Source organism: Microcebus murinus, chromosome 9, assembly GCF_040939455.1.
Source record: "Microcebus murinus isolate Inina chromosome 9, M.murinus_Inina_mat1.0, whole genome shotgun sequence".
Taxonomy (NCBI): domain Eukaryota; kingdom Metazoa; phylum Chordata; class Mammalia; order Primates; family Cheirogaleidae; genus Microcebus; species Microcebus murinus.
The window spans coordinates 16,261,002-17,274,824 of record NC_134112.1 but is presented as its reverse complement, the minus strand read 5'-3'; the positions used below and the strand labels follow the sequence as shown (position 1 = coordinate 17,274,824).

The 1,013,823-nt window shown below is 41.9% G+C and overlaps 2 protein-coding genes and 1 non-coding gene across 9 annotated transcripts; all 3 read right to left on the bottom strand.

Annotated features, from left to right (window-relative positions):
• Positions 1 to 31,371: 31,371 nt before the first annotated feature.
• On the bottom strand, positions 31,372 to 229,902 carry AOAH (acyloxyacyl hydrolase). Its single transcript, XM_076006307.1, has 21 exons — positions 229,409 to 229,902; positions 204,666 to 204,761; positions 186,393 to 186,459; positions 171,176 to 171,275; positions 152,335 to 152,394; positions 146,979 to 147,049; positions 137,795 to 137,855; positions 136,637 to 136,707; positions 135,601 to 135,649; positions 133,155 to 133,203; positions 131,206 to 131,300; positions 107,205 to 107,296; positions 82,960 to 83,042; positions 61,593 to 61,629; positions 60,747 to 60,821; positions 55,375 to 55,547; positions 48,731 to 48,789; positions 48,592 to 48,651; positions 46,512 to 46,608; positions 37,087 to 37,163; positions 31,372 to 31,758 (listed from the first exon to the last, which is right to left on the bottom strand). Exons 1-21 carry the CDS (start codon positions 229,533 to 229,535, stop codon positions 31,630 to 31,632), a joined length of 1,728 nt encoding a protein of 575 aa, XP_075862422.1. The 5' UTR covers positions 229,536 to 229,902; the 3' UTR covers positions 31,372 to 31,629.
• Positions 229,903 to 354,653: 124,751 nt separating this feature from the next.
• ELMO1 (engulfment and cell motility 1) lies at positions 354,654 to 859,485 on the bottom strand. 7 transcript variants are annotated; one of them, XM_012777572.2, is made up of 23 exons: positions 858,940 to 859,485; positions 755,791 to 755,940; positions 732,400 to 732,440; positions 731,344 to 731,416; positions 698,758 to 698,808; positions 688,821 to 688,990; positions 677,707 to 677,742; positions 668,751 to 668,850; positions 661,405 to 661,556; positions 659,162 to 659,240; positions 654,916 to 654,960; positions 653,834 to 653,884; positions 650,551 to 650,673; positions 648,640 to 648,771; positions 598,189 to 598,293; positions 570,304 to 570,412; positions 500,169 to 500,305; positions 393,035 to 393,198; positions 385,323 to 385,435; positions 377,691 to 377,798; positions 370,886 to 370,968; positions 362,119 to 362,196; positions 354,654 to 356,055 (listed from the first exon to the last, which is right to left on the bottom strand). In XM_012777572.2, the coding sequence occupies exons 2-23, from the start codon at positions 755,866 to 755,868 to the stop codon at positions 355,855 to 355,857; spliced, it is 2,229 nt and encodes a 742-aa protein (XP_012633026.1). In that variant the 5' UTR covers positions 755,869 to 755,940; positions 858,940 to 859,485; the 3' UTR covers positions 354,654 to 355,854. The 7 variants fall into 7 exon arrangements, with proteins under 7 accessions (XP_012633026.1, XP_012633030.1, XP_012633029.1 ...); XM_012777576.3 differs by having other exon boundaries at positions 859,128 to 859,485; XM_012777575.3 differs by lacking the exon at positions 858,940 to 859,485 and adding an exon at positions 814,588 to 815,447.
• On the bottom strand, positions 614,216 to 614,322 carry LOC142873236 (small nucleolar RNA U13). The gene has a single exon (XR_012921275.1). It is a non-coding gene; the product is annotated as a small nucleolar RNA U13 (small nucleolar RNA).
• Positions 859,486 to 1,013,823: the final 154,338 nt, after the last annotated feature.

The window sequence follows — 1,013,823 nt, the reverse complement described above, 5'->3', positions numbered from 1 at the left end:
ATCCTTTCCCTCTTTCCCTCTCCAAGTTTTTCCTTCTCTCTCTGCTTCCTTCTTTTCCTTCTTACCTTCCTCCTTTCCTTCTGGGCATTGGATAATCATCAAGAAAAAGGGACTGAATCCAGGCCAACTAGGAAAAAAGCAAAAGGAACTACTTCAAGTGAGAAGAAGAGAAACTGAGAGTCCAGCAAGGGCAGAAAATTGGACCCACAGGTGCCCAGAAAACTAAATCCCTTGGAAATAGGCAGAAATCTTGATGAGAGCATTGGGTGCTGGAGCCATATTTATCTAAATTTTGTATGACCAGAAAACTATGGCTGACTACTGAGCTTACATGAACATCCTGGTACTCTGAATTCCACCTGAATGGTTCTTAGCATATCAACACACATCAGAGAAAGAGAGAGAGGGAAAGAGAGAGAATTTGAACAGAAATTTCACTGCAAAAAAGGCTCAAAGGAAGAGAAAGACACTTTTCTCCACTTAATCATAAATTAGCTTCCTAGAATTAGCTTCTTTCCATGCCTTCCCCCCTCACAAACTCATTACAGCATTGTCAAATTCCACAGCTTCTGCATGCCTGGGCTAACCTAGAGAGGACTCTTTGGGACTATTTGTGATGAACTGAAGCCATCTCCCATTGGCAATTGGATGCATTTCTTCCCAACTCCACGTCCGATGATGTCAAACTGGCATATTAAAATCCACCATGTAGGAGTATTTACACCATGGATGTTGGAAAATACTACAAATCAGGAAATCTGGTCCCCTGTCCACTCTCAGGATTTACCAGGACACCATTGGACATCTCTTTACTCTTTTTTTTTTTTTATTTCGGCATATTATGGGGGTACAGATTTTAAGGTTTCAATAAATGCCCATTTCCCCCCCTCCCCCCAAAAGTCTGAGTCTCCATCATGACCATCCCCTAGATGGTGCACATCTCACTCATTATGTATGTATATACCCGCCCCCCTCCCCCCTCCCACCTGCCCAATACCCTATTACTGTAGTACGTATGAAGGACATCTCTTTACTCTTGACGGTAGTCATTTAAGGCTGCTGTGCCTTCCCATAAAATTGATTTTGTTGTTACTGTGGAAGACTGAATACCCCAGTACTCATGATCAGGCCAGAATGAAAATTTCTTAGTTATATCTTAGGTTCTCTCTCTCTTTCTTAACTAAATACTTTTTATATAGAAGAAAAGCATACATATGTTAAAAGATGCAAATAATAGAGAAGGTGTCTTAATCTGTTTTGCTGTTATAACAGAATATCTGAGACTGGGTTATTTATAAAGAACAGAAATTTATCTCTCACAGTTCTGGAGGCTGGGAAGTCCAAGATCAAGCCACTGACATCAGGCAAAGGCTATCTTCCAGCATCCTCACATGACAGAAAATAGAAGGGCAAAAAGGGGACAACTGCTGTGTCCTCCCATGGCAGAAGAGCAGAAGAGAGTGAACCTTTTTTGTAATAGCATTAATCCATTCATGAGGGCTCCACCTCCCATTAGGCTCCACCTCCCATTAGACTCCACCTCCCATTAGGCTCCACCTCTCATTAGGCTCCACCTCCCAACACTGTTGCATTACTGATGAAGTTTCCAACACATTAAATCTTGGAGGACACATTCAGACCATCACAGAAAGATATCAACTATCAAATGAAGAGTAAGAAGTTTCCCATACTTGGGGAAATATGAAAATGGAGAGGATATTAGGTGATATTATGGAATTATTGTTAATTTTCTTAAGTGCTACTAATATAATGATATCATAGTTACGTAGGAGATGGTCTTTATTCTTATGAAACCCATGCTATGATATTTAGGGGTGAAGAATCAAGATATGTGGAAGTTACTTTCAGGTAGCTCAGCTATTTATAAAATATATGAGTTTATTTGAATATTTGAATATTTTGAAGTTGAATACTTTGAAAAATTTATTGCTCAGTAAGTTGGGTTATAGATGAACAGAGGTTAAAACTGATTTGGAAAGAACCATCACTTATGTCTATGATCTTACATATGCTCAGCATGTACCCTGACGTGATGTGTGTCACAAGGCACACAACAATCTCGGGGTTGGATTTATCCCAGAGCATGTGGCGTGTCATTGTCCAGTTGAAATGGCAGCCTCTGTGTGTTCTTTGATTTCCTCAAAGCTGTGAGGGAGAGGTGGTGCTGATAAAGACCCTCCTTTGACCAAACTTAAATCAGGCTCCTCTGAGGCCAACAAGGGCCTGATGTTGGGCTTCATTCTCTGTCCTTGTAGCATTCAGTTTGAGTGTGAATCTTTCTAAGTCAGTTTAGCAAAAATCCCCACCCTTGGTATCTAACCATCCTTGGTGTTGCTGCTGGCCTGCCTTCAGCAAGCATTCTGCTGAGTCTAGCAAGAATCTCCTTTATTCTTGATGTTTCCATCCACTGACCCTAACCCTGCTCCTTGGTTATGAATCCCCACTTATCCTTACTGGGGTAGGAGTCAAGCCTAATCTTTCTCTCTCACTGCAAGACCCCCTTGCAACGGTCCCTGTACCTACTGCTATAATCCTCTCTAGAATTCAGTCTTCTTTATTGTCTTTGACGAGTGTCATGCATATATTTTCCTCCAACAGTGCAAATCCAAGGTTCTTCCTTTATCCCTACATCTTGGCATGGTGTCTATGGATCTGGGAGGTGGCCATTCCAGATGCAGGTAAACGTTTTGAACTGACTACCAAAGCTAGCACCATGAAAGATGTCCAATAAGAATCTTTTGGACCTCATGATAGAAGTGAGGCAGAGGCCTAACCTGCTGGTAAATCATGTTGCTGAAGACCTGTGCACATGATAAGGCAGAAAGTATGTTGCTTGTTGGAAAACCCAGCAATTGATTGGTCAGTTTGACCCATTGGTTTTCGGCACCACAGATGTGGACGTTCTGGTGAGTCACTTTCCTGCCTAACTGAAGTGCAGCCTCATCACTGGACGTGTGGGTGACCTGCCAAGCCATCTTTCTGTTCTGCACAACTTGAAATGGCAGCACAAGTTGTGTTGTTTCTCCTTTTCTACATCAGGCCCTGCAATCAGTGTAAGTGGCAAGGTTTAACCTTTATGATGATTTATGTAGAAATCATAAGTTCCTGGGACTTCCCTGAGAGGTGACTCAAACGTGATTCCTTAGACAGATGGCCACCCTGTGCCCTGTCCCTTACGGTATGCCCTTTCTGCTCCATCTATTTATACCAACAGCAAATATCGTTATGATCTGAACTCCATGCCTTTTGAGCATAGCTTGGGACATAGTTTTTCTTTAGGAATCCACAGCCCTCTCTTGAGGTTTCCTCTTAAAATTTGCCTTTTGTCATCCCCCCTACACTCACTGTTGGGAGGCATTTTTCCATGGTTCTCTTGCACTTCCACATGATTTGCACATATCTTGTGGCACTGACTACTTTTGTTCTAGACTATCTTTTCAAGGATGTTTATATACTGAACAGTCTTGAAAGATATAGAAAGTGTCTGCCTCTGAAGCAAAGAGCAGATTTGTTTACAACCTTGGAAGACAGAGATAGTGCCTTTCTTGAGAGCAAAAGGCAGACATACTGTGCAATATGAAGGATTCTTGTTCCTTAATCTCAGTGTTCTTCTCCTGTAATGCACCCCAGAGTATGTGCAGATACCATCTGGTCCTCTTTGCATTGCTGTATGGGAACTGGAACCAGGGAACCAGCACAAATGCTCATACTCTGACTCCTCTTGCTGCTTGCTATGTATAATACAGTCCTTTGTCTCTAACCCAGGAGTCTTATGTTTTCTGCTGCATCTATGACACTGCCAGACCAACTTGTTATCCTGAAATTAGGATTAAATCTTGCACCCTTTACCTACCTGCAGATGTCTCATGCTTCTGAATCCCAGTGTTAGAGATGCCCCTCAACTTGGGGTAAATATGGAGATGTAAGGAGAAGAAGTCTGGGCTGTGAGAAGCAATATTCATTGAGGACTGCTGAAGGACATGCATTTCTAAACGTTACCCTTGGCACATGCACTCCCGGCTCTGGGACTCCTGCTAAATTGTGCTTCTATTTTTTACCATCTGCCAATTTTGATGGACATGATAAGAAAGAGCAACGTAAAATTTACTGTGGTATATATCGTTGGGATCTTTTCAAGGACACTGACAACAGCATTATGCAGTGTCCTCTTTATGAGGGCCCACAGGAGAAATTTATCTCAGGTATTAGGAAAAGCTGCATTTCTGTTGAACAGCTGTGGTGTTTTTGTCCTACTGACACTATAAATCTTGTAGCTGATTGTGTATCTTTATTGTCTCAGCATCTTGGAAGAATAGAGCCAGCTATTGTGGTCCAGCTCTTAGAATTAATCAGGGCCAGACAATATACATTTGAGAGTATAAGTTTACCCCAGGTTGTTTTTCTTCATTGGATCTTCTCATTTATTTATTTTTATATTTTTGCAATATGTGTATTTTTCCATTTTTATTTTAATCAAATTTTAGGGATCTGAGATTTCTGCCAAGTTTATTATAAGACCAGCTCTTCCTTGCTATCCACCCTCTTCCTCCCCATAACTCTTGTGTCATCTATCTTCCTCTCTGTTGGTTTAAGTCCTTGTTTTGGTAGAACATTGGAGACAGATACTGGAAGGCACATTTCATGAGAACTAACATGTCTGAAAAGGTCATTAATCTACCACCACATTTAATTGATAATTTGGCCAGTCATAGAATTCTAGGATAGAAATAGGTTTTCCTTAGACTTTTAAAGACTTTGCTCCATTGGCTTCTAGTTTCCAGCACTTGAGTTGTGAATTCGAAGGCTATTCGGATTCTTGATCCTTTGATGTGACTTTTTTTTTTCCTGGAAGCTTTGTTGGGTCTTCTCTCTGTTTTCAGCATTCTGAAATTTCAGGAAAATAATATACTTTAGTGGGGTCTTTTTACATCCGTCGTGTTGGTGCTTGTAATCTGGGAACTTAAGTCCTTCAAATGCAGGCTATTTTTCTCTGGTTGTGTCTTTGATAATCTCCTCCGGGTATTTTCTGAATTCTATGTTTTTTGAATGACTTTATTTAGGTTTTGGGCCTTCTGGGTTAGACCTCTCATGGCATCTCTTGACTCTGAATTTCCTTCTTTTTATTCTTAAGTTCTTGAAGGATCTCCTTGTATTAGTTTTCTATTACTGCCATAAAACATTACTACAAAATTGGAGGCTTAAAGCAGCAACCATTCATTATCTCACAGTTTTCACGAGCCAGAAGTCTGGGCATGGCATGGCTCAGGTGGGTCCTCTGTTTTGGGTTCTCACAAGATGGAAGCCAAGGTGTTGGCTGGCTGAGCTCTTATCAGAAGGCTCTGGGAAGAATCTACTTCCAAGTTCATTCAGGTTGTTGGAAGAATCCAGTTCCTTTCAGTCGTAGGACCAAAGTCCCCATTTCCTTGCTGGCTGTCAGGCAGGGGCTGGTTTTTGATTCCTAGGGACTGCCTGCATTCTTCCCTAGGTAGTGTCCTTGCCTGTGGCCCCTACATTGCAGAGCCCTCTCCCACTCCAAATCTCTCTTCTTCTGTCACACTCCTTTTCTATAATTAACAGCTCATGTGATTTCACTGGGCCCCACTTGATAACCCAGGATAATCTTTCTCTTTGAAGGCCAGGTGATTAATAACCTTAACTCTGCCTGTAAAATCCCTTCACAGTCCTAAATAGGTGGTTGTTTGAATAGTCAGGGGAAGTAAGAATCTTGTAGTAAGAATCTTGTGGGGACATTTTTGGAAGTCTACTTACCACACTCCTCACTGTATATTGCAACTTTCTGTTTTGTGAACATTCTTTTTTTACAGTATTCTGTTCTTGGGGCATGTGTGCAATGTCATCTCTTCCTTTGAGGATCTTAGTGAGATTTTTAAAAAATGTTTTCTTCCCCCTGTATTTTCTGTTTCATCCAGGTTTCTTTCTTCTGTTTGTGTGTTTCAGGCTCTCTTTTTCACATTAGAGCTTTTTGTAAGTGTTCAATGTTAATCCATGGCTATCGGTACATATTAATGAATGAGCAACTAGAAGCGGACTACAAACTCCAGATGTGGCAGGCTCCACTGAGGTATCATGCAGGTGGGACGTTTCATGAGGGGGAACTACACTGTCAGTACTATGGGTTGAATGTGTCCCCTCCAAATTCCAGGTGTTGCCAATGTTGTGATGGTATTGAGAGATGGGTTCTTTAAGAGGTGATTAGGCCATGAAAGCTCCTCCCTCATGACTGGGATTAAAGCCCTTATAGAAGAGGCCTCACACTGTGTCTGGCTACCTTGCCTTTACACCTTTTTTGGAAGCAAAGAGCAGCACTCACCAGACAACTGAACCTGCCGGTGCCTTGATCTTGGACTTTGGAGTCTCTAGAGCTTGAGAAAATAAATTTCTCTTCTTTATAAATCACCTCGTCACAAGTAATTTGTTATAGCAGCACAGATGGACTAAGATAGTCAGTATATGTGGGATTGTTTTCCCTGAGGCTGGTTGGAATCCCAGAGAAGAATGTCCCAGTATTGCCTGGAGGCCAGCTGCCAGAGCAGTGAAGGAGAAGGCATCTCTGGGTTTGGTGACAGCCTTTCCCGAATCCTGTTTCCATGGTGCTAGCTTAACCCCTATCTCTGCCTGGTGGTCTGGGACCAGAGTCGCTCAGGCTTACTGTTTTCTCAAAATAAACCTACACCATTTTGGTGAGGTTGGTGACGTGGCCCAATTACAGGACGGGGATGACACAGAACATAAAATAACGACACAGACGCACATGGACATGACAATGACTCGAATGACCAATGCACTGGTCGCTTTATTTTTATACCCCCCAGACCCAAGGTTAGTTTCTTGTACGTGAGCATCTGAGCATAGCAGTGATATCAGCCAATTCCAGAGTTGTTTCAAAAGCGAAACAATTTCCCAAGGTCTCAGATCTCAAAACGGTTACTAAAGTTAAGGTGCCGGACAGAGCTCAGAAGCCAAGGCTAAGATAGGCAACATAAAACAATGCAGCCATTTGAAGTGCTTCTTGGTCTCAATCCCAGGCAGCGGCTCCTCCCTGGCCCCCACAGTTGTGCCTGTTTTAGGTCGCCCCCCTCCATGAGGAGTCTTACCCGTCACTGACTACCAACCATCAATCAGGGGCCAGTTCTTGGGAGAGTTCTTCTTATTCTTGTTCTCATGGCCTCCAGACTCCCACCACGGGGGCCCTCCGTGTGGGAGTTGGGAGCATTTGCTTATGTGCAACAACTCAGGCCTCTTATCAAGTCACGAGGCAGCGACCGTGTCTGAAGAAAATGCTGACTACTGCACACGGACATTACAGACTATAGTGAATGATTAGTATAAGCCATAACACCAGAACCAGCCCCCAACAGTTGGGAAGGGGACCCAAGGGATCTACTACTTCTTTTGTTCTTTTTTTTTTTTTTTTTTTTTTTTTTTTTTTTTTTTTTGAGACAGAGTCTCACTTGTTGCCCAGGCTAGAGTGAGTGCCGTGGCGTCAGCCTAGCTCACAGCAACCTCAAACTCCTGGGCTCAAGCAATCCTACTGCCTCAGCCTCCCAAGTAGCTGGGACTACAGGCATGCGCCACCATGCCCGGCTAATTTTATATATATATATTAGTTGGCCAATTAATTTCTTTCTATTTTTATAGTAGAGACAGGGTCTCGCTCAGGCTGGTTTTGAACTCCTGACCTTGAGCAATCCGCCTGCCTCGGCCTCCCAGAGTGCTAGGATTACAAGCGTGAGCCACCACGCCCGGCGGATCTACTACTTCTTAATGTATTTTCAAGCCATGCTCCTGTTCTCACTTTAATTTTATCTTCAGTTTCAGAAGTACCTGTGGCTGCCAATTTCTGAGATTTTATATAATTCTGGGAGGTAACTCTGATTGCATCTGGGCTTCCTTTCTGCTGGTTTGGTTCTTGGCTGTCTTGGGTTGGCCAAGTCAGTCACTATTTACCACTTTGTACATGCTGTTGCCACAGTTTCCTCTCCCGTCCGCTTTGTGCCACTCTCTGTCTCTAAAACAACGCCATTGCTGGAGTTTCAGTTGGGCTTTGGGAGAGAGCCCAGGTGGATACACGCGTCCAGTACATCACCATTCATCAGAAACGTCATCATTATATGTAGGGTTTTATTTTTGAATGAAAACCCTTAAAACTCTTTTGGAACATGGTGAGGAAAAAATCAATTTATTACATTAATTAATATTGCGCATGTGATTCTGGGAAGTTACTCAGCTTCTGAAATGAATTTCATTTTTTGTCATTTGTAAACATCCTGATAGGTTTGCTATCAAGATACAATGTGTCAATATATGAAAGTACTTAGGACAGAGCCTGACACCCAGCAGACGTTCAACACATGCAGTTCAATGAAGAAATGAAATGCATTCCTCCGAAACTAAATGAAGAAAAAAATGGGAAGTAGATACCCTGAGCCAAGGTTTGAACTAGACACGGGGCTTAAGGCTGGCTAGAGTATGGCACTCCCCGGCCAGAACACTTTCCATGCTTGCTTAATATTTATTTAGTTGGCCATTAATGGGAAGAAATGGATTTTTCTCTTTAAAAGTTACGCATCTCTTTTCTTCCAATTAAAGGCTTATTATTTAGACTGAATGTAGCATATATTTTAACTTTCTTAGAAACATCTTTCATTTCACAATTTTCCCATCACTCTTACTTTATGGCATTACTCATCTCACGATCATGATAAAGGATGACAAATGAATATAGTTGTAAAATCTTGTTACAATATGTTTAAAAAAATTTTTTTTTTCTGACTCTCACAGTGATTTTCATTTTTGGTAGATCTTGTATTTCTTTAGTTTTATTTTTTTCTGGGCCAGCCATCTGTTTGGGAGGCATGATGAAGGCTACGGTTTATTCAGTAGAGGGAGCCCTCATTCTTTGTGAACAGCACACATCAGGCGTTACCTGGCACCAGGACTTCAGCTGATGCTGTTCTCTTTGTAGAGCCTTCAGCCTACTCATGTTTTATTACAGATGGAGAGGCCAGAAGTGGCCCCGTGCAATGGGCATGTGGGAGGCTTACTTTTCAAATGTTGACTTCTACTTTGAGGAAATCAGCAAAAACAGGACCAAATTATTGTTTCCCAATAATGTAAGAAGCTGCATGTAGGAATTGGAGCTAGCTGGCACAGTATTTCTTCCTATTCCAGTGATATGTTGCTCCCTATTATCGGTTGGCACCCTGGACAGCCACCAGACTGGGTTGCCCCTTGATCTAGTTGCACTCTTGGCCTCTACACGTGCCACCTTCCTAACTGGTGCCAGGTGTCCTGACATTCTCTAGCCTGAACCCTGAGAAACAGCTCTCAGTGATTCATTCCCACTCACGTGCAAGTGTCTGATAACAGCATAAGGCCACATTTCTCAGGATGGTTTCAACTTTAGGAAAGGTGCAATCTTCCAGCCACACAAATGGTATTTATAGGATTGATTTTTAGTTTGGCCCAGAGAAGAGCATCTGGCCCCAGCGAATATTTCCCATTTTCTCTAAAATGCACCCCACGCTGTGGATGCCCTCTCCTAAGTTTCTTGCCCTGCATCTCTCCTTTAAGTAGCACCATTTGCTCAGGAAACACCTCAGACCACGGGATGAAGGTAAGCTCCAGAGCACATGTGCCATTTAACACTGCGAGTCACCTTCTCTGAGCACTTCCTAACTGCTTATCTGCTCTGCAGCCAACCTTCCCAAATCCTGTTTGGGATGCTTTTTCTTCCATTTTCATCTTGGCTCCACTTTGGGTTCAGTACTTGACTTTATCTGCCTGCTGTGGGCAGTCCTTTGGGCTCTCTGCGCTGGCTGAGCTCCACGGGTGAGCATCTTCCTAGTGTCACTTGACCTCCTACCTTTTAGGCCCCGTGTGTGGGGCCTGGGCGACATGTGACATTGAGGCAATATGTGTGTAGAGAGACCCAGCCTTGTGGGACACATCACATGCTAGGGGTGAAGTACAATCCTACAAAAGACAATACATTAAACCTCTAGGTTGGAATATAGAATGATTACAGGCTGGAGAGTGTAGGCTGCAGATTCTGTGATTCCTGTTGAATCTATCTTTTGCTCCAAGTGGATTAGGTTGCTGCTGCTTGATCTTCCCCACAACCTTACGAAGCAGGCACTGCTATTGTTCCCACTTCACAGATGAGCGAGCTGAGTCTCACATTGCTTTAGTGATTTGCTGGGGACCATGCAGCTGGCTAGTAAGTGATAGAATCTAGTTCCAAAATCAGTTGTCATTCCATCAAGTTTCTTCTACTTTTCCACCAGACATGCGGTGACTAAATATCTTTTTAAAAAAGACAAAATCATGACTCTCACATAAATACAAAATGAACACATGCCAAAGATTTTCTGCATCTCACTAATTGGTGAGGGGATTGGGGCAGGCAGTCAGAGGCAGTGTTCGGATAAGGTTGCTGCATTAGACACCAAACTGGTTAATGTCCAACCGGGTCACGAACTATAATGTTGGGGTTATTTCTTTTACTCTACACAAATCATTTACATCTTTACTGGACAAAAGTCCACCAATTAACCTCTACCCTAAAAGATTTGTGAAATAGCCCAGTCAATAGGAAGTCAAGACCAGAACAGTACTATGAGAACATTCTATAGTCATTTTTGCCTATTTCCAAGTTTCAAATAATTTCAGATAGTTTTTTAGACTTTTGGTTCAACTTGACAGACGCAATGAGAAAACTAACATTTTCTTCCTGAAGGAAGAAGATGCAGGTACTGTTACCATTCGCTTTATTAGTTTTCTTTCTTATGCCATGTGTGCTGCCTTACTATTGTTGACAAATAAATCTCTAGTAATGCACGTGCTGGTTCAAACCCTTCAGGAAATCTGTCATCACCTTTCTTATGTGAAGATAAAGCTGTGAAAAGCCTTCACATTCTGCTGTTATAAAAATGACTTTTTTTAAATTAAATTTTTTCTTTTATACACCAACAAAGCAAAGGCAAAGAAAAATGACTTTTGAAACACTATGTGGTCACTACCCCAAAAGTCTTATGTTCTTGTAGTAACTCACTGAATTTCTTCCTTCCTTCCTTCCTTCCTTCCTTCCTTCCTTCCTTCCTTCCTTCCTTCCTTCCTTCCTTCCTTCCTTCCTTCCTTCCTTCCTTCCTTCCTTTCTTTCTTTCTTTCTTTCTTTCTTTCTTTCTTTCTTTCTTTCTTTCTTTCTTTCTTTCTCTCTCTCTCTCTCTCTCTCTCTCTCTCTTTCTTTCTTTCTCTCTCTTTCTTCCTCTCTTTCTTTCTTCTTTCCCTCCCTCCCCCTTTCCTTTCCTTCTTTCTTTTCTTTCTTTCCACAGGGTCTCACTATGTTGCCCAGGCTGGAGTGCAGTGGTGTAATCATAGTTCACATAATCTCGAACTCCTGGGCTCAAGTGATCCTCCTGCCTCAGCCTCCTGAGTAGCTGGGACTACAGGTCCACACTACCATGCCTGAATAATTATTTTCAAAACATTTTTTGTAGAGACAGGGTCTTAATATGTTGCCCTGTTGTCCTCAAGTAATCCTCCTGCTTCAGCCTCCCAAAGTTCTGGGATTACAGGCATGAGCCACTGCACACAGCCTTCTCACTGAATTTCTAACTAATTGAAATTCCAAGGAAAAAAAGTGGCTATTTCACTATATTAGACAGCTAGTATTTGTCTAATTTGTATTCTCTGCTATAGGGAAAAGACAGACTTGAGTTAGGATCTCTGACTACGGCCAGTTATAGTAACTTATTGGAACCTTAGTTTCATCATCTATGATATTAATGCTAGAGTTCATGCATTATTCAGTTTAAAACCATTAAGTCTCTCTTAATCTCTGTTCCACATGTACCAAAATTCGTAACCAAAATATCACTAGATCCTTTTTTTATTTAATAAAACTTTTTTCTTTTTTTTTTTTTAGCACAGAAATCCTTTCTGAAATATTTAATAAAACTAAGACCAGTTTTAGTATCTTGATTAATCAAAACTCTGTATAAGAATAAATATCCAAATTTGGAAATGATGCAAAATGAGGATTGTATAAGTTTTTAAATATGCTATTTGCTGATAAGATTCTTTTGGTGGATGTAACTTGCTTTGATCAACTAGCCACAGCTGATGAGGGCCCATTCTTTTAACTACCACATAAAATTAGAGGTTTACTTATAGAAAACTGATATGGGCTGTGTGCATGTATGTGTGTGTGTGTGTGTGTTTTGACCTAATAGAAGATAACTCCAAGCATTATGGTTGTATTGCTCTATATAGAAAGTTAATCAGTTTTATATCTAGCTTGACATTCTCATTTTTGCATTAATTTTTTCACTATGGGAGCCCCATTTCTCAAATGTTCTTCTTTCTAGCTCTTTGGGCTTTCTGTTGGTTAAATAGTTAAGTAAAACTTTGCCTCATGTTCTCTCTTTGTAAGAAAAGTAGGTTTTTATCGGTTTGAAATTTGAAACTTTTAATGCTAACAGAAAAAAAACCCAAACTCTATGAAATAATTTAAAGAGGTTTATTCTGAGCCAAATATGTGTGACCATGGTCCAGGATCCATACCCAAGAAGCCTTGAGTAAGTGGTCCTGAAGGGCTTGGGGTGCAGTTTGGTTTTATATATTTTAGGTAGACAGGGATTGCAGGTAAAATCATAACCATGGAAAGTATACCTTGGTTTGGCCTGGAAAGGTGGGACATCTCAAAGCAGAGGCTTACAGATATTATAGGTGGGTTTAAAGATTCTTTGATTTGCAATTGGTTAAAGAAATAAAGCTTTCTCTAACGGCTTGGAATAAGTAGAAAGCAATGTTTTAAGACAAGGAAATCTGTTGTTCATTAATCAAGCCACAATATACTCAAAGTGATCTGTTAAGTAAATTGATGGCCTTCAGGTGTGACTTAACTTTTGCCTTGTACAGCCATAGGTCCAGTTTGCAATTAGTCTAAACTCCAAAAGGGAGGGGGAATAATGAGGTGTGTCTGATCTCCCTTCTCTTCATGTCTGGGAACGCAGGCTTTTCTGGGCCAAAAGGGGGGCCATTCAGTCAGCCAGGGGCTTAGGACTTTATTTTTAGTTTACACCAAACAGAAACAAATAAAAAACAACCACCCAAACCCGATTCCTAAATCTTTTGAGGAGCTATGTCAATTTTTACTGAATATTCCGAAGAGATACAGTGGATGGGATTATCATACTGAACTGCCAGAATGTGCCCTGCGAATTTCTCTGTCTCCCCAAAGTCCCATATGCTTACATAACTGATGGAATTCTCTGTCTCTCTCTCAACTCACTGTCCCTCGGTCCCCACCAGTGCCAGGCTCTGCTCTTCCCTCCTGTGGCAGACACACCCTCGGGCGACCCCCACTGAATTACACCCTGGTAGAGTCCCCTCCCCAGGTGGGTGTGGGTGTGGGAGCCTGTGACATGCTTCTGACCAACAGAATTTGGCAAAGGTGATGTGATGTCAGTCCCTTGGTCAGATTATACGACAGAAGTGGTGGGAGGTCAATCTGCGATTATCAAGACTCTGAGACATCTAAGACTCCTGGTAGCATATTGGAGGGGGAGAGCCTCCTACTAGACTAAGAGCTGCGAGCTGCTATCATGTGAACTGTCTGTGGCATAGGCCGCAGGGCGGGAGACGGCAGGAGTCCTCTAGGAGCTGAGGGCCTCAATCCTACAACCGTGAGAAATTGAATTTCACCAATACCCATGTGAGCTTGGACGAGGACCCTGCATTCCAGAAAGGAACATAACCCAGCTGACCCCTCCATCACAGCCTTGTGAGACCCTGAGCAGAGGACTCAGCCAACCTGGATTCTTGGCCCACTGAAACAGTGAGATACCAAATGGGTGTGGTTTCAAGCTGCTTTTATACAGCAAAACCCTCTATTGCTCTTGGCTTCTTTCATTTGCATTGTCATTTACCATCCCCTTTCAGCTAAACTAAAGGATATTCCTTATGGTGTACAATCCTGAGAACTCAGGGAGTCTGTGTGTGAGTGTATGCACACACATACCTAATAAACAGACCATTTAAGTGTCACTTAACCATAGGAATATATTAATTTGCTCATTCTCTTGGTAGAATCCACTGGCTGGTGACCACCAGAGGTCAGGAGACAGGAGACTGCTCTCTGACAAGCATGTGCATTTCTGCTTCCACAGGCAAATGTCAGAGAGTCAATAGTGTTTGTTCCCAAACCTGATCATACTGGTTGTAAATGACAGAGTTAAATATTACATACACTGAAAGTGGGAAAAGGGAATATTTTTCTATAATAACTGTGAGAGATTCTATACAGAAACTGTGGCCATATCGAGGATAAAAGGGGAAAATAGAAATCTAGAAGAATGCTCATCTGAGATTACTTTGTAAATGCCTTTAAATGTAGCTCTCTTTTGAGTACTGAACCTTGGTTGTTTACGTAAGGAAGAGTTTGTGTCACTCATTTCGCAGGCTCTTGCTCACAGAAAAGGGCTGTCCTTACAATACATGCGGTGAATAAAAAGGAATATTTGAGATGTGTGTGCAATCTCTTGTTATGCTTTCCTACTTTATTTGACTTTTTCAATTAATTGGTTGTGTTAGATAAAAGGGCTCTTTCTGAATTTTAATTTTAACGCTTTCCCCCTGTCACAATAAGATTGCATACAAGAAATTCTGTTTTTAAGAAAGGGAATATTTTGAGCTCACTGACTAGAAGTATTCTGGTAAAAACTCTAAGGCTGTGGTCCCCAAGCCCTGGGCTGAGGACTGGTACTGGTGGCCCAGCCCTGTTAGGGACTGGGCCACAGAGCTCCGGGGGCACACTGTCCCCCACCCCCTGCCCCGTGGAAAAATTGTCTTCCATGAAACTTAGGAACTGGGGGCCACACAGCAGGAGGTACATGGTGAAGGCAAGTGGTGGGTCAGCCAGAGAAGCTTCACCTGTATTTATAGCTGCCCCCCATGGCTCGCATCACCGCCTGAGCTCTGCCTACCACGCCACAAACACATGCACACCCTCTGCCTTCCCTGCCTGCCCATGGGAAAATTGTCTTCCATGAAACTGGTCCCTGGTGTCAAAAAGGTTGGGGACTGCTGCTCTAAGGCCTTGTTATAAAGCCAACTCTTGCATTCTACCGTTTGTCTCAGAGCAGCAGCAAGAATAGCTAAACAGTTAAATGATAGGTTTGGCAGCAAAATAGGCAAGCCCTCTCTAGGTGGCTCTTGACATGTTTTCAAATGAATAACGTAATGGGGTTGGAGGATGCTGTCATTGCGGACCTTGACTAAAGAATTACTAGGTAGTGGGAATTAGCAAATAGAGTAATAAATTAAAAAAAAAAAACAACAAATTTTACCTTTATAAAAGGTAAAATAACAAAGAACTCTCAGATAAGACTGACTTCCTCCCTCCCTTCCTTCCTCCCTCTCTTAAGTAGATAGTTTATAGCCCACATTTGTCTTTAGGATAATAAGATCACAGACCTACTCCTGATGACCAACACATACAATGATCATATTCCTGGAACTGAAAGTCCAGACAACTGGCTTACCAGCGGGGCAGACTATTTGAAATTGGGACATTAGCTTCATTTTTTTGTTGTGGATTTATATCAAGAAGGGTTTGTGACTCTTGCTAAGAGCACTAAGAATCTGAATTGGGACACTAGCTGAAGGGTTGCCTATAATATTTATATTCTACCCCAGAGCAGGCCTTTGGAGACAGGAGATACCGCTCTTAACCAAGAGGGTATACAACTTCTCACTCCAGGATCTGCAGACCAGAGGCTGCTAGGAAGTAGAAGAGAGCATGGTAGGAGATTCCCTTCTCTGCAAAGCCTGAAGACAGTGGCTTCCTAGACAGTAGGGCCACTTCTTTGGGTGCCAAGCTTTAGACACACTGCCTTACTCTACCTCCAACCGTGCACCTCCTCTGCAAGACCAAGGGGACATTTCCCTTTCTACACCATGATCCTCAGAATTCTTTGCTCAAATGGCCAGAGTCCACTTCTAGGGGCTGTGTGGGTGTCTTCCTTCGTTGTCCCCTTAAGGGCCAACCACGATGACTGTGTTTCCCTTCCCTGATGATACTCTTTTTCACCAGACAGTGTCCAAAATTCAGATTATATTATATAACCTCTTCCAGTTTAAGGATTGAGTTTGTAATTCAGCTGAAAGTGGTACGTGTACACTTGCAGTTTCCAGATTTACCACCAGATGGTGCCAATATGTCACTGATGGTTTTGCCAAGTGGTTTGGTTTCTTCTTAAGCATTTGTGAAACGTTGAAAAGATTGGTAATTTATGCTCTTAACCAATTTAAGGTTTTTATTATTAATTCAGCTTTTGATGTAGTTAAAAATGAGAACAAATGTATAATATCCTTCCGAACAATTTATGCCAAAGAACTAAGCAACCTGAAATGAATGGAGAGCTATTTATTTCCTGTAACTATATCCTACTTTACACTTAATTTATACAACTTTCAAAAACCAGATTCTACAAGTTAATCTTTGAAAATTCCCATGTTCTCGCCATCTGCTGCATTGTAGACCAGCCATTTAACATTAAAACTAACTCCAAAGCCGCACTCTTTACTGCACTAATTAGCTGCTTCTACTCGGACAGTTTGCAGCTAAGTTGTGAAGCACAGTGAAAGTCACACATCTGTCTTCTCAGTTTCCTTGATGGAATTGGGCCTGGCTTCTGTGATATTCCTTGTTTCCTCTTCCTTGACTCCACTCATTTGTTCAATTGTGTCTTCTGAACAAGAGCGCTTGTAACTTTTGCTCCTTTAAACTCTGTGCCTTAAGACTTGAGGGCTGTTGAAGTAGCAGAATGCTTTGCTCAGAAACTATGCAGATCAGTTTTGCCTGTTCTAGAATTTCATATACATGTATCTGAAATATGAAATATATATATATATATATATATATACAGCAAAATTTCGAGACTCGTTTACGTTGTGTGTATCGGTAGTTTCTTTTATATTGCTAAGTGATATTTCATGTGTTTATCCATTCCCCTACTGATGAATGACTGGACAGTTTCCAGGTTTTCTCTTTTGTAAGATGACCCCAAACTTGCTGATATTGTAGAATCCATTAACCACTTTGGTGTGGTGCTCACCGGCCCCGAAACCTTGCCCACAGCCGGCTCTCAGTCCGCACGATGGTTTGTGCTGTGCATTGACGATGAATCCATTTTGCTCTCGTGTGATGCGGAAAGCTTGAAATCACTGAAAGCTTGTTTTACTTTACAGGCAGCTTTACTTGTAATGTGAATCAGAATAGGTAACATATACATATATGTTTTCATTACGTTATTTTTAAATGTTCACAATTTTATTTTGATAAATGAAAAATTAGAAAAGTCGTATCACGGCTGTCGGCTAAAGTCGACGCTCAGCTGTGCGCCTTCATATCATGGCTGTCAGCTAAGGTCGCTGTGCATGTTCATCTGTGGCTGTCACTGGTACCAAAGTGGTTAAAAAGCAACCATGATCAATTCATATTAACTCTTTTAACATAAATTGAAATCATATGTAGGAGGTCTTGATATGCAATGCACTGGGAATTGTGAATTTATATATTAATATAATATATTAATATATTATATATTAATAATAAGATAGGGATTTCCTACAAGTTCACAACCCCTTATCTCATGTTTTGGGGGCCAGATATGCTTTGGAATTCAGAATATTTTGAATTTATAAAGCTAATATCGGGCATATATTATGTATTACTCAATACTCCATAAGGGTCTAGGGCAACTCCCTATAATCAAACCATTAATTTTTCTGCAGGAAAACATAAATGTTCACATTTACTAAAAATGCTAAATATTCTAAAATGCTGAGAACATTTTAACTTTCTTGTCAATGTTTGGCTTTTTACCCATGTTCTGCACTATTCCTTATTTTCTTTGTTGTCCATGAGATAGATTATGATTGCATAGTGAACTATTTGCACTCTGATGGATGAGGGTAAAGGCCCTGGCTGGCACCTTCACCGAGCAGCTGGCCCTGCGGGGGGTGGGAGCTGGGCCGTGGTGCTGATCAGTAAACAGTCAGCATCCAAATGTCAGATTTTCCAGTGGTTAGAGATTCCTGTTGTGTACTTGGTCCACACAGCTAATCAGCCTTGATGTTGTCTACAATATAATCCAACATCTAATTAATGTCTCTCACTTCCTTTTGCAAATTGTGCACTAGCTTGGACTCCCAGAAAGGGATTCTTCTTCTTTGAGTGGGGACATCAGAAGTCACTTGGCTTAATAAAATTGTCAGCAGGCCAGGAGGAACTGTTGGTTTTATTCTGCACATTGTCTCAGGATGGGAATGAATTAAAATGGTTATATTCTAAAATTGTGCTTTCAAGGTTAATTCACGAACTATGTTCTTTTTTTGCATCCTAATTATCCTTTTTTCTCTTTTCCCTTATGTCTTTCCTTCTTCCAAATTACAACCCTATTTATAGCCTAAAGTTTAGGGGCATATAATCTTTTTTTTCTTAATGTTGCTTTCTTGTAATGAAATCAATAACTTAGCAAAAAAGCATGGATGCAAAACTCATTTTATATGCCTGTAAAAATATTGCAGGCCACAGTAAACTGTATAACATTTTAATGGACTCTTCTAGTAACCTTTTTATAGACTTTCAGGATTTGTTAGAAAAATTATTCATCTATAGGAGTACATGTTATCAACATGTCAATCTTAAGGTTCTTAAAAATTCCCCTTGGGGCCGGGCGCGATGGCTCACGCCTCTAACCCTAGCACTCTGGGAGACCAAGGTGGACGGATTGCTCAGGGTCAGGAGTTCGAAACCAGCCTGAGCAAGAGCGAGACCCCATCTCTACTATAAAGAGAAAGAAATTAATTGGCCAACTGATATATATAGAAAAAATTAGCCAGGCATGGTGGCACATGCCTGTAGTCCCAGCTACTCAGGAGGCTGAGGCAGGAGGATCGCTTGAGCCCAGGAGTTTGAGGTTGCTGTGAGCTAGGCTGACGCCACGGCACTCACTCTAGCCTGGGCAACAAAGCGAGACTCTGTCTCAAAAAAAAAAAAAAAAAAAAATCCCCCTTGGCTAAATTTTATGAAGGTAAATAGCAGATACACACATTCATCCATTTTCACACCCAGCCTTTTATCTCTCTGTAGCATTTCCATACAACGATGCACACATTGTACATGTTCCATTCTGTGAGTTTTGATAAATAATGTAATGCAAACCCTTATTAAGGTAGTACTATCCCTCCAGAAAGGTTTTTTAATGTCCCTTTGCAATCTCCAGCCCCTCCACCCCACAAATGCTTTTCCGATTTTTTTATCATAGATTAGTTTTACTTGTTCTAGCATTTCATATATGTATATGAAATGTAAAATATATGAAATATATATACTCAGCATAATTTTAAGACTCATTTATGTTGTGTGTGTCAGTAGTTTCCTTTATATTGCTGAGTGTTATTTCACGTGTTTATCTGTTCTCCTCATGAGGAACTGGACGGTTTCCAGGTTTTGACGTTTATGAATAAAGCTGCTATGAACATTTGTGTACAGGTCTTATTAGGAGTGAACTTGATGTGTCGTAGGGTAGCTTTACAATTAGTGTCAAAGAAACTTTTCAAAAGTGCTTATATAGGAGTGTTTTGGTTGCTCTACATCCTTGTCAACAGTTGGTGTTCTCAATCTTTTCAATTTTAGCTATTCTGGTGAGTATGTAAGGCATTTCATTGTGATTTTAATTTGCATTTACCTGATGAGTAAGGATGTTGAGCACTTTATTTATTATTTTTTTCTTGTAGAGATAGTCTCTCGATGCTGCCCAGGCTGGTGTTGAACTTCTGGCCTCAAATGATCCTCCTGCCTCAGCCTCCCAAAGTGCTAGGCTTACAGGCATAAGCCACCATGCTGGCCATGTTGAGCATGTTTTTATGTGCTTATTGGTCATCCCTAAACCTTCCCTTGTGATGCTTATGTTCAAATATTTTGCTCATTAAAAAAAAAATGGGGTTAGAACTCAGAGACTTGTGAAAAGAATAAAAGAAAAGAAAAAGTAATAAAGGTATTAAAAACATGGGTTGCCTCTCTATACATAAAATATAGAGTATATACATAAAGTATATACATGAGTTGTCAGAGTTCTTTAAATATTGTGAAGTCATTGTTAGATTTATGTATTGTAAATATTTTCTCCCAGTCTTTGGTGTATTTAGATGAGCTAAAGTTTTACATTTTGTCTAATTTGACACAATAATGTTTATTGTGTCTAAAGTTTAATTTATCAGGTTTCTTTTTTGTTTTTGGTTATTATTTTTCTGTCTTGCCTAGGAAACTCTTGCCTACCGCCATCTTGGGAAGGTATTTACTTATATTTTCTTCTTGAATCTTTTTAGTTTTAGCATTTGCATGTAAGTCTATTATCTATCTCAAACTAATTTTTTATTTATGGTATGATATAGAAGTTAATGTTCATTTTTAAAAAACATTTGGTTTTGACAGTTCCATTTATTGAAAAGACTTTCCTTTCCATTTCTATTTCTTTGGCACCTTTGTAAAAAAATCAAATAACCATATAAATGGGGGTGTGTTTCCAGGCACTCTATTCTGTTCTGTTGAGTTAGTTGTCTTTCCTGATGTCAGTGACATTCTTTCTTAATTATTGTAGTTTTACAGTAAGTTTTAAGCCTGGTAGTGAAATATCTCTATATTTTATTTTATTTTCCCCCTAAATTGCTTTGGCTAACATAGGTTCTTTGTATCTCTATATATTTTAGAATCAGATTCAATAAAAATAGCCTCTGGGATTATGTTTAGAATTATGTTGAATCTATCAATCAATTTTCCAAGAATTGAAAACTTAATATTGAGTTTTCCGATTGATGAATATGGTGTACATATCCATTTATTTAGGTCTCAAAATTTCTCTCAGCAAGGTATTATTATCAGTATAGAGATCTTACATGTCTTTTGTCAATTTTACTCATATGTATTTTGTGCTTTTTTATATAATTTTTAAATGAAATTTTAAAAGTTCACTTTTGAATTGTCTGCTGCAGTGTATAAAAATTGCAATTGTTTTTCAATAGAGCATAATCTTATTTTTATTAGAGAACCTGTTTTAAGAGTACAGAAATTATAAAATCTGTAGGAGGCCATGGAAAAAACTTAGTCCCTCCAAAAAAAATTCTAGACAGGAGTATAACAAGAGTTGGATAATAGCTATCTGTAGTCTGAATCACATGACTGGTTTTTTTTTTTTTTTGGCTCCAATGCAGACATTTTTAGCAAGTTGGTATATAGCTTGTTACCAAACTGCCCCTAGCTGTTTTCACTTTTTTTAATAGACTTTATTTTTTAGAGCAGTCTTATGGTCATAGCACAACCTTGAGCAGAAGGTACAGAGAGTTCCCCTATACCCCTCTCCCCGATATGTACAGCCTCCCCCCATTATTTGTTACAGTCAATGAACCTACACTGACACATCAGTATCATCCAAAGTCCAAATATTTTCTCTATGTTTGATTTTCTTCAGTTTGAATACGATATGCCCAGGTGTAGGTTTTTTGATGTTTATCCTCCTTAGTGTTCTCTGAGCTTCCTGGATCTGTGGTTTGGTGTCTGACATTAATTTGGGAAATTTTTCAGTCATTATTACTTCAGATATTTCTTCCATTCCTTTCTCTCTCTTTTCTGTCTTGTATTCCCACTGTACTTGTCTTAGAGTTCTTGAATATTCTGTTCTAATATTTTTCTGTCTTTTTTCTTTTTAGTTTGTGAAGTTTCTGTTGACATATCCTCCAGCTCAAAGATTCTTTCCTCAGCTGTGCCTAGTCTACCAATGAGCCCATCAAAGGCATTCTTTCTATTACCTTTTTTTATTCATAACATTTCTTTTTGATTCTTTCTTAGAATTTCTATCTCTCTGTTTACATTATCCACCTGTTCTTACATGTTGCCTACTTTCTCCATTAGAGCCCTTAGCATATTAATCATAGATATTTTAAATTCCCAGTTTGATAATCCTAATATTCCTATCATTTCTGACTGTACTCTGATGCTTGCTCTGTCTCCTCTGTGTTTTGCCTGTTAGTGTGCCTTGTAATCTTTTGTTGAAATCCAGCCACAACATACCTAATATGACTTCCATTGGATGTTTCCACTTGTGGGTTTCTCTTTAGTAAGTTGGAATTCCCTATATCTGCCTGTCTGTCTCTCCAATTTGGGGGCCAGTAGTTTCCCCCGTGATGTCAATTCTCTGACAGATCTAAGAAGCACTATTGATTTCCAGTCTGTTAAGTTTTTTACTTGTTGTTAGAATAGAGTGACAACTTTCAAACTCCTTTCATGCTGGATCAGGGAACAGAAGTCTCTCAGTGCAGTTTTAAATTGCATTTATCTAACTATAGGTGACGTTGAGTATATTTTCATATTTTGTATGTATAAGGAACATTTGATTCCATTTTCTGTGACCTTTGCCCATTCACATCCTCTAACAATTAAAAAATTGAATTATTGATCTCTCCCTTCTTAATTTTCAAAAACTTTTAATAACCTGGGAAGGCTAGTTCTTTGTTTGTGAAATGAGTTGCAATTCCCTCCATTTTACCATTTTTCTTTTGACTTTGCTTGTGGTATATTTTTTGACTTACAAGAAACTTTTATCTTCAAAAGTAAATTTACCAATAGTTAGGCCGGGCGTGGTGGCTCACGCCTGTAACCCTAGCACTCTGGGAGGCCAAGGTGGGCGGATTGCTTGGGGTCAGGAGTTCGAAACCAGTCTGAGCAAGAGCAAGACCCTGTCTCTACTAAAAATAGAAAGAAATTAATTGACCACCTAATATATATAGAAAAAATTAGCCGAGCATGATGGCACATGCCTGTAGTCCCAGCTACTCAGGAAGCTGAGGCAGGAGGATTGCTTGAGTCCAGGAGTTTGAGGTTGCTGTGAGCTAGGCTAACGTCACGGCACTCACTCTAGCCTGGGCAACAAAGCAAGACTCTGTCTCAAAAAAAAAAAAAAAAGTAAATTTACCAATATTTAAATGTTTCTGAGTTCTTGGTCAGGCATGAATTCTAAAAGAGGAGATACCTGAAGCTAAAGAAGAATTATTTTAATATTATTATTATTATTTAAAACTTGCCATAAGCACTTCTGTCTCCCATGGAAGTGGCATAATTTCTGTCCAGAGTACATTTTTTTTGGCAAACCCTCATAATGAATAATTTAATATGGAAAGATGTGATCTAAATCAGTACTTCCCAAACTTTAATGTGTAAATAAATCACCTGAGGGTATTGTTAAGATGCAAGCTATGATTCAGTAGTAGGCAGGCCCCAGATTTTGCATCTTAAACAAGCTTTTAGGTGATGCCAATGATTCTGGTCTGAGGACCACATTTTGAATAGCAAGGGCTGGAGGTAGCTGACATGTGGGTTCTACATATTGCCAAATTGGCTTCCAGAAGGTTCTAATTTACACTTTGTAGATCTTGCTACTTGTTCTTCTGTGGCTATCCTGCCTTCGCTCCTGGTAACAGAACTGCTTATTTTCTCTGACCCACTTGGCTGGAAAACATTTTTAGCTTTCTTTAAAGCTGTGTGGCCGTTCGATTGAGCTGGGCCTGCCAGGATGCAAGTGGACATCACATCCTCCAGGGAGGACATGTGGCTTTTCCGGTCCCCTCCCTTCTTCCTGCTGGCTCAAGTGCAGTCAAGGTGGCCTTGCTGGGGAAGGTCCCTGGAACCACAAAATAGAAGCTACGTGCTGAAGATGGCAGCGACAGAGAGAAGGAGCATTGTCCGTGGCAACATGGAGTCCTCTTCTAGCCCTGTACCACCTACCACTGCGTGTCTTTCACAGGAGAGAGATAACCTTCTCTCTTATTCTGGATTTCATCCGTAAGCAGCTGAACCTAACCCTAAAGATTCTTGTGCCCTCTGGCAGATTCTGAGTGTGTCTGATTTTGCCCTCCATGACAGCAATGGGCGAGCTGGGTCCTGAAGAATGAGGAGGAGCGTTCCAGTCAGAGAAGGATGTGAAGGCTGAGAAACAACCTATGGGGAGAATGGAAGATGTGAGAGGGCTTGGCCTGTGATTCATTTCCCAGTTGCCACATAACTCCCCCATGTTTCGGTTCACTGATGTGGCCTAAGCCCCTCAAACACTTAGAGGCTTGACACAAGAAGAGGGTATTACATCCCATGCTTCTGTGGGTTGGCTGAGCTGAAGCTGGGCTGGAAGGTCCAAGAAAGCCTCTTTCATGCCTCTGACACCTTGATGTGGTCTGGGGCACCTCGGTTCTTCTCCACAAGGCCTTTCTCTTCCACGTGGTGTCTCATCCCCCAGGGCCTCTCTCACAGTAGTATAACCTCAACTTCCTCACACGGTGGCTGTGACATCTAAAAGGGACTAGATGTCCCCCTCCATGGGAGGAGCACATGCAGGAAGGGCAGCCATCTGCGGAGACTTACCTATTGCCTGTGTTTGGTAATGACAAGCTTCCCATAGCTGGAGTATAGGATAGAAGAAGAAATGGCCAAGCAAGGAGTGAGCCTGCAGAGGCATGGACTCTGTCGTTGGGGAGTTTTGATTTTACTCTCAAGGTAAAGCAGACTCTAACATGTGTGTTGACCAAACCACATCTTGGTGATAATGCTGACAGCCACTATTGATTGATCACTCAGCACCTTTTGCAACCATTGTCTTCTTAAAAAAGGCAGAATAGCCTAGTGGCCTGGAGCATGGGTCCCTGGAGCCAGATGGCCTGGCTTCAAATTCCTGACTCACCATTTATTTAGCCATGTAGCCTCAGGCAAGTTACTTAATTGCTCTCAACCTTCTTTTGCATATCTGTGACAGTAGATAACCAAGGCAGACCTGCCATATGTGGTGGCTGTAGGGATTAGGTGAGATAAGACTTGCACTGTGTTTATCACTTGGCTCTCTTAAGCACTAGCTCTTGCTGCTAATGCTCACAGCAGTTCTGGGAAACAGGGATTACTGCTCCCATTTTAAAGAGGGAGTAACTGAGGTGCCAGGAGCTTAAGGCCTCCAAAACCTGTTGCTTCAGGAATTCCCACTGATTGTGTTTTGAAGTGTCCCTGGCTCCAAGAGGCAGAGGACACAGTTGTGTTCTTTCTATGAAACTTACTTGAGCCTGGAGTCTCTATTTATCCCTGAAAAGCCCTCTGCCCTCCTACAGTCTCATTCAACATCCTGGCTCCAGCTGATATTAGCAGATCTACATTGTGAAAATCACTGTAAAAAATATTAACAGCTGGGAGATTTTCTGAGCCTGTATAAAGTATGCATCTTGGAGGGAAGAGTCCTCAGGAGAAACTGAGTCTCAGGTCTGAAGCTACCTTGAGCCTGGACAGGCCACGGAAGCCCTTGGCTTGTCCTCTCACCCCTCCTCCTGCAGGTTTATTGACCAGAGCTTTGTGACCCCGTCAGTTACATTTGCAGCACTCTGAGGCTGAAAGGCTTCCTGTAAATGCTCCGTGTAATTAATTATAAACAAAGCAGCCAGCCAGAAGCACAATTCCTAAAGAAATCCTTAGCCAGCCTCATTGTGCGCTCTTTATTTCTCCTCTGCCTTTCTATCCATCCATCCAAGAGCTTCAGAAGTGTAATCCTCCTTAATGACAGATTGATGATGATGAGGCCATTATTTTTTGATACTACGGTTTTAAGAAGTAACCCAGAAAACAGGCTTTCAAAGCAACTTCTCCCCACCCCCTTTAACTCCAAGCAGAGGACCAGATTAAAAGAGCCTTAGTCTGTATGAATATTTATGCTAGAATCTCTGCCAAATCAGATTAAGGGAGTTCATCCCGCAGGGCAAACACGGATTCTGTACTCAGATTTAATGAGAAACTGACATGTTAATAGCATATTGATGCATCCATCCATCAGGAAATCCACACAGCACAGCAAATGTGCGCCACACATCTTGGGGTCCAGGAGAGACGCCGCCTTTGTCGCTTTTAGTTCTCCCAGGAAAGCCATTGTCACCATGAAGGGGGTTCCAAAGACATTTTGCTTCACCCCAAAGATGAGGAGTTGGGAATTCTAGTCTTAATACACCTGGGAAATCCCTCTCTTGATGCTACCCAGTGAGTGCATTAGACAAAGGCTAATTACTCTAAACTCATGTTCCAAGGTGCTTTGGAAGAACATGATGCCACAGAGCGTTAATAGGTATCATGTGAGGAAAAAACTCTGGGTCAAGATGGTGGGTAAATGATGTGTCGAACAGACTTCTCTTTTTTTACCACAGAACTTCCACCCTGTGACTTTCCAGGAAGCAGATAAATTATGCTATGCTTCCAGACTTTTTAGAAGATGGAGTTCTTTCTTCTCAAAGCAACACTCCCCCCCACCTCCCAGCATCTGACCTTTCCGGCAGTTTGGGGAAGCCCGAGGATCCCTTCTCAGAATAACATTTTTAAATGCAAAAAATAAAACACTTAAGATTTAGAAAGGAAATCAACTGTATTGAAATCAAACATCAAAATATTAAAAAAAATATTTTGACATATTTAAAAATGTGCATACATTAACATATGTGCTTATGTTTGAATGTGTTAAATAACCGGATGCAGTGGTGGGTCTAGTAACTGCAAAGTATTGATGACTGAAAATGATATTTCAAGATACAGTTGATACTTATCATTTGTGAATGTACCTACATGCTAAAATTTCTCTGTAACTCTCAAAATCAATACTCGTGGTGTCTTTACAGTCATTTGTGCCCATTTGCTCGGAGCAGTGACAGGTTTGAGTTGCCCAACTTGCATGTTCCCAGCTGAGGTCCGTCAGACAAGGTGATGCTCTGCCTTCCTGTTTCAGCTCTCGTAATACACACACGTGTCCCCTTCACAGCCTATTTAGCGTTACATTTTTGGCATTTTTATACTTTTACCTGGTGATTTTGCTCTTTAAAATGGCCACCCAGGGTGCTGTCTAGTGTTTCTAAGAGCAAGAAGCCTGGGATGTGCTACATAGAGAAAATACGAAAATACATGCATTAGCTGAGTTTGTTTGGGCGTGAGCTATAGTGCTGTTGCCTATGAGTGTTAATGAACTATGCGTTCAGTGTTAATGAACCTCCCATATATTAAGTAGGGTTTTGTTTTTTTAAAAAAACAAAACAAGGCTATGTATTGATTAGTTAGCGAAAATATTGTGACCTCACCTTGTATTTCTCCTAATGAAAACAGTCCAGCATTTGCTAATTCAGTGTTCACGGCAACATCACGGAACATAACTTCCGTGAATAATAAGAATTGACTGTATCTGCAACAACTGTAATTGTGATGGGAAAATATTTGTGACAAAGACAATTACGACTTCACCTGTGCTTTGCTGTCTACATTCACGGTGGAAGGAAATGCTAAATTTTAGATGATAGTGAAGACAATTTTTTTTTCCCATTCCAGTTTATAGACACTTTTAATTCTGTGGGTCCCTGTGGATCCCAGTTAAAAATACCTTCTCTAGTGGGATTAAATCAGCGAGAGGGTGGGATGGAGAAGCCAGTGCAGATTCCTGGGGTCTCTCTCGGGTGCTGTTTTGTTGTATATCAATACAAGTCTCACGCAAAGATTTTTATCTGATCTGCTTTTCTGGGGAGCCTGAACATTTTTTTCACCAAGGACTGAGTCCAAAAGTCTTTGTACCAAGTAAAAAACACTGAGGATGGGTGGAAATAGAGATTCTTCATAATTATTCATGTGGAAAATGGTGAGCTCCATTTCAACCGTGAAGGGCAAGACAGGCCTTTGCTCTGAGAAGAGACAAACAAATTAGAATAGAATTTTGGGGTATTTTAGATGAAGATTGCTCAGAAACCCCAAGACCAAGGTGCCCAGAGACGAAGGCAGCCTCTCTGCTGATTGCTTTTCCTTGTTATCCTTCTCACCATAAGGAGCAGGATTCAATGGGCCAATTCCAAATGCGTCAAAAAAGAGGCTACTTTTTTGGATTTTGAAATAGCAAAAAATAACAATGTGTGACCGGAGAGCAGCACTTAACTTCTCATTCATTTATTCATTCATTCATTCAATACTATCTCTTGAGCACCTACAGTGGGCCAGGCATTGTGTTGGGGGCTACAGATGGCGGAAGTAAACATGACCGGCCAGGTTCCCATCCTGTGCAGCCTTGGTTCAGGGTCTACTGCTCCTTTCCAGGGCTCCTCCAGAAAAGCCCTTCGGGTGCCTCTCAGAGGACAAACCTCACACACCGTCATCTGGGAAACTTAAGACTGAAGCCACAGCTCAAGGGCCACCAGTGCTGAAAAGGGGACAATAGCTGTCCCACCCCAGCTAGCCTGTAAATCCTGGACACCCAGAAGTTATAAGAAGTACGCAAAGCACCTATAGGGACAGAACATTCCTAACCCAGGGAGAAAGACTTGGTTGAATCTCACAGAGGGGCCACGTTGGGATGGGTCTGGAGCATAGAAGATGCAGACAGATGTGGGTGAGCCTCACTCAGGGACCGCTGGCCAGCAGAGAGGGCCTGGCCTCAGACTCTGGTTCTTGGGCAGGTGATAGTGGTATTTAGCATTGATTTACAGTTAGTATTTATTTGCAGTATTGGTGTTTTCTAAAAAATTGAGAGGGTGTCACCCTCCTCTTGTACCCTGCAACCGGTTCCTCGGTGCTGTGCCCCAGAGTAGGGTCCGGGTTCAGGACTCAGTCACCTCTGTCCTCCCGCCTAAGCCTGCTCAGAAGATGGGACTCGTTAAATTATTTCCCAAGGTTGGGTGGGTGACCAGGCCTTAAGAGAATATAAACTGTTCTTTTTTTTTTTTGGAAGGGTGAGAAGTGGCAGGGAGAGAGAGGATATCCAGGCTGAGAGAAAGGAGAGGGTCAGGTGTGGGGACCCCCTCTTTGGACTCTCAGAATCTCCTTACTCACCCTCTCTGGTTTTCCCCCAACTTTTAAAATAACTCCAGTCCTTCAGGGCCTTCTGGGAGAAGATCAGAGCCTAAAATGAGTTCTCTATTCCCCCGACAGCAAAAGCAATACGAGGTTATCAACTTTACTCGCATCCTGGGAAGCAGGAATTATTAATAGGACAGCAATAAGGTACCTTGGAAGCATTCGAAATAGGGGAGGGATTGGCTAGAATTCTTTCTAAAGGAAGACTCAATTTTAGTGCAGCGTTCTCTGGGTACATCTTGAGACTGAATGATTAAGGTTTCAGATTAAATACCAACAACAAAACAGTTCTATAACAAGTATGGGTATTTTGGCGCTTAAAAATAATATGAGATGTTGAAACACCAAACCCAGTAATGTGCTTACCAGGATCCTATGAACAGATGCATCCCTTGGGGGGAGACGGATGTACCAGGTTTCCCAGCCCACCGCCTCGGAACCCCACACTCTCCAGTCCATCCTCCTTTTCACCTCCTTGTGTTTACTTCCTGCAGGAAACAGGCAGCCTCCTGACAGTGTGTTGGCACCCGCCCGTTGCCCCCAGAGTCCCGTCCATGGGACAGAAATGAATGGATTGACAACATTTTAAGTGTTTTGGCCCCCAGAACTGAAGCTCACACACAAACTGGCAGATTAATCTTGTGAGCAGAGGTGGATTTACTGCCAAGTCCAATAAAGCTGGGGTTTTAGAGTCCTTCCCAAAGCCCTGAAAGGGGCCCCAGAAATGTGCTCATGTGATCATATGCTTTGTAAAATTTACAAAGTTAAGACATTTTAAACACAATTGTTTCCTCTCCGTCACACTTTATGTATATCTAATGGCTCTGGAGTAGCCACGGGAATTTCTGGGATCCCCCTCAGTTTTAGCTAAGAGAGAATTGAAATGGAGATCCATTTGGGCTGGGTGTAGGTTGGTATTCACGTGGTTTGCAGTCATTCTTGTGCACAGGCAGGTTATTGCTAGACATCCGGGTGCAGGAAGGCTTCCAGGCACACTCCTATTGTCTACCAGCGTCGTGACTAAGCTGCAGGGCCAGTGATCATGTCACAGTATGAAAGCACGTGGGTGGCGGGGGAGAAACAAGGTGTGAGGTGCTCAAGGCCGGTCGCCAGTCTATGGCAATGGCAACAGCTTCCGATGGTCAGATGTGCACAGTGAACAGGGGATTTGGTTTGTACCAGTGTCCCGTGAAAACAGAAGTATTTCACTATCAGGAATATAGTCCATGCTAAGCCATATACAATTATACTCACATTGTTGTGCTAACTTTGTCGTCATTGAGACAAAGATTTGGGTGCAGGTGGTTTATTTGGGATGCAGGAATGAGGGAGCATGGAAAGTGAGATGAGGAGGAGGTAATAATGGTGGCATAACACTGTGCTACGGTGGTCCCGGCTGTGAGCAGGGGCGACTGATTCTGCTGGGACCCCAAGAAGCACACAGAGGGCCTCCCCAACTGACCACTCATGGAGGAGGCTGGTGCCTTCATTCACTGGCCCTGAGTTCCCCGGGGGGTGTTAACTGTCCCACGCCTCTGGGCTGTGCCAGGAAAGATCCTGAGGGCAGAATGCAGAAAGCTGTGCCTGCCTGTGCGAGGTGCTGGCAGCACGGGTGGCCTGGGCTCACACAGATGGACCACCAGGTCCGTGGCTGTGCTCACAGGTGGGCAAGGGAGGTGACACATGCATGAGAGTGATGTGCAATAGAATCGGTCAGAATTCATGTGCTTGTATATATGCAAACCTGTACCAGTACTGCAAACAGACAGGTGGGTCTTAGTAGCTCTCACCCAAAAGGAATGTGATAGAGGTCTTCCCAATTTGACAGCAATGCTAAAAATGTATACCACTTTACCAATGAGGAGTTGTGTAGTAGAAACTTCTAACCTATCAATGATAAGAAACAAAATTTACTTTTCTATTCCTTCTATAGACCATGATATCACAAAATCATTGTTTTAAGAAAGAGGTGATGAGATGATGCAGCTAAAGGAGGTAAGGAAATCTTTCCAAGGGAAAAAAATTGTCATTTTCCTGGACTTTGTGGCGCTTTTGGTAGCTGTCAACTTTTAAACAGTTGTCATTTGTTGTGATTTCTTTTCTCGCTCTAAGTATTCACGTTTTGTATTTACAGTTTCGCATTCTGTTTTCAGAGGGGGCCCCACAAAGCCTGCGCCAGTCCTCGGCAGCTGGCAGCTGCCTTCCCGGGAGGAGTGTGGGCTCGCCCGGCCACCCTGAAGAAGTCAGCAACGGAGCGAGGATCAGCTCCCGGGTACGCCAGACCCCGGGCAAATTGCCAAACATTGCTGGATTTCTTATGTGTCTTCAGAAGCCCTTTTTAGAACAATTAGCTGTTAAAGGGCACAAATACTGTCTTGCTAGGACTGGCACCCAAAAGCGCTTTATTAAAGGTTATTTCAGGAACAGTTGGAGGGTTACTGACCCCAGAGGCACACAGCATCACACTGTCACTCAGATACACTCGTAACCGAGAGAAAAGCATTTTGCAAACAGGCTGCTGAAAGAGGGTCCTTTGGGCCTGAAACGAAGCCACCTCCACGGCGGTGTGTTGAATGAGTTTCCCCAGCTCCTGCCTCCCGGTGCCCCACCAGGGGGGCGTGTTCCTGGGGGGCTCAGTGCCCGCCTTGGTCTCCAAACACCTGCTCAATCTTGGGGTTGAACGGATTCTCCTTTCCCAGGACCTGGGGCCATCGGAGCTGCACCTTCTTCCAGAAGCGATCTGCCAACAGCCGCGAAGCTGCCTGCAAAAAACAACCCAAAGGAGGAGGAAAGGGAAATTACAAAAAATAATTTACCAGCAAGATTTACTCTATTCTCTCCATGGGGGGCAGCCTCTAGATTGGTCCGGTGGTCCCTACCCTCATGTTTTCCGTACAATCCTCTTCCCCTGCCGGGGTTGGGGCCTATCCCTTGCTTCTAACCGATGGAGTGTGGCAGCAGTGAGAGGATGTCACTTCAGTGTTTGTGTCACCTTACGTAAGGCTCTGCCTTGCTGGCAGACTCGCTCTGCAGACTCGCGGCTGGGTGGTGAAGGAAGAGGCCGGGTTGGGGGCCCGCACGGCCAGGAGCTGAGGTGACCTCCAGCTGACACCCAGCGAGAGTCTGGGTCCTCAGTCCCGCAGCCTCTCGGGGATGGATCTGCCCAAGTTGAGTTTGAGGACAGCTCTTCCCCGTGACTCTGCAGGTGAGGGTGTGGCCCGGCCGGCACAACTCGATCTCAGCTTTGTGAGACCCTAAGCAGGGGACCCAGTTAAGTTGTGACCCACAGAAACTGCGAGATAGTTAATAATAAATGTGCATTATTTTAAGCTGCTACATTTGTGGTAACTTGTCATTTAGCTCTAGAAAACAAATACACTTTCTCAGCAATCCTCTCATCCACTTAGCTGCGGACAGCCGACTCTACCACCAGCCTCAGGCTTGGGTTTTGGAGATGAACTTGCTGAGTCCTTCCTTCCGGGAGCTCCCGGCCTAGGGAGCGACCCAGGCATGCAACGTGACACCGCCAAGCCCAAAGTGACACCACTGAGCCCACAGGGAGGGCTGTGAGGAGGACGCACACGCTGGAAAGGGAAGAGGTGCCAACTCTGCCGGGTGAGGGAAGGGCAGGTCCTGTCCGGAGAAGGTGGCGGCTGGGCTGGTTTCCAAGGAGAAGCTCGCCAGCCGCGTGCTGCGGGGAAGCAGCGTGCCTGGTGGGGGACACAGCGGGCATGAAGGCACGGGGGTGACAGAATGGCATGGCCCGGGAACTATGGGTGCCTGGGAGAGGAGCCTGGCCGGGTCACCTGCTGGGGCGGGACTCCCGGGAGCCTGTGAGTGTGCAGAGTCGGGCTGGAGCGCTGGAGGAGTGACCCGCTCACAGCACAGCAGGCTCACGCCCGGCTCGCCCGGCTCGTGCTGGCTCTGCTTGCACTGTCGCCCGGCAGGCTTCCCTTTGTCCGTGGTGTTAGCAGATTCCGATCCTGGTTGTCCAATCCTCTGGCTTATCGTGAACATGCCTCTGACGAGGAGGCCCTTTCTCTGCAGACAATGCCCTCATTTAGCAAATGGGGCCTGGCCAGGCTGTCCAGACCCAGATGGCTGTGTCTCTTCAACGCTGAACAATAGGAGACATGTGATTGCTGAAGGCTTCAGAGGGGAATCCATTGTTCAGGGAGGATGCTCAGGTTGTCTCTGGCTTTATTCAAAAGCACAGGGACATTGTCTACAAAGGGCAGTTCACAAAGTTCCCCATCCTACTAGGCAATTTGGCTGAGTCCCCGTGTGACACTGGGTGGCCCTGGTCCACTCCCTGGGCCCAGCTCTCTCATTTGCATAAGAATGATCTGAAGCAAATGACCTCAGGTCCTCTCCGGATCTACTTTGCCTGTAAGATTTTAGTAGTTAGAAAATCTAGAACTGATTGAGTCAATGCATTAAGTATCCCTAGTATTTTAATGTGTTCCCGAGCCTCCGGAGGTGTACCCCCTAATTCATCCCCTGACTATGTGATCTCGGTCATATCCATGCAATGTCTCACCCATACACACACACACACACACACACCACACTAACACTTCTTTGCACTTGAAACCAGACCCAGTCAGAGGCTGCCTGTCAAACTGGCCAGTTTTCCGGGAAGGGTCGGATCATCTCTCACACTAAGCAATCAATGTCTTTTAAGATAGAGGCTGTTTTCCCTGCCATTTCTCAGCAAAGAAGGCTGCCGCCGGGTCTGTGAAAAAATACTGGTTCTTCTTTTTTGTTTTATCGGCTTTCAACTTGATACACCTAAGCAGTCTTTCTAACAACTATGCGGTACCCAGACATTTATTGCCCTATCTATGTTAATAAGGGAGGAGACAGGCATCAGGTAAGAAGAGGAAAATGAAAATGAAAGAGCTCAGATTTGAGCATGTGGTAACTGTTTGGTTCAAAAGCAATTAGTTGGCTGTCACTCTGATAGAGATTAAAATCTCGATGAATGGGCATTGCTAAAATATTGGGTATGAAATGAGAGAGGCATGGTTCTCACTAAACGAGAGACTTGTGATAAAATGATCCACTACAATCATTCATTCATGCTACAAATATTTACTGAGCACCTACTGTAGGCTTGCACAACACTCTCCTGTTGGACTCCTGTGACACCACGCACAGGGCAAGGCACAGTTCTCCTGCACTCTATTTTTTCCAAATTTGTTACTTTTTGAACACATTCTTTTGTGCTTCTCTACTCATAAATATATTAAAGCAGAACCTATTTATTCTAGAAAAATTGAAAAAGACAATTAAGCAAAAAGAGAAGAACAGAATAACCGTTATCTGTAATTATAGTAGAGGTAGCCTCTGTTGACATTGGTGTGGAGCCTTCCTGCTTTCACATCTGAAAACACGCGCACACACACACACACACACGCACACATGTGCAAATTGGATCTCTCTGTGAATATCATTTTATGATCTGCTCTTCTTGAGGTCTAATTTACACACAGTCAAATTAACTCTCCTTGGTAAACAGTTTCATGAGTGTTAACAAATGCATACAGTTGTGTCATCAGCCCTGCAATCTGCAGTCTGCTCTTATTTACTTTCCTCTATCTTACAAACATATTTCTCTGTCGCTAAAGGTAGATCCGTGTCATTGTTTATATTCGATGCATGGTGTGCCATCAGATGGGTGCCAGCTAATTCATTTTAACAGTGGAAATTTTGGTCAGACACCCCCCCCCCCCCCCGCCCCAACATTTGTCCTCTGGACAAGGAATGGAGACCCCCTCCTCCTGCCATTGCACACGACATCAGCAGCAGAAGGAATGGAATCTAGTCTGGTCCAGAAGAATGCTTGGGAATGGGGCATTCTGGTTAATTGGAATCTTTTGGTTAATAGAGTTAGGCCCTTCCAGGTTTCTTCCTTTGCAGTTAAACATCTTACAGAGTCCACTTTCTTGTTAAGTTGCATATAAACATATCCAATTCATAACACAGTAAAGCCAGAGGTGGTTTCTGAGTTCACTAAGTTAGTGTCTTGCATGTCCAGCATGATGCTTTATGTAATTGCTTCAGGATTTGGAATTGTGCTGAGCATCCGTCTGTTGGTCTGTGACCAGCTACTCCCCCACTTCTTTCTTCTTCTTTTTAATAAAGAAATGTCATGAACAAGTGCTGTATACACAACAGATAAAAGTGGAGCTTCTCTGGTTGAAGCCATGGCTACCCACCGCTGGCCACTTTATCATCTGCTACCAGTGTGTGAGCAAATCTTGCAGGATTAGCGTGAGATTATGGCACATGTTGGTCTTCAGCTTTTGACTTGGTTTTCAATAACCAGATATGGGTGGAGTTGTTTGAATATAAGATAAGTCTCCAATTTGATGGACCTTGAACCCTAATATTATTTTGAGTCAGGGACAAGATGGTCACCTGATGGATCAAATACGTTCTGAGGGATACAACAAAGCCATCTTTGACCCTCTTGTTGGTTTGTTCCTGATTGACACCTTACCTGGCCATCTTTTCAATATCCCATTCTCTCTAGAGTCAGAAGGACAGAATTCTGCTGTGTGCAGGGAAGGACAAGACACGTACCTAATCATTGCCAGAAACAAGGGCTGCACATGAACTCTTCTAAAATGAAAGACATCATATTTTGAGGGTCCAGACCAGGGGTCCTCAAACTTTTTAAGCAGGTGGCCAGTTCACTGTCCTTCAGACCGTTGGATGGCTGGACTATAGTTTAAAAAAAACTATGAACAAATTCCCAGGCACACTGCACATCTCTTATTTTGAAGTAAAAAAACAAACGGGCAAAAACACCCGCATGTGGCCCACGGGCCGTAGTTTGAGGACGCCTGGTCCAGACCCTGATGCTCAACCAGCTTCTAACCAGTAATTTTCTCAGATCAACTCCACAGGAAAGTTAGATATTCTGAGGTGCTTTTCTCAGATTTTTTTTGTGCGTGGCTATTTAAACCAGTGAAGTGAGCATTTAACACTCACTTTAAAATTGGCCCAGCATTTGTGAGAACCCCATGTTTATTCTTCTGTTAGGGAGTGGCACTCTCCTTTTCTTTTTCAGTTTGAGGAGATTCTTGAACCTGCCCCTTGGTAGTTGCTGAGCCCAGAGCTCCGGGGAAGGTGGGCTGGGCTTCCATTCGGGCTCCTGAGGGGCCCACCAGCCCTCCTTGTTGCCCGGCCGACCACTGAGACCCAGGCCACCGGGGAGCACCCCCACGAGTGCTTCTCACGTTTGCAGCCTTGTCATGGCCACACCACACTCACCGAAGGCGGGCGCAGGTCGACTGCCGCTTGGAGGATTGCCTGAGAGCACGCGGCCCACCCTCCCCGCCGAGGAAGGGCCAGCTCTCGAAGTTTTGAAAGTGGCAGAACTACTCCCCCACTTCTTTCTTCTTCTTCTTCTTTTTAATAAAGCAGTGTCAGAGCAAGTCCAGTATACACAACAGATAAAAGTGGAGCTTCTCTGGCTGAAGCCGGGATAATGGGATGGGGTGGAGACGGGAGGGAGCCAGCTCCACCCTCCAGCTCCCGGAGCCAAGTGAAGGGCAGGGGAGGGCCCTTTACAGAACTGTGCTCTGGAATCCTCCATGAGAAACAGCCCTCACTGCAGAGCACTGCCAAGGACACTGTCCTCTTCTCTCACAGCTTCTTTTCTAGAAAGATCCATAGAATGAATTTCTCATGCATCTCACTTACAAGAATTTTTTTTTTGGGGGGGGGAGCACTTCACTTAATTATTTACTTTTCAGATCTTAACGATGCTATGACTTGCACCCCCTTTGCATGGGCTGCTGGAGAACACAGAGCTGATTTTTGTAGGCCCCCTCGGGTTAGGACTGCCCTGAACACGTTTTATAAATTGAAGAAATGCTCAGGAATCTTGGTATAATTTTTACCTTATTTTTCTTTTGTCCTGATTTTTTTTTACTTCATTTCTATTAAATTTATCTTACACATGTCTGTACATTAACCTCAGATCCTTTCTGGAACAAAACAGGATAAAAATAAACAGGAGTGCATAAGTATGGTGAAAAAACAAACAGCCTCCTGCAGCATCAAACGGCTGTGCTCACCTCGTTGGGGTGGAATCCGTCCACGGGTTCAATGAGCTCCCAGGGCTGCCCGCCTCTCTTCTGCCACTCCTGTATGACTGTGGGGCACACAACCACAGGGTTACGGACAGCAGTGGTCCATGCTCGAGGACAAGGACGTGAGAAAGTTCGTGGAGCTGCCCACTGCCCTCCCGGGCTCACTCTGATCCAGCTGTAGCCCCCTCTGAGCTGGGGGCTGGGGTCTTTCTGAACAGAAGTGATCTTCCCATTGTGTGATTTTTCTCCCCCCTAACTCAGGAAGGGAATATGTGAGTGTTGAATGAATGTGGTTTATGTATCAGGGAGGGCAGTGGGAAAAGGTGAGCTCTAAAATATTCAACACTGATTTAAGTACATCTCATTTTTCAGCGGTGCAGTAGGGGAAAATGAAACATTTTGTTAACATCTCCTTTCGTGGTTTGCCATTTGCAGACACTGCCTGCATGTGTCAAGCACCCACCTTTCAAAATCATACAGGGCGTCAGGAATATAATTACATAAAATTATCTCAGCGTCACATTTAGAGAGAGCATGGCTGCAGAGAAAATATTATGAGCCCAGGCGTGATGAGGAGCTATAAAGCTGTCCTTCAACAGGGGTGAGAGACCAGGAATGTCAGTTGCTCCGAGGAAACGGCACAATGAACTCTAGGTTGTTCCATCACACAGTCAATAAGAACTCCTCAAGGAAGTTTCAAGTCCCCAGAGAGCCCCCTCGGCTCTCCCTGCATAGCTGCGTCCTCACCTCCCCCTCGTCCGGCGAGGGGAGCAGGCACAGCTAAGGTTCCTCCAGTTTTTTTTCTCTTCACCTCCTAGAAAACTCAAGGACAGAGGTCTGTGCCCTCTCTCTCCCCTTCTCATCCCAAAGGAAGGATGGAGATTCCATCAGGGGCTTTGATTGGACGAGAGATGCTGGACTCCCCCAGGGCCGAATGAATCAATACTGCGCTGCTTTTGCAGTTAGTCTGAAGTCCCAGCCTGCCATCGCCACTTACGACCCAACCCCTGTCCTCGAGGCGTTGCAATTAATGCTGCCCTTCTCAAAGCTCAGGAAAAGATTCGTGCTGCTGGTTTGGAGTCCTACACCCCGAAATGTTAGCTTATGCCTGGCAGAATGACTGCCCCTGAACCTCTCTTGGTATCCTGCCTCTGGGTTTTACTGGAAGTTGTTGGAAGCAGCAGCTTTTGGTACATGGCCTTTGCATTACTTAACCACTCAAATTGAGGACATTGTCCACTATGTCACTGTGTCATGTGGTGCCCCCCACACGGCTCCTCAAGGGAGAGGTTGCTTGGTGCTGGTAGACAGTACCTCTCTCTGAAGGAATGGTATGTATTAAATATCTGCTTGTCCTATAGGAAGCTCAGAGCTGCACTGAGGAGTAGAACTCATGCCCTCTCGGGAAGGCCTATTTGTTCTGCCAAACCAGCATGCGGCCCTCAACAATTTCTTTCCTGCCCTTGGCTGTCTCATCTTGTAAAGGCAGAGCCTCGGGGAAGCTTGCCTGGCTCAGTGTTCAATTTGCCTGGCCTGTTCTGCTCGTTTTTTCTGGGGAATGACCTTGGAATCTGACCTTCTGCTTCAGGTTCACCTCTGGCTGCTCTCCCTTTCCCTCTGGACTTGACACTGTGAAGCTCTGTGGGTCCCAGACCGCCATCCTGGCCGCGATGCCGGCTCTGTGCATTCTGTGATGTCATCCTGCCCATCCCTTGTGCTGCTTTAGGGTGGCATTTTGTCCCACCCCCACCCCTTGCCCAGAGGAACAGGCCAGTTTTCTCCTCCTATTTTGGGTGCTGCTGTTCCATTTTCTAACTCTAAGCTGATTCTCTAGCCGAGCCGCCTCCAATCCAAACATCCAACAAGTTGCCCTTAATGGAGAACCAGGCATTTGGAAGGGTCTCTTCAACCCCATTCCCCCAACCCCCTCAGCTCTCTTTGTCCTTTTACGGTACTTGTCTCATCTCTTCCTGCAGTGCCACGGGAGTCTCCAGTACAGAAACCAGCAAAGATGCCAGAAGGCCCCGTCCTGGTGGGGCCTCAGCCTCCCAGCCCCCTCTGTGACGTCAGAAATGGCGTTGCTCCTGGTCACTTGTGCTCCTTTTTACTTCACCAAAGCTCTCAGTGATGGTTTGAGCCTTTTCCTGCTTCTCCCTTTATTTTTAGTTTGGTTTCATCTTACGCTGTACAGATGTTAACAGAAGAAAGAAAGGAAAGCAGGAAAGCAAATCCTCATACAGTATTATATTGACTGTATGTTCGTGTCTCTCCCAGATTCATATGTTGAACTCCTAACAGCGAATGTGATGGCATGAAGAGGTGGGGCCTTTGGCAGGTGATTAGGCCACGAGGATGGATCCTCCATGAAGGAATTAGTGCCCTTATGAAAGGGACCCCAGAGAGTCCTCGGTTTTTCCCACCATGTGAGGATACAAGGAGAAGTCGGCAATCTGCAGCCCATAAAGGAGCCCTCACCAGAACCCAGCCGTGCTGGAATTCTGATTTTGAACTTTTAGCCTCCAGAACTGTAAGAAACAAATTTCTGTTGTTTATAAGCCATCGGTGTATGATACTTCATTATAGCAACCTGAGATAAGACAGATGTTAAGAAATTCCCAGGTGTGCTAACAAGATCAGGCCAATGGGAATTGAGCCCAGTTGAGATCTCCGACAGAGCTTGCTAAAAAATTGCAAAGAGTTGGATGAATAAGATGTGATGCAGAGGCCTCTTGTTCTAAATAGATATACAGTGAGCCCTGGACCTGACCCGGACTACCCTGGCGTCCTCTGATCCAGAGGGGGTCGGAAGCCTCTTACGACACTTTTTGACTGTATATTTGCAGAGAATGTAGAGTGACAAGTTGAATCAAAACTTGAGCTTTCAATGGCCAAGAGAAAATCTAGGAAAGAATTACGGTGAGTGGGAGACTTGGAAAACCCACAGTGGAAAGCAAATTTGAACCTGTTAAGGAAACACAGTTTAAGCCCAGATTGTGTTCCTTGAGAGAAACCGTTACAAGGAGCCTAGCACTAAAAAGGTCAGATTTGCTTATACATGAATTTCTTGAGTGTGATTCAATTTTGGCACCTAGGTTTAAAGTTATTCCATTTTGCTTTGAATTTTATGTGTTACTAATTACCAAACTAAAACTATGGGCCTTAGAGAAAGGAAGAGGTGTTGATGGATATCCTCAGGGAACAAACAAATGTAAGTAATTCAGTCATCAGAATTATGAGCATCGCAAATCTGAGAATCAAAAATCCACAATGTTCCAAAATCTGAAACTTAATAGAGAACCCAGATATAAAATCATCTGCCTACAACCTACTGATCTTTGACAAAGCAGATAATACCATATTGGGGAAAGGAAGCCCTATTTGATAAATGGTGCTGGGAAAAATGGATAGCCACATGGAGAAGGCTGAAACAGGACCCCTGTTTCTCACCACTCACAAAAATTAATTCAAGATGGATAAAAGACTTACATGTAAAGCATGAAACCATAAAAATTCTAGAAGAAATTGTAGGAAAAATTCTTCCAGACATTGGCCTAGGCAAAGAATTTATGACTAAGACCCCAAAGGCAAATATAGCAAAAATAAAAATAAATAAATGGAACTTGATTAAATCAAAAGGCTTCTGCACTGCAAAGAAAATAATCAACAGAGTAAATAGACAACCTACAGAATGGGAGAAGATATTCTCAAACTGTATATCTGATAAAGGGCTAATATCCAAAATCTACAAAGAGCCCAAACAAATCAGCAAGAAAAAAACCAAACAACTCCATTAAAAAGTGGGCAAAAGACATGAACACAGTTTTTCAAAAGAAGATAGACAAATGGCCAACAAACATGAAAAAATGCTCAATGTCACTAATCACCAGGGAAATGAAAACTAAAACTATAATTAGATATCACATTACCCTAGTCAGAATGCCCAGTGTTAAAAGTCAAAAAACAGTGAATGCTGGCGAGGATGCAGAGAGAAAGGAACGCTTATACACTCTTGGTGGGACTGCAAATTAGTACAACCTCCATGGAAAACAGTATAGGGATTTCTCTAAGAAATAGATGTAGATTTGCCATTCAATCCAGCAATCCCACTACTGGGTTTCTACACAAAGGGCAAGAAATCATTTTACAAAAAAGACACCTGCACTCAAATGTTTATTGCAGCACAATTCACAATTCCAATAATGTGGAATCAACCTAAGTGTCCATCAATTCATGAGTGGATTAAGAAAATGTATACCATGTACATACGTATATCATGGAGTACTACTCAGCCATAAAAAATGAAATAATGTCTTTTGTAGCAACTTGGATGGAACTGGAGACCATCGTCCTACGTGAAGTATCTCAGAAATGGAAAAAAAACCCACCACGTGTTCTCTCTAATAACTCTAATAACTGGATGAAAGCTAATCAATGGGTACACACAGGCACAAAGAGAAGTGAAAGTCATAGGAAATTGAGAAGGGGTGAGGGAGGCGGGGGGGGGGTGCAAAACCCTTCCTATTGGGTTCAGTGAACACTGTTCAGGTGATATGCACACTAAAAGCCCCGACTTAAGTATTATAAAAGGTATCCATGCAACAAAAACATTTGTACCCCGTTATATTTTGAAATAAACAACAAACTAACAAACCCCCCAAATCTGAAACATTTTGAGTGCCAACATGACACTCAAAGGAAATGCTCATTGGGGCATTTCAGATTTTCAGATGTGCAACTGGTAAGTATATATAAAGCAAATATTCCAAAATTCAAAAAAATCACTCTGAAATCTGAAACACTTCTGGTCTCTAGCATTTCGGATAAGAATACTCAACCTGTACTGTATTTCCAAAATAAGAAGGATGGTCATTGCCTTCCACTTGCTGTGGAGACTTGAGCAATCCTATAATAGTGGAGATTATGAAGGGAAAATTCAGGAACAAAAGCATAAAGAAAGAGACAGGATATTCACTTGCCACGTTTTACAAGGGAGCAGGGGAGTGGGAGGCAGTGGGAAAGGTCCACCTTTTATTATGACCATACTCTGGCAATTCTAAGTGATGTCAATGATAACATCTTCTTCCCTGCCAGGAAACTCATTCCCCCTACCACCCCCTCCTCCCCTACATTAGTAGGCTACTCCAAGGTAGTCCAGCTTTAAAACTGGCTTGCCACATAAAATGATACAATAGATGTTAAAAGAAAATGCCTCAAGGCTACCAAGGCTACAATCAATCTATTTACAGTGGAAAATGTCATCATCTTCTCCCATGATTATTGTGTCTGAGACAACTGCTGGTCATCACATATATGTAGACATCAGGATGATAAAACTTAAAGGTAGTCTCAGTAACTGACAGGCAAGACTTTACAGTTTTATCTGTATTGTGACTAGTGCTAGACAGAATGACTCTTTATTTTGTTTATCTCAGGATGAAATTCCGCTCTCTCAGTCATTATTTTTTCCTTGACTGATTTTAGAGTGGGAGGCCCAATCAAAGGTGACATGGTAAGTTGATCAGTTTCCTTTCTACCTGGGGCCATAACTCAAAGTAGGCAAATGAATTCCTATTTGATTTCAGAAGCCCTGGATTAAATTTCTTGAATGATCATGAACAGTCTGTTGGGATTTGGTGCTTAACATCTTTTCTTTTTTAAAGTGTATTTATTTTTAATCTGTAAAGTGCAAACTCTGCTAATGACCAGCTTTTCTAAGATGCCAATAGGATAGCGGAGGCAGAGTCATAAAATACTTGGTAGCTCTTTGGTGAATAGCAACACTAGCAGATATTTATTTTAGAAAGAAAGCTGCATTATGCTCAGCACGGTAAAGTCCTTGGCCATCTTTACAAATGTATACATGGTGGGGGAGGGCAGGGCTAAGAGTGAAATTTACTCCAATTGAGCTGTCTTGGGAGCTGAGGGCAGCTGCAGGTATATTTAAACTGTCACAGTAGAAATGGCTTTGTCAGCCAAGTGGCATTTTCTTTCCTCTGTTGGAGAGGTGTGGCACAGACAAAGAAAAAGAACATCACCTGTTCAAGCTGGCATTTCCTGAAGGGAGGAAAAATCACTGCCTCTGTTTAGTTCATAACCAGTAGGAGAATGAGTCAGCAAGAGACAGGAAGAGGCTTTGGAGGTGAGCAGTCATCTTTCACTGCCAGATTGGAGCTGTCAGAGTGGAGGACAGATAGGTCTCGTGCATACCCTCAAGTGACAGGGATCCTCAACTGCAATTTGCTCTGCCACGAGGATGTGAAGTTGTGAATTTCAGTAACATGAAAAATGAGGATATTTGTGATGCAATGGTCAGCTCCGATACAGTGCTGAAATGAGAGATTTTCAGGTGACTGTTAAGGGCTGCAAATTTAGTAAGTGAGTCTATGGGGTTTTTATTTCTGATAGAAGGAGATCGCTTTTCTCCTTGCCAATAAGCTGCATTTTTAGCATATCATCTTTGAAGGAACTCAAAGGACTCCACAGGCCTGACCGACTGTGCTGGGAGGCGGGTTGGACGTCGGAAGTGAAGGAGCCGTTTCATGCACGTTGATGGTGGTGGCGTGGGGGATGCCTGCTAAGAGTTATTGAGTCCTCAGTACTTTACGAGCTTTCTTTCACTCAATCCTTACATAAACCCATGGTCTAGTTATTCCTATCCTACATTCAAGGAAACAAAGGCTGAGAGGTTATTTAATTTCCTTGAGGTTATGCAGCTATCTGAGTTGGAATAGGAACACAGTTGGAACTCCTGGGCTCTGGACAGTAGCACATTGTACCCACATGGGGTTGGTTTCCAGAAGGTCAAGCTGCCCAGGCACAGGGGGTTACCCAGGGAGGTAGATCTGGGAGTACACGATCCCTCCACCTACTCTAGAAAAGGCTAAACTTTCAAGTCAAAAATCTCCTTTGCCTAACTTTGGGCACAAGCTAAGCGATTGCTATAGTTCCTGAAAACTGGATTGAAATTCCAGGTCTTTCAGAAGAGGACATGGTGGCAGCTAGACATTAAATGCAGGATGCTGTATTATCAGATGCTCATGTAGGCAGGTCCCAGGGCACTGTTCCTCTGTCTCCACTCTCCCTCTCACTCACTGTGTCCATGCATCTTCCCTTGTGGGGTGCCCACTAACTTCCTTGCATCAAAACGGGATCTTCAAGTTTATTTTAAAAAATGGCAGCTCTGGGAGGACGGATCGTTTGAGCTCAGGAGTTCGAGACCAGCCTGAGCAAGAGCGAGACTCTGTCTCTACTAAAACAATAGAAAGAAATTAGCTGGAAAACTAAAAAAAAGAAAACTATATATATATATAATTAGCCAGGCATGGTGGCACATGCCTGTAGTCCCAGCTACTCGGGAGGTTGAGGCAGTAGGATTACTTGAGCCCAGGAGTCTGAGGTTGCTGTGAGCTAGGCTGACACCATGGCACTCTAGCCTGGGCAACAGAGCGAGACTCTGTCTCAAAAAAAAAAAAAAAAAAATAATGGGAGAAAATTACAAAATCAGAAATTCCTTGAATGGTTGATGGGAATTGCCAAGGAAGGAGAAACACCTTGGAGGTTTCTGCAAAGTTGATATAGAATTTTTGCTTTTTTGCTGCATTTGTTGTTGCTGTGAGGATAATAAAGGGCCAATGAGGCTCTGCTTCCAAGCTTGTTAGTTGCCCAGTGGAATGCTGGCCGGTATTGGGTCAAGGATAAAGCTCTTCTCTCTGTATCCTCCATAGAGTTAATGACTCCTCTGTTGTGCTGACGATTATATTCCCAGCACCTACACAGCTCCTGGCACATAGCAAGACTCAGTAAAAGCCTGATGATTGGCTAACGAAGCTCAGTCTTGGATCATTATAGAACTCCATCTATTAAGCTTTAATGGGCATAGAGAGGACCTGTGGATTGTGTTTAAATGCAGATTCTGATTAGTTAGGTCTAGAGTGGAGCCTGGGATTCTGCATCTATAACTAGCTCCCGGTCAGTGTTGATTTTGCTTCTCTAGAACCACACACTGCGTAGCAAGGGGACAGGGGAATGGCAATCTTTCCGGGTGCTGGCTATGCACTAGGCACAGCATTTAGGAGGATGACACATTATTTTGTATAAACATCACAAGATTTGCTAGGTGGATATGGTAGCCCCATTTCCAGGTCTGGAAAGGGGAGTTTAGAAATGTTCAGAGACTTGCCTACAGTCCCAGAGATAATGAATGACAGGGCTAGAGATCACTCTGAAAAATAAGAAAGTCCCATGTGAATATTAGACATTATTATATTTTTAATAACTTTATCTATATTTAGGGTTGATGATGATCAAAGATCACTTGGTGGTGCATTTGTTTACACCAGGAATTCGCTAATGAATTTTTCACTCTGCATTTTAATGAGAGGTTATTTATCAAAATGTCTCCTGCCATGATGGAAGTGTGTATCACCTAGGCAGAAAATCTGGTTAAGGGAGATCGGTCTTGTTGAAAAGATGTTCAGAATTGAACTACTAGAGTCTGTGATGCAAAGCGTGTCAGCTAATGTAATATTCGATAATTCATGATGGCCATCTGCTGCATCCCAGATGCCTGAGCTGGGGGGCTGGTGGGGGGGACAGAGATGATGAACTCCGAATGAGAAACCGTCCGTTCTTCACCTGCATCATAAAGCTTTTCATTAGCTTCATTGCAGCTGGCAATCAACAGGGGCTTTCCTCTTGCATAAAAATTGCTTAGCAATGAAAATGAACCTGGAAAGGATTACAGTCAACAAAAAATAATTTTTCAGAGCCAAGATGGAAAGGATAAATCAGTAGCTCTGGTAATCATGCGTGTTTTTGTGTGGCCTCTGAGCAGTGACTCCAGTGTTTGGACAGAAGATAGAAAAGAAACTCGGTAACATTCTTTTCAGAAATCTGGGACATGGGTTTTTTACTTTGTCTTAAGGCAAGTCCTTAGCGCCCCCCTCAGGGATTGGGATTGGATTTATCCTGTATGGGGTCTGGGAAACTGCACTGCTGCTGAGTCCCTGGGTGATTCAGTGCCACTGTGAGAGGCACCGCCTTGTCCCTCATTTCTGTCACATCCTTCTCTAGCCCATAGGAAAAGCAGGGCGTTGCTAACCTGGCAAGAACAGGTTAGCGACTCCATTAGCCTGCAGGTTCCCAGCCAGAATCTCTTTCCAACTGGTCACTGGCTGTATCGCTGCGGAGATTCTAAAATGACAGTGAAGCAGGTAATGCTGAGCCCCAGCCAGGTCGGAGAGTCACACTTTCCCGTTTTTCCACCCTGAGAGCGATCAGTGTGTCAGAGCGGGCAGGAGTAACCCTGCCCAGCCTGCCACCTGCTGGCTCATGGACCCGGTGCCCAGGCAGGCTCTGAACGGTAGCTGCTGCTTTGTCATCTGTCAATACCTCTAAACCAGGACACTTACTTTCTTGGAAGGTAAAATCCATGTAGAAAAGATCGAAGTTTGTAAATTTCTCGCTGGCTGCAATTTTTTTCAGTGTACTGGAAAGTTGTTCTGCTCTCTGAATGCAAGGGAGACAGAGAATTCCATGAAACCCTGACTTTGACTTTACTGAGATAATTCAGGCAGAACAAAGAAATCAATCAATCAGTCAATCAATCAATCATTCTTCCCCATCCCACTCCACTTTCTTTCTTTTCTTTTTTTTGAGACAGAGTCTCACTTTGTTGCCCAGGCTAGAGTGAGTGCCATGGTGTCAGCCTAGCTCACAGCAACCTCAAACTCCTGGGCTCAAGTGATCCTCCTGCCTCAGCCTCCTGAGTAGCTGGGACTACAGGCATGGGCCACTGGCTAATTTTATATATGTATATATATATATATATATATGTTAGTTGGCCAATTAATTTCTTTCTCTTTATAGTAGAGACAGGGTCTCGCTCTTGCTCAGGCTGGTTTCGAACTCCTGACCTTGAGCAATCCACCCGCCTCGACTTCCCAGAATGCTAGGATTATAGGCTGAGCCACCGCGCCCCGGCCCCCATTCCACTTTTATTTCTCCAAGCCATCAGTAGAGACCAGCTCTGCACATTAAGTTCTATTCATTTTTTCATATGTTTATTGCCATTTATCTATCTTTTTTTTTTTTTGAAAAGCTTCTGTTCATGTCTTTTGCCCACTTTTTAATGGGGTTGTTTGTTTTTCTTGCTGATTTGCTTGAGTTCTTTGTAGATTCTGGATATTAGCCCTTTATTGGATATATATCTTGTGAATATTTGCTCCCATTCATTCTGTAGATTGTCTATTTGCTCTGATGATTACTTCCATAGCCGTGCAGAGCTTTTTAGTTTAATCAAATCCCATTTGTTTATGTTGTTGCTGTTTAGCTGTGACTCAAGCATTACAACAGCCAGCCATGTAACCAAAAACATTTGCACCCCCTTAATACTTTGAAATAAATAAAAAAATTCGATTCATGCACAAATGGCCAATGAACAAATGTTAAAGTTCATTGGGATCAAAATAGTGAAAATTAAAGTAATAAGTACTTTTCTACCCTTGGGATTGGCAAAGATATCAGATGTTGTTATGGGTAGGTGAATGAGAATGTGATTAGTTTAACCTTACCAGAGAGCAATTTGGCAATATGGATCAAAGCTTTAAACTTGGGCATACCTTTTGACCCAGTAATTTTTCTAAGAATTTGTCACGGAAATAGAGATGTACACAAAGACATATGGCTTCTCCATCACAATATTATCTATCGTAGTGAAAAACTGAGAACTTATATGTCCAACACCAAAGGATGAAATAAATCATATGCTCAGAATGTGTATGCTTTAAAATGGTCACAACGTGATGATGTGGAGAAACAATTTATGAACATTGAAAGGCATAAAAGAGGATGTTATAGTCTCATACCATATCGGCAAACACGAACCGTACTTACCTATGGGAGTGTTAATGGAAAGACATACAAACATACTGACTTTGGCTGGTGGAATTCTGGGTGATTTTTATTATTGTTCTTTGTGCTTTTTTTGTGTTCTCCAAGTTTTTTAAAAAAATTTAAATATAGTTTTGTAAAAAAAAATTCAGTAAATCTTTTACAAAGAGATTATTCACCATCCATGAAAGACATGCAAACCATTTGGCTTGAGCAATGGATTCCCTCAGAGAAGAGAGGAAAGTCCTTACTTATCTCAGAAGAGCTCCAGACACAGGGCTAACCTCGCTCAGTTCTCTCCACCAGAACAACTATGCTTAGGACCAGCTTATAAGTTGTGTGTACACACATGTGCACGCATGAGAGAGACACGCACACACAGATAGGGACAGTGACTGAGAGACACAGTAAAAGGGACAGACCCACAGAGAGGCAGAAGAGACGGGGCATGCCAGGTTCTCTGGGCTCCTCAAGCACCCTGGCAGTTTGGTCTTGTTATTCAGCAGCTTGGAGAGCATCCCATTCCCAGGGAAAACCCCGCAGCAAACACAGGGGAAGGAACGATCAAAGGTGGTAATAAAAGGCCTGTGACAGTCATACCTTGGAAGTGAGGGTCCGGAGCGTCTTGTTGGAAGACATCCAGCCGTGGCAGGGGCTGACCTGAGAGCAGGAAATCACTCTGATTAAAGAGGAACAGTGAGGGGCACCTGGGCCTTGGGGCAAGTCAGTGAGTGCTCACCTGAAGGCAGTTCAGGAAGGAGTACATGTGTGCATAGGTCACGTCTTCATTTAGCTGGCCTGGAAGACAGAGGGGTCTGGTATGTCACGTGCACTTAGCTACGGCAACATTTGGAGACACTGGGGGTGGCCCTGCCTCCCTTGCAGGAGGTTGCCACTTCCAGGGGACTGCCTTGATTTTTCCTTCAGCACTGCTCTCGAGAATGCCTGTGCTGCCCTTCTTTCTGAGCTCCTAGAAATTCACACTCAGAGTTGGGGAGGGGCCCTAAGGAGTTTAGTCCCACGTAGAGTTCCTGGCATGGGCTAGGACAGGGCTGGAGGAGCTGGCTTCACCTGGACTCCAGGGAAAAGGAATACAAGTATCCCGTGGCTCAACATGGACCAGAATGCCTTGCACAAAGCGCTGTGCAGAGCAATGACTCTCTCCTGGCAATGGTCTGAAATGCCAAGTTCCCATGGAGCACAGGGAGCATTAAGGTGGCAGTGCACCAAATCCTCCTTTCCAAGTTTATGAAACACCCAGATCTGATCCAATTGTCCCACGCTGAGGACCTGGCAGGACTTTCTAAGTATCTGAAGTTCTGCAGTGCCCTGAAGTTTGGGGAACGGATGGCTTCCAGAACTGCTTGGGTGGCCCAGAGGATGGGGGAGGCTGGCACATCATTATCCCTTCACGGCACTGGATTAGGGGCTGCCCAGTGGATGTCTTATCTGAGCCCTAATCAGTGGATGTGTCCTACACTTAGTTTTGGTGCAGCTTCTAGAGGCACAGAAGAATGAAGAGGGGTTCCATCCAGTCTTTCCAAATATCAGCTGTAGATCCTGGTTCTGCGGGATTATTTCTTCTCTGTCCCAACATTCCTCTCCTGCCCTCCTCCTCCTGCACATCCACCCCCAGAGGCAATTCAGCTCTCACGCTGTGCCTGACACACACAGTCCAGGTCTCCCCAAATCTCAGAGGGGAATGACTGACGCTGTGTCCATTAACACTTCTCTCACTCTAAAAAAATAAAGGAAGATAACAGGACCTGTCTCAGAGCGCAGAGAGAGATTGAAGGTGACGGGACACAGTCTTATTTTTCACTTATACCTCCGATCACTTAGACCAAAAGATAGATTCAATTTTCTTGTCATAGAGGAAAAATACATTTTCTCTCTGTGTGGGTGAGTAAATTACAGAACTGGGAAGCCACAGGCTTATTACTGCCGTTGAAGTCGCAGTGACCCGCCAGGCTGTGGTCTGCACAGGCCTCTGCGTCTTGGCTCTGTAGCTGAATCCCCAGCCCCTGGCTGGCTCTGTCCTTGCTTTCGAGTTTTGGGCCCAACCCGGGGCCGGAGCACCGTCTTTCCCCAAGTTCCTGCTTCTACCCACTGAGGCTTCGGTCCCTCTTTTTTTGTGTGTGTGCTTTTTGTGATTCGCCCCCTTCCTGAATGTGTTTCTGCTCCTCTCAGCCCACTGCAGCGACTGACACCATCAACCTCCACTCCCCAGCCTGGCTCCTCCCCCACGTGCCCGGATGACTTGGCTCCTTCTCGCGGGAGGACAGCCACTGAGCCACCAAGTCACAGCCTCCCCTCTTACCACTCTCTGTGAGGTTCTGGCCTTTCCCTTGGTGCCTGGCAGCCATCGTACCTCGTTGCTGGGCCTGGGCCTCATAATGGAACTGGGGTAGTGTGCTAGGGCCCTGCCACCCTGCTGGGCCCGACATGTCCCCTCACCCTGAGGGGCAGCCTTTCTCTCTCTACCCTGCTTAGTGGCTGCAGTTTCTTCAACCTGAAAGGAGGTGGCTCCTCGTGCCTGACCGTGAGCAACACTCCTGCACCCTCCCCTCCCACCTTCCAGCCTGCGTCGCCGTGCTGTCCCGAGGGGTTGGGAAACTGGGAGCTTAACAGGAGGCTGCTCCTCAGGGTGAAGCCATCTCAGCCTTTGTCCATCCTGCCTCACTCCCTCTCCCTGCTGGCTTCCTGCGAGGTCCAGCACAGCTCAGGAGGAGACCATGAGGTGCACCCTCCTTCCAGACCTTCTCCAGTCCCTTCCCCTGTTCCCTGCGTCTCTCTGCCATTCTGACACTGGCTGCAGTCGGACCCGGTTGGTAAAGGGAAAGTCGTTAGTGTGAGGCGCTAGGTCTGCTGAGCAGGATGAAGGCACACCAGGTGTGGTTAGATGGTAACTGAAACAGGTGTAGCAAGGTGGTCTCCCTTCTCTCTCGTATTTCTGCCTGTTGGAGGGAGGGGACTCCGCTCACATGTAAGATTGTTAGCAGTGCCTATGATGGGCTTATAGGAAGGGAAGTGGGAAAGTGGTTCTTGCGCCTTCTTCCCTTATTGGCTCTATCAGTTGGTCACTCACTCTTTCTTTTTCAGGCATTACCTCTTATCCTTAATTGTTTTGATGTAATTTTTGCACATCGAGGAGCCCTGGCATAAAGACTGATCCCATCTCTATGGGGTCCATGCAAAGAGGTGTGTCTGTGACTACCTGGTCAGAACATCGATCTGGTTAAGAACCTGAGCAAGAATGTGCAGGGGCAGGGCAAGAGGACTGTCCCATAGTAGCCAGGAATTGTCAAGGGCTGAGGAGCAATCTGTGTGTGTGTGTGTGCATGTGTGTGTGTGCGCATGTGTGTGTGTGCATGTATGTGTGCATGTGTGTGCATGTGTGTGTGCATGTATGTGTGTGTGTGTGCATGTGTGTGTGGTTGGGGGAGTATGGGTTGGCCTAGTGGATGCCATGGGCTCCCTCTGCAGATTCAAGGTCATATTCTTCCCCAGCTGGCTGGAGTGACAGTGTGTGTCTCAGTCATCTACAAATGCTTTAGGGCAGGGTCTTTGGTCTTGATTCAATGCTGGGAACACAATTGAAATCTTAGGTACCCTAAAAGCTTAGCACCAACAAAAAATCAGTCACATGTCCATGAAATACCATCTGAATGTATTAAAACCACACTAATGAAGATGGGGAGAAAGCCAGTAATAAAATATAAACTACAAGGTATTTTAAAAAGACGTTTGGTTTCAAGTTTAAGAGTAATTTTGGGCAAAAGTGAGTTGTTGTTGCTGTTGTTGTTTTGTGGCAGGGGTCCTTCAGGGAGGACCTACTTGCAGACCCATTTGTAGTCGGCAATCTCTGATTCCCTGACCACAGTCTACCCTTTGGACCGCTCCAAGAATGCCTACAGCTTGCATCATTGTCATGGCCACTAGTCAGGCTCCGTGCGCTGTTTTCTCTTCTGTGGAGCTGTCTTTTTCTCTTTCCTATGAGGACAGGGACTCCCTTTTATATCATCTTTCCCCACAAGCAGAGACCAGGCCTTCTAGACGTACTCCTGGAACTCCTGCCTTCCTCAAAGACCACAGCTGAGAAGACTCACGACTGGCCGAGCTTGACTTTTCCCAAAAGATCTACACAAGCAGAACCCTAATGCGCGAGGCTTGCTCTCTGATAATCCCTCACAAAGACAATACACTCTCCCCAGGAATTTTAAGGACTAGCAGAGATCGTGGGGTGTCCCAGCTCTTGGCAGCCGGTCCCTGACTGGGTAGTGACTCACAAACACAGCCGAAGAGCAGAGATGGGGTGGGGGTTCATCACTCCCTCCTCTCTGGCAGGAATGAGACGGGCACCTGTGCTCAGTTCTGGGCCTGCCTTACCTGCTGGTTTCATGCTGTGGCATTGAACCTTCCCTTTGCAGAATGGGCAGGCCGACTTCCTGCCTGTCCTGCCGAGGGGCAAAGGAGGTGGCAGAGAATGTATCACTGACCAGGAGCTTCACCTCAACCCCTCTGCTCCCCGAACTCTTTACTAGTCCTTAAGAGGTGGCCACAGACTGGAGATTATCATCACCATGCGTCTAGGCTCAAATACAGAAATAAATGGAACTCCCCCCTGTCCCCTGCTGTTTTTGGGCTTGCATAACCCTCAGCCCAGAGCCTGGGAATCAGACTCGAGTGTTTGACTGTTGACTAAGATGCGATCTACTCTAACTTGGACAGAGCAACAGGACCCTGGAGGCTGGTCCAGCATTGACCTCGCTTCATGTCTGCTGCAATGAAGGTGAAGGATGGGGTCTGCAGTGGGAGCAGCAGAAGAGAGACAGCGCCAGGCAGCAGCCCTCTCTGCGAGTCTCTCCTGCGTGAGCCGTGAGCCCGGCCGACCGAGGAACGGGGAAGCTGCAAAAATCCCTCCTACTTCCCCAGTCTTTCTAGGAAGGACCCTGATGCTTTGTTGAGAAATTTATAATTTATTTCCCATGGCAACCAGGCAGCAGGGATAATTTGGGATGTGAATAATTACTTTAAAAACATTAAATGAATTTTAGATGGTTTCAACTTTCTCCCCGATTAGATTTTTTTTTCAAAACCAGGGTTGTTTATATAGAACAATCTTGTTCCACCTTTGCCTTCTTCCTCTTTTGTGCTGTTAAATGCTAGTATGTGATTCGTGGTCAGGAAGAGGCCAGTTGGGGAGGACAAGGCAAAGCCTAGAGTAGAGTTTCTCAGTCTTGGCACTACTGGCGTTCTCGGTTGTGGGGCTGTCCTGCACACCGTAGAGTGTTTAGCGACATCTCTGGCCTCTCCCACTAGATGCCAGCTGCACCATCCCCATCCCAGGTGTGATAACAGGGGATAGGGGTGTGGGCTGCCCTCATCTGAGAACCACTGACCTACAGAATCCCGAAAAGTAGATAATGAGTCCCCCAAACACCTTCTTTTCTCCCCTCGCTCCTTTCCAAATCGCATGGAGTCATTATTATACACCACGGTCAAATCAAGAGAATTGCATGGCATCTCAGAAAGAATTTATGGAGTCAGCATAACCAGAGTTCACGAAAAGAGAATGGGATTTGAAATCAGAAAACTCAAAGTCAAGGCCCTGTTGGTGTGGTGAAGTAAATTGGGAGCACACTGCCCCTGCCCCCAACGTCCCCCAGGCGTTTCTTAGCATGGGAAATTTCTTAGCAATCTGGAAGAATCTGTTAGGACAGATGTATCCAATGGCTCAAAGAGACATTCTTAGCCCAAGTTGTCTTTTATGCTTGCAAGGCAGCTCAGAATGGAGCGAAGTTCCTCTTGTGTGTGATTATATTATGAATATTGTTTCTCAGGGACACAGTCCAAGCTGCGTGAACAGGAAGAATATGCTTTCCTCAGGCGAGGCTGGACGGTGTTTTGCTTGGATAATAATATTTGTGATACACTTTAGTAACTCAAGGGGACAATGACTTCAGTCTCATCGATGAGAAGCCTGGAACCTGGGTATCCACCGTTATCCCCCCAGCAAAGAGACCAGAGCCCTCTGAGAGCTGGGTGAAGGGCCCCTACTCTTTTCCCATGTGGGGAGCGGTGGATTTTCTGAGGAGAAGCTGAAGCAGGGACGGCCGGAGGAGGACAAAAGAAATTTGAAAAGATACTCACCAGGTTATTGATGCAAGGGAAAGCTCCTGATGGCCTGGAGTATGGTATCTGGCTCTCTGCCCACGCCCTCAAAAGGCACTAAGGACTGAATTTCAGGTCCTCCTCTTTGAATTGCTCGCCTGACTCCAAAGAAGGTGCTTGGACCCCCCAGCACATTTTGGCTTGGGTTGGTCTCAGGAGGTGTGTGTGTGTGGGTAATTCCAGGAATGGGGCAGCCCCTTTTTCATGACTGACTGGCACAGGTGCTGTCAATATGGGGCTGAGGGAAGGTTACCCAGGCCTCTCCTGATAGAGGCTCGTCAGCGAGGCCTGAGGCTGGCACTCTCTGTTCCTCTTTTCTGCCTAATTTTCCTCCTGTGACACTTAGCACCCTCTGACATACTTTGAGTCTCTCTCCCACCAGAATATAGATGTTATGTGGGCAGGAATTTAGGACTATTGTGTTCACTGCTCGTTTCCCCATGCCTACAACTGTGCCTGGCACATAGTAGGTGCTTCATAAATACAATCCCCCCTGAAATACAGGAAGGAGAGACCTGCTACACACAGCTTGAACACACATTGAGTGATGCAACATTTGGCAAGTGACCTAACCTTTCTGAGCCTTAGCTTTTTCATCTATGAAATGGAATTGCCGTAGTTGATGAAACCATCCATCTCACAGAGTAGTTATAAGGATCAGCCCACAGTCCTTTCTAAGGTGAATTACTGCCACTTTGACATTGTTTGTATGGTATCTGGAATGTTAGAGCTGCCATTGTAAGTTTCTGGGGACTGTTAAAGCCTTTTAGAGCAAGGAACCCCAAGACCAGTGTACAAGCTGAAAGCAAGCAGGCTGGAAGACTGTGTTCTAGAGAATTCTCACTGGCTGGCAGGAGGCTACTCACCACTGAGGTTGGGAGAAACCCCTTCCTTTGATGCTTTCCTGTTTGGGTTTCCTTAGCTCATTCTGCAATTTACCTTTTACTAAAGGAGTTCCTGATTTAAACTCTTATCTTTCAATTTGTCCTAATTCTTAATTAAATACTTCTGCCCTTTCTGGTTTTGGATCTGATTCTGCCATCCTCTGAGTAACGACCTTCAGATACTACACCTGATACATCCCTTCACCAGCTCTGACCTATGTCCTGTGATAGCATTTTAGGCATATTTCTATATGGTTTGAACTGTAAATACATTGAGCTATATACAGTGACATTGTTAAAGAATAAAATATTTTCAAACTGATACCGAGAGGATGATATCTGTTGTGCAAATTATCCCAGAGAAAGGTTCCATCTGGCAAGCCGTAAAAAACAACGTGGCTGCCATTGGGCAGGTGGGTGTTGAGGTATTTCAGAGTCTGCATGACATTGGAGTACAATTTCTCAGGAGTGGTCATGGCCGGAACTGTGTCAGCCTTCCTGTTGGTGGAAGAGACAGAAAATATCTCTGTTGATTGTAAAGGCAGCTGCATGCAGCTGTATGCCAATATAGGATACACCCCACTCCCCACACGTGTACACAGACGGTAACCAGTAGGATGTTAGCTGTAGCTAGTGTACACACTTCTGCACTGGGTAATGAGTTGCTTGGACTTTCCCAAGGGGGGAAAATATTAATAGATGTCTGATTTTACAAAACCTCAGCATGTAAAACTCTATGCTAAATTCATGTTTTCGTTGTTACGAAAACAAATGGTACTACTTTTCGAATAAAAATCTCTCTAACCCGCATAAAAAGCACCCACAGGGATTTGAGACTACATTGCCCGCCTACTGGGGGCAGGGCTGGGATAGGGGCTTCAGCATGATCTGTATATATGCACAGAAGCAGCGCTTCCTAGGATTCCAGTTTGTAAAGGGAATTTAGGCTGCCTTGTGGGTTTATGCAGATCAAGAGAACACACCCAGAGTAACCAGGTTTTATATTTACTGCATGTTTGAAGTGTGACAGCAAGGGTGAAGTGAAAGGCAAGTTGGGAGTCTATATCCCATCTTTTGTCATAGGCAAAGCTCACACATACTGCCTCTTAACTTTTGCCTTGCCACATTCTTCTTCTTTATTTTCTGTTGATCCAACAGCACTCTGGCACAAAGCAATTATGCTGAGCTAATACTCTCCAACCACATGAAGGCAAGATGAATCAAGATGGAGCAAAGTTTCCCAAACTCCCCATTGAATGGTTATTTTTTTGGTTAGAGACACAATCCTGATGATAAAGAATCTGAGCTAATCTGTACCTATGAAGGGGCACCCACCAATTAAGCAAGCATAATCCAATTGGCTAATTGCTAAGTGAAGTCCAAATGGGAGCCTTGGTGTTGCTGGTGTAACATTCTCCAGTCATCTTTGTTCCATCTTGCATGGCTACATTGTTTGCACATGTGCATTGCCAGTTAAATCCTTTAATGTGCATAGCAATATCAACCAATTCTTAAGTCAGGCAAAGGCCAAGGGATCTATGTGACAGGTGGTGGGTCACCCTTTCCAGATGCCATAAGAAGGTGATTTCTAACTTCTTTTTTTTTTCTTTCTTTTTTATTTGAGGATATTATGGGAGTACAAACATTTTGGTTACATGTTATGCCTTTGTCACACCCAAACCATGGTTTGAGGCATGCCCTTTCCCCTCTACAATGATCACTGCATCCATTAGTTGTGAGTTTACCCATCCTCAACTCCCCAACCCCCAAAGAATGCTTTCTAACTTCTGTTCCTGCCAAATTCTCAATGCCATTTTGACCTGTGTACTCTTTCTCCTCTGTTGAGTTTCGGGAGGACTTAGTGTTAGTATTTTGGGGACCAAAGAACCCTAGTGGTTTGAGAAACTATCTCCTAGGTCTCTCTAGTGTCTGCCAAAGGTTGAATGGGCTGAGGTGAAGGCATTTTATGCTTTTAAACCCAGGTGTCTGGGGCACCTGCCTCCCTGGGTTTGCCTGGCTGCCCCAGGGCCCTGCCACCCCTCCTCACACACTGGTGAGCTCACCCCAGACACTCGGCTGGGTGGGTGACGGGTTGGTGGGTGAGTACCTAGCTAACAGAGAAGAAATGTGAAAACCAGCCTGGGGACTCGGCGGTCACACCAGGGAAAATAATGAGAGAGCAGTCGGAGCCCACTGACACCACGCGCCCGCACCTGTCAGGCACACACGGCTGGGCTCGGAACAGATGAAGAACCTTGCGCCCGAGGGTGGCTCCAAAGCCTGTCCCGTCCTAATGAATTGTGTCTGATCATGCAAAATAAGCTCTTTACTTGGGTGCAGGGCTGGCCAGGATCATTTCATTACCCTGGCAGGTGGGCCAGCCAGATTTTACCTGGTTGATGCCAGAGAGAGGTGCCCCTCTCATGGAAGAAGGGGAACAGCTTTTTGCAGGAAAGTGAGTTTCCCAGAACCAGAGCTAAAGCCCAGAGACCTGCTGTGATTGAGTGCTCAGGCCTCAGTCACAGTTAGCGTTCATGATTTTGAAACCTCCAGGTAAGAGGGTTAAGGTCCTTCTCTTCATGTCAGTTAGTTGCAGTCACTGGGCTCCCATCCATCCTCTCGAAGAGGCATCTTGACACAGACTGAGAATGGGGTGGGGACTCCCATATGAGTCCATTCATAAGGACACATTAGAAGTCCCTTAAAAGTGGGTGGGTCTAGGGACATGCTGGCTGGATGGAAATTCCTTAGCATTCCCTTTGCCACCCGTGCCTCTGACTGAGGAGGCTGGGAGAGAGGATTCCTCTGGGCAGCAGGAGTTCTGTCCATTTGCTCCCCTGCTGGTGTTTCTACCACCCGAATTGGGTAGCATGCATTGTTTCCCTCTGGTCCAGGCTCCTTGGGGCCTGTGACCTGTTGGAACCTTGGCTGGCTTCCTCTTAATGTCATGCTGATCGGCTGCTTCGGTGTAACCATTGCAGGACAAGAAGGACTAGGGACAGGGAGGCAGCCACAGACAACATGTATGGGTGGCCTTGGCTCTCTCCATTAGATGAAAAACACTGAATTTATAATTTCTGTTATCTATTGTAAAAAATGGAACCATGCCAATTAATGTGGCCAGTGTTAGATGCTTGTACAATTCCATCACATTTCCAGCAGTTCCAATGCTCTTTTCAAGAATGTCACAGTGGGATGTTGGGGAAATGTTGTCCTTGGCCTTTATGATTTAATGTCCCGAGGCTATTCCCGTTTCCCACCATTGCCCCGATACCTAAAGGTTCTGCTGCCCTAGCTCACCCACATCTGCTGTTTCCATGAATTTTTTTCCTTCTATGTCACTCACATTGTATAGCTTTTGAGGGCAATGATAGGAAAAGCCTAAGGACACTGAGTTAGCTTAAATAACATTGATTAGGGTTACAGTGAGACAGGTTCTCTGCATACCTTTCTTCTTGAATTCCTGATGCTAAAAGCTATCTGTTGACCGTGACCTTCTTTCATGTAACAAGTATTTATTGAGTAACTACTTGAGTTTAGAGACGTGAGAAAGAAGCACATAAATGCATGATTTCAGTAAGAGCTAGCATCATCATAAAAAAGAAAAAGGAAAGAGAAAAGTCAAGCAGATATCCTAAAACTTGTTCCAGGACAGACTTATGTAACTCCTTGCTGGCTTGAGCTTTTTATAAAATCTCTTTGCTCATTTTGGGATTTCTACTCCACCTTGACATTCTGGCAGATGGGGAGGTATAGTTGCCATCTGTCTTTATTTTTTTAACCTCTCCACAGGACATTGCAAAGTGGGCACCACAGGGACATCCCACGCAGCCAGCTCTGTTCTTTCACCCAAATGCTTGCTGCTTCTCTGCCCAGTTCCCTGGCAGGGGAGAGGCTGGCACAGGTCTCTGGCTGACATGTGCCTGCCCTTTGGCTCTTTTGGAAAAGGAAAAGCAGGACAGGGCTGGAAGGCCTCTGGGTAAGCAGGTTGTGCTGGAAAAAGACAGTTTCAGGGATTTGGGCTTTAGGAGTCAGAGCCTCTTTCTGCACATGTTCTTTACTCCATATAACCAGTTTGCTATCTGTCCCCCTCTGGATTGATGTGACCCGGAGGCTGGAGGAGCGCTGGCTGGTCTGGTCATCAGTTTGCTCATGCAGGGGGAGAGGGGGACCGTCTGGGGGCCTCAGGGTTGAAGCATAAAGTTCCTCCTCCCATAGGCTCCTTGAGGTCAGGGAGTGTGGCCTCTTTGCCATTGTATTCCAGAGCCTGGCATGTGCTTGGCATATCATGGGTGGTCAATACATACTTTTAAAAAATGAGTAAGTAAAAGAAGCAAATAAGGCTAGCATGGACTGTAGAAAGAGCACGGAATTTAGTTAGAGACCCTGGCTTGGCTCTCAGCCTTGCTACTCAATAGCGGTATAAGCAGGTTCAGTTTCCTCATCTGTGAAATGGAGACAATAATACTTGCCTCTCAGGGCTGCTGTAGGGATGAAATTATATAGAGAGTGATGCAGCTCTTGGCTCATGGCAGGCCTTGAGAGGTGTTGGCTATTTACTGCAGGTGCCTAGGTGGCTCGTCACAGACGTATGGACCTGGGTCCCCAGCATGTAGCCTTGGCCGACTTGGGGTTCAGGGCAGAGCAGTAAAGCAGCCTGAGGGATGGCAGGGCAGTGCCTGGCACATAGGTGTCTCTGGATGACAGCATGGTGTCTCTTTCCCTGAACTCACTCCACCCATTATGTCTACAGCCCCTGCACAGCAGAGTCCTGTCGGCACGGGCAAGCACACTTTGATACCATTGGACTTTGTTTTCAGCACAGACTTGGAGAGCTTGGGGAGCGAAGCACAGGAAAGCAAAGGCTGGATGGTGAGCAGGATACTCACTTCCAGCACCACTTGGGTTGTGTCCGGCCCTGCCACCAATCAGTCCTGGTGCCTGGGGCAAGTCATGGAATCTCCCTTGGCCTGACTTCCCTGCTTCCTAAAATAGTGGGTGGGTGGCTCCTGGGGAGTTGCTCTAGATCCTGTCTCACCTTTTTTTTTTTTTTTCTACAATAACAGGACAGATGGCATCTGTATATGCATTATATTCTTAGGGCTATACATAGATTTTGAGATATCTCCCCAAATGTTGTAGGGGAACTAAGACATTCAACATTTTGAAATCACTACTGATATTACTGGTTCAGCAAAACTACTCTCTTGCTATGGGCCATGGGCATAAATAGGATTGGATATGAGTTATGTGCAGATGCTACAAGTCTATGCTTCTATGCTGTCTCTTCTGCACAGGAAGTAGAGTAGATTGGAATATGAGTGAGATAAGTGTCCTTATGGGGTAACTGTGCATCTGTCTTATTTTATTTAAGAAGTCATGATTCACAATCTTTGATTCTTGGTTGGTAGTAGCATATTCCCTGTGATGTAATTCATAACTGTGATATATCTCATGACACACCTGTTTTTTGTGACCTCAGAATTGGGAATGAATGGATCAGATATTTTCAAAAGGGACTTTCATCTTCATAGTTTGGTTCTGTGGATTTCATACGTGTCTAGGACTCGCTTCCAAGACAGAGACATCTAATTCAACAGTAGGCTACTTCTGTGGGGTGGAGTTGGTGTGGAGTGGGGTGGGGAAGAGAGGGAAGCCATAGCCAAAGAATTTTGAAAATCTTTCTCAATAACTTACCCATTGCAGACATCATTTCCAATCATGGCGTATATCACTATGGCTGGATGGTCCAACAGTTGGTTCCTAGACAAGCTGAGAAGCCATAGACAGAATCCAAATGTCAGACACTTGGAAACCTAGTTTTGTGACCAGTGACACAGGCTAGGCCTGTGAAGATAATCTCTGTACAGCCACCCCCTTGGTAACTTTTTGTTGTTTTTCTTTTATTCCAGTATAGCTGATCACCATTCTCATTTCCCCTATTCTTTTCTATAATCATCATCACCCTTCTCTATTGGGAAAGGGCACACAAATGCACAGAACTGAAAAGAGTAGATAGAAGTCCCAGGTAAAGAGACACACTACCATCCTGGCCTCTTTCACAGCACTTGTCATCAATAAACACAAGTGGGTTGTTGGGTTACTTGTGGGCACATTTGTAGGACATCCTGGCTGCTGTAGACCTGCAGTAAACTTTGAAAAGGCAAGGGCTTCCTTAGGCTTCCATTCAAGGCACCCAGAGCCTTGATTCTGAATTTTCAGCCCCAAAAAGCACAAAATGTTTTCTCATTCATAAAGCAGGGATATGACATAATCTTTTTGTTTTTTCAGTTACTTCTGCCAGACTTAAGTTTTACGCACTTTGTATGCATTTTTAAAATCCTTCTTTGAGGACATATGCAAATTAATCACTTCCTATGCTCGAGTGGCCCGAGGAGCGATATCCTAGTGTTTGGAGAGTGACTAACAAGCTATTTATGCTCTGTAGAAGTGATTATGGGGAAACAACAGAAAGTTTTCATTCCTTTTCTTAAATGAGAAACCAAATTTAAAAACAAGTTCTTATATCCATCTTCCACTTACCTTTCTATAAATTGCTTCAGGTTTTGGGAAGATGCACCTAATAATTAAAATTAAGAAAACAATTAAAGTCAGTGAGTCCAATTTCACACTCTTGATGTGAGAGTCTGACTGACTGGATTCATGAAAGAAGCATTATTATACAGTCAAATGTTATCCAGACATAACGTTGGTGGCAATAACTTGCTTCTGGTGAATTTCGATAGTGTTTAATTGTGGAACTCTCCTTAATGCATTATCTGTTTACTTGGCATGATATTAACATACCCACAATTTCCTTGGATTCATGTGTGTCAAGACATTTCCTAAGTATAGAATGAGTATACTTTTTAGTAGATGTGAGAAACTTGTATATATCTATCAACAAAGAGACAAACTCCCTCAATTATTAAAGAATGAGTTGAAGGATTGGAGGGATAGTGAAAAGTATTCTTTAAGAACTACCTATCTCCCTAAAGAGCCCCATTTAGTTTCTTCTTGGTATTTCTGCTCACTTCTGAGGCTCTTTCATGCTGTCTGGTCCGTGTGAGGTTCAGATTGTAGAGTTGATATATTTCTATATTCTCCCCCAGTCCCTGTTATTGCCTGTACTGTATTTCTTACATGAAAATCAATCATATTTATTGAATACTTATTTTATTTTAGGTACCGTTAAACACCGATTAGCTCATTTACACCTTAGTACAACTGTGTGTGGCAGGCACTGCTGTATTCCCATTTTCCAGATGAGGAAACTGAGGTTCACTTGAGTGACTTGCCCGAAGCCAAACAACTACTAATTTGAAGAACTGCAGTTCAAACCCATCCCTTCCATCAGCAATGCTGAGCTCTGGCTCCCCGTGGGACTCTGGTCCTCCAGGCTGGAGTCTAGAGAGAGTGAACCCAAATAGGTTTACTGCCTTTTTGACCCAAGAAGGCTGGTCTGCTAGTAATAAGTGAATAATCCTCAGGTGGGTGGTGCAACTCAGTGGATGGGAGTGGGAGACCCAACATCTAGTTGCATCATTCCATAGGAGGATTCTCCTGTAACTTCTAGCCTTGGAAGCCTGGGGGCAGGTGCATTTTATGACAGGACCAGTGTGTGTTCTTCTAGTTCCCCATGGGGAAAAGGGCACACTGGTCCATGTTCCACTGAAGCTGTGGGTCCATGCAGTGAATGATTCTGCCACATACAAGTTGCAAGCTGTATGGGCAGCTTTGATGTTCTCTTGGCTTATTCAGGAATGTTAGCCCATTAAATGAAACTGCTTTATTTCCCCTTTTATCATGGTAAAATATACATCTCATAAAATTTGTCATTTTATCCCTTTTTGGGTGTATAATTCAGTGGCATTAAGTACATTTACATTGTTGTGCAACCATCACCACCATTTATCTTCTGAATTTTCCATGATCTCAAACTGAAGCTCTAAATCCAGTAAAGAATAGCTCTCCATTAACTCATCCCTCCAGTCCTGGACAACCACCATTCTATTTTCTAACTCTATGAGTTTAACTATTCCAGGTACTTCATGTAGACAGCTCATGCAGTTGGTGCCTGGCTTACTTTCCTCAGCATAATGTCTTCAAGGTTCTTCCACGTTGTAGCACACATCAGAATTTCCTTTTTAAGGTTATTTTAAACTCTAACTAATATTCCATTGTATGCATATGCCACATTTTGTTTATCCAGTCATCTGTCAATGGCCATTGGGTTGTTTCTACCTTTTGGCTATTATGACTAGTGCTGCTATGAACATGGCAGTGCAGGTATCAGTTTAAGTCCCTGCTTTCAATTCTTTTGGGTATATGGTATACTAATTGAAAGTGCTGGACCATATGGTAATTCTATGTGTGATCTTGTTTTGAGAAAGTGCCATATTATTTTCTTTATTTCCTTTTTGTAGTGAGGCAGGGTATGATTAAAAATGCACATGGCTGTGCAAACCAAGGGCCATCGGTCCGCCTCAGCACGCGGGCACCCCTTCGCCCACTGCATTCGTTGCTGGATCCCAGCCGTGTTGCAGGAGAGTAACAGGTGAGTTGGGCACAGCCTCTATACCTAGCATCTGTGGGGGCTGACACATAACTGAGCGATGGGAACAATTTTAAAAGGGTAGTGTAAATCTAGCCCCAATTCTAGAAAAGAGGAAAGCCCAGTGTGATTTGAGGCCTATGAACCCTGCTCAGGGAAGGTGCCTGATTTAATGACACTGAGTCTGGAATACAGAGACCCACAGTCTTTCTGGATGTGAGCTTGCTCCCTCTTGCCCTTCAGAGGGGCAGGCAGGGAGCAGCCCCTCATGTTGACACACGTCCTGAGTGGGTCTCCTGGTGCTCACACGCCACCTGCACCTGTCATTCCCTTCCTGTCCCAGGACGCTCGACTCCTCATTTCCAGAAAGATAATAAACCAAGAGGTGTTTAATTCTCACTCTTTGATTTTTTTTTTCTTTTCTTTTTTTTTTTTTTTTGATTTTTTTTTCTTAATGAGAAATGAAAACTAATGAAATCTCAACCCATGAGTGGGGAAAAAAAAAATTAAAGGACCAGGTCAGACCAATAATTTTCCTTATTGTTCCTGGGAATTCGAGTTGCAGAGCACCCACAGGGTACTCACAGAGCTTGAGGAAAACAAAAATGAAAAGCCTGTCACAGCATGCATGCCACGTGGGCAGCTGTCCCTGTGCCCAACACCATCTTTGCTACAGGGAATAAGGATGACACACCAATGGCAACCGGTTGTGGTGAATTTAAAAAAAGCAATCACACACAGCCACCCAAGGAGCAAGGAATTGCCTATTCTTTACCCAAATGTCTCCTTTTACTACAAGCCTGGAATTCTCTTCCAAAGTTCCAAAGTTCTTGCACTTTCTACCATTTCCAAACGGAAATCTCAGTTTTATGAGATTATATAATTAGTTTATGTAATTCTCGTATCACTTTTTCTTCTTAATTTCCCCTCTCTGTTGTTATGCTATCCTTTTGCTAGACTCATTAACATCTTGTGTCTGTCTCCTTCCCAATCCCTATTGTCTTTCTCCTGTACACAGACTTCTCCCCAGTTGCTGTTGCTGCTACAGTTGGAGAAAATAGTCTCTGTAGCAATTGGAACTGGAAGACGTGAGCAGGAGAGACAGCTCCTAGCCTGTGGGGTGTGGAAGACGTGAGGAGGAGAGACAGCTCCTAGCCTGTGGGGTGTGGCAAAACAAGGCAAACATTTGAAGATCCACACTACCCTTAAGAAGTCCACATTCTGATCTCTACAATTGTAGTTCGGAGAAATGAAAAAGGTTTGACCTTGGGATAAGGACATTTTATATGCCAAGGCAATCCAATGGAGAACCTACCCGTCCCCAATAAAGGAAAGACTAGGGCCTATATAGGCCTTTTTTTAATTTCAGCGTATTATGGGGGTACAAATGTTTAGGTTACATATATTGCCCTTGCCCTCCATCCCCCCTGAGTCAGAGCTTCAAGTGTGTCCATCCCCCAGATGGTGCGCATGGCACTCATTATGTATATACCCATCCCCTTCTCCCCCCTCCCATCTGCCCAACGCCTGATGAGTGTTATTTTTATATGTGCACTTAGGCGTTGATCAGTGAAACCAATTCGCTGGTGAGTACATGTGGTGCTTAGTTTTCCATTCTTGGGATACTTCACTTAGTAGAATGGATTCCAGCTCCTATATTGGCCTTTAAAGTCTGGATTCTGACTCATTCAGTGTCTTTTAAATAAGGCACACTGTACTCCAAGAAGAGAAGGGCTTCACACGATCTCAGCATTGCTTATGCCTCCGCAAATGAATTTCAGCTTACATCTCTACTGGTGGGCCTGTGTTGGCCACAGCAGCAAGCATCTCCTGTTGTGTGCATTCAAATCAACTGGTAAGACAGTTTTAATGCTCTTCTAAATGGAGCTTGTAACTTTTAGTGCCCGGCCCAGAATAGGCACTAAGTCTCAAATTCTTAATGGAAAGAGATGAGGTATATTTAAATATAAGTTGAATAAGTTTTCATAAATTAAGTAATTCATTAATCCAGAAACATTTATGGAGTAGAGTAATCCCCCCTTATTCTTGTGGGATACGTGCCAAGAACCCCAGTGGATGCCTGAAACCTCAGACCGTACGGAGTCCTATATATGCTATGTTTTTTCCTATATATACGCACCTATGACAAAGTTTACTTTATTAATATAAATTAGGCATAGTAAGAGATTAGCAGTAATAACTGATAATAAAAAATAGAGCAATTAAGTCAAATAAGGGTTACTGGAGTACAGCACTGTGATCCTGAGACAGTTTATCTGATAACCAAGGTGACTCCTAAGTGACTAACAGGCAGGAGGTGTCTGTAGTGGGAATACTCTGGACAAAGGGAGGATCCATATCCCGGGAGGAACAGTGTGGAATGGCGTGCAATTAAGACTTATGACTTGTTTATTTCTGGAACTTTCCATTTAATATTATTGGACTGTAATTGACACGGGTGACTGAAACTCCAGAAAGCAAAACCAAGGACAGAGAGGGACTACTGTACTTACTACGTGCCAGGCATTGTCACGGGTGCTGGGACATAGCAGTAAGTAGAAAAGATGCTATTCCTGTTCTTATGAAGCTTGTGGTTATTAAACAAGCAATGAACATACAGTGCGAGGGATTCTGAGAATCCCTGAGTCCCGAAAGAAAAGCAGGTGTTTTATTTCCTCAAGCCCTAAGATATGAACTTGTTATTTAATTTCCAATAAAACACCTGATGCTCTTTGCACACCGCTCAGAAACAAATCTCTAGTTTAATGCCATAGTTGTTATAATTATCTGTATCAGACAGGGGAGGTCCAGATTTTGTGAGTTCTAAAGCTTATATAATTTGGGGGATTCTCTTTAAGGGAAAGAACATAAAACACAAAACAAGACCTGACATTAGAGGGAAGCCAGACAGGAAAGAGGCCGGGGTCTTAACCAGATGTGGCTGAACACCTTATGTTTGCAAATGTCACAAATGCATATGGTAACCAGGACAGTGAGGGGCTCTCAAGCCTCAGCATCCTCAGCTTCACAGCTGTTGGCTCTCCTTAGAGCCATGGAGCAATGCGGAACATCGGCGCTGGGTGGGACGTTAAGAGCATTTATCTGGTCAGGTAGCCTGTTTTACAGATGAGGCTCAGAAAGGGAGAGAGACTTGCTCCAGCTCTTATAGCTTGGAAGTAGCATCTCATCTAGAATAATCCATTTCAGAGAGCAATTTAATAGCCATAATGTCTATTACTAATAAACATTAGTAATGACTGAAAATAGATTTTTTTTTTTCAGTTTTTATATGAGAATCTGTGAAAAGGACTGTGAGGTGCATTTTATCTATCGACCACAAATCCTCTCAAGCAAACCATGAAACGGCCTTAAGCAATTACGTGGACCAGAGGTCACAAGCTCAGACACCTGTGGGGTCTGGCAGGTGAATTACACGATCATTCCAGTCTAGAAAGAGCAGCTGCTCCTCAGCCTTGGCAGATTTGTGTCATTCAGATTTGGGGGGCCAATATTGTGAAATCTTTTGATTTCACAACGGAAGTTGGAAATCTGGGAGTTTTTGTGAAATCTCCCAATTTTTTGCAATGTTGGCAACTAATGCAATAATTTAAGAAAAGCTTCATGTGCCAAACAAAACAAAGCTGTGGGGCATGTTTGCACTTGATTCAGTTGTGGCTTCCTAGGGTGACAAAAAATCAACTGATTTTAAATTGCTTTAAATTTTTTTCCCTAAAATTTCTGTTTATAGATTATAACAGAAGATACTAATTATTTAAAAATGTGAGATTAAAATAATTAACAGCAATTTACAACTTGTATTTGGTTCCAAATTAAAAAGCAACAGAGGCCGGGCGTGGTGGCTCACGCCTGTAATCCTAGCACTTTGGGAGGCCGAGGCGGGCGGATTGCTCAAGGTCAGGAGTTCGAAACCAGCCTGAGCGAGACCCCGTCTCTACCAAAAATGGAAATAAATTAATTGACCAACTAAAAATATATATACAAAAAATTAGCCGGGCATGGTGGCGCATGCCTGTAGTCCCAGCTACTCGGGAGGCTGAGGCAGGAGGATCGCTGAGCCCCGGAGATTGAGGTTGCTGTGAGCTAGGCTGACGCCACGGCACTCACTCTAGCCTGGGCAACAAAGTGAGACTCTGTCTCAAAAAAAAAAAAAAAAAAAAAAAAAAAAAAAAAAAAAAGCAACAGAATTGGGTGATTAACTTTGTGATGTCCTCCCTCCCTTCCTTCCTTTCTGACAAGGTGGGGTGCGTGTGTGTGTGTGTGTGTGTGTGTGTGTGTATGTGTGTGTGAGCACACGTGAGCACAGATGCAGGCTATAAAATTAGAAAAGAGCGGGGAGTCAGGGTAACTAAGGCAAGACCTCCTTTTCTCTCTCTTTCTTCCCTTCAACATCTCACTCCTCACCCTCAGCACTTCTTCTCTTGACTCATCTTCCCATGAAAAGGTTTCCAGCTTATGTTGATAAACACTGAGTAGCGCCCTTTTCTCTCCACATGTAATACTTACTGTTTGGTCTGTGCCCTTTGATTCTTGATCGTATTCTATTTGGTGTTTTGTTGTGTAAGGGGTTGTATTTTCTGGTTTGTTGCTTGCTTATTTCATGTGTGTATGACAATACGTTTCTCGAAAGTAGGAATCTTTCCTAAAGCACTAAGCACATGACAGGCGCTCATTAAATGACTTTGTTTGGCATTGGTTTAGACAGGAAAGTAGAGAAGAGAGGGACATTGATGACTGTTTCTTGCATCATGAACCATTCTTTTTTGTTAACTTCTGATGGCATCATGCGTTCTTGGTTCTCCTATTAATTCTCTGACCAAAGACCATTCTTTTAATTCTCTTTCATGTTTCCTCTTCTTCCAGACCCAAGAGTCTCACCTTTGGCTGCCATTTTTCATTCTGCACATTATTCCTAGGTCAGACCATACAGCTCTGTGATTTGAATAGTTTGTGTGCTCATAATTTCCAATATTCCATCTGAGTCAGGACCTCTTTCTTGAGTCCAGACCATGCTTCCCACTGTTTATGGAACATCTCTCCAAAGATGTCCCTCAGAGACCTCAAATAGAATATATTCAAAACTGAAGTCTATTTTCCCCACCCCTAACAAGCTCATCTTGCCTTATTCCCTATCTCGGTTAATATGCAATGACCTCTAGGACATTGACTTGTATAAAAAAAAAAAAGATACACAATGACTTGTCCAGTCTACTAAATGAGACATTGTGCATTATTCTCAGCTCCTTATTGTCTCTTGCCTCCATCATACTACAATTGGTCATGAAGTCCTCTGGACTCTACTTCCTGATACATCTTTATTGGCAGGAGACATTCTTTTTCATTCTTGCTGCCTTAGACTAGGCCTGCCTCACTCTGGCCAGGACTCTTGCCATGGCTGCGTAGGTAGTCTCCAGGGAACCAGTTTCTCCCAATGTCTACACATCTGCCAGAGGGATCCTACCAACAAGCAAATATTGTGTCAGTTCTTGTTTATCTACCTCCATGGGAGTCCCACTACCAATAGGGTAATGTCAAAACTATATAAAATAGCCTATGAGACCTCCGTGTTTGTAGGATTCCTTTATTATCATTGTAATGTCTGTGGAATCTGTAGTGATTTCCCTTCTTTCATTCTGATATTGCTAATTTGTGTCTTTACCATTTTTTTTTATTAGTTTTGAGGTTTATACATTTTATTGTTTTTCCAAGGAACCAGCTTTTCGTTTCACTGATTTTCTCTACCGTTTATGTATTTTCAATTTCATTGATTTCAGCTCTTATCTTTATTATTTCCTTCCTTCTGCTTGCTGTGGATTTATTTTTTTCTTCTTTTTCCAGGTTCTCGAGGCAGGAGATTAGATTATTGATTTGAGATCTTTATTTCTTTTTTAATATAAGAATTTTAAAACTATAATTTCCCTTTAATCGCAGCTTTAGTTGTATCCCACAGACTTTGAAGTGTTATATTTTCATTTTAATTCAGTTGAAAATATTTCAAGATTCCTTTGATATTTCCTCTTGGACCCATGGTTTATTAATAAATATGTCATTTAACTTCCAAATGATTGAAGATTTTCTGTAATTTTCTATAATTCAAATCTAGTTTAATTTCATTATAGCGAGAGAACAGACTTTCAATTCTTTTAAATTTGTTAAGGTTTATATTATGACCCAGGATATATTTTACCCTGGTGAATGTTCCATCTGCAGTTAAAAAGAATATGATTCTGTTGTTTGGTGATGTGTTATATAAATGTCAGGTAGATCCAGGTGGCTAATAGTTCTATATCTTTACTGATTATCTGTTTTCTAGTACTATAGACTACCAACAGAGGAATGTTGAAGTCTCCAACTGTAATTGTGATTGTGTCTATTTCTCCTTAAAGTTCTGTCAATTTTTGCCTCATGTATTTTGAAGCTCTGTTGCTAAATATATGCACATTTAGAATTGTTATATCTTCTTGGTGAATTAAATTTTTTATTGTTATGTGATGTTCCCCTTTTGTTGGTGATTTTCTTTGATTTGAAGTCAGTTTGCCTGATATTAATATAGTCACTGCAGCTTATTTTGATTAGTGTTGGCTTGGTATATCTTTTTCAATCCTTTTACCTTTAAGCCATATATATTATTATATTTGAAGTGAGCATTCAGCTGAGTCATTATTTTTTAATCCATTCTGATAATCTTTCTTTTAATTGATATGTTTAGATCATTTTTATTTCATGTAATTATTAATATGTTTGAATTTAGATCTACCATTTTATTATTTATTTTACGTTTGTTTCCTCTCTTTTGTTTCTGTCAGTTCTCTTTTCTGCCTTCTTTAATTTATTTGAAAAAATTTTAGTATACTGTTTAAACTTATCTATTGCACTTTTCACTATGTCTTTACATTTTATAACTGCTGCTTTAAAGTATTTTGTAACATAGTTCCAACATCTGTACCATTTTGGCATTGAAATCTGTTGATTTTTTTTTCCCTCATGAGTTGAGATTTTTCCGATTCTTCATATGCTGAATAATTTTGAATTTTATCCTTGTCAGTTTGGATATTATGTTATAAGACTCTTAAGTCCTGTTTAAATACTATGGATATGTGAAAATTTTTGTCTTAGGAGGCAATAAGCCCTGTTAGGTTCAGTATTATTTTGATTTATCTCACGTGTGTGCCACTGAATGGCTAGTCTAGAACCTGGGCAGTGGTCAATCTCTAAGTTCAGTTCTCAGAGTCTTTGATATGCTGTTTGGGATCAAATCTATGCGTGTGCAGCTTAGGGATGAGCCCAGGAATTCATAAAGAACTTTAGGGAGTTGCCTTTCAAAGACCCTCCCTCCCTGTGATCTCCCTGATGCTTTCTGATTCCTTGGGCTCCCCTCCTTGGTGTTAAAGCCAGACAGTTAGGGCTTTAGTTATTCCACTCTGCTGTGATCTTCCTATACATTCACTCATGGGGGACTGGGTGATGGGAGCATGGGGAAAGAAAAAAGGCAGTGGGGGGTTTGCCCCACCTTCCTGGGACAACAACTCTTCCAAATAAGAGGCAGTCTTCCCCCAAACCCATAAGACTGCCAGGAGTCTCCTTTTCCATGTCTAGAGTGAGCATTAGAGGGTTTCTTCTGAAGTGATCTCTTCCTGTGGCTCTGCCCACTTGTGGGTTTTCAGCTGCCTTGAGAAGAGGTTGGGAGATACCAGAAGAAAACAAAACATTAACCTCACTGCTGGTTTGGTGGTAGTCCCAGTTCTGGTTTTCTTCTCCAATTGGCCTGCTATTTACTTTCCAGAGCTCTCCAATAGCTATTCTATACATGATGTCCAAGTTTTATTGCTGTTTTCAGTGGGAGAGAGAGGGTAGGGTGTGTTTACTCCATTGTGCCTGGAACCAGAAAGCTGAATGCATTATAAAGAGTATGAAAAGTTCACAAAAAATATGGTATCATACACTGACCCAAAAGGAATCTAATAATGCCATTTAACATGAATTAGATTTTTAAATGTTGCAGATTTTGCTTGGATTTTTATAATTTAGAAGGCATTTTCAGGAGAATGATTTATACAATCCAGTTAAAAAAAATCCATCATGAGAAATTTAAATTCTTTCTTTTCTCTAAAAATGTTTGCTCGCAATAAACAGAAACATTCAGACTAATATACTAACCTTGAACTCAAAATAGTAGGCACTTAATAATAGTTGTGACAGTTTCTGCTGGTGTTTCTACTACTGAAAGTGCTTTCAGATTCACAAGTGTGGCTCTGAATTTCAGTGACAAACTATCTAAATGATTCCCTAAAACATATATTTCTAAAAGAATGTAATAGCTTTCCCATTGTGTCTCTAATTTACCTCCAGTCTCAAAATTTGACCCAGCTCTACAAATATCCTTCAGCCATGTTGAATTTGTCTCTCTTCCTCTTTAACTTTTCTGTAAAGTCTTCTACTTCTCCAGGCAGAATTAAGTGGTTTTTTGCCTCCAGAGGCCTCAACCTAACTTTATTTTAGTGCCAACTTATCAGAACCACAATCCCTTTCTTATTTGTCTCCTTTTCCTGTTTGGTTATGATCTCCTTGAAGGCAGGGCTTTGTCTTGCTCGTCTTCCTGTTTCTAGCACCTATTGCAATATATTGGAGGGAAAAGAAGGGAGGCGAGCAGTGGAGGAAAATCAGTGGAAAATAAGAGGAAGGGAAGTGAAAGAGAAGACCAGGGTAAAATGCACAGCCCAGGATGCTTTGGAGCTGATAGAAATGGCAGGTTCACTTTAGCTGTCAGTACAGGTAGCTGGTAGCTTTCCCCATGTCCTTTATCTCAAGCCCTAAACAAAAGGGATATATTAAACTCTCTACCCCTGCTGGGAGTTCAAGAGCCCTGGCCATTGACAATTACATGAAAAAAAAGCTTAAGATACTTGCTCCTGAATTTTCCTTCTGAAGGTGTGCTTATTCACGCAGTACAGGTTGCAAATGTTGACAAAACAGAAGGCTCAAAAGCACACACTCTTCACATTACAGTCATTACCAAGTGCTCTGCTCCTACCTGCACAGGTTGCATGGATAAGTCTTCAGAAATAGTCCCACTTGGCTGGTCCTATGGTAGGGGGTTATCAGAACTTGTTAACATTAGTGTCACTAAAGTTGGTATTCAACGCCCCACTACTAAATTTGACTGGCTTTTAAAAAAAAAAAGGAAATAGTCCCACTTGGTACAGAATGTCTCCATTGTTTAATGAGCCTTTGAATTCCCCAAACTTGAAAGCATTAAAAACAGGAATAATAAATAATAAATAAATGAATAATAAAAAGGTGTCCCTTTATATGAGATGTGTCATGTTGAAATGTTTCTCTTCTAAAAGTTTCTGTTATAATTAAACACTGTATCTTGAAGCATTTTGTCCTTAGGGAAAATAGCAGGTTTTGATGCCTGTAGGCATCGAGTGTTAACTACAAGCATTTGCCTTTTAGATGAAGCATGTCAAAAATTGGCACTAAAATCTGCCTTGGTTGCTGTGACCACACTGTATCAAGGCTCTCCAAACAGAAATGTCCTCATTGTTCTGTTATAAATAATTTCTGTCATATCCTCTCAAGGTTTGAGGTGAGACCAACCCAACCCAATAGTTGAGCTCACCAAATATTTCTTGAGGGCCTACTTCAGCTTGGCAAGCGTGACCTCTTTGCTTTTTTCCCAAATACTCTCCTCTGTGGCTTTTAAAAAATAGTTGTAGAATTTTCATTTTGAAATAATTTTCAATAAGTTGTAAAAATAGAACAAAAGATTTGTACATACCCTTCATCCAGATTTTCTAAATGTGAAATCTTTAATAATCACAGTACTTGAATCAAAATGAAGAAATCAACACTGTGTTTTTTCTTGCTTTTTTAAAATTACTACTGCCTAATCTGTAAACTTTATTTAATTTTCACTAATTGTTGTACTAATGACCATTTTCTGTGCTAGGATCTGATCCAGGATCAGCTACTGTATTTAGCTATCATGCCTCTTTAATGTCCTTTAATCTGGACTGATTGCTAGGTCTTTTATGACCTGGATACTCTTGAGTAGCACTGGCCAATTTTTTGGGTAAAATGTCCCCTGATTTGAGCTTGCATTATGTTCCTCATGATTAAACTCAGATTATGCAATTTGTGGTAAGAATATAATAGCACAAGCTCAATTTACTAGTGTAAGATACTGGGCTATAAGGACAATGGACACCTTCCAGCTTCTGTTTACTGCTTGTTTGCTAACCTCAAGGCATTATGAGTACATTATGGGATGCAGAGGAGAAAGACAAAGAATGCGGAAACCGTAGTCTCTCAGCTAGGACCCGGAACAGGTTAGAGCCTATCAGGGGCAGGATGAAGTAAGAATCACTGTGGGGGTGGATGCATGACCAGTGTGTAAATAACTGAGATATAATAGAGTCTCTAACACACAAAGGAGAGTCCCTGCCCAAAGAAGAGGCCGCTGCGCCGGCACTCTGGGGGCTTAGACCCTAGCTCGAGCTAGACAATAAAACTCCTTTTGATAATTATAGCCTCGGTGACTCTGTCTCTCTGTCCTGCAGCCTTGTGAATCTCAAATATGACACTAGTTAAAGATACAAAATCTATTTTTTTCCTGAATAGAGAGCACGGGGGGTGTTAATAAAAATAGTAAGTCCTTACACGTGTAATTGAATTCTGCTAAGCCTGCGTTAATACTCATTTATAGTTTATCTCTTCACCTTTCTTTTACTTTTTTCTTGCCTCTAGCTCTTTCCAAAAGACCACGTTTGAAAGAGGACTGGCACAGAATGCTGGGTTAAGGGATCCAATTCTGACATTCAGGTATTGATTGTCCAAGGCAGCAAGATGGTGACTTCAGAGGCCAGAACCCAATGGGGGACAGTGTGGCATGGCTGGGCCCATGGCCTTTGGTAAGAGACAGACACGGTTTAAGTTCTATCACTGACAGCTTATAGACCTTGGGCAAGTTACTTAGCCTTTCTGAGCCTCAGCTTCCTCATCTGTAAAATGGAGTTGCTTTGTGGATTAAATGAGGACAGAGTGTATGAAGTACTTAACGTAGTGTCTGGCTCAGAGAAGGTATCTAGTGTTAGCTAAAATCCATAAATGTAATAAGAACGGTTGCAGCCTCAAACAACTCTCCAGCTAAATGCACTCATCCTGCTAATGGATGGCCCTGGATAGTTGGGCCCTGACCCATGGCCCCTGGCAATATTCCTGGGTAAAACCCATGATTAACTGTAGGGCCCAAAAGGACACCAACGTGTTCTTGCAGGCTTGGAGTAAGCCCTGAATAGTGCTGTTTCTTTGCCCAGGGCAAGCTCCTTTGACAGTTCTCTTGCTTATAGAGGAAGTAAAATCCTTTCTGTCAGGTTTCTTTAAGTCTAACAGCAGGATGGACTGCTCCCTGCTGTTTACTCTTGTTAGAACAGCTCCCAGAAGCAGTTTTTCTCCTTCTGTTGGACACAGTAGGGGAGGAAAAATTTTTTTCCTTTACCCAGCTTAGGCTCTCCAGCTGTGGCCCTGCACACGAGACTGGCCAAAGACAGATTCACAAAAGAAAATAAATGGAAATTTATCAACATGTGCATCACACATGTATAGACCGGAACACCCAGCAATCAGTAACCCCAAAGAGTGGCTAGAACCTGGGCTCACATACCATCTTAGGCTAAAGGAAAAGGACTTTGGGCTTCTGAGTGGGAGAGGCAAGTTATGGAGAGGTGACCAGGAAAAGTATGGTAAACAGCAGTTGTTAGTAAGGTTCAATATACAGATTTAAGTTTAAGATTGTTCCCCACTGATAATGATTGTTAAGTGTCCTCCCCTTCCTGGTACAAAGAGAGGGAGACACATTTTACAAATGGAAATTTCTTTAATAAATGTAAATTTCCTTTACAAAAGAAAAACTTCTCTTTTATCTGCTAGTTCTCAATGGCCTTTAGCTCAATGTAATAGATATGCCAGAAAGGCCTGGTCAGCTCTCTGGAGCTATTCCTGACCCTTGCAAGTCTTTCTGATTTATTGGACACTGATGTCCTTGTCCTGCTTTTTGGTGTAGCTCATTCTCAGAGCAGAGATGTGTTGAGAAAACACAGGTCAACAGTCATCAGAAGGGAGTGAAGAGGCCGGGCGCGGTGGCTCACACCTGTAATCCTAGCACTCTGGGAGGCCGAGGCGGGCGGATTGTTTGAGCTCAGGAGTTCGAGACCAACCTGAGCAAGAGCGAGACCCCATCTCCACTAAAAAAATAATAGAAAGAAATTAGCTGGACAACTGGAAATATATAGAAAAAATTAGCCGGGCATGGTGGCACATGCCTGTAGTCCCAGTTACTTGGGAGGCTGAGGCAGAAGGATGGCTTGAGCCCAGGAGTTTGAGGTTGCTGTGAGCTAGGCTGACCCCACGGCACTCTAGCCTGGGCAAGAGAGTGAGACTCTGTCTCAAAAAAAAAAAAAAAAAAGGGAGTGAAGAGCTAGCTGTGCTCACAATGTCACTGTCATGGGCACAGTTCCCCATATCACATGCAACCCCCCTCGCCTCTTCCTGTTTTCCCTTCACTCTGGTTCTGCTCCAGGGCTCCCTCCCTGATTGCCCTTAGAAATGTTTCCCTCACCCCTTCCCTGGCCAAGCCTGCCCCACCCCTGCCTTCCCAACACTTCCTAAGTGAATGTGAAGTTCAGACGCTGGCCTGGATTTCACCCCTTTCCCTTAGTTTCTCTAGGGCTGCCGGAGTCTCTCCCGTTCTCCAGATGGTTTCACCAAAGCCCAGAGAAGGGAACTAGCAAGATGAAGTTTTTTCCAGAGTGTGGAGTGTGGGAGGTGGGTGTGGGTGGACAACTTACGAGGCTCCAGACCAAATTTGGTTTGCAGCAAGGGGATGAGGGGTGGGGATGGGCAGGTGAGGCTGCAAATACATGCGCTTCAGCGAAGTGTTAAATTCTCCACTTTTCATGTCTTGATACTTCAAGGGAGTCCCCTGCTCCCGCTCTCCCCATAAGTGGGCGCACAGAGAGGGGAGGCTTTTCACGGCACAGCTAGAAGTTTGCTCCCAGCAAAGAACATGCGCTTAAGCACTTTGAAATTTCTGAAAACAAAACAACCCCAAACAGGTGTTTATACAAAGGTTTTGCTAAACTTGCAAAAACAAAATGAGGAAGGCTGCCAGTGAAAAAGACATGATATTCCTACTGAGGAAAGCCTTGCTTGGAAACTGTGAAGAGGGCCTGTGTGCACCCCGTAAATCAGTCAGCGTGTCCTCCTCTGGTGGCCTGGGCAGTAGTGACATGGAGTCGGAACGGGGCGTGGTTTGTTTTTAAAATCGGATGAGTCTTATTTACTTTGAAAGTAGATGCCTTATAGATTTTTATTTATCTAACAATATATTTTATACCACTTTAACATTTGTTTCTCTTCTACTTTTTATTTTATTTTTTGCCCTTTATCTATTTTTACGTTTTATTGGGTGAGAACACAACGTGAGATCTACTCTCCATAGATTTTTAAGCGCACGATACAGTATTGTCACCCAAAGGCACCATGTTATACAGCAGATCTCTAGAATTTATTCATCTCACATAAGTGAAATTTTACGGCCTTTGAACAACTCCCCATTTCCCCTCTCCCCAGTCCCTGGCAACCGCTGTTCCACTCTCTGCCTCTGTGAGTTTGACTAGATGACTCACGAGTGGCATCATACAGTGTTTCTCCTTCTGTGAGTGGTTTATTTCATCTAGCATAACGCCTTCAAGATTAATCCGTGTTGTTGCACGTGGCAGGATTTCCTCCTTGTTAAAGGCTTAATAGTATTCCGCTGTGTGTGCACACTACATTTTCTTTGTCCATTCTCCTGCTGATGAACATTTAGGTTGTTTCTAACTTTGGGCTGTTGTGCATACTGTGGCAGTGAACATAGGAGTGCAAATAAATATCTCTTCCAGATTCTGTTCTGAATCCTTTTGGGTAAAAAATACCCAGAAGTGAGGTATAGTAGTTCAATTTTTAATTTTTTGAGGCACCTCCATACTCTTTTCCATAGCAGCTGTAACACTTTACATTCCCACCAACAATGCACAAGGGTTCCAATTTCTCCATATCCTCACCAACACTTCTTGTCTTTTTTTTTTTTTTTAATACATAATGGTCATCCTAACAGGTGTGAGGTGACAGCTCACAGTGGTCCTTATTTTTTATTTTAAATAAAGCGTAATCTTGGCACTTTTGGCTTGTGCCCACCATGGAGGTGTTCAGGTTGGCAAGGGATTACTGTTTATGCTTTAGCTCTTTTCAAAGGTTAAATGTGACTCCTGAGAGTTATTTAGGTTAAAAAAATGAGTGTTGGATGGACAAATCCCTACTGTGCGCAACAGATGCTGAACTCAGTGCTGAGAATACCAATTTCGGCCGCACGTTGCTCCTGTTCCCTGTCACACTGGAAGTCAGACTTAGAGCAAATAACCTGGCCACAAGCTGGGGAAAGTGTCACAGCAGAGGCAAGAATAAAGGGCTCATGGGATGGAGTGGTTGGTCCAGACTACTGTGGGAAGGAGGAGTGTGAGATCAGGTGAGGACAGAGTTGAATAAAATCTAATATTTATTGAGTCCTCCCTGAGCACGAGGCCCCAAGGAGGAATGCCAGGTCACAAAGAGTGGAGCTGGTAGCACAGGTGCAGCACACCTGTAGCTGGTGGTTTAAGGGTCCACATTTGCCACCCCCTCCCCAGCTGGGTGTTGACTAGTGCCACCACTCTGATGGTCTAGTCCTTGAGGGGTGAGCATCTCTGTTGGATCTGCTTTGCCTTCACCCTAGGCTTCCCCCGGCCGCAAGCACATTCTGGAACTTTCAGCCCAATTGGCGAAGGCTTCTCTCCAGCCCCTTCCATCCCTTAGCCCCACCCCCTTCATGGGGCCCTCATCTGCCTGGCCCTGAGTGCTTACTCCTCTCCTCCTTAATCCCTGCCCTTGCCCCTCTCATTCCTCCCCAGTGGAGTCCTGAGCTGGCTCCCCAGGCTGCAGACACCTCCCCCTGACCCAGGGCTTGCTCCGCGGTCCTGCTCCTTCCCCGGCAGTGCTCGCCCTCCGGAACCCCAGTTTCCGCCATGCCCCACTCCTACCCCAGCTCAGTGTTTTCCTCCCAGAGGGAGCCCCTTCCTTTTGCTGGGTACTCCAGGCCTGTCCAGCTGCCTTGACCTCTCCCCGTTGCCATCCCACCTGCCGCTGTCCCCAGGGGCCTGAACCCAGAGGTCACTGCCCTTCTGCTGCCCTTTGACTCTGGGAACCACGGGCCTTCTCATCATTAACATGTGGTTTTAAGTTGATTTTTATTTTTTCAAATATACTTGTTTCTTTTTGAAAACTTTTCACATTGATTAATGGGTATGAATATATACTTAGAAATAAGACGTGGGGTTCAATAGATCAGTAGGGTGACTACAGTTAACATGAATCTACTGTACATTTCAAAATAGCTGGAAGAGAATAATTTGAGTGTTCTTAGGGTAAAGAAAATGTAAATGTTTAAGGTGATAGTTATCCCAATTACCCCAACTGGATTATTCGAATGTATGAAATTCTCACATGTATCCCAAAAATACATGTATCTATTATGTAGCAATAAAAAAGTAAAGTTATTGCCAATCAAAAAACCCCCACTTTTGGCATTGAAAAAGCGACTGATTTTTTAAAATACTGAGTAGATAATAATAGAGGTGGTAGGTGAAATTAGCGACAGTTGTTTCGGTGGTATCCTAATTATGGGCATTTAGGAAGCCCTGTATTTAATCATTGAACCTTACAGCAGCCCCACGAAGCTCAGGTATGTATTCTTATCGTACCTGTTGTGCAAGGTGGCACCCATCTGGGTCAGCGATACACCAGGTTTTGTGACGGATTCTACAACATCACCTGGCATAGTTTAAGGAATTGGCTTTAATGGAGAGAGGCTGCGTTTGCAGAGGATGAGGAGGCAGCTGTCCCCCTCACCCCGTCATCTCACTGAATTTGGGTGCAGCCTCACCCCCAGGAGGACGGGGGGCGACGACGGACCACTCACCCTGGCTTGTTGTCCAGGCAACCCAGAATGAGATGGGGTCGCCTTTGGCAATTGTGCTCACTGAGCCACGACCCCCATTTTACAGATGCAGAAACAGAGGAAAGACATTAAGTGATTGGCCCAAGTTGCAAGCCAATCCCAGAGCCTAAGTTCAAAACCGGTTGATTTCCTACTTAAAGGAAAGCAGAAGATTTTATGAGGCAGCAAGGAGGGGACCTTGCTCTCTGCACGTCACTTTCTGTCTCTGAGAGGCGAAGTGACGTTCTGCAAGGAGCCAGCCAACTGCATGGTGGTTTGACCCTTCCCACTTCACTGTTCCTGCTGCCTCAAGATGCCAAAATGGCTGGGGCCATTTTGGGATCTTGGAAGCTCCCAAAGCCACCGTGAGCCATCTCCTTTGCTGACTGTAAGAAGACTTGGCAGGAGCCTCCTGTTCTTAACTCCCACGCTAGAGAATTATTCCCTGAATTAAAGATGACTTTTACATCCTGCGTTGTAAAATGCTTTATGATCACTGACAGTGGTTCGTGATAGAGATCGGTATAGAAATGTTCACGGATCTCTTACATAAGGATCAAGACGAAAATAGGAGCTGTTTCTTTAATTCTTACACAATTTTTAAGAAACCCTTTAATATTCCATTCAACTCTTTCTTCCTTTTATTCCTCTCTCTTTCTTGCTGGTTCTGAAAAATAAGTGTAGCCCCATAAATATGCAGAATGTGGAAAGCTGACTTCTTCTATATCTAATAAAAACCTGGGGGAGTAATTGAAATAACTTGGCGTGGGCAGTCAGGTTCCACGCTGCGTAATATCAGAAGAAAATCCATAGCAAGGAAACGCGACCGAAAATAGGAAGAGGGGCTGGAGAACAAAACCAGAGCATTAAATAATGAGTATCTGAGAACCTTAAAAAAAAATCCTTTTAGAATTACATTCTTAGAAAAATAGTCGAGAAGCATCTTCAAAGAAGGAATACCAGACAAAGTGTACATGTTATGCATTTCTAAGGATTACAAATTCAAAGAAAAGGAAGAAAAGAGTCCTTCCTCCCCCGGCATCTGTTCATTAGACAAAAGAAGTCTGACAGAAGTCACAGGTTTCAATCAAATTTTGACACACGTGTTTTTTCACGATTAGGCTTTCCTCCCATCTCCCTTCGCTCTTTCCTCTCTGCAACCCGCATTTTAAAGGAATGTTGTAAAGATGGCAGATCACAAGAAGATAACCGTCTACTATCAAGTGTCCTGGGTACTTTCTGGAATATCTTACTCTGGTCTTTATGATTTTATGAAAGATCGCTGCATTCACCGAGGGTAGAAAAGTGATGTTGACGTGGCCCGTCTGGATCTTGTGAAAGAGAAGCGCTGGCTCCCAAGTACAGGGAACACAGAACAGTTTGCAGCCTGCTTTTCTGGCAGAACCTTGTTGCTCATTAACCTGCTCTAACCGAGGCTTTTGGCTATGTAAACTTGTGCAAGCCATTTACTGTTCCTAGACTCAGTTTTTAAGGGATTTTTTAAAAAAAGGTTATTTGTATATAAAACAAAATCTTTGGGAAACAAAAAAGTAGAAAAAAATGAAAGCAATCACTCATAACTTATTGTAATGATTTTGGTCTATACAGCTGTTTTTTTTTTCTTTTCTTTAAAAACATATAGTAGAAATTAAGCTACATGATTCAATTTTATCTCCTAATTTTTCTTTTGGGAGTGTTTTGTCTTCCCACATGAAGATAGATTTGACTCTTAGGCATCATTTTACAGAGCTGCGTAATATTCCACACAAGTGAGTTTCTGTTTTCCAGACAGAAAGGGTGTTGGACAGAGTCGGGGGGCTGTTTGAGTGTCTCACTGAAGGAAAGAGAAGGTGCAACCAGAGTTCTGATGTTCGCCCTGTATCTGTAACGAGTCGCAGCCAGGTTTGATTGTCAATGTGCATTAAGTATTGCTGTGTTCCTACCCAGAGAGGTGAGGCTGTTCTCTTTCTGGAGATGATCTTAGGTCATAGACCCATGACCGTGCTCTCTTTGCTGATGTCTGTGTGGAGAGAGACAACCTGGGTAAGACTTCTAGCTCTGTAGCCTACTGTCCTTGTGACTGGGACAAGGTTCTGGGCTTCACTATGTCACATTTCCTCAACTGTAACAGTGTGCGTGTCATTATAATTCCTCAATTCTGAGAAATATATTTGGACACACTTGACATCGGATTGAGTACTGCAATCAATGGGCACATTGTAAGTTTTCCTTCCTTTATCCTCCCTCAACACTCCCCAGAGCTATTAAAATCGATGATATCTTAGTACCGAAGAAATTTAATAAGACTTGCCTTACAGTGTCTGTTGTTGAAAGGATTAACGGAAATACACATGAAGTGTTCTTACCACTTGGTAAGAGCCCAATACGTGGCAGCTGTTATTTTACTAGTAAAAAAGCTGTATTGTTCTTAGAAAAGTAGAACACTTATCTGTCTAGAATATTTATTATAAGAAATACATTATTTGTAGGTCACATACTTGGTTAAAACTTGTGCTGCTTGGAAAATCCTTCCGCATCTTTCGTTAATTAGAGCCGGCACGGGGACGGGTGGCAGATAGGTTTAACTCCACGTGCCAGGTCTAATTTGCTGATGATGATTGTCAGACACGCTGTATTTTGAGGACTGCTGAGGCAGGATCTGAGTATAGCAGGCAAGTGTGCCAAGGTTGATTAGTAATGTCTTCCCCAGGCTTAGGCAGAAGGAACGGCCACACACATGCTGTTTGCCATCTCTGCATTACAGTGTCACAAAACATTACTTGGCAATTCATTTGGCATTAGCCAGGCTATGGTTTATCAATTAGGTGTTGCATTGAAATCTTCCATCAGTAGACCACTTCCGGGTCCAAGGTGGAAGAAACGTGGGAGAGTTCTCACTATCAGAGAGGGCAGAGCTTTGGCAATGACCTTGATTTTGCTAAGCCCTTGTTCTGCTAATGCTCACTTAGGTCTCGCCTCCTGAGCCTTAAACACCCTGCACCTTGGCCTCTCTAGAACTTGCCGTGGGATGGCTGATCTGCACTTTGGTCTACCCTGTGACTGCAGTTTGTTTTTGTTCCCTTTTGCTGTGGGTAAATGCTTCTAAGTGCAGGGCCCTTCTCTCAGAAAGGGCAGTGGTGTTGGAAGAGAGATTGCTCATTTCATTCCAGGGTCTTGTTTTCTACATCTCAGCTTTCAAGGCACTTACAAAACAAAATCATTCATTACAGGCACATTGCACAAGGCTGAAATAGAAAGCTACATACCATTTCTTGCAATACTCTGGTAGTCCCTGTGATTGCAGCGGTTTCTTTCCCGTAAACGAAGGTAAATAGAATGTTCTTTAATTCTGAAACAAATACATATGTTGATATTTAAGGTTAGGACATTCACATGATGAAGTTCAAAGAAACATGTTTTTATTATGATTTTTAAAAAATACAGTTAAAATGAACTCCGAAAATCAAATCTCTGCTGACAAATTTCCCCTAAACTGTGATTGTATTATTGGAAGTTGTCACAAGAAACGGTCCTATGAAACGAATTGTGTCGATGTGGTAAGAGTGTCATTGAAGATATCAAACTTTTTCGTTTGTATGAAGACCTCCAGAGTCATCCCTTTCTAATCTTTTTACCAAGAGCTGCTGTATATTTCTTGAGCAATTGCTCATCTTTATCAACTCTGTTATTTTGAACCTGACCATGAAGCTGTGGCTGATATTCTTGTTGTCTTTCAGATCTAGTCTCCCCTTTGTGTGTTAGAATGGATTTTGCAGCAGGACCCGTGTCTGCCGGAAATGACGACTGCATTTCCCAGCTTCTCTTGGAGTTAGGAGTGGCATGTCAGTCACTAAGTTCTGGGGAATGGGATTAAATTAGAATTAACCAGTGGCAGTTGGGCATGACGGCGCATGCCTGTAATCCCAGCTGTGCGGGTGACTGAGCTGGGAAGATCGCTTGAGTCTGGGAGTTTGAATTCAGCCTGGGCATCATAGCAAGACCTTGTAAAGAAGTATTTAGTGGCTTTCTGGTACTGTTTCTTAGGGGTGAGCTGAAAGGAGCTTGGATCCTTGGGCACTAAATAGAGTTGAGCTCCCAAACTAGTCTGAGACTGCACTTCTGTGAACTTCTCTGTGTGAGAGAAATAAACTCATGTGTTGTCTTATTTAAATTTCCCATGTGTTGAGTCTCTCTGTTAATAGCAGCTGAATCAAATACTGATAGACACAGCACTTACAGATGGATTTGACACCAGTGTCAGGCTATGATTGTACAAATTTTAAGCCATTTTCTTGGCTTCCCTTTGTCCCATCTTTGATTTTCATTTTCTTCTTGTAAGCTTTTAGTTTAATTTAAATGTAATTTAATATTATATTCTCTAAACTACCATAGACTTCCTAAAATCCTTTTTGAAACAAGACCAGATATAAACTAATGAATAATAATTTAGCTAAAAAATATTTGATTACTCTTCAAATGTCTTTTATCTTCCTTTCATTATAATAATTTCATATCTCGCAACCTTACATACAATAACCATTGTATGTATGTGCTATGTAAATCTTACTTCCTGTGTTCCAGTGGCTGGCAACTGTATCAGTGCTTCAGAAAGGTAAGTGTGTATTCTGTTTGGGTATTCACGATGCGTTGAAAATAGTATTCTCTTTTGAAGTCTGAGAAAACTAATGATCATATTTTTTAATAGACGACCAAGATGTCTAAGCAATGTTTTATATATGGAGTTTTTGCTTTGTGGTAGAATTTTCAGGTGAATTAAGTATTTTATTTTTTTTTTTAAATCAAAGCTACCCATGCACATAGTTTAAAAATTAAATTCATTAACTCTAGTGGTCCCCAACCTTTTTGGCATCAGGGATCGGTTTCATGGAAGACAATTTTTCCACGGACTTGGGGAGGGCGGGGAGGTGGAGCTCAGGCGGTGATGTGGGTGATGGGGAGGGGAGCAGCAGCTGTAAATTCAGATGAAGCTTCACATCCTCACCCGCCTCTCACCTCCTGCTGTGCAGCACCACACGCACCCCCCCCCCCCTGCATAAGTTTCATGGAAGACAATTTTTCCATGGATGGGGAGGTAGAGACAGAGCTCTGTAGCCTGGTCCCTAACAGGCCACAGACCCATACTGGTCTGCAGCCCAGGGACTGGGGATAGCAGATTTACTCAATAGATGTTTATTGAGCACCTACTATGTTCCAGGTGCTATTCTAGGCGCTTGGGTTATATGGGCAATGAAAAATACATGATCTCTGCTTCTGTGTTGTTGATATTCCAGCAGGAAAAGACAGATAAAAACACTAAATATCATAAGTAAGCAAATTATAGAGTATGCTAGAAAGTGATAAATTCTATGAAAAACAAAAGTGGGGAGGGAGGAAAGAGACAAGGATTAGAGTGGCCAGAGGAAGTCTAATTGAAAAGGTAAATGTCTACAAGATCTGAGATGGTGAGTCTTATAGAGCCAAATAGTTTAACTATTTCTCCATGTAAGATTTATATTAATAAACAGCAATCTCACACTGCTCTCCCCTCCGCATTTCTCCCTTCCCTGAGGCAACTAATTTCAACATCAATTGGCGGAGTCTTCTGGTATTTTTCTCCTTATCTCTAACATACTTTAAAGGCTACTTCTTCATTTTTAGTCTTTGACATTATCTTGATTTTTAGTCTTTCACTTTTTACTCTGGAAAAGGAGGATTTAGCTATTCACAACTGATCAATGACTGTTTGTTTGTTTCCCTTATAACTGTTTTATTTCCTGGGAGTTAACAGCTGTCTTTTCTTCTTTCCTTAATTGTTAAGTATTTATCATCAACTGACCCTTAAATATTCTACAGTTGCTTGATCTCCTTGCAACATGCTCCAATATACCAGATAGTTTGTTAATTTCATTTTCTTGTAAAAATCTCTTCTGGAGGCTGTTGACCTGCTTCCATCTGGGCTTGTTGTTCTCACCCTGGTGCACGGTCAATATCCTGGGAGCTCCTTTCTCTATTATCCTGGGGATTCCCGTCCCTTCTTCCTGGGTTGTTAGAGCTCCTATTTCCTGGAGGGCTATATTTTTCTTATTTTTGGTAAAGAATGCTTTTAAATAACTTTGAAGGGTGTGTGCAGGAAGCATCGTTAGTTTTCTTAGCACTTGTATATCTGAAAATGTTTTTATTCTTTGACTTGATTGCTGGTGATGTGTAAGGTGGGCCCAGAAACACCATTTGCACCGTAAGTTTAAGTGTAAATAGAGTTAACTGAACTTACTGGGGAAAAACTTGAAGTGGAGAAGTAGCAGAGTTCACATGGTCACTGAGCTCTCGCTATCCCATAGGAAGGTGTCTTAGACAGGTTACGGCTAGACAAGACACCTCTGGGACAGGAGAACTTTGCTCCTTAGCACTTTACATATTATTGGGAAAAGAGGGTTGGGGTGTTTGTTTCTAAGTCACTATGTCATAATAATAATAGTAAATTTATTTTTTCTTTCACTCAGCCTAATTATTTTTAGTTATTTATTTTTTATTGATACATATTTGTACATATTTATGGGGTACATGTGGTGTTTTGTTACATGCATAGAATGTGTAATGATCAAGGTAGGGTATTTAGGGTATCTGTCCCCTCAAGTACTTATCATTCTTAATATAGTAGGGTATTGCTGGCCTCAATTTTTGCAATAGTTTGGGGATAATTGGTGTGTGTTCTTCATTGTAAGTTTGGTAGAATTCAGCAGCGAAGCCATTAAATCCTGGACTTTTCTTTGTTGGGAGACTTTTTATTACTGATTCAATCTCATTACTTGTTATTGGTTTGTTCAGGTTTTCTATTTCTTTCTGATTCAATCTTGCTGGGTTATGTTTTCAGGAATTTTCTATTTTCTCTAGGTTTTCTATTACTAGTTTGTTAGTGTATAGTTGCTCATAATGGTCTCTGATGATCTTTTGTATTTCTGTGGTATTAGTTGTAATATCTCCTTTTTTGTTTCTGATTTTATTTATTTTTGGTTTCTTTTTTTCTGTTTTTTTCTTGGTTAGTTTTTCTTTTTTTCTTGGTTAGTTTAGCTAGAGATTTATTGATTGTGTTTATGTTTTTTTTAAAAAACTGAGCTTTTAGTTTTATTGATCCTTTGTATCGTTTCTTAGTCTCTATTTTGTTTCTGTCTGCTCTGATCTTTATTATTTATTTCCCTTCTACTAATTTTGGTTTGGTTTGTTCTTGCTTTTCTAGTTTCTTAAGGTGTATTATTAGACTATTTATTTGAAATCTTTCTACTTTTTGATGTAGGTGTTTATTGCTATAACCTTCCCTCTTAGTACTATTTCTGCTCTAGCCCATAGGTTTTGGTATGCTGTATTTTAATTTTTTTTGTTTCATGAAATTTTTTCTTAATTTCTTCCTTGACACAATGGTAATTCAGGAGCATGTTGTTTAATTTCTATGTATTGGTTCAGCTTCCAAAGTACCTCTTGTTATTGATTTCTAGTTTTATTTCATTTTGATCTAAGAATATATTTGATATGATTTTGATTTTTTCAAATTTATTAAGACTTGTTTTGTGTCAGAACATATGGTCTATCTTGGAGAATGTCCCATGTGCTGATGAAAAGAATGTGTATTCTGTAGATTTTGAATTAAATGTTCTGTAAATGTCTGTTAGGTCCATTTGGTCTAAAGTGCAGCTTAAATCCAATGTTTCTTTGTTAATTTGCTGACTAGATTATGTGCTTTATATATCAGGATACTCTGCTGTTTTTATATTCTCTTGCTGAATTCATCTCTTTGTCATTATATAATGACTTTCTTTATCTCTTTTTTTTTTTTTTTTTTTTTTACTATTTTTGACTTACATATAAACATAGCTACTCCTGCTAGTTTTTGGTTTTCCTTTGCATGGAATATCTTTTTCTGTCCCTTTACTTTAGTCTATATGTGTCTTTATGGGTGAGATGAGCTGCTTGTAGGCAGTATATAGGTGGGCTATATGTTTATATTTATTCAGAGAATCTATATATTTTAAATATAAAGTTTAAACCATTTGTATTCTAGGTTATTATTGATACATAAGGGCTTATTCCTATCATTTTATTAATTGATTTCTAGTTGTTTTATTTACCTTTTCTTTCTTTCTTTCTCTCATTATTTATTATTTTGGTTTGAGGGTTTTCTGTAGGGGTTCATTTGAGTCTTTTCTATTCCTCATTTGTGTGTTTGCTTGACCAGTGGGTTTTATACATTCATGTGTTTTTTTTTTTTGTTTTTTTTTTGAGACAGAGTCTCGTTTTGTTGTCCAGGCTAGAGTGAGTGCCGTGGCGTCAGCCTAGCTCACAGCAACCTCAAACTCCTGGGCTCAAGCAATCCTGCTGCCTCAGCCTCCCGAGTAGCTGGGACTACAGGCATGCGCCACCATGCCCGGCTAATTTTTTATATATATATCAGTTGGCCAATTAATTTCTTTCTATTTATAGTAGAGACGGGGTCTCGCTCTTGCCCAGGCTGGTTTTGAACTCCTGACCTTGAGCAATCCGCCCGCCTCGGCCTCCCAGAGAGCTAGGATTACAGGCGTGAGCCACCGCGCCCGGCCTCATTCATGTGTTTTCATGATGGTAGATATTATCCTTTTGCTGCCAGGTTTAGAACTCCCTTAAGGATTTCATGTAGGGCTGGTTTGGTGGTGATGAATTCCCTCAGCTTTTGCTTGTCTGGGAAAGATTTTATTTCTTATTTATTTTTGAAGAATAACTTTGCTAGATATAGTATCCTTGGTTGGCAGTTTTTGTTTTTTTTTTCTTTCAGCATTTTTTTTTTTTTTTTTTTTGGAGACAGGGTCATCTGGGCTAGAGTGCAGTGGCATGATCATAGCTCACTACAGCCTCAAATTCCTGGGCTCAAGAAAACCTCCTGGCTCTCCCTCCCAAATAGCTAGGACTACATGTATGCAACCATTATGCCTAGCTAATTTTTAACACTTTGAATATATCATTTCATTCTATCCTAGTCTGTAAGTTTTCTGCAGAGAAATCCCTTGATAGTCTAATGGGGGTTTCCTTATAATTGTCTAGATGCTTTTTTCTTGCTGTTTTTAAAAATTCTCTATTTGTTTTTAACTTTTGACACTTTGGCTATAATGTTCTGTGGAGAAGATCCTTTTGAATTATATCTGTTTGGGAATTTCTGAGCTTATTTATCTGGATGTTAATTCCCTTACTAGACTTGGGAATTTTTCAATTATTATTTTGTTTTCTATTCCTTTTTTTTCCCTCTTCTTCTGGGACACCAAAAATTTGAATATTTTGTTGCTTTATGATGTCATATATATCATGTAGATTTTTCTTATTTTTTTTTCTTATTTTATTTATTTACATCTAAATAAGTTATGTCAAAAGACCGGTCTTCAAGTTCTGAAATTCTTTCTTCTGCTTGATCTAATCTGTTGTTAAAGATTTTGAATGTATTTTGTATTTCATTCAATGAAATACAGTTCCAGAATACAGTTCCAGAATTTCTGTTTGGTTCTTTCTTACAATATTTATCTCTTTGGAAAATTTCTCATTTGTATTCTGAATTGCTTTTTCGATTTCTTTGTATTGTTTTTCTGAGTTCTCTTGTGTTTCCCTGAACTTAATATTATTATTTTGAATTCTTTATCTTGGCTTTCATAAATATTTCTTTGGAAGTGTTATATTCCCTTGTTTTTTCATGTTTTTGTGTCTTTATATTGATACCTGCACATCTGGTATAACAGTCGCTACTTCCAATTTTTTTGAATTTGCTTTTGTTGGGCAGAACTTTTTCCTGAAGATGTATCTGTGATGTTGGTTGGGTAGGGCACTTTGGCTTTGATCTTGGGTGCATGCAGTAGTGTAGTTTCTGTGTGATTTCTTTGGCTATGAACAGTGCCAGTGGGGTTTGTGATTTTTTTTTTTCAGTGGCTTACAGTGTGGTTGTTAGTGAGGCTGCGGTGAGGTTTTGCTGGAAAAGAGGGCATCAGGTGGGCCAGTCCTCAGGCCCCAATGAGCCTGAGTGAGCCTGTCCTTGAGACCCAGGGCAGTGTACACTGGCACTGGTGTTAGAAGGTCCAGGTGGGCTAATTCTTTGGCCTCCAGGTGGCTTGCTCAAGTGCTAGAAGTGGCAGTGTGGGGCCAGGTGGGTGAGTGTGTCCTCAGGTTCCTGGGCAGCAGGTGTGGTATGGGTAATGGCAGTAGCAGTGGCAGGACAATCCTCTGACTCCAAGTGGTCTACACTTGTGTTGGTTTTGGCTGCAATGGCTGGGTGGGTCAGTTCCTTGTCCTGCAGGTTGTGCACTGGGTAAATGCCAGCTGTGGTGGTAGTGGCACTTTGGGTGGGTTTGTCCTCAGGCCCCTGGGAGGAGTGTTCTGGTGCCAACAGTGGTGGGTGGGGCAGGACAATCCCCAGAACCCTGGATGGTATGCTCGGGCACTGGGGAGGGTGTGGAGCCAGGCTGACAGGCCTGTTCTCAGGCCCCTAGTGGTATGTACTGGCACTGGCTGTGGTAGGCAGGGGCCAGGTGATCTATAGGCCCATGGTGGAATTCTCAGGTGAGGATGGCAGTGGCTGCACTGTGGCCCACCTGCTAGGAAGGGCAGGGTTGTTTTCAGTGGCAGCAGCCATAAACAGGCAACTGGGGAGGGTGCACTTTGGCCCCATGTGGTGGCTATGGGCAGGATAACCTTTCCTTGAGGCACTTTTAAGTGTGTGATGGTCCTGCTACTGGGGGCAGCAAAGTTGCTGCCAATGGCTCATGCTTCGGCCCTGGTGGCAGCAGCCGGCCACAATGGCAGATGCAGGCAGAAGATGTTAATGGGGCATCAGGTATGTGGAGATGCTGGGGTTGCTGGGCCCCAGGGAAGGATATAGTCTAGAGGGGGCTGCGCTCTCAATATGGCACCTTGCTGTGGCTGCTTAGGACTTGGGGAGGTGTGTGGACCCAGCACGAACTCCCTCTCTATAGCGATGCTGTCATGTGGTCTCCAGGCAGCTCCCTGTGTTAGTCCTAGGGCCTTCATAGGTTGAGGGCACCTCTTGTGCCTAGGATTGTAGGCATCCATGATGGGACTGTGGACCTCTGGGGTCACTCACTCTTTCATTGCCTTGGGGAGCCTCCCCAGGCTCTTATCCGATGTTGGCTGAACAGGCCGCCTCTTCATTCTCCTTCCTTGCCTTAGGAATTTCCTCTCACTTTTCTGTTGAATTCCATCATTCTCCTTTAGGTGGTTTATTTGAAGCACGATTATCTACTTGCTATTGGGTTCTTCTTTGTGGAGGAGGTGAGTACCAGACGCAGCCATCTCAAAGCCTCTCTATAACAGATTTTTTTACATAGGTAATCGTTTTATTAAAAAGTAGGAGCCCCAAACATGATGGATTAGCTTATTGCTAAGCTGTGCAAAGGGTGAAGGAAATATGCCTCCAAGACCATCAGAGTTTATCTCTCGTTGTCTGATGTGGCTCATGATCTTTGATCCCTCTACCCTTGAATCTGGGCTGACCTATGACTTCTTTGACCAGTAGAGTTTGGCAATGAGACACTGTGCCAAATCTGGGGCTGGCTTTTAAGATACCTGGCAACTTTAGTCTCTTGGAGCCCTTAGCAACTATATAAGAAGTCTGACTACCCTGTTAGAGATACTTCTATGCAATATCCTACACTGAAAGCAACCAAGATGTCCTTCAGTAGATGAATGGATAAACAAACTATGGTATAGGCGGCTATACAATGGAATATTCAGTTATAGCTCAGGAAATAAGCTATCAGGCCATGAAAATAACATGGGAGAACCTTAAATGCATAATGTTAAGTGAAAGAAGCCAATCTGAAAAGGGTACATATTACATCATTCCAGCTATATGACATTCTGAAAAAGGCAAAGCTATGGAGACAGTAAAAAGATCAGTGGTTATCAGAGGTTTGGGGGAAGAAAGTGAAGGATGAATAAGTGAAGCACAGTGGATTTTTAGGACAGTGATAATTAAACTTTGTGATAGGTGACTATATAATGGTGGGTACCTGTCATTATGCAATTGCCAAAACCCATAGAACTTTGGGTGATGGGTACACTAAAAGCCTAGACTTCACTACTATACAATATAAAGATGTAACAGAATTCAATTTGTATGCCCTAAATCTATTAAAACAAACAAACAAAAAATCCCATAGAACGTATAACACAAAGAGCGAACCCTAATGAAACTTGGGACTATAATGATGTACCAGTGTGGCTCTTCATTTATAACAAATGTACCACAGTAATGAAAGACATGAATAATAGGGGAAAACTTCCAAACTTCCTTCTAAAATTTCAGGATGAAAAAAAAGAAAAAAATAATAAGAGAAATTGGGGAGGAGGTGAGGTGGTATATGGAAACTCTGTACTTTCTACTCATTTTTTCTATAAGCCTATAACTGCTCAACAAAATAAAGTATATTTTTTAAAAAAAGACCCTACATGGAAAGGAAGAGGGACCCAGCTGCATCGAGCCTTCTATCTGCCCTTTCCTGGACACCTGTCAAGCGAGTGAGGCCACCTGAGGTCTTCCAGCCCAGCCCAGCCATTTGGTGACTACAGCCATGTAACCACAGGCAACGTCCTATAAAGAAGAAGACTGGCTAGCCAAGCTCTGCCTGGTTCCTGACCCCCCAAAATTGCAAGATTTAATAAAAGTGGCTGTTGTTTTAAGCCACTAAAGTTTGGAATACTTTGTTACACAACAGTAGATAACCGGAACAGATGGTTATAGATTTGTAGGTTAAGATCATTTTCCCTCAGAAGTTTGAAGGAATTGATCCATTAGTTTCTAGCCTCCCCAGTGTTGTTGAGTGTGAAGCCATTCTGCGTCCTGATCGTTTGAAAGCCTGTAGTAGCATCTTGTTCCAAGTGCTCTAAAATGTTACGATGGAGGCTTGGTGAGGGTGTATTTTCATTCATAGTGTTAGACATTTGGTGGCCCTTTCAACCTAGCAATTCATGTCACTCAGTTCTGAGGCATGTTCTGAAATTATTTCATTGATGATTTTTCTTTCTTTCTTTTTTTCTATAACTATTATTTGGATATTGGGTTACCTAAACTGGTATGCTGATTTTCCTAGTTTTTCTGTCCTATTTTCATGTTTTTGTCCCTTTTCTCTATTTTTTGCTGAAGAGTGTCCTGCTAAAACCCATGGATAATAACCTCAACTTTGTTTTTCAACCTTCCTATGAAAATCATCTGCTGCCACTGGTGTAGTTTCCAAGTGATCATTTTTGTTTTTTGAATATTCTTTTAGTTTTAGCATAATGTTCTTGTTTTATGAATGTAATATCTTCTTTAATCTTTTTCAGAAACATTAATTTTAGTTATTTTTGTAAGTAGAATATTAGAGTTTTTCCAAAAGGTTTTCCCTTTTAGTGCATAGTCTCTGTTTCCCTAAGTTGTTTATTTGTCTTTGTTTTTATATTGTCTTTCATGTTCAAGTTTTCTTTCTTTCTTTTTTTTTGAGACAGAGTCTCACTCTATTGCCCAGGCTGGAGTGCCGTCGCGTCAACCTAGCTCACAGCAACCTTAAACTCCTGGGCTCAAGCGATCCTCCTGCCTCAGCTTCCTGAGTAGCTGGGACTACAGGCATGAGCCACCATGCCCAGCTAATTTTTTTTCTGTATTTTTAGTTGGCCAATTAATTTCTTTCTATTTATAGTGGAGACGGGGTCTCACTCTTGCTCAGGCTGGTCTCGAACTCCTGAGCTCAAACGATCCGCCCGCCTCGGCCTCCCAGAGTGCTAGGATTACAGGTGTGAGCCACTGGGCCTGGCCTAAGCTTTCTTCCAGATGTCTGGTGATCCTGGGTTGTTGCCTTATATCTGAATATTGAAACCGATTGCAAACTAAAATGTTGACTTATTTTGATTGGAAACTCGGCCCCTGGGTGTGCTTGTTGACAACGGCCCTCACCATAGGGTGAGCATCTGGGCTTTTCTCAGGGAATTGGGCTGTTAACATCTTTGGGACTTTTTCCTTTGGGAATTTTCAGATTCTCCAGGGAAGGGTCTTCTAGTCTGTAGCCAGGAGAGTACAAGCTGAGTTACCAACACTCTAGAGGTGGATGGGGAAGGGTCCTCAACGCTCAGCATTCATGTGTTTTAGCAGGATATTCTGCATGTATATTTGGTGTCTCCCAGTCTAGAGACCCTTGATTTTAGCTTCTCCAGGGAATAAAGCTCTAGTCTTACTCCAGGGTGATGGGGGATTGGGGGGGGGCAGTTGACCATCTGTGGAGAGTCGGGAAGAGATCTGAGCAGCTGACAGCCCTTCAGCAATCTTTCCGCCAATACTTCTGGCTTCAGCCTCACCTCTGCTTCTAGAGCTACCACACGTAGCCAATCGTCAAGTCTTTTGGGGTTCTGCAGTGTGAACAGTGTGGCTTCTTGGCATTCCCTCCCACTAGCTGAGGATGCATCTCTCCCAAATCTGCTGTCAGTCCCAAATCTGCTTGTCCTTCTGCTTTCTGGCTTCCAGTGTTTTTTGGCTGTTGGCTCTTCCTGTTCTCTTTGTCCTTATGGACAAATTCATTAACTGCCGTTAGAATAGGACTCTGGAAGGGAGAGAAGCAAATGCTTGTGTTCGATATGCTGTCTTATTCAAAAGCCTGAAATGAGCGCTTGATACACTGCATCGTTTTTGCCCTGCTTTGACTATTTTATTATATTTGGGAAAAGCAGACGGGAAATGGACGTTAGATCTGAGTTCAATGCTAAAATAATTTCACGGTCAATAAAGAGGGGTTATTTTCCTTTTGGAAAGTAATTGTTACAAATATTTAGTCATAAATATATTTTCAACTATTCTAAAAATGGAATTTATGTACCAAAATGTTGTTTTGCTCATGACCTGCTCATGGAGAGTAAGTAGTGTGTGTATTAATATTATGGATGCAGTTAGTTGCAACTTCCATTATCAGAATACAGAAATTTTTACCAATAGGAGATAGTTTCATTAACATTTCTGACTAGAAATAGCATCTAGAATTTGGGGATGAAAGTCTTGTACCAAGCTCTAGAAAGTGTTTCATGTAATCAAAGATACCATTTTCTTTCACCCCCATCCCAAATGTATAATCTCTCTTAAAAACTTTAAGAATTGCATTTGTGGCTGGGTGTGGTGGCTCACGCCTGTAATCGTAGCACTCTGGGAGGCTGAGGCGTGTGGATCGCTTGAGGTCAGGAGTTTGAAACCAGCCTAAGCAAGATCAAGACCCCTTCTCTACTAAAAAATAGAAATAAATTAATTGGCCAACTAAAAATATATACAAAAAATTAGCTGGGCATGGTGGCACATGCCTGTAGTCCCAGCTACTCAGGAGGCTGAGGCAGGAGGATCGCCTGAGCCTAGGAGTTTGAGGTTGCTGTGAGCTAGCTGACGCCATGCCACTCTGGTCCGGGCAACAGAGTGAGACTCTGTCTCAAAAAAAAAAAAAAAAAAAAAAAAAAAAAAAGTGCATTTCTCACGGAGTGTTCAGAAATCCTGCGTGTATCAAGGAATCAATACATCTTTTGACATGTCTACAAATTGAGAAGATTGCTTAACAGAAAGATATCTATATGCAAGGTTACTTGAACCTGTATTAAGAAGACAAGCTAAAGATTCTAGAATACTATGCACAATGAGGTTAAACTGATCTGGTCTCAAATTCCCCATCCCTTCCTCCCCTGTCTTCACAAGGATTCAAGTATCCCAATGTGATCTTTTTTCCTCTCTTTTTCTTCTGTTGCACAACAAAACCCAGTCCAATGTGCTAGTATAAGTGGCTACTTTCAGTCTTGTAATTTGAGGGGTGCATAGGCAGGGTGCTTACATCTTCTCTTCCCTAACGTTTGCCCTGTTCTTAAAGTACTGACATCCTCAAAACCAAAAGCAGGTATACGGGTGCACCATGTCAAATTCCAAGCAGCTTCATCTACTGGAGGGCAGTACAGACATTTCATATAAGGATGCACTGGTCACAGTTTGATTTCTAGCACCATAATTCAAAATAGGTAAAACTCAAATAGAATGGCTGATTGTTGCTATCCTCAACATTGGCTCAGGAAATACACAAAAATCGCTTTCTCTGAAAGCCTTCTAATGCCCCATCCATTTTAGTAAAACAAAAGAGAGTAATGCCAAGAATTGGCCTCTAGAAGAATGCAGATAAATTAAAGGGATTGATTTAAAACTGAAAAAAATGGTTACCTCCTATGTTGACTCAAAGCAGAACCTACTTGGAGAGAGGCAAAAGTAGTTTTCCCAAAGGATTAGTAGCTCATCGGGGATCTTTGGGATAAACCAAGTGTGGTATGACTGAAGCAATAGTGATGTATCATGTTCTAGTGAAATTTGTTACGCCACTTCTGACCCTCTGCAGAGGCACAGCTATTATAGTTTGGTATAAATTCTGAGGCCCCATTAAATTGAATCTTAGGGAATAAGTCACAAAAAATGGGTTTGGAAGGCCAGTAGTAGCAGGGCCAGTGAGAGACAAATGGTGACATTTGATGTGAAAGGTTAGGGTAGGGGAGCAGATTAGGATAAAATTGGATAACTTAGAGACCAGGCAGGCTTTATCCAGGGACCTTTTCTGCTGGGGAGTTTTAAGAAAAGGGTGGATAGTTTTCTTTCTAATATGGATGGAGGTCAAGCCGGCAAGGGGCCAGGAGGTAGATTAAAGACATTTTGAAATTCCTTCCAGCCCTTTGATAATAGCCACATCCCAGAGTCCTGTGTAACCCCTAACTCACCACATCATAGAACAAACAAGATTCAGCCTCAGAGAGTGATAAACATGCAGAATATGATTCGTGCATTCATAGAGACTGGCAACAGGCTAATTATGCAGGTATGAGGATGACTACAGAGCAGGTCCTGGGAGTTCACACACAAAAAGATCAGCAGGGCAGCATGATAAATTTCCAATCTGAACTAGCAAAATAGTACAGAAAATAGACTTCATAGGCACTGTGTTCAATAATTCATGAGCTGCTAAACTCAGACAAGCCTTTCTACCTGTTGTTAGGTTAACCTCTCACTGAGATTTCTTCCTCTGCTGTTGTCTGAGCTTGGAGCAGTTATAACTCCCCCATCCTGGCTTTTCCCAGCCCTAGATTTGATACTAAGCCACTGTATTAGGGTAAACAAACTGTGACAAAATAAGGAGATTTAAAGCTGTGGATGCTTGTAAATCTGAAAAGATGAGTTGTAACATAGAAGATTGTTTTAATGATCTAAACAGCATTTTTCAAAGGATGCTCCATCAAACATCAGTTTCCAGAGAAGAGGTATCTTTTTAAAACAGACAAACTACATACAAATTCTATGTAATTCTGTGGTCAAATAAGTTTAAGAAATGTTTCATAGTGTACCTTTTGTTGGAGATATACAGTGCTTTTTGGCACATCAAAGGCTCTGGTAAGCCTTACACTGAAAAACTTGTTTCCATTTATTTAAACTAGCATTTCCAAAACTTGTTTGACTTATATCTTTACAGAGATCAGTGGAACAGAATAGAGAACCTAGAAATAAAATTTATAGTTACAACCAACTGATTTTTGACAAAGTAGACAACAATATACACTGGGGAAAGGATGCCCTATTCAATAGATGGTGTTGGGAAAAATGGAGAGTCACTTCAGAAGAATGAAACTGGATCCCTATCTCTCACTATATAAAAAAATTATTAATAACTCAAGATGGATTAAATAATTAAATTTAAGACCTGAAACCATAAAAATTCTAGAAGAAAATATGGGAAAAAAATCTTTTGGATGTTGGCCTAGGCAAAGAATTTATGACTAAGACTCCAAAAGCAAATACAGCAGCAATAAAAATAAATAAGTGGGACTTAATTAAACTAAAAAGTTTCTGCCTCTTTTCTAAAGAAGACAGAAGAATGGCCAACAAACATATGAAAAAATGCTCAACATCTCTAATCATCAGGGAAATGCAAATTAAAACCACAATGAGATATCACTTAACTCCAGTGAGAATGGCCTTTATCAAAAAGTCTCCGAACAATAAATGCTGGCGTGGATGCAGAGAGAGAGGAACACTCCTACACTGCTGGTGGGACTGCAAACTAGTTCAACCTCTGTGGAAAGCAATATGGAGATACCTTAAAGCGATACAAGTGAATCTACCATTTGATCCAGCAATCCCATTGCTGGGCATCTACCCAAATGATCCAATGACACTCTACAAAAAAGACACCTGCACTCGAATGTTTATAGCAGCACAATTCATAATTGCAAGGCTGTGGAAACAGCACAAGTGCCCATCAATACAAGAATGGATTAATAAAATGTGGTATATGTATACCATGGAGTACTATTCAGCTCTAAGAAACAATGGTGATATAGCACATCTTATATTTTCCTGGTTAGAGCTGGAACCCATACTACTAAGTGAAGTTTCCCAAGAATGGAAAAACAAGCACCACATATACTCACCAGCAAATTGGTATTAACTGAACAGCACCTAAGTGATCACATAGGTACTACAGTAATAAGGTATTGGGCAGGTGGGAGGGGGGAGGGGGGCGGGTATATACATATATAATTAGTGAGATGTGCACCATCTGGGGGATGGTCATGCTGGAGACTCAGACTTGTGGGGGGAGGGGGGAAATGGGCATTTATTGAAACCTTAAAATCTGTACCCCCATAATATGCTGAAATAAAAAAAAAACTTTCCTCCCCCCCAAAAAAATTTACTATTAAAATTGGGGAGCATTGAATGTTTATAGCAGCGCAAAGAAAAAAAAAAAGTAAAAAAAAAAAAAATTGGGGAGCAAATCCATAACCTGGGATGTTTTAAAGATAAATATTAGTCAAAGAACTTGTAAAAAAAAAGTTTCTGCCAGTAAAGGAAATTATCAGCAGAGTAAATAGTCTACAAAATGAGAGAAAATAGTCACAAACTATACAACTGACAAAGGACTAACATCCAGAATTTTCAAAGAACTGAAACAAATCAGTAAGAAAGAGCCAAATAACCCTATTAACAAGTGGGCAAAAGACATGAATAGATTTGTTTCAAAAGAAGATATACAAATGTCCAATAAACATATGAAAAAATGCTCAGCATCACTAATCATTAGGGAAATTCAAATTAAAACTACAACGAGATACCACCTTACTCTTGTCAAAATGGCCATTATTATAAAGTCAAAAAACAGCATGGATGCAGTGAACAGGGAATGCTTATACACTGTTGGAGAGAATGTAAATTAGTACAATCTCTATGGAAAACAGTATGGAAATTCCTCAAAGAACTAAAAGTATACCTTCCACTCAATCCAGCAATTCTACTACTGGGTATCTACCCAAAGGAAAAGAAGTCATTGTATCAAAAAGACACTATACCTGAATGTTTATCACAGCACAATTCATGATTGCAAAGATATGGAACCAGCCTAAGTGTCCATCAACTGATGAGTAAATAAAGAAAATGTAGTGTGTGTATACACACACACACACACCATGGAGTACTACTTAGCCTTAAAAAGGAATGAAATAATGTCATTTGCAGCTACTAGGATGGAACTGGAGACCATTATCCTAAGTGAAGTATCTCAGGAATGGAAAAACAAATACCACATGTTTTCGCTTAAAAGTGGGAGCTAAACAAGGAGTATATATGGTCATAAATGGGTGTCATGGATATTGGAAACTAGGAAGGAATAAGAGAAGGAGGAGGTGAGGGATTAAAATGGTCATGCTGGAAACTCAGACTTGTGAGGGGAGGGGGGAAGGGCATTTATTGAAACCTTAAAATCTGTACCCCCATAATATGCCGAAATAAAACAAAATTATTTAAAAAAAAATACCTATTGGGTACAATGTACACCATTCTAGTGATAGGTATACTAAAAGCTCTGATTTCAGCATTATACAATTCATCCATATAAAAAAACACAATTATATCCACTAAATCTATTGAAATAACATACCCTTTAGCATCTTGTAAAGCTAGTATTTCACAGAATAGTTTTCGAAGATATATTGATGAATTATCTCTGTAATCTGCATTTGAGCATTGAGATGACCTAAAATCTCAAGTTCAATTGAAATTCTATTAGAGGAATTTGAAAGGTGTTCCTTTATTTTGATCAACCTAGGTTGCAAAATTACATCATTCTGGGCAAAAATTTACATCAAGGCTTGGCCTAATATTGACCAAATTCACCTGTTCGCAAATCTCTTTTTTGTTTTATTTTTTCCTACTTGGCTGCCTGAATTGATAAATTTCTTTTAAATTCATTTTCTCCAATTCATTGATTGTGTGGTTAATATTGTAATGTTGATTGTATTGCTAATATTTTAATGTTGATTGTGTGATTTAATGTTTTAATGAATTTTGCTAATTTCTTGTAGAACTTTTTTTTATAGCACACACTTAGAAATCCAAGGGTTTAAGTTACACTGTTTTATTTTTATACACATCATATCCTGCAGCTGGTGATTCAATTCATGCTGTTTGTACTCCTTTTCCTCCAAAATGTTAATTCCTACAAATCTGATTTGATTGAAGCAATATGAAGAAATGCATGCAAAGGAAGTTTTCAGATTGTAAAGCACTCTACAAAGGTAACATGATATTTTTATGAACTGGTTCAGCAATTATTTTATTGAGTACCTGGTATGACCACACACTATGTCAGGTACTAGGGCTACAAAATGAAGCCACTTGATTCCTGCACTTGAGATACCCGGAGTCTGGGCATGGGACATGTGGAGTAGGAGATAATTACGATAAGTGAGGTGACATTGGTATTGAAGGGCATGATGGGAGCTCACAAGAGAATCATCTAGTCAGATGAGGGTTAGTGTGAAGAGACTGCCTAGAGAGACTGATCCCTGAGTAGTGGGTCCATTCTTAGCTGGAAAATCTCGAAGCTCTCTGCATCAAGCATGAGCAGAGAGGAACTAGATAGGATAAAGATGAGGGGAGATGCCCCAATTACACTAGTAATCAGGAGGCTACAAATGAGAACAAAAATAAATTATTGTCATTATATTAGAAAAAATTAAGATGGACAATATCTAGTATTGGCCAGGATATGGGGAAACAAATATTCTCATACATTATTTGTGAAACAATACATTGAGATAGCCCATTTGAGAAGCTCATAAAAATTAAAAATGTATACATTTTGATCCAGCAATTCTTTTTTCTAAAGAAATTCTCATACATATTCTAAACAGTCAGTACAGAATGTTCATTGCAGTATTATTGGGAATAGTGAGACTTTGGAGATAAGTTGAATGACCATCAGTAGGAGAAAGAAACAACCATACTATGAAATACTGCGCAGTATTGGACAAAAATGGAAAGTGTTCCAAGAAGTATTATTAAGGCAAAGCATCAATTTATAGTATGTTATGTACAATATGATATCTTGTATGGGAAAATGCCAACAAAGTATTCATTTCTCTATGTACAAATATATGCACGTAAGTACATAGAAACGGTCTGGGTGGAATTACACCAAACTGTTCACAGGGCTTTCTTCTTGGAAAGGGAGTGCAATTAGAGGACACAAAGGGGAGACTTTGGCTTTTTTACTTTACGTACATCGATATTTTTTGCAAAATGAAAATATATTTATATTTTGAGGAATTAAAAATGAAAATGTAAAAATAAGTAGGAACAAGGGGAAGTCATTGCAGGTGAAGGCATTTGTTCAGTATGTGGCAGGGAAAGTCCCCTCCACCAGGAGCCACAGTTTCTACAGATGGTCCTTCTTGCCCACGGATGGTGCCAGGATTCCATCCCTTTTTGCCTTCTCTAGGGCTCATCCTTTCCCTCATCCTCTTTCTCTCTCTCCTATCATTACAAGCATGCTGGAGGCTTTTCCATGTAAAAAAGTCTCACTGATCTATCATTCCCTTGCAGCCTCACCCCATTTCTCTGAAGCGAAACTGGTTAAGAGTTGTGTGTGCTCACCGGCACTGGCCTCATCACCTCCTGCACCCATTCTCTCCAATCAGGCTCCCATCTCCTCTGCCCCACTGAAACGTTCCTGGTCAGATCTCTCCTGGTCACCGGCATGGACGCCCCGAGGTCTTTCTCAGTTTTCATCCTCCTCTGCTTCCAGCAGCATTTGGCTGAGGGTCACTTCTCCTTGGGAAGCACCTTTTTCTCTTGACCTCCGGGACTCCAAGCCCTTCCAGTTTTCTTTCTACTTTAAGGGCTGTTCCTTCACAATCTTCTCTTCCCAGATCTCCAAATATCGGCATCTTTCAACCTCTCTGTAATCAATTGTGTTTCTTTTTTACACTCACTCCTTAAAACATAGATTCCCACACTTTTACTCTCAGGGTCGCTGTACGCTCTGAAGATTATTGAGGACCCCAGAGGGCTTTTGTTTATGTTTGTTACAGCTATCACTATCTATTATATTAAAAATTAAAATGGGGAAATTTTAGTGAATATTTAGTCTTTAATTTATTTTAAATATCAATAATAAACCCATTACATGTTAAAATAAATAACATTTTTTTTCTGAAAAAAATAGGTTTCTTTTTTTTTTTTTGAAAAAAATAGGTTTCAAGTCCTCTAAATTAGTGAGAAGAATGGCAGAATGGCATTGTTTTACATTTTTGCAAATTTCTTAAATGTCTGGCTTAATAGAAGATTAATTAATAAGATTAATTAATAGAAGGTTAATTATTAATAGATTCATTTGCTTCTGCATTCAGTCTGTTGTGATATGTTGTTTTGGTGAACGTATATGAAAAAAATCTGGCTTTATACATAACATATTTGGAAAAGGGAGTAGCATTTTAATATCCTTTTTAGATAATTACGGATAGCCTTCTTGGATACTGCACCCAAACTCAGCAAGTAGTAGTTTCTTAAAGACTGATTAGTTGCAATGTGGAATTTGAAATTATATCAATGGCCTTTTTACACCTTGTTCCATTCAATTCACTGGTCTATTTTGCACTTTCAATGAATCTTTTACCCATGTATGATTTTATAATCACACAATAGTCATTTAAAAAATATTGGTTCCTGAGTTATGCAGATATTCCAAATGTTGATAAAGTCTTAAAGTATTAGGAATCTGTCAAGTTCAGAGTAGAAGATACAAATTTTCCAAAATTCAATTTTTCTTTGAAGACTCAAATTTTATGATTAGCAACCAACACTGTCAGTTATTTTCCTTGAGCAACAAGTTCATCTCATTCATTTGAGATAATATATCTGCCATATACGCAAGTCTGAAAGCCATGGTTTGTTATCTAGTCATTTTTCAGTAAAAGTGGTGTTCCATGAAAAACGAACTCAATGCTCAACTCATCTACACAAGTGCTTTTCTCTATGGCAATCATCATATTTTGTTAATAATTCGTAATGCAGCAGAAGTACTTTATGCGTATTTCATATGTCATCAGATTAAATTATTAAAAAATCAATTTAATACAATTAATAATTTTTTTCTGCTTCATAAGCAAAAATTTAAGGGAAGAGTCTACCCTTGTTTTAAACTGGGAGTGTGTGGAGGTGAAGACCACAGTGACTACTAATGTAGTTTGGTGCCAGTGCTTTGATTTACACTGTGTCAGTAGTTTTACCTACCATTGCTTTTGTACTATCCGTATAGATGGCTACACAATGAAAAGGCAGATACTGTTTTAGTATTGTTGTGAAAATAGTTTATACCTGTGGACCCCACGAAAGAGTCTTACAGACCCCTCCAGGGTCCATGGACCACACTTAGAGAACCGCTGCTATGAATTCTATCCCACTCCAATCAACCTCATCCAACTTCAGATGACCGCCTCCCTGGTTAATTATTTGTTTTGTGAAGTATAATCATAACAGGGCTAATCATTTGCAATTATAGCACATGTAATTTGTGAATAATGGATTTAATAAGGTTATTAAGCCCATTAGTGTTTAGTACTTACATGTCTTTTTTTTTTTAAACATGAAATTAGGTTAGCAAATCTTAGCTGCAAATCCCTACTCTCCAATTTTCTAGTTTAAATGTCCCAAGTGACTTGGTTCAGAGTTATACACTGCTTTTCAAAATTATTCTCTCGTATAATGTCTATTGGGTAGGAGAGAATAGATAACCTTTAACACAGATTCTAGGACACCTCTCATGAAAGGTGTTTAAATGTCCTTGAAGAGCATTATTGTGCCACTTAAAAAAATGGCTATGACTAATTCTTTCTAAGCATTTGCTACATCTCTGGTCTGATATGTCAGATTTAAGCCAGAGGCAGAGGACGCAACATTTAATCTAGAAAATTCCATCTCATTTGCACTCATTTATGTTGACTATGGATCTCACTCATTTCTCCAGGTTGGTATATAACTTTGGTAACTACTTTTGGTTCATTTGGCTTTCATGGCTTTTTATGGATAAGTTCAGCTTCTTACTTATTTTTTCTCTTAGATCTCTGGTTGTTGCCCTGCTTTCATCTCTCTGTCATTTAGCCTTGACCTGCAGAACTCCACCGACTCCTGGCCCCAGCCTCAGAAGAAGGGGATTGGAATAGCCAAAAATGCTCAGTTTAGATTTGGCTGGGTTCAGGTGGCTAATTTTGTTAAGGATTTGAGGTCATCTGTTTAAGGATTTGAGGTCATCTGTTTTTCTCTTTGGGGTTTGCTGTGGAGCAAACAGTACATATAAAGGACAGCAATAGGGTACACTTTTACTTAACAGCTGGTCACACATCCAATGTCACACAATGCAGGGCTTACTGTTGCTAGAGCCCACGCTTTAGTGTATAGTAACCCTGCCCTGGCCAATCACGGTTCTGAGAACGGGTCAGGCACTGACCCACAAAATCATCCATGTCTTGTCTCAAGAGACCGGCTAGTTACAGGGTGGAGGAAGACACAGTTGGTGGGAAGAAGTGGGAGCATTTCTCCCCACCAACTTCCTCCTATGCTTCTAAACCAAGTAGCGTCATAAAGTGGGATCCTGTTGCCCTGTAACTAAACTTGAACATTGGAGAGGACGTCAGAGACCACCTGGTTCAACTCAACTTCAATATACACATGAGGGTGAGGAATGCTGAATGTTCCACCCAGGATCACACAGAAGGAGCACACCCTTGCAACTGTAAATACAGACTTCCTTTCATCCTACTACACCGGCTCTGAAATCTTAGATACTGCTTTCAAATGAGACGTCGTTTTTGTGGAAGTTTTGGTATTATTTCCCATTATTTCGTATGTTATTGGACCGTGGCTTCTTCAACTTTCGTAGGATTTTCCTGTTACATAAATTGCTTTTGAAAGTTATCTGATGTTTAATCTTTTTAAATACTTTTCTCTTCCCACTTGCAATTACAGTTCGGGAGAGGACAATTGCTTAACTATTGTCAAGCTCTCCAGTTCCACAGAGGGTTTTGTTTTCTGCTTTTAACCCACTCAATTCCTTCCTGAATCACATTGACAAAAAAATACCAACACATTGTTTTAAAGGATCACATTGAATTTTCTGAAGCCCGAGTAAAGAGAATAGATTTTGTTAACATTGACTCAACTAAAGTAACTAAAGATTTGTAAAACTAAGGGGTTATGTTTGCCTTTTTAATGCATGCACATAACATCATAAGATGAAGGAGATGTGAAATTTTGAGAGGGCAAAGAGTATAAAAGAACAAAAGTAAAGAAGCTATCTTCTCTCCCAAACTGCATCTTTGGGCTTTCACAAGGTGCATTTTCCAAAGAACATTGTTTATACCCACAGCATGAGGGTGATTGCAATATCATAATAAGAAGCATATTCTAGAGATACAGTTGAATGGATAACTCCATCAATTCTGTCCCATGTTGATAAGCATTTGGACTCAAGGGACATCTGCTAAAAATGCCCGTGCAAACTGCATACACCTTTCAGAAGTGCTGCTTCCGGGTCAATATTATTTTTGTTTTCCTGATTCCACAAGAAGAGAACTTCCATTTGATGCTAATCTTTGATATTTTTATATACTTCATAACTTTTTATTCTTTTAATAAAGATATTGGCCTAGTGTAGATTATCCGAGGGTATAATTTACATGATGGCATATGAGGTAGTTCAACTGGATATATTGAATGGTGATATTATACATGGAGTGTCATGCTGCCTGTGTTTCTGCTTAATGGGTAAGTCCATTGCAGCTCATATTCCAAACAGAGAATTTCCTTTTCTACCAAAGGGAGTTGGATATATTCTTCTCCAGCTGAGTAGCAGAGAACACAGGCACAGTACCCAGAAACAGCTGGCAAAAAGAGCATTCTGAGAGAGGCGACTAGATAGCTTAGGGCCCTACAAACACATAGAGAGAAAAATCGCTGCAGGGTAGGTGAACAACCAGCTATAGTGTGCACCTCATTAGAAATACAACAGATAAAGACAATACTTAAAGTCAACACTGAGCAAGTAGCATAAGGAGATTATTAGGTTTTTCCTTTTTGTAAAAAACAACATGGACCCTAGTACAAAAATGTGCCAAGTCAACACAGATTAGCTCAGAGTAGAGATGAGTTTCACATAAGCCACGATGAGATGGCCATTTAGTTTGTGAGATGGTGTCAGAATTTCTTTGCATAACGCTTATAAGAGTTATAAACCATCTGTGTCTGAAGACTCTCAACTTGTCTTCTTCCTTTCACCTCACTGCCATACTTCAAAAGAAGGTCCTGTCTGCCTGTCTGGGTGTGTCCCAGGGAACAAAGACAGCAGTACCTGCAGCAGAGGGAAGAGGGCACAGAGGCTTAGGGGGTTCCAGACAGCTGGGAGGATGAGGACCCTAGGAAGGCATCACAGGCACATGATGGACATCTGACACCAGGCATGCCTCATCTTCACACTGGGAGCACTTCTTCAGTTCTCAGTCATTTCCCTGTCCCATAGCTATGCTCTCAAAGGGACAACAGGTAGAGCAAGCCATGTTCCCACACAAGAGCAAGCCATGTTCCCACCATGTTCCCACAGGTGCAGGTGCTGGGGGGCAGAGTGCAGGCCCTCAGGTGACACCCAGTCACACGTAGCGAATAGGGTTTGTGTGTCACTTAGAATCATCCTGCGTGGTCTCTAGCTACAAATCCAGCGCATTAAATCCTGGGTGACTCCAGGACCAGGACCTTGAGACTTGCCAATTAACGTTAGCCATTACCTTTATAAATGTTAATTTCTGAGAGTAAATAATCAAGTAAACTTCATTGTCCCTTGAATCAGAAAAATTCAGTGATATGTTTGAGTATTTTCCATCAGTGGTAAACTGCAAGTTCCCTGGCACCCCCTGCGACCAACAGTAGAGATCTTCCTTTCTTGTATTTGTTAAAATGCAATTTGCATTGCATCCTACTGTGGGGCGGACTTGATGAAAGTGGTGGTTTTGTTAATGTCATTCATGTTCTAGAAGCAATTCCTAATAATTCTCATTTCAACACCTTGGGAGCAAGACCCATCTCTTGTTCTTTCCTTACACAGATACACTGAAATGTTTGAGGGTGTGCAGACACACAGACCTGCTAGTGGAGTCCAGAAACCCAGTGACACCGGAGAGTTGAGGCCAGTCGAGCTCATCGCTAAGAGCTGTTGGTAAGTCGGAGAAGGAGTTCTAGAGAAAAAAATTAATGTAGTAATTATCAAAATGGCCAACTGTTTTCCCCTACAGGTAATAAGAATATCCATTGCCTAAGCATTGTTCTCTGTCTGTCTGTTTCTTTTAATTTCTCTCTTTAAGGGCTTTTGGCATTTAAGGTAGAGGCCTATTAACTTTAGCCTTCATTGGAGAATTCACATTGATCAGTGTTGCCCAGGAGCTGGCTTCCATTCAGCTCCCGTGAGACATGCCAAGCATACAGCACCCATACACTTGAGACAGTTGCTCCAGTATTCAGTAAACGTTGCATGCTTTTACATTTTCTGAGATTTTCTACATTTTCAGTTTAGATCATAAGAAAGTCAATTGCCTAAATAGTAATTAACCTGAAAAAATAATACCCAAGCTCCCAGCAAAAATGCCTTTCCTTGTGATATAGTTCCTTCCCCCACCCCCTTTTTTTGTGAGACAGAATCTCACTCTGTTGCTCGGGCTAGAGTGAGTGCCGTGGTGTCAGCCTATCTCACAGCAACCTCAAACTCCTGGGCTCAAGCAATCCTCCTGCCTCAGCCTCCCAGGTAGCTGGGACTACAGGCATGTGCCACCATGCCTGGCTATTTTTTTCTATGTATTTTTAGCTGTCTGGCTAATTTTGTTTTCTATTTTTTAGTAGAGATGGGGTCTCGCTCTTGCTCAGGTTGGTCTCAAACTCCTGAGCTCAAACGATCCTGCTGCCTTGGCCTCCCAGAGTGCTGGAATTATAGACGTGAGCCACCACTCCCAGCCCCTTGTGATATAGTTTGGATATTTGGCCCCTTGAAATCTCATGTTGAAATCTGATCCCCAAGGTAGGAGGTGGGGCCTAGTGGGAGGTGTTTGGGTCATGGGGGAGGATCCCTCACCAATGGCTCCGTGCCCTCCCTGTGGTAATGAGCGAGTTCGCACTGGAGCTGGTTGTTAAAAAGAGCCTGGCACTGTCCCCCTCTTGCTTCCTCTCTCCTCATGTGATCTGTACACACTGGCTCCCCTTCACCTTCTGCCATCAGCGGAAGTTTCCAGAGGTCCTCACAGGAAGCAGATGCTGGTGCCATGCTCCTGTATAGCCTGCAGAGCCGTGAGCCAAATAAACTTCTTTTCTGTATAAATTACCCAGCCTCAGGCAATCTTTTATAGCAACACAAAGGGACTAAGACACCTGGGTTTAAAGTCATGCCCCTAGTCAATACACTGATGCTCCCTGACCTTCATGGTGGGCCTTACACACTTTTGGGAATCTGACTACAGTTCCTTTTCCTGCAAAGATGCACTTGTACTAAATATGGCCTGTGATTTCAGGGGGCTCAGTTTGTTAAGAACTCCTGACATAAAGTGTTGAAAAAAATAGGATTCATTTAAACCACATTTCCATGGCTGGTATAAAATTCTAGAAGAAAGATGTGGTGAGCGACAGCATTTTATAAGTTCCCTTTATAAGTGGCCTCTGGGTCACAGCCCTCCTATGGTCTAATTTCTAGAAGAGCTTGTCTAAACTGGTGTGTATGGAACAGGGCTGCCAGAATTAGCCAATAAAAACAAACACAGGATTCCAAGTTATATTTGATTTTTAGGCAAAAAAGAAATAATTTTCAATATAAGTTTGTCCTATGCCAGGTTGAGACATGCTGAAAAAAAAATTGTTACTTATCTGAAATTCAAATTTAACTGGATGTCCCGTATTTTACCCAGGAATCCTACTTTAGCCAATATTCCCTTCTTGCCTTGGCTGATGGGAAACCTCAGTGAGTGGCTGCAAGAAGCCCCTGTATTTCTCAACATTGAAAATCCAGGCTTCCTTTGGATAAACATGAAAACCTTGAGTCACCCTTTAATGCTGTTTTAGAATTTAAAATTCATTAAAGATAATGTCTAAAGGCAAATCATATCAAAGCAATTGCAGTTTTGGATACAAGTTTTAGAATGTCATGTGGTCCTGCCTCCTACCCTCCTCCTCCTGTGGTGATTCTTACCTGTCTTCTAAGGAATCTGGAATCTTCTAGGGATTCTTAAGGCTCCGAGAGGAAGGAAAGCCACACATCCCTCTCATCCACACCTTGAACATGGGTCTTTCCTGTTCCTTCTGACTACAGAGTAGTACATGTTTGCTATATAAACTCAAACAAGAGAGTAATTTACAATGGAAAAAGGAAAGCCTCCAAGATATAACTTTTGTGAGGTAACCACTGTTAACAGTTTGTGTCATTTATATATATAAATATCTATACGGTTATATATTAAATAAATATGAAAAATCTACCATAAGCCTTTACACTTGGAAAACCTCAAGTCATTGTCCTACTTTCAGAGAAATAGAAAATACGTACTCAAAATAAATAAAAACCAAATTTATATTTCTCAGTTGTGGACTGGTATGGATTGAATTATGCCCCTCAGAATGTGACTTTATTTGGAAGTAGGGTCATTGCAGATATAGTCAGTTAAGATGAGGTCACACTGGAATAGGATGGGCTCCTAATCCACATGACCGGTCCTTATAAGAAGAGAAGGAAGAGACGCAGACACAAAGACTCGAGGGGAACACCATGTGGGGCGGAGGCAGAGATTCGAGTGATGCTTCCACATGCCAATGAAAGGCAGGGACTGCAGCCCTCATGGGAGGCTGGAAGAGCAGCATGGAATAGACTTTCACTGAGACCCCTCAGGGGGAATCAACCCTATGGACATCTTGATCTTGTACTTCTGGCCTTCAGAGCTCTGACACAAGCAATTTCTGTTGTTTTAAGCCACCCAGTTTGTGACACTTTGTTATAGCAGCCGGAGGGAACTAATACATGTCCTGAATCAGACAATTTGCTTGTAGCTTTTAGTATTCAAGGGGCTAAGATATGAACCCTTCTGCTATGTTGATTTACTTTCAAAATAAGTCATGTAATAAACAACTGTGTTTAAACACAGCAGTATCCCAGGGTACCTTGCAAAGTTTCCATGGTCTCTGAGCTTCCTCTGCTCCTCCTTCCTCAATTGTCTCATCCTTCCACATGCCAATCCTGAGATTTCCTGGTCTGAAAAGAATGCTCCCAACAGATCTTGGAAGACCATGCAGTTCCAGTGACCAGTACTTCATCTCCTCTTAGCATTAGGCACCCACCACTTTCTGCTCAAAATTCCAACATTACTGTGACTTAGTTAATATTCTCTGTTGTGGTTTCTATTTCTCCTGCCACTATAAAGCAAAATTTTCCTTTGCTGTTTATCTTATTTTCCCCCTACATCTTTCTGTTTGCAATGTGTATTTGCTGTAGAATTTGAGAATATTCAATTCTGCTAGAGAAGACAAGAAAACAAATAGAATGGATGAAACTCACAAGATGTGTTAAGCAGAGATAGTGAGTAAGCAAGTGACTTGTGAGATGTGGGCAGAATTTATGACCTGAAGTAAGTCAGCAACCTGTAAAGAATGTTAAAAGAATGATATGCTCCTTCCTTCCCTCGCTCCCTCACCATTTTCTCTGTCATCTGTGCAATAGCAACTCCAGACTTGGGAAAGTGGGTTTGGGTATCAATTCTGGCTGGGCCTAATCTCCTGTTCACAGGAAGGAGCTAGACAAGAACTCTGCTGGCATAGGGAAGCATGTCTGATACCCTCTGTAGCCTGGCAAACTAATGGAAGGGATGGGTATTCTAGAGTGTATCCAAAAAGTAGGAAAAGGGCTTTGCTCTAAAAATTAGGAGATCTGTCTTCCATGTCTGGCTCTTCAAATACTAAGGAGATACATAAATCAAGAAAATTCCATGATTCAGATATGACACCAATGGAAATAGGTTCCATTCTCCATGCTGCCCCCATTCTCATTCTAGAGTGGGTGATAAAGTTCTTGGCTTTGGTGGGAGAAAGGGGAATGTTGAGGGGAGGGGTAGGATAGGTAGGAAAATGGTAGGCAATTGTGTCTTGGGAAGTGGGGTCTTCCTGTTCCCAATGTTTTCTCAGTTCAGTCTCTCTGGATCAATCTGAAGAAATGGGACCCAGATACCTGGGAGATTCCTGGAATCCTTGTTGATATCCTGGACGCCCCAGTCAGCCCTGGAATCATTCCCACCGGGATTTAAGCTGGAGTGGACAGCGGCTGGTGCTGAATTGCATCTGGGGCTAGGCTGTGTTTGCATTCTCCAGCTAGAGCCCTGGCAGGCACAGGCAGACCAGCTGCCTAGGTTTATCCTGATCATTTGATTGACTCAAAATAATGCAAACCTGTGTTTTCGTGGTTGAATGTTTTAGACTTCACTTATGTTGTTATGGCAAAGTTTTATTGCTACTAGCTGTGCGAAATTGGGGAAGATATATCCCAGTTTTAGTATCTCCGATGGCTGTAGGAAAATTATCCAGTCTACTTCAACAGGACTGTGGGGAAGATCAAAAGATATAGTGAGAAGCATGTTGACAAGTTGAAATCCCCCTAGTATGTAAAGCATCATGTTTAGGATGGACCACCTAGTGGCCCTTTCCAAGTGGACTGTCCCAGGTTTAAGAGGAGTGAAGTTTAGTGCTAGATAGTAGAAAAGATTTGAACAGACCAACAGAATCCTCAACATATTTTGTCTTCCTTAGTAAATTTGGTAGATAAAAAGGAAAAGTAATGGCCATTGATAGCAAGTGTTTTATATATCCTAGCAAAAAGAGAATGTTTAAGTCCTAGCACATTAAACACTAAAGGCCTTCTTCATGCAACATTGCATCCAAGATATTTCAGGCATTTAAGGCAGAAAAATTCAAATTAAGATTTTCCTCACCAACTCCTGCTTATTCCATTTGAGCATTTATGTTCTCAGGAAACTCATCTTAAATGTACCTTAAATGTACATATGTGAAAAGACTTAATATTTACCAAGAAAAAATTTCCAAATTTAAGGAGCACAAGCAATTCAGTGAGTGTTAGATCAAATACTGAATTACTTCAAGTTTTCTTCTGATTCTTATCAATGACATAAATGGGTCTTTATGCCATATGTGGCACCTGTATTCTATTTTTGTATATGATTTTCATTTCACATTACTTTGTGTGTATGTGTGTGTGTGTGAGAGTGTGTATTTCCATGCATTGAGAAAGGCTTCTGGTTTTCATTGTTGTTTATTTGTTTAAATTTAAGGGGTACAAGTACAATTTTGTTACATGGATATACTGTATAGTGGTGAATTCTGGGATTTTGTTGTGTCCATCACCTGAATAACATGCATTGTATCCATGAAGTAATTTCTCATCCCTTAACCCTCTTCCACTCTTCCATTCTTCCTAACCTCCAATGTCTGTGGTTCCACACTCTATGTCCATATATACATACTATTTAGCTCCCTCTTATAAGTGAAAACATGTGGTATTTGACTTTGTTTCTGAGTTGTTTCACTTATAATAGTGGCCTCCAGCTCCATCCATGTTGCTGCAAAAGATATGATTTCATTCTTTTTTATGGCTGAATAGTATTCCATTGTGTATATACACAACATTTTCCTTATTCAATCATCCACTGATGGACACTGAGGTTGATTAGATATCTTTACAATTGTGAATTGTGCTACAATAATCATTTAAATGCAGGTGTCTTTTTGACAAAAAGATTTCTTTTCCTCTGGGTAGATACCCAGTAGTGGGATGGTTGGATTTCATGATAGTTCTATTTTTGGTCCTTTGGGAAATCTGCATACTGTTTTCGATAAAGATTGTACTAATTTACATTGCTAACAACAATGTATAGGCATTTCCTTTTCTCTGCATCCTCATCAACATCTATTTTTTATTATCATTTTTTTATTGTATGCCTACTCTTTTATTTATTTATTTATTTTTTTAAAATTTTTTTTTTTGAAGCATGACTTTAATTTTTTTTTCGGCATATTATGGGGGTACAGATTTTAAGGTTTCAATAAATGCCCTTCCCCCCCCCCGTCTGAGTCTCCAGCATGACCATCCCTCAGATGGTGTGCATATCACTCGTTATGTATGTATATACCCGCCCCCCCCCCAATACCCTATTACTGTAGTACCTATGTGTCCACTTAGGTGCTACTCAGTTAATACCAGTTTGCTGGAGAATATATCTGGTGCTTGTTTTTCCATTCTTGGGAAACTTCACTTAGTAATATGGGTTCCAGCTCTAACCAGGAAAATATAAGATGTGCTATATCACCATTGTTTCTTAGAGCTGAATAGTACTCCATGGTATACATATACCACATTTTATGAATCCATTCTTGGATTGATGGGCACTTGGGCTGTTTCCACAGCCTTGCGATTATGAATTGTGCTGCTATAAACATTCGAGTGCAGGTGTCTTTTTTGTAGAGTGTCTTTGGATCATTTGGGTAGATGCCCAGCAATGGGATTGCTGGATCAAATGGTAGATTCACTTGTATCGCTTTAATAATAACCATTCTGAATGGTGTAAGATGGCATCTCATTGTGGTTATAATTTGCATTCCTCTGATAGTAATGTGGAGCATTTTTATGCTTGTTGGACATGTGCATTTCTTCTGGAAAATATCTATTCATGCCCTTTGCTCACTTTTTAATAAGGTTTTTATGTTGTTGTTTTGAGTTGAGTTCCTTACAACTTCTGGATATTAGTCCCTTGTCAGTTGCATAGTTTGCAAATATTTTCTCTTATTTTGCAGATTGTCTGTTCACTTGGTTGATTATTTCTTTTGCTGTGCAGAAACTTTTTTGTTTAAGTTTCATTTATCTATTTTTGTCTTTGTTCCTTGTGCCTTTGGGGTCTTAGTCATGAATTCTTTGCCTAGGCCAGTGTCCAGAAGAGTTTTCCCCAGGTTTTCTTATAGTATTTGTGTAGTTTCAGGTGTTACATTTACATCTTTAGTCCATCTTGAGTTGATTTTTGTATAAGTTGAGAGATAAGGGTCCAGTTTCATTCTTCTGCATATGGGGATACAGTTTTTCCAGTACCATTTATTGAAAAGTGTATCTTTACCCCAGTGTATGTTTTTGTCACCTTTGTCAAGGATCAGTTGGTTGTAGATAATGTGGCTTTATTTCTGGGTTCTGTATTCTGTTCCACTGGATCTGTGTCTATTTTTATACCACTACTTTTTATACCATGCTGTTTTGATTACTATAGCCTGGTAGTGTAATTTGAAGTCAGGTAATGTGATGTTTCCAGACTTTTTATTTTTGCTTAGAATTTCTTTGGCTATTTGGAGTGTTTTTTGGTTCTCAATGAATTTTAGGATTTTTTTTCTCATTCTATGAAGAATGACATTGGTATTTTGATAGGGATTGCATCAAATTTGCAGATTGCTTTGGGCAGTATGGTCATTTTAATGATGTTAATTCTTCCAATCCGTGAGCATGGGATGTTTTTCCATTTGTTTGTGTCATCTATGATTTCTTTCATTGCTGTTTTGTAGTTTTCCTTGTAGAGATCTTTCATCAACTTGGTTGAATATATTTCCAGATATTTAATTTTTTTAATTTAAAAACATTTTCCAGTTCTTAGAGGGAATGCTTTCAACTTTTCCCTGTTCAGTATAATTTTATTGTAATGGGATTGCCTTCTTTATTTGGTTCTCAGCTTTATCATTATTGGTGTATAGAAATGTTACTGATTTTTGTACATTGATTTTGTGTACTGAAACTTTACTGAAATAATTTATCAAATCTAAGAGGTTTTTTTGGTGGAGTCTTTGGGATTTTCTAGATATAAGATCATATTATCAGCAAACAGAGATAATTTGACTTCTTCTTCTCCAACTTGAATGCCTTTTCTTTCTTTCTTTCTTTCTTTTTTTTTTTTTTTTTTTTTTTTTTTGAGACAGAGTCTCGCTTTGTTGCCCAGGCTAGAGTGAGTGCCATGGCGTCAGCCTAGCTCACAGCAACCTCAAACTCCTGGGCTCAAGCAATCCTGCTGCCTCAGCCTCCCAAGTAGCTGGGACTACAGGCATTTGCCACCATGCCCGGCTATTTTTTGTATATATATTTTTAGTTGGCCAATTAATTTCTTTCTATTTATAGTAGAGACGGGGTCTCGCTCTTGCTCAGGCTGGTTTCGAACTCCTGACCTCGAGCAATCCGCCCGCCTCGGCCTCCCAGAGAGCTAGGATTACAGGCGTGAGCCACCGCGCCCGGCCTGCCTTTTCTTTCTTTCTCTGGCCTGATTGCTCTAGCTAGGAGTTCTAGATGTTGAACAGGAGTGGTGAAAGCGGACATCCTTATCTTGTTCCAGTTCTTAGAGGGAATGCTTTCAACTTTTCCCTGTTCAGTATATTGTTGGCTATGGGTTTGTCATATATGGCTGTTATTATTTTGAGGTATGTTCCTTCTAGGACTAGTTTGTTAACAGTTTTTATCATGAAAGGGTGCTGGATTTTATCAAATGCTTTTTCCGCAACTACTGAGATGATCATATGGTTTTTGTCCTTAATTCTGTTTATGTGATGAATCACATTTATTGATTTGCATATGTTATGGTCCTCATTTTTTATGACTATTTAGTAAATACAATAATTTGAGTTTGGGAATGTTTTAAGCCTTGACTTCAACAAGCAACTGATGTGGGAGTTTCTTGAAGCTTTCTTAATTAGGAGAAAGAGAGTAATGACATCAATCGCACATTCATCTGGTTCTTCCCGTCTTTCAGCAGTGAAGGGCAAACCTTCCGTGCCCGTGCCTTTATTCCAGAGTTTATATTTGAGCCCTCCCCATGCAGCACTGCTGTGGACAATTTGCACAGTGTATTCCCTTTTCTAATACACTTGACTTAGACCTAAATTGGTTATTTTCAAACAGTATAAAGTCACTTGGAGAAATCTGCAAGCAACTACTGTTGGAAAAAGATATGATAAATATCATCAGTTAAGTAAGTCTTTTTAAAAATTCATTCCCCAGGAATTAAACTCTCCAAGCAGACAAGGGGACTGTTGTTTTACCAAAAGGTGAAAATAGCTCTTGGGTTGGTGTTTTGATAATGCTGGGAGAGTGTCAAGGCCTGGGACATGTGAAAGGTAAGCAAGGTTCTTGGTTTATGCCTCTCAGCTCCACAGTGCCCCCTACTGCCTCTTGCCTGCTCAGATCTGTCCCTGTCCACCCCCTGAGTACTTTTCTTACGGAAACACCAAATTACGAAACTTTACACCAAAAACTTTCAAATGAGTCATGATGCTTGGATGTGCTACGGTTCCCGGATAACTTTTGTATTTTAAGCCAGAGTGTGGAATGGAAATACTATTGAGTTTCCTTTGTGTGCCAAACTGAGGCAGGAAGTGTGCACACGTTGCCCAACTTAACACAACTCTGCGAAAGATTGCTCTTCCTCCTTTTCTCCCTTCTATGAACACTTTGGAGCAACCACCATGTATCAGATGTTGGATATTACCTCTAAGAAAAGAACAAGAACTCACACCTCAGACCAACAGCAGTAAGTTAAATGACCAAGCCTTCACCTGGTGAGAGGTACTGGAAGAGCCTCTTTTATAGTAGGTACCTCCTGCTACTGGCTCCCGCCTATGGAAGATTCTGTGTTTTCTGTTGGTGGAAGAATCTCTTACACAGGGTGGTGCAGGGCCCAGGTGAATAGAACTCAGGGAGTTTGGATGCTTTGACAAGGGCATAGAGCTGGTTAACAGCAGGGCTGGGATCTGGACCCAGGTTCTGATGGAACCAGTTAGGGAGAGGCGTAGGGCAGGCAGGATCTGCTCCACCCTCAGCTTTCCCCAAGCCGCCAAATCCCCTGAAATCACACGACTGGCTAAGCTGGGCTTGTTAGTTGTTGAAAATGAGGCTTCCTTGTTGCATGTTTAGGGGGTAGTCTCTCAGATACTGCTTTGGGTGAAGAGTTCGGAAATCCACAGGGAATCTCAGAGTTGCCGCCATCTTTTTCTTCTCTGTTTCTCATGTATGAAGGCCAGGTTTAACTTTGGAAGAGTGCAGAATTAGTATTTTTTGGATACAATATGGAAACAACATGTGACCCTACACAGTCCCCCTGCCCCGCACCTCTTCCCCACCCCCAAATCCCTATACTCAGGGCCTGTTCTGGCCTGATATATCCCGGGGAAAAGGCAGCCACAGAGAAACAACACACATGGCCGCTCTGGAGGTCTGTCCTCCAAGGGGGCCTGGCAGATGAAGTTCTGGGAGAGAGGACCTACCATCGGGTCTCTGCCTCTGTAATCTCAGGCTTCCCTAGATTAGGTAGCACAGTTCTCATCAGCCAGTGCTTTGATACAGACAACCTCAAGAAAGTAATTTAGCTCTGTGAGTTTGCTTTACAAACATTATAATCCCATGTGCAGTGAGATGAGTCTCACATTGAGGGAAGGTCCCCGTGGCTCTGTAATTTATTAAACACACAGACAGACAGGTAGAAAGAGAAGGGGAGAATTGTAAGTGTTCAACGAGAGTTGGCTGTCAGTAATATCAATAGGGAAGTCCAGAGCACTATGCCAGGTTGTAAAAAGGACACCTATCCTACCTGTGGGGCTTCGGCCAAGGAATCTTGAAAGAATAGTTATGTATTGCGTGAGTCCTATACGGTTAGTAAGAGGGAGCCAGGACAAAAGGGGTAGAGGGAAAATAGTTCCAGCATTGCTAACATCGCACGCAAAACCTCAAGGCTAAGTTCATTATGTTAATATTATGTCCAAAGAAGACCAAGAAATGTCAAGTATAGCAGTTACATATTTCTATGTAACAAATTACTCACAAATGTAGTGGCTTGAAACATACTCCATGCTAGCAGACTAGTAATAATAACTAGTAATGCTTGCCTCCTGGTATTATGCTTATTTGATACACATTCAAACTTCAACTTCAGCCAAATAAGGAATTTTCAAGGAAAAAATACAGCATGTCCTCTTTGACTCTCTACCAGCCCAGAAGCTTGTAGGGGCAGTGAAGAAGTAGTCAAATGAAGAATTTTAGCAAAATATGACCAGCAAATATAAAGAGGACAGAATGGCAGGGAACATGCAATCCATCATCATTTCGCCTAAATGTAGCTCTTTATTATTTTTTTTACCTTGTCAGATCCTCTTAGTTTCTTTATTTCCTTTTTCTATTATTTAGTATTTAAGCTCTAACCCTATGATTTATTTATGCAATGAATGAGTTGAGGCATGCATTTATTTAACTGCTCCATAACACATAAGAACACATTTCTACCAAATTCTCTTCCTCCCGTCATTTTTTTCCAGGGTGATTGGAGGACTGTATCCAGATTTGTAAAAGCAAGAAAACAAGAGTTTAAAATCTCCTGCTCTGACACAAAGATAATCCCAAGTCAATCCTGTTATAAGCCCAGTGAAAAAGATTTTTTCACAAACTGCAGAAAATGAGTTCTCCAAGGGCCAAAAAGAAGAAACAAGAGGTACATATCATAGGAGCTGACTCTTCTAATACTTTGATTTTGTTGTAAAAGTTTGGTCATTTCTAAATCAGCCAGGCTGCCATTTGTTGGGGTGTTAGTAGTTTTTCTTCCTGGGGAGGGAATGTCTGGAATTTGACACCAGAAGAAGCTCCATGTGCACAGCCAAGGTACGGAGGTGAGACTGGGGGCAAGACCTCCCTAGGGCCACCGAATCTCCAGGACTGAACGATTGTGATCATAGACAATCATCTCATTTTCCTCCTCTTCCTCTCTTTCACCTTATACCAAGAAGGTGTCACAAAACCTCACTGCTCTGTCCTTTGGGAATTGTGCTCATCATGGCTCTGGGTCACTGCAGCAGCCTCTGGCTGGGGACCCTGTCCCCTCACCCTCCTCCTAGCATCTTTAGCAGAGTTTCCCAGAATCTCCTGGGAAGTGTCCTTAAAGTACAGATGCGTTTTGGGTGGGCTTATAGTGGGGCCCTGGGATTTCATTTTGACTGCAGTGACTGGCCAAGCTTGGGAAGCCTGCCCTGCAGGTCCTGGAGCTCTTCAACGTCATCCACCCCGACTCAGTGCCCACCTTCCCAAGCCTGTCCTCATAGTCTGTCTCTCCCACTCCGCAGCCGCCTAGGTCCCTCGACCTGCCACTACCCCCTCAGATTTCTAGGCCTTGACACAGGCACTTCCTCCCACTACATTCTCTGTATTGGCCCAGTGCTGCTCACTTGTCAAGAGTCAGCTAAATCTCAACATCCTTGCCTGCACTGGCCTCCCTCTCTCAGGCGTCCCCTTCTCCTTGCTCCTTGAACCCTGTCCATGCTTAACTAATGACACCTAACACGCTAGCACTAGCGCAAGGGCTGGCAAACTGTAAAGGGCCAGACAGTAAATAATTTAGGCTTTGTAGGCCATCCCATCTCTGATGTGACTGTTGTAGCTCAGTTCTGCTGTCATAAGGTGAAAGCAGCCATAGACAATATGTAAATGAACAGGTGTGGCTGTGTTCCAATAAAACCTCATTTACAAAAACAGGGGGAGGGCAGCATTTGGCCCAAGGGCCATAGTTTCCTGACTTCTGCCCTAGGGTCCAACAGACTCAGTGTGCATCCGGGCTCCGTGTGTTTAACTGTATCAGTTAGCTAAGCTTGCTAAGTCTTAGTTTCTTTATTGGTACAATACACATATTAATGGGGTCATTTCAGCACTGTCTTAGTCTATTTGGACTGCTATAACAAAATACCTCAGAGTGGGTAAGGTAAACAACAGAAATTGACTGCTCATAGTTCTGGAGGCTGGGAAGTTCAAGCTCAAGGTGCTGGCAAACTTGATGTCTGGTGAAGGCTAGCCCTCTGCTTCATAGGTGGTGCCTTGTCACTGTGTCCTCACATGGCAGAAGGAGCAAGGGAGCTCCCTCCAGCCTCTTTTATAAGGACACTAATCCCATTCATGAGCATGGAGCCCTGGATGACTTTATTACTTCCTAAAGGCCCCACCTCTTAATATCATCACACCAAGTATTAGGTTCCAATTTATGAGTTTTGGGAGGACAGAAACATTAGATTATAGCAAGTATTAAATGAGATAAGGCAAAATACAATACCTTGGTATTTGGTAAGCCCATGGTAATATTTACTTTATATTATTACTATAATTGTGAGCTTACTTGTTTATCTTCCCAACTAGATTTTAAGCTTCTTGAGGCTAGAGCTGGTGTTTTTCACCCCCAGAGCCCAACTGTCCATTCTTATCTATTTTCTCTGTCTTTAATAACAGAATAGTGTTAGTTGAGTGCACAGCTACCCGGCCAGGGACTGTACTTCTCAGTCTCTGCGGCAGCCCAGTGTGGCCATGAGACTAGGTTCTGGATGAGGGGCTGCGAGAGAGTGATTTGTGCCATCGTCTTGCCAACTTCTCCTAAGGAGAAGGAGAATGTGCCCTCCATTGGCCCTTTTCCTTCCCTGCAGGTGGGAGGTGGCCAGAGTAGGGTCCATCCCTTGGACCCAGGGATGGATGGTGCATACGGAAGATGATCTAATTGTCCTCCAGCCCTGGACTGCTTCCCTCTGGATTAGTATGTGAGAGGAAACACACTTCCATCTTAAGTCACTGAATTTTGGGACTCTGGTTTAGCAGCTAAATCTATATCCTGCTTGATTAATACACTAGCCTTTTAAGAAGGGCTGGGTCATCCATTCATTCTTCTTGGCTCTCATATATATTATCCACATGAGACCATGACCTCTTTCCTGCTTCCTGATCTACTTTTCTTTGAGCTCTTTAGCAGTCAGGCTTTCAGTTCTTGGCTTGGTAATGCTGTCCTCAATTTCTGCTCCCGGAATCTTTTGACTTTGTATTTCATGCACACTTCTCTTAATTTTCCTTCTAGAAATTACAGTTTAGCTCATCCTTCTGGCAACCTCCCAACCATTGCCTTGAGTAGGAAATCCACAGGAAATCATACAGAGGCCAGTTTTGACCTCCAGATATTTGGCTAGGGCTGAGCTGGCTCATCTCTGCTGCCCCCCACCCCCCATGCTTCCTAAGGAGTGGTGTGGAAGGAATTCAGTGGCTTAAAAAAATAATGAATGGGCCGGGCGCTGTGGCTCACACCTATAATCCTAGCACTCTGGGAGGCCAAGGTGGGCGGATCTTTCTCAAGGTCAAGAGTTCGAAACCAGCCTGAGCAAGAGTGAGACCCGGTCTCTACTAAAAAAATAGAAAGAAATTAATTGAACAACTAAAAACATATAGAAAAAATTAGCTGGGCATGGTGGCGCATGCCTGTAGTCCCAACTACTCAGGCAGCTGAGGCAGAAGGATTGCTTGAGCCCAGGAGTTTGAGGTTGCTGTGAGCTAGGCTGATGCCACGGCACTCTAGCCCGGGCAACAGAGTGAGACTCTGTCTTAAAAATATAAATAAATAAATAAATAAATAAATAAATAAAAACTAATGAATGAATGGGGTGTAGCAATCAATTCCAACCATCCAAAATTATTTTTAATTCCAGAATTCCCTCCTTCCACATTCCAATGGACTTGAGATTCTTGGTGTTTCCTCTGTGATGAGTTAGTTCTATGAGATCCATTTTATGGCCAAGGAACATCGGGGAGAGTGGGACAAAATGATAGATGTTAATTAACCAGTGTGCAACAGATTGTTCTCCAGTTGTAGCAGCAGATAGCACAGGCATTGACTGACTACTGCCTCCCAAAGGGGAAATCTCCCATCCAAGTGCCAACCAGGCCCAACCCTGCTTAGCTCCTGAGAAAAGACAAGATTGGTCACATTTAGGGTGGTATGGCTAGAGACCCAGTGGGGAAGTCTCCATCTCATGTGCTGGATGTTTTCAGAAGAATGACGCTGGAGGCACTCCTCACTTTGCTGGAGGTGAGAGCCTGGGACACTCACCTTGAGCAGGGAGAGAAGGGCTCTGAGTTGGTCAGAACTCAAGAATAGCCCACCTGGCCTGTGATCTTCAACAGGGAAAGGGAACAGAAGAACCATTTGCCTCCTGTGGCCTGATGGCTGCTAGAGGAAAGAATTCACCGCAGTGAACACACTCCCTTTTACTGACAGAATAAATGAGAAGTAACAAGGATTGAGATTTCTCTCCTCACCGTTTAGCATCTTTAATATGCTAGCCTGCACGATGTCTGAGAAGCAGAACATGTAATGTGGTCCAGTTTTACCAAACAACCTTTCCTCATCTTAAAAAATAATAACAGACTACTCTAATGCTTATGTGTTTCTGGAGTCAGCATGAAGTTAACTCAGATAGAATTTCCATATTTTGTATGCACCGTGGAAATCTGCCTTTATGCTTAATGGAGGCTTTATGTGCACTGATAAATCCCGAGAGGGGGAGTGGGGCAGGTTAGCGAGAGTGGGGTGAGAGCTTCGCTACTGCCTGTGCTATTTGCAGGCTAATCAAGAGTAGCCAAACCTGATACACAAAATCATCTCAAAGAGAGAAATGAAGCGAGTATGGGCTTGAAAGACAGGAGCTGCTTTGCTCTCGGGTGAATATGCATTTTCAGCAGCCAGATTAAGGATTCATTTTGTCCTTGACACAGCACGAAATCCAATCTGTGTCTACTTACCCTACAGACAACAGCCTGCCAGGGGTCGTGCTAAGATTTTATAATAGGACAGGCAACGGTCTTCGCTAGCAAAATAAACATTTGGAAAATCGTATTTCAGAATCACTTCTCTCCCCCCCACCTCCTTCTTCAACATGTCATGCAATTCTGATTCAGTGAGATGCAGCCTTTAATATTTTGGAAATAATTTTTGAGCAGATGGGAGAAGAGGCAGGAGGGCAGCCTTCCTTGCTGGCCGTGATGCTCTCTCTACCTCCCCTTCTTTTTCAACAAAACAACTCAAGCAGGGATTGTTTTTCCTTTGAAAGGAAAAAAAAAAAAAACACGCACCAGCATGAAAGTGTTTTCAGATTTGCTCTTTGTTTTCCTTTGCCATCTTTCTAACTTCAGGTCTCTCATGTGGCCTGGGCGGCTTGACTTGAACCTGACCCCTAAGGTTGACACGCTCGGAGAGAGGCTGGCCTGTTTGAGGAGGCAGCAGGCGGAGGCATTGGAATGAGGCTCAGACCCTTTGTTTCTGCGGCACCTCGAGGGTGATTCTTCACACTCTCTTTATTGAACTACAAATATCTTTTCAGATGAACACACTCCTAATCTAATTAGCGGTAAACAGGCCTCCCGGGCGCCGCACTGCTCAGCCAGAGGATGGTGTGCGGGAGGGGAGAGGGCTGCTGCGGGAAGAACGCCCAAGCCGGCGGATTCCTTCTCCGTGGACGCAGCTGGGATGGGGGCGATGCAGGCACAGGACTGTTTTCTGCCTCACAGGGAGACAAAGGCAAAGAAATGTTGCGTAGCCCCATCCAGGGCAGAATGGCCTCTTAGGGACCAATGTCTGCTTGTTTTCCCACCGCATTTACTGTCCCGTCCAGACAATAGGATCAAATTCTTGGTATAGCAAAGCAATGGCACTAAACATGTTCAGGCTTCCTGGAGGCTCTTGGTGTGCAACGTGAGTTCGCACTGCCAGACCCTGAGCGAGACCACGCAGCCTGATGTCTACTTTGTGGTAGGTGCTCCTGTGATAGTCCCTTTTGGCGTGGAACAGACATTCATGGGGGGATTAATTGCATGGTGGGGTCATAGTTACTCCTACACAACCCAAATTCAGAACCTCCGTCCCATGGAACAGGTCAGAGAAAGGTCACCTGGCCTCATTTTGAAAGATGGCTTTTGGTTGTTTGGATTCCTACGGGCCATTGAGGAAGGAATCATCTAGCATTCGGTCAGCAGCAGCCCGTCCTAGGGGTTTCAGGGGGCTGGGTTGGGGTGAGGCAGCCCCAGGGTAACAAGACACAAAGAAATGAGGTTCTAATTGGGCTGAGGCCACGCTGACAGCCACCTAGGCCCCTGGGTGCCGCCGGGCCCTCAAGGCAGAGTCACTGGTGTCACAGGAAGACTGTGAAGGCTGTTCCCTGGCCACTTGCCCCAGCCTCCCCCACTGAATGGTCTTTGCAGCTCTTCTACCCTTTGATGTCCCCTGCTGTCCACTGCCCGGTGCTGACTCCAGCTGACTCCAGACTCAGTCTGAGAGGGTTTGAGCCGCTTGTGCTGGGTAAGTCCTTGTCCTTTAGCTCCAAGCCCACTCTGCTCTGCGCTGCGACACTGGGCTGCGACTCCACTTCCCAGGCATCTTATGAGGCAGCATCTGCCAATGGGAGGCCCAGGAAGGAGAAGGGAAAGTGCGAGGAGGGGAGAAGGGCTAAGTCCTGTCTCCTAGTTGAGGGCCTTGACCTCCAGCAATGTCCTTTGCCACTTGCAGCTCAGTCTCCCTGTGCCCTCCCATGGTCCTCATAGTCCTCTGTGGCCTGCATACCTATGGCAGTCAGGATACAAACTGTGCTGAACTCTGAGCACCAGCTGCATCCTTTCCTCTCGCTGCTGCTAGCTCCCCACCTTCCTTTTTGTTCTCCAGCCATAGAATCAGCACCTGCTTCTTGCAGTGACAATCTCGGATTAGTTCAGCAACTCCCTTCCTGCTCTAATACCCATACAATTAGTTCCCTGGGCTAAATCTAACACCTGTGTAGCCAATTCCCTCTATTCAATCCCCTCCATGTGGAAGTTTTTATCTTCCTCTCTGGTGCCTGCTTAGTATTGGCCTTGACGCTAATTAGATGCTTAGTCTAAAGGATTCCACCTGCTGAATTAGGCACAGGCTGGGGCTATCATCCTTTGTGGTGACATCACTAAAAGGCTGTCACATAGTAAAAGGAGATGGGCCAGAAGAAGGGTGGGAAGAGAGGGTGAGTAGTGGAGGGACCTGAGGAGTTTTACTAAATGTTTCTTTTTGCCTGTTTCCATATCTTCCGATGAGGTCTAAGAGCCTTAGGGTTTTTACAGCTTTAACCACTTCGGTACCAGCGTCGACTATAGTCGACAGCCACAGATGAAGCGAGCGACGACTTGAGCTGACAGCCGAGACATGAAGGCGCACAGCTGAGCATTGACTTTAGCCAACAGCCGTGATATGACTTTTCTAATTTTTCATTTATCAAAATAAAATTGTGAACATTTAAAAATAACGTAATGAAAACATATATGTATATGTTATCTATTCTGATTCACATTACAAGTAAAGCTGCCTGTAAAGTAAAACAAGCTTTCAGTGCTTTAAACCTTTCCTCATCACACAAGAGCAAAACGGATTCATCTTCAATGCACAGCACAAACCATCGTGCGGACCGTGAGTGCCGGCTGTGGGCAAGGTTTCGTGGCTGGTAAGCGCCGTACCAAACTGGTTAAGAACCAGAGTTATACTTCACTCTTGCATGAGCATCTAAAATCTAAACAGAAAGAAGGAATTCTGAGCAGTCCAGCTATTTCTCTGGAGTGAGATACTGCCTTGCAAATCGCTGGGAAGCAAAACGCGCCCCTGCACGAGCACGCAGAACCCTTGGGCAGGCGAGGCCTGTTCCCGGTGGACGCTGTCCCCGGTGCCTCACACGTTCTGACACGCTGTGGAAACACGGGGTTTACAGACCAGCCCGCAGCGTGCATCTTAGTGTATCTCTTCCCTGGCATTTCTAGATGTGAAGAATTTTGAAAACTACGTGGCGGTACCCCACACGCCCACCCTTCTTTTGCAGATCCTCAAAGTTTGGACATTAGAGGCAGCAGGAAAGCCCTGTGACAGTGGTCCTCAGAGTATGGTCTGGGGACCTGTCGGGGTCTTTGAAACCCTCAGAGGGGGTTCTTGGAATCACTAATTTTCATCAGGACACTAAGACTTGTTGACCTTACTTCACGCAAACTCATTTATGAGGATATGATGGAGTTTTCGAGAGGCTGCGTACACGGGTATCGGAACAGATTGAAGGCACAAGCAGATTCAGGGACCCAGCTGTCTTCTAGTAAGGAGATTCACAGAAATGGAAAACAACGCTACGCTTCTGACATTTTTTGTTTTGGAAAATAAAGTTATTGGTCATAAAATATGTTAGCATGTAATGTGTTTCTTATTTTTATTTTTATATGTTAATATTTCAAACATTTCTGTTTTGATCTCTGTTATAGTAATTATTCATGGACAGAATTCATAGATATTGATATATATCTGTGCATGTGACCCATATCCCTAGCTATAATTGATATATATCGATGGATATAATAACCCACATAAACAAAAGTTCTCTGGCTCATCAGTGTTTTTTAAGAGTACGAATGGGACCTGAGACCAAAGAGTTTGAGCACTGCCCCTCTTTATACGAGATGCTTCCTACAGGGCACCACTTAGAATGATCATAACCAGTGACTAGAGAAGTGAATGAGCGTCCATCGAGCCTCTGTCATCTTGCTAGTGTTTGCGGTGTTTACCGGCACCTGACACAAGCGGTGCCTTAGGGTGCAATGAGACAACCATCGATGGGCATTTAGATTATTTCCTATCTTGGCTATTGTGAGTAGTGCTGCAATAAAGAGGTGAGTGCAGATATCTCTTTGATATACTGATTTTTTTCTTTTAGATTTATACCCAGCAGCAGGATTGTTGGATCATTTGGTAGATCTATTTTTAGTTTTTAAGGAACCTCCATACTGTTTTCTATAATGGCTGTACTAATTTATATTCCCACCAACAGTGTTCTAGTGTCCCCCTTTCTCTGCAGCCTTGTCAGCACCTGTTCTTTTTTTTTTTTTTTTTAACAATATCCATTCTAACTGGGGTAAGAATATGGTTTTGATTTGCATTGATGTTGAGCCTTTTTTCACATACCTGTTGGCCATTTGTATGTTTTCTTTTGAGAAAAGTCTATTCATGTCTTGTGCCCACTTTTTAATGAGTTTACTTGTTTATCACTGTTGTTTGAGTTTTTTTTATATATTCTGGATATTAGTTCCTTGTTGCATGAATAATTTGCAAATATGTTTTCCTATTCAACAGGTTATCTCTTCATTTTATTGGTTGTTTCCTTTGCTATGCACAAGCTTTTTAGTTTTAATATAGTGTCCTTTGTCTAGTTTCGGTTTTGTTGCCTGTGCTTTTGAAGTCTTAGCCATAAAACCCTTTGTCTAGACCAATGTCCTGAAGTGTTTCCCCTAATTTTTTTCTAATAGTTTTATAGTTTCTTGTCTCATGTTTAATTCTAATCCATTTTGAGTTGATTTTTGCATATGATGAGAGATAGGGGTCTAGTTTCATTCTTCTGCATATGGATACCAAGTTTACTCAGCACCCTTTATTGAAGAAGGGGTCCTTTCCCCAAAATATGTTCTTTGTGCCTTTGTCAAAAATCAGTTGGCTGTGTAGATGTGGATTGATTTCTGAGTTCTCTGTTCTGTTTCATTGGTCTATATGTCTGTTTATATGCCAATGACATGCTGTTTTGGTTACCATAGTTCTATAGTTTATTTTGAAGTCAGGTAATGTGATGCCTCCAGCTTTGTTCTTTTTGCTCAGGATTGCTCTGGCTATTCCGGCTCTTTTTTGGTTTCATATGAATTTTAAAATTTCTTTTTTTCCATTTCTTTGAAAAATGACATTGATACAATATTTTGATAAGGATTGCATTGAAGCTGTAGATTGCTTTGGACAGTATGGTCATTTTAACAATATTAATTCTTCTAGACTGATCAATTTTAAAGGTAATTTTCCAGATGTGGAATAACTGGTTAAAATTGCAAACATTTTAATTTTTATTTGTATATATTTCCAAATTGCCTATCTAGGAAGTTCTGGCAACTTTCGCTCCTGGTGATGGTGAATTAACATGCCTATTTCACCATATTCTTGCTAACGCTGGGCCTTGATCACTTTTTAACCTTTTTCTATTTGACAAATGATAAATGAGTTGTTGCATTGTTGTTTTAATTTATGTTTTCACTATTGAAAATGAAACTATTTTCATATTTATTGGTCATGTTCTTGATCATTTAAGAAAGTAAAGCTTTTTTTTTATTGATATGTAGGAAGGAATTCTGTTAATTAATCAGAGGATTTAAGTTTTGCTTTATATTTTATAAATATTCTCCTAGTTTTTCGTTGACTTTTAATTTTATGAATTTTTGACATTGTATACATTTGCAAATTGTATGTACTTAAATCTAGTAATTGTTGACTTCCTCTTATATCATGCTTAGAGAGACTGAAGTATACCTAAATTTTGTTTTGTTTCGTTTTTTTAGAGACAGGATCTCACTGTTACCCAGGCTGAAATACAGTGGCACGATCATAGATCACTTCAGCCCTGAAATCCTGGGCTCAAGCCATCCTCCTGCCTCAACCTTCTGGGTTGCTGGGTGGAGTCTTTCTTAAAATAAATTTTTTCCCCAGGGATGTGTATGCCTGTGTGTTTTTTGAGTCTTTGAATGACCAAGAATAAAGTTCTACAGTTCTTATGTGAGAACAATAGCTGGTATAGAGACCTTTGACACACAGCTTTTCCTTCTCAAAATTCTTGTAGAGGCTTTTCTGCTACTTTCTGAAATGTGTTGAGAGAGAAGTCTGATGGCAGGCGAGTTTCCCTTCCTAGTATGTACTGTGGTTTTGGTCTGTTGGGCAAACCAAACATCTTGATTCCAAGGTTTTTCTTTATCCTTGGAATGAAAAAGAGAAATCAGGACATGATAGAAGAGTCTATTTTCTACTTTGGCCTGGAACGCAGTGGGTCTTTTAGATTGAGGACAGAAATTTCCCCAACCTAAGACAATTATCTTTTATTACATATTTGGCCACACTTCTTCTCTGCCCGATGTCTTTTCTTTCCCTGGGTTTTGTGTTTGTTTGATCTCTAGGACCTATCCTGTATGCCTCCCGTCTCTTCACTCTTAATTTTCACATTGTGTCTTTTCCCTGAGTCCTGGAATGCCCCTGGCTGGCCAGCTGCCTTGCTCCTCCTGTCTTTGGCACTGTCCAATTTTTAAGTCAGTATTGCCGTTGGATTTTTATCTTGGATGATTATTGTTTTACCTCTAGACAGTCTTCCCTGCTGTCAGATTACTCCTTTTTCCCGGGTACAGTCTTCTCTCAATTATTGTTGAGAACCTGAATTTAATATTTCACACGATGTCACTCTCTTTCCTCCAGCAAGAGTTTTTCAAAAGAGTATTCTGTTTTTGAACTCTTGAGCAGTCTTAGATATACCCAGATGTGTTTCCCTACTTGCTAATCCTTACAAAGGGAGGTCTACATTTGCCCAGTTTTGGTGACTTGGGAGAAGTTCCATCACATTGTTTAGGTGTGTGTTTAATTTCCTTAATCTGGGAAGAAGAGGCCAAGGAGATTTATAATTTCTGTAGTCTGATTTCTCTGGATCAGTTTCAGTTTTCTGGAAGAGGGAAGAGGGATCCACACCTACAGGTGGCCGTATAACAAGGCCTACCCATGCGCCCAAATCCCCTTTTTAGGTGGGCGGGGTTTCACCCCCTTCTCTAACGGACAGGGTGGCTCTAGTGATGAGCCTGTTGTGGCAATGCCCCCACATTCCCGTTCACATGGTTTGAGCCGAGTGCCATCCAGAAGTGACAGCCACGAGCTGCTGTTCTCTGTGCACCGTGTCAGACACAGGCGGGGATTCACGGGCGTGCAGCCAGGGAGTCCCCTGGGGTCCCTTGCTCAGAAGGGCCCCCACACTTGGTTTAATGCTCTGCTGCCCTCCCTTGAACTTCTTAAGAATCTTATATTTGAATCTGTATGTGAGCAAAGTCCCATGGGACAACTGAGCACACGGGACAGAGAGACTGGAGTCGGGTTCCTGCTGGATCCTGCCTCCTGCCGCCTCCCAGCAACGGGTTCTGGTCACTCCCTCCCCCAGCTCACCCCTACCCCCTTCCTCATTTTCTCCTGCAACTGCCATCCCTCCAACAAGGTCCCGACTAGGTAGTGTCACCAGGAAAAGCTTGTGTTTTGATATCACCCTCTGTCCCTTTCGGGAATCTGGGCACAGGCAAGGAAAGGACTGGGGTTGGGCACAGCGGCAGCTCTCCCTGCCTCCGGCTGGCAGTGCAGGCATCTGGTGGGCAGGGGAGGCGAGCTCCACCCCACATCCAAGTACTCAGCATGTCTCAGCACAGAGGTTGGAAGAGTCTTTGGGGGGGTCACCTGACTGCTGTGGGCTGGGGAAGTGGGCCCTGGGAAGGGGAGATGCCAGACTGGGCGGGGGACCCACGGAGCACTGGCAGGAAGAGACCCCAGCAGGCCCCAGGCCCGAGTGTCTCGGGTGGGGGGAGCCTAGTGCTACAAGGGTCTGCACCTGCCCTGGCACCCCCTTTGCCACACGGCTTCCCAGGTGTTTGAACGATTCAAGAGGAAGACAATGGCGTCCCCATAATGTGGCAGGTGTGTGTTCAGGTGAGGAACTGGGAATACACAGAGCTGCCATTTGGTGCCTACCGCATATTTATAAGCCATTCATCTGAGTAACACGTGTGGATCTCTCCTAGGGTGTCTGACACCTGATACAGAGTTAGTAATGTTGATTTCCTTCCCCTTTCCTTGCTTTTTCTGAGTCTGTCATTGTTACAATTCTGCCTTGTGGCCCCCTTCATTTTTTTCATTTAAAAATCCTCAGGACAGTCCCACTGCTCTTTAGGAGTGAACAGCAGGCTTGTCTGCCCCTGATGGCCTTCCATGGGACACAGAAGGGGCCAGCGGGCTGAGCACTCTGTTCTGCCAGGTCCTTCTCACTTGCTCAGGTAAGAAACAACCTGGAGAGGCCCAGCACGGCTCCCCCTGGCCTCCGTGGGGAAGCCAGCGCCACCGTGTCCTCACTTCGCAGTCTCCACCTTCTTCTTCACTCCCACCCCTCATCTTAGGGGTCCTAGCTGAGGTTGGGAACAGAAGGAACCCCGTGCCTCTGTTTGCCTAGGACTGAAACGGCTGCGGATATGTCTTTCAATGGCAGATTTCGCTGAGGAGGGAGATTTGCACCTGTTTGGAGCTGGCACCGCATTTAGAGAGAGCAAGGGGAAGCAGAAACAAAGGCCAGCGCATCTGGAATGATTACTGCCAAAATTACTTACCAAAGACATCTGCGAAGCTGTGATCCATTCCGGAGAAATGCGAAAATGAGCCCCTGCCGAGTCTCCCAGCAAAATGATCCCCCTGGGCTGTGAACCTAGGCAGCACAATTTATTTACATTATTTATGCATTCGGGTGGCTTGGAGCCTCCAGACTGAGCAGTGGTGAGAGCAGATACCCTGGTGTGTATTCCAGGCACAGAGCATCGTAACAGTGATGCATGGCCACTTTTGGCATGTTGGAGAGTGAGGGGCATAGCATTTAGAAGCAGAAAGAGATTTCTAGGCCATTGGAAGTGCTAGCTAAGATGTACAGATGCAGGTGTACTTCCCAGCTCAGCATAAAACAAACTGCCATATAACATCCTGAGTGCATGATGGATGAATAAATGAATCAAGGCTTTATCTGAACTCAGAAATATGCTCTAAATTTTGGTTCTGGAAATTGCATTCTTGAAAACACACCGGTTTCTATTACAATTCACTTCAAGAGTTAATGATCCTATGGAGCAATTTTGATTTTTCAAAGATGGTATTTTTTTTTTTTAAGCCCTTAAAATCCACATACTCAAAGGCACTGGATGGATGATTCCGGCTGATTAATGGAGAGATGGAGATAGAACGATCTCCGTGCAGCCCTGTATGTTGGGAGGTTCAGAATCACTTAATCTGATTCTGAGGCCCATCCACACAAATCACTCTCCTGTGGACACACTCTTCCCAATCCCTTAGGATCCTGGAAGAATCAGTTGGTGCCTCTCAGAGCAAGAGATGCAGCCTCCTTTCTTCAACCTCCAAACCCCTCAAGTCATGCAGCAGGATCACCCAGTCTCACTGAAGTGTCTCCCTAGCCTGGGCACCCACAGAAGCTACCACTTGGCCACACAATGGGAACTGAGAAGGCCCAGGACATGCTAGAGAGCACAGGGGGAGAGTGCATTGTGAGGAATCCAAGAGGCTTCCCACAGTGACCCCAGACCCTTGCACCAGGGTTCCCCTAGATCTGCATTTACACACTCATTAGTTTGTTTGTTCATTCATTATTTCATTTATCCAACAAATATTTCTAAACTGCATAGATATGTAATGGGCCTTTAAATTTTCCATCCACCTTCCTGACCCTCTGAGAGCTTAAAGACAATTAGACTTTAAATTGATCCAAGGCAAAGACTGCTTGTGTTTTGCCCATGAGAACTCAGAGCCAAGTGTAGCCCTTGGTCCACAATTGGAATATTTGTTCAGGAAATACCTGTTGCATGCATGAGTGAGTGAGATGCTTCTGAAAGGAGGGAGAAAAGCATTGCCTACACTTAAACAGTGATGTTACCGTGGGGTCAGCATCACGCAACTTGTTTTCAGTAATGGGTGGGTGGTGAGGTTTCTCCTGATGGGGCTGGTGGCACAGGTGTCTGTGGCATTTGGGCATTTAGAGCACAGAGTTTTGGGAGGCCCCTACAGCCTACAGCCTGGCCGTTTCCCTCAAATCATTCAGATATGCAGCTTTAGCCCAGTGGACAGAGGGACTTGTCCCATCACTACAAGTCCACGTGTCTGATCATGTAGGGTAGTGAGAAGGAAATGTGAAAGATTAAAAATTTCAGTTGTCACCTCTACTTATTTTCTTATATTTGGAAAAGTGCTTGGATTTCTGTTACTCTGTTATCTATCCTACAGCCTTTTCTAACATTATCATTGAAATCCTCAAGTAGTCAATTAGACACATTAAGTTTTGCTTTTTCTAGATTCTGCCTCCTTTCCCAAAGCTTTTTAATGTCTTTTTCTGATCTGTCATGAAAATAAATGTGAATTGGTCAACATAAAGTAAGTTATAGCATCAGACACTTCCTGACTTTGGTGGTCTGTTCACTCAATTTGACTCTGATTAGAAAAGAATATTCTATTGGAATAGACTAGCACATTGTAATAGCACACTGACTTGCACAGCTCATACCTTCACAGAATTTCTTCTCATATGGAATTCCATCTTTTGGATCAACACCCTTTAAAAAGAGAAATGATGAGATTAGCAGTTTGGTTTTAAATTTATGAGACATATACACTAAATCCTCCCTAAATGGCTTTAAAAGCACAAAGGCAAACGAGTAGATAAAACACTTTAAAGCCTCTTGAGCCCCTAATCAACACAGCAGCGCTCCACGTCTAGTGAGCTGGGCTCCTGGGGACAGGAGTCAGGAGAGACCCACACTGGGCCATCTCACTCAGAGGGACGCAGGGCAGGGACCTGGTAGAGGTGCCTAGACCGGGAGTCCCATTCCTTGGAGCATCAAGGGAGTGCTGAGTGACTGGGATACAAGGTCAAGGTGGGTTCTGCAGTCTGAGCTTGAGACCTAAGTGTCCTGACATCTCTAAGCACCTAAGGATGGATGTTTCTAGAGCTGCAATTCTCAACCGGGGCAGTTTTGTACCTACCCTCCCTGGGGCCATTGGCAATGTCTGGAGAGACACTGTTGGTTGTCGTAGTAGGGTGGGTGTGCTACTGGAATCTAATGAGTAGAGCCAGGGATATTGCTAAGTATCCTGCAGTTTACAGGAAAGCACCACCAACAAAGGATTATCTGACCCAAACATCAATGGTGCTGAGATTAAGAAACCTGGGAGTGAGGTTGGGCTTGTGAGTGCAACTGAGTTACCATGGCTGGGATTTCCTAACACCTAAAGTTACGGCTCCCCTGTAGTGGAGTGACCCTTCCTCAGAAGGAATATTCCTAGTGTCCCAAGATGAAAGTGCTTGGCGGTCAGAGATGTGTTGGAAACTGTGCTCGCTCTCCCGGGCTTGAGTGACAGCGAGCTCCCCCTGCACACTGAAACATCCAAGAACCTGCTAGCATCATTCTCAACACTGGTGTCCCATGGACACAGCTTGGACAATGTTGGACTTGACGGTCCTAAAACTCCCTCTGAGTTTGTGACACTGTGATTCTGTGAGTCATTTTTCCTCCATGGGAAGGGATGGGTATGAAGGTGATGTGTCTTCCTCCATGACCATGATGAGCTCTGAGTCTCCTCCCTGGGCTCATGGTGGATTTCCTCTGGTCTCGAACAGTCTCTTGCTTGTCCCCACCCCCAACCCCATGTGGGTGACGCTCCATGTCAGAGGCAAGGTGGGACCATGGAATGAAGACAGACCCTGATCATCCCCTTTGTTCTCCGACATGACAACTAAGCTTGGGTTTATCAAGACAAGAGCTGCTTTGGGGGTCTTGGCACCGTAAGATCTAGGGTAGATGTCTTCTCCCCCATGGACAGGGAGAGTGACTGAGGGGTAGGGTGGGTGGGGCAGGCTGGGGCACAGTCATCTGACATGCTTTCAATATCCCAAAGGCCATGGGACCAGAATGTATACAGTAGGTTATTGCTGATACAAGCCTAGACCATCAGTGTCCTGGAAAGAGGAAAATATTTACGAAAACATTCTCCTCTTCATCCAAGCAGATAAATGAGGCAACTAGTCAGAGGAAATGTACCTTGAAGCCAGGAAATCTTAAGCTTCAGGGGCCCTCATTTGTACTGCCCTTGCCCATGTGAGTACTGGGAGTGACTGGGAGATATAGAGAGTTCTGGAGGGAGGGGTGGGGGAGGAAAAAGCCAGGCTTCGATTAGGATTTGTTTTTCCATGAACCCTGCTGGCAAATCAGAAAAAAAGATCTCCAAAAAAGGGACCTGAATTTCTGAGACTCCAGAAAGTTTTGAAGATTTCTTTTATTGCTCTAAATAATTATTTACTCTGATACTTGATTTTGTATTTGCAAGTTGGTATTCTTATTTTTCACGAGGAACCCTCAAATCATGTAAGCTTAGGTAGGACCCCACACGTGTGGGTGTGCCGCTGCTGTCCACAGATGTGCATTTGGACGGCTTTCCTCCCTCCTTCTCTCTTCTCTGTCTGGAAGCTGCAAATCCATTATTCATGGGGAACTGGGACGCAGAGCGCTAGCAGCCTCAAGGTGTGGGTAGCGGGGTAGATACAGGGTGAGTTCTGCTCTGCCTGACAATGCTTATGAAATACAAAAAAAAAAAAATGGCTGCAACAAAATAAGAGCAGCATGTGGTTCACTCCAATAGCTGTGTGGGTTGTGGTAAAACTTTGCTAACACTATTCTTCATTTAATTTCACACTGTTCAAAACATAATAAAGGGATTAGATGTGGGTGACCTTAAGCGAGGCTTAAAGGGGCCGTCACTGAGAAAGCCTCAACTCTCCCTGGCGCTCTTCCCCTGTGCTCAGAATTCTATACCCATCTTCTGAGCAGCAGAAAACGAGTTGCTTCCGGCTGTCACTGTCTTCCCGGGGTCTGACTAACGCAAACAGGTGATAGGCTTTTTGGGGGAGGGTGGGAAAAAAGGGAATGGGGTTAACTTTGAATGTGGGTGCTCACCCAAATGCCATTACAGTTTGAGTCCTGATGTGCATCCCAGTTGTCTGGCCTGAGAAGAAAAAGATCAGCGTTGGTCTTCGGTACATCCGTGTCCCTCAGTGAATGTCAGTTTCACGAGTGAATGAATGGCCGGGGGAGTGCTACAAGCAATGCCATGGAGAGAAAACAGCATTCCTCATGGAAGAGTGCCATGCACCACTGTGTGCTGTGACACCCAGAAGCCTCGTTCCACCTCTTTGCATTCATCTTGGTTTTGTATGTTCGCTGGGAGCTCTGGATCAAATCCCTTTTCATGATTGCCTATATTCATGGAGTATATTGTTGTAGAATGGTGCTGATGAACATAATTAACAAATCTGCACCCCATTGTGCCACTAAATGCCCAAATATCTGGTTAATTTAATGCTTTGGCACTGTAGTCACAGCTAAGGTGCGGGCTGGCATATCCATTTCTGAAGTCAGAGATGTGACTGACTGAGCATCAGCCCAGGGATAAAGCGTGGTGTGCTCTCCATCCATCAGAGCCCTCTCCCTACTCCTGGGAGCAGAAGGCCACTATTTCTGGGCCTGATCCTAATGTAGAACTTACACAGAAGGCTGGACACAATAATCTATAATCTATTGTGCTAATAGATTGTGCTAATATTGTGCTAATCTATTGTGCTAATAATCGAATAGATCTATGATCTAACAGATCTATGTACACAATAATCTATTCACTCTCTTGTTTCTCCCCTTCAACTATGAGCTGCAAGAGAGGAGGCATATCTTTGTTTTGTTTACCACCCAGCATGATGCAAAGTGCTTGGCAAATGGTAGGTTCATTTCCTGGACAAATGAATGAATAAATGCACGAATGAATGCTCTTTTTCTTTCTTTCTTTCTTTTTTTTATTGCTAAAGCTTTAGTTCAATTGGAACATGGAGGTCCTGTCTCTGTATAAGTGGGAATGCTCTAGGCTGGGGGAAGGAATTATGCCTCCTGCCCCCTTTCTTGCAGGTAATTTTCAAAATCAGTGGCCAGTGGAAATAGTTACCTTCTGCCTGGGTACACTGACTTGTTGTGGTCGTTACAGTCTCGCCCTCGCCAGTGATAGCCCCGCAGCGTCTGAAATTGAAGAGCATGCACAAGAGGTAGTCAGTGTGTTTGGATGTTATCCATGAGGAAGGTTACTCAGAGCTGTCTGGGTGGTATTGACATCTGCAGGTTTTAATTCAAATTCAGTCTAGGAATACGAATGCACACCAAGAAAATTAAGATTAGTATGATAAGACACGCTGTGGGAGGTGAAATGTAGTATAACACCAGGGCCAGTGACAGGTGGCAGAGTGTGTATGCATATAGGAATGTGTGTGTGTGTGTACATTGAGTGAGTGTCTGTATGTGTGTGTAATGTTGTATGTGTGCCTATACGTGCATGTGCATGTGTATGTGTTTATGTATATGCATGTTGCAGGTGTGCATGTGTGTACACATATGTCTGTGTGATATGTTGATTCATGTACTTGTGTCTGTGTGTACCTCCAGAAACAGCAGAATCATCCAACTTCCTGAAATCCCTGTCAACCATCATTCTTCTCAGACTGTAAGACAATTGGCTTATTTGGCCAAATGATTATAATCATTTTATTGAATAATTAAAAAATCTCTACCTCTAGCCAAACTGTTTATTATGTGGATTTATATATTTGATCTGACTGATTTGGAAAAAAATCAAAAGCCACAATAATGTCAAACAATGTTTTTACTTCCTCCATTCCCAAATAGAATGTTTGAGATTTCCCAAACTTTTGGGAGTTTATGACATGTTACTTGCTTGTTGGCTTTCATAGAGAACACTCTGGCATTTTAACTGCTCTAAATCAAACACACACAAGCACATACACACACACATTTTAAAAAAGTAATTTAAGGATTTCCAAAATAATTCATAACACCTTTCAAGACAACCTTAGTTCGCATAGAGAATCCCAGCTGAGAATTGAAACATATACAGTCTGGGCCTAAGATTTACTTTGATGGCCCATGTATTATCATGATGCCAAAAAGTCCTTAAAAATCGTGAAATAATGTGTTGTTCATCAAATCTATAATACATTCAAATGAAATTCAGTCTTGTCTTATTAAAGGAAAGAAATTTGTAGGAAGCAATGCAATATTTAGTGAACATCTAATCATTCTTAATAATACTTACTGGAAAGACGCTGTATTTGTCTGAATCTACATCTTTGAATGGCACAGAATTTTGAAAAGCTCTAGAAAAAAGAAAACAAAACATCTGGTGAGCTAAGAAAAAAAAAGCGTGTTTGTGAAAACAAACAGAGACATTTTCAGATACAGCTGTGTTGAGTTTTGCGACAGAGGGCCATCCTAGAAATAGAATTAAGGGTCTGCAGGGTACAAGAGAGAGCCAGCCAAATCGTGCCAATCTCTGCTGTCCACACAACAGGACAGTTTTCTCTCTGATATTTAACTTGGCCCATATGGGGAAGGGAAATAATTGAATTGAAATTTTAGAAGATAGGGGATATTGTTGCTATTGAGATCCCTAGGAAGTAGGAGACTGTATTTTGAGTTCAGTCAATGAACTCAGCACTACAAATTGAATTCCTGCCATTTTACACATTCTGTTATGGAAAGCTTAAAATTTTACTCTTTTTAACCACTTACTCTGAGAATCTTGAGGCATTTATTATAGTTGTCATTTGCTGGCAACTTTCATTCCCATTCATGAGCCTAGGAAACCAAGGGCCCGGATGTGATGACCAAATACATTCACACGGAAGCCACGGACACCCACAGGGGTGCATTTCCCCTGTGCCCCCACGACCAGACTGTTCCCAGCCTCTGTGGCAAATGCTGATTTTGGTTTAGAAACATCCCTTGTGAGGTAGCAGAATAATACAGTCATATGACAGGGTAAGGCCCTCCTGGGGCCTAGAATTTAGAGGGAGTAACATGACGCTTTATAGCTGTGGTCCCCAACCCCAAGCTGTGGACTGGTACCGATCTGTGGCCTGTTAGAAACCCGGCCGCAGCCACTCCTCATCTCTAGTATCACCACCCGAGCTCCACCTCTCCCCCCTCCTGCCTGTGGAAAAACTGTCCGTCATGAAACCATTCCCTGGTGCCAAAAAGGCCGGAGACTGCTGCTTTATAGGATTTACTAAATGATCTTTTGAGTCATCAGGGCATCTCAGCAGTTCTGAGAACCTCAGACACCCTGGTGGTGTTGAGCCCATCTTTGGCACTCCCGGGCGGTGGACCCACCAGAAGCCCGGGTTGCAGGCCTCTCTGGGGAAGCACTAAAGGGCACTGTGCTGGTTATATATGTAGCACGTATCCTGCTCTGCAATTCTGGGGCTGGGAATTTTGCAAAGCACACCTCCCAGGTTCCCTTGCCAGCTAGAGCTGGCACTGGCGGGAAGACAGGGCAGGGCGAGGGGAGGAGAAGTTGTTCTCTCTCTCTCTCTGGATGTTCCCTTCAGTGGCACCAGCTGTAGCCACAGCTGGCCCTCCTGGGAGTACCAGCTCGTGTGGCTGCTCTTTTTCACCCCCAGCCACCCAGCACAGCTAGGTGGCTTCTCGTTCCCCTTTTGACTCTTTCAGCCTCTTCAACACTTATAAAACTGGTTCCTTGTATTAAACCTTCCCTGCATGAAATACCCGGCATGATTCTGTTTCCTGACTGGACACTGAGTAGGACCCCGGGATGAAGGAGTGTGGGGAGGACCCTGGGGGCAGGAAGGAGAGTGAGGAAGGCAAGCTCCTGTCTCTGGCAACTTGGTGGCTTCCAGGACCTGCTGCAGAAGGAGACATAGCTGGTGTCTCATAGCTCGTCCTCCCTACCTCCCTGTGCTGGGGAGCAGGGAAGGCTGGGCCCTGAAAGAACAAGGCAGCTGGCTGCCTTTTAGTGTCCCAAAGAAGAATTTTTCCTTAGAATTGACGTCCTCTTGCCAGACCGGAGTTGGGTGTGGCAGTTCATCAGGGCTCCAGAGTCTGAGGTTGGAACCTGCTCCATCCACCACTTCCTTATAGCGCTGGGATCCGAGGAGAGCAATTTAACCTCCTCGAGCCTCATTTTTTAAAAAATCTATAAAATGTGACTCATGCCATCTCCCTCACAGGGTTTACTGGGGGAATCAAATGAAACAACATGAAAAGCCCCTGGTATTGGGCCTCACAGAGTGCTTGCAGCTGTGGTTAGGAGCGCTCACAGTCTGAAAGGAGAAAGTCGCCTTCCGCTTGGGCTGGGGACAGATGAACAAGGCCAGAGAGGAATGCCCAGCAGAGAGTTAGGGGGAGTCTACTTCCTGACTGCACGTGTCCCCTCTTATGTGGAAAGTGAGACCAGCCCTGGGGGAAGGTGGCGGGGGCTCCAGTGACGTTCCAGTAGTAATCCAGGGTGGGGTGTAGCCAAATGCCAGCGCCGGTTCACCCAAAACTTTGATTTTCCCATGGCCGAAGTGGTGGGAGATGAAAGTTCCAGAAGGGCACTCAGAGAGGCTATCATGCTGCTTTCCCTCATGCAAAACCGGAGGTAGGACAAGGTCATCTGTACGATCCAGCCCTGCTCTGACGTTCAAGGGTTTCTAGATATATCCCATTCCTTCTCTGCTCTGAGCTAACGATGTTTTTCTCCTACTGCATCTTCTGCCAAGAAATGTTCCAGCTTGGACAACATAGCAAAACCTCATCTCTACAGACAATAAGAAAATTATCAGGGCGTGGTGGCGCATGCCTGTAGTCTTAGTTACAATGGAGGCTGAGGCAAGAGGATTACTTGAGCCTGAGAATTGGAGGTTACAGTGAGCTATGATAGAGCCACTGCATTCCATCCTGGGCAAACTCCAGGACGAGACCTTTCCTTAAAAAACAAAGAGAAAAGAAAAATTGAAAAAGCTTGGACCAAATGACATACATTTAACATAAGTTGTGACTGTTAAGAAAAGTTTTGGAGGAGGCTTTTGAAGCTCACGTCTCCTGTGAGACTAGGTGGCTTTTTCCCATGTGTGTATGGGACCTCTTGGACAGCTGTTTTATTTTTCTAGTTGAGAAAAGGGGTGGGGGAAGAGAGATGGTATGGATCCAAAGAGCCATATTTTCAGTCTGAGAAAAGGTCTCACTTCAGTATGCCAAAGTTGTCCCCTTCCATCTTTGCCATCTTGGGGGTTAGAGTTTGTCCTTGAAGGATGGAACGATGAGTTATCTCCAGGACTGAAAGCTAGTTCATTAACCTTGGTCTGCTTAAAGGCTCAAAGCGACTGACCAAGCCATGCATTCTAAACACGAGTGGGTAGATTGATTCTACAAAGCAGCATAAGCTGCAATTTATATAAACTCCACAATCCCTTATTCACACCCCCTAATTCAAATGTTTTCCAACTTTGCAGCAACCTCATTTGTGGCAAAACTTGACCTGAACTGATATACAGCAGTTGATAAACTTTACCATATTGAGTGTGAAAACTCATGCATTTCACTCTAAAATAGAAATGTGTTTGATCAAGAGGTGCTGGGGAGGGTAGGTGAGTTATGGTATATGCACCATATGTTACTTTCCTAAAAATGTGAACAATTCTGAATTCTAAAGCATATCTGGTGCTAAGGTTTTGGATAAGGCATTGTTTACTTTTGACTAAAATTATTATTGCAAAATTGCATCTAAACTTGATACCTTGTGTATCTTTAGAAGTATCTAGTTGTACGTTGAAATATTCATTCATTCATTTGTGCTAAAGGCATGTTTGGAGTCCCTGCTGGGTGCCAGGCATTCATGCCATACATACAAGGGATGAACACCAGGCACATTTCCTGTACTTTAGGAGCTTAATGATGGATGGGTGAAATCAGTGCATCAGTAGATAACTATAGTCCTGGAGAGAAGATACTACAAAGGTGTTGTGCCCCTAGAGGGAAAACATTTCTAACTGCGTTTTAGGAAGGAGGTGATCTTAAGGTGAAACCTAAAAGATGAGGAAGCATTTTCAAGGCAAGGAATTGGACTAAGGGCATCCCAGTGGGAAGGAAGAGCCGTGTGCATTCCCTTAACATAGCTCTGGGTTCTGAAATTAGACTCTCTGGGTTTGAATCCCAGGTCTGCTGTCCACTAGCTATGTGACTTTAGGCAAATTATTTAATCTTTTTTTATTTCTGCATATTATGGCGGTACAAATGTTTAGGTTATGTATGTTGCCCTTGGCTCCCCCTGCCAGTCAGAGCTTCAAGCCTGTCCATCCCCCAGACGGTGCACATCTCATTCATTGTGTATGAATTTACCCATCCCCTCCTCCCTCTCCCATCTGCCCGACGCCCGATGAATGTTATTCCTATATGTGCACTTAGGTGTTGATCAGTGAAACCAATCTGCTGGTGAGTACAGGTGATGCTTATTTTTCCATTCTTGGGATACTTCCCTTAGTGGAATAGGTTCCAGCTCTATCTGGAAAAATACAAGAGGTGCTATATTTTTGTACCTCAGTTTCCTCATTTGTAAAATAGGACCAATATCATTCTCTGTCACTGAGGTATGATAAGTTCTCAAAAATCATGCTGTTATTGTTACTATGTGCAATGGAAACAGTTATTTCAAGGATGGTTGGGCAACAGGAGTCAGGTGTCTGTTCTTTTTTTTTTTTATTTTTATTTTTTTACATTCTGAGGTACATTCTGAATAAGTGTCTGTTCTTATCACAGTTTCATTTCTAGAGACAACCCGACCCCAATCCAAGGACCCTGTCAGATGTTCAGGTTTCTGGCCACACAACGTCCTATCTGATTGTCATGCAGGCTGGTATCGGCTGCATGCCATGGCTCCATTGTAGATGCCAGATGTCGGGCTAGCAGGCTTGATCCAGTGAGCAATTGTAATTGCAGCTGAATGTTATTAATTACACGATATTGAGCTATTCAAGTTTAATATCCCCAAAATGATTCCTGAAACTGGGACATTATGACAAAAGGAAACATAATGAGAATGAATTGTCACGTGTACCTGCCCCACACTGGAGTCCCTGGTGGCACTGGAGGGCGGGGCGTGGGCTGGCTGTGTGTGGATGCAGACGTGTTCTGCGGGTCTGTGTAGGACGAAGTGAGAGCAGGGAAACCATGAGAGCACACCCTGACCTGTAGCCACGGCTCACCTCCCTGGTGGGGACAGGATGGACATGGTGGAAGGAGTAGGGCGTGGGGAAGGAAGAGCAAGTGGAAAGGGAAAAGAAAGTAGTGTTGAAGATAATGAGTGAGATGTGCAATGTTTGGGGGATGGTCATGGTTGAAGCTCTGACTCGAGGCGGGAGGGGGGCATGGGCAATACACGTAACCTTAACATTTGTACCCCCATAATATGCTGAAATTAAAAAAAAAAGAAAAAAAAAGAAAGTAGTGTTGAATGAAAAACTCAATTAACGTAGGATATAAATATATAGTTAGTGTGTATTTCTATGAAATAATATGTGTTTATGCAGATAGACATTAATATAAAAGAGTAGATTTGTAAACGAAGGAACCCTCCTGACCTGCCATTGTAATAAATTGTGACAAAGATAAACAACGTGCTGCACTGTGCATCTGACCAACACAAAACAACAAAAAACTTGATTACCCCCTGGGAGTAGCCTGATAGTCTACACATTTTTTTCTTCCTGGTAAAGTAGTGCTTTTCCTTTATTTCTTCCCTCATTTCTTCCGTGAGCAGCTACTACTGAGAAATGGCACCCCTGCTCTGCAACAGCTGAGCTTACTGGCGGTGGGAGAGTCCGGGAGAGGAGGGAGTGGGAGCACCGGGACTGAAGGTGGGCCAGGAGCAGGAACACCTCCCCGGGGTGGGGACCCTGAAATGAATGTTGAAATCTGTAAACCAAACAGGCTGGGGGCATGGCGAGACACAGAGCAGGAAAGGGATTCCTCTCGGAGGGATCTTATCATAGGGCTGTGCGACAGAAGACACTTGTCTCTACCACCTGCTGACTTTGTGCTGGTGGGCCAGGCATGTAAAACCCACTTGTTCACCTAAAGAGTGGGGATAAGAGTCGAGGGGCCAATGGGAACCCGAATGCTGGGTTCGAAGATCGGATTTGTCCATTACCAGCTCTGTGACCTTGGGCAAATGGCTTTCTCTCTTTAAAGAAAAGATAGTAATGGTGCTTACCTTTTAGGGTGGCATTTACAACAGTTCTTGGTGCATAGACAACACCAGATAATGTTTAGTTATCATTTTTAGTACTGAACCACAGATCATTTTGAAGAATAAATGAGACTACATTTATATGTGCTTTGTAAATCATAAAGCACTCAACAAATTGTGACCTGGTGTCAACAATGTTCGAAACACAGTGATTTTTAGAATGAAGAAAAATACAACGTTTTCGTTTTTTCATAAAAGAATAATAATCTATCCTTTTAAATTGGACCAAGAAAATCCCTGACCACAGATGCTCTTGAATTCCGGTTTTCAGAGGTGGTTCGATGGAAGCGTTGTTCCTTTGGCACTGCTGGGTCCTGCTGGTCCACATCTGACACAGAAACTACAGTGATGCATTCAGCAAGGAGAGGGTGGGGTCTCAATTCAGTGGCAGCCAGGCATGAGCACGTGACAGGGGCGTGGGGAGCTGGCTGCACCTCAGCCTTCCAGCATCTTCTTTCCTGTCTGATATTTCCCCTCTACTCCCCGCAGCCCGATGCTGTCTGCATTCACCCCATTCATAGAAAGGGATGTCGATACTGTTTCTGGGACCCAGGCCAGCGTTTCGCACAGCTGGCTTGCAGAGGCTCATGCCGGCAGATAAAGCAGCAAGAGTGTTTAACTCTTTAACTCTTGAATCTCTAAGAGGCTCTGAAGGTGGGTCTGAATCACAGCCTCCTCCTCTCCCTGGACATTTTCACAGCAGACCAGAGACGTTCAGTGTGATTAGCTCTCATGAAGCTCATGAGATGAAAGGAGATGGGACATAGGAAATGTGGCTCTATTAGGGGTTGAATTGTGTTCATCAGAAAGACATGTGGAAGTCCTAACCCCTGTGAATGTGAATGTGACCCTATTTGGAAATAGGATCTTTGCAAATGCAATCAAGTTAAGATGAGGCCATTAGGGTGGGCCCTAATCCGATATGACTGGTGTCCTTATAACAAGAAAAGACAGGTACTCAGGGAAGATGGCCATATGTGAAGAGGGAGTGACACAGCTGCGAGCCAAGGGGTGCCAAGGACAGACAGCCACCATTGGAAGCTCTGAAGAGATGAGGAAAGATTCTACCTAAGGTCTCAGAAGGAACTTGGCCCTGCTGACACCTTGATTTCAGACTTCTGGCCCCCAGAACTGAGGGAGAATGCATTTCTGTTGTTCCAAGCCACCTAGTTGGTGGCATTTTATTACAGCAGCCACAGGAAACTAGAGTAGCCCCTCAGTCCAGGTGTGCAGCCCAACTCTGACCTCAGCATTCCCAGGTCTAAGAGCCAGGCTGGACTAGCGCAGACTAAAGTTATTGGAGCTCTTGTGGGACAGGAAGAGTAAAAGAGAGAGGGCCAGGGCGGGTGGTGTGGTTAAATGAATGTCTCGCAGCTAAGGAATATTCTTTTGAGTCTTTAAGGCGTGATCAGTACATGCAGCATTCGTGGTCTTGCACCTGAACTAGAAGGTGAGTGCTGGAGGGACACAGACAACCAGGAGTCTAGGTGTATGGTCCAATTGCCTAAGGATCCCCTAACAGAGAATGTTCAGGAAAACACAGTGCTCTCTCATTAGTTCTGGAGCCAAGGATATGGATTTGTAAAAGTTCCCAGATGATTCTGAGGTGTAGCCAGAATTTAGTTTATGCTTTAATTTTAGATATGGGGAAACTGAGGCTCAGAGACATTAAGTGGCCCAGGTTCTCAAAGTCAGCTCAAGAAGCATCATTGCAAAGGAGTCAAGAATACTCATGTTCCCAAAGAACACATGAGGTCAAATACACCTGGGGCTGCATGTTGGTCCTCAGTGGCCTGGGGGAAGTTGCTTCTTTAAGGATCTGTGTTCTTCCTGTGAAATGGGAATAATGACCATCCCTACTGTGTTTCCCTGAAAATAAGACCTACCCATAAAATAAGCCCTACCAGGATTTCCAAGCATTTATGCAATATAAGCCCTACCCTGAAAATAAGACCTAGTGATGGGCGTGGCTACGCAGCGTGTCTGCACAACCCGTGCATTTCGTCTCGGAGCGGGGAAAGAAGACGAGCAGCCCTTCTCATCTGCCCCACGAGAGCTCCATTGCTCGACATGAGAGATTGGGGCCAATGGTTCTAAAGGAAATAGAGTCACAAGAAATTCAGGATGGAATTCGGGGTTTGCAGAGTTATGATGATGTTCCAGAGGAAGACGACTTAACTATATTTGAATAAATGTAGATTGTTGTACCGTACTTATAAAAAAAAACCAACACATCTCCTGAAAATAAGCCCTCGGGTGTCTTCTTGAGGAAAAATAAATATAAGACCTTGTCCTTTCCTCTTGTTGCTTCTTACCTAAATAAAAAAAAAAAAAAAAAAAAAAAAAAGACCTTGTCTTGTTTTTGGGGAAACACGATACCTCATACAGTTGTGAGAAGCAAGTGAGGAAATGTATTGAAAGGTCAGCACCTGGCACCTAGAACAGCGCCATGTGTAACCTGGTAGCGGCAAAAGCAGCAGTGGACACCTTGGAAGTGGTCACCTTGGAAGCAGCTGAGTGGAGGGTAGAACCTACGCTTTTGTGCGCCTGAGTCAAATGTCCCTCTCAAGCCACTGTTCCACCTCTTAAAGTTTTAAACAGCCATTACTATTACTATTGCTATTACTATGCTAGCGACATCTAGCATAACCCAGACTCAAAGTGGAGCTAGAGTGTAGGATTTTAAACTCAAGACAGGAGCGCTTGAAAGATCTGTCTCTGTATTCAGCACCCTATTTGTAAGCATACAAGCCAGATTTTTCAGGTAATGGTTTGGGCTCTGTGAAAAAACAAACAAACAAACAAAAAAAAACCACAAAAAAACCCAAAAAACGGTCCCTTTTGCACCAAAGATGTTCAAGGAATTCTTGCCATGCAGTCCCCAACCTAGCGAAGCGAGCACCAGGGCTGCGCATGCGCAGAGAGCCTCCCAGGCAGGGCGCGTTCTAGCCTGGGACTTAGATAGAGCTTTGGGATGCAAAGATACTGGTTATTCAATATATTTCCAAGATGATTTCGTTCAGAGCTAATTTATCTTCTGCTTTCTGTACGAGTCATGTTTTGAGCAAGAAGCACCGTCACCCTCGGGAAGATGCCTTTCAAGTGTGACGATCACTTTAGTCATTGGAAAACGAGGACCAGCAAAGACGTTATCACACGCTGGTGCTAGGGAAGGTAGAAACTGTATACATACCGTTTAATTTTCTGACAGATCTTGGCCAAAAATGGGAGTGAACAAATGCCAGAGCCACTTCTAGAATATTTCTGGGGAGGGAAAAAAGACATTAAAAAGAGGATTATTTAAGGAGTAGTTACCCACCTTTTACGGGCCCCTCTGTAGCCTAGATTTCTGGACCCTTCTCCTTCTAGAATGCAGCCCCGTTTTCCTGACCTAAATTCACCTCTTGCCCCTGTCCCCAGCTCCATACCTATCCCAAATCTATCCCAACCCCCAAGCCCCTGCTCATGCTGCTCCCTTGGCCGGGAGCCCCCCAAACCCTTCACCCACTGGCTCATCCCACATTCCTGGCCACCCCTCTCTCCACCTTGGTGGGTTCTATTCTGTCAATGACATTCCTCTACCCAAGAGCTTTGAAAATAGAAAACAATTTCAAATAAAATAATTCCATCTTACTGTGGAAATAGTGACTAAAGGGAAGGACGGCCCCTTCCCCAGGGGAACAGAGAGCGTGCAGCTCCACGAGCCATGGGATTTTAGATGGCAGTTTCCATGAGATTCTAAGAGAGGGATATATTATTGATAAAAGCCCTGGCACTTTACTAAGCTGTGCTTTTAGAAAGATTGTGGTTTCTATGTTGCTTCCCTCAAATGAAAGAAAGAAAAGACAACAGGGTGGGAAGAGACATTTATCAACAAAGGGAGAGAGACAGTGGATTCCTGCTGGCACGGGGAGTCCTTCTGATGGTTATGCAGGGTTTCATGGGCACTGGCGATATTTTGACCTGGCAAAGGATAACCAGAAACCTTTTCAGAATATGAACGAAGTATTCAAGGATCTTTGAGATGCCTGCCTGGCTTTCTAGGAGGAGAGGAACATCTTGACCAATGCCCCTCTCTACATGAGACCTGCAGACCAAGAGGCTGTCCTTGTCCTCAGCTCTCCATGGAGTGCTGGCTATGGATGTATATACCAGCTCTGGGAACACCCTGTGGGGTCTGCTGGGGTTGAGGGATTAGCAGGGCTCTCTATGACCCAGAAGTCAGGCAGGAGGGAGGCAGGTGGAAAGGAAGAGACAGATGCTCTGAGACTTTGTGACTCAAAGTGCAGTCCACAGCCTTGCTAGAGATGAAAATTCTTGGACCTCCCCAGATCTGCTGAATCAAATCCTTGGGTAGGTCTTGGCACTCTGTTTTCTTAGCCCTCCAAGTCATTCCAATGCCCACTAGGGCTTGAGAACCACTGGCCTAGGTTCTAGCCACTCAAGGTGTGATGGCAAAGTCTCAGCCACCCTGCCAGACATACAGAATCAGAATCTGCACTTTAACAAGGCCCCCAGGGTGCACAGTGAAGCTGAATAAGCCGGGCTCCAGGCAGAGGGAGCATCCCAGCAGTTCTATGGAGGTATGAGAAAGTCTGGTGTGTTCTGGGAATGCCAAACATTTTGGCCTGGCTGGAGCATCGTAAACCACAGAATGCGGTGACCCATGGAAGGAAGGAGACATTATGACAAGCCTGGGATGCAGCACTACGTGTTACCCTGAGGACTGTGGGCAATCTCTGAAGGTGTCAGGCAGAGGAGCTACGCTGGTATTTCAGAAAGCCATGGCTAGGGTGGGGCGATGGCCCAGAGGAGGTGAGAGGGGGCAGAGAAGCCCATCAGAGATAAGGGACCCTGAGGCCTGATCCCAGGGTCTGGAACCTCATCTCTATTGCCATTTGGGGCTGATACTAATTATTTCTTTGCTGTGCATCTGTCCTGTGCATTATGAGATGCTCAACAGCATCTCCAGCTTCTGCCCACCAGATGCCAGCAGCGCAAATCTGTCTCCAGACATCTCCAGACCTGGGGGGGGAGGTGACACACAAGTGCCACTGGCTAGGAGCCACTGATGTAAAAGGGGCAGGGAGGGCAGTGGTGCAAAGGAGGGGTGCTTAGAAGATTTAATTCAGAGACGTAGTAGCTGATTAAGATCAGAATTGTAGCCACACTGTAAAACAAACACCAGCAGGAGAACAACATTGGTGGCAACTTTGGAAGTACAGACACATCCTGGGACCTAGAGTTCAAAATCTGGCTGCATTTGAATATTTGAGCTACTTGTTTTAATATTTATTTTAGTCTGAAGGCCTTGGTCTCATCATCCTAATGACAATGTTGATTTTTAACACTCCTGATAACCAATATATTAAAAAAATTTATAAGGACAGCCTTATAATCACTATAAAAAAGGTGCAATACAATAAAATTTTATAATGACACAGCTGTTTAGTGTCAAAATTCAGCTGGATGGCTGCAGCTGTCTTTGACATTCATTGCACAGAAACTGGGGTTAGGAAGCGGGTGACGGATGATGTCCCAGGGATCCCCCCCCAGAACTCCTCCTGTTTAGATAGAGGTTTTGATTATTTGGTCTTTTCATCACATAGTGAGGGAAAGCCCACCGTCCTCTTACAATTTGCTTGCAAAGAGAACAGAGATGGGCCCAGAGCAGTGTTGCAATAAGCAGTCCTTGCCTGCGTGTTTGCCAGCCTCTTCCTTCTCATTGGAACTCTGCTAGATAGAGACAAAATGTAGGCTGTTATTAACACAGCAATGGATTTAAAATATAGCATCTGGCTGCATCTAATCCCACCTAAAATGAAAGTCTCGAATCTGGGCTGTCGCTGGGGACAGGAGTTATGCGGCATCTTCACTTTGCGATCGATTTAACCAGCCTCCTGAGCTTCCCCACACACCAGGATATTAAATGAATGCAGAACAACAAACAGGGGTTGAATAAAGAAAAATAGGGTGAATGGGGTAAATGGAAGGCCATGGGGGAGCATAATCACTCTTCTGTATGGAGCCAAGCTAAAACTGAATTTCTACATAGTGAAGTAGTCTTCGACACTCATTGTGTGTTATAATACCAGGGTTTAAACTGGTCTGAGGTGGGGCATGGACATTAGCAATTTTTAAAGGCTTTTCATATGATACTGTTGAGCAAGGGAGTTTGTGATCAGGGCTGTCATGCATAGCTGCACAGCTTGTCCACTGTAGGATTCCATTATCCACATAGCCTGTGATGTGAAGGGTGCTCCCTGAAGTTTAGCACTGATGAGGACTTGTTGAGAACGACCAGTATAATAGAAAGGGTATTGAACTTGGGAATAGCTAGCTCTGGATTTAAATGATGGTTTTCTCCCTTACTAGCTACGTGAAATGAGCAAATTACTTAACCTACCTGAGACTCAGTCCTCTCTCATCTGCAAAATGGAATTGGTAACAGAAATACTCTACTTTGGAGAGGTGAGAATTAAGTCAGGTGATTGAGAGACTCAGGTGCCTTTAGATGCTCCATGTCCCGCCAAATCCATGAAAAGTTCCCTCTGGGAGCTTTCTGGGGCTTCATTGAGATCCTGACTTTCTCTGGAACATTTGATTTCCTTCAACAGTGTATAACTTCTCCTGTCTGGAGAAGAGTGTATAACTTCTCCTGACAGGCTGGGACGAAATGACACGCGACCTACTGTGTGCTGCTTTCCGTGTCCTGGCTGGGTCTGCAGTTACAGCCGCCATCGCGGTGCGCCCCATCGCGGTGCGCCCCATCGCGGTGCGCCCCATCGCGGTGCGCCCCATCGCGGTGCGCCCCATCGCGGTGCGCCCCATCGCGGTGCGCCCCATCGCGGTGCGCCCCATCGCGGTGCGCCCCATCGCGGTGCGCCCCATCGCGGTCTATTCTGAGCAGTTTTTCAGAGACACTTATTTGCATTTTCTGATTATTTTTTCCGTGATAGCTTTCATCTGGAGAGTAAATAAATTGGTGGAGGTTTCTGAGGAGTTTTTTAGTTGTTGAATTGTTCTGTAGAATTTTTTTTGGCTTCTTGCAAGTAATTATTGGAATTCTGCCCCATGAATTATGCTTGCAATTCTGGTGACAGAAATAAAAAACTGTAAAATCCTAATTAGCCTTTGAGTTAACGCCAAGGCAGTTTGTGCTAGTGAAGTAAACAATGCCCCGAGAATAAGTTTTTAGATGTGTGCTGAGAGGAATAAAAGATGAATTCTATTATTCTCCGTTTCTGCTCAGGGTTCTGAAGGCAGTGGTCAAGGGCTTCCTGCAGTGCTTCCATATCTCGTTCAACAACTTAAGCAAATTAGCTAAACTGGCTACTATCGGCCCTTAATTATTCACTGCATTAAATAATGATTGGCGGTGCAGACGTGGTGATTGATAAATCACTTATGTGGAAATGCCTGCATATTGCCATTTAACACACAGCAGCCTGGGCCCTCAAGCCCCATACGCCCACCACGACTAGGGTTACCAGATAAAATATTGCATTAGACACACTTATACTAAGACATTAGTCATTGTTTATCTGAAGTTCAAATTTAACTGGGCATCCTATTTTTCACTTGCTAAATCTGGCTAGCTTGGCCATGAGGGATTTCCTCCTCCTTTATTTCCATGTTGCCAAATCAATAATACCTTACATGCATTGCATCAAGGTGAGTGAGGAGCTGGCCAGCAGGGAGAAGCCAAGGACAAGGTCTTTGCCCTCCCGTTGCTGATGGATGCTCCCTTACTGCCAGCATCTTTGGCATCCAGGATGATGCTGTCCTTAAAGATCTACTTTTCTGCTTCCTTTTCTACTGGGGGTGATTTGCAACCAGGACCCAAGTTAAATGCTTAACTTCACGAGAACTTATTTTAACGAAACATCCTTTCTGTTGAATGAGAGTGTTATTAGAAAGATGATAAATATGGGGAAATGAATAATAATTGTGATGACTTTAGCATTTATGGAGTATTTGGTAAGTCCTAGGCAAGATACCAGGTGCTTCACACACATCAACTCTATTAGTCCTCATATCGCAGGACACTGTTAACGACCTTATCTTACAGACAAGAAAATTGAGGCTCAGAGAAGTTGAGCACCTTGCTTAAGTTCACCTTTTTAGAAAGTGGAGGAGCAGGAGGATACAGCCTCCTCCAAAATGGTCTAATGGAGAGCAGAAGTTGTCAACTAGGGGTGATTTTGTTCTCTAGGGGACATTGGGCATTTTGGGTTGTCATGACTGGGAAGGGGTGGAAGGTGCTACTGGCATCTAGTTGGTAGAGGCCAGGGATGCTGCTAAGCACCCCACAAAGCACAGGAAAGTCCCCATAACAGAGGTTACCCAGCCTCAAAGTTAGTAGTATAGAAGTTATAAGAGAGAAGCCAAGAAATAAGGTAGGAAGGGGCTCATGTTCCTATCAGTACTTTAATCCCAGTGCAACTATGGCTGGTTGCAGGCTTGGATCTGGAGTAGCTCTTGCCTTTGGGGGGTGAGAGCAGGGCCAGTGGGAGATGAACATGCCAAGGAAAAGGCTCATTCCTTACCAGAGTCGGGGATTTCTTGACAATATGTCTTGCCTTCTCTAGTGTGAATTTCCATGCCTCCTGTAAAAGCAAAGTTAGACAACATTACAACTTATGTCTCATCTTTTCATTCTAGATCTTTTGTAAAGTTAGGATTTTTAAAGTCTACATGTTTTCAATAAATGCATTAGTCCATAAATTTGTGATAAAGTAATTCACAAGAAAGCAATTTCATGTGAACAACTACCTGTGTTAAGGACTTTGCCCTGTCAGAGGCTGTGCTAAGTACTTTGTGAATGTTATCTTACTCTTCACAACAGCTCTGAGAGATAAGACCATTTTACACACAAGGAGATTGAGATGCAGAAAAGCTAAGAAACTGGCCCAAGATCTCATAACTAGCAGAAACGCAATCTGAACCTCTGCTTCCTGACTGCTATGCTACGCTGATCTCCTCCATAAATAACTTGTCCTTGTGTCTAAAAGCCCCACTAGCAACTAGGAAGCTATCAACAGCCAACAGGAGTGCAACAGTGAAGAACGGCTGATCTCTGCCCTGCAGGCTAACCCCAGCTCTCAGTCACCTCCTCTTCCCCTGGTTGGAGATCCCCATCCTCTTTCAACCATTTCTATAACATCTAAATGCATCTTTCAAGTACACACACATTGCAAATACAAAGAGTTAGCTCATTATTAACAATTTCTGTGAATCTTCAAGACCACTGTGTTTTTGTATTTGGTTGTGTGTGTGTGTGGGGGGGGGAGGCTGGGAGAAGATTAATCCTGGGGTGAGTGAGGGCAGTTTGCTTTCAGCACTGCTTCCTGGAGCTTTTACCCTCAACTCAATGCACATAATCCTGGCCCCCATGTCCCTCACCATCCTGCTGCCTGTATAGCCCCCAAATCACCTCTCTTCAATGACTGATAGGTTTAATAGAAAGCTCTGTCTTTTCTACCCACTTCCCACTTACCCAAATTAGTAGGGAAGCTGGGATTTAAGGAAAGTGCTGTAGTTCTCACTCCAGGTGACTACAGATGTTGTCCCTGCATTTAGGCAGTAAAAATGGATACTAGAATGGGTTTTTGAGATGGCTGATCAGCAAGAGAAGGCCTTCCGGGAGATACTGGCCAATGCTGCTAATGGGTGTTCAGGACTCAGGTCCGTATTTAACGCCTTTGCCCATTCTTCCCCTATGAGCCCCATCTCTCCACTCTGGAGCTACGTGGCCATAGCGAGTGAACACGTGAGGCCAAGTGGGGACTAAGGGAAGGGACCCTAGGATAGAATTCACTAGCACCCTCGAGGCTGGGGCAGCAGGAACACGGCCAGGGCAGACAGAGTGGCTGTGTGTGGGGTACATGTCCCAGTGCTGCAGAGATGTGGGGACTTGCCCTAGGACCTGGGTCCACTGCAGCCTGGGCCGCCCACTCACTGCTACCTGGGTGGCAGGGAGATGGATTTTTCCTGCAGCTGCGTTTGCAGGTACTCTACCTAAGACTAAGAAAATGGCAATTGACTTTACCTGACAATAAAGTGAGGATAGAGGGAAGCTCTAGAAGCCACACTTGGCTGCACCCCTGGGCATCACCCCAGGCTTGAGAAGGGCCCCTGCCTGGCAGACTGGAAGCTGCTGCAAAACCATAGACAAGGGCCCTCAAAAAGCTCATGGCCTTGAGGGGTGGGCAGAATGGATGGGTCCATCAGCCACTCCAGGTTCAGAATAGCTGTGCATAGGAGCTGGGGGGCACAGGTCCATAGGAAGACTGCTTCTATCACACTGAGGGGTTGGGGGAAATTTTCAGAGGACCTGCAGCTTGAGCCAAGCTCACATTCAAATCTCTCATGGCCCCTAGAAAGTACACATCCTCCCTACTCTATAGCAGGGTCCACTCGGAGCCTCCACTCCCCTAAGTACATAGCTATGGAGAAGTCTGCTCAGGAGGCAGCCTCAGAGCTTTCATCTTCTAAGCCTGTGCATAGTTTTCTCTTTCACGGTGCTCTCCAAGATACCAAAAATGGAGTTTCCGGCCTTTGAGCCTGGAATCAGAAGGATTCACCCAGGAACTGCCATTCTAGAAGCCCCCAGCCCCCCACTGGATAATTTTCCAGCTGTAGCACGGCTGTCTTGTTCCTCCAACCACTCTGAGAACTCCTGGGTAGAGGCTTTGGGTTCTGGGCTATAATTTTTGATCGCCCTTAACCTCTTCCACAGTGTCAAGCCCAGAGCATGTAGGTAATAAGCACCTGGTCAACTTAAATTTGCAGGACTATTAAAATGAAAATGACTAAATAGAGACTAGGAAAGGGCTATATTTTTTAGACATTTCCTCATTCCTTTATTCAGTCAAGGTCACTACTTCCAAGGCAGCACGGCAGGCACCAAAGTAGGGAGTGCAGGGGCCGGAGAGTTGCATATGAACAGCTGTTACTGTTCTCACCTATCCCGAGCTTAAAATTTAGCGGGGAACTGCATGCCTGGGAGTATGTTGCAATGTGGAATAAAAAGAAAACAGAGGAAAAGAAAGCTCTGCTAGAAAAGAGGAAAGCCAAGATGGCTTCAGGAGGAAGCAGTCCTTGTGTTGAGCCTTCAAAGGTAAGAATTCCACAAGTAGGAGTGGGTGGAAAGGGAAAGGACATCTTGGGCACAGGGAACATTCAGGCCACAGTGTGTCAGACAAGCCAGATGTTCTGGCTACATACATGAAGAGAAGTCTGGACAAGGGTGTGATGGGCAGAGAGTGAGGTCCTGGATGTCATGACAAAAGTTTACTCTTTATTTCAAAGGTAAATGTTGCCTACTGAGAGTTTTTGAGCAGGGGTGTGCCAGGTTTAGTGACAAACACATGTTAAGAAAATTAAAATTAAAAAAAAGATCAAAGCATCACTTTCTTTTTTGTTACTGATTCAAAATGCATTAATATTAATACCAATGTACAAAAGAGAATTGAGATAAAAGCCTGAGCTTTTTTTTTTCCCCAGAAAAAAATGGATGTAAAAACTCAAAGCTGTTTGGAAAAATTACTTGGTTTGCTTGTCTTAATGACAAGCAAATTGCCAGGAAAAATAAAAATAATTGTTATCTCTCTTTGATAATCTTTAATTGTTGGCAATTTGACGTGTAAGCCTGCATTTATAATGTATGAAGACCACTCTTCTATATTCTGAAAAATTAAGACTTCAGGATGAAGAATGCAATTCTAATGAGCAGTTGGAGAGAAAGTTTGAGAACGGACTGAGAGCTGATTAGAAAACTCTTCTGGTTGGAATCCAGAATGATGTTTTACGACCTAGCTAGAGCAATCGTCTGAGGCATAAGCAGTTTCTCCGTCAACAATGAGCGGCTTGGTTCTGGAAGTGTTCATTTGATCCTGCAATTTGTTTTGGTCCAATCTTTTCAGATTCTCATTACATTTTTTTCCTTGGTTATCATGGTTATTCAGTCCATCTTCAAATCCTCTTCAGCCTATTTATTTAATACCCTCCTGAGTGGATTGCTAAGGAAGCCGTCACACAGGCTCAGAGAGACATAAGCCCTGGGAAGGACCATGGGTATGTCTGTTTATTGGATTTCTTTACTCAAGAGCTTGGAAAGTGCTCAAGGACAACATGGCACGGCAGCCCAGCAGCCTGTGAAAGGGGCAAGGATGACCCGTCACTATAGCACACAGTGGCAGGTGGCATGGTGGCTCACTGAAACGCATTTGTGTGGACTGATGCCCGTGCCCACCCAAACCAGAGCCAGCCCAGAGTCTTCCAACAGGAGGAAAGGTTTGGTGACTACTGCCTGATGTTATGAGTTGAATTTTGTCCCACCAAAATTTACATGTTAAAGTCCTAACCACCCAGTAGCTCAGAATGTGACTTTATTTGCAGATAGGGTCATGGAAGAGGAAATTAGTTGGGATCAGGTCGTACTGCAGCAGGGCAGGCTGCCAATCGAATATGACTAGTGTCCGCATAGATAGACTACCACGCGAAGAGAAAAATTGCATACAGAGGGAAGATGATGTGGAGATTCAGAGAGAATGACGCCAAAGATGCCAGCAAACCATCAGGGCTGAGACCGAAAGGCATGGGGCAGATGTTCTCTCATGGCCCCCGAAGGCTAACCCTGCTAACACCTGGATCTTGGACTTTTATCCCCCACTACCGTGAGACAATAACTTTATGGGTTTTTTAACCCATCCAGATTCATACAGTCTCTCTTGCTCTCAGAGTGACTTTGACTCTTGAGCTAAGAGGAGTTTGGATGATGGAAGAGCAAGAACCAAGTGCTTGGGCAAAGAGGTGCCCTGGTAGATTCTGTGCTCTGCCAACCATCAGCCAAGTGGGAGCCCAAGGAAAAGGAAGAAAGTATAGTAGTCTAATTAGCAGTTCAGATGTGGGCAAACTTCCATCTTCAAGAGAAACTCTTTAAATATTGTATTAATCACTAGATCAGGGTCTCCATTGTTAATTGCCATTTAAAATGATTTTGGATCATAGAGTGTTTGTGGGTTTGAATCCCAGCTTCATCTTTTGGCCCTACCAGTTGTAGGGCCTTGGGTCAAGTGATTTAAGCACTCTGATTTTCAGTTTCTGCATCTGTAGAATGGGGATGATAATAGCATAGTTATGAGTAGTGAACAAGATAATACTTAGAATAGTGCCTTGCAGATAATAAGCATGATATTAGTGTAAACAATAATCAGTGTTTTTATTTCGGGTTGTAATGTCACTAATACACAGCAGGAAAAACTCCAACAATTACATCAGCCAACAGAAATGCATGTTGTTTTTCAAGGATCCTGAAAACTGTCTGAGGGAAAATCATGGTATTTTCCTCATTTTACAGATGAGAAAACTGAGGCTCATAGAGATGAAACAACTTAACCAGGACCACTCTGCAAGCAGAGCTGGAGTTGGTAATCGAGTTTCTAGACTCTAACACCTTCACCGCCAGTGAAACACTGTTTTCCAAGGATAAAGTAAGCCTGAAATTTTAACACAAGCAAAAAAACAAGACTTATGAGGTTTCACAAGGGCCTTGAGGAATGACGAGTGTAGCTTCCATGGAAAGGATCTAGTTTAACATAAAAAGTCAGGTATTCAGGCGAGAGGACTGGCCTTGAATGTCAAGAAGCCATGCACATGGGTGGAAATTCATGTAACCTAGGTACAAGCACAGTAGCAAGCATACAATGAAAGGAGAAAGAAATATTCTTTCAGTCATCCATTTCTTTGTGCAGTCACTCAATCTACTCATTTATTTTACAAATACTCATCCAGATCTATGTTGAGCCATGAATTGCATGTTGGGGACATAGAGTAAATGAGATGTCAAGAGTTTTATAATCTGGTAGAGAAGATTGACAGGAAACCGTGAGTAGAATACAATTGGAAAGGGGTAAGTAGTAGTTAATATGATCCCTCTTTTATAGATGAGGTAAACTGAGGCTCAGAGTGGCTAAATAACTCTCCTGAAGTCACGGAGCCAATGAGTAGCATGTCCAGATTCAATTCAAACCCATTTGGCACAAAAATCCATGCTTCTTAGCCTACTCTGGGAGATGTTAATAAGGCGTGCTAAAAAAGAAACAAACATTTTTTAAAGTTAAAGAAGTTTAGGAAATCTGAGAATTAAATCCTCCTCTGAGAGCCAAAACACACATTAGCATATTCAAGGCTTTGAGACACTTTGTAGAAATGAATATTATGTAGATCATGCATTTATTTCCTAAACATTCAAATCTTTTGGCCAAAGTACACTAAGCTTTATTGATTACGACGGGAAACATGTAAGGAACTCAGTGTGCCGGGGCTGCCCAGGGACTCGGCACAATGTCCCTGGACATTTTAAGAGTATTAGTGAATTGGACAGGATACAGTCACTAATTGGGCCTTCTGAGGTTCTGTGATGTTAACGAATTGGATTTTGGTACACTTAGGAGTGAAGGGAGTAAAGAAAAATAGTGTCTTTAAGCATGAGTTTCTACAGTGAATGGTTTTTAGTGATCAAGCCCTCTGTTATCAATTATAACAGCAGTGTATGTGAAAAGCACAAAAAGTGCTTTTTGTTCACTTCACACATTTGACAGCGGTGACAGATTCCCACAAAGGAGAAAGCCCCCGGGAGGTAAAATGATGATTTGAGAAAGGCGTTTTTATTGTCAAAGAGCATGTATGAGTGAGGGGGTGCTGGCGGGGGAGATCGCTCATCCACCCTGGATCTTTTCTGAAAGTTTATTAGTACATATTGCTCTTAATACCCAAATTAAGTGGTGCAAATTGATTTTAAAAATGGAGCAAGATTTGAAAGACGCTGTCTCCAAGGACTTTACTGTCCACGGGAGGAGAAAAGTGCATAAATAGATACAGCGTAAGGCAGTGCTGTGGACTGAACGTCTGTGTCTCCCCCAGAATCGTATGTGGAAACCCCTATTGGGATGTGATGGCATTTGGAGTCCGGGCCTTCCCCAAACTCACCAGAACCTGGCCCTGCTGGCACCATAACCTCAGACTTCTAGTCTCCAGAACTGTGAAAAATAAATTTCTGTTGTTTATAAGGCACCCCATCTATGATACTTTGTTATATAGTGCCCCTACCTGACTAAGACAGACAGACTACAAAGAGCCAACAGAAGGGCGTGGAAAAAGGATTTCAGGCAATTTCTATCAAGTAGAAAGACAAAGGCAAGAAGTTTCACGGCTTATGAGTTTTTATCAAATAGTGGCATATTTGGCTTTTGGGTAGAATTTGTTTGTCTATCACTATATCTGCGTTCTACTACATCCTGCATGGATATTTTTCCAATACCTAGGATTTAGCTCTGTCAAAGTCCAATTTGATTTTGAGGTTCTGAAATTTTCCAGCTCCAATGGCCATTTATGACTTTAAGTTATACAGAAAAAATGAAGTCTGCTCACATCATTTTCTACCAGGGGCAAAAAAGAAAAAAAAAAAGTAAAGTAAAAGAAAAAGGGCACTACTTTTAAATGCATTCTCTTTTATCACTGAATGTCTCTTCTTCATACATATTTTACCATTAGCTAAATGTTCTTCTTTCCTTCTTCTAGGCTAATTCTGCATTGTATAGCTGTTAGTATCATCGATATATCCCATCATGCTCTTGCTATTGTTTCATGTTCTCCAGGCAATGCCTTTTTTTCTAAAACCTTATTTTAATCAGCACTATTCCCACCGTACTCCTTTTTCTGACATTTTTATTCATTGATTTTACCACCAACACCATGTACCATTCTGCCATAGTTCCTCTATGCTTCTCAGACTATATCGAACATTGTATATATTTTATCTATAAAATTTATACTAACTTTGCAAAGTAGGAAGTAATTGTTCTTAACTCCACTTTATGGATGAGAAATCCAAGACCCAGTGCAAACACCTTTGCTCCATTTGGACTGTTTCTTCCCCAGTGTCTGTGCACACAAACAATGTCTCCAGTACTGGACTCCATGGTCTATTCTTACCTATAGCACATTGTCCTAGTCTTTAAACCAATGATTTCTGGCAAGTAATTGAGCTAGTCAAGTAGTGGGTATGGTTTAATCATTAGGTTGTCTAAGGTCAATTGCTTTGTTACATAGCATTTTAATTTTTTACTTTTCCTCTACTTGTCTGCAATCTTGCCCAGTGTTATGCAACTAATCGTGTTATTTGTATTAGTTTTCTATTGCTGCTATAACTAATGACCACAAACTTGGAGGCTTAAAAAAACACAGACTTATTCTTTTACCATTCTGAAGGTCAGAAGGATTAAAATCAAGGTGTCAGCAAGGCTGGCTCCTTCTGTAGGTTCCAAGGAAGAGTCTGTTCCTTGCCTCTTCTAGCTCTTGGTAGTTGATGGCCTCGTCACTCTCATCTCTAAATCTGTTGTCACATTTTCTTCTCTGATCCTAGTGCTTGCCTCTTAGAAGGACCCTTGTGATTACATTAGGCTCACCCAAATAATCCAGGGCAATCTCCCCATCTAAAGATCCTTCACTAAATCACATCCCCAAACTTCCTTTTGCTGTGTAACAGAACATAGTTACAGGCTATGGGGATTAGGATGTGAACTTCTTTGGGAAGGTATTATTCTTTCTACTGTACTATTCATTCAATATATAGTAATTGAACAATTAATACATGCAGTGACCAGGGGTTACTGGGGCTCTGGGGAAAATGCAGAGAGAATAGCATTATGTTCGAAGAATAAAATAGTCAGAATATCTCTTTTTTATTCATGGAGTTTACACCCTAACAGAAGTCGCAGACATTAAGTAATAATTTTATAATTAATTAGTTACAATTGCAATAAGTGCTTGAAGGATGGAGTGTGAGGAATGGAGTGGAATCCTGGCTTAACTTGGAGCATCAGGGAAAACTTCTTAGAGGAAATGACTTCCTAGCTGAGCTCTGATGTGGGAGATTAATTAGGTGAAGATGAGGACCAAGAGCGGAAGCTGGAAAACTAGTGATTAAAACTTTAGAATTCAAAGGATCTTTTAGAACTATTCAAATTCATTAAGGTCATTAGCTTTTCTTGAGCTAAGGGAATTAATAAACATGTTCTCAAGAGAGAGATAGTTGTCATTTTCTGAACTTCTCAAAATCAGGCAAGAACATTTTTTTATATCTTGAATGTCATATAAGTACCTTCTGTGGAATCATTTGATTTCATCTACTTATCAGAAGTCAAGGGTAACTGAACATTTGCATTATTTTTGCTGTTCTTTGAAGGGTCTTGACATCTCTATGAGTTTAATAGCCCCCAAAGAAGTCTTTAAAATGAGTTTAAGTAGATAAATTCTCCAAGATTCCAAATATGGGCTTTAACAAAAATGCAGCTTAGAATCTGAAATGCTTAGAGAAAACATTGAGCAGAGATCATAAGTCTGAACACAGTGTTCCAATGCTCAGTCCTGTTAGAGTGTTAAACCTTCAAATATTCAGAGAGCAATTTAATTTAGTGGTCTCTGATATTAAAGCTTTTCTGTTTCTCTGATAATTTCTTGCCTAATGATCATCAAAGAGTTTTGTGAAGACAAAATACATAGGAGGTAGATGGAATCTCATCTTAATTTTCACTTTTTAAATTATAAGAAAGGGTAAGCATTTTCCCCTAAATTTTTGGTCCTTTGATCTTCTTTTTCGTAAACCAATCTTTTTTTGTAAACTAATTATTTGTGGCCTTGCTCTTTTTTTTTCTTTTTAAGGAGCTCTTTGAATTGTTGAGAAAATAATTCTTTCTGTTGTATATTACAAAAATATTTTTCCAGTTTGCCAATCGTCTTTTGACTTTGTGTGGGGGGCAGATTTTTACTAGTCAGATGTATTAATATTTCCTTTTGTGACTTTTAGATCACATTTTATTAATAAAGTCACTCATGATATTTTTCTGTAATCGTTCCATTTTTAATGATTCAACCCTTAATTCATTTGGATCCAACTCTTAATTCATTTGGGATTTATTTTGCTATAAGGCATAGATAAGCATCTAGCTTATTTTTTTTCCCAAATGTCTAGTCTTTAGTATCAGGCATTTATTGAGTAATCTGTTGTTTTAGCACTCATTTGAAATGCTATTTTAATCAAAAACAAGAATTTCAAATGCATTTAGGCTTATTTCTAGACACTATATTTTGTTCCATTTTTAAGCTGACTTTCTGTGTCTAGAAGGCTATATTCCCCTGTTATTTTTCTCATTGTTCATAATTTCCTCAGATGTTTAAAGGGGAACTTTAAAAACATTGCCAATTAAACCAATTCCACGACTATCAATTTGCTTGAATTTTGATTTTTCATCTGTAAAGTTAAGGTAATAGGATAAGCTCGTAACTGCGTGGGAGGATTTTAGACGATGCATTATGCCAAACACTTGGTCCAATTTTACCGCAGTTGTCATTCCCTTTTATTTTTCAGCCTCTAATATGTACCTGTCCTATCATAGGAGCTTAGTAAAGCTTGGAGCTCTGAGCCCAGGCAGTCTGGCCCCAGGGTCTGTGCTCTTAGACGCCATGTTGAACTGCCTCTCTGTTAGAGGCAGGAGAGAAATTTGATTTCTCTGGAAAGCTGGGGGGAAATGGGGGAGGAGGGCTTGGGAAGGTTTATTTCGGTATTTATTTTCTAGGATGGGAGATACTTGAGCAGGCTAATAGGCATTTCTCATTTTCTCCCTTGGGCATAGATAACTTCAGAGCATCTTTGCCCAGTGAGTCAGCACGCTGTTTTGGCAAAATCCATAGAAAAAGGACGAACTCCAAATAGATTGGTTCTCAAACCTCCAGTTCCCTCTGCCTACCTAGGAGGCCTTGTTCCTGGGGTGTAAGAGACTAGAAAGCCAGTGAGTGAGGTTAAGTTAATGAATCAAGCAGAAAAGGGTCAGAACTCAAGGAATGGCTGGGGCAAAGGTGATGTTAGCGGGCAGGTGGGGTACGTGTCTCTGGATGTGTGGGAGGGAGAGGCAGGAGGAGGGACGGTGCCCTCAGGCCTGTCATCGGAAGCTCTCAGGCTCGGGCCAGCTCCGGCATGACAGTTCCCTCCCTTCAGGGGCATGTTTATTTCTGAAAACAGTTTCACATTCTAAAATAAGGCAAACATTTTGAACTCCGGTATATTCCACTGCGACCAGATAAATCCTCACAAGGGAGGAGGTAAGGCGGACACGTATCCTTCCTCATCTTGTTTTTCATGCGACAGATCTCACGGAGCCAGGTACTGTGCCAGTCCCGAGAACACGCTGGCGAGCAAGGAAGACATGGTCCCTGCACCCAAAGGCTATGGAAGAATTAAACAAAGATGTGCGAGAGAGCAGGAAAGGAGAGCTGCTGCGCACAGGTGGGGCAGGGAAGGCCGGTGTGCAGAGGAGGCACTTACTCAGAGACCTGCAGGAGGAGACGCTGCTGGCCGTGCAGAGAACCGGGAGTTCTAGGCAAAGGGCCCGAGCGCAAGGTGCTGATGTAGGCAGGGTGTGGCGTGCTGGGCCAACTTCTACCCTACCTTGCAGGAGCCACCTTCACTCCTATTCCCCCAGGTAAAGTTCAACCTTGCTCTTGGGGAACCCTCCTTGCACCCTGCATGACAGCACCTGTGTCTTCATCACTGTCTGTTTACAAGCCTGCTTCCCCTGCCAGAATCGCTGTGTGCATGGCTATTGCCCACCACACTTTCTGGAATACTGTTCTACATAATTCATCCTACAGAAGTATTGGCTGGCTGAGAACACAGGAACAATGATTCTACAGAAGCCATGGGACTTGAGGGAAGTCTCTCAGTTCTCTAGATCTCAGCAGACCTATTTATAAAATAAGGGAGTCCTATCTGTCCTGCAGACTTGTGATGGTTGAAAAAGAGGACTTACGTCCTTGTCAGGTACCTGGCTGTGGGGTTGTCTCACCGTGCTCCAAAAATGTTCACTGAGGTGTGGCTAAGTGAGCAAATGGCTGTAGAGTTTAATTGGTGTTGAGAAGGTTGGGATACTTGTGCAAGTTCTTTAAGCTCTTCAGGATTATTTCATTAAAACTAAAACCAAAGTGCTTTTACTTCCCTCTGGCTCTGAGAAGTGGCTACTCTGAATGGGCTCCATAATCTGTGCTAAACACAGGTAGTGCTCAGGGGAAGAGCTGAAGGTCTGAAATCCAAGGCCCTCGGTTGAATTCAGGTTCTACTCATTGGTTAGGAGGTTTGGGTTAAGATCTTAAGCCCCCACTGCAAAATATGTTTGATAATTATACCTATGAAATAGGGTTTGGTCCTGTGATAATGGATAAAATTGGAGACATCAGTATGAACTCATGTCCACACACACACACACACACACACACATGCACACAAAGCAGCAACTATATATATATATATGGGTTGTATACATACACATTTTACTTAGCTCTCCACTAAGAAGGCACAGAAAAAATGACATCCCAGTAGCAATGGGCACACCTAGCACCCAGATCCTGGCTGCTAAATACCACTCTCCAATAAAAGGAACCAGGTCTCTTTAGGAAAATGGCTGATTCTAGGACTGGGTCAGAAAAAAATGCAAGATAACAAGATGAGCCTGAATCACCTGGTAGTACCAGAAAATACATAATATCCCCCACAGAAAAGGTGGAGGTATGTCAAAGGGACACAGGAGCCAACCCAAAAGAGGTTCCAATGGCAGCAAAACTGGAAAACTTGAAAAATTTGAGCAATAAAATAAATAATGTAAATTGTGCTCTGCCATAAACATTCGGGTGCAGATGTCTTTATAATAGAATGTCTTATGCTGTTTTGGGTGGATGCCTAATAATGCTATTGCTGGATCAAATGGTATTTCTATTTTTAGCTCTTTGAGGTGTCTCCAAATTTTTTCCCACAAACATTGCACTAATTTGCAGTCCCACCAGCAGTGTTTCACTATTGCAAGGACGTGGAAACAACCCACGTGCCCGTCAATTCATGAGTGGATTATTAAAATTTGGTATATGTATACAATGGAATATTACTCAATTATAAGAAACGACAGTGAGCTAGCACCGCTTATATTATCCTGGATTGAGCTTGAGCCCATTATTCAAAGTGAGGTAACACAAGATAGGAAGAATGGGCTCCACATGTACTCCCCATCAAATTGGTACTGACTGATTAAAACTATGGTGCTCAAATGGTGGTGGTGCTCACCAGGGATTCAGGAGTTGGGGGGGTAGACCCACAAATGAGGGATGCAGTGAGCTTTGTGGAGGTGAGGGGCATACCTCTAACCCTTTCTAGGGAGAGGCAAAGATATAAAATGTAACCAAAATGTTTGTACTCTCATATATTCCTGAAATAAAAAATAAATAAAGTAGATTTGGATTATAACTCAAAGTATAAAATACACGTACAGGAGTCTATACTGATGTAAATAAATGATTGACTGAAAAAATAAATAGGGGAGAAGAAAACCATCTTTTATTTAGAAGAATTCCAAATGACACATGTAGATACCTATCATTCTAAGAGGTGTGGCTTGGTCTTCCCCGGCATCCTTGAGGGTGGGTTGGACTGGGAGACTCGCTTCTAAAGAACAGGATAAAGGAAAGGGGGAAGGAGTGACTTCACAGTGGGGAAACATCCCCTTCACCAAGTGATGAAGGTTGACCTCACCAGCAACATTGTGTGGTCACTTGTGATCCTGGTGGGATGTGATGAGAAGGGCACTTCACCTCTGTAGTGTTCTTTCCAAAACCTCACAACCCTATCTAATCAAGATAAAAACAAACAAATCCCAATTTGAGGAACTTCTTACAAATGTACTTAACCAGTACTCCTGAAAACTGTTAATGAAAAACAAGGAAAGACTGAGAATCTGTCACAGACCAGAGAACACTAAGGAGATGTCACAACTAAATGCAACGTGTGTCCTGGATTAGATCCTGGAAAAGAAAAAGGACATCAGTGGAGAAACTAGTGGCATCCAAATCAAGCCTGGAATTTAGTTACCAGTAATGGATACACGGTAGTAATATTAGTTTATTTAGCTTTGACTAAGTAATATTAAGATGCTAACCTTAGGGGAAACTGAACTTGGGTGAGGGGTGTACTCTCTGTAGTATCCTTGCAACTTTTTGTAAACCTGAAATTATTACCAAAAAAATTTATGAAGAATAACAGAGTTTGGGGAAGACCAGATGATACTACATCTGAAAGCACATTCTGAGTTCATTGTTGATTGTGCAGAATGAAATGTAGCGATTAAGGAAATAGCGATTTCTAACTGGACACAATTTCCTGACTGTGATTCTTTTCCTAACCTTACCACCTGAGACTGTCTACCAAAAGAGATACCAGGTATTTTATTTGACACCCAATGTTTAAAAAGTAAAAGTAAATTCCTGAGGTCAGCTTGTTAATCTCTCAGTGAAACAAGAATCTGTTGTGTGCCTCTTTCTCATAAAAAAGAGTGCAGACTTACTTCTTCCCAAACCCATGTATGTCAGCTTCCTGGGGGTTTGGATTTCCTGTGCATACACACACACCCACACCCCCAGCATCTGGTTCCCGCAGAAACCAGGTTCGGCATGGGTAAAGCCATTTCAAAGTCTGGGGTGCTTTCCTAAGGCTGTGGGTCTCCCTCATAGCAGTTTAAGTGGGCTGGAGGCTCCAGAGAAATACGGAGAACCTGTCCCCACACAGGCTTACATCCTGCATATAATTCTGTTTTAGTAAGTGGCTGAAGTCAGTCTGAAGTGTGCCTTTGGGATGTTGGCAAGTGCAGCATGCCCCTCCAGCACAGTCGTGGTTAGGAGGGGGGTCTCTTTAAAGCTATGAGGTCTGCCTGGGGATCTCAGGGGTTAGGGGACCCAGGGGGGAGCACCAAGCTGAGGAGGCTTCAGAAGCTCCTGGCTCAAGCAGGGGCGTGTACATTGTAACACTGATCCAGAAAAGAGAGGTTTAAAGAGCCACAGGGTACACAAGTAGGAGCTGCATTCAATTTTCATTTTGTGAGCTGGGGTGTCAGAATCATGCTTTTGCACAAATTTGCATGCATGTGTATGTGTTTGCACGTGTGTGTGTGCAACTGGCAGGCCCAGCAGCAACAGTCAATGCCCTGTTTTGTGTGAAAATGAGAAGAGCAGTGGTAAAAATAATCTCCCCAAGGTAGGTAACACAAAACTATCTGGGGAGCGTTTGCAATGAGGCCTGCAGCTTTTCCCCTTCTTCCTCCCATTCTTCACCCTCCTCCCTTTTCCCCTCAGTTGAACATTGTAGATCTTTCTTGCTTTGATTAATTATGAATGAAGTTTGCCCTTTAGAACACATGGTAGATAGTGGTAGGGATTCATGGCCACAGGATCGGCGGGAAGTGGGCCTGGAATTTCGGGTGAGCTATAGATGATTAATAGTTGGTTCATTGTGTTCCCAAAATGTGGTCCCACATTTTTCTTTTGGCCCCACTGGAGTCAGACCCCTGTTGCTCTGCCATGCTTCTCTCTGCCCCAGGAGCTTCCTGGCACAGAGGGACCCCTCCATCGCCTCCGTCCCCTCCATCCCTGTAGCATGCATGTCACTGGGGAGATGGCTTGTCTCACACCATCTATGCTTTACTAGAATCTGAAATGCATGACCAGCAAGACGTGGAGGGTGCAGAGTCCTGCTTGTGAGGACTTAGCTGGCCCAGGAACGGTGGTTCAATTCACAGTAACAATCCCCAAGAGTATAAGTGAGCCAGAGCACAGCGGATAAGAACCTGGGCTCTGAAGACAAACAGACCAAGATCCTCCGGTGAGTCCTCCCTGGCTGTGTAACCTGGGAAAACCCTTGAACTTCTTTAATTCTCAATGTCCTCATTTGTGAAACAGATACACACCTAAGAGCTTTGTTAAATGAGATCATGCCTGTAAAGTGCAGATGCTGGCAGGCCGTCAATAACTGTATGCTCCTGCTGTTTCCATTGTTATCCACATACCGAGTAAGCACGCACCTGGCGAGATGGAGGGACGAAGACAGGCTAGATGCAACTGCCTCCCCACGTGGTTACACCCTAGTCAGGAAATCTACACAGCTGTAATAGCTCGGCATCTCTGTGCCTCGCTTTCCCCGTGTATGCAATATGGACAACAGAACCTACTCTGTAAAATTAAATGAATCGATACATATGAAGCATTTGGGAGAGTGCTAGCGCATTGTAAGTGCTTGTTTTACAATGATGATTGAGAGGAGAGTTAATATTTTGCCGGGGAGAGTTAGGGATTAATTTACGGAGATGGTGGCCACAGAGACAAACTTGAAGGGTGGGCATGGCGTTGGTGCGGCTGTCTGGGTGGAAGGAGGGGTTCCGACCAAAGGTGCGAGGTGGGGAGGTGGGAGTGGGCTTGGGGGAGAACCCATCGCCCACTGCTGGATCACAGCACAGGATTCACAGGACTAAGAATGGAAAGCAAGTTGGGAGAGGCTTTTGGAGAGTCCTGAAATGCTAGGTGAAAATTTGTGCTTAATTGTGTTGGCAATGTGGGGGTCCTAGGCTGGAGGAAATAACAGGACCTGAGGTGTGCACTGGGAAAATCAGTCAGGCCATGACGTGAAGAAAACCAGAATTTCCATCAAGGATGCAAATGAGAAGCTAGTGGCACTTCATCCATTCATTCAGTCACAGATATTTCTTTGGCATGTGTGAGGCACCATCCTAGGCATTGGGTATACAGTGGTCAACAAGTTTGCCCTCCTAGAGGTTAGAGCCCAGTGGGAGGGGCAGACAGACGGGCAATCTCACATGTGTATCCCTGAAAAGAGCGAGTTGGATGAAGGAAGGCACAGGAGCTATGACAAGGGGTGTCTGATCGGAGTCATCTCCCCAGAGAAGCAAGGTGTGAGCGGAAACATGAAGGAGGAGGAGGAATCACCTGGAGGAAGGACCGAGGGAGGAACTGCTGATCATGCAAAGGGCTATGGTGGGGTGACAAGATCATATTCATCCTACAGAAAGGCATTTCTGGCATCAGTGTGGAAACTGTTGGGAAGAGAGCAAGAGCAGATGTGGTTGGCCAGCTGGGAAGCTACAGCAGGGGTGACATCAGAAGCTGACTGGGCGAATACTGCATGCGATGATACTGTGTACCCCAAACATGGGTGGATCTCGCAGACAAAGGAAGCCAGGCACAAAGGAGCACATACTGTGTGAGTCCATTTATGTGAAGTTCAAGAATAGAATTTTATATAAGTGAGCTAATCTGTGCTGATGGATTTCAGAATAGTGGTACTTTGGTGACTACTGACCAGGAGAGATACGAGGAAGCCTTCTCGTGGGCTGGAAATTGTCTACATGTACATCTGTGTTTCACCTGCCTTTGGTAGGCAGGTCATTCTAGGTGATAATTCATACATGCTATGTAGGAGCGATTTGTATGCTCTGGAAATGAAAAAGGTAATTTTTTAAAAAATATGTGCTCAAAGTGTAATGTTCAGGGGGAGAAGTAGGGCATAAAATTGTATAAACATTGTCATGACTTTCAAAGGAATTATTAATACAATCTAATTTATTTTAAAAATTAAAAGGCAAGCAAGCAACGTTCTAACACCGGTGGTTTCTGGTGGTGGGATTTCAGCTGACTGTCGCGAGGAGCTCCCCAGGGGAGTTGCAGAAACACGGGTAAGGAAGGTTACGAGCCCACCCAAGCTCTCCGATCAGGACAGGGCTGGGAATTAACTCCTCCACTATGAAAAAGGGGTTGCAATAGTGCCTGCATCCCAGGGTCACTTGGGGTCTAACTGAGATGAAGCATAAGCCTCTTCACCCAGCGCCTGGCACACGGCGCGTGCTCGGTAAGTGCCAGTTGTTGCTACTGAAGACAACCTCAGAGGCAGAGGCCAGTGAGGCTGTCCACAGTTACACTGACTGTCCCTCTTTCTGGGTCATCTGCAGAGACGGGGGCTGGCAAGAGGGGTTTGAGCTGGAGGGTGACGGTCCAAAACAGTCCCCAGGGGACGTGGAGGGGGCTCCCAGGGAGCAGTGCAGACCTCCAGCACCACTGAACACCCAGCCGGGTGGAGGCTGACCGTTTCAGCATGAAATCCCCCAGTTCCCTCCGGAGAGAAAGGATGGTTGCAGTGCTATGGAGGTGGGATTGAAAAGCCGGTTGGGATGGGAAGACAAGGAAATGAAATTCCAGGAAACCAAATGGGATAGCTTAAAGTTGAACTTTTTGTGGCAATGTATGGCTGTGGGTGCAGTGTATAGATGACATGATGTTATTGCAAGAAATCACAAAAGCCCCTATCACTTGCCTTCCTACACAGAGACATGGTTCCCCCTTGCAAAAGCAGTGAATATTACGATACAATATTCACATGCTGCTCGAACACATGGAAAGTTTTTTTTTTTTTAAATTAAAATAAACTCTTCCAGAAACCAGGGAAGCCCACAGCTCCTCAGGTGGAATTAGGGTAAATTTAATTGGTACTTAGTCAATGATCAAGGAAGCACGAAATGCATTCACACTCCAAGCATTTGCATCCCTTTCTTCCTGCTCAAGGAGACAGGCTTATGATATTTAATATTATCAGTCAGCAAAATTATGATTATTGTTTAGACCACAAAGGGCTAAAATTGCCATTTTAACATGAATAAAAAAGAAATTATAATTAAAATAGAAACCTGGTTGTGTTATATACAGAAAAATTGCAGTTGTGAAAAACGAGGCACAGAATATTTTTTCTTTTACAGGAAGCTTCCAAAAATCGATATTGTGGGGCCTAACTGGATTTAATATCATATTGTCACCCAGAGTACGGGGAGGGAATTGTGTCAACATTGGCAGCCTTGGCTCTGACTGCAATCCAATTAATATTTGCCCGCAATGATAAAACCCACATAGGGTATTCAGAACAACTCTCTCCGAATAATAATGGTATCAATAATAATTACATAAGCCATCATTTTTCTTAACACTTTTTTAGGTAGCAGGTACCGTACTAAGCATTTTGTATGTACTGGCTCACCTACTTCCCACAATAAACCGATGAGGGAGGTATTTTACTATAACCCACTGTATGGGTAAGAACAACGAAGGTCAGAGAAGGGGGTGACCAGCCACCCAGGTTTGCTCTTGCTTGATTTTTAGGTCGTAGACAGGGACTTAAACCTCTGTGCTGTTTGGCTGATCAGATTTCCTACCTAGTGCCAGCCCAGCTCAAATTTACAGTTCACAACAGATGAACAGCAAAGACATTCTTTGGTGGCCTGGGGGAGGGATCCAGGCTGAAATTCAGGATGCTATTTCATGCTGGTGTAATTGAAAATGTCCTCTTGCCGCTCCCTGTCCCCAAACCACCGAGCAAGTGGAGCCGAGTCACCCTTCCTAACATTTCCAAAGGGCTTGCATGTCACCAGAAACTTCTGTTCAGAGTGAAAACCCACTCACCTTGGGAAGGGGGTAGAGATGACACAAAGGTTGGCCGGTGTCCTGTTTACAGAACTCCAGAGCGTGACACACCACATCAGCATTCATATCTGCGCTGAGCCTGGAGGAAAATGGGACGGAACAAAAGGCTGTTCACATCTCTCAGGCATTAGGAAGTAGGAGCTATTTCAAAGGAAGGTGAAACCCCGGAATGGATTCTAGCACCCTCCACTCCTCATTGCAGCGTGGCCTCTGAGCCCAGGCCCGCGTGGCTGCTGGATCGTAACGATTTCCTGCCACGTTGCTGTCTGCTACATTTAGAATGAGGTCCTGGGGGTGGGCAGGGGGCGCGCAGAGCTCTGAGCTGTGTGCAGCCTCGCACATGAGCGCCGTGATTCTTTCCAGGAGCCACAAATAAGACCGGGAAAGGAAAAATGGACAGAGGTGTAATTAGATGTGAACAATATATTTATTTCTTTTAGAGACAGGGTCTTGCTATCTATCTCTAAGGCTGGAGCAGCAGTGGCAGGATCGTAGCTCACTGTAGACTTGAACTCGTGGGCTCAAGTAATTCTCCTGCCTCAGCCTCCAGAGTAGCTGGGACTACAGGTGCATGTCACTGTGCGTGGCTAATTTTGTGTTTTTTGGGGCTTTTTTTTGGTAGAGACAGGGTCTTGCTATGTTGCCCAGGCTGCTCTTGAACTATTGACCTCAAGCCTTCCTCCTGCTTTGGCTGCCCAAAGTGTGTGTGTGTGCACCACCACAGTAGGCCAAGAACAATATTTTGAAGTTTGCTGAGGCTCATAGTGAAAATCATTTATGATATAGTCTTAAACATCTAAAATTATTTTCTTAGGCATAATCCAAATCATCTCTTCCCCTTTAAAGTAAACATGTTTCTTATCCTTGCAGAAGAAAACACAATATAGTTGACTGACCTATTTCTTTCCCTGGGGATGGTGTGAGGATAGTGCTCTTCAAACATTTTGGTTTATGTCTAGATTTGAAGGGGCTAAAAAACAAACCTTCCATATCCATTTTCTCTTTGCCATGCCCCAAACTCTTCTTACCAAGAAAAATAAGTTTAATGTGCTACTTTGAATGAATGAAAAAGGATGAACTTATAGCACATTTTCCAGGCAAATTATTGATTCAAACCCAAACCAAACCAAAACAATAAAAACAAAAAAATTCAACAACACAGGTTGGTAATACCCAGAGATTAATCTTTGCATTATGTGGAGGGACAGTGATGGATTCTGGAAAATACTTCTGGGGGGATTTGTTCCCAGCTCACATGATCACTTAACTGTCCCCCTTTGTCCAGAGAGCAGACCCCCGGTAACTGTGTTTGCATTGCCTAACTCCTGGACGGTTGATTAAACTTCACTAGACCACTGTTTCAAGCAGGACCAATCAGATTCTCTCACGAAAATTTGGAATTAGTGTTATAAAGTTTGACTTCAGTCTGGGCTAATCTCAGAGTAAGAGAAGCTGTGGTGAGCTGGGGCCCTACTGTAGTCGTTTCCTGCCACGTGGACTGGGTATCTGGGCAGCTAGTCTGCAGGTCGGGGTTCTAAAGGCAGAACCTACAGTGTGTGCAGCAAGGAAGCCCCAGGGAGAGCACATCCTGGGTTCCTTTGGTTTCCTTGTTCGGTTTTCAGCCTCTTTCGGAGGCCTGGATATTTTCCTGTCCGTGATATGTAACCTCTGGTTTCCATATAATAACTCCGCTCCCACCTCTCCCCACCTGTTACCATGACTGCCTCTACAACTGCTACAAGTGCTGCCACCTTTCTTCTTCTCTCCCTGACCTTCCTCCTCTTTTTCCTTCTCCATAAGCAAGATCAAGTTGTCTCTTTTCCTTTCCACTAAAGGCGGCGCAGCCCACGTGTGGGCCAACCCTTGAGAACCACCGGTCAGTGTCGGAACGTGCGGCCCCATGAGCCTGGCTTGAGTGCAAGTCACTGAATCTGCTGCCCCACCCCACTCGTGTCTCTGTTTTATTTCTCTGATACCCATTTCACAGGCATAATTAGGTTGTCCACTCCTCTGAAGGAATTATATACCGGGACATGCAGAATAACAAATGAAATTTAGAGTGGTAAGACCAAAACAAAAGCAAACAAAACAAAAGCACATTGGTTTTTACTTCATGAGTAAGCAGCAGTTTTGCTGGTCACTGAACATCAAAATAGCGTTTAAAATCTCATCTTTGGCCCCTCCAAATGCTAGGAGGATGCTTGAGAGTTTATTTCTACCATGCCCCTTTCCGTAGGAAGAACCCCCCTGTGTTAATGAAAATGTATCTTATCAAAGCGTATTAGAGCCGGGGGGCAGGCTGCCTCAGAAATCTCCAGATTATTTTGAGGGTCACCAGTATGTGAAAACATAAGCTGGGACCAAGGGCTCCCAAATTTCATTGCAGCTGAATGAGACGCACAAGGTGGCTGGCAAGATGGTCCATCAACCTTCCGTGGGCACCTGAGTTAAGAGGGAAGTGGGGAGTTCTTCACCAGAGCCACTCGCTCAGCTCCAGGGTTTCTTCATGGGAGGTCAGGGGGTGGGAATGCGACTTAAAGTGCAAAAGGAGCCGCCTTTTCTAAATAGCAGGGCAAGCTGCTTGCTGCAGATAGAGTCCATTACCAACCAATGTCTACCAAGGGTCAGTAACTCAGGAGCGGGTGGCTGTTTTCACACACCTGTTCTCAACTTAATGGTTCATTTATTTAACTAATGCCTGCTATCTTTATGGGGGTCTGGTATTTAGTGGACTCCTAAGAGTGATAAATAGGCCTCTTCTCAAGCTTTGCGTTTAACCTAAGGCCAATATCCCATCTGTGAAAGTCCAAACCACCAGAGCCAACTCAGTGTGTGATATCCAAGACCTCTTCTCGCTTTCCCTTAAATAGAGCACAATTTCAATCAAGCAAGTGAACTTGAACGTGGGAGTGGAGCTGTGGACCACTTAGAGCGGGAGGCTGGGGCTCTGAGCTGGGAATAAAAGAGGGGAACTGGGCATGTGGTTACCCTCCAGGGTCCTCTAAGATAGAGATTCTTCATCAAAAGACTTAAAGTGAGAAGCACTCTTTTGAATAAAAAGATAAAATGCTGGATCATGTAAATCCTCATGGGTTTAAGACCGTGAGCATGTGCAAGATGCATAAGAAGTGGCAATGTAGCGCATGTACTCTGACCAACCTTGGAACAGAACGCCTGGACTATGCATAATTAGTGAAATCTTTAGGAAATCTCCAAACCCAAAAGAACCATTCCCACCTAACAGTATTTTCTTTTTCCCAGAGCAGCAAGTAAGGCCCAAATGGTCACATTTTTAAAAAGACTTTTACCTTTGGATAGATGCCTAGTAGTGGGATTGCTGGATCAAATAGTATTTCTAATTTTAGCTCTTTGAGATATCTCCAAATTACTTTCCACAGGGGTTGTACTAATTTGTAGTGTAAGAGTGTTCCCATGTCTCCACATCCACACCAGTATTTGTTGTTTTGGGACTTTTTGATAAAGGCCATTCTCACTGGAGTTAGGTGATATCTCATTATGGTTTTGATTTGCATTTCCCTGATGATTAGTGATGTTGAGCACTTTTTTATATGTTTGCTGGTCATTAGTCTGTCTTCTTTTGAAAAGTTTCTGTTTCTGTCCTCTGCCCATTCTATAATAAAGACATGCACACTCGAATGTTTATGGCAGCACAATTCACAATTGCAAAGGTGTGAAAACAACCCAAGTGTCCATCAATACATGAGTGAATTAATAAAATGTGGTATATGTGTACCATAAAATACTACTCAACTACAAAAAACAATGGTGAACTAGCACCTCATATGTTATCCTGGATAGAGCTTGAGCTCATTCTTGTGATACATTCTTGGATGTATCACAAGAATAAGAGGTATCTTAAAGGTATCACAAGAATGGAAAAACAAGTACCACATGTATTCACCATCAAATTGGTACTAATTGATCAACACTAAGGTGCTCATATGGTAGTAATATTCACTAGGTGCTGGTCAGGTGGGAGGAGTGGTGGGGGCGGGTATACTTATAACTAATGAATGCAGAGTGCATTGTATGGGGGAAGACCATGCTTGTAGCCCTGACTTGGGTGAGGCAAAGGCATTATATGTAACCAAAATGTTTGTACCCCCATAATATTCTGAAATTAAAAAAAAGACTTTTTATCCTGAGTAGTTTTAGGTTCACAGCAAAATTGAGAGGAAGCTGTGGAGATATCCCATACACCTCCTGCCCCCCCTCCACACGTAGGCTCATTTGGTAAAATAGACACACCTACATTGACACTTCATTATCACCTAAAGTGCATAGTTGACATTAAGATTCGCTCTTGGTGTTGTATATTCTATGCATTTAGACAAAGGTATAAGGACGTGTGTTAACCATTATAGTATCATACAGATTAGGTTATCACTGCCCTAAAAATTTTCTGTGTTACACCTATTGATCTCTCTCTCCATCCTAACCCTGGCAATCACTGATCTTTTTACAGTCTCCCTAGTTTTGCCTTTTCCAGAATGTCATACAGTTGGACTCATGCAGCATGTAGCCTTTTCAGATTGGCTTCTTTCACTTAGTATGATGCAATCAAGTTTTTGTGACTCGATAGATAGTTCATTTCGTTTTATTGCTGAATGGCATGTCATTGCATAGTTGTACCAGTTTGTTTATACTATTGGACATTGTGGTTACTTATAGTCTTTGATAACTATGAATAAAGCTACTATAAATATTCATATGCAGGTTTCTGTGTAGACATGAGTTTTCAACTTAATTGGGTCAATACCCAGGAGCATGATTGCTGGCTTGTGTGGCAAGATTACATTTTGTTTTGTAAAAAGCTATCAATTTTTTCAGGTTTTTGGATTTTAGCCTTTCTATGGTATCTCCTTGCTGTTTTAAGTTGTAATCCCCTAATAGCATATAATGTTAAGCATCTTTTCATAGCTTATTTGCCATCTGTATCCCTTCTTTGGTGAAGTGTCTGCTAAGGTCTTTGGCTCATTTCTTAACTAGGTTGTTTGTTATCTTATTATTGAGTTTTAAGAGGGGTGATTTTTTGGATAGCAAATCTTTATAAGATATGTCTTTTGCAAATAGTTTCTCCAACTATTTGCAAACTATCTGTGTTTTCATTTTCTTGACAGTATCTTTTGTAGAGCAAAAGTTTTAATTTTAATGATGTCCAGCTTATTGGTTCTTTCTTTTTCATGGATCATGGCTTTGTTGTTCTAGTTAAAAAGTCATCACAAAACTCAAGGTTATTATTTTTGTGAATGGTGTAAGGTCTGTGTATAGATTCACTTTTTTGTGTGTGGATGTCCATTTGTTCCAGCACCCATCTGCTGAAAAGACTATCCTTTCTTCATCACATTGCCTTTGCTCCTTTGTTAAAGATCACTTGACTATATTTTTGTGAGTCTATTTTTGTACCCTCCATACTATTCCATTGATCTATTTGTCTGTTTTTCATCATGACCACCCTATATTGATTATTGTAGTGTTAAGGTGAGTTTTGAAGTTTGGTAGTGTTAATCTTACAACTTTATTCTTCTTCAATATTGTATTGGCTATTCTTGGTATTTTGCCTCTCCAGATACTATGTCGATGCCTCTGAAATGACTTTCTGGGAGTTGGAATCTATAGATCAAGTTGGGAAGAATTGATATCTTGACGATATTGATTCCTTCTATTCATGAACATAGAATATCTCTTCATTTATTTAGTTCTTCGATTTCTTTTGACAAAGTTTTGCAGTTCTCCTCATATAGCTCTTGTACATATTTTATTAGATATATACAAAAGTGTTTCATTTCTGGAGTGCTAATCTAAATAATTTTGTGTTTTTAATTTCAAATTACACTTGTTCACTGATGGTATATAGGAAAGTAATTCGCTTTTGCATATTAACCTTGTATCCTGCAACCTTGCTATAATCTCTTATTAGTTCCAGAAATTATTTTGTTGATTCTTTTGAATTTTCCACATAGACAATGATATCATCTGCAAACACAGACAGTTTTATTTCTTCCTTCCCAATCAGTATATATGTTGCTTCCTCTTCTTGTCTTATTACATCAGCTAGGACTTCTAGTACAATGTTGAAAGGAGTGGTAAAAGGGGCTTCCTTGTCTTAGGATAAGTTGTGCTATACAATTACTTTTACACATTTTTGGATTTTGATTTGTTAATATTTTGTTGAGGATTTTTGCATCTGTGTTCATGAGAGATATTGGTCTGTAGTTTTCTTTTCTTGTAATGTGTTTGTCTGGTTTTGGTATTAGGATGATGGTAGCCCCATAGAATTAGTTAGGTATTATTCCCTTAGCTTCTACCTTCTGAAAGAGATTATAGAGAATTGGTATAATTTCTTCCATGAATATTTGGTAAAATCTACCAGGGAACTTATCTGTGCCTGGTATTCTCTATTTTAGAAGATTATTACATATTGATTCAATTTTTAAAAATATACACAGACCTATTCAGATTGTCTGTTTCTTCTTGTATAATTTTTGGCAGTTTTTGTCTTCCAAGGAATTGGCTCATTTCATCTAGGTTATGAAATTTATGGTCCTAGAATTATTCTTAGTATTTCTAAGATTACCCTTTTAATGTTTGTGGGATCTGTAGTGATGGTCTCTCTTATCAATTTTATTAACTTTTATAAGAATTAGCTTTTGATTGTATTGATTTTCTTTATTAATTTCCTACTTTCAATTTCATTATTTTTTGCTCTAATTTTTATTGTTTCTTTTCTCTGCTTACTTTGGATTTACTTTGCTCCTTGGTTTCTAGTTTCCTAAGATGGAAGCTTAGATGATTGATTTTAGACTTTTTTTCTAACATAGTCATTCAGTGTTATAAATTTTCCTGTAAGTACTGCTTTCACTTGATCCTACAAATTTTGATCAGTTGTATTTTCAGTTTTATTCGGTTTAAGGTATTTTAACTTGAGAATAAAATATTTCTCTTGTGATTTCTTTTTTGGCATATGTGCTATTTAGAAGTGTGTTATTTAATCTCCATGTATTTTGGGATTTTCAGTTATCTTTATCGATATCTAGTTTAATACCATTGTGGTTTGAGCAGACATTGTATGACTTACATTCTTTTGAATTTTTTCAAGGTGTGTTTTATGGCTCAGAATGTAGTCTATCTTGGTGAATGTTCCATGTGAGCTTGAGACAAATGTATATTTTGCTGTTTTTGAATGAAGTAGTGTTTAGATGTCAATTATATCCAGTTGATTGATGATGTTATTCAGTTTAGTTATAACAGTCCCCCCTCATTCACAGTTTTACTTTCTGTGGTTTCAGTTACTTGTAATTACCATGGTCCAAATATATTAAATGGAAAATTCCAGAAATAAACAATTCATAAGTTTTAAATCGCCTGCTATTCTGAGTAGCATGATGAAACCTTGTGCTGTCTCCCACTCCATCCCACCAGGGATAAGAGCCATCCCTGTGTCTAGTGTTTCCATGCTGTATATATTATCTGCTTGTCAGTCACTTAGTGGCCATCCTGGTTCTCAGATCAACTGTGGGGATATCACAGTGCTTATGTTCAAGTAACCCTTATTTTATTTAGTAATGGCCCCAAAGCATAAGCATACTGTGCCTAATTTATAAATTAAACTTTTTAAAAGAAAATATTGTAGAAGAATAAATTAAACTTTATCATAAGTATGTAAGTATTTACAAAACAGAGTATATATAGGGTTTGGTACTATCTGCTATTTCAGGCTTTGACTGGGGGTCTTGGAACATATCCCCCGCAGACAAGGAAGGACTATTGTATGTCTTTGTTGATTTTCTGTCCAATTCTGATAGAGAGGTGTTGAAGTCTCCAACTGTAGTAGAGGATTCACCTATTCCTCCTTGCAGTTCCTTCATTTGTTGCCTCACATATTTTGATGCTCTGTTTTTAGGTGCATACATGTTAAGGATTGTTGTCTTCTTAGGGAACTGACCCCTTTATTATTAAGTAGTGCCTCCCTTCATCCATGATAACTTTCTTTGCTTTGAAGTCTGTTCTGATAGAGTAGCTAATATAGCTACCCTTGCTTTCTTTTGATTGATGTTACCTTAGTATATCTTTCTACATCTATTTACTTTTAATCTATAAATGTATTTATATTTAAAGTGCATTCCTTATAGACAATGTATAGCTGAATCTTCTTTTTTGATCCACTCTTACAATTCCTGTCTTTTAATTGGTGTATTTAAACTATTGGCATTCAGAGTGATTATTGATATAGTTGGATTGATGCCTATCATATATGTTGTTGTTTTCTATTTTTTGTCCTTGTTTTTTGTTTTTATTTTTATGTTCCACTCTTTTTCTGCATTTTGTGGTTTTGATTGAACAACTTATATGAATCCATTTTCTATCCTTTTTTAGCATATCAGTTGTACTTCTTTTTATTCCATTTTCTAGTGGTTGCCCTAGAGTTTACAATAAACATTTACAACTAAGCCCATTTTCAAATAACATTATACCACTTCACATGTAGTGAGAGTATCATATAATGATAAAAGAATTCTGCTTTTCCTCCTGTCCCTTGTATCATTGCTGTCATTTATTTCACTTACATATAAGCATATATATATGTACTTATATATATATATGCTTATATATATATATATTTATATATATATACACACACATAACCAAATACAATGTTGCTACTATTATTTTGAACAAACTGTGGGTTAGGCAAATTAAGAATAAGAACCATAAAAGTTTTTATTTTACCTTCAATGATTCTTTCTTTGATGTTCTTCCTTTTTTATGTGGATTCAATTTTCTTACTATATTATTTTCCTTCGCTATAAAGAACTACTTTCTATGTTTTTTGCAAGGCAAGTCTATTTGCAATAAATTCTCTCAAATTTTGTTTGTCTAAGAAAGTCTTTATTTCTCCTTAACTTTTGAAGGATTATTTTGCAGGATACAGAATTCTTGGATGGTGTTTTTTTCTCTCAACACTTTAAATATTTCACTCTATTCTTTTCTTTATCACAAGAAGAAGTTAGATGTAATTCTTATCTTTGTTGCTTTATAGGTAAGGTTCTCCCCCGCCCTGTTGTTCTCTGAGCTTCCTACACTTGGGTTTAGTGTTTGACATCAATTCAGGGAAAATTTTCAGTCACCATTTCAGGTATTTATTATGTCTTTTTCTCCTTTTCTTCTCCTTCTTGTATTCCTATTATGCATAACTTATGCCTTTCATACTTGTCTCGCAGTCCTTGGATAAGCTCTTCTTCTTTTTTTTTTTCAGTCTTTGTTCTCTTTGCTTTTCAGTTTTGGAGGTTTCTATTGATATATTCTCAAGCTCAGAGATTCTTTTCTCAAAATTTTCAATCAATTAATAAGCTCATCAAAAGCATTCTTCCTTTCTGTTACAGTGCTTTTGCTCTCTAGCATTTCCTTTTATAATTCGTTGTTAGGACTCCCAGCTCCTACACTGCCCATCTGTTATTGTATAGTGTCCACTTTATCCATTAGAGCTCTTAGCATATTAGTTACAGTTGTTTTACATTCCTTGTCTGATTGTTATAAAACCCCTGCCATTTCCACTGTGTCCAGTTCTTATGCTTGCTCTTTCTCTTCAAACTAGGGGTTTTTTTGTTTTGTTTTGTTTTGTTTTGTTTGCCTTTTAGTATGCCTTGTAATTTTTCCCTTGATAGCCAGATATGATGGATTGGGTAGAAGGAACTTCTGTAAATAGGCTATTAGTAATGGGTTGATGAGGGTTGTATGTGTGTGTGTGTGTGTGTGTGTATGTGTGTGTGTGTAACATTCTATAGTCCTATGATTAGGTCTCAGCCTTTCAGGGAACCTGTGCCTCTGGACTAGGAACCTCACACGTGTTTTTCAGTTTGTTTCTCCACCATTAGCTGGGACAAGATGGCTAGAACAGGCTAGATTAGGAATTTCCCTTCTCTCACATGACAGGCTAGAGCTGGCTGGAGTTGGGTATTTTTCTTCTCTTAGATCAGGAAGGCTTTGATAAAATCCCAACAGGTTAGGCCCTGGTTGCTAAGTTCTTCTGAGGGTTGAGCTTGTTAACAACAGAATGTTCTGGTATATTTCAACATGGCTCTTTACCCATTTCTTCCCCACCCTATACCTCACCCCAACCCTCAGAAACATGAGGAGTTTTTTCCCCTCCAATAATTTCTAGTCAAACTCCTGGAGGTAAGATACACAAATGTGTGGGCACACACCCCGGTGCCTGGGTCCCCTGGCATTTTTGACTCTCAGACTTATCCACATGTAGCCTCTAGCAACTTGTCAATTATGGTTCAGGTTTCCCCTCCCTGGTACTGGTTTCTGTGGCATTCTGCTCTGGTAAGTTGTGATTCTGTGTATCTACCCATTTCTCTCCAATTTTGGAGGCAGTGGTTTCCCCAGGGGTCTTACTTCTCTTAAGGATGTAAGTTTTGTTGATCTTCCAGTTTGTTCAGCTTTTTACTTGCTGTTAGGACAGAGTGGCACCTTCCAGGCTCCACAATGTTGAACCCACCACATTTTAATTGATTTCCTTTTACTGCCTTTGCAGGCACAGAGGCGTGCAGGGGTGAGGCAGGGAGGGGAGGGCTTCAGCCATTCGGCATAGCCAGCCAATTGACGGTTTGAATTAGAATGGGTCATGGTGATGCGGCCGCTTGCCGCCTCCCCGTAGCTCCACATCTCCGTGGGCCAGCACTGCGCGTGGCCAGTTGGAGGGCATGCTACTGGGGCTCGGCCCCATGGCAGAGAGCCGCAGGGGCTCTGCATGCAGGAATGCCCCAGGCCCACGTGCCACTGCCTGTTTCCGGCCACGCTGCTTGCGTGATCCTGATTGGGTAATTTTTGAATCCCACTGTTTTTGATTGGATGTTAAAGCTTGTTGTTGATTGGATACTTTTTGAGCCCTAGCAAGGGTATAGAAGTAGGAGGAGAACAGAACAGAAGGGGCAGAAAGGAAGCAAACCAGAAGACAGGAAGAGAGCTGTAACACTCGGTGTGCTGAGCCTGCTGTGGAGGAATAAAGACTGTTCTCCGATTCTTCGTGTGCCGCTCGGTTCTTTCCCCGGTCAAGAGCTGTAACACTAGCTGTACACATTGCCGCAACAATGGGAGAATAAAGTCAATGATCTTGAAGATCCTTATCATCATAAATCTCAAGAAGAGAGGAAGAATTCCCAGATGGTAGAGTAACGGAGCCTATGGCAGGGATGGGGGGGACAGGGCCATTTTCACTCAAAAGTGCTGAAATTTAAACCTTTGACATTACTTTCAAAGGAGGCTTTTTATACTAATTGTAGTCACAGAGATCTACCAACAGAATTGAAAAGTCTTCCTCATATAACTTAATACTTTTATCCATTTCTGGACCACATTCTTTAAAGTGTACAGTGAATTTAATCATTTCTATAAAGCTTGTGATTATCTTGTGAATAACACAATTACATTGCTGTGTACTTTTTATGTGCCCCCACAAACCATTAATTACATTTAAGGTGTACCATAATTGTTATCAACTATGTTTTGCATTTTTATTCTAAAAATGTTAGTAGTTTAGCCCTCTTCTGATCTCTGAGAGGTCCTGGCCTTAGGACACAAGAATTTGAGATTTAGAGAGAGATAAATAGATGCTGGGAAACAAGATGAGACAGAGACCAGCGTCAGGTTTGCTATGGCAACATTGAGAATAATGGGGGCTGGACCAGACCAGACAGTAGCCAGGGAGGTGACCTAGCACGTGGTCACTGGCTAGGATTGGGCTGCTCCCTGAAGCAGCCCCCCACTCCGCATGACCCAGGTTATTGGAAGAATCCCTGAGTTCTCAGGTATCCTACCTCTGTATGACATCCACTGGCTCTGCCTATGGGTAGGAAATATAATTGCTGCATAATTAGTCCATGAATTATTGAGAACTGACTGGTGTGAAATAATGAGCAGGGATGCCCTGTGGGTTAGGAAATACATTTAATATTGGAAGACTGACATTCAAGTAAAACCAAATCATGAGGTTGTCATTTTCAGGGCCTACATCAACCTAGAGCTGTGTCTGATTGCTTAAAACAAGCTGTAAGAAGAACATGCCATATGAGGAGAAATTTCTATCAGCTCACAGCTAATATGGATACTGGGAAATTATAAACAAACAAAGCAAATGGTAGACAGACCCATGCAGGGGGCATCATTTATAACATCTGTCTTTTTCAAAGTAGCCCACCTCATGCTAGTGAAAATTAGTCATCTTAGGAAGAAAAATATTACTCCTCCTGTCCCCACCATGTACTCAGGAGTGGCTCCCTCTTTCAGTGGCTTGCTGGGCCCATTCTTTCTTCACACCCATGCCCACTTGTCCCTTGTACAGTTGACATGTTGTACAGTCGTGTGTGCCCTCTCTCTGATCCTGGTGTGTCACTGGCTCTCACACTCACCACTCCATAGCCATCTACAGAAGGGCAAAGGGACTTCCAGATTAACCCGAGCCACTTCCCTTTCACTCCAGTGCGTTGCTCTTGGGAGTTGCTCCCCGGCACCCCACTCGGGACATCTGTGCGTGCTGCCCCTTTGCCTTCTGGGCCTGTTTTTAGCTTGCTCCTCTGGCTCCCTGCTCTAGGCCCAGCACAACTTCTCCAGCCAAGCTGACATCTCCCCCAGTGGCACCTGGCTCCTATGAGGTTTACAAATAGATTCACTGAATAGGCTGAAATTGTTTTTTTTTTTTTTCTGTTTTAATACTTTTAAACAATTTTCTTCAGAGCAGTCTAGTCATAACTCATCTGTAGTCATACTTTCTTTCCTTTTTTTTTAAAAAGCCAATTCTAATTCAACAAACATCCACTGCAAGCTTTCTATGCTCAAGCAGTGCACCTGGCCCTGGAGATAAAAAAACTCTCTTTTCTCCCCCCTTCCTCTCAAGTTTTCTTCCCTTCTTTCCTCCTTTCATAAACAGATAGTTGGTATTTTGCTAAATTCCTGGTGATACAAAGATGAATAAAATGTAGTCCTCGCCTGCAAAAGGCTTTCCATCTAGTTAGCAACAAAAAAGTAAATTTATAATTAAATTACAAACAGGAGTGGTAAGTGCCAAGCCGGAGGGTTTATATAGGATATTGGGAGGATGTGTGTGTGCCTGAGTGTAAATGTGTGTCTCTGTGTGTGCATGTGATCATGTGCATGTGTGTGTGTGTGCACGTGATCGTGTGTGTGGCTGTGTGTGTGCACGTGTTGGTGTGTGTGTTCCTGTTATTGTGGGGCTGGGGCCTTAGCCTGGGAAGGGTCAGGAAAGCTTCCAAAGGAAGCGACCCTGGAGCTGAGGTCCAAAGAAGTAGGATTTGTCTGGGGTCGAGGTCTTGGATGTGCCAAACAGAGCGAACATCTCATGCAAATATCCTGAGGCAAAGCCCTCCTGGTGTGTGTGGAGAACTGCAAGTGGTTTGCAGCATGTTGTGCTGTGGAGTAGCAAGAGATGAGTCTGGAAGTGCCTCAGGGACCAGTTCAGGGAGAATCGTGTGCATGGGATTAGGAATCCTACAAAGGGTGAGAAGACATTGAAGAATTTTATGTAAGAGAGTACCATAATTAGGTTTGCATTAGCTATAATGTAGATTATGGAATTGCAGGCCACTGGGCAAGCCCCTAGGCCTGGAATCCAATCAGGAGGCAGTGGCAATACTGATGGTATTAGCCAAGAAAATGGGGTTCTTGCCTTCCAAACACTCACAGTCCAAGGCTCATGATAAATCATTTACCATAATAGAGTGAGGTTGATATTAACATAGGCAGGTGTACAGGATGACAGATCTCTGGTCTCCCTGGCCTGTATGATTTTAAGTTCCTTCTGGCTTTAAAATTCTTCAGCTCTAGGCCACCCTGCCATGGACAGTGATGCTGTTCTCTGAACATCTCTGCTCTAAGGCTAGTGGCATGTTGAAGCGGAACCACGTAAGAATATTCACAGGAGCACTATTCAAGAGGGGAAGCCAGAAAACAATCCAAACATATACATTTATACGTAATAATATATGCATGATATAATGATGAATTATTTATATGTTTCATATATAATAAAACTATAGAAAAACTTCTGTACATTTTTTTTTGACAGAGTCTCACTCTTTGCCTGGGGTAAAGTGCCGTGCCGTCAGCCTAGCTCACCACAACCTCAAACTCCTGGGCTCAAGCAATCCTTCTGCTTCAGCTTTCTGAGTAACTGGAACTACAGGCATGCGCCACCATGCCCGGCTAATTTTTTCTATATTTTTTTAGTTGGCCAATTAATTTCTCTCTGTCTATAGTAGAGACAGGGTCTCGCTCTTGCTCAGGCTGGTTTCGAACTCCTGACCTAGAGCGATCCGCCCGCCTCCGCCTCCCAGAGTGCTAGGATTACAGGTGTGAGCCACTGCGCCCGGCCTGTACATTTTTTATAGAAAGCAAGAGAAGGATGAAGATGGAATTTAGGATGATGCTCGCTTGGGTGGAGAAAAGCATGAGCATGAGAGGGAGGGACCCTAGGGTGAGATGAAGTTATTGTCAAGGGTCTAGTCTTGGGTGGTGGGTTTGGGAACTTGTTACACTACCTGAAGTAACTAAGTAAGTAAATAACTGATAGATGTAAGATGGCCATGCACGGATCATCAATGGGAAGGTGCCATGAACTGAGGAATATGGTTTATCCAGTCCAGTGCGCTGAGCTCCATAAAGAGACAAGGTATAAGCATGCAGACAGAGAAGATAAAGGCAAGGAGCTGGAGTGGAAAGAAGAGACCAGAAAATCTTCCAGTGGGAGGGGAGAAGAAAAGACCCTGGAGCAATGGGGCCCGGGACCAAGGAGGGAGAGTAGGAAAAGGGCAGGATCAGGCGGGGGGGATGGGGGGGGCTCAGGAGGAAGGCTCGATGGCCTGTGGTTGGGCAGTAGGGTATGGCCATTTGGTTGTTGGAATTGTTTGTGAAATTCCTTCCTCTTGGAGAGAAATTGAGCCAGATTGCTATACTGTAACCCAAGGGGAGCCTCTGCCCAGAGTGACAAAGGATCTCGATCAGTTTCAACTTTCCACTATTAACAAGAACTGGAACAACAGCTCAGGCCCTTCCCCAGTCAGTATATCAAACTGAAAACAAAGCTCCTGCCTCTTGTTTTTCTCGTTCCCTCCTGCCCCAGCAACTGAGTCATAGCTACATGCCATGGCATACTCACAGCTTTACGATGTCTGGTCCAAACAAGTAAACCACTAAATAGCAGGTGGTCTTCAAGAACAGTTTTTCTAAGAAAAATAAAGAGGGCAAATAGAATATATCTTTATTATGATGAATGTAGCACATGAGTTAACAGTGATCATCTTTATTAGGAACTGAATCTGAATGATTGATTTGTGATTAATTGAAGTACTTTACTTTAAGGATATGAGGGAAATATTACATTTAATGTATCCATTAAATGTCATTTCTATTTTAGGTTTGTGTGAATGCCACTTGACTGTACATGCTACAGATAACCAGTTTGTTATCAAAACACAGTTATATTTTTGGTTTTTATTGTCTTTTTCAGGGAATATCTGAATGTTGGTTACGATCTCATTTGTTGAAGCCGAAACAAACAGGACTTGCATTAAAGTAAATAATTTGAAATGTAGCTCTGTTGGAAATACTCTTCTCTAGTGTTCAGTTGGGGGAGAAGACTTCGCTTGGGCTACTTAGTTTTTGTCGTTGTTATCCACCTCCCCCAAAAAAGACCAGCTGTTACAAGTGTCCCTGTGTCGCCATCTTCATCAAAGAACACAAATAGATACACATGACACACATACACAATCATGAATGAAATAATCTCCCCTCACCCCTTATGAGAGTATAAGAACATTTTGTGGGTTGATCCATCTACACAATTAAACCTGTTAGCTCTCTGATCCTGTTGCTTTAGCTTTTGAGTCTACTGTGGAACCCTGGTAATTTAACTTTGGATCTAAGTATAGTTGCAGACAGCTACACTGTCCTGGAAAGAGATGGAAAATCACATATGCGGATAATTTATGTTGTCATGATGCATCTCGAACGGGGGACCCAGGCCTGGCTTGGAGCGTGGAGTGGTGAAACAACAGAATAAATACAGTGAACTCTCCCTGGCATTTCAATTTTACTAATGTTCAGTAATATTAAATATTATTTTTATATTAAAATAGATATGTTCATATGACTTGCTTTATAATAAAGCATGAGACTTGAAACACATTGTGCTCTTGAAGTACGAAATTAAAACCGTATCTCCACATTACTACTGATCTCACGGGAATAAAAAATTATAAGGGAACACTATGAACAGTCACATAACAATAAATTAGATAGTTAAATGAAATGGAAAAATTCCTATAAAGACACAGAATGCCAAAAAGTGACTGGAGAATGAATAGACAATTTTAATAGACATATAACAAGTAAAAATATTGAATTAGTCACCAAAAACTTTTCACAAACAAAAGCCCAAGACAGAATGATTTCATTGGTAAATTCCCCCAATAAAGAGAACTACAGACCAAAATCTCTCATGAATATAGCCACAAAGTTTCTTAACAAAATACAAGCAAATAAAATCTAGCAATATAGAAAAAGTTATACACCATGATCAAACAATATTTATCCCAGAAATGCAAGATTGGTTTAATATCTGAAAATCAATGAAGTATACCACATCAATAGAATAAAAACACATACTATATGATCATCCAATACATGCAGAGGATACTTGACAAAATACAACACCTTTTTATTATTAAAACCCCCACAAAATAAAAATAAAAATAAGAAGAAAAAGGAATTTCTTTAACTCAATAAAGGTTATCTATAAAACCCCACGACTAACATGATGTTTCATGGTGAAAGATTAAACACTTCCCTCCTAAGATTCAGGAAAAGACAAGAATATCTGCTCTCACCAATTCTATTCAACATTATACTGGAAATTCTAGTCATGAGAAGTAGACAGGAATAAGAGTAAAAAGCATCTAAATTGAATAGAAAGAAGTAAGCTATTTTGCAAATGACATGATCTCATATTTAGAAAATCCTAAGCAATCCATCAAAAAGCCCTAAGAACCAATAAATGAGTTCATCATGGTCGAAAGATATGAGATCAATACGCGAAATCAATTGGATTTCTCTATAGCAGAAATGAGAACTTAATAAATGAAACTAAGAAAAAAAAGTTCCAGGGAAAGATGGCTGATTTAGAAACACTGGTTGCCAGATTGTCAGGAAAAGTTTTAGGTTGAAAAAAAAATACATAGCTCAAGTGCAATTCTGGGAGGAAAGTGCCAGAACCTACACAAGATTCCACAGGAAAATGTGGAGCAGAAGAAGGAGGAGCAAGATTTTGGCAGAGATCAACCCCCTGAAAAACTTGGAGTCCTGTGGAAGGGGTAGGTGGGGTTTTGATTCTCTTTACCGCACACCTCTGGTAGTCAGCAGGTTCCTGAGCTGCTGGAGAGCTTCTCTACCCTCACGAGCCCCAAAGCTGCTGCTGTCAGTGAACTGGGACCTTCTTGAAATAGCACTGGGCTTCCAGCCCTCTTTGGGTTGCTCCTTGTCACCACAGACCTGAGCTGAGACCATAGGCCCCATATAGATTCTCCACCCACTATTTTTCTTTGTTCCCCCCCTCCCCCCAGGGAGCTTCAGTGCCTCAGTTTCCATGTCACTGGTTCCCACACAAACATTTCCCAACTCCTGCCCAGACTGTGGTGGCCACAGGGGCCGGTGAGTCCTAGGGATCTGTGTGATCCTAGAGCTCAGATATTCTGAGCAGGCTGCCTTATGGGGAGAGGGACAAAGGTGACCAGAGTGCCAGCTCTTTTCCCAGACTCTTTTCCTCTCCCCCACCCACTGCTGCTGAGTGGCACTGGTTCTTCAAGGGAGATTAAGCCAGGGTCCTCAGGAGTGGCTTCTTCCCTGCTATTGGTTCATTGACTACATTGAGGCTTCCACAGAGAGTGGGACTCACAACTTTCTTCTTAAAGACCTGCAGTAGACCAAGGGGTGCTCGGACTTTGAGCTCTATGCCTGATAGCCCTTCCTGGTGCTGCTTGCCTGGCTGCTCCAGCAGAGCAGGGCACACCCCAAAGTGGAGAGACATTAAGCCTACTTGAGCATGCCATGGGCAACTCAGGACCAACATGCTTCTCCCTCGTGTGTTCAGGGCTTGAACTTGGGGGACCAAAGGACAGCCCTCCAGGCTGGACCCTGTACCCCCAGGGCTCAATTGTGTTGTTGCTCAGGGACATAGACGGGAGATCTGTGAACTAATCTTGGGAGGTGAGGGAGCCCATGTGGGCACAACTGAAAGGAGAGTGCAGTGTGGGTTCAAGCTGCAGCATACTTGCAGAGTACCTCTCCTCGAAAAGGAAAGCTACACTTTTCATTCGGGGCAGGATCCTGGGCAGAGAAACTTCCTTGTGCCCACCGTTGTGAAGCTTGAATGCAGGCTCCTCTGACCCAACTCTGCACAGCCTTGCTCTTCCATGCTCCTCTACTGTGGTGGAGAATAAGGAGTCCTTTGGGAGCTCCAGGGCCCCTCCCACTAACTGGAGCATCTGAGTGCTTCTCCTGAGAGACTAGAGCCAATCAAATGTCCCCCAAAACACTCTTGCAGCTGGTTCCTTCCTGCAAGCACCACCTACTGGCAGGGAGGACAACTTATACAGCCCATTACACCATTTCCCAATTCAATCATATAGGGTGCAGCTGACTCTTACCTATAAGCATCACATACTGTCTCAGAGATTAAACTTGGAATCTCAATATACTTCACACAAGGCTGGGGAAAGAGAAAGGATTTCAAAGACCTCTATCTTCTCTTGTCAACAAGAGACAGGGAATCTGCTCACACAAAGTACACCATCACTATAGCCTTCAAATAACTAGCAATTGAGAAAATAACCACATTAAGGATAACCAAGGTATCTATCCAGAACCTAGAATCTCATCAAAGTATCCATAAAAAAAGCCAAAGTTTCATACCCAACATATGCTACAGACACACCCTTAAGAGAGAGAGGGGAAAGCCCCCATCTAATAAAAAGAAGACCCAAAATCAAGTTATAGCTGCTCCATTTGAGAATAAATCAGTGTAAGAACTCCAGAAGTATGAAAAATCAGTGAAAGGACACCCCCAAAGGAACACACCAGTTCTCTAGCAATAGATCTCAACCAAAATGAAAAAAACTGAAATGATGGATAAAGAATTCCAAATAAGGACCATGAGGAAGCTCAATGATACCCAAGTGAAAATGGAAAACAAATTTAAATAAATGAGAAAAATAATTCAGGAAGCGAATGAAAAATTTACTAAAGAGATAGCTATATTAAAAAGAACCCAAGTAGAACCTCAGGAAATAAAAAATTATTTAGGGAAGTACAAAACACAATGGAAAGTTTTAAGAATATATTAGAATAATCAGAAGAAAAAATTTCAGAGCTTGAAGACAACTCTCTCAAATTAACCCAGTCAAAAATAAAGAACAAAGGATCAAGAGGAATGAACAAAGTCTATGAGAAATATAGGATTGTACAAAATGACCAAATATAAGAATAACAGACATCCCTGAGGGTGAAGAAGAAAAGGCACAAGGCCTGGAAAACCTATTTGAGGGAATAATTGAGGAAAGTTTTTCTGATCTTGTTAGAGATTTAGAAATCCAGATACAAGAAGCTCAATGAATACCTGGGAGATTATTGCTAAAAGGGAATCACCAAGGCATATAATCGTCAGACTGGCCAAAGTCAACATAAATGAGGAAATCCTATGAGCTGTGAGGCAAAAACATCAAGTAACTTACAAACGAAAAACCACACAATGAACAGCAGATTTCTCAAGAGAAACTGTATAAGCCAGAAAGGAATGGGGTCCTATCTTTAGTTTCCTTAAACAGAACAGCTGCCAGCCAAGAATTTTGTATCTTGCTAAAATAAGTCTTATTTTATTATTTTATTTTTGTTCTAGCCAATGCATTCCTTTTATTTTATTTTATTTTTATTTTAGTGTAGTATGAGGGTACAAGTGTTAAGGTTACTTATATTGCCCATGCCCCCCCCGAATAAAAGCTTCAAGCATGTCCATACCCCAAACATTGTACCTCTTACTTGTTGTGGGTGTAAATGCCCCTCCCCTCCTCCCCCCTCCCACTCTCCTGACACCCAATAAATGTTACTCCTATATGTCAATGAAGGAGAAATAATGTCTTTCCCAGACATGCAAACACTAAGAGAACTTGTCACCACTAGACCTGCACTACAGGAAATGCTTAAAAGTGCACTGTACATGAAATAACACAATAAATATGTACCAGTATAAAAATGCCCCAAAGTTATAGCTAACATCTCTTATGAGACAATAGCACAAGATGGAAAACAAAATAATAAGGTAAAATCCAACATGTTGAATGGAACAGCTTCCCAGATGTCAATACTAACACTCAACATAAACAGTCTGAATTCCCCACTTAAAAGACATAAACTGGCCAAATGGATGAAAAAAACACAACCTAAGTATCTACTGTCTCCAGGAGACACATCTCTTCCACAAGGACTCACACAGACTCAAAGTGGAGGGATGGAAAAAATATTCCATGCAAACAGAAAACAAAAGTTAACAGATATAGCCATTCTCATATCAGATAAAATATATTTTAAATTAACAATAGTAAAAAGAAAGACAAAGATGGTCATTATGTAATAGTAATAGGAGCAATTCAATAAGAAGACATAACAATTATGAATATATATGCACCTAACACAGGAGCTCCCAGTTTCATAAAGCAAATTCTTCTAGATCTAAGCAAAGAAATAAACAGTAGCATCATAATAGTCAGAGAGTTCAGCATTTCACTGACAGAAATGGACAGATCATCGAAACAGAAAATGAATAAAGGAACATTGGACTTAAGCAGGATTCAAGAACAAATGGACCTGACATTACAGAACATTCTACCCTAAAACTGTTGAATATACATTTTTATTATCAGCACATGGAACATTTTCCAAGATTGATCATATTTTATTCTACAAAACAAGTCTCAGAAAACCCCAAACCATTAAAATCATACCATGTATCTTCTCAGACCACAGTGGAATACAATTAGAAGTCATTTCCAAGACAAACATTCAAATACACACAAAATTATGGAAATTAAATAACCTGCTGCTGAGTGATTCTTGAGTCAATTATGAAATTAAGATGGAAAACAAAAGATTACTCAAACTAAATGACAAAGGGGACACAAGCTTTCAAGATCTATGGGACACAACAAAAGCATTCCTAAGGGGAAAGTTCATAGGCTTAAATGCCTACATCAAGATCACAAACTAACAACATAATGTCATAGCCCAAGGACTAGAAAAAGAACAAAGCAAATCAAAAGCCAATGGAAGAAAGGAAATAAGCTCAGAGCAAACTAAACAAAATGGAAAAAAAAAATACAAAGAATCAATGAAACAAAAAATTGGTTGTTTTAAAAGATAAAAAAATGACATAACAGTAGCCAGATTAACCAGAAATGGAAGGGAAACTGAAATAACCTCAATCAGAAATGAAAAAGGAGACATTACAACTGATACCACAGAAATACAAAATATCATCCATGAATACTATGAAAACCTCTATGCAAACAAACTGGAAAATCTAGAGGAAATGAATAAATTCTTGGAAACACACAACTTCCCAAGTGTAAATCAGGAAGAAATAGAAACCCTGAGCAGAACAACAATAAGCACTGAGATTGAAGCAGTAATACAAATATTTCCCAACTACGAAAAGCTACGTACTAGATGGATTCACAGTCAAATTCTATGAGACATACAAAGAAGAAGTGATACCTATCCTACAGAAACTATTCCATAATATTGAGGAGGGAATCCTCCCTAACTTATTCTATGAAGCCAGTATCACCCTGATTCCAAAGCTAGGAAAGCACACAACAACAAAAAAAGAAAACTATAGACCAATATCTCTTATGAACATAGATGCAACAATCTTCAACAAAATACTAGCAAGCCTAATTCAACAGTACATCAAAAAAATAATCCACTATGATCAAGTGAATTTCATCCCAGGAATGCAAGGATGGTTCAACACACACAAATCAATGAACGTGATTCACCACATAAACAGAAACAAAAGCAAATACCATATAATCATCTCAATAGATGCAGAAAAATCATTTGACAAAAATCTAGCACTAGTCCATGATAAAAACTTTTAACAAACGAGCTATAGAAGGAACATACTGTATTACAAAAGCCATATATGACAAACCCACAGAAAACATCATACTGAATGAGGAAAAGTTGAAAGCATCCCTCCTAAGAACTGGAACAAGACAAGTCTGCCCATTGTCACCACTTCTATTCAACATTGTATTGGAAATCCTACTAGAGCAATCAGGAAAGAGAAAAAAAATAAAGAGCAACCAAATCAGAAAAGAGGACATCAAACTATCCCTGTTTGCTGATGATATGATCTTATATCTAGAAAACCCTAAAGACTCCAGTAAAACACTCTTGGAATTGATAAATAAATTCAGCAAAGTCTCAGATTACAAAATCAGTGTATACAAATCAGTATTTCATATTTTAGCATTTCTATTTTATTTCTCTATATTAGAAATATATATTTCTATATAAATAGAAATTTATATATATTATATTTATATTATATAATATAATATTTATATTATATATTTATATAAAATATTTATATTATATTTATATATTATGTTATATGTATAATATATATTATATATTCTATTTATATGGAAATATATATTTCTATATAAATAGAAATATATATTCTACTTATTTCTATATATTTAGCATTTCTATATATTATTTCTATATATTATATATTTTAGCATTTCTATATACTAATAATATTCAAGTGGAGAGTCAAATCAAAAACTTAACACCATTGAAAATAGCTATAGAGAAAATAAAATGCCTAGGAATAAATTTTAAAAAGGAGGTTAAAGATCTCTACAAGAAGAACCATAAAATATTGATGAAAGAAATTACAGATGACACAAACAAATGGAAAATCATCCCCTGCTCATGGATTGGTAGAATCAACATTGTTAAAATGTCCATACCACCGAAAGTGATTTACAGATTTAGTGCAATCCCCATCAAAATACCAGCAGTATATTTCACAGATCTAGAAAAAGTAATCCCAAGCTTCATTTGGAACAACAATGACAACAACAACAAAACCAAATAGTAAAAGCAATTTAAGTAAAAAGATAAGTACGGAGGCATCACATTACCTGAGTTTAAATTATGCTACAAGTCTACAGTAACCAAAATAGCATGGTACTAGTATAAAAGTAGAGACATAGACCAATGGAACAGAATAGAGAACTCAGAAATAAAACCATCTACCTACAACCAACTAATCTTTGACAAAGCCAACAACAACATACACTGGGGAAAGGAAGCCCTATTCAACAAATAGTATTGCTAAAATTGGAGAGCCACATGCAGAAGAGTGAAACAGAACCTCTATCTCTCACCATATACAAAAATTAATTCAAGATGAATTAAAGACTTAAATGTAAAGCATGATACCATAAAATTTCTAGAAGAAAACATAGAAGAAACTCTTTTAGACATCAACCTAGGCATTTATGACTGAGAACCCAAAGACAAATGTAGCAACAATAAACATAAAAAACTGGGACTTAATTAATTTAAAAAGCTTCTGCATGGCAAAGGAAATAATCAACAGAGCAAACAGACAACCTATAGAATGGGAGGAAAATACTCACAAACTATACATCCAGCAAAGGACTGATATCCAGAATCTACAAAGAATTCCAACAAGTCAGCAAGAAAAAAACAATCCCATCAAACAGTGGGCAAAAGACCTGAGCAGAAGCTTTTCAAAAGAAGATCCAAGGGTGGTTAACCTATGGCCTCAAAGCTACAAGTGGCCCTCCAAATCCCCAAGAGTACCTCAATTGAATCTAAACTTCACAGAACAAATATGTTTTAAAAAAACATCCTTTGTTAAAAAATACTTTTAAAAAATTTGTTCTGTAAAATTTGGATTTAGTCAAAAGCCCACACTAAAGGATCTAGAAAGCCACATGTTGCAAGCAAACTTATGAAAAAATGCTCAATATCACTAATCATCAGGGAAATGCAAATTAAAACTACAATGAGATACCACCTTACCCCTATCAGAATGTCCGTTACTAAAAAATCAAAAAACAGTAGATGCTGGTGTGGATGCAGAGAGAAATGTACACTAACACATTGTTGGTGAGACTACAAATTAGTACAACCTCTATGGAAAACAGTATGGAGATTCTGTAAGAAGTAAATGTAGACCTACCATTTGATCCTGAAATCCTTCTGCTGGGTATCTACCCAAAGAAAATGAAGTCATTTTATCCAAAGGACACCTGCACTCAAATGTTTATCTTAGCACAATTCACAATTGCAAAGATGTGCAATCAACCTAAACGCCTTTCCATTCATGAGTGGATAAAGAAAATGTGGTGTGTGTGTATGTATATACATCATGGAGTACTACTCTGCTATAAAGAGGAATGAAATTATGTCATTCCCAGCAACTTGCATGGAATTGGAGACCATTATCCTGAGTGAAGTATATCAGGATGGAGAACCAAACAACACATGTTCTCATTAATAAGTGGGAGCTAATGGATGGGCACACATCCATTAGTACAAAGCTACATAAAGGATATGAAAACCCAAAAAGGGGGATGCCAGGAGGGGTATAGAATAAAAACTTACCTATTGAGTTCAGTGAACACTATTCTGGTGATGGGCACAGCAAATGCTTGATTTAAACATGTTACAAGATATCCATGTAATAAAAACACTTATACTCCCTTAAAAATAAAATAAATTTAAAAAATTAAATACTAAAAAAATAAAAAATAAAAAAAAAATAAAATACTACAACAAAGAAAAACAATTCCATCTATAATAGCATTGAAAAGAATTAAATATTTAGGAATAAATTTAACAAAAATAGTACAAAGCATATACTCTGAAAACTGCATTGTTAAGAGAAGTTAAAGAAGACCCGAATAAATGGAAAGACATCACATGTGTATGGATTGGTAGACTTAACAGAAGAAAAAAACAGACAAATTTGACTTTGTTACAATAAAAAAAATTTTGTGCTTCAAACAGTATCATCAAGAAAGTAAAAAGACAACCCACAGAATGGGAGAAAAGTTTTGTGAATCATATTTAGCCATAGTACTAGAATATACAAAGGACCATTATAACTCAATAATAAAAAGACAAATAGTCCCACTAAAATATGTGCAAAGGAACTGAACAGATATTTTTCAAAGAAGATAAAAAGATTTCCAGAGAGCACATGGAAAGATGCTCAATATCATTAGCTATCAAGGAAATGCAAATCAAAGCCAAAATGACATACAACTTCACACTTACTATAATGTGCTACAATAAAAATGAGAGATAGCAACAAGGTTGGTGAGTGTGCAGAGAAAACAGAAGCCTTATACAATGCTGGTGGGAATGTAAAATGGTGCAGCCTCTTTGGTAACCGGTCTAAATACTACAGTCTAGCAGTTCCTTGAATCGCTTAACATAGAGTTACTATGTGATTCCGCAGTTCTACACCTACATATTATACATACCTGAGAGAACTAAAAACATATGTTCACACAAAAACTGTACACAAATATTTATAGAGTATTTTGCATGATGGCCAAGAAGTGGAAACTACTTAAATGCCCATCAACTAATAAACCGATAAACAAAGGTGCTATATCCATGTGATGGAATATTATTATTCAGCCATAAAAAGTAATGAAGTTCTGATACATGCTACAACATGGATGAGCCTCTGAAATGTTATGATAAGGGAAAGAAATCAGTCGCAAAAGGCCACATACTATATAATTCAATTTAAATGAAATACCCAGAACAGGCAAATTCACAGAGACAGAAAGTAGACTAGTGGTTGCTTAGGGATGGGGAGGATGGTGTTTGGGGTGATGGTTAGGGGGCATGGAGTTTCATTTTGATGTAATGAAAAGACTCTAAAATTGATTGTGGTTTTGGATGCATAACTGGGAATACACTAAAAGACACCAAATTGTACAGTTTAAATGGGTGAATTGTATGATATATGAGTTATATCTTAATAAAACTGCTTTAAAAACATATCCCCTCCCCCTTAGGTGCTTCTTTTCAGGTGGGCCATTGTGGAGAGGGTCAAGAAGCTTTGATGTCGTAGTACTCAGAGACCCGAGCTCCTTCACCAGCTCGCTGGCTTCCGATCTTGGAGAAGCTGCTTTCCCTCTACAGACCTTCATTTCCACATCTGGAAAGTGTGGGTGTAGGATTCGGGTCCCTTCACTATTGCATCTGCTAAGTTTGGAGACTTTCATAGGAGACATTCAAAATTAAGTGCGGGAGCAAGGCACTTTGGAAGCAAGTTTAAAGTATTGCTAAGGTAGAACTAGCTTAGCCTAGAGCAGAGCAATTTAAAAATGGACATTAGGGTGCTTTTTGATAAACTTGAAGTACTGGCCAAAAGGCAGAGAAAATTCATCTTATTTCCCATAAGATAAGAGCTGCTTGTAAGTGTGTGTGTTTCTTAGAATTCTGTTCAGCTCAAGGAAAAGTGTATGGCTGCAGGGTTCTCCCCACACTCTGAGCAGGACCACTTGAATGATCAGCTTCATCAAATGGAGTCTGTGATTGTTAGCTTGAGAGGCCCCAGGAGCAATGGCTGATGAGGGACATGAGAGTCTAAGATCAACACAGAAGACACAGAGCAGAAATTGGCAACATCTCTAGAATGAGCCAGATATCCCCGGTCAGCCATGATCAGATGGTAACCTGGCAGTTACTGATACAACTGAAGAAAAGATTGGCCTTAACATATTTTTTTTTTTTTTTCTCAGCAACTTGGATGGAAATATTTTTTTTTTTTTTTTTTTTTTGGCCTTAACATATTGAAAGTAACTTACTTAATGTAAAAATTATACTGTTAACCCCTGCCTGTGACTAGAAGTATTTAACTTCTACAGATTCAAAGAGTAGGGACTTGGAACAGCATAGAAAAAGGGAAGTGTGGCCATTCCAAAGGGCAAAAAAGGGTTAAAAAAAAAAGACCAATTGAGCAGTCATTGTCCATTATGTGTTCATATACACATGTGTGTGTAAATGAAACCTAGGACATTCCAATGTATAAGTCACCTTCATGCTTACCATTATTTCTTTTCTCATAAGAATCTTTTGAGGGAGTTGTTATTTTTATCCTCATTTTATAGGAAAGAACATTGAGTCTTAGAGAACTTAAGATCACAGACATATCAATCAACTGAGGTTAAAATCTTTTATTCCAAAAGCCCTTGTTAATCATAGCATACCTTTTGATATTCTGAGGACATTTTATCTGATGCCCTATCTACCGCTGTTATTGCAGGTATTGTTGTACATTAACTATGAGAAACCTGAAACATAGTGAGACCAACTGACCACACAATTTTGTGACTAAGAATTCCAGGATGCATGTAGATTTGCAGAACATACAGAGTGTGGGGAGAGTTGCCTTCCCCATTTTCAGTCTCCATGAGTTTTTAACTATCATATTTCGTCGAGATAAGATTTTTTGCATAAGTGACCCAGGAAAGTGAAGTTCTGGCAAGGCTCTCAGGGCTTCTGATTCTGTTGACCCCTAGTGAGAATGATTCCATTAATCATTTTTCCATTAACAATTCTGAGATTCTTCCAAGGTGTTTACTAATGAGAGCTGGAGGCAAAAGCAGTGGGTGTTACTGAAGGTCACGAATGCTTTGCACAATTTGAAAAAACTGTCTTCCCAGGCACAGGGAAGGGCAACATGATTTACTGAGAGATTATTCTCAGCAATGTTGCTTACGTGATTTCCCTGCTGAAGTTATGCTTTATTTTGTACTTGTTTATCTCTGAAGGTGAAGGTAGCATTTAAAAAGAATTTTTAAAAAAATAATTGTGTGTTTATGGGCACAATTTCACCTCCTTGTACCCCCCCCCCCCCCCGCCTCCCAACCGCATTCTCCTGGTTACCAGATAAAAGGCAATACCGAGTTCACATAGATTCTGTGAGCCAAGCCTGTTATGTTTCTGGAAGAAATCCTGAGCTCGGAGATAGTCTATCTTTGTCATCCCATACAACTCACACAACCATTCTGCACACTGTTTTCCACAGCCATAGAATGCGAACAGTACTGCCCACCCCGCCTTTCCATCTGCCAAATGTAACGACCCTTTAACCTGAACTGAGTGCTGTATTTTCATCTGGATGTCAATTGATAAAATGAAAATAATTCCAGACAGCTTTCTTAATCCTTTGAAATTGTACTCGTTGAAAAGGAAACCCACCATTGAAACCCAAAATATCTACCTTGTTTCCCTTGGCGAAATGCCAACTTCCACTTCACCAGAATCTGCCTTTTAGCCTCTTGTTTTGCCTCCACAGGCTCTGACATTTGCTGTTCTAAGTCAGGAGGAGCCAGGATGGTACCTCGAAGATCAGCAATGTTGTTTTATATTTTGCTAGCACATTAAGAAGAGAGAATAATGTAGGAAATAGGAGTTTTGATAAGTCTTTCTCACCTTTTAACAATACAACTTTGCCTAAAGAGAGAGTATCAAACTCAAGGTACAAATGGTTATACCTGTCAGCATGGTCTACCAGACAGAAATGTCAACCAATGAAAGCAAGGCTTAGTGATACTTGTACCTGTTCTTCATTTTTTTCCCTTTTGTAAAATGGTAATAATATTTTCTCTCATCTCGTCTAACTTACAACTGTGAAAATATCAAGTGAGGTTTATAACAGGTTGTGAATGTTCAATAATAGGGTGATAAATAAAACATAGAACATTTATATGGGAAAGAACTATAGAGCAATTAAGAGGCTTGACCTGAGTCTATGTATCTTAACATGCATAGATATTAAAAACATAATGTTGAGTGAAAAACAAAAGTTGCACAGCAATGCATACAACAGACCATGGGTGTAAAATTAAAGCCTCTACAGAGAAGCATTATGGAAGGATGATGGTGGAGGCAGTGGAAATTTGGAATCTCTTTGAATCTCCACATATACACACAGAAGCACCTGGGTAGCAAAAACAAGACCCAAGAGATAACAGTTACAACAAAGCTAGGTATCTCCATGAACCCCAACATGCAAGTAGGTAAGGCTAACCCACTTCACAACCACAAGACCTGTGGGGTCATCAACTTTTGTACCAGAGAAAGTAGAGGAAAGTGATGGATGTCAGATAAACCTGAGAACAGGATAATCCATTAATAGCTGACAGGTATTGAGACAGGGCCAATTAGAGAGCAGCAGCTGAAAGTGGGAGGGCTTTTGCTCACTGCAATAGCTGGTGAGAGCAGGGAGTTCATGGTTACAAGGACTAAGGGGCTGGAGTGGTCTGGTTCTCACAAACTCTAGAAACATACCCACAGGAGCTCCCTCCCAGGACAGGGCCCACACTTAGGAGAAACTGCTGGGTTGGGAATAAAAATTGAGCTGGCTAGAAATAAGGTAGAGAGAAAGTCCAGATAAAAGTGGGTGGGAGAATGGACTCAGAAAATGCCAGAAAGAACCCCCTCTCTTTCTAAAAGTTTTTGAAAACTAATTTCACATCAAAATGAGCAGCAGAAATGTATCTGGGTCAACTCCCATACAAAGTTATTATAAGAAAAAAAAAAGATTAAGGAACAGAATAACATCCCTACAGATAGTAGAAGCATGCCAGAAAATCATGCCAAAAAAAGAGATCAAAACATATTATTTCAAAATGAGCTAAGAGGCATTAATAAAATGGTGTAAGACATGAAAGAACAGTAGAAGTAAGAATTAGAAAAACTCAGATATGGAATAAAGGAACTCAGGGAAGAAGTGAAGTCTAAACTAGAATGAACACAAAAACAGTATAAACAATAGATGATGTTTTAAGTGAAACAGAAAGTGAAAAGGAATAGCAATCTTAAGACAAAAAAATGAAGAGATAAAAGGTATTTAAGAGATAGGTAAGATATTGAAGGCAGGCAAAGACAATTCAAAATATGAATAATAGAAATCCCAGAAGAAGAAAACCAAACCAAGAAAGCTGAACAAATGCTAAAAACTTTCCTAAAATTAGAAAATGTATATTTGAAATTACATTAAGAGAGTACACTGCATGCCTGAGAACATCAATATATAACAGCTAACACCAAGACATATTCTAGTTAGATAACTAAGCTTCATAGGAAAAAGAAAAAAAAAAATCCTCTGAATTTCAAGGTAAAAGCACCAAATGACTTATAAGGAAAAAGAAAATTAGATTATCAGTCGGCTTTTTAATAATATATTTAAGATGCTTAGGGAAAGAAATTGTAAGCCAAGGATTTTTAAATCCAGAAAAACATTGACTTTCAGGTGTAATGGGTGGAGACAGCCTGCTATCAACATGCAAAGATTCAGGGAATGTTGGTCTCATGAACTCTACCTGAGGAATGAACTTTAGACAACAACTCAACTACAGAGACATCCACATAAGGGCTGGTGGTGAACATTAATCACACAGTTGCTAATGGAGCTAAGACCAAATGAGAGCAAAAAAGAAGCAAGTGTTTTATGTAATGACTCTATCCTCAGACAATGTAAGACAATGATGAAAAGGGTGGAAAAGGTGGAAAGGCATATGCAAAAAATAATTTTAACTACTCTCAATAAAGATAAAATATGCTAATAATTGTGGTATTAGAACTGATATTCTGGGACTGTTATACGTACAACGAGGGATACATAAATGAGCAAATTATGGGATATTTTAATTCCATCAATCCCTTTATCCTTGACAACTAAAACTTTGTGTGGAAAGAGAGACTTCGTGTGGAAAAAAAGGAGATACAGTTATAAAACAGAAGAGATTAAAGGCAAAAAAGCTGTAGTTCTGAATTTGAATTTGAAATATCAGTATGAACTCCTCAGATATTTTATCTTAAAAATGATTCACCTACATTTATACACATATATTTCTTACTGCTGTCCACCGAGAGGCCTAGAAGGAATGGCCAACTCAGTGACAATGAGCGTGCAGATTGCGGTCTTGAAATATTATTTCTCACCAAAAGAAAAGAGGGCTGTAACGAGAAATGATCAATTTCAAGCCTGCAGCTAAAAATAAATGTACAAGACAGGGCTGGCACACCTTGTCACGCTAGTTAGTGAGGTCGCTTAGGCTCAAGTCAGAAGGAGTCAGGAGTCAACCTGAGGAGGCTACCACTGGTCGAACCTCAATGGGACCATTTGAGCTACGGAAGGATAATAATTGCAATTGACTGAAACCCACCAGGTATGCTTAAATTCATGAGCTCATGATGATATTTTAAAGAAAACTAATTGATTGCTTTGTGACAGTAATAGAAAACCAATGCATTATTTTGAAAACTGATGAAAAAAGGAAAAGAATCAAGCATTTACCCTGCCTTTCCTCTATGGCATTGCCCAACAATGCCACTAGGGTACTGTGGAAAAAAATGTTTCTAAAATACGATGAGGAGGAGGGGAAAGTACCTAATATCCGAATTTATAAATGAAAGATAGGAATGATAGATTAGAATATCACAATTTTTAATCCCAAATAAATTAGTAAATCTCATCATTTAACGACAACAGCTGCTAACATCACAAAAAGAAAGAAAATGAAGCCACTTATGGTGGCCTCCTGAAGAAAGAAAACAATGCCACTTATACTCTTGCCAAAGGACTCAAACTGGAGTCTGATTAAGCCTTTGGTCAAGCTGCCAATTTTCAGGCAATAGAGAGCACAGAGAAACAGACTCAGTTGTACTACAGGAATGCAATCAGCGCCATCCAGACTGGGGGGAACTCTACAGGTCCAATTCCACAGCTATATCATAAGAAAACGGAAAAGGTGGAAAGGAAATTTGTAGGTTAAAATAGACTTAAAAGACACATCAAAAAATTAAATGCTGGGTAAGATTGCAGTGTCTAGGGATGCCCATGTGGGTGATAAAACTGTAAAGAAAGGCAAGGAAATGATTACCATAAAATTCAGGACATTATTCTTTTGTGGGAAAGGAAGGATGGGATGGGATGGGACATGGTGGGGACTTCTGAAGGGGGTCTATCTGTTCTTTACCCTTGTAAACTCTGTATATTCACAAAGGTGCTCACCTTTCAATAACTGATGAAGCTATACATTTGTTTTGCATGATTTTCTACGTTTGTCTTCTTTTTACCAAGAAACGGTTTTAAAAAATCACTGACAGAACAATACTATGCCTTGTTTATGGATTCACAGAGGTGAATGTGCAATTATAAAATCTGACAAGAAGGAGACCCATTAAGTTCACATGGGTGGGTCCTTCTAGGGAGGCAGGGGAAGAATGGAACAGAATGTAGGGGAAGCCAAAGAGTTTCGAGTTTATCTGCCATGATTTAATTTAATAATAGAAAGATGTAATTTTGATGTAAGTATGCAAAAATCTTAACAGTGGTCAATTTGGGACACTATAAACACAAGAGTTTGTGTATTATCCTCTCCTACTGTTTATTTTTGAATTCTAAACATTTTAGCCTGTGAATGTGTATTGTGACCACATGCAGTAAATACTCTGAAAATGCTTTGGTGCTATTGGCAAGATGTACTAACTAAATCAAAGTTAAAACTACCATTAGCCAAATTACCTTGCTTAACAGAAAAAATAATTTAGGTATCCTTGATGAATTAGTTCCCATTAAAAGAATAAAAATTTGACTCTCAAAAAAGTTTATTCATTATGACTGTTCAAGTAATAGTATTCTATGAGGGAAATAGAGTTAACAATTTTTTTCTGCTAACATTGAAAAACAAACATACAACTTGTTTGAACCACCAGTTTCTTCTTTTGCAGGATGTGTACGGGACTTTATTGTGATTCAGTTGAAATCAATGGAATGTTCCAGATTATTTTTCCATTGGGTTTTTGAGATCAGTTGTTTTCCTAGTCTAAAACTCTGTGTTGGTAGGTCTGTGTATGCATCTTAATATGTATATATTGGTCATGTTAACAAAAAATTATTGAAAGTTATTTGTTATTTTGATTTCTTAGTACTTACAGCAATGATCACTAAGTGAGCAAATCATTATCAATGTGACATATAAAATAACAATTGGCCGTTCAACATTTTATTCCCTAAATGTCCACATTCAATTTCATTCTGCCACGATGGAAAATGAATGTCTGTAAGAAATTGCCTAGAGTGTTTTCCTTTTTAATATCTATGAGCCCCATAAGAATATCCACCCACAGAAACAACACGATCTGATTCTGCTCCATAAAGATGTGCAGGGTATAAACCCAGCATGTTGACCCATGAGTGGGAAGACAAGCAGAGCCATGGCGGCATGACCCTTTCCATACTCACCAGGCAGGTAGCTGCACAGTCTCTCCATTGCAGCCTCCACGGTGGAGTTGTGAACTTGAGCCAGCTGGTCAATCACGGATACCACCAGCACACACCCTGCAGGGAGCAGAAGAATGTGTCAACAATGTCACAGGGAAACTGGGCTGGAGGGGCCAGGGAAAGAAAGTGTGTGTGTGTGTGTGTGTGTGTGTGTGTGTATGTGTCTGTCATTAAGAACATCAATCTTTCCAAAACGGAGAACTCTTATTTGTTATTTGCCTTTTGAAATCTCCTGGGTGTGCAAATGCACTGTAAGTTGTAGTAAAATATAAAATGTGGCAAGAAGATTGTGGGTTTAGGAATCAGAAGGCCTGGAGATGTCAGTCCAGTTTTGCCGCTGGTGAGCTATGTGAATTTGGGAAAGTAATTTAATCTTGCTTAATTTCCATTTATTTTCAATCACATGGGAGAAAGAGAGGATGCTTCAATGAGACAGTGCAAGGAAAACAGCCCCCACAAGGTAGACACTCAATAGATATTAGCGTCTCTCTTCCCCTCCTTCTCTCCTTTCTGCTTCATTGTGAATAAGATCATTCCCATCCTATGCATTCTCTTGTATACGAGGAGACCCAGGGTCAAATGTTTAATTTTGGGAAAGTGGTGGAAATTGCCTGACATTTAAAGTCGTAAGATCTGGGATTGAGTCCTGAACCTGACCTTGTATTCTTGGACTCACCATGCAGCCTTTCTGAGCCTTGGTTTCCTCCTTGTGAAGTAGGTAATGTTTCCCATAGGGCTGCTATGATGATTAAATGAGATAAAAGTGAAACTGAGTGTGCCTTTGAAATCATAACACATTGTAAAATATTATTTTACCTCACAGCTATAAAGCACACTGCTGGAAAGCATGCACCAACATGATAAGTGTGTAGAAGGGCATTACATTAAGTTAGGAATATGTCCCTTCTGCCACTTTGATATATGATAAGTATGAATGTCCAGAGCTGCTAGGATGACATTGCTAGAAAATTCTAGCACTTGCCTTGATTTAAAGAACTACTGGGGAAGCCCAAGCCTCCTTTGTCCAAAGGAAAGTGACTTTTATTCTACTATACACAAGTGGTTGGTCAAAGATCAGTAAGTATGTGAAAGGAAATTGTCAGATCTCATTGCAATAACAAGAACGGACACTTGCTAGCAGAGGCTCGTGCCTAAGGAGGCGAGGGACGGTTTACACCCAACATGAAGTTGTTCCAGGGTGCCTGGGCCTGGCAGTAGGGTCACTATTGTCCTTCTGCTTAAGAAGCTGGGGACCCAATTCACATATACAGTGTCATTAAAACCAAATTTCCACCAGGATTCCTTGAGGGAAGGTGGCTGATAACAGATGTGAACAATACAATTGGGCATTTTTAGGCAGAAAGAAATAAAACCTTCTATAAAAGGAGAACTGTCCAATGAAGGAAGGAGACATTTTCACCTTTCTAGATGCTGCAATGTCTGGTGGTGCTTTGGCCTTGGTTGTTCTGTCCCCTCTGTCTCAGCAAAGAGATGATCCAAATCTGAGCTAGCAAAATCTTGGTAACTGTGGTCTTACGGGGCTCCAAGAGCACCCACTTGCTGGTGCATTTGTCACCATCAGCCATCAAGGTTAACCTCAGGCATGACACTGGAGAGTCCTTACATTGCAACGAGTTTAGTAGCTGACATTTATTAGCACTTTATGATCTGAAAGCATTTTCATATAAATTGGTTTTATTTAAGAAAATAACTTCAAAAATATGAACACAATGTAATATCGTTGTTGAAAAATTTAAAAATACAGTACAGTATAAAAAAGATAATAAGCATCACTCAACTCACCCGGAGGTAACAAATTTCAATTTTATTTTCAATATGTCAAATATATTTAATGCATGGGAATATTTTCAACGTTTGTAATATACTTTTACACCCTCATATATGTCTCTGTTAATCACCATTAAGTTGGGTGGAGCTAAATAAATTTTAACAATTGCAATTGAAGAACAATGATAGGGAATTATATTGCTATGTGATAAGAAGACCTGGGGTCGTTGGAGAGACTTTGAAAAAAACTTGGGTTCAAATATTGGATCAGCCACTTACAAACAGTGTGACTTTCAGCAAGGTACCTGTCTTTCTTGAACTTCATTCTTAAGAGTTTAGAGTTAGACCATAAGTTCCTTGAGGGCAGGAATGGTGTGTTACCAACTCTAACTTTGAGTGTGTGGCACAGTGCCTGGCTCAGAGAATGGAGAGAAGAGATGCTTACTGGCTTGAAGTGCACTGACTTGAGAGCCATGTAAGTAACACTTCAGTTGTCTGTTGCTGAGGATATCCCTACAAAGGGCTAATGGATGCACCTGCAGTTGCTTCCCAGCTCAGTCGTCTCACCCATGTTGCTTCCTCTCTGCTCCAGTTTCCACTTCTGGACAGGGCTCCACTTCTTATTTTGGTGTGAAGCAGCCAGTGCCCTCTCTTGAGCCAGGCAGGCAATCAGCTTCTGTAGCAAATGGTCATGACATGCAGCTCACAATCAAAGAGGAATACGGTGGAGATTGGGTGGTGTCTTAGTCCATTCCTGCTGCTTTAACAAAATACTTTAGACTGAGTAATTTATAAATCATAGAAATTTATTGCTCACAGTTCTGGATGCTGGGAAGTCCAAGATCAAGGCACCAGGAGATTTTGTGTCTGGTGAAGTCTTGCTTTCTGCTTCATAGATGGCACCTCTTAATGCATACTCACGTTGTGGAAGGTGCAAGAGGGCATAAATGTTGTGTCCTTACATGGCTCTGATGGGCCCCCAGATGGATAGAATATGATCTCTATCCATGGGGGCTCACCATATATTTCCCAAAATCACATGAACTAGATGGTAAATATCAGTCAATTGCTAGGTGGAAAATGATTTTGGAGATACCAAAGCAGGTGGAAGAAAAGGTGTTCTTAAGAGAGAAACAAGACTTCGTCTGAAAGAGCATGGTATAATATATTTCCATATTTTCCACAATTTAATTAGTGGCAATTTTTCTTTCTCATTGGTACTTAAAATAATAGTTTCTTACAATCAATGGCGTAATAGTCTAAATGAGATGCAGGAATTAAAAACTCACAACAGTTCCGTGTAGCAGGAATATTGGGTGAGCATGGGGCATAAGGTAACCTTCACTGAAATTTGTCCTTGAGGAGTGTCCATTCCTAGTGACCCCAGTGATCAGAAACCTTGGATGTTCTTTCCTTTCCCTGAAAATTCAACTCCAGCACATATTTGCATTTGTTGTAATCCATGGCTTAGAAAGATGAATACAAAGCGAATTGGGCCTGCTCGAGACCAACCTGCTTCTTTGTACTTACAGATCTGGGCTTTTCTTCTGAGTTTAACTCAGAGAAATCCCATCGAGGACTCCTATAATTGTTGTGGCTCCTTAGCACTGCTGGCTAAAATTGGAAAATCATTAGATAGATAAAAAGAAGCCAAAAAAGTCATCTGTCTCTGAAGACTGGGTGGATTTTACCACTATCATCACTTTGCCTGGGGAAGAGTGATGATGATGAAAAGGACCCTGCAGAAAAGCAGGTATCAGGGTTTGAAATAGTGAATGCCCAGGTTGGGCTCAGCTTTGATTTGGAGTCCTGCGCACTTGGCCATCTCCGCCTGACTCCAGCGGGCTCAACTCTTCTTCCAGTTGCACTGTTAATTTAAGGTCTGCAGTGAGGTATGTTCTGAATCTTTTAGCAGCGAGAATGAAGAAATTGACTTTTCTACAGTTTCTAATAAGAGGTTTCACTTCCTCGACAGGTTAACGAATGTTTTTCCTGGGAGAGATGCATGGGCAGAGTAATTCCTCCCATTACAGACTATTCTCTGCTAATAAAAGGCCTGGCTCTGTTAAAGTGAGTTTGTCCAAGCTGCTGTTCATTTAGGGAATGAGGGGGGAGCGAGAGCTATGCATTTTGCTCAGTGCTGACCCTCTTAAAAATTACATATGGAAAAATCTCTTTTCACCTGGCATCTGAAAAAAAATGAATATAATAGAACAGACACTCCTGATAGTGTTTAAAATAATAAAAAAAAGCAAATGGGCTCGAATAAAAACACCTGCCACAGGAATCTGCTTCTGGCCACATACCTCAGGTAGACTGCAGACTGTGCCATGGAATCCTTTTGAAGTGAAACAGAACTCTTGAAACTCTAATTATAATCATATCTGTGCTGGCTGGAAATGCAGCCAGCTGCGGAGAGCAGTCTATTAGATTGTCCATTTGTCTGAAGCTTGCACTTCATTGAAAAGCCTTGAAAGCACCTGGAGTTGTCAGAGCCACAGTCAGCGTGACTGCACTTCCTTTTTGACCCTGAGTTGGGCATAAATAATTCATCACATTGCCAGAGCGTGTCCTACAGTTTTCAAAGTGTTTTTGCATACATTATTGTCTCATTCAAACTTCAAAACAACTCGTAGACGCAGGAATGATTGCTCTCATTTTACAGATGAGCACACAGAGGCTCAGAGTGGTTAAGTGCCTCCCTAGTATGTGGCCAATAAGCCGAAGAGATGCAACCTGAACTCCACGACATTTGGTGAAAAGAAAACAAGACAGAAAGTTATGAAAATAATCACTTAAAATGTATCCTACTGCCAGCCTTGCTTCCCTAAGGTAGATACTAGTTACCAAGCCAGACATGGTCGCACACAACCCAGGTACGAATCATCCTGCACCTTCAACCTTTTTCTCTGCTTCCTCCTCTCAGAGTCTAGAGGAGAAGGAAAGGGAATGGAAGGGCGGGGGGTGGGGGAAATGAAGGCTACTTCAGATGCTATGGTATAGTAGGAGTAGAGGAATTTGGAGGTCAGGAAGACCTGGGCTTAGCTCCTTCTTTTCTTTCTTAGCTGCTGTTTGACAGGATAGTAAAACTGTCTAAACCTGGATTTTGCCATGAGCAGAATGGAATAATGATGCCCCTTGTGTGGTATATTAAAGATGACCACACATTTTTTGCACTTCCTCCCATAAAGAGGTGGTGTTTCTTTCCCAGCCCTTTGAATCTGGCCTTGTGACTTGCTTTGACCAGTGGCATGTGGAGGGAGGGGCAGGGTGTGAGACTGGAACCAAGTTGTGAGAAAGCTTCCGCTTTTGCCTTCTTTAACATTGCAGCCATGAGCCTGAGCCAGCCTGCTGCAGAGGCCCCATAAAAGGAAACTGAGGTGACCTTGCCAGCCACCTGCCAGCTACCAGGTTTATGAGCAAGGCCATTCTAGATTATCCAGACCCTGCCATGCCTCCATCTAGTGTAGCGGCAGGAGCGAGCCCAGCGGAGACCAGCTGAAGAATCACCCAGGCGTGTTCAGCTCACGGAATCACGAGCTAACAAAGGATCGCTGTGCAAGTGTGGGGTGGTCTTTAATACAGCAAAGGCTATCTGACACACCTGGCAAAACTGTTGCGAGGCTTAAGTGACACATCACATAAAATGCACAGGGTTCCTGGAGCAGAGTGGGCGTTTAACACATGTTAGCCCCTCTCCCTCTTGCTGAGACATTCACAGGGAAGGGACATATTCTCCATGAACACTTTTAAAACTAAAAACACAGAAACTCATCCTTGAAAAATGTGTGGCATTATCAACAACATTTTTACTTTTCTAGGGATGAATTTTCTTTCTTTTTTTTTTTTTGAATTTTTTCTTTTTCATTTTATTTTATTTTGGCATATTATGGGGGTACAAATTTTAAGGTTTCAAAAAATGCCCTTTCCCCCCTCCCCCCACAAGTCTGAGTTTCCAGCGTGACCATCCCCCAGATGGTGCACATCTCACTGATTATGTATGTATATACCCGCCCCCCTTGAATTTTCTTTTATTGTAACTATCCAGTACTTTCACTACACTTGCGTGGATTAGGCTGTGTAGAACATTGTTTTTATGAGAAAATGCTCAGTGAGTTCCAAACTGCCAAGTTTGCCAAGAACACAGGCAATGAGAGGCAGCGTGTTGGACAAGCACTGGTGAAAGTGAGGGCCGAGGGCACCGAGGGGGGAGCAGGCACAGGCAAGGCAGGAAGAAGAAACTAGCAGGCTGTGTGGAGAGACACAGGATGACTGGTTTAGCTAATTTAGAAATATATTAAAAATTAATAATAAAGAAATGAGAGTGGAGATGCCAGGACCCATCCATCCTATTACTTATTCAACGCACACTTATGAGCACCTGCTCTGTGCTCAGGAGCTTGAGGATGCAAAGGTGAATGTGAGAGCAGAACACAGAGCAGCAGGGAAGACTGACGCCTAAATGACAATCCCAGCAGCCTTGTGTTGTGCTAGAGGGAACTGTGAGGGTTTGGGGACCACAGAGGAGGAATAAATGAACTCTGCTTGGGGTCACCAGTGATGGCTTCTTGGAAGAGCTAAGTCTCAAGGGAGCGGAGGACCTTATTCATCAAAACAAGACAGAAAAAGCTTCCCGGAGACACAGTAGTAGCATTTTTTAAAAAACTTGGAAGTGAGAAAGAGAAGAGTTGGCCAAGGCTAGAATTCAGGGTCCATGGGAAGGGAAGAGTGAGTTAGGAAGGGGTTATGTTGTGAAGAACCTTGAAGGTCATCCTACAGAGTACTGCCTTCGTACTGTAGAGTCTAGAACACAGCTCGATGGTTTCCAAACATTTTGCTTTGTATTGCCTAAAAGAATTAGAAAAACTATGTACCCCTTCCACATTTTAATGGATATTAAAAATTATTAATGAATATCAATTTAAATAGTTGAAAGTGTGTAATTTGGGGAAGATTGTAAATATTACAATAGAACTGTTACATTATACCTTTTATATGTATCCAAAAGAACATAAATGCAATGGTGACTTATACCTACCCTCATCCATTTAAAAAATTATATGATCAAACTCTTCTTTCACAGTGAGAAATTTTACATTGAGAATTCCTCTCCTTGAATTCTATTTCAATGAAAAGTCTACCTCCTTGAATTTTCTTTTTCCACCATAGAATTTTGTCCCAATGTAATGTTTTTGGTTGAAAGTATTTTATTGATCACACCATTATACCTATCAACACTAAAAGTATGTATAAAATTTAAATAAAAATTTTAATTTCCTGTGATTATAACACAATTTTTTTTGAGATAGAGTCTCACTCTGTCACCCAGGGTAAACGTGTCATCAAAGGTCCTCTCAGCAAACTCAAACTCCTGGGCTCAAGTGATCCTCCTGCCTTAGCCTCCCTAGTAGCTGGGCCTATAGGCTTGTGCCACCACGCCTGGCTAATTTTTTCTCTTTTTAGTAGAGATGGGGGTATCACTCTTTCTCAGGGTGGTCTTGTACTCCTGACCTCAAGCAATCCTCCTACCTTGCCTTCCCAGAGTGCTAGGATTACAGGCATGAACCACTGTGCCTGGCCTATAACACTCTAAGTATTAAAAAATTCTTCTGGATAGAGTTTTCTTTGTTGGTAAAATTAACTTATCTAAATAATATGTGTTGCCAATTTGATAAATGATTATCAAATGATAAAGGTAAAATTTTATTGAAATTCTACCTCTTAGTGAAATTGTTGAGCCTTTTTAATTATTAATAGTACTTATATCTGTTGAAAAATATTACTTATTCATGTAAGAAAATGAGATAAGATTCAGTATCACTTTTGTTCCTATTTTTCATTTTTCAAGATGTGATGAGAAACATATTTATTTAAATAAGTAGATGGGAATGGAAGGACTTCTGATATAGCAATGTCACTCAGTTCTTTGAATTCTTTCTGAGTTAAATGTCAAAAATCTTAGAGTGATCTATCATTGAAAATTATTTTAAATGATCTATAATATGACAACTCTATTAAGTCTCCCTTCAATTTTGTTGAAAGCAAAGAACTAGAAACCACCCGACTTGCAAAAATATGGTAAATCAATGCAGTTTTGTACTTTCTCAATTTTGGGGAAATATACCAAAAAATTTACTAAGGCTTATCTTTTAATTATAGCAATTACTATTTCACTTAGAGAGACCCTGTTCAAACCTAATATACTCAGAAAGAATTGAGTCTTTTCAATGCACTTTTGCCTATATAATATTTTTAATAAAATGCTTTTATCTTAATGCATACTTCAAAAATATTTTTGTCAAATGTTGGAGCTGTAGATTTAGTACATTCAAGTAATGAAAAATGCCCTCTGTAGAAACCTAAATGACAAAGCCAGATTATATTATTAAAGAAATTAACCCATCAGATTTGTCTTTCAGAAAAATATAACTTCATTTTTCAATTCTCTTGAATATTTGCATTCCAAGATTGATAGATAGACAGAAAGGATGGGTGGATAAATGGATAGAAAAACTGTTGGATGGGTGGGTGGGCAGATGGAGGGATGGATGGGTGAATACATAGGTAAATAGACAGACAGGTAAGTAATCTTAGCCTGTGCTTGATGTTACATTCAGTCTTTATCTACAAACCTACTTGCTAACATGAAGAGCTTTCACCTGCCTGTAAATGCTTACTACTGCACTGAGGTTCCTGCAAATGTTTTGTTGAAAGAAAAATACAGTATTTGCTTTTAGATTATCTATTTAACTATCTGAATATAGAATTAAAAGAATAAAACAAGATCCCAACCCCACCAATGTATACTTAGACAATTTTGAAAAGAAATAGAGCAAAATATCAATAGTGATCATCTGGGTTTTAGGATTTTGCTCTTTAAAATATTCTTCTATATCTAAAATCTCTGTGAAGATCATATGTTCTTTTATAATTGGGAAAAATTCTATTTTATCATATACTTTCTTATTAAATTAGCTTTTTAATAGCTGCTTTCCACCTTAATAAGTTTTAGGAAAACATGAAATGACACTTCTAGAGTTCCTTTTTTATTTCAGGTTGTCTGTTAAGTGTTTTTACAAACTATATCTCATTTATTCTTCACAGCACCCTCATGAGATCACTCCTCCTATTTTACAGATGAGAACTCTGAGGCCCAGAGAAGTTAAGCAATATACCTACATCCTTTCAGGGAACCAGTGGCTAACTGGCGATTCAAATCCAGATCCACTTTACCTTAAATTATATATTCTTCCAAGTGCAATACTTCATAGTCTTTCAAAACTGAAAATTATCAATTATGTTAATTAAAATATTCATTGATATACTAAAGTCTATATGATTAGAAAGTATTGCCTCTCAGGCTGTGGCTAGTATTTACATTTTCTGAGGATGTTTCCTGGAGAGCAAACTGTTTAAATCTGATAAAGTACAGTTTTATCAATTTTTCTATTTGAGTAGTGCTTTTATCATATCTAAGAATCTTTATCCAATGCCACAAAGATTTTCTTCTATGTTTTCTTTTAGAAGTTTTATAGTTTCAGCTCTTACCTTTAGGTCTATGATCTGTTTTGAGCTCACGGTTGTGTATAATTTGAAATAAGTATCTTAGCCCCCCCACCCCCGTCTTTTGCATATAAATATCCCATTATTCCAGCATCATTTGTTGCAAGACTACCCTGTCCCCATTGAGTTATCTAGGAACTTTTGGTAGGAAATCAATTGCCCTTAAATATGTGGCTTTAATTCTGGACTTCCTGTTTTGTTCCATGTATCTATATCTATCCTTATACCAATATTGTACTGTTTTAGTTACTGTAGTATTACAGAAGTTTTGAAATCAGGCAATGTAAATTCTCCAGTACTGTTCTTCAAAATTATTTTGGCTACTTTGGCTTCTTTTTGTTTCCATATAAATTTTAAAATCAGCTTTCCAATTTCTACAAAAAAAGCCTATTAGGTTTTTAGTTAGAATTGTGTTTAATCTATATGTCAATGTGGGGACTACTGCCATCTTAACACTATTTCGCATCTGTTGATATGATACATCACTCCATTTCTGTAAAACCTTGTTTAATTTGTTGTGGCAATGTTTTGTAGTTGTCAGTGTAATTATATTTCTGCTGTTAAATTTATTCCTAAATATTTTTATTATACTGCAAACGGATTGTTTTCTTAATTTCAATACTTGAATGCTTGTTGCTAATATAAACAAAAATTGATTTTATTTATTTATTTATTTATTTTGAGACAGAGTCTCACTCTGTTGCCCAGGTTAGAGTGCTGTAGTGTCAGCCTAGCTCACAGCAACCTCAAACTCCTGGGCTCAAGCCTCCTCAGACTCCTGCCTCAGCCTCCCGAGTAGATAGGACTATAGGCATGTGCCACCATGTCCAGCTAATTTTTTCTATTTTTTAGTAGAGATGGGGTCTCGCTCTTACTCAGGCTGGTCTCAAACTAACTCCTGAGCTCAAACGATCCACCCACCTCAGCCTCCCAGAGTGCTAGTATTACAGGCATGAGCCACCGCACCTGGCCTAAAAATTGATTTTTGTATATTATTCCTCCAACTTTGTTAACTTCACTTATTAGTTCCAGCAGGACATTTTTTTGTAGATCCTTTAGGATTTTCTACAGTTAGGATCACATTGTCTAAAAGTAAAGACAGTTTTACTTATTCCTTTACAACCTGTATGCTTTTATTATTTTTCTTTTTTTATTAAACTGAATAAAATCTTCAATACCATGTTGACTATAAGGGGTCAGAGTGGACATCCCTACATTGCACCTGGTCTTAGGAGGAAAGCATTTAGTCCGCCATTATTAAATATGAAGTTAGCAAAAGGGTTTTCATAAATGTTCTTTATCAGGTTGAGGAAGTTATCTTTTCTTTCATGATTTGCTGAGAGATTTTACACAAATGAATGAATGATTTTGTCAAATAATTTTCTTATTTCTATTGGATGATAATGTAATTGTGTCCTCTATTCTACTAATTTGGTGTATTCCATTAATTGATTTTCAGATGTTAAAATAATCATGCATTCCTAGAATAAACACCACTCGGTCATGTTGTGTCATCTCTTTTATATGTTGCTGGATTCAGTCAGCTAACATTTTGTTAAGGATTTTGCATCTATGTCTACAAAAGTCTGTTATTTTCTTTCCTTGTGATGTCTCTGCCTGGATTTAGCATTAGGGAAAAACAGAAAATGAAATGGAATGTGTTCCTTCCTCTTCTATTTTATGAAAGAAATTGTGTTGCATTGGCATTATTTCTACTTTAAGAATTTTATGGAATTTATTAGGAAAGCCACCTAAACTTGGGATTTACTGTACTTGGCTGAATAGTGTCTCCCTAAAATTCATGCCCTTCATAGAACTTCAGAATGCACCTATTTAAATATAGGATTCTTGCAGATGTAATTAGTTAAGATGAGGTCCTTCTAGTGTAGGGTGAGTCCTTAATACAATATAACCAGTGTTCTTATAAGAAGAGATAACCACATAAAGAGAGGAGAAGGCCATGTGAAGACAGACACACAGAGGAAACATGTTCATGTGACAACGATAGCAGGGATTGGAGTTATGCCATTAAAGCCAAAGAATGAGAAAGATTCCTGGTAACTAGTCGGAGACAGAGCCTGACACCTAATTTCAGACTTCTAGCTTCCAGGACTGTTAGATAATAAATTCCTTTCTTGGCACAAAATTGTTCATATTCCCCTATAATCCTATTTTTCTTCTCAAATCTATTAATATTTTGTTATTTGTATTTTGGGGCTCTGTTATTAACTTTATATATGTAATTAATATTAATATATAACATAATAATTCTTATTTTTTCTTGATATGGTAGACTATAAATATAAAATATAAATATTAATATTAATATAAAATATACTCTTTGTAAATATAAAATATACCCTTTATAATTATAAAATATATCTTTGTCTTTAGAGTTATTTCATATCTTAAAGTATATTTTGTCTGATAGGAATATATTTATCCTAATTCTCTTATAGTTACTATTCTATAGCACATATTTTTCCATTCTCTTATTTTAAACCTATTTGTGTCTTTGCATCTAAAGTGTGTCTCTAGTAGACAGAATGTAGTTAGGTTTTGTCTTTTTTTAAACTCTATCTTCTCAAATCCTGCTACTGCTTTATCAACTAAATTTATGGAATCTCTAAATCCTTTATTGTCATTTCAAGAATGTTCACAGCATCTTCATCAGGATTTTGGAAATAGTATATGAGCATTGTCTTCCACTTAAAGTCACCAGCTGCATTAACCCCCAACAAGAGAGTCAGCCTGTCTGTTGAAGCTTTGAAGCCAGACATTGACTTCTCTCTATCCATGAAAGTTCTAGATGACATCTTCTTCCAAGAGAAAGTTGTTTCATCTATTGTTTGGTGTAGCCCCTTTTATCCATGATCTTAGATAGGTCTTCTGGATAATTTTCTGTAGCTTCCACATTAGCACTTGCACTTTATGATACGAAGGTAGCTTTTTCCCTCAAATCTTATGAACCAACCTCTACTAACTTCAAACTTTTATTCTGCAGCTTCCTCACCTCTCAGTCTTCATAGAATTGAAGATAATTAGGGTTTTCTCTGAGATAGGCTTTGGCTTAAGGGTTTGATCTTCTATCCAGGCCACTAAAACTTTCTCAATATAAGCAATAAGGCTGTTTCGCTTTCTCACCATTTGTGCATTTACTGGAGTAGCAATTTTAAGTTCCTTACAGAACTTTTTCTTTGCGTTCACAACTTGGCTAACTGTTTGGCACAAGAGGGCTAGCTTTTGACTTATTTTGGCTTTTGACATGCTTCATCACTGAACTTAATTATGTCTAGCTTTTGATTTAAAGTGAGAGACATGTTACTCTTCCTTTCACTTGCACACTTAGAGGCTGTTGTAGGGTTATTCATTTGCCTAATTTCAATATTGTTGTGTCTCAGGGAATAGGGAGGCTCAAGGAGAAGGAAAGAAGTTGGGGAACGGATAGTCAATGGAGCAGTCAGAACACACACATTTATTAAGTTCATCATCTTATATGGGTAAAATTAATGGTGCCCCAAAACAATTACAATAGCAACACCTAGGATCACTGATCACAGATAACCATAACAGATATAATAATAATGAAAAAGTTTGAAATACTGTGAGAATCACCAAAATGTGACATAGAGATATGAAGTAAGCACATGTTGCTTGAAAAATGGCACAACAGACTTGCTTAATGCAGGGTTGCCAAAACTCTTCCATTTGTGAAAGACATAATCTCTGCAAAGTGCAATAAAGCGATGCTTAATAAAACAAGGTATGTCTGTATGTAATTTTAATATCTTCTGATGAGAGGTCAGCCATGAGTCATATTGTTGTTTTCTAGTAAATAATACGTCATATTTCTGTTGCTGCTTTCAAGATTTTCATGTTGTATTTGATTTTCAGAAGTTTGACTATGAGGTGTCAAGGTTTTATTTTCTTTTTGTATTTGGAGATTTTCGAGATTCTTGGATCTATAGGTTAATATTTTTCCTCAATTTTTAAAAGGTGTTGACCATTTTTGCTTTTCACTTTCTCTCTTTCCTCTTCTTTTAGAAGTTCCATTTCATAAATATTGAGATCCTGGGTAATATACATGTTTCTGAGGCCCTACTCACTTTTCTTCAAGCTTTGTTTTCTCTATTCTTTGGTCTAGATACTTTCTATTTATTTATTTATTTATTTATTTATTTATTTTTTGAGACAGAGTCTCGCTTTCTTGCCTAGGCTAGAGTGAGTGCCGTGGCGTCAGCCTAGCTCACAGCAACCTCAAACTCCTGGGCTCAAGCGATCCTCCTGCCTCAGCCTCCCGAGTAGCTGGGACTACAGGCACAAGCCACCATGCCCGGCTGATTTATATATATATATATTAGTTGGCCAATTAATTTCTTTCTATTTTTATGGTAGAGACGGGGTCTCGCTCAGGCTGGTTTTGAACTCCTGACCTTGAGCAATCCGCCCGCCTCGGCCTCCCAGAGTGCTAGGATTACAGGCGTGAGCCACCGCGCCCGGCCTATTGATTTATTTTTAAGTTCACTGATTCTTTCTTCTTTGAACTCAAATCTTCTGTTGAGTCCATCTAGTGAATTTTCATTTCAATTATTGTTTTTTCAAATATAGAATTTACATTTGGATCTTTATTATAATTTTATATGTCTACTGAAATTTCATTTGCTGAGTATTGTCATATTTTCCTTTAATTCTTTTACTATGGTTTTCTTCAATTCTTTGGATCTACTCATAATAGTAATTTGAAGTCTTCATCTGCTAGACCCATTCAGAATCTGTTTCTATTGACTTCTTCCCCCACCCAAGTATGGGTGTCTATTTTTGTTTCTTTGCATGTCTATAAATTTTTTTATTGAAAACTTGGTATTTTAAATAATATTTAATAACTCTAGATTCTGTTTTATCTTCTGAGGATTATTGGCTCTTCTTTTCTAGTGTAATAACTTTCCTGGCTTCAACTGCAGATTTCTTTCCCCCAGAGTGTAGAGACTCTGATTCTCTGCTCACTTTTTAGCCTGGCTTTCTGTGGACCACTCATATGTCTACATAGCTTAGATTTGTGCATGGTTGTGTTGAAACACATGCTTATAAGGCATCTACCTCTGTTGATTGATCTATGTGTGGGTTAGGGAATACATTCGAAGTTGCAGCCAGTTCTCAAGTCTCCCTGGGCTTTCAGCTTTTGCTGGGCTCTTTCAGGTTTCCCATACATGTGCATAGTTTCCCAGCCCCTTAGGGACATGTGGACAGCTTGTCTCAGACCTGCTGTTATGCTCTTCTCCAGATCATTTCCAAGATCACCCTGCTAAACTTCTGGCTGATCACCATTGCTCCAGCTGGGACCAAACCTTGGGCTAGCAAAGCTGCCGGTTCTCCTTGTTAATTCCCAACTGTGTCCATCACTTTTAGCCAGGAACACCAGGGCTCTCTGAACCCTGGTTGAATCATCTATCACATTAACAGCAGACCCACTGGTTTTCGCAGCCAGTTCTGCAATGATAAAACTGCCAATCTCTCTAAGCAAGCAGAAAGCAGGGTAGATAGAGCAGCCCCAGGCAAGAAGGCCACAGAGTCCCACTGTTTTTCCTGAAGGTCAAGCAATTTTTCAAGAACAAACGTTTCTCACTTTTATGTCATTGGTGATTTCCAGTGCCCTGAAATGATTGTGACAGTTTTTCCAGTTTTATACTTGGTCTTTTGCACAGAGGAATCTCCAACCCCTCCATGTCATCATAATCAGAATTCTCTCTTGTATTTATTTTTATCTGAAGCAACCTGGGGTTTTAGGTTTAATAAAATAAAGGGCAAGTTAATCTACTACAATTTGCATTCACATTTTGTTAAATTGTGGGAGTCATTTTTAAAAATAGATTTTGTCCAGAGTATGATTGACATAGGGTTTTGTTCTCTTTCCTAACACTGACAGACAACTAGCTTATGAGTAAAAAGGCATGGTATTGGAGTGATTTGTTTTCTTTCCAAATTCTCAGAGTGTGAAGTCCATGAGAGAAAGCTTGCACGTAAAAAATCAAAATTCCCAAAACCAAACCAAAATCGAAACCCAAAACAAGAAACTTGTTCAATCTGCAACTTATTCTTCTTCTGTTAATTTCCATTACGTATTCATGTCTATTTGGTGAATCACATTGGAACTAAGCCACAGAAATTCTCTTTTGTGATATTATCTGGGTGTTTTGTTTGAAGGCCTTTTTTCGTCTTTTAAAAGCAATTCTATGTGTGGTAGGCAGAATTTTAAGACTTCTGCTTCCTGGTGTACACACAAACAGAACCTGTGAATATGATTGGATTTCACTTCCCTGATTATATTCTGTTGTACGGCAATGACAAAAGGGATTTGCATATGCAATTAAAGACACTAATCAGTTTACTTTGAATTAATCAAGATTTTTCTGGGTGGACTGGGCAAATTAGGGAAGCCCTTTAAATGTAGTGTTTTTTTCCAGCTGGTCTTGAATAGGAAAGAAATAGCTATGTTGCTAACTTCTCATGAAGAGGGCCAGCCTCTTGTTATTTAGAGTGGTCCCTAGGTGACACCTAGCAAACAAATGGGACTTCACTCCTGCAACTGCAAGGGACTAAATTCTGCCAACAACCAATGAACTTGCAAGAGGACCTGAGTCTCAAATCACATTGCAGCCCTGGCCAACATCTTGACTTCCGCCTTGTAAAACCCTGAGCAGAGAACCCAATTATGTTATGTCCAGATTTCTGAAGTGCAGAAACTGTGAGATAATAAATTTGCATTGATTTAAGCTGATAAGTGTGTTGCAATTTATGCCACAGCAATAGAAAGCTAATACACTGTGAAATCTTTCTTTAGAAATGAATCTTCCCTGAAGATAACCAAGAGTTGAGGATTTGTATCTACATAAGATATAGATTGGTGTGAAATTATTCAGTTACTCAGGACTCAGCTGTGTAATAGGTTTAATGTCAGGATGTCTAGAGCACAATTGCAATACATTTCTTTCCTAATTTCCAAAAGAGTGGATAATCACAACCATTTTGAGTACTTCCTATGTACAAAGCACAGTTCTAAGTCCTCTGAGTGTATTCACTTGTTTATCGTCCACACTGCCCCCCATAACTCTCATCTTGCAGAGGAGGGAAGTGAGTACAGAGGGTGAAGCCATGTCCCCAAGGTCACATTTGCCCAGAGTGGCAGAGCCAAAGTTCAAAGCCAGACCGTCTGACTGACAGCCCAGGCTCTGCTGCTCTGAGCTCCAGGACTTACTATTTCTTCCATGAGCTCAACTGAAAAATGTGGAAAATTCAGAAAAGTGCCAAAAATATAATACAAATCATACAACTTCACCATTCAGAGATAACCACATAAACACTGTTAACATTTTGGTTTCATTCTGTCTAGAAAGATAGCTATGTCAATAGAGAGATGGCACGTTATAACTTGATGGGGATTTTGCTCTGTTTAATGCTTTGCAACTTTCTCTTTATTCCTCTTTACCATAATACATTTAAAGATGTTTTGTGTACTTTCCCATAGTATATTCACAAAAATAAGAAAAAAAAATTCGCTTTTTTCCTAAAGAACAGCATGCTGTCATTTAGATTCTTCAGGTTTTTCTCACTGCGCAACCTTTCCCCAAAATTGTGGGCCCTGTCCATAGTGTCTTTGTGGTCTTTTTCTTCAGGGTTACGACCCCAGAATGATCCAGAAAAAAGAAAGGCAGACGGGGTGGGGAATATTTAGAAAATTCAGATGATCAGAAACCTACCATTTGTGCTAAAATTGGGGTTAAATTCAATGATGATTTTAAAATAACGGTGGGGAATTAGGGTATGGGCCTTGTCACGGTGAAGGGCAAGTGCAGAGGACAGCAGCTGTGTCCAGGGGACCAGGGGAAAGTCGTGCTAAACTCTTAGTATCGCCAGGGCAGAATGTGCAGGCTGGTTGGATGCAGGGCCTCTATCCCTTGCTCTGCTGAGCCAAGACCCAGAGTTCCACCAGCCATGAAGCTTCAACTGCGGGAACTCTGAGGGCTGAAGAGAGAGGCCCACCCCCAAAGGCCAAGAACTGTGAGCCTCAGGTTAATGTGTAAGCCCTCCCCGAGAACTGAACTCCACCCTCAGAGGGGAGGGAGGGAAGAGAAGCTGAGTTACCTAAAGGAGACTACATTTAAACCCAAATGGCAAAATGAAGTGTTTTGTGCTATCAACAGAAATGGTGCCTTCATGAACAAGTTCAGTTACAGAGAAATAGAGAAAGTAAAATTTCTGTGCCTCTAAATTGTGATAATAAATGTTCAACCTTCTCTGCTGGCTCAGGCCAAATCTTTCCTATTTTTGTCAGTGACATTGCTATTTTATCACTCACAATGCCTTGAAAGCGTAGGGCCACCTCTGTCTTTTTATCATTCAAACGATGATGTCATCTCAGACCACTCTGTGTGGAGTGTGCGGGTGGCGAGAAAGGGTTATAACCTGACTCAGAAGGCATTTTATATATTTAGCCAAACGTGAATGAGAAAAAAAGTGTTTTTTTTCTTTTTTACCCTTTTAAAGGCTTCTTGAGTACCAAATAGTGCTTTAAAGAACCCTCAGAATTCAATGAATTAATTTAAATGTCAATGATTTAGAAACATAAGGATTGCTTTCCTTCTAAATCACCCATGTAAAGAAAATGATGTTTTGGAAAAATGAACATGGCTTATTATTGGTCCCATAATGGTTGAAAAGTGGCAGAGAGAGACACAGCATATTCAAGCACAGTCAAGCCAGTGTTTGCCTAGTGTTCAAATGGGATGTATTGTTCAGTGCTAACAGATAGGGCAAATTGGGGAAGGGGACACTGGGACCTCCCACAGTGTTGGTCTGATTAAGAATGTATTCATGACCATGTCCTCAGGTCTACTGGCTGGTTCCCCACTGGGGACTCCTCTTTGGGACTGGAGCCGGGGTGTTTATTTGTGATGGGGATATGGGCTCAATAGCTCAGTAACTTCGGTGGTAGCTCCTTTTGGAGTTTCTAGGCTCCTTTTGGAGACTAGATTGTCTCTAGTCACGACAATCTCCCCCTTTTGTGAGAGCTGCCCTCCTCCACACTCCTGGCAGCGGTATCTGTACCTCGAGCTGTCCTCACTCCCACCTGCCTCGTACTCAGTGCTCCAAAGACTTAGCCCAGATTCCCACTGCTGGGAAGCTGGAGTTGGCAACCAGAAGGACAGCCCATCTCTGTGTGGGCTGAGCTATTACATGCAAACTCAGGGAGTGAAGGGCCGAGAGCATTGAAGCAGCTAGTCTGGAGGGACAGAGAGAGGGGCAGCACCGAGAAGTTAGGAGAGAGAACTCCCTGGCGTCTTGTCAGCCATCATTTTAAGCTCCCGGCTTGTTTTTGTAGCCCTGTCTTTCTGCCTTTTGATTCTAAAATTCATTCCTGAAATTCTTATGAGAAAGTTTTGTCCTTTTTTTGCTTACGCTAGCTCATGGCAATTCCTATTACTTGCAACCTCAGGAGGTTCACTCCTGGTTGCTGAAATGGTGTTTAGTGACTCAGGTCTTGGAAATAAGATAAAGGAATGGGCATAAGAAAAGAGAAAACCAATAATACTTTCTAAAAAAATAAGTTCTAGATATGACATTAAAAGCAAAAAAGACAAAAGAAAAAACCCATAAATTTGACTTAATCAAAATTATTAAATTTTGTTCTTTAAAGGACACCATCATGAAAATGGGGGGAAAACCCATGGAATGGGAGAAAATATTGCAAATCATATATTTGATAAGGGATTTGTATCTATAATATATAAATAACTTTTATAATTCAATAATAAAACGATAAATAAATCCAATTAAAAATGGGCAAAAGATTTGAATAGATATTTTTGTCAGAGAAGATAATAATATAAATAAATAAATAAATAAAATGTAAAAATGGCATTTATCATTATTTCATTATACATCATGACTATTTTACCTTTGGCATATGCAGTTTTCATTTATTTCACAATGGCATGGGAATTTTCCCCTGTATATTGTTTCCCCTGTAAAATGTTTCAGTATAAACCATGCATGAATTATCAATGCCTAGAAAATGAAAAAATTGGCAAAAAAATAAAAATAAAAAAAACAAATAAAATGGCCAATAAGTGCATGCAAAGATGTTCAATATCATCATTTGGGAAATACAAATCAAACCCACAATGAGATCTCACTCCACTCCCACCATGATGGCTATAAGCAAAATAAATGGATAATAACAACTGTTGATGAGAACATGGAGAAATTATAGCCCTTGTACACTGCTGATAAAAATGGAAAATAGTTTGGCAGTTCCTTAAAATGTTAAACATGGAGTCACTGTATGTCCCAGAAATTCCACTCCTGGGTATACACCCAAGAGAAATAAAAACACATGTCCACACAAAGATTTGTACATGAACATTCATAGCAGAATTATTTCTAATAGCCAAGAAGTGAAAACAATTCAAATGTCCATCAACAATGAACAGATAGCCAGGCATGGTGGTGCACACCTGTAATCACAGTTACTCTGGAGGCTGAGGCAGGAGGATTGCTAGAGCCCAGGAGTTTGAGATAAGCCTCGGCAACATAGCAAGATTCTCACCTCAAGAAAAACACAATGAACAGGTAAACAAAATTGGGTATATTCATACAATGGAATATTATTCAGCCATGAGAAGAAATGAGGTTGACACACTACAACATGGATGAACTTTGAAAACATTGTACTAAGTCAAAAAAGTCTACAGCAGAAGACCACATATATTATTCTACTTATATGAAATGTCCAGATAGACAGAAAGAAGATTAGTGATTTCCAGGGGCTGTGGAGTGAAGGAAATTGGGAATGACTGCTCATGAACATGGGATTTTTGCGAGGAGGGTGATGAAATGTTCTGGAATTAGATATTGGTGATCAATGCACAACTCATAAATATACTTAAAGCTACTTTTATACTTTAAAAGGGTGAACTTTATGGTATGTGAATTATATCTCAATGAAGCTGTAATACAAGATGGGGTAAAAACTGCAAAAACAACATAATCACAACTACAGAGAGTAATAAGACAAGTTTTAACTAGTTGTGTAACCTTGAACAGATTACTTATTTCCATCTCAGTTTCATCACCTACCTAATGAGGACAATGATACTACATACTCCATAAGGTCATTCAATGATTAAATGAATTAATACTTGTCAACCTTTTGGAAGACAGTTTATCACACAGTAAGTACCCAATAAATGTTAGCAATTATTACAATTATTAGCAAATGTAATTTGTATGGCTGAAGAACACTTGGATATAGTTACTTTCCCCAAGTATCACTCTAGTCAGTCCAGATTCAACTCAGAAAAGGTGGAAGGAAACCTCTCTCATGGGGAGATGTCAGGCATTGTAAGAATGGCCAAAGACCAGTAGGAAAATGAACTTTACGAATAAGAAATAAATGATTACTAAATGCTCATCTTCATAAAAATAGATGGAACCTAATTAATTAAATTGAACTCAATGAAAAATAAGAAAGAAAAACTACTTCCATGTGTCGGGAAGGTGATATAAATATTTTATTTTATTATGATCTTATAAATCAAGGCAAGCATATACTTTAATGATCAAGGTAAGACTTTACAGTAGAAGGGCAATTAAAAAAAAAACTAACAAGGCCGGGCGCTGTGGCTCACGCCTGTAATCCTAGCTCTTGGGAGGCCGAGGCGGGCGGATTGCTCAAGGTCAGGAGTTCAAAACCAGCCTGAGCAAGAGCGAGACCCCGTCTCTACTATAAACAGAAAGAAAATTAATTGGCCAACTGATATATATATATATATAAAAAATTAGCCGGGCATAGTGGCACATGCCTGTAGTCCCAGCTACTCGGGAGGCTGAGGCAGAAGGATCACTCGAGCCCAGGAGTTTGAGGTTGCTGTGAGCTAGGCTGACGCCATGGCACTCACTCTAGCCTGGACAACAAAGTGAGACTCTGTCTCAAAAAAAAAAAAAAAACTAACAAAGATGAATTATTGCTGCATTGGGATGATTGGAAATCCACCTGCCTAGTCAGCTTTTGCTCAGAAAGGTTGCCCAGGGTCTTTCAGGAGGGGGTGTCTGCAATGGAATCTTTGAGATAACTGAAGCTTCCTTCTTTGACTGGCAACATTAGGGTAGACACACTTCTAAAACTCTGGAGTCTTAACACACTCTTCTCCCTTCCACCCAGGTTGTGGTTTCAATCCCTCTGGTGACCCTGCTAGTGCACAATCAGATGCTGTCAGCTCCCGGGGCCCCGTGGCTATCTGCCAGCCCCACCAGGGACACTACGGTTCACTAGGTTCCAGAGAAGTGGGTACTATGGATGCACTAAGTGCCCAGGTCATCACTGATTTTAGAGAACTGTAATCTTCATGAGGCCCCATATTCTCATTTTCCTCTACACTGGACAATGGATTTTCGTAAGACAGGTATTTTAAACATTCCTCTTCTTCTTCATTTTTGTATCCCTGGCTCAGAGCGCAGGGCCTGGCCCACAGTGACCAGGTGAGGAGTAAATGCATGGAAATGCTTGGGGAATGCCTTTCTGCGGGTGAGTCTGAGCGCACATAATCCTGCTTTACATCGGAAAGTTGTTAGGGTGTTAACAGCAGATGTAGAGTTAGCAGGAGTCCAACCAACAATTCCTTCTCTTCTCTCCCTCCTCCATGAAGTTTTTCCTCTCACCACCAGCTGCGAGTGAGCCTACTTCACTGCTTCTAAGGCACTTCCCACATTTCGACCCTGTGGGGAAGTGTACCCCAGGACCTCCTTTCAGGAGACACTCGCTCCCCCAGCTGCAGGAAGTGTTCGTCTGAAGGACCATGCCAATGTCTGAGTCCCTTGCCAGAAATTGCCTCCACTGAAGGGAGGTGTCTCAGTCAAAGGTATGGCACTTCTCCTGGGGGTTAGTTTACAACCGGTGACTGTTCAGTGAGGGGATTCCAAACCTGGACTCAGTTCAGGACAACTCCGAGAGCTCTTAGTGGGATGGACTAGGCCTCTTTTGTGTGTGTGTGTCCCTGCAGCACAACCCTCTTCTTGCCCCTACCCCCTGCTGCCTTCCTCTCTTACTACTCTTTTCCTCAAGAACACTCCTCAATAAACTCCCCTGCACACAAGTTTCTGAGCCTGCTTCCCCAGGGAGCCAACTTCAGACAGTAAGACTCCAGCGTGGACAGCCTGCAGCGCCCGTCTCAGCACATAGCCATGCTCGGTCAATGTCAATCACATGAACGGACTCCTCTTGCACCCACCTTTCTTGTTATGATGATGGCAGGTGAGTAAGCCACCAGCAGAGTTAGACAGAAGTTGTGGGTTGCTGGGGAAATGGGTGTTAAATCATCCTCAAACCTAATCAGCGACAGACTCCCCAAGCTCTTGGGGCCATGGAATATTTGTGTGGGCAACCAAAGTGAACCCCTGTAGTTGGTAGAGATGACACTCCTCATCAAAATGAGAGGTCTGTCTCCCCTCCCTTTGAGTCTGGGAGGAGGGACTTGTGAATGCTTTGAGCAATAGAAGGTGACAGAAGTGATGCTGTGTCACTTTCCAGATCTTGTCTTCTGGAATTCTTTCTCTCTGGGATTCCTGAGCTGCCAGGTAAGAAGGCCTACTCCCTGAGACCACCACACGTAGGTGCTCTGATGGATGCTCCCTGACACGCCAACTTTCTAGCCATTCTCTGCCCCCAAGTTGCCAAACGTGAGTGAAGCTGCCTTGGACAGTCCCAGACCCATAAATCCACCATCTGAATACCACCTAGTGACCATGGTCACTTCTACACAGAGACAAGAATCACCAGCTGGGGTCTCAACGAATTCCTGATCCACAAAATCATGATAGAACAGAATGGTTATTATTTTAATTTGCTATATAGCAATAGATAATCAGAGGAACCCCATCCCGGAATCCCCTCAACACCTCCTTCTAACTCTCTATGGCCTCACCGGGAATGGGACAGGAAAGGGAACACGCATCTGCTGTCTATTGTACTCAAGTGAGGGCCCGAGGATTTCAAATTAGACTTGCCTAAATTCAAACATTTAATCTGCAACCAGCCTAGAAGTAGAATTGATTTCACTTGAGCCTTTCTCAAGTGTATTTCCATTTGACAGGCTTTATGGTTTCGTTTAGAGAAAAAATGAAATGGTGACAAATAATTAAGAAAACCAATACTGAGTAAGGATGCTCTCCCAGGCATGGTTCTGAGGGGCCACAGACCTCCGCTTCCAGGCCTCTGGAGAATAGATTCCCAGGGAATCTTGGTCTTAAGGCTTTAGTTTAAAATGAAACTTTAGAACTAGAGATGTGTTCCCTCAAATGTATAATGACCTCAGGTCATGCATGATTTTGGAGACGTGGGACTAATTCACATGTTTTTCCATACTGTCTCCAGAAATAATTCGTGTCAGACTCTGTCCAGATTTTCCATCTGTAATATGTGGCCACCATGCTTACCCTGGGATTCTTCTTCTGGCTTCTCAAGCCAGGACTCTATTTCGAGGTCTGCTCATTGAACAACTGCTACTCAGAGTTCTGAGTTTATGTGGCTCCACGGACTGTCCCTTCTAAATGCCCATCACTGTTATGGAAGCTGCAGCCACAATGTGACTATCAAAGATCTTACCCTACTTCCTAGTCTCAAAAAGACAAACAAACAAACAAAAACCCCACAAACAAACAACCCACAGAAACAAAACACTTCAATAAAAGGTAAGTCAAGGAGCCTAGCTCAGTCAGTGTTCAAAGTTTCTGAATGATCACCAAATCTGGACTCTGTGAGCAAAAGAAGAAAGCTAAGATGGTTGAGTCCTTACTGTGCGCAAATACCACGAATTTATATGCACGATCACAATTCTCACAGTATCGCTGTGCAGTGGGTATTATTAGCCTCTGCTCACCAATAAGGACACATTGGCATGGAGAGGGTTACAGGGTTATGTAAGCTGCTCAAGGTTTCACAGCCAGTAAAGGATGGGAGAGAAAGGGGGGAAGAAGGCAGCGATTCAAACTCAGACATGTCTGTCTGAGGCTAAACAAAGCCCGAGAGAAGGAGTAAGAATTTCTAGCTGTTATATTTGCTCACACAAGAGGAAAACATTGCGATCACCAATGAGGTGGAAGACTTTTACAACTAATTCAAACTAGCAACTGGTTATAGTGTGAATGTTTACACTTAGAGTCAACCTTTTTCTAGGTCAGTGAGGTTATTGGTGCTTTACTTGGAATCTTATAACTAGTCACTAAATAGGTGATTTATTATGCAAGAAAAGTATTGGACCCCATGTTACATACATATAAAATATGCAAAAATATTTACATACCTACGCAGGTGTGGCTGTGGGAGTGGGTGGTGCCCAGTTGGTCGCGGTGGGCTGGAGAAGCCGAGGAGTGCAGGGGCAGGAGGAAGAATAGAGAAGCAGCCATAAGGATTTTCCAGGGGAACTTCATCTCTGAGCTGTGCACCAGGGGAGATCTCCTGACTCCGGAAGCTGCCGGTGAAGGAATGCTCAAACTGAGGCCACAGAGTCAGTCGGTCTCTCTGCGCTTCTCTTCCTGTCTCTGACACATACACCCCAAGCTCTCACATACACGCTCTTCAGTAAGTGTGACACGAATGAAAACACACACACTCCCAGACCCACAGCTCTCAACTGTGGGACCCCTGAGAGAGCCACATGGGGCAGAGTCTGGGGAGAACTGGAGGGAGTCCCTGGTGTGCAGATCTTCTGAGCCAAAACCTGCAGAAAAACTAGGCAGAAAGAAAAAACTAGGCTGCACTCTCTTCTCTGCTCCCTGGCTGAAGTCAGTGACCATAAACCGCGAACTCAGGCTCGCCGGAACTGTTTTGTTGGGTTGGTTAGGAGGCCCTTCCCCTTTCATTCTTGCAAAGCAAAGCTAAATTAAAACTAGAACTGAAGCAGAAAAAAAAAAAAAAAGAAAACAACTCTAAACCATAAACACACAACCCTTTAGCAATTTGACCAGCAGCACCCACATATTGTAGAAATTATAACTTGTTATGTTCAGAAGTTATTTAGTTTTGTTTTAAACAGCTTTATATGGGCTCTTTGTTTTATTGTTAAAGAATATTCTAGTCAAGTAGCGTCTTTCCTCTGGAGAAGCTGGATTATTCCTTGAAGGGTCAAGTTTTCTCAAGGCCTTTCATGTGGTGTGTAGAAAATGAGCCGTGCAGAAAATAATGGGCAGTCTCCTAGGCTGGATTTCAGATCTAATGAGAAAAAAGATGAGTTAGAATTAGCCAATTCATATTTACTTGGCTGTGTGTGATGCATCTTTTTTCTCCAGAATTTCAAAGTGTGTTTATATTTCCTGCCTGTGGATAATTTGTTCATTGTGCAGAGACTGATTTTCTGCTTTGAAGATGAGAATTGAGCACTGTTTTTCTGGAAAAAAACAAATCCAAACCAGATCATAGATAAAGAAAGACATATATAATACTTTGTTCTAAAATAGGATACAGCCAAGTCATATGCCATCTCAGACGAGATAAGAAGATGGGGCCAAAGAACTACAGACTAGATAAGTGATGGGAGTCATGTGGTTCTTTTTCTCTCTGCTTAGGCTCTGAGGAAAGCTAATTGCAAACTTTGAAATATTATGGAGGCTATCTGAATTAGTAGCAATTATTTTTTAAAATAGCATTTTAAATAGCAGGTAGAATTTTAAAGTTGTATCCTTTCCAGGGTGTAGGAAATGTCAATTTTTCTGGTTTGAAGGCTTTTTGTGTAGGTATTCATCTTACAAATGCCAATGGGGCTGAATTCCAAAACCTAGCACAAATCAGTGTTTCCCTAATTACGTCCCCAGCAGAGGTTGGGCCATGAATGCCGTGGGTATCTTTGGGTGTCCTTGGTCACCTGTGGTCCTGTGACTTCCTCTGAGGCTGAGGTGCTGCCGCTTAAGGTTCCTGACCCTGAAATCGAGGGAAGCTCTAGGGGTCACTAAGATCACCATGGGGGTGTGGCCTAGAGAAGTTCCAGAGACTTCCTGGGGAGGCAGCATGATGGACCGATTAAGAACACAACCCTAACAATATTTGTACCCTCAGAATTTGGGAAATAAATAAATAAATAAATAAAAATTAAAAAAAAAAAAAAGGAACACAGATTGTGAGGACAGAAAGGCCCATATTCAAACCTCGTACTTTCGGAGTAGTATATTAGGCCAGTGATGTAAACTTTCTCCCTCCAGTTCCTCATTGATATCGGGATAATGGTAATATCCGCCCCAGAGAGCTGCCGGAGGGACTCACATAAATGATGTATCTGAACTACAAGAGGTATTTATTTATCAAAGCTCGGTGAGAGTGTGATGAGACTTGCTCTCCAGGTCAGCTTCAAGAGAATTCTAAGACACCCATGGTAGTTGCAGGCCAAGATGTAATACATGGGGAAATGGCATGGACAAGAAGAGGCAGCATTTATCGAACACCTTCTAGGTGTCGTGCAGCATTCCAGAAATGCACAGTCTAGTTTGTCTAGCCCAGAGATTGGGGAAGAATCTTCTGGAAGAGAGTTTGACACAGGCTCTGGGCCTCCTGGGACTCTCCTGGTCTAGATGAATAACTGTGAACAGGTTGGGGAACTCTTAGGGTGAGAGGAATTTCCTGGTGTAAGGCTGTGTGCAAGTTTTATGCCCTTCATCGTGTGTGTGTGGCCAGGCAGTTCCACCCTAAGGATGGTGAGCCTGAAATGACCCTGTGTGCTCAGGCTGCAGGGCTGGCCACAGTGTGCGTCACTGACCCAGCTGTGTGGCACTGAGCAAGTCCCTTACTAATTCCAGGGGTGAGATTCCTCAGCTGGAAAAGGCAGATGAGACGATCTACACAGTCATATGGGCCACATAGCAGGTTTTTAATAAATAGAAGCAATTTCACACTTGGAGGGTGAGTTCTTACTGAGCAAGGTCAAAAAAGAACATAGAAATCAGGAAGTAATTTTTGCCAGCTGATGCTGAAACAAAGTGCATGTGTGCTTACACCACAAAACAAAACCTCCCTCTCTGTCACCGAGGTGGCACAGGCGTCCCTCAGGCTAGCGGTATCATTGCATCTGACAGAGTTGCCTTTGTTCATTGAGTGCTGAGGGCAAATGACTTAGGATCTCTGAACAACTTGCTGAAAGGCTTGCCCCACCCCCTGTGGTGATAACCTGTACCATGATCTAGTCACACCCTGTACAATGTCCCTACAGGATCCCTGCCGTCAGACACTCCAATTTAGATTGTCTCAAAATCTGCTCTTGAGAATGAGATTCCTTCCTTGAAGTGCTTTGTTACTTACTTCACTCAGAGAGCTCAGATTCAAACCCCAGCCTTCCCCTCTGCCATAGGAGGCTGAGAGTTTATGATCCTTAGACCTTGAACTTATGGTTCTGGCTTGTTCGGTATGAATATGCTTTCTGAATATTTTGTGACCTGCATTGAACCCAACCATTTCATTCACAGCAAGTTCATTAATCAGAAAAAAATAAAGAAAAATAAAGACCAGGGTGATGGGAAATCCTGTAAAAGTTGGCACTGTCACCAAGGTGCCGCTTGTCTTTGACTTTCTCCTCTTTCTGACTTTCAGCTCTGCCCTGCCCTCTCCTTGCTCTTGGCTGTCCAGGACTGTCTATGGCCATCTTCCATTCCCAGACTTTTGGCTGACTCTGTCCTCCCCAGTAAGAGCTTATTAATTCGGGTCCCACTCTATTCTGTCTCTACTCTCTCCTAAAAGAAATGGTAAACTAATCCATACCAAAGATGCATGACAACAAATTACAAGAGCTCTGGGCTCAGGATGGGGGTGACCTAGATCATGGCTTCACCCCTTAGCGGCTGTGTGCCCTGGGGTGAGCTGTTCCGCCTTCCTGAATACCGGCTCATTTAACTATAAAATAGGATATATAATGCCAATATTAAAAGAAAATTGTGGAGATTAAAGGCAAAATGTAAGTGCAAAAAACCTAGCAGCAACTGTCAGATAAATTTAAAGCTAACAAGGAATGAACTTTATCCTTCTCAAATAATGTTGAACTAGTTTTGAAATGCCTCTAAATAGATATTTTAAAATTGATTCATAGTAATTTTACACATTTATGGGGAACATGTGATATTTTGATATATGCATATAGCATATAATGATAAAATCAGGGTAATTGGAATATCCATCACCTCAAACATTTATCATTTCTTATGTTGGGAACAATCCAAATTTTCTAGCTATTTTGAAATATATGAGTTATTTTTAACTATAATCACCCTACTGTGTTACTAAATACTAGGACTTAGTCTTTCTACCCACCTGTATTTCTGTGCCCATTAATCAACTTCTCATCCCTTGCTCCCCTTCCCAGTCTCTGGTAACCATCATTCTACCGGCTGTCTCCATGAGATCAACTTTTGTAGCTCCCATGTGAGTGAGAATATGAGATATTTGTCTTTCTGTGCCTGGTTTATTTCATTTAATATAATGACTTCCAGTTCCATTTATATTGCTGCAAATAACAGGATTTTATTCTTTTTATGACTGAATAGTATTCCATTGGGTGTCTGTACACCCAATGTACCCAATTTTCTTTATTCATTCATTCATTCATTGATGAACACAGTTTGATTTCATATCTTGGCTATTGTAATAGTGCTTCGATAAACATGGGACATCTTTTCAATATACTGAATTCCTTTACTTTGGATATATACCCAGCAGGGGGATTGCTGGATCATATGGTAGATCTCCTTTTAGTTTTTTGGGAAAACTCCACACTGTTTTCTATAGTGGCTGTACTAATTTATATACCCACTAACAGTGCACTAGTGTTCTGCTCTCTCTGTATCCTTGTCAGCATCTGTTATTCTTGTTTTTGATAATAACCATTTTAACTGGGATGAGATTATATCTCATTATGATTTTGATTTGCATTTCCCTTATAATTAGTGATGTTGAGCATTTTTTAATATACTTTTTGACCATTTGTATGACTTTTTTTGAGAAATATTTATTCAGATCATTTGCCTATTTTTGAACTGAGTTATTTGGTTTTTTTCTATTGAGTGGTTTGAGTTCCCTGAATATTTTAGTTATTAATCTCTTCTTAGATGGGTAATTTGCAAATATTTTCTCCCATTCTGTAGGTTGTCTCTTTCCTCTGTTGATTATTTCCTTTGCTGTGCAGAAGCTTTTTAGCTTGATGTAATGTCATTTGTCTATTTGTGCTTTTCAATCTTGCTGAAAAAATCTTTACCCAGACCAATGTCCTGAAGCATTTCCCCAATGTTTTCTTTTAGTAGTTTCATAGTTTCAGGTCTTAGATTTATGTCTTTAATCCATTTTGATTTGATTTTTGTATGTGGCAAGAGATAAGGATCTAGTTTCACTCTTCTGCATAGGCACATTCAGTTTCCCCAGCACCATTTCTGGAAAAGACTGTGCTTTCCCCACTGTGTATTCTTGGCTCCTTTGTCAAAGGTAATTTTGATATAGATGTATGGCTATGTTTTTGAGTCCTCTATTCCATTCCATTGGTCTATATGTCCATTTTCTATGCCAATACCATGCTGTTTGGTTACTATAGCTCTGTAGCATAATTTGAAGTCAGGTAATGTGATGCCTCTAGCTTTGTTGTTTTTGCTTAAGATGTCTTTGGCTATTCTGAGTCTTTTGTGGTTCCATATAAATTTTAGCATTATTTTTCTATTTCTATGAAGAATATCATTGGCATTTTGATGAGGATTTACATTGAATCTGTAGATTGCTTTTCGTAGCATGGACATTTTAACAACATTGATTGTTCCAATAAATGACCATGGGCCGGGCGCGGTGGCTCAAGCCTGTAATCCTAGCACTCTGGGAGGCCGAGGCGGGCGGATTGCTCGAGGTCAGGAGTTCGAAACCAGCCTGAGCAAGAGTGAGACCCCGTCTCTACTATAAATAGAAAGAAATTAATTGGCCAACTAATATATATATATAAAATTAGCCTGGCGTGGTGGCGCATGCCTGTAGTCCCAGCTACTCGGGAGGCTGAGGCAGAAGGATTGCTTGAGCCCAGGAGTTTGAGGTTGCTGTGAGCTAGGCTGACGCCACGGCACTCACTCTAGCCTGTGCAACAAAGCGAGACTCTGTCTCAAAAAAAAAAAAAAAATAAATAAATAAATAAATGACCATGAAATATCTTTCCTTTTTTTGTGTGTCCTCTTCAGTTCTTTCATCAATGTTTACAGTTTTCATTATAGATATCTTTCACTTCTTTGGTTAGGTTTATTCCTAGGTATTTTCTTTTATTTGTAGCTATCGTAAATGGGGTTACTTTTTTTTTGGTTTCTTTTTCAGATTGTTTACTGTTGATATAGAAATGCTACTGATTTTGCATGTTGACTATTTTTATGCAACTTTACTGAATTTGTTTATCAGTTCCAATGGTTTTTTGTGTGGAATCTTTAGGTTTCTCTAGATATAAGATCATATCATTTGCAAACAAGGATAATTTGATGTCTCCATTTCTAATTTGAATGCCCTTTATCTCTTTCTCTTGTCTGATTGCTCTAGCTAGAACTTCTAGTACTATGTTATTAATAAATAACAGTGGTAAAAGTTTCTTGTTCCACATCTTAGAGGAAAGGCTTTCTGTTTTTATCTATTCAGCATGATACTCGCTGCAGATCTGTCATATATGGCGTTTATCATGTTGAGTAAGTTTCTTCTATGCCCAGTTTTTTGAGAGTTTTTATGAAGAAGGGGTGTTGAATTTTATCAAATGTTTTTTTCAGCATCAATTGAAATTATCATATGGTTCTTCTCCTTTGTTCTGTTGATATAATGTATCACATTGGTTGATTTGCATATGTTGAACTATTCTTAGGGTGATTCTTGGAATGAATCCCACTTGATCATTGTGAATGACCTTTTTAATATGTTGTTGAATTTAGTTTGCCGATATTTTGTTGCAGATTTTTGCCTCTACACTTATATTTGTCTGTAGTTTTCTTTCTTGTTGTGTCCTCGATTGCTTTTCATATCAGGGTAATGCTGACCTCATAGAATGAGCTTGCAAGTATTTTCTCCCTTTCAATTTTTTGGAATAGTTTGAGTAAAATCAATATTCTTCTTTACATGTTTGGTAGAATTCAGCTGAGAAGCTGTCAGGTCCTGGGCTTTTCATTGGTGAAAAACCTTTTATTACTGTTTTAATCTTATTCCTCATTGTTGATCTGCTTGGAGTTTCTGTTTCTTCATGGTTTAATCTTGGTGGGTTGTATGTGTCTAGAAATTTATACATTTCTTCTAGGTTTTCTTATTTAATGGCATAGAGTTATTCATGATAGTTTTTAATGCTCCTTTGTATTTTTGTGGCATCAATAGTAATGTCTCCTTTTTCATCTCTGATTTTATTTATTTAGATCTTCTGTCTTTTTGCCTTAGTCTACCTAAAGATTTGTTGATTTTGCTTACCTTTTCAAAAGTCTAACTCCTTAATTTTGGTGATCTTTTATATTGGTTTTTTAGTCTCAATTTTATTTATTTCTGCTCTAATCTTTATTATTTCTTTCCTTCTACTAATTTCGGGTTTGCTCTTGCATTTCTAGTTCTTGAGGAACATTGTTAGGTTGTTTATTTGAAGTCTTTCTACTTTTCTGATGTAGGCATTTATTGTCATAAACTTCTCTCTTGGAACTGCTTTTGCTATACCCACAAATTTTGGTATCTACTTATTCCGTTTTCATTTGTCTCAAGGAATTTTTAAGTTTTCATTTTAATTTCATAATTGACCCATTTGTTATTTAGGAACATTTTTTATTTCCATAGATTTGTACAGTTTCCAATATTCCTTTTGTTATTGATTTCTAATTTTATTCCACTATGATCAGAAAAGATACTTGATATGATTTTGATTTTTAAAAATTTGTTAAAACTTGTTTTGTGATCTAACATGTGGTCAATCCTAAAGAATATTCCATGTACTGCTGAGAAAATTGTATGCTCTGCAGCTGTTTGATGAAATGTTCTGTAAATGTCTGTTAGATCCATTTGGTCTAGAGGGCAGTTTGATGTTTCTTTGTTGATTTTCTGTCTTGATAAACTTTCCGTTGCTGAAAGTGGGTGTTGAAGTCTTCTACTATTAATGTTTTGCAGTCAATCTCCCCATTTAGGTCTACTAATATTTGTTTTATATTATTTGGTTGCTCTGGTGTTGAGTACATACCTATCTACAATTGTTATATTCTTTTGCTGTATTGACCCCTTTATAATGTTCTTTTTTCTCTCTCTGTCTCTCTCTCTTATTTTTTTTAAACTGTTCTTGACTTAAAGTCTATCTTATCTGATAGAAATATAGCTTTTTATCCTGCTCTCTTTTTTGTTTCCATTTGCGTGGAATGTCTTTTTCCAGTCCTTCGCTTTCAGTCTATTTGACAGCATATAGTTAGGTCTTGGTTGTTTTTATTCATTCAGCTTCTGTATACTGTTTAATTGGAGAATTTAATCTATTTACATTGAAGGTTTTTATTGCTAGGTAAATGTTTACTACTGCCATTTTGTTTCTTGCTTTCTGATTGTTTTGTAGATCCTTTCTTCCTTTTTTCCTATATTACTGTCTTCCTTTGTGATTAACTGATTTTCTCTAGTAGTATGTTTTGTTTCAGTACTATTTATTTTTAGTGTATCTAGTATAGATTTTTTGCTTTATAGTTACTATGAAGCTTGCAAAAAACATCTTACAGTTGTAACAGGTTATTTTAAACTGATAACAATTTAGCTTTGATCACAAAAAAGTGTAAAAAACAAACTCTACACTTTAACCTCATCCCCCTATTCAATTTGACTCTTTGATGTTTCAGTTTACAGATAATTATATTGACCATCTCTTAACCAATTGTTGTAGCTATTATTGTTTTTAATACTTTTGTCTTTTAGTCTTTATACTTAAATATAAGTGGTTTACTTACTACAATTCCTGTATTACACAAATTTGAATTTGTCTGTTTTCTTACTTTTACTAGTGAGTTTTATACCTTTAGATGTTTTATACCTTTAGCTATAAGTGTGCCTATCCCCCAGATAGTGCACACTGCGCATTCATTAGGTGTGAATTTACTCATCTTCTCCTCCCCCCTGCCACATACTTAACACCAGATGAATGTTACTTCCATATGTGTACATACCAGTGTTGATTAGTGCCAATTAAAGGGTGAGTACTTGTGGTGCTTGTTTTTCCATTCTCGTGATACTTCATTTCCAACAAGGGGCTCCAGCTTCATTCAGGGTAATACAAGAGATATTAGTTCATGTTTGTGTGTGTGTGTGTGTGTGTGTGTGTGTGTGTGTGTATGGCTGAGTAGAATTCCATGGTATACACATACCACATTTTATTAATCCACTCACGTATTGATGGGCACTGGGATTGTTTCTACATCTTTGCAATTGTGAATTGTGCTGCTATAAACATTTCAGCATAGATGTCTTTATTACAAATATCTTTTTTCCTTTGTTTTTGGTTTTTGCTCTTTTGCTTATAATGTGTCTTGGAGAATTCCTCTTTGGGTTGAATTTTATTGGTTACCTCTGAGCTTCCTGTACCTGGATGCTGTCATCTTTTTAAGATTTGGGAAATTTTCAACAAATTTTCAAAATATTCAATTTTCCTTAAATATACTTTCCAGGATTTTTTTCTCTCTTATTTCCTTCAGGAATTCCAGTTTTGTGGAGGTTAATTTGCTTGATGGTATTCCATAATTCTTGAAGGCCGTCTTTACTCTTTTTTATTCTTTTTTCCTTTTTGATCTTTTGGTTGGGTAATCTCATATGTTTTGTCTTCATGCTTGCAAATTCTTTCCTCTGTTTGCTGAAGTCTACTATTTAAGCTTTCTAATGAATTTTTCATCATGTCTTATTTTCTTTATTTCTATGGTTTCTATTTTGTTTTTTAAAAAATTTCTTGTTTCTTTGTCAAATTTCTCATTTTGTTCCCGTATTGTTTCTCAAATTTTATTTAATTTCTACCTGTATTGTTTTGTGATTCCCTACACTTCTTTATGAGGATTATTCTGAATTCTCTCCCAGACATTTTATAGATCTTTAGTTCTTCTGGCTCTATTGCTAGAGGTTTGTTGGTTTCTTTTAGTGGTTTCATATTTCCATGAGTTTTCACAATCCTTGGTTCATTAAGTTGAAGCCGACATGTTTGAGAAGACAGCCACCTCTTACAGTTTTTGCAGGTGTTCCTTGGTGATGATCGACATTTACTTCTTAGTATCAGTACATAAACACTGGCCTAGTGTTGCCTGCTGTTCTGGAGAGAACTTATAGTGAGCATCAAAACTAAAACACTACACTGGAACTAACTCATTACTCTGTCTTTGTGCCTTGATCTGGGGCAGACTTATGAACAGCAAAACTTCAACGCTGCTCCAGAACTAAATCATTGTTCTGCTGTTGTTTTCAAGTCTCGAGAAGACTTATAGTGAACACTGGATCTTAAATGCTTCCTTGGAACTATGTTATTGCCCTGCTGTTGTTTACCAGTCTGGGGAAGACTTAAGTAGCCACTGAACTTAATCTCAACCTTTTAGTTGTTTCTGGGCCAGAGGAAGGCTCCATGTAAGCACCTGGGCTTTGTGCAAAATATAGCTAGAAATTCAGGTTTTCCTTTTAATTGTGCCCCCTGGGACGCTATGGTGCCAGCCCATCTTTTTATTGTGGCATCACCTCTGCTGAGAGCACTGAGAAAGGGCTAAGATCTGTGCACCAGTTACTGTGATCAGCACCCCACTCTTTATCCTCAATTTACCCAAGATGGTTCTGTTCTACTGGCACTCCCAAAGTTTATTATGAGACAGGACCAGAACGTGCTTCCCTCATAGATTCCCAGTCTGGTGGGAAGATCAAACATCCTAATCTGTCAGGAGTCAGAGCTTATGAGGTAATGAGAGCACTGGGGAGTGGCTGTAAATACAGATAAAGTTTAGCTTGCTCACCTCCTGCTCTATAGCCCCGAGGGGTTGGGGACCACAGCTGTAGAGCACACATTCTATTAAAGAGAAGTCTTTTGTCAGCTGGTCACCTGATAGAAAATTTGGGGAAAGGAGCTGTGGCAGGTGGATTGTTTTTTGTATGTGAAGCAGAAGAATATGGACACATGTAAGTGGATAGGAATAGAGAAGAGAGAGAAGGGAGAAGGAGGGATAGATGAGGCACTATGTTCTTCCTGGCTAAAGAGCCACAGAGAAGTGCTGGGAAATGGTGTAGCAAAAATGCCAGAGCTAGTAAGAAGGTCTGATGTTGATTTTTAAGTCTGCTGTGCCATGCATGGGAGAGATGAGACTGTGCCCAGATCCTAAATAGATTTTTATGAAAACCAAAGAAGAAACTGAGTTTTGTGTTTGGAGCAGAGTAGAGCTAAGAAGGCATGTGTAGATGCAAGTGCACAGGTGGAGGGGTCATGTAAATACATACCTCAGTGATTCACAATTATCTTGGGAAGAGCTTTAGATGCCCATATGTTATAGATTGGGTGTGGGATGGGATTAAATCGTTCTTACCTAGCTCTCTGAGGTGCAGAGTTAAGTTTGAATGCACATAACGAAATTAAACAAATATAGCTTAAACCAACTTGAAGCTTATTGATTTATTCGTTCATTCATTTGTTCATTCATTTTTAGATTTTAGAAGTCCAGAGGTAGACAGTTCAGAGCTAGTATGGCAATCCCATAGTGTCTTCAGAGACCTAAGCTCCTAATTTCCTGTCCCACTATCCTAAAGTTGTCTTGCATCATCAAGGTCATCTAAAGGTATAAAATGACTTTTAGAGCTCAGCCATCATATCCATGTTCCAGGCCTACAGTGGAAGAAAGCAGAGAAAGGCTAGAAGAATTCACATCTTCCCTTATGGGAGCTCCTCACAAAAGTCTTCCACATTAAGACCAAAAGTCTCCTGTTGATATTTCAAGTGATTTTACCAGGAGTTAGGGAACAGAAAAGGTAGGGGGAGAGGGAAGAAGATCATGAAACTTCTTCACATGGTGCCTAGCACAGAGCAAGTGCTCAAAATGTTGAATCCAAATCCCCATCCAAACACCATTGGGAGAGTTATGGGAGGGAAGTGAGGATGGGAATCAGTATCTTTTTATAGACTTGGGGAAATAACCAGCATAAATATATCCCTAAGTGGCCTTGTGTTAAGATAATATGGACTTTAAGAGAAAAAGAAAGCTTCAGGAGCTCAGTTAAAGATAAAATTAGAGTTAAAGAAAAATACTAATCTTCATCTAAAACACAATAGATCATATCGCCCTCTTGTCCCTAACCTGTCCAAGCTCCCCATTGCCCACCAAATAAAGAGCTAACAACTCAGAGGGATTCACAGAGCTGCTCATCATCTTGAGCCGGCTCATCTCTCCAGCCATGTTTCTAATCACTTTTCACGTGTGCCCTGTGTTCTTGTCACACCAAGTTACCTGTGATGTCCCCAAGCACGCTCAGATGTTCATGTCTGAGTGCCTCTGCATGAGCTTCCACCTGCCTGGAACGTCCCTCTCCTTACCTTCCAGGAACACCCCTGCAACTTTTCCTTCGTGACTACCTCTTCTCAGGAGCTGTCCCTGTCCCTTGCCGAGCATGAGTGTCAGCTGTGTCCTCAGTGCTCCCCAGACACTTCATCGTTAGTGTACCTGTCTGTTTCCGCCTTTGGCTGCAGGTTCCCCGAGGGCAGGTTATTTAGCACCATCACTGTAGAGCATGCACCTGACTCATGGCAGATACTCAGTGAATGTTCATGGAGAGAAAAAAAGAAATGAGCAAGATACAGTAAAAAGATACAACATGTTAGGTACTATAGCAGTACAGGAATTAGATGAGGATATTTTTAAAATGTTCTCAGGAACATTATGTAAAAGGAAAAGCACTAAAGGCAGAAAATTTGGGGCTCAGAACTGAACCCTTATGCAAATGCTGAGGAATCAGGTCAGCAAAGGATGCAGTAAGAGCTGAGCATGGGGTTAGGATCTGAGAAGCAGTTCCACGACTGGGTAGAGAGAAAACAAGAAGCAAGAGTGTTATGTTGTCAGGCTGTGAAGTCCGGAGTCATGCAATTTCCTCCCGGCTGTCACGATTTGTGTAATAAGATAATTAAGTCCATTTCCCTAAACACTTCGAGCCTGACCCAGTCCAGGGGAGTGGAGAAGTGCAGCACTGGTGCTGCCTGGCTGAGCCCAGACCCCAAGGCAGGGCTACTCTCAGGAGCAAGAAGGACGTGTGCAGCCAGATCCTTGTTCACCTGCCAAAGGGAGAGCCAGAGGGGCCTTGGTTTCTGCTCCTGCAGCAGTAGGTCCTCCTTCGGCAGCTCAGAGATGCTCAAACTTCCCCAGGCTGGGATGAATTACTCCTCGCATGCTCTGAGACTAGTTTCAGGTGGGACGAGAACACTGACTCACATGGCGATTACAGAGTTGGCAAAGTGAAGTGAGGCAGCGAGACTGCTACCTGGCCTGAGGGACTAATATGTGCAGCCAGTGTGAATTGACCTACAGTTTGCTTTTCTACACATAACCCAAAGAATGCTTTTAAAAATGATGCTTTATCATTTTGCATTCCTTTTTTATTTTACAGAGTTTTATTGTGTGTGTGTGTGTGTGTGTGTGTGTGTGTGTGTGTCCATTGTCAAAGATAAACAGAGCAGGACACTAGTTAAAGTGGTAAGGACAGATTTTAATTAGTAATGCACTATTTCAATAGGGGAAAATTCAGTGTGAGCTGAACTCAACTTTGATCTGCACTAAGGTTTGTGATTTGCACTGGGCATTTTAAACAGAGAAAGAGGTAATGAGGTTGGGTTATGGGGACTTGGAAGAGTCAAGGAAGTGAAAAATTACAAGTAGGAAGGCTGGTCTGGGCCGTGTGGAACCCATCTGGCTTTGCTAACTCCTGCAAGTTAGGCTCCTCCCCTCCCACGGAGACTGGGAGAAAGGGGCCTGACCTTCAGGTGTTGGCTAGAGCAATAGTAAATTCTTCTGGCAGCCTTGAGGTTTCTCCAGTGGGCACTTATTTTAAGCAGGGCTAGGATCATGCTAAGGATGTGGCCATGAGCTACTAGAAACTATGTTAGAGTTTGTTCAAATCTTTATTGGCCAAAGTAGGCCTGGTCAAGAAGAGGGCTTGGAGGAGAGCAGTGAGCTTTGGTCAAGGAGACAACCTGGGTCACCCAGTGTGTGTACATACTCCTGCCATTGAGTGGCAGGGTAATTTCCTCTCCTCTTGAATCTGTGCCTGCATGTGACTGCTTTGGCCAATGCAGTCTGGAAGAAGCACCCTTGGGTTGGAGCCAGGTCCAATCTTTCAGAGGACTGGCAGCTTCTGTCTTGGTCTCTTGGTGCCCTGAGTTTCTCTGTAAGAAGTTTGATTACTCTGCCACAGAGATCACGTGCAGACCTGAGACCATATGGAGAGGGAGGAGGGCCCTGCCGACCCAGCCTTCCAGCTATCCCTGAAAAGGCACCAGGCATGTGGGTGAGACCAACTTTGACCTTCCAGACCAGAATGAAGCCATCTCAGACTCTCCAGACTAGCACAATTGCCAGCTGAGTGCCAACCAGGTCCCCCAGTTGATACTACTTGAAGCAGAAGAATCCCCCAGTTGAGCTCTGCCAATAAGAGAGAAAATAAAATGGTTATTCTTGTAAGCCCCTAAATTTGGGGGTCATTTGTATGTAACAGTAATCAGAACAGGGCGCAAGATTGGAGATTGAGGTATGGTTGGCTAGTCTGCGTTACACAGATTATTAAGGGTTTTGGCAGATCCTCTATTTCTTTGATACTGTGCTCTGGGGAGCATTATAGCCCTTCATTTTGGATCAAACCAGTACAAAAGCACTGGACTATTCTAGTAATCAGAGGTAACTGATGCATGTCCCAAAGGGATAATAACCCAGTCTCAGAAAAGAACTACATAAGACCTTCAAAGACAAAGACCTCCAAACTGAGGGCAAAGGTCACATTTTCTGGCTTCATACCTTTCAAGTCTCCTGATAATTCTGCTGTTGCTTGTTTTAGGGTGTGAGTTGCTATTGCAATGGGGGCAGGGAGAGGAGAGAGAGAGGAGGGTGGTGAAGTTATCTGTTGGGCATGTTAAACGCGCTGCATCGGAAGTGAGGAAAGAGGATGTAGAATCCTTTGTCAACATTTGCCTCTGGGAGCAGGGTTTGGGGTAACCTATTATCTGCTCTCATATACTTGAGCTGGCAGGTGAGTCTGGCATCTGCCTTGATTCCATTCTCCCCAGAAGTTAAGGGAGGGGGCTTGACTCCTGAATGAGGTCAGGTGTAGGTAAGACACACACAGAACGTTACAGAAACCGAGGACTGGAGAGCATGAGATGACTGGTCTGGGGTCAAAGCCCAGAATGGAAGCCCGGTTACACAATTTGAAGTCAGAATCCTTTCTGCTGTTTCTTTCCACATTCTTTCAAATGTCCTTATTTTCAATATTTTACTTTCAAGGGACTAATATGGTATCAGTCATTCACATTTTAATTAAATAAATGTTTTGCAAGAGAGTGTAAACATAAAATAAAATGATTGCTGTTGAATAGGAATCACATATCAGAGTATAACTTGAATAAAATAGCTTTGCTCTAATGTATCTACATAGCTATTCAATTCCACAATAAAAATCATTTATGTAATATGCTTTGCTAAAACAATGTCTCCTGTCTTTGACTTCCACATGTTCAGGCAGCAAGTCACAGGTCAAGGATGTTGACACTGGGCAAAGGTCTAGGTGAAGGTGGTTTCAGCCTCCACATCCCCTAGACAAGTCTGGATTTGGCTGAGACTTTGAGGTTGATGCAGACACGGCCAGATGAGTGTGTCCAGATTGAGGGAGCTCAGAGTCTCCTTCAAGTGTGTCAAACATTGTTTTCCATGGCTTCTCCCAGACAAGGGCAGTTCTCGCAAGTCCTCATCTATACAGTTTATCCCAGAGCAGGAAGCTATGTTAGCTATCCACAGCTAGACTGGTCTGAAATTAGGGACTAGTCCATCTTGGGGCTTTGTGTTTGGGGTGAGCCCTGGTGCCACAGGTGCTCCGTGTTGTCTTCTGGCTCAGTGTCTGGGCCTGGCTGCTTCTGTTTCCTGCCAACCTCTCCAGGTTCTGACCTGATCTGATTCCCACTCAATATCCTTGCACACTAGGCCCTGCCTCCAGCTCTTGCCCCTTCCTATGGAGCTAGAATGGCCTCCACCCCCCAGATGGTTGTGGGAATTGTAGTGGGAGTGGACTGATCTGTCAAACAACATCACACTCTGCATGTTACCTGTCGCCTGCCTCTCAGTTATGCCTTCCTTGCCTGACTGGGGTTATTGGGTTTATTAGCATCTGCCTGAAATAAACCCTCACTCTCTGCACCCTTTGGACTTTGAACACTGGACCAAATATCCTTTTTGATAAGGGCCAACCTCAATAGCAGTGTTGGGGCTGCCTCAGCTTTGTCCGTCTTGGTCTTGTAATCTTTTCCATCCTCACTGGTCTGCAAGGCTGATGTCCAGTTGACTTTGTAGCTAAGGCCACCTGTTAGATGTCCCAGGCTTGGAGTCACTCTTGGGCAGAGCCAGAATTTTGAATCATTCCAATGCCTCTCTCCACTCCCTAGAAATAAATGCCCATGATGTCTGTAGTAATGCCTAAAACAGCTGGTGTCTTGGGTATGACTTAAAGTCACTAATAGTTCTTCCACCTACCCAGTTTGCTCTGACCAAGAGTGACTCTGTCTTCAGACCCTCATCCTTTGATCATCTCCTGGAACCAGACTCTTGTAGGCTATTCCCTGGGCTATCCCTTCCCCAGCATTCACTGCTGTGCTGGGATACATTCCTCCTCCAGAACCACCACCTTCTCACTGCTCTGTGGCACCAGTGCCTCTATTCTCCCAGAGTTCAAGCCAAAAGGCAATGGGACCACCCAACCAGATGTTTTCTGTAACATGGCTCGTATGAAGTTGTCTTCCTGCAAAATTATGGTGTACAGGTAAAGCACCCAGCCAGCACCTCACTTCAGGAAACTTCTCTCCTGAAGGGGTCAGAAACTCTCAGGGCTACAGGCCATGATACAAGAAATCTTAATTTCTGATTCAGAATCTTTCCTTTCACTCTTTGATGTGAGAAATTGCTCAGGCTTCAAAAGAGACCTGTGGATTTAAAGGCTGCTGTTCGGTGGGCCTGACTCAAGGTATGCATGTAGAGGTGATCCATGCTGGGCTTGTACCAGCTACACCAAAGACAATCCAATTAGCCCATGACACCCACAGATAACGTGCTCAAATTCCATCACGTAGGGAAATAGTTTATTCTCAATCAATAACAACAGAAACATGTCATCCTGTCATTATTAGCTCTGAAACTGAGACCTTTTGTTTCCAAGGAGTCATAGGTCCTAAATTATATGATGATGAATGGAAATAATTAGGTAGTGGCCTTTCCTCCACATTTGCTTTCATATGTGAATTTTAAATTTAAATATATGGAAATAGTGCACTGATGAAAGTCAAAATGTTTCAGTGAACAGCTTTCAGACTTTCAGTATTAAAATAATTATAAATGAAATTGTTAAAAATTTCTGTTCAGTGCCAATATATAGCTTTAAATTAAAATCAAATACATTTCTTATTAAGGTAAAAGAAATATAAAAGTCTCCCTAATTTAATTGGACCCACAGTCTTCATAGGATTGTAGAAAACTCTTTGTTGGTTGATTTATTCAATGTGTATTTATTTATTGATCACCTACCATTGATCATCTACAGTCTGGCACTTTTGTAGGCATGGAAGTTAAGAACTTACAAAGGTGTTTTCCCTCACTGTTGACTTGCTGTGTTATCTGGCAAATCAATTTGTTTAAATATGGTTAAATCACTTTTTCTTTTCCTCATTATTCATCTACATGATCAGAGCCGGCACTAGAATGCAAAGCTCCCCACTGGGAAACTTACTTATAAACCCACTACTCCCATAAAGCAGAAAGCTGCATTTCTCTGCATTGCAGTGCCTGGGGGCTGCTGAGGCTGGGCTCCAGCGCTTGCATATGTGCTGGTCCCTGTGTTGACTTTAGGCGCATTTCATAGGTAAAACTAAACAACTTCTTGTATCAGGAAATTAATGGCATGGGGCTGTTTTATTTGTTCCTAATTGATTGCCTTATATAAAGTAACATTTTATAGAGTTGCAGACCCCTTTGAGAATTTGATGAAAGCTATGGACCCTCTTTCCAAAAAACATGCACATAATGCAAGCACACTGACATTTACACATAAACACATGAATTAAAAAAAAATCATAGACTCCCTGAAAATCATTTCTTTATCTTATAAGGGCTCATGGATCCCAGGCTAAGAGCCTCTGGTCTGGAAAGCCTTACTTTTCTCAAGTTCTTATTCAGCATTCCACATATGTGAAACTACAGTGAACCGAAGTTTTCCTCTTCAATTTTAGCCACTTGGATTGAGACATTGTGTAAAAACCTCTGGGACACCTATTTCCAGATTACCATCGTGATACAAGCTCTTCCTGTTGAGCAAGGTCATCGGGTGCACGCCAGTCCTTGTGTTGGGCTGTTGACACGAGATGATGTGTGGGAAATCCCAGCCTGAGGTCTGGCCTCCTTTCTTCAAGCCAGATACCACATACTGGCTTTCATTTCTTCTTCCCAGTTTGTGGCAATAAAATCAAAGTTCCTTTATATATTTTGCTTTACATAGTTGAGTAAGCCCTTTTGATCCTGGTTTCCTCGCCTACAAAATGAGGCTAACAGTACCTACTATGTGGGCCTGCTATAAAATATATAGCATATATTATAAGATATATTTACTAGCTATAAAACATACAAAGTGCCAGAGACACACAAGGCATGCAATATATGTTTAACAGGTATAATATTTTGGGGGCTGTTAAGCCAATATATTTTCATTTCTGGCTGTCCCTAACTCTTAATCATCCTACAGCTTCCATTGAAGGATTCAGCATATAACTCCTTCCATAGACCCTTTGCCTGGGGCAGTTAGGCCTGGAGATTGACTGGACAAGGTAGGGCAAAGGGCCGGGCGCGGTGGCTCACGCCTGTAATCCTAGCTCTCTGGGAGGCCGAGGCGGGCGGATTGCTCAAGGTCAGGAGTTTAAAACCAGCCTGAGCAAGAGCGAGACCCCGTCTCTACTATAAATAGAAAGAAATTAATTGGCAAACTGATATGTATATAAAAAATTAGCCGGGCATGGTGGCGCATGCCTGTAGTCCTAGCTACTCGGGAGGCTGAGGCAGAAGGATCGCTGGAGCCCAGGAGTGTGAGGTTGCTGTGAGCTAGGCTGACGCCACGGCACTCACTCTAGCCTGGACAACAAAGCGAGACTCTGTCTCAAAAAAAAAAAAAAAAAAAAAAGGTAGGGCAAAGGAAATGATTTAAGAGGGATTGAGGTCAGACAAAATGGGAGGAAGAAACATGTCTCTTTGAGCCAGCAAAGTGCAGGAGAGAAGTGGATAAGAGAGAGGCGAGCAAACAGTCAGAGATGTGTGGCTTCTCTCCCACTGGACCCAAACCAAGGGACTGGGTGTTAGAAAGACTGAGGAGGTGGCCAGGAGCAGAGAAGGGTTTTCACTCTGATTTCTGTTTGGGACCCTGGCAAAGGACCACGTCCCAGAGGAGCCTTTCAGCTGCATGGGGTGCCCACAGCAGAGCAGGAAAGTGGTGCAGCAGGTCTGGCAGGGAGGGAGCCTGGGTTAGCATTCCCAAGCTACCCTTGGCTTGTGTGTGGTCTACAAAGGGCTCTGAAATTTACAGGCCTGTAGAAGAAGCAAAAGTTAGCTGATGATGTGGCCGAAGTGGTTTGCTATTCCAGGGGCAAAGAGTTCCTATAGCAAAGGGGTGCAGGGAAGACCACCCGGGTGGGGGCCTCAGCAAGAGCCAGGGTGGCCCGCACTGCAGGGAGGGGCGTGGGGCTGAGATGAAGCCCAGAGACCAACAGCAAAGGCACCAGCTACAAATCTCAACCTCAGTGGTTGGTATGGTGCAGGGGCCATCCTCATGGAGGGCAGGATGTCCAAGCACCCTGCAGGAATCCCATAAGGGGAGTTGGCATCCACTCCTCCCGACTACCCTAAACTCTCTCTGTGCCCTACACCCGGAGGTCATCTTGAAAAGGAAGAGTAGTGAGATCTGAAAGATGAAGCTTTCACCCCAAAGCAGCCTGGCCATACCAGAGAGATGATTCCAACCCACAGAGACTAAGATATCACCAATTGGCAAGTTTATGGCATAACCTCCATGGCAGGGAGCACAGAGCCAAGAGAGGCGAGCTCAGCCCAGCCACCCGAGGGCTTCCCCGGGGTGTGGTGCAATTACTGGGGGCAGAGAGCATGTCCACTTCTTACAGGGACTGAGACTTTCCAGGGCTACAAAAATGAGCTACAGAAGCCTGACACCTTCCTCAGGCTCTTCTGGTTGTAGGTTACAGAAACCCATGGGAGCCGGCTTGAGCAAAACCTGAACTCAATGGGAGGATACTGCAGAAGCTCATTGCAAGAACAGAGAGAGCATGGGCCCTGAGGAAGGCACAAGACTAGGGGACACCATGAGGAGTCCAGGAAGGGTTACCTTTCTATTTTTCTCTGACCCTTAGCTTCATTCTTCCCTCTGGCTTGGAACTACCTTCCCCTGTTTCCAGTTGGGAAGGCCACCAACAGCCCCGCAGCTTACAGGTTGCAGGGCCAAGTTTCTCTTTGTCTCCGCTGAAATTTCTCATGGAGGGACTGGTTTGTCTCCCCTACGCCCATTAACTCTGGCCAGGAAAAAGGGAGGACAAGGGTATCGAACTGCTCTTGAAGCAAGGAGGGGAGGATGAGGTATGAATAGGGGTCTAGGCCCACCCTCCAAGCCACTAGGAAGGACCTGTCACTCTGCCCAATAAATTAAGCAGATTCTCACGAGAAAGGAGAATGACTTGGGAAAAAGAGTCGGGGTGGATAGAAGAGGTACCTACCTCCCGTTGGCCTTGGGAAGGCAGAGCCAGCTCTCTCCTGGCGTAAGTGGCTGCAGCACCACCTAGTACATTTTTTTTTTTTTTTTTTTTTTTGCTCTTTCATTATGTCATCTTAAAGACATTAAGTGAAACTGTCAGTAAGGAAAAAGAAAACCAATGTTGGGAATATTACTCAAAGGCAGAAAATTGGTTAAACATTCCATTGGGATTTCACAACAGATTGGTGGACTAATTTTCTCACAGCTCCTTAATGAGTCTTAGGGAAAAAAATGATATAATTTTAATGTGATTTTGATGGCTTTATTCTCAGGTCGGCCTGAGAATTTTCTCATGATGTTATTCATTTTTATAAGAAGCTTACATAAGCAGAAGCGTAAGTCCTGGGGTGTCCAGTGTGGCATTTAAAGAACTTGGCGGAAGGAGATGAAGAGGGTGAGAGGGCCGGGAAGTGAGAGGTGCTCAGAGAGGCTTTGATCATTTCCAGAGTCAGGGAGTTGCAGAGAGCTGGCCTTGGGTGTCACATGCAATTTGATGTCACTCAATGCCCTGCAGCCTAAGACTGCCTGGCACACACTTGTAGTCAACAAAGTTAGGTTTATTAATGCTGCAACAAGAAAAACTCCACACCACGGGGAACTTAGAGGCATCCAAGGGAGGATTAGGGGAGGGGCATTCCATAAGGTTTTGGGGACTGGAGTTCGTCATTGGGTAGTGTTGGCAGGATTTGATCGATTTTGTAAACCAGGGAATTTCTGGAAAAACGAGTGGTCTTGTCTTTGGAACACCTGAGTCTGTGGAGTTAACTGTTAGAGCCGTTTCTCTGTGGTCTTATTTCAGAACAAATGTGTGTGAAGGAACTGGTGTTTCACACTTCCAGCTTAGATGGTCTGTAATACCCATCGTGGTTTGGCCTGGTGCAGTCGGCCTGTTTTGTGAGTGTGGCTTATGTTTTGAGAGTTGTGGTTTCTGTGTTAATCCTCAGTCCCATCCCCCGGCTCCTCTCTACTCTACCAGTCTAGCTGTCAGCAGGGTCCTTTCTCATTCAATCACTATTTTTCTGTTCTGTAGCTATGGCTATTCTATTGACATGCTACATGTGTAGCGTTAAGAGCCCTATAGCTGAATGGCCTCCTGAAAGATGCTTCTTTAATTTGCAACGGAGAGTTGGAAATAGTGCTCACTCACAGAAATCCAACAGTCTGTCATCTTGTTCGGTCACTCCCTCCCTATGGGTCTAAACCTTAACTGTATACAACAGATATCATATGTCTTAGGTTTAATGAACAAATGACAGTACTGAGAACCTATTATGAGTTGTAAGAACTATCGCTGTCCCCTGTGTTCAGGCTCTTCCTGGAGGCCTGGCCGGGACCCCATATGGCAGGCTGCTTCCTGGGGATGGGGCCTGTGTGTGTGGGGGGGCAAGCCAATCAAGAGTCCAGCATAACCATAGTGGGGTACTCCCTCACATCCATCAGGATGACTATTAGCCAAAAAACCCAGAAAATAACAGGTGTTGGTGAGCATGTAGAGAAATTGGAACTCCTGTGCACTGTTACTGGGAATACAAAATGGTGCAGCTACTATAGAAAATAATATAGTGGTTCTTAAAAAATTAAAAATAAAATCATCATACAATCCAGCTATTACACTCTGGGATATACCCAAAAGAATTGAAAGCAGGGTCTTGAAGAGATATTTGCATGCCAGTGTTCATAGCAGCATTTTTTATAATAGCCAAAAGATGGAAGCAAAACAAGTGTCCACTGATGCATGAATGGGAAAATAAAATGTGGTCTGTCTGTAAAATGGAATATTATTCAGCCATAAAAAGCATTGAAGTGCTGATACTACAACATGGTGGACATTGAAATCATTATGATAAGCAAAAGAAACCACACACAAAAGGCCATATATAGTATGATTCCACTTGGATGAGGTACCTAGAATATTTAAATTCATGGAGACAGAAAGTAGAATGATGGTTGCCAGAGGGTGGAGGAGGGGAACAATGTGCAGTTATTATTTCATAGGCACAGAGTTTCAGTTTGAAAAGAAGAAAATGTTTTAGAGATATGTTGGTGATGGTTGCACAACAATGTGAGTGTACTTCATGCCACCAAACTGTACACTTAGAAATGATTAACATGGTAAATTTCATGTTATATGCATCTCACCACAAGTTAAAAAGATTTTTTAAAGCTAAAAACAAATTCCTGCAGACAAAGAGCCCACGAGTAGCATAAACTTAAGTGTTTAGAGGATGCCGAGCAGTGGGACCAAGGAAGCCACATGCACATGCCAGGTCAGGGTGTGTGGAATGGGGCCCCAAGCTGAGGTTAGGAGCTGGTTGGTGTTAGAACAAGCTGGTTCAAGGGATGTGCTACACGCTTCTCTTTGTTGGCTGACTACATGCAGTGCAGGGGTGGGTCAGACCCAAGGATGCATAGACAGAACAGATAAGGGTTTCCTTGCTCCTCTCTGCCCTCTCTCTTCAAGAATATTCAGTGAAGATTTTAGTCATCCTAGAATTCTCCAGTGAAGTGTGTTGGGAAATGGGGTGAAAGACTCCACCTTCTAAGTCCATTGAATTCCTCTCCCTCATGAGCAAAGCCAGATGGAAGTGAGCACGTATGTTAGTGAGAAGCTATTGGCGATGGCTGAAGCAACTTCTTAGGAGATATGGCATTAATAAAACCAACATTTCTCACTCCATAATGCCTGTGTTAGCAGTTGTCAATGCTGGAAAGCCAGCTGTGGTATCTAGACATCAGGAGGGGTGGGAGAAGGGTAGGGAGCCCTAACAGCAAGCAGTAGTTATAAATGCAGGCAGGAAGTCAGGGGCAGGGAGGTTTCCAGGAGAGTCATCAGATCTCCAGCAAGGAGCCACAGATGATGGGGTCCAAAAAAGAGCCAGAGGGATTGAGGTTTTAAAGATGCTTGATTCTAGGTGTTGGCATGATTCTGTGCCCTGTCTCTTCTCTCCTGTACCTCACCGTGGCTCTTGGCAGCCTTTCTATGTTCAAGGGAAAATCTCCAAGTTCGGGGGAATGCTGGGCCCACTTTCCACACTCATCCTTGGGAGGGAGAGAGAACAGCAACCTAATAAAGAGAATGATTTAAGAGATAGCTTAAAAGAGAGCAAAGACCTAGCAAGACAGAGGAGATTCCCAAAAGGACACTCTGGGAAAGCAGAAATATTCAACAACTTTGCACCTTCCATGGAAAATTCCACACTCTGAACATTTTGTCCATTGGTTTGCTTTCTTCTCAGGGATGACATGTTATGCAGAAATCCTTGAAGGGCCCCGAAGGGCAGAGTTTCCCAGTAACGGTGGGTGATCAGAGCCCAGACTTACGATCTAGAATTAAGCATCTAGAAGGATGGGGATGGGGGAGCAAACAAACAGGACCTCTCTCCCCGAGGATCTAGAAAAACAGGGAGAGATGAAAACAAGCCAAGTACTAAAGCACAGGGAAGACAGGCTAGAAGCCCATTTGTCAGAACCAGTTTATCACAATATGGATTAGCTGCAAGGCTGAGGATGTTGTGTCCTTTTCGTGTAATTAAAGAAATTCCTGACTGACCCTAGCTCAGAAGCATCTAAAGATAGCCTAAGGAAGGATGCTATTAGCAATTTTAAAAATGTCTAACCTAGATTGAATGCTACTATGGGCCAGGTAATTTTTTCATTTACTATTTCATCTACTCTGCATAGTAAGGTAGGTGTGACCAGCCCCCTTTCACAGAAGAGGAAAGTGAGGCTCAGAGAAATAAAATCCCTCATTAGTAAATGGTGGAGGCAGAAGTCAAGGAAATTGCATCCCAATTGTACATGCCTTCCCTTATGCTTTTGAATGTTTTTCTTCTGAACTTTATTACCTTGAATTTGTTTTCTCTTTATCTTCATTAACACCAGCTTTCCATGGGAAAAGTTGAAGTCCTGTGTTGTACATGTGCATTGGGAATCAAATAAATGTGTCCATGTTCTTATTTATAGCTACCTTTCACCCCTCTTCTCTGAGAGATTGTGGAGGTGTTTATGAATAATTTATATATTCTGTACTGCCAACTTGGCTGTGGACATTTTTAAATTCTCCTCTCTGGAAAAAAATGTTGTTTCCTAATAGGGCAACCAATTGTCACTCTGAGTCTTTGAGAAACAAAATGGTGATCTTCAGATGGATATACAGACTCCATTCACCTCCTGAAGGACCTGTAAATATAGCTGTCACAGGGGCATAACCAAAAATGCATTTTTCTTGCAAAATGAGTGGGAACACAATCTTTTGTTAGAAAGACATCATAAAACATTGAGCTTTAAAAATCTCATTCTTGTGTCTTCATACTGGGTTGAAAGATTATGGGGAAAATGTTTGAAATATTATTCAGGTAGTGACTTTGGGCATAAACAGGGGTCTGGGAGCACTGCCTCTGCAAGTGGCCAAGGTCAGGCTGAACAATCACTGGGTGGAGGTTGGAAGAGGTGGGCTGGACCTTAGTGACAACACCTACCTGCACACAGCAATCACCTGTGTGATTTATAAACCCAGACACTCAAAATGAAGTCCAAGGATCTCTATTTTTCTAATGAGCACTTAGGTTATATTCATGCTTGCTACTCAAGCCCCAATTCTTTGAGAGTCATTGCATTAGATGATTGCTGCCCAAAACTTACTTGAAGATAAGAATCATTTGGCACTGGCCAGGCGCGGCAGCTCACGCCTGTAATCCTAGCACTCTGGGAGGCAGAGGCAGGCGGATTGCTCAAGGTCAGGAGTTTGAAACCAGCCTGAGCAAGAGCAAGACCCCACCTCTACTATAAATAGAAAGAAATTAATTGGCCAACTAAAAATATATAGAAAAAATTAGTCGGGCATGGTGGTGCATGCCTGTAGTCCCAGCTACTCAGGAGGCTGAGGCAGGAGGATCACTTGAGCCCAGGAGTTTGAGGTTGCTGTGAGCTAGGCTGATGCCATGGCACTCACTCTAGCCTGAGCAACAAAGTGAGACCCTGTCTCAAAAAAAAAAATCATTTGGCAGCACTTGTTAGACGTACGGTATGCTAAGCCTCCCTCTCAAACTTTGTGATGACTTGTGCAGGGTCCATGAATCAGTGGAGTGTGGAAATCACTGAACTAAAAGATCATCAGAATCCTTTATAACACTAAAATTCTATGGCTTAGACAAAAGGCTTCCATTTGATTTTAGTTCTGCTTACACACTGAGAGTGAAGACACATGCACAGATAACTTTGAAACAACACGGATATCTTAGTTCATTTTGGGCTGGTATAACAGAATATCGCAGATGAGGTAATTTATAAAGAAAAGACATTTATTAGGCTCATGGTTCTGGAGACTGGGAAGTCCAAGAGCATGGTGCAGAATCTGGTAAGGGCCTCCAGGCAGTGTTATTCAGTGGTGGAAGGGTGGAAGCACAAGCAAGCACATGAGACAAAAAGAAACAAGGCTAACCACCTGTGATAACTAACCCACTCCCAAAATAACAGCATTAATCCATTTATGAGGGCAGATCTCTAATGACCTAGTCACCTCCTAAAAGTCCCAGCTGCTTAACACTGTCATGATGGCAATTAAATTTCAACATGAGTTTTGGAGGGGACATTCAAACCACAGCAATGGGGAATTTTATGAAGCATGGTGAGAATTCCATGGAAGTACCAGAAGAGGAACATTTAACCCAGCTGGGTGGGGGGTGACTAGAACAACTACCTTGGTCAAGTGATGGCTGCATTATGTCATCAAAGATGACTAATCCTTAGCGACAATAGATGAGGACCAGCATGAACAAAGTCACAGAGATAGAAATACCATGTCAGAGGAAGAGAAGGAAATGTCAGGGATGTGTATGGATAAAACATGGAGCAGGAGGCTGAGGGAGCTGAAGGTTGAGGGCTGTGCAAGACACAAATTCAGGGAGAGAACATAGTAAGTTGTGTTGATAAGCACACTGAGAGGCTCTGATAGGGAGGTGACAAAGTGAGGTTACGTTTTAACTGGATCATTCTGGCATCTTTGTAGAAGTAGGGGCTCAGGGGTGGGAGGATCCAGAGGTGGACAGTTAGGTGGCTCTAACAATAGCTCTTGTGATAAATAATAACAAAGGACAGTGGTTGTTGAGATTAAAAGAAAAAGGGGACCAAGAGTGTGACCTTTGAGGTATCATGGCTTCACTGTCTCATCTTTAAGTAAGGAATATCGTTTTCTCACTTTCATCCTGTACTTTTCCTTGTGAGTACCGAGGCAACACTGCTGTGGTACAGTGTCCTAAGGAATTGTGGTTGGAAAGACTCTCACCTGTGCTTACTTGCCACGTCATGGACTCAGAGGTTAAGTCCACAGAGGCCCAGGTTGGACACGGTGCTGGTGGGTGGATCCCATGCTGTTGTCAGGTCCGCAGGCCAAGCTGGCTGGTTGCTTGGCTCCCTTTTTAATACTTAAGGACAGAGGAGATGTCATGGTTCAAATCCTGAGTCTGCCTCTGGGTAGCTCTGTCACCTGAGACCAGTGACTTAAGCTCTTTACACCCCTATTTCCCTACCTATACAATGGGAACAATAGTAGAACCTACTTTTAAAGGGTTTTGTGATGATTAATCAGCACTAAAATCAACTCAGCACACAAAGTGGCACCTTATAAATATTCAACAAATGGCAAAGTTTCTTCCATGGTGGCTAAGTTAATTTTTTATAAAATTGAGAAATAAAAGTAAGCAGCATCTTTTGATTGTCCAACCAACCCCACTCAGGCATGCTTACATGTTCTTACTTAGAAAGCCTAATCCTGTGAGAATTTTTCCCAAATTATACATCTGGAGCCACTAGATCATCATCTGGAACAGTCATACCTTGCGAGACCAACACATGGTACCATGGGGTTGCTTTTTAGGTCAGAGCCAGTGAGTTTGCATCAGTCTGTGTTAGGTTTCCGAGGGAGGGAGGAAACGAGGAAAGGAGGAAGGGATGGATGGATGAAGATTTTCTTCAGAATTTAATTTTTGCCAGGTTCCCTGGTTTTTTTAAACAATTGTTCACTTTGAGCTATTTTTAAACAAACTATCATGTTGTTTCTTATTTATATAGAGTTTTCTGCAAATTTGTCCAAATTTGTCATGCAAAATTGTATCTAACTGTGAGCAGCCACAACCCAGGGTGGAAGATACCTGTGGCTTTCTGAATTCTGAGCCAGGCAGGCAAGCTACCAAATATCACCAGGTAATCCACGTGATGCAAATTTCTAAGTTATACAAAATGAAAATGATGGCTGCCTGCACCAATGTCGTGATGGAAATCATTTTACAAAATGCTCTCTTCGTGGGGCTCTGAACTCAGCAATGGAAGCCATATGGCAGCTCATGGTATATACCTGCCCTGACCACTCAGGTTTGAAGCACAGGCCACTGTCACCTCAGTCAACCCAACAGATATGGGTAAGGCACTAACACCATAAGAGCATAGACCCATGTGAGGAAAGTGCTTCAAGCTCTTCTTGGAGCTGCTGTCCTTGAAGGTCTGATTTGCACTAAGATCTTACTGAGCATTTGGTCATCACTAAAAGTAATAAATCTGCTTTTGATCAACATCAGAACAACTGCCTCCATCCCTCAACTAAGTATTTACATTGCACATTAAGAAAAATGAAATTCCAGTTTCTTTATTGCCCAAATGAAGGTAAGTTGAATAAATTCTGTTGCTGGATTTGATATCGTCCCCATGGCTGATAAATGTGTGCCCATATTTTGCCTCCTAAGGATCAGAACTGGGTCATTTCTACAGCTGCAGGAAGTTCTTCTTCCCAGGACAAATACCTGGTATGTGTGTGCAGGTACAATCATGTGTATACCTGTGAATACACACCAAGCATAAGCCTGGGTGAAAACACTGACCGGCTGCTATCCCCAGTGGATAATTTTATTAACAATATAGTTAATTCCCATTTTAGGGTGTATCACAAGCCTCACTTAGAGGGGTTACTATTAACATCACAATACCAATGCTTGAGGTGAAATCTAGACGGACTCTGAGCTCAAAACAATGACTGCAATGACTGGTGGGTACACAGAGGGCAAAGACAAATGTATCCAAAGTCTCACTTGCCATCACTTCACTGGGCATCACGAGGAAACTAGCGCATCTGAAAGCTACTGATAAACCAAGTAGGCATAGAGCATGCAGATGCATGGCTCAGCATGTGGGTGGTGGGTGGTCCACTAGCAACAGTTTGTGTTTGTTTGTTTCACTTTTTCTTTTTGAAGTTTAATGTGTAATGTACATGTAATGAAATGCATAAATCTTGGCTTTAAGGCTTGAATTTTCACAAAGGGAACACATCCATGTACCTATCACCTAGAGTGAGAACATTATTGGCATTTTGAGCAGTTTTCTTTGTGACAATTTTCCTTTGAGTACAGCTTTAGCAACATCTTATAAATTTTAATGTTATATATTATTATCATTCACTTAATATTTTTTAATTTTCATTTTTATTTACTTTGACTCATGGATTATTTAAATATATATTGATTCATTTCCACACAGATAGGACTTATCTGGTTGTATTTTTATTATTGATTTCTATCCTGATTCTACTGTGACCTGAGAACATACTCAGAATAATTATAATCCTTGAATTTTGTTGATCTAGCATGTGGTGTGTTTTAGCTGATGTTCTGTTCACTAAAAAACTATGCACTTAGGTTTTTCAGTTATTGACTACACTATTTTATATATGGCAATTATAATATGTTTGCTCATTGCTTTCAAATTTTGAATATATGTACTAATTTTCTGGTTAATTGAAACATCTATGCTCAATTCTCCAAATATTAATGTGGATTTATCTATTAATATTTCTCCTTTTAGTTCTATATACTTTTGCTTTATACACTTTTGAGGTCATGTTATTAAGTGCTTACAAATTGAGGATTTTTACATCTTTCTATTACATTGACCTTTCTAGCATTATGAAATCTCCCTTTTTATCTCAAGTGATACATCAAGAACATTCCAACCTTTTTAACTCCATTTAACTACTCCTTCCTTTTGTTCTAATGTTTTCATTATATACTATAACATTATATATCATATTATCTATTATATAAAATTGAATTATATGTAAATATATGATATATACACAATTACATATATTGTTAAACTCCACAGACATTAATATTATCTTAAACAGTTAATGTTCATTTAGATTTATCTAAATTTAGTTGCTTTAACCTTTCTTTCATTAATATGCTTCCTTACGGAATCATTTTTATTCTGTCTAAAGAATTATCTTTGATATATGTGAATTGCTAGTGATGAATTTTATCAGTTTTGGGTGCCAGAAGATATGTTTTTTTTAACTTCATTTTTTGAAGGAAATTTTTTAAGTTGGCAGTTATTTTCCTTCAGCACTTTAATGATGCCATTCCATTGTCTTCTGGGTTTGATAGTTTCTGTTGAAAAATAACCTTAAGCTGATTGTAGTTTATTTGAAGGTAATATTCATTTATTTTTCTCTGACTGCTTTGAAGATTTTTGCCTTGTTTTTGGTTTTCAGTGGTTTAACTGTTTGTGTCTAGAAGAATTTCTTTGTATTTATCCTACTTAGAGATGCTGAGCCTTTTGAACCTGGCTTGATTTTTTTCTTTAAAAATCAGTTTTGGAAAATTCTTTGTCAATTTTTTAAAACATCATCTTTCCCCATTCTCACTCCTTACTTTTGGACATCAAATTATACACTCCTTAGGTCTCTTTTGCTTGTTTCTATATTTTAGTTTTCTATCTTCTTTTCTGTTTGTGGTTCAATTTAGATATTTTCTGTTGATCACCTTCCTGGTAACTACTTCATTCTTCCTCAATGTCTAATATGCTATTAAACTCACCTATTGAATTCCTAATATAATTTACTGCATTTTCCATTTCTAGAATTTCAATTTTCTTTTTTCCCTTAGATTCAAATTTTCTGGGGAAATTCTCCATCTTTTATTAGCTTTTTGGTGTAAATTAATTATAGTTAGCATAAATTTTGTATTTGATAACTCAAATATCCATGCTATTTTGGGTGTCATTCTGTTTCCTGGGCTTTTAGTATCTTAGTTTTCTATGATTTCTTCCTGTTCCTTGTTATGCTTGCTATTTTTGCTTGATTGGAAGAAATGTATTAAAAAAGGGTAGAAGTTCTGGATAACGTTATTTTCTTCTGGGTAAGATTATGCTTTCTTCTTGTAGGCAGATTGAATCTGAGGAGATCAACTGGGTCCAGTCGAGTCCAGACTATTTTTGGTTTGCCCTTACTTTAGGTTGTGTCCTTCAAGAGTTTCAACTATAAGCCTGGAGGTTTATCAGGGCTCCTTCTCCTTTGCATGTCCTCGACTCATTTTTTTCTCTTTCTAGCATAAAACTAAAATTTCTATTTAGTTTTTACCTTCTTAGCAGCTGCTTTCTCCTTTGCTTCCCATCACTGAGGCCCATACCAGCACAATGTAGGGACAGAAAATGCCCCAAGGGTATTTGTGGACAGAATGTCCAGCTCACCTTGATGTGTTTTTCTTCTCTGTAGGATCTTCACTTTGTCTTTTGAAACTTCACTTTGTCAGAGAAACTTAGCTTCCTTGATATCTCTCTGATGCCTTCAAATGATTGTTTTTACTCTTGTTGTTTTATTCTATCCAGCCTTTATCATTTTTGTAGTGGGGGTCTGTTTGCTACGATACCAACCACTCCATCATAGTCAGAAATGGAAGTCCTTCGTGTTTTTTTAATGGATTCAATATAGTAGCCTTAGAGATACATTAAAAATTCAAATTGAAAAAAATACACCTGGTCATTTTTATGTATATTTTTATTTATCTGCCCTTCACATTTTCAAGATATGATTACACAGAGCGAAATGTGCAGATCTGAAATGTGAGATTCAATGAGTTGACAGATGTATATACTCCTATAACTGTGTCATTTCATTTTTAAATGTATTTTCTTTATAATGCCTAACTTAACAATAAAATGGATTTGGATGATAGTCAAAATTCATAAATCAAAACTCATTTTTATAAATTGGAATTTCACAAGGTTTACTCATGCAACTGTGTGAATTATCATTTTAATATCACTCTCCCAAGCACACAACCATGCCTAGCTCTTAGAAGGTAAATAAATGTCTTCTGGATTGAAGTAAATTATTGACTTTATTTTAAAATAAATAAGGGGTTCAAGTCATTACTTTCAATAATAAACAGCTCTAAGTTTGGCAATTTTGTTTGAGTTATTTTTTAAACCACTTTTTATTATAAAGGTAAATCATTTTATCATTCAAAGATGGAAAAATATAGACAAGATTCCCCCAAATTTTCCCACTAGCAAGTCAATTCCAGATATAACCTGTATTTATACTTTGACATATGCTCTTTCTGACATTTTATGCATATAAATTTTTTAAATAAAATACTGTACATAAAATTATATAAACCATTTTCTCTTAAAATTTACCAATTATCATTTGACTCAAGTCAACAATCATGCTGCCACATTTCCCTTTTAAGAATCTAAAAAAAAGTCTATTATATAGAATTTATTTTAAAAATATCCTATTGTTAGAACTTTGGATTATTTGCATTAACTTGGTATTAAAAACTACACTGTGTTATACATCTCCAAAGTGAAAAATTTTCCCAATTCACTGCTTATTTCCTTAGAATAAGTTTGCGTCAGTGGAATTGTATAGTCAATGGTAAGCACATTTTCTAAAGACTTTTTTTTTCATATAGCAAATTTTCCCATGAGAAATTCTTTGCCAATATGTGCCTTATAGCCCACAAGAGAGAACTTAATTTCCCCCTTACTTCACTAACACAGGCAGAAAATGTCATTAAATTGTTTTAATTTGTATTTCTTTTCTTACCGTTGAGGTTGGGCCTTTTTTGTTATATTCGTCTCTTATGTGTCATATTTTTAAAATATATGTTTATATCTTTTTGTTTGAACTGCTCATGTTTTTCTGATTGATCTGTAATAGTTTTCTCTAAGTGTTGGAATTCTCTAAGTTCCCTTGCGTGTTGGAATTTCATGTACTCTATGGATACTGTGCCCTGCTTGTCATTTGTCTTGCGGCTATGTTTGCTGTTACAGTGCAGAACCCCAAGCATGGCATGTAGAATAGGAGGGCCTAAGAGAGCCGAGGCCAGAAAATTAGGCACAGTCCAGGTTGCCTAAGGGGATGGCTGGTCTTGTGAAGGACTGAGGAGGTTCTACTGAAAAGGAAAGATTTTTTAAAAGTTTCTAGGGGGTGAAGTGTTCAGATTTTGCAGACTAGATGAGGGATATGAGAGCAAAGGAAGTGGCATGTACCACACCCAGACTTTTGGCCTTGGCAATGAGGTGGACAGCAGTGCCTTGAACTGAGTGGTCCTCAGGTAGAAGCATGCTTTGAAAGGAAGATGATGAGCATTAGAATCTTGTTTTTGTAGCCCCTGCAACACCCAGATACATTTGTCTTTCAGAGTCCACAGCTGAATACAGTCTCTGGCACAGTGGATTGTCTAGTAACATTGAATTCATGGTCAGCCTCCGACAAGTGTAATTATGATGCTCTCCTCTTTGGTGCCTTTCTGACCTCTGTGCCTGGTACCAGCAGCCTCACGATTAATTTTAATAATCTCAGTTCTGCTTCTTAGGAACCCACAGAACCCAAAGGGAAGAAAGGTCACAAATGACTTACCCTGTATATCTGCAGAGGGCCAGGATTTCCTTGGGGTCATTTCTTTTCCTTTTCTACTCTGAGGTTTCCCTGATGAAGGTGGGTATTTCTATAGTTCTCATTGAGTTCCTAGTAGTATCCAATGAGTTCCTTTCATTCCTTTTCTATCTTCAGCAACCTCTCTGTGGCTTGGGTGAAGCAGCTCATCGTGGACGGCCTTTCAGCCTCTGGTGAATTGAACAGCCTCTAGGGAAGGCACTGCTCTGATCAACAGTGGAATGAACCACAACAGCGGGTCACTCTGGTCATCTTGCTCAGTGCTTGTGGTCTAGCTCTGGGGGTAAACAAAGGCAAAGAGGTTGTCGCAGAAGGGAGTGGACATAAAAGGGACGGATATAAACAGAAAAGATTGCCAGAAATTCAGAATAAAAACCACCTCCCAATAGTCACAGCTATTACAAAGCTCACATTTGGACTAATTCTGCAAGTCATTAATCATCCACTACTAGCTGTGTTGTTGGACTTGAGATCACATTAGAGCTTCACAAGCAATTAAAACTGCTCCCTTGCATGTAGAATGGCCTGACTATAAATCTCAGCAGGTTTAGCCCACGAAGAAGCGGCAGTTTTCTCAGTTCTCTACCCGAGATACCTGGAGCGCGTGCACGTGCCTGACCTCTACTCACCCACTCCATGAATGGGTCTAAAGATTCTGCAGCATGCTAACATGCTTTGTCCTGATGCTCGGGAGGGGTTGGAGGTGGGATGAGGCAGGAATATGGTCTCCCCTATGAGTAAACCTTTGCAGCCTCTAATATTTCATACTATCTCTTTTTGCATTCATACTTAAGACATTGTTAGACACCCACTTTGTGCCTTGCCATTCCAGGCATGGATGATGATTCAGAGATGAAGAAACATACTTCTTGCCCTGGAGAAACCAATGAGCAGGCGGAAGGAATAGTCTCATCGAAACTTAGAATTCAGTGCCACTGCTGCTACACAGACACACAGAGTCCCGAGAATTCCGTGAAAAAGGATGTAAGTTACTGTGCATATTGGCGCATTAGGAAAGGTTTGATAAAGAGAGGTCTATGCATCATGGGCTTTTACCAGCACGAGGGATTTTGGCAGGAGGAAAGTCTGGAGGGAGAAGGTGTGAAGCAGAAGGAGCCACAGTATGTAGAAAGACACAGAGGATTCCTGAGGACAGCGGCTGGATCAGAGGGTGCCGGCAAGAGAGGGACGGAGCTGAGGCTGGAAATAAAGGAAGGCTGCAGCTTGGGAGGAGGTTGGTGCCGCGTGTGCACATTTTCTGCTGAAGAAAAGAAAATCGCCGCTCCTTGGGTCGAACCAGTGGACTTCGGGACACCATGCAGAACTGGGATGTGGGATGGAGAACTCATGCTGGAGAGCTGATGCTATTAACTTTTAATTCCATTTCATTATCAGCATCAAACTTTTATGCAGCCTCTGGTGGTCAGGGAGCCCCTTAGTAAGCGAGGGGTGGAAGCTACAGAGGCCAGTCAAAAGCCACAGTCCTTGGGTCCCTGTGTTTACAGTTTAAGATGGACACGCTAGGGGGGGGGGTAACATGAGAATTAATAGCTGGACAGACGGAACACTTTTGCTAATGAAGTCCTATCCACAGGGTTTTTCTGTGTACTTTTATTTTGTTGCCATCTTAGCATGTTGGCTTTCAAATATTTTCGATCATGACCCAAAGCAAGAAATGCATTTTTATGCCCTGACCCAGAACCCATACAAAAATTTCAGCAAGTACTGCAGAGACACACTACAATGTTTTATATCCTATTATATTTTAATTTTTTAAAAACTGCTGGTCGCTGACCCTCTAAATCGATTTTGTGACCTACTGCTGGGTAATCACCGGAGGCTTGAAAATTCCTGCCTTCCCATGTTTTTGAGGGTGAGACGCTGGGGGGAGGAAGGAGATGACAGATGGGAGTGCAAGAGTGAGCGGGCCAGTAGTGAGCCATCGCCACGGCAAATCCCTGGGCCCAAAGAGGGGACTAAATGATCAAGGGGGCTTCACTAAGAAGGGGGACTTATTTGCCTAAAATTAGAAGACAATTCTCAATATCTGGTAAGGTATAAGGTAGCATTGACAAAACTGTATTGCGAGGAAGATTTTGAGATGAGAGTAATATTTAATAGATATTCCTTTAAAAAAATTGTTGAGTGGTAAAATAAGTTGGGGAGATGTCACATAAACAGCCTCTATGTGGCCGATCACAATCCACATTTAAAGAGCTGGAAACATCTGCAGCAACAAAATTATTTTATCCTTTTTTTTAAATGCAGGATTTAATTTATTTGTCTGTACAGCCTCTTCTATTCTCTTTTTTAATCCCATACAGCAGAGCACCGGCTGAGAAATGTGGTGTAGACAGAACCTTGCAGGGGGTAAGCTGGGGGTGATGGGTCAGATGAGAGAGGGTTAGCGCCCCTGAGACCTCCCTGCTTGTGACAGGTCTAACCGGGCTAACTTTTTTACCGTAAAGGGCTCAGTAGTAAATATTTTAAGCTTCTCTTGCAACTACTCGGCTCCGCCACTGTAGCGTGTAAGCAGCCACAGACCATACACGAGGGAGTGAGCAGGCCGTGTTCCAAGTCGACTTTATTTATGGGCACTGAAATTTGAATTTCATATGATTTTCCTGTGTCAAAAAATCTTATGCCTCTTTCGATTTTTTCCAACCATTTAAAAATGTAAAAACCATTCTTAGCTGCTCCAGGGCTGTACAAAAACAGGCGGCAGGCTGCATTTGGCCCCGGTGGGCCAGAGTTTGCCAACTGCTGGTCTAAATATTGAGATACTCGTGTCTTCGAAAAGCAAAAGAGAGTCCAAGATAGGTGGAATGTTCGTTCCCTTTCCCTCCCAGCTGCAGCACCTTCTGAAGCAGCCTGAGCCTGGGGGAAGAACTATGCACACAGGCCTCACCTGCTCTTGTGCCCTAAGATTTCTGCTGTTACTTTTAAACTTGTTTCTCCTTTTCACACCTGTAAGGGGCTGCTTGGCTTAGCCCAGGAACCCTTTGGAAGCCTTTCTTCACCCCACAGCTGGCTGAGGGCTCCTCCATCCCCCACCCATTGTGAGCCTCTGACTCCTCTGAACCCCATATCTGCCAGCTGCCCTGACCGGCAGCCACTCAAGGCTGCTCCTCCTCAGAAATTTCCATGAGAGCCACAGGGAAAATGATTTAGAGTCTCGAATTTTATCTCAAGAGAAATGAGTTTTAATTTTGCATTCTACTCCATGATACTTACTCTAATATAAAAATTAATGTGTTTTCCTCTCAGAAAAGTATTCTAGTAAAATCAATGCTCCATGAAGGGCTATGCTTACTTGGTTTGAATACCAACCCCTGGCGCAGCGCCACTGGGCCTATTTCTGGAAGCACAGGCCTACGTGATCAATTTTAAAATCCTGGCATGGAACACCCAACAAATCTAGTCCCAGCCTATCTTCCCAGACTCTCTTCTCACAATTTTCCTCCTGCCCACAGATGCTAGCCCGGGTGGCACCCTCCAGAAAGCTTTCATGATCTTTGAAGCTGATGTGATCTTTGTTGCCCGTGGGATCATGACATTTCTATCGTATCTATTATTACATGTTTAAGCATCTCGTTTGCTCAATTCTATTGTAAGCTCCTTGAGGTCAGAAAGAGCAATTTATAATCGTTGTATGATATCTCCTGTGGCGACAGATTCTAACGTGTCCCCACCATGATCCGTCACTCCTGATCTACACTCCTTAGTGTGATCCCTCACCCTTGAGTGCGGGCAGGAACTGGGACTGCCTTCTGACAACAAAATAAGGCCAAGGAGGTGCAATGTCACTATCACAATTACCTAAGACCCTGTCGTGCCAGTAGACTTGCCCTAGACATGGTCCTTGCTGGCTCAGTGAAGTAAGTTGTGGAGTCCACGTGGCCAAGACCACGGGTGGCCCCCAGGAGCCGAGGGCAGCCTCCGGCCGGTAGCCAGCAAGAAGCCAGGCCTCTGTCCTACGTCTACAAGGTAATGACCTCTGCCAACTAACTGAGTGGACTTGGGAGGGGACTTCTCCCAGAGGCTCCAGAAAGGAAGGCAGCCCTGCTGTCACCTTGATCACAGCCCTGTGAGATCACAAACAGAGCGTCAAGATGTGCTTGCATTCCAGACTTGCAGAAACGATGAGATGATCGATGTGTGTTGTTTTAAGCTGCTACATGTGTGGTCATTTGTTCTGCGGAAGTAGAAAACTAAGACTTCCCTTCTCTCCGGGGACTGTGCCCTGACAACTGTGCTTTGTGTGGAGCACGTGGTCATTAAAGGCTCACCGTAGTGAATGCTTAATGAATTAGCTTGTAACATGCCACACCTATGTCACACACAATCCACGAAAATGTTTGAGACCAAAACTTCAGCTTGAGCCAGGTATTTTTTGGTTACTTTATTTCTTTTCCTGCCCCTCCATCCTTATTCCCATAGATATATAAACAACATGGTTACAGAAATAAAAATAGGAAACCAAAACACCAGAGGAAAAAAAGGAACACCTGTTTGCTACCCACCATGGCTAGTGTAGTTGTTATGATTAATAACTCATATCTCACTTAACCCTGAGCTTCCTGGCAGCCTAGTGAGGACAGAGAAACTTTATGCATTCCATGGCTCCTGGCCATGGGATTAGGAGGCCCAGAGCAGCTCTGCGAGACAATACTTTGCACGGATCTGATTTTTTGTTTTGTTTTGTTTTTACTACTGTCCTTTGGGGCTTAAAACATGGTCTGTAAAATTGAGTTTCCTCCAGGCAGGGTTGCCTTATACCTGTGATGTGAGGATCTTTGGAAGTTCATTGAAAAAGATTATGTATGTGTGTATATGTACTGTACATGTATTTATATGTTACACATGTATATTTTCTGAGGACAGCAAAACTATTGGCACATAATGACTTCCGTCCAAACTTCTACACTAAGAGATGACCAAACACTAGTAGCATGGCTTCTAGGATCCTTGTCCCTAGGATGACCCCAACCCCTGCTTAAATGCCTGCCAGAGGAAGTACGAAGCTGCCAGGAGGATTTACTGTTTGTTCTAGCCAACATCTGATGATGGGCTCCTGACTCCCATTTTTTAGAGCATTTACCAGAAAGGGCTTAGACGTGTTCACTGTACCATGCAACATGAGGAATATGGTTAATAATAGTGCGCTGCATTCAGGATTTTTGCTAAATGAGTAGATTATAGCTGCTCTTGCCACAGGGGGGAAAATGGGTAACTATGTGAGATGATTGATATGTTAATTTGTTTCACTATAGTAACCATTTTACTGTATGTTAATATATGTATCTCATAACATCATGTTGTATGCCTTAACTATACACAATAAAATTTATTAACAAAGAAAGTAATAAAAGTAAAAAAGGATTACATTTGTGAATACGTATATCCTATGACTCCGAAGTGTCTTTTTCAAGGCCCTGAGAGTCATTCCTGTGAAATGTAGTATCAGGACAGATAAGGCCTCTGTCCCAGGATCCTAACTTCTGTAACAGCCAGCTCACACACACAGGCCTAATGGCATGTAAACGGAGGACCCTTTGTGATTTTTTCACTCTCTGACTCCACTGAGCCCTGCTTATCTGTCTCCACACTCTCTACTTCTCCCTTTAAATCACCCAGTCACCTCTGTGCAAATCAGAATGGAGTTCAGCTTTCTCCTACTGCCAGTAGTTATTGAATAAATCTGATTTCACTGCTTCAACTAATGTCCAGCTGTGTCTAGCTTTAACGATATGTATGTGTTCGTGTATTTGTATATATATGACATGCTCATGATTTTAAAGGTGACCTGAGGGAGAGCTCCCAAGCCCATCTAAGGGGCTGGAAAAAGCTTTCTGAGGGTCTGGAGCCAGGCCAGGGAGGGCTGTTATCAGACGATCTAGGAGGAAAAAATTTCCTAAATGCCTGCAGTCAAATTCTTAAAGGAAATAAGCCAGCTTTTTGTTTGTATATTTGTTTCATAAAGCTAATCACTTCGAGGGGACAATGTGGCTGATAATATCAGGATACTATCAGGGCAGGGTCAACCAGAAGCTATTCAAGGAGGAGGGAAGCTGTTCATTTTGCATTTCCAAGGGCAAGGGAGTACCCAAGAGGGAGGGAGTGCACGAGGTGGAGACAGGCAGAATCCAAAAAGAGCTGGGAAGAGGCAGGGGAGCCTGAGAACACACAGAGGGTAGGAGGCTGGGACTCAGAAGAGAAGTCCCCAGTGGCGGGTTGGGCAAAGGATGCTAAAGAGCAGGGATCAATTATTCAACTTGCCCTTGTTTGTTCCACGCCAGTCCCAGCCCCAAACCTGCAGTGTCTAACCGGTTCGCCAATGGCTGGGCTGCTGGCTGTTATTTTTGTCCCACACCAGGCCTGGAGCAGGACTCTGCACTTCACTACACATTCCCAGAGGAAAATCCACCTCATAAACGTCAAGGGCGATTTCAGTGGACAGGTCAGAAGAGGGTTTCATATCATGCATAGTCTTCATCGATCCATCTCGGATCTGTGCCTTTTCCCCCAGACTTCACTCTGGAGAGAGGAGGGGGGGAGGGGGCCCTCTCCAGGGCCAGATTCTCAGCACACGGCCTGCGCAGTCACTCAGGGCGCCAGGCTCCAAGAGTCCCAGGTGAGATTTACTGCTGTGCTCACACTCTCTGACAATGATTAATAATTTTATCTTTGAGCTCTGTTCTCGGAGGGAAGGCCACGGGGCCAAGGCGCATGCGCAGAAGCAGGGGCGAGGCACTTGACGCGCGGGTAAGCTGTATCTTGCCTCCCCCATTCCCGCAGCGTTTGCAATGCCCGGTGAGCTCGGGATGCGGGGACCAGTGGTGTGTGGGAGCTCAGCGAGACTCAAAGTGAGCACAAAGGAAATGTATGGCATTTACCACTAAATAAGCGAGGCTGCCGACAGCCCCAAGAGACCGCACTTTGGATTCAAACCAGAACTTGCTTATAATACACACACACACGCGCACACACACACACACACACACACACACACACGGCAATGGTGCTATAAGAAACACAAACCAAAGAATCCTATCATATCATATTCTTTCTAACTTGTGTGTGAACTAAAATAAAGCTCCCCCCACCCCCAGCTGACAGAGTGGACCCCACTCTTGGCCAAGGGGACCCCAGAAATATCCTAAAGCTGAGCTGCGGGCCATGAGAAGGGAGGTCAGACTCGCCTCATCATGCCTCCCTTCCCTTCTTGGAGATATCCTTTGTAACTCATTAACAGGCCTAAAGCTATGCAGGACAAAACTTAAATCACCTGCAGGTCAACAGTTTACTTAATAGGTCACTTGAGTCTCGGTATATGTCTGGTGGCTTGTCTGTGATTAACAGACATCTTTATCTTAATTTAAAACATTCCAAGCCTTTAGACAAAGCTTCATGTGTTTAACCAATTACAAATCAAAGAATCTTTAAACCCATCTATATAACCTTTAAGCACCACCTCCCCACAGATGTCCTGCCTTTTTAGGCCAAACCAATGTGCACCTTCCATGTATTCATTTATGACTTTACATGTCATTCCTGTCTCCCTGAAATGTATAAAGCCAAACTGTCACCCAACCACAGCGAGTCCACTTGCTCAAGGCTTCTTGGATATGGCTCAGGGCCATTGTCCTCAAATTTGGCTCCGAATAAACCTCTTTAAAATCATTTTTACAGAGTTTGGCTTCTTTTCAGTTGACAAGTGATATGAGAACAAGATATGACTAGGAGAGAAATTTAAGTTTTTCAGGAACCGCAGGAGATGTTAGTAGGGATGGAGGTGTGAGGAGACCTCTGAAATTTCCCCCTAAGTGTGAGGAAATTTCAGCCTTTAAAAGTCAGTGTCATGGAACAGGGAGCCTCCAGCTGGCCAGAGGATATCTGAGTACTTAACACCTGGATTACAACTGTGTCGTAATCCACAGAAGGGGGGAGAATAGTGTTAGAAGTCAGTTCTATTGGTAATGGTATCACTGGCTGCTGAAACCAATAAGCCCTAACATAATACAAGGTCATTTTTCACTTGGGTAGAGCCCCAAATAGGTGGCTCTGATCAGCAGGTGGCTGTCATCCAGGTGGTGACTAAAGAACCCAGATTGCTTCTTTCCTGTGGCCTCTCCCACCTTTATCTCGTGGCTCTGGTGGTTGCCGTGGTCTCCTACAGTAGTCTGTAGGAGGCGAAGAGCTTGGAGGATCGCGTGTGGGAGATTCTTACGGGTCAGGGCTGGACGTGTCACACATCCATTTTGCTCACATGCTGCGGGCTGGAGCTCAGTCACATGGCTCCAGCAATCGCAAGGGAGGCTGGGAAATGTAGTCTTTTCTGCGTGGCCCAGAAGAAGAGGCAATGGGTTTGATGAAGCCAATGAAGAAGTAGGGAAGGTGTTCCAATAGAGGGGGCAGTCTAAATAAAGGCATGGGGGGAAGAGTGCTATGGTGTAAGCGGGAAATTGCAGGTTGCTTGGGGTTGTCAGTGTGTTCAAGAAAGGCTACAGGTGCAATGTCTGTCGTACAAAGCTCAGCGCCTCCCTTGTGTAGGACCAGCGATAGTTGGAACATTAAAAGTGAAGAGTGAAATGAATATTAGGTTAACCAGGGGAAGGGTGTGACCAGTTCTCTTTGCTCTTCTCTTCCATGCCTTCAAAGCAGTAAGGAGAGGAATGGAGTAGGGTGATCAGGCTGGAGTCTGGGTAAGTTCTTAAGCTGCAGGGCTCTGCATCACCATGCGGTTCATGACAGCTCAACAGCACAGTCGATCAGATAGAGACTTGGAACCAACACTCCAGGTAAAAAGAATTAGCATTTATGGGCATGTTCTTTGTCTTCACCTCCCCCAGGAGCAGCATATGCACGGATGGCGACCAGACACGGCAAATGGAGACGGGACTGGTTTAGCATGACTACCAGCAGGCGTGTCACTAACCTAACTGTTCTTTCAGGCACACCCACCTCCTGCTAATGGCTTTCTCAGGCTGTTGCTGTGCTGTTTTATTTCCTCTTTCAAAATGCCTAAAAGAAACAGCCTAGGGCCTTCCAGGGAAATCGCGACATCCTCCTGGGAACATGATCCATGGCCGGTGTGAGCTGTATTAAAGGGTAAAGGAGCCAGCCATCTGCATTAACTAAGTCTAGCCAAGGAAATTGTTTCTGTCTGCCTGGGCTTGACAAATCAATTGATCTATTACGCTGTTCCCTGACTTTCCTGAGAGCAAACTCTCAGCTTTTCTGCACAAATATATCCCGGTATTGAACTCGAGTAACAGACAGAAGGTTATCAGTGATCATAAGAGAAAAGAGTCTTTCTGTAACATCGCTCTCAGCACTAAATTGCTCTTATCCGAGCAGTTTAAAGGGAGGAACCTGCATCTTTACACTAAGCATCCGTGTTTAGTGATGCTGTCCCTGTCGTTCCTTGCAGACTGCACAAAGTGCACAGCTAAAGGACACTAGCTAACGCTGTCACCTTCCTTCCAGGCTGCTTTTTCTTTTCCTGTGTCCACCCTAATAATATTCATGTGACTTCTTCTCAGCCTCCACTCCTGCTCCCATTGTATTACAAACAAAACGTCCCAAAACCATGTGAACTGATGATCCAGGCACTTGTCAGCAGGGCTGGCTACATAATTTGCAGTGCTCAGTGGAAGATGAAAATGTGGGCACCTTTATTCAAAAACCAGAAAAAAAGTACCATTAAAGTTACTGAAATACAGACCTTTCTCTTTCTTACACAGTTTCTCTTTTGTCATGGTTTTTTTTATCTGTTTGTTTAATTTTATTCTAAGTAAAGAAAATTAAACTTTAAAATGATTACCTTGAATTTTCCTATTCTTATTAGTATTATGCAATAAAATTTTAACTGCAATCATAAGCTTCAAGTGCAAATATATAAACATTTAACTCTTATATGGAGTCACCACAAGCACACAATTCATATTTCATAATTCATACATGCATATATAGTTGATTTTCTCCAAAACAGTGGAAAGCTGCAAAAACAAACAAACAAACAAACAAACAAAGTCCTCACTATTTTTATTACACTTCTTCTCGTCCACACTTTCTACCGATACTCTCTGCCTTCCTCCTCTGCTTACTGATGAGGAAGAAAGGATTGAAAGAAAAGAGAACTATGGAGTGGCCAATCTTTCCCTTTCCTTCTGTGTCATCATTTTCAGTACTTGGTTGGCTACTACAGGGAAATAACAAGAGAAAGAAAGGATATGGTAGGATTCCTTGGTTGTTCATGTTTCTTAGAATACCATTGCCTCCTTTCTGCTTTTGAAGCAAGCTCTGGCTAGAAGAGAAAACACGGCTGTTCAGGGCTGTCTGTACCCCCTACCCCCTTGATCGTAGAGGTAACACACTTGCCTCGTACGCCCTTTGAGGCCGACTTAGCTCCCATGCATGTGGGCCTGCCAGAAGACAAGGCTCATGGTGCATCTCACAGGTCAACTGCGAATGGGGCGGCGAGGACCAGGGACACGCATATTACATGGGTCCCGTCTGCTCATTGCCATGCTCCGTTGCCCCATTGGACTTCACTTACAAAACACAAGCTCAACGAAAACGTACTAAGAATTTCAGGATGGCCATAGCAGAGAATTAGACAAAGTGTGGGGGCTTTCTGAGCTTGGCCATGGGTGACTGCACAGGTCACCCATCTGCCAAGCCAGCCCCAACAGTGGCATGGTCCCAAACAGAAATAGGCTACATCCAGATAGCCAGCCCTGCCTGCCTGATTTTCCCCACCAGAATTTTGACAACAGTAGTTGGTTAGGGAATGCACACATCTTACAATACCTGAGTGTATTTTTGAATTCTTGAATCTTGCAGAGACAACATAATATGAGGAATGAAAATCATACACAGTTATAATATCGTTAACTTAGATGTCATTGTATCCAGCTCTCCCTAAAGGCCATCCATGAGGTTCTGATATTAATTCCACCAAAGAAATGGTGAAAGCTTTAATGTAGTATTACCTGGAGAATAATCCGGTCCATCCCAAACTGTATTTTGGTTTCTAAGCCCCAACTGCATTCTTGTTCCACAGCAGGTACCAGCAGGTTAACCAAAGGCTAATTCGGATCATTGTGTTTTCCTCCTCTGTTCCTTTTTGCATATTGGCTCATCTTCCAAGATCCATCACTGGAACTGTGCTCTATCAATGGAATCTGAGTTTGAATGAGAGCATAAAATGGAATTAATTCTTGGAGAGAAGTTAGTTTGGCAGGAAACCTTTTCCCTTTTTAGGCTGCTTCAGAATCACGTGTAAATTATTATCGGTATCTGAAATGGCTTGATTGAAGCAAAGGAAAAAAGAAAAAGAAAAAAAAAAAGGAAACATTGCCACAGGAAGCAGGTAGCTCAATGAATTGAAGAAAAAGCTAACCAATCAGACTTTGGAAAATGCCAGAGCACAACAACCCCTGCAGATTTAGAGAAAGGAATTCGAGGATGGCCCGTTTTGGACAATGCCATTGCAATGCCTGCTACACCATCCCTCCCTCTGGGATTAAAATTCCCTGGACACAGAGAGAGAATTGATCTACCTGGGTGGAGTGGTGGGCTTGGCTTGGGGATGTCTCGGTTTGAGAGTGGCATATGTTGATTTTGTCATGCTGTGAGTAATGGGAGAAGTTTAATCCCCCTGTTTCAGTCTGCTAAGACTACTATAACAAGATACCACTGCCCGAGTGGCCTAAATAACAGACATTTATTTTATCAACAGACATTTATTTTCCCACAGTTCTGGAGGCTGTAAGTCCAAGATCAAGGTGGCAGCAGGTCGGATTTCTCCTGAGGCCACGCTCCTTGGCTTGCAGGTGGCCGCCTTCTCCCTGTACTTGCATGGCTGTTTGTGTGCAGGCTTCCCCTGGGGTCTTTTCCTGTCTTACAAAGACACTCATCCTGTTGGATTAGGGCCCATGCTCATGGCCTCATTTCACCTTAATTACTTCTTTAAGGGCCCTGTCTTCAAACACAGTCCTGTTGAGAGTTAAAGCTTCAACATTTACATTTTGGGAGGCCACAATTCAGTCCTTAGCACCTCCCAGGTAAAATGTGCTGTTGTCACCAAATGACAGGGAAAGGCCTGCCAGGTAGGCAAAAGCAGCAGGTGCCCTCAGCCTTGCCCCTCTGGGCCATCATGATAAGCACAAACCTGTTTGCCCTACCTGTGCAATTTTTCTTTTACTCTTGTTATTTTGTTTTTTAATGGCATAAATGTATCAGGATTAGGGGAGGAGATTTAGGAAGCTAAAGAAGTAAAGTTTCTTCCCGGTTAACCTCAGATCCATTCATCCCCCTGTCCCCACTTCCGCATACTCTGAGCTGAGCAAAGGGGAAGGAGATACGAACAAGGTAGGTAACAGAGGGTGTTTGAGGGGCAGGAGGGGCTCAGGGTGATTTAACTGGATTGCATGGCACATTTCAAGTGTTGGTCAGTTTTCCTCAGGTTAGATAAGACAGTGATACTCCTATGATAATAACTAAAGCCAACAACCAAAGTCTTCCCCCACTCTCTCTCCTTTTCTGACATAAATTATATCTCTTCCTGGTGCTTCCTTCTTTCTCTCTTCTTTCTATACCTGGTCTTTTTCCTATCTCCTAAGGCACCTGAGGCTTAGAGATTCATCACTAGCGATTAGGTTTGCATTCGTCTCCATCTCTTTCCGCAAGTCATTATTTTCATTCATCAGTGTATATTTACTGAATACTTTCTAAGTACCAGACACTGTTCGAGGTAATTTGGAGGTTTCTGAAAAAGAAACAGAAAAAGATGCCTGTGCTAGCAGAGAAAGAATATGCCATAACACAAATATAGGTAAATCACATATGGCGGGTGAGCATGAACACTGTGGGGCAAAGGGGCAGAGTAGGGAGGATGGGAGTGCTCCCTACCGTGTGTTGGTACATTGGAGTGCTCAGGGTGCTCCTCTTGGTGGAGTTGATGGACTGGATCATCTCCATTAACCTTTGCCCCTTGCCCTGCTCTGTGCCCTGGGTGGACAACCTGTACAGGCTGCACCCATGGGTGCTCTTGGGTTGGGCCTCTGGTTTTCCACTGCGTTGGGCCAATGTATGGCACTAGTGGGACATTAAAAGGCAGCAGCACACTGAGCTCAGGGTATTAACTCCAGCACAAGACAAGCCCTGCCATCAAGCTCCTTCCTTGCTCAGCCACAGGTTGGCAGTGGCTACCATCCTCACCGACAGTCATAAGTCTTTCTGGGTTCCAGTAAGTGTTCTCTCTCCTTAGGTGCCAGTATGTGCTCTCTACTGCTGCTAATCCCAAGGTGCTTCCCTATCACTTACTGGTTTCTGCTAAGTCTGGCCACACCATTGTAAAACATCCTTTTATTGCACTAGCCAATTGCCCCATTTGAATGTACTGTCTCCAGCTGGAGTCTTGACTTATATTGTAATTAATACTGAGGGAAGTGGCCCCATGATGCAACCTCTCAAAATGAGATTCTATGGTTGGGTTGCCCCTGTCTGAGGAGTACATGGATAGCCCTGGAAAGAGAGGGAAAGGGCAATCCATGGCATGTAAAAGTGTCTCCTCTTACCCAGTTCTCATTCTCTCTGTTTTCATTTTCTACTCCCAAAAACTATAGTGAGAATGATATACTCAACTGGCAGAATACTCACATTAGTTTCCTACCCTGTGGAATGAGGATTATATTGAGAGGAAGAGCCAAATGGAAGCCCTAAAATAATAAACCCAAAGCAGTATGGCATCTCTGGAGGAACTACAAAGATTAATGCCACCATCAGAGACTGGGGAGATGCAGGGATGATTATTCCTATCACATGTCAATTTAACTACTGCTTGGCTGGTGTAAAAGCCAGATGGGTCTTAGAGAATAATTATGGATTGTCCCAGACTTAATCAGGTGGTTATGGCAATCACAGCTGAGGTTTCGGATGTGGTATCTTTATGGGAGCAAATTAATAACCACTCTTGGCACCCGATTCTCAGCTATCAATTTGCAAAACTTCTCAACTGTAGGTAGGAAAAGTGGCTGTCAGCCAGCCTCCTCCCTCAGCCACATTGGTGCTTGTTCAATGAGGCCACATACAGAGTGTCTGTAGAGACGAAAACGGACTTCTCATCCTCATGGCTGACTTTGCTAGAGCCTTTCCTGACTACCAAACATTCCAACAGCAGGGGCAACTTCCATGAGTCCCTAATAAAGCCACATTCCCTGAAATGGGCTGTGATTCATCCTTATAGGAATAGATGCATATCCTAGATATGTATTTGCCGTTCTTCCTCAGAATTCTTCTGCCAGCTTTCTCATTTGTGGACCTATAAATGCCTTATCCTTTGACATGCTAGCTCACAAAAATGGTACAACCATCTAAGGCTCTTATTTGGTGGTCAAGGAGGCGTGGCAATAGGCTCTTGCCTTGGGCATTCCATACTCTGTCCTGTCACCCAGAAGCAGATAGCTTGGTGGATCATTGGAATGGTCTGATGACAATGCCTGCAGGCATGTGTCTTAAACCAGCAGCCAATATCTGGTACCATCTTCCCTTAACCAGAATGCATGGGCCTAGGAACCAAGGGAAACTGTGGCTAGAGAAATGTTTGATGTTATTCTGAGAATCTCAAGATTTTTACCCTATGAAGGAATGTTCCACTGGAAAACAAAGTCAGCATTCAATTAAATTGGGAGCTGAGCATACGCCCAGGCCATTGTGGGCCTCTTCTTGCCACTAAACTAACAAAGAAGGGAGGGGAGGATGGTCACTCTATCGGCTGGTGTAATTGATGCAGTGAACTTGTCAAACCAACTTCTGAAAATTCTGTAATAAGTTCATAGCCAACTGTCATAAATATTCAAACAAACTGAAGCCATCAATGTAATTCAAAAAGAGGTCATTAAATGTAAAATTTATCATCACAGTAAAGTCTTTTCCTTCTTCAGAGAAGCAGAGGGCAAAAGTTCCAAGAGTTAGTAGGTACTTATCCTATTCCCTCTCTTCCAAGATAGGAGTCAACCAAGATGTTGTCCCATTTTAGTACATGTTCTCCTGGACTCTGCACAGCTCTTATAGCCATCTCTGTAATTGATTCTTCATATTCTATAATCTTTATTCATAGCCACATCAGGGTTTGATGATTGGCCAATAAAATAAATACCATGCCAGAGAAACATACAGGCGTTAGCCAGTACTAAAACAATTGCCAAAATCTCTTCTTTGGGAAGAAGGCAATTTTTTCCCCCTTTATTTGTCACTATTTGCTACTGCTCTCTACTGCCATGTGCTTTAAAAACCACGATTCTGCAATAACTAACACTGCACTGACTTGACATTAACGGGAATGATCACCAAATCCCCTGGCCTGTGGTGTAACTGAACTTCCACAGTGTCACGGTCATGAGGTTAGGAGTGGTGAAGCAGTATCAGCAAAGCAGCAATATGGTTTGGTGGCTGGGTTGTTGTCTATCATTGGAGGCAAATAGCTTGGCGAAGGAAAGAGTTGGCTGTCCTTTGTTTGAGGATATAGAATGGCACCCAGGAAATCTGCAAAGCTGCGTTAGGACCCAGGGGGAAAGGAAACCTGTGATTGCACCAGCTAGGATAGACCTATGGCTGCAGTGGTTTTAATAGTTGCCTGAGGTCTACTGTCAATTTTCAAGCTGGAAGTACCTGTTCAGCTCTGTCTTGCTTGGCCAGATCCTTTGAGTTTAAATGGCTTTTGCTGATTATGCCCTCACTGCCCTGACAAAGGCACTATAGCCAGTTGGTTGGAGCTTGGGTTAAGAGTGTAAATCCTGACTCTGACATCTACTAGCTGTGGTACCCAAGGCCAGTCATATAATCTTTCCCAAATTCTCAGTTTTCCCATGTAAATCGGAATCAAACTATCTATTTCATAAAGATGTTACAAACATTAAAGGAAGCTATGTTTGTAAAATACCTTGAATAACAAGTAGGCTCAATATTAAGGCTTAATAAATGGTGGTGATTGTGATGATAAGGGTCATTTCTACAGAATCCGGAGGGATAGAAGATTCAAAGAGCCTTGGGACTGGTATCCATTTTGGTGGATTTTTAATTAACAGAGTTGGGAAAGACATACATTAAGAGAATCCAAGATGGTAAAAAATAAAAAGTATATATTTGAGTCATTGGCATTGAGTATAGTCAAGACTAGAAGAATTGAAGAACACCTGTAAGAGAAGAGGAAGAGATATAACACATGGCAAATTATTCTCGGGAAAATGATCAAAGTTAGAGGAACAAAAGAGGAACCAGGAAAGGAGAATGAGAGGGAGAGAGAGAGAGAAAGAACAGAGAGTCTGAAGAGTATTTCCAAATCCAAAGGAGAAGTGATTTAAAGAGGGGATGTTAGTAGAGGGGTCATGCAAAACAAGGACCAAGAATGTTGTTGAACTTGGCAGGAAGGAGGTCTCAGTGTCATCAAATGAGCAGTTTCTATGAAGTGGCAGTGTATGTCAACCAGGGTTCAATCAGAGAAGCAAACCCAGCAAGATATGTATGTTGATTATACATATTTATAATAAATATTAAGGGATTTATTACAAGGAATTGTCTTGCACAATTGTGGGGACTGGCTTAGCAATCCCAAAGTCCATGGGGCAGGCAGACAGGAAGGATAGACCATGAGCAGGCAGGAATCCTGCAGACACCAGCCAGAATTCATTGTCCCCAGGCAGGCAGTCTAGATGGAAGACCCAAGGGGAATGGAGGGCAATGGCAGGGCCAGCAGCTATGTGCAGCCTCCAGCTCAGGAGGCTTGAACAAGCTCATCTCTGCTTGTTCAAGCCCTTTCTTGAAGGGCTTCCAGTTGATTAAATAGGGCCTGTGCAGATAATCTCCCTTCTGATGAACTGAAAGTCAGCTGCTGAGGCACTTTACATCTGCAAAACCCCTTTCCAGCAGCATCTGGATTTGATTGCTTAACAGGGAGAACACAGGGAAGTGGCTGCTCCCTCCCTTTGTCCTCTCAGTTTTTTCAGTGAACTTGCCTTGTAGCCTGCCCTATCTGGAAACATACCGGAAGGGTAATTCTGGGGCTGTAGTGTAGCCTACCCAAGTGGATTTGCACAGGGGCTGAGGGGCAGAAACATGAAAAAAAGTGTTTCTAAGAACTTTGGAAATAAAGTGAGAATAGATAGAGAAACAGCTAGAAGAACTCTGTGCAAGGACGCTTCCAGTGGCGAGTGAAGGAATGACACTGTAGTTGGAGAGGGTATGTAGGCATCAAGGCCTCAGCATTGCCAAGGGAGGGCTCGGTGCTGGAGAGGCAATCCACCATGGCCCGATCCTCCCACACCTTCCTACTGGGCGTGCCAAACGTGCAAGGGGCTGGTCCCTTTCTACCGGGGTCAATGCTCAGAGAGTTGCGTTCGCAGTAGGAAATCCTGAGGGATGAGGCAGCATCTTACCCCAGACAAAGAACAGGCTTGCTTCCACTCGCTCTAAAAGCAGTGACTCCCCCAATTTCAGTGGTCCTCTCCTGTAATCATGGCATGTGCAGGCACCCCACCGCTAGGCTCTCTGTGTCACTCTCATGGGACTTGGAGGAGTGGGGTACGAGAGCCAAAAAACACAAACCAAACACGAAGCTGTGGCTCCTCCTTTTGCCCTGAGTAATAAAGACCTTTGTTTTTGACCCCAGAGTCTTATGTCTGCTATAGCATCTACAACAGTAAGAGGCTGTTCATTAGCTTCTAGGTAGGGTAAAATTCCTAGGCCCTTATAATTCTTAACACTCAGGAAAAGAGAAACAAAGTTTTAGCAGCTACTAAAAGCACTAGACTTTAAATATAGCAAAGAACCCTTCAAAATGAATGCTTTATTTAAAATGAACTCTAGCCTTCTTTAAAATATTATTGATTGGTTCTCATAACCTGGGAAGAATCTTTAACCCCAAACTCCAGTTTCAAATGTATTATCTGGGCAGTACTGTAGTCTAGCGATCTGGTTGTAGAGTCCTAAGACCTGGGCTTGACTGTAAGCTCTCAGCTTCATTTTCTTCAAATATAAAACGGGGACAGTGGTACCTGACTCTTGCAGTGTTGCTTCGTGGATGAAGTGACACAGCACGTGTGATACCCTGGGTCTGAGATACAGCAGACACCTTGCAAATGTTGCTTCCCCTCTCTTCTCTCTCTTCCCATTCCTACCTGACTACCTGATCCACAGACTTAGACTTGTTTTGTGTTCTTTTAAAATATGTTTTATTTTGCATTTAATGTTACTCAAGCCAGTGACATTCAACAGAAAGTCTGCCCTTTAGATAGTTTAAAGAAAATCCAGGCATTAGCTGATTTCCATATCCCTCTCTCAAGATTTCAGCTACTTAAATCCTCTCTTTTTATTTCTAGCCTGTGTTTCACTCTATAGTCTTTTTAAAATGTGCTGCTTTCTATGTAATAAGCACCCTTTGTAAGCACTTAACATTTTGCGAAGAGCGCTCACATTTGCAATGTCAGGGGAGGTCCCCCGACGAGGTGCTGTGCACGGCAGCGGTGCAGAATCCTTGCCGTGCAGATCACTCACCTGAGACCCTGCGGCCTCACCCAGGGTCTCGCCCTGGCAAATGGCAGCGCTGGAACATTCACCCGGGGTCCTGACCCTGAGCCTCGCCCCGTTCTCCTCCCACCCGATCTTACAGCCTGCTTCCTCCACCCTCCTCTCTTCCTGCCCGTTTCCCCACCTCTGGGCTTGTGTTTCCAAGGTCTCTTTCTGACAGTGTTTTTGCAGTGATCCTGGGTATCAGCCAGGGCTCTTTCCATTTCAAGTGATGGAAATCCCACACAGAAAAGGTATGTCAGCCCGTGTACACAGCGGGAGGGGCGGTGAGTGGTGACAGGTGCAGCTGGAGCTGTGGGCTCAGCGGTGTCATTAGGGTTATTTGTCTCCTCTCCCCGCCTCAGTCCTGCCTCTCCCTGATTTTTGGCCTCCTTCTCTTCTTGCAGATGCGCTTCCTTTGTGTGGTATAATATCACCCACACATTATAATATCATATAATAATATCATCATTATATTATCAAGAGGGAAGAAGGTCATGCTCTCCAGCTCTCTGTGTGAATCAGCTCCATTTGGGTCGCGTGCCCACTCGTGGGACCCATCACTGGCCTGGGTCAGCGTGACATATCGGCTCGTTCAACCAGAAGGTGGAGTTGGTGTCTGGCAGCTCCCCAGGGTCAAGCGACGGGAATGGGGAAGTGGGGAAGGGGCCACTGGCTGCAGAGCAAAGCAACAGAGCACAAACCCACACATGTGTCAGCAGGACCTGCATGCTAGACTGGCGCAGATGATTCAAATTTACTACTACAAAAACCAATATATGTCTTTTCTGAATTTTCACATGAGATTTTATTCCTCACAGTAAAGCTTATTCACTGCATTTCGTGTAATTTAATTGAATGTCTGTGAAAGCCGTTTTCAGAAAAATAAATTTGAACTCGGGAGGAAAAATGTTTGTCAGACCACACATCCTGATTTGGAGCTCAGAAAATGTGGTCCCCGTAGGTAAGGACGGCAAGTGCGCGTGCAGGTGGGGTGTCTGTCGTCCCTCCACCTGCCCACCCACGGGGCTCCGTTTCTTGGCGAGGAAGCCAGCCTACTTGAGCACTCATTGGATATAGATTTAATGATGCGACATTTATACGATGCCAAGGAGACTTTGAAATGACTAAATTTAAAATAGATCTTTATACCTAGAGCAAGAGAGAGAAAGCAGAAGGAAATGAAGTACATTCTGTGAGTTAAGCAGACACATTATAATAGAGCTAAAACCAAATATGCCTACAGGCTTCCAAAATAGGTGTTTATTGTTTTACTTTCTGTTTCCTTTTCTCTGTCTTTTCCTTCCTCTCTACCCCAGATGCACCAGGGAAATCAATGAGCAATGATAGCAGTGATGATTCTAATGATGATATTATTATTAAGAATAACAGCTATTTATGGAGTGCTCATTATGTGACAAACACTTTGTCAACCTTTTTATATCAACTATCTTATTTAATGTTTCCCATCACAGAATGAATATTGTCTATGCTACAAGAGGAGACTGAGGTTTAGGGATATTAAATATCTTGTCCAAGTGTATCCAGTTGATAATACTTTGAATATTAGTTTTCTATTGATGCTGCACCCAGTAATCACAAATTTCATGACTTATTATCTTACTGTTCTGGAGCTCTGAAGTCCAAAATGGGTTTCACTCTGCTACAATCAAGGTGTCAGTCATGTCCCTTTTTGGAGAGGCTGGGGAGACTGTTTCCTTACTTTTCCAGCTTCAGGAGGTTGTCCATGTTCCTTGGCTCGTGGTTCCCTTCCACCCCTCCTGTCATCAAAGCCAGCAACGTTGGGCTGAGCCCTTCCCCCACTACCATCTCTCTGCTTCTCCATCCTCTGCCTCCATCTCTACTTTTAAGGATCCTTGTGATTACATTGGGCCCACTGGGATAACCCAGGACAATCTCTTTATTTTAAGGTCAATTGATCGGCAACCTTAATTCCATGTGTACTATTAATGTCCTTTGCTATGTAGCCTAAAATAGTTATGGGTTCTGGGGATTAGGACATTAGGATTAGTTATGGGTTCTGGGGATTAGGACGTTAGGATTAGTTATGGGTTCTGGGGATTAGGACATTAGGATTAGTTATGGGTTCTGGGGATTAGGTTCCGTAGGGGGATTCTTCTGCCTCCCACAAGACCATCCTGGTTACTCCTCTCCTGTCTCTTCTAGTTCCTTCTTGCTCCTGATGCTCTGACTTGGTGTTTGAACCTCTAGCCCAGCTTGGCCCCTGAGCACTCTCTAGAGATGCTGGCTACAGTCCCAGCCTCTGGCTCTTTAGGCTCCTGGTAGTTCAGTTAAGAGGGCTGCATGCCAGACACACATACATTTATATTCGTACATACACCACACAAACTCCCTTCAGGGAAACTTGGAACATCCTGAGCTTCTCCAACTCTTGACTTGGTCCATATTTGCTGAGCCCCAACTCTACACCAGAGATAAAAGATAGCCTCTGCCATCAAGACGCTCACAGAGGAAGACATGCAGGTAAACCAGTGATCACAGGGCCTTGTGATAAAATGCACGGGGTGCCGTGGAAGCGAGGAGGGGTGTGGTGGAGCTGGGGTGGGGATAGAGTAAGTCAGGGAGGGATTCAAATAGGAGTTGATGTCTCAGTGGAGTGCCAAGGCACAAATAGGAGTCACTGAGGCAGAGAAAAATAGGGACAGCCTCCAAACAGAGGGAACAGCCTGTGCATAATTATGAAGGGTGAGAGAGTGTGCAGCATTTGGAAAATGCAACTGCCTAGCATGGATGGAACAGGGGACCCAGTTGGAGAAGGGGCCCACAGTGGCATGAAGAGAAAGATGTTCATGAGTTAGGACAGAGGATAGAGTAGAGTATTAAGAGACCCACAATACAATGGCCCAAATAAGCTGGCTTTTTACTTCCCTTCCCAGCTGTCTGGCTGGCCTAGGTTGGCAGGTGGCTTTGCTATATGAGGATGTTTGGGAGCTATTTGTTCCCATACCTGTGCACAAGTGAGGACGAGTGACAGCATTTGTGTTCCAACTTGAGGAAGTAGAAAGAAACCTGAGGCAAGCAATTTCCTTTTAGGCAAGGAAGGTGCAAACTTCATCAGATGGCCACGCCTAACCTTACAGGAGTTGTGAGCCAGGTGACCCCGAGAGAGAATCAGGAGCAGATTGGATGTGGGGGCACAAGGGGAAGGCAGGGCTGGATCATGAGGACATCAATGGCCATGTGACAGCATTTAAACTTGATCCTGAAAGTGATGGGACGTGATTAAGCAGTGACAGATTTAATTTCAAACATGCACATTTTAGCACAAAGACAGTGGACATAGGCAGGACTAAGAAGTAGGAAGCCCACTTAAGTTGTATTTTGCAGTAATTCGGGCTCCAGAGAAAAGCTAGGAAAAGAAATGAGAAGATCGCCTGTAATCCTAGCTCTTGGGAGGCCGAGGCGGGCGGATTGCTCAAGGTCAGGAGTTCAAAACCAGCCTGAGCAAGAGCGAGACCCCGTCTCTACTATAAATAGAAAGAAATTAATTGGCCAACTGATATATATATAAAAAAAAAAAATTAGCCCGGTATGGTGGCGCATGCCTGTAGTCCCAGCTACCCGGGAGGCTGAGGCAGAAGGATCACTCGAGCCCAGGAGTTTGAGGTTGCTGTGAGCTAGGCTGACGCCACGGCACTCACTCTAGCCTGGGCAACAAAGCGAGACTCTGTCTCAAAAAAAAAAAAAAAAAAAAAAGAAATGAGAAGATGAGACCGAGAACTGTTTGGGGACGCTAAAGGACTTGATGATTGCCTTACTGTGGGGATTTGGGTAGAGAGAGGTATAACAGATGATTCTAAAATTTCTGAGTGAAAGAGTGAGTGGAGATGGCATTCAGCAAGATATCAAATACCAGTGGAGAAATGGGTTTGAGTGGAGGAGAAATGTAATGAAGTGATTAGATTTACTTTTTGGAGCTCAAGAGAATAGTCTGCCCTGAAGATTCAGATGTGACTCTGCCCAGAGCGCCCGCAGTCACTGAACCCCTGACGATGAATGAGGTTTCTCAAGCAGAGAGGATCGAGTGAGCAAAAGCCCAGAGAGGCAACTTCGTGGAACAGATACGTTTAAGGCAGCGGCATGGAAGAAAAGCGCTCCATGCGGAAAACTGAGATGGGCTTCAGAGCAACAGGAAGACTGGGAGATAGCAGTGTGTGGAGGCAAATGTAAGAGAGGGTTTTGAAACAAGGATGTGCTACACTGTTAAATGCTACACGCTGAACAAAATAAGGGCTGAAAACCCATCCATTGGGTTTGGCAGTAAGAGCTCATGGGTCAGCTTGGTGAGAGGAGTTTCAGGGGTGTGCTGGCAGAAGGGGGTGAAGAATTAAGGATAAGGAATAGAAACAATTCTCCAAGATGCTTGGCAATAGGGTGGCAGCTATTTCTCTTTTAATATGGAAGAACTGTAGAGGGAAGGGTTGAAGATAAATGAGAGTAAGGAGGGAGAGAATGAGATCCCTGGCCCAAGTCAGGAAATCAGCACAGTGACAGAAGACAGACCCAGAACCACATAACACAGCACTTCCTCCTTCAGTTGAGAGCCTTAGAGAAAAATGCCAGAGGGGAGGTCAAAGGTCAGCATAAAGGTGGAAGACAGCGGACCAAGGGCAGTAATGCCCATCAGTGGTCTAAGGGTTTCCTTCGGTTTGGGAAGTTGGGACTAAATGCAGGACATAAACCAAACCTAAAGAGCGAGAATATTCTCTGGGATTAACAAATTTAACTGCAGGGAAAGATTACAATATGAGTTGAGTCTAAGTATTACTGTGTATGTAATTAATATAATTAATTCCCTACAGGTACAATCATAATTACCTTAATAGTCATAAAAAAAAAGATGCAATGAAATTTTGTCAGTTTGCTTTCCTCCATTCCTCTTCTGTTTACCGTGTGTTTTTCCCTAAAGTGGATTCTGTACTAAATCATCTTAATGATGGGCCTTTTCTGACTTGAGTTTGCTCCTTCGCCTGTGGCCCCTTATCTGATTTCCTAACTCTCTGAGTTCTACTATGTTGTCTACAGCATTTCTCCCGGGAGCTTTTAAGCATCTACATCCTAATTTCATTTTAGTGTCTTCACTGTGTCTTTTGCATTACATCAATTGTCTGTTCATTTCAGCTTTTGCCTTATGGCACCAAGTTGATTAATATATGAGTTTGAAAATGTAAATATACACACCTGCAACAAAGTATATCAGAGTAGAAAGAAGAAAGAAGCAGTTTGTTTTTGGCTAAAGGCTGCAAACCATGCAGTACACTGAGCACTGAATATGTAAGGATGAATTAGACTTGGTCCCCTCATGCCCGAGTGACGTACAGTATGTGAATTTCCCAGCGCAATGCTTGGCTCATCACAGGCACTCAAATGCTGGTATCCTCACTTCCTTCACACCCCCTCACGGAGTTCACTATCAGTCGGGGAGACTGGCATAATTAAATACTTACAAAGGGAGGGGAAGGGAACTTTAGAGATCATGGAACATCATATGTGAAGGAAGAGAGGTGTACAAAACCATATAGCATGGGAGCAAGAATGAGCAGAAACAAGTCCATACTACAATATTCCCCAGGATCTTATTAATGACCACATTTAGATTTTGGTGAATCACTTTTACTAAAATTGTTTTTTTCTTGAGAGAGCATCAATTAAGAATCTAGGCTGGCAAATTTCATAACAGAGGCCAGATATTTTTCTACACACTTGCTATCATCTCTGTCCTTCCCATTTGGCTGTTAATGCATTCAGTACATTTTTTATTTCAAATGTTGTATTTTTCAGTTCTAGACTTTTTATCTGGTTCTTTTAATCTTTTCTATTTCTCTATCTGGGTTTTCTATCTTATCATTCATTGCTAACATATTTTGTTTTGCCACTGAGCATAGTTATAAATAGCTGCTTCAAAAGCTTTGTCTGCTAATTACAATACATGAATAATTTCAGGGTTGGTCTCAGTTTGTATTTCTTCTCTCTTGAGAATGTGTTCCATTTTTTGTTTATCTGTAACTTGAATAAGTTTGCGTTGTTTCCTGGACATTGTGAATATAAAGTTATGGAAATTCTATGTTCTGTTATTTATCTTTAATGAGGAAAATACTTAACTGCAAACACAGTTTATTTGGGGCAGCTGCTTTTGTCTCAGTTAAAATATTTTGTGTTCAGCTGAATTGCTTTTAGTCTACACTGTGCATATGTGGTTCAGGAGCCAGCCAGAGCCAAGAGCAGACAGGAGTTGGAAATCGTTTCTCTGCCTTTTCCCCTTCCTTTTCTCTCTCCAGGGACCATGCTGTCCCTTGATTCAGTTTTCCATTCCCCAGGCAAGACAGATTGTGGGTTTTTTTTCCATCAGTGCTCTGCCATCCTACAGGCTACTGTGACTGCACTTGGCTGCAAGTGAAAACCTATCCTTACAACTCCCCTCCTCTGTGCATGGAGCACCCTCACTCCCCAAGTCTGCCTGATCTTCTCACTCTCAAATACCTTCTGGAAGCTGCTGCTTGTATTAAGTCCCAAGCTTACAACTGATACGTTCAGGAGGGTCAGTCTGGCTAGTTCTTATTCTGCCCTTACTAGAAGCAGAAATAATAAGTCTGATGTTGACCAAAGAGGAATCTGAACCCTGGCTTAGACTAGGAGTCGGCATAAACACTGACAGTGGGGACAGAGGAAATAAGAGACTCGACATTGCCTGGTCTTACCATTTACCAATCTTTCCATTTAAAGATTAATAGATACAGTTGGAGCTCTGTGTCCATGGATTCAACCAACCATGGATCAAAAATATTTGAAAAAAAAAAAACCTATAACAAATAACAGCACAACAATAAAAAATAATACAAATTTAAAAATATAATATAACAACTATTTATATAACATTTACATTATTTTAGGTATTGTAGGAAATCTAGAGATGATTTAAAGTATACAGGAACATGTGTATAGGTGACATGCAAATAGTACACTATTTTATAAAAGGAACTTGAGCATTCACTGATTTTGATACCCACAGAAGTCCTGGAACCAATGCCCCTTGGACACTGAGGGATGAATGTATGCCCTACAATTCTCTGTGAGTAGGCTAATATTTGCCTCATTTCACAAGTGACAAAACCAAGCCCCATAAAAGCTAGTTTGCCAAAAATCACATAGCTGGGAAGTAGCAGTGCTAGGAGTCATATGTAAAGATGACAGTCTCCAAATTTATGGTGTTACCACTGCATCATGCTGCACTCCCTTCTTTATAAGTCTTATGAAGGTATCGGGCTAAATTTTTTTTAACATTTTTCCTTTTCTTCTGAAATATAGTATAGGGATGAGGATTGCTTCCAATTTTTTCCAATGAAAATTGTTTTCTTGTTTTCCTGAAGGATATTCAAACTACTTTGGCCAAACCTTTAAAACTTCATACTGATAAGTTCTCCAATTTTATTGTAAAAAAATTGTAATCCTATGCAAATTAGATTTAATTGAGCTAAGAAAGCAGAGAATCATAAGCTTATGAGAAATAAAACTCATATTTCTTCAGGCTTATTTTGGATATGGCACAAAAACTGAAACACAAAAGGCTGAACAAAGTGAAGATATTTTCTCAGGCATCGTCTCGTGTTCCCTTTCTACCAAAGCACTGAACATGGTCTAGTGCCTTAGACATAATTTTCCCTTTGCTATAAGGACAATAATTTCATGCTTTGTTTATGTTTCCTTGAAATACTTGCATAGTTTATTTTGTTTGGGGGATTTCACATGAGGGAGGAAAAAAAAATTTAAAAAAGAATGTGCTCCACTGATGGGATTTCTCTTGTGGTACTGAAGAAATTGTAAAATTATCATAAATATCATTCCACTAGGGCTATTTGGGATAGTAGGAAGCATAGGCTTTGCTTAGGGCACCCCAAAAATCACATAGGGGAGTGAGCAAACAGAGGGACTTGTCTTAGAGTTGCATGGCTTCAGGAAGAGTTGGATCATTCTTTGGGATCATTCTTCACCATCTGCATGGCTCCATTTTTGCCCCTTTCTGCCTCTCTTTCTGCTTTTGCTACTGCTCCTTCCACTTCTCCCCAGCTCTCTAGCTCATGACAGCCACTGCCTCACAGTGTCTGCCCAAGGCCTGCGCTCTGGCATTTCTGCTTTCCAGATACTATTAACAGAAATACTACTAGTATTGATTCCACAAATGCTAGACATACTCCTACAAATACTAGAAACCATTAGATACTCCTTATATAATGCTACTGTTCTAAGTGCTTGACAGGTCAACTAATCTGTTCATTTGGGTTTGAGTCTCTGAGGACAGGGATCTTTTAATCCTGCTTAGCACTGTAACCTGAGCACCTTCCACAGCGATAGCCACATAGAAGGTGCTCAATGAATAATTTTTTTGAAGGACATGTACCTCTGGGTGTGCTGTGATGAAATCCTCAGAAGAAAAGTTCTAAGTCATCTGATAGTCACACAGCAAAAGGCAGCACCTCTACCAGTTTCTATCAGTTTTTAGTCAAACCTTGGGCCAATTGTGGTTGGGGACCTTGCATTTTCCACAGTGCATCTCTGATCTGCTAGGTTGTGACCAGGAGAGTGGGGCAAATAGTGCAAAACACAAAGTGACCTATGAATGCCTTGGACCGGAAAAGTGAAGATGGCATGGCCTATCCTGTAAAGACGCCCTGCTGTATGCATATGCACTCTCCTATTAATACATTTTTATGAAATGCATTATGTGTCTTGAAAAGCCACTTATGTTGTGTATAGGTGTGAATGTGTGAAAGAATTAGAAAAGAATGCATGACTGCTTTCATTTTGCTGCTGAGTATTCATTAGAAAAAAAAAATACTGAATACAATGTTAACTAATTACCCAAGATGACCTGGCTGATAGGGCAGTATGTATAGAAAGGGGCCGGGGTAGCAGGAGAACTCAAGCTCCAGTAGTGGCTCCGGATTGCGGATTGCGATTGCGTATGCAGTTCTTAAAATTCATTAGATACTACTCCATTGTCTTTTTCTGTAATCACAGCAATACCCTCAGAGGTAAGGAGGGTAAGCAAAGCTCTTTGCCCTTACATTAAAGTCCAGAAAATAACAATACCCCTGCTATTGAAATGCAAGCAATGACAAGGATCTTTTACTGCATCATTTAAACTGCAGAATATTAGGAAGAATCTAAATTTCTAACAATAAGGAATTGGGTAAATAAATGATAAAAAAAAGTCATACAGTCACATTTTTCAGTTATAAAAATGATGCCGTAGAAGAGTAGGCAATAACCTGGGGGGATATTAAAACACATTGTTAAATGAAAACAGCAAATTATAAAACACGTGCGTTTGATTAGGTTTTTGCTAGGAAATACCCACCGATCCTCTCTTCGCCTAGCCGGCTGTCAATTATTTGCTTATTGAAGGACAAGACACCAAATTGCTGAAAATGGCTATCTCAGTGTGGAAAGATTATGGTTCGTTCATTTCAGGTTGTACTTTCCTTTTGCTTACTTTTATTTCTATGGTATTTTTCTATGTTGGATGTTTCTTACTTTTAAAATAAGAAAACTGATATTTATTATACTGGGAGAGAGTGAGGGTGAGAAGGAGCACACACCAGCATGCTAGCGCGGGTGCCTGCGAGACAGTGGAGAGAGTGCATCTATTCAGCGTTGGACTGATGTCCCAGACCTCTGCTGCCCACCTTAACTCTGCTGGTGACCCTGGCTGTCAACCTGCCTTCTAAACTCAGGTAATTCAAGACTCATTTCCTCACTAAGGACTAGTCCATTTTTATTATGAGGTGTCTCCAAATGGCTCCTACCTGTAACCTGCAACCAACGCGTGCCTATGCTAATCCCCCTGGACCCCACCTCTCTAAAACCTTGTAGTTATAGTATAAAAAAGATTTTTGCTCCTTGTGAGAAGTTGGACCCCAAATGATATACCAGCTGCATCTATCATTGTTATGATTGATTGGGACTGTTTTGCAATATGTGTACTCACATACATGTAGAATGCATGGACAAGCTAATTGCCATTGTTCAGTTTCAATCACAAAAACTATAAATTTGGAAAGGAGACTTTTATATCTTACAAAGGGTTGCAACCTGCAGACTGGCCACAACCACAGGCTGGCGTAGCCTCTGGCAGACACTGAGAACAGGCACTTGGAAAGAGGGAAGGGTGGAACAGGAATTTATGCCAAATGAGTCAGCCAAATATACATATTTAACAGGTCACAGGAGGTGCTATGAATATTCATGAAGGGGAGGTGCATGCATAGTAAGCAAACATGCATGTTACATGCGACCCACGTTCACTTTGGGGTAGAGGCTTAAAATTCAAAGGCATTACAATTAGGCTGTACATGTCAAAAATGTGAAAAGGAGGACACAGAGGCATCCTGTGCACAGCCTCCGTCAACTGGCCAGACCAGTCGTGGTCCCTTATCAGAAAGGAGTGCATCAGTTGTTGTGTCAAAACCACAAAAAGGGAGGGGAATCTGGCTGCAACATCAGATGATTGGTTGAGATCAGTGTTGGGGCAAGTCTTTTGAAAGGGGTGGTTTCTGTTTAACCCTTAGGGGACAAAAGTATAATGGCATTTAGTGAGGGAGTTATATCCAACCTCCTGTCCACTCCCTTACTGTCATGGCTGGGAACTCAGTTTTTAAGGTTTCTCTGGAGTCCCCTTGGCCAAGTGGGATCTGTTTAGTTGGTGTTGGAGGAGGGGGGACTTAAGATTTTATTTTTATTTCTCGCTAGTCATCATTTATTAATGCTCTTAGTAGTTTTTTTTTCTTAACACCTAGACCAGTTTTCTCAATTACATTACCTTCCCCTAGTCCTAGGCATATAGTATAGAAGAATGAATGTAGACTTTTTGTATATTACAACTTATATTTAAGTAAAATTTCAATAATTGAGATTTTATTATTTTGGGAAATAATTTTTGTGATTATAATTTTGTGCTTTACACCCTAATGTTAAAAACAATACATTCAAAATTACTTTAAAGCTGGTTTTCAAGTCTTTTCATTTATATTAAGATATCTACTTCATTTATTCACTGTACCAGTCAAGATCCTGGCAAAACCCAAAATTTAACTCATCTGGTTCAACTAAAGACTTTAGTGAATAGATTGCTCACTGAGACGTGGCTGGTTGAAGGAACCAGAAGGATGCACAGATATCCAGGAACTGGCAATGTAGGAAGCTGTTGCCAGGCCTAGACTTCGTAGGGGAGCAAAACATGGCTTTCCTCTGCCTTCCTGGGTTCTCTGGCTGGGCTATGAATTAAATTGACATAAGGCAGACTAATGGAAGAAAACAAAAATTTAATTATGTAAATACACTTGGGAGACCACAAAATATGAGACCGGAAGAAGTCAGATGATTACAGCTTATACAGCATCCTGAGCTACAGAGAAGAATAAGAGCTTGGAGCTTCTGGGGACTGTTGGTGACACAAGTTATGGGAGGGTGGGGGAGGAACCCTATGGTGAGTACAGGGTGCCTTGTTATGCAGATGAAAAATCTCTCCTGTAATAAAAGTTATCTCTGAGCAGCCCTCAGAAGAAGAGGTGACAGTCTGGGTATGATGTCAACCAAAACTCTCTCCTGTGATCTGAGGTAACCTTCCCTGAGTGATAAGATTCTGGGGAGGGATTTGCGACAACTAACCTCCTTTTGAGGGAAGTTCAGAGAAAGCCTGTCCTGCACTTGCCTTTCCCCAAGTGCTCTCAGTTTGAAGCAATCAGCATACCTAGGGGCATTCTTGAGGTGGCATCTCCTGAACTCTTTCAATCTAAAAGGGAAAGAAGAGGAAACAATATCCCTGGAAACTGAGGGGCCAGCCCACAGGGAGCTGTAGCTGTTGGGGACACAGCCCTGCCAGAGCTAAATGTGGAAGGAGAGGTTATGGGAAGAGAAACCTGCCATGTCTCTCTTTCCACCTTCCAATCTCCCACTGCCTATAGCCAGTGGGAAGCCACCCAGCAGGAGGGCCTGGGTGATGCTGTCATCTGGTATCAGAACAGAAGTGGGCAGAGGCAGATGAAGAGCAGAGAATGTATGTTGAGAGAGGTAATGAAGATAATCCACTTATTCACTCAGCAATTTTTCTTTTAAATGATTGCTGTGTTCCAGACACCCGGCTAAGTATACTGGACTCAACAAGCTTTGTCTGGGGGTTGTAAGTAGGTCTGTTGGGCATAGCACCAGAGGCATATTCTTTCTCCTTGAATATTATTTCTATTTCCAGCATTTCAATAGGGATGGCTCTGAACGGATTAGACTGCCAATGAGGTTTACTACCTTCTGCTTCTGCTTGCTGTTCTACATAATGGCACACTTTGAAAAGCCATCAGCATAGAACGCGCGTGACTTCTTATAATTAAGCCTAGGGGTAAAAACACAGTTGAATTTTGGAATTTTACATAAGGGAGTTTTCTAGGTTTTTGTTGGCTTTAAGGAAAAAAAATCACAAATAAGAAGGCAGAACACAGGAGAGGAGACTGGAGACAGGAACAAAAGCAAATAGCTTAATGAGCTATTCAAAGGCAAATTTCTCAAACTGTGCTTGCTGAAGACTTAAGAAAAAAAGATGGAGGCAATTGAGTGAGGAGTTCATGTTATTATCAGGGATGTGCTGTATGAAGAATGGTGATGGATTATCAAAGAAAAAGCATTCTGATAAAAATGACAGATCAGAGATTACAGAACTGCTTCTTAGTTAAGGGCTTCATACCCAGTCTGGGACGTAGTGGCTGGACGTGTATTTCCTTTTTCTACCCTGTGCAACTTTGAAGAGCATTCTTTTCTTTCCAAGTGCTGCCCCAACCCCTCCCTTCTTAGAGGTCAAGCAGAAGAATTTCAAATAGTACAAGTGTATTTTACAGCACATGGTAGAGTAGTTTCTTTACTACTTTGTATAAATGGATATTTCTTAATGAACGTAGCAGGCTTGGAAATGGGAAGATCCGCCTTCTGATTCGGGTTCTGCCACTGTGTAAACTTTGGAAAAGTCAATTACTCATTTCTTCTGATTCATCCAGTGACTCAGTTACTGCATCTGTGAAAGGGGGTTGGGGGTTGACTGGAACACAGAGGGGGCTTTAGGACATAATTTAGGCAAAATTGTGTAGGAAAGGGTCTCTGCGTGTGTCCATGTGTTTACGTGGATCAGCACATTTCACCAGATTCTCCAAGATCTTTGTGACCCCTGAAAAGAATTATACAAATCTAAACCCAAAAATATTCAGCAAATCCTATTTTAAACTCAACAATTCTACGACTTTGGTTTAGATGGCAATTTCAGAGTTGCCTTAAGTCCTTTTCTTGAGCTTCCATTGATAGTGCCTTTGCCAAGTCTAGGTTGAAATTTCCACCGTCTTCCCAGTTTTAATGATCTATAAATAATAAAGCAGCATCCTAATGAGGAGATAAGTCATCAAGTATATTAGAAGCATTCAAATTTAGAAGGCCACTTTTATGGTTTGAATAAATATGCCCTATTTTATCTGTTGTAAAAATCGCAGTTAATATTTGGTTTCTTATAACATAGGAGGAGCCACAGCTTGAGACAGTTAATAGAATATCAGAGTAGAAGACGATCTTGCCTCATCACTGACTCAAAGAACTTTCTGAGATGATGGAAATGTTCTGTAAACTTGTGCTGTTCAATAGGGTAGCCACTAGCCACATCCGGCCATTGAGTTCTTGCAATGTGGCTAGTGCTACTGAGCAATTAAATTTCTAATTTTATTTAATTTTAATTAATTTAAAATTAAAGAGTCACAGGTGACAAGTGACTACCATATTGGACAACACAGCCTTAGAGAATGTCCCACATAATCCATATTAGAAACAAGAAATCCCATAATATCTCCTAAAGCAGTGTTTCTCAACAGTGACACTATTGACATTTTGGGCCAGATAATTCCTTGTTGGGTGAGGACCATCCTGTGCATTGTAGGGTGCTTAGTGGCATCCCTGACCTCTACCCACTGGATGCCAGTGTGTCCTCCCCACCCCCAACAATTGTGACAATGCTTTCAGGCACCACCAAATGTCTCCTGGAGGGAGTAGGAGCCCCAAGTTGAGAGTAAGTTGCCCTTGAGCTTTTTCTTGAAATTACCCAGGATCTAGGCACCTCACCAGATAGAACAATTTCATGTTTGGTTATTGAAATCATTAGGAAGTTGTTCCATATATATTTCTGCACATAACTTCCCCTTCTTGCCAGTCTTTGTGCTTGTTAGCAACTCTGGTAAACTGTTGAGGAGGAAGGTGGAAAAAACAAGCTAGCTGGAACGTGTCAGCATCAACAGGAAGCACATACGTAGTGGTTACGAGTGTGAGCTCTGAAACTACAGAGACTGGGTTCCATTTCTGGCTCTGACAAGAACTAGCTATGTTTTCATTTGCAAGTTAATTCAGCTTTCTGTTCTCCATTTTAGTAAGCAGAGTTGTTTTAGTATTAAATGCAATAATGCTTATAAAATGCTTGGTTGTTATTATTAACAGTGATGACAACAGCATCCTACTTTCTTGTTGTCTTAATTGTTGTCAAGTATTTTGTCACGTGACCTTCCCAGTGATTTTTGTAGATTTTGTAGATAGCTCATTTGGTAAATGAAAAATGTTGGTGCTTAAGTTTAAGTGATATGGTCAAGGGTATGCTTGGCCAGTGAGAAAGCCAGGATTCAAATCCAGTTCATGCAGTTCCAATTTTAGTGTTCTTTCCACCAGACAGAAAGACTTCTGCCTGATCTCATGATCTTAGCTTCTGTGTCTATGAAGGCTCAGTTTGTATTGCAGGTATAGGGAGTTTACAGTAGTAATCGGGGTTTATGTAACCACTGGAAGAGCCCAGGGTGTAAGGGACAGAGAATCTGTTCACCAAGATGTCAGCCTGAAACACTAAAGCCGCGGGTCCTCAGAAGCCATAGCAAGCTGCCGGGGAGCCCGTCTGCCCAGGTGTCTGGATACGGACACCTCTGCCCGATAAAGGTCCCTGCTCCTCCTCTGCCTTCCGCAGGTGCTCTAACCTGGGTCCTGGCAGGTATGGCATCTGGGAAACGTACTTCCTGCTCTGCTCCTGCGGTGTAGAGGCGACCTAGACAGGGCTGGTAGTGATGTTGAGTTGACACCCCAAAAAACCCACGCACATCAGAGAGACTCATTCAGTCACGAGCAGCCTATCGGGATCAAATAAAGTAGCAGACGCGAAATGATTCTCGCAGTGTCTGGAACACGGTCAACGCCCCGCTCGTGCTGTCCTTGTACCTCCAGCTGAGATCAGACACGTATATTCTGAAAGTCGTTTGCCCTGAGAGCTTGGAAACATTTGGGGGCCAATGCTCTTTGGGCAGAGATCGCTGGCTGCCCAGTGTCCGCGTCCACTCTTCCCTTCCTGCACAGTGACAGAGGCTCTATGGTGGCCCAGAGGAAGACTACATTTCTGTCCTCTTTGAAGCCAGGTGCGGCCACAGTCTCTCCTGTGGCTGTGGCGGGAGGTGAGGCCTGCAACGTCCAGGGCTGGCCTTGGAAGGGGAGAAGGCCTGTGCTGCCCTCCCAGCCCTCTTTCTGCTGGGCCGGCCGTGTTGCTGAGAGCAGGCCACTGTGTCCTTCCACGGGCTGGCAGCCAGGAGCTGGAGGCAGCAGAGCAACAAGCCAGAAGGAACCGAGCTCCTTGTCCCTTGGGGCTGCTGTGTCAGCCAGGACAGCTTGACTCCGACACCCAGGTAAGTGGGAAACAAAGTCTATCTTGTTGCAGCCACCAGGGTCTCTTTGCTATAGCAGCTTGGCCTGCGTTCTAGCCATATATCATTGGACTCAAAGACTCCTACATGATTTCTCAATTATGGTAGTAAGGCAGCTTTCTGTAGGGGTGTGAAAGCTCGCCCGAGACAGATTTCAAGCCAGAATGGCCAATATCTCACTTAGCCAGCTAATTTTATTTTAAAAGACAGAGTCAGAAAATGGTGGGTGAGCAAAACCAGTGTCAAAGCAGGGAGAGGCACGGGCGTCAGGCTTGGACTCTGGAGGTGGCTTAGACACCCCGCCAGGAGGGCAGGAAGCCCTGGGAAGCCACAGCGTGCATAGCCCACGAACACAGGGGGAATGATGAGACATGCATCAAATGCACAAGTCAGTGACATTTCCTGGCTTCCGTGAACACTGCTAGAATTAAAAACAAACAAACTTGACGAATAGAGCAACGCTTCCCGCAGCTGATGCTTGGGTGATCGCCTGTGTTCAGCCGAGCTGCACATGCTTCCACCAATAACCATAACTTAAAGATTCCAAGCGATAAAAGCATCACAATGAAATATCCGCCTGCCTTCACTGCAGGGCTGGCATCGCAGACACAAAGAAATGGAAGGTGCCGCCACAGTCGTTGGGACGTTGGTGTCCACGTTTATGGTGGCTTTTACTACGTCGTAACCTCATCAGTTGTATTGATGTCCTTTCTCCAGACTGTGAGCCCTTAATGAATTATTTGCCTAGAATGCTCCTAGAATGATCAATAAATATTTAAATGAATGAGTCTAGCTCAACCTCTTCACTTTGCAGTGACTTGTTCAAAGTCAAAATTAATTAATAGTAGAAAAAAATCTGACAGTTTTTTTTTTCTTGTAAGTGAAGAGTTCTGTTTTTCGCAGGGCCTAGACAACGAAGACAAATCTCTTTTTAGGAGTCTTATAACCCAGATCCACATAAAACCCATAAACACCAAAAACCACATATATAGAGGCATAAACATGTGCTTAGATACACAGACACACAAGCACATGAACAAACACACAAAACCACATAGGCTTTTACACAAAACACACACAATCGGATACATCACACGTTTGAATTTCAGATAAATAATGAATAATTTTTTAGTATAAATGAGTCCTAAATATTGCATGCACGACTGCACATGATATGTACTTATAGTAAAAGAATGATTTGCTGAACTGATTTCTCTGAAATTCAAATTTACCTGTGCATCCTATAGTTTTGCTTGCCAAATTTGGCAACTATAATACAAACACACTCATAGATAGACATGCACAAACACGTACAGAAACACACAAGCACCTATGCCCAAATAACACACACAAACACATATGCACCCAAGATTCCGTTCCTTCTGACAGATCCTGCCACTACCACCCTGGCCATTAGAATAGCAGTGCTAGCTTTCCCTCGGAGACTTGGGGAGAGGCCAAGGTGGGGTGGGAGATGGAGGGGACAGCATGGCTCGGGAAGGGGGCGGGAGGCTGAATCTCAGCTCACAGTGGTCTTTGTGGTGGAGGAGTGAGAGGAGGAGCTGCCTTAGCAAGGGCACGCCTCCGCCCAAGGCCACACACACACACACACACACACACACGCCCCCACCTTACTTCAGCATCTGCAATCACAGCTGTTACCATGAGCAATTCCTTCCACGTGATTTTGTAAATAGATTCAAGCCCCAGAGAGAAGCTTTTTGCCCTAGAAATCTATGATGCTGAGTTTACCAATTTCCTTGGCAATGAATGGCGGGGTGGGCTTGGATGAAATCCTATCTCAGTTTAGGGTGTCCCCATGTACCCCTAACTAGAGAGCCTATGGGGAACTCTTGACTCTACTTGCTTTGCTGCCCCTCACCCCAGGACAGACACTTCCATTAAACACCCACCGACGCCTATTGAATCCACCTCAGAAAAGTCCTGGATCTGCCTTGTGTTCTCCATTCCTGTGGCCAAGGCTATCCCTAGATGCTCACCACCTCCCACCTGGACGTTGACCTCAGCCCCTGCCGCCTCTCCCCCAGCCTGCGAACCAATTCATCTTCCGAGAACTTACGAGAATGAGGCGCTTAATGTACAAATTTGACCAGAGTCCTTCCTTCCTTAAAATCCTTTGATGGCAGTCCATTTTCTGCACAATAAACACGCAGTAAACCTTAGCTTGGCCTCTAGGCCCTACACCATCAGAACCCATCCAGCCTCAGTTCCCACCAAGACGAATTCATTTTCCCACAAGCACCCAGCTGCGCCATGGCTCAGCCTTTCCCACACCATTCTCTATGCGTGAGGCATCCTTCACCTCCTCCCCTGCCTGGCGAATTAATTATCCTTCAGATCTACTTCAAATATCCTCTCCACCCATCCCACACTGCCTTCCACTCCTGGAGAATTAATCACTCCCTCCTCTGTGCACCCACAGCATTTTGCATCTACTTCTTTTTCATGTCCCGTTATGGTTATTTATTGGCATTTGCAAGCGTCTCTCCCCCACAAGTTTGTGCGCCCTTCTGGGGCAGGGTGAACTCTTCATTCATATACAAACTCTTTGCGTCCAGATAGTGCCTGCCACAGAGGAGTGTTTCAGAAAATGATGTTGTTGGTAGAATTTAACTGGTAGCAGTATGAGCAATATGCATTGGGTTTCATAGCAGAGGCTTTTGGAATCAAAGAGACAAAGGTTCAAATCCAGCAAATTCCATGTATTAGCTCCAAACTATATAGTATTTGTGTGATAGGGCAGAATAATGCTTCTCCTACAAAGATGTCCACATTCTAGTTCTCAGAATCTGTGAATATGTGGTGTACAGACAGAGGGAAAGGAGGATTGCAGATGAAGTGCTAATCAGCTGACCTGCAGATAGGGAGAGTCACCTGGATTCTCCAGCTAGGCCTCGAGTAATCACAAGGGTCCTTAAAAGTGAGAGATTGAAACAGAAGAGGGGATCAAAGTGAGATGATTGGAGAGCTCAGCCCGCCACTCTTGACTTTGAAGATGGAAGGTGCCATGAGCCAAGTGATGTGGGCCTCCTCTATGCTGTGAAAAAGACAGGGGAACAGGTTCTCCCCTGGAGCCTCCGGGAAGGGCTGCAGCCCTGCCAGCACCTTCATTTCAGCCCAGTGAGTCCCGTTCCAACGTCTGACCTCCGCAATGGTAAGTTAATGAATTTGTCTCTTAAGACATCACGTGTGCAGTGTTTTGTTACAGTAGTTATAGCAAACTCAGGCAAGTGCTGAACCTGTACCTTGTCTGGAAGATGAAGCCAATAATGGTCCTGGTCGCCCAGGGTGTGAGAGCCAAGTCAGCCAAGCAAGTGATGCATCTGCACATGGCTTTGCCCAGAGGGGTGAAGGATAAAGGCAGTGGTCAAGGCACCAGAAGTCGTAGCTCCAGGAGCATGATATTATTGCCATGTGAGGCAGACAGGGAGGCCAGCTGGGAGATCAAAGCAATGCCCAGGGAGAAGCAAGCTGATTGAGCTTTTTGTGAGAGGACAGTGAGTCCCAAGGGAGGCATGCTGGGTGGAGAAGGGAGACTCAGAAAGAGGGTGTGGGCAGCGACCTGTGAAGACGCCATCTCTGCCAGGGAGAAGCTGTGCAAGCTCAGGGTGTAGGGGAGCTCGATCCCACCCACCATCCTACCTAAAACTTCCTGGCTGGTTCCCTACTGTTTTATAATGTTGGCTGGGACAAGTGGCCAGGGACCAAGTGGGGACAAGTCAGCTTTCAGAGGGTCCTGGTGACAAGGCCTCCGTTCTGGATATTTCCTAGGAGACCGTGGAGAAGCTCATCTTTACTGGTCCAGCTCAGACCTTTGGCTAAGAGGGAACTGGTTTTGTGGTTGGGACCCAGGTGTCAGACCAAGTGAGGGCCATTACCATCTGGTGCCCGTGGACAAATTTCTCAGAGCCCTGGTTTCCGGGTAAAGGCAGATGGTGGGACTAGATCTATGTTTCTTAGGATGTACCTTAGGGCTACTTTTGGGGGGCAGGCCTTGATAGGGTCCTCTGGTCTCACTCCAGCAGCTCTGCCTCGCCTTGCGTAGAGATCAGACTTGCACACACGTCGTGGTTTGGGCATTGGGGGAGCTATGAAAAAGGACTTGGAAATTTGCCAGGAAGATGAGCTTTTCTGGCCTAAAATTCAGTGACATTTGGCCCAAACACACATTGTACACAGGTTACATGAGAGAAGAGTCAGGCAGACTCTTTGGAAGGACTGATTAACATGCCCTTATGTCAGGGAACAGAAAATCTGTGGTCAGAGAAGATGAGCTTTCTTTTCAACCAGTTTTTGTCTGGAGGTCCTGCAATCTGGTGGCAAATCCTAGAACACGTGCAGCTATGCAGACCCACCTGCCATGGGGGTGACAATGGCCCAGGCCAGTCCCCCTTCTCCACCACGTGGGGAGAGCTGGCAGGTCCCTGATGCCTGGCCTCCTGCGTCCCAGCTGCTCCAGGCCCCAGTCCTGCCCAGGTGTGTTCCCTGTTTAGAAAAGGAGATCAGGTTCTCTGTCCTGGCTTATGGTAGAATCACCCAGAGAGTTTTAAAATTTATCATGGTCAGGTTTTCAGGTTTCAGATCTATGAAATCAGAACCTGGGGGTGGGACCTGCGTCAGCAGTTCCACCGAGGCATGAGAGTGGGTTCAGCCAGTAGGCAACTGCCAACTCCCAGAGGACCAAGCCCGCAGCCCTGGAGCCCTCCTGGGCCTCTCTCTGCAGTGGCAAAACATGCACTCTATCACCCCGGCCTTCCTCACTCACAGTTCTAGAATGATTATGGCCGTGTATTTTCACAGTGTCATCAGCTACGCAGCTCGTCACAGCAGCTTGCAGCCCATCAGCTGGAAAGTCGCTCTTCGTTCCTCAATGGTTTTTCTCCTCTGATCTTTCCTCTACTGAACAAAATTTCCACTTTTGTCTCAGGATCTTGCATGTGATGTTTTACAGCCATCGTAAAGGCGGGGGAGCTTAAAGCCTGCCTTGTTTGAGTGACAGGTGCCGTATCAGTTGAATAATAAGGAACATTACATGTTTTTATTGTTATTATTGCTCAGCAGGAAAAGAAATATCTGCACAGGGAAATCGGCCAGATTCCGTTAGCCAGCCTGCCTCTCAGGTATTTGAAATACACTTAGTGTGTGTTGTTCTTAGTATGAGTTCTGAGATTAGAAGTCTGTATCAAAGTCAATGCCAGGAGAAAACACAGACAAACACGCGGCTCTCTTGAAGCATCTGTTCTCATTAGAGTTTGGCCAAACACTTGGGTGACTTGTGTATTTGTAACTCCTGGATTTACAGACATCCAGACAAATGCATGGCATGTCAACCCTCAGACATGGCTTTGCAGATGGGCAGGGGTGTTTACGTTCAGGTAAAATCCACAGATACCCCTTAGCTTGGTTTTTAGTAGACTGTTCAGTACCTGCCCTCACCAAAACTTTAGTTAGTCTTGAGCCCGAGAAAGCTTTGTGAATTTGGGCTTCCTGCCTTTTCCCATCTTCTGTCCCATCTCATTCGAAGGAGATGCTGAGCAACGGAGTGGCCGAAGGAAGCTAGGAGAGGAGGCAGCGAGAGAAGAGATGGGAGTGGGGAAAAAGGACACGTCTTGAGCCCTGGTTGTCTCAGCTCATGCTTTCTGGATGTGAACCCCTCAAAATCTCACAATGGCCCTGCAAGGCAGCCAAAATCTCACATACAGGAGCTGGCTGAACTCTAAGCTCCAGGACCAAATCTGGTTTTGTTCATCACTATACAGTAAATCCTTGAATAATGTCATTTTCTTCAATGACATTTTGTTATAACTTTTTTTTCTGAAATTTTTTTATTGATATTATAGTTGTACATATTTTGGGGGTACAAGTGATATATTTTTTAATTTCAGAATATTACAGGTGTGCAGACATTTGAATTACATGATTCGTGCAGTTTGAATCAAAGTTATAAGTGTGCCCATACCCAAGATAGACTGCAGTGTGCCCAATTTTGTTATAACATTGATGAGAAAGGAAAAGCGATTTTGGTGGGGGCCACGGTCTGTGTGGTTTGCACGCTCTCTCCATGTCTGCATGGGCTTTCTCCAGGTACTCTGGTTTCCTGCACATCCCAGAGCTGGGCACACTAGGTTCACTGGTGTAGGTCTCTGTCTGAGTGAGTGTGGGTGTGCGTGGTGAGTGTGCCCTGCAATGGGAGGGTGGCCTGGCCGGGCTGGTTCCCACTTGTGCCCTGAGCTGCCAAGATAGGGTCTGGCCACCCGTGTCCTTGAATGGAATACGTGAGAAAACAATTATCTCACTTGTTTTTATTAATCTTTCTTGAATGTATGTATCACTCACATTTATTTTGATGTTTAATATTAGAAGTGTTTTTGTCTGTACTTAGAAGTTTGGTGATGTTTCTGTGACCATAAATATGCCATAGGAACTTAACTCTTTTTAAGTTCCATTAGCCTGCTTTGCACTGCATTGCTTTCCTTTGCATTGCTTTCCATTGCATTGCTTTGTACTTTCAGAGCAATGGTCACCAACAGACACAGGTGATAGTGGGACTGTCTGTTCCATGCCTCACTCTGATAAAGTCACCCCGTTTCAGTGTTATGTATAATGTCAAGTATTTGACCTAAGTATTTGTTTATCATCTTAAGAAAGAAATCTTTCTGATCGGCTCCATTATATGTTGTTTAGCTTAAAGTCCGCGGTTTCCAAGAACCTATCAACAATGTTGAGTGAGGACTTAGTGTATGCCCAGGCTTTGGCACTTGCATGCCTGTTGGGGGGAGTCACGTGGCTTGCTGAAGGTCATATAGCCAGTGACAGAGCCAAGCTTTGACCCCAGGCCTGCCTGACTCTTTGCACATCAGCCTGCAGTGACTGTGAGCTGGACACCCATGCTTCCCAGCCAGGACTTGACACGGGACCATCGTGGGCTTGCGGCGTGTGGAGTTAGGGTGTGACACGCTCCCTCTGAGCTGCAAAGTCCCCACTCACTGAGTGTGTCCGTGTGTGTCTGCGAGCTGGGAGGCTGGCTGACTGCTGGGAGAGGCTGGAGACTCCTGACGCCTGCTCCTGCCTACCTGCTTCACCCAGCACACACGCCTGCACTCGCTGATGTGTCTGTCTCCAGAGGAGCACGTGACATCTCAGGACAACCCAGCGTTTTGCAGACTTTCCTAGCTGGTAGCAAGTGGTGCCAGGTTAGGGTGCAGCAGGCTCGCAAATGGGCAGATAGTGCCAGAGCAGCGATCCCATCGCTTAGCCCATGTTTGCGTGTTTTATAACCTTTATTATCTCACAGGTAATACATGTACACTGAGGAGAAGTCAGGCATGAATTCAGAATTCATGAACGAATCCACATGACCCAAGAAGGATTAAAAAATACAGGAAAGTAAGTTGGCGCTGCTTCTTTACCTGGAGCTCCAGGCCTCACTGAGTTCTTTTTCAATGAATAGAGGAAAATCTGGAGAAACTCAATAATTCTCAGCTTTTCCCACCAAGATGGATGTTTTTTTTTTCATTAGTAGAGTCTAGTCCTGACACCCTAAAATAAAAACATACTGAAGATTTTTTTAAAAGATGAATAGATAAATCACCACCAATTTTACCACCTGAGTGCTGACATGAGCCTTTGGGGAATATTATTTTCAGGAGGTGTGTGTGTAACTATTCTTACAAACATGGCATAAAAGTGCACATGACATTTTTTAACTTAAACATTACTTTGGTGGAGAAATGCAATCTTGCAATCTTTACAAGTTTCTCTCTTTAAGAACATAACATGGGATGCCTTGCCATTTATTGTTTTTCTTTTATGCCCCTCAAAAGAATGAGTTTCTTTAGAAAGGGCTATCACGTTTCTGATTAAATTTCATCTTCAGAATTTTATGTTTGTGTGGTTATTGTGTAGCTTTTCTGTTATATTGTCTGACAGGTTGATGATGGTATTGTTGATTTGTAGGGAGGCTGTATTTTTTTTTATTATTATTATTTATAACTATCTTGCTGAACTCTCCTATGAGTTTTTTTTTATTTCAAAGTATTACAGGGGTACAAATAATTTTGGTTACATGGATTGCTTTTGTAATGCTTGAATCAGGGTTATAAGTGGGCCCATCACCAGATAGTGTTCATCGTACCCATTAGGTAGGATTTTGCACATTCCCTCCTCTCCTCTGCCCCCCAATTGATTTCCATTGAGCTATGCTTCCCTCTATACACATGTGTGCTCATTGGTTAGTTTCAATTTAATAGTGAGTACATGTGTTCGTTTTCTCATTCTTTAGATACTTCACTTAGAATAATGGTCTCCAGTTCCATCCAAATTGCTGCAAAAGGCATTAAGTCATTAAGTCATTCTTTGTGGCTGAGTAGAATTCCATGGTATACATATACCACATTTTGTTAATCCACTCATGAATTGATGGGCATTTGGGTTGATTCTACATCTTTGCAATAGTGAATCATGATGCAATAGACATTCAAGTGCAGGTGTCTTTTTGATAAAATAACTTCTTTTCTCTTGAGTAAATACCCAATAGTGGGATTGCTGGATCAAATGGTAGTTTTTCAGTTGATTATCATATATTTTTCCAAAGAAGCAATTATATTTTCTGAAAAGAGGGGTAAATTTTCCTTCAATAGTCAGAGTTCTTATTTAATTTTCTATCCAATTGCATTGCTTTGTACTCTCAGAGCAATCGTCACCGACAGACATAGATGATAGTGGGACTGTCTGTTCTATGCCTCACTCTGATAAAGTCACCCCGTTTCAGTGTTATGTATAATGTCAAGTATTTGACCTAAGTATTTGTTTATCATCTTAAGAAAGAAATCTTTCTGATCCTTATTTGTCAAGATTGCTTTATTTTTTTTAATGAAGAATAAATGTTGAATTTTATCAAACACATTTGGGCATCTAACAGTATCCTCATATGCTCCTTTAGCCTGTTAATGTGATCATTACATTAATGTTCCTGATGGGAACATATTTTCAGATAAAGTCCAGAATGGGGCAGAGGGGTGGGAGGAAAGAGAGGAGAAGTGAAACCTGTAATCAGAACTATATTTCCCAGGTGGAGGAAGGGTGACTTCTGAGGAGTACTGGCCTTGGAAGGCGATAGAGTTGGAGGGAGAATGTCACCAAGGTTTTGGAGAACCTTTACAGCATTCCTCGTCTGTGATATCTTTATATGTTTAGTAGAGTCCCTAAGAAAGTTAAACTTTAGGAAAGGTCACAAAAGAGGTAGTGAAATTGAGTTTCCTGTAGAAAATTGAAAAGAGGGAAAGGCTTACGTGTGATTTGTTGAGTGGCTGGCTCTAGGTGGCTGTTTGGAGGCAGTGAGAAGACAGAAGCCCAAAGAAATAAGACCAGGGACTTACAAGAACTGTTTTACAGTGCCCCGTAACCAGGGACTGACGTCCACATTCCTGAGGAGCAGGGAGGTCCTAACTGATGTGTGGGTTACAAAGACGTGTGATGTCGAACGATCCTTGCATTCCAGTCATCAGTTCTGTTTGCTCATGGTGTATCATTTTACCAAGACCCTGCTGGATTCAGTCTGTGAATATTTTATTATCAATGTTGGCACCTAGAATCTTGAGAGTGATCTTTATATTTTCCTTGTATTTAATAAAAAGAATCAAGAGAGGTTAATTCTTTTTATTCTTTGAAATGGTTTAAATTAAATGAGACTTAGCTGTATCTTGGAGGTCTAATAGAAATTTTCTGTAACATTATCTGGAGAGGGGAAGTTCAACAATTTTGTTTTATCCATTTCTCTAGTGGTTACTCTTCTGTGCAGGTTTTCTATTTTTTTCTTGGAATATATATATATTTTCTAGAAAATCTACTTAAGTCATATTTTCAAATTCATTGGCATAGCATTTTTATCTAAATTCTTTGGCAGTGTTTTTAATCACATCCTATGTCTGCAGTTAAATGTTTATTTCTCATTCTTAATGTTGTATTTCTTTATTTGTTCTTTCTTTTTTCAGGGAATGGAGACAGGAGTAAAATTTCCAGATTTGTTCCTTTTAGAACCAGGGTAAGGGAATGGGGAGGCATAGGAGAAATGAGAGTTGCAGTTTGATCAATACAGTAGAAGCTGTCTTAGCCAACACACCCTGACTTAATATTAATATATTCCTCAAAGCTTGTCCCTCATTCTGTAAAAGGTATTACCTGACCTGCTGTATCTAGAATGTTCACAACCAGGACTTAACTATCCTCTCTTCTCAGTTGAGTGGTGGGCTTATTCGAAACCTTATTTCAGTTATGGACGTATTGCAACTACTCTATCTATTTAAATGTTATATAAACTCATGAATATGAATGTGAAAAAAAGTTGTTTCTATGAAAACTAGATTGAATGTTTTGGAAAGTCTTCATATTAAAAAATGCTTAAATATTGCTCTTGAATTAGGTGTGGGAGACACAACAGTTAAAATCCGGAAAACAAAACCCTATAAAACACTAGAATTTAGCTCTCACATTACTTCTCAAGGGATGTTTAATTGTCTTCCCAATTTAAAGAAATTGAAAGTAATGATGAGAGAAGATGTCTTATGGAAATGGTTTATGTGAGAAAGATGATAGAGCACTTCAATTAGCAGACCTCACTCAAAGAAGAGCCTTTGCCACAAAAGATTGGGGAATAACTTATAATTTATGTCTTAGGTTCAAATAAGGCATATGCTAATTTGTATGATCCTGGCTTTATTTGAAATTTTTAACTACCCTTGATTATGGTAGAAAGAAAATCTCTACTGGACATTAACTACTCCCTTCATTTCTTAATCCTTTCTGTTTGCTGCCTTATGGTTTATTTTGTTTTATTTTTCTAGCTTCTGGAATTGGATGATTAGTGTAATGGATGTTTCTCATTTTTTTCTGTCCAGTGTCCTTCAAGAAGCTGTTCTTTTTTTTTTTTTTTTTTTTTTTGAGACAGAGTTTCACTCTGTTGCCTGGGCTCAAGTGCCCTGGCATCAGCCCAGCTCACAGCAACCTCAAACTCCTGGGCTCAAGCAATCATTCTGCCTTAGCCTCCCAAGTAGCTGGGACTACAGGCATGTGCCACCATGCCCGACTAATTTTTTCCCTATATATTTTTAGCTTGCCAATTAATTTCTTTCTATTTTTAGTAGAGACGATGGGGGTCTTGCTCTTGCTCAGGCTGGTTTCAAACTCCTGACCTTGAGCAATCCGCCCGCCTCGGCCTCCCAGAGTGCTAGGATTACAGGCGTGAGCCACCATGCCCAGCCTAAGAAGCTGTTCTTTCCCCTACCCCTCCTATGATTCTAGTGGGCCCCCAGTATGGGATCCTGGCTGGCCTTGAGTAGGTCACCCATGATAGCCCATGCAGACATTCTCTCCTGGGAAGCTGCCTCTGGTGTGAAGACAGTCAGGGATGGATGACAGGTTGTAAGTGAGTTGCCCTAATTTCACCATCTTGAGAAAAAGGTGTGTGAGTTCCTGATGCTGAGTTCTCACCTCCCTTTCTTCCTTTGATTCTGGGGCATATTCCAATGGAGTCTCCCAATGGGCAACTCCTGCAGAGCTGCGGGATCTTTTGAATACAATCCAGAATCCACTTCTTAGTTTTTTTGTAACTAAAAAAACCTAATGGAAACACTTCATCTACTTATTTTAAATCTTGCTTCTTTAATAATAAAAGCATTAAATGCTATAAATTTCCCCCAAGTATAATTCTCACTAGAATGTGGTATAATTATCATTAATATTGTCTGAGTAGCTTGTAATTGCTCTTTTGATTTATTCTTTGATTTCAGAGTTATTATATTTAGAAGAAATATTTTTTGAGTTCTTCAGTACTAAAAAGCATGAAGATTTTTTTCCGTTCATTATAAAAAATTTTCTAGATCTTAAAGTTTTCTGGCTCTATCATCAGCACTAGCATACTGCTTAGCATATGATAGGTTCTCATTAAGCAATGAATAAATGAATCGGAGAATAGAACCTATAGAATTTCTACTCAAATTTGTTGGTGCATATTTAGCCAATTTTTGTAATCTCCTGTAAATGTGTCAGGGATAATTTTTAAAAATGTATTTTTGTGGGATAAACAGCTCTATGTCTATTTAGTAAAACAACTTAAGTGTATGTTTCAGAATCTATAAGTCTTTATCTATTTTTGTTTATTTGAGCTCTCAGTTTATAAGAAAATGTTTAAAACTTTCCATTATGTTTTAAATATTTCCAGAAGTAGAGATGATTATTTCTCTGGGCTAGACTTTGAATCTTCTAAAAGCAATGAGATGGAGGTTTGATTGCCTCAAGAGACAGAGCCCAACCAACGCAAGACAAGCATAGCAAACTTCAGATGTTACCCAAATTGCTTTTATCCCTCTGCTAAGGAAGAAAAATAAAGTTTTTTTTTTCCCATTCCTATGCAATCTCAAACTCCCATGTCAGCCTAGTTTCCTTGAAAAATAAAAGGGGGACACAAAGAGTTTGCCTTGTCACAAGGAGTCAAGGTTGATGGGCTGTACTAGGTGGCTAGTTCCAAGAGTATGGTGTAATCTCTCCTTTTATTATCTCCTTGGGATGACATTAAATCACAATGCTATTAGATTTGAAATGCTAAGGGACCATCTTTATTTGTTTGTTTTTCTTTTTCCCTAATAGAAACATTAAACAGCAAGCAAGCATCATTTTCAGACAGAGAGTGCTCAAAGGAATTTTGAAACATTACATGGTCTCTCTGGGAAGGAAGATGGAGCTTGGAAAAACTGCCACAGTTTATTAATTCCATTTGTTTTCAAAGAGAATGATCGTGATTCATATGACAGTGCTAAGGAGACCCAGCCCATAAAAAGAGGTTTTCCAAGAGTTTTTCTATAGAGTATCACATTTGTGGTCTTTTGTTTTTCTTATCTGTTTTTGTTTATTGGTTTCTGGGCTGCCTTATTTGACATGTAAAGGTGCATGCCTGCTATATTTCCATTGTAAATTATACTCTTATCCACTAAAAATAAGCTTCTTTGTTCTATTTAGTGCTTTTGCCTTAAATTCGACCTTGTCAGATAATATTGCCACCCCTACCTTTTTGTGTATTTATTTTCACTTGGTAGATTTTTGTCTTCCTCTTTCATTTAAAATTTTTCTGGTTGTTCGCTACTAGATGTGTCTCTTGTTTTAAAAAGATCTTCTTTTATAATTCGAGGAATTTTTCTTATAATAGAAGCATGTATCCTATTTATAATCATCATTTGATATCACTCCTGTTATTTTTAATAATTTAATTTTTTTCTTTTTCTGCAGTAATGTATGTTTTTTCACTCAATGTTGTATATTTGCATTCTACTTTGTTTTATTAGTTAGCCTTGTCAAAATTAAATCACCTTTTTTGGTTATTAATTGTTCTGTTTCTAATTTATGAATTTTGGTTTATTATAGGTATTTATTATTTTTTGAGGTCAATATACCTAAAAGCATAGTACTTTTGTTCTTTTGAAATGTCTTTGATATAACTTTGGCCATATCTCATGAAAATGTGGATTCATTATAGTCATTATAATGACTTTCTAATCATCCTTAATTGTGGTTTTAATTTCTTCTTTGATTTTAGTGTTACTTAGCTGTGTGTTTTTCAGTTTCCAAGTAGAATTTTTAAAAACCCTTTGCAATTAATTAGCAGTTTTATTGCATTGTGGTGAAAAATCTGGTTAACGTAATGTCTCTTTTGGAATTACTGAGGTTTTCTTTTTAGCTCAAGATGTTGATTTATGTAAATATACAGTGAATGGTTGTAATAAATGTAACTCACAATAGCTAGCTAGACAGATTGAGATCCAAGCTTATTAATTGCATTAACTTTTTATATTCTTAGGAATTTTCTCTGCTACTTTTCCAGATTCTAGGACAAGCATACTAAAATTTATTATTGGGCACATTTTTTGTCAATTTCTCCTCCAATTTCTAATATATTTTTAAATATTTTGATGCTATGTGATTCAATGAATAGACTTAATCTTCATTAATGACCATTATATCATTGTTGGAGATACTATTCAAAATATTTTAAAAACCTTCTTTGTCCCTTTTAGTGATTGTTTCTCTTTATTTCAACTTTATTTGATATTATCATTGCCATCCCTCCATTCTTTTTTTGCCTGATATGTCTTTATCTACCTCATTATTTTAAACCTTTCTTACTTAATCTTACTTGACTCTCTGGAAAACCACATATAATTGGATTTCTCTCTTTTTTTAGGCTTTTTAAAGAAAGATGATAATAGTTAAACTTATTTAACTACATTTGAACGTTTTTTGTTTCTAGTATTAAATAGAAGCGTTGTAATAATTACAAAAATAATTTTTTTTCACCCTGATTTTGTCATTTTATTTTCTAGTTTTAAGCATTTTAGTCCCTAAATCTTACACTTTTTTTCTTTTCTTACATTTTGTTACATTGGTCAGATTTTCTTAATTTTTTTCTATTTCTTTAGAAATTAAATTTTTGTCTACCAGTAATAAACTTTAGACTGAAAAAACATGTCTTTTGAACACCTCCATGAACTATGCAAGAGTTAAACTCATTCCTTCCACTTTCCCATCTACCATTTACCCTTGGTTTTGCCAATAGACTCTGGACTTTCCATCCAAATTAATAATAGTAATGATTATTTTCATGTCATCAAAATTAACTTTAAAGAACTGTTCGTTACATTTGCATAAGTTTCACTCCAAACTAGTTTCAATTATTTAGAGTAATTCAAAATTTTACTTGTTTCATTGCTCACCACCATTCATCTCTTACCCATCTCTAGACTCAGTTCTTGGTTTGGAGCAACTGTCCAGCAGTACTTCTTCAACTAATTTTTACGCAGGAAAAGTATGTTGACGGAATTCTTCTTTGTCTTTACATGTATGCGATGATCTTCTGATGCTCTTGTACATGTTAAAAATCACTTTATTGGATCCAGAACCCTCAGGTCATGATTTTTCCTCCTTAAATGCTATGATTATTCTCTGTTGACTTTTGGAATTTGATATTTTTCAAGAAGTCTGCTGCCCATTAAATTGTTTGCACATTTGGAAGCCAATCTGTTTTTAACACCTGAATATCTGTAAAAATTTTCTCCATGTCTTTTGATTTTAGAAATTCCACCATATAGGTGTACATTTTTTTTTTTTTGATATGTTGCCTGGTACTTGGAGACTCTTTTGTTTTAAAGAGTTCAGTCTTTTTCAAACCAAGAATTTTTTCTTCTATTATTTGTTTAAATATTGTTTCTGTTTCTTTGCTATGCCCTGATTCTGAGATTTTTCTTTCATATGAAACATGCACACATAATCCTCTGGATCCATTTTTTATACTTTTTAATATTTCCATATGTTGTATTCCTTTCTTTAGCCATTTTGCTTGAGTTTTGAGAGACTTCATATCTTCTTATGGACTCACATAAGTGTCTATAGTATCCTATCTGCTAAATGCTGCTTTCACTGCATGTTTAAAAAGAACAAACCATTGACTTACTTTTATTTATTTATTTTTAATTTAATTTGTTTTTTCTTTTAAAGACCAAGGTCTTACTCTGTCTCCTAGACTGGAATACAGTGGCATGATCATAGCTCGTTGCAGCCTCCAACTCCTGGGCTCAAGTGATCCTCCCACCTCTACCTTCCAAGCAGCTGGGGCTACAGGCACCCACCACTGTGCCCAGCTAATTTTTTTCTTTTCTTTTTAGAAATGTGGTCTCACTATGTTGCCTAGGCTGGTCTTGAACTCTTGACCTCAATTGACTGTCTGGCCTTGGCCTCCTGAGTGGCTGGGATTACAGACATGAGGCACTGTGCCTATGTTCAATGATTTACTTTTTTTTTTTTAAATAGAGAAGAGGTTTCACTCTGTCACCCAGGCTGGAGTATAGTGGTGCAGTCATAGCTCACTGCAGCCTCAAACTCCTTGGCTCAAGAGATCCTACTGCCTCAGCCTTCCAAAGTGCTGGGATTATAGGGCTGAGCCACCTCACTCAGACTACCTAACTTACTTCTAATAATATAAATAACATATTTGTCCATCTTAATGATAAAAGGTGAAGCAAGTAAAATAAAATAAAAACTGCTCTTAACATCTTTCCGATTTCCCTTTGTCAAATAAAAAGACATATGTATCTCTGCATCCCTTTTTCTGTGTATTTATACCCATACAGAAATATATGCTTTTGTTTATTTCCATTATTTACATGGAAACCTTTCTATTCATACTGGTTTGCAGTCTGCTCTTTTCTTGCAACAATAGGAAGTGGAGGTGTTTCCACACCAACTTAGGTTGGATTTCCTGGGAAAAAGAAGCTGAGATGGCAAATAGCATGTGGAAAGGTTCTTGGCCACCGCGTTAAGAATATTTCTTATGGGGGAGTAAAGGGAGTAGCTTGATCAGAAGGAAAAGTTGAGCTGCAATGCAACCACTGCAAAGGCCTCAGCCGTCCCATGGGGGGCGACGGAGCCCTTCAGACCTGTCCCCTATCGAGGCAAAGGGGGCTTTACTCTGCCACCCCTGGTTAGGGCTGTTACCTTGCACAAGGCAGCTCCCCTGGGCCAACGACAGTTCCTGGGGAGGGATTCAGCTTTGAGACATCAGCAGGCAACCCTCCAGGACACTAGGAAAGTGGCTTCTCCATCCTGAACGGGGATACAGAGAGAGCCTCCCAGCACCCACCACACAGGCCAATGCCTGTAGAGCTAGTGGCACAAATTCATGTGCGATAATTTCTAGATTGAGTAGAAGATCCAAAAAACAAAACAAAACAAAAGAATATTCTGTTCCAATCGTTACCTGTCATGCGTAATGAATCAGATGAACATCATGTCCATTTTGACTTAGGTGTCACTTAGGTAATTAAAAAAATTAATATGAATATTTTTAAATATTCCAAAAGATGGAATAGTAATAAATCTCCCATAGTGAATCCTCATAATTTCATGTTGCCTCGGCATCCATTCTGGAAATAAGTTGGACTTTCTCATACCAGAAGCTGGGCTTAGTCACCCTGATACAGTTTCCAGTTCTTGTCTCCTCCCAGCTCCTCAGTGTGGTCAATCCAGATATCTGCCTATACAGCCACCTCCTGGTGACCACTTCCTTTTGGGACATAAACAGCCTGCTAGACTCCCCCACTGTCCCCCTGATCCCTCAGAGACAGTGCAGCTATGGCACAGTGACACCACCAGTCACAGCATGCCTCCGTGGAACTTGTGTCAGCTTGCCCTAAACCCACCAATGAGAAATCCCCACAGGAAACCCGCCTAGGTAATGCCCTGGACCCCAATGCAGGCTTCATTCCTCAGGTCCCTGGCCTTCTGTCACTTGTGTTCCCCACCTGCTGGTTGAACTTGCATGTTCCGGTCAGTTCCCCACCCCCCCTGGCCCTGTGAGGCGTGCTGCCCTCCCCTCTGGGATCTGTAAAGAATACACTGCTTCTGTTACTTAATGTGTTTTGTTGAGGGGCCTCTTCCGTGAATCCCCGGACTGACATACCCTAACTTAGTTCCTCATCATGGCTCTCCTAGAGAGTGGCTGTCTCCATAGGAATAAACCAGACACAGGTCAGACAAGAGCTACACGGGCATCTGCCAGTGTAAACGAGTTTCCCAGGAGAGGGACACCTGGTTGCTGGTTGGACACTTGGGTGTCAGGCCGTCCACCAGCATGAGGAAGTATCCCTCCAAAGGCACCCTGTAAGCATTTTTTTTTAACAATCCCAGACATCGTGCCATTTCATACCTGAACACTGAATTATGTATGTCTAAAATTAGATGGACATTTTCTTATATAACGAGCCACTACTGCACCTGATAAAATGGACAAAAATTCCGTAGGATCCCATGCTATCTAATTTGGTAATCAAGAGTTCTCTGAACATTTCTAAAAATGTCTTTTCTGCCTTGGGTTAGTTTGAATGAAGATTCCAACAAGGTCCCTGCCTCCCATTTGGTTATTCTTTCCCACAAGTCCTTCTGATCTAGGGAAGTCTCCTTCCTTCCTTGCGTTTTGTCTCGTGCCGGTTAGCTGTCTTACAAAATGTCCTGTACTCACTATTTGCATCCTTGTGGTGTCAATTTGTCCCTCTTTCCCTCCTCCCTGAGGTTTTCTGGAAATGGTTAGCTTTAAACATGCGATTAGATTCTGTTTCACCTTTTTTGGCAAAAACCCACCAGAAGTGGCGCTGTGGGCTTCCTGTTGCGTCACACCAGGAAGCAGGCAATGTCGCCTCTACTGCATGTGAGTCATGCTCAGGGGATCACCGCTGACAATAGTGACCCCTTCAGCCTGAGCTGTCCCTTTGCAAAGTCCTGGGAAACTTCTCCTTTCATGGTGCCAGCCTTTGGCCATCATTATCTGAATCAGCTCGTGCAGTTAAATAATCCACTAACCAAGTTTCTCAGATTCCAGTAATCCTTTCTCTCCTGATGTTGATTGCCTGTCAAAGGCATCAAGTTCTCTTGCATCTTGTTAAGCTGCTGAAAATACATTTTTCAAAAATGTTATTTGTATTTGGCTGTTGTTGGTCTGCTGTGTAGAGAGATATTTCCTTTGATTCCTTAAATAAAGCTCCTTCCTTTTAAACCCCTAAAACGTGTCAAATATTTGTCAAATGTGGTTTTTTCTTTATGTGCTTGCCCTTGGAGAGAGAATCGTTCTTCCTCAAATATGGATATTAATGGTGATGTCAGCCCGGCATGAGGGACAGGCATTCCAAAGGGAGCTGAGAACTGCAGGTGGCAGGTGAATGAACTGTGCTCACTGCTCCTCCACACGTTTGCAGGCTGAGAGCTGCTGCTTGGTTGTGCCCCAGGAAATGCCCCGGCCTCGAGCCTCTCTGCTGAGATTGTGTGGGAAGGGGGCAGGCTGGGCTTGCCCTCTCCACCTTCCAGACTATTTCTTAATTTTGTATTTCTTTGTCATGGAAATTAGAGTGGGAAAGGAGTTAAATACTTAGCACTCCTGCCCAGAATAGACCAGAGGACAGCCTCGACTCGGTAGCTGCTCAAATCCCCATACTGCAGAAATTCTTAAACTTTCTCACATGCAAGTCATTTGTTGGAATCTGTCTTTCTACTGTGAAATTGATTTTTAAAAATTATAACTATCTTTGTGAGCACCTAATGTGTGTCAAGTCCTGCTTTAAGCTCTTTACCTGCATGACTATATTTATCCTCACGACAGCCCCATGAGGTTGGCACCATTATTGTCCCTGCGGAGATAAATGAAGACCATTCAAGGGAGAACAAGCAGAGGCCATTGGGGGCTTGCTATAGCGTGGGAGCCGCCTCCCCTCTCCTGTGTTTGGTAGAGACTGGAAGGCAGGCAGAAAGTGGGGACGCTACAGAAAGGGAGGCTTCATTCAGTTATGCCCTGATGGCTTTGGGAAGCAGAGGTGGGATAGCTAAAAGTGGGGCATCTCGTGTTATTTGTCTGGGGAGTATATTTAGCTTTTTCTAGTTGGTTCTGAGGTGGAAGGAAGGGTAAAAAACTAAGAAACCTGGCAGTCGCTGCTCCTGTCCTGACTGTTCTGGTCCGATTGCTGCAGAGACGGAGGGCCTGAGTTCCATTGTCATGTGCTCTGGTGTATATCTGTTTGTATATTTAGCATTTTAGCCCTGCATTATATCTGAGGAAACTGAGGCACAGAGAGCTTAAGTGACTTACCCAAAGCCTCAGAGCCCATAGGGAAGAGACGGGATTTGGACCCAGGCAAGTCAGGCTCCAAACTGCCAGGCTACCCCATAGCTTCTCCCGTCAGGCCTGGTCCCCTCCCAGTGTGTCCTATTGCCAGGCGTGGGACCCTTAGCAAGTGCCTTCACTCTTGTCGCCTGTATTTCCTCATCTAGAAGACAATTAGGAAACAAAACAAAACAAAAGCCAAGTCTTTCACCGAGTTTTTATGAGAATTCAATGAGATAACAGTTGTAAAGTGCCTGGCACAGCCTAGACCCTCTGAATAGGTGGTATTACTTTTGAGAGAACAAGAATGCCCTTTGTAAATATAGGTTTCTTTTGCAAGTCCAATTGATAATGACATCCTCAAATCTTTTTTTGTTCGTTTGCTTTGGACAAGGAGATTGGAAAAGTTTATTGGAACCATATTTTAGGCAGCTTTTCTCTAAAAAGAGTAAAGTATTTTGGCTATACACACCTCCTACTAATTATAATAAAATATTTAAAATTTACACATCATTTCTTCAAATCCTTTTCATTGGAATTGCTGCAGCTTGAAGACATTCCTGTTATGTTCCTTCTTCAGGCAGCCCCCATGGCAACATCTGCTTTCTATTTACAGAGCCAAACCCACAGTCTCTGAGCCAGTCTGATAAATTAGAAGTTCCCATAGCGGATGGACACTCTCTCTGCCCTCCCCAAACACAACAGTGAGTCTTTCTGATTCAGCTCAGATTGATATTTACAAGGAGCTAGCGCTGAGCTCCTAGCAAAGAAAGCATGAGGGAATGGAGCTTGGATGAGACCTAGAGAATTATTTAGCACAGAGACCTAGTTCTGACTCTGCACACACCTTCTGTGCAACCTATGAGCGGGTCACAACCTCACAGAGACCAGTTCTCACCTTCCAGGGTTGCCGTTAGGTTTAAGTGGAGTAACAGCTATGAAGTGCCTTGATATACTCCACCCACCCCATGAATGGCTTGGTACTCTTCCAAACCCATCTCGCCAAATGGTACAAAGATTCCATAATTGTAATCCACCAGTATAGACCACAGCCAGAGGCACAGAGTAAGCTCAAGGTACTGTCAAAAGACTGATTTTATAGAAGAGAAAAATGAGACCATGTCTTTGACTGTGCAGCTGTTTTCCACCAAGCCAGGAAGCTGGACAGGCCAGGGGGCCCTGGAGTCAGGGATCAGGATACATGAGGGGACTCTGTGCCTTACTGTGCCTCTGACATCATACCACTTGTGACAATGTCTCACTTAATGCAATAGCCCAATGAGTTTTAAAGTCTACGCATTACAGAAGAGCAAATGGAGGTTTGTAGAGGCTAAGTGGATTGCCTAAGTTTCAACTTGAGCTCACAACTAATTCCTCAAGCCCATGGGCTCTGACACACTTGCTTGGAGAAAAATGATCTGAGCAACTTGCCCAAGCACTGAGAATAATTAGAGCAACATTTAGTTTTATCTTCTGTGTCCCCAGGCTCTTCTATATCTTTCCTCTAATCCTCACCACAATGATCCAAGAAAAGTGGTTTTCATCCTGATTTTTCAGGATCAAGAACTACACCCAAGAGGAATTGACTTCCTCAATGTCTCACAACAATTAAACGGGAGAGACATTTAATTTCTCTCAAATCCTCAAAGAGAGGATTTGAGGCCAGGTCTGTGTGCTTTCAAACTAACGTGCATCTTTTAACTACATTGTGTGAAACAGGAGGTCTGGAAGGTGAATTTTGCTCTGCTCAAAGCCAAAGGACTTGAACTCTTGACTATAGCAGCTCTGTGTCCCAGGGAGAAGGCCTGGCAGAAAGTCTTCTCCATATGTTCTCATGTGGCCCTAGGTTATATTACCGTGTACCATTTCTGCTTTGTCACTCTCTCTTGCTATTATTTTTTCATATATCATTGCCCTGGTGAGCCCGAGAGCTGTTGAACCTAGGAATGTTCTTTTACTTCTCTGTGAACCCTAAATTTATGACAAAATGTCTGCACATAAAAAATTCTTGGAAGAGCACTTCAGATGGCTATGCAATGAGGGCTGCCCCTGGGGGAAGTCCAGAAGGCTGCCTCCCAAGGGGAACATGGGGGAGTGGGGAATTTTTTCCAGCCCTGAGCTGGAAACTTGATTTAGTCAACAAAGTGAGCATGGATTCATATTTCAGAAGCTGAGCCACACTGGCCACATTTATAAAGCTGATGTATTGATCCAAAAACATCAATTTATGAACTTAAATGAGAACTCGATGTTACAGGTAAAGGAATACTTGATGCTCACTGACTAAGACTTTCTGGCCCCTAGATAGAATCATCACTAATCGGAGATTTCATTTCTGTATTTCCTTGCCAACTCATTCTCATCCTAATGGAATTAGTCTTACCTTATCTATTAATACCTTCTGCCATGCTATTTTCAAGCTTTGCTGACCAGGGAATCACCTTTTTCTTTGTAACTTTAAAGTAAATTTATATATCTTCTTATAGTTTAAATCTAAGAGTAATATCTCTTTCATTTGTAAATTCTAGGGAGTAAGGGCATCAAACTGTAGGTTTTAGTACTGACAACACTAAGTACTTGTCACATGAATAAATAAATGAATCAGGTTCAAAATAGGTATTCACCTCAACTATTCCAATGAAATTATTCTTGACAATATAGCCAGTGACCACCATACTGCTAAAACCATTGGTTAATTCTCAGTCCTAATCTTATTTGATGTAAAACAGCATTTGACAAAGTTGATCTCTCTTTGTTGGCCTTGATAGGATGCCTTCATTTGGTTCCTATATTAATTATTACACCTTTTTGGCCTCTTTCTTTTGGTTCTTTCTCTTTTTTCCCCAACCTCCTAACAATGAGTACCCCAGAGCTAAGATTCTGGTTGTTTTCTCTTTTCAATTCAATAGGATCTTGTAGTCTTATGGCTTTAAGCATCATATATATGCTGATACTCTCACATTTGTACCTCTAGCCTATACTTCTCTATGAACACTAGGCTCATCTTCCTATTTTCCTATCTAATCATTTAATATTTCCACTTGGACATCTCAAACTTAACATACCTACAACGATTAAGAAAATAACTCAAAAATATATAGTAAAAGAAAGAAAAGAATTAAAAAGTACACTAGAATATAGTGTACACAAAAAAGTGACACAAAATAGATGTCAGAGGCAGTAATGAAGGAAATAATGAATAAAAAGATATAAGATATACAGAAAACAAATAGCAAAATAGTAGGTGTAAGTCCTTCCTTATCATTTACTATTTTAAACATAAATGAATTCACCTCTCCAACCAAAACACAGAGATTAGAAGAATGGATTTAAAAAAATGACCCAACTATACTATATGTATAGGAGACCAACTTTAGATTCAAAGATACAAATAGATTGCAAGTATAAAGATATAGAAAAGATATTCCATTCAAATAAATCATCACTAAAAGAGAAATGAAATAGCTAATCTAATATCAGACTTAATATACTTTAGGACAAATTGTTATGAAAGACAAAGTAGGACATTATATAATGACAAAAGATCAATCCATCAAGAAGACATAACAATTACAAACATATATACACCTAACAACAGAGCTTCAAAATACATGAAGCAAAAACTGACAGAACTGAATGAATAAGTAGATAGCTCAGAAACAGTAGTTGGGGATTTCAATGCCCTACTTTTAATAATGGGTAGAACAACTAGACAGAAGCATAGCAAGGAAATAAAAAACCTGAACAATATTGTAAACTAGCTAGGCCTAACAGATATTTATAGAAAACTTCACATAACAATAGCAGAATACACATTCATCTGAAGTGCATATGGAATGTTTTTCAGGATATACCATATGTCAGACCAGAAAAGAAGTCTCAATAAACTTAAAAATATTAAAGTCATACAAAGTATGTTCTCTGACCACAGTGGAGTGAAATTAGACATCAATTAACAGAAGGAAATTTGGTAAATTCACGAATGTGTAGAAATTTTAAAGATATCCACCTGAATAAACAATAGGTCAAAGAAGAAATCATAAGAAAACTTAGAAAATACTGAGAAATGGCATATAAATATAAAACATAACACAACTTAGGGGATGCAGCAAAGCAGTGTTCAGATGGAAATTCTATGAACAACTTCTTTAAAATCAATCTCAAATCAATAACTTAACTTTCTGTTCTTAAAAAACTAGAAAAATAAGAGAAAATAAAAGCAAGCAGAAGGAAGAAAATAGTAAAGATTAGAATGCAAATTAATGGAATAGAAAATAGAAAAACAAGAGAGAAAAAGCAATGAAATAAAATATTGGTTATTTGAAAAGAGCAACCAAATTGACAAACTTTATTTAGATTAACCAAGAAAAAAAGAGAGAAGATTTAAATTACTAAAATCAGGAAAGAAAGTAAGGACATTATTACCAATCTTACATTAATAAAAAAATTATAAGAGAATACTATGAACAAATATGCCAACAAATTAGATCACATACATGAAATGGACAAATTCTTAGAAACACATAAACTACTAAAGCTGACTCAAGAATAAATAGAATATCTGAATAGACCTATAACAAGTAAAGCAATTTAATCAACAATTTAAAAAAAGACTTCCAATAAAAATGTCCCATCACATGGCCTCACTGGTGTACTCTACCAAATGTTTAAAGAATAATTAACACCAATTATCCTAAAATTATTCCAAAAAGTGGATGAGAAGGAACACTTCTTTGTTAATTCTATGAGGTCAGTATTAGACTGATACCAAAAGATAAAAACATTACAAAAAAACGGTAGAATTACAGACCAATATCATTTATGAATAGAAATGCAACCCCCCCCAATAAAATACTAGCAACCAAATTCAGCAGTATGTAAGAAGAATTATAAACCATGGCCCAGTGGGAATTCTCTCGGAAATGCAAGGGTGGTTGAACACAGTGAAATCAATCAATGTGGTACACCATATTAATAGAATGAAAAAAAAAAATCTCACATGATCATCCCAATATATGCAAAAAAAATTTGACAAAATCCAAAATGCTTGCATAATAAAAACACTCAACAAACTAGAAATAGAAAAGAACTACTCAACATTATAAAAGGCATCTATGAAGAACTCACAAATAGTATTATACAGAGTAACGAAAGACTGAAAGCTTTCCTCTAAGATCAGAAGCAAGACAAGAATGCCCATTTTTGCCACTTATATTCAACATTGTGCCACAAGTTCTAGCAAGGGCAATTACCATGACAAAGAAATAAAAGGCATTTTTAGATGGAAAGAAATAAGTAAAATTATTTCTGTTCATAGATGACATAATCTTATATATATAAAAAACCCTAAAGAATCCATAAAAACCCTCTAAAACATTAGAGCTAATACAAGAGTTTATCAAGGTTATAGGATACAAGATCAACAAATAAAACTCAGTTGTATTTCTATACACTAGCAATGAACAATCTGAAGATGAAATTAAGAAAACAATTCCATGTACAATAGCATAAAAAGAATACCTTAGAATAAATTTAACCAAGGAAGTGCAAGGCTTGTACACTAAAACTGCATTTGTACACATTTGCATAGTTTGTACACTAAAACTAAAAGAAATGAAATAAGAACTAAATATATTGAAAGACATCAGTGTTCATGAATTGGAAGACTTAATACTACTAAAATGGTAATACTTTCAAGTGATTAACAGATCTAAAGCATTCTTTCTCCAAATTCATGCATTCTGATTTCAAAACCTACTATAAAGCAACAGTAATCTAAACACTGTGTTACTGGCATGATAGACATATAGATCAAAATTGGGTAGAATTGAGAGTCCAGAAGTAAATCTATACATCTAAGGTAAATTGATTTCCAACTAGGATGTAAAGATTACTAAATGGAAAAAGAATAAGTGGATATCTACATGCAAAATAATGAATTTGGAACCATACCTCTCATTGTATTAAAAATTAACTTGAAATGGATCAAAAAATGATGCATGAGAGCTAAAACTATAAAACTCTTAGATGGAAATGTAAATCTTTGTGATCTTGGATTAGGCGACAGTTTCTTAAATATGACATTGAAAGCATGAACAAAAAAATACATAAATTGGACTTCACCAAAATTAAAAAATTTTTGTTCATCAAAGAATACTAGAAATACAGTGAAAAGGCAGCCTGAAGGTGGGAGAAAATATTTGCATGTTTTATAGCTGACAAAGGTCTAATAATAGAACATATTTAAAAAAATCTAGCAACTCAAAAACAAAACAAAAAAAAAAAAAACAATTAAAAATGAACAAAAGATTCAAACAGATATTTCTCCAAAGAAGATATACAAATGGCCAAGAAGCACATGAGAAGATGTTCAACATCATTAGTCATTAGGAAAATGTAAATCAAAATCACAATGAGTTACCACATCACTCCCATTAGGATGAATATAATACAGAAAGAAAGGAAAGGAAGTGTTGGTAAGGATGTATAAATTCAAACCTTTGTGTATTGCTCTTGGGAATGTAAAATGTTGCAGCTGTGGCAGTTCCTCAAGTGAGTAAACATACAGTTACCGTAGACTCAGCAATTCCACTCCTAGTATATATACCTAAAAGAACTAAAAATAGATGTACATAAATGTTCATAGTAGAATTACTCATAATGGACCCAAAGTAGAAACAACCCAAATGTCCATCAGCTGATGAATGGATAAAAACATGTAGTGTGTTCATACAATGGAATATTAGTCAGTCATATAAAGAATGAAGTACTAATATATGCTACAACATGGATGAGCCTTGAAAACATGCTAAATAAAAAGTCAGTTATATGATTCCACTTATATAAAATGTGCAAAATGGGCAAATCCATAGAGACAGAAAGTAGATTAGTAATCGTCAGGGGCTGGGGGGAGGGTGGAATGTGGACTGACTGCTTAATGAGTAAGGACTTTCTTCTTGGGGTGATGAAACATTCTGGGATTTGATAGTGCTGGTGTTGGCTGCCCAACATTGTGAATATACTAAGAACGACTTGTACCCTTTAAAATTGTTAAAATGGTGAATTTTATGTTGTATCATCTTTATTTCAAAGAAAAAAAATTCCAAAATGATGGTGAAAAGCAAGAAAGCAGAGGCCATAGGATCCAAGAAACAGGAGATACATTGGAAAGAATTCAAAGAATTCCCAGGAAAATAGTGAAGGCAGATTGATGACTGCTGTGTATGGGAGGTAGACAGCAGCCGGTTCACTGGGCTCTGGGAGAACATCTGTGAAAGATAACGTTGATATTGCTCCTGATATGTTTGAAAGTATTGAGAGAAGATTTCGAGAATTGGTGAAGACTCTGAGCAAATAGAAAGGAAACTAAGTGTATTTGTTCAAGTTCTCCAGAGAAACAAAACCAATAGGAGAGTTGAAAGAAAGGGCTAGAATGATTGATTGATAGGTGGAAGGATAGATAGGAAAGAAGGAAGGAAGAGAGGGAGGAGGGAAGGAAGGAAGGAAAGGAGAGAAGAGAAATGAGGTAGGGAGAAAGGAGAAAAAGGAGATAACTAGATTTATTATAAGGAATTGGCTCACCCAGAAAGGCTGAGAAGTCCCAAGATTTGCCGACAGCAAGCTAGATACCCAGGACAGCTGATGGTAGAGTTCCAGATTGAGTCTGAAGGCCTGAGAAGCAGGTGAGCTGATGGTGTAAGTTCCAGTCCAAGTCCAAGTCCAAAGGCAAGAGATGTTCCAGCTCCAAGACAGTCAGGCAGAGAGAGTAAGTTGTCCCTTTCCAGCATTTTTGCTTCATTTATGTCTTCAGTAGATTAGGTGAGGCTCACCCACATTGGCAAGGGCAATCTTCTTTACCCAGTATACAGATTCAAATGTTAATCTCATCCAGAAACACCCTCATGGAGATGCCCTTCGGAATAATGTTTAAGCAAATAACTGGGCACCCCATGGCCCAGTCAAGTTGACACATGAAATCAACCATCACACTAAGTAAATTTTTAAAAAACAGTTCAGTTATTGATTTCACAGAAATCAAATAGTTGTGCATATTTTCTGTTGGCTCAATACAGAATAATGTTTACATAGTTATGTCAATATTAAATATTGGATTAATAAAAAATTTAACAAGTATAACTGGAGTTTGAAGGGAAGAGAAATGCCTGTTGGGGTATATTTGTGTGTGTGTGTGAGAGAGAGAGACAGAGAGAGAAATAATAATTGTGGAATGAAAAGTCAAAAAGAACTAAATCCTTATCTTCCATAGTGGGGAGTCATTTTGTGCTGCCTTATACTGAAAAATCACAAGTAGTGTTAAAAGTAGTATGTTATTTCTTGATATGCCAGTGAAAAACAAGAACACTAGTTTAAAAAGTTGCAAAGGTAGCTTCTTAGGAGTAGAAATTTGAGATTGTGGGTGGGGAACAGGGGATTGTTTTGGCTTGGTTTGATTTTGATAATAATCTTGATAAAATGTTTTGACTTTATATGTATGCATGCATAATTTTGATAAAAAATAAAAACTAAATTTATAAAACTAATGGTATGTGGACTTAGAAAAGATTGAATGACAATATCCTACTTTCCCCTGGTAATTTATTGTTCTGTATGGACTTAAAGATTGATTAAGAGAGGCAAATTCTTTCTGCATGTGATCACATGAGTATATCATTTGTGTATGTGTGTTATATGTGTGCACACATGTGCATATGTGTCCATGGAAGGTTAGGATGTGCTTTTTCACTTACATGTGCTGAAATGAAGACAGACACATTCATACATATTAATGTAGACTGGTTTTGTAAGAAGCAAGAGAGTAAATACTGTGATGCTTATAAGAAAAGATAAGTGACAACCTAAAGTAATGAAATTCATTAAGGGAACCATAAGCAGACATTTTTTCAAAATCTAACTAAATAGTTCTTCTTTAGAATGTACAGGCATTGCTGGATGAAATAATTGAGAATATGGAAATGACTACTTTATTTTTTTGCTTTGCATTCATCTTCTATAAATAGAGAAATCTCATAATTATCATTGTTAAAAACAATCTATTATTCATTATAAAACTTATAAACATAATTACTAACAAGTTCTTTTCAGTTTCTGGAACAAATCAATGAAAGAAGCACTGAAGGAAATAAATATTTAAATGCCATCTGCTATTTTTAAAAAGAAAATTTGTATTCAAAATATATAAATTTGGTTGATGAAAAATTAACAACTGTTTTAGTAGAATTTGTGTAGCAAGATAACATTGGAGACTGTTGCATGCTCCCAGAAAGAAGTAAGCTCTGTTGAGATAGAATTCTGGAAAAGAAAGTATCCATCTGATTTTAACCCTGGAATCTTAACTTTCTCTGCAGGAAACACCTAGGCTGGGGAATTTCTAGCATAATCCCTGGAAGAATGATTTAGCTCAGATTGAGTAGCGATGACTGAAGGACTAATTGAGAAAATCTGGACCCACTCCATTAATGAAAACCACATATGGCTGATACACACATATACACATACATAATAAATAAGAAAAATAGACCAATGAACTGAGATATTAATTCCTCACTCCTTCTCTCTATGAGCGTTATGACAGCCATCCTCAGCCTGGTCCATTCCTAGGTGTTACACATTGCTCTTGACTCCCAAAGGCCATGACCAATTGTTCTTCTTTGTTTTAAAACTTTATTAAGAAGTCTTAGTATCTGGTTGTGTTTCCTACAAATACCATGTTTACTCTGAGTCTTTTTTTTTCTTTTTATTTATTTTTTTAAATTTAATTAATTAATTTATTTATTTATTTTAGTGTATTATGGGGGTACAGTCTTTACCACTGATTTCCACCATAGGCATTGCTTGCCTCCAGTGCACTTGGCCAGCGCCGGCTGTGGGCGTAGGTTCTGTGAGCTCTGTTCTGGCGGTTCCACGCGGTGCTCCCAGCTCTCATGACTGTGTGCTTGACATACAGTAGCAAGTTGAAGGATGTTTTGAATTCTTTTTGTAGGGAAAAGTCACTGCTGGCTTAAAGCTGGAGCTGAAATTATCCCTTCCTGTACATAAACATAGGCACCAAGGTATTTTCTCTGCACCGCCATTAAACACCCCTCAAGGAGCAGGGACTGGGTGTGGCACTGTTCAGTCTTTGCAGATTTGGTGTCATCCAGCTTGCAGGAGAGGCTTGAAGAGGTTGTTTAACCTGTTCTCTTTTCCTTTTGCCAAGATGGACTGCACTACTAAATCCAGCAAACTGAACAGATGAATGAGTATACGATGCCAGCAGCTGGCAATTTCTCCAGGGTGGCATGCTCAGGTGTCCATCTGCATTTGTTTATCCTGTTCTCTATTCCCTTTTCTGGTAGCATAATTCCCTTCACAATTGAAGAACCTATTCCATGATATTTTGGAGGGGCTGACTTCCCCATCTCTCTACCCCTATTGATAAAGAGAAAACTACACATTACGAGTTTAGGGACTAGGAAGAGGGGAAAGTCAGTGTGATTGGGGAATTCACTCTCAGAACTTCACCCAAGCAAATTACAGAAATAGATGGCATCTCATTTGCTTTCAGGACTCGTGTTAGCACATATGAGATCCTGATATGACTTGGTTTTAGTGCCTCTTTACAACTTCCTATGTTTATGTTAGCCTGCCCCAAGTGTTTCCAAACTTGTTTGATCATCAGAATCACCCAAGGAGCTTGAAAATGATGATTAAAACAAAACTCAAATATTCTAGAATGATATGTAGAAAATGAGTATTTTTCAGGAGCTGCCCGAGAAGCCCTTCAGAGGCACTGACTTCGGCGTTCACTGGCCTGCATGCCATGTGGCATACATCAGTTAAATGATGACATCTCTGACAGCTCCAGAAAGGCAGATGTTTAACTGGGCCACATGTGATATTTCGCAGCATCCACGTGCTTGCTGCTGAAGGGCCTGCCACTTTCAGCTCAGACCAAGGGGAGCAGAAGAAATTCTATTCCCCACTGCACAGAGCAGGCGAAACCCAGGACAAACACTGATGTTACAGAAGCTTTAATTACAGAGTAGAGAGCCTACAATCCTGAAAAAGAAAAAAAGAAGTAAGGAAGGAAGAGAGGAAGGAAGGGAGGAAGGAAGAGAGGAAGGAAGGAAGGAAGAGAGGAAGGGAGGAAGGAAGAGAGGAAGGAAGGAAGGAAGGAAGGAAGGAAGGAAGGAAGGAAGGAAGGAAGGAAGGAAGGAAGGAAGGAAGGAAGGAAGGAAGGAAGACACAGCACTTTAGACTAAAAGTAATCAGTAGCCATGTTTTGCAGACTGTATTTGAGGGAAGTGGAATCTCTATATCACTGAAAATGTGTATCATTACAGTGAACAGTGAACTAGTTCATAAGCTGAGGGTGAGGGACCTTGCTTCAAAACATACATCTCAAGAATAGAACAGGACCTACCATAATGATCAGCAAATCTTAGCAGATCTGTCCAAAGAGACAAGGAAACCAAATCAGACCAGGATGGAGAGCCCATTCTTTACTACATGGGGTAGCCGGCCTCCCACGTGGTCCCCAAGGATCTTGCCCCCTGGAATCTGCACCCTGGAATAGCCCCTCCCACATTGTGCCTGGTTGCTCAGTGTGACCACTAGCGTAAGGCATAGTGATGATATGTCACTCATAAATTTGGGTTGTATTACGGAACTGCGGTTTCCAACCCTTGGGCGGTGGATGGGTACCTAGTCCGCCCAGCAGGAGGTGAACGAGCAGTGAGCAAATGAAGCTTCATCCTTATTTACAGCCACTCCCCATCACTGACGTCAGCACAAAAGCTCCGCCTCCTGTCAGATCAGCAGCGGCATGAGATTCTCACAGGAGCATGAACCCTATTGTAAGCTGCACATGTGAGGGATCCAGGTTGTGCGCTCCTTATGAGAATCTAACGCCCAATGGACGATCTGAGGTGGAGGAGCTGAGATGGTGATGGTACCACTGTGGAGCGGCTGCAAATACAGATTATCATTAGCAGGGAGGTTTGACTGCACAATAAATGTAATGTGCTTGGATCATCCCAAAACCAACCTGTACCCCCACCTTCCCCAACTCTCCCCCATGTCCCCCACTCTACCCCCAACACATCCCCACCCTCCCCCCCATCCATGGAAAAATTGTCTTCAATGGAACTGCTCCCTGCTGCCAAAAAGTTTGGGGACCGCTGTTACAGAGGCTTCTGCCTCTGTCTGGGACGCTCCCTCATTTGCTTGTGTTCTCCTGCTGTCTTGGATCGCTGGCTCCGGAGGAAGCCGTGCTGTGAGCAGTCCTGTGGAAAGGCCACCACGGGGACCAACTGACACCTTCTGCTGAGAGCCATGTCAGTGCTCCTGGAAGTGGATCTTTTGGCCTCTGGGAATTCTTCAGAGACTGCAGCACCCACGGACAGCCGGACTGCATCCTCACGGGGAGATCTTGAGCAGGAGGCACCTGGCTGGGCCAGCCCTGGATCCCCAAAACCTTAAAACTGTGAGATATAATAATAAATGATGATTGTTTTCACCAGCTATGTTTTAGTGTCATTTATCACAAGGCAATAGATAACTAAAACACCATGCTGCCTCACAGTGAGAAGGTCTATACATTTATTATCAGAAACGACTCTTTATCTTCAGAATTTGTTATATACTGATGCTTTAGTCAATGTAAAGTGTGTCATTTGTATTCCAGGATGCTGGTCAGTAATTCTCAACTCACTTTTTGTTACTGCCATTCATTTATTCCACAAATATTTCATCACCTACAGCACCAGCTCCCGTTTCAGGCTCCATGAATAAAGCAGTGAACAAAAGTGACAAAGTCCCCACTTCATGCAGGGTTCATTTTATGGGTGACAGACCATAAAATGTAAACCAATACTTTAAAAGGTAATTGCATATTGTATGACATCCAAGGAGGAAATAAACAGGTGACCTGAATGAGAGTAACTAGCTAAGGGGCTGGGGTGAGGCCAACTGTCTGGATAGAATGATGGGAAGTGGCATTTGCTGAGACCTGAACGGTGAAAAGAGTGGCCCACAGGAGGGGCTTGGTGAGGGAATTCCAGGTGGAAAAAAAGCAAGAGCAAGGCTTGAAGGAAGCAAAGTAGACCAGAGAGGACTTCCTCTTCAAAACATCCTCTACTCAAACTCCAGGGCTCCCACCTAAGAGGCTTCTGAGATATTGGTGCCCAGGTAAGCAGCCTTCCCTCTTGCATGTGGTTAATTCCCTCTTCCTCTTCCTTCCAACATCCCTGGCCCTTTCTGAAGAGCGATAGGAAATACTCTCATAGATTGTTTTACTGGAATATTGTTTCCTGGGCTATAAAGGAGACATTATTATTATAACTATATAATATTTGAGAAATCCTTGATCCTTCACCCACGGCAGTCTTTAATAAGCAGTTCTTATACTCTGTTTCGTATCTACTGGTTTCTCCCAAACTTTGAGAGAACTGCATGTTTTGGAGAGAAGAGAAGGTGTATTTTGTTGTGTTTTCTCAAGATGCACTGTTGCCCAGGCTCGGGGAGCAAGGGGTCCTCATCAGTATCCCACACCTGCTGTGCCAATGATTAAGGGGGGCCACTGGTGCAGATATATGTGACTGTGGCCATGCTTCGCATTCTCCTGCTGTCCTAATTCTTCCAGTGGCCCCATATTGTGAATCTTGCCCTTTTGCTTAATGAAGTGTGCTCAGAAAGCTTAAAAAGAACCTCCTTTCCCTGTGAGATGCAGGTGCCATGCTCTGAGCAGGCACGAGTCACTCTCTAATGCACTGGCCAACTGTTCCGAGCACCCAGTGTATTGTTTGTTCTTCCCTAATCTGATTGTGCAATACTGCTTATACTTACCAGCAATTGATTTGAAGGAAGACTATGTTTTGTATTTTGCAGTGTGACATAGTACCAGAGACAATCATCACTGTTAGCTTGATGCCACTGCTATGTGTATCGAAGTGACCCTGAGAAGGTATTGTGACCCTTGGAGAGAAGCTGGCCTGTGTGCAGTCCTTCTGTTCCCTGGGACAGTGCGATGTCACTGAAAATCTGGCTAATTTCTCTTTCCTCCCCCCTAGTCTCCCTGTAACATAAATTATAATGATGCTCAAAGCGTCACCAGATTGGCAATTGAAAGAACACTTGGCATCTTCAAGAAGGGTCAGATGGGGAGATAAATCTATCAGAACCTCACTGAGCAGCCCTTCCCAGGAAATTCTTTACTCCTGCCTGCACTGGTTACAAACCGACTTAATAGAGTCTCAAAATGTGGTTTGTACTTAGACGAAAAAGCAGAGATTAATGACTCAACTAATTGCTGCCACAAATGAGGACAACACACAAGTTGGAAAGGAATTATAGATACAACAATGAACACTAGTTGAGACAACCCTGAATTGGGTTCCTTTAAAAGCTAAAAAGAGAAGCCTGCGGATTTCTGCCAGGTGTTGGCAAATTGTATGCTATGATTTGTTCCTTTGTTCCTTTGTTTCTTACTTCCATTCAGAACACTTCTAACACATTGTGTAACCCTCCTGATGGGACCATAAGAGAGATACATTCACCATTTAGTATGAAACTGAGAGTAATAACCATTTCAATATCAAAACACAATCTCAAAACCCAGGGGGATGAAAAGGATCCTTAAACAGAATATTGAAAAAAAAATCACTAACCATAAAGGACAACACTGGTAAGTTGGACTACGTCAAAATTAAGGACTGTTTCAAAAGACATCATTAAGAGAGTGAAAAGGCAGATTGCAGAGTATAAGATATTTATAAGACCAACAAAAGATTCACATCTATAATATAAAGAATTGCTACAAGTTAATTAGAAATAGGCAGACAATCCAGTAGAAATATGGGGAAAAGCACTGAATGGGCACCTCAAAAAAGCGGGCTTCCAAATGGTCAATAGCTACATGAAATGTGCTAAACATCATTAGTTATCAGAGAACTAATTTTAAACTACTATGTGATACCAGTATACATTCACCAGGATGGCTAAAATGACAAAGACAGACAATATTCTGTGTTGGCAAGGATACGAAGCAACCATAACACACATACACTGCTGGTGAGAGTGTAACTTGATACAATAATTTTGGAAAACTGTTCTATAATATCTATTAAAACTGAACATAGACAAACCCTAAGAGCCTGCAACTCCACTCCTAGATACATAGTCAACAGCTGAGAAATGTGTACAAGAATTCAGAGCAAGACTGTTAGCAATAGTCAATAATTGAAACCTGAATATCCATCAACAGTAGGATGGATGAATAAATTGTGACATGTCACACACAATGGAAAACCACTGACAAAGAATCGATGACAACTTTATGCAACAACATGAGTAAATCTCACACATAGAAAGTTGAGTGAAACTAGATACAGAAGACTATGTACTGTATGATTTAATTGGTAAAAATTTCAAGAACAGGCAAAACTAACCTATAGAATTAGAACAGACAAAACCAATTTATGGAATCAGAAGTGGTTATACTTGGAGGGTGATTAGGGACTGGAAAAGGACTCAAGGGATTCTGGTAACATTCTGTTTCCTAATCTGGGTGCAGGTTACTCACTTGATGAGAATTCATCAAGGCGTACAATGATGAGATGAAATTCATCCATTCTTTTCTGGATGAACTTCATACTTAAATTCAAAGTTAACATTTAAAACTCTCTACAGATGGCCAGATGACCAAAATACAGACTGTCTATACAATAAAGCATTATTCAACAATAAAAAGGAGTATAGTACTGACACCTGCTATGACATGAATGAACCTTAAAACATTATGCTAAGCGAAAGAAGCCAGGCACAAAAGGTCACATATTGTATAATTACATTTGTCTGAAATGTCCAGAATAGGCAAAACAATACAAACAGAAAGCTGATTAGTGGTTGTCAGGGGCTAGAGGGAGCCAGAAATGGGGAGTGACTGCCATGGGTATGGGATTTCTTTTTGGAGTGATGAAAATATTCTGGAGTTAGACAGTGACGTTGGTTGTGCAACATTGTGAATATACTGAATTGTACTTTAAAAGGATGAATCTTATAGTGTGTAAATAATATCTCAATTTTAAAAACTCTCCCCAGTGTTAGTATATTGCATGCAAGGGATGGCATTTCCACAGCCATGAAGATATATTGACTCTTTAGTTTATTTGTCAGATGACACAGGATGTCCGGATCATCTGAATATATGTTTCACATTGGTTTGGGTCTCCTGGGTCAGAAATCCTCAAATATTATGTAGAGCATGATATTGTCCTTGAAAACTTTGGGGACCACAGGTTAGCAGACAGTTTCAAACATTTTAATCCATACTATTATAGTAGATTGGGGGAAGTCAAGTTTTACACACATTGAAGAGCATTAAAACCTTGCTATTACCAATGACTTCTTATTCATGGGCCCCTAAACACGTATATTACAGAACATTTATCTATTATAGGCTATCCACCAGGGAAAAGCTAACACTTGCTTTTGGTGTAAATCAAGGTTCTCAAAGTTGTTCATACTCTTTGATCCGGTTATTCTACTTCTAGGATTCCATCCATTGAGATAACTAGCATTGCTTACCCAGATTAATTTAAAAGGGTGTGTACCAGAGGGTTGTCCCAGTAAAAGTGCCCAAATAATAAGGGAAAAACAAAGGTAGGTGGAGGCAGGCCCCCCCCAGCACATAAGAGTGATTCTGGGCACGGAGCTAGAGGGAGTCAACTCGCTCCTAATGTGCCCCCCTCCCCAAGCACCCATTTTCTGACAAACAGAGACATGTCCATAGTGGGATAGCAGTATACTAAGCCAGACATGCCCAAGGCACGTATTCAGGTGGTCCACCAAGCGTGCAGTTGCAAATTTCCTCTTTCTCCTCCCCCTCTTTCTCTCTCCTCCATTCTTCTTTCTATACTTACCTGATTTAGCCTGACCCTGGTGAAATCCCTGGAGAGAACACTGATCAGCTTTTGGCCCTGGCCAATTGAAATCAGCCAGGGTGCTTTGATCTGGAAACATCTCTAGAAGTGGAATGGGGCTGTGTAATAACTCTTCAAAGTAGGACAACGAAAGTAGCTGGAGTGTTAAAACAAGGACATCCTCATTCAGTCTCAATGGATTCTCTGCCAAAATGTTTGATCTCCATCCTGCAGGTGCACACAGAAAGTAAGGTAGAGGAGGAGAAAGGAAGAGAAACTGGGCCACCTTGCCTCTCCTTGATTAGCTTCCAATTTGTTGAGGAGGAACATGGCTGAGCCAGAACAGGTGAGTTTCCTTTAGTGGCACTCCATGGAATTCTAACTTCTGTCTTTAATGTAGCAGGAGACAGCGTCAGTACTTAGAGGTCATGCTCTTATAGCTTATTCTACTTTCTATCTTAAAGTCAAAAGAGACTTGGACATCACAGGAAACATCCAAAGCGATCATATAATAACACTTTTAAAATCACTTAATTAAAACTCTTGTTATAAAAGTAGCACATACTTATATTTTAAAAGCGATATTTAATCCTGATGCCCTAGCTCACTGCCCAGAACAATTATCCATAACCTCAATATTTTTATGTATATAAAAGTATATCTGTAGACATGTTTCAGTATCATAAAGCAAGTGTTCTCAAACTTTAGTGTAGATCATGCAATCCTCCAGGAGACTTGTTAAAAATGCAGATGGGACCTGGAATTTGTGTTTTGTTTTGTTTTTAATTTTTTGTTTTTATTTCAGCATGTTATGGGGCTACAAATGCTTAGGTTACACATATTGCCTTTGCCCGAGCTGAGTCAGAGGTTCAAGTATGTCCATGCTGCAGACGGTGCCCACTGCACCCATTAGGTGTGTGTATACCCACCCCCTCCTCCCCCCTTTCATCTGCCCAACACCCAATGAGTGTTATTACTATATGTGCACTTAAGTGCTGATCAGTTAATGGAATTTATGTTTTTAACAAACATAACGATGCAGGTGGCCAGCAGACCAGCCTCCAAGATGGGCTCCAGAAATCTGCATCTCTGAAGGTTCATGCCCTACATCCCCTCCCATATTGAACAGGGTTGACTTTTGTAACCAGTAGAATTGCAGACACAATGAAGCATGACTTCCATGGCTAGATCATAAAAGTTGTTGCAGCTTCCACCTTGGGTGCTCTTGGATTACCCTTTCTGAAGGAATCTAGCTGCTGTGCCTTGACCCTCAAGGAGCCCTAGAAAGGTCATCACAGCAAGGAAGTGACCACATGGGAAGCAGGTCCTCTAGCCCCAGTCCAGCCTTCAGATGACTGCAGTCCCTCCAGATGTCTTTAATGAAATCTCATGAGAGACCTACCGCCAGAATCACCCAACTCAGCCTCTCCTGAATAACTGGCCCACAGAAACTGTGTGAAATGGTAAATGTTTATTATTTGTAGCCTCTAAGTTTTGTGGCACTTGTGACAGAGCAATAGAGAATTAATGAAGAGCAATGCTATAATATTATTGTAATATTAATAATATTAATCCCATCAGCCACCTTTAAAAACCGTTACATATTATATTTTACATCATATATAGGAGATGTCCTTTCGGGACCTCGGATTCTTCTACAGAATGAAGTAGTTAGGCTAGATGTGTTCTGAGGTGAGATTTGGTGACAAGTTAATTGTTTAACATTATCAAAGGCTGAAGTTACTATAGGTGTAACTTATTTCAGTTACGATTATTAACTGCACGAAATGTGCTAAATGTTAACACCTCAAGAAGGGAATCTTCTCTGCTTTTTTAGATAACAACGCTATAGTCCTCTGGCTGAAGTTAGATATAAATCTTGTAACCCACAAGAGGTTTATTTATTTATTTATTTCAAAATACTAAGATGGTACAAATGTTTTTGGTTACAAGAATTGCTTTTGTAATGCTTGAGTCACATGTATAGGTATGCCCATCGCCCAAATAGTGTTCATTTTACCCATTAGGTATGTTCCCCTCCCCCGCCACCTTCCTTGTCTCTTCTGCTTAATTTCCACTGAATTTTACTTCCCTCTGTAAAGTAAGTGCTCATTGATTATTTCCAATTTAATACTAAGTACATATGGCATTTGTTTTCTCATTCTTAAAATAATTTAATTAGGATAATGGTCTCCAGTTCCATCCAAATTCTTGCGAAAGACATTAGGTCATCCTTTTTCATGGCTGAGTAGTATTCCATGGTATATATATATATATATATATATATATATATATATATCTCACATATTATTAATCCACTCATGAATCGATGGGCATTTGGGTTGACTCCACATCTTTGCAATTGTGAATTGGGCTTTAATAAATATTCAAGTGCAGGTGTTTTTTTGATAAAAAGACTTATTTTCCTTTGTGTAGATACCCGCTAGTGGGATTGCTGGAGAGAATGGTAGGTCTACTTTTAGTTCTTTTAGTAACCTCCATACTGTTTTCCATAAAGGTTGTATTAATTTTCAGTCCCATCAACAGTGTGTAAGTGTTCCTTTCTCTCTGCATCCATGCCAGCATCTATTGTTTTTGGACTTTTTAATAAAAGCCATTCTAACTAAGATAAGGTGATATCTGCTCTTCCAAATCAGCCATAACTTAGCATTCAGACTGCCTTTATTAAGTGGTGCAATTTCCTATTCCATTGCTCTCATCACATCTATTCTCCCTGAATAAGACTACAGCCCATTGAAATTCCTCTCCTCAATTGTTCATTAAATTCTTTGGAGTCAAAGATTATAAAACTCATACCTCCTTCTAATGTGATGAGTGATGTATCACCACCCCAGCCCTTCATGTGTGCCATCTGCAGAGGAGGAATTATTGACTGAGAAGGAATTTTATTTCATAAGGTAAGAGATGTCAGTATTTATGTGTGCACACTTTGTTTTAGAATTCATTTCTAAAACTCTATATCGAAAAATCTGTTGGATCCGTCCAGAGGGAAAGTATACATCTAGAAGGGAAAAGACATCCAGCCTCTGTTTTGTGTGGCGAATGGGGGAATTATATCCAGAACCTTTATGCAAAAGCCTAGTTTATTGTATAACATGAACATCAGCAAAAACAAAAGAGAGGAATAATAGACTTAAAGTAAGAATAAGTAAAAAAAGAAATTAAAAAGAGAAAATTAATTAAGACATTGATCGATGTCTTAAACAGGCTAAAAATTTAAGGGTAGAAATTCTGAACAACTTAGAATAAAAAAATCTCTTAAATAAATCAGTAAAAGGATTAAGATAAAAATTCTATCGTCTTCTTGCTTCTTTCTTAAAAAAAAAATTCTAATAGATAAAAAGTAAAAGTTTAGAAATAAAAGTTAAACAATTAAAAATAAAACCAGAAGCTCAAAAGCTAGAATGAAAATAAAAACAAATCTAAATTTATATACTATAGCATAAGGTAGAATGTTAGAAATGAAAACATGAAAAAAATAATAAAAAGAAGCTCTGGCTCTAAAACCTAGAAGGTTAAAGATTGAATGCAAAAGCCGTAAAATAAGATTAGACATTTTAGAAAGGAAAAAAAAAATTATTGCCAGAAACAAAATCCAGAAGGAAAAAGCACACAAAATGACATAACAAAAAGGCATTTTAAAGTTGAGATATTGTCTTAGTCCATTTTCTTTAAACTTAATTCTTTTTTTTTTTTTGGTTTCTTTTATTTCAGCATATTACAGGGGTACAAATGTTTAGGTGACATATTTGCCTTTGCCCCACCTGAGTCAGAGCTTCAAGCGTGTCCATCCCCCAGACGGTGCACACTGCACCCATTCGGTGTGTATATACTCATCCCCTCCTCCCCCCACCCTCCAGCTAATACCAATTTGATGGTGAGTACATGTGGCGCTCCTTTCCACCCTCTGCTACTCCGGGGTTTCTCCTGGGCCTCTGCTGCCCGGCAGGACCTCAATCAGCGGAGCTCCCCTGGCTGTGATGCTACTCGCGAGGTTCCCTGCCCAGGATCACAGCCTGAGCTGGGAGCGAGGCCCTCCCATGGGGGGAGGGTGGCCCCTTGAGCACACTGCAGCCAGGATCCACTCTGATGTGCCCCTGAAGACACACACACCTTAGTAGACTAGTTCACTGATATCTCTCCTGTGCCCCTGCATGTACGGGATCTGGCCTGCAGGCCTGTCCCCTGGGCCCGGGGGACCAATCCCTTACCCTGCCAGGGAGAAGAATGCTGGTCTCAAGTCATCCATGCGGCGTCCAAGCTGGATCCATGTCTCTGTGTCTCACGGTTTCCCCCAGCTCTGCTGGAGTCACCAGGAAAGCAGCACCAGGGAGGGCTGGTGGGTAGGGAGCTCACAGTCCAAGTACCCCTCAGTCTGCTGCAGGACCCCTAAAGGAAAGGTCCCGTTCCCTGTGGATGCCTCCAGGTGGTGGCTAAATTGTCTCTCTCAGCAGCATGGGTGGGGGAGGGGAAGGGGAGAATGAAGCAATATGGCGCCTGCCAATTGGCTCTTATCTGTGGGGCAGATGTGTCCTGAGGGGGCAGGGAGCCCAGTGCCCTGTCGACAAGATGCTCACCACTCACTGGTGGCAGCTGTCTCTGGGCTGGTGTTGGCAGGTCTCTCCATCAGTTTGGGAGCTCACCAGCAGTCCGAGATACCAGGGAGAGGAAATTTAACTGTCCCACCTACCCTTGTCGCTGGTCTCCAAGCTTCTCAGGGACCTTTTCCCTTCCAGTTCTGCTCCACAACCTCTTCCCATGGAGTGTCCTGTAGGTTCAGGCACCCTTCCTTCCAACCCTCATCTGACCTTTGTTTGCCTGCCTGTTCATTTTTTTCACTTTCATCTAAAATCTTTCCTTCTCACAGAGATACTCTGGCTGGAGGTGTTTCTCCCTCCATCTTGCCTCTCCTCCCTTAATCCGTTCTTGATGCTATAACAAAGTGCCTTAGACTGGGTCATTTATAAAGATCAGAAATTTGCTGCTTACAGTTCTGGAGCCTGGGAAGTCCAAGATCTAAGTGCTGGCATTAGATGTCTTGTAAGGGTCCTCTTGCTATACTCACATGGCTGAATGATACATGAAGCTTCTTTTATAAGGGTCTTAATCTTATTCATGAGAGAGCAACCTTCATGAGCTAATCACCTTCTAAAGGTTCCACCTCTTATTACTATTATATTGGAGATTAAATTTCAACATGAATTCTGGAGGGACACAAATATTCAAACCATAGCAGATATTTAAAAACTAATAATATCAATAATTAAAAGCACAAGAAAACAAGTGAGTTGCTGTTTGTAGAGGCTGTGGAGTCTTCCAGGCCCAGGGATTCTTCAGGGATGAGAACTGAGGTCCTCATAACTGAGCTTGGAGGTCAAAGCTGCAGCCCAGTCACCCTTCCAGAACTCAAAACGCTGGTCTGCAAATGCAAAGAAGAAACCAGTAGCTTCCTACCTCTCCCTCCATTTCCCCCCCCACCACCAATCTTACTGTCAAGACCCTGCTTTGCCATTTCCCTTTAGGTCTCTTTCTAAATTAGTAGTCTGAGTGGACAACGGAGCAAGAATCTGGTGTGTTCAAGTGAATGGGGAGAATGAGAGGGCAGTGAGAGGTCATGGCAGGGAAAAACTCTTCTCCTCTTGTGGCATGTTTCCTGGAATGTCCCACAGGTGCTCAAACCCCCAGGACCTGAGTGGAAGCAGCCATCTTCCCCCAGATCTGTTCTTCCCACACTTCCCCCGCCCACCCTATGCTCATTCTGCTGTTTAATGTCTCCACCATCAACCTAATCAGTCAGGGAAGCAAGCTCAGAGTCACTCTGGGCTGTTCCCTCATATTCACTCCCACATCTGGTTGGCCACCAGGTGCCTTCTCTTCTGATATCTCTTCTACCTTTGTCACCTCTGCACTTCTTCAAGCCCTCACTGCAAACGAGATGAATCTGAACAGAGAGGCGAGAGCTGGAACAGAAAGGGCTTTAGCTTCCTTGTTATGGCGCTAGAAATTTGTGCAAACGATAGTAGTTTACAGAGATATGTAATATCTCAAGTGGAGCATGGAGAGGAGCTGGGAAAACTGACAGCCAGAAAAAGGATGGCTAGCCCTGGATCCAGGTAGATAGGCGGATTCCAGAACTAATTCCACAGCACTGGGCCTGCCCCAAGCTGCCCCCCTTGGCACAACTTGGCACACTTTTTGGGGTATGGTGTCATCCAAAGCACCCCAAAAGCAGTGGAGGTGGACTGGCCAGCTCCTCCTCGTTGAGCGCTGGTGAATCTGCACAGTTCTTATCTTGTGTGACACATGTTTTATTCAAAGGAAGGTCAGAAGATCTAGAGACAGTGGAAGAGTTTGGGGCCAAGAGGCTTTTTAATAATCAGTGTCAATCTCTCTCTGCTTTTATCCCTCCACAACGGAGCAGGGCTGCACGAGGCATGTATTATTGCTATTAATACAGGAGGATTCAAGCCAAGGGACCGGGAGCCCTGGCCCACACACCTTTTCTCTCACTAATCTGATGAGACGCTCAGTCTTCTGTTGCTATCTGATTCAGGCCAGCACTTAGACAGCAGGACTTGTCTGGGCTCTTAGGAGATGCACTGGTGCTTATGTGCATGAAGGCACTTTGAGCTTAACATGCCGTGAACCAACAGTGTTTGGAGGGGGCTTTGGGTGGGAGAGGAAGATGTGGCTGCAAAGACTTTGGCAATAAACTCTGACACTGACATCCCTGGGCAAATTGGTGGCACTTGCTTCAAAAACAGCTTCAAGTGGACGTCATGCTGATGATAATGAGATTTAAAATTAATCTTGATGTGCCCTCATCAAGGGAGGCTTAATTGCAGGGTCCAATAAGTACACAAAGTACCCCAATGACAACTTTGCTGACAAAGTGATTCTAAAAAAAACAGAGGATTTAGAAGGGGGTAAAATCTTCTCTGTGGGACCCCCCAGTTTTCAGCATCACTGAAGTCTGCCTCTGTTCAAGCCCATCTCCTCATGCTCCTAGTTTTCTGATTTAGAATGTATACATTTAGAATTTATACTATTTCCTTGCTTGCAACTCCAGGACCTGTTATTTTTCTGGCCATAGTGGGAGAAGGAGCTCTGGTGTTCACCTGCTGTCTGATCTCAGGCAAGTTACAGATCGTCTCTGAGCCTCAGTTTACTCACCTGTCAACTAAAGGAAATGAGGCCTACTTTGACGGATTGTCGAGAGGATTAAAATAAATGAGCTATGTGGATCCATTCTCACTTCCTTTCTCCTTCAACTAATATCTATTGGGTAGAGGCCAAGGATGCTGCTAAACGTCTGACAAAGCACAAGACAGACCCACACTGACGAATTGCCTGGCTCTAACTGTCAATGGTGCTGAAGTTGAGAAGCCCTAAGGAACGATGCATGTTATCCATGAGTTCCTTGAAAGTAAGGCGTGTGCCTTGTGTATCTTCATTTTTTTGTAAGGGGGTATTTAAAGAGGGTTGAGGGAAAACACTGTAGTGGGATTACAGTGAGTTCCAGTCACAATGAGCTTAAGGGGAACGGACCTAAATTCAGCCTGACACTGCCAGTTTTCTTTGCTCTTTGTTCTTCAAACTGAGGTCTATTCACAGCTCTCTAATATCTTATGGTAGTCTCATTTCCTTTTGACTTGAGTATTTCTTTCCGCTTTCCCCCAGGTGATATATGGGATTCGCTTAACTTTGCTATCCTTCTCATCTGTGGATACTGAGCATTGAGAAACACAGAGATACCTGGAGTGTGAAGTCAAGAGCACCAACTCCTGCCAAGGGGCTTTTCCGGAGGTCGTAGTGAGTGGTCACAGGAACGAGACGCTGAGCCTAGCAGAGACCCAGGAACACTGAAGGAGACTCCAAGGAAACCTGGCTATGCTGGGGGCAGGTGTGTGAATAGACGCATTCTCTCTGGCTGACTTCATTCAATTGGTGATACAAATATATATATAAATATCCAGTGTATTCTCAATTTTATTTGCCTGGAAGGAAAATATGTTCAAATATTAGTGATGATTATCTTCCTGATTGGAAGGCTTTTTTTTTTTCTGTGTACATGCTTTTGAACTTTCTAAATTTTCTCTGAGTATTTTATATATTAAAAACAATAGACATTATTTTAAATAAGACTTAAAGAGCCATTTTGATATGTCTGCCTGAACTTTACATTCCGAGGACTCCTGTTCCTCTGTAAATGGCAGGTTGGCTGTTGGCAAGCTGCTGCTAAGAGATAAATTGCTCTCCCACCTCCCCAGCTGAGCGTCATGTCTGGGTAACAGCTGCTTCGATAATGACTTCATTTGGTGATGGATGAATCCTTGCTTTACAGATGCTGAGATGACTTGAGCCAAACGAAACTGCATGCATAACTGTTCATTTCTCCTCACTCCACTCACAGGAGGTGCCAGAGATAGCAGGCTCCAAACAGGGCAGGAGGATGTGACATTGCCTTCCTCTTCCTCGTAGCAAAGTCAGCCCCGGCGAAGTTGCTCCCGGAGAGCTGCGTGCAGCTGGCAAAGGCACCTGCACAGCAATACTGCCCCGCAGCGTGCACGGCTGAGGCTGAGCCTCGCCCCTGCCCCAGGCTCTCACTCTCGCTTCTGCTTTGTATGTGGTGGTGATAGCATGTCACTCTTTACCAAATGTAAGCAGGAAGTGCAAAATTCAGTCTTGAGAAGGAATGTTCTTACCTCTCAAATAGCAACTACTGTGTTTCCCCGAAAATAAGACCTACCCATAAAATAAGCCCTGGCAGGATTTCTAAGCATTTGTGCAATATAAGCCCTACCCCGAAAATGAGACCTAGTGATGGGCGTGGCTATGCAGTGTGTCTGCACAACCCATGCATTTCGTCGCAGAGCGGTAAAGAAGACGAGCAGCCCTTCTCATCTGCCCCATGAGAGCTCTGTTGCTCGACATGAGAGATTGGGGCCAATGGTTCTAAAGGAAATAGAGTCCCAAGAAATATAGGATGGAATCTGGGGTTTTGAGATGTATGATGATGTTCCAGAAGAAGATGACTTAACTATATTTGAATAAATGTAGATTGTTGTACCGTACTTAACAAAAATAACACATCCCCTGAAAATAAGCCCTAGGGTGTCTTCTTGAGGAAAAATAAATATAAGACCCTGTCTTATTTTCAGGGAAACATGGTATCAAATAGTTTGTAATAGGGGAAATGCTCAAAGCTGTTTATAGGAAGAACCAGGGATGTTCCTTATCACTGGGAGTGACCCAATGGCAATTGAAAAGCATATATTTTGGAATCACAACTTGCAGCATTCAAGACCACAATGGTATCAAAGAGATGTTAACTAAGAGGATGTACAGCAGAGAAGGACCAGGAAGGGAAGAGTTGGGAGAACCCAGGATAAGTCCAGGTTCTTGGGGACTGTTGAGAACAATGAGGAAGTTCTCTTACAACTTATGATCAGGACAGGGGATTATAGATCCCTGATGAAAATTCAAGGAGAGCTGATCCAGACGTACAGACTTGCTCAGATGTGAGGCTGAGCAGATGAGTCAGGGAACTGAGGGACCGTAACAGGGGTTGCAGACCCCCAAGCAGGCTGGGGTACAGAACACAGCCCACAGAGCTTACAGAGAAGGCTAAGGGGGTTCTGCTAGCAAAATTCCGTGATCCATTTTCCCCGATCCATGAGAGAAACGAAAAGCCCCAAATTGAGGATAAAAACAATGAATAGCATAATTATAAAAGGGTGAACGTCCACCACAGACTGTCCTTTTGAGGACATTGGATTCGATGGAGTCAGAGGCAGCTTGACCACCCCTGATCCAACCCCTTCCTTACTGTGTAACCTTGGGAGTGAACCAAAGGGACCTCAGAGTGGGCATGTGTTTGTTTTTTGGCATCAGAAAGGTCTAGCTCTGAGTATTTACTATGGACTATTTAATGAGTATTTACCGAATGCTAGACACTATCCTTTGAAATTTATAAACATGATTTAATATAATCCTTCAACAGTTATTTGAAAACAGTTGTACAAAGTTTTAAAACGAGGAAATAACTGACCTGAAGCTGCACAGCTAATAAGCATTGGAACTGGAATTTGAGACACAACTCGACTTCAGAGCTAATAATTTTTTTAATGACTACGGAGCCATGACATGTCTTTCCTTAACAATCAGTAATTATCATACACATAATACATTGTTTCCCTTCCTCTCTCTTGCACACACCCGCAGTAGCTAGACAGGCACTTATGGATTGTTATTTCATAACGTCCCATTTTGTGCCTTTGTTACTAAAAATTATGTTTGATGTCATCAGATCTTGCTAAATCTCTGAGAGCTTTTGGTCAATATTGTTACCTGCCTCCAAAATTGAAATGAAATGGAATGATAAAATAAAAAAAGTGTTTTATTGCTCTTAAGCTTTAATTATGCAAAAATATCCTGCAAGTTAAGTAAGGCCTTTTGTTGGTTAGACTGTCAAAACAAATTTAGAAAACTGATTGGTTTCAAGTGACCTGTTTTAAGTGGAACACCATCAAACTAGAATTTATTCGTTGAGGGTGAGCTGCAAAACACATCACATGGGAAGGGTTGAAAGAAATAGGAAAAGAGGACTCAAAAGCAACATAATAGCTGTTGTCAAATATTTAAAGCTTGTCATGAAGAAGACAGGTTAAATATATCCGTGCGGGCTTGAGGGGTCCATATGAGACTGTTAGATGAAAGTCACTAAATGTGTTGAATGTTCTTATATTCTTGGGTACATTCAGGTTATTCTGTGTTAGAAGGAGGGATTTGTGTGGCTAGCTGGATTTTTTGGCACTCGAGTTTTCCACCAGAGGCTGGCTTGAAGATGGGCTTCCTGCACTTGGCTGGTAGGTTGGATTAATATCTACTAAGAATCTGTGATTTTACCCATTAAATCTCATCATGCAAATAGGCAGGTATGCCCATTCCTGCTGGAAGCTTTTGCAAGAATCTTGGACAGACAGACCGGGAATGGGGACAGGCATCCATTGCCCATGAAGCTACAGGAGGGGCTGGTCAGAGAAATGGTAAGATGAAGGAAGAGGTGGGAGAGCTGAGGTCAGAGGTCAACAGAAGCTAATTGAGTGTCAGCTGTAGGTGGTAGATAAATAGAGGCATAGCTCATCGTGGAGGAAGTGAGAAAGCAGTGGGCAAGAAGGCAGGATGCAGGATGGAGTGTATGGAATTAATTCAGGTCATTTTCTCCTGACATTGGATTTAAAAATGCAAAATAAGTTTTTCTTATTTCAAAAGCAAGGTGTGCTTATTACAAAAACATGAAACACAGATTTTCTATAAAAAAATAGCAAAAAAAAAAAATTCCTGGAGTTCCAGTCAGAGAACACTATTAAAAATGCCTTGTATATTCTTCTAAATCCTTTTCTAGACATATATAATACACACATTAATATTTAAAAATAAAATACATGCACATTCTCGTACTGTTTTATAGCCTATTTTTTTCCAGTTAACATCTTATTAACATCTTTTCTTTTAATGGACTACTGCATATGATTTTGAACGCCTATCTTGTGTGTCATAGTATGAATGGATGTCCCTTCATTTATATTAGTCAGAAGTTTTAAAATTTTGTTTTAAATACTGAAACTTTTTTGTAAAACAAAATCATACATGGGGGCTTAGCATGTAAATAGATAAAACAAAACAAAAGAAAGCAGCTCCATTTGATGAGTAAAATTGCAAGGTCAAGAGTCAGTCATATTTTGAAAACCTTGGAGAGACATATATATTAATATTACCAAATATTTCTCAAGAGAGATAGTGAGAGCCGTTTTCATTACCATTTTATTATCACTGAATATTTTTAAAAATGTCTTAGGCAAAATTGTATCTTGAGATGTTAATGTGCCTTTTAATATTATTTGTGACCTTGAACATTTTCTCTGCTTATTGATTTATGGTTCTTTGAGAATTTATTGTCTTAAATCCACATGGTTTTTTGGATTATGCTGTGTTGGATTATTCTGCCTTTGTTGTTGATTTATAATACTATTAGGAGAAATAACCTTTAATTATATAGTCATTTGCCAATTTGATAGGCAAAACAAGTGTTTTACTTAATGTCCATTTTTTCAAGTTTTTGTGCTGATAAATATTTTTTACTCCACTGATCATTTATACTTATATTTTGTTATTTACTTGTTGATTTCCTTTTCACATTTTTCATTAGAGCATTCATTTTTTTCTTCTTTTATTTATTATTGAATTGATTTAATTTTCTTTATTACATTTTTTTCCTTCTATTGATAGGGAGGTCACACATTTTATTTCTAATATTTGCAATAGTTATTCCCCAATTTTTAACATGTAGAGTTGATTTAAAGTCTAAAGATTGTCAATATCTCTAACCTTCTAAAAAATAAAAGGTTAAAGTGCTTTAAGTTACATTATACCCTTTTGTTATATGTTAAATTCTTCTATATTTTAATTCCACATCATTTGAATATACTTTAAATTAGTTATTATTGTTTTTTCCACAGCTATTTCTGGTTTTGATTTACTTCCAAAATTATCCTTTTCTTCTCACTTTTAGAGATTGCCTATGAGTGACAAATTCCCTCAAACCTTGTTGGAAATATTCCTATTTTGTTTCCATTCTTGAGTGACAGTTTAACTGGGAATAGAATTCTAGTTTATAATGATCTTCTCTCAATGCTGTGAAAACTGACTGTCTTCAGACCTCCATTCCAGAGCCTCTCAACTGGTGCTACAATGCATACCTCTCTCCTCCCCTGCAATGCACTGGGGACAAGTCTCTGCTGTGTAGAAGTATTGATGTCCTTGTCATCAGGGTGTCAGCTCAGGGCTTGGGCTGTGGTCCTTCCTGGTGAGCAGGCTCATCTGTTTACTCTGGTGTGTTGTGCAGATATCATGACTTTCAACGTATGCTATGACATTAAAACACTTAGAGCACTTCTCTGATGTTGCTACTGAGATAAAGCTGTTAGTTTAATTGTTCCTTTGAAGATAATCTATCTTTCTCTCTAGCTATTTAACATTTTCTCTGTCTCTGGTGTTTTGCGATGTCACTATGATTTTTATTAATGTAAATTTACTTATCTTGCTGGGGACTTTTTGTGTTTCCAAATCTAAGATTTTATGTTTTACTGGAAGACCCTCAGCCATTATTTCTTGTGATACTACATTTGCACAATTTGCTATTCTCTTCCTCTGGAACTCCTATTAGAGGTCTCACCTCTATGCTGCTTCACCTTCATATATATATTTTTTTATTTTTGAATTTCTCTGTGCTGCCTTCCAGGTAATTTTCCTCAGATCTATCTTTTAGCTCAATAATTCTCTCTTTAGTTGTGTCTACCCTGTGTTTAACATGTAACTGAATTCTTATTTCCAATGACTATATTTTTCATGTCTTATTTTTTTTTTCACATCTTTTTATTGTCTTGGGGATTACAATTCCATTTAAAATGCATTCATTTTATGTTATTTTCATGTTTTTATTCTATTATGTCAGGTTTTGGGGTATCTAATATTTTCCTTACTCATTATAGATTGTTTCCATGTGTTGTATTACTTTTGATTGTAAGCACAACTCTTTAGTGACATATGACTTTTCTGTGAAAATCCCTTGTAGCTTGACTTATGAAGATTATACCCAGAATAGTTTTTTATTTAATTCCACCAGGAGGTCCAGCTCTGTGCAGCCCAGGGTCATGTTTTATGTTAATCTCTTAATGGGCAATGTAGGACATAAGGGAGTGGTATAAATTTGAACCCTAATACTACATGAGTCACAGGCTTAAGGCTTCACCACATTTTCAGGTGACTCTTTTTCCTTGTAGAGCCCAGTCAGTCAGAAAAGATTTCATGTTAGCTTCCTATGCCAATGGATAGATTTTTTTCCTTATCTAACTTGCAGTGGAGGGTGTAGCCTTGTTAGGATCCTGGCTTTTATGGGAAGACTTCAGTTATACTTCTCATCTTGCATGCACATGAAACCATCTATATCAAAATAGTGTAGGGCCATAAGGCAAGAACTGTGGTAAAAATCTGATTTCTACAGAAGTATAGGCATAGTTAAAAGTTAACCAGCCATGGTTTCATGACTTGCCTTCCTGTAATTGCTTACTGCTTAAGAGTCACATATCCCTGGTTGTCATATGATTTTTAACTTCCCTAATTGTTTCTATAGATAACATCACTATTCTAAAACCTAAGGCTGGTCTTTGAGCTATTTGCCAGACTCTGCATTCAGGTGGGCAAACTAATGCCTACCAGACCAGTGGCCATACTTAGGAACTGGCTCAACAGATCCTGCCACCCTGTACCTAGGAACTGACTCAGTGCAAGAAGACAATTTTTGCTTCCCAACCTTATGAGTTCATCCCCAGCCAATCAGCAGACCCAATTTCATAGCCCTCTGTCCCTCAAACTATCTTTAAAATCTCTGGCCCCAAATTCTCTGTGAGAAATTTCTTCTATCTCCCCACTTCCCACTCTTGCTATATTAAAGTCTTTCTCTACTCTAACACCTGCTGTATTGGCTTCCTTCTGTGCAGCAGGCAATAGAACCTGGTTGGGTGGTAATACACATGAAGCCTGGTCTCCATCCCTACCTGGACACTGAAGCCTACACCCCATGTAGCCCATTAACTCTTTGGGGAGGCCACAAGTTTGTGCTTTGGATTTTAGCTCTCTCCCTATTACTAGCATCTGTGGATTTCCTTTCCTTTAATACAAGGTCAGAGAAAATCATTTAAAATCATTTTTATTGTATTTACATTTTTGTTCAATTTAAAATAATTTTTGGGAGAGGATGTTTTGGGTATTGCCATGGAACCAGAAACCCTTTATACTTACTTTCTTACAGTGTACAAAGTTTCTTTGTAGCCAACTATACAATTAAGTTTGAACATATTCCAAGGATATATAAAAATGTATATTTTTTGTAGATTTGATAAATGAAAACACCTTTTGAATCCAATTGATCATATTAGTTAAAAGCTATATACTATTATTTAAAATATCTAAGGAATGGTGTTCATCGATTCCTTTGTATATATAATAGTTTTGGTTTAGATATTTCAGGGTAATTCTATTTGGCATGTAGATTTTCTTGTCAGTCATATCAACATAGTAAATTGTATCAATGTAAAAGAAAACAGATGGTCCTCAACTTACGATGGTTCACTTGTAATCTTTTGATTTTACGATAGCACAAAATTCTGAGTTTTGATGTACTTTGAGTTTTTATCTTTTCCCAGGCTAGTAATATGTGGTCCATGAGATAGTCAACATGTTATTATAAAATAAACTTTGTGTTAGATAATTTTGCCTAACTATAGGCTAATATAAGTGTTTTGAGCACATGTAAGGTAGATCATGTTGGGGTTCAGAAGCCAATACCCCAAAACATGGCATTTGACATGCTGGACTAAAGAAGCCTCAAGAGATCTCTGACCTGCAACAGAATTCCTCTTTCTCCTCCTCCTTCCCCAATAACCTGTTTTACCAGGATGATATATAAGTTTCTGAACCTTATTGGGGGATTGGGTGTTTATTCTGACGGCTCCCATGTATACATGTTAAATAAATTTGTGTGTCTTTTCTCCTATTAATCAATCTGCCTCCTGTCAGTGATTTTTCAGTGAGCCTTTGGGACTAAGGGCCTTGGCCCCTACAGTAGGCTGAGCATATGGCATTGGGTAGGTTAGGTACATTAAATGCATTTTCAATTTGCAGCATTTTCAATTTATGATGAATTTATCAGGACATAACCCCATCATAAGTCAAGGAACATCTGTATTATATAATAACTTCCTTTTTCCATATATTTTAATTTTCAATTCTACTTTGCCTGATATTTATTTGCTCCTTCCCCACCATTGCCCCTCCCCACACACTCTGTTAGAACTTTGGATTAGCTGGTGTCTTGCTGAACCTTGTGTTTTCAATTATTCTGTGTCATTTTGTTTTTAGGCATGTATCTTGTAGCCCGCATTTATTTGGATTTTGCTTTTTCAGTGAGTCTGAGAAAGATTTGGTCTTATTTCTATTTTTGTATTTCTATATCGAACTATAAAAATACAGTTGACCTTTGAACAGCACAGGTTTGTACTGTGTGGATCCACTTATAAGCAGATTTCCTTCTGTCTCTACCACCCCTGAGACATCAAGACCAGCCCCTCCTCTTCCTACTCCTCAGACTACTCAGTGTGAAGAGGATGAGGATGATGACATTAATGATGATCTACTTTTATGTAATGAATAGCAAATATGTTTCTTTATGATTTTCCTAATGGTATTTTCTTTTCTCTAGCTTACTTTATTGTAAGAATAGAGTATATAATACATATAGCATACAAAACATGCATTGACCATTTATGTTATTGATAAGATTTTCAGTCAACAGTAGCCTATTAATATTTAATAGGCTATTTAATATTTAATATTTAAATTTCTGGGGAGTCAAAAATTATAGTTGGATATTTACATGGTTGGTGCCTTGACTCTCTTTTTGTTCAAGGGTCAACTGTATATGCTTTTGTCTTTTATTTTTCTGTCTTTGCAATGATGATTGAGTTTCCTTTCTTTTACAGTACCCATTTGTAATCTTTGTTGGACTCAAGTTGCTCTCAGAAATTTGACTGATTGATTGATTGATATATTCAGTCTTTAAAAGTGGAAGCACGTTTGCATATGTTTAGCCTTCAGTCCTACTCTTCCTCAACTTTTGGGCTTTTGGTCTTTGTGGCTGTTGCCAGTGTGACAATGGTGACCTTAAAATGTATATCTGGTCATGCCTCTTACTCAAGAAAAATATGTCGGTGGCTCCTGGTCTCATAAAGGAGCATCTTGGCATGCCACTCAGTGTTCTTCATCCTCTTTTCCAAGCTTATCTCCTACTATTCTCTCTCCCCCATTCCTTTCTGTTCCAGCTATAACATGTCCCTATTTTGTAATGCCTCATGGTATTGGGGCATAACTATATTTTTATATAGGATTATACAATACATACTTTTCCTCCCTGAATTTATTTTAAATTGTGGTTTTATTGTGTTACCTAAAATCCTTAATTCAAGAAATATATTAAAACTCTTAAACTTTCCATTCTTCCTTTGCCTCTGTTGTTTTTCTTTCCCACAAAACAGGTTGAATTGGTAGATATGTAGTCAGTTCTCCATATCTGTGGCTTCCACATCCTCGGATACAACCAAGAGTGGATGGAAAAACAAACAACAAAAATCACAATACAACAAAAATGAAACAAATTTAAAAAAATACAGTATAACTAATTACATAGCGTTTACACTGTATTAGGTATTGTAAGTAATCTTGAGATGATTTAAAGTATATAGGAGGGTGTGCAGTGCATAGGCTATATGCAAATACTATGCCATTTTATGTTAGGGACTTGAGCATCAATAGATTTAGCTATCTGCAGGGTCCTAGAACCAATCCCCCATGCATATGGAGGGTCTTAAGCTATGCTAAAGATCCTACACTCAGGCCGTGCGTGGTGGCTCACGCCTGTAATCCTAGCTCTTGGGAGGCCGAGGCGGGCGGATTGCTCAAGGTCAGGAGTTCAAAACCAGCCTGAGCAAGAGCGAGACCCCGTCTCTACTATAAATAGAAAGAAATTAATTGGCCAACTGATATATATATAAAAAATTAGCCGGGCATGGTGGCTCATGCCTGTAGTCCTAGCTACTCGGGAGGCTGAGGCAGAAGGATCGCTCGAGCCCAGGAGTTTGAGGTTGCTGTGAGCTAGGCTGACGCCATGGCACTCACTCTAGCCTGGACAACAAAGCGAGACTCTGTCTCAAAAAAAAAAAAAAATCCTACACTCAGACCATCGCGGATGACAAAGGAAAGGAAGGGACGTGAAGGGAAGGGGAGGGCAGGGCAAGGGATTTACTCTTTACACTGACAGTTTCTAGCTACCTCATTTATAATCCTCTCAAGTAATAAGATATCCATTCTATAAGTGAAGTAAGAGGCTCACTGGTTAAATGACTTGTTCCCAATCTTATCTTTCTGTTTGGGGAAGTCTACCAAATGCATACGATCTCATTATCTCACTTTATTATTTACTAAAACCTCCTGTTCTTCCTCTCTTCCCAGTGTAGGAGTCATCGGCATTCTTCTCTCTCTTTCACCCTCACACTTAATTAGGTCTCTGCTTCCAGCTCATTCTGCCTTTTTAAATAACTTTACCCTCCTCCCCATTCCTGTTGCTGGTACCAAAGTCTGGGCTTAAATGGTGCTTGCTTGGACCTATTTCAATAATCTCCTTGTTAGTATCTCTGCATCCAATTTCCTCCCACTCCAATCTTTCCCCCACATGGCTGTTTTGTCCTTGTGGTATTTCTGAATGGCAAATCTGACAACATTACTCCTGTTAATGCACTCTCTTTCGCCCTTAAGTAAAAGTCCCTTGCCAGCTCTATCAGGATTTTCATGATTTGTTCCTTTCTCCTCTGTAGTAGTAGCTCCCTTTGCTCTCCCATTTGCATCCTACACACCAGCCATACTGAATGACTTACAGACTTTGAGTAGTCCCAGGTTTTCCTGTCTCCATGCTCTGTTTGTACTCTTTGCTCCACCGGGAGGGTTTACCTCTTGCAAGATGAACATCTCTCTTTCAAGATGTCACTCGGGTGTTTACTCCTCTCTTGTTTTCTCTTACACCAGCTCTGGAAATGTTGGTCATAACTTCCTACTAATCTACCTTTTACATATTTATATAATACTGTTTACCACACTGTGCCGCAAGTTTTTGGTTTTATATTTAACTTCGTTATTTGACTGTCATTTCTCCAATGTCACAAATTTTGTTCTCACTTTTACAAATGTTAATTTTATAAATTTTGTTCTTGTTGCATTCCTAATGTCTAGTTCTAAGCACGTTTTTGATTATTGAATGAATATTTCATTTCTTCCTTAAAATTAAAAAATTTTGTAAATTGTAAAATATTTTCAAAATTAAAACAAAGTCGATGAAAAGTATACGTGTCATTGGGAATGTGAACTGCTTCCTTCATTATAAGAGCAGGTAGGCTAGACGTGCTATAGTTGATAATTGGAGGATGGTTTGGAAGATAATTCGAAGAATGGACTTGCAAATAGATCCAAGAAACATTAAACCGTGTACTTTTTGTTTTGCAATTACTAATAGTTTTCCCTGCCCTTAAAAGTAGTCACTTTTTAGTAGTTTGAGATGGCTGATTAATTATCCTTCCTCCTATGGATTCTGAACAAGTACAAGATAGGAATTATTAAAATATCAGCAGATTCAAATTATGTTATCAGTTCTATTTCAGGTCCAGCTGAATTGGAGAATGCAAGTTGGACTTAATGACAAAAATCAAGTTTCCTACTTCACTTTTGCCTTGGATTTGGCTGAGTTGACCAGGCTTAGAAAACTGCAGGCCACAGGTGTTGAAGCTGAGGTAGGTGATGGGCTAGTGAGCATGGTGGAAAAGCCTTGGGGAAAAGCCTTGGGCTGCCTAAGAAGAGAAGATGAGGTGGCCAAATGTGGGCAGCAACCCTTCTCCACGTGGTCACAAAATCAGAGAAGATAGAACAGCGCTGGCACACTCTCAGTATCTCCCTGGGCTAAGGGAGAAGAGTTCAGGGAAAAGTAAGAGAACGCTCTTTCATAGTCCTGAAAGGGTTCATTTCTACTGTGTGGCACCACAACAGGGTGCCAGGAGAGAAAGGGGCTGGATCTTCCAAGGTAGGGTAACAGGACCCATCAATCTCTTAAACCTAGAGTCCCAGGACCTCAGAGATGTTCATTCAGGGAATTCCCCTTCCCAGAGACTGGATCTTGTAACCCCTTAGTAAAAAAATATAATGTGATTTTGTTTGCTTTCTTTCACCTAACACTTAGCATTTTATCATGATGATGGGTAGATTAATAACTGCTCCCGACAGGAAGGACATATGTGTTAATAGCATCGAAGCTTAATTATAAAGGAATTGTCAACTCAACACTCAGGTGAGTGCTCTGATGGGAAGAAGGACCCTCTGTGGATGACTGTGAATTATAAAGGACTTTTCCCTGCAATTTATGGAGTGCGCTGGACCATGTCATCTCAGCCCAGGTCAATCTGCAATTGCACATCCTGATGACGGTAAAGAGCAGTGACCTGGATGCAGCTACTGCCTGTGCTGCGAGTCCAGGGTGGCTGCACCCCGCTTAGTTCTGCATGCTTACACCCTCTGACATCCCTTTCAGCCCATGGAGTTTATGATCCTGATGATGCCTGGAGTGGAAATGACCTAAGAAAAATCCTTTGCTGGGCTCTGACCCATAATTTATTAATTCACAATTAGATTTATTTAGTTCTAGCTTAATTTATTTCAGGTCTGTGGGCTTGCATTCTTAAATGTGCTCCCTCGAAGTTGTGATGTATTTAATTTGACCAATTCTATGAATTATATAATGGTCAGGAGGAAAAAAGAAAGAGAGAAAAGTCATGGTTTGGAGGCAACAATGTCAAATGAATAGATCATATTTTCACACAGTGGGTCTGATTTTCTTAGTGGGTTTGGGCGGTCTTCTCAGAAGTAACATTCTCAACTGATGCTCAGAGCCCAAGGTGACCTACCATGGTCCAGAGTCCCCAAAAGCAGTGTTTTTCAACCTGACATGCACATGAATCACCAGATTGAGCAGGTCTGCATGGGATCGAAGGGCTGGCATTTCCAACAAGCCCCCAGGTGCCAGTGACTGAGCAGCAAGAACCTAAGTTACCAAGTCAAAACGCCAGCTCCCCAACTCATCACAATTCATTTTATTCCACAGCATGTTTAAGGGAATGTTATTCTCAGGAAGATGTTTGGGATTAAAATAATTAAAAAAAAAAAAACCCTGGAAAGTACACACATTTATGTATCTCTTCTTTTCATTAAATATATATCTGTTTGGCAAAAATGTTAGACTCTTTTGTACAAAAACAAAGCAAAAAAAAAAAAAAAAAAAAAAAAAACTAACCCCAAACCCTTGCAAATTGTAAATACCTGTAATAATTACAATGATGTAAACTTGGATGTCTGACAGCGTGACCATCCTGTGGAGACGGTGACACCAAACCCTTGGACAGCAAGAGCCCGTCACAGAGGCAGTCTATCAGAGATGGAGCGTGACTACTATTTCACCATTTGTGCTTTCAGCTAAGAGGCTGGGAGCGTGTGTGGAAATGAAGGCAGGTCTGGCCTGGGGCGGGGAGAGGAGATCCCAGACTAGCTAGCGAGGAGGAGGGAAGGTTGGTGACGGTCACAGTGCAGATGCAGAGTGGGCGTGGAACCTGGGGACTGTGTGTCTGCGAGACCCGGTGCTGGCGAGGGCTGCGATAAGGCAGCTGCTGCTGCTGCCCTTGGGACAAAGAGGAACAGGGTGAGGCCAAGGCAGGGAGGGTGGCGGGAGGAGACTTGAAAGCAGATCTCAATTCAAATGGAACTAGAGGTGTGCGCTGACCCTACAGAGAAGGGGAAGGAGGATGCTAGGCCGTTTCCTCTAGACACGGGCCTTGGGGCACTGCCCTCGGTCTGGCGGGCAGTCTGGGGCTGTTGGCTCCCTACAAGGAAGGAAGGAAGGAAGGAAGGAAGGAAGGAAGGAAGGAAGGAAGGAAGGAAGGAAGGAAGGCAGGCAGGCAGGCGTGGGATAGGGGCTGGGATGACGGGGCTCCTTGGCTCTCCGACTGGCGGTGGGCTTTTGCTCTTTCTTGTCCCACCAGCAGACTGCAGCAATGGGAAGTGACCTAAAAAGCCACGAAGCCTAGAAACGGAGGTCAGGGAGGTGAGCAAGATGCCAGGGTGGGGCCGAGAGACGCCAGGGCTAGAGGCGAGGCCGAAGGGAGTGTAGACCCACAGCTTCCTTTCACTCAAAGGAGGGTTCCAAGGCGTGGGCGTGTTTTCATTCCCTCTCTCCTGTTAGCTAGGTTTTCCAGTTTTGGAGAAGGCGCGTCCGGCCCGGCCACTTCAGTTACAGTCATAGACGAAGTCATAGTTGCTGGGCTCCTTGGGGATGGGCGGGGGCGCGTCTGGGATCTGGATGTTTTCCAGGTCCAGGAGGCGGAGCTTGATTTCCATGCTGAGCAGGGTGTCCAGGTCATTCCGAGTCAGGTCGCTCATCATGTCTTTCCCAAGCAGCGCATTCAGCCCGTCCGTCCAGATACAGTACTGGCGGGAAGGGAGGGGACAGCAATCACCACTGGTGACAATTACAGGAGCAGTAAAAATAGATACCATTTAGTGAATACTAACCCGTGCTAGGCTCTGTGCCGCGTGCTTTGCCTACAAAGTCAGTTCATATTCGCAACATCTCTAGAACGTTGACAATTCTGTTACCATCTATCTCTGTTTTACAGGTGAGGGAACTGAGGCACAGAGAAGCGAAATAACTGGGTAGTATGTGGAGTGGGTGGAATTTGAATCCAGGCAATTTGGCTCCTGGGCCTGCACCCTTTTCTGCAAAGAATGCGTCCCTACGTAGCGGCGAAGGGTTTGTGTTCTCCATGACCACGCAAGGTACTCCTCTGGGGCTTCCAGTCACAACGCACAGAGGTGCAGCAAAGTGCACATTGCCCCAACATCTGCAGGTAGAATCATCTCTTTGCCTGTTTGGGCTCTACAGTCTTATCTCTAACATCCCACCAGTGAGCCCATGACTTTAAGGTATTGGTGGAATCTATCCCAACACCCCTGGACTCAGCAGGTCAAGCTTGCTGTTTTGCTGCTTCCACTTGTGATTCCTAGTGCACTAGCTAGTTTCTGCCTGTACCTGATTCGTAGCACAGCCCCATTCCATCCTGGAGCCAATGGGAAATAGCCTTCTGCCATCCAACATCTGACAGCCAAAATAACTACAATTATTGGGTGATCCTAACGGGAGAGGGGTTGGCTACCTGTCTGGGGGACCTCCCTGCCCCGTCTCCAATTTCCCAGGGTTTCCCTCCACCACGTCTCTGGGGCCTGATCCCTGGGATGTCACCTGTGTTGGAAAGCCCTTCGGAGTACCCAACCAAGAGTTTGGTTCTTCTCCTTCCATAAAATTAACCATAGCCTTTTTAGACTATGAACTCCCGAGGGCTGGGGAAGAAACGGTGCCTTATTTATCTGAGTTCATGCCTTGCTCCTGTCAACTTCTCTCCCAGAGACTGGTCCTGCCCTGCCCTAGAAGGAGACTCGTGCTACCAGGTCAAAGAGCCAGCCTCTGCTGCCAGCACGGTAGAAAGCGGCCTGCGTCTGGATGCTGCGTTCCACTCACGCTAGGCTGGCCCTAGTCTTCCACAGGACTCTGTGACAGCAGCTGCTCTGCTCTTCTCACTGCACTGGGCTCCCTCCCAGCACGCACTCTAGATGCCCTCCTCTGCTGGCCTCGCTGGGTCAAGTGGCAATGCTAGACCCTACTGAGCCTATCTTTTGCACTGTGGTTATCTGCACTGTATTCCAGAATATGATGGCAGATATCAACACAAAAGTATCAAAAGTCTATTGCAAGTACTATATAAATCTTCAGTCACCATGACGTGATGGAAATCTACCATGTGCACATCAGTGGCACCAGTTTTTTAAGTCAAGGAGATGCATAATGGTTGCACTGTGAGATTCCTGTCTGAAGAGGGCAGTACTGAACTGTAGGGTTTTGGTTCTATTCATCCCTTGCCTATGTGATCTCAACCAATGCATCTAACCCACGTAAACATCGGCTTAGTGCTGAGGGATGGATCTCAGGAAACATGAGTGCCCTCGGGAATACCTTAGCTGGATTCTGAACATGTCTAACTATCTATTTCTTCATAAATAACGTTGGTAGAAATAGATACCTAGTTCCTACCTTGGAGATTCTGATCTTGTAGATCTGGGATGAGGAGACTTTATTTATACAAACTTCCCAGATAATTCTGATGAGCATCCAGGTATGGGTACCCCTGAACTCTGTACTCTCAAAGGCCCCCTCCAGCTCTGACACTGTTTTATGGTAAATCCCCCAGTCCTGGAGATTACTGCTCTTTGTACAGAGCCTTCCCAGCCTTGGCTAGCTTCCTGGATAGATTAATTTAACTGTGCAGATTAATTTAACTTCCTGTGCAGATTAATTTAACCCACAGGAACATTTCTATGGTGCTTTTCTTTTGAGAACAGCAGGCACAAAAAATTTTATTAAGAGTACAATCGACCAATAAATAAAAACCCTGTAGTACTGGATTTGAGTTGGAACCACCAGTATCAACTAATGATGCATTTTATCTTAAAAAAAATCATAACTCATTGCTGTATCCCCCCAAAAAATCTTAAGATGGTGGCCAATCAAGTAGTAATAAACACACCTTATGTCTAGATTCTGGTTACTAAATACCATTTCCTACTAAAAGTAACTAAGGCTCCACAGAGAAAAGGCAAGAAACATACAAGATGAACCTCAAGCATCACGTCATACCAGAAAGCCAGAAAATTATCAAATCTTGCCAAAAAGTTATCATAGGAGTCATGTCGACAGAACTCAGAAGCCAACCTGATGGTGTTTCTATTTGTCCCAGATAGGACAATTTAGACACTAATAATTACAAAAATGGAAACATATTGAGACACAAATGTTTAAAATGCATGACTTACTCAAACACCTTACAGAAACACCTCACTGGTCTTCTTTGAAAGATGCTTATGTATTTTGAAAACTGGTAAAGTGAATCAAGTATTTATCCTGTCTATCATATATAAATTATATAACTTTAGGGTAATCAAATAATTGATGAGGCCAGTTTCTCTTTATATATCCCAAAACTCTGTGAAGAAGGAATGACAGAAGTGGGATATCAACCTTTTGGAACCTCTGATGGACCCCAGGATCTGGGCAATGATCACCGGTGGCTGCTGATGTCCAAGAAAGAGAGGCAAGAAGACACCACAAAAGCATACACCACTGCTGCTGTTACCAAGTGAGCCTGGATTTGATTAATCCTCTAATTGTCAATTTATAAGAAATATAAGGGACATGGGACAGATGACTATATGAAATGATTTTGCAGGTTGTGGTGGGCAGAATAATACCTGCCATCCAAAGATGTCCAGAGTCTGCTCCCCAGAACCTGGAGTATGGCAGGTTCTGGGGCGAAGGAAATTAATGTTGCTATCAGCTGGCCTGAAAATGGAGAGATCTTAGATTATACAGGTGGGCACAGTGTAATCACAAGGGTCCTTGAAAGTGAGAGACAAAAACAGAAGAGGTGTCAGTGAGAAAAGTGGGAGGGAGATTTGGCTACAGAGGAGGCTGGAGCGACACGATGAGGGCTCAACCTGCTGCTGCTGGGGGTGGATGGAGGCCGAGGAATGGAGGCGGCCTCTAGACTCGGAAAAGGGAAGGGGATAGATTCTGCCCTAGGGCCTCCGGAATGGAACAAAGTCCTGCCTACACCTTGATTTCAACCCAGTAAGACCTGCACCTGACTTTTGACCTCCAGAATTGTTAAGATACCACATTTGTGTTGTTTAAAACTAACACTGAGTTTATGGTAGTTTTTTTACAGTAGCAAGAGTAAACTCAAATACAGTTATAATCAGCACATCTAGACTACTGGCAATGTTATAGGACTAACAACCTGGTTTTTTCAATAAATAAATTGTCAGGAGAAAACGCACATACTTATGGTTGTGAGAGAGAAAGAGAGGAACCTGTAGATTCAGAGAAACCTAAGAAACATGTCAACAAGCTGCAATGTATGGATCTTATTTGCATTCTGACTTGAACAAAAAATAGAAAGAGAAAAACGCAAATGAGACAATTGGAGAAATCTGGAAACAGATTGCACATGGTGGTATTAAAATCACCACATTATTAATTTATTTAGGTGTGATAATGGCATTGCAGTTATGTTTAAAAATTGACTATTATTGAGAGATGCATACAGGATATTTACAAATAAAATGATATGCTATCTGGATTTGCTTTAAAATAATCAGAGGTGGCAGCTGGGTGCTGGGAGAAGAGTGAGTGGGGGCATAGGTGAACCAGTTTGGCCGTGAGTTGATGATTGCAGAAGCTCAGTGAGGAAGGTGTGGGCTCAGTGCCTGCTCTGTCCCTTCATAGCTCCATCCTGCAGGGACTAAAGGAGGGGCTTCTGGAACAAGACTTCCAGGGTTCAAATCCCAGCTCCATCACTTACTCCTTGTGTGACCTTGGACATGTTTCTTAACCTCTCTGTCCCTTATTTTCCTATTTTATAAAATGAGGATACTATTCATTTGTTTCTCATAGAGTTATATAAAGATTAATGAGGTGAAATATATATATATATAACATGTTTATATTTATGCATATAAATATATATATAGCATTTAATGGTGCCTGGCAGAGAGCAAACCAGGCTAGTTATAATTACAGATGACCCTTGAACATAATGGGTTTGAACTGTGTGGGTCACTTATGGGTGGACTTTTTTCCAATAAAAGTTCTGCAGGGTGTGCCTGTGTCTCCTGCCTCCCCTTCTACCTCCTCCATCTCTTCCTCCTCTGCCACCTCTGACACAGCAAGACCAATCCCTCCTCTTCCTCCTCCTCCTCCTCAGCCTACTCAATGTGAAGACAATGACGACAAAGACCTGTATGATGATCCACTGCCTCTTAATGAATAGTAAATATAATTTCTTTCCCTCATGATTTTCTTAATAACATTTTCTTTTCTCTAGCTTACTTTATTGCAACAATATAATATAACATACAGAATACGTGTCCATCTACTGCTTATGCTATCTGTAGGTCAACAGTAGGTGATTAACGGCTAAGTTTTGGGGGAGTCCAAGGTTATACATGGGTTTTCAACTGCAGGGGTAGAAGGGTCAGTGCCCCAACCCTCGTGTTGTTCAAGGGTCAACTATGCTATTATTCTTTCTATTGTTGGGGTATTCAGTCCTGGGAGGCCTCTCTCCCCTCATTGATAAAATCTGTAATACAACTTTCTATTTTATGGAGTGATTATGAAAATAAAATGAGGTAATAGATAAGAAAGAGGTCTAAAGAAATTAAAAGTGTTCACGAGCATATGGCATTTTCCTCTTCACTGTATCTATAAGAAGTGGCAGATATGAGTAATAATCTGGCATTTCTGTGGCATTTATCCTTACCTGGAATTAATGTACACTGGGGAAAGCAGCCTTGTATAGATTTAAATCACATGCAAAGTTCTACTACTCTAAGTGGTTTTTCTACTCAGCTCTATACATCTTGAATATGGTGGCCTGTGCAGAACCACAATTTCATTTAAAAACAGAAACAGTAGGACACAGTATCTATTTTCAGAAAGATGAAGACAAAGTCTTACCCTTCAGCAAACTAAATGTCAAGTGACACAGAATTATATTTAAGCACCATTCTAAATGCAAGATTTGTGTCTAATCTTTTCTCTCTCTTTGGGATGTACAATTTTATTCAAAAGCTTCAAACCAGTGAAAACCAGATACTGAATAACTTCTAAATGAGCTACATGTCCTAGGGGAAACGGGGAACAACAGTCAGATTCTATTAAAATGTTCCCTTCCTTTCTAAAAGCTGTTTATGCAACCACATGCAAAACAAAAATTTCAATGGCATCATCTAAAAATAAGTTTCAAGCATGATGTTGGATTCCATTTTACAAAAGAAAGTTAAATCAACCATAACTGCTACTTTATCTTACAAATTCATTTTCCTAGACTTTTGCTAAATATTTTAAATATAGCTGACAGCGTGCTTCAAGAAGAGAAACAAATTACACATATAACAAGATGTCAAAAAGGAATAAAAACATCTTGAAAACAAAATCCTAACAGCAGAGACAGCCCTAAACCTCTCAAAATAGCTTAAAGAAACTTGGTAGAAACCCTAATTCATCAGATGTTTTGAAGAATAGACTAGTTTATCTTGGAAAAATCTAGACCAAAAACTAAATATGCAATGAAAACCAAAATTGTAACGAGGGCTCCTTCTTCCCCTGGATAGTCAATGATGTCTGTGCTGAGTTTGAGGCATTCTACATCCTTGTTCTTTACTGTGAGCTCTAGAGCAAGCTACCAGGAAGTTCAACCTGTTGTAACTGGCAGTTTTTCGAGAGGTTTCTAATCTATTCCAAGTCAACAAGATGCACCTTTGTCCATGATTCTTTTCCCCCGGCAGGCCTTTCTTTAACGAAAGCGAAATTTCTTCCTTGTCAGTGGTTTTCCAGAGAAAATGCAACCTTCTCTCCCACATGAACCCCACTGAGACCCTTACCTCATGCTTGTCGGGAGCGATGAAGTTCAGCTGGCAGTTTGAGTCGTACAAGATGGAGAAAGCAAGTTCAAGCACCTCCTACAAGAGATGAGAGAAAACACCACATTTGATTTTCAGTTACGAGTGGCTGCAGGGGGGCACGTGGGGTTGGGCCCACAGCCTGTCGTGACAGGAGGAGCGGCGAGAGGCTGCTGGGAGGAAGGGGCATGCTTTGCAAGGGTCCAGAATGATTCCTTCTCTCCATTCGGGGAAGGTCTGCATGGCCATCTCATTTAATTCTCACGACAGCCCATGTAGCAACTGTTATCACTGCCCTTCACGGAGAGGTTAGATGAGTGTCCAAGGCCACAGCCCCAAAGCTGTGTTCTTCTTCTGCCTTCAGCATCACCGTTCCAGCGAGACCACGAAAAACAGCAACCGGTCTCCCAATCAGCAGCAATGAAGGCTGCTCTAATTTCTATCACCCCAAAACAGAGGTATGAACTCCTAAGATGTGGAAGCTGCACTGGAGGTGAGGAGGCTTCTGGGTGAACCCAGCATCTTTATGTCTGTCTGTCTTTTGTTTTTTCAGCTACTGTGGAGCAAAGGCGACACAAAGCCTAGAGCTGATTCCACAGAGGCTACCGGGTACAAAGGAGAAGGATGGGCTCTAGGGACAGAATAGCTGAGCTCACACACTGGTGAGCACCACTGAGTGCAGACTGAGCCAGGCCCAAAGGACCCAGGACTGAGTGACATTTGTTTCAGTGCAGCCGAATGACCTTGCCAAGGCACTCAGTGCCACGTCTCATATGCACATTGAAACGCTTCCGGTGCCGGTGACAGGCACGGTGATCACTCTGGTCTGAGCGGACAGCGGAGCATGAGTCGCCAGCACATCTTAACTCCCTGATGGCTCCCAGTCTGCAGGGGAAGGGCCACGCGTCTCCACTCCAGTGCTCTTATCACAGGCGTCACAGCACCTCTTCCTTCTCTGTGCCTCTGTTAGGCACCACCGATGACCCCCGTCTCCCCTGCTGTGATCTGGGAGCTGCACTGCTCAGTGACTGCCCAGGAGGCGTTCCTTCTTGGGAGCCAGATCTCTCCGCTTTATTCTCCACCATAATATCCATCAGAGGATGTGTCTGTGGCCAGGGACTCACAGCAAGAATGCCCCAGAAAGAAGAGGGGCAGCAAAAAGATGAGGCCAATACCTCTAGATAGCAGAGTGTCAGTTGGATTAAAGCATTCTTCCATGGTGAACTCTGTAGACCCATGTTCTCATAACTGGATGCTCCCAGCTCCGGCACAGGCCCTCATCAGCTCTGTCTGGCTCTGGAGTCTGTCTGTGTCTGCCCCACCTCCAGCTTCCCTCGCTAAGGGGGGCAGCTCCTGTTCTGAGCTACACCTACCAGTATCTCACATGCAGATGGACTCCTTCCCCCGCCAGAAACAGACTCAAGTGGAGGAAAAAATGCCGAGTCACGGAATGGGAGCGATTCTACAAAAATACCCTCCTCATTTTTTTGCTCTTTTTCTTCCTTAGGCCTCCACTCAGGCCTGCCCAGTGCAGACAATAATGTCAAAAACAGAAGCTCGCCAAGACAGTGATTTTCCATTAAGTATGGCATCTGTTTCCGTAGCCATATCTTTTGGGCCTTTTAGTCTATAATTATAATGGTCATGGTTTTACCAGTGTTCCTGTAAATTTATATCATTTTGTTAAATCACTAAGGCAATACATATGAAGAACCAGGGATGCTACCCCAGGGGTTATTCCTAAAAAAACATTCAAAAGCAAGGAAAAGTTAAATATTATTATCTGTAAGAAGATGATGAAAAACTAAATCTCTCCCCACTTTGGGTATTAAAGACATCACAAATTAGGAACTGAGAGAAACGTATTTGGCCAACCATTCAGTAGGATAATTGTGAAGATCTGAGGTTTAAGCAAAGAAAAGTAGGAGAAATGAACACTACATACATACTGATCGTACCTGTGGGCAGAGCCTGGAAACCAGTATGTGAAGTGAAAATAATTATGTTAAGGTGCTGGGATCATAAATCATTATTTCTTCTTAAAACATTATTTTTTTCAATGAAATGTTATGCATTAATCTCATAAATTCATAAAAATTGTTCTCAGTTTAGGAACATTGATAAAAATGATGATTTCCTTACTCATCTTAGAGTCATTCATTAGGAAAACTCTCTGACTTACACTTGAGAGGTTGGAGAGAAAGGAGAGGACGGGCTTTGCTTTTGAACAACTAGTCAGGATCTTCCACGGCATGAGGGGCCCTTTGGAAGTGAGCTGGAAAAGGTGAAATCCACCCAGGCCACTCTGCAGGACACCTGCCTCTTTGTTTAGGGACATCACGTGACTGATCGTCCGCTCGCTCATGACAGCCAGTGTGAACACCACCACAGCCCAGACACGTGTTCTCAACTAGGTGATGAAGCCACTTGAGACCAGAGTGTCAGTGAGGCTATCGCTGTGACACTTTTTCTTTTGCATGGGGACAAAGAAAGAAGGGAAAGGAAGGGCGTGCGTGAGCCTTGGGCATTGCCCTTCTATGGCACATACCACTCAAGACGAGAACGGTCGGAACTGTCATGACCTAGATTTCTCGTAAACACAGGCAGGAAACAGGAAATTCGTGAGAATGTCAATTCCCACTTAAATTTCGCCAAGGCTGCCTGGGAGGGGGTGGAAGGAATTAATTCTCTGAACCGCATGCCTGCGTTTGAGGGTGCTCTCGCTTATAATGGGTTTTATTGACATCTCCGGCTCGCTGTCATTGAGTCACTGGTGAAGGTCAGCTCTTCAGCACTGGCAGCAGGGAGGCTGCAGAGCCAGGAGCGATGACACCTCTCCGGCTAACACTCCAGAAGCTGCCACCTGTCCAAACTGTCCACGAGGGACAGAGGCACCAGGTGGTTGTGGGGGAGACAGTCACAGATCTGTGCCTCCCAGGGGCTTCTTGCCGCCACACACCACAACGTCCACTCAGATAGCTAACGCTCTGGGGCTCTGCTGCTCACTGCGGAAGGGCTTTTATTCCCTCTGGATTTAATTCAGGGAACGATTATATCCAGGAGCAGCTTAGCTCCATCCTCTGTCCCACTGATGCCTACTTGCCACCTTGCCATGTGGAAGAAGGCTCGCACAGGCCAAGTTCTGGGGAGCTGAACATCGCCCCATGTCCTGGGGCCTCTGACTGCCCCTCCCCCAATCCCATACAACCCTTTGCCCTGGGACCAGTGGCAAGACATGCCGAGCCAGCAGATGCTCCGAGAGATGGTGCCTAGGTTCAGGGACTGCCTTCATCCACGGGTCCAATGAGGGACTGACTGAATACAAGAGTAGAGTTTTAGGAAACATTCTCAGTATACAGTGTTGGCTGCCAATCCTTACACCATTTGGGAATAAGTTAGCACATCTGGCCATTTTGCTCAGCATTCACTTAACTATGCTGGTTCTTCATCTATCCAGGTCACCTTGAGGGGAGAACATTTTGATGAAAGACACGGGCTATAACTTGGCATGTGTGTGGCTGCTAAATGTGGTCCTACAAACAGCACTGGATTTCGTAGCTATAGTGCACTGTTGCTCAGCTATATATCTATGAACATACATCAATATTTTGGAAGGCAAAAACCACTCGTTCATGTAGTACACTGCAGAGGAGATTGCCTTTCTCAGGCAGCTATACCTTTGTGGCCCTGATCTATCTTAGAGCTAGTAATTCCCCAGCCTATATTCTTCTCCCTGTCCCCATCTATCCCAGACTCAGAATTCAATGTCCCCCTATATTCAGAATTCAATGTCCCCAATCAGAGGATGCTTGTCACATGTGGAAAGGCCTTTTGTGCCTTTTCACAGACTGTTTCCTCCTCCTGGGAAGTCTCCCCCTCCCTTCCCCCCTGGCTGATTCCTGTTCAGAAGCTATGCTAGATGTCACCTCTCTGTGAGCCTTTCTCAACTTTCCCAGGCTCCCTCTGTGTTTAATTTTTTTGGGGGCACAGACACATCGATTTGTAATTCGCACAAATCTTATCTCCTGGATGCCCAGGGACAAGGGCCAGGTCATATTTATCTTTGGATTCATAGCACCGACACAGAGAAGACGTTCAGAACATTTACTGAGCGAATGGATGATGAATGAAGTAACCCTGAAACCCTTTGGTTAGGACCAGGATTTTCAAGCCGATTGAGGACATCAGCTTCTAGTAAAATATACTTCTTATTTCAGGCTTATCACACTGGAAAAAGAAGCTTGAATATAGCACATGGGAAGATGGAAGTTTTTCTTATGACAAATATACTCCCTTCTGAAGTAGTGGGATTTCGTGAGATCTTCTTTCTGGTGACTACATGATGACTGTTTCACTAAAAGCCCCAAATCCAGTGAGACAAGTACCAAGAATGCCCAGTTTGAAACACACAGCCACAAATCTACTTATTTTTTAAATTAGAGAGCTTGACTTTAGAATCCTGACTCCTTAAAAATCAAAGTCTTCCAACTGAATTCCATCTACTCATGAGAATTCTTTTCAAGTCTCAGTCAGAAATTTTTTAATCTCTCTGTGAAGAGCTCAGAACTCCTTGTCTCCACAGAGATCTGCCTGTTGCACGCACCTCTTTTAGACATGCTAGACTCTAAACTCCTGGGGGACGGGGCCACGTCTGCCCTGTTTGTATTCCATGCCTGGAGCTCACCCTGTCTCAGGCACTCCGTGCTGACTGAACAAATGCCTCTGCAGTAGACACTTCAAGGGAAAGGACCAGCTCCCTTCCTCTTTTTATTCCTAGGGCCCTGGGCAGGATCAGGCACATTAGCAGATATTGAATGGGTGAGGACTGCCAGTTACTAATCCTTTGCGATTAACAAAGCATCTCCTTTATGGATGCTAACGTCTCAGTTTGCCTTGCTCAGAGATTACGCTAACCAAAGCGTCCTGTGGCACAAAATGTCAGAAACTGCTCCCCACCAGCAACATGACTTGGTTGTTGCCCACCCACCATGCATTGACAGATCTCCTACAGATGCATTTTGGCCAACTCTCTTTTTAGGCTGCAGGTCTCCCACTTACTACCCAAACATTCCAGAGGTAGGGAGCAGGGGGCCTCTGGAGTACTGAGAAAGAGGTGTGGGGTGGGGCTGTTGAGGTGGGAGTACTGTGGCCTTCCTGTCTGCCTTTGATGGTTTGACAGGTGTATAAACATTATCAACATTATAATACAAGTAAATTTCATGTATATGCAAATGAAAGAGCCAGGCTGGTGGAAATACTGCCATTCTTACCCCTCAAGGCAGACTGGAAGAGCTCAGAGTGGCTACACTATCTGAGCCAGTGGACCCAAGAAGCAGCCTTCATCTGTAGTCTTATTTATCTCTTGACAGCAGTGTGCTCCATCTACCCATCATCCATCCATCCATCATCCACCCATCCATCATCCACCCATTCACTCATCCATCATCTATCTACCTATCCATTATCCATCCACCATCCATCCATCCAATATCCATTCATCCATCATCCACCCACCCACCACCCTCCATCCATCCATCACCCATCTATCCATCCATCCATCATCTATCCACTTATCCATCATATAACCATCTATCCATCCACCATCATCCATCCATCTTCATCCATCTAGCCATCATCAGCCATCCATTCCTCCATCCATCCATAATCCACTCATTCATCATCCATTCATCATCCACCTATCCACCCATCATGCATCCATCCATCATCATCTATCCATCTATTATTCATCCATCCATCCATCATCCATCTATCCATCCATCTTCATCCATCCATCTAACTATTATCCATGCATCCACCTATCCATCCATCATCAATCCATCCACAAGCCACCCACTCACATCCATTATCCATCCATCCATCCATCCTCATCCATCTATTCCTCCATCCATGCAACATCCATCCATTTAACGTTTTATGATTGTCATGACAATAAGGAAACTAAAAAGGCTGCAAAAATCATTTACTCAGTTTGTTTTGTTAGTCTCCTTTAAGAAAAGAGGAATCTGATACAAGAATATCCACATGTATCATATGCTCAAGTGAGATAATCTCCAGACCTATTTTGATGACTTGTGTCTTCTCTTGTTTTTTCTGTTAGTTAGGCTAGAAGTTTATCAATTTTATTAATCTTTTCAAGGAACCAGTTTTTAGTTTTGTTATTTTTCTCTACTGTTTTCAGTTTCATTGATTTCTACTCTAATTTTTATTATTCCTTTTCTTCTGCTTGCTTTAGGCTTAAATTGCTCTTCTTTCTTAGTGTCCTAAGCTGGAAACTTGATTGATTTTAGATCTTTTTTCTTTTCTAGTACAGTCATTCAATGCTATAAATTTCCCTCTAAGCACTGCCTTCACTGCATCCCAGACATTTTGATAATTGAATTTTCATTTTATTTGGTTTAAAACATTTTGTAATTTCTCTTGATACTTCTTGGAACTATAAGTTATTTAGAAGTGTATTGTTAAATTTCCAAATATTTGAGGGATTTTCCAGCTATCTCTCTGCTATTGATTTCTAGTTTAATTCCATTGTGATCTGAGAACATAGTTTGTATGATTGCTCTTCTTTTAAATTTATTAAGATGTGTTTTATGGCCCCAAATGTGGTCTATATTGGTGAATGTCTCCTGTGAGCTTGAGAAGAATGTGTATTTTACTGTTGTTGGGCGGATTATTCTATTAATGTCAATTAGATCAAGTTGATTAATGGTTTGGTTCAAGTCATCAATATTCTTTTTGATTTTCTGCCTGACTGATCTATTGATTACTGACAGAGGGATGTTGAAGTCTCCAAAATAACAATGGATTTGTCTGTTTCTCCTTTTGATTCTATCAGTTTCATAACTCATGTACTTTGATGCCTTTGTATTAATCTCAGAGATGCTTAAGATTGTTACATCTTCTTGGACACCTGACTCTCCATGTTCCAGAGTGATGTGTTACCTACAACTTCAGTTCTCTCTAATAGGTCCAAGAAAAGTTACTGATTTCCACTTTGCTCAGTGTCTACTTACTCTAAGGATGGGAGTGACAGCTCTCAAGCCTTTTACATTTTGGGGCTCCACACTTATTTTACATGATTCTCTCTGTCCCTACTCAGCAAGCTGGAGTCCTGGAAGCCTGCTTTGTTTCCAGGTACACTCCTCCTGGCCTTCCCTGGGTTACAGACTCCTCTTGCTGCCAATTTCCCCACATGGTTTTCTGCTCCACTCTAAGTGTTACAGAAGCATGGGGACCTCCTCAGCTTGAGCTGAGTAGAGCCAGTGCTCTCAGATAGCAGAAGGAATACCTGACATGCCAAGCATATGGTAATCCCTGCTGGTATTGAAGAAAGTCCGTCCTGCAAGAGGCAAACCATGAAAACTGGAGACTTAGCTGCTACAGTTAAAGATGCTCCTTTGGAATCCACTGAGCTGTAGAATGAGCCTCTTCACATCACAGGGAAGAGAGAAATGGAAACCTCCATGCGTGCCATGTAACAGACAATCCACAGATCCTGGCCTCTTAGACATGTCCTGACATCACTATGCTTGCCAAGTGATTGTATTATATGATAGTGTTGTGACAGGCTCAACAAAAAAGGGATTCCCAAGGACTTGAGGTGAGTCATACTTATGTAATTTAAGAAGCAAAGACTTTGCAATCAGCCTCTGTGGCTGTACTGCCGGCCCCTTGCCTTTCTGAACAGCACTTCCACAGTACTTTTGTTTTCCCTTAACCATAGACAGGGCCATCCTGCAAAGACACAGACTCTCCTTTGTCTTGTAACATTTGAAATTATACAGCAGGGACTGTTTATTTTAACTCTGATTGATAAATAGGATGTGTATCATTTGGCTGTCCCTCTTAAATACTGATGCTGGAAATAAAGAAGCAACCTATTTATCTATGTGACATTTTAGGTACCAAAATGTCTGGAGCATCCAGATAAATCTGCAGACTTTCATTCATGGATGGTATATATCACGAGCTGTCAAGAGGTATAGCAAAGAATTGGCTCCCTGACGGCCCCTCTAAGGGCAAATATGTCCAGGGAGCAAAGGGAATTCTTCTTTCTTTTCAGATAGTGTCCATCCCATGCTTTCTGTAATGGGAGGGCTGGTAAGCTAGGAGCAAGGTGAAAAGTATTGCACTATGAAGCGACACAGGCTGTTATATACCTCTGGGGAAATGCTCTCCTTTAAGCTGGGTTTGAGATACTTCCTGGCTGATATTAGGCTTTCAAAGCTTTCTACAATTCTTTGAGTAAGCTACGCTCTGCCTGTCCCATGCTTCTTTGAGCCCCCAGGTAGGATGCTAAGGGGGCTATCATAGCAGGAGAAAATGAATGAGATTGGGGTAGAAGCTGGAGAAGGGAGAAATGAACATATATGGGAGATTAGGAGAGGCACAGAGCATGGATGGGGATGAGTGGGGGAGGCTGGAGAGAGGACAGGGTGACAATAACCAGAGGGCAATTCCTAGTGTTGGAAGTAGGAAGTGATAGAGTGAAAAAGACAGTGAGTATTAGAAAAGTTGTCAGGGAGAGAAAGAATAAGGGTAAGAGATGCAAAAGGAAATAGGAAAGGAACGCTGAGTAAGAGATGTGTAAAACACACACACACACACACACACACACACACACACACACACAGACACACACACACACAGCTATACAGGAGGGCTGGGCCAATAGCAGTCACTGACTACATTGGGCAAATAGAGCTATTTTTCAATAATTTGGAAATCATACCTTGTTTTGTTTAAGGGCACCTTTCTCTTTCATATGAGGGCAGTCCTTTCCCGTCACCACGGCTTTGATATCTGCCACTGGCACTGCAATTCATAAAAGAAAATGAAAGTAACTATACCATGTGAAAGCTTGGATGTCAATAAAGAAGCAGGACTAAGCACTGAGTCTGCTACCACAGTTGCCATTCCCAGAAACTGCTACAAAAAAGAGGAGAGTGGGGGAAAGAGGGAAAGAAATCAAGCAGTGTCCCAAGACTAGAAACTAAGGTACATTTTTATATTCTGGTACAAACAAACCCTGGGGAGAAAAAGCTTGTCTATAAGAAGAGTTTGGTTCACTAAAACAAAGACCTAAAAACAAACAAACAAAAACCATGCAACATAGTAGTGTTCGAACTGATGGCATTAGAAATAACAGTGCTCATAACCGTAACCATGGTACTAACACTGATATCACAGAAAGCTTCCATGTGCCAGGAACAATGCCAAGAGCTTTACATACATCAGTATCTCTTGCTACAGCATCTGCATCTATACAGTTTCTGAGTTTTGGATAATGAGAGAAAGAAGCACTATCTCAAAAAATTTATCTGACTCTAAACAGTTCTGAACTCTCACTCTCCAAAATCTCTCTCTCTACCCTCTCATTAATTCTCACAACAATTCTGTGAGGCAGGTTTTATTATCCCTATTTTACGGACAACAAAACTAAACTCAGTTAAATAAAAGGAACGTTCCTTTCTGATCGGGGACTCTGAAAATAATGCAGTTAGACAAAATGATGTTACCTCTTGTCTTACTCAAAAGTTGGAGGAAGATAAGAAAAGATACAGGAAGGCGTGTGCATTTAAAACTTTTAAAATATCAACTGAGAGACAGAAGACAGTAGGATGGTTTGGAATCTTAATTTAAAACAATGTAAAATCGTCGGTCCCTCTTTAATCCCTAAACCTTCAGTCCCACAAGGGGTTGTATTCCAGGAGCTCACACTGACCAGCGGAGACTCTCAAAGGTGGGAATTTAGGAACTGTTGGAACCAGGTGTGCTCAATTCCTTAGATTCCCTTAATGATGAAGATAATGACATAATTCATAGTTAAATATAAAATGATAGAATGTATAGAATATTAAAACAACAGAACAGGAAGGCCCTCTAGAAGCTAACATTTTTCAAGTACTTTATAATAAACAAACTTTGTCCAAATTTGTTGATACCCCTAGAGCTTTCTCTAACCCTAAGAAGAGGGGGTTTGTGATGGGCTTTCTCGGAAGCTCTGCAGGCTCCCCTGCCATCTGTCCTACTACATCTTGCAGTTTTGATTCTAGACCCTTTTAGCAGACATTTCTTGTGTTCATGAATGGCTGGCTGTCCTCTCCTAGGCACATAGAAAACTCCACCTCCCAGGAACCTTTGCAGTTGGGTGGGGGTCACGTGACTAGTTTTGACCAGTGAAATGTGAGAGGAAGTGCTTCTTTTCTAGTCTGAGGCATCCTCCATTCTGTCTTCTCTGGCTGCAGAAACTGAAGGAGGCACATGTTCCATCCAGATGGGGCAGCTGTGAGGAGGGAAAGCAGCCACTGGCCTGTGTTCCTGAGTGACTGTGTGGAGCAGTCCTTTGTCAACCTTTGTAAGTCATGTGACACAAGTGAGAAATAAACTTTCATTGTGTTAAGCCACTGAGATTTGGGGGTTGTTTGTTCCTACAGTATGGAGCAATGCAATCTCTTGTGGCTGGTGTAACCCTTACCTCAGATACTTTTTCTGCTTCTCTGCCTGGTCCCCTTTGCATTGGCATCTTCCTCTGGGTGGTCCCTATGATTCCTGAACCTACCTTTGACCACGAGCCCTGACTTCAGTTTTCCTTCAATCCACTTTCATAAGCAAAGGTCGGCCTGGTTCCCCTCAGTGGCTGATCTGGAGGAATCACTACCCTAGGAGGGGACATTTGGACACACTGGGAAGTTGGTCAACTTTTCAATGGAAAATCCATCATTGAAGTGAATGTGTGATATAATTAGCAAATCCATTCAAGGAAAACAAAACCTCAAGCCTCAAACAGAGTTTGAGTCACAAGTACCTCATACAAAGTCTTTTGTCATAATACATAGCATGGTCAGTGAACTAGAGAGAGAGGTAAGTTACCCCTTTGGCTTTGAAAACTCATCACATGGAATGGGACAAGAGGAATACCAAAGTCTGTCATGGGGCAGCCTTCAGAATCTCCAATGCCTTCAGAAAGGGCTCTTTCCCATGGGTTTTGTGGCAGTACATATTTTATGTTTTTTATATGCATTGTCCTCTGTCCCAGAGACAAGCTGCTGTATCACTCATAGGATGAAGACTAAAAGGAAAACACAAAATTCTAAAAGTAGCTTTTAAAGGTTGCTTTTTGCATAGTTTGTCTCTAGCTGCACCAGATGATTAGGCACAGGAAGGCTCAAATGCTGTCCTCTGTATTCTCAGGAGCAGAGAGAGACGGGTCACACGCACATCTCCTGAATCGCACTCTAAGGAGGCAGCAGGGGCTTCTTGGTGAAGGCCTTGGATAAGGCCTTTTTGTGTGGAAGAAGATAAAGAAGTGTGGTCCAGAGATGTGAGAACCAGGATGGTTCCCGGTGGAAACATCCACACTTATCTCCTGGGGCATGGCTTCATTTTTTTCAATGCTTTTTTCATTTGGACTGGATTGAGATAATCTTAATTTAACACTCCCGTTTTACAGATGGGGAGACTGAGGCCTAAAGAGAGGAAATCAATTATGCAATGTCACACAGCTAGGGGGTCGGAGCTGAGTTTAGTGCTTTTTTTCTACTCCATGCACCCTTGCTAGGCCACGATTTCTCTCTGTGCTTGGAAGGTGGCGGCACCACAAATCATTCTGAGCACGGCCCCAAATGTAGTTTAATTGTGATTTAAAACAAAAATGCCACTGAAAAAGTAAATGTGGCCACGTTGATGAAAATAGTTTCAGCTTTCACCATTGGGAGCCACACTGAGGCAGAAACCATCTCCAGGAAGTAGCTGGTAAGTCTTGAGCACCTGCTGTGTACACAGCTCTACAGTAGAAACTACTGCTGAGGTATGAAGAAGGGACAGGCTGATCCCAGGACAGGTGAGTGAAGAATCCAGTCTCTCTAATCTGGTGGGTCAGCCATGTAGCCTAGAGTGGTGGGAAGGGCGGTGTCTTTGGAATCAGAGAGCTGGGGTTGGAATTCTAGATCTACCTACTGGCTCTACCACTTTGGGCTTAAGTTCTCAGAGCCTCAGCGTCCATGTCTGCAGTGTGAAACGATAACATTATCTATCTCAAAGGACTGCTCTGAGAGTTGACTCCTAACACCAGAGCCAAGCTCATTGCTGGCTTTTAATCTAGGCAGCATGGATACAGTCATGGGTGACAATCCAGGCCGTGAAATTAGATGGCTGCAATTCCGGTCTTTGCTCTATTTACTAACCCTGTGACTTTGAACACGTTTACTTAGTCATTCCGTACCTCAGTTTCCTCATCTGTAGAATAAAGACAATAATATCTACCTCTTCGGGTTGCTGGGAGAATAATTTACATTAAGCTCTTAGCACTGTGCGCGGCATATAGTAAGCACTCCATAAACATCATTTGTAATTATTCTTGTTATCAATAATGAAAGTTAATTCTCTCTGTAGATGGAGGGACTGAATTGTTCGCTGTGCTTGTGGGGCGAGAGGGGACGTAAGGGGACGTGGACTTTCATAGTTACTGACAATAAAAGGGAAATGAGAAGAGAGACTTCCTAAACTTTTTGGGAAGAAAACAGCTAAGGAGAGGCCCTCAGTGTTCACTCACAATAGCTGAATTATGATGATTTCCTTACAGTAGTTGATTTATCAATATCTCAATGCTCCACACTGAGTAGCGGAAGGTGGAAGACAATCTCGCCCTTGGTCTCAAGAGAGGGCAGTGGTACGCAGCAAGAGCAAAGGCACTTAGCAGTAATTACAAAGAAGTCTCATTTTTCCAGGGGTATAAGGTCTCTGAGTTTTAAAGGCTGCAAGAGGGTGGCTATTTTGCTCTAGGCAGAATGTGGAATTGAAATTAAATGCAACCAGGCAGCGGGTCTGAAGCAGCAAACTTCAGTTTCCCAGGCCAGGGCCTTCTGTCTCCAGCACAGTAAAGCTTCATCTCACTTCCTTACATGACATACCCCCTCCTCTGGCAGGCATGTGCGGACGGGTACGATCTCACCAACACACGCACACACGCACACCCTCCCACGTGCACACATCTGCACAAGTACGCGTTCTTGGCTCATCTTGCAATGGATAAGCTGTTACGGAGCATCTCTGTGGAACTTTGCACTTCTAGATTTCAAAGGCCACAGAGGAAAGGAGTGGACAGGAGTTTTGGAGGCATTGTCAGAAGAGACTGCTGCAACCCTCTTCCAGAACCAGCATCCCTTGGCGGCCACTGCCAAAAGCTGCCTGGAGATTTGCAACTCTGGCCTTATTCTCCTGCAACCACCCTGGCAAGCTGGATCTCCCCTTGCATCAGCACTGCTGGTTCCTGGCTAGCCATTTTCACCCTGGGCTCTTGGAGGTGAGGCCCTTTGGGGGGCATCAGCCCTTGGGCAAGCCCAGGAGCTGCCCGTACACAAGGCTCCAGTGCTACCTCGCCCTTGAGCCTTCTCTAAGAGCAGGGCTAGCAATTCCTAGGCAACCGGCCAGCTAGCATGGGGGTGCTGCGCTCATGCACAGCAAACCCTCCCGCCAAATGCCTATCTTTGGGTTGAGAAGTGGATTACATCTTTATAAACATGGGGATAAATAATAGCCCAGTGAGTGGGGTGCTGATTCACTGGGACTCATGGGGAAGGAATGAGCCAAGCTGTTGTTTGCTCTGTCCTGACCACTTTCCTTCTCTTGGCCAGGCCAAGAATGGCTGCAGCGGATCTCCTACAGAGCTGCTGGTTGCTTCGACCAACAGTAACCTCTAACTCTTTTCATTTAATAGCTGCAGAGCAGTGATTCCACATCACTGGCCCTGGTCAGTTCCTAGTTCATGGGGGAGTTTTCACCAGTGAGTTTTCACTAGTTAATTGCAAATGCAGGAAAATGAGGACACTGGTGTGGGTTTTCATAGAGCTAATTTAATTCAGCAGAAGGGAGGTCCTTTATTCCAAGATTAGGTCCTTCTTACCATTTTTTTTTGTGTGTGTGTGTGTGTGCATGATCAAGAGCTCTCTTTTTTATGAAATAACTGTGATATTAAATTTTAGTTAGACTTTATTTTTTAGCAGACTTTTTTATTTTTTTGCAAAAATTAAAAGTTGGCAGCACACAATCAATCACTTCCAAAAATACTTATTGGTGAAAGCCACATTTGGGGAAATCATTATGTGGAGTGTACAATAATATCTAGCTTAGCTGCTCTCAAACTGGCATGCACATCAGAATCGCCGGGAGGGTCTGTTAAAACACAGACTGCTGGTTGCCACCCCCAGAGTTTCTGGTTCAGCAGGGCTGGGAGTAGGGCCTGAGAATCTGCATTTCTAATAAGTTTCCAGCTGACACTGCAGCGGATGGTCTGGGGTCCCGCGCTTCGAGAACCACTGGACTAGCCTGTCCGTGCTGGGGTGGGGAGGCTTTCTGAACCTTGGAGGGAGGGTCTTCATTCACAGGCAGAGGCCAGGAGCCCCCAGGGCAGGAAGGCACAGAACTGCCCCAGCCTCTCTGCAGCAGTGGATTGCAGATTTTTTTCTCCCCAAGTTTGGGAGCCAATAATGTGGGCAGTTCTCCTAGGAAAGGAGATGAGATTGCTTTCTGAACTAAATGACACTACAAAGACAAGATTGTCCCATTTTTAAGCAGGAGGAAGAGGGAATGTTCCAGGCTGTCTGCCTGAGATGTCAGCACAGAGTCTGAATGTGTCAGGAAATTTCCCACTCATGGTTTATTTTGATGGCTGTGAGTGGTAAGGAAGGCAGTCCAGGTTTGACTTCCATGGGCCTGGGGTGACAGGAGGGGAGGAGTGAGACTCAGCGTAAGGACTCCATCTGGGACACACTTAACACTGCAGGGTCAAGGTGACTTTTAAAAGTTATTTTAAAGTGTTCTGAATATTTTCTCCCTCTGATTTCCCTACCTGGGTTATCTTCTGGCTCTGTGTTCACTTTATCTCATTTCTCTTCCAAATTAGCTGTGCATTTCAATGTTTCAGTGCTTCTGTAATACTTTGTTTAATTTGTACACTTAACACTGCCAAAAAACCTGGTACCTGGTTTCGTGTCGGGCTAAAAGAATCCTGCACATTACTGCCACCTCAAAAGCGTGCGTGCTAAAACAGACAACATGCAGAAGAAGCAAATAAATATACATAATGTATAATTGGAGTAATATTTAGCTAAGAGTAGAGTGCAGTTGATCATAAATTTTTTAAGTGTCCGAGTTACTTCTCTGATGTAAGCTGGGAAGCTAGACATTTCTGGATCTGCGGCTAACTCTGTGTTAGCATTATGGGATATGCTGAACTGTATGAATCCATGTGGTAGGGTCAAGCATGTGAGTTCTGCAAAATTACTTTGGGTCATCAGAAAAAGGCAATTGACAGAAACAGGTTTATGTTGTTTTTGTTCCTTGAAAAAGCACCTGGATGAGTAATGTATAAAGTGGACATTTGAACCTCAAGTTTATGTCTTTGAGGGAAGACACCTAAGCATCCCTTTCACGTTCTTCCCTGTTCAATCCCCAACCCCAAATCCATCACGTTCCTGTACCTGATGGAAATAACAAACGACCACCATTCAGGCCTCCTGCCCGGAGGCGCCACTTACGTTTGTCCTGCAAGGAATCGTGGGGCACTTCTCCCTGAGGACTTTCTTCCAAGTCTCCATAGTGCAGGACCTTGTGATTTGGCGAAAGCCGACAATACCAAAACTTGTCTGAGGGGAAAAAAACAAGTTTACAAGGTAAATGATTCTGGTTTCCAAAAATATCAGCATGGTTATTTCCTAATACTCTTGCCTGGAGGAACCAGCCACTCATTTTATAATATTTTAAACCTTGAAGAAGAATGAATTCTAGGCCCCTGGGCAGTGAGCCCCTTTTTGATTTTGATATTTAGGTATCACCTGTCCTGCCTGGTATACATTTGGTAATCATTGGGAAAGTCATCAAATCCTTCCAGCTCAGTGGCAATAGATCATATGAGGTGGTCGTTTTCAGAGGGTATCGGATTAGTATGCATAACCGCACGGGAACTATTCCTTATTCATTCAAGCCTGACAAAAGAGGGAGGGAGATGTAGAAAAAAACAGCTTTCTTGGAAATCTTCTGCTTCCACTTTTCTCTCTGAGATTCTAGAAAGTTCTGTACAAGGCTGTATTTCAGGTGACACCACAAACCCCTACCTCAGAAGCTAACACACAGATTAATGAACAAATTGTCAGGACACTATTGATACGCAAACGGGTGGGATTCATGAGAAAATCATCTAAATAATGCAGGGATTTATCCAAAGTCTGAGGATAGTCACAATCATTCTCCTCTCCAATTCCTAGAATTTAGTTCTCTGAACAGGCATAACCAGGGCCTTAGTATCATTCTTATAAATAACTCCCTCAACTTTACCCCCTCTGGCTCCCAAATGTAATAAGAAATTTTGAGTAAGTCTGTGAGGCAGGGAGAAAGAGGCAAAGAGAACTGTTTATGGATAAGGAACTAGAATTGTGATAGCAATGTCTGTGCAGCTCTCAAGACTCTGCTTAGATGCCACCCCCCCCTCCCGGGAAGCCCTCTTTGATTGCCACAGCTGAAAGGCCTCTCCCCTTCCTCTGAACTGCTCCACCATCTTCTTTGCACCACTAAGTCAGCTTGGATTGACGTGATTGGTGCCCACATGTTTACCACCTTAGCATTCCCTTTTACTGGTCCTTGGTAAGCAGCTTTCCCTAGTGGGTGTATTGTGAACAATTACTATTGACAGAAGAAGAGGACTCCAGCTCTGACAGTGTGGAAAAGGTAGGGTCTCTCTGATGGCAGCTACTGTTTTCATAACTGCGATATTCCCTTGGCACAGTGCCTGACACATACAAGTTGCACGCTTGGTGCTGGCTAAGTTGAAACAGGAAGACTCAAGGGGACTTGGTCAAAATGCCTAAAGCACAAAGCATCTAACACCTATAACAACTCTTTTTATTTTCCTTACCATTATGCAGTTGGTACACTCTGTGACCTTGGCCAAGTCACCCCATTATTATGCCTGAAACACAAATTGTTTTGAAACCAGTCTGACCAAAAAGCTCCCCATTACATTTTGAGAAAAGTGGTTTTCTACCTAAAATTTCTTTCACTGCAAAATCACATTTTAACTATGCGACTCTTTTGTTAGAAAAAGAGTTTTAAGAATGAAAGTAAAAGCCACACAGTGAACAAAGAAAAGGCCCAAAGTGGATCCACAAAAGGCACGTGTCTCCCGCACCGCTAGCTAGGGTTTGAGAGTTCTCGCGTGTAGTCAGAACATGGCAATCCACGTGTTTAAAGGGATCTGAACATCAGTGGAAAAATTTGAGAGGGATAAAAAGAAAAGAGTAATTGAAGAGCTATGAAAACATCTTGAATGGCTGAATTTTCAAAATTATGTTATATATACACATCAAATGTGGATCCTTTTTCTGGGAGAGAATTTCAAAGGGAGAAAACACAGTTAATCCCTGAGTAATTCACAGCCATTTTAATTAGGCAAATGTGTGATTAGCGGTTTTTCCACGAGGAGAACACATTTGTGAATCTGACTTGTAGCTCACAATAGGGATTGTGAATTCCAGAGGAGGAGGCCACGCGTTTTGAGCATGGAGGGCGCTCTGGGGGCCAGGCCTGGCAGGGATGGGGGCTCCCCCGCCTCCCCACAGGGTCCTATCAGCTGATCTACAAGGCTGTGATGACCATCAAGCCAGCCGGAGAAATCTGCTGTAATGCTTTCCTTCCCCTGCTGCCTCTGGCTAAGTGAGTGGCTGAAGGGTAACACAGGCTGGGAAGGAAGTCACTGAGATGTGGCACTGAGATGTGGCACTGAGATGTGGCCAGCTTACTCTGAGTAAGATCTTAGCCTGCAGTATATAGGAATCCTTTGCTTCACAAGCTGGGGTCAGCTCCAGGGTTTCGCGGTGGTACTGGAAGCCAAAGAGTCAATATGGCACAATCAAAGGAGATCAATTATACTCAACAGATTTTCAGGAGAAAGATGAAGAAATTTAAGTGGCATACAGTAGAACACAGACAGATTTATCGTGGAGTCATAAGTTGCACAACTTAATATTCATGTGTAAGAGATATTGATTTGTAAGACTTCAAAACATCTTGCCGCTATACTTTCAGGATAAATTTGTTTATCCAGTGAATATTTGCAGAGCATCTGCGCTGCACACAGCACTTTACTGAGTGTAGCACAAAATCATTAGCAGGGAAGGCTGACGTGAGGGACAGAGCCAGGGTGCTCAAGGACATGGAGTTCCCTCAGCTAAGAGAAATACATTATTCTGGGGCTGGGAAGTAGGGACCGGGACAAATCAGCAGCTCTGGCTATGTCGTAGGCAAAAATATGAAAAGGGAAGGTCTCTCGTGCAACATGTTCGTACATTCATGAACTAATGGAGAACCGTGGCTATTTATCAGGATTCCAGGGCAAAAGAACCATCTTCTGTGCAAAGTTGCCATCCATGTTTATTTACAAGAAACCCAAAAGGCTACCCGGAACTCTGCCGTAGCAATATCTGGTGTGAAGCTGCCGGAATTTCCTCCATTCAGAATCTTAAATTCCTTTGACTTACATGACGCCACCCTGCCCTGGTTTTCCTCCGACCTCCGGCTGATTCTTCTCTTATCCTACACAGGGTTCCTCTTCCTCTGTCTACAGCTAACATGGTGAAGAGCGGAACGGTCCACACTTCGCTGATGTGAGATAAGAGTTCAGCTCCTGCCCGCCCTATAGGAGGTCTCGCATGGATGACACAATATTGGGACCAAACAGGCTGAGAAACTTGTCTTGATTCCTAACTTAATAGGGGGGACACTCAGCCTGGATCTTTCTCAGGGTAAAAACTGAGAAAGTCCTCCTTAGCTCTGGAAGGTGTAGAGGTTGTGTCCGTCTCGAAGAAAGAGCTGCGATACTGGAGAGCAGAGCTGCCAGCTCCAACCAGCCCCGCACAGACGTGTTTGTTGGGCGAGACAGTTTCATTGTCAGCCACCGGCAGGAGCGTCACTTGCAGTTTCTTTTATGGTAAGACAAATGTGTATTTTCCTTTCAAAACCCAGCGTGATGTTACTTGTTCTTCAATCCCTCTGGGCAATGAAAGAGTGAATTGCGTCACTAAAAGCAATTAGCAGGAAGCAGTGAGAACATTATCAAAGATTGTTTACTGGCATTTAGGAGAAAATAAGAGTTAATATGGAAGTCCTCCAGTCAATTACAAATGAGAGTATGTTAATAGACATCTCTTCATCCCGAAACCCAAAACTGAAAATATCGAGATCCTTCCTTCCTTCCTTCCTTCCTTCCTTCCTTCCTTCCTTCCTTCCTTCCTTCCTTCCTTCCTTCCTTCCTTCCTTCCACCCTTTCTCCCTTCCTCCCTCCCTCCCTCCCTCTTCCCTCTGTGTGTGTGTGTGTGTGTGTGTGTGTGAAGGATCACAGGAAAAAGCTCGTTTCAGAGCTCAGCAGCCTGGTGGGAAGGGTTGATTAAAGCTATTTCCAATGTCACATAGATTATTATGGAGTTAACAACCACTGACAACTGCAATTTTTGCAGTGCTCTATCCAACAAAACTTCCCACAATGATGGCAATTCTCCGTATCTGCTTTATTCAATAGTAAGAAAACAAATCTTAAATTTTCTTTCATTTTAATTAATTTTAAACAGCCACAGGTACTATATTGGACAGTGCAGCTCACTGTCTGTCTCTATCATCCGGGCTGAAGACAAGGTTAGGGCTGGCCACCAGGTTTTAGGGGAGACCAGCAAGCTGAACAATAGCTACCCTTGGTGAGTGCCAAATGCTGGTCAGTCCGGCGAGGCACAGGGCACTGCAAGAACCAAGTCCCAGTCGACTCTGCTGTGGAAGTAGGGGACAATTTGTTTTGGGGGCAGAGCCCACGGTTGGCAGCTGGCTGCTGACCGAGGGCCCTGAGAGCCCTGTGTGAGGGAGGCAGGGCGGTCTTGATTCCTACTAAAGGACATCTTTCTGAAGGACACCTTTAGAGCACACTTCCATCACAATTTTGGATTTTTCCTAGGTTAACCTATAATGGGCCAAGTGTGTTCAGGAGAAGGTCCACTTCCTGCCTAGGGTGGAAACTTTCCAAGTCACAAAAGGAGCCCACAAGAGGGACACAGAAATGTGTTTGAAGGGGAATGTCATCTTCCAGGTGATGAGAGCCAAGATTTCTTTTTTTGTACAGTAAAAAGATTTATTTATTTTTTGCACAGGAAACGACGACTACAGACACAAATGAAGGTCATTCTGCCTTTCACATCTTCCTCATCTGACTGGGCTTTCTTCAAAACCAGAGACTCGTGTTTTGACAGAATTCTGCCCCCCCTGCGCACAGCTGTTCACGGCACATGACTCCAGAGCCCCCGCATCCTTTTTTGTTTAATTTCAGAATATTACGGGTGTACAGACATTTAGGTTACATATATCCATACTTTTAAAGATGACTTGGCCTAACAGATGCCTTAGAGTCACACATCTGGCCCTGATGCTTATTAGCTGTGGGGCCTTGGCCTAATTATAAAATATTGAGGGATGTTCTTCATGTGAGTAGTGATCGTAATTATCTGCATAGAACGTATGTATATAAAGCTTGCATCCTGCCTCTTCCACGGAGCTGCCTCTCGGTAACATTTGTGCCTTCCTGCTCTTCCAGCCAGCAAGAGACTCTCTTGTCCACACTACTGGTCCCTCCACCTTTTGGTTGGGCACAGTGATGATCTGTTATTCTATTCCATTGGAAAGTGCCTTTTGCCTGAAAACAAACTGGCTTTTCTTCATTCGAAAATATGTATTTGTTTGTCTGTATCTCTTTTTGTCAGAATGAGTTATGATCAGATTTAATAAAATATTAAAAGAAAATTTCAGTCAAGGACAGAGGAAGGTACAACCTGCCTTCCCCAAAAGTGTTCTTTTGGGGAAGGCAGGTTGTACCTTCCAGGTGGTCCCTGTGCCTGAGCAACCTGTTTGGCTCTAGGTGATCTGACCCGGCCACAAGGGCAACGTGAGTGAGGCTCACAGGCCTCGCGGGTGGAAGAGGGATGTGCACGTTTTCCCAGCCTTGAGTTCCAAGATGTTTGCCTTGTTAGCACTTAGAGAGGGAATGCTGGTCAGGGAAATGGACAATGTTCTCAATGAGAGGTTTCATACTATCATTTCTCTTTTTTTTGTTATAAATATTTTAGTATTTTATTTAAAATTTTACCGTAAAAGAATTTTTCTTTTTTTTAATTTCAGGAAATCATTTTTCAGTATGACTCTCCAGTGTTTAGCCCTGGGCTCTTGTCAAGACCATTGAATGTAAGTGACTGTGAAAGACCTTAATCTCTGACATAGGAGGCAAGTAGGGGGCAGTTCTTGAGTCTACAGATTCCTATGAAGCCAACAGTGTCCCTAACACAGGCAGCTTCTGGGATTCCATCTTAACTGTCCCCTGTAGGAGGCCAGGGGACACAGGAGCAAGACCGTTTCTGCTGTGAAGGACCCCACAACCAGGGCCTTCTACTCCGTGGTAGGGCAGAGGAGTGATGCGGGCATGTGACCTCCAGTGCCACTCTACCTGCTGTGCTCAAAAATCCATATGTTGAGGAACCATGAGCTAAAATCAATAACCGATATCATGAATGAATGTTTGGTAATCTGCCAAACACCATGCTAATTGCTATGGATGTATAATTTTATTTAACTTATACAGCTCCTTGACACGGGAACTAACATCACCCTCATTTGACAGAAGAAGAAAGAGAAACACAGAGACACTGAGCAGGGTGTCCACGGCACCTCTGTATTAACTCTTACCTGTACCTGTAGCTAGTGAGTGCACAGCAGGGACTTGAACCCAGCTTACTCTGTTGCACCAGATTTGCTGCCTCCCAGTTCTAATGTGGTCAGAGCCCCCAGAAACCCAGATTTATGTATGTCTGCATCACGCTACCCAAGTGGGCAGAATTGCACAAGGGACAGGCAGCACGATGGGCAAGTATCAACTCGGCGATCTTCCAGCCAACCGAGGCCCAGCCACGGCCTCTGCATTTGTTCCTCCGCTTTGCAGGTATGTGAGACTGGAAGCTCTTTCGTATTTGCCCTTGTAAAGTTAACTCCTTAAATCTACTCATCTGCATCCTATTCGCTGTCGGACAGGTTTAGAGGGAGCGTGGCCGTGGCTCCTGCACGGGGGCACCTGCTCTTTAACCTGTGATGCCACCTGGCAGGCAGGTGCTCAGCCCAGTGTGAGGTTTCAGGTGGACGTGCATCTTTCTCCAGCGCATTAAAGACGGCACGTTCTCATTAATCTGTGTAGATCTAAATGGAATGTTTTGATGGGGTGATAGGAAATCAATTTCAGCACAGTCTGCTTTGAATCCCTATTTTTAAGCACAGAGCCAGTCACCAGATTTCAGTTCCATTTACCAAATACCAAAAAGCCTTTCTTTCTGCACTCCGAAGGATGATTTTGTATTAAACACAGATGGTCATGCTCCATGGGGAGCTGAACTAATAAATTTATAATCTAGATGCTAATTTTTTTTTTGTTCATGAGGTAATTCATTTTTAGAAAATCGGAAAAAATTTACAAATCAGGAACGAACATTTTTTTAAACCCAAAAAACCCTGTAATTATTATATTCCATCTAGAAACAGGGTTATTCTGGTAGAACCTACTCATTGCAACCTAGAACAGGAAATTTCATGGTAAAATAGACCAGAAGGTTAAACTTGGTTCTAAGGATTCAACTTCCAAAGGATTCTAGCTGGGCGTCGGTGGAGGCATTGGGTGGTATATCTCAATTTGCCATTCCCCACCCCCAAAATTCTGTGCCCTTTGCCCAGTGTCAAGTCAATGTAAACTTTATAGATCATCTCAATGGGACCATATACCCTGAACATTGATTTTTCCCAAAGGCGGCGAAGTGATCAGGGCACACAACTGACTCTGGCTAAATGGCACCACCCACTAGCAGCCATGTGGCACTCAGTGGCAAAGAATGGGTCTTCAGGTCCATGGGTCTTCTGGTAATTCTGGACTTTGATTCTTTCTGGGCATGGGCGGGGACCAGAACTTACCTGGACTGCTCTTCCTGTCCCAAATAACAACACTGTATGTCCCACCCTTAAAGCAACACCACGCCCCTGTGGTTCTCCAGGGAGCAGGCCACTGTTCACCCTGCCCAAGTCGGGAGTGTCTCAGAAGCAATGCCTACCTTGCCTCCGCCGGGCGTTGAGTTTCCTAAAGCAGGTCCCTTCCACAAGGCGGTTCAGGCGTTGTTGTTTGATCAGCTCTAAGATTTCTGGCTGAATCTTCTCCTTTAGTTCCCTGTTGGAGGAGAAACACATATTCCGCAGCATGCCTCAAGAGACAGTGCAAGGTTAGTGCGCATCATGGGCAGATGGGCAGTGGAGTGCGAGCTGCATGTTTTCCTGAACATTCCGGTATCTCCCAAGTCGGAGCTTTAGAGAATCGTTTATTAAGTGTCAGCGGCCAGGGTTATCTGTTACAATAACACTATAGATTCTCTGACATTTACAAAATATCCACAAAAGCACCAGCCAGTGATGTTTTTCCAGAATAAAGTGTCCTGAGAAATGTCTTCTTTTGTTTTATGAAGCCACAGATACAAACTTATGCAAAAATCCATTCAGCTCTGCCAAGACAATAAATCCTTGGTCGAATTTTTATTTTTATTTTGCAGATGGTAAACTCCCAGACTACATTTGTGATCTGATCAAACAGGAATATTGGGAAACCATGTGGTTACTATTCCACAGCAAACACTGTATCATGAGCAAACCACAGGACAACCTTTGCTTTCAATTCCATCGCTCACAAATGGGAACAACAACACTGCCCCAGATTCTAGCCCACAGAGATTGAGATAATGATGGGATAAATTAAAGATTATTTGCATCTTGTCTCAGGCTAATATGATGTAATTTAGTTTGGGATGCACTATGCTACGAAGTAAGATGATAGAGTGAAATGGTTTCCAAGTCTTCTTCTTTTTTTTTTTTAGAGCACAGAGTTTTATCCTAGGACATTTTATGTAGTGTACTAGCATTTGAGTCTTGCCAGAGATGTTCTAGTTGAAGCTGGACAGGGAGACCCAGAGCTGCCCCCTCAGAGCAGTGCTGCAAGTATTGGCTAGAACACAGATCTAGAAGTCAGAAGGCTAGTGTTTCAGTCTAGGCTTTGCCCGTGAGCATTTCACCTGTTTCATCTGTCTCAGTTTCCTCAACTGTAAAATGGAGATAAGAATCTTTCCCGGAAACTGCTATAACTCTCAAGGGAGACAGTGTGAGCACAAGTCTCTGTTAAACATTGAGCGGAAAGGTGAGGCGTTACTGAATTTGCTTTGGTAATATTCTCTCCTTTCCTCGGGCCAAACAATCCATATGCCCAAATCACACTGCAGTCAAGCCTCACAAATTCATCAGCTTCTGCCTTAACTCTGGACTTGCCCTGACCCCGGGATGCAGGCAACCTGTTCTCACGTGGTGCTCCCTTCCTAGGTGGGAAAGGTACTCATGCTTAGTATGTGCCGGCTATGAGCCAGGTAGTGCACTGTGCAATTTTAGCTTAATTAACCTCTTTCCCCACCTTCCACCCACAAAATCCACTTTTGGGGATAGGTATTAATAGCATCATTCCCATCTTACAGATGGGGAAACAGCTCACAGAGGTTAAGTGTAGAATATGGGCACAGACTCAGGTCGTCCTTGTGCAAGTTGCTTCTATTTATGCATGAGAAAAAAAAAAAAGGAAAAATAGTTGCATAAAAGGATCTGGCCATCTACCAGAGTATTCTAGTTATTCTAGTACTCCATTAATACATTTTTTGGAGGCTTAAATGGCATCAAACATCTTGTCATTTGATACTGCTCCAACTGAACATCTATAAAGCATGAAATGGAAATTCAGCCTTAATAATGCAGCTTGGAATGTTTGTAAAGTCTTCCCTGTGCAGGTCGCTTAGGGTCTCATCTCAGGCTTTCAGATCACTAAAACTATTATCAGTGTTCGGCTCTTGTAAAATGGACTCAGTACACTGCAGCTCTGAAGAGCCCTGCACTGAATGGAGAAGAAGGTGGGGCACCGCCAGGCCAGTCACCCGTGGCAGTAAATCACTGTCCTGACTTCCAAGTCTGGGCGACTGGGCAGAGAGGAAGGACGGCACCCGGAGACAGAGAAAACACGGGAGAAAGAGTTTTGGAATTTCATTAGTTCTTAGGTCATCGATGTATCTTTAGATAATGGTTTTGCTAGGCTCAGGCTGAGTTATTAAAATGGAGAGGAGGATGCAGAGATGAGGACCAAAAGGAGGAAATAATGGAAAGAACTTCTGAGTAATCCTAATTGATGCTGAATGACTTTTTAGTGTAAGACTCAGACGTGCTCATCATGACACACTTCATCACAGGACCATCTTCTGGGACACACTATCAGGATAAGTAAATCTGCTGCTGTCAGAGCCATCGGTGTTTTGTTAAGAACCCCCAGGGATTCCAACACATAATCAGGCAATGAGGAGAACAGGACAGCTTTTTCTCTTTCTAAGCAATTTCTTCTTCTTTCCTTGCAAATGAACTCGGTAGCTATGAAATTCACACATATTAGGAAAACATAAGAGATCTTTACACTGTGTTTCTGTGGCTGAGCTCTGACCTCTGGGGTAAGTCAGATAATAACACCATGGGCTATAACTAGGGTTTGAAATTCTCAGCTTGGGGTCAGGGAGGCTGGGGTCATGGGTTCACTGGCTTTGCTTTGATAAATATCCTCCTAATTCTACCCCAAAACCTTGCAAGTACATAAAAGGAGGAAGATTAAAGGAGGAAGGATTTAAGGAGTGTGTGAAGAGCAATTCAAAGTCTAGCACTGTTTCTGGAAAACAATTTCAAGTCCAGGCTCAACAAGGTCACTGCCACACAGGGAAGGCAGACGGCACCATTAGACTGGTGAGATTCCTTCTTTGACTCGGGGTCTGCCCAACTGAGCTGCTACCCACTGTGCATCTAGAACAGGGGTTGAAAAACTTTTTATGTAAATAGCCAGATAGAAAATACTGTGGGCTTTGTGGGCCATATGGTTGGTATCTGTCTCAACTACTCAACTCTGCCCTGATAGAGTGAAAGGAGCCATCGACAGCTCATAAACAAATGGGTGTGGCTGTTTTGAAATAAAACTTTATTTACAAAGACAGGTAGTGAGCCAGGCTTAGCCCAAGAGCCATAGTTTTCTGACCACTGATCTAGAAGGGTAACATGGAGACTCTGGGCTAAGTGGCAGTGTCAGTTTCATGGAAATTAATCTGTTTCTGTCTCAACACTGGTGTGCCTCAGGTCTTAGTCCCTGAACCTCTCCTGTTCTTTACTTTATAGACTCATGGCTCTAAATGTACATACTTTAGGCTGACAACTCCCAAATGTATATTTCCAACCTAGACCTCTCTGCTGAACTCCAAACTCATTTGTCCGACTGCCTACTCAGATGTCTCCTAGCTTGAATGTGTCCAAAGCTGAACTCCTGAGCCCCTTGTCCAGACCTGCTCCACTCACTCGTCCTTCAGTTGTCGACTTCTCTTTCTCTCATACCCCACATCTAATCAGTCAGGAAATACTACTGTCTCCTATCTTCAAAATTTATCTGACTTTTAGTAGATACTCCAGATTGGAAGTTACTGAAATACCTTCCTCACTGATCTCCCTGCTTCCAAGCTTGCCTGCTTAGAGTCTATTCCCAATACAACAGCTAAAGGGATTATTTGAAAACCTAAGTCAAACCACATCTGTTCTCTGCTCAAAACCCTCCAACGGCTCTCCAATACAAGGCCCTGTGTAAGAGGCTCCCAGCTACCTTTCTGGCCTCACCTCGTATTGCTCTCCCCCTCAGTAATTCTGCTCCAGCCACACTGGCCTCCTGGTTATTCATCGAACACCCAGACCTTCTCCGACCTCAGGGCCTTTGCACTGGTGGCTCTCTCTGCCTAGAACACTCTTCTCCTAAATACCCACATGGCTTGTTCCCTTAGGCCCTTACATGTTTTTACTAAAATGCCCCCTTCCTAATTAGAGAGATCTACACTAACCACTCTACTTAAAATTGCAAACTCCTTCTCTTATCCTTCTCTGTGTTTCCATTGCATGTCTCTGGTCTTAAGGTACTGTCATCTTATTTACCATGCTGTCTGTTTTTCTCCCCACTAAAATATAATCACCATGGGGGTGAGGATTGTGTCTGTTCTCTTCACTGCTGAAACACCAACACACAGAGCAGAGGCTGGCGCATGGCAGGCACGCAAGAAATATTTGCCAAGTGTTTTAACACTGAACAATGTACAGCAGACCAGACTGTCCTACCTGCATTGCTTATGAGAAAGCTCTGAGTGAAGTCTTTGGTTGATCTTTAGCAAGAGTGCAGATTTGCAGGGTAGGGATCGGTTTTATTTCTGGCTCTAATTGGTTTTACTTTTTTCTTTCTCACCTGTTTCCACTGTATTTCTAAGACAAGGTGAGGTATATACAAATACATTGACAGTGTCAGTTTTACCATTTATATATTTTACAGCATCAAAACTTGTTAAGTTCTCTTTATAGACTAAGAAGAGTGACTGTTTCTCTGAGTGGACATTATGTGCCAGCCGTATGCTAAGCGATTGTCATGCACCACTTTGTTGAATCCTCATAACAACCCAATGACGTAGACACTCTGCATTTTCAGAGAGGAGAGAAGCAGGCTTAAAATGGGTTACATAACTTGCCGAAGGAGCCACATTTGTCAGTGGTAGCTAGCACTGGAATCTGACAGCAGGTCTGTTGGCAACCTGAGTCCGGTGTCACACGTTTCACTTATCTGCTTCACCGCCGTTTGTCCTTGCATCTTCCCTTCCCCTCCATCGTGGTGTTAAATGACCTATTTTTGGACTCTTCAAGCTTTTTATATCCATTAACTTGGACTAATTGTGTGGATGGACTTATCATCCCTGTTAAGTCACACTAAATAGGAAATATCAAAACCCCCTCTTTGAAATAATTAATCAAGAGCTAGGAAATAAAACAGAGCTCCTTCAGCCCACTGAATATATTAATATATTCCCCCACAATATTTGGTCACATGTGGTTAATATTTTTCCTCCCAGGAAACATAAACATTTTATAACAACAAGGTGTGTGGCTCAAGGTGACTGCGTGGAACTGAGGTTTGCTGCCATGCTGTGTGGGAGCAGGAGAGTGCCATGGGGTCCGACAGGCCGCGGGGGTTGGGGGGTGGCCCTACGGTAAGTGGGGTTCCTTGATGGTGGTCAGGCCCCAGCCACGTTGTCGTCCCTGTCTGCAAAGTGAAAGCTTCAAGTTGACAGCCTTCTGGGTGCCTTTCGGCTGTAAAATTCCAATATCCCAATCCCCAGCTTGGGTTAGATATGCCTCCTGTGTGCTTTTACAACAATCTATGTGTGCTTCCTGTATCCAAGCACTGAGCCCAGTTGTGGTAGCTTTTAAAGCCTGGGATAGTGGGAGATCAAGTGTCTCTGCATCTCTGCCTGTCCCCAGAACCTTGGGCAGGGCTTGGCATGTAGGAGTTGTTCAATACATGTTTGTTAAATGAATTAATGAATGAATGAAAAAGCGCACACGTGGTCTATTCCTTTCTCTTAGGTAACTTGGGTTTATCATGTGAGCCATTTTGGTAGCATTTAGACTTCATCTAACCCCACAATGAGTTCTTGTCTAGTAGATCACTCTAATAGACAAAACAGATCACTGAGGAATAGATGACTCTAACAGATAAAACATATCCCAGCTCCTGTCTGCTGTTTTCAGAGGCTGAGATAATGATTAAAGTGGTCCCTGACCTTCTCATTTAAATGCTGTGGCTTCGAGCAAATCTTTACGACTTTGATGCAACTATATATGCCAACGACCCCAGTGGGCCATGGTGCTTCTCAGTCCATGGCTGAGGGATGAGGCAAAAGCTACATCCAAACAGACTTCCTTTATATTTGCATTGCTTCTCCTTACATAAGAAATGTAAAGATTAAAAGAAAAAAAAAAAACAAATGTAAAGAAAAGAGCTTCTTGTAATAAAGGGAAAAGAAACTTCAGAATGTCACAGGCAGAGCCTTAGGAAGTGAAGATATAAAGCCAAAGCAGGAGCAAAATGTTCACACTTGACATGCAGTTAACATTCTTACTTGGAACAAAGTCATGATCAAACATTAATTTAGAATCACTTGGCCTTAACTGAAGTGATTCCTCAAGTCTCCCTTTAGGCTTTAAGAATTATTGTCAAAAGCGTAATAAAATGTCTTTGTGTTTACACATCTGCTGAAACAGATGTTATGGAATCCAGTGTTTCAGTGCTGTAGGCCGGGGGGTGGGAGAAGGAGTCACTGTCCCTCCTAGCAGGTAAGAAACTGCATTCCCAACGAGACAGTTACTTACCCGAAGTGCTTTCTGCTCAGTGTTTCTGGCTGTTTCCGTCTTCTGGCTGGGGACCAGTGCAAAACCCCAGCGGTGCCTCTAGTAAGGGCTGGCTGGTGCTTGCGGGGCACGACTCAGGTTTTGCAATGATGGAAGCCAAAGCCCCTTGGAAGCATTTTCCCTCCCCTGCTAACTGCATGCCAACTAATGTCTGTGTAGGGTCTACTCTGCAGTTTCTAACAGTACTTCTTATAATGTGAAAACAAACGTGCTGGTAGGGGTTATGGCTTGGCTATTGTCTTCTCAGACCTGTGCATTTTTTTGAACCTCATTTCAGTCTCTCACATGGCAGATCCGAGTTCAAGTCCCAGATCCTCTGGTTGTTAACAAGGTCCTCACCTCTCCAAACTATGTCCTAATCTTTGAATGGAAATGAGACCTGCCTATCTTATAGGGATGCAAGGAAATGAAATAGCATGAGGGATGCTTTGCAAATTGCCAAGCGTGAAAAATGTCAAATATTTGAGTGCAAGAAACAGAAAGAGAAAGAATCAGAAACAGAGAGACTACTACGCGTGTGTGTTGGGCAGGGGGACTGTGTGTTGAAGACGGGCTTCGGAATCCCACCTATGTTTGTTACGAGTTGGCTTCATGCGAAAGTTTAAAAGAAGCGGTGTCCAGTCTTCTGAGGACAGAATGAGAAGCACCTTTCCCTATTTCCTTCTCTTTAAAATAAAATAGAGGCTAATGAAACCGACCTAGCTCTTAGAAACAGGCAAGGGAAGATAAACAGCCCAGTTTTTAGAAAAGATGAAGCATGCAAAACAGTACTCAAGTTAGAGGTTCAGAACAATTTAAAATGGAGATATGTGAAATTCTGCAATGGTTGTAGATGCATGTGATGCAAAGTCCTGCAAAAGGGGCCCCTCCTGCCTCCCCACCGTAGGCCTGTAGGTTCACAGTCATGAGGACCAGCGAGCATGCTCCGATGCCAACCAGTGCCTGATCAGGGAGAAGATGGATCTCCTCCTCTGAAGGTCTTACCCCCACTCACTCGCAGTCACACTCTTTCCATCTGCATATTGCCTTAATTCTTGGTGGGCCTCATTCCGGCTGGATCAGACCATCTTGCCACTTAAAGGGCATCCACACGGAAAACAGTTTCATTGGCAAAAAAAAAAAAATTTGTTCCCAGTGTTGGCAAAGGCCCAAAACTTTTTAGCTACAGATTCCCAGAGAACTTGTCAGTAACTGGGTCAGTTCCTGGTTCGGACCCATTCTGCCTGCACCTGGTCCACCCCCACTCAGCCCAGCCCACCCGGCTCTTTCTAACGGAGCTGCTGAGACTCCCCTAACTGAACTGAGATCCTTTAGAATGTCTTCTGTGGGCTTTCCCTAGTGAGCTCACAACTCAGCCCATCTCTGTGCTCAGCGATCACTCTAGAAATGGTGGGTCACAAACAGCCTTTGGGGACATAGAGGTCGGTAGCGGGTAACTTACAAAATCGGGCGAGACTGGAAATCTTCCTGGTTCATCCTCTCAGACTGGCGGATTTTCAGGATCTCGGTGTAGCTCAGGTTCTGCAGTTTGCTCTTGAACTGGTCCAGAGAGCTAGGCTTGGTTGTAAGCGCTCTCATAACCTGCTCCTTCACCACCTGCATTACCTGTGGGGGAAGGGAAGACTGTCATTTGCCTGGGGGCTGACCTCTCCCGTTCAGAAAAATCCTCCAGAGTTAATGGCCTCCTGCCTGCCGGTCCCATCTGCACTCTCAGCCAAAATCTTGAGCATGCTTTTCCAAGGAGTGCACTACCATTTGCATGTCTTCCATTTTCTCTTGCACGGTTGGAACCACAAGGAAGGAATTGGATTGACTTAAGTTGAAACTGGGCGGGAGAGGGGAGACTTGGGGTGGGAGGTGTGCTCCATTTGCCTGATATATTATGTGACTGCTGACACAACACTGTAAACAATGCCAACTCAAGAGTCAGGAAGGAACGAAGGCCAAGCAACAGCTAGAAGCCTGCATAGTAATTATTTTTTCCAGGAGAAAATTGCTGAGATACAATTAACTGTGGAAGTTTGGTTGGCACCGGTTCAAATGAATGTGAACAGATACCCACACCCGCCCCTCCCAGACTGTTTTCCCCATGTAGTTAAGGCCTGAGTGTTCATACAAATTATGCATTTGGAAATGTGCATGTGGTATTGCCTCTTTGAGCCAGGCACTAAAAAAAGAGGTTTATTAAATTAGAACAGACACATCCCATTGGAAGCATCAAGAAAAAAGAAGAATATGGTAATTTGCTGCCTCAGGACAGGTCTAGCCTACAAGGAGGCAATTAACCACCGCTTCTATTAATGTGGATTCATCTTCATCCGAATACATAAAACAGGAAAAGGCCAGAGAACACAGAGGCATCCAAGGGACTTGTTGTAATTTTGCTGCGGCTTTTTTCACCCTCCATTACAGATGAGAACAAGTGTTACCATTTATAAACTATCTACTACGTGCCAGATGCTATGGTAGGTACTTTTAAATATGTTTTCTCTCTTCGTCCACTCAGTTGAATCTATGCGGTAGATATTACCATCATCTCCACTTTACATATGAAGAAACTGAGGCTTGGAAACATTAAAAGGCTTCAAAATCATAGGGTTGATTGGTATGTAGATGAATTGGGATTCGATCCCAGGATTGTAACCACTCTACTACACTGCCACCCATGGCACCATTCTTGGTGTCCTTTGGGAACTTAAAAATAAGACAGAATCACATATGTGCCTCTGCTGTATGTTGAGTTCTGTGCCAGGCACTTTGCTGTTCATCACTTCATTGAATCCTCCTCCAATAGAGTAGATGTCATTACCACTCTTTTAAAGGTAAGGGAACTGAGGCTGAGAAAAGATCGATGACTTGCTAAGATCACACATATGTAGCTGAATCCCAGGATACCAAGTAGCCTAGTATGATACATGCAGCACAGACTTGACGTTGAACAAATAAGCATGAGATGTGGGTTTTGCCTTCTGTGGACCAATAAGAGAGGTAGACAAGGCCAAAGATCATTGCAATAGAAGTATGGAAATGATAAAGAAGACAGACTGACGGATTTTGTAGGTAGGTGGGGAGGATTTCAATGAAGAAGACATTTCATATGGGTTTTGAAGCAAAAATGGGTACTCAATCCGGGTGCAAAAAGATGAATAATCTGGAATACCACCATATATTAGCCACTTTGAACTTGGCCTATATTTGAATTAGAACCAATTACAAAAGCATCGTTTCATGACCCCAGCATAATGACATACAGGAAAATTTACAGTTGACCTTCTACCTGATCTGCTTCTTTTTTTAACTGATGCAAAATGCTAAATTTGGGGTGCTTGGCAAGTTTTGAAATTGTGACCACCTTACATCATATGGCATAAATGATGGTTAAATTTGGTGAAGACTGAACTATTAATATAATGTTCTACAGGGGCAGCCTTTCTCCCCAATAGAGAGACTCAGATTTGAGCCAAGGAGACCATTATTGTCTCCCAGTGATATCTGGCTTCTTGTGGGAGGTAAGACAAGTACAAGAGGCAAAGAGAGAGCAGAATACTAAAAAGGAAGATGAGACTTTTAAATAGAATCAGGTTAAAAGTAAGAGTTTTGGAGCTATCTTTACTCCCCTCATTTAACAGATGAAGAAAAATAGCAGTTGAGAGGGACAGGTGATTCCCTCACTGTGTGTGTTTCTTAGGGGGCTATCACAGAGATGACCATGTTCCCACACATCTGCCTGGACACAACGATTGGTCTAGCAAGTGGCCTATGATCTGAACTGACCAACCAGCGTCCTTCCCCAGACTTTTCCAGCTTGACTTGAGGTACAGCTTGAAGCATGTTCTTTTCCCCTGAAATTGAGAACTGTAAGACTATGTCCCTTACCATATGGAAGAGTGGAAGATAATGAGACCAATGCCAAGGATATCAGACAGAAATGTGTGCCTGAGAGAGTGCTAATCATGGCTAAGCCTTATTCAACCATAAAGTCAGCTCAACCCTTATATTTGGTGGTTTGGTTGCATGAACCTTTTTTCCTTTTTTCTTAAGATAGTTTGAACCATGGTATGAATGGTTCTTGTCACTTGCAACCAAAGAGCCCCCAAATTATGTATATATATATATAGTGAAGTCCAGGAGGAGTACCAGCTCGTGGGGTTGAGGTTGCCCAGGTAGGGGGAGAATGAGCACAGGGAAGCTGGATAGAAACAACAAAGCTACTTCAATAAAAAAATGACTTTAAAAATTCACCTTCATTTGTATGCTAAAGGCGGTACCTTTCGCATGGAAATGATGATGATTCCCTTATGGAATGTGCAGAACTCTTCAACTTCTGCTTATATCTTATGCTTAAAATCCACTGTTAGAACTTCATTCCTCAAGCCTAAGATTTTGATCTCTGCTAGATGCAAGAAAATCTAAGTAGAACAAGCCTTTAAATTACCCCCGAATCACTTATACTTCAGTTTGAAGAAAGTACAGAACCTTTCCTAAGACCAGGCTAATAGCAGAAGGATGCACGCAGGTACCTGCCACAGGGGAAGGGATATGTAAGCAGTGGGGATACAGGACACAGGGTGGTGGAGCCAAAGACTCCCTTGGTCCACGGCACTTTACAACTTTGTTTGGCAAAGGCCCTGAGAAATTCCATGGATACTCTGCATGCCAAGGAAAATAACCTCAGTGAAAGATGTCATTGATTTTTTAAAAGACAAATTAGTTATATAAGTCAAATATTTCTCTGTGCCTTTGCAAAGTAGCTCCTACAAGGTTTACGATTAATGACTTTACGTCTCAGTTAATGTTCTACGTGTGCAATTTAAATCAAGACGTTCACAACCACCATCCATAACTCTGTCCTCTTCGGAAAATATCAGACCTTTTACCATTTGTTTGAAAAACCCAGGAACGGTGCCACAGAAAAATCATCAGAAAATCAATGGAATTAAATTTCTTAGTTACAGGGTGTGCTTTGCCACAGAAATCAAAGAAAACATGCTCTTAGAATCTGCATTTGCTGTTGGTATTGACCCATCATCCGAGCAATGTCTGGATCATGCTGGTGGTGTGTTTCTGGAGTCTTCTTAGCACATGTTCTCTGTAATAATGTTGCACATTACAAAGAAAAAGAGATTCCCAGAAGACATTGGTATTTCAAATCGAGAAAACCTTTTGGCTCCTTGGAAGACGGGGTTAGAGGTGCAAGGGCAGGGGACTCCTGAATGGAATCAAGCATGCTGGCTAAGTAGTCTAAGTGTGCCCCTGATTTTGTTGTTGTTCATTTAAGTGTGCTCCTGTATTTTATTTTATTTTATTTATTTATTTATTTTGAGACAGAGTCTCACTTTGTTGCCTAGGCTAGAGTGAGTGCTGTGGCGTCAGCCTGGCTCACAGCAACCTCAATCTCCAGGGCTCAGCGATCCTACTGCCTCAGCCTCCCGAGTAGCTGGGACTACAGGCATGCGCCACCATGCCCGGCTAATTTTTTGTATATATATTTTTAGTTGGTCAGTTAATTTATTTCTATTTTTGGTAGAGACGGGGTCTCGCTCAGGCTGGTTTCGAACTCCTGACCTTGAGTAATCCGCCCGCCTCGGCCTCCCAAAGTGCTAGGATTACAGGCATGAGCCACCACGCCCAGCCTAAGTGTGCTCCTGTATTTTATTCCAAGATCTGCTGAGCCTCTCTGTGCTCCTAGTCTAATCACTTCTCCAGTCCTGCCTTTATACCCACATCATCCAGCGTCATTCATCCATTCATTCAGCACAGGTTTTCAAGCACCTACTCAGCGCAACACACAAAGAGACGCTGGAGACCTTGTGTTGAATGAGCTCTCGGCCTGGGAAAGTGGATGAGACCCCTGCAAACCTGCCCCACTCAAGGCAGGACAAGATGTCACAGCGGAGCAGGGGGCAGGTGTCCACTCCACACGTGGGGCTTACGAAGCCCCTCTCAGGCTCTGTGCGGGCAGGCTGAGGGCACAGCATCAGCACTTTGGCTAGGGCCTGCAGAGAGGCCACCTGTACACACGCTGAGAAGTGCACTGGGAGGGGCTGCTCTCGGAGGGAGCAACAGTATGAGCAAGGGCTCAGAGGGAGGAGGAGCTCAGCGGTGGGTGGGGAAGAATGCATGGTAGTCTAGTCTCCTTTAGTTGGAGAAAGGAGGTGGAGCAGCAAGGTGTGGTTCAAAGGCAGCCTGGGCCAGATAGGGGTGGCTTTGATGGCTAAGATGAAATAGTTAGACTTTCTCTTTTTCTCTAACTAGGGACAAGTCACCAGATTTGGGTGTGTGTGATGGAATTCAGTAATTGAAAGTATATTGCGACAATAGACAGCAGTCATTATTCCTGCTCTACTTGGGGTAAAGAGAGGATGTTAGAAAAGTCTGCACGGCTGCGACAAAATTTTTGCTGAGACTTGGAGGATGAATGAGAGTTACTCAGGCGAAGAAGCGAAGAAGGGAATTCTAAGTAGAGGGATAGATAGCATGAGCAAAGGCAGGGAGGTAGGGAATGCATGTCTCAGGCATTAAAGAAAATATGCTTTTGGAGTTTACGCCAGTAGCTTTTAGTGACCAGACAGGTAGGGCTTGCTGTATGGCTTCACCATTAGACCTGGCACACATGACTTTGAATCCAGGCTGTATGTTTCCTGGGTGTGTGACCTTCCTCCAGATACTCAATATCTCCAAGATTCATTTTTAGCATCTATAAACTGGGAAGACTAATAATTTAGAACTCGTGGAGTTGTACATTAGGGAATGCCTAACACCCTTTAGGGCACATTGTGGGTGTCTGGCAAACATGAGCTCCCCTTCCTGTGCCTCAGTTTGCTCAGAGGGTAGTTGTGAAACCTAAACAAGATATTACAGGCAATGTACCAGACACACTGAAACATACGAGACATTCAATAAATGTCAATTCCGTTACCCTCCCAGAAGGACATTTCTTATGGCAAAAAATGCGACTTCTCAGGCCCACCCTGGACCTACTGAATCAGAAACTCTAAGAATGGCTTTCAGCAATCTGTTTGAATAGCCCACCAAGTAATTCCGACACATGCTCGAGTGTGAGAACCACTGGTCTCAGCAAACATCCAGCACCCCCTTCTGAGCCACCAGTGTGGCATCTATGTCCTACAGCAATTCTCCTCCTATCACCAGAAAGCAGGTAAGTTAGTTATCGGTGCACCTTTCACCCCATCTGGATTATAAGTCACTGGAGGGTAGAAACTTTTCTTATTTGTATTATGGCTCACAGTACTTAACACAGCATCTTCCAGACTGTAATAATGATTGGTCCGTTCAATGTCAAAGACTCTCAGGCTCCCACCTTTCATCTGTAGGTTTAAACAATAAATAAATCCTTAACAGAATTATAAGACTGTGGACAAGGTTTTTAGAGCGTATTTTTTTTATAAAGCCTAAAGAATAGAGCCTGTGGTTTTGGGATGGAGTCTTAGCATTCCAGAGGCCATTTTGGGTTTCTTCCCGGGACTGAGAAGGAAGAGGACCAATCTATGGCCAAGTGGAAGGTGTCTGGAGAAGCCATAACAGTGCACACTACTGAGCACTGCCACTAATGGGTGGTCAGTACTTATAAGACAGCACAATGTACCCCCAATCAGTGGTGCCCATTAAATTGATTTATCTTCATAATGAAGAGAAAAGGCTGTCTTTTGGAAGACAGATGCTATCACAGTCCAGCTGGAAAATGACTCATGAGAGACAGCTTTCATTGCTAGACCATTTTTCTTCCCAGGAATGTTTCTTGCCCGAAACAAAAGGACTGAAAGCTCACAATGGCCAAAACATTGGAGATTCTACTTGGAGAAGGGTCTGGGGGAAGGAGACCCCAAAGTGCTCGTGTGTGGGAAGGATAATTTGTCAGAGGCCAGGGATCACTCCGGGGATATGCTCTAGGGTAGAATGTGGCCTTGTCTGGAAAAAGTATAAGAAGTTAGGGTAAAAATTGGTGACTTATCTGGCAGGGACAATTATTGATTCCTTCCTGCCTCTACCACCCTACAGAGGCCTTTGAAATTAGGACGGATTCCAGAAACTGAAGATGGTTTTACTCTGTAGTCTTGCCAGAGTTGGGGTGTGGACAGCCTGAGTCAGGCCATGCATACTGGACGTTTTATTGAGTGGTGTCAAGTGTATTAAAAGGAAGGAGAGAGAAAATAAAGGTGATTTCTGGGCCTGCAGAATGGCATTTGAGTTTTTTGAATTTATTTTGGGGCAGTGGGGCTTAGAGCAGGGGTTGGCAAGCTTCAGAAAGTTTAGGGGCAGATAGTAAATATTTGGTCTTTGTGAGCCCTATGGTGTCTGCCGCAACTACTCAACCCTGCCACGGCAGTGTGAAAGTAGCCACAGACAATATGTAAATGAATGGACATGGCTCCGTTCTAATAAAACTTTATTTACAAAAAAACAGGTGAAGGCTGAATTCGGACTGCAGTAGTAGTTTGCCAGCCCCTAGTATAGAGGAAAAGCACCTGGCTTTGGAGTTAGGCAGTTCTCATTTCAAAGTCTGGCTCCATCACTCACTAGCTGGGCAAATTGCATAGCTTCTCTGAACCTCGGTTTCCTTATCTATAAAGTAGAGGCGATAAGCTTTAGTCAGGATTAAGAGACGCAGAGTGCTGAGCCCAGAACGTTATGACATTCGGTCTGAATCACATCTTATCCAAAGAAAATGATCTCCCTGTAGCTTGCAAACAACTTCCATAGCCTCATAGACTCCAAGTGTTTATAATACATGCAGGTTGGTTCAAGATTATATTCAGGTTGAAGGAATGGAATTGGCTCTGGCAGACTAAAGAGAGTTGTTTTCTTTAAATAGTACTCTCAACTCTCGCTCTGAATGGTTTCAGGGCTTGGAAGGTGCTCTGGCCTGTCCTTGCTTCCTTCTGCCACACCTCTTGCCTTGGATCAACCACTGTGGCCCCCTGGTGAAGGGGCTGCTCGCCCAGGGCCCCGTGGGGCAGCTTTCATGCAAATGACAGGAAACTGCTCTGGAATCACAGAGGGCCCTCAGCCAGTGCCCCACCTCTGGCCCTCTCAATATCATCGTGTGTCCTCAATTATACCAGATGAATATGAAACATTCTATTCATTAATAAATGCAAACAAGTTCCTCTGCATTTCACAAAGGCTGTGGTCTAATCTTGGCATCCAGGAATAGATAACTCAGCAGGCCATTTAATGTCTCCCTCTATTTCTCTAGCGTGTTCCTAACGGCCCTCTGAGCCCTAAGCTCCTGTGGACATCTGTCTGAAGGGGTGGCGAGGCCTGACTCAGAGCCAAAAGCCAGTGCTGTGCTTGACGTGGGCAGTGAGGTCCTTGAAACTCTTCCTCTGCAAGATGGCATTTCCCACCCCAACAGATGCTAGGCTTGCGGTGCATCACATCGAAGGCTAAGACAAGCACCATGAACTGAGAAAAAGAACGGTTCCCTGAAGACTGGAACTTTCCCTTGGTGTTACTTACTCCTCCCAAGTTAGAGTTGTAGAATGCAAACCACTGACAACTCACTCCCTCTTCTCTGTGTGTCATAGTCCTGGACTTGAGACTGCAAGGCAACTCTGACCCAGGGTGTCTCTGGTGAGTGATGACAAACTATACAGCAATGATGAAAGTGATGGAGCCACTTGGGTTTGGGAAACTGCATGTTCATGAAGGTCGGGGATTTTGCTGCGGAGATCACGGTTTTCAGGAGCAGTGGGATGTTGAATGTGGCTTCCTTCTGTCCACTTCACATCATTCTCACGGGTCCCTCCCTGGACCCTTGCCCCACTGCCTGTTTACCCACAGTCCTGACTTCGACTCTGCCCCTTCCAGCCCTTCCTCACGGCAGCCAGCCTGCTTCCCACAAGCCAAGCCGGTCCCACCATTCGCCTGCCGGAGCCCTGCAGTGGCTCTGCTCTGCCCGTGGCGTGAAGACCGGCGTCTCTTGTGCGTTGCTGCCCACATCCCCCTCTAGCAGTCGTGTCCTTACTCGGCTCAGCCTTGCACCCCATGGGCCCCCCACATCCAGGTCCTCTCAGTCCTGGAGTGTCACTCCTGTGCCTTCATTCCTGCTCTTCCTCTTGCCTGTGACTAACATCTTCTAGCACCGGCTCATTCCTCAAGTATAGCCTTTGATGCTCCCACCTCCTGCCCTGCCAGAGTCGGAGTTCGTGCCCCCATTGTCCCATCACAGCACAGACTGTCCCGTAACGTAATGATCTGTGTCCTCCTTGTCTACTATTTAGTCTCCAGAGCCTGCACGGCCCAGTCACATTGTAAGGATTGAAAAAAATATCTGTTTAATTCATGATTGACAGGCTCATCAAACAATGAAAAGAAAGAAATAGCTTCTAAAATCAGTAGCTCTCAGCCCTCACCGCATAACAGAATTTCCCACACCCCTTTGCCAGGCCTCACCCCAGAGGTTGGATTCTGGATGGTCCTGGACATGGGTCATGTCATGCAAAGCTCCCCAGGGGACATGGATGTGCCACTGGGGTTGAGGAACACTGTCTACGTGGGGCGGCATAAGAAGGGAGGAGGGAGGGATGACCACGACGCCAGGGAAAAGGGAGAAGGGGGTGGCATCCTTCCCTCAGTACTGCCCAGTGCCACCCGCAGTTCATTCCTGCCCACAGTTCCCCTAGAGCTTTGTCTTTAGGCTCCACCTGCCCCAGGGACAGTCAGACTGGTGGTCAGGGGACCGCGCCTGCTTGGCAGGTCCCTGGGACACCACCTCCCACTTGGGGCCTGACCGCTTTCCCCAACTGAGGCAGCAGCCATAGCCCCCATGCTGAAGGCGTCCGCCTACCCAGATCAGGCACTATTTGGGGACCTGCTTCAGCAAGGGCAGCCCACACCTTCCAACGCAGCCCACAGCTCCTCGGGAGCAGGCAGAGGGAGTGTTCCCGGACGCTTGGTCAGAGCAGGGCAGCCGTGTGCGTGGCCACCCTGAGGGGCTTGCAGCCGGCAGAGTCCTGGCAGGGTCTGGGGAACCCGAGGAAGGGCTGTGATGACAGAGCATAAAAGGTGACTTTTCAAATGTACCCTGAGAGCAAAACAGATGGCGCTGAAGCAGTTGGAAAGGGAGCGGAGGCTCAGCGCTGCCACTGCCTAGCTCTGGTTTTCAGCCGCTGATGGAACAGGAATGGGATGGCAGGGGGCAGCGAGGCTCGGGCAGCTTCCAGCACCCTGGGAATCGGCTGATAATCCGAGCTTGGCGTTAGCCCCTGCAATGACTCGTTACCTAATGCCTGACCTTGCAGTTCAGCGCGGGTGTTGCCTGGGTGATGTCCCGTTCCGAAGACTAAGACACAGGGCACCAACGGCTGTCCTGCTCCTCGGGAGAAGGCACTTTAATTCAAGGCTTAAGGCACCTTTATAGCTGGTAAAAACACTTAAGTAAATAGATAAACCTATTAACCAGCACTTCACCTTAAAATCAACCAGGGCTGCCCTTTGTCAGAGAACAACAGATCTGGAAGCAGCATCCTCCTCACTTTCCTTAGCGCCGGCGGGAAGCCAGGCCAGAAGAAGAGACGGGAAAGGTGAGGTTTGGGATCACTGCTTCCTCTCTGCGGCCTGCTCCGGAGGGGAGCGAGAGAGACCCGCAGGCACACAGCTGTGTGACGAAGCTGCTTTCCCCACTGAAACGGGAAGTCAAATTAATACAGCAATCAGGCTGGAGTTGCTGGTTCGCTAATTGAAGGCCTTGGCTGGACAACAGGAAGCTATTTTCACCAGTGTCTGATGGAGTCTGCCTCAGGCAAAGCAAAGTCCAGGCAAACCACATTAGTGGGTGGCATTTAATCCACAGCTTTAGATAAACAACATGTCAAGCAAGTCAGTTAAAACGTGACAGTGTGGAGAGACTTGGCAGGGGGTGGGAGGGCACAGGAGAAGGCAGAAACAACTGGGGCTGGTTTTCTTGCAAAGAAGGCTGAAAAACTCTCCAATAGGATTGGGGGGAAGTGCCTCCAAGTTTTTAATAATCATGTCACTGTTAGTTTACTAACGCCTGGTCACCAAATGTGTCCCTTCTCTGCCAAGCACAAGAGTGAAGGAAAATCTTTGACAAATCTTTCTGAAGTTCCAAGGAGTGACCTCCACCCCCCCCAAATGGAAAGTCTCCCAAACTGGACAGAGAAGCTCCTGGGGTTTTGTTCTCTGCAGCTAAGGCTGCCCAGCCTTGGGGGGCAGGGATGGTGGATTGGCTTTATTGGAAGCTCCCCAAAATCAAGGGAGGAATTTCACTGAGGAAGTCACTAGGGCTGGAAGGATTTTTCTTTCCTAAGTTACACAGTAATGGTGCTAAATCACAAGGTGCTAAGAATGGCAAGCAAGTCCTTACTGTTTTTGTTAATGAACAAATGGTATACGCAGGTGTCCCTTTCAACACAATGGGTGTTTACCAACAAACCTGATACCTAATCTCTGCCCCTTCTTCACTCAATTCATTGGTAAGAGGCCTGAAACAAGGAGTGAATGGTCCCCGTGGTGACCTCCCTGGTCTGTCTCAACACCTAGGAATGCTGAGATTTTACTGGATTCATCTCTCTGTTTCCAGCATTTCAAATCAGTTTTATGACTATCTGTGGAGTGAATGAATGAATGAGCTAAACAGGGACAGGAATATTGGAGGATGCAGATAAATCAGTCTCAAACTATTCGAAGATTAGTCCCTATTAATAAATAAATGAAATGTCTATTGTCTCATGTCCAGGGTAAAACCTGAGCCCCACACATTTAGATCTCCCAGCATGTTTTGCATAAGCTGTTAAATAGTGACAAATGAAATGGGACAGTCTGTTCCTCTAGAAAGGAAATTTGATAAACTTTTTCTCGAGCAGACTGCCCAGGCAAGACCGGAGGGAACGTGGGGAGGTAAGAGCAAGGTCTGGTTCTCACAAACTAGCTCTGGCATCAGGCAAGGCTGCCATCAAATGACCACTCCAGCTATTCAGTCTGGGAGGAGAGTACAATACAACCCAAATGAAACCGTTCGTGAATGCTCCTTGGCAGACAGACTGGGCAGTGGAGGTGGCCACACGGTTGGGCAGAGCCCACTGGTCAAAATTCTGTGATATATATATATATATATATATATATATATATATATATGAATGAAAAGACTGTGTTTGCCACCCTTCCCCAAACACCTACGCCCTTCTAGCACACATCAGACTAACAGCCTGACTTGCTCTAAGTGGTCTATTCTTTGTTGAGAAATTGAAAACATCACAGCACGTATTTTAACTTCCAAATAAATCCAGCTGAATTACTAACAGAATAGCCTAAGAATAAATATGTTTTGATTGTCTCAATTTCACCTAATAAGTTGTTGATTCCTGTTATTGCATTAGAAGCTTTAAAAGTACATTCAGTCTTGTCTTTGCTCAGCTAACACTTATCAGGCACCTAATACGAGCGAATCACTGGGTGAGGCCCTGGCCCCACAGAGAACCAGACGCAGCGTCCACCCCTGAGAGACTCAGAGGCACTTAGGGGAAAGTTGGTGTGCAGACAAAAAATAACAATGGATCTCAATAAGTACTATTATGGGTATGGGCTATTGATATAATTTAGGGGCAGGGAAAACAAAGTGATTATTAAGCATACCAGTGTTTCTTTGCTCATACAAATATATTTCCATTCTTGCCCCATTGCTTTAACAATCACAGTCTGAGCGCTGGAATTATGTATTCACTAACTCATCTCCCCAGTAAGACCTTGAGCCCTTTAAAGGAAGAGACTATGCCTCATTTGTCTTTTTTATGATTAGTGGATTTTAAAATCCCTCATACCTGGAAAATGTCCCCTTCAGTCCAGTAAACTGAAGGTCAACTAGATTGTATTTCTAGAGTTACATGTTTAAAAAAATGATTTCTGGCAAGTCTTCGTGAAGGCCAGGGACAAATCCCTGTGATAGTTGTAAGCAGAGGGAAAGCGAGGGCTTACAGCGGCAGCAATGATGGATTAACTCTGGTTAGCACACTGCTAGACCAACGTCTGCTGTATTTCTCCCAGATGGTTGAAAATTGGGACACCTAATAAATCCCCAGGCTTTTTCTCTTCCATGGCCAGTTATTACAGTGTCCCAGGGCAGAAGAGCACTTTCCAAAGTAAAGTAATTGCCAGCCATTTATTATCTTTAAGGGGAACCTGTCACCTACCACAGCCACAAAGCTCAGACAATTAAAACAGCCCAGAATTGCCCTGACTCTGCAAAACTTGGACAATCCGTTGGAAGTTTGGAGCCAATAAGCCCAAGGGAGATCTGAAATGATTCCTGTGTTTCTCCACTCCACACCTCTTCCTTTCTGCTCATTTGCTCTACCTGTTAACAGTGGTTGCGCCAGTTATCCCTACAGTTTCCAGAAATCTGCTGGGTCTGCCATGCTTTTGCGGTCAATGGGAAGGCAGTGGCACCAGATCAGTTTGGCTTTAGTGGAAGGTAGAAAGAGAACAGCAGGCACTGGAATCAGGCAGAACGGATTCCAGACTCTTGGCGTGCTCACTTGCCATCTGTGTGTCCTTGGGCAAATTTCTAAACCTCTCTACATCTCAAACTCCCGATAAACTGGAGAGGACAGTGCAGACTTTGCAATGTGGGGTAGAGACTAGAGGAGAGAATATTTGGCAGGACCAGAAATAAATGATGGCTATTGCTTATTATTCACATCATTCACTTCCAGAGAGAGGTAGGTACATTATGGAAGATAGGTTGAGATCAAGCTATGGGCACCTTTAACTGCCAAGTGGAAGAGTTGAACCAAATCTTGAGAAAGTGGTGAAAATGCAAGATCTTTGAGCAGAGGAATGAAGTGACAAAGTCAGAGATTAACAGCTAACGAGGACACCAGGTACCTACATGGCTTTTGCATCTTTCTTTTCAGACTGCCTCCTGTGTAACCTTTGGCATATCTTTTACCTTTCTGTTTCCCCCCAACCCCCCCAAAATGGGTTTGGGAACCCTTGTAACTTTTGGCTTAAGTATTCTGGATAAGCTTGTGAGAAAATGCCCTCTAGACGAGGGCTTATTTATCTTTAGGAAATAGTTGTTCTTACAGTCTCTGGCCAGCAGTTGACAATGGAACTTACAGTAAGAGAGAGAAAGGTGTTCTCCGCCAGGAACAACCATCCACGTGGTGCTGGGGAGAAAGGGTCTATTGTGGAAAAGGACAATAAAAAACATTTTGTGCTTGGTTTTGACCCATGCCACTAAAAGCATAGCACCCCAAGTAGAGCCGAGACATTTTCTCTACAAATTCAACATCAATGTAGCCTTTCATCATTACTCTACCTCAAGAACAGAAAGAGGCATAAAAGAGAACATGTGAGTAAAGAATTGGATGCCAAGCCAACACAGTGCAATAGGTGCATGAAATAAGATGGAAAAATGAGAGACAGGAAATACATAAGGCAGAATAAATACCATATGGGATCATAGCGAAACCTTTCTCAGTGTAAAATCTATCTGGTAAAGGAAAAGTAAGGCTGTAAATGCTTGCTCTTTTGCCATAAGATCTTCCAAAGGAATGTCTCAAGATACTTTACTGATCCAAGTGCATCTGTCTCGGGCATGACTGGGAAGTAGGTGGGCTGTGTAAGCAAGTTTATAAATGGTGAAACCCAAAGCACAGAGAAACAATGCGGTTGTATGAATACATCAGAACATACCTTCGACCTGATCCTGGGGTGCCCACCAAGAAGCCAGACCTGAAAGCATCGTCTACCGCACAGCCTGTCCCTTCCCCTTGTTAGGGTGACCAAAAGTCACGCTGGTGTCTCTAAACGACTCCCCTATCTCAAGAGCCCACCCCCCTCGCTCCAACCAGCCAGCTTCCAGCTATTTGTCTTTGGCTAACTGGGTTTCTAAGGCGGCGCTGCAGACGGCTTGCTCCCCACACATCATTAATCAGTGCCAAGCCAAGCAGGCTCCAGGCCCAGCTGAGAATACAGCGGCCTGGCCCATCACCCCGCACCTCGTGAACAAACATGAGCGATGACTGCCGGGGAAACACCCCGCAGAGCACGCGAGTCAGCTGAACGAGCACGGCTTTCCGTGTTACACCGAGGAGGGCTGTGTGAGCAATGCTGGTGTCCAGGTTGTTTCAGACCTGCAGGAATTTTCCTATGAGGTGAGGCTTATTGGCATTTATTTAAAGTGTTAACTTGTGAGAAAGATGAAATGTGGGTCATTTAGTGAGTAACCTCCAGTAACTTCTGCGTTACGTGAATAGACGTATTGGAGCTGCAATAATCTCCTCCCAGGAAAGGAAACCATAGGGCAGGTTTGTCCCCAGTTTTGTTAACAAGGACATGAGAGACCTTGAATTACAAGAACAGGTGCTGCCGGGCCTGTGTCTCATTAGGCAATGGCCACGCTTCGGACGGTGCGCCCATGGGAAGTCCCCGCGAAGGCGGCACGGTTCGTCATCGTCAACACGAATGCTACCAGGGACTGTATAAGGAGAAGGAGAAGGACAGGATGGAGTGGCCACATCCAAAGACATTTATTTTTGAAATTACCAGAATATTCATAATAGTTAGAGCTGCTAAAGGCCAAACTCTAAGGATGTCCTAGGGTATCTACTTCCTCATAAGGAGGAGGAGTGAAGAGATTAATGAAGGTGAGAGAAAACTAGAACATTGGGTGGTAATTGAATGGGTCATATTATTTCTCTCTTTATTATTTTGGAATCTTTTATAAGGCGTTTTAGCAATGTAGAGTGGAAACAGCATGAGTATTAGGAACAAGGAGATCTTCAGCAACTTACCCCAACTCTGAGCCTCGACTTACTCCTTTGTAAAGTGAAGATAGTGCCTACCTCAAAGGATAGTTAGGAGTATTAAATTAGATAGGTGAAAGTAAGTGAAAAGTACCAAAAATAATTCCTGGCACATAGTATGTGCTCGATAAATATTAGTTTCCTCTTTATTTTTATTTACATTTATGGCATGTATCATTTGCACCTTCCATTATAGCTTATTTTGTGAATCTTTGTTAAACTGTGAGAGTATCTCAGATTCAAGATTTATTTGAAGATCTATCTCCAGGGCACCTGGCATACTGGTCAGGAGGGATATTACAATGGAAAACGAATGACTTGCCCATCAGATAAGGAATAGTAGAGCATGCACGATGTGAAATTCTGGGTCTGGATTTATGTTAATGACACTATATGTGATTTATAAGTTCACATTTGCCTCATTTATTAGACTAGATTCCTTGAGAAGCACCCAGTACACAGTAGGTACTCAATAAACATTAAATTATAGATTTTTTTTTGAGATAGGGTCTCACTCTGTCACCCAGGCTGGAGTGCGGTGGCACAATCATAGCTCACTGCAGCCTCAAACTCCTAGGTTCAGGTGATCTTCCTGCCTCAGCCTCTCAAGTAGTTGAGACTGTAGGAATATGTCACCATGCCTGGCTAATTGTTAAGTTTTTTGTAGAGATGAGGGTTCTCACTATGTTGCCCAGGCTGGTCTTGAAGTCCTGGCCTCAAGTGGTCCTCTCACCTTGGCCTCCCAAAGCACTGGGATTAAATGACAGAATACTTTAATACAAGCCTGTATCTGCTTGAGAACTCTGTTGATCTGACAGACTATTTATATCATTAGGGGAGAGGAATGTCAACAAGGTTAGGTAAGGGAATAGAATGCATGAAAAGGGTTATTTCAGGGGAGCTTGTACAGAGATTGTGGAAGAAGAGTCAAAGTATGGAGGTGCAAACTGCAGTGTATTTGCATTCTTGTGATAACTAAAGTCAGTTGAGTTCTGTGCAGAGTTTGACCAACTAAACCAGAGCGAACGGTGGAAGATCCAGTGTGCGTCCACCACTGCTGTTGTCCTGACAATAGGATCCCTGCCTTATACAATGGATTGGGACAAGGAAGACCACATACAAGTCAATAAATCGTAAAGGAGCCTGAACATGAGTTCTGCTAGCTCTGCCTTGGAGGAAAGTCTGGGAGGAGTCTGCAAAACAGTCAGATAATGGGATGATGATGAAAAGGTTTTGAGGAACATAGAGAAGAGTTGAAGTGAGCCTCTTTGCTACCATTTCTGGGCACTTAGCAGCTGTTTGCTAATCAATCTACCCACTTGTAATCAATAATAAGTCATGTGTTTATAACTAGAATCCTCCAATGATACAGCCGTAGGATAGGATCTTCGACAGGCTTTCAATATAGGACTTGGCAGGTCAGAGATTTGTAACTTGGATTAGTAACTTGAAGTCCTATGAACAACCTGACATTGTGTTATATTTGGTGAACACGCACATGTGTGTTTTTCCACCTCCAGGGAGTGTCTGGGGGTTTGACTGAAAGGTGGCCAACGGGGAGAATGCAGAGTGCCCTGCTTAACTCCTTGATAACTCCGTGAGTCCTGCCCCTCCAATGTTGACCTGAGTATCAGCCAGTTAAACGACCAGTCAGTCTTCCCTCAGTTTCTCATTTGGATCAGTTCTCCCAAAGTATGATATTATTTCTTCATCAACCTAGTATTGCCTGTGGCTGAAGAAATAAATTACTTGCATGTGTTAGGCCTAGGTGACTTCGCTAAATTTCCTTGTGCATCGGTTTGTTTTTTTAAGTTAATGTTCTATTATAAAAGGTAAGACTTTTTGCATATGAATTTGCTTATATGAAACAGAGAGAATAAAATCTACCCCACAGAGTAATTAAGGTAAAACATGTGAAAGTAAACCTTAAACTGTAAGGTGCTATATGAATGCACATTCTTAACTCTCCATTGGTTTGGAATGATCAGAAACATTTGAGTAAATGGCCTCTTGGTATGAAATGCAAGAGTTGAAATCCAGAAGTTCAAGTTGTGAAATCCAGACAGTTTTCATTTAACAAAGCAGTCTCTTAAACAATCAGCCCTAGTAATAAAAGGCTAAGCATACCTATTTTTGGTAATTGTTCTGTCTTGCTCAGGACACCACTCACAATATATGCATATCTGAAACAAAACTTCTCAGCCACATTATTTAATATGTTTACTCTTTTACTTAAGATAGGAGGAGGAAAGGGTGATTTCATACGGTAAGGGATTCTAGACAGAAGAATCAAAACAAAGATCACCAAAGCAGAGACCACATTCAGCCTCCATGTGGGTTGGGGAAATAGACGTGCAGCAAGGAACGAAGGGCCTGTCAACCACACAAGTGTCTTCAGCCCGAAGCACGGAGAGAATTCATGAATGAAATGAGAAAGCCAAGAAGAATCAACAACTTGGTAAACCAGAAGGCTGCTGGCTTCCAACCTTCTCTTCTGAGGCAAACTAAAAATAGCATGGGTTTATGTCAGCAATCCAAGAAATCAAAGGAGGACAGATGACGATAGCTGAGTCACAGCAAGTGACCCTGTTGACAGGGGGGATGAAGGCAGCTATAAGACAGATGATGCAGCTCAACCTCCAGGCAGGAGGTGAGGACGGGAGGAGTGGAAAGGACTGAGCTGTCAACGCGATGCCTTGTGTGAGACTTAACTTATCAAGAACTTCCTTCCAAATCCAGCAACTGCTTAAAGAAGCTCTGGGAGACCAAGTTGTATGATGCTTACATGGAGCGAGTTGTCGTTGTGTAGTGGAAAGATCACTGGCTTTGGAGCTGGAAGCATCAGGGAGCAAACTTAAGCTTTCCCACTGAAACCTTAAGAGGTCCAGTTTTGTTGCCTCGAAAACGTATACAGCAATACCTCTCTCCCAGTGTGGCTGTGAGGACTCAACGAAAGGAGGCCCCTGGCATGGTGACTAGACCAGAAAAGTTGTTCAGTACCTGTGTGAAGTCCTTCCTCTCTGCACCCAGCAGACAAGAGGCTTGGTTTAGGAAACTCTTTTGCTATTACTTTCCTCTTTAATCCTTTCCAGTCATGGCATGTTTGCACAAGCAGGGGGATTAGAGATCATCTAGTTCCACCTTCCACCCAAGCCGGTGATAATCCCGACCACACTCCTGACATCCTGCCCTTCAGCCCACCTGCTGGAACGGATTCTGTGATATGGAGCTTTAATTCCCAGAAAATTTTGCCACAGCTGTTGACATATGCCCACGTTACTAGGCTTTTATAAACTCGAATGATGAAAAAGTCTTTTTTTCCAAATGTAAAGCACTGTATAAATGCAACAGAAGCAGAGAGATGAAAACATACCAGTTTATATTAAGTAGTCTAAGCCTCCCTCCTCCACCTTTTAGCAGTAGAATCCCTTTCCAAATAGATTTTGCATATTACCTAAAACACAAAATCAGTAAAAGAAACATTTTCGTGGGTTAAATTGGAGGAGGGGGCTGTGCCAGCCTCCCTCCAGTCCCCCGGTTTCCGCCCCTATCCTTCTATGCAGCCAAAGAGTCACTTGAGCCGCATCCCAGGACTCCTTAGCGAAACAGCTTGAAAACCCTTGCTCTAGGGAGAGACAAAATTCTTTCATCAGCCTCATACTTTCCTAGATAAGGCAGAGACATACAGAGAAAAGGATGGTTTACAGTGTTACTAGAGTGAAATGGCTCCATTTGGGTGTAAGTAGTAATTAGCTTAATGAAGGCCAAAGCTGTAATTTCAACCAGCCTGGTTGTAATGCAATTTGAGACACTTTGCAAGAATTTAGGGGTGGTAAGAAAAATTCAGTGAAATTAGACTGAGAGAAGCTGCAGGTTGTAATTTTTTTGAGAGATCTCTAAGTGAAACTCAGATGTTTTTAGTGCAAATAATAATTTGATTGCTTTAAAAGTGTAGTGAATGCCATGATTTAATTTATTAACAGCTAATTATTAATGGTTTTGAATCCTGTTGCTAAATGATAGCGTGACCTGGGGCAACAAAACTGAATAAGAAATAATTTCCTTATTCACAAAAACAGAAATAATAGTCCTTATTTTGGGTGGAAAATTATTTCATAAAAGAGATCCTAAAATCACTAACCAAAGATAAAATATTGTTGGATTTACCCACATTAAATAGTAAGGATTTTTGTTCAAGAAAAGAAATTATTGATAAGTAATCAAATTAAAAACTAGGAGTTAATTATTTCAGCATCTGAAACGGACAAGGAATTAATACCTAAATTATAAAAAAGAAACAGAGAAGTGCATAAAGGACATAAAAGGCAATTTTTCAAAAAGGAAAAGCCAAATTGGTAAAAAAATAATGTCAAAAGATGCTCAAACACTCTGTAATTCAAGTTATGAAAATGAAAACAACAATGAAATGTCACTCTGAGCCATGTGAATGACCACAATTTAAAAGGTAGTTCATACCAAATGTTGGAGAGGATGTAGGGAGATGGGAACTCATATGTATTAATGCTATTCCTATTCAGGAAACCAATCTGAGATTAAACATGTATACATCATATTTGGACCCCAGGATCCAACTCTTGGGCACACAGCCCAGAAATAATTCTCACACAGGTCCCCGAGGCTCACAAATGAAGATGTTAGTTGCAGAATTCTTTGTGGCAGCAGGGAGCTGGAGGTAAACTGGGTGTTCTATCAACTGGGGAAGATATAAATAAAATGGAATGAATGCAGACAATGAAATACTATGCAAATATTGCAAGTCTACACAACAACATGGATATATCTGAAAACATAATGTCGAGTGAAAGAATAAGCAGCATTCATACTTTTTATATAATAGTCTATTTATGTTACAGAGATGTATAATTTATGTAAATTAAAACAAACACACACAATATATATTTTCTAGAGACACACACCCATTTCAGTTCCAGCATATTTAGGTGGTTGCCTATGGAGGAAAGGGTACAGGAAGGAGGAATGGGGTGGGGGAGAGGAAAAATAACAAAATAAGAGCAGGGTCTTGCATGGGCATAGGGTGATGATGAGCTGTGAACTGAGGAGTACGTGCAACTCAGCTCCATAGCTGAGGCCCAATTAATTCTTTAAACATTGTTGAGTTCTTGTAAAGATGAAATGAGATCTCTAGGTCAAATTTTCCTGGCAATATAGGACTTGATCCGCACCTATTTGCTCCCTCCATGCCTCCTACAAAATGTAAAAGGAATGGAGTTTCCTTTCCTTTGTTTCCTCTAACAATTTTATAGATAAAAATATGAGTCTCAAGAAAATGAAGTATGAAGACTAGCACTCAGACACGAGTACGAAGATTGGTTCTCAAACCTGTGTGCATGTCAGAGTCAATCAGAAGATTTACAAGAAATCCACATAACCAGTCTCCATCCCCTCCTTCCTTCTCCCGTGACAAAGTGGATCATCATCTCTAGGGGCGGGAGGAAATGGGGAGTAGGGCTGGGGTCCACGAAGAACAATTTGGAAACCATCAGCCTTGTGCCTGAGGGTCTGTCCACTAGGATATCAGCCACTCCTGTTCTTTGGATTATTGCTTTTAAGACTTTCAAGGGCTTTTGCTAAATAAAGCAACAGCGAATTGCTCAAAAAGAAATACATTTCAAAATATATGATTAGTGTATACAGTATGGTACTCCATCTGCTCTTCCAAAATACTTGAGTTTTAGAAAATAATGTGTAGACAGGTCTATAAATTGCTACCTCCCACAAAACAAAGGAGACTTACTTTAAGGGGTAAGAAAAAATATTTTTTTTTCCTTTAGTTTACCCATAGCAAGAGAGCTCATCTATAAGAGCAAGCAAGCATGCCTGCAGTCATTCATTCAGTCAGTTGGCACCTGAGCTAAAATAAAGTACTTTATTCCAAGGATGGTTCAGCTAACTTACAAGAATTTGGCATCCATGATAAAAATAACCTGTACAAACTTAGCAACTTTCCTTCTCACAGCTCAATATTCAAGCAAGTAAATGTGCACCTTGCATTGGAAGATCCTAGAAGGCAGAGGATGTAACCCTCTCTGTTGAATGTCATTATGTGCTCCATGTGCTCAGCCTTTGCTTGATATTGACTAGGATAATCGCTCATTTCTATTACATTTCCCACAGTGTTTAGTATGCCATGTCAGTCTCAGCCTTTTCCAGCACTGCTCAGATGCCATCTGGAGACCTTGAGACTTAAGTCCATCCTTAACAAATTCTTGACCTAATCTCTCTGGCCAGTGGTTGAGGCTGCAACTGGCTCAAGAGAAGCAGCACAGTAAAATAAGGAAAATGTGAATTTTGGGGTCAGACAGCCCTGGGTTTGAAACATGACTCTGTCACTTGTTGGCAGTCTCTTCATCTATAAGATGGGATAATGGCATCAACCTTCCTGGGTTGCTGCAAGAATCAGAGAATGTGCATACAGTTCCTTGGACAGAGTTGGTCTGAAAACTAAGGAAGGGAAGCTGCTACTAACCCAAGTGTGTTATTGCAAACCCAGGATAGGGTCTTCTGTGAGAAGCTCTTATTGCCCAGTGCTCATGGAACTCTAGTTCATATCTCCATGGTCTGTGATGGACACTGGGCTCAGGTGGAAGAGTTTCTGCAACCGAAAGCTCTCATCAGAATGGGAGCCCCTCCTGAACCCCACTGCCAATTTGGTTGCAACTGGAACAATCTACCTAATCATTTCCAGCCCATCTCCATCTGGAGTTCCAGTCCCTATTATCAATGCCAAGGCCTGAAGTCAATGCCTTAAATTCTGTAGATCATTCAGAACTATAATGTGTCACTACTAAGAACTCCCTACGGGCTGCCTAAAACCCCACCTCTTTTTGATATCAGCAGTGGTATGGACAAAGGATGCTTTGGTTATTCCCTTTGTGTATTCTAGTCTGGACTGATGTCCAATCGCTTTCACCTCCACAGGCCAGGCTTAGACTTCATCCCTCCAGCGTGGCTCCAAGACCCAGCTCATGCCTCTTCTGCCCTGACTAATATGCCCCTTGGCCAAGCCACCCAAGAGCCAACATACAGGGCTTGGGACCTACTCAAAACAATGTTTGTTGAATAAAAGAGTCAATGAGTCCATGAAAATGAATGACTGAGTAAATGAAATGAGTCGTTCCTCATCCCTGAATGAGATTTGGATTGATTGGATAGTTGGACTGCTGCCCAGTGCAAGCAGCCATCATCTGGCACTGCCTCTGGAGGGAGAGGCTGACCTCAGATAGCTCCACACATGAGTCCCAAACATATAGTGTATGTGCTCTCATTCAGTTGGTTTGTGGATATTAAAACCAACTGCCACAATGTCCAAAACTATAATATATGGTTCTCTAAAGTTTAATTGTAACATGGTTTTCAGTTTATATTCTAAAACATAATCTCTCACCCAATACGTTAATTTACATATCTACATAATGAAATTCATGCATATATATGGGCACATATTTTAATGAATCTAAATAGATCACTATGGTTTTATGCATGAAAGCTTTTTAAAAAACCTGGCATGATAACGTATATCCATATTAAATCACTCTCAAAAATGGTAACTTAAGAACAGAATTTTCCATGTTGTTTTCTACTACTGATTTATTTTTCTGCTGTTAGATTGACCACCTTGCCTCTCCTGAAGTGTCGTCTTGTTTGAGAAGTCCTTTTTGACTCTCCCAGAAGTCACTCTACTCTCTACGTACTCAAAACCCTTTTTATAGGCCTCTATGAGCATCGCTGTCAAAGTCTTCATCTGCTATGGTCTAATGCTTGTATCCTCCTCAAATTTTCATATGCCGACACCTAATCCCCAATGCAATAATATTAAGAGACAGAGCCTTTGGGAGGTGATTAGGTCATGAGGGTCTGCCCTCACGAACAGAATTAGTGAAGTTATAAAAGAGGCCAAGGGAGCTCGTCAGCCCCTCTACCATGTGAGGATGCAGCAAGAAGGCACGACCTAAGGAGCAGGGAGTGAGCCCTCACCAGGCACCAAATTTGCTGGCACCTTGACCCTCGACTTCCCAGGGTCTGGGAAGTCTGGACTTCCCTGGACTTCCCCAGCCTCCAGAACTGTGAGCAATAAATGTTTGTTATTTATAAATTACCCAGTCTAAGGTATTTTGTACAGTAGCCTGGATAGACTAAGACAATGTTCTTGTGGTTTTGTGGTCAAGAGCAGGCCCACTAGACCAGTTCTTCTGCCTTCAGAACTTGGCTCTGCCACTTACTAGCTACATAGCCTTGGCGCAATACTGACCCTCTTTTGGCCTCAGTTGCTTCGACTGTAAAATAGGGATAATAACATTACCTACAAGGTTATGAAAATTACATGGCTTGCACATGCAGACATTTATGTTCTGGCACTAGAAACGCAGCAGCAAGGATAATGACAAATACTATTTTATTATTGTTGTTATGACTACTATTCCTTTCTCACTTCAGGGTCTCTTTTTTGCACCTGGCTCAAGAGTCAAGTGTAACTGTTGCTATACTGCAGGCCTTCAATAAATTATAAATGCATTATCCAGTACTCCTTATTTTCTACACAGAAAAGTTCCCAAATGCTCTTCAATGAAGAAAGGTTGGGATAGGATTCATTGCACAAACCTCCATAACCATGGCTGTCTTTTATCTCTCCTCCAGGCTGCATATCTACCTGAGAAAGTTCCCTAGTAAAGGATCACATCTGGGCCATTTGCTGGGCTGTAGATATCAGACAGTGCCCAGGTAAAGTCAAATAATTCTTAAGAGTGGGAGGACACCTTTGCATATATGTGCTTGGCATTTTCCAGGTCACTTTCCCTTTCCATTATACAGTTAGAATTCGTAGTATTTTCTCCTTGCTAATTTTGTTTTTTCTAGTCCATTATGGAAATGGGGAAAATTTCAGGAAAGCAAAGTATAGTACCTATATACAGTCAATCAGTCAAAAGTTCTAATAAAATCAATAGGTGGTCAAGTGTCCAGTGGTCCAACTGAATCAATTTAACATAAAGGAGGAAAATCTGCTTCAGTGATGTTTTTGAAAGCAAATCCACAGATTCACTAGCTACTTTACCAAAAATATATTTTCTTCTTCAGCCTCCAAATTCACAAAAGCTCATGAACTTCTATTTTATTTTACATTCTTAAACATTTTACCATTTTTTTCCCTTTTAAAGTCAAATATCACAGACTTAAAAAAAAAAAAAAACAACCAACAGATAATTGAGTTCTTTTATCAGCCTCCTCCACGAGGCACTTTAAGAGACATTTTATTTATTCTTGGCTTTTGGAAAAATTTCAGCCCACAGATTGTTTGTCATTTTTTCTCATTTTGGTCAATTTGTCATTATAATTAGTTTTATTCTTGGATTGCAGGATCTTTTCCTTCTGAATATTAAGAAACCTACCCGAAATGATTTGACAGAGAAGGGAAAGGAAGGAAAACAAGACAAAGGAAAATAATGCAAAGCTCTATCTCACAAAATGACTATGACTTATCAATGGACTTGCTGCTGCTGGGAGGGTCTCCGGGGGCCGTGGCGGCTGAGCCCCAGGTAGCAGCAAGGGCTGCGGTTGTGCATGCTGTAACTGGCTGCCAGCGCTAATCAAGGCCCCAGAATCTCCACTTCACATTCATCTTTCATGAGAGCTTTTTAACAAATGGCTGAGCAGCAGCCTAAAAGTTCATTCTGATGGCTCCTGAAGCCTCTCGATGCACCTCCTCCTGTCTTTCTTAAAGGTGCTGGCCACCATCAAAGCAGCCAGAGGGGACGGGTACACCACAGGTATCCAGGGACCTCAGTGTCACAGCCTAGTCCATCCTCTGTGCAGTTGCGTCTGGATTTTCCTACAAGCTGTCACTCCCTCCAACAGGCTTTCCCAATTCCCAACACCTGACTCCACGAGAGCTGCCCACCTTCTGTGAGCAATGGGATTATCAGATGGGTTAGTTATCTCACTGGCTGTAAGCTCTCTGGTGGTGGAACCATACTTTTCCCTAGGATCCCTCAGATCCTAATTAACAAACTGATGCAAAGGAAGACAGCCATTAGTCAAATTCATAGGACAGAATGAAACTTTAGAGAAGGAATGGGTTCATTAACCTAACAATGAATGAGATTTCTTCTGAAATTGGGCTCCCATCTTGCAGGAAAACTATGTACTTAGATGTTGATGTTAGAACATCTTAGGAGAGTAAAGGAAACCCTTGTGTTCGGTGGATCCATAGCTATAGAGGGCCTGGGAGGTAGGCTTAGCTTTGGCCAGGCCTTCCCCAGAGGAAAAGGTTGGCTGGGGACCTTGGAATTTTCTAGGCACCTCCTGAAATTTAGAACTTCAGTGAATTGATTTTTTTTTTTTTTTTTTTAAAACCTCTCCTCAAGAATGGCAAATCCTAAATTAATTCTATAAGACTGGGATCATGCCTTAATCCATTCTATTATATTCAAGGAACGTCTACTTTGTACCAAGTATTGGAAATTCAGAAAGGGACATAAATAATTCAGTACATCATGAGAAAACCCATAATATACCATAGGTATTGGGCACGGAGGTAGCAGCAAAGAGATGTTTGAGTTAGGTCAAGAACGACAAGTAGGAACTTTCTAGGCAGAAAGGCAGATGGGAGGGACATTCCAGGCAAAGCTATGGAATAGCCTGGCACATCTGGAAAACTGACAGTAGTTCTACAATATCTAGAACACAAGCAGGGAGGACACGTGGCCAGAGGGAAGACTGGGACGAGGCGAAAACAGGCAAGTCACGGCAGCCTTGCACTCCAGGCCAAGGGGGCCGGACTCAACCCTGTAGGAGCCACTGACGGGCCCTAAACGAGGAGAGATGTGGCCGTCGCGGTTGCGTATTAGAGCAACTGCTCTTCTAAATACTACTTGTTCCAGCCAGACTCCACTTCCAAATTCTAAATTTAGATCTTATAAAACATTTAGATCTTAGAATGTTGCCCAACAGTTCTGGCTTTTATTTGATGGTTTAGCTCATCTTTCCTAGGAGAAATGCCTTTCCTTTCTCCTTGGGGGTACACTGAATGCGAAAGGCTTGCAAGACCATGGGCTGGAGGCTGTGCCCACTCAGTCTGCATCACCACCTCACACGGTGTGTGTGTGTGTGTGTGTGTGTGTGTGTGTGTGTGTGTGTGTGTATTTCACAGAGAGGGGCCTCCCGCTCCTTGCTCTCATTCTGGAACCCCAATTATCGAGCCGGTGCAAAAGAAAAACTGATGCTGGGTAAAAAACAGAACCACAGAGACCTCAGGACGAGTATGTCCTCTTGGCGCTGCCTTGAACAAACACACATAAACAAAGCCAAATGGAAACACTGAGTGAAAATGTGTTTTCTCCTGCTGAAGCAGCACATTTGGCAAACTTTTACGTAAAGGAAATACATTTCGGTAAATAGAATGCAAATATTTCGTGGCAAGAACAGTGTGAGCTAAGCTTAATATGTTATCGTGAGGGGAGGGGGGGCGTAGGATGCGTCTCATCTGACAGGTGCCATCGGAGAGTGGAGGGGGAGCAGCAGCCACGGGGGGGCGGGGAGGTGACACTGGACACCTGGAAGGAAAGTGGGCCCAAGGGGATAGCTGACGACCAGAGAGAAACAACGCAGGGGCCTTAGGAAACGTGGTGTTTTCTGCCTTCACTTTGCATTATGTGGAGAAAAGCAAGCTGATGACTTTCAGGTTAGGGCAGTGATTCTGACTTGGGTCAATGTTGCCACGCCCCCGGCCCCCGCCCCCCCCCGCCCCCCCCCGGAACATTTGGCAATGTTTGGTCATCCCAGCGGGCGGTAAGAGTGCTGCTGGCGTCTAGTGGCAGAGGCCACGGATGCTGACACACATCACACAATGCACGGGACAGCCCCCCCACACACACACCAGGAATGATCCAGCCTGAAATGTCAACAGCGCTGAGGTTGAGAAACCCCTGACACCTTCCAAAGTCTCCGCCTGCACGCCCCCTAGGCTGAACTATTCTGCTTTCCATGGCTGCATCTGAAGACGGCTGCCAGTAGATTTTTTTTTAAAAAAAAAAGTCTAAAAATAAAACCATTTTTATACTTCAAGGAACAACAGAGCCATCATTTTTTCGTGACTCTCTGAGCGCTCGAACGTTTCCCGAGGCTGGGGCGAGCAGCCCCGAGATCTATACATAGCTCCCGGGCCCTGGATCCTCCCCGCGCCGTGTCTGGCCTTGGCCTCTCCGAGCTAGCTGCTGCACAAAAGATAAGACCTTAATTTATGAAAGGATGCTATTCTTGGCAGGCAGCGATCAGAGACTTCCAGTAAAGGCTCCCTTCCACATGACCAGAATCAATCCTGCCCCGTTACCCAACCCCTAGCACCCGGTCCCCATCTTGTCCCTACTCATTGCCACCTTCCCGGGCCCAGCAAGTGTCAGCGCCTTGTCTTTTCACTTTGCCCCAACCCCTCTGACTCTGATTGAAAAGATAGACTGGAAAATGAATTTTCTAACAAGCAATTTTTTTAAAAAGGCAAAAGGTCCAAATGCCATTAAGAATCCGGAGCCCAGTCTGGCTATTACCTCAGACAAATCACCTACTCGTAATTTTCTTCCCACAAACGTCTGTGAGGGCTGCCAGGCTGCAGCGGAAATTTGTTTAATGACAGTCTCTGGAAATTTAAACACTCTGAGCAGCGGTGATGGATGTGCCTCTTCACCCCACCCCCCGGCACCACCCCCTCGGCCTCTTTTCCAAGCGCAGAACCGGCAGCCACGACACCAGGACCGACTCCAGGGGAACGCCCCCGGCCAGGGGCATCAATCTCGATTTTATGTGCGCCCTGTTCCTTCCCACGTCCCTCCAGGTCCCTTTCATCTTCATTCTTCCATCCCCAGCACCCGGCGCGGCACCAGCTTGGCTCCGACTTCGGGGTAATATTTTTACCTTCCTGCCCTCCTTTTCCTGAGCGTGTTACATAAGGAAGATCCCAGCTGCCCAAGGCAAAGGGGTGGAGGAGGGGACGGGCTCCCCGTGTGAGACCGAGGTCCACCCTCGTCCCTCCTCTGCTCTGTGAGTCTCAGCAAAACTCACGGGACAGCCACAGATTGTCCCCGCGTTTCGCAGATGAAGAACCAGGCTTGGTCCCGGAGTGATGTTCTCAAGGTGGCACACACAGAAAGTGACAAGGGTAGGGCCTAGGCCTCACTGGACTCCCACCTCTCTGAGGAGGATGGCTTTGACTTTTTCAACCCAGGTGGGCAGTTTTTCCTTTTCCCTGATGTGGGGCAGGGTTAATTAGGGTAAATTAGTCCTCTGGAAGGGCCCCCCTCAGAGTCCCATGGGGACCTGACTCTCCCAAACTGAGGTTGGAGTCTCAGGTTCTGCCTCTCCCAGCTTTGGGATCCACTCAGAATTACACTTAAACCTCCCAGTATTAAACCTCTCCCTCTCCCCCTTCTCCCCTTAGGGTGAGGAGGAAGAGGTTAGGAAGGGAATCCACGTACACCGTGCCTTGCGTCACACTTTCCCCAAGGGAGGGTGCACACGAGTGCGCTCTCAACGCCTGCAGTTGAAGTAAGAACAGGAGAGGGAAACCCTGGTGCTTCCATTTCATCCACTCGTTGCTGAAGCTCAGAGGCCCGTCCTTCGATAGTCCCTAACTATCATGTTCAGATTCCTATTTGACCCTCACGATTTATATTTTTCTGTATTTCTAATGTAACGGAATCCCACAGTTTACTGTGTTTCCTGAACTGCTGCTGTGTTTTTTTGAACTATTTTTGTCCTAATTTCATACTTGCCGGAGGAAAAAAAAAATCCCCATAACTCATTTTAAAGCAAATGACAAACAGCTAGCCCTGAAAAGATTCGGTCCTGTGGGCGTTGCTGGGAGGTGCCGAGCACTATAGAAAACGATGCCCAGCCTTTTGGTTTCAGAAATTATAACAACAATACTAACACTTACAGAGAACTTACCTCGTATTAGGCACATTTCTAAATGCTTTGTATGGTTTAATTCATTTCATTGTCTCAACACCCAAAGGAGGTGGATACTATTATTCCTAATTTATAGATGAAGAAACTGAGGCAACTTGGCTAGGACCACTGAGTGGGCAGGGTAGGGATTTGAACCCAGATTGTCTGGCTCCGGATTCTCAACCACTATGCTATCCTGCCTCTAGAGATGCTTCTTGGCAAATGGCTTAAATGGCCAGGGAAGAATGCAAAGGAGACATAGTACAGGAGACTTACAAACGTCTAGCAAATTCAAGATTCTTTGCTTAACCTAATGTTTCTCAAACTTCCTGGGCTGCAGGACATGTTTACATGTTCCACCTGTTAAAAATACTTTAGACACATGTTCCATGGAATATAATTTAGAATTTCCTGCTCAGCAGCAACACCACATACAGAAATCCTGGCTTAAACTAGTGCTAGTAAGGTTCTAGAGTCTTTGTAGGTTGATTCTCACACTAACACCAAGGAGTGAGCTATAACCTCCCTTTGAGAAAGTCAGAATAGCAGAATTGGAAGCTTATGGCATATAAGGCAGCCCAGAATTGGGAACTCTCCACTGTGGTACCACTTCCAGTCCTACTTCTGGGAGACAGAAGCAAAACACATGCCCCTTCCCCATAATTTACTCTTGGAATCAAACTTGAAGGAACTAGTTCACAGTATGGATGATTTTGACTGGTCCAGGGGCTATTCACATATTTAAAGAAATTGGTTACTTCCAAAGACTGTCATTTCAACTATAGTAATGGGCTCAAGGGGAAGCAATTTAGGGGTTCAAGTAGCAGAAAATAGGTGACTCATCTCTCAACTGTTCTGGGAAGCCAGACTTGGATTTAACCTTAATAACTTACACCAGTCAACCTCTGATTATTCAGAAATCCAACCTTCATCTCTACGTGCTTTATCATTTCCCTTAGGTATTGGTAAATCTCTGAAAATCTCAAAAGACAAATGAGGAAAAAGAAGATTCAGGAGTTTCAGTTTTTTTCCACTTGTTAACCACGAAGATAAACTCCTTTGATTCAAGCGAGGCTTCCGGATTAAGTCCAGGATTCATAAATGCCTCTTCCCTCCGCTCCAGAAAACAGAAAGCTGGCTGTCTCTTGCCACCTGCGCTTCTATCCAAGAATAGGATTATTTTAAGACATTCTGAATCTCCTTCTACCTCCTTTCCTGCAGACTCGACAAGGCCGTGACAGCAATGCTTACCCTTCCCCAGCCAATCAATAAGACTTTAAGCAAATCACTTACTGGAGCCAGTCAAAAAGAACCATCTGTAACTCAGGGGCAGAAGGCAATGGCAACAGCATCAGCGGCCCACAAACCACATTCTATATTTGCAAAGTGAGGTCTCTGATCAGCAGGTGTATTACGCCATCTTATTTCATCCCTATCCAGCAAGCACTGACAAGAAACACAGCAGGGGCAGCGACACTCTGCAACGAAGAGATAACACTGGCCTCTACCTCAGGCCCTGTTCGGGCCCCTTCTGGGTTCCCACTGTCTGGTTAATGACACTCACCTCTCAGGAGGAGGACAGGCAGCCTCCCAGCCCCACTCCCAGGCTAGACTGTAACTAGTAATACTAACCACGTCTAACATGCCATCAGTCATCCCACCCAAAAGATCTGACTCCCCAGGGAATCAGACGACCCTGCTCAGGAAGTAGGGGTCTTTCTCTACTAGTGTGAAAGACAGCTTTCTCTGCATGGCAGGAATGTACCAAAGTGTGGCATGTGATACACAAAGAGCAGCACAGTGCCTGGGGACACCCTTGTGCACATGCACAGACGATGAAAGACAAGAATGACAGGCAGCGGCACAAGCTCACCGGTCACAGACAGCCGCCACCTATGGAAGGTTTGCTCTGGTCAGCCACTGAGCTAAGTGCTCTATCAGCCCCAATAGTGGAGGTTACCAAGAAAAGGCAGTTGAAAGAGGTTAAAAGATTTACTCAAGGTCACATGGCTAGTAAGTAGCAGACTCTACTGGAACCAAACAGAAGATGCATGAAACACCAAAGCCCTTACCCTTCCCTACTGCCTCCCGTGGGTAACCTTGGTCCGATCAGGTGCAGACTGGGGTGCGGACTTCCTCCAGGCTCACTTCCCGATGTCTAGAGGCCAGCGACACCACCAGCACTACACGGACCCGGAGCAGCAGGGCCGAGCTCTGCACCCCCTGCTGTGTGGACGCAGGAGTATTCACTGCCATCTCCTCTGAGATCCCTGGGTCACTCCCCTTGTTGAGTCTCCTGCCTCCCAAATCTAGTTTTCTGAGGGAAGGCAGGTAAATACATATCAAGGCACTAGACAGAAAATTTCTTACTCTAAGTTGGGATTAAAATGATCATATAATTATTTCTTGATGGGCCAATATACTCAGCATCACCCTCCAAATTTTTATTAAGCACCCTTAATGGTGAGCCAGCCCTGTGTTCAGTATGCCCAGGCCAGACTGGTCAGCACTCAGAAAATACCTGTTGGATGGATGGCTCAAGCAGCTGATGATTTTTAAAGAGGGTATGTCTTACAGTCACTGTAACAGAACACTATGAAAGTAGCTGGCCATACGTACTGACATATTAAATATTAAAATCTGTGATGGTCAAATCTATTGCATTGACTTTCCAATGCACTTGAAAAACACTACTCCCAAGCGAGTCCCCTGGACACGGGCCAGAGCGTGTCTGGTCAATGAGTTACTCCCAAAATGTAAGTAAGGAGGTTCATCAGCTTTGCATACCCCTTTGGGAGCAGTTGAGAAAATGAATAGTCTGCTGTTCCATGAGATCCAAGTGGCCTAATGAAATAATGTATCTCCGCAAGGGCCTAAATTATGTTTACAGATTATGTTGCTCATTAGGTAGCATCCCTACTGTGCAGAGAACTGGTCAATGCAAAGCAAAGGGAGGTGGGAAACACACTGGATCACTGAGCCATCATGAGCTCTCCCCATATGTAATGCAACTGAGCTGACTACCCTGGTGAGCAGGGCTCCCCAGCTCATGGGGCAGCTGCCATTGACCAGGGAATACTTACTTAGGACCTCTGGATGTGTCTAGAAACTCCAAGGTGCCTTTTTGGGCCCAAGGCAGTTATGTTAATAATATCAATTGCAGGCCAATGTTAGACTAATTTGAAAGCTACATTTTTGCTTCCAAATTACAGATTCGGTGAATTTTATTCCATATGCATCTATTGTAATATTTTAGGATGTGCCTTTTAAAGATGAACAGAATAGAAAGCCTGGCTTTGTGCAACTGCCTTGAGTTAAAGGTATAATTTCCTAACTTTTAAAGGTTTGTTTCTCTTAGGCTGTCATTGAAATTACTTATGCCTTTAATTTGCTGAGTTGCATTTAGCGGGAAGCCTCCCAAGCCACACGCTGTGCTCCGTTACTCACTCCTCTGCTCCAGGGCCATCACAAGAGTAGTTGTAATTGAAATACCCCCTAGAATAGGATAAAATCATCTTCTACAGAGCATGCTCAGGTACATCATTTTTTAATGTTGTGTTTTAAGAAACACTTCACTGATTCTTTAAAATAAACTTGAGTCTGTTTGTCTCCCTCATTTAGAAAGTCCAGCATTCCAACCATGTCATGTTTGCAATTTCAGCTGTTTTCCAGACAAGTGCAAAAAGATCAGAGCATGTCCTCCAGGGTGAGAAAGACATGTCTCCTCTGTTTCTGCACAAGAAAGGCATATAGAAAGATTCAGTGGACCTCTTCAGACTCACCTGGGAGGTGAGAACATGGGCATCTTCAATCTCTTTCTTTTTCTCTCTACCTCCATCAGTCATTAAAAGGGGTCAAAAGGGATATGAGTTTCCGGTTCTTCTCTTGCACTTGATCCATTAGTGTCAATTTGATAGTTGAGAGATTTAGTCTAAATAATGCAGAATTTAATAAACGAAAACTTTGGCCACTATCACACAACTAAGCACCATGCAATCATGAAAAGGATGGTTGCAAATATGGAAAGAAAATTGCTTCCTTTAGGACATTTAAGGCGGCTTTTTGGGATTTATCAGAGGGTCAATCTCCCAGAACCAGTGCTAGCTGCTTGAGCTGTAATGGATGCTTCTGCAAAAGGGTCTTATCACGTAAGAATTTGTGGCCTTAAGCAAAACTCATTTATCTTTTCAAGACCTCAGTTTCATGATCTCCCCAATCACAACAGTAATATAGATTCCGCAGAGCTGTTAGAGGATTAAATTATAAACACATGGACAGCACCCAGTGGCACACTCAACACATAGTAGGTCTTCAATAATGTGACCTTAACACAAATCCAAAGTTTGAGCCTTGTGATCTTGGGCGCACCATGGAGTTGCCTCCATGAAAAGGAAAATGGTGTTACGTAGCTCACAGAGTTCTCTTAATGACCATCTGTGTGTGTTAAACGGTAAGTGACCAAATTTTAGGTGCTAGGTACATCTGTGTATGTGTGTCTCTAAGGATGTACAGGAAAATCAGAAATCATAATACAAGGTATTGATTCAGGTAACCAGATACAATACACAAGACTTTACATGGGCCTAGGTGACAACAGACATGTGCTAAGATGTAAGATGATCTGCTCTTTCGAGGGTAGCCCTCATTCATTTGTTTATGAACATTGATTACAAACGGTGTTAAGAGGCCGTACAAGGCACTGTTAGACACAATTTAGTAAGACACGGCTCCTGCCCGCACACAGGAGAGGGCTCCCACACGGTGTCCTTCCTGATATGTTTTAGTTTTCTTATTTCCATCTCTCAAGGAGCTCCCTGGTTAGCTGGGAAACAAAGGAAAGTCAATTCAGCACTGGGTGCTAAGTGGTGAAAGATAGAAAACTACTAAACCCTTTCTGTCACTTCCAGTTTGGTGGATGGAGAAAAAAAAAAACAGTGTTAGTATTGAGGAGTCCATCTACTTCTAATTGGGGATCTTGAAATGCATGAATAAAAAATATCGTGAATGCAGACCTCACTAATTTGAAGTCTTTGTAATTCAGGAAATGATGGACTATTGGTCACTCTTGCAGAGGTAAGGGAGAAAATAGAGTGCGAAGAAATACTAAGGGAAACAAAACTTGAAGGTTCTAAGGGGTATTATGTTTCTGTTAGCTGAAGAAGCAGCAGGCTAGAAGATGCAAAGAGGAGACAGACACAGACAGCAAAGCTGAGCGCTGATTTCCTTCTCCCTGTGCCTCTAACATGCGCTAGTACCTTGGATGTGTCTAAGATGTGGGCTCCCATATCTCTTCAGCCTGCTGGGTCAGGCTGGAAGCATCCTCTGTGTGCTCCATTCATCACCGAGTGCCCAAGGCTGGAGTCTGGCACAAAGAGAACTCCCTAAATGTTTGTTGGTACAGCAGGAAATGCCTGCTCCTCACTTCTGGGTTCCTCCCGGGTGCTGCAGAGACTGGGTAGAGATAAGAGCTTTCAGGGCTAATGCTCTAGCCAGGGCTTAGGGGTTGTGTTAGGGCTGGCTCCGAAAAGATAAGGACCAGTTCTGTCCCTTCTCTGTCTAGGTATCTCAGTTCTGTCCCGTCTCTACCAAGGTATCCTGAACTGTCCTTTTGGCCCAGTTAACCCTTGCCCCAATGCAGCTCAGAGCAGACAGGGCTGGACAATACATTTTATTCCACTCCCCACCCGTGACTTTGAGCAGACTGTGGGACTTTAGGCTGCAGGATAGGAATAGCTGCATCCCAAACTTGCTTAGACAGGACTCTTCACAATGCCACAGACTTCTTACAGCTAAAACTTTACAGGAGCAGAATGTACAATGGCATTTTCAAGTACACTAATCCATCTGACCCAAGGTACCCCAGATAGGAAGGGCTGGCCACCTTCTAGAAAGTCCAGGTCATCGCCTAGTTGAAGATCTGTGCATGCTCTAAATCTACTCTCTTATGTTGGAACTTGGTGCAGGAGGATAAACTGTAGCTCCCGCTACGCCTCCAAGGTGTGAAAGGAGCTGTGAAATCACAACTGCATGAAAAGCACTTTAAAAGCTCTGTGTGAAATACTCTCTGTGCCTGGGTGTCCCTGAGAGAGAGGCGGGACCAACAAAAGCCACTGGGAGGACAGAAAGCCAGGACCCGAGCAAGAGCACGGGCATGGGCGCAAGCTCTCCTGATTGCGAGAGGAAAGGCAATCCTGTGGGATCCTTCCAGACACACGACAGCTCAGGGAGGTCTGGGGAATCCAACAGAGCAGGCGCGAGCTGGGGAGCAGAACACAGAGGGCAGGTGGGAGTCCCAGCCAGGGGGGCAGCAGCCCGCCAAGGGCATGACCTCAAGTTGCTCCGCCCTCCCTCCCCGGGCCTTGGAAGGACAGCTCTGCTTTTTCTCTGTTACTCACTGAGCTTCCCCTATGTCTTTTGTTTTGAAAGCAAGGGTTTGACTGTGGAAAGGTTTGAAATTTTCTGATCTACCTTCTCCTGGCAGGATCCCAGCAGCTCTGGGTGGGTTCTGGGGTTGAAGGGAACCCTCTGGGAATGAAGCCAAGGGGACTGGGTGGAGGGCAGGTCTCTGTTTTAGAGGGAGTTTGGAAGGGAGAGTAAGGTCTTAAGAGACTGGGCTAGCATGGCCAGGAGCAGACAGTGGGGAATTGGGGCAATGCAGATGATAAGTCCTGTTCCTGGCGAATTTAATTCAGCCCTTCCCCCCACCAAGACAAGGAGACGGAGGCTGCTGAAACACTTTCTCAGTAGGCGCAGGGAGGAGAGTGGCTCTGGGAAAATGAGGTGAAGGCTGGCAACATCTGCCTTTGCTTTGGAAATTCTGCTGGGCTTAGCAGAATCCACACTCCATTTCCCTCTCTGCACACTCCTCTGAGACCAAACCTGGCGGGAGTGCCTGCCCAGGGACAGGGAACCTTCCGGCATGGCTAGGTGAGGCACAGATCTGTGCACTTTGGAGCATTATAACGTTAATAACATCGGGATTGTTTCTGCTTTGGAAGCAAATAATTGAAATGGAAATGCAAACATGCGCTTTTGATGATTAGGAGATGAAGAAAAGAAACAATTAGCATGAAGGTTAATAATGGGCAAAACGTTTTTTTTTTTCTCGTTGACGAATAGTCAGGTGCTCGCAAAAGGATATGTCCTTGAAAAACTTTTGGACTGTGCAGTCCTCCTCTGGTGACACTAGAGAAAGCTTTAAATAGCCAAAGACCAGAGAAATTCTAAAGAAAATGGATGGAAGGAGTTCAACTCAGGGTTAGAGCCAAAGACCCAGGTTGTCCCCAAGGTCTGAGCTGAGGAAGCTTGTTCCTCGTTTCTCATCACTTAAGTGAGATGCCAGGCACACAGGAAAGGTTTCCTTCCACCTGGGAGATTTCCTGTTAATGCTCAACAATATTATAAGCCCCATCACTGCAAATTTTTCCTGAGAGATTACTCAGGTATTGCATTGTCTCTTCTGGAAAAAAAAAAGTACCCTCCTGGCCTAATTGCAAAGTTGGGGAGAATGGCTCTATTTTGTTGTTGTTGTTGTCGACACCCTTACCTGATGACCAGCCTCTCTGATACCTTGATCAAAGTGCATTAAAGCACAAAAGGGAAGCTGCCAATTCAGTGGTTCTATTGAGGCCGTCTATTCAGGTGGGGGATCCTTCCAGCACAAACACCCCCAGAACTGCCTCTATATTCAATGACACCGCAACAGCATTTTTCACACGAAAGATACATCACATCATGAGGCTCTTGTGCTCTTATTAGAAGGTGCACACCCAGGGTTTTTCAGAGCAAGTTTCTAATAAGCTGAGACTATTATATCTACTCCAAAAAGCCTAAGCAACGGCTAGTCCCTTTGGTGTAACAGAACAGTGGTAGCATGTTACTAATAGATGAGAAAAAGTCAAAGCCATTTGGTCTTGAATGTCTAACACTGGCAAGCTGTGTGATTTGGAAATAAATGATCAACTCCCAGAATCTTAGTGATTTCATCTGTACACTGGGCCTGCTGTAGTAGAGGTTGTTGGGTGCTTACCTGCTGGTTGCCCCTTCCTCCTGCCTAAGAGAACCCTGTTTTATTCAGGTGACCATCCTCCTTCCAGGCAGCCCTGGAGCCTGAGTGAATGCTGAATGTCCCAGCCCACTTCTGGAGGTAGACCTGATAGCTCTGAGTGGAACCCCCTTTCCTTTGACAGTCTTTGGCTCAGAAATGGGCCTGTGCACCAATCAAGCCAAAGAGACCAACAGAGGTCAACAGAGTGTGTCTGTGAATGTTCTTGCTCTGTCTGGAATCATGTCCTGGAGGGTCCCCTCTCTCTTCCATGGGACGTTGCAGTTTGCAAATGTCCCTCACTGCTGCAGCCACCTGACTAGCAGCTGAGTGATAACGCCGCCATACTGGGGGCGGGGGGCAAGCCCAGGAATCACAGAGAAATGGAGCTGCTGCCCCTGTTTTATGCTAACCCTGCATTCTACCTTGTCTCTGGCTTCTAGTTAATGAGCCAATACATTTTCTTCTTAAAGACAGTTAGCCTTGGGTTTTCTGTTACTTCCAAATGATGATGAAGATATCTATTAGGATTTTTAGAAAGATAAATAAAAAAAAATAAAAATATACTTGCTCAGCAAAGAACTCAGTACAGGGTACGCTTTCAAAACATGATAGTTACTTTCTCTGTAGTTTCTTTTTCGGGCCACACTGCCTCACCTCAATTAGGGGGTTTTCCCAGGGGACTCTATTTCAGTTTTATTCAGGCACAGAGACATCTCTGGCATTTTAAACGTTGGGAGGCTTTGTTTTATTCTTGGCAGTTTCTAGGGATTGAAGGTGCTGGGGGCAGGCAGAACTATCATATATTAAAATCTTTAGTGCTTGTTATGTGTTGAATTGTGTGACTCCGAAAAGATATATTGAAGTCCCAACACTAGTACCTCAGAATGTGACATGACTTGGAAATAGGGTCATTGTAGATATAATTAGTTAAGATGAGGTCACAGAGGAACAGAGTGGGCCCCTATTCCAATATAACTGGTTTCCTTATAAGAAGACGGCACTATGAACACGGTGACACACAGGGAGAATACCAGGTGACAACAAAGCAGAGCTTGAAGTGAAGGCTGCGAGTGAAGGAATGCCAAGGTTGGCAGCAACCTCCTAGAAACCAGACAGGCAAGGAAAGATTCCCCTAGAGGTTTTCAGAAGGAGCATGGCCCTGCGGGCACCTTGATTTTGCACGCCCAAAACTGTGAAACAATACATTTCTGTTGTTTTAAGCCACCTGGTTCAAGGCACTTTGTTACAGTGGCCCTGAAAAACGAATACACTGCCTATTCAGAAATACTTAATAGAAATCAAATGGAAGCCAGACATTTTAAATTCACCTGTCTTTCTAAAATATTTATGACTGTTATCACATGTTCTCTATCAATAGTAGTTTATGCTCCTGCTAAAAGTCAAACTAAGATTTCCTCTCTAAAAGTACCCCAACATCCTTTGTTTAAAGACATGATCATTCTTTTTTAAAAAAATAAAATTAAATGCAGCAGTCAGGGGCATAAAACAAATAAAAGTGAAGATCCTACAGCTGAAGTGAGCTGGGGACATTCAGACCTGCTGCCAACTCTCTAGTGACCCCTGAGGCCACCCATGCAATCTCCAGGATTCCACAGAACTCAGGCTGAGCAACACTGCCCTAGGGGCTGCAAGGAATGGGTCACATTCAAGAGAGCAGTAGGAGTTTTCTCAACTGACGGCTGCTACCACAGGCTGGCCAGATTAAGAAACATCCTCCACTCTTTCTGTAAAATACAGTGACTGATGCCCAGGGTGACCTTCCCATTCTGCAGTCAAGTTTCTGGAATGTCCCTGAGCTTCTGCTTCCACGTGTTGAGATGTGAGATTGAGGGGACTCTGTTTCTAAACCTGTTTCGCCAGTTATACTTGTTATTGTAATTATGCAATTTGGTTGCATACTATATACTCTGAGGAAATGTGAATGTGAAAAGAAAAAGCTCTAAGTCCAAGGCTTTGAAAGACTGGATAAAAACAAATTGCTGAAACCAAACCAAACCTCTGTCAAACCACATGTGGGTGGGTCAACTCCACAAGACAAGACTGGAAGATTCTGGACTTACTTTGAAAGTATATTCCACTTTAAGGAAACTGAAACTGGAAATCACAGATGATGTCTTTTAGGCATGGCTTATCTAAAAACAGTGATTAGAAACTCCAATCAGCAAATCTGAGAAAATGCTTTGGTCCCACATTAAAAATCAGGTGTCTGAATATGCATTTGTATGTTTTAAGTGAAGGTGTGCATATATCATGTTATGATTAACCATAACCACTTTCATCAACTTTCTCATTCACTAATCACCTGCCAACTCCAACTTCATAGGCTAAGAAGGCCTTTATTGCAGTTGTGTTTTTTGGGTGGACAAATGCTATTTTTCTACCTTAGCTGCCATCAGTGGCCACCTGGAATGTAAGTACCATGAGGGAGAGAATTTGTTTTATTCAGTGACGTTAATTTTTTAAAAATTCCATTGATTCAAAACATCACAGACATTGCTAATTTTTAAAACAATGGATATGCATTCAGCTGTATAATTTTTTAAGATATTAAAAAATACAAAATAAAGTATAAATCACTTTCTTGTGGATTTAATGGAGTATTTTGACACATCTCAGAAAGGAGTTGGTTCATTTCCTAGCCACATCAAATCTAGGCTGAAGACTCAGCCACTTACTCAAGACAGGAGTTTGAGATCTGCTCCAAGATGTAACCTAGTCAGTCTAGGGGCCCAAGTACCCTTAGAATGACTCTCCCTGCAGGCTCTGCATGTTTTACTTCCTGCAAATAAAGCCTACAGGATGTAGATCCCACTCCAACTTGGGTATTTGTTTTGATTCAAGTCACTTACCAAGGACTGCATTTTCTGAGCATTCTCAGAAATGAAGCGATGGATAAAGCGTTGCACACCAGCATTGTAGTGGTTTTAGACCATGCCACATGCAGACAAGGGCCCCCATCCCCCTCAGATTGCAGATAACTCCTTTCCCTGGGGATGTGACCACTCTCAGGAGGCCAGGCCAAGAAGGAGAGAGCAGGAAGTGCGACAGTCCATCCTTCCGCTTATGGCTAAGGGGTCTGGGAGCCAGAGGGGCCAGTGGCCAGCCCAGGGCAGCGTGCACAGAGTGGCATCTGACCCAGAGTGAGGACGAAAATCTCCTGTTTTATCCTTTACCATGTAACATATGCTCCTAGCCAAAACAAACTAGGAAAAAGAATCAAAACAAGTATGAATGAGTTCATAATGCCTACCCTATTTTTACACGTGGCTTTGCCCAGTAAATACTGGTTGGTTTGACTTCCTGACTCCACAGGTGGCAAAAGACTGAATTTTGGGGTATGGAAATCACCAAGACTTTGTAAATGAGAATCTGGAGTGGCATATGTTGCTGGCATCCTCCTAACCCCATTAGCAGCTGGGCAAGTGGAGAGCAAATAGACAACCATCTCCCAATTCTGAGGCTGTTCTCCCTGGAGAGACTTTCTAAATGAGAACGCTGCCTAAATTGGCAATTAACCCCAGCTTAACAAGGGCTTAAAGTCACAGGGGGGCAAATCTGGTAAAAGCAACCTCCGACAGAATAGGGCAAGGAGAGGCTTGCACACTCAAACTGTAGGAGAAAAAGCAATTGGCTAGTAGCCTTCGAGTCTTTCATTTCTGGAGTGATTATCGCTATGGTGGAACTGAAGGAGAATAGAGAACCACAAGGGCTCCTCTGAGGCTGTTCTTCTGGGTTGTGGGTATTTGTATATTCTTTAGCCCCAAAGAGAGTAATTTAGTGATTCGGAGCGCAGGCATGGGGCACACACATCTCTGATACTGGGCAAGATATTTATAATTTCTCAAAGCCTCTGTTTATTTATTAGTGAACTGAGGGGGAAAGCAGCTACCTTAGAGTTTCATTGTGAATATTAAATATAGTAATCAATGCAGATTACCCAGCACATAGTAGATGCTCAATAAGTGTTAGCTAATCAATAACTGCTAATTATTAGTGACAGTAATAATGGCGAATAAGCAATCTTAGGGAAATACGAGAAACCCCTCACCAAGTCAACCATTTGAGGGTCCAGCACCTACAAACTCAGAGGCCCGGCAGGACTCTGCAATGAGTTTCTCCATCAGCAGGGAGACAAGCCATGGACACAATTTCATGATGCGGAAAATTATAAAGGCACAAGAGAGGCACAGATAAAGGGCAATAAGTGGTGTTGAGCAAGAAAAGACAACTTCTAGCTGGGGAATCGAGAGCAGCTTCATGAAGGAGGTAGCCCTGGCCCCGAGCTCTGTGTTTTCGGAAATGTCCTTAACCAATATAAACTACATTCCCAGTTAGTTTCTAATTATATAGTACATTCTTTAGATGGATTCAATTACTTCTTATCCGTATTGGTTCTAGCAAAAATAAACTGATTTCTCAAATTTCAGCTAAATAAAAAACACACAGAAAGAAAAAAAGCCTAGTGCTCCAATCACGGTCAGTTACTATAGGGTATATTCAGAAGTCATGTATTTCCTCTTTATACAGTGTTTGGTATTTGGCATTATCTATGACATGATGCCTTTCCACTAGCACAGGTGTCAAGACCTGAGAATAGTCACTTTAGAATTCCTTAGACCAGCATGTTTTCAGAGTGAGCTCTAGATTACACAAGGGTGGGGCAGATGAAAGACAGGGAGTAGCAGACAGAGGAGAGGATAACATGATGGGAAGTTTTGAGAAGCTCCATTTCTTATATCCCCTCCTGGAAGCTTAGCACACATATGTACATATACAAGTTTAACCTATTGAACTTGTTAAACCTAGCATATCACAAATATGTTTGGTCACTTGAGACCTTTCATCCCCTAGCATAACACCTATTAATTTTCCAGTCTCCCTTGGAAACTGTTGCTCTTAGCAGTTGTCTTTGCTAACGGGTCCTTAGAATAGAATGCCAAGCCTAACCCACGTAGGTAATCTGGAAACCTGGGAGGGAAGGTCTGTAGCTTCTGTCTTATGACCACTTCCAGCTAAATGATCAAGCATGCACTAAAGGATTCAACTCCTGTTCTCCATTTGGGAGACACTGCACCCATTCTATAAAACACCCTGTGAGGTGGGTCTTCTCTCTTTTCACAGAAGAGCAAACTGATGCTCAGAGAGGTGAACCAACGTGCCTAAGATTGCACAGCTGGGAAGCTGCAGGACATGAACGCCCTGTTTCCTCAGTCTTGCTCACGCCACCTCAGCTGCCTTGGATCTACAGTGGTGTTAGGCAGCTAGCAGCACTTCAGTTTATTTAGTGCTGGATGACTTCCAGGGAGCAAGAATTTTAGGGTAGAGGTACACATTAATTTGTAATTTACATAAAAACCATGGACTATACAGTCATCGCATCTCACCAATAGCTATAAGGAGACCAATGTTTTAAAGGAGTAATGGCCCACAGCACTCTCCTGTTAGGTGAGATCTCCAGGTTGTCAGCTCACAATCTGGTAGACGCTGGTCAGAGAATGGTGGAGGTCACTGAATCGCCCCCAACCCTGACTAAGTGGTCCCTCTCCTCTCTGCCACATGCAGAAAATCTTTCCTCTTCTACCAGAAAGTGTAGCTGCACATTACTCCTAAGACCCCTCAGCTATATCTAGAAAGAAACAAAATGATTTTACCAGAGAATGCCAACAAAGCTTAAAATAGAAATATGAAGTAATTACAAGTGACAACCCTGGAATTGTGGCAAGGCTCAGAAGCAGCATCTTCTTTGTCTCAGGAGACAGGTGCCACGGGATGGGGCTTTCTGGAGAAAAAGGAAGAGGATGTTTTCTTTGGTGTAGACAACAGACTGTTTTAGTTACATGAAAACCACAGAGGTACACCATGAGGGAGTAGATCTGGACAAAGGGCGTGATGTGCTGCTCCTGGAGAAAGTGCTTACTGTGACGCTGGCTTCCCTGCGTTCCGGCCTGAGCATTACAACGTGAGATCATACACGGCTTTGCATGCTAATTAGATTTAAAGACCCAGACAGGAAATTTTTTAGGGTCTGTAATAAAAATCTACACTTATAATGAACACTCTCTGAGCAAAGGGATACACAGTACAGGAAGACCGTGAGTCATGAGGGAAACTGATAAGCTGCTCCCAGGAAAGGGGAGAGAAGATGTCCGAGGAGCCAGAAGGGAAAAGGCAGGCACGACAGCATGCCACCGACAGCCTCCACGGTTCCCGTGCAGCCACAAACCATCCCGGCCAGCCGCCTCCAGATCGTGGCAGCAAAGGGCTGGCACAGGGGGACAGTGCATGGTGACATGGACTACAGTCACCGGTGGATCCTGAGTTCCCACCTCAGAGGTGCTCACTGTGAGTGCTGGTCCCTCACTGTCTTGGAGCTCTGGTTTCTTCATCTGCACAGCGGGGACACCACTGACCGCTGCCGTGGGTAGAAGACAAACACACCAATCAGACAGAAACAAATGCTCCAAAGTCCTTCTGTTGTATACATTCGTTATCACCTATTTAACTATGGTTATGTAGTTCTGGGAGTGTCAACAATACTATCTCTTTTATTCTTAAAAAAAATTTCAGAGTAATGTTGTTTATGTAAGTTCAGTCTTCCCTTTCCCACATTTTATGTTAAGCTCTGCCCAGCTAAGGTGCTACACTCATCCTAACACAAGGCTAATCACCTTCCTCTTGTCTCTGTTCTTTCTGTTCGTATTTTGCATCTTCAATCACAAGCAGATCTTTGTTCATTTTGCTTATGCCACCAATTTCATTCATTGACATTACCCATTTAATGGGAGTTTGGGAGGGATGACAAGGACAGTCCTGTTGCTATTTCTGTCCCCAGCACCTGGCATGGAACCGAGTGTACAACTGCTACATAAGAAAGTTTGAATGAAAGAGTAATTGGAGTATTTATCGAACACCTTGAATAACTGAAGTGTATTATATGTCTCTAAATAGTTCATTCACCTCTTACGCAAACATGTACATTACTTGAGTTTTCAGAACACTTTGCACTTTTTTAAAATTGCAGAACAGAAGGTATTTTCAGAACAACAAAAAAGGAATAAAACCTTAACCCCAGTGCTACACAACAACACTCATCCCCTTCCTTAAGAGCTCCCTTCCTGGCTTTATGGAAGCAGGCACAGCTTCCCCTCTTAGAGAGGGAATGTACACTGGATAGTATCTGTGCAGTCCTTTAAGAAAATGACAACAATGTGGCTGGTTTCAAAATTAATATCAAGAAACATAAAAGTGATCAAGAAAAACACCAGGAAAGTGAGAAGAGTGAGAAAGAGGAGGGGACCACCCAGGCAGGTGCCACCTGATCTTGTCACAGCACACATGTGGGTTTCGTGTGCCACAATGTTCTAAGACTTTACATATATTAACTATTTCTTCTGCACAGCAGCTCTCCCCAATTTAAACATAAGGACACTCGGGCATAGAAAGGTTAAGTTAATTTGCTACAGACGACTTGGCAAGCAAATGGCAGAGCAGGGATGTGAACTCTGCAGTGTGGCTCCGGGAGTCCCTGCTCGCCACCGTGACATTATACTGCCTCTTGGATATGACTATCCTGAGAGTTCAGTTAATATGATCTGTATTTTAAAAATGGAGAAGCTGAGATTCAAAGAGACACAAACTTGACCAAAGCCCACCAGCTCACACGAAGGAGTGCACAGTTTGAAATGAAGTCTGCTCGATTTCAGAGCCCACATGATTTGCACTGTACTACTGGGGCCTCCTGCATAATATTTTCTACCCTTCTTACAGGTTTAGTGGGAGATAATTCATGATTTTCTACACTGAACATTTTGCTCATCTCTACTATTAGATATCAAGTTGTAATTTTACCCATGAAGAATTTCTCCAGTCTCTTTCCCCAGGATGGAAATTAGATTCTCTGATAACCAGAGCTCACTGAAGGCCACTGCCCTCCACAAACATTGACTTGTTGCCCGTTTTGTCGCCTGCTAGATGCCAGGCACCTTGGAAAGTACGGGGGAAGCACAATGAACTAGACATAGCCCTGCCTGGGAGGTGTTCAGAGCCCTTACTCAAAACATGGGTCCTTATACATAGAGACAAGATTTGGGAGAAAATGCCCAAAGCCCTAATACAGCAGTTAACCTCTGGACACAGAATTGTAGCTAGAAGGGGTCACCCCACCAGAAAAGCAAAGGGGTCTGTGGTAGGAGTGATTAGCTGCCTAGAAGCGGGAGTAAAGGGCCCCGAATCCACTCTGCGGACACAGAGCACAGGCAGTGACTTGCTGGCCTTCACGATGCCTGCCGGCTCACAGCTGCCGGCTGTCCGCTCTTGGGACGAGGCTAAAGAAACCCCATGCCCACTCTGCTCTGCATGTGGCACCATCGTGACTTCATTAGTCGCATGCTGTTCCTACTCTGGTTCGCAACACTTTTTTTCTCTTACTTTTCTATTCAGATTGTCAAATTGCACAATGTCTATTATCATCATGTTTTCCCCGAACCTTTGCAAAAAGAGAATAAACAATATTTTTATTATTATTGTCTTATGCACCTTCGAGAATCATTTGACTCACCTTTCTATGATTTATTCCTTGTCTACTTCCAAAAGGGTTTGGAAGGGGCTTACCAAAGAATGCACTAAATCAATGAGCACAAAGGAAGAAATAGAAGCAGCAAGTAAACCGGAAGAAGGGAGGGGTGGTTTAGGCACACCTCAACCCAGAGCCCGGCCACAGTAATGAGGATTTAATTTAGCAAAAAGCTTTCTGGGCGTCCCTAGAATGATCACTTAGAATGACACCACTCCAATCAGCTTTATATTCCAGTTATAGGGTCTTAGCTCAATATTTGAAAAATAGGAATGCCTCTGTATTTTTCCTATGGTGGTTCACTGCATTTCCTTTAGATCCCCATGAGGGGAGATGGCCACTGGGCAAATTTGCCCAGCGAGATGACCGGCAGATGGGCAGGGCTCCACGCAGGCACATTTTCCTTAGGTCAGAGTCCACGGAGAGCCCGCATACAAGAGCTGACCTGCTGCCCAAAGCCCTTGAAAGCACTATTTTTAGCAACACAGCCAGGTGGCACAGGATCCAGAGTGACTGTGTCTCATTCCACCTTTCTTTTCAACAGGACCAACTTTAATTAAAAGTGGCCGACAAATGCCCAGATCAGACAAATTCCCACATCGACTGCAAAACCCGAAGAAGTGACATTTTTAAGAATCCCCTTTGGAATCCTGGGATGAAAGGCAGCGGAGGGAGGTTATTGAGGTGACTGATCTCCACCTGTCCCCGCCTCTGCCTGCCAAGGGAGGAGGGGCCGGGGACAGTCTGCAGCCAAGGCAGAGGCGCCCGAGCTGGGAGCGAGGCCAGCGAGGCTGACAGCTGTGCTTTTCTGCACCGGCACCCTGGGAAAAATCAACGTGAGGGCAGCCCTGCTGCCATCTGTGGAGTTTCTACAGCAGACAGGTTATTTATAGAAACTTGTTTGTGCAAAGCCAATATTTACCTGTCGGGGCTGTCAAAATTTACAATTCATCTGTGCCATTAGCCTGCTGTTTCCCCGTCAATAATGGAAATTTCCATCACTAGGAAGGGAGACTTGGGGCAGCTACAAGGACGACACTCCCCGCCCAGTAGGTGAGAGAAGAGCGGTATTCATGGTTACAGGGTAAGCTCACATGTCGCCCAAGTGGCCACTGGACCGTTTTGCTACGCTGCCAAGACAAAGCGTTGTCAGGACAAAAACGTGGAATTCTTCCAATCGCTTCTTTGTGATTGAATCTTCAAAGCCATCCCTGGCTAAAATCAGAGTGGCATCTTCCACAACAACCTGTGTGACTGTTGCTCTGTGCCTTCCAAAGGAAGACTGTTATCTATAGCAAGGTGCTCCATAAAAATCTATTTTCCTCTGAAACCCTCAGGACCCTCCATTTTCCACTGACAACAGCCATCATTTCAACTTCTCTGATTATCCTTTTCAGTCTTCCGTGTCTTCATCTTCTTGCACGTGCCCCTTAAATGCAGGTGCACAGTCCTGGGCCCTCTTCCTCTTCTCACCCTTCACCTTCTCCCTAGGCGATGCCTTGTATTTAGATGACTTATGATTTTGTCTAACATTTAGGATTCCAATTTTGTATCCCCAGCCCATCTCACTCACCTTTCCTCTCTAGGTTTTCTGGCTTTGAGCAAGACAATACCTCCATGTGCGTGTGCCCAAAGCACTTCACGTCTCCTCCATCCACTGAGCTCATCTTCTCCCTCTGTCCTGGTATGCTCTGACTCTCACATGCTCTATCTCAATCGGAGGTACCAATGTCCACCAAGAAATCATCCTCCATTTCTCATTCTCTGCTCTTAATCACATCCAATCAACCTCCCAAATCCGTCAATTCTACACCTCCTGACCCCATTCTTATTTTTGGCCACTACCTTGAGTCAGGTCCTTATTATCTCCTGCTTGGATTAGGCAACAGCCTCCTCATCTTGGTCTTTTCAATCCAAATGGTTCTCTTTCTAAAGCAGAGATCTGATCGTTTCTCTCTGTGCCTTAAAATACCCCTGCAGTTTTCAATAACCCTGGGTCAAAGCCTGAACTCTACAGCAATTTGCACGAGGCCTTCCCAAGCTGCCCTAGCTCAAGTCAGCCGCTGCATTTCTTGTCCCTTCCCTGCTCACAGTGACCTGGATGCGTCCCCCTCTCTTCTGCCTGGAATGTCCCACAACCTCCGCCCCCCACCATCCCCACCCGCAACCTGGGGATTCTTCCCCTGGCTGACTCTGTCCTTCTTCAGGATGTAGCCCAGGCATATTTAACCCTTTGCACTCGCTTGCTTTTTTCTCGATTCCTTTATTCTACTCCGGATTTAATTTTTTTAAATACCCCAGATTTTACAAAGCGTGGCAGTAGAATAAAAAACTGGAGTTTCTTTTCATACGAAATTATTTATTTGGATTATTTTATATTTCAAATTACTGATGCATTCAAAGAGTAATTTTAATCTCTATAATTTTTGCTAACCGTGTCGAGTCACACCCGGCATCCGAGTACAAAGGGTTAATTAAATAATATGGTCAAATTCATGAGGGTAGAGTTCAAATGACACAAGAGGGGCAAACACCTGTCTATAACAGACACAGTCAAGTGAGCCATTGTGTGTTCTTTGATTTATTATCCCCAATTTCTATGACAGTTCCTAGCATGCAGTAGGTGCTCAATAGATGCAGTTTGAATAGATAGTAGAGAAAAGCATAACTAGAATCTATAGGTACTGGATTATATAAAATACATATCTTAGGTCAGCTTATAAGTATTTTAGAGGACAAACACTTGGTTCTTGAAGTCATCTGGTAGATGAGACCAGGGCTGGGGGCTGCTTCCTGTACCTTATGAGGGATCTGAAGGCAACATTCGGGACCCAAGTTCACAGAACTGTGTGCAGAAGAAACCAGACTCTTTCAGCTAAACTCCAGAGCAAGAAGATTTGGCATTTGGTTAGAATATCATCTATGTACCAGGGTACATAATATGCATTATCATTTTATCCTTACAAAGTTTCCACAAAATAAATCATTTTATCTCTCTTTTACAGATGAGGAAACTGAGGTTCAGAAAAGTTTAACGGACTGTATAAATTCACGCAACTACTATGCCTCCTAAGAACAATAACTTCCTCCACACTGCAATAGTGTCTACCGTTCATTGAACTCTATGTGCCAAGTGCTGTTTGAACCATTTTAGATTATCTCCTTCTTTTCCTCAAGAAGGAAATTCAGAACTAGGACTCAAACCCAGTTTTCACTGCTCCTAAATCCATGCTTTTAACCACCATGTTCTATGGAGATGCAAATTCACATCTTTAGGATTTCACGCATGTTCCCACCACACTGCAGAGCCTCTAGGACATGTTTCCTACGGAGGGCACTGCTCACTCCCTCTTCAGACCACGCACAACACTGTGCTTTTCACCCCAACAGGTGCTGACTTCAATCTGCCTTGTGGGATGGGGAACCCCACCACTGAAATGGAAGCTCCAGGGGGTGGTGGAGGCCACCTCTCATTCCTTGGAGTCTCCCCTGTGTCACCTTGCCTGGTGCCTTGCCCACAGATGGAGGACAGCAAACATGTGCTGATTTTCAGGCAGACTCAGACAAGAGCTAGATTCAGAGGTGGGATTCCACTGAATTTTCTCCTTTGGTTCCTCTGATGACAGACCAGCACTCTGAAGAGCACCCTTCCCAATATGCATGCCCATCCTCTGTCCTGGTGGCAGGCATCAGATGATACTTTCTTGCTCTGTTCTCCTCGCATGGTCTAGCCCAGGGTTAGACCTCAACCTCGGCACTACTGGCCCCCACCTCCCGATATCCAGTTGTGCCAAACAAAACCATCTCCAGACATTGCCAAATGCCCAACCTGTGGCAAATCCCTCCCCCCATTTGAGAACTATTAGTCCAGCCTCATGCCAATGACACAGACAATGTAAATACCTTTCTGAAATCCTACGATGAAGCTGATTCTGCTGGATCAACTTCTCAGATTTAGGTCACCGCTGTCTTCGCCAGAGTTCCCAAGTTATACGTTCTCCCCATACCCTTATGCATATAGTTCACATCCTCCCTGTCTATCTCACCACTTTTTTTCAGCATTTAAATCTAGAAGATGCAGCCACCTTCATATCCCAAGCAGACACAGTAAACGAGAGACACACCATCAACAAGGGGCCCTGGACAGCTGGAGGTGACCAACTGCTGGCTGGCCGCATTGACAGGGATGCTCACTATTGACAGGTGTGAGAGCCAGAGGTGGTGTTTCCTTCAGCCTCATGAGCAAGATTCAGACGATGAGCAGCCCACAGTAGCTTTTTATGTAACCAGCCCACCTTCTCTGCAGGAGATGAGAAGAGTTTAAAAATCTGTTTTCCTTCCTCTTCCCTCCTGCAGCTCACTCTTCACAGTGGGTGACTGGGCAAACGGTCACTCACCACCGAGCCACAGGGTTCTCCAAGTTCCTCCTTTGCCCCGGCCACTCCTGTCTTCTGCTCCTGTGTTTTTGATCAACGCCCACTGGATTCTAGGGCTGTCTGTGCTTCATGGCTCGAGGCGATTCCTTTCTCTTCTGTCTACTTTCTCCTTCCTAAGGTGAGATAACAAGCACACACCTCTCACCAGGCTGGGAACTGACACAGTCATTTCCTAACAGGAATACTGCTCTCGATGCAGACATAGTCGTTTAGGTATTTCTCAAATGGTCACTGCACACAAGACGTTGTGCCCCAGGGACAGAAACCCTAGGAGGGCAGTGGCTCCTCACTTGGGGGGTCTGGGCTAGACTGAGGGGGCAGCTCATGAATCGAGGCTGAGGACGCACTCTACGCAGCTGTGTACAGTGGGATTCCAGACCAAACATAGTAGGGGGAGTCTGGAGAAAGGCCAGGAGGGCATGCCCACCTGATTGCATCTCTGGGACAGTAAATGACCCCTCCAACCACCTGTCACTCAGCCACCCCCAGGGAGTCAATAACGACTCCCTCTCTCCGTCACCACCCAACCCATACCCACTCCACCAGCAAGCCTTTTGTGCTTCTTTCTAAAACATATGTCAGAATTCCTTTCCTACCTCCATCTCCACCGCCACCACCTGGGGCCAGGCCACCACCATCCACTGCTTGGTCTCTTTCTCCCGCCCTTAAGCCACTCCAATCTATTCTGGACTCAGCAATAGAGATTATCTTACAAAGGAAGCCAGGTCAATGCATGCCATTGCTTAAAATGCTCCAAGGGCTTCTCACTTTAACTAGATTCAAGCCCAAACCCCTCTCCCTGGTCCCCAAGAGCCTGCGTGATTTGATCCCCGCCCACACCAACAGCATGTTTGGCCACTCTCAAGAGGCGCTGGCCAAAATCACCTTGGTTCCAGTTCCTTGAACAAGCCAAGCTCTTCCCAGCCTTGGGGGATGTACCCTCTGCCCGGGATGCACTGTTCTCCACTCTGCCCATGCCTACTTCCTTCCCATCACGCAGTCGCAGCCTGAATCGGTGGTTCTCAAACTGAGGTGGCATCAGAATCACCCAGAGGGTTTGTAAAACACAGACTGCTGGGCCCCACCCGGAGTCTCTGATGAATTCTGAGAATCCGCATTTCTAAAAAGTTCCCGGGTGACGCTGAGGGTCCTGGTCCAGGGTCCACAGCCCTTTCTGACCACATTATTCAAAATAAGTTTGGCCCCCTCTTGGTATTAAATAGCTTTTGTTTCTGCCAATTTTTGTTTACCTCACGGCATGTCTTTCACTTGAGAGCATTCTTCCTTGTTTACTCTCGTTTTGCTTTTCTATGTTTTCCCTGCTAGAAAATTCCATGAGGTCAGAACCATGTTTCTTTGGCTCAGCAGGGTCCCCAGTTACTGAGGCAGAGCCCAGCACATGGCAGATACTCTATAAATACTTAGTGAAGAATGACTACGTGTAGGGTGGGTGCAGTTCTCAGAGCAAGGGACTCTGAACCCCAAGACTCTGCATGGAAATCAGGAAGTGGATGAGAGAAGGAGCTGGCTGGCCACCAGGGAGGAAGTTCTGGGCACCAAAGGGACATCCCCAGCTGGGTGCAAGACAGTGACTGATAGGCAGGTGTGTCATATTGGCAAACCCACAGCAGGTGGATGCTCAGTGCCGCACTGAGGCCCATCTGCACTCCTGGGGGCTGCCATTGGACTCAATGGAGAACATATATCCCAAGAAGAAGTTCCCAGAAGATCCAAGAAGATTTGAAGGGAAATTAGTCAAAGAGGCCATCAGAAGCCCTTTACTTTAACATTCTGCTTGGTAACCTCTCAGTGATCTTTCCCTACTCCTGGGAGGCCAAATGCAGCACCTGGCCACAGAAGCTGAGAGAGAGAGACAGAGCTGGTGATGGAAGTCATGGTGGCGTTTTAATGAACGCCGCAGAGCAAGCAGGGCGGGGAGATGGGAGCAGTGAAAGATGACACTAATGAGTCTGATCCAGCTGTGCGGTTTAAGTGATTAATGCCCGGCGCAGAGCAAACGTTTGATTAATAAGGCAGCACCTCCGTATCATCACTCTAACCTTCTGAGGCTCCCGGGTAAAAGGGGCTCTTGTGAAAGGGACCGGGACACTTTCAAGCCAGGTTCAAAGAAAAAGAAATCACTCTAGATTCAGTTATGAAATGAATGGAGGGAAAGTGGGAATTGTAATGATGGTTTTAGAAGATGAAGACGAAGAAGAAAAAAAACCTCAACACATTCTTTTACATCACAGAGAGTCTCAAGAGAGTTCCACTTACCTAAGAGAAACTCCTCTGGTGTGTGAATAGACTGGGAGGAAAAAAAATACACAGGGAGCACAGGAGGACTGGGGCAGTTTCTGCTCTTGGAGGACACAGATCTCTTTATCACTCCCTAAGCCTTTCTTAGGGGGCCCACAGAGAAGTGAAGGACTCTTAGGACATTTCTCTATGAGGTCAGGGTGCCAAACAATGGAAGACGCTGCTCTCTTGACATAAAGATGGACATTATACAAAAGCCCCCAATTAGCTGTGCAAATATTTTTAGGCCTGCAGCTGACGTTTAAAAGCCCCAATTATTACAATCTGTCAGTGTGTTAACTTCAATGTAATTAGATTAGAAAGAATAGATAAGCAATATTTTTAAAAAATGATCTCTAATCCTAGCATCTGCAGAAAACCGCTGTTAAAAATTTGGTGCACATCTTTCTAAATGTTTTTCTAAGTATAGTTTTAGTGTACCATTGTAAATGTTATTTTCAAATCTTTTTTATGTAAACGTAAACTTTTTGTACTTAAATATCAATGATCATACATCATTGTCTTTAAGGAAAACACAGTTTTTTAAATTTATTTAACAGTTCTATAGTTGAACACGCAACAATTTAAGCCTGCATAAAACGAACCCACTTATGAGAGTATCTCATAGGTGTGTCTATCTTGCATGTTGCAGAATGAAGGACTAAATTTCACTTTTCCCTGTTCCAACCCTGATAACAGTGTGTGTGTGTGTGTGTGTGTGATTTCAGTAGGAATTTTGGAAAGAGGAGAATTAAATGTCTCAATCCCAAACTACCATCTTTTATTTAGAAGCTTAGAGGCTTTTAGTGAAAACATAAAAGCTGCTTTCTGCTTTCAATTCCATGCCTAAAACTTGGGCCCTTGCTCTGACTCTCTGGCAGGCTTTCCAAAGACACTGTTGTTGCCCAGAAGAGCATCAACACACTCGTTCCTGGGAGGCGAGGGCTCCTGGGGGTCTGGATGGGACCCCACGCAGCATCGAGCGCCGCACCACCTCCCTTCACCGTCACAGCCATGGCGCTACCTGCGGGCGTCATCCTCATTTAATGTTGAGGGGCCAGTGACTTGGAAAATAAGTGAGTTGTCGGAGGCCTCAGAACCACCGAGTATCAAAATTAGGGTATGGTCAAACATTTTCGGGACCCTCTACTGCATCACAGATGTCCCTGGAGGCAGGGGAAGGAAAGGAGGTTTTGGAAGGAGTCAGACTGATTCCCACCCAGGGGCACTGTGCTGCCAACAGAAGGGTCCACGTGACGGGAGGAAGCAGCAGGGACCCCGAGGGTCTGGGCCTGTGCTGCTCTTGGAAGAGTCTCAGCAGCCAGTGGGGTAATCCGGTCTTCCAACCCTCCACCCCAAACACAACCATGGGAGCTCAAAAACGCTGGTGCCCTCTGTATTTGGCACAACAGAGTAAGGCCAGAGTCAGCTGCGGGGCCTGTCAAAGAGGACCCCCCAGAAGCTGAGCAAGGGGTGTCTGCACTTTCTCTCAGAAGGTAAGAATCCAAGATTTTGTTCACAGGCTGGGCAATTACTAGCCTGGTTTTACTGGATATAGCACATGTCTTTTAAGATCTTTTAGGATGGTTTCTCTAAAAATGGTCTCTTCGGGCTACCTTTTTTTGGTGGGATGTTTGCTCAAAACGCAGATGCTTAAACCTTATCGCAGTCTTATTGGATCAGGAATTGTGGAGGTGGTTTCCAAGATTTTTTTTACAAGCATACAGGGGACAGATGTTTCTGGGTATCAAAGCTAGAGAACCATTCATAAGCTCATCCTGCAACGTAACGAACAACGTAATGAGGCTGTGACAGAGATACATTCATGAAGTGCACCCAGGGATTAGGATCACCATCAGCTCCCGTGTCTACAGTGCCTCATGGCGTGCAAAGGGGCTTCTTGTACCTCACACGTGGTATCCTATGAGCCTCAGAATAGCCAATCACCTCCACCTGCACAGAGGAAGGCATGCGACTCCAGGAGGTCAAGTGACTTTAAGGACAAAAAGCTCCTCACTGGTTACACTGGGAAATAAACTCTCCTCTCTTGGCTCGAAGCCTCTGTTTCTTTTTCTACACCTGTCTTATCTTCCTTCACCCTCAGCACTACACCATGTGGCCCCCATTCACCAAAAGATGGAGAATACATTTTCAAGAACAAATTCCAAAGTCAATGTACTTGGAAAAACAACATACTCAGCAGGTATAAAACTTCCCTCTACAAAAACACCCAACAGATGAATTATTTAGACTCACCCTAGAAAAATGGTCCAATACTGCATTATTTCAGTATAATAATCTGATTTCTGAATATCTCAGGGTATATAAACAACAAATAAAAATGAGTGGTCTCTATGACATCTCAGAAACAGATATATGTCTTTTTATTCACCCTAAATCTGTCAAAGGTAGGGTGCCAGGAAACTCAATCTTTTCCATATGTAAAGACCCAGTTCACCAGGGGTCTGGTCTTCTCTCTCCCCAGAATCCTAAAGGCTGCCCTATTCATGCCTCCAATCCTTTGCTTGGGCTTTTTTGCCTCATCTTCGAATTCCCTCTCTAATGCCCCCTACCCATTCCTAAGCAAAATGGGGAGTAAATTCTTAATTATCTTTCAAAGTCCAGTTCAAATATCTCCAGGCTTGTTCTTCATAGGTTGCCAGCTCCCTACGCCAGCCTACTCTCTCTCTTTTCTCTCCCAAGAGAACAAACTGTTCTCACTTCTCCATTTAAGTCTAGTGCTAACTTACCATGATTATTGCTTTACATGTTTCCTCTGCTAGACCATTCCATGCTTTAGAAGATCACTTTTTCATTTTTATACCTCTATCTCTTAGCACAGTGCCTGATACAAAATAGGTACCCAGTTCAAATTTATGTATCTTAATATCTGTTCCCTTTCTAAAAACCTTCTCTTGTCTAGGATGTCCTTAAAGCTATAAACATTTCTATGCAGGAACAGGCCAGGGCAAAATCTATAACTCTCTTCAAATTCTGAATGTGCTTTCTTCTCTTTTTAAAGGAAAATAATTAAGTCAGAAAACTTCAGAACACAGTGTTGCTCTCTACTATATCCAAGAAGTAATTTTAGACCCAAATGCCACCAGATCAATCAATGTGTTATATGTTTGTAAAGGACAATTCAGAAATAGGCTAGATTGCAGATAGGAAAAAAGGTCACTTTATTCAACAAGTTTTATTTTATAGCTCAAAAATGCACCTAGGTGTATAAGAAAACTAATTAGACTTTAAGGCTAGCCAGCGATGCCATCTTGTGAAAGCTTGTAGTGACAAAGCCTTTTAGTAGTTATCGGAAAGACTATCATCAAAAACAGGTTTTTCCTAGATAAAAAGCATCAGTTGGGCAATTTTCAAGGATTACTTTGAATTAGGAGAAGTAAGAAAGCTGAACTTATAATAGGTAAATGATGAGTGGTCTACAGGTTTGATTATAATGCAACCAAAAAAAAATGGCAAGAAATCATTAGTTGAAGCAATGATTCATTGCTTTTACCCAATAACTATTCCTCTGGGAGTCTGAGTTTCCCAAGTCCAAAATGTTCAGTGGTGAGCAGAGAAAAATATCATTTCCAAGTTATGTTCCCTGGTAATGTCGATTTCCCACAAACTGTGATCTCCCCAAGAGATAGCCAAAGCTATTTAAGGGCTGTCAGCCTTGCTTCTGTGGAGAAGATGGCACCAGCTCTTTTCCAATGTAAATAGAGAGTGCTCTTCATGAAAACAGTATTTGTTAGAAGCATTCAACCAACTTAGTAATTCTGAAACACATTCAGTCAAAGACCCTAATCACACTGCATGGTGATTTTCCAATCTGGAGAAGGTAATGGACAAATTGCATGGATACAGTTTCCAGAATCCTTGAGGTTGCCCTGGACAGACAGAGGCAAAACCCCAGGGCTCGGCAACCCCTGCCAGGCCACTTCCCCCTGGCCTCCACAGAGCCTCGGGGGGCTTCTGTTGCAATTGCCACCCTCCCTCCTCCAGTGCTTCCCACCTCATCATGGGAAGCAGGAAAGAGACCAATCCCAACAAGTAGCTACGTTTGGTGCTGAGGGACCACCACAAGCAGCCCTGTCACAACTCTCATTCCTGTGTCCCTCAGTCAGGTGCCGGACTCCACCCAGCTTACCCTACAACACCTGGGCTTGCCCAGATCCACATTCTCAAAGGCTCTGCTCACTCCCTGACCTAAGCTCTTGTCCCCCTCCCCTCACCATCCCCAAACCTTGCCAGGGTGCCCTCTGGACCAGGGTCTGTCCTCAGTAAATTCTCCTATGTCTTCTCCAAGCGTTGGCTTCTCTGTTTTGCCCTGACAGAAACCTAGCTGAGTCTCTAGGCGATTGCTATTCTCTTGTAAGCTTCTCAAGTTTTTCCTCCCACACCCTTGGAGGCTGGATAGATGCACTTCTTGCTCCTCTTTCTGCATCAAGACCAGGTCCTTGCCTCTCCATAGCCCTCATGCCCCATTCCTTTGAGGCACCTGCCATCAGACTGCACTACCCACTGTCCCTCCTTATGTTACTAACTCTGCTCCTAGTCATGCCACGATTCTTAACAATTTTTTACCCTTCCTTCTCTTTGTCACCATTCTTAGTAATTTCCATATCCTCACAGATGATCATCCATTCAGTGTCTAGCTTCTCAGTTCCACGACCTTCTCAATCCAATGGTCTTGCCCTTCACAATCTGCTAAACCATCCTTTACCAAGATCGTATCCTCAATCTTGTCATTGCCACTACAGAGCCATTGCTGAAGTCTCAAGTGTATGGCCACCTTCTCATGTTTTTCACATTTACTCTTTCTAGTACCCCCATCCAAAATCCGTTGATCCTACTGTGACTTTGGACATGGCCACCGTTTTCCTCGTCCATCACCCCATTCACGTCTTCACATTCCTCTCTACCTGACTTCTATTCCATTATAATTATAGCCACTCCTTTTACATTCACTCCCAAGTCCCCAGCACTCCCCTCCATCGTGTTTGCCTCCCCAATCAGACCTTGGCTAAATCCTGTTCTCTGCCTCCACCCGCCTGAACAGCAGAAGGAACGCAATGGAGAAAAGCAAACATGGGCTGTCTGGTCTCATTGTAAATTTATGACCTTAACTAACAAGTGAGTTCTTAGTTCTGCTTGGAGATCTTATTGTTTCTTCAAATGACTATGTCACAACTTCTCTATTCACAAACCTTCAGAGTCCCTTCCTCCCTCCTTATTTCTCATCAGATAACTGTGATTCTCATATCACTAAGAAACTAGAGCCAATCAAAAGAGGACTTCTGTAATCAGGCAGTGAATCAGAGCTGAAACTGCTCTAATCACGGCACCGAGCACTGGCTTCTCCATTTTTCCCAGACAGAAACCTAGCTCACTCTCTAGGTGATTGCTCATCTCTTGCAGACTTCTCAAATTTTTCCTCAAATGCTTATGACCTTCTATAAGGACAAATCTCATAATTTACAATCTTCATTTTATGATAGCATTTGAAACAGCTGATGACTGCCTCTTTCTAAAGAATCTTTCTTCTCTTGGCACCTACGACATCACATTTGTTGTGGTGGTTGTTTGGATGCTTTCTATCTCTGAGCATCTCCTCTCACTCTCCTTGGCTAGGTTTTTCTCATCCTCCTGACCTCTATCTGTTGGAGTGCCCTGAGTTCGGTCCTTGGCCCTCTTTTCTGTCTTCACTCACTCCCCAGGTAATCTGATCTAGTCACATCTATGTGTGGACAAGTTCCAAATTACATCTCTGGTTCCAGCTGCTTCCGGGGACTTAGACGATACACTTACTCCACTGTTTTCTCCAAATCTGCCCTTGACTGTCTATCAGGCATCTCACAGCCAGCAGTTCAAACTCAACACTTGCTTCCTCTTCTCCCGCCTAAATCTGCTCCTTACCCAGTGGTCTTCTCCACTAATGGTGCCATCAAAACCTAGAGTCATATTTGACTTCATCCATTCTCTCCCACCCCACTCCCCATCTGTCATATCCCGTCTGCCTGTCCTACCAGTGCTACCTTTAAAAAAATGCAGAATGTGCCCACCCCTGTCATCTCCAACCCTCCCACCTTCGTCTAGGCTGCACTTGCCCCTTGCCTGGTCTGCGCAGCGGCCCCCTCATCTGCCTCCTATCACCCCTACTCCCCCATGTCACAGTGGTCCTTTACTATCTGGCAGAGCTTGTTGCTCCTGTGCTCAAAGCCCTCCAATTGTTCTCTGCCTCACTCAAAATCAAAGCCAAAGTCTGCATCATGGCCTACAAGGCCCTGCAAAATCTGGCCTCTGGCTAGTGCTGGGGCTCAGAAAACAATACCCCAAAGTATAGTGATTTGACATGCTGAGTTCTCTGAACTCATGAACCAGCCTCAGAAGAAAGGTTTCTCCGACCTTCTCCCATCTCCCATCTCTACTTCCTCTGCCTCTTCCCAAGCACAGGGAGGGGTTTTCTCTGAAGTTCCCTTATCTGACTAAAGGAATCTTGAGTCCCCTGGCTATAATCTCATTAAACAGGAATGATTAACTCCCAGGAACAAGACCAGAGTTGACTCCACACCCAGAGCTCAGAGGAACTTTGTCCCAGGCTATTGTCTATTCCTCCTGCCCATTCACCTCCCCTAAAAACTATCTACTCTACAAGTGCCTCCAGCCCCACCTGCCTCCCCTCTATGAGGAAGGGTATATAAGCTTCCACATCTCATTGGGTTACCGGACACTCACTTCCTGGTGATGCCCCCATGCACATAACAAACTTGGTTGCCTTTTCTCCTAGTAACTGTGTATCATCAATTTATTTCAGCAGACTCAATTATCAAGCCTTCAGAGGGCAGAGGGAAAATTCACTCTGCTCCAACACTAGCTTTCTGACCACTAACATGCTCCTCCTCGGTGACTCTCCTCCAGGCACAATGACTGCCTTGCTTTTTAAAATTTTATTTACTTTGTCTTTTGCCTTGCTTATTTTGAAAAACACATCAAACTTGCCCCAACCTCAAGCCCTTTAAAGCCTGCTCTTCTCTCTTTCTGGAATGCTTTTCCCCAATTATGGTTCTGTAGCTCTTTCTTCACTGCTCAAGAGAGAAACCACCCATGAGCACTGTGACTATGCTACTTTAACCTTAACCTTTATTTTTTTCCCATGACATTGTTATGATCTGACAATAATATTATCCATCCATCTATTTATATAAAGAATCACTTACATCTTACATTTTAAGAAACAACCATTCAGTGAACTGAACATGATACCTTAGGAAGGCAGTTTGGAGATTCCTTGAACCAGATACAACTTTGATGAAGACCAGTGCTACCCAACAGGTGGTTATAGATTAGTGCTAATCCATGAACTATTTGAGACCAGTTCACAACAAGAAAAAGAGCCTGCGTAAGAGTGTAAGTCAATTTGCTGCTTCCTTCATTGAGAAAGTCTTACCAGAAAAAGACACGAACTGGACTCAGCTGTGTAACACAGGTGCTCTACATTCTGGGGTAAACTCCTTATCCTGTTGCAGACCAGTTACGAAGAGCTCACAGGCCAGTATGCTGAAAAACATTGCTTGTAGATCATCTAGCCCAGTCTTTTCTGCAATTCCTTACCGACAGCTTTGAAAATTATTTTTTAATTCCTTGACATACCTGCAGACAATTGTGAGGATCCCAGTGTGCTTTCTGCTCCCACCACACACATATACATATGACATACACATGAAAGAAAATTTGGGAATGTAGGTATATTGACGATGCGTACTAAGAGTGACGAGAGAGTGTAGATATGTACATTACCTAATGTATGTAGCAAAATAATTTCATAACTCATGTGGGCTAGGAAAAAAAGGTATTCTCCACTATTATAAGCTTCCTTCAAAAATCAAATTTCTCCCTCCCCTTACACCTTCTCAGAGGAGTGGGCTACACAGAACTTCATTCTTCATTATGCAAACGTTCACTCAGTAGATATTTACTCTGTGTCTACCATGACCCAGGCACTGGGGACACTTTGAACGAGACAGGCAGAGACTCTGTCTTTGTGGAAATTACATACTAGTAAAAGAGATATAAAGAAAAACAACCACAATTATTTTTAAAACCTTATCTCTCTATTTTTCAGAAGCAATATTATTAATATTAGTGATGATACTGGGTGTTCACAAATTGGGGAATTTTAGTCCATGAAACAACTTTAGGATTAGTGAGAGATGAGATAAAAGAACAAACAAATAAATAAAATGCTATTGCTGCAGTATTCCTTTCAGTTTGACAAAAGTACTTTTTCTGAAAAACTTCACCATTAATCTCATGGAAACATACAACTGCTCGAATTTCTTTTTTTTAATAGCTTGGTGATATTTGTGAATACCCTTTCCTGTAAGAAATACAAAGGATTAAATAGCTTTTAAGTGTTTTTCCTACAGAACCTGAAATTTACATGTCTTAAATGAAAGAAAAAGTGTAACATAGTGCTTTAATAAGATTTAAACAAAACACCCTCTTGCCCCTTTGTGTCACAGAACAATACTTGCTACCCTGACCTTTCATGCAGCCAGCCACGTGAGCATTATTGTCCCAGAGCCAGTCTTTGATTTCAACTACTTGCTTTGCATTCGCAGAGAAGCAAAAATTCCCGACTCGGCAGCAAAAGCTTCCACACCTCAAAAAATTGTGTTACTTAATGAAATTAGGCTTCCTAAATGGAAATGATCTTCTAATCTATACTTGCAAACATACTGCCCTTTGGCGAAATGCTTTTTACATTTTTCCTAAAATAACCACATTGTGCTGGATAATTCTAGGCCCTGGCTAAGGGAGTTTCCAGCTACAGCTGGCCTCGCGCCCCAGGGTAGGTTCCAAGCAGACCAGCGCTTTCTGGGCAACCAACTCTGGACCCATGAAGGGCCAAACTGCTTGAACTGAAATCACTGGGGCAGGTTAAAAAACACAGATTCTCAGGCCTCGGCCTCAGCGACTTTATCCAGAAATGAAGGCCTGCATGTCAAGCTGAGGAGTCTGCAGTTTATCTAGAAAGCAATTTGGAGCCACTGACAACTTTGAGGCAGGTATCACATTATCAGATCAACACTAGGTATCACAAGAATGGAAGAATAGGCACAACCTGTACTCACCATCAAATTGGCACCAACTGATCAACACTAAGGTGCTAGCATGGTAGTAGTATTCATTGGGGGTTGGGGAGGTTGGTAAACTCACAACTAATGGACACGGTGAGCATTGTAGGGGGGAAATGGCACACCTCAAATCATGGCTTGGGTGTGGCAAAGTCATGATATGTAACCAAAATGTTTGTACCCCCATAATATCCTGAAACATATTTAAAAAACATGAAATATGGATCATGGATGAGAGTGGAAGCCAAACCCAAGAAGAACAGAGCACTTAAGAAATTCTGTAGTGACCCAGGGAGGTGACTAGCACTAGATAATGTGGGAGGAAGGGAAGCACGCAGATGCAGGACATTGTTTAGGAGGCAGAATGTAAAGAATGTGATGACTAATTGGACTTGGTAGGTGTTAAGTAAACAGAGCTGAAAATGCCTTCTTTGATTTGGCTTGGGTTATTGGTTTAAGGGGATTGATGGAGGTGGGCTGGGGTGGGCAGAAAGGAAAAACAAATGAGAATCTAAAATTCATGGACTCATTAGGTGCTTTGAAGTCCCCCTTCCTTCTGCAAGAAGGATAGCTTAGCAAAGTTTGCAGTGAGCAAAGGACCTAAAAGCTTTGGGTAAGTGCATGACTCAGTAAGAAGTAGGATCACAAATCACTGTTCTACCAGGAAAGTATTATGGAAAACTAGAAAGGTGAGAAAAGGCTTTTCACTGTTTTCAATAGTGAAAAATTGAGAACAACCTGTATGTCAACTCTAGAAGACTGTTTCAATAAATTCTGATATACTTATATACTAGAGTGCCAGGCAGCAATTAATAAATAACGGCATCTTTGAACTGCGTGTCTTGATGCAAAAATAGGTGAGTAAAAGAGACTCTAGAACAGCTAAGAGGGTATGATATTCCCCAAACACATACACAGAAACATGTCCAAGAGGATAAAGACCAAAATACTAGCAGCCTTTTTTTGGGTGGATGGGTTGGAGGCATGTTTCCTTTTGTGATGCGTTTGTTTTCTAATTACCACCTATAAGCTTGGATTAGTTCTATATAAAACAGACGTATTAATAAGAAAAAAGCACTACTCAATTTTCATAACAATGTTGATGTGTCTTATATATCTCCATCCGCCGTCTCTTCAATTAGCGTTGGGAACGCCTGCATCCCAGGCTCCTGACAAAGAGTCAACTTTGAACCGAATGAGGACCAGCTTCTGCACCCGAGACAAGTGACACCAGAGGAGGATGACTCGAAGAACCTGCCCTTCTGCCTTGCCCTTGAGTGCTGTGAGTTAAGTCCCCGATCACAGGAAAACTATAAACCTGACTGGTTACTTTAACTCTTTCCCCTCGCCACAGAATGTCCCAGAACATGCTTTAATGATACATTGGAGATCGACAGAAAGCCATGTGAAAGCCCAACTCTAGATACTCTGAAAACTAATCTTATATTTATACCTGCTGCCTTGTAGTAGTTATTTGTGTATGTTCATTATATGCCCTATTAAACTGCAAGCTCCTAGAAGGCAAAATTTATGTTTGATTAAGGTTTGCATTCCCTAGAGTGCTATAGTTTGCATATATTAGGTATTCAATATCCATAAAGAGAATTATTGATGTTTCTTGTGTAAGACCCAATGGAATACGGATATTCCGTGACTTGTGATGGGGTTATGTCCTGATAAGCCCATCAGAAGTGGCAAATACTGCACACCGAAAATGCACTTAATACTGAACACCATCGCTTAGCCTGGGCTACCTTAAACATGCTCAAAACACTTACGTTAGCCTACATTTGGGCAAAGTCACCAAACATAAAGCCTATGTTATAATGAACTATTGAATATATCAGGTAATTTACTGAATACTGTACTAAAAATGAGAAACGGAATGGTAGTATGGGTCCTCGAAGTAGGGTTTCTACTGAACGTGTGTTGCTTGTACACCATAGTAAAGTCGAAAATCATAAGTCGAGCCATCGTAAGTCAGGAACTGTCTGTACCTTTAGAATTTAGTTCTAGATGTTTCTTCCCTTAGGAATGGAGAGCCTTCCTTTTTAAGTAGTCAGAATTATGTAAGCCATCATTTTCTTTTCTTACTTCTATTTTTTTTTTTTACTGTGGCTCTGAGGAAACATAGAACTACATTTTTAATTCTCAATCCCGTTACCTATAAAACCCTACAACTAAAAAATATGTTTACTTCTCTCTCCATCTACATGGTCTTGAGTTTTTATTTGGATGAACCTGTGCTTAGGCATCATGTATGAGAGGTACTTCAGAACCATTTCAGAAGTCGATGGAATAAAAACATGAAGAGCTTAGTCATAAGTATTTAATAACAAACAATTAAGCCAAGATTAAAAGCAAACTCAGAATGAGAAATACCAGATTTCTATCACGGCCACTAGATGTTCCACAGCCTGGACTGCTTACATAACCCACCATCTCACATCCTCCAATGGCCTCAGCCACCTGCCCGTCCTTGAACACTTCTGCCTCAGGGCTCTCAGGAGACTTCTTTGCCTGAAACACTCTTTCCCAAGCTCTTGGTGTGGCCACTCTTCCTCAGCATCCACAGGCCTTACCTGACCGTTCCCCGCCCTGAGTCCCCTCGTTCCCTGCCCCGCCCTGCCTACTTTCTCCATGGCGCCACCTCCTGGCTGCCTCCCCTGCTGCCTCCCTGAGGACAGGCACCTTGTCTGTCCTCTTCACTGCTGCATCCTGTCCCCAGTGCCTAGAAAGGGCCTGGCTTATAATAAGCACTGGATACATATTTGTTCCATCAGTGAATAAATGAATAATTCAAGGCATTCCCCCCTCCCTCCAGGACATAGAGAAGAAACCTTGTTCTTTCTCCCAGAAGATTGTTCTCAAAATTCAGCTGTGGGAGAGTGAGGGAGGCACTTGGAAAAAAAAAAAAAAAGCTCAGCCAGGGGAACCGCTGAGATGTGCAACCTGGTTTCCATAACAGTTGCACTTCCAGTGCTTTCTATAGGGTTCCACTCTGCTTATTATGAGGGTTCAGCAGCTAAAGTAAAATGTGAAAAGCAACGATCAACATAACTGATATGCCTGCAAAAGCATCCTGTCTCTAGTCAGTACTGAAAATTGGATTCAAGTTTCTGTAAAAAACCTAATCCCAATCATTTTATGTTACAGTCCATAAAGATGACAGTGGAAAGGTACAAATGGGGTGAAAAACCCATTCAAAACATCATTTCCTTTGCATTACCTAGCAGATCATTAACACTGTTTGGAAGCATCACATTTGCCTGTGTGACATGACCTTAATTGGAACCGAACATACCCTCCCACTTAAGGATATGTATGCTGAATACAATGCTTACATTTTGATGTCTTGGTCACTGCATTCGGCCTGTGTTAGTATTTCATTTTTTTTTTCCCTTACAGAATGCCTTCAAAGCAAAACTCTGAAGGAAAAATGAATACACTTCATTTATTTTTAAACTCTGCCAAATCATCTCAGGCAGGCAATGGAAAGGAAAAGAGGAAAGTGCTTGGTGTAATAGAGCCATATTTTTCCTGCAACTCCTCCATTAATTCTCAGGACCTCTGGCTGCCTCCCTTTCAGAATGCAACCCCATTCAAATCTTACATTATCTTGCCTACTTTCAGCCATTTGTTATTGCAGAAGCCATGCCACAATGGCATTCTGCCAACATGAGTTTAATGTCACTTTTATGTGCCCTAACTGTATACCTTGGAAACCATTTGTGAAATGGGAATCAGACCTGAATCTATAGGTCAGCTCACAGGTTATTTATATTTGGAATCCTTTGTGTAACACCGATTATTAAGACCAGGGGTTTTTCAGTGAGACTCCTTAAAACTTGGTCTATATATACTGCTTCCCAAATGGTGCTGGTTCATACGACAAGGACACTCCTTCCCAAAGCAGAAGCAGCAATAGAGATAAACCACCAGCCTGTGGTTCCACAACTTTTGGCTCTTTTCTTTCTCAATCAATAATGCCTACAAAACTCTTCTCTAAAACTTTACATGTAAATGACAAATGATTTGAGTAACATGTTGATATTAATACGAACCATCCTCTTTTCCCTGCAGGTATGATTAACATCAATGAATTGCATTAATGTGCCATTTGACAGTTTCGAAAAAAGGCATGGTAGAAAGAGATCACCAAAGACTACAGGGAAATAAGGAAAAAGTAACTTTGACCATAAAACAAATTATTATACAAAAGGACAAGAATAGAAACACCAGTTAGAATTAGGACCAGTTTTATTTAAGAGACCCATTAACCATCTGGAAAACATGATAAGTAGCATGTTGATTAAATCAGCAGGCTGCTCCACATGGGCTGGCTGTCTGGCAAGTGGAGAGCAAATCTAAGGTATGGAGGATGTTTAGAAAGAGGAATGGGGAATTATACAGCAAAAATGCCCAGGTAGGACTCACTTGTTTGTAATTTATACTCCAATATGTTTTTGCAGGTAGCATATAGTGGCAGTTAGTGTTCTCACAAGTGTTCATAGGACATTAATAATAAACACCTCTGGTCTCAATTCTTTTTGGAAGTTTATACTAAGTTTACAAGACCTTCTCTTTCTTATCTCTTTTCTACAAAAAGGATATATAATCTAAGTCAATAGATTCCAAACTTGAATATTTTTCATTACCTGGGCTGCTTGTTAAAAAATAATACATATTTCCGGGCCACACTCCCGAGGTGGAGCCCAGTGGTATGTCCCTAATTAACAAGTGCCCCAATTAACCCAGCCTGGCATCAGTACTCAGCCCTGGATTTGGGGTAGGTCATTTTAGGAGATTTGTTAAATTGCCACTAGGGGGAGTACTGGCCAAACTTTGTGCTTCTGGTGAAGGGAGGATGCTGCTGACCACTTCCAGAAGCTCAGATACACAGCAAGGACAGAAAGAAGAAAGTAGGAAAAGAAGTCCGTGTCCCTGGGTAAGTAACACCAAGAGGTGTTTCTGGTAGGGATTTAGGTATCTGACAAAGAACAGCTGACTTCTTAGGGATTAATGATAAAAGACCCATGATGGAAACAATGGGGATTACAAAGACTTCAGGTTTTGGAAAGAGAACACATCCTATTTAATATCTTCTTCCCCATACTCTGGTTTCTCTTCAAATCAAATAAATCTTTCACCTTTTAACATCTTCTCCCTCTACCTCTCATCCGTACCCCTTTCAGGAAAGTGGAAAGTACACAAACTACCCAGGGAACACTAGGATCTCGTGGAATCCTCAAAATGCTCTTGTAAACTAACTTAGTATTAACTTGTAACATACTTGATATGTTATGCATGAATGATTTTTGTATGTGCTTTTCCTGTTACTATAACCTGCCCATTATTTTTATATTAACTTTTTGTTTTAGTAATTTTGTTGTCTAATTTACACAAATATTACAATCTAATTGAATATTTGTAAGATACACAAAAATACAAGGAAGAAGTTAAAAAATCACTTATAACCCCTATACTCAAATAATGAGAGTTGTTGTGGTGTAGAGTCTTTCAGAATTATGTCTAAGTTTATAATTACATGCTTTTTAAAAAATGAAATCATTTTATTTGCTTTTCCCCCCCAACCATTAATATCATCAACACACTCCCATGACACATTTTCCCAAACTCCTTATCTCTTAAAAGATCAATGAATATTTGTTACATGTTTGTCCTTTCCTTAGGATAAACTCTTTGATTTGGAATAACAGAGATAACATTATAGAAAATTTTAAGTTCTTTATTTGTATTACCATTTTTAGGAAGATTGTACTAAACTATATCTCAACCAGCAAAGTATGAGATTTTACTTTATTAGAAATTTATATATTTTGTCCCAAACACAGTATTCACAAGTAGCCTATAGTTATTTTGCTTATATATGTATGTGTGTCTGTGTGTGTATAATAACTGAGCTTTGTAAAGCATGTTGGCATATTGCTACCCATTATATTCATTAATAATGTGTTAATCACCTCAATGCCTCCATGGTCATTTTTAATTATGATTTTGTTAATTCATGTTTCCTTTATATTTTATTTGATACAATTGTCAATGTTTTATCTATATTAGCTTATTTAATAGATGCAGTTCTGGATTCACTTATTGCTTCTATTATTTCTTTATTTTCTAGTTTGTTGGTTTTTATTATCTTTCCTCTTATATTCTTTGGACACTTTTGTTATTATTTTCTAATATAAGTTAAATCATGAGTTCATTTATTTTCATTCTATAAAAAATATTAAAAATAATGATCTTAGGGCTATAAATATACTATTTGAGGGCAGCTTTGGCTGTATCCCATAAGTTTTGGCATGCCATGTTCTCACTGTCATTATTTTATAAAAAATGTTTAGTAGTAATTTTGATTTCTTCTTTGGTCAACAGTTGTTTAAAAGCATATTATTTTTAGAATTTGTTAAGGATCTTTAGCCATATATTAATAAGTGATACATTCTTTAAAAAGTTGCACTGATACTAGAAAAGAAGGCATACCCTCAGTGTAAGGTATCAATGCAATATGTACCTATTAGTTGATACTTATTAATTAATTATATTATTAAAGTGTTCTATATATTATATTTTAACAAAATACAGTAATAATGTAATGACATGTCATCTCAGCTACATCCTTGTCCATTTCCTCTTGCGTTTATAGTTTTTTTCATATTTTGATGATACTGATATTTTGTGAAAAAAGATTCATGATTATTCTATTTTTATTATAGCTTGAACTTTTAGCCTATAAAATGACTCTGCTCCATTTAAAGCATAATTTCTTCTTTGATATCCATAGTAGTATTCCTATTTTCTGTTATTTCCATTTGTGTGCTCTATATTTAATCTTTTCAATCATTTATTTTAAATCATTATTTTGTGAGTAGTACATGATTATCTATTGTTTTTCAATCCAATTTAAGATCTTTGTCATTTTAGAAAAAGTTTAATCCAGTATGTTTATAGCCACAATGTGTTGCTCCCCCCTCTCGTTTTCTCTTCAGTTCTATGCCTTTTAAGTTGGGGCAGATCAGAATTGACTGACGAAGCTGTTGTTGGTGGTATATGTGTATAGTATGTGAGCTGTGTGTGTTGTGTTCAAACATATTTGCTTAAGCCTCACTTGAAATTCTGGTTTAGAAAGTCTGGGGTGATCCTGGGGGTGGGTTTCAATTTTTAAAAGATTCAACAGGTGACTCTATCCAGGAAACGATGAGAATTATTGCTTTAAATATTTCCAGAACAAACTCTAAATTTTATTTCTCTAATAATTAAAGTTACGAATCAAACATTCTTTTTATAAACTCCTTCATTCACTTTCCTAGTATCCATAATTTTATAAGGCGTTTTATTTTTTATTAATGTTTTAGCAAGATTTATATTTTTGTGATTAAAGTTATTATAATAGCCAATACATACTCATAGTGAAAATATGTACAGAAGAATATTATACTAAAAATAAAAGACCTCTTCTGGATTTCCCAGTCTCATACTCCAGCATTACGCATTCTCGGTAGCATTGTATTCATTCTCCAGACTTCTCCTACACACATGCAAATACACACACACAAATACATGCATACAGTTACACACACACACACACACACACACACACACATCAGGGACTGTATGCTGTACACTGTCCTAATACCTTATTTGTCCAGTGAATTATTTCTTGTTAATCTTTCCCTGTCAAATACATACAGATGCACATCATTCTGTACAATAAATTCATGTAGTCACAGTTGACCCAGATGCGACTGGGTAGCAGACACGATACCCAGGTTGGGGAGCCCATGCAAGTGTGGAGTATGATCCTTATATGTGTGGTAGCTACAAAACAGTGGCCTAGAACTTGGTCCACTAGAGCTTACAGTTCTGTTTTTAACTAGATAATATTATGACCTTTCTAAGATACCTGAGAGCAAAAGCTGGATTGTATTCTCTTTGAATTCTTCCCACGTCCCCAGCACAGTACTAGGCACTTAGTATTCACTTGATAAAGGTCTTGTTGAATCAACAAATCTTGATGACAATGTAAAAGGACCACACTTTCGCTACTCTTCTGAAATAAGAGCTCAATAGTTTCCTATTTTCTCTTTTCCTGAAGGCAAGAACAAAAACAAAACCTGAGTTACCCAGGTATGTGGCTGCACAATATCAGAGGTGGCCACTCAGTCTGAAGCTTGGGCTTCTCCAGAGCTCTGCTCTGCGGGATGAGGAGGAAAGAGTGGCCACTCAGGAGAACCTGCATGCAAGTGTAAGGCCGCCCGTGCCCGGAGACATCAGGGGAGAGGCCAGCCGCCTCGCCACTCTAGCCCCCTGGGGCCCAGTAGAGCCAGCCATCAGGATGGACACACCAGTCAGTGCTGCAGGGGAGATGCTTTCCCTGAAAACGTTAAGAGTCCAACCGTGGAGGCCTCACTGGCGAAGTTGTATCTATGAATCACTTCAACTTGAAGGGAACTCGAAAAGGACTACCTGGAGAGAGAGGTCTTCTCTAGCAAAGAATGAAAGGTCTAGAAATACTGAGTTCCCCCAAACACTAGGAGGGTCTGGTAATTATCTGTAAGTACTTAACACGCCTTAGCACCAACGTGATGCTTGAGCTGTTTAAGGTGCTCTGTGGAGGTGTGAGAAAGTTTTGGCAGGTAGTGGTAATTAAATTAACTTGTGAGAAATTACATTTCCTCTGGGGAATCTAGGGAAGCCTCCCCCTGAGGGAGGTCTATTAAACAAGGGCGGGTCCCAGAGGATGCACTTAAGCCACTTAAAGTCAAACTGAGCCTGTTACTTTAGGTCACGAGAAGAAATAATTTTAAATGCGGGCATGAGAGGAGTTAGGAAGGGAGGAGGTGGCTGGTTAAATTAGCTACTGTTTTCCTGTTGTTTCGGAGGGTTGTAAACACCACACTTCCATCTCTCCCTGGGAAGGAAAGAGATTCCTGCGATTCAGAAAAGCAGTATCACCAAGAGACCTAAGCCTGGCGTTATTTACTCACCGAATTTACTCTTTGAAATGTGTTTGGTCAGCTGTGCTCGCCCTCTGTGACTGGCTGTATTTGTCCAAAGGCTAATTAGCTCGAAGGGTAAAAAGATCAGTGAGTTAATCCATAATCTCGAGTGACTGATGAAATCTAACTGCCAACTGGTGCCACGGCGGATCCTTTTTTAAAAAGGATTAATAGGACATGCTAGCTCTTCTCAAATATTAACTTTTCCAGGAATAAGACAGGATAAAAGAAGAGAACAGGCAATCAGAGTTGATTTTTAACCCCCTTGTGACATTTATATGGTATTTTCACAAATAAAATGTCTAGAATCCCAGGAGGGCATGTGGGTTATACTTGCTGGGCGATTCATGGGCCTGGGGTAGTTTTAGGCAGAGCTTGCTTTTGGGTCCCCCAATAATTGCAATGAAGGTTTCATTGTTGAGCACTTACTATGTGCCAAGCACTGAGCATTTTACACATTATTAACTCATTTGGTCCTCACAATAATCTAGGAGGCAGGTATTATTATTCTTCCATTTGGACCTGAGGCCCCACAGCTAGTAGGATTTGAGCACAGAGCTCTGGTTCAAATTCATCGTTGGATGCACTCTGATAACAACTTGCGTGCTCATCGTCCATGGCACGCGGTCATTTCACAACATAGCCAGAAGGAACAAACATCTCTGGGCTTCGCAAAGTGCACTGAAAGAACCTATGCTTTTGAGCGCACTGTCTCAGTTGCTAGGGCCATGATGAAGAGCCACAGTCTGGGTGGTTTATGAATAGGAATGAAGAGAAATTCATCATCTCATAGTTCTGCAGGCCGGAAGTCTGAAATCAAGGTGTCAGCAAGGTTGGCTCCTCTTGAGGGCTGTGAGGGAAGCAATGTTCCAGGCCTTTCTCCTCGCCTTGTAGCTGGCCTTCTTCTCCCTTGTGTCTCTGCACAGCATCTTCCCTCTATGCCTGTGGGTCCCTGCATCCAAATATTCCCTTTTGATAAGGACACCAGTTACACTGGACTAGGGCCCATCCAGCAGCCTCATTTTAACTTACCCACCTCTGAAAAGACTTTATCTGCAAATAAGGTCACATCTGAGGTTAGGACTCCAGCATATCTTTTTACAGGGGAATGCAATTTAACTCATAAAATGCATCGAGGTTTCTAAGCAGGTTTAAGCGTCTGCCTGAGTGGTGCAACTCACAGTCAGTGCAGGCAGAGCATGGCACAGGCTCCAGCCACATCCTAATAAAGGCCAGCCTTCCCCCTCCTGGAGGGACACTGCTGTGCTTTTTCACCCCTGCAGCTGGCTGATAGAAGAGCCAATGTACGGAAGAATTTTTCGGATCTGTATGATTGGGACTAGACACTTAAGGGACCAGTCTTTGACAACGTTAAGCTGTTAGAGCCCCATGTTTCTAACAGATAGCAGAACAGCCTGCGTGAGGGCTGGGATACTCACATGGGCCTCGATTTGCTCCATGAGAAAGAAAAAGCTCCTTTTCCCCTCATTAGGATGGTCTTGAACTGTGGAAGCCACATTCATGATTCTGTCTTCTAGAGCTGTGGTCCCCAGTACTGGTCCGTGGCCTGTTAGGACCCAGGCTGTGCGTCACCACCTGAGCTCTGTCTACCCCTTCCCCCCTTGACTCTGTCCATGGAAAAATTGTCTCCATGAAACTTAGGAACCAGGCCACACAGCAGGTGAGTGGCAGGCCAGCAAGCAAAGCTTCATCTGTATTTACAAACGATCCCCATCTCTTGCATCATTGTACCCCGTCGTGGAAAAATTATTAATATCTTCCACAAAACCAGTCTCTGGTGCCAAAATGGTTAGGGACCACTAATCTAGGGCAGAGGTTTCCCCACTCTCTATTTTTTTTTTTTAAATCTATGTACCTCTCACACATTTTTAAGTGGACAGTTGAAATTTTTCATCATAGTTTCAAAGGATATAATTTTGAGTGTATTATAATATTGACATTTAAAAGGTAAAACTGTTGCATCACTTTTTAAAATATACCTTTGGATATACACACAGAAGTGATTTGATATCCATAATTACTCATTTAAAAATATACAAAAATATGCTCTTCTTAGTTGGAATCATCCTTTTCCTTCTTGAATAGGGGTCAGTGGAATTTTTATGGAAAAGCTCCAATACCAAATGTTTTAGGCTTTCTAAGTGGTCTACTTAGTGCTACTTAGTCACAGCTACTCGACTTGCCATTGTGGTGCAAAAGCAGCCACAGACAATGCAGAGACGAATGGGCGCAGTGGTGCTCCAATCCTGTTTTATGGACAAGCACAGGCAGTGGCCGGATGAGCCCAAGGGCCACTGTCTGCCAGCACCTGTCCCAGAGCCCCCATTCCCATTCAACTTCCTGTTTCCCACTCCACCTCCATTCTGCTCATACAGAATTTTACCATAGTGGAATTTTATGCTTAAAAGTCAACTCTTAATCATCCTATCACACTTCTCTGAAACAAAAACACATACATACTAAACTCTAACTTAAAAATACACTTGCTGTGAACAGAAGGCTCTAACAAAAATCTTCATCTGATTGAGTTTAACAGCACAATTATTAGTAGTATAAATTAATTAAAGCATAAATGTATTGCCAATTTTGATAAATAATGACTAAGCTCAAGAGCAAGATTTCACTGGGAATGCATCTCTTAATGAGACGGGACCCATTTATGGACCCTTACTTAAAGGATCTGTCACGAGTCCCTTTGTTGGGCTCTCAGAGAAGGTATATTTAATTGGGCAACACTGTAAGATCTGGCGGAGGTGAGAGGAGGCCTTTCTTTTGTCAGGAGGAAGAAGAGTGGGTGGGAAAGGTAGCTGGGAGAGCCACAGGTGCTGCTCCGAGATGATCTGTTTTAATGCCATCTGAAAGTGGATTACAGCACCCCTCATGAGACTCTAATGCCTGACAGCCTGGGGTGGAGCTGAGGCGGTGATGCTAGCGCTGGGGAGCTGCTGCAAATACAGACTATCATTAGCAGAGAGTTTGACAGCACAATTAAAGTAACATGCTTGAATCACCCCCAAACCATCCCCTCCACCCTGGTCTGTGGAAAAACTGTCTTCCATGAAACCGCTCCCTGCTGCCAGAAATGTTGGGGGCCACTGTCCTAGAAATAGGTTTCCAATTATTCCTCCTCAATATACAAGGCTGAGTTGTTAGGAGATATTAGATTTGAAACAGTAATAGTAATGCCTATGTTAAAATCCATAAAGCACATGGGATATATTAATACAGGTGTTCTCTAAACATTTCTATGTGTCAGGTAGAATAGATATTGTCTATATTTTATCTACAAGAGACAAATGCTAAAGATTGGAGGGACAACATGGCAAAAACCTCTATCTTGCTTGGTGGCTAAGCTGGGATTTGAGCCCAGGTTCTGGCCTATATAACACAATATCTTTCTCTCTGGGTAGCCCCCAGAGCTTGTAGGGTTGAGGTTGTCTCTGAGGATTTAGGAGAATGCTCTGAGAGCAGAGAGAACCTTCTGTAGAAAAGGGCAGAACTAGACATTCTGTGAGATATGAAAAATAGATGGCTTCCACCCAAGGACTGTAATCATTCTATTTTCCCCTTACACAACGCATTACAGTTTACTAATCACTCACCCAGGCACCGCTCTTACTTAACTCTCATTCTTAAATGACCCCGTGAGAAACGCACTTACTTCTATTTTTATGGATGAGGAAACTAAAGTTCAGAGAAATTAAATAGTCCATCTACCCAGTTGTCAGGAAATTTTAGAGAGGACAGAGGGATGGCCCATCAGGGGATCTTTGCAAAGCTTCTTGTGTCCATTTTGCAGAGATGTCCGAGCCTGGCTCACGGAATCTAGACTGGGGCTTTTACCCCTTGTCCCCATCACTCTCTAAAGCTGGAGCACGTGGCCCTGCTGCTACTCTCATGGGTACCAGATGCCAATGGAACCCTTGACATTAAGTAGTTCAGGTCTAGGGGCAGTACCGGTGTTGGTGGGTTTCAAACCAGTTGCTGCTTTGACATCCCTCTTTGCATGTGATAAAGCTTCTGAATGCTGATTTCAAATTGCTGGCCCATTAGACAACGAGTGGGATCCAGCTCTCCTGCGGGGACCGGGGGCTTGGCTGACTCTGAGTGTCTTGACTGAACCGAGTGTCCTGTGGGGCCCTGGCTTGGGCTGCCGGGATGAAGCCCTCATCCCATCAGCTGATGGGTGCTTCTTTCCAACCGGGCAAGTGGATGTTAGAACTGCCCCAGATGCCATCTGAAATGTTCAGCTGCAAGAATTCCCACCGAGTTGGAATGAAAGTTTATTTCATTATGCTTCCAGGTCTGGGAATGCTGCCAGTGCACGGCTCTCCTTGACAGGTCTCTCATCACTTACAGCTCAAAGGAAAAGAAAAGTGAGCTCCCAAAGTGCCAGGCTGCAGCCCTCCTTGTCAGATGGCAACACCTCCACGGAACAGCTGAGCAAGAGGATGAGTAAAGAGCTGTCGTTGCCTTATCACCGAAACTCTGCATACTGATGTAACTCCCTGTATGTTCCTTTACAGAGACTGGCACAAGGCACAGAGCAGAGGGAAGGACAAAGGGGAGGGATGAAAAATCAGTTTCAGCTGTAAGCCAATTTTGATATCTCACTAGTAGTTGACTTAGTGCTGTGTTAAGAAGGATTCTGAGGCTCTATCTAGATACACTGGGAAAGACTGTTATGATCAATGGAACATGGGCCATAGAGGATAGATACTTCAGAAGTTTCATGCATATGTAGCACAGGATATCACCAAGTCTAAACTTCTCTTTACCCTTGTGAAGAGGCTAAGGAGCACAGAGGTTAAATAACTTGCAAAATTTAGTTGCTAAATTACAAATGATAATCCAAGGCCTTAGATTCTAGATAACTGCTGTGTCATCCATGTGAATACTTTTAAAGTCCTTGATTTCTAGAATATTCCAGATTGCTTGGAATAAGCTAGCAAATTAGTAGACTTCAAAATCCTATAGTAATAAAGACATATAACGATAATTTTACATATGCGATATGCAGCTACTTCCCAGTGTCTTTGCACTCACTGAAACCCAAAGCACCTCTCTCCATTCGTGACTGAGAGTGGTCGTCCTTGGCTTGGACAAACATCAGCAGAGAGGCAAAGCAACTCATTTCACTCGTAGATTCAACCCTGTCTGTAGTTTAATCTACTTGGTCTGCCAGTGTTGCCCCAGGAGAGAAGGTTAAGTTATGCTACGAAAAGGAAGAATTTGTAAAGGACCCACAACAATTTACTCCAACAAACATTTGTTGAGTGCTTCGGTGTTCTCCTTGGGAATTCTGTCCTCCATGTAGGAAACAGGGACCGCTGGACCAGAAACCATTGCTGATGTGAAAGGTGGTGTTGGAAATTTTCTGCATGGAAAATTGCATGGAAATTTTCATGGAAAAATGCATGTAAATTTTCTCCTTTTCTCAATGTTTTGTGGAATTTCTAGCACAGATCTTTATTAAAGGAAAATTTAAGAGGACCGAGCTTAGAGTGAGCTTTAACCTTCCATCTGCTAGATTTGGCTAAAACTGTGAGCTTGGGACACTTCTAGGAGGCTGGGACTAGACGCCTCTAAGAAGGCTTTGCAGCACGATTTTGATCTAGTTACTGAAGCAATTAACTACTTCTTCATGGCTGGTTTTTACCTTTAAAAAAATCTTTTGGGGGGAGGATAAATAGGATAATACCTGGTTTTGAAGGTAAGGATTTTAAGGCCAAATTAACTGAAAGAACTACTTATTCAATATGTTCTAGCTAAACAAAATTTGCAGAAGTGAATGATACCAATTAAATCTGCGCTTAGCCTTAATTCCTACTTGTCTTTGTAAAAACTTATCTGTTTGCAACAGAGTTAACTTCTCAGTCATGGTTTGTTTATTATTGAAATTAAACCCATGTTCCACACTGAGTTGAGGGAGGTGGCCTCAAAGCAAAGTGGCAGAGCCAAGATATTTAGGGACTGGAAAATGCCACAGATGGATGAGTGTTGACTTTCTGCAAAGGAAAGGGCACACCTTCTAATTCCCCTTGTCAAACAGTGTAGTGGAGATACCAAGACTTAGCAATACATTGCTGAGTTTGCTATGAGCAAGGGTAAAAGCAAAGGTCAACACGTCTGTGAATTCTAATGTTCTGCTTCTCTCTGTTATCGGGGCAAGTCTTCCACGTCCCTCATGGAGGTAAAAGAGAGAAAGGTGCCGTGGCACAATGACGCAGTGAGAAGTGACAAGTCTAGTGCATGGGGAGAGTTCTCATGGTCTAGCACCCCACTGAACAGTGGAGCAGCCACCGAACACGTGGCCGGGGAAGCCTGGAAACAACGTGGCCAGTGTGACTGCGCAACTGAATTTCAAATTTTATTTGGCTTTAGCTAATTTAAATTTTAAAACCAATACTCACTTCGGTTATTGGAAAACTTTGATGTACGTTTGGAACGACTTGTGCACACGAATCTACTTTTTTAACTATGAATTTTATGAGAGCTAAATACAGATTTCCTGTGAAAATCCAGCATCCAAGTTATGTTCTAACTGCGAAACACATGTCAGATTTCAAAAACTTAACATAAAAAAATTCAATGTAAATATTTTGCTAATAATTTGGTAAGTTACATGTTGAAATTATAATATTTTGGACACAGTGGTCTAAATAACATAGTATTAAAATTAACTGATCTATTTCTTTTTACTTTCTTCAGATGAGTGCTAGCAAAATTAAAATTATGTACATAGCTTGCATTATATTTCCATTGGACAGCATTGGTCTAAAAAGAGATCTGCTATATTGTCCCTGTAGTACATTTTTTGGTATTTTATTGAGATTTTCTTGGACACATATGCATGCCTAGTGTGATACTAGAAAGGGCATAATATTAGGCATGCATAGCAAATAACTCATGTATTTAAAACCTGCTACTGAGACCCCTACAGAGTCTTTTTCCACTTAGCAATGTGATCTTGCTTATTTCTTTTATGTGTCGTATGAGAAATATTGATGAGATCAATAGTCTTTCTTTTTCCTGCTAGCAGCCTAACCCCTTCCCTCTCATTTCTTGTTAATATATCTTCACTGTGAATGTGTTCATAAAACAGGCAGAAGTGGAGATTCTCTGGCTGAAGTGAGAGTGGAGGATTCACACGCCCATCCAGCTCCACATTACCCCAGCCATCGACTCTACCTAAAACTCTGGGAGGCAGTTTCTGCTTCTCAGCTGGGCCCATCCCTGCTGCTCACAAGGTTCAGCAGCTCGGGTGACTTCCACAGCCAGGGCAGGTCATGTGTTTCCCCCAAACCGGCTTCCCTAGACCTGCCACCTATCCCAACGGCCCAGGATGAGCTGGTCTCCTATGTAAACTGACCCAATTCATGATAATCAAATAAACACAGCAGCAATAAGGTGGTGTCTCGTGCAGTAACATAAGAGGGCAACCAATGGGGCATTTTGTGATGAGCTTTTACTTAGCTAGCTTAACCTTCTTCTCCTAAGTGGCATGATTAATAATTCACCCACCCACCCCAGAATGCTTTTTTGATTTGACTTTAATTATTGTGATGACTGCTTAGTTCAACTACCTGTGGCCTGACTCCATTAGACAGGCTGACAGGATGATGAGACCCCTCACCCACTCACTCTCCTTCCATACACAAATGCAAGTAAATCGACATGTGTTAGGCAGCAAGCATTTGCCAGCTCCTAGAAGGATAAACACAGGCAAGATCCTTACTATTTTGGTAACTCAAGTTTCTCATCTATAAAATGGGCATAAAAATAGTCCTGTTAGGGCTGCTAGAATATTCGATGAGTTATAACATCTACGTATAACATGTATTGAACAGTGCCCAGCACAGAGTAAATGCTGAAGACAGTTTAGCTCTTACTGCTGTGACTGATTTTATTTCAATCGCTGGGAGAACTCTCAGCTTTCAAACTCTCCATGCTTAGTTTCAGGGGTTGGATTCAAGTATTTATATTTTCTTTGACTTATATTGGGCCACTCTGATGTGCATTTGAAAGCCTAGGGGAATTAATTTTACTTTATCTTTACATTTACCATTCAAATATGTCCTATATCCTACAAATGCCAGGAGGAGGCAGTGGGAAGAAGCCTTCTCTTTCAGGAATGAGCAGAATATTGACAAGTGCACAGTTCTCATCCTGGTACGTGAAAGAAGACTTGTATTTCAGATCCTATAGCTGTAGTTTTACCAACCCTCCAAGTTCAGGAGTGAGAAAGCCACCATGTTCTAGAACCTTTTCTAAGACTTCTTAATTTGAGCTGTAAACGGGAATGCCCAGGACCTCATTCAGGTACCAGTGTCCCTGGGCCAGCAGTTGGTGGAGATGGAGCTGCGGCAGTATTAAGTGGATGCATTTGAGGAAAGGGGATGATGAACTTCACGGTATAATAAATTCTCGGCTATTCCCCCAGCACTGGGATCTGCACTTTACCCTGAAATGGCTTGTCATCAAAGTGGCATGTCATTGTGCATAAATGTATTTTCTTGGGAGAAGAGAAGAGGTTCATAGTTTTTACATTCTTAAAGAGTCCCATGATCCAAAAATAGGTTAAGAACTACTGTTTCAGATTTTTTTATATATATATTTTTACTGCTTCCATAAAAGGCTGCTTTCTTCTCTCGTTCTTTCCAACAGGTGCTGGCGCCACTCATGTAAAGCGACACTCCTGGGGGACAGAAGGGACCAAAAGAGGATGGACAGTCACTCTAATGAGATGACCGCCACTGAATGTACATCTGCCAGAAATCAGACTCACTCTAAACTGTGCGCCGAGGTGCATCGAGGAGTGAGATGCAGCGGCGAGCATTAACACGCACACAGAGGCACCTCCAACCACCTGGAGCTGTGTGGGATCAGAGGCCAGCCTGCATCTCCAGAAAGGCCTTCAGCTAATGAACAGGTCACTGACCTGCTCAAGTGACCAGGTGTGCACTGTCACCCACATCTAGGAAGCTCTGCCTCTCCGCTGACAGCATTAGCTCTGCTTCTTTACTGGGCAGAGCAGAAGGTCCCTGCCAGACACCCAATCACCCTCGTCTTGAGTCTTCTACAGGCAGAACCTTCCTAGCTCTTTTGTTTCTTTAACCATTCATCACAGATCCCATTGAAGACATAGCAAATTTCATTCTAGAGCCACACGAAGACCCACTACACACTCCTCTGTCAAAAAAAAAAATTAAAGGACAAGCCAGTAAGATTTCCCTTGGATGACTATTTCATGTACACTTCTTTATAAACCAGATAATGATGCTTTATTCTCTTTTCCTCTCTCCATTTTTCTGAACCCAAGTGGACTGTAAATAGAAGACATCAAGTGTGCTATAACACTTTCTGGCACACAAGATAGGAAATCACATTTTTTAAAAAGCAACAGTGATGAATCCTCAAAATCAGCAGACAGGGAGAGGGGGAAAGATCTTAGGCAGAGCTAGAAGCTCCAAGTTCGGCCCCCCACTCTCTGCACCCAAGCCAAAGGCAATACCTTTCCTTCCCACATTAGGAAGTGTCAGAGCTCCTCTGGAATCCTGCACTGTGCTTGGATTCCGTCTTGCCACACATTTTTAAGTTTGCAGCTAGAAGGATCCCTAAAGGCAGAGTTTTCTCCTTCTCCACGCTGCTCCCCTCCCTAGCCTCTTTACAGCACTGCTTTCTTGTTCTTCCTGTGTCTACCCAATGAAATTGAAAATTTCATCACCAGTGTCAGAAAATTAAACCCCAGGGAACAGAGCAATAGCTAAGAGCATCCCTTCCCTGGCAAACAGCCAATCCTTGAATATAACTTTGCAAACCCTCTCTGGTTTTCACAGGTTTGAAAGGATGAAAAATAGAGTCATTTCAAAGCATGCTTTATGACTGCTAAAATATTTCTGATTGCACTTCATCTGTGCAATTAATTAAAAAAAATCAATTTGGAGATGAGCTTCATAAAAGAAGGAAGGGACATGACCTAGCTCAGTTACATATTTCTCAAGAAGAGAACGGCGGTGCACGAAGAAAAGATGCTTCATCCCGTGGCTGGGGGTCTGAAGAAATGTTTGATAGACCATTGTAATAACATCTCTCTTCACAATGCAAACACCAGCAACACAATTAAGCAGCTCTGGGCTCTGTGCCTGCACCTTTCTCTCTCTTTCTAGAAATGCACAGGGTTGACTCTTATTAATTTAGTTATAAAAGCATTTTCTTTTGAAATGTATCAATACCCTGGGAGACAAAGCAGAACTCCGCTCCTCACACTAATCTTAACTAGACAACCGACGTCCAAGTATAATTAACAGTCAACTACAAATCCGATCAGACCCAAGCAAAGCATGCAGCCTTTTGAATTTAGAGTCTCCCACATCATGGGAACCCTTGAATGCCTGTTCTTCCGTGTGCTTGTTCCAATTCAGTTTCCTCGGCAGACAATAGGACAAAGCTACATTTAGCTCAGGCTGCTAACACCAGCGGACAGATGTGTAAGACTGAGGTTTACTCACCAAGCTCCCGTAAATCCATCTTTCTCAACTACAAACAGTGCTTCTAAGCTGCTGTTTCCACAAAACGACTTAGAGTCGTCCCCCAGAAGAACAATGTGCCGGAATACCAGACGGTTCCTGAATAAGCGTGTTCATGAAACAGGTTTCCAGTTGAGCCATGTGAACAGAGACCAGCCGCACACCTTTGAATGGTATACACTCCAAGTCCAGAAGAATAAGCATGTAGCTTTGCTTATGTTTATGGAGCTGGAGCCCAGGGGTGCTCCGATTGGCAGGAGTCGTGGAAAGATCAGCCAATCAAAGGGAGCCTCCATTCCAGGGAAACTCCTGCTCATTTATTTAGCATCTTCAGAGATCATCGGCTTTTCTAGGAGAGCTTTTCTCTTATAGTATCACAAGAGAAAAACAATAACTTCATTTCTATTTTGGTGCCTTCTGCTCTTTCATCGATTAAACATATAGCTCCCCTTCTCGGTACTTCTCAATATCCCCTACTTTTTCCTATAAAGAACTAAAAATAAATACAAGAAAGAAGAAGAAGGAGGAGAAAAAGAAAGAGCTGGTGATGGGCTGGAGATAGTTCATATTCATCAGCCTCCACCTTTTTGGGAGAAGGAGGGGGAGTGCCTGGGCTCAATAATTACTGATTCTGTTGCCATAGAAACAGACTGGCTGCAGCGAGTTGGATTCGTGTAGAACATCTGCTGCCAGACCCATAATCAACTGCAATCTCATCTCTTCCCCTCTCTCTACTTTTATTTGATTGTGAGTTTGCTTTCTCCCACCTTCTCTTCGCATACAGTTTTTGTCCAGAAATGTCACGTAACTGCCCCACGTTGCACAATGCACGCACACACCAGGGGTGCTCACACACCCAGGCGTGCTCCTGTGCCACAGTGCATCCCAGCAGGGGTCCCCAGGGAGGATCCATACTCTGATTCCTACTCAGGGTGTAAACAAACATAAACAGACTCCACCTCTAATTAAAATTCACTGTAACTTTGAACCTCAACAATTAGTGGGGGATCTTCTCAAATAGTTGTTGTCCAACATTCCTGAAAGCCCCCAGATAAAAGTTTGCAATGGTATTTCTCAGAGGGCACTGCTGTTCCTAGTAAATGAAGCAATCAAGCAAGGGGCTTGTCGAAGATTTTGTAAACACAGTTTTTGGGCCCAGTTCTTTTCTGCATTAGCACCTCACCAAGGCACCCTCGAACACTGGGGATCTCCCTGGATTTTCTCTGCTCATTTTCATCCCCTCCACCTCCTCCCCTGCTGGCTCCAAATTCCTGTAGTGGCATGACCAGAATTAATGTCACTGACTCTGAATGTGCTGCTATCTTTTTCCTTAGCAGCAGGGGCCGCCACTGAGCAGCAAAAGGCTGCGCGTCCTGGTCAGACTGGGAGGGGGATCAGAGGGAGGCAACCTCACAGGGGGTCTGTGGAAGCCCTCAGTTCTACAGAGACTGGAGCAAAATGCTAAGCGTCAACAAAAGCTAGGGTCTGGCTTAAGTGAAAGAGAAAGGGATTATTCTCTGCTCCATTGTCATCAGCCTTAGCATCAAGACAAGCTCAAGGAGAACCTTCTGTCCCTTCTCAAGGAGAACCGTCTGCAAGCCTGGGAGCTTCAGCGCATTAAGGACACAGCCCAGCCTTCAGGGAACGCTGAGGCTCACTCTTTGCACGCCTCTGGTTCTTGAAGTCAAGGCAAACTATCTGTTTAACACACATACGCTGTACAAAATTCGACAGTAGCCTTGGGCCTCCTTTCTTCCTAAACAAAGCTCAGTCCAAATCCCATATCCATCCATCTACAAATACTCAGCTCTAACCTTGATGCTGGATTTTCTCTTTCGAGAATCTGAATCTTGGTTTGCCCCTTTGTTTCTTTATGCCACTATGAGCTCAGGAAGGAATTCTCATCCAGGTTCTGCCTCCCATGCACCTGTCTCCAACACTGGCAATTTTTCTCAGCTCAGCCCAGACAACCTCCACCCTCCAGTTCAGGTTTTCTCTACCACCTTTCTGGAACGTCGCCTCTAACCTGTCCTACCTAAGTCTCCTCTGCCATACGGACATCCGTCCACCCTTTGCAGTGTCGCTCTCTTGAGACTGTCCATATCTCCACTCTTTGTATGCAGAAATATGTCATTCCAACTATTTCTTCCCTCAACCAAACTCTAATAATTTTTTCGACAAGTATTTATATGTGTCTATATGCTAGGCACTTGTGCTAGTGATAGAACAAATTGACGTGGTTTCTGCCTTACACCCTGTAGACTCTAGTAAAAGAGGCAAAAATATTAAGTATGATGTAACTATGATATTGGGTATAAAAACAGAGCTATGAACTAAATATGCTATGAGCACAATTGAGAGATTTAACTTAGTCAATGACATCAGGAAAAGCATCTCAGAGGGAGTGACATTCAAGTCAAGATCTAAAGGAAAAGGAAAAGTTAAAGAACTGAAAATGTGGGGCAGAGGACCTCAGACATGAGGCGTAACACATGCTTGTTCTAGGCTTGTGCGAGGAGGCAGCATGGCATCTTTGAAAATTCTAAAGAAGCCAAATGCGGCTGATTACAGTGAGAACGATGGGGAGAATGGCATGAGACCAGCAGGCTCCTAGAGACCAGGCTAAGGAGTTGGTTTTCATACTATGAGCAATGTCAATCCATTGCAGTACTACATGAAATAACTCCCTGCCCCCAACACATCACCATAACTCAATATATTACTCAGTTGATCCCAATGATAAAGTAACAGGATAAAAATCTGATTGAAACAATCTATTCCAAGACATCCATAATTTGTTGGACTGATCTGGCTAACATTTCCTGAGCAATTTAATAGTCCAGGTAGCATTCTAAGCACTTTATCTGGATTAACCAATTGAATCCTCTTGAAAACCTTATGAGATATTATTATTTTACTTAATATACAGATGAGGAAATTGAGGCATAAGAAAGTTAAATAACTTGACTGAGGTGGGATTTGAACCAAGGGATTCTAGATCCAGTTTTTCTAAGTGTGACCCACAGGGATCACCTATATTAGAATCATTTGGTGTATACATTAAAATGCAGATTCCTGGGGTCCTATTGCATACTTCCTAAAGCGGAATCTCAGGGTAGGTAGAGTCAGGAATATTTTCCCAAGCACTCCAGGGGATTCTTATCCATACCACAGTGTAAGAATCACTGTTAAGAGGTGCTTGCCTAAGAAGGACTAACCGTAAATTAATCTTTAATGTACAAAGTGTAGAAGGGCATTTTTTGAGAATGGGAGGGCCTCACTATTCCAAACCATCACCAAAGACTCATCTACATCAGAATAAGGTCACTTTCTTTTGAATGAATGCAAATTCCTGTTGCTTCATGCACAACCCAAGGTTAAAGTGGAAGGTGGGAAGTAGCATAGTCTGGGGGTCGGCAGGTATCCTAGTGAGCAGGTTTATGAAGAGAGAATATGCAAGTTCTTAAACACCATATGTGCTAGATAGTTAGAGATGCTATTAGATCTGTCAGCAATAAGGTAGATAGATCATGTATTAAATAAATACTATCATTGACACTATGTGAAATGCCATACACTTTCTTTAGGTAATTTTCTTCATAGAAAACTCATTTTTTTTTTTATTTCTTGTTCACTTAGGGGGTTCAAGGTCCCCTTTTAATTTTTTTTATTTTTGAAAACTCATTTTTAATACAAAGTTGCAAAGTAGACAGAATTTTCTTTTTTAGCCTTCAATCTAATCCATCTCACTCCTTCCCCTCCCCTCTATCTATTCTATTCAAACACTAGCAAGTAAGCCCTTTGGTTCACCTAGCTAACCATGGTTCTAGTTCTGGAAAATAAGCAGCTTCATCTATATTTCCAGAGGGGCCACTTCATACAAAATAGCTATAGCATCTTTGAAGAAACTTCCAAAGAGTTTTTCCATGGAACTTTGCCCAGTAGTTTTGTTACTGAGATCACAGACTGGGTGGTCTGTTTAATTAAGTTGGCCTTTGGCCTTACTGGTTATTTTTCCTGTTCTAGAATGTGCAATGAAAAGAGCATATACAAGCTTACAGAACTGCCGATGAATCTCAGAAATGAAAGCCTAGATTCTATTGGCATGATATTTGGACTACTGCTTGTCGAGCTCCTAGGAACTGGCACAAAGCTGTTCTGCAACCACCTAATGGACTTGTACGCCACAGGCTCAAAATATATGATGTGCAGCATATCACTGAGCTTCTGAACACATTGAGGTTACGTGCTGTCCACAGACAGGAGGAGAAAACCACAGCATCAAACACTTAGAAAATTCAGGGGGGAAAAATCACTTCTGGGCATCTGAATAAAAGTCAGAAGAAATTGCATTTCAGCCACACATCACAAGCTGCACTCGTTGCTCTGCTCTGGGTAGGCACTTCCGATACCATTTATTTTGCATTTTCTTGGGGCAGATTCAATCTAATAAAATTGTATTCCTTCCCATAAATATGATTTATTCAATGTATTATTACTAAATCTGATGTAATTCCTATACCTTTGTAATACCTTTTAAATAAGTTCACAAATCAAAAATAATTCTGGTAGGTGATATGCATGAATTTTTGGATCAGACAACACAGTGACTATTGTAGAATGCTTTCTAAACTGCTTGTCCAAATTTTCCTTAGTCTACGTGCAGGCCTTAACTGAAATAAGCACCTTTTATACTAAGCATTTAAAAGGGGGTGAAGGGAATCCATTTACTCAGCCCAGAGAGGGGGCACTAATAGCCAATGCGTCCGTTTTCTAAGCCCTGGTCCCCAACTGGTTGCTTCCACAATTTGGGCATCCATTTCACCAGGGTGCCTGTCCACTGCTGGCAATGAATGAGAGGGTGATGGTCCCTATAGCTCATGACACGGCTGGCTATGTGGAGCCCATCTTTGTTTCCTTGATTCATTCTTATGAAGGGGGAAGGATCATTAAGGTCCAATTGAGCCTCAAGGAAATTCCAGACAAGCAGGCGGTGTATTGCAGCAGGCTCACCTCCAACCATGGCTTAGCTTTCTTAAAGCGCTCCGCCATACTCACACGTGTGCAAGCACACACACACACTGACATCACTTTCGTAACAGCAACGAGCCAAGCACAGACTGGGGCAGACCGTATCCCCCAAGGGTATGAGGTCAGAAGTGGGGACTCTGCCCTACTGGGTCAGTTCAACTGCTTTATTCCATTCAAAAGACATTAGAGGGACATTTGATTTGTGTTGATCAGTATATAGTTATCTCTGATGGTTGTTTTACATGGTGCATTTTTAAAACCAAAACACATGCAAAACCTCAAGTAAACATGGTCAAAGTAAGTTTTATAAATCTTTTTATTCCCAAGAGGAGATAACCACTAATAACCCATAGAAATATGCCCATACACAGAGAGTTGCATCTCTTTTCCTCACTCTCACAGACAGACGATCCTGAGAAGAACATACAAAGCCTGCTACACTGTCACGTTCCCTTTAGGTCCCAGGGTGCTGAGCTGTCTGCAACAAGCCTGGAAGTCTGTAGGAGTGTGGGAGAATTCACAGCAAATGCAGATGCAGTTCTCACCATGGTCAGTGCCATAAAAGTCCCCATTTTTGAATGGACACACTAAGGCCCAAGACATTTAAGTAATATGTCTACAGTTGCCATCTAATAAGTGAGGGACTCAGATTCACACCCAGGAGCTATCTGGGGAGCACCAAGAGCAGTGCTCCACATCATAGCCGCAGAGCACCTGGAGCACGTGGCTGGAGCAGGAGGGTTGTTCTCATAGCCTCCTAGGCTAAGTTATGAAATATGAGTCAATATAACAAAGTTTTTCCCCTGGACTTTGCTATTTTTGTATTACCTACAAAAACGCGTAAAATACAAGCAACACCTACAAACACCAGATCCATAAAATGCACACCCATCTACAAACAGATCTCCAACTCATGCATTTATACCTGCCTCCTCCAAAGCACCAACTTCTAATGGATAGCCATGATTTGCATTCATAGGGTTGGAGAGTCAAGGTCTGCAAGTCCGGGGGCATGACAGACTTGACCAAATGGAATGGGCTGACCTGAGAAAGCACAAGGGGGCCAGAAGAGCAAGGGCCAATATGGTGCATCTCTGATAATTCTGAATACCTTCGAAGGGATAGTTGGTGAAATTCTGAAAGCTTATCATCCTGCCAATTTGAATTTTCCAAATATACCATGGAGATGCATTCCAGAATTGCAGGCTGATAAAAAATCATGCCAGAAGGAAAAATGAAAATGCCAAAATTCTCAGCTCAGTCTTGCCAAGCGCGTCCACTGGCAATATGGTGACAAAAAGCAACTGGGCCAATGGTAGGATATTCTTTAGATGGTGTAAAATGGGAAACAGCTTCTCCACCATTAGGAAAAGGGAAGCTTCTGGGCTGTCATCACATCCTTCTTGGTTTTCAGATCTAAAGAATAAGTAAATCTCTCTTACTTCTGAAACACATCAATTTCATATGCAAATAACTCCACCTTTCAAGAAAAAATTAGTTTCTGATATTCTCATCAGAGGACTCATTCCATTGCAGTTTGTAGAGATTGAATCCACGGCTCACCATATTTTATCAAATAAGTAAACATTTGGTGCCATTACACTCTCTGTGCTTTCTGCTCACAGATGCACATGTACTTTGTCAGACCAAAAGGCCAGCAGATAATCTATGCATCCTGGTCTCCTGTTAGAACAGAAATTACACTGTAACAGAACAGGGTGAGCCAGGGGTGAGGAGAAGGGTGGAGGGTTTTCTGAGCCAGAGAAACCAACAAGGTCAAGAAGACAAGTAGACTCACCTTACCTAGGCAAGGGAGGAAGAAGAGGAAGATGCTAGAGATTTGGGCAGTCAGTTCCAGGGAGGGCATGTTCTGAGATGTGGAAGGGGGTAGGCAGAACAGAGAGGCTTAAAGGGGAATCTAAGAGGCCTGCCCAGGGCCAGATATGGAACCACAAGGTGAGGGCACCCACAGGGCCAAGGGGTCACCATATGCAATTCTAGGGTGAGTTCTGTTTAAACCTAGGTACTTTTATTTTGTCCCTTGGTAAGGAAGTTGGCTTTATCGGAAGCCAGCCCACATCACAACTACCTGCCCAGAGTTTCAATGAGTATCAGTAACAACCCATCACCTCTCTAGGAAAACCAACGCAAGAGTGTGCCTGGTCATGGCAAACCAGCACTGCCATCACAAGGACAGGCCTGTTCCTAAACCCAATCCCTCAATGTCAACAGCTTGTAAGAGCCAGATCCCTTCAAACTGTTCTCTATCTATTTCCAATTAAAGGAAGCTTTGAAATGTGAACCATAACCCCTAGGCAAATGATATTTGACAGGTTATTCCCAACTCTCACAAAGAACGAGCTCTGTAACCTAATTTGTGCAGAAATTAAATTTAGACAAAGATATAATTTTATTTCCCAGTACTTGCCCACATCTGTAAGCCACTAATAGTAGAAAGGAGTTAATCTGATAATATAAGTAAAAATTGGTCCTGAAGGGCAATATCTAACCCATCTATACGCAGTGCAAAAATGTACCCTGGCCCCCATCAAGGCATCCCAAGGCAAATATGAAACATGGTTTCCATAATGCATTGTCTACATTTCTCTCGGCATAGTGAGAAGCATGAGAGTTGTGAAGCAAGTATAATCACATACATTGAATGTGAATGAATAAGTGCTCTTGCTTATGTTTTGTGGGAATCTGTAGTGTGTTATCTCAGCTGTTCTAAACACACATGGAAAAAATATATTTCACAAAAAAGTCCTGATTTGGAAGTAAGGAACTGGTGTCCACTCATTCTAGTAACATTAAGGAAGTGTCTATACTAATGTGCCTTAACCTGCTGCCTCGTGTTTCTTTCAAGTCTTGAGAAACCAAGAATATAGTCTTAATATCTTGAAAGTAAAAAAATGTTACATTTATTAAATTTTCATTTCATGTATTTTATTATATTTCATGTCTTTTCCCAGAAGATTCTGCTCTGCTTACCTGGTGAACTTCTATTCATATGTCAAAGCATCCCTAAGTAAAATTCTCCCTCTATGAATTAGTTCCATACAATTTATGCGCTTTTGTTATTGCACATGTCATGTTATTATACAGTTATTTCTTTCCAGAGCTATCTCCAATACTGGGAACCCACTAAAGCCGTATTTCTTAATACAGCACCGGGAATACCATCTCTAGGTGTTTCTGATACCTTGGTCAAGAAGACAAAATCCTATTGCAAACCTTTAAGCTTAGGGAAATTATGAAAGCCTTCTGAGTACTTCTCTGTGGTTCTCCCCAGCACCATGGATAAAGTCATAAGATGAGGATATCTGAAGACATCTCGGTGACTCATCCCCTGTTGTCTCCCATTCCTTCCTCCTCCCACTCCTGCAATCCCGGACTGAGAGGGAGCAGGGTGCTCTGGAAAGCACTCCTGAATGCCTGCTCCCTTTGGAAACCCACTTGATAAGCAGCCCAGGTGCAGGTCCAGCTCTGCCTGCGATCTGGCTTATTGTTTCAGGGATGTCACATCTGCTCAGAACCTCCTTCCAGGTAACGAGACTTTCTCGAATCAAGCCTCAGAGGGCTTTTGATCCTAGTACCAATCAACTTCAGGCTAAGATGCCAGGCACTGGCCGAGCTGGCACGGCTGGCCTGAACCCATACTTTATTTCAAGGAAGAATAAACAAACTCAGATTGAATTTATAACATGGGGTGTCAAGATCAAGGAATTCCCTTGACTGGTATCACTGATCAGACCACACCTGGAGCTTGGTGACATAGTTTAAGTTTTTTTTTTTTTAATACGATTGTAAGAGCAAACATGTTAGGCAGAGAAAGCGTGAACATTAAAAACATAAAAGAAAAGAAAAAATCATAATTTTTTCTGCATAACACTATGCAGCAGAAGTCATTGCTAACATCATTCAACCCTTCTTAGTTTGTGTTTTTACTTAGCTGAGATATAATTTTGCATCCTGATCTACACACATTTAACATAATACAAAAAGTGCTTTCTGACGTTTAGATACTATTCAAAAATACCATTCAGAATGATTGAAAAAATTCTAACATATAAATAAATTTATCCATAAATTAATTTATCATAACTCCATTTTCAAATAGCTATTTTCAATTTTTCGTTCTTATAAAGAACAATGAAATGAACATCTACATGCATACCTTTGTTTTTCCCCCTTGAATACCTGTGATTCCAAATAGCTACATTGTCTTGAATGGCTCAATAAATGAGATCAATTGATCATGAATTTTCCAACAGGAACTGCATTTCAACGAGTTTCTTAAAATTCTACTGAAATTTCAAGGTTTCTACCAGCAAAGTGGCAGTAAGGAACCATTAAATGTCATCATGGATACCAATTCTTCCTCTCCTTTTTGCAGAAAGAACTACAGGTCTTTTGCCCCAGGTAATCAACCTTACAAACAGCTAGAGGCTAGGTCTGCCCAGCTGAGGCCACAGCATGGTTTGGGAAGTGAAGTGTTCGCCAGCATCTCAGCCCTGGCCTCTGAGCAGGAGCCCAGGCCAGCAGGAAAAATCAATTGGCTTTTGTCAGGCAGTAAATACCACCAAAAACACATCTAAAGGTGTTATTAAGACAAAAAAAAAATCCTTTTCCTTTTTTCCTGGAAATGCCTTTTTTCTTCTGGTCTTAAAAGAAATTGCTACTTTGAAGAATCACTTTCTCCTTGTCATATTTTAGCCATGCAATGAATGCCCTTCACTTATGGACTCAATTTTTTCCACAGCTTGCAAAGTTTGTTCTAGAGTGTGCTTTTTCCTTTTAAAACGTTATCAGCTTATTTACAAAAAAGAAAGATTAGCTACTTTTTTTTCATCACTGTCAGGATAAAAGTTCAGTTCAGATAACTTGCTAAGCCTATATATATATCTGGCAGGCACCCTGGGGTAGAAAGGTGAGTAAGAATTCGTTCCAGTTCTCAGGAGTAGAGTCAAGAAAGAGAGAGAGTAGATAACTACCTATAACCTGAGACCATGGTCCTCTGTGCCTTGCAGCATGGCCTCAAGGTGGCCATGGGTGGGACCTCGTGGTGGCAGGGGCCCATCTGAAGCAAAGATGATTGGCTCAGAAGTTTCCAAAACCAGGGTATGGCTCAGTGTGTTAAGTGCTACAAGAGAGGGGAAAAAGATAGCGAACTTAAGAGGGAGAGATTACCCCTGGACCCATGGAAGAGGTCTGCAGGGACCACAGCTGGGCCCTGAAGGACAGAAAGGGTTGCTGGGGGAACATGGTCAAGGAGAGAGATCTGGAAGTGCAAGGCATCCTCAGGGAGCGGATCTATATGATTAATTATGGGCCAGGAGGGGGGGGGGTGCGTTTCTGAGTGTAATAGGCACGCGGTTAGGAAAAGTGGTTTGGGACAGAATTCGGAGCTTTGCTGTCATGCTGAAAGAAGAGGAAGCCAGAGGTTTTTGAGGACAAATGTCTTATGAGAAGAACTGTATTCTAGAAAGGTAGCTCTGGCAGCTGAGGGGAAGAGAACTTATGGGTGTGCCAAGTCCAGACTCATGGAGAACAATGAGAAGACAAACACGCAGTCTAGGTAAGAGATGTTGGAGGCGCCAGGGCAGGATATAGAACCAATTGAGTCCCTCAGTGAAGGGCATTCATGGCGTTGCTAAGATATGACAAGGAGAAAGAGTGATTCTTCTGAGTGGCAGTTTCTTTTAAGACCAGGCCACACCACTGCAGGGCAGAGGGCAGCGGGACTTGGGGCTCTATCAGCGAGAACAGGGAAAGAAGCCAGAGCTCACTCCCAGATGTCACATCCGGGAGACAGGTGGCTTGCCATGCCACTCCTAGAGTTAGAGAGGACAGAAGAAGCAGTGGCTTAGAGAGCTCTGACCATAAAGAGACATGCTGAGTTTGAGGTGTCTGTGGGCGGCCAACATGATGGGGCTCAGGAGACCATAAGGGTGGACTTCTGTCTGCCTTAGGTGACAGTGCCAGGCAAGAGCATGTGCGTGGGAGAGGCGGTGGCAGGAGTGGGAAGGGGAGAGGGCCCTGGGCAATGCTGAAGCTTAGGGGGTCAGTGCTGTGAGAATCCAGGCTTGGAGAGGATCCCAGAAATCGGGGCAGGTGGGGAGGGACACACGAGACAATGCTTCATAATGGCGGGACAGGAAGAACGGCGACAGTCAGGAGGTGACCTCGATCTAAATGAAGCAGCTGCAGCAGGTGGATGTGGGTGAACACCAGGGCCACACTGGGGTGAGGACCAGGGAAGGAGAGGTGGCGTTCTCTCCGGGAAAGTCGGCAGTGTGGAGACAGACAGAGATTGGATGGGAACTTGAAAGAGGAACAGGGCTGAAGAATATTGTTTGAGGACAGAAACGATTTGGGTCTGTTTTTAGGCTTGAAGAGAAGGGATGGGGGTGGGAGAGGATGCAAATAGGCAGGAAGGTGTAAGGGATAAAAGATTTATTTTTATAAATTTTTTGATGTCTGTCTTTTTCATCAGAGCAGGGATTCATAACAATGAGACTTCTTTCCAGTCTTAAATTTAGAACAACTCAACAGCTCCTCTCAATTCCCATTTGGCTCTTAGAAATCCTGTCTGTGGCTAAAGAGGTTTTAAAGTATCCAAAATATATATGAATGCATTTTAGAGTCATATTTCTCTTCTTGAGGTTAATTGCATTTTTAGTTACCTGTTAATTTTTTTTCTAAAAAATATCACTAGTAATGAATAATGGTTATTATTTTATTTCTTCCATATATACACATGTGTCTATGTATACACAGTGTGCCATTTGTATATATATCTCGTGTGCGTTGTATATACACCTTGCTTGCAAGTTATGTGCATGTTCCCTTCCAAAGCCACAGTGACATAGTTTCCAAGAAGAAGAGAGTGGCCCGCAGGACCAAGTGCTGCAAAGAAGGCAAATGAGATTGTTCGTCAGAGGTCATTCCTGGCTTTGACAAAACCAGTGGCTGACCAATTACTGACATTGTAACCCAGTGCTTTTTAGTGTCATATTTCTCATCTTCTGCTTTGTTGTATTTTTAGCGAGGGCAGAAGACGGGTTGCAGTGGACCGGTCTGTGCAAATGAGAGGCAACTGGGGCAACTATTTAGGGAACCTGGCTTTGAGGGGGGCCAGGAGCGAACCACCGGGGGTTGAGACAGTCATTTATTTGTTCTTTAAAATGTGGGAGATCTGTGTGCATTTACATGCTGGTGAGAAGACAGCATCCTAGAGGAAGAGATCACTGCCGTAAGGATTGGAGGTGATGCCGATGGCGTCCCAGGGCAGAGAAGGGACAGAATCGAAAGCACCAAAGAATGTCTCCAAGGACACAGCCTTGCGCAGGAGGGTGGGTGGGGGGGCAGGGAAGGGGGTGAGTGTAGAGGCAGGAGAAAAGCCCAGGGTCATACGTTTGGTGGCAGGCAGTGCTGGACTAGAATCTATGCCCCCTAGTCTGGAGCACCCTGGGACCACTCCTGTCATTTCCTCATGGGGATGGCCCCAGTGCTTTACATTTATCAAGATGAGCCATACAGAACCACTGCTTTCGTGACTCAGAAATGGTCGCATATTGGCCATTTCATGTGGTTCTGCCTAATACTGGTTCATTTAACCTTCAAAACAACTAGACTAAGATCCATATTTTTCAGATGAAGAGTCAGAGAAGCAGGGTGGGGTAATTAATTCAACTGCCCAAGATCCACCCAGCAAGGAAGTGCCCCAGCTAGGGTTTGAGTCCTGCTGCGTGGGCTCTTGACTGACAGGCCTTATTGCAGTTTATTTATTTATTTATTGAGACAGAGTCTCGCTTTGTTGCCCAGGCTAGCGTGAGTGCCGTGGTGTCAGCCTGGCTCACAGCAACCTCAAACTCCTGGGCTCAAGCAATCCTGCTGCCTCAGCCTCCCGAGTAGCTGGGACTACAGGCATGCACCACCATACCCGGCTAATTTTTTCTATATATATTAGTTTGGCCAATTAATTTCTTTCTATTTATAGTAGAGACGGGGTCTTGCTCTTGCTCAGGCTGGTTTCGAACTCCTGACCTCAAGCAATCCACCCACCTCAGCCTCCCAGAGTGCTAGGATTACAGGCATGAGCCACCACGCCCGGCCCCTTATTGCAATTTATTGGGGTGAGTTAAATGATCACAGAACAAGGGTAACAAACAAGGGTGCATGAGAGAGAACCAGGTACTGGGAATAACATGCAAGAAGACTGCATCAGCAAACAGTAAATGTTGACAGGCCACTATCTCTGATTCCACATAACATACAACAATTATCAGATTGACCCACTTGAAATTGCAGTTTTTGTCAAACAAAAACAATGAAATATTGGCAATTTCCTATGGTTCTGTCTAATCTTTCTGTGTTGGGGGGGGTGGGGAACACAGGCTGCCAATTCTGTCCTAAAGCAAGAGAGTTTTTATAACTTGAAAATGTAATGAATATAAAACTCTAGTAAACTGTATCCAAAAAACATTGGTATCTTCTACTCACAGTCTTTTTTTTTTTCCTGGTACATGCACAAGCCAATTCTTATCTGTCTGAATCCCTGACTGACCCGTGTCTGCTTAGCCGAGGGTTGGAAGAAACATCCAGGCTCGCCGAGTGCCAAGACTGCAATGAAACAGGCCTAAGCGGCTTTTTCTAACACACTTGAAGGCAAAAGCACGTATTTTATGTACATATTTGTATCGTGATAAATGCATTTTAATAGGAACAGCCCCTCTGCAGGATGCCCAGTCCTTACCCTTTTCTGCTTCTGCTTTAAAAACAGAGTGGCCAGGGAGCTTTCGGGCAGAATGGCATGCTCTGTGATTCACAAAATGGAAATCTGGCATTCTATGCCAATGACATTTTCTTCTGTGGCAGCTCAAGCGGCAAAAAGCCATATGCCACACACCTCTGATCCAGCCATGCCACACAGATGAATATGTGAGAGAGAGAAATAAGGAGAATGAGACCAGAAGAGTTCTGGGGAGTTGACTGCCTCCAGCACTTAAAAGACAATCACTGTGACAAGAACTGAGTCTACCGACTCTATGACACTCTTGGAAGAACAAATTTTTTTTTTTTTCCTAATTTAAGAGAGCTTCAAGAGGTAAAGGTAAAACACAAAAGATAATCTTTGTGAATGACATGACATGCTCACGTTTGTGATTTAGCATGCTGCTACACAGCACACGTTTCTTGAGTGTGTTTTTGTAGGTACCAGTCACCTAAATGGGGTGGAAGGCGGCAGCCCCGTCTGTCCTGTGCACGAGAAGGACTGTCAGCATCCATCCTGGGAAAGGGTAGGTGCCTTTATTGATGTTATTTTCCCCACTGACCTAGAAACAAGACTAGTGGGAAATAGCTCCCGAATGGCCAGGGTATGTGGGTTAAGCATGCCTTAGAGTGACATGATAAATGCATGAAGGTAAAAAAGAAAACAGAGGATTTTCTTTGTTTTTGTTTTCGATTTTAACAAGGAGGGCCAACCAAACTCCTTGGAAAAGAGAAATTCAGTTTCCTTTGCAACAGTTCAATGTCTCTGAGGCTTTCCATTCATCTTATATAAAGCTACATGGGTGGAAAAAGAATAACCACAGCCATTTTTTATTAAAAAAACAAACAAACAGAAAAATCATTGTATAACCTCCTCAAAGTATTGACATCTGAAGAAGAGATTTTGATGGACAGGACTGAAAGTGTTTCTCAATAAGGCCTTATTGGCATTTGGGGGAAGAATTCCTATTCTGTAGAACTGCAAAATACTTAATATCTATGGCCCCCATGAATTGAACAACTGTTTCGATCTCATATTAAAATGGTGTGAATTAATTCAGCTTATTGGCAAGGTGGACTATTTTAAATGATAAGTGAATTAAACATTTCTGGCCATTCATTCATTCAACATTCAACCCAAAGTAACTGAGTAGACACTACTTTAAAAGCATGTGGAGGATATTAAGACATAAAAGCTATAGTTCTTGCTTCCAATGATATTGACTTAATTTAGAAAGACAGATTTATAAATAATTAACTGCTATAGAGCTGGAAGATATTTTCCAAAAGAAATTGTGAAATCCATGCTGTGGGGGCAGAGGTGCAAGCTTTCATTCTGAATGAAAGAGAGATGGTAACCATCTCACTAAGGTGATGCTTGTGCAAAATTCTAAAGGATAAGTAGAATTTTAACAGGCAGATGGGGAAAGACATTTCTGGCAGAGGGAATGAGGATGAGCTAATGCCTAAAATATGAAAGCATTATCATAAAATACAAAAAGTGGTGGGCAGTTCAGGATATGTAGGTGGAACCTAGGGGCAGGGGCAGGGTGAAGATATGGGGATAAGGCAGGAAAAAATATTTTAGGTTAATTGAGGAGAAATCTGAACATTTTGCTAACCATGAAGCTTTATGAGTCAGGTAATGGACAGACACAGAGGGAATGAAAGCAAGAATGATATGGTCAGATCCGTGTAAGATGAAATTGAAGAGTGGGAAAATTTCAAAGCTGGGAGGTAAGTTAGTGCAACAGCTGGTGTCTTAGTCAGCTATTGCCACACTAGTGCTGTGTAACAAACAACCCCGCCAGCTAAGAAGTTATTCTCATATTCACAGGTCTATAGGTCAGCTGAGGTGGCTGTTCGAAGCTGTGATTCTGTGGGCTGACTGGGGAAAATGTATTCTATGTCTCATTTTGAGAGTTATGGCAAAGGGGCAGTAGCCACCCAGGGTGTGCAGTTCTCATGACAACGGCAGAAGTGCAAGAGCCCAGCTGAACCATGCAAGCAACCATCAAGCCTCTGTTCGCTTCACACCCATGCACATCTCAATGGTCCAAACAAGTCACTTGGCCAAACCAAAAGTCAAAAGGTGGAGGAAATACACTTTGCCCACCATGAGGTCATGGCAAGGATGTGGAGGTATACCTATCATGGAGCACTGAAGAATTGTGACCAGCCATTCAATCTACCACAATTGGAGTGAAGGAAGAGGAAGATAATGAACCAAAGCAATGATGAAAAAGCAAGGGACCGTGTAGGTAGTGAGTTTGGCCACTGATTGGTTTCACAAAGAGGGACTATTCTGTAAATTTCCAAATAGAAACACATTAGACTGCAAGCTCTGTGACAAGGGGAAACATCCTGTCTTGTTCATCTCTGTATCCCCAGTGCCTATCATAAGCACCGTGTTACAGATACAAATAAATAAATACTTGTTGGAAGAACAGATAGCATTTAAAGTATAGGTTGGATAGTAACCCTATTACCAAGATGTGGAACGCTGATTGTCCACGCTGTCTGGACGACGGCTGTCAGATAGTCACCCTGAGTACTTTCTCAGTCCTAAGCATGGTGCTAGATACTGAGAATACAGGAGAAGCAAGGCTCTGCTCTCAGGACTCCTGATTATTCAACAGATGATTGTGGTTCGCTGTGATAGGTTCCAGGGTCTGGGTATTCACAGGGACAGAGCAAGGGGAGCATTTCAGGGGCATCTGAGTGAGTTGTTGCAAAAGTGATAGCTGCAGGCTTGAGAACTTTCCTAAAGAAGGTTGGCCCAACTGGAACAATGGTGTCTGCATCCCCTACCTGCTTAAATGACTTCCTCCCACATACTTTCCCTGAGCGCCTACTATTATTTTCAGTTTGACCAGAACAGCAGGAAAACACATAGAAACAACAAAAGAAAGGGGAGAGAAAAGAGGAAAGAAGAAGAAAGCAGCATTTTGGAATTCTCATCTCTCAAATTCAAGCTTTAATGTTCATGTTTCTTCCTATAACAATTCCCACAAAAGGCCTGGAGAATCTGCTGTCAAAGTCAGCCTTCCTTTGAAACCCTCTGCTGGCTTCTCAACCTCTGTCCCTGCTTCTCACCAGTTTGACTCAGTGGCTTGGCTCCATACCTGGCGATCAGGCAGGCAGGCCAGGGCTGCGCAAGGCAGGCCCGTGTTCTAGCTCCTATTTGGTAAAATGCAGGCAGAGAATCTTAACTGTAATTCACTGTTGCTCGGATATAAAAACAAGGTATTGAGAAGCCTGCACAAGCCTATAAGCAATGTAAATTAAAGTTTGAATATGCATATGTAATAATTTAATAACTAAATACATATTTTAACTCCTGACCCTCTAGGTTTGGCATTTTTGTAGAGGATATTTGGAAATCTCGCTTGTCTGAAGTCTTTGCAAACGGCATCCAATCCTACGCTGCTATTTTGACTCTTGTCTCATCTTAGCTAGGCCCCTCTTTGCCCTCAATCCTCCACCCCGCACAACATCTGGTATCCTCAGTTCCCAATAGAGAGCATCTATACGACAGCACCTATCTGCTCTTCTGTCCTGCCTTAGGAGGCATATCCCGTTCTAGAAGTGTGTTCTCAACCTCCCATGTAACATAATTTACTTTGCAACTACAAGATAAATATTTTCTTATAAATCAATGAGGACTTATATTTCATGAGAGATTTCCACTTAATAGTGCCCTTCTTAGCTATCCAACTCTGATTCCTATCTCCCCTTTAATTTAAAATGCCTAAATCTCATTATGCATTACTTAAAATGTGGGTAATTTCCTTTTAATTGGACATATACTAATAAAATGGTTTCTGTGTCATTATCAAATCCTTCCTATAATCCACAATGGAATCTGGAATTCAGGTCATAGAAAGCACTTAACAACTCATACAGAACCCCAAAGTGTAGTTAATAAAAGGGAAAGAAGTTTCAGAAGTCGCTAAATAGAGTTAAGAAAAACAGTTAACTAAGAGAGTCATCGTCATTCTCGTGTTCAGGGATAGTCTGAAATTGAACCAAGAGATTGATATATCTCACGGCTGCACATGTTATAAATGCAAAGACATACTGGCTCCAGAAAGACTTTAGAAATGCGAACTCTATACAAGATCTTGAACACAAAGGAACACCCAAGAAATACATTTACTATTGTCAGGCTTATCCAAAGTTATTTGTGAGCCTCATTCATGGTCAATATCATTTTCATAAATGTTCCAGTTATAGAAAATGTCCATAAAGCAAAATACATTAGCAATGTCTTCCAGCCAAAGGTGGCAGTTAACCTTTAAACAGATTTTAAACAGTTTAACCATTTTTGTGGAAATTACATGAACAGGGTCAACAAAAATCTAATTCTTCTTGTACGACTCAGGACTCTCTCAGGCTCCACCTTTATAAGGAGATGCATCTGGGGCTGTAAATGGGGATGGGGGAGGGGCAGGGCACACTGGCACAGCCCCAGGAGAGTCCCTACAAATGGGCCACTCAATGGTCATCTCTACATTTTGCATACAAGTTGCATGGACCTCGTGCAGCTGGAGCCACCATGTGGCCCAACGAGATGGCCATTCTATTAGGTTAGGTTTGCCATCAGCATTACCAGGAGGCTCCTGTTCCTTTTCAGAGACATTTGGAATCCCGTGTCACCCTGTCTTCTCCCAGCTGTGTAACACTGTGGACTGGTGCTGGCTCCAGGCCAGCACTGAGCCAAGCGGTTCGTCTGCCTGACACCGTAAGGGTGCAGAGCCACCTCAGCAGTGGGTCATTTTCCCATCCCCATCTACAGACGGAGGAATCTGAAGCCGACAGGGGTGAGTCCCTTGCACAAGGTCATCCAGCTGGACTGGAGGTCCTGGGGGCTCTTTGATCACTGCTGTCCCCATTGTGGAGTCACCTGAAGTGCAGTTGTGCGTGGGCAGACTGGAGAGGAGTGACCCTCTACCCCACATTGGGAAACTTCTCACTCAGGAATTTGTCCACACGGTGATCAAAATCCTTCTTGTGGCCAAGCCAGAGCTCCCTGGATCCCCATAGAGAGGTATGAGACAATCTGTATTTACAGATATTTCAACAAAGTATTCTGGGAAACCGAAGCAGCTCAATTATACAGCAGGACCCAGTGCAAACTACTGCCAGTTGAGTTGTCTATTGAGACTAGCACCTCCTATTTGTATAGGGCAATTTGCAAAGCAAATCCTTGAGGCCTAATCCTCACAGGGATTGGGAAATACTATTGTTGTTATTATTATTGCCACTACCAGTTTACAGATGAAAAGGGACTTGGAGGTTAAGGACACTCTCAAGGTCACATTGCTGGTGAGGGGCCAACCCGACTGCCAGCAGATCCTTCTGCCAACTCTCTGTCTTGGATCTCATCTCTACACCAGGCATGAGGGTCGTGGGGGGTGTATCATCCCTGGGAGGCAAACACTGCTTCTTGGAGGAGCAAAAAAATCACACTAGCTTCATGTATAAACCCCAGATATACATACATTACATAAACTGATATACAATGTATCTGTAATTACAATTTCAGGGGGAGGGTGATTAGGGGTAAAAAGTCTAAAAAAGCTCGTTGGGGGGCTAATAATGCAACAGGGAGTGAGAAGTACTGCTCTGCACCTCCGCTGCCTCCCTGGGTGGCCAGGCCCATGTTACCTGTTACTGATAACGTTTCTCTTTATAAAGTATACACACCAGGCTCTATTTAAACAAATACTTGCTGAAAAAAAATGAGTGAGCCAAATCACTTTCTCAGTCTTTCTGCTGTCTCTAGACAGCATAATTGATAGTGAGGACTGCAGGGGACATACTGTGATTGCTGTCCAACAGAAAGTGGCAAATTCCATGAAAAAAGGATAACCCTGCCTTATATGAATAGCTTAAAAATAGACACACATGAAACCATCTGCTGCCTATCCAATGGGAAACATCAAAGGAAAACATAAATCTATTCACATAGCGCATTTGCTTCTGGAAGAGGTTCGACTGCCTGCGTGGCAAACCCAAAGACCTTTGTGAAACATGAGAAGAAGCCTTTTGCAGAAATACTTGTTAATGGCCTAGACAGCTGAAAAATGGATAACCTCATTGTATGACATTAGGGCTCTTTAAAAGACTTCTCCTCTACTCAAATATTCATGTTTCAATTAAAACGTACACCTACTTTATTAGCCACACCAGGCCCAGTTCAGATCAATAACAGTAGCACTAGATGGAATTCTAATGAAGATAAACAACTCTGAGTCCTCCCAGCTTCCCCTGGGCACAGACTCACAAAGCTTCCTTTCACAGCTGGCTCCAAGATATTTTACAGTCACCTGCCTCATGCAAATGAGGAGACTCATGTTTATTCATGAGGAGAGTTACAGACCACCTTTCATTCCCTAGGCCAGCTCAGCTAACCAACAGAGCGCCTTCTGCACCACTATGAAGTTGAGCTGGCCCAGGAAAGGGACTCCTGAATATATAATTGTCCCCTGAAAAGCATGCACAGAAAGTCAGTACACTGCAAACAGTTGGAGCAATGAACATATTTCCCTTTTTTATTCATGTGTTTGCTGCCTTTAAGGTTTCAAACACAATCCCTTTCCTATATACCACACTATAATCCACTAGATGTGACTTTCTGGTGGTTATTTCCTATGCAAAATCTCCCAGAGGCTTTCTTGGGATGTTTCCTTCTGCCCTGCTCTCCAATTCTCCCTAATTGAGATTTTTCTCCCATTGACTCGGATGAAGCTCACAGCCTGGCCAGGGGCAGCTGCAGCTTTGTTTAATGGGCCTGGGTTCTCCCCATACACAGTCTCTGCTATTTTAAGGGACGGTTTCTCATCTGCAAGCCTGAGACTCTAACCTCCGCTATGTGTGCTTAGCTTATGCTGCTGGATAAAGTTTCAAAATAGTACTTTTACTCTAGACTGACTGCATTTTTCAAATCATTAGTTTCTTCCATTTTGGTAATTTGAAAGCTTGGAAAAGTCATATGATCTTGGTTTATAACACCAATTTTCATAGCATCCAAAGTAACATCAATGCTATGAACAAATATTCTGGTGGCATTTAAAAGGGCTCAGCAATCACTGGAGAGGTCTGGGCAACTAGGTAACTGTTAGGGAGGCCTTAGTTTCCACCAGCCATAAAGTATATGAGAATCATGGGACATGCTGATTTTTGGGCTACTACCCTGTGTCTTACACGAGGTATCTAATAAAACTGGAAGAAGACACTTCTGAAATCCATAAAATGTTCAGCTCAGAGCCTATTTTCGCCAGTTAAATGGGTTATTAATACAGTTCAGAACTTAATGTGGGATTCATAGACAGGTTTACTTTTCATTTTATTTCCTTTTTTTTAACATAATGGCCAAAAAAGAATCCTTTTTTTTTTCTGAAAAGGGCAATTTTTCTCATTTTTTCATAGACAGGATTTATCTTATTAAATACAAAAAGAACACTTTACAACTACATATGACATTTCTACTTCCTCAAAGCACTTTTACATTAATTACTTCAACTTAATATCACACTGCCGTAAGAGAGGGCAATGGTATCCTTTTAAAAATCATAATTTTTAAATTTTCAGGCATAATTTTTAAATTTTCAGGCATAGAACTCTTGAGTAGCAGAACCAGGAGCAGAATCTGGGACATAAAGACCAACAGACTCCTTCATCTACACCTACAGTTTACAGGAGCTGGTGACAAGAGTCACATGTGTCAACTCATGGGGATGCCATCGACACAAATCACCTTGAATGATCAAATAGGCCTTAATGAAAATATTCGTTCATTTGTTCCCTCCAATGATTTAATTAGTCTGCGGTGCAACTGGGTACTGGGATAATAGGGTTTTCGAAAGCCCCCAGGTGATTCTAACGTACAGCCAAGGTTGAGAAACACTGCTACACACAAATATATATATTTATTGGAAGTGCATAGCCTAGTTAGAATTTTTGAAGTGGACCAGTTTAGCCACACATATTTTAAAGGAGATCCCATACCTGAAATATCCGAATCAACTGCATTCTCTTTCTTACCCTGCTCAAGAATGGGGGCTTCAGTGAAATGATTATGGGGCCATTTGTGTGCCGAGGTATCCAGCTGCAGTTTAGCTCTTCCCTAATGCCCATAAAAATGAATAATGCATGCTCTAAAATATTGGTAATAAAAGACAAAAACATAGAATACAAACTCAATGGCCTGAATCAATGAATTATTCTGCAGACTGCTATATTGAGAAACTGAAAGAAAGTACTTTTCAAAGCATAAATATTTTAATCACTCTCCAATTGTACTTCTCTTATATAAATAAAAAGCATTCCATCTGCTGCTTCCCAAGCCCGGAAGAGCAGGAGACAGCTGCTTTTCCAAACACTCTCTTCCAGCAGTGGCATTAACCACCACGCACTAGATATCTACAAACTGGTGTCCCAAGCAAGGCAGGTTGCAGAAGCTATTCCTGCCTCTGATAGAATCTAGTGTAGTTTGTTGAACAAATCAAAATTTTGAATTGAGAGGCACTGCTTCTCTAGCGAGGAGCTGAAGAAGGCAGATAGCTGGGCCCTGCTCACAGAGCCCTGGGTCACAGGTTGATGATTAAATTTTGCCTTCCATGCTCTGTTCAAAGTGGCAACAGCCTGAGACGGTGTTCAAGAAAGTACAAAAGAAATTATGTCTCATGTTGGGCTCTTTCAAGATATTTCTGAATTTGATTTGGACAGTCTTAGGGAAGAAGAAAAAACATGAAATCTACCAGTAACTCAAAGCCCATATTTGTCCCTAAATTCAATCTCCTTTGCTACCAACTTAATAACAAGAAGAAAAGTGAACTGATTTCACTTTCACTTCTTTTCTCTTCTACAATTTATTATCAGGTAAAGCAGAACAGTGGCTGATCAGCAGGCATCAGGGAAAAAAAAAATCAGAAACACAGTCTTCAAAATGAACTTAGAGGCTCTCACACTGGGGCCTTCTTTTTTTTAAAGAACAAAACGGGGACATAAAAGAAAAGGGACATAATTGTATCTATATTTCAGCAGCCACCAGCAGAACTCTGTGACTGCTATTATATCTATTAGTAAAAAGAAAAACTAACAAAAGGTTCATATTTCATTAGTTTAAATTGATATACACACCTAAAAATCTATTATAACAAAAATAAATTATATATCGTCATAGGCAGTATAAAGGCCCCCCTGCCTAACGGTGTCTATGTTCCAATCCCCAGAACCTATAAATATGTTACCTTAGATGGCAAAGGGGAATTTAGGTTGCAGGTGGAATTAAGGTTGTTATCAGCTGACTTTAAGATAAGCAGATTATCCTGGATTATCCAGGTGGCCCAGTGTAATCACGAGGGTCCTGAAGAGTGGAAAGGGAGGCGAGGAGGGATCAGGGGGAAGGGATGGGATGTGGAAGGACTCAAGCTGCCCTTGCTGGCTTTGAAGATGGACAAAGAGGGCACGTACCAAGGAATGCAGGTGGCCTTTAGAAGCCGGAACAGGCAAGGCAAGGGAACAAATTCTCCCTAGAGCCTCTGGAAGGGAACCCTGCTCTGCTGCCACCTTGATTTTAGACCAGTGAGACTCATCTTTGGCTTCTGAGCTATGGAACTGCCTCTCAGGCTGCGAGCTGCCTGCCCTCAGCCATAAACTGCCATCCCTATGCGGCAGCAGAGGTGTGACCCCAATCATTAGTGTGTGATCTACAGACCATGCAAAAAGATGGCACTAAGGCCACAATAAGGAACGGTGCCCCAAACCTGGCTTTTAGATCTTGCTGAAGACAGTTTTTGCAGCCACATAATTATGAGAAAAGTTCCAGAGTGCCACTTTGGCAGGGTCTGCTGTCACCTGGGAGGACCTTAACCCTGGACAGGCAGGATATCATCGCCACCAACCTGAGCACACAGCTGTGATAAACCAGAGGGACCCAGGAGCCGTGGTCACCTCACTCCACCAGCCTTGCCCACCTCCTCCCGCCCACGGCCTCTGACCTCCTGTGCCACCATTGCATTCTTGGCGCTTCACGGCATAAACCGAAACTTCCATAGGATTTAAGTGTTTGAGTGCTCATCCTCTAAGTCAGTCCTCCGCAAAACTTTGATAATATTTTCTAAACACCTTATCCGCGCACAGAGCAACAACAATAATACCTGCAAAATTATCATTTACGAAAATTCAGATTTCTGTAATTCAGGAAAAGCAGCATGCATGAAATCTCTCAGTAAGCAGATGACCTGATGCCAAAACCCACAACAGCCATGGAGGTCTCTCTCCCCTAGAGGAACAGGTTTCCTCAACACGGAAAGCAGAGGACCGATGGCTTTCACACTGCAGTGCAAGAGCTGAAATGATCCAGGGCAAAGTGGCCTTAGCCAATTTCAAAGACTACGATTTAACTCTTTTTCTTTTCTTGGCTTGATTGAACAAAGGCCTCCCCGCTCTTTCTTCCCTCTTTCCCAGGGATGATTTGCACCTGAATTGCAAACTCTCTCTCATAATCAAGTGAAGTGCACTTACGAGGTGCAGTTACAATCATGAGGAAATTAATAGGCTTCTTTTCTCCAATTTCCTTCTTGAATCCCGCCTGTCCTTGGGCAGAGGGGCTCATATACACGGCAGTTCTAGATTGCAGCTTCCAGAGCAGGCCTCTCTGTGGAGGGGCAGTGCTGGGGCCTAATTCACTGAATTTCACGATGGCCAAGATGCAAAGACTGCCTTGATGACAGATGAAGTGGTGTCCGTCTGCTGTGAGGGCGGGTGAGCTCCCTGTGCGGGGAGGGAGGCAGTCAGGGTTCCAACCTGACTGTCCCCCTTTCTCTGGCTTGTTTTCTTTTCAACCAGCACTGGTTCAAGATGTCACAAATGAGAAATATGACGGAAAAGAAGGAAGAGACGTAAATTCAGAGAGAAGGTGACGGGGAGGCAAAGACCAACGAGAATACTAAGAACAGTTGAAATGAGATATTAAGTCATGCACCAAGCATGAGCCCACACAGGCCCGGCAGCACGACAGTGAGCCACCCTCTTAGACTCCCACACGCAGGCATGTCCCTGGTGCCAGGCAGGTGAGCATGGGAGATGGTGCCAACCACACCCAGAGCCACGCACGGTAGTAAATTAAAAGTATTAAAGGCTGAATGCCATCAGTTCTTATTGTCAATCATGCCTTTATCGATAAAGGATAAGGAGTTTGCTTATCTCTAAAAGCATGGACACCACTTCTGTTTCCTTTGAGTTGGCCAACACTCTTCTCTTCCCCCAACATCCACACGTAAATAGATGAGAGAAAATTACGCTTTTAAAAGAAATTATAATACAGAAAACCACAGGACACCTCAGTTCAAAGGATCAAATGCTTACTACAAATCAAGAAATGCTACATATAAGCTTAATTACTCAATTATCTAAAAGAGATCTTTCATTTCAATAAAAAATCTTTTCGACACAGCACAGGGGTAGATTATCTCAACACGTCTATAATCCACAGAAACCACTAGACTGGCCAGGGCAGTCTTCCTGGTCTCGTGTGCTCCATGCCCGTCTCCTGCACAGGTGGGAGGAAGCCACCTGCCCTGGGAGATCCTGTAATACTGACGAGGCATCCCAAACTAATGCCATGAAAGGAAAAAGTTCACCTTGACGATATTTGCTGAGAAAGGGTCTCTGCCAGTGGCTCCAGCTTAGATGAATGGAGCAAAGCTGCTCCAAGCTTTTCCCCAGAGCGGAAGGCCATCCCCAGCGCACAGCTTCGTGTCCACACAGGGATGTCTGTCTTTCTCCACTCTCAAATCAACCTTCAGTGGCGGTCGTTCTCATTCCTCCACCTTGCCAACCGCCACAGCTGAGGGACCACGCAACAGACCCCTCTGATGACAGCAGACCCCTCTAGCCCAGATCCACCTTACCTTGTTGAAGTCTTCAGAAGTTGCCCTCATTTCCTTCCATGTCTTGTTCAGGAGCTGGATGCAGATGCAGAAAAACTCCTCGAAGGACCTGTCGTGGGTGAAGAACATCGGGTGGAAGTCGTTGCAGGTCTCACCAGCTGGAGGAGAGGGGCAAGAGGGGAAGAAGTTTTAATCCAGTGAAATGACAGGACATAACCACAGGCAGGTGCCCCAAACAGAGGCAGGCAGAGGCATCTTTGGCTCCAGCAACGGTGGAGAAAAGGCATTTTGAAAAAGCAACCAGAGGAAGGCCCCTGTGCGCCTTAGGAGTTTAAGGTCAGATGTCAGACCTACCCTTAGGCACATATTTTGACTGACGCAAGCCAGCTCCTGACCCTCCCCGGGACATGACCCTGGTGGCTTTGTTCTATGACTGCTGGTGTTGAATACGAGCCCCACGCCTGCCTTCCTGACCTTGCAAAGATGATTCAAGCTGCCTCAAAGGCACAGCTCCTCCATCACCCTCAATTTCTCCTTTCCCATCAGAATGGCTGGCAGAAGATGGGCTTTCCCAAACACGCAGTTAATTGGAACTTTGAAAACAGCATCCACGATAATTTCTCCAGGGGGCTCTTTTCCCTCTTACGGCAGTGAGCAGGGGACATTTGAGATCATTAACCATCTGATGCCATTAACCATTTGTTTTGCGTTCCCAGACACAGATGCCCGGAGGTCACAACACTCCAAATGGCTTCGAAGGCTGCAACCGGTCCAGTCCTGGGCAAAACCATGATATCAGCCAAGTCTGCCTTCGGGCCCCCATTGCGGAGCTCCCTTGGGCGAGACCCAGTGCTCTGAGCCCTAGGTCCGGCCACCTCTCTTCTCCTCCTCCTCTTCCGACCCTCCCTTCAGCCCAAATATCTGACAAGCTTACATGGTTATAGACGCAACACACCTATTGCACCTGAGATGCAATACACCTCATCTGATCTTTGCAATATCACTTCCTACTCACGTCTGACAGACGAGGATGCCGTAGGGCCCAGGGAACTAAGCTTTGTGACTGCCCCCAAACTCTGCTCAATTTTTTCTTTTTTTAAACAAACATATACGCTGTTGCACACAGTGAAAGTGTTTCTGTTTTAACTGGAATCTCTTTAAAGGCCAGTGAGTCCTCAAGGCCCAGAATGCTGGGACTTCAGGCCCTGGAAGTCTAGGAGAGAGGAGTGTGTGTGTGTGGGGGGGAAATAGGAGCGGGGTTCACAGCAGAGACCTTCTGTTCTCAGGGAGATCCCGGTGCCTGCTGTGTGGGTGAGCGTCGAGTCCACTCAGAGAGGATCCCCTGGCGCAGGTCCCCAGCCGGCGAGTCCTGGTCCAGCCTGAGGGGTCACACTGCTCCAGCACAGCTGCAAGCTCTTACCCCCCCCACCTCTTCCCTCCTCAACCTTTATGAATACAGTGCATTCTAGACCTCTGAACAGTTTAAAGTGACAGCACAGGTATGTGTGTGTGTGTGTGTGTGTGTGTGCGCATGTCTACAGGCCACCCCTTCTAAAGGGACAACCTGGTTCGAAGATACAGGAATGTTGGTTTCTTACAGACATACGGGGGCACAGACTGGTGACAACGCCCAGTCATGCAGGAAGGGTCTGGGGCAGAAGGTTCGGGTTCACGTGCAGCGCGCTCCAATCAGGAGCAAGTCACTTCACCTTTCTGAGCCTTGATTTTCTTAACTAAAAAATGGAAATGAAATCTCCTTTGCGTTCTCCCTAGACTTCAGAGAGGATCAAATGACAAATTCACGGAAGGGTGCAACTTGGAAAGGACAAAAGTTAACACAAATACAGAGAGGTCCTGGCGATGGCAATGCATGTCGTACCAGCATATTGTTTCCAGGAGCATGGCTTGTTCTGTGGTTTTCCCACTAACTCCTAGTCAAGCCTGTTCACATCTCAGCAATTAGAAGCAGGAACATTTAAGTCACACTCACCCCAGCCTGTGTTACTGGCAGAGAGATGGCAAATGTGAAGTTTTGACCTGAGACACAAGGCTATTTAAGGAACTACGAACATAAACGCGGGCGGATCGTGCTGTTCGCTGCCCTGCGCCATGAGCTGTCGGTGTCATTTCCATGAGCGCTAACGCCAATGAAATTTACAAGTCTACAGATGCACCTTAAAACATTATTGCCATCTAAGAACTCGTTATTAATCACATTATCACAGTATCATTTTTGGACCTAGTATGATTATATGTGTACTTTATGCCCTAGTTAAAAGTTTTATGGGATTGCTGGAGCTCACACAGGCAGACAAACTGAGATCCGCAAGCCCCACTCTTGCTTGGGCAAAGAGGGAGAGAAGCGGCATCATTAATAATGGTAGGTAGCATTTATTGGGTGCATATTATGCACCAAGGGCTCTACAGGTGCTATCCTTGCAACAGCTCTGCGAGGTAGGCACCACAGGTTTACCCTCATTTTATAAAGGAGGAAGGTGAAACTTGGAGAAATGAAACCTTCCATCATGAGCTTTTTTTAGGTGGCCTCAAATGAGCATTTGAAACCCACAGTTTAGCTGACCCAGCATCAGGCTTCCTGCCTTAGTTGACGTCAAAAGCTCAGGGCATTTCCTTGTGGCTGCTGCTCTGAAAATGAATTTCTCCACCCGCCCTCCTAGATCTCCTCTATCCGTCCTTCAACAGAAACCCAGACCATGACCGGCAGTCCAACAGGGCGCACAGCAAGTGCAAAGCCAGCCCCTGCTGACCGAGACACCCAGCCACGAGACAGCAGCACTAGCGCCAGCAATACCACTGCCGGCAGGTGCGCGCCAGGCTCTGGGTGGAAGATTTTATCTAGGTTACAGTCACTTATTACAGCAAGCGCATGGGGAAGATGTTATTAATTTCTTTGTTTTTAAGATTAGAAATAGGAGATTTAGAAAGGTTAGCTGACTCGTCCAAGGTCGCATGGCTCCAAAGCAGGCAGTGTCAGGATTTGAACTCAGGTAGACTTGGCTCTAAGGCCCATTATTGCTCTGTTACATCCCAGTTCCTCATTCTGCTCGTCAGTTAACCCTGCCTGCCATGCAATCCCCCAACACAAACCTGCAATAACTGCTTTTCCTCCCACAGAAGGTGTTTATGAAGTAAAACCTTGCCAGGGGTTCCTCTGCTTTCCCCCTACGACTTGTGATCTGAGTGGAGTTAGATTCAAATTGCCAGGGTTACACTCCTCTTCTGAACCTTGCCCCTCATTTCCCTGGGTCTGGGCCAGGCTGCATTCTTGACAACTCTCCGGAGTCCCGAAGTAGTTAGTCACTGGCGAACGGTCATACCAGATGAATTTATTTGATTTATTTAAAAAAACTCACAAATCGAGTTTCATGTTAATGGAATCCCAATTTTGTACATGACAGCAATTTGCCCAGCTTAAAAAAAAATACAATTTGTAGTCTCCCTTGTAACTAAGAGTGGTAATATAACACAATCCCAACCAAAAATAGATACATGGAAATTGCTGGGTAGAGTTTTCAGGGAAGACTTTTCAAGGGGGGAAGACTTTGCTGGCTTCCCCCTTTTGCCTCTGCCTTCCCACTTCAACTTCATGTTTGGAACACAAGAGTGATGACCGGAGCTCTTGCAGCCATTTTACCAGCAGAAAAATGAGGGCTACATCCCAGGCAGTTAGAAGAAGTTCCTGATGACACAGTGGAGTCACCATATCAACCTGGAAATGCCCTCTTATGGAATTCTTTGTACATAATTTGTTTAAGTCACTGTTTTCATGTTTTCTGTTACTCTTAGACATGCGAAATAATAGATATGGAAACTTAAACTCAAGTAAGTACAGAGACCCTAGCATAAGAGAACACACTCAGGATTACTGCAGATCATGGCCGAAGGAGGAATGAAGAGGCAGGATAGCATGATGGTTACAGCCAGGCAGACTTGCATTCAAATGGCAAATCTGAGGCTCCCCTGTGTGCTATATAATCTCAGACAATTAAACTCCCTGAACCTGTTTCTTCATCTGTGAAGTATATAATCATATAAGGTTTGTAGGAATCAAAATCAGATTATGTATATAAAGCGTGTGGTAAGATGCCTAGCACATGGACGATAGGCTTTGTAAATGGTTGCTATGGTGTATGTGTGTGTGTGTAGTAACTACTGTCTTATCTTCATTATCAGCACACTATGTAGCTTCTTAAAGACTCCAACAATTCTGGGAGATGAGCGAGGAAACAAAAATCTGATGAATGGTCTTTGGGGTCCTATAGATGAAAAGGGGTGCAGTCAACCTGTCATTCTTGATGATTGTGTCGAAAATTTATAAAAGTATCCAGATCTCAAAGCTGAAATTTCACATGCTGAGGGCACATAATGCAGCGGGGACTCAATGAATCTGCTGTAACAGCAAAGGCACCATTAGTTTCCCTACTTCACCGATAAGAACTCTGAGAAACAGTGAAGTTAAGTAACTAGTGGCGACAGGGCCAGGAATCAGACCCAGCACTCTACCTCCAGAGCCTGTTTCCAACCTGCACGTGGAGGGACTGGCTTGCCATCATCCTAAGCTTCTGCAAGAACCCCTCTCACAGTGAGAAGTGGGCACTAAACAAGTCAAGAACAACTTGGTCCTTGACATGGAACACAAGGAACGGTGAAAAGACCTTGTATATGTGGGATTTAGGATGCCTTGCTTTAAGGATGTTCTCCCATCAGAGGCAAAGATAAAGAATTAAGTGCTAATGGTTTTCCTTTATAATTTTCAAAATGCAGATATTAAGGATAAAGGGTTAATGGAGCAGGAAGGGCCCGTCCACTTGATCTGACCGGCTTGCTTCTCTCCTTGTGTAGGTCAGAGTGGTCAGAAAGGGGAAATGTCTTGCCCAAGAGTTCATGATGGCGGAAGGGTTGCAAAGATGCCGGGAGTTTAACTGATAGGGTCCAATCCTGGCTCTACCATCTATTAGTGGAGTCAGCTGGGCAAGTCATTTCACCTGTCTTCGCCTCACTCTTCTCATCAGGAAATTGGGGCCAACCATAGTACAAATGTCATCAGCTCACTGTCAATCAAAGGAGAGCAGCTACTGCAAGAGAGCAAGCTCGAGGCCAGTGTGGGCCACAGGGTTCCCGTGCTACCATTCAGCAAGCAGACCCTGCCCCAGGCTACCCATTTATGTGAGCTCCTGCCAGCTAGCTCCCAGGGATGGCCCAAGTCTCTAGAATAGGCCCCTTACCTTTAAATAAACAAATAAAATCAGGGAATGTGAGGTTTATTATTGTTTTCTAAGGAAAACAACAATACTGAGGAAAAAAAAAAGAATTAGCAGGCAATGATTTTATAAATGAAATTTACAGAGAAGCTTTCAATGAGACAAAAATAGTAAGACATTTTAAAAACCAAATTGTTTTTAAGCACACTATTTTTAACACAATGAGATTTCACTTTATGAAAAAGAACCAACTCAATGGTCTCTTAAGTCTAGAATGTTAAGATTTTTTTTCCAGGCTGAGGGTACAATGGATTCCATTGATTTGCTGGCATCCTATTCATTTATAAGTAGGCCAGCTTTGAACGCAACTATAACCTACATGCACATATTTTTTAAAATAAAAATAAGAACGCTACATACTTATGTAGCACTTAGCCTGTCAGAGTAGATTTGTTCCTATCTTCCATGGGATAATGTGAGGGGAAGCTGGCATTGTCACTGGGCTGTCAGAGAACAAGGCCTTCTGCAGAGTAGAGAACAAACAGTGAAAGATGAGTATGGGGAACAGGTCCTGGGGCTGCCCCGAGTCCTTGACAAGGTCATTGCAGCTCCCTGGCTCCAGTTTCTTACCTGTAAATGAGATGGGCTAGTTGATTTCTAAGGTTCCTGCCAAGCATAAAATTCCAATTATCTACATGCACACATACCCCTCAGATAATGTATTTTCAACTCCCCAATGCCTGTGCTAAAATATAGAATTTGGAGATTGTGCCTGCACTGAACCTTAGTTCTTGAACTATTAATACTATTTCTGCTATTGGCAGGATGACTACACATTTCATTTAGGGTGTGAAGGCATGGGAGCAGCATTTGATAGGCTTAGTAAATGTTTGATGAGGGAGTGTTTACTCTTTCTTACTTAAGAAAACTATCAGCTGTTTTTACACTCTTTCAACCTATTAATCCCACCTAATGCAGGTCATTTCATAAGAAAATTACTTGACTGAAAATAGGATGACAAAATGACAGGCAAATGCACATCATTTTTGCTCTTTCATGGGAATTTTCTAAAAAACAAACATCATTTTCGAGATGCTGAAAAGCTCTGTCCCCTGCTTTCTCTGACCCTTGTTATGCTGAGAGAGACCTTCCCATTCATAAATGACAAGAGGGATACAGATTCTGGAGGAGGCACTGGGGAAATCTGAATATTTTCACCATGACTTTATGAGCTATGTCACCAGCAACAGCCTACGGAAATGATGCACTTTGAAAAAGTAATGTGCACTGCCTAATCGAAAGGGCATATTGTTGCAAAATTATGAATTACAGGAAAAAGGGGACAAGTCAAGTACACATAAAAGCATTTAAAACTCCAAAAAACTGCTAGAGCAGTAAAATCTCACTAGTTATCCACAGCACAGAAACTTAAAACTATTCATGGTTCTAGGGTCAGTCTGGAATGGATAATATATTTATGAATTCTCAGATGCAAGTGTATATTTATATCTTTGCAGAAAAATAATGTCACCCTACCTATTAATAGAAAACCTTGAGCTTTCTATTTTCAGACCTGGTGTTCCTTAACGGTTTGATTTTGGAGGGTGGTACTGTGTGGGATGATGCCAAAAGTTCAGGACCTTTTGTAGGTGGGAAAGGGGAAAAGAGGGGAGTGAGGTCAAAAATTTGAAGTTCCCTCACTGCTGATGAGCTCAGCCTATGTAGAAGTTACCACCCATGCTATTTCAGGACAAGGGATCAGAGCCCTTAAACCTTCCCAGCTCTTCCCAGCTCCTGAAGTCTGGCTTAATAGAACTCTGGAAGGTCTTTTCTACCCTCTACCATGCCTAAAAATAGTATGAAATCTACACTTAAAAGACACACAGCAGCTAATCCAATGCTCCTTTGTTCACCTTCCTATGGTCCTTTTTCGAGGACATGGAGAAAGGAAAAAAAAAGTACCGACTTAGTGTTAGCACTGAAAATCAGACTTACAGCATCAAAAGATAACCAATTCAGCAGAAATGACCTGAGGCCACATCCCAGGCACACAGCATCTGCTAACAGGAGAGGACAGGTTCTGCAACCAGCTTGGCCTGGGTGCAAATCTTGGTGCCACTACTTAATACCAATGTGACCTTAACCACTTCCTTCCAACTCCTTTATGCTACCAAACATAAAGACTTACAAAACTATAGCAATAGTGGTGTTGCTATAGACAATTGCTATAGACAGTGTGGTATTGGTATACGGTTGGGAAAAAACAGAACAACAGAATAGAAGAGGAAGTCCAGAAAGAGATCTGCACATACAGTCACTGAATTTATGACCCAGGTGACACTGCAGTGGAAAGGACTTTGAATAACTTGCGCTGTCCCAATTAATTATGCATGCATCTGGAAGAAGTGGTAAGTCCCTACCTCATACCATCTGCAAAAGTCAATTCTAAGTGGATTATAGGTCTCAATGTGAAAGGAAAAACAAGAAAGAAGCTTCCATATAACCTAGGAGAATATATTCATGACCTTAAGGCAGGCAAAAGTTTCTTAAGCAAATCAGAAAGATCATTAACCAGAAGCAAAAGGTTTGACTGGATTATGCTAAACTCAAGAACTTCTGATTACCCAAAGACACAATAAAAATAAAAAAATTCTCCTTAGAAAAGGAGAAAAAGCTATCAATAATAGTAACAGAATCTTACATCCATGATACATAACCACTCATGCAAATCCATAAGAAAAAATTAGACAACCCGGTAGAAAAATGGGCAAAATATAAATAGGCCCTTCAGGAAATTGGATACCTAAGTGGCCAATACACATATGAAAAGGTGATCAGTTCTTTTAGTAACAAGAGAAATGCAGCTTAAACAATAATGAGATACTTTCAAACATCCACCAGGAAGGCTCAAATAAAAGATGGAAAATATAAGTGTTGATACGAATATAGAACAAATGGAATCATCATACACTGTTGATGGGAGTGTAAAATTGTGCAGCCACTTTTAGCTGTATTTACTAAAGCTAAAATACTCTTACTCTATGATACAGCAATTCCAGCCAAAGATATAAACCCAACAGAAATGCATACATATGTGCTCAAAAAGAAATGTATATGAACATTCACAGCAGCACTATTTGTTACAGCCCAAAACTCAAAACAATCAACATGTCCATCCAACAGATTGGATAAATAAATTATGGTTCATTCATGTAGCAGCATAATTACTACAAAGAAATTATTTTTAAAAATGCTACACACAATATGAATGTACTCAAGTAACACTCACAATAACAGGAATGAATGGAAACAAACACAATGAGCCCAACACAAAAGAGAACACACTATATGATCCTATTTATTGAAAGTTCAAAACAGGCAAAATTCATCTATGGCAATGGAAATAGGTATTGTTCTTTTGGAAAGAGGAAGGAATTGGGAGTGGGAGGAATGTCCCAAGAGAGTCTTTGAGGGGTGTATAATACTTTCTTTCTTGATCTAGGTAGTAGTTAAATGGACAGTTGGTGGTTTGAAAAGTTGCTGATCTGTGTGTGCTCTTAGGATTTGAATACCTGTATGTAAGTTACACTTTTATAAATAGTCAACTTAAAAAAAAAGAGAATATGAGCTTTCCAGGGACAATGGCATTTTAGATAGGATAAACCTATATGGCATATGATACATATGACTTCAGTGGGCTTTTCAGAATTAGTGATCTGTGTGCCTTGCCCATCACCTCTAGAAATAGGGATTTGCATTTTATGTAGCCAGGTTTAACGGCTGGATAAAAAAGTATATAACTGGTCTGTTCAGGGTCGTAATCCAATCACCTAAATGCTATTAGCTTCTAAAGTTGGGCAGGGGGTTCCTCCATACCTGGACTTTAGTTAAATTTCATCTTTTGGGTGGGTAAAGAGTATAGATATGCATGAATTTTCTTTTGTGAATGGGGACTCCAATCTTACTGAAGAATATTGCAGATGCTGATGCAAAAAACCTGTAATAGATTCGACTGATTGTGGATGAACTCTAGGAAGTGTTGCAAGTTTGTTTTAAATACTTTTCCTCCCTTTTTTCTCCCTCCCTTCCTTCATTAATTCATTTATAGGTGCTTCCTTCCTCCTCCTCTCCTTTCTTTTTGTCCATCCATGCACATGCACATCAGTTCATCAGTCTGTCTGTCCAACCATCCATATCTAGCCATGCATCCAGCATGGGCCTGGAACCAGTATGAGTTTGGATCCTGGTTCTTCCACTTATTATCTGTGTAACCTTGAGCTCACGAGCAAGGAGAGATGGGTGAAAGATGAGGTGGAAGCAGCAGGGAGGTATCAGGTAATACAAAGCTTTGTGGACCACATTAGGGAGCGTGGACTTCATTCCACCCGCAGGGGGAAGCCATTAAAGGGGTATAAATAGGGATGTGATGAAGTAACAACTTTCCATCTCCTTTCTTACTCATACTTTTTGTCTCCTTTTAATGGAATTAAAAGTCAGGTAATTTGAGATTCTTATTATTCTTGAATCCAATGAACTGATATTTTGGTGTATTAAGGATGAGTGGTAAGCCATGTGAAAACTTTAGCACAAAGGGGTTAGGAGTGTCATCCGGAGAAAAGGACTGGGGCTAGAATTCTCCCCCTGCAAATTAACTACGTGATCCCAGCCAAGTTCTTTAATGTCTCCCAGTTTCTCTTACTATGATGAGAATAACAATAACTTATAGCCTGTAGAATTAAGTAAAGATACGGCGAGAAGATTTCCATAAAATGCTTAGCACAGTGCCTGACATTTAGTAAGCACTCAATAAATGTTAGTCATAAAATGTTGTGCAGAATACAAACATGGTATATACATTTTTTTTTCAATAAAATCCTTGATTTAAGGTTTTACTTGTGGGGAAATCTGATTTACTTAACTTCCCATTATAAAGGGACCCAGTTCTCCTGGAAAGTTACAGAGCAGCATTCCCAAGGTCATCTTGTGAGATGTTTAAGCCAAAGACAAAATATGCAGAAATTCCAGTAAATTAAGATTTCTGATAAGCGTGAGCTAAGCGACTCCTGGGAGTTTGCTTATAATTGAAAAATGGTCTTGCTGATATGCTCTGTATTTGCTCTTTTCCTTTGTCCTCTAGTTGAAACAACCAAGATATGCAGAGAAACAGAAACCGAATCCTTTTCACCTCCATCTGTTGGTAAAATAATCATTTTTTACAGATCTAAGAAACAGCTCTTTCTTTGCCCAAGGAGAAAAAAGAGCAATAGAAAAATCAAAGTTTTTGGAAAGGGGTATCAAGTTTGTGCTGTGAGTTAGCAATGGAAAACTTAGCATGAAGCACACTTCTCTTGCTAAATATATTTTAACTACCTTTTGGGATGGTATCACTGGAACATGGGGAGATGTGGTTAATTCTATGGGTCAACTTGACTGAGCTAAGGGGTGCCCAGATTAAACACTATTTCTGAGTGTGTGTGTGTGTGTGTGCGCGCGTGGTGTTTCCAGTTGAGATTAAGATCTGAATCAGTGATTCGGTAAAGCAGACTGCCCTCTCCAATATGGGTGTGCAGCACCCAATCCCTGGCAGGGCTGAATAGAACAAAAGGTGGAGGAAAGAGGAATTCAGCCCTTTTTCTTGACTCACTGCTTGAGCTGGGACTGTCCCATCTCATGTCATCTTTTCCTGCCCTTGGACTAGGATTTACACTATCAGCTCCCCTGGTTCTCAGGCCTTTGGACTTGGACTAAATTTCACCACCAGCTTTCCTGGGTCACCATTTTGCAGATGGCAGATGGTAGAACTTGTCAGCCTCCATAATCACACGAGATAATTCCTGGTAATAAATCTTATATATATATATATATATATATATATATATATATATATATATATATATATGTATATATATATATATATACATATATAAATGCACATACTTACACACCTATTATATATATTCCATATATTCATATATATATATACTAATACATATATGAGATTTATTATAAGGTATTATCTATTTATCTGTATACATCTTCTATTGGCTCTTCTCTGGAGAACCCTGACTAATTCAAGAAGGAAGAGTGGAAGACTATGAAAGAGGAAAATTCTAGCTGTATGGTAAATGGTTCAAGGCAAGGCAAAGCAAAGCATATTGAAGAAGTGATTTCTGCATGCCCTTGTTAAAACTTTCTTTATGAGGAAAATTACTCTGAGAAGTGGCACATTAAGAGACTGTCAGACAGCATATTAGCATGGATATAAATAATTGCCTGTCCAACCATGTGAGATGGGCACTCGAGGGTTTTGTTGGGATAGAGGCGGATTAATGAGCAGCTGGGATGTGCCTCACCAAAGACGCAGTGAGAACTGCTCGTGCTGCGGAGCCATCACATGGCCTTAGATTGCACTTTGACCCGGGGCTCAGATCATTAGGCAGGTGTAGTTGCTGGCAAAATTGAGCTAAAAATAAGTAATCCTCCATTGGATAAATGTGAATTTAAAGAAAGAGAACATGCCAAGGCTTGCTCATTGCACATGTTCTTTCTTGTCTTCAGTGCTCAATAAACGACTCCCCTTAAAAACTCATTATCTTATAGTGATCACCTCTAGCTGTTAGGATGAAATGCAAATACTTTAGCCAGGCATTCACCTCTCTTCTAAATTTGACCCTATGCCACTACTTGTAGCTCTCCTCTGGTATATGAGTGAACCCTAAAGTCAACCATTATTCTTACCTCTTTGTCAAACAAACCACCCCGATTGCATCTCCACATGCTTAGCTCTTGGTTTTCACTCTATTTGGAGCCCCGTCCTCCAAAGCCCAGGCACTTCACCCCTTCTTTTGTGCTTCCACAGACTTTTCACCTCCTCCACCCATTGACTTCCCCTTCTGACTGGGAGCCTATGAAGAATAGGGAGGCTGACTTGGTCACACCCGCTTCCTTCACGGTTCTCATGGGTCCAGCCTTCCATAAACATGGCTGCACTTCCTTCCCTGGAGTCTGTCCTCCTTGTGCCTCCAGCTACACGCTTTTCTTCCACGTGGTTTTTGTGATATCCCACTTCATGCACAGGGCAAGGAGTATCCCTCACCTTTCGTACAACCCACATCACAGCATTCCTGCAGCGGGGCCAGGTCAGGCACACGGGCATTCTGGAAGGTTCCACACATGCTTGCTTCTCTTGCTGCTCTAAAACAGTCCAACCTCCAGAATGACCCAATCTTCCTCCCTCTCTTTCCCGACTTTCTGAAACCGAGTGTAGGTGTTCTCTTTAAAGAGAAAAATAGAGAACATCATAAAGGAAGCAAATTTCTTACACAGAATCAACAGGAAAGAAGGCAAAGCTGATGATGTTTCCAAAATACAGAGACATAACCCTCTGCTGTGGATCAGCTGCCAACGCCTAGGCCCTAGCAAGAGGACTCCCTCTGCCATTCACCACCTGCCCCATTTACCGGGCACCCACTTTGAGCAGGAGCACTGGGCTCCACGCTCCCCTTGACTTCTCAGACTCTGCCACGACGAACATAGGGCCTCGAAGGCTGCATAACAGTGTTAACAATGTGTGAACCTCGGGTGGTAGAAGTAAGGGAGATGCAGGGGATATGAAAAAAAAAAAATCCATTGACAATCGTGCCTTTGCCAGTGTGGGATTTGAGGGGATAGAGATTTATATCAGCAAACGAAAAAAGAGTCAAATCCTTAATACTTTTGCCTATATATAGTTCCCTTCAGCCTCTCAAGCAAGAGGGCGCGGTAAGGACCACGGCTCTCTGATCGCCAGGGGCAGCTCGAGAGGGGGTCGCAGAGAGGCGCTCTCAGCACATGCACACGACCCCCGCCCCCGCGCCCCAGGAAGCAAATCCTCAAGCACTGCGATAATAATTTAGGAAAAGGTCAAGCTTCACACAGGCATCTGACTGAGATTTACCAAAAAAGGAGAACACAAAAGGATAAGGCATTAAATATCAAACCAGCCACAGCTGGCTGGAACACCTGAAAAGGACATAATCTGAATAACATGACACTAGGGGGACCTGCCCTTAGCAAATTAGGAGAACTGCCTAGAAAGGTGAGTTATTTATTTTAGGGTATTGCAATGACCATGTACCAGAAACTGGTTGTTGTTGTTATTGTTAAAACAAGTATTTCCTCACTTAATCTTCATAACAATTGCACAAAGTTGGTGCAGCCATTATCATTCCCATTGTACAGATGAGAAAACTGAGGCACAGAGGAGTGAAGTAGCTTGCCCGGGCTCACAGAGCCAATAGGAGGCAGAGCCAGGGTTTAACACCGGTTTGGGTCCAGAATCCCTGGTATACTGCTGCTCACCAGAGAGAAAAGAATAATTCTATTTCTTTCTTCTTTGTCACCATGCTCATGAAGACTTGATCTCACCAACTAAGGTAATTTTTGGATATGCAATTGTTACAGTTGGTAAAATAACATTGAGTTTTCCATTTTATGGACAATATGTCCCCACAGCAATGTTACTGTTTTAATGATACTGGGGGGAAAAATCAGCAATTTGTAGACTCTTAATTTCAGGGATCTTCTATTTGTTCATTGGCTTGATAAATCCTGATCTTAATAAAGACACCAAATGAGTCTCCTCTAACGCAAGGACACAATATCCTGAAAAATTAAGAAAATCAAGCTAATCAGACCAATTTATTTTTTTGTCATCCATTTATATAGTGCTTAATATATACCAGCTATCGCTCTTGACACTTGACAATCATTAAATTATTTAATTCTCCTCTGACTCCCATGAAACAGTTTTGATTCTTATTTCTATTTCACAGGTCAGAAAATCAAGGCACAGAGCACCTAAGTGACTTGCGCCAGTCACACAGCCGGAGAGAGGCAGAGCCAGGACGTGAGCGCAGGGGGTCGGCAGCTTGCGGGGGCCGATGCTCTTGACCAAACATGTGCGTAGCTGGTGTGTGCACGGGTCTCCTTGGCTGGACGCTTAACTATACAATTGCTACTGCTGTCCAGACCCACTGGATGTGAACTTACCCAGAGTGCACTCAAGAAAGCCACAGACCCCTTTGATCCTGACTGATCACCCATATAGCCAAGATTTCCCCAGGTGTCTCCGATCTTAGAATCTCTCATCAATACGGAGCCAAATTACATTACTTCTATTATTCATTAAAAACAATTCCATGCACTCCTATTTCTTAAACACACACACACACACACACACACACACACACACACACACACAGATTATTTAAGAACTGGATCTCTTTATTCCACAGAAAGAGCCTCAGAAACAAAACAAAACAAAAAGCACAGCAAATGTTAGTGTTTTGGCAGTATTTTGGAAATCAGTTTGAGTAGAACATGGCATTTTCTCTATGGTGGGCTCCCAGGAGTATCGCATCATCTTGAACATACACTGGTTTGGACATTGGTTTCTTGTTCCTAGGCCACTGGGATAAAAGTATGTAAGGATTCTGCCTTAGAAATGTATGTTTGTGAAAAATTCAGAGTCTTAAATTGATGGGTAAAGATGATTTTTTTAAAACTCTCAGTTATCTCCTAAGTTATTGTTCTCAATACTAGATGTCTGCTACTTTTTCTCTTTGGGTCTTGCTGATTTATAATGATAATTAAGCCCTGAAGTTTCTATATTCCCGCAAGTCTTTTCAGGGCATTGCTATCCAATCATGGACTTAACCTCTAGGTGAATTGGCCCTAAACCCAATTCAGCGAGGGCTACTTTGGCTCCAGCTTCTTGGCCTCCTGTCTCTCTCCCTCTCTTTCTTTTTTAAACCTTCACCAGGAAGAGATCATTTTAGATAAGAACACATCTTAATGAAACACCTAAGGATGAGACTAAAAATAAGATGCTTTTAACCTCAGGAGGAAGATACTGATGAAATTTCTCCGACCTTCTTCCTACATGAAATAAAAAGCCGATGCCCTCAGTCGCTTTCATTCCCATGCCTTGCAGATAGTGATTTTATTTATTTAATTTTTTTTTTTAGTCATTCAATTTTGTTATGACATTTTGAAACTGTTTTTCCTCTCCCCTGACAAATATATTCTGGAACTTTCATTTTATAAAAAAAAATTTCTCAATTCTCTAAATACAGAGAGCGCTTTTGCTATTACTACTATTCTGCAGATACAAGTGACCCAGGACATTTTATATGGTCACTGGAATAACCATAAGATATATATAACACCATGTTTCTCAGTAAGAAAGACAATCTATGTAGTGTGTGTATACTCATGTGGATTCCTGATGAATGCCTTCAAAATTATTTGATACTCATTAAGACCTCAGAGCGGGGGAAAAAATAACAGCCCACTAACACTGGAGAAAAGATAACTTTGATAATTATTCTTTTTCCCAATCTCACTGCTTTTCCTCATCTCCTTCAGAGATTTGCTTTTTGTTTTGGTTTTTGTTTGTTGTTCGTTTTTTCTGCCCAAGGTTCTGTCTTCACCTTTCCTCTCACTCTTGCCTTAGGGGAAGTCACCTGGTCCCGTGACTTCCATGCTCACAGCTGCCAAATCTACTGCACATCTGCATGGTTCCCTTGAGCTCCAGTCACCTCCTTACGAGACGTGTCCATCTATCTGGATGTCCCTTAGTCACTTCAGACTCAAGATGGACAAACTGAACTCATCATCTGTACAGCTTATCCAAATTTAGTGGCTGCCCCATCTTAGCTATCTGACCCACCCAACTGGCCAGGGTAGCCTTCACTCCTCTCTCAGTCACCTTCATCCCGTAAGCATATCTACTCCTCTCCTCTCCCACTGCGCTCCCAGATTAAGACAAGAGGCTAAAAGAGTCTCCCAAACTCAGGACAGATCTGCTTCCTTCACTTTTCCCCATGATGAGCTCATTAAAACCTAACTATAGCTATGCATTTCTCCTCTGCTTGGAATCCTTCAGCTAAAGCCCAAACTCCTTAATGTTGCTTCCCAGTGTGGACCCTGCCTTGCTTGCCCTGAAGGAGACAATTTCAGGGCCAGTTCTTAAACATGCTTCCAGAATGCATGTGTCAGGGGAAAAGGAGAGAACGATTTCAAAATATTGAGAACAAAATTGAATAACCAAAAACATAAGCTGTTTGCAAAGACTTCTAGACTTAACATGTACTCTTCCGTCTGCCTTCGTCACCCTTCCTCATCTCATTCCACTTCTCAGTGGCAACTCCCACCGGCCTTTCACAGCCCAGTGCGGCTGCCCCGCCTCTAAGGAGCCCTTTCACTCCCCTTGTCTACAGCTGCCTTGTCTAGGTGTCTCTATCTCACCCCCTGCCAATTTTCCAATTCCGTGTCTGCTTTTTGTCTCCCCATAGGAAATCTAAGAACCTTGGGGCTTGAAACCCTGCCTTCTCTGTCTTTGTATACTCAGTACTTAGGGCTTCAAAAAATGTTTGTGGAGTGCAGGATTACCCACGAAGTGGTTCTTGTCCAACGGAGCAAAGTCACTGAAGTCACAACATTGAAAAATTCTTCATTTCCTTATGTTGAAGTATCGCCCTGAAATATTATATGCTTGCAAGTGCCAGTTAATTGTTAAACATCCCTCCCTCTCCACTGGGAAAACAAAATATGACCACAGGAGAAGGCTCCGTGGAGACCATGCCCACACATTTCGGTGCCTGGGCTAAAATAAGCATGTAAGTGTGTGGGACCAATCATCATATTGTACCAGGAAACGCGCCCTCCCATATTTAAAAATATACTTGTTTGGCTTGATTCAGGCGCTCCTCATCCCAGGCCTGCATGAGTCACTGGAGAAACATCCCATTAGAGCGCACCCCCACTGATGGCTTCCTTTGTATGTTCAGGGTGAGTCAGGAGAGATGACTCACAGTTCACGCTCATGACAAAAAGAACTTGCTCCCTCTTCCTTTTCATTATCCATGTTTTGCGGGCTTTATTGGCACCTGTGAAAAACATCTAAGGGAGCAAGGGAAAGGAAAACACAGGGGGCAGCCCGAGAATTGGCGTTACTTATTTTTAACATGAACTCTACTTAAAGCATCTTTTATCAGAGCAGCACAGGTACTTTGGAGGCCCAACACACCCAGTGCTCACGTTACTCCCGGGAGGTCAGCAACTGGCCGCCCCTGCTCTACCCTGTCAGTGGACGGGGAGCAGGAAGGCTTGAAGGAGGTAAAGACACTTTGCAATGTCCTCGGCAGGGCTGGCACCCAACGCTGGTCTCTCAGAGCCACTGTTGATAAAAATGGCTGGTTGGATTATACTCTCTCGGCTATCATCTCCAAGGCTTGGCCAAGGAGAGAGAGACATTCTCCAATGTAATCAGTGGCCAAGCAGTGAATGTGAAGTAAAGAGAGAGGAACAACTGGACCATGGCGATCTTCTGTACGCCATTCAAGGCATGCATGGCTTCGCAATGGAAGAGACCATTAGGTTCCATGATACAACAGAGGTTCCAGTTATGATAGAGGTTAATTCCCTTCATTCCATTCTAGCAAACATTCTGAGTACTTATCCATGGAAGCAAATCAGGCAAGCACAGACGCTGCACAGGAGAGCAAGAGAATGAAGCACGGCGAGTTAGATGCTACAAAAGAAGAACAGGTAAAGGATTGGAAGAGTCTGGGGGAAGGGTAGGTTTATTTGTTTAGAGAAAACAGCAATTGGATTGGACCTAAGGATGGGTAGAATCTAATTCACAGCTCTGAATGCGTTTTTCTTTCAGAACAATTTCCCAGTCAGGCTCATTTCAAATTCCATTTACATTCAGACTCCCAATTCCGTAATCACCGTCTCCTGGAAGCCACTGAAAGGCATGCACGCAAATCCGCCTGCGAAGGGGGCACTTCTGCGCGGGGCTCTGTCAGAAGCGGGTTCACGGTGACGACACACGAAGCAGAGCTGAGACTGGCTAAGTCCAAATTGCTCTGCTTTCCAGGGGATCCTTGTGCAGTGGCTTCTGCCTCTGCTTTAATAAAAAGGGATAAAAATACTTGCCACCTACTACCTCAGAGGCACACTGCAAGGCTGGATCGTGTTCCCAGCACTTTGAATGTGTTCCCAGCACATTTTTTTAGGAGGAAAGTGCTCTATGAAAACGAAGCTTTGTTATCAAGAATGTTGGGTGAAAGGGAAGCAAAACTAATGTCTAGAACATGTATCAAGCAGGAGAAAAAAGCTCCAAACAGGCACTGGATTTATAACTTTCGAGTCAACATTCCAACATCAAGGCCTGAATATCTCTTCCCAGGAAGTAGGGCCATCAAGCTCCAGGGAATATTGGATATAGGAAGAAAGGAGGCAAATGCAATGTTTTGATGATGGAAGTTTCTGGTAAGAGTACAGATTCTGGAAAAGGAATTGCAGAGAAAATGTATCCCATGTCTGGTATCAGGGACCTGAATACTGGAGGCCCACATAATCAGAATCGATTCTTAAAGGAACAAGAAGAGGACACGTGGAGAACACTAAGAGAAAGACCACTCAGTGCTCAGGGCAGAAAGGAGTGGGGGGTCCAGACTACCCAGTGGTGCAGGATAGAGACAGCAGAAGATACAGGCCAGGTTGCACAGTTAGCAACTCTCTAAATTCAATTTAAGACCAGAGAGGCAGCGCTGTGTAGAAGAAATTAGACTGAAAGTTAGAGAGTTTAAATCATAATCCCCTCTCTGGTACGAAATAGATAGATGTTTTGTGGATGAATTACTCATAATTTCTCACAACCTCACACCGTTGAGCGAATCACTGGGGAAAATGTATAATAACATGGGCTGAGTTGGGCCCACAACTCTAACTCACGTGTTGAAGTACTAACACCCAGTTCCTCAGAATGTGACTGTATTTGGAGGCAGAGTCTGTAAAGAGTTAAGTTAAAATGAGGACAACAGGGTGCCCTAGTCCAATATAATCAGTGTCTTTACAAGAGGAGGAGATGATTATGACACAGACATGCACTGAGGGAAGACCACATGAAGACACATGGAGAACATATCCATCTCTGAGCCAAGGAGAGAGGATCCAAGGAGAGACCAACCCTGCCAACACCTTGATCTTGGACTTCTAGCTTCCAGAATTGTGAAAAAGAAATCTCTATTATTTGAATCACCCAGTCTGTGGTACTTTGTCAAGGCAGCCCTAGCAAACTAATGCACATAAAAAAATACCTTCAAAAATGTCTAGTATCATACAAATGTCAGGGCTGTTATAATTGAGCTTAGTTCCAGGGAATGATGGAAAATCAGGAGAAAGTCCACAAATGGGAGCCAGGCGCTTTGGTTGTGAAATTTTTTCTGCTTTTTGAAAATAGATGCAAGACATTGGAGTTGAAGGGAAGCTTATGACCAGGATCTAGTAACCCAGAAGTGGTATCACCAGGGTTTGGACTCCTATGGCACGGAAATATTCACAACAACTTTTCAACAAATTTTACAGGGAAGAGGAAAACAAAGGTCACTCTGAAGCTTTAGTTTGTAGAAATCATAAGAGAATGAAATGACCAATGTAAATGAGAAGGCAGGCAGAGGAAAGAAAGTAGCAAAATGATGAGGAGTAAGGAGAAATACCAATGGGGTTGTTACAGAATAAAAGGCATGTTTCTAATAAAATAATAAAATGAGGTGTTGTGAGTTAATTTGTGGAATTTTCTGCATCCAGTAGTTACACTCACAGCAAATAAAATAGTAACTTCCCGATGTAAAAGGGTATATGCCCTGTAATGTTTTAACAAAAGAAAGTCTGCAATGCAGAGGTTTCTCAAGGGAATGTGCTCGATGCCAACAGGTTCTTGTGCATCATGTGGGAGAGTCACATGTTTTTCTGTTCTTTTTAATAACCTTTTTAAATTCCAGGTTGACATCAATGTTTGCATTTCCTTCCCCAAATCAGCAAAAAAGTGATCAGCCATTCTTTCACTGGGTTCCAGCCAATTCTGTCCACTAACCCCCATGGCAGAGGAGACAGGAAAATAACCGAGCTGCTACCTGGGAAGGCACAAGCAATCCCTGTGGCACGGACTTAGCAAGGGGGAATCAAGCCATCAGAAGGCCTGAGCACATTGGGTACAGGTTTGCTGCTTCTGGCAAACGACAAGCAACAAAGACAATTGAAGCCAACTCCATTCTCAAAAAATTCAGAGATGGGAGAAGACAGGGTCCAGTGACTTGTGTGGGCAGGAAACTTAGCAAACTGTGTCTTGCTCCTTTCCCCCCAAAATTGGAGAATGAGTCCTCATCCAGTTTGTCTTAATACTGACTTGACAGTGAGAGGTACTGAAATGCCAAGAGGGCAGTTTTGACTTTTCCAGTTACCCCATCAGAAGGAATCACTACATGAACACAACATGATCGTCACAGAAGTAAAAAAGCAGAAAGCTGTGACAGTCTGCACCTTCTCCTTATGGGAAAATTCCTCCTTTTCCCTTAAGTCCAGTTGACTGTAATGCAGCCTGTGCCCAATTCCTCTTCCTAACATCGACAATCAGTGCCTCCAATCCACATGGTTTATTTCAATAAATGAAATTTTTGGTTTACTTATTTGTTGACATGAATCCATCTTCTCTCACCACAGGATCAAACATCATGTTGATGTAAGATAAATTATAGGTACCAATCCACAATAATTAAAAAGTGTAAAGACTTAAAATTTTTTGATTTTACCCAGAACTTTTTCACTTTATTACAGAAAATTCTACGGGACAACACTGTAATGTCATATTACATTGTATTACAGTAAGGTGCTATATTGTAGTGCTGTCCAGTAGAACTTTCTATGATAATGGAAATATTAGCATGCATGTATATCTCTGTGTGTGTGTGTGTGTCTCTGTGTGTGTGTGTGTGTGTGTGTGTGTGTGTGTGTGCAAAGAGTGCTTGAAATGGGGTTAATGAGACTAAGAAATTGAATTTTTAAAATTTACTTATTTCTACTTAATTCAAATTTAAGTAGCCACATCTGTTTGGCTCATGGCTAAAAATATTGGACAGTGCAGTTTTAGAAAGATGGATGTTCAGCGGGAAATTTACTACCAGACAAAATCATTCTCAAAACACAAAATTAAAGCTAAACAGAAATAATTTGGGATCATTTTCCTTATCATTACCCCCTGGGGATAAAGGTTATATGGTGATTTTGTTGAGGACAAAAGTCGCTTTGATACTGTGCGAAAGAGTTTTTGTGTAATAAATAGGTCTTCCAATGCCAGAGCAACAGAAGAGAATCCACATGCAAAGGATTCAGTATCATTATTATCATACTGTATCATAGTTTAGTATCATTATGACAAAAACATTAACCAACACAGGAAAAGTAAAAATGTAAACACGAGAGCACCTGGCCACTATCAGTATGTGCCTGGTGTGACCTGCAAAACTCTCTGGAGGCCAAGTCTCCACTCTTCCCCAACATCCGACTTTGTTTATGGGGCCCTGCAACAAAAGGACAGCCGGTCACAAACTTGGAGTAGTGCATGTTTCACACACCACGTCACTGCCTGTTAGTGTATTCTCTGTCCAGCAGGAATAGGACATTATGTAGCTGCCCCATTAGACATGGTGGTTAAGAGAAACAACTTTTATGCCTCCCTATTCCTGTATCATTAGGATTCTATCACTCTAAAAGCTATATGGGAATAGGAAGTTGGGGAGATCCAAGAAAAGAGTGGCATATGTAATAGACAGTGATGTCAACATTGTGTATATGAAAGCAAAGAGGGGAAAAACTACACTCAGGTTACATTGTTGCACTGACCTTGGCTGTCCCCTAAGGGCCTTAGGGGAAAGGAACAACAAAAAGATTAATGTTGTAATTTGTCATTTCATAGCCATAAGCCTGAACAACATAAGGCCTTCTTCATTATGGATGGGCTACGGGACCCTGAAATATACAAGGTCTATTCCAAACAGGTCTTGGCCTACCTCGCTGACCTACTGTGGGCTCCTGAGTGTGCCAAAGGAAGACAGAGGGGCCCAGACAAGGTTTTTGTTTTGGGCCTAGAGAAGACACACAACTTTATGAGGTTTGAGTGTGTGTGTGTGTGTGTGTATATATATATATATATATATACATATATATATATATATATATATATATATGTATATATATATAGTCTTCCCTCTGTCAAACTTCTCCCAGAAATTGTCAACTAGAGTGAGGGAGTAGGGAGCAGGGTACAGGCATTGTTTGAAAAGTGTGACCAAAGAAACAAAAACGATGAGTCTAAAGTAAATGCATAAGATTAAATGAAGTCGCAGCCCCTGAAATACTGGCCCAAGAAAGGAGAGTGAAGATACGAGCATCAAGCTACGCACAGCGGTGGCCTTGCCGATGAGAACACCTGAGTTAACACGAAGGAGACGCAGCCACACCCAGGAACACACACTGCACACCCACAACTGAACTGCTCGTGATTTGTTGAGTGGATACGGAAATATTCAATTGATTGCTACCATGTGCCCAAAATAAACTGGGCTTTTAAAAAGGTGTGGTTCTGAATATTCTTTTACAGTAAGATGGAAAGTAAAATATAAAACTCGAAGTGCCAATGAGGCATAAGGTAGGCATAGGTTTTCCTGACTTTATTTTCTATCCTGATGAAACACTTGTTAATTATACTTTCGAAAATAAAGAGATGCATCATTTAAGTTTCACAACATATGTAATTGTTTTTATGTATTCTTGACAGCTCTGTTTTGTTCTAGAGAGTTACACATTCACTGGGACTTTGAGTTTCGTGTGAAACTGGATGATGCAGCCACTTTCATCTCACCTGGCCTAGACCAGCCACCCCACCAGCCCTCCAACTAGTCTTCCGGATCCCACCCTTACCCTCCTCCCCCCTACAACCCATTCTCCACACCGCACCCAAAGAAGGATTTTAAAACATAGCAGAACACGTTACATTCCTGCCTCAAACCACACGCCTGTCACCCTTAGAACGAAATCTACCTAATGTCATTGTGCAGTCCCAGGACAAGCGACCCCTGCCTGGCTCCCTCACCTCATCTCCACGACTCTCCCCCCCCCCCCACCCCTACACCCAGGCACGCTGGCCTTCCTTCTGTCCTACCTCCCACGAATCTCATTTCCAAATTGCCTCCACACCCTCTCTAGCGTATCACTCTGTTCAGTTCCCTGCACAGCATTTCTAGTACATCATGTTGCCTTCTTTGCATATGTGGTTATTTGTTCACTGCCCATTTCCACTCACTGGAAGCAAGCTCCATTTGAGCAGGGACATTGTATACGTGGTTCGCCACCGTGTCCACCTGGAAAGGGCTGCATACACATTGCTGCCTTCATAGGGTCCACCATGGCTTAGGTTCAGGAGGCCTGCCCGCCCCAGGCACAGCCTCAGAGCCTCTGCCCACTCCCTTCCCTTCTCCCTTCCAATCACTACCAAACAAACAAACATTAGGAGGGATAACAGCAGCAGTACACAGAGGACAACAGCCTGTCTTCTCCCATCTAACAGTCATAAAGAAAAACTAAGTGTGAGACCATCTGATTCAGTCCCCGTACTGTGTTAAGTCTGGCATTTTACTAAAAGTTGTACAGGCAGCTGTACTGGGCTACATATTAGCATCACCTTGTCTTTAAAAAATGCTGATGCCACATGAAACAGATGACTGAGTGGCCGCCAGGCCAAAGGTTGAGGGGGGGACTGTAGAGGGGAACACAGGGGTTTTGGGGGTGATCCAGATGGTCTGGATCTTGACTGTGGTGTTGGCTCCATAACTGTGTCAAAACTCAGACAACTGTGCTCAAAAGAGGGGAAATCCTCATTTGTATAAATTATATCTCAATAAACTTAATTATGATAACATACGGATGTCTGAGCTTAGCCCAGATGAATCAAATCAGAAAATCAGAGCATGAGACAGAACATGGGTGTTATCTGAAAGTTCCCAGTGAATCTATAATAATATGCAGCCAGGATCCAGACCCATGTGAGTGTGGAACTAGTGGTAACAGGACAGTCACACAAAATGGGGAGACTGTCACAGAAGGAGCTGGGGACTAAGGCGAGCTTTGCTGCTTTCTTTAGATAAAGAACTTGGTCCTCAATTTTCAGGCATGTGAACCACGCTCCTCTGTCTCTTCATTATGGTAATGCCCTCTCTATTACCCAAGGATTCCAGGCATAACCAGCAGACTTTCTTACACACATTGGATTGACTGAACAAGGAGGAGGAGCATGAGATATTGTAAGGGAAAAGCTCTCCAATCCGCTCATTTTTAAAAACACACAATTACAATAAATAGGCTTGCTTTGTGTTTTTGTAATGCAGCAAACAGGCTATCTGGAGACCAGACCTGAAAATACTCAGAGGCATGGGGCGACAGTCTACTTGCCTCTGCCCTCTCAGAGGATGATAGTCCTCACTAATAAACAAAGGCAATGATTGCAGCGGCCACTCCTCCCTGTCACACCCCCTGGGAGACTCAGAACAGACACGCCGTATGAAAGTGATCTGTAAGCTGCATCCCACGAAAGAGCCATGCAAATGCACATTTACCGTGTTAAGTACTTCAGTGCAGTGTATGTGGATCTCACAACATGATCAGTATGCCCTATTCCATCTCCAGTTAACAGCAAAGCAGCTGTGGCTTTCCCACCATGTCCACACTACATGGCCAAGGCCAGTGGTGGGTGGGAAGTCCCCATCTTACTCCACCCATCAGGAGTGTTCAGGGTGGGGAACTGAGCAGCCTTGCGGGTGTGGACAGGATGTCACTCCCTCCTGGCTCTTCCTATGATTGGCTATTTGTTTCACTGGCTCCTCCTCCTGTCCTTAAGCTCCCAATCTGGCTCAGTCCTGCTGGTCTTTGCTTCTCCACCTGTACTCACTCCCTGGGTGATGAAATCTCCTCCCATTTCCTGGCTCGCGAGTATTCTGTCTGCAGCTACATGCACATTTTCAACTATCTACTCAACATCTCCACTCCAACGTCTCACAGACACCTCAAATGTAACATCCAAGCCTGAATTCTTGACTTCCATCCTCAAGCCCTTCCCTTCCCTAGTCTTCTCTTTTCTACTAAAGTATGAATTAGACAAGTAATTCTAGAAGTGATGTGCATGAATACAGTTAACACTGTCATTTGCTGTAGTGGCTCTAGACTATTTTTAAAATTTCCACGCTAGGTTTTGTCTATGTTTTGCTTTGATAAAGTGACTATACAGCTGTTCTCTGGCACAGAGGTACTATTACTACCCCAGTAAGAGGCTATGCATGCTTTACTACATGATCAATAGAGACCATTAGAAAATGTAACCAGTTTAACATTTCAGACACCATTGAGACAGATATACTGCAACCTCAGAATGAAATCTAGACTACCTAGAGTATAAATCAACGACTAAATGTAATGTGGTGTCATGGGTGGGATCCTGGAACAGAAATAGGACATTAAATAAAAACTAAGGAAATCTGAATAAAGTGTGAACTTTAGTTAATTTTGTTATCATTAATGGTAACAAATATAACATATTAGCATAAGATATTAATAATATGAAAAATTGGGCATAGGGTATATGGGAACTCTCCGTGCTATCTTTGCCTTTTTCTTTAAATCTAAAACTACACTAAAAACCAAAGTTTCATTAAAAATAATTTAGTGGTGCAAGAATCTAAGCATTTGCATTGTCTACTTAATGCCCTAAACTTACGACGTGTCATTATTATAAAAAAAAAATTCTCTTTTTCCCTCAAATCACAATAGTTCAAAAGCTTTTTCTAAAATGCTTTTTTTCCTTGCTCATTTCTTTCGCTCAGCAGCAGCTTCCCTTTCCTTTCTTCTATAGTAAGTTTTAGTACAGAAGGAGTAAAAATACCACTTATTTGAACTTGCAAAGAAGAAGAGCTATTTATTTATATATTTATGCAGGGCTGCAACTTACAAAGGGATTAAGAGAAAAGGGAAATAGTTAAATAAATCTTCCTTTTCCTAGCTTCCCTAAAATAGTCCAGGATTATGAAACAGTCTGTATTTCCATGATGAAAAGTATCTTTCATGCAATACTTCAGAGTTAACAAAGCATCTCCCCACACATTACCACACATTATCTAGGTAACAACCACTGTGAGGGTTAGAATTATCCCTATTATACAGGCTCTGAGAGCAAAGGAAAATCTTCCTAGCTATGCGGGCCTGTCGGCTTCCTGCAAATCCCATGACTTCTGCTCTACCCTGCTGGCCCTCGAGCCCATGCTGTGTTCTCAGGAGGCAGCCTTGAGTGGATTGAGCTCACAGCAGCATCACGCCAAGCAAACCGACCCTGAGTTTATAATCACCATGTCCACCTTCACATGCTCACAACCTCCCTGCTTCCTGAGGCCCAGAGCCAGAGGATCTTTCACTGTTCCTTATAACATGTATTTTCCTTGTCTCCTTTTAAAATTGTAAAGGGTACATATAACTGCCCAGTAATTATACAGCATTTCAACAGACTAACTTAGGGTCGACCTTTGAGAGAAATTGTTTTCTATACACACAAAGTAATAATTGTTCAAAGTCAGACCATCTTAGATGACTCTGCCAGAAACATTAAGCGTTCTTTGTATTTTTCCCATAAGGAATCCCAAGACATTAGCACTTACTCACATGAGAAAAAGAGGAGGAGTCCACACCGTGTTCCCACCACCCTCTTGCCGGAGGACAGCGTGGAAGGGTCCCACTTGGAGTTGTCCTGCGGATTTCGGGTTGGCTGAGGAAAGAAGCCCCGTACGCATGCTTTCACTAGAGCAGGAGTTTGGGTTTGGATATTTCATAATCATCGATGAATCAAATAGGGGAATGAAAACGAAGAAAACAAAACAAAAGGAAATCAAAGCATAAGGCAAAATCAAAGAATGCAGTAAACGTCTGTAGTTAACCTTAACGCTCTGGAATTCATGGAGGGATCAAGAGGAAGGCAACAATGTGTATCTTGCATCAGATTTTCCTAGATCAAGAAGGGAGCTCTTTGAAAAATCAAGGGAGTTTCTGGAGCAATATAACAGCAGACATAAATTCACTTTCTGATTTTTTTTAAAAGGAGACCTGGGAACTTTAAGCGATTCCAGCACAAAGCACGAAGGGATTTTCAAGATCCTTTCAAGCTTGTGGAAGACACCGGGAGATGCCGGGGACAGCTCAGTATGCGCTCACTAATGAAACCAATTTTCCTTCTGTGTTTACAAGCCACGGATTCCCATATAAGAAAACTATGACTTAGGATCAATCATACATTACACTTTAAAAAAAGACAGCACGGTTTGTCTTAGGCAGTTGCTGTTGATGCTTATTTAACTTGCAAGGGGGAAAGAAATAGGCGAGCCACTTAAGTGGCGCAGGGCTGTGGCTCGCTCACCTTTCTGTGCCCCGCCTCCCCCACGGCGCTGTGTCTGCAACACATGTTTGCTGAATACAAATGACCTGGCATTTCATTTTATAGGCCAATTTAACTGAATAGCTTGTTAAATACTGAAATAGCTCGTTAATCGGTGTTCTTTCCGCCGCAGCCTTTCCTTCTCTCCCTCTCTCTGATGTTTCCTATCTTGTGCCAGCTTTAAAACATGCAACCGAGAGAGCTGGGCTGACCACAAAAGGAGAAGCAGGCTCAACATGGACAAGAATGACAGGTTGGCCCCAGTTAAGGCTGGGTCCATTCTGGCTTACGAACACTTGGGATCTCTAAGGGTGCATTAAGCCCCGGGGGGAGCAGATGCAGCTTCCCCCGTGTCACTTGTCCCCTAGGGGATCGATAAACACGTCAACACTCCAGGATCTGCCTCAATAAGGAAATGCTGGCTGCGCCACAGCTACAAACTCTTCTCCTGACTGGGTCACTCTTCCAGTTAAGCGCCATAAAGCCTAACAATGAGTTGCCTCTGCATACATGCCTGAATTATGCTTAAACTAAGAATCGACAGACTTCGTGCATGAGTTTGAGAGGCTTTTCCCTAAATAAAGTATACAACCGTTAGCGTGTGGACTTGAAGTTATCTATTATTTGCCAGCAAGAGATTTTTGTGCATTCAGTTCAGGCGATCGGGTAAGTACCCCCAGGCAAGGAATTCATAGCACAATACAGTTTTCTCTTTCCCAATCCTCTTACTAAGAGCAATTATGATTTTTTTCTAAGATATCTTAAAATAAGGGAAGCTCTCCCTGCTTTGTTTGGTCAGAATATAAGTCACTACTTTAAATATTTACTATCACAGTTTACCTGAAAAATCATCCTACTTTGGCATAAATCATTGGTTTGCCTTGGAGAAGAAAATTTTCACATCTTGAAATTTATGACAAAAAACTCACTGATTTAGGCCAGGGTTTCTCAACCTCTGTACTGTCAACATTTGGGGCCAGGTAATTCTTTGTAGAGAGGGGCTGTCCTGTGCCCTGAAGGATGTTCAGCTGCTTCTCTGGCCTCTGCCCACTAGATTCTGGTCGCCCTCCCCACAAATCGTGACAACTAACTATGTCTCCAGACATTACCAAAGTGCCCTGGGGTGCAAAGCCAACCCTGACTGAGAGTCACTGATTTACACATTAAAACCTAGCAACACCCCCCCCCCATTTTATTAATTATATACTTACAAAACAAATTTCCTTAAATTATCAATGTGAAGCAATTTCCTTGCATTGTAGTAACTGATTTTAATTCTTTTAAAAGACTGAAAATGAAAAAAAACATGGATGTGGGCAGCTTTTCATCTCTTCCACAGACATAAAAACAGGATGGAAAGTGCTATTTTCAATAAGCTCAGTAGAAGTGAGGTGGCCAGAAAGATCCACTGGGGAAGCAAGCATTTGTCTGCGATGGTCTTTTTTTATAACTTGGTACAATTTTTGTTTATTTAATTTCTTTTTAACTTGTTTTCTCTGTCTTCCCACTGGAAGGGCAGCTTTTAAAACAGAGCCCACCACATTTGCCTCATTAAGGAGATAAATACTAAGCACCTTGGACAACGAGCACAGCTGGCTGTGGGTCAGGTGTAGGGAGCAGGTAGCTTCCTGCAGCCCGAGCACCGCTGCTGTCACCCTGGGACTCCCAGGGCCCTCTCCCCAAAGGGCCCCGCCTGGTGCAGCTCTCTGGCAAGGATTCTTCTCTGACCACATCACCCTCCACGGGAAGACCATTCTGCTGCAGATGGGTTCTGCTGGTGGCCCTTTTAAGCCAATTAAAATTATGCAGTGTGTTCAGCACTCTTCTCCTTTTGCAATTCAGCTTTCCCCTTCTAAAGGAAACCAGGAGCAAAAAAGTTAAAGGTGCAGAGCTACCCTGTTTTCCCCGAAGCGCTTACAGATTTTTGTCTGATTTCCAACCACATCCTTGCATAATTGAATTTGCTGATTTTGCCTCCAGGTCAGCCCAGGGAAAGGCTGAAGAAAGGCTCTTTGAGAGAACACAATAAAATCAAGTGTTTTCTTTAGAATAGTTTTTGGGGAAGAAATATATCCTGATATGGGATGGTCAAATTTTCTCTCACAAGGTCTTCTTACAAGCTCTAAGCTTTCATTCTAAAGACTCATTTCTACCATGGCCATCAATAGCCCCAACTTCTCCCTGCCCCCAACAGCTAGCATCACAGAGGGGTTTCTCTCAATTAAGCATTCTGGTAGATGTTTGATATACATTATCCCAGTTCCCCTCGCCACAAGCCTATGAGGAGCTCTAGCTATGTCCCTTTGAGGGGCAAGGAAACTGAGATGCAGAGATGGTATATATAGTGTGCCCAAGGCCACCCAACCATCACTACAAGGCTATGAGCATCTGAACCCAAACTCCTTGCCTTCAATACCTGTGCTGTTGGAGAATACCACCTTTGGATCCCTTTAAAAAATTAACATCTTTATTAAGATATAAGTCATATACCATACAGTTCACTCAGTTAAGTATGCAAGTCCATGGTTGTTAGTGCATCTAAAGAGCTGTGCGTCTAACACCATGATCTAATTTTAGAACATTTTTATTACCGCAAAATAAAACTTCATATCCATTAGCAGTTCCTCCCTGTCATCCTTTTGGCTTTAAATATTGTGCTCCCCTTTCTGTCATTCCAGCCACTGGAAAAGATTTTGTTTTCCTTAATACATTTTAAATTTAGTATCACATCAATCTGTCTACACTTGCCTCCCCAAATGTGGCTTCTCCTTTGGAATCTTCCTTATCCTTTCCACTAGGTACAGCTAGATAATCTGAGGGCTCAGGGCAGAAGCCTCCTTTGTCATATCCAGTTGTGGAATGCATGGAAAGCTGTCCTCAGGGAACTCTCTTTAGGAAGAGAGGGACCCCTCACAGACTTCATAGGGAGTGGTGACTTCCAGAGGCGAATGACATGTAAGTGGTTGGGAGCCGTGGCATTCAATTGGCAGGTATGAAGGCTTCCCTGTTCTCTTTTTTAGTAGTACTTATTACTAATCTCAAAAGAGAATTAGTAATCTCTTATTACTAATCTCAAAACAGTTACTGCTATGGTCCCTGCTATGGTCCAAGTGCCTTATAGCAACTCTGTGAGGTAGCTTATACAAGTCTAGAGATCTAAAATACAGCATGAGGACCATGGTTAACAATATTGTATTGAATACTGGAAATTTGCTAAGAGAGTAGATTTTAGATGCTCTTACCACACACACACACACACACACACACACACACACACACACGGTAATGATGAGAAAAGAGGAATGTGTTAATTGGCTTGATTGATTGTACTAATCTTTTCACCGTGTATACGTATATCAAAACATCACGTAGTACACCTTAAATACATGCAACTGGGGGAAAAAAAGTCCCTATTTTGTAGATACAGAAGCCAAGTTCAGAGGTTTACTAACTCAAAGTGTTTTCTTCACAACCTCTTCAGTGCTTCAGTGGAAGAAAGTCAAACATTTGAGGCCAATATTTAGTCTGCTCCAACCGAGGTTAACTACCATCCAGGGAGACAATTAACCACAGAAGATAACCCAGATGAAGGGCCTAGTTTATTCACATAGAATGCCCTGCCTTCTACATAGAACAAGGGCTTCACGTAGAATGTCCTGCTTTAAATGGGAAGTTTCCCCTAGGAATCCCCTCTTTGACATGTTTACCTTCCTTACTCCTCTGGCAAATACACAGTGCTTGATCTGAGCCATTCTGTGAAACAAAGGATTGAATATTGTTTCCTTTGAGAATGGAAATAAGTAGCACCAAAACGTTGGAAAGAACCACACTGCTAAAAGATAGGGGAAATGATGAGAAATGGATCTTGTCTACTTGCTCTCTTGAGCACACTTGGTGAGATATGATAGTAAGAGCTTTTCAAATGGACACTGGGACACCTTAGCTCTAAAGAATATTTTATTCAGAAAAAAAGCTTAAAGAGAATTATTTGATAAATGTGCTGCTACTTTTTAGTTACTCTTCCTGATCTGGATAATTTTTCTAAAACATAAATCTGACCTTGAGTTTAACCAGATATTAAAAGACTGATCTAAATTATAAAAGAGTATAAATTCTTTCCCTTTCCAAGTTCTTTATATGAAATATTATTCAATCACAGAACCACACTGGGTGAGTCCTTAAGATCAAATGTTTCACTTGCTATATTTCCTAAAACCTTGCTTTTATTTTCCCCTGACTTTTAAAGGGATTTTTTTTCTTTCTACCAAACTCACATGAATCATGGAAAGCATTTACTAACTGCATAATTGGGTGTAGCACTGTTCTATAAATTATGACTAGTGAACTACTTTGAATGAAATCTTTCCTCAAGGAATTTTGCCATTAAAATCTGGCTACATAATTTATGACTCTTAAATGGTTTGTCTTTTGTGCAGATTTTTATAAAACTTAATTGTCATTAAATAGCAGACGTTCTCAGACCTTTCCTTCCCTTATGATCCATGCACTTTTTCTCCTTTAGCAGCTCCTTTTCCTCCTTTTAACTCTGAGATTTACAAGATCCTCTCATTTGAGTTCAGTCCCAGTTCCCTGGGCCCATGGCGAACAATGCTCACATCAGTGATTTTCTCTGTTGAGACCCTGCAGGGGTGCAGGAGCACCTTTCCCTGCTAGACCAGAGATGTCCTCCTCTCATCTGCAGAATATGACTGTCTGCTCTTAGCCCAAGTTCATCAGATCTCTGCTTTTGTTGTCAAGATATTCCATCAATGTGGTTCTTCTGGTTGTCATTTGGTGACATTTACTCAAGGCTTTTTCATTTCATGCAAAACATGTTAGTTTAAAGAATTGATATCTCCAACTACCAAACCGAGAGCTGTGTTTTGCATATATGAGAGAAATCCAAAGCATAAAGTACGAAATTCTCATTTTTACATCTAGTCTATCAGTGGCATCACCAAACCCTCAAGATCCTTTTCCCCAGGCTTCGACCCACCGTATCCAATATTTACATTCATGTCTGAGTCTACTAAGAATCAATGACTATATACCACATGATGACTTGACAAGATAGAGCTATGAATGTGATATTTCACATTTCGTATGTCTCTTCCATTACTCATCTTTCTCAAGACAGGTCACAGACTGTGGTCAAAGCAGTCAGTGTGCCAGCTGGATTTCAGCAAAGGCAGGATTGTTAGAGTTGCAACCTGAATTGTTGTAGAGCAGGGATAAGGGAAAAAGCAGACATTAGATGAGGAAGAAGACTGAAAGGCTATGCCTCGATTCAGCACCAAGGAGAGCACCAACCACAAGCCCTGTTTGTGGTTCCCTAATGCAATTTAGTCCCTTCCATAAAGGAAGCCTCATAGCAGTGTCTGTCCTTTACTAGAATGTTCAACAGATGTCTTGGGGTGGGGTGGGTGTCAGGCATAAAGAGTCCAGCTCTCTGCTTTTCTATCCTGGTTATACCAGGAGCAGTGCCTCTCTCATAACTTTGCAAGACACTTTCATTTGTTTAAGAAACAAAACTAAGCAAAAACAAGAAGTATTGTCTGGTTTTCTAAAACTTTCAAACACATTGGTTCATCCTCTTGAGTTACACGCAGTAAGTCAAATATCCTTTCACTTGAAAATCCTTGAAATACTTGAAGAGAGTTAATGTGTCTCCTCTAAGCTGTCCTTACTCAAGGGTAATCATAACCCATTTCATTGACTTTTCTTTCTTTATCATTACCCTCCTCTGGATGTGCTATTGTTTGCCACGCACCTTCTGAAAATATGTTCCCAAGAGTGACTCCTAGTAATCCAGGCATGGTCTGAGGCGAGTATATTTATCATGGGACTATTAAACTCCCTCTTTGGATCTAGAAACTATATTTTGATGAGTGTATCCCGATACTGCGCTAGTTTTACAGCCATTTACCTTGAGCATAAACCGACAGTGTTGTCAACCAAAATACTCATCTCCTTTACCTAGAGTTATTGATCAAAGTCTCCTCAGTTCTACATTTGTGCGATTGAATTTTTAAATCTAAGTACATAAATTTATCAGAGTTAAACCAATCTTGATATTTGTCCCATGGTTTCAGTCTATTAGGATATTAAAAATCTTTAATTATGAAATACTCCTCTTGGTTTGAGGTATTCTGAAAAGTCTGATGAGTATAGTTTCTACTTCTTTATTCAGATTATAGATTCAAATCCTTAAAAATATACAGCCAAGAATAGACTCATGCTCCCTCCAGGGACATGATTCTAAGAAATTCTCTAAACATGTCCTTATGCTAGAACCTAAATACGCTATATTTAGGGCATCTGTCTAATTTAATATTTATAACAGAAAAAAAGTGGTTTTCTTTGGTAGAAATTAAATTTAGTGAACCTAAAATGACTCTAGGTATTTGTTACTTTCTTTTATAAACACCAAAACTAGTCTTTTCCAATAATTCATTTAAAAATGTTGTCAGTAATATGGTTTCCAGAATCCACCTTTAAAAATTGTGATAATTATGACATTCACCCCAACTCCTATAGCATACACCAATCAACCGCTTACCACAAAGATAAGACATGACCATAAGACACAGCCTCTATTTTCAAGGAACTGGGAAGAAAGGGGGATTGGGTATGGGCACAAGAACTGCACTGCTAGGAGGAAAGTGACTTGTGCTATAATAAAGTAATACACAAAGTATCAAGGGGCCATTTTGCTTTGGGGTTAGTAATAACAGGTAAAATGTGCAAATATTTTATTAAATACTTTAAGGAAATCTTAAAAGAGAATATGAAAAGAAATACAATTTTAGCATTTTGTATAATCCCAATTCAAGGTAAATTTAAGTACTTGTGTTTATTTATATTACCCTCAATATATCTGGGGGATTTGTCTTATATGCTATGTAATATTTAGAGAACCTTTGGATTTCAAGGTTGGCAGTCATTTTATGCAACCCCCTGTAAAATAGCATGCATGCCTACAGTAATTCAGAGCAAGTCACCACCATGGAGCAATCTCTAGCTCTTGGCACCTCTCCCATCTTCACTGAAACCCTGCTAAAAAAATTTCACTTTCCATTGGCTGTAAATATAAAACAGACAAGCTTCTTTGATTCAAACATCTTTTCAACCATTCATGCACATATTAGCATATGTATTGCATTTCTTGTCCTAGTAGGAATGCGACTGCTTACAAACAATAGAGCTGAGCATATTCCATCACCCAGGGAACAGATTTCTAAGGAGCTTATCATTTAGCTTTCCCATGACACCCATGGCTCCCTGACAGCCATGTCAAAAGGCAGTCACAACTCATCCCACAACATGAGCACTGAACATGAAGAGGAATGTGAGCAAAGGGCTTCTATAACCAATGGACACAGAACCGACACTGAACCACTAACAAGAAACTAAGAGCTGGAGCACCTATGGAAAAACCTGTCTACACTAGAAGCAACAGCGCTTCTACACTAGAAGCAACAGTAAAGAATACAGGCTTTAAAGAACTGGGTGAGCTCCATCCCTACAACTCCATAGCTATGTGAATTTGGGCAGGCTGAGTTCCCTCTTTGAGCCTCAAGTCCTTCATCATTTGGCAACTGATACTGTAGCAGGAGCCAGACAATGACTCCTGGGTTCATAATTACACCGATTGCAGAATTTCAGATGTGCATGCAAATCGAGAATCAAAGTTTCAGCAGTCAAGATACCTTCTCCCCTACAGACTCACTGCCTACATATTCTCCCCCAAGGACCAACAAAATGTGGTGCCTAGAACTGCCCCAACCTTCTTGCCAGGCTGTATTCCACAGGGTGTTAGCTCCAGCCTCCTGTAGGTGCAATCTTTCCAGGTCCTGTCTCCTGGAATTCTGAGGGTGAGAGGCCTCCTGGCAATGCCCATGCTCACCACATCTGTATTAACTCTTAGGGACCCTGTGGTGCCCATAACTGGGCCAATGCATATAGTTAAGTGGCGCCAGTTCTAGGGGACACCATTATCCCCACGGTCATATGAGTGACACATGCTAGAATTGAGCCAACTGTACCCAGTGGGCTGCCACAATCTTTCTAAGGGAGATGTCATAGTCTCAGCCAAAAGAGCAGCCCTAGATTTTTATGTTTTACTCCATATAATCCATTAAGTTTTAGCATCGAGCTGAACCTTAATTAGGGATCAATTAATCACAAAAAAGAAAAACACCCAAAACACTGGTACTTTGGGAAGAACAAGAGAAATGTACAAGCACAATCCTACCCAGAAAGAATTTACAGTTTATAATCATCTGGCTTTCCTCAACAATATTTCAAGAAGATTTTAGTTCTAATAAAATTCGTGGAGTGCTTCTTACACTTTAGGGGAAAGGTGATTTATAAACACAAGCTATTTTTATTGACTATAGATCTCTAGCCAGTTCTTTACAAGGTCGGCATACCCAAGAGGGAAGAAATACAGTGATTAAAAAGCCACAACAGTTGCAGGTTCTTCTAAGTGACTTTCTTGACAGGGGCACCGGGCAGGGTCAGCTTTTCACGCATCAGTTCACAATGAGATATGTAATTCCTGGAGTGCCATCCTTAAGAATTCCTACCACAGCCTCCCTGATCAGACCAAGCTCAGCTCCTCTGAACAAGCTTAAACCACATCACGGTCCATTAGAACGCAGTGTCAGTACCTGTCAGAAAACGAAACAGGATGTCCCTGCCACAGCCTGAGTTTATTTAGTTTATTTATCTGTCAGTTTTTGAAGGGGAAAGGGGTGAAATGGAATCTGAAAGAAACATGCTGTGTGTCTGATTCTTCCCAAGCAAGCAGCCAAGTCTGGGTCGTAAGGCACGCAGGTGTGCTCCCTTTGGAGACTGAGAGGAAAGGTGTTCTGGGACTAGCAGACAGAATCGTCCACCATCCACCATCGGAACAGCCCATTTCATCTCTGGGTGTGTGTGTGTGTGGTGGGGAGGGTAAAGAGGAAGTACAATGGTACACTCGGAGCAAGAACAGTGGAGTCCGGCGGGAAACGGGAGGAGGTTGGGGGCTGGGAGTCACAGTCCTGACTTCCAGTTGCTGTTTGGTCTCCTGTCATCTGTGCTATAGTCTTCAGACTTCCGAATAGGTCCTGTAAAATGGAACTTTAAGACAGTTCCCTGTTTTACCTATAAAACAGGCTTAAGTGTTAGATAAGATAATAAATGTAAAAATTCCAGCAAAATGTCTAGCACATTTGGTAAGTACTCAAATATATTCATATTATATTTTTAGTATGTCAGGTATAATACAGAGAAGAGGAGGAGAAGGGTTCTTGATAAAATAATTGTTAAATGGACTGAAACAAACATGCAACAAGACAGACATGAACTGCAATCATTTTGAGGAAAGTTATATTACCAGTGGCAGTTTTCACATTGCTTTTTCCTTTTATACGTTCTTTGGTGGGCTCTCTACCCTAACTCTGATTTAAGAGGTTAAAATCAATGATACCGTTGTACTAATTATCATGTTTGTTTGAAAAATGTAAATTTTAAGAACCATTTACTCAAATGTCTAACTTTACAGGGTTAAAGAGAATGGCGTGTCAGAAGACTGACTCGCAGCCTCCTCCACGGGGCACAGCTTGCCCTTCGTGGGGCAGATGTCCTGCCATCTGCCACTCCAGGTAGAAGATGGTGAAACCTTTTCAAATAGAAATCAAGTTCTCCCAAAGCCATGAAGGTCTCATGAAATACTCAAAAGAGAGTCTTTCGTAAGCTTCGTTGTTCACGAGGCCTTTGTCATCCCTTCTCTCAGACGTCCCCACAATACAGAGGCTTTACTCCACTCAGTAACATCACCCAGCCTGGCACACTGAGAGCATCGTTGGAAAGAAGGGGCTAGTCTAAGCTTTTGGTGCACACGCGTTCCTGTGTGCACACACACGATGAGTGCGCCTCTGCACCAATGAGTGACAACACTGTTCTCCACATTTCCCGCTTCTTCTAAAAACTGAGTTCAGAAGGGAGCGAGTACTGGCAGTTCAGCTCATTTCCATTTGGACCCTTTTCAGATCAGAAAACATTTTCTTTTAAATTTGAGCGTCGATATAATGTTGCCAACTTCCTATAGGGTCCCGTAACACCGTTTAAAAATTCTTCTAGGGCGGGCGCGGTGGCTCACGCCTGTAATCCTAGCACTCTGGGAGGCCGAGGCGGGTGGATCACTCAAGGTCAGGAGTTCGAAACCAGCCTGAGCAAGAGCGAGACCCTGTCTCTACTAAAGATAGAAAGAAATTAATTGGCCAACTAAAAATATTTAGAAAAAATGAGCCTGGTATGGTGGCACATGCCTGTAGTCCCAGTTACTCGGGAGGCTGAGGCAGAAGGATTGCTTGAGCCCAGGGGTTTGAGGTTGCTGTGAGCTAAGCTGACACCACGGCATTCGAGCCCGGGCAACAGAGTGAGACTCTGTCTCAAAAAAAAAAAAAAAAAAAAAAAAAACTTCTACCATGACCACCAACATGTGATAAAAAGCAAGACATTTTTAACTCTAAAGAAGTTGGCAGGGTGGTTACAGAAAAAAGGTTAGTCTTTTAGTGCTACAAAAGGAAAGAAAAATAGCAACTTACACAGGCACACACATGCATGTGCATACACACACATACGTGCACACATGCACGGCCACATACATCATATGACACATTACATGTCACTGGCTGCTGAACAGTGGAAGTTCTGTCCCAGGCCAGCAGGGTCTCCAGGCTAGAGTTCCTTGGACTCCATCAACACTAAGACCCGTTCTTAGTCTCACTTTCTTTGATTTTGTGGGGCTGGTTTCATATAAACATTAAGCTGCCTTCTCTGGGATATATCACTTAAGTCAAAGCAACACAGATGAAAAAAAATTTTCTAAATACTCTACTCTTGTGGGAGAGTTTTTAGCCATATTATCACATTTTCACTGTGGATTTTAAAATTCAGTTAAAAAACTTAAGGGACAAGGAGCCACGTGCCAATTACCCTCTCTCCTGCTCACCTGCACGGGGACATCTGTGCTGTCCCTTCACTTTCCTGCTGCGTTGGTTCGGGGGTTAGGGTGGGGCATGCCAACCAGAAGGGGGCAGAGAAGAAAGGGAGGAGAAGGAAGAATCCTGCCAAGCTTTTTCCCAGATTGACTGGAGGAACTGATGGAAAACGATTTTGTGTATTCCATGAGGGTAGACAACTTCTGAAGGTTCCCTGAGGATATACTCCTTCCATCAGTGTGCTGTGACCTGTCCTCCACAACGTCTCAACACGGGAACTCCTGGGCTGGTACCCCAGGACGAGGACAGTCTCTGGGCATTAGGTGTGATCTGAAAACCAACTGACCCCGATTCCACATGGGCAATATCCCCATCCAAAGATACTCAGCTGAAGGATTCCTCAAAGATTGCCAACTATGTGGAAAGTCTAGAGTTTGCAGTTCGATTTCATCCATACCCCAAAAGGATTTCTCAGAGATTTCTGGAATCCATGGTGGGTTCCTTACTTTCAAGGGGGACGTCCAAGAAAGGACTGAGGGGGACTCTGGGGTGGGGCATGTGCCCATCAGGCGTAGCATCACCACCGAGAGGCATTCCACTGGCTCAGGATTTCCCACCAGGGCCACCAGAGGTGAAGAAAGGTCTGGCTGTGGTTAGAGTCTCAGGTGAGAGCTGCATGCTATTATAGAATCCCTTCCAATGCCCAGTGAACCTCTGAGACAGCTGCTTTACCTTCACCCCTCTATATTCCCCATATTGATGCCTTTTCTTAGTGAATCCAAGTGGCCAATACGGATCCTCCCAGGGCAAACATCACACCAGTGTGGGGCTTTTAAAGATAGATGCTCTGTGACACAGGGGTCTAGCAAGTCACAATCCTTTCCAGTGCTTGTCAAGAGAGTGCTAGCTTAAAATTATTTTAAGGCAGGAATACAAGCGTAGGGCCAACGTGTCAGCTTTTTATATGGAATAACATAAATATCGGATAACTTATTCTTGTTGAAAACTTATATTACGTGTGTCAAACTTCTAGTACACAGTAGTCGAAACTATTTCATGGTCGATTTATTAGCTGTAATATTTTCCTCTTTCAGTGTATGGCAGAAGCCATTTCCATGTTTCACTGCTTTTCAGTATAAACTGCCATCAGTAGTGTCTCACAGAGCCAACAAATGATTCACTATTATGTTAATCATTAGGAATTATTTCTAACTGGCAGAGAGATTAGGTCTTTAACTCCCACTTTAAGGAAACGTGGCTTTGAAGTCACGTGCAGGAGGCCCTAGACAGCACGGCTTAATTCTAGGAAAGTTTCTTTTTTTTTCTTTATTATCCTCTTCCTCTCAGATGTTCCCACCAGAAACCTCATGGCACCAGAGCAATAATGGCAACAATGGCTTTCGTTTTAACATTAGTTCCCAGTAGCTCCAAATTACACATCCGAGCTGCAAATGGAGAAAAGGGAAATGAATGATAAATAAATGACTTGCCCAAGGGCAGGTACAGACCTACACTTAGGCCACCTGTTGGCATTTTTAGTTTTGACTATAATTACTTTCAGAGGTTTCTGAGATACCATCACAGGAAGAGGATGGAAATGAGGTAGCTAAGGAAAGACATGTATTGAGCACCTGCTATGAATCAGGCTCTGTGTTAGGGACTTTCTTATCTGTGATCGAGTTTGACCTTCACAACAGCCCCTTGAGCTAAGAATTATTACCTACGCCCTTAAAGGCTGGTGGGGAAGAGCTTAAATTTAGTAACTTGTCACATGTCGCAAAACCAGCGAGAGGCAAAGCAGGGGTTTAACCATCCAACTCCAACTCTGGTTTTGAGAAAGCAAACACTTGTCTGTTAATGAAGCATAGTTCTTTTCCTTTTGGTTGTACAAAATTTTCAACAGTTGACCAAAACATAAAAGTTTCATTCAACAGTTCTTTTGAGTTTTACCATCTATAACATACTAGATCATTGGCATTATTTTATGTTATATTATTTTATTTACAGTATAACTAAACTGAGCAAAATGAAGTAATTTGTCAAAAATTTGGGGTACAGTCCCAAAGCACCTGATTCTGGCTCAATTTGGTGATGGCCTGGGAGAAAGGGGACACATTCAAAGACGGGGGGGGGGGTGGTTCTGACCATAGAGGCTCCCTGGCTAAGATTCCAATTTCCAGTAACACATAGAATGACTGGTTTTGTTAATGACTATTTTCAATTTTCCAAATTTAGCTACTGTTTACATTTTGTTTTTACAAAAGGATACCTGCCATAGCATTGGGTTTGTTTTGGCATAAAGTGTTTTACCTTCATTTGTCACTGACTAATAGGACACAGTACTCAGAGGACCAGAAACAGTTAGATTAGTGGGGGCTACGGGATCATTTTACATGGAAATCAAGCAGAATAGAAAGAGTAGTTTTATTTTGTTTTGTTTTGAAGGTACAAGGGATTCAAAAGGAAAGACCAGTCTACTGTCCTGTCTACTGTTTAATACCAGGAGCTATTTACATAGACGTGGCCCCCTTTCAAAGCTCTGGATACAGCCACAACGTAGAGATCGCCTTTATGGAAAAGGACGTGTTCTAAAGAGTAACCTTACTTAAAAAAATAATACAGCAAGCCTAATGAATGGTTGAAGAAAGGGAATAAGGTTGCCCAGAGTTCAGTCCCAACGTGGTGGCACTTTCATATCAGCCCAACTTCCTTCCCCCAACCTCCCTCTCTTCCTTCCTTCCACATACGTGCCCATCACATACAGAACAGACATGGAGTCAGACCAGTGGGGAACACACTGATAAATCAGTCCGTGGTCTGCAGAGAGGGCAGGTATAAGCACTCAATAACAGAATAAAGTCACTTAGCAATGGGGTACCTTAAAGAGGCTGTACTGTCTGTGGCATTTTATTATACAAAGAGCCTGGATTCTTTTGAAATAAAAAAAAGAAAAAGAAGCAAATTATATTAGGATACATACTTTGAAAGACATCAGTGCTCATGGGGCTTTCTCTGTGATTCAAACATTTAGATTAATTACCAACCTAAAAACCCCCCACATTTTAGTATTTTTCATTCAGGATTTTACTCTTTTCATCCCTAATATTCTGTGACTAATATCATCCCAAATGCGCTCGTGACTGTGGACGGAAATAAAGCCTGGCCGGATTGTATTTCATTCTACGGGAGGTGTTCAGCATTCAACCTGCAGCGTCCTAGTTGACATAGCAGCATCCTGTAATTACCCCTAAAGGCCATTTGATTTGATAATATATTCATCACCATGTATAATTTGCATAATGTTTTACAATTATCCATTAATATGCAAATGTTAGGCTAAAGATTATGTAGCCTTGAAGTGCAATGCAAGTACTCTCTGACAATCACACTCTATGTGTATATAGACACCTAACCTAAAAGGCCTTTTCAATGTTAGTGAAGAAATGACTCATGGCGATTAAGAAGAAATGGCAACGAGCATAACATTCTAAATTTGCAATTCACTTACCATAATACATAAAGCCATATGAAGTTCAATAAATGTTATGAGGATTTTTCTCGCCAACTTTCTGCATGGGTCTCCATGATGTTAGAACGCTTGTCAAAACTAGCACCAAAGGTGGGAAGTAAAGTTTAGACACGTGCATCCTTTGGACATGCAATTACCATGAAAATAACTCATCCAGTGAATATTATGACACATTAATCATAATAAACCAGCCTGTGAAATTAAATCCTCTTTCTCCTTTCCCCAACAATAATCCGTCTTGAAAGGGAAAAGGAAATGAAGGTGGGGAAAGGAAGAAATATGCATGTCACTATAGCATCATTGTTGATATGTTACATGTACAGAAGCCAGGAAATTCAGTTTCCGTTCCCATAGCAACCACAGCTTGCCTCCTGGACCCGGTAAATTGAGTTGTGAAAATTAATCCCACTTAGAGCATGAGGAAACATTGCCCCTAAGCAAGGGGGACCACGGTTAGGTCGAGCTTTGTATTAACTGAGTAGTAAGCTCTCTTCAAGATGAGGTCCAGGGGAAATGATACTTGCATTAGCAATTCACTACAGGGTATTTTGGGGGAAGAGAAATGTTTCCTTCAACTGGTACCATCTGACCAGCTGACGGTCCAGTGAGTGGGAGCCCAAGCATTCCAGAGGGATCAGACACATTTTTCTTACACACTAAGGTATGGGGTGCAAATTTATTTCATCCACCCAGTAAGAAAAGAAGCTACAATACACACGATATACCTTACTTTCACTTATGAATGTCAAGTCTCTTAGGATTCAATGAAAGACCAAGGGTGAAAAGGAGGCAGGAATCTGAAACTTATGTGAGGGTCAAAGTGTGGTTGTCATTAAAAAAAAAAAACTGATGATGTTCACATCTGGGCAAAGTCTGACTATATTACGTGAGGAGGAGGGCTGTAGATTGCATTTTAAATCAACAAGCAGGTTTTGGTGAATAAATCTTGATGGACATTAACCCAATTAGGATTCCTTTATTATGCAAGTACTCATTTTTAGGTTAAATAAGGAATCAGGAATCTCAATCTTCCCCCAAAATACTAAGAAAAAGTCCTAAGCTTAGCACTAAACTAAGTTTTAAAAAGTCTAAGGCATGAATACGCTTTCCCTTTCTAATGAATACAACAAATTAGTATAGTAAGTAGAAGGCAAAAGTTGTCTATAATACCAGCAATATATATGAAAAAGTTAAATGACATGTTATTTAATAATAAATATTCTAAAGCCATGATCATAGTATTCCTCTTCATCACAACTTCTGCCATCCTGCTGGACTACTTTTAAATTCACCTGTATGACCCTTGACCTCTTCTCCAAGGACCCTTGTTTCCACTCCCCTGAGCTGTCTCCTTCCACAGTCACACCTTGAACTGAGAATATCAAGGAAATGCACTATCACCAGAATCGATCCATTTTAATGCCCAAGTTTTGGAAGACAGCCCCTCCTCTGCTACCTCCTTAACTAGTGCAAGTACTCCAACTGCTTCAACCTTGTCAAAACCTCAAGTTCAACCAGCCCCCTCCTGCCTCCACAAGCTCTTTCTCCTGTGCAGATTCCATGGTCCATTATTATAATCATGCTTTCTCTGCCAAATTCCCTACATTCCTTTGCCCTTGGATATTCTATGCCATCCACCTGTTATAATCCTAACCATGGAGAACCCCCTACAAGCTGCTTTCTCTGTGCCTAAGCAGAGTGGTGTCTGTAAGAACACGATCTCATCAGACGGTTTCAAAACACATTTATGGTCCAAATTATTAACCAGGCCCTCAGCACTGCCTAAGTGTCTTATGTTCCCCTACTCAGCTTGCTCTCTCATGCTCCACAAACCCATTTTATGTGTTTTCTATTTGCCTTAAACCTCTCTTATGGACTTCCCTTACTCTAAGGGTATGTTGCTGCATTGGTCATAGAGAAAAGAGAAACCATCAGCAGGGAGCTCCTGTCACTTCCGGCACAGAATCTGCACATTCTCTGGGATACAGTACAGACTGCAGGGTATGAGGGCTGGAGCATCAGATCGTGGCTTCAAATCTTGGCTCTATGGGTTGATAGCTGCTGGGCCTTGAGCAAACTACTTCACCTCTGCGCCTCCGACTTCCCGTCTATGGAGATACAATGACAATACCTGCCCCAGCGTTGTGGCTGTTACAGGAGATGATCCGGGCAAAGCACGTGCAACAGCGCTTGGCACGCAACATGCACTCAGAGATGCTAGCCTTGATAATTACAGCTGTTAGCATGAATCTGGGCTCTCTCCTCTCTCATCCTCTTTACTTTCCCTCCTATTAAAATCCTTCCTGCTTGTAAAAGCCAATCTCCGCCTAAGTACTCAGATCCCAACTCCTTCCCCAGCCACAGAGAGTAGGCTCCATCAGCACCTGCTCTCTCTCCTGCACCGTGAGTCTCCCTGAGTCTAGCAGATCCTGTCTGTCTGCGTTCTGACACGCTCAGTGCCGTGCTGGAAAGTGTTGGACAACTAGGGCGCTCGTTTGCGTTTGTCAGTTTCTGTGCTGTAAAACTCCTGCCATGGCCAATTTTAAGCTGCCAGCTGTTTAACCATTGGCTACCAAACTTGCTGAAAGTTTAATAATTGGCTCTAGCATACTACTGATATATGCAGGAGTTCCTCTCATCTTTCAAAAATAAATGAATAAATAAATAAACCAACCCCCAAACATCACCATGAACATAAACAAAAGGATTTCAGAACATACCCCTACCTCCCACCCCAACCAGCTTCTGCCCTATCTTTTTACTCCCTTTCGTGGCTACCATCTTCCTTTTTAAATTAACTAACACCAACTCTCATGGCAAAGAGTGCCAATGTGGTTCCTCTAGCATAGACTTTGCTTCTGTGTTCCCTGATCTGAATATATATATCTATTTTGAAAGTGAAAGCAAACTGGAGCAGTAAAACAAGCATAGGAACGTTTCCTGCCTCAAACAACATTCAGGCTATCTCAGAAAATGAGACAACCTGAAAAGTCATGGCTGTGACTTGCCAATGATGTAAGTCACAACCACACAAGGAAGCCACAACTGTAGGGCACTGAGTGTGGCATGTCCATTAATGCAAACACTTACACCTGGGTATAGGGCCTTCCTCCTCTGAATCTAGCATTTGGCAATTTGAGGGCAGTGGCAAGAACTAGGAAAAACTGAATCACCCTTAGCATTGAGTGATTCCTCAGGAGAAAATGCAGGCCCCTTCCTGGCTGCAGCCACTGGGGTGTCCTTGGTACCCAGTGCCCAGGCCTTCTGGGGTCATTCTCCAAAGAAGGCTTTGTGGCTAGAGGTCAGTGGGCCTTGGGACCTCAAAGAGCTGTCGACACTGTGAACATTTGACTCAAGAGCTCACATCAACTTCAGAGTAGAGAAAATTTAATTTAAAAATACTGAAACTGGACAGCAACATGTTTGCAATCTGCTCTACTACTTAGAAATCCACTTGTGTTACCCACTTAAGAAAAACTAGTTGGTCACAGTAATCTACATGAAGATTTTTGACAGATTAGAAAGAGATACTCACAGAAAGGATTTGGGAGGAAATTCTCTATCTGGGCAATTTTAGGGGCAGAAACCATTTTGCACAAGCTGCATTCATGAGACAAACTTTAAAGAAGATCCTGTAAAAAGCAGGATCCATAAATTCTCCAGAAACTCATTGATTTAGGTAAAGTTCTTAAATTCACAGATGCCACTGATTACTGAAGGGTGGCAGGCAGCCCGAACATTCATCCGCAGATGTGATGCTTTGGAGGTAAACATTCTGGTCAAGTGGTGGTGAGGTGCTCCATCAATCGGAAAGGAAGTAAGTAATCAACAGGAAAAAGATCATCCAGTCCACACATACATGCTGAGCATCTTACTGCTTTTCAGGTTGGCTGGATGCTGAGCGACAGGGATGAACAAGTTATATAAACCTATGTGCATCAAAGACCACCGACAGAAACACAAACTATACGAGGGCTGTTGGAAAGTGTCCAGCCATTGTTAATATGTCCTTTTCATATTACATGGCTGGATACTTTCTGAACAGCACTCATGTTTAGCAATGGCCATTTGAGTGACTTTTATTTTCTCTTGGTACTTCATTTTCTAATTATTCAATTTTGTAGAGATATCTGTTTCATCATCATCATCAAAAAAAAAAAGTGAGCCTTGTTTAAGGAAAAAATGTCAAAAGGGAGATAATTTTGAAAATAGGTTCAGACTGTAAAAACATTAAAACATTTTTGCTTCTCTCTAAGTTATCTCTATTAACTTTAGAATCACAAAATTAACAGACCAGAAATAGAAATTGTTATTCTGGCACAGCTTGAAAACACCCATTAAATTTTTTTTTAAAAGACAGAATTTTCCTTTATTAACACTGTGAAGGCTAAAAAATTCCTTGGAAATGAAGGTCGTGTGGCTGATACCTGTGTTCTTGTAGGCTGCTGTCCTTGAACTGGGTTCATTTACAAATCTCAGAGAATGAGCTGGAATATAAAATCCAGGCAGGTTATGATCACTCATTAAAAAAAAAACAAACAGAACAAAAAAACCAGTTCAACCTCTGCTTGATGTTATAAGAATCCCAAATTCAGTATTATGGATGTACCCAGAACATTTGCATTTGAACATTACAGACCAAATACTGGGCTAAGAGAATGGAGAGGACCAACAGGTAATAATAACAGGCCACAGACTGCCTCAGCACAGCTCTGCTGTCCTGGAGTGGAACTGAGTGTGGGCCACCTATTCCACTGTGATAAACACATGTGAAAGTTTACATGCCTCATCCCTGCCCCATGTAGGCCCTAAAAGAAGGCTGTGAACATGAGATGAGCTGTGCAGTTCCACAGTTCCCAGTAGTCAAGGGGGAACCACCCCATTCTCCCCGTCTTGGGAAATTACAACTATGTTAGCAAGTAAGAGTGAAGTTGTTAAAAAGACATTCTTGAAGTTGCTCTAGGAAATCACCTGCAGGCTTTGGTATGCTACCAGTTATTAGTGAAAAATTATCTGTGATCACTAATGTGTGATAATGTCACAGTTGAGAGTGGCCAATGTATATGACACATACTGCCAATATTAATTCCAGGACATGCCCCCGTCTTCTTCCTATTGCACTTGCTAGTATGCCTACGAGGACCACTCCACTAATTCAGATGAATTTCAACATATGCCTCAATAAAATATAAATAAGAAAATCAATTTCATAAAAGAACAAAACATTTAAGATACGAGTAACTCGGAAATCAACAAAATACACAATATCTCAAACTTACAGAAGTGATGGAGGGCACATTGTTGGTTCATTCCCTGATATAATGAAACTGAGGAACGTTCAGGCTGGTTTACAAAAGGGACATGGTGGTGCTCAGTGAAGAACAGACATCTTGAAGCGTCCCTAGAGAAATCTCTTGTAGGAGGTCTAGGCCCCACACGCACACAATACTTAGTTATGAGTCTGACCCCTACGTCATCAGATGGTCCCCCAAATTATTGAAGGATACAGATTTACATATAAAGGTGGCTAGTACAAACTAATTATAAAATAGTTTGAATTTAAATAACAATTCTGCATCTGAAATAACAAAGTGTTAAGGACTTCATTTTAAAATAAGTGGTCGATTGCCCCCAAATGCCTGATCTCTCCATATAGAGTCAGGGCTGTCCCCTGACAATCCGGCAGTGACCTCCCAGGCAGCCCAAGACATCAGGACACACCTTCATTCCTCTACAATTGCAGCTGCTGCCTGCTGGGGAGACTCCCATTGGTGGGCACAACTCCACTCCCATTCTATACCCCAGGTTTGGCCAGCAAGCCTCTCTCCTCTTCCCCACTGGGTCTAACTAGGGAGGAAAGTAATACATAAGAAAGCTCACTTTATCCTCATCTTGCAAGTCTGTTCTTAAGACTGATTTATTTAGAAAGAATAGAACCTGTTTCTAGATGCAAACCACTGGAATTAGCGAATTAATCCTCAGGCTGATAAAGTGCCACTCCATGACTTCCCAGCCCCTTCACCTATGAGGCAGGATAAAAAAGTAGATTCAGAGTAACCAAAGGCAAAAAAGTTCTAGCAGCTGCAAACATGAAATGAAGAAATTCCTTAGACGAGAAATTCTCAAGTCGTGCCTAAGTGCTGCAAAGAAAAGTGGACGACTAATAGGTACTAAAATGTCTAATGTCTCATAACATTCTGCACATTTATAATTTATTTCATAACAAGCACTTTTAGTTCAATCTTTGGGAAAATTATTTCAATGGAACCCATTTCCTATTTTATACTAAAAATTAATGAGAAAATGAGTCTCAGACTTAGTAATCAACTTTGCTAGAATGTTCCTACTGACTTGTTAAAAATTAAGAATTGGAAGAATTCTAAAACTAAGTATGTGTTATATTCTATTCTGGACCATATTACCAGCATAAATTGGAAATTTTCTTATGTGTAAGTTACTCCAATTTCACCCTTTTTCACTTTGAGAACACGAGTTAATTTGTGCGCTCACTCTGCATATTTATATCTAAATCCTAGATATGCTTGAAAATGTGAATTTTATCAGTTGTCAGAGGCAACTCAACATAGGCTGGTGAGAGGGGGAGAAAATCATATTATATTCAAACGAAACTTAAGCTGGCTCCCATCTGGCTAAACTTTAAGCTTAAAATAAATGCAATTTTCTTTTCTTCACCTCACTCAATCAGACATGGGAGATATTCCTCCTGGGGGTGAGAGGACAGCAATGGAGGAAGGTGGAAGGGAGGAAACTGCAGCTGCATCATTTTGTATCCTCATTACCCGACCTGCCCAGCACCATTGGACGGCAGAGGAGCCCATGCTGCTTAAGTCACGTCACTCTGCAGCTCTGCACCAACCTTCCAAATCTTGTGGGAGTGTGATAAACAGACTTAAAGAAGATATGGTAGTCTGGGAACAACTCGCACGAAGATGCAGTCTTCTCAGATTCTTTATTTCTTTTTCATCTGTAGTGGAGAGCTAAGACCTAAAGAAGTAGTTATTTGCTAACTTGGTCAATGCACTTAAAAATAAAAATCACAGCTCTTCTTGATTTCCATTGAAATCTGCAATCGTTGTGTGTGTGTGTGTGTATTATACTCAGAGCATGTGTTTAAGTATCAATTTGGGATAACAGCTGTAAATTAGAAATAATAATTAGCAAATAAGGTGGGCTTACACCTGCCTGCTCTCACCATGACCTCGTGTTTTCCTGTGCCAGGCTTTCTTGTTTGGGTTTGGCCATTGCTGTCTTCCAGTTACAGATGATGTGATAGATTCCAGAACAACGGGCACTGCTTGTGATGGTGTTGCATGACTGTATACATTTACCAGCACTAAAGGACTGTACACCTACAAAGGGTACATTTTGGTATACTAAATTATAACTCAATAGCACTGGCTTAAAAGGAGAAGGGGGGAACCAAACAAAACAAAACAGACTAAAGCTCACTTGGCATTAAACAAGTATGTAACAGCCTGAATGACTCTCAAAAACATTATAGTGCGTGAGAGAAGCCAGACACAAAAGGCTACATACTGCACAATTCCATTTATATGGATAGTAGGTAGAAGAGAAAGAGAATGAATCACCCGTCCCTCCTACCCCTCCCCCCACACACAGACTCTTCACCACACCCCCAATCCTAGAAAAAAAAATTGTATTTTTCCCAAACCTGGTCTCATACTCTCAAGATGAAACTAGCAAGTGATTTCATAACTGTGTTTCAGAGACTTGAGTGGGACTATTGCTCAAGAACAGAATCAATTTTGGATGTTTTGATGCAACTCTCCAAAAGAGAATTCCAGAGAGAGCTCTGTGTTGATGCACACTCGGTGTATACCCTTCCCCCCCCACGAAGATTTAATTAGGCTGAACATTTTAAGTAAGATCATCAAATTCACTTCCAGGAATTTATCCTAGGTAAAGTATTCAAAATGAATTATTTGGTGGTGGATATAGCCAGAGGTGTTTATAATAATAAAAATTTAAAAAAAAACCTCAACATACACAAATAGACATCTGTTAAACATAAATTATGATATATTTATATAATGAAATGCTATCTAGTCATTAAAAAATATGTCCTTGAAGGATATTTTAAGATATAGAAAGAAGTTATTGATATGATAGTTTTGAGGGAAGGAGAAAAACAGAATTCTGAGCTACAGAGGTAGTATGATGGCACATTTTTTTATACATGCATGTATATGCAAACATAGGTATACAAACAGACAATGTGAGGATACAGACACAGCCATAGTAGAGGCCAGAAGGGAACACATCTCTGTGCTTATGCATTATCTCAGGGTGGCAGAACAGTGAGTGGCTTTAATGTTCTTCTTTATAATCTTCCTCATGTTATAAAATGTCTAAATTTTCAACAATGGCTAAGCATTTGGTATTTTAAAAGTTTGTTCTTAATGTATTGATTTTGTAATATTAAAAATACATTTCTGTATATGTTATATGTTCCAGATTTCATATGAATTTTTTTGGGGGGGATGCGGAAATGGCAGAGAAAAATTAAGGACAGTTATTATGTGACTATTTATTTAAAAACATAAAAATAACTGATCCTCCCAAAAACTTACATAATAATATAATAAAGCATAATATATACATATATAGTATATATACAGCATGCCTAAATATGTATTTACACATAAATATATTTAAAATATATAAAATATTATGCTTATTTATATAAAATATATATTTATATAGAGTATAATACAGTATAAATATAATAAAGAATGTTTGGAAATAAAATCTATGCTATATCACTTGTCTAAACGGTGGCAGAAATCACAGGATTACCATGAGAAAAACCACTTTATTACTTTTTTATTTTGTTTCTATAGAACTCCTCTTTGCTGAACAGCTTAAAATGATGTTTGAATATAAGTGAGGAGTAATTCACAATTCACTTTTAGATTATCGTCACCAGGTCCATGAAGTCCCAGCACCTAAAACAAGATCTGTGGCATAGCCGACACTCAATAGATAGGTGCCTAATAGTCCTGTGACTTGGCTTCTCGGGAGGGAGAGAGATGAAGACAAGAAGCCTGTCTTCTTCACTGTCATGAGCGAGCACTGTGCTTGGCGCATGGGCCGAGCCCCACAGAAGCGCACTGCATCACCGTCAGTCTGGAGGGCCCCCCCGGTTCTCCTGGGGGTGGGCGGGCAACAACCGGGCGGCGAATGCTGGGTCACCATTAGACCAGAAGCAGCTGGGGACAGAATGAGCCAAGAAGCAGAGGCAGAAATGAGGGAGTTTAGCTAAACTGTTTAGGGAGTTTCAAATGGGCTGTATCTAAACAAAAAGCGAGCTGGTTTCGGTGATTAGTTTAGTGTTCTTTGCAGTTAGAAAGTTAGGTCAGGAAAGCAGACAGAGCCAGGTGAGGGAGACTTGCAAGGCCTGGAGCAGTAGGGGGCTCGACAGACCTCGGCTTGAGCGGGAGTGAATGACTACTCAATGGCAAGCTTATTAGTCGGAACCTCGAAATTGCTTCCTCATGCCCCACTTACTCCTCCCGTTCCCTAGATCCTGCGAGAAGCAGCTCAGGAAGAATGAAGGACGCATGTCATTTAACCAGCCAGGTCTGCCTGGGTTTTGAGATACAGGGCTTTTACATAAATGGTAGTTGAGGGCTTTCATTTGGAAATATTTTAAACAGAATGTTCTCTTACAGATAAAACACTGGCAGAACCCTGAAACAAATGAGAAACACAAAAGTTATTTTAAGGTCTAAGCTCCCGGAGGAGGAGACCAAAGTCTTATTTGGCAGCTAAACGGGTGGACACTGTCTTTTTATTTAAAGACATGTCTTGTGGCTCCCTCTTATGTACATGCAGGAAATGTCACATACACGATTCTGATTTTCTAATCTATCAAGAAGTCCTTCTAAGAGGAAAAAGCCTGGGGACTTAGGGGGTCCCACTAAGCCAGGAGTGGCACCAAGAGAGAAGGTGTGAGCAAGAGTCATGCAGTTGGCTTCCGATGACTTCACTGTGTCACCGTGCGGCACTCAACTCATCCTTTAAGATAAACCCTGATAGAAAATAACACGTTTGAGTCGAAAAACACGTAATGCACACTTTAATGTGAAAACAGACAATGCTCCATTGAGCAAGTAATTTCAAGGTGAATTGCCTTATGATGGGGCAGGGGTGAGGGAGACTCTTAAACTTTTTCAGCTGTGACCTACAGTACAAAGCACATTTTGTACTGCATTCCAGCACGCGTGCAGATGGATGTAGAACTGGTTTAATGAGATGCTTGCCTTTGCTACTTGGGAAGCACTCTAAAAATTATTTCATACCATTTTTAAAAACACTAGGCAAAATTCACTAAAGTGATTTCGTTACCCCCCAATGAGTCACTATTCGCTATTACTTCAAGAAAGTAATCCATCTGACTGCCTCCTTACAGAGAGTTTCCTTTCCTATGTCTTGAGACGAAAAGCCTACAACTGCATCTCATGAACTATTCGGTCAGAAATCAAATGACTCAAGGTCATGACTCAAGGGGAATATTCAAAAACGACAGAAATTATAGTATTATCTTAAGCATAAATACATACAACCACATGGCATAGGATCTGGTAAAATAAGAAAAAAGGGTCCAAGAAACGGGATCCCTTTATACAAGCATCTCACCTGCCATGGTGACCAGCGTGCTAAGAGAGAAATGACACTGGTTACTGCCAGAAGGTTAGATTGATTTTGTTTTGTTTTGCTTTTCAGATTTGTTTCCTTATCACCTTAAAACCTAACCCTCCTTCCAGGCAAAATAGCTCAATAAGTGTCATTGGCTATGAGTCTAGCTTTTCCCTGGGGCCTGGTACAGCAAAGAAACTTGGGCTCCAACTCACATGAAGAGAACGAAGATCTTGAATCCTAGCAGTGAGAATGCAGGACGTGCCTGCACCTGACTGCCAGTGATGGTTACCGTCCTGAGACTGCCCCACCACCCCATGGGCAGCCGAGAGGCCAGCCAGGTGCCCAGCACTGCTTCCATCAGGACGATGGTGACAAGCAATGTCTGCTGAGCACAGGCTACGTGTCCCACACTGTAAGACCCTACCCACGGCCTTCTATCCCCCCATGTGGTTGCTTGTTCTGACTGGGAGGTTTTGCTGATTATTAACTGTCCAAATTATGGCCCCAAAGACAAGGGAGTCAACAAAACTGTCTTCTCATATAGTTCAACACAGCAGCCACTAGCTGCCGCCCCTGCAGCCTCTCCCAGCTTTTCATACTTGTTGGTTTAAAGGACAACCTTATCCTAGAATCCGGATGGAGCCCACACCAATTGTGGGGCAAATGGAGCTGGAGAGAGAAACCCTGCCCAGAAAGAGAAGTAAACATGCAGTTTCAACGTAGTGTGAGACATGCCCCAGTGGGGAAGGGAGGCGGCTGCGGGGCAGGACTGAGCTGGGCAAGCAAAGGAACAGAGGGAGGACGTCCCAGAACCAGGAGCTGGTGTGGGCCACGGTCCAGGGTGAACAAGATGCACATCCCACTGGGATTTCCGGAGTGTGGGGGTGGTGTAAGAAGTATGGCCTCACCCTAAGAGGAATCAGGGTCCAATGAGGGGTTCCAAACAGACCTGACTTAATGCCTTAGAAACTAAACAAGGTTGGAGGATGAAGCAGGGATGGATGAGAGGAGGCAAGTCTGGAGGGAATTTGACAGTGAATTAGGGTGATGGTGGTGGAAATGCCAAAAAATCGGGAGACAGAAGAATCACTTGGGTGCCACACTGACAGGACGTGGCCACTAACTGGCTGTGGCTGTGAGTGAGGAGTTACTGAGGATGACAGCAAGTCTCAAGGGCCGACAACTGGGTGAATGGTGACCTCAGGGGTGGAGGAAGAAGCCGGTGAGTTTTCACTTTTCCTGGACAGCAGAATCCAAGAAATGGGATGGAGCATATGAGAAACGAAGATTGTATCTCCTCCCTGTGTGATAAAGGCAAGGGACCTTACAGACCACGCATATTTACAAATTTAGTTTGATATTTTTCTCATTTATGTTTTAACGTCATAAGTAACGTCTATTCATTGTCAAAAATATAAAAGGCACAGAGAAGCACAGGCAGGGATGACTTAATCACGAAGCCCAGGTACACAGTGCTGAGGGCCCGTGATACTTTTGGAGGTCCATGAAGGTGTTTTGATTTTAATTTTTTTAAGGCAGAAGAAAGACATAAATAGAATAATAATGAATATATCATGATGAATCCAGCCTAGATTATATTCATCTTTATAACAACACAGTCATAAAATATAAACTTTAATATAGTTTCATAAAGGAAGGGGCCCACAAAGGCGAAATTACCTAAGGCACATAAAAGTCATACTATGGCTGTAGCATAGATAAATATAGAACATCTATAAATCCCTATCTATAAATCTCTATCATAAATATTCATAAATCCATCATGTCTATATCTGTTAGGCTCTACCATGTCTATTACTTACCCATCTATCTATCTGAATACCTCCCTATATATAATTCCCTGAAATCCCACCATCTCCATGAGATTTTCTCCTCCATCCTCAATTTTTTCAGTAGTTCAAAAAACTGTGTTAAGCCTTGTATCTGGATCTACATGACTCCTCAGTGGAGTATAAATGCTTTAGCCTTTCTAGGGGTAAGTTTTGTAAAGGAATAAAAAGCTTTCAAATTTCAAACCATTGGTCACAGAACTTCTCCTTCTAAGAATTAATTCAGATGAAATTAAAATCAGATGGAATTACAGGGATGTTCATCACAGTGCTAGTTCTCACTAAAAATGGAAACATTCCTAAATATCCCACAATAAGTGTCTAATCCAATTAATTATGGTAGATCCACACAATAAAATACTAAGCAGCCATTAAATAATGATGTAATTATATATTTGTTGTTGTGGAAAGATAGTCACAATATATTAAGTATAAAGAATAGATTATAAAAAGTAGTATAGTTTAATCCTATTTTAATGCCAAAAAAAGAGTAGAAAGATATATACCAATCTATCTTGGTGGCAGGATAATGGGTGATTATTAGTTTTACTTCTCTGCATTTTTAAATTTTTCAGCAATGCGCATATATGACTTTGAAATTAAAAAATGCTAAAAGTATGTACTCTCTGACTCAGGATCCTTTGGGAGACACTTTGCTGAGGAAATTATAAAATATGTGTGCAAATATGTAGCAAAAGAGATATAGGGCTCCTTCATCATCAGATTTTCCTTCTCTACAGAATATTTCTCAGGAACATATAAAGATGCTATAATTTCTCCCATCTTTAAAAAAATTCCATTTGACTGTAACTTCCCCTCCAGCATCTACCTTATTTTTGCACAACTGTGAAGCAAAAGCCCTTTGCATGGTCATCTATACCACCAATACCTCTCAAACCATCAGTGGTGAAAGACCAGTTGGTTTTCAATTTCTAATTTCTAATCTGTTGTTTAGAAATAAAGGGTCTTGAAAACCATAGTGCAAACTAACCACTAGAAAAATGATCATAGGCTTGAAGGCCATGGCAACATCAAACTCATCTAAATGACTCCAAAAGCTCCCTCTGCACCATCCTCTGGCCGCAATCCTCAGCCCACACTGAGTAGCACACCTATCTAGTCACTGTCCCATTATCCCTGTCCCCACTTGCTCTCAACCCATCCAGTCGGGCTCTCTCTTCCCCTACCTTGTTGAAACTGCTCTCATTCAGGTCACCCTAACCTCCACATTGCAAACATCGACATTCAATCCGCAATCCTCAATTAATCCCACCATCTGCAGCATACGATTCAGGCAATCTCTCCTGCACCTTGAATTGAACTTTCTCTTGGTTTTCTTCCTACATCTCTGATACCCCAGTCAATTCCTTTCCTAGTTCTTCCTCCACTTGCCAACCTCTAAATGTTGGAGTGCTCCAGGGATCAATCCTGGGGCCTCTTTGATGCTCCCATTTAGTCTCATAGCTTTAACTATTATCTGTATATTGGTCTTGCCCCCAAATCTCAAGCTCAGAACCATCCCCTGAACTCCAGACACGTATATCCAACTACAAAATCAACAGCTCCATCTGGATGTCTAAATGGCATCTCAATATTACACAACCTAAACAGAACTTCTGGTCTCCTGTGGCCTTCCACCAGTCTCGGTGACGACTCCATGCTCTAGTTGTCCATGCCTGCCTCCCCTTCTTATTCCCCACCCCACATCCAGTCTGTGGGGGAAAATCCTGTTGGCTCTACCTTTAGCTTAAATCCCAAACCCCATCAGCTTCCAGTACTGCCACCGCTAACACCCTGGTTCAAGATACCATCATCTCTCTACTTGCTTATTGTAGTGGCCTTCTTGCAGTCTAATCTCAGCAGATGAGCCAAACAATAATTCTTTAAAACTGTAAGGCATGTAATGTCACATGTATCTTCAACCTGTCCAGTGTCTTCCCTTTCTATTCAGAGTAAAAGCTGACTCTGCTACAAAGGCCTGCAAGGGCCTGCAGACTCTCCCACCCACCAAACCCCCTTCTCCCCTGCTACGCTTCCCTAGTTCTCTCCGCTCCAGCCACACTTGCCTACACTCCTGCCTCAGGGCCTTCATGCTGGCTGTTCCCTCTTTCTGGAAAACTCTTGTCCAGGTGCTCTCTTGGCCCGTTCATAGTTTTGATTAATGTCTCCTTCTCAGTGAGGCAATCTGATGCATCGTCCCTTTTCAGTAGGATTTTTCTCCATTGTATTTTTTACCACGTGACAGACATCTTAATTTGTTTATTGTGTGTTTTTGTCCAACTAAAATATATGCTCCTTAAGGGAAGGGGGGGTAGCCTGTTTATTTCATGGCCGCAGCCCTAGTGCTAACACGTTCAGTGTGTTTACAGAGCAAATGTTCATCTTGGTGCCCTTTATGAAAACAAAAACTTGCAAACAATTATAAACATCCGTCAATAGGAGACTTATACTTTCACAAAATTAAGTACTATTTATGTCGATATCCACAAAATGACCAAATCTATGAAATGGAATGAAATACTATTCATCTGTTAAAAGTTTGAGTAAACTACAAATGAACACATTTACTGAAGAGCTCTGTAACACATGAAGTGAAAAGAATCAGGTTCCAAAGTAATTAGCAGGATGTTAGTTCATTTTTATAACAAAACCACATAGGAAAAATTTTAAAAATATATGCACGAAAGCAAACTCCTAATCTAAAACAAAAGCCAGAAAACGATGACAACAATGAATCCCGTGAGACCTTACACTTGAGGTTTCCTCTGATGACATTAAAGACACAGGAAAGCAGCAGGACTCTTTCTGACCCAGGCAAGTCAGGTGGGAAAATAAGTCAGTGAATTTCGGCAGGAATCTTATGGACGCCAGTAAAAAGCAATTCCTCAAACTATTAAATAGCCAATAAAAGCAAAAGAACCATTAGAGCCGTGCTTCTCAGGATAGCTATGACTTGCAGAAATGTTAATAGCATTTGCATTCAGGTTTATTTCTTACTCCGAGTTTCGAGTTATTTAAAAGCTCCTGGTTTCCAAGTAAAGATGGGCCCGGCAGCTACTTCAGCCCCCAAAAACCCCACTGGCATCATGGAGTGGCAAGTGCCACCAAACCGAGCACAGAGGATGCCGACGTGGGAAAACACAGGGGGAGAAAAGAATGAAGGGAAAGGGATTTTTTTTTTCCCCTTCCTATATCTGTTCTGGTGAAATTAAGGTTTCATTCCCCTTTCAAAAGACTCTGCAGGCAATAAAGTTCATATTTCAAAGGAGGAAAAAATGCAGAGTAAGAAAAGCACATTTTACTTAATTCTCTGTTCAAAAGATGAGAGCAGTCATGCCTGCATGGCAGAAAGCAAGTCCTGTCCATTCTTCGAGCCTGTCTGACCCCCAGGAGCCACTCAAAACAAGGCCTGGGGCATTTCCTTAATTCTCTTGACCAGAATGCAACAGCCAATCTAAGTTATACATACGTCGCACAAGAACAGGTGATGGCAAAGTTCTAGTATAACTAATTTAGCGATTAGAGTCACTGTATTGGTTACATAAAAAGGAGCCTCTGTATCACAGTAGCTTTGGAGCTAGCGGTCACCTGGGCAAAGATGGCATGTCACCCCAGAGGAACCTGAGGACCACAGAGAAGAGGCTCATCTAGAGCTGCATGCTAGTGCGATCAGAACTCGAATCCAGGTTTTCTTATGCCCAGTTCAGAGCTCTTCCTACCCCATAACGGTATCCACTTCACCATGATCTAAATTACTACGAGAGGGTAGGTCCAAACTTGGGAGGGGCCAGTCAGGCTGCTCAGGAATCATTTGGAAAGTTTATTAAACATGTAAATTTCTGGATTTCCCTACAGGAATCTGCATTCCATGGAAGCTCTCCTAAGGGAATCTGATGCACAGCCAAGTTCAGGAATCACTGGACTAAGTTACACAAGACAGAAGAGCAAAGAAACCAGCGGACTTCCATTTTTTAAAAACTGCAAGTCATTCTCACTCTATAAAAAACAACATGGAAATATGTAATTATAAAGCTCAAAATAGCTTCTTCGGGGTGGGGGTGGGGGATATGATTCACATTTCTAAAGATGCTCAGGCCACAGCTGTGATCTGTTCTTGTGACCAAAACCCTTGGAAAGCCAAATTGAGGGAAGCCGCATCCGGCTTGAGTGTGTGCGGGGATCCAGAACCGTGTCCTGCGCCCTACACACAGACCAGAGACGCCACCTGGGAGGCGGGGAGTGAGCTCACTGCGCGGAGACAGGCAGCTGGTACTGACCTGACCTGCGAGGAGCCTCCGGCTGCTCTCCCAGGGGACCTGGAGCCCTTCGAGTCCTGGTGGGCGGGGGCACCTGCTGGGAGAGGAGGTGTCTTTGGAGAAGGCCTGTTTTTGCTGGCCCCTCTGAGTCCGCGCTGGAGTCCTGCCCAGACCAGAGACCAAACTGCAGGCTGGTTGAAGTCAGACCCATTTCCCGTGGAGAAGGGGGGTGGGTAGGAAAAAGAAGCAAACAGAGAGCGGTCTGGAGGCAGTTGGGGATATAATGAATTAGGAAGTCACACAGCTGTGTGTTCTGAAACACAAGATTGAAAATAGATCATTTTTTTTTCCTCTTGGGGGAACATACTGTAGTGTTGATATTTTCTAATTCAAATTTGGACTCAGTGGGCCTTCTCAACCAAATTACCCTGAGGAGGAGGGGGAGAGGGAGGGCGTGAAGAGAAGCCCTTTTGTATAACTCATTCTCACTTATTTTAGAAGGAAAAAGAAAGCCATGTGAGAGGTTTCAGGGTAAAACACAAAATACATAAAAAATTTAGCGATGTCTAAAAAATATTTTTTGGAGCTGACGCTGAAGCAAATAGAAACCTAATCTATTCACCCAACAAATGCCTATTAAATGCAGACTGTACTGAGAACACTGGACTAGAGGTTAGGATGGAAGATGAATTCACTGTGAGTCTAGTCCTCAAGGAGCTTACAGTCTGTAAGGAAGACAGGACATTTATAAAACAGGATAGCAGTGGGTGATGGCATTGCACCATAGCTAGGAGCAAACTAGGAGCAAACAGCGCAAGAGCATCTTGTTAACAATAGCTAGCAATTAACTGCATCAGATGTCTGCATCACCTCAGTCTACTTAACCTCTCCCTGTGTCTCAAGGTCCTCATTTGTAAGTGAAGGTGCTGTAAGGGTTAACAGAGGTAACGTGTGCTTAGTATGACCTCCAGGAATTGCCAGCTATATAGAAACCATCCAATACATACAGTGGCCTTTTTTGTGTGTGTATCTAAATTCTTTCTCCTTATCTTTAAATCAGCATGCAGTTTTGTTTGGAGCTCAAATGCCCAGCGCTGGGACACCAGATTGGCATCCACCTCTTAATCTACCTCTACCGCCAGGTAAATCTCTACATTCGAAGGCCCCAGGTTAAGAATAAGAAGTAAAAGGCATTCCTGAGCTTTCGGTCCTTTGCTGTTCCCCCAACCACTGGGGACTGTCTGGGAAAAACACTGACACTATGGGAAGACACAGTGTCTGATAAAAGTGTGTTGATGACTTTGGTTGTTGGGTATGCTTCCGTTTTTTTGTTTTTTTTTTTTCTATTTGTTTTGCTCATGTTATATTTTAATTTTAAAAACTTCACAGGTTAGCATTGCATCACTATTGCAGTGAAGTTTGATATCCTGATTTCTGTTGTTTTGATCACTTTCTTTTTGTGATGTTAGCCTAATTTATCATCTATTTGAATCTTCTAGCACTCTGCTCATATTAATACTCTACTTTTGCAACTTATGAGGACTTTTGAGGCCATGGACTGGTCCATCATGATCCCACAATAAATGCTGATGGTGGTGATTACTGCTCTGGGGAAAAATAGCCCACAGGTCCAAGCCCAGGGCTTAGAAGAGATTGGCATCTCCAGGACTAGGGAAAGACAGGTTTTGCACTTTACACTTTTGAAGCGAGACAAACAACTTTAATACTAGATTGATTTTACAGATGAGGCGTGATGATGCTATCCATGCAAACAGCCTCCTTCATCGACTAGAATCCTGTTACTTTTATGATTTTCTTTTATGATGTTTCTCCTTCTATAAGAAGCTACGTGTTCTGAATCCATAGTTGCTCACGTACATAACCAACCACTGCATTTTAGGCAAGCCACACTCACAGCGTTGGAAAAGACCAGAAGGGAATGTAGATATAAGTTCCATCCAAGAAAGGGCCTGTGAGTGACACCTCTGACCTGCTCTGGGGGAACTCAGGCAGCAGTGGTCCTCTCCCAGACCTCCACGGGCCAGCAGGGGCGCTGAGCCGGCCTGCAGACACCGCTTCCACCGTGAGGCCTAATCTGGTAGCAGCACAGAGCCCCTTCCTTCTCTGCAGGGCTCTGGGGGCGCCTCCTGCCGGGCGGGCGGGGCTCCAGCACCTTTAGCTTTTTCAAAGAGACAAGAGGCCAGAGCTAGACCCGATTTTAAATACTTTTATTTTGAATAATTCTTCAAATTATATTTTTAAGAACATTTTTTTTTGGCTATAAGAAAACACATAATTTTCCTAATTTCATAACAATACATGTGAATGTGTGTGTAGTGTGTGAAAAGAAAGAAAGACAGGGAATGATAAAACAAATGTGGCAAAATGTCAACACAACAATAGGTGAACCAGGAGATCTGTGGCCCTGTGAATGAGTTCTTTGGACTTTCAGGGGGTGGGGGTGCGGTTATAAAAAATATATTTTTATTTCCATTCTTTTTTCATTGCTATTCTTTATCAATTCTTCCTCACCAATTCTCACCTCCTTATTCATTCAAATGAACCCTAGAATCATTCTGTGACAACCCCCCCCCCATTCCCACTGGTACTTTGGGATGAGATAAGAGCCTGTACACTCTTTTTTTTTCACAATATTCATGTTTTCCTACCAAGAATAAAGCATTTTTGCTTATTTATTTATTTCAAACTTTTATTGTATATTTTAGTAAAGTTTTATAGTTTTCTTCACCTAAGTCCAAGATTTTTTGCATTGGAATCCCATAGAAATAAAGACTCTAAAGCAGTTTACATTTTCATTGCCACTGCCAAAATAATCTTTTAGTTTTTCCATTTTGTAATGAACTAATTACTTCTGACATGGAAAATCTACTATGTTCTGTTTATCTGCTGTCTAGCTATCCTTCTAAATTACATTGATTCTAACAGCTTGTCCTTTGCTTCTTCAGGGATTTCTAAATTGAAACTCTTATTGTCTGCAATTTAAAATTCTTTGTTTCTATCAATGAACTCTACTTCTATTTTTGGGATCTTTTACAGTAGATCAAGGAGAAATAATAATGCTGAATATTAGCACGCTGTAACATCCCACTCTAGTTCCAGTTTTTAATGGGAAAGCTATTTTGGTATCCCCGTTTTAAGGATAATGTTGGCTTGTTCCTTTTTAGTAGGTCTTTTTTTTTCTTTAAATGATAATAAGAATGTGTCCTATTCCATCATCTTTAACACATGACATTAAATGTTGTCAAATACTGTTGTATTTTAGCATCCACTGGGTTGAAATTGAAATTAGCATTTGGATTTTCACACTGAGCTTATTTATGTGAGCTGGAGCACTGACCTATTTCCTATTTCGGGGCTCCTCATGCTTCCTTGGGACAAATGAATATTTGAGCCAAATTCAGGATCCACCACTGGCAAACGCAAAGGTTTTTATAACACACTTTGCAAACACTCGACATCCATATTTTTCACTTTATGTTTTATTTGCCCTTGTTTTCACCTTTTTAAAAATGTCATCTTTAAAACCACTTCAACTTTTAGGGAAAAGAGGGCCAGGAATTAAAGAAGAAGAAACAAAAAAGAGTAAGTATTAATAAGCAGTAGAACGTATAACAAAAGAGACACTGATAAAGTGCTAAAGGAGTTTTGAAGGGGTGTGATCTCCCCCACAGTGGGCCTGCAGCTACCCAAACCTGACGTTTGAGATGAACAGGAAGGAAAAATATTTCTACGAGGCAGAAGGAGAAGACAAGGGAGACTATGCCTTTTCACAGGCCTGTATCTCTCTTCACTATGAGGGTGGGCAAATCTGCCAGGCTCACCTCTCAATCTGTAACTTCCTCCCCCTAGGAGAACGCAGCAATAGATGCTGGCTGGCTCCATCTAACGTACCTTTTCAGAAATCATGTAAAAAGGAGTAAATCCTAAAAATTTCTAGAATAAATATAAATTATTTTCATCCGTTTATAAAATTGAGATGTACTTGATGTCATCGCCTTTTAAACTGCCAAGTTTAATTCCTTTCCACGATCACTTACATGGAGATAAAACGTTTATTGCAATTCCAGAAGTATCTACTGTAAGTACCGCCTGCTGGAACGTGAAGAAACCACCACAGAACTGCAAATTCTTAAGACAGCCACTAAACGCACAGAAATAGTTAGTTTTGCGACATCTTGGTATCTCTAAGTCTGTATGTATTGAGTGATGTATTCTCTATTCATGTTTCTTCCATGAATAGAGCATTTTACAGTTGACAAAGCACTTTAATTCACATTTCCTCACCTGACATCAGATGAAAATGATGATGATGATGATTTCTCCATATGGGAAGACTAAGAAGCAAAACTAAGGGTAACAATTGTGATAAAAGTCCTCACATCAACCGTGCCTACCACACATCTGATTCTGAAGGCAAGAATCTTACGTGAAGCCCTCTTTCCTTGTGAGAACACTATTATAAATCCTGCTACCGATGCCTTTTATACTCTCTCCAATGACCATTTTAATTAGGGCCCAAAGTGGACGCAACTTTCTCAAGCTAAATTTAGAACATTTGTTTTGTTTTATTTCACTTTAAACTTAAGGTTGAAACAGAATATGAAAACAGAAGTAGAATATAAAAATTCAAGGTGGAATCAAGATCCAGGAATCTTCGGCTTTCCATGGAGCAAGCATCCAAGCTGGTCTTAGGAGAAAAAAGGTCCTTAATAGGTTTAATTGTTAAAAGCTAATTTTCTTGAGTTTTCTTTAGCCATGATGTCCTGCCTAAGCATGGGAGTGATGGATGGCACTTCTCAATGTACGAAAACACCAATGTCCCAGAGTTAAGTGTCTATTCTAATTGCTGCTGCACTCCAAAGAGTCCTTCAGAGTGCTCATCTGTGTTATTTTTACTTGCTAAGGCAGAGGTGTCGGGGTGATAAATTATACAAGGTGCTCCACTCAGCACCGCTGGTGTGTTATAATAAATATTGCCACAGAAAGACAAAGTAGAGAAATGGTGAACATTTTTATAGTATGCAATGTAGGTTTCTTTCTCACTTTTTTAAAAAACAGAGATCAGTTATTAAAAATTCATCTAATTATAAACGGCCAAACAGGGGAAGATGGCAAAACTATTTCAGAGAAACATGCAGGCTTCCATCACAATGTAAGTCCATTGTGCCCTTCAAAGCATACCTGAGAGTCACCCCCACACAATAGCATAATTGAGGAAATGGAAACACCCATTTGCTAAAAGGAAAGTAATGTCGTGGAGTCCTAGCATCTTAGTGATGAAAGAAGAAATGCATTATAATCGAACCTCAATTTCCATTTTTCTGCAACCTTTGATATCGCTACATTAAAAAAAGACATTAGTGCATTTCCCTAATTCTCGATAAAGACAAAATGACAGAGGGCTGTAATCTGACTTCAATTTGTTATAGTTTTCTGCATCAGGAAGAAAAAAATGCAGAAAAGAATTTTTAAAATAAAGAGACAGAATGAAGGGTTTCAAGTAATTATTTCTCCCCATCTTAACAGAACTCTAATTTTCTTTGGCTATCTAACATCTTGTGGTCATTACTCAGGGGAGGCTGGTTTCACCTCTGGTCTAGGGAGTAGATCATGATTGGTGTGACGCCCAGACAGTCCCATTCCTTATCAATGACTGGGTTGGTTAGGCACAAGCACAGGCCATGACATCAGCCAATGAGATCTGAGAGAAGGTTTGCTGAAGCTTCTGGAAACATGTCCACACACCTAAAACAGACCCACTTGAAGAGATGGCCTCCTGCTCCTCTGACCATGTGAAGGTGGCCACTGTTTTGCTACCAGAAACAGAACAGAAAGATGCAAAGAAGTGAGTCCTTGATGCCACCACTACACAGTTAAGCTCACCAGCCCTAAGACCTACTCAACTCTGGACTCAGGTAGTTAATGTTCTTCTTGCTCTGGCCATTCTAAGTTGGAATTTCTCTTAGTTGCAGCTGGAATCGTCCTAATTGTTGCATTATCAGGCTGGGGCTGGGGTAAGCCTGTACTCAGTCATGCTCAGAAGTCCCTATCACACCCGGAAGACACAACCTACTTCTAGAGTTTTATGCCCATGACTAGGGTATTTCTTCTTATTAAAATCCTTCTGTTGACTTCCACCGCCTGTAAGGTGAAGTCCAAACTCCTCTGCATGGCAAATACTTATGATCTAACCTCTGCTTCCCCCAACAGCAACTCCTGCACTTGCCTACTCCCTCAAACCCTCTGCTTTAGCTGCATAGAACTAAAATTCTCTGAACCTCCAGGTCTTTTCACCTATAGCTTCTCACTGCGTGGTATTTTTGACAGCTGCTACTGACCATCCACACAGCCATGCCTGCCTGGTTATTCTAGTCTGCAAGTATCACTTCTTCTCTATCACACCTTCCAAGACTCTCCTTTCCAGCCTTTCCTGGCTCTTCACAAACAGAAAGAACCAAACACTGATTCTTAGAGACATCAACATGACTTAAACATACCGTTACCAATGACGAAGTGTGTTATAATCATTTATTTATGTTATGCATAACATAAATTAGCATGTGAGCTGCTTGAGGATGGAGACTGTGTTCTAAATCCAAGTCATCAGTGATTAGTAAGATCCTGACTCGTAGAGAAGGAGCCTTCTGGTTATTAAATGAATTAGTTAATGAGCGAGAAAAAGAAATATCCTAGTTTTACCTGACATTAAAATATAATTGGGTAAGGTGCTACATATTCAAAAGATAAGTAATTAACTTAATGGTACCAGAGATCAAGTTTTCCTTGTGTTCATCAATAATTTATTATTTCTTTTGGAACAAGGGCTTTAATAACAAAAACAATAATGACCATTTTTTTCTCTCCAGTTAGGAGGGAGACATCTCCTTACGGACTTCACACGTGTAATGGGCATCTCTGGATTTGTCTGTGCTGTGCCTCCCTTCTTCTGCAAGGCCTCCCCCCCCCTCCATCCTTACTGACCCCATGCACCCAAATATGCCTCTTTTTTTGAAGACTTGCTCCTCTCTCTTTGTCACTCTTGTTCTTCTAACTGGGGCTGCCAATTATACTGCCCACCTTATGAGCAGATGTGATTACAGCCAGGTCCACAAGTATTCTTCTTTGAGATTTTTAAAATTGAAACTAAGAGAAAACATGTGCTCTCTTCACAAAAGAGCCTCATGGAGAAAGCAGGTTAAAAATCATACTTTTACCCAATATGTAGAGAGTGAAAAAACAAGGGGCATTGCCCCAGGTACTGGTTCCAGCTGCCACTTAAGGCAGAGAACCTTCTCCACCTCAATGAACCAGCAGTTTGGTCATACAAAGTGGGGTTCTATCACTTGCAAAAAAACTACCCTTCTTTCCAACTAGGACAACATCTATTATCTCATTTAAGCCTCCTATCAAATGTGTGTAGCACATATTATCTTTATTTTATAGATATGGAACCAGAAGCTCAGACTAGTAAGAAACATCCCCAGGGCAACCAATTAGTGGCTGAGCTGTGAGTCAAAGATGCCCAAACGCAACCACTCCGCTTCCCTGCCTCTTTCTATGCTGTCCTTCTTTGGGTATCCTTAACTCCAGTTTGAGCTGAGTGACACTAGAAAATATGCAATAGGTATAAGCCTTCCCTTAATTAATAAATGTAAATGCTATTGGTCTTGATTAACTCCTAGAGGTATTACAGACTTCAACTGAATAACTTGATAAAGTACTCTGAGAATATAAATAGACATTATTTAAGACTATGCTATTAGAGGTAACATTTGCTTCTTGCAGTGTCAATAATTGGAAAGCAGAAAAATTGTGCTTTTTTTTTTCCTTAAAGGAAGCTAAAAACAACTGCACGTAAATATTTGGTATCAGTAATTAATTGAACATTAATATGTTTGCTTTAGACACCGATATAATTGGTATTTCAGAAATGGGTTTCCTCAAGAGACCTAAAATTAAATATAAAAAAGAGAAACCATTTCTAGAAAATTAAACCTTTCTACTTTTGTAAACATCCTTTTTATTCAACCAGTTAGATTTTTAATTGGGTACTGTTTTGGTCTCAGCACTTGCTTGTAGAATTAGAGTGACCACGGTCTTCAAGGGCAATTATTAACACAAGTCTGAGAAGTGCTTAGAATGACAAACTTAGGAATGCAGAAACACAGATATACACAAACCAAGGGAAGATGGATTTGTGTGTGAAACTGATTTTCCTCAGAAGAAAAACAGATATCTCCTTCAACATAAAGATGCGTTCAGATTTGTTTTGCATATTAGTAACTTATTTAATATGGCAATGGGCAAAAGACAATCCATTAAAAAGCAATTTTCCTCTTTCCACAGGGTGTTTTATCATTTGACGCCTAGCATTCAATCAGAATACAGCAATCCTTTAATATTTTATGAGCAGAAAACAACTCATTTAGGCATGTAGGCTTCAGAAACGTGAAAGTTTTGTAAGCCTTGAAAAATGTCCTGAATTGCAGATGATGGTGAGCAACAGGTTAAAATCAAATCTACCGAGAATTTGGGAAAATTATGCTGCAGAACAGATGATGGGCATATATTAATATTAAAGAATATAATGACATAACTCATAGGAAAAAGTATCAGTCCCAGCTGTTTCTTCTGGTTTCTGAAATATAAGAAGCTCTCTGAAGCCCTGGGGACAGGGCCATATCTGGTTCACCTTTGTACCTGCAGTGTCCCTCACAGATGCTGGCATGTTGTAAGTACTCTGTAGATTGTTATTGAACAAATGAATAAATGCATTTGTCATCTCAGATGAAGGGAAACTGCCCTGACAATGCCAGGCCCCAGCTGTCCAAGCCCAGTCTGGCTGCAGAAACCAGGTGTGACCAGGCCTGAGCGAGCTGTGGTAGAATGCTGCGACTCTTCTCTCCTCCCCAACAGAAGGAGGGAGTTGGAGTAGTCTACAGTGCAAGAAGAGCATCTGTGGCACCTCCAGGGGACCCACTGGGCATTAATATTTTCCTTCAGCTCTACTCTGTTATTTCAGCCCACAGGTGTGGGCCTCTGTCCTGGTCCCTAGACTAACTACCAGGTCCTCAAAAGGCTGGGAGGCTGCGCTACACCTGCCAGAAGTCATGCCTCGGCCCCTGGTCTGTACCCACCCCATTCCCAAGCGAGGAGCAGACACCCACCGCCCCGCTTCCCTACTGCCCACCACATGGGGTCCCACTGACCGGAGGCCAGGCCACTTCAGGTCCACGTTTACCCTGCCTGCACCCACCCTGGAACTGGGCCATCTCTCCAAGTTAGTCCCCACAGGCTGACCATAAACCGTCCCTAAGGGGCGCCTCGCACTGCTCTCACTGCAATTCAGCCACGGAATGAACACAGCCACTCAAGTCATCACCCCAAACACTACCACTCCATTTCTGGATATTCTACTCTGGGAAGAACGTGGGGGTGGAAGAGCGCAGTGCAGTTTGCGAGTCGTTTACCCAGGGACACGAAAGGCCTACCCAGCAGAGCTAGACCCAGTTCCCCTTTCTCCCACTCTCCTTCTCCCACGCCATGTCACCATGTCACTTCTCCGTGTTACCTTTTAGCAGGATACACACATGACCGCTGGGCAACAAGGGAGAAGAGCAGAGAGCTGGGAGGGGCATGTCATAGCACCAGAGAGTGCGTTTTCTGCTGCCATCAAGAAGAGAGCAAACAGCCAGAGCACGTCGTTGGGAGGATGGAAGCAGAGGGGACGAGGGAAGGGCAGTGTGAGGGCAAAACTCGGGCACAGAAACACCAGCCTAGCGGAACACCACTGCTCTCCAGCTGACAAAAACTCTTGGATGGTCTTGACGTGCCTTTCAGCCAGAGCCAGAGGCTTTTAACAGTTTCTCCCAAGAAACTGAGAGAAACATGAAATAGTCACAGTTATCAGATGGAGAAGTTCAGTAGGATTTGTTTGATTTAGGATTTACACCCTTAAGCTGAATAAACAATAAGCGAAGCTGCAGATTGAAATTTCAACAAGTTAGCCTAATTAGGAAGTAGGAAGAATAACTCAAGTCAAGGATCCACATAAACTGAAATCTTAACATTTGGTGAGCTGTAAACCAGAGTGGGTCAATGCAGAAATTTCTCAGGTTAGTTTGCCACTGTTCAATGCAAAAATGCCCAGATTGGGGCTAAGAAGTAACGAACTTTCATAGCTGCTTTCTGCTCCCTGCCCTCACTGGAAGATGATAAAGTCTCCTGCTTGGTCAGACAGGCTCAAATTCTTAGTTTTTTTTTTCTTACTAAGTATTAAATTTTCCAGTTTATCTCAGCAGTACCTGTAGTCAGCCACATACTGTAAGTAACACATAACCCCCTTTCCAATTTAATCATTGCATTCCTTCCCATTAATCATTTCAGATCATTATTTTAAGCTCCCAAGCAAGGAACTGAATATTTATGCTTTCACAATAATACAAAACACCCCAACATTTTTCTGGCATAAACAGTCTTCTCTGGTTCTCATATTATTAAGCCGAAGAGGGAAGATTTATATGTGTGCCTACTGGCACACATATAAATATGTGTGGAAGCCAGCTGGTTTAAGGAGACTCAACGTCGACAATGATAATGGGGGCAGGTTAAATCACATCCACCTTCACAGGTTAAAGCCAAATTACGCCAGTGAGCAAAAGGCAAGAAAATTACAATCCTTTCTTTTCCTGGATATCCTTTCATAAATTGTGTGATATAAGTAGAAAACAAGAGCAATAAGCATATCACTAACCACATTTTTCATTTTCAGCTACTCATTTTCTTTAATAATTTCTTCTTTCTTAGAGAAAGTGTTCCAAACAACAGAAACACTGGGAGCAAGAGAATTTCATTAAAGTATTCAATTTTTCTTCATAAAGAAAAATCACTTTGAAAGAAAGAAAATGATCCACTGGTAGGTAATAAACTGGAATTTTAGAAAAAGAAACCCATGACTCTTTTTCCTAAATAGAGGCAAGGCTGTTTTTATATGTACTCATTTTCATAATATTTGCAACTCAGCCATAATACCTGCACATTTCTCTATTCCTGTAGGTTTTGATAACATTTATTTCCAGAACAGACATGCAAAAATACGTATACTGTGAACCTCAGCCAATGAATAATCAATCCACAGAAATGATCACGAGAACTCAGCCCCCTGGGACTTCCTTGTACAGTCAGGGGCCCAGCCCTGGAAGCTGGGTCTCTGCCATGCTTCACACTCGTGTGGGAAACAAGTGTACTTACGCAACTCGCCCACTTTCAAGATCTCACACAGCATCTTGGTCAGCTCTATACTGCTTCGGCCAAAGGGACATTCATGCTTGTCTTCTCGGCTACTGTTCTCAAGCACAATCTGCAATGGGAAAGAGAGTAGATCAGAAAAGGAATTCAGTTCCTGAAAACATCGAGAATGCTGGCTCCATTTCAACAGAGGATTAAAGAGATCCACTCCAGATCCCCAAACTAAGATTCTTGGGGTCAGGACAAAATAGTACCCAAAGTATACAGGACCCGAAATTCTCACTTTTTCTAAATTTCTGACAACCCTCTGACCCTGTAAGAGGATATTTCGTTTGTTGGTTTCCATTAACACAAAAGTGCCTGTGAAGAGTTTTCTAGAATGGTACCATAACGACTTTTTACTTAAGTGACCAAATTGCTGTCTTGTCCTCCCAGTCCTATCTTCCTTTCTCAGGAGTAGTCTCCTGTGACTTGGACTCCCGAATTTCAGTAGAGTATTTTCCAAACAAGTTTCCATGTTCTTACAAAATCTCACCCGCAGGCATCAGTTGACTAAACCATACCAGGAAAACATGTGACACAAACTGGACCAATCAGAGTCCTTCCCTGAGACTTCTCGTACTAAATGGGAAAAATTGGCCCAACTATGTTGATGGTACCCTGAAGGTGTGTGCTCAGGAGTTCCCTGGGAGTTGGCCTGCAAACCAAGCAAATGAAGCCAAAATGCAAAGGAAAACGGAGAGGAGAGACAATGAGAGCCCTAGAAGCATTTGAGTCATGGGCTCCACTTGTTCCTGTAGCACAGCTATTTCCCTGTATCTATGGTTGGTTTGCTCAGTCCTTCCTCTGAAAATCCTTTTGCCCTAGAATCAATTCTCCTCTTTTCTTAAGCTAGTTTAAGAGGCTCCTATCACTTGTAACTCTGGGTTCCATTCTATGCATAGATTAAACAAAATAATAAAACTCCAAAGTTACTAATCTTCCAATTCCTACCTGAGGAGACCGTTTATCTCACAAAACAAGCAGTTTATCCATGCCCAAACCTGCCTCCAAAACTCTTCCCCAGTAAGAGTTGGCTGGTATCTCCTCCATAGCTATACCACTTTGAATGCTCGACCCGCAGGTGCATCCACAATGATCCCGTGCACTGACTTATTGCTCTGTTTACCCCCTTGTCTACGAATTCTTTGGTGGCAGGGATGGGTGTTTTTTTATTCACTTCATCAACAATATTCATTGAGCACCTATTATTGACCATGAAGACGGCTGGACCTTATCAAATGGAGAACAAGGTAGACAAGGGCCCTGAGTATTCATTCATTCTAATTGAAGGAGACAAATAAAAACAAAAGAGGTAGTTACAGGACATCCCAAGTTGAGTGACGAAAAGTAACAGGAAAGGCTTGAGAAGAAACTTTAGATAACCAGGTGCTCAAGAAAGGGCCTCAGACTGTCGAGAATCAAAGCCTGAGAAGGAGCCTGCTATGTCAAGGTCAGTGAGAAAGAACATTACAGGCAGAGGGATCAAGGTCAAAGCCCCTCAAGGAGAGCAGGGAAGTGTGCTGGCCTCCACACAGCACACCCAACGCAGTCTACAGAGGACAGAGTCTCATTCGACTCTAAGCCTGAATCATTCTCCTATTTTAAAGGAACCCTTTCTGGTTCCAACCATAAATCCCATTTCCAGAGAGCAGGAGGACAAGTAAATTCCCATCAATCACTGAATCTTATTTCTCTTTTAAAAATTTTGTATCTGAGACAGCCAGATCAGAGAGCAAATGTAGATCTCTTGATGAGGAGGAAATGAGCTGTAAAAAAAAAAAAACCACAAAAAAAATCCCCACAAAGCGAGAAGGCAGAACATAAAGAAAAGACAGGAGACAGGTAGTTTTCAGAGGCTCCCAGCTCCCAGCGATCACATTCCCTTGTATTTCACATTAACATTCTATTAACATTTCATGAGCGCATCAATATTTAACAAGGATGTGATCTGCATACACTGTAGGTAGAAATACTGCAGCCAATAAATGTTTGGGAAACATTTCCCAGGCACAGTTTATTAGCAGGCACTAAATTAAGTAGTAATTTAAGTAATCAATATGTAAATCAGCTTGGAGGAGCCCTTCTCTTTATTTTTTAATGCACCATCTATCTTATCATATTTACCTACCTAAAGAAAAATAAACCCTCCTTCTGGACTGATTTCTGTTTTCAAGGCAGATAGGAATATGTAAAGCTACTGGTATAAATTTTAACAGCAACATTCTTACAGAAATATTTTAGAAAAGACTGTGATTATGAATATTACTAATTAGATATTACTATAGTGAGAGATAATTCTTAAACTAGAGAGTAGCTTTTTTTTAACACACTGATATTTCTACATTCAATTCCAATATTCTGATATTAACCATGTCTACCCAAGGCATTTTGAAAAGCTCCATTTGGAAATATCTAGGCATATTTCTTTCATCTTTATTTCCTCTTACTCCTCAGTTTTAAGAGCAAATGTACCAGAACAGAAACCACAATGTAGTTCTAAAATCTGCTATTAGGACTCATCCTAGTATACGTCATAAGCCAAAAGAAGTTTTAATTCTTTGTGTGTCTTATAAAAAACAAAACACCAGATATCTGGTGCAATAGTAAGTATATTTTATAAAATGCGTTATAGTTTACAGGGTATATTTACATATTATCTATCAATTGATTCCCAATAAGTCTACAAGACTGTTAAGGCAGGTATCATTATTATCTTAAGAATGTTGAAACAAAAGGTAGAGGTGACTTACTTAGATCCCAAGAGCCGGTCCTGGAGTTCAGTTTTTAAGGTCTTCAATTACCAAATCTCCCCCTGCCCCTCTATAGCTTACAAATTGGCTTCACACACATGGTACCATGAAACTCAATGGATTTCAGGTCTAAAGAGGCTCAGGGAATTTTTTATCATTTCCTCTGTCTCACTGAAGTGGGTCTATCCATCCCAGCCCCTCCTAGATAAGCTATAAGGTTCTCTCTCATCTCATTTATCCTCTGAAGATCAGTATCAGTTCCTCAGGGTGAATGACCAAAGCTTCTGTGGATTGTCCCCTGACTTCATTTCCATAACTCCCAGGCTCCCCTCTGAACGCCCTGTGTTTCCTGTTGTTCTCTAGTTGTGCAGACTAGGAGCCTGTCTGGCTCGGGCATGACCATTACGAGCTGAGCACAATGCCAGCCGCCGGCCACACTGGAGCATCCATCCCTTCTCTGGCCCTCTCTCCCTCTGCCTCAGCATCGCATTGCTGTCTACATCCAGCTGGATGTCTCTGACACAGTCTCCCCCATTGTGCTGAAGCTTTCCCCCCGGGGGGGCGAGTCCACCCCATGCTGCGTCTCCCACAGCCAGTGCTGAGCAAGCCCCGAGGGCTTCTTCCCTGCCTTCTCCTTTGTGGAGGCTTCTCTTCCTCTCTGAACCTTTCTCATGTTGCTTCGACTCTCACCTAGGGCCAGGTGAGGTACAGTGGTCTCCTAGAGGCCACACTGAGGGCAGCGTGTGAGGTCGTACTGTGTCCTCTCCAAAGGGAAGGGGCCGTCGCTGTCGGCGCTGCCTTGATTCTGACGCAGCACTGCTACGAGAAGCACTGGCGACGTGCAGGCCCCGGGCAAAGCCGCCACTGACTAGCGCAGACTTTCACAAGGCATCGCACCTCTCTGCGAGCTACACAGGCGTCACGTAAAACTCACTTCATGGGACTGCCGTGCATATCCAGTCACATAACAAAGGCAAAGTGCCTAAAACTGACTTCAGAGAGTCAGTGTTTACGATCCCTTTATTGCCCTCTCGCTTCCTGTTCCTGGGCCAACATGTCACGCAACACTTTTACCAGCAGCTAAACCAAAATCATGACTGCAGCGAGACTGGCTCTCGGATGACGGGCCTCTGCGGACATACAGAAGTGAGCCAGAGGCCTTCTCGTTGTTTTAGCACGAGAGGCACAGAGATAAAGTAACGTCCTCATCTACTCACACCGGAAATGCAAGACAGGAAGTCCCATGTGCGCGTGTTCAAGCAGGACTCTCCCACGGGATCACAGGGTACGCGCATGGAGAATGAGCAAGGACCCCGAGAAACAAGTCGTGCATGGCATGATGCTTCTGGGAACGAAGTCCCCACACTCAGTAGTTCCAGCCACTGAAGGACACCCATCCTCGGAGCCCTTCTCAACCTCACAAGCCTGTCTCCTGACCCACTAGCGAGAAATGCCAATCTTCTCCCATGTTAAACCAAGGAATAAACAAACAAAAACCTTATCTATATCAATGAAGTCCCCCACACTCCAACAAAGGAGTCAATTTCTTTATTAAGAGAATTAGGAAGCACACCAGAACAAAGTTTAGTCCTTAGATCCCATCACCAGGACCCAAGACCTATTCCAAGGTCCAAGAATAAGTCCAGTTTTGCTTCCTCTCACAGAGATTGAGAGCCACAGGGAGTCACCTCCCCTATGTTCCCCCTTAGTACCAGTTATGGGGACGACCAAGCCCAGGAAAACCACAGACAAGCATCAGAAACTACACTGAGCTGCCTCACGGGGGCTGCACAAAAGGTTAACTGTGATCATGAATTTTAAGCAAGTCCATGGCATTAAACAAACATGCCAAAGCCCTAATATGATGATTTTAAATGGGCAGAAAAAGAACACTAAAATTATAAAGTATGCAAAGCAGGGAAACAAATTGGAACGAATCAGAATCACAGGCTGCTAGTCCACAGGATCCACCTGTGTGGGAAGTGAGGCCCCAAAGCAAATAAACCCAAAAGAAAAAGGCTTTAGGGATGAAGGAAGAATGGCAGCAAAAGATAAACAGCAGCTAATGTTTATAGACAGCGTTTATCTCCCAGGCCTTGTTCTGAAGGCTTTGTAATGATTGTCTCATTCCACGAACGTGTCATAACACATGGCAGAAATACTACTCTATCTCACTTTACAGATGGGGAAACCGAGGCAAAGAGACATGTAATTGGTTCCAGGTCACACAGCACAGACATAAATAGACCCAGCATGGGAACTTAGGTGGCCTGACGGCACAGAACACATGCTTGGTAACCGATGGGACTGAAAAAGGACAGGATGAAACATACGACGGTAACAAAGCTATGATCAACTGGCACTAACTGAACAACACGTAAGTGCACGTATGCAAGCCGCATTCATCGGGCGTCAGGCAGGAGGGAGACAGGACGAGGGGATGAGTAAATTCACACCTAATGGGTGCGGGGTGCACCGTCCGGGGAGGGGCACGTTTGTAGCTATGACTCAGACGGTACAAAGGCAATATATGTAAGCTCAATGTTTGCGCCCCCGTAATATTTTGAAATTTAAAAAAAAGTAAAGCTATGAGCAGGAAAAGCCTTTGTATGATAACCGGGGAGTGGATAGCATCGTGGCTGTGGCCAGAAATAAATTTCCTGGATCTATTTCTAACAGACAAAGTCTACTTCTTGGTGACTTTGTGCACATTCCTTAACCTCAGTTTTCTCTTATAAAAATGGGGGCAGGAACCCCTACCCACAAAGGGTTGTAAAGATTAAATGAAAAAAAAAGCAAAATAGAGATAAAGATCTCCTTAGCACCTGAAATGTGCAAACACCCAATGGTGTAGACAATTGATACTATTAGTACCATGATAATTACATGAACTCTGTTCCAAGGTGTTACCATTTGCACTTCTGAAATACTCTTATAGCTCCAGGGCAAAGCTGTTGAAAAAAAAAAAAAAAACACAACAGAAAGCAAAACACAACTGCTATAGAGGGTTATTATTCTTGCTCTTTGGTAAAGTAAGGACTTGGGTGGAATCAATACTATTTCTGATTTATATGGGTTTCCTGAAGCTCCTTTCGCATCTCTTTAGAACCCTGGTTCTCAAACTCCAGTGTGCATCAGGATCACCAGGAGGGCATATTCAGCACAGACTGCTGGGTGGCTCCCCTAGGGTTAAGATTGAGCAGGTCTTACTCGGAACCCAAGAAAATACACAAGTCAGGAAACCAAACCCTACATTTTTCTGAGATAGCAGAGGGATTGAGGGAAAAGATGTTAGGAGAAATGAAGAAGAGTATGAGTGTAACTGACCACCAGGGAAAAGAACACCCAGAGTAGAGTTTGCAAAAACTTAAAGAGCTGTTTTCAAGGGCCAAAGAACAATGCATCCCAGGAAAAGAAAAAAGGCTGCATAAGGGGTCAGATCGGTGAAAAAATAAAAGTAGAACACGCACACGGGGAACCAAGATAAATAACAATCTGGACAATGAGAGGAACGGTATAAAACCCAGCTAATGAGGTAAAATGCTTCCAGAATAAAATTAGGCAATTGCACATACAGAGGCATAATAAAGGCCATAAATATAAAATGGCAAGGAATTGACTGGGTAATGGTGTAGTAATTAAAGCCTGGAGGTTCATAATAGACCTTGAATTGAACATTAATCAACCCAAAAGAAATGCTCCCTGCACTTTGATATAGTGCAACAAAAGCAGAACGTGTGACACACACAGAGCAATCATGGCCACGCTCTGCTGAAAGGCCCTCCCTTTGAGCGTCAAGTTGAGTAGCACAAAGAGGGGAAAAGGTTAAAGGCCCACAGGGATGACATGTGTTTGTGCCTGCACGGTGACCACCACGTCTCTGAGGGAAGCCAAGGAAACAGCCCTGTTGCCTGCTCAAAGGCCACAGGGTAGCAGGGGCGATTCCCCAGCTGCCTCCCCCGTCAAAAGATCTCCCTCCTTATGACAGCACATGTGTCCCTGTACCCAAGGATGGGTACAGGTGTGGCGGACACCTGTAGGCATCACTACAGGTTTGTTTATTTAAAACAGTGGTTCTCTGACTTGAGCTTCTATTAGAATCCTCTGGAAGTGTATTAACACATAGATTGCTGGACCCAACCCCCAGAATTATGATTAAAGACATGAAAAGCAATGAGAGTAGATGCAAAAAGAAATAAATCTGGTTGGGTTTTTTTTTTTTTTTTTTTTTGCCTGCGACTAATAAAAAATATCATTAATAAGAGTTAAAAAGAGAGAATGCAGAGCAATGGTTGCCAGGCACTGAGGAGAAGGGAGAATGGGGGGTGAGCAAACTGCTTAAGAGGTGTGAGTTTTCCTTTGGGGTGACGATAATGTCCTAGAAACAGAGGTGGTGGTTGCACAACATGTGAGTGTGCCATATGCCCCTGAATAGTTCACTTTACAATGGTTAATTTTATGGTATGTGAATTTCACCTCTATTAAAAAAAAAAGAGGTAATATGTGTCAAATGATTACCATGAGCAAACTCTCAAGTATTTAGCTCAATTGGTCCTCACGAGTCACTGAGCAAGGTTACGTTTCACACGTGCAGAGGCTATGCCTTGGAACCTAAGTAACTTGCTGTTTAGGAGAGACACTGCTCTGGTTTGAATGGCAGTACCCCACCCAAAATTCATGCTGAAACTTAATCTCCAGTGCAACAGCATTCAGAGGTGTGGCCTCTGGGAGGTGATTAAGTCATGAGGGCTTCGCTCTCATCCTCCCGCCATGTGAGGACACAGGGTCCCTCCAGAGGATCCCAGTCCTTCTCAAACTTTGAAGTACAATCACCTGGGGACCTTGTTAACACGCAGATTCTGACTGAGGAGGTCTGGGGTGGGGCCTGAGGTCCCACATGTCTGACAAGCTCCCAGACAACGCTGCCGCTGCAGATTCAAGGTCCACATTTTGAGAAGGAAGGCATTACTTTCCCAAGTCTATTAGCTGAATTCTAGCCCTAGTTCTCCCCACATCCCTACAATGCATCACCTTGTGACTGATTTATGGATTCCACAAATATTTTTAAGCATTTATTATTGCTGAGCAACTTGCCAGATGTTAAGGATACATGTATGGACAGAATACCATTTTGAGGGGCTTGTAATCTATCTGGAAGATACAAAGGGGACGGGATTTGGAGGATGGGCAGATTTTCACTTCCTTTTACGTACTTCTATATTGCTTGCATTTTTCACAAGGAAGTGTCACTTTCTGCAGTAAAGGCGCATGTGACTTGCAGTGGGCAGGAGGAAGGGGCTTCATCAAGAGGGCAAGCCTTGAGTTCATTCTCAAAGGACAACAAAGTGATGCCGAACTCTCTCCCGAGACATCGTTTTAACGTTGCATACCAGAGGAATGCGAGAAAGACTGATTCCGACTGGGAAATGGATGCCGAATGAAGGCAGAGAAGCCCCTGTGCATCTTGGGCAACGTTAGCAATCAATCTCAAGATCACAGGGCAGAATTTTGACTCACTCAACATCACATTACTGAATACAAATGCCTCTTGTCTCCTTCACAGGAGCGCAAAGACACCAAAATGTTTGCCTTTGTCTGACAGTCACTGTTGGATGAAAAATTAAGCTTGACATTTCTCAAGCCTGATTTCTTACTGAGAAATTGTCACCGCTGTCTGAACGGTTATTGCCGTCTTAACGGGAAGTCGCCCTCCACATATATTGTCTGAAACATAGTTGGATACAACTCGCGCTACTAAATAAACACATTCCAGGAGAGCTAATGGTAAAATGAATTCCTCTAAGTCAGCTCCCACCTCATTTTCTCATTTAGCTCATAGATTCAGACATTCACTCCGGTTTGGGAGCACGGACTTGAGAAGGCAGAAAGGTGAGGAAAGAGAATTATTACATATCTTCCTCTATGGGACAAATAATAAATTGGCCATTTCAGGAACATATTTCAAACAGAAAATGTTAAGTTTCTATTTATGCACGTAGTAAATTAGCTACCGTGGGAAAATTATTATTGATTGAAACCTAATTAAGAAGTTAGGTCATAAGTTGTTTTACTTGAAGTTAGAGGCATGTGAAAAGAAAATCTTTTTTTTTTCTTTTTATTAAATCTAGCTTTTTAAATGGAATTCATCTCATTACATCTCCTTGTGTATAAGGATCATAAATCATGGCCACTCTTGCTCAGGGCGGGAGCTCGCTGTGGGGCAGCCCTCCTGCAGGGCTGGCGGAGATGTGGTTTCCCCCTGTGGAAACTGCTTCCCCGGCCCCCTTACCCCACACGGCCCCCTTACCCCACACGGCCCCTCCAGCACCTGCCCCAGTTGTCCTTCTCCTTCAGACCCAACCCAGCTGTCACTTTCTTCAAAAAACCTTATGTAATTCCTTCCTCCAAAATCCAACAATCTTATATCTATATCTTTCTCATAGCACTTCTCACTTTCTGCCCCAAATTACGGTGAGGATTACGCATCTCACCTTCCCTGATGAGGTCGAGCCCTTGAAGTCCAGACCACATGTCCCTCCCCTGTGAATCTCTGACACTGCAGCTGCATGGCACATACAGTAGGCGCTCATCAGTGAAATACTGAAGAAGGGGATGGACAGTACAGGACATGACTGTGGCCTCTGGCTGGGCTGGCAGTGCCCACAGAGGGTTCCATCAGCATCTCTGTCCCTTATATGAATATCAACTTGCCTGGTTTTTACGAGTTTCCCTAAATTATTATTTCTATAGCATCACATGCATCTGAAGGGAGTCACAACGATCTTCTATTCCCTGTCACCCATACTCCCCATTCTATCTCACTATGGGTTTTATCAGGCGCAAGGGCTTATGTGCTCCATCTAGAACCTCCAACCTCACTCTTCACCGTGAGGGGACTCAGGACCCAGAAGTTTCTCAGCAGTCAGGGCACGTATCCGCACACTGAATCCAAGCTGTGCAGGAAAACTCACTTGCAAACTCTCTGTGTCGACTGCACGTGCCTGGTGTGCCCCCCAGGGCCCCCGTGGCCACGTGGAAGGAAAATCCCAGAAGCGAATCTCACTGGGCCAAAGCCCACACTTCGAAGGCCTGTTGAGGGAAGCTGTGCACTCCACCTTCTTTGTGCATTGTGAAGGTAAACATTTACAGAACGCTGGGATGTGTGAAAAATGTCCTTCCTTGTGTGTTTATGGAAAACACTTGGCAAGTATTTGCTATAAATGCTTCCTGTAAGTGCTGTGAGTGAGAAGCAGCAGGAAAATGCATGAGATGACAGGGAGCCAACTCCCGTCGCAGCAAAGGGATGTCCCTTTCCACACACCCCATGAGCTGCCTCCACTCCCCACAGGCTCCCTCCAGTCACCCACAAAGGGGACCCCAGAGATCCAGGGGTAGGATGGTGGGGGGCGGGGAAGGGGTGATGAGCAAAGGCGCCTCCAGAGCGCGGCACCCCATCCTGGAGCACAGAGAGACAGGAACTTGCTCGGGTTTCCTAGGTGATGACACCCCTAATAGGATTCCCTTCCCCTTCGTGCATATTGGTTAGCAGCTCTGATTTCTAGTCCCCTATTCCAGCTGGACACATGCCCCCAACACCCACCCTGCTATCCCCCCTAAAGGCTGGCCTGCCTCTCAGTTAACTCTAGGATGCTTTCAGGTGACAAGTGACAAATGGAAAGCAAGAGACCCAAAAATATTTCTTTAGAACAAGTTGAATGGGACATTTCTCTTAATTCCTCGCTAATCGAAGAGACCTCTGACGGTATGAATGGAAAGGGGAAGAGACCACTGCAGGCTGACGCAATGCATGCTTGTGTTTTCTCAGAAAGCAATCCCGGCACCCCACATTGCCCTCTGGAATGAACCAAGCCCTCTTCCGTCACATGAGGTACACGGTGGGCACCATAGAGACTCTGGCTGCTCTTGGCTCCCAGTGGGCCGACGTCATGAACAGCCTAAGTGTTGAAATATTAGGGAGATCGGCTATCTATCTCACAGATGTTGGACGCCAAAAAGACTTTACTTTTTCTTGGCTTCAAAATTCTTTCTTTAAAAAACCACAGAAGACACAAATCCAATGTGTGTATGGCTGTCACAGCGAAGAGCCCCAGCTGCTTGGCTGTACTGACACTTGCCCAGGTGCCCAAGGGGTCCCCTCACTCACAGCTTGGCCTCCAGGACCCCTCGCTCTGCCCACAGGTCCTCACACTGCACCTTAGCAGACTAATGACAAATATCCACACACGGCAGATTCTATGCTGATGTATAAAATTATCTAAGTACATATCTAGACATGGAAAGGTTAAGTCAAAAGATCTCCAAGCCATTTTGCCACTTAAACCATATCGATAAACCATCATCTAAGAAATGTGTCATTTCACATTCCCCAAAGCAATGGGAGAGAGTTCCCTTTAAAATCATTTCACCGGCTCCCAACGCACAGGGTGAAAGGAAAATCTACGCATCCTGGGTTTTCTCTCCTTATGAGAGAAGGAAGCCACCTTGGGGCCCCAAGCTCCCCCAGTCACGCTGCAGGCCTCCTCCCCAGCTAAGGGCGGGCACAGTCACCCACCAACGCTGAAAGGACCCAGGATTCTCTCACTCGAGGCAGCTGCATCTTTCCATGGCTGCGGGTGGTGGTGAGGATAGGAGATTTCACTGTAGGCTCTTTGGGGAAGAAGTCCTACATCAAGTACGTGTTTATAAATGCAGGGAATTAACAGAATTCTGAATTCAGAGCTCACCAGTCACTTTGTTCCCCTACCCCCCACTACCACCACATCCTGGCAGAATCAGATGCCGATTGGCCCTAGGGGGGCCTCTCTCTGCTTGCCCAGAATCACTTTTTGCTAGTTCCTCAGCCCTTCTGACCGCAGGTTCCTTGGAGCTCTTGGTCCAGCCCTGTGTCCTCCTCGACTCTTACCCCCAGAGTCAGTAAGAGAAATAGTGTCCCCCACCTAACTCCGTGACTTGTTGGCACTGTGAGCCAGCCACGCGACTCACACATTGAAAAGATCAGGAGACTGAAGATAACCCCACTGATTCCTCATAGTTCCTAATTGTTCATCGTGCTGCTGAGAAGAGCAAATGGGGCAACGCATGTGGAGGCAAAGTCGCCACTAAGATGGAGTGAGTGGCCGGCCGGAGCAGGCTGACCAGCCACCCGGTAACTTTTAAGAAGCTCCAAGGCCGTAAACTGTGGGTAGCTTGAAGTCAGCCACAGCAGGAGTATCTGCCACAGAAACTGACAAATGCTACACACCATGAATCAGATTTTTTTAAAGCTTATTTACTAGGACACCACTGAATTAAATATAAAATATTAAAAAGTCACTACCTGCCTGGTGTCCAAAGTCCAAGTTTACCATTTACTATCAATTGTAAGAAACAGACACGTTACTTAGCCTCTCTGAGTCAGGGTCTGAGCTACACAGTATCCAGCCTTACATAAAGTCTCAGTTGTGAAAGCCAAGAAGATATGTGTATGGTACAAGGCCAGCCATGAGTTCTCTACTCGCAAAGGACTAAGAAGACCAAAGCTTAATCATTTCTGCACAGGGCTCAGTTCTGCCAATAGCTTATGTGCAATAGCTTATGCGGTACTTACTCTGTATGTGGTAGGAACAAGAAATGCTAAAATGGGTGCAATATAAGTGAGAATCCTTGATTTGGTTCTTAGCTTGACTGTTGTTGGTGTACAGGAATGCTACCGGTCTGTGTATATTGATTTTGTAAACTGAGACTTTGCTGAATTTATTTATCAATTCCAGGAGTTTCTCGGCAGAATCTTTGAAATTTTCTAGCTATAGGATCATATCATTAGCAAAGAGCGATAGTTTGACCTCTTCTGCCCCTGTTTGGATACCCTTGATTTTCTTCTCTTGCCTGATTGCTCTGGCCAGGACTTCCAGCACTACGTTGAATAGAAGTGGTGACAGTGGGCACCGTTGTCTGAATGGAACTGGAGACCATTCTTCTAAGTGAAGTATCGCAAAAATGGTAGAACAAATACCACATGTACTCAATCCTAAATTGGAGCTAATAGATCAGCACCCATGTGCACATATGATAGTGAAACTAAATGGAAATGAAGCAGGTGGGTGGTGGGGGGAATGAATAAATCCACATCTAAAGGGTATACTATGTGGGTGATGGGCAAACATATAACTTTGACTCAAGCTGTACAAAAGCAAATTGTGTAACCAAAACATTTTTACCCCCATAATATTCTGAAATTTAAAAATTTTTTAAATTAAATAAATTAACATATGAAAAAAGTGAGAATCCAATAATGTAATTTGTGTAAAATGTTCGTGGCTGTGGCACCTGTTCATTACTCAATATATTTAGCTCTCTTTTTTTTTTTTTTTTTTGGCTTTTATGGCCATAAAGGATTTCAGGGGGGGAAAAAAAGAAGGATAAAACACTGGTCAGGGATTTGACACATCATATATTTCATCATTCATTTAATGAATAATTTAAATGGTCCAGTGACAGATAGTGAGGGCACAGGGCAAAAGAGACATGTGAATGACAAATACCACAGTCTTAAGATTCTAAAACTTTCCAGGTATCAGGACCTTACTGCAGAGCAGCATTTGATAAGCCAGCCAAGAAGCAGTCAGTTCTTAAGGTTGTTATGAACTGTTACTAAAATTATTTTGATTGTTTTATAAAATATGAGAAAAATTCTGTGTATTATTTATGATTTATACTAAATTTTAGAATCTTGGGTTTTACCAATGCAGGGAAGATGTTGATAAAATTAAGGTCAATGTAAAAATAAAATTATCTGACAATGTCAAACAGTCCTGGGTACACAGGTCCCAAGGGGGAAGCTATTTTTACCTAATACAATGCGACATTTGGGAACATTACCACCTCAATTTTATTATATCAATACAAAATGCCTTCTGATTTGGTAGGCAGGTTGCTAATATTGTCTAGGCTCTGGTCACATGAATCCGATACAAAATGGAAAGTCAGAGTGACTCACCCAAGCCTAAGCATCAGCATATCTGGAGCAGGGACATTTTGGAGCATATCAATACAACTGCTGCTGACGGAGCGTCCATTCCAGGATGGACAAAGGCCAGAAGGACAGCTGCAGCCAGGGAGGCTGGAGCATGTTCCAGGTGGAAACCTGTCTCCGTATCTTCCAGCCTTGGGGTAAATCCTGCCAGAAGGCAGAACACCAGAACTCTCTGGCAGGGTCCTGCCACTCACTCGATTCAGGCACCTCACTCATCGAATATGCACCGAGTGTCTTCTGTATGCCTGGTGCCCGGCATTGCTCTGGGCAGTGACACTACCGATGCTCTGTGCTCTCATGGAGCTTACAGGCTAGTGAGGGTAAACAGGAAATAAGCAAGACGGTAAATACAGAGCATGTCAAGAAAAGACTTGAGGGTGGAGAAAAATAAAGGAGGCAAGGTAGACAGAGAGCAAAGGGATGAAGTTGCTACTTTCTATTTGGTGGCGAGGAAAGGACACTCGGAGACTAAAGGAAGTGAGGCAGTGAACCACAGGGGTACCTGTGCAACACAAGCCCGGGAGAGAAAGCAGCAGCTGAAATTCTGGAGGCTGCAGGCATCTGGTATACTCGGTCAGCAAGGATGCTATGGATGGAATTGTGTCCCCCCCCAAAATTCCTATGTTGAAGGCCTGACCCCTAGTACCTCAACATGCCACTGTATTTGGAGACAGAGCTTTGAAAGAGGCAATTATGTTAAAATTGAGGCCTGTATGGCGGGATCCCAATGCAATGTGACTAGTGTCCTTATAAGAAGAGATGCCAGGGATGTGAGATGACAGTAGGACAACCATGTGAAAAGGCTGCATGAGGGCAGCCATTTACGAGCCAAAAAGTGAGCTCGCAGGAGACATCAACCCTTTCGGTACCTTGATCTTGGACTTCTAGCCTTCAGAACCATGAGAAAATACATGTCTGTGACTTAAGCCACCTGGTCTGCAGTATTTTGTTATGGCAGCTCTAGCCGATAAGACAAAGGAGGTCTCTGTAGCTGGAGTTGAGGGAGGGAGCAATAGGGACAAGGACATGAAGACAGAGAGGCAGAACACTGCAGAGCCTTACGGGACATGGCAAGGCGCTGGGCTTTTACTCTGAGCTAGACGGGCGCCACTGGAGGGTGTGGGCAGAGGAGTGACATGCTCTGACCAATTTTGGAAGGATCACCTTGTCTATTTTCAACACAGTAGCCAAAGTTTCAAGAACTGTGTTGAAAATAGACAAGGCGATAGTATCAATTAGGAGGCTATTACACTATTATAAGAGAGAGATTTGATGCATTGGATTACTGTAAAAGGCGAAAGATTTATACGATCTGAAGAGAAGCCAGAGTATAAGCTCTGGATTACTGTAATGGTGTAGAGGTGGGAAAAAGAAAGGGGCTCCTGGGTATATTTTGAAAGTGGAGTTAACAGAATTTGCTGCTGGAGGTTTGCTGGTAACTGAGTCTTAAAGGAATAAATAATAAATAATCCACTGAGCCGGGATATTTTAGTCACTGGGAGCATCATCTATCAAGGTAACCCGTATTCAGTGTCAGGAAACATCTAAACAGCAAAGTCTTGAGTAGGTTTAACCAAGATAAACCCCAATGTAATATCCATCGCTAAAAGGATATTTGCAGCAAAATAACAATTAAGAATTCAAACTACGGGGGGGAAAAGATGTCAAATCAGTAATCTAAGCTTCTACCTTAGGAAACTAGAAAAAAAAAAAGAACAAAATAAATCCAAAGTAAGCAGAAGAAAAGAAGCAATAAAAATTAGGGTAGAAATTGACCAGATTGAAAACTGGAAAACAATAGAGAAAAATCAATAAAATCAAAAGCTGGTTCTTTGAAAATATCCATAAAAACGATAAATTTCTAGCCAGGCTAAACAAGGAAAGAAAAGAAAAAAGATAGATTATTGGCATCAAAAATGAAAGAGGAATCAATATTATAGATTCCATTGACATATTAAAAGAATATAATGAACAGCTCTATATTCACAAATTTGATAAGTTGGATGAAATGGGCCAATTCCTTTGAAGACACAATTTATCAGAACTCACACAAGGAGAAACAGACAATCTGAATAGACCTGTCTCTATTAAAGGAATTGAATCAATAATGAATAACCTTTCAAAATGAAAAGCATCAGGCCCAGATGGTTTCATTGGTAGAAACCAACCACGTAAGCAAGAAAATGATACCAATTTTCTATAATCTGTTCCAGACGATAGAAGATAGAACTCATCCTATGAAGTTAGCATCACCCTGATACCCAAACCAAACAAAGACATTATAAGAAAGAAAAAAAACTGCAGACCAACAGCTCTCAGGAGCATAAATGTAAAAATCCTCCATAAAATATTAACAAATAGAATCCAGCAAAAGAATTATACACCACAACCAAATGCGATTTACTCCAGGTATGCAAGGCTCATCCAAAATTCAAAAGCCAGTTAATGTAATCCATTGTATCAATAGGCTAAAGAAGAAAAATCATGTAATGATATCACTAGATACAGAAAAAGCATTTGACAAAATCCAACACTCACTCATGATAAAAACTCTCAGCAAACTAAAAATAGAGCAGAAGTTCCACAACTTGGCAAAGGATATCTACTTACAACTTAGCAAAGAACATCTACTTCAAACCTCTAGCTAACATTATATTTAATGGGGATAAACTTGACTCTGCCCTTAGGATCAGGATCAATGCTAGGATGCTCCCTCTCACCATTCCTATTGAACAGCTTACTAATTAAGAGTCTGAGCTAATGCAGTAAGACAAGAAAATGAAATAAAAGGTATACAGATTAGAAAGGAAGAAATAAAACAGTTCACAGATGAAATGACTGTCTAGGTAGAAAATTCCAAAGAATCAACACAAACCCCCCTGGAACTAATAAGCAATTATAACAAGGGTGCAGGATATTGGCTCATCAATTGCAACAAATGCACTATCCTAATGCAAGATGTTATAAATATCATAGTAATAGGGGAAACTGTGTGTAGGAGAAGGGAGAGATGAGATATATGAAACCCTCTGTACTTTCTTCTCAATTTTTCTGTAAACCTAAAACTTAAAACTGTTCTAAAATATTAAATGTATTAATTAAAAAGGAAAAAATGCAGAGAGGCCTATAACATCTCCTAACTATGGATGGACAGAAAAAAAGGATTACCAGAAGAAGTGAGCTATAACTTTTTTGAACTCCTGCATTGCAACATGGCATAGCAATTAGAGCAGAAAAGGGAGATGCAATAGCAAACCCCCAGCATAGCAGCTGCTGAGTTCACTGTCAAGGTAGAAAACACATATTTAAAGGCAGAAGCTTAATCAATAGTAGAAAGAAGGAGGCCATGTCACAGAGCAGGTATTGCACTCAATAAATACGTATCTAACTAGCATAGCAAGACACAAAAATGGACAACGTGTACTGAATTTGGAAGACCAGGCTGAAGAAACGGTATGAAGATATTAAGTGGATCTAACATCGAGAAACCACAACAGTTACTGTTGGTGAAGGTCTTGGCAGATCTTTTAGTAAAGGTGTCAACCACACATGGGCCTTCTGTAGCTTTTTAGCCTCATACTGCACATTGGACTTGGGTTCACAGTAAGTCAACGGCATATAGTTTACTATATAGCTTGGTTTCATTTTTTCCCTCAACCAATCCATCGCTGTTTTAAAGTCCTGCCATGTCTTAAAATTTAAACAACAACAAAACACCAACAGTAAAACCTTTAGATGAAGCTAAGTAAAACTTTCTGAACCTAATGCTCAGCTTGGGGTGGTACCAAGAGAAACTGAAACAGGTAACTACCAGCTTTTAGACCTGCCCCAGATTTCGGACACCCAGTCCAGTACCAAAAGAGAGAACACAGGTGAGCATACCCGGTGGTGTGAACACAGGGCACACACGCTGCCACATCCAGCAGTCTTGCTAATGGACACATGGAGAATCTGCCCTCCCTCCCTCCCTGGGATGATGAGTCTTTTGAGATAAAACCAAGCCCACATTTAACAATGATCTCATCCCCATGCCTGAAGCATTCCTTTCAAATCATTGGCTCTGGAAGTCAGAAATTCTTCCTTCCAGCCCAATTAGTAAATCTAATCACATATATTCACACTCTCAAGGGGTCCCGATTATTTGGCAGTAACAGCTTGGTTATTCACAATCAACGAAATTAATGCCGCTGTTTTTAAAACATGAGAAAAAAAAAAACTGTACATAAAAACAAGCCTCCAAGCTGTGGACCTTGGTCAAAGAAAGGATAAAAATAAAAGCCAGGAACAAAGTATTTAAATAAATTATTAGACAAAGAATCATTTTTAAAGTCCCAGCAAGGCTGTGCCTTGGGGTCCTTGTTATTCTAAACTGAATCTTTGCTCTGCATCACCTAGAAGGAAAATGTCACTCAAATAAAAAAAGCTTCCTTTACATGAAACTGTGTGTTTAAATGGCAACATATAATTTGATTTAAAAAAAAAATTAGGAGCAATTGCTGCTGAAGCCATTTCAGGGACAAGGGGAGGGGAGGATCTGTCAGCACTATGGGAACAAAAAATGATGCGCTACCAGGCTTTATTCCAATCATTTGCTTCATAGTTGAGTTTAATTACACGTTACACACTGTCCTGTAATTATGTCGCTTGGGAAACTGCCAATTTCCCCCTTGAAAATGTTAAAAGTCCCTTAATTTATTTTAAAGACTCAGCGTTGCCTCCGCCAGCACCCCCGCCTTAGTGCGCATGGGCTACTTGGTTCCCGTTCGCTGTAAACGGAGGCGGGTGGGCAGTGAGGGGTCCGCTTCATGGTCTGGCTCGTGGTACAGAGGCCTGGCTGTGCCCACAGCTCCCAGAACACTGGCCCAGGGCAGAATACTTATAGTGATCTGATGCTTTTTTTTTTTTCTTTTTCTTTACAATTCACAGCAGGAGAAACTGAGAAACATGCCTCTTCCTTGTCCTCGGTCTCAGGAGGTTGGGATTAAAGCCCTTCATTCTTAGCAAGGGAATAAACACCCAACACAAGACGAAGCGCCTGCTCTCCAGGAATTTACAAGGTTGGAAAGATGACGAGCACTGAGCAAATACAATGTATATGAAACCTCCAGAAGACTGCACCGCGACAAGCACCACTTCGTGGACTGGGAAAGGGAACGGTCAACTCAAGTTGTTGGAGCCTCTTCTACGTGCTGGCAATGTGTTCAGAACTTCACAAATGTCACTTCATGCTGGCAGTATCAACAGCCACTACTAACTCAAGCGTCTTCAGGTACCAGAGAGATAACTAGAACACAGGAAGCAGCCAGACTTAATAAAAGGAGTCTGGGGCTCCGAGTCCATTGGAGAGTAAGCGTGAACCCTGACTGAGGGCGATTCGAATCCCCTTCCTCTTAACAACACTAGTGGAGCAAAACACATCGACGGGCCCCTTTTGAATTGTGGCTACGACCTCCATAGGAACCCATGAGGCCCCTGAATGGCACAGGGTGTGGACAAGGAACACAGACTCGCTGGCCTTAAAATTCAGCTCTGGCACTTCCTTCGCTGTGTGACCCTTGGGCAAACACCACTTAACCTCTCTGCGTGTCAGTTTCCTCATCTGCAAAATGGGCACACTGAAAGTGCCAACCTCAGAGGGGTGCCGTGACAAACTGATGAACGTGTCTGCCTTGCTGTTATCTCATAGCAAGCTACAGGGATGTGTTTGCTATTATGATTGCGTGTATGCTCTCTGTCACAGGAGAGAGAAGTTAAAAAGAGTTTCCCCAAAATGGGTTTGAAGTTGACGTGGACCCTGACAAGCAGAACAGAGAGAGTTACAGACTGGAGGAAGAGGGCACAAAGGTGACCTTACCTTCCCACGTCCGGGAGCACTGAAAGAAAGATTACAAATGGTGTGTATTAAGTTCTCAGAATACATTGAGAGCTCAAAAGGTGATTGCTTTTTTTCATACTAGGTCATCTCACAGCATCTTCTTGAGGTTTCTGCCTCAAAAACTAAGCTTCCACCGTCCTAGTTGTGAGTCAGGGTCTAAATCACTATTTCTCCCAACTTTTTTAAAAAAAGTATTGGTTACTACATATGCATCATAAGGAAGAAGAACAAATTTAAAGGTTTTTCAATCGTGTAAACATACTTAAAATTTTTCATCTGTTTTTAAAAAAAATGGCTATAATAAAGAACTTTGAGAAAATAATTCTGAGGTAGGAATATCCATCTTTATCCATAGTCTCATTTACTTGACATACTATAAATATTTCTCTTCTGATTTGGTATAATGTTAGGAACATATATATGTTCTGGCTCACAATTGCATGCAACCATTGTAAATCCATCTTACTTTTCAAGGCATTTCTATTTTACCCCTCTCAGGAAATTCATTTTCCTCTCTAATAGTCATCACCATACGAAGACTTTCCAACTAGATGAAATTGTAGTTCATAAATTATGAGGGATATGCTGAAGCAAGAATTGCAGGGTTTGTCACCAAATCGTATACATTAATTATGTAATTTTTTTTTTGTATACCAATTATATCTCAATAAAGGTGGAAAATAATTGCAGGATATGTAAAGAACAAGCAGTTTCCAGGATTTACTTTTCATTTTTTGCCCTGGAAGCCTCAAGATTTCATAAATTCTATTGGATAACAGCTTTGTTGGGTAAGATTTCATAAATTAGTTGGGTAGCAGCTTAATTAAAAAAGCATTTTATTTACGACATAGCACCACACCAAATCAGACAGAGAAAAGGAGTCAGGTTTGTTCTAATCCATATGGACCACCCACCAGAATGGTTCTCTGAGAAGCAGTGTCATTGTTTAAAATTAGGTCACTGGGAAAGGAAGTGAGTCCTAAGTGATTTTGATATAGTTAAACAGCATAATAATTTATAAAATGGTGAAATATTTACCTGCTCAATATATTTTGAAAAACTACAAAGAGTATCAAGCAAAGTTTTTATAACTTGATAGATGTGCCCAGGATAGGTTACATGTAAAAATTCCAAAGGAAAGGAGGAATCTCCCATGTAAACAAAAAACAAACAAACAACTGCTGCATTCACTTGCTTGGTTTTCTATTTCTGGTCTTTATGAACCATTCCCTGCCCTTCCTTTTCACCACCAGGTCCACTGTGGAAGGCACCAGCCAGGCTCATAGCAAGTGTTTGATAATATTTCCTGAGAAAGGCTGGGTGCAATAGCTCACACTTGTAATCCTAGCACTCTGGGAAGCCAAGGCAGGAGGATCGCTTGAGCTCAGGAGTTTGAGACCTGCCTGAGCAAGAGAAAAACCTCGTCTCTACAAAAATTAGAAAAATTAGCCAGGTATGGTGGCACGTACCTATAGTCCCAGCTACTTGGGAGGCTGAAGCAGGAGGATTACTCGAGCCCAGGAGTTGGAGGTTGCAGTGAGCTATGATGATGCCACTGCACTCTACCCAGAAGACAGAGCAAAACCCTGTCAATGAATGAATGAATGTGAATTTTAAAGGAATTTTTCTTCCTTTAGTTAGATGCTTTCTAGCATCCAAAAAGATGGACTGTTGTTGTTTTCTGTGTGTATTTTTGTTCTTCTGAAATAAATGCAAGTGATAACAGAAACATCTCATTTGCATGCATTTGGCTTTTATTGTTGCACATTAAAAGTTTATCTAATGTTTTTAAGGGCCTGAGATTAATGCACAGTATGCTTCTGTCTGTCTGGAAAGCCTAGAAGGGACCAGACAACTGGCAACAGGTTCTGAACATCTGAAGCACGTTACTTCATGTATCACTAGTATAACCACGTGTGAAATCTGGAAAGCTTTGCAATGATACTTTCACCGGGCTTGTTTATCCCTTACAATAATACCATTTGGGTGTCAATTCAATACTTGGTAATATGCCGTAATGTTGGAAAGAGACAGCCTTGAAGTTCAAAGGATTTGCAAACTAATAAAGGCAGTGGAGATGTTGGATGTGAGGTTTGTGATAAAATAGAGAGGAAAGGTGCAGACTCTTTACCGTTCAGAAATGGCCCTGACTATGCTAGATTTGGGAAGACCCTAACGGAATATGACCACTGGTTTGCTGGTCCTGTTGTGTATCTTCTAACCACGCTCTCCTTCACTCTCTCTCCTTTCCCTCCATGTTAAAGAAGGATAGCACGGTTGTACCCATCACACTCCAAGCCTGGGGACAGGAGGCTGCAGAACTGCAAAGAACCTGAGATTTGGAGTCCAAAGATGGGTTCAAATTCTCCTGGTCTATTGGCTGTTTGACAGAGCAGAACTCTGCACCTCTTTAAGCCCCAGCTCCTGAATCTATAAAATGGTGATGAGCGCACTTGTCTCCTAGGAGTTTCTTGACGATTAAGCCAACGTGTATGGCCTGTCTCATATGTTACCTAGCCCACAACAGCTATTCATTTTCTCTGATCAAATGGGAAGATGAATATTACCATGAAAAATTACTTCATCCTGAAACTTCCCTTTCTGTTAGTTGTAGCATTTTTCTTAAGTATTTTTTATTATCACAGTTCCACCTGAGACCTGGCTATCATGTGTTTGGGAGCCTTAGGTTTCCCTGCCATTACTCCCTCCTTTGTGGCTGAATCTTGGTTCCTGCCATGGTCCCCAGCACAGGTCTTGAGCCAAACGAAAATCAAGTCATTTGGGTTTCTCAGTGGTTCCTAGTGAATAATTAAATATACCAAGAACACAGGCTTTCTAAGTCCAAAGGTTTTATAATCCAACTGATACACTAAGCTTCCCTCTCCCAAGAAACTGAGGATTGTCATTCTAGGGAGGAAAAAAGAAATGTGAAACAACAAACAAAATATACAACGTGCTCTGCTCCTTACTGTAATATCCTATCTCTGAAATAATGGCAGCAGGATCATAAGATTGAGCCAAGTACTGCCCTCCACCAGTCTCCTGATGGTAAGGGCCGAGTGCCGCTCCCACGGTGGGAGAGCTGGGGGTGAAGCATCTCTAGCAAAGTGAAAGCCATTATGCCCAGAGTAAATAAGGCTCAGAAGTCGGAAATCATGCTATGCCTCCAGATTTTACTCCATGCACAGTGGGATGCTCGGATTTGCAATTCCTCCTCATGTTCTGTGCCCGTCCAAGTGTGGGGTAATTCAATTACAGCCACTGCTTTCGTTACGACACAGTTACTAAAGTTTATTCAAATATGACATGGGAAATCACTCCATCCGTCGCAAAATGCATGTGGCAAAAAATACATGCTTATAACTTTTGTAAGAAACAAAGGCCATACATGATTCTAAGATGATAAAAAAAAACAAGTGATCATTGGCAAGAGACCATTTAAACAAAACTTAGTCTTTACTCATGTAATTAACAAGAAATTGTTAAAAGTCATTGCGTGCTGGGCACTGAGCCAGTGGCTAGAATATAAGTGATCCATGGTGCCTGTTCACAAGGAGTTTACAATCAATTAGGGGAGATAGAAGGTAAATACATTTAAAGCTATAAAATGTTCTAGGAATTAAACCAGGGGTCCTCAAACTTTTTAAACAGGGGGCCAGTTCACCGTCCCTCAGACTGTTGGAGAGTGCGCATTGTGGGCCCGGGACGAGTTGGCTGCTAAGCAGGACAGGCAGTGGTGGCAAAATCACCGGAGGGCCGGATAAATATGCCAGGCAGCCCTCGCAGGCCGTAGTTTGAGGACACCCAAATTAAACTGTAAGTGTGTACAAGAGAATACATGGAGTCAGCCTGGTAGAGGTGCAGGAAGTCTTCAGAGAGCAGATGACCTTTGCCATGAGGGTGTCCAACAGGCAGATGGCGGGACCAGCACTTGGGCAAAATCAGGCATGGGAGCAAAGACACAGCAGTGGGCACGTGCTTGTGGCGCACCATCATTTGGTATGGCAGTGGGAGGGTGGAGAAGAGAGAGAGGGGAGTGGGCAGCAAGAGATAAAGTCCCAGAGATAGGCTGTAGCCAGGGCTGCTGCCCGAGGCATTCTGAACTATGTTTAGAAGATCATTCCAATAGTCAGCATGGGAAGCGGATTTGAAGGTACCAGGCTCAGCAGGGAGGCGGTTAAGATAGCACTGCTACAACACAGATGAATGAATCGGAGGGAACAAGAGATGCTCAAGGAGGTGGAACACAGAGAATGTGTCGTCGTCATGGGTCTGAGCTCTGCCTCCCAGATCTCACTGCCTACCACACAGGCCCTCCCGGACAGGTGTTCCAGGTACATAGAAGTCCGGATGCTCCAAATGCCTGTCCCCTCGCAGACCTGGATTATCTATTTCCTTAATAACACCACGTCCACCACCCCTCAGGCCAGAAATTGCCCTCTTCCATGGAGAGGGAGGGCCAGTGTGTTTTAGCCCCAAAGTAACTCATTCAAACTGCTTCTCTCCACAGCCGCTCCCATCATCCTAATTTAGGGCGCTTTCATTTCTCTATAATTTCCCCAGTTTTATTTTTGCTTCTGGTTTTGATTTCTCACATTTGTTTACTAGTGGGAGAGTGGTTTTTCTAAAATTAATTCTCATCATCTTGACTGAGAACACTTCAGAAATTCTTCACTGCCTGTAGATCCAAACGAACCCTTTAAAATGGCTTAAATATCCCTGATGAACTAGCCCACATCTGCCTGAACGTGTTTGCCACTCCCTGTGTCTCAGCCATCCTAAGAACAGCTGCTCCGGCTCCCCGAACAGGCAACATGCAGCCGTTACGCCTTTGCTCTCGAGGCGCTGTCCACCTGCAGTGCCCTCGCCACGTTCTCCCAGTCACCTGGTTAACCAGCGCTGTCAGTGCTCGGAGCCGGGATGCCACTTCCTCAGGAGCTTTCCCGACCTGCCCCCGACATCTGTGTTGGCAACTCTCCTCTGAGCACCCAGTATCCCCCTCCCCGATCGAGACACGTGCCAAGTGGCTTGGAAACTGCCTGGTGTTTGTCTTATCACCACCCTCTACTGCCATTCTTCCTTTGCATCTCCAGACAGTGAACCCCTGAGCACCCCGATCCTTGAGGACACCCCAACCTCTGGGCACCGCTGGGCCTGGGACGGCCACTCAGGAAGCTCGTGCAGCCTGCGCGACAGGGAAGAGCAAAGCGTCAGACAGGCAGGCAGAAGAAGAGAAACCCACTAGAGGGGCTGAGAGCCACAGTCTAGACCTACAGCACCGGCTGCAGGGCAAGAAGGGAGGACTGGTCACTGGAAACACTGCCAGGCGTCCAGGGCAGGGCAAATGAGGTGAACGATGACGAGAATGGCCTGCATTTGGCAGGACAGCTTCCAGAAAGTGATGGGTAGAAGTCTTGTTGGAGGGTGTTGACAAAGGAGTGGCAGGTGAGTGAGAACATAGGCAAGGGGACAACTTGGAACACACGGGTACACGATACCTGGGCGTGGCGGGGGGTATTAAGGGCAAAGAGGGAATATTTGTGTGTGCCAGCTCCTGTGTGTATGTGTGCACACGCATGTGTGTGTGTGTGTGTGTGTGTGTGTGTGTGTGTGTGTGTGTGACAATTTCTTTACAAAAGATCTCAACCATAAATCTAACTGGCAAAGAAAGTGAATGGCCAAGCTATATTCAGGTACAAAATAACCATCTATCAAACAAAAGATACAAATCATAAATGTATGATTGAATTCATATGGGAGATTTATATCATCAACAAACATAGATTTTATCTAAACTTAAAAAAATGAGCCCCTCTTTATGTTTCAGAAGAGACCACTCAGCCCATGGATCAAAACTTAATCAGCTGTCCACAATCACTATTTGCACTCTCTAGCATGACTGCACGATCACTGAGATATCTATTTTCATAGTCACCCCAAAACTTCCCTGCAGAAAGCCTCAGACTTTATATATGATCCACTAACCCCATCCATTCATGGAAATAGCTTTAGTTTTCTATCTAGTAAATGCCCCGAAGTCAGATGAGACACAGGAAAAAAATCAGGGATAAAGACATCTGAAATATAGAAATGTCTAACCTATGATGAAAAGTGCATGTGGACACAAAATAGCCACATTTATCTTTACAAATAGGTCTGTCCTTTAGGTCCCTATCAAATATAAAGTTCTGTCAGGTTGCCATGGTATTAATTTCACCTACAACATTTGCAGCGGTCCCAGACCTTTTTGGTACCAGGGACCGGTTTCATGGAAAACAATTCTTCCACAGTCTTGAGTGGGGGGAGCGAAGCTCAAGTGGTGATTCGAGCGATGAGGAGCTCCCTGGTTCCTAAGTTTCATAGAAAAAGGATGAGGGTGGGGGCGGAGGTTGGGGACCGAAGGTTTGGAGAACGCATTGAGGAAAACAGGCTTCAAACATGAAATTACTTTTCATCAGACATATGCTTCTCATGCAACTACCAATACATTCAGCATCAATAAGCTCTAATTTTAGAAACATTCATCTGCAAACACTAATCAGTTAATGGTAAATTCAATTTCTACTTGGCTTCTACTTTCATGTTCGGCCCTTCAAGGCTATACAACACGGTATCTCAAAAATATTAATTTACTTACTAGGAACACAGATTACATTCCTTGAAAACATCTGTACAATAAATGTATACACATATAAGTAAAATCAAAGCTTTATGAAAATATAATTTTCTTAGGGGGGGGGCTGCATTTCTGACCAAACACCTGATCCCAAACCTTTCAAAGAAAGGACCATAAAATCCTCTGTGTAATCAAATCACAAATATGATTAATAATAACATTTCAGAATAGGTCAAAGCTTCCCAAATGGCATGTATAGAAAAACACATAACTTTAAAATATTTTGCCTACAGAGAACTCAGAGATCTGGCATGGCGTGATTCAAGGGGGCCACTGCTGGGTGGTACAATTTTTCACTGTGCAGACTGTCCTATAGATTGCAGGTTTGGCCAGTAGCCCCCCCTAGGCATGGTGACAACCAAAGAAACACGCCTGCACATTTCCAAATGCGCTCTAGGGGAACGAATACTGTCCCAGCTGAGAACCAGTCAGTCTCTCTTGCTTACAGAGAAACGTAAGCCCAGACAAAAGGAGCTGCCCATGTTTGTGTCACTAGATAAAGACAGTGCTTGGGTCTCGAACCCAGGTTTCCAGGAGGCCAGTGCCACTGAGAATCCGGCAGAGAACATCTTGGATCTACCTCATGCTGACTGAATCCGGGCTTTTCCCCTGAGGACGGGGAGAGGCGTCAGCACAAATCTGGGGCTGTAACTGAGCACCCCGATGGATGAGCCTTTTCAGTCTGTGGTCCCATCCCCCAGTCTGAGCCCTGTTAGGAAGCAGGCCGTGTATCACCTCCCCAGCTCCACATCCCATCCCCCCAACTCACAACAGCCCCCACTGTTGGTGGAAAAATTATTTTCCGTGAAACTTGTCCCTGGTGCCTAAAAGGTTGGGGGCCACTGTTTAAGTCACTTTGCCTTAGCTTCCCGTTCAGTCACACGGTGTCTTCTCCACGCTGGCACTGCCCCATCAGCTGATGGCATCTTCTATTTCACAGAGGCCTCCACTTCCTTCTGCCCCACTCACAAACTGATCTAACTTAGTCCCTGGAGTTTAAATACTCTATTATGAAATGTGAGAAGACATTTGTCTTCCCTCCCCATCTCTCTCATTTTTCTCTTTTTGTTTATCTTATTGTATCCCCAGCATTAGACTGAACAGACACAAGACGCCAGAGAGAATCCTGGGCCTCTGTCCAACCTGGGGAATAAGTCTAACAGGGTCTCCACTAAATTTGAGGTCATGCGGTTTGGGGGTAGATAGTGCATTTCTGTTCCTTGTTGCTTAAGTTTAAGGTTTTTTGTCATAATTCAATATCCAACTATATAAAATATTCTTCTAGTGTTGATTGTGTTTTTTAAAAATGCCATCATGTAGAAAAAGTTTAAAAGTTAGAAATCCCCATTTCAGTTCCCTAATTGATTTCACTTAATTGTAATATATATATATATATATATATATATATATTAGTTTACTGAGAAAGCCAAAAATCTGGGGTGGGTCATTCATCTGAGTTTGGCATTAAAATTCAGTGGGAAACATAATATCTGAGCAGGGGCTGCAGGCTTACCCGGATGTACGCGTCCTGATGGTGCTTAGCAAAGTACAGCATGTTGTCCAGAGCCAGCATGCCAGGAGGAGTCTGGGTGAAGTCCATGGCAGGGTTCACATGATTCTGTGATTAAAACAAAACATTTGATAAGGTTAATTCTTCAGAGATTCCACCGACCACCAGGGATCCGGTTTCCCCCTGGAGACTGATGTATCACAAGGCAAGCTCCAAATGATCAAATATGATGACACTGTCTACTTCCATGTGACCCTACTGAGGTGGGGGCAGGGGCTTCTTCCGACAGCTCAGCCAGCTGTTATACCTGGGAGTAGGAAACGTAGTCGAAGTCAAAATATGGGAATATTCTTAGACATGTAACAGTGTGAGGAAAAGAAAATGAGATAAAAGTTATTTCTGGTGGCTGCTCTAAAGTGGAACCAACAGCGTTTGGTGAGGAAGACCTGGGATAAAGTCACACTTCTGCCCTTCAACTCAGATAGATGACTTCTGGGAAGCCATTACCTGCCCACACCTTAACTCCTCATCCTCACGTGTGCACGGGCTTCTCGAACCGTCCGGGGTTACACACTCCACAGGCACTGGATAGCATTCAGATCCCCAGGCCTACTCCCAGGAAGAGTGCTTGGCCGTGTGGTCACACGTGCCACTGAGAACCCTGAAGATTAAACAATAGTTTCAAACATGCTTAACCAGGGAGCAGGCCTGGCTCGTCTGAATCCTCCGTGTGCTTGAGATCGCCCGGGAAACACCACAAGACTCTTACGTAGAGCAGCAGACCACTCTCCACCATTAACCACTGAAAACACTCGCCATAGAACTGTCCTGAAAATTCAGATCCAAATGGTAAATGATTTAAGGGAAGGCAAGTTCCCCCCCACCCCAGGTTAAATAGATGAAAAATAAATGTTAAAGAAATATTTTTTTAAAAAAACTGCTTTGGCCTCATGATCCAGATCATTTGTATGAAATGACATATTTTAGTTTTGTCCCTGAATACTTTAAACAGCTTGAATCTCTATTTTGCCAGGGAAATTTTGCTTAAAGGCAATTTTTTTCTAATTTCGGCACAGAAGGTCCTTTCTGTTCACTTTTCAAGGTTCAGACAACTCACAAACACTTCTCTACAACATTCAGGAGTACAGCTAAACCGTCTTTCCCATGCAGATTTGAAATGTTTATAAGCTAATAAACAACATCTAAAATTATGGGACAGCAGTGCTGCCTACTGGCCACAGTTCCACGGTTCCAAGAGCATCCCTGTCCACAGCTAGGGGTTATGTGAGTGCAAGCATTTGAATATTTTAACATTTCATCCTGATTCATTTATTAAAATGTTGGAAAGTTTTGAAAATACCAAAATACTGCCACCAATGATAAGAAAGATATATCTCATAAAATAAATATAATTGCAACAAAAATAAAAAATCATTCAGCATGTCAAATGCATTGGGATCCTGACTTAATTGGAAATAAATGATCAGAGAGTTAGTCTAAAAAGTAACTTGTAATGAAAGAGTTTATAATAGTTTTAGCTATTTAGCAAAAAATAGTAAAATTCCCTTATTACACAGAAATCGATTGTTTTGACTTTGATAAATTAGATTTTCATGAAGACAGTGATATAAAAAAGTGGATATTTGTTCAGTACTTTCTGAGTCTGATCACTATTTTGAACTTTCCACTATGAAATCTCACTTATGGTAGGTACAACTGTTATCCCCATTTTACTGGTGAGGAAACTGAGGCTCGGATGGGTTCAGAAGCTTGGCTTTGGCCGAGCAGGCAATGACTTCTTGGACAACATATCTCAACAATCTTTTGTTCCTATTTTTTTTCCTTACCACCTGTTTCAAAGTTGAATGCATTTATTTTGGTACTTCTAGCATTTAGTCTTTACAAAGACTGAGAGAAGTTTGAGGAAAATGTAGGCTGATCAATATTAGCTGCCACGCAGCACCGGCCAGCCAGCAGAGGAGAGGGGGCCAGACGTAAAAAAGAAAAACATGACGTTTATTTCAGACCTATTTCTAGTGCTGGCCTGTGAATTTCAAAAATAAATACATTAAAAAAAGAAATCAAGTAAAAAAAAAAATTAGATTCTCTGACTCTAATTCCAACAAATCCCCAAAGCTGTGTGTTAGGGAAGTTGACCTGGGAGAAGATCATGACCATGGCTAAAGAGTCATCAGTCGAATTTAAATCTTGCACCCTGAGTCCCCATGAAGCCTCCTTTTATTAATCACACCCCTCTTGAGCACACACTGGGTTCATTAATTAGGGCACTGCTGGTTTCAAAAAATCCTTACAGTTAATAAAAAATATAATTGATTTTTAGAGTTCTTTTAAAGAGCCATATAACCAATCAGCAAATAGTCCCAATAAAATAAGATGTACTATGTACCAGGCATTGCACCAAATGTCTTGCATATGGAGCTCTTAATCCTTATAAAACCCTCACCAGGTAGATGCTATCGTTATCCTCCTTTGGCAAGAAGGAAACTGAGGCACTGACAATTTGGGGCTGAGTCAGTATTAGCAGAGCCCGAATGTGAACTCTGAGCATAGGATTTTCACCAGGTTGATCACCAACCTGACACTGCTGGGAATTCCACAAAGATGTCCCCAGTTGTTGCAGTTCTTTTCAATCAACACCATTCCCTCAGGCAGAGTGGGCCTAGGATCCACCCTTTTTAATAAAAGCTATGATTTCTCCATCCCTCCCAGACATTAAAACAGACCAAAGTCTCTCTCATGTTCAATAAACCATGTCCTAATTGTCTCAAAACAAATAAGCTCTTGCTGAGCAAAGCCAATTAGAAAATTGCCTTTGATTTTCAATGACTTGCCATGAATTATGAAGCATCACTACATTTTTACATGAAAAAAATACTGTGTAGTTGGAGGTGAACTATACTTTTTTCCCTCTCTTTCTCTTTCTCTCTCTAACTCCAGATATCATTTTCCCAGCCTCCCTCTCCTTGAAATGATTTTCTTTATTTTGTTTTAAATAACTTTACAACCAGAGATTTTGATAATGGGAAAAGGAAAAGAATTGCATGCCAAGACATTTAAAAAGCTTTCTGTACTGCGACAAAAATACTCTGAGAGCCAGGCAAGGCCAAAAGCTCCCCAACTTCTTTCTTATTTATGAGATGCTCTGGATACAGATTTATTTTATTTTCTTGTTCCATGTTATTTTTTTTTCCACCTGTCTTGAAATGGAAGCTGCAGGAGCTTTGATAAATGGCTTGAAATTTTCCCTTGTTTTACTGCAAAGCCTGTGTACCTCTGTACATCCTTCTGAAATGCCATTTGTTAGTGCCTGTAGAGTGCCACTCCGTGAATCACAGCAGACATCTCTCAGCCCCTAGGGAAAGGGTGAATGGCTGCTTCCATTTCCAAAACACCGGAGTTTTAAAATTTGGCAATGTGGTATCAACCAGCAGAAGATATCATGAGTTATTAGAAATCAGCAGAAGATATCAGAGTTATTCTGAGCACCTTATGTGCAGTTTGGGTATCTAGTTTGAGTATCTAATTCCTGGAGATCAGTTTCTCATCTGTTACACGCATGCCAGTTTTTCAGCTGAATTATTTCAATCGCATACCGAAGGGAAGGTATAAGCTCTAAGACAGAAAATCTCCACACCTGTTCTGGGTCCATATCTCATGGCCGTTGGAGAGCTACAGTGGGCCTTAAATATAATCTAGGCTGGTTCTCTTATTTTATAGATTACAAAAACAGAGTCCCTGGTGGAGAACAGTGGCGCTCAAACCTGGGCAGGCATCTGAATCTCACAGAGCAGTTGTTAAAACACCGATTGCTGGCTCCACCTCCTGAGCATCTGACTCAGTAGGCTTGGGATGAGATCTAAGAATTTGCATCTCTAACAAATTCCCAGGAGATTATCTCCCAGGAGATACAGATGCTAGTGGAAGACTACACTTTTGAGACCCACTGGTGGATAGAATGGCTCATCCCAAATAACACAGGTAATATCAAAAGAAGATCTAGAATCCAGACCCACCAACTCCTTAAATCCCATGCAGCTGCTATTCCATCACGCTTTAACCCACTTGCTCCAAAGTGCAAATGCATTTCAGATATACCTGCTGTTCACCTGCTCTGTGGTGAGGTCTCTCATCAATGAAACAAACTCCTTTATTCAGACAAGGGAATTGTAATTTAGAAGCTTCTCGCTCCTCTTATTGCTCAAATTTCTGACTAAAATAATATGTATCAGCACCTCCACAGGGAAGTAGGAAACTGTAATCAGTCTATATTTCCACTCCTGAGTGCTTCCCGGTTGGGGAAACAGTACTGGCACTAGCCTGAATGATTTTTAAATGATCTGTATATTTTTCAATTACTAATGCCATACTAGTCCTTCATTAGTGTAGAAAAGAAAGAGATGATTACAATAATGCCTGCCAGATGGCATATTGTGGGGAAAGCCTTTGAGGATTTAGGAGTTAATATTTGTGCTATAAGAGTGCCTACATTTGCTGAACAAATACAGCATTAAAGGCAACCTTTAAAACAAATCACATGGAGTGAATATTCATTTAGTCTATGAAAAGCCCCATTCAAGAGTATTTCTTGAGGCTGGTGGTTTAAGGTCACATTCCCCAAGTGGAAGAGGGCTATCCATGGACTCTGTCAAAGGACACATGCCTACCTCTGCTCTCCTCCCCGCCCAGGAAAAAAGAGCATGTTGAGTGTTTCAGCAAGCTCCCTAGAACAGCAGTTCTCTACCTTGCACTTGAAAATCCCCTGGGGGGATCTGAATAATCCTGATGTCCAGGTTATACCCCAAATCAGTTCAACGAGAAGCTCCATGGTTAGGATTCAAACAATTAGATTTTTTTTTAAGCTCCCCAGATGATTCCAATATCCAGCCAAGGTTGAGAACCAATTTTCCAAATCAGTAGTTCTCAAACTTGAGCAAGCATTAGAATCACCTGGAGGGTCTGCTTACATGCAGGTTGCTGGGCCCCACCCCTGAGTTTTTGGTCCAGTAGGTCTGGGGTGGAGTCCAAGAACTACTTGCATTCATACAAGTTTTCGGATGCTGCTGCTGATTTCTGGGCCATACTATAACAATCACCGTGCTAAAGCCACAGTAACCAAATGCAAGAGCAGCTAGGTACCTACACCCACCAGCTGGTGGAGTCACTTCACTCCCCTGTACCAGCGTTGGGTTAGGCAGTGACCTTTATTGTATGACAGCTTTGGGTAGGGCATACATTCTCTGAGCTGACACAGGGCCCACCACCTTCTCACCTGGCTACTTACACATCTGTGTAAACGTGTTGCCTCTGACTTTGTCATCCCCAACACAGATCAGTGTCCCCAAGATCCCTACAAGTAGCCTCTAGGGATCTTCAGATTCTGGCAGACAGACAGACAGACAGACGGCAAATATTCTAAAAGGCAGAAAAATAACTGCAACCAGGTGACGGCCCTGATACCAGTGGGCATCATGCCAGGTATTCCAAATGCACAATTTCAGTTACTCTTCCCAACTACCCTAAGAGGCAACTAACCAGGTAAATGTCACTGTTCTCATTCTACGGTGAGGTCACAACTTGTAACTTCTGCAAGATCAAAGCTAGTAAGCAGCAAAGCCGCCACTTCAATTCAGTAGCTTTTTTAAAATTTAGGTTTAAAAGGTCTTTGGTGACTAAGAATATGCACTCCATTAGAAAGAAGGAATTTAATCAGAGAAATGTGAAGTCTTGTAAAAAGATTTTTAGAAATTCAAGCACACATCTACAGATTAAGGGCAATACGGTTTAGGAATAATTCATGAGAGCACAGCTCCTCATCATTAAAATTTGATGCTTTAAGGTAAAGCGCAAAGAATCTTCATGAAAGAAACACCTAGAAAGATGCTAAGGATTCAGGCCAATAGGTTCTAAGCCACCTTGATTCCCCACTGTACCTCCCTCTCCGACACACATTTCTCTCTTTTTTTTTTTTTTTTTTGCCTGGCCTCCCAACACCTCTGCTGGTCTCTCTAATTCCATTCACCCACCTGCTTCCTCCTGGCCTTCAGGCATGGAGGAAGAGAAACCCTGGCTCTGTTTCTCTTGGCTGAGCAATTCCACAACCACACCCCTGAAATACCCCAGCTTCAACTGAGCTCGAAGATCATCTCCAACTCCCACTAAGAGAACCTCCTCACTGGGAATGTTCTGAAACCAAGGAAAGTCCATGACCATTCGTATTATGATATTAAGAGCTAAGAGTTAGAGCTGAGTTAGAGCTGGCAATAAGTTCAAAAGGAGTCGATTTCATGTGGCAGCCAGAAGGTTCTGGCATGTCAGGTTTCATCAACAGGAGCATAACAAGAAGAACAGAGGAGGTTCCACTGGACTGGGCCTGGCTTAGGTCACATCTGGACACAAGACACAGCCTAGATGTCATACTGCAAGCCCCAGCCTCTGACATGCAAGAAATCGTGCACAGAAGAGTGGCTAGGCAGAAGCAGAAATATCAGAACAAAGAGGCATGTCCGAAGAGTTGGGGGAAAACTTCAGATAGTTAGCCCTAGGAAAAAAGAAAGGTGTGTTGAAGTAGGATGGGATTGTGGGTTGGACTACTGGTGTCCTGTGCTGCTACAGAAAACAGAATTAGCAGAGAAGTTCCTGTCCTTAAAAATATTTGCAACCCCTGGCTCCTTCTCCCCCTTGATCACATAATTTTGGATGTCTACTATTGTGCAAGGTACTGTGCAGGACAGAAATGATACCTTTCATCCAAAGGTGAATTTAAAACAAAAATAGTAGCTGCCTTCAAGGAACTTCTATCTCAGAAGTGAGTTACTAAAAGTCTTAACAATACAGCAAGACACACACTCTTACAAATAACTTCACATGTGCACACAATGAAAGATCCCGCATTAATAATTCTGGATTTAAGGCAAACTTCCTTAGTGAAAAAATAATATCCTCTTAAAAATTACTCTAAAATAAAGTCAGAAAAGTCCATACACTGCCGGGTATGCAATTTAGGAAAATCTGGGTTGCCGCTCACTTCATTATCTTGAAGAAGCAGAACTGCAGCTTACCGAATAAAAGGATACACTTCAGCACAGTTTATTTGGTATGTTGATTCAATAGCCAATACAAAGAATTACCATAAAAACTCAATTAAAAAATGCCTTGGGAATAAATTTCATTTAAAATGAAGCTGGTTATGGTTTCTCAAAAGTCTTTATGAATAATGAAATAGTGCTGTCAAGGTTTATAAAGATATCTGCAATTTTTCTACTCAGCTTAGCTCACGTGGGATTCGGAACAATTCAGGTACCCTGGCTCACTCTAGCAACAACAGTGTGTTCTTTCTTCCCTTTCTTCCCAGCTCCTTTTTGTACCATTCCTTTTAGGACCCCCTTTCTCCCACCTCTTGTCACTTTAAAACAAGGGGTGAAGTCGTAGTATCACTACCATTGAAGGAGAAAGAGTGGGTTTCTCCATTTCCCCATGGGCTGCTCCCTCCCCAGGGAGAGCACAAGCTAAAGTGTCCAGAAAAGGACACAGGCTATGCACCACTGTCACTCCTGGGCATCCTCAATAATCCATCAAGAAACCTGTTCCCTTGGAGCCCAGCACAGCTCTTCCGGCTATCTCTGGTAAGGGACCGCCACCGGCACGGGAGAGGAAAGCTCTTGGCCACGGTGGAGCTCGGGGCTGACCAAGCTGCAGCTGCTACACACGGATGGACTCCCAGGGAGTCAAAGAGATGCAGAGATGTTGCTAGCTTCCTCCAGAACTTAGCACTGTCTGGCCCTGGCATGGGGCTGCAGTACTTGCAGAATTGCAAAAGTAGGGGGAAAAATCTTTCTACAGTATTTATCCAGAGGAACATCCAGGGATGTCCTTCAGGGCTTTATTTATAACAGTAGAAAGGCATGCTTTATGACGACAGTGGTAACGGCTCTAACGGTGGGAGTAGAGCTAACAAATACACAGCAGTCAATGGTGCCAAGCACTGTTCTAAGCCACAGGTTGGCAAACTACAGCCCGGGGGCCAAATCAGATCCACCACTTACTTATTTTTGTACAGTGCTATAAAATCCCTTTTCCTTTACATTTTTAAATTTTTTAAATTAAATGAAGAATAATGTGCGATGTGCAAATTACATGCAATTCAAGTTTCAGCACCCGTAACAGAGATTTTGCTGGAACTCGGTCATGTTCACTGGTGCACACGCTGCCTGTGGCTGTCCTCACGCCACGGAGCAGAATCAAGAGCTGTGACAGAGACTTGCGTACGGCTCTCGAAGCCTAAATCCTGCTGCCTGGCCCTTCGCAGGAAACATTTGCCAACTCTTGTTCTGACGTTTGCTCTCCCAGTGAAATCAGTCTTTATGAAAAGCTAAAAAAAAACTCCTTAATCAAAGGTTTAAAATCTCAGCTAACGAAGAAATGCGAATGTTTTGCTTCCTCAGAAACACCCTTACCCCTTTGTGAATGATTAACGTTTTATTCCCCTGGATAGATATTGTAATGATTTTATAGATTCCCAAATACGTAACTGTAAAAATTTTGTGTCCAGCAAATGTTACATTGAAAGTGCTTTCAGTAAGCTTACAACTAGGTCTCCCTTCCCTCCACCGGCTAGCGTCACAGCGATTCAATGCCCAACCGTAGTGTTCTCAGGTACCTTCCCTCCTGCTGTTCAAGGCAAATCTCAGACACGGATATATTCAGATATAAAAGACCACCTATACTCTTGGCATGTTAGGGACCTGAGCTATGGCTGGGAAACATTCGCCTCTTTCCTTCCTTCAACATAGTTCTTATAAATGGCAAAATCTGGCTTTCAAATTTAGAGACTATAGTCTCTTTTCTACAACTGGCTGCATACAAGTCTTATACCTGTTTTAAAGATTAACAAACTGAGGCACAGAGAGGTTAAGCACTTTTCTCACATTCTTACAACCGGCAAGCTGGGATTTGAAGCCAACAGTCCAGAGTCCATATTCTTAATCAGTATACTAAAAAGGACAACTAGTTAACTACATGATGGAAGATCTACTCCAGGGAGTACTGTGCAACCTTTTAAAATTGTGTTCATGGGGCCGGGCGCGGTGGCTCACGCCTGTAATCCTAGCTCTCTGGGAGGCCGAGGCGGGCGGATTGCTCGAGGTCGGGAGTTCAAAACCAGCCTGAGCAAGAGTGAGACCCCGTCTCTACTATAAATAGAAAGAAACTAATTGGCCAACTAATATATATAGAAAAAATTAGCCGGGCATGGTGGCGCATGCCTGTAGTCCCAGCTACTTGGGAGGCTGAGACAGAAGGATCGCTTGAGCCCAGGAGTCTGAGGTTGCTGTGAGCTAGGTTGACGCCACGGCACTCACTCTAGCCTAGGCAACAAAGTGAGACTCTGTCTCAAAAAAAAAAAAAAAAAAAAAATTGTGTTCATGGAGTAGTTATCACAAGAGAAAAGGGTAGGAATATAAAATGTATGTTAATCATATGCTGTATAATAATCTCTATAGTAGTATATATTCCTTGCCAACATGTATTTTATATAGAATTTTCTCTATATATTCTCATGACATAAAGTATACATGAGAATCAGTAATATCAAGACATAGACTTATCATAGTCATATATTTTTAAAATTGCATTAAAAAACTAGAAGGGAGTTCACCAAAGCACTAATAATAATGATTGGTAGTGGTGGGAAGATGAGTAATTTTTTTCTATCTGTTCACATTTTTCTAACTTTTTCTCATGTCTTCATTGCATTGATCTTTTACTTATATTTGATTAGGGGTGTGCCCACTCTTCTCTAACAAGGTAATAAATTCATTTTGCAGGAGAACATGAGAAACAGTTTGGATTCTCATCCTAGAGTCTGCTCCAGTGTTTGCTGCAGCTGTCCCTGCAGGGCCATGTCCAGCTGTGGCAGAGGGACGACCCTGGGCAGAAAGCCTCAAGCCCAGCTGCCCCCCAAGGAAGTCCTTCCCAGGCAGGGCTGATGGCCCGGGTCCTGCAGGCAGCATTCCAAACTCCTGCTACCAGGTAAGGTGAGAAGGGTGTCATTTCGATAGAAGAGCCCAGGAGGAGCATCTGTGATCCGAATCCTCAGAATCAGGGGCAGACCGAAGTCCTGAGGCCTCTTGGGCACAGTAGGCCACTCCAGAGTGTTTGCTTTAGTTGCCTGTCTGCCCTGGTGCAGCCCTCTGGGCCTTAAACCTCCCCTCTACCCACTGCTTTATCCTGATCCTTTAAGCCAGCACCTCCTAGACCTTGACTGGGCAATCCCAGGCCAGCCCCAGGTGATCCCTGCACATGTTGACAGTGGGGCAATGTCATCCTGAGGGACCTTCCAGCTACAAAGCCCTGTGACCTGTAAAAATATTCAGGGTTCCACAAACATACTGGGTTAAACCACTGAACTGCTGATACCCGGCCACTTTTTGACCTACAAAAATGTAATGTCACACGGTTCAACCTCATAACAGTGGAGCTAAACAGGTGCAATCACACCCTGTGGTCTTGAAGGTTTCTGAAAGGAGACGGCTTTCTGGAGAATGTAATGGAAGCGACTGTAGCGGAAACGGGCTGGAGGTGAGGATAAACAGATCAGAGGGATGGCCACAGCTTCGGTTTGAAAACGAGTGTTGAAATTAATTTTTTAAATTAACTTTTTCAAATGCATCTTGTGACAACCCACTATGAAACCAGCAAATACCAAAGGGGAATTATCCACTCTCTTTTGGTCTTGCTGGACAGGAACAGCAGAAACGCAGTGACCTCTGCTTTAGCTTTGCTTCAGCCACTCACATCCGGCATCCGCCAACAGCGCCAACTGTGCCCCGCTCAGCCCAGAGAATAAGCTTCTGAGGATGAGGATCTGAGCCCATCACCAGCCCGGGATGCAATAAACCTTGAAAGAGGATGTGAAGTATTGGAAATGTTAGGTAAATAGCATGCGAATGCCAAGTTGCCCCTAAACTTAGCACACAGATAAAATGGGATTAAAAACTTCTATCTTTAAAAAGAAAGGAGGGGAGGAGCACCTGCTGTCCTTGTGAACCTCACGTGGTCACAGGTCCAGGTAGAGTCCAGCGTGACCTCAAGCATGGGAGGTAGCTGCACCTGAAATCTGATGGCAGGGGTGGGCATTCTCCTCCCAGGGCCTGGTAGAGTCGCAGGGGGCGGGGTTTGTGTGGGAGCTTCTTCCCTTGCAGCTGGGGGCAGGGCAGGAAAGACGGGCTCTGGGAAGACCTGGGTGAGAGCTTTGGCTCTGCCAGGTATGTTATGGCACCTTGAGCAAGGCTCTCTCTTTGCAAAAACACTTTTTTTAAAATGTTTTTCTAACCTCAACACTAATTGTTACTTAATGCATAGAATGTAGTAAGTGATCCAGTGCAGCGGATCCCATTTTTGTAGATCAATGACCAGGTATGGCTATGCATGTGTATGGAAGGGTGTGCGTTTGCGTGTGTATACACAATCGTAAGAGCATAGAAACAGTGGGAAGAACACACTCCAGAGGGTTAACATGCTACTGGAAAGAAGAAAGGGTACAAAGAAGAGGGCAGCAGCTTCGTTTGGTGCAATTAAAGAGGAAGGATTTTAAAAAAAGAAGAAAGTGAAAAGAACAAGATTTGTGATGTGCGCTTATATATAAATATATTAGAAAACACCAGATTTTTCATCTGCTTCCTTGTGAGCATGTCTATAACGAACTGAGAAGTAAAAAAGCAAGTTTTTGCGTCATGTGCACATACTTGTTGTATTTGGGCAAAAACAAAACAAAACAAACAACAGCCCTCTGCGCATGTCTCTGAGCTGTATCTGCGGTGTGAGCACGCATGAGGGACGTGGCCGGAAGGATCCGGCAGGCTGCTCAGAGGGGACAGCAGTGCTGGGAGGTACAGGGAAAGCTGGAACTAACTTCTTAAAATCTAACTTATTTTTTGTAGGTATTATACTAACCTCAATCTCCTCCAATAAGTGGGCTACTGCAACAATTATACTTAACAGAAAATTTATTTTAAAAATATATTTATGGTGCTGTACCGATAATGGCACTTCAAAATACAGTTGAGAAGAAAATTTCACTTAGTATATGTCCACAACCATTTTTTCAAAGTATAAAAACACACAGGGGAATGATACACATCAGCACCATGATGGGAGGAAGGAGGGAGAAGAGGAGGATGGGGACAGGGTCAGACAACAATATCTGTGATCGCCTATTCAGGGGTCCTCAAACTATGGCCCGAGGCCACATGCAGCCCAATGAGGACATTTATCCGGCCCGCCGGGTGTTTTTCCGCCGCTGCCTGTCCTGCTTAGCAGCCGACTCATCCTGGGCCCACAGTGCGCACTCTCCAATGGTCTGAGGGACAGTGAACTGGCCCCCTGTTTAAAAATTTTGAGGACCCCTGGTTCCTTAAACAGTTGCAACATGAAGTCACAGTGGAAGAAAACACAGCAAAATGTTAATATCTGTTAAAACCCGAGTGGTTGTTACATACATGAATACCATTTATATTCTGTATTTTTTCCCTCTGGTCAAAATATTTTATAATGAAAATTTTAATTTAGAAAGTCTACATTTTATTAATTTAAAGCATAATTAAACAAGTATCTGACTATAGCCAACTCAAGTATGTTTAATATCTTCAGGACTTTGCTCTTTAAATAGTATGGAATACAACGTAAGATCAAAAGTGGTTGTTGGCAAGAATGCAAATGCACACTCACATTTGATAGTACTTTCCTAGGGATTATGCTCTCTTTTCTCTATATGCTGGTATGTAAAGGAGACGTGAAATATATTTTCAACAACTAGGGAGGAAGCAAAATATTAAAGGTGACCCTTGGAGATCAGTTTTCACATTACATTTTGTGAAATTCAGGAGATGCCTCTGTTTCTCTTAGATAAGGGATATTAATAGGAACATTCAATCCTTCACAAACGAATCTTCCCTGAACAGACTTGAAGCATATATGCACAGTCTTTGTGAAACCATTCTGAACGTATTTTTATAAAATCCTGCCGTGTCTACAAAATAGCATGCTTTCCTCTCCTATTCCTCATTCTCTAGTCAAGGATTGTTTCTTTTTTTCCCCCTGTGGCACCCTGATGCAAAGGAGCTTTCTGCCAGCTTCTCGCACTGTCAGACTAAACAGCAGAGGTGACGGGGTGATTTCGCTCACTCACAAGGTGCTCATTCTCCATCTGCAAAGCTGGTGTGGGTGGCACCTCTCTCAGTGGCCCTGTGTGTTGGAGGTGGGAGGAATAAATCAAAGAATGGTTCAAAGGAAACACAGGTGGCCCCCAAGAGTCCCCAGAAGAGCCCACCCATGAGAGTACATGGTGCCTGGGGGTCACGTGCCCACCACGCTCACGTGGCGTGTGCACTTTTAGATGCTCTGCCCCAGCCTGGCTTTACATGGCGGCCAAAGACCCTGGCCCTTTAGGCCTGACGTTCTTCGTCAGGAAAGAGGCTGGTAAGCACAACGGGCAGGAAAAGCTCACGTTGGAGGCAGGACAGGTTAGCGGCACAGGCGTGGTTAGCAGCACAGGCCGTGGAGAGAGACCAGCCCGGGTTCCAGTGCAATCTTCAATATCAATTGATGTTCTTAGAGAAGAAATTTCACCTTTCTAAAACCAGTTCTTCACTTATAACCCTGTAGAGGTATTTACCTCTCTCACTGGCCTGGTGTGAAGATTAAATGAGAAAGGTGATGCTCTGCACCCAGCCCAGCACCTGGGTAAACTGCAGCTGTCAAACTTTAAGTTTCAACCCAGGGTGGCGTCAAAGTTCTCCAAGACATTCTACCGAAGCTTCCTTGTATGGGACTCCTGGTCCTATGCTAGGCCCCGGTTGTCCTCAGGACATCAACTGACCTTGAGCTCTTAGACTTCAGATGTCATTAATTTGAAGCCTGGCTTTCGCGCCGGCTCCAGGATTCTGGTCTGCAAGACCATTCTGAGCCCACGCTAACTCTCGAGTCTTACAAACATCGTACCAAAGGGGCCTCCCTCCCAACATTGCTGCACTGCACCTTCATACCCAGGGTTCTGCCAATAGGATCAGACAAGAACTAATTAAAAAATCAAAAGTCCCCAAAAGACTGTGGGAATATTCTAGCTTCTCCACCTTGCCACATTCAAGCACGGACATTTTTAGTCTGCCAGCTGGGTGGTAACTGGTCTAATTTATAAGGACTTCTCTGGCAAAGAAGATTCAATAGCATTTCTCGTTTTCCACTCACATATACGTTCAGCAGCACTTTACCCGACTTCCGGGTGCCGAGTTACATAAGAAAATGCAGCACTGTACTTGGAGTACTCTGTCAATTCAAAATCGTGACACTAAAGCACTTTACCATTGTAGGAAAATGGCTAAGTATACCACATAACATGATTAATGCTTTGTTCAAGTACATAGGAGATTTTTCTTCACTGATTTGTGTGTGCTTCATTGATTGGCATTTACTGTAAAGGTTTCCAGCAAGGCACTATGGAAAGCCTTCAAGTAGTCAAGTGAATTTATCTCGGTTAAACACGATGTCACCATTCCAAGTGAGGGAGTGTTTGTGAACGGATGGGAAGGCCAAAAGCAAAAAAGGAAGGAGGGAGAAAAATGGGATTAATACAAGAGGAAAGGGGATAATGAAAGAATAAGTGGTGGTGGGGGGGACCCGAACTATACAAGTTTAATATATATGATGCACTCAATTTTTTTCTAAGAGATTATTCTGAAGACACAACCATGTGTTTCTGGAGCCTCTGAAAACAGAAGAACCACTTCCAATTCCCTGAAGGACAAGGTGGTAACTCCAGGGAACCACTACACACATGGTCGAGGGCTTAGAAAACCCCACTCGGTGTTCTAACCTCAGCCTCGGTGGAGCACCCGGCCTCCCCAGGCTGCGCTCCTGAACCCTCCTGGCTGGAATCTCCCAACCCCATGCATAAGCCCAGCTCTGCCTCCTGAAACTCTTTCACATCCACATAAGGAGAGTCGTTTGCTAATCATGTCGGAATTACTGGAGGGAGTCTAACTCCTGCACGGTCTCAGCAATCTGCTTTTGAACCTGATAAATGTGCATTATCACCTGTTCAGGTTGCAATGAGCTACTACCAAGCGCATGTGACAACCAATACATGTACATCATCCGGACTAATAATTACTCTGTCTTGCTTGAGAGGTTTCAATCTTGACAAAGTACGATTTTCAAAGTTAAAAACAGGACTCATAAAAACATAGAATAAACATATGTCAAGATTTATTCAACTCAACGATGAAGACACCAGCAAGATGATAAAGCTGGTTCAAAAAGCATGTGAGGGAGAAGGTATTTATAGCATCTGAAGAAAAAATTAGTATAAAATTGCTGGTTACCTATCAAGTTGCTTAATGAGTGAAACATTTAGGGTTAGCTTTTCTACTGCACAGCTCTGCGTGCCAAAAATCTCTACATTAGCACATAATTTCCTGGTGTCTATATCCTAACAGTAAACAACAAAGTTAAACACAAGAATGTGCTCTTGAAGAATTAATAATCCTTGCTGGGGCTTTTTGTTTTTAGAAGAATGCTCCAATATGACGTTGAAAGGATATGTCACCCTACTTGGTTGCCTTATTTCCAAGTTTTTAATAACTTTCCTTAACCTATTGGCTGTAATGCTACATATTTCAAAGAAAGGAAGAAATAGCTATGACTTTAGCCACATTAGGTTGCAAATATAAATATTTTTCTGTTGCTTTTCCCTTTTACAATTAGAAGATCATCCTTAAATCAGATTTCCGGATTTCTCATAGCAAAACAAACCACTGACTCATTGGGGGAAAAAAGGTTTTTTAAAGTGCCACTTAAATATTCAAACTGAGTCACTTCATATGTCTTAAAAATGTATTATTAATATTTGTGAGCATTCTAAAGAAGGGGAAGTTCACACTGAGAAACTAAGACAGTGCAACAATCTCAGAGCTTTTTCTTTTTAATCTTTGTTTTCTTTTTCTTTTCTTTTAATCCATGTCAGATGGGTAAAGTGCCAAAGTCACAGCAATAAGGTTTGAGGAATGCGTGTCTCACACCTGAGTGTGAAAACCCAACCATCATGCTTAATATCCACGAAGGGACCAGCGTTTGCTTTTGACTTCTGATTTTGATGTATAACCACTGCAAACTCCGCAATTCTCAACCGAAACATTAACAATTCTAGAAATTCCACTCTTTCATTAATTAGCCTCAGAATTGATATTACCATTTTCACTGAGTCTAAGATGCACGTATTTTTAAGATACCACCGGTTCCAAATTCAGGTAGAATTTCACAATCAATGGCATTTTTCAATTGCTGTCAACCAGACAGCAGTCAGAATGCAATTCTCATCACAAGGGCATGCGTGAATATTAAAAACTCCAGCGTCAAATTAGCAGAATAGGTTTCAGGGTCTGGAATAAAAACCCTGAGACATATCAAAGCAGACTTCAACCCAGCACCACATGGTTTTAGGAAATGAAGGGAGTTAGGATAGACCAGGGCTGTTTCTCTATGTATCCCATCAGGCAGTGGTCAAAAGTGTGTCAACTCTAGAAAATCACAGAGGTAAGCAGCTTAAGAACTCAGCACTAATAGCTTTTCTTTTTAAAAATATTCTTTTATAACTATATCACCAATGTTCTTGATAGCACAGGGGGCAAACTGTGTGACAAGCTACAGACCCTGGAGAATTGAGTTGAAAGTGATTCAGGAGAGTTGAACCCACATGGGTAGAAATTTCAGGGTAACACATATCTCATTTATTTCCCTTGTATTTATTTTTTTCACATGTAATAAGAGTGTTAAATGATAAACATCTGTGCATCACAAAATATAGTGAAGGTCATTCAAAAAACCTAACATTTTTTAAAATGCCTAAGCAATGAAAGGTATTGGAAAATAGTTTAACTGCCTTGGGTTTTTCTTCCTTAGTTGTGCCTAAAATGTGAATCAACCAATTGGTGATGTCACTGATTGAACAATGAAATATGAACGTAGAAATGTGGACACAGCAGCAAGAAGGTATACCTAGGAGATTTCTAGGCAAACTTACGTTATTAGCTAAAATGATACATTTATTTATTACTATAACCAGGCCTCACTTTCTCTTCTAATACATGTTAGACTTATGGGAACCAATAGAGCATATTTAGCTTAGAGAGCTACTTCTACCCCATCAGCTCTTAAACACTATCAGATCCAACCCAAAAACTAAAAATCAACAAAAAAGATTGGGAACAGGATTTGCCTCTGTGGAAGGGGAGAGAAGAAACACTTTTCACTGTTTTGTGCCTTTTGGATTTTGTACTATTATCTGTTCCATATATAAGTAAAGTTAGCAAAAATATCTTTTAAGTAAAAACTTGGCATTGGGAAGAACATTTTTTTTGCCATTTAGAAGATATTAATCTTTGGACAATGACAGAAGCTACAGATTCCAAGAGCCTCCAATGATCACCTTGTAAGAAAATTCTCAAAGACAGAGCTGAGTTTCTAGGACTTTGAGTAAGTGCAATCTCTAGAGGAAAAGGAAAAGCAATTCCATATGGAGAGTTTTAATTTTAGATGGCTTCTCTTGTCAACTTCATTTCTGTTCCTCCTGTCCTTTGAAATTCACCATTCTCAGAAATTCTGTAGAGTTGAGGGCAAAGAGAGAATTGTCTGTACTTTCATTAAAAAAAAAAAAAGAAGAAGAAAAGTTATCTCATACTGAAGTCCTCTTCTGAGCCACTTAAGTTTTTCAGAAAAAATAATTTACTCTCAGTACCTAGGAAATGTTCTCAGTATTTCTTTTAACATAAGAAAGAGTTAAGTGAGAGGTTTCAAAGCCTCTGTCATTTCATTTCCTCCCTGCATTTCCATCCAAAATACCACAACCCCAAACCAGCTTAATTATACTGTGCCCCCTATTCTTTTATAGACTTCATCAGCGAAATGCGAAAAAGGTAAGATTTGGTGCAACCATTTGTAAAAAGAGGGACTCAACTGCCATCAGGAGGGCTAATAGCCACGATTAGGATATTAGAGTCTGCAGCTAGTGGTCAAATGGCTTGTCTTAGGTGGGCGCATCACAGACAATACGAGGATAGAACTCAAAGCAACTGCCCATTGACCAAGCCATTAGTGCATTGATAGGTTATGCTGAGAAGGAAAATCGCCACCTTCATTACAATGCTGAATCTAAAAAAAAAAAAAAAAATAGGTTCCATGTATGCATATAAGTACTGCAGGCTTGATGCAGCAAACAGAGGTTTCCATACACTATTCTGATTGAGTCCAAATTTCCCATCACTGGCAGACGGCTCTTACTCATCTCAGCAAGCTCCTAGCAGACTGACTGACTACTGTGTGAGGAGTAGAGGGCAGCAGGGAACTCAGATCCTGAAACAAGGAGAAAATTGAGTTGAAATGGACACGTAAGAACCTTCTGTTATAGTAAACAGCTTTCACAAGACTTGACTCTCCTCTCCATTGAAATGCGAAATAGCATTTCCTGTATCTTAATTTAATCTGCCTAATATGTTTCTACGGGTTACATCATCTGCAACGGTACAGAATTTAAGGCAAACTCATTTAACTCTAGAGACACACTCTTTGAAATTAGATTTAGACATTACAATAATATCCCCCCATTCCCTGACTTGGTCAGTATCGGCACCTGGGACTGCAGCCCACCTCTTCCTGCATACGCTACATCACCTGCTGGCCCTGAGTCACCATCTGAGGTTCCAAGGAAAAGGACCATTGAGGGATACAGGCCAAGTCACAAGGATCCCCTCTAATGGAAGGAAATGATGGAGTAGATGACCAAAAACTCCCTTGATTTGCTTTTGAATGCGTTATTTCAAATCTGCCTTTGATTATACATGGGGCCAATTACCAGGGAATTTATTTCAAATTAAATAGTGAAGCTACACTCGCAAAAACGCGAACAGCTCCTACTCCATGCTGATGTGTGAATAAGTAAACGAATGAATCCAAAGGGGGTTCAGCAGAGCCCGGGGTCCCCACCCTTCCTGGCCCCCTGCATCCCCATGGCAGCATCTTACCCAGGTAGGCCCAAAGCATAGACTCAACGCGAAATCAGTCTTCAGCTTGTTAAACTCAAAACTCACATAGCGAAGAGAAAAGAAATATTTCCCTTTCAAAAGGCCTCTCTCCCCTTCAGGCTGCATTTAGAGCCACCCCCCAAACCTGAAAGGCCCACACAGACAGCGCCCGCTCTGTTGGCTTTGGTGAGCCTGGACAAAGAAAAGCCACATGGGGGTGCCTCCCCCCACCCCCAGCAGTTCCGAGAACTCCTAACTGAGGACATGGCCCTATCAGCCCATCCCGTGGTGAAATAAAGTCCTCTGGTTTGTGTCTGAATAATACCTTAGTGATTATACTAGAAGATCATTAACACTCGGCCCTGGCCTCTCTGTGCCGTGCATCTGTCTGAATCCCCTCACTGAATTCCTTAATGAAGTTCATGAAACCATGAATGGGGGACTTAAATCTTCTGTCTTGCACCCCTCCCCATTCTACCCCACCTTATTTTACGCATCTCGAGCTAACGAGAGCATCCGCCCGTGCCTAATACCCTCCCCACTTCTTTTTTCCTAAGAATGCGCCTAACAGTCAGCTCATTTTTCTGTTAATCAATATAAAACACAGAGGCCATGAAAAAAGGACTAGATTCACTGCAACACTTGTCAAGGGAGGCGAACTCATCTCACCGTGTGAATCTCTGTTCATGATGTCTGGGGTTTAGACAGAACTCTATTTAGAAGTCTAGTTGAACCACCAGAATTTGAGCCCCCTAAAGCTTCAGCTGAAAAATAAATGAAAATATTTTCTGGTCGTTTCTGAACAGCCAGCACAGGCACTGTGCCTAAAGAGAAAAGGGTCAGTTTGCCCCTGGGCTCCCGGACATGTCAGCCTGAGCTTCCGAACTCATCAGCCATCTGTGTTGAGCGGCTATCTGGAGATGCGTGTCAGACCTCTCATAATCCAGCACCAGGCAATTGAGTTTAAATGTCACCCCTGGCTAGATATCCGGGCGCAACCCATGCCCACTCAGTCCCTAGGGCACAACAAACTCCAGGCACCAGGACGTGGTATTAGTCATTGAAATGTACTCACTTTATGGTCTGTGGCTGGCATGCTGTTAATTACATGGCAAGGAGAGGTCAATATCGGGCTAAAACGGAATTCAGCTGTCCCACAACGTAATCACGTCCACCTGAGACACTGAGCCGTCACCCTTAAATCACTCTCACAAGCACTAGCTCCCAGAGCCTCTCTTCTATCAATAAGCCACAAATGCAGTCCCTGAACCCTGCAGTTTTTCACTATAAAATGACATTTTCTTAGCGCACTCCAAATTTAAAGCCTATTTTCCCAATAAAAGAGGAAGGGGGTTAAGAATGGCAGCCATCACGGGGGACGTGGGATGAAGTGGAGGGAGCAGAGGGGAAAGGCTAGATAAAGGAGTTGGGGGGGGGTGGGAAATGAGGGAGGGAAGCAGAAGAGAAACAGCATTTGAAACTCCAGAAAGAGACAAAGATGGAGGGGGAGGAGACAAAGAGAAAGAGAATAAGCGAGAAGGAAAGATGGGGTAGTTGGTGAGATGAGCATATTCACAAAGTGTCTACCCCTTCCGAATTTTGAATATGGGCTTCGGAAGAAGCTGTCACCTACTGCCATCACCTCTCGCACGATGCAAATCAGTCACAACCTACATCTCTTTAAAGGTCAGCAAATTTTCACTGTCCAGTTGGGCTGGATAACAGTAGTCACCCATCACAGAAGGGCGATAGAGTAAGTCCTTCCTTTAGGACACCTGAAACCAAACAGAGGCTGAGACAGGCAGCCCTACCATGGGGTTACACCCAGGGACACCTTCAAACATGTTTCTTAACCCTGCAGGGACACTTGGCTTTCACTCTCCCCCATATCCGACTCAAAACCCAACAAATGACCCAAGATCACAGTATAGATCACAGGATAGTGTCTCTGTTCTCAACGCAGAAAAATGTAGCCACTTTTAACTCCAAGTTAGACTGAAATACCTGAAAATGATTTTTCCACAGAGGAAACTTTCAGATGATATTTGGAATGATATACATGAGACCAACACTGGTTTAAAGATAGTCTTTAGACAAGGTTGAGACCACATTGTTATTTACTAGGGGTAATTTCAGTGTTGACTACAGTGAGCCAGACAAATTAATTTCAAAATGGCCTTTAACACCACAACAATTTGACTAGCTCCCAAAGACTCGTCAACTGCTCTACTTTTACTGCCATTTCCTAGCACTTCCTCAGGATCCCAACAATAATTTCACGGACGATGACTGCTTCCAAAATAGGCTTCTTTATCATCACCTCCTCCCTCGGTGTTGACAAAGCACCTTCTTATAAATGACACTGTGCTAAAAACAAACACAAACCAAACCAAAGCAACATATAGCCTAAGAACCATGGAAATTTTCAAACACTTTGATCTCATTGAAATAATCCAACAGAAAAGAGAAAGTTATAAGAACAAAGATGTGCAATAGACTATTGTCCGTAAATAGAAAAATACTAGAATGTCAAATGTCCAGTAATTAAAAATATCAAAATACAGGACAGTGTATCAGCTCAATGAAATAAACAGCCATAAAGGTGACCATGATGGAACAATATGAAAAAGTGCTTGTGAAGGCATCCTTCAAGTTAAATATACAATAATCTCCCCTCTCATAATTATTTGATCATTTACAAAAATAACCAAAAGCTAGAGAGAAGCAGGGAACAAAAATAGCTGGTCCACTGTAATAGAAACAAAGAACTGATTTTTCTTTTGTTTCCTTATTATTATGATGCCGTTGATGGTGCAATAAAAATTGGAAGAAAAAAATAAAGAAGGAAAAAGAGAAACACAGTTCACAGCTTTTAGAAGAATATACAATCCATGCCACATAATACTGACATAGACCAAGATGAAGTATCCAGCTCAATGAGAAAGTATGGAGATGGCCTGGCGATTAAAACAGCTTAGGAAGAACTGTAGATACGTTATATATTCCAGCAGGGGAAAGTGACCCCACACAGAAATGGACACTGTACATTAAACATTAGTTAAGAGGTGGAAGAAGAGTTCTTAGTGGAATTGAAATTAAGAGCTTCAAGGAATTACAGATCACCTTTCCAATTAGACACACTCATAATCAGTACTCTAAACATAGCATGTTCTAGCAGAAAGAAGATTATGGGCTGAAGCAAATCTGAGATTTTTTTTCTCTGCCCTGTCAGAAAACCTTCTGCACATATGTGGCTTGTAAAACTCAAGATACTCAACTCTGTGTCGATGGTTGCCAAATGCATTCACACATCATGCAAGAAATACTAGCAATTAAAAACATCGTCAAGCACAAGAAAGTACAGAGACGTGGCATAGGAATACTGCTTATTTCGATAGTTCTCGAACTTCGGAGCTCATTAATTTTTTTTTCCAATTGGAAGCATACGTAATTAGTGATATTCAAGTTGCAGCACAATAACTTAAAATGTATTCTGGAAACCATAATTTGAATGCAATCTAGGAAATAAACAAAGGTGACCTTCCTTCTAAAGAGTAACTGTATTTTTAAAACTATTTGTATTTGTTTTCCTTTGTTACGTGTTTATTTCATTCCTGTCACTCTGTGTTCAAGAAAGCATGACTACAGAGAGTTCTCAGGTGTGCTTTTAAAAGAAAAGCTCCAGAAAGTGGAGCGTGATCATTTCAGCTGCCGAGCGGTCATGGGTTTATGTGTGTGGATTACATGGCCTTCTTCTTTTTGCCTCATTGTTGACTATTCAGTATATCCTAGGACATAAGTGAAAGGACTTAAGATAAAATCCATATCTATATTACTCCTTGTGTTTGAAGGGGAGGTTTCTATTATGGATTAAAATCAGCTTTTTGAAATATCCAGAGATTCATCAAACCAAATAAAGCCCCCTCTCCAAATCTCAAGATAGTCCATGCAGGATGCAGTGGAATTGGGCCCTGGGAAACTCACTGTGATGGCTAATTTTATTGACAGCTTGGCTGGGCCAAGATATGCCCGGATAACGGGTTAAGCGTTATTTCCGGGTGTGTCTGTGAAGGTGACTCTGGGAGAGATTAAGACTGGAATTGGTGGACTGGATAATATCAATACAGACGCTCCTCCTCAATGTGGGTGGGCAACCCACTGAGGGGCCAAACAAAACAAAAAGGCAGAAGGCGGCAGAATGCACTCTCTGCCTGATTGCTTGAGCCAGGACATCAGTCTTCTCCTCCCCCTGGTGCTCCTGGTTCTCAGGCCTTCAGTCCCGGCCTGGAATCCGCACCATTGTCTCTCTGGCTCTCAGGCCTCCCAGCTACACCAGCGCCCTTCCTGAGTCTCTAGCTTGCAGACAGATCATGGGACTTCTCAGCCTCCATAATCTCACAGGAGCAGATTTCTCACAATCAATCCCATTATGTAGATATGTGTGTGAAGTACATGGATAGATAGATAGATAGATAGATAGATAGATAGATAGATAGATAGATAGCCCAATGGTTCTATTTCTCTGAAGAACCTCGACTCATATACTCACTCAATCACTTCTTTTTCTCTTGCATTGTTTGTTCCAATGTGTGAGTCTCAGTGCATGGTCCACTAAAAATAACCCCAAAGGAAATCTCAGCGTTTGCTAGGTTTCGTCCAGGAATCTCTAAACCTTGTATAAAGTGATATAGCCATGCTTTTCAGGTGGAATTGAAAGGTTGAAGAAAGTATTTGGGGAAGAAAAAGCAAAGCTCTGATTTGATATTCTTTCAGGAGATACCCCACATTCTACAGGTAACTTAAAAGTGCTCTAAGAATTCCGCGTGAAAAAACAAGAAACTGATCCACAGCATCCCACTTTAAAAAACAGTATCGTGGTTAAAAAACAGGCGTGGAGGCCGGGCGTGGTGGCTCACACCTGTAATCCTAGCACTCTGGGAGGCCGAGGCGGGCGGATCGCTCGAGGTCAGGAGTCCAAAACCCGCCTGAGCAAGAGCGAGACCCTGTCTCTACTAAAAATAGAAAGAAATTAATTAACCAACTAAAAATATATATAGAAAAAATTAGCTGGGCATGGTGGCGCATGCCTGTAGTCCCAGCTGCTCAGGAGGCTGAGGCAGGAGTTTGAGGTTGCTGTGAGCTAGGCTGACACCACGGCACTCACTCTAGCCTGAGCAACAAAGTGAGACTCTGTCTCTAAATAAATAAATAAATAAATAAATAAATAAATAAATAAATAAATAAATAACAGTATCAGCAGCATAAAGAGATATTTAAAACTACAAAGCAGAGGAGGAGATTAAAGAAAATTTTAGAAGTCAAGAGAGATGTACCCCCTCATATGATGTGATGAGGGCACTTCACCTCCATAGTGTTCTTTCCAAACAACTATAACCTCTGTCTAAACATAAGAAAATATCTGACAAACCCAAATTGATGAACATTCTGCGAAATACTTGACAAGATCTTGTTAGAAAGAATCAAGGTCATTAGAAACAAGGAAAGACTAAGAAGCTATCATACAGTGGGGGAGACTAAGACATGACAACTAAGTGCAACATGGAGTCTTGAAAAAACAAAAGAAAATTAGTGGAAAACTCATGTGAAATCTGAATCTCTGTTGTTTAGTTAATAGTATCATGCAATGTTAATTTTTTAGTTTTGATAAATATACTCTGATTGTGTAAGATGTTAACATTACCAGAAGCTAGGTAAAGTGTACAGGGCAACTCTCTGTAGTACTGTTGCAACACTTCAGTGAATCTCAAATTATTTCAAAATAAAAAGTTTAAAAAATAAAAGCAACAGAGAAATTTTTCTTTCATGGGAATAGACTGGGGTGGGGACTTTTGTTCGCATGGTTTCAAAGTAATCCAAATTTTTGTGTGTCATTTGCACATAGCTTTTTCATTTCGACTTTAAAAGCCAAAGCCAAAATACTTTAGGAAAAGCTGAGTTATCAAATTCATCAGGGGAAAGGAGAAGCGAAGATTTGGGAGAGGCTGGATAAAGGAAAGAAAGAGTAGAAAGGCAGAATCACTTCCTCGAGTCTGCTTCTGATATTAGCAGCAAAACAATAATAAAATAGCCACGAGAAATTAGTCATATGTCAAAACTGAGATTGTCAATTTATTCTCAGGGTTGTAAGATGTTTTTGCTTGGCAGAGGGAAATTACACTGCTGGGGAAATGAAATGATCCATCCTCCCCGGCTAGGGGTGCAGGAGGCCAGTAGGCAGCCTTGGGTATTCTTCACCATATCATCAAAGGGTGACTTAATTATCCCAACAATTTACATGGCAAATTGTCATTTTCTCACCCAACATCTGACAAGTGAAGGAACACAGAGCAAACTACATTCAGCTACACGATAGCAAAGAACAATGATTTTAACACAGCGGGCTGCACAACATGCTTCTCCATCATGCCTTCCAGTCTTGAAGCATAAACCCCCCATTCAATAATCCCTGAATCCACAGTCACGGCCACAAATTGTCAGTGGTGTCAGGGAAACAGAATCTAATATCACTACAGCCCACAGGATTGGGACATCTTTATAATGTAAAGCTAAGGCACTGCCATCTACATGCAATTGCTGGTTTTTGAAGGGGTAATATGATAAAACAATGCTCATAAATTTGTCATTTGGAAATCATGACTCATTTCTCCATAAGAGGAAGATGGTACAAAATATAATGAGAACTCAAATCTAATCAAGAAAAATATCAGCCAGATTCAAATTGAGAAAGACAATGAACAAAACAATGGCCTGTACTCTTCAAGAAATGCCAAGGTAAAGGAACACAAAGAAAGGCAGAAGGGCTAGTCCTGATCAAAGGACACCAAAAAGAATGACAACTACATGCCAAGTGGGACTGGATCCTATACAGGGAGAGAAAAAGTATAAAGGACATTTGATGAAATTTGAGTAAGGCCGATGGATTAGATAACATTGTTAATAACGTTGAATTTTCGGGATATTATGACTGTACACCCTTATTAGGAAACACATACCTACTAACGTAGTTAGTGGCAAAGGGGCACAATGTCTCCATCATGCTCTCAAATGTTTACAGGAGGAATGTGTGTGTGTATAAATATATACATACTTACACACAGAGCGAGAAACAGAGACAGAGACAGAAAGACAAAGAACACCAGGAAGCAAATGGGGTGAAATGTAAACAGTAAATCTGGCTAAGGTTCCGCAGGAGTTCCTTGTACTATTCTTGCACAATTCTTCCTGGTTAAAAATTACATCAAAGTGAAATCTTAAAAAATATATAATGCCTTTAGAACTAGAGGGCGGTTGTACGGCATCGTGAATGTACTAAATGAGCAGTTTACTTTAAAATGGCTAATTTTATATGATGTGAATTTCACCTCAGTAAGAATGAAAATAATAACGAGAGCCCCAGGGGACTCTCCAGATTCCGTAATTCCGGGGCCCACAGCTGCCCAAACTCAAAATGGGGCCAAGTGGCAGACAAAACTGTCAGATGGCAGGCCATCAGCGTGCCCAGTGGCCACAGGAGCGCCTACCTGAAACAGGGTCCACGCCTTCTGCCGAGAACCGCCCGGAACCCCTCCGAGCCCCTGCTCACCCCGGCCCCAGGACAAGCTGCTGAGAGCAAGGACGCCCGTCTCTACCTGTCAAGGTGGGTTTCGCCAAAGCCGCTGTCTCCGTGCGGTACTCCCAGCTGACTCCTCACAGTTTAAATAATCTGGCATCACTCGAAGCAGCTCTATCCTGTACTTTCAGATTGGATTACCTTAGAGTCTTCCTGCATCACCCAGGATTGACAAAACACAGCCCTAGTTACGGAAACAAGAGGCCAATTCATACAAATCCAACGGGGAGGTATATATAAAGACCATTATAACAGGGTATAATGCCACATTCCACGTCAAAAGAAGTTTTCAATAAATAATGGTTGGATGAAAGAAAGCAGGACTGTACTACAATCTTCGTGTTGCACATGAGTATGTGATGCACAGAGAAGTTAAGTGATTTGTCCAAGGTCACACATATAGTTTAGGCGCCTAAACTGGGGTTCGAGCACAGGTTTGAACAGTGACTCTGGAGGGCCATGGTCAGTGCTATACCATAAACCATACCCTCCATTGACTGCCCTGTTTCTTTGGGAAAAAAAGTAAGTTTAACTTGTAGCTGAGACAGGTGTTGTTGAGCACTGCTGCCCTAGCAAACGGAATAGCTATTCTCTCAGTGGAGAAAACGACTCTAAATACACATAAAACAGCTTCTTATAAATATTTTAAATGTGTATGCCAACATGTAAGGTTTATTTCCTCCCTCTCGTCGCCCCACGCTCAAAAAAAAATTATAAACCGATTTGCATCTGTTTCGCCCAAAATTGGGTCATCAAGCTTGGAAGGGAAGACATGGCCGGCTCAGGGCTTGGGTGAGCTGCTCACTGTCCCAGGCTCGCCGAGCCCAGAGCCATGTGAAGGTGCTGCCCCCTGGTGGCAACTTGCGGCAATTAGCTCAGCACAGTGAAGACGGGCGTTCATCACCCTTTCACCATCTGATTAACATTGGCAAAGAGCTTTACACATTGGCAAATAGGGTAGGTTAGATTCAAAGCAATTACTATAACAATCCCATACCCATTCCCTTGCACTTAAATGTGCTCTTGAGACAGAAAGAGGTAGCAGAACAGCTCTTGGCACTTACACACGACATCCCCCCTGTGCTTTCATGGTGGGAAAAGGTTAAAAATGACAAAATAGGAAAGTAAATAAACCATGCTTTCCCTCTACAAGCACCTTTTCATTTGCATTCCTGCGTTCTCTAAACCTTTCATTTCAGACAAATGCAGTGTGGTTCAGTGCAAAAGAAAAAACAAAAACAAAAAAACAAACAAACAAACAAAAACCCACCCAAAACCCAGAGGCTTAAAAATAAGACAAAAGTATCACTGAATTTTGGTATCTCTTCTTACTATCTGTGAACCTCAGTAGAGTATTTTTCAGATATAAGATAAGGGGCAAAACATCTATTTTCACCAGTTAGTTATAAATGAGAAAAGTGCGTCAAACACCCAGGAGGGGCCCTCGCATATGATAGTTAGGTACACACAAAATTTTTAGTTCCTTTTCCCCTAAGTCTGCAGATCCATAAACAGGGCTCAGACCTCAGCTACTCTTCTCCCCTTTTTCCCCCCACAGAAACGTCCAAAAGGACTAATGCACAGACGCTAGTTTTAGAATGCAAAGAGCAAGATGCATGCTGTAAAAGTGATCAGTGTGTTGACCCGTAAGTATGGAACAATTTTAAAAGGGAACAGTTTCAGAACAGACATCCAGAAAGCTTCCCAGAAGATCTAATGAAGGAATTACAGCTGCTGAAGAGGAAGACGCTACAGCACAGAAGTAGGCGGAGGAAGGAGGGAGAGCTCTCCTAGAGTTCATGTTTACAGTGATTAAATACGTGATGCAAAAATAAAACCCCACGACAAAGAAAACTAGTAAAGATTCTCCCAGTGTACTTGGTAAATTAAATTGTTTCAGTAATTAATGTGATTCCTTATAAATCGCCCCTAAAGCATTTGCAATAAAGACATAACATGAAAAGGAAAAGGGGAGAACACTAGGAACCGAGAGACTTAAGCTTTGTTCCGTCCCTACATGTTCACTCAACTCCTATCAGGGAAAGAGATAAGACGGATTTAGAAGCTGATCTCCCACTCAGAGCCCAGTAGAGAAGAGAGATAAATAAGGAGATAAACTGAAATTTTCTCGATAAAGAGCAACAGTACAGATGTGTGCAAAGTATACAAGTAGCAGGAAAGAGAGAAGAGTCAAGTCAAGTACTATTCTATATATTCCCCAGCTCACTACTTACATCCTGGAACTTATTGTGTTTCCCTCAAGGTGAAAGAGAGTAAGGTTTAGAAGATAAAAAGATGGAGAGAACTGCACTATCTGCTTCTATTTCATTAGTAAAAGTGTAATAAAATAAGGGCAGATACCTTATCTTTATCCTTATATGTAATAACAATAGCTTACATTTACAGAAGATCTATTCATATTGGGAATTTCAGAAATTGTATTTTTCATTTCTAGAAATTCCACTTGGTTCTTTCCTAACACTTGCAATTTCTCTATTGAGACTTCTCATTTCTCTGCTAAGATTTTCACTCACTGAAAACACGGTTTGTTATTTTCACTGGGGATAGTTCCCATGGTCATTTTAAACCTGTTGTCTGTTAGTTTCAACACGTGGTTCATGCGGGAGTTGGATTTGATTGATTTTCCTTTGTCATCATTCTCCACAGTCAGGGAATTTGGGATAATATTTCAGACATTATGAATATTAAGGTTATGGAGATTCTGGATTGTTTTTTTTTTCTTCAGTGAATATTATTTCCTTTGTCTTAGTAGATAATTTTATTGTCTGTGCTTAAACTCCAAACTATTTCTGGGCCTGCAGCTCTGGTCTCAGTTGAGATCTTTTGTCTAAAGCTGGGTTGCTTTGAGTTGGCTCCATGCATGTGTTATTCAGAGTACAAGATGTGGGTAGACAGGGTTTGGGGATACCCTCTCTGGCTACCTTCATAGTCTGGCTCTCGGCACTGATGCTACAACTGCAGACACCTGTCAATATGGGTTCCTATGAATTGCTCTATATGGCGAAGGGAAAAAAAAACTACAAGCCATACTTTCCATGAGATAAAATTATTGCAAACCAAGGCTAAAAGATCCACCCACATCAACCTGCTTTGGCTGGAATCTTTCAATACATTAACGAAGTCCATCACAAATTACTTGATCACTATCTTTTCTTCTCCTGTTCTACATATTTGACCAATCTTCATATCTATTAAATAAGAAGGCACAATATACAAAGAGTTTCTCTATTACAACAAGGCGGAAAAACAGAGTAAGGTCTAATGTGAAACATTTTCCATTTCTTCTCCCATCATATTATTAAAAACTTTCTTAAGGAGCGGGGTTATTCTGAATGAAACCTGACAGCCTAAAGGCAAAGAACTTACATCTTATGTTGAATTTGTGGTCCATCTTTATTTCTAGCACAGCAGCAGCCACCTAGAGTTTTAAAATAGAAACCATTTCTATACTTTTTAGAGAGATTATGATGGAATTTGATACTGGGCACAGAATATATAACAGGGAGGTCTAACTGGTACCATTTATAAAAACGAAAGCTTTAATATTACTTATTCTTTCCATTTACTACTTGTTAAAATAACACTGTGCTTCAATTATTAAAAAGTAAACGAATAGTCCTGAAAAAATAGTAAGTATTTATGTGATATCCAAGTTCCAAACAAAGGCCTACTTATTGGGCAGGGAGTTGTGGGCAAGCTAATCATATCATTCCATGCACATCCTTTTGTTGGACAAACAGTACTGCCAACAAGATAGAAGGACCACATAAACCTAGGCATGCTTGATTAGGCCATGATAGTCATCAACTGCAGATAAACTTTTCCACCCATAATATGAAGGACATTTCTTGGAGATAGTTTCTATAATTCCATGTATAATAGCATAAAATAAAATAGGAATAAATTTAAAAGAAGTACAAAACTAAATACTTCAAAAACAACTAGAAAACATTGTAGAAGGAAATTAAAGAAGACCTAAATAAGTGAACAAGTATCCCACATTCATGAATTGAAGGGCTTAATATTGTTAAGATGGTAACACTCCTTTCAAATTCATCTACAGATTTGATGCAATGCCCAAGAATTACTCAGCTGACTTCTTTGTAAAAACTGACAAGATGATCCTAAAATTCATATGGAAATTCAAGAGACCCACCACACCCAAAATAATCTTGAAAAAAAAGAACAAAGCAGAGGACCCACACTTTCTTTTTTTTTATTATTTTATTTTATTTATTTTATTATTTTTTTAGAGACAGAGTCTCACTTTCTTGCCCAGGCTAGAGTGAGTGCCGTGGCATCAGCCTCGCTCACAGCAACCTCAAACTCCTGGGCTCAAGAGATCCTCCTGCCTCAGCCTCCCGGGTAGCTGAAACTACAGGCATGTGCCACCATACCCGGCTAAATTTTTGTATGTATATTTTTAGTTGATCAATTAATTTCTTTCTATTTTTAGTAAAGATGGGGTCTTGCTCAGGCTGGTTTTGAACTCCTGACCTCGAGCAATCCACCCACCTCGGCCTTCCAGAGTTTTAGGATTACAGGCGTGAGCCACCATGCCCAGCAGACCCACACTTTCTGACTTTAAAACTTACTACAAAGTTACCACAATCGAGAAAATGTAGAGCCCAGCTTAAGAATAAACATATATCAATGGAATAGAATTAAGAATCCAGAAATAAGCTTTTGCACATATAGTCAATTGATTTTTTGGCAAGGTTTGCATGACAATTTAATGAGGAAGGAATATTTTCCAACAAATGGTGCTGAGACAACTGCATATCCACATGCAAAAAGTGACGTTAGATCTCTTCCTTATGCCATATGTAATTAACTCAAACTGGATCAAAGAACTAAATGCAAGAGCTTAAACTATAAAACTCTTAGAAGAAAACATAGGTGTACCTCTTTGTGACCTTGGATTTGGCAATGATTTCTTGGATATGACACCAAAAGCATGAGCAACAAAAGAGAAAAAAACAGATAAACTATACATCATCAAATTTACAAACTTTTATGCTTCAAAAGATTCTACCAAGAAAGCGAGAAGGCAATCCACATAATGTGAGAAAAATTTTGTAAGTCATATCTGATAAAGGACTTGTATATAGAATATATACAGAACTGTTACAACTCAATGATAAAAAGAAAAATAGCCCAATTAAAAAATGGGCAACAAATCTGAAAAGACATTTCTTCAAATAAGTTATAGGAATGACCAATAAGCACATGAAAAGATGCTCAATATCTTTAGCCATCTGGAAGATGCAAATAAAAACCACAATGAGATACCTCTTTACTCCCAATAAGATAGCTATAAAGCAAAAAATCAGATAATAAGTGTTGATGATGAGAATGTGAAGAAACTGCATCCCTCATAAGCTGCTGGGGATAATGTAAGTTGGGGCAAGTACTTTGGAAAAGTCTGGCATTTCCTAAAATGGTTAAGCAGAGAGTTAGCATATGATCCAACCATTGTACTCTTCTTAGGTGTAGAACAAATAAAAATGAAACATATAAAATCTTGTATACAAATGTTCATAGCAAGAATACTCATAGTAACTAAAAACTACAAACAACTCAAACACTCATCAACTGATAGATCAATAAAATGTGGCACTCTGTGTGTGTATTTATATATTAAATATATATCACAGGATATAATTCGGCAATACAAAGAAATGACAATGAAGTACTGACATGACACAAAATCGATGAGCCTTGAAAACATCATGCTAAGTAAAGGAAGCAAGTAACAAAAGACCACATATTGCATGATTTCACTTCTATGAAATATCTGGAATAGACAAATATACAGAGACAGTAGACTAGTGGTTGCCTAAGGCAGGGGAGATGAGCAGATTGGTGTTGACAGCTAAGAGGTCTTGTTAGGATAATGAAAATGTTCTAAAATCTTGTTGGTGATGGTTGCACAACTCCATGAATATACTCAAAGCATCAAAATGTACATTTTAAATGAGTGAATTATATGGTATATAAACTATGGATCAATAAAACTGTTAAAATATGATAATTATTTTCTCACTTTTACGAATTTTATAAAAGTGATTACATAAAACTGCCCAATTCACCTCAATTCTTCTAAAAAAACATATTACATTTTAGCACAGTGCCTTGAGTAACTTTGTTTACTACACATATTATAATAATCAGTTTTTCTTTTATTGGTCATCTACCCCAAAGAAATTCTGACAGTTAAAAAAAATGACAGCAGAACCGCAGTAAAGTGTATTACTCTAAGTACAGGGCTGTAGTGCCCTGAAATGAGATGATTTGATTATTTCATTTAAAAGAAAGAATGTGTTAGCTAATGTTTATGCAAAATAAAAACTATTCAGCACTTGAATTCACAGTGACTGGGAAAGCACAAAAAACAAAAACAAAACCCTCATTCCTCAAGGGAACTCCCTGAGTATTAAGTTTCTGGAACTTTCTGTCCCAGCCCAAATTGAGACATCTGAAGGACTCTAGTTAGTTACTGCTGGCAGGTCTTCTCAGTCGCATCATTTCCACTATGTTGAGACAAGAATCTCCTTTCAGAAATTTAAAAAGCAGCGTTATCAAAATCTTGTTTTCAATGGCAATTATAATCACTGGGACTTCAGAAACTAGAGACTACACACACATACACTATCTCCTCCGATCTCCAACAGCTTTGCAAAGCGGGTACAGTGTCCAAAATCACCACCACCACTCTGCAAACCAATTAGTTGAGATTCAAAGAATAAGAAATTAACCAAAAGCACTCGGGAAGGGCTGGAGACAAGAGTCCTGATGCCCTGGCGTCAAATGACATTGAGGAGATGTTTTAAAAAGAGAACTGTATCACTCCACGATTCTTCGTTAAATGAGGTTGTAGCTTATAATCATATTTTCAAAGGAGGAAAACTGCTTAACTCATAGACTGTGCTTCTTACTAGAAAGACACATTCACAAGCCAGTGGAGGAAGGTAAACAATAATAATAATAACAACAACTAAGAGCAAGAGAAAACTATAATAGGAGACAAGAAGTGTGGCTGTGAGGATATAGAGAAAAGGCACTTTAAGAGTATTTTTTCTTAACTGCAAAATTAGCAAAGACAAAATAAAAGTATTCAGTATTATTAAGGGTTCGGTCAAATGAACACTTTCTAAGGTTAATGGTAGGAGTGTATAAAAATCCTTAAAAACACAGCTAGATAAAAGCTAAAACTTCTGAGGGATGAGAGAACAGAATTCTTGGATGTGGCCCCTGTAGTCAAACCCACGATTGATCCATCTGCAAGAAGCTTCTAGGAGGAAAAACAGGTTTCATCATTAGTGAGTATAGCTTTTTTTTTTTTTTTTGGAGATTTCCATTTAGTTTCTAACAATTATCAATTATTTTAGTCCTTCTCCTTCCTGAATTATAATTATGTTATAAAATATACCTAATCCTCCACCAAGGAATTGCACCTCTAGAGATTTAGCAGTACGCATGTTCACTATGGCATTGTACATAAGTTTTACAGTGCTAACAATATACACATTCAAAAATAAACAATTGTTTAAAAGAATCTGGTACATCATGTAGGGAATAGCATGCTGTTTTAATAATGGCGCTGGAATGTTTAAGTACATGAAAGAGATTCAAAATACATTACTATGCGACAAAAGAAATTTAAAAACTACATAGTGGGACAATGAGCAGACAGTGCAGACACTACACACATCTTTAGAAGAATCAGACTTTTGACCTTGAAAAGACAGATGTAGATTCTAACATGAACATGAGTAGGAAAGAAAGGAATCCTTTTGAGAAACACTGGTTTCTGCAAGACATTCCAAGAAATCCAAGTGATTTATGCAAAGAAGACATTTACCTAAACTCTGAACCTAATAAAAAAATGAGTCTACATAACACATGATATATAACTCAAGAAAGACACAGTGTGGGTTCATGGGAATCCGAGGACAGAGATTATGAACATTTATACTTATGCGAATTACAGCTCAGAAGGTATGAGAGAAGACCACTCTCTCAGGGCTACATGGGTATGTGATTGTGGTCATTCAAAGCCGTGATCTCTACTCCCTACATGCAAACAGATTGCTACCTAACTTAAGTAAAGAACTCTCCAAAGAATAATGAGACACATTTCCACGGAAGAATTCAGGGGATTTTGCTTAATAAAGAGCAGCTGAAACTTGAAAAAGAAAACAGAAAAATAAATGGCAGATTTTCTGGAATAAACCAAATACATGTTCAGCATGCCATAATTTATAAAGCACGTGCAAGTCTGAAGTCACAATGCTAAGTGAAAATTTTTCACTTTATTCTCAGTTTGGAATTGATGGATAAATTGAAATGTAAACTTCTGTAAAAGCTGGAGGAATCTGTGTGGTTAAACAACCACGGACTGTGAATCTTGCTACAACCCAGGTGAAATCATCAGATTTCTAGAGACTTATTTTATTGTTTTGTCCTTTACCTACCAAAAAAAAAAATGATGGTATTTATCAGAAATTCTTGTAGCAGATGAAAGAGCAGTAAATATCAATAGGTCCATATTTATAAACCATATTCAAGTGATAAAAAAAATCTGCAAAGTGTAACACCTGTGTAAGACAAACATTATGCTAATGATAGACTACCGATCATAAAAAAAATTACTTTGCTCCAAGGCAACACTTTTCATTTGTTCTGTAGGTTGTATGCATATTAGTCTCAGCTGAATATTAAGTAATACTAATATTATTTGATATTAAGTAATAATTGTCATTTAATAACCCTAGACTAATGTAGAAAAGAGAAGTCTCATTATGCTTTCTACAGGGGTATGTTTTGTATCAAAGTTTTGTAACCAGGACATGAAAAAAAGAAAATTCATACTGCTCTGTCAGATAAAGCTAAGCATATATTAAGACAGCATAATAAACTCTATTCTAGCTTTTCACTTAGAATCAGAAATAAAACTCATTTCAAAATTTAAAAATAATCTACATGATCACATTTTTATGAAAGCGTACTTACTTATATAAACATAGAAAATATCCAGACAGATATACATCAAAACCATAATAATGTTTTATTTGTATGTGGAAGGATATGACTGATCTTTATCTAAATGATTTTGGTTGCATATATTTCTGAATATTCCACAATAAGAAGTACATTCTTCCTTCAGAATTAGAATAGCTTTTTTCAAAAAATTAAGAATTCAAAGTAGTTACAAAAAATATGAACAAAAGCTTGCCTCGTGGAAAGCAGAAAGAAGTATTTAAAAATAAAAGATAAATAAACAACATTAAAAATAAGAGTTTCAAAAATATTTTTATATTTTGACCAGAGAGTCTATCAATCTGCCCTAAGGAAATAATCCTAAATGTGGACAAATAATCAGGCACATATTTTCATATAATATAAAAAATTGTATAATATAAAACAATTCTGAATATACAAGAGGATGTTTAGATAAATTATGGTTCACTCACATGATGAAATGCTATCCAGCCACTGCATGTGATGTTTATCAAAGTTTATTGATGGCATAAGGAAATGTTAGGAAATCCAACAGAAAGTCCAATCCCAACTATATAAAGAAGAGAGTTCACAGAAAAAGCAGCGAGGGAAAGATGCTACAATAGCAGCGTTGGCCTATGGAAGGCAGGATTGTGAGCGATTTCTTGCGTATTTGCTTTTCTTTTTCACAATTTCCTCTCCAAAGTTTTCACCATAGAGATATATCACATCGATTAGCAGAAAGAAATATCGTTAAAAAGTGAGAGGAATACAAAACATTGCAGATGTGTGCTCAGACCTAAAGAGGACATTTTTTATGGGGGATTTGAATTCAATCTGAATTCAACTGTTCCCCAGGTTTGCATTACCTTGTAAAAAATGCAGAGGATTTCATGAGCACTTTGGCCACTTTCCCCTTGTTTTCTAGGTGAGGAAGGTAAAAAATGAGCATGGTAAGGGAGGTGCAGGGAGGCCACCAATTTGCTTATCCATCCAAGGCCCCTGGCTCTCTCCAGCCGGCTGGTATTTTCACAGAAATCTCTTTAAAGATGGAGGTAATTTTTTTCTAACATGAAAACTGTTGGAAAACAAAGCTGTTATAATATAGGCACCATGAAGTACCACCCAGCCATAAAAAACAACATTGGCGCACTAATACCTCTTGAGATTAACCTGGATGGAACTGGAGATCATTCTTCTAAGTGAAGTATCACAAGAATGGAAAAACAAACACCACATGTTCTCACTATTAAATTGGAACTAATGGATCAACACTTACGTGCACATTTGGAAGTAACATTCATAGAAATCAAGCAGGTGGGGGGATGGGCACACCTGTAACTTTGACTCAAATGGTACAAAAGAAATTTATGTAACCAAAATGTTTGTATTCTGAAATAATAAAATAAAATAAATTTAAAAGAGAAAAAGATATATAAGCAGCAAAGGAGGGCAGTGGGCACAGAGTGGTCAACCCCTCAGGTAAGAATGTGCTCTGCCAGGGGGTGTCAGAGAGTGACCCAGAGCCTGGAGTCACCTCCCAGGGTGGCTCCCTGCAGGACCAGGAACTTAGAGCACAGCCTCCTTGGTAACCAGCAGCCGTATGCAGTATACTCAGACTCAGTGCTAAAAATAAGGCAGTGCTATATATACAATCTTGAGTCACTAGGAAACACTAAAAATAGGACTGTGCAAATGGCTTTCTATGCGAAGAGTATTAATTTTGTTTCCTAGCTCTTACAAACAAATCAGAGTCCCTGGGTTATGGGCCATCATTTTCCAATTTTCTCCTATCATCACTTTCTCTCCTGCTGGTGGATGGGCACACGCATGTACACACACAATTCTGCATGCACACATATGTTGACATGTGCACACACATAAATGTGACTCCATCGCACACATTCTGCTCCAGAGAACCCACTCTAGGCTTTGCAAACGATCTCACCCAGCGCTGCCTCATCACCTTGCCCCTGTGTGTGCAAACACATCTCCTTGGCCCTTCGCGCCCAGAACACTCTTGGAAGCCCCGGCTCCACCAGGGGAAGTTCTTGGAAGCAAACGTACAACTTAGAGTGTAAAGACAAGTGTCCCTGGTCTCACATACTGGATTTGGGTCCTGGAAAGTTTACTTATTCTCTTTCCATTATAGTTTCCCAGTTCCTTTTTCTTTGAAGTAGGCTAACAAAACACTTGCCAGGTAAGTCTCCAGCCAATGTTAACTTGTGCTAAGTATTACTTTTACTTCCCAGTGGCCTTCTGGATGTCTCCAACTGAAAGTCCCACCAGTAATCCAAATGTCCTGTATCCAAAAAAGGAGTAAGCCATCCCCTCCCCAAAGGTGTGTTTCCTACAAGCAGAAAGTGCAACCCAGCTTCCTGGGCAGGCGAGCTTCCCAACATTCCCCGGATCCAGCCTGTTACCAAACCCAACCTTCCACCCCTTCTCCTTCACGTTGGTTTTCTCCCATCCATTCCCCAAGTCCCTGTTTCTAGTTTTGGCCAACATCACCTCCAGCCTCTTCCAACTTTCTGTCATCTTCTTTATGCTGCCACCAAGTAGAATCTCAGCTTTAACCACACAATTTCCTAATTTAAAAATTATCAAATATCATCCAAACACCGCGGCGCATAATCTTTTATGACCTGGACTTGAAGGAGCAGAAACGGAAGGGGACGTCACTTTCTCCCACTTCCCGCTCCTGGTTCGTCACCCACGCTCCTCCTCCTCCACCACTTACTCATGTCCCCACTACTTGCTCTTCAGCGCTCATCTCCAGCTTCCTCGCCGCTATAAAATCCACACAGTCCTCAAACAAATTCCTTTTATTCCTTTTTGGAATTTCAGAAGCACTTTATAGTCTATTTGTATTTTTCTCATCTTTTCCCTGTACCGACCTCTACCTGTTATTCCAGACACACACACGTAAACGTCTCTCCTCTTGAATGGTAGATCATTAGTGGATCCACTCACTTATCCCTTCCACACACACCACATGTCTATCTAATGCTAGGAATTGTGCCGGGTGCAAGAGATGCAAAGGTGTGCAAAGCAGACGGGGTCCATCGCTCTGGGGGAACTCACGTTAGTAAGCAATAATATCAGCACAGGGCTATCCGAGCTGGAATGAGAAGGGCATGGACTGGGGAGAGCTCCCCAAAGACACCCCCATTCTAGAATGTGCCAGTGCTACTGACCTGAGACCTGCGGGAGAGGCGAACAGAGTTGGAAGAGAGAGAGAACAGCATGCATGGAGGTCCAGAGAGTCGGGGGTTCACTACACGGGAAGTCCCGTGAAGGCCCTGGCTTCCCCCCATTCCCTCTTTGTGACTAGAACCCTGTTTGTACACTCTGTTAAATACCATAAATGCTCATAAGTATTGGTTGCATGAAAAAAAATGAATCAATCTATTCGTCTCTCATTTTTAGTCTAGATTAAACTCCAATCTGACCCTATCCCATTGTATGATCTATTATTATCAAGGTGCTCTAGGCCTGATGCAGTGGCTCACGCCTGTAATCCTAGCACTCTGGGAGGCCGAGGTGGGAGGATCACTTGAGTTCAGGAGTTCGAGACCAGCCTGAGCAAGAGCGAGACCATGTCTCTACCAACAACAGAAAATAATTAGCTGGGTATGGTAGCTCACACCTGGAATCCCAGCTGCTTGAAAGGCTGAGGCAGGAGGATCTCTTGAGCCCAGGAGTTTGAGGTTGCTGTGGGCTAGGCTGACGCCACGGCACTATAGCTGGGCAACAGAGCAAAACTCTGACTGAAAAAAAAAAAAGAAAGAAAGAAAGAAAAAAGATGTTCTACCAGTGACCAATAGAACACCATCTTTCAGCAAGCCACTAAGACCAGCTGGTGGAGATGGAAGCCCGCTCTTGCATGCCTGGGATACCTGCAGTGGGTGCTCAGCCTTGCCCCATGGGCTACAGGTGGGGCTCCGTCCTGTGAGCAGCAGCTTCAGGAATCTGCAACGCTCTCCCCAGTAAGGGAGAAATGCGCCTCCTCCCACAGCTTCCCTATCTGCGAAGGCTGGCATGGCTCTTCTAGCAGACCTGGCCCCAAACACGCTCTCTTTGGTGAGCCCCCTGATCCCAGCAGGGGTCCCTCCCTCCTCCTGGTCCCCATTCTCCAGCCTTTCTCTTGACCCCTAATGCTCACCAGTGACAAGGAACAGGCGCAGTGGGAATGTGGGTGCAAAGAAGGAAAAAGTTTAGGAGATGACATTCCAGATAAATGCATAAAAGGGCTGGGGGGGGGGGGGGGAATCATGAGAACCAAAATCGAAATCGCTAACATCAAGCTTCACAAACAAGGAGAGGCAAAACATGAAGGCCAATTTCTGGACGATTTTGGAGCAGGGAAGATGAGCATTCAAGACCTGGGTCATGAAAACACTTGCTTTCTTGCACCGCTCTGTTTCGGCTACGGGACAAGACGAGCGAGTGTGGTAGGAGAAACCGTCTCTGAGGGGGAAAGCCTCCAAGTCAGGAGGGAGAAGGGGGAGGAGCTAAGAAATCTCAGAAGCAGAATCAGTGAAATTCAAATGAATGAAAAACATCACGAAAGCAGGCAGAGGTTCAACAAAGAACGGAGACGAGGCATGCCTATTTCACCTGAATTAAATCTACGGAGAGAGTGAGACCTTTTAGCAAGCGCTGCGGCTTTTGCTTAAATAGCAAGACAGCACAGCCTCAAGGCTCCTGCAGACGGAGGACAGGCCTCGGGAAGAAACAGTGCCACCCAGTGGCCCTGCCACTTGCTTGCCATGAGAACTGGGGAGGATTTCCAGCAGCCCTGGGAACTGGAAGCAATTCTGGCTTCAGTGACAAGCAAGCATGATTCCGCTTCTACCCTCCGACAAGGACGTGGCCTTGCTCCTGCTGGGTTTAGTTTGAGAACCAGGAAAGGCGACAGTCTGTACATGTTCCCTTAAGAAGAAGCAGGCGGGTGGTCAGCATGCAGGCTTCATTACTGGGAATATCATCCCGAGTCTGAAAAGGCCACAGAGAGACAAGCGTTGTTTGGTAGCTTTCTCAAGGACTCCAGGGGAGTGGAGAGAGTTCTAGGTATCCCCTTAGAGCGCCTGGAGGCCAGAAATAAAGTTGTGCCCAGAGCTGCTACTTTTGTCCATTTCACCATCCTGCTTCCACGACACGCTGCACCTGCGGCTCGACGACTCGAGAATGAAAATTCAGTCTGCACACGTGTTCTTGTCCTGCTGAAACACTGCAGCCCCTTTGGGCAGATTTCTAGCCTTTCGAAGCTGTAAGCCTCATTTTCTTCACCTGTAAAATAAGAATTACAGCCCCTGTGCCTTGTGCCTTGTGGGGATGAAATGAGATGCAGCATGGGAACCACCTGGCCCACGTCCCAGAAGGTTCCCAAATGCTCCTGCTTCTGGGGGTCACTGCTGCAACTGTTTTCTTACTGGTATAAGATAAGTGGAAACCCCAGTCAGCCCTCTAAAATGATAGATTCTCAGCAGTCTAACCAGTTTGGTAATGTAAACATTCAAAGAGAAGGGGAAGAATAATAAGAAAGCAGCGTTTTAGCAAACACCCCTTACCCTTGCAACTGTGTCGTCCCGAGCACCCTCTCGGGAGTGTGCGTCACTTCTCATTGGAAAGTTAGTAGATGTGCAGAGTTCGTGCAAAATTCTTCCTGCTCCTCCTTCTCTCCTCTTCAGAATGAACAAGTACAGGAAGTGTGCCGAGATGCCCGCACAGGGACAGTTCTTATATAACCATGTGATTCTCAAATTGGTTCTTGTCCCTTCCCATTGGAAAGGTTTTGACAGTCTTCCTACACAGACAAAATGCCATCCCCAGAATTAGAATCCCACGCCACGAAGCCAGCTCCTGGCGTATAAATTACTTCCTTGCAGACATGAAACAAACATGTACGAGTCTGGACATCGTGATCACACCTCCTCTCCCCAGGTCACATCACACCGAGTTCAGAATTACAGAGGGCAGCTGGACAAATGGTGACCACTTGGGAAAAAAATGGGAAACGAAATAAAAAGTATTGCAAACGGCACCCTGTCTCAGCAAAAGGGATAAAAATAGAAGGCAGCTGACTTTACATGTAGCTGTTCAATGGCTATCAAAAGCAGGACCAGCAGGAAGCAGGTGACTATACCACGGGTCTCTGAACTGGCCAGTCCTTCACCCGCTTGCCTGCACCCCAGAACAGCCAGCACTGTTCTCCAGTCTTCCTTGACATGATGCCACTAAGGGCTAACTCACAAGTCCAGGCAGCTATGGGAAATCATAAGGGGAAAGTGCTAGATGCTCACAACTACCCATTATAGGTGCGGGAACCCCACAGCTGCTCAGCCCATGCTGACCTGGCACTGCCGCGCCTAAGTCCAAGGCACCGTCAAAGGTTATTAAATGATGAAGTTATCTGACTAAAAAGTGCTTCTGTTGCACACAGTAAAACTGATTTAATGTCTGTTATGGTTTTGAGCCCCACTCACCTCTGAAAACCCTCACAGGAGCAAGCACCTATGACACACTGCACCCATAAGGACACGCTTTGCCATGTGCCTGCATGCGAGTCCCTGAGTAGCAAAACTGCAGTGGAAAAAAAAAATCATCTCTTTCTTCATTAGAGAGGCATATTAAAGTCCTGCCCTGCTAAGAACTCTTAAGAAAATTCTCTAGAATGCATGGACTTTGGGACATGCTACCCTCTGGACTAGCTGTTTTGGAATTTCTACTCTCTGACCCACCTGGTTATGGTCAAATGGAGAAGTCTCAGTCATCTGGGGCAGGGGGCTTAATGTATTCCCTGGACTCATGTCAGCCATCAGATCCAAATGGCAGTATCTACAGTAAGAATTTATTAAAATCTGCTCAGTGCCAGACGTCTGTTACCTCGTTGATCTGCACAACAAGCCTAGGTAGGAGCAACAGTTACTGCTACATGCAACTTACTGATGGGGCATAGGAAGGTTAGGTAAACTGTCCAAGGTCACAAAGCCAATGAGCAACGGAGCTGGGCTGCGAAACCAGGCAGTCTGGCCTCAGAGGCTGCGCTTGTAAAAGCTATGCTGTATTGGTCTCAAAACTGACGCACTTTTATGTCACAAGTCCCTCGGATTTCCTTGTCCTTGTCCCCTGTGCATCACTGCCCCTGTTAGATGGTGCCACTTTGCTTGAAAGTCTCTTGGCAAAGAGAGGAGGCCATGAGAGTCTGCATGATACACTGAGAGGTGAATGACTGACACTGTTTAACAAGTTGTCTCCTTCTATAGCAGCCATATTTTAAAGGGAACTAAATTCCTGTGGATTTTAACCTAAAAACAGAAGGAGGAAGATTCGGGTCAGGGAAGGGTTCTCCTGAAACTTTTAAAATCACCCCACATAGGAGGCTAAGTACTCCCCCTTCTCAGGCACGTGAGAGCTGTCCTTTATATTCAATACAAGCACCACCAGCCTGTGGGTTCCTAACACACATGCCTTGGTCAGGAGCGCCCCCTAGCGACCAGAAAACAGATTCAACTCTAACAGGAGATCAATGTCCCCTCCTTGGGCACAGCAAAGGATGCCCAGTAGGAATGTGGAGTTCGGAAAACCGGGAGTGGAAGAAACCTGGCTCCTCACCCGGTCCTCAGTAACCATACCCGAGAAATTCTGTCTGGAGCTAAAATGAATGACAGCGAAAAATACAAGATGAGAACAAAGCTCAAGTATCGTCATGGTGATAAACCCTAGTTCATTTGTTTTCAAAAGTTTCCCTTTAAAATATTTCCTTTACAAATATCAAACTGTTTTAAAAGCCCAATTATCCGCATGTCCCCTCTTCAGATGGCGTCCACAGCGGGCTGAGGGTGCTCCTGAAACGGGACTGTTCCCCAGCTCTCACTACTCCTCCGTGCTGCGGCAAGAAGGGAGTAACATACCACGCGTGTAAGTCACCAGACAGATGGAAAAGGCGGTGACAGCACATGCACATGCTCTGCAGCAGTGGTAAAGAATGGGGCCGGCTCCCGACCTCTGGCGGTGAGGGCACATGGCAGGGCTGCCCCTACAGGCCCCCTGCACCTGCGTGAGACCTTTCCCAGTGCAGCTGGACAGCAAAGGTGGGCCAGGGAAGGAAAGATCTGCGAGTACTGTAAGCAGGACTTCTTGATCTCTCCGTGCCTCACTTTGCAGAAGATGACACTAAACTGAAGTGGAGATGGCCTCCTCCCTGATCAATGTGAAGAGCCCACTAGGCAGGAGGCCTGTCCCGTGATTTACTGTGCTTGGTGCAATGACAGAAAACAAAGCCTGACATCTGATTTTCTGGGTTCTATGAGAGAGCTTTCCAAGGCTAATGTTTTTCTTTTTTCTGTGCACAGCTACAACTTTAAGATAGCTACAATGTAAAACCAAAGATGAAGACAGCGCATGCCATGCATGCTTGGTGTCATTTCACCAAAAATATCCTAGAGAGGCAGCACAGTGCCAACCCTGAACACACACACGGGCGGGACGCTGGTGTTCTTCTCTGCACCTGTGACGAATGAGTCGTCTGAAAAAGATGCTCACCTGCCCATCAATAGAGTAAGCCAACAACTGCCTCAAAGTTTTTGCTTCAAGTATTGGCAGCCATATAGACTGCCCTACTTTGGCTTCTTTTCCCTTTCAAAATTCTCTTGATATTTGTTGGAGCAAGGAAGGGAAATTTTAGAGATAAAGAGAAAAAAATTGTTCAAGAGACTTGCATGCTTTCTACTATTAAAACAGAAGTCTCAACGACACCTTTCAACATATAGCTCCAGAAATGGCTACTTAAATGCAAAAGTTGCAAAATGATTCTAGAAGATTCTACCTGAGAAACACATCAAGAATCAGATCAAACTTCCCCAGACAGCTCTGTACAACTTCCCACCAATGCTGGTTCACTTGGACTCCACTTACTGGCCTAGCCTCTCTGTGCTGTTACTGGCACGTGTTTTAATTATGTACACTTTTCATTCCCAAATACATTATTATTGCTGCTGTTTTTACAGTCAATCTTAATTCAGATTTTCCATTTCCGGTGGATTCTTTCCTGCATTTCCAAGTTAAGGCAGAAAGAAAGTGCTGGATGTATAGGTTGCTATGCCCCCCTTAAAAGACTTTTAGGATGGCATAAGGAAAAATATTGGTAATCAGGGTCAGAAGATGAAATACTGGATAAAAACCCATCTGCCATGAACAGCAGGCAAATCCCTTTTAACGAGGCGGCAGTTGGGCATCTTAGGATGCTGCTAGTCCCTGAGGGCCGCTATCTTAGTCCTACAACTTCAAACTCCGCAGGCTCATCAGGGGGCTGTGATGTCATGGGGTGTCCGGGCAGCTGTCCACCAAGCGTTCAGGGGCTGGTTGGGAGACCATTGCTGTGCTTTTGCGCCACCTGGTGGCTTCACTAAGGAATCTCCTGGCTAACTCAGGCCAGCATTGCCCCAAAAGAGCAAGACTGTAACTGCAAGTTATTAGGGCTGAGTTCTGCAGCATTTAAGATGGAGAAAGAGGTTGTCTGATCAAAGCAAAGCGTCAAGGAGGCAGAGAATGTAAAATCTGGTTTCCAAAGAACAGGCACTTACTTGTGAGTTCACCCAGCCTGAACCCTGCCTGGGTCTTAGTCCCTGGTAATCCCTTCAGCAATGTCTCTTAAGGGTCCTTGTGTGGATGGGACTGGCTGGGGCAGCTTGACTGGTTAGAGCTTTCCTGCAGAACACCCAGGGACCTCCTGCACTCTATGTAGCCAAAACTTACAGAATTTTAGTAAATGCATGTTTTTTAAAACAAACATTTATTGTCCTTTTGCTTTTATGACCTATCGTTTATGGGTTTTATCTGTAACTTTTTTGAAAGCAAAGCATTTGGTTTGGAACAGTAGGCCAATTATTAAATCATTCATATGGGGAAAAGTGATTCAATTTACAAAAACCTGCTTTATCCTGTGGTTTCCAGAGATGCCTTGTTGCAAAGGGGGAGGGGGTGAGCACCGAAAAAGTAGGTAACTGTCAACATTTAATGTCTTTGATTCCCACAAATGTATTCTAGATTCTTATTAATATTATCCTTATTATTCTAAAGGACTGAATCACAGTCTCAGTGACAAATGCTTATAATACAGTCTCTGTTGGGAAGAGCACTGAAATATAACACAAGTCCACTCTACACTGAGTTCTCCTTTATCCAGAATGATTTTAGTCAATGTTCAGGGACGTAGTATTTTGCAACAAGAGAAGTAGCAAGGTAATCAGAAATTAGTGTGGGCAACTTGAATCCAGAACCAAGCTTAATCACAATATTAGACTCTCACAATAATTTCTGAATCCTAGTACCATTTGGACTAAGATGCTTCCTTCTATGATATGAGGACAGGGACAGAGATGGAGGAAGAAATGTATAAATATGCAGTTCACTTCATTCCCTGCCATCTGTATTTGGGGAAAAATACATTAAGATGACACCAAGCACTGCATATGTAATTATGTATAATTATACTTGTGCAACTATGCATAATTATCTTCTATCACCCAAGAAAGTAGCAAATCCTCTTAAAAATTGGAACATGAGTCTTAATTCTGAAATGATTTTGTTTCCGTTACCCGTTACTTTTCCACCTTCACATATTAGTCATTTCTCTTCTTTTAGGACAATATTAGCATGTTAAGAGAAATGTTTATAAAACTTTTCATGTTAAAGCACATTATATTGTTTAGAAATAGTTTCCTTTTAAAAAATGAGTTTATTCTCTCCCAAATCAAGCTAAAGGAAAGGAAAACAAGGCAACTAGAGGGGGGGGGAAACCTTTCCCCCCTATTTTAACTATTTTAACATCTGCCTTGATTCAGAAGGAATCAGAAAGATGAACTACAGACATCTCCTTTTTAATGCTCCTCCAATAGACTAAAAAAGAGTAAAATTCACAAATAGAGAAGGTACACATTTTAAGTCAAGACAGAGACAAATTCTGAAGGGGCTCTGGCCAGGAACACAACGCTTCACAGACTTTGCACAGTTTTTGGTCATTACAATCAATAGTGTGAAGCTTACAGCTTTTCCCCTGTTCTCCAAATGAAGTCATTATAAAAGCGGGACTCTGCCTCCCATCACCTTGAGGGAGGGACACATGCACCCTTCCTTAGGAGTTACAATAATAACATTATCCCAGACTACTCTGATCCCCTCCTCCTGCCAGGGGACCTACAAAGGCTGGTCCATTTTGAAGCTATAGAATCAGTAACTAAGGGATCTTAGAAGATTAAGCAGCTTTGTTTTAAAAACAGGTGCTTTTTTGTGTTAACAACTAATCATACAATCCACTTAGCCACTTTAGACTGAGATTTTAGAATTATTTTATCAGAAAACTATGCTCCTTGCGGCTGCTGTGCTAAGAAAGACTGTGAGGACCATCTGCCTTCTACAAGGTATTATGATTTATTATCCTTTAACAAACCGTTCCTCTTGCCTTGTTTGGAGCAAAGGCCCCTTCTACTTTGGAAAACCTAAAAAGCTGCCTATAATTTCCATGATGTGTGATTCCAAAAGGGAGGAAGGGAAGTGCCATTGGCTGGGTGTACCCTTGGCTGCAGCTGCTGCTCCAGTAGCATCTCGTAGATGGTCTTGCAGGGCCCTCTAATGTCCTCGAAGTAGCAAAGTTGCTGCCCAGTCTCACAACTAAGGAAACTGATGCCCACACAAGTTAAATGACTGACCCACTGGCTCATGCCTTGGAAATATAGGAAAGCTGAAATTAAATCTAGGCCTAATGGACTCAAAAAAACGTGTCATTTAATGCTTCCTGGACATTGCCTTCTTGGGAGAGACGAAATGAGAAATAGCAATCTCCATCTTGTGAACTGAATTTTTCTTCAAAGAGATCCAAAAGATTATCCATACCTCACATTGTTCCTTAAAGTTCAGTGAGGAGTTTACCAGGCAAGATTACTCCCCTTTGGAAGGTGCGGAGAGAATTCTGCATGGGACTGCCGGCAGCATCTGGAGCTTTTGCAGCGGGACACTGATTACCTCATCAGCCAGCTCTCAGCGTTCCTGCAAGACGGTCTCTAGGTGGCGCAAAGAGCATGTGGTTCCGTTTACTGAGGCTTGTCTATTTCTGGCTGGCTGGGCATTCAAAAGTGAAAATATCTGCTTGTCAAACTTGTTGGATAATTTCCAGCATTAGAAATCATTACTAAACAGCCTTCCCAACTTCTCGACTCTCTGATGCAAGACCATGGCCTTGGAGAAGTTGCAGGGGAAGGACTAAAATTGAAAACTAAAAAAGAACCGTGGAAAAATAAAGGAAACCAACGCTCTTGATTATTCTCTGTGTTCCGGGTCTTTGCTTCTCCTAAAATGACTTTTCAAGTCCTTGGGCAGTGCTAAAGGTCTTAAAATCACATCAAATTACTTTCATTTAAAAAAAAAAAAAACTGCGTCGTTTTTCATAAAGTACTCATGAAGCAGAATATTCGCCAGACACAGAAAACTAGAATGGAGATACACCCGAGACCCAGTTGTGCAAGGAATTAACAATAATATCAGGACAGACAGAGCTGCATTTGAAAAATTATTCAGATTTTTGGCTCATGGAATACCTTGGTGATTTCAAGTAAGAACAGAGCCTGAAAATAAAGGAGATGCTTCCTACCACTCACCCCCATTCTATACACCCCTCATAAAGACTCGGAGCCCGTACCCACCAAGCGGTCATCCTCCCCACCTCTGTCCCTCCATACTGGGCACTTTGGAATCCAGCTGCCCCAAGGGGCAGAGACGCAGTGCATGTAAAGAGCTGAGGTTTGGCATTTTCCGCACAGCTTGAAAGAATCCTGGCCGTGACAGGACGTGGAAGATGACATTGCAGTAACAGGGGTACCCTAGAACTAGGCTCTCCCCCAGGACAGAGTGCCAGGATCCACTGGCAGTATTTTCAAATTGCACATGCCTTAATCTCTTCCTTGGCAATTGTCATATAACTTGAGGGTGATTTTGCAATGCTTCCCAAGTGTTTTGGTTATGCTTTGCTCACCACACGGAAGTAAAACTTGTCAGGAACTGGGGGTGAGGCAGAAAGTGAGTCCCACCTACCTTCCCTGGACTATATCTCAGGCAAAGGGGCTCTGCCAACAGGGCCACTGCCACCCGTGGGCCTTGACACTCAAGCACAGGAAATTCATCTGCTCCACTAAGCATGACACTTTTTGCTAAAATTTTTTAAAAAATCAATTCAACTAAAAGATCAAATGGAATGTTATGGTCAAAATATCAGATATGATGGTATAAAAATGATGTCAGAATACCTTTGTAAAGCAAGTTGCAAGCTGAATATTATACAATGTTCAACAGGGATTCTTATTTAAAATGTCATACTAACACTAATACTATAAAAACAATAACTTGTTGGATTATTAGTTTTATTTATTTAGTATAAAAAACACTATTGGAGAAGATTAAAAAATAGACCATCTAATTCACTGCTAGTTAAAGTGGAAATTATTCAATGTCTGTGGAAAGCAATCTGGCAATATTAAAAGCCTTGAAAATATATACCACAAAAATTACATAATAGTTCCACAAATTGATCCTAATAATGTGATCATGGATGTGCATAAATACTGGGCTGCAAAGACGTTAATTACAGACTTACTGGTAATTTCAAAACATTGACTCATTCCATAAAAGGGCTTAGTTAAATAAACTGTATTACATCCAAATAATGAAAAACTCCTTAGCAATAAAACACAATACATGTTAACTGATACGAAAATATTTTCAAAGAAAATCCCCATGGAGGACAAGGTGTCTCAGATAACACGTAAAGCGCAGCATCATTTTTGTCAAAATATGCATAAATATTAATATCTGTGTATATGTATATATACAGATATACACATAATATATAGATATTACTGTGTGTGTCCATATACATATAGACACACACATATAATGTATATATTTTTTTCAAGGAAAGAGTATTTCAAATTATAAAATAATGCCCAGCGATTTCTAGTCAACCAAGCCAAAATCTTATTCATGTTGTTTATGATGGAGGTTAAAATAGAAATTCAATTTTACACCTGCAGAATTCAATATTAGCTAAAGGTTACTCAGAAACGTGATGGTGATAAAGGTAAGAATAGAATGAAAATAGAAACAGAAACAATAGATTATATTCAGGACAAGCTGTGTTCCAATTTGCAAACTGAAAAAAAAAAAACACCTCTATGAGATAACTCATCAGCATTCATAACCAGATAAAGCCTTTAGGAAAATGGAAATTTCATAAATCTCAATGTGATTAAACTTCAGGAGACTTTTGATTTGACTCTGATATGAAATAGATGTAATCCAATCATTAACCCAATAATAAGATCCATCCTGCAGTTGTCATCATTGTTTTTAATTCAAACAGAACTTTAAGCATCTTGTGAAGTAGATTTAATGAAGTCTAGATGCATTCCGGGCTAACTACTCTTGGTTACACTTAATCAGAACTGAATAAACAAACTCAGTATTAGTCACACTTGTGCAAGTTCTTCCATTTCACTGCGGCCAGAAGAGATTTTCATGTGATCCTGTTTAAACCAGCTGAACATCTGGAAATGTGGAAACTATTTTGTAAAGCACAAGAGGACCACACGCTCGGAGGAGACATCATTTGTGTGGCTGAGGTCAGCCTGGGGAGGTTGGGAGGGGAGATGGCTTACTTACAATGAAGCCAAGTTTCTTGTAATCCCTAGTGTACATGGACTTGCGTTTCTCCATGCTGCCGCTGCTGTTATTAGGTTCCGACTCTGCATCAAAAGCAATTCTTCGAAGTTCAAATATGATGTCCCTCTGAGCCTGAAGAAGTTAGGGAGAAAAAAAAAGGAGGGAGAGGAGTAAAAGCTTGCTTTCATTGTGTGAAGTTGCATATACTCCCTCCTTCCCCAGGGTCTAAATGAATTACAGCATGCAGGCAAAAGAAAAACAGATAAAAGAGAACCAATGTTGTAAGTTAGGGCTTTGCAGACTACATTTCCTTCTGCCACTCTCCCTGCTGGCCAGCCCTGGCTATATTCCACAGCAATCCTCTCAGCCCACTGCAGACCTAAATGAGAAGCCCAAATATAACGGCAGGGTCATCACTATGTGAAGGCTGAGCTAGAGAAACCAGGGGTAGCCGACTGTTGGAAACAAAGTAAGAGACACGCAAAGTTGGTGAACAGTGTTCGACTTACAAGGGATCCCTAAGTCCACTAATAAGTAACCTCATGGAAACAAACATAGGATCAAAATAAAAGGAAGGGCCAAAAGGCAGAAACAACCCAAGCATCCATCCGTGGGTGAGTGAACAAACAGCATGTGGGAGAGACATACAATGGCACATTACTCAGCCTTAAAAAGGAAGGAAATCCTGATGGATGCTACAACAGGGGTGAACCCTGAAGATACTATGCTGAGTGAAACAAGCCAGACACAAAAAGATAAATATTATTTGATTCCATTTCATAGACAGAAAGTAGAACGGTGGTAACCAGGGCTGGGGGGAGGGGCAAGAGGGGAGTGAGTGTTTAATGGGTACAGAGTTTCAGTTTTGCAAGGCGAAAAGAGCTCTGGACATGGATGATGGTGACAGTTTCACGACAGCGTGAACGTACTTAATGCCACCACTGAACTGTACGCTTAAAAATGGTTAAAACAGTAAATATTGTGTACATTTTGCCACAATATAAAAATAATAAATAAAAGGAAGGGTTTCCAAACTAGCAGGATCTTTCCCTATTAAGAGGCATTGCTCTCCGTCACTGGAAGTGGTAACATGACAGGCTCATCTCTCTGGGGTGACTACACTCGACCTTGCCAAAAACACAGGGCACATGCGCTGGCCTCGCAATGCCTCTTCATCACTCTTAATCGCATGGCCTCGCGCCACGAATGAAGTTCTGCGGCAGCTCCACGCTGCACAGACGCAGTTCACATCTGCAACAGATCAGGCCCTCACGTGCCAATAATCAGTGTTTTCCTTTCCAAAGCTGCAGCCCTGTTTAGGTTGAAAATGTGCTGCTACGGCAGGGCTCCCAGCTGTTTGCTCTCCCTCTGCCCTCACACAGCAAGAGTTCTCCAAGAGCCTTCCGCATGGGGACATAACCTTTCATGCACAGCAACCAGAGACCTAGCGGAGAGCTGCAGCAGGTAGCCAACTGACACAAATGCCAGCCCAGAAACTGGGTTTAACCTGGGGCCCCACTCTTGGCAATGATCACTGGAAACTGGAAATTACTTCCTCAACCTGCAGAGTCAGTGCCACACAGAGTCACCAAGTGGCCCTCATGGAGAACGACTGCAAAGCCATTACCAATGAAGGTGTTGGGACCAAGCCAAGGTCTGTGGCCATGTGATGAAAAGCTTGTTTTTTTATTCAATAAAGGAAGAATGTGCATGTGTTTGGGGAAGAACACATTTATTTTATTTTCTGATTCTCGATTCACCTAAATATTAAAGTCATGCACCCAAGTTCTGAGATGATAATAAAGCAATAATATCTTTAAAAACTCCTGGTTTCAGGGTAGCTCAAGAAAAAACTTTTAATGACACTTTCTCTCCCTCGTGTGCTTTGAGCACTGTGTGGTGAGTGCTCACCTGGTCCTGGGGGTCCATCTTGGTCATCATCCTGTCTTCCAGAAGGTTAAAGGTGAGCACTTGCAGGACATACAGCTGGTGCGCCATCTCGTTGTTGATGGCCCGCTGGGCTCGGATGACATGCTAGAAAGATGGTTCACGAGTGAAATTTTAAAAAGTAAGAAAGAAAGAAAAGCAAACAACAACAGTTACCCCTGGAGTAGAACCTCAGTAGTCTTGAATTGGAGGCACAGGGCATGGAGACTGGTAGACCCACTCTTCTGAAGAAAGGTGAGGACACAGGTGATCCTGGAGCTTCCCTTTACATTTCAGAGCCCAGTAAGCTTCCTGATCCAGGAACCAGAACCCAGGAAAAGATCTCCTGTGGGCAGGAGGGAGTGGGAGGGGGAAGGCACTACAAAGGGACTGGTGACAGCAGCCATATAAACCAAGGGAAGGTGTGCCTGACATGAGGGTGACTGCAAGACAGTTGTGGATTTCTACAACGGAAGCATTCCTTGCATGCAGTGGAGGAACCAATGGCTCATGTCTTGGTGAAAGGTAAGCAATCTTGCCACCATCTTACCCTAGGGCTGTCTCTGATAGGCAAGGCCACCTCCAAATGGGGAAAAGGTTTAGAAGCAACACACAAAAATAAAATCCCCATCAAATCTGTAGTTAATTCACTGTGGGACCTACACAAGGACTTCCACCATCACAATGCAGTGAGCAAATGCTTGTGCATTACTTGACTCACCTGGTAACAAATAAATGGAAAAGAAAATGACTCTTCCCCGAGAAACAGACTGAAAACATTATATAAAGAGAGATGCAGGAAGACTGGATACATGGGCCTTTGCCCTCCACCCAGAGCTGGGTTTTGGACAGAAAGGGACAGCTGCCACCAATTCAACACTCGGGCCAAACACACAGCCTCTTCTGTGAGATGCTGGTTGTACTTTTAAATACCAAACAACCAGTCAATGTGGTGAAGCAACCCTTCAAATCAGTTATTTGGAATGTGCTAGACTGGGCCATGTCTTGCTATCTGAAAGACCATTTTTTTTTTTAGCACTCTGTTGTTGCTCCTGGGTAGATTGCTACAAACTGACTTCTAAGTGATGGTTCAGTAAATGTCAGAGCTGCCCAATATGGAAAAAAATTACCTTACAGCCAGGGCTGGAGGTAGTCTAGGTCCCTAGGGTGCCACCTGGGTGCCTCCCAATCTGGCATTGCCTCCCAATCTGGCCCCCAGACCCTAGCTCTAAGCACCACGCTGAAACATGGTGCCGAAACATGAAACCAAGTAAGGGGTGGGGGAGAAGCCTGAGGAATAGAAGGAAGAAGGCAGGGAAGGGTAAGAGAATACGAAGTTGCTGGACCACAATTATGGGAGGAAGAGAAGCTAAACAATGGTAAGAGGGGGAATCAAACCCCATAGTCTTCAGTCTTTAGAACAGAATGTTAGCTTGTAGCATACCCTTAGTGTCCAAAGTGCATGGCTGTCTATTTTATTAGCAACCTGAAAGTACTGAACCTCAAGTTCCTGTCTGAGAGCACCAACCTCCAACTTCAGCCACCAACATCTCATAAAAGAAGTCCCACTGAAGCCAACTGTTCTTTGAGACAATGTGGCTGCAATCATTAATGCCACTCACTTCCCTTGGGCATTCTAACCTGGACTGCCACACCACAGAAATACCAAGACCCTAAATTACACTTTAATATTGCAGCTTTTACTTTCATTGAGAGCCAATAAGAAGAATGCCCATATTATGACTCCTTCTGCACCTCTCACAAAACTGTTACTGGACCTAGAGTCTATTAGAATGCTCTACCAGGACCCATTTCAGATTTTCAATTCCAGGGTGAAAAAGTTTGCCATTCGAAAGAACTGGGGAATCTCGTTTTATCAAACAATAAAAATTATACTCATATGTCTCTCATCATTCTTGACAGCCAAGAAATTTTAAATCAAACCTGATCACAAATTGCAGTCATTACCATTGCCCTTGGGTTCTAGAATACTGATTTCCTTTGCCCTCAGAAGGTTTTCAGTTTTTGATGGCTTTCTTGCATTGGAAGTGCGGGGGAGGGAGGAGGTGTGTATTAACCACGTGTTTCTGATGTTTTGACATGTGAGACTTTGTTGACTCTGGAGAGAATGACTGTCCCAGCCCTAGCCAATTCCTAGTGATAATAAATGACTCCTTTCACATGCAAACTAACCAGTCCTGAGCCCCGGCTCCCACTCCCCACTATTTCCCTGTGCCAACCAGCCAGGGACAGGTACCAGACCACTAGAGACACCCCAGAAACCCCAGAGCCCACTGAAATCATTCATACTAGCCAATCCTAGGCTGCTTAGCCAGGTTGCTGGGCCTCTCCCAACCCTTCCCTCAAAAACCACAATAAAGGCTCCTGCCCAGTTTCCTCTGGCTCCCTAAGTGCCCAACCATGGCATGACATGCCCCTCCTTTTCTCCTTTTGGGAACTATAAATAACAAACTTTTCTTTTCAATGGTAGCCGTCTCCTGATCAGCCTCCCTATACCTGAATAATAATAAAAACTACATTTTAAAACTCTGTGTGTTTAACTGTAAGCTTCCTAAACTCCTCTTTGGAATCACCATAAACAGAAATTCCTTCTTTCTTGCTTTCTTTTTCTTTCTTTCTTCTTTCTTTTTTTGTAAGCAGGGGAGTCCATCAAACTTGCTTCTTTCAAGTAGCTGGTAAGTCAAGTAGTTGGTAAAGCCTCAGGGAATCTTGCTATTTGGTTTATTTCTAAATATTCTAAATGTTTAGGGCTTCTTTTCCACTGAGGTTTAAGGTTATTTCTGCACTGCAATGAATGATGCTTCCCACCCACCTGCACCTTTCCTTCCTCCCTCTACAAGGGAGCCCCAGAAAATGATGCTCAAAATGTCAGGACATCCCTAGGTACCTGATGTTTCTAGCTAGCGTTCTCATTAAGACAGTAAAAGCTCATATGTATGGACTTTAAGCCCTGATTTCTTCCACCTGCTCGCCTGGGAGAGATTTCCATCCTCTCCTGGCAAAACGCATTCACCTTCCTTTTCTCTCCCGGAAGTTCCGGAGACTCCGCCCTCTAGACATGAGGCACTTCCTGCGTGGAAGCCTTATTTATTCCAATTCCAAAAGCACACTTTTTACCTCTTTATAGTTCCTACTGCTTCCCCACATAAGCAAGTCACAGAGTGAGCCACAGACTGAAGCCAAAGAAGAGAGAAATAAATGTGCCAGTCCCCCCCCAACCCCACCCCACCAGCACTCAGGTACTCACTGTTAAAATGATGGAACGCAGTTGCTTCTGAGCCAAAATATTAGCCATCTCCTGTTGAAGAAACACACACCCACACAAAGGCTTAGGTTAGAAGGATACGTTTCAACATGGCTGAATAACTGCATCCTGGGTGTCTTCCTAACTGCGTATCAGCAGTACTTCTCAAGAAACAATGAATTCCAACAGGCAGTAGTATTCAAATTGTCTTTTGAATATTCCATTTAGATTATAAAAGCCATGTCCAAAAGCAAAGGAAAGAAATCTGGCACCTGAAAACTTCTTTTTTTTTTTTAAGGAATTTCCTCCTTCTGGAAAATGGTGAGTGCTGAATAAAAATCAAGCACTCCAAACGAAAGCAATGATTCTCCATTGGAAAGACTCACCATCTTTCATTAGATTACATATGAGCAGAAAGCTTTTACTAGGCAATGCATGCCTGCAGCAAGGAGATCCAATATTAGAGAACCATCACTTTAAAGATGTAAGTTTTCTAAAAGCCATTTCAACTTAATCTCTGCAAAACCAAAGAGTGAGTACCCCAGGAACTGAAAGCAGGCTATGCAGGTGAACCCAGTGGAGTTTCCTCAAAAAGCATCTATCTGGGCAGATGCAAAGCACTAGAGTCCACGCTCAGCTTAGCTCTGCTGGGCCTCATTTCTGCAAGTTGTCCTTTGGCCTCTCCCAACTGGCATAGAGGATTGGCAGTAATTTTATTAAATGAAATGATTCCCTTCCAAAATATTGACAAGTAGTCAATTTTGTTGAAAATTAAATGGTCAAGCACAGCCTTTGTGCATTCAAAAGTAAAAATACTGCTCATATCCAGGAAGACACTTGAATATTGCTTTTTGGTTGAGAGTGTAACTTTTGGTGTTCCTACTCTTTACTGAGTAGAGAAGAAACTAAGCTACAGTGAACAAACACAGCCATGAATTCTACCCAGGTTAAAGTAAACTTGCAGAAAGCAAAGAGAGCCAAGAACAGGGGGGAGGCGCTATGAGGGGCACACAAGCAGGGTGGACAGGGGAGGCACGGGACAGCAGGGCCTACTGTGTGCTCACAAGGGCATGAGGGTGACTTACAGTCAGAGGACAATCAAGGATGTCAATATTGCTCTCTACATCAACCTAACAGCGTCACCGCCACCACAGAAAGGAAAGCAAGCAGGAGAGAAGAAGGGATGGAAATTCAGAGGACTCTGTTAGAGGCCAGCAGCTTCATTCCCACACCCTGCTGAGCCACCGCATTGAAAAGTGCCCAGATACTGTAAGGCAACTCAGAACTGCTACATGGCACTAAAGTGGAAATCCAATACTGGCTCCTCTTCCTTGCTCTTGAAAACAACAAAGCAGAGGCAAGGACACATTCAGAAATGAGTTCAATGGTGACCTGGAAGGACCTTTCCCTTCCACAATGTGAGCAGAAGGCAATGCTTTCTTCCTGATCTAAATAGAAAGGCCCACAGGTTGGTCTGTCTTTCTTTCTTTCTTTCTTTCTTTCTTTCTTTCTTTCTTTCTTTCTTTCTTTCTTTCTTTCTTTCTCTCTCTCTTTCTTTCTTTCTTTCTTCTTTTCTTGAATCAGATAACAATTAAAAGGGATCCTATAGTTCTCTTAATTTATTTTTCTTTTATAAAATGAAATGACTGCCCAACAGACACACAAACAAGAAAAAGAAAAAAAAAAAAATACTTTTCCCTGCCTATTTTAGCCTAACAGTTCATGAGATTTTTAAAGTAAGTTAGAAGAGACAATATATTCCCAACTTCTACTAGCAATTACTTTAACTATCTGTTTACAATATTTATCTTTTGCATAAGGCTATGGGCGCCTGGCGGGCACAGAGACCGTCTCATTCTTCTTTGTATTCCAAGCCCAGAGCACAATGTCTGGCACAGAGCAGATAATAAATGTTTGATAAAAGAACAAATAAATATTTTACACCACCCTCCTAGGAAACAGGAGCTCAGGCAGAAAGAAAATGGAAATGTCGTTGTCTACATCATGGGTGATTTTTTTTTCTTTTTGTCTAATGTTAGAGAATTGTTGAGAACCAAGTGGGACATAGCATCGTGCAAGTCACAAGCATTGTGAATCATTGCCGAGGTTCTTTGGGAACTCAGTTACGGGGAGCTTTCAAACTTCTTCCTTTTGAATCTTCATTTTCTGCTTTTCTACCAAATCTTTTAACTAATAAGTTTTTTAAATAATGCTTATCACAACCATTAGTACTTGTAGAGAAATTTGGAAGGGATCTCCCCAATATATTTGCCACTGAAACAGTAAGCTGATAATAGCAGGTAGTTGTAAAGAAAAGGATCCATTTGCCCACCTAACGGCAACCCTCTCCTCTACAAAACTAATGCACTCCTTCCCTGCGTTTGTGCAGGCAGGGAAAGAGAGAACCCCCTATATCCCTATATCCTTGAAGAAGCAAGGCCTCCACCTCTGAGGGAACAGGGAGGCATCCTCAGAGGAGAGAGTTCTACTCCAGGCCCGGGGCTCTCTCAGTAAGGCTTACTTCATGGATGGGAAGAGAAAAATCACTCAGGTCCATCTCACTGCGGTGGTGCTTTTCTATAGTAAAGGCAGAAATAAGCTCTAGGTGTTCAAAAGCATTCCAAATTAAGTTTACACATTTTGAACAATAAATAAACTCAGATAATAAAGTCCTGTGAATGTGTTTGGCCCCATGTCACAAAGAGAAGCTGAAATAAGTAAAAGTATTTGACTGAAGTGGGATGTGTCCAATGTCCTAAGGCTTTAAACAAACAAAACAAAAAAAAAGGTGTTCCTCCTATAAATCCAATAATAAATGTTTAGATTATATTTTAATCTTATTAGAGTGAGAATATGGATTTGGTGGTGTCATTCGGGCTTCACGGAGTTGTTTACTTGGCAAATACAAGAGAATTCTGCGGGTGATGCCTCCTTAATCAGCATTCCCTGGAACGTTCTGCAGGTGAAAGCAGGGACAGGGTGAGATGCTAACTCTGATTCCAAAGACCTCAGAGACCTGGTCAAGTTCTTTACCCACTGTGAGTCAGTTTCCTCATTTGCAAAGTAGAAATGACATGGCTTTCTCTTACTAAGAGAATAAAATGAAATAATGAACTATAAAACACATGGCAGACTCAATGATGTTATCATTAATGGCAGACTTTAGGAAATTTTACTATTTGCCAAAAAATTCATAACTTTTTATTTTTCAGAATATACGATGATAAAAATGCCAATGTCAAATTTACACCAACTGAGACTTTAATTTACTTAAAATATGAAATCCAGACTAAGGTGTTATACACTTAGCTGTAAATATAATCCATACCAACCCAAGTGATGTCAACAATTAGCTTCACCTGCTTTACGGGCCTCCACTGACTTTCAGAAAATAATATTAAACAAACTTTTCTTCATTATGAACTTGAAATTGCTTTTAGTGCTAACAGTTCTGTAGCTCACTGAAAATTTTTGTTAAAAATTTAAAACTCATAATTCTCCATTTATTTTGACAAACAACAGTCTTAAATTCAACAGTTTATTATAGAGTCCTGGTTAATTTTCCATGGGCAAATAAACACCTTGTAGCTATGATATTTGTATATCAAATATTCTATTATAATATAATACTTTCTAAATTTCTTCTAGATTATACATACTCTTGTAAATTGGATTGTTTTCTTAAGTGGTTTATGATTATTAGACTACCCTTAGTAGTGGGTTATTATAGCAATGTATGGCAAATCGGTTTCCTGCCAGTCTCATGTTGCAATAACTTTCAAAAAAAGATTTGATTCACAGAATCTCAGCCTAATCTTATACTGGTATTACATTAATCTTCCATTGTTATGAATGTCCTGGAGTCAGTACAGAATGACACCTGATTCTCTATGTGTTCATGATCATGAGAGTCGAATCCAACAAATGAATCATAATGTGGTATAAAACAACATGTAAAGTGCATGCATCTTACTAGTGTCTGGACCCAGAGATCCAAGTGAAACCACAGCCCTTGGGGTGGCCATGAGCCTTCATTTCATGGAAAGGATATTTCCAAAAGTTGAGACCAGAATTTAGCCTTCCTTATCCTACACTCCACACTCAGCTACTGTGTGGTTTGGCCAAAAGTCCGTGGTCTGGCCAGTAGAAGGACCAAGCTCCTCCAATGCCCACATCAAGCTTAGGGATGTCCACAGTGAGAGCTGCAGGCAAATTCCTGGGCTGCCTGGGAGTTATCATGAGCTCAGTATTTAGATAAAAATATCAAATGTACAGCAAATACAAAGTGACACCACTCCTTGTGCAAACATAGCCCCTGCTCCCAGGAATGAACAAGCAATTCCAAATGTAAAACAAACCAGAATCCCTCACATTTAGTCACTGAGGTTTAAAAGCCTTGGTAATAAGCAAATAAAATAAAATAACAACATTCTCGACACAGCTTTCAGTGGCAGGTTTGCTTCCTAAATTCTAAAACAATTCATTGGTAACTGCTGTCGAGCTCCCAGCACACTTTCTAAAGAGCTCATATTTCCACCCAGTTTTTAAAGGAAGTGAATTGGGACCAGGATAGCATATCACATGGTATATTGATAGAGAAAACATGAGCAGAGTTTGAGGTGTGAGCTAAATTCCAAGACAAGGCAAAATTCCACTTTATCCACATCCCTCTAGTAATGGTCCTTTCCCTAGTTAACACACACACACACACACACACAACAAAGGATCTACAGACAAAGGAGACTATCAAGGGACAGGTTTCATGTATGTACATTTAAGGGCTTCCTCCCCTTTTGGAAACAGACGGGAAATGGACTGCTTGCCCCTCCCAGCCACATCCACGCAGGACTGATGTCGCTGAGCACAGAGACCCCTGACACAAGACTGCAATTATCTCAACCAGCAGCGGCAATCTGCATATTTCCCCTCTGTCCTCTCACTTCCCATCTCCCCCAGCCTGGGGAAAGAGTGACACCTCTTAGGGTCTCAGTTTCTTGATCTGGAAAATGGGGAAACACTTTGCTCACCCTAGTGAGTATCCCATGAAACGAGGGAAAATCACAGGGCTTCCACCCCACAGTGGGCTTCCACTGCTGGACACTCCTGCAGCAGCCAAGGGTTGACCCATTTCCACCCACCTCCCCCTGGGTTTGGGGAGGATCCCAGACTGCCAGCCACAGGCTGCAGAGCACAGCTGCTCTGGAGCACGGGCCTACGGCCAGAGCAACCGAGTGGCCCAAGAAGATCCTTAGATAGGAAGGAAAGGGTGTTCTCTGCACGAAAAGCTCCCAGCCCTGGACATAGTCTTAAGACAACAGAAATGCAACTTACCTGCCTCCTCTCATCAGGCGCTTTCAGGAAAAGTGCATTAATTACTGCAATGGTATAGGTTTGGATTTCTTGATCTGACCTGTAAGGACACAGGACAATACAGAAAGTCAGAAGAGACTCCCCCTGAGTCAGAGCTCTATGAGGTTCACAATCACACTCACCCCCAGCCAAAAGGAGGTGAGAGAGAAAGACAGGGCCTAGAAAAGGCATTCAGCTCTGAGAATGCATTTCAGCCACCACAAAGCAGGAAACACAGCAGGTTTGCAATTACTGTTACTAGCTGCACAGTACACTACTCAGTGGAGATCACCTAGAAATCCAGGCAGCCTTCTCCTCTTTTAGGATCAAAAGCATGAACCCAGGAGAGGTAGTAGTAGTAGCAATAGTAGTAGTAGCAGCAGCAGTGGTGTGTGTGGGTGGGTTGGTGTAATTTTCTGTTTGATGCATAAAGTATATCAGGGAGTAGTTTTAGATGTCTCCACATTCCTGGGCTGATTTAAAGGAAATTGCTTTGTCTCCATGGCTATGATATTACATATTCTAAAAATGTATTTCCAAATAGAAACTTTTTAATAACAAAAAGAATAGGTATTTATGTTTCTAAATTTGCTTTTCACTGGAAAGAAATCAGAAATTCTAAATGAAGCAATGATCTAAGGTAAGCCACATGGTAAACAGTAAAAAGGAAGGATCCAAGGCGTAAACAACGAGTGGCTTACAAGCTACATTTGGGGATAATTTATCAGCCGGTTAGGGAGACGTGGAGTGCAGAACAAAGCCTTTGGCAGGATGGGATTCAAAACCCAGTTCACCACAAGCTGGCCGTGTGGCCTTGGGCAAGTTCATGGGCATCCCCAAAACACAATTTCCTCATCGCAACATGGGCAAGGACACACCTACTTCATGGGATTGCTGTGAAGATAAAATAAGACTATGCATATAAAATCCTTCGCACAGGGCTTGAGGAATAATAAACTCCTCACTTTGGTGAAGTGCTTTGTGAATGAACAAGAGTGCCCTCAAGATTCAGAGAAAAGATATATAATACAAAGTTAATTCATTTCACATTCCGGAAGATGTGAAACTAGTCTTATTTCTACAGAGGTTACACACAGAAATCATCATTTTTTAAGAATATGGTAATTTTTAAGCCACAATCCACAGCTTCTGTGGCTTAAATTTTAAATTCTGGTTACTTCCCTGCCTCCAAACATCTAATGTAACTTCGGCAGTTTATGTTACAAGCACAAGAAACATTTCAGAGAACTACTGCATATCCCCGCACACTCCCACCCTGTGCCACCAACCCAAGTGAGTCCCTCAGAGGTTCCTCCTGAGAAGCTGCAGATGAGACCTGAAAGAGCAAGGGAGGGAGCTGTTGGGAGTCAGTTGGGCCCCACCAGCGCCAGCCAGTACGCTGGAGGAAAGGCCTGTCCCTGAGGACGCCGAGGAAGCCATAGTTCTCTCCTCCCCAAGGCTTAGCTACTTTGGTCATTTCTGGACTCTACATGGCACCCCAGTGTCCTCCCAATGACTCCCTTTCCTGTGTAAGCCAGCTTGCAATATGTTTTGCCACCTGCAACCCCAAATACTTTAAAGTACCACTGTGCAAAGGGGTCCGTCTCAGGCTGGTATCATCAGAGACAACCTTAGGAGTCGCCTAAAGGAGGAAAGAAGGGCAAACAGCTCCGACTACAGGCTGCAGCGGCAGCTGTCTAACCTCCACCCACAGTTCAGGCCACTAGGAAAAAATGTACATATTATGAAACACAAAAGAGGAAGGTCATTACAGTCACCTTGAGCCTAGCTAAGGGAGAAGCCTGCCTTTAAAAATTCCTAGTAGAAAATGCCTAACATAAAATTTCTAACTAACTATGAAAACACTCATTATATCACACAGGAAACATCATCTTACATGATTAAGGAAAGACTCTGTTGAAAATCTAAGAGGATACATTGTCCTGTTTTATTAAAAGTAAAACTCTACCAATACCTACCAACATTCATCAAAACTGAGAGCCTAACAAGGGCCAGGCACCCGGACAGACATGGCCCTCACCTCACGGTGGGCCTGGGGGAAGTCACTGAGCCCTCCCAGTGTGACACATGGTTTGGTTCTATGCCAAATTGAGATTCTTTTTCTGGATGTTTAATTGAACGACAGACACGAAACCTTTCCCAGGGTGCTATGTGGCTGTGCTCCTGAAGCCTGTCCCCTCCCCGGAACAGCGGGGCGTGCTTACCCTTGAAGATGTGGAATGAGCTGGCCGATGGTGATCTCCTGTGCCACCTTCTGGTAGAGGTCATGGCTATTGAGCACCATGGACTCCAAAATGGCCAAGGACCGCTGCAGGATGGAGATGTCCATGGCCGACTTATTCACAAAACTTGCTATCTGAAAATGCAAGCGTATACGATTGACTGCTCAGGGTAAGCAGAGCAGAGCAGTGGAAAAGGTGAATAAATAAAGTAAATTGGGATCTCATTTAAGAAACACCAGACACTGAGGGTTACCTGGAATCACAGCAAAACAGCAAGAACCCCTCAGCAAGTCAATGACTGTTCATGACATCATTACAAAGCGTGACTTATCTTATTTCTATAATTCAATGATAAATATATTTTTTAAAGACAACTGCAAAGAATTATTCTTTCTGGTTTTCCCAGGATTATTCTTCTCAGGTTCAGCTATCAGGGGCAGCCGATTTCAACACACATATTGTAAGGATTGCTGTGTTTCTCTGAGACTGTAATTTCAAAATATACTAATAGCCCTTCTTCTTCCATCCCCAGCCTACTTCTTCATCCACACAGTCATGACTTTTATGTGCTTATTTTGTCCCTTTTGTGTTCTTAAGGGACTCCCACAAATCACACTTGTCAACACAATTCAACTGGCAACTTTTCAGTCCCTGGCCACTCTCCTTGCTATTCCTAAACAGAAAACCCTTTACCCCCTTCTTCTAGCTTCTTACGGTTAAAATAAATTCTTTTCATCTCTCCCAAATTTAGCAAAGAGGAAATCATTTAAGTTAGCAGTGCTAAAAGTTAAAATACGAGGTTAAGCTCTAAAATATATTCCCTAAGGAATTAATCGCTAAAGCCCCAAACATAATAAATCGCACTGTAAGAGGGAAATAACGTGGGGGTTAGAATAATGGATCACAGCAAAGCAAACACATGGGTACCATAAAGGTTTTATTTTAGAGGCCTCATTAAAAGTTATTACTGTCTGTTGACAACTCACAATAAAAGGCCATTATTATATCAACATAATGCCTGCTTCTGTAAAAGCTAAGTAACTTGGTTCCATGACAAGTAAACACTCGCTGCCTTCTGTCAACACCAATTTCTCCCTTTCCGCTGTGCCATCGATCGATCCCTCTCCTTGACGGGGTCCTCTCTCCATCCTTGTACACGATAAAGTGCAAACTGGCAATGTCCAGTTGCCATCCCAGTGGTCTCTAGTCCCCTGACCCTGGAAGGAATGCAGGGGTGGGAGGTACAGTACCAACACCCTGCCTGCCCAGCCAGACACATCTGGATCTCAGGTGGTGGGAAATAAATAATGGGAAGTATAGTGACATTGTGTTTTACATTCTGAAAAGCTATTATTTTATAATACAATCTGGAGGAAACGTATGGGAATTTTTAGGATTCCCAAAAAAACTGCTTTAGCTCCTCTCATGGCTAATAAACTTGCCGTGTTTACTGTCTCTGGCAAGCCCTTGCCCTAATCCTCGCCGTCTGCCCAATCCTCCAAATCCATAATGCAAGGCCACGTTTCTTCCTTTAGGGCCATCCTTCTCTGACAAAAATCCCATTACCCTCACGCTGTGTTCACGGTGTAATACTGAGGCTGCTTCCACACAGAGTATAAATTCCCTGATTTCCCCCCGCCCACCACCACCACCCACCATCTTTTGTGGTCTCAGCATAATTCCTGGCACTGATAGGAAACGAAAGAACTCATAAAGAAGTTCATTGACAACACTTTCGGTTTTCTCTCCATTAACTTCCTCCTCGTCCCAGGCTCCCCTGCTTGTCTTCATTTATTAAATCTGAGTGTGCCTTATGACTCCACCCATGCAGTCTTCCCTCTGAGAACCTGCTGCTGATGTTGTCAGTCTCCCTCCACCCCCCATCTCCATCCCCTCTTTTCATTCAGTCAGTATTTACTCATTAATTAATTGATCCATTCAAGTATAATAATATGTACTGCTCCTGTGCAATAAAACAGGCTTGCTCTGTCCCCTGGATCTGGAAAGACAAAGATGAGCAACACCCACAAGGTTTTTAACTTCAAGAACCTTATAGTGTAGCAGAGACAGACGGAAAGCCTTTTGCTGTGAAGTGTATTAAGTGCTTACTCTTGGCACCCAAAAGGACACCTCCATTTGGATATTCCAACAAAGCCTAAATTTAAATTAGGTGAAAAATCAATCTCATTATCTTCCTTACTCCTTCCTTCCTGATTATAACCCTTTTCCACGTATCCACAATCATTAGTGATTAATATTCCCTGCTCCAAATCTTCTACCCCTGTGAATACGTTTGAGTGGTCTCTCCCTTTTGAGAAGCAGTGCATACAGCCAACACTAGCCCACTGGTCCAACTTGCTGCTGAATTACTCTTAGTGATGAAAGTAAACTAATAAAACACCATCTTCTTCAGTTCCTTCTATATTCAAGCTTCCCATTGAGTGAGAATTTACCCACTACTTCCATAAATATCATTTTGACAATATTTTCTTTCTCAAAATATTCAATCAGAACTCTCAATGTTTTCTAATATGAAGTATACCTTCTTATAATGGTCTTAAAGTTCGCTATAGATCATTAACTCTGCCCTGGGCCCAATGGGTTTGCTCAGGGGTGGTAAAATAATATGTGGTCTTTGGTTTCATTCAGGCATATTTATATCCACATACATGGTCCATTTCCACTTGTCATTTCTATATATTTCTCTCCCATGAAACGAATCCCTTATATTGATGAAGGTATTCTCTAAAATTTATTTTTCTATTAATTCCCCTTTTACTTGATATGTAGATTCGATTATTTCCGCAATCCTAAAGCATGTTGCATAATGAGCATTTTGTGTGACACACCTAGCTAAGTACCTGCCGGACTGAGAGTGGGTCCTTTATCCTGTGTATAATTCTGCAGTAGATACTATCAAATAGTTGTGTTTTTCAAACCAACTCCTTTCTTTTGTCAGTGGTTTTAAGTAGACATTTAAATGATCTAATACTTTCACTTAATGAGTTTTAATAACCACGGCATTGGGATTAATCCAAGTGAATGTAATAATTATCTTCCTCAAAAGAACTCTAGACAAACTCCTCATTAGTGAATGTAAAAATTAGTGAATGAACAAATGTTATTCTCTACATCCAGTTTGAAAACTACAGATCTTAATATAGCTATAGAAGACTAGAGGTTGCCTGGTTAAATTTTAATTTCCTTTATCCCTCAAAAGATTAGTAATGATTTCCTTAGCCTTTCAATTTCCCCTGGCTCTGTTACTCTACTTCTGGCTGACACAGGTGAGCCAGCTTAAGCCAGCCTGTATCATAGGGAGGAAGGAGGAAGAGGTCAGAGGAGTTAGCAACAATTATACACACACACACACACACACACACACACACATATATAAAATCTCCTTATGCTGCTCATTCATTTAAAAATGTTACCTAAATAAAACAGAGGAATATATAGGTAACTTTTAAGAAGAGTAAGGCATTGCATTGCGTGAATCAATGACCCAATAAACACTTAGAATCACTAAGAATGAGATCTTAAAATTCACCTATGTTATCCAAACCTATAGAAAGCATGAAGCTCCACTCCCATATTGTAAATTATCTGAATAAGGGCCCATAAATCTCTGAAGTTTTTAAGAGGCAAAAAATTCCTGGGTCTCTAAACCAAAGTGGCAGGATGTTTGTCCAGACACCGAAAACATTTGCGGGGTAAGCCAGGTTCTCCTGCACAGCTGAGCTTTCAAGAGCGTTTATAAGAAACTTTCCTTCCCAGAGAAGCAAGAGAAGGCACTAATGTTATACTTGGCTAGGGGAAAACCAACTCGTAACACAGAAAGTTCTAATTTTTTTTCCTTTCTTTCTTCTCTATGTTTTCCTAGTAGCCAAGTCTTTAAAAAGCAATGACATTATATATTGGCATCAAGGGATTCCAAGTTTCAGAGTGTTTATGAAATGGTGGTATTTGCTGCAGCCAAAATTTGTAAACTAGAATCTAGATCCACACATAACAAAACAGATAAAGTAATAGAGAAGATAGAGGCTGGCAGGGAAAAAATATTTCTCCAAAGTGGTATGAATTTGGCATTAATAGGAAGCCAACTCTAGACCACAGAGATAGGCATCTTTTGTCAGCCCATTTCCTAGTTGATTTTTGTCGAGATAAAGCTCCATTTAAAAGACAGTTGCCTGTATACAATTCCTGGGTTGTCAAACTGCTGAATTTGGTCCAGCTAATGAATAAAAAAGTTAGCCATACAAAAAATTAAGTAAATTTTTGATGACTATTTTTTAAATTCATAGAAAGGATCTCTAAGTAGCAATGCAATGAAAATATAATAATTGGGAATGAGTGCATAGAATAAATTAAATGTGTTGCTTTTAAAAATATTTAATTTTTTCAATGCTTATTTTTGTTACTATAGATTTAATAAGATTTCTTGATTTAATTTCAGCGAATGAAAATCATTTTCTTAAGCAGTTGAAGAATTAAATTACTGTCAATTCTCTCCAACCACTACTAACATCATTTAAAGAAACACAGCTTTGTAATCCCTTTCCACTCATAACTGAAATTTTACTTAAAATATACTTAAATACGGTACCACTGTATTCCTTCTCTTCTTCAAGTTCTATTTTTTTTGTTGTTTATGCTTCTCAAGCAAATTTCATTCATTCATTTCACAGAAATGTATCAAGCCCTTACTCCGTGCCAGGCCCTGATGCTAAAGTCATGAAGAAAGCCGTGTTTCTGCCCTCCTGGGCTAACGGTCTACTGGGAGAGACAGTCAAGTGCACAAAAAATTTGCAGCATTGTGGTTAAGTGCTGAAACAGGGGCAGACAGGAGATCCCAGGGGAACAGAGAGCAGAAGAAATCACTTAACTCTACCTGTAAGGTCAGGGAGGGAAGCGCAAGGGGCAATGCTGGCTAAACCAGGCTCCCAGCACCACTCTTTGCACTTGGAAATCACAGGTGCATGATCGTTGGGAAAAGAGCCCTGAACCATGAGGCCAAGGACACCCCACTCACTCCATGACCTCACTCAACCTCTGCCAGCCACTGCATCCCCGCCTCCTGACCAGAAATAACAAGACTGTCTGTTCTGCTCTGGGAAGGATGGCTGTGGGGAATCAAAAGAGCTAATGTCAGTGAAAGGACAACATAATTTCAAGGAATTCACATTCAGTACAACATCGTTGTCACATTCCTCATACAGCAAAAGAGGCTGTAAGAACAGACAAGCAGGGCAATTTGGATGCGGGAAAGAAGGCCTGCTATCAATTCAGAAAGAGTTAAGATTTTTGTTCAGTATAAAAAATCCACAAACCCCAGTATCTTTGGATTTGGACGTGTATCTCTCGAACTTATCTTAGGGAGACAGAATACAGTAATTCGTTTTCTACTCTCAAAATCTAAAATTTACACTCCCTGCCACCACCAAAGGAAGGTAGTTTATAATGCATCAGAATTTTTTTTTTCTTTTTCATCTATAATAGTTTCTTTTCAGTTTAGCAGTTCATATCACTAGCAAAAATGGGGAAAAAGAGGCTTCCTCCTTTTTGTATGTGTTTTTTACACGGTTCCTTTTACTTGTCCGCTTTGGCTTTATGGACTTACATGAGGAAAAAGGATTCAGGGCTGTGTCAAGAAGGCTCTCAGTTTCCAATCAGCTCTTATCTTAAATAAACATGCAACATAGTGCAGGCGTTCAACCTGTGGGGCCTCTGATTTCAACCCCTCATTCAACAGACTTGGGTGATCCTATGCCCTGAAATTCAAGGCAGCATCTCCCCCAAGATACTAATTAATTCAAAAAGAAAAGCAGGAACTTTGTAGTGGGGACACCCGACAGATACCACCTCAACCAACTAACCGAGGGTAACATCACCATTAAGAAGACAGATCGACGTCAAGGACCGCAGACCAGATGCCCTGAGAAGGAAGCACCATTACTTCTGCAGTGCTCTTGCCAAAACTGCATAACCTTCCTTAATTTAACCATGAGGCAAATATAATCCAAATCCAAATTGAGGAACATTCTACCAAACAACTTACCATTACCTCTCAAAAGTGTCAAAGTCATGAATGACAAGGAAAAACTGAGGGACTGTCACAGGTTGGAGGGTGCTAAAGAGATATGACAACCAAATTCAATGTGGGATCCTAGATTACATCCGTAACCAGAGAAAGACATTAGTAGAAAAATAAGTGCAATCAAATGAAGGTATTGCACCAATGCTAATTTACTTAGTTTTGATAATTGTACTATCATCATGCAAAACATTAACATTAGGAGAAGCTGGATGAAGGGTATATAGGAAATTTTGTACTATTTTTGCAACGTTTCCTTGTCAGCCATTATTACCAAATGAAAAGGTTTAAAAACTTCAAGTGAATATTACTGGATTTTGCTTTGATTTTCCAGCTTGCACAGATTCACTGAAATTCTCTATTTCAGATAACCCTTCCCAGTAATCTATACTTATAAAATACATTTATGAATTCCAAATATCTCTTTATTCCTAATACACTAGTGGGGGGGGGGAAGAGATGCCAGTACATTTATAAACCATTTCACAAATACAAAGATAGGAAAAAAATAAATTGATACATTAATAAATAAGAATCATCTATGACTCAATACTACATTTAAGAGTCTCAGGATCAGGACTATTTATTTTCGGTAAGAAGAATGGAAACGAAATTAGAAGTTTCTAGACCTGTCTTTATTTCACCTCAATTGCAGGGAATGGTGGGGGCTCTTCTGTTCTCTCTACCACATCAGGTCCACCTTTATTAGGTTCTTCCTCCCAAAGGAGGAAGCAGTAGAAGTGGCTGATGCCTGAGAAAGCGATCACACCATGACTGCCTAAGACGCCTGGACCCCAGGCACGCCTCCTTCTCGTGTGCCCCTGCTGCAACCTCTGCGTGTAGGCAGGTGCTACACCTTGCTTCTCTCCCTTTCCCCAAACACCAGGTTGAGGATGGAAGGTTCAAGAAGGGCAGTGAGAGCTCCACCCAAGTCTAGAGCCCAACAGAGTCATGCACAGGGAATCAGCAGACATTAGTGCAGTTATTAACCATGTGACACACTGATTTCCCAGAGCTATGGATTCTCATATGTAGTCCCCTGTGGGGACGAAATGTCATTTTCACATAGAATTTGGGCATCCTGATGCCCACATACATAATACTATCAAAAACCACACCCACCTCTTAACATAAAAGAAACAAAGGGAACAATTATAAAATATCTTCAAAGCAGAGAAAACGATCCATGAAAGAAGGAAGTCAGTGAAGGCTAGGGAAGCGCGATCCGTATTACCTTCTTAATGAACGCCACAGAAAAGGTATCCCAGGACACTATGCCATGGTCCATCAGCTCAACGAAGGCCGTCAGGGTGAAGGACAGCATGTCTCCAAAGCTGCAAAACAGAAGGAGACACAAGAGTCAGGAGCCCCGAAGCTGAGCATGAGATAAGACACAGAAGCAAGAAAGCTCTGGAAAAGTGAACACAGGCAGGATTTGAAAAGATGCTCGGGATGAGCTGCCGGGCCACGTACGACTTCCTGGCTAACATGAGTGACAGGAAGGGGCAGGCAGCATCGCCAGGGTCAGCTGGGGCTTTGGAGCCAAGCAGACTTGGGCTCACATGGACTCTCACTGTGGCCGGCTGTGTCACACTGGGCAACTCACTCACCCTCTCCGAGACTTTGTTTCCTCAGCTGAAAAAGTGGGTAGTGATAGCTATTTAACCACAGGGCTGCTCTCGAGCACTTAATAAAGTGTGTGGCATATAAGCACCCAGGAAACAATAGCATAAAGCAGGGGTCCTCAAACTTTTTAAACAGGGGGGGCCAGTTCACTGTCCCTCAGACGGTTGGAGGGCCGTTGGAGAGTGCAGCGCACATTCCACACATGCGCACTGTGGGCCGGGGAGGAGTCGGCTGCTAAGCAAGACAGGCAGCGGCTGCAAAAACACCAAGAGGGCCGGATAAATGTCCTCAGTGGCCCCCATGTGGCCCGAGGGCCATAGTTTGAGGACGCCTGGTTAAAGCAAAGCCTCTTGTGAATCAAAGTTAGGGTGGCTCAGAGAGGGCAATGAACTTCTTTTATCATCCACAGGTATCAATAGGGAAGATTAAAAATAAATCTATTAAGAGAATTAGCACTTTGGAAAAGATTCAAATGGTCTATATATACCTCTATGTATTTAGAGTATACGCAGACACAAATATATATATAAGTAAACACGTTCATTTGGATGTTACTCTGGTCAGCATTTTATTTTTAGTTAATAGGTTTTATGGAATATCTATGGAGATAATGACTCCATGTAACAGGTTTGCTGACCATAATACTTACTGGTATTCAGAAGGCAGTAGGGAGGGTCTAATGTGTGGTTTAGAAACCCTAACAGAGAGTAGGGACCTCAGATAAAAGCACTGTCCATCTAAAACGGTGCCACCTGGGACCCTTATCAGACAATATCCCAGTATCTGCTGCTTTCAAAACAAAACAGACACTTAGACACTCAGAATCTTTTGCAGATACTCACCTTTATCATAAACTGTCATCAGCATAAATATTAACTTAAAATCCTCAAGATAAATCGTCTCTCTTAAATGACATTATATTATGCCAATCAGGATTTCCACACTGAATTATGCAATAGCACTGATTCCTATGCTCAGTTTTTTAAAAATAAAGTTGGTTATCCAGAGTTTTAATCTGAAGGTTCATGCCATTATTGCTACCCTACCAACTCTCCTAACATATTTACATTGAATCTTCCCATCTATTTTCAAATAATAGAATAGAAAACAGATCCTCATTTCTTTTGAAACAGCTTCTTAATTTCCCTTCTTCCTACTGTTTGACTCAGTCTAACCTCAAAAGCGACCTTTTAAATTCGGCATCAGTTCAGAAGTCGTGAGAGTGAAAAGAACCTATAAAAGGGGAAGCAGGGAAGGACAATGACTGAAAGCTTCTGGGACCAGAGAGAATTTGACGAACTAGACAGAAACAGCCAAGTTGGTAGTTTCTGGAGTCAAAGAGCAGAAGTTCCTTTTCCGGTTCTAAGTGGACCTTACCATTCTATGCTCCAGTTTCCTTGTTTATTAAAAACAGGGATGGCAGCAATGATGGCAGTGGTACTGATGCCTAACTCAGATTCTTGGGGAAATGAAACGAGGTAACATACTTAAAACCTCTGACCACTGTGCAGCGTATAGTAAGCAGCCTGTGAGTGTTAGCTATCATCACTATGCAAAAGCGGTATTTTTAAAAGACGAATGAAGCCCATGATTTTCAAATGTTTGGCTTCATTGTGTCAAGCATTCTCGGTGCTCAGAAGCAGAAAGAAAAAAAAAAAATGCAAGGAAAGCCAAACCATTCAGGCCAGATAGAAACCAGCTAACACCTCTGGCTTTTCAGAGCCACACACAGGCAATCCCAATCTTACAGGTGCCCCCTAGGTGGCATCCAAGGATCATGCCTCAGAAAAAAATTCCAAACCAGAAACTGCAAACTTATTTGAAGGAAAGAACAAAAAAGTAGAAAGACCAGCAAAACTGAGTTAAAAAGGGCAGCGAGAAAGGTTAAATAAAAAGTTCAGAATGACTCTTTCTACAGACAATGAGTCAGAAAAAAATCCAAATTTCTGATTGCAAAAATAAAAATAAAAGAGAGAGAAAGAGAGAAAGAAGGAAAGAAAAAAATGCCCTAGGAAATAAAAACCAGGTAATAAAAGCAATTAGTAAGATTTATTAATAGACTGGGTAGGCATTAGTATTATTGCGAAAATGTTATTATTTAGTAATGTATAGCATTGGTAGTAAGCAATATTAGGGTATTTATTTTATTTACTTAAAAAGAGGAAAAACAACCAAATGATAACTAATAGTTGGCATTTGCTTATGCCTGGCATGCTAAAAGACCTCAAATGCTAAAAGATTCTCACGTGCACCCCATGGGAGGGTGGCACTGACGGTCCCTAGACAGTGCAAAAAACCAGCCGCAGTGACGCCAGCAGCAGAACAAGTAGTGGAAAGGCAGAGGAATGCACGCTGCGGGCTCCAAACCCTTCTTACAGTCCCAGTCAGCTACCAGAGACTGGGAATGCAGATGGCACTAGTCTTCGTTAGCTGCTTTAAAAGCAATAGATACATTATATTTATGCTCTCTAATAAATGAAGGCAAAATGACTCTGCTCCCTAGCTACCTGCTCAACGGAACCCTAAACCACATGGCCTTAAGAACTTCTGGACACAGTCAACCTCCTCTAAAATATTCCAGAACTGTGTCTACAGACTCCTCCAGGCTGCAAAGAGCTTGGAGAAAAATATGGAGAGAAAGAGAAAGAGTATCATCAGGTTTTCAAATCTCCAACCTAGTTTGGGGGGGGCCAGGATTTCAATCTCTGTAGCTGTTAAGGAGGTAGAACACCATTTCTGAGACTGCAGATGGAGCTATCTGTGCTACTCAGTTATCCATTAGTGCAAATGATCGGGAAGGGAGAGAAAACCTTCACAGCAGACACTAACCAAGGTGCTCAGAGGAAGCATAGTTCTCTAAGACTATCTAATAACATGATAGAAATAATTAATTATATTAGTATAATATCTATTATACATTATATTATGCAATAATATTTTGCATAAAATGCACAAACATATGTCAAATACACTACATGTATTTATATATGTACATGTATGTATACATAATTATGAATGTGTATAACATATGTAATTCATTATGACTGGTTGCTGGGTGACATAGTAGGTTTCCCCGAGGGAGAACTCTTTCAAAATTCAACTTCGAATCCTCGGGTGCAAGGAAAGGATGGCCATGCTAAAATTTTACTGCATTCCAGATCAAGAGACTGAATCACCTCTCTCAAGTGAGGCGGTTATAAGAGATCTTACTGAATCCTGACACACACACTCCTGGAAGAGTGATCTAGGCTCCCAAGAGAGAAAGCAGAAGTCAAGTTTTACCTCTGAAATCAATGCTGGGTATGCAGTATCAAGGCTAAAAGAATCACAAATACAAAGGAACCACATAGCACATTCAGGAACATTTTTATTTGTTTGGGTTATTTGTTTTTTGTAAAGCGTTAGGCTAAAGATTTTGCAGTACTGACAGCCACAAATTAAATCAACTGCAAACTTTACATGCTGGTAGAGAGCCACTGTCACAGCCAACACACCATGTGTGCTGGAATGATTCAAATAAATGTTTCTCATCAACTTAGTGGAGACCATCTTCCTTCCAACAAAATTCAGCCAATCTCAAAACAAGCATGTAAATTTATGCTGCTAATCTTATAAAAGAATAGTGTTTCCAAATGTTTCCATGGAGTGGCATGCCCAGTGAAGAACTGGAGAAAAGATGAAGATAAAGGCCACTTTTAAAGCTATCAATAAGCTGTACTGAATAGATCCTTGATTGCCAAAGTTAATGGCTATAATTCTTCCCTGACCTTTGATTTTTTCCATGTATTTTCTTCTTTTTTAAGGAGGGTTAAAATTTACATACATTGAAAGGTATGGATTTCTAAGTCACTCTTTAGACACTCCCATTAGCCTTTAAAATCACAGCATGACTTACATTGGCAAACATTCTTCTGGCTCCTTTGCTGGAAATTTAAGTGCATATCAATTCTGGACTCTATTCTATTCCATTGATCTATTTGTCTATTTCCTTATACCAATATCAGACTGTCTTGATAACTGACTTTATAATAAGTATTAAAGTCAGTTAATGATATTCTTCAACTTTGTTGTTGACTACTCTGGATATTCTAGGTCCTATACATTTCCATTTAAATTTTAGGATTGACTTGTAATTCTTTTAAAAATAATTAATTGATTTTTCACTGAACCTAGAGGTTAACTGGGGGAGAACTGCTATGCAACGATATTGTGTCTTCCAACCCATGAAATGGTATATCTCTCCACTTATTTAGGTCTTCTTAAATTCCTCTCAGCCATTTATTTATTTTTCAGCAAATAGATATCACATCTCTTGTTGAATTTCTTCCTAAGAATAAATTATGATTTTAATACTTTATAAATGGAAATTTTAAAATTTCATTTTCCAGTTGTTTGCTATTAACATTTAAAAATACATCAGTTTTTATATATTGACATTGTATCCTGAGACCTTGCTACATTCATTTATACCTAGCAGTTTCTTTTAAGATTCTTTAGGATTCTCTATGTAGATAATAATGTCTTCTATGAATAGAGATGGTTTTACATCTTCCTTTCTGATATGCTTTTTAATTTCTTTCTTGACTTAGTGCAATGGCTGAGAATTCTTGTACAATGTTGAATAGAAGTGCAGAAAGCAAACATACTTGCCTTATTATCAATTTTTAGGGTAGGAAACATTCAGTCTTTCAACATTAAGTATGATGGGTTTTTCATAGATGCCTTTATTAAGTTGAAGAAGTTTTCTCTATTCCTGGCTTGCTGAGAACATTACAAAGGATGATGGATTTTATGAAATGCTTTTTATCTATTAAGATGAGTTTTCTCTTTAGGTTTTCTCCTTTATTTTGTTAAATACACATTGATTGATCTTCAAATATTAAATCATTTCTGAGATAAACCCTTATTAGTCACAATGTATTATCCATTTAATGTATTGTTTCATTATATTTATTTAATAGAACTCAGCTAAGGGGAAGCTCCAGAACAAACACTGCCTGTTAGAGGAGTCCCCCACTGGGCAGAAATGGCCAGTCCCTGGGATCCTCACCGTGCCCACTGACTGGGGGCTGCCTCTCAAGAGTACAGTCTTTATTTAAAAGCTGCTATAGATCTTTAATGTGCTGTCAGTGGAAGCCATCAGCTAAAAGAACTCCACATGGCTGACTGGTAATTTTTTTCTTGAAAGGAGATCAACGCCACGTGTATCCATAGCCAATGCATTTGGTCATTTCTGTTTTCTAAGGTCCTTGCCCATTGCATCTTTTCATCTAAAATTTTAAATTTATGGGCATAAAATTATTCACAATATTCCTTTATTTTCCTTTTAATGTCAGTATGAGCTATAGTGATAATAGGTCAACATTGTACACTCCTCTTTCACTACTAGTATTGCTATTTAGATTTCTTTCTTCTTTTTTTTTTCCTAATAGATATTTTCAAATAATCGATTTTTGGCTTTAATTTTTTTCCATTTTTTGTCTCTTTTCTATTTCATTGATTGCTGCTCTTTTTATTCTCTCTTTTAATTCTTTTATTTTCTTCTACTTACTTTATTCACATTTTTAATAGCTTCTTAAGTAAAGATTTAGATCATTATTTTTGTTAATTATTCTTCTTTTCCAATATAGGCACTTAGGGCTATAAATTTCCCTCTAAGCACTGCTATAGCCTCATCCCAAATTTTCGTATGTTTTCATTACCAAGTTAAAAATATTTGGTCATTTCAACTGGGTTATTCCTTGACTCTTGGGTAATGTGGAGGTGTGTTTTCTAATTTCTAAACTTCTGAGGCTTTCAGCTACTTTATTGTTATCAATTTTTAATTGAATGTCCTTGTGATCAAGGAACATAATCTATATAATATCAATCATTTGAAAATTCTTGAGACTTTCTATGGCCCAGTATATGATCTATCTTGCTGAATATTCCATGTGTACTTGAAAAGAATATGTATTCTGCTGTTGTTGGGTGTAATGCTCTATAAATGACAATTAAGACAAGACCATTGATAGTGCTGATCACATCTTCTATATCCCTATTGGTTTTGCCTAGTTTTCCTATCAGGTGAGAGTGATATTAAAATCCTCAACTATGATGACAGGTTTGTCTATTTTTCTCTTTAGTTATCAATTTTTGCTTTATGTATTTTGAAGCCTTATTATTATGGGCATACCTTTATGATTTATGTCTTCCTAATGAGTTGACCATTTTATTGTTAGTTATTCCTCTTTTATCTCTGATAATATAGTCTTCAAGTCTTATTTTTCCTGATATTAATAAAGCTACTCAGTTTCATTATTATCATTATTCATTTTATCTATTTTACAGATTGGATAATTTATACTTATCTATCTTCAAGATGACTGTCCCTTCTTCTGCCATCTTCAACCCACACACAGTAAATTTTTCATTTTAACTATTGTACTTCTTATACTTTGTATTTGGTTACTTTTTATGGTTTTCATTTCTCTGCTAAGACTCTCCATGTGTGCATTCACTACACTGATACTTTTCTTTAGTCTTTTAACATATTTATAAAATTTGTTTTAAAACCTTCATCTGCTAATACCAACATATGAGTCATCTCAGGGTCAGTTTCTACTACCTGTTTTGTTTTCCCTCTTAACTATGGCTTTTCTTTTGCTATTTCCTTACGCACCTAGTGATTTTTTTACTGTACACTAAACTTTGTGAATAAAACATAGCCAAGGCTCAGCATTCAGGTTTGTTCCTCTGAGGAGTGTTGATTTTTGTTCTAATAGGAAATTAAACTCCAAACTCTGCAGTGAGTGACAGCTGACATCTCTGTTCGATTCTTTCCATTTCCAGTTGCTGTTTTTATCACAGCCCCTGGGGTTTTCATATATACATGTGCATTCACACTTCAGTGATAAGCAATGGATTTGGGCAGAGTTTATATGTAATTGTGGGGCTTCACATCCTCTTAGCTTACCTTCTTTCATGAATTCTCCTAATTATCTAGCTGCTCTGACAGTCCTAAACTATGTCCTCTCAGTAACTTACTGAAGTCTGAAGCTTTCTGCCACCCCATCCTACCCAGATGAGCAGGTATTCTCAGGCAAAAAGCTGCAAACACACATATCTCACCCAAGTCCCATCTATTCCTTTAAGGGTTGACTTCCTTCTACTTTCTGCCTGCTTTGGGTTGCTATTCGGTCCCTTTGAAGAGTTGTTTTTAGATGTTTAGTTTACAGTATTTTGTTCAGATTTTATAATTCTTATCTGTGTTCGTTAGTCTGATTTATGTTACTCTGCCATTATTAGAACCAAGACCCTGACCATTGATTTTTGTCTATGATTAATAAGTGGAAATCATGAACCACAGTTAAAACTGTCCAGCATCCTTACATACCAAAAGATTGAAACTACTGACAAATTTTTAAGGAAATGCTTTGGCTTCAGATCCTCAAATACCTCTACATTAGCAAATTGTATAAGGTTGATAGAGAGAAAATAGGATCAAATTGCAGCTCTTCCATGTGATTTTAACTTCTACACCCAGAAAACAGTGATCTTGTTTGCTGGATGTAAGTGTGGATTAGAAATAATGAGTGTAAACACTGAGACAGTGCCCAGGATAGATTAAAGTCTCATAAAAAAATGGCTCTACTGCCATTATCATTAAGTGCTTCTACTGTATTAAATATATCAAAATAAAATTTAAGAAGCTTTACCATGGAAACTCAATATAGCTTTCTACTTTATTAGGATTTAATAAACAGAAGAGTTCCTGCAACTAATACTTTTTCTATGTGTGAGGAATATGGAAAGATGAATGATTTGAGACCGGCATCATACTACAGTACAGAAGGGGATGAGGATTTTTTTCTGAAGGGCTTAAAATACAGGGTCCACATTTTGAGATGCTGTTCAGTCTTCCTTCTCAAACTGAAATTATCTGCTTAACAGCGTGGCACTGTGGAAATCTGTTCAGCTTACTTCAAAGAGTTTGTTAGATCATATTTGGACTCACCCATTCAGTGGATAAGAAAGGCACTTCCAAGGGAAAACTCTAAGAAAGAAGTTCTGAGATCTCCAGACATAATTATCATGCAATTCACTTAACAGACAGGCGATCTAACACTTTCCCAAGCTCGAAGTAAATAATTTTCATTCCATACTTCAATCCTGAATATTTTTTTTAAATGTGGATCTTTTTCTTTCTGAGCCATTGAAGAAAATGAAAGACTTTTGACTTTGAACATCACATAGGCCACAAAAAAGAAAGTTTTGCTTAAAGTAATACATAAAATTATGTTTTGCATTACTCCAAGGAGTAGAATAGCAATCCTGATGTGATCATTTAGTGGTTACAAACATAAAATACCCTTTCTACTGCAAAGCAAAAGAAAAGGAAAATGGATTTTTAAAGAACCCATTTATATAAGAATATCAAACAGAAAGCAAAAAAATAAATAAATAAATCACTTAGTCAAAATATCTGGATGCATAGTTATACAATCAGTCAGAGGACAGGGTGTAATTATGCAGAGAAGAAGAAAGTGTTAAGTCATCAATACTAATTGATCATAAATTCTTACCAAGGCTTCATAATCTTCTGCAATTTCTGGTATCGTCTGCAAAATTTAAAAACAACCAAGTGAGGAACACGTTTCAAAGCAACAATCTTTATACAAAGAACAAATCTTGGAAAAAAAAAAACCTCAGGATTATATTAGATATAGGACAGATACAATGCCGTGAAGTAAAAGTTTATCCATTTCAAAATATAATAATACACTAGTGTTTTGTAATGACAAGAAATTATCAAAATATCAAGATTAAGCTACTGTCACCAGCCTATTGCATTTGCTAACAAGTAAAAGCGGTAAGATCAGCCCATTTGGAAGAAAATGGGTAGATGTTCAATGAAAGGGGAACACCTAGCAATAAAAATGGATACATTTTCAATGAAAAAAGTTAATTCCAAAAGCACTAGACTATGAAAAAATATTTTATTATCTTTCTTTGGTAAAATGCCTTTACTAATTGTACTTTCTCTTTTCTTGAAATAAAGGTTGCTTTTTCTTAGGGAAGACACTGCAATGTCTTTGCAATGAGACACTGCAGTAGTGTTAAACCCCAACACTGGAACTCTGGGATGTTAGCCTGGAATAGACAAACCTGCCTGCAAGAAAGGACAATTGTGTTTTTTTTAAAAAAACCACAAAGCTCAAGAAGATAAAGGAACAATGCTTCTACCTGGTCAAACCACCTCCCATTCCCCAAGTCTGCTAATGTCTCTGCCTTGAATATGCTTTTCCCTCTGTATTAAATATCTTTCCCCTCCTTGTCCAATGAGCTAAATAAGTCCTACTCCCAAACTCCCCTCATTCTAGGCTTTCTTTAGAAGCCTCCCTGGCATCTGATTTCCCTTCCTCGGCCAGAAGTGGGTTGCACCTGCCCCTGAACACCACAGCTAGAAGCCTTAGGCCATCTCACCGTCCTTTTAGCTCCCTGAGGGCCAGGGCTCTCACTATGAGTAACCAGGCTGACATCTGGCACATCCAGAGTAGGGACTCGAGAAATGGCTGATGAATGGTTTTGCTCTTCAGAAGTTTCACATTCTCAACCACATAAAAGGTAACCACTTCAGAAACCCAAATGTCCACAGGAAGACTAAATCTACTCTTTGGTAAAACTGTGGATAGACAGTGTTAAAATAAATGTATAGAAAGAGATCCTTCTCTTCCTTTACCCTCTACCTGCTTTTTTTTTTTTTTAAATACCTATTATCTGCTACCCTTTGTTCATCAAAAAGGCACTGGACAGAGTGAAAGAAGTCAGTGGCCAGGGTGAGGCAGGTCTGAGCAGAACTTGGGGACACACAAGGGCCAGAGACTACTCCCCACTAAAAGGAACCAGGTCTCCTTGAAGAAGTAAATCATGTAGGGCTAAGTCAAGGAAAGATCTAGATAATCCTGGAACATCTAGTTGAGCCAGAAAGTAAAGGAATGCTCAAAAAATGATGGGAGACAAGTCAAAAGTACACAGAAGTCAGCTTGAAGGAGCTCCTACAGGCAAATCAGGGACAAGTTGAACATTAAAATAAATAAAAATAGTGATAGATTACAGCCCAATGAATAAAACAGGAAGGAATGAGTCCACGTTGTATAGAGTGATATGCTGAGGTTTAAAAACCAGATCTCTGGGGAAAACACACACAAATCTGATTTGCACCATTTCCAATTTCCATGGTGTAACTACTCTTGCAATGGTCAATTTAAAGTGCCAACATGACATCAATAAACACAGAGCTGGAAAGAGTTGTGCAAATATGGCTCTCAGGGCACTCCCTGAGAGTATGGGCCAGCTCCAGGGCCCCATGAGAAATAAATATTCATATGAATAATATAAAGCTCTTGCTACAAAAAAAAAGCCAACTAATAAATGTAGAAGGAATGATAGAAAATTCCTTGTTGGAAATCATCAGAGTAATATAATAATTAATTCAGAGAAGAAACATCAGTGCCAAAACTGGGGTGGGGGGATGAAATTGGGGGGAGAAATGGGATTTTACTTAGTTACAAAGTGTCTCCTTATATATTTTTCACGAATTAACTACAATGGTGGGCGGAAATGTTACAATAGAAATATCTGGAAGATGCTATCTTAATCCAGCAGTCAAAGTTAACACTGGCAATATGACAAAGAGACAGCATGTGCCATCATGGAAAAAAAATCATGAGCATCTGTGATAGTCCAGCCAAACAGAATATGGGTCTGATCATGAGAAAACATTGGACAAACCTGTAGAAAAAAAAAATGTTGTTTCAATAGAAAACTAAGCAATATCTATTAATCGAGGTCTGGCTGGAAAATGTCCACACATGTGACATGAAATATAGAGACATTTATTGAAGAAGATACAAGAAACATTGTACATAGGACACTGATGCCTCAGTCCCCTTCAAAGCAGGCACCATGGGACCTCACCAGTTCTCCCAGCATCTCTTCCACTGTTCAAAACAATCTGCAAAATCCTTTTTTGGAATTGCTGTTAGCTAGCTGCCTCATCATATGTTCCTGAATCTCACTCATGGTGTCTGAAATCGCTTCCCTTTCACAGGTGATTTTAGTTTGGGGAAAAACCAGAAATCGCAGGGCACCAAATCTAGGTTGTAGAGAGGCTGAATCACCTGGGTGATTTGATGTTTCACAACAACAACAACAACAACAAAAAACTGCACAAAACGTGACGCATGGGCGGGCGTCTTGTCATGACGAAGCTGCCAATCACGAGCTGCCCATAGCTGTGGCCATTTTCGTCGCATTGCATCTCTCAACCGACAAAGAACAATGAGGAAGTACTCCTTACTAATTGTTTGTCCTGGAAGAGCGTACTTGTGATGGACAACACCTTCCCAATCAAAAAACACAGTTAACATGCTCTTGATCTTGCTGCAACTTTGTCATGCCCTGTTCTGGGCCTGGAGAACCGGGTGACTTCCATTGGGATGACTGGGCCTTCATTTTCAGATCATAGCTGTAGACCCATCGTTCATCTCTGGTTGTGACCTTCTGGAGGAAATCTGGTGCACTGGTGGCAGTTTGAAGCAAATCATCAGCAATGTAGCACGATGTTCCTTCTGCTCTGTTCCAGAAGCCGAGGAATGCATTTTGTAACAACACATTTCATGCCAAAATCCTGCATCAGAATCTCGTACACAGTAGTTTTTGGAATCCCCAGATCAGCTTCTAGTTCTCACGCTGTCCGTCACTGATCTTTGTTGCCTGCAGCCCGTGCATGTCAACATTCTCAGGTGTTCTGCTTGTTGCAGGCCCTCCAGAACGTGGATCACTTTCAACACATTCTCTACCATCTTTGAAGCGTTTGTGCCACATTTTATCTGCACCGCACTCGTTGCATTGTCCCTGAAAGCCTTCTCAACCATCCAAATAGCTTCCGTGGAGGAATGTTCAAGCTTAACACAAAATTTGATGCAGATTTATTGCTCTACTCAGTCACTTTGAATGTGACGACCACACAGTACACATGCTCACTCAAGGGCATCCAGTGCCCCACTGACTAGTACAGTGACGTGGGCAATCTTCACGCATGCGCATTACAGTCTACTCTGCTTGGCTGCCAGGTTACATGGATGTCGCACAAACCATTCTAGTTATATTAACAATGGCTGGATACTTTCTGGACAGACCTCCTATACCACACCTTTCTGGGCTATCAGATTCTAGCCCTGTTGTTTTTGAGCTGCTATTTTACAACTTTTTATAAGTCGTAGTAACTGAGATACACACACACACACACATATGCTCATACGTATGTATGTATATATATGCACACATATATATACACATATACGTGTGTGTGTATCTTTGTTTCATTGTCTGGTAGTGATTTAATTGACTTTCTCCCCGCTGGCAGAAAACTAGTTTTGTCTCCATTTGCAATTCATCTCAACATTCCTTTGCTTCATATAAATTTGAGTTCTTTTGACTTTTCCTTTGAATCTTATAACATCTGCCTGGTTCCCTGTTATATGAGTAAAATGAGTCCTTTTAACATGTGTTCATCTGTGTATATATATATATATATATATGAGAGTTTTCATTTTACTTTTCCCTGAAAATTACCTTTAGCAAATTACCGTTTAACAAACCCACATTAGAGAATATTCTGTAATAGAGAATGGCTGACCCATAATTGGAAAATGCCTAGGTCATGAAAAAAAAAAGGAACAACTGAGGAACAGTTCCAGATTGAAGGAGACAGGATAAGTAGGTGCCAGGTGCCACCCTGAGTTAGGCTGCTTGCATTAAAGGCCTTGAATGGGACAACTGGTGACCCTTGCATGGGTCTCCAGGATAAGAGCAAACAGGAGTTCTCTGGACTATTCTTGCAACTTTTCTTTAAGTTTGAAACTATTTGAAATAACATGCATGTGTGTGTAATATATAAAGCAGTCACTGTAAAGTTTCAAAATAACTTTCTGGCATAGGGCCTGAGCATCCTTATGTTTTTTATGTGTTCCACCTCCTGACTTCGGAGGGTTCTCCCTGTCCACAGTGCAGAGATACTTCAGTGCTGACTCACAGCCTTTCTTACTCCTCAACTTTTGCATCCTCACTCTGGCTTCAGATTACACATAAAGAGAAGGGAAATTTTTGTTGTGTTGTTCATCTATTGCCCTAACTGGGATACCCCCCCATACACACACACACACACACACACACACAGAGCCAATTTTTTTTTTTTTAGAGGAACGTGAACAGAAGAGAAATTATTCTAAAGGCTGATGTTTCACAGTGGCCAGAAACCTCTCACCTCGGCCCAAGGAATAGCATTCTTTTCACCAGCAGAAGATAATCTTTCTTTCCAAGGGGCTGTGTGACCCCTTCTCATTTCCATTACCAGAGTGATGACAAAGAGAGAAAGCGAAAGGGGAGAGGAGGAGACTCCAGTCCTGTTGAAGGAATTTTCTGCCACACAACCTCTGACAAAGCCCTAGAAAGCCAGCCTCTTGGGATTTTGTGATGCAAATTTCTGGCTGGGCCCCAGAGAGCTGTTCCAGCTGGGCCCTCCCTAAGCTGCACAGAGCGCACCTCCAGGAAAACAGACAGAGTGAGCTGGGAAAACCCGGGCAGCCTTTACAGCTGGGGCTGACTTGGCACAGACCGCAGCAGTGGCTTCTTTTTGGCTCAGGTCTGTGGCCTCTGAGGTGAAGTGCAAAACTTGCGTGGCCTGGCCTGGACCTCCCAGAGCAGCCATGGCTTATACGAGACAAGTTCTCAGAAGCAATGGCATGAGTTAGAGCTGGTCATCTGTGTCCCTGGAGGCTAACAAAGTTACTTTCAAAAAAGAAGTTCATTTTTTGTGTGAAAACAAAATCTCCGAGAAGGTCACCCATAGGGCAAAGCTGTCATAGACATCTTTGCATTCTCCACACACACCTCCTCTTACCCGTCACGTGCCTGACCTGGTGGCAGGAATACTGTTCGGCACTCGTATAATATACGCTTTGCTCAATGAATGAAAAGCTACAAATCCATCTCGAGTGTGGGGCTAAGGAACATCAAAGCCAAGACATCATTCAGGGTGCATAATTCAAGTCATATCTCAATTTTCACAACGCCAAGAAAATGAAAATAGCTATGGTTCAGGCAAACAGAAAGCACTTTGATTAATGGAAGTTTAATATGAAATTGTTCTTGTGTTAACGCAACAATAACATTTTTTATACACAACACGCCTAATATACGTACACACAGCATCAGTCAAACTTCCCATCTGTGTCATGTGTATGACAGAATGGGCAGAGGACTAATAATTTATACAATTAATGTTGTTTCTTTATAAGACAATTGCCTAAGAGCTTTACATATTACTGAAATAACTATGGGACTCCTTCCACTGTTCCTAATACACCCACATTTTGTAGAAATGACCTCAACCAAACAAATAAAACAGCACTTACGAATTCCTCAGATTAATGAGAATTACACAAATATCCCAATGCTGTTTTTCCTAGGAAAAACTAGAAAGCCTTAGGGAACACCAGCCCAGGACTGACAAAGGTATTAGAAAAAGACATACTCCTACACAAATGGAAAAGTATAAATTAGCATATTTCAGCAAGCTATTGGGTTATCCTTATTTTAAAACAGCTCTAAAATGTGCATATGCTCTGAGTCAAAAATTTTATTTCAATAAAATAATTTAAATATTCTCAAAGATTCTGCTAAAAGAAAAGCTGAATGCAGAATGTTCAGAAACAAACCTGAAAACAAAGTAAATGTGCTAAAATAGGGAAATGGTTAACCATATTGTGCACATTCTTCAAATTGTTATGTTATGTTGTGTATCAGTTGTACTTCAACAAGCTGTTAAAATGAAATAATACGCAGGCAACAAAAATGATTGAGGAATAATATTTAATGGCATGAAAATATTGTTAGGTACAAAAAGCAGGTTATAAAAACATGCATATCATAATTCTGCCTTTATAAAGCCTGTGTGTATGTATCTACTAATAAAAGAGTATACAAAAAGAAAATACACCAAGATATTAAAATTGGTGGTCTGTGGAAAGGTAGACTACTGATTCTTATTCTTCCTTCTGCTTATTTACATATATTTTAAACAATAAATATGATTTTCATTAAGAAAAAAAGTTAATTCAAAAAAATTGTTAGAGATCTTTGTAAATTCACAACTTTAACTTTTTTCACTCTCAACGTTTCTGCCCAGGGTGGTGCTACAGCTTACTCATATTCCAACAGCATAATTTTCCTGTCACATTGCCAGGCGCAAAGAAACTATAAGTATCCTGCCCTTTCATTCTTGGAAATGTTTTCCCTGCTTTTCTGCCTCCACTGAGGAATGGCTATGTAACAGTGGAAGGATATAGAAGTAAACTGTCCATGAGGCATAGACAAAAGCATGGTGTTTTATCAAAACCCAATAAAGGGCAGTATTATTCACTACATTGGACTTAAAGTTTCAGGTGCAATATTTTTCCTTTCAAATAAAATAAAATATATCATTTCTGAGAAATCTGTTGATACCCATCTTTTATGGGTTTTGTTTGTTTTTTTGTCTTTTTGAAACACTGTCCATTCCTTAATATTCTTTGTCTTGCTCAGGTTGGGGCAACATGTTTCCCTACAATTTTATTTCCTTCCACATTTAGGTTTCAAGCAGAATTAGAAATTGAATTTCAAAATTCCACCAAGACAGAAAAGTTAAATCCAGGTTTTAAACACTGTGCTTTGCAAAAGTGACACTTCCACCTCGCTCCTTTGTTGCTGATTTTGCCCCACGGCCCCTCCTGGTACCAGCTGGAGAGAGAGACCTTTTAAAAGTTCAGCCTTGGGTAATGACAAGCAGGCAAGTCATCTCTGAATCTCATTATTACTAAAAGTAAGGAGAAAAATTCCAGCTACATTTCTTCAGTGTTTACTAAAAATTTCCACAGGTCTTGCTTAGGAAACCTCCGCCTGCCCCAGCTGGAAGTCTGCCCAGAAGTCAGGACTAAATGCCTTCCAAATTGCAGGATCTATTTAATTTGTGCAGTTTCTATTCCAAAGGTTTCCTGTTAATTAATTAAAGTCTTGCTATAAATTTAACTGAGAAGCCAGGTTTCCGTAAAAGAAAAATGTCTTTCTCTTTTCTTTCTAATCTGAGCAAAAGATCTGAAAAACAGCTGTGGATCAAATGAGCCACCTCTTAGCATGAGTTGCAGAACCGGCAGAAGGAAGCTCGGGTCCCTGCTTCCTCCGTCTCGGAAAATAGCATGACTTTGAACTTGGATACGGTGAGACGGATACCAAAAGCGACCCGGAGACACATCTTTCCTTCCCCAAAACAGGGTGGTGGGAAAGTGTAAGAGACAAATGCAAAAGAGAACTCAACCAAAATCTGATCCTGAGTTCTGTTTATCTGTCTGAAATGTGGCTGTATCATGAACACAGCTATGCATCACCTAACTACAGGAAGACGTTCTGAGAACTGTGTCATTAGGCAACTTTGTCCTTGTTGTGAACATTACAGAATGTATGTACACAAACATACACAGTATAGCCCACTACACACCTAGGCTACATGGTAATCAACCTGTTGCTCCTATGCTACAAACCTCTACAGCGTGTTACTCTACCGAATACTGTAGGCAACTGCAACACAATGGTAAGTTTTTGTGTATCTAAATATAGAAAAGGTACAGTAAAAATACAGTATAAAAGATAAAATAGTACACCTGTACAGAAAAGCTCCATTAGAATCTTAATGGGACCACCATGGTATCTGTGGTCCCTCATTGACCAAAATGTCATCATGCAGCCCATGACTATAATTACAATGTTAATTAGCATGGTACTCTGAGAAGGCATTCAGTTGCTTTGACTCACATAAACTACATTCATTACTACCATTCTCTCATTTTGCACAAGTGCAACATGGAGATACTAGGCTGCTCTGTAGGTAGACATGAATTATAGAGTAAGGCAATACACTGATAAAAAGCAGGAATGTTGACAAAGCAAATTCATAGTATCAGTTTTTATTCTTTCTCTTTTAAAGCAAAAGTGGCAGCGTCCCTTTGATGAGTGTTTATGGGCTGAACTGTGTCTCCCAAAAAATTCATTTGCTGAAGCTATAAACTCTAATATCACAGAATGGGACTGTATTTGCAAACAGGGACTTTAAAGAGGTGATTAAGTTAAAATGAGGCCATTAGTGTGGGCTCTACTCCAGTCTGACTGGTGTCCTTAAAAAGAGCAAAAATGGACACAAAAAGAGACACCAGGGATGTGCATGTACATAGGAAAGGCCACATGAGGACACAGGGAAAAGGCAGCCAAGGAGAGAGACCTTGGAAGAAACCAAACCTGCCAACACCTTGATCTTGAACTTCTAGCTTCCAGAACTGGGAGGAAAAAAAATCTGTTGTTTCAGCCACTCAGTCTCTGGTATTTTGTAATGGCAGCTCTAGCAAACGAATACAATAAGGAGCTGGAAAACTAAAGTGTCTAGCATGCAGTTTCATTGTCAAAAAAGGCTCTGCCATAGCCCCATACTGGGGGTGCAGCCCACGGGGATCCCGACTTTGGCATCTATACCACGGTAATTATAATTATGATTGCAATTCTGGTAATTTCAGAAGTATTTACACAATTATCGTTCAGAATATTCAAGAGCTTAAGCCCCTGCTACCTAGTTATCTGTGGCAAAGCAGGTGATATTTTGACTGGCTCTAGAACACCATGCTCTATACATCAATGGCTCAGTCTTAGATAAGTCAATAAACAGGGTAACATTTGCACATTTTTAGTTAACATGTTAGAAAATGTCATCAAGGCCGGACACTCCCCCTAGCCCACTAAAAGCAGTGGTGGGCTCAGAGCCTGGGCCTACCGTGTCTGGCAGCTACCCGAAGTAATCCACGGTTATGGCTGAAAGTGTTTATAACCACAACCCGTCCTCCTCCACTGCTCACCAAAAACAAGGATTAGGGCCTGACGCATTCCACACCATGTTCCAGCCTGGAGCTTCCCTCACATGCAGAACCTTCTTCCCTATTCCCTTGTCAAGCTCCTTGGCAAGGATCCCTAAACTCACTCAACTTCCTTCTAGCTATTTCAAGCTCCAACTCCAATTTACCGCAACCGCTCTGGATTCTGATAACACCCAGGGGTTGGATTTCCCTGTCCCATGCCAAGTTGAGGAACTCCAAAACTCTCAGGAGCAGAGTTTCAGTCATCCCTGAAGAAATAAACCTGTCTACAGTTGACGCTTTCCAATCACCCGTGCATGACTGCCAGTCCTCTCAGACTTGATGTTTTTCCTCTTCTTCAGTTATAGAGATTTTCTCTATTCATCTGTGAGGTAAGATCCCCTACTCCAAACTCTAAAGAACATCTTGTCTTGGAATGACCAAAAAAAGAATCTTTCACTAATACCAACTGCAGAGGCTAAATAATGCCAAGTGTAGGAGGAGGAAGGAAGGAAGGAGAGGGGAGGGATGCAAGAAGGGGGCCCAGACAGGTCTCCAAATGTACAGGCATCAGCTCATTCTTTGCACCACTAGGTATTCAAGAGATATTTAAACAACCTAGGTTTAAATCCCAATTCTCAATAACATGTACTCTTTCCTACTAAATATGTATCCTGACTCTATACATTATTAATTTATCATATTATTAATAATGTGTAATTAGCTGATTCAGCAATTCCACATGCTCTAAATTATACGTTCTTCTGGTCTATGCTGGTAGCTCCTGACCACAGGGAAGGGGCAGTTCCCTGTTCACTCTGCCCGGGTGTTGGGTGGTCTCTTAATGCACATAAGAGCTAGTCCCACCTCGCTCCTATAGTCCCAGTCATGACGGAGAATCACAGCCCTTCCTGAGAAGCTGAGCTCCCCAACCCCAGTTCCTTCCTTACCACGCTGGAACTCAAAGTCCTCAAGGCCCTCTCCACTGTCGCCTCCCCTGTGAGGCTCTTTGAGATTTAACAGGTTCTAGACTCCTAGCTCTCAGGAGGAATTACACTTAATTTAATTCTGCCTATAAAATAGTCTCCATCAATTTCTGAAAGGCAAGGCTCACATTAAAAAAATGCTCGCATTCCCCACTCCTTTGAAACCAGTAAATACTCAATACATGTTTATTGTACTTAATTTATTAATCAATGAATTGATTAATAATGAATGACGTGTATTTAAGCATTCAAGTGTTATTTTTTAAAAAATTATGTCAGAGATGATATTTCAAGCTAGTTTAATACTTTGAAACATAAGTAGGCATTCCAATTTCTTTAATGGAGTCAGGGGAGGAAAATTTTTCTTGGGGATAGGCAAGGGATGTGAGGGATTAATATTTTGTAGAATTATAATTTTAGTGTTGGCAAGAGATAGTGACCTAATATTATTTCTCACAAATCTGAAATTTCAGGTATAATATCTGAAGGATTCCCACCTTCTCTCAGATACTGGCTGCCTGGTGGGTGGGTGGTATAAAAGCTACTGAACTACAAACCCACGCTACTTAGCCATTAACTTAAAACCCATTTTTTCCTGAGTCTAGCCAAGTTCCTGGTCTGGATAACTAGAAATTGCAAGAATAAGGAATGTAACAATATTCGAAACACTGAAACGAACAGGACAGATGTTGGAAGTCTGGATGAAAAGATGCTTACTCAGTGCCGCTTTCGACCATCTGCGTGAGGAGAGAGATGCCGTCCAGGTTTATAAACTCCTGGGCAAACGTGACATCCCGGGAGAGGCTGGCCAAGTCCTTCAGGGCTTCCAGCTTGGCGTCCATGCTCGACGACTGGATTCGTTCATGGAGCTGCTGGGCATTTTGAGCCTCACCGGGGCAAAAGCAAAGGGAAGAGTGTTCACAAAGGAAACCACAACAGCCGAAAAAAAAATCATGTTTCATTGAGAAACAAGGGTACAAAGGCGAAAAGCGCAAGACCGTACGCGTACTACAGAGAGAGCGTCACAAGTGCAGGTTTGCGACCCAAATGCTCCACCTTCAGTGCAACATCTGTTCATTTCACGATGGGAAGCAGCTGTGCTCTTTCAACAGGGCCCATATTTCTACTTCAAAGAAAAGCACCAGTGGAAGCACGAGAATATTAAAGCTTCAGAAACGGAAGGGGCGTGGCAGAAAGGAAGAGGGAATGCGGGAATGTTTACTTTTTTAAGTAAAATTATTACCTAGAAGCGGCAAAAAGCTATTTGCTTAGTTAAGCAATTACACAAATTTATACAGCATGCTCACCCTGTTCAGTCAATACTCTTGAGTAATAACTGCCTATACACTATTTCAGAAGCTTCATTAGACACCCAAATAATCGTTCCGGGTTGCTGCAAATCTTACAGCACTGCATAACGATGCCTGTAAATTTCAATTTCCAACAATGTGTTTCACATGCATTGGCTACTCACTGCCAGAATTTAAAACTCAATAATTAGGAAACCAAATTAACAGCTATGTCGAGAATTAGATTTCTCCCTTTCAGGGCATTTGCACTTGGCTTCTGCATGCAGGGCACAGAGGAGTGGAAACATATCAGAGAAGCTGAACTACTGGATAATAATTTGTAGTCCATATGCCTTATTCACCCAGTTAAAGTTGCCATATCTACCTTTCGGCTGGGGTGGGCAGTAAGAAAAATAAAATACTAAATTTTTCTGCCTGTGTTTTTGCTTAATAGAAATAACTGCGCATCTATTCTAGTGTTATTTAACTCAAAACCGCCGTGGTTGAAACACTTTGCCATCATCAAAGGTACTTGCTTTCTCCTTTGAAACTGTGTTATATTTTAGAGAAAGGCGAGATGGGGTATTCGACCCCAACAATGAGGTATCTCCCCTGAATAGAAACTGATTACAAATATCTGAGGGATCCCTTATGAACTATCCCAGGGTTAATACTGCAGAATGGAGACAGGGAATCCACAGAGGCATTGAGAAACCAAACTGATGCTGGCTGCAGACTCCACCTGGAATGGAGGAAGGACTCCACACAGGGGGAGAGCTGAAGGGCCGCACCCCAAATGCATCCATAGCCCTCCCTCCCGGCCACTTCCCCTCCTCTGGAACCTGGAAGCAGCGGGTGGGGGAGACGGGGATTTAACAGGGCAACCCATGCAATTCTTCAGGGCCCAAGAAGCCCATGCCCCTACTCCCGTCACATGATCAGAGATGTGCTGGGGCCTCCCATTTAATTATAACCAAAACCACTTTGCATCAGAAATTAGAAAAGAAGAAGGAAGGAGGGGGAAAGCGAGAGCCCTCCCTACTTACTTATTCACCGATTCACAGGTAAGTGACAAATTAGAAGCCAAGTCCTAAATGCCCACTTTTTAAAAGGCAGAGTGGAGAGCCGGGAGAGAATCATTTCATTTCTGTTTTCAAATTGTTCAGAGATATTCTACTTTGCCAAATTTTCGAATGGATATACAGCACTCACATTTCTATATAATCTTTAATCTAAGTGAAACACTTCAAATTCTTGAAAAATACATTTTTCTCCAAGTAGGGAGTCTGCATTTACTCTATGGACTATAGGAATAATGACTACTCAAACATTATTTCATTGTCATTATTAAAGCTAACTGTGTTTGGTGTAATTGATACCAGTAATAAAATCAGCTAACAGTCACCTGGCACTTTTTTATGAGCCACTATTCTAAATACCTTCAGGAAGAAACTCACTTAATCTGCACAGTAGTCCTAAGAGGTAGGTACTTTCAGTAACTTCATTTGGCAAAGGAAACTGAAGTGCAAGAGAAGTTAAGTAACTTTCCGGACGTCACACAGCTTATCCGTGCTGGAGCTGAGATAGAACCTGGGCAGCGGGACTCCGGAGAACACACTCTAAACGGTGGATCTCACATTGCCACATGCACAAGAATCACCAGGGTGGCCTCTTAGAACACAGATCACAGGCTACCCGCAGAGTTTCTGGTACTGATTGCCTTGGGTGGGGTTCCCAAAGTTGCATGCCTAACGAGCCCCCGGGCGCTGCTGATTATGCCGGTGCTGGCGTGGCACCCCGAGCGGCACTGCTCTAACTCGCTAAGGATGCCACACCTCGCACTGACGATGGAATGAGAGCTTCTCTGATTCTGTTTTTCAATTACCACCTCATCTTCCCCAGCTGGGGCACTGGGATGCCCTCCTGGTCTACCATATCAAAAAGAAAAGCTGCCCGCGTTCATAAAAGTCATGCGCTTTTCAGGAGGAACCTTTGCTAACAAAATAAAGAACAAGTCAATAATGTGGAAGCTAAGTAGATGGAATTTATTACACCATTCTTTCTACCTCATTTGTATGCCTTTGATGCATTACCTACTTAAAAGTAAGTAAATTTTTAAATAAAAGAAGTGAAGAGAGACAACAAACAGAAACTTGAAAAGGACAAGGATCCCAAGCAGAGAAAATCGAGACTGAATAGTTCTCCCTAATCTCAAAACTGCTAATGAATGGGTCGCTGCTCTAGAGATTGGAAACATTTTACCCAGGCAGTCACTCACACATCAGAATAGCAAAGCAACACCCTGACTTGCTGGGGTCTCAGCCAAGGAGTAACAGTAGTAAAGGCTCCTCCAACTTGTGTCAAACTGCAACATTCAACGTTTCAATGGCCTGGAACGTTCCTACGGGAACATGCGGCCCCCTCCTCCCCTGCACTGGCCCCTGTGTCTGAGAGTGCCCTGACCTGTCTTCACGGCGCTGCTGCCATCCTGCTCTTCCCTCGGCACCAAAATCTAAGCGGGCAACTCTTCTTAAAAACCCACAGCTCTCAGTGTTTGCTTTGGGGTACGTTTTCCTCTTCATTTCAGGACATGGGTGAACCACCAGAGGGCCACCTCATTAAGAGGATGGGAGGCCCAGGGCAGACAGCTCCCTGGACTCGGAGTCAGAGCCCGGGACCACTTCCAGCCCCGCCACTGGCCAGCTCTGGGGCGGCTGTGGGTGAACTTCTCTTCACCTCTCCTGGCCTCACTTTCCCCATCGGTAGTTCCACCAAGGAACTGTGAGCAGATTGTGCTTAAAGTTCCCTCCAACCCACAGAGTGATGGATTGTTCCTCGGCTAGGCAGTAGCCGTCACCACAGAGTCTGCCAGGAAAAGGTGACCCATAGATAGATGTGAGATCCAGACGTGATCTCCAATCACAACAATATGTCAAAATGGTGGGACGTTTTTTCATGTGGTGTTTTTCCCAGTTGGAACCAGAACTATAGGGATATGCGTTCTTTTTATCTTCTCAAATGTCTGAATAATCTGGATATAAAACTTTTATCATACAAAAAAAGTAGAAATAAATGTTTTCATTATAAAAAATATTGGGGTTGTGTCAGGAAAATTGATTTTTGGACATCAGTTATTGCAGATCACTCTGTATGTAAGATTAATTAGCTTCTATTCAGAAAAATCTTCACAGTTATTCATTGGAAAGCAATGTCCCTTCAAAATCCTCAGAATCTTCACTCACTGACCCAACAAATACTTCTGAAAAGCTTACCCGGAGCCAGGCACTGTCCTGCACATTGGGGCACAGCAACAAACAAAGCAGCCAAGGCTCTTGCTCTCCTGGGGCTTACCCACCTTGGCGTGGGAGGAGGATAATCAAAAAGAATTGGTAATAAAAACTGAATATTAATAAGTTTTATAGCAAAACCTAAAGTGGAGGGATTGTCATAGAGAGTGACTTGTGGCTTCTTTGGATGGGGTGGTTTTGAGGAACAAGCGACCTAAGGAAGTGACATTCATAAAGAGCTCTGATTGACAATGAGGAGCCAACCACACGGTGGAGGAGGAACATTCTAGGCAGCACAAATGGTCAGTGCAAAAGCCCTTCAGGGAGAACAAGCCTGGCACGTCTGGAGGGAGAGAAGGAGGACCGGTGTGTCTGCCGTCTGTGGGCAACGGGAGAGTGGGAGGAGGTGAGGATAGGGAAGAGGTGAGGATAGAAAAGTGGCTGGCCAGCTGGGCCAGGGAGCTCGTGAGCATGCAGAGCTGGAGCAATCCTGGGTGGTGATGTGCTTCCCTAAAGGATGCATTTAAATATCGGAGACACGTGCATGGCACATTTGGGAAACTTAAAATTGCATTTATAGTCAAACACTGGATGCAATCACCATGTTCACCAATAGGACAATGGTGAAATACTCATGATATAGTCATAGGATAAAATATTCTATGGAATGAAAAAGGAAACTTTTAAAGCATTTGAGATACATAGCATGGGAATATCCTCATGGTGGATATTAAGAAAAATAACCAGGATGCAAATAAATTGTATTGTTTGTGGGGACATGGATGTATGTGTGTGTATGAGGATGTGTATCTGCTAAAAGGTAAACTCACCTGGCACCTAGAACAATGCCTGGCATTGTACTTGCCAGGAGTTCAAAACAAATTTCACTAAATGAATGAATGAATGAATAAATGAATACATATGTTCATGTATGTACACATATGTACATATATTCATGTGTTTGCTTGCAAATGACCAAAGAGGGCAAATCAAGATATGACCTGTGGCTATTTGTGAACTGTCATACTCTGCATAATTTTCTTTGTAGCAAGCTTCATTTTTCTGAATTTTCCATGATTATTCTGCATTATTTTTATATTTGGGAGCAATGAATCAACATTATTAAAAAATAAGATAGCCTTAGTTTCTTTTCTTGTGCTGATTTTTCAAGCAATCAGCACAAATGAAAAGAATCTAGTAGTTACATGGATAGCTGTATCAGAGGGTAAGTTTTATTTTCTGGTATGGTTCTAAGGATAGGAAACTAGTTTCACTTTGGGCCACTCAAACAGCTCCACGTGGCTGCCTCATGTCCTGGATGAGAAAGGCTCCGGGCCCAGGCTGGAGGGAAGGAAACAGTTGGGTGGCTCAGTGGTGGCACAAGAAGGAGTACTGGTAGTGTATGTGTCAAGTAGCTGACAGTTATAGTTATCCCCAAGAACTTTCCAGCATAATTCTGGGCCCATGATGCCAACTAAAAAGTAGCCTAGAATGTCCTTAGGTTCAACAGCTTCACAGCTGCTTTCAAATGTGTGTTCAATATGGCCCAGCAATCCAATTAATTACACTTTCCTGGAATGTTTGCTATGTCCCTCCAAAATGACTCCTTCACAACTTTTCTTCTCTCCTTAAACCTCCCCTAACCCCTGCCACTTCCTCCCCTACACTGATGGTCCTGCCATACATTTTATTGAGGAAATCAGAGCCATCAGCCAGGAGTTCCAGCCCACCTTCTTCTTCCTACTTCCAAGAGCACTGGCCACCAGCATCTTTACCCTGCAAGCTCTGCATCCTGCTGGCACTATGCGCCAGGTGCCCCGCTCCCTACCAGAAGTCACTCCCACTCCTCTGGCTTTCTCAGGTACTCTGCTTCAAAATTATCCCCCTTTGGTATCATCAGGTTCTCTCTCTGTAGGGGACCATTTCCACCTGCAAAAGTCTCCAATAGCTCCCATCTTAAAAAATAAACACCCTTTTTATTTCTTTAATTTCTCAACCCAGGAGAGAAAAATTGAATTGGAAAAATGAAAAATTAAGAAAACGTTAACGGTCTTATTGTTAAAATCTCTGATAATCTGAATCCACACAGTGAGTGAGATACCATTTTTTTAATCACCGGAGGGAACTATCCCCCCAAACCATTATGACAGGCCCTCTGACCTAGATCATTCTCACACTGGTTCCCTAAACAGAGGAGAGCAGAAAGGGAGGCTTATGCTTAGAGATGACAAAGCAACAGTAGGTACGTGATGAGCAGTTTTGGTTTCTCTGTGCACATGGGCAAAATGAGGAATAATGGGCAAGAAGAATTCAGTTCATACATAAAAGGGCTCTTTAAACATGTCATACTTTGGAATACTGAAATGTTTTTAGCATGGACATCATGATTCATCTCTTGTACACTGTAATGACTTTAAAATATTCATTGGTGTATTTATTTAATTAAAAATAATGCCAGCTCATGAGAAAGACATATGTAAGTACTACCAGAAGCTATAAGATAAAAAATAAAGTTAGCCCCATGTTAACATTTTCTTGTGGTATCCCTTGAGAAACATTTTTATCCTTTTGTTAGCGTGTATACTCCTTTCCATGTTCATAACTGTCATCATTCTATACACAATGTTCTGCAACCTGCTTTTGCACATAACAACATGCTTCAAAGATCCTCCGTGACAGCACATATCACATGCTTATTAACAGCTGCACAGGATTCTATGTCATGGAAATTACCTGCATTTACTGAGTCCTACTAATAGGCATGTTACAGGTTCCTACTTTTTGATCACTAAAAACAATGACACGTACAACCATGCTTGGATGTGTGCATGTCTGTGTCCTGGAGTGTTTTGTGAGTCTATTCATGGGATAAATTCCAAGCAGTAGAATTGTTAAGACAAAAGTGTGTGCGTGTGTGTGTGTGTGTGTGTGTGTGTGTGTGTGTGTGTGTGTGTAAACTTGGGTGGATACAGCTAAAGTGCCCTCCAAAGAGGCTGCACTAATTTATACTCCTGACCCCACACCTTGATTTCTTAAGAGTGTGGATTTCCATCTCTTAAGAGAGATATTGAGGTCATTCTCTCTCATATATTTTGGGTTTTTTCCCCTGTTCATAGCTTTTGGCAACCTGTCTTTTGGGGCAGTTACTTTATCCATTCAAAACAGGTCCTGCAAATTAAGGAATTGGCCCTGTATCATGTACTTGGCAATTTTTTCTTCTAATATGCTGTTTTTGACTTTGTTTCTGGAAATTTTTTCTGATGTAAAGGTTTTCTAGGGTTGATTTTACTTTTTTGGCAGTCAAATTTATTGATCTTTTTCTTTATGGCTTCCAGGGGTTTTGGGGGGGGGTCCTACTTAGAAGGCTCTCCCCACTCTAAGACTATAAATATATTCATCATAAGCACTTTTTGAAACAAAAATTTCAGGAAAGTAATAGCAATGGTCTGGCAATCCAAGCTGCTTCTGATGGGACCAATAGTCAGAACTGATTTAAAAAATATGCTTCGTGCTAAGCTGACCTCAGACTGGACTTCCACAGCTGTGGTTACCCTAGCAGGTAGAAGAGAGTCCGCTCGGCTACCCGGTCTGAAGCTCCCCAAACCCTGAGCTGCTCTGAAACTCACACACCGCTGCACACAGTCTCTGGGTGTGCTCCTCGCTATATTTTTATGATACTGGGGAGATGGATAAATATACCACAGCATAAAGGCACGCATGTTTAAGATGCAGCCAGAGAGACTGCCTAAGGATTTACTAGGCAGTGGAGGACCACCAGCCAAGGACAAGGACTTTTATAAGAAAAACAGTGTAGGTTGTTTCTTCAGATCTTTGAGTATTAAAGCCTATTTTGCTACAAACAATCCAGAAAAGACTGTTCTACGATAAAGGCAGAAAACAAATTCATCAATTGACAGAAAGACCACCTTTGGCAAAGTGGAGATAAAACTCACTACGGCCACACATTGCCGAACAAGTGAACTACGGGCATGTGTGTGAGTGTGTGTGTGTGCATGTGTGTGTGTTTGCGTGTGCATGTGTACCCATGTGGGCATGGATGTGTTCCTTATGTGGCTGCAGGGAAAGTTCAGCTAAGATAGATGGAGAGACTTTAAAAATCAGTATAACACCATTTGCTGTGTTCTTTATGGTCCTCTAACACTTCCTAACAAACTTGATTGAGATAGTTTTTTAAACATATTTTTATCATGTATATAAAAAGTGAAGAGAGAGCACATGTGACCCCTATTTTTTGTTTAAATGCAAAATAATAAAAAATAATCTATTATACTAGCAACAAATGACGTTTGGAGATCCCAAATATCTTGCTTATAATTTCCCAATTCTAGACCCTGTGGCTACAGCCTAACCACAAGGTGTTTGCTAAAATGCAGATTCCTGGGTGGCCCCATCCCAGATATTGAAGTCGAGCCCCTCCAGAAAGGCCCAGACACCAGCATGTGTGAAGTTCCACAACTGACCCAGGTGGGGAACCGCTACTCTTTGAAAAATGTAAACCTGTCTCTTGTAGGTGGCCTCCCATTTTTTAATAGTGCCCTGTACACTGGCTCTCAATCTTTCCATTCACTGAGCTGGGAACGTGAGCATTGTGATCTGAAGAACACAAATTCCACCGTCCCTGAGGACAACAAGTCATGCCAGGGTAGTAGTGTGCCCACTTGCAGATGCTGAGAAACTTCACCCTGCCCAACACTAACCTTCTTTCAAAGAGTGACTTAGATCGGAATCTTTGTTCATGAACCCACAGCAATAAGAAAAGAGAACTGAATCCTTAGCTGCGCTTTTCTGACTCTAAGATGAAATAAGAGACAAGGTGTACTCTTTCTGCCCAGCACACAGATGAGGACTTTTAGCAGGATAAATAGGAACCAAATGAAACAATGGTCTCTAAAGGTCAAATTAACATTAATTCATGCTGACTCAAGCAAGAATACCAATGCAAAGGCAGACAAAAACATCTCAGCTCATCATGTAGCCACTGACAAATGGGTAAAAATTATAATTTCCATTAAGTGGCAGAGGAAGCGTGGAAGATAGTTCAGGCAACTCCAGCTGTGTGTTCAACTGAGCTCATCACTTTGTTTAGGTTCGAGATGGTATTGGGTAAAATGTTTAGAAGTTTCTAAGACTCTCTAATTTAATTTTCACCAATAAGAATTGGTGGTAGTTACAGCACCCACAGTTTAATTTTAGCCAGATGCTCTTCCCAATTTTTTTATTTATTTTTAGCCTACCACATGGCTTCAGTGGAAACTGAAAATGATAGCTAGAACAGTTTTCATCACTTATGCAGCGTGAAAATAGTAACACTTGGTGTACTTTGTGAAGATTATTTTTTAGGAAAGCAATAAAATGCACTGTGAAATAATATAGTTTAGATATGCTAATGTTACCGCCCAAAGTAGCTACAAGCAAGTAGGAAAAGGCAAGAAAAGCACCATCATCAGCTACAATAGCCTAAAAATACTGCAGCATCTTGTTTAGCAGCTTTTATTCAGAAGACTTTAAAGTTATTTATCTAGAATCAGCTGCCAATGAAACTGTAAATGACCAACATTTCTAAATGGTATTTTTATGAATTGTCCTAATAACTGACTGAAGCTAGAAAATGCTTAAACTCTCCTCTCTTTAACACACACACACATGCAAGCACACTTACTCTTACTTTAAAGGGAAGTAACAGGCTGTCTTTGGTTTTGTCTGTTTGTTGTCTGAATTTGCTCAGGTGGCGTTAGGTAGATGTGTGGGCAGGTGGGCAAAACCCATCAGCACAGCTGTAAGACGCAAACTGTTGAGGTGACCACCAAACTTAAACCTTAAAGGTTTCACAGGCAACTAACTTGCCTTAACCTGGAATAAACTCTTTCTCCTCTGTAGTGGGAAATATTAACATAAGGAGGTAGCATTCCTGCTAACCCAGAGTCTGCATGTGGGGACATTCCAGAACCTTCTATTTTCCACTAAGGTCACCCTCAAAAATTAGTATCCCATTATCACATATAGCAGAACTAGAGAGCAAAGAGTTTATTGGGAAACTATAAACTAAGATCGACTTACTGGAGATGTGGTTAATCGAAGGATCGTGCCATTTTTTATTTCATTACGATTCTGGAAAAGAAAAAAAAGTCGTTATAAATCTTACTGGAGAAGCTGGGTAAAAAAGAGAACAAAGGTAAATATAATCTAGTAGATACTCTATATAATAAGCATTCTTACAATTCAGTTTATTTCCACTTGAGTAATTTCTTTTCTTTTCTTTTTTTTTTTTTTCCTTGAAACAGGGTCTTGCTCTGTTGGCTGGGCTAGAGTACAGTGGCGTCATCATAGCTCACAGCAACCTCAAATTCCTGGGCTCAAGTGATCCTCATGCCTCAGCCTCCCCAGTAGCTGGAACAGTACAGGTATGCACCACCACACCCAGCTAACCACTTGAGTAATTTTTATTTATTCCTACAAACAATGCTAACTTTCTGACGATGTTTCTTTCTGACATGTTTTTTTTTTCTATCAATGTTTCTTTCTGACAACATTTGGCACAGAGAAAGTGAATATAAACCCAAAGAAAAGGGATATGGGGCCCAAGAATAACAAACAAAAAAGTAATTTTAAAAGGTTACCGAGGGCATATGACCCAGCAATTTCACTCCTACATACATACTCAAGAGACTTGAAAACCTATGCCCACACAAAAAGATGTGCCCTGATGTTCACAGAAACTCTATCCACAATAATGACCAAGAAGCAGAAACAACCCACATGTCCATCCACTGAAGAATGCATAAACAAAATGTGGAAAATCCATCCCATGGAAAATTATCAGGTCACAAACAGAAATGAAGCACTGATACAAGCTACAACATGGATGAGCTTTGAAAACATTACACTAAGTGAAAGATGCCAGACACAAAGGCCACATATTACACAATCTCATTCATATGAAACGTCCAGAATAGGCAAATCAGTAGAAATAGGCACCGGATTAGTGGCTGCTAGGGCCAGGGGAGGGAGGAAATGGGAATGGCTGCCTAGTGAGCACAGCTTTTCTTTTGGGGTAATACAAACGTTTTGGAACTAGATAGGCTGCACAACACTGTAAATGTACTAAATGCCCCAAATTGAACACCTTTAAAAGGTCTGTTTTTGTGGAGTGTATCTCAATAAAGCTGTGATTTCTTTAAGGTTATTAAGGAACTTGATTTCTTAACATTGGCTGGTTCCTTCTGCATGACTCCTTGAAGTTAGGAACAAACAGCATAAATGAGAAGATCTCAAATCAGTCTGTCTCCACTTGGCAAGTATATTTAAGGTGAGTTTTCTGAAGCTGTCACTTAGCATCTTCGACTTTGAAGGCAGAATTTCACTGGCAGTTTTACTTTCTTCCACTGCAGTACACACCATGCTCAGTTTCCAGGTGGACTTCTAGGACTCACCTTAGCTGTGTCCCCTACCTGGAGCACTGAGGCCAGGAGGTTAATAAATGTACCTTAAGCATCACTCTCCTGCATAGTTTAAGACAAGCCACAGGATGGAATTTGTCAGGACACAGCAGGCTCACAGACGGGCTGGGACATTTCTCAATAAGATGCCCAGGACACAGAAGATCACTTGATCCCTCAGCCAATTCTGGCTACTTATTGGACAAGAAATTTTCCAAAAAAGTTACCTGAAAGGGAGCAGGCCAGTACCCCCTCCCAGTGAAGACCACATCTGAACATCTCATGCCAAGTGCAGGCAGGCCTGCAAACCCAGCACGGCTGGATCTGAACCCTACGTGGTCAGTTCAGCCCAGTGTAGAGCAGGCCCAGACACCTCAGGCCACCTCTGGAGAGAGCCAGCTCCTCCTCACCGGGAATGTGCGAGTATGTGCTGACTGGCATTTGGCAGGTAGGGCAGGTATGAGAAGCAGAAATGAATCCAACTCATTTTTAAAACCTCGTTTGAACTCTAAAATTCTATGACTCTATGAGAACTGAAGACAATGGCAAATACTCATTATAAAGTACTAACAAAGATGAACACACAGCATACATCTTCTTCATTCAGGTTAAACAAATGGAGAAAATAAGAGAAGATGGAGAATGAAAATATGCTTTAAATGAGTGACTATGGAGAGCACGGCTCAGAGTGCCACAGGCAGGTATGCTGGCTGAGCCCTCCCACAAGGCACACCTGTTCAGGCAAGACTTAAGGCATGTTCCTTTCCAAGAGGAAAAACGCCTGGTTTGTTCTGCCCGCATTTTCCAATCACACAGGGAGAGAGGTCCTGAGGGTGTGTAGAGGCCAGGAGGGTTTAGAAATAATCTCTCCCCCTGGAAATTTGGAATTATGAAGAAGCATTCCCAATAATAGCAATAAGCTAACATTTATTGAAAGGCGCTGGACTAAGGTTTTTGTTTTTCATGCTTATTTAACCATCATAATAACTCTATGCCCAGGTTAAAGATTAGACAGCAAAGCTGCTGAGAGGATAAGTTATGTGCCCAACATTGTGGAGGAGTATAGGAGAAAATGCTGGAACCCAGGCAGTCTGACACCAGAGGTTGTGCTGTACTTGTCTGAAAAAGGTAAGACCCAGATCCTGTGTTTATCCTTAAGAGAGGTTGGTTCATCAGTCAGTCAACAAACACGAGAACACAGAAGACTGGGGTTAAGGAGTGCTTTGCAGACTGCCAAGGCTCCCTTGTAGCACCCTTCCTATCTGTGGGTGCCGGGTGGGAGGAGGGCTGGGGCAAAGTAAGCAGTTGGGTTCCAGGCTCCCACATGGACTCCTGCAAAATTCACTACTTACTTTCTGGAACCCAAGCAAGATTGATCCGGAGCAAAGATCTTCGGAATTGTGTATTTGCTTGATTGTTTGAAACCAATACATTATTTTTATTTTTATTATTATTTTTGTTAAAATAGAGACAGGGTCTCACTGTATTGCCCAGGCTTATCTCGAATTCCCAGACTTATGCAATCCTCCTGCCCTGGCCTCCCAAAGCACTAGGATTACAGGCACGAGCCACTGCAATCGGTCCAGTATTATTAAAACCTCTTACAGAGCTGAGTCAAATTCCTGCTGTGCTTTGTACCAGCTGTGTGGACTCAGTGCAAGCTCCTTAGCCACTCTGACCTATGTGTTCTCTTCCGTGAAGTGGGGGGAACAATGCATCACTTAGAGAGGTGTAGAAAGAACAAGAGGTACATATGCACCATGTCTAGACTAGGAATGGCTCAAGAATAGGAAAGATTCCTGTTGTTCCAGACAGCAACACCATCCCTTCTGCCTGCGCCTTCTCAGTCAACAGTTCATTCACCTTCTCTTTCTTCCTTCCTTCATGTTTTTTAATCAGTGTTTTGTATTTTGGGGAAAAAGGAGATATTTTCAAGACTACTAATATATGCATTAAAAGCTTTAAGGTCATGACAGAAATGTAGATCAAACTCAGGGAGAGCAGCATGGTAGGCCTGCTTCTGAGACTATAGTCTATCAGGAAAATCAACCAGATCATCCCTCTTTCACCACGTGCTGATGATACCTTTGGTTCTGTAAAAAAGGCCTAACTTGGGGCTGGGCACAGTGGCTCATGCCTATAATCCCAATGCTTTGGAAGTCCAAGGCAGGAGGATCTCTTGAGCCCAGCAGTTCAAGATCAGCCTGGGCAACATAGTAAGATCCTCCATATCTATGAAAAATTAAAAAAAAAAACAATAGCTGGGCATGATGGTACACACCTATAGTCCTGGCTACTGGGTAGGCTGAGGCAGAAGATTGCATGAGCCCAAGGGCTCAAGACTGCAGTGAGTTATGATCACACCATTGCACTCCAGCCTGGGTGACAAAGTAAGACCCCAACTCTTAAGAAAGAATAAAAGAAAAGCCTAACTTGGAATGCAAACTTCATTAGCAAAAGAAAAAGCTTGCCATTGCTCTGATTTCATAAATTCCACCCAGGCAGAGTAGAGCATTGATTAAAAGCAATGAGACCGCCTGGACTGAACATAAATTTACCTCCTGCCTGAGGAACATGGTCCAAGTGGGATGGCTGTCCTCTGTCCCTGCCTCCACATATGAAAAATGGGGAATGCCTATTTCCTAAGGTCATTCTGAGACTAAATGAGATAATCCATTTAAAGTGCTTACAGTAGTGTCCAGCACATTGCAAATGCTTAAAAAAAAATAAATAAAAATTAATTAACTATTTATCATTAAGGACAAAAATAACATCCAAAAAGCACATTTCTGTATCCTTATTTGTTTTTAGCTAGCCCCTATACACAACCTGGCAAATAAAAGTAATAGTGCAATCTGTGTTGCTCTAAGGGCACAAGCACATATCTAGCAGAATAAATATTAACAAATGTACCCCTCTTCTATAAGCAGACCAGTATGGCTAAGTACGAATTCTGCCTTTAGCAGGCTGAGAGTCTCTCACTTTTTTATGCTACTCAGTTCTCTGTCTGTGTCAAAGGAACATTCCTTGCCTACAGTCTTCCAAGCATCCAATAAGCACTGTGTGTGTATGTGCATGTGTGCGTGCATGTGCATGTGATTTCGCTTATTTATCCTGTTCACTGGCTGTCTCCTTCCACCCCCAGGATGTCACCTCCATGAGAGCAGATGGCTTCCCGCTACTACACCACTCCTATCTGGAACGGTGGAACATCGCCAGCCTGGCACATGGCTGCCAGTCAAAAACTATCTGTTGAATAAACGGCTAAACCTCCTATATGCCAAGCCATAGATAAAGCATCATGTCAGACGCAAAATAAAACAGGACAAACTCCTGTCCTTTAGGAATTCAATAAAGTGAGAGAGACTGACGCATAATAATTAAATCTATACCAAGGAAGAGTCGCGGGGGTTTACTAGCACTGCATCAGCATATATGTGTGACGGGGACAGGGGAAGGGAAACAGGGTCTGCAGGAAAGACTTTTAGTGGAGGTAACGTTCTGGAAGGCCCGCTCGGCATGAGCAGGATGTCCCAAGAGAGAGGGAAACAGCACATCTCAAAGCACTGAGGCATGAAAGGACAAGACATTCTCACGAACCAGAGAAAAGTCCTGTGTGGTCACTTAGAGCCTGAAATGCATGAAGAAAAGGAAGACAGGACACCTGAAAGGTAGACTGACCTGTAGCCATTTAAAAAGAAAGAGGGCAAGAGTAAGCAGAGTGAAAGTCTAGCTAGGGTTTGCTGTTAATGAATGAATGCATCCTGTCTTTGGAGGAGCCAGTGGGCAACCTGGTAGGCACGTCTGTCCACAGGAATAAGCAGAATCGAAAGGCTCACGCTTGGGGAACAAGTGGCATGTCCTGCTTCTAGAAAAAGGCATCCAGGGCATTGCACTGAGGACAGAAACCAGTTACCCCTCCCTCACGGTCACCTGGGCACAAGAACCCAAACCTTACACTGTCTACAGCAACTGCACTTTGTATACTTCCTCTGGCTTCATCAGCATAACTTTATTCTTCCAGAAGTCTCCTGCCAGGCAAATGGCATGACTGCTCCTTTCAGGAACTCTCTAAAATGCCCAGGAACTCTTAAATGGAAAACATCTGTTGTTTTCACCTTAAGAGTCCCTTACCTTTCTGCTCTTCCACCAATCCTGGCCTGTTGTATCATGACCCATGCATACTCTAAAAGACCGATCAGCCTAAATCAAACTTCCAGTTCTCAATACATTCTGACTTTACTTTCTGTGATGGTCTTTTTTTCTGTTTTTATTTTATTTTATTATTTTTTTATGGTCTTTTTGATGTATCAACCTGACGAGGCTACAGTCTCCAGTTATTCAAATACTAATCTAGGTGTTGCTGTGAAAGTTTTTGCAGATGTGATGAGGGAGATTATCCCAGATGAACTGAGTGGGCCTGACTCAACAACTCGAAAGGCCTTATTTAAAGACAGAGCAGAGGGTTTCTTGAGGAGGAACAAATTCTACCTGTGGATAGCAGATTCAGTCGGCGCCCTGGAGTTTCAGCCTGCCCTATGGATTTCGGGTTTGCCCAGCCAGCCCCCACACTCACGCAAGGCAACTCCCGGTCACAAATGTCTACCTATACATCTCCTATTGTTGCTGCATCTCTAGTGGGACCCCAACTCACATGCCTCTGCCTGAGACACCACCAAAGCTTTGCACAGCGATGCTCTTCTTTACGACAGTGAGCAAGAAACTTGTCAGCTTTGTCTTATCAACAAGAGGTGTTGGCGACACTTGGAACCAGCTTTCAATAGGGCCGACCCAAGCAGTATTCAACTAAAGCAGGGTCACCTTTTCTAGGCTGGACAAGGAACATCATTAAATAACATATAAATGTATGAGGGGAAGGAAAAATAAATGAGCCAACACCACCTTCTCCCACCTCAAATGGGGAGAGGGATTCTCCAAAAGTGAAGAATATAAGAATATGTTCATCAACAGAAACTGCCACATGCCTTCTCTGGGAAATTTGTCTTTTTTTTTTTTTTTTTTTTTTTTTTTTTTTTTTTTTTTAGTTAAAAGACAGGGTCTAGCTTTGTCTCCCAGGCTGGAGTTCAGTGACATCATCATAGTTCACTGCGGATGTTCACCTCAAACACTTGGGCTCACGCGATCCTCCTGCCCTACCTTCCCAAGTAGCTGGGACTAAAGGCAGGTGACACCACATATGGCTAATTTTTTTTTCATGTTTTGTAGAGACAGGGTCTCGCTATGTTGCCCAGGTTGGTCTCAAACTCCTGGCCACAAGCGATCCTCTTGCCTCAGCCTCCAAAGAGGCTGGGATTAGGAAATGAGTCTTCAATCTTCCATTTTTCCTATAATCTTCAGACCATTGGCTATAGAGTCATCACGAGTGAGTAAAAAAATGCAGATTTCTGGGTCTCCCCCTCCACAGCCTGGCATGCTGCTTTGTCATTACACTCCCAGGTCATTCTGACGAAGTTTAGGATCACCCCAGGCTAAACTTTTTTAAGACTACCCAGCACATTTGGAATAAGCATTCTGAATTTCAAGGTAATAAAGTCCTAGGCAAACAAAACAAATCTCGGCTCCTCAAAAATGAAAAGGAGGAAAGCAGCAGAAAGAACATTTCTGCAGGGAAATGTCCTAACTACACACAATGTACGAGGAGATGACAGTGGCCCAGTGAAAGGCAGCCAAAGCCCTGCTGTCATATTTACTCACAGCCAGCAGTTCCAGACTGTACTAGCCCCTGACACTCACAGGCGTCTCAATAGGACGCCTTTGTGTTTCTGCACAGAACTAGCTCATTGCTTCGGCCTCTGTGTGGACTGGATAATAAGCTCCTGCAGAAAAATGTTATTGTTGTCATATGTTTCCCTCTGAAATGCGCCTCTCTCAGTAGGCCAACGTTCTACTTAGTTAGACAAATTAAGAATTATTGCCTGGTCAAAAATCTCCTGCCCTTCCTGTTATTTAGCCAGAAACACAGGAGGTCCCGGGGGGAGGGGCGCTGGCCACCCCCTGTCGTGTCCAGCCCCCTCAGAAGGTATGAAGCTCCAGAATCTTCCCGGACTAGCTCTCTCCTCTCTCCCTCTGTCCCTGTCTGAGCCTGCCTCTCTCTCCAGATGTGGGATGGCCTTCACTTTGGATGCATTACCACAAAACACCGCTGTTGTTCAGATCCATTCCTGAATCATCGCAGAGATTGATTTTGCCTGGAAACCTGATCCCTGTTGTCCATGGTGTGTCCAATCGCTTAATCTTCACATCTTCAGGCTAATGAAACAATGGAGGGCCGCGCATGCCACGCTGGTTGCTAGGTTACACAGCAATGCCTCTACACAGAAGACTCCAGATCTGACGGCTACAGAGGCATGTCAGAAACACCCTATCATAAAATCCGGACCCCCCAGACACAGGGAAAACAGGCGAAGAGGTGGGGGTGAGGAAGAGGACAAGGAGGAGAAGGGGCCAACTGTTGTCAGTGCCCGTAAGTGACGTCCTGGCTTTCTCAGGGCCACTCACCATCAGGGACACGCCCACCCCCTTGTCACAGCTGTAGCCTTCTATGTCTACCCATTAATTGAAGGGTTTGTGGTTTGACCTCTTTTCTCCTTTTTTTTTTTCCATGCCCCTAACTGGATTCTAGTTTCAGTTGTCTTTTTTTGTTTCTTTTTTTTTTTTTTCCACGAATCATTTTTTACTTCCCACAGCACTCAGAGATCTGGGGCCCAATTTCCAAAGCCAAGAAAAGAAAGAACAAGACAGGTATTAAGCGTTATCTATTAACTACCAATTTGTGGAGGGCCTGTCCCACAACAAATGGTTTGCTCTCGTCCTATCTGTAACAAGATCTGGGTCAGCAGGAACAGAGAGAAATGGAGTGGGACAGCTCCCAGGAGCCCAGGGAGTCTGCCAGGACACGGGGAGCCCAGGGGAAGGACAGAAGGAGACTGCCTGTCCCCTTCAGAGTTTTACTCAAGGACTTGTGGAAGACAGAGATAAAAAAAAGCAATATGTTTTTCTGGAGACGACGGACTTACTTCAAAGGAGCAGGCACTATTAGATGTCCACTATTGCTAAAAAAAATAAAATAAAATAAAGCCCCCTGTCAAAAGGCAGGGACGCTGCTGCCTCTGTGGCCAGCTCCACGTGGCAGGAGCAAGCAGACGCCCACTCTCACCTGGTGTCCACGCCCAGGACCAGGTAGAACCAGCTCAGGGTAGAACCCAATTCGCACCCACGTCCCTCTAGCACGCTAAGAATGTACTGACTCTATAACGGAAGGTAACTATATACATGGGAGTCTTGGGCTTGGCCTTGAAGGAAGTGTAGGCAGTCCCCTTAAGCACAGAAGCTGAGGGGGACGACCTCGGCATGCCAGGCAGAGGGGCGGCACCAGCAAAGGCACAGTGTGAGCATCAGGGGAGGTGGACATGCATGCGTTAATAACATCTCTCTCATGACAGGTGCCGTGCTGGGAGGACAATGAGAGGGTGAGGATGACAGGGTGACGGTCATCTGGGAAGGGCAGTGGACTGGGAGGAAGGAAGCCGCAGGTTGGGCCTGGGCCAGCCAACTTCCCACATGACCTTGGGCAAGTCATTTTGCTTCAGTTCCTCATCCACAGAGTGGAAGCGCCAAGAGCCAGTTCTCCCCTCTTCTCTTCATTTGCAGCACCACAAACAAAGAGAAAATATTGAAGGCTTCTGAGCAAGAGTGCTGATTCGATGCAAGGGATGCTTTGGGGAAATCAACGTGTCGTTAGCAGTGAATGGGAGGGGAGGGGAGTGAGTTCAGGAGATTGAGCCAGGTGAGAGAGGACTGCAGACCACCATACTTATTAACCCAGCTGCAGGGTCCAACCGGGAACGGCTGGTTCTGAGCACATCCCAGCCTCAGAGTTACCAACCCAGGAGGCGAAGCCAAGATCCAAAAATCTCACGTGTAGTAAGTTCTATGACAAAGAGATACATGTCTTTCCTCCCATGCCTAGCATGAAAGAGAGTCAATAGGAACACATTTTGGGGGGCATGATTTTGTAATGTATACCAAGAACCTTAAAAATGTTAATGTCCAAATCTATTTTAGAGAAACACGAGAGATGCAGGCATGACCGACACAATGTGCACTGCAGGACTGTTTACAAGAGAGACAAAAACTAAAAGCAAACCCAAGTATTCCAGTTATTCATTTATTCTTTGGCCTCAAAACCCATTGCTGGCCCTGCTTTGTGACACTGGGGCTGGATCCTGCAAGCCTTTCCTCTTTGCCAGCCGGGGCAATGCGACATTGTGCCGATAGAGGGCGCCGGAGTGATTCCGCCTGGGGACAGGAAGGCAGATCCCTACCAGATCCACTCTTATTCCACGTGGAAGCCCTAGGGCCCCCTGCACCTCTAAGCTCTGCTCCCCCTACCAGGGGTCCCTTCTAAGAAGCTCTACCTACCCAGCCTTCTGGAAACAGAGCACTTCTATGGTCCAGCCAAGCTTCTTCCCCTGGCCAGCATCTGCACCACCACCAGTGGATAGTGAAGTCCAAAGGGTGAAGTAGCTACAGCCTTTTCGAAGAGCCTTGGGAGAGGAGTGATGCTCGCTCTTGGTCCTTAGTTCCTAAACTGCCCACTATTCCTCAGACTGGAGGCCACAGCCACTTTTCTGCAACTGCTTCTTCTAGATCCATGAGAGCCCCTTTTGCTCCAATACTCACAGTCAACCAGCTTCTACTAATTGCCAATCCTTTAAATTGAATTTTCCCTATTTAAATCATGGTGTGGTTTCTGTATCCTGATTGGACTTTCACTGATATACCAAGTCTTGCAAATGCCCCCTAATAAGAAGAAAAATCTAAATAAATTGTGATTAAAGCCGGCTAATGATATATAACATAGCCATGAATGTGCTGCTATAAAAGAATGTTCAATAATATGAGAACCTGGAACATTGTATGTTGAAGTGACAAAAGTAGGTCACAAAACAGTATCGAAGTATGAGTCCAAACAGGTAGAATGTAACGTGCACGTGTGCACTGAGAAATTCTGGTGCCCATGCGGATAATCCCACGTACAGTGATAGTCGCTTGCAACATGGAAAAGACGGGGAAACAGCAGGAAAGATGCCTGATATTGAGGGTATTTGCCCAGCCCAGCTAAAAGATCGCCTACGTTTCCAGGGGAGAAAGCAACCTCCCTGGGTTTGGACAGAAGGGACCTGCACAAGCTGAGTGAACCACATCAAACAGCCTCATTTTTCCATCTAGTTGAGATAGAGACCTGATTGCCTGCCCCTGCCGCTGCCATCAATTTGAACCTACCCCTTAATCAAATGACATGTGCAAATGTTTAAACCTGGGTTGCCATGGACAAGTTAGAGCCTGTGGTCTCAGAAAGCCACAAAGTGCTGGAGACAAGAGCTGCACTTACAGGAAAGAAGCTCGTGCTTGCAGGAAGCATTTTTAAAGGGCCATTCCATGGGCATTAGCAGGAATCATGAAAGCTGCTGCTACTACAAGGTGGGGAAATACCAACTCCAGGGTCTGTTTTAGGCAAAACAACACAAACAATGGTCTATGGAGAGAGAAAAGATGTAACCTTTCATAGCCAGGAGCTATGGAATAAAGTGGACAGAAACACCAGGGAAGGAGGAGTGCTGAGCTGGGTGGTGTCACATGGCACCATGAACACAACCTGCCATGGTGTGAGCCACCCAGACACTGGTGTCACATGGGCCTGATTCAAACCGTGGCTTCACCACTAACAGCTTTGTCACCTGGGCATTTGGCAGAGCCCCTAGCACACAGCAGGTGCTCAGTAAATATAAGATAAAGGAAAACATGGGCATGACAATGTCTCTGGGCCTCCCTTCCCTCACTGTTATTGAAGACAATCATACCTACAACAGAGTTTATTGTGGCGATTAAACTGGACGGTGCTAATACAGCCTCTACTTGGTACACTCCGTAAATGTGTAAGGACTCAACATATCATTCATAAAAAAACGAGGCAGTTTCAGCACGAGATACAAAATAAAATGGAAAATCTGCCAAAGAAGGAGGAAGAGCAAATTAAGCAGAGGAAATAAGTACAAATCAACTCAACCCATTTGGTATCCCCAACTAAGACACTGTAGCACAGGGATTCTTTTTCATTTTTTTTCCTGGTAACAGATGTCTTGGCAGTCCGGTAAAGCATGTGGATCTATTCTCTGAATAGTGTTTCTAAATGCATAAAATAAAATACATGGGCTTGCAAAGAAACCAAACAGCTATCCGAATACTTTTAAAATTGTATCATGGTAATATATATGCTGCTTTATCAATGCAGGTGTCAGCAAACTTTTTCCAGAAAGAGACAGACAGTAAGTATTTTAAGGCACTGCAGGGTAGAACATCTCTGTTGCAATTGTGATATCTAAATAAATGTGTATGGCTGTGTGTCAATAAATTTTATGTACAAAAACAGGGGGCAGCTTGGATGTGGTCAGCAGGCTATCACTGATGACCCCTGTATTAATACATGAAATAACAAAATATATTTACGTTCTAATAACCACCATAATTTCTAATAAAGTATATGATCATAAAGGACATTGTGGATATAACTGTAATAACAGCAAGAAATGGAAATATTTCCAATTTCTACTGGCAACAAAGTCACAGATAGTATACTTTCATTGCTTGTCGCCTATGTTTGTGATTAAAGTAATGAAAGATTTACATTTTTCATACAGTCATAACTTTCTTCTTATATAAGTTCATGAACCCCAGGTTATAACACTTGCTTTTCATTATACCTAGAAGAAAATCCAAATCCCTGCTCCAGTTTAGACAGCTCAGCCTGACGTGGCCCTGGCCAACATCTACAGTGGTATCTGGTCCCTCCTCCCACCCCCAGCTCACTCTCCTGTCCACCTTTTGTTCTCCAACGCACCAAACTCTTTCATGCTTCAAGGCTTTTGTACCGGCTGTTCCTTTTCCTGCAATGCTAAGATCTGGCTCCTTGTCATCCTCAAGTTTGGGCTCAAATGTCACCGCTTTAGAGAGACATTCCCTGATGCCCAGCGATCCCAGCGATCCTGACCAAGGGCCAGAGGTGGACGTCCAGAGCCTTGCAGGGAGACGCACATTGCCCCACGTGGGCACAACCACCATGTGAAGACCCAGAACCCAGATATTAACTTTGGCTGGCACAAATGCTGAGAGCAGAATTAATGCCTTGGTTGGTGTATACGTTTGTTTCTGGCCAGGCGTGGTGGCTCACGCCTGTAATCCTAGCACTCTGGGAGGCCAAGGTGGGTGGATCGCTCAAGGTGAGCAGTTCAAAACCAGCCTGAGCGAGAGCAAGACCTCCTGTCTCTACTAAAAATAGAAATAAAATACACAGGCTTGTAGAAATTAATTGGCCAACTAAAAGTATACATAAAAAATTAGCCAGGCATGGTGGCACGTGGCTGTAGTCCCAGCTACTTGGGAGGCTGAGGCAGAAGGATTGCCTGAGCCCAGGAGTTTGAGGTTGCTGTGAGCTAGGCTGACGCCACAGCACTCTAGCCCGGGCAAGAGAGTGAGACTACGCCTGGAAAAAAAAAAAAAAAAAGTTTGTTTCTCAGGACTCACATGGTTGGAGGACTAAGGCCCTTAAGCCCCAAATTCTGGAAACAATGTCCACCTACCTGGAGCCTTGTTTCATTGATATTTGGTTGTTCGTAAACTTGAACCTAGCCAGGTCATATCTCTGGCCCTTTTTTGAACCTATATTCCACAGTGGGGCCAACAGACTAAGCCAAAATTGCAATACCCATGTGCTCTGCCCCCATGTCTTTTTGGGGTGTTTCTCCAATCTTATTTGTTTTCTTCATAGCACTTACTCCAATCTAAAAATAAATACATTGTTCATTTTCTAAAAATTTCCTATTTCCACACCCCTGAGAACATATGCTCACAAAGAATGGGCATCTTCATGCTTTGTTCATCACTAGTGCCTAGAACAGTGCCTGGTATATAAAATATGTCCAATAAATATTTTTTGAATGAATGGAATAGATATAATCATAACAGAGCCTGGAGCAAACGTCAAAATATGTCTATAAACTAAAGCTAATTGGCCACTTAAGCCTTCAAAGACAGAAAACTAATTCCCTCCTTCCTTCCACAATGCAAATAAATCTCAAACCATTTTTCTTTTTCTATAACCTTCATTAAGTGTATATTTATTTCATATCTACTATGAGGTACATATACATATATATATATATATATCTCATTAAGCATTTTTTTAAAAAAAGAGAGTTGAGATACATTTGCTCACATTGCACTACCAATCCATGTGTCTGCAGTGAGTCCCACATAGAAAGGAACCATCTTCCACCAAACCATTCACCAAAGCCACAGCATCTGGCGCCCTAACACTGACGCAAGAGTTATAAACAGCCCCAGACATCTATACCTACTGTGCTCCGAGGCTCAAAACATTGTCCAGAACCATTCCCAGAAATTCACCTGCTCCAGCCCTAAGGAGGCCAGAGAAACGCCCTGGACAAACAGGACGTGAACTGACAGCTGGAAGCATTTGAGCTAATAGCACACATCAGAGAAATACGGGCTCACGCTTTCTTTGCCAGGAGTAAAATTAGAATTTAAGGAGACTTTTTCCAAAGGAGCTACTAGGGAAGCTAGACCTTAAAAGGAGAGAGTTAAACAGTCCAAATGTTAAAAGTATTAAAAACTCATCTGCATCTTAGCTTACTACATTAGCTTTTCTCCTCCTTTTTCCTGGCCTTGTCTCCAGACTCGTCCAACTTTTGGGGAGACCAACCCTACATAGGCTTAAGCATAAGGAAGGAGGTGAGCAATTTAAAAAAACCACAGCCATTCAATTAGGTTGGGTGTTTTCCTTAAGAGCTGATTCAAAGATAATGGCCAGAGAAAGCATTTATTTTATAGACTTACTCTCTGCCATGAATGTGTCTATCCAGATGAATTAACTAATGGGTATTAAGAGACATATAGTGGGTGAATTAAATGTCTCTTTCACATAAAAACGTTATAATGAAGTTTCCATTTTTTACTATTAAAATGATTCTGCTAAACAAAATAGCATACATTAGAGAAACATTAGCTGATTTAAAAGGAAAGGCTCTTGGCAAAAGGTAAAGATATAGATAAAACTATGCTCAAATCCAGGGTATATTACTAATCATATACAACCATACTCAAGTTACTTAATCTCTCTGATATTTAACTTTGTTCATCTTTACAAAGAGGGAAATACACTGATAAATATATCTCAGTGTATTTGTGGAAATTAATTAAGCTCAACAGAATTTTGTGTACATAGAAAATATTCAGTAAATGTAATGTAAATAGCTATGAACAATGGAAGTGCTTAGGAACAGGTAAGATTTATGATGGGTACAAAATTCTGAGGTAGCCAGACACACCTCTTACTAAATATATATAAGAACTTTAAGGGGAAAATGATAAATCTTTATTGAAAAATGTTAAAGAACATTCTAATAAATGGAAAGATATATCATTTGTATGGAAGGGATGGTCAATATCATAAAAAAGCAACTTTCTCAAAAAATTAATCCATAAATTAAATTTAATTTTCATCAAAATCCCAATGGGATCTGACCAGCAAATGCTAAAATACATACAGCAGAGTAAAAGGCAGAATAGGCAGGATGACTTTGATGATGAAGAAGAATCAGGAAGGGAAAAGGAAGAGGAAGAAGAAGAGGAGGAGGAGGAAAAAGGAGTGGGAAAGAACAACAATAGCAAGAATATGAAGAATAAGAAGGTTTTGGGAGGCCAAGGCAGGAGGATTGCTTAAGGCTGGCCTGGACAATATAGCAAGACTCCATCTTCACAAAAAGTTTTTGTTGTTGTTGTTGTTTTTAATTAGCAGGGCATGGTGGCGCACGCCTATAATGATCCCAGCTATTCAGGAAGTTGAGGCAGGACTGCTTGAGCTCAGTAGTCTGAGATTACAGTGAGCTATGATGATGCCATTGCACACCAGCCTGGGCAACAGAGTGAGACCCCTGTCTCAAGAAAAAAAAGAAAGAAAAGAAGAGAAAGAAGGGACAAAGATTCATTCCTAGATATCAGGTTTTGTTACCAAGTTGGAAGCAAGCAAAGCTGCATGGTAATAGAACAAATAGCCACAGAGACAAAAACTTGATTTATGACAGAGGTGACAATGCAAATCATGGAAGTGGTAAAGCAGGTAATGAATTATTCAATAAACAGTGCTAGGACAATCGGTTGTCTCCATCAAAAGATAAAATTAGATGCCTACCTAATATACACACACAGACTTTCATAAGGATTACTAACCTATATGAAAATCAAAATTTTCTCACTTTTGACTGAAAACACAAGAGAATATCTTTATATGGACAGAGAAAGTGCTTTTAAAAAAGATACCAAAAGCCCAAGCAATAAAGGGAAAAAAGGATAAATCTGATCATATTAAAATGATTTTATAAACTTCCATTTGACAACAGAAAAGTTGAAACAGCTGTGGACTGGGTGGAGATACATATAAAAAATTTTCTATCCATATACAATAAAGAACTCCTATAAATCAATGAGAAAAAAAATACCCCTGCCTCACTACTGAACAAAGATTGTACGGGCAGTTTGTAGAAAGGAAAACTGAATAGATAATAAACATAAGCAAATAGGCTCAGCCTCAGCAAGTTGGTGAAATCCAAATTAAAGCCACAAGAAGCCCCACGGCACTCCATCCAGTTGTCCAGAGTTAGTAAGACTATTAAAACTAGCTCCAGTTAGAATGAGGGGAATAGGAGCTGTGATACCCTGTGCATGGGACTGTAGGCTGGTGGGACCACTTTGGAACACAGTTTGGCAATACCTGGTAAAGTTGAAGATGGATGTACCCTCTAATCCAACAGCTTTCTACATTCTGTTCTAGAGACACTTCTAAACAGCCTCACAAAAACAGGCCCTAATACATGCATAGTGCAGTATTATTGTGACTCCAAAATTGAGGAAACAATTGGTTATCAATAAGGAAATGGCTAAATCAGCTGCATTCTATTTATTCCATGGAATATTATACATAATTCATCTCAAAAATTTTACTCAGTGAAAAAATTAAATTGTAAAAGGTTACCCACAGTAGGGTAACAATGATTTAAATTTTATAACATAAAACAATTCTATATATTATTCATGAACATATACATAGGTAAAAAAAATCTATAAAACATTCATGAGAATGATATACATCAATTTCAGGCTATTTACCTCTGGGGAGGGAGGAATAAGAGAGACAAGAAAAATGATGAGGTAGGGCTTTAGCTGTATTTGCAATTTTTAAAAAAAGGCAAGCAATAGGCAAAATATTAACTTCTATCACCAACTAGATGGTGGGGTGTATTGGTGTCACTTATATCATTTTCTGTACTTTATTGATATGCTTGAAATATTGCATGATTAAAAAGTTTTAACCTACTATTTGAATGAACTGTATATTTAAAAAACAGTATCACTAGTGCAAAACCCATGTGTCTGAATCAAAAGGAGTGGTTGGATTTCTTACATCTATGCTTTACTTTGCAATAAGAGAACAATTAAAGATAAACATATACTTAAAACAATGTGCTAACTATAAATTACACTGGTACAATCCTGCTCTTCTCACTGCCAACAGTTACATTCTTAAAACACCAAAATACAGTCTTTTAAAAAAGTGCCTATTAGTCAAAGCCAGTGGTTTTCAAATAATGGAAACTTTTTGTTCTAGAAAAAGGGGAAAAAGTCCCAGATGATGGCCCAGAACCCAAAATAAATAAAGAGGGTATTGTATTAATATGTAAGTATTGGATGTTTTATGAGCTTAGGTTTCTAAATGTAATATTTTTATTAAGGTAATCAGCAGAAATAATGAGGCTTTTTATAAACACAAAAATTCACTATCCAGCATTATAGGTGATCATTGTAATAATATAATAAGCTTCCACATTCAATTTGCTTTTGTGTTTTGTTGTCTTAACACAGAGAAAATCTGAATACATTCACATAGTATATTTACTAGTTTTTTTACTGCAGTATAACCAATTCCCACAAACCCAGGAGCTTAAAACAGCACAAATAAATCGTCTCAGTTTCTATGAGCCGGGAGTCTAGCACATTTTAGCTGGGCCTACTGTTCAGGGTCTCAGGGCTGAAATCAAGGTGTCAGTAGGCAGGGTCCTTGTTTGGAACTTAGAGTTCTCTCCCACGTTCACTCTGGTTGTTGCAGAATTCACTTCTTGTGGGTGCATAACTAAGATTCTCTTCCCCCCATGTCCTGGCTAGCTGTTGGCCTTGAGTTGTTCTCAAAGCCTGAGTTGTTCTTGAGTTGTTCTCAAAGCCTGACGTGCACAGCCTATTCCACAACACAGCAGCTTGCTCCTTCTCGGGCTCAATGTGAAAGCATCTCATTAATGCGTCACCTTCTTTTAAGAGCCTATCTGATCAGGTCAGGCCCACCAGGATGATCTCTTTTGATTAATCCAAAGTCAGCTGATTAAGGACTTTAATTACACCTTCAAAATCCTTTTTGTCATTCAAAGTGACATAATCACAGGCATGATTAGACGTCCCTTCTTCTTCACAGAAGGAGTGGATTACACAGGACATGTGACACTAAGGGGTGGGAATCCTGGGGCCCTCTTAGACTTCTGCCCACCACACACAGGGCAGTAGCCATCAATAGTCACTGTAAGAGCTTACCTTGAAATCTCAGGGGTCTTTTGAGATCTTTGGAAAAATAATTACAGGACATTTTTTCTTTCAAATTTGTATAAATAACATCTAACCCCAACTCTCATTCCTTATAAGAAATATTGGAACTCAGGCAAAAAGTATCCAAAACTTATGGAAAGGAGTAAAATTAGGTTTTCACCTTTTATGGACACCCTCCAGGCTCCCAGGTCTGTAAGCCTGACCTCTCCCTGACCTCACATCAGCCAAGAATACAGGTGCAGGAGCAGCACACTTGTGCTTAGATGATTTTCCTTGAGTGGGTGTATTCATGCCTGATTTAAAATAAAAGCAGTACAATCTTCCCAGTCAATGACACATTTATAAAAAGTGTAAATATATGCACAAGGAGAGGAGGAAGTGAAACGCATCATACTGAGGCCTCCTCCAAATAAACTTAAGCTGGCAGCTTCAGTTAATAGTAATGAAGCTTGCCTTCGGTGTGCTACTATTATTAGAGTTTATGTTCACTTTTTTATTCATGTTTAAATAGTTAAAAATAATATTTCAAAAGGGCACATAAGTCAAATCCTTCTGCAATTCCTGAACACCTCTGAAAGTTGCTTGAAATGAAACTTTCTTCACAATAACATAAAAAGATGTTGGTTTCAGTTCCAATTTTGACATTCAGAAGCTATGTGACCTAAAATTCTAAATCTTCTAAGACTCTTGCGAGCCCTAAATGCTTAAAATGAAATGACCTATGAAAGTGCCTGGCACCTAGCGGGTACCTCCTAAATGGTGGCTACATACGCCCGCATGACACAGTTTCTTTAACTCATCATCCAACTTCTACAGATATTTGATAAGGAGATAGTTAAGAAATTACTCAAAGATTTACTTTAACCACTTTGGTACGGCGCTCACCGGCGGCGAAGCCTTGCCCACAGCCGGCACTCACGGTCCGCACGTAGTCTGTGCTGTGCATTGACGACGCATCCGTTTTGCTCTTGTGTGATGAGGAAAGCTGAAAAGCACTGAAAGCTTGTTTTACTTTACAGGCAGCTTTACTTGTAATGTGAATCAGAATAGGTAACATATACATATATGTTTTCATGACGTTATTTTTAAATGTTCACAATTTTATTTTGATAAATGAAAAATTAGAAAAGTCAAGATTTGTTATTAACGCAAAAGTCGACGCTCGGCTGTGCGCCTTCGTATCACGGCTGTCGGCTACAGTCAACGCCGGGCTGTGCGCGCTCATCTGTGGCTGTCGACTATAGTTGACGTTTGTACCGAAGTGGTTAAAGAATGGGCATTTCAGCGTTGTTTAAAAACACACACGGAGGGAAAGAGAGAGAAGGGAAGATAAACAATTTAAAAATCCAAATACAAATATCTGATTTAAGAAACTGAGTTGAAGCCGGGCGCGGTGGCTCACGCCTATAATCCTAGCACTCTGGGAGGCCGAGGCAGGAGGATCACTTGAGCTCAGGAGTTCGAAACCAGCCTGAGCAAGAGTGAGACCCCATCTCTACTAAAATAGAAAGAAATTAATTGGCCAACTAAAATATATAGAAAAAATTAGCTAGGTATGGTGGCGCATGCCTGTAGTCCCAGCTTCTCGGGAGGCTGAGGCAGTAGGATTGCTTGAGCCCAGGAGGTTGAGGTTGCTGTGAGCTAGGCGGACGCCACGGCACTCTAGCCCAGGCAACAGAGTGAGACTCTGTCTCAAAAAAAGAAAGAAAGAAAGAAAAAAATAAACTGAGTTGAATACTTTTCAGTCACTAAGAAAGTCTGACAAATAAATAGGAAATGTGACTCACCAAGGAATGACTAAGGGCTAAGGGCCTTGCATACTGTTTTGCTGGCATGATCTCATTTAATCTTCATTATACAGTGAAGTAAGCTGAGTATATTAACTAATGTGTTATGATGTCTGTTATAAACTAAGTTAAAGCATCACATTATGAGATCATGGATATGTTATTGTACATACTTTATAAATACAAATGAGCTCCTAGATTCAAAAATATTTGAAGTAGATATACTAAAATGTCAGTAGTTTGCTCTAAGTAATAGGATTCTGATAGTTTTTTTGTATTTACACTTCTTTTGTCTCCAATGTACCTAATATGTTTGCATAAGTGTCTTTAAAAGACATCTGAGATTTCATATGTTTTCTTAAGAGCAGCAGATACTACAAAAAAGAACATCTTATGCAAGTTGTGTCAAATTAGTAAAGTAGCACACCTCATTATTATTTTTTATATCTAAAACCTAACTACAGTGCTCACAAGTCTAAAGTTACGAGGCAGAGGGCTATGGAGGAAGAGGTAGAAAAGTAGGCAGATAGAGATTCAGAAAAGAAGTTGCTAAGAAGACGGCTAATGACCCAATATGAGAGGTGGTAGTGAGGAACAAATGGAGAGAAATAAGAATGAAGTCACAGAGGGAAGGAAGGAAACAAAAAATGAGCAGAAGGAAAAGAGCCAGAGGAAAAAGAAAAATAAGCATTAGGGAGCAAGGAAAGACTGAGAACAGAGAACGCAGGGTAGGAGAGCTATTGGAAGAAGAAGTTATCCCTTCCTATTGATCCATTAATGAAATGTACAATATTGGATAAGATCACAATGAATCACTCGTAAAGTTTAGGTTTCGTAGTGCCCGTAAGAGTGCAAAGAGAACAAAGACTGCGCTGGACTAGCCTTGACCTGTGCCAGTCCCAGAGGTAAGGAAGGGCTGCGATCCCCCCAACCCCTCCTCACTCTTTCCCTCATTTGGACGGAGCACAAGGTACAGACTGTCTTGGAAAAATGAAAGGCAGTGACTGGTTTACAAGTGCAGCTGATGGCAACAAAGCACTCACTTGCATTTTTTGACATTAATCGTCAGACCATGGTAAAGGAGGTAAACCCCAGTTTCCCCCAAAATCGCACTCAAAAGAAAGTGCAAATTGAAGTGCCTGATACATTCCCTCTAAATTCCCCTGAACACTTCCTCGGTTTACACAGTCACCGTCCGGCCAGCCCACCCTGAAGAAAGAGAAGCAACAGGTCTTCCCTCCTCATGCGGCCTCTGTCAGTGTGGAGGCCGTCTCATTGCTGCGCCGCCTTGTCAGGATGCACGCTTTCTTCTATGAATATTTTTCTTACTTTACCTTTTTTTCTTGGCTTAGAAAGTTGAAATATAGCAAAAGTAAAAGATACAGTTCAATCTTTATTTAACCTCTTGAAAATAGTATACCTAAATGACAACTTCTCCCTGAAAGAAAAAGGTAAAGGGATGATGGTAGCTTTATTTAAAAAAACAAAACAACAAAAAAAAAAACCCGCAATTCTTTGCCACTCCTTCCATGGAGAAGAGGGATCTATATTCTATCCTTCTCTCTCTCTCTTTTTTTTAAGATGGAGTCTCTCTGTGTTGCCCAGGCTGGAGTGCAGTGGCTATTCACAGATGCAATGATACCACACAGCAGCCTTGAACTCCACGGCTCAAGCAATCCTCCTGCCTCAGCCTCCCAAAGCTGGAACTACAGGTGTGCACCACCGCACCTGGCTGTATCCCATTCCCTTGAATGGGGGCAGGCTTATGACTACTTGGAGCAATAGAGTAGAGCAGAAGTGATCCTGTACAACCTCTAAGGCTATGTCGTACAGAGCCATGTATCTTCTGCTTGCTTCTCTTAAAACAACTTGCTCTCTGAAAGTGCCTTCTCATGGGGCTCCTCCTCAGAACCTTGCCATCACGCTGTGAGGAAGTCCAAGCCACATGGAAAGACACAGGTAGGGTACTCCAGTTCACCATCCCAAACGGGAGTCCAGCCTTGGAGTCATCTCAGCCCAGGAGTCAGACATAGGAGTGAAGAAGAGGCTTCCAAATGATTCCAGCCCCCAGCTATTTGTGTCTTCCCAGCTGTAGCTCCAGACACCACGCAGAGATAAGTGATCATAGGGATGATGCCACGTCCAAAGTAGGGACCTGGAGAATCAGTGAGCTCAGCTAATCATCTCCACTGAGAATGAGTCTTTGTTGTATGCTACAAGTTTGGGGTGCTTTGTCAATGCAGCAATAGATAACTGGGACAATCGGAAAGAAATGATCATACAATAATTATTATTGCAACTTAATTCTGATCACAGTGGAAAGAATGGGCAACCAGGAGCCCCAATATCACTGAGTGTCACCTCCAGAAAACAACTGCAGGTACACTACCTTTCCTGGGTACAGGCAAGATCACCTTCCTCTGCTCTCTCCCCAGCCTTTCTACCTAACTCACTACCCTTCTTTTATTTCTCCTTTTCCTTTGGGTCTTTCTTCATGTTTACTGCCCTCCCCCCACTCCCGCCTGCCCTTGGGCCACTGGTTTACTGTAGTAGTGCGTGTCATTATTCCATTCAACAATTATTTATAGAGCACTGTGTTAGACGCTGGGATAACAAAGGTGAGGGAATTTGGCTTTGTTTTTTGACTCTGTCAAGCAAGAAGTGTGATGAAATGTGTTTCAAACTGTGCAGCGCGACCATTAGCAGTCATAAAATCATCCTGATAAGTTCTAGCCAATATTTTTAAAATATAAAACAAAATATAAAATAGTAGACTAAAAACAAGCCATTCCTAATAAAGTCAGTATTATTTCAGGGATCTCATATTTACGCTCAACGTACAAAATGTACTTATAGTGTCTCCATCTCAGAACTTGGAGATACATAGTCTAATAGTTATTCAAAATTAAATCTCATTGCTTAAGTATAATAAACATGAAAGTTAGTGTGCTTAGAGGATTCACAATTTTCTGGCTTTGGAACGCATTATAAGACTCACAGAGCCATTCTTGGAACTAATCTTATCTACTGATAAAGAGTTTCTGTTTTTCAGTCAGTTTGTTTGGGAGGGGTGTTCTGGTGTTTTGGGGGTCATTTTACTAAAGTGCCTCTTTAGAGGAAACTCGTGTGTCACTTATTCTGTATCTGAGCATTACACAGTTAAATGTTTCAGTCCTTGAGTCAATCTATTCATTGGCTTAATAGCTGAACTGGAGAACATGGAATTATCATGACCTCTGGCATTTATCTTTGCCTGCAATTCTGGAAGCAGCCGTATCTTACCAAACACAAGCTAGGGAGCCTAAGCAAAAAAGTTAGCTGCCTGTGTAATCATCTTGTTATAGGCTCTATCCAACAGCCAGTGGCAAACATTAAATAACATGTCATAAAACCCACTGACATCTGAGTAATAGTGGTGGCAGTCACTACCCTCCTCTCTCGAGCTCCCTCTCATTTATGGTGACTCAACTTAGGCTGTCTTTTTTTTTTTTTTTTCATCCTGAAATAAGTATATACATTTCCAAGTCCTCTCTGGAGGAAAAACACCAAATGATTGAAAATGATAGCTCCCATCCAATTCCCAAACTCTAATTAGAAAAACCTAAAAACCATCCAAAAAATGTTTTTAGAGACTACTTCAGAACGTCTACTGCCAATTTCGTTTGAGTCACCAAGAGCAAAGGCACCAGGACAGAAGTGGGGTGACAGCGTAGGGAAGGGGGATGGCTGGCTGAAGCCCAGTGCCAGGGCTGGACAGTCCCTGGGCGGGTCAGGACAATGGGGAGAGGGGGTGCACATGCATGCGTGTGCATGTGTGTTTCAATTTTCACAAGTTGTGCTTGATGGACTGAGAAAGGGCAGAGGAAGCCCAAGAGAAGTACTTTCGTTTTATCCCAGTCAACATCCGGGAAACCAAATACCCAGGCATGCTATCATCCTGCCCCTGCCACAAACCCTGCCCTTTATCTTCAACTACTGCATTGGGAAAGATCCAGTATGTTCTTAATGCAAATATTAATACTATTAATAATCTCTTGTATTCCTGACTTGGAGAAAGGCAACATGTAGGGTCTGGAGAAGGAAGAGAGAAACACTCTTAGTTCATGGTTTCCATGTTGTGAGAGCAAACTAGAAGACGGCCCATTTCAAAGTGTTTTTCCTGTTCACCAAAACAGTTGCTCTGGCCTTTTCTCTACGTGGCTTGTTTTCACCATACGTACATAGAATTCTGACTGCAAATGGCTGCACTCCGTGGTTCCTTGGCTACTGGAAAAGGTGTCACCACAGTGGAGTGTGGCTATGCAAAGCCTCCCCTTCGTTTGATGAAACAGGGCGTGTGGGGGTGAGGGGGAACACCAGCAAGCTCCCTAAGTCAGCGCCCATGTCCTCCTTCACAGAGACGCCCAGTTCTGCATGTACTGAAGCCGACAGTTCTCTCTACTCTTACGTGACGCTGCTCCCACAGAGCCGCCTGCCTGAAATGAAGAACTGCCGGCGGGTGAGCCACCTGGATATTAATAGATCCTAGCCCGGGGTGAAATAAAGCAAAACTCAACTTTCTCAGAATTGAACAGGAGCATAATTTTGGGTAAATTATGTCTCACAAACGCCATTTGGTTCTTAGAGGTTGTTATTTACTATGATGAGAATAAAAATGACAATACTGATGTTGAAATCATATCGCCGTTTGGTCACCTACATAATGGCGATTCGTTTGTATATTATAAGGGTCCAGCGGGTCCCTACTGCTTATCCCCCCATCACTACTGCTGTGAACTGGAGATTACGTCCTATAGCTGACCAGCTTCTCTGAAGTAGGTTGTTTATTCTAAATAGGGCACATTTAAATCCATAGGACTCAGTTTTATATCATTTTACGAAATCTCATAAATCTTTTTTAAAAATGTGGCCAATATCCAGCACAGTACAGATATTATATGCAGATGTGTATGTCTGAATGTATGTAATTATTTTGAAAAAGATACTTAACTAATTACAGGGAACTGAAAGCCGAACTAAACTTTTTAACAGTGTTTTAAGACTCTAAGAGCAGCACTGAGATTCATTCATTCATTCTACAGTCCCTCCACTGTAATCTGAAAGGGTATATGCATCTTCCAGTGATTTAATTAGCCAACATCATGCACATTTTATTAAGCAACTAATTGTACTTTTTATCTTACAAAGAAAACAACATCACATAAAATTGACAAATAACCTTCAAACACCTACTACATATTATACTCATGGAACCATGTGAGACACATAGGTGAAGTACATAGATTTTGATTATAAGGCACTTGTAACCCTGCTGAGGGGAAAACACAAATCAGCACACAAATAGTTCAACAATGGTACAAGGTAGACATAAAGATGTGTAGGTCCTGATTAGCTAATATGCAAACCTAAGAGAAAAAAACCTCAAAAGCCTGTAATTCCTATAGCAGCAGAGCAGAGGGATGGCAATTCACAAGAGGGCTGAATTAAGAAATGAATCTCCAAAATTGGGGCTAAGATTATTTTAGGCAAAAATCCAAGGTTTCTTCCAGCTCAAACAATTTAGGGTTGGTAGGGAGAGGGGGGATGGCTGTCCTGAAATGGCAGTTATTTTAAAGACTGACACTGCTTCTAGGTGTGTGTTTGTCTACAAAACACAGCTCCCTGGAGCAAAAAATGTGTCATTTCATCTCCTTATCCTCAGCACCTCATCTAGTGCATGGAACATAATAGGAGGGAGAGGAAGAAGGTAGGCAGAACTGAATTCCAGGTTAGTAAAGCTACAGAAAGGAGACACAGCAAGGTGTATTTGGAGACCACTAAGGCAACTGGACTAAAAATGAGGGAATGAGAGAACATTCGTGGAGGCTGAACTGCAACACACATTAACCTCCAGGTTAAGTGAGGAGGTTGGACTTCACTCTGCATCTGTAGAAACCAACCAGAATGCCGTCCCCAGCTCAGGGAGCGCATGGGAGTCTGTGCCTACACGCCAAGGAGAATCCACAACGTGGTTTCTCATCTTACCCAGGAACAAGGGAGAAGATGCAGAGGCCGCCCACACTTCCAGTGGGGAGAGAGCGAGCGTGGTGCTAGGACCACCTGCGCTTGTTAAAAATGCCCGCACCCCAGCCTGGAGCTACTGAATCCAAATCTTTAGATTTGAAGCCAAGATCTAGATTTAAGTCTCAGAGCTACTGCTTTGGAAGATGAAAATACCATACGTGGAAATGTCACAGCTTTGCTGTCTAAAAACTAAAGCTCTGCAGAACTATGTGAATACTAAAAACCATGGCATCGTACATTCTGCACTGGCAGAAGAGTGAATTATACCTCAGTAATGATGATTGAAAAAAACAAAGTAGAAGAGTTCATATCTTCCTCAACAAATTTTTTTAATGTACACAGAATCATATGTGTCAAACTGTAAACCTAAGTGGCTCAAAAATTATATTCCCATTAATCTTTTCAAATATGACCCCTTTTAATCATCAGGCATATCAACCTCATCTACCTCTAGACTGAAAACTCAATGGGGACAACGGCTGTGTCTTAATTATCTTTCTCACCTACTGGGAAAGATAATACATATTTAATTGTCAAATCTGGGCAAATTGATTTCTTCCTCTTACAGATCAATGCCCTTATACTTGAATTTATAGGAAAATATTACAGATATGTTTCTACTTATTTTCCTGAGATTATAAATTTAAAAAAATTGTATTCTAAATTAGGAGTGTCTGAATCCTAAATTAGGTATATACAAAAAGGAAGTCAAAATTGGATATAAGTTAATGTGTTAAGTAAATATTAACATTTTATCAAACTGTGTAAGTCGACAAATTTATCAAGAAGACATCCTTTTGGAAATCGATAAAATAAACAGTTTTATTCAGCTGCAATGTATCATTGTTGCCTTTAGTCAAGCTTTCAAGGAGGTAACTGGCAGGAAGCTTTGTGTAGGCTGACATTTCAAGACCATTATCTTGTCCCACGTTCTCCCTGGAATCAAAGTGCTAGCCAGCATTTGTTGTCAATCTCTATGCATATTTCAAAACACCCCCTGCATTCTTTTCCTCTCCACTGTGATCTGGTTTTTCTCATAGTTTCTACCGTGGATTTGACTACTCTTCCAATATAGTGTATTGAGAGTATTCAGAGGCGAGTTTGCAGTCCAATCATTTGTGGTTGGTCCAACTTAAAAACATCTCAAGGCCTCCCAATGCTGTTGGGATAAAGTTCAAAATCTTTAGAATGGCCTTAAAAAGCCTTGAGAATCAAGGCTTATGCAAAACTCTGCAGCCACATCTGGCCCCCCTCACCCCTAGCGCTCTCTGCAAGTGGCTGATCTGGGCCATTTAAAGGGCTTCCCATCTATCACCCCTCCTTTCCCCTTAGATCTCTGCCTAAATGTTACTTCCTCCAGGCTTAATTAGGTCCAGACATTCACATTTTTCCTTTATGGCACTTACGGTAATTGTAACCAATTAATTTAGGGTAAAAATGAGTTTTATCTGTGAGAATCATGAGGCTTAGTGATATCCCCAGGGCTTAACACAGCACCTGGCACACTCTGGGAATCACTTCAAGCTTATTCTCCTGAATACGCCTGTGCAAGGCTTCCTTCCTTCCAGCAGGGCACTTTCTTTCTGGCCACCCTGGATTAGGGGCTGGCAGAGTCCGAGACGAGCAGCCTGTCCAGGAGAGTCCAATGCTTGCCAAGGGCTGGGGACAGGCATACAAGCAGCCAACAGGGCATCCACGGAGCACCGATGACAGAAGTCAGGTTTGGTCACCAGGCAAGAAAGAAATTCGGCAAAACAGAATCCAGCAGCAAGGCACGTGTTTAACAGAGGAGGCAGCAGGCAGCAGCGTCCTCAGGAAGGGAAGGAGAGGCCCAAGGGACAGCACAGAGAAATGCTTGGAGTCAGGAAGCCCAGAGGAGATGAAGGGACAGGGCAAAGGGCAAAGCAGAACACTCTTCCTCACCACTCCTGCCTGCCACTCCCACCTACTGACAGCTGGTCCAGGTGGAGCCGCCCACCAGGGGCTGCAGGTGGGAGCATGAGCTGGTCCCCCAGGCTGGGTTGTCACCTGCTGAGGCAGCCACAGTGACCTCTGTTGAACAAATCCAGACTCTTTTACCGCAGGCAGCAGCAGAAGGAATGTTGCATAGGGTATTTGGCTGGGTTAGGAAATTTGCAACTGTCCTGGGCTTGAATTTGCTCAAATTGAAACGCCTGCCCCAGAGAATGCTCTGCGATTGAGACTAATAAAGACCAGCATAAAGTGGTTTAAGGAAGCGAGCAGGGGCTGAAAAGCCACAGCAGGACCTCTCACAAGGATGCAGGGACATGAAACAGGAACCAGAGCTGGGGATCAAGACCAGGGCTTCTCCCTCCCCACCTCCTCTGATCCCCTCACAGGCCTTCATCACTACTTATCTCTCAGTCTCAATCCTTTCTGGAGCCTGGTTTTACAGCGTTCAGTTCAACTGAATTTTATACAATAATCGAGAAGTCTCCTGACCAAGGCCCAGGGTGCACATGGTCTTGTCTGCCCAGGGACTCTGGGAGGCTCAGGGGCTGCCTGAGAACCCAGAGCGCTTAGGTAGTGGAACCGACAAAAACGGGTGCCCCCAAACAACCCCACTTCCTTTGCAAAGGTTCCTGGGGCCAGCTTTGTGGAGATGGCTTGGATGAGGCTTAGCTTATCTCTGTGATCACAAGATAAGGAATTTATTCAAATAAGATGCCACTGATACTTCACCATACTTCATACATTCTGCAGTAGGTCTTGGCAGGAAGGAACTGGGTGCCATTCTGCAATCATAACACAGCTTCCATTGCCCACACGTGCATAGCCTCATAATAGCTTCTTCTTCCACCATGCCCCGTGCTCTCTGGGCACCCACCTCTCAGCACACTTAGGGTTAAGGATGACAAGGCAATTTTCATGTTTGCCTAAAAAGAAAGGTCTTAGTGCAGTCACAGTACCTTGGATGGTCATACAATCCATACCAAAGGCAAACAGGTAAAAATGCACTTTGTGGATCCCTAGTGCATAGAAGATTATCTGTCACAACTTCCTCCAAGTTATCCTTGTAAGGAACAAGGAAGCCACAGACTAAAACTGGTAACCAATGCTCACAGCCTGTAACTTCCCGTTTTTATTTACTTGAGGCAATTAGAATCAGGATTACTGGCCTGACGTCAGCAGAGAAAAGGCATCTTAAACAAATCGGGACCGAGGTAATGGGTACAGAGAGTTTCTCGAAAATAGCGTAGACAGCTTTTGAGTCAGGCCCACCTGGGTCCACATCTGATCCATAAGACCTACACAAGTTGTTGGGTCACCTCCTTCAGGCTCACTTTCCTCATTGTAAAATGAAGATAACAATTCCTGCATCATTAGACTGTGATGTGGGTAATAAACTAAAATGTATAGCACTCTCACTAGACTTCTTACTCAAAAGACAAATTCTACTTAAACACAATTCACTTTTCATTTTTTTTCTCTCTCTCTTTCCCAGATATTACCCTAAAATATGTAAGTTCCTGGGGCAGACTTTGAACTTGCAAATAGATGAATCTTCACTTTCTCTAAGGCATTTGCATGCTGCCCCTGAATGCTACTTAACATAACATTTCCCCCCACTGCACTGAAAAGCCTCATTTAATGGTCCAATGAGCAAATGAAGACTATTTTGGAAAATGGGTTCTGGTAACACAAGAAAAGTAGAAGAGGATGCCTTCCTGAGTGAGGAGTTTAGAAGAGAAGCACAAGCATCCGTCAGCCACTTATTCTATTAGCTTGTTAGGCCAGGACTACAGAATATTTTCCGTTTGAAAATTATGGGTGATTTTTTTGTCTTTAGCAGAAAGAGGGAGACCATCTCATATACAAGCGAAAATCAGTAACTAACAGTGTGCCTAAGTTTCAAAGATTAGTCACTGGTTACCATGGTGATGCAAATATTACCTAACAATTCACTGGGCTGTAGGTAACCAAAGATGATGCTAAATGTTATTTTAAAAATGGAGAAAAAAAGTCTCTATTTTAAGGAATACTTGCGAGGAACTAGATGGACCCAAGCAGCAGATGGAAAGCAGCCCCGTTTGACCCTGCGGAGCCAGGATTTACTGTTGTCTCCTGCCCCATGCGTGCTGAGTTCTGTGTCACACACACACACACACACACACACACACACACACAGCTGCACCCAGTGGCAGCTGCCGGAGGAAGAGCGATGACATTTCATTTACAAACTAAGGGCTAGGCTTGGGAAGCTGAGTCTTCTCACTCCCTAGACTCCTAATAAAAGAATAATCTCTGCTACTACCCGCTGAAGACACAAGACCCAATGACAGACTCTAGTGGCCACTTTTAAACTCAACATTAAGACTTTCCTCCAGAAAAACAAGATTTCCCAGAAAATGACTATTATGCCCCACAAAATAATAACGTTCCCCTGATCTCATTAGTTTGAATTTCCTTAAATTAGAATAAAAGGCATAAACATTATATGATTTTAGTAATTTTTAAATTATCCCAAGAAACGGCAGTGCACAAATGCACTGGTAAGTTGAATTTTGTGCACAACGTCAGGTCAGAGGGCACAGTGTCCTGCACAATGGGTCCAAGCTCTGTAGAAAAGAGGCCCCAGGTCAGTGTTTTCTTAAGTGGTCCTTGGGAATCCATCATCAGAACTCCCTGGAAGGTTCCTTAAAAATAAAAACTCCTAGGCTATATGCAAGGCTCACGCAACCTAAAAATGTGTGTTTTTAAAAGGTTCTCTATGCAATGCTTATGGTCTCTGAAGTCTGAGATCCCCATCTTAGTAATCTCCAATAAACTGAGGTCTCCAGACAGTGGTGACAGAAGAAAGCCACTAGGGGACACATGCCAGTGCAGATTAATCACAGCCAGGACTATTCGTGACTCAGTAATTTTTTCCACACCCACGGTTAAAAAAAACAAAACAAAAAAAACCAACAGTACAATCCACATTTATTATATACATGGGCATGTAAAACATTTCACAAACAATACAAGTGATATACTCTGACCTACTCTATTCCAATTTTTACTGCTCTTGCAACCAACTGAATTGATTTCACTACCCACCAACTGGTGATGGATAAAACCATGGTGATACATTTAACTGCTAACATTTAACTTTTACTTATTTATCTCCTATTTATCTCACAAAGAATAGCATGTGAATTATATAGATATAGTACAAAATAAATGAAAAATACTAAGAAAATGATGCAAAGGGAAAATAAAGACAGGAAACTAAATGTTTATGGAACGAGTCAAAGGAATCAAAGGTAAACTTGATAAGTATGACACATGCCAGGAAATCTGGTCCACTTATCAACTCTCAGCTTTCTAGCAATCACCGTGAAGAACAACACACGACCAGTTATAAAATTCCCAGAGTCCATCTGGGAAGAACAAAGCAATTTCTGAGAAGCATTTCCAGGCCTGTGGCCCACCTTCCTTCTCCTACACTCCTCAGGGTACAGTGAGTAAGTCGTGAGTGGGGGCAAGACCCTTGTTACTGCCTCCACCTTCTACTTGCTTCATGGATAAAATTACAGTCACTGTAGCAACTATCCACTGGGACAAACAAAGCCTACAGGACACTGGAGCCTGAGGTCACCCAATGCTCCCTCCTTCAAGAGTACTTTGTACTCACCTCTGTTCCAGCACTGGTCACCTTGCTCCAATGACAGCTGTTCATGGGGCTGTTCCTTCCCTCCCACCAACCCCACAAGATTATCAGTTTCATGAAGACGACACTGGCCCATATGCTTTTCGGTGAGCTCTCCCTAGAGCTGTTGCTAAACTATCCTAGAAATTTGCAAAAGACAAAATCATAGCAGCACAAAGACCTAAATTTTCTTCTTGTAGAGTCAAGTATGAGGCATTAATCTAGCCATGTATATCCTCTATGATTCAGTTTCTTATCGGTTAACCAAAGCCAATATTTTCACAACCCGGGTTAGTCTTGAGGAAGAAATCAACAAACAGATGTGGTATGCATGGCTCAGTTCCTAGCACATAGTAGGTCCTCAATAAATGCTATACTAGCTTTCCCCTCCTCTATCAGGGATCTCTTAGATATTAATTTTATTTGTTCCTAGGGTCATTGTAGTCTTCATGAATCCCTTCCTCCCCTCCAAGCTCACTAAAGAGAGTTAAAATCCCCTAAGAAGGCAGGGTTGCCAAGAGCCACAGTGCCTACACAATGCCACATTTGAAAAGCTTTCTTGTCTGTTTCAATTAATATTAGCAAAGTTAGAGGCTACTCTGAGGGAAAAGAAATTTGAGAAAGTACAGCTCAACTAAGTCACTAAGTATCAAATATTATAAATTGTTTAAAACCAAGCAATAAGAAAGAGAGGTAATTAACATGTTCACTGTTAAGAAGGCAAATGTAGTTGCTAAATAGGACTGGAATTTGGTGTTCACTCTTGAACAGGCTAAATATTGTCTCGTGGATACTCAAGTAGCAGTAGGCAATTGTTTCCTTTGCAGGCCCTATTTTCATGGACAGTAGAGTCGTAAAATTTAGACCAGCGTGTCTAGTCCGGAACAGAGGAAACATCAGTCATGCTTTACTTTCCTTCGGTATAAGCGTCCCAGATTAAATGATGTGGTTGACCTACCTTTTCTGTGATATAGAAGTTTGAACTATCAGCATGCTGCAGTGCAAAATATTCATGGTTGGCAAGAGACCACCTTAAAAATACAAGCATAAACTGGTCAGAAAAACAAAAGTGGTCATTTTCATTTTTATAGTTTAATAGGGTTGGATGAATTAAGCACCCTGTGATTAGATTTGGGCCAGTCCCAACATACACCACCATGCAGTTCCTCAAGCAAAATGACCTTAGCCTACCTTTCCCTACCCTGAGACCAATCATTCCCTATGTCAACAGCCTATCGCTCACCTCTCAGCATCTCATCTTCAAGGTTTGGGATAGGGGACTTAAACATAAATCGCTACATTCCTCCTTATTTTAAAGGACTGAAGCAACAGAGTAAAACAAGCAAAATGCATGCAATTTACATTTCTTGTAATTGGCACAATTCTTTTGTCTCTGTATTTTACCATCCCTAGTCAGTACAGCTGATGCGGACCGGAACATTCCAATGAAATATTCCAGGCCTCATATAAGTTCTAGGTAATACTCTATCCACAGTTCTACTTTAAAAGTAAAAAAAAGTCTCATGCAAATGCCATATATGTATTAATATTTCCTTTCTATAGTTTAGAGCAGCCAAAGGCAAGTAGAAAAGCCACACCAGTGTGAAATTCCACGTGACAGCCCAAGTGCTCACTGACTTATCTTTTGAATCTTTCATCTTCAGTGAGGACCTCAGTGGTCCTCTCAGTTTATACCAGATGAAGTGTATATTTCACTTCAGGAGCCTTTAGACTGTTCCCTGCTGGATAGGACAAAAGGAACACAACTTCCTAAAATACATAAAACCAACCTCACTGTACACATACTGGCCATTTCACACTTTCTATTCTTTGGGGAAGAATGATCAATTTTGGCAGAAAAGGGTGTGCAACTCTTACACAGTCATTCTTAGTGACTTTGGACAGGTCAAGAGGTAACTTACAAATAGTATTTTATCATTTCACTGGAAATATTTTATTTGCTCGTCAATTTCATAGACTTGAATGCCTAACGAGACTCCTGAGTAACACTTACCCATCACAGACTTCCTTTATTATTGCAGACAGTGGTTTTTTCTGCAAAAAAAAACAAAAAAGGAAATACTGTTAGTTTCATTTCAACATTTCAAATTAAAAAAAAGAAGCACCAGCCTAATAAAAAGCTGAGCAGTTTAGAATTTACATTTGTTATTCTTAGTTGTTGTCAATGAGTCTCTGAGTTATCTCAAGGTAACAATCTACTAACTGTCACCAGCAAATTTATTAATGATTTATTACCCTTCTGGTTCTTTTTTCTATACTTAGCATTATTAGGTTGAACAAAATATGCATCATATTTAATTTAGCCACATTAAAATCAGAATGAAAATACAGCTTTGTTCAAAGACCTCCCAGGCAACAGAAGCCCGCAAGCCCAAGTCAAAACCAGAATTCCTCAGGAGTGGTACATGAAACAGACAAGCAGCAGTTTGGTTTTATGCAAGCAGGCTTGGATTCGTGCTATTTCTATGACAATGTGTGGCAAATGGAATATGAGGCGTTGCGAAATTGTTCCTTACAAAGTGCATAGAATTCTTCCCCCAACCATGGCCCCAATAAATGCCAATTGCAGCAGCTTGAGCCAGACACACTCAAGTAATGTGACCATGGCACCATGTGCCGTGGTGTCAACTGGCTGCCTACAGCTGTGCTCTCCTGCCTAACAGCCACAGTTGTGCTCTGCCTGCCCCCCAGATAGAAGGAATGCGGCAGAGAGACACACCAGCTCCCCCGGAGATGTCGAAACTCTTCCTGTTTTGGATGCAAACAAGACTCTGTCTGTCTCCTAGGGTGGGGAGTGGCGTGTCAACCAAAAGAACAAATCACACACAAGAAACGAATGGGAAGGACAGGAAGAGAAATCCGAGGAGTACGATACATGGTCCTGGACTTTCAAATACCACCATAAAACAAAGCTGTCTACGTACAAGCAGGTTCTCCGCCTGTCCCTTCAGAGTGTGGTGTCCAGAAAGAGATTCTGAATCAGGCAGACCTGGTTCAAATCCTGGCTCTGTCAACTCTTCTGCAATGTGGCCTACAATGGCCTTCATTTGCTGAGCCTCAACTAGTTTATCTGTAAAATGGGGCTAGGACCTACCCACCCTTCAGGGCTGTTATGAAAGTCAAATCATATGAAATGAAATAAGAATCAATACAAAGGGCAAAAGACTGCAAAAAGTGTTAGGATTCCTGAAAGAGCTCCATTTCCTCCTGGTCTCCCCGACAGTGGACACAATGCTTTGCCTGCCATCTTGATGGATTCTGATCACTGTACTCCTGGTCCTCTCTAAGGGCCTTTCTAGCCCCTGCTAAAAGCTCCATATCAGTGTGCAGTGTCCCTCCAGTGGCCTCCCTCCCACTGGAGCTCCAGCCCCTATGGCCATGTCCACCACCTTGTGTTCAGAAGAATGTCTCCTCTGCCTACAGCCATAAATGCAGGTGGGGAGAGAGGGGGACCTAGAGTCACTGAGGGGTGGAAAGATGGTGGGGCTATCCCTGGCATCCCCAGCCAGTCTCCTTTGCAATAAGATTAGAAATGGCTATTGGGTTCTACAGTGCAGTTAAAAATTATGCGGGTCCCAGGCCTTTGCAAGAATCTGTCCACTGTTTACGGCTCTAGCTGTGAGCTGAGGGGTAAATGTGTTCTCACAAGTAAATGACAAAGGAATGTCAGGAACAAAACTTTTCCCATAAGAGGAGGATTTTGCACTTCGGATGCCAGAGACCCCCCCCCCCAGGCTATGCATATGTGATGAAGACTTACCAGACAGTCTCCTGTCCCCAAATCGTACTACTTGCACTCTCAGAACCGAAAATATAAGTAAAGCACTGAGTTCTACTTTTAAAATACATTGAAAGAACAGATAAAGCCCGGAAGGTATTGTCGAAGTAGGAGAAGGCATCTATAACAATTGTTCACAGATTTTTGACATTTTAGCTGAAGTCTCTTAGAGGAATTACTTGGACTTTAATTGTGGTCTGGTTCATAGATTCAGAATGAAGTTTAAAAAGACAGAAGTCTCTGGGGTACTATTATATCTAGAACATTCTGAAGTTGGATATATAAAAGGAATAAAGACCATAGAAGCACAAAGCTTAGTGACTTAATAGAGAAAGATGAAAGAAGAGCTCCAAACCACAGAGGAAAAGGAATCATGGTTAAGTGAACACCCATAATGCAGCCTAGCCAATTACAACAAATGTTATGTAAGGACGGGGTGGGCCTCTCCATTCTTCCCTCTACCCCAGTCAAATGTGAGCCCCCACTGCCCAAACCCTACTTCTATTGTTCTCACCTGCTTTTCTTGTCCACATTGTTTTTTTGTTTTTGTTGTTGTTGTTTTTTGAGACAGAGTCTCACTCTGTTGCCCAGGCTAGAGTGCCGTGGCGTCAGCCTAGCTCACAGGAACCTCAAACTCCTGGGCTCAAACAATCCGCCCGCCTCGGCCTCCCAGAGTGCCGGGATCACAGGCATGAGCCACTGCTCCCGGCCCCACCTTATTTAACACTGTTATTACTCCTTTCTTTCTGAAAGCCCCTTTCCAGAGCTTCTATGATATTGCACATTTCCTTCATTCTCCTACATGTAACCAATCCAGGAAATTCTTCATAGTTCCTCTTTTACCCCTAGCTTCCTAACTCCAAATTTCTGCTCTTGTCTTCTCTGCTTTTACTTAATGAAAGGTGGCGTTACTATTAGTAATAACCTATTTAATAGAGGAAAATAGCCTATCTAACAGAAAATAAGGGAAACAAACTCAGCACATAATTGTCCCTTTGAAGAAGAAACTCACAACATAACTATCTCCCTTTGTTTTGTTTAATTAAAACACTTGTGGCCTAAATCATTATCTCTAAAAGTTGTTTCTCAGCCTTACAGAGAGGGGACAACAGGGGGGTGAGTTCTCCTCCCCAGCTCTCTGCCTCAGTTCCTGCTCGGACCATTGACAAGGACTCAGATGACCCAGCCTCGCAGAAAAAGAAAAAAATAAAGAACACCTGCAACAGCTTCACTACCGCTTCTGCTATCAGCCTGCTAAACCAGAGGGGGAAAGCCTTTTTACCCTTTAAACCTCCAAACAACTTTCCCTCAGGTGCCCAGCACTTTCACTTCTAATTCGTGTGCTATGGCCACTCCCTTTCTTCCTTCTCTCCCTCTCTCCTTCCTTCTTTATTTCCTTCCTCCCTCCCTCACTCCCTTCCTTCTTTCCTTCCTCATAAAGGTAAAATAAACTTTCCCATCTACTTTCACTTCTAATTCGTGTGCTGTGGCCACTGCCTTCCTTCCCTCGCTCCCTCTCTTTCTCTATCCTTCCTTCCTTCCTTCCTTCCTTCCTTCCTTCCTTCCTTCCTTCCTTCCTTCCTTCTTCCTTTCCTTCATTTCCTTCCTTCCTTCTTCCTTTCCTTCATTTCCCTCCTTCCTCCCTCCTTCCCTTCCCTTTTCCTTCCTTCCTTCCTTCCTTCCTTCCTTCCTTCCTTCCTTCCTTCCTTCCTTCCTTCCTTCCTTCCTTCCTTCCTCATAAAGGTAAAATAAACTTTCTTTCCTAAAGCTATTCTACTCCTGGTGTGAAAAATATTCCTCCAACCCATACTGTGAGCTCCTCCTGAAGTCTCTACTCTAACACTTAATCAGCGGGTCCCTAATGGATCTCACCCACTTCAACTGCCCCAAGTCTACCATCATGGCACCAAACACTGTCTTGAAAATCTCTGACGATTTGTTAGATCCAACATTTTAACTCTCTTTCTGACAATTTATTAAATGTGCAAACAAAAACCATAAGCCCCTGGGACACCCCCCACTCCACCCCGCCATGACTTCTCCGCTCTTCTCTGCTCTCTTATGGCACCACCACTGCCCAGGAGTGCCACTGGTCTGCATTTCTTCACTCTTCAGACACAGTGTGCTACCAGCTTACATAGACTGTTCCTCTGTGACGTCCACAGCACGACTTCCCACCTCCTACCCGCTCTTCTCAACTCCTGACTCTCTGCGTTCCAACTCCCGCCATCGGATGTGTCTCCCAACAGACTCCCCAATCTCATCACCCTTAACTCGCTCTCCTCACCCCAGCACCTTTCCTGAGCACCAGCCCATCATCAATAACTACTTCCATGAATGTCCAATCAAATGATCCACCAACAAATCAACACAAACTCATCTTCCATTAGTTCCTGTACTCGACCTGCCTACCTTCAGCAGTTCTTCCAGGCACATTTCTGGAGAACTTGTCCTGGCCTTCTCTTCCTCCTTTACCCTGGTCTTCGACATACACATTTGCAAGACACCAAGTCTCATCATGACGTCCTCCACAGCCTCTCTCCCCTTCATCCTCTCCAGGCCCTTCCTGCCACCCGTGCTCCCAGGCCCCCACCAGACCCCTGCAAGGGAGTCCACAGCTCCAGTCTCTCTCTCTCTCTCCAATCCCCACATCAAGGAGAACCAGACAAAATTAGACTTTCCCAACAGATTTGGCTCACTTCACTCTTTTGCTCCAATAATCTCCATGGATCCCTGATGGCCATTATCTCTAAAATATAAATCCCTTAACTTGTTGGCCAAGGCCTTCCACGATCTGGTCTCAAGCAATGCCTCTATTCTGTACACATTCCCTATGCTTATGGATTTTGTCGGAGATGCACAAATGCATACAGACAACTCAATCTCCATACTTATGCCATCTGCTCTACTGAAATGTCCCTCTCTTTCTTTTTGTTCCCACTCTTACACTGAGCTCTTATCTATCATTTAATATCCATGTCAAAGCCACCTCCTCTAAGCAGATTCCCCCTGTAGCTCCCTGAATAGAGGTAATTACTCCCTGTCTATCCTTAGTGCATTAAATGAATCACTCCTGAGGACTCTGTATATCTATCTTATCTCCTGTCCTTTGAGAACAAGCATCTTAATTCATCTCTATAACCTCCCACCCCTCAGTGCTAGTTACCAGGATATGTAGGTGTTAACAGGATCTAACAGGGGACTCAATGTATTTCTGTTAAGTGTAAGATCTACACGTTTGCTGACTGTCCTTTATAAAACAACAAAAAGGCATAAATATAAAGCAAACTATTTTGAAGGATAGCACATTTTCCACTTCCTACCATGTAAACCACTGCTGGGTGGCTCTGAGCAGCTGCTGGCCCTAGGCCGTTAGACAAGTGAAAGCTGTCACTACTCCCTCCCTGCACAGAACCGTTCCCGTAGGAATTAGGCGGCTCATGCGTTGGAAGCGCACTGAGTAATTCAACAGATGATAAAACAGTATCAGTCAAATGAGTTTCACCATCAGTAAGAAGGATCAAACTCGCCCTCATCAGCAGACAAGGCTGACCCAGATACCTGGAGTAGAAAATGCTAGTCTGGTATCACTGTTTTCCTTACTTCCTGTAGAAAGTGCTCAGTGTGGCATGAGCTCATGGCCAGACCAGCAAATCCCCAGGCAATACTCTCTTCTCTCTCTTCTCTATTCCTTAAAGTGAGAGTTGGTACTTTGCTTCCTTTTCTCTGTTCTTTCTCCCTTGCCTTTAGTAAGATGCCAGATTCCCCAATTCCCGAATCCTCGCCTCCAACTCTGCGTTCCTCTTAGGTCTGGTCCTGCATAACCCCTTGTGCAGATCCATGGATCACGTGGATGTCCTGCCACCCCTCCATATGTAACACTTCTTCTTTCTCACTAAGCCAAATTCTCCTTTTGCCTTCCTTTTATCTCTTAAAAAACACATCACTCTCCCACTCAGGGTACACGTCCCCTTAAGCCATCAGAGAACCTCCCCCGGGGAGTCCTGGTTGTTTATTTAGGAGGCGGCCAGTCCAGCCTGCCAGGAAGCTCTTTCCCAGGAGACGCCTCCAGCTGTCAGTCCTCATCCGAGCTCTGGCAGCCCCTGGCTGTTCAGCCACCTGCTCCTGCCTGTTGGCCAAGGCACCTGGCTTAGGGACTTTACTCAGCCCGAATGCTCACCTTGGAGCTCTCGGGTCTGTCACTGCCCACATTTCTGCCTTGACGCTGGCCTGCTGAGGCTGGCAGCAACCCCAGCCACCTTGCCCACACACCTGTTAGCAGCCACGCCGCGTGGGCGGCAGCTCTCAGCTCCCACCCACTGCTCAGGCCCATGCCTGCCCCAAATGGGCATCGCCCAGCGAAGAAAGCCCGGCTCCACGGAAAGTTTTTCATTTCAAATGTTTTTCATGACACGGGAGAAACAAGGCTCCTGAGGTGGTGAAAGGTGACCACACACCAGGGAAGTTTTTAGAATGATGAACTTTTATCAACTACTTGCTTTTCTCTATGTCCCCTCAAAGGCAAGCTCTTGATCGACTTTAGAAAAAGACTTCCTGGGATCGAATCCCAGCTTCTGCTGTCCCTCGCTTTGGAACCTTAGGCTTACTACTTTTCTCAACGCTTCCATGTTCTCTTTGCTTTGTGAAGATTAATTGAGATAATGATGTCAAATCCTTGAAATAGCACCTGGCGCATAGTAAAGACATTATATAAATATTACCTATAAATAGGTTCTTTCATTTCTTATATCCTCTGTTTAAATACTTCACAGGTACCCTAAAACACTGCTGGTTAAAGAAATTACATAAACGAATGAATACCCAATCCTCCTTCTTTCTTAAAGTGACTCTAGCCCTCGGTGCTGCCTTTGGCACTTCCTCATTCTGTTCTTTATTTTATTTATTTATTTACTGAGACAGAGACTCACTCTGTTGCCCAGGCTAGAGTGCTGTGGCATCAATCCTAGCTCACAGCAACCTCAAACTCCTGGGCTCAAGCAATCCTCCTGCCTCGGCCTCACGAGTAGCTGGGACTACAGGCATGCACCGCCATGCCTGGCTCATTTTTTCTATATATATTTTTTAGCTGGCCAATTAATTTCTTTCTATTTTTAGTAGAGATGGGGTCTCGCTCTTGCTCAGGCTGGTTTTGAACTCCTGACCTTGAGCGATCCTCCCGCCTCGGCCTCCCAGAGTGCTGGGATTACAGGCGTGAGCCACCGCGCCCGGCCCTGTTCTTTATTCTCAAACTCGTTTCTGTGTATTTTGCCAGCTCGATTGCACTTGCTTTGGAGGCACGGACTGCCTGTGAGGCACTGCCACCTCCCAGGCGCGTGGCTGCCGGGACCTCGTAAGGTGTGCTATTAATGAGCATGATTAAGAGCACATCCTCTTTTTTCAGACTTCTAGCTTCTTTCCCTTCTTTCTGGTCTCTTTCTGCCTGCTACTGAGGCTCAGGGGAGCAGCTAAAGATGGAACAGTGAGAGGAGGACAGAAGCTGACCCCAAGCCCCATCACTCACCCGCCCTCCCATTTGGCCACCATCTCACTGTCCCCTAATGGCAAAACACTTTTCTACAAAGACTTATTAAAGTTTTCTGTCCTATACTATGAAAAGGTCTTTCTCCAGTGCTTTAAAAAAAATCTGCCAGATGCTTTATTCTGACACTCTGAGGTGGAACAACACAGCACCTGGGATTTTACTTTGCTTTTATAGATGGAAATTCATTGAACATATTCCGCTCAGCAGTTATGAGTAATGTTGGCCCAGGAAGAAAAGAAGCTCGGCTTCCAAATGTCAGGGCACCACTGAGAAAGGACATGCATGTTGACTACGACGGGTACAATGTGACTTGGAGAAACTTTAATGTACAGTGACCCATCTAGTTCCCAGAGGTGCTTCATGACATTGTGTCAATGACACTCATCACTTCCTAACGGTTTTATTCTTCCTCCACCGGTCCTGGTGACTACTCTTCATACTTCTGAGCTTTGCACTTCTGGCATGGAGGAATCTGATGTGTTTTGAGAAGCGCGTGTGCGTACTCTGTTTTCCTAATAGCAGCCTGAGGAATACGAAAGATAACGACAAAACCACACTTTCTTGAGGCAAATTCAGCTGGTTCTTGGAAAGCAAGGATTTTGAGAACAGTTGCAATACAAATCACTGACACATGATCCCAGTAATTATCAAAATTGACACAGGGGGCTCACAATAACCTCTCCAACGTATTAGAAATATGTATCACATTAATTTTAAAAATTGAAAGATGACAGGCTCTGCTACCTTTTTCCTGACAAACGATGATTTGTTTTGAAAATGGTTTACTAAAAATGACTTGCTTCAAGCTTCATGAAACTAATTAGATATGAGATTTTACAAGATAAAGTACAATCTTTGTGTCATAGAAATTACTGAACTATGAAGATAAGCAGACATAAATAAGTATGTCAAGTGCATTAGTGGGTTAAAGACAAGCAGACATACTTTCTCTTTTAGATATTCTAACATGCTTCCGCTCAGGAGAAATTGTATTTCCCTTCAATTGGAAGGAAAACTGCAATTTTAGAAAATGACAGAAATATAGAGATGAACAACACAAAAACAAAGCACTACTTGTATCAATTATTATCTTTTGTGATTCTCCTTCCTAGTTCCTGATTATCTTACTGTATATTGTTTAATATCAATGTTGCTCTAGATATAAAAAACAGCTTTTTCCCCAAGTTTCATTATCTCAGGCAGCAACAACCCGTTTCCTTCCTAATTCTTCTGTATCTCTCAACCTCCCTTAATATCAGTATTTTCCAAGGAGTATTAATACTTCCAGATGACTCTAGATCCATAGAAGGCCATTTCACTCCACCAAACCCTTGCAATCAAGTGTTCTCTTTTATCTGGAAACGAATGATTCACACTGTGAATCAATTTAGGTCTTATGGCCTGCTTACCTTTACCCAAGTGAATTAATCTAACTTATGTGTGTCAAATGCACAATGGAAGATTAACCATACTTATGTGCATGGTTCAAAAGTAAGAAGTCAAGCAGTTTCAGCAGGATAAATAGAAATGACTGTCGCCCCTGATGGATAGGAAATAGATATCAGAAAGCCAGATAAGCTCTGAAGACAAACTAGGGTTCAGGTTCAATTTAAACGCAGGATTACGAAGGTTCATCAACTGCAAAGAAACTGAGATTGGTAGTAAGACGGCAGCCAAAAGAGCACTGAAAGGAACTGGTGACAAAGGAAGCATGAAGAAGTAAGTTCACATTTTTCATTTAGGTTTTTTTTTTTTCCCCTTGTACTTTTGTCTCTCTTCACTACACAGTTGGTCTGCGTGTTTGTGAGTGGATACACCAGTGCTAATGCTTCCTTCTTTCCTGAGTGGTAAACTGCCAGGAAGTAGGGGAGGGACCTGGAAGCCATGCCTCAAATATATGTCCCATTATTGTGATGGTGACAACCTGAGGCAGAACCCCAGCCGAGAAGAATAATAAAACAGGTTTTTCAAGCAGGGTCTGAAATAGGCAAACAATGGCCACAACCTCACACTCTTTCTCCAAACTCCCCCGCCTTCAGCATAGCATCAACCCAGACTTTTATTATCAATCATTACTTGGCCAGCCGGCCCTTCTGATAATGATAAAGCAGTGTAGTAAGAGCTACTGTTTAGTGAGTGAGTACTACATACTCCCTACAAGATGACATTACTAAGTCTTAATAGAAAATTATAATATATGAAGATCTTGAGATGTTAGTGACCAGCTCAAAGCCTCACAGCCTATGTGACAAGAGTCAAGCTGAACCCAGACTTGTTTAATTCCAGAACCCTTGCTCTTTAACTCTATCCCACATCTACAGAGTCCTTACAACATGAACAACAAGCCCAAGTGCCCAGAGCTAAGACCCGAAGGGAGGGGTGCTGGAACTCTGGAGGGTTTTGTCCCTGGCACACGGCACAGTCATGATATGTTATTAATATTTAAAGCACAATGTTTTAGCACTACCATAAGAATATTACATGATCCCGCCTCATGCTTTCTTTATCCACGTGAATTATAAAGTCCTAAGTTAACACAGAAACTACTCATACCAACTACTCTTCCAATGGAAGAACCCTCGCTGTTCCAGCTCACTTTTGATGCCCAAATCAGCACCTCCAATGCCAATTCCTCTGTAGTAACGTCTGTCTCACACCATTTCAACAAGAGTGCATGTCTTTCCATAACCTCACACTCAAATCCTCTCCCAGATTCACTCTTTACCAATTTTCAACTTTAATTCATCTTCCTCTAGTTTGCCAGAATGTAAACGTGCAACCAATGGTACATCTTCCCTCTCCTTCCTGTCATTATTTGTTCCCAGTCCAGACACCTCAATCTGGGGTGACTTTCAAAACTGTCCTCTTTATCCTGCCTGTGAGTACAGAGAAGCAATGCAAAGTCGATGCTATTTGGATTGCCTAAGGCATTCTCAGTAGAAGGTACAGCAAAAATACAAAGGGAGAGCTAAACAGTTGTTTACATTGCATAGGAAGGAGTTGACAACTTCATGTGAATGAAAAAAAAGAGAGGCTAAAGAAACAAACTGGAAGCAAAAAATGCCTAAGTCCTATAGCCAAATCCTTTCAGTCTTTTCTTAATTTATAATCGACAAACAATAATCACATATATTTATGGGGTGCAAAGTGCTATTTTGATACATGTGTACATTTCTGAAATGATCAAATCAGAGTAATTATCATATCCAGCACTCAAATATTTATCATTTCTTTGGGGTTGGTTAGAACATTTAAAATCTTCTTTTTGCTATATTGAAATACAATGACTTTTAAAGATTTGGACCCATCATAGGTTTTTAGACAGGGGAGTAACCTATGACAGGGGATTACACTGGAGGCTAAGAGACCAGTTAAATGGACAATTTAGCCAATGTATCAAAACCCAAAGGAAATATGAAAGGAGGTCCAAACATATTGACATCTGACCTATTTTCCTATAACCTTCAAGGTTTCCTGTAAGGTTTCCATAAATAATGTGTATCCACCTAAATATTCCTCTACTGGTATTTTTTTATCTTGGTAGATGTCACCATGATCTGTCCAGTTGTTCATACAAGAAATCTCGGAATCATCCTTGATACTTCACTCTACCTTACCCCCCAATATAATCAATCATCAATTTCCTGTCAAATTATTCTTCCCATATGTCTTAATGAGAAATACTTCTTTCTATCTCCTCTGTCATCTTCCCAGGTCATGGCAGGGTCATCTCTTGATGGGGCTACTGCAAGAACAGTCTAGCTAGATCCCCTATTCCATTTTATTTCTCACAAAAAACAATTCTCAAATTGGGACCTTCTAAAAGCAAAAATCATCATGTCACTCCCTGGCTTAGATACCATCTATTTTCCAGTCTCTTGGACACAGTATTAAGTCCAAATGGCTTCTCATGGGAGAGCCTGTACCCACCCAACCAGCCAAATCCAGAGCCCGTGTTCTTTCTCATTGTTTAATTTTTCTTCAATTCCAGAAGGGTAATATATTAGCCAGGATCTCTTTATATATTGCCTCTCCATCATTTGTTCCCTTTTTAGTTTATGGAACTTCCAGTTAGACATAGGTTAGAACTTCTTGATTTATCTTTTTCAACACAGTTTGGCATTTGTATTTATTATTCCTTTATCTTTAAGGCCGTGTTCTGGATGAACCCCATATTTTCATTTTCCGATTTACCAATAATTCTCTCATTAGCCAAATCTACTCTAGAGTTACTCTGTCTGTATGTTTTATTGTTTTTATTTTTCTGTTGGCAGGGAATTTTTAAATTTTTATTTATTCTATGTATACAGTTGTCCCTTCTTATCTGAAGGGGGTATGTTCTAAGACTCTCAGTGGATGCCTGAAACCTCGGGTAGTACCAAACCCAACTGCTATCAACCAGAACGTGTTTCTGTTTATGTCTTCCACCCACACATGTAATGCCTCTTCCGTTTTAACTAAGCACTTATCTTTCACTGGGGCCATAACTTTTGCAGCTTGAGGTTCAACAGCAAAACTAGCACTAATTTCTTTTTCGTTCCTCAAAATTTCACAAACAGAAGATTCATTCTTATCATAGATCTTAGTATAACTTCAGCATATGATTTTTTCCCTTTCCTTATTAAGTCAAGAACTTTAACGTTTTCATTTAAAGGAAACTACGGCTTCTCTCTGGCATATCCAAATTATCAGCATCACTACTCTCGCACTTTCAGGCACTCTGGTGATCTGAACACGAGCCCTGCCATACCACACAGTTGATGTGATAACCAGGATGCCTACCAAGAGACTAACAAGTAGGTAGCATCTATGGTGTGAATACAGTGGGCAGAAGGATGGTTCAAGTCCCAGCAGGACAGAGCGGGACAGTGTAAGATTCCATCACACAACAGCACACCATTCAAAACTCATGAATTGTTTATTTCTAGAATTTTTCCATTGACTATTTTGGACTTTGGTTGACCAGGGAAAGCAAAACCACAGATAAGGGAGGAACAATTAATACTATATTTTTTTCATTTCTAATATTTCTAATTGATTCCTTCTCATATCCACTTGTTCTCGATACCCGCCTACTTTGTATTCGTGATCTCCTGTTTGTATAGACGTTGTTCTCTTGCTTTTGAAGTCCTCCGTGCAAGGACAGTCAACACACACTGATGTTTAAGCTCCCCCTTGCTCTCTGCTCTCCGCCACACCGAGGCCCTGCGACAGCAGCAGCAGATGTGGCAGAAACCAGACGTGGGCATGTTTTCTGTGACAAATGACTAGATAGAAAAGATGAGGGAGAGAGGAAGGTCCAGGAAGATACACGGTTTCAGCTTGAGCAAACTGGGTGTGTGCTCACACCTGTAACCAAGAAAGGAAAACACGAAGAGAAGCAAACTACACAGGTTTGGGGCTGGGAGGAGCAAAAAAGGACTGTTTTGAATACACTGAGTTTGAGGTACAAGAGACGTCTACATGGGCAAGGCAAACAGGCAGAGGGGTAGCTGCTTATATAGGTCAGGAGGTCAGGAAAGAAGTGACAGCTAGACATTACGAGCATCTTATGATGATGAGGCTGATTAACCCAAACAGATCACTACAAACCTGTCCCAGAGCAATGACTGACCCCTAATCACCTTGATATGGCTTGTTTCAAAGTCACTTCACTGTCTTTCTCTCTTCTGGTCTATGTATTTATTATACTATGCTTTTTACCAATTTTTTAGAGCAGTGATCCACAGCCTTTTTGGTACTAGGGACAAGTTTGGTGGAAGACAAGTTTTCCAAAGACCAGGGCACTTGACTGTCTTTTGACTATTGATGGCTTTGAGGGAAGGACACACGTAGATCTTCATAATGCCAATTCATAAAATACAATAATATGTTTAGAATAGATAGCAGGAACAAGGCAGGCAATGTTCCCACTACGGCCACTCCCTTTCATAATTATATTTAACTGTCTATATCATTAGAGAAAAAAGGTAAAAAATGTCATGTATTTCCCTCACTCAAGAAATATTCTTGATGAGTTTACTATGTTCTAAGCACTGCGCCAGGCACTGGGAACACACTTGGCCCGTGCAGAACATCACACAGTGATCACAGCCCTGTAGAATGTCACAGGGCACAGAGCACAGGCCTTCACCCAGTCCCAGGAGCCCGAAAAGGCCCTCTGTAAGGCACTTATGCTTCCTATGGGACGGAAGAATGAACAGGAGTTGAACAGGCAGAGAAGTGAAGGGAGTAGCAAGAATGAATAGGAGTTGAACAGGCAGAGAAGTGAAGGGGATAATTTCCAGCCAAGAGAAAAATCACATTTGTAAAGACCCTGAAGTAGGAATACATTTGTGCTCACAAAAGTAGAAAGAGACTGCATGTGATGAGAAGCCAGACGGTGGGGCTGGGGGACCCCACAGTGGCACTGAGCAAGGCTGGCGCAGCAGGCAAGGGGGTCTGGACCCTGTTCTAGCGCAGTGTGGGAGCCACGGAACAACGCTAGGCCTGGGGGAAATGGATTGGAAGAGAACCAGGACAGGTGGCCTGGGGCTAGCTGTGATGCTACTGAACATTCTAGAAATGTGAGTGGTCTTAGGCACCAAGTCTTAAGAAAACATAGTTGATGAAAGACTGCCTTGAGTTGCTCAAACTTCCCTGAGTGACAGTGTTGTGGAAGGAAGGAGAATGGAAGGGGAACATTACCCACGCCTGCCTAGAAAGCAAATTAAAACCTGCAGTTCATTTTCAGCAGGAAAAGCAGAATGCTAGAGCCCAGTCTTGCTCAATTAAACTCAGATCTCAGTTGAGGAGGGAAATATGCTTGCTGCATTTTCCTTCCAAAGCGTGGCACACTCTAAGATCGTATGAGGTTACACAGACTCACTATCACACAAGAAGAGAGAGCTAAAAGCAGAAAAGGAAGTACCTCAGTCACTTTATTTTAAAGGAAGTTTAAGAAATAGCTGTGACATTACCAAATCCAACAGTTGCAAACATCAGGTGGGGAATGACTATCCGCCCACCAATATCATTCTACCTATTGTGACTACACAAAAGCCATAGTGCAGTGTCGCACGGGCTTGACCACACCTTTATATTTGGAACAAAGTGAGTTCCTGCAGGTGCTATGTTTGTACTCTGTAAAATAAGGAGAAGCTAAGAATTATTAGGACCACTTTTCAAATGGAGAAATTGAGGCATTGCCTTTAAAGGAATCGCTAAAAGTTATTGTAGGAGCCAGACATGTGGCCAGCTGGCGGAGTGAGAAATTTCAAGGGACTCATGACAATGATTTTCAAATGTCCAACAGCAGGAGCATCACCAGGGGACTTGTTTTTACAGGGATCCCTGGAAGTTGAACCACACCTAAGAAATAATTCTCTCTGTGTTTTCAACATGTTTCATGAATGATTCTGATTCAAAGCCAAGTTTGGGAGCCCCTGACTTAGTCCATTTTCAACAGGAGAAAATTGTATCTAACACTCAGGGCACATTTCACAATGTCTGGGACATTTCTGCTTGTCCAGCTGGGGGACAGGGTGCTACTGACATTTAGTGAGTAACGCCCAGCCTGCTGCTAGAAATGCTACGATGCACAAGTCAGCCCTCAAAACCAAGAATTATCAGGCCGGAAATGTCAATAGTGCCAAGGTGGAGAAATCCCAAACTCACCCAACCCCTCATAAAAAGTAGTCCAGGAAAATTAAATGGCTTTTAATTTCTGCAGTTACAGGTTAGAACCTGGTTTTCTAGAAATTCAGTCCCATTTTCTTTATTCTATGTGATTTTAAAGACCAATCTGAATTCAGCCCGCTTTATTTGGGGCTCAACTGTCTTTCAAATTTCACCAGGCAGTCAATAATTAAATGTCTTGGGAATTATGGCTTTTCGGGCTGAAGAGCTGGCTTTAATGCATTCCAGGAAAAGTTTGTATTATTGGTCCCAGTCTTGCCATAAACACGAGAAGCCCATTCTGTTCTATGTACCAGACAGCAAAACCATAACCGGCTCCTGTTGGTTATGGTTATTTAGTAGAGCACTGAATGACTGTCTCTCAGGATCTCCACAACACGACAAAGGCCCCGTGAATATATTGCCAATTCTTTACAAAGCAGAAAACGTGCCTGGATTACAGAGCAGGTAAGTGGCAGAGCCAGATTCTGAGTCTACATCAGCCCACCCTAAAGTCCATGCTTGTAAGCACCACGCTCAACCGCCTCTCCAAGTCTCCACCACAGACAAGCCAGCCTTTCAGGCTCTGTCCCACTTCTCATGGGCTCCTTCTGTTATACTGCAGAGCACCTGCCAGATTTCCCTTAATTTTTTAAGGAAATATGGTCCTTGCTTTGATAACACAACAGGTCCCTGGAAGTCACGCAGCTGGTAGCTACAGCGGGCGAGCCTGCAGTGGTGGACGCATCTGCTGGAACCAGGCTGGTGCTATACCCACTGGTGGAAGCCGCTAAGTGGGGCAGGATAAATCAAGAGTCTAAAACAGAGCTACCCAGCAGAAAGACAGAATGATTTAGTAACAGCTGCCTGTGTTTCAGTGTCAAACAGTGTTGGACTCAGATCAGTACCTTCCCAGCTGAGTAATCTTGGACGAATTAATGAACCTCGGCATAATTATAAAGTGAGGTGTCTAAAGCTGACCTTGCAGGCCTGGAGGAAGGTGACGAAATCCTATTGTGGGGCACTCCTCCTGCCTGGCACATATGGCAGGTGCTATTGTTATTACAACTACTACTATTATCATGTACAGAATGAGCAAAATCCATGACGTCAAGCATAAAAACTTGAACTTGCTTTTACTCAATAAGCCCTTAAGTAAATCAAATTTATGCATATTGAATTATATCTTAAATACACTACAGAAATATGTTAGTGGAGGAAAAATTGTGGGCAATCATTTTGTACCTGCTTACCTAAAAACATGCTTCTGTGTTTCTTTTAGGGAAATAAAACCCCACCGGTATATGAGGAGGGGATGCTATTATAATTTTTCTATTTGGAGAATGCCAATGTTTTATCCCTATCTTCCCTGTTCAGAATTCAAACCTGTTGTAGACACACAGGAATGGATGTCAGTGTGATGAACCACAGGACACAAATGTATGGAAACCACAGGCTGTGACCACCAGGAACTTATAATCTATTTCAAGAGATGTGGGCACATAAAGGAAATGTAAATTACATCATGTGCAGACAGAATATATTAACTGCAAATAATAAAGCTACAGGCAAAGAAAATGGTATAAGAAATTAGAAGGCTGGAGAAATGACTGCATTATAATGCGATCAAAAAAGGTTTGAGTACAAAGGAGTTTCTCTGCAGCACTTAGCGAAGCCAGGATTTAAAGCAGTGGAGAGCTGGGAGAAGGTAGGAAAAATCGGAGCTGGCAAACTGTTAGAAGGAAACGGCAAGAGATGAAAAACAAGTCTGTGAATGTGCAGGGACAATCATCTAAGGGAGCAGCTTCTACAAAACAGAGGAGTGCTTGAGAATTGCACACAGTACCTGCACACACTACCGTGGAGCAAGGATAATACTTGGAGAGACTACGTGAGGATGCAAAGCCATGGGGAGGAATCTGGCTGAAGTCTCAGGACCACTGGAAAGCTCGAGAATCATCCAGAACTATTTTTTTGTTAATTGCAGCAGTATACTTTCCTCAAACAAAATCTTACCCCAAATCAGCTCACACACGAAAACAGGGCAATACAAAAGTTCTGCAGCAGAAGTGAACTAAGAGTGCCTGGAAGCCCATTCCACACACACACTCCTCTCCCCCAGACCAGTTAAGAAGGATCTGCAGAACTGAGGTTGAAAACAGTATATCTCATCCCATCACCCTTTCTGGGCCTAAATCTGCTCACTGGAGCCTCTCCAAGCAGGTGTCTGATGTACTTAGCAGAAATGATGGAACCCCTCACCTGCTGAGATGGCCCCTGCTGGCTTTTCGTTGGCAGAGGATGGAGTTCATACCCTTGGGACATAAATAGAACATTTAATGATCTTTCCTCTACAGGAAATAACTTCAAAAATTTGGTAACAACTGTGAGACCCCCTTTCTTCAGGTTTACATATGGGCAGTTTCATTAACCACTAGTCCCCCTTCCTAGGCAACTGAAGGTGTATGCAGGGGAATAAAACAGAGTAATAAAGGCTGGTGGTTACCTAGAAGGCCACGCTGGTGATGGGAGCTGGTGTCATGTATTTAGGCAGAGGTGACATTTGAGAGTCATGAGAGAACATGGGATCTGAGATAGCATGTGGATAGTGAACACAGAGACCAGAGGGCTAAGCATTGAGGTTGGAACAGATCTAGAAATGAGAACTACGTGGAGCATGAAAGACACTGACACAGAGTAATCAAACAAGGAGGAGGAATCTCAGGCACTGAAGCTGGATGAAGGTGAGTGAGGACTTTCAAGAAGACGTGAATGAGCAGCTTTGCCAAGTGTGATCAACCAGGTGAGGACAACCAAGGTGGCACAGCAAGGGCACTTGATTTAGCAAACCAGAAGACGTTGCTGCCATCAAGAAGGGAAGCCTTAGAGAGAGGAAAACTTTTATTCATCCAAAAATTAAAGGAGACACTGAAACAACATAGATAGCCCATAGTGATAACATGTATATAAGCTTGGAATGGAAAACCAGAGAATGAATTACATACGAGCAAAGGAGCTACTAGGTCAAGGGGAGAACTTTCCAAAATAAGAACAGAAGACAGAAATAAAAAAAGAAAACAATAAACGAAGAGGATATGGATGGGACAAAGTCCCAGGTAAGGTGGAAAGAATGGGTTAAAACATACGAGGAGGCCAGGCATGGGGGTGCACACCTGTAATCCGGTCTGCTCCTGAGGTGGGAGGATCACTTGAGCCCAGGGGTGTGAGGCAGCAGTGAGCTATGATCACACCACTGCACTCCAGCCTGGGCAACAGAGGAGATTCCATCTCTAAAATTAAGTGAAAAAATGTGGCACAAAAGAGATGGGGATTGGGACGGGTCTTTTGGAAAGAAAGTGATAGCCCTGGAAAGAAAGTGAAACCTGTAGAAAAGGAAGACACGATGGCAGAAGACAAAGGAATCAAGAGGTCTGTGATGCCGTGCAAATATGTAGGCTGAGAAGTTCTCAGGCACAGACAGAAGTGGTGGCTTTCTGGCCAAAATATCCTCCTTGGAAAGCAAGGTGTGAGGGGGAAAGGCAGGGGCAAGAGATATTGGAGGCTTGAAGAGTTTGTTCAGGGAACAAAGAACTGCTGCCCAGAAATGTTGGTGAGTGGCCGAGAGATGGAAGAAAATATAGAGAAGCACTAGGGAGCCAGTGAATATTCCATAGCATAAACTGGCTGCATGTCCAGTTAGCATGTTTCTTCGTTACATAATAATGATGCCCTCTCATGCTTTAATTTTCTCTCCTTCTTAAACACTTAAAAAGTTAGTCAGAGAAAGAATGAGCACAAAGGCACATCACTGTTCATGATGGAAGGGCAGGTGAAAAGGAAAACCAGAGTATCTAATTTTCCAATCTAATGAGAAAGCAGGGCTCCAGGACTGCTCTAGTCGGAATGCTTGTGCCCCCTCCTCCTCCCGTCCCCCCAACTGCATGTGTTGCAACCTAACCCCATGGTGATGGTACCCAGAGGTGGCTCCTTAGGGAGGTGATTAGGTCATGAGAGTAGAATGCTCATGAATGAGATTAGTGCCATTACAAACAGGCTGGAGGGAGCCTGTGTGCCCCTTCCACCTGTGAGGACACAGCGAAGGCACCATCTGTGAGGAACAGGCTCTCCCCAGACGCCGAATCCACCAGTGCTTTGTTCTTGGACTTCCCAGCCTCCAGAACTCTAGGCAACAAACTTCTGTGGTTGACAAATTACCCAGTTGAAGGGACTTTGTTTAAGCAGCTGAAAACACGAAGACTCACAAGAGCTCACACCCAGGTTGAAATGTTCCTGGAACCCGTACTTGTCTGTTATTCCGCACTGCCTCGTAGGAGACGCCTCTCGTCGAAGTGTTCAGGGGTCTGCTCTCTCGACTGGAAACGCATTGTTCAATAAATAGTAAGTTAACAAGAATGGTGGATGAGAAAGCCTTGGTGTATCCAGACAACAAAGATCCTCAGCCTCGAGTGGGTCCCCGAGATTGAAACTCAACAACAGACAGTGAGGCCTGGGGCAGAAGCCAGGAACAAGCTGGCTGGTAACTCTCTGGAGAGCTTTGCGTGAAACAGCAAAGTCCATTTGTAAGAAGCTCCTAGGGGTTTTTCCTGCTGATTGGAAACACAGAATTTTCTGCTAAAAATTTAGAAAGAAGATTTAAAAAAGGCCACTGTGGGCAGACGTCCCCTTGAACACAACAGGCACTGTCAGAGGATGACAAATTGAGCAAAATTGAGCACCTGATAAGATAATCACCACTCAGGAAGCATCCCCTCCCCAGTTATTCGTTAGTGAAACATCCTTTTATTTTAAGTAAGGACTGTTCACCAGGCACAGAGAAACAGCACTCAAAGTCAAGCAGCTCCCAGGCTGTGTCTCAAACTGTGAGAGCCCTTGCACCACAGTCACCTGGGGCTTATCACGGAGGCAGACGAAGGACCTCAGCCCTGGTCAACAAATCACAATCTCCGCAGCAGGGGCTGGGAATGTGCATCTTGCACAAGCTCCCTGGGCAATTCTTGCTCACACTCAGGGCCCAGGACCACTGGGTTAAGTTGCTAGGCGATGACAACACAATGTGATAAGTGGATGGACACACTCAAAATTTCAGGAGAACATACAGCAGCAATGCCTAAGCCAGCTTTTGAAAAGATTTTTTAGTGAAATAGTAGCTATCCAGGTCAAAAAGAAGTGAAGAGCTTTCTAAATGAAGCTAACATGCAATGGGAGAGAGAGAGGTTATGCAATGCGTATTGAGGAAGGTAGAAAATTGGGAGAAAACTCAAATAATGAGCATTCCTTCAACTCTTCAGTGCATGTGCAAATACACTTCCAATTCTCCTGCCAACTGCTGACTTCATCAAGAAACAACACCTGCCACCAGCACTGCCATTAAGTCCCATTCCACTTCAGCAACTGCAGGGCAATAAGAGTCTGGGTTCCTAACTCTTTCTCTAGGTCTCCACATGGCATTAACAAGGGGCCTACACTTTAATCGACGGTTTGAAAGTTCAGTCTTTGGAGGAGGAGAGGCCTGGGGTTATGTCCTCATCTGTCACTAACGGACAAATCATGTAACTTCTCTGAACTTCAATATTCTTATCTGTGAAACCAGAATAATCATCAAGAACAGACAGCTCAACCTCATGTGCCTCCTGGTACGATGTGCCTAAAAGGACACAGAATCATTTCCCTAGCATTTCTGCGAAAAGTGCAAAACCCGAATCTAATAAGTAGGAGGTATCAGACAACCCCAAACTGAAGGACTTTCCATAAAATAGCTCTTAGACGCTACAACAATGTTGAAGTCACAAACAACGAAGACTGAGGAATTGTTCTAGATCAATGGAGACTAAAGAGAAATGATAATATAAACATAGTGCACGATCCTGGATGGGATATTAGGCTGTAGCTAAAAAGGGCCTTATTGGGACAACCGATGAAATGTGAATATGGACTACAAACTTGTGAATTTGATGATAGTGTTCTACAGTTGTTCAGTGTCCTGGGTTTTATAAAAGTACTGTGGTTATGTCAGAGAATGATCTTACACTTAGGAAATACAGACTGCTTATTTATGGGTAAAAGGGGGATGGTGCTGCTGAGTCCCCAGCAAATGTTTCAGAAAAAGTGTAGGTGGGCAGGAGTTCTTTGTGCTATTCTTGCAATTTCCTTGTGCTCGGAATTGTATCAAAAAATTACTCATCAAAGCTATCGGGCCAGCAAAAGGAAAAACTGAGAAACTGTTCACGATTGAAGAAGACTGAGGAAACATGACAACTGCATACAATGTGGTTGATATCCCTGGATCCCAGAACGCAAAAAGGACATTAGCGGGAAAACTGGTGAAATCCAAATAAAGCTCACGGTTTAGTTAATGTAATGTACCAATGTCAATTTCTTAGTTTTGACAAATGTACCACGATTAAGATGTTAACATTAGGAGAAACTGGAGGAAGGATATAAACGTAAGCATATACAGTCTTTGCAATTTTCTGTAATTCTAAAATTAATTGAAAATAAAAAGATTATTTTTGTAAAAGAAAAAGTATTAAAACACATACATAGCAAAAGCCACCCAAAGGTAGAGAATACCGCACGGACTCCAGAGTATCTAGCAATGTATCTCAAGAGCTGCTCTTTTAAAGCAGAGGTTCTCAAACTCCACCAACCATGGCAGAATCAAAATTACAAAGCTTACCAGAACCACTGACTTAGACTCTTTTGAGATGGGGCCACTGACTACATTTATTTAAACAAGTGTCCAGGTGGTTCTGATGAGCACACGGATTTGGGCACCAGGTATCCAAGTCAGCACTTCTCAGACTTAACTATGCACAGTGATTCCCCTGGGGATCTTTTCAAAATGTAGATTCTGGGTCAGGAGGTCTAGGGTAAGACCAGAGATTCTGCATTTCTAACAGGCTTTCAGGTGATGCCCAAGCCACTGGTCCTCAGCCCCGTATGGAAATGCCTGAGTCCACACCCCTGTGTAGCACTCAGGCCTGCTACACATATATGAGGGACCAACTTCCATCTCCTGGAAGCCACTATTCTCTTAGGCTATAGCCAAACCTAATGCCAAGTACATTTAGTCTGCACCACGTATCTCCAGACCTTTTTTTAAAGGTAAAATTTAACTATTAATAGCATCCTATCTCAAGCCACACATGAAAAAAGGATAAACATCTATTGCCTGACACAGACGTACACGAAACTACTGGGAGTCTCCACCTTGCTATTTGTGTGGATTGCTTCCACAGTCACTAAAGAACTGCCTAAGAGAACAGTAAAAGTGGCAGTGATGTGTCGTCTGATGACACCTTTTTTGACAACAATCCCCCCACATATATACCCTTTATTACATTCAATTTAAGTTCAACTAATTCTGATCTGAACTCTATAATTCAGTTTAATGATTCCTTTGGAGTCACACAATGCCTTATAACTCTTATATTGGTCTTCTACCAGATAATAAAATCTTACCAGGAAAAAAAAATTGTAACTCATAATCATAAAGTAGTATCCAGAACATAAATAAAGGTTACAGTTGCCATGGGATTATAATTTTGAAAATGTAGAAAGCCATCTAGAATCCTATATTACATGCTTTATGAAACCCATAAGTGTATATTAGTTCTCAGCACTTTTTTCCTCATGCTCTAGCATGAATATAGTAAAGTGAGGACAAAAATAACCATCCTGAGACAACCTACTATTTACTATAATAAAACAGTAAATGAGAACCATACCCTACGACTCTCAAGATCCAAACTAAAGGATGCCTTTATAGGTAAAACCATTTTTATAAACCTTCTTGATATTTTTTTCCTTCAATAAACATTTACTGAGTATTTATTACATGCCAGACAATATGCTAGACACATAGTGAATTTCACTCTAAAAATAAAATCACAATTGGCTGGGATCCAAGACTGAGCCCCTGTCTACTAATTTCATCATAAAGCTGTTAACATAACAAAGTACCAATATACTTGGCTGCTTCTGCAAAAAGTGAAGAGAAAAATGATCCAAAATATTAAGTTTTGTGCTGCCTATGTTAAAACAATCTGCACGTGTTCATGAGTCACTGCAAGGCAGGGCTGGGACAGCCTCCACTGTGTCAACTGCCCAAAGCATGATGCACTTGCCCCTTCCGCCTCCCTCCCAGCTTCAGACACAAACCGCGTATTGACACAACCCAAGCAGACATTGGAAGAGCATAAAAACCCCATCCATCACCATTGTATATGGTACAAAAATCAAACTACACTGCAACTATTATTGCACAGATTTTTCAGCTCAGGCAGAGAGAGAAAGGGGGGAGGGAAAGAGTCACCCGAAGTCTATGAAAATTCCAACGCAGAAAGGAAACTGAAAATAACCACCCAAATGCCGCCCACATTACTAACCTGATCGATTTCCATGAGCTTGGGGTAGGCGCCGGGCCATTCTATGGCCACCTTGACGATGTCCGCCGGTGGCGGCATTGTAAGCCCCCAAAATGTCCGAAGCCAGCGGAACTGAGATCCTGCAGGGCGGACGGCCACACGTGTCTATACCTAATGAGGAATGACAAAAAGAGAAAGAGAAGTCACTCACTGCAGTTGCAGGGTGAATTTTGCTTCATCACTTCCTGTTTTCACTGGCGGTTTGGTACAAAAAACAGCTCCCCTTGGTGTCTAGGTGCTGCAGATACAGGGGTGCAGCCAAAGGCACCATGAGCTCCCCAGGAAAGATGAAAGATGAGGGGGCCGGTGGCAACACCCTTGAGTCAAAGCCGCCAGGAAAGGCTGCCCTGGGCCGCATGGTTTGCGCCAATCTTCAGTGTCAAGAAAGCTGTTCCTTACCGCCGAGTTCTGCTCCGAACGGTGCCCAGGGTCTGAATGAGCCAGGCTTGCTGTCTGTCCAGACCTACATGTGAACGCCTGGCGCTCAACAGTCTCCGGAAGGACAGATTGCCCAGGAAGTCATGGTCAGGAAACAACGTTTCTTTAAAGTGTTTTCTGTGTGTCACAAATAGATCTCTGCACTATAGCAACCAGGATATTATGAGGAAGGAGAAATACCCCAAGAGTTCACACACACGCACACACACACACACTCCCTCCCCAAGGCCAGTTCATGTAATGCGCCTTCCAGGGGCGGGAAGAAAATGTACAGATGCGGATAGGACAGCATTCAAAACAGACCTTGAATTCTCCTTTGAATAATACTTCTGCTCACATAAAGGAAGCGACCATTATCCAATGCCTCCTCTTCCAAGGCTAGCCCCTTTCTGTTTTTAATTTCATTTTTTGTTAATCATGTGATTCAAACTGTGTGTGTGTGTGTGTGTGTGTGTGTGAAGATATCCAGTGTAGAGTCTCCTTTCAGCCGACGTCACACACCTACCAAGTATTCGTTTTCACCCCCTATCCCTCTAGCTATCCAAAGTCATTAGTTTCTTAAGTATCTCTCCAGAATTTCTACAAGGATAGAAGGCAAATACAAAAATATATTTTTACATTTTCCACCTTCCTTTTATAAAAGGCAGCATTCAATACATTGTTTTCCACTGTAGTATATATTCTAAATCTGTCTGTGTTAGCATCCTCATTCTTTGCATAGCCACATAGTAGGTCCCTGTACAAATGCGCCAGATGTGATGAACCAGTCCGCCACTATGGGCCATTTGGGTGGTTTCTTACCATTGGCTATTATAAACATAAGACTGTGACGCATAAACTTTTGCATACTGAATTTTGCACATGTACTAGTGCATCCTTACAATAGAGACAAAGAAGTAAAACTGCTGGGTCAAAGACTATATGCAGTTTTAAACTGTGATAGCTATTCCCAAATATCCCTCCACTGGAGTTGCACCAATACACTTTCTCCAGCGATGTATGAGGTTGCCAACTTACACACAGCCTCACCAACAGACTGGATGTTTGCAAACCTGACGGGTTAAAAAAAAATCTCAAGGTACTTTTAAACTGTATTTCTCTTATTGTGAGCGAGGCTGAACATGAAAGTGAAAAGTCACATGCTCTGTTTTCTGTGAACTGCCCAAATCCTTTGCCCCATTTCTATTGGGTTCTTGGTCTTTTTAAAGAAATTGATCTCTGTATGAATATCTTAACCAAACATGTGCACTTGGACCTTTATAAGACCACAGTAAGCTTTATCAGTTACTATTCTAGATCTCAGAGGCAGCTGGACATTACTGAGACAACAGAGATAGCACAGTTAACAATGGAAGCCTCAACAACACCAGCGGTTATATAAATAACTAACTTCGGCAGAGCTGACAAGTAAAGGAAATGAACCAAAACAAAAGCGCTGCTCCTTTGGCCAAGGATGATTAGGAAAGGCCACTGTGAAGCTAATCAGTGGTAACCAGCAAGAGCAAAACTGCAAAGCAATGGTTTATTTCTCATTCAACAAGTAGTTACGGAGTCTCTGCTCCGCACCAGGCCTGTTCCCCACAATAGGGAGACACTGCAGCAAGGGTGGGTGTTGGCGGCAAGGGACGTGGAGTAAAATAAAGCAGGGAAGACAGAGACTCTGAAGCCTGTGTCTGTATCTGTGGGGGAGGGGCAGGAATATTATTTTAAACAGGGAAATCAAGGAAAGTGTCGCTGAGAAGGCAGCATTTAAGTAGTGACATATGAGAGGCGAGGAAGTGAGCCCTGTGGACATCTGGAGAAATCATGTCCCAGGCCAACGAAAAACCACGTGCAAAGGCCCTGAGGCAGGGGCATGCCTGATGTGTTCCCAAAACAGGAAAGTTACTGAAGCCACGTCAGTAAGGACAAGAATAGTAAGAGAATGAGCTCTGAGAATGATTGAGTCACACTTGGTAGGTTCATTTGTTGTGCTCTTGAGCCCTTAGACACTAATACCACACTTTTTGGTTGTGACTTCTAAGGAAGGAAGCGTATATCCTATTCAGAATATAAACTGGCACAACTTTCCAGAGGGCCTTTGACTTACCAAAAGCCTTACAAGTTAATATTCAAAAATAGGAACTTGTTAAGTAATTATGGTGTCTCATATGTGTGAATACAAGCCAACAATCTGTACCCTGGACTTCATAGCCTACCCTCTTTGAATACTTGAAAATTCTAAGAATGTCGTATTCTCTGTGTACCACATCACTTCAATTCAGGACTCAAATTCCATAACACACCCTAGAATAAGAAAACAGGCTCTTACGTGAAAACAGACTCCCTGTGAATATCAGCACCATTCGAAACAAAGAATACACAATCTTGGGGGGGGGCAAGAGAATAAATAATAAAAATTAAAATGTATTTTAAGCACCCTCCTCCCACCTCTGCATAAAACAGTCTAGAATTACACCAAAGGAGGTCATCCAACCTGCTAGGAATTGAGGGCCAAGCTTGTTTTTATGCCCCTTTAACTGGTATTTATTTCTCAAAGACTGTTCAGGGAAAACCTGTTGAGCAGGTGAGAATACAATAAAGTGGGTCGCCCGGGTTCCCTGTGGAGAGAAAGAGGGGAGCGGTGTACAAAGCAACCATTGAGAAAGCAAGGCAGCAAGGGGCTTCCCCTGGGGAATTCACTTAGCCGAGAGCAATCAGACCTCATTGGTGTTCCTCCACACTAGCCCCCACAAGGGATGGGGTCTGGGGGAACACGGCTCCCCTGGAGTATAGTCAGATGCACAATTGCAGAATGGGCAATCCAGTCCACATTTTACCCTCAGAAGAAACAGTCTGCTTTTAAGGCTTCTATATATAGTTATTGTTGTTTCTGATGAAATTTAGAGGAGAAAGAATCAGCTCTGGTTTTCTCACTCTGTGCCCAATTAGCAGCTGGGGCCATAGTTCTTTGCTGTGGCCATAGTTCTGTCCTGTGCATTGCAGGATGGCTGCCAGCATCCCTGGCCTCTGCCCCCTAGAGGTCAACAGCTCCCCCTAGTCTTGACAATCAAAAATGCCCTTGCTTGAGAGGTGGTGAGCTGGCAAGTCCTCTAGGCAGATTGCTAATGATCAGGGCAACCCATCCTTGAACTCAACACAAAGCACATGGCCTCAGCAGGCTCTCCAGGAAATATCAACAACACACAGGCCCAACTCTTGGTCAGGCATAACAGAGATGGAAATGCATTTACAAATCTTGAGCAAACACATTCAGTCCTCTGGTGTCCTGCCCCTCCCCCCACACAGCACCTGTGACACTGGACTCTTGCTGTCAACTTCTCCCTACTGTACCCGGAGCACTCTAAGAGCAAGGTCCACAACCTACTCACAGTTATAGACCCAAGGCCACACAGGCATTCTAACACATGGTTGTTGGATGAGTTGGACTCATCCAACATCTAACCTCCACGACTAACATCTCATTAGAGCTACCCGCAGTAAAACGGAGCCTACTGTTTCAAAATCACCAAAGTGGATAAGCCAATGTTACTTAAATTTCCCAGTAAATATAAGCTACATGAGTTTGTGTAGAAAGCCGAGTATAATAATTCTTATACAAACTGAAATTTAAGAACCACTAAAGGGAGAGACAAAAGAGGGGTCTATGCAGCTGGCTAGACATTCCAGCCATTATGCCTTCTGAGGTCACTGTCAAATCCCTGGAGGCGGCTAGGGAATGGGTGGAGAATTCTAAACCATCCCTGCGGGCGTACTGGATTGACTTTATTCTATATTTGATATTAAGATTTTATGACCTCGATATGCATGCTAAATGGCTTACTTATATTAGTAGTTGAGTGAGTTAAATGAGATAGAGGAGTCACTTCTGACTCTAGAGTTAGTTACTAAAGTCTGCAAATCAGTTACGCGGGGGTGATTCTATGAACCCTGAACAAGTCCATTCTGCTGAATATCTTCTTAGCTTTGGGTAGCACTTTGAAGACAACAGAGAGAAATCACTTATGACTCCCATCTAGAAGCTTGCCTATCTCTACATGCCCAAGTTTCTGCATGCCTCTGTCTGTGTTTGAAGCTCACCTCACTGTAGTCTCTTAAAGATCTGTTACACCTCTATGTGTTTTTCCCAGGCATCTTGATTCGTTCCTGGATTTCAGAAGGTTCCCAAATACCTGACCAATTTTTTTGTTTTTCTGAATTTCCCATATAGTTTTAGTTTTCCCATATAGTTTTAATTCCCTGCAATGGCTATAAACCCCTTTATCCTATTTCTTGTCTTTCTGTTGCACAGCAAACCCTACTGAGAGAAAAAAAAATCAAACCTGTAAGGCCATTCCTGTAGAAGCTGTGTGTTGGGAAAACTAACACACTTGCCCCAGTGAACTGTGTGCCCCTCCCCCACTGCACTCCAAGAGCTTGACAGATGGGCCAAGGGAGGCCAGGGCAGATCAATGGGAGGGAAACACCAAACAGCTGGAGAAACGATTTGCTTCAACTCAGCGGTCCCTCCCTTCCTCCCCAGGAAAGCTGTCCTCTGCCCCACTAACCATCATTATCTATTGGTGATGGATAATGGGTTTATAATGATTATGGCAGTAGTGGAGAGAGAACTGCACTCTCCCCATGTTGAGTGGTTGCTGATATAAAAAAAAAAAAAACTAGACAACATTATCTTTTTGCATTAGGTTAGGTAGAAAGGGAAAGGGCCCAGGAAGGGGCACCCACTGGAAGCTGCCTTCCATTCACTCTCTCTGCCCTACTCATACTTCCTGGAGCTCCCTAGTCTTCAGTTTTTGAGGACACTGCCCTGCATGGTACACTCCATCTCAGAAAGGCCCATTGAAACAGACTCAGATAAAAGTTTTGTTCTTCTCTTCTTTGTGCTAATTCTTTTTATTCCAACCAGACTGATACGGTCTCAATGCCTTTACTGTCTAGGTCCAAGAATATAGTAAGGGACAGGTACTGTCAGCTTGATGTTCTTTAGGATGTTGTGACAATCAATATTTATGGATCCAGCCTTTGTTTCCTTTCTTAAACACTTTTCAGGAGGGGGCGGACATTCCTCCTGACAAGTCACACAGATGAGCAATGCCCACCTGGAAAGACCATGGCAGCAGCAGTGGTGGGCATGTGTCCCCCTACCTGCCCGGTTCTGGAGGGTCTGGCTGGATCGATACATGGCAGGGTTCCATTTCAGATTCTGTCTCTATCAGGGACCTGATGGCCATTCTGAGGATAGTTTTATGGCTTCAGAAATGAAGGAACATTATGCATTCAGAACAGAATATACATGCATTCAGAAGAAAGGGAGGAAGAAGAGAATGGAATCAAATGCGGTCACTCAGTATTTCATTTTATGTATAAGCTACTGACAACAGCCACCTATACTAATCTTAGTAATAACTTAGCCCATTTACTAGCCAGGTGAGGAAATGTGTTATTAGCTACTATTGCAATTTGATTAGCAACATTATGGAAAGTTGCAAAGTCTTTGCTTTCACAGTGTCTTGAACTGTCATCATGAAGGGACAGTTGCCAGAAGGGACGGTAGGCAAGAGCAGAGGGCAGGCCCTAGTCTAGGCACTGGGACACACACTTCTTCACTGACTCTTCTCTACAGCCCTGAGAGATAGGTGTGATTATTTGCAGTAAATTAATGAAGATGTTAAATATTAGCTAGTTTAAATGACTTTCCCTAAATATTTACATACTCTCAGGGTGATAGAGGCCTCTCTAGAACAATGACTGCTATGGGCTGAATTGTATCTCTCCAAAATTCATATGCTGAAGCCCTGACCCCCAGTACCTCAGCATGTGACTGTATTTGGAGCTAGGGCCATTAAAGAGGTGATTGAGTTAAAACAAGGTCTTTGGGGAGGGCCCTAATCCAGTGTGACAGGTATCCTTATACAAAGAGGAAGTTTGGACACAAAGAGTACAGAGGGAAGGCCATCTGAGGACACAGGGAGAAGAAAGCCATCTACAAGCCAAGCAGAAAGGCCTCAGAAGGAACCAATCCTAATGACATCTTGATTTTAGACTTCCAGCCTCCAGAATTGTGAGAAAAAGAATTTCTGTTATTTAAGCCCTCCAAACTGTGATACTTTGTTATGGCAGCCCCAGCAAAAACTAACACAACCCCAAAGACAGAAAGCATAAGGAAGAGACTGATGATTTGATACAAAGAAGCCTAAAAACTTCTGCATTCCAAAATCCACTATAAATATTTAAAGACAAATGACAACCTAAGAAAACATTTGCAATAAATATGACCCAACCTGACATAAATATCCTTAATAACAATCTCTTATAAATGTATAAGAAAAAAATGTGCAACTTCAAGAAAATGGACAAAGCAATCCTTACAGAAGGAAAGGTATGATCAATAAATGCCCCAAAAGATCAACCATATCAGTAATGAGAGAAAGGCAAATTAAAACAAAACATACATTTTTCCCTATCATATTGGCAAAAAAAATGTTTGGTGAGATTGGTTTGAATGCAGGCAAAATAATTCTCATCACTGTTATCATCAAGAAAAAAGAGTACAAGCAAAAAAAAGCCTTTTAAAAATGAATAAAATTATTGCAAATTCACAAAATTTGGAGTAATATATTTGGCCATTAGAATTTCTGTTCTCATAAAAAAGAAAAAGAAAAGAAAAGAAAAGAACTAATGCTGCAGGGTTTCTTCACCACAACACTATTGACATTTTCGACTAGATCACTCCTTTGTTATGGGGAGACAGGGGTGGGCAATTCTGGGCCCTGTAGGGTGTTAGCAGCACCCCTGGCCTCTGCCCACTAGAGGCCAGTACCACCGCCCAGTCAGGACTTCTCCGAAATGTCTTTGGATATTGCCAAATGTCCTCTAGGGGACAAAATCTCCCCTGGTTGAGAACCAGGGCACATAGGTGACTAGTTCTAATCTTGCTGTTTAAAAAATTCATTATATAGACCAATTTTACTAAATGGGCACTAATAGTAATAATATTTTTGTTGTGGCAGTGTGTTACAGTTCTTGTGACCGGGGAAAGAACCGAGTAGCACATGAAGAGTTGGAGAACAGCCTTTATTCTTCTACAATAAACTCGGCATACCTAGTAACCAGGCTTTCTTCCTGCCCTTCTGCCCCTGCTTTTATACCCTTGGTAGGGCTCAAGAAGCATCCAATCAACTACAAGCTTTAACATCCAATCAGCAACAAGCTTTAACATCCAATCAGCAACAAGCTTTAACATCCAATCAACAACAAGCTTTAACATCCAATCAAAAACAGTGGGATTCAAAAATTACCCAATCAGTATCGCGTAAGCAGCATGGCCGGAAACAGGCAGGGGCACGTGGGCCTGGGGCATTCCCGCAAGCGGGTCCGGCCGACTGTGTGCCCTGGGTCTGGCCCCAGCAATGTGCCTCTAACCGGCCACGCGCAGCACTGGCCCCCGGAGATGCGGAACTACTGGGAGGCGGCAATTGGCCGCGTCCGGGCGCCGGACATTTTCCTCATCATTTTAACTGCAAAAAAAGGGAGATGAGATGTAAAGCAAGGATCAGCTGAAAAGAAATGCCAATTCTTTTGAAAGTTGCTAAAAAAACACAACAAGAAAGGGAATTCACTGTGAAAACATGAATGTCTAGATACCACGGGAAGACAATTTTATAACTTTGTACTTCAGCACTTTGCCCTCACGCAGAGCTCTAGAGAGTCTTGCAGCTCTGGTTTTCAACCGTCCAGCAAGCTTTCCATCTCTCTTTTTTGGGTAGCAGGACCTGCCCCGCCGGGGACCAGCCAAAAGTGAGCTTGAGACCAGGCCTGGCCGATGACAGTGCCCGTCTCCCTGGTAACAGCGAGTGGTCTAAGGGAAAGACACATGGTTCAGGCTAATCAATTTCGGGGGATTGATCTGCCAGGCCTGCCAGGAAAGAGTTCTCTCTTTCTGCCTGGGATAAAGCGGAAGCCACCTGTGCCATGTCCCCCGGGTGGGGCAGGGCCACTGCCACAGGAAGGAATGAGGCAGGGAGAAGTGAAGACAAGCTGAGAGGAGAGAGATTAAAGACAGAAAGAGGACAGGAGTCCTAACTATGTTGAGTTTCCGGTTCCTAACACTTTTCCTTCAGTCCCCTGAACTACTCTTAGTTCCTAGAACTAATAAAGTCCCTATTATGCTAAGTGAATTTGAGTTCATTTCTGTCCCTTGTAATTGAAAAACTCCTCATACATCAAATTGACCCTATCTGTTTACTGCCCTGAGTTCTCATCTTGTCGTTAAACAACTAGCACCCAAAACATGCACAGAAGTTACACAATCTAACCTTGCAGCCAAGCAGGAACTGATCTTTTGCTCAGGTAATGTAGCTAATCTGTAATGAAGCCCTCAGCACCTAGGGGCCGCCTTTCCTCTCTAAGACTGCCACCAAAACTCATGCGCGGATTGCAGGAGTTAGTCTCACTCCAGCATTTCCCACACAACACTGCTTCTCTGAGATATTAATGGATGCAATGCTAAAAAACAAAAAAGTCAAGTCTCTTGGAAAACACTGAATAGAATAATAGCTACTAGTAACTAACTAGTTCATGTACTATATACTGTCAGTGACTTTTAATATACTTTTTTTAATAAATTGTTTTTTTTATTTCAGCATATTATGGGGATACAAATGTTTAGGTTACCTATGTTGACTTTTCCCCTCCTTCCTCCTCCCCCCAGAGTCAGAGCTTCAAGCGTGTCCATCCCCCAGATGGTGCGCATCTCATTCATTAGGTATGTATATACCCATCCATTCCTTCCCCCTCCCATCTCCCCGACCCCCAATAAATGTTATTCCTATATGTCCACTTAGGTATTGATCCGTTAATACCAATTTACTGGTGAGTACATGTGGTGCTTACTTTTTCATTCTTGGGATACTTCACTTAGTAGAATGGGTTCTAGCTCTATCCAGGAAAATACAAGAGGTGCTATATCACTGTTAATATACTTTTGATGAAATAGGTACCATTACTAAACTATTGTACAAACAAGGAAGCTGAGATGCAGAAACATTGAGTATCTCACCCAACGTCTTACATCCACTTACGCAGCCCAGTGATCCACATCTGCCTGATTTAGATGGTCCATATTTTTAATTAGTACACTATGCTTTTAAAAAAGGCTTCTTTACTGTAGGACTTCTTAGGGCCTTTAATGTATTAGGTTACTAAGTATGAAATGTCCGATTTCCTTAAGCACTAAGTTTAACAGTTGATATCGCTAACATTTCACTTTGACACGTCTTATTTTATTTTTATTGTGAAGGCACATTCTCATTCTTTCAAACTCATGGTTTGGCTGGTGATTATCTTTCAAAAATCTTCAAAAAATTTTTAGAGCAATTTTTGTGAAACCATGGATAAGTCAAAAATTCATGTTATTTTTGAATATGAGTTCCGTTGTGGAATGAATGCAGCACAGACAGCTCAGAATATCACTGGAGTGTTTCAGAAGGATATGGCTAATGAATTCACATGTACATTGATGGTTTGAGAAGTTCCATTCTGGTGATTTTAATCTTGAAAACAAGTCATGTGGGTGACCCGAGACAAAGGTGGATAATGAAGAGCTGAAAGCTGTAGTGGAAGCAAATCCATCTCAACTGCAAAGTGTGAATTAGCAGCAAGGTTTGACGTCACTATTCCAACAATTTTGGACCATTTTAAACAAATGGACAAGGTAAAGAAACTGGATAGGTGGTTACCGCATGAATTAAATGAGCATCAGAAGAGAAATTGTCTTAAGGTTTGCCTTTCTTTGCTCTCATGACATAGAAGCAAACCATTTTTATACCCTATTGTTACATGTGATGAAAAATGCATTCCTTTTGACAATTGCAAGCATTCAGCACAATGGTTGGATAAAGATGAAGTGCTGAAACACAGTCCAAAACCAAATATTCATCAAAAAAAGGTAATAGAGTCTGTTTGGTGGTCCAGTGCTGGTATTATCCACTACAGCTTCATGAAACCTGGTAAATCAATTACAGTGGATGTCTACTGCAACCAACTGGATAAAATAATGAGGATGCTGATGATTAAGCAGCCAAGATTGGTCAATAAAGACAGGCCAATCCTCTTGCAAGACAATGCTTGACCACATGTCACACAAACAACGCTGGACTTGGAAACTCTCTGTCGTCCACTGTATTCACCAGACCTTGCACCAACTGACTACCACTTCTTCCAGGCTTTGGACCACTTCTTGCAAGGAAAAACAGTCAATTCCCAACAATCTGTGGGAAATGCCTTTCGTGATTTTATGGCCACTTGCTCTCCAGGCATCTTTGCTGCTGGCATAAACAAGCTACCCTTAAGATGGCAAAACTGTGTCGATAGTTTAAACGCATACTTTGATTAATTGTACTGCTTCTTGTTGGAGATATCATAAACTAAACTTTTTATTCAAAATCAGACATTTCATATTTAATGAACTACATAACACATGTGTACTGTGAAATCTCCATATACAATCTACTATCCCCCAAATGTATCTGTCCAGAAAACTCTGTTGTTGCTTTTTTTCCACAGAACATCTTGTGGCACTGGTTTCTCATGGGACATACTTTGGAAAGTAATGATTCGAGACGATTTACCTCCTGAGTTTCTTAGGAAAAAAGAATTGCTGAACAATCTTGGCCAGAAAATGTAGTGGAAAGTGGCAGAGAAAACTTTCCTTTAGTCCCGTATTGAATTATCATCACCTGCATCTATGGGATTGTCTCCAGGAAAGTAGCCCAGTTCTTCTGAGTAACTCTTTCCAATTCACATAGAACAGTGAAAATTCAATTAACTGCAGCTTCTATTGTGCAAACTAACAGATGATAAACAGTAAAAGAAACGAAATGCTTATATTTTTGATTATTTGAATCTGAAGGTCTCACTTCCTGCTTCAAATCTATCGATGGTGACTCAGAACTTCTAGGATATAAAACTTTCACAGCCTGGCTCCAGCCTGCCTCCGAGTACCACCCGCGCCAACTTCCCCACTAACCACATCCCTGCCCCCAACCCAGCACATATACACAACGGCTCCGTAAATCAGACACGGCAAACTGGTTTTCCCTTAAGATTGTCAACAGTCCATCTGCGGTGGCTGCCGGTGGTGGCGCTGCTTAAAGAAGGAAGCCCCCAGACAGAATCAGGAACATTCTCCAGCTATGCCATTGGTCTGAGGGAAGGGTAAGAGAACTTGGGACAAATGTTTGCCATCTCTTTCCTCTTCATATGGCTTGCTATGCCCTGAGCACGCCAAGGTTCTTGTACTCCTGTCTTTGTTCATAATCTTTCCCTCTACCTCGAATGTCCCTTCCTCTTTCTTGGGTCTGCTTCAGAAATTGCCACCTAGACTTCAAAGCCAATCTCATGCACTAGTTCCTCTGAGAGATTTCCCTGACCCCATAGCCTCCCGAGCTAGAAGTAATGCCCCAAATCTGTCTCCTTAGGCATTTACAGTGGCTACCAGAGCTCTTTTCCACACCTCGTCTTATTAGTGATATGAGTTCCCGAGGGCAGAAATCACATCTTAGTCATCTCTGTTGCTCCAGCCCCGATCACATGACATGGCAAAGAGCAGCTCGATGTTTTTCAGACAAGTGAATGGAAGAATGAATGAATGAATCACTCTTTCCTTAAAAACAAGTTCAGAGATTAACACACAAATGTGAAGGATTACTCAAGCCAATGATGCATTTTTTAAATCCAGAACTTCTTGCACAGAAATCCTTCAGGCATCTCTTCAAATAGCAGCTACTCATGCATCCCCATTGGGCAAAGACAGAAAGGGAGCTGCTCAGCTGCTCCGAGGTAAGAGCAGGGCTATTCCAGATTCCTTTTCCTCCTGGAAAAATTCTGCCAAAAACAGGATGAGACGCGGGCTGAGCTGCTGCTTCTCTTCCCTTCGCTCCAAGCTCTCTCACACTTTGGGAATCAGCATTTCAACTGGAAAGTTCATCATTTTGTAAACTAATGCACACACTTCCTCTTTTGTTCTGGTTTTTGGATATTTGCTTTTCAAATTCCTTCTCAGCTGTCGTAATGCCAGTGACGGCTCCCCTGCTCCAGGCGAGCCCTGTCACTCAGTGATGTGTCCAGACATTCCCCGGCGGAGGAGGCAAAGCCCAGTTCCCTATCGCGGAACCCAGACTCAAGGCCACAGGAAATGCTGGAGCCTTTCCACCATCCTGTGAGCCAAATACTCAAAGTTTCCAAACCTGCTGAGTAAAAAACAATATGCGAAACTTTTTCTCAGCCTCCCTCCAGCAACAGCAGAACTCTAACTGCCACCCCAGGAAATTCGATTCCATCAGATTACCAGTGAGGGGCCCCTGCAGGACTTGGGGCTGCGCCTCCACTGGGTTTTTCACCTGACAACCCCGTGCGCAGAATCAGTCATTCTGCACAGCCATGCATAATGCAATGCCACAGGGCACACTTGCACAGTCTGGCGTTAGGCTCTGCCTCTTTCTCCCTGCCCGGGGTCCTTTGGGTTCCACTCCCCAGAGGAGCACAGGCTTGTGCTGGTAAAGTGTGAAGGCTCTGGGGTGACATGTCAGCCTGGGTGTTAATCCTGGTTCTGCCACATCCAAAGCGCCGTGAGTTTAGACAAGTTATGTAACACGTCTGACCCTCGGGGCCCTCATGTGTAAAGCTGGAATGACAGTAGCACTGTTCCCATGGGATTGCCATGACGATGAAATATTTATAAAGCAATTGGAGAGGTGTCTGCTCTGGTATTATTATTTATGAGACGTGGGGTACCTGGATGAGTGAAACTGAAGGACAGTATCTATAGTCTAGTCTCATAAAACACACAGACATGCCACTGCATGGGAATTCTTTTTCCTCAAAGCATCATAATAGAATTGGACAAATTGTTATGACACCCAGGAGGAAATAATAACTTTCCCTTATGACCAGGGAGTTTTTCAGATTTGGAGATAATTTTCCTCCGGGTTTTGAGGCACGAAAAAGTTCTAGGTGGGCCGGGAGCGGTGGCTCACGCCTGTAATCCTAGCACTCTGGGAGGCCAAGGCCAGTGGATCGCTCAAGGTCAGGAGTTCGAAATCAGCCTGAGCAAGAGCGAGACCCTGTCTCTACTATAAATAGAAAGAAATTAATTGGCCAACTAATATATATAGAAAAAATTAGCCGGGCATGGTGGCGCATGCCTGTAGTCCCAGCTACTAGGGAGGCTGAGGCAGGAGGATTGCTTGAGCCCAGGAGTTTGAGGTTGCTGTGAGCTAGGCTGACGCCATGGCACTCATGGGCAACAAAGCGAGACTCTGTCTCAAAAAACAAAAAAAGTTCTAGGTGGATGACTGTGTTGAGACGAATCGGAGGGGGAAGTTAGGGGTAAGATTCTGGCAAGACTGCCCTGCATTGCAAAGGCAGGACGTCACAGAGAACTGCCTGGTCACATACCATGATGGGACGTAAGAGACACATTTTCTGTTCTGACCACAGACCCGGTCTCCAACAACGTTCTCTGAGTACAGAGAGGTGACTGGGACTCAACTTGTTCTAGATCCCTTCTCCCGAGGAGAAACGGATCTCTTTTTGAGTTACATGCAGCACAGCGCCTAAAGAGGGGCCGAAGGGGTGCTTCCACACCCAGCGGGAGTTGCTCCCCTATTAGAACACAGCTTCCCTGACTGTGTGTCCACCTAGCCTTGCACAGTGACATCTGTGTTTTCTGTCTGAGGGACAGATCTTCCCAGCAAGCAGACAGAGGGTAGTGTTGGGGTCAGAAAACAACACCCCAGAGTATGGTGATTTGGCGTGTTGAGTACTTTGAATTAAAGGAGACGGACTCAGAAGCAGCCTCCGAAACAGAGCCCTCTGTGAAATTTCCCTGCCCTCCTGCCTCTTGCTCTTATTTCTCTCCTGAAGCGAGTCATAGAAACTGGAATTCCTCTTCCCCAAGGTGGATCATAGAAACTAGAATCCCTGTGCCTCAAAGCAAGCTAAAAAACCCGGAAAGGTCTCTCTCTCCTTCTCCCTTCTCCCTTTCAGACCCTCATTCCAGAGGGGTCCTGCCCTAAACCCAGCAGAAGGAATGCTACCCAGAGAGGACAAGAAGAATCTGAACAGACACAGGCCTTACTGGGTTTCCCCACTCACCCTGTTACCATCAGAGCATCCCTTTGTCCAATCATGTTTCTACACAGCTGTCCATCCTTCATCATGTCTAAGCATAAAAACAGATAGTTTTCCCTGGGTCTTTGGGTCTTCATTTCCAAAGGCTCCCATGTCACATAAAACTTTGATTAAATAAATTCATTTGGTTTTTCTCTTGTTAATACATCTTTTCTTATAAGACTATAGGCCATGACCACTATGATGGGTGAGGAAAGGGATCACACCTTTTCCACCCCTAAGCAGGTAGGAGCTACCTGGACCATGAGGACCTTTGCTTACCAGTGCCGAGCCCACAGCCCCCAGAAGCTGTGGTTTCTATGGAGACTAACAGATAGTGATTACTCAGATCTACTCACAGAGCATTGATTTTATTAGCATGGTTCTCAACAGAATAACCTCACAATGTATCTCAGGAAAGATCTAGTTAGAAAACCTGGCTGTCCCCCATTTTCAGGGTTTTAGGTATTTTATTTTTCTGGTTATCAGGCACAACTCCACACTCACCAGCAAGACAAACAAAACACCCTGCAGATTTTCCCCTCTCACCTCAGGAGGCTTTGCCCAAACTCCCTGGATTTTGTGACACACATCTCTGCCTTCTAGTTTTTATCAGAGTTCCTCCATAAGTTTGCTATAATTTGTCTCAAGATAAAAAAGAAAACATTGTAGGGGCACATGCTATCAGCATGGACATATGGCCACACTTGGAAGGGTTTTTCACATAAACATCAGATGATGGTGGATCCAGTGGGCCATGGGCAGGAACATAAGATTTGCTCTTCCAAAAAATATGTAGATGGATCCATGAGTTCCTTACCATGTTGCATTAATAAATAAAACCTGGAATTGCCAAACGGCGGTCTGTGGTACATACTTGGGGAAAGAGTGGTCTGTAGTTCTGTTTTGAGAGCCAACATTATTGATCACACCTGGGGTTGCTGATCTACTCACCACCATCTGGAAGATAACATTCTGGATGGAGTTTTTTAATGCTCATTTCCCCCTCACTCTACCTGGGCAGAGCTTCCCCACAACTTGTTTGCGCTCCCTGAGAAGTGGTCAGATTAAAAGCTGATAAGAGGAAAATAGACAAAGGAATTTCAACTCAGTGTTGGCAGTTTGCTAATTTAGTCCCTTTGAAAATTTACTTTGGTTTCTCCTCTATCCTCCATTAACAGGATGCTGATCACTTAAGATTATTTTTATCTGTGTTCAGTTCTAGCAAACTCGGAACTCAACTTGCTCATATCTGCTTGGAAAAGGACAAAAAACAAAGTGCAAAAAACAAACTTGGAGGCAATAAAAATAAGCACACAAAAAACATCCCAGGTTTTGAACATCCTAGGTTTTAAATTGATAAGGACAATTGTGAAAAAAATTAGAAAAGATCATCATGCATCTTATCATTTTGCTATTACAATACACTTTGTCAGGCCTAGAAGAAATATCAGGTATTATAAATCTGTGTGCAACACTTGAGTTCTGTTGACAGATCTGGTACTGGGGGCAGATTATAGGACGTAATTATCTGAGGCATGAATTTGATGAGTGAGGTCAGAGAAAACCAGATTCCACTGGACACCTAAAAAGCTTACTTTTCTCAGCCTTTCAAATCAAGGTCAACTCCTGGAAATTTTATAAAGGAAAGATGGGAAAAGAAAGAGAACAAGTTTTGGAGGAAGACAGACCTAAATTTGAATGTGAAAACAGGCAATGTTTTAAGCCAGGACATAATATGACCAGATCTGCATTTTACCTCTGTCTGCAGAAAGAACAGACTGGAATGGAGCAAGAGTGGAGAGGTGCAGGTAAGTAAGAAAGCAACTGATGGCAGAGGCTGGGGCTGAGGTGGCAATAAAGATAGAGAAGGTGATGGATTTACAAGCCATTGAAGAAATGAAAGTCAAAAGGAATTAATAGGCCGGGCGCGGTGGCTCACGCCTGTAATCCTAGCACTCTGGGAGGCCGAGGCAGGTGGATTGCTCGAGGTCAGGAGTTCAAAACCAGCCTGAGCAAGACCCTGTCTCTACCAAAACATAGAAAGAAATTAATTGACTAACTAAAAATATATATACAAAAAAAATTAGCCGGGCATGGTGGCACATGCCTGTAGTCCCAGCTACTAGGGAGGCTGAGGCAGTAGGATCGCTGAGCCCAGGAGATTGAGGTTGCTGTGAGCCAGGCTGACGCCATGGCACTCACTCTAGCCTGGGCAAGAAAGTGAGACTCTGTCTCAAAAAAAAAAAAAAAAAGGAATTAATAATAGGAGAAGAGAGAGATGCTGGAGTCCAGGGTGAGCCAGGATTCTGTCTTCCATAACATAATAGATGACAATGTCATTCACTGAGATAGGACTACCCCAAGTAGAAGACAGACTCTCAGCTAATTTGTTGACCAGTATCAAGTCAATGAGTGTGCAGAATCATCTGGAGATACCAATGCTAAAGACCCAGCAGTTAGCACCAGATACAGCCCTCTCACTCACCTCTTCCTAGTAGACCTATTTGCTTTACTGCAGGCTACATCTAAAATGCACGGCCATTTCCTTCTTAGTAAGTGGGAAGGCAGCACAGTCTAGCAGTTACAGCACAGACTGGACTCAGACTGCCTGCATTCCAATCCTGTTTACCCCCTCGTCTGTGGCCTTGGGAAAATTGCTCTCCATGCCTCAGTTTACTTAACTGTAAAGTGGGAAAAACCACAGAGGACTAAAATGATGACAATGATAGCCAACACATATATAACTTAGTCTGTGCCAGGCACCCTATTGAACAGTTTATATATATTAACGCATTCAATCCTCACAACTTCCCTATAACATAGGCACTATCATGGTCCCCGCCCTAAACATGAGGAAATGGAGCCAGCAATCTAGCCAGTCCAAGACCTGTATTCTGAAACAGAACCTTAACTTCTTCAGACGTTGATACACAAAATGCTCAGAACAGTGCCTGGCACAGAACACGAGCCAGCCAGCATTAGCCCTGATTATGAAAGGGCAAATCCAGTCTTTGACAACCAACGTGGTTCACCAGGAAGAAAAAGGCTTTAAGCACTTTTCCGTTATGGGTCCCAGTTAACGCCTTCCCACCTTGTACTTACATAATACCGACTGTGACTTAGGGAGCTTGCTTCCGACTTGGACTATGTGAACAGGAATCAGTTATGGCCCGAGATTTTTCAGATTCAACAAAGACTCAATTCTTGATGCTGTGATAGACCTTGCAACTTGATATTACCGCCAAGAGACAGCTCTGAAGGAAAAGTGCCCCACGGCTCGGACCAAAATTTCCGGCGTGGTAAAATTATGACCTCTATCCTTTCACCTTTTCACTCCATGAATGGAAAAACTTTGTGTGAGTTGAATATGTCCTCCCTCCCCCTAGAGAAAGAACAGAGAGATTTTTTCATAAGCAGATAACGTGATTTTATTTCCACTAACAAGGAATAATCTTAATTGACATCTACCTCTGTCAGAGTACAGCCTCAGAACAAGTACTCAAAACTGAAATAATCACTTTTTGGTAGCAGGCCCCGGCATTTAATGAGCTTATTATGGCAAAGAACCTAAATAGCAAATCAATTCACTCAGGTACAAGAGAGTTCACTGGGAAGTTACACAGCTTAAAGTGAAAGTTTATGAAACTTGACTGAGATTTAAAAAAAAAAAAAACTGAGGCTGACATTTCCAACATCTACTTAAAATGTTTCCAGGCAAAAATTAATTCAGCCACACACTTAAAGCATAAAACTCTAGGAGTCCAAAAGACACATAACTTTTTTGAGAAAAATCCAGACTCTGCAGGTGGGTACTCCTTGGCACACCCTGGAGGAAAGAAGGTGGCTGCCGATTCAAAAGAAAGATCAAATTAGGCTCCTCGAATTTCAAAAAGATTTCAACCCAATATTCAGCTCAACTGACCAGTAAGGCCTATGTGGTTTTAAGTCACTGCAAAGAGTGAAGAGTAATTGCTCTCCGTGCCCTGCTCAGTAAGTAAGTGTAACACTGAACTCACTGCCATCTTCAAAGATGGTGACTACATTGTTTTCAAAAGGAAGACTGTATTATATAAACCACCTTAGGATTAAAGAATAGTAAATTGGTCTAATAACTTATAGCAAAACCGTAAGATAGAATAAATAGCCATTTTTTAAAAATCACATTAAAGAAATCAATGACACTAGATAATATTTTATACCATATTCTCATTGATTTATTTATATCCATTAATATTTGAATATTAATATTTACTCCAGTATATGCTACAATGATAAGAACTAAGACCAACTAGAATTCTTTACCAAATGGCAATAAAGCTTTTAGTAGCAATAAAAAAAAATGAACAACTATTACAGAATTCTCATACATTGCTGAATAAATAGAACTCCTTCAGAAAACAGTTTCATCAGTCTCTAATAATAATATTAAATATACATTTACCATTTGACACAGCCATTCTATTCCTAGGGATTAGGAACCTAACAGAAATGAAAACATATGTCCACACAAAAGACTTATATGTGAATGTTCATAACAACTTTATCCACAAAAGCCAAAAACTAGAAACAACACAAATGTTGTCAATTGGTGAATAGATATATAAATTACAGAAAATCATCCATTCAGTGGAAGACTGCTCAGCAATAAAAAAAAAGAACTATTGATATACATAACAATAGAAGACATGAATCTAGAATGAATTATGCTTAATCAGGGGTTGGAACATTTCAGCCCCTGGGCCAAATCCAGCCCTCTGCCTACTTTTGTAATCAAAGTTTTACTGCAACAGAGCTAAACCTATTCAGTTATAGACCAGGGGTGGGGAACCTTTTCATGTTGGAAAACTACATTAATTTAGCTGTAATCAAATAAGGCCACATTCAAGAAACTTCAATTAACTATACTTAAAAATACACATTATTTTATAAAGATTTAACTACTATTTATTTAACAATTTCAAAAAATGGAAACTTTTTAAAATTTTAAAATTAACTAAATTTTTAGTGACTTTCTTGTGTCCGCTTTTTGTTGGAAAGCATCTGAATGTTTGGTTGCAGCACGGAGGTCCGCAGTTTCAGTTGATCCCCTAGGTGGGTATCAGCCATTTGAGATGTTAAGGGCATCTTGATTTGGGTTAAGTAGAAGAATGTAGATTTGCAGCAATAAGTGGTTGAAACGCAGGAAAGCATTTTTTGAGCATGTTACTGAAAGTGTGGGTCTTCTACAGCATTTTTCTTCATTTCAATTAAATCTTTCTTAGCATCAAAGACTTTAAAATGTCATCTACAGAGAGCTCAATCAATTCCATCTGTAGTTCTTTAGGTACTTTGGTGATATCAACTAGTTAAGGCTGAAAGGCTAATTTGAGTGTGATGTCCTGATTCTCAAAGTCAGTGAAGCTTTCATTGTATTCCCCAATGAATAGGTCTATAACAGCTGCGTATTCTTCAAATGATTCGCATATATTCTCCTGCTCATTAATGACCTTTGCTATCTGGGGAAAATGCTCATCTGAAACTTCCTTTTGAAGAAGGGTTTTGAAAAAAGATAGCTTTTTTCAAAATGCTTGGATTTTTTGCCACATATCATATAAAGAGTTAGTTTTACTTTGCAAAGAAATAAATATTCAAGTCATTTTGATTTGACATGATATCACACACAAATGCTGCATTCCTATAGAAATCTTCTTTCAATAATTCCCATTGCTCATTCTGTTCTTCATAAAATTGAACTATCTGTTCTTGCAGAGATAAAATTTTTGCTAACACCTGTACCTGTAATGGCCAAGGCACTTTAGAATGATATAGCAAATCCACACTGAATACCTCATCCTTCAACTTTACCATGTTAGGAAACTGATGATGCCATGTTGCATTTGCATGAATATAGTTAGAAAGACTTATAACTTTTTGCAAAGTGTGACTTAAAATCATTACTTTTGCACAGAGATTTTGCTGATGCAAGGTACAAAGAAAAGAAATGAGAGAATCTGGATGTGTTAATAATTTTTTTATCTGCACAATAAACCCTTCATGGTTTCCTGTCATGGAAGGTGCACTGTCTGTACATACACTAACTAAATTTACCAAATTCAGTTAAACATCAAAACATATATCCCAAAAGTTGTTGAAGATATCTATACCCCATGATCTGTATGCAAGAGTGCCCAAAGCAAGTAACTCTTCATATCAAAGGAAATACTCTGTTATGACCCAAATGAAGTATAAAACCTGTGCCAAGTCAATAGTATCAATTGATTCACCCAAAGCAATTGAATAATATATATTTTCCTTTTGAAGTACTGCATGAAGTTTTTAAGTTGAAAGTTAATTCATACTGCTAATCAGTCATGGTTCTCCTTGAAAGAGGCAGATGATTGTAACGTGAAATGTTACCAGCATGTAAGTATCATACAGCTTTGACAATGCATTCTTTCACAATTTCTATATCACTGAATGGCTTCCCTTTTTTCCCAAGTATATAAGCTACTTTATAAGTTGCTTCAGTGGCATTATTTCCAGGTCTTATTGCTGCCTGAAAGAATTGTCTTTGCTTTTGCTTTTCATCTTTTAGTTTCTGCAATACAAACTTTTTCACCTCTACCTTTAATTTATAATATTTGTCACCCTTATAAATGTTATAATGCTGATGAGCACTGAATTTTTTAATGTTGATATTGCAGTATCACAAAGCAAGCAAATCATCTTATCTTTAGCAGAAACAAGATAATATTGCAATTTCCCAATGCTCATTAAAAAATCTGTTTCCTTCCTTCATTGTTCTCTTTATCTTCTTTGACAAGATGGGCTGTTAGCAGAATTCAAAAATACTGTCGAGCTGTGCAATTATTCACAAATTCCACTTCAAACAGAAATACAGTGCATTGTTGTCAAAAGCTGATGACAGACTGACATACTCAATCCCTATAAACTCTCGCCAACCAGCCTCATGAGGTAGTGGCGCCAGTCAGACAGGGAAAGTTAGAACTAAATTATGAGTGTAGCAGTCTTCAATTTAGCCTTAGGGCTTATTAGCATTATAATTATTAATTATTAATAATCTAATTAATAATAATGCCGGTCAATCTGGGAGGATTATTTCATTGAAACTCATTTTGTCCTTTGGCATTTTAAATACATTCACTTTAAAAATAAAATAAAAATATAAAAGATGAATAAAAATGTATTAATAAAAATAAAAGGATTTGTTCTATAAAATTTAGATTCACTCAAAAGGCTGCACTTAAGGACTTAGAAGGTCACATGTGGCTTTAAGGCCACAGGCTCCCCACTCCTGTCTCAGAACTTTCACGCTGCAAACAGCAGAGCAGGTAGTTCCAATAAAGATCATATAGCCTGCAAGCCTAAAATATTTACTATCTGAATCTTTACAGAAAAAGTTTGCCAATCCTTACGCTAAATAAAAAAAGCCAAATATAAAAGACCACATACTGTATGATTCCATTTATAGAAAATTCTAGAAAAGGCAAAACTATATTAATAGAAAGTATATCAGGGTTGCCAGAGGAGAAGCAGGTAGGGTTTGACAGCAAAAGGACACAATGGAACCTTCTGGAGTGATAAAAATGGTCTGTTTCTTGACTGTGTTGGGATGGTTAATAATAAATGACTACATATATTTGTCAATGCTCACTGATTAAAATTTGATCGATTTTATTATACCTCAATAGAAAAAAATATATATATATATAAAATTTATGAATTACCACCTTCTGCCAGGTATTGCCAGGTATTACCCTCAGCCAGATATCCTTCCAGATACTGAAGAGATGACATTGAATAAAAAAGACCAAGTTTCTGCCCAGATGGTGCAGTTATGAGAGGCTCTCACACTGTCCCACGGTGGACTCAGCATGGGTAAGCCTAATGAGCCACTAGGATTTTAACATTGTCTGGACTCACAGCAGAGCTTAGCCTCGCCTCACTAACACGGAGCTCATTTCGGAGTCCATGTCTTTCTCCTGACACGGCCTCTAGGGAACCTCATACAATCCCATATATGCACTTATATTTTAAACGTATATCCCAAACCCAAGCCTCTTTCCCTCCCTTTCTTCCTTGTTCCTTCCTTCCTCCCTTCTCAAATATCCAACAGCCTATTTGACATAGCTACTAGTTCTCTCACAAGAATCTCAAACTCAACATACCTAAAACTAAACTCTTTCCTCCCAAAGCTATTCCTCCTTCGGATTTCTCACATTAAAAAACAGCTTTGTGTAGGCCGGGCGCTGTGGCTCACGCCTGTAATCCTAGCTCTTGGGAGGCCGAGGCGGGCGGATTGCTCAAGGTCAGGAGTTCAAAACCAGCCTGAGCAAGAGCGAGACCCCGTCTCTACTATAAATAGAAAGAAATTAATTGGCCAACTGATATATATATAAAAAAAATTAGCCGGGCATGGTGGCGCATGCCTGTAGTCCCAGCTACCTGGGAGGATGAGGCAGAAGGATCACTCGAGCCCAGGAGTTTGAGGTTGCTGTGAGCTAGGCTGACGCCACGGCACTCACTCTAGCCTGGGCAACAAAGCAAGACTCTGTCTCAAAAAAAAAAAAAAAAAAAAAAACAGCTTTGTGGTAGACCTTGACACCCGCTTCTCTGTTTCTCCTCTTCTGGGCACACTAGGAGACTGTCCTTCGGGGCCACAGGCATGAGTCGAAGTGCAGAGGCACCAGGGAGCCAGGGCAGGAACCCCTGGGTTCCCTCCACCTTGGCCACAGTGAATTTGGTGGCAACTGTATTGAAATACTGGGACAGCCTGAGCCGCTGGGCTTGGAAGACAGCACCCTGGAGGCTCACTTGGACCTGCAGCCAACTTTGCAAGACTGGAAATTCTGAGGTATTGGCCTGAAATGTGGAGGCTGCCATGACCACAGCATGACCCAGCCTCTCCTGACGAGGCCAGGGCCCTCAGGTGCTCGTGCCAGAGCTAGGGGGCCCTTCCTCACACTCCTTCTCCTACCCCTCCACTCCCAGTCCCCACCACTCCAGCTAAACTCTCACCAACGACGTTCTCTGGGCCAACCAACACTTCTCATCCGGGCTCTCGCAATAGCCCTCTGATCTGTTCTCCACACAGCCGCCCAAGTGGACACCACAAACACTTCCAAATAGCTCTCCTGTTCAAGTCCCTTCAACGGCTCTCCACTGCTCTCAGGCCGAACTCCAAAGTGTTTAACACGGGCCACAAAGGCCTGCGTCATCCAACCAGGGCCCACCTGTCCAGACCTCACCCCTTGCATCTCTCTCTCTCTCTTTCTCTCTCCCCCTCCTTCTCTTCTTCCTTCCCTCCATCTCCCACTTTCGTCTCCTCCACCCTATCCCCCTTCGATGGCTCCAGCTCTCTCTCAGCTGCCCAAACAGACTAGCTCCTATCATATAACTTAGCGTCCCCTCCTCTCCATTTTCCTTTTCCGCCCCCAGCTACATGAAATCACTCTAAAACACACCTACCCCTCCTTTCACTTCTCCCCTTTCATTTCTTGGTAGAAGGGGGAACATAATGATTGAAACATCTCAAGAAGGTTATGTGCTTGCCTTGCAGTCAGAGACAATATGATAAGTTCTCAGAAACCATGGCGCCATGGGATCTACTGTGTTTCCCCCAAAATAAGACCTACCCATAAAATAAGCCGTAGCAGGATTTCTAAGCATTTGTGCAATATAAGCCCTACCCCGAAAATAAGACCTAGTGATGGACGTGTCTACGCAGCGTACCTGCACAACCCATGCATTTCATCCCTGAGTGGTAGAGAAGACGAGCAGCCCTTCTCATCTGCCCCATGAGAGCTCTATTGCTCACCATGAGAGATTGGGGCCAATGGTTCTAAAGGAAATAGAGTCACAAGAAATTCAGGATGGAATTCAGGGTTTGGAGAATTATGATGATGTTCCAGAAGACAACGACTTAACTATATTTGAATAAATGTAGATTGTTGTGCCGCACTTAAAAAAAATAACACATCCCTGAAAATAAACCCTAGGGTGTCTTCTTGAGGAAAAATAAATATAAGATCCTGTCTTACTTTGGGGGAAACACGGTAATCACATAGAAGATGAAAGAGAAGGAAGACACCTCCAGGACCCAGGAATCAGGGAAAGAAAGGAAATGGAGTGACTGGGAAACCAAAGGAGAACCAAAGGGAAGGTTCAGTGGGCAATTATACCCCAGGACTAACTTCATGGCTACTACCGTCTCCTCTTACCCATGTTTCTGCATTTGACTGACGTTCATCCCTCAGGAACCCCTCACTCAAGTCAATTCTAAGACTCCACTTTGGGCCAGAGGTCTATCTGACACAAAGAAGTCCCCTCCCCCAAAAAGGCCAGAGAAATCCCTGCCCCATATCCCATCTCTGGGCCACTAGAAGGGCAAGGGCTGATATGTTCCCAACATGCCAAACTGGAGCCCGCAATACATTTTTCCCCTAGAACCAAAGACTTCAAGCAGTTTTCATCTCTGCCTTTATTAATATAAAATGAGATTTCAGACATACTCAAGGGACCCTCCTATGGCTGAGTGTCTAATAGGTATCCTGCCGAATACAATACTAAATCTATTCAGTTTCAGAGAATTAAGAGAGAATACCGAAACATTTATTCTTAAATTAGTGTTTTCCTGAAAAGTTTTATTCACACTTAATCATTTTTGCTTTTGTGTAAATGTTAATCCAATTGGAGAAAGAGACTTCTATTCTTTGTTTCTTTTTTAAAAAATTAATGTAGGAAAAATAACTTGTAAGTTCCATAAGGCATGTTTTGATGCCTTAATTATGGTCTATTTTTTTTTATAATACTTACCTTTTCTAATTAAGCTAAGAATAATTCAAATCAAACCAAACTTCTTCCTCTTCTCTTTCCACCATCTTAAAATTTGGCAAGTTTTGCTTGAGGAAGGAGAGCAAACTACAGTGCTTTTGTGGACACGTCCTGTTTTTCAGGTGCCAAACAGCTCAGGACATTTGCTTTTCCATTACCATTGATGGAAAAATAACACAAAAAGTGAATCCTATTGAAGAAGGGTCAGAATCATCTTCTTAACAAAGCTCAGCATGTTTTTATAAACTCTTTGTGTCACAGTACTTGGAACCTGTTAAAGATTATCTCTGGATGGTGTCCAAAATATCTTTATATTTGACAGTTGTGAATGACTGTCATAACTTGAAAGGTGAGAAATGAGAGTAGGCTTTTTAGCTTTTATCCAACAAAACACTCTTCTCTCCCACAGGTTTTCATCTGAGCCTGCCTAGAATGGGAAAGCAATAGCAGTTTTCCTGTCTGTTCCCATCGATTGGAAAACACATCCACTCTTTCTGAAATGACTTCTCCTCTCAGGCTACATTTCCACTTTGTGTTTTAAATTCTATGATGTGGTTCTAAATTCTTACAGTAATCAAAGGCTGGGAAACTTCACAGACTGAAGGGGCTTTCAAAAGGACACTGGAAATCAAAGAGGTTGTTTTGGTGAGCGCTGATCAATGCCCAAGCTTCCTGCAGGAGATCCTGAGCGTGGGGAAGAGAAGAGCGAAGCCAGGAGCTTCAGAGCTCCCCAGGGTCGAAGCTGCACCCAGGCTCCCTTGCAGTTAGTGTGTTGCCCAACACCAAAGCAGCTGCAGGATGGAATAAGCAGCAGGACACCTGCCCCACAGTGTCCCTGAAGAATCTCTCCTATCAGAGAAAAGTAGAGAGAAGCTTCCCCATTAGAAAAACAGCAGAAGAGAAGCCATCTTCAGGAGAATGGCCCAAGTGCTGGTTCTCAAACACCAAGGACATCTCGGTCATTCTTTCTTACAACCAAAACTTTGACCTCCGCCATCACAAAAGTTCAAACTCTGCTGAAGACGCAGGAAAACATGTGGCTTCTGAGGTAACATGGAGAGTTGAAGAACTAACCAGTGAATTAATCAATGCAGACAATGTGAAAAGTCATCTTTTCCTCAGTAGTAAACTCTTTTCTTTTAGTTACTTAAATAACCATTCCAACTCACCACTTATCACTTCCTGGGCAGAGAGAGACATAGTAAAGTATCACCATAAGCACCATTCTCTCTCTTGTGTTGTAGTAATATCAAATATGTTGTTAGTAATATCAAATATCAAAATGACAAAAATATAAAATGTTTAATATACATTGTATGACCTACTACAGATTATAACCACTACACTGGTAAGAAAACATCTGATAAATTAATCACCAAACTAAGATAACATTTCCATCCACCACTTACAGGGACCTCTCCCCAATGAGGGAGTTCATTAAATGACCAGTTCATTAAAATGACCTAGATGTTGTTTCCAAATTCTAAACAGAAAACCACATCATATTTGAGGAGGCTAAAGGATAAGAAGAAGAATTCAGAAAGAGTGCCCTTACTTTTGACCCTCAATTTTCATAGCTATGTTATTCTCCTACAAGACAAAGCCAAACCCTTTGGCTCCTACAAAGCCATACCCTTTAGGTGGTCTCAATGGAATGTCCAGCATATTTTTTTCTTCAGAGCAAAATTATGTTGCATACAATAAAAATAAACATCAGTCATAGTCACTTTATATCAGACCTTAGCATTAACTATTTCTCATATATTAAAACATAAAAACCACACCTTTCAATGTTCATATCATTTCATCACACATATAGAATCTCTGTGAGGCAGGACAGTGAATATTGCACTATAATCTCATTTTACATATAGGGGAATAAAGTATAGGACCTAAGACCCAGTCCAAAATGAGATTGATTTCAATCTCTTAACACCTAGAGTTTAGAACAGTAGCACAAGCAAGATGAAATTATTGCTATAGCTTGGTTCATTTGATCCTTCCAAATCTCATGTTGAAATTTGACCCACAATGCTGGAGCTGGGGCTTAATGAAAGGTGTTTGGGTCATGAGAGTGGACCCCTCATTGATAGATTAATCCCTTCCATGGGGAGGTGGGTATGTTCTCACTATACTAGTTGCTGGGAGCTGGTTGTTAAAAAGAGATTGGCACCTCTCCTCTTGCTCCATCTTGCTTCCTCTCTTGCCATGCGATCTCTGCACATGTTGGCTCTCCTTCACCTTCTGCCATGAATGGAAGAAGTCTAGAGCTTAAAACAGTTGCCCAATCTTCCAGCCAGTAGAATCCTGAGCTAAATAAACTCTTTTTCTTTATAAATTATCCAGCCTCAGGTATTCCTTTATAGCAACACAAATGGACTAAGACAGTTATGGAATCACACATGAATCATTTACACTTGGCTAAGTTACATATTTCTATTTGGAAAGAAGTCAGACTGAGAATTTCCTGCTCTCATACTAACGAGTCTCTACCATGGAGGTGACTCAAAGCTGGTGTATTCCTCTGTAACCTCCCCCTCATAGCATCATCTCCCAACATGATGCAAAGAACCCGGCTATGTTCAGCGTCAGCATTCCCCAAACTCCCCTAAGGGAGAAAGAGAGATTCTTTATTTATTTCACAAATACTAAGAAGGACCTTCTTTCCATCAATCACTGAGTTTGCAGATTCTGAAACACGAATGGGACAAGGCTGGGATGCTGCTTTCAAGGAGTTTACAGTCTTATTCTCAGAAATCAGATAATGGACCAAATATTCATTGAGAAAGGAAAAGAACAGAAAGATATCACATACTACTGAAACATTTTATACTTACATAGTTTTATTACATCTATAAGAAAATGACCATGAAATCTCTCTAATGAGGATTTTTTTACAATCTCAGCATTTTCTGGCCTCTGTCTCTTTCTCTGTCCCCTCTTAGCCTCCTCCTTGCTCACTCTCCTGTGGCCACACATGACTTCTTCAAGTTCTTCAGACATACCACATTTTCCATCTGCTGTTCATACACAGTGAGCTTCCCACAGCGGACTTGCTCACCGCATTCAGGACTCAGCTCAAATATCATCTCTTCAGATAAGCCCTTTCTATGTAACCTAATGCCAGTCAAATTTGCATATACACCCCCAGGACACACACATTCCCAGTCATCCCTTCCCACTCACTCTCTATCACCATATCACTACCTTGCACCATATTATGCACTACTTGTTTATTGTTCTGATTTTGCTCTAGAGTATAAACTCTGTGAGGGCAGGGATGTTTTCTCTCTAGTCATATGTCTCAATAAATATTTGGTGAATGAATAAGTGAATGAAGGAATAAACTGATCATAGTTGGGGGAAGTTACTTATGTCTTAGACACATTAAGAAATATGCTCAGGAGTACAGTGAAAAACAACGGGCCATACATTCAACTCAGTAAGTGTGTGGCTTAGAGAGCATGGAGAAAAGTATAGAAGAAATAATTGCTTACTTAAGCATGGAGCAAATTAAGAATTACCAGAGTGTAGTAGGAAAAATTGGTGGGCATAAGACCTCGTTTCCAGTCACACTTATGGAATCAGAACACTCTAAGCCCCTACCTTATGAGGATTAATAAGAGTTTAACAAGCTCTCTGAGTATAAATCAATGTATGAAAGTAATTCACATTTCTATACACCAGCAACAAGCTTTACCATGAGTAATCTCTTAAATATACACTTTATAATAATAATTTTAAAATAAGATATTGTTGGAGCTCATAAAATGATTCCTCAAAATATAGTGCTTTGGAATGCTGAGGGCTTTGAAAATTGAAAGGCCTCAGAAAGAAATAAGCCTTAGAATCAAGGTTTCTCTCTGATCTGTCCCTCCCTCCCTATCCTTCTGATCCTCTTTTCCTAAGCACTGGGTGGGACTCTCTCTCTCTGGAATTTCTTAAGACCTCTCTCCCCAGGAATCTCATCAAATAATCAGGAAAGATCAACCCCAGAGAGGAGAAAAAACTGGGAGTCATCACCACCTCCAGACAGACTTTTCCTTTATTTTAGGGGCAGCTCTCAGAGATTACCTGGGAGGCTTTATCTGCATAGTAAGAAATCCTTTGTTCACAGTGAAGTTCCTTCTTCACCTTCCAGACACCTCCCATAGAGATTAGAGGAATTCTGTCATTTATTTCTACATTCCCTGCCTCCTCCCTCCCTACATGGAAGAGTATACAAGCATCTGTATTCCACTGGGTTACATTGCATTCTCATGCAATTCCCCATGCTATGCATGTTAAATTATTAATAATGTGTATGCCCTTTTCTCCTATTGATTGGCCTTTTGGCGGTTTCAGGGAACCTTCAGGGGATGAAGAAGGAGGCTTTCCCTCTTGGCCCCTACAACACTTAGGAATACATAAAACAAAATTTGACAAGGTCTTTCTGTACGAAATCACAGAATTTATTGAAAAATATTAAAAAACACCAAAATAAAGGGAGAGACATACAAAGTTAAAGAACGAGATGACCCAATAGTATAAAGATGTCAACAAGTACATGCAACAAATGCAGAGTCTGGAGAAGGACCTCCACCCACATGGAGGCTTGATATACGTGACAGGTGACACTGCAGACCAGTGGTGTGGGGGTGAGGGAATGAACTATAGGTTGAGTATCCTTTATCCAAAATGCTTGGGCCCAGAACTATTTTGGATTTCTAATTTTTTTTTTAGGTTTGGGAATATTTGCATTATACTTACTGGTTGAGAATCCCTAATGCAAAGATTTGAAATCCAAAATGCTTCAGTGAGCATTTCCTTTGAGTGTTATAATCAGCACTCAAAAAGTTTCTGAATTTTGAAGCATTTCAGATTTTGGATTTTTGGATTAAGGATACTCAACCTGTATTTAGTAAATAGCATTGGGGCAATATAGGGGGCAAAATCAAATTTAATCTGCATTAAATGAAATAATGCCAGAGATTAACTGTGCGAATGAAAAAAAAAAATCTCAGAAAATATTAAGATACCAAAATATCTTAATTACCACAGGGTAAGAAGATTTCTTAAGCAAGTTATAAATGACCCAAAACATAAGGAAAGAGACTGCCCAGCTCATCTACATTATAATTAAGAATTTCTGATAATTAAAGGGTACCATAAGAAAAAATATGAGAAGTATTTTTTTAAATAAGAAAAACATATAAGCTACATGTTGAAATAAGATATTAGTAATGTTGGGGCTCAGAAAACAATGCCCCCAAATATGGTGAGCTGAAGGAGCCACCTCAACATCAATTTCTCTGACCTTCCCCCACCTCCCAGCCTCTCTGACCACCCTTTTTTCCAAGCACCAGAAGGGCCTCTCTCTGGAAGTTCCTTTCTCTGACTGAGAAAATTTCTAGGACAAATGCAATTTCCTTAAAACCCCTCCCTAGAAATTTCATTAAATAATCAGGAAAGATTAACCACCAGAGAAAAGACAACATGTTTCTATGGCCAGGACAATATGCCCAGACAGACTTTCCATTCTACCCCTCACTTTCCCTTAACTTGTCCACAAGCTATTATTTGTCCTTAGGTGCCATTCAGCTCCAAAGAGAATCATCTACAAACCACTAGTCTGGCCTTTGGGCCTATTCATTTATAACACAAAACACCCCTTCCCACTCCCCAGTGAAGAGGATATGTAAGCATCAAAACCATCTGGCTCTTTCTTTGAGTCTTCATATTTTTGTATGGCCATGCATATGCATGTTAATACATTTGTTATGCTTTTCTCTCCTTAACCTGTCTTTTGTTATAAGACTGCCGGCCAAGACCCTTATGATAGGGAGAAAAGCGATCACCCCCTTTCCACTCCTGCAGTAACATTTTTAATGAACAAAGATTTATTACACAAAACATATAAAGAATGCCAGTGAATCAATATGAAAAGGATAAGCAACCCAAAAGGCATTCCCAGGCATTTCATGAATAAAAAAACATGAAGGCCAATAAACATATAAAGAAACAAGTTTATTAGTAGTCAAAAAAATGCAAAGGCACCCAAAGGTGACACCCTTTTACACCCAGGAGACTAGAAAAAGTATATAATTTGACAATCTCCCAAGTCTTGGCAAGTATGTGGAGCAACAGGAATTTTTATGGCACAACTACCTTGGAAACAAGTTGGCATTGCCTAGCAAAATTGTAAATTGAAGATGCCTTCAACCAGCATCCCCTCTCCTTGGTATACATCCTGGAAAACCTCTTGCTCACCTACACTAGGAGAGATGAACAGAAATATTCATGGCATCCTCTTATTAGCAAGAAAATGGACACAACTCAAACAAACGTCTCTCCTGAGAAAAATTAACCATACTATATCCATAAAATGAAATGCACTGGAAAGAGTGAAAATGAACTACAGCCTCATGCATCAACGTGGGTGAATCTCAGAAACATAATGTTAGTGTTGAACAAGCCACTGAAAAGTTCAGAGAATAATTCCGTTTTTTACAAAGTTGCAAAATACATTATTTAAATTTATATAACCCTAAATAAAAGCAAAAAAAAAATGACTAATGAAGTATTCAGGACAATCTTTACTAGAGTGAAGGAGGGGAATAGGATCTGAGTTTCAAAATACTGGGTAATGGTTTTATTTCTTAGACTGGGTGACATGTACATGGGTATTCATTTTACTATTCTTTATAAACAATACATATATGTTCTAAATCCTCATTTGCTTACACGGTATACTTAACAAAAATTTTAAATTTCATTATGATTTATTATAATATTTAGTTTTGATTTTCATTTACCTGGAAAATTTAGTTGTGTGAAACAGCCAACTGAAGCACCATAAGAAAAGATGAAGGGTTCCTCCACTAATAAATATGAAAGTACCTTTAAACGTCCATGCATACATTAAAGATTTCCATTAGCTAAGACTTAGGAAACTCTGAGGGATGCAGAGGGATCTATGATCTGCTAACGAACACATCTTTTCTTCCCTATAGAAGTAAGGCACGCATTTTCTACTGAAGTAGAGTTTAATAATCTCCAGAATGAATAGCACAGAATAACTGCAGTCTCTGCTGGTTCTCCTAATTAGTGGCATGTCTCTTATTTGTTGTCTGAAATTCCCTCTTCTCACTCATCCCGGGCATTTAGTCATCACTCCCTTGATGAGCTGCGGAGAGCAGCCGCTTTGGCTGGCTTGCCCTGTAAGCAGCTCCAGGGAGATGATGGGGGTGAGGGGGAGGTTTATTCAGAGAGAAACCAGAAAGCAGCCAAGCTGTAAGTTCAAAAATACCTTATTTCCATGTCCCTGTTACTAGAACTAATAAAATTAACTGTCAAAGGTGAAATCCTGAAATGACTTAAATTTCTACAAATATTGCTGGTAATTACCATTTAGTCATTCTCTTGACCTTTTTCAGTCAGTATGTGATGATCGTTGGCTCTGCTCAGTTTCAGTTAAAAAGAAAAAAAAAAAAAAAAGCAATGAGCAGCCAGTTCCAAAACTCTCTTGATTTATGAAGAATGTAGTCTTGTCCCCACATTTTAAAAATAAGAAAACTAACCAGAAAAGTTAAGTGACTGAGGCACTTAACATATGAATAATAAAGACCATAATCTCTGAGGTCAGAAGGCCTGGGTTGGAATCCCGGTTCTATCACTAACTAGCTGAGTGACTCTGGACAAATTCCTTAATCTTGCCAGGCCTCGGTTTCCCTATCTGGAAAATGGGAGTGATACTGCTACCTTTAAAGTTGCTGCAAGGATTAAATGATTTCAAGTGCTTCAAATGAGTCCCTGGTACATAGTATAATACATATTCAATAATGATCATTATTATTTTCTAAGGTTACGAAGCCAGGCAGGTCAAAATAAAATTTTCCATGGATTTCTCTTTTTAGCCAGCTCTGACCTATACCTCACTTTTAAAGTAATAGCAATTTAATAATTAGCACTTTTTATAACTCTGAATTGTACTAATAAACTTTTCTCTCCTCTCCAGGGGCTAAGAGAAAAACATATGCAAGTATATTTCAAACTAATAAAAATGCAATAATTTCATAAACAACTGTCACCCTACCTTCTGCCAATCCCTTCAGTCTAGTTTACACATTTAAGGAATTTTCCACTGTGATTCTATATAAATCCCTCACTCATTAGGGCATCTGGCAGTTGGTGCTTCTCTTCGGCAATGTTTTTCATAATTATCTTTCTTTCCAACCTGGCATGGAGCAGAAGGGAGCGATTACCATGAGACATCATCTCTTCCAGTCAGACAGGCTCGTAATGATGGCAAAGGAAGCTAGAACCAGCCGCGAGCCCTGTATCCTGAGGCTTGTACAGGGTAAGGCCGACTCTTGGTGCTTGGAGCAGTGGTGGCAGTTGCGCTGGTACGCCTACAGGAAACATCACCCAGGGCAGGTTAATGGTTCCCCCTAAAATCCAGTCCCACCAATGGCAATGCTGGTCCGCATTTCCTGGTGCAGCAGGAGACAGAATGAGGTGTAACACCGAAAATGGCAACCGTGCAGGTCTGTTCTAGACAGAAAGGCACACCTACCCTAAAGTCAAAAGCAAATCACCGCACCACTCCAATGTGTAAAAGTGGTAGTTTAATCAATTTAGTCTTTGGTAGTAAATACCTATGTTGAGTATTTGCTTTCTAATAAGAGAAGTTCAAGGCTTATTTGTTCGTGGTGCAATTTTAATTTGAGCAAGTGCTTTTCTTTTAAACGACTCAACATGTTATCATAAACGCTTAATGGCTATGCAAACAATTTTTACTCACTTTAATCCAACACAACTACTGATGGAAGCTCAAAATGTAAACAGAATCAATTCATAATTCCCAATTCTCTCCTTTCCCTGCTGCCTTAAGAGGCCCACTCTGAGTTCAGCAAAGGCTCATGTTTAAGGCACCCACAAAGCAGGAGCATGAAATCAATGAGAAAATAAAAGATAATTTGTTAGTTAATATTTCTAAAAGCACACTCAAATCATCATCATGGGGAAAATGTACACTGTGTTGGACTTTGTCACACTTATTTTATGATTGTTTTTAATTTTAATTATATATGGGGTTTGGGTAGCATGCATGAAGTTCCCAAATTGCTAATCTGCCCACAGCGCAGCTAAAGTCTGCTTCTCCCAAAAGCTCTAGTTTATTACACCCTGAGATTATATTTAAAGTATTTCACGCCAGTATAGGGTGCACAATGACCAATCAGAATGGTTGCTGGCCGCAAAGAACCTCTTTGCTGGTGAGTCCTGGCTGAACACCAGCTCCAGGGACACCCAAGTCGCCCCAGGGAAGGAAAGAGGAGGAGGTGAGGCTGCGGCTTTGCTGTTGTTTATGCAACCATCTCTCCATGTTGTCCAAGAATTTATTAAGAAGTTTTTAAGGCCAGATGCAGTGGCTCACACCTATAATCCTAGCACCTTGGCAGGCCATGGCAGGAGGATTGCTTGAGGCCAGAAGTTCCATACCAGCTTGAGCAACAGAGTAAGACCCCATCTCTAAAAAAAATAAAAAAATTAGCCTGGCGTGGTAGCATGCACCTGTAGTCCTAGCTTTTCAGGAGGCTGAGGCAGGAGGATTGCTTGAACCCAGGAATTCAAGGTTACTGTGAGCTATGATTTTCCCACTGTACTCCAGCCTGGGTGATAGAGCAAGACCCTGTGTCTCAAAAATAAAAATAAAAATAAAAAAATTTTAAAACTAAATTTTTGGAAGTCTTGCTAAAAGCTCAATATGCTATATCCAAGACATCATTACTTCTTGCCATATAAAAAGAACATTACTTGTTTAAAAAGAGTCTATCGCTTTACATAGCAATTTTTTGCTCTTTGTTCCCATCTCCCTGATTCTTTTAATACTTCTTCTCCTGGAAGCAAAGCAGTGCTCAAAAGCAGGCATAATCACATTTTAACAGGTTACGGTTCCCCTGCTAACTGAAAAAACAGGAAACCTATCTGTTTTTATGAGTCCGTAAATAGATATTTAATGTTTCCTAACCAGAAGCACTGATTCATATAGCCTATCAATCAAAAAGCACTGACTCATACAACTCAGGTAGCAAGGTTTAGGATTATACTTTGACCACAAGCCTGACCTAGTGCCCACTGTTTTTTTAAACATTTGCATTTATCCAAGATCAAAAACTGGTGAGACATCTGTGAACTTATCATTCATAGCATCCCTTATTTTATCCATCATAGACGTTCCTCTACTTACAATGGGGTTACATCCTGATAAACCTATTGTAAGTTAAAATTATCATAAGTTGAAAATGCCTTTAATACACCTACCTTACCATAGCTTAGCCTAGCTTATCTTCAATGTGCTCAGGTCATTTACATTGGCCTACACTTGGGCAAAACCATCGTCTCATGGCTGACTGGGAGGTGAGAAGGGTATCATATGCCATATGGCTACCCCAAGAAAAGATCAAGATTCAAAACTTAAAGTACAGTTTGTACTGAATGTGTACTGCTGTCAAGTCACTGTAAAGCCAAAAATCATAAGGCAAACTATTATAAATAAGGAACCACCTGCAGTAAAGAATCTCAAGATCCACAGGATGTGACATTCTTACAAGGTTCAAGAAAGGGAAGCTGCCGGGCCATGTGTCTATGTTGGATAGCCAAAGTGAAGTCACTCGTGGCAGATCTTCTAGATTTAGGGACGAGCCAATAGCATAGCCTCATAGTTATACAAATGGAGTGAACTAGACCACTGAGAAGGAGTAGGGAGGGTACTACTACCTTTTTGTGACTAGGAGAAGGTGCATATATTTGCAATAAGTATAATTAGCATCCAGGATCACTTTCCTTTTTGACGTTCAGTTTAGGCTCTGATGGCTAAGGATTGTTCTGAGCAGAAAGGAAACCTAGAGTCTGAAGGGATTAATAGCCCACCAAAGCCTATGGAAATTAAACTAAAAACATCCAATCAGCAGCCACAAAAAGTTAACTATCTGAATTTCAGCAGATCCTCCAGAAAATACAGCTGCCATTGAACCCCCTCCAAGGAACTTTCCTGTTTAGGAGAAAACTGACCATTAGCACCAGTAAGCAAGAATTCAGCTGCCATTAGCATCAAGAAGCCCAACAGAACCTTCCACACTTTCCCACTACCCTTTTTGGTTAAGTTGGTACATAAACCAAGTGGGTTGCTCATCTCTCGTGGAGTCCAGCATGCCTGTATGACAAACCTGGTCCTTTTTCCTGGGAACCTGTCATCAGTTAAGTCACTGCTCCCACCTCTCTCGCCACCATGTGAACCTAAGAGGAAAAGTTTTCCTCCCAGCAGCTCCCAAAGATCAAGCAGGTGGTTTGGCTGCCCCGGAAGCTTCCGCAATCCCCGCCACGCTGGCGTGGGGACTCCACCTTGAGACAGCGGCTGAGCTTAGGAATGTACTGAAGAACTGTGATGGCAGAAGGTGACTCCAGGGCAGTGCGTGGCCTGTGCAAGGATCCAGACCAGACGAGGCCCCCGTTCTGCCTCTTCAAACCCTAAACCTGCACCAGGTCAGCCACCAGTCTATGGAGGGGCAGAGCTGAGGAAATGGACATTAACTGACTTTCCAGCTAATGTATTTTCACAAGAATGTTAAGAAAACTGTTATAAAAAAAAAGGAAAGAAGAGTGGCCAAATTTGGATTCCAATAAACATAAATCAAGACAGAAAGAAAGAAGGAGAGAGAGGAAAGAAACAAATATCATTTTAAAAATTCCCATTGCAGGCCGGGCGCGGTGGCTCACGCCTGTAATCCTAGCTCTTGGGAGGCCGAGGCGGGCGGATTGCTCAAGGTCAGGAGTTCAAAACCAGCCTGAGCAAGAGCGAGACCCCATCTCTACTATAAATAGAAAGAAATTAATTGGCCAACTGATATATATATAAAAAATTAGCCGGGCATGGTGGCTCATGCCTGTAGTCCCAGCTACTCGGGAGGCTGAGGCAGAAGGATCGCTCGAGCCTAGGAGTTTGAGGTTGCTGTGAGCTAGGCTGACGCCACGGCACTCACTCTAGCCTGGACAAAAAGTGAGACTCTGTCTCAAAAAAAAAAAAAAAAAAAAAAAAAAAAAAAAAAAAAAAAAAAAAAAAAATTCCCATTGCTCACATATAGAGGGGAAAAGAAACTTTATTTACAGACAGTCTTCTATGTGACACACTTATGCCTAGTTTGCTAAATTCCTGAGTGAGTCTGCTCCCTATATTCTGGTTCTCCTTCAACATTCCCCCTTTCATAAAATAGTACCTCTATTCAAACAAGCTGAGATTCATTCTTAATAGTTTACCTTGAATATTCATATTCAAGACCAACAGATGCGACCTCCTAAGTGTCTCTTCCAAACCTGCCTTCTCCTTTCACCTCCACAACCACCACCACTTCTGCTAGGACTGCTGCAGTAGCCTCCTCACTGGTCCCTTGCACTGCCCTCCACTTCCAACTCCACACACTACAGAGAACTTTAAAATTACCCGATCACTTCCCTGCCTAGCACCCCTCAGTGGATTCCCATTGCTCCCACGATCGTTATCATGACCTTATCTCATATCACATTCTCCTCAGTCATTACTTTTCAGCCACTGAGGTCTTTCTTGAAAGGCTCAGGCTCTAGCCTACCTCACTCTCCACCTTATAAAAATGAAATTCATCTCCAGACCTTGGTTTAAATTTCATGCTGTCAGAGATATCGTGCATGCCTTATCATCCAATTTCTCAATTAAATACTTATTCTTGTCACTAACAGCCTATTCTTCTCCTTCACAGAACTGGTCATATAATGATATAGTTATTATTTTGGGGCTTATTCATTGTGTGTCCTTCATTTCCAATAGACTGTAAACTCCATGAAGGCAGGGGATATACTGGTTTTGTTTGCCACTCTTACCAGCTGGCCAACACAGTACCCAGCTCCAATAGAGATGGCCAATTATTTGTTGAATGCCACAGGAAGGAGGTCTTTTACTCTCCATATTAAAATAATAGGATGACCATATGACACAGTCCTTGTTGATAATGGTTGGTTGCCCTGGCATAATCATTGATAATATCTCACTTTTACTTTCCTGGTATGATAAGTAGTAACTATAGTTGACAACCCAAAATAAGTGACTGAGGCAAAGATTTCAATCAATGGAAGTTTATTGAGCCAAAGTTGAGGACGTGCCCAGGAAAAATATGAACCACAACAAATCTGTGGCTATTTACCTAAAGGGAAATCTGGAAATTTCAGTGTTTAAAGGGAGACAGGGTCCACAGAAAGAAAAGAGAAAAAAAGCAAGGGGTGGGTGGGTAGTGAAGTAAAATGTTTACATTCTTGTGAGACCCAGGCAAATCTACATTTTACAGAAGATAAGGCAAATGTTAGAAGACAAAAAGGGAGAAAAGGAAACATCAATTATGTAGATGTCCCCGGGTGGGGAGAAGAATGTTTGATCCTATCATGTCTCTGTTCTGCACCTGAGAAGATAGACTCCTAATTCATTATTAGTGTGGAGTCAAGCAGACTTTAGTTTTAGGAGCCAGACTTAGTCTGCAGACCTAAAGTTACAATTTGCATGTCCTTGCTTAAGGGAGGCCCCCAAGGAATTTCCTAGAGGAATGATCTGTGGGGCCAGTCCTTCACAGGTGCCTGAGGCCTTTGCCTTTCCCTTTTGCATAAGGAGTTAGGGGGACGGGTCTTGAGATTTTTCTTTTCTTTTACTTAGTCAACTTACCAAATAGGAAGCTGAGATTCAGAGAGATTGAATACAATATAGTATCCAAAGTAGTTATGCTCTATAAAGTCACCACAAACACTACATCTGCCAACACTGAATGACTGCTCCTAAAGAAAACAGAATTAGGACTCTGTGAGAGTAAGTTCACAACACCGATCAATATATTACTTTATATTTTATGTGTGCTTATGCTTGAAGACACCTCACTTAATATATATTATTGATTCACTAACATTGAACTCATGGACAACAGCACTGTAACTCATGCCTGAACAAAGATCATCTAACAAACTACTTCCTGGGGGCCATTTTCAATACCTAAATCACAAAAACAAACAAATAAATAAATAAATAAAGCACAAAAAAATGTGAAAAACGTGGCATTAAATAGACAACAAAAAGGATACTAGTTTACAATATGAGACATGAAATAAGGCAACAGTGCTGAAAACATGCCCATAGGGTGACTCAAGTTTTCCATCACTCTGCTCATCTGAAAATGACCACAAAAGTGTCTTCAGCACTGATTTAGAGATTACAAATAAATACTAACAAGTAACTGAATTCTCAAATCAGGAATCCATGAATAACAAGGGCAGCTTGTCAAAGGTTATATAGCGGCTGCAGAATGAGGTCAGACTCAGATAATGTCTAACTTCACAGCCTATGTCCATTCATTATACAAGTATCACTTAGAAAAGAACCACCCTTTCTCCAACAGGGTCTCATTTCTCTAGTTAGGTTAGTCATCATGATTAAAACCCTCTGGATTACAAGTTCACTAAAGTTCTAGTAGCAAGTGCAGAGTTTGAGAAGAGAAGCTTCATGAAATAGACTTAAGTCTACACAATAGTCAGTAATCTACAATCCTGTACTACTGAAGGGTGAAACCACAGGACCTGGTTAACTACCTCTTAAGTGACAATTCACAAGTTAATCCCAATTTACTTATAATAACAATGGGTGGTTTCACAATGGGATGTAGGCTCTAAGATTAGCACAAATGTAAGTTTGTGGAAACATGAATTTTTTGAGTCAAAGCTTGAACCATCCACAAACCAATGTCCAGGGATATTTATCATGGGAAATCCAGTATCCACACTCATTCCTGGTCCATAGGGATGGAGAAGAATCTTCCATGAGGTTCCAGTACTTGATTACTGTCACCATTCAGAACATCCCTCCTATGGTGAATTTCTCACTTCTTAGTAAATGTTTATTTCGTCTTTTAAAACACATTCAATGACAAGAGTGGAGACCCCTCTGCAAGTTTATGAACAGCAGGAATAAAATATTTTAAATTATACATTAGCTTTCTTTAAGAATTCAGCAATCTACACATTAGAAAAACACTTCCTACTGGTCCACTCTGTTCTAACTGGCTCTTGTGGCACGTCGAGACTCTATGGAAAAAAGATAATGTTTGAAATACATTTAGCTACTTGATATAAATTTAAGGCAAACTCAGAAACACTTGCCTCACCTTTGAAAAAGAAAAATGTCCTTTCTACCATTTAAAAACTACTATACAGAAGGTTCTGAAATTTTGGAAAAAATAAAATGTTCTCTCCTAAGTTCAATTTAGAGTCGATAACTCAAAATAATTTCAGACTTACATCAAAGTTCCACGATGAATGTGAAGTATACCCTTTACTCTAATTTCCCAAATAGTAACATTTTATCACAGTAATTTTATCTGCCTTCTTTTGTATTATTATTTTCCTCTGAACTGTGAAAGGATTCAGAATATTATATCCCCAAATATGCAATTTTGTCATAAGAATTATTTGGAGCTGAAGGCAATTTTTTAAAAAGCAGACCTAGCACAAGCTCTTAGCCATCTCACTACCTGCCTGAAAGCAGAAGATAAATCCCACCTTCCCATTCCAGGAATGTGATAACAACTGCCAACTGAAGAATGACAAGGCTCAGAAATTTGGAAAGCAGATGCTTTACAAAGGGTTGCAGCCTGCAGGCAGCCATTCTGACAGGCTGGGAAGCATGGCCCCTGGCCAGACGCTGGATATAGGCATCTGCAGGGAAGGGCAAAGGGAACTGGAATTTATGCTGAGCAAGCTGGCCAAATATACATATTTAATAAGCTATAGGAGGATTAGTGACTATTTACAAAAGGAGAAACACACGCATGCACAATCGAGCTTCATGCCCCTCCCTGGGTTGCATGTAAAAAAGATAGCAACCTTAGCATGATCCAAGGGTGGAGTTTTTTGCCCTCTGATGTCAAAGAGTAAAGCAGAGGACACGAAAATCCTCACTCTGCACCCTCCATAGACTGGCCAGAACCACTTCACGGTGGGTGGCTTCTGATCAAGAGGGAATGTTGGTCAGTTGGGTCAAAATCACAAAAAGGCAGGAGCAGCATTAGGCAGTTGGCTGAAATCAGTGGTGGAGCAAGTCTTTCCAAAGGCCTGGTTCTGCTTCACCCTTAGAGAAGGAAGCCCGATGGTGATGGTGGTTAGTGAGGGAGGGGCTGTAATGAAGCCTGTCTGACTGCCCATCCAGTCATGGCCGGGATTTCAGTTTCAAGGTTTCTCTGGAGTCCCCTTGGCCAAGAAGGGATCCATTCAGTTGGTTGGGGGGCTTAATATTTTATTTTTATTTCTCACAATCTTATCACCTGAAATGAGTTGACGTCAAGATGGACCTGCACATCAAACCTTACTAAAGTAATACTTATCATCAATTAGTATCCCCCATGTATTTTTACCTTCCCACCTTCTGCCTCCCTTGAAAGCCTAAAATCCTTTTCCTTTGTCTTGTCACTTCTCTGCAAATTTATTGTTCTTTGTTAAGCTACTACTAATATTTAAGTCCTAGTTCTAACCACCCCTTAGAGATACTCATCACTGAGTTTCTCCCAGGTGTGTGCATGCTGCATAAGTCAATAAACTTGTTATCACTTATTAATCTTGCTTTTGTCAATCTAATTTGCAGGGCCCCAGACTGAGAACCTGGGAGGGTAGAGGACAAAGAATAGTTTTTCTCCTCTGCAACTGTAAATGACTAAGTTGCAGGTGTGATATCCCTTTTCCCCTCAATACTTCAGTGTATTTCTAAAGAACACAAACATTTTCTTACATAATCATAGCTCAATTATCAAAAGCAGGAAATCAAAATTGAAACACACTATTATATATTCTAAAGGCCCTCTTCAAATTGCACTAATTGTCCCAGTAAAGTCCTTTATCTTGAAAGACAAATGAACTTGTTTCCCTGGTCTAGAAGCCAATCCAGCATTTCTTATGGCACTGAGTTGTTCTGTCTCTTTGATCTCCTTTTGTCTGGGATAGTTCTTCATCCTTTTTTTGCCTTTCCTGACCTTGACATTTTTGAAGAGTACAGGAAAAATTGACAAAAGTTATTTTGTAGAATGTCCTTCCATTTGAGTTTATCTGACATCTCCTCACAAGGAGATTGAGTTACGCATTTTTGACAGAACTATCACAGGGATGATGTTGTGCCTCATATCAGGAGGCACATGTGGTTGATTTTTTCCATTAATAGAGATGTTAACTTTGACACTTGGTTAAGATTGTGTCTGCCTGCTGAGTTCATAAATTTTTACTTGTCATTCATGTTACACGGTATTTGAGACAAAAATTTCAAAACACTTCACAAATGAGTCCACTTGCCTACATTTCTACTGTCTGCATTTTTTGCTACATTTTTAGAGATTTTATTTGGGGATTCATCTTCATTTTCTGCCTATTTAATTATTTCATTTGTTATTAAAGACAATGTTTCTAGCGCTTTTGCTTTTTATTTTATAACGTGTTAGAAGAATCTAATCATAGATTATTTTAGGCAACATTTAAAAGATTGTAAGTTTTAGGAAAATTTTGAAATATATAGGTTTTGACAATTTCTTTTGTAATTTGCTTGTATGGAATATGTTGCTTAGACAGTCTATTGAATAATATCTTAGTAATACCTACTTTGGCAATATGGATTGTTACCTATCTTGGGAACACAGACTGAAAACAAATGACATGATTAAGATGTTAACATGCACATTTAATTACTTGGACTCAAACAAGATTAATGAGGTAACACAGATACCAATAAAAAGTGTAGCCATTGGAAAAGGCACTCCATTTATAAACAAAACTGGGCAAAATAATTGAAGAAAAATTGGAAATAATTAAGAAAAATTGGAAATTTTCTATTTGTTTATTTGTCAGGAAAACACTAAGCTCTAGATCTCCTTGAGAGGCCGCCTCAGAAATCTGACCATGACGGATTACTTCTTGCACTCTGGTCTGTAATAAAACCAGCAGCAAGGGCTGCACACAAACAAAAAGACATAAATAAAAATGCATACAAATCTGTTCGACCTTATGACCGCGTTGAAACAACACTGCAAAGATCATATCTGAAAATACACAGAATGATTTGCCAAAGTATAAAAAATATATATCCCATACTTTGCTTTGAAGTTCTAAGAATAGTAAACAATGCCTAAGAATTATTTTAGAGGTTGGATTTAATATCTTACCTGCCACACATGCATAAACCTCTCGTAGCTGGTGCCTGGACGGTGCCTGACCGTCTACCTCTAGCTGGTCTCTCTGAGTCTGCTCTTGCCCACAACAACTGATTCTCTAGCAGGCGTCCTCAAACTACGGCCCGCAGGCCACATGCAGGTGTTTTTCCCCGTTTGTTTTTTTTTTTTACTTCAAAATAAAATATGTGCAGTGTGCATAGGAATTTGTTCACAGTTTTTTTTAAACTGTAGTCTGGTCCTCCAACGGTCTGAGGGACAGTGAACTGGTCCCCTGTTTAAAAAGTTTGAGGACCCCTGCTCTAGAGTGATCTATTTAAAACCTAAATCAGATCCTGTCACTGTCTTGCTGAGAACCTCCAGACACACCCATCACATAGGATGTGCCTATGGCCCATTTGCCTTTGGCCCCTTTTCTATACCTCACACCACCATCCCCTCTGCCCATCACACAGGTGCTGTGGTCCCCAGCATGCCAAGCTCCCCTGCGGCTCACTCCGTCTCCGAGCAGGTTCCCACGCGAATGTCGCCCCCTTGGGAAGCGTGCCTTGACCCCTGCTCAAACTGGTGCCCCCTGCCCTCCCACCCCATTACCCTGCTTTATGTTCTTAACTCTACTTCCCAACGTCTGAAATTACAGCAGGCATATGTTTACTTATTTGTTTTCTGGATCCTCGACCGGAAAAGAAGCTTCATGCAAGCATGAGTGTCCGGGTTGCCGCTGTATCCCCAGTGTCTAGAAGGGGCCTGGCAGGTGCTGCCACCCTCTAGACATTTGTTGGCGAATAACTGAATGAGTGCCGAGCTTTCCACGGGGCAAAATGCTCGCACGTGCAAACACACAGAATATGGAGGGGTGGCAAGCTGTCCTTCATCAGAACCGCCTGTGGAGCTTTTGAAACCATTGGTGCCAGGCCCCACTGCCCACCACCAGGCAGTGCAGTGCTCAGTGCCTCAGAGCGGGCTGTGATCCAGGCAGGAGCCGGAAACTGCAGGAAGATCCAGGCCCCTTCAGTTGGAGGGCTCCTTGGCAGTCTTTCAGAGGCTGTGTGTTCGCCGCCTGCTCTTCGCCTGGGATGACTTCCCATTTAAAGAAAGTGCCAGCAGCCCATGGTGGTGCAAGCCACAGTGACCCCATGCCTGCCCCCGGAGCCTGCTTCCCCAGGCAATAAGCATACTTTCTTGACCAATGTGTCTTATTTGTGAAGAAAAGGTGTGCAGACCAAGAATGCAGGTCTCCTTGGCTTTGGAAGCCTACTGAACACCGTGATTGTTGTGAGCAGGTAGCTGGGGAGGTAGGAATAAAGACAGAGGAATTGGGGGCGGGCTTAGAAAACGGGCCCGAGGTGGCAGAGACAGATTGCTCCTGCCTAGGAAAACTCGCTGAGCAAAGGAGGAGGGGGTTGGAGAGGCTCAGGGTCTCCACTGTGTCTGCCATAGTCCTTAATGCTCAGCATCCCGGGACCTGGACCCAATGGGGCACGGCCTCTGCGGGAGCCGTCCCTCCAGCCTGAGTGGGAAGTTAGTCATCATCATCCCTGTGGGTCAATGAGGACGCCGCAGCAGAGAGCAGCGAGGCCACCCGCACACGGCCACTGCGGGTCAGTGGAAGATCCAGGGCTCAAGCTCAGATCTGCGAGGCTCACAGGTTAACTGTTTCTTGGCTCCAACAAAGCGCCTCCTCCCATCCCTGCCGAATTTTGGTTGGAGCCTCCTTCCCTCAGCCTTGCACCCACACACAGCGTAGTGCCTGCTTTCTTGGGTGGGTTTTTACCCTGAATGCACATTAAAATCAACTGGAGAGGTTTTAATGAAAATACTTGAACTTCACTCCCAGGGATTCTAACTTAATTGGCCTGGGGTGAGGCCTGGGGTGAGGCCTGGACATTAGTGTTTTTTTTTAAGCTCCTCAGATGATTGCAATGTACAGCTAGAATTAGAAACCATTGTTCTAGGTCAACAGGAAGAGAGTACAGGCCCCAGTGGAAACACCGCAATGCCATAAATAAAGAATGAACCCACGATACAGAAAGGATCCCAGAAAAGCATAGCTAAGAAGCTTCTAGAACTAGAAATGTGATTCTGGCCCATCGTAAAAAGAAGCATGGGGTACTGAGCGCAAGCCTAGAGTAGCAAAGTACTAGTTTCCCAGGGGCTGTGTTAGCAAAGTACCACAAACCGTCTCACGCTTGTCAGGGCTAGAAGCCTGCGATCAAGGTGTCCACAAGGCCCCATCTCCTCTAAAGGCACGAGAGCAGAATCTGTTCCAGGCCTTTCTCCTAGCTTCTGATAGTTCCTCGGCTATTGGCAGCATCACTCCATCTTCACATGGTGTTCTTATGTGTGCTTCTGTCTCTGAATTTCCCCAGAGGGGAAACACAGGGGAAATGTAGAGACAGAAGCACACACCCTGCTCCAGCATGACCCCATCTGATTTATATCTGCAACGACTATTTCCAAATAAGGTCACATTCGGAGGTACTGGGGGGTTAGGACTCCCAATATATCTTATTTGAGGGGGACACAATGCAATCCAGAACAGCCAGGCCACACCTTGAGGCAGTGTTCCCCACCATGCGCCGAGGCATATATTCCTGTGGGAAACCAGACGTCTGCTCCACTCACCGTCCTGAAAAGTCATGTTGTACTTTTGCATAGGGACGGCTTGGAGAAGTCCTTCAGGAAAGAAATCTGTTCAGTTTTGTTTATCCTAGTGTCTCTGGAATTTATTTAAGCACCGGCCCTTTAAACATCACATCTCCTGTAATCTGGGGAATCGCCATAATCACGAGGACAGGTGAATTAAAGCCTCCTATGTGGGTGAAAGTGCCCACATATCGGGACAACCCGATATGAGCCCAGGGATCTCTCCTGGAGCAAACACCCACAGATAATAAAAACAAAAGGCGACTTATCATGACCAAAACATTGCAATTTTTTTTACGGCGTTGCAATAAGCAATCCTGACTTTTGCTACATTATTTATGTAGCTGACTTGTAATATTAAAATTCCTGTGCCACCACATTTAGAAGAATGACACTTCCACTTTCTGGGAAGTCGTGACTGGGAGAAAGGAATATTATAATTTAGGACACGGCATGCCGTGGCTAAGGACACCAGATGTCCTCCTGGCTCCCCATAATATCAAGCTGTTGCCTAGAACGCAACAGAAGTTAGAGAAAGTAACCTTGGCCTTCTTCACCTTCCTCAACTGTCAGAACCGCACTCACTCCAAGATGACATGGCCCATCATGTCCAGAAGAGACCACACAAAACACTGCCGCCACCTGCCCCACACAAAATACACTCAGAAGTTCAACAAGAGCTTTGGAAGGAATATCTTTAAGTAGCACACAAAATAATCCAACACACTTTAAAAGTGCAGCTTCTAAAAATAAAATCATGCAATTTACATCTTTTTGAAGCAGGGCTTCCTCAAACAATTCCTGGACACAGGGAACTGTGGGCCATTTCGATACTGAAAGGCTTATGTGTTTCAGGTTTTCTCTTTTGAGCAAACTAGACTTTCTTTTCTAAACTTTAATTCAAGAAAAGAAATTACAATGCAACACCAAAGCACTACTTTCCACAACAGCAAATTAGAGAGGACTAATTTGTGGTCACAGTTGTGCCCTGTTATCTGTGCCTTGTCACTTTAATTTAGCACAACCCAAACCTGGCAATTCCTTCCCTTTTTACTTCTCCACATAGCGGAATTTTAGCCTTCACACAGGGTTTCAAAGAGTCCAAAATAAAACCAGCCCACATTAAGCAAACCAGCCACATAATAAAACCTTTCCTTTATGTATGAAGAAAAGGACTTTCAAAGTTCAAAAGATTTTTGAAAGGCACTAAGCAGTCCTGATTATGTTTTTAAAAGTATTTTTAAAACATGAGGACTTTTTTCCCTTCATTGTGTTGATGTCCATTAAGACAGACCTGTGCATTTCCTCTAACAGAAGCAATGAAGCTGTTGCTCGAAACCCGCACACTTTAATCCATCTTAGGTTCATTCACAAGAGTCTCGAACAGTCACGAATTGTCCAGTTGGAAGATGAACCTCCCATCCTGCCACCTTGTGGAGCATTAAAAGGCATGAATGATAGCTTGGCCTGGGGTCGTAGGGAGACATAACTAGTCTCCAGATAGAGATATCCAGCTCTTGCAATAGGGCAACCAGCTCTCCTTCGACCCTAGGAAATAGGCTGTCAAGAGTGTAGCAGAACCTAACGCTTCCACCTCCACCTAGGGGTGCAGAAAGCATGAAGCACAAGCATTCCCCAAGATCCTTTATTAGCTCTCTGGCATGAGCTACTCTCATTAGGGAGAGCTGCTCTCTGACACAAAAATGAACCATTGTAAGCAGAAATGCAAGCTTCCCCCAGTCTTCCCAGTGTCACCCAGCTTCCCAAATCTCTTAGCCTTTCCCCATCCCACCTGCCTTTCTCACCTCTCGAAATTCAGAGCAGATTCCCCAGCAACTTCCTCCCCCGAGGAGCCAAGCCTTAAGTATCCATCACCTGTGTTCCCGTTCTGCTAATCACTTGGTTAGAAATATTAGTAACAGGGATGGCTGTGTGCAGGCTATCACAGCAGCGAGTTGCAAAAATGCTCCATGGACATGGAAATGTAGGCTTCTTAAAAACTCAAATGGTAATTGGAATTCAGAGCCAGTGCCCTCTCCATAAATCTGTACTTTGCAGCTGTCACCGGGAGCACAAAGTTGGCCCCGTGATTGTGCAGGGACCCAAAGCCTGTTCTAGGGATCGCTCCTTGCGTAGCTGTCAGCCTCGTGCCGCCTGCGTGGACAGTGATCAGTTTCGCGTCAAGCCCATGCTCCCACTGCAGAGGGATGCCGGGCAGAGCTCTTCCCATCAAACAGGAACTCTGACGGACAACGGCACAGCTTAATAGGGTGCCCCAAGGAGCACATGTCTTGTTATACCCCATTTTTTTTTCTGACTCCCAGATGCACAGAGGCCCAGGGACAGAACAAAAGCAAAAGTTCCAGGTGCCTAAGCAGACCAAAGGCCCTACTTGCTTTGGATAGCATGTGTTTCAGATGATTCTATTTCTAATCCTTTGTACCAGTCCACAGAGTGGGACTGAGTGGGACTCATCACAGTCCCTAGCCCTGTAAAAAAAAAAACCAAACAGTTGTCAAACACTAGTTCCCAGAGTTCACATGGGGCTATGGTTTGGCTTCATTTGCAAGTGGAAACCCGGTCTCTGTTCTCTGCGCCTGTGGGCGCTCACCGCCCCACCCTCGGCACTATTGTTTCCATCCGCCAGCTGCTGGGGGCCATGAGATCTTCAGGATACTGTACTTTTTAGATGAAAGGAAAATCTAGTCGCTGACATCTGCCAAGGCACACAGGTGGCCCAGGCAGGACACAAGCTGACCTGGTGACACTGTCCCCCGTACATGATCGGGGGAAGTGGACTTCCCCTTTGGTTCAATGACTACAGTACAGCAATGCCAAATCAGGCACATTCTGGGACAGGAGTGGTTATTTACAAAGGCGTTTGCTTGAAAGGCCTTATACTATTTGACAAAAATTAAAATAAAATGTAAAACCACATTAAATTGAGGATCCTTACGTTGGATCAGTGTGAGCCCGTCTGTATATATACTTCCTTTCCAAAAATCCTTTGAAGAAGGAAACAGGGTATATGCCAGAAAGCACACCGGGCCTTCTTTACTCACGAAAGGACACAGACCTTCTTGGCAGGTCTCTAACCACTGAGCAATCCAGAGCCCTCAGCTGGAGGCCGATTCTCATGCCAGGGTACCAATTTCAAGCACCTCTTCAAAAACAGACTCTGGAACTCCAGGGCCTCCAGGTTTGGGCACAGCCCCATGTAACACCCACCAGGGAACAAATGGCCTTTATACAAGGAACCATTTGGGATCTCGGGTTCCAAGACTAAGTACCCAGGGGGCCTACAGGAGGAGATCCGGCCACCTGTGCAAGAAAGAGCAACAAACCCCACAGAGGAGGGGGCGTGTCTCACGAGACCCTGGGAGCGCACTCAGTGTAGACAGAGAACTGTAACCTCCACACACGCACGACAGCCCTGCATGGACTCTGCACCCAGGGATTGAGTAAGCTGGGCTCCCAGCTGGGAGACACACTGTTCTCATAAGAGAAATATATGTATCTGGGCTCAATCTTTAAAGAACATCTACAACCAGGGAAGTTAATGAACTATTTTGATAATATTCCATGATGGTAACCCTTTTTTGTCCCCAAAGTCTGTCCTTCCTTTTATGTGGCTCTAGACATTAAAAAATAAGAGAGAGCTAACAAATAAAATCAATCCAGAAAGAGTCAACACAGGATCACAGATGCAAGGACATTCAAGAGTCCCTGGGACTCCACAGTTGGCAGAACTTGGTAACAACCTAGCTGAGGCCATTAGCATATCTAAAGAAAGAGGCAGAGGCAGAGAAGGGGCCAAACATGAAAGCTAACAAAAATCCAGAGCCACTAGGCCACCCCAGCTCTGTCCAGGGGAGAGCAGCCCCTCCCAGGACTCCCCTCCACATCCACTGCCAAGTGCGAGGCCCCCTACAGAACGGAGGGATCGGGCTGTCCTAGCAGGATGCCTCTGGGCTTTCTGATTGCCCTGGCTAGCTGCTCTCCCTGTGGTTCTCTGTTTACCAAGCACTCTCCTGATTACTACTCCTTCCATTGAAGTCTGTCTACAGGGAAGAAATCTGCTAGTCAAAGAGCACCAGTTGGTCTTGATTATGTTTCCTACAATAAATCAGCAAATTGGCATCTTGTTCCCCAGCCATTAGAAACCTGCTAATGGCACCTGCCCCTGGGAGGTAGCTGTGCTCTCCTGGAGCCTGCAGCTCTGTCTGCTGAGCCTGTTTACACTTAAGGCCGCCTGCTGAGGGCTGCTGAGACAGGATGCAAGTTTTCCCTTGGCCACGCTCAAGGCTTCACCACCCATTCATCCCCAACTCATGCCAAGGTCAACCACGGCCCCTACTGTGCACATTTCCATCCACATATAATGCAAAACATCTCACCGGGGCCACCTGTCATGGGGAATAGTCTAAACTTGCTCATTGATTTTTTTTTTCTTTTTAAAAAATTGTACTTTGAAGCAACTTCAAATTCACAAAACAAATTGCATCTATGGTACAAAGCACCTTCTTTATTCCCAAACCACTTGAGAGTAACTTGGCAACTCAAGGAGGGCCCATCACCCGCTAATACTTTAGTGTGCATTTCCTACAACAGTGGCGTTCTCCTCCATGGCCACAACACAACCATCAACATCAGGAAATGAACATTTAGTGCATGTTCTACTTGCCCTTGGGCCCCCATTCAAATGTCATCAAATGTCCCAATAATGCACTTTATAGCAAAAGGATCCTGTTCAGAATCACAGTGTTCTGAGCTGTTCTGTCTCTTTAGTCTCTTCATTCTTTTTCCCTCAGTTTTCCCTTGGTTTTTCTGACCTTGACACTTTTGAAGACTACAGGTTGGTTATTTTGCATAATGTCCCTCAGTTTGGGTTTGTCTGATGCTTCCTCTGATTGGATTTTGGTTATGCATTTTTGGCAGGAAAGTCACAGAAACAAGAAGCTGCATCCTTTACCTTGCATGCTATCAAGTGGTGCCTAATTTTGCTTTGTCCCATTGCTGATACTGTTCATTTGTTCCCCAGCTTGTTTTCTTTTAATGCTCTGACCCCTTCAAGTCCATGAGGGTTGGCCTGAGCACCCCAAGGACAGGCTGAGCTAGGAGGGCCTTGAGCATACCTTGGTCTGCACCTTCCCTACCTCCTGTGGTGTAAGTGCCCCCTGCTCTGCCTCTTCCTGCACGGACAGCAATGGCAGCTGATCTACAGAGACACATTTACAGAGATAGGATATAGTGGCGGAAAGGAAAGAAGAGAGATGATAAGCTTTATGAACAAACACCAGAATACCTTAGGTCCATAGCCAGATAAAGATAAGTTGCAGTAACGTTTTCAAACAAGAAAGGTCTCTTTTCACTCACTCACTCACTCATTCATTCATTCACCCATGCCACAAACATTTATGGGCAGCCTCTCCCTGTTCAAGGCCCAGGGACACCAATGTATGATGCACAATGCCCTGCTCCAAAGGACAGCACTGTCCCGTAGAGAAATATTACAACTAGACAACTACAGGACGACTGAGAAGGAGAGGCATGACCAGGCAGAGAGGGAAGCAGTCCCGCACAAGGAATAGCTCAGCATGGTCTGGCATGTTCAGGAATCTGAAGCAGACATAAATTGGACCCTGGGTCAGATGGTGGGCAAAGGTGACCTCTGAGCAGGTGAGGGTAGTCTAGGGAATGAGGAGACAGAGGGGATCAGAAAAGCCTTGGATTTCAGCAAGAGTCTGCACTTCCTCCGATAAACCAAGGGAACCCAGAAGGGTTGGAAGCCAAGTGGCAAGATCACGTAGACATGTTTACAACAATCTGAGGAAACCATCTGCAGAAGGGGAAGGAGGAGGGAACAGAAGGGAAGCAAGTTACACAAGGATACAAGCGAGTAGACAAAGATAGTGTCCTTCAGACAAGAAAGGCAGAACCGTGTGGAGGAAGCAGGGACCAGATTCCATAGAAACACAGGAGCTACAGGATTTTGCAGGAGTGTGAGAAGGAAGGGGGGGGGAAAGGATCGGGAGGCCCAGAGTGCTTCTGGATCAAGTGCACGGTGGTGGCGGGTGCCTTGGATCATGATCTGGAATATAAGAATAGGTGTTGACAGCTCAGCACTTACAGACATAAGACCAATTTCCCAACCTCTTATACTTGAGACCCTAGTGGATCTTTACTCATCCCGGTAACTAGAATGTTTCAAGAACAAAGTTTGCAGTAATGGATGAATATCTTGGCATGCTGAGTTTCAGCCCCAGTTTTCATTAATGACATTTGAGTTCCCAGTTCTTCTTCCTGCAGTAATTATTGTGGGCATAGCTGGGAGTAGTTTTACAGCACTCCAGAGAGAGAGAGAGCCCATGCTGTGTCTTAAGAGTTGTTCATCCTTGCTTATCACATTGTCACCTACCATTTATATTACCCCAATCATATGCAGTAATTTTGGAGTTGGGCAGCCTATTGTTAACTTAATTTCATAGCATACTCCTCACGGATTTAAGTAAAATAAATTATAACCAATTTTACTTTCAGAACTTCATGAAACCCTTGAGAAAAACTGAAAACACCTTAGGGTGTTAAGAAGCTAAACTTAGGAACGGTACCTTTACCTACTGAAAGCCAAAAACTCAGCATGTGGCCAGAGTTTAGAAGCAATTATGGCTTTTCTCCTCCTCTTCTCCCAACCTCTTATTTTTCTTTGTTAAGGTAAAGCAAGCACCTCTGTTACTTCTTATTTTAAACCACTTCTCTATATACTCCCAATAAGCAAATATTCAGATCTGAGAGTAGGAGACAGGGACTTTCCATGTAAAATCTGTGCGATGCCATAATGAATAAAAACAACTGCATAGACATTTCACACGCTTTATTTTCAATACATGGAAGGGGGAAGAAAAACGCAATAGTATTGTAACTCTTTTTTTTTTTTTTTAGGCAGTCTCACTCTGTTGCCCAGGCTAGAGTGAGTGCCGTGGCATCAGCCTAGCTCACAGAAACCTCAAACTCCTGGGCTTAAGCAATCCTTCTGCCTCAGCCTCCCGAGTAGCTGGGACTACAGGCATGCACCACCATGCCCGGCTAATTTTTTTGGCATATATATTTTTAGTTGGTCAATTTCTTTCTTTCTATTTTTAGTAGAGACGGGATCTCTCTCAGGCTGGTTTTGAACTCCTGACCTCGAGCAATCCGCCTGCCTTGGCCTCCCAGAGTGCTAGGATTACAGGCGTGAGCCACCTCACCCGGCCTATATTGTAATTCTTTTTTTTTTTTTTTTTATTTCGGCATATTATGGGGGTACAGATTTTAAGGTTTCAATCTCTGCCTTTCCCCCCCACTTACTTCTTCCTTTGGTTGAAACATGTTCCTCTGGTCACCTTGCTGAGTCACCCTCAGCTGCACTCTATCGTTGCTGCCCTTGGTGAGAAGCATGTGGTTTTCATGCTAACATCACGAAGTGTAATCGACAAAGGACCTTGATTCAGACAAACCTGTGCTCCCTTAGTGGCTCCATATTACTAGCTGTCCACCTGTACCGAGTTCCTAGAACACCTTGGAGCCTCCTTTCTTCCTCCGTACAGTGGAGACAATGATAAGATCACCCAAGAGGATTTACACAAAGATCAAATTGCATAATACATGCCAGATCCTCTTCCGTGCCTAGTGCAAAGTAATTTTCAAAAAGTTCAAAATCTGACTCTCATATAAACATAGAACACATATCAAAGACCTCTTTAATTCAATGAAGTAACCAACAAGATAAAGTAGATACAAACCTAGTTAATGCCCTACCCAGGGCATTAAAGTTGCACTTTAGCTGCTACCTTTCTAACAGACAAAAACCATTCATGTTGCTATCACACAAGAATGCTTTGCATCGCTATCCGTTTTCTATACGTAATCATTTATCCTTACAGACTTATAAAATATCCTGACCAGCTGTAAACAGTAAATCAAAGAATAGCAAAGAAAGGTACATACCTCTAGAGCATGAGATAATCTTGGGTGGGGACAATAATTCAGTATGACACTGAAGGGACGTGACGTTATTTTTTGCATATATGCCTACTTCCAAGTGTTAGATGGATACTATATATTTTTCCTTTACAGCAGAATACCACAGGTATTCAATAAACGTTAGCCAAAAATTAATGCTTTTGAAATTTCTATATGTGAGATCACACAGGACAAAGGCAAATGAGTAATAAGAGGAAAATATGTAGCATCAAATGTTTCCATTGAGTGAGAAAAAAAAGGGGAAATTAAATATGACTGCATCATATTATGAAAGATCATTACCTCTGATAGCTGAAGCCAAAGAAAACCAGACTGATATAGACTGAATTTAAGGAATTTTCCTCAGAAAAAAACAAAATGGCTGAAATATAGACTAAGCCATAGCCATAAACTCTACTGAACAGGGAACAATGTCTGCAAAATACAGAGCCAACCGAACCTCATTTAATTTACTTACATAGCAAGACAAGAAACAACATAAGACCCACGAGAATACTTTTTATCACGGCCTTTCATATCAGACTATCTCCATTTGTTCTTTCTCTTTCTACTCTTTTGAGCAATAGCTGTCACATGCTCAAAATAGGAAGATTCAATTATCAAAGGTTTGACAGAAAATTGATAGAAGGTAGAAGCCCGTCTCTGGACGGACTACATCAGGAACACGCAGGGTGACGGCAACAGTCGTAAGAGGCATCGTGCACTGACGGCGGTGTGGACTGCGTGTTGGTGAAGACACGGCCGGACCCCTCAGATCCTGTTGCCAGTGATTTCGCTTTGGGCAGCCCATGTAACCTCTCTGAATCTCAGTGTCCTCACCAGCGTGGCCAACAGCACACACTTCAAGAGCACTGCTGTGAGACGACCTCAGCTCACATTTGCACAATCTCTACTGCAGAGACTGACACGTAATAGGTGCTAGGAAAGATGCACTACCTTTTTCTGCCTCAACAGTTATTATTTTTTATTACATAAATACATGAAAAAGCAGTAAAAGGCTTTTGAACTATATTCTCAGTCACCTACAACGTAAGAAGGTTAGTATCTTTTGTTCTTTATTTTCCCTTCCTATGATCCTCCAGGACTTTAAAGTTTCTTGCAAATGAAAACTCAATCCATATATTCATTGAAATGTAAACATTCAATCAATCATTACATTTTCTTTCTGCTGAAGGTCTTTCACTGCTTAATTCAAGCAACAAGATAAGGAAACTCAGAAACCAAAAAGGGACCACTGATTCACCAACCTTGTTTATCTTTCTGCTTTGTTTGCTTCTATTATTTTATTTACCTTTTGATGATGATTCCTGGACACTTGAAATGAAAGAAAACCTTTCTATGTAAGGAAAGCAGAGGACTAAAATTTCCTTTCCTAAGGAAATGACAATGAAAGATGAGGGATGAGAGGACAACCCGCATTCTGTGTACCCCTGCTATGGTCACATTATAACTTTTCTGCCTTACTGTCACCCTATTAATTGCTCTTGGAAAATGGAACGAAGGATGACTTCAGCTGGGGCACCTTCTAGACTTGGTCCCCTGCTAGACTTGATGAACAGGTCTGCGTCTATATGTGAGGCCCTCCCTCAGCCCAGAGCAGCACAGCAAGGCATCCTGCAAGGTGCCCTATTCCTGCAGTCCAAACCCAGATCCGTGAACACGACAGCTTAGTGAGATATGGGACAACATCCCCACATGAACCTTCATGTACCTTCATCAACCCAACAAGCCAAAAATGCCCGCCTGGCAACCTGCCGCTGAGACCTTCTGGTCTGGATACCACATCCTGCCTCTTGGCTGAATGAAGATCTTCAGACCCCAGCTGAGTGTCTGCCTTCCCAGCCAGGAGCTGCCTCCTCCAAGAAGCACGGGTATTCCAGGTCTGGCTCCTCTCTGATCTGTCCTGCCTGATGGCACAGCGACCCCAGGCTCTGCCAGGAAATGACAGTGAGGGCTGGGATCACGTCCTTTATCCAACTCACTCAACAAACTCTTGGGGAAAAGGGGACAGAGAGGGGAACAAATCTTTTCCGGGACTGGGGTGGGCTGGGGCCCAGGCAATTTTGTTGTATTTCATTGTGTGCTTTCCTAGAAGGACCACCCACTGTGCATTCTGCCAGGGCCGGGGCACGAGCCCACTCCCAGAAGGCCCTGCGCACAGTCACCCTGCACTAGGCACGGGGTCTTCCTCCACTTCCGGCCCACGCTAGCCCGGCGCAGGTGCGGATGGGAAGCCAAGCACCTGCCCATTGGTCTCCGTGCAAGTGTGTGAGAAAGGAGGAAAATCAGAACTTTCCATCTTTTTCTTCCGGTAGGCAAACCTTTACCTCCCTTTTGGATAACACAGGCCATTGTGCCGCCTATAAAAGGAATAAGTGGAGTGACTCTGTTTTGGTGGGAACTGTACAAATTCACAAAGATGCCAGACGCTGTATCACCTGAAGTCACTTATAGTATTCATTACCCCTACATCTTTAGGAGAGCTGCAGGTGCCCTAAAAGGGCCCATTCCCTCTACAATTTCAATCCTCAATGCGCTGTGACCAAAAAAAAAAAAAAGAAAAAAAATGGGGCTAACACTATAACTCCCACTCCACATATCGGCATAAATCCCATTCCCCTGGGGTTGTTGTGAGGGTTAGACAATTTCAAACAGGCAAATTATTTGGCACAAATATATGTTTCAAAAATCGCCAGATCTCCTCCCCCTGTGCCGATGTGAGGAATGCCAATTAATTTTAGTGAGGGCACAGCTATTGATTTAGTGACAAATAAATGCACAGGCTCCTGGGACGACATCAGCTCCAGCTCTGCCACCTCCTAGCTTTGTAACGTGGCACAAGTTTGGTATGTCACTGTCTGCCACAGCAGAATGGGCTAACACTTACTCTGGCGGGAGCTGCGCGTTGTAATTGTAAATGAGATGACACGTGTAAATATAGATCATCACACAGCATATGCTCACTCGGTACTGAGGCCCTTTGTCTCCCACACAGCAGGGTTCCTTTATTTTTAAACACTGCACCAACATGCTTGGAACAGCCAGCCGCCTCCCAGGACCAGGACGGAATCAGCATCAGTACGCTGTCCACACATCACAATGTGCTGTGCAAACCATGAAGCCACTGGAATTATTTCCCAAAAAAAAATTTGGCTTTCACCCAGCAGCAGATTCATCCTTAGGAAGCACAGACCTAGTTTTTGTTTCTGTTTTCATGTGTTTTTTTCTATCCCTAAAGCTTCATAAAATCATCTCAAGTCACACATGCCAATAACAAGGCATTTTCACTCAGATACATTTTCAAAGTCCACAACCTTTTCCTGCCCAAATTAAATACCGCACCATATATAAAATGCCCATCTGAAAAGTCCACAGATTTCACACAAACACGTGAGGGAATTGAGAAAGGGGAGAAGAGAACGTAGATCACCCTTTTTAGTTACTCAAGGACCTTTGATAAATTACAATTGAAGAGACCAGGAAAGATCAAACCTCTCACTTTTTAGGAGCAACACCTGTCTTCTTATCTCCCCTTCCAGACCATCTCCTTGTCAAGGAAAAGCTACGATTTAAACCACTTTCAAAATGGCAAAGAAAGTCCTTTTTCCTTAGAATAGAAGACAAAACCAATTTTCTTCCAACTTGCACACAACTTGGGTATTTGGTAAAGTTCTCAAGGCAAGAACCCTGAGGATTTTGCAAAGGACTTAGGACACTAATAGCCCTGTCTCACTCTGGTCCAAAAGTCCGACTGTTAGAATTGAAAGCGACACCCACCTCACTGGATGTTTTCACCCTTAGTTTCAGCTGCAGAAGCCTAATTCAAAGGAGACCCTCCAGGAGCCCTACCTGGGAGGACCTTGGGAGGAAGTGAAGGTTGTCCAGGAAGATGCGGGAAGCCAGAGCCCGGCTTGCCCTGCCCTGCTCATTCTCCCTGCTGGGATCCCTTAGCTCGTATCAGAAATGTGGGCTCCATGACACACAGTTTTAAAGTGACTGAATAATTCAGCCCTCATGTGACAGATGAAATAAGGACATTGAGGTGATGGGGTTCAGAACACGCTACCCCAAAACATGGCGCCTTGGCATTTGAGAAAACAGCAGAAGTGGGAAGGTCACTGTCACCTTCCCCTTGCATTTCTCCCCAAAGCAGCTCGGAAAACCTAGGAAGGATTTTCTAACCTTTCCCTGAAGCAGGTTGTAAGACCCCCAAGAGAGAGGTTCCCACCCTATACACACAGGAAAAGATCCAAAGACACAGGGGAGACAAGAAGAAAATGAACAAACAGGCCTTGTTAGGTCACCCCTGGTGTATTACCGTTAGATCAGACCCTCTCTGTCCAACCATATTTTTCCAGGAATTTCTCCCCATCAAACCCAAGCATGAAGATACACAATTTACCTGCTTCTTCAGCTCTTCCTTTCCTTAGGCAGGCCCCCGTGGCATACAAAACGTCTATTAAATAAATTCATGTGCTTTTCCGTTGTTAATCTCAGCCATGAACCTGGAGACAGATGAGGAAAAGATATTTCTACTCCCCTACAGAGGCCAAAAATATTACAATCAGCTCCTGAAATATTCCACTGGATAAATGAGTGAGGCCTGGTTGTGGCTGACAATAACCTTTTAAGAAGAAACTATGAGCAGACATTAGAGAGATTTTTCTGGCCCCTACACAGCTAGAGTGACTACACAACCCAATTGTGGTCAAGAAGACATCACAGTAAAGTCTGCTGGGGGGTTCTGGAAGGGCTTTCACTTTTCTGACAAAAGGGACAAAGTAAGAGGAGAGTTCTTGGCGTTTCTCCTTCCTCTTTCATTCTAAGTGTGTAACAACATGATGACCAGTGCTACAGCAGCCATATTGACACCATGAGGTGCAACCCAAAGACAGAAGGCCAACATACTTAGAATGGGGGAGTAAGATGGAGAGAAAGAGTTTGGGTCCTTGATGACTCAAACAAATCTTAATAAATCTGAAACCACCTGTCACTTCTGGTTAAGTAAGCAATAAATGTCCTTAAACTAAAATACACTGTTAGTCTGGTCTTTATTACTGTATCTCACCCAGTACAACACAGTTCTCTGGATATTTCAGAATCAGAAGGTTCCACCTTAAGTGGCACCTATATTTTCCTACCACTTATCTCTAATTTCTGTTTCCAAACTAAAGTCATGTGGCAAATTAAAAAGCAAGGGTGAATGGTACAGCCACCTTGGAAGAGAGTTTGGCACCTTCTTACAGTTAAACATAGTCTTACAATACAATACAATACAATACAATACAATACAATACAATACAATCTTACAATACCTAGGTATTCAGCCAAACGAGTTGAAAATGTATGTCCATACAGAAACCTATGCTAGAATGTTTATAGAACCCTTATTCCAATCAAGATGTCCTTCAGTAGGCAAATGAATAAACAAACTGTAGTGTAGACAGCTAATAGAATACTACTTGGCAATTAAAAAAAAAAATCAGCTCTTAGGCCACAAAAAGACATAGATGAATCTTAAATTCATATTTCTAAATGGAGGAAGCCAGTCTAAAGAGACTACATGCTGTATGATTCAAACTATATGACATTCTGGAAAATGCAAAACTAGGGAGACAGTCAAAAGATCAGTGGTTGCCAGGGGCCTGGAGGCCACGAGGAGGGTAGCGGGGTGAAGAGGTGGACATACGGGATTTTTAAGGCAGCAAAACTATTCTGTATGATACTGTAATAGTGGACACGTGGCATCACGCAACCTTCAAAACCCACAGAACACACAACACAGAGAGTGAACCTTAATGTAAACTATGGTCATTAATTAATAATAATGGATCAATACTGGTTTACTAATTATAACAAACGTACCACACTAATGCAAGATGTTGATAACAGGGAAAACTGTTTGGAAAGGGGCTATCTTCTGGAACTCTCTGTACTATCTACTCAATTTTTTCGTAAATCTAAAACTGTTCTAAAACAAAAAACCTATTATTAGTAGGGGGAAAAAAGCAAGAGGAGGTGAGGGGTGGGGAACCCTGAAATTATAATCGTTTTCTTCTCAAATGAATCCAGAAAATAACCCAGTTTAAGGCATGGACGGCCAGCACTTTCCATCCACACTGGTCCACGGATCCTCCCCTAACAAGACCATCTCTGCATGTCTAGCTGGTCTCCCTTCCACCCTCACTCCGTGTGGCCAACTCTCCAATGCACACTGCCCACTGTCCAGTGCAGGTGACCATGCACCAGGATGACCATGGGTATCCCAAGCTCTTTTCTCATCCTGGTCCTATCACTGCCTCTCCTGGCCACAGGCTCAGCTTTCTAGCGCATCCTACTTTGCATGCTATTTTTACCTCCCACAATGACATCTCTGGCAAAGAACGCATCCTTTAGATGCTTCCTTATGTTAATGGGAGTAACGACCCAGTAAATAATAAATTCCCCAGACCCTTCAGATTGTTTCTATAAAGGTTCCTTACAACCAAGACATTGTTAAATCACTCCCCATCTGCTAGGCCCAGATGCTAATCAGTGTTGAGATCTAACTCTTCTGTGGAAATGTAGCAAGGTTTGCAAACTCAGTATAAAAAGAAGGACCATACCAATAAAGTTTCCCAGATCTTTTTTCCCCGTAGTTTTCTTTGGGGTTTGGAAGGCTGGCTTAAAATTTTAGTTCTAAGTAGACTGATGTTGTAACTGGGTAATTATTGCTTAAGGAAAAATATCTAGTCTTAAAAAAAAAAATACACTCAGTTACTGCTTGGCTAGCACATCTTCCCTTCCTCTTTTCCCCCCCTTTTTTAATTTTTTTATCTTTTCTGAATTAAATGCTGATGGCACACGATGGGGAGTCCTCACTGAAAGTATGGGCTCTATGAAATTTGCTGGAAGAAGGCATTTGCTGAGCAAACATCTCCTGGAGAGAAGTCACTGTGGCCAGATCAATGAAGTAATCTGATAATATGGGCCACCAACTGGGGCACTCACATGGTTGTGTGAGGCAGCATCATTCTGAGTGATAATGGGATTGTATCTGAATGAATCATTCCCAAGAGTAGGGACTGGGTGTTTTTAATACCTCCAAACCAAAACAATAATAAGAATGAATAAAAGCTAACGACTCCACAGAAAAAAATCAGGCTTTCTCATAGCTCCATTCTTTGCACTTACTGTTCCCTCTGTCTGGAATGCCCTTGGCTCCTGGCCCACTCCCCCAGCCCCTCCAGCCTCAGACTGTCTCACTGGACCCCATCTCTGTCTTTCAAGCCCACATGCAGTACTCAGGATATTGCAGGAAAGTTCTTGCTTTGGAAACACTTCCAGATTCCCCAAAAGTGGTTATCACTGCCTCCTCTCTGTTCCATGCCACCTGGTTACCTATCTCCTCTCCTAGTGCCTATCTGTTTGCATGTCTTTTCTTCCCTTGACAGAGAGCTCCGGAGGACAGGGCCTCTCTCTGGGACAGTATGCTGCCCACAGAAGGTCACCGGCAGACACCTACTCAATACACCAATCACAGAAGAAACAGACACACAAATGAACTCGACACCTATCCTGCATGCGGTGGCTTTAAAAAAATCCTGTAAATAAAGTCTCTTTCAGCAAGAAATATTTTCAGCTTGATGAAATATTAAACTGCATCATGGGCATCATTTAGCACAAATATAAGCCCATGAATTTTAACTCTGGGGAAGGCTTGCTTATCTGCAGTTATTCTTCCAAGTCACAGAGAAACACAAAAACAATATAGGTCTTTCAAGTAAAACACTTCCATGTTGCTTTAACTGACACAAATATCTGTGATGAAATGAAATGCACACGATTGCAAATGCTATCCTCGTAGGCAATAGGTTCCTTCACTTGACATTTTAGGCAGCCACAAACCAATTAAACTTGCAGGTGCATGGGGCACTGAAGTCATACGTGGCATGCTTACTAGAACTCAGGGTGTCGGGTCTCTGATGGGAATGAGCAGGTCAGGAAGATAGGTTTATTCATGTTATGGCAGTTAAAACACAAACTGGCTGAATCCCAGCCCAGCCAGTTGACTTCTGATACTTTAGAGGCTTTATAGAAGAAACCAGAGTGTCCTGAACTCACTGGCCTCAGGGCATGGTGCCCAGTGCTGCCCTGCCCCAGGGGTCAACTCTGCTTGTCCCAACGGCTGGTCCCCGGGAAGTTGGCCTCAGGGGGGCTGACCATGGGAGCATGGGTCAGAGTTCACCGGGGAACCCACCCTATTAAGGAAAATGTCAACACTTCCTTCCCTTATCAGAAATTCCCAGTCTACTGTGGCTATAGGCGGAATCAGGGAAGCAGGTTCAAGCTGTGAGCCGAGATACCACTTGGCTCTAGGGGTATTTTCAAGCTTCTATGAGGACCTCATCCTCAACCCTGCATTTTAGGGTCTGGCCCATCATTAATCCGAAAGCTTGAGTACCCTCCCTGGCTCAGGCCCTGCATCAAACACCATCAGCTCAGCAAATAGCCATCCTCCTGGGTGATTAGTAGGGAAAAATGGTGCAAGGGGGAAATGTGTGGCACCAAAGTCTTTGATTTTTTTCCCCACTCTATCTGTATTTTCCACTCTCACTGCAAATGTGAAAAGTTTCCATTGTGCTGAGATACTGAATTCAGTATGACAAAATAATGAGGGACATACAACTATAAAAAGGAAATATTCTTAGGAAAGAAAAATCAAAGCAGTAAGAAAGTAAGAATAATCTTAGTCTTGTGTTTTGAGTCTTTAAAATGTAGTGGTGTCTAAACAATCTCAAGGGTCCTTCCAAGTTTAAACTGGATGACTCACTAGCAATCAGGAAAACGTAAATTACAACAAGATACCACGTTCACCCTTCTGATGAGCAAAGACTAAAAGAAGTCATCAATATCACATGTCGGTAGATTATGGAGTAAAAAGTATCACATACCCCGCTGCATGGAGCACAAATTAACACAGCCTGTGTGGACAACAATTTGGTGATTTATAACAAAGTTGAGTAAAATTCTATGGGGCTTTTATTCAATCCAGAATAATCACACACATGCTCAGAGTGACACGGACAAAAATATGCACTGAAGAATGATTTTTTTTATGGTGAAGTTGGAAACAACTTCCATGTCTATAAATAGATAAATGTAATCTAGTCTTAAGGTGACCCAATATAAAATAGTTAAATGTAAAAGTTATATTTATAAACATGGCTTAATCTCAAACACATTATGAATGGCCCAAACAAGCTGTAGAACAATATCTAAATACCAGACTATTTATGTAAATTAGAAAATAATATTATATATAGTTTATGGATGTGTGTGTGTGTATGTATGTGTATGTATATATTATATACATAAAGTCAGTGGTTCTCAAACAGGGAACTCCCCCCTCCTCCATGGGGACACTTGGCAATATCTGGAGACATTTCTCTTTGTCACACCTTGGGCAGGGAATGCTAATGGAAACTGCATCCTACAATGCAAAGAAAAGTCTCCCATCAATAAAGAATTATCTGGCCTAACATGTCAATAGCACCGAGATCGAGAAACTCTGCTCTGGAACTCTGGAATAAAGTCGTTTTTACATTTTAATTATTTAACGAAATAATTTCCTGATACACTCATGTACCTCTTAAGCAGCCACTGGAGGCTGGGTGCTCCAAACCCCAAGATACAACGTGCCTTGTTTCCTCTTCCTTTAAAAAAAAAAAGTCAATAGTCAATTCTGACATACATTTTTCTCCACGTTGAACCCTGAGCGATTAGAATGTTCCCGATATCCTAAAGAACCGTCTTTTGTGTGCTACAGCCTTATTGTCAAGCAACCATTCCCAGGCCTGGAACTCACAATGCCTCCACATCCACAGCCATGCCTTCCCTGCCCCTACCTCATTTCGTGTCCCTCCCAACATGCTCCCAGGCTCTAACGGTGGTACATTTGCTGGCTACTGAATACGAATTGGTATCTCTCCTTAACAATTATTTCTACATTGTGTTTTCGTAAATCAAATCATGTTTTAAAATGAACTAAAGTAGGTCAGTCCTTAAAGGAACTTGCTAATGAACCTTTAGCAAGGTTTTCTATCACACAGTAATATCAACCTGATTCACCTGCTGCATTAAGCACTAATGGCTGTGTCAGGTCTGCAGGTGGCACACACATTGACACATTTCTTCTAAGAAAAGCTTCCCGTCTACACAGACATGGGCTCATCCTGACTAACTGGAGACTAGACCCACAAATGTCAAAAGTCAAAAGGAAGAATAATCAATTAATAACTCTCAAACTATACTGAGGTAGACACAAAAGTGGATCAATAACTCCAGTGATATTTTTTAAAAACATATGTCAGACCAGTGGTCACCAGGGATTAGGGGTGGGACAGGGGTTAATGGGAGCATGCGTCCATAAAAGAGTAGCTTCAGGGAGTTTCTCCGTGGTGACAGAACAGTTCTGTATGTTGACTGTGGTCAAGGCTACAAGAATCTATGCATGCAGTAAAATTTCATAGAACTATAAACACATAGGAAAACAGAATGGGTGCGTGTAAAAACTGGTGAAGTCCCTGTAAAGTCTGTAGTCTGGTGCATTATATTCTGAAAATGTCAGTATCCTGGTTTTGATAATGTTCTACCTCTATGTAAGATATGACCACTTGGGGGAAGCTGACTTAAGGGACTTCTTAACACCCTTTTTATTCTTTGTATTTTCTTATTCATCATAATTAGTTCAAAATTTTAAAAATTTAAATACAAATGTACAAACATGTCTCATATGAAAAAAATGTTTAACACCTTATGTCATTAGGGAATTGCAAATTCAAATTAACAATGAGATTCTACTACATACCTATTAGAATTGTTAAATACAAAAAACAATGACACCACCAAAGGTTGGTGAGGAAGTAGAGCAACAGGAACTCTCGTTCACTGCTGATGGAAGTGAAAAATGGCACAGCCACTTGGGAAAATATTTTGGCAGTTTCTTACAAAACTAAACATACTCTTACCATATAATCTAACAATCACACTCCTTGGTATTTACACTAATGAGTTGAAAACTTCCATCCATTCAAAAACCTGCACACAAATGTTTACAGCAGGCTTATTCATAATTGACAAAACACAGAAGCAACCAAGATGTTCTTCAGTAGGTAAATGGATAAATAAATAAATTGTGGTACATCACACAATGGAATAACATTGAGTGATAAAAAAAAGAACTATCAAAGCATAAAAAATGTATTAATCTTAAATGCATATTTCTAAGTGAAGGAAGCTAGTCTAAAAAGGCTACAGACTGATTTCAACTGTATGACATTCTGGAAAGAGCAAAACTATAGACACAATAAAAGCATTAGTAGCTGCCAGCAGTTTGGGGGATGAGAGAGAGATTGGTGAAATTCGGGGGATTTTTAGGACAGCAAAACTCTCTTGTATGATAGTAAAATGGTGGATACATAATATTATGCATCTGTCCAATCTCATAGAACTGTACCAAACAAAGAGTAAGCCCTAATGCAAACAATGAACTTCAGTTAATAATAATGTATCAATACCTGTTCATCACTTACAACAAATGTACCATAGTAATGTACCATGTTAGTAAAAGGGGGACCCTTGCAGGGGAAAGAGGGGATATGGGAACTATGTACTTTGTGCCCAATTTTTCTATAAACCTAAACTATTCAAAAAAACTATTATTTTTTAAAAAATATGTATTAATGTAAAAATATTAATTTCAAAAACTTGTGTGAAGTCTACTTAGAAGCCCACTTTGGTAAGGAACAGTGAATATCACATTAAATACAGACAGCTGCATTAGTGTTTTTCCATGCATGTCCCATCTGTAAAGAAACAGCTAACATGTGGCAAAGGGACAGTAATGCTTGCAAAACTTCCCTGAAATAAATACAAAGCCATATAAGTAGAGGTTGAATTCTACCAGTGTCCAGGTTACACAACAGATACACATAGTGAAGTTGAAACCCTCAGGAAGAATCCACGCGGCATGGCTACCTGATTATGCATCACTCTCCAAGACTGGCTGGACGAAAGATGGCAATGAGTTCAGAAAGTCCCTACCTTTCCCTCCAACACACTGCAACTAGATTCTGCTATCGGTGGCAAGTAGAAAAATAAAAGCAGAGTGATATTTGCACTCCCATGTTAACTACAGCATTATTCACAATAGCCAAGAGGTAGCAGCAACCTAAATGGCCTCTAAGAGATGAATGGTTAAAGACATTGTGGCATACAAATACAATAGAATATTATCCAACCTAAAAAAGAAGGAAGTCCTGTGACATGCCACAACACGGTTGAACCTTAAGAACATTAAGTGAAATAAGCCAGTCACAAAAAGACACAAACTGTATGATTCCACTTATATGGGTTATTTAAAGTAGCCAAACTCTTAGAAACATAAAGTACAACAGTACTTGCCAGAGACTGGGGAAAGAGGAAACGTGGAATTATTGTTCAATGGGTACAGAGTTTCAGTTATGCACAATGAAAAATTCTGAAGATCTGTCACATAATAACATGTATATGTTTAGCACTATTGTACTGCATACTTAAAAATGGTTAAAGTTGTGAATTTTGTTATGCGTTTTTTACCACAATAAAAAAAAATGTTTTTTAAATAAAATAACAGCCCTGAGCATGACTTTCACAGAATTATCTGGAAATTTAAATATTGTTTACAAATCTGGCCATGACACAGAAAGCTTAAATGAAACTCTCATACAACAGAGGGCAAAGAGTTCAGCACAAAGGCAGCAGCATAATACCAGCAGAAAGGGACTCCAGGACACTGACCCCAACAGGGCTTTTGCAAATTAAAAAAAAAAAAACAAAAAAAAAACTGAACAAAATTAGTTTCCTGAAACCTACTGGATACCAGAAGCTCATGGGTGGCTTTTCAGGTTGACCTCGCTTTGAACTACTGCTGATTTCTGTTAACTATCTTCTCTTAACTAGTATCGATAATGAAGGGAGCTATCATTAGTGGGGCACTAGTTTTGTGCTGGTTTACATGCATCATTTCATTGACTCCTCTTCACAACATTATATGGCAAGTGTCCTGGCTGTGTATTGCTGTGTAATGAACCATCCCAAAAGTTAGCGGTTTCAAACGACAATCATTTTGTTTTGCTCATAAAACTAGAATTTGAGCAGAGTTAGGCAGGCATGGCTTGTCTATGATCCATGCAGACAGCCAGGGAAACTCAAATGGGGCTCCCTGGGGGATTCCCTTGTAAAATCATCATTCATACAGCTGGCAAGTTGGTGGTTGTTGTCAGCTGTGGGCCAATTCCTCCCACTTGGCCCTTTCCATGAGCTGCTTGGGCTTCCTCACAGCATGGTGGCTAGCTTCCTTCCAAGAGCAACACTGCGTAGCAAGACGGATACGCACAGCATTTTTATAACATACCCTTGCAAATTGTAATAGCATCACTTTTGCTATACTTTATTGGCCAAGGCTGTTGCAACATTCCACTTAAGATCAAACAGAAGGGACATAGACTCTATTGCCAGATGGGAAGAGTTTCAGGGGGATATTGTAAAGACATGTGTGATGAGAGACAATGGTATGGCCATCTTTGGAAAATACAATCTGCCACAGTAAGTATTACCACTATCATCTTCATTTTGTATACAGGGAAACTGAGTCTTAGAGAGGTGATTAACTCCCCACTCCCCTCAAAGACACACAGCTATTAAGTAACAGAGCCAGGATCCAAACCCAGATATATAGGACTCCCAAGTCAGAGCCTTTAACCTCTATGACTATTTTGCTTCTGACTTCCTCTATAATTCCCACTGTCATTACTCTAGCTCAGATGGTCTCCACCTTTTTGGCATATGAAGAACTTATTTCATGTAACTGACATGAAAATAAGCCTGAACTCCCTAGCACTATAGCAGTCTAGTGACTGACACATTCAAAGCTCTGTTTGCTAAATTGGATGTGTTTTCTTTCCTTACTGCTCCTTGAAAGAAAGGATCAAGTTTAGTAAAACCTAATATTCACATAAAATTTGACTGAGTTCCTTGATCACAGCAAGAGTTTAATAAATGCTTATTTGAAGTGTACATACTTATCTCCATGTCTATCTCTCCAACCCAACCACCACCAGCACCACCAGACTGTGAGCCACTAAAAGGTTAGGCAGAGGGCTGGACGTCTCAGTTCCTGGAATCTTTCATCCCTCAAACACACACACACATACATACACACACACACACACACGCACGCACACACACACACACACACACACACACATATACCATGGGCTTCAACAGATGTCATGTTGAACAAATGAATGAATGAATGGCACATATGGACGAAAATGGGATGAATAGTAATCCAGGTTTATAATCACTTTCTTCATTTAAACAAGGGAAAACTAATCCACTGGGAGTAACAAGATCCCATCATTAGGCCTGCCAGCCCAGCCCTAAAAGAAGGCAACCTGACACATCTTGGTGGAGAAATAAAAAAAATGGCAGGTTTCAAGTTGGAGAGAAACAGACAAAGCTGCAAAGGGAAGAAGACATGAGTGAAAAGAGTTTTTAGCTGAATGAAGAAAAGGACACAATTTATAGGCCATCTGCTCTGACCCTTTTTGGCACCCTCCCTACTTGGATCCTGGGGTCAGTGAAAAATACATAAGGATGAAAGGAGGAGGGAAGGAATTAATGTTTGCCGATGCCTATTCCACGCCAGGCACTCTGCTAAGATCTCGGCTTTTACTCCCACTTACACATTTTCATAATAAAACTTGAAACAGCTGGAACAGGAAGTAGGAACAAGAAGTAGCACATTTTCCTGGCTCTTAGAAAACCATTTTAAGAAATAATTATGGAGATGTAGCAACTGATTTTACCTTACCAATACTCTAAATGGGAAATCCCATAGGTACCAATACTGGATTGTTAAAGGATGAATTCAAAGAGCAATATTCCCCTTCCCTACATACTTCTTTGCAAATAAATAAAGTCCCATTTTCTTACATTCACCACTCGCCACCAATTTCTTCTAGGCTTTCAACATCCACTACAACACTTTATTTTTAAATCATTGCTGCAACTATATGTTCTTTCTTTTCCAGGAACAAGTGGGTACAATGGATTTTTGTGGCAGTGATGAAAGTGGAAAGTGATAGTGGAGAAAAATTAATCTTTGTGCTTTTCATCATCAAAATTCTTTAAATAAAATCTAATTTTGCTGACTACTGCCCTTTTAAGTGTGTTAAATTAGACAGAGGTAATGTACTATGCTTTTCTAATTTCTCTATTGCATTAAAGGGTCTCTTTTCATACATACGGTCCATAGAAATGGCTTTTTGTACAGGGAGGAATCTCAGAAATATATTGTTGTGTTGAGAAAACTAATATTCATATGACTAATGAGCATATTTTTCCTTATCTGGTTCATAAAAATTTCCCCTTACTTCTGGTAATTATCAGACTCTTATGCAAAAGCACATACATTCTCCATTTCTCAAAACTCTGCCTCCCACTCCCACTTTTTTTTTCCCAGCAGTAATATCATGATGGTGTGAGATTAATTACATAGTCATCGATGGCTTTAGTTTTGATTTCACTCAGAATGGTGGCTCATGTCTTTCACTGCTATCAACACTGCATTATGGTTCGGGCCGTGTATATTTTTAACTAATATGTGCTTCGAGAGGAGAAAATTTTGTTCAAATCAAAGTGCCCTTCCTCACTCTCAACTACTTCTTACCTCTCTATTTTTGCTCAGAAAAAATAACAACCAAAAAAAATATTTGGAAGAAATAACATAATACTAACCATCATACAGTGGCACAGCTCAACTACGTATTCAGAATGCAGAAAATAATCCTTATGATTAGAGTACCTTTGGCAAAACTATTCAAAATCCTTGAGTAGGGATGATTTCTTCAAACAAATAAAATGCACTCCAAAAGAAAATGGATGGATCCATGGAATGGCTTCCAAACAGCTCTGTTCTGGGGATCCAAGGTGTTTGTGGGGTGCTCCTGAGGCTAAGGGAAGGTGTGCCCGTCCACCACACCCCAGCCTCAGCTGCTCACTTACACTTTATGTGTCTTATGGAGGAGGCTTCTGTGGTAGGTATCTTTTGAATAAACTACTGATTTTTACTTTAAATAACGAGTTTACTAGATGAAGACATCATTTATACCAGTGTATACCAATCAAAGTTAGTGTGCTAAGATAAATAAACACTATGTAAAAACAACTAAAGAAAAACCAATGCAACCATTGTTTTTGTTCTGCCATTTTTTTTTTCAAGAACAATAGTGGCTTTAAAATGTGCATGTGCATTCTTTGACGCTCCCATTAAAAAGTTAATCCCAGTCCCCTCTTTCCCTTAGACCCACCTTAGTGACTCTTTCCTAACACAGAGAATGGGTGGAAAGTGATGCCATGAGATTTCCAAGGCTAGATCAGAAAAAGGATACCACAACTGTCACCTGATCATCCCCATCTAGCAGTTGGCACTTCACTCAGGGGGAGGCCAGCGCCATGTCAGGAGGACACTCAAGCAGCCCTGAGAGACACCTGGCCAGCTCCTGCCGTCAGATGACTGCAGCCCAGGCTGACATCTGACTGCCACCCCAGGAGACCCTGAGACAGAACCACTGAACTAACTGCTCCTGGGCCCTTGAATGCTTAATGTTGGGTCAAGCCACTGAGTGTTGGGGTAATCTGTTATACAACAATAAATCACTAATACCAGATGTAACTTGACTGATTCACTTTTCTGTTTTAACTGCTTCAGAGTACTTAGGCTCCAGCCAAACATGATTATTTATCCTCTTCTTAATACTCCCTCCTCTGAAACTCCTCTTCTCCCTTCCCTGCCCACATACAGCTTTCCTCATCTCACCAGGCTTCCTTTCCTCCCTCTGAGCCGCCCCTGTAGCCCCTTCTCCAAGCCTGGCTTCGCACGTGGTCTTCTGCGTTGCAGTTACTTGTGTGCCTGCCTCGTCTCCCTGACCAGACTGAAAGACCAGGAAAGGCTGCACTTCTTAAAGAAAGAAAGTCTCCTTCAACTTTGATTCCTCACAAAATGCCTTGCACATAGCAGGCAGTTGATTTATCAAACAAAACACGGAAATACCAGTCAGTGCAACATGGCGCAAAAGGCAATCACCAAATGAACCAAGTGGTCCGAAGCCATCTTTCACTTCTCAGAAGAAATCCCCGTGGCTCAAAACAACTGTCCATGTGACACGCAAACTACAGCCCTTAGTTCTCATTTTCTTGCTGTCTAAAGCTCCAGCCTGTCCTTTGGGAAAACACCCTTCAGTACTTCTCTGAGAAACTGTGCAAGCAGTAAAGTGAAAAGGTAAATGAAGAGAAGTTGATTTACATCCACTGGAATACTTTAATATCAAAATAATATTGAGTATAAGTATGAATCATACAGCAATGGATCACTATGGAATTCATTTTCCTAAGAAAATTTTCTTTGATGTTAGCAGCCAACTCTACTATCCTATCAAGTCTATGGGGTTAGTAATGGAAAACTGAAATATACAAGATAGTATCTCTTAGTATCCTGCTGGAAAATTTTTCTATGTTTAGAGGTGACTATAGAATATTCATCCAAAATATCTGATGGGGGAAGAAAACCACTGTACAACATATTTAGAATATTAATACCTACAGGGTAGAGAACAGAGAGGATTGATACGTACATTAATCTAAATTAGGCATATCCCCATTACTGGCCATGGTGGACACCTGTTGGCTGCCTCTCCAACATCCATGAGCCCATTCACTCTTCCTCATTATTTTTGTTCTGCCATTCTCTGATCGCCACCCTGCTCATTTGCTGGGGAAATTTGCCCAAGGGCCAGCTCCAAAGTCCAATCCAGTTTTGCAGAGACAAAAAGAAAAAAAAAAAAAAAAACCAAACCCTAAATGACCTACAGAGTGGATGAATCAATCTATTAATAATTCGACAGCCCACTATACTTCTAACCTTTTCAGTTACACAACTTTTTATTGTTTAAGCCAGTCAGCATTCAATTTTCTCTTTCTCCTACCTGCTACACTGGAAAAATCTAAACCAAAACACCCCTGGGAAGGTTCATTACAATGAACCTTACCCTTCCGAAACAAAACAAGAACAAATAAACAAGCAAACACTTGTCAGGAACATTTCAAAAACACTAATACTTCCTTTTTTTTTTTTTTTAATTTTCTCTTGTAGATTGCAATGCACATAGCTTGTGTTAAAAACCTTGAGAAATTCCTGAAGCCAAAAACACCTATTTAATTTTTTCAACGAATTATCTAAGTTGATTCAACCTGAATATTATTAATTACCCCAAACCAAATAACATGCTACCTTCTAAAACACACACTTTGGGCCATAGTAGTCATCTTGATGGCAATTAAGTCAATTCTCAGTTATATGCATATGAAGCCCATGAATTTTTAATTCCATGCTAATTTCTCTTGCAACCTGGAGCCCTGTTGGGATATCTCCCACTGCTTTCAGCTACTGCCTGTACAAATTTGCATGGATGTTCACCTGAACAAAACAGATTGAGCAAAGCCAATCCGCTGCCCCCAAATTCATCTTATTATACATGAAAATGCAGAGGCCTTTGGAATCACTGAAAGGTGCTGAGTTATATCTGCATTTCTGTCCTCAAATGCAAAGATGTGCCTGTACCTGCAATATCCAGAGTGTAAGATTTAGGAGCACTGAATCCAGAGCTAGACTACTTGGGTTCAAATCCTGGTTCCATCACTTTCCAACATGTAACTCTGGCAAGTTCATTTACCCAGGTCTCAGCTCCTTATTATATACAAAATGTGAATTATGACAGACAGCACTTAAAGTCTAGTATGATATAAAAATTAAATAATCATAATAATAATCCATCTAAAGAAAGTAGCCCAGTGCCTGGCACAGTAAGTGCACAACAAACGTTCATTGCTATGGTTGTAATACCTGTAATTAATAATGAAAAGGAAAATAACCAATGCACAAAAAGATGTATCTTGCAAAAGATACATCAGGGCTTCAGGGGAAAGAAACATGAATTAAGGCCGGGCGCTGTGGCTCACGCCTGTAATCCTAGCTCTTGGGAGGCCGAGGCGGGCGGATTGCTCAAGGTCAGGAGTTCAAAACCAGCCTGAGCAAGAGCGAGACCCCGTCTCTACTATAAATAGAAAGAAATTAATTGGCCAACTGATATATATATAAAAAATTAGCCGGGCATGGTGGCGCATGCCTGTAGTCCCAGCTACTCGGGAGGCTGAGGCAGAAGGATCACTCAAGCCCAGGAGTTTGAGGTTGCTGTGAGCTAGGCTGACGCCACGGCACTCACTCTAGCCTGGACAACAAAGTGAGACTCTGTCTCAAAAAAAAGAAACATGAATTAAAGTAATAATAACTCTCAATACAAAGTAAATGGATCCACCTTAAAATTAAACATTTATTCTTGATTATCTGTTTGGCAAGAGGAAAGAAGAGAGTATATTAGAAATAAATATTAATCGTACCTCAACAACTCATAAAACCAATAGCTACAGTACATCTTCAACATGTCTTAGAGTAAAATTCCCAGAACATCAATAGACCCACACACAAATTAAGTTAAAAAAATGAAATCTGCAATCTGTCTAACAATAGCATTTCAGATTGTCAGTACCACTAAATGAGCAAGCAAATTCAAGACTGTGCTTTCAGATTCGCAACTGACTTGTAACAAAAATAAGTGAATTAACTAGACATGGTTCCTTTATTGGGCTTCAATCTAAAGCTAAGCTTTATTTAGGCTTTCAAGTTGTAGCACCTACTTCCTAAATCAGGTACGCCTCCAAAAACGTCCATTTTTGTCCACTGTCAATAAAACTAACCAAAGTTCACAAAGATGAAGCAAGGAAGAAAACAGCAGTTTGACTTGCAGTCAACTCTTAGGTTTTAACTTTTTGGATAACATAATATGCACATATGTCCCCCAAAGCTATGGAATATGGTATAGAATCTTGAGAATCCCATTCCCATTGAATGATCAAGCCAGCAGAATACGGTTCAAGTTTCACACCAAGATGATGCCACTCCCCAGCCTCACCGAGTCCCAGGAAGGACCCAGGGCTGCCCCACCCAGCAGTGCAGGACTGCAGGTGCACACAGACCATGATGTGAAAGGTGCCCCTGGAACTGGGCATCACACTATCTTCATGTATTAGAGGACAACCCTAAAAACAGGGACACATTTGCTCAGTCCAGCTCAAGGCCTAGGTTATCTGGAACTTCCCTGGGAGAGTTACTCTGCATTCACATTAAAGAGTACCATAAGAGATTCCAATCAAGCAAATACTTGAACAAAATTAATGCTGACAACCACCTTGGAAGCATAATTTGTGTACAGGTGAGTCAAAATGTGCTTTGGAACATCAAAAGGGTTAACCTGCTCTGTCACAATGTTCACTTTTGTGTGTGGCCTAAATGTCTCTGTGAACTAGCTGGTGAAATCAAAGGACCCGAAGTGACTACCTAAAAAAGCTAACCCCTGCTGAGCACTTTCTATGAGCCAGGACACTGTGCCAAGCACAATGGCATTTAATTCTCACAACAATCCTACAAGAGGGCACCCATTATTACCTTCGCTCTACAGCCAAGGAAACTGAGGCGCAAAGCATGCTTTGTCGTGCTGGTGGCCACCCGACTGCCGAGAGGATAGGAAGACCGGATCACAGGCAACTGTTACGGGTTGAAATGTGTCTGCCAGAAAGGTATGTTGAAGTCCTGTCCTGCTATCTGCAACCGTGACCGTACTTGGAAACAGAATCTTTGCAGATATAATCAAGTTAAAATGAGCTCACGAGGGTGGGTCCTAACCCACTATAACTGGTGTCCTTATAAAAAGAGGAAAACAGCATGCAAAGACAGAGAGACACACAGGGAGATGACAGCCACGTGAGGACTGAGGCAGAGACTGGACTGATGCTGCTCAAGCCAAGGAATGCCCGGGGCCACCAGAGCTGCAGGAGGCCAGGAGGTATCTTCCCCTAGAGCATTCTGGGGCGGCCAACACCTTGATTCTGGACTCTAAGCTTCCAGAACTGTGAGAAAATAAATTTGCATTGTTCTAAGCCCCAGGAAACCCATCCCGAAGCCCAGGCTCCCACCAGCTCCCCTTCCTTGTCTGCACTTTCCACTTACCCTGACTTGTCTATTCAGGGAGAGAATCTAAAACCTCCATTCCATCTTCTGGGCTTGAGATTGCCACAGGTAGAAAGTGCAGCACATTTTAAACAGTCTTTAACAGTATTTTTAAAATAAACTTCAAATAAGAATATTCGACCCCTAAGTGTGTTCTAGTTCAGCTCAGTCATCCCTGCTCTCCCCGCCTCCACCCCCAAGGCAGCCTGCAATGCCACTGTACTCCAAGCAGTCAGCAACTTACAAACAGACCAGACCTGCTTTTCAAAGTGCAGTGTCTGGTGGCCTGGCCCAGTTCCTCTCAATGAGGTAAGGCCCATGGGGACATTCCAGAATCTGGAATTGGATCTGCCCAGGCCCCCAGGGAGAGCAAGGCCTCTGGCAAGGAGAGAGCACTTCAGTAGCTGGGAGAGAACGTGCTGCACCAGCGCAACTCTGCAATGGGTGAAGAGCAGCACCGTGGGGGTGGCCGTGGGTGTCCAGAGTCAGCCCAGGTAACCTGGGCAGCAGCTACAGGCCAGACTTGGAATAAGAAGTCTGCGGGCGGGGCCGAGCATGAAGATGGCAAATCCAGGGACACACAGTATTCCCAGGTACAGACAGGCAGTCAGAATGCAGGAGGTGTCAGTCACCGGGCTAGAGGCGTGAGGCCAACTGCAGCCTCTGCAGTAAAGGGCCAGTAAGGCAGGAGGGGGACAGGGAAGGGCTTCACGGTGCTGCTGGGGCTGGGATTCTGGCACCCAGAACGAGACTAAGCCAGGTACAGAGCACCAGCCAACCAGGAGAGAAGAGCACCCAAGGCGATAAGGAACTCTGGGGTGCTGGGCCCCAGGGTCCTAGGGACTCTGCCAGCCACCCTGCTCCCCACCCCCAGGGCTGGGCCTGCAGGGGAGGACGTGGGCAGGGGGAACTGAGACAGCTGCTCAGGAAGTAGGCCGGCTCCCACCCAGGGTGCACTTCAAAACACGCCAGCTGAAATGCAAAAAGCATTTTCTAGTAAAACAATGCTAGGGTTCCAAGCTCCAGTTGAGAACTTCCACGAAAAAATTTAATCTGAATTACTACAGTGAAAATATTTGTGATTAGAAATATAAATTTTTAAAAAAACATATTAATTGAGGAGAGAGTTGTACTTTACCTTTGTTATAGAGTGCTTGGTGAACAGCAGAATTAATTAGGGGAACATGAGAAAGAAGATGGAGACTTCTGCATGCTATCTGGAAATGTCAATAAATTCATAGTTTTTTGTGGTTGAATGGGTTTGTTTTGTTTCATCTGTTTTTCATTAAAAATGTAAGATTGTTTTTTCATCATCCTCTCAGGGTTGTTGTAAAGATTAAATACGATTAAATGCGATAGCACTTTGGAAACAGTAAAATATTAGGCAAATCTAAGGCTGCAACATCACCATATATATGGAGGGGTCAGTACTATCGTTATTTAAGTAACTGTATAGAATTTACTAGATGCAGAAAACTATAAAGATGAGGATTAAGTGAGGCCATATGCGTATCATCCAGAGATGACTAATGCAAAATGTCATGTCATTTATTTCAGTGTTTTTTATTTTACTTATTTTTACATAACTAAAATCATACTATTTCATATCATCCTATTTTCACTTATATGCATTTCCCCTCGCACAAAACATTTCATCATCCTTTGCAATTGCCGTACTACTCCACCGCATGGAGACATAATTCAGCCATTTATCTGTCATTGGACAATGAGGATGTCTTCACGTTTTCACACACGCCTAATGAAAATCACCCAGGGGTCCTTCCAGAGGCTGACGGGTAAGGCCAAGGAGACGAAGCACAGGAAGAATCACGGGTTCTTAGCGCCAACAGCCAAACTACTTCCCAGCAAGGCTAGGGCAACGTCCTCTCTAAGAACGTTGCGAAAGTAGCCATCCTGGCACACCGGAGCACTGAGTGCTGAGTCTCACGCAGGGACAGGTTGCCAGCAGAGGAAAAAGACCTTTTATATCTGGATATCTAGGAGCAGAGATACATTTACTACGAAGCTAAGCTATAGGACAGACCCCGGTGATCAAACAGAGCCATGGATGAGCTTCTCACTGGATTGAGCCCTGTCCATTCTTATTTCAAACAAACATTTATTTTTGCACCTAGTTTTGTGCTATTTTCCTAAAGTGGGCGCCATAAAACCCAGATCCACCACTGTGGCATAGATGATGCTCCGTGTTTAAATAAAGCAACCGCATTCTTCACAGGCACACACCTAAACTACGTTTCCCAGTCTCTCTGCATGTGCCACCACTGCGAATGAGCCCCGGCTAAAGGAAAACAGGCGGAGGATGGGTACTGTTGACACCCACTGACCCCTGCTGCACTTTGAAGGGGTCAAAATCTGCACCCTGATTGTATTAGGTTACTGATATCTTGGGATCATTTGTAGCAGCGTTTGGCACCAAATGTAAGGACTAAAGCATACATTTTGCATTTGTGACCTGCCCGATCTTCATAGCTGTCTTCGGATGTCTGTGTTCCAATTACCTTGCTAACTTGGCATCTCTTATTCTTTTTTCCAATCAGGCAAGCGAAGCTGATTTGCACCAGGTGGGTAGGCACACTTTGTATCTGATGGGCTTAGATTTCATGGCTGAAACCCCACTTCTGCCACATGACATACAGAAGTGAAGCTGGGAACCCTAAGCCAAATCTTCCTTTTAAAAGCACACTCTGAACAGCAGAGGCTTAGCTCCTCCTAATGAGGAGACGAGTGAGTGGCAGAGTTACACAATTTCCACCGAACACTGAAAAATTCTGAGTTTTCTGCAAAGTAGCACAGATGTTCACATCTGACAACAGCCAGAAGCCTCTGCCAACACATCAGCCCATTTCAAGAGAAAAACAGACACAAATACCAAATAGATGCCAAGTTTGCTCTCAAATAGCTTTTTCCCCTTATTTTCTTATTTCGTCCATCTTTATTCTCTTTCTACCTTGCCCACCACATATTTTTTCATCTCCAGGCACTCACCCATTTCACAGTAATCAGCTAGGAGTGCTCAAAACTGCTTGCACCCTTCAGAAAACTGCTCTATATCCAACAACTTCCTCAAGTACATTATCAAAATATCACGGTTCCTTTGGGCTGCAATTAATGTTCTCACCCCAGATGCTATAAATCTTTCCCTGGGAAGACAGTCCTCCCAAAATCAAAGCTAAGAACACTCAAGCCCGAAGATCCTCAAATATAATCAAAACTTCTAAACTCCGGTTTAGAAGCTAGTTTTGGAGCTAGCACCTCAATTCAACCCTGGCTTCTTTAGGGTTGAATATGTAGCAAATGGATAAAGCTGCAAAAGGAAAAAGTGAGAAACTGAAGGTTTTATCAACACCAGAGATTGCAATGGATTTTTCTGAATGTTCTTCCAACAGACAGGGATAAAAACGGCCATGCATTATAAACTTGGGCAGGAGGAAGCTGGCCAGAATTAACCATTTTCATTGGCCAAAATTGGCCTCTATGCTCAGAGTTTACAAATGCAGCGGGATTTAAATTTAACCATAAGGAGCGGGAGCCAAAAGTAATAGGCAGTGGTGTTTCTGACCTGAGTGGGACCATGGAGCTGACCTACCCTCCCAAAATGCAGACAAGGGGTGCCTCTGTCCCCATACAAACAATGACCTTTAAGGAATGCAGTTCCCAATCCAATTACATTGTGCAACTGGGATATTTGCGGCCTGATCTGACTGGTTAGCTCTAATGCTTAGAACATCTGGCTAACAAGATTAAAACCAATCTCAGCATAAGCAAATTAGCTTTTCTCTATTTTAACACCACAGACTCATTCTCATCCCAACTTGAAACAGCTTCACAAAGCAAGCAAACAGTATTTATTGATCACTGATTACAAGTACAGCATCCAGAGAAATAAATTCAATGAGGAAATCACATTATTCCTAAAAGTCTTTTCCAGCCGTGAGTCTTATTTCTGCGAGTTTAGACAAAGAATTTACATTTCTCTGGCCAAGAGGCTGGATGTTATTGGCTTAATTCATCAGGTCCCCCCTCCAAAAAAAAAAAAAATCTGTGTTTTGCTTGGGCCTAAGGGACATGATACAAGTGACAACATACCAGCATTAATAGAGAAGCTCATGTGGTTTCCCTGCTTCTCTTAGAGGATTCAGCTGTTGGTAGGAATACACAACACTTTTAGGGAATTTTGTTTAGTCATGAAGTAACTGGCTTTCATAATGTTAAATGTTTTGGTGTTTAAAATGCTTAAACAGGTGTACAAGCAGATAGAAGAACCAGGCAACACTTGGCTTCCTATTTAGGAAAAGGGTTTTAAAATTTGTTAAATTATTATAAAAATTCCGAAATGTGTTCTAGTAATGATGCTACAAGACTTCTTTGGAAATTAAAAAATGAGACAAGCATGATACCATACTACATGAAGTCTGAAGGTGTCTGCAAAGGGCATTTCAAACTATCTGGGCTTGGTGGGGACTATTTATAACAGATACTCTTTTTTTTTTTTTTTTTTTTTTTTTTTTTTTGGTGAGATAGGGTCTCGCTCTGTCACCCTGGCTAGAGTGCAGTGGCGTCATCAGAGCTCACTACAGCCTCAAACTCCTGAGCTCAACTGATAATCCTGCCTCAGCCACCCTAGTAGCTAAGACTACAGGTGTGAACCACCACAACCAGCTAGTTTTCTATTTCTGGTAGAAACGGGGTCTTGCTCTTGCTCAGGCTGGTCTCAAATTCCTGGCTTCAAGCAATCCTCCGGTCCCAGCCTCCTAAAGTGCTAGGATTACAGACGTGAGCCACTGCGCCCGGCCACTTTCCGGTTTATAGTTCATAATAAAAGCTCATTTACTGGACACTCCCCATGCGCCAGGCCTGTTAAGCACTGCGTGGCAGAGTCTAGAGTTCTGTGTTATTACCCCCACTTTATAGATGAGGAAATTAAGATTCAAAAAGATTACATAACTTGTCTAAATTTTCATGTCTAGTAGATTGAGAAGGTGAGATTCAGGCCCGGCTTTTTCAGGCTCCAGCTCCCCAGCTCTTTGCCCGGCACCAATGTCTTTCACGTGACAGGTTACTTCCTAAAACACGTAAGAAAATAAACTCCACCATTTCCCTTCAGTAATGTTTGCCATCATTTCATCAGACAGTAAACCACAGATATAATTAAGCCTGTGTCTCTTGACCTAACCTATACAAGCTCTGCCCTCACTTCTGAGGCAAATAAATAAAACACAGTTTTCCAAACACCTATTCTTATTCCTAAACTTTTTAATATAAGTATTCCTTTGCCCCTTTTCCAACAAATATAAATGTCTGATTTTGCTATGCTCCATAAAGCCGAGTGAAATAAACAGTGTCTTCTCAGGGAAATACCCTCTTGGGGAAACCTAGGTTTCCACCAGAAACCTAGTAATGAACTTGACAAATGGTGTTGGATTCATTTCCCTTTCTCATAAGGGCCGTCTACCAGAGAGGCTGCGTTTCTAATCACTCAAATACCCAGTCTCTGAAGCCGTTTCCTTGAATCAAGTGATCTGCTCTCAACGAAGTGAGGGTGAGGTCTTGCCAAGGGCTATACTGGGTGGAAATCCTGGGACCTCGTGAGTGGGGGCCTTTCTGAAGCAGGAGGTCCCCTGTGGAATGCAGACCATGGTCCAGGGGGACACGTACCCCCTTCCCGGGACAACAAGGCAAGCCATGAAGGGCTGGGAGCATGCCAGCGCCACTTCATCATTTCCTCCATGGCAAGGTGGTCTTCTTCCTCAGCTACAGATTCCTTAGAGAAAAAGATATGCAAGTAGAAAAGACATTTGCTTTGTTGACCCTCCTTACCTTCCCTGCTAACACTGACCATCTGGGCAGCTCAGAACCTCTAGTTCAGTGGACTCAGAGATCCCTCATAATGTAATCACATTAGCCATTTTTTTCATGCTTGAATCACATAACTCAAAACCCATGATCCTTCCATTGGTCCTTCTCGGTATTCACAGGCAGAGACTTAAAATGTCACAGTACGCTATATAGTTCAGCAAACTGCTGGCAAGACAGATTGCCCAATACCCATGGGCAGTTCTCCCTAATTCAAGCCATGGAGGACTGACTATCTGACAAGATTCTGGATCCCGCCCCTGCTGTATCTGAACAAACTATATACCCCTCGAGAATCTGTCAATATTAGCAATTTGGACAGGGCCTTAAGAGATTCTGGCACGTTACCAACATGGCCAAAAGCCTAAGAATCACAAAATGCATGTGATTTGAAAGTTCTCGCCAATGACACAGCTTAGCAATGCTGAGAAACCTATAAAGATGATTTTCAAACATTACTCATTCCATAAATAATCTGTCCTCTAACGAGCTTCTAAAGTCAGTGCTGTCCAAAACTGGGCTTCGTAACAGGAACGACCAATAGGCCTACCTCAGTCGGGGGACCCCTTGGAATACGTTGTTTTCAACTGGCCAAAGAGTAGTACACACCAAAACTAACAGCAATTATTATCGTTATTACTTTTTAAATGGACTGTTTTGTAATGGGATGGGAAAGACTCCAAGTCACCATCTCCTCCAACAGGTATTTATTAAAAGCTGTGTTGCTGCCGCCCCGTACCAGCAACTGGGAAAACAAAGTATAAAGATGATAAAGGGATGCCCTCTGTCTTAAGAAGACCCAGGAAATGCTAGGGTTTCCCATCTTCATAGACTTATTGTTTTCTTAGTCAATTCAGGCTGCTCTAACAATGTACCATAGACTGGGTGGCTTATAAATGAGAGAAATTTGTTTCTCTCAGTCCTGGTGGCTGGAAGTGTGAGAACAGGGTGCCAGCAGGGTCGGGTGCTGGTGAGGGCCTTTTCTGATTGCTGAGTGCCAACTTTTCATCATATCCTTACCTGGCACAAAGAGGGCTACAGAACTCTCTAGGGTCTTTTTCATTAGGGCCTAATCACCTCCCAAATGCCCCACTCTCCTAATACCAAGATATTGGTGGTTAGGATTTCAACATATGAATCTGAGGGGCAAGGGCGGGAACAGACATTCAGTCCCTTGGATTGTTATCTAGAATCAGTGATATGCCTTCTTACATTTTTGTCCTGTGTACTTGTTCACTGCTGTACCCCAGTTCCCGGAATGCCTGGCATACGGGAGACACTGGATGTATATCTGTGTAATGAATGAATGAAGGAATGACGCATACTCTGCCAACAGCTAGCTTTGAATTTGGCCAATTCATCATGGCCATTCATCAATTCACTTCCCATGTGTAAAATGGTTAATAGGATTAGATTAGGTCTCAAAATGGGTGCTCCACAGAATACTGGTTCTCCAAAATCCAACGGGTTTTATTAGAAAAAAAAAAAAGGCAACTTGTGGTTAAACGAGTTTGCAAACTATCAATATTACAGAAGAAAAGATTCCTTGGCTGGCCCAAAGGTAATGAGTTATTTCACTTGATTGTTCACAGTCACAGATTGAACTCCTTGTTCTACTACTTCCCCCGTTCTCACTACTGCAGTTGACTGGTCTTAAAAAAAAAAAAAAATTCTGACTGCTGCCTTCTCAACCTTTAACATGTTAACATACAAAGTGTCTCCCAGAGGATGTCCCCTGCAGAGCCCCCCACTCCAATGAGGCTACACACCCGTCATTCCCAAGTCTCTGGGTCCCTGGTGCCTGGTGCATGTTTTAAGCTCTCAACAAATATTTGTCCCAAGGCCTTTCTAATCTCCTAACAAAAGGATGCATACTTCAAGGTCTTTTTGATGTTAACTATTCTCACTGAGCTGAGATCTAAGAGGGTGTGCTCCATCTTTCCTCCACTGAGCTGGCCTCTTTCTAACCTTAGGCAAGTCACTCACCTTCTCTTACTTTGAGTTTTCTTACCTCTATTTCTCATCTCTAAAATAGAATACTAATAGTAGTTAATTCAAAGGACTGTAGTGAGAACTAAGTGAGATAAATACAAATCACCTTGCATTGTTCAAAGTAAACACTCCATAGAGGTCGGCTGTCCTTGTTATTATTCACAGGCATACAAGCACTTTGGATTCCAGTCTCAAGGTCACTGCTGGCCAAATTTTGGCAAATCAGTCCCAATCTAGCCTCAGCAGAGACACAGGCAAAATCCAGGCTTTGGCTGACACCAGTTATTTCCCAAACTCGAGTGCTCCAAAGACCATTTCCTGGACCTGTTATACTTAATATTGTTCTTAAAATCATTGCACCCTAGTCTCATTCTAAGCAAGAGTATCTGTGCACTCATAGGTTCGATGAGCTTGTTATACTTTTTCTACGATACATGAAAAGGAATGAATAATTATTTAACAATTTCTTAAAAGCCAGCGCTAATACCTAACTCATTTTCAATGCCATACTCTGAGAAATACTCACTCAGGATCTCCATCTGAGATCCTATCACTAAAAAGATTCTGAAAAGTCACAAACTAACCTGTGCAAACACTAACCTGAGCTCCCGAAAGCCATACAGTGGTTCAGACCACCAGAGGTCCTCTTTAGAAACTAGATTCAAATCATTTACCATCTGAACTTCAGAGATGACAAAGGGCACAAAGTGGCTCTGTGGCTTTCCAAAGAAAGAATGACATCAGTTTACAGAATATAATGACATCTCTGTGACCTGCTTAGCTGAGAGGTGGGGAGGCATTTTTTAAGGTATGTTTTGGGATAAGACTTTTTCAAGTTCTAAAACTAAAATTCACTAAAAAGCCCCTACTCCCCCTCCAAAAAAAAAAAAGGACATGTTTAGAACTCTGGCACCCCTAGATGACATAACCCTGTCACCTCACTGAAATTTGTTACAGCTCGCTCCAATCGGACATCACCTTCCTTCAGATGCCAACAAAACCAAAGCGATTATAGGATGGCAATAATAATAATAATAATGCATATTTTAGACTGGTCATAAATAAAATGACTTAGGATGATATTATGCAAGCATTTTATGGACCCCAAACATTAAGCCCTTTCATGAGTAAAAATGAGTATAAGTGGTAGCCAATAATACAGTTATCTTTGCTTTTAACTGCAATTATTCTAAGGCCCTTTTCATAGCTGTCGCTTATTCATTTCTCAGCTGTAGCAAATTGTGGTTAGAGGAGATAGAAACTGACAGCTCATTTCTTCTGTGAATGGCACGCTGTCCCATTTCTTCCAGGCCTGTGGCCCCACCTTTAGGGCACATCCACGAGAGCAGGAAAATCCTGCTTAAAGGAGAGACAAAGACAACAGCACCCAGGTCTGCCAGCTTGAAGGCCTTGGGTACTCCAGCAGTGTCCTGTGCATTCTTTCTCCTAATCAAAAGGGGAGAAAAATAAGTTTTCCCCACAGGCACCCCAAAGGCATTTTATCAGCACGAAGGATGCATGTTTGGGGAGTGTGCCTGTGTCTTGGAGAACAGAGACAGTTTGGTTTCATTCGAAAGGAATTAATATTCCAAGTCTTATTAATATCATAAACCTCATCCTCTTAGGACACACATCCCAGGGAAAAGAGAACTGGGTCAAAGGCACAAAGTAGTCCATAAAAAAATAAAATATTTTTGAAGCTAAAATAGCACCTAAGAAAAAAAACCTGAGTGATCACTTTTGGCACCTAGAAAATGGTACAGCCTGTCCCTAAATATTAAAATTGTATGAATATAAAAATAACTTCTTAAGAGGAGCTTTCAGAGCTCAAGCTAATGAAGCCAGTGATGTTGCTGCTTAGCAGTCTAGACTAAATGGAATATTGGACTCTAGACGGGGATTGGACAGAACCAGTTAACCAAAGTGTGCATGTGTGGAGCCCAGTCATATCTGAGTCACCCAAACGACAAATAGGAACCAGAACCTTGTGATGACATCTCCTTTTATATGGCTCGTTCTTTTTCAAGTCAACATATAGTCTAAAGATCAGAAAATCAAGGGAAAAGATACATTCGAAAGACCCCTAGGAAATATTTTTCACCCTTCATGTTTTCAAAAACCCAAAGGCTCAACAGATGAAAGAAGAGCAATGCACAAATGAATCACTGCTCAGAAGATGAGCGTGTCACTCTTTAATTAACACTCTGTCCTTAATCCAAAAGCAGAAGTAAAACATAAGATGTACAGTGCTTACGCACCTCTTATGGGGAAGTGTTACCTTTCTTCCTCAGGCTTTCTCTATTTTCATCAAAATGTGTTTAAATTTAAAGATCCAGTCTTGGCAGCGTGTGTAGCTCAGTGATGCAAATAGTGTGGGATGGTGCCACCAGGAACTCTGAGTGGGAGAACCACCAGGAAATCAACTTCCCTTTTCTCAGTGCGACTCCACTCCATCCAGAGGATATGGGCACACACACTGTGGGCCGTCTTTTTCAACTGAGTCAGAAAGGAGGTGTAGATTGGGGAATGCCAAATAATATTTTGGAAGGATTTGCAAATCAGCTGGGTTTAACCCATGGGCATCCCACCTGCCTTCTCCCCCACTTACTTCCCTCAGTGATTCCACATCCACCCTGGGGGGGTCCAGGCTAAGGGATGGAAGAGAGTGACCCCTGTAGCAGCCACAGATTCGGGAGGAGCAGGCTGACACCAGGTGAAGCATCTTAATGAGCAACCACCCCCAATATGCTGGAGTGGTCACAGCTGGAAACATCTCTTACATCTTTCCTACAGGTGGGAACAGGCAGAGAAAAGGGCTGATCTTCAGTTTCACCACTCTCCCATCGGTCAGCTTCTGCATGCCAGGCAGTGGGCAGGGCACAGAGGATGCAAAGGTGACGGGCTACAGTACCATCATGACATTCAGGTGCTCCTGGGCCAGCAGGGGAGATGGAAAAGTGAACAAGCACAAACCAATCTATTTTTGTTTTCTTTTTGTTTTTCTTTTTTGCACCGAGACATGAACCAATCCTCTATGGAGGGCTGCTCAGTTAAGAGGCCAAGCCTTTCTAGAGGGGACATTTCAGATGGCAGTAGGCTGTAAAAGATAAGGACTGGTGCTACAGGGAGAAAGAAGAACCTACAAGTCATACAATTACCAAAGGGGCAGTCCCAAAAGGGGTTCATACCACAATTACCTGGGGCAGGAAGTCTTTGTATAAATACAGATTTTAGGAACTTACCCCAGTAGCAAAATTTCTGATACCGAGATCCCAGATTCTAATTTTTTCAGGCTGCTGAGATGATTCTGAAATAGCTGACTGACCCACAGATTTTTTGCTTGGGGTCTACTGATCCCTCAACATTTACAGCTATTAAAATTCGGGCCACGAAGGGAGACACAGATTAGTCAGTGTCAGCCCTGAGACTAGGCCCCAGGCCTCTTGATCGCAAATTCAGTGCCTGGACCACCAGTTTCCAAAGAGCTCCACCGGGAACAGCATCTTCCGTGAAGCGCATCATTGGCCAACAGCACACAGAGGGCCTCCCCGCCCTGTTCTACGTCTCCTACCTGGGTTTCTGCCTGCAGGAGAGTGGCAGCCACAGAGCACTCCAGCGGCATCTTCCATCACTGCCTCCTCCTACCCTGGAGAGGGCAAAGGCTGTCCTTAGGCATCACCATTTCACAGCAACTCCAATGAGTTCATGAAGGACGTTCACAAAGCGGCCCACAAAAGGCACTTCTCAGCACACCAGGGAAGCACAAAAAAAGGTCACCTGTCCCAGACAGGCCTTATTTTCTCTACACACAGAATCACAGAAGGCCCAAGAATCAAACTCAGGTGCAGAAAAACACGGCAAACTCGACATTTAAGTCATATTGCAAAGAACAGAAAACGTTGTGAAATTTTTTGTAGGCATTAACTCGTTCAAATGAAACGGCTTTTTTCTTCCACAGAGGTTAACATCAAGCCTGTGTTTCAGACTGGCAGCACCCCTGAAGGGTACCGGACACCAGTTAGGAATGATACACGCTCTGCGAGCTCACTGTTGACTCCTGACTCTACTTCTTCCGACCAACCATGGCCTTCACCACACAGTTCTGGGGGAGAAGTTCCAAAGGCAAACATCCTTGCACACCTATTGCACACCCGCTGGGGCCAAAGAACTCTGCTGCTCATTGATTACACTTTTCATTTTATCCTGACAACCACACATGGACACCATTTCTATGTATACGAGATGAACCAGAGACTATGAGAACTTGATAAATTTACCTCGAGTCACACAGCAAGTAAGTGGTAAGCAATTTCCGCTTTCCAAGTAAGTGTGCAAGGGAGCAGGCAGGGTCACCCTCAGCACAGGCAAGGACCCTGAGAAAGCACTCGCTGGTGTGGCACAGTTACCGAAAGGAACAGAGTCAACACAGCCATCAGAACAGTCTGACCTGTGTTGGCTGGTTGATTACGGTGTTCCTAGAAGTGAAAGAGATGGGGAGCCAACTAATTTCTGGGGAAGGAAGGAGCAGTTTGGTTATTGTACTTAGGGAGAAAGGGGCTGTGGAAGGTACGAGAATGTGGGTCCAAAGGCCAGAATGTGTTCCGCCTCCAGAGAGCTCTAAGGACACTTAAATTGGGGTTTACTGTGTGTGTACTATTTGGCTTAAAAGAAATGGGCTCAGCTCTGCACTCCAACTTCAGGATAAATTGTTCCAGCAATGAAGAGCCAAGACGCTATCCAGTTTCAATTGCTAGCTGAAACCACTGATAGCTGCTGGAAAAATAATACGCAGTCACAGCCTAGAATCATGAATTATCAAGGCCACGGTGCTCTCAGAATGTAATAAATGAAATGTGGGTAACTACATGTGTGGTAAAATCCCAGCCCCCGGTGTGTGTCAGGGATGCCGGGTCACCCACAGGACCTGGTGAGGGAGGGAGGGAGGGAGGGAGGGAGGGAGGGAGGGAGGGAGGGAGGAAGGAAGGAAGGAAGGAAGGAAGGAAGGAAGGAAGGAAGGAAGGAAGGAAGGAAGGAAGGAAGGAAGGAAGGAAGGAAGGAAGGAAGGAAGTCTTCAAATTCAGCACTGGCTGAACTGTGGGTGAAGGGATTAAAGATCCAGAAATGTTCCATATGTTTTTTCCAAGTTAAGGTCTTCTCCTGCCTATGTCCCAAAGGCTCTTCAGTGACAAGGAGAGAATTATAATTAGACAAGTAACGATACTTCTGCAGACAGTAGTACAATGACAAAACGTTGGTTTCCTCCTCTGGAAAGTTCATCACATCTAGAATGGACTAGGACATCAAGAATGGACTAGGGGCCGGGCGCTGTGGCTCACGCCTGTAATCCTAGCTCTTGGGAGGCCGAGGCGGGCGGATTGCTCAAGGTCAGGAGTTCAAAACCAGCCTGAGCAAGAGCGAGACCCCGTCTCTACTATAAATAGAAAGAAATTAATTGGCCAACTGATATATATATAAAAAATTAGCCGGGCATGGTGGCGCATGCCTGTAGTCCCAGCTACCTGGGAGGCTGAGGCAGAAGGATCACTCGAGCCCAGGAGTTTGAGGTTGCTGTGAGCTAGGCTGACGCCACGGCACTCACTCTAGCCTGGGCAACAAAGTGAGACTCTGTCTCAAAAAAAAAAAAAAATAAAAAAAAAAAAAAAAAAAAAAAAAAAAAAAAGAATGGACTAGGACACAGTGGAATGACACGAAGGCAGAAACCAGTGCCTCCCCAGGGGTCAAGGCATGGCACAGCCAATGCAGCGTGTTCTCCACCTCTAACACCACTCTGGTCCACACCCAGACGCTCCCCAATCAATGACCTCAGCCAGGGCCGGGCTTCAGCAAAACTGGGGACAGAGACGGTTATATGCCGGGCATCCCAGAACAGAGTGTCTCTGGGGCCCTGACTCAAGGACGAAGAAGCCATTTTAAAGGACTGTGGAAAGGATGCAGTGCTCACATACACGGATCATAATGCTTCTTTCTGCAGACGTGCACTTGAATACCTCCCATCAGCTCAGCGTGGGAACCCCTGCCTTAAGCCCTCCAGCCGACTCAGGGGAAAAAGACATGAAACAGGGTAGAAAACAGCACAGTCAACACCAGCATAGGGAAGCACTTCGTGTGTGCAGGAAGCGAATGCTCCCTGGAAGTCATGGAAGGTCCCCACAGCAGGTGACCATCCATTTGCATCACGTGGACCAGGCACTTCGCTGGCAAGGGAAGCCAGGTCCCTCTCTCTTCCGGCCTGCCAACCTGCCTGCTGCCTTTCATGCGACCTCTTTTCTGCCTGACATTTGCCCTTAATGTTCATCTCAACCCGATTTCGCCGGAGTGGGCTGTGACACTCCCTTGCTGGGGAACAGGGATGAGGCCAACGTCTCCATCGCCGCTGGCTTCGGTGTAGAATTTGAAGATGGGCATCGGGGAATGGGGGTGTCTGAAGGAGAGGACCCCCAAAACCAATTCTCCCAGTGCCCCCAAGTCTTTACCTCTCTAAAAGCAATTCCCTATGGTGGCAAGTATGGACTGGTCTCTCCCCTGCATCACAAGCCCTGTCTCCTGCTGCAAGGAACAAAATAAGCCGAATCCACAGAGGGGTTTCCCATCTCCCCTCCTCACCAGGCCGGGCTGCCCCCAACCAGGTAGCCTCTCAGAACCTCACACATACTTACAGACAAAGGTTCTCTTTAAACGGTGACAAAATGAAGAGTAAAATACCACAGACACAAGGAGAGTGAGTCACAGACCTGAGAAAACAGCTGCATATGAAAGGATTAGACAATATATTAGAAGAAATTCAAAGGATTTAGAATCCATTTCAGGTGCACTGGAAGAAAATCCCTCCAGTATGGGGAGAACGGGTCGAGGCTAAAACCTGGCCAATAAAGAGGTTCCATCCTCTCCTGGCTGCCCGATAAGCTTTTACCTTGAGGTTTATAATCTCTTCACCCCTTAACCATTTTCTACGACGATGCTTCTAGAAAGAAAGTGAAGTCCGGGGCCGCTTGCATCAGAAGCACCTGAGGGACTTGTTAAAATGCAGTTTCCTGGGTCCCTAGCGATTCTTAGGCATTTTGAAATCTGAGAACCACAGAACTAGGTACTTCATCATTCTTAAGTGGTTGCAGTGCCCATGCTAAATCACTCGTTTAAACTGCTGTTTAAAATTTAAAGAAGACACTACAGGCTAAATTGATTCTTTTAGAAATTGTTAGATTCTAAAAGTAGTGATAGCACAGTCACAGTGTGACCAATTTTAAAGGATATAAGATTTACTTACACATGGAAGCCAGGAAGACCTTTTGGAAGCACAAATCTGATCCTGTCATTTTCTTGGGTAAAACACTTCAATGACTTCCCATGGCTCTACTGATAAAGGCCCAGCCCTGTGGTTCCAAGCAGCCTCCTCCCCAACCTCCCAGGGCTGGAGAGCTCCCGGCTCCAGGCACTCACTCTGGCCTTCAGTTCTTGCAATACCCAAGGGCAGCCCTTCACATGGCCTCTACATACTAGGTGTCTGTCGCCAGTACTATCCTTTCACCCTCTTGCAAGACCCCTCTGACTACTAATCCCCCTGCTGTGGGCCCTCCTAGCCCCAGTACCTTTCCACCGCAGCCCTTAGCACAGTGTAAACATCACGTTTACTTGTGTGATCCTTGATGCATTCACATTTCCTCCACTGAGTATTAGCAGCCCATGACATCAACAACAGGTCTATTTTGTTTTTTCTAGGAAACAAATCTATTTTTTTCTAGGAAGGAGGCTCACCATTGTTTACGTATCACCTAGGACCATGGTCCCAACCTTTTTGGCACCAGGGATCGGTTTCATGGAAGACAATTTTTCCACGGACCTGGGGCCAGGGGTGGGGCTGTGGTGAGCGAGGGGGAGCAGCTATAAATACAGTGAAGCTTCACGTGCCCACTGATCACCTCCTGCTGGGTGGCCCAGTTCCTAACAGGCCACAGACTTGTACTGGTCCACGGCCAGGGGGTTGGGGACTGCAGACCTAGCATACCACATGGTACACAGCAAGGGCTCAATAAATATTTGTGAAGGAACAAATGAATTAAAGAGTGTTTCCAAATCAAACGCTGGAGGCAAATTCAGACTCACAGCAGCAATTAGGAATTTAAAATACGCTCTGATCCCTGTCCTGCAAGTTAAAGGCAGCAGCCAGCAGCTGAGGACTGGAGTCCTACGGTGCTTTCCCTTTGCACCACAAATGATCCTAAGTACCCTCTTCTGCGCTTATCCGCCTCAAATGGATGGGCCTGACTCTTCATCATACAATTTCTGGGTTTTGAAAGACGAGGGAAATTCAACATGAAAACTCCTATTGTGCCATTTCTCTGGGCCTTACTCTTACCTGATTATGAAAAATTACCCTTAGGGTAACCTGTTTGTTGCCTAAAAGACTATGTTGAAATAAAAAACAAACCTGGGATTTTCACATCTTGTAATTCCATACACCCTCATGTGTCCTGTTCCCAGGTCCAGGCACGGAGTCTTACACTGTTTCATCATGGCACTTTCATATACTAGAACTGTCACCGGCACATTTGAAAAGATTCAACATGGCCCCAGGCAAGTGGGCAATAATAACATTCCAATGCCCACCACAGTGGGATGATGTCTTATGGGTACATGAAGGAAGAGCCATCATGCCCTGTCCTCTCTGCCATCTTGTGGGCAGCGGCAACAGGTGGGGTTATGGTTTGTGCCCTGACTGTGCTCACAGCACACACACCTGAGGCCACATCATTCCCCATTCTTCACCAAGGAGCATCAATTTGTGAAATTTATTTTTTGCTTGAGTTGAAGCTATTACATAGCATCGTTGTATTGAGCAGGTCATGGTGAAGGGTGCACCTTTTCTACATATTCTGAATCCCCTCATCTGTAAAATGGGTACACGGTAAGTAAATATGTTTGAAATCACTTTAAAATGGCTAGATATTTTGGTATGATTATAATTCTCCAGTGATTTACTTTAAATTTGTATTTCATTACCTTGTCATGGGTCTTTAAACAAAGATTTAACATCGGACTCTATTTAAATGTACACACCAATCGTGATATATAGAAAGGATGCATGCTACACACAGGACATTCTAGTAGCTGAACAATCTACATTTATCAACCCCCTTGGTAAAAGAAAAGAAAATGCCTAGAAATTTTATACACTGAAGAGTCAGGTCCAATCAAGATCTGCATACAGTGATTATGATAAGTGATTTTTCATGACAACAGTCATGGGAACGGGGGATGAAGACCAAAGGATATTACTTCCTAAGCACAAGTTTGGAGAAGGAGTTTCCATTTTGCAAACTGTTCTCTCACACCCATACTTCTACCCTTTGCATTTTAGTGTCTAGATTGAGGTTTCTCTCTTCTCAGCCCACTCCATAAAAGCCATTACTAAGTGACTGTTTAATGGGCACGTGAGCTACTGCTTAACGAGCTGGTGAGCCTGTAAACTAGTTGCTGCCTTCAGGAAGGAGCATAAAGTAGGAAAGGCACCCAGACAAACTGCCGAAGCCAGAGAGAATGAATGGAAATGGAAACAGGTGGCTTCTACTTAGGTGGCCATAAAATGAACTGTCCAACCAAGGACACTTTGAAAGTGAAAGTCGGTGCGATTAATTACGCTGGGAGCACAGAGCTATACTGGGTCTGCACACTTGGGACTACAGTCATCGTCCTTTTATATTTCTATTTTTATCCCCAAAGTAATTTCTAATCTGGTTGATAACCTGAGAAGCTGGCTCAGATTAAAGAAGTAAAAGGAACATTTTACAACCACCCACCCACCAGTGAACTTTTCAGCTGTCCCCTACTTAAAGGAAGGATCCAAATGATTCAAAAGGGGATGTTTACAAAGTGTCACTGGATCCACTGAGCCTCCTTTACACGCTACATAATCATATGAAACCTGGATCAACTGAATTCTCCTCCACCATTACCCCATGAACGTGGGGTTCTCATAGGGCTCCTGTCTACCTTGGACCAATGCAAACAGTCTCAGAAAGCTGGAATCAAGGACAGAGAAAGAGCCCCAAGCAGCAACCTCCATTCTCTCCCCCCAAAGTACACTAATAATAAAATAAAACAGTAAACTCCCAAGTTAATTCAAACTGAACTAGGGATATACAACTATTCAGAAGAACTCTCATTTGTGGACCTCAAGTGGCTAATTTGATTCATTATGTCAGTTCTTTTGATTCACCATACCCTGAGTATGTGGTTAGTACTTCTGCATTCTTTTTTATAAATTTTATTTTTAATTGACAAATAGTAATTATTTATATTGATGAGCTACAATGTGATATATATTAATAGATACATGTATAGCTTGTGGAATGATCAAATCAAGCTAATTAACATATTTAATCATCTCAAACATTTATCATTCCTTTGTGGTAAGAACACTTAAAATCCTCCCTTTTGGCTATTTTGAAATATCTAATACTTTATCATTAACTATAGTCACCATGTGACGCCATAGATCGCTAGAACTTATTCCTCCTAACTGAAACTTTGTATTCTTTAACCAATGTCACTCCTTTTCCCACCTGCATCCGCTTTTCTCCTGTATTCTTGAAGAAAAGATGTATAAAGCAAATAGTCTAGTCAAGCGTTGAGGAGCAATTGCCTAATCCCTTAAAGAAAATGAAATAATAAATGAATGTCTTTAAATTATTTTAGTAAGATATTTGAATTTTAAAAAATGAATAGAAACTACTGCAGGAGTAATAATGGCATCAATAACAAAAGCAAATGCAACCCAATGCTTTCAGGGTACCCTACTTTATAATCATTAGTACATTTAATCATCTCAGCAACTCTAAAAGGTAGGGACTCATATTACCTTCATTTCAAAGACATGAACACTGAGGCTGACAAAGATGATTAACTTACCTGTAGTCACCAGCTGGTGTACTCAAAAGGGGACTTGACCCCTCAGTTAAGTATGTACTTATCTCACTTTCAACCTTCGATTCCTTTCCTTTTTGTCCCAAATCTAATCAGTCACCAAATCATTTAATTTTTGGCATCAGTGGCTACACACAAATATTACGCATCCACCCACCACTCCTGTCCTCTTCCTCTGCTCGGGTTCTGGCGGGGGGAGCTCAGGGTGGAAGGTGGGGGCAGGGCAGCCTGCATCCAAGTTGCATTGACACAGCACGCACACTGCTTTATTTATTTATTCATCGGAGCCAAACTCTGTGTTTATCTGGGTAGGCCTAGAAGGCAGGTGCTCACGACTCACATCTTTCCTGGGCCCCTCTTTCCCACTGCACCAGGATGCCCTGGGATTCAGAGTTCTCGTAGAAATCCTACTGTTTCTTTTCCCTGCCTAAAATCATTTGGCTTTCCTTTCTGCTCTTCCCTGCCTAAAATCCTTTGGCTTTCCTTTCTGCTCAATCCCAACACCCAGCACCTGGCGGAGCTGACACAAAGCTCATTCCAGACTTCCCTCCACCACCCTGACTGCTATATTTCCTGCATACATCATGTTCTTTCAATACTCAGTTTTCCAGATCGTTCTTAAAAGTCACTTCATTTGTCAACTCCTTCCTCTGTGATCTGCAAACACTCTAAACATACCTTTATCTATGTCTTAAGAGGTCTGCTTCTGATACAGCCCTCCCTAGCCCTGTTGCACAAATGAAGTGCCTAGTCCACGGCATATAAAATGCAACCAGAATGCCTGCTGAATGAATGAATGAATGAATGAATGAATGAATGAAACACTATGGTGGGTGCTGTAAGTCCAGCAATAATTTAATTTGGAAATATTTATATATGGTTTAAATTCAATCCCCACATCTCTTTTTAAAATATACTACAATTAATAAATAAACTTTTATCGTGTTTCTCTCATATACATCCAATCGAAACTTTCTCAAAAACCCTCAACTGAGGAATGGATAATAATCAACAAAATAGTTCTAATGAGTCAAAGTGACTTCTAGGCAGTGAGGTAAGGCATGATGGAAACATATTCACTCCTTGATAAAAGTTTTGATTTAATGTGGTTTGTGCTAACTTGGTATAAAGGTGGCAAGCACTAAGAAAATAGGATTGAGCAGCTGATATAATCGTTCCTTTGCTTCTAAAGACCTGCATTATTAGGAGAGATGCATGGGTGTGGGTGTGTGTATGTGTGTGTGTGAGTGTGTCTTTCTTTCTCTCACATACATATACAACACATACTTATTATTTAGTGTATGAAAGAATCAGTCCCATTGCCCCAAACCAAAATTGCTGAGTGGAGATCACTTCCCACAGGGTGGCCCACAGTAGGAATAACTAGGGCACGAGTCCACTATAAAAATCTAGGAAATGGTAGGGTGAAGTGAGGGTGGGTAGGAGTCAAGTAAAAACCAGTCTTACTGAGTGTGATTGGAATTCACTCTTCACTCGACCAAAAATGTACAATCTGACCATACCCCTCCACTAGCTCGACCTCCCAAGCCACATGCCTTCTGAGGGCCGAGGGTAAAGCCAGCTGTGGTTATGCATTTGGGCTAAAGAGCCCAAAAACAGAAAAAAAAATTATTTTGAAATGCATTACTCTTCAAAATTAAGGGTAATTGTGTGTAGCAGCCTGGAAAATATAGCTCATCTAGTACTACCCAGCCACTGAGCCCCACAGCACAAAACACTGGCACTCTGAATGCAATTTCGAACTGAAAAAAAAAAAAAGGCACAAAGGGCGGAAGGAAGGGCGGAGGCTTGCTATAGGGTTGTGACTTGTAAGAAGGCTGCTGCCTTGGGAGACAGAGCTAGTACACACAGCCCAGCAGTTTTGCTACGGTGCTGAAGCCACTAGATGCTGCTGTATACTGCTACAGCAGCCAAGCAGAGAAGGCAAATAAAAGGTTGACAGAGAATTACATAAGGAAATTAATGTGGCAAGATCAGGACAGAAATCTAACGGACAAACGGGAAAGGACTTCCCATAAAGCAGTACCTTGAAGGCTTCTCCCTGACCTGCTGCAATGCCACACTAATGGAATATCCATATCCATCACTACCCAACTAGTCTAGGTGGGTTTACAGGCATAGAGGAGGCGCTGCACTCAGTTAATTCATGGCCATGCAGACATTCCTTCGTCTTGTGACAAAGGCCTCTGAATGAGCCAATCTGAGCTTCGGTACCCCCCTTCCTCGTTTCATTCCTCTCATTCCCATTAAGTAAAGGTTACGGTTAAGGCAGTAACCAGCGGTCAGAACTCAAAACCTTGTGAGGAAATGGAGACATAAACTCACTAGTTACAGTCTTCCTCAGCGACAGGGTAGCAGGAAGAAACACACGTGAAATTCAAACCTACCAACCTTTTGGGTTAGGGAAACAATGGCAATACAGGAGTGATGAGAGCTAGAGAGGAACCTTGGAGAGCACAAGGAAATAAATGGACATGAAGGGTGAGCCCTTCATCTGTGAATATACCACCTTAGGCTCTAACGGACAACGAGTAAATAGAAAATTGTGACACTCACAACAGCCATTGAAAGTCTTGACTATCTGGTAACACACAACTGACCTAACTTACTCAAAGCAGTGGTTCTCACCTGGGGAGGCACCCCGAGGGGACAATCTACAATACGTGGAGACATTTCTGATGTCACTACTGAGGGTGCTACTGGCACATAGTAAATAGAGGCCAGAGAAGCTAGTAAATATTCTACAGTGCACAGGACAGCACCCACAACGAAGAACTACCCAACCCACCCAAAATGTCAATAGCATTGAGGCCAAAACCCCCTGAAATAAAGGGTCCATAAAGTGGGCAACAACCTACAAGTAGAAAAAGAACAGCGCCAGTAGCCTCAGCATCACCCAAGGGAAAATTCATCCTGGTCAAAGGACTCTGGTCTCTGACTCTCTTAGTTGGTATTATTCTATGGGCAAGAGAAGTAGCAAAAGTTATTGACGCACTGGAAAATACTCTGTTCAGTACATTCCCCTTCCAATTGGTTTCCTCCCAATTGGTCCCATGCTTTTACCTTCACCATGACTCACCCACAGAGAAAAAATGTTGGCTAAAGAATACGTGCCCATTCTCCTTGGCATATATTGCTCTCATTTTTGATTAATAAATTGCATTCTGGCTCATACGCTCCCATATCATGAGCTAGGGTGATGAGCATACTGTCCCTAAAAAAAAGATCCACTGACTCTTAAGGCTAAGGTCAACTTTAGAATGAGACGTCCAAAAGTGGGATCCATTCTGAAGAACTGGGTCTTGGTAACAGAGACATCCTAGACACCATGGTGACCCAGGGCACATTTCTCTGAACCACATGCAAGAGAGTAAGGAGCCTCCTGGATGCCACCGTGCTGCGGCTCAACATAGGGTCCTGGCCTCAGGGGCTGGCAATTCCAGGAGAACAGACAAGACAAGGAATTAACCAGCACCAGCATCATGGCACAGGAGAAAGAAAAACAACAGAAAGAGTTGGGTTTAAGGCTCAGATCCACTCTCCAAATATCCCTGTGACATTTCATTCCTCCAAGCTACATCTATAAAATGGGATAACAAAACTATGCTGACTGTTCTCCATCATTTCCAAAATAGCATCCCAGAAGGAGAGGTGTTAGGCCATAGAGAAAAATGTCACATTGATCCTGTAACTCCAACCCCACTGAGGCGATGTCAGACGAGGGCCTACCTGACCATCGTCCCCTCGACCACTGCTCCTCATCTGGAAGGACACCCCACCCAGCACACAGCAGTCCTGGAGTTGAGCAAGTAGTGCCTTTCCAGTGTTTTCTACTGAGCAAAGTTTTATTCCCTACCTTAACTGTTAGAACTAAAACAGTCAAACTGTAGCCTCAATTCCTAAAATTGAGGTTCCAATAATAATCTTGCTCAGATTCTGGAAACCAGTGTTTGTGGGGGCCTGGAACACTGAGAATCATCTCCTTCTATTTATACATGTGACTAATTTCTCCACTCAGCACTATGCCAGGTTGTTGGTGTGGGTAATTCTGTTTGATGAGCTAGCACTCCTTCTCCTACACGTATTTCAATGTGATACTTCACTGTTCACCCCACTTTAGGCCACTGGCAAAACTCTGCTCCAACCGTACCTGCACTTATCTTCTGAAAGGTTAGAAAACACAGAGCTAAGACAAGAGTCGTTAATTTAATCACAGATCATGACATGGCTTTGCAGGCTTCAGTTCTGGCTATCACAGTTAAGTTCCAATTGTTAACACTCAGACAACCTAAATTACCCAGGGAACTGAACGTTGCAACCAGTGCGCATTGTGCATGAAAGTTGGCTTTCCGGAACCTGAAAACGCTGTGCTGGCATATTCAAAGGCTTTTGTGGGCCACAGGTATGTCACAGGAGCCACCCCCTGTCGATGGCTGGCCTGCAAAATTCTTATGCTTTAGATGGTGCTGAAGTTCTCAGCCTTTGACTTTCTTCTTCGAATAGGCAAGCCAAGCCCAGGTGAGCTGCAATACTTAATCTAATCACACATCACAGCAGTGTGGCTGCCCCGAGAAGAGATTGCAACTGTCTCTGCAAACCTCTGAAATAATTAAAGTCATGCATATGGGGAACACTGAGGAAAGAACATGAAAGGAAAAGTCCAGCAAAGATCTCAAAAGTTCTAAACTAAACTTTTTCTTAGTGAGAAAAGAATATATGCAGTCAATTTTATTCTAAGTAAGGTTAAAAAGTTATTGCAGAGGGACCTACTGCCTTTCTGCAAAACTAAAGGGAAAAGCATGCCACTTCAGTTTCTAGTTCCTCTAAGACAGCAGCATCAGGGCCTAGCACACTGGCAAGTCTACAGACAGTAGCATTTTTATAAGTTAAGTCCATGGCTAACACTTTTACTGCATCTGGTTCAACATCTGGAAATAGCATCTCTCACAGGGGATTAAACCAATTGCATTTTGTGAAAAGGGACAGCTAAATATTTCCTAAGGTATGGCCCTATGCATCATCTTCATCAGAAACTCCGGCAAGTGGGTTAAAAATGGAGATGCCTCCAGAACTTTTAAAACAGACTTTTGAAAATCACAACCCACATTGAGCAATGCTTAGACATTAAGATCCAATGTCTGTTTTGTAAAACACTAGTGTAAAACACTATTTCCCATGCTCTCTTCTCCTTCATGGTTTAAACTGCGGGTCTGGACTTACTAGATTGATATCATAATCCTCTCATGAGTTGCAACCCTGAGCTTAAAAAACACTAGTCTAGTTGAGTAGAGGGAAACAGAACTGGAGATGCACAATTAGCGGCAAACACTTCAGCCTCTGCGATACAGCGGGTTTAGCAATTCCCCACCTTTTCCAAATTCAGCAGAATGTCTTATAAACCAAACTATCTCCTTGGATGATTTCAGGCATTAAAAAGTGGTTGCAGGCTTCGGTTACAAACCTTAATGGTACCCACTGTCTTAAATCTGGACGGGAAATTGTTACCTCCATGGGAAAGATCACCTCTAACCCTCCAGCGACAAGCGAAGTGATGAAATGAGCAAAGTGTGTGCGCAGGAGAGCCCCTGCCAGGCCCCCAGCCACATCCTCTGGCAAGGGCTTCAAAGCCCTCCCTCCCCCCACCCCTCCCCACCCACTCACTCCAAACACCCAACGGGGGTAAATTACTTTAAAACATTTAAGTGTTGTCTTCTCTTCAAAACAGCAATTCAATAAATGCTTAGGACTCAGCAGCACTTGCAGAAGCCCCTCACCTGATTTCTCCCTGTCATTTTTCTTCTGCTAGGCATTGCTTATGTCTCCTCTCCCCTGCACCTGCCACGCAGCGCCCCTCTCTGCCTCCCTCACGGCCTTCTCTCCCCTGCCTTGGCTTTCTTCTGGGAGAGCTGAATGGGACAGAGCGGATGCCTCTGATCTCACTCTGCTTACAGCATGCCCTCCTCCACAGGAGGAGGTTGCTTTTTGGCTAAAGCAACACCAGATCTGGAGCGGTTATGCATCATTAGTAATAATAAAGCGTACTGGCTTTCTAACCTCCAAAGGAATCACCTCTCTGTTTACTTCTTCGGTCTTAAATTCTAAGGCAGAAGCCTATGCAAGGCAGAATGAGGTCCGAAAGAATAGTAGCTAGGCCTGTCGGAGAGTACAGGAGAAAAAAGCAAAAGCCTGTTACCTGGGCTTCTCACTTGCCACTGATGCTACAGTATTTTCCTTGCATATTTCCCTGGTGGGCCTCCCCCAGCATAGCCATCTGACTCTCATTCAGTCACTCAACAAACGTTTACTGAGCACCTACTATGTGCAAAGAATCAGTCTCAGTTCTGTAGCTATACACAAAAAAAGGTAGTCACTGCCCTCGTGAAACTTCTGTTCTAACAGGGGAGACAGATAACAATCAAATAAACAAATGAATATATAATGCCAGGGGGGAATAAGTGATAAGAGAAAAAAACCTGAGTAATGCAAGAGGCCCAGGGAGTGCCTGGATGCTATTTTATATGGGATATTCAGGGAAAGCCCCCTGTAAACTGACAACTGGGCAGAGACCTGAAGGAAGCCGGGGAGTGAGCTATCTCCCTTCCCTGGAGGGAGGAAAAGCTCCACTTGCAAAAGGAATAGCATGTGCAAAGGCCCTGGGGAGAGAACTCAGTGAAAAAAAGAAGACTGTGAGTAGATTCAGTTAACAATAATGGGTTGGGGGGAGTGAGGACAAGGACAACACTGCCTTCCTGTATAGCACAATGAATGCTCCAGGTCTTGAGGTCCCTAGACCCCCACCAAGGTCTGCCTCCCAGCCTGCCTCTCCCTGACATCTACCAAACTTCTTGTTCCCAGCTTCCCTAACCTCCTGACACAACCCCTGCCAAGAGTCCCAGCACTCCAAGTCATTCCCTCACAATTTATCAATCTATTTAATTTTTCCTTTAAAAACCTGAGCAATAAATGTACTTAGAGAAAGGCAACATGCACATTTAACCACAGCCTCCCAGACATAGGAAATGTACCACAGTGAAGAGCAGAGGTTCAAAAGGTCAGCTATTAAAAAAAAAAATTAAGTCTGCTATGCGCCCGCAGGAGATGTGGCCTCCTAATTTACAATCCCTAGTTCTGTAAACTGGGGCATAATAATCCTTGAAACAACCTTGGGAGGTGGGTATGGAGGTAACAGGGCCTGAAAGCCTACGACCAGAGGGGGCCCTGAAGCTGCCAGCCTTTGCAACCTCAAAGTAGTCCTGAGTGCGACTGGGTCCCTCTAGTTCCCAAAGTTGCTCTCACAGATGTGGTATATAAATACTGATCATGAATCATTTTTATTTTATAGAAGTTTGATTTTTTTTCATAAATTCTTCTATAGCCCCACCCACCCAGCCCCCAAGTCACTGGCAGCGCCCAAAGGGGAGCCTTTGCCTCTTAGGTTCTCTGACATCTTAACCATAAAGAATTAAGTCCGCATCCTTCACGGCCAAGAGTGTCGGAGGCCGGTGGTCCGGGACGCAGGGCATCACAAAATATGCTCAGTTAGCCTCAGGGGCCCTCTCGAGGCCTCAGAGCTGGGTCGCTGCGGGGTGCCAAGGTCTGGAGCTTCAGGTCAACGCAGGGCGGCGGCCAACGACCCCTGCCCCAGCTGGGAACTTTAAACGGCCCCCAAACGGGAAGGGGTCACTGGGCAGAGAGTCCCTGGCCGCCAAGCGCCCCGACCCCCGTGGTCTCTGTCTCTCTCTCACACACATGCACACACACACGCACAAACACACATACACACACACGCACACACACACACACGCACACACGCACGCCGCCTCGCGCGCGCCCGTGGCACAGCACAGGCTTCCCAACCCCAAACACACGCGCGCACCCCGGGCAGGCGGAGTTCTGTATTTCCTCTTCCTCGGAGCTACTTGGGCGCTCTCGGCCGCCCCTCTCCGCTCGGATTCCCGGGCCCAGGCGCGCCGCCGCCCCCTTCCCCGAAAGCGCGCCCGCCCGGTGCGTCCCGCTCGGCGCCCGGACCTCCGTGAAGCCCCCCAGCGCCTCCCCGGTCTCAGCGGGGACCTCAGCGAGCCAGCGGGAGGAGGGTATTTACTAACGATCTGTCCCGGGGCTCCCTGCTGCCCAGAGCACCCCCTCCCGCCCCTCCGGGCCCCCCACCCCGCGAGCCCATCGCCGCCCCCTCCCCGGAGCGCGCTCGCCGGGGATTCCCTCCCATCTGCGAGTGCGGGAGAAAAGCCGAGTCCAACCCGCCAGCCGCGGCTCTGGCCCAAGGAATTCTGACTCGAAGATCCCAACCCCACAGTCCCCTGTCCCCAACACCCCGAACCCAGCAGCGCAACTCTCCGCAGCCCCCTCCCGCCGACCCCGGTTGAAACGTCTCCGCGGGCTGCCGGCCCCGGGCCCTGCGCTCCATCCCCGGGCGCCGCACCTCCAGCGCCCGTTCCCCGCGCTCCCACTCGCGCCCCGGCCGCCCCCTGCCCTGACTTCCCCAACTGCAGAGCGCCCCGACGCGCCGCAGCCCTCACCCCGCAGAGCGCGGCGGCCACCCCCGCCCAAGCCGCGCCGCCCCCGGGGAGGAAACAAAAGTGTCTCGGCGGCGCCCGGAGTCCCTCGGAGCAGGACGCCTCCTCCGGCCCCAGTCCCAGCCCCCTCCCCGGCCGCGCTGAGGTCAGCGAGTCGGGGCGCGGCGCCAGCCCAGGAAACTTTACGAACCTGCTAGGGGGTCGCAGGACCGCGGCGGCGGCGAGGGTTCCCAGCGACCAGAGATCGGGGGACCCGAGACCATGGAGAGGGGGCCGGAGACTCTGTGGCCAGCTCGGGGCCGCGGCGGTGTGGGTGGCCGTGCGTCTATCCCGTGCCCATCCTCGCCCGCTGCCGCTGGCCCGAGCACACGCACTTACACTGTGGGTCGGCCGGCTGCTGCGCCGCCGGCTGCCGCTGCTCTCACTTCCTCTTCCTTCCTCCTGCTGGCCAGAGACACATTTTGCATCTGCAAGGCATCCCGAGATCAGCCGCGAACTCTCCTCCCGAGCGGACGCTGCGGAGTTGCCGCCGCCTCCGGCACCTGCGCCCGGACACGCGTGGTTGGCGCGTCCGCCCGGCGCCCGCGCTCCGCTGCCTGCCCACCGCGCTTCGCTGGCGAGGCGTGGAAGGGCGTCCGCGACTTTTTGAAGTCCCCCTACTTAGAAAAGGGAAATGGCAAACACCGTGCACGACTCAGATCTGCTATAAATAATATGTGTGCAGAGCATGACTTCGATGAGCTCACACGCGGCGTTTCGCAGGCACTAATTAACTCCGTCACCCTTATAGCGCCATCTCCGGGAGGCCGAAAGCGCGTGGCATTTTGTTACATGCTTTCATTTTGGGCAACTGGTTGGGGATTTTAAGGGGAAACTTCGGTGGGCTGTTTTTAAAGCTACTTTAAAAGGCCAGTGGTGTTTGTTTTGACGCTGGGCTGCTACCCTTGGACGGAGTGACAAAAACAACAACAGAACCTTCCCTCCCCCTCCGCTGTCATCTGTGTATTTATTTACCCATGCTGCAGTTGAAACTGCAAGATTAATTTCTAATCAACTAAGACAGAGACTCCCAAATTTTGCATAAAGCAAGATGTTCTACCCCCGATTTGGTATTTAGGATAGATTACTTAATTCGTGCAACCATCTTCAATCATTTTCAAAGCAGAAATCAAACATGTTAACTCCCAGCATAGCTGGTAGGAGGGCAATGGCAATTGTTGGAGGGTTACAGAAGAAACACCTGTCCTCTCCGAATTCAGAAATATCTACCTTGGCTTTAGTAGAAAAGGCAAAGGCAGGTACTATGCATTCCTTCACTTCTAACTGGCAAAGGAAGTAAGCTGCAGGCAAGGAGGCATTAGAATCAAAGGTAGAAAGAAAAGCTCTCCTATTAGATTTCAATTTTAACCCTGTGCTGGCTGTCCTCTTAGCGAAGCCACAAGCTGCTGTCGAGTACTTTGAAGTGCAGCTAGACCTGAGGTCTCCTGTAAGTGTAAAACAGATGCAGGAATCAGTATAAAAAGTAGAATGTAAAATAGTTTGCTAATTATTTTTATATTTATTACATTGTTTCAATAAATGATAATAATTTGATGTAATAATCTGGGTTAATGCATTGGGTTAAGATATCTAAAGTTTATATCTTAATGCATTAATATATAAACATATATAATTAAAATTAATCGTATTAGTTTCTTTTTACATCTTTTAATGTGGCAACTACAAAAATGCAAGATTACACATAAGGCTTTTAGTAGGGACTCACATTATATTTCTGATGAACAGCCCTGCTCTAACTCCTTATTATAAGCATAACTCTGAGGGGTAGTATTAGTAGCAGGAATGCCTGGTCCAAACGGTTCTAAGCCAATAACTTCACTTCTCTATTTTCTCATCTATAAAGCAGTAATAATATAATAATAAAAGTCAACAGGGCAACTATTAAATGAGGTGATTTAATAAGCAGTCTGTCAGTAAATGGACCCTTCACTAATGATGCTACTAGCTGCTTGTAGTGATAAGTATGAATCTGATCTACAACTTTCTAGCTAAGGCATATAAAGATCTTAACTTTACTCATACATCATGAGCACACAGTGAATGTTAGCTGTTATAATTGTCCCCTCCTTGCCCAGCAATTAGACAAATCTACTTCCCTGTCACCTTTGGTCCCAGGTCTGCCCTCTGCAGTCAACATGGAGTAAGTCACATCCATCCTCCAGGAGATAACATTTCAGATCTTTGAAAACAGCCCTCACCTTCTATCTAAACATTCCTTTCTGAGGATTAAACTTCTCGGTTACTCTGACTCCTCTTTGCGTAATAGAATTTCAAATCTCACATTAACTATCTTCTCCTTAGAGGATACCTGTCTCTTCCCTTTAAAAAAATTAGTTGTCATATAGATTAATTACCTAAGGAACCATGAATAAACACAATACAGCAAAAGCTCTTGTCACTTTTTTTTTTTTTCCAAATGCATCTCAATGTTGAACTAAGTACAACAGAAAGACTGGAAATTCTTTGCTGTGTTACTGTTAGACCACATACATGCTCATGGAATTGATCTTTGGGACCAAAGCCTCTTGGACCAGTGTTTCCCTGTATCCACAGATGGGATAACAATACTGGGGTGCCATAATACACACTGCTAACAAGCTCCCTCCACCATGTCAGGGGAATAGAATTCTTTGGTTCAGTGGTTCCTTCAGTTAGTAATAATCCTCTTAACAGTGCAATTGCCAAGCCTCACTTTTCTTTCTTTCTTTCTTTCTTTCTTTCTTTCTTTCTTTCTTTCTTTCTTTCTTTCATTTTTTTTTGAAACTTTTCCCCTCCTTTTTGTTTTATTTTAATAGGATTGGGGCTATAAGTTGAATTCCATTACATGTATATTGCATAGTGGTGAAGTCTGGGCTTTTGTACACATCATCTGAATGGTGTGTGTTGTACCTCATAGGTAATTATTTATCCTTCACTCCCTTTATCCTCTCCCCCAAGCCCCCATTTTCCCCATTTTTAAAACATTTTCATAGATTTAGGGAGTACAAGTTGAATTTCATTACATATATATATATATATATATATATATATATATTCACCACTATATATATATATATATTATATATATATAGTGGTGAAATCTGGGCTTTTATAATGGTATACCCATAAACCAAATACCTCTTTCCTTTTGAGTTTCCAATGCCCATTGTATCACTCTGAGTCTTGTGTAGCCATAGTTTAGCTCTCATTTATAAATAAGAACATGTGGCATTTATTTTTCTATTCCTGAGTTACTTCACTTAGGATAATGGCCTCCAGTTCCATCCTAGTTACTAGAACACTATTTCATTCTTTCTTATGACTGTGTAGTATTCTATGGTGTGTATAATACACACACACACACACACACACACACACATCTGGCATTTTCTTTATCTACTTAGCGGTTGATGGGCACTTATGCTGATTTCATATCTTTGCAATTGTGAATTGTGGTGCAATAAATATAAGAGTGCAGGTGTCTTTTTGATATAATGATTTATTTTCCTTGCAGTAGATATCCAGTAGTAGGATTGCAGAATCAAAGGGTAGATTTATTTCTAGTTCTTTGACAAATCTCCATCCTGATCTCCATAGAGGTTGTACTAATTTACATTCCCACCAACAGTGTATGAATGTTCCCTTTTCATGGCATTCATGCCAACATCTATTGTTTTTAGACCTTGTAGTTATGGCCATCCTAATTGGAGTAAGATGGTATCACACTGTGGTTATAATTTGAATTTCTGTGATGATTAGGAATGTTGAGCATTTTTTCATGTTTCTTGGCCAGTTGTGTATCCTCTTTTGAAATCTACCTGTTGATGTCATTTGTCCCCTCTTCAATGTGGTTGTCTGATTTTTTCTTGATAAGTTGAGTTCATAGTAGATTGTGGATATTAGTCATTTGTTGGATACATAGTCTGTGAATAGTTTCTCCCATTCTATAGGTTGTCTTTTTACTCCTGTGATTATTTCCTTTGCTATGCAGAAATTTTAGTTTAGTTAAGTTCCATTTGTCTGTTTTTATTTTTGTTGTATTTACTTTTAGGATCTTAGTCATAAATTCTTTGCCTCAGCCAATGTCCAGAGAGTTTTTCCTAGGTTTTCTTCTAGGATTTTTATTATCTCAGGTCTTACATTTAAGTCTTTAATCCATCTTTAGTTAGTTTTTGTGTATGGTGAGAAATAGGGATCCAATTTCATTCTTCTGTATATGGCTCTCCAATTTTCCCAGCACCGTTTATCGAATAGTGTGTTATTTCCCCAGTGTATGTTTTTGTCTGCTTTATCAAAGATTAGTTGGTTGTAGGTATGTGGTTTTATATCTGAGTTCTTTATTCTGTTCCATTGATCTGTGTCTCAATTTTTATACTAGTACCATACCATTTTGGTTACTATAGTCTTGGAGCATAATTTTAAGTCAGATAATGTGATGTCTCCAGTTTTGGTCCTTTTGCTTAGAATTGCTTTGGCTATTTGGGCTCTTTTCTTGGTACCATATGAATTTTATAATTGTTTTTTCTAATTCTGTGAAAAATGATGTTGGCATTTTGATAGGAATTGCATTGAATCTGTAGATTGCTTTAGGCAGTATGGTCATTTTAACAATATTGTTTCTTCCAATTCACGAGCATGGGATGTTTTTCCATTTGTTTGTGTTGTCTCTGATATCTTTCATTGGTGACTTGTAGTTCTCCTTGTAGAAATATTTCCTTTGGATAAATTTTCCTTGATTAAATGTATCCCTAGTATTTTTTTTTTTTTGCAGTTATTGCAAATGGGATTCAGTTACTGATCTGGTTCTCAGCTTGGTCATAATGGTGTATAAAAGTGCTATTGAAATTTTTACATTGATTTTATAAATTGACGCTTTACTGAACTCATTTATCAAATGTAGTAGTGTTTTAGAGGAGTTTTTAGGGTTTTTTAGGTATAAGAGCATATCATCAGCAAATAGATAATCTGATTTCCTTTTTTCCATTGTGGATGCTGTTTCTTTCTTTCTCTTGCCTGATTGCTCTGGCTAGGACTTACTAGTATCGTGCTGAATAGAAGTGGTGAAAGTGAGCATTCTTATTTTGTTCCAGTTCTTAGAGGGAAGGCTTTCAACTTTTTCCACTCAGTATGATGTTGGCTGTGAGTTTATCATATATGACTTTTATTATTTTTAGGTATGTCCCTTCTATGCCAAGTTATTTGAGAGTTTTTATCATGAAGGGATGCTGGATTTTATTGAACACCTTGTCTATATCTATTGAGATGATCATATGGCTTTGTTTTAACTTTTGTTGAACCAACCTTGCATCCCTGGGATGTAATCCACTTAATCATGGTGAATTATCCTTTTGATATGCTGTTGTATCTGGTTTGCTAGATTTTGCTGAGGATTTGTGCATCTATGTTCATCGGAGATATTGGTCTGTGGTTTCTTTTTTTTGTTGCATCATTTTTTGGCTTTGGTATCAGGGTGACTCTAGCTTCATAAAATAAATTAAGGAGGATTTCCTCCTCATTCTTTTGGAATAGTTTTAGTAGGATTGACACAAGTGCTTCTTTGTATGTCTGGTAGAATTTGTAGAATTGGCTATGAATCCACCTGGTCCTGGACTTTTTTTGTTTGGGTGATTTTTTTTATCACTGATTCAATTTTGTTATTCATTATTGGCTTATTCAGGAGTTCTACTTCTTCCTGCTTCAATCTCAGGAGGTTGTATGTTTTCAGAAATTCATACACTTCCTCTATGTTTTTTAGTCTGTGAGTATATATAGTTGTTCATAATAGTCTCTGATTATTTTTTGTATTTCTGTGGCATCAGATGTAATGTTTCCTTTTTCATTTCTAATTATGTTATTTGGATCTTATCTCTGCTTTTATTGGTTAGTCAAGCCAGTAGTTTATCAATTTTGTGTATCTTTCTGAAGAACAAATTTTTCATTTTGTTGATCCTTTGTGTTGTTTTCCTGGCCTCTGTTTTAGTTCTGATATGATCTTTATTTCTTTTCTTCTACTAACTTTGGGTTTGGTTTGCTCTTGATTTTCTAGTTTGTTGAAGTGCAATGTTAGGTTGTTAATTTGTGGCCTTTCTACTTTTTTGATGTAGGCATTTAATGCAATAAACTTCCCTCTTAGCACAGCTTTTACTACATCCTACAGGTTTTGGTATATTATGGTTTGATTTTCATTTATTTAAAATAATTTCTGTCTTTATTTCTTCATTGACTTAGTGATCATTCAGGAGCATATTGTTTAATTTCCATGTATTTGTATAGTTTCTGAGCTTTCTCTTTGTATTGATTTCTATTTCTTTTTTTCACTGTGTTTGAGAAGATACTTGATGTGATTTCTATTTTTTTGAAATTTATTAAGACTTCTTTTGTGGCCTAGCATGTGGTCTGTCATGGAGAATGTTTCATGGGCTAATGAAAAGAACATATTCTGTACTTTTTGGGTAGAATATTGTGTAAATATCTATCACGTTCCTTTGGTCTAAAGTCCAATTTTAATCCAGTGTTTCTTTGTCCATTTTCTGTCTTGATGATCTGTCTAGTGCTGTGAGTGGAGTGTTGAGGTCCCCCACTATTATTGTGTTGCTTTCTATCTCTTTCTTTTGGTCTAGCAATATTTGTTTTGTGAATCTGGGTGCTCTGATGTTGACTGCATATATATTAAGGATCATTATATCCTCTTGCTGAATTGATCCCTTTATCATTATATAATGACTTTCTTTGTCTTTTTTTACTGATTTTGATTTAAATTCTAATATATGTATAGCTACTCTTGTTCATTTTTAGTTTCTGTTTGCATGAAATATCTTTTTCCATCCCTTTACTTTCAGAGTATATGTGTCTTTATGTGTAAGGTTGGTTTCCTGTAAGCAGCATATAGTTGGATCATGAGTGTTTTAATCCATTCTACCAATCTGTATCTTTTAAGTGGAACATTTAATCTATTTAATTCTGAGGTTAATAAGCCTCCATGTGAGGCTTTGTTCTTGTCATATCATTAATTGTTATCTAGCTGTTTTATAAATTTTTTGTTTATTTCTTTTTCTCTTTTTGTCTTTGTGGTTTACTGAGCTTCTCTCATGTTGACATTTAATTCCTTTCTCTATCTCCTTGTTTTATCAGACTTCTAATTTTATATTTTCATGTGGTTTTGTGATGGTGAATATTGACCTTTTTGTTCCCATGTTTAAGAGACTTTTGAGTATTTCCTGTAGTACCAGTCTAGTAGTGATGAATTCTTTCAGTGTTGGCTTAGTGGGAAAGACTTTATTTCTCCTTCATTTATAAAACTTATTCTAGCAAGATATAACATTCATGGCTGACAGGGTTCCACCCCACCTCTACCCCAGCACTTTGAAAATGCCATCCCATTCTCTTCTGGCCTCTCAGTTTTCTGCTGAAAAGTACCCTGTTAGTCTGATGGGGTTTCCTATATTGGTAACTGAATGCTTTCTCTTGATAATTTTAAGACACTTTGACTTTAGTCATTCTAATTGTAATGTGACATGATGAAGTCCTTTTTCCAGTGTATTTGCATGGGGATTGTAGGGCCTCCTATATCTGAATTTCTAACTCTTGGTAGTCCTGGGAAGTTTTCATCAATTATTTCCTTCAATAGATTTTCTAAACTTTTTTATCTTTCTTGCCTATGAGGAATACTGCTAGTTCTTAAGTTCAGTCGATTTATGTAGTTCCAGATGTCTTGAGGGCTTTGCTCATTCTTTCTTATTCTTTTTTCCTTATTTTTGTCTGACTGGATTATTTCAAAAAACCTGTCTTCAAGTTCTGAGATTCTTTCTTTTGTTTGGTCTAGTATATTATTGAGGCTTTCAAATGTGGTTTGTATTTCCTTCAGTGAAATTTTCAGCTCCAGAATTTGTGTCTGCTTTTTTTTTTTTTTTAAGATATCTATCCTCTTAGTAAATTTTTCATTTATATCCTGACTAGAATTTCTGATTTCTTTGTATTAGTTTTCAGATTTCTCGTGCATTTCATTGAACTTATATAAAAGCAATATTTGGAATTCTTTATCTAGCATTATTAGGAACTCTTTTTGATTGGGATCCATTGCTGGGTAATTATAGTCCTTTGGTGCTGTCATATTTCTTTGCTTTTTCATGTTTCTTGTGTTCTTGCATTGGTATCTGCATATCTGATGTAGCAGTCACTTGTTCCAATTTTTTGAAATTGTTTTCAAAGGGTACAATTTTTTACTGAAGATGTACATATGTTGTTGGTTGAGTATGACACTTTGGCTTTGATTTTGGGTACCTGCAGTAGTGTAATCTTTGTTTGATTTCTTAGGCAGTACACACGGTCAGTGTTTGTGATTTCTGTGATGGGAACACTGATTAGTTCAGGCTGTGGTGAAGTTTTGCTCTGGAATTGAATGGCAGCTGAGCCAATCTTCAGGCCCCAGCAGTGGCAGCAGTGAGATGAGTGTGCCTGATTTTAGGTCCCAGAGTAGCTTACACTGGCAGCAGTGTTAGTGTGTCCTGGAGGACCACAGAAGGCCCCTGTGCAACTGGTATGTGGGAGGTGGCAGTACAGTGGTGGAGTCATCTAGTCATCTAGGGACCCAAGTTGTCTATGTTGGCGATGCTGGTAGATGCAACAGGTTGGGCAAGCTAGTCCCCAGTCCTAAATCTACCTGTCCCACAGCAGCAGGTATTGTCCTAAGTGTGCTTAGGAGAGTTTGGTCTCCCCTGTCTCTTCCTAGTTTAGTGCAGGTTGTAGCCATATCACCTTAAACTTAGTCTAAGGCCAGTGCACAGCCCACCATTAAACTCTCAAACTGGCACTAGCTGTGGGATTGAAATCAAAGAGGGTAGAGGCCCTTTCAGGTGAGCATCATGGGCAAGAAACTGTGGGAAGTGCAGTCCACTTGAGTCTCAATCTTACAGGAGCATAGTGGTGGGAATTGTTCTAGGTGTACGTAGGAGAGCTTGGGCTCCTCTGTCCCTCAGCTGGGTGATGACTGCAGTTGCATCAGCCCAAACACAGCCTAAGGGCAGGGTGCAGTCCAGCTTTAGACTCCCAAAATGATGCCTTGGGCCTGTAACCAGACAGAGTGAGGCTCTTCCCAGGCAGGTTGTGTTGGGAGGAAACAGTGGGAGCACAGTTTTCTTAAGATTCATTCTCACCACAGCCTGTTGCAGGATGGTATGTATTGTCCTAGATGGGTGCCCCAAATGCCTGGTTTTCCTGTCCCTCCTTAGTCAGCTGGGTCAGCCTGAACTTGGCCCAAGTGTGGTGCACAGCCCAGTGTTAAACTCTCAAAATGGTGCCTCGGGCCTGCAACCAAAGATACTGGAGCCCCACCTAGGTAAGCAGCAGGGGCAAAAAACTGTGGATAATACTGTCTTCTCATGTCTTGGTCTCAACAACAGTACACATCAGGGTGGTGGGGACCTTTAGAGGGGTGAGTGGGAGTGCCTGGTCTCCTTCATTCTCTCCTCAGAGCAGTGGCTACAGGTGTGCCCACAGTCCCCTGGTATCCAGGCTGTCAGAACACTGCCCAGCTCAAGCTGCTCTGGCTTGGATGCCTATGGGATGCTGTGTAGGCTCCTTTCTGGAGCAATATCTCTATGTAATCTCCAGGCAGCTTCCTATGTTAGGCCCAAGACCTGCATGTGTTGGGCAGTTCTCTTGAATTTAAGATGGTAAAGGCTCATCTTGGAGTGTGGAGTGCTTCTCTCTTACTGATTCCCTACATCCAGGAACTTCTCCTGGCTCTTAGCCAGGCCCTGGCTTGGCAAGTTGCCCTGAACCTTCTCCTTACCCACTTTTGGTGCTTCCCCTTGCTTCCCTGGTGAATCCTAGCAATTCTCTCTTAGACAATCTGTTCAAAATGTGAGACTGTGCTTCCTATTCTGGTTCCTTTCCATGGAGGAGGTGTATTCATCAACCATCTTGATCCTGTCCCACCAAACCTCATTTTTCTACTGTATTCATAAACACATCTTAGAAGTGTTGACAAGTCTCTCCAAGGACTCCACCTTCTCCCTCGGCTCAGCTGGTGCTCAACAGTGGGCAAAATAGAGTGGACAGTGTGGTGTTGTCAGGTACAAGGGCTTCATCTCTGGACCTGGTTGTTGGGTATACATCCCAGCATTGCCATTTGCTAGCTTCATTACCCTATGCAAGTTACTTAGCTCATGGGATTATAATCATACCTACCAGATAAGGTTGAGTGAGGAGTGAATGACTTAATTCATTTAAAGTTCTTAGAACAGGGCCCGACTGATAGAAGCGCTCAATAAATGGTAGCTTCACTATTATTATTATCTACAACAATCCTCTAATTGACAAGTCATATTAACAGATTCTCAAAAAAAGAGCAACCTTTGCTCCCCTTTTCTATGTATCAGTGTCCACCCACATTGGAAGGAAAGAGCTAGATAGTAGCTTGTCCTTTTTCAGTTCCTGGTTGGAGCTTGGCCCATTCAATCATTAGGGCATGCTTTAGCAGAGAGGAGGGCTGTTTTATGATAAGGAATCCACATCTCAAATGGTTAGGGAGATGGACTCAGGATCTTCTCTGCAGGACTACTCATCTCAATTTCAGGATAAGTAGGAGAAAAGAGATCAAGGTAGGAGAAAAGAGATCAAGCTAGGAAAAGATGGCTACATTACCAAACTTACTTAAGTCTCAAGTCTAAACTTCATTTCTAACAGTGCTTTTACAAGAAAGCTTTGCATTGTTGATGTATGGAGAGGTATTTGGGGCAGCTTCCCAGATTTAAATACCTTGATCCCGTGTTTTCCATATCTTTATCTTTCCTTGTGTGTACAAAACTCCAAGATAGAAGGAGTAAGTGGGAACTTATCAAAATGTCACCAGGAAGCCCCAAACTGCAAAAATGTCCTGTTGTATTTTTAATCAATGATGAATCATGTTGATCAACTCTTTCCTTCCTGAGTATTCACAATTATTCATTTCTAATTTATTTTTAAAAAACACTTATTGGACTCCAAATGGGTCCTGCGCATTTAATAATACATTTAGTAATTGGCTTCAGAATTCTGTCCCAAATCAGCACCAAGTTTCTTGGTCTATTGCTTGATGAATCTATTCCCTTTTCTTGTGTTAGAATCTGGCTCCTGCTGATTTTCTTCTAGTCACCAAACAGCTCTGGGGACAGAGAAATTGGCCTCAGCTCCAGAAAACCACTATATCAGGGATAATGATATATGAGCATCAGGCAGATACCTGCAACTTTGAGCCATCAGGATCAGCTGTGGGACAGGCAGAGTGACATGGAGGTCTGCTGTGAAAGGGCATTTCTTCACTTAGTCATTCATTAATTCAACATGTACTGAATGCCTTAAAGTGAGTTTAAAAGGGAGGAAGGGAAGCTATAATGGTGAACCAGAGAAACAGGGTGCCCCTCCTAGTGCTTCCATTCTAGCTAAGAAGGCAGAATTTAAATGACTGTAATAACAACTAAGAAGTATCATATTAAGTCAAGGACAGAAGCTTGCAATACCATATAGGGAGAGGGATCTTAACATCCTCTGTAAGTTAGGAAAAGCCTCTCAGGGAAGCTCTCTTGAGTTGAGACCTGCAGGGTGAGTGAGGAGGTGTTACCTAGGACAAAGAGGGGAAAGGAAGTGGGTTGGTAATGGGGAAGGGTTCTAAGCAAAAATGTCACTTTGGGTGAAGGTCTACAGAAATCATAGTGCAGGGGAAACCTTAAAAAGTCAAATTGGGTGAAGTGTGAGGGTATCAAAATCAAACCTAAGAGTAGTGGGCAGAAGCTAAAATTCGGAAGCCATTGAGTCATATCACAGAATTTGGATATATTAAGGATAATGGGAAAGCATTAATATATTATTGTGTTTGTTTTCAACTGAAATATTTTATGTAATGATTGTCATGGCCACTTTTTGTTTTAAAGGCAATCCTACCAAATAGTGAATGAATTAAAGCCAAGACAAAAATGCTTTAGAAAGAATGGTGCTTTGGTCTGCTCAGGCTACCATAACAAAATCCCATAGACTGGGTGGCTTAAACAACAGAAATTTATTTTTGCACAGTGGTGGTGAATCATGTTGATCAACTCTTTCCTTCCTGAGTGTTCACAATTATTCATTTCTAATTTATTTTAAAAAAACACTTATTGGACTCCAAATGGGTCCTGCGCATTTAATAATACATTTAGTAATTGGCTTCGGAATTCTGTCCCAAATCAGCACCAAGTTCCTTGATCTATGCTTGATGAATCTATTCCCTTTTCTTGTGTTAGAATCTGGCTTGCTTCATCTGAGGTCAGAGTGCTAGCATGGTCTGATTCTGATGGGGCTCACCTACTGGCTTGCAGACTGCCGCCTTCTTGCTGTGTCCTCACATGGCAGAAAGAGAAAGAGAGTAAGCTCCCTGGTGTCTCTTCTTATAAGGGCACTAATTCCATCATGAGGCTTCCGCCCTCAAGACTTCATCTAAACCAAATTCATTCCCAAAGGCCCTATCTCCAAATACTACCACCTTGGGGATTAGGGCTTTAACATAAGAATTTGGTGGGGGCAGGGGATACAAACATTCAGTCCATAACTAGCAGGGAATGATTGCATTAATTTGAGACCAGAAATGATAAGAGCCTAAGTCATGCATTAACTGAGGGGCTGGAGAGGACTAGAAACATTCAGGTGTTACATAGGAGGTAGAGGGAACATAGAACCAATGTTTGTCTTAGTTGGACAAACATTGAGGATGAACCCCTCCCACCTGACCCCCCCTCCCACCTGACCAGCACCCGATGAACATTACTACCATGTGAGCACCTTAACAATGATCAATTAGTATCAATTTGATGGCAAGTACATGTGTTGCTTGTTTTTCCATCCTTGTGATACTTCACTTCAAAGGATAGGCTCCAGCTCTATCCAGGATAGTATAAGAGGTGCTAGTTCACCATTGTTTTTTGTGGTTGGGTAGTATTCTGTGGTATACATATACCACATTTCATTAATCCATTCATGTATTGATGGACACTTGGGTTGTTTCCACATCTCTGCAATTATGAATTGTGCTGCCATAAACATTCAAGTGCACATGTCTTTATTATAGAATATCTTTTTTTCCTTTGGGTAGATGTCTAGTAAAATGGATCTTAAAGGCACTCCAAAGTCAACCTCCAGCTTGCAAACCTCAGTTTCAGAGTCTATTTCCTAGACAACCTGACTTAAGACATCGGCTGCTCTTGTTTCACAATATGATATCCTCTCTTGTTGCTGTGAGGATATTAATGACATTTCTTCTAATTCTGTTTTATTTGCTCTATTAACTCTATTTCCTTTGGTTATAGCTACTCAGTTTAAGTCTAATGTCACTTTGGTTGCATGCTTAGCTTTGCATATGTGATTTTTTGTTCAATTACCAGTGCTGTTTCTATTTTCTGCAGCTTTCAAATGGTGATTCTGTGGAAGAGAGGGATGGGCGGCCAGATGGAGGTCTGGCAGTTTATCTGGATACGAGGAGTCCCTCCTTTGCAGCCCCAGTGCTCACCTGCACTGCTCTATTGAGATAGAAGGTCGAGGCTGTGAACTACTTAGGGTAAAGTGGTGGGCTGGGGAGAGAAGAGTGTAGTTGCAGGATGATTCCGCCTGATGAACGTCCTTGGGCACCTTCCTGCCTTTCTGTGTGCTTATGCTGGAGCTCCCTGGAGCCAACTTGCTTCTACCTTTGTGGTAGTAATTTTGTGCTTGGATTTGGGGCTGTTGTTTCCTCCTATTTTGCTTTTCTCAATACCTGATCCAATCTGCTCAACAAAACTTCTGTGCCTGCCCACCTGCTTATCTTCTTTCTTCCTTTCTCTTATTTCCCTTCCTCTTTTCCTTCCTTCCTTTTACTAGTGTGGCTACAGAGTCTTCTTTTTATATATTTTATGGGTCTGGGGCTAAAGGAGGGGTAGATATGTGTGAATAGGACATTATATTTCCAAGCTTAATATTACTTTTACATTTCCAATGGGTACATTCTGCTACCTCTGTCTGACTCTATAATTAAATTAGATTGATTCTAAAAATTGGAAAACAGAATTTATAGAATTATAATTATGTCACTTTATGCACAACATAGCCAAAGAGCATGTCTGGACCTGAAGAGAAAGAGAATAATCCTGCATCATTAAACCTTTTGTCACCTTTGAAACAGAATGTCTTATATCAGGAGTCAAGATCAAACTGATTCTCCTGACATTCTCTCAGTTGCCCAAAATTTTGGTATATTTCATGAAAACACCATGATTTTTCTCCCTGTTTTGCTTTCCTTGGAGTTTTTAATTGCTGAAATGTTTTAACTCTTCCAGGTTGTTAAAAAATGGCATCCACTTTACTCTTGGAGACATCTTCTAGGAAGCCTTCAGATTTTCTGTCCCTATTTGGCTTACTTCCCCACTGTTTGCTGATGATTTCTGCTCTTACCGTCTGATCACTTCCACTGTTTCTTGTATACCTTGTCTACAGCTTTTGATGATTCTTTCCCCCGCTAAAGTACATAACCAGATACTTTTTTTTTCAGAAAGCATTCATGAGAGGTAAACTTTTCTGAAAAGCTGCATATCTGAAAACATCTTTGTTTTGCAGTTACCTTTAATTGGTAGTTTATTTAGTTATAGGATTTTTAAATGCCAAAATATTTTTCATCTGAACTAGTTAAAATATTGGTCCTTATCTTCAAGCTGATAAGAAGTCTGAGGCCAAAATGATCTTTGTGATTTATCTTGTGCGTGTGTGTGTGCATTTGCCTATGTGTATGTGTGTTCTCATTTCTAGAAGCATATAGAATCTTCTTGTTACTTTTGGCATTCTGAATTGTTATCAAGATGGAAATGGGTGTGGGGAGTTTATCATTGTTTCCATTTGGCACTACATAGGTCTTTTCGATCCAAAAACTTGTCTTTCTTCAGCCTGTGGAAATTTTTTTTCTCCCATATTTTCTATATTTTTACCCCATTTTCTGTATTCTCTTTTCCAGAAGTTCTGTTTAAATAAATGTTGGACCTTCTATATCAAGTCCCCTTATCTCCTGTTTTTCTTCCCTTTTTCCCTCTGTGCTTGTCTGGAAATGTCCTTGATTTTATCCTCTGACCCTTGTATGAAAATCTTTTAGTATCAGCCATCATGCATTTTGGTATTTCCAGTTGTTCCTTTTTCCATAGCAGTCCATTCTTCTTAAGGACATAATATCTTCTCGAATTTCTTCTGAGATTTTGATTAAAAGTTGGGTTTTTTTTTTTTTTTAATTCTCTTTCATCTGTTACATTGGGATCCACTTTTTTCTGTTTGTTAGCCTTGGTTCTGATGGCTTTTCCTGATAGTCTAGTGATCCAGATCATCAGTTTATCTTCTCTAGTATTGACATCTGTGAACATGGATGGTGTCTGTGTGGCTGTTTTCAGGAGTTATAAAACTCTATTTCCCCAGCACACCTCTCTCCCAGGGGTGTGAGGACTGCGTGTGAGCCCCATGGAGAGGGGACCTGGACACCTCTCTCCTTAGGGTGTCCATGCACAGAATGGCAGGTGTGTTCTCATCCCCTCAACTTGCTGCCCCCAGTCTTGGGAATGTCACTAACAAACTTGGAGCCCTGGCCTTTTCCAGGAAAATCTTTCAGTTTCTGCAGAGAGCAGCTCTCCATTTGTGACTCAGTGGTAAACAGTACTGCTGCTGGTCACCTTCTAAATGTGTATGGGACCCACTGGCCCAGCTCTTCTGCACCTTGTTCCTGTCACCACATTTCTTGGTGATTGTTACACGGTCCAGTCTTGCTCCCAATGCCTGCAGGCTCTGAGTGAAGCCACCATGGGGTCTGCTGGACAGATTTTCTCCTACGCCTTTATAGCAGCCTTCTCCTGGGTCTCTTCTAAGTCACAGCTCCCTCCACTCTGACAGACAATCACTAAGATCCCATCTGCTTTCTATATACTACATAAATTCCTCAAAGCTCTGGAAGGTGGTGCTCCCTCTTGGTTCTCTTGGTGGCTTCCTATGGATCACACTTTGTATATCCTTATTGTTACTTTGATGAGATTTCTGGGAAAAGATGAGAAAATGCAAGTGCTCAGGCCACCATCTTCAACCTAATCTTACCTTAATTTTATGAATCACTTCAATCTAACTCAGTGCCCACTTGCTGAGTTGAGTGAAGATCCAATCTCTGTCAATTTTACGGGTCCATCGCCCCCTCCACAATTATGCAAGTGAACTGGGATGTTTATAGGTGACTCCACATGAAATCTCTTGGTCTTTGGCCTCATCACAAAAGAGGCTCCATATGGAGGCAGACAGCTCTGCGGGTGTCACCCACTCACTCTCAGCCACATGTGGCCATGGGGACCTTGTTTCGCTATGGTTTCCAAAGCTCTGGTGCCCTGTCCTCAGTGTGCTGGCCTTTATGCAGGCAAGCCTCCTACTCGTGATGGGCAAGACAGCTTGCCTGGATTCCTCAAAATGTCGCTATCATGAAGAGTTTAAAAAGAAAGAAGAGAAGACTGTAAAGAAAAGTAACAAGATGATTCAGAGTAAATGAGATGAAAGAGATTAATCACACATAAAGAATGCAATGAATAAGTCTTGATTAGAACCTGGTCCCGGGAGAAAATCTACAAACATGTTATTAGGTCAATTGGAGACATTTAAATATTCATTGAAGATTAGATGATATTATATAATTATTCTTACTTTCTTAGGTATAAAAATGGTGCCATGCTTATGGAAGGGAATGTTCTGATATAAATATATAAATCAAATTTGGCAAAATATTAACAATTCTTGCACCTAGGAAGAGGGTACACAGGCATTCTTTGAAATATTCTTTCAGCTTTTCTGTATGTTTAAAATTGTTAAAAATAAAATATTGGAGTCAAAATTGTGCTTTTTGGAGGAAGCAGTCCTGAGTTATTTTTATCAAAAACCACCTAAGACTTGAGGTTTGCTTGTAGTGGCTACAAGTGGCTGTTGCAGAATATATGGGCCAGTTACACGAAATTAATAGATTTATCTTCTAAGATTCTCTCTCTGAGCCTCAGAATCTAGTCTACTGGATGAGTTGGAATCTACCAGGTTCTTGTAGAGAGCTATAAGAATATCTGTGGGATTACTTTTATGCGAGACTCTATAAGGACAACAAAAGGGTGAGTTGAAAATACTGAATTTTCATGCTGAATATAGCTAAATACAATTAATTGTTCAATTAACTTATACTTAACTATATTCTATAAATGCTATGTAGTGAGGCTCTAGTCTTAATCTCCAATTTTTTTCTCATCGAGCAATTGGTCTAAGAGTCTACATGGAGTTTCATCTTTAGTCATCCAGGTACTAACCTAATCATTAACTGCCTCTATGGCCTACAGTATTGAGAGGTAGAATACTATCTTATTTCTATCTAGAACTAGATTACTAATTGCTATTACTAATTACTGGTAAGGTCCAGGCATATCCTCTCATAGAATATCTCATACTCAGGATTTGTCTGATTTTTCCTATTTATTCTGCTGTCCTCTGCATTTCCATAGAAAGTAGGTCTTTTGAACTTCAGGTTAAACGTTTTTGGCAAGAACACTTCATGGGTGATACAGGTACTTCTACACTGCATCACATCAACATCAGAAGTATTGCATCATTATCAATCTGTCCCACCATCGACGGTGCTAACTTTAACCACCCAATAAGGTTGGCACCACCAATTAGACTTCTCCAGTTAAAAGGTGCATTTTTCCTTTATAAGGGGTACTTCCTTTATACTGGGATACTTTACACAATGCAAATATCCTATTCTAGAACCATATTTTACCCATATTTTAGGATCTAATGACCATTTTCCCCAATCGTAATTTTATGCCAGCTTGCTTCCTATTTACTCTAGCATATTTCCTAGTTCTGACTTCCAGCAACCATATCTCACTTCACACCCTCCTCCTGGTCCCCTGGAGCTGGCGTTTCTTCCTACTCTCAGCTGGCTTCAAACCGCTATTCTTTTGTTCTTCTTCAGACCGAATTCATGTGTTCCTAGTCCTGTTGTCTTTGCTCCAGTTTCTCTCCCTATCCCACGCAGGTCAGTTCTACATCCTTAGGCATGGAGGGGACTTGGACACATATATTGTGCTAAAAACGCTTATTGCCACCTGAGGAATGCCATTTGCTCTGTCAGCACTGCATACCTTCTGAGAGTATGGGGAGGGCTCCAAGTAGGGCATCAGTGGAAAATGTCACACTGTATTTTGTCATGGAATTGTTCTAAGAAAAGCAACACAGTTGTTCCCTATTTATTTTCTCTTAGTAGAAATAATTTCACATCTTGCCAAGTGGTGGAATCAGACAGTTAGAGAATTTGCCTATCGAAGACCTTTCCTGCTGTCTCAGTGCTCTTTCCTTCTGTGTTTACTGGGCTAAATTCTTCTGCAAACCCAAAGAAGGACATCCATTGCACATGGCTGTGTAAAGATCACAAACCAAGTAGGGGAATTCGCATCTTGCAAATTTGCCATTGAATAGGTCAGGCTCAAGTCCCTGGTGTTGTAGCATTCCAATCAGCTTTCTGCAGTTCGAAGAAGCTTCGCTGATTTCATGCATCCAAGTTTTTTCTATTTTCACTTTTGGTGTTCATTATTATTCTATCTCTTGGTTCCTGGAGACTCTATACTTCCTACTGTGCTCCTTTTCTATCCTCCATAACAAATTTATTTTCCACTAGTTCCTTGTTTCCCACAAAAGTAAGGTCCTTCTATTCCAAGCAGCAGAATCTCCCCACATTTAGGCTTTAAAATGTTCTCTTGAACCACAAAAAATTCTCTTGTGCCCCTTTGGAGTCAAGCCCCAGCTCTCCAACTCACCTGGTCTTAAGCAATCACTGATGAGCTTTCTGACACTACAGAATAGTTTGACCTTTTCTGGGAATCCATATGAATGGAATCATAGAACATATGCACTTTTATGTCTTGTTTTATTTCCCACTAAGTGTGATGTTTTTGAGATTCATTCATCTTGTGTATTTCAGTAATTCATTGCTTTTTACTGCATGCTATTATTGCATTGTACAGATGCATTATAGTTTATTTGCTCCTTTATTTATTCATCTGTGGTTGGACATCTGGATTGTTTCCATTTTTTAGGTATTATGAATTAAACTGCTGCAAAAATTCAAGTAGTTTGTATGTGAACATACATTTTCATTTCTCTTGGGGAAATGTCCTGTGAATTGATTGTGGTGATGATTCCATGGGTATATCAATTTGTCAAAACTCATAAGAAATGCAAACTTAAAATGAACACATTTCATCTTTCAGTGAGTTACTGGTTAAGCAAACAGTGATGCATCTGCACCATGGAATATTCCTCAGCAAGAAAAAAGAATGAACTTTTGATATGACAGCGTGGATGAATTTTCAGAGAATTATTAATGTGTTAGAAAAAACACCCTACACTAAAAGGTCACATATTGCATGACTCCACTTAAAGAGCATCCCTAAACTGAAAAATTATAGAAATGGAGAAGAGATTAATGGTTGACAGGGATTAGAGAGGGCAGGCATGGAGAAGTGGGGAGGGGAAGGGTGTGTGTGGCTATACAAACACTATACAAGGATCCTTCTGGTGTTAGAACTGACTTTTATCTTGACTGTGTCAATATCAATATCATGGTTGTGATATTGTGATCTTGGTTATGATATCATTGTATAGTTTTGTCATTGGGAGAAACTGGGTAAATGGTATTAATACATAGAATCTTTCTGTATTATTTCTTACAAATGCATGTGAATATACAATGATCTCAAAATAAAAAGTTTAATTTTTTGAAAACATGTATTTTGTTGTATGTAAATTATGCCTCCCTAAAGTTGTTTTTTAAAAAATTCTCCCTTCAGTCTGTCGAACACTCACCCAGTTGTACCCTCCAGAGACCACTCTGAGCCATTCTGCTCTTCTCCCTTTTCCCTTATTCAAGAATTGCACCCAAGAATGACAACCACATCTTCTAGATGCCCCTCCTAGGTCACTATACACACCTTAAGGGGTCAGCACATCTGAGTGCTTCCACCAGCTTGGCCTCTCCAAAGATGTACACACTTAGGGAAACTTAGCTCGTCTATAATTCTGTATATAATACATTGATTCTGTTTGGATGTCGGTCCCAGACTGATGAAAAGTTACTCTCAACTCTCAAAGATCCACCATGACCTTAATTTTACCTTAAGATCAATGTCCCAATGTTTGTAATTTATTGTCAACACCTTATGCTGTTTGCCACCAAATATGACCTTCTCTCTTCTCTATTTTCAAAGGAAAATGAGAGAGAGAGAGAATTAAATGTGAAAGGAAGACTTAGACAGTTTAGTATTTTTTACTATTAACTGCCAATTTTAAGGCTTTAGACTTGAAATGATCCTTAAGTCTTGTAGAAAAAAGAAGAAAAAGTTTTGGTACATATCTGGATGAAATTTGGAGAAACAAAATTAAATCTCATGTTAATAAAATCTCATTTATGACCAAGCACCATAATTACTTGCTTCTAAACTTGTGAATTTTAACCTCTAATGAATTCAGTATTTAGAACACAAATAAGGAAGGTAAAGGGTAAATAGGATTCCCTATTCTTTGCCTGAAAGCAAAAATGTTAGATAGCATTTTTTTTCCATGAGCAAAATGTTTTAGATGAACCTGAAGAAGTTAGGTCTTCTTTTTTGAAAAATACACTATGGATTTGAATATAAGATTGAGGTAGGTCAAATGAATAACATAATTATGTTATGTTAAGTACCCATAATTGAGGTGAGATGCTCTTTAATTTGCATATGCACTTATGAAAATTTGAAAGCTTTGTAATATTTGAGGAAAAATGATTCTGTGGTTTATTCCAAAGAGACTAATTATAAAGGAAAAGCATTTCAGCATTTTAGGCAGTGGCTTGTGATTATGTTACTTTTTTATTAAAATAAAAAATAATACACTTTAGGTACTTATATTCCTTATCTGAAATTTCTAATTTAAATAGTCAAGAATTAAGTAAAGAAAGGCCTTTTATTTATGTTCAATTTCACAATGACCAAATGAAAAATCTCTTATCCACATATTACAGATGAAACAGAGTCAAAGAGGTTACATGGCTTGCCAAATTCACATGGCTATCAAGTGGCAGATTAGGATTGAAAGCAGATTTCTCAATCTGGAGCTGATTAGCATTCTACTACAACAGAAGTCCATACCACAGCTTTATAGCTGATCTTATAGACTCTTGAAGACTTCAATTAGAAGATTATCAAATGATCAATTGGATTTGGTAGAGTGCTTTTGCAGTCATAGAAGTGACTGAATTATTGTTGGATATTTGATTTTTAAAATTTTCCTATATTAGAACTAACAATCAGCGAACATTCTTGCACACACATCTTTAAACGCTTTTATATTATTTATTTAATAAATTCTTAAATAGTTGGGTTAAAAGATGGATGTATTACAAATGTTGCTACATATCACCAAATTGTCCTCTGGAAATATACCAAACAAGAAACTCATAAGGTTTTTCTCCTTCTATTCTCTCTCTTTCTCTCTTTTCAAACCTTACTGAACATTTCTAAGCTAATGTTCCCAATAAGCTATTTATTCATGCCTAAAACTTTAACATTTACCCACTGTCTAGAAATGATTCCAAACTCTGTGTAATCCTCCATGCTTTCCACTCTTAGGCCAGCCTACCTCTTACAATTTTCTCTCTCCTAATTCTCTGTATCATTTCCAGGCTTAGCTAATTATGTTCACTAAACAGGTTTATATTTGAAAAGAAGGGTTTGTATTCCTTTAATGTCAGCCCCACAATCTCTCTGAATTTATTTAATATCTTCATGCATCTTTACCTATTTTATTTCTTTCTTTGACAAAGAAATGCCCACTCTATTCCATATTTTAGTTTAGGCTTAAATTTAAATATTTAAAATTAAACATAAAGACACTTAAAGTCATGTAAATCAAACCCAGGAGACCAGTAAGGAGGTTCTTTCTTTAGTACATACAAGAGTAGACTCAGAAGGTCTTCTCTCTTCAAATCCATCCTTCTCCCTACCATTGGATCTCTATTTCTAATATTTCTAAGATGTGGATCTGATTATATCACTTCCTTTCTTTTTAAGCCACCAATAGCTCATCACTGAATACTAACAAAAATTCAAAGTATGAACCATTGCTATGGTTTGAATGTCGCCTCCAAAACTCACATTGAAATTTAATCGCCATTGTAACACTGTAGAGAGGTGGGAGCTTTAAGAGGGAATTAGGTCACAAGGACTCTGCCATCACAAATGGATTAATACTGTTATCTTGGGAATGGGTTAATTATCTTGGGAGTGGGCTCCTGATAAAAGGATAATTTTCTCTCCGTCTTATACACGCATTTCCTCACCATGTAATGCCTTCCATCACATTATGGTACAGTCAGAAAGCCCTCACCAGATGCCAGCACCATGCACTTGGACTTTCCAGCCTCCAGAACCCTGAGCCAAATAAATTTCTATTTATTATAAATTACCCAGTCTGTGGTATTCTCTTATAGAAGCAGGAAATGGACTAAGACAATCATACACAGCCCTTAACAGCTCACTTTTCCAGCCTTATCTGCAACTATAGCAGTGCACATACATCCAGAGACTCCTCACCCACACAAATCTTCCTCCGCTCCCAAGGCATCAGATGGTTTAATACATCTCTGCTCTTGCTTCTGTCCATTCTTCTGACAAAAGGCATAGGTACAATTGAAAGAGAAACCATTAGTTAGGGAGATAGTTGGAAATATTTACTATAGAAATGATAATGGGTTACTATTCTTAACATAAAATGAACTCAAACATATCTCCAAAATATCAAATGAGTAAGGGATAGCAACAGATAATTCATAAAAGAATAAATGTGAGTGGCTTACAAAGCATTTAAAAAATTCAAATAAAAAGGTCAAAGAATTAAAATAATAATGAGATACTGTTTCACTCATTGTACTAATGAATGTGTATATATATCTATCTTCTAAGTTATGGTTATCTGGTCCAGAGTTTAGTGAGATAGACACAACCTATACATTCTTGAAGAAGTAAAAATGGCTGCAATTTTTACAAAAGAAAGTGATTTGACATGAGCCCTAAACATTGTTCATGTCCTTTGATTCAGCATTTTTGCTCACTCCTGGCAATGTGTACTTATGGAAATAATTAGAGATGAAGACAAAGGTGGTTTGCATAGATGTGTTTATCCCAGCTTATTTGATTGGCTACAACAACCAAGAGATGTATGGAATCCACATGACCAAGAACAGGGCAATGCTTACTTAAAAAGTTACAGTTTATCCATTTAATGGAGTATTAAATAGTCACTAAAAATTTTTAATAATGTTGGAAATTGCATTATACAGTGTAAAATATAATATATTATTGAATGAAAAAAACCCAGAAGTTTGTCTGTATATCTCAACTATATAAATGTATACCCAAAAGTATCAGTGCTCTCCAAGAGTGAATTGTATGTGTTTCTTTCACTTCTTTTCTTTGTAACTTAAACGATGGGCATGTATCTCCCTTAAGATTTCAAACATAAAAAAAATTATGTTGTACTATTGTTGTGAAATCTTTCATACTATGTCACTTCTCTCATTTCAGTCCTCTTGGCATCCTGTTTTGGTGTCTGTGGCTCTTATGACATTTGGCAAATAAGCCAAGGAAATCATTTCACTGTGAAGATCATAAACTCAAGAGCTTTGACTGCTTCTTTTGCAACTCTGAGGGCTTTGTAAAAACTCAGAATCTTTTGTCAGCTGACTAAATGCACGACAATTGAAAGATTGCCAGCCTTAAACATTTCATGGAGTTCAGTTGTGTCGCTTTGCTCTCAGAATGGCAAGAGCAGTTATTGGTACAGAGAGTCAAGTGGGTTCTGTTTCATGGGGGCATCATCCGTCCTGTGAGGACTCACGTTCCATGTTCCTTTGTCTTCTCCTGATGTGAACGTATTTAGTGATCTCTTAGTCAAAGGATCAGTTTCAGCTTTCGCCCCTGGACTTTGCCTTCAGCACTGATGAATGCAGAGCTCTGGTTAGTTAAATGTTTGGGGAACTTACTTTAAAAAAAATGCCTAGAGGCTATTGCCATAAGCACATTTTCATAAATCTAGTAAACCTGAACAGACTACTTCCAGTGAGACACTTCCTTTATGAATGCCTTGGGCATATTTAGACATTCATATTTAGAACATTTAGAATTAAATATTCCAGATTTAGTGGGAGGTTGATGGCATTTCCCAACTCCTTTTTCCATTTGCATCAAAAAAAAAAAATCATAACCAAGGCCTCTGTTCTTTTATTTTCAGCTACCAGCAGAATCATCTAAATTACTGCTGAAGATTATTCAACACAGACATTCATCTTGTTACCAAAAGTATTAGCCAATTGAGAAAGGCCGCTTTTCTTTAAGTAGGAATGGAAAAGTTTCTCATTTTATTCTGTGCCATTAATATTTTCTTTCTTGTCTCCAACTCTTATTTCTCAAAGGTTGGGAATGTTGACTATGTAGTCAGAACTTGGATCCCAGTCCTGCCTCCACCATGTGGTTCCAGCTCTGTGGTCTGGTGCGACCTCTTAACTCTCCAAGACTTGGATTCCTTCTCCATAAAATGTGATAGAACACCTGCCTCATAGGGTAGTCGTGAACATTGAATAAAATCCTATATTTTAATTGGCAAATTTTAATTGCTCACAAAAACGTCAGCTATTATTAATTCAGCTGTGTGGGATAGTACAGAAATTAACCAAAAAAGTAATGTAATTAACAGAAGGCTTCTCCCACACTCAAACCATTTGTTATAAGTATTGCTATTTGGCCAGTTGATTCTTCCTCTATTTTGAGTCAGCCTAAAAAGAAATTTTAATATTACAATGTGTTCAAAACTTATGTCTTGCGTGCATTGTGGAGATGGGCAGAAAGTGATTTCTCTTCTCCCCTTCAGAGAAATATTTCTCTCAAGGGCCAACTCCTTCATCTTCTCTCCTTCCTCCCCTCTGGGCTCTCTGTAATGCATTCACTCTTACTTCTGGCCCCACTGTCCCATTGAAACTGCCTTGACAAAGCTGCCAGCAAATTGTGATTTACCAAGTCAGAACTAGCACCTTCTACCCTCATTTGCTCACTTTTCCATAAGAATGCCACACAGCGGGTTGTTTGTTTCTTCTGAAATCCTCTACGCCTGTTTTCCTTCAAGTCACACTTCCCCACCTTGCTAGCCTACCTTCTTGGGCTCTGTTGTGGGTTTTCCCTCCTCCATCTGACCTCCAAACCTCTGGGTGCCTCTAGACATGGCCTGGGTCCTGTTCTATTCTTTTCAAAGTGATCTGTTCCTAACCAATATCCTTATGCACTACATATATGCAAATGTCTCCCAAATTAAACCTCTGAGCCAGGCATTTCCCCTTACTACAGGCTTGTACATCCACATGCCTACTTGATTCTTCCATGTTCAAACACATGCTGTCTGAAACCCAATCCTCCCCACACCCCATGTTCCCCCTTCTTCCCCGTCTTAGTAAATGGTACCACTGTCCAACGAAAATATGCCTCATGCCAATCCACTCCCACAGTGGTCTTTTAAAAACAGAAATGAGGTAATGTCACTTCCCTATTTAAAATCCTTGAATGAGAACCCATGGCTAATGGATTCTTCACCTACTATAAAGCTTCCCACCTAGCTCAGGGCCAGCGTTAACTGGATGCACTGCCTAACTGACTTCAGTTCATCCCACTCTTCTCCCTGGTTGAGGACTTTCACTCTCTGGTCCAGCCACACTGGCCTTTTATTGTTCTTGAACACAGAAGGCTCAAGCCTTCCTCAGGGCATTTGCATGTGCTCTTCCCTGTGCCTGGAATGCACTTGCTTGGCTCTTCACAGGGCTGGGTCCTTCTTATGCTTCAGACGTTGGCCTAGTTTCCCCCGAAGCAGGCCTGCCATGACCACCCTATCTAAAGCAGACCCTCCCACACTCCATGTATATTAGTCCATGTATGTATTTTGGTCCCTGCTCTGTCAAAACTGTCACTTCATTTATTAGATAAGCTTGGGTGCCTCATAAGGACAGTGCATGTTAACCCGTTCATCACTACATACTGGGAGTCTGGCAGAGGGCCTGGCGCGCAGTTGGCTCTCAGTGAATGTTGGCTTATTGGATGCATTTGTGTCATAGTGTTTTTTAAGCAAGGGGGCTGGTCTGCAGAAGGCGCAAGCCCTGCTGTATTTGATAGCCTTGTAATGACTGTACGACGTGCAACGGAGAGCCATAGGTGAAGGAGAAGCTTCGATGAGGAGGTAACATCTGCATTCAGATGAATATAAACTCGCTGCGGGGAAAGGCGGGGAAAGGATGCTTGGGCCAAGTAAACAACATGAGCAAAGGCCTGGAGGTGTGAGAAAAGCATGCCATGCTTAAATGGTTAGTTTAAACAAATTTTCCAAAAAAAGCCAAATTAGTATAGATCCATAGAACTCAGGGGAGAAAGTCAGAGCCTGAAGAAAACCAGATTATGGAGAAAGAATTTTAAATTGAAGCAGAAATGCAACTTCACTACTATGGCTCATTTAAGCTACTGGTAATTAAAAGCATATATAGTAACAAACACCACCTGGATTTTGCAGGTGTGAATAAACTTGGAAAAATATGGAGGGAGGAATAGTTTGAAATGGCTGAAGAGGCAACTAAAGAAAACTGAGACTGTTGAGTTCCATGCTTGGGGAACAGTAATGGGAGGGAACATGCTGATGGCAGCAACCGTCTGGCAACACAATCTCATTTCTATCAATCGATTTCACTTCAATTTCACAAACATACACGTAGGCACCAGGCTATGTAATGGGAATAAAAAAAGAAATAATCTTGGGCCTCAAAGAGACCATGGTCTAATAAAAGACCCAGATACATGAAATCATTGCCATACTAGATTGAAAAAAGAAAAATCCCCTATATAACCTCAGTAAATGTGCAAATAGTTGTTTAAGGCAGTGCAGGTTAATTTTCTCAAAAACTCCAATGGGAAGTTTACACTAAGCCCGTTTACTCATGGGACATTTGATTGGGTTTGAACGTAAGAAGGACAGTTCTGATGATGAGTTTCAGAGAGCAAACAAATGTCACTCACTAGGAATTGGCTGAAAAATGCCAGTGCATTTCTTTTCAGTATGATCATTATGCTATGACAGGCATAACTTTTAAAAGTTTTTTCATATGTTCAATTAATATATGCTCATTTGAGAGAATGCCGAAAATTAAAAAGAAAATAAATCAATACATCCCATATATCATATACGGACTTTAATAGGCATTTTAAAATTAAAAGTAGGATCATATCATGATGTTTCCATTTATCTTCACTGATTTGAAGGCTATGTGTTGTGTATTTTATTTTGTTATTAATTTTCTTTAAATTCAAAAACAATTTTTTAATTTTTATTTTCCCAAATAAAAATCAAGAATGAAAAGCAATTGTTTGAGTCTACTTTATATAAACAGTAGAATTTAAAGCCTTTTTTTCTGTCATAATCACCCTAATTCTTGGGTTTTGTAACATAATTTTAAGATTTTAACTAAGATTTTGATAATTAAATGGCTTTTTTGTAGTATATGTCTTCTTTATAAAAACATTTTTGAGATTTGCTTGTGGTGTTGTAAGTAAATTTTCAACAGTTATTTGAAGTTAGTAGTACCAGTTGAAACTACCCGACTTTTTAACATCATAAAATCTCCACTCTTCAGTTTATTTCAATTTCTCTTTCCTTCAGGTGGAACACACCTTTGCAAATGGGGGTAAAGAACTAATATATTTTCAGAATTCTTATGAATCTGGAACTATTTTTATGCTGACTTCACATTGCAAGAAGATCATCTTGCACATGATAAAATTCTTATGGCATAATTTCTCCCTCAAAATTCCACCATATTTTGTCTTTAGCCTTTAGTGTCACAGAGGAAAAGACTGAAGCCTGCCTAATGTTTTGTCCTCTGAACATGGTTCACTTTTCTGCTTATAGGCATGGTTTTTTCACTTTTTTGTAAATGAAGTATTTGTCAGAATATAATCTAATTTTTCTAAGAATCTAGTGAAACGTATTGAGTTGAATTCCTCAGTCTTTTTTGTTTTTATTTTTTGGTCTTGGGAAGTATTCTACACTTATGTTTGATTCTTGCTTTGATTCATCGTTCTGTTTTGTCAGGTATACTAAATAATTACTCAGTGGACCCGCTATTCTCCGTCCTATACACTTACACTGTTTGCTATCATTTTTCATTTCTTTAATCTCTTTTTCTGTGTTCCTAAGAGTTTCTTAACCTTGTCCTCCTGACCACTGATTGGATTTTCTGAATTGACAATTGTGGTGCTTTTTCCTCCTGTAATTGTTTCGACTTGGGGTCCTGCTATTAGAGTTTTAGTTTTGTTGAATGCTTTTCTCATCTCATCTATCTCCCTTTTCATCTCAAAACCTCCCATTCTCTATATTCCTGCTTCATCTTCTTGTATCCTGTTGCAGTTGACAGTTTATAACCATTTTCTTTGGTTTTTGAGATAAATCCATTTTAGAGGCTTAATTTTTCCTCTGGAGTTTTCAACATCATGTTTGGTATTCTGTACCCCTGGTAATAGTTTTTTTCATGTTCATATTTTGTTTCTGTTTTTGTTTTGCTTGCCTAGTCATCTCAGGGGAAATGAGATCTATATAACCCCAGATTTTGAGTTTTAGCAACCAACGCATAAACAGTTCAAGACAAAGTCAAACTCTTCTCATTTCCTGAAAAACAAGCATCCTTTGGATGTGACATGGATTATTATATTTTCCAATCTAATCCCATCAACTTTAGAATTAAAGAAAAATTCTTTCCAACCCCCCAATAATAAGGCAGTCAAAAAATATTAGGTTTTGATGTGGTTGCTCTTACATTTTCATTTGTATTCCATTTTTGGAAGTTAGGAAGAGTGACTTTTGGGGCCAATGACCTAATGTTATTATTTTCTTCACTTCCATGACAATAATTTCCTGCAGACTCATTTCTCTAAAGCTCTAAACTTGTATTGAGTGATAAGAGCTTCTACCATGACACATACTAGGTTGGATTCCCACCATAGGGTAGAGAGAAGAACTCTCCTGCTGTCATCAGGAGCCCTAGGCCATCCTTTTTTGTCATGCTGTGGCAGGTTAATGGTCAGCAACAAAGCTTAACACTTGCTTCTCCAGAAGTGTTTTTCTTAGTACTCAGAGAGGGCAACCCCCCGTGGCCACGATGAGGACAGCTCTCAGGCCACTGAAGCAGCTTCCTCACTTTCAAATTGGGACCCTTTTCCTGGGGTTTGCATTTATAGGCAGCCTGGCCTTCTAATAACTGGAGTTCCATGCTGTGCTGGAAGTCTTCACATGAAATGACTGGTTTACTAACTTGGTAAGCTGAACCCATGCAAGTGCCTTTAAGGGTGGAATTTAAAATGTTTTAGGCTACTACTTCATGGTTATCTTTCAGAGCCATGGGTGTGAAGGAATAAAGCATTTTAGATTAGGAAGCATGGGACTTGGGTAGAGGGAGAAAAAAGAAAGATAAAGAAGTCCCCAGAGCTACCTCGAACTGCATGTGCATTTAAACCTCCAATCAATAACTCATGATTCTAACACCCCTTCCTGAAACAAATAAGTTACTTCCTCTAGAATCAGCACCAGGAGATTAGTGAGCATTCTCCACCTTGTCTGGATAGAGGAAAAGGGGTTGCACAGGTGGCAGTAGGTGTGTGGAGTGCAATAGCCCCTTTCCGGGGTGGACAGCCAGGTACCTGCTAGCTGCGTGCAGTGTGCAGTTGGCCTCCCTTTCGGTTCCAATTCATTGTCTTTTCACACGCTTCATTCTGTTTACCGCATTTGCAACCTGACATTAAACATGATTTCTTTTGTTCCCATTTTATTCTTTGTTTTTTACAAACTGAATTTTCCCTAGTGCTGAAGTTAATGCGTGGCTGTAAGACGTAATTATTTCTTCTTCCTCACAGTGGCAGCGGCGCTGACAGCGGGCCCAGCTCTGCCCTGGCAAATGAGCTGGTTTGTTAGCACTGGCTTTGATGAGGCGGGAGAAGATCAGGGGATGAGTCCCGAAGGTTACCAATAAACAAAGGCTATTTTTCTTCCTTTCTTATTAAATGCACTATTCCTTCTCCCAAAGGGCTCTTGCTTTTATTATTCTAAGCTTTTGATGAATTTCATAATAAATTTTTATGAAATTATTTACTTAGTAATTATTAAAGAATTCTGTGCCTAACTTCCTTTGAAAAAACTGAAGCGCAAGTGTGACTAGAAACCAATGTGGTCCTATTGATTTTTTAAAACTAATTACATACCAACATTCAATGAATATTCATTGTGTGTCTAACATGTGCCGGGCACTATTCAAGGGTACTAGGCATGCACCAGTGAATGAAATTGCATTCCTTCTATTACAATTTAAATTTATGGTAATTTTCACCATAGTATTGGCCATAAGTATATAGAGGCAATATGGTCAAAAATATACATACAGGGATAAAAATCTAAATATTTAATCTTCTCTACCTAAGTCTCACTTGAAAAGTTTAGCTTATTCTAACACTTTGGCCATCTAGAATGGACAAGGCAGAGGAATGTTTGTCCAGGTTATGGCTGGGAGACTCAGGACCCCGAGGCAGGGTGGGAGGGATATAGCCTTTTCAATCGCAAAATGTTGCATTGGTTCCACTAAGTCTGGTTTCAGCTCTACAAATATCAAACTCCACTAATGAGTTAGTGTAGCTGCTGTACGTGCTCTGGTGTTAGATGGGCTATTTGAAGGTTCATTGTTCTCTGTGTCCCCATGGGTGTTTCAGTGGGAAGCTGGGTGAGGCCAAGTCAGAAACTGCTAGTTAGAGGCCACATGTAACCAGTCCTGGTTCATTTTGAAAGCTAGATTTTCAAACGTCCCTCTGCAAACAGGTGGAATGCCATTGATCTTTGAAACCCATAATCTAATGCTACATGATGAAGAAATCTAACTATATCTCTGACCTAAGGCAGAATAGGTTTTTTTTTTTTTCCCAAGAGCCAGAAAATCTTGTTATTATGTGCTTGTGTTGGAAGGATTAGGGAGAATCCTGTTTCCTGCAGGAAGATGGTAAGACATTTTTGTTTTTTAGCAATAACTGGTAGAAAGTGACTAGAAAGATGCCCCCTGTGGTTAAGGGGGAGATCTTGCTGACACAGAGTGAAGGTCCATAGTGAGGGCAGGGTAGGAACCCCATACTGGAAGCCCCGCAGACACTGATATTGCTCTATCCACAGAGTTGATGCTTGTTAAATGTCCTTGAGTTTATGCAAAACGCCTCCAAGAAACACCCAGAAATATTTGTGGTAGGGGATTCTTTACAGGAAGCAGGTCTTCTGTGAGCTGGTGAGGTTTCCCCTGCAAAGGAAATTTGACCCTTGATGCAACCCACTTTTTGCAGAAATCCTTGTGAGGCTAGGACAACGCAGGATGCTCTGTGAATTGAAATGGTCTGGATCTCTATGTTTCAACACTTGTTTAGTCACAAAATTCCTTCTATAAGCAGAAACTCCGAATTTAAACCAGATAGAAGTGGAGCTTCTCTGGTTGCAGGGAGTGGCGGGGCAGGGGGGGCACCTGGAACACACCCCACCAGGCTCTCACTCAGCACAAGAGCCCCTGTAGGGCACAGTTTGAAAACAACTGGTTTAGAGATCCATTCTGGGCTAATTATCTAGATATTATAAACACATTGAAATATCTAGTCTTGCTCCTGTTATGCCTAATCCTAATGTTGATATTTGGTTATTTGATCTCATTCTCAAGACCTACTGATGGCTAACCAAATTCTGGAAGATTTCTCAACCTCTGTTCCCGGCTTCATGCAGAAGAGAAAAATACTATCAGCTTCAACTCTGACTGAATACTGTGTGACAAATGCCATTTTATAGCCTGCCATTTGCCACCAGCTTCCCTTGGGGGCTTCCAGTTTTCAAGGCAAATGTATGGAGGATCAAAGTTTTCTCTGACATGAGTAAGTTCTGGAGATCTACTGTGCAGCATGATACTTACAGGTAACGTACTGTATTATGTGCTTCAACATTTGCTGAGAGGGCAGATCTTGTAAGTGTTCTTATCCCAATAAGTAAATAAATAAATGAATGGGGCAGGAGGAAATTTTTGGAGGTGATATGTTTAGGACATTGATTGTGGTGATGGTTTCATAGGTGTATACTTATCTTCAAACTTATTAAGTTGTATATATTAAATATGCACGTCTTTTCGTATACCAATAAAAAAGTTCTGAGAAAAAAAAAATCTCACTTATGTAAGTCCAACCATTAAAAACATCACATTGTGGTGAATGACACTTACGGAATGAATTAGAGGTTGGGATAGGGGTTTCATTTGATCATTTTCATTTCCTTTCTTTCATAGTATTCATTTCATTGATGATGTCATTGATTGAGTTTCATTTGTTAAATAGTCTGGGCTTCCTAACAGAGTCCAGGAGGCTGGAAATTGCTTCTTTTTTCCTTTTGCTTCTCTTTATCCTTGTCATTTTCTTCGTTCTTTTGCAGAAGCTTTATTGAGATATAATTGACATAAGATAAAATTTGTCCATTCAATGTATTAAATTTCAATGATTTTTAGTGTGTTCACAGAGTGGTGCAACCATCACCACAGCCAATTTTAAAACTTTTTTTAATCACTCCAAAAGGAAGCATGATATTCTTTATCTGGCACATTTTTATAACCTCCACAGCCCTCAGCAACCACTAATTTACTTTCCATCTCTATAGATTTGCCTATTCTGGATATTTCATAAAAAAGGAATCATACGATCTGTGGTCTTTTATGACTAGCTTCTTCCACTTAGCTTAATGTTTTTCAGGTTTATCCATGTTTTAGCATGTATCAGTACTTCATTCCTTTTTTATATTATAAAATAATATTCCACTGTATGGGTATACCACATTTTGTTTACCCATTGATTAATTGATGGGTATTTGGATTGTTTCTACCTTTTAGCTATTATAAATAATGTTGCTATGAACATTTGTGTACAAGTTTTTGTGTGGACATATATTTTTATTTCTCTTGGGTGGAATTCTCTAGGAGTAGAATTGCTGGGTCAAATATTAATTCTATTTTTAATAATTTGGGGAACTGCCAGGCTGTTTTCCTAAGTGGTTATATCATTTTACATAGTCCATGAGGGTTCCAATCTCTCCACATCCTCCCCAATACTTGTTGATACCTGACTTTTTTTCCTTAGAACCATTTTAGTGGATGTGAAGTCATATTTCATTGTGGTTTTGATTTGCACTTCCATGGTGACTAGCATGAGGTTCTTTTCATGTTCTTATTGGCCATATGTATATCTTCTTTGGAAAAATGTCTATTCAGATACTTTGCCCATTTTCAAATTGGATTATTTGTCTCTTTTCATTACTGACTTGTATTAATATGTTCTGGATACAAAGCCCTTATCAGATATATGACTTGCAAATGTTTTCTACCATTCTCTGAGCTGTCCTTTCACTTTCTTGGTAGTATCATTTGAAGCACAAAAATTTTCAATTTAGATAAAACACAAGTTATCTACATTTTTCGTATGCTGCTTCTGCCTTTGGTTTCATTTAGTAAGAATTTATTGCCAAATCCAAGACCAAAAAGATTTGCCTCTATGTTTTCTTAAAAGAGTTTTACAGTTTTGTCTTACATTTAAGCCTTTGATTCATTTGTAGTTAATTTTCGTGTATCGTTCTTATCTTTGTTTTATTTCTTCTTTCACTCTTATGTCTTGAGAGATGAAAACATCAAATTTGTTTAAGACAAGTTGTCTTAATAAGTTGAAAATATTAATAAACTGGCCATTGGTGTGTTGAAGAGGGAAACGTTTAAACAATAAGGCTAGCTAATTTTGTGATTGTATGGTATATATTATGTGACCTACACATCTAATGCCTCCTGGACAATGTTGTGGTCAGACAATATTCAGAATTCCATCTCCTCTTCCCCCTTGCAAGTGAATAGCTCTTCCGTTTTGGTTATGAATATTCATACCTTGTTTTCATTCTTGCTATATGCGCCACTTCAAACAGTGTTGCTTACATAACACAGCTTTTGTTCCTCACTTAAAAAAAAAAAAAAAGCAACAAAACTGCTTTTTGCACAGGCACGCGGCAGTCACGCACAGTGCCGCCTCTTCCCAACATGCTTGTGTGTTTGTGGGCACAGATGTCCCTGCCATTCACCTCTTCTCATCATTCACCTTTCAAATGACACACACATCCCAGCTCTCCCAGTTATTTTTGCAGGCACGTTTCAGCATGGGGCCAAATCTGGGTAATAAGAAGAAATCATAATGGAGAGGAAGGGCAAGATAGCATGCTGGAGTATTTATTCATTCCTTTGTATTTTAGTATAAAAGTGTAAGATTTGGCTACAGAGTAAGCATAATGCATAATTATCACATTGGGATGCTAAACACAGACACTGCATTCACTGTGCATAGAGCGATATTTGGTTCATGGAAAAATGCAGGTTTTGCATTTTTTCCAGTGAAATAAGTGAGTGGGGGTGGAAGGAGACTGGCATTCTGATGATTATTTCAGAATGCTAATGCCTGCCACAGGCGGTGGCAATGTTGGGTTGGCCAGTCTCCTCTGTATCATGCCCACGGAAAAGGGAGGCTTTCCCCTCCCTCTTCGGATGGCTTTCATGGCAGCAGCCCAACAGGTACTTGTGTCTAAACAACAAGTGATTCTTTTGCACCTCTATGGAAGAAAACGTCCAAGTGCTCAGGGAGAATCCAGCCAGGAAAAGCAAAGCCATCCTCATGCAGTGAAGTGGAGAACAATTAAGTATCCGACTGTGTGATCCTGAATAGAAGGGGGTGGGAGGACAGGGGAGGGAGGCCAGTGAGCCCTGGTGGTGGGGGTGGCTGGGGGCGTTGCAAAGCCTTCATGGAGAATATGGCCTGGGATTGGGTGGTGGAGAATGAAAGCAATTTTAAAAAGTCAAAGGAAAAATAGGGAGGGTATACCAAGTGGGAGTCACGAAAGACAGACAGTGAGCCCAACGTAGCGGTTACAAGGGACCAGGCATGGGGCAGGGGCCTTGTTATGATCTCATTTAGAGTGTTTAACAGTTCTGAAAGGTGGGTATGATTATGCCTTTGAGGAGTTTAATGACTTGCTCACAGTCACACAGCTTGTAAGCAGGAACACAGTGCTTGGATCTAAAGTTCTGAGTCTTTGTCCCAGCAACGTACCCTATGGGTGCTGTTCTACAGGCATAGTGGAATCTGAAGCTGTCAATTCTCTATGCATCAGCTCTAATTCCATCCTCTTGCTCCCTCTCTGACCTAACACACAACCCACAGACTGAGAATCACTATTTCAGGTCAGTGGCCCCCAGACATGCTGATCTTAAGTACCATCTCGGGAGTTAAAAAGCACGTCCCTGTTTCTAGATCCCCCTGCACACCTAATGAAACTGCATGTCCAGACATGAGATGCTTAGGTCATTCCTGCTTGTCCTCCAGAAACTTCTTACTGCCTTGGACAAGGTAGGCATCAATAAATATCTGTTAAATGAATGAAAAATTAATACATCATGTAAATAATTTTTTAATCTACTGATTTGGTCATTGTGAGTTCCTTGTTGCTTTCGTTTATTTCTTTGGTATTAAACCATGGCCCACCCTTTTGTGGAAATATCTGTTTTTGAGTGATGAAAATAAGGACTGGTTGGATTCTTCCAACGGAGAGTCCACCTTGAACCCAAAGAGCATTAGATCAGGACTTCAGAAGGCAAACACAAGTCTCCTGGCACTGGGGGAGGATGCACATACCAACTTTCCTCTCCTTGCAAACTTGGCTCTCTTTGCATCCTAATCTAAACCATCGTGTTAAGACCAGCCTTGGCCATTTCTCTTTTCCCAGAGCTAAACGCCAGTGCTCCTTACTCTCTCTACAATTGTCATCCTACGGAAATAGAATGGTGATGGATAGATTGATTATCTGAAACCAGCTCAGATCAACTTTGGTTGCTGAGTGGAAATGGGGTGGAAGATAGAGGAAGGAAAGTAAACTGACTTGGTCTTTATTAATCCCATCTGTAATCTGATTTAATTTCAAGTTGTAGGTTGTTTGGGTTGCATTATATTCATCAGGATGATTTAAACAATTGCTTGATTTGATTCCAAATTGCAGTGTTTGAGAAAATGGTCCTGTGATTTTCCTGTCACTTTGTTTTTCCACCCATCCACTTTAGCATGCTACCAGGGCATCATCTGGATCTCATATAGATAAGTGATTGGAGATAATGTGACAATGTGATTAGAAATACTGGAGTTCTCCAAGTTTAAGAGTGCTTCAGTCATAGATATAATTATTAGTTTAATAAAACAGGAAAAATATAGCTGAGATTTACCTCCTTTAGGCATCCAAGGGATTTGAGATGATATTTCAGCCTTGGTTCATTTTTCCCTTCTGCATTTATTATTCCATTATTATAAAATGCCACTTTGCCTATAAAATATTTTGCCTTGCTGTCAAGTTTTATTTGGTTCAGCTTTTAAGTCAGGAGCATTTGTGGCTGAACACTCCTTTCTGCGCCAAAGGAATTTTCCAAGCTACAGTGTTTGTTAGTTTTGTCAACACTGACATTGTTTTTAAGGTAGTTTGAGAACAAACATTTGCTAAAAAACAAAACACCCCGAAAACCATAAGCAAAAGACACATAGATACATTCACCGTTTAACTGAAGTATTATGGGAACATCCTTTATAACATAAACTGAAATTTTAAAATTGGCATTAGAATTGATTTGGGTGGAAGAAAAAAAAAGTAAACCATTTATGGTGTTCATGGGACAGTTAGTCACCAGAAAGAATAGCGAACTGCTTGAAGCCAAAGGAAAAAATGTTCCTTAAAAGCTCTGACATGCAGGAGATGAATCAGTTTTGCCACCTTAGCCTGGCCTGCTACACGTCCCCACCCACCACTTCAATTGTACTGGCCTTTTCCTTATCCTCCATCTTTCAAAACTGTCATCCGGATTTCCAGCTGCTTCTCTCCCATGTAAAACACCAGCCAGCCTGGTGGAAGCTCCCATTGTTGCTCTCTCCTCCTACACCTTCTTTCTAAATAGAAACTCTTCATTAAATTAATTCTCCCCATACAGTTTGAGGAGCAGCGGCCAGTTACCGAGAGCACAGCCTTTCCCTTAGTCCTTAAAAGGGGAGCAAAATAAAATACCGACTCCATTGAGGTGAAAAGCAGTTTTCATGGAAGAAAATCCAACAGGAGCGTTAACTGATGCATTCAAAGTTCATGCTTACCAAAATTTGTATGTCCAGAGGAATCTGGTGTTCTTTCTACAATCTACCATCTTGCTTTCTCCGTAAATCTTTGCCTTCTTTATTGCTGATATTTGCAGTGCATGGCTCTTTATGCATAAGACCAGGCATGAATTATTTTTTTGAAGAAAGCCAAGCGTTCTTATATAAATGCCATTTTCAAGTGTTTTGTCAGTAGAGGAGACAGCTTACCACTGCCTCCAAGGATATAAACACTTCTGATAAAAATGCAACAAGTTGACAGATTTCACTTATTTTCAGGGAAGGGGCTTTACTTTGATGAGGTTTTCTTTTCTCAACCCATTGTGGATGGAATTCCTACCCTTATCACAGTTCTGGACGTGGTGATTAGACCCCCCTTTAGAACCTCTCACAAAGCCCACTGTCAGCTTCCGAGAAGACAGCAGATGAGGACCAGTGATTTATGGCGAGGGCCAAGCTGATCTGTATGTCGCTAATGGATTATCGCCCTTTCAGACTTCCTGGTTGTCACCCAGATTGCTTCACGTGGCTTTAGAGATTATTCTTTACGTTAGAAAACTGTCTTTTTAGTTGCGACAGCACCCTAAATGAAGGCTAACGCAAGGGAAGGAACCGCAGGAGGAGGAAAACTCAAATCCCAGGTTTCTGCAGTTTTTACTTACAGTAAAAACTTTAGGCTTTTTGATGCAACATCAGTCAACTTCTCACTAAAAAGTGAGGATTTGGGATTAGAAAGCATTTCACTTAGTCATTGCCGATGCCCAGAGCCCAGCCTTTGTTTTATAGCGTGGAGACTGATCAGAAGGAAAAGTCAAGAAATGTGGTGACAGCTGGAGGCAGGGAGAGAAATTGCAAGGACTTTAATGTCAGGAAGACATTAGGTCACATGCTAAATACTGGACCCCTGGGCCACTGCCTGGTGAGCCTGCTCCTGGACTCACATCATTCTCTAATATGCCAGACTTCGGGCAAGAAGAGGAGGTGAGGAAAGGAGATGATGCCTTTTTCGGGTGATCACAGCAAGGAGAAAAGGAGGTAGCTCCACCACGGAGTTCAAAGGCCAACAGGCAGAGGACGTCCCTAGCTTGGTCACATAGACAGCCCTTTTAACGGCAATTTGCAAAGGTGGTTTTCGTACTAGGTCCAACTGTCTTGATAAATAGTGGAACTGGTGAAAACCTCCTGGCAAGGAACTTGCAGTAATGAATAGAGCCCCAGGCTTGCTGCCATCGCATATAGTTCCAGACGCCTGCTTGGCAGGGCCACTGGGGCGCTTACCCCCTCCTCTCAGAACTGGAGGCTGCACTCTCACTTTGAAGGAGTATCATTTCCCCATTTTACAAGAACAATTGCATTCAGCCTTCAGTGTGCCTGAGAACCCACTGAGCTGGCTCGCTGCAATTCTCCCATGCATAAAAATAGGCTGTGATTTAATGTGGATTTTCATTTCTGTCTCAACAGAATGGGTTTCCTGCCTGAATCACCTTGATTGTGGTTTTTAAACTGAGCCACTTAGCCATGTTATAAACGATCTTTAGAGGTGTGAGATAAATCTTGTGCCTTTTTGACTCACCGTTCTACAAACCAAGAAGGCTTAGGCGTATTTAGCTATCTATTTCCAGAGGGGCCAGCAGGGCTTTTGGTAGGTTGACGGGGGGAAGACGAATGGGCACTTTCAGGGCAGTCTATGAAACAGCTTGTGCGAGAGTTCCTTGTGTTCCTCAACCTGCCATTTTTCTTCCCAAATTCTGTTAGCAGATCTTCTTTCACCTCTGAATTCATGCTATGTGCATGGTTCTATCTTCCCAAAGTTTCAACCTTTCTCCTAATACCACCTTTAATGGGTTCCTCTGAATCTTGACTAAGGACAAACCTCCTTTATTTGGCACAGCATTTTTTGGTCAGTGTGGACTGAAGTGAGTTCCAGCAATTTCTACAGTCAGCCTCATTAACTATGCAAAGCTATTGAGTCCTTTGAGTTTCCCTCCACTCCCCTGGGGTAGGGGTGGAAGGAGGGGGGAAATGAAGATTGCATTTCAGGTAGGTGCCTTCAGGACAAATCTTTACAACTTTATTTTCCTTCCACCCAATGTTTCTAATCAGTATCTTATTTTAGGAGCTGTTCCTAGTTGCTCAAGGTGGAGCGTATGCACCTGGGTGTGTATGTAAGCATTCTACCCAGTGACAAGGTACCTGGATGCTCTGGGGGCTCTGCTCTGGGGGCTCTGCTCTGGGCTGGCCTTGCCCATCAGTACAAGGTTGTTCTGCTTTTCTTTCCATTGCATACTGCCTTCCTGGAGCCCAGCATACCTGTGGGCTATCCCTAACAGGATCTGGCACTGATACATCCAGTATCTGTAAGTTTCCAGAGGAAGCGGCCAGGTGAGGAGCATGGCTAACTCCTTCCGGCTTGCTGAAGGTCTCATCCTGCCACCTTGGTGAGTTTATCTTGTTTAGCAGAATTGGTGCCACCAGTGGCATTTGGTTTCTTCTCCAATGGGTTAACTTTCATTTCTAATGAGGCAGCCTGGCCCTCAGACAGATTCCTGGAGGGAGGCAAGGGGTTGACCCTCTGACACAGGTTTACAGCCATATTCCTCTGTGCTTTGTATGATAGTGCCCATCTCACACATGAGTGCTTCCTCATACTGATGGCAAATTCCCCAAGAGCAGCCTTGATTGGTTGTCAGTTTCCAACTGTAAAAATCAGAAGTTCATTTCCCTGGCAAGATGAAATTTGACAATAGTTTAAAACGTTTTATTTTGAAATAATTATAGGCTCATGAGAAGTTGCAAAAATAGTACAGAGAGGTCCCATGTTCCCATCACTCAGCACTCCCCAGTGACAGCATCTTACATAATAAAGTACCTTAACACGATCAGGACATTGGCGACATTTCTATGGCCAGGGAGAGTAGGCATCAGAAAGCCAGATGTGCACCTAGTAATTGGAATTCTGGTCCACTTTTTGCTTAAAGAATGGTTTTAAATGAGTCACACATGGACTCTTCGCAGTTCACAAACAAGAAGGATCCCAGGCCTTGTTGGACTCTTTTCTCACACAGCAAAAGTCTCTGTGCAAAAGGTGGTGAGTTATTGAGGAAGAAGGGCTTTCAAAAATGAGACCTTCAAACAATCTTAGTTACCTAAAATAGATGTTCTTGGCTCATTGGGTCACTCCTGGCATCTTTTTGTAAGATATAAAATTTCGAACACTACATTCGCTACATGAAGCTTAGGAAGAATGAAAGAGCCAGCTTTATTAAAAGGTGTGCATGTTGTAGGTTTGTTAGCAAAACGTGGTTGACATTTATTTATCACATCGGATTTAATTGTCCTCAATTCAGACAGGTCAGGTTTAAGTCCCAGAATGATGATTTTGAGCAAGTTACTTGACCACACCAAGGCTCAGTTTTCTTATCCATAATATGGGAACAACAATAGCATCTGAGAAACAAACATCATTTCATTAGGAACTTTCAGGCATATAGTAAGTGTTTGATAAATTTTAGTTGTTATGAACAATTATTTCTGATCAGAGAAATTCTGAGAAATAATTGTTATTTCATTCAATTTTTTAATGTATTTTCAATTCTGGTCCAGATAATTTTTAAAATATCTTCTAGCCTTGTGGTATGAAATTGTTCATTATATTTTGAAAACCATTTTGACTTCCGTTGCAGTTATTATTTTTAAATAGTAATTGCTCAAAATCTCATCATACGTTATAAATTATTGTGTAACTTTCAGATTAATAACTGCTTGCTGATAAGTTACTTGCATTATAAAATAGTCTAAACTTGGATCAAAATCAAGCGGGGGATTTTAAAAGCTACAGTTAATATAACCTAGGCTCATGAAATTAGTCTAAAGTTAATGTAACTAGATCCATAGTTACCTGGACATTAATTTCTTAAAAAATGTAACAAAGGGCACTGGAATATCTTGTTACAATCAAACACATACTAGATTTAAAGGAACATTACTTGTTTTTGAAAAATTTTTATTTATTGTAAAAGTTGGATCTATCTGTTACCATGGTTGCCTGTGTCTTAGTTTATAATTGTAGGGTTTCTTTTCCTGGCAGTTAAAGACTAGTTAAGTAATCAATAGCAAATCAACCCTTTTCAACATTAGCTCTACTTTAGTTGATAATCAATTAATAAATCACTGAAAATTGCATGTGTATAATTTTAGGCTTAGATTTTAGAATGGAAAGAGAAGCTTTGCATTGTCTTTCTAAAACATGTTTATGCTTCTTTTTAAAAGGAATATTGTACTCCCCATTATGACAGTGCAAATTAGTAGAATGGAAAAAAAAAGTGGTTTATTTCAAAGCTTTTATGTGAAGAATTATCTGCAAATAGCCTTGACAAAATGAAAGGAACTCTAATTGTGGCATTTGGAGGTTTTGTTGCCAGATAATCAGATAACCTGGAGCTTTGTAAACAAAGACTACTCTGCTACAGATCTAGCACAGAAGGCAGATACCTCTGATTGGCCACATTTCCTTTTAAGGTTTAAATTTCAAAGGTAACACCTCAGGAGTGACTCTTTTGGCTTCTTCTGCTGAGAACTAACCCAGTGAACTATGGTGCCAGAAAGCGGGGACTTGTGTTGGTGACAACAAAGCAGAATGCCAGGGACTAAAACCCAATCCTCTGGATTCGACTGTCATTAGCAACATGTATCTGTGTTTTCCTTGTTTTCCCTTTTTGTTAGAGGGCTGGCGGGAGGACAGAGCTGCTGCTTTGAAATTTCTATGAATTATATTTTCAGAGTACCAGAAATATTAGGAAATATTTGTTGCCACTAAATGCAATCCAAGGCAAATAGAAGAAATCCATGGCTATCAGCAGGACTTCTGGGCAAAGCAGATGGGTTGATGAACACAGGGAAAGGACATGGTTTTTTAGAAGAAAATTTAATATTGATCTGATCTCTGGATATGGGATGATTTTCTGAGCATGATTGCAATGGAAAGGAATCACAAGAGACCTATCAATATATCTTGACAGCATAGAAATAAAGAAATCTCTCATGTTAAAAACATAAATACAATTAACGACAAACAGGAACAATATTTGGCCACCAACAGGCACAAACGATGAATATTTTTAATACTTAACAAGTTTATGTAATAAAAGAAGAGTTACTAAATAGCAAATGATGGAAACAGACAATTCACATGGGAAGAAATACAACAGGTTAATAACTGTGTCAAGAAGCACATAAAGTAGCTAATATTAAAATAATGAACTTAAAAACACCGAGATACCATTTTTCTTCAAATTATCAACAAGTCAAGATGCTGAACATACGGTGTATCTTCCAATGCTGGCCAAGGCTCCTGCAGTACAGCAAGAGCCAGGGCTCTGGAGTCAAATCATGTGGGTCCACAACCTGGGTGTATGGCCTTGGGCAGAAGTTATATAACATGTTTCTTCCTTTTCCTCATCTGTAAAATGGGTATAAAAATACCTACTTCTCTTGTCTGATTGCTCTGGCTAGGACTTCCAGCACTCTGTTAAACAGAAGTGGTGATAGAGGGCAACCTTGTCTGGTTCCAGTTCTAAGCGGCAGTGCTTTTCATTTTTCATTGTTCAGTATGATTTTGGCTGTGGGTCTGTCATACATGACAAGAGAAGGAAATCAAGGGCATTCAAATGGGGGCGGAAGAGGTCAAACTATTGCTGTTTGCTGACGATAGGATCCTATATCTAAAAAATCCCAAAGATTCTGCCATGAGACTACTGGAACTGATAAACAAATTCAGCAAAGCCTCAGGTTACAAACTCAATGTACAGAAATCAGTAGCATTCCTATATACCAACAAGAAACTAAGAATCAAATCAAAGACTCAGTACCCTTCACAATAGCAACAAAGAAAATAAAAAATACCTAGAAATATATTTAACTGAGGAAGTGAAAGACCCCTACAGGGAGAACTATGAAATACTGAGGAAGGAAATAGCAGAGGATGTAAACAGATGGAAAACCATACCATGCTCATGGGTCAGCAAAATCAACGTGATCTACAAATCTACCCAAAGTGATCTACAAATTCAATGCAATCCCTACTAAAATACCAACATCATTTTTCACAGATCTAGAAAAAATAATTCTACGCTTCGTATGGAAGCAGAGAAGACCCTGTCTAGAAAAAGAACAAAAGAACAAAAGTTATTTTAAGCAAAAAGAGCAAATTGGGAGGCATCAATTTATCAGACTTCAAGCTATACTACAAGGCTAAACTAAAATAGCATGGTACTGGCACAAGAACAGAGACATAGACCGATGGAACAGAACTGAGAACCCAGATACAAAACCATCCTCAGATAGCCATCTGATTGTTGACAAAGCAGACAAAAACATACACTGGCCAAAAGAACCCTCATTCAATAAATGGTGCTGGGAAAATTGGATAGCCACAGGTAGAAGACTGAAACAGAATCCTTGCCTTTCACCTCTAACAAAAATCAACTCACAGTGGATAACAGACTTAAGCTGAAGGCATGAAACTATAAGAATTCTAGAAGAAAATGTTGGAAACACTCTTACAGACATTGGCCTAGGGAAAAAATTTATGAAGAAGACCCCAAAGGCAATCACAACAACAACAAAAATAAATAAAAAGGGACCAGATCGAATTAAAAAGCTTATGCATAGCCAAGGAAACTATCACAAGAGCAAACAGACAACTTGTAGAATAGGAGAAAATATTTGCATGCTATGTATCCGATAAAGGGCTGATAACTAGAATCTACATAGAACTCAGGAAAATCAGCAAGAAAATATCAAACAAACCCATTAAAAAGTGGACAAAGGACATTAACAGAAACTTTTCAAAAGAAGACAGACTAATGACCAACAAATATATGAAAAAGCGCTCAATATCTCTAATCATCAGGGAAATGCAAATCAAAACCACAATGAGGTATTACTTAACTCCAGTGAGAATGGCTTTCATTAAAAAGTCCCAAAACAATAAATGTTGGCATGGATGCGGAGAGATAGGAACACTCCTACACTGGTGGTGGGACTGCAAACTAGTACAACCTCTGTGGAAAGTAATATGGAGATACCTTAAAGAGCTACAAGGAGAACTATTATCCAGCAATCTCATTACTGGGTATCTAACCAAAGAAAAAAAGACATTCTATAAAAACAACATCTGCACTAGAATGTTTATAGCAGCACAATTCACAGCTGCAAAGATGTGAAAACAACCCAAGTGCCCATCAATACCTGAGTGGATTAATAAAATGTGATATATGCATACCATGGAGATCTATTCAGCCACTAAAAACAATGGTGATCTAGCACCTCTTGTATTATCCTGGTGAGAGCTGGAGTCCATTCTACTCTGTGAACTATCAAAAGAATGGAAAAACAAGCACCACATGTACTCACCATCAAGTTGGTATTAACTCATCAACACTTATGTGCATATATAGTAATAACAGTCGTCAGATGTTGGGCAGATTGGAGGGGGGAGGAGGGGATGGATATATTCACACCTAGTTGGTGCAGTGAGCACCGTCTGGGGGGATAGACATGCTGGAAGCTCTCTGACTTGGGCAGGGCAAAGGCAGTATATGTAACCTAAACATTTGTACCCCTGTAATATGCTGAAATAAAAAATTAATTAATTAATTAAAAAATACCTACTTTGTATTTTTATGAATAAAGTCAAATGAGATAACAAACGTAAAGCATTTAGCATGGTGCTTGGCACATAATAAGACATAAAAAAAAAGGTAGTTGCTATCTGCTACTATTACAGTATCACATAATATAGAACCTTAATCTAAAAACTGTAGCAAAACCAGAAGGCAATACAGCAGTACTTAAAAGCCTTGACAATAAACAAGTCTATTTCTAGAAAACTGTTCCATGAAAGTCACAAACATTATGTGTGTAAACATAATATATAAAAATGGTCATAAAGATAAAATATTCCAAAATGATCTAAATGTTCAATAATATATAAATGAATTTAAATTGATTATGGGACATATCTATGGCAGAACACAACATGGCTGTTAAATTTATGTTTTTTAAAGAGGCTTTAATGATATGGCATATGCTTATGAAACAACATTAAATTTAAAAAGCAGATTATGAAATTATATATGCAACATTTCCGTTATGTAAATATCGATATAAATTAAAGACATAAAAATAGAAAAATATGAAAGAAACAACAAACATTTTAGTAGCTGTTAATTTTAGGCAGTGAGATTACAGGTATTTTTTAAAACATACTTTTTATTTATTTATTTATTTATTTATTTTTGGCATATTATGGGGGTACAAATTTTAAGGTTTCAATAAATGCCCTTTCCCTCCTCCTGCCATAAAACATACTTTTTTAATGGGGACAATGCACTCTATCTGGGGGCTGGGCACACTGATAACTTTGACTCAGATGGTACAAAAGCAATTTATGTAACCAAAATGTTTGTACCCCCATAATATTGTGAAATAAAAAATAAAATAAAACACACTTTTCTGTGTTTACTTTTTCCTACAGTGTACCTGTCTTACTTTTTCTACAATCAAGACAAAACCTGGACTCAGAAAAGAAGACGTGAGAAGGCATAGTATAACACGTCATTTGCTCCTCATAAAATTTAAAATGTTTTCCAAGATACGTGAGAGGAAACAAGAGTAAAAGAAATCTGTGGGAGACAGAAATAAAAACGTATTTATATCTTGATCCAACTTATCCTTGTATATGCTAAACTTAATCTCCACCCACAAGTGAGTTTCTGTTTGTAACTCCAGTCAGTTGATCGGTGGTGGGCCTACTGTGTGCTGAGACCAGGCCGTGCTAGCAAGACCCACAGGGAGTTTACAGTCAGGTGAGGACTTAGTAACTCCAGATAAAAGTCTCGACAAATGAACTCAGGCCTTCATGTGTTCGGAAATTTGTAATGTACTGTAGTCATTCTTCAATGAAAAAATATAAAATGCTATTTTGGGCCATCAGAAGGAATGTTTTCTAAAACCAAAAAGAAAAAGCGAGACTTTCTAGTGTGTGTGAGTTGTTGGCACTGCTAGATGTGACTGGAGGAAATATTTAGCCTGGGTCCTAAATGTTTGAGAACTCCGGGTGGCCAGCTGTGCTGCAGGTCACAGAGAATGCCATTGTTTGTTCTTGGAAACTGTTGCTTTTGTTCACCACCTCCCCCACCCTGCCCAAGAGAGAACAGACAAACAGTTCAGTGCTGGTGTACTGTTCCTTGTAAAGTACCATTAGTCTTCTTTTGTTAGCATTTCTACCATTTAAGGACTTTGATGGAGATAATTAAGCAATGAAAATAACTCAAGAAAACAGATTCAAATAAAACCTTTTCTTAAGATAAAAGAATGAGTGCCTTTCTCACACTGTCTCATATTAAATACACACACACATATATGTATTTGTGTATGTGTGTACATGTACATACATATGGTTATATATGCACACAGTATGTATACACACGTATACATGCACATACAATAATGCAGATATGCTTTTTTTTATAAATGAAAACTCTGAGGCACATTTAGAATGTTTTGTTAAGAAAGAAAATACACCATGCTATTAGTAGATGAAAAATAAAATACTTAAGATTTATATAACTTGAGGGGCCTGTAAGTTTTTCCATAAATGTCTAGCCACAAGTAAAAATAGACTGGAAAGATCAGTTTGAAATAACAGTTCCGCTACCCACGACTCAACCACCTGCAGTTTCACCTTTTGGGAAAACAATCAAGAGTGAGGAAATAATTAAAACCGAGAGCTAGACTACCGCTTTAATAGTGGAGTGGCCCCTTGTGCCAGGGAGCCCCTCTAATTCTGGCCCTATCTATGCACATTTCTCACAAACAAAACGTGGCTCTCAGCTTTCCAAGGCTTCTGCAGTTTAGAAACAGGAAAGGGTTCTCCCTGCTGCCTTGGTGTGCTGCTGATAAGCAACATGAAATAACAATTGAAAGTAAGGGGGAAAATATTAATAAGAAAACCGTAACATGTAGGTACAGCAATTGAAAGAGCAACGCTGCCTGGGTTCACATCCTGTACGTAGGTACAAAGAGTCCCTTAGCACCTCAGCCGCCCGAAGACACCTCTGCTTCTAAACTCTGGGGGAGGATACCTTTTCACACTGACTGTGCTAAGTCTTAACGAAATGGTTACATTTTAATCTTTACTCAGTGGAAATTAGAGTAGTGAGAAATACCTTTTAGAATATTGTCAATTTAAAGTATTTTAACATAGTGAGTTTAAAAGGGCAAGCTTCTTACTCTACAAAACCAATCTGGTTAAAAAAACACAAAGATTCATTTCAAGAGGTCTAAGAGGGCACATGTACACACACATGCACACATATGCACATATACATACATACGCACACACACATGCAAGCACACATACACACGCATGCACATGTACACACATACATGCACACATGCACATACATGCACACACATGCATACACACATTCCTATACAACAATTTGCTACGCTTCAGGAAGACGGTTTTCTTTGTGACTCAAACCAGAAGGAAAAAAATGGCTTTGATTACAAAAAAAACCAGATTTTTGAAAACTTCCATAGAGAATAAGCAATACATTTCTTTAAACTCCAGAGATCAATGTAATTATGTACTTCAAAAGGCAGATCAATGTGGTTCAACTTTTGAATATCTAATATAAATACCACCCATTCCTCCCAGAAGAGATTCATTTTCATTACATCTATAAAATACATTTTTCCCTTCTGCAAAGCTGAAACTACTTTCCAAATACTCTATAACACATAGGGTTGAATCTGCCACTCCGAATGTTCTTGGAGTAATAGTAACCTAGCGAACGTTTGTCTGGAGATTTTACGGCCAAACCTATCACCCTGGACCTTCAAGACACAAGCTATACAAGAAGCTGGAAAACCAAGTTTTTGAACATTACAAACTTATCAACCCACTGGGGTTTCTGACTACTAGAAAGATTGAGAGCAAACTAAATTTAGTCATTAGAGTTTTGCTGATCAAGGATCAAGTAGAATATTTGTTAAAAAAGCAGGTTGTCTGGGGTGGTGGGTGGTCCCCCCTTTATCCCCAACATTCTAATGCCATAAGGCTGGAGTTTGGCAGTGTCGCCTAATCTTTTTTTTTTTTTTTTTTGAGACAGAGTCTCACTTTGTTGCCTAGATTAGAGTGAGTGCCATGGTGTCAGCCTAGCTCACAGCAACCTCAATCTCCTGGGCTCAAGCGATCCTCCTGCCTCAGCCTCCCGAGTAGCTGGGACTACAGGCATGCACCACCATGCCCGGCTAATTTTTTGTATATATATATTTAGTTGGTCAATTAATTTCTTTCTATTTTTAGTAGAGACGGGGTCTTGCTCAGGCTGGTTTCCAACTCCTGACCTCGAGCAATCCGCCAGCCTCAGCCTCCCAGAGTGCTAGGATTACAGGTTTGAGCCACCACACCCGGCCTGTTGCCTATTCTTAATTGCTACTCTTGGTAGGTGACTCCGCTCTTTGACAAGTCCTGGCTATTTGAACAAGGCTTTTCCTTCTCTCTCTTAATGTCTCTCAGTCTGTTTTATTTATCAAACACATTAGAATTCTGGTAGAAGACAGTTACCTCTTCAAGTTAAAAATTAACCTCTCCTGTTTCCCTGACCTTGAGAAAACCGACGTATTCATGTTTGGTCGCTTTCTTGGCCTTAAGTACACCACCTAGCGGGAGGAGAGGTAATTGCAGGTTCTTTAGAAAATGCAAAATGCTTTGAATGTTTCTACGCCTCTAGTGAGATTTCACAATCAGACTTTTCGTCCAACATTTCCAGGAGATGAGGACTATCTATAATTTCCCCCTAGGCACCTTTAAATTCTAAACATTTAGAAAAGAATATGTTTAATCAAAACTTAAAATTGTTTATTATTGCAGGAACAAGTATTTTGCTTAGGGTGAAATTTCACCATTTAGACAGGCATTTCACCATTTTTTATATGATACATGTGTATTTCATAGTACATTGGGTGCTCTTGTATAGTTAGTATTAATATGTTTAGTACAACTACACTTTTGTGTATAATTTAATTGTCCCTATTTTGTGGGACTTGGGGCAGAATGTTCATTGTCTGAATTATCACCAAAGTTTATAGTTGTGTCTTTGCATTTGTGATAAAATGTTGGTCAGAGAGATGGTGTGCTCTGCATTCAGGCAGCTTTATAACTCCCAGCTTTCACATTGTTCCTTCTCCTTGGAGACAACTTGTTGGGTGATGTGGGTGGTTTTAAAGACGAGCTTCCTTGCTAATGAACTCAGGGAAATTACTGCTTTAAAGGCTTACTTGACAAATGACACCAGGCAGAAAACTTAATTTTATGCTGAGTGTGAAGCCACAATTATAAATGGATAGTGTAGCATTTCCTGTGCTAAGATTTCATGAATAAAATAGGAGAAGCCAAATTCTGTCCTTGTTCCATCCAACATTGTAAATTAGGAGTGCATTTTAATATAGACTCCCAAAACTACGTCTTAATTAAAAAAAAAAACTTAAATGGAATAGAAGTGATAAATATATTATAAATAAATACATTTGATAAATATGATACTATAAATAAATATGATACTTTAGAAAAGAGGAGTCCCCTTTTCTTCCTTGTATTTGTGAGACTGAGACCTCATCATCTTCCAAATTGTCTTAACTGCAGCCCATAAGCATGACTGTTGTCACACATGGGTGCTATTCAAAGCGGTTAGCAATTCATTTACGCATGCCCCCGAAGTAGAAAACATTATGCATTCAACTAAAAGGACCTCCTGTGAAAGCTGAGTGGAATTCTAAGTGGTAGCAAAGGTAAGATGGATAGTCCCCAAGTAGAATCCCACTTGGAATGTGTCTCCTCCTGGTGGGTTGGTGGACACAGCGAGAGTGTGGTCTGCTCCAACAGAAATTGCCCCTTGCCCTGCCATGACAAGTGCTACCAGTCTACCCCATTAGCAAAGGACTGGTTAGAATATGTCATGCGGCATTTCTCAAAACGTGTGTCCACAGGTCTCTGCTTACTCTGCATGCTCATAGGTATACTTGTTGAAATGCTGTCTTGGTCAAATAACTCTTGGAATCATCATGGTCAACAGTATCCACAAGGCTCTTAGTGTAGGCTATCTTGGAGTATGTAATTACATTATCAATGAAATCCCCCTTTTTTTTCACTAAGTTGTTCCTAACAGTAGTGTTTCTACGAACTTGCTTCAGGAAATGTTGGCCTCATGGATTGTTTAACTCACCAGTATTTTATGCACATGCACACATACAAAGTGCATACATATATTAAACATGAATTTGGAAAAACTGAAGCAGTGTTCTCTGTAATTTACTACATAGTTTCCTATTAATTTGGGAATGACATATGCATATATACTTAACTAACCATTATAAAGTTGCAGTGTTCATTTCATGGTGAAATCTTTAGTTACAAATTGCTACTCAGCACATGATCTCTGTCTTCAAGATCTTAGCTGGATGGGAGCCAAAGCAGTCATGGAAAGAGAGAGTTTCAATGTAAGGTGGAGAAGATGTTTTTGAGCTACTACTATAGAATGCTCTGGGAGACCAAAAGAGGAGAATTTCACTTCATTTTCAGACAGATGAAATATTTCATTTGTTGGGCATACATCATTTGATGAATAGTGGATCTTGGAGTAGATGATGCCTAAACTGCATCCTGAAGAACAAATAGGGGTTAGTGATCCAAAGAATGGAGTTAGGCAGGGCTTGTGTTCCAGGCAAAAACAACCTGAGGCATAGAAGAGCTTGTCCTGTAATAGGTAAGAAGTTTTGTTTTATTATGAAGGAAAAAGTGAAGATGAAACAGCAAGATAGGGAGAGACCAGGTCATGGAAAGAGTTTGGACACAGGTTCATTAGGGCCAGGTGGAGCCAGGGTAATCTTTATTTCTGATAAGCTCTTCAAGTCATTTGACGTGGCCAGTCAACAAGAGGACCGTTAGGAGCCGTTACTATAGGATCACTGAAGGGTTTTAAGTGATTGAGTGGGTCACACTGCATCTTAAAAAAACAAAAACCTCATTAGTTCAAAAATATTGTGAAGACTAATACATGCTCATTTCAGAAGGAAAATGCACAAAAAAATAAAAATAAAAAGAAGACAGGACTCTATAATTTAGCTCTCAGATATACTTCCCAAAGGTAACCAGTTTTAATTGATCTAAACAATTATGTATATAGTCTACACAGGCCCACGAATGGAACCAAGCTAAAATAATAATAATATAGTGCCACATGTCTATACTATTATAATTATACTACATATATAATTCCCTATTTTCACAACAAGTTGGTGGGGTAGGGATTATTACTACTGACAATTGGCAGATGGGAAAGTGGGGGCACAGGGAGGTAAGCTTTCTAAGGCAACACAGCTAGCAATTGGTGGATCCAGGATTCAAACCTCTGCGATTTGGCTCCATTATTCTCTACTGTCTTGCATCTTATTATGCAGTTACTTTCTTAAAAACATACTTTGCATCTTTAGTAGGTTAAACATAGAATTACCATGTGACTCAGCAATTCCATTCCCATGTATATATCCCAAACAATTGAAACCATGTACTCAAAAACAAGGACGTGAATTAAATGTTCATAGCAGAGTTATTCCCATTAGCCAAAAAGTAGAAGTAACCCAAATGGTCATCAACAGATTAATGGATAAACAAAATGTGTTATGTCCACATAATGAAATATTACTCAGATATAAAAAAGAATGAAGTACCAATACATGCTACAATATGGAGGTATATAAAGAAGCCAGATACAAAAAGCCACATGTTGCATGATTCAATTTATATGAAATATCCAAAATAGGCAAATAGGAACAAAAAGCAGACTGGTTGTTGCCAGGGGCTGAGGGAGAGAGAATGACAGCTTAGTGAGCATGGGGTTTCCTTTGGGGTGATGAAAATGTTCTGGAGGTCTCTTACAGGGACCCTGAGTTCCTAACTTCCTTCCACATCCACAAGACTCTGCTCTCACCTAAGAATATCTTTTCCTCTGAGCCTCTGCTTTGCACTTTGCAATGTCCTTTAAGGAAATTCCATCTCACTCACAGGGTTCAGTCTCCCCGCACCGCATCCATGCCTCTTCCCATTCCAATCTCAATCCAATCCATTTCTCCCATTCTGGACCTGCGGCTCTCTCTGGACAGGTTGTGATGGTCCCTTACACAGTATTGTAAAGAGAGTTATTCTTCCATTTATAGCTCATAATTCCACTACTATTAATATATAGTGTATATCATTCCAATTTTTTTCTTTGTATTCTTAAACACAAAAACACATATAAAGATATCTATGGGAACAAGCAGTGTGGTTGATGTTTAATAACTTGCTTTTTTTTTTTTTTTTTTTTTTATTGAGACAGAGTCTTGCTTTGTTGCCCAGGCTAGAGTGAGTGCCATGGCGTCAGCCTAGCTCACAGCAACCTCAAACTCCTGGGCTCAAGCAATCCTCCTGCCCCAGCCTCCCGAGTAGCTGGGACTACAGGCATGTGCCACCAGGCTGGGCTACATTTTTCTATATATATTAGTTGGCCAATTAATTTCTTTCTATTTATAGTAGAGACGGGGTCTCGCTCTTGCTCAGGCTGGTTTCGAACTCCTGACCTCGAGCATCCACCTGCCTCGGCCTCCCAGAGTGCTAGGATTACAGGCGTGAGCCACCGCGCCCAGCCTAATAACTTGCTTTTAAGTTTAATTGTATCTCATGGACATTTACTAACATCAAACTTAGACTTTCATAATTCTTAAAGGTTGCATAGAACTCTATTGTGTGGCTGAATCATTATGTATGTTTAATTCTCTCTTGATGGATGAAGGTGTTCTTGCCCATTGCTGTCTATTGAACACAATCCTTGAATACACATTCTTCATGCACTTGGACTGTTTAGACTTTAGGATCATTTGAAAGTGAAATAGCTGTGTCAAAAGTGTGTGCATTGAATATTTTGATTTTTTTTGCCTAATTGACCTCCAGGAGTTTTAAAATTTACACTTCTACAGTCTTGACAACATTAAAATCTTTGAGAGATGAAGAAATACCTTGTCTTTCAACTTGAATTTTTAAATTATGTATTACTTTAAATGAAGTTGGTATTTGTTTTCAGGCCCTCATTGTCATTTATTATTGCACTATATCACATTGATGTAATGATGTAATTTAATGAAGATTTTACCGTAAGATGGGGCAAGGGCTACTAAACAACCTACTTCTGTTTTATTTTGTCATGTCCATACTTGCAGATCTGTCACATTCTGGATTTGCCTAAGATCCTAGAGTGTAGAAATAGCTTATTGAATCAATCCACCTTTAGTGAACATTTAGACAACTTCCTTTCTGTTTTTACTTTTAAACTATGAAAAAAGAATAAATAGAAATGTGAAAACATGCATATGTTATCTACATTTGATACATATGTATGACATATATGATATACGAAGCATTTCAAATTAGGATGAGAATAAAGAGAATGAATTGATTAGTAAATGGAGTTGAAAATTTGACAGATATTTGTCGCAAAGTGACATACAACTTATCTAAAAGTGAATTCCAGATGAAATAGAAAGGTAAATGACATTAGATATAAAAAGTTTACTGTTTTTTTTTAATTTCAGAATATTACGGGGGTATGTATGTTTTGGTTGCATAAATTGTTTTTGTACAGTTTGAGTCAAAGTTATAAATATGTCCATCACCCAGATAGTTTGCATTGTACCCTTAAGTTATGAATTTACCCATCCCTTCCTCCCCCTCCCACTTGCTTGATTTCCGTTTAGTTTGACTGCCATATGTGCACGTGAGTGTTGATTGTTTAGTTTCAATTTAATAGTGGGTACATGTGGTATTTGTTTTTCCATTCTTGCCATACTTCACTTAGAAGAATGGTCTTCAGTTCCATCCAGGTTATTACAAAAGGTATTAGTTCACCATTTTTTGTAGCTGAGTAGTACTCCGTGGTATATATATACCACATATAAAATATAGAATATGGTAATAAATATTATTATATATATTAATAAAATATGGTATTAATCCAGTCATGTATTGATGGGCATTTCGTTTGATTTAAAACTTTTGTTTTTAAAGAACTATAAAAAAGTAAAAGACAAATGATAAACTAAGTAAATATTTTCAATCTCTATTAAAAAGAGATACATAATATGTTACAATGGTTATTAATGAAAAAAGCACAAGAACATAATGGGAAAATGGGCTAAGAATATCAAGAGATGTTTCATGAAGGAGATAATACAGTCAGTAAATACCTTCTGATTAAAGAGATGATACAGATTAAAACAACAATGGGATTCTATTCTTGTCTATAAAGCTAAAAAATAATATTACTTTGTATTTGTGAGGGTGTTGTGTTGTTGGGAAGCAGACTGTTGACTCATTTCTGATGGGAATAGAAATTGATCATTCTGGAAAGCAATTTAGTAACTCATTTTCTGTTTACATGGGTATATTTTTTTAGCACAAGAAACTGTGTGTTTGATTAGCCACCCATTCCACTGAAAACATTGTCACCACTGCTATCCCCCTGATCCTGTTACTACCACTACTGTCCTCTTCCATGTGCTAAGCATTGTATGTACCAGGCATTTCATTTACATGATCCCAAGTTATTCTTAATACAACCCTACAAGAGAAGATATATTTATTCCTACTTTCACTTGCAGAAGATCAGAGGGATTAAGTAATTTACCCAGGGGAATACAGCAAGCAAAATTTCAGCCCAGGAATTCTAGTATCCTAGTGATGATGACAGAGTATTCAAAATGATTTTTATTTGTTTCTGCTGTAAATCATTTCAGGAAATTTGTGATTTCTTTGAGTAGTCAAGAATATGCCTTATCCGTAATGTACATTTTTTTCCCCATAAGCTCCTCCACTCTTTTTTCTACTAATTTATCCTCAAATAAAAAGTGGCCTTGGGCTGTTAATACAGTGTCTGTGGCATGCCCATGGCCCTATTCTGTATCTGTATGGTTCTTCTCTAGACTTCATGTAGTTTTATGCCAAACTCCTTAGGCCTTAGAAGGATTTCAAGGATGGCATTGCTACTGGCTTGAGATTCCCTGATACTCTGAGTAAATGGAGAAAATTAAAAACCTACAATCCTTAGGTTGTCGTTATCTATGGGGGGGAGGTTGTCTGACCTTGTCTCTAGCCCTTTGGTGAATGGTGACTCCCAGAATACAATGAACTCAGGTTGTGTTGGATGTCACAGTTAATGACCAGATGGAGAACAAAGAGGTACCCTGGGAAATGGCTACCAATACCCTGGTTGTCTCGAAAACCTCTCCCCAAGCATTAGAAAGTGGCTGACTAGAAGAATCTGAATCAGGAAGTTGAAGTTGGGAAAAGGTGAAGCACACCTGCCCGTATTTTAGAATGGAAGCCTCTATTATTTTCAGAGGAAAGCACCAATTAGTCACTTGTTTTTGTCAATTTGTTGACTCCGGAGTTAGAGTTAGAAAAAATTGCTAATAGATTCTGGCAAGCATCCTCCACCCTCCTTTTTAAACTTGTATTATGCCCATCATTAAAAAAAAAAAAAAAAAAAACCTTTAGATGTATTTTAGTGGGAAATGAGAGGCTATGTGAGAGGCTCCTAGCCAGATGGAATTTTTAACTGATTCTTTTGAAAATTTGTAACATAATGAAATCCTGTAGCTATTTATCTCCTGAGAAATGAGCATAACTAGTGATTTGACAATTTCCACATGAAAAGCTTAATTTTTAGAAGCAAATTATAGAAGAATCTGTGCATGGAAAACTTTATTCTGCTGTTTATATTGATGGGTTGCCTAAATTTTTTCCCAGGTGAGGCTATAAGGTTGGGGAAAACTCTTCATAAACAGTAGTGTGTGTGTGTGTGTGTGTGTGTGTGTGTGTGTGTGTGTGTGTGTGTGTGTGTGTGTAGTGGGGCAGGAGGGAGATGATGTTGGTGAAATTAGCAGATAAATGTCATGACTAACTGAAGATTAGCTGACTAAAAATGAACCTACTGTCAGCTGATTGCTGTCTGTAAACATGCCAGAGACCCCAGGACAGATGGAGAAGTTGGCATTTCTGGTTTGAGCTATGAAAATACAAGGCCAAAGATATTGGGCACACGATGTTCTCTAATAACAAGTGTATTTTGCAAGGTCACCGTGCTCAAGGACATCCTCAAGTAGTTACTGTTTTATCTCAGCGTTGTCTCTGGCTCTGGCTCTCACTTCAGTTTTTAAAAACAGATTTGTCTCGGAAATGACAGCCTTGGCGTAAGCTGTAGCCACTAGAGTGACTAAGGGCAAATGTCAGCGTGGCATTTCCTGGAGGTGAGTGCATATATATTTTTCAAGTTTTCAAGTTTAATCACCAGTGCTTTTCTCTTGATTGAAATGAATAAAATGTCAACTTATTAATAAAATCATACTGTTTAAAATGATTTAATCTAACATAAACCTTTATAAACCAAGTCATTTTTCAAGCTACATGGATCTTATCCAGTTTCTTGCAAGGGACTTGTGAATGAGACATTATTATCAGCCTCACTATACAGGTGAGGAAACTGAGGACCAGCAGGTCCCAGTCCCTTGAGCAGTGGAGCACAGGTGGTGGAGGTTACTTCATGACATCATCAGAGGGCTTTGGGCTTCTAGTCTGGGCCTCTTTCCACCATTACAACTAGATCTCTGCATCTAGACTATACAAGAACTTTTTTCTCTTCCTTTGTCTCGTGTTACATAGTAACAGCTTAGAAAATATCACTTTATTTAAAAACTTTATAAAAATCTACCTAACAATATTACAGCAAGTTTGTTGACTATCTAGGGAGAGAAACTATTTTAATGCCATTACCTCAAATTAGATTTTTATTATTTTTTAATTGCGGTAAAAAAAAACCCACATTACATAAATTAGATTCTTAGGGTTTTTGTATATCTGAATCCAGTCTCTTGGTATATTCCATGGTGATAATAATATGTCTATACCTTTTTCATAGACAATCATTCTATTATCTACAATTGATTGAGCACTATTGGGTGCCAGGAACTGGGATAAGTTGTTTCATATTTTAGCCCATTCAATTTTTTCACCTCTTTAAGGTAGATGTCAGTAGTTTGCATATTACAAATGAAAAACTGGCAGTTTAGAAAGGTTAACTAGCTTGCCAAATTTAAACAGCTAAATAGCAAAGTGAGTATGGGGGCCTTGCTTTCCTTCAGAATTGTCAACTTAATGACAATACACAATTCAATCAAGGAGTCCTTCTATAGTATACCCAACTCATTTGTTGGACCGTTAGTTTACTTCCAAGATTTTATTATAATAAATAACAGAACTGGAAAGTGTGCTGAATATAGTTTTTCCCACTATTTGGGTTACTTCCCTAGAATAGATTTTCAGAATGTAGTTCTTAAAGTCAAACCTGACAGATAGTTCACTGTTCTTGATACCTATCCCCAAATTGCTTTGCAAAAGTGGTTCTTCAATTTGTAATGCAGTCAGTGTTGAATCTAAGTGATGCTCTGCTTCTGTCCTTTCTCCTAAAGCCTTTTGTGAGAGTTATGGTTATAAAACAAAGCCTAAGTATCCATGAGGAGGTTTAAAAAAGCATTTTGCAGAGAGCTCCCTAATAGCACAGGACCAGGAAGGCAATCATGCTCCTGTTTATGTTTAAAGACAGATACGACGTGTACCTGTGGTGTATTTATGGACAGATATGATGCTCAAAAGCATGCAATAGGAGATAAAATTCTCCCATTTTATACCTCCTCAGTCGAGTTCATGCTGGGCTTTACATATTCGGGCAAAAATTTGAAAATCGGTTCAGAAGAGAGCTGCTGTTAGGGAATCAGAAAGTAAAACTCACGAGTCAAGTTCAAAGAAGTGAAACGATTTGCCCGGGAACGAGCCCTGCAGTCTTTGGGCGACAGGAGGAAGAGGACCAGCTCTTCTGGATGTAGGATGCAGTAGAAAGGGCCCAGGTTCTGAATAAAACCAAGCTAGCTTTGAACCTTGATTCTTTTTACCCATACTCTGTGTGATCTGGGGCAAACACGGATCTCCCTGGGTCTCAGTTTCCTAATCTGTAACATGGGGATAATATCCATTTCAAAGAATCGTCATAAGGACTAAATAAGATAATGTCATAAAGTACCCGCAGGAGGATGACACCAAATTCAAGATGGTGGCTTCTCCGTGGGAGGTGAGGAAGGAGAATGGGACTGAGTTGCGTACCAAAGAGAGCTTTCATTTTGAACGGGGATAGTTTGTGCCTTTTACGCAAACCCAAAAAGATCCAAAGCAAGTATAACAAAATGTTGACATTTCTAGATCTGGAGACAGTGCTCGTTATATAATTTTCTGTGCTTTGTTTTTGTTTTTAATTAAAAGAGATAGTGGCTGGCACACAGGGAGCACTCAATGCAGACTGCATCCTTTTCCACAGCCCTCATGGGAAGCTGAAGGGCATAGTCCCCATTATGATGGATTTAGGTGGGACCCACGGGAACGACTCCTGGCGGCCAGCCTGAGCCAAGCGGAACGCGCCTCTGGGGGGCTGCACACCCGCTGCCCTAAGGGGACGTCACGCGGGCACATGCATCCCCCTAGGTGTAAACGGGTCAGCACACGTCGCCGCTTTGCGCAGTCCGGAGACACGTGGTTGTTCTGAAAGCCTTATGCTACAGCCGGATTCGATTTTCTGCACGGGATTTTCTATCAAGGAAGGGTGTTTACGTTTTAATTTACTGTAGCATGCAACTCCTGCCAATGCATGTGTCACTGTGCTTGCCATGTTGGAGCCCTTCCTTCCCCACAATGGTGTTTATTTAGTCTGTACAGTTTGTTTAGATTCTACTCGTGGAAATTCTGAATTTAGGGTTAGGAGAGTAATATCACAGAGCTCCTAAATGTGGCGAACTCCACATGAAAGCTGGCTTTCCCAAAGCTTATTGTAAAGGGGTCACCACCCTCGGAAGTGCGACCGAGGTCGAGATGATGTGGACACAGCTTTGCATTGCAGCAAATTCTCAATGCACAACACACGGTTCATCAGCTCTGAGGGTTTTCAGACACTGGAATAACACAGGGTTGTTCTGATGTTTAGTTCTATTTGGATCTTCTATCTTTCTATCACTATCCACTCCCACTCACTTCACCTGGACTCTCAGAAAGGAAAAGGGAGCGTTTTGGGAGATAGAAATGAATCGAGCCTACCCTGGTGTGCATTGTAACGGGCTGCTCCACCATTTCTACAGAAAAAGGCTCATTGTTCACAGGCAGGGCTTTGAGAGCAGTATTCTTCCACTGCTAGAGAAAGAGAAAGATGGTTCTATTTTTCCTTTTCTTTCTTTCTTTCTTTGCAGTATTCATGCAGGGGACACGTGTCTATCAGCTCACTCGGGGATATGCACAGAGGAATTTCAGGATATTTTAGATGTTATAAAACTGCAAGTTAACAGCAGACAGGGGTATTTACAGAAATTAGGCAGTCTTTCCACTCATTTATCAGTGTGCTTACAATTCCCATTTCAGGGCAGGTGAAATAATAATGGATAGTTGGGACTTGCAACCTATTCGAGGCATGACGGAAAAAGGCTATCAGCATCCAAATTATTTGAATAAATGGAAGAACCAGGATTGCCTGGGCTGGTCCTGCTGCTGCTATCACCGTTTTAAGGCGATGCTGAGTGGCCGCCCAGGGAGAAGGCAAAGAGAGCTAAGGCTCATCGCCATTAAACAAAACCTTCCACGCGAATCCGTATGCCACCCGTGCGGCTCCAGGGCTATTTGGAACCAGAAGTCAAAAAACAATCCCCAACCTTAAATGAGACGGAAACGTTTGGTTTCCTTCTGGAGAAAAGCCCGTCATTAAAATGCCGATTTCTTCCCTGCATATGACTCCCTGGGTATTTTAAAATAATAAAATGGCAATATCCTTTTAAGCCAAAAAGCAATCTCCTCAAAGTAATTATAGTGCATCAAGGATAACGTGGAAATATGTTCTAGGATATCAAGGCAAAGAGCAAAGCAAGGGAGAAAATAGATATTTCATCAGTTAGTACTGATTCGAATGGCAGCACTTTTGTAGCATGTGGTTACGGCCACATTGCTCAGCTGGGAGGAAGAACATCTGAAAACCTGAATCCCATTAATTTTACAATAGTGTTTCAATAGGGTTTTCACTGAGACTTCACATGGTGTTTAGTGTCCTTTTGTGGGAACATCAATAACATTATTTGTGGAATACTTTGCAAAATGATCTGGATAAATGATATACAGCCAGAATAAAACAAAAAAAAAAAGGCTAGTTTGGAACTCGATCCCCACCAACCAATCCAGCTCCACTGAGCCATTGTTTTTATGTACTAATTTAAATTATGACACAATTTAACCAACATATTCATTGAGTCATTTACCTTCTATCCTTCCATGTGGTTGTCTTGTCAAGATTTTCACTTTTAAGGAGAGCAGCATTGATTTAAGACAGCCAAGCAGAGGAAAGAATGATCACAAAAACACAATTCAAGGGGAAATGCCACCTTGACTCTCTTCTGCCCTCTGCTGGGTATTGTATGTATCCTCTTAGTCCATAGAAAAGTCAATTTCCCTACCTCAATTCTTCCTAGAGGACAGTGTGGAGGTGGGTCTGGATTGACAAATACTTCCATCCTGATGAATCTTGTAGGTAAGTACGGTGAGAGTCAGTCAGGTGGTTTTGTTTTCTTTTTCTACTTTTAAGAATTGGGATAAAATATACAATACATAAAAATTGAGCTATTTTTAAATATACAGTTCAGTGGCATTAGCACACTCACGTTGTTGGGAAATCATCACTACCATATACATCCCTAGAAATTTTTTCATCTTGCAAAACTGAAACTTTATCCATGAAACACTAATACCCCCTTACCCCAGCCATTCTGCTTTCTGTGTCTATGAATTTGACTGCATTAAGTACTTCAAGCAAGAGGAGTCATACGGTATTTTGTCCTTTTTTGATCGGGTGTTTATTTCTAAAACTCATAATGTGATAGCTTGGTAACAATGAAAGGAAATGAACTTAAGGAGTATATAGGATTTTTGAGACAGGCATGTGAAGGAAGTGAGAGGGAGTTAGCACAACTAAAGTGGCAAAATAGAGAGAGAAGCAGGGGAGTAGATCTTGGCAATGTGCATCCCTGTTAGAACTCTGTGACTCAACATGAGCACAAAGTAAGTAAGTTATGCCAGGACATACAACTACCCTGTGGTGGAGCTTGGTTTGAATCCATCCTTTCTGGCTCCAAAATTTTATTGCATTGATGTCCTTATATCACTAACCATTTCCCCTAGTGCAGTCACTCATCCTTTACAACAGTCAGGAATTTTGCTTGAGTAAAAAAATACGACCCTGGCTCACTGTTCATCTCATGCCTGCAGTGGTCACCTGTCAATTAATTTCTCTATGTTCGAGCCCTGAGACCTCGAGGCCCAAGTACCTGCCGTCATCCCACCGTTTGTCTGAAGCACCGTAACTTAACGTTAGCTGCTTACCTAGAATGTGGGTCCATTTGAGGCCTCAGGATCAGGACGAGAATTGTCCCTCGGGTCTATGCCATTTGGGTAAGGTTCTTGAAAGGTGCCTGAAGGGTTTCTAAATTGGGATTTGTAGAATCAGCAAAAGGATTAGTTGAGAAAAACTGAAACCACACTGTGTTCCTTTTACTAAGGACAGGTGTAGCCAAAAGCCAACTAACAAAAGGAAAACCAATTAATACTGGCATGCTTCCAGGGCTCTGAGCAGCCCCTACTCACCAGCCTGCAGGAGGGTGGGAAACACTCATGCATTCTGCCCCCCATACCTCATTAAGCTCCGTTGTCCCGCTCTGACCACGTAGACATTGGTCATCTAGATTGATATGCCTCGGTTTCCCTCCCTGAGGGGGCCCTGAGTTCATGCTCAATGTCCCAGAGCCTTTATTCTCTGCTGCATTGCTAATGCTCTAGCTGCCAATGTTCCTGTTCGCTCTTGGCAAGTCCATCCAATTGGCAATGTTCTCATAGGTGAATCTGCTAGCCGTGTAAATCCAACAGCAAATAGAGTGTCCTTCCCATTCTTGGTGCTGGCGGTGTTGGGGAGGAATTTTAGAGTTTCACCAGTCTTTGGTGGGAACAAAGAGTTCAGGTCTGGAAGAGTCACTTCCCAGCCCTGACCTTGGAAAGACTCTCACGGGCTTGCTGCCCAGGTAGACTGTCAACGTCGCCCCTCCTGCAGAGCAGGTAGGCTGAAGAGAGTCTATTTGCTGCTCCTACGAGATTTTATTCTGGTGTTTGTTTAACAGTTTTATACCCCCGTTAATATTATATTATCTTACTGTGACATTTATGATTGAGTTGTAATTACTTAATAAATGCTCAGTGGCTGCATAAACCATTAAAGAGAAAAACTTGAGTTAAAATATTCAAGGCAATATTTCTCAGAATATAGTCAGCTTTCATCCTTTTATATGACAATAAACTGCCTCATAGGAATTAAAGACAAGCTATAGAGAACATTTTTGTTTAAAATTAGATTTATAGGCATAATACTTATATTTCTAGTCTGGTTTACTAAGATCAGAGAATGTATTATAATAGTGAACTACCGGGTGGGTGCAGTGGCTCAGGCCTGTAATCCCAGCACTCTGGGAGGCTGAGGCGGGAGGATTGTTTGAGCTCAGGAGTTTGAGATCAGCCTGAGCAAGAGGGAGACCCTATCTCTACTAAAAATAGAAAAGAAATTAGCTGGACAACTAAAAGTATTTATAGAAAAAATTAGCCCGGCGGTGCGGTGCATGCCTGTAGTCCCAGCTACTCAGGAGGCCGAGGCAGGAGGATTGCTTGAGTCCAGGAGTTTGAGGTTGCTGTGAGCTATGTTGATGCCATGGCACTCTAGCCTGGGCAACAAAGCAAGACTCTGTCGCCAACAACAAACAAACAAAAAAATAGTGAACTACCTCCTTATACAAGCCAAAGAGAGTCTTCACTTGGTGTTGGCAAGACCTCCACATGGAGTGGTCTTCCTGGGATGCAGATAAATTTGCATGTGTCCTCACTTCTTCATGCTCTGCTCGAGGAGGCGGCCAGCCCTGGGAGGGCTCCTGTATCCTTAGCTCCATTGGCATGGCCACTCGCTAGCCACAACTGACTTTCTATCTCAAACTTCCGAAATACATAGCAAGTGGTTCAGAGCCCAGGCTCTGGCCTCCCACTGAAAAGCCCTTACTTAGATCCCAGTTTGCTGTCTCACCGGCTACAAGACCTCTGTTCTGGCAAGCTTTCCCTCTCAGGGGTGTTGGGAGTATCCAAGAAAAAGCTGCCCTAAAGACCTAGCTCAGTTCCCTGCAGCAGATGCTCACGTCATACGTAGTGGCTCTCATTATCCTGCCAAAGGCGGTCTGGACTTGTAGGTTGGGCCTCTGGCTTTTGGTTCCATCCCCATGTCTTGTGTTTTGCTTTTAGTTTTTAAGGCAATGCTTGTTGTGGGTGAAGACCTACTGCTGTTTTCCTTTGTAAGCCAATCCTAGGCTGAACGCTGCCCTTGACTTTCTGGAGACACACTTACTTTCTCACCACGTTTTCAGCTATAGACTTCCTAGATGCTTGGGATTTTCCAGAATAACATGATCTTTAAAAATAACTGAAATAGTCACTAAAGCAGCAGCATTTGACTTCTTAGGTTCTCATACCAGCTCTGTCTCTCACTGTCTGGGAGCTTAAGAAAGTCTCTTCTGTGTGTTTTCCTTCTCTCATCTGTAAAATGGGTGTCATAACAGAGCTTCACAGGCACCTGTGAAGGTTTGACAACCAAACATATGTAAATCACTTAGAACAGCACCTGGTGCAGTAATTGAACGCCACTATTATTGCAATGCCTTTTCTTAATACAAAGTTCCAACACTGGGTTGATTTACTCTGAGATACATGGGGGATGCAGAATGGAGCGAGGGACCGAGAACCTGGAAAGAGTAGAACACTGGGCCCAGGGTGGGACCAAAGAGAGTCTGATGCATCAGGGTGACCTGCAGTGCTTTTGCCCTGGTGGTCCCCAGCCTATGCCTGACACCCTCCGACATCACAGCCTGGTTCTCTTTCCCTCCAAAGCCTGAATTATCTGTAAATGACCTTTCAGAGCAAACTGTCAAGGAACCTCCCGTACCCATGGTGATGGGTGGATATTAGGGGGTTTTACGACTGCTCCATGATTCCAGGGCCTGGGGCTTTAATCAAGTAGCCCCTGTAAAAGACTTAGCTTCCCAAAGAACACCTCTCCTTACTCTTTTTCTGCTAACCCATTGAAGAATCTAGTTGAACCAAGAGTCACTTGACATAGCATTCAACATACCCAGTTCTAGAAAGCAATACATCTGACCATGGCATTCCCGTCATGTAAGGTAGCTTATTTAGGGACCAAATCCCTAACATCGTTTTCTATAAAACGGGAGATAATATTAATAATACCTACTCCCCAGGGTTGTTTAAAAGGTGAGATAGCATTAGATTTGAGAGGGCTAAGCACAGAGAGTGGCACAATACAAAGAGCTTGTCAAATATTTCATGCTGCTTCTGCAGCTGCTGGTGATACCGATAATCATAACTGAAGTCCATACACGGGGAGGATGCTGAAACAGCCATGTGGATGGCCTCGGCTGGGGCTTCATATGGCAATTGCTAGCGGTGCTTTTCTAGTGATTTAGAGTTTGAAAAGTACTTGCACACACACTGTCTTATTGGGTCCTCACAACAGCAAAACAAGGAAGATTTGGGACAGAGTATATCCAACCAGCCCACAGTGTAAGCTACAGAGGATGTTGGGGGAGGGTGTAAGGAGGGACATGGGGTGAGAATTCTGGATTTTTCTGACAGCTTAATAAAACCACCAGGAGTTGTGTTTACAAGTTCATTAGATGTTAAGCTTTGGAAGGGTGGGCCCAATCTCTTATTTCTTGGACATCCCCATTCTACCAGCTGCCTGCACCCCATACTCCTTCTGGGTACTGAGGTTCACATGGCAGGCTCTCAGTACACGTGGGTACTCAGGGGTGACCTGATCATCCTGGCTTTGCCAAAGAACAAGCTCAATTTAGGGGCCATCCTATGGTGGTTCTTGCAAAAGCCATGCTTAGAGCACAGATTTAGAGATTTATTTCTTTATGAGAATAAAGAAAGGCCAAAGGCCTTCTCTTTCTCAGGCAATGAGAAATCAGTTCTTCGGGACGCAAGCACTTCTCCCTTTTAGTTATGTGGACTTGGGCAACTTTTCAGAACCTTGGTTTTCTTGTCTGTGAAATTGAACTGGTATTAACTATCTTGCTCTTGCAAAGATTAGAGAAAATGTCTTGGTGTGTATTAGGTGTGCAATAAATGGTAGCTGTTATAAGTACAGCTGTACCTCCAAGGTGGAAGGGTGAGAGGGGTGGACAGGGAGGGAAAACAAATTTTGTTGCAAAGATATCATAGACTGGGACATATTAATGATTATGTAGGGCCTATCAATTTTCTGAAAACCATCTATCTTACAACTAAATCCAGGTTACAAAAGAAAAATGAAAAAAAAAAAAAAGAAACATTCCAATACACACATACCCTTCCCAGGCCCGGCATTAGAGCCACGTGGTGTTTATTTATGAGTAAAGCAAGCCCAGCTTGCTCTGTTAGATGCCGTCTGGGCAGCAAGGACACCACCACACCTCTGTGACTCGGGTCATTCCCTAGGAAACCTGGCAGAAACCTACGGGCTTCATGGCGCTTGTGTCTTCTCCATTGATAGCTGACCTATTTTTTTTTTTTTCCCCAAGGAAATTTGCACACAATCATGCTGGTCCGTGTGCAAGCCAATCCTGATGGTTGGAAGTTGCTGTTCTTCCCATCTTCGAGATGGAGAACATTCTACTCTCTTGGAAGTTCTTCTAGAATCCGTCTTAGGGAGATCTACCTGTGTTGAGAAATGCCTTTAAGACAGACTTCTTCTCAAGGTAGAAATAGTTTCTGGGGGTCAGAGAAAGGAAGGGCATGAAAATATACACTGGACAGAGCAGAACCGGCTTGGTGGGGGGAGACAGCAGGGACGAGACGGGAGAGGGAAGAAAAGGAGAGCGTCGTGGGCTGCAAAATGTGACCCTTCCCTTGCATACCTCCAGATCTTAATAAATGCAATAACTGTTAATAACTGTACACTGCTTGCTTGTTGTGGTTAGTTCCTTGCAGAAAACTGTGATAGGCTGATTCTTGGTTGTCACCAGGGGACACCAATGCAGCAAAGCAGCACAAAGGGGCTGGAAGCAGCAAGACATGGGGAATGTTAGGTCCGTGAGAATTTGCAAATGTGGGGGACAGCTTTAAAGTTTCCCAGGCTTGGATGTTATTGGATTCAAGAAAATGCCTTCATGGCAGGGGCAGGGCTTGGCTCAGGCCCTTGGCTCTCTGCCCCGCTTGTGCTGAGCCCCACACTGGCCCGCCTGCTGCACCCCAGAGCCCTGCAGAGGCCTTTGTACTGGCTGCTCCCTCGCTGGAACGATTCGCCTCTCCTTCCTGCAGCCCTTGGATGTGACCTTCCCAAGAAGCCTTCCCCATGGCTGCACCTGAGGTGGCACTTGCCGCTGCCCTCTACCAACATGCCCTCACTGTTTCATAGCTCTTATTATTATGGGACATCTAAAATATGTCAGTTTGTTTATTGCCAGTTTCCCCCACTAGAACGCTTGCTCTCTGGGGGCAGGGCCCTTGCCTTTTGTGCTTGCTCCCCTGTTTCTGGTTAAGAGAGCTCAGTAAATGCTGGTTGTACAGTGACAGCCGGGTGGCACAGAATTGAACCCAGAGCCCTTTCCCAGGACAGCTCAGAGGCAGCCTATGTAGAGCGGTACCAAACACAGTTCTCAGGGGCTGCCTGCTGACCTTGAAGATTTGGTGGTTGTTTTATCTGTTCTCTCATTCTCTACCCTCCTGAACCTATTTTCTGCTGTTAGAGCTTTTGGGAGGCTGCTAAGCCTCTTCCTCCCATCTACCCTCTATCCTGTGGCTGCAAAACACAAAGGCCATTTCGGTTCTACTCTTCTCACCAGAGAACGCCCCACCCCCATGCTTTGATGCTCCGCTCCCCCAAGTTTGCTTGCCTCCTGCCTCCTCACACGTGAGGAGTTGGGTTTTGGGGGTGATCTGGTCTGGGTTTGAATTCTGGCTCTCAGCTGGTCGGCTGTGAGGCAGTGGAAAGTGAGCCTTAGTTTCCAAATCTGTGAGCCTTAGTTTCCAAATCCTCACCCTTCTGAGCCTTAGTTTCCAAATCTGTGAAAATGGGGATGATTTTACAGAGCTGGAAGGACGGGTGAGATCTGGCCCAGTGCTTCTCCCTGTGTGGGGTACAGTGGGGTTTCCTGCTCGGTGGGAGACAGCCCCTGTCACTCAGCCCCTGCAGCGCCCACACCTCATGGCCCCAGGGGACCTACCATGCTGGAAAATGGAGCCAGAGTGGCAGTTTAAGTCTATCTTCCCTTAACAAATTCCATCATGAAACCAGTAGACACTGGCCAAGCATCGCTGGGGCTGACCCTGCTTGTGTCCTCAGTGCTCTTCTGTAGTTCTCCCCTCTGACACTTTCACTCACCTGACCCGTGGTCCCCTCCAGCACCTCAACTCTGGGCTCTGACTCCCATGACGATGAGTTTCCAGCACAACTGGAAAGAGAAAGAGAAATAAGGGTGTCTTATTTTTTCTCAGATCACCCAGAAGCAGGCCCTGAGGCAAGAACTTGGGTGCTGGTGGCTCAGCGGGAGGTGACCCCAGGCAGCACAAGCAAGGAGTGCAGACGATGGGGACAGAGAGGAGAAAAGGCAGCACGAGGTGCAACGCTGGGGTGGGGGGAGCAGGCAGGGCTGAGGCTCAGCCCCTCTAGGGACTCTTTGAGAAGCTGTGTGGGGCGTGCCTCACCTGCGGACTGGGGCGTTTGCACACAAGCTCTCGTCCTCCCCGGCTTGTACCCACCTGCGCTCCGCACTGCTGAGGAAGCCCCAGGGGCAGGAGCCCAGAGCAGCAGGTGCGGGGGACGGGAAGCATCCGCGTGCTGCAGACTGTGCACGGTAGCGTGAGGGCATGCAGAGTGGGGGCATTGTCACGGTGGGAAGCAGACTCCGCGGTGCATGTTCGTAGGCAGGAAGTATTTCAGGAAATGTCCTTGGGATTGACACCTGTAGGGGGATGGGCAGAGGGGGAAGCTCGTTGGACCACGGTGCAGTCTCAAGGGAAGACTTAGCCAACCCCACGGGGAGACTGAAGCAGAGTTGGCTCTTCAGAGGGGTCCTCAGTTGGAGTGGAGGAGCAGGGTCTTTACATCCCCATGTGGACCAGTCACTGGGTAAGGGCTGCCCTGGACCAGGTGGCACCTTCAGCCACGGCAATTTCCCGAGAGAGTGCTGAGAGCTGAGGGCAGCCAGCCAGTAGCCGCCCGGACAGTCGGGTGAATGAGTCTTTCACTCCTGAAGGGCGATCTGGGTCATCATACCGTCTGCCACGGACATCAGTAGCAGTCACATCACACGGTTTGGAAGAGGGGAGTAGAGGTGGAGAAAGTGTCAAAGCCACAAAGCCTGGGTCTTTGCCCACTAAACTGGGCTGGCGCCCAGCAGTGGAGAACTTGCTTTTACTTAGGATGAGGAAAAGACCAAAGCCCGATTCTGATCTTGACTTTAAAATATGACATACTCACCCTTCTAGGACTCTCAAAGCTATTTGGGTCCACTATTTGGTGTGAAAACAACAGATCTGGATTTTCCTAATCCATCGTCTGCGGTGGCAGTAGTGACAATGGCAATAAAAAGTCATAAACTCATGGCAGCAAAGGACAGAAGCCAGGCTCCCCAAGCCCATTACAAGCTACGTAGTTTTGGGGTGGCTTCCAAAAAATATATCTCTGATTTCCATTCAGGGAGGCACTGGGGTGAAGACGTGGGGTGAAGGAGTGGGCAAGGACGGCCAGGCAGTCCTCCTGTTGGCACTGAATCCAGGCTGGACAGGACAGCACCTACTTACCTATGCTGTGGGCTTGTGGAAAAGGATCTTACAGTGAGTAATATCTTTATTCAGTTGCATGGAGGTGACAAAAACCCAAATTCCCCAAAGTTCTTCCCCAGCTTCCTCAAAATCCAGACTGAATTAATATAAGGCAGTCATCATCTTTGAGCATTTTTTTTTCCTGTTGATCAATGAAAATCAAATTTTGTCCATACAAACAGTTGCGATGATGACATACAATAGTGTGACACATCTGCCTTTTCCTCCGTCTTCCCAGAGCATATTTTCAGTTTTATGCCACATTAATGGGTTTCTTGGCTAATTTTTCTTGAGTTCTATGCTGCAAAGTTTGTCGTGATTTCTGAGCCTGCAAAAGCAGTTGACAAATCCACCAAGGTAAGGCACCACCCACACTGGAAACTATTTGTGAAGCGGAAACTCTCTCTCAGTCTGTGATTCATTCAATGGTGCTTTGAGCAAAATGCCGTGTCGCAGGCGAGCTGAGGATATGATGGGAAAAGACGGGCAGGGAACATGCTCTATTTAACAATCATGTGTTTGGAGAGGTGGGAGAGGGGGTGTCCCGAGAGAGACTCTAACTGTGTGTTAGTCTCAGCAGCTCAGAGTGGGCTTTGTGCAGTGATGAGAATTGGGTGGCTTTGGGTAAGGCCTTGGGATGCCACGGTTAAAATTCAGAGTACTAGAGGGAGGGCAAAGGTCATTCCAACACCCTAGGAGGGAGGAGAGAGAGTGAATTAGTCTAGGGCCAAGCGTGATAGGGTATCTAATCACATTTGGGGGCTTGGCTATTATGTCCTCAGAGATATTAAAGTCACTTTCATAGTTTATTTTTGTTTTAGTGGGAGCCTGGGTTCATCCTGGCAGGGCAGGATTGGAGTAGACAAGGACAAAATGCTTGGAGTGTGATGTACAAAAACAGCTGATGCAAATGTCCTATGTCTCATCCTCGAGGGTCTCACCCTACAATCTCGGATAGAGGGGCTTCAAGGGAACGAAACACCTTGGAATCCTTGAAACAAGCTGCCTCTCCTCCCATCAGAACAGCGGTAAGTAATTTTGGAAGTGGAGGAGTAGGAACTGGAGGTGGCAGCCACATGAGGCATTTTCTCTCCATCCTCCTGATTTCTTACACTTTTCATTGTTCTTTCAGAGCACTGTCACCTCCCGTGATGGTTCATTTTATTGGGTCAACTGGACTGGATCATGGGGTGACCAGATACTTGGCTAAACATTATTTCTGGGTGTGTCTATGAGTGTGTAAAGCAGATGGCTCTTCCCCGTGGGGACGGGTGTCACCCGGGCTGCTGGGGGCCCGAATAGAACAGAAGGTACAGCCAGGGAGACTCTGGCCTTCTGCCTGATCGCTCGAGCTGGGGCATCGGTCTTCTCCTGCCCTCAGACTAAGACTTGCACCACAGCCTCCCTTGGTTCTCAGCCTTCAGACTTGGCCTGAACCACACCACTGGCGTTCCTGGGTCTCTAGCTTGCAGGTGTAGATCGTGGGACTTTTCAGCCCCCAGAGTTGTGTGAGCCAATTCCTCATAATAAATAACCCCCTCTCTCCCTCTTTGTCTATCTCCTAATGTTTCTGTTTCTCTGGAGAACCCTGATGAATACAGATTTAATGCTATGGGCTGAATGTTTGTGTCCCTTCCCCCCACCTCCCATTCATACACGGAAACCCTAATTCCTAATGTGATGGTATTCGGAAATGGGGTCTTTGGGTAGCAATTAAGTTATGAGGGATGAGCGCTCCCGCTTTCTCTCTGCCATGCAAAGATACAGTAAGAAGGTGGCCATCTGCAAACCAGGAGAGGGGACCCTCACCAGTTACCTTGATCTTGGACTTCCCATTCTTCAGAATTGTGAGAAATAGATGCTTTTTGTTTAAGCCACCCAGTCTATGATATTCTGTTATAGTTACCAGAAATGATTAAGACACCTACATTTAAGTATTTCAGCATTACTGGCAGGGCAGGGGGTGGCTGTGTTCCCTAACACAGACATACCAACTTGCAGAATGGTTCCAGTTAGTTGCTTTGGGCAAAAAAGTTATAAGTGCCAGAGCAGGGCATAGAACCAGGTCTCGGATCCTAGCGTGCTGTGCTCCCTGCCAAGCAGTAATGACTTTGTTCTCTTGTGGGTTTCAGCCCTGCCTTTCATTTCTGTAAGCTCAGATCCCCCTCTCTCCCCCTCCCCATCTATGTAGGAATAGGCCCACCAGGCAAGGCAGTCTTTTAAACAAAGAATAAATTGACTGCTGGACAATAGCCAAGTAGCTATTGCTGGTGACAAATTTCTTTAATTTAAGCAATGTAAATGCAGGATTTGTTGATTAATTCACCCAGAACCTAACATGAGCTATCTGTTGAGATGAAAATAATTAGCGAGAATTCAATAAAACAGGGGACGGTTCTAATCTATTAAAAAACAAATCATTTAAGAACTTTAGACATTGATGAACTCGCACAATTAATTTTTGTGCTGTATATAAACAATTAATGTACTAAACGCTCTGTCCATTAAAGCCAGCTTAGCAGGGTCTCAATTTGGAAACACTTTGTGGATTATTTGTTTGAGTGATTCTATATCATACTCGAGTAGAATAGGACATTAAGTGAAAATGAACTTGTGAAGATAAGCTATTATTAGAAAGGAGAATTAAAGCAGATTAGAGCCTTTATTATCAGAAAGTAGAGAAAGATAGCCCTAGGAGGCCAAGAAACAACGCCATTTGGCCTCCAGGGAAGAAGCCCAGGGAGAATAATTGTCCTCTATATTCATGTCCCCCACCCAGGTTAGAGGAATGCAAATGTGCATTGATCTGAATACGGGGTATTTAATGAGCACTTGCAGGAGGAGCATTTTGAGAGACAAGGAAAGAGGTTTTAATCCTAGGTCAGAATGGAAATTTTTTCTCTTTGCTTTTCCCTCTCTGCAAATTTGCTGTCCTTCCTCCCAGTAGAACAACTTCCCTGAAAGGGGTGGGAGGCTGCCTCCCTGCAAGCTGCTTTCTCTTCCCCCTCCCCCGACCTCCAGGAGGGGGAAGGAGGGGTCGGTTGGTCAGATTCAGACTCCCCACCTCTTCCTTGCTTTTCCTTGGCCCGTTGTTTGCCCTTGATCTGGTCCTACCTGGCCATTTGAGCGGCAGTAATTAGAGTGCTGGGGTGTGAGTCTGAGTTAAAGGAAATGCATAAGGAAGCATCTCTAAGTGTAAGCAAGGAGTCGTAGACCCTCCACCAAGGGCTGCATATTGTGATGTGGGGCCAAAGCCACACTTAGCGATACGGTGATTTTTCGCCTAGTCTTATGCTATGTATGGTGTTCTATGTTGCATTAATTCTCTACTGCTACATAGCAAGTTACCCCCAAACCTAGTGGCCTAAGAATAGTACACATTTATTATCTCACATAGTTTTTGTGAGACCGTGTTTCTGGCTTGGATCTCTCATGAAGTCACATTCATAAAATTGGCTGGGGCTGTGGTCATCTGAAGGGTCGACTGGGGCTGGCCCTCCCACGTGGCTGTTAGCAGGAGGCCTGTCTCTGTTCGTTGCGGCTCTTGGCAAGGAATCTTAAATTCCACATCCCTTCAGCCTCTATGGGGCTGCCTGAGTGTCTTCATGACACGGCAGCTGGCATCCCCCTGGAGCAAGTGACTCAAGGAAGAGAGAGAGTGAGCCAGAGGAAGCTGCAGTAGGATTATGACCTAGTCTCAGAATCACACACCGGCACTCCCACCGTCTTCTATTTATTAGAACTGAGTCACATTAGACTTTGAGCCCACACTCGGGGGAGGGGAGTGAGAGTCTGTCTACCTTTTGAAGGAAGGAATGTCAGAGAGTCTGTGGACATATTTCAAAACTGCCACACATCCCAAAGACTGCTAATGTCCATCAGTATCTGTGTGTCTCCTGTTATTTTGGGCATAAAGCTTAATTTCATATCCTGGCCCCCTTTTCAGTGAGTTGGGCTCCTGTGACTGACACCGAGTCAATGGAACATGAACAAAAGTGAAGCACACCTCTTGGGGGCCTGGCTCCTGGAAGCTCATGCCCACCTCCATTCTCCCTTCCCTTTCCCTGGTGACCAGGGAGACTTGTCGAAGTTGTTGTCCCCAAGTGCCTGATATCACAAGCTGCAAGGGGCCTCGGAGTGAGTCACAGGTAGAATCTCTCTGTTGATAGCAATGGTCTGTGGTCTGAGAGAGCAATATGCTTTTATCATTTTCACATGCCGTTTTCTGGGCTTGTTTCTTAAGGAAGCTAGATTTATTTATTCTAATAGAATATCTTCAACAGGGACTTAAAGAAGTGATATATGGTATGTGTATGAGTATATGTTAGCTACGTAATTTTTTTATATATTAACATAGAAAAGTATTTGAAATATATAGATCATAGCATTAGCAGTGATAATTTGGGGATAGTTTTCTACTTCATTTTAATACTTGTTTGGGGATGTTTTCCAAGTTTCCTAATGTTTATCATAAACATAACAATTTTTATTATCTTTACAAAAGCAAAGTGCATATTTTATAAAGGAAAAGAATCCTTGCCTCTATTCTTATTTTTACTGCTGTTGTTATTTTTGTTTTCTTTTCTTTTACTTTAGTGACTTATTTTCTTAACTTTTTGGCATCCTGTCACCAAGATCCAGCAGGTTACCTGCCCAAGAAGTGTACTCACAGCCCCTTCTTGTCACCCACCACCTCAGCTGAGACTCTCCCAGACAGTAGGAATTGGAAACCGTGGGTGTCGTAACTAGGAAGGGCTTGGTAGAAGACCCGTTGGGACTGGGCAGGAGGAACAGCTAGGACCTGATGTCCTCATGGGAAATGTGGCTGAACCACGAGAAATGTTTTTTTATGGTGCTAACTCAGACTTGGTTTTGCTCTTGCATTTTGTAACTCTTTACCCTTTTTATTTCCAGTTTTACAAGTTCTAGCACATCTCTTATTTCATTGCACCTCTTCTGCCCTTAGGATTCCTTGGTCCTGCTTCCTCAAGGTCATGCCTTCCACGTCTTCATGCATTTTTGAAGACACCAAGCCAATATATGCTGATATTTTCTTTCCTTCCTTTTTCTTTTCTTCCCTCCCTCCTTCTATCCTCCCCTCCCTTCTTCTTCCTCTCCTTTCTTCTTTTCTTTTCTCTTTTGTTGTTGGAAGCTGTTTTTAGATATATGATCCTCTAAGCTTTCAGGAAACATTACCTTTTCCATAAGCTTCAGGATATTTTATGAGTCACCTCATGCTTTTCATTTGTTTGTTTGTTTCTCCTTATTTTAATGGAAAAAGATCTTTCTAGGCCAACAGATGATGTGATTGACTTAGAGGGTAGCCAAGAGATTCAAATAAGAAAAGTATCTGCCTCCTGAGCCTACTGTCTTGACATGTATCAAGACATTCTAACAAATAATCACAATACCAGATATTAACCTCGTGACAGAGGGGTGAGCAGAGAGGGTTCTGGGGTGCAGCAAAGGAATGGGGAACACTTCCTGGAGGTATCAGGGAAGCATTGTAAAGAAAGATAAATTTGACTCAAATCTTGAAGAGTGGGTCAGGAATCACTGAGCAGAGAAGGCAACAATATGCAAAGTTCGGGATGAAGAAAGCCAGAGAGTGAGTAGTTTGGAATAGGGGGAGTGTAGGGTGCTGCCCGAGGACAGAGGTGAAGACCAAGGGGTAGGAAGGGGCCGTGACAAAGGGACTTGTAGGCCATGCTGATGAGTTTAGATTGTACTTTAAAGAATGCAAAGGAGCCACTGCTGGGTTTAGGTAAGGGGAGGTTGTGAAGGGTTCTGCCTTTTGAAAGGCTCTTGGCTGCAAGGTGGCAGCACGGAGGATGTAACCCAGAGGGTGGCACAGGACACAGGGTGACTCACGTTCTCCCTGAAGGACTCCAGGAGCCTCATGTGTCCGTGGGCAAGATGCTACCAATTATTACAAATCTGTGCCTTAATGGTCCTTCTTTCAAAAGAATCCAATTAACCATTTTCCTTCCTTCTGTATAAAAATAAATCTTTCTATTATATGAAACATTTAAAATCTCCCCTGGATGGCTTTTTCCAGTTAAAAGCATATTTTGTGTGCTTGTACCTTGTTTATAAGGCTGCCTTTGTCTTTAAATATTCTGAAAATCTGCCCAGTGGTTGAAGCGGTGACAAGTGACAAGGGTTTTGTTTGCCTTTAAAACACTTCCATACTAATTTCTCCTCCTGCGTCTCCCTTGTTCTGTTCTCTGAACTTTGGAGACATTAACATGCAGCTTGGTTTGTGTCTGTCGCCTTCTCTCTGCCTGTGGGGACGTGGGGAGGCGTCTAAGCTGCCAGGCCCCTTCCCAGGGCTGCCTCCTCTCGGGCCCATCGTGGCATCTGCCAGGCTGTGTCTGTTCACCGGGCCTTTTGGCAGCTCCAGTTGCTCATGAAAATAAGATGATACGTGTAAGACAAACAACTGACGGCAAATGTCAGCGTTTGTGCTGTGTCCGGGCAGCAGGTGCTATGCCTTGCGCAGGAGCTGCTGGGAAGTCATTAACAATGACGTCATGGAAATTCTCTCCATCAACCCCTCTTTGCATAGGAGGGGAGACGCTGAGAAAATACTATTCTCTTTTCGTGTCCGTTAGCCTCTCGGGGAGTCTTTGCGGGGTTGATGTCAGGCAATGTCTCTCCTGTTGATAATCGTTATTCCATAGGATGCTCAAAGGTGGAGAGAAGGGAAAGGTTTCCTTGAAACATAGAAGCCACTGGGCAAACAGTGTCCCAGAAAGGTATGTTTGTCTCTAAAGAAACTTATGGGGGATTTTATTGCATCAGGAATTCTCTTAATTGTCTAGTGGACCTGTTTGGATCTTTATAGTCTCTCTTAATCAGTTAGGGCTGCCCTCACAAAATACCACAAACAAGGTGGCTTAACCTACAGAAACCCATTTTCTCATAGTTTTGGGGACTGAAAGTCCAAGATCAAGATGTCAGAAGGTTTGGTTTCTCCTGAGTCTTTCTCTTTGGCTTGTAGACAGCTGCCTTCTCGCTGTGCCCTGGCACAGTCTTCCCTCCGTGCGTGCAGAGAGAGAGATCATCCTCTGATGTCCCGAGCCTAGTGCATTACGGCCCCAGCCTTATGCCTCATTTAATCTGAATTAACTCCCTTAAGGCCAAATCTCCAAATACAGTCACATTGAGAGCTAGTGCTTTAGCACATTAATTTAGGGGGACCACAATTCAGTCCACAACGTGGCCTGATCAGAAAAATGAACACAGAACTTGCTGGCCATGAAGAGCAAGTCTTGGAACTTGAGCTTGGACATCGGGACGAATCGCATCCCTGGGCACTCTGCTGCAGCAAACCCAAGGGCAGATTCTCCACCACTTCTTCATAAGAAGCGTCTGCCTAGGACAGGGTGCCCCGTGAGTCCTGGGCAGGGTCAAAGGAAGGGTTGCTGAGGATACAGATGTGTTTTGGAACACCCTGGGTAAAAAGGCTAGACTAGAGAAATCGGGGATTTTGAAGACGGAGAGCACCCTAGATGAAATCTATCATGCTTAGAGCTAAAGGCAGCCCTCCCTGCACATTCCTTGCTTCCTGTTCTAGGTCTATAGCCATGAACTTGGAGCGGCCTTCTGGGAACTCCACGGCTCACTCATACTTTGTCTCTCCTCCCTTGTCTCATGGGACGAAGAGACTTGTACTTTGTTACACAATAAACTTTTCAAGGAAATGTCAAAACACCCAAATACCTGATTGAATTATTCTCAACCCTTGTTTAAAGGCCTAATTTCTGCTTTTTTTTATTTTTGGAAAGCAAATTTGTTTATTTCTACAGAACTATCCATACATTGGATCAAGGGCAATGCTTCTAGAAATGCATTTTGTGAAATTGGGTACTACAAAATGTTCTGGGATAAAGGAATTTCATGGAAAAATACCTGAGGGAATAGAGAATACTATCTCCTTTTCATAGAGATCTATATTGTCCAAGAGAAAAAAACTTGAGAAATATTACAAAAACAAATAAAACCTGTTTAATTTTATTTAACTCAGAATTTCCTGAAGTGATTTGACCAAATAGTCCCGACTGGCTGGGACTACAGGCATGTGCCACCACATCCAGCTAATTTTTCTACTTTTTGTAGATAAGGGATCTTGCTCTTGCTCAGGCCGGTGTTAAACTCCTGACCTCAAGTGATCCTTTTGCCTCAGCCTCCCAGAGTGCTGGCATTACAGGTGTGAGCCTATAAGGATCATATTTTCCTTCTTTCTTTATTTGCCTAATGTCTGTCTATGTTTCCTCATCTACAAATTAGGGCAGTTGGTAATACAAACCTGTCTATCTCCAAGGTTGGTGACAAAGATTAATAAGATAAAGAACACGGAGGAAGTGTTCATTTGGAAAAGAACTGTAGTAGTGTAAGGTGGTGTTATTACCTTAAGAAATGTACAAGGCATGCCCAAATCTAGGAGGGTTGCAAAGTAAAATGCAAACCTTGAGTCTGGGTGCTGGAGCACTGGCAGGACGGTGTGTGTTAGAGAAGGTGGGCTCTGGAGGGCAGGGTGGGGGGTCCATACTGGGGACAGGTCATCAGCCCAGCAGTTGAGTCTCGATGTAAAATCCAAAAGAGCTGGTTTTGCTAAAACCTTAGGGGCATGGGGGTAATCTAAGGAGACAGGCATTCTCTAGCTTCATGTTTTGTCTATAAGACGGTTTTGATAAATTGGGGAAAACACAGTGCTGCTAGATCAGAGACAGCCAAGGTGGCCTTAGCAAGCCTTATCCAAGGTGCTCAGGACATAGGTGAAGAGAGGCGCAGTACCATGTTAGTTGCCAACATGGTCTTACATACATGATAATTGAAGGGGTTCCCTGAAATAAATAGATTGGGTGAAGGCTTGGCAGGGAATTATAAGTCCCATAATAGCAACTAGGGAAAAGAGCTAACAAAATTCCAGCCTCTACTCAGGCCCAGGGAAATACAGATTATAAATTTGAAACTGTCATCATGTACATCTGTGTCCATGTCCATGCCTGTCTCTATCCATGTGTGTATATACATATTTACAGATATCTTTCTCTTACGATAATAACCTGAAAAGGAGATTGTAACTGAAGCAACCAAGAGTTATGATTTGTCACAATTACTCGTCCCTTTTTGTTAATGCTTTCTGCCAGTCTAGCAAATCAGCACTATTTTCTGAGTAGTATTGACTCATCTGCTGAACTGAGTTAATATTCCTCCTATTTGCATAGTGTTCAAGAGCATTTGCTCTGGAGTTAGTCCAGGTTCAAATCCTGGTTCTTTTATACTTACTAGTTGTGTGAGTTTGGGCACGTTACTTTATCTCTCTAATGCTCGGTTTCCTTATCTATAATATGAATATATAATAATGCAAAGATAAAAATGCATCAGTGTTCTAAGGGAATGTGGTGAGTGTGCAGTTGACTATGACAGGCCATCTGGAAAGTGTTCTTGGACTGCTTGGGTCTCAGTGGGGAGGGAAGGGATCGAGGAGAAACGAGATGGGAAGGGAGGCTGGGCCCGATCAGAGAGGACTTAGGACTGCATCCCAAAGTGTTGGCATAAACTTTGAACAACCCTAATATGCATGTGGTCTTTAGATACGGAGTTGAAGCTACCTAAACTCTTAGCACTAGTCTCTATTTTCTGCCTACACATGTGCCTAGGAGGAAAAGATTTCTTAGTAATGCTCTGTTCACTACGTGTTGTGCAACTCAAGTCATCCAACACAACTGAGACACAACAGGGGTTTTAGAAGCCAGCTGTCCCCAGGTCTCTACATATTTCCATGACGAGAGGGTCATGGAGCTACCTACCTTCATCCATCCACCCTTCCTCCCACGCACTGATAAATTCACTCACTCATCCATGCAACAAACACTTACTGTCTACTCCATGCCAGACCCTGCCTGGGGTGCTGGGGATGCAGATAGAAATAAAATACGGTATCTGCCCCCAGGGAGTATGCGGCCCAGGGAGATGCACATGCAAGCAGACACGTGATGACCCAGTGGGCCAAGTACTTTGGGGAAGGTTGGGGTAGAGTTATGGGGCTCCCGAGGGAGTATGACAAGCATCACTGAAGGGGGCATTTCAGCTGGGGCATGAGGGGTGAATAGAGGATACATGCGACTGGCATCCTGAATGTAAATTGCATGCAAAATAACACATCTTATTTATATCGATTGTTCGTGTTCTTGGCAAAGTGCTTAGGATCCACTAGGTGCTTTTTAAAAACTTCTCATTTTCCTCTCAGTCCTCTGTGAGGTAAACACCATTCTTAAGCTATTTTTACTGATGAGGAAACTGAGGCTCAGAGATGGTCATACTGATACTATGTATGAGCCATGGTTCTAAGCACTTTGTGTGTGTGTGTGTATATATTTTTATAAATAAAATTCTTAAACTCACCCCGAGAAGTAGGTGTAATTGTGATCATCAACACCTTACAAATGAGGAAAGTGAGGCACAGAGAGTTAAAATAACTTGTGCAGTGTCATTCAGTGACACAGGAAAAGTCAGGACTTGAATCTAGGGAGCCCAGCTCTAGAACACATGACACGGTCCAGACTAGGGTCAGTGGAGCCCAAAGCTGATCTCATTGCATCTGTTCCTGCCCTTCTAGTCCAGTCTCATTTCACTAACCAGGGAAAATTGTAATTTATTGAATTAATTGGAATTAATCCAGAATAGATACCAAGGGATGTTTTGCGGATAAAAATAAATCTCAAAAGTACAACCTGGGGGATGTGCTGGACAAAGTGTGTGTGTGTCACTGTAGCTATAATTGCAATGATCTGCTGCAGCAATAGGGCTGACACGGTTTATGGACATAAAAGTGTCTCAGGCTGTTTGCTGTACCACGTACCTTTCAGCTTCCTCCCTGAGTTACTGCCCCAATATCACTCCAAAGTCACAGAGTGAGTGACAAATGTCCTAGCTCACCTTACACTGGGAATTATTCTGTACCAAAGAATGTTGACCCAGGTGTGGGTCCACAGGCCATTGAAATCACAATTACATGGAGGAAGCTCAGGCCTCCATCTGGACTGGATCGAGATCTCTTGGGAGTGAGGCTGGGGCTCAGTCAGGTTTAGTAAGCACTGAATTTACACTGGTGCCTGTCTGACTTTAATGTGCCCATGAACCACCTTGGGATCCTGATAAATCACAGCAGGGTCCAGGGCTGTGCATTTCTGAAAGTTCCTGGGAGGTGCTGGTGCTGCTTGTCCAAGGACCATGCCTGGGGGAGCATGAACCACTTGTTATGGGCAGAACGTGTGCCAGGCACTACTGCTAACTGACGAGCTAGCAGCTGGGAGAGAAGCTGATGGAATGGAGAAGACGGGAGAAGAGCAGATCAGCCAGGATGAGCTAAAGTAAAGGCCTCTAGCCCATTTCCCCCACCCTTGATCCTCTCAGAGCTATCAAGGAGGATCTTGACAGGTCCTCAAGATCTATCTTGAGGATAGCCTGGGATAAGAACTGATATTCTTTTTTTTTTTTTTTTTTTGGCATATTATGGGGGTACAGATTTTAAGGTTTCAATAAATGCCCATTTCCCTCCCTCCCCCCAAAAGTCTGAGTCTCCATCATGACCATCCCCCAGATGGTGCACATCTCACTCATTATGTATGTATATACCCGCCCCCCTCCCCCCTCCCCAATACCCTATTACTGTAGCACCTGTGTGTCCACTTAGGTGCTACTCAGTTAATACCAGTTTGCTGGAGAATATATCTGGTGCTTGTTTTTCCATTCTTGGGATACTTCACTTAGTAGTATGGGTTCCAGCTCTAACCAGGAAAGTATAAGATGTGCTATATCACCGTTGTTTCTTAGAGCTGAATAGTACTCCATGGTATACATATACCACATTTTATTAATCCATTCTTGGATTGATGGGCACTTGGGCTGTTCCCACAGCCTTGCAATTATGAATTGTGCTGCTATAAACATTCGAGTGCAGGTGTCTTTTTTGTAGAGTGTCACTGGATCATTTGGGTAGATGCCCAGCAATGGGATTGCTGGATCAAATGGTAGATTCACTTGTATCGCTTTAAGGTATCTCCATATTGCTTTCCACAGAGGTTGAACTAGTTTGCAGTCCCACCAGCAGTGTAGGAGTGAAGAACTGATATTCTTAATAAGGTGACCTTCTTTTGCAAATACAATCATTGTCTTCTGGATGATACATTGAACAAGTTAGGAAAGTGCATAATATGTGGTAAAAATATTTCCATCAGGCATTGTTAAATTAAAAACAGAATGGGAGTTGCAGGTAGTGAACATCTGTTACAGAGAAAAAAAATCCAAAGGATTGGATAAATAAAGCATTATCTAAACTTGTAAAGCCATTTCCTACGCTCTTGAGGTGCCATGGGTTCTGCTGTGGTGAGATAAAGTTCCGAGAAAACAACAGATGTTTCCCAGTTTGTTGTCCCAGGCCTCCTCCCACTGGGTCACCCCTTGCTCTGGAGATGGTAGACTCAGAATCAGTCCAGTGTCTGTCTGCACAGGGTCAACTGTTATGAGAACCTTGGTAATAGGGCCAGAGCCAATATTTTTGAGAAAGAAAAAGCTTTTTGAGTTTTTAGAGAATGAGGAAGGATTCAGCATGATGAAAGAGTATGATTTGCCCCTATGAGATATAAGATCGAATTTGATTTGCTAGTGGAAGAAGAATACCCAAGAAGGCCTCAAAATCTTAGACTCCAGTGGTTACTTGAGAAGAGAACAGGTCCTCCTTACACCTAGGCTAAGCCCTGGGTCTTGGGAAGGAAATTCTGGATGAGTTGGGGGACACTGCAGAGCTTCTTCCTTAAAGAGGCAGCAGATCCACAGACCGAAGACATGTGAGGGTGAGAGGTGGGGTGGCAGTGCTGTGAGGAGTGACAACCTTTGCACCCCCTTACTGGATCTCTTGCAATGCTAGGATGGTCCAGGCAATTATTTGAAAGTTGCCTAAGCTTTTAAGAGGGACTCACAGGTGGTGGACCTGCTTTGCAGTAACAACAAAATAATCAGTGATGTAGGTGTTTGCAGTGAGCAGAGAGTAGAGGTAGAGCTAGAATATTTCAGCAGTGGCTGCAGCAGGGACAGCTGATGGTGAACAAAGGTCTGGTAGGACAGGACACATGCCAGGTGAAGCTGGGTGGAGGAGGACATGAGGGCCTGTCACACTGCACTGCAAGCCCCCACACACCAGGAACTAAGCTCACTTCCAAAGAGAGACCACGAACAAAGACCTGGTGATGAGTGGGGAAATAATGTTATATTGACTATTTGCCCAAAAAAGAGCCTGAGGCAAAATCCACAAGGGAAAGATTTACCTTACAATGGAAAGATCTAGATTTTTTTCAACCAGAAAACTAGGGTTTTGAGAACAAAGTAAAATGCAACGATAGCAAAACAAAGTTTCCTTTTTACCCATCCGAGGTGATAACTCTAGATTTTGTACCTGCTGCACTACAATTTGGTAGACTGGGATAAAGCAAGCACTCGATAAATATCCATTTGGAGCCTATAAATTTTTAATGAACTTCTAGTATGCACAAGCCACTGTTCTAGGTGCTGGGGAGAGAACAGTGGATGAAATAGCTCACTGCTATCCTAGGTGGGAGGGACAGAGGGTAAACAAATAAATATTATATGTCAGGCATTAAATTCTATAAAGAAAAGTTAAATTAGGAGAGTGGAGGACAATGCCCATGGCGAGTATTTGTGTGCGTGTGTGTGTGTGTGTGTGTGTGTGTGTGTGTGTGTTTGTGTGTGGTGTGTGTGTGTATGCTGCGTGTTCTCTTGTATGATTTCATGTCGGTTGGTCTGGAGAGACCTCACAGATAAGTCATAGTTTCAACAGGGACCTAATTGCAGAGAAAGAGAAACCAAATAATTTTCTGGGGAAAGGGTATTCCAGGCAGAAAAAAACCCCAGCAAATGCCAAGTTTCTGAGGTCTGAGTATACTGGAATGAATGAGTGAATGGCTTTATTTTCCCCTAAAAATACTACCAATTCCCTTCTATCTTAAATTTATTACTTGGTGTTGCCTATTTTTGAACTTTGTATGTTTTCTTTGGGGACTGGCCTTTTCTCTTTGCTTAACATGAGTTTTTGAGATTCTTCCTTGTTAATACATCCTTGTAGTTCACTGATTTCCCCTGCTGCATTTTATTACATTGAATGAGCACACCGCTGTTTATGATTCTATTCTGATGAACTTTTGGGTGGTTTCTAGTGTGTTTTGCTATTATGGGCAATGCTACTGTAAACGTTCTTGCACATGTTTTATGAAAAGTTTCCCTTTAAGGCCACACTTACTGACCTGTCATGGCAACATAGTAAAGTCATGACAACATAGAAAACCATGACATTTGTTTAGCACACAGGTAAACTGGAGGGGATTTGAAGGTATGATCGTGGGTCTTGGTGAAAAAAGAATAGCTGTTTATGTTATATAATTATATTAAGAAAATGAATTTGTATAAAATTTCCACATGGAATATTTTCATATTTTTAAAAAGAGAAACTTGAGCTTTCCTCCTTACTTTTTTTAAAAAATCAGGTTTTATGCAAGAAATGATTACATGAAATTTCTTCTAGTCAAGATTTTAAATGATGATCTCTTTACATTCTTGATAGTCACCACTGATGAAAACCACTACTCTTAAGGTAGTAATAATCATTTTAAAACCTTTTAATAATAATTCAAAAATGATATTTAAAGACTCAAACAGCTCTTCCTTATCTTTCATTGGCAAATGTTAGGTTGAAAATACTTTGATACTGCAACTCGATTTCAAATTCAGTCAAAAGTTTTTGTCAACTATCACAAAATAAATGAAGAAGCTTTTACTTGCTGAGTTAGTTTGCAGGGATAGAGTAGTCAACCGGCAGCTAAATGGATGTCATAAAAAGGAATGTCAGCTACAAACTGCTGGAAGCATCCAGTTTAGATCTCTGACTAAAGCTTTGTCTCCCAGAAGTCCCTCCCTACCCCCCAGCCCTCAGCTCTAGGGCCCAGATAAGCCTTTTCTTAGCGTATTCACTTTGAGCAGAGTGACCCAACTGGTGTTTGGGAAGATGATGGCTGTGCTTGGCCAAGGGCCTGCTGGAGGACTCCCTTCTTGTTGAGGCACAAGAGGCAGACGTCCAAGTGGGAGAGGACCTCTTTCCTGCACAACGTGTGTTGTAAATGGGATTCCATCCAATGTGCTCCCAGCCTGCTAGGTGTCCCATTAATACCGGGCCTCCTCCACTTCAGTGTCCACTGAGAAGCAGCCAAAGGCCACAGCCAGGGTGTGCTACTCATTAGAAAGCTTGGCTGCACAACGGAATCTTCTGGATGTTTTAAATAATACTGATGTCTGGGTCTTACCCCCAGAGATTCTTCTTTAATTATCTGGTGCAGCCTGGGTATCAGGATGTCTAGAAGCTTCCCAGATGATTGTGATATACAGCAAAATTTGAGACCCACTCTTAGGAGGGGACTTTTTGGATTGCTGAGTCGTGCTTTTCAACTTGACTTGGCAGTACCTAGCTATTTTACAGAGTGGTGGTACCTACGTGCTGCAGTGCATCTAAATCCCTGGCCGTGGCTTTCCATCTTCCTGCTGTGCTTGCTATTTCATCAACTTGGTTGTGAAACAGTATCTCACTGTGATTTAAACTTGCATTGCCTCCTCTACTAATGACATTCAGCATATTGTCGTACATTTCTCTTATCAACTCATCAGCATCTTTCTGTTCTGGATATTAATCTTTTGACAGTTAAATGTGTCACAAATATATTCTCCAGGTTGTATCTGTCTTTTCAATTTTTTATGACATCTTGAGCAGAAGGCCTTAATTTTAGTGTATTTGAACTTATTAAAGCTTTTCAAAAATTGTTTGGCCTATTTTTGTCTTTTTAAAGAAATCCTTTCCTATCTTGAGACCATAGAGGTATTTTTGTACTATAATATTTTTTCTAAAAGAGCTAAATATTTGTGTGTGTGTGTGTTTAAGTCATTAATTTATTTCAGTCTGTAATTGATTTTTGTGTGTGTGTTGAGGTAGGGATCTATTTTCATTCTTTTCTCATAGGGATCACCAACTGCCCCAACACCAATATTAATTTATTCATTCCTCCCTCCCTGATCTGCAGTAGTGAGTCTCTCAAGTCAGGCAATAGACTGTTGCATGCCAATCTCACAGCATGCACGATTCAAATTTATGCCTCAGAAAAACTAGAAATGCTATTAGCTTTAGTCTATATAGCACTGTTCTAGTTCTGTTCTTACAGTCATGTGAAGTAAAAAGTGTTTTTTTTTAAATTTAATTTATTTTATTTTTTAAAAATTTTTTCCAGAGGATTTTTATTGGCCTCACAAAGTCAGCCTAAGTCCTTAAAGCAGTCTGGGCATATTTGAAAATATGCCATTCCAGTTAAAGCCTGGGTAAAATAACTAGCATCTCTAATTCTGTCCTGTTATAAAAGGAAAAACGGATTCTTAATAAACTTATGTAAATAATTATATTGCCATAAAAGAAGAATACCTATGAATAGTTTCCAAATTTTGGAGAAATCAAGTAGAGAGAAAAATAAAGGTTTTAAATTGTTTATACAATATACCTTATCTATTTGTTGTAGGCTATAAATAGCTCAAAAGAAAGGTAAAAAAAGGTTTATTGTCTTCTGGAAAACAAAACATAGAAACATTATCAAGGTTTTAAACAAATAGTTAAAAATTAGTTAAGTCTCATGTAATTAAGACTTGTTTTGCTTGAGGTTGAGTTAGTAATCCTCATGGCGTATAAGTGCATCAGCAAAAAGTGGTTTTCTACTAACTTTAGAGGTCGTAGACTGATCTCTAAATTCATGTTTAGACGGAATACCGAATTCTTTCCTACTACATATCTCCAGATAATGTTTTTAATCTCTTCTTCCATTTTTCTGACTTGGACTCAATGAAATTGCCACCATGTTTTTCTTGAGGCTCTACAAGCACACCTTGTGACGTACAAACTCCAGGGTAAACTGTTCCAAATATTAACATTCGCTTTTCTATATGAAAGCTACTTCCACTTTAACTGAAGATGCTTCAAATTTAACATCCAGACACCTCAACTTGATGCCCTCCAGACTCAAAAAAAACTGGCTTACTTTAATAAAAAAGTGTTTTTCTTTTTTTAAAGGGCATTATTTTCAATTCATTCAAAGGAAATCATTTATAAATGATGATCATGCCCATTTCCTCAAATGAGGAAACTGAGGCTCAGAGAGGTTAAGTCAATTGTCCAAGGTCACACAGCCAGAGGATCAAATGCAGGCTGGCTCCAGAGTGTGCGCCTTCACCACTGTGCTCTGCTGCCTCTCTAAGTGATCACAGAACCTTTATGGTCCCTCATTATTACTTATTAATCATTATTTATTAATTATCGATGCCTCTACTATATTGATAAACTGCATAGAAGTTTAAATGTACAAATTAAGAAGCATAAGATAGATTATTGCTTTATAAATGATGCTCCTCTTAAAAAACACTCTGTTTTTAAGTATTCAAGAAAAAAAATCAAGAAATTCACAGCAAGACTTTCGATTCTTGGGAGTCTTATAATGACTGTAAATAGCCAGTCCCTCAAGCCGACAGGTCAGAGTCTAGCACCGAACTCTGTCAGCCAAGAGCACCTTGAGAATTAGCGCTGCAGCTCTTGATTATTTTCAAAAACCATCATTTTTTTAATGTTAAATAAAGAAAACAGCTTAGAAGAGACCTGGTTCCTCTTAAGCACTGATTGGGTTCAAGAGTCTGGGCGTCGGGGGACCAGATTGCAGAGAAGGGGCAGCACTTTGGTTCATAGGTGCCCGTTTGGCTTAAGATCAGAAGGTCTGTTGCCAGAGGGGTTGCTTGGAGGCCCATTAAAGTTAAAGCATGAGGAACATCTGCTTCCTTCTTTTTTCTGAAAGCGGCAGGCGAGTAAACCTATCTGAGGCAAGAGGGTTTTATTTGTGATAATTTGTTTCTCCTGCAAACAAGTTGGCATGCAACATTGACTGTTTGCAATTCTAATGACCTTTTGGTCGAGTACAGAAAAAAATTTGCCAAATGGCTGTAAAATAACTATGCATTCTGTCTGACCTCTTCATCAATTCTCTTCTGGGCAGTGTTTGCAAAAGAAAATGGGAAGGTGATGGGTATGCTCAGGAGAACTTTGTATTTCTCCAAGAAGTTATTCACCCTCGCTGTACCTTGCAAAGGCAAGGCCCTGTTTTTCTGACTTCGACTTCCTGTCTTCAACTCTCAGATCAGATCTAAGGGAGACCTGGTGCACAGATGTGGAAATCCCAACTCATTTTCCACTATCTTTTATTGACACCAGTTGCTGCCAGCGCTGCTGGGGTAGGCAGAGTTGACTATTCCATGCCTTTCTCTCTCCACTCTCACCTTCACCAGACGAGAAACTATCAAACATAAACAAACCCATCCAGATGTTGAACATGGAACCAAAAGGTAAAATTCCAGACTTTTTTTGTGAGGCATCATCCCTGTAGATGGGGTGAAAATAACAAACCTTTGCTCTAGGAGTGAAACGTGTTTTTACATTGACATTCCAAAGACGGGGACAAGATGCATTCTTTTTATTTTTCCATAAGGCTGAAAATGAATTTTTCTTCCTTTATGTAGAGAGGAAAGGAAAGAGGAAATGGAAAGAAGAAACAGGGAATGGCTGTGAAAATAGCAGTAGAGATGGTCTGTGGGAGGGAAGAGAGTATTCTTGTTACTCACTAAAAGGGGGAAGTGCGTAACCATGGGGCCCACGATGGATTTTTCTTAGATAGATGAATCTCATGTACTTTCATTCCCTTTGTTTTTTTTTTTTTTTTTGAGACAGAGTCTCTCTTTGTTGCCCAGGCTAGAGTGAGTGCCATGGCGTCAGCCTAGCTCACAGCAACCTCAAACTCCTGGGCTCAAGCAATCCTGCTGCCTCAGCCTCCCAAGTAGCTGGGACTACAGGCATGTGCCACCATGCCCACCTAATTTTTTCTATATATATTTTAGTTGGCCAATTAATTTCTTTCTATTTATAGTAGAGACGGGATCTTGCTCTTGCTCAGGCTGGTTCCGAAGGCCACTTTCATTTGTTTTTGATTAGGGCAATTAATTAGAGGCTTAACTAAATAGGATTTGATTTTTATATTTTTCCAGGTTATTTTACTTTCAAAATTCACGAATCTCTCTTGAATCAAATCATGTGCTTTAGTTCAGAAAATACAGACCCTGTATCTACATAGGACCCTTCTATCCAAGAGCCCAAAAATGGGCCTGTCGATGACCTGCTGGACAGTCAAGGTCAGGGTCAGTATGACTCTACCAAGACAGCCTTTTCTTCCTTCCTGGGGTTGGAGTGAAGCTACAGCCTAAAGCTGGGGGTAGGTGAGGTGACTGAGGCCATTCAGGATGAGACGGTTGGCAAAGGTGGTGGGAGCCACCCAGTTGCTAAACTTGGCACTCGAGGCCCCAGCACTGCTTGAGGAACTCGGGAAAACTGTGGATTTAGTGGGGAGGAGACTGAGAAGGGGTGAGACCTGAGACCCTTGTCACAAAACCCGTGCTGCTCTCTATAAGAGAAGAGTGGAACATTTGGTGTGTTGCCTTTAACACTCCATCAATTTAGCAAAAATGTACAAAACCATTTACTATGGGGAAGCAGAATCCCAGATAAGGTAAACAAATTATTCCAGAAAGCATAACTAGTTGGTGGCAGAGTGTAGACTAAAAGCCAAGTCTCAGGACTCTCGTTTCATGGTCAGCCAGGACACAGCACAACTGAGTATTTGCTGTCTAATGTTGCCTTCAGGTCATTTTGCTTTAGGAGTTTAGCATTTATACCAAGAGATGACAGGCCTATTTTGGTGGCTGGGGCAAGGGAGGACAAAGGAACACATAATAAAGCTAATATTTCTTTTGTCAGTAGACTTCAGAGCTAAGCAGAGAAGACCAGAGAAATGTCTAAAATCCATTTATATCCTAATCTGCACAAGGCTGGCCTCTGTAACTACACCTGTAGTGCCATCTGCTCTATCTTGTTTCCTCTGGGCAGTTTTGCTCTGTGCTTCTTCCTACTGTAAGAAAAGCACTTGTTACATACCGCAGTGGCACTTAAGGCAATTTTGAACTATGTGAATTAGAAATATTGTTTCCTAAACATTTTAACAAAGTCTCAATCAGCTACACAAATTTGAAAAAACCCAACTATTCTCCAAATTAGAAAAATATAAAAAACTACAGAATTTCAAAGCAGGGGCCCATATGAATTGTATGCTTTGTTTATGCCATGGCTAGACAGCAGTACCACTCTGGCTGGTTAATGGAACTACCCTGCGTTCATTGTTGGTGGCTTTGGGTGACCCACATGGTTACATGCACCAGAATTTCTGCAAGATGTTTTGGTCACTTTTGTATTGTTATTTTTAATATTCATCGCTACTTAACAATTTAAAACTTTATATATTTCATAATATTATCCAAGATATCATTAAGCCGTATTGCCTATGTTTGTGCTGAAAAGTAAAGTCTAAATATCAGTCTCTGCAATGGGGGTTATATATGAAGGGCTTGTACAATTACACAAGCCAAACAAGATGGAAATAGGCCTGGCAGCAAATTTGAGTCCCCAAAGGGAAATTTTGGAGAAAATACTGAGAAAAGGAAAAGAAAGAAATATTAAAGGACAAACATGCTACCTGTTTGTGGGTAAATACATTTTTAGATAATAGTCCCATCCACTTCCCTCGACTATTATGTTTCCTTTAGAAAAATTAATTTTGGGTTATGAAGGTTTTGAACTATATCAGGTCATCCACAATGCATCCTTGACACAGATAAGAATTTGCTATGCCTAAGTGTTAGGGCATGAATGATGTCCTCTGCCCCAAAAGATACTGCAGTCCTCACGTGGGTCCCTGTGAGTGAGACTTTATTGGAAATAGCATATTTGCGGATGATCAAGTTAGGATGAGGCCATTACGGTGGGCCCTAGTCCAATATGGCTGACGTCCTTACACAAAGAAGAGATCTGGACACAGTCACAGACATGCAGAGAGAGAGACAGTAGGGAACGCAGGCTACAAGTCAAGGAACCCATGAAACTAGAAGAGAGCTGTGAAACAGATTGTACCCCCACCCCCATAGCGCTCGGAAGGAATCAACCCTGCTGACCCCTTGACTTCCGACTTCTAGCTTCCAGGACCTGTGAGACCATGCATTTCTGTTGTGTAAACCGCAGTTTATCACAGTCTGTGATACTGTGTTACTCTGTGGCTCTAGCCAATGAATGCACTGAGTGGCTGACCTGAGTTGAAATAACTCGGTCTTGAGGGGGATACAAAGGTTGTGGTCCCAATGTTTTGGCCACCAGAGGACCCTGAGGAATGCCTTTTTGTGGAAGGGAATGCCCACCCCTGTTGTACTAGAACGGAGCAGGGAACCTTGCTTTCTCATCGGTCATTTACATGGGCATGTGATTAGTTCATCAGATGCGTCTCTAAGAAACCGGCCGACTTCACAGTGGAGAGTGAAGACTTTGAATGGGGTGATAACATTGCAGGGGGAACCTGGAGCTTTGCCCGGACGACCAGGCACACTTCCGGGGGTCTGGCTACCACTTTTATTTTTTATTTTTTTTGAGACAGAGTCTCACTCTGTTGCCCGGGCTAGAGTGCTATGGCATCAGCCTAGCTCACAGCAACCTCAAGCTTCTGGGCTCAAGCGATCCTTCTGCCTCAGCCTCCCGAGTAGCTGGGACTACAGGCATGCACCACTATGCCTGGCTAATTTTTTCTATATATTTTTAGTTGGCCAATTAATTTCTTTCTATTTTTTTAGTAGAGACAAGGTCTTGCTCTTGCTCATGCTGGTTTCGAACTCCTGACCTTGAGCGATCCACCCACCTCAGCTTCCCAGAGCTAGGATTACAGGCATGAGCCACTGCGCCTGGCCTGGCTACCACTTATAATAGCATGGTGGGGGAGGGAACTGGTGACACAATCAGGAGGGTTGAAGTTTGTCTCAGGAGGTCAGAGACAATGTTGACAACCTGCTTTTCTGCTGTGAGCCAGGTCTACATGGGTACAGAGGGGGCACAGCCACATGGAGAGGTAAGGGTGGCGGTGGCAGGCCGAGGGGAGGAGCCCAGCATGGAATTAAGTGCGCAGAGCTGGGGATCAAATGGGGACAGTGGGAAGCGCCATGGTTTCACACGCTGGCTGCACCAAGCTGGCACCCCAGGGAGCATGGGGCTGGTGGGGGCAGAAACAGAAACCTTTCCTCTGAGCTTGGCAAAAGAAAACTGGCAGCACTTACGCAGTCACAGGGGAGGGACCAGGGCAGCATGGGCTGTCTGTGCCGGGTCATTTCAGAGAGACATATCTGATCATTCACAAAGCAAGATGGTTTCTTGGGGTGATGCATATTTTGTACACAGGTTGGTGGTTTCGGAGACAAAAACCAAGTGCTGCTGGCTAGGCTGCTGTGATTTCTGGAGTGGTATTGTCTAAAAATGACTCTGTGTACAGAGTATGGAACAGAGTGAAGCCAAGTGCTTGATAGACGAATGCACCGTTTAGTCCTTGCACGGCCCAGGCCCTTTCTCCGATCCAGCAGGAACCACGTTTTTGCTCACATTTCTTCTACCATCTTCATCCTTCCCTGATCAAACCTGGAGGCAAGCGGGAATGGTGGAGGGGAGATAGGGATGGAGGGGGAAAATACATTACATAGCCATAGGTGAGCGTAGTTATAGCAGCAGTCACTACAGCAGCGGGAATCACGGTAGCTAATAGCCCCTGAGGACTCTATGTGCAAGGCCTGGACGGGATACCTCGATTCCCACTATGATCATGCAAGGAGGCTATGATTATTCTTTTCTTATAAAGAGAAACCAGTGTCTCCTGGATGGTAAGTGGTCTGCATCAAATGCACAGATGGTCAAGAATAGACTGCAGTCATATAGAGTGTTATGTAGTAATATACAGCATATGGAATCCATGGCTTGTTTTTTTCTCACATTTCTCATCATCACACAAGAGATCTGAGCCAGATGACTTCTCAATCCCTTGCTGTGTTCTGTGACAGTGGGGGAAGGCGGAGCTCACAGGACAGCTTGCTCTGTTTTTCCAAGTGAGGTCTCAGTGTAAATAAATGGCTGTGGCATAAAATTAGAAGTGGAGGTGGAGCGTGCAAGTTTCAAGGTGGGGGCTGTGGCTTGCCACATGGCGAAATGCAGGCATGCGTGAGTGATACACATCATTAGAAAAATATAGGGCAGGGCAGAAACATCCAAAGAAATGAGTGGTTTGGATCACTTCTTACTGTGAATGGCTGTTCCTGCAGCTTGAAATTCTGAGGCCAGAAGTTGAAATTTCAGAAATGACCCCTTTGGCCATTATTTCTTGCAAATGGAAGAGGAAAGTTTCTTTTTCTTTCTTTCTTTCTTTTTTTTTTTTTGTTGACACCTAGTAATTGTACATATTTGTGGGGTACAGAGTGATATTTCAGTACATGTACACAATGGGTAATGATCCAATCAGGACAATTAGGATATCCATCACCTCCAATATTTACCATTTCTTCGTATGAAAGACATTTAAACCCCTCTCTTCTAGCTTTTTGAACATGCACAGTAAATGGTTGTTAACCATATTGTCCGTGAGGTATGGTGAGGAGAGGTGCCTTATGAGACACGATGACAGGGAGCTCGTCCACTGGGGTGTCCCTCTTCTTAGCTGCCCAGTGCTGGTGGCATTGTGTGTGCAGCTGTAAGTTGTCATTTGTGCAATAACGGGGAGGGAATCTAGCTTGGCAGTATGTTCTCCAACATGGCCATGAGCGCCCTGTGCAAACAGAATTATGGTAAATGACTAGGCTGGTAGCCAAGTTAGACCACAGGACTTGGCCAAGGTCAAGGCGGGGCAGAGGGGCAACCTGGGCGAGGCCATCTGAGGGCTGAGAGTGTGCATTTGAGTGGTGAGGCCCAGAGGAAGCCTGGGGCAGGGACTGATTTCTTGGGGGCTGCAGAAGTGATCCTGGGCAAAGGACGGACTCTGCATGGACGGGGAGGAGGGAAGGACGATGGCATTGGACTCATGTCCTCTGCACAGAGCCTGACTCCCCCTGTGGCCTAGCTGGGGACATTCTGTGACCACCGTTACTGGGTAGGTTTCTGTATTATTTATAGTTTCCTGCAGCTGCCATAAAAATTATCTCAAACTTGGTGGTTTGAAACAACAGTTTACTCTCTCCCCGTTTTGGAGGCCAGAAGTTCAAAGTCAAGGTTGTTGGCAGGGTTGCACTCCCTCCTAATGCCCTAGGGGAGAATCTTTCTTTGCCTCTTCCAGATTCTGGTGACTGTGCTTTTTGACTTCCTGTTACCAAACTGAACTGGGATCTATTTGCCTGGTACAGTAAAGCCAGACACTCAACGCTGAGATTTGCAGTAGAAGAAAAGGCATTTATTGCATGGCACCAAGCAAGGAGAATGGACAGCTAACGCTTAAGTCCAGAACTCCCTGATGACTTACAAGGATTTTCAAAGACAGCAGTAGATTCCAGGGAAAGCAGAAGTTGCAGGCAAAAATCTTAAATCAATACATGAGGGTTATACATTGGTTTGGCTCAAAATGTCAGGGTATCTTCAAATGGAGGCTTCTGAGTTGTAGGTGGATTCAAAGATTCTTTGATCAGATGAGGCTAAAAACTTGGGGCCAGCAGAAAGAATGTTAAGGTTTGGCCCACAGGTGTGGTGGTCAGAGTTCTGTCCTTAGTTCCCTCTTATCTGAGTTCTGTGTGATAGCAGCTGGCATTTTCCATCTGGCAGGAGTTTCTGCAAAATAACTCAAGAACATATGTTAAGATATTATCTTTTAGTTTCTGTAGGGAACCAAAATGCCTTGTGACCCTGCCTTGCATGGGAGACTGCTATTACTATCTTCTTATTTATCAGGTTGTTCATTAATTTTTAAGGCTAGCTAAGTGCTCTTATTTCCATGCTTGAGGGGCCTGGCAGGCCCCTAAAAGGGGAGGTCCCTGCTCCATCTCATTCCATGGCTGCATTGCTGCAGTCTACCTTAGTGGTCTGAGTTCCTCCCCCTCCCCATGTGTCCCTCCTTCTTCTATCTCTTATAAGGGCACTTGCCATTGGATTTATTGCCCATCTGAGTAACCCAGAATGATCTGACCTCTTCACTAATTCTGCAAACATCCCTTTTTGAGATAAGGTCACACTCACAGGCTCTGGGGGTTAGGAATTGAGCGTAACATTTTGGGAGCCTTCACTCAACCCATTACAGTTGCTGAGAGAATCAGAGAATTGTGACGACCTAAATCTTTGCTGTTTTTTAAAAAACATGTTTTGGTCTCAGTATCACACATATTGACTGGGCTTGAATTTGTCATGGTCTTCAGTGTCAGGGCAGAGCCAGCTTTCGGGATGTCCGTTCCCCAAAGCCACACTCTTGCCCATCTCTGAGTGGCTCTTCTGTCTCCTGGGCGTCCCGATCTCATATTCTACTTGTCCCACTCAACATCTGCCCTGATCTTGTGGTGGGTAAATTAGACTCAATAACTATTTAGAATGCAAAAAACTTCAGAGACCATTTAAATCATGATGGTTTTGCAAGTGTTTGGTGCAACTCTAGACAACTCTATCCTAGACTCACACTGACATTAACTATCTATTGTTATACCAGATACAGCCTAGGGTGTTTAATTTTATGTGTCAACTTGACTGGGTCACAGGATGCCCAGATAGCTAACTAAACATTATCTCTGAGTGTGTCAGGAAGGGTGTTTCTGGAAGAGATTAGCATTTGAATTGTGCACTCTGAGTAAAGCAGGTGGCCCTCCCCAGTGGGGGTGGACATCATCCAATCTGTTGGGGTCTTGAGTACAACAAAAGGTGGAGGGATGTTGGGTTCACTCTCTCGGCCTGACTGCTTGAGCTGGACATCAATGATCTCCTGCCTGCCCCTGGTTCTCAGGCCTTCAGACTCACACTGACGTCCACACCACTGGCTCTCCAGCCCTCAGGCCTTCAAACCATAGTGCTGGCTTTTTTGGGTTTCTAGATTGCAGTTGGCCGATGGCTGGACTTCTCAGATTCTGTAATCAATACCTTACACCACACACACACACACACACACACACACACACACACACACACACACACACACACTATTGGTTCTGTTTCTCTGGAGAATCCTGACAGAGCCTCAGACTCCTCAGGCCAGATTTCTTAGAAGCTCGACTGCCATAGGTTAGAGCACATGAAGTGAAACCCCCGCCATTTCTGACCCCAAACAAGCTTCACTTTATGGATGAGGAAACTGGGGGTTAGACAAGATGAGGTAATTGAATGGTTCTCTATCCAAGTGGTATCTCAGCATTTCGTTTTCCATCTCAAAAATAAATAAATAAATAAATAAAAACAAAAACAAAAACAAACAAACAAAAAACCCCCCAAAAACCAGTTTAAGAGCCCTTACTTAGATTTCCAAATTATTACTTTTTTTCATCTTAGAAACACCTAAGTATTGACCTGATTGTCTGGACCTATTTTTAATAGGCCCTCAAGCCACACAGCAACATGGAGCCTGTCACCCAACGGATGTGACTTACATTGTACAGACAGCTACTCTGCCCCAGTGCTTTCGGGACCCATCTGTTAGCTCATACAAAACAAAATTCATATTAAATGGGATTTTAGAAAAATCATCATGGCCTAAATTGAATATCATTTGATGGTAAACAAAACATATGTCGGCGATTTTGCTTTTGATTATTGGCTTGGGGCAATTTGAGTTCTGAAGGGGAAAAGGAGCTCCTCTCCAAGATTCACTGTAGTCCTACCAGAGTCCTCCCTTTTTAAAAAAGTTTTCATACATTTTTTAATTTTTGATTATTATGGGTACACGATAGTTGTATGTATGTATGGGGTACATGTGATGTTTTGATACAGGCATGTGTATTGATGAAATTGGGGTAATTGGGGTATCCATTCACCTCAGGCATTTATCATTTCTTTGTGTTAGAAACATTCTAATTCCACTCTTTTAGTTATTTAAAAGTATACAATAAATTATTGTTAACTATAGTCACCCTATTGTGCTATTGAATACTAGATCTTATTCATTCTATCTGACTGTATCCTTGCACCCATTAACCATCCCCACTTCATCTACCCCCGCCCTCTACTATCCTTCCCAGCCTTTGGTAACCATCATTCTACTCTGTATGGGTTCAATTTTTTTTAGGCTCCCACATATGAGTGAGAACATACAGTATGTGCCTTTTTGTGCCTGGCTCATTTCACTTAACATAATGTCTTCTAGTTCCATCCATGTTGTTGAAAATGACAGGATTTCGTTCTTTCTTATATACCTCCATTTCTTGAGAGCAGTTCCCATCCAAGGCTGAGTGGCTGAAATGCTGACCTCCTTAGAAATTTGAAATTGTCTCCTTTAGACCTGTTGTTTAAAAAGAACAGCTTTAAAACATCAGATTCAACTCAGCTTCTCCAATAACAGTTCTTTGGGCTGCCACGATTTGGGGGAAAATTAGCAGCATCAGCTTGGGCAAGGGTAGAGAGAACAGGAATGGGCATTACAAATTTGAAAAAAAAAATAAAGAAATAAGGCTAGAAATAATTGTGAGCTTGATCTATTTACTCCCAAGGGACATGCCCATTGGATGCAGTCGGGCAAAGGGACCTTGATGAGAAGATTTTGCTGCAGAAGAGGACTGCAATTTATTTACAACATCTAAGGAGCAGTATGCAATATTCCATTGGAGCCTCACAATGACCCTATGTAAGAGCTGTCGTTCCCACTTCACAGAGCAGAAAACCAAGGGTGAGAAAGTTTGTAATTTTCCCAAGATCAGATAGTAATGGGCAAGCAAAGTAATCGATTTCCAGTGGTGCCTTTTGAGTAAGTAAACTATCCCAATGGGGACCTACAATAACCGCAGGTGCTTTTTTTCTTCTTGAATAGGACATTTCCCTAGGGGAAAACACTACAAGTAAACTAGAAACAAACATGTTAAAAAGGAGTAGAGGAAAACTACAAGACACGAGAGGGCAAATAACAGAGAATGGGTTGGAGAATTGTATGACAAACTGTATTCTCTTTACCCCCGGACTGCTACTAATCTGAGTTTTGCAATTTTCCTAACTTTACAGGTTAGGAAACAGATGCAGAAGGCTATGTAATCCGCTTCCAATCCTGGAGCAGTGGGATGGAGCCCCAGGCTCTATTGTGTTCTAGGTGACATCCTCAGGTTTAAAACTCCTCCGAGTGGCTTCATTTTTGTTTGTTTCCCTTTCGTTGGGGAGGATAATGGCGCCAGTGGGTCCTTCTCTTTGTTCCCTGCTGCCTTTGTCTCTTTCATATCCACAGGCCCGACTTATTCCATTTTGGTTTGGATGTCAACCAACCGACACCTAATCCCTGGTACTGTTAGCCCAGACAGCATCAAATGTTAATCCTCCAGGGAGAGTGTTTTCTAAAGGAGACTCTGGAAGGGCAGAAAGTCTTTAAGACTCAGGTGATTGTCTCTGTAATAATGGAAATCGAAGCAGAGTGAATGGGAGATAGTTTTGAAAGCTTTAAAACAGGTAGAGAGAAAGTGTGGCCCATGGACGAGCAGCACTGGCATTACTTGGGAACATGCTAGAAATGCAGAATCTGGGGCATTTCCCAGACCCACCAGTCTGCATTTTAATGAGATCTTGAGGCGATTTGGGGGTACATTTCACCTTGAGAAGCACTGGTCTAATCCATACTCTGAATTTTCATCTGAACTCAGGCAGTGGGCTGAGCTCAGCACTGGAGCTCAAAGGTGAACTGGAACCTCATATTTCAGGTGATCAGCTGAATGAGAGGTAACTTAAGGCAAGAACAGCAGAAAATCAGATCTGGGCACACAAGAGCTGGCAGTTTGTTGGGAAACACAGTTGGCTGATTCGAAACTGCATAAATGGGCCAAGCTCAACATGTGGTTGCTGAGTTAGCAAAAAAATCTACCAGGTCAAATCAAATTCAAAGTGTTTTAGCTTTAGATAAGCAATATCTAGTCTCTCCCCCATGAGGGCAAATGTAAAATAGCCTACAATTTTTATTAGCAGTGGGAGAGTTGGCCAGATCCTGTTTCTTCTGAGATACTGTGCAATTATTTCTCTCGCAGCTCAGTTCATGAATTAACTATTTCCCCTGGAACTGAAATTGCAAGAGTTTCCCTGTGCAAAAAGCAATTTTGTTCCCCTCTGATTTTTTTCTAAGTGTGGGTTAGCTCGAAACCCCGCACTGGCCTGATCTGCAGAGATGCTCCTAGCTGACCTGCTCATCTCGACAATGTCATCTTGCAGATAAATCGGAGCCTAAGAACCAGGGGAAAAAGCAGCCCCAGAACTTGGCGTTTTCTCAGCTTATCACACTGAGGTTTTGGCAAATCTTTCAAACTTTAAGTGTTTCAAATTTTCTCTAATATAATTTACCTTGCATCTCCTCCCGGGATGCTGAGTGAAGGTTAATGAGATGATGCAGCTGCTTTGATCTCCCGGGGAGAAAAAGAAGCTTATAAATATACCAAACACCATGACTAGGTATAGACGAGATTTTAAAAAGTAAAATGAGACGTCATTAACACAATCACCTATGCACATGAAGCGTGCTTGTTCTACGTGGGTCCTATTTCTGGACTTGGCCCTGAGGGTCATTCTGATGAGCGAGGGAGAGAAAGAGAGTGACTGCTCTGTCTACCCACGTGGGGTCATTTCCATTCTCTTGCTGCAGACCTTTTAGCGCTTCCCACTGCCTTCATTATTACATCCCCAAACTTCAATTTTTGTGTTTTGATCTTTACTCACCTCTCCAAGCTCAATTTTTTAACATTTCCTGTCTCTCCTTTGCTGTGGGGCCATTTTCTGTTCTCCAATGCACCAGCCTCTGTCTTCCTTCGGGGCACTTTCTAATGGCATTTACTGGCTGTTCTTTTTGCCTAGAACATTCTTCTTCTCCCACCTTTCCAACATCGTCACGTGGCCATTGGCATGACCGGCCAGCCAGGTCTCTGCTGCGGTGCGCCTCCTCTGGGGCTGCCAGGGCTTCATGTGGTCCTACAGCGTCACATGCTTAAGCCCTTTCCTGAGATTCTCTGCTTATTGATCTTTCCCTCCCTCAAGACCAGTGGCTGTCAATCTCAGCTGCACATTAGAATTGCCTGGGGACATTTCAAAAAACGTCTGCTCTTCAGATCATACCCCAGACTAAAGAAATCACAATCTCTAGGCGTGGGATCCAGGCATCAGTATTTTTCAAAGCTCTCCAGGTGATTGCAGGGCACGGGTCGATGTGAGAACCACTGCACTAGGCAGTCAGCTCCTGAGAGTCGGGACAGGACAATCACAATCACTACCGTAATGCCCGGCACACAATTGGAGTGCAAAAGAGCTTGTGGATGGGATGGATGAGGCCTCAGCTTTGCAGATCCTGATCTTCGGCTGCCAGCTCAGTATTGGACGATCAGCCTTGGGTGACTGAGGCCCCGAGATTTCTCTTCAGCAGAAACCAATTAATTTGATTTTCAGGAAATGCAACCAAGTTAACCAGGTACTTCTGTCACCCTTCCTGCTCCCCAGCTCCCCCCATCAGCTCATTTTCTTCCCAGCAAGGAAGCCTATTTAGAAAGCCCAATTAAAATTAAGTAAGAAAAGGAAAGGAAGTTGAAGGCCTTACAGGATGTTTTTATTTGGCCGTGATGCCTGAAAAACCTCAACTTTCTATGCTGAAGATCCCCCAAACTGGATATTTTCCACATTTGAGATAATTTATCTTAAAAGATTTTAAAAATCATAAAAAGGCATTAGTGAGACTAATATCATTCCTACATTTCACTTATTCCCATAACAAGTCTTCACAGGGGCTTTATGAATGCGCCATATAATAGGAACAGAAGAGGGACAGTCACTAGCCCTGAGGCACAGAATGTGGTGTAGAATCCCACAAGGGAGCCATTGCATGCAGGGTGGGAAGTCCAGGAACTCAAGGACTGAGAGGAAGAAGAGCTACCATGGGTGTCTTCCCTGGATTTCAAATGCCTTAGGGCAGAGGCCTTCCTATTTCTCTGCATTTCCTCAAGGCCTGCCACGATTGGTCGCACATAGCAATTAACTCAATGGTCAAGATAAATAAATTCTAGGCCATTTGTTAGTTCGGAGTCTTTGAATTCAAGGTCATAGAAAACCAGATTGAGTCCATCTAAGCATAAGAAGATTTATTGGAGGGATCAGGGTAGTTCAGAAAGTCAAAACCAATATCAGAATAAAGAAATGCAAACTAAAGCCATAACCTTGGGGAGGCTGTACCCAGGGCTCTTCCGAAGACTTCTGACGCTGGGACCTCGGTTGGGCACCCTTGGGGTCACCCAACACTGCTTCCTTTTTTGTGTTAGGTTCATTCTTCCCTCCTGTAGGTGAGCTGGGGACATGCAGTGGGCACAGGGGTAGCTGGTGGCTCTAAACTCACATTTTCCAAATTTTATCTCCAGGAAGGAAAAGGCTGTCTCTCCTGAGCTCAAGTTATGTTTCTCCCAAAATTGGAATGACATTTGTCCCAGAGTCTCCTAAATCTGGTAAAACAGGAGTATAATTGTATCTTTTGGCCTGAATGTAAGAATAACAAGGTAGAGAGAGCAGTTGTGCCCTGGTAAGAGTCATTCTGGTGACTCACAGAGTTTTGGTGGCTTTGCCCACTGGCGCTCCCTGCAGCTCGGGGGCCGGGCGGCTGTGAAGCTGAGGAAGCCTGCCCTCACCCAGGGCTGCGTGTGCAGGCGCCATATACATATTACTGGTATTTCATTTAATAGGACATGAGAGAGTGAGACCCTTGAGCAAGTTTCTTTTTCTTATTGTCCTGAAGTTTCCGTTTTATTGCAAACAAAAGACTTCAAGGTGGTCTTGCCCACAGCCAGGAGGTCTATGGCTTGTCTTAGACCAGTAATGTTTCGGTGACTCTTTTAAATGGTCCCAAGTTCCAGAAGTAAGGCAGAGAGTGCACTGGCACCCTCCAAGGTGAAGGGCTGGGATTAGCCTCTTTGGCATGATACATCTTGTTGGAGTTGGGATGGTAGAGGAAGAAATGACAAGAAAAGGATCCTGTTCCTGAAGGTTGTCATGCTGGCTGTGGAAGTTCAGGGTGACAAAAATGACATGAAGGACAGAGGTCATTGAGTCCTGTTCACATGAGGCCAAATACCGGGGACTAATGCATGCAAAGCAGAGATTCCAGAAATAGGGTAGATCCAGAACAGGTCCTGGACCCCAGCATAGGAAAGAACAAAGTGAGGCTTCAAAGGGGAGTTGAAATCTGGGTCCAAAGAGACCACGTAGAGCTGTCAGCAGGGGGCTGGGAGATAACCAGGTTGGAAAATGGGCTCGGGTAGACTCCTTTCATTTTCTGAATCGTTGTCTCCTGGGCTAGAGACCCAGGAAAATAAGAAGACAGTAGCATTCTTATAGCTTATTTTATATAGGACTGCTTTCCTGAGGCAGGTTTCGCACAGTTCCTATAGAAATTTCTACTGAAATGCTGCCATATTTTAAATAGGTGAAACTGCAGTTTGGTGTAGTAAGAATTTTAAAAACTGTTATTTTGCTATTTAAAATAAACACTCCATCATTGCTTCTGCTCTCTGCTAGCATAATTGCCTGCAGGGGGAAATTAGTTTTTGCTTACCCAAATGAATTAATATATATGTGGCTCTATAGGGTGCAGCTCAGCTCCTACCTCACAGACACGCTGGTTTGTAAGCACAGGGCAGAATGTAGAGCAAACCGAATGGCTCTGCATAAGAAATTGAGTTGAATTCAGAGTTTGCATGGACAAAGGGACAGGTGGAGGAGGAAAAGGAGCTAGCTGAGCAGTGTGATGGAGCGTGCGTCTTGGGAAGAGATGAGTGGTGGAAAAACTTCAGCTGGCCCTCCTGGTAGTTGGGGTGGCAACTACCTGGCACCTTGCCAGGTACGGCTGGCAAGGGAACTTCTGAAAACAGCAATGACCACACGTCCGTTTTCTCACTTTATTAGAAATAGTACTGCACAGACAAGATGTTTAAGAATATCGCTCATTTTAAAACCATAAAGGCAAGCTGAGCTTTTGTAAGTTTTGATTTCAAAATATTCAATTTCGGTTTATTAATGCTCTGTAATGGAAGCCCCCCTTGCCCCCAGTCATTGCTGGGGATCCTTAGTACAAGTGATTGTGCACAGGGGCTGCCGCGTGGGTTTGTGGGAATCGAGGAGGGGCTGCATGCCGGGCCTGGGCCACCCTGGGTGGAGAGGAGGGATTGCCTGCACACGTGAGATGAAGTCGCGCTGCAGATGCAGCAGGCGGGTGAAAACAAGGCGGGGATTGGAAACTAGCAACATCTGCGAGAAACAGCGAGGGCTCTGGGCTTCCCACATACCTGGAAAGAGGCTGGACCTGCTCCTTTCTTGTTTTTTTATTTTATCTTTTGAAAAATTCAATGCTTTATACATGAAATGTTTGAACATTTTGAAGTGTTGAAAGACACTCTGACATTCGGTATGCCCACCAGAATCAAGAATTGTTAACATGTTGCTGTGTTTGCTTTCTCTTTCCCTATATATGCTTTTTTTTCATTTTTAGTAGTTTATTTATTTGTGGAGCTATTTGCATATAAGTTGCAGAGTATCATGACACTTGAGTACTATGAACTTAGGCATATGCAAGCCGCTTTCACTTAAAGGTTGAAAGGAAGAGTCAGCCCTTTGGCTGGGGGTGCAGGGATCTCCAGGTGGCCGGGTCCAGAGTGCATATGTGGGCAGGGTGAGGCCCCCACTCGGCCTCCTGGGAAGTGCAAGCAAAGACCAACTCCCGTCCCCATTCCCACCAGGACGACTTTGGGATGTGAAATGGTTTCCCAGAGATAGCCCACCTAGTCGCATTATCCCCCGTCTCCTCTCTCTTGCTCCCTTTTCTTCTTCCTCGGGCTTTTTTTCTGTGTTCTTTCCTTGAGTCTGTGTCCTACTCTGTCACTCTGTGAAGCATCTCCTTGTTGCGGCCATCCCAGGCCGGGTCCCACTTGGGTACACTGCGTCTTAGAGGGCTGATGTGTTTTGGGGGCGGGCAGAGCGGAGGAAGTGTGGCCGGGCAGCAGAGGGAGTGGTGTTTGGGAGAAACAGAGGCCTGAGATGCCCAGAGCAGCCCCGGGACTGGCTCGGGTGAAGTCTGCCCTGGACCTACCTTGGTGGTCTGTCTGTCTGTCCATTGGTCAGCCTGCCCTGCCAGGCTCTGTGCATCTATTTGTACATGGTTCTGTCTCTCTTTATGCCTCTGACTCTATTTCCTTCCCTTCCTGTCACTGTCTTTTTCTCTGTCTTTCTGTCTGGCTCTGTCTCCCTTTATCTCTGCCTGTCTGTCTGTCTGTCTCTCTAACCCACCTCCGCTCTTTGCCATTCGTCCTCCCGCATGCTCACATGATGCTGAACTTGAAGAAGCCTGTTGGAGCAGGGACATGGCACGCCACTCAGCTGTATCTGCTCTTCAGTTGGCAATGTTTATGTCCAGGCAACATCTGAGAAGCACTTTGGAACCTTTAAAAGGAGGGCAGTATGTGGCACTCAAGAATAATGTTGGCACCAATGAACAAGGAAAAGGACATAAACTGCTTTGTAATGTTGTGTTTATTTCCATTTGGGTGTGAGTGCTCATGAATAAATGGGCATCATTTCAATGTTCAGGAGACTTTATTCACCACACTGTTCTTCTGTTTCCATGTGGCCTTCTCAAGAAGATGGAATCTCCTCTGTGCCAATTATGACATTAAAGAAGAGGCAGATGCTGAATTTATAGAGTCTGGAAGAGCAGGTCTGCCATCCGTGAACCTGAGGGTCTTGCAGAGACAGCCCCTGGTGTCTGCTGGAGTTGTGGTTCTTGCTGGTGAGATGAGGACCTTGGCCAAGAATCATAAACCCAATGGCATCTTGGCATGCACATCTCCCAGAGCCACCACTGAGCCTCTGTGATGTGCCTACCCAAGCCCATGACTCACCTAAAACAACTCGGGGCTCCGGTTATTGTTACACTGGATCTAGCTGGCTCATGGGCACAGCTGATGAGCTGAGGTGCACGAAACATGATCAATGGGCCTTTTAGTCTGTTGGGCATCATTTTGCACTCCTAATTGGGTCTAGCAGAAACACATATCTGGTTGGGCAGACAACCGCTAAATCAGGCACCAGCTGTAACAGGAGCAACTTATAATAAGAGAGTCATGCTGGGTTTGCTGCATCTGAATTCTGTGTTAGATCATTGCAATGTGATTTTCCCTGTCTTCCAGGAGAAACCTCTAGAGGGAACACTTTGTTAAGCCAAATTATTTAGGTTCACTGCAAATGCTGTTAGAGCCACATCATCTTTAAATTCAGGCAATCAAGATGTATTGGGAAGCAATCAGGTCCCCTCTCTGTGCTGGGTCTGCAGGGGGACACATGGATGGCATAAGACGACCTAGACAACAGACATACAGAGAGTGAAGGGAACTGGGAACCCCCCTGACCAGGGTCAGGTGATGCAAGCAGGGCCTTGAAGAATGCAAAGATCTTTGATGGTTGGGAAGGGAGGCAACCGACAGCATGAAATGCTGCAGACTAGAGCTGTTCTTGGAGGTGGAAAGTAAGGTTAGACTAATGGCCCGGAGCTGTTTGGTGGGAGGCTGGGAAGGCCTTTCTTGGTATTTGAGTGTTTTCACTGTGTCATAGAAGCTGTTAAAATTTCCTCTCCTTTCTGACTTCAACACGAACTAAGTTTATGCAGTGGGCTGACTTTTAGAAAAGGGGATTTTATTGTACACTTACACTTTGGTAGGAAATGCAGGGCTTTGACGCTTGGATTCAGTTCTGGAACTCTGCATGTCCAAAGAGAGATAAAACAACCCTGTGGGCTGGGCTTCCCTCCCTTCCTTCTTTCTATCTCTTTCTTTCATTCTCTCCTTCTCTTTCTTCTTCTTCTTCTCCCCACCACTTCCAAGACATGAGAGTCTTAACTCTAAATGTGACGAAGGATGTGCCTGTTGCGAGGCCTGGCCTGTGGCAGCTGTGCCATCCCCCCAGGCTTCTGCACCTGCCTTTGCCCAGCACCAACCCAGATGTGGAGCTCAGCACCTGGCCGATTCTCTGCTAAGAATCCAGTAATGGAACAGCACTGGGGAACAATGCAGACTTTACTGAGGAATCCTTAAGCAGCAGAGGAGGGTGTTTACATCAGATATTCCACATAAAATAGCTTTAAAAATCTTCCACTGGGCATTTCTGTTCTTTAAAGTCACTTCCGGGCAGTCTGGTCCCTGGACACCAGCTTTATTTTCCTTTCCCCACACTGCACCTGCTGGCTGCTCTCTCCTTCCTTCCCTTTGCATCAGAACAAGTCCTTCCGCTACTAGGCAGAGTGATCCAACCTTGCTGCAGTTCCTGTGCTCAGTCATCACTGTGAAGGAACCAAGGACCTGTCCTTAGTGGTCACCTTGAGGCATCTTGTGTTATTTGAGTACCCAGTGAGAGGTATAGGATAACACCTGCATGGTGTACTTTAATTTAGGGCTTTATGAAGGCGATAACCAGATTTGTAAGATAGAAAGAGTCAGCTCTCCCTCTGTGATGAGAACCATGCATACACTGATGGACTAACTCTGGCCATATTCAATCAGCTGTAAAGGACATGCCAAGTGGTTTTGATGCTACTGCCCAGACCTGCTCACCATGTGACTAGTGTCCAGGGATCTACTTTTGCTGGAGTCTAATTCCATTTCTTTCTGCAGCTCATTATTTTTGTCCTTCACACTATAGCGGGATGTCTCCGTCTTGCCTTATTGTCCTTCTCACAGTCCCAAGCTATTGCTTGTTAGCCTTGGGAATGGCTGGTAATGCTGCACACTTCCCCACGCTCTGCTGTGTGTGCCGGGATGGCTCCGGCAGCTGCACGCCCCTGCAGGACGAGAGTTCCGCATGCTCTGGTGACAGGAGTGGGAAGATTAACTTCAAACCTAAAACGGATCCCCTAATTGTATCATTTCGTGGCACTGCTAAGGAACATCATTAAATATCATCTTCTTCCCCTGGGAGCAGGTTTAGATATTACACTGCAATGACTTTATGCCAAATACTCTATGGGTTATGTGCTCCATATGACCTTGATTTTTAGTCTATATCTATGTGTAAAATGGTGTTAATAATATAGACTTAGAATCTTGTGCTGGGGGATTAATGCTCTCTCTATATTATGCAAGTATCTTAGAAGCTAGTAAGTAAAAGGAACATTTATATATGCTTTTTTACTATAAATTCCTACAAATTCCCCATTCTCTTCCTCAAATACTAAGCTGAGATTACACTATTATGGGTCACAATATAAATCCAGGAAGCAGATGAATCAAGATAAAAAACTAATATTTGTTAAAAATGTAGCTCACATTATTATAGAAATCAGGATAAAAACTAGAAAAGAGATGGGAAAGCAAAGGAGCAGACCATAAGGATTCCCTTGAGAAAAAAACCATGAAGTCATCACCCATCCAACTGGATTCTAAATTGGAGATTATCAGATGGAGAAATGGATACATTAAAATATTATACAGACCTTGTTTCTACCGTGGAAATAGTTCATTTTCTCTAAAGAAGGATGACTTGTCCTGTCTCTCATTATGTTGGTGGCCCTGCTATGACCTGGACACAGGACCTTTCATTCTCCACCTGGGATCTTCTCTGTGAGCCTTTCCAGCCATCACAAGATGAACTCTGGATTTTTCATCATTTTCTCCCCCAAATGATGATATGAAAAGAACACTGAATGAGTGAATTTGAACTTAGACTCTGTCACCTACAAAGCCAGGTGACCTTGGACAAATTCTGACTTGTACTTTTCCGTAATTCTGTCAGATGATAGTCATCCCAAGTGAAGATTTCAGCATCTAGCATGAACTCGCTAAACCTAGAAACCAATCAACCATTCCCAGCTGTAACGCTGGCCTTGACCATGTGTATTTGCCAAATGGCCAGTTTTGCCTTTTACTCATTGAGTTCCTTTTCTGGCTTTAAGTTTTCCCAGATAGACTCAAGCACCTTGCTTTTATCACTTGTTTGCTAATATGTCTAGTTGTGTACACATCCTATGTAAAGGTTGTGAGAGTTTGTGTGTGTGTGTGTGTGTGTGTGTGTGAGCATGGGGGTGCAAAGGGAGTTTACTTGTGAGCAATGATGACACAGGACAGCCTTGTCTAGGGAGCACCTGGTCATTGCTGCTGAACCTCCTGGGCACTACCACATCCCCCGGCCTTTCACCCACTTCCTGCCTGCACGGATATCCCAACATTTGGGACTACACATTCTAAATGTGTAGAAGGTAGGTGGGTACCTACCTGCCTCCAAGATGAAATTTCATGTTTCACATTTGAAAATATGCTGTGCTGTGATGTTCACAGTAGAAGTAGAAGACTTTCTAACTGAATATGCTACTGGATTTTACAACTCAGGCCAGGTCAGATTTAGCAAGTTTTTCAGCTCACATGTTTAGTAGGAAAAATGTGTTCTATGATCCCCAGGCAGGGCAGGAATCTCACAGACTTGCCAGATACTGTGGTGTAAGGGTTCAAAGCGTGCCTGGTTGTAAGGTATGAGCCTCTGGGTGGAGGGGCAGGAGGGCAAGCCTGTTACCTCTGTCTCATCCTTGGGTCTCAGCTGGCTGGCTCAGCCCAGGGAAGCTCCTGGGACTGTGCTCCTTTGCCCTATAGCACTCGTCTGGGTTTGTGATTATCCACTCATTAACGTGATTTTGTCTGTCTGCCTCCATGCAATAGGGGCTGCGTCTAGCACGGTTCCTGGCACACAGGAGACTTTCCATTGTAGAAAGGAAGAAAATGGACGTGCACTTATGAATATGCATTTGCACATTAGTGCCAATTGAATGCTAAATACAAAACAAATCATTATCAAATGTAACTGGGGAAGAACGTTAATAATGTGTAATTTGGATTCATAAATTTCGTGTCAAATCCTAATTAACATTCCTTATCTAATTGGTATTCTAAATAAAATCCCTTTATTTGGATTTTGAGTTTGTTTGTCCTGGCATTCCAATAACAACCTTGCATACAATTCGAATTTGCATGTGTAATAAGAAAACGGGGCTGTGGATTTTCATATTTTAAAGACGTTAAGTGCAGGCTGCTTTTTAAAACCAAAATATTTAATTATTTGCAAACATCTCTATTTTCTCAAGTGTAGCACAATTAAGGAATATTATTTTTTACAGAGAAAGATGAAATAAATGCTATGGAGGTAAGCATGAATTAACCAGAAATCACTTGAAAATCAAATAAAACTAAAGATAGAGGAACAAAGGGTATGACTGGGGAAAGAAAAATGTCTTGAATCCGTTGAATCCATGCTGAATCGAATAATGACACAAATAAAGCCTCATTGACAAAACATGAGAGCTATTGCAAGAGATGGAAAAGGCAGGGCATGAAATCAAATACGATTCACTTGTCCTGAAAAACATCTTTAGTGGCAATGTTTCATGGCATGGTTAATATAAAAAAGTCATTATTTGAAAAGAAAAAAGAAAGCTTGCCTTATTACAGCACATCAATAATGCATTTTCTAGGAGCTCATCATGGCTCATTCCATAAAGGCCAAGCAACACGGAGAAATCATCTTTTAAGTCTGCTTCTGCCTTCCTGCCTAGAAGGGTTCATTTCATTATTCTGTTTTGGTTCAACCTATAAAAATTCTCAAGGGGTAGCAATGCAGATGAATCCAGTCACTGTATGAAGCCATCTGAAAGAATTCAGAACAGAAAGGAAAAAGTAAAATAACCTGTTCCTATTTCCATTTCTAACTTTATCCTTCTAGCAAGGTGCTTTTCGTTTTAATTGTCTAGATAATTAGCTCAGTTCCTCACTTAGTTTTGCCTTTATAGAAATGGCCATAGTCTACGCTTGCTTTTTTTATTCCATAATTATTAGCACTGACTATGTGTTGGGGGCTGCTGAGGGTGATCCAAATTCCTAAACTCTTTACATCTTGGTCTAGGATTTATCTGGGAAAGAGGGGTAATAATACCTACTTTATGGAATCTTGATTAGGAGTCAATGAGATAAAGTAAATGAGATGTCCAAGGCACATCGGAGACTGGTTCCATTCATTCTCTTATTTATTACCTCTGTTGACAGCAGCAATTGTGGATCACTCGCTAGATACTGCCTTGGGAGTGAGAAAGATAAGCAAACAGAAAGCAGAATGGTCTGCAGTTAAGGCAATGATGTAGGTATGCACAGGGTACCTGAGCCACCAGACTGCGTGGTGAAGGGCAAGGGGGTTTTTCAGCAGAAAGGGTTGAGAGAAGTCAGGGAGGGGCATGTGGGCAGGAGCCAGGGCCCAGAGGGCAGGGTGAGCTTTGCTGTGTTCAGAAACCTGAGAGTAGTTCAGTCCAGCCTTGGACTACAGTAGAGGAGGTGCAGGGAGCAAAGCCCTGATAATGAAGGAATTTAAATACCTTCAAGTAAACTCTGGACTCTTATTATAAGAGCAACAAAGAGCACCTCAGTGTTATTTTTTAAAAAATAGTGTTTTAAACTCAGATTACCCAAGTTTTACCTGTTCTGTAAAGGAAACACAGAAAAACCTAAAAATATAACTGAAAATCCCTTGGTCCTTTCACCTGGAGGTAACCACTGTTATTTTGGTGTAATTTTATTCCCAATTTGGGATCATAAATTTATTGCCTTTTGTAGTTATTACAAACATTGCATACTCATTGTATAAAAATAATAAATACAGATAATTAAAAACAAAATAAAGCACACCAAAATTCCCTTCACATAGCTGTAACTACATTTGTACCGGCTTATACATCCTTCTCTGTGGGGCTCTATCTTATTCTTAGGCTCTGTTTGTCAATCTCCCCTTTTACTATGTTTTTAACCCTTAGGTTCCATTTAAAATATAAGGAGAGTATTTCCATAACCACAAATTTTCATGCATAGCCTAAATAATAATGACCGAATAAAGTTTTATTGTGTAACAAAATTTATTTAACCAATCTTCTATTGTGAATGTTTATGCCTCTCCAAATTTTCACCCTAAATACAATATGGTGATAAAATTTCATAGCTAAACCTTTCACAGATCTCTACAAATTTCCATAGAATAAAACATTAGTAGTGGTATTTGGGTATGTAGAGATTGTGATGTATATACTGTTACATTGTCCACTGAAAGGCAGTTGGAACATTTCTCCTCCCTACCGCTTCAACCACTATCACCAGTCTATAGGTGAAACTTGGAAATTCATTGTTGCCAACTTACATTCCTTTGCTAACTAATAGACTTACACATATTTTCATATATCCGTTTGTTAATTTTTTTCTCTTACAAACTGTGTTGGTGACCTTTGCCATTTATTACATGAATTCTTTTCTTATTGAATCTTATCTTAAGAATATTTGCCCTTTTTATATATATTGAAAGTATTTTTTGCCATTTATTACATTAATTCTCTTCTTATTGAATCTTGAGAATAAGATGCCCTTTTTATATATATTGAAAATATTTTTTTAGTAAGTAGTTTGTTGTTGAATCGTGTTATTCATAGGATTTTGTTGTAAATAAAAAATAAAATGAATGAAACAGAAAAGTTATTGTAAAAACGTTTTCAGCATTTCAATAATGGGATCTATTAATCTTTCCGCTTATGGATCGGGCTCATGGCATCACCCCTGCATAATTACGTGGATATACTCCTGGTATTTATCCTAGTAATGTCATCATTTCTGTTTTTAGCCATTACATTTTTTTTTTGTCCACATGGATCTTCTATTCATGGAACGCATGAGGCAGAGCTCTGATTTAGCCTTCCATCCCCCAAATGGCTAGTGAAGTGACTTAACCCTCTGTGTTGAAGAATCCAAACTTCCATCTTTGATTTGAAATGTCATTCATGGCTGATACTGTAATACTGTCCAGGAGCCATGTCTCATGTCATGCTTTTTTTTTTTTTTTTTTTCTCACTAATGGAACCCAACTGTTGGGAACAATTTGCCCATATTTCCTTGCAGCTGGCTGCATGACCCAAAAAGCAGAACTACTGAAGCTAGTATTTTCTGGAATGGTGGGCTCACTGCTAAGTGTCATTTCCTCTGCTGCTTTCCTTGTTCCTGGACTATGAGGTGGATCCTGTAGGATCCTGTAGGATCCTGTAGGTCAGGTAATCCACTTGCTGAGGATGGTGTGGCAGAAGGCAGGAGAAATCTGACCCCAGGGGATTTCTGGAGTAGCCGCTCCAGCTTGTTTGTGAGAGACACAGCTCCTATTTGGTAAATTCCGTGTCATTGGGTTTGTATTTCACGCTGCCAAATTTATCTTAACAGATAAATCACTTGTATAATGAATTAAGTTTTTTAGATGCCAGAGGATGTTTCTGGGCCTTCCAAGATGTGTCACTGATCCATATGTCCTGCGCTATTCAGACACCACACTGTAGCTTCTAATCTAAGGGAACTTGACATTAGGATTCCAAGTCTCCCCCACTCCATGCCCCGATTGTTCTGATTGTTCTTTTTAAACAAATTACTTGCTTTTCTTGTATTGCATATCTTCAGGTAATCTGATACTCATTTTGTCACATTAGTGTTGCCTTTCTAACTATCTAAGTCTTCATTTATGTCCTTCGTTGGAGTTGAATCACTTTGTTCATGTAGGTCCACGATACTTCTTCTACTTACTATATTTCCTATGTAATGCTTATATTTTGTAGTTATTGAAAATGGCATAATTTCTCCCAACTATTTCCTAGTAGTTTGTTTGTTTACTTACTTATTTATTAGAGACAGAGTCTCACTGTGGCGCCCAGGCTGGAGGGCAATGACTATTCATAGGCGCAATCATAGCTCACTGCAGCCCTGACCTGGGCTCAAGCGATTCTCCTGCCTCAGCCTCCCCTGTAGCTGGGACCACAGGCGCACACCACCAGCTTCTTAGTAATTTTATTTTTTAAACATACTTTTGATCCTTTGCTGATTACCTTATTGAGCTTTCTTATTATTTTAACATTTACTGGTTGGCTTTTTATGAATTATTTCCCTGACAAGCTGTCATTTAAGACTCATACTATCTTTTTTTTCTTTCCATATTTGTGTCTGTTATTTCTTTTCTTGCATCAGTGCCCCAGTGAGAATTGAAAATTCTTAAATAAACATGCTGATTTCCCTTTTCCTTTTTCTGACTTTAGCAAGAATGCCTAAGTCCATCACTTTGACATTTTATATTGGCTCTTAGTTTTCTCATTTCTGGCTTTCCAAGATGTTTTAGCAAAACAAACAAACAAACAAACAACAGATAAGCACTGAGGAGTCTTAGGGCCAAGACATTTCTTTGACAGTTTAACTCATCTCTTTTCCTTTTATTGATCCCATCCCCTTCGATTCCATCACACATTTGGGAAACTCTCAACTAACTAATGAACTTACTAGAAATTCTTATATTAGTAATAGAATTTCTATAGTGCTGAATTAGATTTTCTATTTTATTTAGGATTTGTGCATTACTATTTATAAATGAGCATGCAATATATTTTTTGTTTTGGTCATCTGTGAGTTATTCTATTAGAGATTGGTACCAGGATTATTCTAGCTTTCTAATATTAATAAGGAAGCTTTATATCTGTTTATAAGCTCAAAAAGAATTTAAATAGCAAAGCAATAACCTTTTCTTTAAGATGTGAACAAACATGCCTGAGTAACAGCTCACCTGGGGCCCGCAGTTCTTGTGCTTTGACAACTGCATCTTTTTTCCTCTCATGATTATTGCTCAATTCAGACTTTTTCTCTCTTCTTGTTTTAATTTGATTACTTATTTTTCCTAAAAGGTCATCACTACAAATTAAATTTTCAGACTTTCAACATATGATCATATATAACATTTCTTAGAGCTTAAGACAGAAAAAGCAACCTTTTGTATTTGTAGCCATATTCTCTTTCTCATCCCAGATGTTTCAATTCATATTTTCTTTATTTCAATATTGATCTGATTTACAGAGATTTACTTTGATGAATAGCATTTTCAAAGAACCAGTATGTATTTATTGCTTGTATAATTTTTCTTTTCTAATTGTTTTCTACTTTTATTCTTCTCACCTGTTTTTTTGTTTGTTTTTTGTTGCTTTTCTAACTTCTTCAGAGTATTAGGCTGTATATTTTCATCCCTATTTAATAATGAATGCATTTAAAGCTATTAATCTTTCTCCTGATGCAGATTTAGTTATGGATTGGTGGATGGAAGAGCATAAGCCTCTCCGAAAGTTTGGTCCTGCTTGAAGGCTCTTTAAGCTCAGGTGGGAAACAATAGCATTAGCAGTTTGAAGATGGCTCATTACACTTTGGAAATAGCAGCAATTTCCAACCTGCCCTTCCATCCGTGCACAGCTTGGTAGCTAAGTGTTCAAACTTGAAAGAAAGCAAGTCACTGGATATCAGTGGGGTCATATCAAAAGGACTCAAGAGCCAACTTGAATTGGCTCCCATTTGTCTCAAAAAATGGGGTGATTGACCATTGACAAGATAATAGCTGCAATGAATAGAAATATACCAACATCTTTAAATCCATGAGTTCTTAGTGATATATTAAATATAACCCTCCAAACTCGCTGATCATCACTGGAAGATGCTGGGGAATCAATCATTCTGACAACTAGTAAACAAGGGGAAAATATTTATTTTGCAATTACTATACAAGCTGTAACTGAATCGCCAAGTATATTCTACATATATACACACACACACACACACACACATATATATATATATATATACACACCTACGTACACATATTCATATTCTGTTGATGAGAGACTGTTCTTTATAAAAGAATTCTAGGTGGTACATGCAGAAAGGATGATAGAATTAGAATGTCATCATCTCACAACCCTTAATGAAAACTGGATCTAGGTGATGAGCATGAATGGCTACTAAAACAGTTGGTGAAAAGCTAATGAAAAACTTTATAATGGATAGCCCAGGTTGACAACAAATGATTAATTTTAACATAACAGAAAAGAGAATCAGATATTATGTGCCTCTTGATGTGATACAAAAGGAAAATACAAAATACTAGCCATGAAGTATTCCTGCCAAATATTGAACCAGAACCCTATCAAGCCTCTAGCTACAACTGTCCTGGAAACAGGGGACAGGAGAGCATATTAAACAACACCCCAGTGACATATCAGTGAAATCCAGTTGGTGGTTGTGGAAGAGTCTATGGAGCAAATAAATTGTTTCTTGAAAAGATAAATATACAAAGAAGATAAAAATATAGATAAGATAAAAATATACAAAGAAGATAAATATACAAAAAAGATAAAAATACAAAGAAGGGGAGACCATAGATTAAAAGAGATATAATGGGTACGTCAACCAATGCAAAATGTGGACCTTCTTTGGTTTTTGAGTCAAACAAGGCAACTGCAAAAATAAACAAAACAAAACAAAAATCAACCAACCAACCAACCAACCAACTGACAATCAAAACATTTAGGTGACATGCTGAGACATCTGAGCACTGATTGGATATTTGAATATACTAAGGAATTATGATAATTTTTCAGGTGTAATAATGGTATTATGGTTATGTTATTAAAAGAGTCCTTATCTTCTAGGGTAGACACATTTATGGACGAAGTGCTGTAATACCTGTGATTTGTTTCAAAAAATCTAATTATATAGGGAGAAATGGTAGGGGTATAGGTGAAGTAAGATTTGCTGCATGTTTAAAATTATTGGAGATTAAGCAATAGGCAAATGTGGTTCATTGTACTGTTCTTTTTACTTTTATACTTGTTTGGGATTTTCCACTGTAAATGACAACAAAAAAATCTAGAGAGCTTGCCTATGCTGTGGTCAAAGAGTTTCCTTATGGGATATTTTGAAGGTGCCAGATAACAAGTGCCCACATTAAAGTTGAGTTATCCTTTCACAGCTAGCAAAGGACTTATCACAGTGATTAAAACAGACTCTTAATTGCCTTTGACTTCAACACTTTCTAGTGTAGCACCAAGAAAACATTTTTCTTTTTTACTTTTTAGAATCTTATCTGTTACTACTCTTTCTTCTAAATCACAGAAATATGAAACATGTCCTCCTAAGTCAACACTGGCTTTGCTTGCCTGTCTGTGGTTGCTTGTACGTTGCAGGCCCCTCTTTTCATACATGCAATACATTTGACACAAATTAATAAATGTCTCATAAAAGACTTGCTGTGTGTCCTAGACTGCCCAAGGTGCTTTAGGGAATGTGTAATAAGCAGAAGTGGCAGTCTTCCCCTTCAAGAAAATGGCACAGGCGAAGTGCTTTGCACATCGTAGAAGAGCTACAGAGGCTGACACCCCTCCCTTTTTCCATGTGCCTAGTACTGTTCAGAGCAGGCTGCACAGGCCTGGAACAGAGAGAACAGCTCATGTTCTCCTGGGTGGTATTGCTGGCCACCATACATAGCATGTGCAATAGGTTAAAAAAAAAAAAAAAAGGCTTGACCACGATTGTATCTAGCATCCTTGATTTTTCCCAAGACCTTGGCTCTTCTACTTGCTGTTCTAGGAATATCCCTACTATGGGGACATACCTGGCATTTTCCTAGGTGGAGTTGAAGTTTAGGAATATTTTTGGGAATAATTCTTTCTGATGGGTCATTACTGAAACTTTATCCACTTAACGAATATACATGGGCCTATCACCTGCCAGACACAACAGTCAGTACAGTGACGCAATAGTGAAGAAAATAGACATAGTCTTTACCATCCCGTAGTTTAAGGTACTTTAGAGAAAACAAATATATATCAAATGCACACACACACACAATTGCAACCTGAGATAAGTGCTTTGAGGAATAAGGACTGTTGTTTTTTGAGGATGTATGACAAAGGAACCCAACTTTCCCAAGCAGCTGGCTGAGATCTCAAGGCCGAACGGATTTAGCTGAGAGGCTAGAACTGTGCAGCGTCCGGAGGGCGGCTGGGGCAGTGTTGCGGGCACGTGTTCAAGAGCATTCAGGATGGAGAAGACGGCCTGTGTGAGGACATTAAGGTGTGGAACAAGGACAGAGTGCTTGTCCCTGGGTGCCACCTTAGACATTGGAAGGGGCAAGTTACAGACAAACTCCAGTCTTCTGGGAAACACAGTGTGGCCCTAACACAAAGACACCAACTCAGCTCAGCTCCTAAATAACCCACAGAGATGAGGGGGTATTGGGGACTGGTGAGCAGATGGGGTCACAGGAGAAGACAGAGTTCTCAGAGAGCAGCACCCAGTCAGGGTGTGCTTTCAACTCACCGCTCGTATTTTCCTTTTGAGTGTGTGACTCTCGCGGTGAGGTAACCAACCTCTGAAACCCTCCCATTCACCTGTTTACAGTCTGGAGGAGATGCGCCATGCTGAGTTGACACAAACATCCAGGTTACCATGCTCACATAGAAGACAGGGGATGGTGATTCCTTTAAACAAACAAAATGTATTTTAAATCCAAACCAAGATGGAAAAAGGGATTTCAGAGCTATCCCAGGCCTTGGGACAAAAATCAGGTGGAGATATGGAAGGAGGGCCGAGCACAAAACCCCCAGGAAATCAGCGTGTCTATCGCATGTTTGCATTAGTGAATGAATGCATGGCTACTGTGCTAAGTGCTTTTTAAAATATTTCCAACAGCCCTGTAAGGTCGTCATTATCATTGCTGTCATCTTTTTTAATCATCATTTTACTGATCGGGAAAAGTAAGTAGTTCAGATTACCTGGTTGTGTGCGTGCTAATTTTACCAAACCACATAGGGGACAGGGATTATGTGAAGGTCCCCAGCTGTTTCAACCTCCTGGTCCACACTGGCCATCACAGGGCTCCGTAGATGGGAGTGGCCTTGCCGTGCCTCCTGGAACAGCCCACGCTACCCACTGTCGTGGTAGAAAGAGTGAATTATCGTCATCCTCTGCCAAGGACAGTAAGCAGCAGGTCTTGGTGTAGGTGTTCAGAAGGAAGCTGAGTTCCCTCTACATCCTGCTTTGTAAAGCACTTCTGTTTTCTCCTTGGGGCCTCACATGTATGTGCAGGGCAAATTCTGCCAGTCAGTCCTTTGTCATAGAATTTTGCAAGAATTTTAGCATCTTTGGAGAGTGCTTTAAGTTACAAGCTGACAAACTGCCTTATTTTTAAACAGAAGTTCCGCAGCATGATATCCCCTCCCCCAGCCATCTTTTATTAAAAACAAAACGCACACAGGCACACACACACCCCTCAGAGAAAAAACACAAACTGCCAACAGGCCCAGCATGGCCTTATTGTATATTAGAAGAGAGTCTCTGTTTCTACCGGGCTGCAAGCTCTGGTTCTCCCTGAAGACCTTCAGAAGAGAAGCCACGGTAAAATCACAGAAGCTCGAAGGAAGTGGAATGACAAGGGTGAGGGCTGCAGCCTTTTTGGGTCAGGAGCGTTCCAGAGAAATGACAAGACTCAGACCCAGGGGCTGTAATTTTGCCTTTGCCACTGACTGACCACAGAGACCTTAGAAGTCACTGAATTCTTCACGATTCAGTTGCCTCATTTAAAAGTTAAAAGAGAAAACAGATAATGCTCTGTGCATTGATTATTATAAAGACATTATTTTCCACAAGATTGAATTTGGAAGGTCAATAAAAGACCCCAAGGATTTGGCAGTCATAAAACTATTTCATATTTGACCTTTCTGAGCCTAATATATAAAACAATACCTAGCTCAAATGAGATCATATACTTGAAACACATAACATATAATCAAAGAGTAAACCCCATTGGCACTCAGCAAACATTTCCTTTATAATTGTTAATATTATACGACAGAGCATTATGTAATGATTTTTTAAAAGCACCTGATTTAGAGACAGACAAGCCGAGGTTGGATTACTAGTCTGCCCACAATTGGAACAATAATATACAGCACCGTCTGGGGAAAATAGTTATCTTGTGCATAGCACCAAGTGCAATGATGCATAGGAAATACTCAAGAAATAGTGGCTTCTGTCTACCCAAATATGCATCCACCCATCCTGCATGTGTTTATGTCTTATAGTATAGCTTGTCATATTTTGTAATACCTGCTTCTCTGAGACCAAATAACTGGAAATATCGACCAACTGAGTTCATAGCTGCATCCAAAGTTTAATCCTTTTCCAGAGAAAAATATTAACATGAGAACATGCAATAAAAAATGTCCTCTTCCCTGCTTGAAAAACTACCAGATTATACCCTGTGCATACATTGTGGAATGGAGTGCTTGCTAATGTGCATTTGCAGGTCATTATTAACATTTTTATCTCTGCTTCTTTGCACAGCTATCTCAGCTCTTTGCTGTATATCAAGATGTTTTATTTTTTATTTGTGGTAATAACTTGGCGTGGCATCTTTGGAGTTAACCATGCTGCTATTACTGTTAATATTACTGATACTACCACTGAGAAAAAAACACTTGGAGTTTTCGGCATCCTAAATGTCTGAAATCAATTTATGAAGCTGTGACCAAGCCCTGTCATAAGCACAGAGTAACTATTACTGTTCTCTTTCCCCTCTAACTTAATTTGGTTGTCAAGGAAAGATATGTAGTGTGATTTAAGCCAGAGGGTTATTATCGGAATAGGTGGAGTCTCACTCCAGCCAGTGTAACAGCCTGTCACACTTGCTTGGTTACATGTGGAGTCTACTTAAATGGATATATACTGCTATAATGTATAATATACTTGATTTACAAAATTTCTACAGAGGGTTTTCTGTAAGGACCTACTCTTTTCTTAACTTTATTAATAAACTCTCTGATTTTTCTTAGCTGGGATTTAATTTACTCTGCTATATTATATTTTTGTTAGCTATATTAAATTCTTGTTGGAACAATAAAAGCTATGTGTCCTAAAGATATCTGATTTTCGGATCCTGAAATTTCTGTAAACACTTTACAGAGCTTATCACATTTTTAAAAAAACACCTTACATTCTAATGCCACTACAGCATAATTGTTAAACATAAAAATACAATAGTTTTGATATTTGTATTGAATTCTGCATCTATTTAGCAGAGTGGTGAGTACAAAACAAAGTACTACCCAACAATAACAAGATAATTAGAACATGAGCTTTGACTGCAATGAACATAAAATCCAGGGGAAACCATGGCCAACTAAAATTTTTAATAATACATATCAATTGCATTTGCTAGTGTAAGATTTTTTTTTAAATAGTGTTTTGTTGTTGGCTCAGCCAAGCCTTTGCCTTGCAGGCTATCTAATTCTGAAAACCCACACTAAATCAGATGTTAAAACGGTATTGAATAAAATGAGTTTTAAATTAGATAATCTCAGGTATAGAAATGGGATTAAGTGCCTTGTGTAGAGAAATCAATAATTAGAAGGAAAGTCATAAATTTAAAAAGATAAATTTGCTGACAGAACTAAATCTGACACTTGAAGTATAAGATATGAGGCTAAAAGAAAAATATACCATTACTTAGTGAAATGATTAAAAGGGCATCAGCAGATTTAATCCCTTTGATTTAGCAACCTGAGAATGAACTCACATTTATAAGAAAACAATGACTTATACTTTTTGTTTCTGTTGTAGACCCTGAAGATGAAAGATTAAAAAAAAATGCTTAAAAGTTCAGACCTGCATTTACTGAATCCTTTAAGTTAATGCTGTAATGGCTTAAAGCATCTATTCTGAAATAAATGGCTTTCTATTTTTTAATCAGGAATCCTGACTACTTGTGCCTTTTTTTTTTTTTCCTCCTACATCCTGCCAAGGACTTTACTTTGGGGAAGGAGGTATTAGAAGATAGAGCAAGATTTCTGGCTTCACCAAAAAATAAAATTAAATGAGAATTTCTGGGGAGTTGCCAAGAGAAATCAAGAATGATGATTTTTTATCATGCAGAACACTTTTGCTGAAGAATAGATTTGCATCTTCATCAAGGTGCAGATTCTCATTATTTATTTAGATTTATCTGGCAGTTATTCTCTGAAGAGCTCATTAGAGTAAATTATTCTAATGTCGTGTTCATTTACAGACTCATGTTCTTTATGCCCATGTTTATTTTCATATTTTTGCAGCTTTTCCCCACCACCTATCTCTTGAGTCTGGTCACATCCGTCCACCCCTCCACCACGAGCCTGGTCCAAGCACTCAGCATCTTTCAGGTAACTGAGTGGAGATGCCTGGGAACTGGGCTTCCCACCTGCTGGCTTCCCGGGTCTGTTCCCCACAATGCAGTCCCCAGGGTGCTTTTGGTCTTATCAGCTTTACTCAGATATAATTCACATACCATATAATTCAGTAGTGTTTAGTATATATGTAGAGTTATGTAGCCATCATCACAATCTAACTTTAGAACACCTTTATTATCTCCCTAAAGAAATTTTTGGTGAACTCTAATTTTTCTATTTTTTTTTTTTTGGTCATTTGTGCTTTGGTATTATGTCTAAAGAGGCTTTCCCTCACCCCAGGTTCTGGAGAATTAAAAAAAGTATTTTTAAATTCACATAATGTAATATTCACCATTTAAAATTTTTATAAGCAGTTTGCAGCATATTCACAGTTTTGTGCAGCTGTCATCTCTATCTAATTCCAGAATATTTCATCATCAGCAAAGAGGCCCCATATCTGTTCACAGTCAATCCCAATTACCCCTCCCTCCAACCACTGGCAACCACTAATATACTGGGTTTTGCTTTTTTTGCACATTTTATATAAACGGAATCATACAATATATGCAACATTCTGTGTCTAGCTCCTTTCATTTACAGTAATGTTATGAATACTCATTCATGTTGTATCTGTACTTCACTCCTTTTTATGGCTCTTGTGTGAATAGACCACATTTTGTTTAATGCATTTATCAGTTGATAGATATTTGAGTTATTTCCAATTTTGGGCTATTATGAATGTATGTACATTCATGTATACCTTTTTCTGTGAACATATGTTTTTAGTTCTCTTGGATATACACTGAGTAGACTTGCTGAGTTGTATGGAAACTTGCTCTTGAACTTTTGAGAAACTGTTAAACAGTTTTCCACAGTGGCTGCGCCATTTTATATCCCCATCAGCAATATATGAAGGTTCCAGTCAGTTCCAGTCAGTTCCAATTTCTTCATATCCTTGACAGCACTTATTTTCTTACTCTCTCCCTTCCTCCCTCATCCCTTCCGCCCCTCCTTCTTTCCTTTCATGTTTCTATGGTCTTCCTTCCTTCCTTCCTTCCTTCCTTCCTTCCTTCCTTCCTTCCTTCCTTCCTTCCTTCCTTCCTTCCTTCCTTCCTTCCTTCCTTTTTGTGACTAACCTAATGTGTGTGGAGTGATATCTCATTGTGGTTTCGATTTGTATTCTCCTGAAGGAGCTTAGGAAATTTGACCTCAAAATATGACTCTTGGGTATAAGGAACATTTTGAATTAAAAGCCACTCAAGACCAAGAAGCATTGGAAGGGGCTTTCCCTCCATCTGTATAAACCAGACTGACCCCATCAAAATATCGAAGGGGGATTAGCTTCCCTTCTTCTCCCTGAAGATTGAGAATGCAACCAGATTTGGCCCAAATCATTTAAAATGTAATACATGTGTCTCAGGTTAATTTAATTTGCAAAGAGAATCACAAGTCAATCTGTTTCCCCCATCCATTTGTCCTCCCTGGCACCATTTGTCACCCACCACTCAACAGAATTACCTGTACCCCTCATTTTTCCCCTTATCCTCTAAAAGGTGTGTATAAAATTATCTGGGTTATTGGGTAATCATTCTGTGATTCTTCCCATGTGCATGGTAAATAAACCTTTCTCTTATTAATCTGCCTTCATTGTGATTTGATCTTTCAGCATACTTTTGGGGAAAGAGTAAGTTTCCCCTCTCCCCAACACTCCTGATTAATAATGATATTGAGCATTTTTTCATCTGCTTATTGGCCATTTGTATTTCTTCTTTGAAGAAATTCTATTCAAATTCTTTGCCTGTGTTTAATTGGGTTGTCTATTTATTATTGAGTTACACTAGTTCTTTATATATTTTGGATACCAGGCCCTTATCAGATATACGATTTTGCCCCATTCTGTGGGCTGTTCTTCTTTCACTTTTGTAATACTGTTCTTGGCACACAAAAGTTTTTGACCTTGATAAAGTCCAATTCATCAACTTTTTTTCCTTTTTTGTGTGGGTGTGTGTTTTGGTGCCATATTTAAGAAACCATCGCCTAATCCAACAAAGATTTATAATGTAGGGAGCAAAGGTTCTTGCCGCCCCTGTTGCCACCCAACCAGGTTCATCTGCCCACTGTCCCAGAAGCAGCCAATGTGCTGAGTCAGCAGGGTTTACAAGGCAGAGAAAGAGTCTTTATTGCGCATAGTACTAAGTGGGAAGATGGGAGAAATTTCTCAAATCCACCCCTCCTGAGAATTTAGGAGACAGGGTTTTTAAGGATAGTTTGGTAGGCAAGGGATTAGGCAATTAGGTTTGTTAATTGGGGCAAAATTATAGGGATGTAGAGCTCATCTTCTTGTGTTGCTCCAGTCCCTGGTGTCACAGTTCCAGTTGAGTTAATTTCTTGGTAGGGGCTGTGGTCTGGGTGGGCCAATTGATCCACTGGAATGCGGTGCCTAGAAGATATCTTACAAACTACCTTTAGGTTTCAAAAGGTGATGTTGTTAGGGACCGACCTTCCACAGCCCCACCGGACAGAAAAGCAGAGACATCGAGGATGCAATCACACAAGAGGAGGTTTATTTTCTGGCTAGCCAGGGTCCAAGCCCCAGAGCACCAACGCAGTGGCCACTCTTGCAGGCAAGGACCCCGACCGGAACAACGGCATGCCTTTTATCCCCACGGTGCACAAGCTGCGCACAAGCTGATCACGCATGGATCATGTGTTGACCTTTAAAATGATTGGTTGCCCACTATTGCCTTTTGAAATAATTGGCGGGTTGGTTGCCCTCTATTGCCTGATGGGCCAGTCGCTCGTGCTTCAATGACCTCATCCCATAATTCCCCATACAGCGGTGTAGCAAGCAAGCAATGACCAGAAGCAAAGGTTTGTGGTTAGCTCATTGCCCCACCCAAGTAAATTCCCGACAATTGGAAAAATTCCTCTGCCCTTCCTCTGCCCTACAAATTCCTCTGCCCTTCCTCTGCTCTACAATGTTATCTATGGAAAAAGTTAAGAATGTTTATGGGCACCAGCTATAGGGAGAAGGTAAGGAATTTTATGACCACCAGCTGCGTGGCTCCAGAGTGGCAATTACAGGGGGACAGTTACTAATTATCATCATTATTTTTAGCTAGACCTGTGCATTATTTTTAGCTAGGCTGTTACCACAGTTCTCGCCTTGTACCCTGGCATCTTAACAATATTAAGTCTCTGGTTCATGAACACTAGATGCTTTTCCATTTATTTAGGCCTTTTCTAACTTCTTTCAATGGTATTTTGTAGTTGCATAGTTTTGTAGTTGTCACTTGCAATACAAGTTTTGGATTTTTTGGTTAAATTTATTCTCAAGTATTTTATTTTTTTGATACTATTATAAGTGGAATTGTTTTCTTAATTCACCATTCATATTGCTCCTGTTGCTGTATAGACACACAATTGATTTTTGTAGGTTAATGTTGTGCCTTGCAACCTGGCTTAACTCATTTATTAGCAGATATCTTAGGATTTTCTATGTAAAAGATCATGTCATTTGGGACTAGAGATATGTGTACTTCTTTCTTTGTAGTCTGGAGATCTTTTATTTATTTTTCTTATCTAATTGCTTGGTGAGAACTTCCATTACAATGTTGAACAGAAATGGTAAGAGTGGTCATTCATGTCGTGTTCCTGATTTTAGGCGGAAAACTTTCAGCTTTTTACAACTAAGTATGTTATTAGCTGTGGGAGTTTTGTAGATGTTCTTTATCTGATAGAGGAAATTCTCTTCTATTTCTAGTTTGTTGAATGTTTATTTTTCATAAAAAGGAGGGCATGAATATTGTCAAACACTTTTTTCTGTGTGTATTTAGATGATCATGCAGTTTTTATTCCTTTTCCTTGCTGTTCTTCAGATTGCATAATTTCTATTGATCTAGCATCGTGATTCTTTCTTCTCCTGGCTCAACTCTACTGTTGAACCTCTTTAGTGAGTTTTAGTTTTAGTTATTGTACTTTTCAACTGTAAAATTTTCATTTGGTTATTTTAAATACTTTCTGTCTATTGATATTCTCTGTTGGGTGAGACATTGTCATCACATCTTTCTTTACAAATTCTTTAGGCATGCTTCTTTTAGTTCTTTGGCGTTTAGCATAGCTGCTTTGAAGTCTTCTGTTAAATTTAACATCTGGGTACCCCCAAAGGCAGTTTTTGTTGCCTGCTCTTTTTTCTGTTTATGGGCAACACTTTCCTGTTTATTTTCATGTCTCATCGTCTTTTTGTTGTTAAAAACTGGACATTTTCAATAATATATTGTAAAAACTATGAATACTTAATCTGCATCCCTCTCCCCGCCAAGAATTCTTATTGTTTGCAGGCTTGTTTGTTTATTTATTTAGGGACACGGTTGTACTAGTTCGGGGAAGTCTATTTTCCCATGCAGTGTGTGCGCTCTGATGTCACTCCTCAGAGGACACAGCCTTGGGCCTGTGTGTAGTTGCCCTGACCTCCCTTCCCTGGGATGACTGTATATGGTTGTAGCCAGTTCTCTTTGACTGTCTTGTTCCCTGAACACCCAGTTAAGCTTCAGTCTTGTATCACATGCAATTGTTGGCCTTCACCAATTGCTAGTTGATTACTCTACTGTTTTTGATAATATCTTGGCCATAAATTGCTACAGTCTGATCCAATTAAAGCTAGGCCTCTTTGCAAGAGTAGTCTTTGCATCTTGTTCTACCTTAGGAGGGCTCTTCTTAGTTTTCTTGTTCCCTGGTTCTCTCTGATAACCTTCTAGCTGCTCTACCATTTTCTAATTGTTGTCGAGGAGGCTCCTTTTAATTGTCAAGAATTCTATTGTTTTCATCAGTGCCCTTGGCTTGAAGTTTCCTATGCTCTGTTACAAATTAGGAGGTATGTTTCCTGATTTCTATATTTAAATTAACACCACCTGTAACTCTTTCTTCATCTTACCTGCTTTATTTTCCTTCATAGCACTTACATTTATCTGGCATTACATTACGTATTTGTTTCATTGTCTATCTTCACCATTATGATACTATGTAAGCTTTATGAGGGCATCTTGTTGAATGCTGTATCCATGGTTCCTAGCAGAATGCTTAGCATATAGTAGGAAGGTAATTAATAATTGTTGAAAGTGTCAAGGAATATATAAGTTAGCAAAAACCACTGCCTATTAAAAGGAAGAGTAAAAATCACAGTGAGAGGAGACTCTCTTGACATACAGATGACTATTTCAGAAACCCTTCAAAGTCTCTGACTAAATAACAGAGTTGAGAAAATAAAAAAGTATAAAAGGATATTAGATGTAATATCCCAAATGAAGATGAACTCAATAATAATGATGGTGATGATGATATCAATAACACTAAATCATGGCTGACACTAAATTGATGCTTATAGTGAGGTGAGCCCTGTGCTGTGTTTGGACCCATTATTTCATTTAATACTCTCAATGATGCTTGGAGGCAGATACTATTTCGCAGAGGTATATAGTGAGTACAGAAAGGTTAAATGAGTAAACTCAGGGCAGCAACAACCTTGGCAAATGGCAAAATTGGGCATCCAGACTGAGAAGTTAGACTTCAGAGCCTATTTTATCAAGTAAGCTATGTTACTATGCCTAAACAGACCCAATATTAGAGAAAAGGAAATGGAGAAAGGAAGTACTCCTTCATAGACCCTAACTGCTGTGGGTAAATGAAGCCATGTTAACATTAATTCTGAAGTTGTTTTGACTCATTGCCTTATGTCTTGGAACATGACCTTGGGTCCCATGTGAAGTCCACTTTCTGCAGCCCCTTATAAAAATTCCAAGGGAACCCCACATGGTATCTTGTTTATGTTCACAATAATTACAAGTGTGGGCTAGGTACTGCTGCTTTTCTGCGCGGGTATCCACAGGCTCCCCCATCTCTTGCTGGGCATCACGGTCTCCATGGGTATCCTGTGGCTGCTCCCTGGCCCCCACATCAATACACTAATTCACAGGGGTAGAGCCACGATGATGGTTAATGGGGTCTGAGCAGAAATGAGATCCCTGCTCACGGCACACGCTCTGCGTTACACTTTCCCTACCGCCTGGGAAGCCAAGCAAGTCTATTCCTACCTTGAGAGTCTTGCTTGCTAATAGATTTTTCACCCTCTATAGGATTTGGCCCAGGAACTCAGTCTTGGAAAAAACTTGAAGCTGCATTCCATCAGCCCATTTTAGACATTTATGTATTATAATATTTATAAACTGGCATATATAGCCTTCTTTCTGCTCTTAAACCAAAGCAAAAACCCTAGTATCAGTTGATTTATGCAAACTGATGCCTTGTAAACACTGTGTGCTAATCATGATCAGACACTGTTGAATTCTAGCACTGGTGAAGCCCCAGACTAAACTGATTGCCCTTGATTGTTTCCCAAGCTGCTCCTGACATTACATTCTGTTTTTCTATCTGTTTAATGTATCTAACTTATATATTGCATTAAGCTTGTGGAGCACTAGAAAAACAATTAGAAAAAGTGAAAAGCAAATCAAAACATGTTGCTTATAATCTCTAAGGGTCTAGTCTCTAGAATTCTCTGCTTAAGACAACTGCACAAAACAACTGTGGAAAGTGAAAGGGATGAATGATCACTTGGAGGATGCCTCAGGGTACATTACATAAGAATGCAGCTCCTTATATTATATTGGGAGAGAGTTGGGTCTTAACTCCAAAGAATAAAAGCAATCCTTAGTTCTGTCTGTGAAGTGTGGTGAAAACAATGTAAGCTCTGAAGTCAGACACACTTGGTTTAGAATTCTGGTTCTTTCACCTCAACTGAATTTAGCAAACATGTATTGAGTGCCTACTGTATATGCTAGCCACTGGTAGGCACCAATGACAGAGATAAATAAACCATTATCCTGAAACAATAGAGCTCAAAGTCTAGTTGGAACAAATCACTTAAAAATAGACAAAAATAGATAAAATGTCTATTTCTATGACACTATGCCAAGTACAGTACAAAGTTTCCTTTTTATTTGAAATCAGACCAAGTTAATTACGTTTTAAACCTTAATTAAAGTTTTTCGTCTATAAAATTGATGATCATAATACTATAAAAGATCATTTTAAGGTTTGAAAAAATATAAAAATATGTGTAAATATTTGTATATATACACACACGTATTTTTTATATATATGGAGAGAGAGAGAGATTGAGAAAGAGAGACACAGACAGATGAGAGAGAGGCAGCACACAGAAATGATAAAGCAAACCTATTTATTTTTACCAAGAGTTGCCTTTTGTTAACAAGATTAAATAACCTCTTGAAACTTCTGCTTTAAGTTGAAGGATGCAGCACTTGCATCTATCTATTCTTTTGTCCCAAATTGCATTGACAGTTCTGAAAAATGTATTTTTAAAAGAAATAAATCCTAACAGTGGTGGAAAAATGTGAAAGTTCTCTGCCAGTGGTGCAGAAATTTTGAGGCATTGCAAAACTGAAGGAATCAGAGCTAAAAGAATGCAGCATAAAAGATAGGTCGGAGAAAAATTATCTCACATGGGAACCTTTCTTCCCTAAAGAGCTCCAGAGAAATTTTAAAGCCAGAGTCAACACATGAAAACAAAGCAACCATCTGGGAAATTATTAAATATTTAATAATTAAAGACCCTCCTTCAAAACAGCAGTGCAGCCAGGGCCCCTCCGCTTGCCCACTCACGCTGTCCACCAGGGGGCGCTCCGGGGATGCTGTCGCGGGGATTTAAGAAGCCAAGCAAAGGCGAAGACAAGGTCATCTCTTTGGTGACAGCTGGAAATTAGAACTAGAAAAAGAGCAGCAGAGCCAGCCTTTGCCTCCAGATTAAAGCCGAGGCATGAGTCCCTGCAGAGAAGTTCTGAAGCAGAGACTCCCACGGAAGCGTTTGCAGGACAGGCAGAATGGAGAGCCCTTCTCTGCGCATGGGGCCACCTGCGCTCTCTGTCCTGCCTCATCCCTGCCCCTCCTCTCAACCTATGTCGCCAGTCCGCAGTCAGGACTTCCAGCCGCAGCAGGTGCACGGGAATTCTCCTTTGCGTAATGAAAGCGCCCTGGTGACCAACGGTGTTTTAGTCTAAACCATCCATTTAAAATAGCAACGTAGAGTTCAAAAATCTTCAAAACTTTTAAGAAAGCTACTAGTGTGAAATATTACAGAAACATAAACAAATATGAGAAGAAGCAGAGTTCATGGGTGAAAGACAAAAAAATGAATGAAAGAGGAGTCACAACTCAAAAAAGGAGACACAGTTCTAGTAAAATTAAAAAGAAAACAATAGACGAATCAGATTGGGAAGCTGACGTGAGCAAAGATGAATTAGTGGTTTAAGAGATAGAAAGAAGAGAGTCTCCTAGGATTCACTGCAGAAGGAAAAGTAGGCTGAAGTGATTTCTGGAGGTTGGCCCCTGACCCTACGCAAAATGTTATTATCTGAGGCATGGACGCCATCAGCAAAGCCAGTGTGTGCTGTGTGTTCAGGAGACGGTGGAACAAGGCATGATGGGAAACTCCGGTCAAGGTGGATTTGATGTACTAATAGGGTTGGCTTAACTTTGCATTTCATGGGAATTCATTTCATTTCATGTGACTCCCTTCTCTGTGCTCAGGTTTTATGGCTGACCAAGAAAACGAGGGCCTTGTTATGTTTGAAATGGCCCTCTACCGTCCCGTGCTCACTGTTCTTTTCCAAGATCAGGTAGGCGTTTAGGACATAGACGTGAAAGGCCTCCTGGGGTGAGTTATTTCTAAATGTCTTCTGGTGGATGGTTATATAATTCATATAACCTGGGGCTCAGAATTGCTTTACCTGGCACCCAGTGCAGAGGAGACCGCAAACTCAAAATACCTGCTCTGCAGGGGCTTATATGGGATGTAAAATGCAGATGTGTTTTACTAGAGAAGCTGTTAATTTTATGATAGCAACTCTAGACTGTTTATAAGATGAAAAACGTGTACGGGAGTCTGCAACAATTTCACACCCCAGTTTGATGCTTTGGCAGATGTTATGGGAACGTTCTGTAAGATCATTAAAGCAGAGCTGTTTCAGAGTGTATGTCCCCAGAGAGCCACCTGCCAAAAGCATCTGCGTTAGAGGCTTGTCTGGACCTGTCCCCAAGATGGGTCTTGTATGAAAGAATTTTCTCTGATGTGATAAATATGCGCTTTCCCCCTACACTTAGCTTATGCTAATGAAGATGCTTATTCTTATGACAAAATTCTTTTAAACCGGGGTGGCACAGACATTTCTAAAAGATATTTACTATTTTGGGGGAGCCATTGGCAGCCAAAATGGGGATCCCTTTTATTTTGGGACATTTTCAGAAACAGGATAGGAAATTGATCAGGGAATAGATTTCAAAATTTCTAAAAGTGTGAGTTTTAGAAGCTTTATTTAATGAGACCATTTTATTTACAATGATTGCTGAGTAGTCTATCCAGACACTGAAATTTGAAATGCATGAGTTTAAGTGTCCTTCAAGATTTTATGACTGGTTACAAATACTCACCCTCCCAGGCAACCCACAGAAGGCCCCTAGATGTCATTGAGGTAAATTCCTGAGATGTGTGGGAGATTTTATGCATCACACCAGGCAAGAGAACAATCAGTGAAGCTCACTATGTACCAGTTGAACAGATGAGAGTCTTTAAGTTAAAGGAGAAATTTGGAAAGTGGAGCAACATTCAGATGAGATTTTATTCTGGCAAAAGCTTTTAATAGGGACTCTGCCCCGTTTATATGCTCAAAGAGTACAAAGAGTTCTTTTTTGTTTTTTAACCCAGATGAACTTCAGAAGATCCGCACCCACTATCCTACAAGTCCCCAGGCAAGAAGTAAGAATAGCAGTGTGTGAGTGAAATGTATGGAGTGGTCCCAGAAGTTTAACAACTAGATCAAGATTCCGAAGATTTGAAACCTTGAGCAGTCTGAAGACGGATAAAACTGGTTTTTATATTATACTCCCCAGAAATGCTGCAACACTTGTTTGTTCCAAAACTCTGCATCTAACTACAATTGTTTCCCTAGAGCAAAAGTTGGCAAACTACAGCCCACAGTCCAAATGTGGCCTGCTGCTTGTTTTTATAAATAAAGTTTTGTTGGCACACAGTCATTGTGTATTGTCTATGGCTGCTTTTGCTTTATAACAGAAGACTTGAATAGTTGTGACACAGCCCATATGGCCCAGAAAGCCTGTAGGGTGACCAGCCATCTCTGCTTACTGGGTACTAAGACGTTTCTTGGCATGAAGGATTTTCCGTGCTAAAACTAGGAAAGTTTTGGGAAAATCAAGACAGATTGGTCACCTTAAGGTCATGCCTTTTTAAAGGAAAGTTTCTGAGATTACTAAAAAGCATTAAAAATAATCCTGGGAAGATAAAAAGTCACAGTCATAAAAAATAGAAAAGAAATAAATAGAAAAGAAATGGGTGGGTTTTCAGACTCTTGATGAAACTTAGACTGCTTATGCCTCAAAAGAGTAAAAAATCTCAAAGTGGACAAGTTAGCCTTCTTAGACCTCAGAGCAGGGATCCCAACCTCTGGTGAGTTGTATAATTATTTCATTATATATTATAATGTTATAATAATATAAATAAGTGCACAACAAATGTTATGGGCTTGAATCATCTTAAAACCAATGCCCTCCACCCACCCTGCTCTCTGGTCCATGGAAAAATTGTCTTCCATGACAACAGTCCCCGGTGCCCAAAAGATGGGGGACTGCTGTCATAGAAGACACCAAAAGAGGAAGAGAAGAGACCTCAAGATGAACAAAGTGCCTCTATATAGATGTCTTATTCAGCTCAGTCTACTGTAGCAAAATAACATAGACTGAGCTCTCTAGAGTATCTTCTTATAAGGGCACTAATCACATCATGAGGGCCTCATCCTTCTGACCTCATCTAAACCTAATTATACCCCCAAAGCTCCAATTACCATCTAATTATCTCCAAATACCCCTACATTAGGGGTTAGGGCTTCCACAGATGAATTTTGAGAGGGCAAAATTCAGTCTATAGCAACAGGTTTTATTTATTTATTTTTCAATAAAGTAAAAAAATTTAAAAACCTCATGAAAATGATACCTGTGCATCGAAGTTCAAAAAAATCCAAATTGGACTTGGATGTTCACCATTGAAAAAAATTTGAATTATATCTCAACCAACATGGTGAATATGATCTGAAGCTAGAAAATACTCTGGTTTCCCACTCATAGAAAAGTGTGACGAGTACACAGGTACAGGAGAGTCAGGTAGTCTTGATGTACACTCATGTTACTACTATCAGTTAGACCAGCCAAATCGTGAGAGGCTTCGCTGAGCCTGCACTCAAGTCAGCTCTAGTGAGCTTTCCCCAGCACATATTTCCAGAGTGGGCAAGGTGTTGCCGTAATGGCACCCAGTTTGGAAAGGCCTCCAGTAGCCTCACCCTCACTGACTCTGACTTTTGTTGTGGGACTTGTTTTGGCCAACAGGACATTAGCAGTGGAAATCAAGTATAGCTTTGAAAATTTTCTTGGATATTAGAATCCCCATCTCTGCCGCCATGTGAATGAGCCAAGCCTGGCTCCCTAGAGGATGAAAGATGACATGGAGAAAGACTCCAATTGTCTCCACCGTTAATCCAGCCAAATCCCCTGGTCCGGCCAGCCTGCCAACCGTCACATGTGAGTGAGGCCAGATGAGCCACCAACTGACCACAGTAATGAGCCAATCAAGTCCAAATCAGCTGAACCATCCAAAGCACCAACTTAATCATGATAAATAATAAAAATCATTTAAAGCCACTAAGTTCTAGGTAGTTTGTTATGCAGTAAAGGCTAACTGATACACAGAAGGCGAATTTTACAAGGACACCACAAGTAGCCATAAATAAATAGCAAAGCGCAAGAAAATTAGGACTTTAAAAACATCCACATTTGACTGCTAGAAGTAGATATTTGAACCTTTTTGAACTTCTGTACTGACTCTCTCTCTATATTTCCAAGAAAAGAATAATGCTAAGTAGTATAGATGTCTTCAGCAAACTCTGTAAACTGCACATCTGCTCAGCTTCTCTGTTTAGAGGCTCTGGTGGTGCTTTCTGTAGATTGGGGTCTTGCTGGAGTTCTGTCCCCAGCCAATGCTGCATACTCGGTAGAATGGAAGGTATGAAGAGCTTACCTCAGGGAAGCCAAGAACGTAAACAGGAAAATTCATTCCAGAGGCAGTTGCTAACAGAATTCATGCTGGGTTCTGTGTTATATTAAAAATCCTCTTAACTAGAAAGATTATGGTTTTGACTTCAGGCCTCTGGATGTGGACAGGGAACCCAGGAATGGAATCAGGAGATGACTCCTTGCAGGCTGCAAGATGACACAAAAAGGAACAAGTGCTCTCTGCTAACCATGGAGAGCAAAGCCAAGGCCACACTCTTTGCCTGTCTCCTTTCCCCGGAATACCACTATCTGCTCCAAATGGGAAACTGAGGGCAGAGCTCGGCTTGCCAGAGCTTTTGCCAACAGCATTAAAAGGGTCATCCATATAGCGTCCTGGATAGTGTCATACATGTCACCCAGAGATGAAATACAATATTTCATCACATGTGAACATGGATAGTTACATTTTCCTGCCTTGTAATTAAAGCAACCAGATATGGGGCAACATTTCAAGTGTTTTCTCTGCTCACTGCCTACCAAGACACGGACCAGCGAGGTGTTTGGTCACGTGTGAATATGCATGGTGAAAAAGTGCCAAAATAGATAATGTAGAATCTGTTTTATGTGTGTTTTTTTTTTTTTCACTCTACGAATGGCTTTTATCACCCTTTTTCCAAATGCACGTGGATGGGCCATATCCTGTTTTCATAAACTCAAATTTCACTGGGACGCAGCCACACCCACGTGTTTATGTATTGTCCATGACTGTTCTCATCCTCAGTGGCAGAGCTGAGTAGGCAACGGAGACTGTCTGGCCTGCAGAGCCAAGACGACGTACTTTTTGGTTCTTAACAGACAAGGTTTATGAGCCCTGCTCTCTGCCCGCCATGAGCCCCCCACCCCTCACCTCCTGCAGTCACCAGCCCCTTGTCACCCTCTGCTGGCCCTTCCTCAGGCTGAGGTGCTCCTCTTTTCTTCCCTCTCCTCTCTCTTCCTGTGTTTTTCTCCTATAAAGAGAGCACCCAGAGTGTTTATAAAACTCCATTAAAAAAAAAAAAAAAACGAACCCAAAACTCTATTTTTCACAAAGCAAGCCACATTTTTTTTTTCTTCAAAATGTTCAGTCCTGATATATCTATATCCAGATAATCTTTTACTTCCCCAAAGCCACTGTGCTGGGTTTTTTGGTTAAGAAGAAAGTTTTATCTGCTCCAGCTGACATCTCTGCGTGTGTTTCCACAAGATATAAGACAGAGAGTTCTGATAGAGTCTCATGAATACCTCCCACTCCCGAGGGCGCTGGTTGGCTGTGCTCAACGGTTTGGCTAACACAGACCTGTTGTTAGGGTCTGAAGTCTTAACAAGTCCCTGTTGCTAGGGTTAGACGCTTTGTGTTTCCCCATGTATTCTATCACCGAGCTTCTGACCACACAGGAACCTCTGTGCCTGCTCCATCTTGTTCAAAAGCAGTTCCGTTTGTTTTTTTTTTTTTTTTTTTTATGGCTGATTGATGCTGGGTTAGGTAAAAGTTGAGAGACAGTATCTTAAAGCCATCAAACCACGTTTATTGTAGACAACCCACTGACTCTTTTTATTCACATGGTTTGTTTCAATTTGCCATAACTTTTTATCACAAGTGATGGCCCTTTTTCAAAAATGTCTTCAGATTTACCTGCCCTTTTAGGGAAGTAAGCACACGTAAGTTCTTTAAGCCATCACCATAGATATTAGTGCTGCTTTTAGCTTTCTGTGCAATGCTCCTGAACAACATGTTATCCTAGATGTACGGGAGGCCCCCAGAGTGAGTCCCTGCAATGTACTCCTAGGGACCAATCCCCTAGTCCTGTGGTCCCCAACCCCTGGGCCATGGACCAGTACCCATACGTGGCCTGTTAGAACTGGGGCTGCACAGCGGGCGATGAGCAGTGGGCGAGCGAGACAAGCTTCTTCATCTGTATTTACGGGGTCTCCCCATCACTTACATCAACGCCTGAGCTCCACCTCCTGTCACAGCAGCAGCGGTATTAGATTCTGCATTATGGAGAACTGTGTAATTATTTCATTATATATTACAATGTAATAATAATAGAAATAAAGTGCACGATAAATTTAATGCCCTTGAATCATCCCAAAACCATCTCTCCCACTCCTGGTCCATGGAAAAATTGTCTTCCATAAGTTGGTTCCTGGTACCAAAAAGGTTGGGGACTGCTGTCCTAGTCAGTTTATCCAGGTTATTAGCTCCAGGATGGTTGCAGTCTCTTTTCTCTCTTGCTAAAATAATGGAATTCTTTACTGCTGATTGAGTAGATTCATTTAAGCAATCAGGCAGCTTGTACTTCCTTGTGGATGAATGCTGAATTACAGTAGGCAATGCCAGTTTTAGCACCCTTATGTATTAGGTAGTTGATTTTTTTTTTAAGTCAGCCTTTCAACAAACCATAGAGGTACAGTCATTTATGAAATGGCATCAGGGCACAGCGTAAGAGAAAACAAGGAGTGGTCAAGCTGCACAGATATCCTCACTAAGGCAGTGTTGGAAAGATTTTAACTGTTGGACAAGTTTACAATCCAGTGAAATGAAAATAGCTTGGCAATCTGCCTCCTATGGGGTTCGCATACATCTGTTGGGGATTCAAAGCAAATCCCCTACAGGGTGATAATCCTCAGGACATTTGTGCTTTCTGGCTCACAGTCGCATACATCTGGGAATACCGGAAGCCTCTTGTTTATGGCTTAGGTGTGGTCACCAAGATCAGGAAGAGTTCTGTGGAAGTTTCTTCTAAATGCCAAACTCCATAAATCTCAGAACCACATTCAATCCCACCAAGCGCCAGGCTCCTGGTGAGCTGTTAGTGCTGGTTACACTCCATCTGCTGGGAACCTCAGCACAGGTGAGGCAAAGTAAAGGAATATTTTCCACTTATCCTGGAGTGCACTATGGAGAAAATAATAGCCAGGGCAAAATTTTGCCTTCAACAGTCAAAACGGGATTTCTGAAAATCTCCAAAACCATCAGAATTTGTGTGTTTGCCACACAAGTATTTCTTGTACTTATTTACAAAAAGATACAGGTTTGTAAAGTCAAAATAGTGTATCTACTCCCCAGATTTTAAAACACAATATAGACAGATATTGTTTGTGTGACCCCCAAAAAGGCCCCCAAAGTTGGATCTAGAAGGAAGAGTGATAGAACCGACCTTAAACCTGAAGCTCTGGGAACAGCATTGGTGTGGTGGGTGGGAAAACAACCTTAAACATTACATCTACAAAACTTAAAAATAACCATAATCATTCTCAAAATACAGCTGGATGGGCTGCCCAGCCCCAGAAGTATCGGGGGTGGATATCCCATTGCTCCATGTACACACCACGATACAATATTGCTCTTGGCATTGATGGCAACTTCCAGGGGGTGAAAGCGGCAGTGCTGACGGTTGTCTGCCGAGGACATAGCTGTGCAGAATGACGCCAGCCTCGCTTTACTAAGAAGTGCCTGCGTGTGCCATGTGGGAGGCAGCACTGCTCTCATGTGCGTATTTGAAACTTTGCACAGACACCACTGGGATCGTGTCTCTAAGGCCTTCCTCCAAATCCGACTGCCCACTCTGGAGTAACGCCACGCTGTTTCTAAAGCCCAAGCTCCTGCTGCTTATGTTTTCTGCCACTTCACAAACTCTTCTCTCTTCATAGTATAATACACTGAGAATCATAGTATGTTAGAACCGATACACACGGGTCATATAATTTTGATTTCAAGCCATGTTTTAAAAATGGGGAAAGTGTCTTTACTTCCTAGAAATCGCACGGCTTATGACAGCTTACTTCATCTCAAAGGTAGACATGGATAAAATATTAATATAAAGAGCGATATTTAATTTTTTGACCTCTCTGAACATAAACTTCCCATCTGGATCATAAGATTTGAGAGCATTTTGTTAAATTATCCAGCACCTGCCACTAGACAATGGATGAGAAATGTATGTCGCCGAGAATCAGCAGTCATATATTTCCTCTATAAACCACCAAGCAGAACTTATAGCCCCCAATTCCCACTCTCACTTTCTCTTAAACAGGTGCACTGTACACGTGTAGTATGGGTATTTATCCCGGTTTCTTGCATACAGTCAGAATCACATACACTGTAATTCTTGGGGGGATTTAGAGTTTCCAAACCCACAGGCCCAGAAAATAGGTGTTTATCAAATTTTAAAGCAGACTCTTTAGAGGGACTGTAATAAAAGCCTTCACTTTCATTTTCTAGGGAGAGAAATCCCCGAAGCACTCTCTAGACAACACATTTTCTTTATGTCTCATTCCTTCCCCAGCAGCTTTCGCTGTCTGCCATAAGCAAAGTTTGGAGCAGCAGATGGCCTCGGACTGGGAGCGGCCAGTTACGGGGTCTGCACACTTCTCCCACAGCACGGATTGAGCTCGATCCTTGAGCATGTGTCCACGAGCACTGTGACCCGGGTCACAGATGGAATCAACGCCTGGGGACCTTACATGCACCTACATAAAATCATCCGTGTATGACAACACAAAAACTATTTGCATCATAACAAGCTGGGATCTGCAGGTAAAGACATGGTTGTTCTCACCTGTGCTTGTTGCATAATAAAACATACTATAGGTCTAAGTATCCCTTCAACACAGACAGCCCTCAGTGGGATAATTTTGTGAATTTAAAAGAGCTTTTGAAGCCCTTGTGTTGGTCATCAGCTTTGACTGCAGTCTACCCTTGAAAAGGGTTGCCCTGAAACTACTGAATTCCAGATAAGTAATATTGGATGTTAATTATCTAGATAAAATAAACTACGAAATTCCAGGTGTTAAAATGGCACTGGTTCTACAGGTGAAACTCTCTGCCCTCCCTCCCCTCAAAGCTCTTACTCTTGTCGCCGTTAGCATTAACAACTGGTACAAACATACTCCATAGTATTCGGTGCCACATTAGCAAAATTAGTTAGAAATTCCAAAGCATTTAGCTCACCAGTCCTTGCCCTGTAGAAGAGAATTGTTTAAAACCTTAATGACATAGCTCTCCAAAATCTTCCCCTGAAACTCATAAATGAATCTCTGCAAGTTGCAGTTAATCACTTCCATGGCTTCTAGAAATGATGTTATCCTGGCTAAGTTTATAAAGCAAACTTCAATATTTACCACCATATGCAAAATGTTGGAAATATCTGACAAAACCTGGTATTCTTTCCAAGACCCACCTCTCTATAGACATTTTAATCATCCCCTTCCTTTTCTCAGTGAATTCAGAATCCCCTTTTCTGTTTCCTGAGGATCCTGAGGGACTGTTTGTTGGGGAGGTTGTGTAGGATGGGACCCTTAGAAGGATGCGCTTGGGCTGCATTCTGTCTCTGCGATGCACCTGTAGCTACAGGCTGTCCAGACCCTGGTACTGGGTGTTAGGGATTGGAGGTGGTGAGAAGGTGGCCGGCCACAAGCTCTTCCAACCCTACAGTTGCTGCACATCCAAAACTGTAGGAGGCTGACCACATCCTGAAGAGGGCTTGGTGTTTTGTCATCTACTGCCATAATATATATACACAAATCTATTATAAAAAGTTAAAATTAATCAAAACTTACACACACACACAGACCATATATGATGTCATTTGTAGTCGAGAGAACTGTGAACAAATGTAAAACTCAGTATTAAATCATGACTGCATAAAATTGACTATAGTACATACTCTATGACTGTAATATCTTTGTAGCCACCTCCTGTTGCTACTGCAGTGAGCTCAAGTGTTGTGAGTATCTGCTTAAAATGCCACTCGGTGTTAACCATCTCTGCGGGAATAGTTCATCTCTCCAGTGAATTGCGTATCACAGTAAAATGTAATCTCTTGCAGTTCGCACATGTTTTTCAACGTGTTTAGTGCAATATCGTCAACCTTGAATAACACCATGGGACCTATAAGAAGTGCCACTAGTGATACTGGAAGTGCTGCCAAGAAGCAGAGAAAAGTCATGACATTATAAGAGAAGGCTGAATTGCTTGATATGTACTGTAGACTGCGGTCTGCAGCTGTGGTTGCTACCATTTCGGATAGACATCCTGTAAACAGACAGATGTAAACTTAGGGTATTGATAAATACAGTACAGGACTGTAAATTTATTTAATCTTCCCTATGATTTTCTTAAAAAACATTTCCTTTTCTCTAACTTACTTTATTAAAGAACACAGTATATGATGCATACAAGATACAAAATACGTGTTTATTCACTGTTTATGGTGTTGGTAAGGGTTCCAGTCAACACTAGGGTATCGGCAATGAAATTTTGGGGGAGTCAAAAGATTTATGTGGATTTTTGACTGCATGAGAGGTTATTTCCCCTAGGAATACATAGCTTTCCAAGGGTTGACTATATGTTTATGGGCATTCGTCAATACAATAATGAAAAGAAATTTAGACCAAAAAAGCACATAGAGAAAATCTTAAAAGTATCCTTTTTATTCCTATATCTCCATTCTCCTTCTTCCAGCCCCCATGATTGTGCTCTACATTACTCCAGACAATTTTCTGCAGATATACATACAATTTGTACATAAACACACACAGGGTTTAACATTTGACACAAATAGGATCCTAGTGTTTTATAAGTATTGTTCTGTGATTTCCTCTTTTTCCTTTTAACAATATGTCTTTGTTATCTTTACAAATCAACATATCTTTTTTTTTTTTTAAAATAGAGTTCTATAATTCGGATCTCCCTAATTTATGTGGCTCTTCTTCAACTGGTGGTCTTTACACATTTCCAATAGCTGTCAAGGATGTAGTCTCAGTGAATGGTTGGGATGAGCCGGAACCTAAGCTGCAAACTCGAGCAAGTAACCTTGGGCAAAGCATTTTGCGTTTCTGGGCTTCAGTTAAGTTAGTATAAGTAAAGTGTTCAGAATAGCACCTGCATGTTGAAAACAATCTTTTGTTTTTTGTATTTTTTGTATCTTTTTGTATCTTATTTTTTGTATCTTTTTGTACTTTTTGTGCACCTTTGTAGAATAGATTCCTAGAATTGGAACTGTTGTATCAAAGGGTGTGCATATTTAAATTTTAATGGATACTATTGAATTGGCCTTCTGAAATTGTTCCAATTATGTACATATTAGCACTATACTAAAGGAACAACCAACTAGGATTTAATATTGGATATTATCAGTCATTTAAACATTTTCCATTAAGGGGGAAATACCCTTGATACTTAAATTTCAATGTCCCTGAGTGAGCAGCTTTTTTTTTTTATGCTGGTCATTTAAATTTATTCTGTTAATTTCCTGTGAATATTCTTAATTATTATTAATAATTAACTATTAGATGATCTTTAAAGATATACTTTTAACATCTTTACTAATCTGCTATTCATAGATGTGGCAGTTTTTAATTTTCCAGTCTTTACTCTTAACCATGATTTCTCTTTCTTCTTATAGGTAGATTTAAACAATTGCGAAGTTTATTCTTTTAAAAATGAATTCCAGGCTTGGAGTTTTCTTTAGGAAGATTTTCTTTATCCCAGGATTAGAAAAATATCCTTGTACATTTTCTTCTGAAGTATTTTACCTGGAACTTATTTGGACATGATGTGAGTTAGGAGTCTACCTATGCTATTTGTCTCATAGATATCCAATTTTTTCAATACTCTCTACTGGTTTGAAATAAATCTATCTATTCAACAAATGTATTTGGGGAACCTGCTGGACATCAGGCCCTCTTCCTAGGTGCTGGGCATTTGGTGGCGAGCTAGACAGCCATGGCCTCCTCCAGTCTCATGGAGCTTAGCTTCTAGTGGGCAGAGGAAGAAAATGAACAAGCAATCAGGTAAATGAGAAAATTTCAGATACTAGGAGGTGCGTAACAGAAACAGCACAGGTCATTTGATAAAGAAGTATTAGGTGGTGGGAATTAATTTGAATGGTGCAGTCAGAGAAGGGATATCCGAAGTCGTTGTTATTGAGATTAAGAATAGGAAATAGCCACATCTGCAGAAAAAAGATTCCACAGAGAAGGACCAGGAAGTGCAAGTCATCTAAGGCAGGTCTGCACTTGGCAAGTTCACACAGAAGGTAGAAGGCCAGAGTGTCTGGAGTCTAGTGACTCAGGAAGTAGTGCCAGAACAGCAGGGCAGGGCCAGGCCAGGCCAGGTAGCATTTTAGTGGAGTCCTGTGATTCTAAATTTAGCATGACTCCTTGGGAGTGTTCCAGGCCTGCCTGAGTGTGACACAATTATTCACAGGCTGCCACCATGACATTAACCCATCTGCGTACGTCTAAGCCTACACTGTCCACTCTATTATTAGAAATAAACTATTATTTATCCTATTTATTATTTATTCATTTTTTTAATATGAAATGAAATTTTTTTTATTTTTATTTTTTTCCTTTTTAAAATTTTTTCCAGCATATTATGGGGGTACAAATGTTAAGGTTATGTATATTTCCCTTGCCCCCCTCCTCCCTCGAGTCGGAGCTTCAAGCGTGTCCATCCCCCAGTTGGTGTGCGTATCACACTCATTATGTTTGTATATACCCATTCCCTCCCCCCCACCTGCCCGACACCTGATAGATGTTATTCCTATATGTCCACTTATGTGTTGATCAGTTAATACCAATTTGCTGGTGAGTACATGTGGTGCTTGTTTTTCCATTCTTGGGATACTTCACTTCATAGAGTGGGTTGCAGCTCTATCCAGGAATATACAAGAGGTGCTATATCACTGTTGTTTCTTTATAGCTGAATAGTACTCCATAGTATACATATACCACATTTTATTAATGCACACATGTATTGATGGGAACTTGGGTTGTTTCCACATCTTTGCAATTGTGAATTGTGCTGTTTAAACCAGTTCCTCCACACGTGTCCCAGACGCCATCCCCTCATGACCACCAACGACATTGTTCCAGCTGTATTTCCTCTACTCTTCCATCTAATTAAATTTCTTTATCTTAATTGACTCATTCCAATTGGTACGAATACAAACTGTTATTCTTAAATTTAAACTAAAACAAAACCAAAACAGCTTGCATATGGGCATACTTCATTTTGCCGTGCTTTGCAGATACTGTAGTTTTCCTTTTTATTTTTCTAAAAATTGAAGGTTTGTGGTAACCCCGTACTGAGCAAGTCTATTGGTACCATTTTTCCAACAGCATATGCTCACTTCATAGTGCTATGGCACATTTTGGTAATTCTTGCAATATTTCAAACTTTTAAATTATTATTACATCTGTTATGGTAATCAGTGATTAGTGATCTTTGATGTTACTATTGTAATTGTTTTCGGGTGCCACAAACTGTGCCCGTATGAGACAGTGAACTTAATTAGTTGTTTTGTGTGTTCAGACTGCTTTCACTGGTTGTTCCCCCATCTTTCTTCCTCTCCTTGGGCCTCCATATTTTCTGCAACACAACAACATTGAAATTAGGACAATTAGTAACCCTACAATGGCCTCCAAGTGTTCAAGCGAAAGGAAGACCTGCTGCATGTCTCTCATTTTAAGTCAAAAGCTAGAAATAATTAAGCTTAGTGAAGAAGACATGTCAAAAGCCAAGGTAGACTAAAGGCTAGACCTCTTGCATGAAGCAGTTAGCCAAGTTGTGAAAACAAAGGAAAAGTTCTCAGAGGAAATTAGAAGTGCTACTCCAGTGAACACATGAATGATAAGAAAATGAACAGCTTTATTCCTGCTATGGAGAAAGTTTTAGTCATCTGGATGGAAGATCAAACCAGCCACAACGTTCCCGTAAGCCAAAGCCTAATCCAGAGCAAGGCCCTAACTTTTCAATTCTATGACGGTTGAGAGAAGTCAGGGAGCTGCAGAAGAAAAGTTTGAAGCTAGCAGAGGTTGGTTCATGAGGTTTAAGCAAAGAAGCCATCTCCATAAAAGTTCAAGGTGAAGCAGTAAATGCTGATGGAGAAGCTACAGCAAGTTATCCAAAATATCTAGCTAAGATCATTGATGAAGGTGGCTAGCCTAAACAACAGATTTTCAGTGTAGATGAAACGGTCTTGTCTTGGAAGAAGATGCCATCTAGGACATGCCTAGCTAGAGAGGAGAAGTCAATTCCTGGCTTCATAGCCTCAAAGGACAGGCTGACTCTCACGTTAGGGGCTGATGCAGCTGGCGACTTTTAATGAAAGCCAGTGCTCATATACAATTCTGAAAATGCTAGGGCTTTTAAGAGTGATGTTAATCTCCTCTGCCTGTGCTCTATAAATGAAACAACAAAGCCTGAGTGACAGCTAATCTTTTTACACCACATTACTGAATATTTTTGGCTCCCTCTTGAGATCTACTACTCACAAAAAAAGATTCCTTCCAAAATATTAGTGCTCATTGGCAATGCACCTAGTCACCCAAGAACTGTGATAGAGATGTGCAAGGAGATTAATGTTGTTTTCATGCCTTCTAACACAAAATCCGTTCTGGAGCCCATGGATCAAGGGGTGATTTTGACTTTCATGTCTTGTTATTTAAGAAACATGCTTTGTAAGGCTATAGCTGCCATAGATAGTAATTCCTTTGATGGATCTGGACAAAGTAAATTGAAAACCTTCTGGAAAGGATTCACAACTCTAGATGCCATTAAGAACATTCATGAGGCCGGGCGCTGTGGCTCACGCCTGTAATCCTAGCTCTTGGGAGGCCGAGGCGGGCGGATTGCTCAAGGTCAGGAGTTCAAAACCAGCCTGAGCAAGAGCGAGACCCCGTCTCTACTATAAATAGAAAGAAATTAATTGGCCAACTGATATATATATAAAAGATTAGCCGGGCATGGTGGCGCATGCCTGTAGTCCCAGCTACCCGGGAGGCTGAGGCAGAAGGATCACTCGAGCCCAGGAGTTTGAGGTTGCTGTGAGCTAGGCTGACGCCACGGCACTCACTCTAGCCTGGGCAACAAAGTGAGACTCTGTCTCAAAAAAAAAAAAAAAAAAAAAAAAAAAAAGAACATTCATGATTCATGGGAGGAGGTCAAAATCTCAACATTAACAGGAATTTAGAAGAACTCCAACCGTTATAAATGACTTTGAAGAGTTCAAGACTTTAGTGGAAGAAGTCACTGCAGGTGTGGTGGAAATTGCAAGAGAACTATAATTAGAAATGGAGCTTGAAAATGTGACTATATTGCTACAATATCATGATAAAACTTGAATAAATGAGGAGTTGTTGTTTATGGATGAGCAGAGAAATTGGTTTTTTGAGATAGAAACTACTCCTGGTGAAGGTGCTGTTGAAATAACAACAAAAGATTTAGAATATTCCATAAACTTGGTTGATAAAACAGCGGAACAAGTTTGACTCCAATGTTGAAAGAAGTTCTACTGTGGGTAAAATGCAATCAAATCGCATTGCACGCTACAGATAAGTCTTTCTTTTGTGAAAGAAAGAGTCAATTGATGTGATAAACTTCATTGTTGTTTTATTTAAAGAAATTGCCACTCTTCTCCACTGCTTTGCTTTTGTAACTAAGTTGAAATTCAGTAGTTTATATATGTGTGGATTTAGTTTGGGCTCTGTTCTGTTCAACTGACATATTTGTTTGTCTAGATGTCAATACGACACTTTCTTGATTACTGTAGCTTGATATAAGTCTTGAAAAAGGTAGAGTTAGCCTTCCTACTTTGTTCTTTTTACAGATTGTTTTGGTTATTCTAGGTAATTTGCATTTCCACATGAATTTTAGAATCATCTTGTCAATTCCTACAAAAAAGCCTGCTGGGATTTTGATTGAAACAACATTGAAACAATACAGTAGTCCCCCTGACCTTATCCAAGGAAAGGTTTCCCTTTCCTTGGTTTCAGTTACCTCAGGTCTTCCATGGTCTGGAAATAGGTGAGTACAGTACAATAAAATATTTTGAGAGAGAGAGAGGGGAAGATATATATATATAGAGAGAGCACATTCATGTAACTTTCATTACAACACATTATTATAATTGTTCTATTTTATTATTTGTTACTGTTGCCAATCTCTTATTGTGCCTAATTTATAAATTAAAGCTTATTATCAGTATGTATGTATATGAAAAACAGCATATATATGGTTCAGTGCTGTCTGAGTTTTCAGGCATCCTCTGGAGGTCTTAGAACATATCCCACATGGATAAGGGGGGACTAGTACAGTTAAATTTGGGGATAATTGACATCTTAACAATGTTGAATATCCAGACACATGGACTAAGTATATATTTTCTTTTTTATTGTCTTGAATTTTTCTCAGCAATGTTTTCTAGTATTCAGGCACAGTTCTTGTGCACCTTTTGTCAGATTTATCCTCACTGTAAATGGACCTTTTTTTAAAAAAAAAACTTAATTTCTTATTGTTCATTGCTAGTATACAAAAATACTATAGATTTTCTATATTTATCTTGAATGCTGCAATTTCACTAAACTCACTTAGATCTAGTAGCTTTCTTAGTGGTCTTTCCAATATGGATGACTTTTATTCCTTTATATTATCTGACTGCAGTGGTTAGACCTTCTAGTAATAATGTTGAATAAAAATTGCAAGAGTGGACATCTTGTCTTATTCCTGATCTTACAGTGATTTTTTTTTAAAAGTAGATACCGTTTATCAGCTTAGAAGCACTTTCTTCTATTCCTATAATTGGCCAATAATTTATATATATTATTTATATATATTATATATATATAATTTATATATATATATCAGTAATGGGTGTTGGATTTCTGAAATGCCTTTTCTGTGTCTATTGAGATAATCGCGTAGTTTTTCTTTTTCAGTTTTTTAATATGGCCATTGAATTTTTGCATGCTAAACCAATCTTCATTTTTGGGATAAGCCCCACTTGGTCACAATGTTATCTTTGTTATGCATTGTTATATCAAATAGCAATATATAACAATAAAGTATGACATATATCAAAGTAGACATTATTTCATATTAATATGATAATATTGTATATATGATACATATTATCAGTGTTATATATTGTCAGATTTGATTTCTGATTTTTTAAAAGAGTTTTTGCATCTATGGTCAAATAGATATATACACACACATACATACATATGTATGTAGTTTTCTTTCTTAAAATGCCTTATAATATATTTGTCTATTTATATTTTTGAAAAATTTAAAGCAGGTAATGCCTGGTTTAAATGCCTTAATCCTCTGAGAATGAAAAGATAGTATTGCCTTCTCTTTGATTTTCTGGAATAGTTTATATAGAATTGGTATTATTTCTTCCTTAATATTTAGTAGAACTTAGTTAAGAAACTTCAGTTTCCTTTTTTAATTTTTAATATTTCATTATTATGTGTACATAATAGTTGGATATATTTGTGGGGCACATGTGATGTTTTGCTACAAGCACACAATGTATATTGATGAAATCAGGATAATTGGGGTATCCATCACCTAAAGGATTTGCCATTTCTTTGTGTTAGAAACATTCCAATTCCATTCTTTTAGTAATTTTAAAGTAGACCCTAACTTATTGGTGACTCTAGTCACCCTGTAGTGCTATCAAATATTAAATCTTGTTCATTCAACCTAATCATATTTCTGTACCCATTATCCTCCCCCACTTTATTTCCCCTTCCTGCTACCTTCCCAGCCTCTGGTAACTGTCATTCTCCCCTCTGTCTTCATGACATTAATTGTGAAACTGCAATTTATTCATAGGAAGAAATTTAACTTTTTAAATTCCAAATTAAATTTAACTTTTTTGATCTACAAATTAAACTTTTAAACCTACAAATTAAGTTTCCTCAATAAATATTATGGCTACTCAGCCTGTCTATTTCACCTTGAATAAGCTTGGTAGTTTGTGTCTTTCAAAGAGTGTGTCCATGTCATCCAAGTCATCAAATTAATTGTGACAAAGTTGTTTATAATATTTGATCACTGTCTTTTTAATATCTATAAAATCTGTAGTGATATCACCTCTCATTCCTAATATTGGTAAATTTGTGTCTTCTCTCTTTTTTTTTCTAGGTTTACCAGCTGTATTGATCTTTTAAGATAATTAACTTTTGGTTTCAATTATTTTCTCTGTTGTTTTTCTGTTTTCTATTTCATTGGTTTCCACTCTGATCTTTATTATTTCCTTTCATTTGCTTACTTTGTTTAATTTGTCCTTCTTTTTCTAGTTTCTTAATGTGGATGCTGAGGTCATCAATTTGGGATCTTTCTCCTTTTGTGATGTAGGTGTTTAGTGCTATTTCATGAGTTTATTTATTTTTTCCCCCAGGACTGAGGCAAGATACTTCTGAGTACTCTATGCAGTGCCCATTTTCCTGTCTGGTTGGTAGGAACAGGTATACTTCTGAGCCTGTGTGATTACTGGGTACTGTTCCATCTAGTCCTTTCTGGTAATCTTGTTCCAAGGCTCAGATAGTTCCTTCCATCCATGAACTGATCACTATTCAGATGAAAACTCAGCGAGGACCCTTTGCAGATCTCTGTGGTCCTCTCTCTGGAGTTCTCTCTTCTCTAGTACTGCATTCTGTGAATTTAGCCACCTTGTTCTCATTGGATTCTCATCTCCATCTCCCCAACTCGAGGGGACTGCTGAGCTCCCCTCCCTTTGCTATGGCTTAGAAACTCTCTCAAGGCAAGAATCTGGGGCAATTATAGTGTTCACTGAATTTGTTTCCTATCTCTGAGATTAGTGTCCATCATTGTCTAACATGAAGTGTGTTGAAAATCACTGTTTCATTATTTTATGTTTGTTTTCCTCCGGTTATTTCCAGTGTGTGTATGTGTGGGTAGTGGTGGTGGGAGATTTAGTCCCTGTTGCTTCATTTTGGTCTTCATTTCCTCTTGAGCCCACTCAAAGAAGGATTTTGTCTCTATTATTTTACTCAGAATTACTCTTGTCAAGGTCAACGATGACATCTCCTTTGTTAAATCTAATGTTCATTTACGAATTGCATAAAACTAGAGCTATGAGTAGAATTTGGCCTATTTGATCACACTGTCTTGAAACATTCCCTTCATTTGGCTTGCGGGACACTACACTTTGTTTTGTTTCCCTCCATCTTTCTGGCTGTACCTTCTCAATCTATTCCTGGATCACCCTCATCTCTTTCTGACCTTTAAATGTTGTAGGTCCTTGGAGCTCAGTTCTTAGATGTCTTCTTCTTATTATTTTTTTCATTAACTTCCTCTTATCTGCTGCCATGACTTTAAATATCATCTCTGTGCTCGTGTTCTCCAAATTTATATCTCTAGCCTCAACTCCAGAATTACATATCTAGCTGTCTCACCAACATCTGCACTTGGCTATCTAGTTGGCACCTTATACTTAACATGTCTGGAATAACACTCCTAATATTCCTTCTCAAACCTGATCCTCCTTCAGTCTCTTATCTCAGTTAAGAACAATTCCATCCTTTCAATTGCTTAAGTCAAAAACCATGGCACTCTCCTTATCTCCTCCTTTCTTACACAATCTATATCCAATCTGATAGCAAATCCTTCAGCTCTCCTTTTAAATATCTTTCCTGAGTCCATCACTGCTTGCTATCTCCACTGCTACCACCTGGGTTCAGCCATTATCCCTTCCTGCCAGGATTGTTTCAATTATCCCCTTAACTATTCTCTACTCTTGCCCATCTTCAGTCAGCAAAGCAGCCACAGTGATCCCTATGGGTCAGATAATGTTTTTTTTCTGCTCCAAACCTTATGTGGCTTCCTATCTTACTCAAAGTAAAAGAAAATTTTATGACTCATGAGGCCCTACATGGTGCAATCTTTGTCTATCTTAGTCTTCTCAGGCTACCACATCAAACTACCATAGACTGGGTGGCTTAAACAACAGACGTTTATTTCTCATAGTTCTGGAGTCTGGGAAGTCCAATATCAAGATGAAGTTGTTGGCAGATTTGGTCCCTGGTGAGGACCCTCTTCCTGGCTTCTTGCTGTGTCCTCACATGGAAGAGAGAGAGTTCTGGTCTCATATCCTCCTCTTATAAGGACACTAATCCCATCACTGAGGTTCCACCTACAAACATCATCTCATCTGGATTTAAGGCTTCAACATATAAATTTTGGGGGGAGGGACATGGACATCCAGTCCATACCACTGCCCAACATTGTGCCTTCCCTGTACCCCCTGACATCATCTCTACACTTGCTCTCTCATGTTTCAGCTTCTCTGGTATCCTTACTGTCCTTGACTATATCCAGCATATCAGGCCCTTTGCAATTGCATTTTTGTTGTTGTTACTTGGACTGCCTCCTGTCTGCCCCCAAGAAACCCAGATGGCTCACTCTTCCCTCTCCTCTTTCTCTTCCTCCTGCTCCTCCTCTTTTTCCTCCTCCTTCTGCTTCATCTTCTTCTCAAAAGTTGTCTTGGTAAAGACTTTCTGGTTACCTTATTTAAACTTCTACCCCACGTCCACCCAACCAAAGACCCTATCTCTGTTCCCTGCTTTATTTCATTTCTTTTTGTCACTTACCACTCTCTAACATATTATATATTTCACTTTTTGAGTTTGTTTTGTCTGCACCAACCATTAGACTGTGGTTGGTTGGGCCAAGCACTCTTTTAGGCAGAAAGACTATAGCAAAGAACAAAACAGAAAACCTCTTGCCTAGAGGAGTGCTCAGTAGATATTGGTATTGAGTGAATGGATTCAGATTTTTCCTCAGAGAAGATCATTTTGATTGATAAGGGAGGATACATTGTAGAGGGCTGGAGTAGAGGCAGAAAAGAAATTGTTGAGCAGCTATCACAGCAGTCCAGGTCAGAGGAACAGTGAGTCAGACTAGGCTGATGGCAGTGGAGATGGCTGGAGTCAGGGTTTAATTTGGAGGGAGAGTCAACTAGACTTGCTTAAAGACTATGGTTGAGAGGAAAGTGGGGGTCACGATGACACCTACAAGTTTGTCTTGAGCAGTTGGGCAGACAGTATTGACATTTCTTAAGGTGAGGAAGATTGAGTCAGGAACTGGTTTTCTGAGGCTAGTCATCAAAAGTTCTATTTGGCCTTTTAAATTTGAGTTGCTTATCTGACATCATTTGAGGCAATTGAATAAAACAGAATGAATTAAAGATACAAATTTAGGAGTCATTGATGTGTAGATGGAAACGAAGAAGAGGTTGTAGGTAGATGTGACTCAAGGACCACCTATAGTATCCACTAAATTGCCATACGTATGTGGGTACCCTCTTTGAGTCTCTATTCAAATTCAATGATCAGTTTATGCACCAATACCATCTACAGGAGTTGCTGGAACTCTATAGGATGCTTGATACCTGGTAAGGCAAGTTCTTATGTATTTAAAGAAGTTGTCTTAACTATTTGTGCAGTTTTCTTCTAGATGAAATTTCAAATCTACTCATCAAATTTCAGGGGGAAAAATGTTGGGGATTTGATTTGAATTTATAGAATTATTTGATGAGAATTGACATTTTTACAACATTTAGCATTTAGTTTTTTCATACGATCCTGATACGGTCCTTTTCATATGATCCTGATACGTAATGGTTTTTTTTATCTGAAAGTTGATTTTCAGTAACTTTGTACAATTCTTTTCAAATCTTTATGTTTCTGGATATGTTTTTTCTGGGTATCTTAAAGTTTTACCTCTCTTTGGAGTGGGCACAATTTTAGTCTACTTTAAAATTAAGCTATTGCTTGTTTATAAAGAAGCTATAATTTTGGGATAACTGCCTTGGTAGAATTATGGATCTAACAGTTTCCCAGGTAATTTTCTTGATACATATTTATATCATGTAAAAATAATAACTTTTAAAAGTTCCTTTTCATCTTTATACATCTATTGGCTTTTTGGGGGAGATTGAGGGATTCTTTAGGGCTTTCTTTTTATTTATTTATTTATTTTTTCAGCATATTATGGGAGTACAAATGTTAAGGTTATGTATATTGCCCTTGCCCCCTTCCCCCCTTGAATCAGAGCTTCAAGTGTGTCCATCCCCCAGTTAGTGCACATCGCATTCATTATGTATGTATATACCCATCCCCTTCCCCCAACCTGCCCGACACCTGATAAATGTTATTCCTATATGGCCACTTAGGTGTTGATCAGTTAATACCAATTTGCTGGTGAGTGCATGTGGTGCTTATTTTTCCACTCTTAGGATACTTCACTTAATAGAATGGGTTCCAGCTGTAGCCAGGAAAATACAAGAGGTGCTATATCACCGTTGTCTCTTATAGCTGAATAGTACTCCATGGTATATTAATTTCTTTTTAAAATCCATTTTCCAATTTTGTTGGGTAGTAATAATAATAATAATAATAATAATATACTTCCTTGTATTTCCCCTGCCTTTAATGTGAATGCTTCCAACATTTCATTTTTGTGACTTCCTAGTAGCTAATTCTTTTAAAAATTAAATCTGTGTTTTTTTATTTCTCGATTACTGAGAGTTGTTGTCAGGAACATTTTGAATTTTTTTTTCAGAGTCTATCAAGACAATCATATTTTTCTTAATCTGGTAATTTATGAGTGTAGTGTCTACAGAAATAGAATGGAGCCATCCTTGTATTTCCTATATAAAACCTTACTGGTCAGAATGTACTATTCTCTTAATAAACTACTGTGTTTAATCTAAAAACATTACATTTAAATTCATTAATGAGTTTGGTCTCTATGAGTGTGTGTGTGTGTGCTGGACAGGGATGGGGTGATAACTGTGCTATTTTTGTCTGATGCTAGTGTCAGGATTATATTAATAATAGCTTGGCTGTCCTGTGAATGAGGTGTTAACTGTCTATGTTTTTCCCCTTGCTTTGGAAGAGGTTAAGTAACAAGATGCATACATGTCTTCCTGGAGATTTAATAAAACAAACTCTAAACATCCCTGGGCCTAATGTCATTTTGGAAGTGTATTTTGCCTATCTTTGACATTTCTTTTATGATAATTGGTGTATTCGTGTTATTCATGTTTTCTTCTGAATCTTGAGTTGATTTTGTTAAAAAGCACCCATCAATTTCAAAGATATATTGTAGTTTTGTGGATATGTTATACATATAAGACACTTTGTATTTTAAAAATTTTATTCTGACTTGTTATAATGCAATCTTATAAATTATTAATATTTGAATTTTGTTATTACTTCTATATTTTAAAAGAAAAGGTTTAAAAACTTTAAAATAAATCACATGAAAATCCTTGGCATTATTTACTTATAGATTAGCTTACTATAACAATTATTATTGAAATGACATTGGACTAATGAAATAAAATACATATTAAAAAGCCATGTATTTTAAGTGGTACATTCAGAAGCTCCAGTTGTGCAATTGGTTAGCACATGGTACTTATTAATGGTATATTCATTTTATGCCACAAATTCATCAATAAACATTAAATTGAAAACTTCATTAGGGAGAGGTCATGTCTCATTTGCCTTCGTAAACCTAGCTTATACCCCAGGCTCTTAGATAGTGTGGCCTAATGAAGGATTAAATTAAAAGTTTATTTCATGGTTATTCACGATATTTTTTTCTTTGAAAGAAAAGAAAAGCAAGGAAATACTTTGTGTTTATTATAAAATTTTAAGGTTTAAGCCTAACTATATTTCTTGTATAAACCACAAAATAATTCTACAGCATTAACAAAATGTACACTATCAAAACTACTTCAGTAAAGTATAAACATTCATACAGTGTACTTTTCAAGAGTATAAGAACAGCTAGAGCATTTGGAGGCAGTGATAATGAAATTTCAACTGAGAAAATAACAGATATTCTAATAGACAATTGAATGAAAATAGTGACTTTTGAAGATTTGACTTATAAAATATTTGAAAAATTGCAGAAAATACCTGATTGAGATTAACTTATTTCTGACATATAATAATTTAAAATATATTTAGAATAATTTTGTTGATTACAATTTTTAGCAGTTAATTTTTCAGCAAGTAGATGGCATTACCTTTAACACTGGTATTATACTATTCTTAGCATAATGGTAATGTTCTAGAAACAAATTCTGCCAAGTATTTTTTTCTCTCTTGAATTAGCCAGAAAATGAATGGATTTATTTTAATTAAATAGAGCTTAACATCCTTGTGTTTCAAGGAGATAATATGGCCTGCAATTTCCTCAAAATAATTATTGTGTCTCAAAATAATGGCTAAAAATAAAGTATTTATTAAGAAAGATAAAACAATATGGAAATAAAATTTCCTGAATTGTTTTGCACTTAATAGCATGGTAAAACCTTAAGTTGTTCAGGAGTCTTGAGAAGAGAGGATAATGAATTCTAATATTTCTTCAATAAGCACAATGTCAAAATAGTGATCACAGCAAGGATAATTATAATTGCTCTTTAAAGTTGTACGTCAATTTTAAAATTTAAAAACCATTAGCAATGTATTATCTAATTGCAAAAATGTGCTCAATCATATTAAATGCACTGAAATGTTTGGGAAGATGATGTGGTTCCGTGGGGCCTTGGAAAGAAAGGTTTTCAATAAAAGACTTTGTGGAGTTTATTTTCCTCAGCTTACTTGTTCATAAGGGCACTTAATCAGAAAGAAAAAATGCACACTTTAAAAAAAATTTCAGAATATTATGGGGGTACAAATGTTTTAGTTACATAAATTGCTTAAGTGCCTCTTGAGTCAAAGTTGTAAGTGTGACCATACCCCCAAATACACACTTTTTATGCCAATGACTCTATGGGTTCTATGTAAGTCCAGGAAAATGAATGATGAACATACTCTCAATTGCAGGGAAAGTGAATATCCCCGAGATTTGTAGACTGCTATTTATGACATGGTTTTAGTTGCCCAATAATTACTTTTTAACAAATTAAGCTCTTTGAGATCACTGTAGATTCACATGCAGTTGTAAGAAATAATAGAGAGTGATCCTATGTATCCATTACCCAATTTCCTCCAATGGTAACAAAACCACTACAGATAAGATCACAATCAGGGTATTGACATTGATACAGTCAGGATACAGAACATTGCCATCAACATAAACATCCCTTATGTTGCCCGTTGACAATCATATCCACTTCCCTTTTGTCCCTAATCCCTCTTTAACCACCAGCATCCATTAATCTGTTTTCCATTTCTATACTTTTATCATTTCAAGAATATTATATAAATGAAAGTATACACTATATAACCTTCTGTGATTGGCTTTTTTCACTCAGCATAATTCTCTGGAAATTTGTCCATATCATTGTGTGTATCAACAGCTTGTTCCTTTTTTATTGCTGAGTAGTATTCCATTGCATAGAGTATCACAATTTGCTTAACTGATTACCTACTGAAGGGTTTTGGCTTGTATTCAGTTTTCATGAATAGAGCTGCTATAAGTATTTGTATACAGATTTGATATCAATGTAACTTTTCATTTCTCTGGGATAAATAGCCAGGAGTACAATTTCTGGGTCATATGGTAGTAGCATGTTCAATTTTTTTTTTCTGCCTTCAAATTGTTTATAAAATTCTGTATTTCTCAATGTTTAGTTCTTCTTATTCTTTTCTTTTTTTAATAAACTGCCAAACTGTTTTTCAAGGTGGTTGTACCATTTTATATTCTTACAAGCAATGTATGAGTGATTCAGTTTCTCTGCATCTTTGCTAAACCTCATTGTGACTTATTTTGCATTTCCTAAGTGGTTAATGATGTTGAACAACATTTCATGTTCAAATACTCCTTGACTTACAATTGGTTTATCAATAAATTAATTGATATCAATAAATTATCATAAATTAGAAAAATTGTAAGTCAAGGACCATCAGTACTTATTTGCCATTTTTATGTCCTTTTAAAGCAAAATGTCCCTTGTACCTTTGTTAAAATTCAGTTGGGCATTGTGTGGGTCTATTTCTGGTTTCTTTGCTTTGTTCTATTGATCTATGTGTCTATCCTTTTGCAAATTCCACACAGTCTTGATGACTGAAGCTATGTACTAAGTATTGAAATCAGGTAGACTGATACTTCCCATTTTATTCTTTTATTTTAAAATTGTTTTAGCTATACTAATCCCTTTGTCTTTAAAATAAAATCTTTATAAATTTTAAAATTCTTGTCTATATCTACAAAAAACCTTGTTGTGATA

Excerpts from the sequence above, each read along its gene's own strand:
- AOAH (XM_076006307.1), bottom strand. The coding sequence starts at position 229,535 with ATGAAGTTCCCCTGGAAAATCCTTATGGCTGCTTCTCTATTCTTCCTC. Across the intron at positions 171,276-186,392 it reads GGACCAGACATCGTAAAGCT|GCTCAGCGCAGATATGAATG; the intron begins GTGAGTATGCCA and ends ATTTTCCTCCAG. Across the intron at positions 147,050-152,334 it reads TCAAGAAATCCCCGACTCTG|AAATATTCTAGAAGTGGCTC; the intron begins GTAAGGAATGAG and ends TTCCCTCCCCAG.
- ELMO1 (XM_012777572.2), bottom strand. The coding sequence starts at position 755,868 with ATGCCGCCACCGGCGGACATCGTCAAGGTGGCCATAGAATGGCCCGGC. Across the intron at positions 698,809-731,343 it reads ACTTCTATATCACAGAAAAG|AATCGTAATGAAATAAAAAA; the intron begins GTAGGTCAACCA and ends TTTCTTTTCCAG. Across the intron at positions 500,306-570,303 it reads CTTGAAAGTGGGCGAGTTGC|CTGGTGAGACCTGCAACGAC; the intron begins GTAAGTACACTT and ends CCTCTCCTCCAG.